The sequence below is a fragment of the Dipodomys merriami genome, unplaced genomic scaffold, assembly GCF_024711535.1.
Source record: "Dipodomys merriami isolate MVZ:Mamm:240054 unplaced genomic scaffold, mDipMer1.0.p SCAF_2, whole genome shotgun sequence".
Taxonomy (NCBI): domain Eukaryota; kingdom Metazoa; phylum Chordata; class Mammalia; order Rodentia; family Heteromyidae; genus Dipodomys; species Dipodomys merriami.
Window position 1 is genome coordinate 49,054,893 of NW_027203381.1, and position 900,000 is coordinate 49,954,892.

General features: G+C 40.5%; 5 protein-coding genes, 3 non-coding genes and 1 pseudogene across 18 annotated transcripts; 4 read left to right on the plus strand and 5 right to left on the minus strand.

Moving 5' to 3' along the window:
- Positions 1-48,586: 48,586 nt before the first annotated feature.
- On the minus strand, positions 48,587-49,390 carry LOC138831623 (MICOS complex subunit MIC27 pseudogene; annotated as a pseudogene).
- Positions 49,391-259,278: 209,888 nt separating this feature from the next.
- Mc2r (melanocortin 2 receptor) lies at positions 259,279-260,172 on the plus strand. The gene has a single exon (XM_070028671.1). The coding sequence runs from the start codon at positions 259,279-259,281 to the stop codon at positions 260,170-260,172; it is 894 nt and encodes a 297-aa protein (XP_069884772.1).
- A 35,919-nt stretch (positions 260,173-296,091) lies between these two features.
- Positions 296,092-296,196, plus strand: LOC138832761 (U6 spliceosomal RNA). The gene has a single exon (XR_011373689.1). It is a non-coding gene; the product is annotated as a U6 spliceosomal RNA (small nuclear RNA).
- A 20,116-nt stretch (positions 296,197-316,312) lies between these two features.
- Positions 316,313-318,133, minus strand: Mc5r (melanocortin 5 receptor). The gene is made up of 2 exons (XM_070028672.1): positions 318,051-318,133; positions 316,313-317,908 (listed from the first exon to the last, which is right to left on the minus strand). Exon 2 carries the CDS (start codon positions 317,861-317,863, stop codon positions 316,886-316,888), a length of 978 nt encoding a protein of 325 aa, XP_069884773.1. The 5' UTR covers positions 317,864-317,908; positions 318,051-318,133; the 3' UTR covers positions 316,313-316,885.
- A 50,127-nt stretch (positions 318,134-368,260) lies between these two features.
- On the minus strand, positions 368,261-393,519 carry Rnmt (RNA guanine-7 methyltransferase). Of its 2 annotated transcripts, none has more exons than XM_070029582.1 (11): positions 393,445-393,519; positions 389,307-389,759; positions 387,548-387,683; positions 384,595-384,720; positions 382,535-382,647; positions 379,547-379,728; positions 378,694-378,858; positions 376,325-376,442; positions 372,582-372,683; positions 370,965-370,998; positions 368,261-369,285 (listed from the first exon to the last, which is right to left on the minus strand). In XM_070029582.1, exons 2-11 carry the CDS (start codon positions 389,718-389,720, stop codon positions 369,248-369,250), a joined length of 1,428 nt encoding a protein of 475 aa, XP_069885683.1. In that variant the 5' UTR covers positions 389,721-389,759; positions 393,445-393,519; the 3' UTR covers positions 368,261-369,247. The 2 variants fall into 2 exon arrangements, with proteins under 2 accessions (XP_069885683.1, XP_069885684.1); XM_070029583.1 differs by lacking the exon at positions 393,445-393,519 and adding an exon at positions 393,360-393,440.
- Positions 393,520-393,592: 73 nt separating this feature from the next.
- Positions 393,593-420,580, plus strand: Fam210a (family with sequence similarity 210 member A). The gene is made up of 4 exons (XM_070029584.1): positions 393,593-393,824; positions 412,659-413,171; positions 416,414-416,525; positions 417,899-420,580. Exons 2-4 carry the CDS (start codon positions 412,696-412,698, stop codon positions 418,127-418,129), a joined length of 819 nt encoding a protein of 272 aa, XP_069885685.1. The 5' UTR covers positions 393,593-393,824; positions 412,659-412,695; the 3' UTR covers positions 418,130-420,580.
- On the plus strand, positions 415,685-415,814 carry LOC138832697 (small nucleolar RNA SNORA40). The gene has a single exon (XR_011373640.1). It is a non-coding gene; the product is annotated as a small nucleolar RNA SNORA40 (small nucleolar RNA).
- Positions 420,581-426,830: 6,250 nt separating the features above from the next.
- On the minus strand, positions 426,831-860,817 carry Ldlrad4 (low density lipoprotein receptor class A domain containing 4). Of its 10 annotated transcripts, XM_070029587.1 has the most exons (8): positions 859,656-859,875; positions 809,142-809,303; positions 790,549-790,626; positions 708,223-708,684; positions 644,365-644,505; positions 449,777-449,931; positions 434,903-434,956; positions 426,831-433,896 (listed from the first exon to the last, which is right to left on the minus strand). In XM_070029587.1, exons 4-8 carry the CDS (start codon positions 708,260-708,262, stop codon positions 433,366-433,368), a joined length of 921 nt encoding a protein of 306 aa, XP_069885688.1. In that variant the 5' UTR covers positions 708,263-708,684; positions 790,549-790,626; positions 809,142-809,303; positions 859,656-859,875; the 3' UTR covers positions 426,831-433,365. The 10 variants fall into 10 exon arrangements, with proteins under 10 accessions (XP_069885688.1, XP_069885687.1, XP_069885691.1 ...); XM_070029586.1 differs by lacking the exons at positions 809,142-809,303; positions 859,656-859,875 and adding an exon at positions 860,577-860,817; XM_070029590.1 differs by lacking the exons at positions 809,142-809,303; positions 859,656-859,875 and adding an exon at positions 860,381-860,413.
- LOC138832708 (U6atac minor spliceosomal RNA) lies at positions 785,261-785,386 on the minus strand. The gene has a single exon (XR_011373648.1). It is a non-coding gene; the product is annotated as a U6atac minor spliceosomal RNA (small nuclear RNA).
- Positions 860,818-900,000: the final 39,183 nt, after the last annotated feature.

Consider the following 900,000-nt stretch of genomic DNA (forward strand, 5'->3'; position numbering starts at 1 on the left):
ATTGAACACAAGTCTACAACACTAATTGCTAAAAACAATTCCTCTAAGAATTCACTGAGCACCAGATGCTCACACTTCTAATCCTATCTATGCAGGAGGCTGAGATCTGAAGAGTATAGTTCAAAACCAGCTAGTGTAGGAGAATCCATGATACTCTTCTTTCCAACTTACCATCAAAAAGCTGGAAGTAGAGATGTGGCTCAAGTGGTAGAGTTCTAGCCTTGAGCAAAAACAAGGGACAGTGTCCAGGCCCAGAGTTCAAGCCCAGTACCTCCGGACACACACACACACACACACACACACACACACATACACACGCACACACACAGAATTTCCTGTTGGTGAGGTGGAAACGCTGGCTTAGTGTAGTCAGTCTGGGACTTCCCTGAGCTCAAAGGTGGTGGGGACTGACTTGCTATCAGATTTCTTCCTTGAAGCCCTGCTGCTTTCTCTTCCAGTGCTCTGCTTCCTCCACAGTGCTGCCCACAAGTCTCCTGCTATGGCCAGCAAGGAGTTGGTCCCTGGCTGCTTTCCCTTCTCTTGCTCAGGTCTGTGACCTATGGTGGACTCTAGCTATTGGGAGATGTGATTTTCACTCTTCCTCCCTAATTCTCCTTCTGTCTCTTTCTGAGTCAGGGTGAGGAAGGATCATATGGAGAGTACCTGTCTAATGGGCTCGCTCTGTGTCTCTGTTTGGCTCGTGTTGGTGCCCACTGTCCAGGAAAAGGATGTTGGAGCCAATGGCGTGGGATAGGCTGCTGCTGTGGAGTGATATTTTCCCCCTTCACAGTACTGGGCTTGAACTCAGGGCCTGTGTGCTTGCTTGTTTTTTTTTTTCCTACTCAAGGCAGGCACTCTACCACTTGAGTCATATCTCTACTTCTGGCTTTTGGGTGGTTAATTGAAAATAAGAATTGTACAGACTTCCCTGCCTAGGCTGGCTTCTTCCCTGACTAGGTGTGAACTACTGACTGGTATGATCCACTGGCACCTAGGTACCCGGGAATGTTCTTGTGACTGCTGAATCCTGGGAGTTTTCATCTGGGGAATGAAGTGACCTGCTCCTGCCAGGCCCTTGGCTCAATAGTGACGGTAAGTGATGCCTGCAGTGATTTTGCTAATGGACTGATTGATGCTCAGTTTACACTACAGTGCATGTTTGTATTCACAAGAATGAACTCTAGCTTTCCCCACCGTGTGTGTGTGTGTGTGTGTGTGTGTGTGTGTGTGCACGCACCATGCATATATGAATGCACATACACATATATGCATATATACATATATGTGCAGTGCATGCACACATATGGCTTAGTCTTCCTTTTGTTAGCTTGGCTGTAGTCTAGGTTAGTCACTTCCCCAGGTTAACTCCCTGGGACTGGATAAATCCCAGCTGCTGCTTCTGCCATTGGTGTGTGGCTGAGATGTGAAGAAAGGTTCCAGCTGCCACTACCAGGAAATTCTTACCTTCATCTGGGAAGAACTAGGAAAGGCAGAGAGTCAGTGCTGACTCATTTGTGCTTTTTGAGTTGTCATTTTCTGAATGTTCCCGAAGGACATATGTCAATGACAGTATGAAGCAGGCCTGGGAAATAGGCCTTATTATTCCTGTCTCACCAAACCACAGCCCAGAGAGGGTAATGGATTGCCTGTGCTTGAGTCATACAAATGGTAGGTTTGGGATTTAAATACACTGGGCTCAGTCTGCATGAAGCTCCATCCCCGCCTTTCTGTCTGGCTGCTTGAAGGTGATATCAATGTCTCTGATCTCATATATCCCAGCAGAGGGCTGAGAGTGCTGACCACAAAGCCCTGGCTGGCTCATTACAGCACTTAGGAGAGGAAGGCAGGAAGGAGATGGTGCCTCTCTCTCAAGATGCTCCTAGGCCTTAAGATCCCCTCCCAGGTACATCAGCCGTGGTTATGTGGTTTGTGATCTGCAGTGTATCGGCAATACCTGACACATTGGTTGGCTAAGATTATCAGAACAGAGTTTCACAGACTGGATTGGACAACAGCTATTTCTTTTCTCAGTCCATTTTTTAAATTGTTAAAATTATCATTAAAGGAGGTTCCATATAGCAAGGCAGTTTATAAATACAATGAATCTTGATCAGTGTCACCCTCTTCAACGTTCTTATCCCTCCTCTTGACCCATTCCTTCTCTTACTTTTCTTAATTTTGGGGTATATACAATGAATTGTTGAATGAATTCTCCCCCCTCCCCATTTTCCCTTTTCATCCATCTACTCCTCTCCCCATGGATGTACCCATTTCCTGTGTTGAATTTGTTGGGCTTTGACCTAGTCTTTCTGAAAGATTATGTTAGTTAAGCTCTCCAGAGTCCATTATACTTCAATTAATTCATTTATAAATGGTAACCACTTGCATACCACCCAACCCAATATATTTACTTGAAGATTTATAGGTACATTCTAGATACCACAAATGAAGAAAACAATGCAGTCTTTGTTTCTCTGGGTCTGGCTTACTTCACCTAATATAATTTTTGCAAGTTTTTCTGTTTCCTTATAGATGGTACAATACCATTCTTAATTCCATTGTGTAGGTATACCACATTTTCTTAATCCATTTATCCATTGATGGGCATCTGGGCTGATTCCATATCTTGATTATGCAATAAACATGGTATGCTGATGACTTGTTTGTGCTCTATTGGATAAATGCTCAGGAATAGGACTGCTGGGTCTATGTTTAGTTTTTTGAGGAACCACTATACTGTCTCATAGTTCTAAAACCTATATGTCTCAAATCAAGGTGTAGAGGATTGGTTCTTCTAAGATTTCTCTCTTTGGCTTGTAGGTGGCTACCTTCTCTCCATGTTCTCATGCCAGCTTGCTTCTATGCCAGTTTTATTTAACTATAATTCACCATATAAGTCCCAGATTAATGTAATTACCTCTTCAAATACAAGTCTGGTCACATTCTGAGACACCGAAGAGATTAAGATTCCAACATATGAATTTGAGGACATCTAATTCAGCTTGTAACATCTATTCCAAAATATTTTTCATTTTAGAGTAGTGATATGCTTCAAATTCCTACCTTTGCTCCCCTGAGCTTTATTAAATACAATTATTTAACAAAGGGGAATTTGTTATGAATTATCTAGCACAGCCCAAACCTACTGAGATGGCTCCAGAGTCAGACAGAAAAAAATTAAAAATAAGCTATAGTTTGGGATTCTACCTAAGGGCCCAGGACAAAATCAATGTGTTGAACTGAGCACAGGGCTTCATGCCTGAAATCCTAGGTACCCAGAAGGCTGAGCTCTGAGGATCCTAATTCAAAACCAGCCAGGGCAGACAAGTCTAAGAAACTCTTATCTCCACTTAACCAGTAAAAAGCTGGAAGTGAAGGTGTGGTTCAGGTGGTAATGCATTAGCCTTGAGGAAAAAAAAAAGCTAAAGGAGATTGTGAAGCCCTGGGTTCACACACACACACACACACACACACACACACACACACACACACACACACACACACACACACACACACACACACACACACACACTATGAAATAAACCAGAAGGAAAAACACAATGTACTATAGCGAATGGCCAGTTTGTGAATAGAATTTGGAAGGCCAAACAATGCTGAGTGCACAAAGATTAGATTTATTCACTTCATAATTTTGTTGGTCCATGTGCAGAAGACTGTGATTATAAATTTTGGAAGTAGGCAGAACCTGGTTTGCTATATGCTAGGGACTGAGTTTGTTCCCCTACAGTTCATGTGCTGGAAGCTGAGTCATTGCTGAGCTGATAGAAATTTAAGAGATGGCTTCCAGCAGGAAGAACCATAGGCCTTGCCCCTAGTTAACATAGCTGTTGAAGGACCCCAGTTACTCCCTTTGAGAGGTGTTGTAAGTGAGCCTGGCACTTCTCCCAAATCACGATGTGTTCTCTTTCTTTTGCATGCCATCTCTCTATAATACCAGGTACCACACTGTGATGTAGGGAGGAGGCCTTTATCAGAACTGAGCAGATCCTAGCCCCACATTCTTGGTCCTTCAAAACTATGAGCTAACTAAAGTGTTCTTTCTAAATTATCCAGCCCCAGGTTGCTTTTTTAAAAAACAACAATACAAAACAGGCTAATACACCAGTCCCCAGCTGTGTAACCCTGGGCACAGTGCTTAAGCAATCTGGATTTCTGTTTGCATAGGTCACAGATGGGAGATTTTAGTGCCTTCTCCAGGGGTTGAAAAGCATGTGTAGGTAAAGTATTTAGCACAGCTATGATGTTGATATTCAAGAAATGTACACTGCTCACAAACTCTATCAGAGGATGTACAGATGCTGGAGATGAGGAAGAGTGAAAGATGTTCTGACTATCTATACAGCCCAAATGAGTGGGAGTCTCTACTTCATTCAGCTGTGTCTTTGAGCAATCCCACTAGTTCATCTCATAACCAGGAAGCAAAAGGAAGTGGAGAGGAACCTGGGCCCTCTCCCAATGACCTAAGGACCTCCCACAAGGCTCTACTTCCTAAAAGTCCACTTCTAAAATGATTTCACTTTGGGAATCATTCAAACAGTCAAGCCATAGCTTGGAGACCCTGTTCCCGATATCTAACTTTCATTCTGAACTGTTATCCTCTTCATTAAGGAAGGTGTTATGTTGGTCTCTGTATGCTGTCTCCCCTGTTTAGCACTTGATTCCAGAGATAACAAAACTGGGCGAGGCTTGGAGAACTAAGTCTCACCAAGCACACTTAGAGTGTAAATGTATGAGTGGCTACATTCTTTAGTGGAAATTGTTATGCCCAGGGCATACTTCTGTTAAACAGAAGGTGAGGCAGTCTGGGTAGCAGGCTCCTAATCTACCCTCGGTGCAGGAACATGTGCAGGAGACCAGAAGGAAGAACAGGCCAGGACACAAAATGACAGTCTAGCTAAAGTCAGCCGAGAATTTAATCTTAATAAGCTAGTTTTTGTTTGTGTGTGTGCCAGTGCTAGGGCTTGTACTCAGAGTCTCACATTCTCACTTGGCTTTTCCCCTCAAAGTGAATGTTCTACCACTTGAGCCACAGCTCCACTTCTGGTTTTATGCTGGTTGATCCATAAACTTTTCTGCTTGGGCTGGCTTTGAACTGTGATCCTCAAATCTCAGCCTCCTGAGTAGCTAGGATTACAGTTGTGAGTCACCAGAGCCTGGTGGTGGGCTTGTTTTCTATGGCAGGATAACAAGTCACCATCCAATTACCAGCTTAGAACAACATTTTCTGATTAGCTCAGTTCTTCCTTGGGCCAGGATTCCAGAGCTTCACTGGGTCCTTGGTCAGGTCTCACAGGCTGCAATCCAGCTGCCAGCCAGGTGTGGTATCTTTAAGTGGAGGCTCAGTGTCTCTGCTAACTCAGTGGTTTTTGGAAGAATTCAGCAACAAGTTCTTTGAGACCCTCATATCTCAATGGCTGTTACTTCCTGCCATGACCCTTCCCACAGTCCAGCATGGCAGTTACTTCTTCAGGTACAATGGAGGAGTGTCTGCTGCTGCCACATTGAGACTCCATCTCTGACTCTGAGGCCTATTTCTAGGAGCTCCCTGGAATTGGTCACATTTACTCATTTCACTAACCCACAGTGAATTTCTGGTACTGGTTGTAGTTTGCTTCTGAAATGCACCTCCCCCCATTACCTATATGTTAAAGGCTTAGTCCCCAGTTCATGGTACCTCTGTGAGGTGGTGGAAGTTTGAGAAGGTCATGCCTGATGGGAGAAAGTGAGGGCACTGAGGGCATGCCATGGAAGGGGATATTGGGACCAAGGCCCCTTCCTATCTCCCTCTCTTTGCTTCATGGCTGTAATGAAGTCACTATGCCTCCTCCACCTCTCATTCCAGTCATAATGTACTTTGCCATCACAGGCCCAAAACATCAGAGCCAAGCAAGCATGAACTTAGACCTCTGAAACCATGATCCCAAAATTAATCTTTCCTTCTTTTAAATTGACTATGTCAGGTACTATGTCACAGCCATGAAAAGCTGACTAACACAGGTACCTTGATTATTTTTGCCCACCTTCATTTTTTATCATTCCATGTAAGATTATCATACTTGTCACATCCATCATAGTCACAGGTCTTTCCACCCTCCTAGGAGGGGATGATCCAGAGACAGAAACTTGAGGATTCTGCCTGCTGCAGACAAGTAACTGGGAGATGAGAACTCTATAGGCAGGTGCAATCAGAGGCAGGCAGATGAGCAGCATCAAAAATATTTGTCACCAACAGGCCCAGGTCCTGGAATAGAACACTTTTGGAGATGGATCAGTAAGCCAGCTGTCAGGCCAGGCTTTGAGCTCAACCAGCCAGCACCCTAGCAAAGGCCCAGTTATTCCAACAGGGAAAGGGATAGGGAGGAGAGGAGGAGCTGGCCAAAATACTTTAATCCTGCAAGGCAAGACCGACACTGAATCACCATGGCTTGAGGTCGGCTTTGGTGTGTGAATCTGAGGTGGAGCTGCAGGTGGCCCCAGCTGTGCTGGAAAATAGACACAGAACGAGGCTTCAGAATCTTAGCTTGCCCTCTTTCTTCAGTCCTAGTTAACCAAGAGTCTTTGTTAGAAGGACAATTCTAATTGTATTCTACTGAGATTAGGGCAGCCTATAGTTTAGAGCATGGAGAAACCTTAGTCACCAGGGCCACTGGCCAGTCTGGAAAAAGGAGCCTGTGGCAAAACCAGATCTCATAAAGAGTGGCAGAGCACCAAAGGAGGAAATGCCTATATAGTGTAAAAGGAGGGCTCAGGCATTATATGTGATTGCCTGAAGGTCTAAATTACCCAACAGCTAAAAATTCTATGTGATGATCAAAGTATGAAATCAGAAGAGATAGAAATCAGCATTTTCCATCTCTAGTCAACCGGAGATCCACAGAGAGGGTAAATACCCGGGAAGAATGGGAGATGAGAGATGGCAGGTTACAAGCTCCCAGTGAGGTAGGATGCAGAGGCCTGAAAGGATATGGCTATGATTTTGTCTGTCCCCCAGAGTTCATGTCCAAGTTGTATGTTAATGGCATCAGCAATGGCAATCAGCTTTCTAAGAAGAGAGAGCAGAGCTACTGAACTTTGTTTCCCCATGTGATGCCATCTCCATGTGGTAAAGCATCAGGAAGGCCCTCACCTGATGCCAGTGCCATGCATGATCTTGGAATTCCCAGCCTCTAAAACTGTGAGTTAAATAAAGCTTTATCATAAATATAGGCTCCTGAGTAATTTGTTATAGCATTTGAAATCAGACTCTGGCAAGAAATGTAACAAGGCAGATTGGGAGCAAAGCATGAAGTCATGGATGGGGCCAATCCAGTAACACAGGGCATCTTCTGCTCACACTGGTGCCCAGAGGCCAGGATTGCAGCAAGGGACAGTCATGCCAGAAGAGGAGCAGGTCCAGGCCATAGTTCCCAGGCCTTGTACCAAGGCCTCTGAGCCCCATGTCAATGATGTAACTCCAAACTACCTCCCTAGCTTGGGGCCAAGACTGCTGCTGAAAGGCCGTTTTCCCAGTGAGGCCTGATTCAGGGGGAGTAGAAACCAAGGGGATCCCGTAAGCTCTTGATCTCCATACTCACTTCTCAAGAGATGAGCTGTCCAACTGAAGGGATGCTCTTCCAAAGGCTCCTGTCCATGGCCTTGCTCGCCTAAGCTTAAAAGCTTAAGTTATCTCAGATCATCCACTGCTGTCTAATTGTTTGCCTCAACTTTTTAATCCTGCTCTGTTTTCTTCTTTAGATTCTGAGTTCTCAGTCTCTGAAGAAAGGATTACAGCTGCAGCCTGACCACACCCTAGAAGCCTGTCCTTTGGTACTCCTGTCTTAGCATCCTTCTCCTAAATCACCGCAGAAGGGGCTCAGTCTGCATCCTGGTGAGAGATCGATGGTGCTAATAGTTTCCGGTCCATTAGAGATGGAAGGATTCCAGCCTTTGCAAGTCAGCAGTAAATTGCTTATCTGCCCTGCCAGACAAAGATTCTGGGTACTGTGAAAAGAAAATCATATCACAGGTCCTCTGTCAGATGGCTTTGCCCCAGGCCTGAGTCCTTGTCTTCCTTCACAAGTCACCCGGTAAAGCTACTTGGTTGGCTCTCTCTAAAACAGAACTGCCTATGTAGACAGTTGTCTTTCTTGCAAAGCCTGTAGACCATACTAAATGAAATTCACAGACACTTTATGCTGGGTCAGTCTGAAGACAAGGACCTGAGTACACAGGTAGAGACAAGCTGTGCTGTGCTGCCTGCAGTGAGGTCCTCCCCGTGTGGTTCTGGACTTCTGGTTCTTGCCTTATTCTGATAAGAAGCTGGATGAGTTCCAAATAGAACTTATCCCGTTATTCATGGTTTCCGCTGGAAGATCGTGCATTCCTAGACCCATCAGTGGGTCATTTCCATAGTAAGATCATAGTCTCACACAAGGGTACCTAATACTATGTAAAGTAGCCAGATCCTAATTCCAGTGAGACAGCTGAGGATGGGAGGTACAAATCAGTGACAGAGAACATGCCTAGCTTGCATGAGGTTGGGGATTTGATGATTAGCATTGGGAAAACACCAGCATCACCAATACTATTTACTATGTCAGTACTCACTGACAGACATGTGTGTGTGTGTGTGTGTGTGTGTGTGTGTGTGTGTGTGTGTGTGTGTGTGTGTGTGTGTGTGTGTGTGTGTGTGTGTGTACCAGTGTACCAGTCCTAGGGCTTGAACTCAGGGCCTGGACATTGTCCCTGAACGTTTTTTGCTTAAGGCTGGAGCTCTACCACTTGAGGCACAGCTCCACTTTTGGCTTTTTTTTTTTTATAGTTAATTGGAGATAAAAGTCTTACAGACTTTTCTGCCTGGGCTGGATTGGAACCATGATCCTTAGATTTCAGCCTCTTGAATAGCTAGGGTTATAATAAGTGTGAGCCACCAACCCCAGGCCTGAAGAGCATTTTTTTAACAGCTGTAATTTATACAGATTTCTGTCTCTAATGCTGTCAAAAATATGGGTGATGGCTGGAGTTGTCCCACCCTACAGGCAGGAACTTTGGGGGACAATAACAAAGGGAAAGGGGAGTCTATTTGCATCTTGAAACCACAACTGAGTCGGAGGAGTCTTCACTTTCTATTTTGGCTTGGATCCTGCTGGCATACACCCATCTGTCAGGTATAATAATGGATCTTGGAGTGGTTTGAGTGTAGTTCCAGGTTAGAGCCCAGCTAAATGATGGGTGCTGAGTCTGGGCATGTTCACAATGAGGAGACTGCTGTTCTCTCCCTAAACCAAAACTCACAGGACTTCTATCCACAAATGTGCTGTTAACAGGGAAACCAATCCTTCTGTCTTTAATAGCTTTCTCTCCAACATTCCTTCAGAAACCTCAGCATTCAGGTTATATAATTGAAATTTGTCATAAATAAGATACTTTCCTTCCCACAAGAGGAACTGTATTACAAACAGGGCAAACAAACAATCACTACCCCTTCTAACTAACTAACTAACTAACTAACTAACTATACTTAGTTAAAGTAGGACTCCGAGCTCTGTTCATTCTAGGCAAGCACTCTAACCACCGAGCCACAGCCTCAGACGCCCAACTAATTATATTTGGAATAGCTTTCCTGTCATTTCATTCCTGCCTCCTTGAAATGAAAAGCAAAATTCTTCAGACTTTGACCAGTAGGATTAGACAGTTGGACCCAATCTCAACTTTGAATATCACTATGAGACATAGTTATAAAAGCTATCATCAAATTTTGCACTCTTCCCTTGAATATGGACTCTTGGACCACTTGAATCAGACAATGCAACATTAGTACTTTTTGTTTCTTGAGGGGTTCCTTTTCTTTCTCAGAACCCAGTCATCATGCTGTGAGGAAGCCCAATAGTTCATGAAGAGGGCAATAAAGAGAAGACCTAAGTTGTATGGCCAACAGCCAAGCTTCTAGCAGCTAAGCCAGCCCCAATCTGACCACCAGAATTGGTCATCTAGCTTCCAGACTACTGGGACTACTGCACTGTTGGACATTCATGTAAATGAATGGTTTGAGGAAGACATGTTTCATTTCCAGAGGGGTTGTGCCTAGTAATGGATTTGCTGGGTCATTATGGTAACTGTATATTTGACAGTAAGGGAATATCAGCCATCTCCATAGCAGCTGCACAGGCCACTTGAGGTTGGCCAACTATTCAGGGTCTGCCGGCTGTCTCGCAGCAGCTGCACCACGTTACATTCCCACTTAGTGATGGATGAGGATCCCATCTTTCCTACCCTAGCAACACCTCTTATTTGTCTTTGTGAGTATAGCTATCATTCTGTCTATGTATGTGTATGAGCAGGTGTGTGACTGGATGGGTATTTCATTTGAATTTCCCTGATGGCTAATGAGGCAAAGCATCTTTTGACAGCTTGTTGATCACTGCATATTTCCTTTAGAGAATGTTTATTCAGATCCTTGGCTCAGGTTTTTGGGTTCCTCCAACCCTCAAGGTGAGTGCTCTGTAACTTGAGCCACAGCTCCACTTCCAGCTTTTTGGTGGCTAATTAGAAATTAAGAATCACATAGACTTTTCTGCCTAGGCTGGCTTTGAACCAGGACCTTCATATCTCAGCCTCCTGAGTAGTTAGGATTACAGACATTAGTCACCAGCACCCAACTCTTTGCTCAAAAATTTTTTTCTTTTGGACTATTGTGGAGTTTGAACTCAGGGCCTGGGTGCTGTCCCTGAGCTTTTTTCACTCAAGGCTAGAGCTCTACCACTTTGAGTCACAGTACCACTTCTGGTTTTCTGGTGGTTAATAGCCTCATGGACTTTCTGCCTGGACTGGCTTTGAAATGTGATCTTCAGATCTCAGCCTCCTGAATAGCTAGGCTTACAATTTTTTAACTGAGGTATATGCTATTTTATTATTAAGTGGTAGACATTTAAATATATATTCTAGATATCAATCCTTTATAAGATAAATGATTGACAAATATTTTATCCCTTCTGGGAGAAGATTATGTGGCTTTTCTTAAACATTTGTGCTGGTGATATGTGGGTTTTGAACTCAAATGCCTTGAACTTTGCTTAGGGAAACACACTACCACTTGAGCTATGTCCCTAGCCTTTAGGCTTTAGTTTTATTTTTCAGATAAGGTTTTACTTTTGTTTGGGTCTGGCCTGACATATGATCCACCTACCTACTGCTCTCATGTAGCTGGGATTACATGCGTACCATGACACTTGGCTTAATTATGTCCAAGTTGGTCTCAAATTGTGATCCTTCTGGTCTCTGCTTCCAGAATAACTGGGATTACGAGTATGAGCCACCATGCCTGACCCATTTTTACTTTTTGATGATGTCATTTAGGTTATCAAGTTTTAAGTTTTGAAGTCCAATTTATTTGTAGTTTCTGTAAGTATAGCAGACACCTTGAGAAATAGTTTGCGTGTTAATAAGAGGAGGGGAGAAGTCACTGTCCCCTGTAGCAGATGGCTAATGTACCTTCAAGGGTGTTCTATTTTTTTAGTTAAAACACATTGCCAGGGTTGCAGAGTCATTCTGGCTCACTCATTCTTTTAGGATGAGTGAACTTGACTTATTATAATACTAAATTGTATGTCCAGTATATTCCTTTTTGGGGAAGGGGTGCTGGGAATTTAAGGCCTTGGGAACCATACCCTCCAGTTATTTTGTTTTTATACTTTTTTTTTTAACACAATCTTAAAATTTTTTCTATAGTCTGGCCTCTGATTATGATCCTCTTGTCTCTGCCTCCCAAGTACATTTTCCTTTTTGAACATATGCATTCTCAGAAATACAAACTTTAGACTACTGTGCTCAGGAACATGCTGGCCCCTTCTAATGGGCTCTCCATATGCACTGGCATTGTCATAAAATTTCCACCCTCTCTTTGCCCAGGAAGAACATGGCTTTGTGATAACCTCTCTTTCTTCAAGTCATAGATGTTTCTCTATTCTTTTATTTCCTAGTTGTGCCTTTGGGCTTTGTTCTCACAGAGATGAAAACCCATCGGGCTGTTTACAGAATTTTTACATTATATGAAGATTCAAGTATTCAATTTGTTTCTCTTCTTGTGATGTTGTTATAACCCTTCCTTGCCTTACCCAGCATTCAGTTCCCATATGGATACCTGGCTAGTTCCTAGTTAATCTAGATAGAAATCTCATAATGAATGTCTTCTTCTGCCCTAATCTAATGAAGTCTAAACAAATTCCAGTTATATCTGCATGAGGCTTATGTTTCTTTTTAGAAAATGCTGTTTTTACTTCTATTTCCTAGTTCAAGTGCCACTAATAGGAAAACAAAATGTTTCTGGCTATGCTTCCTTTAATAGCTTTTCCTTAAAGAAAATAAGGCAGGAATCCCTTCCCCCACACCCAATACCAGCGGCTTTCCTGGAGGCCTACAACAAGCAACAAGCTTTTCATTTGCAACATGTGTGAATTTCAAGTTTCTTCTTTCTTGAGAGTAATTAGAAAGAGCCCCAAATGGAATTAAGACATAGAAAAGAAAGATAATATGAAAGAAAAGCAGGGGGAATTTTTGCTAAGAAATCGTGAAGGACGAGAGAGAGCTGAGGGAAAGAGGCCTTCTATTCCATGAACAGTGGCAGCCATGCCGTGCAGAGGAGCTGCAAGCAGCCTGGCCCCATGAGGGGAGGTGGGGAGGAGGGACGGGTCTGGCAGTTCCATCATCAAGATCAGAAAAGAATCAAAGAGGAGTTCAGTGTTTAATATACAGAGGAAAGGGGAATGCATTTGTCATAATCAACATAGTGAACCTCCATGTTTTCCTTTGAGATTCAACAGTCACCACCAGCCCATGCGAAACCTATTTATCTCACCCCACCCCAGAATCTGTGGAAGCAAATCTCAGACATCACTTCACCATAATACTATGTATTATGTATGCATAATCATTATGTATGCATTATAAAACCATTATTATGCAAATATATACATATGTGTATGAAGTTGTCTCTTGGGTCCCAAGGAGCTCCCATAAATGCCTCAGTCCCCTCAAGTTCTTTATGTAAAGTGGAGCAGTGTGTGTGTATGTGTGGGGTGTGTGTGTGTGTGTGTGTGTGTGTGTGTACACATCCTCCTGGTTACTTAACTTCATCTCTGGATGACTTACACTATCATCTAACATGGTGTAAGCACTAGCTAATAATCCTTGATCTGTATTGTTTAGGGAATAATGATAAGCAAAATGTCTGTACAGGTACAGATGAACAGTTAAAAACTTTTTGTATGTGTGTAGGTAGTAGGGCTTGAACTCGGGACCTGGACCTCATGCTCTTGCTTAGCTTTCTCAAATTTTTCTACACAGACTCCTCAGAAGCAATGTAAATAAAACAATACACACTGGTGGAAATATTTGTCCTATCACATTTTATTTTTCAATACTGGGGCTTGAACTCAGGTCCTTGTGTTTGCTAGGCAAGGACTGTACCATTTGAACCATAACCCTGAGCCTTTTTGCTTTTGTAATTTTTCAGATAGTCTCTACTTTTTTCCTTTGGGACAGCCTTGGACTGTGATCCTTCTATCTGTGTCATAAATAGGATTACAGGCATGAACCATCATATTTTACTTATTGAAATTGTGAAACTGAGTTTTAGACCCTAGCCCTCAAAGGCCAGGAATCCCAAGTTAGATCTGGCCACTTACTCCCATATGGTAAATAAAGAGACATAGTAAAGGCCCAAGAAAGGAGATTTATTACATGGCAGCCGTGGGAAGACAGCACTTCAGTACATCTTCGGTCAACTTGAGAGGTCCAGGCATTGGCTTCAGGTTAAATAGGGAGAATTGGGGCTGGGAGGAAAGAGGTATACAGAGTCCCAAGTCACAGGCATGGCCTGGTTGACCATTAGCTCAGTCATTGTTCTTGGGGGAGTTCTAGAAAATTGTTGTCACTTTATTACTGGAACAGAGCAGGAACAAGGTGGTCTCCTGAGTACTGGCTGTTTGCTTTAAGTTAATAAAAAGATGGCATTGCTTGTTTGAGGGGCAGTTTGCCTTCTACACAAGGTTCTTATTACTGAATCCTCTCTTTCCTTCTAGAAGCAAAGAGGTCATATGGTGACTGCAGCAGAGAATAGCTCAGATAAAAGGGCACAGATACAAATTGGGAGGACTTTTAGTTAATTCACAGACCCAGAAAAGGCATCTTTTAAGTTGCCTCTTACAATGGGATCATGCTTTTTGCCTAGGCTGAACTTGAACTACAGTTCTCCTAATCTCTACCTCTTGAGTAGCTGGGATTATAGATATAACTCACCATGACTATTTTCCTAACAACAACAAAATCTTCATAGCATCATGGCAAAAACATGTGACAAAAGATGCTCACTTCATAGTAGGTAGGAGGTGAGAGATGATGGGACAGGGTCCCATCCTCAGGATGATTGACAAGATCTCACACTTCTAAAGGTTCCATCACCATCCCATAGGGCCACAGGCTGGTGATCAGGCTTTTAAAACACAAGCCTTTAGATAGCACGTATCCAAACTCTACCAGTATTAAAAAATATTATCAATCAAGAAGTTGAGATCAAGCCCAGGACTTCAGACAGTAACTGGCATTTGATGGGGAATCTGCTGAAAAAGGTAACTGGCTCCCACATAGCTCAAGAACAGGTACAGTCTGCCCAGTAGCTTTCCCATTACTACCTTCAATGGAGAGAACAATTTCTTCATAGCTGCCAACAACTTTATAAGTAGTAAAGAATGTGACATAATGAAGCAGCTTCATTTAGGCTTAAACACATGCAATTGAACACAGTGATAAGTTAGCTAGAGCTTAAATCATACATCTTATATTGCCACACATGGGGGACTCTAGGTGTGCTTTAACAAATCTCAGTGATGAGGATGAATTTCTCAATACTTCTGGAAATATCTAATGATATGGAGTACTTAAGCAATAGAACTGGTGATACTGCACCCCTGAATACTTTGGAATGTTGTAATAGTAACTAGAAAAATGGTGCAATTATTTGGTGCTGTATGTTTGTAAAGGGCTTTTTACACATTTACACATTACTCGTTTATCCTTTGCATCTACTCTGAATCATAAAATTTGAGTCATACTTCATAGATGGAACATGTGAGGTGGTATATTGGGAAGAGGCAGCCTCAGTTCTGAGGGCTTGTATATCAGAAGATTCTCCTCTCCTCTCCTCTCCTCTTCTCTCTTTTCCTTCCTTCCTTCCTTCCTTCCTTCCTTCCTTCCTTCCTTCCTTCCTCCCTCCCTCCCTCCCTTTCTTTCTTCCTTCCTTCCTTCCTTCCCTCCCTTCTTCCTTCCCTCCTTCCCTCCTTCCCTCCTTCCCTCCTTCCCTTCTTCCTACCTTCCTTCCTTCCTTCCTTCCTTCCTTCCTTCCTTCCTTCCTTCCTTCCTTCCTTCCTCCCTCCCTCCCTCCCTCCCTCCCTGCCTCCCTCCCTCCCTTTCTTCCTTTTTTGCCTATACTGGAGCTTCAACTCAAGACCTTGAGAACTTGCTTAGCTTTTTCACTCAGGGCTGGCACTCTTATCACTTGAGCTGCACCTCCATATCTGTGTTTTGCTGTTTGACTGTAGATAAGAGTTTTCACAGACTTTTGCCTAGGCTGGTTTCAACAATCCTCAGATCTTAGCCTCCTAAATAACTAGTATTACAGGCATGAACTACCAGCACCTGACCAAAGGCAGTTTGTGTGGTACTTGTATGGAGACATATTGCCAGTTCCCAGAAATCAGACCATCTTTAAATTAGCCAGTGCATCTACCCTGGCTTGGTCCCACTTACCCTCATCACAGCACTGGATTGGACTTGCAGATTGAGAAAAGTTACTCCTCTGTTCAGTTCTGACTGTGTCGATGGATGCTGGTGGCCTAGCTATTCACAAGATTGAGACCTGAATATGGCAGTTCAAAGCCATCCCAAGCAAGAGAGTCCTTGAGACCCAGTCTGTACCTGTAGAGTCTCAAAGTCCTTTTCCTGTGTCCTGTCACTTCTCTAAAAATGTCCTGCTTTCCCACCATTGATGAGAGAATCCAAAAACTGTGGTATCTCTACACAATGAAATTTTACCACAGCCATTAGGAAGAAAAAAAATAATGTCATTTGCAGGGAAATGGGTAGAACTAGAACAAATCGTGTTAGATGAGGTAAGCTAAGCTCAGAGAGACAAAGGGCACATGTCCTCTCTGATATGCAGAAATTAGATCGATAAATACACTGGGATAGGATAAATTATAGAGGATTTTAGATACAAACAGACTGAAAGAGGATACTCTTAGGAGAGAATCACAAAGGCACAATGCCTAAGTGCCTCTCAGATTTATATAAAACAATATACACACCGGAACAAACTCCATGATATAGAAACAAGAGAACATTTTTTTCATTTTTTCCTTTTAGTTTTTGATGGTTCTATCTTCTTTAGCTTATATTTGGTGTAATCATATATATATATATATATATATATATATATATTTGGATGTGTGGGGAGAGGGCACAGAACTCAAGGGAAAGGCTGAAAAGTGCAGCAGTGGAGCTCACTGGACACTCATAAAAGTGATCTATACAACTTGTGGCTAGAGACAGTAGGAAGGGACTGGGAGAGAATGAGGGAACAGAAGACACTGTATGAAAGGAAGTGTACTCATTACCTGACTCATGTAATGGTAATCCCTCTGTACAACAACCTCTATAATAATAATAAAGTAAATTAATAATTTAAAAATGTCCTGCTTTGTTGAAATTCTCTGAGTAAGACAGAGTCTAAAACCTAAATATCATCCCCTGGGTGCTGCCTATGTGACTATGAAATATTCATAGACCCAGCTCTCCCAGCAGCTCCTTGATTCAGTCTGCTTTTCTGGAAGCTTCCAAGATTCAGTGAATTGCGACCTCAAATTGTTCCACAGTCCCAGGACTGAACCTCACCCTTCCCTGGGAGTATGCTGAAAAAGTATCACATCAGTCATCGGTCAATATGCCTGGGCACAGTGGCTCATGCCCATAATCATACTCACTCAGGAGGTAGACACTAAGAGAATCGAAGATGGAAGCCAGCCCTACCAAAAGATAATGAGACCACATCTCAACTAGTAAGTTAAGTATGAAAGTTTCTGAAAAGTAAAGCAAAAATAGGCGAAGGACATAGTTAGGCCCTGAGTTCAAACACCAAATACCAGTACAGAAAGGGGAGCAGGGAGAGGGATCTGACCAAAGTGTCTGGCTCTCAGGTATGGATACCCGGGGGACATGACCTCAACACTGACCACTAATATTGAAAAGAAACTGACATCTTAGACCCCAGGTACAAGTTAGGTCCAGCCACTCACTCCATATGCCAACTAAAGAGACATGATGAAGGGCAGAGAAAGGAGTTTTATTACGTGACAGCCAAGGGAAGACAGCACTTTATATCTTCAGCCGTCTTCAGAGGTACAGACAGGGGCTTCCAGCTCAATAGGGAGAATGGGAGCAAGGGATGAAATGGGTATGCAGAGTTAAGACAGTCTCAAAACGCAGGTGTGGCCCAGTGAACCGTTATCTCGGTGTTTGACTCTGGTGGCTTTTGGGCTATTCTCTTCAAGATGATAAGAAGGTATTGACTGTCTGTGAGACAGCTTACCCTTTGTGCCAAGATGTCCGAGGTGATTGTAAGTGACTGCAGCAGAGAATGGCTCAGATTGGAGCACAGATGGATAGTGGAAGTCTGGGTACCCAGCTTTTACTTAATTCACAGATCCAGCCAAAGCATCTTTTAGGCCACCTTTTACAATATCACAAAATGTTGGAAAGAAAGCCAGCAGCCCTGAGGCTATGGTTCATGTAAGCAGGGACAAGGCTGGCCTCCAAGCTACTGTCCTCCATCATCAACCTCACACTCTTACTGGCTCAGCTCCCACCCAGAACTCTCAGGGAAACATCTCACTAAGCAGCCCAGACAAATGTCACTGACTCTATGCATTACGCAATCCTCTAGTCCAAAGGGCAGCAACACATAGGGATGCTATATGAAGGGAGTAAGATAACCCCTCAAGCTCTAGACTGTATGCCAGAGTACACATTTCTTTCAAAGCATTTCGATGCATCATTCCAATTCTCCTGGTGCTGGGAATGGAGAGGCTGTATCTGCACAGGTTACTCGGGCCCTCCTACCCTGGAAACCTGGTCATGTTAACAATGTACTTTAGCCCATGTACTTGTGCTCAAGTCAACTGTGTATGGATGTATGCATATCTATACACATATACGTATACACACATGCATATATACCTACATATATACACATTATATATATATGTATTTATACACATATGTACATGTATTATTAGTAGTTATACAAGGGGGTTTCAATTTAACAAGTCAGTTTGTAAATGCAATGCATCCTGATCAATGTCATCCCTTCTTCCTTCCAGCTGTCCCATACCAAGTTATCTGATTCCATTTTCACATAATGTGCATTGAACATTATGGTTGTGTTTTACCACTTTTCCTTTCTCCATTTGTCTCCCCTCCATCCCCTTGACATCTAGACCCTAAACAACCAGAATCTTAAGAAAAACATGTATCCCCATGTCTATGTCTTCAGCCTTTGAATTGGAGACAAACCAGATATTCTGGCTCAAGTCTTAGAACTGTATCAGTGCAGTAGCAATTTCGACATTTAATGACTTCTAAAGATCCCATAAGAATTACTCAATAGCCCAAATGCCCAAGGGTGGCTCTGGAGGGTGTCTGGGTACATGAAGGGTCAGGGAAACGCTTTTCCTTCTGTAGCTAGGGGCCTACACATCACAGGACTGACTCTATTCATGAGAAGCCCTTATAGCACCTGTCTGGTGATCTGTGCTGACGTGCCAGCTGCTCTCTTGTCTCTCTTGATGAGCACAAGGGACGGCTTTCCACAGTCTAAACCCCTCCCAACCAAAGTCCTCCTCCTCCTTATACCCCATCACACACACAACTCCGGGTGACAAGTGAGCAGTCAATTTAATTTCACTGCACTCAGCAAGAGCACACACCAGATGGGAGGCCGCAGAAAGTGCCTTTGGCAGGGGAGGGGGATGCTGGGGGGAGGGGAGGAGTGTCACCATAGCAACAGGAAAAGCACTGCTGAAGGTTGTATCTCCCTGCTGCCACTAATTACTATGAATGTTTCATTGGGCCTCTGATCAGCCGGCTCCAAAGCTGCCTGTTACTGGCAGATGGCTTCTTTTCTTCCCTCTAGAAAGTTCAGCCAAAGCCCACAGTTGTGTTTGATTGTTTTGTTCTTTTTTAAAAAAACATTGACAAGGTTAAGAATATTTTGTTTTACATTTCATCAGAAGAGCTCAGATGTCATTAGATCCCCTCCAAACAAACACTATTTTGGGAAGTAAAGGGTAGGCCCAGTAGTATTAACTAATTTAGTGTATAAACATATGCACAGTGGCAGAAAGGCCATTCAGGAATTTGCTAGAATAACATTTGATATGGCCTTCTTTGGGCCTGACATGTAGATCTATATGCATTTCAGCTTCCCCTATTATGTGTTTGTTTAGGGCTGGCGCTGGGGCTTGAATACATGGCCTGGACACTGTCCTTTGGCTTTCTCACTCAAGGCTGACATTTACTACTCAAGCCACATCTCCATTTTCAGCTTTTTGGTGGGTAATTAGAGATAAGAGTCTTATGAAGTTTCCTGCCTGGACTGGCTTTTAAACTCATGATCCTCAGATCCCAGCTTCCTAGGATGCTGTATTACAGGAGTCAGCCACTGGCACTGTCCTGCTTTCTCTTTTATACACTAAGAATGTCACTGGACATGTAACCAGCTTTCAAATCCATGCTTTTGGTGTTGCTCTAGAAAGAAGTGACACCAGGTTTCACTGAGAAAGATAATTTACTGGATGAGGGGTTTCCTCAGCTTCTCAATTTCCATGCAAAACCACAGGTCTTTGAGATCCACGTGTGAACCATGTTTCAAAATGTCTCACAAAAAGGGGAGTCTTATGAGGCAAAAGTTTTAGCAAGGGTTTATTTTAGAGTAACAGGTTAAAGGCGGGAGAAAGAGCCTAAGAAACATTTCCTGCTCCCCATGCAGAAAATGAGAGTTACAGATTAAAAATGGTAATTATGACCTGTCACCTTTATGCTTTCTGAGCTGGGGGAATACATGTGGTCATGTCTAGCAACCTCCTCCAACTCTTAGAGTCTATGATTTTGGGGAGCCAAGACGGTTGTTACTTATTATTTTAAAATATCAAGATGTCGGGGCTGGGAAGGTGGCTCAGTGGTAGAACGCTTGCCTTGCATGCATGGGGCCATGGGTTTGTTTCCTCAGCACCACATAAGCAAAAAGAAAAAAGCCAGAAGTGGCTGTGGCTCAAGTGGTAGAGAGCTAGCCTTGAGCTGAAGAGCTGAGGGACAGCGGCCAGGCCCAGAGTTCAGGCCCCACGACCGGACCACCTCCCCCCCCAAAATATAAATAAATAAAATATCAAGATGTCTCAGACTATAGGTGAACTTTGGGGCTTCCGTTTCTCAGTTTTGTTTCTTTTCTTTTCTTTATTGTTGGTCGTGGGGCTTGAACTCTGGGCCTGGGCATTATCCCTCAGCTCTTCACGCTCAAAGCCAGAACTCTACCGTTTGAGCCACAGCGCCACTTCCAGTTTTCTGGTGGTTTATTGGAGATAGGAGTCTCAAGGACTTTCTTGCCTGGGCTGGCTTTGAACCCTGATCCTCAGAGCTCAGCCTCCTGAGGAGCTAGGTTTACAGGCTTGAGCCATCTTCACCGGGCTTCAGGTATGTTTCTTAACCCATCTATAGAGGGTAGCCAAGTTTTTACCATTTCAAAGGACAGGGCAGTTTTAATCACTAGCACTACTTCCTGTCTCTGATTCTTATAACTTAGCATTTAAATGAAGGGAAGCTTAATTGCTTTGTCAGTTACTTCCTGTTTCCAACTTCTGAATCTGTTCCTTTGTATATTTATTAAACATCATATAACTTCTTTGTTGCCTCATCTATCTCTCCTGCCACACAATCTATGTTCAAGCTCCTATTTATCTCAACTGGAAAAATCTACTTGTATTCCATGAAGGTATAATAGAGCTTACCAAAAGCTACATAATATATAAAAATAATTATTTGAGTTATGACTGAAAAACAACAGGTAAGGAAAAATAAACAAAAGCCATGATGAGGATAAACTTACCACATAGCTCCCCAGTGTTGCTAGAGAGGAAAACAAGCACACACACCCCCCACACCCATTCCACAGGGTATTCATTTGCTTTGAAAGCTAAAGCAAACCAGGTATCCAGCACTCTCCCGGAGGAAAAGACATAAAGGCAGGTTTTGGTGCAGTCTCTGGCTAGCCCTCTACTTAGGTTTACTAAGACAGAACCAAAGGTGTGGCATTTAATCCTCCTAATGCTTCTAATTGCCATAATGTAATTTTCTCTTCTTTTCCCTCCCTCCCTCCCTCCCTCCCTCCCTTCCTCCCTCCCTCCCTCCCTCCCTTCTCTCTCTCTCTCTCTCTCTCTCTCTCTCTCTCTCTCTCTCTCTCTCTCTCTCTCTCTCCCTCCCTTCCTTCCTTCCTTCCTTCCTTCCTTCCTTCCTTCCTTCCTTCCTTCCTTCCTTTCTTTCTTTCTTTCTTTCTTTCTTTCTTTCTTTCTTTCTTTCTTTCTTTCTTTCTTTCTTTCTTTCTTTCTTTCTTTCTTTCTTTCTTCCTTCTATTTTGAAGGTGCTGGGGCTTGAAATCAGGGCTTGGGCACTGCCCATGAGCTTCTTTTGCTTAAGGCTAGTGCTCTACCACTTATGCCACAGTTCCACTTTAATAACTTATTTTTTAATGTTATTATAAATGTAATGTGCAGAGGGGTTATAGTTTTATAAGTCACGTAATGAGCACATTTCTTTTTGGACAATGTCACTCCATTCCATAATTTTTTCCATTAGAAAAAACATTTCAAGATGAGAAAAAAAGCCCACAAATGGCGTCTAGATTCTGGAGATAAAAAGAAGATGACAATTTTTAATTGGGAAAATGTAATATAATCTTCCAAATAATAAAAGACAAAATTACAACAAAGAAATGTACTCATTACCTTGCTCATGTAACTATAATCCCTCTGTGCAGTATTTTCACAATTAAAAAACGTATTTAAGAAATTACAACAAACCTAGTTTTGCAGATATTAACTGGATTTTTTTTTAAATTGCAGAACTGAATACAAGCCTACATCCAAATAATTCAGTATGCCTGCCCCATTCCTGGATAATTTTATTTATAGCCAGAGAAAAGGAAGTGATATATAGAACTAGAAGTCAGAAAAGACAGCTTGACTGTAGCTTTTGTCTGTCCTATTTTGGCCATTTCTGATTGACTAAGATGCAGCTACTTGATGCAAAAGTAGGTTATAGACTGTTTACACATCAAGTTAAGTTGCAGTCCACTGTGTACAGAAAACCTTTAGGCCAAACTTAAAGCTTACTGCTAGGCAGATATAGGCCAAATTCACTTTAATAGCCTCACATGAAATTTCTCTTTACCCAAAGGGATGAATAGTCAAAAGCAACAGGAGTAGACTGCTATAGGATGATATAGGAAAGAAAAAGTAATGGTTTTTCCTTGCCTGTCAAGAGTCATGTTGTACTTACAACAAAAGAAAGATTAACAATAAAATAATAGCAAATTTATTTACTGTTTTTAATAACAGGGGTAACTTAAGTGATGAAACATAAAGACTCAAAGGAAATAGTATATTTTTTCTAATTTCTTTTTTAAAACTATTACATAAAAACCATAAATATTGCCATATAATGTTTTAATGAATGCATATATTGCACAATGTTTAAGTCAGATTAAACATCAAATATCCTCATACATTTATTATTTATTGCAAGATCTGTTCAATTTTTCTTGGCATCTCTGTGGCATCATTCTGTTCCTTCTAGTATAGGGCAGGACACCTGCTGCTAACGATCTTAATTATCTACTTGAAAAGTAGAGAATTCCTTTATGGCCTGCCTTCATACAGGAAGTCAGGGAAGGGCATACTAACATTTCAGTCCTTCCCATTCTCCTTTCATACAGAGTGCTTTGGGTAGCCTTTTTCTGAGTCATGCTGGTGAGTTAGTAAAGACAAATCAAAGCATCATACTGACTCTAAATCTTAGAAACTGCTCTAGGACTGTGCCATTAAAGACAGTAGAAAACTATTCAAAATCCTGGGGCTGGGAAGGTGGCTCAGTGGTAGAGCGCATGCCTTGCATGCATGAGGCCCTGGGTTCGATTCCTCAGCACCACATAAGCAGGAAAAAAAAAAGCCAGAAGTGGTGCTATGGCTCAAGTGGTAGTGTGCTAGCCTTGAGCTGAAGAGCTGAGGGACAGCACCCAGGCCCAGAGTTCAGGCCCCACGACTGGACCCCCCCACCAAAAAAAAGAAAACTATTCAAAAATCCTTTCTTTTAGCTAAGCTGTATGTGTGTGTGTGTGTGTGTGTGTGTGTGTGTGTGTGTGTGTGTGTGTGTGTGTGTGTGTGTGTATGAGTCATGGAGCTTGAATTCAGGGCTTGAATTCAGGGTTTGGTCCCTGAGATCTTTTGTTCAATGCTAGCACTCTACCACATTGAGTCACAGTACCACTTTATATATATATATATATATATATATATATATATAATATTATATATACCTTACTTTATTCTGTCTCTGTCTCTGTCTCTGTGTCTCTCTTTTTTGTGCTAGAGATTAAACCCAGTACCTCAAATATGCTAGGTAAGCATTCTACCACTTGACCCTTCTCCCCAGCCTACATTTATTCTTTCTCAAATGTTCTCTCTGTATGTATGTATATAGGTAGATCTGAGTTCTGAAAAACATTATTTTCTTTGCTCTAAAGAATTTTTTTAATGTTTTGAGCAAAGCAGGTCTACAGATAATAAATTTCTTCAATGTTTCTTTGCCTGAGGAAGTTTTTTTTCTGCCTTGATTTTCTAATTGGCTTATATTAGTTACACAGAGGAGAATTTCATTATTACATCCCCACACATGTTCATACTGCATTCTAAACAATCTCACCCCCTCTATCATTATCCCTGTCCATCTCCCCCCCCCCGGAAAATTATCCTCATCAGGTTAAACTGTGTACTTTTATGCACACTTTTAAATGTAGCTAAGACTGCACATTCATGTAGAAGCATGAACAGATAAAGTATCTGATCTCAAATAGTAACAACTTTGAAGAACACAGCAAGATCTGTTCAATTTTTCTTGGCATCTCTGTGGCATCATTCTGTTCCTTCCAGTATAGGGCAGGACAACCACTGCATAATGATCTTAATTATCTACTTTCAGGAAAAGTAGTCAGAGAATTCCTTTATGGCCTGCCATCACACAGGAAGTCAGGGAAGGGCATACTAACATTTCAGTCCTTCCCATTCGTCTTTAGTGCAGAGTGCTTTGGGTAGCCTTTTTTCTGAGTCATGCTGGTAAGTTAGTAAAGACAAATCAAAGCATCATACTGACTCTAAATGTTTGAATATTAGAAACTGCCCTAGGACTGTGCCATTAAAGACAGTAGTAACACCTATTGCAAGATTAATACTAAATCTCAAGGGACCCCAAATAGCCAAAATAAATTTAGAAAAATAGGGCAAAGTTGAAGATCTCACATACTTTTGTGTGCGTGGTACTGTAATGTTTGGAGAAAGGAGACCTCCACATGGTACAGGCAGAGAATTGATTAGGGAGAAGCAAACTGCTGGCTGCACAAGTTGTAGTGCAGAGAGGGCACTGGATGGAGATGTGCAGAGGGCAATTAATGATGGAGATTGATTATATAGGGAGAGGACAGGGAGGAGGTATGACCATAGCAGATGTGGATGTGACCTCAGAGCCTGGAAACTTCTGAAGGTCTGAAGGAAATGTGACTGGGACATATGAGGACGTGACCTCAGAGGTAGAGGAAATGACCTCAGAGGAGAGGGACTTCTAGGGAAGGGGCCATGTGTGCATCAAAAGAGGACAAAGGGAAGGAGCCATTTTTCCTGGGTGGACCTGACCTTTTTTTAAAAAAAATAGTTTTGATAGCATAAAGGGGCAATGACACTTTTGATAGTTATAAAGGTACATTGATTTTCTCTAGCTACTTCCTGCTGGCAAGGGGCATCAACATTAGGAGTAGAAGGTGGAAATGTTGTCCGGTCCAGGAGAAGGCAATAGTAACAGTTCTTTGGTGGTGAACATGTATTCACCATGGTGAAGTTTGAAAGGAGTCTTAGGAGGCAGGGGCTTAACAATAAGAAAAGAAAAACATTAGAGGACACACAAATGGCAGAAGGAAGGGCAGTCATCCATTCAGAATGGAACAAAAAAATTGAATGACTGGCTAGTTCCTGTCTCACACATTCCTGGCAGTCCTGGGGTTGGTGGATCATGCCCCTGACTATTCCTGACTGGTTAAGATCTTGTGACTGGGTAAGGGAGATAATGGTGGACTGGTGAAGAATAACTATTCAGAAGCTAAAGCTCAATGAGAGTGGTTAAGGGCCCAGTGAGAGGCCTCAGACATTCCCTGTAACTGGACTATAGATGTCTGGACTAAAGATATCTGGATTATAGAGTGGGAGGCCCACTATAAATAGAAATAGCAGGTAATAGGCATAAGCTCCTGTCCAGTTAGAAGGTAGACAAGTATGAACATTAGATAGGCATGCTTATTAACTGTTTTCTTTTGACCTCCCAGATCTGGTTAGTATTTAAAGGGCTAGCACAGAGTGACTCTATTTAGAATCAGACATAATCCCTCTTATTCCACTCCATGATCCCTCATCTCCAGGACTAGCATTGTCCCAGATAGAGCTGCTTGTTACTGGGATGGCTTGTCCCATCTGGCATTTTTGCTCATTGCTGGGATAGCATGTGGCTGATAAGATGTCCCACATTGGAGGGGAAAGTGACTGACAGATTAAATGAGTTTTTACCATGATATCCTTTTTTATTTCCAATTTAAGCAGTAATGAGATCAATAGAAATAGTTTTTAAGCAGGGCTTATCTGGAACTTGTTAAAAACAGAAGCTAAGTTTAACCAGTAAGTACTTGTAAGACTTACTTATCCTTCTGTGGGTCTGACTAAATGCTGTAGAGGATAAAATCTGTAACGACAAAACTCAATAGTAGACATGATGAGAATTTTGAAACAGCAACTGATTAAACAACTTAGTTAATTTTTAATGGAATATAGCACTTACTAAGATTGAAACCATTGTCAGCTCTACATCCAAGGCAGCTTATACCAATTGAGGTTAGAACTGCCCGTTTTCCTTTTGGCCTGTGGAGCCAGTTTAGTCTTACCAGAAAACCTTTAAAACAATTTTGGTAAAGAGACACTGAAGTCTCAATCTCCTTTTCCTTCCTTCCTTCCTTTGTTCCTGTTCCTTCCTTCCCTCTCTCTTTTTCTTTCTCTCCCCTGCATGCATGTGCTTTCTTTCTTTCTCTTTCTTTCTTTCTTTCTTTCTTTCTTTCTTTCTTTCTTTCTTTCTTTCTTTCTTTCTTTCTTTCTTTCTTTCTTTCTTTCTTGCTTGCTTGCTTGCTTGCTTGCTTGCTTTCTCTCTCTCTCTCTCATTTTAATTAATAAGCTTTTTATTGTGAAAATACTGTACAGAGAGGTTACAATTACATGAGCAAGGTAATGAGGACATTTCTTTCTTTTTTGGGGGGGGGGGTCCGGTCGTGGGGCCTGAACTCTGGGCCTGGGCGCTGTCCCTCAGCTCTTCAGCTCAAGATTAGTGCTCTACCACTTGAGCCACAGCACCACTTCCCGCTTTTTTCTTTTTGCTTATGTGGTGCTGGGGAATAGAACCCAGGGCCTCCGGCATGCAAGACAAGCACTCTACCACTGAGCCACCTTCCCAGCCCCAATGAGTACATTTCTTATCAAGCATTGTAGCCTCCTCCTTTGTTTCCCCTTACCATCCCTGCCCTCCCATCCCTCACCTCCCCAGGCAAAGTTGTAAAGTTCATTTTTCGACATAATGTCTTGTACATCTCATTGTTGCAATGGGTCTACCTGTATCCCTATTTACACAATTTGGTTTTTTCCCTTCCCCTCCCCAAATTATACCAACATCAAATACAGTGAAAACAGGGCTTATACAATGTGGGAGGGACATACAAAGCAACAAAAAAAATCATCTTATAAATATGTTAGAAACAATTCTTACTTCCATCCTTCTTTCCTTCCTTCCTTCCTTCCTTCCTTCCTTCCTTCCTTCCTTCCTTTTCTTCCTTCTCTCCCTCCCTCCCTCTCTCTCTATTTCTTTTTTCTTCCTTCCTTCCTTTCTTTTTTCTTTCCTTTCTTCTTCTTCTTCTTCTTCTTCTTCTTCTTCTTCTTCTTCTTCTTCTTCTTCTTCTTCTTCTTCTTCTTCTTCTTCTTCTTCTTCTTCTTCTTCTTCTTCTTCCTCTCTCTCTCTCTCTCTCCCTCTTTCTCTCTCTCTCTCTCCCCCCCCCCTCTCTCTCTCTCTCTCTCTCTCTCTCTCTCTCTCTCTCTCTCTCTCTCTCTCTCTGTGTCTCTCTTTCTCTCTTTTTGGTGCTAGGTCTGGGCTTGAACCCCGGACTTTGGTGTTATCTTTAAACTTTTGTGCTTAAGAATAGTGACCTACCACTTGAGCCACAGCTCCACTTTCAGCTTTTTGGTGGTTAATTGGAGATAAGAGCCTCACAGACTTTCTTGCCTGGGCTGGCTTTGAACCATGATCCTCAGATCTCAGGCTCCTGAGTGGCTTGGATGGCAGGTGGGAGTTTCTGTCTTTCCTTTTAAATCTAAAATGACACCTTAAGTGCTCCCTTGGGATTTCCATCTCTAAATTCTTCTATATGCACATACACATTTTTTCTTTTGTTAATCTACCTTTGTTCAGTTTAATTTGTAGGACAAAAACTGGAGAACTTAAAATGTATGAAAGAAAAGCTTTTCTTTTTCTCTCCCTTCTGTATTCATATATGAAAGAATAAAGTTGAGCCCTAATCTAACTTTTTATACAAAAATGAACTAAAAATGAATTAATGACCTAAATATTAGAACTAAAACTATAAAACTCAAATAAAAAAATTGAGGAAAAGCTTCGTGACATTAGGTTTGACAATGAGTTTGTATATAGTACACTAGAAATGCAGGTATAAAAGAAAAATAAAGGGCCTGGAGTAGGGGTGCAATTTTAGCTACTGTAATTCCAGTTTGGGGGGGTGGATTTAGGAGGATTGCTGTTAGAGGCCAGCCCTGGCAAAAACATGAGACCCCCCCCATCTGAGAATAAGCAAAAGCTAAGGTGTTTGGGGTACCCAGTAAGCTCAAGGCTCTAAGTTCAAACCCTAGCTCCACCTCCTTCTCAAAATAAGGACTTGAATTACACAAGAATTAAAATTTTATGAATCAAAGAATACAGCCCACATGAGGGAAATCATCTATGTGATAGCATGTATTAATATCCAGAATATACAAAATACCCCTACTATTCAATCACAACAAAACAAGGAACTTAATTTAAAAATAGACAAAAGATGTGAGTAGACATTCCTCCAAAGATGTATATATGGGTAGTAAGTATATGAAAAGACATTCTACATCACTGATCATTAGGAAAATGCAAATTTAAATTGCAACAAGATACCAATAATTCAGTCATATTGAGGTCACACACGCACATATTCAGAAAGTAAGTGTTGGCTAGGATGAATCGAAATTAGACTCCAAATGCTGGAATGTGAATCAGTGCAGCTGCTGTGGAAAGTACTTTGTTGGTTACTCAGAAACCTGAACTTGGAATTACCATAGGACCTAACAATGCTACTCTCGAGCACAAGCTGAGAGGAAGCCAAGGACTCAACAGATACTTGTGTATCAATGTTCATAACAGGATTCATTATCCACAGTAAGTCCATCCAACCTCAGTGACTTGCCCATAAGTCAAGGAGGATAGCATATATTTATTTTTTCCCATATTAGTATTAGTATTAATTAGTCGTATAAAGGGTTTTCATTCTGACATGACAATATATGCATACAATGTACCATGGTCAAATTTAACCCCTTTCTCACTCTCCTTCTCAACAAATTTCATTCATTGTTTTGTTTTCATACAGGAATGTAAGATATTTTGATCATATTTACCTTCCTTTACTTTCTCTATTCACCCTCTACCATCCCACATTCCACAGGACCTGTTTTACATTGATTTTTTTTTCAAGTATATTATAATTGTTCAAAGGGTTTTCATTGTGGCATTTTTACACATTCATTTACTGTACTAATAGGATTGACTTCATTTACTCTCAGTTTCCCCAACCTCCTATACCTTTTTTTTGGTGAACATACTGTACAGAGGGGTTACAATTACATGAGCAAGATAATGAGTACATTTCTTATCAAGCATTGCAGCCTCCTCCTTCGTTTACCCTTCACATCCCTTAGCTTTCAATGAGTTATATTTTACTGATTTCATTCATCAAAATGTAGTATATTTTGGTATTGTTTACCCTCTAACACTCTTATTTCCCTATTTCCTCTAATCCCCTCAGTCTCACAATTACAAACATTATATGTAACATTATATCTATATACACATACATACATATGTTTGTAATATATAGCAATGTGTGTTTACATATTTATTGATCTTTCAGGTTTATCTATATGTAGAAACATGATCTTTATCTCTTACAATCTGGCTTAAGAGAATGATCTCCAGCTCCATCCATTTTCCTGTAGATATCATAATTTCATTCTTATTTATGAATAAATAATACCTATTGTATTGATAGATAGACAGGTAAGATAGGCAAATTAGATAGATAGATAAAAGATAGATAGATAGATAGATAGATAGATAGATAGATAGATAGATAGATAGATAGATAGATAGATAGATAGATAGATAGAACAGGTTGTGTATCATGTTTTTAATCCATGTATAAGTGCATAAATTATAGGGCATCTGGGCTGTTTTAACAGATTGGCTATAGTTAATAGCACTTCAATAAGCATATTTTTGCTGGGGGGGTCTCTGTATCCTGACTTATATTACTCCTTTGTTGGGAATTCTATTTTAGTCTTTTGAGAAATCTTCAAACTTACTTTTCATAGTGGTTGTACTAGTTTGCATTCCTATCAACAGTGCACTCACTACTGTCCCCTTTCTTTACTTCCTTGCCAGCATTTGTTGTTGCATATTCTTGATAATTTCTTGTCTCATTTTCTTGATAATTAACATTTTTCCTGGAGTAAGATGGAATCCCAATGCCATTTTGATTTATATTTCCTTTATAGCCAGAAAAGCTGTGCGTTTCTTCGTGTATCTATTGCTCGTGTGTACTTCTTCTTTTGTGGCCCCTTCAACAAATGCTGCTGGTTAACATGGATATCCACATGTACTAAAACTAGATCCCTGTTTCTAGTCCTGTGTTAATATCAATTCAAAGTGGATCAAAGATGCTTTTTCTAGCCAGCCACCAGTGTCTCACACCTGTAATCCTAGCTATTCAAGAGGCTGAGACCTGAGGATCACAGTTTGAAGCCAGCCTGGACAGTAAAACCTGTGAGGCTCTTAACTCCAATTAACTCCAAAAAAGCCAGAAGTAGAGCTGTGGCTGAAAGTGGTAGGGCACTAGCCCAAGGACTGGCACCAAAAAGGAAACAAAGACCTTTTTCAATGCAAGACATGAAATTTTGAAAATACTGTAGGGAAAACACTAGAACATTTTGGAATAGGCAGTAACTTAAGTTCAACAACTCAGCACAAAAGAGAAAGGACTGACAATGGGATTGCATCAAACTAAAAAGCTACTACACAAAGAAAAAAATCTAGTTTAAAATTCACACTGCATAGTCCATGAGTCTGTGGAGATGCCCTATCAATGTCGGCTGATTTCTCCTCCTAACTCCAGGCCCTGCTCAAACATGCCCCCTTTGAGAAGCAATACTTCCCCAGCCTGCCTCCTCTGGGCTTTGGTGTCCCAGAGCAACACAGCTATTAAGGAGGACTAAGAGCAGGCTGGACACCTGTCCCTGCTTTGCCACAGCTATGTGTCTTTGGACAAGTCACTTGGCCTTCCTCAATTCCCTCATTTTGAAAAAAACAAACTTATCTGCTAGAAGTTATATGGACTGTGTACAAAGAGCAAACACTCAATAGACAGATGCAGTCATCATGGTTGTGGTGATGTTGTTCCATCCTTTGGGTACTCAGCTGAATCCTCCCTAAAAGAGGTGCCTTAGCAACCCTCCTCCCCGTCTTCCCTCATCCAGGATGCAAAGCTCCTGGCCCATGGCAAAAAGCCAGTGAATGAACCAACAACCAAATGAGAGAACTGGCATTGATTCAGTGTCCTGGGTGCCCTCCTAGAGCATGGATGGCCATGGGCAGAGCAGCTTGAGTGTATCACCCACGGCACTCATCACAGATGCTCCAAGTCAATGAATTCTTCTGACAGCCATGGCCTCCCACAGCTGGATTCTCAGGACCTTAAGCTATGGAACATGACCCTTCCTCCTCCAAGCTGCCCTTAATCTAAAGGTCTTGTGCCAGAAATCTCTAGTTTTGGATTATAGTGTTTTATTCTCCCATCACACAACCCCAGAGGTGTTCATGACCTTTCAGAATGTTGGAAATGTGGTATTCCCAGTAGATCAGTAGATTGTTCTCATCCCTCCTGCTTTTAGGAAAAACATCATTTGTTCTGTACTTTCTGTTCAGTTCAATAGAGATAAGATATGAAATATGTTCAATAGATATGAGATAAATAAGAGTAGGTAGAGGCTAGATATCCTACATGGCACAACAAATACTTTTCTGGCTGAAATATCATTAGAGCAGAAGAAGCAGGAGGATATTACTGTGAGGCCAGCCTTACATAGTAAGATGGTGTTTAAAAAAAACTTTAAAAATTCCTGGTTAAGCATCTGTGGCTCATGCCTGTGATCCTAGCTATTCAGGAGGCTAAGATCTGAGAATCATGGTTCAAAGTCAACCTAGGCAGATAAATCCCAGAAACGCTTATCTCCAATTAGCCAACAAAAAGCCAGAAGTGAAGGTGTAGCTTATGTGAGAGAGCACTGGGTTTGAGTGAAAAAGCTAAGCAAGAGTGTAAGGTCCTGAGTTCAAGCCCCAGTACTGGTACACACACACACACACACACACACACACACACACACACACACACACACACACACACACACACACACACACACACTTAAAAATGTCAGTAGTGCAAAGGTTGAAAAATCCTGTTTCTTTGCTCCATCATCAGAAACATGGTCTCATACAGTTGTTTAGAGTGAACTTTCTCAAGCAAATGCAGATTCTGTAGGTAAGAGACGAAGTCTGAGTCTTGGCATTTCTAATGCACTACCAAGTGAAGCCAGCAAGGGTTAGAGAGAAGAAACTTCTTCATTATAAGCAAAGGAAACCAAAGACACCCATAGTACAAATAGTGTCATTACAGATCTCAAGCTTAGAAGCAAAGATGTGAAACTGTGGATACTCAAAGCATCAAAATTTTCAGGACATAGTACCAACCATGATGCTGGAATTTCCAATATGGAAGACCAGGGAAAGGAGAGGGAGGCAGGAAACTGGAGGATATGGAAAGATGGCTGGTGCCAGTGGCTCACACCTGTGATCTTAGCAAATCAGCAGCCTGAGAAACACAGCTCAAGGCCAGCCTGGGAAGAAAAGTTTGTGGGGCTCTTTATTAACCATTACCACCAAAAATTCAGAAGTGAAGCTCTAGTTCAAGCAGTAGACTCCCAGCCTTGGGCAAAAAGCTAAAGAACAGTGTCCAGGCCATGAGTTCAAGCCCCAGTACTAGTGTGTGTGCACATGTGTGCATGCACGCACATACACATCCCCCTCCTACAGAGACACAAGAGTAGAGGGGTAGGAAAGATGAACTTTTCTGGAGGAAGGTTGGGGCATCCTGACCATCTGGGAAAGTCTCACTACTCTTGGCAAAGCATGAGAATGTAGAGCCAGAAGCAGAAACAAATGGTAGCTTTGGGTCAATGATCTGGTCTCCTCAAGAAACAAGTATGGAAGCCCAGTGCAATGGTTCACATTTGTAATTGTAGCTACTTGAGGATAGAAATCCGGAGAACTGAAGTTCAAGGCCAATCCCAGGCAAAGGAAGTTTGTAAGAACCCCATATTAACCAATAAACAGTTGGGAATGGTGGCTTGTGCCTGTCATCCCAGCTACTGGGAATTGTAAATAAGAGTATCAGAAATGGGATAAGCAAGAGATATTGTTTAAAAATGAAGGCATGGGTATGGCTTAGGAGATAAAGCATCTGAATAGCAAATGCAAGGCCTGGGGTCTAAACCTCCATACCACCAAGAAAACAAAATAAAAGGCAAAATAGAAGCAATTGTGGATCTTCTCTGGGTAACAATGTTCTCTGAAGTAGAACAAAGTTCATATCAGAAGCAGAACTCTCACTGTCCATGATTCATTCATCACTCCCACCGCTCCCTGTCATGGGGCCCATATGTGTCCAAGAAACTATCCAATGACAAAGGCTCAGCTAGAGAAATAGAAGCGAATTTTTCTTCCTTTCCCTTTCTCCCTGCAACTTCCTCAACCCAGAAGCTGCTTCCAGAAGGCGGGAGGAAACTGTCTCCAGCCCTGAGCTAAAAGAAAAAATACTAAGTAGTCTAGTTTTACAGGTCCTAGATAGTTTTATTTGCTATTTTAGAAAAGAGGAACAGTCTGGATTCAAAATGGTTCAGAACATTCCCTTCTACCACTTGGCCATGTATTTATAGCCAGAGCAAAGGAAATGACAACCCAGAAATGAGATAGAGAAGCACTGTAATTGGTTGTAGCTCTTGTCTGTCTTATTTGAACATTGTTTGAACAGTTGGCCACTTGTGGGTGGTTTAAACAGTTGAGCTGGGACTCCATTGTTTGTTAAAAGTGTAGGTTAACCAGGCACTAGTGGACCACACCTGTAATCCTAGCTACTTGGGAGGCCAAGAGCTGAGGACCACAGTTCAAAGTCAGCCTGGGCAGAGAAACCCATAAGACTCTTATCTCCAATTAACCACCAAACAAAGCCAGAAGTGGGACTTTGGTAGAGTGCTAGCCTTGAGTATGAAAGCTCAGGGACAGCTCCCAGGCCCTGAGTTCAAGTCCCAGGACAGGCACACACAAAAGAAGGAGTAGCTCTGGGCTCCCACCTCTGGCTGGTACTTTCCGTAGCCTCAAAGGCTCTCTGCTTGAATGCAGCTGCAGGTATAGGCCAGCCAGGCAGAGCTGGGATGGAGCTACCTCACCAGAAAGGGAAATAACAGAAGGAACTGGCACTTTGGCTTGACTTCGATTGAATTCAGCCTATACGTAGGATTTTAACCACAGAAAGAATGACAGATGCCAAAAATGCACTTCCAGGTGTGTGGTTTGGATAAACTGGAGCTTCTTTATTGGCTATCAGGAAGGAAAAATAAACTGAAGAGAAGCAGGAGCATATTATTTGCATTTCCTGAGAATAAGTTATTTGACATTGATAACTGACAAAGTGAATAGGTACTTTGAGAAGGTTATGATTCAGATATGGTTTGAATATGAAGCCATGAAGTATTTTGCTATTTGATCTTCTTGTATCAAGTTTAACTCTTTTTTGAGTATCACAGTACATTTTAAGATATTTCCATACCTGGGCTCTGGTGATTCACACCTGTAAATCTGGCTACTTATGAAGCTAATATCTGGAGGATCAAGCTTCAAAGCCAGCCCATACAGAAAAATCAACCAGACTCCAATCCTCAAAATATCCAGCAAAAAGCTGGAATGGAGGCTTAGTTTAGATGGCAGAGTGCTAGATATGAGAAAGAATAAGGCCCTTAGTTCAAACTCCAGTACCACCACCACCAAAAAGGTAAAAGAAAGCAAGAAAAGAAAGAAGGAAGGACGGAAGGAAGGAAGGAAGGAAGGAAGGAAGGAAGGAAGGAAGGAAGGAAGGAAGGAAGGAAGGAAGGAAGGAAGGAAGCAAGGAAGGAAGGAAGGAAGGAAGGAAGGAAGGAAGCAAGGAAGGAAGGAAGGAAGCAAGGAAGGAAGCAAGGAAGGAAGGAAGGAAGGAAGGAAGGGAGGGAGGAAGGGAGGGAGGGAGGGAGGGAGGGAGGAAGGGAGGGAGGGAGGGAGGGAGGGAGGAAGGGAGGGAGGGAGGGAGGGAGGGAGGGAGGAAGGAAGGAAGGGAGTTTTCTATGTTATCCATCTTTTGATGCAATTCAAGCTCATTTTGGGTTATATGTAAAAGGAACAGAGGCTTTAAAGCATACAAGTAAAGTTGTCAATGAAATACAGAAAAAAGGTCACTAGCAGCTTTGGACAGGACTACAAGATGACAGATTTGACCAGTTTGGAGCCATTAATTGGAAACTCATGGAATATTCTACCAACGATAATGGATTTTGTCATGTCCCATTTAAAATACATCAGATGGCAGGAAAGCCTTTTATTTAGAAGCTGTTTTTCATCCTGTGGCTTCAGATGGACTGTCACATACACTTACAAGTTCTCCTCAAAGAACTCTGTCCTTCTGCAATTGCTCCTGAATATGGAAGAGAAAGAATCAAGTGCCGATGAATGGAACTGAGCCAATGTTGGACTCATCTCTGCAGTGGCTGAGTGAGCGTTTGAGCTGCCTAGGTGATTTTTCTTTCCAATTTAGTACTATCTCACAGCCAGCAGACTGAAGGAACAACCCCTGGCCTGGGTGGAACCACCCTGAAACAGGACTTGCCACAGAGCATGCCACCCTTTGCTGCAATTGAGTTTGTTGGAAGCAGCCTGACCACAAACACTAGGCTGCCGGCAGCCCAACAGGAAGAAGCTTCCCTGTAAGATAAGGCATGTGGGCTGGTCTTGCTTTGTATCACCAGGCCTCACTGTGCTGTGTTATTAACCCCAACTTCAATGTGGAAGGTAGAGGCCACAGAACACTGCTGCCTCCTATCTTCTTGTAAAATGTAATAAAACAGAAGCCTTTGGCCTATGACAAAAAATGGAAATATGCACCACTCCGTTTGAATAGAAATACAGAGGTATTCCTGAGAGTAACCAGGGTTGAACTTTAGCTTGAGGGAGTAGAAATGTTGAATTTTCAAGAGAATCAGACTTAAGAAAGCAAAAGAAAATCTTACTATCAATAACCGGCAGTAAGTTTTGTCACAGATCAAATTACAGTCAACCCATCTTCCTCTAGCAAAAATTTCCTGTTTATAGTTTGTCTGTTGGTATGTAAACAGTCTTGTAGCTAGGATGATAACCAGTGAGAGATTTTAAACAGTCTCAATGTGTTTTGCTATTTAATAACATGATTTTTGTTATTTTTCAAGTACTTTTTGAATCCCGTACTGTAAATTGCTTTCTCTTCTATGTGAACACAGATATGCAAGTATCTTTCTGATATTTTGATCTACTCTTCTTCAGACATATGTGCAATAGTGGTAGGTCTATTTTTAGCCTTTTCAGGAACCTCCATACTGATTTCCAAAGTGGTTGTACTAGTTTACATTCCCACTAATAAGGTATGAAGGGTCCTTTTTCCTGCATCCTCGCCATATTCAGGTCTGGGTGGGAGAAAGTCTCTTCCCTGGACACCTTTATGGTTCTTCACTGTGCCCCGAGCCCAGCCTGAGAACGTGACCGGTGTTGTGGCCTACACAGGGACAAGTGAGAAAGGACTCACATTCTAATATACACATCTTTCAGGCAACCTGACTCCAGAAAAGAGCTTCCTTGAAGCTAATGTGCATTATTTTCTAGGCCCACAAAGTAGTTTTCTGATCCTATATCTAGCATGATTCTCCTCTGGGCAAGCTGCCCCAGTCAGCTCCAGTATTAAGGAAAAGAAAGCACTTCCTTTAGGTGACCTACAGTCTCCCTAACACCAGAGAAAGCAAGACAGCCACATTCATCAAGGGGAGGTGTAGAGCTTTTCATCACAGGGGACTGTGGGATCAACCTCAGTCTTAAAATTCTTTCCTTTAACCTTTCTTATGAAAGATGTTCTTGCCCGGTGCCCAGTGACTCATACCTATAATCCTAGCTACTCAGGAGGCTGAGATTTAAGGATCACAGTTCAAACCCAGCCTAGGCAGAAAAGCCCATGAGACTCTTATCTCTAAGTAACCACCAAACAAAGCTGGAAGTGGTACTGTGGCTCAGGTGGTAGAGCTCTTGGCTTGAGCAAAAGACCTCAGGGAGAGTGCCCCAGCCATGAATTCTAGTCTCAGGACACACACACACACACACACACACACACACACACACACACACACACACACACACACACACACACACACACACACACACACACACACACACACACACACAGGACTCTAATAACAGTAGGGCTGTATGATCCACTTCAGATTGAAGCTTATCTTACAGCAGCTCCTATAAAAGACTCTCAGCCTGTGGTTCCTAAACTAGGGAACAGACCACTTCCCTTGCACATGGAATGGTCTGCTTTCCATATGAGTGAGAGGGAGGTAGGGCACAATCTAGTTACCAGATAGAAGTCCCAGCTTAGCCTTTAAGAAGTTATGCTCAACTGACAAGTCTTTACATCCCAGGATCCCCTTTCCTGGGGAGATACACAAGAGATAACGAACCATTGAACAACCACCAGATAATATTTAAAAACAAAACTCCCACCAGACTCTGCAGCAACTAGTCCAAGAAATCAATTCATTATCTACAGCAACCAACCCAGGAAACCAAACATACTCTCAATGAGTCAGACTTTTATATGCAGTCCAGCTACTATCTCCAGCAAACAATCCAGGGTGCAAGCAATAACCTCTGTACCAATCCTCCCATAGCTCTAGGACCTGATTAATAACCCACAGCTTCTCAAACTTTTGTTTTACTTCCAACTTAGAGCCAATGAGAAGCCACCAAGTATGCCTGCACTCACCCCCTCCCTAATCATACAGGAGGCCAGCTTCTGGTTAGCCTACCTTTACATGATCCATGGAGATAAGTTCTAGTCAACCCTTCCTTTCCACTAGATGGCGTGTCTCCCTCTCTGCCTACCTCCCAGTGTGCCAAAAGGCAAGTGATAGTGGCTATCTCCCTGGGAAGCTCTTACTAAATACTTTTGCTTGTTCTCATTTGGATCATCTTCATTTATTTCTACACGAGAAAGGCTAGAATACATGATCCATCTATGTCCTGATGTGGTTGTTGAATTCTACAGTAATGTACATTTGTTCCACAAATATTTAATGAGCAGATAATTAGTGCCACTGTACTGGATGCTACAGATACTTGCTGAGTGTTCCAATCATGAGAGGGAGAGTGTCATAATTAAATAATTATACAAGCAGATAAGAAATCCCAACTATCACAAGAAGGATCTAAATAGTTGGCCTGGTCAAGGAGCCAGAGGAAATTTTTATGAAAAAGTGGTGCTCACACTGAGGGTAGAAGAATGAGAGAAATGACAAGATGAAGGAGGGGAAACAGGGGTCATATCATGGCCAAGATCACGAGTGAGAGAAGGTGCAGAGAACATGGGGGCATGGAGGAAAGTAAGCCCAAGCAGCGCCCCCAGAACAAGGTGATACTGCTGGAGAGAGTCTGAGAAAGTAACATGCCAAAGGAACATACACAGGGTCTCATGGGCTACGTTGTCATTGTAGCTCTGTCCAGAACCATCCGTCACAATATAATAGTCACATTAATGAAGACTAACTACGTCAGTACACTTTTGGTGGCCTTATAAATATGGGGTGGTGACAGTAAAATATGCTCTTTATTACAAGTCAAAAAACTAATAACAGGTGGGTAACTTGTTCAAGTGGAAGGAAGTAGACAAAGAAGAATAAAATTTAGGAGTTACATATCTGAAAAATTAGAGGATGCAACAATAAAGAGGCTGTAGGTAGACTACGAAGGTTAGATGTTATTCCTCTATAAACTACACAGGGACCATACTGCAGAGGGCTGCATCAGAAGGGCTGGGCTGGGGGAGAGGGGAAGGGGGGGGTTCAAGTAGTAGAGTGCTGGCCCAGCAGGTGCAAAGTCCTGAGTTCAATCACTTTTTTTTTTTGGCCAGTCCTGGGGCTTGAACTCAGGGTCTGGGCCTGGGTACTGTCCTTGAGCTGCTTTTGCTCAAGGCTAGCATTCTACCACTTTAGACACAGCACCACTTCCGGCTTTTTCTGCTTATGTGGTACTGAGGAATTGAACCGAAGGCTTCATGCATGCTAGGCAAGCACTCTACCACTAAGCTGCATTCCCAGCCCCCAAAGTCCTGAGTTCAAAACCCAGCATTGCCAAGAAAAAAAGGGATGGACTTGAGGCACTCAAAGAAGATACCAAGAAATGAGTTAATGAGCATAAGTAGTGAAGAACTTGCCTAGTAAACAAGGGGCCCTGAGATTAATCCCCAGTGGCACAAAAATAACTACCTACATAAATGCATCATCATCATCATCATCATCATCATCATCATCATCATCATCATCATCATCATCATCATCATCATCATCATCATGTTGTTGTTGTTTTGGTGCCAGTAATCTGGGTCTCAAGCTCTTCCTTAGCTTTTTCACTCAAGGCTAGCACTGTACCACAGGAGCTACAGCTTCATTTCCTGCTTTTTGATGATAACTTGGAAATAATAATCTCATGGACATTTCTGCCTGGACTGGCTTCAAACTGCCATCCTCAGATCTCAGCTTCCTAAGTAGCTAGGGATAAGGCATGAGATAACTGCTGCCTGGACTTACTTCCGCCGTCCCCCCTCTCTCCCTACCATCATCTCTTTCTCTTTCTCTCTCTCTTCCCTTCCCTTCCCATCCCTTCCCTCCCCTCTCCTGTCTTCTCCTCCCCTCCCCTCCCCTCCCCTCTCCTCCCCTCTCCTCTCCTCTCCTCTCCTCTCCTCTCAGTCTGGGACTCAGGGCCTAGGCTCAATCCTGGAGTTTTATTGCTTTATCACTGGAGCCATAGTTCCATTTCTGACTTTTTGGGGTTAATTGGAGATAAGAGTTTCATGAACTTCCCTGTTCAGGCTGGCTTTGAATCATAATCCTCAGATCTCAGACTCTTGAGTAGTTAGGATTTACAGGTGTGAGCCACTGGTACCTGACACATTATTTCTTTTAAAAAGAGAAATAAGTAAGCTCCTTCCCAATTATATCCACAGTGTAATTCTTAAATCCTGTAAGAATGGTACCTTACATGGATTTTGCAGATGTAATTAAAGTTGGGAGCCTTGGAGGATTTCCCTGGATATGGACCTCACATAATCACATAAGAGTTTAAAAAGCAGAGAGCTGCTCTTAATTATGATACTTATGCAGACAAAAACAAAACAGATTACATAACTTAAAGTTTAAACTACATGTTCTGGTGCTTTTTAAAAATATATAATTTATTATTATTATTATTATTATTATTAGGGTCTGGTCCTGGGGTCTGAACTCTGGGCCTGGGTGCTGCCCCTCAGCTCTTCAGCTCAAGATAGCACTCTACCACTTGAGCCACAGCGCCACTTTCAGCTTTTTTTTTTTCTGCTTATGTGGTGCTGAGGAATCGAACCCAGGGCCTCATGCATGCAAGGCAAGCGCTCTACCACTGAGCCACCTTCCCAGCCCTATTATTATTATTAAGGTATTGTGCAGAATGGTTACCATTTCATGAGTCAGGTAATGAGTAATTTCTCTTTTTGTACAATGTCACTCCTTCCTGTACTTTCCTGCAGTTTGCCTCTCCCAGCCCTGCCCACAAGTTACAAAGGTCATTTTCCACATAGCATATACTGAATAGCGTGATTGCATTTGTTCATGCTCCCTTCCTCCCTCCCTTTCTATGGCTCCCCATTGTTCTCCCACCCCCTAAAAGAAAAGAAAAAGAAAACCAAAGCAAAAACACCCATGCCATCACCACCACCACCATGTTACAAAAAAACATGTTTCTATTTCCTGGAGTTTGTTTGATAATCAGTATTTTAAGTGTTCAGAGAAATGACACCTTTGAGTTCCTCCCCTAAGGGTATCCTTTAGTCTGACTGTGTGAATGCCTAGAGTCCCGTGTAGGTTATCATGTACAGTTATATTCTAAATCTAGCTTCTACATATGAGGGAAAATATGTGCCATTTGTCTCTCTGAGCTTGGCTTACCTCACATAGCATGAGTTATTCTAGGTCCATCCATTTCCCTGAAAATAACATTCTAATAAATGAGTAAAATTCTGTTGTGTATAAGTACCACATTTTATTGATCCACATTTTATTGGTATTGTAGGGCATCTGGGCTGTTTCCATAACTCGGCTATTGTGAATAATAATGTACTGACTCTTGCTATGAAAGTGAAATGATAATGTACAGTTGTGGGAGAGAATGTTTGCAAATGAAGTGACAAGGATCTACTGTCATCAATATGTAAAGAACTCATAACTGAACAATGAAAAGACAAAAGTACAATTAAAAATCAGGTGGCAGGTAACTGGGTGCTTCTACCTAGCTCCTGGCTTTTGACCCTTCTCGCATGCAAAGAAGTGTAAGGGAGCCAAGAGGACCCTGCAACCTGCCCGGCTTCCTCTGCCCATGGTCTATTTCAAGTAACAGTTCTGGAGAATGTATTCCCGGGATAAAATGGAAGCATCTGGAAACAGTGGAAAATGTTACTTTTAGCTTTCTCCTCTCTGCCAGCAAGGTGTGAAAAGAGAGGAATGGAATGAATGTGGAATGAACCAACCCACCTGGAGAGGGCATGACTGGGTGCCCAGTGTCAGAGGAGGCGGAAAGAACTGGAACCGTGAAAACGGAAAATGTTGCTGGAATTTAGCAATCCCAGGAGATCCCAGCAGAGATAGACAGAGCATAAACCACGCATTCACAGTCCCGGAGTGAAGTCAAATAGAAAAGGAAGACAAGTATAAATCATGCATTTTGAGACATTTGGCTCCAAGAGGCTGGGAAGTGAGCGTAGCAGCTGTGAGGGCGTGGGAGAGACACACAAGGACAGTTGAGAATCCTTTTCCCTTCTTTCCTGTTGACTTGGATTGCTTTGGTGTCCAGACATTTTTTTTAAAGAAAAATTCCTTGCAAGGAGGAATGAGTTGAATATAAAAAACAGTTCAAAGAAAAGTAAAAGGGATCATCGTGTGAAGTTCCTGAGAAGCTAGCCGGGGCAGGGGCAGGTCACCACAGCAGAGAGGGGGTGAGTCCTCCATCTATCCAACTGTTGGCTTCTATTTTCTCTGCAAAGTGGGAAGCTCAGTCATCTGCTGAAAGGGAGGTGAAGTGATGGATGTCTGAGACCAGGTGATGTTTGTCGTGCTCAACTGGAGAATGAGAGGGTCAGCTGACCAAGGAGGCACAAGTGAGCAGGAAGCAGCCCTAGACTCCTATGGATGCTGGTGCAACTAGAACATAGAATCAGAGGACACTGGATTCTTGAACTGAGTGAAAGTGTGTGTGTGTGTGTGTGTGTGTGTGTGTGTGTGTGTGTGTGTGTGTGTGTGTGTGTGTGTGTGTGTGTGTTATGTCTAGTATGTGTCTGTATATTTTTTTTTTGGTTGAGGTTTTGCAAAACTGGAAAAATTAAAGGAAAAAGAAGCTAGGACTTTTTTTTTTTGTGACACTCTACCTGTTTTGAGAGGTGTTAAGGAGAGCGTTGACAGGTCAGAGAAGCAGAAGTCATCAGGAAGCAATGGGGCTTTAGCCCATGTGACGGGGTCACGGTGAGTGCTAACAATAAAGAGAAAAAGTGGTGCTCAGGGTACTTCTGCTGACTTAGATGATCTTGGAACAATTGTTATTTATCAGGCCTTATCATGGACTTAAAGATCAATAACCTCAGAGAATGGACAATGACGGTAAAGAGGTGTTCGCAGGAGCCAGTTTTACTGTGAAATCACAAAAACTGAGCTTCAAGGCCCCTCATTTGCAGGCCCTGGGAGAGGCCCTCACAATCTTTATGCTCATTATTTTGCACCTGTATGTAAGCTTCTTAGTCCACAAGACATGGATAGACCCATGGGTCCCTCCCAAGGCTTTGGATGAGGATGTGCAAGAGAAGAACCTTGGAACTGAAGCTTTCTGAACATAATGGTAGGTTCGTATTTTCATGTTATCTAACCATAGTGAAGAAATAAATGTAGTCTACTGCTAAGACTGTAGCTTTTGAGATCTATGAGAATGAGTTAGGATATTGGCATCTGACTCTTGCTAGTTAGAATATTGTCCAATCAGGTTGAATCTAAGTTTTTACGTGTACATGGCACATAGCTTCAAAGTGACCTCCTGAACTCCATGATTTACCCTAACTAACAGACTAGGACAAGGGCAATGGGAGGGCACTCCCATGACAGTGTTATGTTAGGAATAAGAATTAGTCTACTTGGCAGACTCAATCTAGAGTCTTGCTCCATTGAAAGTTTGAAGCATGCAGTTACCATGAGTCTTATATCTGCAAGGAAACACATTCTTCTGCTCTGACTGAGGTGGAAGTAGGCCCCTCCCATATGAGCCTTCCCATGAGAACTCAGCCCTGGCCAAGACCTGATGGCAGTTCTTTTGAGGAGAGGACCCAACAAGGCTATGCATGGATACCTGACTCACAGAAACTGAGGCAATAACTGTATTTAAGCCACTAAGTGTGTGGTAGTTGGTTATACAGTATGAACAATGAATATTCCATGTAAATCTAAGGATAATAGCATTTGTTTTGCCAAGTTGCACAAAGAACATGAACAAGGATCTTCTGATTTCAATACATCTGATTCGAATCTTTCCAAAATGTACATATTAGAGTTCAGCACCCAATGAGATACTATTAAGCAGTGAGACCTTTTGGAAGTGTTCTAGTCATGAAGGTTCCTCACTCAGGAATAGGTTAGTGTTCTCATGAGAGAGGTTGAAGAGAACCATTCTTCTATTTTTGCCCTTCCATAACATGAGAAAACAGTAACAAGGCACCATCTTGAAGCAGACAGGAAGCCCCACAGAATGCAAAACCAGCCTGGTCTTTAATCTTGGAATTCAAGCCTCCAGAACTGTGAGAAATAAATTTCTGTGTATAAATTAAACTCAGAAACAAATGTGATAGTGGCCCACACAAGTACTCAGAGGGTGCTTCCTTTCTTTTCCTTGTAGAAACTCTTACAGTCTGGTCTTTCCAGGTTCTGAAAAAGTTACCAAATCTGAAATGTGTGTTTAGAAGTTCAAAGAGCAATGTTCTAGTACACCTGGGCTGTTTGGGCAATTAGAGCAAAGATGTGATTGGACAGAAATGACCCTGTACAGGATGCAGACTTTGTTCTCATTAATAAGACTCTTCATTAAGTTGATCACTTGAGAATCATAATTACTCTGGCAAATAACAGAGACAAATGCATGGGAAGCTTTATATATCTTTGGAGTTATTCATGATCAGACCTTTTCAAAAGTGCATTTTTATGGTTTTAAGAATATGTTAATCAAAACATAGGTCCCATGGTTTCCCTTATTTGCAATATCTAGTATATGTATGAGTCAAGCAGAAAAGGTCAGATAATGTGATGTTAGGAAAATGAACCCTTAGATATGTATTTAAATGTTTTTTTCTTTCATGCATTTGTTTCTAATGCATTTATAAGATTATTTCTTTGTTGGTTTGTATGTCCCTCCCCCACAGTATAACCCCTGCTTTCACTGTATTTGATGTCGGTATAATTTGTGGAGGAGATGGGGATAAACAAGTCATTTAAGGATACAGGTGGACCTGTTGCAACAATGAGAAATACAAGTTGTTGTCATGTCGAAAATGAACTTACAACTTTGGTGCGGGGGGGGGGGGGCTGGGGGGAGGCTGGGAAGGGATGTGAAGGATAAACAAAGGAGGAGGAGGCTGCAATGCTTGATAAGAAATGTACTCGTTATCTTGCCCATGTAATTGTAACCCCTCTGTACAGTATGTTCACAAAAAATTAAAATTAAAATAAGAAAAAAAGAATGTTAATCAGGTTCTGTCGGGGAAGGGTGAGTGCCAATGGGAGGAGGAGGGCTAGCAAAGCAGGGAATGAGAATAAACGTGGTCAGAGTAGTTCATTTACATGTATGAAGCCTGTTGAAGTTGAGTCTAAAAAAGGGAAGTTGAGGGGCTGGGAAGGTGGCTCAGTGGTAGAGCGCTTGCTTTGCATGCATGAGGCCCTGGGTTCGATTCCTCAGCACCACATAAGCAAAAAGAAAAAAGCCGGAAGTGGCACTGTGGCTCAAGTGGTAGAGCACTAGCCTTGAGCTGAAGAGCTGAGGGACAGTGCCCAGGCCCAGAGTTCAGGCTCCACAACCGGACCAAAAAATAAATAAATAAATAAAAATAAAAAAGGGAAGTTGGGTAAAGAAGAATGATAGAGGGTGTGATCTTGATTGGCATACTTTGTTTTTATGTGTGAAAATGTCACAACCTTCCACCCTTGATCAATTACTGTATGCTAATTAAAAAAAAAAAACTGAACAGAACACTGGTAGCTCACACCTGTAATCCCAGCTACGCAGGAAGTTGAGATCTGAGGATCATAGTTCAAAGCCAGCTCAGGCAGGAAAGTCCATGAGACTCTTAATTCTAAGGAACTACCCCAAATCCAGAAGTAGAGATGTGATTCAAATGGTAGAGCACTAGTTTTGAGCACAAAAGCTCAGGAACAATGCCCAGGCTCTGAGTTCAAGCTGCAGGACTGGTACCTGCAGAAAAGTTTAATATGTTTATAATAGGTGCTAAAAAAGACATTAACTTCTCATATATATTGCTTTGCTATCAGATATGAATGCTGCACAAATCTATGAAAATTATGCACAAGTGCTATTCCCTTCTTTTCAGATACATTCTTAAAAATGGATTAACAAACCAAGACCACAATTCTGCATTTCCTCCTGAGTTTCTACTATGGTTTGGATATATAGACTGAGTGTTTGACTAAGGTTTCATACTTTAGAAGCTTGGCTCTGGAACTTTTACGAAGTGTGGCTTAATGAGCTTAGGTTTTGGGGAACACTGCCTTCAGAAGAGAGAAATATAGTTCTAGTGGGATGTTGAGTTGATTCTTCCCTTCTCCCCCTTCCAATGGCTTGTATCACTGTTCTTTCTTGAGAGGAAAAGTTGTCACAAGAGACTTTGCCCTCTTCCTCTGGTGTCTGCTTCCTGACTCATCATGTGACTTCTTTCAGATGGGATGCAGACAACAGTGCTCACATAAGAGCTCCCTTCCTCCTTTCTCCTTTCCTTTCCTTTCCTTCCTTCCTTCCTTCCTTCCTTCCTTCCTTCCTTCCTTCCTTCCTTCCTTCCTTCCTTCCTTCCTTCCTTCCTTCCTTCCTTTTTCCTTTCTTTCTATACTAACATTTGAACTCAGGACCTTACATTCCTAGTTTTCTTTTGCTTTAGTTATTTTTTAGGCAGGGTCTCATATTTTTGTTCAGACCTAGATCCAGATTATAATCCTCAAATATATGTTTTCCTTGTAGCTGGGCCCACATATCACCATGCCCACTTTATTTGTTGAGCGCGAGTGTTGTGGACTTAAGTTTTTGTTCATGGTTGACATCAAACTGTAATCCTTCCAAGTAGCTGGAATTACAGGCATGAGATAAACCATGTTAGGCAGTAAATCTCTTTTCTTTATACACTATTTAGCCTCAGGTATTTTTATAGCAATAAAAACAGTAATACAATTTCCAATTTTGTCATCGTTTCTAATAAGAAATGTATGCATATTTGATGGTCATTATCGGATGACTCAATCCTGATGACTCCATGCCAGAGAGTTTGTGATCTAGTTATTTGGTCACAGCTCTTTGTACACATGTGATGGTAACTGTGATTTAAGAGAGTAAATTAATCAATACCAAATGAGTTAGGAAGGGTATAAGCAGTAGTTTCTAACTCATTATTTGCCTTTTCCTGACTCAAGACTTTCTTTCCAATTTTCTATCTGTAAATAAATGCTTAAATGTACTCAGCATGTTCCTGTTCTTAAAGCACTCATGTTGACTATAATACCCTCTCTCCATCTCTGTCTGTCTGTCTTTCTCTCTCCCTCTCCCTTTCCTTCTCCCTCTCCCTCCTCCCCTTCTTGATATCAGTCCTGGGGCTTGAACTCAGGACCTGAGCACTGTCTCTGAGCTTTTGTGCTCAAGTCTGGTGATCTGCCATTTCTTCCATATCTGTTTTTTTGTAGTTAATTGGACATTGAGTCTTAAGGACTTTTATGCTCAGGCTGACTTTAAACCATGATCCTCAGATATCAGCCTTGAAGTAACTAGGATTATAAGCATGAGCCACTGGCACCCAGCTGTTGACTGTAATACTCTCTTAATCAAAGCCTTTTATTGATTGCTGATAAATGTCCGAAGTCTGTAACTGGAATCTATACAGTCAGATTGCTATGTATCTATTCTTTTTCTGCAATCTAGGAACTACAATCAGACTGAGATAGTCAATACTCTTCCCCACTCAATCTTTCTCCCCCACTCTCAGCCTTGGTTCATCTCTTTCAATATTTCAGCACCATTCTCCTTGCCGTAAAAGGCTCAGTCAGGTATGTTTAGTAGGAAACCACTGGGAATGAGAGGACAGGGTAGAGCCTGGATCTTGGTCTTCAGGAGGAATGGAACCATGAATATAAGAATATGTGGTGCATGTGTGTTTGTATGTATATGCATGTGCAGGCAATTGATACTGGGTCTTGGACTCAGGGACCTGTGCTTCCTCTTGGCTTATTTGCTAAATTTGGTAATCTACCACTTGAGCTACATTTCCACATCTGGCTTTTTGGTGGTTAATTGAACATAGAGTCTCATGGACTTTCCTGCCAGGCTGGCTTCAAACCATGATCCTCAGATATCAGCCTCTTGCATAGCTAGGATTAGACAACTGGATGATTTTCTTTTTCTTCTCTTCTTCTCTTCCTCATCCTCCCCCTCTATCTGTTCCTCCTCCTCCTCCTCCTCCTCCTCCTCCTCCTCCTCCTCCTCCTCCTCCTCCTTCTCTTCCCCCTCCTTTTCCTTCTTCTTCTCCTCCTCCTTCAGCTGTGTCTGCTTCTTCTTATATCAGTTCTGGGGCTTAAACTTAGGGCCATAGTGCTTTCTCTGAGCTTCTCTTTTTGCCATAAAATATCGGTATTTTACTACAGCTCAGAGAAATGAAAAAAAAAAAACAATAAAAAAACAGAGGACACATCCATCTTTCTATACACCATTCTAATTCAACTGACATTTGGAAACCCAAAGCAGATACATATGTATATATGCAGATACATATTTTCAGATTTTAGTCTTATTGATATTCATATCTTCATTCTCATTTGTTTTTTTAGTAAATTCCCTTACAAGCCATCAAATACATCGTACTATTTCTACTTCTGCAGTCTCTTCAGTCCTTTCATAGTGTCTGGATTGCATTCACACTTTGTGTTTTCATCACTTACTTGACTGTAAATTTGAAGAGGTTAAGGAATCACTTCAAGGCACACTCTAAGTATGTTACCCAGTACATGATTTTTTAACCATCATTTACAACTTCACAACATCTCATGCGCAGTCTATTTCAGCTTCTAGTGCTGTACATATCTATATCTTCTGGATGGGACTGCCCATGATCCATATGCTTTGGGTCAGATATAAACTGTTTAGAATCTGAGGTGAATGCTGATTTGGTCTTTGTTTCAGAGTGGATGGAGTTCTTTTGGTAAAGGCATTGAAAGTTTCAGGACTTGAGTTGTTTTTGCAGGCATTTCTGTTTCATTGGGGCTTCCTAGCTTAGTTTTTCCTTAGGTTCAGAGAGTGATTAGTTTTTGTTGCTTGTTGCTCACAATGATTTAACAGCTTCATAAATGTGCTGGCTGGTCGCATATGCTTTCTTCCCAGTAATCTTTGCAATGATTACTGACTGAGCTGGGTAGCAACCAGTTGCTCCTAATGTAGCCAGTTCTAGTAGATAGGTCATTTCTTAAATCTAGAACCTTTTCTTGCTGAAACCAAACCCACCAATCCTGAAGCTGTAATCACACCCATTTTAGGAAGAAAATCTTGAGGAGGACTTTTCAAGTAGACATAGGCATCTTTTCCAAATCATACTATATCCATTATTTCATTTTTCATAAAGACATAAATACCCTGGTATCAGCAAAGTAAGAAAGTGTTGTGGTATGGACGCAAAGCCCATTTGTAAATAACCAGGCTGTTCATGAATGTATTTAGGCTGAAGAGATGGTACAGTATATATGGGGAGCTGCTCTGGTCTTGCTAGCTGCTTTTTGGATTCCTCTTCTTTAGCTGCATACACACTTATAAATGCATATAGCAGCCCTGCAGACATGGTTGTCAGTTTTCCCATCCTAAAGGTCGCCATGTCCCTGACTTCTTGCTCAAAGCTAGCATGCTACAAATTGAACCATAGCTCTACTTCCAGCTTTTTGGTGATTAATTAGAGATAAGCATCTCATGGACTTTGCTATCTGGCTTGGCTTAGAAGCACAATCCTTAGATCTCAGTTAGGATAACAGGAGTAAGCAACTAGCACCTGGCCTCTTCTATTCTTTGAGCTAGGATTCTGCCTTTTAAGGACTTTTGCCCACACAACTCCCAGCAAAGGACTTTGCTTACAGTACATAGTTCTGAATCCATGGAAAAAAAACAAACAAGAAAATCGTTTTTCAACCTGAATGACACATTTGCTGTGAAAATCATCACTGATGATGACCTGTAATGTGGGTCAGATGCTGTTGAAGCAGAGCCACACAGATAGCCAAATTGATTTCCTGTTGCTCTTTTCTCTCGACAATTTATACCCAGGGGTAGAAGTAGGCAAGGGTACAGTGTGTGTGTGTGTGTGTGTGTGTGTGTGTGTGTGTGTGTGTGTGTGTGTGTGTGTGTGAGTGTGTGAGTGTGTGTGTGTGTGTGTGTGTGTGTGTGTGTGTGTGTCAGCCAGTCCTGGGGCTTGAACTTAAGGCCCAAGCACTGTCCCTGAGCTGTTTTGCTCAAGGCAAGTGCTCTAGCACTTAAGCCACAGCTCCACTTCTGTATGTTTTTTGATAATTGGAGATAAGAGTCTCATGGACTTTCATACCTAGGTTAGATTTGAACCATGATCCTTAAATCAGCCTCTTGAGTAGCTAGGATTACAGGCATGAGCCACTAGTACCCAGCCTGGGCCTATTTTATCCAGGAAGTGGTAGAAGAGATCTAAAACTCATGCAATAGATTGTTGGTTTGTTTTTTCTGTGTAGTACCAAATAATTAATATAACTTAGTTTTTATTTTTGTTTAATTTAGGAACTGAGTTAAGCAAACAATGCTTTGAGTATCATAAAACAATCTGAATCTGATCAGAGAGAAAGCAAAGGAATTTCAGGTAACACATGAGGCTTTATGTTTGAACACAGAAGTTTCCAAGATGTCAAGGCAAGAGCAATGCAATACAGTATAGAAATGTCAGCAACTGGATGGGAGGAAAAAGATGGGGGAGAATGATCAAAGTGGCGACATTGAACTAGATGCAGTGTGCTACTGTGCTCATAATCTGACTTGTAGAACCTTTGTACAACTACTTAAAATTATATATATAATATATGTTATATACATAATATTATATATATATGTAAATGTCAGCAACAACACTTTTAACCCTCATCATAGCCCTAAAGAAGGTCATCAATCATTTGGCCTTCCAGTTGCTTTGTATAGGAATTAGCTAAGAGGTGACCTCCATGTGACTCCTTTGCCCTTGAAGAATGCTTTAGTAGGCCACACAATGATGCTCATGTCCTCTCAAGGAGTGGGCCATGCTGACTTTAAATGGTTTATTTGTTTTCTGCACCTGTTTCTGTTACCTTCCAAAACCCAAGAGAACCAAAGGCAGACCTTCTGCCAGTCTGAGAAATTATTTTGTCTAGATCATACGCCAGAGGAGGTGCCAAATGGAATAAAATGTGCCAGATGTCCATCCAGGTAGAAGGAAGTCAGCCAGATGACATCTCCTCATTTAAAATAACCCAAAACTTATGTGAATCCAGAACTGGTTTGATTTCTACTGTTTATGCACCATAGCATCTGAGAGTGCTGAGCCAATAGAGAGATTCTGAAATTCACTGCACTCATTTTTCCACACTGAAATTCAGAGCCGGGCTCATTCATTAATAGTTCACTTATGGCTGATCCAGTTCCAGATGGAACCTAGGGGAGCCCAGGTGCTCCAACTGCAAACCACAGCAAGAGAGAAGTGACCTGTGACTTCTCTCTATTCCTTACACTCCTCTCTTACTGTGATACCAGGGATAGAGACGGTTCACTTTAGCAACTATGACCCATTCCCACCAGTTTCAATTGATAATACTGAGAAGACTTGAACCAGTAAAATCTATGGCAGAAAAAAAATATGGTATTCGTCAAACTCAGGAAAGGGGAGGATTTGAATACTCATTAGATTCCAAATTTTTGCTCCCAAGAAGTTGGTTGAGAATAGCCACACTTTTTATAGTCATACATCATGTAATTGTTTATTAAAATAATACCCTTGCTAACTATGGAGTAGTCTCCTATAATCAGGTGGATTTTTTCCCCAAAGACCTTTTTTATTGTACTTTTTGTTTTTGTAAAGGTGATCTAATAAAAGTGTTTCACTTATGTAAGTCAGAAAAAAGTACACTTTTTGAACAATGTCATCCCTTTCCTCACTCTTTCCAAGATTTTCCCTTCTATCCCCCTCATAAGTTGTTTAGTTAATTTTCAACACAGTGTTTAGTGTCACTGCTGTATTTGTTCACCCTTTGTCCAACAATATCTGTGCCACCCTTCTCTCCCTAAAACATAAGTTAACCCTACAAAAGGAAAAGAAACCAAAGAGAGCAACAAAGGATAAAACCTCATGTTTCCATTTCCTGGAGTTCATTTTGATGAATATTATTTTATATGGCCAGATTGTGCAGGTATTGTGTCTTTGTGTTCCTCTCCTAAGAATATCCTCCTTTGCTCTTACTGTAATGAATGCCTAGAAACCAGTATAATTTATCATGTTCCAGTGTAGTTCTTTAACTATCCAATGTGTTTACTTATAGATTTATAAGCACATTCTCACTACCACAAATGAAGGAAACCATGCAACCTATGTTTTTTTGGGTCTGGCTTATTTCACTTAATATAATTTTTTTATTTTAATTTTTATTTTTTGTGAACATACTGTACAGAGGGGTTACAATTACATGGGCAAGATAATGAGTACATTTCTTATCAAGCATTGCAGCCTCCTCCTTTGTTTACCCTTCACATCCCTTCCCAGCCTCCCCCCCCCCGCCAATCCTCCCCCCCCCCCCCGCACCAACGTTGTAAAGTTCGTTTTCGACATGACAATTTGTACTTCTCATTGTTGCAACAGGTCCACCTGTATCCTTAAACGACTTGTTTTTCCCATCTCCTCCACAAATTATACCGACATCAAATATAGTGAAAGCAGGGGTTATATTGTGGGGGAGGGACATATAAAGTAACAAAGAAATAATCTTATAAATGCGTTAGAAACAAATGCATGAAAGAAAAATACATTAAAATATATATCTAAGGGTCCATTTTCCTAACATCACATTATCTGACCTTTTCTGCTTGACTCAGACATATACTAGATATTGCAAATAAGGGAAACCATGGGACCTATGTTTCTTTGGGCTTGGCTTACTTCACTTAATATAATTTTTTCCGAGTCTTTCCATTTCCTAACAAATGGGGCAATGTCATTCTTTCTGATGGAGGCATAGAATTCTATTGTGTATATATACCACATTTTCTTGATCCATTCCTCTACTGAGGGGCATCTGGGTTGGTTCCATATCTTAGCTATGGTAAATAATGCCAATCGACTTCAACAATTCATCAAAAAAAATCATACACCACGATCAAACAGGATTCATTTCAGGGATGCAAAACTGGTTCAATATACGCAAATCAATTAATATTATTCATCACATCATCAGGAGCAAGAATAAGAACCACATGGTTATCTCAATAGATGCAGAAAAAGCATTCGACAAGATCCAACACCCCTTTATGGTGAAGGTTTTGGAAAAATTAGGAATCCATGGAACATTCCTCAATACAATAAAGGCTGTATATGACAAACCTACAGCCAGCATTATACTTAAAAACTAAAGCTATTTCCTCTTAACTCAGGAACAAGACAAGGATGTCCACTCTCTCCACTTCTCTTCAATCTAGTATTAGAATGCCTAGATACAGCAATAAGACAAGATGCAAACACTTAATATAATTTTTACCAAGTCTTTCCATTTCCCTGCAAATGGTACAATACCATTCCTTCTGATAGCTGAGTAGAATTCCACTGTGTATATATACCACATTTTCTTGATCCATTTGTCCACAGATCTCCAGAGACATCTGTAAGAGAGCTATTTGGAATTCAGTTTACCTTTCATCATCAAATGGCTAGGCATATTGAATATGTCTGTAATCCCAGCACTTGGTAGGCTGCGGCAGAAGGATTGCAAGTTTAAAGCCAGCTTAAGCTACATAGCAAGACTAATGAAAGAAACAAAAGAAGGAAGAGGAAAACGAGAAATAGAAAGAAGAGGAGGAAGAGGGGGGAAGAAAAAAGAGCAGAGGAGAGGGGAGGAGATAGGAGAGAAGGAAAGGGAAGGGCAAAGGAAGAGAAGAGAAGAAAAGGAAAGAAAAGAAAAAAAAGAAAAGCTATCAATTATAGAATGGAGACTCTGAGCTGGCCCATCGAACCCTCTGATCTACAAGGTGAAACAACTCTGGTCCTTACAGGGCCTACCCTAAGACTCTGTAGACACAAGACTGTAGGATCTATCTGAGAAGTCAGTGAACAAAGATGACATCAAGGAAAGAGAAGGCAGCCTTCAATTCCAACTCTAACCACTACAAATCAGTTATGAACTCTTATACCTGTGTCTTCCCACATTCAAATGTTGAAATACTAATCTCCAATCTGGAGGTGTTAGGAGATGGGCTTTTGGGAGTTATTTGTGTCATGAAGGTGGAGCCCTCAGGAGTAAGATGCCTATTATACTTTGTATCTGGAATGTTTTCCCCAAGACACAGGTGTTTATGGTTTGCTTTGGTTCCCAGCTTGGTGCTATTTAAAAAAATCAATTAAAAAAAAGAGATAGGATTTTAGCTGGGCACTGAGGGCTCATGCCTATAATCTTAGCTACTCAGGAGGCCAAGACCTGGAGGATTGCAATCTGAGGCCATCTTGGGCAGAAAAGTCCACAAGACTCCATTTCCAAAGTAACCAGAAAAAAGCTGGGCTTGGAATGTGGCTTCACATTTCAAGGAGAGTGCCAGCTGTGAGTAAACAAGATAAGCAAGTTGGAGCAAATTTAATAAAAGAGAAAGTTGTGGGAGGTTTTCTGATCATGGGGGTGGGGTGTGTCCTTGAAGGGATTGTGGGCTCTTCTGTTTCTTTCACTCCCTGGCCATCAGAGTGGCTTTTCCCTGTCATGCACTGTCACCACCAAGTGCTGCTTCAGGACCAGCAATAGGGCCAACTGATTATAGGCTAAGATCTCCAGAATTAAGAGTCTAAATAAACCTTTGCTCTTTGGAAGTTGATTAAGCTCTATTTGTTTCTGTCCCGGAAGCCTAACTCTATCCTTTATAAGAAGAAACACAAGTAGCTGGGTGCTGGTGGCTCACCTGTAATCTTAGCTACTCAGGAGGCTGAGATCTGAGATTGCAGTTGAGAGCTAGCCCTGGCAAAAAAAGTCCATGAGACACCTTAAATGAGCCAGAAAAATGCCAGGCTAGAGGTGTGGCTCAAGTGGCAGTAGAGTACCAGCCTTGAGTGAAAAAAACAAGTGAAAATCATGGGAGGCAGACGTTGGAGGAGAAGCTGGGGGCTAAACAAGCTCTTGCATAGAAACCAGTTTTAGTATTCCAGTGAAAAGTCCAAGGATAGAGAGTCACACCAAGTGTGCCACCATGGAATAGAGTTTGGCCAGAGAGGAAAAATTCAGGCAGCTTGGTTAAGGAGACAGATTCAAGCACTCAGCGGTGTCTGTGGTGGCCACCATATCAACAGAGAGAGCCAGGACAAAGGTGCCAGAGGTGGTGTGCAAGTGGATTCTACTCACCACCACTGACAAGGAGCAGAAATCTTCATCTTCCTGACCATAGAGAGTAGCAGACCATGGATGGCCAGGAAACCAAGGGAAAGGCATAGGTAAGCTATAAGCCATCCTCACTCCTTCTCATGGAACAGCAGTGGGAAGGTAGCCCCTCCCCAACCACCAGAGAAGAACTCCATCTTTGATACTGACAAAGACTGGGCCAGAGCAGCTAGCAAGTAACTCAGGCCTTGGAAGAAGAAAATAGAAGCCATTTAACAAGTCAAAGGAACCTGACCTGTGGGGCTCAGCTCCTACCCCTGGGGAAAGTTGCCTTCCTAGGCAGAAGAAGCTCTACCCATGGAGGACTGACTTTCTTCACTAGGTAAACAGAGCCAGAGGCTGCCTCACCCCACTGCAGCACATGCAGCAGGCCTAGCTGTAGTAAGGTAAAAGAAAAACAATTGGAAACAATGGCAAGAAAGAAAAAACATTTGAGTCCTAATGTATTTGATGTTGGTGTAATTTGTGGAGGGGAAGGGAAAAATCGTTTAAATAGAGATACAGGCGGACCCATTGCAACAATGAGATGTACAAGACCTTATGTCGAAAAATGAACTTTACAACTTTGGCCTGGGGTAGGGGGGGTGGGAAGGGGGATGGGAGATGGGAAGGGATTGGAAGGGGAAACAAAGGAGGAGGCAACAATGCTTGATAAGAAATGTACTCATTACCTTGCCTTCTGTATGGTATTTTCACAATTAAACAAAACAACAACAACAACAACAAAAAAAACAATTGGAAACTTAGAAAACATAAATCCTGAGAATGGCTCCAGGCTGGGCTGTGTGAGTTTCTCAAGAACTAATACCTCAGGGGAAAAGCTACAGATTGTTGACAGGCCTCAACCCTACCTACAACCTAGCCCCATCACAGCAACTCCATCTCCCTCTTTTGTGAACTCAAAGCAGATCAGCCTCCCACTGAACTAGCCTGGGAGGAGGGTCATAAAGTCCCTAGTAAGGCAGAGCTTCATGCTGCCTGCTCAAACTGATTTAAGAAAGCAATCAAGCTACAGGAAATCCAAAGAACGAACACAAGCAAACCAGAGACTCCACCAAGAGATTAGGTACAGACAGGGGGAGACAAGATCTGCCTCCCTCCCAAAAAAATCGAAGAATTCTTTTTTCTACCTAATTTTTAAAAATTTTTAAAAATTTAAAAATAGTTTTCTATTTTTTTATTCATTTCTATTTGAAGTTTTTTTTTATTGTTTTTTTAATTCTCTTTTTACTCTTTTTGCTTTTGGACCTTTTTGTTTTTTGTTTTTTGTTTTTGCTTTACTTAATTGCTGTTCTGTTAATCTCCAGGTATATACCCATCTTTGATTATTAGACCTTATTTGTCATTGTATGCATACTTAATTCAGATATCAATTACTCAGTTCACAACTCTCAGCCTTAACTCCTTTAATTGTAGCATTATTTCTTTATATAATTTTTTAAGTATTTCATTAAAAAATTTTTTTGGGGGGGGGTCCGGTCATGGGGCCTGAATTCTGGGCCTGTGCGCTGTCCCTCAGCTCTTCAGCTCAAGGCTAGTGCTCTAGCACTTGAGCCACACTGCCACTTTCGGCTTGTTTTCTTTTTGCTTATGTGGTGTTGAGGAATTTTTGAACCCAGGGCCTCAGGCATGCAAGGCAAGCACTCTACCACTGAGCCACCTTCTCAGCCCTCATTTTTAAATTTTTTATTTTTCATTTTTCTTTCTCTCTTCTCTTTTCCTTCTATCTTTTTCCTCTCTCTGAATTTAGGTCTTGGTTATATTCTCTCTCTCCCTTTCCCTCCCCACATTCCTCTAATCTTATTTTCTCCTCACCATTCTCCCTAAACCTGTTCATTTCTGGTCTGCTGACTCCTTCTTTGATTTTCTCGGTCCATTGATCACGAGTTGTTTGTTGTTGAACTAGATTGTATCTGTACTCATTTTGACAGTGTCAATCTGTGTAACTACAGGGCTCTGGTTGATGCTTGCCTCAAAATGGTGTTCTAGAGCAGAATTGGTTTTGCTTTCATATCCAAATGGGTAGAACAAGCTGGAGAAACACAAGAAAAATGGCATGTCCAGGTATCTCAACTCCCACTCGTGATAATCAGGCAACAGTGAAGCCAATGAGTGATCCAGAGGAGAGTTCCCAAAATGCTCTACAAACACTACTGGCAAACATGCTGAATGAAAAGATTGAAAGCCTGCAAAGGACTCTGTGTGAGCATGATAAGGAAATGCGTGAGTGTGATGAGGCTAACCAAAGATTAATACAGGAATTTCATGAGCATGAGGAGGCTAATCAAAGATTAATAGAGGAATTGCATGAGTGGGATGATAATAAACAAAGATTAATAGTGGTATTCATAGAATCTACAAACAGATAGCTGGAGGGATCCATGGGGGCCACAAAGAGAATGCTGAATGAAGCCCAACAGAAGGAAAGGAAGTTCAATGAAACTATAACCAATCAACTAAGGGATTTGAGAATGAACACTGAAAACCAAATTAAAGAGGTAAAGAAATCTGTACAAGATCTAAAACAAAGTTCCAACAAAGAATTTGACCAATCTGACCAATTAGAAGGAAAGGAAATAAAAAACAAAGTAGAAAGTCTTGACAGTAGGTTAGACCATGCAGAAGATTGAATCTCTGGGATTGAAAACAGCCTATAGAGAAAGAGCAGACAACTATTCAAGACAAATCCTAGCAATATGGTAGGTTTATTCAGCATTTAGAAGACACCGTCAGAAGGATAATTTAAGGCTAATGGGTGAAGAGGAGGGCCTAGAGACAGAAGTTAAAGACCTAGGAAATTTATTTAACAGGATCCTAGCAGAGAACTTCTCAAACATGCAGAAAGCTAGGCCCATTCAGATACAAGAAGCTTTTAGAACTCCAGATAGACCAGATCAAAACAGGTCATCCACCGTCACATTGTAACCTGAACAGGATCAACTAAGACCAAGGAAAGGATCGTTAAAGCTATCAGGGAGAAAAGATCAATCACCTATAAAGGGAAAACAATCAGAACAACTTCAGATTTCTCAGCAGAGAAAATGAAAGCAAGAAAAGCTTGGAATGATGTATGCCATGCTCTAAAGACAAACAACTATCACTAAGAATACTGTACCCAGCTAAACTCTCCTTCATAATAGAAGGACAAATAAAAACCATCCACAGCAAAGAAAAAATGAAACAATATATCTCCACCAAACCAGCCCTATAAAGGATACTTAAAGATGTCCTACACATAGAAAACCAATAAGAGCACAATGAATGCCAAGAAACATCCTCCAAACAGAGAATCCAAGAATCATAGGAAGAACCCAGTTGGCACAGCCCCCGAGAAAGTGGATAACATGGCAGGAACTACGGAACACCTTTCAGTCCTAAATCTCAATATTAATGGCCTTAACTCTCCAATTAAGCAACATTTGTCTACTTGGATCAAAAAAACAAGATCCTTTTATCTGTTGCCTTCAAGAAACACACCTTGCCCACAAAAACAAACATTCTGAAAATGAAAGGCTGAAATAAAATCTACCAAGTAAACAGCACCCATAACAGGTGGGAGTTGCAATCTTAATATCAGATAAAATAGACTTCAAATTAAAATTAGCGAGCAGAGATAAAGAAAGTCATTACATACTAATTAAGGACTCTCTCCTTCAGGAGGATATTACAATTCTAAATATCTACTCACCAAACAATGGAGCACCAAAATTTATCAAAGAAACACTACTTTCCATAAGAGCTCACATAGACCCAAAGACATAATTGTTGGGGACTTTAACACACCACTATCCCCGCTGGATGGATGAATCTCAATGGAGAAACCTTGGATCTAAACAGCTACGTAGATCAACTAGACTTCACAGTCATCTACCGAATATTTCACCCAGCAGCATCAGAATACACGTTCTTCTCAGCAGCACATGGAACATTCTCCAAAATAGACCACATTAGAGGTCACAAAGCAAATTTGTCCAAATTCAGAAACATTGAAATTATGCCCTGTGTTCTCTCAGACCACATGGGAATAAAATTAGAATTCAATACCAAAAGCCACCAGAGACAATCCTGTAACACACACACTGTTTAACCACCAGTGGGTCATGGAAGAGATTAGAAAGGAAATTCAAATGTTCATGATATTTAACAAAAATGAACACACAATTACCAGCTCCTCTGGGACACAGCAAAGGTAGTACTCAGAGGCAAGTTTATGAAACAACAAATTGGAGAGATCTGAAAGCAACAATTTAGTGAGGCACCTGAAGCTCCTTGAAAAAGAGCAACAAGCTAAACCTCAATCCAGTAGATGGAAACAAATAATTAAAATTAAATCAGAATTAAATGAATTAGAGTTAAAAAAAAAACATTTGCATCAACAAAACAGGTCTTCAAAAAAAATAACAAAACCAACAAAACCTTAGAAAATCTTATCAGAAAAAGAGAACACACCCAAATAAACAAACTCAGAGATGAGAATGGAAACAACCAAAATTCAGAATATAAGGGAATACTTCTCAAACCTTTAGGCTAATAAATTTGAGAATCTGGAAGAAATGGATGTATTTCTAGCAAATATTGACATACCCAAACTAAACCAACATGATTTAAACCAACTTAACAGACCCATATCAAGCATCAAAATAGAAACAACAATAAGAGACCTTCTACCCAAGAAAAGCTCAGGACCAGATGGATTTACAGCTTAATTCTACCAGGCCTTCAAAGCAGAACTCACACCAATACTTCTCCAACTCTTCAATGAAATTGAAAGTGAAAGTTCACTATCAAATTCTTTCTATGAAGCCATCATAACCTTTATCTCCAAACCAAGCAGGGACTCATCAAAGAAAAAGAAGTATAGAGCCATTTCTTTGATGAACATCTATGCAAAACTTCTCAGCAAAATCGTGGCCAATCAACTTCAACAACTCATCAAAAAAATCATACACCATAATCAAACAGGATTCAGGGATGCAAAGCTAGTTTAATATACACAAATCAGTTAATATAATTCATCACAACAACAAGAGCAAGGATAAGAACCACATGATTATCTCAATAGCTGCAGAAAAAGCATTCCACAAGATCCAACACCCCTTTATGCTGAAAGCTCTGGAAAAACTAGGAATCCATGGAATATTCCTCAATATAATAAAGGCTATGTATGACAAACCTACACACAGCCAGCATTATACTTAAGGGCAAAAAGCTAAAGCCATTTTCTCTACATTCAGGAATGAGACAAGGATGTCTACTCTCTCCACTTCTTTTCAATTTAGTATTAGAATGCCTAGCAAGAGCAATAAGACAAGATGAAAACATAAAGGGGATCAAAATCGGGAAAAATGAAGTAAAACACTCCATCTTTGCAGATGATAGATCTTATATTTAAAGAACCCTATGGACTCCACTCCCACGTTACTATAGCTGAATGGAAATTTTGGCAAAGTAGCAGGGTATAAAATTAACCCTCAAAAAAATCAATGGCTTTTTTGTATGCCAATAATAAGAAAAGCGCAGCTGAAATCAGGAAAGCAACTCCTTTTGTAATAGCCCCACAAAAAATAAAATACCTAAGAGTTAACTAAAGAAGTGGAGGACTCTATCATGATAACTTTAAAAACCTGAAAAAGGAAATTAAAGCCAATCTAAGGAAGGGAAAAACCTCCCATGCTCCTGGATTTGGGAGGATTAACATGTGAAAATGGCAATACTGCCAAAGGCTATCTACAAATTCAATGTGATACCTCATTCTTCAATAAAATAGAAGAAGCAATCCCAAAATTCATATGGAACAATAAGAGACCCCAAGTAGCAAAAACAAATCTTAGCAGAAAGAACAGTACTGAAGGAATATCAATACCAAATTTCAAACTCTACTACAAAGCCATAGTAACCAAACAGATTGAGAATGGCACAAGAACAGATCTGAGGAAAAATTGAATAGAACTGAAGAGCCAGAAATGAACCCACAGACCTATAGCCACTTAATCTTCATAAGGGAACTAAAAAAAACAGAATGGAAGAAAGACAGCCTCTTCAGTATATGGTGCTGGCAAAATTGCTTTAACTCCTGTAGAAAACCAAAGCTAGATCCTTATATATCACCATGCACCAGAATCAACTCCAAATCGATCAAAGACCTCAAAGTCAAAGCAGACGAAAACATTACAGAACGGAATACGAGAAACAATAAGGCTCCTTGGCACAGGCTGAAATTTTCTTAATAAAGACCCAGAAACATAACAAATCAAAGAAAGTTTGGACAAATGGGATTGCATGAAACTGCAGAGTTTCTGCATGGCAAAGGATATAGCTAGCAAGATCAATAGAAAGCCCACAGATTGGGAGAAGATCTTCAATAGCCATACAATGGACAAAGGTCTCATATCTAAATATGCATAAAACTCAAAAAATTAAATACCCCAACAACAAATCCTCAAGGAAACAACCTTCTGATTAATAAGCGGGCTAAAGACTTAAAGAGAAACTTCTCCGAAGAGGAAAGAAGGATGGCCAATAGACACATGAAGAAATGCTCAACTTCTCTAGACATAAAAGAAATGCAAATCAATACAACATTGAGATTCCACCTCACCCCAGTTAGAATGGCTATAATCAAGAGCTCTAATAACAATAGATGCTGGAGGGGATGTGGCCAGAAGGGAACCCTACTGCATTGTTGGTGGGAGTGTAAACTTATTCAACCACTTTGGAAAGCAGTATGGAGGTTCCTCAAAAGATTCCACATAGAGCTCCTCTATGATCTAGGAATCCCACTTTTGGGCACTTACCCAAATGATCACAAACAAGGTCATACTAAAGCTCCCAGCACAACTATGTTTATTGCAGCTTATTTACCATAGCTAAGATATGGAACCAACCCAGAAGCCCCTCAGTAGATGAATGGATCAAGAAAATGTGGCGTGTGTGTGTGTGTGTGTGTGTGTGTGTGTGTGTGTGTGTGTGTGTGTGTGTGTGTGTGTGTGTGTGTGTGTAAAATTCATGCCTCTATCAGAAAGAATGACACCTTCCCATTTGTTAGGAAATGGAAAGACTTGGAAAAAATTATATTAAGTGAAGTAAGCCAGGCCCAAAGAAACATAGGTCCCATGGTTTCCCTTATTTGCAATAACCAGTATATGTCTAGGACAAGCAGAAGAGTTCAAAAGTTATGTACATATGACCAGATAAGATGATGCTAAACAAAATGAACCCCAAGATAGGGGCACAAGTGGCTTTATCTTCCTTTCTGTTCTTTTTAATGCTCTTATAATGTACTGTGATATTTTTGTATGTTTTCCCCCATGATATAATCCCTGTTTGCACTATATTTGATTCTGATGCCCTGCATCTGGTATATACATTTTTCTAATTTGGGGAGGGGAAGTGAAATAACAAAAAGCTGAAATAAGAATACAGGTTGACCCATTGTAACAACGGACACTAAGTTGAAAATGAACTTTACAACTTGAGGGGTGAGGAGGGAGGACTTGGGGAGGTAAGGAGGAAAGGGATAGTAGGGGAAAAACAAAGGAAGGGGTAACAATACTTGATAGGAAATGTACCCATTACCTCACTCATGTTACTGTAACCCCTCTGTACAGTATATTTACAATAAAATTTTTTTTATAAATTTAAAAAACGAGCCAGGCATTGGTGGCTCAAGCCTGTAATCCTAGCTACTCAGGAGGCTGATATATGAGGATCGTGGTTCAAAGCCAGCCCAGGCAGGAAAGTCTGCGAGACTCCTATCTCCAATAAACCACTCAGAAAACTGGAAGTGGTGCTGTGGCTCATGTGGTAAAGTGCTCACCTTGAGCGGAAGAGCTGAGGGATAGCACCCAGGCTCGGAGTTCAATCTCCACGACTGACCAAATCAATCAATCAATCATAAAAATAATAAAATAAAAAATGGCAGGAACTGGAAATCATCACATTATATAAAATAAGGCAGACTGAGAAAGACAAATACTGCATGTTCTCTCAGACATGGAATATGAACCTATTTTTTAAAGAAGGACACAAGTGTGAAATGGGGCCTGATGAGGGAAGACAGCAAGATCGGGGAAAGTGAAAGTGTTAATGGGGTGAATATGGTAGAAATTCACACACTTCCTTGAGGTTACAGTAGGCTAGCAGACAGCAGATCTGCTGGCACCTTGAGCTTGGATTTACCAACTTCTAGACATGTGAGAAATAAATGTGGATCGTTTAAGCCAGACTATAGTGTCTTGCTAAAATGATGTATTAGTAGCCCAATTCAAGACAAGTCTCAGGGGTCTGGAACAAGTTGTCTCCTCTCAGAGCCTCTACTGACTTTTTCATAAATGAAGATAGCAGGAACTCACCCACAAGGTTGTGGTGAGGATATTCTGAGCTGTGGCTGTGCAGCTCCTGGTGATGGGCCTGGCACTCTGTAGGTACTCTGCAGGTACTGTTTCTCAGCCCCTGAATCAATAATGCTAGCTCTGGAGCTTGAACTTAGGGTCTGGGCTCTGTCCCTTAGCTTTCTTACTCAAAGTTGACTCTGCCAATTGGAGGTAAAAATCTCATGTCCTTTCCTGCCTAGGCTGGCTTTTAAATCATGATCCTCAGATCTCAGCCTCCTAAGTAACTAGCATTACAGGTGTGAACCACCAGTGCCTAGCTGAGATACAATGTCTTCTGTCTCTGAATGCAATGAGTGTATTTTAGATGTGCCTATGCTTACTACAAGCCTAGAATTGCATTTAGTACAGACTCACTATGTAAATGAGTGAATTAACAAAAAGAATGAGTGGATAAAATGTTAAAAATCTGATCATCATTACTAGTGCTCTCCTTTAGTTCTCTTCTCCTCCAGGCACATGAGAGCTGACTTATCAAACCTCCCAGCCGTTAATGGGTCATGTGATTAGTCTTGCCAAAGGAATCAGAAATGATGTGAAGCACTTGTGGTCTGAACTATAGATGAGAACCCTCTATGCAGGATCTTCTCTACCCTAGGCCCCCAGACACAATAGGGATGGCAGGCCTCTGTTTGCCTGGCCACTTGAGTGACTTTGTGGAATAGGTTTTTCCCTCATTCTATTGACATATATTGATGTATACCATCAGTGAGAAATTCACCTTGTTGAAGAATTTCAGGGTCTCTTTCTCTCTCTGTGTCTCTCTCTGTCTGTCTCTTTCTCTGTCTCTGTCTCTGTCTCTGTCTCTGTCTCTGTCTCTGTCTCTGTCTCTGTCTCTCTCTCTCTCTCTCTCTGTCTCTCTCTGTCTGTTTCTCTCTCTCTCTCTGTCATAGCATAACCTAACCTGTGCTAACTAATATAGCCTATGGCCACTTCATCCTTAAATGCTTTTGAAGGTATTTTCTTATTCAAACTTTTGTTATTGTGTTTCTTTATTAGATAGATTCTTAAGTTTACAAACTACTTGAAGTGATGGCTCATACCTGTAATTCTAGTTCCTCGAGAGGGTGAGGATCTGAGGATCATGGTTTGAAATTAGTCTAGGCAGAAATGTCTATGAGATTCTTCTCTCTAATTAGCCAGCTAAAAGCTGAAGTGGAAGAGTGGCTCAAGTGGTAGCACTCCAGCCTTGAACAAAAAAGTTAAGTGAGAGTGTTATGCCCTGAGTTTAAGTCACAGTTCTGGCACAAAAATAATAGAAAAATAAAAGCCACCTGAATTTGGAATGATGGGGCATGCCTGTTGTCTTAGCTCCTTGGGAGGCTGAGCCAGGAGGATTGTTTGGGCCCAGGAGTTTGAGACTAGCCTGAGTAGCATGGTGAGAATGTTTGCCTCTAAACAAACATGTAAGGCTGATGAGTTAGAACAAGGCTGGGGGAGGAGGTGGGATACAAGGACACTGACATCAGCTTCAAGATGTCATACCCAGCTGGGTGCCAGGGGTTCGTGCCTAAAATTCTAGCTACTCAGGAGGCTGAGATCTGAAGACTGCAGTTCAAAGCCAGCCCAGGCAGGGAAGTCTGTGAGACTCTTATCTCTAATTAACCACCAGAAAACTGGAAGTGGCAATGTGTTCAAATGGTAGAGCACTGGCCTTAAGCTGAAGAGCTGAGGGGACAGTGCCCAGGCCCAAGCCCCACGACCAATTAAAAAAAAAAAAAGATGTCAAACCCACATGTTTAAAATCACATTCTCCATTGATCAGGGAATAAATGTTTTAAATGCACTTCACTTGATTGTTGGGTCTCCCAATGTGGATTGACATTTGCAGGAATGAGGGCCATATGTCCCCTGTCACATCTGTTCAGTGGAGCCAGCTCAGCACTGCTACATGGTGCCACCTCCTCCAGACCCCTCATGATATGCTTCTCTTACATTGGAGAGTGTTTGGCCAGAAACTGCACGCAGAAGGAGCAGGGGAAAGAAGGGTCCAAACATTGGCAGTGCCTCCAAAGCTCCAGTTGGTTTTGGTTCCGGTCTTGGCAGGGATGAGATCTAGGGTGGGTAGCATATGGTGTGGAACTTCTACTTCCTAATACTTTACTTGCTCTGTGACATACAAAATGCTCCCCAGTAACACCCATATTTTAACACACAGAATCTATGAATGGGACAAGAGTTCACACTAGGGAGTGGTTCAAAAATTCAGTTAAAAGCCCATGCCTCAATTATTGGTTGAAACAAATGTTGTTTATTTCTACAGAAGGAACTGCTGGCCCAACAGACAGATGAGTTGCTCTGGTGCAGAGTATCCATTTCAGAACATGATATCACTGGTCACCTGGTAGTGTCACCCATACTTGAGCAGAAAGATTTTCCCTAAGTTACTGTTAATTAGCATCTTTCAGGAGTTTTGTGAGATGCACATTTCAAGTGTGGAAATATCTCTTGGCCTTTGAGCTCTTCAGATAGAAATGAGTGTTGCCCCTCAGTTTCTGCTGATTGGCTGAATGTATTCAGTGTCTGGGCTAACTGCTCTGTGCATTGCACACCATTCCTGCCCCAGAGAGAGTCCTGTCTGCCACCTGAATATAGGTTGCTTTCAGACAGTGTACCCGATTCAGCAGCTGGACATGTGCTTACTTGCAAGTTTCCTGAGCACTGTGTAGGGAGCATTATGGTTCCTCCTCCCCTCCAAGGGTTACCATGTTGGAGGTTCTCTGTGTAGGAGTTTAAGAAGTAATGACACATTTAAGGGGTTGGAGCCTACTGAAAAGCAAGTTATTAGGGGTAACCATCTTAGGAAGAGCTGAAGCTAGTCTCTCACAGTGAGTTAGTTCTTAAGAACGTGGTTCCAAAGCAAAGTCACTCCTTCCACACCCAGACACTTCCCTTCTGTTATGACACAGCCAGAGATTTCTTCACCAGAGGCTAAAGAGATGAGACCATCCTGATTTTGACTTAAATAACCCTCTTTCCTTTATATAGTACCAGTGCTTAAGTATTTTGTTATAGCAACAGAAAATGGACTAATACAGAGAAGCATTGAACTAAGAAAAGAAAAATGCAGCTGGGTGCTGGTAGCTCATACCTGTCATCCTAGCTACACAAGAAGCTGAGATAGGAGGATGGAGGTTTGAAGCCAGCCTAGGCAGGAAAGTCCATGAGGCTATCATCTTCCATAAATGACTCAGAAAAAGCTGGAGTGGTGCTGTGACTCAAGTGGTAGAGTGCTAGCCTTGAGCAAAAAAAGGAGCTCAAGGACAGCACCCAGGCCATGTGTTCAAGCCTCACCACCCACAAAAGAAAAGAAAAGAAAAATGCTCAAACATTCAGCCATGCAGGCTAAAGCTATGGTATCTACAAGTTGAGTTTCTCTGCAGGAAGACCTGTATAGGCTACAATGTCATTGTCCTCTGAAGACCATGTTCCTAGATTAGTGTGGAAGGGCTGTTGTACGAGAACTTTCACCCCAAGTCCTCTAAGGCTCTAGGGATTGGCTCCCTTCCACATGACTGTGAGAGCAGTTGAAGAGTCTCTTCCACCACTCAGAGATTGCCTCACTGCTAGCAACTCCTTCAGTCTTGTGACTGTGGCAGCTGCTCGGGGTCCACTGACTGGGGTTCTATCTCCCTCCTAGAGAGGGAGGGGACTCCCAGCAGCCTCTGCTCCTGTCAAGTGCTGCTGGGGGTGAGGGGGAAAAGGCCTGGAGAGGACCAGGGCTCCTACCAAGACCCCACCTACTACTTTAGCTTTTCAAACATGGAGTGCAGGTATCATCAGGGGCACTTGTGAAAAGCCCGGAGTGGGTCCAAGTGCCCACACTTGTGAAGTAAACTTCCCCAGGGATTCGGATGTAAGTGATAGGATTAGTCAACTTTCTGGCACATGAGATAACCAACTTATGAAAAGAAAAGGACCAGGACCCCAGTTGCTCATGCCTGTAATCCTAGCTACGGAGGAGGCAGAGATCTGAGAATCATTGATCAAAGCCAGTCCAGGCAGTAAAGTCTGAGAGACTCTTATTTCCAGTAAACTACCAAAGAGTTGGATGTGGAGCTATGGCTCAAGTGGTAGAGCACTAGCCTTGAGCAAAAGAAACTTAGGGACAGTATCCTGGCACCAGTACCATAATAAACAACACACAAATACAAAGAGAGAGAGAAGGAAGGAAGGAAGGAAGGAAAGACAAAAGGTTTATTCTGGCTCACAGTGTTGGAGTTTCAAGTACATGACCAGTTGGACCCACAACCTTGGGCCTGTGACAAGGCCCTACATCATGTAAGAGCATGTAGAGGAGCAAAACCTTTCACCTCATGGCAAGGATGCAAAAGAGAAGACAAAGTAATGCCAGAGTCTCATAATTGCTTTCAGAGTTATACATGAGATTCTACCACAAGAAAATTCTCATCTATTTCATTTTGCCACAACCCAAATGCTTACTTCTTCCTGTTGCTGTGCCTTGACCTTTCATCCTGTGTGTTCCCAAGAATGGAACTTATTTTCTAGTTCCTAATAGTCAAAAGTTCCTACTGAACGGGGGGGGGGGGGGGGGGAATGAAACTCAGTCTATTCTTCTTGCATCAAATATTTATTCAGCATGCACTGCATGTCAGGGGCTACATTAGCTGGGAGACTGTAACAAGCTAAGCTTTGCTCCTAATTTCAGGAAATGGTGTCCTCAGACAAGTACACAGGGATCTCACACTAAGAGAAAGCTGAAAGCTTGAGGTTCATTGGGGAAATTCAGGAAACTGCAGCCAATACTGGTAATGGTCTCCAGGGAGAGTTTGGAGAGTCAAGAGAACAATGGTAGATCAGGATTTGAACAGAGGAGACCCACTGGGAGATAAGTAAGTTGATAGATAGGTAGAGTATGGTGTGTGTGTGTGTGTGTGTGTGTGTGTGTGTGTGTGTGTGTGTGTGTGTGAACAAATGGATAGAAAGGTGGGTAGAAGAAAGAAGGGAAGGGAATGAATGAGGAAATGAGAAGGAGAGAGGTAAGAAGACAGGGAAGGAGGAAGGAATGGAAGGAGGGTGAAAGTATGGAAAGAGGGATTGAGAAAGGATGGAAAGGAGAGAGAAAAGGGAGGGGAAGTGGAAGAATAGAGGGAAGGAGAGAGGGAGGGAGGAATGAAGGAAGGAAGGAAAGGAGGAAGGAAGGGAAGGGAGAGAGGCAGGGAGGAAAAAGGAAAGAAATGAAGAAAAGGAGGGAGGAAAGAAGGAAGGGAAGAAAGAAGGAAGGAGGAAAAGAAGGAAAGAGGAAGGAAGGGAGTAAAAGGAGAGAGGGAAGGAAAGAAAGAGGGAAGGAAGGAAGGAGGGACAGGAGGAAGGAAGGAACAGAAAGACAGGCTTAAGTAGTTTTGCTACAGGGACTGGCCTTACATAATTGCTGGAGCTGATCACACAGTTTTCCATAAGGCTGTTGTCTTAAGTCTAGGGCTGCAACTGGAAGTCTCAGAGAAGCTAGGGAAGAAATATGGCTGTAAAGGGGGCAAACAAAGAACAAGCTAAAACCTACTATGCTAACTGGAGCCCAAATGTCTGTCTTCTTGTCTCTGTCCTTGGCACAGTCCAGGCCCAAGTCAGTTCCCTTATCATGGTCTAAGCACACGCACCTGGCCCTGGAGAGGCCGAGGCACGATTCTAGATGAAGCCACAGGTAAGTGCATAACATCAGCCCCAGGCAGGACACTGCTCCATCTCCATCACTTCACCTTCAGCCAGAACCTCATGTGTGGCTCTTGGTGACTGCCAATAAGCCGACAGGGAACCGGGAGACAGCGTCCTGCCTACTCACCATTACTCATTTTAGGCAAACACCTCTGACAACATCCCTAGCTCCATGACACATTTTAAAGCTACACAGATGGTGACTTAATTTGGGCTTGAGAGTCTAGATGTCTCCGGAGGAAGTGACAGCTGAGGTGACATCCCAAAGACGGGCAAAAGTCAGCAGAGGGAACAAAGCCAGTATCCTCCAGAGCACTGGAGTGGTATTAAATAGCAGACACTGAGAATTCCCTTTTTGTGGGGAGGAAAGGGTGACATTGGGGCTTGAACTCAGGGCCTGGGTCCTGTCCCTGAGCTTTTGTGCTCAATGCTGGTGCTCTACCACTTAAGTCACAGCTTCAATTACAGCTTTGCATTGTTAATTAGAGACACATGTTCGAATGGACTTTCTTGCCTGGCCTGGCTTTAAGCCATGATCTTCAGATTTCAGCCTCCTGGGTAGTTAGAATTATAGGTGTGAGCCACAGGTGCCCAGTTAGGCTTTGTATTTTTAAAAGAAAAAAATGGATGAAGGAGAAAGCAGTGTCCCCAAAGCAGGAACTTGTACAAAAACAAGAATAGAATAGTGTCTGTGAACTAAAATCAGAAAGCTTGTAGAGAAGCGTTTCTGAACTTGCCCAAGGGTTCACAGCTTCCTCCCTCTTCCTTCCCTTCTGTCTTTCTTCCTTTCCAACTCTATTACTGGAATCTAAGATTTGTACTGATCAAAAATCAGGAAGTAGATCCAGAGGCTGGTGGCTCACACTTAGAATCCTAGCTGCTTTCAAGACTGTTTTTTTTTTTTATCATGTGACTGTTTTTATAAAACCAGTGGGGTATAAACCACTCAAGAGGCAGAGCTCTGAGGACCATGGTTCAAAGCCAACCTGAGAGATTGTGAGACTTACCTCCAATTAGCCAGTAAAAGTCTAAAAAATGGAGGTATGGCTCAAGAGGTAGAGCACAGCCTTGAGTGAAAAAAGCTAAAAGAGAACATGAGGCCCTAAGTTCAAGTCCCAGTATTGATGGAGAAAAAAGAATAGTACAAAGAAATTGATTTACTCAAGGCTGGCCCTGTAGAAAATCAAGGAGATTTGTCTATCTCCAGACTTCCATCTTTGAGGGGAGCGGGCTGCTCAAGGATTTTATAGGGACATAGAAGTAACAATGACACAATGAGTAGAAAGTTCCCGTGCTGTTTCTTATCCAGAGCTGGTCCTTGTCATGCCCGGAATCACACAATGGGCTTTGCTCTTTCGGGACTTGGTTAGCCAGAACCTGGGGAAGAGTCTACCCCAGCAAATAGGATTGGGGAGGATTCAAGGGACAACTTCGAATGAACCCTGTAACAATCCCTTCTCTGTCTTCATTCCCTGGGGCCAAGGAAATGACTGAGTGTGTCTGAACCATAGATACTTTAGCTTGTCTATCTTACACCCCACTGTTTTTTTTGTTTTTTGTTTTTTGTTTTTTTATTTTTGTTGGTCATGGAGCCTGAACTCTGGGCCTGGGCGCTGTCCCTCAGCTCTTCAGCTCAAGGCTAGCGCTCTACCACTTGAGCCATAGCGCCACTTCTGGCTTTTTCTACTTATGTGGTGCTGAGGAATCGAACTCAGGCCCTCATGCATGCAAGGCAAGCACTGCACCACTGAGCCACCTTCCCAGTCCCCTTTTTATTTTATAAAATGAGTCACAGGATAAAAATTCAACAGCCCAGGGTTGCAGGTTCACCCTCCATTATCCCTTCTGAGTTGTCAAAATGGCAGCAGTGGAAGGGCCTAAGAACTCTCTCTGCCCCTGTGCAGTTAGAGCCAGGCTTCTCTAGCTGAGAGCCAGGAAAGAAATACAAGGGCAGGTCAGTGTTTCACTCAGTAGACAAATAGAATTTGTCCTCCAGATTCAATTGAGTCCACTCCCAGAAGGGAAATCAAATATACTGGAAGGCAGGCAGGCTTCTTGCCTTCCGGGCACCACACACCACCTTCTGAAAAATGACCCCTCTGGGGAAAGCCACCCTACAGCCATACCTCTCAGACTTACTATTTCTGGCCTGGATCTTGTTGAAAGAGATGACACCACAGGAAGGTGGTGTCTAGGGTCAGGTCTTTCCTTCCTATCATGGGCAACTTTTCAGGGGTCTGCAAGACCAACCTCAGGTTCAATGATTCCCTAAAAGACTTCCCAGAACTCAGAGAAGTAGATACCCTTAATTTATAACTAAGTATATTGAAAGGATACAGATAAAAATCACCAAAGGTTAGTGATAAATAGGGCAGAGCTCAGGAGAGACCCAGGTATTAGCTTCCTGCTGTACCTTAGCCATCGTGTTGAATTCTCCCAGGAAGTGCTTGTCCCTTGGGAAGGATACACAGGGTACAGCCACCAGGGAAGGTCACATGTGCCTTGGTGTTTGGAGATACCACTGGGGCCAGTCACATAGGCATAGGTATCCTTGTGATGGCCTTAACAACTGGAATTCCAGCCTTGCTAGCGGTCTATCTGACCCTGTCTAGCCTACCATGGTGACCTTGCTTTGCATAGACTACCATGTCTTGAGGCTCCAGGTTAACAAAAGTACTCTCATTAGGCAGAATATTTCACATCAGAGGTTATCTCCCAGGCACCGGTAAGGGCCAAACCCGTCTTTGAGATGTGGAGAGTTTGGATAACCCAAGCTTGCTGAGTCAATTCATTTTTTTTTGAGAATTTTTTTATATTGAAAATACCATACAGAGGGGTTACAATTACATGGGCAAGATAGTGAGTACATTTCTTATCAAGCATTGTTCCCTCTTCCTTTGTTTCCTCATACCATCCCTTCCCATCTCCTCCCCTCTATCCCCGTACCCCCTACCCCCCCCACCCCCCCAACTGCCCAATAAATAAGTTGGCTAAAGCCTTAAAGAGAAACTTCTCTGAAGAGGAAAGAAAGATAGCCAATAGACATATGAAGAAATGCTCAACCTCCCTAGCCATAAAAGAAAAGCAAATCAAAACAACATTGAGATACCACCTCACCCCAGTTAGAATGGCTATAATAAAGAACTCTAATAACAGATGTTGGAGGGGATGTGGACAGAAGGGAACCTTACTTCATTGTTGGTGGGAGTGTAAACTTGTCAATTCCTTATTGTTCATTTTGGTTCCTGGGTTTTCTAGTTTCCCATGCAAAGTCTGAGGGTTAATTCCATGGTCAAAGTTGGCAGGGGTGAATAATGTTCAAACTATGGGCTGTCTAAAGCCTGCAAAAACAACTGGTATATGCTAGGACAGACACATATGCTTCTCCTATGTTTCTAGTTGGCTGCCCGTGGCCATCTGCCTGTACTGCTAATTTTGTGTGGCCTACCAATGATGTTATAAATATCCAAATAACCCTTGGCACAAAAAAGCTTAATCATTCTTAAAAGTGACAACCTTGTGACTGGCTATGTCTATGGGGTCTCACTTTGTTGGTTGTCAGATGATGGTAATAAATCACACTCTGGATTTCCTACTGGTGTTGAGGGAATCAAAGGACAAAATACATCACTAAGTATTGTATACTTTCCAGGGGTCAGGCTAGCAAGGTGTAGAAGCCAAATAGCCATTCTGAGGATTTCTACCTATTTAACAGCGATTTCTTTTCCCTCACATTTAAAACTGCTAATGCTCAGGCAGATTCTCATTTCACCCTCAAATAATTCTGTAAGGAAAATACTATTGCTATCTCCATTTGAGAGGATTGATTCACTGGGTGGTCAGTTGACAGCTAACAACAAAGATAGTTCTTAGACTGTACCCAGACAGCCCAACCCAGCAAAACAAAGCCTAGGCTGGTGCGTGCTAGATGAGGGGAAGCTGTTCCACTCACCCACCAGTATGCCTAGGTGTATATCTAAGTATGGGTATAGATGGAAAAGGAAAGGCTTTGCTCTACTTAATGAGTTGGGATGCTGCGAGATGCCAATGGCTCACACCTGTAACCCTAAGTACTCAGATGTCTGAGATCTGAGGATCACCGTCCAAAGCCAGCCTAGGCAGGAAAGTCCATGAGACTCTTATCTCCAGCTAACCAGTAAAAAGTCAGAAGTGGAGCTGTGGCTCAAATGGCAGGGTGCTAGTCTTGAGTGGAAAAGTTAAGTGAGAGCTATTTAGTTAGTACTAGTACTAACTAAATAACTAAATACTAAGTTGGGTTGTTCAAGGGTATCATGTGGTTGTTTGAGGATTTGTTGAATGTATAGGGTTATTTGATAACTGTAAATTCTGTTTCAAATTGACCATCATTCTAGTTTTTGCCATAAAAGTGCTCTTGTTAAAAAATTCCAAGTAGGATACATAATTAAAACTGAGTAACTCAGGTAATTCAGAAGGCAAGTGTGGATGAACATTAGGATTGGGGTTTCATGTGTGTGTGTGTGTGTGTGTGTGTGTGTGTGTGTGTGTGTGTGTGTGTGTGTGATGGGGCTCAAACCCAGGACTTTGTGAACACTAAGCAACATACTTTACCACTGAGCCATACCCCTGTCCTGGAGACCTTCCCTGTGGCAGAAGAGAGGCAACTGTCTCCAGGACTGAAGATGTGGCATCCTGGCATCTGACCTTTTGCTCAATCTTAGTGGATTTTTTTATCAGTCTCCCACCCCAGTCCCTCATGACTAAGGGGTGAGGAAACTTAGACTGGCTTTAGAATGCACATCCGGGCTGAGTATAGGCGGCTCATGCCTTTAATCCTAGCTACTTGGGATGCTGAGATCTGAGGGTCAAGGTTCAAAGCCAGTCCAGGCAAGGAAGTCCATAAGACTCTCATCTCCAATTAGCTACCAAGAATCCAGAAGTAGAGGTGTGGTTCAAATGCTAGAACACTACAACAAGCTCAGGGACAGCACCCAGGCCCTGAGTTCAAGCCCTAGGACTGGCACAAAAAGAAAAAAGAAAAAAATGCACATTCTGTTAATTTTTAACAACATCATGGTCTCCAGGGAAAGTTTTGTGGTTATTAAACACTTGCAGGCATGAGTGTTACCACTTGGCCATGATTTCTATGTCTGTTACAAAGTCTCCTGTAGCAGCTTCTCCTCCAAGAAAAATCTGGAAGAAGAAGCTGCTCAGTTGCTCCAAATCATGGGAGCACTTTGGAGAAAAAAAAATGTCCACTGAAGTTTACAGAAAAGACAGGTCATAAGGCAGAATTCAAGAAAGAGAGAAGAGCTGGCAAAGAGGCAGTAGAGGGCAGGAGAGTCTGGGGCATGGCAGACTTCTGCAGACAGCAGAGCCCAGGTTCTGTGGAAAGATTAGAAAATGAGAAGGACACCTGAAAATAGCCATGATTAGATAATGTAACATGACATTAGAAAACTTAGAAATCACTTTTGCAAAAAGCAGTGACTCTTTACTTGGGCCTGTGAATGTCCGAATGTTATTTAAAAGCAAGAGAAAAGCATGGCATCCCCTGTTGTGCCCTGAGTCCTTTCTCCACAGCCACCGTGAGAGCCAGGAAGGACATGGATAAATCGCCTGTGTGCAGGAGCTGAAGCATCCCCTGAGTCACCAAAGACTTTCTTATCTGGACAAAGCCCCACCTGGCCAATTCTGAGCTTTTGAGTGATTAGATCACAACTCTGACCACTATATTTACCAGTTTCAACTTATGCATTTCCCCCTCCCCATCTACCCTAGTTCTTTCTCTGTTTAAACTTATAGCTCATGTCAGTACTTGAAGATGGGCTGAAGTGCCTATTTATGTCTTCCTGTATTAAGTGACTCAGGCCACATTATACATTTCCTCTCTCTGCCCTTCACCACTACCTGTGTCTATATTTGGTGCTTTGAGATAAGTAGGCAGACCCAGTGCATGGAGCCATAGGCAGGGCTCTGGCCTTAAACTCCAGCTACTGAGTGTGTTTTATTATGGTTAATGTTATTAATTTCAGAGAAAAAAATGATACATCCTCAGACTATTACATTACATCCAAACCAAAATGGTAGATTAAATTAAGATATAATGATACACTTTGTTCTTTACCTTTCCTCTGTCTGTTCTCTCTTGGAAAAGTCTAAGAGGAAAGCCCTTTCCTAGCCCAAAGACATTGAGGCCGGATGCTATGGAATCTGAGCTTCTGATTGGCTCATGGCCTGTTTGCTTTGGTCCTATCACCTGGAATCTGGTTCTCTGGAGGACATTTCCCCCTCTGTGATAGTCTACCTTTTCTTGCCAGTCACAGGCCATTCATGCAGGTGGACAGGAGTTCAAGTCTGACACTAGCCACTTGACATTCATACAGGTACTTGGTGGGGGGAGGGACACAATTCTCAAAAGCTGCTGTCACTGAACAGACTGGGACAAGTTCGGACAAGTTCAGACCACCCTCATTTTTTATTGACTGGTTATAAATTCAGGCTTCCTATGACACTTTGTTTCAATAATTTATCAAAATTACTCAGAATACTGTAATTAGGGTTATAGTTTTATGATAAAGTTTACAAATCAGGATTCCCTGTCCTCGCCCCCATAAGCTTGGACAAGGTGTGGGAGGGGACAAATACACAACTTTGATGTCCTTCCCTGTGGGCTCTAACTTTATCACTCTCTTGGAACCCTGATGTGTTCTTCATCCTTGGAGGTTGGGGGTGATTACTGGGGTTTCATTATGTAGGTGTGGTTGATCAGATAGTGGCTACATGATTGAATGTCATTGTACAGAGTCTCCAACATGTCTCCCCATTAGCTGGGAGGTTGGGCTGTTAGGAAGTGACTCAAAGCACCAGCCCTGTGTGTGACTGTAACCTCATTAGCATAAACTCAGGCGTGGTCCAAGGACCCACCAAGAATAACTAAGGTACTTCTATCACTCCAGAAAACTTCTAGAGTGTAGAAGGTCTGCTATAGGAAACTGCTGGTGGGGAGGGAAAGTACAGACAAAGCTTTTATTATATAATACTATGACAACTAACATCAAGAGCTTCCTAAAGCTGTACTGAGCACTGTACATATATTCCTCATTGGACCTTCAGAAAAATCTTTGTTGTTTCACAGATGACAAGCCAAGGCACTGAGAGAGGAAGTAACTTGCTTCAACTTACATAACTGGTGAGTTATGCAAGGACCTGAACTCATTTTTGAGGCCTACAATGCTACAACTCTCTAGAACCTACTATCAAAAAGGAGAAATGGCTGGGCATGGATGGCTCATGTATGTAATCCTAGCTACTCAGGAGGCTGAAATCTGAGGATCTAGGTTCAAAGCCAGCTGGATAGAAAAAGTCCCCATAAGACTCTTATCTCCAATCAACCACTTAAAAGCCATAAGAGCTGCTATTGCTCAAAGTGGTAGAGTGCTAGTGTTGAGCAAAAGAGCTCAGGAACAGCACTTGTGCCTTGAATTTAAGCCCCACAACTGACAAAAAAAAGAGAGAGAGAGAAACCCAAGAACAATGGCAACACAAGCTCTCCTAGTTCTGGTGAGGAAAATGGCATATGTTCTACCCTTGAAGGAATGCAGTCTTGAGCTCAGAGGCGTAGCTCAGTGTAGAATGAAGGAGGCCCAGGTTCCATCCCCAGCACCAGGACAGGAATAGGGGATCAATCTTAGGAGTCAGAACAGCTGCTTTAAATCTGGCTGTAGTAATGACTTGCTAAATGGTGTTGAAAGAGGGAATAAAAGATATCAACTTCTGAGGCCTTCCCCAGCTCTGCCTAAGTTTAGTTTGAAGAATAAAGGAGAGCCGGGTGTCGGTGGCTCACACCAGTAATCCTAGCTACTCAGGAGGCTGAGATCTGAGGATCGTGGTTCAAAGCCAGCCCAGGCAGGAAAGTCAGTGAGACTCTTACCTCCAATAAACCAATAGAAAACTGGAAGTGGAGCTGTGGCTCAAGTGGTAGAGTGCTTGCCTCGAGCTGAAGAGGGCAGGGACAGCGCCCAGAGTTCAAGCCTCACAACTGACAAAAAAAAAAAAAGAATAAAGAAGAGAAATTATTTGAAAGTAAAAATACCATCCTAATGTAAATATTTCCTTCCTTCCTTCCTTCCTTCCTTCCTTCCTTCCTTCCTTCCTTCCTTCCTTCCTTCCTTCCTTCCTCTCTCTCTCCCCCACCCTCACCTCTCCCGTCCCCCTCTTCCCACTTAGTCCCTGGTCTTTTGTACTGGGAGTTTCTCTTCTCTCCTCTGATCCATTTACTGTTTATTTCTTAGGTCTCATGTCCCCCCCCCCAGCCTCTCTAAGTGCCTTGGGTCATGTTTTTATTCCCTTGGCTTGATAATTTTTATGCTGTTTACATGGATCATTACTTCAGCTTCAGGAAACAGGAGCTTTACAAAGCATGGATTAAGCACCTAATTGTGCCTGCTGCAGCCCTTGAAAGCTAGCCAAAGGAAGAACAAGCCTTCAGGAGCTGGGGCAGCCTAGTAGGAGTAGGACAGGCCAGAGCAGAGACCCTGAAGAACAGTGCTCTGGTCTCAGTTCTGCCTCAAATTCACTTCATTACATTAGAAAGGACACTTAGGCTGGGTGCTAGTGGCTTATACCTGTATTCCTAAATACTCAACAGGCTGAGAACTGAAGATCACAGGTCAAAGCCAGCCTAGGCAGGGAAGTCTGCAAGACTCTTAACTCCACTTGACCATCAAAAAGCAGACTGGAGTTGTAGCTCAAGTGGTAGAGCTCTAGCCTGGGCAAAAAAGCTTCAAGCATTTGTACTGGCACAAAAAGAGGAAGGGAAGGAAGGAAGGAAGGAGGGAGGGAAGGAAGGAAGAAGGAAGGAAGGAGGGAAGGAAGGAAGGGAGGAAGAGATGGAGAGGGGAGGGAGGGAGGGAGGGAGGGCATTCAGCCTCTGAATCTCAGATGACTCATTTGCAAAATATTACTAACCATTGTTTGTCAGTAATCATACCCAGTCTCTTGAGCAGGTGAGAGGGTTTATCAAAAAGTGAGCATAGAGTTTTTGAGTCCCATACTATGAATAGACAGAATGACCATGGGAGGACAGATGGTCATGTACAGAGATGTGGAAGTACTGCAGAACCACTTGGAACACAAAGGAAAAATGGTCCATGTGTGAAATATCAGGTGTCCAAATTAGTGTCTGGTTCATTTTGGAAGGTACCAGAAGGGAGTGGCAAGGAGGCTGGAAGAGAGGCAAGGATATGCCCATTGTTTCCCAATGTCACAGGCAGCAGAAACTAACAGGAATCTGGTGGCTGGATGGAAAAATCCAGTGACAAAAAGAGGAAGGTAGCTATTCTGTGCCTTGGAAATGACACCCATGTGACTCCGGAGGTGGCACTAATGTGTCCCCTAATGGTGGCCAAGGAGCCCAGCTCTTGTAGCAGAACCTGGGTTCAGTTGTCAGAAACAATGGAAAACTCTCTTAGGTAAGGTGGATAGAAAGAAATCCAAAGCCACCTGTCTTCCTAGCTACTCTCTGAGGCAGAGAGAGACATAGCTAGACGGATATCGGTCTACAGCTGGCTCTGGACAAAATAACTCAAACCCCTATGTGAAAAATAGCTAAAGCAAAATGGCTTGACGGAGCAGCTCACGTGGCAGTGTCTGCTTTGTAAGCATAGGCTATCCACAATCAACAGGCCAGATGCTGGTGCTTCACGCTTGGAATCTTATATACTCAGGAGGCTGAGATCTGAGGATCACACTTCAAAGCCAGCCCAGGCAGAAAAGTCCATGAGACTCTTATGTCCAATAAACCACCAAAAATCTATAAGTAGAGCTGTGGCTTGAATGGTAGAGCAATAGCCTTGAGTAAAAAAAAAAAAAAAAGCCAAGCAAGAGCATAAGGTCTGTAAGGTCTACCCTGGGCCATGCAGACTCCTCCCTACCTCTTGGCTAAGTTTCTACCCAGGATCTGTTATCTAGGTTACTGGTACACCTGGAAGCAGTCACCTCCCGCTCCTGCTAGGTCACATCCTGGGCTGCCCCTGGTCACACTTCCTATCTGACCACAGATAGGTCCCAGGCCCTGAGATCACATCCAGATCCAGTGTGGCCACACCTTTCCCCCACCTGGCCACAGCTCTTCCTGTTCCTGGCCTAGATAAGTCCTCGCCTGGGGTGGGCCTCCCCTTTGGCCATGCCTCTCCACCATGCGTGGGCAGCAGTTCAGTAAATAAACTTCTTTTCCGGCCTGAATATCACATGGTATTCTCTTCATCGGCTACATAATGAAACCTACCTACTTAATATACCTTACAAGATCCTAAGTTGAAGCCCCAGTACTGGCACACTAACTAAATAACAAATCTAAACCTTATCAATGCATAATAGGGAAAGACCGGGAGTGTGATTCATGCTACTCATCATAGAAAGGCACAAAAAGGAATTCACAGGACAAGATGGGCAGGCTTGCAATCTCCCATGCTGGAGTTTTCTCGAGCACCGCACATAACTTCTGTTTTAACAGACAAACCATCCACGGCATCGTGGAAGAGGGTGGTGCTGCCCAGGTGCTCAGCACAGTACCAGGTTCAGCCAGAGGCCTACGAAGTTGCTCACCTGGACTTGGGTTGCTGGGCTTCCACTAGTGCTCCCCCCCACCCCGTTTTACCCCCCCTTCCTGCCCAACACGCAGGCTTTCCAATCTCTTCCTCCTGCACAGCTGAACCTAAACCTGCTTCAGCAGGGAGCAAAGGACATTTGATCCAGAGCCATAGAGAGGGTTTTCAAAGTGAATGCCCTTAGGGGAGAAGACAGAGACTTCACTTTTAGATCCTTTGCTCTTAGCAGCAGGAGTTGGGGGGGGGGGCGGGGAGAAAGGGCACAGAAGCCCTGGGGCAAGAGGAGGCCACCCCAACAGGGGGAAGGAAAGATGACGGCCCAAGGCACTACGTGCTCAGTGAGGCTGTGTTTCAACAAAATGCCTCACACCGGCCAAGTCTGCCAAATAAACTTGGACTTCAGGGAAGAGGACAGAGCAGAGGGCAGCTCAGTCAAGGTCGAGGGCTGCAAGTCTCACAGTCTATATGAGGAGCTGCAGGGAGAGACAAGTAAGAGTACAAAGCCTTGAGTTTGGGGCCCTGATTTCAAGCCCCAGTAGAGGCATAAAATAAAAGCCAACCAACCAACCTCACAGCCACAGACTTTCTGTGCCCTGGAAGATGTTCCTTCAGGGCATTTCCTGAGGGACTTGTTTCTCACTATCAATAGCTGAACCCCGGGAAAGTATCAGTCCCTGATAATGAGCTTCACCTGCAAGGAGCCAGAATGTTACCTAGCTCAGGCCTCCCTGTTCCAAGGTAGATTCAGAGACACAGGACCCTTCTTGATGACAAGAGAGACCATCGCAGAGATCCAGTCCACCATGGAGTTTAGTTTCTGAGATGCCCACGAAGGCAAAGAAAATCCTGATTGGAAGAGAGATGTGAATGCCAAGAAAGCCTCTCAATGCTCAACAGCCAAGATGGCTACAAAGAGAGAATACTCACACTATCCACAGAGCAGGATGGGAGGGAAGGGCTAAGGTTTCCCAGTTTTAAGCAGCAGGAGTGTGGAGAATGTAAGGTCTGCACAGGGACACCTCTCTACCTCTTGGCTCAGTTTCTGCCCTGTATCTGTTACCTAGGTAACTGGCAGACCTAGAAGCAGTCACCTTCCCCTCCTGCTAGGTCACATCCTGGGCCACTTCTGGTCATCTGCCTCCCATCTGACCTTAGGAGGGTCGCAGACCCTGAGGTCACATCCAGATCCAGTGTGGCCACACCTTTCCCCCACCTGGCCACACCTCTTCCTGTCCCAGGCCTAGATAAGTCCTGGCCCTTGGTGTGCCCCCCACCTTTCCTTTTCAGCCATGCCCATGCATGGCAAGGGGGGGGGGGCAACAGTTCCGTAAACAAACTTCTTTTCCTGCCTGAATAGCATGTGGTGTTCTCCTCATCGGCTACCTAATGAAACCTACCTATTTAATACACCTTACAGGGAAAGGAAGGTAAGGCTCTGAACAAGAGTGAAAGGCATCAGGACTGCTTCCCAAAGGTGAAATCTGGTTTGCCCCTGCTTCTCTGATACCCTGAGCTTGTGTGCTGGTAGCGCTTAGGATTCTATCTCAGGCAGAGGCTCACAGCTGCAAGAGCCGCCAGCAAGGCCAGAGGAGCTTCTTGGCCCGTGTGTGTGTGTGTGTGTGTGTGTGTGTGTGTGTGTGTGTGTGTGTGTGTGTGTGTGTGTGTGTGTGTGTGTGTGTGTGTGTGTGTGTGTGTGTGTGTGTGTGTGTGTGTGTGTGTGTGACCTTGCCCCCTCTCTTTTGGCTTTTTTTTCCCTCAAGGCTAGAGCTTTACCACTTAAGTCATACCTCCACATCTGGCATCTTGCTGGTTAATTGGAGACAAGAATCTCGTGGGTTTTTATTTTATTTTATTTTGCCTAGACTAACTTAGAATCCTGATCCTGGGATCTCAGTCTCATGAGTAGCTAGGATGACAAGTGTGAGCCACTTGCACCTGGTTTTGGCCCTTTCTGCTTCGGTTGTACATCTTTGGCCTAATAAGCAGTCTAAAGAAAGGAGGGAAGTAGTGTGAAGCAGGAGCCAGCCATGTCCCTTTTCAAATGCAGCTCCCCTGGCTTTCTGGCTGTTGGATGAGGCAAGCCCTGAACCTTGGTACATCTCCCCACTTTGATGTGTATATGGCAATCAGAACCTCATCTGCTTTAGAGGATCCATATGGCAAACGGGCTCCAGTTTCCTTGAGGCTCCATTTTAGGATGATGTGGGGCCATGGTTTAACATCAGTTCCAATGTAGCACCAAGTCTCACCTCAATAAAGACTCATTGGGTGGATTACTATCAGTGATGGATTCTTTAGGATAAACAGTTTGAAAAATATGTTGTGTGCATGGGTAAAGGACTGTCCTGTGAATTGAGAGAGACAGAGGAATAAAAACACAGCTCCATGGCAGTAGGCTTGTTTTTACCATACCAATATCATTCTAACATTCTGCTCTTAATTTTCAGTATGGCATTGAACAAGACTTCTTCAGACTCAGCTTTTCACCAGGAAACTGAATCAGTCAGGGGATGGTCTGGCGTGTCTGTGAAAAAGCTACTTCACTCTGATCATATAATATAAAATCATATTCACCGAAATGAACTTCAGGAAATGGAAGCAAGAGTTTATTTCGTTGTTGTTGTTTTGTTTTCTTTTGTCCTGTTTATTTGTCTTTGGGAGGGTATCTGTTTATCTGTCTTTGTGAGGCACAGTTATAGAGGAACAAAAGGTTAACAAATGCCCCAGTGTACTCACTGGATACCATGTTGAAAATGAACTATATTACGTGTGGGTGGGGATGGGAGAGAAAAACTGGAAGAGAGTGAGGGAAGGGGTGAGTGATAGTCTGTAAAGAAATGTACTCATAAATCTTATAAATGTGTTAGAAACAATCACATGAAAGAAAAAAAAACATTTGAATACATATCTTAGGGTTCATTTCCCTAACATCAACTTATCTGACCTTTTCTGCTGAAATGTACTCATTATCTTGCCCATGTAATTGTAACCCCTCTGTACAGTATTTTTACAATAAAAAAATAAATGAAAAAAAAGAAACGTACTCATTACCTATGACTAAGGTAACTGTAACCCCTCTGTACATCACCTTTTTTTTTTTAAGTTTAATTTTTTTTTTTTTTGCCAGTCCTCCTGGGGCTGGAAGTCAGGCCTGGGCACTGTCCCTGAGCTTCTTTTGCTCAAGGCTAGCACTCTACTACCTAAGGTACAGTTCCACTTCTGGCTTTTTCTATTTATGTGGTACTGAGGAACTGAACCCAGAGCTTCATGCATACTCGGCAAGCACTCTACCACTAAGCCACATTCCCAGCCTTTAAGTTTAATTTTATGGTCAAGGTGATGTACAGAGGGGTTACAGTTACATAAGGAAGGAACATTGTTAACCCCTCCCTCATTTTTCTCCCACTTTCCCTCCCCCCCAGTTGTTCATTTTCAACCTTGTATCTTATGAGTATCACTGTTGCATTGATTTACCCTTTGTCCTTTGATTCACCATTTTGTAACTCCCCTTCCTTTCCCTTCCCCAAATCAGACAAAGGTATATACAAGACACAGGATACCAAAATAAAAAAACAGTGACAACAAGGGATAAACCAAAGGAGAAAATGAAAGAAAAAAAGAAATATCTTCACACAGTATATTAAAAAAAACAACAACAAAGAAAATCCTCCTGTTTTCATATCTTGGAATTCATTTCGATTAGCATCATCTTACATAGTCATATGTCAATAGCTATGGAGCTGTTGTGATCCTCTGCTAGGACATATGCTAAAAATAAATCTTTGTTTTAAATTGATTGGGGGGAGTAGATTTAGGTCATGGAGATACATGCCTACTTGTCACCAAGATGAAGGCTCCATCATCATTATTACTCCATCTCCATCACCATCATCATCACCATTATTATCATCATCATCATCACCACCATCATCATCATCACCACCACCATCATCCTCACCATCACCACCATCATCTTCACCACCATCGTTGCTTTTATTTACTGTTTTCTGTGAGTTAGACACAAGAAAGTACCATATACATGACTTCATCCCATTTTTCAACAAGTCGTAACATTTTGCAAGATTCAGAAAAGATAAGTATGTTTTCATAATTATCATACTCTCTTTTAAGAAACAAAAATGTGATTTATTTTTCAGTACTTTCCTACCTGGCAGATGCCAGATACTGTAGGTCTCTTTCTTTTTGTCTTTTATTTTTCTTTCTTTCCTTTCTTTCTTTCTTTCTCCTTCCTTCCTTCCTTCTCTCTTTCCTTTCTTTCTTTTTTCTTTCTTCCTTCCTTTCTTTCTTTCTCCTTCCTTCCTTCCTTCTCTCTTTCTTTCTCTTTTTCCTTCCTTCCTTCCTTCCTTCCTTCCTTCCTTCCTTCCTTCCTTCCTTTCTTTCTCTATTTCTTTCTTTCTCTCTTTCTCTCTTTCTTTCTTTCTTTCTTTCTTTCTTTCTTTCTTTCTTTCTTTCTTTCTTTCTTTCTTTCTTTCTTTCTTTCTTTCTGTCTGTCTTTTTTCTGTCTTTCTGTCTTTCTCCTTCCTTCCTTCCTTCCTTCCTTCCTTCTCTCTTTCTTTCTCTTTTTTCTTCCTTGCTTCCTGCCTTCTTCCTGTCGTTCCTTCTGTCCTTCCTCTCTTCTTTTCTTTTTGTCACTTTCAGGGCTCTCACTTGGTTTATTTCTTATGGTTGGTGCTGTACCACTTGAGCCAATCTGACTTTTTGTTGGTTAACTGGAGATGGAGTCTCACAGACCTTTCTGCCCAGGCTGCTGGCTTCAAATCCTCTGGTCTCAGCCTTTTGAGTAGCTAAGGCTTCAGGCACGATCCACCCATGCTAGGTGTCTGTTGGGGTGAGAAACTCACACTGCAAAAGGCAGAACAGCTCATCACCACCCCAGCAGCCTGGGAGCCACTCAGGACCTTGGACATTTAGCATACTTCTTTCGCCATCTAGTGGTCTCAAAGAGAAGTGTCTCTTAGTAGGCAAGCCTGTTTCCTTTGAACCAAGTTTGCCTACCTACTACATACAGGTCACAGGTGGATACCCACACTTCTTCCCCAATGTCTATCTCTGTGCTCTGTCCTTCTTCACTGGCAGCTTTTTGTGTAGTTTCCAAAGCCTATTTCACTTAAAGAGAAACTATATGAAACTTGAGGACAAGGATGGGAGGGAGAAAATAGGGAAGAATAATGAAAGGTGACATGGATCAATATGCATTGTACTCATAACCTGACTTTGTACAGCTACTTCATAACAACTTTTTTTTTTTTATGGAATAACCTTTCAAAGAAAGATCACAGTCTCACACTCCTTTAACCCTTCTAATAATAGTGTGCAGTAGAATATGTGCAGTTGTGTTATGTGTCCTTATGTGACTCTCCCTGCCTATCAATCTGATTTCATATCACGGTCCCTGTCAACTGCGGTTCTGCAGTCATCCTGTTAAAACAATGACTCTTGTTGCTTTCTTGTTGTTCTTGAGATCTCAGTTTAGATGCTGTCCCTTCAAATAGACTTTTTGTGACCACTCAGTTGGCAGCCCATCAAGTTATACTTCATTACTCATAACCACTTATTTTAATCCTTGATGGAGTACTTGTTTCTACCCAATTTTACTCCTGTATATTTGCTCAACAATATAGAAGATTATATGGCCAATCTCATTATCTCTGTCTTCTGATATCCTCATAACAACTTTTTTAAGTCTTAAAAGTTAGCATTACTTAGGATTAACATATTAATCTTAGCCACCAAAGGATATCTATTATTTTTGGTAAGAATAATAGAATGGTACCCCCTTAATGTGAGTCCCAACACCACTGTGTGTGTGTGTGTGTGTGTGTGTGTGTGTGTGTGTGTGTGTGTATGTGTGTGTGCTGGCTTTAGGCCCTGAGTAGAATGTTCTAGCACCCGTGAACTTGGCAAAACTGTAGCTTACTTTATTCTACATTTTCTCAGTCCAGGACTTTATGGACATTGTCTCATGTGCTTCTTTAAGGCAGACATGATTATCTCCATCTGCCAGTTAAGGTGGCTGGGTCAAGCATGCAGCATAGCTAGTCTTCAGCAAAGCTGGGGTGCTGCCCCCATGCAGGCCTAGACTTCTGCCCTTAAGAACAGTCCTTGATGTCCCCAACCACGGTGCCACCTTTATTCTCTAGAGGTTTTTTTCTTCTGTCTTCTCATTGTGTGTTTTACCTCTTACTCTGAAGCAGAAACTCAAACCCCAAGAGGGCCAACTCTTCTTGCTGCCATCCTGGCAGGGGGTTCTCCAAGAAGGTGAATTCATTCCTTTACATAACAAAGTTGTAACTGCCACAGTGCCGAAAAGTCTGTTAGTTCTGAGTCAGTGGTAGTGGAGGTGGAAGGGCCCTAGGGTAGAGAACAACCCAGAGAAAGTTATTTGCCCACAAATGTGCTATCACAGACCCAGGCCAACTGGATTCCTGTTTAGGAAAGAGTGAGCTGTGCAGGGCTGAAAGCAGGTCCTCACGGGGCCCAGGTATCCTGGTTTACAATTATGGCAAATTGATTAGCTGGGAGGGAACCAAAAGGTCACGCTGCTTGTCCTTGGGCAGCCTGAGGAAAGGCACCCAGGAAAAGAATGTCACCAGCTTCCCGTGGGAATTGAGCAGTGGCATGAGCAGCAGGCTGTGTGGGGTTGGGGGTCTTTCATCGCCACCGAAGGCACCAGGGACATCTCTCAGCAAGGAGTTGAGCATATGTGACAGTAGTGCCACATGGGACATGGAGTGCTGCCCCAAGGCTATTTGAGGGGAGTGTGGAATACATGGCATACTGGGTTGGGTGTGAATAGGCAGAGATCCCAGGCATGGGCCAAAAATTACAATACTGAACAGACAGACAGACAGACAGACAGATAGACAGACAGATGGAGCTGAGGCACTGGCTACAGACCAGTACCAAGGGCTGAGGATGTTGACAAGCATAGCTCTCAGTAGACACATTGGATGGATGTCTGTGTTGGGCATAGAAGTGAGAAAGCAGAGACTTGGACACCTGACATCATAGGTGGATGTGGAAGGCAGTCAGTGGCAAAAGAACACTGTGCCAGCTCTGAAGAGCTGCCTTAGGTCACACCAGGTCAGGATGGGTCTGATGGCATCTGTAGTCATCACTATGACCCTCCTGCTGGGCGAGGCAACACTGGCACCAAGCACCTGGCCAGCTGGCTAACGAGCAGCCCAAATGTCCCAGGAGGATGACCAGCTGGTCTGCTGGGCCAGAGCCCAGAATGAGGAAACTTGCAGCCTGCTCTTGGCCATCTTTCCTATCCTCTCATCAGGCCCACAGCCCACAGGTGATTCTTCCCCTCTTGCTCAAATAAAACCCCTGACAGCTTTCCTGCTATGTGCATTTGGAATCTCTGTCCTCTTCTCCTTGGAATTTCTATTTTTCTTATTATCGTTCAGTAGTTGTACAGGTGGGTTCGATTCAACATGTTAGTTTATGAGTACCAATGCACCTGGACCAATGTCACCTCTTCCATCACTCTGCCCCGATCTCTCAACCCTACCCTTCTCCTCAAGTTACCTGGGTCAATTTCACATATGTACATTGAATATTATGACTGTATTCACCCTCCATTTGTCTGTCCCTGCCCCCCAATTTCATCCCCATCTGACAGAACATAGTTCAGTTTTCTAGAATTCATTTTGTTAAGGACTTACACTATTGGAATCATCTCCTGCATATACTATACTTTATCAAATTTGTGTAAATGCCCAAGAGTATATCACTGGATTATATGTGTTTTTGTTTTTGTTTTTGTTTTCTGATCAGTTATGCACTTGAACTCTGGGCCTGGGTGCTGTCACTCAGCTCTTTAGCTCAAGGCTAGCGCTCTACCGCTTAAGCCACAGCGCCACTTCCAGTTTTCTGGTGTTAATCGGAGATAAGAGTCTCAGAGACTTTCCTTGCCTGGGATGGCTTTGAACCATGATCCTCAGATCTCAGCCTCCTGAGTAGCTAGGATTACAGGCGTGAGCTACTGGCACCTGGTTCTGGTTCTATATTTAGAAATGGTTCTGTGTGTGTTTTAGGGAATTTGCAAACTGCCTTCCATAATGGTCTTGCTAGCTTCTTTGAAGATTCTATGATGGGATCCAGAATATTTTTTAAAATATATGTTTTTATTGTGAAAATACTGTACAGAGGGGTTACAGGTAAACAAGTAAGGTAATGAGTATATTTCCTATCGAGCATTGTTACCTCCTCCTTTGTTTTCCCTTACCATCATTTCTCTCCCCATCTCCCCAACTCCTCCCTGACTGCCCCCCCTGCGAAGTTGTAAAGTTTATCTTCAACATAGTGTCTTGTACATCTCATTGTTATAATGGGTCAACTTGTATCTGTATTTCAGCTTTTTGTTATTTCACTTCCTCTCCCCAAATTAGAAAAATGTATAGACCAGATGCAGGGCACCAGAATCAAATACAGTGAAAACAGGGATTATACCATGGGGGAAGAACATACAAAACAAAAAACAAAAAAAAAAATCACACAGTACATTATAAGTACATTAAAACAACAGCAAGAAAGATTAAACCACTTGTGTTCCTATGTTGGGGTTCGTTTTGCTTAGCATCATCTTATATGGCCATATGTACATAGCTTTTGACCTCTTCTGCTTGTCCTAGACCTATACTAGTTATTGCAAATAAGGGAAACCATGGGACCTATGTTTCTTTGGGCCTGGCTTACTTCTCTTAATATAATTTTTTCCAAGTCTGTCAATTTCCTAACAAATGGGGCAATGTCATTTTTCTGGCGAAGGCATAGAATTCCATTGTGTATATATACCACATTTTCTTGATCCATTCATCTACTGAGAGGCATCTGGGTTGGTTCCATATCTTAGCTATGGTAAATAATGCTGCAATAAATATAGTTGTGCTGGTAGCTTTAGTTTGGTCTTGTTTGTGATCATTTGGGTAAATGCCCAAAAGTGGGATTGCTGGGTCATAGGGGAGCTCTATGTGGAGTCTTTTGAGGAACCTCCATACTGCTTTCCAAAGTGGTTGAATAAGTTTACATTCCTACCAACAATGCAGTAGGGTCTCCTTCTGGCCACATCCCCTCCAGCATCTTTTGTTGTTAGAGTTCTTGATTATTGCCATTCTAACTGGGGTGAGGTGGTAACTCAATGTTGTTAGATTTACATTTCTTTTATCTCTAGAGAAGTTGAGCATTTCTTCATTGGCCGTTCTTATTTCCTCTTCAGAGAAGTTTCTCTTTAAGTCTTTAGCCCACTTATTAATTGGGAGGTTGCTTTTTTGAGGATTTGTTGTTGGGGGATTTAGTTTTTTGAGTTTTAAGTGTATTTTAGATATGAGACCTTGTCTGTTGTACGGCTAGTGAAGATCTTCTCCCAATCTGTGGGCTTTCTATTGATCTTGCTAGCTATGTCCTTTGCCATGCAGAAGCTCTGTAACTTCATGCAATCCCATTTGTCCAACCGTTCTTTTATTTATTGTGTTTCTAGGTCTTTATTAAGAAAATTTCAGCCTGTGACAAGGAGCCTTATTGTTTCTCATATTCCGTCCTGTAATGTTTTCAGAGTGTCTGCTTTGACTTTGAGGTCTTTGATCGATTTGGAGTTGATTCTGGTGCATGGTGATATATAAGGATCTAGCTTTAGTTTTCTACAGGTGGTAAATCAATTTTGCCAGCACTATTTACCAAAGAGGGGATGCAGAATATTTGACTCTCCAAGAAGAAATGCAGCATCCGCATCAGTGGGGAAAAAAAGCAAAAATGAATGTTTTCAAAAAGTTCCTTAATTTCTACAGTTTCCAAAGAGTTGCAAGACCTCCTCAGGCCCTCCAGATGCCCTGAATGTCATGTTCAGCAGTTGTTTCTAGGACGTCTTAAGTAAACTTGAGGCTGTTTCTAATTATCTCCTATGCTTGGAGAGTTCTTTTTGCATCACAGCATTACTTTGAGCCATCTACAACTATTTCCATCTTCCCATATGTGTTTGGCTATCACTAATTGGGGAGCGCTATTTTTAGTATTTCCTTTTCTTTCCATCTTTGCAAATCTGCCCTATTTAGAATAAAAAGTCTGGAAAAGGACAGTTTTAGATGTATTCCAGAGATGGCTTTTAAAGTTCAGCAAGCAACCTTTTCATGATTAGTGTAGATCAGTAAAGGGAATGAAAATCCAAAATCCTGCATTTACCTCTAGGGGCTAGGAAAAGCTAGGATCCCATTCTTCCTCGAAAGTCTAGTAGGAAAAGGCAGAACTGAGGAGAGGCTAGAAGGATCAGGGGTTGCTAGGGACTGGGAGATGGAGGGACAAACACAGTGGGGCACAGAGGAAAAACAAAACTATTCTTAGGAAAACAAAACTACTCTGTATGCTACAAGGAGATGGAGACATACCACTGTACAGCCCACAGAAATGCACAGAAAAGACAACAGTAGGAGTGAAGCTAGATGGTTCTGGAGGCTCACATCTGTAATCCCAGCTACTCAGGAGGCTAGATCTGAGCTTGGAGGTTAGAAACCAGCCCAGGCAAGAACATCTGTGAGATTCTTGTCTCCAATTAAGCATCAAAAAAGCCAAAAGTGGAGCTGTGGTTCAAATGACAGAACTCTAGCCTTGAGAACAAAAGCTCAGGGACAGAGTCCAGGCCCTGAGTTTAAGCCCCAGGACCCACACAAACAAAAAATTGAAACCAAGTCAACTAAAACAAGCAGTTAAGCTCCATTCTATCAGGCCCCTTTTTAGATGCAGAATTGGGAGACTAGAAGACACAGAGGGGTTGTCTAAGTCTGCCTTCTCCATTAAAATGGTAAAAAGCTGGGCTCCAGAAATTGGTAGAGACAGAAAGATATCTATGTGGGAAAAGGAAGCTTCTAAAAACTCCCCTATTGGTTAAAACACAGCTCCATATTTTAGAATAATAAACAACACCCATCTCACCTACCCAGAACCCCTGCCTAAGGATTACGAGTTGTGGGATATGATCACAAGCATTCATTTACCAAGCTCAGAAAATATAAAGGCTACTGATCAGAACCACCATTTGAGTTCATTTCCTGCATGGGGAGCAGGAAATATTTTTCTCTCCTCACTATTGCTATCTCCTCTAATGCTGCTCAAGTTCTTCCTACTTTAACCTGTTATAGGAATATAAATCTTTGCTAAAATTTTCCCCTTGTGAGTCTCTCCTTTTTTTTTTTTGAGACACCTTGAAATTCTTTCCATGAGTAAGTCTCAAGGACTTGAGATTTTATGTGGAAACTGGGAAGCTGAGGGAAGTCCCTTATCCAGCTTCTGATGAGAAATCCAGCCACATCAACGTGGTTTCCTTAAAGTTAATCCATTCTAAGGCAATCAATAGTGTGTTCATATCTTTTCCATCACCCACTGCGGCACTGAAAAAGCTCAGGAGGATCATTTACTTCTTGAGAATATCACTGTGCTTGCCTTTGATATTTACTATCTGAATGTAATCCAGACACTGCAGTTACACGTTGTCCTATATACTTTTTGTCCAGCAGGAAAACACAATGATGAAAAGGCTACAATCCTATTGCTCTGAGAGAGAAGATCCAGTTTTTTATCTAACCTATTGCGTTTGAGCAATAGTTATTAGGAAAAAATTTAAGTTATTAGAAATGCATGCCTTTGAACTAGGTTTACCATTTCAATGACACCTTCATTAATGAATGAAGCTCTGACACATGCTATGTTCCAATTGTGTGAAGGTCATGGTGTTTACTCTTTGTTGTTGTTGTTGTCATGGGGCTTGAACTCTGGGTCTAGGCACTGTCCCTCAGCTCTTCAGCTCAAGGCTAGCGCTCTACCACTTGAACTACAGCGCCACTTCCAGTTTTCTGGTGGTTTAGTGGTGATAAGAGTCTCATGGAGTTTCCTGCCCTGGGCTGGCTTTGAACCGTGATCCTCAGATCTCAGCCTACTGAGTAGCTAGGATTACAGGCATGAGCCACTGGCGCCCAGCTCCAGTGTTTACTTTTTGACAATGAAAAATAATTGACAGAAGATGCTGGCAGAAGTAGATTGTGTCTCTGCACCCACACATCTTGAGAGCAATTGCAATATGCTTGAGAAATGACCTCTTTATCATATCTGAGGTCCTACTGCACCTGGGACTGGAGGCTTCTGGGAGATCTTGGCAGGGGTCTAGTGAATTTTACATATGCGAGGAGATATAATTTATGGAGTTTCTTTAAAAAGTTTTTTTATTGTTATCATAAAGGTGATGTACAGAGGAGTTATGGTTATACAAGTCAGGTTAAGAGTCCATTTCTTTTTGGATAATGTCACCCCTTCCCTCACACTCTCCCAATTTTTTTCCCTTCCCTGTCCAATTTCTTTGACAATCTCCTCTGTGGTGCCTCAGTCTCACCTCTCCAGTGCAGGAGACATAGTGATTCATCTCTTTCCACTTAAGGTTGGCACTCCACTACTTGAGTCACAGCTCCACTTTTAGGGTTGGTTTCTGTTTGTTAGTTTGCTAGTTAATTGGAGATAAGAGTCTCACTGACTTTCCTACTGGGGCTGGCTTTGAACTGTGATTCTCAGACCTCAGCTTTCTGAGTACTAGGATTACAGGCGTGAGCCACTGGCATCATTTCTACTGAATGAATGTGGCATAAATGACTCAGCAAGGACTCTGAGAGGGTGAGTCCGAGAAGAAATATGGCTTCTGCCTTGCTCTTGGATCATTTATTCTGGGAAAGCCAGCTTTCTCCATGATACTCAATTATCCCTATGGAGGAGTTCATGTAGCCAAACCAAGGCCTGCTACTAATAGCCCTTGAAGAGCCAATCTTTTCTAACAGACCTGAGTGCACCATCTTAACGGCAGATCTCCAGGCATGCACAGGGTCTGGAGGTGATTGCAATCCTAGCTAACATCTCCACCACCACCTGAGGGGAGACTCTTCTTAAATTCCACAAGATGATACTTAAGAAGTAAGGTTGGAGTCATTTGTTATACAGCAACAGGTAATACACCTGACTCATCAGGCACATCTATTTTAAGGTTTTGCATGTATATGGCAAGATTGCCATCCAGAAATGCTATACCAAATGACAGCACCACTGGTAGCTGCAGAAGAGAGGTCATTTTCTGAGTCTTTATTCTTGTTAAGTTCTACTATTTTTCTTTTCTTTCTTTTTTCTTTTTGCGCCAGTACCAGGGCTTAAACTCAAGAACTAGTGCTCATTTTTTCACCCTCATGGCTGGTGATCTACCAATTGAGCCATGCCTATAGTTCCCCATTTATTCTTTTTTTTTTTTTTGGTTGGTCATGGGGCTGAACTCTGGGCCTAGGCACTGTCCCTCGGCTCTTCAGCTCAAGACTAGCACTCTACCACATGAGCCACAGCGCCACTTCCGGCCTTTTCTTCTTATGTGGTGCTGAGGAATCAAACCCAGGGCCTCATGCATGCGTGACAAGCACTCTACCACTGAGCCACCTTCCCAGCACCCCCTCCCCATTTATTCTTTACTCCTGTCCTCTCTTTTCTTGATCCCCCTAAGCATTTTTTTATTTCTTTTTTTTTTTTATTTTATTTATTTTTTGTGAACACACTGTACAGAGGGGTTACAATTACATGGGCAGGTTAATGCGTACATTTCTTATCAAGCATTGCAGCCTCCTCCTTTGTTTACCCTTCACATCATTGTAAAGCTCGTTTTTGACATGACAACTTGTACTTCTCATTGTTGCAACAGGTCCACCTGTATCCTTAAACAACTGGTTTTTCCCCATCTCCTCCACAAGTTATACTGACATCAAATATAGTGAAAGCAGGGGTTATACTGTGGGGGAGGGACATACAAAGCTACAAAGAGATAATCTTATAAATGCATAAGAAACAAATGCGTGAAAGGAAAAAAAGATTAAAATACATATCTAAGGATTCATTTTCCTAACACCATATTATCTGACCTTTTCCGCTTGACTCATACATATACTAGATATTCCCCCTAAGCATTTTTTTTAACATTAGTTATTTTCCAGATAGTATCTCATGCTTTTTTCTGGGGCTAGACTTTGATGCTGCTTCTCCTATCTCTGCCTCCCAAGTAGTTAGCATTACAGGCAAGATTTATCTGGCCTGGCCTGGTTATTAAATATTCTAATGCTTTGTTATTGTGCTGCAAGTATTTCTTCTTGTTTTCTCCTAAGTTCATAGACATCTTTGTGTAGTAGACATGGAGATGAACTGTCTACAACCCTTTCAAAGACTTGTGCTGGGTGTCTACAGACAAGTCCTCCAGTTCTGTCTTGGCTCAACTGCAGAGCTGCCCTGTCCAAGGACATGCTTCTTCTGGTGTGACCCATAGGCACTACAGATTATGGTAAGTGGCAAAAATCCACCCAGACTTTCTTTTGGTGCCAGCTGGAACTCAGGGCTCAAGACTGGTGCTCTACTACTTGAGCCACAGCCCCATTTTCAACTTTTTGGTGATGAATTGGAGATAAAAGTCTCACAGACTGCTCACAGTTGGCTTTTTGAACCTTGATTCTCAGATCTCAGCCTTGAGCCACCAGTGCCAGGCAAGGTCTAGCCTTTGATGATCAGCAAAGGACTCCTCTGGCAGGCCATTTTCATTCCAGAGTTCTCTGTTGGGTTAGCATTACTTTTCTGCATCGTAGCAGTCTATCCTCTCCCCTAAAGAAACACTGCTTCTATCACCTCCTTTCTACAGATGTTGTTTCCTAATAAATATCTTGTACCCCAAAACACTCACCTAGCATTATTTCGAAAACCTGTCTCACCCAACTTGTGAAGTCTTGGAATTTAGCTACTTAATGATTAACATGATGCATACAGTATTCTTAAAAATTATATATACATATATATATATAAATATATATATATATACACATGTGCTTACACACACACACACACACACACACACACACACACACACACACACACACACACACACAAAGGGTAAACGTTCCTTTATAGAGAAACTGTTTAAATGAAAGACACAAAAATCGAGTTAGGTACTAGTGGCTCATGCTTGTAATCCTAGCTACTCAACAGGCTGAGATCTGAGGATCAAGGTTCAAAGCTAACCTGGGCAGAAAAGTCCATGAATATCTTATCTCTGATTAACCACCGAAAAGACAGAAGTGGAGCTATGGTTCAAGTGGTAGACAACTGACCTTGAGAAAAAAAGCTAAGCAAGAGTGTTAGGTCTTGAATTCAATTCCCAGTATACACACATGCATGTGCTCACACACACACACACACACACACACACACACACACACACATATACACACACAATACTGAAGTGCCAAAACCCAGGATTTCCATAATAGCTATTATGCAAATCCATTATTTACATGATGTTTCTCCAAAACATAAGCCACCCTCTACTCTGGGATATATCCCTTAATACTTACTGTCCCCTTTATCTTGTTTTATTTTTCTTCATAGCATTTTATTGACAACTTTTATATGTCCATCTGCATCCCAGCACCTGGAATGAACTTAGCATGTAATAAGTGTACAATAAATATTGTCTGAATGGACAGATGGATAAATAAGACTTTTGGCCAGAAACAGATAAAACATTTCCAGACTCATAGCACATCTGGGCTCCCTCCTTAGGAAAAGGAAACTTGCCTCATATACAAGTTAACAAAAATATGCACAGTATGTGCATCCAGCCCTCAGAGTTATTTTCCTTTCCTCTCTTCTCTCCCTCAGCCTCACTTTTGTGTTCTAGGCTGCAGATGCAAGGTTGCAGGGTTTTAGGCTGTGCTCAGGAGACCAGGAATAGCAACAGATGGTTACAGGTGGGTAGAGGCCTTCATTTTCCAGATGTTTCTATGTCTGGGCAGCTTATACACACAAAAATTATTTTTTGGTTGTACCTAGTCTAGACTTCCAGATTGTTGCCTCGTTCCCTAAACCTCCTAGCTACTAATCTTCATGGTAGACTGGTGCACCTGTTGATGCTGGCATCAACACAGCAGAGGAAGCGTTCTTCGGTTTTGTTTGGGGGATGGATGGTTTGACTCCAGTATGAGCTCTTGGAACTGAAATTGGATTGGCTCATATTTTTGTCAGATTATTTTTTTTCTTTTAGCCTTTCTGTCTGTGCGTGATCATATGCATTGGAACTGGGGCTTGAACTCAGAGCCTGGGTGCTGGCCTTTAGCTTTTACACTCAAAGCTGGTGTTTTACCACTTGAACTACACCTCTACTTTCTAAATGCTTTCCTGATATACATCTGTGTGTATACATATATACCTATGTGTTGATGCATAGTATTTATATGACATTTATAGAGCACAAGTGCAGCATTTGAATAGCTGTCTAAATTGGTAATGATTGAATCAGGGTAATTTTTATAAGACTATTTAAAAACAAGTAAATAAGCCTTAGAGAATGGAAATAAAGGTGACCCAGAAGACTTGAGACAGGCCTAGGGCACTTACCATCAGTCCTGGTTGTCAAAAGCAGTCAGTTCTGAGACACAATGACAGAATAACCCTCGTTGATGTAGAGATTCAGTACAAAAGAGAAGTCATCCTTTCCAGCTGATCTGAGAATACAAATAGGGCTACCTACTCTGGAGGCTGAGATATAAGAATCAAAGTTTGTACCCCGCCCAAGGAGAAAAGTCTGTGAGATTCTTAAGAAAAAAAGCCAGAAGTGAAGATATGGCTCAAGTGGTAGAGCACCAGATTTGAGCAAAAAAAGCCAAGCAAGACTGCTCAAGGCCCTAAGTTCAAGTCCCAGCACTGGCACATACCCCAAAACAAATGAAAATATAAACAACTGCAATAAGAAAACAAAAGCAAAGAATACAACTCAAAGACACAAGGGTCCTAGAGGTATAATTGGTGTTACTAATGCAAATCACCTGCAGTACTGTTATCACTTCTAATAGCAAGCACAAGCCTGTTGTTTGAAAGCTTCCCATTGAAAAGAAAATGTTTGCTTTACTAAGTAATTAAGCAAGATTCTTTCTTAGTTCTTAGATGAAACTTTCCCAGTTGAAGCAATTTGTGTGTGGAGACAAGGAGAGTTTTTAACTTCCTTAAAAGAAGCAATGAGCTAGAATGATTATGTTGATCTCAGCAGACCTTTTAAATTATGTTAAACATAGTTCTACCTTTGTCGCCAAAAATAAAATGGAGAAAAACATTAGTTCTGGCTAGCTTTTCTGTGTTCTCCATAATTGCCTCTTTCTCTATTATTGTCTTTAGTAAACTCACAAAGTTGATTAAAAATAATATATATTCCAAAAAAGGCTTCCCAGTTCCTCCACCAATACCTCTCCCAACCCCCCAAAATCTAGTTTTGAGAATACTGTGAAACGTGGGCTACTGAATATGAATAATCAACTAAGAAGAAGACATGCACAACATTCTACAAAGCAAAAGGCAAAATGAAATATAAGTTAACATTGAACCAGACAAGGCCATTTTGATGTCTTTTTATCTTTTCTCTCAGATCCATAAGTCAACCTCACCACCACAGGCCAGTAAGGATTGGCTAATTCTATCTACTATTAGCCTCTTTCTGGAACTTTCCACAGGCACAGGAACCTGAATGCTGTCATCTGCTGCTGCTGCCCCCTTCTTTTCCTCTGCTGTTTTATTTCCTTTAAGGTAAGCACAGGACAGAACTCCTTCCCATCCATTCAGGACATCTTATTTGGCTTCTCTTTTCTAGCAGCAGAAGAAAAGCTAAGAGTCAAGTTTATGGCCACCATATGCACATTTCTGTGTCTGTCCTATCTTTGTTTTTTCCTTTCTTTTCTGCTTCCATTTTAGTCTATAGTCCTTGTATCTCAGTAAATCATTATAAGTCCTCTTTTTTTTTTTTTGTCGACCATGGGGCTTGAACTCATGGCTTGGGCGCTATCCCTCAGTTCTTCAGTTCAAGGCGAGTGCTCTACCGCTTGAGCCACAGTGACACTTCCAATTTTCTAGTGCTTTATTGGAGATAAGAGTCCCATGGGCTTTCCTGCCCGGGCTGGCTTTGAATCATGATCCTTAGATCTCAGACTCTTGAGTAGCTAGGATTACAGGCGTGAGTCCCTTTCAAAGTAATGACATAAATACCTCTTTTTACTTTTTGCTTTAAAATTATTGTAAAGGATGCATAGTAATTGCATGTGTTTATAGCCTAAGAATTATATGTATATTTAAATTTAAAAATAAAGGTAGTCTGAAGTTTCTTTAGTGTCCAAGTTTCTCCTGTCTTTGTTCCTATGATTTATGTAAGCGAATGGGACAGGAAGATCACTGTATCACCCTGACTGACAATTTCTCATTTATTTTCTCCTGAACCTAGAAACAATTATTGCTCCAAGAATGACACAGATACTCCCAACATGACAGCTAATGCTCACATGGTGGAGACCCAAACAGCTTTCTCTTAGGGAGTTATTCACTTGTGTTTTACAATATGATGCCAAAAGTCCTAGACCTACCAGTGAGATTCTTTCATGACTGTGTTTTTATATCGGCTCCTTCTCTGTTGGCTCCGAAGAGCTGCCTCCATGATTTTTGTCTTGAGCTCCAAACCAAGGGACAGAACAGGAGAGTTGCCAGTAGTTCAGCTACCCTGTTCTCTCCCCAGATCTCACATGGTCCACAGGGAGACAGCAAGATGAGCTTGTCTGACCCCTGAAGCTGTGTCTTCCATACAAACAAACAAACCAACCAACCAAAAAGCCCTGGAATAGGGCTACATGGAAAGGGGCATTGGATCTTCTAGGAAAGGTCACCTAAGCTGTCACACATGCAAAGTTACAATAGGAAAAGCATTGCATCTGTACCAAGCATGCACACATTTCTTTATTGTCATTATTCCCATGAACAATACAGTACAAGAACTATTTATGCAGCATTTATACTATATTAGGAATCTTAAGTCTTCTAGAGATAGATTGAAGTACACAGGAGGATTACATGAGTTCTATGCAAACACAACATATTTTGTATGAGAGATTTGAGCACCTGTGGATTTGAGGATCTATGGAGACTATGGGAACAAATTCCCCTTAGGTTTTCAATGAAGTAATGACCATAATTTATAGCTCATCATATTGAAGTAGAATCTTTATTCTATCGAGTTTGCTCAACCATTTAGAAAAATTATATTGTCTCTATAAAGTCCTGAGTTTGTGAAACTTACTATGGATACCTGAAACTAAGTAAGACCCATCTCTGAAATAATGATTAATTTTTTGAATAACAATACATTCTTATATACAGCTATAAAACTCATACAAAATGATACTCATTAATTTTTTTTAAAAAACCAGGAGTGTGTATGTGGCAGGTGAGGGGAATCTTCCTGGGCCTTACATTTTGATGTTCATTCAGTTGCTATTATCTCAAAGGCAAAAATTCCACTTCTGACGGGTGGCACACACCTGTAATTCTAGCTACTCAGAGACTGAGATCTGAAGATGCTGGTCTGAACCCAGTCTGAACAGAGAAGGCCATGAGACTCTTATTCCCAATTAACCAGCAAAAAGCTGCAAGTGGTGTGATTCAATCTTGGATAAAAAAGCTAAGTAAAAGTGTGAGGCCCTGAGTTCAAGCCCTACTTCTGGTGCTTGCACGCGTGCGTGCGTGCGCGCACACACACACACATGCACACACAATCCACTCTGGCTTCATCCCTCTGACACATACCGGCTTTTCTCACTTCAAAAAAATAAAGGAAATGAAGAGCCTGGAGTGTTCTGGTTGCTTCAGTCAGGTTCAGAGGAGAGAATACACTTGAATTCAGTTATTGAACTAGCACCCCACTGTTTTCAAGACCAAGAAAATAAATTTAGCTGGGCATGACAGTATACACGTATAATTCCAGCACTGGGGAGACTGAGGCAAGTTTAAGGCCAGTCTACATACTAAAACCCTATCTCTGATAAAAAAAAATGAAAAGAATGAAATAAAATCAATTTAATGAGCATTTTAAAGAAAATATTTGCTCATAATAACCCTCTTCACAATAGCCAAAGGACAGAAGCTCTTTGTTTCCACTAGACAAAGATGAATAAAGCTATAACTTGGGCACTGGTGATTCAAGCTTGTAATCATAGCTACACTGGAGGCTAAGATCTAAAGATTCAAGTTCAAAACCAGCTCAAGCAGGAACATCTATGAAATTATTATCTCCAATTAACCAGCAAAAGGCCAGAAGTAAAAAAGTGGCTCAAGTGATAGAGCAGCAGCCTTAAGCAAAAAATCCAGATAAGAAGGGAAGGCCCTGAGGTCAATCTTCTTCACTGATGCATGCCTTACAGACAGACAGACAAAGAGACAGACAGACAGACAGACAGACAGACAGACAGACAGACACACACACACACACACACACAGATACAGTAGTGCATGCACACACAATAGGATTTATTCAGCTCAAAAAGGAAGGAAATTCTGACACATTCCACAACACAGAGAACCTTGAAGGCATCGCGCTAAGGAAAATGAATCAGGCACAAAGGGAGAGTGTACAGTCCACTTATAAGAGATCCCAGAGCATGGCTTTCTGTCGAACAGTAGGAAACAGAATGGTGGTTATGGGGGAGCAGAGGGAGAGGACAAATGGGGAGGGGGCGGGCAATGAGGAATTGCATTTTATTGTATTGGGTGCAAGGTTTCGATTTGGGAAGATAAAAAATGTTCCATAGATGAGTGCTTGTGATAGTTACACAAAAATATGAATATTTTTCAAATAAAGGAACTATATACTTAAAAGTTGTTAAAATTATACATTTTTACACTATGTATAGTGTAGCACAATAAAAAATAATAAAATGTAATGGGCTAAGATACAGATATATTTACCTTGTGGAGATTCAAAAGGTTCTGTACTTATAATCAAGTACTTATCTATAAGTTTGCTATGTGTGCTTCAAAAAAAAAGAATTAATCATAGCCACACACCAAAGAATGAAGTTTTAGCAGGTGTTGGTGGCTCACACCTATAATCCTAGCTATTTAGCAGGCTGAGGTCTGAGATTTTGGGTTGAAGCCAGCCAGGGCAGGAAAACCCATGAAACATCTCTAATCGTCAAAATGTCAGAAGTGCAACTATGATTCAAGTGAAAGAGCACTAGTCTTGCCCAAAAATGCCCAGGGGCAATGCCCAGGCCCTGAGTTTAAGCCCAGTACTAGAAACCAACCAACCAATAAACAATGGATGGTGTATATGAGGCTAGCCCATATGATTTTATCACCTAGTGATATTGTAGCCAGCCCTAATTTGTGCAAGTACCTGCACTGATGCTCTTATAATGATGATATCACCTAATAATACATTTTTAAAGAATGTCTCCTGGTTAAGTGACACATGAATGCATTAGAAACTAGAATAGAATAGAAAATGTCAGAGGGCAAGTACTGTTCTAGGAGAGTTTGTTCCAGTTCAGGTAGGCTGTGTGCATGACTGAATCATGATGATAAATATAGTCATAGTTTGGAATGTAGTTTTTAAAAAGTTGAGATGAGCTTGGGGGTTCACACCTGTAATTCTAGCTACTGGAGAGTTAGAGGTTGAAGACCATGGTTTAAAGCCAGCCAGTCGAAATGTTAGCAAGACTCCATCTCAACAAGTAAGGTAGTTGTAGTGGCATGTGCTTGAGGTCCTGATACTATCTGAAAAATAACTAATGCAAAAAGGGCAGAGTCACGGCTCAAATGGTACTGCACTTGCCTGGTACTGCATTTGCTTAGAACTGCACTTGCCTAGAACATACAAGGCCCTGCATTCAAACCTCAGCATCTCTCCATCCCTCCCCGCTTCCCCCTGCCAAAATGTTGAAAGTAGTCCTAGCTGCTTGGGAGGGTTAGGCAGGAGAATCACCTAAAAGAATAAAGAGGAAAGGAAAACATGTTGCTGGAGCTGAGGCTGGTCTCCATTTTCTATTGGTGGGTACTTCCTTCTTGAACTTGATATGCTTTTCCCAGTGGAAGTGATTTATTTTGATTTTCATATATTTGAGCAGAAAAATCTTTTCCCTGGGGTCATTTCATTATGATCTTTTTCTCCAGCTGACCGCTCACAGTAACTAGATTTTCTCTGGCAGATTAACCAGTGAATTCCTGTACAGACTTTCTGTCCTGCTGCTCTATGGGCTGCTTACTGTAGCATTAGCATGACAGGCAACTACTATAACAGCTTTCAGCTTCAACACAGAAGACTACAAGACAGTTCCTCAGCATATGGTGTCTGTGTTAAACTTCCTTGGGGGTTTTGGCTCCCATGCCCTCCCTCACATTCCCAGAAATCCACTCTGTGTTGATCAACACTGTAGGTTGTGAATGGATCTCATACCTGAACATTTTTGAGGACCAGAAGATATCCCGGTCCATTGGGTGGCCACCATTGTTATACAGTAGAAGAATGGCTTCATGACAGAATTGAGTGGTGTCACTCCGTACCCTGTGGGGCCAAATCTAGGTGGATGTGGCAGGGAGCCTGGAGCATATTTGTCACTCAGAGCATGTCACTCACATTTCCTAGGCATCCTTTGTGTGATGTATAGTTTGAAGGGTGCAATTTAATTTTTCATATGTTTGAATGGAACTGGGTACTTAATGGTAGGCACTTTTGAAACAGAGAAGAGGTATTTCTTTGTGTGTTGTGAACAAAGGATCAGTGACTTCCCCCAGTCATTCTATCCCACCCATATGAAAAAAGACTCATGATCTGAAGAAGCTTCTTTTGGATGTGGCCTTTGCTCCCCGCCAGTGGGGAACAGCTGAAGTGTCCAGCAGTGCCTGTGGCTGCTATGTGTATTCAATTCTGGAGATCAGTATTTGGAAGCCTATTTGGTGACTACATAAGTCACATTTTCCACTCTGTGTGTGTGTGTGTGTGTGTGTGTGTGTGTGTGTGTGTGTGTGTGTGTGTGTGTGTGTGTGTGTACTGGGGCTTGAACTCAAGGCTTTGTGTTCTTTCTTAGCTTTCTTTTGCTCAAGGCTGGCACTCTACAACTGGAGCCATACTTCCACTTCTAGCATTTTGCTGGAATGAGAGCCAGTGAACTTTTCTGTCCAAGCAGGCTTTGATCTGTAGGATCTACAGATCCAAGATCTGTAGACCTTAACGTCCTGGTAGGTAGAATTATAGTCGTGAGCCACCAGTGCCTAGCTTCAATTTCAATTTTATCTACAATGGAAATTATATTTTGACACTCTTGCTTTACCTTTTTTGTAACATAACATCTTCCCTGACTAAAACAATGTCAACAACATAGATTTCTATACCAAAATACCTAAGAAGAGTTACACAGGCCTGTAGATTTGTGAAGCTGCAAGTTGGACTCACCCCTTGGTAGCCACTCTAGAATCCTTTTTCCTGGATTCTGCCAACTTCCCTTTTCCTCTCCATATCAGTTATTCCAGATCTTCCCCAAATCATTACACCTTTACCTCCAACCACAAAGAGAAAACAAGGCCAGGACAGAGAGCTCTACTCTTTTCTTTCGCATGGGAGTATCTCCTGGAAAAACAGGGAAACTAAAAATGTCATAGACATTCTCAAATTATTAGAAGCAGCAAAAGAAAGGCTTTCTCAAATTATTATTAGTCAGCTGAAGGAAGAAAATTCTGTTATGGGATGATCTCAGTTAAAATTACACTGTGTAAGAAAAATTTAGTGAAACAGAAGGCAAAATAGAAACCATTTAGAGGACAGAAAACAAACAAAAAGGAGAAATGATGTACCCTCTCCTCTCTAAAGATAAATATGGAACCAATACCGTAATCCTGTGTGTGTGTGTGTGTGTGAGAGAGAGAGAGAGAGAGAGAGAGAGAGAGAGAGAGAGAGAGAGAGAGAGAGAGAGAGAGAGAGAGAGAGAGAAGGAGAGAGAGAGAGAGAGAGAAAGAGAAAGAAAGAGAGAGAGTGTTGTGGAGCTTAAACTCAGGATCTGGGCACTCTCGCTGAGTTGTTTTACTCAAAGTTAGTACTCTACCATTCTGAGACACAGGACCACCTCTGATTTTCTGGATGTTAATTGGACTTTCCTGCCCAGGGTGGCTTTGAACCATGATCCTCAGATCTCAGTCTCTTGAGTAGCTTAAATTCCAGGCATGAGCCACCTGTGTCCAGTCATCACTCAGTATTTTCTGGGGTTGATTTCAGGGCTTCTTGCAGATATTCAAACCCTTGAGCCTTCTATAAAATAGCATATATTTGTGTAGAAGGTACACACAACCTCTCATACTTTAAACCATTTCCGGATGACTTATAATACCTAATGTGCACATGTTGTGTAAATCATTGTTATACTGCACTCTGGAAGGAAAACAAGTCTGTATCTGGCAGAAGCAATTTTTTTCCTGATTATTTTCCATCCACAGTTGGTTGATTTTTCAGACACAGAGTCTCCAGATACATAAGGCCAACTCTCCTGTGCATATGTGTACATGACACATCCACCCATACTCCAGCTCCCCACCCCATCTCAGAGGATCAGCTGTTCTTCCTGAATAAGGCAATTACCTAAACATATGCCCTGCCCCTGAAGGTGTTGCTCCATCAGCCCTTTGCTCCCTGTCACTGCTATGCTTTGGATCTTAAATATGTGCCCAAAGCCCCTGTGTGATAGGTTTGGTTCCTAGCTTGGAATTACTAGGAGGTAGTGGGATCTTCAGGAAATGGAACTAACTGAGAGATGAGGGAGGAACACCCTCAAAGGGGATTATGGGAACCTAACACCTTCTTCTCTCTCTCTCCCTCCCTCTCCCTCTCCCTCTCCCTCTCCTTCTCCTTCTCCCTCACCCGCTCTCTGCATCCCAGCCCTGAAGAGAATGGCTTTGCTCTGACTCATATAAACTCTCTGCCATAGTGTATTGTCTTGCCATAGGCTCAAAACAACTGACCAATGACCAAAACTTTCTATACTGTGAGCCCAAACAAACCTTTCTTCTTTGCAAAGTGATGTCTCAGGATTGTGTAACAGTAATGTAAAATGGATTAACACAACCACTCTCCTTGACCACTAACTTTCCCCTTCAGCTTAAACACAAACTCTCCTATCAACAGATCTCTGGTTCTGTTCTGTATACATCATTGTCACATCTCTTGATATTTATATCCAGATTTTCCAACACCCTTTATTCACTGCCCCCACATCCTCCCTCATGTTCACCCCTGTGATATGACTCATGTTCTCACTGCAGCCCTAAAATTATGCTTGCAAAGAATGCCAGCAATCCCCAATTCCCAGAACTCCTGAGCACTGCATGAGAGAAAGAACAATCTCTTCCATAATGGAGCTGGGGAGCCTGGCATCTGTGTGCAGAAGAATGGACCTAGACCTTCATCCTTCACCAAAAAATAGGCCAGAGATCTAAAGGTAAGACCTGAAATAATGAAATAACAGGAGAAAATAGGGCAAACACTTTACAACATCAATATAGACAATGATGATGATTATTGTTTTGTATAAGATCCCTAAAGAGCAGGAAAACAAAATCACAAAGATGAATGGGATTAGATTAAACTAAGAAGTTTTGGCCCAGCAGAGGTAACAATCAACAGAAGAAAGAGATAATCTATATAATGAGAGAAAAATATTAGGAAATCACACATCTGATAAGGAGTTAAGTCCAAAATACATAAGGAACTAAAACAACTCAAAGGAAGAAAACAAGTAGCCCAAATAGCAAATGGGCAAAGGTTCAGAATAGGCATTTATTAAAATAAGACTTATTGATGGCCAATAGGCATATGGAAAAATGATCAAAATCACTAATCAGCAAGGAAATGACAACCAAAACCACAATGAGAACCTGGTGACTCATGCCTGTAATCCTAGCTATTCAGGAGGCTAAGATCTGAAGATAGTGGTTTGAAGCCAGCCGGGGCAGAAAAGCCTGTGAGACTCGTATCTTTAATTAACCACCAAACAGCTGTAAGTGGAGCTGTGGTTCAACTGGTAGGGTGCTAGCCTTGGGCAAAAAAGCTTAGTAACAGTGCCCAAACCCGGAGTTCAAGCCTCAGGACCAGCAAAAGTAACAAGAACAGCAACAACCAAAAACCCCTACAACAGGATAAACTCCATCTAGCTCCAAGAAGAATGACTGTTACTAAAAAGATTAAAGACAGAAAATGTTTATCAGCCAAGTGCTAGTGGCTCACATCTGTAATCCTAGCTACTCTGGAGGCTGAAAGTCTGGAGGATCTTGGTTTTAAACCATCCTGGGCAGAAAAGTCCATGAGACTCCATTTCCAATTAACCAGCCAAAAGACTGACTGGGAAGTGTGGCTTAGGTGGTAGAGTGCTAGCTGAGCAATCAAGTCAAGCAAATATGAACCCCTGAGCTCAAACCCTAGTACAATGCAAAAAAGCATTGTTGATGAGGAGAAAAAGAAAAGGAAATCCTTTCACACTGTTGGTGAGAGTGTAAATTAGTACAGCCATTATGGAAAAGAGTTCCTAGAAAGCCTAATAGAACTATCATGTGATTCAGCATTCATACTACTGGGTATACACCTGTAGGAAACAAAACCAGTATGACAAAAAGATATTTTCACTCCCATGTTTACTGTTGCATTGTTCATAATTGCTGAGATACGAAATAACCAGACAGACTGTGGTACTATATACAATGGAACATTAGTCAGCCATAAAAAAGAAAACCTTGTTATTTCTGATAACAAGGATGAACTCAGAGGACATTGTATTAGTGAAAGAAGGCAGGCACACAATGACAAACAACGGGGCATCACTCATATGTAGAATTTTTAAAAGTCAGTCTTAAATAAGTAGAGTTGAATAGTGAGTTTGGTTATGAAGAAGGTTGTTGGCCAAAGAATACAAAATTTCAGTTACATGGGAGTTGGACAACAAGGTAACTCTAGTTAATAGCATTTTTTATTCTTTAAAACATGCTAAGAGAATGAAATCAAAAGTTCTCATCATGAAAGTGAAGCAACACACACACAATGCTGAGATCCTGTTAGTAGGAGTTTCAAGGGAGGGTACTAGCTGGGGTGTGTTGTGCAGGATTTAAAAAGGTGTTGGTCGGAGAGAGCTATGTAACTCCCAAGATCACTAGACAGACAGCCTGTGGGCCCTATCAATCCCTAGACCTGATCAGAGGCTCCCACAGCCTACAGGAGCTCTCCGTGATTCAGCCCCTCTGACTGGATGCCTGTTCGGGCACACATCTCTAGAGTCCAATCAGACCACTGTTCCTGTGCAAGTCTTGCAGGGGTGATGACCATGATGTGAGGCCCAGGGGCCCTCACCTGTGATGCTCACGGCCACGGTGAGGGCTGAGAGTCTCGGTGGGAGGGGGCTCTTTACCCCGGCCTGGCCAGGCTTCTCTTCTCATTAACTTAAAAATAAAATAAAATCAGTAAAAAGTCTAGATGAACACTTTATCCCAGCAGATTCGCCAATGTCAAAGGAGCTTGGGAAGTGGCTCTCAGTGGCGCTGGGCCTCGGGGAAGGCAGGTGGGACATGTGGTAGTCCTCTGCACCTCCACTAACTGTCTAAGATCAGAAGCTTGAAAGCACCAAACTAGGGGAGGCGTAAAGTGAATCAAAATTTCCACATTGCTGGGGAGGATGTAAAACAGTATGACCATTTTGGAAAACAGCATGGCAGGGTTTTTTTTTTTTTTTTTATGAAGTCAAACATAGACTTAACCATCTGATCAGCTATTCTCCTTTCAGATATTTTCTCTGAGAGAAATTAAAGTCAGCGGCAAAGTACTTGAACACCACTGTTCAGAGTAGCTTTAGCCATAAAACCTCTAATGAAAATAATTCAAACATTCATCAAGGGATAAACCGACAGGTGCTGGTGGCTCATGCCCATAATCCTAGCTACTGAAATAAAGAAGATCATAGTTCAAGGCCAGTCTGGACAGAATAGCTCACCAGTCCCTTCTTCAACTGATCGCTAGGTGCAAAGGAATCCATCTGCCATCTTCAATTGTGTAGGAGGCTGAGATTGGGAAGTTCACAACTCCAGGCCAGTCTGCGAAGAAGTCCATCCCAACAGAAAGAAGCTGGATGTGGTGGTAACATGTCTGTCTTCCAACTAGGGACAAGGAACCTATAATAACAAATTGGGCTTAGGTGGGAAGTGGGACTCTAGCACAAAGAGGGTTGGAGGCATGGCTCAGAGATAGGGCACCTTCTTAGCAGCTCTGAGTTCAAACTCCAGTACACACACACACACACACACACACACACACACACACACCAAGAAAGAGAGAGAGAGAGAGAGAGAGAGAGAGAGAGAGAGAGAGAGAGAGAGAGAGAGATGAATTGAGAAGAGATTGTAATAAGTAGTCCTTAGTAAGGAGGACCAAATTAGTAGGGCATGGGCGAATCTCAAAGACACTACTCTGAGCAAAAGAAGCCAAAGGAGAGCACATGATGTATGGGTCTATTCACACTAGAGTCGAAAATAAAGGCAAATCTAGTCTCTAGTGACAGGAAGCAGATGGGACAGAGGGAGTGTTTTAGAGCGATGAGAATGTTCTGTATCTCGATACGGTGATTGCATGTAATTGCCAAAAACTCATGACGTAAGACATAATGGGTGTGTTTTTGGTGTTTGCAAAGGACCCTTGAGTACATTTAAAGAAATTCTCTCATCCCTATGCTGTCCTCCTCCCCAAATCAACTTTCTTTAAATTTAGCTTTCTCTTTGCTTCCTTCCTCCTCTTATACTTTGAGAAAAGGTTCATTTTTTCTTTTCAGATGAAAATTGTCTGACAGTCTTCACCTTCTTCCAGTTCACAACTCTTATCACTTAAGAAAACAAAAAACAGCCAGTTTTCAATAAAGAACTCTTCCTTCTTGGAAGGTGGAGGCTGACACAGGTAGATAGTTACAGTGTCTAGTCATTTTTTTACTCTAATAAGTTACCCAATAACAGCGGCAAAGTCATGACTATAATCCTGTCAGGTTGATATACCCAGGTCAGAGCCTTATCACTGAGTAGTTATGGCATGGCAGAGACAGAATATATGGGAGAATTCTAAGGATAATATACAGAAGTGTCAGCCAGGCGCTGGTGGCTCACGCCTATAATCCTAGCTATTTAGGTGGCTGAGATTTGAGGATCAGGGTTCAAAGCCAGCCTGGGCAGCAAAGTCCATGAGACTCTTATCTCCAAGTAACCATCAGAAAACCAGAAGTAGTGCTGTGGCTCAAGCGGTAGAGCACTTGCCTTGAGCTGAAGAGCTGAGGGACAGCACCCAGGCCCAGAGTTCAAGCCCCACGACCGACACACACACACACACACACACACACACACACACACACACACACACACACACAGAAGTGTCTGGTCGTGCATGTGTTTCTTATGTCAACTGCCTAGTACACTAAATCCTTTTAGAATTTTCTAGATGGCCCCTGGCTTGCCATGGGTCCAGCTAAAGTGAAATATTTCATTCAGTTGAAGTTGTTCTTGGGATTTTGAATTTTGATCTTTTCCTGGTCTAACAATACTCTTTTCACAGCCTAGGAAAACTTCCATTGCCCATAGCATACACACATGTGTTGCTAAGCCCTGAGGTTCTTTAGGTTACAAATATCCAGTGCATTTTCCACTCTCATTATTTCCTGTTTATAAGGGGTTTAACAAGATGCAATCCTCTCTGTCTGTATTGGGATAAGTGTCAGGAAATTGAATCTCTTGTCCAGAAGTAACAGCTGAAGGTGCAAGGGTAGAACTGGAGTTTTCTTGGCAGTCATGTCAGATGTCCTGTGTCTTGGTGTCTCAGGTTACCACTTTATAGAAAAATCTTGGTAATTATTACAAAGTACACACAAAAGTCCAAGGCCATCTGAACTAAAGCTATTTGGTTTGTGAATTTGGTGATGTTCTTTGATTCTGATACTGGGTTTTGTTTTGTTTTTTGTCCTTTTAAAATTCAAAGATAGAGCTGGGAATGTGGCTGAGTGGTAGAGTGCTTGCCTAGCATGCGTGAAGCCCTGGGTTTGATTCTTCAGTATAACATAAACAGAAAAAGCCAGAAGTGGTGCTATGGTTCAAGTGCTGGAATGCTAACCTTCAGCAAAAGAAGCTCAGGGACAGTGCCCAGGCCCTGAGTCAAGCCCCAGGACTGGCAAAATATATATAAGTAAGTAAGTAAATAAATAAATAAATACATCTCAAAGATAGCAATCTAATTCACAAGTTAAGATATGTTCATCACAAATTTACTGAAGAACAACTTACTTTCTAGTATTCTTTTTCAGCTATGTAGTCTGTCCCCACGGCAACACGGCTCAGGCCCAACTTCAGTAGGTTTTATTTAGTATCTTAGAGAACCAGTAACATTTTTGTATTCTTGTTTTCACTTATACAAAATTAAAAGATTAACCATAGAACTTTGCAGGTAGTAGAAAGCACTTCCAAAGTAAGTTTATAAAGCCAACATTTTCATTCTTTCCAAATCCAGATAAAGACTTCACAAGAAAATAAAAAGAATGGGCAACATTGTTAAATGGAACCTCCTTTGTACAACTACTAAAGATAATAGAAAATTTTAAAGAAAGAAATGTCCCATAATACTTAAAAAATAAATAAAAAGAATGGATGAATTTCTCTAATGAACAAGCCAAGTCCAATAGCTATTAAAAATATAATACACCATGGTCAAACAGGATTTATCCCTGGCATGTACAAAAATTCATTACGGTATATCATATAACCAGAATGAAAGAGAAAAATGATTACCTCAATAGACAGAGAAGAAAGTGATTGGTAAAACTAAGAATACTTTCAAGATAGAAACTCTCAACAAACTAGGGAGAGATGAAAATTATCTCAACATAATAAAGATCATTTATGAAAAGTCTACTGCTAACATTGTGACTGAGGGTGAAAAACTGAAAACGATTCTATTAAGAATAGGAACAAGGAGTGTGGTATAACTCAGTGGTAGAATGCTTGCCTAGCACATGCAATGCTGTAGATACGATACCTGGTACCACAAAAACAAATGAACAAACAATAGGAACAAGGCAAGGATGCTTCCCCTTGTCACATCTATTCAGTATAGACCTGGAGATCCTAACCAGAGCAGTTAGGCAAGAGAAAGAGCCAAAAGGCAGTAGAATGGAAGGGAAGAAGTAAAACTGTCCCTGTCTGGAGATAACACAATTTTTGTTCGGAAATCTCTAAGATGCCATCAAGACATTGTTAGATCTAACCAACAAATACCATAAAGCTGCAGGCTGAAAAAAATCAATAGTGGGTTTGATTCCAAACAATGCAAAAATTACATAAACAGATAAAATTGTGCTTTTAAACTCTACCTGGAAAAAAATTAGGAAAATAGCCCATTTACAATAACATAAAAAAGGATAAAATGCTTGAATAAGTTTAATCAAAGAAGTGGAAACTATAGAATATTGATGGAAGGTTAAAGAACATACAAATAGACATCTCATGCTCATGGGTTTAAATTTTGGCAGAAAGTCCCTAGTGCCCAAAGTGACTTACAAATGCAATTCAACCTCTCTCAAAATTTTGCAGAAATGGAAAAAAAAATTCTAAAATTCCTATAAAACTGCAGAAGACTCCAAGCAGTCAAACAAAACTTGAAAGGAACAAAGCTAGAAGCACTATTCCTCCTCTTTTCAAAATATATTACAAAGCTACAGCAAAGTAAAAGTTATCCTTTATTTTTTTTCCAGGGTAAGGATTGAACTCAGGGAGTATTCAGGCTGGGCCGAAGTGCCACTGAGCTAATCCCAACCTGTGACAGCAAACTGCTTGATATAAGTGGTCAGAGAAACACATCTAGACCAGCAGACAGGGATAATGAACCCAGAAATAAATCCATGCATATATGGTCAGCTGATTTTTGACAAGACTCCTGAGAATAAGTTCATAACGGAGAAAGGACAGTTTACTCAGATGTAGATTTTGGAAAACAGGATGACTGCCCATAAAATATTAACATCAGAGACTTAATTTACATTTACCTGACAACAATAAATTCAAAACAAATTAAATACTTACATGTAAATCTCTTATAAGAAAATATAAGAGAATGCTTCATAACATTGATACTTGGAATAATTTTACTGAGCATCCACATGACACTAAAAGTACAAGTGACACATCGAGTTCATTAAAGTACACATCAAATCAATTAAAGTACACATCAAATTAATGGGCCTTTGCATAGGAAAAGAAACCATCAATAGAAGAAGAAAACAGATTTCAGAATGGAAAAAAACATTTTTTTTATAGATCAGATGGAGTTAATTCCCAAAAGATACAAGGCACTCCTATGATTCAGCATCAAAACAGAAAACAACAAATAAATTAATAAATCATTTGTGATTCTTTATTCATTAAGTCACTAAGCAATTTAATTAAGTAATCCAATTAACAAATGGTCATATATAGTAAGAGGCCTAGTATCAGAAAGAAAGAAAATTAGAAAGAGGAAGGAAGGAAAAATGGAAGAAAGGAAGGAAGGGAGAAAGGAAGGAAGGATAAGGAAGACAAAAGCCTAGAAACATATTGAAGAGAATATGGATATGTTGGAAACATGCCCCTTTTGGTAGGATGCAATATGGTGCAGTCTTTATGCAAAATAGTATGGAGGTTCTTCAAAAAGTTAAAAACAGAATTATCATATGATCCAGTGTTCTGATTTCTGGGTATTTATCCAGAAGAACTGAAATAAGGAGTTCAGTGACTGAGCACATGCTTAGTATAGCATACACAAGGTCCTGGGCTGAATTCTAAGTAGCAGCATCTATACACCTGTACACACACAGATGGACACAAAACAGGAATTGAAATCTGAACCTCAAAGAAGTATTGGCACTCACATGTGCACTGCAGTGCTATCTATAGTAACTAAGACGTGGAAAGAACCTAAATGTCCACTGATGAATGAATAGTTTTTTTTTTTTTTTCCAGTCTTAAGGCTTGAACTCTGGGCCTGGGTGCTGTTCCTGAGCTTCTTTTGCTCAAAGCACTCTATCACAGTGAGCACTCTACCGTTTGAGCCACAGCTCCACTTCCAGATTTTTTTAGTAATTTATTGGAAGTAAGAGTCTTACGGACTTTCCTGCCCAGGCTGGCTTTCCAACCATAACCGATCTCAGCTTCCTGAGTCGTTAGGATTATAGGTGTGAGCCACCAGTGCCCAGCTGGATGAATGGATTTTTACATGTGGTGTGTACATGCAGTGGAATATCATTCAGTAATAAAAAGTGTAGAAGGAAATCTTGCCATGGACAACAATGCAGCTGGGCCTCAAAGACAATTATGCTAAATGTAATACAATGAGCCAGCCACAGGGCCAAGCACTAAAAGAGCCAAACTAAATAGAATGGTGGGTGTCAGGAGGTAAGAGGTGAGAGGGAAGTGGTTAATTCACAGGTATAATATGTAAATTATGCAAATGAGTAAGCTCTAGAAATCTGTGTACAGTGCCTAGAGTTGCACACTTACAAATCTCTTAAGAGGATATAGCTCAGGTCAGGTACTCCTTCCACAATAACATTAAAAATAAAGAGTAAAGGTTAAAAATGATACCAGGTGTGAGGCCCTGTATTAAATTCTTAGAACCACCAATAATTTATTAAAAAATAAAACAGACATGTAGATCAAAAAAATGCGGTACCTATGCACAATGGGATTTTACATAGCCATAAGAAAGAGCCATTTGCAGGGAAATGGATGAACTTAGAACAAATCATGTTAAGTAAGCCAAGCTCAAAGGCACATGTTTTCTCTCATATTCAGAAGCTGGGACATGGTAAATTATACAGGAATCTAGGCACACAGTGAGATCAGAGGAGGATACTCTTAGGGTAGGACACAAAGCACAGTGCCTATATGCCTCTAATCATATAAAATAATATTTATGGAAATGAATTCCAGGAAATGGAAATGGGTTTTTTTTCTTCATTGCTGTTTTTGTTTTCTTTTTATCTTGTTTTCTCATTTATCTGTCTTTGGGCGGGTAAGGGGGCACAGAAATGGCGGGACAAAGGATGAATAAATGCAGCAACAGTACTCACTAGATACTATGTTGAAAATGAAGTAGACAACCTGTGGATGGAGATGGGAGGGAAAAACTGGGAGGGATCTATGGAAGGAGTGACATTGTCCAAAAAGAAATGTATTCATTGCCCGACTTATATGACAATGACTGCTCTGTACACGACCTTTATAATAATAATACAAAAAATTTCACCTCCCCTCTCCCCCAAAAAGCTAGGAAACTCTGACTACTCAAGATGGAGTCATCAAAAGGATCATGATCTGAGGCAGCCTGGGGAAAAAAATTCATGAGACCCCATTTCAACCTATATAAAGGGGTGCATGGTAGTATGTACCTGTCAGTCCATCTATGTGGGAAGTATAAATAGGAGGTTCCAGTCCAAGCCTCCCTGAGCAAAATCTAAGATGCTTTTAAGAAACATAATAAAAGTAAAAATGTCTGAGAGGTTTGGTAAGTAGTAGAGCACCGTCTAACCAACTGGAGACTCTAATATCAAATCCTAGGACCACATAGACAAACAGAAAATGTTCTTGACTTTGTATTCCATTATATTTTAAAATCTCAGTACTTAGTTTTTTTATTAGGGAACACTCAAAATATATTAATCTTCTGGGGGCCAATGGCGCATACCTAATCCTAGTTACTCCTGCCAGCTGGCAGGAAAGTCCATGAGACTCATCTCCAATAAACTACCAAAAAAGCCACAAGTGGAGCTGTGCTCAAGTGGTAGGGCATTAGTCTTGAGCAAAAAGAGCTCATGAACAGTGCCCAGGCCAAGACCACACACACACACACACACACACACACACACACACACACACACACACACACACACACGCACACTATAAATACATATGTATGTATAGTGCCCTAAATATTTACTCATTGTTTTTTCTATTAATCAACAACTAAATGGGATTTTAGAGGCCCCAAGTCTCAGTATTTGGTAGCATTTTCATTGTGTGAGTGTTTGTTTTCAGATATTCTGTTTCCTAATGATTCTAAATATCAGGGCTCATTAACAGAGACCAACAGGGCTCATTATTCAGAGACCCAGATCTTCTGAATTCCCTCAGGTAACAACTCAGTCCTAATTATTTCTTAAAATAGACTGAAGAATTTTTTTTAAATCAAGGACTATTAATACTCAGGAAGAGAAGAAATATAATTTATAGGCCACCTGGTTTTGTTTTCCTGCTTTTTTTTTTTTTAATTTGAGATAAAGTCTTGCTACGTAGCCCAGGCAGGTCTATAACTGCCAATCCTTCTGTCTCAGGCTACTAAGTGCTAGGATTACAAATGTGTGCTACCAAACCAAGCATTCAACTTTATTTTTTAATTTTTATTTTTGTTGGTCGTGGGGCCTGAACTCTGGGCCTAGGCACTGTCCCTCAGCTCTTCAGATCAAGGCTAGCATGCTACCACTTGAGCCACAGCACCACTTCTGCCTTTTCTGCTTATGTGGTGCTGAGGAATCGAACCCAGAGCCTCATGCATGCAAGGCAAGCACTCTACCACTGAGCCACCTTCCCAGCCTTCAACTTTATTTTTTATAAAGTAATTTTATTTTTAGGTGAAACAAAGTTTCCTGTTTATCTGCTTTCTATATTAGTAATAAGAAATATTATATTAGTAATAAGAAATAAGCAGCTTAATTCATTATGTAAATTAAAATGTTTATTTTTGTATTAAAACGAATACAAAACATGGCTTAGAAGAAAAGACAAAGAATTCAAGTCTACCTCTGAGAAATGGCAGTACACCACATCCACAGCTGGAGATGAAATAAGAAAAACATAATAAACTCAAAGCACTAGGATACCACGCGACTAACAAATCTGAGTTAGAAGCCAAGCAATGTAATCCACAAGGTTTTGGATGGAATTCTTATACCCTCTTTCTGGGAAGATTTTTTTTCAAGTTTTAAATTCCAAAAAAAACCAATTACCAATCCAGTCTCTGAAATAGGATGGAAAACGACAACCAAGAGACAACACACAGGCTCATGTTGACAAAGCAAATGGCTTGTACGGGCTATGTGCGTCCTCTCAGAACTAGCCATAGTTGTAGCTGTAGCTGTAGTTGTGGTCTGTATTGCTGGGCGTAGTAAGGCTCCGGCTCTGTGTAGTGGGTAATTGTTGCTCCAGGATTGTCCATGCCATTGATTAGCTCTGTATCCCCGTCTGCTGTCCTACCTCAAAACTGTTATCTTGCTACTGATTGCCTCTGTTTCTCTGATTCCCATGGCTCTGCTACTCCATTCCTCAATAACTGGGGAGATCCAGGAGGGTGTCTCAAGAACTCCTGATACTTTGTCATCGTTTGTGAATGTAGTTGCAAACATCTCTTGGAAATTTGGAATAGCTTTAGAAGTGTCAATCATCCTGAAATTCCAAAAGACCATGTTTCCTGGCTGGGTGGACCAAGCTTTTAACAATGGGGGTCTTTAGGGGGACACTCAAGTTCCACAGCAGGGGGCCACATCTGTAAACTGGATCCTGGTAGGAGATGTGGAGAGGCAAACATTCTGCGCCCCCTGGTGGGACCCCAGCCACTGTGGCTTTAAACCTCACTCCGCCATGGGAAGGCTAAGGCTGTGGGGAGGCCTGGGGAAGAGAAACTTCAGAAACATGCAGATTGTGTCTACAGATTAAGTTAAAAGTCACTCCGAAGATGGCACTTTTTTTTGGTGCCAGTCCTGGGTACTGTCCCTGGGCTCTTTTGCTGAGGCTAGCACTCTACCACGTGGGCCATGCCACAGCTCTACTTCCAGCTTTTTGGATAACTAATTGGAAACAGGAGTCTCATGGATTTTCCTGCCCAGGCTGGCTTTGAACCTCAGTCCTCAGATCTCAGTCTCCTGAGTAGCTAGGATTACAGGTGTGAGCTACCAGCGCCCTGTGGAAGAGTGCTTTTATTATCATGGAAGAAGCACTTTGGTGGCCTGTATACTTGAGGGAAGGCTGGCTTGTGGGCAGAGCAGAGCAGACTCCAGTGATGATGAGACACCCCATGCCATGGGGCACAACCACACTAGGCCACAGGAAGAGAGCTTTGATGGCAAACACATATCTCTTACAATGCAGAAGCAGCACTCAAGGGCCAGAGCCATTCCTAAAGGAGTGCTACACTCAAAGGAAAACTGCTTTCACCTCCAGTATTCCAGGGAAGGGCAGAATCCTTGCTGTGGTACTTCCAGCCCACCATCCAGCAGCCAGCTGGGATATCTCCTTTGCACTAATCCACCCTTGGTACTTTTCCTTTTCCTACTCTGAGCGCTCATACTCCCTGTCCATCTTAACCGGCCCAAATCAGAGTGGAGCTCAGCTCTTTCCCTTAAAAACAATCATCTCATTTCTAAACCTTTACTATTTATTCTAAGATAGCCTCACTTTATCTCAGTCTGGCCTCAAACTTCAAGGCTCAAGTAAACCTTCTGCTTCAGCCTCTAGAGAAGCTGGGACTATAGGAGTGTGTCACTGTTCCTGACTCAACTTTACTATTTCTAATCAGTATGTAAGATGTTTGACTGGTTTTTTTGTTGTTGTTGTTGTTTTGTTTTTTGGTGTTTTTTTAAACCAAATGTGGTGTCCTGTGAGGTGCCTTAAAGTCAGCTGGATGGAACAAAACAATTCTTAAATCAGCAGAACCTTAGTGAGAGGTGCTGGCTATGAAATTATACACAGGACTGAAATGGGGTGGGGAGAGAGAGAAATCAAGAGAGACAGATAAAGAAGGAGGAGGAGGAAGAGGAGGGGAAAGAAGAAAGAAGACAAAGACGAAGACAAGGAGGAGGAGGAAGAGGAGGAGGAGGAGGAAGAGGAGAAGAAGAAGGAGGAGGAGGAGGAGGAGGAGGAAGCAGCAGCAGCAGCATCTGTGTTAATTCTCAGAAAAAAGAACAAATGAAAAATCTGACTAAATGAACAAACATTTCTCCAGGGAAAACATACAGATGACTACTAAGACCATGAAAAATGTTCAGCGTCACTTGTTGCTAGGCAGGTGGACCTCAAACTCTCAAGGATGTGGCACTTCCCACCGTGGGATGTGACTAGAATAAAATCACTAAACTTGAGGAACATCACCAAGGCTAGAGAGAACTGAAGAACCTCACACATTGCTGTGGGGACATGAAACAGAACAGCCCCATGGAAAATAGTTTGACAGGTCCTCAAAAAACTAAAGATGGAGTTATAACATAAACTAGAAAGTCTACCACTAGTCAGTTGTGGGGCTTGAACTCTGGGCCTGGGCGCTGTCCCTCAGCTCTTCAGCTCAAGGCTAGAGCTCTATCACTTGAGCCACAGCACCACTTCCAGTTTTCTGGTATTTTATTGGAAATAGGAGTCTCACAGGCTTTCCTGCCTGGGCTGGCTTTGAACCGCGATCCTCAGATCTCAACTTCCTGAGTAGCTAGTATTTCATGCATGAGCCACCGGCACCTGGCCAGCAGACATTTGTTGTTATTATTTTATTATTTCAAAATTACATATGCCTGGCTGGGAAGGTGGCTCAGTGGTAGAGCACTTGCCTTGCATGCCTGAGGCCCTGGGTTAGACTCCTCAGCACCACATAAGCAAAAAGAAAAAAGCCAGAAGTGGTGCTGTGGCTCAAGTGGTAGAGTGCTCGCCTTGAGCTGAAGAGCTGAGGGACAGTGCCCAGGCCCAGAGTTCAGGCCCCACGACCGGACCCCAAAAAAAAAATTACATATGCCTCTCTCTTCATACAAAATGGAAACAGATACTAAACATTGCTTAGAGTGACTTTAGAAGAAATTCAACAGATATAATTTTGTAAATCTATCCTTTTATATTTTTTAATTTACATTTTTATTATCTTTAGTTGTACAAGGGGGTACCAGTTATTTATAACCAGAACACACTATACCAATAAATCCATGATTAAAGAACAAAAATAGCAGACATTTTACAGACCTAAAGAGAAATAAAATGTCGATCCGTGCTACAAAGTGGATAAACCTTGGACATATTTTGTCAAGTGAAAGACCCCAGACACAAAAGGCATCAGATGACACAATTCCTCTTATTTGCTCAGATTAGGCAAATCTATGCATGAATAGACTGATTTCAATGTCTTCCACTTTATGATTTAAAGCACATTATTTAAGCAAGATAATAGAAGTGAAGATGTGGCTCAACTGGCAGAACACCAGCCTTAAGTATGAAGCTAAGGGGTTCAGGCACTGGTGGTTCATATCTATAATCCTAGTTCCTCAGGAAGCTGAGGTATGAGGATGGAGGCTTGAAGCCAGGATGGTCAGGAAAGTCAGCGAGGCTTTTTATCTCCAATTAACCACAAAAGTACTAGATGTGGAGCTGTGGCTCAAGTAGTAAAGGACCAGCCTTGAATGAAAAAGCTAAGGGACAGCTCCCAGACCCTGAGTTCACACACACACACACACACACACACACACACACACACACACACACACATTCTAACAATAATCAATGTATAAAGAGGCTAGAGATAAGGCTTAAGTGACAAAGCTCCTATGTGAAGCTCCTAGTTCCGTCCTCAGTTCTGAGAAAGAAAGTGACTTATTAAAGTTCGTTAAAGATGGAGAAACATGCCAGATAACACTTTTGGTTACTGTGCAAAAAAGAAGTCCAAGTTTACAACGATCAAACAGAGAATTTCAGTATTTACGACACAGTAATGTTTGCCTAACTAATTGCTTGGCCCCAACCACATAAAACATTCTTTAAAAAAATTATATGAAGTGTTGAAATATTGTCTTACAAGAGAAGAAGGGCTCTGCTTTATCACATATGAGCAGATGGCTAGTAGACCTGGATATTTTACTGTGAAAGCTAATTTCGCAACACTAATGAGAAAACAAAAACAAAACCAGTGAAAGGGCAGCACAAGAGCATGCTTCCCTCGAGTGCAGGAAAGGGCTACTACCGCTGCCATGGAAACCAGATCCAGGAAAGCATCCCTTCACATCAGCTGCCTGCTGTGAAGGGCTGCAGCTGCCTTCATTTGCATCTGCCTCATTGAATTGATTCCATTGTGTCTCTAGGTCATGGATTTCAATTTCATGACACCTCAGGTATGGCCTTCTCGCTTGGCTTGTTCCACTCTCCATAACCACATTCCTTACTCAGCAACATTTAAAATTCAGTCTCTCTCTTTTTTCCCATTCTGCCTATTTATAGAAGATAATCAAGTGAGGAACCATGAAATGCCACTTGAGACCAGTTCTCTTGTCTCCAAATATAATCCTGGGGGAAGACAGAGATAGGAGGATCACTGTTCAAAGCCTCCTCCCCCCCACCAAAAAAAAAAATCAGCAAGACCTTATCTCAAAAAGACAAGATTGGTGTGGTGGTTCATGTCTGATGGCTCCATATGCTCAGGAGGTAGAAGTAGGAGTGTGGTTTGATGCGGCTCAGCCAAAGCAGGAGACCCTATCTGAAAAAAACTAAAGCTGCAAGCCTGGGAGGCGTGACTCAAGTGGTAAAGTACTGCCTAGAATACACCAGTCCTGAGCTCAATCTGTGTTGCAATATTTGTGCATATGAAATCGTGATCAGAGCCTCATTTAAATTTTAATTTGGGGATATTAGTCCTCTGTGAGTAAAACTAAGGTGTGGACAATAGGAATAGTAAAGAACATTGATTCAAAATCTAGATACTACAGTGATTTACATGCCTGGTGCCAAAGTCAAGTTCTCTCTGACCTGGTCTCTCATTACCTCAACTCCTCCTCCTCCTCCATGCTTTTCTGCTGGGAAAAGATTCTGAGGCAGAGATGGTTTTATGTAGGAGTGATTGAGAGGCAGCCCCATAAGAAGAATAAGGAGTAGGAGTGGGTCAGGGAAGCAGCTGATTGCCGTTCATTTGCAGTGGAGGCCTGGGGACCCTGTAGGGACCTATGGAGCTCTTGCCATCTCTTTGCTTCTCTTGATTAGCCATATGGATTGTCAAAATCAATCCATCACAGCCTAGTAGCTCAGAGGTCATTAGGATCACAGGACCCAAAGAAGGCCCCCTGACTTGGTGGCATGCCAGGACATTCAAACACAGGGCCCTACCACAGTATTGTTGACTTGGTCAAAGGCCCCATCCAGCAAGTCCTGCCAGCTTCCTTTTCCCAGTAAGAAGCTTGTCCAAATAGAGTCAATCACTGTCCAAATCCTATTCTATCAGCAGAATCCTTGTGCTGCTTCACCACAGAACCACCTATTATTGGGTCCCTGACTGCCTGTACTTCACAAAACTATAAAGATTTGAGTTCCCTGTACCCCACCAACCAAGTCTCCTAGTATACTTAGATGATGGTATGCATGTCTTTTTCTCTCTTGAGGACAGGGAAACCCTGCTTCCACCCCTAATATTCCTTTTTCCTTGGCAGAGAAGAGGATGCGAGGATCCGAGGGCACAAAAAGAGAGTTGCAGTGTGTGGGCAGCAGGGCCCGTTTGCTCTATTTCACATGATGGTCTCTTACTCACAACCACCCACCTTTTATGCTTGGGTCATCCAAAGCTCTCTTTGCTCATACAGACACCACTTACTGGGTGTTGGGGACACCATGACCCAGAACCCACAGCCATGTCGCCTCTTTAAAAAATATTATCTTTGGTTTCATAAGGGGATTTCAAGACATCTTGATCAGAACAGAGTCACCCCTTTCATCATTCTCCCAAATCTCTTCCAACCCCATCCATCCCAATTTTCTGAGCTCCAGTTTTACATATATACATTGAATCCTATGACTGCCTTCACCCACCCCTTTTTCCTCCCTTTGTCTGCCCCCTCCTTCATCTCACCCCTCCTTCTGACTATACCAGTTCTAGCTTCCTTGTCTTCATTTTGTTGAGGGTAAGTTTTTGATTGTTCAAAGGTATTAGGCCATATATCATACTTTAGTTACTACATTTGTGTATACATGCAGATGACCCTGTATAGGTTTACACAGACACACACAGACACACACAGACACACACACACACACACACACATCATCATCATCATCATCATCTAGATCTAACTTCCACATATGAGAGAATATATGTGTCCTTTGTTTCTCAGAGCCTGACTTAACATTAGTTTTTCCTTAGTTACTACATTTGTGTATACATGCATATGACCCTGTATAGGTTTACACAGACACACACACACACACACATCATCTAGATCTAACTTCCACATATGAGATAAAATATGTGTTCTTTGTTTCTCAGAGCCTGACTTAACATAATTTTTTCCAAGTCCACCCATTTCCATGCAAATGACATAAACCACTGCCTTTTGCATGGGATTGCGGGCATAACATTCCTTCCTTCTTTCTGAAGCCAAATAAGCAACAGCCAGGTACCCTTTACCCCCCAGACTTTAGATGTTTATGTTAGATTCCCCAAAACACTGGAGATAGTCGACTTAAAAGGAGGAAAAGTTTATTTTGGCCCACAATTCTGGACGTTTTCATCTACATTTGGCTGGGTTGCTTTGGGCCTGTGGCAGGCCAGCACATCATGGTGGGAGAGCATGGCAGAGGAAGCTGTTCACCTCATAGCAGCCAGAGAGCAAAGGGAGAAAAAGGGAGGCGGGTGACTCTGTACTTCCACGCAGCTCCACCTCCCAAGAACACCATGAACTGGGGGCCGAGCTCTGAACCTATGGGTCTTTACTGAGATATTTTACATCCAAACAATTACAACAATTCCTCACCACCACAGGTTGGGCCAGAGCTGAATCCCAGGGAGACACTTCCTCTCACCTAAGCCAGCCCACAGGATTGTGTTCATTCCTCTCTCAGACTCTGTCATTACCACAACTCCATCAGAGCCCTAGCTTCATCACTGAAACCATCAAGATGGAAAGGTTCTGAGATTTCATTCTGACTGTAACTACGACATGGATGTTGGCAGAAGATGTGAGACTCTTGGGTTAGAGATGAACAACATTAGAGACAGGCAGTATGCTCTTCAGGTTTGGTGCACTTCCCTTGTCCACCACATCCACAGGGCCACATGGGAACCTCCAAAAGGATCCTATGTAGTGTGGGTTTGCATCACACCTGAGCAACCCTGAAATACAGCGAATATACTGACCTTGACTTCAGAATAAGACCATAGCTTCCTTATACTTGAAAACAAGCAAATGTACCTTCTGCTCTGTTTTCTAAGATCATCATCTTCTCCTCCTCCTTCTTCTCCTCGTTCTTCTCCTCATTCTTCTCCTCCTCTTTCTTCACCATCTTCTTCACCTCCTCCTCTCCTTCTTCACCTCCTCTTCCTTCTTTTCCTCCTCCTCCTCCTCCTCCTCCTCCTCCTCCTCCTCTTCCTCTTCCTCTTCCTCTTCCTCTTCCTCTTCCTCTTCCTCTTCTTCTTCTTCTTCTTCTTCTTCTTCTTCTTCTTCTTCTTCTTCTTCTTCTTCTTCTTCTTCTTCTTCTTCTTCTTCTTCTTCTTCTTCTTCTCCTTCTCCTTCTCCTTCTCCTTCTCCTCCTCCTCCTCCTCCTCCCCCCCTCCTCCTCCTCCCCCCCCCTCCTCCTTCTCCTCCTCCTCCTCCTCCTCCTCCTCCTCCTCCTCCTCCTCCCTTCTTCTTCTTCCTTTTCTCCTTCTCCTTCTTCTTCTTCTTCTTCTTCTTCTTCTTCTTCTTCTTCTTCTTCTTCTTCTTCTTCTTCTTCTTCTTCTTCTTCTTCTTCTTCTTCTTCTCTTCTCCTTCTCCTTCTCCTTCCTCCTCCTCCCCTTCTCCTTCTCCTTCTCCTCCTCCTCCCTCCCCCCTCCTCCTCCTCCTCCTTCTCCTCCTCCTCCTCTCCTCCTCCTCCTCCTCCTCCCTTCTTCTTCTTCCTTTTCTCCTTCTCCTTCTTCTTCTTCTTCTTCTTCTTCTTCTTCTTCTTCTTCTTCTTCTTCTTCTTCTTCTTCTTCTTCTTCTTCCTCCTCCTCCTCCTCCTCCTCCTCTCTCTCTGTTTCTCTTTCTCTCTTTCTGTGCATGCTGGTACTTAGGCTTGAATTTAGGGCTGGCTCTCTTGCTTGCCTGTGTTGTTAAAGGCGGGCACTCTACCATTGAGTTACAACTCCACTTCTGGCTTTTTGCTGGTTAATTGGAGATGAGTCACATGGATTTGTTGGACTGGGTTGACATTGAACCAGGATCTTCAAATATCAGCTTCCTGAGTAGTTAGGGTTAGAGACATGAGCCACCAGCACCTACCTAGATCCTCTAACCTTGCTATAACATTTGCCTCTTACAGTTGGTGGGAAGATTCTTGAATACATACATAAGAACTGGAATAGTACTTATCACATAAAGGTTGATTTTTTGGGTTCATTGTATACAGCATGTACATCTATCCTGGTATTATTAAACGATTCTGTAAAGTGATTGTGGAGTTATAAGATATATAAGCTATTTAAATTTTTGGTTAGACAATGCTAAGTTGTTGTCCTAAGGTTTTTCTTATGCTCTCATTCCCACTATTAGTATTTAATAATACAGGTTTAATCCTTTTTCAAATGCCCTTAAAAATCTTCAGCCAAAGCTGGGTGCTGGTGGCTCATGCCTGTAATCCTAGCTACTCAGGAGGCTGAGATCTGAGGATCATGGTTCAAAGCCAGCCCAGGCAGGAAAGTCCGTGAGACTCTTATCTCTAAGAAACCACTAGAAAACCGGAAGTGGCACTGTAGCTCAAGCGGTAGAGTGCTTGCCTTGAGCTGAAGAGCACAGAGACAGAGCCCAAGCCCAGAGTTCAAGCCCCGAGACCCACCCCCCAAAAAAATCTTTATTTATTTATTTATTGTGAAAATACTGTACAGAAGGGTTACAATTACATGGGCAAGATAATGAGTACATTTCTTATCAAGCATTGTAGCCTCCTCCTTTCTTTCCCCTTCCCATCTTCCCCCAGCCCCCCCACCCAGTCTTCCCCACCCCCACCCCCCACACCAAAGTTGTAAATTTCATTTTCAACATAATGACTTGTACATCTCATTGTTGCAATGGGTCCATCTGTATCCCTATTTAAATGGTTTTCCCCTTCTCCTCCACAAATTATACCGACATCAAATACAGTGAAAGCTGGGGTTATACTGTGGGGGAGAGACATACAAAGCAACAAAGAAAAAATCTTATGTGTTAGAAACAATCGCATTAAAGAAAAAAGAACATTTGAATACATATATTAGGGTTCATTTCCCTAACATCACCTTATCTGACCTTTTCTGCTTGACTCAGACATATACTAGATATTGCAAATAAGGGAAACCATGGGACCTATGTTTCTTTGGGCTTAGCTTACTTCAATTCATATAACTTTTTCCAAGCCTTTCCATTTCCTAACAAATGGGGAAATGTCATTTTTTCTGATGGAGGCATAGAATTCCATTGTGCATATATTACCATATTTTCTTGATCCATTCATCTACTGAGGGGTATCTGGGTTGGCTCCATATCTTAGCTATAGTAAATAATGCTGCAATAAACATAGTCGTGCTGGTAGCTTTAGTGTGGTCTTGTTTGTAAACATTTGGGTAAATGCCCAAAAGTGGGATTGCTGGGTTATAGGGGAGCTCTATGTGGAGTCTTTTGAGGAACCTCCATACTGCTTTCCAAAGTGGTTGAACAAGTTTACACTCCCACCAACAATGCAGTAAGGTTCCCTTCTGTCCACATCCCCTCCAGCATCTGTTGTTGTTAGAGTTCTTGATTTTTGCCATTCTAACTGGGGTGAGGTGGTATCTCAATGTTGTTTTGATTTGCATTTCTTCTATGGCTAGGGAGGTTGAGCATTTCTTCATGTGTCTATTGGCCATCCTTCTTTCCTCTTCAGAGAAGTTTCTCTTTAAGTCTTTAGCCCACTTATTTATTGGGCAGTTGTTTCTTTGAAGATTTGTTGTTGGGGGATTTAATAAAAAAAAAAAAAAACTTTAGCCAGGCCTTGGTGGGTCATAATCCTAGCTACTCAAGAGTCTGAGATCTGAGGACCCTGGCTCAAAGCCAACCCAGGCAGACAAATTCAAGAGATTCTTATCTCCAATTAACTAATGCAAAGCTAGAAGTGGAGTTGTGGCTCAAGGGGTAGAGCACCAGCCTGAGCAAACAAGCTAAGGAAGAGTACAAAAACAGTAAACAACTGAATACATTTGGTTAAATATTGATTTCTATTTCTTTTGTTAAAAATGTTAAGTCACAAGCTAGGATGAGAGTTTATAATGGAGTAGGGAATCCAATAAGTACTATGGAAAAGGAAAGGTACACATGGTGAACACTAAATATAAGGAGCTCAAGGGACTGAAAGATGAGCACTTATATCTTATTTATTGGGATATATTTTATTTATCTGTTATGCCACTGGTCCAACAACAATATTAGTATGCCCTCCCTCTCAGCCCCTCCCCCTTCACTTCTGGGAGCAGCTTGTATCTTTAGCCGCCCCCCAGCTGCATCAGCTGAAAGCCCTCCACCCAGACCTGAACTCCACTGTGCCCTTCACAAAGAAAAGAGAACTCTCCTGGGGCTCCAGCTAGTTTCTCCAGGATAGGTCTGCATCCCCACTCTCAGCCCAGACGTAGCTGCATGCCAAAGCGTACCTCCTTCCTCCAGCCCTGATGTTATAAGGATGCCCTTGAATAGGGACAGATGCCATGTCGTCCTTTCCCCTGGGGGAGGTGGGCTTGTCAGCCTCAGATGGCAAATAAACCCCTTTTCCTGTACATGACTGTGTCCGTGTGATCTTCCAGGGTGGATGCTTTCAAACAATAGTAATAAGAATGGTGAATATACATATATGCCTTTGTGTGTATGTGTGTGTGTGTGTGTATGTATGTGTGCATGCACATGTGTGCGAACCAGCACAGCAACTTGAGCTCAGGACCTTGTGCTCTTAGCTTGTATGCTCATAGCTGGTATTCTACCACTGAGCCATGCCTCCACTTCAGGGTTTTTGCTGATTAATTAAAGAGTCTCACTGATTTGTCTGCCTGGACTAGCTTCAGACTGTGATTCTCAGATCTCAGCCTCTAGTACTAGGACTATAGATATGAGTCACTAGTGCCCAGCTGTATATTGTCTCCTTAAATGGGAAGGAAGAGGGCTTGGGTTGTTACAGTGTAGATACCATGTCACCTTATTCTCACAAGCTGCTTTGAATTTGGGTATTTTTTCCTGGGCTGGAGACCAAACATAGTGCCTCGCATGTGATAAGCAAACATTCCATCACTGAACTACAGCTCTTACCTTTGTGTTTTGTGACAAGGTTTTGAAGCTTGCATTAACGTCACTAGGTTAGCCCAGGCTATCCTTAATCTCACAATTCTCCTGCCTCTGCCTCCCAAATGCTGGGATTACAGGCATGTATCACCATATCTGCCTTTAATTTTTGTTAAGGTGAATATTGCCCAAAGTTGAGCAATGCCATACCATAGTATTGTTGTTGGGCACTGACCATACCACGGTGCCCAGTCAGTGTGTAAATTCAGGCCCATCAGATTACAATGCAATGTATCAACAGAGGTGTCCCCTAGTTTGCTCTAAATACAGATACCTGATTTCGTATAGTAACCTGAAGGAGAATTAGTTAAAAATCATTATCTTATTTTAAAGGCAAGAGCTAGTAAGAACCAAATTACTTATTTGTACATTTAGAGGATTGGCTCAGGAGTAATACTCTAAGTGACCAAATTTATGTTTTAATCAGGAATTAGCTGATTTAACAAGAATGTTAGAAAGGGAAAAATATAGCTGGAAATTTAAAGATTACATTAAGTGAGATGTCTGGAAAACATGGGGCTGGGGTAAGTGGAATAAAAATTTTGAGAAATGTAATGACCAAGAAATAAACTACAATTATTTTGAATGTTAAACTGTGTGCAGTTTTCTTTTGGAACATGTAGATATGAACTGCCAGTCAGTGGAAGCCTCCTGTTCTATCTCATGTGAGGAATGGCATGAGGATTTTTGGTGTCACTGCTTCAAACATTCAGAAAGAGAAGCAGCCTTTCACAGTTAGAAAAGTAAGGATACAGGATGACCCATTGTAACAATGAGATGTACAAGACAGTATTGAAAACAAACTTTACACCTTTGGGGGAGGTGGGGAGGGAGGAGTTGGGGAGGTGGAGAGGAAAGGGATGGTAGGGGAAAAATAAAGGAAGGTAGGAAATGGACTCATTACCTTGCTTGTGTAACTGTAACCCCTCTGTTCAGTATCTTTACAATTAAAAATATATATTAAGAACAAAAAAAAAAGTAAGGCAAGAAAAAAAACCTTTTGTCTTCTTTTGCTACAGGTGTGTCTGTATCAATTTATTAATGCTGTCCTAAAGTGACGCTGGATATATTTATTGCATATGTAAATTATTTCAATTGGCAAGGAAAGGAAAAATGCAGTAAGAACAAGGTAACTTTTCTGTTCGGTCCTAACCAGGAAAACAGGAAACAGAGAATATACTGCCATCTACTGGCTATACCATGTAATAATTAAAAATCAAACTTAACAGATGGCCATTTTCCAAGTGAACAGAGAGCCATTGATTTACTAGAAGTAGTTCTTCAGGCATTTCATCGCAATGTCTTTCCTCTAGAAAATAATCACAAGAATTCCAAAGCCACCATTTCCATTCAATAACATAGAAGAGGGAAGTGCTGGTGGCTGACATAGACACCTTATAAACAGCCATCAATTTTCATGTTTTTATTTAATGGTCCTAAGGAATTCAAAATAGGCCAAGAGGAGAAATGGAACATGTTTTTCTTTAGTCATTAAAATCGGTATACTAGCCTGGTGCTGGTGACTTACACTTGTATTCCTAGCTACACAGGAGATCTGAGGATTGTAGATAAAAGCCAGCCCAAGCAGGAAAATCCATGAAGCACTTATCTCCAATTAATCAGGGGAAAAAAAGTGGGAAGTGAAGCTGTGTTTCAAGTAGCAGAGCACCAGCCTTAAGTAAAAATGCTAAGGGACAGTGTCCAGGTCCTGAGTACCATTACTGGCATGCGTGTGCGTACACACACACACACATACACACACACACACACACACACACACACGCCCCTATAAGAAAAACAACTTACTCATTACTCTAAGAACAAGAAACCTGAGGGAAATACATGGACTCCCTTAAGCCAAGGAAACAAATGGCTGAGGCGGAGAGATCACTACTTCAGGGCTTCATCTACATCAAGAAAAAAAGTGCAAGGATAATACAATCCTTCTGGAAGTCTGGGCAGAGAACAGGAACATTCAAGAATACCCTATTTGTGTGTGGGGAAAAGGGTTATAGTACTGGCTTGAACTCAGGGCCTTGTGCTTTTGCTTAGCTTTTTGTTTTTTCTTCAAGCTGGTGCTTTCCCACTTGAATCACATAACTTTCAGATCTGACTGCCTGAGCTGGCTTTGAACCTTCATCATCAGATCTCAGACTCCCGTAGCTAAGATTACAGGCTTTACTGGTGCCCTTTGCGAGAGAACATTCTACTTTTAGAGAAAATATGCTGCCACAGAAGAAAACTAAGAATAGGCTCCTAGACAGTGGTGGCCATAAATACTGGGTACATGACATTTGTGTTGTAAATATCGTAGAGGAAATTAAGTACAGACAATTTTGCTACAGTCCACCACAAGCCGACAGTCAGGAAAATGGACCCCAAAGACTCCTCAAAGTAAGTGGAAAAGTACTGACTGCTTCGAAGGAACATTCCAGCCACAGCTTATACTGCTGGTTTCCCTTTGACCTAGAGAGGAGGGAAAAGAGAAGGCAGACTGACTTCAATGAATACTACAGGTCAATTTCAGAGTACAAACAACCAATCAAAATGTTGAGGGCTTGACCAATGAGCAAGTCACTTTCTAAATACCTGATTATCATAAAAGTTAAACAACTCCAAAGCTACCCAGATAAAGACCCCTAGCATCGCTTCATCAGCAGCCATCTATCACGACCTCTATCGCTTTCTTTTCACTTGAATAAATTCTGTACTTTCAAGTTCTCTTTGTATACTTTATGGATTTCATTCTTCAAATTTGCCAAGCAAGAACACAAGGTGGAATCATTGGTGGCCTTGGTGGAGCTAGTGAAGAGTTTACATAAGAACTAGAACACAAACAGGCTCTGTTTGCCACCATTATAATAGGCAGAAACAAAACAAAACAAACAAAAAAAAAAACAAAAAACAAACTGGTTTCACTGGGGTTTGAACTCAAAATCTGTGCTTGCTAAACAAAGACTCTCTCACCTGAACAAAGTCTTCCACCCTTGGTGCTTTAGTCATTTTTATTTTTTGGGGTCCAGTCGTGGGCCTGAACTCTGGGCCTGGGCACTGTCCCTCAGCTCTTCAGGCAAGGCTAGCACTCTACCACTTGAGCCACAGCACCACTTCCGGCTTTTTTCATTTTGCTTATGTGGTGCTGAGGAATCGAACCCAGGGCCTCAAGCATGCAAGGCAAGTGCTCTACCACTGAGCCACCTTCCCAGCCCGCTTTAGTCATTTTTAAAAATAAGAATCTACATTTTTGCTTGAGCTGTCCTTGGTGGCCTCTCCCCTATACCTCTTGCATAGTAGGGATGACAAGCCTGTGTCACTGTGTCTGCCTAATTGGTTGAGATGGGCTCTTGTTAATTCTTTGCTTAGGCCAGCCCAGGACCATCACTCTCCTGTCTCTGCCTACCAGGTACCTGGGATTATGGGAATGAACCACTGCACCCTGCTAAGAGTGGGTTAATGTGGAAGACATCTATTTTTAAAATGTCAGAATTTAGATGCCTTTCTGATATCCAGAATTTTTGCTGGTTGTTTGCAGGGATGAGGATCAAACTCAGAACCTTGTGCATGCTGGATAGGATCTCTATCACGGAACTGCCTAGCCTCAAGCTATTTCTTTTGAAAGCTGAACAGGACATCAGAAAATAGAATATAAAATTCAAAAGAAGATCTTAGATCTTCCTTACTTAGAATAAGAGATTATAGAAATGTCATAGAAGTTCAGACAAAGAAATTGAAATAACTTTGACATTGGTTTGAATAGGATTACTTTTACACACACACACACACACACACACACACACACACACACACACACACACACACACACACACACACACACAGTTTTAGGCATTATTTCTCTTTTCTGGTTAAAAAGAACACTCCCATAGGGTGCCAGATAGCAGACTGAAGGAGGGGCCTGGGTTCCAGTCATGTCTCTGTTACCTACCTGGAGCTTTTCAGCCATGGGTGTGTCTAAGCCTTGGGTTATCAGTCTACACAGAAGCTTGTTGGAGGTAACATTGTGCCCCAGTCTGGGGTGAGGGGACATCTATGAATTATTTTCAAAGATCCATAGGCTCTTTGATCTAAGTAATAGTGGAGTGGGCCAGGTGCTGGTGTATCAGGCCTGTAGTCATAGCTCCATGTGGGACAGATTGGGAAGATCCCGGTTTGAGGCAAGCCTGGTCAGACAAGTTTGGAAGGCTCCTTCTCAACCAAGACCTGGATGCAGTGTCACAAACCTGTCCTCTGGACATGTGGGAGGCTGAGGATTGCAGTTTCAGGCCAGTCCAGAAAGAGAGCTAAGACTCCATCGCAATGGAGCAAGCTGGGGCTCTGTGCCTCTGTCATCCAGCTACAATAGAAAGTCTAAACTAGGATTAAAGTAATGGTATCCCAGGCAGAGGAGAAGATCCAGCTCAAAGATGACCAGACCAGTGCAAAACATGACTACAGGCATGGCTCAGCAGTAGAGTGTCTGTCATATTAGCAAAAGGCCATGAGTTCAAATCTCAGTAACACACACACACACACACACAGATATCAGATTTAATCATTTCTAATGGCCTTGATAGCTCTACAATTCTAAGAATAAGATCTTTTTTCTATCTTGAATCCATTCAGGATTTAAGTAGGAAAAAAAGTTAACACATACTCCACCCCCCTCCCATTATCCTTCCCTTTGACATATTATTCTTCTAAATCTCAAGTACTTTCCAATGAAAATACATTTAATTTCACGTATTCTAGTAGCCACGTGCTAAAAGAAACAGGCCTTGAACTCATGATCCTCTTGCTTTTCCCTCCCAAGTGCTGGCATTACAGGTGTGTGCCACCTGGACTGGCTTTTCAGTATCTTACATTGTGTTCATCCTTCTGCTTCTTGTGATATTGTGAGATGATCCAAGGCCTCCATGAGATGAAGTGGGGTGAATGACATGGACAGTGTTAACACAGCTTTGCTGCATCAGGATAACTTGAATAAAGACACTGGGGAACCACAGCCATCACCTTCATCACTGAGGAAGCTACAAGGGACTGACTGATGGGCAGGTAACATATACACAGCATGGATATTCTGGGTACAGTGCAGGGAGGGGATTCCCATCCTGGGAAGGAGCCAAACAGCCGAAGGTTTCATTAGTTACTTAGAACAGCACGATGGAAACTTACAACTGTTTCCAGGGAGCATTTGGGCATGGATAGCCGAAACTGCAAAAAAGGGAAGCCGTCGTTTAGAGGAATTATAATAGCTCACATTGACGGCACATCTCAATCCAAGTAGCCTCATTTTGAATCGAGTAGCCACACGTGGTTGGTGTCAGGAGATTCTGTGTCTGATAGTAAACAAAACACTTCTGATGGGTGGCTGAGGCTCTGCCACGTTGTGTGTGTGTGTGTGTGTGTGTGTGTGTGTGTGTGTGTGTGTGTGTGTGTGTGTGTGTGTGTGTGTGTATTCTGGAGCTTGAACTCAGATCCTAGCACTGTTGCTTGGCTTTTTATTTATTACTTTTTTTGCTCAAGGCTGTCGCCCTACCACTTGAGCCACAAATCCATAAAAGAATCTCATGGACTTTTCTGCCTGGGCTGGCTTCAAAAACCAAATCCTCAGCTTTCAGCCTCCTGAGTAGCTAGGCATAATTACAGGTATGAGCCACCGGCTTCTAGTAACTTGTCATGCTTTAGCACTATGAAAAATGGGCCTGTTGGGGCAACCCAACCTGGGGAATGTCTGGAACACATAGAAAAGGTTTGACTCTCAAGTCTCCATGGGATAAAAGCTTTCTTCCTCAGACCATCCCCCAGAACACACCTGAAGGAGCATTTCCAAACCAATGCTGCTTCTCAGCAACCAAACCCAACCTATTTTTCTCTTCTGACCATTTCCCCAGGGAAGAAGGTAATTATTTCTGTCTCTGCTTTTGGATTCAAGCCGACAGCTCTTACTCATAAAAACCCCTGCCTTAGAAACAAGAAGTATCTGTGGTAATGTTTGACATTGTTTTAAATCAGGGAAACTTCCATTAACTCCATTACCCCAGCACTGGAGCATAATTGAGACACTGTTTCCAATTAGCGTGTTTCTTGTTGAATGACTTGGGAGCCAAGGAGAACGGAAGTAATTAGATGCTCATTTGGATGACAGTGATGTAGATTTCAGCTTGAGATAATCAGGATTGTTCTTTTGTAGAAACACAGAACAGTGAGTAGAAGGAGTGATAGGAATTTCCACAAATTAAAATGAAACAGACTATTTTATATGCAGAGAAGGAAACTTTAAAAACATAATTCAGGCAACACACCGTACAATTAAAGTACCAACATGTAAAGAGTATAGAGCTTCTAAAGTGTTTCCTGGCATCTTTACATTGGTATCATCTTTACATTTGCTTATCTTTTCCTGTTGGGGGCAGCAACGTAGTTCAAAGATATGGAAGTACTGGATTTCAGAATCTTCTACATCTTCATGGGGTGCAGGATGAGGGGCCTATCTCTGTATCAACTTCATCTGAATTAGGTGTCATTTGTTAGTGCGTCATTCTCTAAGAGGCAATGGAAAAGATGCTTTTACTGGATTTTGTGAATGAACTAAAAGCCATGCAACTTTGCATCTGTGCCCTTTGATCAGAGCTATTCTTGGCTGCTGCAGTGCCTGTGTAATTTCCTCATTTCTGGGAGGAAAGAGAAGATTTAGTGATAACTATCTTGTGTAGATGGCAAACTGCCCCTCAAACCAGAAGTGTGCTCCTCCTCCTCCTCCTCCTTCCTCTTCCTCTCCTCCTTCCTCTTCCTCTCCTCCTTCCTTTTCCTCTTCCTCTTCCTCTTCTTCTTCTTCTTCTTCTTCTTCTTCTTCTTCTTCTTCTTCTTCTTCTTCTTCTTCTTCTTCTTCTTCTTCCTCCCCCTCCCCCTCCTTCTCCCCCTCCCCTCCCTCCTCCTTCTCCCCTCCTCCCTCTCCCCTCCTCCCTCCCTCTCCCCTCCTCCCTCTCCCCTCCTCCCTCCCTCTCCCCTCCTCCCTCTCCCCTCCTCCCTCCCCCCCCTCCTCCCCCCCCCTCCTCCTCCTCCTCCTCCTCTTCTTCTCTTCTTCTTCTTCTTCTTCTTCTTCTTCTTCTTCTTCTTCTTCTTCTTCTTCTTCTTCTTCTTCTTCTTCTTCTTCTTCTTCTTCTTCTTCTTCTTCTTCTTCTTCTTCTTCTTCTTCTTCTTCTTCTTCTTCTTCTTCTTCTTCTTCTTCTTCTTCTTCTTCTTCTTCTTCTTCTTCCAACAGCCAGTACTCAAGAGACCACCTTGCTCCTCTTCTTTTCCTGTAATAAAGTGACACCAATTCTCCAGAACTCTTCCAAGGACAAAGACTGAGCTAATGCTCAAACAAGCCATGTCTGGGAGGTAAGACTGTTTTAATTCTTCAGATCTTTTCACTCCCTGCCCCCAAGTCTCCATATTTATCCCAAAGCCAATGTCTGGACCTCTGAAGACAGCTGAAGGTGTCTGAAGTGCTGTCTTCCTTGGCCACCAAGTCCTAAATCTCCTTTTTCTGCCCTTCACCATATCTCTTTATTTGGCACACGAGGGCAAGTGGACAGACCTAACTTGGGACTCCTGGGGTCTAAAAAACACAGTTTCAAATATAATATTCTCCCACATTACCTAAGAACAGATTTCATCTAGAAAAGCTAGAGGGAGCATTGGAAAAATTATCAGTGGGTCTCCTGGTGGGTGAGGGGGAGAGAGGAGAGGAAAAGAGCATGGTGGCATGTGAACAATATGGAACCACACTGCACTTCCATGTAAAGATGGTGAAAGGAAGATGACTGAACGCGTCTGAGCCGTGGGTGAGGGGCGGGAAGAGCAAGTGGTGATTCAAGTGTAATACAGCACCTGCTAACTAGCATGGCAAAACTCCTTGGTATACTTGAAGCAAACAAACAAAAATGATCAAAAGCAAAATAGGCTGTTAAGGGTGGGTATCTCAGGAAAGGGAGGGGATTTGTTTGTGTCTATGAGACCAGGACAAGGAAACCTTTTGCAGCACTTTCTCTCTCTTCTACTCCCTTTTTGGCTTTTTGTCAGAAGTCATAGACTCATTTAACTCATCAGACAGAAGCTTTTTCTATATTTCAAGGGCTATAAAATCTACTTTTCACCCTTACTTCCCCCTCTTCTGCTTTTCTTTTTCATGTTGCATTCCTAAAAGCTGTGTGTGTATGTGTGTGTGTATGTGTGTGTGGTATGGTGTGGTGTGGTGTGGTGTGTGTGTGTGTGTGTGTGTGTGTGTGTGTGTGTGTGTGTGTGTGTGTGTAGAAGAGGTTTTCTGGTTTTAAAGGATTGTTGTTTTAGTTATGGAAATGGCCCAGATGCCCTACAATAGATGAGTGGGTCCCAAAAATGTGGTCTTATACACAATGGGATTTTACAGAGACACAAAAAAAGAATAATATTATGTCATTTGCAGGGAAAAGGATGAACCTAGAACAAATCATGTTAAATGAGATAAGCACAAATAGTTTATGTTTTCTCTCATATGCAGAAGCTAGATCTGAAATACACTGGGATATGATAAATCATACAGGACTCTAAGCATCCACACACAGTAAGACCAAAGGAGGACATTCTCAGGATAGAAAGACAAAGGCGCAATGCCTATGTGCATCTGACCATATAAAATAATATTTATCAAAATGAACTCCAGGAAATGGAAACACAAGGTTTGTTTCTTGTTTTTGTTTTAGTTTTCTTTTCCTTTTTTTCTCTTTTGTTCATTTATCCGCCTTTAGGAGGGTAAGGGGGACACAGGAATGGAGGAACAAAGGGTAAACAAATGTAGCAGTGGTATTCACTGGACACTGTGTTGAAAATGAACTGTACAACTTGTAGGGGAGATGGGAGGGAAATCCGGGTAAGAGCGAGGAAAGTGGTGACATTGTTCAAAAAGAAATGTACTCATCACTCAACTTATATAATGGCGACCTCGATATACATCAACTTTATAATAACAATTAAAAATTTGGAAAAAAGGATGCTGTTTTGACAGGGAATTCAGAATCATGTAAGTGGCCTAATCTTCTGTGGCAGTTACTATTGGTCTCCCATAGCCACATGCACAGATACCACCACCCTTGCTGGTAAGATTTCTGAAGAAAACACTGACTCTATCTATCCCAAAATGTATAGTATAAAATATTGTCACCCTACTGGGGGGTTATAGTGACACCATAACTTGTTAGTCCTATTTGACTGGGTCTTAGTGCCCTAGATCAACTTTCCTTCCCTTCCCTCCCCACTATGTACCATCTTCAGTTTCTGGTGACCATCATCTACTCAGTCTGTGAGATCAACCCTCTTAGGAGAACATGGAAACAAGACTGTGGTCTTTGTCCCTCTGTGCCTCCCAAAAGGTCTCATAACCAGGGTTAAGGTTATGCTAGGTTCACAGATCCCTTCCAGTTCCAAGCATGTTGTTTCAAACGATGAGCTGTCTCCCTTTTTTATAGCTGATTAGTATTCCGTGGTGTATATGTGCTACCCTGTCTATATCCACTCTTGATTGATGGACACTTAGTTTCCATTTCTGAACACATAGTAAGACTTACAAAGCAATATCAACCTCTGTAGTTTGAAAATCCTGTTAAGGCAAAATAAGGTAATGTTCATGGACCCAGTCATTACATTCACCACTCTGAAGCCAGATTTCAAGTCAACATGGAAAGTCACACCCAGTATGGAGGAGTTAGTGACTTCCATGGTGTGGTATGGAGAACAGAGAAGGCTTTTCTTCTCTACATTTCTTGATTCTCCTCTACTTTTACTGCACTTTACAGGTATTATAAGACATGACGTTCTGACAGTTTGGGGACAATCTTTCTGGTGTTTTGAAGGCACATAATTGGAGGAAATCGTTGTATCAACTATTATTAGTATTTGTTGGTCACTTGCCGTGGATCGCCGCAGATCACTTTCCAGTTCTCTATGTTCATTGTGAGTTTTGAGTTATTAAGAACTCTGAGAATGACAGGAATCACCCCCCAAACTTACAGATGTGTTAAAGGGGCTCGTCAAAGGTTTGATAACTTGCTCAAGGCCGCATAGCTGGTAAGGGACAGATGAACCTCATCTCACCAAGTGTTCCCAACATTGCTGTGAGTATATAAACACCACTTGGTGTCAGTGCATTCAATCTTGAATCCTCCCATCAGCTTCCTCTTGAGTGCATAAGATGGGTGACAGCTTTACAGAGCGTTTCTCAGTACTATCTCCCCAGGATTTGGCTACAGTAGGTTGGGGAAGGAAGGAGGAAGGCTCAAAAAGAGATGCGAAGGGAGAGTAGCTGGAGGGGAAGGAAGGAGTTGAGGAAGCTGGGATCTCACTCCCCTCTGAGGGCCTGTGCGTGAGCACAGTGACGAAACATCACACTGGGGTCTCAGTTGCCCAGCATGAGACCCCTCTTCTGAGAAGGAAACCCACAGAAGACCCATATTTTCTAAAATAAACAAACTAGTACAGGTGAAAGGAAAACAATTCCACCAAGAATGACCATAAAGAAGCCAGTTGGAAACAGTGAGAGGGGAAGAGTTAAGACTCTTGCTCGTCAGGGATGAAGAAAGAGAAACACACCTTAACTGGGATTCGGCTGGCTAATAGCTCTACACTACTGAGGGAATTTGCAATTTGAAGGCAGATTTCTAGGCAATCTAGGAAGACTAGAACTTTCTTGTTTGTGTTTTGGTTTGGTTTGGTTTGGTGCCTGTCCTGGAGCTTGAACTCATTCTAGCTGGTGTCCCTGAGTTTTTGTGCTCTAGGCTACCACTTGAGCTACAGCTCCACTTCTAGCTTTTTGGTGGTTCATTGAAGGTAAGAGTCTCACATACTTTTCTGCCCAGGCTGGCTTTGAACTGTAATCCTCATATCTCCACCTTCTAGGTAGCTAGGGTTATAGGGGTAAGCCACCTGTGCCCAGCTCTAGAACTGTTTTTACCTGGTTCTACCTGCTGTTTCTAATAGCTCCTTGCAGTAGGAACCTATCTGGGTGGGGCACATGACCAAGATCAAGGGCGTCTGCTATGCCATAATATAGCAGAAGGGGAAAGAAGCATGAGCGATCTAGAGATAGAGAAGGCAGAGTGAGGGAGTGCTCAGTCCATGCATGAGAATCTCTCAGGACCTGTGCCCCATCTCTTAGCTGATACAGTGGCCATTAAGTTTCAGCCTGTCTTGGAGGGGGCATTCAAACCACAGCCAATACTGAGACTTAGCTAGCCAATTCCTGGATTGGAATTCCTGACCCAAAGGATAGGCTGTATGTCTGGGCAGCTTGCACATCAGCCAGCTTGCACACTAGCCCTAAATCAGAGAGCTTGCATAGGCTGGGCAGGCAAGCATACTTTCCATTTGTATCCTTTATGTACACCATCCTCTCTGTTTGCTATTTCAAGGCATTCTAAATAGCTTTTCAAACAAGTGTATAGTTGGATGTTTACAGAGATGGAAGCCAAATTCACTTGAAATACTGTAGACTTTAGCTTTAGGCTGTGTGTGTGTGTGTGTGTGTGTGTGTGTGTGTGTGTGTGTGTGTGTGTGTGTGTGTGTGTGTGTGCTGGGATAGTACTGGGATTTGAACTCAGGACCGTGCATTTGCTCAGCTTGTTTTCTCTGCTAAGCATTCTACCAGTTGAACCATCTTTTGCAGGTTATTTTGGAGATGGAACCTTGTGGGAGTTTTCTACACAGGCAGAGTTGGAATTATAGTCCTCAAGATCTCAGCTTCCTGAGTAGCTAGGATTATAGGCATGAGCCATTGGGATTACAGGTTTTATATTTTGTCAGTCATGAGGTTTGAACTCAGGGCCTATGCACTGTCCCTGAGTTTTTTGTTCAAGGCTAGTGCTCTACTACTTTGAGCCACAGCACCACTTCTAGTTTTCTGGTGGTTAATTGGAGATAAGAGTCTCATGGACTTTCCTGCCTGGGCTGGCTTTGAACCTCCGTCCTCAAATCTCAGCCTCCTGAGTAGCTAGGATTACAAGCATGAGCCACCAGCACCTGGCAATCTTTTCCTTTTTACTGCTTGTCACAACCCATTTTACTGATGCAGGGCCCATGAATACATTGTTCCTGACCAGGGCCAGTGCATGTTTGCTTGACTTATACAAAGGAATATTTAAAGGTTTCATAGAATATTTGTGGGGGTAGGTAGGAGAGACAGGGAAAAAGAGAAAAAGAAATTTTAAATGAATTGCTGACGTCCACTCAGCGTATATAGTAACACTCTTATGCAGTTTTAATTCTTAAATGGAAGACGAGATGCTGGCTATGGATGCTGCTTATTTTTCTCCCAGGTGGATCAAAGGTGATGAAATGATGAATTGACTTCATGAATCAGTCATTTCAATAGCTAGAGGAAACAGAAGCTGAAAGCTTAAGACACTTCTGGGTCTCCAGTATCAGCCTTCAGTTCTTTTGCTACCAACAGCTTAGCTCCCTGATGCAGGTAATGCATTGTCCACCAGATGGCAGTACAGAACATTTCTGGAGCCCAGGTACCCAGGAAGGCTTATTGCTTGCTTGTAAAGGAACCTCGAAATGTACAAGACGCTATGTTCAAAAACAAACTTTACAATTTAGGGGTGGAGGGGGTGTAGTTGTGGAGATGGGAGGGAAGGGATGGTAGGGGAAAAACAAAGGAGGAGGCAACAATGCTTGGTAAGAAATGTACTCATTACCTTGCTCATGTAACTGTAACCCCTCTGAACAGTATTTTCACAATAAAAAAACTTATTAAAAAAAAGAAATCCAAAGTTTTCCAGAAATTCTCATTAATCCCCTCCCCCAAAGTTCACTCAGAGCTGATGGCCTATTTCTCTTTTCTTGGAGCATTCCTGGATTTCCACATTGGTCTTCTGGAAGGGAAGGCTGGCATTTATCATTACTGAGATGGTTTGTATCTCCTTAGCACAGTGCTGATGAGCTGCAGCAAGTGAAATCTTATTAATAATCTACAAGGTAAGCCATCATATTAGGCTTTATCTACCGCCTCTTCCATGTAGCAATTTAAAAAGACTGTGGGTTCTTGTGTCATTTTATTGCCAAGTTTCTATATTTATTAGTTGCTTTATATGTTGTAAAGTCACTGGAAATATTCGGTGGACATTTTTTTTCTGTTCAATTAGGAAGGATGGTCTTCTCAAACAGACATTGGCAAAGTCATGTCCCTGAAAGAGCTAATAACTGTCAAGTTGGAAACGTCTCAAAAACAGTTCAGATCTTACTAATGTAGAACTCCAATGCCATGTTTGTTTATTTGTTTTTTTGTTATTGTTATTTTTGTTTCTGTGCCAGTAATGAGGCTCAAACTCAGAGCCTAGGTATTATCATTTAAGTCTTTTTTTTTTTCTCAAGGCTATCCCTCGACCATTTGAAATACAGCTCCATCTTTGGCTTTTTGGTGGCTAATTGGAGATAAGAGTCTCATGGACTTTTCTGCCAGGGTTGGCTTTGAGCCATAATCCTCAAATATCAGCCTCTTCAGTAGCTAGGATTACAAGTGTGAGCCACTTACACTGTGCCCAGTGTAAGTACACTTTTATTTGTTGTTTTATTATTAAGTTGTAAACATTGAACTGTAATTCTTCAACTTTTCTTGATGTATTTGTAAGTCATTGTTTTATTTTTTTATTGTGAAAATACTGTACAGAGGGGTTACAATTACATGGGCAAGATAATGAGTACATTTCTTATCAAGCATTGTAGCCTCCTCCTTTGTTTCCCCTTCCCATCCATTCCCATCCTCCCCCCGACCCCCCAATCCTCCCCGCCCCCTCCCCCCACACCAAAGTTGTAAAGTTTGTTTTCAACATAACGATTGTACATCTCATTGTTGCAATGTATCCACCTGTATCCCTATTTAAACGGTTTTCCCCCTTCCCTTCCACAAATTATATTGACATCAAATACAGTGAAAGCAGGGGTTATACTGTGGGGGAGGGACATACAAAGCAACAAAGAAATAATCTTATGTGTTAGAAACAATCGCATTAAAGAAAAAAACATTTGAATACATATCTTAGCATTATTTACAATAGCTAACATATGGAACCAACCCAGATGCCCCTCAGTAGATGAATGGATCAAGAAAATGTGGTATATATACACAATGGAATTCATGCCTCCATCAGAAAGAATTACATTGCCCTATTTGTTAGGAAATGGAAAGGCTTGGAAAAAATTATATTAAGTGAAGTAAGCCAGGCCAAAGAAACATAGGTCCCATGGTTTCCCTTATTTGCAATATCTAGTATATGTCTGAGTCAAGCAGAAAAGGTCAGATAAGGTTATGTTAGGGAAATGAACCCTAAGTCATTGTTTTAAAGAGGACATAAAATGTGTAAAGGCACTTGTGTCCTGTGTTGCTGAAGAGGACACTGATGGAAGTGGAGGTGTGGCTCATGTGGTAAGAGCACCAGTCCTGAGTAAAAATGCTAAGCAAGACCTTGAGGCCCTGAGTTCAAGTCTCTCTATCAACACACACACACACACACACACACACACACACACACACACACATACACACACACAAAATAAAATGAAAAAAGAGGACAATGCCATACTTCCATTGTGGAAATACAATAAAGATGAAATATCTTCTATAATGTGTGGAATTGTGTCAGTACAGGTTGCTTGACAGAATCTACCATGTTAAAAATCAGATTGCTCATTTGTAGATGTTTGACTGATGAGTTCCTACTGTGAAACTAAGGCTGGGTTGTTTTACATGTAGGAACAAAAATAGAAGAGGCAGCAGAGCCAAAGATAGAATCTAAAGCTAGAAACAAGGCAAATGAGTTGATAGGGCAATATCAAAAATAGACAAAAAGAAGACTCTATGGGTGCTAGAAAAGAATCTCAACTCCTACATAAAGGTGGATCCACAGACATGCTCCCCCGTTCCTCCACCACTGCCCCCTGTCCCCCTACAAATAGTCCAGGAGAGGGAACACACAGATGAGGGGCATTTGCTAGTTCTGTCATCCTGAAAGTCATTTTTAATAACCTGCGTTCATGTCTATAGAATACCCAGAAAATCTAGGGCATGTGATTATTGCAGAGAAAGGATGGGAAAGCACCAGGTGACCCTTGGAGGGTTGGAGAACTCAGGTTTATTACACTGGTGTGTCTAGAGGAGTTCTTACTCCAGACTCTGAGCCGTGACTGACAGGAGTACAATCTTTTTACCAGCTCCAGCAGAGGAGTTTTGAATTTTGGTCCCCCCACCCAACAGTTTCTTGAAAATCACTTGTAAGCTGGTTCTGGCAATATCAAGTTGAACTAGTTTTGGTAATGGCGGGCAGGCAGGGTTGAGTTACTTCTGATAGTGGTAGGTTTTCCTTTCACAATGAACTAGAAGCAAGTGAAGATGAATGAATGAGTTGGAACAATTAAGATGCTAGGAAGAGCTGCTCAATAGTTTGCATGCAGAGGATAAGGAGGATACTGAATGAGTGCAGAAGAGCATCTTGGGAGATGAAAGCACCAGAGAACAGGGAACACTGGGGAAAAGGACAACCAGGAGCCCAGGGTCAGCCAGAGAGCTACACCACAGCAACCGGCTTCCGAGGGTGACCTGTGAATGGGGCTCAAGAGAAAAGGAGCTGAGATAGAGAATGAGCTTTAGGAGTATCAGATGTCTGCTGGGCTTGGAGGACCAAACCCAGCTCTGTAGGACGCATAGGGAGATCAGTCTGAGGCCTGCCCCCAACAGAAATCAAGACCCTAATCTGAAAAATAACTAACGCATGAAAGGACTGAGGATGTGGCTCAAGGAGAAATCCTGTCCATTCAGTGTGGGGCCTTGACTTCAAACCCTGACAGCCTTAACCATCACAGCTGGTTAATTGCTGTGGGGGCATGCTATAATCCCCGTTACTCAAGAAATGAAGGCAGGTAGATTACTCATTCAATGCCAGCCCAGACAAAGCTAGTAAGATGTCTCCAGAACAAACTACGAACAAATGGAAGAGTGCTTGCTTTGTATATGGGAGGCCTTGGGTTCAATCCCCAGTACCACAACCCCCCCCCACCAAGGCCACACACTTCTGGCCAATCAACTACACATTTGGGGGTTCCTAGCATCCTGTGAGGTTTGAAAATTCTCTAGAGTGACTCAGAGAACTCAGGAAAGTAGGATATGTTGTTAGGGCACAAATGGGAACTACACCTGCGGGCCTCCCCCCCCCCCCCACTCCCAAATGGCCAGAGGTCTGAGGTAATGCCAGAAGTTTCAGTGTCCCCCAGATATATTCTATTCCTGGAACAACATCCCAGAAAATCACCTGGGAGCATCATTACCTGTAGATGAAGGGAAAACAAAACTATTTCTGTGGCAGGCAAGTGGTGAGAGGTCAGACCAAGGGGCCTGAGGGAAACCCAGCGAGATATGGTTAGAGAAACGATCACACAGAGAAATGTTCAGATTCAGAAAGACAAAAGTAATGCTGGCAAAAAATCCTGGTGAAAAGCTGGTGGGGCTTCTCAAACATGAAGGCAGCATCAAAGGGCAGAGGAAGCATTGCTTTTGAGTTTTGGGAGAACAAACACATTGAGTCTGTGCTGACACCATGGAAGCCAAGTAGGCCAAGGACCAACAATTAGGATACAGGTGGTAGGCCATCTGCAAACTACAAGCTACATGTTCACAAGTCAGGAGGTGGCAGGATTATGGAGAACTACAGTCAGCTGGGGCTGGGAGAGCAATCTTGGAGATATTAAGAAGATAAGAAATCCCTATACCGAGTTCTCAGCTGAGAGCAAGGGTCAAAGCCTTGACCCAGGAAGCCTGGATGCATGAAAGCCTAAGATTTGCACCTGGAGTCGTCGTTTTCTCTTCAGCCAATTTTTGGTTTTTACTTTATTTCCAATTCTTTGTTCCATTTGAACTAGGGAATTCCATCTGAGTGGGGTGAAGATCTGTAGTTTAGCACATCCTCCCACACTAATCACAGAAATCAAAGTGGAATCCCTATCCCTTTGGGTCACAGGAGCAGCCCCTCTGAGATCAGTGCTATGTTACAATGAGGTGACTGTAAAACACCAAGACAGATCTCCACTGTACAAAGAGAAGGCAGGAGGTTTCTTCACCTATTGGCCTCATCTGGCCTTGTCTTCATGACGTCCATCGAAGTATCATAATCGGGTCTCCCCTCAATTCTTCTTAAAAGCTCATGGCCATCCCCAGCATCCTGTGCTATGTCAGGAAGTGACAAAACCACTTTTACAAAGTTCCTGTGATGTGGGGATGGTTGCACACAGGGACAATGAACCACACAGAGACTTGAGAAAAATAACACTAGCCTCCAGAATACAGCAATAAAAGGGCTTGCTGAGAGGCAGAGCACAGGCAGCAGACAGCACAGGTTGCTGGGCGGGCTCCAGAAGTGTCCTTCTGCACTGGTGCTGAAGCAGGTCCTTGTCCTATTCTTCCGGGACAAACCAGGTCGGAGAACCTTGACTATGCAGAGACTTCTAGCTCGTCACAGAGTTAACCTGCATTTGGCTTAGGCTCAGCACAAGACCATGGTGATGATGCCCAGAACAGACCCAAGGAACCATTACTGGACCCCCAAATCTTATTCCCCAAAACCCGGGTTCTTGCCTCACTAATCTGAAATGGCCCCAGAACAAGTGTGAGAACACAATGTAGGTCACAGAAAAGCCTCAGGAAAAGGGATGAGGGAGAAAGAAAGGCTGAGGTGATGGCAGGTCAGAACCCAGGCCAGTGTGGGTCCCAGACACCAAGGCTAGACACCTGATTGCACAGTGTCATCTCAGGAGCCAGGGGACAGAGGGCTGCCTTGCCTCAACTCAGTTACCCACACTAGAATATGCATGAGCTCTGTGGGCTGTCCTGCCTGCTGGAGCCTCGGGAGGGGGACATTTCAGGACAGGAATCTGAAGTGATGGGCAAGTAAAGTACGTGACTGGATCCATATACAGTCTACACATACCAACACAGGGCAAGAGAGCCCATGCATGGGCCAAAGTGGGACTTGTCCACTGGAAACTGACATGCCTAAGGAGAAGGGCAGATGCCGAGAGAGCACCCAGGCCCTCCCTGAAGTCAACTTCACTTTGGAAACTTTCTTCTGAACGAGGGGTGCAGGTTAGGTGGCCAGGTGATATTCCTAGAAGAAAGAGGCAGTCCATCACACAAGCCCTGCTCCCACACTCAGCCCATGGGCTCCACATCAGTCACACCACGAGGCTTCTGAGTAGCCACGGCATGTAACCTGGGGAGTCCATCCATGGAGGAGGCACTGGCGCCCTCCAACACACAGATAGAGAGAGGAGACCCCAGAGCTGTGCTGGGGGCTGTGTGGGGGCAGTTCCACAGCCATGGAGGCTCTTCCAGCGCCTGCTGCCCAGCCTCCTGGTCCTCATCAGGCAGCTGGTGCTCAGAGGACAGGGGGCAGGGACAAAGGCAGAGGAGTGTCTCTGCTTGGGGGTGGGGTGGGGAGAGGTGGATGGAACCTCGGGGGATGGGCAGGGCCCAACTGCCAAGGGCAGGAGTTTAACCTCCACAGTGGAGCCCAGGCTGGTCTGTGAGTGGACTAGGAAGCATGGGTAGCAGCTTCTGACCAAAATGATGAGTTTGGCAATGATCCCGCCATGAGCTGCTGGCCTCCTAATCACGTGGTCCTGAGCAGTGAGAGGTGGAGGCTCTGGCTAGCCAAGAAAGGCTCACTAGAAGGTTTCAATGCAGCTTGCTCAACCGCACTGAGACAGAGGTACCCCACAGGCCGGGAGCCCTGGGGTTGGCGGCTTTCATCTCCATGAAAGGTGGAAGGGAATACTGTACAGTCCACACAGGCTCTGGGGCTGCTGGTCCCCGAGCTGCCTGCATCCAGTGAGAACCACCCCATGGCTATTTGGCTACCGGTTTTGCTCCAGGTTGCCTCTGCGATCCCGTCGTCACCTTCATCCTAGAAGTTGTGCACATCCAATGGGAGTGTGTTACTGCATGTGCCCAAATCCTGCCCAAACAGGATCTTCACACTCAAACCAAAGTCACACATCTAGATGCTGGGTGCAGCATGCAGCAGGGGAGTCTGGATTTAGGTGCCGGTGTTGAATTGGATGAGCAGGACAGTAACTGAAGGGACTGCATAGCTCTTGACTTGTCCCTTGAGCTTCTGCCTGCCCTCTGCGGCTGTCTCTTCCTCATGTGGTAGGATCTGACCTCTGCTTGTGAATTCCTGTACTAGGAACCTATGCTCAGCAGTTGCCATAACTGACACAGCTGGATGACCTTGGGGGACTCAAGAGACTTCATAATGTCTACTTCTGAAGGCATCCATGAGTGGCTGTCCTGGTCAATAACCTGGCTCTTTACTCATATTGCTGTGTGGAAGGTTCAGGCTTAGTTGCCTTCGAAATATCCCTGCCCTGCAATGCCAAGTGTCTTGTACTGATCTGGAAGATTTCCTCCTGGGAAGGGTGCATCCAGGCCCAACTCTACGGTCACCGCTCTTCCCCTCTTAAGTACTACTCCCAACTAGCAATGCTAACTAAGGATGCTGACTAAACCCCAGTCCTAATGAGTACACCTCTTGGATTCAGCTTGACACACCAGCAGCCATCGACAGTCCTCCATACAGTGGCCTCAGCCGCTGCTGTCCTCAGTCTCTCAGCAAAGTGGAAATGGATGACTCTTTGAAGGGTATGTGTGGCCGAATCTTTCACAGGGACAGGACTGACTGTGAAGTCAGCCACCTTGCAATCAGGTTGGAGCTACTTACCACCCATAACCATCACCATCTTTCTGACGGCAGCTGAAGGCGGCCTCCAGTCCTGGTGACAGCCGGTACAACTCTGCCATCAGGAAATGGGTGCTCTGTCCAAGGCTAGGGCAAGCTGTCTGTCTGCTGTCAATCTCATAGCAATGAGGGATGGCCACAGACACTAGCACTGCAGGGTCAATCTTGGAGAACTTTCTAGAGATTGAGGAGACCGAGAAAATGGATAAAGGGAACAAAACATCCTGGTGAATTGTTTAACTCTGTGATGAGGGCTGGTCCCCATTCCTCAGTGTGAGTGCATCCAGGGGAGCCCCCAAATAGACAAGGCGGGACAATGGCGAGCTGAGTGCCCTGTGGGCCACTGCAGGAGGATGGGAGGTGAGAGGCCACCGGGCTGGAGTCACTTCTGCTGTGGGCAGATAAATGGCCACAACCTCCAGCCACCTGCAGAAGGAAGGGTGAACAAATGAGAGTTACCCATGAAGCAGTTACCCTGGCCTAGCTGAGAACGTGGAAATGCAAAGGGCTCAGTCAGAACCACCGCCTTCGTCTTCCGGTACTGAGAGGCAAAACTGGCTGAAGAGGGAGAGGATCAGAGCATTGGAGAGCATCATTAAATGTACATAATTGAGGAAAGAAAGTAAGGAAGAGTCTGAGTTGGAACTTGACTGGCAGGCCCTTCCAGGAGCCTTGCTCTTCCCACTGTGTTGGAGCAGCACAGGGGAGCACACAGCAGAGCAGGGTACGCACAGCACAGCACAGCACAGCACACACAGCACACACAGCACACACAGCACAGCAGAGGCAGGTGAAGCAGGGCCTCTCCACAGAGGGTTACAAGAGCTTGGTGCTGCTGTAGGAAGGCAGGGTCCTCCAGACACTTTGATCACCAGCCCCATGGTGGGGCGGGGCGGGGACGGCCTGAAGAGGAGAGTCTAGGACACGGAATGGGCACACTTTTCTCTGGTGCAGAGTTCTGTTGAGAAAAACAATATTATTACCCCAGATGTAGTCCTTAGGACGCACCACCAGGCCCACTAGACAGGAAAACAACATTCTTACACACAGGCCACCCTTTGGACATGAAAGAGGCCGGGCCAAATGAAAGCGGTGGGTCTGCTAGAACTGGTCTGTCCTGCAACACATCCTGGAAGCACAGGTGGGTCAGCAGAACGGCATATGGGACAAGAAACACATGCCCAAGTCTCTAGTGGGCCAGACGTGAAGTTACTCCTAGATCAGGAATGAAAAAGTTCCATGGAGAATGGGAGGCCCCTTTCCCTCCCTTCTCAGCCTAATTGTCAAAGTGATGTTTAAGAGGTAGGCAAGGCTACTGCCACCCTGGGAGGGTTTATGCATAGCTGGGGTGGGTTCACCTTCACTGATAGGGAAAGGAACAAGGAAAACTGGGAGAAAGAGAAAAGGAGCCAGCCTAGGGAACGGAGAGGATGTGTACCTGATTGCAATCCTGGTAGCCTTGGGGAAGGAACTTGAGCCACAACAGTTGCACCTCATTTCCCAGCTGGGAGAGAGGTCAAGAGATTCCTTCTCTGCCACCGATGCTACTGCACATGGATCGCCGTTGCTCCCAGAGATTAGGGCTGGACATCTGGGAGAGATGGCCACCTTGTATGAGCAATAGGGAAAACAAGGAGGTGCAGTCACTTGGTCTCTATAACAGTCATAGCTTTGTGTGAGCGGTGGCGTTCATAACCTGTCTGGTCACAAAAGAGCCACATATGGATGGGAGAAAGACACTCAGCTCCAGGAAGAGAGTAAAGCAGCGCTTCCCACCCCTGCTGCAAGGAGAGCATCAGCCTGCATGCACAAGCCTCTTGTTCCTCCTGGTGGCAGCCATTCTAGATGGAGCTAACGGTGACTTTGGCATCCTTAGTGCCTGGACTTCCAGGAGGAGTTCACCTCCCTGGTCAGGGGAGGCAATGGAGACCACAAATGTCTCAGGCCAGGGTGCACAGCCCACCGTGTATCCCAGCTCAGTGACTGCCACATGTCTGTTCCATCCTCGATTGTTATCGGGGTCTGTGATACTGATGCCATGGTCATTATGAATTTGACAGGTCAGTGTGGGACGCAGTAGCACAACAGTGCCCTCTCCCCTGCACAGAGGGATGGGCTGTCGTGCACGTGATTTTAGGACTTGGGCCGTTGGTGAAGTTCCTAGACATGGGGCATTTGGGAACACATGAGGATTTAAAGCCTGTGGGCCACTGCAGGCCTACCCACCCCCGCTCAGTGCTGGATGCCCAGGCTTTCAAAGGCAGTTGGCCCATAGGCAGCTTGCCATTTCCGGTGTCTCTCCATACTTGTGCCCACTCTAGTGGGTGATGGGGACAAAGACAAAATGGACTGGAATGTTCCCCAGTTGGAAGTGTTTGAAAAAGCAACACATTTTTCTGGCCCTGAATCTGTGTCCCCAGCTCTACCAGGCTTGCGGATGCACTTAGGAGTAAGCTGGCCAGCAGAGGTCCAAAGTTGGGATCTCTGTAAAAAAACAAGTTGCACAAGACTACCTCTTGCTGTCAGTCACAGCTCTGAAGGGAACCAAATCTAGCTTTCCCTTAGAACCCACTTCAAGCTGCAGACAGCGCTGGACACAGATGTGCCTGAGGATTCCTCACAAGGCCCTGGATGACCCGGCCAGTGCACAGAGGTGAGGCAAGGCTGTCTCACCAGCCCCAACCTGCAAATGTGCAGACTAGTCTATTCTTACTTGGGAGCTGGGACTGATACTAATTAAAAAGAATCCATCCCCCCGCCTACGACGCCAGCCACAGAACATGTGCTATGGCAGGAGTTCAAGACAGGGTCACCCCCTTCCTTCAAAGTGTTTGGCTCACAGGCAGGTCCAGAGGGAACCCCAATGACTGGCCAGCCCATGCAGCAAACCCTGCCTGCTGGTATGTACATGGAGGGAGGACATAACAGAGCAGCCATGAGCAGAGCCACTGGCCCACAGGTGGCACAGTCTCTTAGCCAAGCTCGTGGGAAGTTCCTGAACACAATGCAGTGCTGAGGCCTGAGCTGTGGATGGCACCATGGCAGTGGAGTTGGTCCAGAGCTTTCCTAGCAGTGCTGCAAACAGCACTCTGGCTACCAGAGACCTGGAGCAGGGAAATATGGTGGACAGGTGCCATGTGATTGACAGAGACCTGGCCCCCATTCCACAGGTTTTGCTCCCCAACACTGGGCATGAGACCATCTTCCACCTGTCACCTCCATTGCCACACAAGCGCCACAAACAGGTGGGAGAGAGGGTGGAAAGGGTTGCCAACATCAAGTGCCTGTGCTTATGGGAACCTCCCTTGGAGGGTAGATGACATCCTTCAAAAAGCTGTTACTATGCGTAAACTCCACATAACTGGCGTGCCGGCCCTTTTGGAGCACCCAGTTTTTGGAAGAGCAGAGTGGTCCTTGTTCTAAACATCATTCATGACCCACCTCTACACCTAGCTCCTGAATGGCGCATGTCTTTTCAACGATAGGACCTGGGATTGCTTGGAATGCTGATCACACCAAACACATGTAGGAGGTCCGTAGTGGTGAAGCCAAGGGCCTGACCCCTGCCCATGTTTGTTATTTCTTTCTACAATGGTAGCAAACTCTGCGTGTACTCACAGGTGCTCTTTGATCCAGTGAGACTCTGATGAGGGTGGAGGGAAGGATGCACCTGAGGTGGGGACAGGGGCCTCCTTGCCTCGTGGCTTCACCTTTGAGAAGTCACTCAGGACTCAGCTGTTGGCAAATGTGTGTTCCACTTTGCTCACCAGCCCCAGCTCTGATTCCATGCTGGCCACCATCACTGACAACCAGCGTGGTCCTGCTCACAGATCACCTTTTCCTGGAGAAGTGGTCAATAATCACTCATTTTTCATATAGAACTTTGGTCTTCAGTTCTTTGTGTGTGCCATTTTCCCCTGCAAGCTGGGCTGTTATCAAGAGAAAATGTTATGTCTCCATTACTTACCTCACATAGTAAACACAAATTAATGCCACGTGCATCCTATCTTCTCTGTTGCATAATGATGATTTGGGTGGTGTGGTGGTTGGGCTTCTGGATGGTTGATTGCAATAATCATTTGCATTGTCATTCTGTCTTTCTCTGTAGGTGCTGATCAAGTGGCTGTTGACTCTCCTAACAAGCTGCAAGAACGGAAACCTATTCCACAGTACCTGCATCTCTTGTAGGCTCAGGGTACATTGCCCAGCAGGAGGACCTGTGAGACTAAGAGGTAGACCCAAAGGGAAAGGAATGGCTGGAAACAGCTTGACATGACTACAGCCATATTGATCTCTAGTGTTGACTGCCTGAGAGTAACCCTTGTTGGTTTCCATGCATGTCTGACCTCTCTAAGCAAAGCATAAAACAGCAAAGCTCTATAGTGCATTGTGGAACTCTGAAACCAGTGCCTGGTGTCAGGATGTGGCTAGTCTTTGATAACAGGTGAAAAAGTCCTGTTATATTGCAACCACAATAACGCCTTTTTATTTCTGTCCCTAAAACACCCCTGTTTTCTGACCTCAATTGTTCAAGTCGAACCCTTAGTGCTACCACACAGGATAACACTATGTCAGCAAGTCATCAATAAAACATGCTCTGTGATCTCCTAGTGTTGTGTGCCTCTTCTGTCTAGTGCTTCCTTGGGGGTCAGCCCTCATTCCTTATGATTGGGTTGTTCTGATCATCAGCTACAATAATATCTGTAAGGATACTGATTAACATTTGCAGCTATGCTAAGTATGCTACGCATAACAACACATAATATGAACTAAGATAAATGAAAAGCCATACCAAAACTTTTTTTAAAAAAGCAAATTTAAGAAAGGGAAAATAAAAACAAACTTGATCTATTGAACTCTATAGTAATGTTCTTTCTATTGGAAATCCAATCATTCCATACTTAGTACAACAAAGAATTATGTAAGTAACAAATAGGATGAAAACTTAATTACTAAGAGATATGAGGAAAATTAAGAAAGACAAAATAGATGGGAAAATCAAAACCATGAAAGCAGTGTGAAGTATGAGAAAAAGAGATAAAAATAGCACAAAAATAGGGTTAACAACTAATCATGTTCCCTGGAAGAGGTATATATCACCAACATTTATATTCCTACCTGTAGAAAAAAGGTAGCCCAGCCAGCAACAAAATCAGGTGTTTATGTTCCTTCACAAAAGGAAACCAATTACAGGTGGGGATGAAAGAAATGATCATCCTCACTTTCCCATGTCAGGATATCCTCTCTCTGTCTCTCTCTCTTTCTCACTCTCTCTCTCCTTGTGTGAGTGTATGCATGCATGTGATTCAGAAGGTTGTGCAAAATTGTGGACCCTTGAAACAAATTCATCCTTTGGCATGCTTTAATGGCCTTTCTACTCTGAAAAGCCTATTATCACATCAGATTTTAGAGACCTTATGACATTTAACCTGAACCTGTCTCATATTTATTCATTCCTCTTTTTCTTCCATTCATACTCTTTCTCTCCTTTCTCTCTCCTTCCTTCTTTTTCCCTCCTTCCAACCTTCCTTCTTTCCTTCCCTTACTCTCACATAGTATCATGTGATATTTCTGTTCCAGATCCTATAGTGGTTTGCATCTGAAATCTCCCCAAAAGCACATGTGCTTAATCCTTGGTGCCCAGGCCATAGTTCTATGGGCAGTTTGTTTGTCTTCCACCTTCTTCACACAGGGGATCTGCAGGGTTGAACAACTCCCTTATCTCCTTTCCATGTGCTATGGGTTCAATGTCTGTATCACATGGAAATACCTTCTCAATGGAACACTACTAGAAGTAGTTTAGTCCACTGCAGGGGACTCCTGGTTGTCCAGTTTGGTACCTGTAGAAGGGGAGGAGGGAGTTCAGTTCTCCCACCCTTCTCTCATGGGAGCACACAGCAGCCAACCCCACAGGAGGCAGAGTGGCCTCTCTGTACTCACGGCAACCCCTGGCACCTGCATCCTGGATTTGCTGCCTCCACAACTGTGAGGAATACATTTCTGCCACATGGAAGTAATGCTGTTTTGTTGCAGCACCAGAAGTGATCCAAGACACGAGGAATGTGTGTATTTCTCCTCCTGCTTGAAGGACATTTTCTCTGGCTGTAGAATCTTGGGTTGACAAGTGTTTCCTACATCACTGAATATTATCTCCTGATGCTCTCTTGCTTCCCAAGTGTTTGATAAAAATCTCATGAACACTTGCTGAGGAATGAATGAAGAAAGTTCACTTCCTCTCAGTCCCATTGATGGCAACCCTGTAGCTTGTGGAGTCTGTGTTGGTCAGTATTTTAGCACTGTGACAAAATGCTTGGGATAATCTCTTTGAAAAAATGAAACAATCGCTGATCATCCATGGTTCATGCGTAGAATACCACGAACTGAGGAAGCTGAGATCTGAAGATTGCTGTTTGAAGCCAACCCAGGCAGAAAAGTCCATAAGACCCTTATTTCATCCCACAGCCAGAAAGCTGGAAACGGAGGCTCTGACTTAAGTGGTAGAGTGCTTTCCTTGAGCACAAAAGCTCAGGGACATGACCCAGGCCTTGAGTTCAAGCTCCAGGACTAGCACACAAAATATAAATAAGTTCCAGTGCTTGGCACTTGGCCCTGTGGCCTTTGAGAATCTACAAGAAAATTATTTCAATGTCTTCTTTTAGTACATACCACCTTCAAGGCCCAATAACAACCATAAGTACCCATCAATCATTTAGCACTTGGCTAATGGGATATTTTACAGGTTATTTCTTAACAAATGTCTATCATTCTCTACTACCCACTGAAATACAGATCTTTTAGAGTCTCATCTAATGACCCCCCTCCTCCATGTGCACCATTTCTTTTGGGGTCAAAATAAATGAGGAAAACATTGTGTGTCATCCCTAGCCATAACCAATCCATTTCCTGATCTACCTTCCCAGAGGGACAGAGTTGTGGAATTGAAAGAGTGGTGTGAGGGGCTAGTTGGGACTTGGCTTTGTCCTTCAGGAAGGAGATGTGTGTGAGTAACAATGGATTTGGGGAGAATGTTATTGTTGTACGTCTGCTTTTATGTTTGGTTGTTCTAATTGGTATCATGTTTACATTTAATACTTCCACATTTTATTGCTTCTATCCTTTTTTTATTTTTGGTCAGACATGGGGCTTGAACTCTGGGCCTGGGCGCTGTCCCTCAGCTCTTTAGCTAAAGGCACGCACTCTACCATGTCAGCCACAGTGCCACTTCTGGTTTTCTAGTGGTTTATTGAAGAGTCTCATGGACTTTCATGCCCAGGCTGGCTTTGAACCGTGATCCTCAGGTCTCAGCCTCTGGAGTAGCTAGGAATATAGGCATGAGCCACTGGCACCCAGCATTATCTTTTCTTTTGTTAATTTCTCACATAATTAATTCAAAGTTGTCTCCCTTTTTCCTTTTTATTCCTTTAGTTACATGTGATTATTTTTAACTAGTGATTGTATCTAAGGCTTCTCACTTTCTAGGCAATTACTAATCAGCTTCATTTTTCTTTTCTTGAATATGTTCGTTTTCCTAGTTTCTCCTTGTTTCCATTTGTTCATATTTGTGTCTTATATTTAGTTAACACAGTATAATCAATTCATGTTCTTTTCTTCCAAATGGTAGTCTACTTTGTCTAGCTAGATATATCCATCAGTATTCTTACCATAGTTAGTGAAGCTGGAGATCCAAAACAATTCAACCCTAGTGCACAAAGACAGACCCCTAGGAAGCATGGGACCTAAGAAAGACAGGCAGACAGAATGAGCAGAGCACAGAACAGGATTTATTGGTCAACTTATTGAAAAATGCATTAGGGTTGTACATCTGAAACACAAGTTAGATCTCAGCAATTGCAGTCAGAATAGAGAGGTTGAGGTGAATGTTTTTAAAAAGACTTCATCCTCACTGCAGTGTATCTAGGCTCCTTATGATGACATCAAAAAGTGAGCCACATCGACACTTTAGATTCTGATGTCAAAGTTCTACAACACACTGTAATCATTTTGTTGTTTTATGCTTTTCCTAGAGACCATTCATGGGATTCTCACAAGGGTTACTCTCAGGCAGTCTTGGCACCAGGACTCCAGATGGCTCCTGTCAGGTCAAGCTGTGTCCATCAAGTCTTCCCTTGTGATTGGCCCTTACAATCTCACACACACTCCTCTTTGGCAATGGGCCCTACGACTTCAGGGGTGCTGGCACTGGTGAAGTAGTACAGCGTGTGATAATTGGCCAAGTCATAAGCAGAGTCTCTAGCAGCATTAGCAAGATCTACACAAAAGGAGAAAGCAAAATTATGCACCTAATTACATCAATGCACCCTTTCTAAAACAAACTCAACAATCACTCCAACGAATCCCATTGTTGCCATAGGGAAGATTGGATCTGACAAGGCATAAATTTGTGTCAGTCTCTAGATGGAGCCCCAGGTGATTCCTAAAATGAAAGGCAAAAGAGGCAGGCCAGGAGGCCACGTTCACAACCTGAGGTGTTGCCCTTGGTCAGTCAGGACATCATTTGTCACCCCAGGGCAGAGTGCCACAAAGTGCCACAAGTGGGCCCAGTTGGAAGTCCCATGTCTTCTCACACCGTGGAAAGAAGTAGGCAACCATGGGTGGGGAACAAGCCATGAACTGCTTCCTACCTGGGTTTAATCTTCCCGCGTTCAGATCAGCCACAAGTGCTGTCCTTGGATTGACTCAATATTGATGTTCTGGTTACGGATGGTGTTCGTGGCAGGATCAGAGTCCTTCATAACTCATCACATACTTACTAAAGCTAGTTCTATGGCTAGTGCTTTTATTAAGGTGTGCCAGGATATCAGTCCATTTCCTAGCATGAGTTCCATGCTGAGACCTGTCTTCTGCTAGGAGCCTTTCTCCTGTTCACTTCACTCTGTGACTGGAGGTTATATGACAGGTAAAATGCCAAGTATGTATAGCAGGTGTTCAGGTCTAGTGCTGGCCAGCATAGCTCATGAAATGGGTGGCCAGGTTCTGCCCATCTGTACACTGTACATATTTGAGGACCCAGATTGCTGCAGCGGAGTCAAGCTGAATCCATGCTATGATTTAGCATTCTTAGTTAGCATTGCTAGTTGGAATTGGTAGTTAGAGGGGTGCAGAGGGCACCCATGTGCTGTGAGTTCACAGCCAGGCAGTTGAACTAGAACAGCATCATCCTGAATCATGATAGGAAGCAGAGGACCAGCACCCAAGGCTGAAATGGTTTCACCAAGCAGAAACAGGCCACGTCCCTCCTTCCTGGAAGTCAGGTCGCCAAAATAGTCATCGACAAAGGAGAGCAGACTAGATTGACCCTCTACAAGAAGCATTGAGAAGTAAACATAATGAAGATCCAATATGACCAAACATTGTCAAGCTGTATGAAGTAGTAAACATCTGAACCTGTCTACTTAGTGATGGAACTTGTGAGCAGAGGAGATTTCCTGCACCGTGCAGGAGAGGACAGCTAAATGCAGCAGGAAGAGTCACACAAGATACTTTTCCAATTCAGCCCTGCCGTTCGTCACTTCCATGCGTGTAAAATTGCACACAGAGACCTGAAGGAGGCTCCTTCTGCTTGGTGCTGCACAGAAGGTAATACTCAGTGACTTAGGGCTGTGAAGGAGTAGGGCACATTCAGCAGCAATCTCCAGTATGATAGCCTCAACTCCTAGGTTAAATGCAACAGGATTATAGAGGAAACTAGGAGAGTCTTTTCATGGTCTTGCTTCATTGCATCTAGATAGTGCAGGTGAGTTGGTATGTGAATCATTTCCATCCCACAAAGCTGAAAGTCCTGACTGAACTGCATTACCCTCCATTCCAGGTGAGTGTCTACTGCATGGTCACTTTGGGATACCAAAGTTCTGCCAGAGTGAGGAAGATTCATTCAGACCATAAAGTGAAGCCTAAGCTCATAGGCAGAGAAACCTCAATGAAACCCTGAGGTTCACCTGAGCTGTGTTGTGATGAGATCCAGGGATCCAAGGATCCTGGCAGAGCCAAATTTCTTCATACTATCATGGCCATATACTTTATGCTACACCAGACCTTATAGACTTGTGTCTTCTGTGGAGGTTATACCCCTGAGTTTGGCAGTTGGCCCTTGCCCATCCCCCACAGTTCCATCTACCTTCCCCTTCCCCCAGGAATATGGCACTGAGTTGTCTTTGCCTTCCTTACCCTCAATACCCTGAGCCTGATCAGCTGTCTGATGAGGACCAGGAGTGTGGTCACAGGGTACACGAGCCATCGTGGCTGCCAGTCTTCTCACAACATGCCAGGCCTTCATGGCCACTTAGGAATTTCCTGGTATGACTGAAGCCTGTGCCCATGGCAAGAGCAGGGACAGCAAGTGTTGCTGTTCCCATGTCATGATCATTTTCTCCAGCCGGCCTAAAGCATGCCCTGAGGTCACATAGATCATGTCTCCCATGGAGGTGGATGTGAGATCTGGTATAGAGCAGGTAGAGGAAGTGTTGCGGCCCTTCCCACGTTTTATTTTGCCTTCTCATTGAGAAATTTCCATTTTCACAGTGGCTCTAAACACTGTTTATGTGGATATACACATGTAATTCACATGCCCACCATTTCAGAAAGGAAGATCTCCCCAAGTGGAATCCTTCCAAGGAGGCTCCTAGAACCAGAAGCTGGCATGACAGCAAAGGCTACAATGGGAGTAGAGTGGGAGGGAAGCAGGGGTAGGTGTGGAGCAAGAACAGCATTTCAATAAGGCAGGAGGAATCAGCTTGGAGAGCTGTTGCACAGCAGGGTGACCATAGTTGGGAATCATGTCCTGTGCAGCTAAGATTCCTTGAGTGTCCACTTTCCCCACCTCCTGGCACCGTCATTGTAGAACCCAAGGCCTCCTAGTTTGGTGGCTTCTCATAGCATAGCATTGTGTGGGTTTGGGCTGGGTGTGAACCCCACCAGCTACAGGTGGGAGCCAGGCAGGAAGTTCCTCCCGCTGTGTCCCCAGCTTGCCTGGCCCAGGCCTCTGTTCAGTGTTGTTTGATGTAGCAAGTGCTGGTGCCTGGCAGCACACTCCCAGTTGTGGTGGCACTGGGTGCAGTTCTGGCCTCCAGGGCATTGTGTACAGATCCCTGGTGACATAGCGGCCAGTTCTGGAGCTGCCTTGATGTGAGGTATCTTGTCAGAAGGTAGAGGAGATGTCAGAGACTGGACTGTGTTTCCTGGAGCATCCTCTGTCCTTCTTGATCCTCTTCTCTGCTAGTGGTGAGAGTGGTGGCCTCTGGTAAATTTCTGTTGCTTCTAAACTTTATGGTAAACTCGTGTTCCTGAAAGATTACAGATCGCAGGTGTTTCACTGTTTTCTGTCTTTGAGCTACTTGGAGAACCAGGGCTGCACAAACTTCAGTTTGAACACAGGTTGACCTTGGTGATGATATGCAAACTAGACTGTAATATAATTTCAGAGTATTATTGAAGTCTACTTCTGCAGCCTCAGGTGAATATTAAGTGGGGCTGAATTCAGACAGTTCTGAGTTAGGCACAGGGTAGATGCAGCCCCTGTGTGACCAAAGCCCTGATATTTCCTGCATCTTGTGGGCCTGTTGTACTTCTTCTCAGATATTCACAGAGTTGCAAAGTGTCCTATGTTAGGGGGCAGAGGGATGGCCAGGTTTAGTCCTAGTGTGGCCAAGGCACTGTTTAATCTGCCTGTGCTGCTGAATCTGAATGCATGTTGGCCTTACACTCTCTGTTCTCTCCTTTTCAGCACAGGGGCTGACAGTGTCTCTGGGAGTCCTTACTCAGGACCAGGCCCTGGTCCAGCTCCACTTGTCAAGCTGGCTGCTAACCATGGAGCCTCATATCCTTGGAGTCTAAAGGAAGTGCTATGACCAGAGACTCCTGCAACACAAAGGCAGGTGGCTGGTTTTGTGTCCCAGGTTCCTAGTTAGACATATCAACATTCCAGGTGGATTTCCGCTTAAAGAAAGTTGCTCAACAACTCCATTTGTAATAGCCCCACAAAAAATAAAATACCTAGGAATTAACTTAACCAAAGAAGTGAAGGACCTCTATGATGAAAACTTTAAAATCTTGAAAAAGGAAATCAACACAGAACTTAAAAAATGGCAAAACCTCCCATGATCCTGGATTGGCAAGATTAACATCGTGAAAATGGCAATAATTCCCAAGGCTATCTACAAATTCAACGCGATACCTATCAAAATTCCACCCTCATTCTTCAAGGAAATAGAAGAGGCAATCCAAAAATTCATATGGAACAATAAAAGACCCCGAATAGCAAAAACGCTCCTCAACGGAAAGAACACTGCTGGAGGAATATCAATACCAAATTTCAAACTCTACTATAAAGCCATAGTAATCAAAACAGCTTGGTACTGGCATAAGAACAGACCTCAGGACCAATGGAATAGAATTGAAAACCCAGAAATGAACCTACAGACCTATAGCCATCTAATCTTCGATAAGGAAGCTAAAACAATAGAATGGAAGAAAGACAGCCTCTTCAGTAAATGGTGCTGGCAAAATTGGTTAACTACATGTAGAAAACTAAAGCTAGATCCTTATATATCATCCTGCACCAGAATCAACTCCAAATGGATCAAAGACCTTGAACTCAAAGCAGACACTCTGAAAACATTACAAGATGGAATAGGAGAAACCCTAGGTCTCCTTGGCTCAGGCCGAAATTTTCTGAATAGAGACCCGGAAGCACAACAAATCAAAGAAAGGTTGGACAAATGGGATTGCATAAGGTTGCAGAGCTTCTGCAGGGCAAATGACATAGCTAGCAAGATCAATAGAAAGCCCACCGATTGGGAGAAGATCTTTACTAGCCATACAACGGACAAGGGTCTCATATCTAAAATATACTTGGAACTCAAAAAATTAAACCACCCAACAACAAATCCTCAAAGAAACAACTGCCCAATAAATAAGTGGGCGAAAGACTTAAAGAGAAGCTTCTCTGAAGAAGAAAGAAGGATGGCCAATAGACACATGAAGAAATGTTCAACATCCCTAGCCATAAAAGAAATGCAAATCAAAACAACATTGAGATATCACCTCACTCCAGTTAGAACAGCAAAAATCAAGAACTCTAACAACAACAGATGCTGGAGGGGATGTGGACAGAAAGGAACCTTACTTCATTGTTGGTGGGAATGTAAACTTGTTCAACCACTTTGGAAAGCAGTATGGAGGTTCCTCAAAAGTCTTCACATAGATCTCCCCTATGATCCAGCAATCCCACTTTTGGGCATTTACCCAAATGTTTACAAACAAGACCACACTAAAGCTACCAGCACACTATCTTTATTGAAGCATTATTTACCATAGCTAAGATATGGAACCAACCCAGATGCCCCTCAGTAGATGAATGGATCAAGAAAATGTGGTATATATACACAATGGAATTCTATGCCTCCATCAGAAAGAATGACATTTCCCCATTTGTTAGGAAATGGAAAGGTTTGGAAAAAATTATATTAAGTGAAGTAAGCCAGGCCCAAAGAAGCATAGGTCCCATGGTTTCCCTTATTTGCAATATCTAGTATAGGTATGAGTCAAGCGGAAAAGGTCAGATAATGTGATGTTAGGAAAATGAACCCTTAAATATGTATTTTAATGTTTTTGTTTCTTTCATGCATGTGTTTCTAACGCATTTATAAGATTATTTCTTTGTTGCTTTGTATGTCCCTCCCCCACAGTATAACCCCCGCTTTCACTATATTTGATGTCAGTATAACATGTGGAGGAGATGGGGACAAACAAGTCGTTTAGGATTCAGGTGGACCTGTTGCAACAATGAGAAGTACAAAATGTCATGTCAAAACCAACTTTACAATGCGGTGGGGGGGGGAGGGGGGTATAATTGGGTGGGGGGAGGGGGGAGGCTGGGAAGGGAGGTGAAGGGTAAACAAAGGAGGAGGCTGCAATGCTTGGTAAGAAATGTATGCATTATCCTGCCCATGTAATTGTAGCCCCTCTGTACAGTATGTTCTCAAATAAAATAAAATTAAATTAAAAAAAAAAGAAAGTTGCTCAAGCATATTAAATTTTATTCTAAGGAACTCTTGGAAGTCCAGAGATCCTGGACCTAAATCAGCTTCAAGATCTGTTGCACAGCAGGGAGACCATAGTTAGGAATCATGTCCTGGTCCTGTGGAGTTAACATTCCATGAGTGTATACTTTCCCTATCTCCCCTATATTGTCATTGTAGAGCCTAAGGCCTCCTAGTTTGGTTGCTTCGTTGTGGCTTCACTGTTCCATGTGTCCATCATGCAGTAACTATGCACACTTATCATCATGGCAACTGAACTTCTGGGCTTTTACCAGCCAGACAGATTGTCCTTTGTCCAGAGAAAGTGAGGCTGGAACATACTGGGCCCAGGAGCAGTGACAGGCCTATTGATTCCCCACTCTCCTTTCCCCCAGTTCTGATATTGTTACATTTAACAGCAGGATATGTTGCTCCCTTTCATATCCAGGCATGTCTGCATCCCCTTTGAGTCAGTCCTTGTTCCTCAGTGGACTTTGGGGATGCTCTCTGTCTTTCCCCTACAGATCTCCCTTCCCCATTCCCACAGCTCAGCCCAGTGCCATAGACCCATCCCATTTCCTAGCCTCTGCATCCGCTCCATGCCAGCCTTGTGTGGTGTCCAGAGTATAGAAATGCCAGAGCTGCGTCACAGGCTACCCATATTTCCTCTGCTGCAGAGCATCTGTTTTGCAGCCTCCAGGCCAGAGCATGAACACAATGTCCCTTACACCCGCAGATCAGGTAGCAAGAGGAGCAGCCTTAGTGATCAACTTCTTTGTGCCCACCTTCTCTGGGCCCTGCCTTGTCTCCTCAGTACATTTTGAGGGCTAATTGTTGAAGGAGACAAGTGAGGCTACAGTGCCAAGTGAGTTAGAGGCCAGAAGAAAGCCAACAGGGTGTAAAGCTGGATGGTTCCCAGGAGAGACTGGCAGCTCAGAGTCCTGGCTGGTTCCCTGGCATCTTGGAGGTTTTCAACAGAGAAGTTGCCAGGCCACCTGCCTTATGGTCAGGAACCTGATGTGAGCCATGAAGAGATGGCCCTGAATAGGACAGGTCCCTTCCTCTCATGGTTTATCCAGGTATAAATTAAAGAGCATCACATGGGCCTGAGTTAAGGCTACCCAGAAGCTGGGGTTACAGAGAGGGTTGGTATAGGAGATGCTGTATGTTAGTTACGTACCTATGCTGGCAAGTGAGTCCCAGAAACATCCATTAAAGACAACTAAGGTATGCTTTCTGTATGTCTTTCAACCTAAGCCCACAGCCCAAGATACCCCATGAGCAGAATGGGGTATTCACACAAATTACTGGTTGTGACAGTCCTGAGATTAGACTGGTTGTGATTCCCCAGAAAGCTACCATGAGTCATTCTAGAAGTACAAAGCCATCATGGAGTTGGGGGGAAAACTCATGCACAGGTTACAGGGGAGGTATGATACTAAGGTTGTCCCTAAAAGGGATTGTGTTGTAGAGTATTTGCAACTATGTCTTGAACTTGGCTCAGGCCGAGGAGAGTATGTCAGCAACAACTTAAACCTCTTCTTTAAGGTCTGGAGATGTTAAGGCACTAGCCTAGAGCCTAGCCTATTGGTGACACTTACACATCTGTTGAGTCACATCAAGGCCAAGGTAAGCTATTCTCAGTGAAGACACAGATAAGGAGAGATACAAGGATCCCTATACATCAGTCTCCATGGGTAAAAAGAGCAGGAGCAGCATACTACACAGCTCTGTCTCCAGGGCTCTAGTGGGGGCGGGGAGTGGTCATGATTTGGCTTGGATTGTATCAGCACTGGACTGGAAAAATCTCCCTCTGAATTCATACTTGAATCCTGGGTAGAGAAGGCCCCAGATCCTCCATGCATGGACCTCTCCTGAGGGCTAGTCGTGGCATAAGACAGCTGACTTCCTGGGGAAGAGAAACAGAGGAAAGAGAAGATTGAGTCACAGCTGCATGCACACCCTAAAAATCATTCATGTAGACTTTTCTTCTCTCACAACTTTGGTCAAGAAATGAAATTAAAGCAGTCTTCCTACCCTGGTCCTGAAGACCATTTACTGCATTAATCTGTGGCTGCTTTGTGCTTCAGAACCCCAAGAATGGCTTTGGAGGGTCTTCAGGTACAGGGACTTACTGGTACCCTTGTTCCTATCCCCTGGAGCCAGAGACCACTTGGAGCTCCAGTCTTGTGTCATATGACCATCTTGTTTGCTTTCCTAAGGCAGTGTGAACCTGCTATATGTGTTGATGCTCACATAGAATCATCAGTGCACTTCTAGTACTATGGTTAGAACTTCAGCCTCTAGAACACGTCACAGCAACCTACAGTGGTCTGCTCTTACCCAGGGATTTGTTTTCTGTAACTTAGGTATGTATGATGAATCACAGTCCAAAAATATTAAGTGAAAAATCACAGAGAGAAAAAAAACAATTTGTTCCAGGTGTCGATGGTTCATGCCTGTAATTCTAGCTACTCAAGAGGCTGAGATCTGAGGATCACAGTTCAAAGCCAGCCTGGGCAGGAAAGTCCATGAGACTCCTATCTCCAATTAACCATCCAAAACCTACCCATAAACATGAGATGTATAAGTCATTATGTTGAAAAATGAACTTTACAACTTTGGCTGGCCGTGGGGGGTGGGTGGGAGATCGGAAGGGATGGGAGGGGGAAATAAAGGAGGAGGCAACAATGCTTGATAAGAAATGTACTCATTATCTTGCTCATGTAATTGTAACCCCTCTATATGGTATTTTCACCAAAAACAAACAAACAAAAAATCCTACAGAGCTATGGTTCAAGTGGCGTGGTGCTAGCTTTGAGTGTGTTTCAATGAGATCTTGTGCTGTTCTGCTCTATCCTGCCACGGCCTGGGAGCATCCTTTTGTCTAAGTTATCCACATAGCATACACTACCCATTTGTTAGTACTAAATCAGATGCCTCACTTATCAGATAGATCCTGGTGATATTGCATGCTTGTTTCAATTACCCATAGTTAGATTAAGATCTGGCAATTAATGCTGGCAATTGAGATAACCAAAAGAGAAGTGATAGAGCAAGCATTCTCTTTTAGTGCAGAGAACCAATTAACAGAAAGAGAAAATTGTATGCAGAGATAACCAAGGCTACAGTAAGAATGAACTTTTGGCCCATGCAACTGCTAAGAAGGAAGTAGAAACTAGTGCAAGCTTTGCTGTCAAAGCTCACCCTGAAGAACTGATGGCCATAGAATGTGCTAAATTCTCAAGAAGATGGAACAAGGGGCTATGTTTTAGGGTGTATTGGATGTTTCTTTGCAGTGAGAATAACTGAGATGTAAGTTGAAGAGAGGAAGAATAATTGTAGTTCATGAATCTGGAGGTTTCAGTCCTTGATGAGCTGATTCTGGTGTTTCAGGCTGGCAGCGAGGGAGAATATCATGGTAGAATAATGTGGAGGACTAGAGTCACTCACTTCAAGGCAATCAAGAAGGAAAGAAGATATGGCCAAGACACACTCTTCAAAGGCAAACCAGGCAAGCCTCCCACAGGTCCCATCTTCCACAGCCCCGTCACCTCCTAATAGACTATTCAAATTTAGAAAGCATCACTGGATGAACTATTGATTAATGAAGAGCACACCCAATGCATGCTTTATGAATTTCCCAGGACTCTCTCAACTCGGTAGAGTTGACCACCAAAACTGACATCCTAGTACTAGCAGTGCTAGATTTGGTACTAGCAGTGAATCATTCATTCACCGGGTCACGGAATGAATTTTCCATAAATGGGGACACTGTACCTCAAACTGGCTGCCTGAAAATGATTGGCTTGCCAAGGTTAGGCTAAAGCTGGTCAGAGAGGTATCCTGAGGGGACATTGTTCCCATGTGCCACATGTACTGACTCCTGTGGCAACACTCTCCCCATGTGGCAGTACTACCCCATGGGCTGCACTTTCCAACATGCTCTGAGCTGAACAAACACTGTGCTGCATGCACTAATGGGCCATGCCGTAGGGCTTTGCCCATGCACTCTGTGTACTCAGTGGTGGTGGTGGTAGTGCTATCCTAAGTACTTCAGGTGGTAACTAGGGCTACTGCTATGCTGTGTAGTGCACATGCTAATGAGCCTGGCATGTGGTGGTCACCCAAGTCAGGCCCTTCGGTACATTTCCTCTGAGTTCTAAACTCATCCATCCACTCCACTGTTTGGATGGCCCTTGCCATCTCTTTCCTGTGCATTCAGGCTTTGTGTGGCTGGGTCTGTAGTAGCCTCCTCTATCCCTCCCTAGTCTACCTTTTGTCACACTAGGAGGACTTAGGGTTTAGTGCTCAAGGGCTGGGTAGTGCTAGAAGGCCCCAGGGTGTGAGAGGGGAGCACATCCATTCCCACAGAATGCTCTGAGAGGAAGGTGGAAGCTGGGACCCCATCCTAAGTGGGAGAAGACTCCAGAACCAGCCTGAGAGAGCCCACTGGGCTCTGAGGAAGACACAGGAGGAGGAGAGGGGTAGGAAAGAGGCAGTTGTAGACCAAATCTCTCCCAGGGACCCCCAGTGAGAAGAGAGGTGGAGAGTTCTCTCCAGGGATTTCATGTGGTTTTACTGAGCTATGGGTATGTCCTGCCCTCAGTACTGCCTTCATGTGAGCACAGGTAGGGAGGCCTCCAACTGTGTGCCCTTCCCCACCGGTGGGAAAAGCAAGGTCACAAACAAGAGTCCTTCTTCAGGAAGTGCTTTCGACAGAAGGAGCCAGAGAGAGGGCGGTGCAACTATTGTAGGCCAGAGTCAACGCCCAGGATTTCACATGTCAGATCCAACACTCTCTCCGACACGTTAAATAGAGACAGAAATGAAATGAGGGGAGAGAACTGAGATTTATTCCACAGCTTGAGCAAGCCACAGGAAGAGATGAAGTGAGAAGCCCCTCTTCAAGGTGTAGTCATGAGCTTCAGGTATGAGTAGAGAAAGAAATCAGGCAGCTGAGAGAAGCTGTAGACATGAAGCATCCAGGGCACAAGCATGGTCAAAGGTGCTCAATGGGTGGCCACAGTTGGTTGCTGTGTAGTCAGAGGTGGTCAGTGGTGACACCACTGGGATTCAATGCTAAAGCTCAAGTGGTGAATGTGGTAGTTTCTGATGGCCCATGATGGGGGTCAGAGGCATGGCCACAGAGGCCAGTTTTATGGCCAGTGTGGTGAAGCCAGGTATCACAGTGGTATGGTCTCAGGGGGTTGTGGTATGGTGCCAGTGAGTTGGTAGTATAGTCATAGGTGACCCACATGAGGCCAGTGATGTGGTCACAGTGAGTCAGTGGTGCTTCCATAGGGGATCAGTAGTCGGGTCTTAAGTAGCCAGTGGTGTGGTTATAGTGGATCAGTAGTGTGGCCACAGGGTCAGTGGTGTGGTCATAGATGATAGGTGGTGTGGTCAAATGAGTCTCAGTGGTATTATCGCAGGGTATGAGTGATATTGTCATAGAAGTCAGTGTTGTGGTCAAAAGTGGTCAGTGGTGTGAACACAGGGGGACAGTGGTGTGATCATTGGACGTCAGTGTGTAGTGACAGAGGGTCAGTGATATGGACATTGGTGGTATGGTCATTTGGAGAGGTCAGTGGTTTGATCAGAGGGGTCAGTAGCGATTCACAGGATTCAGTGGTATCAGGGATGGTAACGGTGGTGTGGTCTCAGGTGATTGTTGGTGTGGTTGTAGGGGTAAGAGCTATGGCTATAGGGGGTTGGTGTATTGTCACAGAGGGTCATTGTGTCATTGGTTATCAATGGTGTGGTCACAGGAGGTCAATGGTGTTGTCACAGGTGGTTAGTGATGTTATCATACAGGATCAGTGATGTGTTCACAGGGGTCAGTGTCCTAGGTGGCCAGTGGTATAGGCACAGGGGGCAGTGGTATTGTCAGGAGAGAGCCATGTGGCTTAGGAGATGAAGGAGGTGACCACAGGTCTCCCTGGTGTGGCCACAGGTGGTCAGTGATGTCACAGGTGGTAAATGGTATTATGGTATGGTATCAGTTGTGTGGTCACAGGGGGTTAATAGTGAGACCAGGTGTCAGGGGTGTGGTCGGGCATACTATACTAAAATGAAAAAGTCTCATTGCCTGCCATCACAGGGTGAATCCCCATCCATCCTGTCCTCCCTTGACTCCCAAGTGGTTGCAGAGAGACAGCTCAGAGGACAGACAGATAAAAATGCAGAAAGGGAACTAAACATCTTTGCTGTATTCGGTTACGCCTGAGAAATGTGAAGAACCAAGTGAGAAGCCAGAGCCTGTCAGCAAACGCTGTCCCTACCTTGCTCTCACAGAATAGAGTGTAGAAAGGAGGAGGACTTCAGTGGACTCTAGGGGGGGAAGGTGACACTGTCCATGAAGGTGAGGTGGGCAGGAAGCTCTAGGATAGTTCAACACAGGAGATGTGGAGAAGACATAGAGTAGAAGATCAGCTTAAATGGGAAAAATGCCTTTCTCCCAAGGGGGTGCACAGATGACAAGGCAGTCTGGAGGGCAAGGAGGGGACACGGCATCTCTCCAGCTTGTCCAGAACAATTGGTATCTGGCCTGTGCATGGACAAGGCATGTCAGCAATTCTGGCTTACAGAAGCTACGAAGTGTGTCAACACAAGAACCCAGTAACACTGTCACCTCCTCTGAGGAACCTTCCCTACCTCTGCCACCTGAGGGAGAGCACCCTCCACCCCAGGTTGGCCTCCATGACCCAACCAGCCCTGTGCAATTCCAATTCCAGCCTCTCTGCACAGGCTCCCATCTTGCCCTAAGACACATTCACCCGTGAACCCAAAACCTAAGTGTTCTGGACTCAAATCATCTGGTGCTGGCAGAGAACTTCTAGAGATGTTAAGAGGGAAAGCAAAACACTGCAAAGTGTTCTTAATGAAGAAATCAGCAAGTGCAAAGACCCTGAGGCCAGGAGCCCTGGTGTGTGGCAGTCTCCTATGGCACCTGGAATATCAGTTTAGTCTTGAGCTTGTTCTTTAACTTCTTTTTTGTAATTTAAATTTTATTTTCTTGTAAAGATGCTATCCGGAGAGGTTACAGTTACATCAATAAGGTAATGAGTACATTTCTTTTCAGGCATTGTTACCTCTCCTTTGTTTTTCTCCCACTATCCCCTCCCTCCTCCCCCTTCCTTACTCCTTCCCCTCCCCCAAAGTTGTAAAGTTCATTTCCAGCATAGTGTCTTGTGAGATCATTGTTGCAACGGGTCATCCTGTGTCCTTGTTTCAGCGTTTTGTTATTCCCCTTCCCCTCCCCAAATTAGATAAATGTATATACAAGATGCAGAGTACCAAAATCAAATAGAGTGACAACAGGAGATATATCATAGGAGGAAGAACATACAAAAGAAACAAAGAGGGCTGGGAAGGTGGCTCAGTGGTAGAGCACTTGCCTTGCATGCCTGAGGCCCTCGGTTCGATTCCTCAGCACCACATAAGCAAAAAGAAAAAAGCCGGAAGTGGTGCTGTAGCTCAAGGGGTAGAGCGCTAGCCTTGAGCTGAAGAGCTGAGGGACAATGCCCAGGCCCAGAGTCCAGGCTCCATGACCATATCCAAAAATAAATAAATAAATAAAAGAAACAAAGAAAAAATATCACATAGTACATTAAAAACAACAACAACAAAGAAAAACTCTTTGTGTCCATATCTTGGAGTTCATTTTGCTTAGTTTCCTCTTATTGTTTTTAACTTCTTATTCTTTGTTTTAATTCAACCTAATTGGGACTGAGATATACTGAGTTCAGGAGATTCTACTGAACCGGTCCAAAAAAAAAAAAAAAAAAAAAAACAAGTGGAAACTCAGTTCCATTGGCATAGAGGAACGTTTGGGATTACAAGGCAGCCTCTGTATTGAGTGCTATGTTAGAATGAGGTGACTAGGAAATGACTCATGTCCACTGCACATGAGCATTGTCCACACATTCATGCCCTACATGACCCCCTTGGGGCTCAAGGTCGCTGCCCCATGTCTATTCTGCCTTGAGTTGCACACTCACCTCTTCCTCCCCACAAGAACCTGTGATGAGTGGACTTGGGGACAGTGATCCACAGCAACAGAGTCTTAGCAGAACCATTAGGGGTCCCCAGGGCAGAGCCCAGTCTCAGGTGACAACAGGACAGCCACAGGGGGAGTGGGGTAGGCTCTGGGGTGTCCCCTGTGTGGGCTCCAGCAGTGGCCCTGGGTGTCCTCTACTGGTCCTGAGGAAGCCATACTTTCTCCTGCAGGGATTGACACCTGCACAGGCACTCTTCCTGCCCTAATCCCACCAAGCCAAGGCCATGCCTAAGAGATAAAGTTCATGAGAAACCATCTCCTGTAGGAAGCCTTTCAGATCTGCATGTTTTCCTGGTTCCTAATCACTGTCCCTTTATATGAGATAGTCCCATTCTCTACATATATCTAAATTCTGAATTAGAGTCAAGGCATGTACACACTGTGACTTGTCCATTAAAGATTGTCGGTTTCAAAACAATAATAAAATACCTAAGAATTAAACAAAGAGGTGAAAGACTTTTATGATAAAAATTTAAAAACCTAAAAAGGTAATTAAAGTAGATTTAAGGAAGCAGGAAAACCTCCCATGCTCCTGGATTAGAGGCTTAAGATCAGGAAAATGGCAATACTACCCAAAGCTATCTGCAAATTCAATGCAATACCCATTAACATTCTTTAATGAAATATAAGAAGCAATCCAAAAATTCATATGGAATTACAAAAGACCTTGAATAACCAAAACAATCCTTAGCAGGAAAAATAGTGTTGGAGTAATATCAATAACAAACTTCAGTCTCTATTATAAAGCCATAGTTATTATAAACAGCTTGGTACTGGCACATGAACAGGCCTGAGGACCAATGGAATAGAATTGAAGACCCATACATGATCCCACAAACCACCTAATCTTTGACAAGGAAGTCAAAATTATCAGATGGAAGAAAGACAGCCTCTTCAACAAATGGTGCTGGCAGAATTGGCTATACACATGTAGAAAACTGAAGTTAGATCCTTATATACAACCCTGCACCAGAATCATCTCAAACGGATCAAAGACCTCAAGGTAAGGGCAGATACCCTGAAAATGTTACAGGAAGGGATAGAAGGATACACTAGTGCTCCTTGGCACAGGTCAAACTTCTTAAATAAAGATCCAGAAACAACAAAGCAAAGAAAGGCTGGATACATGGGATTACATTAAACAGTAGAGCTTCTGCATGGCAAAGGGCATAGTTAGCAAGATAAATAGAAAGTCCACAGATTAGAAGAAGATATTCACTAGCTATACAACAGACAAGGGCCTCATAACAAAAATATACCTAGAGCTCAAAAAAATTAACCCCCCAATAAAAAAATCCTCAAAGAAACAACCACCCCATTAATAAGTGGACTAAAGAAGTATAAAGAGACTTCTCTGGAGAGGAAATAAGAGTAGCCAAGAGACACATGCAGAAATGCTGAACATCTCTGGCCATAAAAGAAACGCAAATCAAAACCACATTTAGATTCTACTTCACCCCAGTCAGAATGGCCATCAAGAAAATAATAGTAGATGTCAGTGGGAATGTGGCCAAAAGGGAATGCTACAACACTGTTGGTGGGAATGTACACTGGTTCAACCACTCTGGAAAGCAGTATGGAGGTTCCTCAAAGACTGAACATGGAACTACCCCATGACCCAGCAATCCCACTCCTGGGCATTTACTGAAGTGAATGTAAACAAGGCCACACTAAAGCCACCAGCACAACAATGTTCATTGCAGAATTATTTACCATAGCTAAGATATGGAACCAACCCAGATGCCCCTCAGTAGATGAATGGATCAAGAAAAATGTGGTATATAGAGACAATGGAATTCTATGCCTCCATCAGAAAAAATGACATCACTCCATTTGTAAGGAACTGGAAAGACTTGGAAAAAATATCAGGTGGAGTAAGCCAGACCCAAAGAAACATAAGCTCCATTGTTTCCCTCATTTGTAATAATTAGTATATGTCTAGGATAGTCCTAGCAGAGGACCACAATAACTCAATAGCTATGTACATATAGCCATATAAGATGCTGCTAATTGCTGGGCGTTGGTGGCTTACACCTGTATTTCTAGCTACTCAGGAGGCTGAGATCTGAGGACCATGGTTCAAAGCCAGCTTGGGCAGGAAAGTCCAATCAACCACCAGAAAACTGGCTCAATTGCATGTCTTGAGCTGAAGAGCTCAGAGACAGCGCCCAGGCCTAGAGTTCAAGCCACATGACAGACCAAAAAAAAAAAAAGAGAGATGCTGCTAATTGAAATGAACTCCAAAATATGGAAATAAGGGGTTTTTCTTTGTTGTTTTTAATATATGGTGTGAAGTTATTTCTTCGTTCTTTCTTTTCCCCCCTTTGGTTTATCCCCTGTTGTCACTGTTTTTGATTTTGGTACCCTGTGTCTTGAATATAGGTTATCTGATTTGGGAAAAGGAAGGGGAACAACAGAATGGTGAGAAAAAGGGCAAAGAGTGAACCAAAACAACAGCGATGCTCACAAGACAATATGTTGGAAATCAACTTTACAACTTGGAGGCATAGGGGGGAGGGCAGAGTTGGGCTGGAAGGAGAGTGGGAGAAAATGTGTGAGGGGGATAAGAATGCTCTGTAAGAAATGTACTCATTACCTTATGTGTGTGACTGTAACCCTTCTGTATATCACTTTGACACTAAAATTAAATTTTAAAAAAAGAGGGAAATAACAAAATGCTGAAACAAAGATACAGGTTGACCCATTGTAACAATGGGATGTACAAAACACTATGATGAAAATGAGGTTTACAACTTGGGGGGGGTAGGAAGGACGAGTTGGGGAGCTGGGGAGGGAAGGGATGGTAGGGGAAAAACAAAGGAGAGGGTAACAATGCTTGATAGGAAATATACTCATTACCTTACTCATGTAACTGTAACCCCTCTGTACAATAAAAAAAAACATTTAAAAAAACAAGACAGTGTGTCTTAAACAGTACCAGAATAAAACCAGCATTCAGAAAGAGCCCTATGACCCACTCCAAGGGGTTTAGACTATTGGGTGAAACACTCATGGACCAAAATGAAGCATGGATGGACCAAGTGTCCTTACTCTCTCTGCTTTTCCCATAGGTTCGGGTTTTGTTCTCACAAAAGAATCCCTCAGTGGCTATGTCCTGGGGAAGTCCTTGGGGGGACTCACTTCCCCACCCCATTGATGGAAGAGATCACAGGGCCACAATGGGAGCGGGGCTGTGGCAGGGCCTGGCATGCTGTGGGAAGACAGACAGCCACGATGGCACTTTCCTTGACTGCTGCCCATACTTGGTCCTCATCACACAGCAGAGGCTCAGAGGACTAAGGGTGACAGGAAGCAAAGGCAACTTAGTGCCACTTTCCTGGGGGGAGGGGAAGGAAGATGGAACTGTGAGGGATGGACAGGCACCAACTGCCAAAAACAGGGGTTTATCCTCCATGGAAGAGAAAAGACTACAAAGTCTGGGATAGCATAAGGTATGTGGCCATGATACTGTGAAGAAATTCATCTCTGCCAGGATCCTCGGATCCCTGGATCTCATCACAACACAGCCCAGGTGAACCTCGGGGTTTCATTGAGGTTTCTCAGCCTAGGAACCTGGGCTTCACTTTGTGGTTTCAATGAATTTTCCTGTCTTTGGTGAACTGCAGCATCCCCACATGACCATGCAGTGGACAACCACTGAGGATGGAGAGTCCTGGGGTTTGAGGAGGCTTTCCATCTTCATGGAAGGTAGAAGTGAATCAGGAATGCGTGACATAGTAGTTGCTGCTGGAGTTCGCCCTCACTGCCTATATTCGCAGAGGACGACCCCATGACTGGGATGCTGACAAGACTCCCTGACTCCTAGTTTCCTCTGAAAACCTGTTACATTTAACCTAGGAGTTGAGGCTATCATACTGGAGATTGCTGCTGAATGTGCCCTACTCCTGCACAGCCCTAAGTCACTGAGTATTACCTTCTGTGCAGCACCAAGCAGAAGGAGCCTCCTTCAGGTCTCTGTGTGCAATTTTACACGCATGGAAGTGACGAACGGCAGGGCTGAATTGGAAAAGTATCTTGTGTGACTCTTCCTGCTGCATTTAGCTGTCCTCTCCTGCACGGTGCAGGAAATCTCCTCTGCTCACAAGTTCCATCACTAAGTAGACAGGTTCAGATGTTTACTACTTCATACAGCTTGACAATGTTTGGTCATATTGGATCTTCATTATGTTTACTTCTCAATGCTTCTTGTAGAGGGTCAATCTAGTCTGCTCTCCTTTGTCGATGACTTTTTTGGCAACCTGACTTCCAGGAAGGAGGGACGTGGCCTGTTTCTGCTTGGTGAAACCATTTCAGCCTTGGGTGCTGGTCCTCTGCTTCCTATCATGATTCAGGATGATGCTGTTCTAGTTCAACTGCCTGGCTGTGAACTCACAGCACATGGGTGCCCTCTGCACCCCTCTAACTACCAATTCCAACTAGCAATGCTAACTAAGAATGCTAAATCATAGCATGGATTCAGCTTGACTCCGCTGCAGCAATCTGGGTCCTCAAATATGTACAGTGTACAGATGGGCAGAACCTGGCCACCCATTTCATGAGCCATGCTGGCCAGCACTAGACCTGAACACCTGCTATACATACTTGGCATTTTACCTGTCATATAACCTCCAGTCACAGAGTGAAGTGAACAGGAGAAAGGCTCCTAGCAGAAGACAGGTCTCAGCATGGAACTCATGCTAGGAAATGGACTGATATCCTGGCACACCTTAATAAAAGCACTAGCCATAGAACTGGCTTTAGTAAGTATGTGATGAGTTATGAAGGACTCTGATCCTGCCACGAACACCATCCGTAACCAGAACATCAATATTGAGTCAATCCAAGGACAGCACTTGTGGCTGATCTGAACGCGGGAAGATTAAACCCAGGTAGGAAGCAGTTCATGGCTTGTTCCCCACCCATGGTTGCCTACTTCTTTCCACGGTGTGAGAAGACATGGGACTTCCAACTGGGCCCACTTGTGGCACTTTGTGGCACTCTGCCCTGGGGTGACAAATGATGTCCTGACTGACCAAGGGCAACACCTCAGGTTGTGAACGTGGCCTCCTGGCCTGCCTCTTTTGCCTTTCATTTTAGGAATCACCTGGGGCTCCATCTAGAGACTGACACAAATTTATGCCTTGTCAGATCCAATCTTCCCTATGGCAACAATGGGATTCGTTGGAGTGATTGTTGAGTTTGTTTTAGAAAGGGTGCATTGATGTAATTAGGTGCATAATTTTGCTTTCTCCTTTTGTGTAGATCTTGCTAATGCTGCTAGAGACTCTGCTTATGACTTGGCCAATTATCACACGCTGTACTACTTCACCAGTGCCAGCACCCCTGAAGTCGTAGGGCCCATTGCCAAAGAGGAGTGTGTGTGAGATTGTAAGGGCCAATCACAAGGGAAGACTTGATGGACACAGCTTGACCTGACAGGAGCCATCTGGAGTCCTGGTGCCAAGACTGCCTGAGAGTAACCCTTGTGAGAATCCCATGAATGGTCTCTAGGAAAAGCATAAAACAACAAAATGATTACAGTGTGTTGTAGAACTTTGACATCAGAATCTAAAGTGTCGATGTGGCTCACTTTTTGATGTCATCATAAGGAGCCTAGATACACTGCAGTGAGGATGAAGTCTTTTTAAAAACATTCACCTCAACCTCTCTATTCTGACTGCAATTGCTGAGATCTAACTTGTGTTTCAGATGTACAACCCTAATGCATTTTTCAATAAGTTGACCAATAAATCCTGTTCTGTGCTCTGCTCATTCTGTCTGCCTGTCTTTCTTAGGTCCCATGCTTCCTAGGGGTCTGTCTTTGTGCACTAGGGTTGAATTGTTTTGGATCTCCAGCTTCACTAACTATGGTAAGAATACTGATGGATATATCTAGCTAGACAAAGTAGACTACCATTTGGAAGAAAAGAACATGAATTGATTATACTGTGTTAACTAAATATAAGACACAAATATGAACAAATGGAAACAAGGAGAAACTAGGAAAACGAACATATTCAAGAAAAGAAAAATGAAGCTGATTAGTAATTGCCTAGAAAGTGAGAAGCCTTAGATACAATCACTAGTTAAAAATAATCACATGTAACTAAAGGAATAAAAAGGAAAAAGGGAGACAACTTTGAATTAATTATGTGAGAAATTAACAAAAGAAAAGTAAGATAATGCTGGGTGCCAGTGGCTCATGCCTATATTCCTAGCTACTCCAGAGGCTGAGACCTGAGGATCACGGTTCAAAGCCAGCCTGGGCATGAAAGTCCATGAGACTCTTCAATAAACCACTAGAAAACCAGAAGTGGCACTGTGGCTGACATGGTAGAGTGCGTGCCTTTAGCTAAAGAGCTGAGGGACAGCGCCCAGGCCCAGAGTTCAAGCCCCATGTCTGACCAAAAATAAAAAAAGGATAGAAACAATAAAATGTGGAAGTATTTAATGTAAAAATGATACCAATTAGAACAACCAAGCATAAAAGCAGACGTACAACAATAACATTCTCCCCAAATCCATTGTTACTCACACACATCTCCTTCCTGAAGGACAAAGCCAAGTCCCAACTAGCCCCTCACACCACTCTTTCAATTCCACAACTCTGTCCCTCTGGGAAGGTAGATCAGGAAATGGATTGGTTATGGCTAGGGATGACACACAATGTTTTCCTCATTTATTTTGACCCCAAAAGAAATGGTGCACATGGAGGAGGGGGGTCATTAGATGAGACTCTAAAAGATCTGTATTTCAGTGGGTAGTAGAGAATGATAGACATTTGTTAAGAAATAACCTGTAAAATATCCCATTAGCCAAGTGCTAAATGATTGATGGGTACTTATGGTTGTTATTGGGCCTTGAAGGTGGTATGTACTAAAAGAAGACATTGAAATAATTTTCTTGTAGATTCTCCAAGGCCACAGGGCCAAGTGCCAAGCACTGGAACTTATTTATATTTTGTGTGCTAGTCCTGGAGCTTGAACTCAAGGCCTGGGTCATGTCCCTGAGCTTTTGTGCTCAAGGAAAGCACTCTACCACTTAAGTCAGAGCTCCATTTCCAGCTTTCTGGCGGTGGGATGAAATAAGGGTCTTATGGACTTTTCTGCCTGGGTTGGCTTCAAACAGCAATCTTCAGATCTCAGCTTCCTCAGTTTGTGGTATTCTACGCATGAACCATGGATGATCAGCGATTGTTTCATTTTTTCAAAGAGATTATCCCAAGCATTTTGTCACAGTGCTAAAATACTGACCAACACAGACTCCACAAGCCACAGTGGTGCCATCAATGGGACTGAGAGGAAGTGAACTTTCTTCATTCATTCCTCAGAAAGTGTTCATGAGATTTTTATCAAACACTTTGGAAGCAAGAGGGCATCAGGAGATAATATTCAGTGATGTAGGAAACACTTGTCAACCCAAGATTCTACAGCCAGAGAAAATGTCCTTCAAGCAGGAGGAGAAATACACACATTCCTCGTGTCTTGGATCACTTCTGGTGCTGCAACAAAACAGCATTACTTCCATGTGGCAGAAATGTATTCCTCACAGTTGTGGAGGCAGCAAATCCGGGATGCAGGTGCCAGGGGTTGCCGTGCATACAGAGAGGCCACTCTGCCTCCTGTGGGGTTGGCTGCTGTGTGCTCCCATGAGAGAAGGGTGGGAGAACTGAACTCCCTCCTCCCCTTCTACAGGTACCAAACTGGACAACCAGGAGTCCCCTGCAGTGGACTAAACTACTTCTAGTAGTGTTCCATTGAGAAGGTATTTCCATGTGATACAGACATTGAACCCATAGCACATGGAAAGGAGATAAGGGAGTTGTTCAACCCTGCAGATCCCCTGTGTGAAGAAGGTGGAAGACAAACAAACTGCCCATAGAACTATGGCCTGGGCACCAAGGATTAAGCACATGTGCTTTTGGGGAGATTTCAGATGCAAACCACTATAGGATCTGGAACAGAAATATCACATGATACTATGTGAGAGTAAGGGAAGGAAAGAAGGAAGGTTGGAAGGAGGGAAAAAGAAGGAAGGAGAGAGAAAGGAGAGAAAGAGTATGAATGGAAGAAAAAGAGGAATGAATAAATATGAGACAGGTTCAGGTTAAATGTCATAAGGTCTCTAAAATCTGATGTGATAATAGGCTTTTCAGAGTAGAAAGGCCATTAAAGCATGCCAAAGGATGAATTTGTTTCAAGGGTCCACAATTTTGCACAACCTTCTGAATCACATGCATGCATACACTCACACAAGGAGAGAGAGAGTGAGAAAGAGACAGAGACAGAGAGAGGATATCCTGACATGGGAAAGTGAGGATGATCATTTCTTTCATCCCAACCCGTAATTGGTTTCCTTTTGTGAAGGAACATAAACACCTGATTTTGTTGCTGGCTGGGCTACCTTTTTTCTTCTACAGGTAGGAAAATATATGTTGGTGATATATACCTCTTCTAGGGAACATGATTAGTTGTTAACCCTATTTTTGTGCTATTTTTTATCTCTTTTTCTCATACTTCACACTGCTTTCATGGTTTTGATTTTCCCATCTATTTTGTCTTTCTTAAATTTCCTCATATCTCTTAGTAATTAAGTTTTCGTACTATTTGTTACTTAAGTAATCACATAATTCTTTGTTGTACTAAGTATGGAATGATTGGATTTCCAAAAGAAAGAACATTACTATAGAGTTCAATAGATCAAGTTTGTTTTTATTTTCCCTTTCTTAAATTTGCTTTTTTAAAAAAAGTTTTGGTATGGTTTTCATTTATCTTAGTTCATATTATGTGTTGTTATGTGTAGCATACTTAGCATAGCTGCAAATGTTAATCAGTATCCTTACAGATATTATTGTAGCTGATGATCAGACAAACCCAATCATAAGGAATGAGGGCTGACCCCCAAGGAAGCACTAGACAGAAGAGGCACACAACACTAGGAAATCACAGAGCATGTTTTATTGATGACTTGCTGACATAGTGTTATCCTGTGTGGTAGCACTAAGGGTTCGACTTGAACAATTGAGGTCAGAAAACAGGGGTGTTTTAGGGACAGAAATAAAAAGGCGTTATTGTGGTTGCAATATAACAGGACTTTTTCACCTGTTATCTCATCCTGACACCAGGCACTGGTTTCAGAGTTCCACAATGCACTATAGCACTTTGCTGTTTTATGCTTTGCTTAGAGAGGTCAGACATGCATGGAAACCAACAAGGGTTACTCTCAGGCAGTCAACACTAGAGCTCAATATGGCTGTAGTCATGTCAAGCTGTTTCCAGCCATTCCTTTCCCTTTGGGTCTGCCTCTTAGTCTCACAGGTCCTCTTGCTGGGCAATGTACCCCGAGCCTACAAGAGATGCAGGTACTGTGGAATAGGTTTCCATTCTTGCAGCTTGTTAGGAGAGTCAACAGCCACTTGATCAGCACCTACAGAGAAAGACAGAATGACAATGCAAATGATTATTGCAATCAACCATCCAGAAGCCCAACCACCACACCACCACATCATCATTATGCAACAGAGAAGATAGGATGTAGGTGGCATTAATTTGTGTTTACTATGTGAGGTAAGTAATGGAGACATAACATTTTCTCTTGATAACAGCCCAGCTTGCAGGGGAAAATGGCACACACAAAGAACTGAAGACCAAAGTTCTATATGAAAAATGAGTGATTATTGACCACTTCTCCAGGAAAAGGTGATCTGTGAGCAGGACCACGCTGGTTGTCAGTGATGGTGGCCAGCATGGAATCAGAGCTGGGGCTGGTGAGGAAAGTGGAACACACATTTGCCAACAGCTGAGTCCTGAGTGACTTTTCAAAGGTGAAGCCACGAGGCAAGGAGGCCCCTGTACCCACCTCAGGTGCATCCTTCCCTCCACCCTCATCAGAGTCTCACTGGATCAAAGAGCACCTGTGAGTACACGCAGAGTTTGCTACCATTGTAGAAAGAAATAACATGGGCAGTGGAAAGGACCTTGGCTTCTTCACTAAGGACCTCCTACATGTGTTTGGTGTGGTCAGCATTCCAAGCAATCCCAGGTCCTATCGTTGAAAAGACATGCGCCATTCAGCAGCTAGGTGTAGAGGTGGGTCATGAATGGTGTTTAGAACAAGGACCACTCTCGTCCTCCAAAACCTGGGTGCTCCAAAAGGGCCGGCACGCCAGTTATGTGGAGTTTATGCATACTAACAGCCTTTTAAAGGATGTCATCTACCCTCCAGGGGAGGTTCCCATAAGCACAGGCACCTGATGTTGGCAACCTTCTCCACCCTCTCTCCCACCTGTGTGTGGCGCTTGTGTGGCAATTGAGGTGACAGGTGGAGGATGCTGTCATGCCCAGTGTTGGGGAGCATCACCTGTGGAATGGGGATCAGGTCTCTATCAATCACATGACACCTGTCCCCCACACTGCCCTGCTCCAGGTCTCTGGTAGTCAGAGTGCTGTTTGCAGCACTGCTAGGAAAGCTCTGGACCAACTCCACTGCCATGGTGCCATCCACAGCTCAGGCCTCAGCACTGCATTGTGTTCAGGAACTTCCCACGAGCTTGGCTAAGAGACTGTGCCACCTGTGGGCCAGTGGCTCTGCTCATGGCTGCTCTGTTATGTCCTCCCTCCATATACACACCAGCAGGCAGGGTTTGCTGCATGGGCTGGTCAGACATTGGGGTTCCCTACTGGACCTGCCTGTGAACCAAACACTTTGAAGGAAGGGGGTGACCCTGTCTTGAACTCCTGCCATAGCACATGTTCTGTGGCTGGCGTCCTAGGTGGTGGGATGGATTCTTTTTAATTAGGATCAGTCCCAGCTCCCAAGTAAGAATAGACTAGTCTGCACATTTGCAGGTTGGGGCTGGTGAGACAGCCTTGCCTCACCTCTGTGCACTGACCGGGTAATCCAGGGCCTTGTGAGGAATCCTCAGGCACATCTGTGTCCAGCGCTGTCTGCAGCTTGAAATGGGTTCTCAGGGAAAGCTAGATTTGGTTCCCTTCAGAGCTGTGACTGACAGCAAGAGGTAGTCTTGTGCAACTTGTTCTTTACAGAGATCCCAACTTTGGACCTCTGCTGGCCAGCTCACTCCTAAGTGCATCCGCAAGCCTGGTAGAGCTGGGGACACAGATTCAGGGCCAGAAAAATGTGTTGCTTTTTCAAACACTTCCTACTGGGGAACATTCCAGTCCATTTTGTCTTTGTCCCCATCACCCACTAGAGTGGGCACAAGTATGGAGAGACACCGGAAATGGCAAGCTGCCTATGGGCCAACTGCCTTTGAAAGCCTGGGCATCCAGCACTGAGCGGGGGTGGGTAGGCCTGCAGTGGCCCACAGGCTTTAAATCCTCATGTGTTCCCAAATGCCCCATGTCTAGGAACTTCACCAACGGCCCAAGTCGTAAAATCACGTGCACGACAGCCCATCCCTCTGTGCAGGGGAGAGGGCACTGTTGTGCTACTGCGTCCCACACTGACCTGTCAAATTCATAATGACCATGGCATCAGTATCACAGACCCCGATAACAATCGAGGATGGAACAGACATGTGGCAGTCACTGAGCTGGGATACACGGTGGGCTGTGCACCCTGGCCTGAGACATTTGTGGTCTCCATTGCCTCCCCTGACCAGGGAGGGGAACTCCTCCTGGGAGTCCAGGCACTAAGGATGCCAAAGTCACCGTTAGCTCCATCTAGAATGGCTGCCACCAGGAGGAACAAGAGGCTTGTGCATGCAGGCTGATGCTCTCCTTGCAGCAGGGGTGGGAAGCGCTGCTTTACTCTCTTCCTGGAGCTGAGTGTCTTTCTCCCATCCATATGTGGCTCTTTTGTGACCAGACAGGTTATGAATGCCACCGCTCACACAAAGCTATGACTGTTATAGAGACCAAGTGACTGCACCTCCTTGTTTTCCCTATTGCTCATACAAGGTGGCCATCTCTCCCAGATGTCCAGCCCTAATCTCTGGGAGCAACGGCGATCCATGTGCAGTAGCATCGGTGGCAGAGAAGGAATCTCTTGACCTCTCTCCCAGCTGGGAAATGAGGTGCAACTGTTGTGGCTCAAGTTCCTTCCCCAAGGCTACCAGGATTGCAATCAGGTACACATCCTCTCCGTTCCCTAGGCTGGCTCCTTTTCTCTTTCTCCCAGTTTTCCTTGTTCCTTTCCCTATCAGTGAAGGTGAACCCACCCCAGCTATGCATAAACCCTCCCAGGGTGGCAGTAGCCTTGCCTACCTCTTAAACATCACTTTGACAATTAGGCTGAGAAGGGAGGGAAAGGGGCCTCCCATTCTCCATGGAACTTTTTCATTCCTGATCTAGGAGTAACTTCACGTCTGGCCCACTAGAGACTTGGGCATGTGTTTCTTGTCCCATATGCCGTTCTGCTGACCAACCTGTGCTTCCAGGATGTGTTGCAGGACAGACCAGTTCTAGCAGACCCACCGCTTTCATTTGGCCCGGCCTCTTTCATGTCCAAAGGGTGGCCTGTGTGTAAGAATGTTGTTTTCCTGTCTAGTGGGCCTGGTGGTGCGTCCTAAGGACTACATCTGGGGTAATAATATTGTTTTTCTCAACAGAACTCTGCACCAGAGAAAAGTGTGCCCATTCCGTGTCCTAGACTCTCCTCTTCAGGCCATCCCCGCCCCGCCCCACCATGGGGCTGGTGATCAAAGTGTCTGGAGGACCCTGCCTTCCTACAGCAGCACCAAGCTCTTGTAACCCTCTGTGGAGAGGCCCTGCTTCACCTGCCTCTGCTGTGCTGTGTGTGCTGTGTGTGCTGTGTGTGCTGTGTGTGCTGTGCTGTGCTGTGCTGTGCGTGCCCTGCTCTGCTGTGTGCTCCCCTGTGCTGCTCCAACACAGTGGGAAGAGCAAGGCTCCTGGAAGGGCCTGCCAGTCAAGTTCCAACTCAGACTCTTCCTTACTTTCTTTCCTCAATTATGTACATTTAATGATGCTCTCCAATGCTCTGATCCTCTCCCTCTTCAGCCAGTTTTGCCTCTCAGTACAGGAAGACGGTGGTTCTGACTGAGCCCTTTGCATTTCCACGTTCTCAGCTAGGCCAGGGTATCTGCTTCATGGGTAACTCTCATTTGTTCACCCTTCCTTCTGCAGGTGGCTGGAGGTTGTGGCCATTTATCTGCCCACAGCAGAAGTGACTCCAGCCCGGTGGCCTCTCACCTCCCATCCTCCCGCAGTGACCCACAGGGCACTCAGCTCGCCATTGTCCCGCCTTGTCTATTTGGGGGCTCCCCTGGATGCACTCACACTGAGGAATGGGGACCAGCCCTCATCACAGAGTTAAACAATTCACCAGGATGTTTTGTTCCCTTTATCCATTTTCTCGGTCTCCTCAATCTCTAGAAAGTTCTCCAAGATTGACCCTGCAGTGCTAGTGTCTGTGGCCATCCCTCATTGCTATGAGATTGACAGCAGACAGACAGCTTGCCCTAGCCTTGGACAGAGCACCCATTTCCTGATGGCAGAGTTGTACCGGCTGTCACCAGGACTGGAGGCCGCCTTCAGCTGGCGTCAGAAAGATGGTGATGGTTATGGTGGTAAGTAGCTCCAACCTGATTGCACGGTGGCTGGTTTATTTTGCACTGACTTCACAGTCAGTCCTGTCCCTGTGAAAGATTCGGCCATTCATACCCTTCAAAGAGTCATCCATTTCCACTTTGCTGAGAGACTGAGGACAGCAGCGGCTGAGGCCACTGTATGGAGGACTGTCGATGGCTGCTGGTGTGTCAAGCTGAATCCAAGAGGTGTACTCATTAGGACTGGGGTTTAGTCAGCATCCTTAGTTAGCATTGCTAGTTGGGAGTAGTACTTAGAGGGGAAGAGCGGTGACCGTAGAGTTGGGCCTGGATGCACCCTTCCCAGGAGGAAATCTTCCAGATCAGTACAAGACACTTGGCATTGCAGGGCAGGGATATTTCGAAGGCAACTAAGCCTGAACCTTCCACACAGCAATATGAGTAAAGAGCCAGGTTATTGACCAGGACAGCCACTCATGGATGCCTTCAGAAGTAGACATTATGAAGTCTCTGAGTCCCCCAAGGTCATCCAGCTGTGTCAGTTATGGCAACTGCTGAGCATAGGTTCCTAGTACAGGAATTCACAAGCAGAGGTCAGATCCTACCACATGAGGAAGAGACAGCCGCAGAGGGCAGGCAGAAGCTCAAGGGACAAGTCAAGAGCTATGCAGTCCCTTCAGTTACTGTCCTGCTCATCCAATTCAACACCGGCACCTAAATCCAGACTCCCCTGCTGCATGCTGCACCCAGCATCTAGATGTGTGACTTTGGTTTGAGTGTGAAGATCCTGTTTGGGCAGGATTTGGGCACATGCAATAACACACTCCCATTGGATGTGCACAACTTCTAGGATGAAGGTGACGACGGGATCGCAGAGGCAACCTGGAGCAAAACCGGCAGCCAAACAGCCATGGGGTGGTTCTCACTGGATGCAGGCAGCTCGGGGACCAGCAGCCCCAGAGCCTGTGTGGACTGTACAGTATTCCCTTCCACCTTTCATGGAGATGAAAGCCGCCAACCCCAGGGCTCCTGGCCTGCGGGGTACCTCAGTCTCAGTGCGGTTGAGCAAGCTGCATTGAAACCTTCTAGTGAGCCTTTCCTGGCTAGCCAGAGCCTCCACCTCTCACTGCTCAGGACCACGTGATTAGGAGGCCAGCAGCTCATGGCAGGATCATTGCCAAACTCATCATTTTGGTCAGAAGCTGCTACCCATGCTTCCTAGTCCACTCACAGACCAGCCTGGGCTCCACTGTGGAGGTTAAACTCCTGCCCTTGGCAGTTGGGCCCTGCCCATCCCCCGAGGTTCCATCCACCTCTCCCCACCCCACCCCCAAGCAGAGACACTCCTCTGCCTTTGTCCCTGCCCCCTGTCCTCTGAGCACCAGCTGCCTGATGAGGACCAGGAGGCTGGGCAGCAGGCGCTGGAAGAGCCTCCATGGCTGTGGAACTGCCCCCACACAGCCCCCAGCACAGCTCTGGGGTCTCCTCTCTCTATCTGTGTGTTGGAGGGCGCCAGTGCCTCCTCCATGGATGGACTCCCCAGGTTACATGCCGTGGCTACTCAGAAGCCTCGTGGTGTGACTGATGTGGAGCCCATGGGCTGAGTGTGGGAGCAGGGCTTGTGTGATGGACTGCATCTTTCTTCTAGGAATATCACCTGGCCACCTAACCTGCACCCCTCGTTCAGAAGAAAGTTTCCAAAGTGAAGTTGACTTCTGGGTGGGCTTGGGTGCTCTCTCGGCATCTGCCCTTCTCCTTAGGCATGTCAGTTTCCAGTGGACAAGTCCCACTTTGGCCCATGCATGGGCTCTCTTGCCCTGTGTTGGTATGTGTAGACTGTATATGGATCCAGTCACGTACTTTACTTGCCCATCACTTCAGATTCCTGTCCTGAAATGTCCCCCTCCTGAGGCTCCAGCAGGCAGGACAGCCCACAGAGCTCATGCATATTCTAGTGTGGGTAACTGAGTTGAGGCAAGGCAGCCCTCTGTCCCCTGGCTCCTGAGATGACACTGTGCAATCAGGTGCCTGGCCTCGGTGACTGGGACCTACACTGGCCTGGGTTCTGACCTGCCATCATCTCAGCCATTCTTTCTCCCCATCCCCTTTCCTTAGTCCTTTCTGTGACCGTCATCGCGTTCTCACACTTGTTCTGAGGCCATCTCACATGAAGAACGCAAGAGCTGGGGTTTGGGAGAAGGGGGCTTGGGTGTCTAGATTGCTTCCTTGGAGAGGTGGTCTTCCCTCATCTCTTCTCCTCACTATGCTCTTGGGCTGAGCTCAAGCCAAACACAAGAAACTTTGTGAGCAACCAGAAGTTTCTGCATGTGGAGGTCACCCCCTGACCCCGCCAATGGAGTAGCAAATGCTGGCCAGGGCCTGCTGCAATAGCCATCCAGGGGGGGCACTGCTGTGGCCTGCTCTTGGGCCCCCGGGGCCCTGCCTCTCAGGGAGCCTTTGTTTTTCGTTTGTCTTGGGGACCACTCTTATTTTCCAAGACCATCTGTCTATCTTTCAATGTCCTGTTGTATAACTGTCATAATGTCACAGGGGCTTTCACCCCTTTGTGAAAGGTGTGAAGTATGCTCCCTAAGGCCCAGCTAGATGCTCAGGTGCCCAGGCTTCTCTGTAAGAAGCTACAGGGCAGATAACTGGGGGCTGGCAATGGGAGTCATGCAGAGACAGTGAATTTGTTCAAGGTGGGTGATTCTTCTCAGCTTGTGTCATTGAGGTGTCTTGCTCATTGCACATGCACCAGTCTAAATAGCATCAAGCCCATGCAGGTCACTGTGTAAACCCATGCTCCTCTGACCTGTGCGACTAACTTTCTCTTTGATCACTTTTATCAGAGCAGGATAATCTGATGAACTCAGCAAATCCTCACCCTACCCTGGTAGAATTTTCTAGTTGAGATGAAGCAAACATAGGATGTAAAAACTCCAGGTACAAATCTTAGATGATCAAGCATGCAGATGTACATCCTCAGGGGCTTGGCAGTTGCTGTTCTCTCATGTGAGAACACTTGGCAGTGATTGACTGCCTTCTTCATACCTCCAGAAGTCTTCTGCAAGCCCAGATCATTGCTGTCCTTCATGGTATGGGTCACCTCGGGATATGGAGATACATTATTTTTTGTTTCAGGTCATTCCATTAGCCTACCATGAGTGTGGGGCCCCTCCATGCTTCTCTCACTGCTGAGCCTCCATGATGGTTCACAGGAGTGGTAAAAGTGACAAGATGACAAGGTCATTGTTGTTCCTTTGGTAGTCTGTGTACCTGGCTCTGATGTAGCCAGATATGGGAAAACAGAAAAACCCTGGTGTTCCATGGAGCTGACAAGGTGGGGCTCAGTGAGCAAACTGGCTGTCACCAGGCAGGGATCAGCGCCTTGGGGAACAAAGCAGGACTCAGGGCACAGGAGCAGAGGTAAGCGAATGGGAGTAGGGAGGGCAGAAGAGTGGTCAGGGGTGTAGAACACTTAGGCTTTGGGATTTTTAGGCAAATAGATCATGGTAAGATGGGAGCCTGTGCAGAGAGAGAGATGGGGGCTGGTTGGGCCATAGTGAGGCCAACCTGGGGTGGAGGGTGCTCTCCCTCAGGTGGCAGAGGTAGGGAAGGTTCCTCAGAGGAGGTGACAGTGTTACTGAGTTCCTGTGTTGACACACTTTGTAGCTTCTGTAAGCCAGAATTGTGGACTTCTTGTGATCTCACAAGTGGCCACTTAGGACCACGCCAGTTATCAAGAAGACCATGCCACTGACCTTTTACCACCAAAACATTGGCTTCCTTAACCACACCAATGACTCCTACATACCACTGACCCTCTTAACTACACCATTACCACCTAGGACAAAACCACTGACTACCTGGAATCCCATCATTAACTGACAACCTGGGATTACAACAATGACCCTCTGTGACTACCCCAATGACCACTTGGGACCTCAATACCGATCACCTGTGACCACATCATTGACTACCTGGGACCATGTCACTGACCACATGGGACAAAAACCCCTGAGCACTTGTGAACACACAACTACCATCCTGCTGTAACTACAGCACTGACCTCCTGAACACCACGGATCACATGGGAAATGCCACTGTCCCCTATGCTTATACCAGAGACCACATCAGACTACACCACTGACCCCCTGAAATCATACCACTGACCAACTTCATTATACCACTGACCATCTGAACTTCTAGAACCACCTGACTTATAACCTCACATGACCAACCACTTGTAACCACACCACTGGCCTGTGACTAAACACTGATCACCTGGGAATACACAACCAACCACCTGGGACAACACCACTGATCTCCTGAGCTCACATGTCTGACCACATATTACCACTGACTGCAGCCTGTAACCACTCCACTGAGCAACTGTGGCAAAACCACTGAGTAAAGATGAACATACCACTCTCTAGCAGGTTCCATTACATGCGACTCCATGCTCAGCATCATTTGAAAACTGGAGCTAGTTCAGGGCTTGGGCCTGAGTCAGGAATTCCAGAGGCACTGGGAACCACTGCTAAGTAAAGGTCAACTTCAGAGACATATTCAGAGACTCCACAGCACAGGCAGATTAAACAGTGCTTTGGCCACACTAGGGACTAAACCTAGCCATCCCTCTGCCCCCTAACATAGGACACCTTGCAATTCTGTGAACATCTGAGAAGAAGTAGGTCAGGCCCACAAGACCAAGGAAATTTCAGGGCTTTGGTCACACAGGGGCTGCATCTACCCTGTGCCCAACTCAGAACTGTCTGAATTCAGCCCTACTTCTACTCACCTGAGGCTGCAGAAGTAGACTTCAATAATACTCTGAAATTATATTACAGTCTAGTTTGCATATCATCTCCAAGGTCAACCTGTGTTCAAACTGAAGTTTGTGCAGCCCTGGTTCTCCAAGTAGCTCAAAGACAGAAAACAGTGAAACACCTGCAATCTGTAATCTTTCAGGAACACGAGTTTACCATAAAGTTTAGAAGCAACAGAAATTTACCAGAGGCCACCACTCTCACCACTAGCAGAGAAGAGGACCAAGAAGGACAGAGGATGCTCCAGGAAACACAGTCCAGTCTCTGACATCTCCTCTACCTTCTGACAAGATACCTCACATCAAGGCAGCTCCAGAACTGGCCGCTATGTCACCGGGGATCTGTACACAATGCCCTGGAGGCCAGACCTGCACCCAGTGCCACCACAACTGGGAGTGTGCTGCCAGGCACCAGCACTTGCTACATCAAACAACACTGAACAGAGGCCTGGGCCAGGCAAGCTGGGGACACAGCGGGAGGAACTTCCTGCCTGGCTCCCACCTGTAGCTGGTGGGGTTCACACCCAGCCCAAACCCACACAATGCTATGCTATGAGAAGCCACCAAACTAGGAGGCCTTGGGTTCTACAATGACGGTGCCAGGAGGTGGGGAAAGTGGACACTCAAGGAATCTTAGCTGCACAGGACATGATTCCCAACTATGGTCACCCTGCTGTGCAACAGCTCTCCAAGCTGATTCCTCCTGCCTTATTGAAATGCTGTTCTTGCTCCACACCTACCCCTGCTTCCCTCCCGCTCTACTCCCATTGTAGCCTTTGCTGTCATGCCAGCTTCTGGTTCTAGGAGCCTCCTTGGATGGATTCCACTTGGGGAGATCTTCCTTTCTGAAATGGTGAGCATGTGAATTACATGTGTGAATCATTCCATGGTGTAAATCTACATAAATACTGTGTTAGAGCCACTGAATGGACAACTATGATTTGTGGATTTAAAGTGGACATTTCCAGGCTGGGAAGGTGGCTCAGTGATAGAGTGCTTGCCTTGCATGTATGAGGCCCTGGGTTCAATTCCGCAGCACCACATAATGCAGAAAAAGCTGGAAGTGGAACTGTGGCTCAAGTGATAGAGCCCTAGCCTTGAGCTGAAGAGCTGAGAGACAGTGCCCAGACCCAGAGTTCAAGCACCACGATCTCACACACACATACACACACACACAAACAACACACACACACAACACACACACACACACACACACACACACACACACACACACACACAAAGTGGCTGTTTCTCAATGACAAGATGAAATAAAACATGGGAAGGGCTGCAACACTTCTCCTGCCCGCTCTATACCTGATCTCACACCCACTTCCATGGGAGACATGATCTATGTGACCTCAGGGTGTGATTTAGGCCAGCTGGAGAAAATGATCATGAAACACTTGCTGTACCTGCTCTTGCCATGGGCTCGGGCATCAGTCATACCAGGAAATCCCTCAGTGGCCACAAACTATGATCTGGGAAGTGCCTGAAGGGACCTGACCCACCACCCCACTGATGGGTAGTAGTGGAAGAGGCCACAGGGCCATGCTGGGGGCTGTGCTGTGGAGGGCCTGGCATGCTGTGGGAAGACTGGCAGCCATGACAAGAAGGCTCTTGTCATGCCCTTTGTCCAGATTCCTGGTCCTCATCAGACAGATGATGTTCAAGGGATTGAGGCAAGGACAGTTCAGTGCTACCTTCCTGGGGGAAGGGGAAGGTGAATGGAACTGTGGGGGATGGGCAAGGGCCAACTGTCAAAGGCAAGGGTTTAACCTCCATGGAAGACACAATCTAGAAGGTCTGGTGTAGCCATGATAGTATGAAGAAATTCGGCTTTGCCAAGATCCCTAGTTCCCTGGATCCCATCACAATATAGTCCAGGTGAACCACAGTCCACTGTTGTACCTATTGACACAAAGACTTTACTTTTTGGTTTCAATGAACATTGTTCACTCTGGCTAAACTATGGCATCCCATGTGACCATGCAGTAGATACTCATTTGGAATGGAGGCTCTTGGGACTTGATGAGGCTTTCCATCTCCATGGAAAGTAGAAGGAAATCTGGAACCTTCCACACAGTAGCTGCTCCTGTAGTTCCCCTGTATTGTCTACATCCAATGGAGTCAACTATATGACCGGGATTCAGATATCCTTATTAGTTTTCTCTGAGATCCTCTTGCAACTTTACTCCAACATATTCTGCATATCTAAAGGGAAAGTGCTGCTGAATGTGCCTGGTTACTGCCCAGTTGTGACCCTCCTGCCCAGTCCTTAGCCACTGTTTCCCCTTCTGTGCAATATCCAGCAGGAGGGGCCTCCTTCAGGTCCCTGTGTGCCATTTTATTGACATGGAAGTGATGGATGACAGACGTCAATTGGGAAAGTATCGTGTGTGATTCTTCCTGCTGCACTTGGCTGTCCTCTCCCACACATTGCAGGAATCTCTGCTTACACATCCCATCACTAAGTTGCTTTGTTCAACCATTTCTACCATCTGAAACAGCTTAACAACTTTGACTCAGGGACATGATTATATCTACCTCTCCAGTGGTCCACTCCGCTTCTTGTCAATGGCCTTCATGGATCTGGCTCGTTTCAGCTTAGTAAAACAGCACTAGGTAATGGTTCCCTGGATCTTATAAAGGTTTATAAACATTCTTCCTGAGAAGGGCTGGGGTGGGTACAGTCTACATGATGATCTCTGTACTTCTTCTTTAACTACCAGTCCTAATAAGCAATGCTAAGGATGGTAACTAAAGCCCGATTCTAGTAAGTACACTGCATGGATTGATCCTGAGGCAGCTGCATCCATCTGAAGTTTTTACCCCAAGTATTGCCATTACAGGTAAGTAGAGTGAATAGATGGAAAGAACTTGGCCACCCATTTTCCAAGCCATGCTGCCCAGGATGGGGCCTGTGCACATGATATACCATGGTTCTTTCATCTGTCATATAACCTCCATCCACACGGTGATGAGAAAGGTCTTCAGAGCAGGAGCTGAAAGTCCTTTTAAAAACTCACTCTGGGAATGTGGATTGATATCTTATGAGAAGTCTAAATAAGTGTATCATCTATAGGACTGGCAGGCCTTCCCTTTATGAAAGTGGGTGCAAGGAGACTATGACCTGTGCCTTAAACAGCATCTGTAACCACCCTGTGCATGGAAATGGTTGCGAGCTTGAGTCAGCACATCAGTACATTCCACATTGCTGCTTGAACATGTAAGCTTGAAAACACACATAGGGGAAAATTAATGGTAGATCAAATTTCTGGTTCTCTCTCCATGATTGCCCATTCCTTTCCACAGTATGACAAGACACTGGCTCTTCCAGCTGGACCCCCTTGAACCTGAGACCCTGACCTGTGGTGACAGCTAATGCTCTGAGTGGATTGAAGGAAACACCTAAGGTGGTGACTGTGGCCTCCTGGTCAGGTGACTTGACCTTTCATTTTAGAAATCACTCTGGGCTCCATCAAGCAAATGTGTGTTCCACTCTCCCACACCAACCCCAGCACTGATTCTATGATATCCACAGACCTCAAGACCACTGTGTTAGATTCAAAGTGCAAGGAGAATGACAGAGAGATGGTTCAACACCAGCACAGATTTATTGGAAGGGGAAGAACCTCTGGAGGTGAGCCTCCAGCCTTGCTGGAGATTCTCTCCCTTATAGTCCAAGATATTGGTAGTGTGGATGCTAGTGTGGGCTGGTGGGGGTTGGTAAAACACCAACTACTGGTGAGACATTCATAGTTTGTCAGGGGAAGGGGTACAAGAGATAGGGTGTTAGCAACCCAAATGAGTTATAGTCAGAAGAGGGGAGTAGGTAAGACAGGAATATATGCAAATCTAATCACTGGTACTTTCTAAATGGGTATCCACCTATACACACACACACACACACACACACACACACACACACACACACACACACAGGAGGAGAGAGCAAAGGGGGAATATTTGTGAGTCGATGCACTGATCTGGAGCTTCAAGAGCATCTGGCTATGGTCTTGCTGGATGGTACACATTTTTCTGCCCAAGTGGTAACTAATCATTTGTTTTTTTTCATAAAAAATTCTCTGTGCTATTTTTCCTGCCAGCTGGACTATTATTGAGGAAAAATATTGTGTCTATATTCTTGTTACACACATTAATAACTTGTCAGGTCCTGTTCTCTTAATTGTATTAATACTGTGTTGTTGTTGGACTCCTGTTAGAAAAGGTTGATTTTTATAATCATTTGCACAATTGTTCTCTGTCTCTTTTTGTGTAGCTATTGCTAAAGCTGCTGGAAACTCCATCCACACTCTAGACAAACGGTCGCATGCAGTTCGACCTCCACAGTGCCAGCACCCTTCGCAGGCTCAGGAAACCTTCCAAAAGAAGAGGGTATATGAGAGCCTAAGAGTCAATTACAAGGACAGAGTAAATGGATTAGCTTGAGGTGACTAAGAAAAATGAGAAAAGGGAAGTTTTTAAAAAGGGAATGAAATATGAAAGTATTTAAAATATGATAAAAAAAAAGACTAGCACATAAGACTGGAAAAACAGTATTAAAGGAGGCTGAGATCTGAGGATTAGCGACTCATTCCCAACTAGCAGAAAAAGCCAAAAGTGGGGTCATGGCTCAAGTGTTAGAATGTCAGCTTTGAGCAAAGCTCCTTAGGGATAGTGCTCAGGCCCTGAGTTCAATCCCCTCTACAGGCACACACACACACACACACACACACACACACACACACACACACAGAATTAACATGTCCAATGGTCATATATCACCTATATACATTTTCCTGCCGTATAGGACAAAGCCCACAACACTACCTCCACTGTCTCCCCAATATTCCCAGCACCTTCCCCCCGCCCCCCAGAGAAGGCAGAGCAGAAAATAGGTCCAACATGGCTGGGGACAACACACAACAGCTTCCTTGCTTTTTGCATGTCAAAGTACTTTCCAGTTGTTTTTTTTTTTAATTGTATGTTGGAACAGGGAGTAAAGACTCCAAAAGATCTTTGCTTCAGTGGATTGTGTAGAGTATCTGATACTGTTAGGTTTTTAAAAATAGGTAGCCGAGTAAGAACAGCAGCATGCACGTGGTATTCAAGTAAGCGGTAGGTTTATTCATCGTTCTGGCTGGCACCAGGCCATCTTGATACTCCACGCGGTGGGGAAAGGCCTGGGAAAGAGAGCTGGGAGAGAGAGAGAGAGAGAAAGAGCTGTGAAAGAGCTGAGAAGGAAAGAGCTGAGAGAGAGAGCTAGAAAAGAGCAGAGAGGGTGTCAGGGCCTGGGCTAGGCCTTATCTAGGGTATGGGCAGAGAAAGGTGTGGCCACATCAAATTCAGATGTGACCTCAGCAGATGCAGATGTGACCTCTTCCAGGTGTCCCAGTTGCCTAGGTAACGCAGGTACTGGGTGGAGACTTTGCTGCGAGGAGGGTGGAGTCAGCTAGCCATCCAGGAGGGGACCTTACAGATACATACTTGTGGATTGCATGAAGTTGCAGAGCTTCTGCATGGCAAAGGACATAGCTAGCAAGATCAATAGAAAGCCTACGGATTGGGAGAAGATCTTCACTAGCCATACAACGGACAAGGGTCTCATATCTAAAATATACTTGGAACTCAAAAAATTAAATCCCCCAACAACAAATCCTCAAAGAAACAACTGCCCAATAAATAAGTGGGCTAAAGACTTAAAGAGAAACTTCTCTGAAGAGGAAAGAAGGATGGCCAATAGACACAGGAAGAAATGCTCAACCTCCCTAGCCATAAAAGAAGTGCAAATCAAAACAACATTGAGATACCACCTCACCCCAGTTAGAATGGCAAAAATCAGGGCTGGGAAGGTGGCTCAGTGGTAGAGTGCTTGCCTTGCATGCATGAGACCCTGGGTTCGATTCCTCAGCACCACATAAGCAAAATGAAAAAAAAAAAGCCGGAAGTGGCGCTGTGGCTCAAGTGGTAGAGTGCTAGCCTTGAGCTGAAGAGCTGAGGGACAGCGCCCAGGCCCAGAGTTCAGGCCCCACGACCGGACCCAAAAAAAAAAAAAAGAATGGCAAAAATCAAGAACTCTAACAACAGATGCTGGAAGGGATGTGGACAGAAGGGAACCTTACTTCATTGTTGGTGGGAATGTAAACTTGTTCAACCACTTTGGAAAGTAGTATGGAGGTTCCTCAAAAGACTCCACATAGAACTCCCCTATGACTTAGCAATCCCACTTTGGGGCATTTACTCAAATGTTTACAAACAAGACCATACTAAAGCTACCAGCACAACTATGTTTATTGCAGCATTATTTACCATAGCTAAGATATGGAAGCAACCCAGATGCCCCTCAGTAGATGAATGGATCAAGAAAGTGTGATATATATATATATATATATATATATATACAATGGAATTCTATACCTCCATCAGAAAGGACATTGCCCCATTTGTTAGGAAATGGAAAGGCTTGGAAAAAATTATATAAGTGAAGTAAGCCAGGCCCAAAGAAACATAGGTCCCAGGGTTTCCTTTATTTGCAATATCTAGTATATGTATGAGTCAAGCAGAAAAGGTCAGATAAGGTGAAGTTAGGAAAATGAACCCTAAGATATGTATTTAAATGTTTGTTTTACTTTCATGCATTTGTTTCCAATGCATTTATAAGATTATTTCTTTGTTGCTTTGTATGTCCCTCCCCCACAATATAACCCCTGCTTTCACTGTATTTGATGTCGGTATAATTTGTGGAGGGGAAGGGGAAAAACAAGTCATTTAAATAAGGATACAGGTGGACCCGTTAAAAAATGAGAAGTACAAGTTGTCATGTCGAAACGAACTTTACAACTTTGGTGGGGGGGGGGAGGGTTGGGGGGCGGGGGGAGGCTGGGAAGGGATGGGAAAGGTAAACAAAGGAGGAGGCTACAATGCTTGATAAGAAATGTACTCACTATCTTGTCCATGTAATTGTAACCCCTCTGTACAGTATTTTCACAATAAAAAATTAAAAAAAAAAAGAAATTGAAACCTGTCAGATTAATGAGGAGTCTTTAATGGCCTTTTCATTTCTAGTCTGAAAAGCCTGTTTGTTTTTTAAAAATACTTTCAGCTTTAAAGAACACATAGTATCTACAGTCATAGTGTTTAGTTTTTAGTTAAACTGTGAAAGTTTGCTGTTGAACAATGGAAGATGCCAAACATACCCAATCCCAGGTCTGGGTCCTCAGCTGTGAAAACAATTAGCACATCTATCCTATCTGCTAAGAGATGAATATCGTTTACCAGACAATGCTGTGGTTTGGATCAGAAATCCCTCCCAAAGATGGATATATTAGAGGCTTGGTCTCAGTCCATGGTGCTATTTGAGTTTGCAGGACCCCTAGCGAAGTCATTGGGATCATTCTCTTCTAGAAGGTGTGGGAATAAGGGCCCCATTGCCCTCTCTCCAGCTGGTCTTCACCATGATGTGAACCTGTGTGCACAGGTGCTCTGTCACTGTGTGACCCCACCACACATCCCAGAGGCCCAAAGCAACAAAGCCAAGTGCCAAACACTGGAACTTACAAATTGCTCCGAAGTCAGCAATATAAACTATTTTGACTTGGTAATCATCTCACTTTCAAGTAATTTAGAATCATTAGGAGACACTCTCTTGCATGGATCTGATCTTTGTCTTTGATTCCACAAGTATACTGCCTACCAAGCTGCAGGGAAAGATACAGCTGGATCTAATGAGGCAATCAAGGGTGGTGAGCCTTCTACCTGTAGTAGGCTGAGCACCCTTCACCTGGGCAACCTCCCCCAAATGCTCTGATTACACCTTGTCTTTCCTTTGTGGACTCTATAGTGAGGATTTAGAATGCTTTTTATGGCAAAAAGTATACTTATTTACATAATATGTACTTCAAGATCATGCAGTTATGTAATGCTCATTGATTTCTCTTTTTTCTTTTTCTTTTTTTTTCCAGTCATCTGTGGGGCTTGAACTCTGGGCCTGGGCGCTGTCCCTCAGCTCTTCAGCTCAAGGCGAGTGCTCTACCACTTGAGCTACAGCGCCACTTCCGGTTTTCTGATGGTTTATTGGAGATAGGAGTCTCACGGTCTCTCCTGCCCAGGCTGGCTTTGAACCACGATCCTCAGATCTCAGCCTCCTGAGTAGCTAGGATTACAGGCGTGAGCCACCAGCGCCTGGCTCATTGATTTCTCTTTTTTAATTATCTTTTAAGTAGTTGCACAAAGGACTTGCCATTTAACAAAGCAGTTTGTAAATACAATGTATCTTAATCAGTGTCACCCCTTTCAACATTCTCATCCATCCTTCCCCTCCCCACCCCTTTCCTCACTCTTCTTAACTTTGTAGGATACACATTGCATTCTTGATTGCATTCTCTCCCTCTTCTCCTCTTCATTTGTCCACTCTTTCCCTTGACCCCCACCCCACCACTTTCAAGTACCCATTTCCTGGTGTCTTATTTTTCTGAACTTTCATCTTGCCTTTCTAAGGAATTATACTAGTTCAATTCTCCCTTGAATCTACCGTATTTCAGCTAATACATTTGTATATCCTTGCACACCACAAATGTATTTACTTACAAGTTTATAAGCTAAATCTAGCTTCCACATATGAGAGGAAATATGCATCCTTTGTCTCTCAGGGCCTATCTTCCTTCACTTAACATAATTTTTCCAGGTCTTTTCATTTCTTTACAAATGGTAAGTCTTGACTAATATGGAGACTAGACAAGGAACTTAAACAATTAAATCCTCCAAAACCAACAATCCAATTAATAACTGGATCTATAAACTAAAGAGAGTCTTCTCAGAAGAAGTAACAATGGCCAATAGACGCATAAAGAATGCTCAACATCTCTGGCCATGAAGGAAATAAAAATAACATTGAGATTCCACATCACCCCAGTTAGAATGGGCCATTATCAAGAAAATGAACTATAACAGATGCTGGCAAGAATATGATCAAAAGGGAACCCTAATATGCTGTTGGTGGGAATGTAAACTCTGGAAATCAGTGTGAAGATTCCTCAAAGAAATTAAACATAGAACTACCCTAGGTTCCAACAATTCCACTCCTGAGCATTTATCCAAAAGTTTACAAACCAGGATACAGTAAAGTCACTAGCACAACCATGTTTATTGCAGCATAATTCACCATAACCAAGATATGGGATCAACCCAGATGCTCTTCAATGGACAAATTAATCACAAAATGGTATATATACACAATGGAATTTTACTCACCCATTAGAAAGAATGATATTGTACCATTTGTAAAGAAATGGGAAGACCGCATTTACCATTTTTAACTAACAACTCATGTAATGGCTACTTGGCTTAAAAGTAGTATTAATTTGGAAGTGGCGCTGTGGCTCAATTGGTAGAGTGCTCACCTTGAGCTGAAGAGCTGAGGGACAGTGCCCAGGCCCAGAGTTCAAGACCCATGACCACCACCACCAACAACAACAAAAAAAAGGACAGAGAAAAGTAGTATTAATTTGAGCAAAATGCTGCAATTGAGTGAAGCTGAATTTTAGGACAAAGCTATGTGAAATTCTACTCAGAGTCATTCTTAGCCAGATCTGAAGACTCAGACCTAAACAAGACCTCATCCATCCCTGCTTACAAGGAGCTGACAGTCCAGAGACAACAAAGGAAGTTGTTGCTGGAGTTCTGCCTCAGAGAAACTCTGAGGACTAGGGAAACCTGGAGACAAATGAAAGGATCCCTGCCCATCCCTGGCCATGTAAGACTTTTTCCAGGCCATGACCCATGAGACACAAGAATCTGATGTGGAGAGAGGTCCAGGTAAGGTAGGACAGTTCCCAGACAAAAGAATGTAAGCTAAAGAATAGAGATGAGAGACAGTATTAGGAAAATGCAACATAGCATCAATCCATATTTTATTTTACTTTTCTTTCTGTAAGTATGTATTGCAGTACTAGGAATGGAGCCCAGGGCCTCACACACAGTAGGTACATGTCTACCGCTGAGCCTCCAGAACTCCTCAAGAACTATTTAAAATACATTATAAATACTCACTTGGATAATCTTCATAGTAGTGCCATGAGGGAGGTGTCTCTAGTCTCCCTGTTTTACAGAGAAGGAATCTGAGTGGAGTTGGAGGGAACTTTATAGCAAGGTGTGTGTGGCAGAGCTAGGATGCTGTCTCCACAGTCCATATGAATTAAGCACCGTGCTCTGATGCCAAAAGAGAGCCTCCAATAGCTCAGGATATCATAAAAGAGAAGGTGTGAGTAGGGCCAAGGGGTAAGAAGTAGTTGGTTGCATGTGCCTCAAGGTTGCTGGATTTAGGATACTGTGGGTACAGCTGTAGGGGATGCTCCATGATACCACAAGCATCATAGATTTGTACATCTATTAGGACAGTTTTCCAGCAGATGGCAGTCATGTACCTTTTCCTAATTGGCATCAAGAAAAGATACCATGTATTTATGGCTTGTATCCAAAAGGGATGGAACCTAGGAAAGAGATCTTCAGCTCTCTGTTACACACAGCCAGGTAAGGTTGATGCTGGAAGGGCTGAGGCAATCCAGGTAATAAGGGGGCCAAATCTAATAAATCAGCTGGGGGAGTGAAGGTTGTAGGGAGGAGGAGGAATGGTTTCTGAGACTGCATAGACAGCCGAATCATAGGACTTCATGATTTCTAGATTCAAGGTTAGGGCCAAGTGTGTTGGAGCATACCTGTAATCCCAGATACTCCGGAGATGAAGGAAGGAGGACTGTGGTTTGAAACCAGCCTGGGTAAAAATTAGCAAGACTCTACCTCATAAATCAGCCTGGCATGGAGGAATACACTTGTAACTCCACTTACTCAGGGGGTAGAAGTAGAAGAATCCCCATCCAAAGCCAGCCCAGGTGAAAGGACAAGACCCTATCTAAAAAAACAAGCTAAAAGCAAAAAGGTGGGGGATATTGTTCAAGTGGTAGAGTGTTTGCCAAGTAATCACAAAACCCTGAGTTTAATCTCTAGTACCAGTAGCACAAAAGAAATTAATAGCCAGTAGATTTTGTGACGTCTAGCACAAGGAATTAGAAGTGATTCCAGGAAGTGATGAGGAGTTGATTTTAGACCTGTCAGAGATGAAGGACACCTAAGAAGGATGCTGGGATAGAGTGTGCATGTGCAGGTATGAATTTCAACATGTCAACGATCCATCTAGCAATTCCCAAGGCTGGCCAAGCTATCCTACAGAGCTTCATGAAAAACCTAAGGGCAAGTCCAGATGCAGCCAGGATGCCTTCCCATCTACCTCAGTGAATAGACCATTTTACCATGGTTCCTGGCCTAGCAGGGAAGGAAACATGACCTGCATGGTGATGCCCAGTCTGTCACTCCGATGGAAATCCATGAGGGAATGTCCAGGAAGAAACAGACATTTACCCATTTTATCCCAAATGATTCTAAATAATAACATTGTTTAAATACTTAGTCCTAGCCCAGTACTGCCTGTAATTCTAGCTCATTGGGAGGATGATATCTGAGGATCAAAGTTACGTCAGAGAACAAGGCTGGGCAAGAAAGTCTGTAGGACTTTTTATTGCCAGTGAACCACCAAAAACCAGCACTGTGGCTCAAGTGTTGGAGAACCAGTCTTGAATGAAAAAGCTAAGAGGTGGCACCCTGAGTTTAAGCCCCAGTACCAGCACAAAAATAAATAAGAGTTCCAAAAAAAGAAGTCTGTATCTTATCGCTAAATCTGTAGTGAAATACTTGCATAAGCCCCTGATTCTTTTTCTAAGTAATTTCCTCCCAGGTTGGCAGGACAGCCTGTTTTCTAACCTATGGAGAGAGACTGCATTCTTGGTGTGCTTTCCCATAAATACCCAGGGTTTCTTCTCAGAAAAGCAGGTTGCTAGTTTCCCAACTGAGCTTCACTCCATTTCAAAACTAGCTCAGCAGTTGCAATGATTTTATGTCTCCACATGAACAAAGTACTATTTTAAAGGCCACTAGCACTTTACTGCTATAATCAGTCAAGGAGTCATTTTTCTCTCTAAAAATAGCAATAGTTGTTGGTTACTACTGTTTAATATGTATTGCAGTGTTTTATCAGGAAGAAGGGAGGACAAGTTTCTTTGTCACTCTTGACCATAGATGCCAACAGACATGAAAAATCCAGAAGATTGTACCCATCTCTCACCCCCCATAACAGACTTTACCTCTCTTTATAGAGACCCAAGAGATGCCTTAAGGAGCAATGGTCTTATTGGATAAGGCAGAAATTCACAATTAATTCCTTAGAATTAATAGCCAGGTGTTGGTGGATTACTCATGTAATCTTAGCTAATTGGAAAGCTGAGACCAGGAAGATCATTGTTCAAGTCTATACACATGAGACCTCCATCTCAACCAATAGCTGGGTATGATAGCACATGCCTGTCATTCAAAGTAGGGTGAAATTAGGAGGACCATGTTTTTTAAGCCAAAGAGGCAACAAAGTCTATGAAGCTACCTTAACAAAAGAGATTGGGTGGAGTCATGCCAGTCATCCCAACCTATAATCAGAAGCCTAAAATAGCTCAAGTTCAGATGTGTGTCTGAGCAAGAAGAGAAAGCCTATCTCAGAAATAACCCATGCAAATTTGGATATTGAAGAATTGGCATGGAACATAGCAATAGAATATAACTAAAAGTCTCTCTCTCTCTCTCTCTCTCTCTCTCTCTCTCTCTCTCTCTCTCTCTCTCTCTCTCTCTCTCTCTCTCTCTCTCTCTCTCTCTCTCTCTCTCTCTCTCGGTTGGTCATGGGGCTTGAATTCTGGGCCTGGGGTGCTGTCCCTGAGCTCTTCAGCTCAATCCTAGTGCTCTAACACTTTGAGCCACAGTGCCAAATCTGCCACTGCTGGCTTTGAACCGCAATCCTCAGATCTCAGCCTCCTAAGTAGCTAGGATTATAGGTGTGAGCCACTGACACCCAGCAAAACTCTCATTTTTTAAAAACAATAATTGTATGTTAAGGATTTTTTTTGGTAGCAATGTAATTTGTCTTGGAAGCAGAAATGCTTTGCACCAGACTGTTTTGCTAAGTTCCAGAAGCACCCCTGCTTTTCTCTCTTACATAATTTGTAAAGGAAAATCAAAGCCATGTTGACATTTTACAATCACTGTAGCCAATGAACTCTTCACTGGGTCTGTCTTCCCAGAAGAGATTTCAGTGGAACAGAGAGACATGGCTTTCTTCATTTCTAATTATTGCACCATCCATTCTGTTAGATAGTTTTGAAAAATATAATCTTCCTTTAGTTTATTGGAGGATATAAGTTGTTCTCAGAAAGAATATAATGAATTGCATTGTTACTTTGACCTATTTAAAAAGTGCTACCAAGCCAGATGTCGGAGGCTCCCTCCTGTAATCCTAACTACTCAGGAGGCTGAGAGCTGAGGATTGTGGTTCAAATCCAGCCCAGGCAGGAAAGTCTACAAGATCTTGTCTCCAATTAACCACTAGAAAATGGAAAGTGGCGATGTGGCTCAAAGTGGTAGAGTACTAGCCTTGAGCAAATGAGCTCAAGGTCAGTTCCCAAGCTCCAATTTCAAGCCCCACAACTGACAAAAAAAATCATCATCATCATCTAATAATAATAATAATCATCATCATCATCATCATCATCGGTACAAAAAAGGAGTTGGAGCCATAGCTCAATGGTAGGGCACATGCTCTGAGTTCAAACCCTAGTACCATGAAAGAGGAAAGAAAGAAAGAAAGAAAGAAAGAAAGAAAGAAAGAAAGAAAGAAAGAAAGAAAGAAAGAAAGAAAGAAAGAAAGAAAGAAAGAAAGAAGAAGAAGGAAAGAAAGAAAGAAAGAAGGAGAGAGAGAGGGAGGGAGGGAGGGAGGAAGGGAGAGAGGAAGGGAGGAAGGGAGGAAGGAAGAGAGGGAGAGGGAGAGGGAAGGAGAGGGAGAGGGAGAGGGAGAGGGAAGGGGAGGGAAGGGAAGGGAAGGGAAAGGGAGGGAAGGGGAGGGAAGGGGAGGGAAGGGGAGGGGAGGGGAGGGAAGGGGAGGGGAGGGGAGGGGAGGGGAGGGGAGGGGAGGGGAGGGGAGGGGAGGGGAGGGGAGGGGAGGGGAGGGGAGGGAAGGGAAGGGAAGGGAAGGGAAGGGAAGGGAAGGGAAGGGAAGGGAAGGGAAGGGAAGGGAAGGGAAGGGAAGGGAAGGGAAGGAAAGGGTCTCAGACCCATCACCATCACCAGCCTGGGGCTGGGAATAGAACTCTCTCCCGGCTGTTGTCTCCTCAAAGGCCAGAGGGGTCTTCCCCGGTTCTGTGATCTCAGGGTCAAGGCCTGAGGTTGGGATTTTGCTGGGGCCTCCAGCTGAAATATCCCATCTTCCTAGGGCCAGTGGGACTCAAACCCACAATTGGCGAAAGGAGTCACCAACACTCAGTCAATAGGGCTAGGAATCACTTAATAGCCATGGCATCTGACTCCACTATACCAAGACAGTGAAAACCAGCAATAAAGTCAAATAGCTCAGGGTATTTAAAAGCAAGATCCATGGGGGAGGACGCCACTCACAGGCCAGTGGCAGTTTTGTGATTGGCAAAGAAGCAAATTACAGAAGCAGAGCTAGCTGTTTAGTGATTACAAAATAGTGATTACATTTCTAGTGATTCCAATAACCAAGGCCATAAGCCACAAGGCAAAGTCCTCATCCCAAATCTTTCCATCAAAGAAGCAAGTTGGTGAAATAGCAATTGAGTTTCTATCTGCAAAGCAGGAAGTCCTTGAAGCAAAAACCACATTCCAAACTTCTTACTTATCACACCCCAAAAGCAAACCACTTTCTAGGTTTTCTGGCTCTTTCTGAGTTTCACTGTTATCTACCACGTCTAGTAACCTGGTAATTTACTTCAAACCTTTCTCTCTAGAACTTTCCCATTAATGACTAACCTGGAGTTTCTACAAGGTGATCCTGCCTTTCAAGTTTGGCCTTATTCTTACTTTGCAAACTTCAGTAAATGCCAGGCCTGTTTGTCCCATTCCTAGAGCCTGTACCTATATTTCTCAGTTTCCCTGGGACTTGTTTGTCCCAGTTAAATTTTATTTTTCCTTGGTCTAATTAATACTCTGTTTGTTTAATTTAGCCAGGTTCTGACAGGGAAGTGCCACCCTTTGGTGCCCATTAGTAATTTATGTATCCACAGCATTTTTCACTCTGGAGCAGCAGATTATCTGTCTTCCCCATGCACACCCACACTGCATATGACAACCTCAGCAGACCACTCCGTGGGAAATAGATGAAGTCCCAGCACTTGGTGAGGGGGGCGTTGAGGGGGGGAGGCGGGGAGGAGATGGGCACAAGGTGTTTAGGTGACACAAGACAGAATGATTTGAGTCTTTCATGCAGAAAAATTCAATTGAAGTGAGAAAAGGATTCCATGAAGGAAATTCCAGAAAGGATTACAGTTTGAAGCTGATTATGCATCTGCATGGGGTTCTAGTTATCTGAGGACTGCACGCACCCTCACCACACACATGCCCCCATTGAGAACAATGCTACTAGAATCTGGGCTCCAAGTTAGAGTTAGCCCAGCACAGGATGCCAGAACGCATACAATGTGACAAGGGTGACTGCACAGGTACAAGCCCAAGCCAGAATGGAAGGCAGACACTTCAGAAGTTGATGTGGAAGTGGCCCAGGGCTGAGTGTCAAAGTCCAGTTAGGTGTAAGGAGAAGCCATGTGGAAGGTGTAGACCTGAACAGGAAGGCTCAAGCCAAGTGGGGGACCCCTGTGAGGCAGGGCTCAGAGGAGGCTCAGAAGGGTTGTCCATCAGGGAATAGGAGTAGATTACTCTCTCAATGAGTGCAACTAGCACTTAAGCCTCCATTTGTAACTCACTTCCAAATGAGTGAAAATAGAAATAACTTGGTTCAATGACGAGGCAGGGAAAGTGAAAATGAGTTTGAAGCTATTTATTTGTTTATTTGGTGATATTGAGGTTTGAAGTCAGGTTCTTATACTTGTGAGGCAAGCATTCTACTACTTTTGCCATAATTCCAGCCCAAGTCTGGAACTTTGTGTAATGCAAGATACTAAATGCAATAAGTTGATAATAACAATGGTGATCATGATGATGGTAATGATGATGATGATGATGAAGATATGTCAAAAAGGTATAGAATACAGCTCAAAGGAATTCTTGCTATCCAAATCTAGGAATTTGAATATTGGATTAAATTATGATAAAAAATGTATTACTAACAAATAGTAATCCATGAACTTCTAATGTCATAAGCACGTAAATGAATATACAGGTGGACAGTATTTTCCTGTCAGTAGAATACTAACAAACGTTGAAAGAATGATGAACTAGAAATCACCATTGTTAACCCAAGAAGTACTAAAAGATACTGAAATTCAGACAGGTGCTGAATTAAAGTTTGTAAAGAAACAAGATGGCTTCACAGTCTCATTAGTATTTGTGAGTCATAAAGGGAATAAAGAATTACAGTGAGGAAGCCTGGAAGACTCCATCTAATTCAAGCCATGAGGTGAGCTGTAGCACAAAGAACATGACACCACTTCAGGGATATTCTCTCTAGTAATGCACAAGCTAAGTTTAATTTTGGGACACTTTAAATAAACTCGTTAAGAATGCAGACTGAGTATCTTTTATTCAAAATGCGTAGGACCAGAAGTGCTCAGATTTCAGAATTTTTATTCTTTTTGGAGTCTTTGCATGTATATAACGAAAGCTCCAGCTTGGAGGACCACGCAGACACCAACACGCGTAAAACAGTTTGTTGTCATAAAGCGGACAAGACTGTACTTTCAAGCTGGGCACACCACTTGTCTTTGTGCAAAAGGGGCATGTTTATCCTAGGGGCAGGGAGTATTCTGCAGTTGCAGCTAGAGCCAAAGATAGCACATAGCCAGGGTGGGGTTTACTGGCTGCCACAGCTGCAGTTAGGTCTGGGCAGAAGGCATTCTGCTACTGCAGCTGGAGGCTATTCGGTGTGGGGGTGGGAGTTAACAATTAGTGGCCAGACCTGGTCTGGCCCCCTGATTTCAGAGAAAGGACTGAGGACCTAAGATAGAGGTTGTTAAGTCCAAATGGAGGAGGACATACTAATATATAATGAGGTATATTGGGGACAGGGCCCAAGTGTAGATAGGAAATGCATTTATGTTTCATTTATACCTTATACACATACCCAGAAGGAAATTTTATACAGTGTGTGTGTGTGTGTGTGTGTGTGTGTGTGTGTGTGCACGCGCACGCGCGCGCCAATTTTGTAGCTTGAACTCAGCATCTGGACACTGTCTCAGCATTTTTGCTCAAAGTTGGCACTATACCACTTTGGCCACAGCTCCACTTCTGGCTTTTTTGCTGGTTAATTAGAGATAAGAGTCTCTTTAACTTTCCTGCCCAGTCTGGCTTTGACCTGGGATCCTCACATCTCAGCCTCCTGAGTAGCTAGGTTATAGGTGTGAGGTACTGGTGCCCAGTTTATATAATATTTTTAGTGTGCCTACGTCAGCGTTTGGATTGTTCCAATTTTGTAGACATCCCTAATTCAGGTTTTCAGGTTTTCAGATTGTGAAAATCCAGCGTATATTCTACACATAATGGTGTTGAAATCTTCATAAGTGATCAAGGGACAGGTGACAGAGAGAAACAGAGGCAGGAAATTCTGCTCAGCTAGTCAGAGTATCAGTCCAGACCTATGCTCAAAAACAGCATGTTTATTTCCATGGGAATTCATGATGACAGGTAGTAGAAGGACAATGCCTTCCTGGGGCTGAGGAGAAGAAGCCCTCATCTGGGAGCCTCAGAATACAAGGCTCATGCCACCAAACTCAGCAAATAAGAGCAGGGGTGGGCCCCCTCATATTTGGATGCATCTCTTTGGCTGCACCTCAACTCTGCTTCCCTCTGCCTTTTCACTTCGGATCCTTGGATCCACTAAACACATAAAGCTAGCACCATTCCTCAGAATGCGGGAATTATAAACTGAAACTCAGAGGACAAATGGAAGGCTTTTCTAAAAGAAAACTCCCAGGTCATATCAAAATTCTAACAGATATTGAGTGTATTTTGGTTCCTTAGTCTAGAAGCCACTAACTAGTCATCCATTTTAGGGAAATAACAACATAACAAATGCATCTATATCACATCATTATGAACATGACATGAGCTTTAATACATTAAAGCAGTAGGACAAAATAATTATTCATAACGTTTGAGTTGTCTGCAGGGTATTTGATAGGTAGAAGGATATGCTAGTCTACATTTAAAGGAGAGGTCAGAACTGAAGATCAAGATTTGATAGCTATATAGCTGACACCAGGACAGAATAAAAAAGCTAGAGAAGGGCAGAGTTAGATTTCTAAATGCAGAGATGCAAACCTTTCACACAGCTTCTCTGTAGTGTGCTCAGTACAAAGGTCCACAGACTGAAGTAACTTGCCTATATTTGCCACTTTGGCAACTACCATTCATTCCTTAAGCTATTACAGTTTGCCTTTCACCAACACCATTCCACCTCTACCTTATTTGGTAAGTCACCAAGGTTTCTGTGACATCTATAAACACGTCTATAAAAAGCGAATGCAGCCGGGCACTGGTAGTTCATGCCTGTAATCCTAGCTACTCAGGAGGCTGAGATCTGAGGATCGCCGTTCAAAGCCAGCCCGGGCAGGAGAGACCGTGAGACTCCTATCTCCAATAAACCACCAGAAAACCGGAAGTGGCACTGTAGCTCAAGTGGTAGAGCGCTCGCCTTGAGCTGAAGAGCTGAGGGACAGCGCCCAGGCCCAGAGATCAAGTCCCACGACGGACAAAAAAAAAAAAAAAGCAAATGCATGGGGCTGGGAAGGTGGCTCAGTAGTAGAGCACTTGCCTCGCATGCATGAGGCCCTGGGTTCGATTCCTCAGCACCACATAAGCAGAAAAAGCCAGAAGTGGCACTGTGACTCAAGGGGTAGAGCGCTAGCCTTGAGCTGAAGAGCTGAAGGACAGCGCACAGGCCGAGTTCAGGCCCACCACTGCCAAAAAAAAAAAAAAAAAAAAAGTGAATGCTGTTGATAGCTGTTTCTTAGGACACTTGCTGCTGAGCTTTCTGTATTTCAAGACACTGCTATGGCCTGATTAGTTGCCTACACCTATCCTAGTACCTGAACAGGCTCTATCTTCTTGGCATTTCAGCCAGATCTTTCTCCCATTACCACCAGTGACATTGTTACTGAGGACAATAGATACTACAAATGGTCTCTCATGATTGGGATTGATGGTGTCTGAGATACGTGGATTGGCCAGAAATAGAGTACAGGCACACCCCCCTGTACCATATGGTACAAAGAATCTATCTCCCTTGTTAACCCAACCCCTCCTGCTAATACCCACTTGACAATAGAACCTATTTCTTTCTTCAACTCCAACCCCCTATTGATCATCAGCTTTCACTGAGATTCTTTTTTTAAATTTTTATTTATTTTTTATTGTGAATATACTGTACAGAGGGGTTACAATTATGCCTCCATCTCTGAGATTCTTTATGCTGTTTGCTTACATAGTTCCATTGTATTTCAAAGTTGCCAATTATATTTTCCCCTTTCCATTCCTCTCCTTCTAAATAGTCCCTAAGTTGCATTCATGTTCTATGTATAATATACTATAGATGTATATAAGTGAATATATACACACATTTGTCCATGAAAATATGTCTTTTAGATCTAACTTCTACATATGAGCAAAAACATATATGTCTGACTCTTTGAATTTGGTTTGTCTCACTCAATATAGTGTGCTCCATTTCTATCCATTTTCCTGCCATTTTTCTTTATGTCAGTGTAATTACATATACACACATATCTCACATCTTTCCATTCATCTGTTGTTGGGTACTTCAGCTCATTCTGCCATTTGGCTATTAGAATCACATATTTTAAAATAGAATATTTTAAAAGGAATATTTTAAATATACACAGAAGTCAAAACAAATGATCAGAGATTAACCACAAAATTATCCATTTATTCCCTCAACAAAATAAAATGTCATTTTTTTGTATTTTTTTCTTTTTATTATTATCTTTAAGTAATTGTACAAAGGAGTTGCCATTAACATAACTGTTTATGAATACACCTCAAAATGTCACTTCATACTTTTCTCATCACCACCCAAATCTCTACTCTCACTCCTTCTTCCATTGAGCCTGTGGACTTCAGAAGTCACTGTGATGTATTCAATACATTATTGCCACAGGACAATGGTGACACTGGCACTGACTTCAAGCTCAGAGAGATCATAGTTCTTAATGAGTCAGAACAGAAATGAATCCAGCAAAAAAAGAAAGGGATTAATCAAAACATTTATTTTCAAACTATATTTGGAGGTTGGAAGTTAAATGTGTACAGTTTCAGTGATTCTAGAACTACTCACCCAAAGAGTTTTCTAGAACCCTTGAATCAACTTGAATTTCTGTTATCATGGACCTGATATTAGTCTATAAGTTTAGATTTTTCAATTAGACTGTGTTTTAACTGAGAGCAAACTAACATGTCTTCTGCCTCTTTACATTCTCCATGGTATCTAAAATATAGCAAGAACTTAAAAATATTTATAAATTAACTAGTTAATTGATAGATGGTTCCTAAGCTGGAAGCATAAGGATTTTCCCAGCATCTCAAGCCATCTTGTCAAGAGAGGAGAAGTCTTCCTGCAGGACCCTAATAACACTCCTTGGAGACCTCTTCACTGAAACAGAAGAGGAACTCTTCTCATGGCTTTCATAGCATACATAAGACAAGTTTGGAACTTTGAAACAAAATTAAGAAAAGTGAGGGAAGAGGTATGGGAAGAGAGGGGTAAGACTGTTCAAAGGAGTGACATTGACCAAGTTGTATTGTATTCAAAAACTGTTTTGTTGAAAGGCAACTCCTTTGTACAGCTACTTAAAGATAATAAACAAACAGACCATAAAGCCCGGAAAGCAAAATCAAATGGAGACTTGAATTCATGTGGACACATGAATGGACACATACTTGACCCACTCCCGTGGCCTCGGAAGTTCTTACAGGGACACTTGCAGCCTTTCTCCAAAACTGCTCCATTCAGGCTGAGGTAGTTTCTAAGTCCCATCAAAGATTGTTTGAGGCAGGCACTGGCAGTTCACATCTGTAATCCTAGCTACTTAGGAGGCTGAGATCTGAGGATCACAGCCAACCTGGACAGGAAAATTAGATGAGACTCTTATCTCCAAAATGGAGTGGTTCTGTGGCTCAGGAGGTAAAGTGCTAGTCTTGAGAAAAGAAAGTTCAAGGACAGCACCCAGGCCCAGAATTCACGCCCTAGGACCGACAAAAAAAAGTTTCCTCGCAACCTAGATAGAACAAAATGAGTCTCAAAGCAAGATAGGAGTTCCCTCTTACCTAGAAGCTTAAGGAGACCTGCCAGATGTCTCCTTCTGAATATTTCTGCCCACCATAGCTCATTTCTTTCCACAAGCCTGTATGTAGGCCTATTCTTTGACTAGAGTAGGACCAGAAAATCAAAATCAGACTGCAATACAATGTGTCCAAGAGCTCTGCAGTGTGTGCATACATTACAGCAGAGGGCTCTCTTCATGCAAGGAAGGAGAATGCTTTCTTTTCTGCTAGCTAGGGAAAATGGAAAAAATCACTCTACACCTCGGGCTAAGGGACTGGTTCTCATCACTCCTACTTTTTGCACTTGCCAGCTTTGAATAGAACATTCTGCAAAGCAATAGAAATGTGTTGAATCTTGTAGCAACCAAAAGCTACACAAGTAGAATGTCCTTAAAACCCATGGCAACATTACAGTAAGAAGTGAACATTATAGTAAGAAGGGGCTGGGAAAGTGGCTCAGTGGTAGAGTGCTTGCCTTGCATGCCTGAGGCCCTGGGTTCGATTCCTCAGCACCACATAAGCAAAAAGAAAAAAGCCAGAAGTGGCACTGTGGCTCAAGTGGTAGAGCACTAGCCTTGAGCTGAAGAGTTGAGGGACAGTGCCCAGACCCAGAGGTCAGGCCCCACAACCAGACCCCCCCCCCAAAAAAAAAAGAAGGTAAGAGAGAAATGACCTTCAGGACTCTGGAGATGCTGTTCCTAGTTCTCCTTGAAGCCACAAGGTCAAATTTCCCTTGATTTTCTTCCATCTACTTGTTTGGCTCCCTTATTGAAGATTAGGTGGCCATAGGTCTGTGGATTCACTTCTGGGTCTTCAGTTCCATTCCATTGGTCCTCAGGCCTGTTTTTGTGCCAGTACCAAGCTGTTTTTATTACTAGGGCTTTGTAGTAGAGTTTGAAGTTTGGTATTGATATTCCTCCAGCACTGTTCTTCCTACTAATGATTGCTTTTGCTGTTCAGGATCTTTTATTATTCCATATGAATTTTTGGATTGCTTCTTCTATTTCAATAGAGAATGATGTTGGGATATTGATGAGTATTGCATTGAGTTTGTAGATAGCCTTTGGCAGTATTGCCATTTTCATGATGTTAATCCTCCCAATCCAGGATCATGGGAGGTTTTTCCTCTTCCTTAGATCTGCTTTAATCTCCTTTTTCAGGTTTTTAAAATGTTCATCATAGAGGTCCTTCATTTCTTTGGTTAATTCCGAGGTATTTTTTTTGAGGCTATTACAAAAGGAGTTGCTTTCCTGATTTCAGCCTCCTTCTTCTCATTGTTGAAGCCATTGATTTTTTTGTGGATTAATTAATTTTGTGGATTGCTACTTTGGCAAAATTTCAGATCAGCGCAAGTAACTTGAGAGTGGAATCTATGGAGTTCTTTAAAAACGAGATCATAAAAGATGATGTTAAGCAAAATGAACTCCAAGATATGGAAACAAGAGGTTTTTCTTTGTTGTTGTTGTTTTTAATGTACTGCGTGAAATTCTTTCTTTTTTTCCTTTGGTTTATCCCCTGTTGTCACTGTTTTTTATTTTGGTACCCTGTGTCTTGGGGAAGAAAAAAGGAATATCAAAAAACAAAGGGTGAACCAATACAACAGTGATACTCACAAAACAGTATGTTGGAAATAAACTATACAACTTGGGGGAGGGGTATTTTGGGTGGGAGTAAAAGTAGGAGAAAAATGAGGGAGAGGGTAACAATTTTCAACAAGAAATGTACTCACTACCTTACTATGTAACTGTAACCTCTCTATACATTACCTTGACAATAAAATTAAATTTAAAACTTTGCCCTTGATTGACTTAAATCCTCTAATAGTCACTATATAACTGGCAGTATTCTCTAGGGGAAAAGAAAATGATATTAGCCAACTGTCTTTGCTCCAATTTTTTTTTTGGTTGTAGGCTTGAACTCAGGGTCTAGGTGTTGTCCTTGAGCTCTTGTGCTCAAGGTTAACGCTCTACCACTTTGAGCTACAGAGCCACTTTTGGGTTTTGAGTTGTTAATGGGAGTGGTTAATTTTGACTGGTTAATTGCCCAGGCTGGCTTTGAACTGTGATCCTCAGATCTCAGCCTTCTGAGTAGCTAGGATTACAGGCGTGAGCTACCAGCGCCTGACAAAAACAACTTCTTTTTAATGGAAGGACTGATTCAGGTTAAGTGTCCACTCCTCTAAAGTGGGAAGGGATTATCTGTTTAGTGGAAATGTTAAATTTGTTAAAGGGAAAAAAAAGGAGAGGTTGGAGCCATGACTCAGTTGGTAGAGTAAAAATATTAAGTACTGACTGAATTCGAGTCTTGGACCAAAACAAAACGAGAAGGGAGAAGTATCAGCAGGTAGAAGACTAAAATGACTGACATAAAAAGTATAAATAGTGTTACCTTTTGCTTCATGTAGAGAATAATGTGAAGAGTGGTTCATTGTATCTTATGTTCCCAAACTTCAATCCCATTGCTTACTTTTTAAAAATTGTTTCTCCCCAGTTAACAAACAAACAAAGAACACTTCTGGTGTTGGCAAGTGCTTGCAAATACCATAAGCTCAAGAAACCATCAAAGGTCTCTTGTGACATGAGCAGAGAATTCAAAGGAAAAATATTGTCATGCTCGGAGGAGAAGGTCATGGCCTCTTTCACCTAAGTTACCTGAAGGTTCATTTTGTGACATGGATTAGAGGGCAGGGGACCAGCCAGCTCCATTACTAACAGGTGAATCATATACCTTGATGCCAATTATATTTAGCACTTATTATAAGAATTTTATTAGTTATCCATGACTGACATAAATTACTACAGACTAAGTTACTTAAATGGAAGATTTTTTTTCCCCCACAGCCTTAGAGTCTGGAAGTTTAAGGTAAAGGTGACAGCATGGATGATTACTTTCTATTTTTGCTCTTTTTTCTTTCTTCCTTACTCTTTCTCACTGTCTTTCTCTGTCTCTCTGTCTGTCTCTGTCTCTCTCTCTGTCCCCCCCCCTTCCAGTTGTGGGCCTGAACTCTGGGCCTGGGTGCTGTCCCTCAGCTCTCCACTTCAAGGCTAGCTCTCTACCACTTGAGCCACAGCGCCACTTCCAGCTTTTTCTGCTTATGTAGTGCTGAGGAATTGAACTCAGGACCTCATGCACACAAGGCAAGCAATCTACCACTGAGCAACCTTCCCAGCCCTCTCTTTTTATGTAAGTAACTTTACTATATGAGATCTCCCATAAATCTACCATATTTCAGTTAATACATTTATATACGTTTGCATACCAATCAAGCTCCTTCTGAGTTTGCAAGCTAAGTCTAGCTTCCATATAGAAGGGAAAACATGGATCCTTTGTTTCTCTGGACCTGACTGACTTCACTTAACACAATTTTTCCAGGTCTTTCAATTTTTTTTTTACAAGTGGTATGTATGATGGCATTCCTTCTAAGGGTTGATTAAAATTCCAGCATATATACATACATATATATATATATATATATATATATATATATATATAGTTTTCTTGATCCATTTGTTCATTGAGGGGCTGATTCTGTACCTTGGCTATGGTGAATTGTGCTTCAATAAACATGGCTTACTAGTGACTTTACTGTATCCTGGTTTATAATCTTTTGGGTAAAAGTCCAGGAGTGGAATTGCTAGATTATAGGGTAGTCTATGTATAATTTTTTGAGGAACCTTCACATTGTTGTCCGAGTGGTTGAACAAATATATATTCCTACCAACAGCGTATCAGGGCCCCCTTTTGGCTGTATCCTCACTGACGTCTGTGATTGTTTTTTAGGGTAATGGCCATGCTAACTGGGGTGAGATGGAATCTCAACATTTTTTTGATTTTCATTTCCTTCATGGACAGAGATGTTGAGCATTTTTTCGTGTGTCTATTGGCCATTTTTACTTCTTCTGAGAAAATTCTCTTTAGCTCATCAGTACATTTATTTACTGGGTTGTTGGTATTTTGAGGATTTAATTTATTTAAATATTTTATTGTTACTGTGGAGGTGATATACAGAAGGTTGCAGTTACATGAGTCAGGTAATGAGTACAATTCTTTTGAACCATGTCTCAACTTCCCTCACTCTTCATTTTTCCTTCCATTTCCACCCACAAGCTTATAGTTCATTTTCCATATGTTGTCTAGTGAGTACTACTTTTGTATTTGTTCACCCTTTGTTCCTTTTTCTGTGTTCCCCTTATCCTCCCAAAGACAAATAAATTAACAAGATAAAAGGAAAAGAAAATTAAACCAGCAATAAAAAAGCAACTTTATAAAACCTCATGTTTCCTTATCTTGGACTCATTTCATAAAATATCATTTTATATGATCATATACACATAGCTATTGAGCCTTTGTGATCTGTGCCTATGGCCTCAATGTGTGAATGTTTAGCGACATGTATAATTTATCATGTCCCAGTGTGTATATGCACTTTTTAATCATTCAGTGTGCTTGCTTATAGATTTATAGGCACATTCTAGCTACCACAAATGAGGGAAAACATGCAACCTATGTTTCTGTGGCTCTGGCTTACTTCATTTAATAACTCTTTAAGTTATCTGTATATTCTGGATATTTGGTCATTGTCTGATGTGAAGCTGGCAAAAATCTCCCATTCTGTAAACTGTCTTTTTAGCTTGTTGGATATGTCTTTTGCTGCAGACATACAAACAGAAACGTTTTAGCTTGATGCAGTCCCATTTAGCAAGTCTTTCTTTTTGGATCTTTACTCAGAAATTTTCTACCTGTGCCCAGGAGCCTTAATGTTTCTTCTTTTAACAATAAATTTCTTTAAAATTATAAACCAGATTCTGGTGGCTTATGCCTATAATCCTAGGTACTCAGAAAGCTGAGATCTGAGGATCCTAGTTTAAAGACCTCCTAAAAAGACAAATTAAAGGGACTCATGTCCAATTAACCAGAAAAATACCAGAAGTGGAGGTGTGTTTCAAGTGGTATAGTGCTAGCCATGAGAGAAAAAAAACTTGAACTTGAAGCCCTGAGTTCAAGTCCCAGTACCAGCACAAAAACACAAAATTTATAATTGCATAGCTTTCAGACCTAAAAATAACAGTAAAATATAGTACATAGAGTTTTTGCTTAGAAATATATTTTTTTCTTTTGTTAGTACACCTGTCATTTCCAAATACTTCCAAGGTATTTCATATACTGTCATCCACTATCATACTAAATAAAGCACCATAACAATCTAAGCTACAGTGTTGCTTCTTTTCTAACACAGTGCCATTTCCAATCTCACAGTTACAATCAATCTTGAGTAGCCTAATGTGCTTAGGTGTCCTACTTAATTGATGGTTTATATTTAGTTCACAAGAAAACTCTTGCTTTCCTGAAATTACCTGTATGTTTCCATAGCAACAATGTGATCCCAGTATAACTTCCTTCCATAGTCCACCTTTTGTGGAAAGATGAAAGAAATGAATGGTTTCCCTGAGCACCATCTTTATCGTCTCTCCTTTGCTTATGCACAACATTTTTAATGTACTCATTTTTAAACCTATATTAGATGTGTTTCAGTGAGAAAAGATACAAACACTGAAACAAGAAACAGGGTATTCTTTCATTCCAAACCAGGCCTCCATCAGCAGATACATTGAGGATAGCTATAAACAAGCCTCATGGAGAGGAAAGACAAGGATCTCAAGAATGCCCCAGTGAACAAAAACTCACAACCATCCATCAAGAGGCATCTGTTATGATGCTGAAATGCCACAACTAGCATCTTTCTCATTTGATGGATTTGCAAATTCCCAGAACTGAAAAGGGAATTACAGTTTAATTAGCTCAATTTTAAGCCTAAATCTTTATCAGTTTGTTCTCATATAATCCAAGAGGAGGCTCCCAGAAGTGGAAAGCCCCTTTACTGTATCCAGTATTGGTTTCAAAATAATTTTTTCCTATTTTAACATGAATTTACGTGTTAACATTTCACCAGTATAAAAGCAGTCTCTATGATTTAAAAGATTTCTTTACTAACCTGAATGTACTTATACAGAAATGACTTTTTCTTTCTTGCTTGCTTGCTTTTTGTTTTTGCTAGAACTGGGGCTTGAATTCAGAACTTGAGTGCTATCCCTTACCTTTTTCCCTCAAGGCTAACACTCTATTATTTGAGCCCCAGCTCCACTTCCAGCTTTTTGCTGGTTAGCTGGAGATAAAAGTTTCACAGACTTACCAGGGCTGGCTTCTACCTGTAATCCTCAGATCTCAGCCCCTGAGTAACTAGGATTGCAGATATGAGCCAACATTCCCACCCATTCATAACATACTTTTGTCACTTCCATAATCATCACAAATTTGTCTTTGCTACCAGTTATTCTGTTGTTCAAAGTTCTGCTTTCAGATCGATGATAGAGGACAGAATACTTTAAACAATCAAAAAGCCAAAGCAAAAACAAAAAAATAAATAAATAAAACCTAACTCCACTAACTGACTGCCTCATGATATAGCCTTTTACATACAAGGAGACTTCTTTTGTCTTTTCTTATCCAACGACACTGCTGAATTCAAGGTTTAGGGGAATAATCCATTTGGAATTCACTAATGAAAATAGTCAAAAATGGACTGGGAATCTATGAATTACACCTTTATCCTAGCTACTTGGGAGACTGAGAACAGGAGAATCACAGTTCAAGGCCAACCCAGGCAGAAAAGTTTTTGAGACCCCTTTTCAGCCTATAGATGGGTACACTAGTAGGGTGGCATCCCAAGCTATTGGGGAAGCTGAGATTGGAAGGATAGCACCATCAGGCCATCCCCAGGTGAAAAATCTATGACACTCTTTCCCTGCAGAGGGAAGCTGTGTGTGGTAGTTACTGCCTATGATCCATTGACAATGGGAAGCCTTAAAGTAAGAGAATCGCAGCTTAGGAGCGTGCCTGGTGGGAAGCAAGACCTTGTCCTAAAAATAACCAGTAGAAAACAAGACTGGAAAGGCATGGCCCAATGGTATTGCACCAGCAAGTAGGAGACTCTGAGTTAACCCCCTCCCCAAGTATTACCAGAAAAATAAAAAAGAAGATGAAATACGTAAGTGGGACCAGGACATATATTTAGTATGTGTGAGGCCCCAAGTTCAATCTCTAGCACATACTTACAAAGAGATAATTTTTCTATCAGAAATGAAAACACAGCCAGTAAGAAACACAAGACAATATTCTAGACTGTTCCTCAGGAGCGGGGAAAGGGAACTCAGAATTTTTTGATACCCATTTGGTCCACAAACATTCACGGAAAGCCATTGGTGTGGTTGGCCCTTGTGTGGAGACAGGGCCCAAGACAATCAATCAATCAACCCAAGTAGAAGAGAATATGACAAGCCAGAAAGGAACATAGATAAGGACCTAGTCAATTCTGCCTGACAATGTTAGGGAGAGCTTGGCAGATGTGATCTGGGGGATGGGCACTAAGAAGATTAAGTGTTTCTTTACAATCACATGTCCTTTGGCACACGTCTGGTAAGCAGATCTTAATTCTAGACTCAGAAGACCTACAAGGACACTGTGCACCCTACTTACTGTTTCATAGTAAGTCATCCAAATCTAGCAGCTTAAGACAAATGCTTATTGTTATACAACTCCTGCAGCTCAAGCAGTAGGACATAGCTCAGTTTCATGATGATCTCAGGCCTCCTCACAGTCTTCTCAAGGTTGACCAAAGCTGTGGTTGTTTCAAAGTTCACCCAGAGGAGGATACAGCTTCAGACTGATTCATGCAGTTGTTGGCAAGACTAGGCCCAAGCTGGAGGTCAGCTGAAGTCATTAAGAAGGATATAGGCCACATGACTAGAGTTCAAGGGTCTCAAAAGAAGAGAATGAAGACCTGCTGCCTCATCCTGAGATCCAGAGTTAGGAAACTGAGAGAACAGACTGGTGGAAAACACACAGTGATGGAAAGGCAGCCTGGGCTGATGGCCCAAGTTCATCTCACCAAAGGAGAATTGGGCTTAGGTTCTGTGTCCCTGATAGTGGAGACCTGAGGCAACTCATCTAGCCTGGCACAGTTGTACCCACAAAGGGAAAATGCTTAACACATGGCTCTCAATGAAAAGAACTAAATTTTCAGTAACCCAGTGTGTGTAGCCAGTACAGAATCTGATCCCAGAACATTTCATGGTGTATTAGACCCACCTGAACAGCAACCTCATGGACAAAGCCAAGGCCAGCCCAGGAAACCTATTGTGGAACAGTCTGAATGTACAGTCCTCTTTGCACCTGTCACTTGGATTGTGAAGCTCTGATGTCTGTGAACAGTTAGACTCTTGAAGACTTATGTAGCTAAGAAGAACAGGGAAGAAATAAATCTGTATGTTGAACCTACGTGCACTGATTAATAATGCTTCCTCTTTCAGAGTTGTAGATGACTGGACCAGAACTCAAGCCCAAATCTATTACTACACAGATATACTCACTGAGAATTCATCAAATGGAAAAGTCAATGCTGTCCTGAGTCAAGATGTCAAGCCTGCTTGGTTTAGGTGTGAAAGAAACCAAAGAAAAGATAATGTTAGAAATAATTATATCTATCCACCAGACCTTACCTCTGGGAAGGAGGAGGACTTCATCTTCATCACCATGCCTGAGAATCTGGGGAGCTTGAAACCTGCACACACACACACACACACACACACACACACACACACACACACACACACGCGCACACACACACACACACACACACACACACACACACACACACACACACACACACACACAAAGGGGTATTTCCAGAGAGTCTAACTCAATTGCTGGGGAAAAGGGAAGAAAGGGAGTCGTTGGGGGCATTTTTCTGTGGTTTCATCTAGTTCCAATCAGAACACCAGGTTGAGAGCCACTGCTCTAAGGCAACCAACAGGAGTGATCTGGGCCTCTGCTCCAATGTCTCTTTAGTAATGCAGCAAACCAGTTCATTCAACTCCCATGTAGCTATGGCTGACAAGAGGGCTGGAACAATTATGAAAATGGTTTAGCATAGTGCCTTCCACCTAGTACCGCCCCCCCAAAGATCTATAGCTTTCTGTACCAATCAAATTCACCAAGTAGCAGTCAGTTCTGCTTTGCTATTGCTGCCTAACCACTCACTACCAAATTCTCTCTGAGCCTCACTCACAGAAGTGTGTAGAGATTGATTGGTTCACAGGAAGAGGCAGTAATCCCTATTTGACCAATAAGGGAAATTTCTGCTTTACAATCATGTTCAAGTAAGAGCAGTCCAGGAGACACAGAGCTGCTGCCAATGGAAGCCCAATAACAACTACTCTGGATTACCATCACCACTTTCTCCTCACGCTGAGCCTTTTCTTTACCAATCAGCAAGCTCTTAAGCCTGTTTTCTGCCTCCATCTTCACCATCCCATGCCCATGTAACTAAAATTGCACCAAGGGGAAGTCTGGGGCTGGGGCCAAAATCTATACCACAAACCATTTGTGTAGCTGTTGATCTGTGATATCCATAACTTGACCCTTCAGAGCTGGCACTGTCCCCACATGGAAGGACTCCCCTGGAGTCATGGTTCTTGAGTTGAAGAAACTTTTTCAGCTTTGGCAGCTGAGACTTGGAACAACTGACCTATGGGATGATGATAGCAGCTAGCTTGTGTACAGAAAGCTGGTTGTGCTAGAAAGGGACGTAAGATGTTCTGTATTACAGAAATTTCTCAGATTATGGATGGAGAAAATGATAGAAGCAGTGTCATTGAGCTAGAGTCATTGTACCCATAGTACCATGAATTGAAATGCCTTTGTATAGCTATATAAGGATAATAAAAAAGCATTAAATGTGAAAAAAGGCCCAAAGAGAAAAATTTTAAAAAGAAAAAATAGACTATGCACAATTTATTCTCACATTTCTTTCTCTCTCTCTCTTTTCTTTTCTTTTTTTCTTTGTCAGTCCTGGGGCTTGAATGAGGGCCTGGGCGCTGTCCCTGAGCCTCTTTGTGCTCAAGGCTATCACTCTACCTCTTGAGCCACAGCACCACTTCTGGTTTTTGTCTGTGTATGTGGTACTGAGGAATTGAACCCAGGGCTTTATGCATGCTAGGCAAGTACTCTGCCACTAAGCCACATTCCCCACCCATGTTCTCACATTTCTAAATGGCCTTTAAAATTCTTTAGGTTCACTCATAGCTGCAGTAGCTTTATGCAGATATATATGAGCTTGTTCACAAGGAATGCATAGGCAACACAGGTACAAGTTTTAGGGAAAAAAATGACGTTCAACTTGCTCTCACTGAAAACAAGATTTTAAATGCCACGCAAATACGAATGAGCCATATCTGGAATCGATTTAACCTGTGAAAGGCATGGCAGAGCCTCCGAGATCCTTCCTTAAATGAGCTCTGACTTGGCAGGATAAGAATCTAGGGCTTCTTTCCTGGTCTCTATGAACAACAACAACAACAACAACAAAAACCCTTAGATCAAAAAGTTATTTTCAGGAATATGAAAGGCCAAATCCTTGAAGGAAGTATATATACATACATATATATATATATATATGTATATATATATATATACATATATATATATACATATATATATATATACTGAAAATACCATACAGGGGTTACAATTACATGGGCAAGATAGTGATTACATTTCTTATCAAGCATTGTTGCCTCCTCCTTTGTTTCCCCATACCTTCCCTTCCCCTCTCCACCCCCCACACCCCTCTACCACCACCTCCCCCTACCCTCCACCCCCCCACCCCGCCAAAGTTGTAAAGTTTGTTTTTTGACATAATGTCTTGTACATCTCATTGTTGTAATGGGTCCACCTGTAACCCTATTTAAACGATTTGAAAAGAAAATGGAAGGCAATGTGACAATGGAGGGAAGTTTATATTTACATATGACGGTGACACCCATCCACAGTGAAGCCACTGGGGCAGATGTATGGGAGTTTCCTGGGCTAATATCACCAGTATCACAAACTGGGTGGCTTCCAATGACAGAAACATCTATCCTCAGAGTTTGGAGGCTAGAAGTTCTCAGTGAAGGTGTTTGTAAGGCCATGCTTCCCCAAGTGCTCTGAGAGAAGCTTCGTTGCCTCTTCTAGCTCTTAGAGGATTCTGATATCACCTTGGACACAGCTGTAAAGCTCCAAGTCCTGCCTTCATCACCGTGTGGCCTTCTCTGTGCCTGTGTCTTTTTTTCATTTTCATTTAATCTTATTTTATTGTAAAGCTGCTGTTGGAGGGGTTGCAGTTACATGAGTAAGGCAATCAGTACATTTCTTGCTGAGCACTGTTACCCCTTCCCTTGTTGTTCTCTTTTTTTTCCCCCTTGTTGTTCTCAAGACACTATCCCTTCCATCCCCCACCTCCTTCACTCCTCCCCCCCCCCAAAGTTGCAAAGTTCATTTCCAAAATATACTGTCCTGTGGGCATCATTGTTGCAATGGGTCATCCGGTGTCCTTGTTTCATCATTTTGTTATTCCCCTTCCCACCTGTATCTTTTCTAAGGATAGTTGTCACAAAATTAAAATGCACTTTTCCCTACTATCTTAACTACTAGGACATTTTATTTACATCAAAGTCTTCTCTTCCTATGTGTCGTTCAGTGTTTCACCCTGAGCAGAGAGCTGTGCTTGGCAGGTATTCTAAGTCCCCTCCTGTACCCTGACATGTTCCTCATCCCACCCTAACATCCCTTAAACTACATATCTATTGCACACTGCTAAGTCCTTAGACCATATTGCAAAGTTCATATTTATTTTCCTTCTTTCCTTCCTTCCTTCCTTCTTTTCATTCTTTGTGTGTGCTGGTATACTGGGGCTTGAACTTAGGGCTTGGACTCTGTCCCTTAACATTTTCATCAAGACTAACTCTCCACCACTTAAATCATAATTCTACTCTTGGCCTTTTGTTGCTTAATTGGAAATAAGAGTCTCACAGGCTTCTCTGTGTAAGCTACCTTTGAACAACAATCCTCAGATCTCAGCTTTCTGAGTAGCTAAGGATTACAGACATGAGACACCAGGGCTCAACAACATCCCACTTTTATCCAATTGCCAGGAAACAGGAAGAGGAAACAAAATGTCAAGTTCCCCTCAGAGTTAAATAGGACTTGATAATATTCTACCACAAAGTCTTTGAACAGAAAAGCAACATGACAGGAAAGTTTTGGTAAGTACTTGTATAGCATACACAAGGTTCTCAATTCAATTTCTAGTACTTCAAAAGGAAAGAAAAAAAGGAAGGAAGGGAGGGAGGGAGGGAGGAAGGGAGGAAGGAAGGAAGGAAGGAAGGAAGGAAGGAAGGAAGGAAGGAAGGAAGGAAGGAGAGAGGGAGGGAGGGAGGAAGGGAGGGAGAGAAAGAAAGAAAGAAAGAAAGAAAGAGAAGGAAGGAAAGAAAGAAAGAAAGAAAGAAAGAAAGAAAGAAAGAAAGAAAGAAAGAAAGAAAGAAAGAAAGAAAGAAAGAAAGAGAAGGAAGGAAAGAAAGAAAGAAAGAAAGAAAGAAAGAAAGAAAGAAAGAAAGAAAGAAAGAAAGAAAGAGAAGGAAGGAAGGAAGAAAGAAAGAGAGAGAGAAAGGAAGGAAGGAAGGAAAGAAAGAGAAAGAAAGAAAGAAGAGAAAGAAAGAGAGGGAAAGAAAGAAAGAAAAAAGAAAAGCGTAAGCATATTTACAGGGTGTACTTTGAATATAGCATAATTTGAGTGTGTCTTCAAAGGTTCATGCTCTAGAATCTTGATGTAGCAATGATGAAGGGGTGGAAGCTTTAAGAGATGAGGTCTAGTACAAGCTAACTGATTAGGTTACAGGGGCTTTATTCGCACAGAGCCTGGGTACTGGCTAGAGAGTGAGTTAGCTCTTGTAAGAACAGATTGATATAGATTGAGGCCACTCCATGTATGTGGCCCCTTCTGTATATAACCAGTTCCTTTGCCATGTCTCTACCAGTTTGTGACACAGTGAATAAGCCCTCACTGGGACATTAGTGCCACACTTTCTGAACCCTCCAGCTACCAGAACTGTGAGCCAAATAAACCTATTTCTAAAGCAACAAACCTCGAGGGGTTTGTTATAGCAACAGAAAAGCTAACTAACACAGGAAAATGTGGAGTAAAGACAGATTAGGAAGAACAGGGACAATGGTCAAGAAGGCAGATAAGAGGTTACTGAAGTGATCTGGATGATAGGCTAAGTCTTGGACCAAGCTAGTGCCAAGGGGAACACAGAAGAAAATACCCAAGGAAGGAAGGAAAAGGTTAAGAGTTGGTTCAAGGATAGCTGAGGATTTGGTCAGCTGTCAGTGCTCCTACAGCCCTAACTTGAGGAATTGGTAGTAGTTAACTAAATTGCACTTACAATAACCCACTATGTAAGTGATAGTCATGTGTCAGATCCAGCACCTATATGCCACTGTCAAATTACTTAATAATGAACATGGATGAGATGTAGCTGTTCAGAGGATGAAGGCTAGTCACGTCACCTGTGGCGACACTGTGACATGACAGACATGAAGGCAAAAGAGTCCAAGAAACTCTGGCCTCATCTCTCATGACTGCACATGGAGGCTCCAGTATGGTTGAGATGTCAACACTGGTCTGTAAGACTTGAAACCTGCACCCTGCTGTCAAAGCCTGAGCCTGGTAACAGGGTGTACTGCTAACATCTCCTGAGGTAGTCAACCCAAACCCAAGACCACTTCCAGTGGAAATGGAGATGTGGCTCAAGTGGTAGAGTGATAGTGTTGAGTGAAAAATGTGAAACTCTGCTCTTCAGTAAATGGTGCTGGCAAAATTGGTTAATCACTTGTAGAAAACTAAAGCTAGATCCTTATATATCACCCTGCACCAGAATCAACTACAAATGGATCAAAGACCTCAGAGTCAAAGCAGACACTCTCAAAACATTACAGGATGGAATAGGAGAAACCCTAGGGCTTCTTGGCACAGGCCAAAATTTTCTTAAAAGAAACCCAGAAACACAAATCAAAGACAGATTGGACAAATGGGATTGCATGAAAATGCACAGCTTCTGCACAGCAAAGGACATAGCTAGCAAGCTCAACAGAAAGCCCATGCATTGGGACAAGATCTTCACTAGTCATTCAACGGACAAGGGTCTCATATATAAAATATACCTGGAAATCAAAAAAATTAAATCCCCCAACAACAAATCCTCAAAGAAACAACTGCCCAATAAATAAGTGGGCGAAAGACTTAAAGAGAAACTTCTTTGAAGAGGAAAGAAGGATGGCCAATAGACACATGAAGAAATGCTCAACCTCCCTAGCCATAAAAGAAATGCAAATCAAAATAACATTGAGATACCACCTCACCCCAGTTAGAATGGCTATAATCAAGAACTCTAATAACAACAGATGCTGGAGGGGATGTGGACAGAAGAGAACCTTACTTCATTTTTGGTGGGAGTGTAAACTTGTTCAAGCACTTTGGAAAGCAGTATGGAGGTTTCTCAAAAGACTCCACATAGAGCTCCCCTACGACCCAGCAATCCCACTTTTGGGCATTTACCTGAATGATCACAAACAAGGCCATACTAAAGCTACCAGCACAACTATGTTTATTGAAGCATTATTTACCATAGCTAAGATATGGAACCAACCCAGATGCCCCTCAGTAGATGAATGGATCAAGAAAATGTGGTATATATAACACAATGGAATTCTATGCCTCCATCAGAAATAATGACATTGCCCCATTTGTTAGGAAATGGAAAGACTTGGAAAAAATAATATGAAGTGAAGTAAGCCAGGCCCAAAGAAACATAGGTCCCATGGTTTCCCTTATTTGCAATAACTAGTATATGTCTGAGACAAGCAGAAATGGCCAGATAAGTTGATGTTAAGCGAAATGAACCCCAAGTTAAGGACTCAAATGTTTTTTTTCTTTCTTGTTAATTTTTCTTTCTTGCTATATTATTCTTGCTATATTTATAAGATGATTTCTTTGTTGCTTTGTATGTCCCTTCCCCACGGTATAACCCCTGCTTTCACTGTATTTGATGTGGGTATAATTTGTGGAGGGGAAGGGAAAAAACAAATTGCTTAAATAGGGATACAGGTGGACCCATTGCACCAATGAGATGTACAAGATGTTATGTTGAGAATGAACTTTGCAACTTTGGTGCGGGGCAGGGGGTGGTTGCGGTGTCAGGGGTGAGATGGGAAGGGATAGGAAGGGGAAACAAAAGAGGAGGCTACAATGCTTGATAAGAAATGTACTCATTATCTTGCCCATGTAATTGTAACCCCTCTGTACAGTATTTTCACCATAAAAGATGTGAAGCTCTCTCTGAATTCAAGCCCTAGTGCTAGAATGTGCATACACATGTGCACATACACACACGCACACACGCATGCACATGCACATACCCACACACACACACATCCAAGCCCACTTTTGCTAGGAAATCTGGACAGGCATTTCAGATACAAAAAGATTAATCTGAAGGAAAAACAGATAGCAATCAAGTACAGATTAAAAAGGGGTTGAGAAGTTAAAATATACTATTGCAAACATTGGAAGAAAGGTGATGACACTGTCTGGGACACAGGCATGCAGGGCATGATGGAGCCCCTCAGCTTCAGTTCGTGGAATACTGACTATGAAATGTTGAAGTACATCTAGTTGATCTCAGAAATTAGTGGGAGCTGAAGACACAGAGTATAAGATTGGCATCTGAAGGGAGAAACTGAAGGCTGTAGCTATAAAAAGATGAGCAGAGCAGTGAAATCAACCTTCAGGGAATAATAGCAGAAGAAGGAAGAGAAAGGAAAAAAACCCCACAAAAGTAAGAAAGAAGAATGTTTGTTATCTTACTTTAGAATTTTCTTGTCTTGAGAGACCAGGGAAACCCAAGTCTTGAGCTATTCTCATGCCCTGGAATATTTATGATAAATATTGAACAGCTGGGGAAATTACCAGGAAAAATTAAAACAATTCTTTTTTTTTTCACTGACATTTCTTTCTTTCTTTTTTTTTGCTTGTCAAATTTCTTTATTTTTTTAATTTAATTTAATTTTATTTGTGAACATACTGTACAGAGGAGTTACAATTACATGGGCAGGATAATGCGTACATTTCTTACCAAGCATTGCAGCCTCCTCCTTTGTTTACCCTTCACATCCCTTCCCAGACTCCCCCCTCCCCCCAATCCCAATCCTTCTCCTTCCCCCCTTCCCCCCCCTGCCCCCCCCCGCACCGATGTTGTAAAGCTCGTTTTGGACATGACAACTTGTACTTCTCATTGTTGCAACTGGTCCACCTCTATCCTTAAACAACTGGTTTTTCCCCATCTCCTCCACAAGTTATACTGACATCAAATATAGTGAAAGCAGGGGTTATACTGTGGGGGAGGGATATACAAAGCAACAAAGAGATAATCTTATAAATGCGTTAGAAACACATGCATGAAAGAAAAAAACATTAAAATACACATCTAAGGGTTCATTTTCCTGACATCACATTATCTGACCTTTTCCGCTTGACTCATACATATACTAGATATTACAAATAAGGGAAACCAAGGGACCTATGTTTCTTTGGGCCTGGCTTACTTCACTTAATATAATTTTTTCCAAGTTTTTCCATTTCCTAACAAATAGGGCAATGTCATTCTTTCTGATGGACGCATAGAATTCCATTGTGTATATATACCACATTTTCTTGATCCATTCATCTACTGAGGGGCATCTGGGTTGCTTCCATATCTTAGCTATGGTAAATAATGCTTCAATAAACATAGTTGTGCTGGTAGCTTTAGTGTGGTCTTGTTTGTAAACATTTGGGTAAATGCCCAAAAGTGGGATTGCTGGGTCATAGGGGAGTTCTATGTGAAGTCTTTTGAGGAACCTCCATATTGCTTTCCAAAGTGGTTGAACAAGTTTACATTCCCACCAACAATGAAGTAAGGTTCCTTTCTGTCCACATCCCCTCCAGCATCTGTTGTTGTTAGAGTTCTTGATTTTTGCCGTTCTAACTGGAGTGAGGTGATATCTCAATGTTGTTTTGATTTGCATTTCTTTTATGGCTAGGGAGGTTGAACATTTCTTCATGTGTCTATTGGCCATCCTTCTTTCTTCTTCAGAGAAGCTTCTCTTTAAGTCTTTCGCCCACTTATTTATTGGGCAGTTGTTTCTTTGAGGATTTGTTGTTGGGGGGGGGTTTAATTTTTTGAGTTCCAAGTATATTTTAGATATGAGATCCTTGTCCGTTGTATGGCTAGTAAAGATCTTCTCCCAATCCGTGGGCTTTCTATTGATCTTGCTAGCTATGTCATTTGCCCTGCAGAAGTTCTGAAACTTTATGCAATCCCATTTGTCCAACCTTTCTTTGATTTGTTGTGTTTCTGGGTCTCTATTCAGAAAATTTCGGCCTGAGCCAAGGAGACCTAGGGTTTCTCCTATTCCATCCTGTAATGTTTTCAGAGTGTCTGCTTTGAGTTCAAGGTCTTTGATCCATTTGGAGTTGATTCTGGTGCAGGGTGATATATAAGGATCTAGCTTAAGTTTTCTACATGTAGTTAACCAATTTTGCCAGCAACATTTACTGAAGAGTTTGTCTTTCTTCCATTCTATTGTTTTAGCTTCCTTATCGAAGATTAGATGGCTATAGGTCTGTAGGTTCATTTCTGGGTTTTCAATTCTATTCCATTGGTCCTGAGGTCTGTTCTTATGCCAGTACCAAGCTGTTTTGATTACTATGGCTTTATAGTAGAGTTTGAAATTTGGTATTGATATTCCTCCAGCAGTGTTCTTTCTGTTGAGGAGCGTTTTTGCTATTCGGGGTCTTTTATTGTTCCATATGAATTTTTGGATTGCCTCTTCTATTTCCTTGAAGAATGAGGTTGGAATTTTGATAGGTATTGCGTTGAATTTGTAGATAGCCTTGGGAAGTATTGCCATTTTCACGATGTTAATCTTTCCAATCCAGGAGCATGGGAGGTTTTGCCGTTTTCTAAGTTCTGTGTTGATTTCCTTTTTTAAGATTTTAAAGTTTTCATCATAGAGGTCCTTCACTTCTTTAGTTAAGTTAATTCCTAGGTATTTTATTTTTTGTGGGGCTATTACAAATGGAGTTGCTTTCCTAATTTCAGCCACACTTTTCTCATTGTTGGCATACAGAAAAGCCATTGATTTTTGGGGGTTAATTTTATAACCTGCTACTTTGCCAACATTTTGAATCAGCTTGAGTAATTCGGGAGTGGAGTCTATGGGATTCTTTAAATACAAGATCATGTCATCTGCAAAGAGGGAGAGTTTTATTTCTTCTTTCCCTATTTGGATCCCCTTTATGTCTGCATCTTGTCTTATTGCTGTAGCTAGGCATTCTAATACTAGATTGAAGAGAAGTGGAGAGAGTGGGCATCCTTGTCTTGTTCCTGAGTTAAGAGGAAATGGCTTTAGTTTTTCACCATTGAGTATAATGCTGGCTGTAAGTTTGTCATATACAGCCTTTATTGTATTGAGGAATGTTCCATGGATTCCTAATTTTTCCAGAACCTTCATCATAAAGGGGTGTTGAATCTTGTCAAATGCTTTTTCTGCATCTATTGAGATAACCATGTGGTTCTTATTCTTGCTTCTGTTGATGTGATGAATAATATTAATTGATTTGCGTATGTTGAACCAGCTTTGCATCCCTGAAATGAATCCTGTTTGATCATGGTGTATGATTTTTTGAATGAATTGTTGAAGTCGATTGGCCAAAATTTTGTTGAGAAGTTTTGCATCAATGTTCATCAAAGAAATGGGTCTATAGTTCTCTTTCTTTGATGAGTTCCTGCCTGGTTTTGGGATGAGGGTTATGATGGCTTCATAGAATGTGTTGGGTAGTGAGTTTTCTCTTTCAATTTCATTGAAGAGTTGGAGGAGTATTCGTGTGAGCTCTGCTTTGAAGGCCTTGTAAAATTCCGCTGTATAACCATCTGGTCCTGGACTTTTCTTAGCTGGGAGGTCTCTTATTGCTGTTTCTATTTCAATGCTTGATATGGGCCTGTTAAGCTGGTTTAACTCATCTTGGTTTAGTTTTGGCATGTCAATATTTGCTAGGAAAAGGTCCATTTCTGTCAAGTTCTCAAACTTATTAACATAAAGTTTTGAGAAGTATTCCCTTATAATGTTCTGAATCTTGGTTGTTTCCGTGGTGATGTTTCCATTCTCATCTCTGAGTTTATTAATTTGGGTGTGTTCTCTTCTTCTTCTGATAAGATTTGCTAAGGGTCTGTCAATTTTGTTAAGTTTTTCGAAGAACCAACTCTTTGTTTTGTTGATTCTTTCTATAGTTTTTTTGGATTCTAATTCATTTAATTCTGATTTAATTTTGATTATTTCTTTCTGTCTACTGGATTGGGGTTTATCTTGCTGCTCTTTTTCAAGGAGGTGTAGATGTGTCATTAAATTGCTAGTTTCAGATCTCTCCAATTTGTTGATGTAGGAGCTCAGAGCTATAAACTTGCCTCTGAGTACTGCCTTTGCTGTGTCCCAGAGGAGCTGGTAATTTGTGTGTTCATTTTTGTTGAATAGCATGAACATTTGAATTTCCTTTCTAATCTCTTCCATGACACACTCTTGGTTCAGCAGTGTGTTGTTCAGCCTCCATGTGTTACCGGACTTTCTTTGGTGGCTTTTGGTGTTGAGTTCTAATTTTATTCCCTTGTGGTCAGAAAGAATGCAAGGTATAACTTCAATGTTTCTGAATTTAGACAAGTTTGCTTTGTGGCCTAAAATGTGGTCTATTTTAGAAAATGTTCCATGTGCTGCTGAGAAAAACGTGTATTCTGATGCTGCTGGGTGAAATGTTCGGTAGATGTCTGTTAAGTCTAGTTGATCTATGCAGCTGTTTAGATCTGCGGTTTCTCTGTTGAGTTTTTGCCGAGTTGATCTATCTAGTGGGGACAGTGGTGTGTTAAAATCCCCAACAATTAATGTCTTTGTATCTATATGGGATTTGAGGGAAAGTAGTGTTTCTTTGATAAATTTGGGTACTCCATTGTTTGGCGAATAGATATTTAGAATTGTAATATCCTCCTGAAGGAGAGATCCTTTAATTAGCATGTAGCGACCTTCTTTATCTCTTCTCACGAATTTTAATTTGAAGTCTATTTTATCTGATATTAGGATTGCAACTCCTGCCTGTTTATGGGGGCAGTTTGCTTGGTAGATTTTGTTCCAGCCTTTAACATTGAAAATGTGTTTGTTTTTTCGGGCAAGATGTGACTCCTGCAGGCAGCAGATAGAAGGGTCTTGTTTTTTAATCCAACTAGGCAGTCTATGTCGCTTAATTGGAGAGTTCAGTCCGTTAACGTTAAGAGATAGGACTGAGAGGTATTTGGGAGTTCCTGCCATGTTATCCACCTTCTTGGGGGCTGTGAAAACTGGGTTCTTCCTATGGTTCTTGGATTCTCAGTTTGGGTGCAGTTTCTTGGCCTTTGTTGCGGTCTTGTTGGTTTTCTATGTGTAGGACATCTTTAAGAATCTTTTGTAGGGCTAGTTTGGTGGAGATGTATTGTTTCAATTTTTCTTTGCTATGGAAGGTTTTTATTTGGCCTTCAGTTATGAAGGAGAGTTTAGCTGGGTACATTATTCTTGGTTGATAGTTGTTGTTTGTAGGGCATGGCATACATCATTCCAGGCTCTTCTTGCTTTGATTGTCTCTGCTGAGAAATCTGAGGTGATTCTAATTGGTTTCCCTTTATAGGTGATTACCCTTTTCTCCTTGACAGCTTTAAGGATCTTTTCCTTGGTCTGAGTTGATCCTGTGTGGATTATAATGTGGCGGTGGGATGTCCTATTCTGGTCTGGTCTATTTGGGGTTCTAAAAGCTTCTTGTATCTGAATAGGCCTATCTTTTTGTATGTTTGGGAAGTTCTCTGCTAGGATCCTGTTAAACAAATTTCCTAGACCATTAACTTCTGTTTCTAGGTGCTCCTCTACACCCATTATCCTTAGATTAGGCCTTCTGATGGTGTCTTCTAGGTGTTGGATAGATCTATCATATTTCTTGGACTTGTCTTGGATGGTTGTATGTTCTTTCTCTATAATATCTAGGCTGTCTTCAATCCCTGAGATTCGATCTTCTGCATGGTCTAACCTGCTGTCAAGACTCTCTACTTTGTTTTTTATCTCTTTTCCTTCTAATTGGTCAACTTTGATGGCTTCAAGTTCTTTGTTGAAGCTCTGTTTTAGGTCTTGTATGAATTTCTTTACTTCCTTAATTTGGTGTTCAGTGTTTGTTCTCAAATCACTTAGTTGATTGGTTATGGTTTCTTTGGACTCCCATTCCTTCTGTTGGGTTCCATTCAGCATTCCCTTTGTGGTCTCCCTGACTTCCTTCAGCTCTTTGTTAATGGATTCCATGAATGCCTTTAGTGATCTTTGTGTATTCTCTACCTGGTCTCTCAATTCCTGAATTATTCTTTGATTGGCTTCCTCCCGTTTGTGGGATTCCTGCAGTTCTCTTTCCTCCTGTTCATGGGATTCCTGCAGTTCTCTTTGAGTGTTCTCAGCCTGCTCACGCCATTCCTCCCTTTCTCTTTGAGTATTCTCAAGTTGTTCATGCAAATCCTGTATCAGTTTTTGAGTAGTTTCCTCACGCTTATGATATTCCTGTATAAACTTTTGGGATGCCTCCTCTCTCTCCCTATCACGCTCATACAGAGTCCTTTGTAAGTTGTCAAACTTCTCATTTATCATGTTTGCCACCAGTGTTTGTAGAGCTATTTGGGAACTCTCCTCTGGATTGTTCATTATCTGATCTGACCCCTGATTATCAAGATTGGGAATTGAGATATCCGGATATACCATTTTTCTTGTGTTTTTCCGGCTTACTCTGCCCATTTGAGATGAAAATAGCACCAGTTTTGTGCTAGAACACTATCTTAAGGCAACCATCAACCAACGTTTGCATTTATACAGTCAATAGTCTACAGATACAATCTAGTTCAACAGATACATCTATTCAACATAAAACAACTATATGTTAATGGGCTTCGAACCGCAGAGAAGAATTTGGAAAACCAGAAATTTTTAGGGTTAGGGAAGAGATGAGGGTAAAAAATAGGAATAGATTGGTGTGGGGAGGCACAGGGAGAGTTAACTATGTCCTAATCTCAATGCAGGAAATAGGTTGGGTAGGATGCAAGTAGAAAGAGAGAGAAAAAGAAGAAAGGGAAAGGGAAATGAAAAGAGACCAGAAAAAATAGAAACGTTAAAATTAATATAGTTATGGAGATTGAAAGACCATCTATTTAGAGAGGAATGTGAATATATTGGGAAAACAGGAGGGAGATAGAGGAGATGTGAAAAACTTTAAAAAATGCTTAAAATATTATATAGGTATAAAGAGGTAGTACTGCTATTAAGGAATGTAAGTCTCAGAGGTTTTGGATTGAGTAATAAATTTGTGGATTAAGTGTGTACACAATGGGGGATAGGGTCTACTAGTTAACTATGGGTTTATCTGAGGGTGTGCAGGACAAGAGTTAAGTCACATACAGAAGAACAAAAGAGAGGAAAAGGTGGAAAGGATAAGAAAGGCAGAAAAAAAAGATCAGAAGTTCAGTAGAGCTAGACAAAAAACAAAAAGATAATTAAGAAAGAAAGAAAAAGAGAAAGAAGACAAGAAAAGAAAGGAAAATGCACATTCACGTATTCCTAAAATAAAAATTATAAGAGGGAAAAAAAGTTACTGGAAAACAATTATTTTTTCAAAAAAGGCAAAAATTAAAGATTAATAAAAGTTTTAGAAAAGGAAAAAAAATTATATATATAAGATACCAAAAAAAAAAGAAAATGAAAAGAAGAAGAAAAAAAAAGTTCTTTGATTTTTTTTTTTTTTGGGAGGGGTGGGAAGAATCCTGTATCTCCCTTTTGTCTGTAACCAGCCTCTTGTTGGAGTCTCTGGTCAGCTTGAGGTCCTGTGGCTTGATTGGTTTCTTAAGTCAGTTTGTTCGAACAGGCAGAAAAATGCTCTGCTTTACCCAAGATTTTGAGATCCCCCTCCCAGGTTAGTTTAATGGGAGGGTGATCTGCTTTGAGAATCACAAAAGAGGGGTGATGAGGCTAGGTTCTGGTAGAGTTGAGGCCTTTCAACAAACAGTAGCTTTTCCCTGGGGCTATTTTGTGAAAAACTCACAGAGCCCAGCCTGGAGCCATTCTCAGGGTTTCTGTTTTTCAATTGATTGTGGAGGCTGCTAGAGGGAGGTGCAGCCTCTGGCTCTGGTTACCCAGTGAGGAAAGCCACTCCAAAGGCTGGTGCCTGAGCTGGGTGACTTTTCCCTGGATGGCACTGAGTCTGGCAGGTCATTTCGCCGTTAAGTTCTTGTGACCTGCTAAATGACTCGTTTTATTCCAAGGCCTGAGTTGGAGCTAGCAGCTCCTCTGAGCTTTGTTGGTATCCAAGATGGAGATCACCGGTGCTGGGAGGGGAGGGGTGGCCTTCCCTCCTCTGCTCCCTGAGAAGGAGTGAGGATGGCGGGCTTGTACTCACGCCGAGTCTTGGATCCTGGGTCGTCTCTGGTCTGCAAACTGCAGGATGAAGATGTTCGCTCCTTGTCGGTTCTTGCTGGTTTTGAGTAGAATCCTCTCGCCCGCTGCGTCTGGCTCCTTCGTCCCGGACTCTCTGTCAAATTAAAACAATTCTTGAACCTGGGGCCAGGGTGTCCCCCTTCAGCTTTTTCGCCCAATGTTGACACTCTACCATTAGTACCATAACACCACTTGCAGCTTTTTTCCTAGTTAATTGGACATGAGAGCTTCACTGACTTTTCTGCTTCAGCTGGCTTCAGACTATAATCCTCAGACCTCAGCCTCCTGAATAACAAGGATTATAGGCACAAGCCACTGCATATGGAGATTCTTTACAGAAAGATCCTTGGCTTTATAGTTAAGAAATAGATGGGTCCTCCCCCAGGAAAATGAATATGCATGTGCCCAGCGTTTTGTAACTTTCTATGGTCTGTTAAAAGCCCTTGAGAGCAACCCAGGATCATTGAGAACACCCAGTGTGAAACTCTGACTTGGAGAACTCTCAGTGCTTGCAATACCTCCGTGATGTCTCTGGCCAGGACTTTATAGAGAGCTGGAAAACTCTCCTCTCTCTGTCTCCCCTCTAAACCATGTCTGTCTCCACTCTCTTCTCTCAACTGTTTGTAAAACCTACACCCTGAAATGCCTGTCCCTTCCTGCAACCTCTTTCTGTAAATACATTTGGTTCTAGAATGATCACAAGAACATCCTGCTTTTCAGAGCACAGGCTTCCCTGCATCAATTCTCAATGTTGAAGCTCTCAGTATTATTTGACTTAATGCCTCCTTCTCTATGAACTTGATGATTTTTAAAAAAGATTCCTTTCCACTCAGCAAACTATTAAACTGGTTTGTGTCCTCCTCTCTCTCTCTTTTTTAATTGATATTTCAGTTAAAATCGATTCTGACCTTGGGATTCATTGCAAAAATAGGCTTTGGGAGGAACATGGGAACAACTCAGTAGGAATCACATTCTATCTTTTCCTTTTCCTTTCTGTATACCAATACAGAAACTGATGTAGCAATAGGACACTTACTCTTCATCCCATTATGTATTTGTGAGCGTCAATCTCAGAAGCTCATAGAGCCAGATACCCATGGCTCACACCTGTAATCCTAGGTACCCAGGAGGCTGAGATCCGAGGATTGTGGGTCCAAGCCAGTCTAGGAAGGAAAGTCTGTGAGATTGTTATCTCCAATTAATGACCAAAAAGTCAGAAATAGAACTATGGCTCAAGTGGTAGAGCACTATTCTTGAGTGAAAAAGCTAAGGGAGAGCCCAATCCTGAGTTTAAGCCCCAGTACTCTCTCTCTCTCTCTCTCTCTCACACACACACACACACACAACACACACACACACACACACACACACACACACACAAATCCCACAGGTAAATGAGAGTAGGATCTGTGGCTGTGGCTTGTACAGTTTCTGGTTCTAAAATTCTGCTCAGTAAAAGTAAACAGAATGGTAAATCATGAGGAGTGGAAAGTAGGGCAAGGGAAAGAACTGGTTTCATACATCAACAGGATGAGAGGCTTAGGCAATTCTGGGTGATCTCATCATCCAACAAGGAAACAAAAGGTAATTCCAATGGCACATAAAGTCACCAGGAGGAAGGCCCTACCTAAACCAAACACAGAAGGGAAGATGGAGATCCAGCCATCACTGCCAATGAACAAATGCCTGTCTATCAAGTGCAAATGGCAGAAAGCTGAATGCATTGTAGTGGTTCTTAGTAGAGAGAAGGCAGGAATGTTTCCCTGGCAACAAGGAAAAGAATATTAGATAGACTGAGGTTATTGCTGCTTTTTTCTCTCTGCTTGGGGACCAGGGGATTTGTCACAAGCATTTGTTAAGAGGCATTGCATACCAATAACTAGTCTCCATATATATGTGGGTTTACTAAAACTTCCCTAAACTTCCAAGTGTCACCACAATGCAGGGTACTCTGCTAGAGGTCACACTCACTAGGTGAAGCAAGATCTGAATTTGAATCTCACTCCTATGATAATACAGCTCTGCAACTTAAGGAACATTGCTTGATTATCAAGGGGCAGCTGGATCCCAATGGTTAAGCTGCAAATTTCTTACTTGTAAAATAAAAATGTTCATGATTTTTGCTGGATACCAGTGGCTTCCACCTGTAATCCTAGCTACTCAGGAGGTTAAGATCTGAGGATCAAGGTCTAATTCAGCTTGGGCAGGAAAGTCCATGACACTCTTATCTCCAATTAACCACCAAAAAGGCAGAAATGGAGCTCATCCTATTGCTTCCAAGGCCAAGTGCCATAAACCATCCCTAGAGCAGCCACACTTACAGAAGAGAGTAAGCATGTAGCTGTTTGCTATGATTCACTTAAAGGTCAATAAAAATTGTTGTCATTAAAGAGCCGTTCAAGTCAGTGTGGCTCAAACTTGTAATCCTGCTACTTGATTTGTAGAAATAGGAGCATCACTTTTTGAGTCCAGCCCAGGCATAAAAGCTTAAGGGATTCCATCTCAACCAATGGTGGTGTGTGTGCCTATCATCTCCAGCAATGTGGGGAAGCACAAGAAAGAGGATCACACCCAAGGCATAAAACAAGACCCTACCGCAAATATGATGCATGCAAAAAGGAGTTAGAGGTATGCCTCAGGTTGTAGATTGTCTGCCTACCAAGTGTGAGGCCCTGAGTAACTAGAGAGACAGAGACAGAGACAGAGATGGAGAGACAGAGACAGAGGAGAGAGAGAGAACAAGGACAAGGTCACAAAGAAGTCCAGTGAAGCTGGGCGCCAGTGGCTCATGCCTGTAATCTTAGCTACTCAGGAGGCTGAGATCTGAGGATTGAGGTTCAAAGCCAGCCTGAGCAGGAAAGTCTGTGAAACTCTTATCTCCAATAAACCACCTGAAAATCGGAAGTGGCACTGTGGCTCAAGTGGTAGAGCGCTAGCCTTGAGCTGAAGAGCTGAGGGACAGCGCCCAGGCCCAGAGTTCGAGCCGTGACCCACAAAAAAAAAAAAAGAATTCGTCCAGTGAGGCCATGCCAATCCCAGCATTTCTGACCACACCCCTCAAAGCACACCCTCAATCAATCCTCATTAGAGATTGGGAGGGTTATGAATGAGAGTCCAAATTTTTACCAAGCGGGCCTCTTCCAAAGGAGAAGCAATGAACAAAAACCAAACTTAAGTCATGCAGGAAGAGGGGTGAGATGAGATATACCATCTCAGCATACCCAGAGTGGCACAAACAAATCACAGAAGACACAGTGCAGAGGAAACAGTGCCAGTCAGAAGAGAGCGCCGGCTGACCATCTGCAGGACAGCCCTGGGAGTGGTTAGAGGCCTACAAGAAAACCACAGTGGGACAGTGAGTACCAGTTCAGTGCAGCACAAATGGAGACCTCAAACTTGTCCTCTGGATTCTCCAGGAGGCACAATCCTGGTTATCCTTTTTTTATGAAATGGGTAGAATTGGGGAGGGGGGAAGAGGTTCATTATATCGCCTAGCCTTGAACTTCTGAACTCAAGTGATTCTCCAGCTTCAGCCTCCTAAGTAGCTGGGGCCAAGAGTATGCCACTGTCTCCACCTTCTGGTAATTCTTAAAATGAGAAAATTGTGCCTTTGCTTCCACTCAGTATAATTTGTTCATCTTCATTCAGCAAAATATCTATCTATCTATCTATCTATCTATCTATCTGTCTATCTATCTATCTATCTATCTATATCTACATATATATACTTGTATGTTGAAGCTGCTACTATGCATAATACAGTGTGCTTGGCACTGTGTATGCATACATAGATATAAAATTACATACACATTATGTATATTTTTATTGTGAAAATACCATACAGAGGGGTTACAATTACATGGGCAAGATAATGAGTACATTTCTTATCAAGCATTGTTGCCTCCTCTTTGTTTCCCCTTCCCATCCCTTCCCATCCTCCCCTCCCCCCCACCTAATCCTCCCCGCTCCTCCCCAGCACCAAAGTTGTAAAGTTCGTTTTCGACATAATGACTTGTACATCTCATTGTTGCAATGGGTCCACCTGTATCCCTATTTAAAAGATTTGTTTTTCCCCTTCTCCTCCACAAATTATACCGACATCAAATACAGTGAAATCACAGGTTATACAGTGGGGGAGGGACATACATAGCAACACAGAAATAATCTTATAAATGTGTTAGAAACAATCGCATGAAAGAAAAAAAACATTTGAATATATATCTTAGGGTTCATTTCCCTAACATCACCTTATCTGACCTTTTCTGCTTGACTCAGACATATACTAGTTATTGCAAATAAGGGAAACCATGGGACCTATGTTTCTTTGGGCCTGGCTTACTTCACTTCATCTAATTTTTTCCAAGTCTTTCCATTTCCTAACAAATGGGGCAATGTCATTCTTTCTGATGGAGGCATAGAATTCCATTGTGTATATATACCACATTTTCTTGATCCATTCATCTACTGAGGGGCATCTGGGTTGCTTCCATATCTTAGCTATGGTAAATAATGCTGCAATAAACATAGTTGTGCTGGTAGCTTTAGTGTGGTCTTGTTTGTAAACATTTGGGTAAATGCCCCAAAGTGGGATTATTGGGTCATAGGGGAGCTCTATGTGGAGTCTTTTGAGGAACCTCCATACTGCTTTCCAAAGTGGTTGAACAAGTTTACACTCCCACCAACAATGAAGTAAGGTTCCCTTCTGTCCACATCCCCTCCAGCATCTGTTGTTATTAGAGTTCTTGATTTTAGCCATTCTAACTGGAGTGAGGTGGTATCTCAATGTTATTTTGATTTGCATTTCTTTTATGGCTAGGGATGTTGAACATTTCTTCATGTGTCTATTGGCCATCCTTCTTTCCTCTTCAGAGAAGTTTCTCTGTAAGTCTTTAGCCTACTTATTTATTGGGCAGTTGTTTCTTTGAAGATTTGTTGTTGGGGGATACATTATGTATATTTTTGCATGCACATACATTGACTTATCACCATACATTGCATTTAGAATAAACTTTTAGTGAGTTATAAAATAAAAGGGCTTTTTTGTGTGTCTTACTTTTTTGGTATTTGGGATCGAACCAGAATATTGCATTTGCAAGGCAAGCACTTTGTCAGTAAGTTACATCCCAGCCCAAATTAGAAGTTTTGATTTACTAACTTGGGTATATATTTACAAGAAAGAAAAACAATATTCAAAAGAACTAAATCTCAGGCACAATAAGATACCAAAACTATTGCCCATACTTTGGGACTGTAAAAAATTGGTCTTCCAAGAGACCAATAACATTATCATTCTTATATTACAGATGAGGATACTACAGTCTATAGAATTATATAAATTAACTAGTTCCCACTCCACCACAGTGACCAAATATGTCTGAAAATACTTCATGTGACTCTAGACTCCAAACAGCTCACCACCACATTGTGCCATCCTCTGGCACTGATTGGAATTGGTCTTAGAAAATTTAGAGTTTCCACATTCACTCATGATTTTTTCTTTTGTTTAAAACATGTGTATTGCAACACTATTCACCATAGCCAAGGAATGGAATCAGCCCAGATGCCCCTCAATAGAAAAATAGATCAAGAAAATGTAGTATATACACATAATGGAATTTTATTCATCCATTAGAAAAGAATGATATTGTACCATTTGTAAAGAAATGGGACAACCTGGAAAAATTATTTAGTGAAGGAAGATGGCCCAGAGACACAAAGGATGCACGTTTCCTCTTATATGTGGAAGCTAGATTTAGCTTCTGAACTTTTAAGTAAATGTGTTGGGTGGTATGCGAGGATATATGAATGTATTAGCTGAAATACGGTAGATTCAAGGGAGAATTGAACTAGTATAATTCCTTAGAAAGGCAAGATCAAAGTTCAGAAAAATAAGACACCAGGAAGTGGGTACTTGAAAGTGGTGGGGTGGGGGTCAAGGGAAAGAGTTGACAAATGAAGAGGAGAAGAGGGAGAGAATGCAATCAAGAATGCAATGTGTATCCTCCAAAGTTAAGGAGAGTGAGGAAAGGGGTGGGGAGGGGAAGGATGGATGAGAATGTTGAAAGGGGTGACATTGATTAAGATACATTGTATTTACAAACTGCTTTGTTAAATGGCAAGTCCTTTGTGCAACTACTTGAAGATAATTTAAAAAAAAAAACAAGATATAAATAAGCATTACATAACTGCAAGACCTTGAAGCACATATTATGTAATTAGGTATAATTCTTGCCATCAAAAACATTCTAAATCCTCACTAGAGTCCACAAAGGAAAGACAAGGTGTAATCAGAGCATTTGGGGGAGGTTGCCCAGGTGAAGGGTGCTCAGCCTACTACAGGTAGAAGGCTCACCACCCTTGATTGCCTCATTAGATCCAGCTGTATCTTTCCCTGCAGCTTGGTAGGCAATATACTTGTGGAATCAAAGACAAAGATCAGATCCATGCAAGAGAGTGGCTCCTAATGAGTCTAAATTACTTGAAAGTAAGATGATTACCAAGTCAAAATAGTTTATATTGTCTGAAAGGAATCAGAGGAGTTGAGAAGCAAAAGACCAGAAGGAAACCAAACGCCTGTCCTTAGCTCAAGAGTTTCCTCTGAAGGGCAGTGTTGAAACAAAGCAAGCCAAAGTTTGTGCTGAGAGGTGGAGATGTGAGGAGTTCCCATGGGAGATACTGGTAGTGCCTTAAGACACTCTCCTGCTCAATGCCATGCAACATACGAGTTCTCTACCAATTTTTTTTCCCATTTTGCTCTAGTCTAGGATAGAAGTAGGGGGGAAATCCCCCTAAGTCTTAATTCATGTCCCTCATGGACATTGGGTTGAAGTCATATGTACAACACCAGTAGACAGTTTCACATTGTCCTACCTGTTCTTCAACAGTTCATTGAATCACCTTGGCTTTTATGTCAGTTTCTTCATAACCAAACAAGCAGAGATACAGTTCTTCGATGCAAAGGAAATAAGAAAATGCAAGTGGTAATTGTATCTACTCAGGAGGCTGAGTTCTGAAGATTGTGGTTCAAAGTCAGCCTGACCAGGAAAGTCCATGAGACTATTATCTCCTATTAACCAGCAAGATCCAGATGTGGATCGATGGCTCAAATGGTAGAGTGCCACCCTTGAGTGGGAAAGCTAAGGGACAGTGCCCAGGCCCTACGTTCAGGCTCCAATCCTAACAAGTAAGTGTCCTTTTTCAATTCTGAGATCCAGAACTATTACTATATCCAACCCTACCTGTCTCTTCCATTCTCTGGGTTTGTGGTTTGCCCCTTATATTGTGTGATTTTTCTTTTTCTTTCAAATGATAATATTCTCCATTCTTTTCAAACACTGTGCCTTTTTTTTTATTGTGAAAATACCGTACAGAGGGGTTACAGTTACATGGGCAAGGTACTGAGTACATTTCTTATCAAGCATTGTGTGCCTTTATTTTTTTGGGGGGGTCCGGTCGTGGGGCCTGAACTCTGGGCCTGGGCGCTGTCCCTTAGCTCTTCAGCTCAAGGCTAGTGCTCTACTACTTGAGCCACAGCGCCACTTCCGGCTTTTTTTCTTTTTGCTTATGTGGTGCTGGGGAATCGAACCCAGGGCCTCAGGCATGTAAGGCAAGTGCTCTACCACTGAGCCACCTTCCCAGCCCCATTGTGTGCCTTTAAATAGATCAAAAATCTCAAATTACTCAAAGTTAGATTTATATTAGGATTATATATCCAACATCCAAGAGCTCCAACGTGAGTCTATTCTGCAAACATACATCTTTTCTAAATATGCCCATTTGCTAGTTTTTTTTTAAATTTTAACAGAAATATAGTTGTATTTATTTATGAAGTACAACGTGATGTTCTTAAACAATGGATGAGATTCTGCCTTTGGGACAACATGGTCTAAGAAATGAGAGGTGAGGGATAGTCCAAACCCGGACTGCTCCTCTGGGGTTTTTTTCAGCACCAGAATGTACAAAATGAGAAGCGAGTGACCCAAACCAGCTCCAGGCTTTATTGGGGGACAGACCTGCTGGGCTGCTCTAAGTGGGAAGGGAGGCAACAGTGGTCAACGGCTTTGGGTGAAATTTAAACACAATTTAGAGGGCAGTCATAGGTCACTACATGGGTGTGGGAACTGAGGGGAGAGTCACGTTCAGAGAAGGAGTGTAATGGGACTGTTGCAACTGGGGTGGGAATCAAAGAGTCCCACTGGGGAAATGGTACAGCATCCTCAGGGAAATTTGTAAACAGGTTGGAACAGAAGCTTGGGACTTTTCCAGAATTGGCAAGCTAACTTCGAGACCTTAGACATGATGGAACTGGAAGGCATTGTTTCAAGTGAAATAAGCCAGACACAGAAAAATAAATTCCTCATAATCACACCCAGATGCAAAATCCAAACAAAATCATTCCCTACTTACATCTATCTAATGCAGAATATAAATGAGATTATTCCCTAGTTCTATTTAATCCTTTTTGTTACCAGTACTCACCATTTGGCATTTATTCCTGGGATTTCTAGCAATGAGTGGAGTTCTTAGAAAAGCATTATTTCTGGTGTACATTACTAGTTGCAAACTTTGATGGGTTGACACAAAGTTAGTTCCTTGCTTGGCTATATGATCAGGGCTTTCTGTGGGCCTGCCTTGGCTTGTTACGCTTTTGGCATCAGTAGAATTACCCCAGCTAGAGTCACCAGGGCCACTTCTGAGTTGGCTCACTCATGTAAGGAGCCAACTTGTGCTGGCTGGGAATGGGGACCTTAGCTGGGGCCATTAACTAGCGCCCCCACTTCCTTCCTTTCAGTGACTTCTTATTAAAGCTTTTCTTAGCAAAAGAGCTTCCTCAAGAGGGATAACTTTGAAGTTGTATTTGTTCTTTAAATACTAACTCAAGTGTCCCCAAACTCAGCCAGTCACTGGTGGCTCACACCTTTAATCCCAGCTACTCAGAAGGCTAAAATGCAGAGAACCAAGGTTCAAACTCAGCCCAGGCAGAAAAGTCCTTGTGGATCCATCTCAACAATAACCAGCAAAAAAGCCAGGCTGGAGGCATGGTTCAAATGATAAGGGCCAGGCAAGCAAGCAAGATTGAGGCCCTGAATACAAACCCTGGTATCAGAAAAAAAAATCCTAAAACTCACTTTCTTCTTCTTCTTCCCTAGTCTCATAAGTTCCATGATGAGAAACTCTGTGTGCATATACAGAGAGGCATGTCTTTTAGATTACTTCTTGGACATCTGCTTCTGCTCTCTATCCTCTAGCTCTAAGAATTCGTGTTTTTCCAATGCAAAAACTATACTAATGGCTAGGAATGTGGCTTAGTGGTAAAAATGCTTACCTAGCACGCATGTAGCCCTGAGTTCAATTCCTCAGTACCACATAAACAGAAAAAGCTAGAAGAGGTGCTATGGTTCAAGTGGTAGAGTGCTAACCTTGAGCAAAGAAGCTCAGGGACAGTGCCCAGGCCTTGAGTTCAAGCCCCAGGACTGGCAAAAAAAAACCCACAAAAACAAACAACAAAAACTACACTCTCAAGACTCCAAAAGTTTTTATCTTATAAACGCATCTATTTGAATTTCAGGATTTTGTGATGCAAATCACAAGGTAAGTCTTCATTGTGGTTCCTTGAGTCCAATTTCTTGGATGATTTACTCAATTTGAAAATGTGTGGCTTTTCAGTTTCATATTCATTTAGCATGGGACAGGGACAGGCTAATTGCTGGAGCTCTTCCCCATTCCAGAGCAGGGAAAGGAAAGAAGCAATAGTTGCTGGTTCCAAACAGTTGTGTAAAACAACTGACACAAGTCAGCTGTTTGTCATCAGGGCCCTGGTCCTGCTAACCTAGATACTCTTCCCCTTCTTGGATCCCAGCTCAGTCACCCTCCTTCTCGTCCTATAAATGACAGTTGGTAGCTGAGAAGCTTCATAGCCTGCTTCCCTCCCCTAGAAGCCTGAGAACTCACCATCTTCCTTTATTAGCTATGTCTTTTTTCCTTTTAGTCCAAGATAATGTCACTCCTTAAAACCTTGGGTGCGTTTCTTATATGTAAAATTAAATAAAAGCCACGATCACACTTTGCGAGACAACAAAACACACCACATTGCTTTCCAGGACCAATGTTTTCCTATCTCAATATGGGAGACAGCCTTTGAGATTCTTAGAAGTCCAGTTGTCTGCTGAGCAGGTGCACACAGAGCAGTTTATAAGAACTTTTGCCTTAGATTGGCACTTTAGGCTAGCTTACTTAAAGGCTCCCTTATGCAAGAAGTACTTAAGACTTTAACTTTTCCTTGAGCCCATCAATTACTTTCAGAATATCCTGCTGTCTGGAGAGGATGGAATAGAAAACTGTAATTCCAAATATAGTGAATCCTGCTTGGAAATTAAGTAGTCCTTTAGCTTATCTATCTTCTCCTATACATCATTTTAGGTGTCTGGGACTCTGCTTTTAAGTGTCCTTAGTCAGATCCATGAGTTCATGAGGCCTACATTATAACTTTCATGTGTAGCAACAGGTTTTCCAATGACATAGCACTGCAAAACAAGACCTCCTTCTTTGGGCTTCTCTAACAGTGGTTTCACCATCCTTCAAAACTTCACTGCAAGCTCTTTACAAACCTTTAGGCCTCTGCTCACTCCTCAGATCCAAAGGCTCCTGTTACTGGAGCTACCAAATTCGTCTTTAACCAGGGCTTAACAAGAAATGCAATGGCCTTGCAAAACTTGTGAAAGAGAAGGTATATAATCAGATCCTATGAAGCTGTGGACAAGGTTGGAGAAGCAAGAATCTGAAAGGGAGGAGTTGGAGAATTAGTAAGGCTCCCACATAGTTGTCCCTAAGCTGATGCATGCAGCTCCAAGCCAAGGCCATGAAAAAGAATGGGTGAAAGTGGATTTGTGATGAGGTTGGCCTCTGCATGTAAGAGATGCTCAGTCACTGCGTGACAGAGACTAGGACAAGCTGTCCCACACCAAATGACATACAGATACCCTTTTACCATCCAACCACATGCAACTTGCTCTCTCAGCCCAGACTGATCTGAAGTCACAGAGTGAAGGGGATTCTACAAAATGTAATTCCAGTTGAGCCACATTTCATTTCCAAAATCAATGAGGCAGTTTACAAATGTTCTCTGAACTATGCTCTGTGTATCAACTTTTCTCAGAATAAACAACGGCCACAACAACTAGTTTCTCTTTTTTTTTTCTGAAATCAAATACATCTTAGAGGCAGGCAGACGAGGTTAGTAGAACTCTGAACTACATGTAGTGTTTGCATAATATACCTCAGTGTATCCTTCAACATTGTCTTTCAAATGTGTTCACCACCAGAAAATAAGCAAAGGCTTCAACTCTGCATAATGATCTTAGCGCACTTATGTTTTGGTGGTTCCCTTTGGTATGTGCTGCACAGGATTCTTTCCAGGGGAGAAGACAGAGAGGTGAGTTGAAAGGAAATGGTGGATTGCTCCATTTTTATCTTAACTGTAGGAAAGATTAGGTCATTTCCTCACTGAAAGTCTTCTGCGTTCTTGACTGCACAACATTCCACTCAGGTCCCTCTGCATGAAACAGCACTGACTGCCAGATTGACCCTGTAATCCTGGCCCTCAAGTTCTGTCCACATTTCCTTTGCCTCTGAGGCCATACTTCCCATCATCAGCCACTCTCCATGTACCCAATACGTATCTCCCTTTCTGTCTGAAAGGACGCAGACTTCATTAAAATCACTCTGGAGTGGCTTTCCAAGATATTCCTCTCCATCCAGAGCATAGTTAATCCTGCCTCTTTGCAGTTCAAAGCCATCAGCATGCCTTTTGGGGGATGTTGTGCACCTTGTCTGGCTAAATGGTAAACTCCAAGAAGTTTGACTATCATTGACTATCATTCTGCAAAAGATGAATTGGGAAGGCTCTAGTCTGATGGACGAGATCCCACGCCAAGTGGAGTCAGGCCAGAAGAAAAGGAAAGAAAGTGTTAGGATAAAGGAGACTGACCCTAAGAAAGTCACTACTCCCTAAGGAGAATGACTCTGTTTTGTGATTTGTTCAGCACTCAGAACATTGTGAGGCCTCTAGTAACCTTCCAACAGAGGCAGAGTGAATGACCAGTGCAATCTGAGGACAAACTGGGCTCCCAGCTGCACAAGCCAAACCCTCTGTGCTACATGAAGTCCTTTGCTGACCTCAGACTGTAGGAAAAGTTCTAGTCTTGCTTGGGGCAAATCAATATGGGAAAGGTCAGCCAGCTTGGGGATAGGACCAATGGTCCAAGGCAGAGGTGAGATGCCAGAGACCACAACCCCAAGCACACAGGGGCCAGGAGCTGCCAGGATTCACTACTTGTGAAATCTCAGCAGTAATTGGGGGAAGAAGTTACACTCCTATTTGCATCACAGAATGACAACCCAAGTAATTTTGTTTTTGTACCAAATATAAGACCAGGGAAATTCAGGACTCCAATGAAACATGTGTTAGGTTTGAAAGCAGACATGGAGGAAGTCAGTATACAAAACAAACTCATGAAACCAACAGATCTCCAACTGCTTTGGAAGTCTGAGACTTCCAAAGGTTTCCATTGATATAACAATGATTGGCCCTATGTATTTGGACTCCCTCTGAACCTCTTTTGAGGGGAAGGGCCAACAAAACGAAAAAAGAAAAAGAAATCAGCAACCTGCTAACTCTCAGACCAGATGATTGCTAACAGTTTCTTCTGTTTCTGAAGATTTTGGAACCCAATTCTTTTCCATTTGGATTAGGACAAAGAGGCCATGCTTTGTGCTCCCTGTAATCTCTCCTGGATGAAGACAGTGGTAAGAAAAGTACTCTGATCAAGTTGGTCCAAGGCCAAAGTAAGATGCCAGGTGTAAAAAGAGCCTTTTGAGATGCTACCTAATTAAAGTCTAAAAGCTCCATGCCTATATCCCAGAAGCAGAAAGCAACCTCCCCCAACTGCAGCACTGAGCACTGCCTGTCACAGGCTGAGCCAGAAGGGTAGCAAAGTGCATCTTAGTGCAGAGCCACTCTGTTCTGCTTCACAGAAGAGGCGACTTGCAGGGAGAGCATTTCCCCCAGCTCAGGGACACAGCAGCAGGCTGGGAGCAAAGCAGTGACATACATGTGGGCTCAACAATAAACTGGAGCCTGGAACTGGGCTAAGATGATGCATGCAGGGCTGTGATGCCCCACCAGTGGGTACCAGGTGACAAACCTGTGAGGATCTCTGCAGACTCTGCCTAAAGTCATTTATGCATGGCACTTGTGTGGCCATATTGCCAATCAGGGACTCTACTCCAGGTCAGCACCCTCTGAGCTTTTCCACGGTCACTTCTGAGACCTGTCCTCCATGCCTTTGTCTTGCTTCTCTAAAGAATATTGAAAGTTAAGTCCATAGACTCAGAGAGAGGGGTAGTTGGGAGAGGCTTGGGGTGCCAAGTTCCAGTTACATATGAATAAGTTCTGGAAAGTCAGGGTACAGCAAGGTGGCAACCTCTCATAGTGCTGCATTGCATGCCTGAGCTCTGCTAAAAGACCAAGTTTACAACATTTTTGCTGCAAAATAGAACAAGAAACTATGCCAGAATATGGCTACATTAATTAGCTTGACCATGGTGATCAGCTTGCTATGTGAAGCAAAACATAGTGAGTGGGGTTGGGAGAGATGAGAGACAATGATGGAAGGTGTGACATTGACCAAGATGCATTAGACACAAACTGACATATCAAATTGAAACCCCTTCATACAACTACAGAAAGAAAGAAAGAAAGAAAGAAAGAAAGAAAGAAAGAAAGAAAGAAAGAAAGAAAGAAAGAGAGAGAGAGAGAGAGAGAGAGAAGAAAGAAAGAAAGAAAGAAAGAAAGAAAGAAAGAAAGAAAGAAAGAAAGAAAGAAAGAAAGAAAGAAAGAAAGAAAGAAAAGAGAGGAAAGAAGAGAGGGACAGAGGGAGGAGGAAGGAAGGAAGGAAGGAAGGAAGGAAGGAAGGAAGGAAGGAAGGAAGGAAGGAAGGAAGGAAGGAAGGACATCATGTTGTACCTTTTTAATGCCTACAATTTTTACTTTAAAAAAGAGGTAATGTAAGAGTACATTTGGTTTGCATTTCATTTTGTTTTCTCTGTGATGTAAAGGACAATTATAAATCTAGGTTAGTGGAAGCAACATGGTCTGAAGATATAATTAGTGACAACATAAAGATGGCGTTAAATGGATAATCCCCCTTACCAAACTAATCTCACTTACGAATAAAATGCTGTCATTCTCATCACTGAAAGAAAAATGTTAACTTTAAAGAGTTTAGCCATGCCTCCATTTCCACATCCTCCTTTCCCATTCTTTCCCAAGCACCTCCCTCCAAAGCTTTTCCTTCCCCAGCCGGCCTTGCTGCCCTCTCCTCACTGCAGCCTCTTCTCTACTGGGCCCTAGGTGTCTCAGACCACATCATCCTCAGTCAAAAGCCCTACCACTTTCTTCCCATTCTCCGAGTGAAATCTTAAAGGCTTAGCATGGCCTCTGCCTCATCATAAAAGGGGTCAATATAAGCACTTGACAGACAGACACATTGTACATGTATGTATATGTGGGGGGGTGTATGTGTGTGTGCGCGTGTGTATGTTTGTGTGTGTGTGTGTGTGTGTGTGTGTGTGTATGGTGCCATGCACCCAGTACCTCATGCATGCTAGACAAGTGATCTACTATTTGTTCTATCATCCTACCCCAAGCCATGCCCCAGTCTCCATGTTGTAAAGGTTGAGTGCCCATGTAGATCAAATACTCTGAACCATAACAGTGGCTGGCCCATGAGAAATACTCTATAAATCATTGCTGCTTGAAGAGTATATTTCAGCAAGGTGTTTGTGAGTTACCTTCCAATTCCCAGGACTTTGTAAGCTGTCAAAACGACTTAACTATTCCAACCTGTCTTTACATCTTTCCCCTTTCCAGTCCCCAACTCCACTTCCCAGGGCTCTTCTTTATCTCCTCCTCCCCTCTCCACCTCTTAGAGCTTTTCCATAAAGAAGACATCACACGGAGAGGGTGGTAGAGTTGCTCGAGTATAGCAGAGAAAAGGGATGCACTCAGGAGTCCCTTGCCTGCTTCCTAATATGTCTTTATCCACTCTATGTGTGGGGTACGAGCTCTTGGCAGGATCTGTAGGAACTGTGGTGTTGGGGGTGTCCTGAATCTCCCTCAGAACCCCTATCTATTTACAAATTGGCTTTGAAATGCTCACAAACGAAATTCATTCTCCTACAGCTAAAATATCTCTTTTTGGGAGGGTCCGGTTGTGGGGCCTGAACTCTGGGCCTGGGCGCTGTCCCTCAGCTCTTCAGCTCAAGGCTAGCGCTCTACCACTTGAGCCGCAGCGCCACTTCTGGCTTTTTTTCTTTTTGCTTATGTGGTGCTGAGGAATCGAACCCAAGGCCTCATGCATGCAAGGCAAGCACTCTACCACTGAGCCACCTTCCCAGCCCTAAAATATCTCTTAAATGACTGTTGTTTCACTAATTTGAATGGCCAGGTTATAATAAAAAGCACAGGCCTTAGTATAAGATTTCACAGTTTCCTGAGCAATTTCACAAATCTAATCCCCATTCATCCCTACAACAACCATCTCGAAGCAGAGAAATGTGAAGGGGGAAATGGAGATAGAGTTAGATCTACCAGTGTTAGAACTTTAACCCATGTCTTCTGGTTACAAATTTTATGTCATTTCTACTCTGGTTCTTCCAAGAGATTCCTGCTCTTTCTTCTTGCAAAATTGTGGCATATGAGCCAAAAATTTTTTAAAAACACAAATATAAAAGAACTAAAATAGCAACAGTTATTCTCAGCCAAACCCTTGGAGAGCCTCCATGACTGAAATCTCTATCTTCTGGCTAGAGCTGCCCAAATCTCCATGCAGACAGAGCCCCCTGTGGCTGGCCAGCCAGGCACTCCTAGTCCCTGCCTTCTGCCTGATGTCCCCAGGACACTGTCACCAGTTTCCCAACTAACTAATCAGAACTACAGATCTTTGATAGAGGCACTGCAGATGCTGCAAATATAAAGACTGGACACGTTGTCTCTTCGATGCCAGATAACATAAGCAGGGCTTTCCTCTAAGCAATGTCTCCCTTTTATATACTTTCCAAGCTGTGTGGCTATACTGAGGGGCACAAGGCTGTGGCACACCTGATTTGAGATGTAGGGCATTTTTGCTGGGACTCTTGGGAGAGCCTGCTTCATTGCTAGGGTAGGCTAGGGAAAGTCACAGTATACACCTTTATTTCCCTAATGAATGAACTCTCCTCTTTCTGTCCAAGTTCTTTTCAGACTACCCCAAATGTCCTCTAGTTTGGGATAAAACATTCTGTAGCTGACATGTTAAGAAATCACTACTAGTTTGGCCTCAGCCCCAAACCCCAGGTCCGTCCCCAAACTTGCCCTCTTTTAGGATGAAGCTGAGGATTAGCCTCAGGAGTAGAGGCATGCTTAGAAAGTACCTTGTTCTGGGTTCCACCTCTAGCATACCACCCCTCAAAAAAATAATCAGGTTAATGTGTCTGAAAACAAAAGTCGCCCTTCCCTGAGAGCTTTGGCAAACAGAAAATACCATTTGTACTTCAAATTGAATGATTTTGCTTTGAATAATGGTGCTATGGATCATAGTTTTTCTGTGACATTTTTACTCTGAGAACTGGCAGAATGTGAAGTCCTTGGATCTTTTACTTGGGGGGTGGCGTCTACTCTATTATGCACCCTTGAACACACAAGTCTCTGTTTCATTGTTTGGTCTTGTGAAAGACAGATAATTGGGTTATTGCCTTCTTTTTAAAAAGATAAATGAGTCAAATATTCATAAGTTTGCTGGCAAGCTTAAAACAAATTTTTCCAGAACCATTGCCTTAAAACTTCAGTTAATTCAATTCTTTGGTTCTAAAATAAATGCATTTAAAATGACATTAAAAAGAGCAAGATTACAATTCCACAATTTGCTATAATATCATTGCAACATTTGAAGCAAACTTGTCTGACTGAACCTAGGAAAATTATGTCTTAATCAGACTGTTCCTTTCTATGTCTCCAACTTCATATTATCAGAAATATGCAACTCATTTCATATGACATTTTTTCCAAGGTTATGAAAATAACTAACTGTCTCCCAGTGATGCATATGTTCCGGCCCTTCTTAGTCCAAGGTCCATTTACTTGCTTTTTTCTTCAACGCTCATTCATTCCCAGTCTTCCTAGTTAGAAAGTTCCTGCTTCGGAGCTGAAGGTAAGTACATGTTCTACTGTTTTTCATATTCTTATGTGCTTTTAGGTCATGAATAGAGCAGCTAGGAACAAATCTGAGAAAAGGTTATATTCAAAATGCTTCTGAATAGCTCACCTTTTTAAATTATGGTCTTTCATCCTAGGAGTATGTTTTGCTAATTAAACTATAACAAGACTATTATTTCATCAGAATTTATTAGTTTCTCTATTCATCTTTAAATTACCATTAAACTCTGTCCAAGGACTAGAGCAAGCTTTATTGTTAGATGACATTATTGGTTGAAAAGAACTATGCCCCTTTTATTCCTTCCTGAAATGACTCTTTTTAACCAGGTTAACCTTTCTATTTTAAGAACAGGAGAGTGTTACTGCCAGAGGACCATGGTGCTGGCACATGACGGGCTCCCTGCATCTCGGAGTTAATATCTGAGCAACTCTACCATTGTTACACATGTGTGACCAGTATGGGACCACGCATACTCACTTCTTTCTCATTGCTCAGTAGTCTCTAACTTTCTTGGGGTCTAGGATAAAATAAGAGTGAAAAACAATTCAGTTGCTGGTGATTCATGACTGACATTTTAAGCAATTCAGTTGCTGGTGACTCAGGGTGACATTTGAGGATAGTAGTTCAAAACCAGCCCAAGCAGAAAAATTCATGAGTCTCTTATCTCCAATTAACCAGAAGAAAAAGCCAGAAGTAGAAGCATGACTCAAGTGATAAAGTATCAGCCCTGAGCAAAAAAAGCTAAGGGACAGTGCCCAGGCCCTGGTTCAAGCCTCAGTACAGGCACACATGCGTGCACACACACACACACACACACACACACACACACACACACACACACAATTAGAATGAAAAGCACATTCATTATCATATGCTCCTTCAAAATGCTCTGCAGTTAGAAAGTGCACATTCTCCACAGCTTTGAGAGGCATATGCCTTTGCTGTCTGGCCTCTGAGCTTTTTCTAAACAGCTGTTGTTCACATTTTGGTTTTTCTATGCTGCTTTAAGATAATGTCCTCATTCTTCTCCTAGAACTCAAACACATATTTTCATTCATGCATGTGTGTATATATACATGGGCATACATGCACACCTAGACACATACACACAAACACATGGAAAATCCAAAAGGGATAGAAATGGGAAGTGCATAGGCAGAGGTGTAAGAACAAGGCCTTGAATTAGACTGGGAAGAGGGAAGTCCTCCTCCTCCCTCCCAGCAGGAGTGAGGTATTGCCACTCGTTCCTCTATAGATCCATGGACTAACTGAATCCTTATATATTGGCCTTTTGCAAGCAGAAGTCAGATTGAGGCCCTCAGGAGCCACACAGACAAGGACATACCTCCCAAGACAGCAACTTATACTAGCTCTTGCCTGAGAGCGAGGTCTGAGACGGGGCACAGTAGTGGCCCTAACTCTGCCTTTTGGAAAGCCTTGCGCTGGCAGTGAAGGCAGACCGGAACTAAGGCAGAGGGTGGACAGCTTGGAAACAACCTTAACCCTTCAAGGCCTGCTGTATGCCTCCCGACAGAGGAAGGGGTTTGTTTCAGCAGCAACATTAGGCAGCTTGTATTTCCAAAAAAAAGTCACCTAGTCATCTCATTCATTTTTTTCTTTTCATTTATGTGTTTTATTGTGAAAAATTCTGTACAGAGGGGTTACAGCTACATGAGCAAGGTAATGAGTACATTTCTTATCAAGCATTGTTGCCTCCTCCTTTGTTTTTCCCCTACCATCCCTTCCCTCCCCACCTCCTCCTCAACTACATTCCCCTCCTTCCCACTCCTCCCCACCCCTGCCTAAATTGTAAAGTTCATTTCTCGACATAGCATCTTGTACATTAGGCACGTTTTGCAGCTAAATTCTTTTTATTTCCAATCTAAATTCTTAGTCTAATTAAGTTATAATGAGATCTTCCTACTGCGTGTAAGCAGCACTATCTGGATGACCAAGACAGGGCTTATCCCAAGGAACTCAGCATCCACCCATGGTATCGCCTTATTAGCAATGCGGTTATAGAAATAGGAGCAGAGCCAAGTGCCAGTGGTGCTGCCTGTAACCTAACTGGTTAGGTTACAAATGCCAGCCCAGGCAGAAAGTTCATTAAACTCTTATCTCTAATTAACCAGCAAAATGCTATAAGTAGAGTTATGGCTCAAGTGGTAGCGTTCCTGCCTTGAGAGAAAAGGTGAGAGGTCCTGAGTTCAAGCTCCAGTACTGACACATGTACATGTATGCACTCTCTCTCTCTCTCTCTCTCTCTCTCTCTCTCTCTCTCTCTCTCTCTTCTCTCTCTCTCTCTCTCTCTCTCTCTCTCTCTCTCACACACACACACACACACACACACACACACACACACACACACACAGGAGCAGAGCTACATAAGATCACAATGAGCTTGGGTTCTTTTGGGATGGGAAGACAATTAAGTCTACACTGGGCATGAATGGTACTGAAGGGTTGACTGCCCTGAGCAAAGCCAGACACAGGCAAGACTCTGGCACAGATGGGAGCTAGAGGGCCCTGAGGGTAGGCATGGTAGGATGAGGAAAGTTTATTATGCCATCTTCAGGTGACTGTACGTTGTTCTCTGTAAGAAGTTAGGGCATCAAAACTGAGAAGACTGAGCTCATGTCAATTCAAAGCTTTTACTAACTAAGCAACTCACAGAAGACATGGCCCCTGGTATGGTGGGGAAAAAAAAACAGAATAGATGGAAAAGGTACTATAACAACCCAGGACTGACCATGGAGGTAGCAAGGGGGCCTGGAACTCACTGGAATATTCCAGTTGGCTGATGATAAGGTCACCAGATAGCAGAAAAGGAGGGATGTCACATTGATTTCCATCTAGAAGAATCACCTTTGACCCTGGAAGGACCCGGGGCCCTCACCTAGTTTGTATAAGCAGAAAGCATACTCTTCTTGGCACTGTCATTTGCTCCTTGTTATTCCAACCTGGTTTCTAGTCCCACTGTGAATATCAAATAAAAAGCTATACTGTACGTAGAAATCTCTGTAAAGTATACAATCCATAAACCTGCATGTATGACTCTACCTGTGACAAGAATGAGGCTTCTTCACTGGATGCTCATAAAGAATTTTTAAATAGTGATTCTCAGATAATGATCTGTGCCCAGGACACAGACAGTCCTTTTTCCTGTAAGAACAAGGACATGAGCTAGTCACCATGACCTTGCTAGTAATCCAACTGCTAGTAATATGACTAGAAGGTCATACTTCATTGGGCTTTTATTTCTTTCAGCAAGATATTGATGGATAATATCTAGCCTAGGGGTGGTGGTGCACACATACAATTTTAGCATTTGGAAGACTGAAACCAGAAGATTGTGATTTAGACTTCATTCTGGACAACATAGTGAGTGAGACCCTATCTCATTTGAAAAAACCACCAACCATCAAACAAAACATCTACAAGTCTTATTATGATGTTACTTTATTTTACTCAACACCCAAACAGCCTCAGACTCCCAGCTTCCCAGATCTGCTGGCTCCTCTTGGTGTCCAAGGCTGTTCCCAGTAACCAACACATGCTTCAGAGCTGTCCTGTGGGCTGAAACCCACCAGCTTCTTTACTGACCAGCTTTCGGGAACAGCAGGAGAGCTGGGGCCTGGGGAAAGAAAGATTGAGCAACCTGTGGACTTGAGTGAGCTACCTAACTTCTCAGAGTCATGCCTGTAATTCTAGCTACTCAGGAGGCTGAGTTCCAAGAATCTTGGTTGGAAGCCAGCCTGGGCAGAGAAATCTGTGAGAGTCTTTTCTCCAATTAGTCAGTTAAACGGCTGAAAGTGTGGGTATGGCTAAAGTGGTAGATCTCCAGCCTTGAGAGAAAAAGCCAATGGAGATCCTGAAGCCTTGAAAGGAAAAAACCCAAACAAACAGAATAACTATCTTGCTCCTCTAATTTTTGAATGGGTGGAAGAGAAGAAACTGGAAATAATATGATCCATACCTAATTGGAGTATTAAAAGACAATACTTTTCTGTTAAGAGCTTGAAGCCATGTCATCTACACCTCTTATGGCCTAGACTCCAGGTAGCAATGACTTGTGCCAGTCTTACATGTGCTGCTTTACCTTCTCAACTGCAATTGGGGGACATGACAGTTTCCTATGTATGCCAGACTTCCAATGACTTGTAACCTAATATTGAGTTCTAGAGGTATTTAAAAACAGTGTCAATTCTAAAAAACAAAACAAAACAAAAACAATGTCAATTCTGTATCTGATTACCTGCATGAAAGCCCCTAGATAATAAAGTTGTCCTCTTCCCTTCCTCTCTCCTACAGACAATAACAGTCCATACACCTGACTGAAGGGCACCTTAAGGGGATCCCACAGAGCATAGTACATGGACAGGGCTGGCTCTCAATACTCTGGAGAGGAGTCTAGAGCCAAAAGATGCTCAGGTGTTGACCATGTAATTGTAACCCCTCTGTACAGTATTTTCACACAAAAAAAGATGTCCAGGTGCTCTGAGGCATTCTAGGGTCCAGGTAGACAGGGCACTATTTCCCAAAGGTAGTGAGAACCAGAGCCAGGTAAAGTCAAGAAGGCTTTAAGGCATTTCTACAAAGAGATTCAGTTAGTTTAAAATGATATCCATGGATGAAGAAAACAGATGTTGATGTTGTCTTTTTATTTCATGATAGTTGCTCACTTAACCAAGCCACTTACACACTCATGCTTTTTCAAAAGAGAGGAAACAGAGTCCTATTTTAGGGATAGAAATAGACTTGGAAGCCAAGAGTCTAGTGTTTTGGTTTTTATGAGAATGGTAAAAAGTTTGATGGTGTTGCTTCATCCAATAGAAATGAAGTTTGGGGAAGGATTGGGTGTCACTTTCCCTTGCCCCCTGGCTTCCATCATGTCCATGCTCTCTAGGCCTTGAGTCCTTGCTACTGTGGCTGGCCTTATCCCTGCTAGCAGTGACTCCTAGCCCTCACTCTGGGGTTTCTTGCTTCTGGTTCTCAATCAAGTCAACTGCACCTGCCTGGTTTCCCTTCTGAGCAAATCTAGAGCACTACATATAAATCATAAATAATAGGTTTCCACAAACTAATGTCTTCAGGGTAAAGGATTAGAGAGATTAAAAAAGAAAGAACTCTCTGGAGACAGTGCTGTCATCTAAGAAGGCATCCAAGGAGTGGCGGGCTGACCCACAGACACACAAGGGTATATGGGACATCCAGACACCTCCACTGCTGAGCCCAGCATGGTTTGAGGTGGCACTGTTGTAATAAGAAGCAGAGATGATGCAAAAAGACATTCAGCTGCCTCCCTGCCTGCCATGCCCACAGTATCTAGCAGGACACGAGTGGAAACATCCTCTGCATAGCTAGAATTAGCATTCCCCACGGGGCCCTGCTGGTTTCAGCTACACACCTTCAGCCTCGGTGGAGATGCTAAGCTGCATCTCCACTATGCATACGGAAACCCACAGCTCCTTAGATACAAGGATGTGATATCACCCATACACATCCATTTCACACTAAATCATCTCTAACGTGCAATATCAAACACAATGCAAACGCTGTGTAAATAGTTTAGGAATTGCATTACTTAAGAAATGATGATGACAAAAAATATGTCTGTGTTTAGTCTAGATACCATTTTTTAAAATATTTTTGAGCTCAGTGTTGATGGCTCATACCATTTAAGAGGCTGAGATCTGAGGATTGTGGCTCAAAGCCAACCTGGGGAGAAAAGTCTGAGACTCTGCTTTGTATCCTGAATATCTCACACATTTTTCTATGTAACATAGATCTAATGTAACCAATGTGAGTTTCTCACAAAGCAGTGATAAAAAGAACCATATTTCTTAATACTTGAAGTAATTAAAGAACAGTTGTAAACTAAGCCAGGACAGTCTACTGTCTTTACCACTCAGTGCCACAGGGTGTCGCTATTGAGAATTTCTTTTTTTTTTTTTTTTTGTGAACATACTGTACAGAGGGGTTACAATTACATGGGCAGGATAATGCTTGATAAGAAATGTGCGCTATTGAGAATTTCTTGCAACAGAATTTGGAGTCCATGTGGCCAAGGCAAAGCCCTGGGGAGAATGTCTCATAGATCTACTCTTGGATACTCTGGCACACTTTTGATCCCATAACAGCCCTCCTCAGGACACTGGCTCTGGCCAGGACTTGTTTTGACTCTACCTCCTCATTTCTCATAAAGTATTCACCATCTCATTTCTTCCTAAAAGTAAGCATTCCCAGGGGTTGAGCAAATTCTTTGTTTTTGATGTTCAAAACTAAGAAGTCTAATTCTGACATCTTTTTTACAGACAAAAAAGATGTCCCTCTCATTTTGAGAAAAACTTTCCTGGCTCTTACACAAAGGTCTCTTCATATCTGTTGACCCAGGAGACATTTGGCCCACACAGGCTCCTATAAGAAAGTTGTTTTCTGGGGTCCACAGAACCCATGCTTCACCTTTTCTAAAAAATTGAAGGCTCCCACTCCCAGGAAAGGAAAGGAAAGGAAAGGAAAGGAAAGGAAAGGAAAGGAAAGGAAAGGAAAGGAAAGGAAAGGAAAGGAAAGGAAAGGAAAGGAAAGGAAAGGAAAGGAAAGGAAAGGAAAGGAAAGGAAAGGAAAGGAAAGGAAAGGAAAGGAAAGGAAAGGAAAGGAAAGGAAAGGAAAGGAAAGGAAAGGAAAGGAAAGGAAAAAGAAAGCAACATTCTGATCTCTTATAGATAGAAGCATTATCTAATCTATAAAATTTTAACTCAAACAACCTCCACCAAAGCTTTAAGTCTCTAACATGTGGGGTAAAAAAATACTCGCACCTCACACTTTTTACCTACTTTTCTAAACATATCTTTTTAGAAACACAAACTTCCAATTATTCAGATTATAGAGGTCACATTTTTCACACATCTGCAAATAATTATGGGGCACCTCAATAAGGGATTCAGCCTTCCAGGGCATCTGGGTCTGCTCCGGAGACAAGACACAACTATCTGTGTTGACCTTTCCCACAAGGACAGTAGGCCACATGGCAAGACTCAGGCAAGAACACAAATACACTGCAGGCCCTGGAGAACATGCACTCTCAGGAGAACATGTGAGACAAGATGGTGAGCAGAGACATTCAGAAAGTCTGATGATGACTTTGAGCTTAAAGAAAGGTATGATGGATTTAAATAGGGAGAAGAGAGGTGAAAGAATTCCAGAAGAGGACAGTATTACAACAAACATGAAAGGCAAAAATAAGTGACGCATCCTTGAGCCAAGAAACTCATTCACAATGGAAAACACTGAAGGGCCAGAAAGAAAACAGCTTTCAGACATATTTTATTTTATTTTATTTTATTTTATTTTTTCCTCTCATGGGGCTTGTACTCAGGGCCTGGGCCCTGTCCCTGAGCTTCTTTTGCTCAAGGCTAACACTCTATTACATGGGCTGGCTTTATTTCTGGGTAGTTTATTGGAGATAAGAGTCTCATGGCCTTTCCTGTTTGGGCTGGCTTTGAACCACGATCCTCAGATCTCAGTCTTCTAAGTAGCTAGGATTACAGGTGTGAGCCACCGGCACCCAGCTCAGACAGATTTTAGAGAGCCTCCATGGCCATGTGGTTGAAATCTAGGACCATTGTACATGGTAGGCAAGCACTCTACCTCTGAGTTACACTCCACTCCCTTGATTTCTTGAGCCAGGATCTCACTATTTAATCCAGGCTTGCCTCACTGTCCTCCTGCGTCTGCCTCTACATGTTTTAAAAATGAAATTTTATTTCGAAAGCAGTGAAGATGAATTGTGTTTTGGTGGTAGTGGTGGTGATATTTGGTGGTGGTGGTGGTATTTGAGAATCTCTCTGCCTATTTCTTTTGTTAATTGTGTAAGTTGCAAATTTAGTTTTTAGTTTTTTTTAAATTGCCACATCATAAAAAAATCTTCTTTACTCACTCATGGCAGCTGTGTGTGTTTATGAGGAGTAGGGAGTTGGTGGCAGGCATGTGCGCTCTGTGCAGTGACTGGGTCCAGGGATTGCACACGTACTGCCTCAAAGAAAAGTTTGTAGGAACATTCAGAATTTTTTCCTTCCAACTATTTTGCAATATACATTTTTTACTTTAATCATGCTATGATGTAATAATTTATCAGAACTTATGCCTCCTGTCTATCACCCATTACAGTGCCCAGCCATTGACCAAACCTCCCCAGCCCAGCATTCTATTGTTAACTTCTATGAAATTAACTCTTAGACTTCACAGATGAGTGAGATCAATAGCTTTTATTAAGCCCGACTGTGTGCCAGGCTGTGGACAGGAAGAGTATGCAGTATCATAGGCAATCCAAAGCATGGGGTAAAAGCTTTAGAAATTAAGAACTGTCTCCATTTACATATTTATGAAGTTAACAAAGTGTTGGAGCATCTATTTTTTTGGTGATATACTTTATTTCAGTGATTACTTATCTTAGATCACAACAAAAATTAACTTTTACAAAATACTTTTGAATTTCTAGAATAAATATGCTATAGTAATATGCAGAAGATTACCTGTCCCTAAGTAAAATCAAATCATTGTTTAATCTTTTGTTTTGTTCTCGTGCCCGTATGGGGGCTTGAACACAGGACCAGGGCATTGTCCCTGAGCTTTTTCACTCAAGGCTGGTGCTTTACAACTTGAGCCACAGCTCCACTTCTGGTTTTCTGCTGGTTAATTGGAGCTGAGGCTCTCAGATTGATCTGCTTTGAACTGCAGTCCTCAGATCTCAGCTTCTTAAGTACCTAGCTTATAGCCACCAATGCTGGGCCATAGTTTAATCTTAAATATTCTTTCTCTCTCTGTGTGTGTCTCTTTCTGTGTCTCTGTGTGTGTGTCCCTCTCTCTCTCCTCATCCTCTCCCTCTCTCCTCATTCTGTCTCTCTGACTCCCACATATCCATATCTCTTTTCTCATCCAAGAATTTTGGAACATTTCCAAGAGTATTCAAATGTTTCTAAGAGAAAGAAAAATGGGTAGACAAGTGGTGAGCCACAAGATATGTCATCACTAAAAACATAAACTCCCCCAGAGGCTGAGCACTATGGTAGGATCAGTTGTCTGGGATCAGATTTAACTTTAATACCTACAGCGAACACCAACTCTGTTCTTGGAATATATCCAGCACCTTTCCCAGAAAAATGTGTCACTTCTCTGGAATACAGTAAAACCAGACAGCAGTTCTTGGTAGCCTAGGTAGAGTTACCATTTCCACAGCTGGCATTTTTATCTTCCTTTGCATCCTACCATCTAATTAGAAGAAAATCAATACCTACTTGGCGGTGCATATATAATTTTAGATTTTTAATATGTGGATGTGTTAATAAGTTCAATAATGTGAGTTTTTATGGTATGTTTTCATGGTACAGGCACATACCAGTACTGGGGTTTGAACCCAGGGCCTAGGCACTGTCCCTTAGTTTTTTCACTCAAGAATGGCACTTTGTCATTTGAAACACCCTGCCACTTCATGCTATTTGGTGAGGGTAGGTGTTAATTGAAGAAAAGAGTCTCAGAAACCTTTCTGCCCAGGCTGGCTTCAAACCACAATCCTCAGATTTCTGCCTCCTAAGTAGCAAGGATCACAAGTGTGAGCCATCAGTGCCTAGCTTGTAGCCTATTTTTCAATGAGTATATTTTTATATTCTCTTTTAGGCAGATGAGTGATTTTAACCTCAGATCTCCAGCAAGTACTACAAAGAAGTAAACATCCTTGAAGAACCACTGGAGCTTTCTGTGAGGTCAACTCCAGGTCCCATCCCTGTCTCTACGCCAAGCAAGAAAAATGAGGCACGTTATCAATCCATATGAAAACATCAATGATACAGCAAGGAACAACTCCGACTGCCCTCGTGTGCTTTTGCCAGAAGAGCTATTTTTCACCATCTCCATCATTGGAGTTGTGGAGAATCTCATCATCCTGCTGGCCGTGATGAGGAACAAGAATCTCCAGGCTCCCGTGTACTTTTTCATCTGTAGCCTGGCTATTTCTGACATGTTGGGTAGCCTGTACAAGATCTTGGAAAATATCCTGATCATATTTAGAAACATGGGCTATCTCAAGCCTCGTGGCAGTTTTGAAACCATAGCTGATGACATCATAGACTCCATGTTCATTCTCTCTCTTCTTGGCTCCATCTTCAGCCTGTCTGTGATTGCTGCTGACCGCTACATCACCATCTTCCATGCCCTGCAGTACCACAGCATCGTGACCATGCGCCGCACTGTCATTACCCTGTCGGTCATCTGGACATTCTGTATAGGGAGTGGCATCACCATGGTGATCTTCTCCCATCACATCCCCACAGTGCTCACCTTCACATCACTGTTCCCTCTGATGCTGGTCTTTATCCTGTGCCTCTACATTCATATGTTCTTATTGGCCCGTTCCCATGCAAGAAAGATCTCCACCCTTTCCAGGGCCAACATGAAAGGGGCCATCACACTCACCATTCTTCTTGGGGTCTTCATCTTCTGCTGGGCTCCTTTTGTCCTCCATGTCCTCTTGATGACCTTCTGCCCAAGTAACCCTTACTGTGCCTGCTACATGTCTCTCTTCCAGGTGAACGGCATGCTGATCATGTGTAATGCAGTCATTGACCCCTTTATATATGCCTTTCGGAGCCCAGAGCTCAGAAATGCATTCACAAAGATGATCTTCTGCAGTAAGTACAGGTAGAATTATTGAGCCCATGGGGATTGGCAACAATTGGAATAGCATAACATCCTAACAAACGTTATTGCTGTTGCTTTCCTTTCCTTCCTCAAAGGGTGGAGAGGGTGATCCCACTAATAAGGACTTACCATTGCTAAGTAACTAGGGAGATAAAGTGAAGTACTAAAAAGAAGCATGTGATATAAAGTACACAGGAGAATTTGGGGCTAAGGTAAAACACTTGTTTATCTGTGGATATTGGCAAGTCTGTCCTGAGAGGCTTTTCCAAGTTGGAGGCCCCTGCAACTGAACTCTGGAAGGCAAAACACCAGGCATGTGTGTTAGTGAGCTTTCCATTACTGCCAAATTAACCAAATTAAAGAAGAAAGTTTTATTTTGTTTCGCAGTTTCTGAGGTGTCTGAAGGTCAATTGGCCCTTTGGCTTTGAACCTGTGGTAAGGTAGCACACTGTGGCAGGAGCACATGGTAAGGAAAACTGCTTACCTCAAGGCAGCCCAGAAGCAGAAAGAAAAAGAGAGTAAGGACAGACAGACAGACAGACACTGGGATCTACAATCCTAATATCTCCCACCAGGCTCCACCTCCTCAAGATTCTTCCATTTCTTAATAATACTGTGCTAGAGACAGAGCCTTTCACATGTGGGCCTAAGCCACAGCGACAAGTAACTGCTCTACCACAGCTAATTTGCCTGTCTCCCACAGTCACACAGAGTTCTTGTTCCCCTTCCACTCCCCTGCCACCTGATGAATGGATGGTAAACCATTTCAAATCTTGGAAGTAGAGTATAAATTATAAATGTCAAATAATGGGCTTTGAGTTTTCAATGATACATAAATCTCATATATAAAAATAATTCAGTATTGGATTGACCTTAAAATACATTCTTGTTGGAAGTGAAGCGGTAGCTGAATTGGTAGAGTACTAACCTTGAGCAAAAAAAAATCTCAGGGACAGGTCCCAGGCCTGAGCTCAAGCCCCAGGATTGGCACAAAAAAATTAAAATTAGCTAGATGCCTGTTGCTTGTATCTGTAATCCTAGCAACTCGGAAGGCTGAGATCTGAGGATTGTGGTTCAAAGCCAGCCCGACTAGGAAAACCTATAGATGCTCAAGTTAACTACCAAAAAGCCAAAAATGGTGTTGTGGCTCAAAGTGATAGAGCTGAGGGACAGTTTCAAGGCCCTGAATTCAAGTCCCAGGACCAGTACTGCATATATGTTTTTTTCCTTTTTTTTCTGGCTCTATCCCCTCATGCTTTAGAAGTACACATTTCACAAGAGGAAATAAAATTTTATTCTATTTGGTTTCTAAGCAAGTATACATAAAAGCTAGGACAAACTATGACTGTTTGAAGCAGGAAAGTATGACCAACCTTTGTGTTTGTCCAAATGTGAAAGGATAGGCTTCCAATATGCAATATGTATTTTATTCAATAAGAAAGAGAGGCATATAGAGTGACACAGAGAAAGAGAGACAGAGACAGAGACAGACAGAGACAGAGACAGAGACAGAGATGATCATGTTTTTAGATTATGAGAAAGTCAAGACCAAACAACAGTCCAAGCAACAGGCTAAAGACCCAGTAGAGACCCAGGTAGAATCTCTATATCCTTCACAGACAAGTCTGCAAAACAGAGCAGTTGCTGCCAATAGTGCCCCTCACCCCACCAAAGATATTGAAAGTGACATCCTGAGTAGGAATAAAAGAAAGTTTATTGTTTTTAGCAGGTAAAGATAATTTGTGGTTGGACACTGGTAGCTCACACCTGTAATCCCAACTACATAAGGATCTCAGATTGAAGCCAGTCAAGGTAGGAAAGTCCATGAGACTCTTATCTCCAGTTAACTACCAAAAAGCCAGAATTGTAGAATGCTAACCTTCAGCCAGAAAATTCAGGAATAGTGTCCAAGTCCTGAGTTCAAGACCTAGTATCAATACACGCACAGAGACAAAAGATAATTTGTGGAGTATACACCTAATGTGATGATAGTGGCAATAATGGTAAGAGAACATGAGATAAAGGGGGATCCATGGAGCAGAGAAAGGTGGACTGAGAGGTGAAGAGGATCGAAATAGCACCATGAAACCCCTTCATGTGACAAATGTATAATGATTCAAAAATAAAATCATATAGATATAAGACATAAGAAGCAGGAGATTCTGGTGGGACCTGGGGGTTGATTTGGGGGACAATGGAAAGAATGGAGGAAGGCAATGAGAACATCGGGTGTCGAGTGATGCTGTCACTTGGACCTACTGCAAGGGACAGTGTCCTCCCAAGAGGCAATACTTTGTCCTTTAGGAAAACCAAGAGGCGGGGATATGGAAGATCATCACTCAAAACCAGCTTGCATAGAAAAGTTTATAAACTCCATCTCCAAAATAACCAGCAAAAAGCCAGGCTGGAGGTGTGGCTCCAATAGTAAAGTACCAGCTGAGGAAACACAAAGCCCCCAATTCAAATCCAAGAACCGCCAAAACCAAAAGAAATAAACTAATAGAAAACATCAGGAAAGCCTGAGTGCTAAACAGGAAACATCTTCACCTCTAGATCACATTCACATCAGAGGAGTGATTTTAGTGAAGATATTTTAGTCTGCCATTTCCCAGCTCATAGATAATCCAAGTGAAAATGATATCAAACTGCATATATTTGTGTAAGAAAGATCAATACGGCTTAGGATGCAAGGACTTCAGTGCTTTTATCAAGTTATTTTATTTTTGAGCTGTGTTTTTGATGCCATAAATACCTACTGAGTCTGGTTGACTCACCCCTCTCCTGCCTGGTCTGATCTTCTAAGGAAGGCAAAGGGGGCTTGTGGGTAAGTGATGTATCTGCTCTTGCTTAGAGACAGGACCTTTTCACTGCCCCAACTTTTCAGAAGGAAGCAGTACAAGGTAGGAGGTCTGCAATCTGTCTTTTTAGAGAAATGTGCCATAATTTATTTATCCATTCTTCTGTTTGTAACTGTTTGAGCAAATGATTTGAACCAACAGCCTACAGGAATCCAAAGCAAATGATTTCAGAGTGTATGAAAAACTGCACATTTCTTTTTTTTTCTTTTTTGCCGGTCGTGGACCTGAACTCTGGGCCTAGGCGCTGTCCCTCAGCTCTTCAGCTCAAGGCGAGCGCTCTACCACTTGAGCCACAGCGCCACTTCCAGCTTTTTCTGTTTATGTGGTGCTGAGGAATCGAACCCAGGGCCTCAGGCATGCAAGGCAAGCACTCTACCACTGAGCCACCTTCCCAGCCCTGCACATTTCTTATGATAAGATCAAAAGGCAAGCTCCCTCTGTGTGTGTGTGTGTGTGTGTGTGTGTGTGTGAACTTGTTAAAATGTAACGTCTTCATACACATATTGAGAAAAAGAAAAAGAAGAAAGAAAAAGAAAAAGAAAGCTAGTAGCTGACACCTGTAATCCTAGTTACTCAGGTGCCAAGATCAGTGGTCCTAGGCCAGCCTCAGCAAAAAGTTCACAAGATCTCCATTTCAATCAATAGCTGGGAACAGTAACATTGGCCTATTATCCCAGCTACCCAGGAATCTAAGAGCATAAGATTTGAAGTTCTGGGCTAACCTGGACCAAAATGTCATGAGTATGTCTATGTATGTTTGTGTTTTAGGTCTAAGATCCGCATATGAGAGAAAACATATGCACTTTGTCTTTCTGAGCCTGGCTTACTTCACTCAATATGATCTTTTCCAGGTGTACCCTTTCCCTGCAAATGGCTTAATATCATCTATGACATATACATGTAAAATATATGTAATATCATATATATGCATCATGGATTGTATTATAATCTGTGACATGTATAATTTCACATAAATGCATTTTATAATAATGTTAATAATTTTATGTTGTAATATGTTGATAATATTTATATAATAGTATTAATAATTAGATATCTGATGTTTTCTAGACCTATTTTTCTGTTTTAAAGCATCTAGGATTTTTCCAAATGCCAGTCTTGGCAACTGTGAATAGTATTGTAATGGACATGATGTGCAGGCCCCTTTATAGTTTTCTGGCTTGCAAATACAGAGTAGTACTGCTTTAAATTTTTTGGAGAAACGTCCATACTGCCTTCCATACTGGTTTCACTAATTTTCATTACTACCAACAGTGTACTAAGTGTACTGTTCTAACTCTTCCCTGCATCATTCTAGCATTTGTTGTTCATATTCTTGATGAGGGATATTCTGAATGGAGTGGGATGAAATCTCAACGTTATTTTTATTTGAGTTTCCTTTATAGTTAGGAATGTCAAACATTTCTTCATGTGTTTCTTGGCCATTTATACTTTCTCTGAGAAGTGTCTATTTAGCCAAAGGCCCATTAATTAACTGGGATTTTTATTTTTTGAGATGATGGTATAGTTGTATTAAGAGGTCTCAATTCCATAAGTCAAGTTATTAGTATAGTGCAACTTCATCAAAGTTTCTCCTTCTGTTGTTTTCCCCCATTTTCCTCTATACCATCACTACCCTCAAGTGACATTGTTCAATTGTTATAAAATATACATTGAATAGAATGACTACATTTGGCTCACCCTTCTGTCCTCCCTTTTCCCTCCCCTCCCAACCCAAACATGTTTCCACATCCTGGTATTAATTTTGTTAAAGTTTGTTAGTTGTTCAGAGGAGTTATACCACTGGACTATTCCCCTAAGTACACCAGCATTTATTCTGTTTGTGTGTATATGCATAAAATCCTGTATGTTATTCATGAATATTTGTATTTTACATCTAACTTCAACATGAGAGGAAATACACACTATTTGTCTCTCTGAGCCTGACTTACTTTAGTTGTATAACCATCCTTTTCCCTGCAGATGGCATAGTATTATTCTTTCTGATAGGTTGGTAACATTCTACTGCATATATGTATCACATTTTCTTGATCCACACATCCATTGTAGAGCATCTGGGCTCTTTCCATAATTTAGATATTGTGAATAGTGCAGCTATGAATGTGGATTTGCAACTATCCAAGAATGGTATCACTGCATCATAGGACAGTTCTTTTTTTTTTTTTTTTTGGGGTCCAGTCATGGGGCCTGAACTCTGGGCCTGGGTGCTGTCCCTCAGCTCTTCAGCTCAAGGCTAGCACACTACCACTTGAGCCATAGCACTACTTCCGGCTTTTTTTTTCTGCTTTTGTGGTGCTGAGGAATCGAACCCAGGGCCTCAGGCATACAAGGCAAGCGCTCTACCACTGAGCCACCTTCTCAGCCCCTCATAGGACAGTTCTATGTTTAGTTCTCTGAGGAATCTAAAAATCTTCCAGAGTGGTTGCACTAGTTTAGAGTCTCACCAACAGTGTAATAGAATTCCCCTTTCCCCCATATCCTCATAAACTTACATTATTGTTCTAATTCATGATACTTGCATCTCAATGTTTTGATTTGCATTTCCTTTATGACCAGGAATGTTGAGAATTAATTGGGTTATTGATTGGGGAGAGTTTAGTTTCTTGAGTTCCTTGTATATTCTAGATATTAGACCTGTAAGAGATGTACAGCCGGTGAATATCTTCTCCCAATCTATAGGCTGTCTTCTTCACTTAGCAACTATGTCCACATTTGCTGTAAGAAACTTTTTAGTTTGATGCTATCTCCTTTGTCAAGTCTCTCTCCAATTTGCTGAGTCCCTGGAATTCTACTGAGAAAGTTCCTGTTTATGCCAATAAGTTCTAATGTTTTTCTTTCTCTTTTCTGTAATAGTTTCAAAGTTTCTGGTCTGATGTCGAGGTCTTTGATCCATTTTGGTTTGACAGAGATTCACTTTCAGTCTTCTACATATGGTTATCCCAGTTTTCCCAACACAATTTGTTGTGTCTTTTTTGCAACATATATTTTTGGCTTCCCTGGAAAACATCAAATGGATGTAACATATGGGTTTATTTCTGGGTCTTCCAGTCTATTCCCTGGGTCATCAGACCTATTCTTATGCCAATGGAAAACTGCTTTTGTTATTATAGCTCTGTAGTAAAGTTTGTAGTCTGGAATTGTGATAACTCCAGAATTTTTTTGCCCCTATTTGCTTTGGCTTTTGGTTCCATATCAATTATTGGATTTTATTCTCTATCTTGGTGAAGAATGACATTGAAATTTTAGTGGATATTGAATTGAATTTGTAGATCACTTTTGGCAGTATGGCCACTTTCACAATATTAATTCTACCTATCAATCAATATGGGAGAACTTTCTACTTCCTGATGTCTTCTTTGATTTCTTTTTTCAGAGTTTTATCATTTTGCTATAGAAATCTTTCACTTCCTTGGCTAAGTTTATTCATATATATGGATATATATAGATATAGAGAGAGAAAGAAAAAAAAGGCTACTGCAAATGGAATTGTTTTCCTGATTTTCCTCTCTCTGTTCACTGTTGGTATACATACAGAAAAACTACTGGATTTTGTTGGTTAATTTTGTATTTTGCTACTTTGCTAAATTTATTAATCAAGTCTAGAACATAGGAATAGATATCTCATCTGCAAATAGTTTGACTTATTTTTTTGTGCTCTTTTATGTCTTTCTCTTACCTTACTGCTCTGGCCAGGAATTATATCATATTGAAAGGGAGGGGATATTGAGGACACACACACACACACACACACACACACACACACACACACACACACACATGAGCTAGTAATGTACCAGTGTTTAATATAATAATATATAAATTACTTAAAGAGCAAAATAAGATAAGCTGATATCGTTTTACTTGCAGTTTGCAAAATAGTTTAGTGTAAGAAACTATTAGTGTAAATGGATGAATGGACCAAGAAAATGTAGTACATAGACACTATGGAATTCTACTCCTCCATTAGAAAGAAAGACATTGAACCTTGTATAAGGTAATGAAAAGACTTGGCATGGATTATGTTAAGTGAGGTAAGCCAGTCCCAGAGAAGCACAGATTGCATGGTTTCCCTCACTAGTGGAAACTAGAATCTGCCTATAAATCTAGAAGCACACTGGGTAGCACCCAAGCTGTTATAAATGAATTAACTAAAGTATAGTAGAAACTATGGAGAATGCAAACAGTATAATTATTTAGAAAGACTAAGTCAAAGCCCAATAAAATGAGTACTAGGAAATGGATAATTGGGGGATGGGAGGTGGTCAAGAGGAGAGGGGTAGGAGAATGAATGGAAGAATTAGTAGAATGCAGACAAAAATGAATTGTATAATCCACAGAACTGAGAAAAATCAGGGAAGAAGTGCTTAGAAGTGTATATAGAAGGGAAACGTTGAAGTGATGACATCGATCAAGATGCATTGTAGACACAAATTGCTTTGTTAAATGGCAAACATACAATATATAATGTAAAAATTAAGAAAAGTGAAGGAAGGGGTAAAACAGGAGGGATAGGCAAGAATACTAAAAGGGGTGACATTGATCAAGAAGCACTGCGTTCATAAACTGCTCTGTTGAATGGTAATTCCTTTGTTCAACTACCTAAAGAAAAAAATTTTAAAAATGATTAATGTACGGCTGGAAAGTTGGCTCAGTGGTAGAGTCCTTGCCTTGCATGCATGAGGCTCTGGGTTCAATTCTTCAGCACTACATAAGCAGAAAAAGCCAGAAGTGGTGCTGTAGCTCAAATGGTAGAACACTAGCTTTGAGCTGAAGAACTGAGGGACAGCACCCAGGCCCAGAGTTCAGGCCCCACAACCAAAACAAACAAACAAATAAAAAAACTATTAGTGTAATATACCAATAAATCATTATAATATTGTGATATATCAATAACTTAAAGAGAAAATAAGCTGGTAGGTACTGGAAAAATATTAAGCAAAGGAGAATAATTATCAGGGCAGAAATTAATCATAAGATAATTAAAACCTATACATAGAATTAATGAAAGAAAAAGTTGTTCATTTTAGAAAATAAATAAGATTGACAAACCCCTAACTAATTTGACAACAACAAAAAGTGACCCAAATGAATAAAATTACAGATAAAAAAGCAACATCACAACAAATATCCAAGAAATCTAAATGATTATGAGAGATTACTTTAAAAATATAGCTGGAAAAATCTAGAAGAAATGGGTAAATTTCTAAAGGCACAAGACCTGCCAGAGCTGTATCAAGAATATATAAACTCCTTAAACAAATCCATAACAACTCCTTCTGAAAGAATTAATAATAGTCTTCCAATAAGGAACAGTCTAGCTCCAGATGGATTCACACCTGAATTCAGTAATACAATAGGTATAGAAAAAGTCTTTGATAAAATCCAACATCCTTTCATGATAAAAGCTCTGGAGAACCTAGGATTAGAAGGAACATACCTCAACATAATAAAAGCTATGACAGACTTATAGCTAACATCATAATAAATGATGAAAAGTTAAAACCATTTCTTCTAAAATGAGGAACAAGACAGGAATGTCCTCAATCTGGTTCTGGGCTTGAACTCAGGACCTAAGTGTTGTCCCTGAGCCTTTTTGCTCAAGGTTAACACTATCAATCAGTTGAGTCACAGCTCTACTTACAGGCTTTTTGTGGGTAAGTGTAGATAAGAGTCTCATGAACAGAAAACTGCCCAGACTGGCTTCAAACCTTAATCCTCAGTCCTCAGATCTCAGCCTCTTCAATAACTAAGTTTACAGGCATGAACTACCACTTCCCTCCTAGCTGCTAGCAGCTATAGTTTTTTTTATTAGAATATCTTTGCAAACTACAAATAAATTTGAGATCTAGAATACAACCTTGAACATATTTACAAAGCTAAAATATATATATTTATTCAAAATAATTTATACAGATATAAAATATATGTTAAAGATGTGCATATTCCCAAAACTACTTTTAATCAGAAAAGGACACTAGAAGAAAACTAAAATTCAAGATGAATTGTTTTCATGGACATGTGTTTTTAATTGTAATTTTGTTACCTATCATTATCTTTAGTGGCACAAAGGCAGACGTTTTTAAATACAGGATAAGAAGAAAAAGAAGAAATGATACACTGCTAGATGGCTACTCTTTTACCTATAATTCATGATCTACTCAGAGCCAATCCATATTCACCAGAGACTTTGGCAGGGATTGTACCAGCTTGTTGCTGTGTTGACAATTGATCATTACAGAAGTGACCAATAGCTCTTGTCCATCACATGTTAATCTGTTACACTCAAGACACTGCTGAGAGAAAGCAGCCATTTACAAATCAATCTGTATTTGCTCCTATATTGATATAAGTATTCCTTATATTAATAGAAGCATAATTAAAATGTTTTTATTTGTTAACATGTGTTTTAAAACCTCTACCTACCTATAGATCCTCTGTTTTGAATAAAACTCTTGAAATTTCTCTATCAATTTAGCTGGTAGCTGCTGTCCTCAGCAGCTACTAGAGGCTAAGACAAGAGTCTCAATAGGGCACAGCCCTGTATGGATCCTCTCAAGGGTTCTAAACCTCAAGTCAGGTTGACAGCATGGTTTTAATGACACAATACCATTTTGAAAGTTTAAGAGCTGGTAGTACTTAGAAGAGGCCCTGGAGTGTGCAGCACAACAGGGGGCCACCCTGTAAGGTCTAGAAGCTCAAGCAGGAGACCCAGCAGTATGACAGCTACCAGAATATATAAAGGTCGCTTTATGTTGGCAGTCAAAAGCCAGAATGATCCCTTTAAGGGAAGGCAGGATAGAGCTCCCCTATGATCCAGCAATCCCACTTTTGGGCATTTACCCAAATGATCACAAACAAGACCACACTAAAGCTACCAGCACGACTACATTTATTGCAGCATTATTTACCATAGCTAAGCTATGGAACCAACCCAGATGCCCCTCAGTAGATGAATGGATCAAGAAAATGTGGTATATATACACAATGGAATTCTATGCCTCCATCAGAAAGAATAACATTGCCCCATTTGTTAGGAAATGGAAAGACTTGGAAAAAAAATATATGAAATGAAGTAAGCCAGGCCCAAAAAAACATAGGTCCATGGTTTCCCTTATTTGCAATAACTAGTATATCTCTAAGTCAAGAAGAAAAGGTCAGATAAGTTGATATTAGGGAAATGAACCCTAAGATATGTATTCAAATGTTTTTTCTTTCATGCGATTGTTTCTAACACATTTATAAGATTATTTCTTTGTTGCTTTGTATGTCCCTTCCCCACGGTATAACCCCTGCTTTCACTGTATTTGATGTCGGTATAATTTGTGGAGGGGAAGGGAAAAAACAAATTGTTTAAATAGGGTTACAGGTGAACCCATTGCAACAATGTGATGTACAAGTCGTTATGTTGAAAACAAACTTTACAACTTTGGTGGTGGGGGGGGAGGAAGTTTGGGTGGGGGGGATGGGGGGATGGGAAGGGATGGGAAGGGGAAACAAAGGAGGAGGCTACAATGCTTGATAAGAAATGTACTCATTATCTTGCCCATGTAATTGTAACCCCTCTGTACAGTATTTTCACAATAAAAAAAAGGGAAGGCAAGGAGCCCAACTGGCTAGAAAAATGCCTGTTGTTCTTATCTCTGGCCCCAGGCTTTAGCCATTTGTGTGTGGTATTAAATTAGAAACTGTGTCAAGGGTGACATAAGAAAGTTAAACTTGTATTGAAAAGAAAAAAAACCACATCCAGGCAACATAAAATTCTAATCCCTCTACACATGGGTACAATGAAAGTACATCTTTCTTCACAGCCCCAAATTTCTCAAAGTCAGACTTTGAATACATTTCTCAGAATTCTGTCGAAATAAGGAAGGCAGGATATAGAAGCCTCTGTAAAAGATTAAGGACACCCTTTGGAGCAGTAAGTGACTTGCCTTTTCTTGTTTATTGGCAAATATACCCAATAGTTCTTGTGCTTTGCTGTTGTTCGTCTTTGGTGGCACTTGGGTATGAACACAAGGCCTTATACTTGCTAGCTATCACTCTAACACTTTAGCCACACCTCTTTCTAATTTAATTCTTTAGGCAATAGGCAAGTTCATATTGGTAGCAGCTGTGCCATGGCTTGAGCTAACAAATTCCCATAACTTATATAAAACCAATTAGACTTCATTTTATCAGTTCCTAGTTTGTACCTTTCCATTTTCTACAGGTTTTAGCCACATGGGATTGTTGAACAAAGTTGTGGTATTATACAGACTTTAGTTGTGACCTCTCTCTCAAACTTTTTCTTCTGCTTCCCTATGCCAGCTTTTCTCTTTGATGATATTTGATCCAAGAGAGTTGGAACACATGAAAAATTATTACATTATCAATAAGGTTAAAGTGTGGGCCAAATAAATACTTTGATAAAATAGGACTACAAAGAAGCAAGAATTTCTTTTTTACAGATAGGGACAAAACTCCAGAAAATACTATTAGGAGAGATGATACTGGTAGTCATTGGATTTAAGTCACAACTTATCTACTACTTCTCTAGACTAGGGCAAGTATCTAAATGCAATGTAGTTCTTGTCTTTTTCTTTTTTTTTGGTACTGGGGATCGAACCCAGGACGTTGCACTTGCTAGGCAAGTGCTTTGCCACTGAGCTATTATCCCAGCCCTCAATATAGTTCTATCTCCAGTTACCTGGAGATAATGAAATTCCCACATAGTACTGCTGTGAGAAAAAACTTAGTGCTCAGCCCAATGCTTGGAACATGGCGAATGTTGTTGAATCAATGTCAGACTCTAGCCTTATTAGTCTTAGTCTGTTTGTGCTGCTATAATAAAATACCATAGACCAAGTGGCTTATAAACAACAGACATTTATTCCTCCAGTTCTAGAGGCTGAGAGTCCAAGATTAAACAAGGCTCTGCCAGACTAATAAGAGCCTGTGCCTTGGTTTACAGGATGTACCTTCTCATGATCTCACATGTCCATGTGTGTGTGCGCGCACCCTATTGGAGGGCCAGGGCACTCCACTTGGCTTTTTTGCTCAAAGCTTTTTTGCTCTGCCACTTGAGCCACATCTTCACTTTGGGCTTTAGCTAGTTAATTAAGGAGTCTCATAGACTTTTTTTCCCCAGGCTGGCTGTGAACCCTTTTCCTCCTGAGAACCACGAATGCTAGGTGTGAACCACCAGAACACAGCCCAGGCCTCTTTTATAAGGACATTAATCTAATCTCATTGATGAGGCTCTGCCCTGCTGGCCTAACCACTTCCCAAAAGCCATACCTACTATATTCTTGGGCCGTTAAGATTTCAACATGTAGACTTGGAGAGACACACACAAGTGGGTGAAGCCATTCGGCCACAGCATAAAAACACTCCTAATCAATCTCAAGTGCTTCCTCCTCAGGTATTTTCATTAATGAGAACTTTTACTTTTCTTCTTTTTTAATTTTATTGTCGAGGTGATATACAGAGGGATTACAGTTAGATATGTAAGGTATTGAATACATTACTTGTTGAAATTGTTACCCCCTCCTTCATTTTTCTCCCACTTTCCTTCCCCCAACCTCCCCCAAGTTGTACAGTTCATGTCCAACATATTGTCTTGTGAGTATCGCTGTTGAATTGGTTCACCCTTTGTCCTTTGTCTCACCATTTTGATGCTCCCCTTCCCTTCCTTAATTCAGATAAATGTATATATAAATACCCAGGGCACCAAAATAAAATACAGTGACAACATGGATAAAACATAGGAAAGCACACACACATACAAAAGAAGCCGCATAGTACATCAAAACAACAACAACAACAAAGAAAAACCTCTTGTTTACATCTTGGAGTGCGTTTTACTTAGCATCATCCTATATGGTCATATGTACATAGCTCCAGGTGCCCTTAAGCACAAACTATTCATAAAGAGTCACCTCTCAACTTAGTAACAATTGCCAACAAATGCTTTATCACATCTACACAGTCATTGCAACAGGAAAAAGTTTCTATTTTGGAATCCCAAGTGCTCTTTCAAAAGCTATTGGCAAACATAAATATTTTCATGACATATTTCTACTGCAATTCTATCTGCACATTAGTGTTGCTGTGGTTTTCATTAGTTTCTGTGCCTCAAAATAATCTATTGGGGGCTTTGCTTAGGGCTTAAAAATTTAGATTCTAGCCCAATGTAGTAGCTGACACCTATAATCCTAGTGCTCAGAAGGCTGAGGCAGAAAGATTTTGAGTTTCAGGCCAACTTGAACTACATAGAAAGACTCTGTCTCAAACAAGCAAACACCCTTAAGATCCTAGAGTCAAAAAGGGCTGTCCTATACCATAGGAAGCCTCATTTTTTTCATCTATAAAACTGGGCTATACACTTGTGTATACTCGTCTATCACTCCTGCATGAGTGAAACAGTGAGGATTTAATAAGTTGACACTGAGTAGAAAACACATACTTGTTGAGTAGTAAATAAACAATAGCAATACATGTCCAGGTTGTTATTATTTCCAACATTTCAGATAATGAAACAAGGATCTCAAGAATGAGATCTCCAGTTCTGACTCTCAGATTCTATTGGCAGTTTATTACAGAAGACAAATCCAGTCATATTAAAATACTTGCAACAAAGCCCTGAGTTACACTTCGGGTGCCAACACTCTATCAGATAACTATGAAGCCTCTGCACACAGTTTTTAAAATAGTTGGGTTCTCCAAAAAGTAAACAAAGGGCAGGCTGATTTTTGAGAGAGGTAAGTGCCTGGGGAAAGAGACTGTCAGAGTTTGCTTTTCTGTGGCTTTGATCTTAGGGACAATAATTGTCTTAATGAGGCAGAATGAGAAAAGTATCTCAGAAAAAGGCCACTATCTTTCTGGCCTGAGGAAGTAGGGTGACTACATCTGCCAAATGTGAGGAGAGAGATAACACACCAGATCTTGTGTTTGAAACTTGCTCAATCTCTGGGCAACTCTTGGACTGAACATGCAGAAGGTGGACACAGCAGCTCACACATCAGGAAATAATGGAGATTTCAACTGCTGCAGTACAGGTGAGCACGGTTCATTCCATGAGAATTCTTTAGAGTATCGGACATCTCCAAAATGAAAATTAATTCTGAAATTAAACATTCAGCAGATTCAAAACAGATTCAAACAGAGATAACAGTGAATTTTAAACTATATCAATGGAAATGATCCAAGCCAGACACATAAAGACAACGAAATGGCTGGGGAAAAATAAATATAATTTGAGGAGCTTCTTATACAATATGGAAGGTAGATAGAATGAGCCAGAACAACAACAACAACAAAAAGAATAATGCCCCAAATCTTTTCCAATTAAGAGAATAACATCAGTTTGTAGGTTTAAGATGCTCAACACACCTGAACAAGAAACATGAAGAGTGCAAGTATACCACAAGCTTTACATAAGCAAAGATAAAGAGACTGAATAAAAGAATACATCTCATCAAGGATAAGAATGATGAGCGCTTACCATCAGAAGCAATGAAATACCAGCAAACAGTTGGCATGATCCTAAAGGCACTGAAAGAAAAATCTGCCAATGTAAGATTCTATATTCAGAAAAAAAAAATCTCCTTTAAAGGTGAAAGAAAAAAGAGGGGAAATGCTGGCTCACGCCTGTAATCCTAACTACTCAGGAGGCTGAGATCTGAGGATTGTGGTTCTAAACCAGCCTAGACAGAAAAGTCCCCATGAGATTCTTATCTCCAATTAACCACTCAAAAATCAGAAGTGGAGCTGTGGCTCAAGTGGTAGAGAGCTAACCTTGAGCACAAAGAGGCTTAGGGGCAGTGCCCAGGCAGAGTTTAAGCCTCACAACCAACCAAAAAATAAAAAAGGTAAAGGAAACATAAATACATTGTCAAATAAAAGAAAATGAAAAGAATATATCAACAGCAAGTCTGCACCTGTAAGATTCCTAATTTTAGCTAATTTTGTGGTAAATGTGTGGTAGAAACTTCATTGGAATTTTTTTTTTTGGTCACTCGTGGGCTTGAACTCTGGGCCTGGGCACTGTTCCTCAGCTCTTTAGTTCAAGGCTAGCTCTCTACCACTTGAGCCACAGCACCACTTCTGGTTTTCTGGTGGTTAATCGGAGATAAGAGTCTCATGGACTTTACTTCCTGGGCTGGCTTTGAATCTCAGTCCTCAGATCTTGGCCTCCTGAATAGCTAGGATTTCAGATGAGAGCCACTGGTACCCAGTTTTCATTGGAATTTTGATTTGTGATTCTCTGATAACTTTTATGATACTGAGCACTTTCCTACACTTACATAATCAGATATGTCTATATATCTATATCTATACATCTAAATATATAGATATCTATCTATAATCTATCTATAATATCTATAATCTATCTATAATCTATCTATAATATATCTATAATATTTCTATATTATAATCTATCTATAATATATCTATATTATATCTAGAGTCTATCTATAATATAGATAGATTATATATTATAGATAATATAAGAATATATAATATTATCATATTATATTAACATATAATATAATATATTAATATATAATAATATATATAATCTATCTATGATATAGATAGATTTTTTATATATTATAGATAGGCTATATATATATATATATATATATATATATAGAGAGAGAGAGAGAGAGAGAGAGAGAGAGAGAGAGTCTATCTATCTATCTATATGGTAAATCATGGGCCTTGAATTCAGAGCCTAGGTCCTGTCCCTGAGCTTTTTCAATCAAGGCTAGCACTCTACCACTTTGATCCACAGCACCACTTCCACTTTTCTGATGTTTAATTGAAAATAAGTTTCATGGACTTTCCTACCCTAGATGGCTTCAAACTGTGATCCTCAGATTTCAACCTCCTGAATAGCTAGGATTACCAGCATGAGCCACTGGCACCCAGCTCAGATATTTTCTTTAGTAAGCTGTTCATGTCTTTTTTCTTGTTTTGAATTGTTTGTCTCTACATTACTGAGTTTTAGGAATAACTTTAAATATTCTTATAACAGTCTTTTATGAGATAGTTTCTCAAATATTTTGTCCCTGGATGTCTTTTACATATATATATATATATATATATATATATATATATATATGATATATAATATACACACATCCTATGTTTATATATGTTTATATATTTATATTATTTTTAAGTAATTGCACAAAGTAGTTACCATTCAACAAATCAGTTTATAAATACTTCGCATTTTGATTGATATCACTCCTTTCCTCCTCCCCCACCCTCCCAACCCAACCAGGCTGATGTCTTTACCATCTTAAAGGCAAAAGATTTTGCTAACACTTTAGTTCCTAAATATTTCCTATCTTTTATATTTATACTTAATGTAGTTGTTAATGTACTAGACCTTAATTCAACTATTTTATCATTTGTTTTCTACGTATTCTGTTTACATGTTACTTGTTTCCTTACTTTCTACCAATTTCTTTTTTTCTTTATTATTAGTATGATGGTGATATACAGAGGGTTACAGTTCTATGTCAGGTAATGAGTTCATTTCTTTTTAGTCATTGTCACCCTGTCCCTTGCTCTGTCCCAGTTTTTCATTCCCATCCCCACCCACAAGTTGTATAGTTCATTTTCAACATAGTGTCCAGTGAGCACCCCTGCTGCATTGTTCACTCTTTGTCCTTCCATTTTGTACCCCCATTGCCTTCCCAAAGACAGGGAAACAAACAAGAGCAAAAGAAAAGAAGAACCAGAAGTTTTTTCTTTGCTATTGTTTCCATTTCTTGGAGTTTATTTTAATGAATATTATTTTATATGATCAAACACATATAGCCTGCTAATTTTTAAGAGAGGTTTTTAGAATTTAATTTTGATTTAAGTATAAACTGTGAATCTCTTTGTATAACTATTTCAACTATTTATGCATATGTGTAGGAAATGTGTTAATACACACATGTGCGAACATCAGTGTCCCAATTAAAGCCAAGCCATCCTGCATTTTGCTCTCTTTCCCTTTGGTGTACAAGACAAGAACTGTACAAAATCTCTTGCCCACAGCTCAGGTAGTATCCAGTACATATCACTAGTAGGGAGGAAAACCAATATCAGAGAAGCTATGGGCTTTTAGCCCAAGCCTTTATTGAAAACATTGAAGCTCATGAGGAGAGTTCTGTGGGAACTAGGAAGCATGAAGATATTATGGAATAGGCTGGAGAAAGGTCACCTAAGTTCAGCTATCTTCTAAGCACTGTTCAAATCCTTGTAAGGTAGGAGAAAATTGAACTGTGTTAGTCACTCAAAGACAGCAGGTAGGAAAAACAGGACAGGCATTTTGGTGCAGAAGCCATTTGGGGGCTCAGCATGGGTTTAGGGTTTAGTAATCAGTAGTGAGAAGTAGACAGGTTAAGATCTTATTAAAGTCAATTAGAACTTTAGTCAACTTCATTCTCCTCAATATGATAGAAATGACTTCAACTCATTCTGTGCAAACCTATTCTACATTTCAATGCTGAAATTTAAGTAATGACAAGTAGCTCTTGATCCTAAGCTAAAAATTAAACACTGAATATCAACAGGTTTATAAATTGTTGAAGCATCAGACAAAACAGCAACATGAATGGCCAGCCTCTGCTTTCTGTGTATGGAGTTACCTTATAACAGCAGCTACATGATTCCCTAGTGACATCAGTTTCTTTGCTAGAGAATGAGGACACTCAAGAATCTACACTGGAAGAAGTAAAAGAGGTGTAGAAAAATTAAATCTGCTAGTATTATTTGTGAGAAGATCTCAGACTTGCTTTTTTATTCTTTTTCTTCTGTGTTTGGACTACATTGGTTTTAAGCCTCCACTCTGTAGAGCACATGGGCAGCAAAGATGGCGCTGACAGGGAGTTGAGTGGGCAGAGCCCAACTTGCTTTATGTTCAGTGTGTAACCAGCCCGTGGAAGCTTAGGTGCATGATAGGGTGTGACCTTGACAGTGATTGGTTCCTCTTCCTCCCCTCCCTGCCACCCGCTCTTTTTTGCTTTAAAAAGTGAGTTTTCCTGCTTGACTTGACTCCCCGCTGCTCTGATTCTCTCCCCGGCTGAGGGAGGCTGGGGAACAGGTGAGAAGCTGCACTTAACCTTTCCTCTGACCCCTTCTGTCTTTCGTGGGAGGAAGACCTACACCACTCCACTTGCCATAGCTTTACAATAAATTTTGAGGTCATGTATCTATATGAAAAAATACATGTACCCCAATCTGTATTTGGCACCATACCTACACCAAATGAGTAACAGACATAGATAAAAAAAACTAAAACTAAAAAGATCTAGAAGAAAACAGAGGAAGTTATTTTTACAATCTTGGAGAAAGGCAAAGACTTCTTTTTTTTTTGTCAGTCATGGGGCTTGAACTCTGGGCCTGGGCACTGTCCCTCAGCTCTTCAGCTCAAGGCTAGTGCTCTACCACTAGAGCCACAGAGCCACTTCCAGTTTTCTGGTGATTAATTGGAGATAAGAGTCTCATGGACTTTCCTGCCCCAGCTGACTTTGAACCATGATCCTCAGATCTCAACCTCCTGAGTAGCTAAGATTACAGGCTTGAGCCACCGGTGCCCAGCAGCAAAGACTTTTTAGAAAGCAGTAAGTATAGCTTTAAACTGATAAATCATGTTTCAATAAAATTCAAAAACTTCCATTCAGTAGAAAGCCCTATTCATAAAATGAAAATTCAATCCACAAACAAGGAGGAACTATTATCAAGAAATGTATCCAATAATAAATTTGTGTCCAGACTATGTAAAAATGCTGATAATTTTAACAGCTCAACTTAATCCTTGGTATCTTTTTGGATTTTTGCTTTTTATTTGAAACAGTGTTTGAAATACAGCCCATACTCAAATTTCTCCTGACTCCCTGCCTTGAGTATTAGGATTACAGCTGTGCATCATTACACACAATTTCTAACAATTCAATTAAAAGGAAGAATTTCCTTTCTGACATAGAATGTAAAAGACTACAAGACAATTATTTTAGCAAAAAGTGACTGTTAAGAGTATTTTAGACTTTTCCAGAAAACCATGCAGACATCCAGCTACAAGGAACAAAGAAAAGGTTTATTGCTGGTAAAGGGATGGGCAAGACCCCTTCTCACAAGAGAGAAGGGAAAAGAAGTGCCGGCTATTGTCTGAGGTGACCTATATAATCTACTGATGTTAGGAGGGGCTAGAAGGGATTAGAAGGCAGAGACCCTGGTGTGGATGTGTGGACCAGGGGTCATCATGGTAGATTAGGATTTATGGCTGCTGCCCAGGGCCCTGCAGCTGCCCAGACCTGAAGGTCACTCTGAGGGGCTCTTGTTTCCTTATATGGTGGTAGCTGCCCCAGAGAAGTGACATCCCAAGGTAAAAGGGGGTTGGAGGCTGATTATTTACTGCCTTTACTAGATAGGCCTAGTGTTGCCTAGGAAGGGAGCATGCTAAGCTGTGGAGAGAGGAAGGAGCATGTTAAACTATGGAAGGGAACAGAAAGGATAATGTACAAAACTATAAATTTCATTTGAGCTTTTCAGAAAATGGAGATCACAAATGGAGCTGGTAGATGCCCAGGTTTCATGAATCCCCTTCCCTCTGGCCTCTGCCAGAAGGTGGAAAGGAGAAAGTCCCCATAGCAACAGCAAGAAGCAATCTGACTATAAACAAAACAAAAACAAAAGGATGGAGGAAACGTTCAAAAGTGGTGGATATGTTGACTATCTTGACTGATGGTTACATAGATGAACATACATGTTCAAATTCACCAAATGGTATATGTGAAATATGTTCAGGTTTTTTGTTTTGTTTTGCCTTATTTGTTTGTTGGTGTTATTGGTGTTTGAACTCACATGCATGTAAGGAAGGCGCTCTACTAGTTGAGTCACAGTCTCAGCTCTCTTTTTGCTTTAGTTAATCTTCAGATTAGGGTATTGCTTCTTTGCTGGTGTTGATCTCAGACTGTGATCTTCCCATCTCTGCTTCCTGAGCAGCTGAATTTGAAGGGAGGAGGCTGAGTCTAAGTAACTCCTCCTAGCCATCCTGGTGCCTTGCTGGGTGGAGGGTGCTTTCCACCTCAGCTCCCAAAATCTAGAGGTAAGAGAGCCTATTCATTGAATTGCAGATATCATGCTGTTCAGCCTTAGGAGAGCTTTGCTACAGAGAATGCTCATCTCTGATTACTTTCTGTTGGCTGGTGGTCAACATTCTGGGGTCTGGTGGCTTAAGTTCTGCATGGTTGTCTGAGTCTCAAGGACACCCTGACCTGGCCCTGACCGTGAACATCATTCCCCTCCCCATAAACTTCCCAATTAGTTCCTGCTGACTATACAGTTCCCAACTTCCTCTTCTTGCAGGCCTCTTCCCTATAACAACTCCCCTAGCTTAAATGTAGCTGCTGCTCTCTGCCCTGATGGAGACAGCCTGCCAGTCTTGCTGGCATTAAACTCTTCCTTCACTCTCAGATGTGTGGAGTGCTTTATCCAGTCGAGATACATAACACCTCCCAAAATGGCTTGAATCACTTGGCTCCAAGTTGCCTGTAAGTATCTCCTTATATGGAAAATTTGAGGTGTATACCCCTAGATGGAAAGTTCTGCTTGCACCTGAGTATTCCCATAGAAGGTCTGCTTTTGTTAAGGTTTGGTCTCTACCCCAACCCTGTGGTTTCTGTCTTTAAAAGCTTGGTTCAAGCTCTGTACTGAGCTGCAGGTCTTTGAGACAGGAGTCCACCTACAAACGCCAGCTCTCCAATAAAGACTCCCAATTCGACCTCTCTCTGTTTCTTGCTGAATGAGTTTCCTTACAACGAAGTTATAGTGTATACCATCATAGCTAGGTTACTGGTTGAGATGGAGTCTTGCCATGTACAACCAGGGATGAGATCCTTCATGAAATTCACTAGCAGGCTGGAAACAGGTAAAGAAAAAACTAGTGAATTTGAATGTAGTTGAAATATGAATTATCCAAACTGAAACATAGAAAAATTAATTGAAAAACAGAACATTGAGAATATCCAATAACTATGGGACAATAATGAAAAGTCTAACACATGTATACTTGAAATTCCCAAAGGAAATGAACAACCAAAATATTTTAAGAGGACCAGAAGTAATATGGCAGAAGTATGCTAACGCATAAAAGCAAACAATCAAAAACCAAGGAAACACCCATACACATAAAAGAAAACCAAAGATAAAAAAGAAAATGTTGAAAACAACCAAAGGAGGAAATAAATGTTACATATACATGAACAAGGATAGAGATTATAAAATATTTCTTATCAAAAACCACATATGCCAGCAGACCTTATATGACAACTTCACATCAATAGCTAATTTGAAGTCCAAAAAGAAAATTCTTCAAGAAGTAAAAAATGAAGAGTGTTGAAAATAAACAGGATAAAAATAAAATTTATTTTTCCAAACTTTCTTTTAAAAGACATTTGGCATAATAGTGTACACATATGAAAATGGAACTAGATAACTTGAAGGGATAAATGCAGGAGGAGAATTTAAAAAGGAAGTGACATTTGGCCTCTGGGGGGAAATATGACCCTATTTAAAAAATAACACGGAAAAATCAGAGCTGGAGGTATGGCTTCATAGTTTCAAGGCCTCCTTAGGAAGTATCAAAGCCCTGAGTTCAAACCACAGTGCAGAACACATAAAGTTCACATAAAAACCAAGGAAATGTCATTAAAATCTATTCCTGATACATACTGATTATGTAAGATATTACCATTGAAGTAAACTGGGTGAGGAGGTCATAGAAGCTCTGTTTCTCTTTTGAAAGTTCTAAGTGTTTTTACCTTTAAAGACAAAAGTCATAATGAAAAGCCAATTAAAGAAAACTCCTTAAAATATGAATTATTACTCTAATATTCCTTAGAAAGTTTGCCATAAGTTAGTTTTTCAAAACAATATGGGATAAGAAATGAATGTTGTATTATTAAATACTGAAAGGACTCTCTCAAAGCAGGAGAAATTAGAGACATCTTTTATAAGGCTATAAATCTTGTTGGAGGGGTGGGGGGGGTAAAATTGATTGGAATACAGTGTAAACATGTGGAGATATTACAATAAAATCTTATTGGAAAATATTTCTAGAAAGCTTTTGAAAATCAACAAATTAGGATAATGGCAAAAATCAGAATATTTACTTGGGATTTTTTTCATATATACAGTTTTTTTGGCATAGGCTGTACCCAATTTTCTGTTTCATGTGACTGATGTGATAAGAACCTGTGAAAAGAAACTTTCATGCTCCAATAGTAATATATAGAAAAGTCTTGGGAAAATATCACTATAGTTACTAAGCTTTTTTGTAGTACTAGGGGTTAAACTCAAGGCCTTGGGCTTACTAGGCAAGTGCTCTATCACTTGAGACAAACCACTAGCCCCTTTGACCTTCGCTATTTTGTAGTCTCCCCAGCTGGCTTAGACTGAGATCCATCTATTTACACTTTCCAAGCAGCTAGGATGATAAATGTACACCACTTCATTCAGCTATTGTTGAGATGGGGGGGGGGAGTGTTCTCAAATTTATGCCCAGATGGACTTGAACAGCAATCCTCTCAAGTTGTTTCTCTTAGTAGTAAGAGATGAGAGTCACTGTACCTACCCCATAGTGGCTCAGGTTGTTTACAGTCTAACTTTCTTTACTAGGAACACTGATCAGAAGGATGAAAGCCAGCTCAGGCAGAAAAACCCAGGAGACTCTAGTGCCAAAATAACTAGCAAACAGAGACAGATTGGAGGTGTAGCTCAAGTTGCAGGGCATCGTCCATGAGTTAGAAAGCTGAGCATATGTGAGATCTAATAGGTTCAAACACCAAACTGTCAAAAAATAATTTAGTAAGAGTATTTTGGAGAGAGTTTCATGCTGTATTATTTGAATTATGCAGCTAAGATAATAAACTGAGAATCCCAGGGCCCATTACTAATTAGGTTAGTAATTCTAATATGACCTTAGACTCTTGCCAGTTTTATACCTAAATCTTCTTACTGGAATGATAATGTCTAGTTGCAAAGCACACTGGAATACTTCTTTAGCATGAGTTACCATGAAGACAACATATCACATAAATAATACAGTCACTTATAAATATAAATCATCTATCATTTGCCCTTGAATTCACCATAGAAATCGAAGCAGTAAGATGTTCTCTCTTTTCTGACTTTCCATTTCCCTTTTGTGGCCTCCAGTGTTAATGCTTTACATGCACCTGCCTCCAGGTTATAAGCTGATGGGAGATAAGTCCTCAAGTACCCATCCATGGTCACTGAGCACCAGAATGATAATCATTCACAGTCCATGTGAGAATAATGGCTACACGTGACTCCTGGAAAAGGCTAAGGACTTCTCTTGTTTAACTTTGTTATAAATTTGACTCACTTTCATTGCCAGAGTCAATTTTTTCCAGGAAAGAAAAAGAATTCAGAGGTTGAGAGATTTGGCACTTTCCTTAATTGCAACTTTTCATCAAGAAAGCAATTTTGAGCTGTTAAAAATAATGTCTTTTGAGAATTCATTTCAGGGAAATAAAGTGGAAAATAGATTGCTAACAATTACTCAGTAATTCAGTAAGAGAAACAAGCTCATCTTGGAAACTGACAATAACAAATATTTTCTGGAGTTGCTTTATAGAAAGCTGAAGAGTGCAGAATTGATCATCGCAACTGTACTTGTTTTGTGAATATATTCAGTGAAAATCTCAGCTTCACATTTTATATTCTTATAGTCAATCAAATCTAATAGTGTTAAAGAAATAAATGTGCTTAGAAAATCAGCAAAACTCTCTTTAATCTGGAGAAAGATATTAAATGTTTGACATCTAATATTTTCACTGAAGAATGTTTCTCCCATTGGAACTTGACTTGTGTCTGTTCCAACCTGCAGAATGTGGCAGAAATGATGCACACTCTTCTGAGACAAGTCCTGGACTAGTCTTTTCACTCTACACAGTAGACTTTAGCAATCTCCTCAAGTCTTTTATTTCATTTCTACTTACATACTTTATACAATCAACCATATACATTCAATACAAACGCTTCCTGTGAACTCCTCCTCGAGTGTACAGACACAAAAGACCTCCTGATTGAAATCTCATAAACATAGTCAATCTCAAACTTCATCCACAGTCTTCCCTAATCCTTCTTGTCCTTTGTAACTGTCTATGAAAACATTCCCTCTCTGATTATCTAAAGCTCCTGCCTCTTCATCATTCATTACGCTGCCACCAGTCCTGTTGACTGTACCTCCTCAGTGTTTTGAATATGCACTATCCCTCTACCTCTCTCCCATCATCTTATCCAAGACATAATCATTTCTCAACTGGGCCACTCCAGTAGCTTCCTACTTGGTGGGTTAAGTTTTACTTCCCTCTCCCCAAATTAGCCAGAGACATTCTCAGATAAAAAGCATATATCATCATCATCATATAGTTTTTCTTTTTTTAAACCTTCAAAGATCTTCCTATCTACAGACTGAAGATATAGGACCTATTACTTGAAATACATGACTTCAAGACCTGCTCACCTCTCCAGCTCCAGTTGCCAGTGATCTTGTCCTGCAATCTGCTCCCCAGATCACTCAAGTGCTTAGCTTCCTTCTCGTCCACCCTGCAATTCTCATCTCTGCGTTTTCTCTTGTGATTGTCTGTGGAAAGCCCTTCCCTACACTCTGTCACCTACTCTTGATGAGGTAGGAACCTTCTTCTTTAGAAACTTTCTTGGTCCTCAAGACCCTGAAATTAGGGTTATGGTCCTCTCTTCTTCTATGGTGCCCTCACCAACCCCATGTGTAGCTCCATCTCCTCCATTAAAGTTTAGGTTCCTTAAGGACAAAACTTACCTCCTTTGGTGTTAGTATCTCTAGTATTCAAGTCAGTGACAAAATGCAGATGCTAAGTAATTGACTAAATGAATAAAACTAAAGGCATATTTGAGGGAATAGTTGAAATATCATGAGAAGGTCAAATGGTAATTTTCTACTGACATTTAACTGAAATATTTGATTTTTTAATTTTTATTATCTTCAAATACATGTACAAAAAGGTTTCAATTTAACATGTCAATTATGTACATCATGAATCTTGATCATGTCAGCCCTTCTAGACAAAGTCAATAGTAGGATTTCATCACTGACTAGAAGGTAGTACAGGAAGTAAAATCTATTTCCTGTCAACTTAGTTTCATTATTTATCTTCCTTGCATGAACAACAAAAAAATCCACACAAAAATGCACAACATTATGCAAGTACCAAAAACTTCATTAAAAATTTTTTATTATTATTTAGGTATTGTGCAGGAGGTTAGCATTTTGTAAGTTGGGTAATGAATACATATCTTTCTGTTAACTTCATTTTGAAATCTGCTTTCAACTTAAGTTTATGCTGGATCACATCTTGCAACAGTGAAATACTAAACCATCATTTTTGAAGCTAAAAAACATCTTGGTATAGCAAAGTATATGTGTTGGTCTCATAAATACCTAAACTTTCAAGCCAAAGTACAGAATATAATAATTGAGATTAATTTTCCCGTAAAAGGGCTAACTCTCTGGGTGCTGGTGACTCACACCTGTAATCCTAGATACTTGGGAGGCTGAGATCTAAGGACCCACGATTTGAAGCCTGCCCAGGCAGAAAAGTTCGTGAGACTCTTATCTCCAATTAACCACCAGAAAACCAAAAGTGGAGCTGCAGCTTAAAGTGGTAGAGTGCTACTACAGTACTACCCTTGAACAACAGAGCTCAGGGACAGTGCCCAGGCCCTGAGTTCAAGCCTCATGACCAAAAACGGGGTGGGAGGATAACTATGTATATTGTTCAAGAAAAAAATAACTCAGAGCAAGCAGCAGTTTAGGTAAGACCATCAGTGGTCTATATGTATTTTTAGTAATTGCCAAAAGTATTCAGATTTTAACACTACAAACCAGGGCCTATACACTAGGCACTTTGCCTCTGTAAATTTTTGTTTAGTTACATTTACTCCTCTGAATAGCCCCATGAGTTCCTTAAGCAGATGGCAAAATGAATGGTGTGAGTAAAAGCACTTGGCTGGGCTCAGAGGCTAAAGCATTGGAAGGTTAAGTGGAGCCCTCTGTCTCCTGCAAACAGTGCTGGTAGCTCCAGAGCCTAAAGCACAAAGGACCTATAAAAATGTTCTAGAAAATAGATCTTGAAGAGAAACTTTGTGTTTCTGTAACAAGCTGAGGTTTAAATGTTCATGTAAAATGCTAGAACCTGTAGAGACCATGGGATTCCCAATGAAACTGAAATCCAAGCAGTTTGCACAATGACTAAGAACTCACTTGAATCCATGTCCTTGGGTTAAAGGTTATGCATCTCCCAACGCAGCTCCCAGGATTCGTCTTCTTTGTTGTTAAGAAATTAACAGTTAGGGTTTATTGTCTGGGGTGAGGATACAAACGTTCAAAATATGATATTCAATACTATGAAAATGGAATGAGGAAGTTTGTTGAGGATGCTATTTCTTAGAGGGAAAGATACAAGAGTGTGATGGAAGAGGTGAAATTGATTTAAAATAGTTAATATATGGAGATGTAACAATGACCTTCCCCCAACACATAATGGATAACTGGATAACTGGTAGTATATATAATAATATGTAATTGATATTATTGACATATATATCTTTAAGTAGTTGTACAAAAGAGTTTCAATTCAACATGTCAATTTATGTCACCCATTTCATCATTCTCCCCCCCGTCTCTTCCAACCCCACTCTGCCACTCATTTTATGTGGATTCATCTTCACATATGTACATTTTAATAAAAAGCTCTTTAAAGAAATTGTTACAGTAATTTTAGGGTGAAGAAATAGTGTACAAACCCATTGTAGTTTCTACCTTCCAGGATATCTGGACCCCTATTTTACTGTTTGGGGGCTTTTCTAGATAATTCATGGATGATTTAATAGAACTAGTGTTTCACAGTTGAAATCTTTCATGGCACTCAGATGTATAAAATTCTAGCTTTATTTTTTAACTGAACTTCATTTCCAATTGCATATTATAACTGATACAAAAAATTTAGTGTGAGTCACTGAAAACAGATTTGGTCAACTTTGTGATGTATCTATCATCTTCCAGCTCCCTGGGCACCTAGCTCAGGGCCACTTCTTCTCAGAGTGCCAGACACCAAGTAGTCAGTGATAGCTGTCTACAGCTATCAATTGCTACCAAATGACACTTGGGTACACTGCTTCTGTTCACTGCTTCTGCCTCTTTCACTCCCCCTCTCCCATTGCTTCAGTTGTCAAGGACATTCAGGAGATTCCTGTCTGCTTACCTACTCAGCTGCCTGCAAGTCTTCTTGCTCTTACTTAGAAGCAGAACCTGTTTCCTGGCATGTTCCTACAGAATAAACAAACCCCGAGCACCAACCTCCTGCACCCAGATCAGTCAAGCTGCCCACAGAGCAAGTCTTCTACACTGGACAGCCTGCCTACACCCAGAAGGGTCCCTCCCTCTCCTGAGGTCTCTGGAAACCCATAGGTGTCTCCTTCCTGCATACACTCAGCAGACCCAGGAGCCGCAGAAAGGAAGCAGAAATTCCTATGGCCACCAGAAATGGCAGCCCCTTCCTACCAGCCCCTTTTTGCAGCTCTCAAGGACTCCATTCAGACTTATAGGGATTGCTACCAGACAGTGGCAAGCCCCATCTGGTGAGGAAATCTCTTGGCATTCTTTCCAAATGCTGCTATCCCCACCATTATTGATTGAATACAATTTTCTGGCTGACATTTTCAGCAAAGGTTACCGGGGAAGCATGTTGTCTTCAGAACCTTTTGCCTAGACTCTGGTGACTCACTAGGATGGATGTTGCATTTATACCCAGCCTCTATGATTTTCACAGCAGGTGTACTCAGAATCTGCCATTTCTATCTACTTGTTATATCAGATCCAAGAGGACAAATGTCCATCTAGACCAGGCTGGGGAACATTTGGCCCATTGGCTATATAAGGCCTGAGAAATCATTTAGTTTGTCCCTGCCAAGATAACTGAAGCTGGGACTTGAAATTTAGTAAGTCTAGGATCTTTACTCATAGAAATATACATTTGTATTAAGTGAATCATAATAACATTATAAATTTTAAGGGACAAGCAAAAAATGTTCATGACAGGACAGGACACAAAGGATTACATGATGAGACAGACACACATGCTTCTTGTTGGCTGTCCAGGGACCATCTCCCTGTATTACAGTAGCTCTGAATAGCCTATATCAAGCAGACTGGGAGGGTACACATTGTGAAGGTGGTAATGCCCTGTGGCAAAACTATAGCAATCCAGTGATGATGAGAAGAGACACAATGAATTACCTTGCAGTGGTGTCTTCAGCGTTCCCTCCCCCTTCCAGAAGGCCAGACACAAACTTGAAAGTATCTGCTGTTTTGTTCTGTTGCCTGGGTTTCTCTGTGCTTTTCTACCATCCTGCTATCTCTTCAGTGGTTCTTGAGGTGGTTCTTTTTCCTTTTTCAGAATATAGTCTCTTCTGTGTTATCTGACTTTTCTCCTTCATGGAGTCAAAATGACGGATGCTTCCAACCCACCATTTTGCCTGCAGAAGGTTGTGTTGGTGTTGGTGTTGGTGTTAGTGTTTTAACAGATCTCCTTTTCTTGGGCCATCACAGCTGAGATGTCTCCATGTCATCATTATCATTAAGTCACAATATCAGGCTATATGAATTCCTTTCATTTTTCTTCTCATTCTTGTCATTGTACTTGTAATGGGACCCTCTGATGTAACATACACTGAAGATCCTTGAGAGGAAACAGAGCAGAGGAGAAACTACAATGGTGAATATCAGAAGACTGATTCCAAGAACCTAGAAAATGCTCCTTGGCTAAGGTCCTCACAACCCAAACCATCTAACATCAAATAAATCAAAAAATAAATCAGAACAGGATTTTTTCTTCTGCATTCTTGGTATAAAATTCATCAACAAAATGTATTAGCTCAGGATTGTCTAGTGAGGTATCTTGTAAATCAATATAAAAGGTCAATATCTGTAAAACCAACAAACAAGCCTCAGAAATTTCATTTTGTGGAATCCATTTTGTAAAAGTTCCTGTCTAACCTTACTTAAGTTTTTCATACAGACCTAATAATTCCTCTGCTCTTTTCTGAGAAAACAGTACTCAGAAACTTTGACCTATCTCAAGATGAAACCACATCCTGGTCTCCATCATATCTAATCAGGACACACACACACACACACACACACACACACACACACACACACACAGAGACACACACACACACACACACACACACATCCTCTGTCAGGTGTCCAATTGTCATTAACTCCAACTCCCATCCAGCATTTTCCAGCCCCTTAAGAAGACCCCGTAAACCTTTACTTCTATCCATAAGGTCTATGCTGCTTATGGTATCTGGTCCCTTTCCTCTCTCAGAAAGTGAGTAACCCTTTGCTTTCTTGCTTGACATTCTGACTCTTAGTGAATTCTTTCACATTCTGTCCCCAGAGCTAACATGCCTGGTGGCCTGTACAAGGAGAGCTCTCCCTCCTGCTCCGATGCACCAACTTATGGGACAAACCTCAATAATTCAGCCAGTCTCATTTTCATTTTGGCTTCCTGAGGAGAAGACATTTCTCTGGATATGCAGGTAGTTATCCGGGCTTAAGACTGAACTCTCTGCTGTTGGGTCTGTCTTCATTCTCTAGGTGAGGAAACAGTCCTTGACCAACTCTGATTCATCCAGTCAGAACTTTCCCTGTGGCTTTTGGATTCCAAAACCTGAGATATTTCTTTGAATTATTCTTTGGGGCTCAGGAGAACATTTCTTCTGAATTCTGGTCTAAAGATGTCTCCTTCTCCAAAATTTACTCCCTTCTTTCTTTTAGCTCTCCTTAGGGGAAAAACTCTATTCACCCTTTTTAGCTCTCATTAGGGGAAAAACTCTATTCACCCCTCCTAAGTACTCTACTTCTGGACTTTTCCTTTAAAGTTGGAAGAAAATGATCCTGATCAAACTAGAATGAAAGAACTTGATCTTCTACTGGAATGTTGTTTGGACAAAATACAAACTGGGTTACTAAGAGGTTTGGCCTAAAAAAACAGTTTTCTCAAGTTCAATACTATCCTTCAACTCAGTTGTCACTGTCTCAACCTCGAGTAATAGTCAGAAGTTCCCTATGTTCTGACCTTCCTGACTGTTCAGTATTCAGAACTCAACTCGTTCTGTTGAACGCTCCTTATCCGTTCCTCCCTTCCTTCCACTTCATCCTCTCCAGAGGAGGATGCTGACAATCTCCCTTTACATACTCCTCCCAACTACTGACCCTCAAACTTTCCCTCTCAATGATTCTTCTACACCATTCCCTTCACCTCTTTCAAGATGCACACCCACTTCTAGTCTACCCTCCAAATCTATGGCACCACTAGATCCCTCTCTGCCCTATTCCCCCATTCCCCACTCCCTACTTTCCCTTCCTCTCTTCCTTCACTCAAAACTTCACCTGTGCTTGCCTGTCCTGCTTAATCTGCCCCAGGCTCCCCTTTTGACCCTATTATCCCTCCTCCTACCTGCTTAGGGAGGTGGCAGATGTAGAAAGGCCCATGAGATTTCATGTTCCTTTCTCTATGTCAGACCATTTCCAAAGTCATGCTAAGCTAGGTAACTTCTCTCAAGGTTCTGCTCAATTTTTCTAAGTGATTTGAATATTTTACTCTTATGATTTAATTCTTCCTTAGGATTTATCATGTCCTCTTCACTATTTGTTTAAGTGAGGAAGAAATTACTCAAATTCAGGCACAGGTTAGGCAATATGCTGATGACTTAAGCCATGACCAGCCTGACTACAGACCAGGGACTATCTTAGGACTATCAGCTGCTTCCTGATGGCTCCAACTCCTCTGGCAGACAAGTCTGAGATCATATGCTTATCTACCTTATAGAGGTACTAATGAGCCTGTCAATTTTAATAGACTTAGGAAAACTACATAGGGCCCAAATGAAAATTCTGTCCCATTCTTTTCCTAACTAACTGCTTTACTAGCCTTGGCCTTAACTTGGTAGAGTTTAGCCATAGACTTTATCTCTCAATCATCCCCTGACATTCAGCATTAACTCTATAAACTTAGTAAAGGACCTAGTACTTTCATTTCAGAATTGGTAGATATGACCATTAAATTTTCCAATAACCATTATAAGGAACAAAAGGAGGAATCAAAATGAATAAACATAAAAAGAAGGAGCAGACTGAGTCAACCCACTTAATAATGGCAATGCTATTAGAAGACAGACTTTCCCCAAGCTGCCAGACAACCTGGTGTCTTCAGCCAGGGCCCCGACAATGAGACCTGCTTCTGCTCCAACCTACCTGGCCACTAGAACAAGAAGTGTCCCCACTTCCTGCCCCCTAAAGCAGCCATTTCCAGCACTTTGCCCACAATGCAAACAAGAGGAATCCTAGAAGAGGACTCATCCCTTTCGAAAGAAATGAGGGAATCAGCACCCCAGAAGTCAAATTGTTCTTTGATGGGAGGACCTCCTGTTGACTCTCCACTCCTGGGACATTGGTTCAGTAAGGATAAAGGGCCTCAATGCTGGACCAGGCTCCAGACTTTACCAGCAATATTGCCAAGCCAAGGGTAACTCTGTCTAGTGTGGGTAAGCTCACTGGCCTCTTGGTGGATTCTGAGGGGGAGGGGCTTATTCTGCACTTTCTGCTCTCTTTCCTCATCCCCCACCATTATAGAAGCATCCTCTCAAGGTTCTCCAGACCCGCTGTTAACATATACCCTGGGAGATTAAACTTGTACTCATTCCTTTCTTCTTATCCTCAATTTCACAACCTCTCTCCTGGATAGAGATATTTTGACAAAACTAGGCAATTGTGTATCTCCTGTCAGCTTCCTTGCCTTCCTGGCCCCCTCCATATCAGACTTCCTCTTCTCTGCCATCTGTCATTGTTCATCAAGTACCCCAAAAGTATGGGATCAGAAGCTCCAGGCCAGGCTACTCATGTCACACCTTTATCTATTAGCTTGAAGGACTAGTCCTACTTCTTTCATAAGGACCAATACTTCATTAAACTAGTAGCTCTTAAGAGACTCAAACTTTTAATACAAACTTTTTATACTTTTTAGAGCAAATCTATTACTTTTTTTGCTAACTCTCCTTGTCATACCCTGATCCTAACTGTCCAAAAATGGGATGGATCCTACAGTCTGGCTCAAGACCTTAAACTAATCAAGGAGGCTTCAGTTCCCCTCAACCCAGTGATATCAAACTCCTATACTCTTCTGAGTATTATTTTTTCTCAATGATTCCCACTGCCTTAGATCTTAAAAAGATGCCTTCTTTACTATTTCCTTAGTTAACAAATCGCAAAAGCTGTTGTGCATTAACGTGACTAGATCCTAGATTGCATAAATTCCAATAGCTCACCTAGACCCTTCCTGATAGCCTCACCTTCTGGGAAAAGCTCTTGCCAAGGATATATCTTCATTCATCGTCCCCAACATCCACCTAATCCATTATGATACTTTGTATCTCAGTGTTGTAAGGGAACTCAGTTTCGAGAAACAGAGAAGCCACCACTTAAGAGGCAGAATTAGGAATCTTTATTGGAGAGCCAGTAGACTGCTGGTAGATTCTTGTCTCAAAAACCAACAGCCTCTATTGATTTTTATTCTTATCCTGCTCAGGAAATTCCTGTATTAGTCTTTGATTAGCTTCCTCTCACTCACACAATTCCTGTATTAATCTCCGGTAAGCCTCCTCTCATTCCCTATCACGCTCACACGGAGTGCACAATGTGATTTTTTTGTTGCTTTGTATGTCCCTCCCCTATGGTATAACCCCTGTTTTCATTGTATTTGATGTCGGTATAATTTGGGGAGGGGAAGGGAAAAAAACAAAATGCTTAAATAGGGATACAGGTGGACCCATTGTAACAATGAGATGTACAAGACACTATGTTGCAAAACAAACTTAACAATTTAGGTGGGGGGGGAGTGTAGTTGTGGAGGTGGGAGGGAAGGTATGGTAGGGAAAAAAACAAAGGACGAGGCAACAATGCTTGATAAGAAATGTACTCATTACCTTGCTCATGTAACTATACCCCTTCTGTACAGTATTTTCACAATAAAAAACTAATTTAAAAAAACCCAACACCCACAAAGGCAGCTAGCACAAAGTTCATATAAGCCTTACCCACACAAGGTGTAAGGAATTTATCCTAACAAATTCTTGGGTTAATTTATTTATGCTTAAGCTTGCTGTCCACCCACCCACCCACCCACCAGTCTATACAAATTTATTGCCACCAAAACTTCACCGTCTGGTGGAACATTCAAGTACCTCTGTGAACCTGCAGGAGAGCTTCATCCTCAAACACTACTAAGTTGACCCCAACACCGGTCTGTAACTTTATAAACCAATTTGCTTGCCATTAGTCAAGAAATATTACATTACTCTTCAGGGACTAATTCACTCTCCTACTAAAGCATTCACAGAGTCTCCAGTTCAAGAGTTGATATTAAATCTTTTTCTCCAGGGAGAATTCTGTGATTTTCTAGAGGATGAAAATTTCCAGCTCTTATGCCCAGAGATTCCTCTTTCTTTTTATAGTCCTTTATGTCCCACTGCACAGACCTTCTTGTCAGCTGATGGCCTGCTTTAATGCCTGAGCATTATTATTACCAGTGGGATTTATCTACCACATCATGGCTCAGGCCTATGGGGTGCTACCTGGCATACTCTGCCCAACACTAGCATCTTAAGTTCTCCCTCTTTACTCCCTTTATTGCCTTAAACCAAACCCAACCCTAACATGCTTCCTTCCCATATTGTCACCTCTCTCAGACTAATGTCTCTCTCATCAGATCTCCTTGCATCTCTCTAGTTCTCTACTACTCAAGCTGCTATGCAGGTTCTCAACTCCCAAGAATTAACATTTAGAGTCCACTGGATTGGACTCTGGACATTCCAGACTGAGGATCCAACCTCGACTAATTTGTCACATTGACCTATAGACAATGCCATCTTCCATCTTTAGCATACTGCAGCAAAATGCACTGTCAATATTGAGAGTAAAACTCAGATAATCTTATTTGACAAGTCATTCTTCATGACTGGACCCACTCTCTTGAGGATATACTATACTCAGCCAGTTCCTATCTATATAGGCTTCCTGTTTCAACCCCAGTACTATTTTCAGAAACTCTTTCAGCTGTTCTCTACTTCTGTCTCTCATGGACTCAGACCAGCCCAAGACTCTTCCATGTCTCCTAAACTCTAAAATAATCCACTTCTCTGACCTGAAATATGGTTGGACTCAACTACCTTCACCTACTCCGAAGTGCCGTTGCCCAACCCATCCTCATCTGATTTCCCCTATGAAGATTCCAGTTTCTTTCGCCATTTAAAAACAGATCAACAAAACTAAATGCCCTGTAGGGATCCAAACCAATCAGAATAGAGATAGGATTTCACTTGCCATCTCAGTATCAAGAAAGTCTCCTTATCAAGTTAATCATCCTAACCCCCTTCCACACACACACCCATCTCTAACCCCTTTGCTGCTGGGAGATTCCCTAACTGACTCAACAATTCAGAATGAAATCAGCTGCCTTGATACCTTCCTATGCCTGGAACCTACCACTGAAATATACATTCTCTATCGTACCAGCACTACTTGTGTTTTCCCCTACCTAGAAAGGCCTTAATACTCTAACTAGTTTCAGACTTTATTCCCATTCTAATCTCCCAGTTCTTTTGTTAACCATTCCTCACTTCTGACACCACAGAGAAAAATCCATATCAGAGCGCCAAATCCTACAAAAGCCATGGGAATGGTCATGGAGCAATGATCTAGAGTTCATTTCCTTCAGACAGTGAATTGTCTCTATCCCCAAACCAACTGGTCATTGAACTAGCCAACTCTATGCAGATTGTACAACATCAGTTAGTTTACTTCCAAGAGAGAATGGTTTGTAAAAGTGTAGGGCACTAGACTTGCCAGCCAGGGAAGGAGCTGTGCATGCTGGAAGGAGTGTGTGTGTGTGTGTGTGTGTGTGTGTGTGTGTGTGTGTGTGTGTGTGTGTGTGTGTGTGTGTGTGTGTGAAATAGTTCTTGCTAGTGTTAACTAGGTAATTAACTCCCTTATCGAAGACCACTGAAGAAAACCAAAAAGTACAAAAATTGAACTGCAGATTCGTTTTCCTGGAAGTTTATTATCAAGCCAAATTCTAAATGGCTTACCCTTTTCTTGACTCTCTATCATCTTTGCTTGTTTGGGGCCTGTTTGTTCTCTGTTTCCTACTATCTCTACATCAGTACCAAATTATTTCATTGATTAAAACTTACCCAATCCCAGGATCAAATGCCCTGCTGGGCTATTTTATTTCAATTCCTCCCACAAAATGGTCCTTTACCTCCTGAAGAACAGCTCTATGAACCCTTCTCAGCACTAGGCTGTGGTGGGTCACCCCTGCTCCCAATCTTCTGAACAATTCTCTCTTCCCTCTCTGAGTGAAGAAATATAAAGCCAGGCACAAGTAACTTCATTTTGTGCCTGAATGCCCTTTTGTATAGATTCCCTTCTAATCTTGCTTACCATTTCAAACCCATCTGATTTTTTTTCTAAGAAAAAATAGTACCCAGAAACATTGACATGTCTTCAGGCAAACCATACTCCAATCAGGCCTAATCAGGATACACCTACCTACCATCTGTTAGCGGGACCCACCTATTCAACCCACTACTCAGCTTCCTACAACTCCCACCTTTAAGAAGCTTTTAAAACTTGATGGTGCCCATGCTGCCTATGATGTCTGAGCCCTTTCCTCTCTTGGAAAGTGGGTAAACCATTGCTTCCTTGTTAAGGCCTCTGTGACACTTAGGAAATATTTTCACGCCCTGAAGCCCTCAGACTGAACACATATTCACACACTTGGTCCTCATCACTGTCAGGCAAGGGTGACAAGATAGCAGCATTATGAGGGTTACAATATCTGAGACAGAGATTAGGATGAGATAGAAGGATATCATAAGCTCACTTCAGCAGCACATATACTAAAATTGGAACAATACAGAGTAGATTAGCATGGCCCTTGCGCAAGGATGACACGCAAATTCGTGAAACATTCCATATTTATTCCATATTTATAAGAAATGTACTCATTATCTTGCCCATGTAATTGTAACTCCTCTGTACAGTATTTTCACAATAAAAAAAGAAGGGTATCATAAGATAGTCTTTTCACTGAGATGTTGGAACCGATTAGAATTTAGCAAACTTTCCACAGTCTATGGACCCTGGTACTCTGCTCACTTCATAACACTAGTATAGATGAGATTTCTAATAATTTGTCTGCCAGTACTATTTTAGATAACTTGAATATGTGCTAGTCACTGAATTCAATTACAGACTAAAATCAGTAATGGAGTCCTATATAATTTATCACGTCCCAGTGTGTGTGTGTGTGTGTGTGTGTGTGTGTGTGTGTGTGTGTGTGTGTGTGTGTGTGTGTGTGTGTGTGTGTTATAGGACTCTAGATATTCACACACTGAAGCCAAAGGAGGATATGCATAGGAGCAGATCACAAAGGCTCGATAGCTATGTGCATATGATATTTATATTTTAATGAAGTAAACTCCAAGAAAAGGAAACATATTTTTTCAGTTGATGTTGTTGCTGGCTTTGTGTCTTTTATTTTTGTCTTATTTGCTTGTATTTGGCTGGGTAAGGAGGAGTACAGAAAAGGTGGAACAAAGGGTAAACAAATATAGAAATAGTACTCACTAGTCCCTATGTGGAAAATAAACTGTACATCTTGTGGGGACAGGAGGGAAAAACTGGAAGAGAGTGAGGGAAGGAGAAACATGGTTCAAAAAGAATTATACTCATTACCTGATTTATGTAACTACAATGACACTCTGTATATCAACTCTACAATAACAATAAAAATTAAAATAGCTAAAAAATAAAACCAATAATGGCTCCTACATTGAAGAGTTCTTGAGAAAGAACTCACAAAGCCTGATTATCATAATTCACAAATAAACAAGGTGAAAGGTTGGTGTAATTTGGAAGTCATATGCCTGTGCTTTATTGTAGAGCCAGTTTTAGTTGGCTGAAGGCCTGATTGTAATTATCTTTCCAGAGTAAAGGCTGTGGGACAGAAACTTTCATAAAGTGATTAGAGGGTATGCAGCAAGGGAACATTGCAAAACCTATAAGATCCTGAAAGTCTTTCAGTTGTGGCATTGCAGGAAGTTTGACTGGTTTATATTCTTTTAGCCAAAACATCATTTCCTTCTGCAGTGAGATCATTTTCTAAATAATGGACTTTTTCCCTCTGGAAAACTGGACATTTTCCATGAAGGCCCTACAGCTTTGCAAGCTAATTATTACAAAGACCTAAGTCAAATATGTTTCTGGGCCTTCCCTAGGAGAACATAGAAGTCACTTATCTGCATATTGAATAACAGCAGTATTCCTAAGGAATTGTAAGTTTACAGTGTCATTGCTTTTACCAAGAATGGACACTCTTAATCAACTGGAATGCTAACAAAAGCTGTGCAGAATTCCTTTACTGTGAACCATTTTGTACATTAAAAAGTATGGTGTTAGATGTGGCATTATGAGAAACTTTGGCATTACAATCTTATTTACCATATGGTCCTATCTGTAGGGGACAGAGTGGAGAAATCTGATCATCTCTCCTTTTGAAAAGAATTTACTTGATGTCTTCAAGCCCAAGTAAGTCTCAGTCTCTTTGTTTGGGACAGTACCACCTGGTAAGAAGGACAATTTTTCTAACAGTGGTCTGAGTGTCAAGGTTAGATGCAGGACTCTCTTTATACTTGGTTTATAGCTACCAACACATAAATATCCTTGTTTTAAAATTATTATCTTTAAGTAGTTGCCTAAATGGGGTTTAATTCAGTGTGTCAATTTGTAAGTACTATGCATCTTGATCCATCTCACTCCCCTATCTTGCCCAACCTTACCCATCCCCTCAAGTTACCTAGTTATATTTTCATATATGTACATTGAATATGATGACTATGCTCTGCCACACTTCCTCTCTTGGTTATGAATATCCTTTTTGCTGTTATATGAAGGTCAGGTGTAAGCAGATCAGATGGCTAATACAGTTTGAGACTTTCTATCAATCTTATTCAGAGTCCTTTGAATGCTGGTGATCATGACAGTACTTCCTGTGCAGACAAGGTCAGGGCCAAAGGAAGAGCTTCTGTACATCTGGATAATTTCCTCTCCAGGGACCTGTTGATGAAGGCAGGCATCTAGGGGCTCAGGATTTTGGGGGCTGAGCCTCTCGATGTTAGTTTAAAAAATGTGAGAAAGTTATGAGGTCCATGTACCTGTGTAACCGTGAGAACATAAGCTTTCTTGCCTTACGATTTTTCTTTTGTTCTAAATCCCCTTCAAACTGATCAGTTAAGTTACTATCAGGATATTTCCAACACAGCTTATGTTTTTTAATTAGATTACTGAGTTCAGAGTGAAGTCCATTAATTGATGAAGCCATCCATCATGAAAGCATATTTCCACAGCTAAATGTCTCATTTTAAAAGTCCAGTGTGTTTGTGAGCAATAATGCCAATCTAGATTTGTAGTTAGAGACTGGTTAGACCTTTATTGTTTTTACAATATTGTATAATAGACAAGTTTTGTTTTGCTTTGCTTTGTGAGAATACCTTAAGGATAGTTTCAAAATTTCTCTGCTTTTTCCAGCTTATTCTAGTTGGTTCCTTACAGATAGCTGAGATACAGCCTCCTTCATTTTGTCTTCATGCAGTCTCTTTTCAGCTGCAACCATTCCTTCACCAGCTTTTAATATCATAGGAGAAAATTGCTTTAGATCAGGGAATCAGGATCACATAAGCCTATAGAGTAAGGATTCCAACTTATTTAGAAAGTTTCAGGGCATTTCCCTGTGAGTCAGAGAATTCTTTCACTGTGGCTCTGAGCTCAGATTTTAACCAGAGCAAAAATAAGACTGAAGAAAGCAGTCTGGTTCATTGGAAGGAGGTCTAACTTTTGTAATTGATCATTGGAGAGGAAATTGGTGAGATGGTGAGTAGAGTCATAATAATTAGGTAGAATATAGCAGAGAGAAGTCAGTGTAAAGTCAGTCAAAGAGCAACTTTTTTCATTAATTAGCTACATAAGCTTTTCACTTGTTTCATTCGTCTTTCATAACAGGTCTTTTAGAGGCAATCAAACCATACTTCCTATCATCTTAGAGGGCTTTGGACCCCCATTTTTCCCAATGGCACCCCATACATAAACTCCTCCTTTATGGCCACTGTGTCTAAATCATCATTGGTAAATTTCACCAGTTTGTTGAGAAAAACACAGGATCTGCATCAATACTTTTTTTTTTGGGGGGGGGTTCAGTCATGGGGCCTGAACTCTGGGCCTGGGCGCTGTCCCTCAGCTCTTCAGCTCAAGGCTAGCACTCTACCACTTGAGCCACAGAGCCACTTCCCACTTTTTTCTTTTTGCTTATGTGGTGCTGAGGAATCGATCCCAGAGCCTCAGGCATGCAAGGCAAGCTCTACCACTGAGCCACCTTCCCAGCCCCTGCATCAATACTTTTTCATAAACAATTAACTGGAGTCTTTTTTTTTTTTTTTTGTCAGTCGTAGGGCTTGAACTCTGGGCTTGGGCACTGTCCCTGCGCTCTTCAGCTCAAGATGAGCACTTTACCGCTTGAGCCACAGCACCACTTCTTTAACTGGAGTCTTAAAGTTTTTGACTCCTTGGCTCTCAATGAACCCCATGAGTCCCTGTTTATCCTTTGTACCTGAGGCTTCTCACTGGATTCAATCTGGTTGTTGCTACACACAACTCAACATCAAACTGAGTCTGACTTCTGACCTAGTCTGGATTTTAAAATGTTCCATTAAACTCAAAGAGAGCTGAGAATATAATCCAGGGTAAAGTACTTACTCAATATTCACGAGGTCCTGGGTTCAATCCCCAGTACCCTCCCCCAAAACACATACAAATAAACTCAAAGAGCTCAAAAATACAAGCCATACATGGTGAAGTCCCGGGATAACCGAAAATCTCCTAGGGATCCTAAATTCTGACACAAAAACTGTTCAAAGATAGACTTAGACATAGTAAAACTTTAAAAACTTAAAACTTAAATGCTTACTTGAGCAGACAATAATCCATGAACTGGGCAGTGACTGATTATAAGTGATTTAACACTCCACTATGGGGCTTGGGTAGAGATAATATTCAAAGCAAGACAAAGTAAATTTATGTGGGGCTAGGCATAGTGGTTCATGCTTGAAATATCAGCTACTTGGGAAGTTGAGAATGAAAATATTGAGGTTCAAGGTCAGCCCAGGCGAAACGGTAAACCCTATCTCAACAGATAAGTTAGAAATTGTATCACATCTCTGTTATCCCAATACGTGGAAGGCCATAAGTAGGAAAATCACAGTCCAGAGAGATACAAAAACACAAGACCCTACCTGAAAAATAGGTATAAAAAAGATTGAAGAATGTAACTCAAGTGGTTAGAATGACTAACTAGCAAGCAGGAAGCCTGAGTTCAAGTCCCAGAGCTACCGAAAGAAAGAAAAAGGAAGGAAAGAGGGAAGGAAGGAAGGAAGGAAGGAGCAAACAAGGAGGAAAAACTTATTTGTTGAAATAGAAAGTCCCTTGTTAGAAGTCTTTTGGTGTTTTCGGATTGGTAAACCCTTTAATTAACAGCTAACAGTGAGGCATTAGCTGGCACATGCCTATAATCTCAACAGTCAGGAGACAGAGTTTGACGGATCTCAAGTTCAAGATCAGCTTAGGCTACATAAGTGAATTCCAGACTAGCTTGGGTCACATAATTAGAAAAGAAAATTTTAGCTGGTCTGTTTTAGTTGGTAAAGTTCCACTGTACTCTTACAGTGGGCTTGAGTGCTAACTGAAGCCCTGGCACCCTCTCATCTAACAGCTTTCCTTCCAAACAGACTGTTTCACCAGTGATTTAAAAAAAAAACTGCAATTGCTTGTTGGGTCCACTAAACCAGAGAAGTAATGGGTTTTCTGACTCAAGATTTTATTAAGCCAACAAGATTAGGTTAGAAGAAATTAGGCCTCCAAAATAACATGGACTGTTCAGAGTTTTGACAATCAGAGTACTTAAAAGTACAGACTCCCTATGTCCAATTTCCAGGGCTAACACTTATCAGTTAAATGACCTAAATACGTGCTGACTTCTCTCTTCCCCCATATGCTCAGCAGCATCTTCACACCAGTGGCAATCCTGGCCCATATGCCATAGGTGGTTAGGACAACCAAATGAGCTTCTGTGCAGCCTGTCACCTATAAATCTTCCTTTACAAAACAGAGGAAGAGGCAAGAGGAATTATAAATGCAGAAGAAATAGTTGCATGTACACAGATTAGGGAGGAGCTCAGGTGTTGACCATTGTTCTTCCTCCCTAGTAGAGATGCTCGTGGCCAGAAATTCCCCAGGGCAGACCAAGTCTCTGCTTGTTTTCTGCCTCTCCCTCTTCCATTGTACCTGGTCTGTCTTATCCTCTGAGCTTCTTTTATGAGTAATTCAGTATCTGATGGTTCATACCTGCCTTGTTTCCCTATGAAGCCTCAGGCTTCTCAGCAGAGTTCTGCACTAAAAGTACAGATCATTTATTCACAATATTGCAACTTTGGGCTTTTTGTTGTTGTTCTTAACAGTGATTTCATAAGGCTCTAGACTAGTGAAATGCCATCAGACCTTCCTAAGTTTTATTTTAGAGTGTATAATGTTGTTATCTTTATATATTCCAGGACCTCCACAGCTATGGGCATTTGGCTTGATAGAACTCTTCCGCTTCCATTGGAAGGGTAGCAGACTACAACTGAATAAAACACCGTAAGCCACTCTGTCACAACATGTTGCCTACTTTTCTCTCCCTCACTGTCATGGGATGATTTTTAGGTAGCACTATAATACAAAGTGTTAAATGTTGCTCATTGGCACTGTTTAGAAATTTGCTATGTAATTGTTGGTTGTCCACTTGGAGATGTTCATGTTATGCTAAGTCACCAACCTATGGGTATCAATAACCACAAACTATAAACTTTAAAACTATAAACTCTATGATTAGAGTCAATTGTCCAGAGATTATAGCAAAGGTTCTAGTCACTGTGAAACCAGAAAACTTGAAAGAGCTAATGAGAAGAGAGAAGGAAAGGGAAATCCTTGAAAATGAGAGATGTGGCATCAACACAGACTAGAATCTAGGCCAGCTTCTGCTCCTTTTTCCACTGAGACCCCCAAGGCCTTTGGACAACCCTTCAGTCTCTTATCCCCTTTAAGAATTTCATTGATAGCTATTCAGGGCAGGAGAGAAAGAGTTTGAGTGAGAAACCTACACAGTATTAGCCCTGGGTCCCAACCCAAAGTAGGGTTACTGTGCATTTCTGAAATTCCATCTGACCTGCAGGAAGCTTCCTGTAGTCAGTTTATTGGCATTAGTGAGGTATACTGTTGATTAGTTTACTATGTACTGTGACTTGGCAAAGATTTGTCATATCTTGGTTATTGTTTGTGATTCATGGATTAAACCATACATTTGAAACATTCTTCTGTATTAAATCATTGGTAGATCTGGGTAGGTTTGATTGGGAAAATCTGTTTTTTCAATGAACACATATCAAACGAATGTATTCAATTCCAAACAAGAGCCAAGAAATTATGACCGATCTTTAGAGGACATAGGCAAGTTCATGGCTATACACACAGCACCTACTATACCACATCTGACACATAGTGGTACTCCAATATCTGTTGAAAAGACACATAAAGATACCTCTCCTGCCTCACATGCAGCTTACAATCTCTGTTCAGGGAAGACCATCAGATGAGCAATGCTTATTAAGTAAAGGAAGTACAGGCACTAAAAGAACCCAGAGTCCACTAACAACAAATCCTCAAAGAAACAACTGCCCAATAAATAAGTGGCTAAAGACTTAAAGAAAAACTTCTGTGAAGAGGAAAGAAGGATGGCCAATAGACACATGAAGAAATGCTCAACCTCCCTAGCCATAAAAGAAATGCAAACCAAAACAACATTGAGATTCCACCTCACCCCAGTTAGAATGGCTATAATCAAGAACTCTAATAACAACAGATGCTGGAGGGGATGTGGACAGAAGGGAACCTTACTGCATTGTTGGTGGGAGTGTAAACTTGTTCAAGCACTTTGGAAAGCAGTATGGAGGTTTCTCAAAAGACTCCACATAGAGCTCCCCTATGACCCAGCAATCCCACTTTGGGGCATTTACCCAAAAACAAGACCACTAAAGCTACCAGCACAACTATGTTTATTGCAACCCAGATGCCCCTCAGTAGAAGAATGGATCAAGATAATGTGGTATATATACACAATGGAATTCTATGCCTCCATCAGAAAGAATGACATTGCCCCATTTGTTAGGAAATGGAAAGGCATGGAAAAAATTATATTAAGTGAAGTAAACCAAGCCCAAAGAAACATAGGTCCCATGATTTCCATTATTTGCAATATCTAGTATATGTCTGAGTCAAGAAGAAAAGGTCAGATAAGGTGATGTTAGGGAAATGAACCCTAAGATATGTATTCAAATTTTTTTTTCTTTCATGCGATTGTTTCTAACACATTTATAAGATTATTTCTTTGTTGCTTTGTATGTCCCTCCCCCACAGTATAACCTCTGCTTTCACTGTATTTGATGTCGGTATAATTTGTGGAGGGGAAGGGGGAAAATAAATTGTTTAAATAGGGATACAGGTGGACCCATTGCAACAATGAGATGTACAAGTCATTATGTCAAAAACGAACTTTACAACTTTTGTACCGGGGTTGGGGGACCTGGAAGGGGGGGCAGGGGTAGGACGGGAAGGGATGGGAAGGGGAAACAAAGGAGGAGGCTACAATGCTTGATAAGAAATTTATTCATTATCCTGCCCATGTAATTGTAACCCCTCTGTACAGTATTTTCACAATAAAAAAATAAATAAAATAAAATAAAAAGAACCCAGAGAAGGGACAGCAGGACTAAAGGATCAGATATTGCTTTTGATGTGGTGCAGGAATCAGCTAAAGGACAAGGGAAGGACAGCACAAGACCTTCTTTTATGTGAAGGCAAAAGACTGAGGACACATTTCTGGTTCCATTGAGAAGCAAAAGCAGCCCTCTATGGCCCAAGCAGGTGCAGAAAGCCAAATTCAGACCATCATCAACATCGTTGCCAGTTAGAGAATTTAATGATTGTTGGATTTGGCAGTGGGAAAGTTTCTAGAATGTGCTATGAGATGTGTTGGTGGCTACAAGGAGTGAGCGTCTCTTGATGCCATCCACATGCAGTGAAGATTTAAGAGTAACTGGGCACCAGTGGCTCACGCCTGTAATCCTAGCTACTCAGGAAACTGAGATCTGAGGATCATGGCTCAAAGCCAGCCTGGGCAGGAAAGTCTGTGAGACTTTTATCTCCAATAAACCACCAGAAAATTGGAAGTGGCACTGAGGCTTAAGTGGTAGAGCGCTCGCCTTGAGCTGAAGAGCATAGGGACAGCACCCAGGCCCAGTGTTCAAGCCCCACGACCGCCAGAGAGAGAGAAAGGAGGGCCTGCAAAAGGTATGTCAGACTGTCATATGACTTCATAAAGATCTTAAGACCTGTGGACACTCTTCCCTCCTGCATTGTACCCTGGAATGCCTCCCGTCTTCTCCCCTGCTCTCTGTGGTTCTTAGGTACAGTAAAAAGTTTAGAGATTGGAGGGCAAAGTCAAGTCTGAGAAGAGAATGAATACAGCAAGCTCAGGCTGAGTCGGCTGCTATAAGAGCAGACAGGTCCTGCACAATCCCTACCACATACTTACACACACACACACACACACACACACACACACACACACACACACACACACACACACACACACACACAATCTATTGAGACTCTGACCTTAAGAGAGAAAAAGAATTAGAAGATAGGAATGTAAATGCCTCATGCACAGGAGTACAACATGTCCCAGGTGACCATAGCTCTTCTGTCTCCCTTTTGTCCCATTCTCCAAAGGGAAAGCTCTCCACAGTCCCAATCTGCTAGGCCCTATTGGGCTCCATGAATCCCCTCAGATGATGATGAATATGACTATGGCCTGGGTCCTCCTCCTTCAACTCTTCCAACTCCTATCTTTGTTTCAGTTCAACACAGCCAGGGACCCTTCAGAGAAGAAGCTACCTCTTATTCACCACATGTCCTCACTATCAGCATTCAGTTTTCTGCTTCATAAATAGAAGAATGAGCTGGGTGTTGGTGGCTCCCACCTGTCATCCTAGCTACTCAGGAAGCTGAGATCTGAGGATTGCAGTTCAAAGCCAGCTAGGGCAGGGAGAGTTCGTGAGACTTAACCACACAAAAACTGGAAGTGGAGCTGTGGCTTGAAGTGTTAGAGCACTAGCCTTGAGCAAAAGAAACTCAGGGACAGCACTCAAGCTGAGATTAAGTGCCACACTGACAAAAAAAAAACAAAAAACAAAAAAAAACATGGAGCCTTGGAAAACCTGCTTTAGCCACAAAGAACAGCATTAATGGAGAAACTCAAAAAGCCCTAGGGGGATCATTGGTGATATCCCAGTACTCAGTAAGGAGTAATGCATCCAAGTCCAGGAAGAATCTGGAGTCACCCTTCCTGAGCCACAGTACCTCCTGCCACAGCTGCTACCACTGTAGGATTTCTGCGGTCCCTCCTCTCAGCATCCACACCCATCCTCCCCTCATTCATGTTTGCTGGGAGGGGGCTGACAAGTCTGAGCCGATGCACCCCAGCAGAGAGGCTAGAGTAAGTCCTGCAAGGAAAAGCTGCTACCTGCAGGGTTATCACACTCACAGTGACCTTCAACAGTTAGCCACTAGGCCTTCTAATATATCCCTGAGTTATATTAGATGAGTTATAGCCATCAAAGCTTCTGGAAAACCTGGAACTCCTCTATATTTTTTTTTCCTTTGGCTGTCGTGGGGCTTGAACTCTGGGCCTGGGCATTATCCCTCAGCTCTTCAGTTCAAGGCGAGTACTCTACCACTTGAGTCACAGCATCACTTCCAGTTTTCCGGTGGTTAATTGGAGATAAGAGTCTCACAGACTTGCCTTGCCTAGGCTGGCTTGGAGCCAGGAACCTCAGATCTCAGCCTCCTGAGTAGCTAGGATTACAGGCGTGAGCAACCAGCACATGAATTACACTAGACTTCTTAAAGCAACACCTAGTACCTATTCTTACTACTCACTCTTACCTGGAATCTTAGGTACCTGCCACTTCCTTTGCTCATCTTTGCCCCATTGTGTACAATCACTCACACACACACACACACACACACACACACACACACACACACACACACACACACACCAGTCAAGAGCTAGTCAAGAGTCCCGCCTGGTAGAGGAAGTGTGGACTCAAACAGGACTCATGCAGAGCCACACGAAGCCAAAGCAAGCAAAGACATCCAAGGAATTTGAAGCAATGAAAATATGTAGCAACTACATATTTCCAGTATAATTTTAGACAAGTTACTTAATCTAAGTTTCAGTCTCCTTAGGGTAAATAGCTTCTTAAGATGAGTAGAGAGTTAAATAACTAATCCTTTCCAAATAGGGCATTGCAAAGCACAGAGAAGCTCTGGAGCAATGAGGACTTGAGAAGAAGGCTCACCTGGGCTACTTTAACTCACTGTCTACTCAGAGGCTTGTATGGAAGACAAAAACAAAAGTCTTAGATTCACTGCCACCTGCTGGCATAGGAGAGTTTGACCATTGACTTTAAAAGAACTACTATCCAGAACAGATGCTCAGATACCTCTGGACAGGGACGCTGAGATATGTCAATAAGATTCTTCCTCTGGGGTCTGGGTTCTGCTCTTTGTTTGGATTAACTGATTGCCTTGCTTTGTGAAGAAATTAGGAGCCAAGGCAAGAAGAAAGACTGAGCCAGGTGCCAGAATGTAACAAGACACCTCTGCCTACTTGGCATCGATAGAGGCTCCAATCCTTGTGTGGCCACAGGTTTGTAAGATGAATCTAGATGACAGTGAGGCCTGGGCTCTGGGCAGCTCCCTGCCTGGGCTTTCCTCAGAAGACAGATCCTGCTAACTCCATGCCATCTTCTAACAATGTATTCACAGCTGCATTTTATACAAGTAGCTATCTCTACTTCTTCCTGATATTCACAGAAATGACAGCTTAACAATATAAAAGAGAATGAGTCATAAAAGTGCAGAGACAAGATAGGAGAAACAAAGGACTACAATTTAAAATGAACTTCAGAAGCCGGGCACCGGTGGCTCACACCTGTAATCCTCGCTACTCAGGAGGCTGAGATCTGAGGATGGCAGTTCAAAGACAGCCAGGCAGGAAAGTCTGTGGGACTCTTTATCCTCCAATAAACCATTAGAAAACCAAATGTGGTGCTGTGGCTCAAGTGGTAGAGCACTCACCTTAAAGAGCTGAAGGATAGCACCAGGCCCAGAGTTCAAGCCCCACAACCAACAAAAAATATAAACAAAAGCAAAATGAACTTCAGAAGCTGGAAAATGGGAGAGATGGATTGGTAAATTAAAGTTGGCTCCAGACACACAGAGAAATACTTGAAAGGAAGTCTGTCAAGCAAGACTAGCAAGATTGGAAGAAAGAGAGAGAAAAAAGAAGTTATCTACAAAATGAAGACCTCTCTACCAGACAAGGTGCAGCCTACTCCACTGTGGACCGCAGACTTTCTCAGTGACTCCGAGACACCTGGGAGGGAAGAATCTGAGTTCCCAGAGGGAAGAACAGAACCATAAAGCAAATATTCCCTGTTGTGTAAGAGTGTGCTAGCCCAAACACCCTTTCAGTAAAGTATGATGACTCATATGCTCATTTACTCACAAAAAAATACCTACTCAACCTTTTTTTCATTCCAGAGAACTTCAAGGAAACCCATGCAGTACAGAATCAATCAAACCACTCCTTAACTTTATTAGTATAGGTAGAAACCTAGGATCACCTATATTTTTAGGGAAGTAAGCCATACAAACAGGAAGGAGTGCAATGAATAGAGCAATTGACTGTGGGAAGAGCAAATGATCCAGGAAAATGGACCAAAGTTGGTTTTGTTTCTTTTAACTAGGGGAAAACTGGGTCTATGGGTCTATGTTTTGCAAAGTAGCTTAATATAAAAAAAGACAATGGATAAATAAGAAGTCATAAAAATTAAACATATAAAGTACATAGTCAAACTTACTAACATATACAATACATAGGAATGAGAATCCTTAGTGTAACTCCATCAAACAGTTAACATACAGTTTAGCAAAATGAGTATTACAAAACTGAAACAAATATTGACTGCTTGGAAGTGGGGGCTAATAGGAGGAGACCAGATGAATGAAAAGAGGTATGGTGAGTAAATATCATCCTAAAATGTAACATGCATATGTGGAAATGGAACTAAGAGACTTGATGAAATTTGTAGAGGTAAGTATAGGTGAGAGGAGAGAAGAATGATGGAGAGAGTCACTCTATTCTAAATGCACTGAATATGTAAGCGGAAATGTTAAATTGAAAGCTCCTTGCACAATTATTTGAAGGTAACAATGAATAATAATAATAATAACAACAGTAACAGTAAATCTGAAAGAACTGTGATTACCAGAGGCTAGAGTGGTAGAGCAAGGATGCCAAGGGATATAAAGTTGTAGAGTTTTGCAGAACAATGACTGGTTTCTTATAAGTTAGCTCACAATTACCTATTAGGTACTTTATAAATAACAAGAAAAGGAGTTTAGAGGATTCTGAAAATATCAATGACACATAAATATCAATAGCACATATTTTTCCTCTTATTAGTGCTTGCTGATAGCACATACTATTAATACATACTATTATTGCTTTATTTATTTAAATAACACTGTCCACAAATTTTTAAATAATCATCAAGATTAAAAAGCTGATTGTCCTCCAATACAGTATAAACTTATAACAAAATGATTATCACATTATCATCTCCCACAAACACATACACTTTTGGGGGGACAGGGGGTCTGGTCATGGGGCCTGAACTCTGAGCCTGAGCGCTGTCCCTCAGCTCTTCAGCTCAAGGCTAGTGTTCTACCACTTGAGCTACAGCGCCATTTCCGGCTGTTTTTTCTGCTTATGTGGTACTGAGGAATCGAACCCAGGGCCTCAGGCATGCAAGGCAAGCGCTCTACCACTGAGCCACCTTCCCAGCCCAAACACATATACTTTTAAGACTAATTATTTAAAAGTAAAGTGAGTGAGCAAGACTCAGTTGCAAATAGTAACCATAGCAAAATGGTGTGGTTCTATCAAAGCCGAAGTTTTTCACCAAACATAATGAAGATCATTGCCCTGTGATTCTGTTATTCTTTTCTTATTATTACTAGCTAGTTGTACAAAATGTTTATAATTTCACTATTATTCTATTGTTCTATGTTAAGTGACACATTGAGACTATCTGTATGATTTAAATTAATGATCCACATGCAAAAGTATCACACTTCCTCAGTCCCTGTTCAGACAGTCATTTTAAATGGGAAAGCAAAACTCTGCCTTCTTCAGCACGTAAAGTAACCCCTTTGTCCATCGCTGTACTATCTAATGTGGTTGGCAATCCCCACTTGATAAGCTATTGAGCTTTTTGAAATGTGGGCAAGTCTGAATGAAGATGTACTGTAAAGTTCAAAGAATTTACAGAAATTACATTAGTGTACTAATGATTTCTATACCAAGTACATGTTTGGTAATACTAAGTTACATCGAATATAGTATTTAAATTAATTTTATTTATCATACTTACATTTTAAACACATCCATCCGAAAACATAAAAGGGCATGTGTTGATTGCCACTTTGGTTCTCATTTTATTTCCATTTGAAAAATAGTGACCCAAATCACATAGCTGTCCAGTAACTATAGGTAACTAAAATTCTATTTCTCTAGCTTTCCATTCCTATTTATTATATCTATATATTATGGCCACAAAGATATATTATATATATCTATATAATATATCTATATTATATAGATATATTATATCTATATATTATGATATATCTATATCTTAAGGTAATCAAGTACTTCCACCCTCTGCCTCAGAAGTTTGATAGAAGAAGCATCATTTTCTGGGTTAATAATTTCACAAATTAACTTTCTTGTGCTGAAGGCTAATAGCAACAATTGGAAAGGTTGTTTGCTTTGGATTCTGGAGGCATGTGCTGTACATTTATGCCTTACATTGATTGCTATGTGGAGCTTTGTCTAAGAAATCCCTCACAGACAGATCTAGGGGAAAATGAAGTCTTCAGCAGCATTCTCCTTTTCAAACCTTAGTTCAATGGGATGAGATACTAAAGTCTGATTTGTTGCTTCAGGAAAATCACCCTGCAGCAAGGTTCTAATTACAATAGCCTTTCTTGAGATCATTTCCCACACACTTTTGCAACACATAAATGAAATAAAAGTGTGATTTGTTTCTCCATATCACTAGTGCCTAGCATTAGATACTTTATTTTTATCTTAACTTTGGGTGAGGCTGCTCTTAGGGCTTCTAAATAATTAAGGATCAGGCTATCTGTAGCTCTTCAATGAGAAAATACAAAAGCCTTTTCTATTATTAGTTAATAGCAAAACACAAGATCAAGGTTATTGCTTAGGAAAGTACTGCATTTTATTAACTAAAATTAGCTATTTTAACAGTGCACCATTTTTCCCCTAAATCTGAATAATCCTCAGTATCCCATTAGTGTTCAAATCCATCTGACTTCATGACAGAGGCAATATTCATTGAAAATTTTCAAGAAAATTTCTATATAAAAATTACACCATTTTTATGTCACTCTTGTTAACTAATTTGGCAATTTACACTAATTAAGTACAAGCATGTTATGCAGGGAACATAGTTAAGATGTTTTTTATGGCACTAACATAGGAAATAAAGCTCCCTTGTCTGTTAAAAAATTAAACATATAATACCCCAGGCAAAAATTTAATAGAATAGTAGTGGCTCAGACCTGTAATTTCAGAACTCAAGAGACTGAGGCAGGAAGACCATATGTCCAAGACTAGCTGGAGCTACACATTGAGTTGGAGGCTAGCTTGGACAAATTCAATAGAGGAGCTTGAAGGAAACAAAATTGAAAAAAATCTTTCAAAATGCATAACAAAAAGAGAACAAGAAGAAAATATAAAAACAAACTTGAAACACAGGATCAACCCACATAAAGAGACTCAAATAAAGAAAAACAAACCTGTATCAGTTAGATGGAGAACAAGGGATCATGTTTCCAGACCAACTCAGGCAAAAATAATTAATGAGATCCTATCCCAACCAATGGCTAGGCATGGTGACATGCACCTGTCATCCAAGCTATGGAGAAAGGCACAATTCTGGGTACAATGGCACATGCCTGTCATCCTTAGCAATACTGGGAAGCACAAGTAAGAAGATCACAGACTAAGCAAGACTGACTATACCTTGAAAATAAACAATGCAAAAAGAGGCAAGTAAGAGGTCCTGAGTTCAATCCATCACAGAGAGAAAAAACAGAGACAGAGATAGAAAGAAAGCAACAGAGAGACAGAGACAGAGACAAAGAACATACAAACCAAAGAAACAATAGGAGATAATTTCCCAGAGTTGAGGAAAAGTATTTATGATGGACATTCCAGAGCATTCCCATTTCAATGTATCACTCCGCTCTAGGGCAAAGGGTTTGGGCAACAGATTATCTATAAGAATGATAATGGCTCATATTCTTTATGGAACCCTAACCTACATTCTAGCCTTGAAATGCTACCTCCAGACTTCTTTTCTATAAGTGAAAACTACTTTCTTCTTCGGTTGGTCATTGCCTTTGAGGATTTTTGGCTGTAATGAACCAAATTCTAACTCTCTGTAGTACAATATGGCAGTCATTAGCCACATATGGTTATTGAACTATAAACTAAACTTAAAAACCCAGTTCTCAGTCAGCTGGCCATATAGCTAACTTCGTTTTTACATGTGGCTAGTGGCTTCGGTAGTGGACAGAGCAGGTGCAGACTATTTCTGTCATATCAAAAGCTCTGTAGGACAGCATTGCCCTAATTGATGGAAGTCATTTCCACAAAGTTTCTTATGCTCTTGTAGAGGTCATAAATGCTCTACTCTCTGGACTACTTGAAAAAAGGTGTTAACTATAGATATCAAAATGTACTCATGGAACAATAGGCATTTTGCATTGTTTGTAAAAGTTTAGATGAATCTGTAGACTTGCTTCCTGCAAAAGACTATTCTGCAAATTCAGAGTAGTCTAACATGAAGGATGATTAGCTATCATTTTGGAGCTGCTTGAAGTAAGGTTTGGGTACTTAATAGACAAGCACTAAAGAAGGTTTCTGACTAGAAGGAATGACCCTACTCAGCCAGCTCTGAAGAATGGGGGTAGGTTGAGGTATTCTGCATATTAACACTAAAACCAAATTTAAAGGTTACAAAACTGAAGCCATTTTGTTACTAAGGGGATTAGGGGCATGAGTCATCTCAGAAGTGGATCCTATAGGATTTCCTAGATAGCTTTCTAGAGATTCTCATGGGGAGGAAAATGACCAAGATGCCTCCAAAGTCTCTGTAGTTAGCAATGCTGGAGAAGATTTGGCCAACACAGATGAGGCAGAAAGAGCAGTTCTGCATGGCTGAGTTTGAGATGGTTAGTGTACATTTCCCTAAAACACCAGCCAGAAGTTTAAGAAATAATTAAGTCTTAGCCAGGCACAGTGTCTCATAACTGTAATTCTAGCTACTCAGGAGGCTGAGATCTAAACATCACCACTTGAAGTCAGCCTGGGCAGGAAAGTCTGTGAGACTCATATATTCAATTAACCACCAAAGAGTGGGAAATAGAGCTGTGGCTCAAGTAATAGGGCACTAGCCTTAAGCAAAAAAAAAAAAAAAAAAACACCTCAGGAACAGTGCCCAGGCCCTGAGTTTGAGCCCCAGTACTGGCACAGAAAACAAATAATTAAACCTTGAAATAATGGATTTGGGAAAGCTTTTTCTGGCATTAAAAGAATGCAAGTCTAACACATAGATGAAAAATGTTCAGTATTGATAACTATCAGGGAAATGCAAATCAAAACCAAGTGAGATATAATCTCACTTCAATGAGAAAAGCTACTGTCATTTATAAAATTCCCTGGAATTGACTGAAGTGTCTTAATCAGTAGGAGTAAATTTCAAGGTCCATTGGTCCATTCTATTGACAAATGCTGAGAGAAAATAAAGACATGTTCCTTCTTCAAATAGATTATTAACTACATAACACAATTAAAAAGTGAACATTTATATGATCTAATTTTTTTAAAGACAGTATTGCTCTATACCCAATCAAGGTAAGAAACAGGAAAAGTCCCAGGGACAATACGAAAGAGTTCCAACAAGTCTAAGGAAAGGTAAATATCTGTGTGGTTCAACATGATTGTTGCTGGCAACGTGATGGTCTGAGCACTTGCAAGCAGTGCTGTCCATCCTCATCTTCCCTTTCTTGAAAGGAAGTGCCTCCATAATCCCCTGTTCCTCCAGAATTCACTCAGTGGAGAAAGAGGCCAGATACATTTCCCTTCTTTAGAAGACTTTTATGTCCTTTTATGAGTAGAGAGAATACTTACTATAGTTTTCAAATTTTCTCTTTACCCCAAATCTTAGATACTCATCCCTGCATCTGCCAGTGAAAATTGCCATTAAAGGCTTGGGAGAACCAAGCAACCATGGCTCATGCTGGTAATCCTAGCTACTCAGAAGGCTGAGAACTGAGGATTGTGGTTCAAAACCAGCCTGGGCAGAAAAGTCCATTCAAGTCTAGCTTCAATTAACTACAAAAAAAGGCCAGAAACGGAGCTGTGGCTCAAGTGGTAGAGTGCTAACCTTGAACAAATTGTTCAGGGATAGTGCCCAGATCCTAAGTTCAAGCCCCAGGGCTGTCATCAACATCATCATCATCATATATATGATATATATATATATCATATATAATCATATATATGATATATATATCATATATATATATATATATATCTCATATCCCTTACTAGCTTTCATTTTATAGACTATATAGACTGTGGATCACCAGCTAACATTTAATTATAAGAAGTGTCTTGAATTGTGGATAATGTTTTCACCTATGTTGAAACATGCTAGAAATAACCCATGTCACATAAGGTCTCAGATAACAAAGTTTCTGTGATAACCACCACTTCTAGCTTGTGCTAAGCACATGATAAGAAATTGCCCTCCAGATACATACATATTTACTAAGTCACAGACTTTTGGGCAACATGTAAAGGCAAGTGAAATTTTTATTTTGTTTACATAAGTAATACTTTGAATTGAGAAGTGGCCATCTCATGGGCAGCAATATAGCTGCTGAAGAAAAGCCAACCCACTTCTGAGTATCACACATCCTAATAACCTGTTCAAATGGAGCATCCAGTCCTTTCACTCATGTATTACATATATATGTTATATATAAATACATATATATTAGCGTATTTTAATTGATGCATCATTCTATTTTATTAACCATGTCTTTAAACATACATTATCTCACCAAACATTTCCTAGAGGGCAGAAAGTTAACAAACACAGTATTTGACATGTAGATGTTTGTTTTGTTTCGGAGACTTTGCTTTTGGTGCCAAGGGCTGGCTCATTTAGAGGTATTTACTGAGACACGGTGGATATGTACTCATTCCAAAGGGAAAAGCCTGGATTCTCTCTGTACCATTAATATAGAGGTTAAACGACATTTGGGTATTTCCTTAAAGACGTTACTATAAAGGTCAGAACTTGTAGCAAGTCATGAAGCACCCAGAGAAGAGAATTAGCCTTGAGCTAAGAGAATTAGACTTGAGCTCCCAGAGGGAAGCAATGTAAAGCACAAAGGTAAAGCTTTGTTCTACCCATAGGATAGCCATCTCCCTTAGTACTCAGGGCTATTCAGCATAAGTGTGTTCAGCAACAATAACCAACATTAAATAAGTGCCCACTGTTTACCAGGTGAGATGTTTTTAGAGCCTGGATTTCTGTGAGACACCCATGGGAACACTGGGCTGCCATTTCCTGTAATAATTACACTCAGAGTATTTACATCTCATTTATGGATACTCATGTGAACTTCCATCAAGGAATGGGAAACAACTAGCTTCCCCTTCAAATCTTAGCAGCAAACAACCTGCTGCTAATTTGTCATTTCCCCCCCCCCCCTGGAGATTTTGGCATCTATGCACTTTCCTGTGCATTGTTTCTATATTTTGTGTTGCCAAAGGTAAAAGGAGTCTTGCCAAGAGCTATTTATGTGACTCTACCCAGGAAGTTCCTCTGCCCCAAAAGGCTCCAGCAGAAAGGGGCCCTCTTATACCAATAGCTCATTGTTGGATAATCCTGAAAAGCCACTGCATTATTGACATTTTTTCCCTCATTGGGAGTAGTCTAGATGAGGCTGTGCAAACCAAAGAGAAAATACAAACACCAGAAAGCTGCTAAAATAATGGACCATGAACTTCAGATGAGGGCTCCACCACTGCCTAGGTACCCAGAAGCTACCCAGTTACTCTGCTGAAGCAGGCCTGCCGGTGTCCGGATCACTGTTCTAGCCACCCCTGTGTCTCCCTTAAGTTTTGTCACATCTGGCTCATTTCTTTTAAGTGAAACTAAAACCCTTGTGTTCCTTTACAAATTCACAAGCGGCTCTCACATTATCTCAGGTAGTTCTTTGGTCTTTCTGGGAGATCGGCACAGATGTGGAGCTGAAATGGCATGGTTATGGCCACGCAGCCGAAGAATGGCAGTGTTAGGATCCAATATGAGTTTTCCCCCACCATTCCAGATTGAAGAAATTGGGCTGGGTGGGTAACACTGGTTTCCTGACCTTCGATAGCTATTGGACAGATTGAGGTAAACTGCAAAGTATGTAAGTGGCAGGGTGTCAGACACCAAAATGGACCCAGTGGAAGAAGGGGAAAATAGCTTGGGTATAGGCATGTGCTGCATCAAGGAGGGGAAGGGTACCCTGAATCCCAGATGTGCTCCAAACTTCTCAGTTGGTAACCCTGGATGGAATCTGAATCAGACAATGAGAAAGAATCACAGACATCTCACAACACACAAAGCGAAGTTTGTAATATAAAGTTTTATGTCTGAGTAAGTATAAAACTCTGATTTGACAGCAGTGTAATTAGGGAAAGTACATCCTCAGACAATCACAAATACAAGCCACAAGATCAAAAATTTAGGAAAACAGAACAAGAGAGACACCCATAACAAATAAACAAGAAGTTTCCAATGGAAAGACTCTGGCAATCTATTCTTCCTTAAAGAGCATACAGAACTCCTAGGCAAAGTATAGACCAGCTTCTGTCACAGAATCCAATCATACTTGGTGTAGGTCGATATCTTTCAATAACAACCTGTTCTTTATGCTTAGACTCACTCTCAAGATGTTACATATTTCCTGGGGACACATTTATTAGCATGGAGGATGGTTGGGACCCCCAGAAATGGGAGGGCAAACAGGAGAATCATAGCATAAAAGAGCACAATTAGAAATTGTCAGATATTGCATATTTGACACAAAGACCACAAATATGTGGCCATCATTAAGCACAGGTTTGAACCAGAAACACAAGACATGAAAGCAATTTGTGTGCCTAGTGATCTTAACTTACCCTCCTAGCCGTACCTTTATTGACCTTCTCAGGAAAAACTGAGAACCACAGAATGTTGTGTTTAATACCTGCTAGGGAGCCTACAGATCATTCTGAAGCCATGGCAACAAATAATCTCTTTAAAGGTCTTCCGCATCTCTTGGCTACGGAAGGCATATATCAAAGGATCAATCACAGAATTACACATGATGAGTATGAGGTACATGTTGAAGTGAGACATATAGCAAGAGCAATAGATGTTCTGTGGGCATGAAATCATTAAGATGAGATGGAGGAAGAAGGGAGCCCAGCACACGATGAAAACCCCCAGCAGCATGGTAAGGGTGATGGCTCCCTTCATGCTGGTCCTTTGGCGCACAGAAGTGTACCTGGGAGCAGCTGCTATCCGCTTCACATGGTTCCGTGCCAGGAGGAACATGTGTATATACAGGGACACCATGAGGAACAGCATAGTAAAGAACATGGAGATGAGACAAACGATAACATAGGTGGATTCATAGTAAATGATGAAAATGATGCCACAGCCTGTACAAAAGGTCCAGATGCATGCAATAATCATCCCTGAGCGCCGGGCTGTCATGATGTGGTGATAACGCAAGGCATAGAAGATGGTGATGTACCTATCCACTGCAATGGCCAGCAAACTACACATAGAGGCCACCACAGAAATGCAGATCATGGAGTCAAATACATTGTCAATGTGACGCACAAAAGTGTCCGCGATTACCAGGTGCTTATTGTTTAGCAAATAAATGGTGATCGTCTCCCAAGCATTGGACATGCTCACCAGCATGTCGGCCACAGCTAAGCTGCACACAAAGAAGTACATGGGAGAATGTAAGTTCTTATTCTTCACGATGGCACCAATGACCAAGATGTTCTCCAAGAGGCTGACAAGACCCAGAGTGAGAAACATCTCCACAGCAATACCCATGTTTTCACAGAGCGAAGACGTGTTCTTGATGTTTACTTCAGAAAAGTTACCGTCGGTGGCATTCAGACTGAGATTCAAGAAATGCAGGTGAAATGAAGAATTCATTGCTGGAGGGGTGAAAAGTGTCTCCTCTTCTTAGCAGCAAAGTTACTGTAAAACAGGTTTTTTTCATGATCCCAAGAGGTTAAGTGTGTACAACAAACAAACAAAACACAGCATGCCAAAAGCAAACACACACTAAGGAAGGAAAGGAAAAAAGCCCAGGTATCAGAAGCATGGAAGCCTGGCTCACTTCAATTCCGGATCCCTGGAATGCTGGCCCTCTGATCTAAAGACCTCATTTCCACTAAGCTCTTCTCTTCTCTTCCCTGTCAGTGTGCACCTTAGTGGAGTCTCCGTGCAAAAGGACAGTTCTACTTTGCATGCCTGTTGTCCTGGCACCCCCATTTACTCTCAAAAGTGTCCCGTCACCTACAAAAAAAAAAAATCCCATAAAACGCCAGAAGCTCTCCGGATTTTCACATTCCTAAAGCTACTGCTCACTTTCCTCAAGTGAACTCAGATTTCTTACTACAGACCCATATTCTCTTAAGAACAAGTTTCTGCATTACGACACTTGCTCTCACCACCACCACCCTGGTAGCTCCAACCCATCAAAGTGGAGTCACCACCCAGACCTAACAAGGTCCTCTACCTTGAGCACAGTTGCATTGAAGTTACTGTCTTCAATACATACCTGCGCATGCCTTGTTTATACTGCATGTCAAAGTTGAGGGAAACGCTGGTCTTTTCTCCAAAACAAATATTTTCCCTGAATTCTGCCTTACTTGAAATTCCACGGAAATTGATTCACAGTTTCGTGCAATCCACGCAACCAGAGGATGAGCAAGTGATTGGCATTTGTGAACTACTACAAGAGGACACTCCTTGTCATTCGATTACAAAACAAAACAAAAAACCCTTTGCCCTCCTAAGGGAGATCACCTGTGAGGAGTTAGAATTTTTGTTACCACTCTCATGGTTCATACTGATAACCGTGAAGCCACGAGAACCAGACTACTGATAACCTTGTCGACCTGCCAACATTTATTTGCTTATCCCTTATTTCAGAGGCACTGATCAGTCCTACCGTTGGATCAAACATTACAACCAGCCGTTTTAAGGATTCCCTGCATGGGCTAGCTGACACCTCATCCCCACCTCACCCCTGCTCTCCCCACGCGCGTAGATCGGCGTGCTTTTGCACTGATTCCGGGCGGTTTAGGGTCTAGGCGATAGAAAGTTGGGGGCTATTTACCGGAGCTCTGGTCCTGCACCGCGGCCCCCACGCCCTCCCAGAACGCTGCGCTCAGCCAGGGCTCCCGGGGTCCGCGGGCTGGGACGACGGCCGGGAGCGCGGGGCCATCGCCTGGCCTGACCTCCACGGAGCGCGGCGCCGCTCTGGGGCTGGAGCAGCCTGCGCCACCGCGCCGCCCCGGCCCCGCGTCGCCGCCCCTCGGCCCGCGCCGTCCTCTCCCACACTCTGCACTCTCTCCAGCGGGACGTGGGCCGGCCAGTTTGGGGGGGGTTCGGTTCCACCTAGCGGCCCCGAGCTGCAGCGCAGCCCCGGCCTCCCTGCGCTGCCAGCCGCTGTACCAGCTTTCTGAGCCACACGGGCGGGGAACGAACGGTCTGCGGCCAGTGTATGGTCAGCCCTTCCCTGCAAAGGGCATCTACGTCGGTTTTCCAGCTCACTCTCCCTTTTGCCAATACTTCTGTTTTGGTGTTGGCTTGGTCTTCCTCTAGCGCACTGATTAAGATCGCTCTGCTGCTGAGTCGCCCAGACGCCGTCTCTGCCCCACACATCCCTGGAAGTGTCCCCATAGGAGACACTGACTGGGTCCTCTGGCCAAGTTGAGAGCCACAGGCTGGGGACCTGTAAAGAGATTTCTTACGTGGAGGGTATGGATGGTAGACAGAAAGCCGTGTGTGTGTAGGGGGGGGGGGGAGACTGGAGGGGTGAGGGGGTGCGGGTCCTTGGGCTTGAACTGCCCCTAAGCCTCTTGCTCAAGGCTAACGCCCTACCACTTAAGCCACAGTGCCACTTCCAGCTTTTTCTGAGTAGTTTACTGAAGGATAGGAGCCTCACCTAACTTTCCTGCTCAGGTTGGCTTTGAACCGTGATCCTCAGATCTCAGCCTCCTGACTAGTTAGGATTACAAGTGTGAGCTACCAGCACCCAGCTGAATTTCCCATCTTTAAGACCAGACAGTGCTCTGCCCAAAACCCTGGCTTCCCAATAAAGGGTCCCGAGCAGAGAGTCCAGCAATAGCTAGCTGTGTGGATTCCGTGGACCCTGTCTCCCACACTGGGCAAGATGGCAGCTCATTTATGAGCCCAACCTGCACTCACTGTATACGGTGCGGTGGGTGAATAGTTTTCCTTCATTTTGTTTCATTTTACAATAACACTGACAATTACCGTTGTTTAGGAAATCAACACTTGAGAGGTCACGTAGCAAACCCAAGTTTCCAGCTCTGGAAGGCACAGCTCTAGGCTGCCAAAGCCTGGCAGCCTAGCCAGGGACACTACCCCTCATGACATCACCTCTGGAATGAGGCCAGGCGGCCATGGGCATGGGCATTACTCCTTCAAAACGCTCCTGGGGTGTAAGCTGCAACTTTCTTGTCTTCATTCTATATCAGAATTTGTGTTCAGGTTACCCTGATGTTGTTAAGTAGACTAGGCAGAGAACTCAATTATTTTTCTACTCTAAACAGTTTAAGTAGAGTAGGAATTTTCTGTCTTGCAGCAAAGTAGCTGGATGGAAGTCAACAGAGCTAAGAAGACAGAGATCAAGCTCTTTAACTGTCCCGTTCACTGGGAACTTACTGCCTCCTAATAGGGTCCTAATGATGGTATGTAATACACCTAATAGCATGGTGTTCTATGCGCCATCAAATTCCACATGAGAAACTCCTTTCTTGGTGAAAGGCCACAGCAACCATGCAACAAACCTAGCACTTGATTTGGGTTTCTACCCTAATCAATGACCATGGGAATGACTCTCAGCTCAAATGCAGGAACCCATGGAGATGTATTGATGGGGGCTTCCACAGGTGATATCTAACAGGCCCCAGACCAGCACCACTGCAAAGCTGACTGTGAGCATTCACTGTGTACTGACTGCTGAGGTGGGGGGGGGGGACCCTGGACTCAGTACCTCAGATGGAAGTGCCATGAGCCAGAAGAGAAAGAAGCAGAGCTATTAGGCAGACTTTACACCTGGCTCCATCACCTGCAATAAGCACCTCTGGGAAAGGGTGAGCTCTCGAAAGATGTGGCCAAGGCTGATCCTGAGTGAGTCAATAGCTCAAGAAGGCTGCAGCCGACCTTGAAGCTGCAGCAAGGCACCCTTGAAGGAGGTGTGGGTAACATGTCTCTATGGCCATCATTCACAACATCAGCAATATTAGGAAGTGTCATTGCTGGCCAAGGGGACTAAGTCATACTGCAGATGCGAAATACTGAGCTAGCCCCACAAAAAACAAAATACCTAGGAATTCACTTAACCAAAGAAGTGAAGGACCTCTATGATGACAACTATAAAAACCTGAAAAAGGAAATCAAAATATAAAGTGGAAAAAGCTCCCATGCTCCTGGATCAGAAGGATCAATGTCAAGAAAGTGGCAATACTTCCCAAGGCTATCTACAAATTTAGTGCGATACCTATCAATATTCCAACCTCATTCGTCAAGGAAATAGAAGAGGCAGTCCAAAAATTCATATGGAACAATAAGAGACCCCGAAAAGCAGAAATGATCCTTAACAGAAAGAACAGTGCTGGAGGAATATCAATACCAAATTTCTCTTTCTACTACAAAGCCATAGTAATCAAAACAGCCTGGTACTGGCACAAGAACAGACCTCAGGACCAATGGAATAGAATTGAAAACACAGAAATGAACCCACAGAGCTATAGCCAACTAATCTTCAATAAGGGAGCTAAAAAAAAAAAATAGAATGGAAGAAAGACAGCCTCTTTAGTAAATGGTGCCGGCAAAAAATGGTTAAACACCTGCAGAAAACTAAATCCAGATCCTTATATATCACCCTGAACCAGAATCAACTACAAATGGATCAAAAAACTTGGAGTCAAAGCAGACACCCTGAAAACATTACAGGACAGAATAGGAGAAACCTTAGGTCTCCTTGGCACAGGCCGAAATTTTCTTAATAGAGACCCAGAAACACAACAAATCAAAGAAAGGTTGGACAAATGGGATTGCATAAAGCTGCAGAGCTTCTGCACAGCAAAGGACATAGCTAGCAAGATCAATAGAAAGCCCACGGATTGGGAGAAGATCTTCACTAACCATATAACAGACAAGGGTCTCATATCTAAAATATACTTGGAACGCAAAAAACTAAATCCGCCAGCAACAAATCCTCAAAGAAACAACTGCCCAATAAATAAGTGGGCTAAAGGTTTACAGAGAAACTTCTCTGAAGAGGAAATAAGAATGGCCAATAGACACATGAAGAAATGCTCAACCTCTCTAGCCATAAAAGAAATGCAAACAAAAACAACATTGAAATTCCACCTCACCCCAGTTAGAATGGCTATAATCAAGAACTCTAATAACAGCAGATGCTGGAGGGGATGTGCCAGAAGTGAACCCTACTGCATTGTTGGTGGGAGTGTAAACTTGTTCAACCACTTTGAAAAGCAGTATGGAGGTTCCTCAAAAGACTCCACATAGAGCTCCCCTATGACCCAGCAATCCAACCTTTGGGCATTTACTCAAATGATCACAAACAAGGCCATACTAAAGCTACCAGTACAACGATGTTTATTGCAGCATTATTTACGATAGCTAAGATATGGAAGCAACCCAGATGCCCCTCAGTAGATGAATGGATCAAGAAAATGTGATGCACACACACACAAACACACACACACACACACACACACACACACACACAATGGAATTGTACCAGACCAGGGGACAGTCCAATTCATGCTTCCACCAGACCCTTTATAACAGCAGCAAAATTACAAAGTCTCCCTCCCCCAATACACACATCAGAGAACCAAGACTGGATAGGTCAGCCAGGTAGGGTTACCCGCACATCTGGGCAGTAAGACTGTTAGAATGCCAACACTAATGAATGGATTCCTCCCTTCAATAAGAAAGAGAGAGGACTGAAAGGTTGAAGATTTGGTGTGAGCTTTGGGGTCCTTTTCAAATCGTTCTTCTTGTTTATGTTTCCTATTTTGTTTTGACCATCAGAAAGACATGATCTCTGTAATGTCATGGCATATCCAGCTACATGTGTTAATTCTTCCTTGGGCAGGATTGTTTGTTAATTCCTTTGCACCTCTCATCTTCAAACAGAAATTCAGTTAGAATCATTTGTGCTTGGTATAAAGCCAAGAATTGTTAGATAAAACTGAGTATAGAGTCCATTCCTTCTAGAAGCACATAATCCTAACTGGATTTAACATGTTCCTTTGGAAGAGTATTGCATCATTCACTGGAGAAATGCAGATTTCTTAGCTCAAGGTTCAGTTAAATTTTAGAAAATTAGCCATCAGGACAGGTGTTATGCTTATAATCCTAGCTACTCAGGAGGCTAGATTTGAGGGTCACAGTTCAAAGCCTGTCCAGACAGGAAACTCTATGACGCTCTTTCATCCAATTAATCACCAAAAGGCCATAAATGAAGCTGCGGCTCAAGTGTTAGAATGATAGCCTTGAGCAAAAAAGCTCAGCAACAATATCCAGGTTCAAGACTCAGAAAGAAGAGGAGGAGGAATCCATGGTGGTGGTTAACCTGCAAACTTAACCAAACTTTTATTTAAGAAGGTTCTTCTATACTAGTTATTACATTAAGCTTCCCAATAAAACTGTTCGTTTTTTTTTTTTTAATAACATGAAGTTGCTGAGCACCATGACTCATGCCTGTAATCCTAGCTACTTAGAGGGCTGAGATCTGAGGATAGTGGTTCAAAGGCCAGGTCTGGTCTTTTCATTTCCTAACAAATGGGGCAATGTCATTCTTTCTGATGGAGGCATAGAATTCTATTGTGTATATATACCACATTTTCTTGATCCATTCATCTACTGAGGGGCATCTGGGTTGCTTCCATATCTTAGCCATGGTAAATAATGCTTCAATAAACATAGTTGTGCTGGTAGCTTTAGTGTGGTCTTGTTTGTGATCATTAGGGTAAATGCCCAAAAGTGGGCTTGCTGGGTCATAGGGGAGCTCTTTGTGGAGTCTTTTGAGGAACCTCCATACTGCTTTCCAAAGTGGTTGAACAAGTTTACACTCCCACCACTCTGGCCACATCCCCTCCAGCATCTATTGTTATCAGAGCTCTTGATGATAGCCATTCTAACTGGGGTGAGGTGGAATTTCAATGTTGTTTTGATTTGCATTTCCTTTATGGCTAGAGAGGTTGAGCATTTCTTCATGTGTCTATTGGCCATTCTTATTTCCTCTTCAGAGAAGTTTCTCTGTAAGTCTTTAGCCCACTTATTTATTGGGCAGTTGTTTCTTTGAGGATTTGTTGTTGGGGGATTTAACTTTTTGAGTTCCAAGTATATTTTAGATATGAGACCCTTGTCTGTTGTATGGCTATGAAGATCTTCTCCCAATCCATGGGCTTTCTATTGATCTTGCTAGCTATGTCCTTTGCCATGCAGAAGCTCTGCAGCTTTATGCAATCCCTTTTGTCCAACCTTTCTTTGATTTGTTGTGTTTCTGGGTCTCTATTAAGAAAATTTCGGGGCTGGGAAGGTAGCTCAGTGGTAGAGTGCTTGCCTTGCATGCCTGAAGCCCTGGGTTCGATTCCTCAGCACCACATAAGCAAAAACAAAAAAGCCAGAAGTGGTGCTGTGGCTCAAGTGGTAGAGTGCTAGCCTTGAGCTGAAGAGCTAAGGGACAGCACCCAGGCCCAGAGTTCAGGCCCCAGGACTGGACCCCAAAAAAAAAAAATTAAAAAAAAGAAAATTTCGGCCTGTGCCAAGGAGACCTAAGGTTTCTGCTATTCCGTCCTGTAATGTTTTCAGGGTGTCTGCTTTGATTCCAAGGTCTTTGATCCATTTGTAGTTGATTCTGGTGCAGGGTGATATATAAGGATCTAGCTTTAAATTATATTAAGTGAAGTAAGCCAGGCCCGAAGAAACATAGGTCCCATAGTTTCCCTTATTTTCAACAACTAGTATATGTCTGGGACAAGTAGAAAAGGTCAAAAGCTATGTACATATGACCAGAAAAGATGATGTTAAGTAAAATGAACCCCAAGATAGGGACACAAGTAGTTTTTTCTTCTTTGCTATTGTCCCTAATGTATTTATAAGGTACCAAGTAATTTTTTTGTTGCTTTGTATGTTCCTCCTCTATGGTATAACCCCTGTTTTCACTTTATTTGATATTGGTATAATTTGGGGAGGAGAAGGGAAAAAACAAAATGTTTAAATAGGGATACAGGTTGAGCCACTGTAACAATGAGATGGTAAAGACACTGTGTTGAAAAACGAACTTTATAATTTAGGCCGGGGGTGGGGGGAGTGTAGTTGTGGAGGTAGGAGGGAAGGGATGGTAGGGGAAAAACAAAGGAGGATGTAACAATGCTTGATAAGAAATGTACCTATTACCTTTTCATGTAACTGTAACCCCTCTGCACAGGATTTTCACAATCAAATCTTATTAGAAAAAAAGGCCAGGCCTGGAGGAAAGTTTGTGAAACTCGTATTTCCAACTAACCAGCGAAAAGGTGGAAGTGTAACTATGGCTCAAGTGCTAGAGTGCTAGCCATGAGCTAAAAAGCTCAGGGACAGTGTCCAGACCCTGAGTTCATCTCAGGATAACTAAAAAATCCCACAAAAACATGAAGTTACTCTATTTTTGTTTGTGGTGCTGGAGGTTGGGAGGAAGCAGTACGTGTGCAGGGGTGGAGGGCATGTGCTGCACCACTAGTCCACATGATGTTCTTTCTACCCCCCCCCAAATTCCTCCATTTTCTCCTTTGTCTTCGTCCATTAAACTTCTACTCATTCTCTAGAATCCAGGTCCTCACCTAATTCTGGAATCATCATCCTTTCAACCTGTCATGAGAACCCTTCTGCTCAGCCAACCCAGATTCTGTCTGTAAGAAATTCTCCCTCCATAGCCCATGAGCTGATGCTGGGCAAAGTGAACCCCTAAGTCTCCCAGTAACCACCAGCACTCCCACACAGAGGGGTGCAGTGTGACCTTCACAGTCCTTTAGCCCTAGGATTACTTCAAAGATGGCCACATGTCTCATTCAAACAAAAGACATGAAAGCAGACATTTTTAGGAATCTCTGGGAAGTGATCAGATCTTTCTTTGGTAGAAGCTCCTACTTTGCTGCACTATCTCTCCCACTTAACATAACTAAAAGCCTAATGTGGCCATCACTGCTGCCAGCCACCAAGTTTTCCCGCTTGAGACCACCAGGTTAGGTTGTACCAAGCAACCTTGTGAAAGACTATGTCCCAAGGACAGGAACTGGTAGAGTACTGACCCACAGAGTCCAGTCTTTCTCCACACCTGACATTTTCTGGATCTTTCAGTTGCTTTAGTTAATATATTCATTGTATCAATTAAATTAACTTGATACATGATTTTCTTACACTTGCAACCTTAACTATAGTATCTTTTTTTTCACATCTTCAGCCATTTTTATTCTGATTATCATTGAGATAGGATCTTGCTTTTTGTCTGGACCAGTCTAAACTGATTCTTTTAAAAAAGAACTTTTAGTGTTATTATAAAGGTGATATATAGAGGAGTTATATTACATATGTCAGGTAAAGAGTACATTTCTTTTTGGACAATTTCACTCCTTCCCTCACTCTCTCCCAGTTTTTCCCTTCCATCTCCACTCACAAGGAGTACAGTTCAATTTCAACATGTCCAGTGAGTATCATTGCTGTATTTGTTGACCTTTTGTCCATTTTTGTGCCTCCCCTTACAGTCCTAAAGACATAAAAGAAAACAAAAGCAGCAAAAAAGAAACAAAAATCTCTAGAATTGCTGGGTTTTACTGCATACTGCCCTTCCTCTTGATTGTCCAGTTTTATCCAGCCCCATACCGCAGGCACACATGGATATTTTGATACTCTCTTTTTGTTAATAAGTTTTTCTATTGTGAAAATACTGTACAGAGGGGTTACAGTTAGTATACATACACTGAAGTGGTCCTCCAGTAGAAGGACTCAATCTGTTTTTTATGAATAAGAGTCAAAAACTTTTATCTTACATCAAGATGATGTTGGGATTCATTGAGCTTATTTATGTACTCTCAAATAAGCCAACAGGTTTTTCTTCGGTTTTTGTAGAAACCCACACTTTTCGTAGCAATAGTCAGGGACACACTGTGGTTGGTTTGTTGTTTTATTGTGTTCATTTTGAAACAGGAGCTCACTCTGTAGCCCAAGTTGGTTTCAAACATGTCATCCTCTCAACTCAACAGTAGGCATGCATCGCCATGCTGGACTTTCATATTTTTACAATATTCCTTGAACATGACAGCATTATATGTTTTCACACTAAGTTGCTTTTACTTGATTTTTATTTGTATTGTGACTGCAGAGTAAGAATGCAAATTTGAATTTATTATGAATATATTATCCAGGGCTAGTTTTGATTCATTACATAGTCCATTCTTAAATTCATCAACAATTTACTCAAGATATTGACCCATCTTTATATACAAAATTCTATCTAGTACAGTTTGTATTGTGAAAATACAAATTTCTATTCTGCAAAACAGAATGTCAGAAGACACTGGGAAAAATCTGATTTTTTTTTGTTTTTACTAAAAACCAGTTATCTCTTTACGGATCACTTAATTATTAGTTCTTATGTCTGTCCTTGGTGGCTCACAATGTAATCCTGGCTTTGAGGGAAGTAGAGATTGGGGAAATTGTGGTTTGAATCCAGCTTAGGCAAAAAGCTAACCACCTCATCTCGATTAATAAGGTAGGACTGGTGAGGTAGTGCGAGTCCATGATTTCAGCTACTTGCAAACCCATACATAGGAATACTGTGAACTGAGAAAAAAAACTGGACAAAAACATAAGGCTCTTCCTGAAAAATAAGCGAATAGAACGAGGGGAACAGCTCAAGTGGTAGAACACCTATCTGCAAACCTTGCACTCTGAGTTCCAATCCTGGTACCACTACCAACAGCAACAAAAATCAGTCCCAGGAGACCCAATGGGATGTCTGGGCCCTCCTGGCCAGCTCTGTGGACAGGACCTTCAACCTAAATACAATAGTCACTCCCAGAAGCCCCTGTGAGTCAAAAGGTAGAATCCTGAGGACCAACATAAATCCTCCCATTCACCACAGCTGCATCTTGGAAATCTCAACATGACCACAGAGAAAAGTCAGTCAACCTAAAGACCAACATTGTAGTCTCAGATCTAGGAATGGAATTATGCCTGTCTAGAGAATGGCCTAAATCAGAAGGGACCAGAATATAAGGAAGATCCTACAGGTCAAGTTAGGACTGTCTGGTGTCTGGGAGATTTAGAAGCCAGGCCCGTGAAAACAGCACAAAACTTGCAATAAGAACTCAAAGTCTGCTTTTCTGTGCAGGGCTCCCAACTTAAGACCCTGAGGAGCTTTTCTGTAACTGAGCTACAGGTCCAAACCAGACAGCTCCTTCTGACCTAAATTGATTCAGATGAAGAGAAAGAAAACAACAAAGAAAACATAGAGCCGGGCGCTGGTAATCCTAGCTACTCAGGAGGCTGAGATCTGAAGATCACCATTCAAAGCCAGCCTGGGCAGAAAAGTCTGTGAGACTCTTATCTCCAATAAACCACTTAGAAAACCAGAAGTGGCACTGTGACTCACGAGGTAGAGTGCTCACCTTGAGCTGAAGCACCCAAGCCCAGAGTTCAAGCCCCACGACCGACAAAAGAAAAAAGAAAAAAAGAAAACATCGACTGTTTTTGTCTTGGGGATTTGTTTTCTCACTGTGGAAATTTTTGTTCTCTATTTCTCATAATTTTGTTCCTTTTTCTCTCCCCTTTCCTCTCTCTCTTCTCTCTCTCTCTCTCTCTCTCTCTCTGTCACAACACCTACTTTTCAATATTCAACCTTATTTTTTTTATTGTGAGAATACAGTACAGAGGGGTTATAATTACATGGGCAAGATAATGAGTATATTTCTTATCAAGCATTGTTGCCTCCTTGTTACTTCCCCTTCCTATCCCTTCCCATCCCCCCCCCCCACTAGTAAATCTCATTGTTGCAATGGGTCCCCCTGTATCCCTAGTTAAAAGATAAGTTGATGTCAGGGGAATGAACCCCAAGATAAGTATTCAAATGGGTTTTTTTTGTTTTTTTTTTCCTTTCATGCAATTGTTTCTAACATATTTATAAGATGATTTCTTTGTTGCTTTGTATGTCCCTCCCCCACAGTATAACACCTGCTTTCACTGTATTTGATGTTGGTATAATTTGTGGAGGGGAAGGGAAAAAACAAATCAATATTCAACCTTTAAACCCATCCTTTTCTCCCTCCCACCACCTTCTTTCATTTCCACACTTAGAATGGTTATCCTTATTTTTCTTCTCTCTCTCATTCCCCTGTCCATAATTCTACTTTATAGCAGGTTGTTAGATAGCTGAGTTGATGTTTGGGTTTTTCTTTTATCCTCTTTCTCCTTTTTTCCCACTATACCTTTAGCTGGACCTTTTCTTTTTTTCTTTTCTTTTCTTTTTTATTGTGAAAATGCCATACAGAGGGGTTACAGTTACATGAGCAAGGTAATGAGTACATTTCTTATCAAGTATTGTTGTCTCCTCCTTTGTTTCCCCTTACCTGCCCTCCCATCCCCCACAGGACCCCCCTCCCCGTCCCCATCCCCTGCCCCCTGCCAAAGTTGTAAAGTTCATTTTTCAACACAACGTCTTGTACATCTGGACCTTTTCTATACCCATCTTCTTTCTCATGACCCCCTCTACCAACCTCAGCCACCTCCTCTCCCATTCTTATGTGTGGTGACACTTCGCGTGCTATCCACTGGAATTATCCCTCCCAACTTCTTCTCGTTACTACCGTTATCAACTAATGTCTTCCTATGTAGTGAAGAATTACCTTTACTCCTATATTTCTCTAATGATACCAGAGTAGTGACTCTGTCAGTCTTTAGAAAATCCCATGCTCTCAGAGTGGGTGAGTCTATCCATTGTGATTTCTTCTCTCTTGGGATAAAATAGGGGGTTAGACCCAGTTCCCTAACAACCGTGTGCAAATGTTTGACTACTGAGCCACATGACAAGAAAATATACCACAATGAAGCTGGTTGCTTAGTCTTGCCTAAATACCATAGAATCATCAACCAAATGGACACAGGAGATTAAAACCTCCAACCCACAAGGCTTCAGTAGTTCACACCTGTAAAACTAGCTACTCAAAAGGCTGAGATTTGGGAATAGAGGTTTGAAGCCAGCCTGGGCAAGAAAGTCTGTGAGACTCTTATCTCCAACAAACTACAAAAAAGAAAAAATTCCAGGGGCTGGGAAGGTGGCTCAGTGGTAGAGTGCTACACGCCTTGCATGCATGAGACCCTGGGTTTGATTCCTCAGCACCACATAAGCAGAAAAGGCCAGAAGTGGCGCTGTGGCTCAAGTGGTAAAGCACTAGCCTTGAGCTGAAGAGCTGAGGGACAGTGGCCAGGCCTAGAGTTCAGGCCCCACAACTGGCCAAAAAAAAAAAAAAAAAAAAATCCAGAAGTGGATTTTTGTACACAAACAAGCTCAGGGACAAGTGCTCAGGCCCTGAGTTCAAGACCCAGCACCAAAAACAACAACAACAAAAAACTTTCAACCAAAAATTTGGCTTCAGATGCATAAATTCCAACCTAGAAATACAAGTAATATGAAAAATTAAAAAGAAAAGCAACAGACCTCTGCCAAAACCCAGTAAGAAATCTGGAAAAGGTGAAGGAAATGAAATTTCAAACAATGATCTCAAACAAATGATGACAAGAGTAATCAAATTAAAGATGACATGAGACCTGAGTGCATTCAAAGAAAATACAAGAAAACGTAGAACAATATAGAATGTGATGAATTAAAAAAAGATATAGACATTCTGGAAAAATGACACCAGTGACTCAGAAGGCATGATCCTCAGAGATCTGAAGATTGTGGGTTAAATTCAGACTTAAGAAAAAAGACCTACTCTATGACCCTCTATAGCACTGGTAGGAAGAGCATGGATCAGGAAACAAGCGAGACATCTGTATATGCATGATTATTGAAGCACTGTTTAAAATACTCAAAAATCAACCTAGTTATCTAACTAGTGACATGTATGTGTAATGAAGTATCAATCATAAAAAATTAAATTATGTCATTAACTGGAAAATAGATGAAAGAGGAGATTAACATGTTGAGCAAGCTTAATCAAGTTCAGTAAACTGACAACAAAAAATTATTCACTATCTCTAATTCTCAAGTGTAATATTGTCAATAAAAGTAATATTTGGCCAGGTGCCAGTGGCTCATGCCTATAATCCTAACTATTCATAAGAATGAGATCTGAGGCTTGCAATTCACACCAGCCTCAGTAGGAAAGCCTGTGAGACTCTTTGATTAAATAGCAAAAAGCTACAAGTAGCATGGCTCAAGCCAGTCTTGAGCAAACAAGTCAAGTGAGAATGCAAGGAGTTCAAGCCTCAGTCCTGGCACAAAAACAGAAAAGAAAAAAGAAGAAAGAAAAGTAATATGTGACTCGTCCAGTGATGTAGAATATATTTCTTCACTTTCCAGAGCAAGTAGCCATTGATACTAGCCTTATCTCTGGCTATTTAACTTATATTTCCAGAAGTTCTATGTTAACTTGAAAAGTTATAGCCATGAACTCTTTCACAATTGCTCCTGTAATAGAATGTGACTGATGTCAATAAACCTAGAACATTCCTAGGCCATGCTGCTTCATTTTAAACCTTACCACAAAAAAGTCTCATAGGAACTTAGCCCTGTTGACCACCATCATTATTACACCCTGTACTGAATCTCACTTTGTTTAAGAAGAGGTATATAAAACTAAGGATGAATTTTCACAGTCCTTCCACTTATACTTGAACATTATAAACCTGCAAATCATCAACCATCAACTCATCATTTCCCTATTACCATACATAATCTAAAAGACAACATGGCATAGGCATTTGTCTTCAAACACTTACATAGCTGTGAATAGTATGCATGTGAAGAGGCATTATATATTGGTAATTAGATTTTTATGAATGCTCCTTAGTTCTTTTGTGTGTGCTGATATTAGGGCTCAAACTCAAGGCTTTGCACTGTTTTTCTCACCTCTGACGATATACCACTTGAACCATCCCTTCCTCCAGTTTCTAGCTTTTTTTTCTGTCAAATTGGAGATCAAAGTCTGGTAGATTTATCTGCCCTAGCTGGCTTTGAACTGTGATCTTCAGTTGTCAGCTTTTTGAATAGTTAGGATTATGTGTGTGAGCCCCCTGTGCTGGCTCCTCTTACATTTTTATAGCTGTATATGGATGAAATGTGGGAGAAAAGGAGAACTTACGCAAAATGAAGCTGTTGCTCCTCTAAAATATATCCAATTCAACATTATTTTCTCTTAATAAGAATAACATTCAACTAAAATAGTTACATAAACACTGTAAATCCACTCTAAAAGTAAGACGAGCAACTGATATTTACTTTGCTACTAGAGTTTAAGCAGGCCCTAGTACCCCATTGTGAGACTTTCTTTAAGGAAACAGTACAAGTGACGAATAAAGGTAGAATCATAAAGAAGTTTGTTGCAGAATTATTTAGTATAGCAAAAATAACACTAGGATATTGTCCTACTAAATCATTGTAGGTTCACAAAGAGGAATATTACCAAATTATTAAAAGTTAAAAAATTCAATGGGACGCAAAGATCAGAAGGATCACAGTCTAATGCCAGTCTGGACACGACGTTATTGAAGTCCCCCTCTCAACAAGTTGCACATGGTAGGGCGCACCTGTTACTCTGATTACACAGCAGGCATTGGTGGGCGGATCACAGTCCAAGACCAGCCATGGGCAAAAACTTCAAGATGCTATCCAAAAAGAATAGCCAAAGCAACAATGGACTGAAAATGTGGCTCAAGTGATAGAGGGCCTGCCTACCTACAAGGCCCTGAATTGAAAATACTGCCAAATGATTTTGAATCACTAATTAAATTTGGAGTTGGAGTGGAGGCTTTTTTGGTCTTTTGTGGGAGCTTGAACTCAGGGCCTACGTACTGTTCCTGAGCTCTTCCACTCAAGGCGAGCACTCTGCCACTTTGAGCCACAGTGTCACTTCCAGTTTCCTGGAGAGATTAAAATCTCATGGAGTTTTCTGCCCAGGCTGGCTTCAAATTGCAATCCTCAGATTTCAGCCTCCTGAGTACCTACAATTACACCCATGAGCCCACTGGTGCTCTGCTAAATCACTAATTAGTTTTAAGGTGATTATTTTATAATATTCAAGTGTCCATTATGATTATAATTATGATTATAATCATGTCAGAATGTTATGTCATATAATGCATTTGGACAGTTGCTACGAGGATATAAAATGGAAATGGAAATAGATTATGTAGGGCTCAGAAATTATTTGTTTGTCTCTATTTTGTTAAACTTTGAATTTAATCAAGTTTATAACCTGGAGCATCATGAAATCTGACAGAATTCAGCACAAAATTCTGTAATGAGGGGCTGGAGTTAGAGCATCAGCCTTTGAGGGAAAATGTCAGACACAAAGTTCAAGTTCTGGTCCTGTGGCCAAGGAGGCATGGAAGGTGGACCCTTTGCCAGGTGCCAGTGGCTCACACCTGTAATCTTAGCTACTCAAGAGGCTGAGATCTCAGGATCCCAGTTCAAAGCCAGCCTATGCAGGAAAGTCCTTGAGACTCTTCTCTCCAATTAACCACCCAAAAGCTGAAAGTAGAGCTATGACTCAAAGGTATCTCTAGCCTTGAGTGATAAACCTAAGGTACAGCACCCAGACCCTGAGTTCAAATCCCAGTACTGGCACAAGTACACAAAAAAGTTCTGTGATGACCCTAGCTCCTTGAAGATTGTACACTGAGCTTTGGAGGCTGGATGGAGTGTACACATGATCGAGCATCATTAAGACAGGATTTTTTTTAGTAATTTGGAAAAGTAGATAAAGGTGGGAAAAAATGTTAGTAGTCAGTATATCACCCTGATTTTCTGTACATAGATGACTGATAGGTTTGACCATTAGAATATAGAGCAAAACACAATGACACGTGAAATTTATATTCTTCTATACATTATTCGTTAGTTTTCAGATCTTCTACAAGAATCTGTTTTATCCTCATGGTCATAGACTATAATTTTTATTTGTAAAATTAAAAAACTGCATCTCTCAGCAATCCATCAGGTACTGCTGTAACTGTTGAGCCTCTCTAACTCTTGTGTTAGCTTTTATTTTTCATTCCTGATTCTCTTTGGAAATAGTAGCTCTGGGATTCCAGGCCTACTATTATTAACTATTATTAACTATTAACTACTATTATTAACTACTAACCAATTTTGTTGCCACTGCTTTAACGTGTTTCTGTCTGGATTCTTGTTCCTTAATTGATTCCTCAGTGGACTTGACATCCAGCCCTGACTCATGGTACTCTTTGCTGCCCTCGCCTGGTCATACATGGTACTACTTCTGGTCACCAGTGAAATTATTAACTCCCAATATTCAGGACAAAACCTTAAAAAATTAGGCTCTGGTAACTAATGAGGGCTGATCTAAAATCCATATGTGACTTTAGAAACTCTATTATATCTTTAAATACAAGAAACCAAGCCCAAAACAATATTCCTGGAAATTTTGTGGGTCTAGTTACCCATTAAAAAAACCCTATTACTCCTGCTGGCATCGGTTAAATTTAATATAATTGAATATAATATAATCATCCCAAATGTAATTTGGGGTAATTGAAGATGCAGCTGATAGTGGTTTATAATTTTCCTTAATGTTTAATTTCACCACTGGAACAAAATACCGAAGTATTTGCCTTTACTTGACCATTTGGGGATTTTGACAGGTCATGTCAAGAACTTGTCTAAAACCTAAAGCTCCTGTTATGCTCTCAAATAAGCTGTTTGGCTTAATGAAGTTTAACCATTTCTAAAAACACAAGAAAGCATCCCAATGAGAGATACTTTGTCCTATACCTCAGAAACTAAAGACTAACACTTCCTATAATTGCTGGGGTCACTGAAACAGTAGTTTTGCTAATAAAGTTCAGCAGAACAAAAGAATGTGTGCATGCCTCCCCCAATATAGATGAATTCAGATCTAACTGTCCCTGCGCTAACTCCAAACTTGAAAGTCTTTTGCAGCCGTTAAGAGATGAAGAACAGAATCTACTCATGGGGAGTTTGGATCTTTAGTCTTCATAGTCTTTTTAGTTTAGTACAAGAAGGCTGAGAACAAGACAAATGAAATCCTCTCCTCCCATTAGCCACAGGACAGGAGACTTCCACAGCAACATCTTAGTTTGCTTTTACCAGGGCCTTGTGGATTGTTTCTTTCTTACAGATTCTGAGTCGTGTATGGGGATCCTTTCCCTTCCCAATGTTCATAGGACACCACAGGAGGCTAACTCCCTACCACACTCAATTCCAAGAGGAGGCCCAATTGTTTTTTGCCAATTTTAGTCAATAATATAGTGTCCTCAAAAATATAGGGGATCTGCTGAATGGCTTCTGGGAATGAACAGATTCATGACACATGGTTTTGACCAAGGATGGTCAAAAATAATTTTAAGTTACTTCCTGGTTTGAAGGTCCTGACAATGGCAGAGCTGGGCGAGGCAGACAATGCAGAACTGTGGCATTGGGTGGCACCAAACAGCAGAATGCACAGTTCATGGCACAGGTGCCTCACGTGGAATAAATGTGCGCAAAGACCAGGGAAATGCCTAGAGTCTTACACTGAAAATTGTCTCCTAGCTGTGTGGATCCTTTCATTGACACTACTTTTGCCATCACCAATCAGTTTCCTCACCTTGTGCAGGAAGAAGGGCAGTAGAAGCTCTCCTGGGAGAATGACAGAAGCAGCAAAGGACTTGCACATTGTGGGGCCAGTGGGGGAGCGGTGTCAACTCACTGTCAGTAGTTTGTGTTAAAAAGTAACAGATCAAACATTTAAAAAGTGAATTGTATTTGGAATTCAGAAATGCCAGCTTGTGTCCCAAAAGTTAGTGAATAAATGTGAATCCTCCAACAACAAAACAATTCTAAAAATCAAAACAAGTTCACAAACAAAAGCATTAAATCCCCATGTGCACATTTTGAAGCACAGTTGATACTGAGCTGTCAGTACTGCATTACAGTCAGTTGTAAGTATTTGCCTCCCTAAAAGCCAGTTGTGCCCGCAAGGCAAGGTAAACTTAAATATGCTTGATTTAAGTGATAAAGTAAAATTTGAGATTGGCCAAGAGGCAGCAGGTATTTATCAGATCCACCCCCTCCACCTTTTGTATGCCAGTCCTTGGACTTAAATTCAGGGCCTAGACACTGTTTCTGAGCTTTTTTTTGCTCAAGGCTAATGCTCTGCCACTTTGAGCCACAGCACCACTTCTGGATTTTTGGTAGTTAATTGGAGATAAGAGTCTCATGGACTTTTCCCTGGCTGGCTTCAAATTTTGATCCTCAGATCTCAGCCTCCTGAGTAGCTAGGATTATAGGCCTGGGCTACCAATACCTAGCTGATCCATTCCTTTTTGAACCAGTGGTTATTGCCAATCTGGTGACCATGTGTAGGCTGCTCTCAGCAATCAGTGGAGCTTTCTGGTTCAGAAGGATTCCCTAATTCATACAGCCCAGCAGTGCTTACAAGAGGGTAATTGGGCTCAGAAAGAAAACATCTCCAGGTATCTGGTTATTCAGGCTGTCAACAGGGGTGCAAATAATTTTTGCAAAGCAAATACTGTACTTGGTTTTAATCCTCCGTGAGCTAATAAGCAAGATTTTTTTTAATAGTTCAATAAGTTAGGCATTACACTCAAGTCTCAACATAGGCAAGTTTGGGAGAATCAAGTGACCTCTGACAAGGTCTTCCCCAAGGAAGTGAAGTGAGAGACCAGCCATCAAGGGAGAATATGGGAAAAACAGCTCCATATTTTCTCAGGATTCTGAGAGTGAGAGTAGGGAGGATCTCCCTTAGAGAACCACAATAGTGCCACCTCTTCTTACCAATGATGGGTTCATACTGAGCTTAGAGATCATGGTGCTAAATGCCTGAAATTCAGTAATTTATAAAGAACAAAATTTATTGCCTTTTATTTCTGGAAAGGTTTTCAAGCCCAAGATCAAAGACCTGGCACCTGGTAGGGCCTTTTGTCTGTATCCTCACAATGCAGAAAGTAGGGCAGGACAGAACAAACCCACTCTCCTTGTATCTTTTTTTCCTCACTAATATTCATTGAACAGTTACTCTATGCCAGACACTGTAGAAATTATAGTAAAGATTTAACACTATAGCAACTTCCTTTTCAATTTTGTTTTTAATTATGGGAAATGGAGATGTGGCTCAAGTGGTAGAGCACCAGCCTTGAGCAAAAAAGCCAAGCAAAAGTGCAAAGTCCTTAGCCCCATACCAGTACACAAAAAAGTAAGAAAATTATAGTAAAATACGTACAATACTGAATCCATCATTTTATGTATTTACCACTTATATGGCTATACTACCATCACTACCATCCGTTCCCACTTCTCTGTATTTTTCAATACCAAAACTCTGCACCTACTTACTAGTAACTCTTCATTCTGCTCCCTCAGAGATCCCTAACAACTATTTTCTTATTTTATATGTTTTTTTCTATAAGCTTGACTACTCCAGGTACTTCATATAAGTGGAATCATATAGTATTTGTGCATTTGTGACTGGCTTATTTCATTCAATACAGTGTCTTTAAAGTTCGTCCATGTAATAGCATGTGTCAGAATTTTATTCCCTTGGGCCGGGAAGCGGTGGCTCATGCCTGTAATCTTAGCTACTCAGGAAGCTGAGAGCTGAGGATCGCAGTTCAAAGCCAGCCCAGGCAGGAAAGTCCGTGAGATTCTTATCTCCAATAAAACACTAGAAAACAGGAAGTGGCGCTGTGGGTCAAGCGGTAGAGCACTCACCTTGAGCTGAAGAGCTGAGGGATAGCGCCCAAGCCCAGAGTTCAAGCCCCATGACCAACAAAAAGAAAAAAAAAGGAATTCTATTCCCTTGTTGGGCTGAACAGCATTCCATGGAATGTGCACACCAAATCACCATGCTCTCTTCATGCTTTCACCTGTTAATGAACACTGCTGGAATTTCTATGTTTTGACTATGAATAAGACTGATTCAGTGTGGCTGTATAAACATCTGTTTAATGCTCTGCTTTCAGTTCATCTGGATGTATACTCAAAAGTAGAATAACTGGATCAAACAATTTTTTTTTCTGAAACCACATCTTGTTTTTCTTAGTAGCTGTCTCATTTTACTTTTCCACCCACAATGCACAAGGATTCCACTCTCTTTTCATTCTTGACAATTATCATTGTCTAGCTATTTGTTTTATTTTACAGTAGCTATTATAGTGGGGTTCCAAAAGAAAGAGCAGTCACTCAACTGCCAAACATAAAGTTATTATTAACTTTATGGACAATTTAACTCTCTTCTACATTCACACAAAATTTGTATAATATCTAACAATATAAATAAGCTAAATGTCCTTCTACTGATGAATGGATAATGATATATCCATACAAGGAAATGTAATTTAGCAATAAAAGTAGAATTAAATCCAAGTTTCTTCAGAAATGATAATAGAAAAAATTGGATATTCTCATGCAAAACAATACAGTTGACCTCATATCACATATGAAAATGTACTTAAAATGAATAAGATACATTAGGCCTGAAATAATAAAAATGTAAGACCTGAAACTCTAAAACTTCTAGAACACAACATAAAAGAAAAGTTTCATGGTATTGGATTTGGCAATAGATTCTCAGATATGACATCAAAAACACAGGCAAGGGGCTGGGGAGGTGGCTCAGTGGTAGAGCGCTTGCCTTGCATGCCTGAGGCTCTGGGTTTGATTCCTCAGCACCACATAAGCAAAAAAAAAAAAAAGCCAGAAGTGGTGCCGTGGCTCAAGTGGTAGAGCGCTAGCCTTGAGCTGAAGAGCTGAGGGACAGTGCCCAGGCCCAGAGTTCAGGTCCCACGACCGGACCCCCCCCCCAAAAAAAAACAAACACAAGCAATACAAACAAAATAAATAAAAATAAGATTAGATCAAATACAAAATCATGAACAGCAATGGACACAATCAACAGAGTAAAATTATAAAATAGGAAAAAAAATTGCAAACCATGTATCTAATAAAGTGTTAATATCCAAATAACTCAACAGCAAAACAATTACCTGATGAAAATATGGACTAAAGACTTGAATAGGTAATTTCTGAAGATATCCAAATAACCTACAGACATGTAGAAAGACATTCAACGACAAATGCTGGAGGGGATGTGGAGAAAGAGGAACCCTATTACACTGCTGGTGAGAATGTACACTTATACAACCACTTTGGAAAGCAGTCTGGAGGGTCCTTAGAAAGCTAAAGATTGACCTCCCTTACGACCCAGTCATACCACTTCTAGGCATCTACCCTGAACAACAGGAACCAGTATACAAGGACACGTGCACCTCCATGTTTATTGTAGCACTGTTCACAATAGCTAGGATATGGAAACAACCCAGATGCCCCACCACAGATGAATGGATCCAAAAATTGTGGTAGCTATACACAATGGAATATTATGCAGCCATTAGAAATGACAAAATAATGGCATTTGCAGGGAAATGGATGGAGCTAGAAGGAATCATGTTGAGCAAGGTAAGCCAAGAGCAAAGAGACAAACGGTACAAGGTCTCCCTGATAAGTGGATGTTAAATCCAAAATGTTAGGTGATACGACAAAATTAACAGGACTTAAGAAACAAAGAACTTCCACTCATCTGGTCGAACCACTACTAAATATCCCCATGCTGCTGATCACATGTATGGTGTATATGTGTACACGGTTATATGTTATAGACCGTAATAGACAATTTGCTCCAGGAAAGTTCAAATGAACTTGTGACTTTAAATGAGCATCATTATTCCACAATACTGTGAAATTTGGGAAATTATGTAATTACTTAACCACAATCAAAATTAAAAAAGACCCCCAGGGAAGGTAGGGAGGGAAGGGATAATAGGGGGAAAACAAGGGAGGGGGTAACAATGCTCAATAGGAAGTGTACTCATTACCTTACTCATGTAACTGTAACCCTCTGTATAGTATCTTTGCAATAAAAAATTAAAAAAAAATAAAAAAGAAAGACATTCAACAGTTAATTGTCAGGGAAATAAATGCAACTGAAAACCATAATGCAATAGTGTCAAGTGTTAGAGTGACCAAAAAACAAACAAAAAGGAAGGTCCAGTGGAAAATAGCAAGTGTTGGTAAGGAAGTAGAGAAATTCAAACCATTGCTGGTGATGATGTAAAATGGTACAACCATTAGGAAAGAAAGTATGGAGGTCCTCAGAAGAGAATTACTCTGTAAAACAGAAATCCTACCTTTGAAACTATGTCTTTTTTTTGTGTGTGGGAGAATACCTTACAGAGGAGTTACAATTACGTGGGCAAGATAGCCAGTACATTTTTTATCAAGCATTGTTGCCTCCTCTTCATTTCCCCTTCCCATCCCTTCCCATTCTCCCCCACTGCCCCCACCTGATCCTCCCCCCACCCCCCACCAAAATTGAAACTATGTCTTAAAAAGAACTAGGCACCAATGGCTCACTCCTATAATTGTAGCTATTCAGAAAGCTGAGATATGAGGATCACAGTTTGAAGCCAGCCCAAGCTGACCAAACCAGTAGACTCTTATCCCTAATTAACCAGCAAAAAGCCAGAAGTGGAGGAATGGCTCAAGTGATAGAGCCCTACTCTTGAACAGAAAAACAAGTAAGAGCTGGAGGCCCAGAATTCAAGTCCCAGTCCTAGCACATTAAATTAAAATAAAAATTAAAATGGATTGCTGGGCGCCGGTGGCTCATGCCTGTAATCCTAGCTACTCAGGAGGCTAAGATCAGAGGATCGAGGTTCAAAGCCAGCCCAGGCAGAAAAGTCCATGAAACTCTTGTCTCCAATAAACCACTAGAAAACAGGAAGTGGTGCTGTAGCTCAAGTGGTAGAGCACTTGCCTTGAGCTGAAGAGCTGAGGGATAGAGCTCAGGCCCAAAGTTCAAGCCCCACGACTTACCAAAAAAATAAACAATTAAAATGGAATCTTGAGGGAATAGCTCCATGCCCATGTTCACTGCAATATTTTTCACATTAGCCAAGAGCAGAAACTGTCTAAATTCTTATTATTGGATAAATGAATAAATAAAATATAGTATGCTCATATGACAATTAGACTTTAGAAAGAAGGAAATCCTAGTGAAGTCCTTAAAGACATTATATTTCTCCTTGAGGTGAAATGAGCCAGTCATAAAAAAAATAAATATTGTTCCTAGGCTGCCCCCATCACGCCTCCTATCAGACCACAGAGGGTCCCAGGTCCTGAGGCCACATCCGGATCCAGTGTAGCCACACCATTCCCCCACCTGGCCACATCTCTTCCCATCCCTGCCTAGATAAGTCCTGGCGATGGGGTTACCTCTTTGGCCATGTGCTGTCTACCATGCACAGCAGGGCAGCAGTTTGGTAAATAAACTTCTTTTCCTGCCTGATAAAGAAGATATTGTATGATTATATTAGATCTCTAAAATAATTAAACTCTTAGAAAATAGACTATTTGATCCCAAAAGCTCCATCCCCAAACTCTTAGAGGTTATAAACTACTTTGGCAAAGTAGCAGGATACAAAATTAACCCACAAAAATCAGTTGCCTTTCCATATACCAACAATGTACAGCAGAAAGTGAAATCAAGGAAACAATCCCATTCACAATAACCTCAAAAAAATCTAGGAATTAACCTAACCAAAGATGTAAAGGAACTATTTAATGAAAACTATAAAAGTCTAAAAAAAGAAATCATAGAGGACACCAGGAAATGGAAAGACCTCCCACGTTCCTGGTTAGGCAGAATTAATATGGTGAAAATGGCCACACTGCCAAAATTGACATGCATATTCAATGTAATTCCCATTAAAATCCCAATGAAATACTTTACTGAAATAGAGAAAACAGTCCAAAAATTCATATGAAACAACAAAAGACCTAGAATAGCCAAAGCAATTCTAGACAAAAAACAATGCAGGAGGAATCACAATACCAGATTTCAAGCTCTACTATAGAGCCATAATAATAAAGACAGCTTGGTACTGGCTCAAAAAGATACCTGAAGACCAGTGGAACAGACTAAAAGACCCAGAAATAAAACTACATACATACAGTCAGTTGATATTTGACAAAGGAGCCAAAGACATACAGTGGAAGAAGCTTAGCTTCTTCAGCTACTGGTGCTGGGGAAACTGAGCGGCCACATGCAGAAAACTAAAAGTGAATCCTAGCCTGTCACCATGCATTAACATCAACTCAAAATGGATTAAAGACCTTAACATCAAATCTGAAACTCTGAAACTACTGCAGGACAGAATAGGAGAGACACTTGATCTTATAGGCACAGGCAGGAGAGATACTTGAACTTATAGGCACAGACAGGAACTTCCTGAACAGAGTCCCAGGGTCACAACAAATTGGAGAGAGATTCGATAGATGGGACTACCTTAAGATAAAAAGTTTCTGCACAGCTAAAGAAATAGCAACCAAATTAGAAAGACAACCAACTAATTGGGAAAAAAATATTTACCAGCAATATATCAGACAAGGGCTTAATATCCATTATATACAGGGAACTCAAGAAACTAATCCCTCCCCAAACAAACCAATCATTAAATAGGCAAGGGAGCTAAAGAGAGACTTCTCAGAATAAGAGATAAAAATGGCAAAGAAACACATGAGGAAATGTTCATCATCCTTGACTGAAAAGGAAATGCAAATAAAAAAACATTGAGATACCACCTCACCCCAGTTAGAATGGTCTACATCCTAAATTCAGCTAATGACAATTGCTTGAGGGGATGCAGAGAAAGAGGAACCCTATTACATGGCTGGTGGGAATGTACACTAATACAACCACTTTGGAAAGCAATCTTGAGGGTCCTCAGAAAGCTAAATATAGACCTCCCCTATGACCTAGCCATACCACTCCTAGGCATCTATCCTGAACAACAGGAACCAGGATACAAGGACACATGCACCTCCATGTTCATTCAGCACTGTTCACAAGATATGAAAACAACCCAGATGCCCCACTACTGATGAGTGGATCCAAAAACTGTGGTACCTATATACAATGGACTATTATGCAGCCATTAGAAAGGACCAAAATAACGGCAATTGAAAGGAAATGGTAAGCCAAGAGCAAAGAGACAAATGGCACATGGTCTCCCTGATATGCGGATGCTAAAGCCAAGATGCAAGGAGATATGACCAAGTAGAAAAGACTCAAGAAACAAAAGGCTTCCACTCATTTTGTCATATTATTGCTAAATGACTCCATGTTCTTGACCACATATGGTATATATAACTGCGCACATCTGAGGGAAGCTAGGAGGACACAGAATTAGAGGGAAACAGGAAAACACAACTGCGGGGCCCATCAGCTGCACTGGACATAGATGAAAATGAACTAAGCAACCCAAACACAGCGATGGGAGGGAGGGAATGAGAGGGAAAGAGGGAACAGCTTGCACTAAGCAAAAAGAAAGAAATGTAAATAGCACCTGATGTGGAAGAAATAGTTGTATCAAAGCTCATAGAATTCACAAACTTTATAGACCATGATAATGACAATCTGCCTTGTGAGGTTAAACTGATTTGTGACTTTAAGTATCACTATTCCACAATACTGTTAAATATGTGAAATTTATATAATCACCTAATCTCAATAAAAAAATTAAGAAAGAAAATAGAATATTTGGTGCTAGGAGCTGAGGAAGGGAAAGAAGGGAATTATTGCTCAAGAAGTATAGAGTTTTTATTTTACAAAATGAATAATGTTCTACAGATTGGTTATACAGAGCAGATATAGTTTACACTATCATGCTATGACAATCATGAGAATTTTATTTATAATAATGAAACTAAATTTTATTATCATAAAAATAATAAAAGTAGGGGCTGGGAAGGTGGCTCAGTAGTAGAGTGCTTGCCTTGCATGCATGAGGCCTTGGGTTCGATTCCTCAGCACCACATAAGCAAAAAGAAAAAAGCCGGAAGTGGCGCTGTGGCTCAAGTGGTAGAGCGCTAGCCGTGAGCTGAAGAGCTGAAGGACAGCGCCCAGGCCCAGAGTTCAGGCCCCATGACAGGACCCAAAAAAATAATAAATAAATAATAAAAGTATTTATAAAGACTGAAAGAAAGACTACATTTTTATTGTATTTGTTTAATTTCTAAAGTAGAGAAAGTAGAGACAGGAAATGCACAAATGGTCACATGGACTACAGTCAAGGGGAAGTGGGAAGTGACGGCCAATAGGCATGGGTTTCTTTTTGGAGTCATGAGACTCTATTCTCCAGTTTTGGAACATGAAAACCAATTATGATGAAGATAATACAAATATGCAATCCAGTAATGCACATACTAAACAAAGAAATGTTGACTATTATACCTTATGTGAGGGAATTGTATGTAAATTTTATCTCAGTAAAGCTGTTACTAATATCAGACAATATCAGCTCTACTAACATCAGCTCTACTAATATCAGACAAAATACATTTTCATGTACAATTTGCTACAAGGCAAAAAGGAACAATCTACAATAATAAAGCATCACTCTGTCAGGATAGCATAGATAAGGATAAGATATGTGACAACAACAGAGCCCTCAATTATTTTTTTAAAAAGCTGAAAATCAAAAAAAAAAAAATCTGAAAAGCCAGGTGATGGTGGCTCACACCTGTAATCCTAACTACTCAGGAGGCTGAAATTTTAGGATTGGAATATAAAGCCAGCTCAGGCAGGAAAATCAGTGAGACTCGTATCTCCCATTATCACAAAAAAAAAACTGTAAGTGGAGTTGTGCCTCAAGTAGTAGAGCATAAAAACTCAGGGATAGCACTCAAGCCTTGAGTTCAAGCCATAAGATCAGCACCAACACGCACACATACAACTGCAACAGCTAAGAAGTAGAGTGGCACACTCTCAGCCTCATTAAGGCATTAAGGACATCTGTGAAACACACAGAGGAAGGACTCAATGGTATCCTCCAAAGACAACACAGGCATTTCCAATCTCATTGTTTTTATTAGAAACTACACTGGAGGTTATAACCAGGGTGATTAGGTAAATAAAGAAATGTTAAAACATCTGCATTGGAAAGAAAGAAATAACACTCTGTTTACAAATAACCCAGTTTTAGAAATTGTGTATAGTGAAACCCTAAGCCAGACACACTGGTGATTCATATTTATACTCCTAGCTACTCAGCAGGACGAGATCTAAGGATTGCAGTTAGAAGTTAGACCCAGCATGCAAATCCAAGAGACTCCAATGTCTAATTAACCAGAAAAAATCCAGAAATTAACGTCTGGCTCCATTGATAGAGTACCAGTACCAGCCTTGAATGAAAAAAATCAAGTGAGAGCTAGAGGTCCTGGGTTCAAGCTCCAGTACTGGCACAAAAGTAAGAAAAGAAAGAAGGAAAAGCAAAAAGGAAGGAAAAGCAAAAAGGAAGGAAGGAAGGAAGGAAGGAAGGAAGGAAGGAAGGAAGGAAGGAAGGAAGGAAGGAAAGAAGGAATCAACTAAAATGCCATAGAATTTTTTAAAAATACATCCAAAAATCTTGCAGAATACCAAACATACAAAAGGCCAAGTGCTATACAGTAGCAATGAGTAATTGAAAATTGAATTGAGGAAACAATTCCCTTATAGTAGCATGAAACAAAATGAATTTATATGAATAGATTTTATCAAAAGTGCAAGGAGTATACTGACACCCACAAAATGTTGTTGAAGAAAATTAAAGACATAAATAAATGAAATTACATCCATGGGAATGTCTGAGATTACATGGCCCTCTCAAAATGGCAATTCTCTCCATACTTACCTACAGACTCAGCACAAAATCCCAGCATCCTAAAAGGTCATGCAGTATATGAATTAAATTATATGAAATATCAAGAACCATCTAGCTCCTGGAGTTAGAAAGTAAACTACTGATAGGTACTTGCAGAAGGAGGCAAAGAGGAGTTTTTGTTTATGGGTACAAGGTTTTGTTAGGGGAGTGACAATGATTTCTAAAATTAGTGTTTATAATTGCACAAGTCTGTGCATATACTAAAAACCACTGTACTATAAACTTGAAAAAACTGAATCTTAGGCTATATGAAATATCTTCAGGAAATTTGTCATAAAAATATGGAAGTATTTTCAAAATATGGAAATATTTTCAATGGATAGAAATGATGATATTGATGATGATGGTGATGATGAAGATAGATAGATAGATAGATAGATAGATAGATAGATAGATAGATAGATAGATAGATAGATAGATAGATAGAAGATAGATACATAGAATCATTTATGCCTTATATCAATCCTGTTAAGTAAGCATTGTAAGTCTCATCTCTAAGAAAACAATTACATCTCAAAGAAGTAAATTTGCATCAGGTCACTCACTTGGTAAAACGTGACAACAGAATTCCTAACCAGGTCTCAGATTCTAATACACATGGTTTTTCTCTACTGTGTATTTTTATACTGGCCATGTTACTAAATTTCTTCTCTGGATCGGATTTGTTCTGAAGTTTATGCTACCCTCTCCCCCATATCATATGGCTTCCAAAGATGTTTCCTAACCCCAGTTTGCTAAGCAAAATTCTGAACAGAGCAGAGGGAAACATGGACTTCGTGTGGGTCACCCAAGGATAATCCATTTCCAGTATTTGTCACACTCTTGACTGTTAGAATCATGGCATATGAATCAATGATAGTAGAGGTCATTTTATTTTGCAAACTAATAATTTCAAAATATTTAAATGGATATATTCTTCCTAGATTCGTTTATTGTTTGTTGTGTCAGTACTGGGGCAATTGTCTATGAGCTTTTTTGCAAAAGGCTAATGCTCTACTTGAGCCACAGCTCCACTCGGGCTCTGTCGTGGTTAGTCTCAAAAGCTATGGCATCTGATCACAATTTAATGAAGTGAGCTCCAAGAAAGGAAACAAGAGATTTTTGTTGTTTTGTTGCTGTTTTTGTTCTTTTCCTTTTGTCTTGTTTGTCAGTTTATCTGTCTTTGGGAGAGTAAGGGGGAGCACAGAAAAGGTGAGACAAAGGGTGAACATATACAGCAGTGGTACTTACTATACATTATGTAGAAAATGAACTATACAACTTGTAGGTGGCAATAGGAGGGGAAAACTAGGAGAAAGCAAGGGAAGGAGTAATATGGTTCAAAAAGAAATGTACTCATTGCTTGACTTATATAACTTTAACTCCTCTATACATCAACTTTACACTAATAATAAAGTATATAACAGTAACTCCTCTGTACATCACCATTATAATAGTTTAATAAACTGCAGCCCTCAGATATCAGTCTCTTGAGTAACTAGGCAGGAGCAACCAGCACTCAGCTCCTTCTAATTTTCAAAGCTCTCATATTTTTCATTACATTTTTGTTTTTATAGAATCGCGTGAAGTGGATACAATATTGTTATCGGTTGACAATAAGAAAAAACTGGAAAATAGAATTAAGGAATTGCCATTATTAAGTAGTTTGCCAAAGGTCACTGAGGTTGTTGATGAAAACTTCTGGATTTATGTTCACCTGAGTCAAGTTTTTATCTCAAGTCTCAAGTCTGTGTCCCCCTGGACTCTGATGGTTTGTGCCTATGATCCTAACTACTCAGGAGGCTGAGATCTGAGGATCAAGGTTTGAAGCCAGCCTGTGTAGAAGAAGTCTCTGAGATGCTTATCTCTATTTAACCAGCAAAAAGTTGGAAATGGAGCAGTAGCTCAAGTGGTAGAGAGCTAGCCTTGAGCAAAAACGTTCAAAGATAGTACCCAGCCTCTAAGTTCCAGACACACACACACACACACACACACACACACACACACACACACACACACACACACACACACAAGCACAATCTGTTTATGATGTTGGTAGCTATAGGAGAGGAAAGGATTCAAATCTAGATAACAAACTCTAAAAGAAAGACTCAAAAGAGCAAATATTTTCCAAATAAAGATCCAAGCACAAATTTCTTTTTTTCTTTTTTTATTGCCAAGGTGATGTTCAGAGGGGTTACTGCTACATAAATAAGGTATTAAGTACATTTCTTATCAAACTTGTTACCCCTTCCCTCATTTTTTTCCAACTTTCCCTTCCCCTCACCCCCGAAAATTGTACAAATCATTTACAACATATTGTCTTGTGAATATCGCTGTTGCATTGGTTCCCCCTTGTCCTTTGTCTCACCATTCTGTTGTTCCCCTTTCCTTCCCTAATTCACATAAACATATATACAATACTATGGTACCAAAATCAAATACAGTGACAACAGAAGATATACCATTGGGGGAAGAACATACAAAAGAAACTAGAAATCACATAGTACATTAAAAACAACAACAAAGGAAAACCTCTGTGTCCATGTCTTGGAGTTCATTTCACTTAGAGCTATTCCCAAGCACAAATTTCAAAATACATGAACTATATACAAGAATACAAAAACATATAGCATCTGACAAGGTAAATTTCACCATATGTGGCACGTAAAAAAAAGTGGAAACTCTATACAAAATGATACAAGAATGACATAAATAATAGAATCAGTAGCCAGAGATTAAAACAGTGGTTATAACTGTAAACCATATGTTCAGAAGATACAGGCAAAATCACAAACATCATTTAGATATGGAAAGTGGGGGAGCTACACTATAAGCAAAAATCCTAAGTGCACACATAGCCATATAATGCCTTAGTTAGCCCACTTAGCTAAAAAGAAAGATTCTTAAATATTGCAGTCAAGCTTACCACAGTGTATTTGTAGTGTTTACTGATTGAGTAGATGAAGAAAAGGAATGAATGAAAATTTACATTGCTTACTGTATACATATATTGAGATATATCCTCAGTTTTCCAGTAAGCTCATCTGGGGAAGTGTCAACAGGAAGGGAAAACGTTAAATCTAGAAGATAGAGTCTCCATCTCCCAGTCTTGGGACCCTTAGAAAGTTCAGGTCTTCCCTCTTTCCAAGGTAAAGATAAAACTGGGGTTGAAAAAGGAACTAGAGATTGACAAATACTTCTGAATTCCAAGTCTCTGGGCATGACTCCTGTCTCCTCTCTTGTTATTGGACTCTCCCCCATATATCTATTAGCCTTGTTTTCTGTCCCAAGCCTTTAGCTCCTTTTGCTGATACTCAGGAACTAAATTCTTTTCCTTTACTATGTATTTCTACACTCCTTTCATTTTTCCCTTCCCACCCCCTCTCCAGAAGGAAATCACCTTTCACCTCGTGAGTCTGCAACAATCTTTTTAAAGAAAGATCCAGCAACTCAATAATCATCTGCCTTTATATGTTCTTAAATCAGAGAATATCTTTTTCATGTGTCAATTTTTTTTCCTAGTGAATTAGCCTTCTTCATAGTTGCAGCAGAAAAATATACCTAGCTTCTGGCACTGGTATGTTTTTTCCTTTAAAAATGCCTCTCCATTAGACCATTTGACATGTTAATCATTTGCTTTAACAACATTCTTTTAGTTGCATCTTACCACAACTGCTAAGTTTGGGGTTCTCAGAGGCCAAGTCTCCACAATTAACCTAGATAACAAATGTTGAGAATGCATCAAGCTATTTTTTTCAGGAGACATTTATTTAGGAAAGAAAAGCCTATCCTTAAAAGATACTTCTGTTCCCCTAACAATATGCCTTTTTAGTCCAAGAATGAGTTTTACCAGATATTTTCCTTGTGCTATTTAGTCAGATGTGCTATTTAGAGGTCCAGGCAGATCATTAGTACAAGGCTAAGAGCATGGTCAGCTGTTGTAGTATAATGGACAGTGAAAGACTTCAGGTTACCTATAAATACATACAGTTTGTTCTTAGCACCTAGTTCTTGGTTCCCTTAATTTCCCTAATCTAGCCTGACTCATAAAGGTATACATGATCTGTATTCTAGCAGAACCTATGAAGAACTTTACCAAAATTATCTTAAAATCAACTTGTAGGCTTTATCCCATCAGTGTACCAGGTAACGCTAGGATGGCATGTCTTCCTTACCTACTCCACTGCTTTGTGGCTATAATGCATGCTTCCACATTTTTCTAGTGAATATTCATAATTCTAGTTATGCCTTAAGAGAAACTGGGACTTTACCTCCTGAATAATTTCTTTTTTTTTTATATTCACCTGAATAGTCAGGGAACTTCCACCTATTTTATTTAGGTTTTCATTTTTTTCAAATTCCAACCAGAAAAAACTAAATACAATTGGAAACTAGTTACACACTAGTTTTACTCCAAAGGAGTAGGATCACCCTGAATAATTTCTTTGCAGAACCAATTAGTCTCCATTGTCAAGTCTCAACACTTTTGTTTTGTTTTTGTGTTTGTTTTTTGAGACAAAGCTCTTGCTATGGAACCTAGCTGATCTAGAACTCACTATCTAGTCCAGGCTGGCGTGAAATTTATCATCTCCCTGTCTCTACCTCCCAAGTGCTGATGTTATAGATGTACAGCACCAAACCCAGCATTGTAGTAAATATTTTGACTCTGTGGCTCATATTATGATTGTTGGCCCAGGAGCTTCCTCTCTCATAGTTTAGCATGTTCCTTTCCTAAGCAACACTTGGCCCATTAGTAAAGGTAGTAAATAATCAGCATCCACCCCCACCCTTTACCTTGAGATGGCGTTCCTTTGGGGCAGCTACAACCATATAAGGCAGCAAGATCCCCTAACAATGATGCATTTCTCCTATTTATTATTGTGATAAAGTACATTTAACATAACATTTACCATCTTAAGCATTTTTAAACATTTTTTTCTTTTATTGTGGTTTAAATATACTGTGATAGCTAAATTTAGGTGTTACCTTGGCTATTTTAAGGGACATCCAACCAGCTAGTAAAACTTGGCTTCCAGGTGGGTCTTTGAGTGTGTTTGTAGAGGAGATTGACTCATGAAATGGTGGGTTGGGTAAGGTGAACTCACCCTCACCACTACAGTTGACCAGTCAACTGGAGAGAACAAAAAGGTGAAGGAGAGGCAAATTTGCTATCCCTCTTGGGGCTTGAGGACTCATTTATTAATCCTGCCACCGTTAGATTTCCATGTTTTCCACACCTTGGCCTCACACAAGTACTCCACCCTAGGTTGAGAGTTACACCACAGTTTCCCTTTTTAGCCTTTGGTCTCCAATTTAGCTCTGCTCACCAGCTTCCCTAGGTCTCCAGATCACAGATGGCATGTCACAGGATCTCTCAGCTTCTGTGACTGCATGTGTCAATTTCTATAATAAATTCCCTCTCCTGTATCCATGTAACCTATTGCTTCTGTCTCTGGAGCTGGAGAACTTTGGCTCATAAAATAGTGAATTCACCACTGCAACCATTTTCAGCACTAAATACATCCATCATGCTGTGCAATCACCCAGCTATATCCAGAACTCTTCATCCTGCAAAACTGAGACTGTGCTCATTAAATAACATCCATAATCTCCCTCTCTGTGCCCCAGTCTCTGGAAATCAGCATTCTATTTTCTGTCTCTATGATTCTGAATACCGAAGTACTTCTCAAAGTGTGATTGGATTTTTCTACTTCTTTTTTAGTTCATATAGCTAAACGTTTGCCAATCCTGTTGGTCTTTTCAAAGAAACACTCTTTGTTTCATTGGTTTTCTCTATTTTATTTTGACTCCCATATTTATTTTCTTTTATTTATGCTAACTTTTATTTTTTCTTTTTTTAAAAGTTAGGTTGTGGATTTGAGATTATTCTTACTTTTTTAGCATTTATAGCTATACATTTCCCATTTCACATGGCTTTTGCTGCATCTCATAAATTTTCTGTTTAGTTTCCATGAGTCTATAAGCATTTTCTATTTTTTCTTGAATTTCTGTCTTGCTGAATTAGCTCTTCAAAACCCAAAATTTGTGAATTTTCTACTTTATCTTTGGTTACTAATTTTTTTAATTTAACCAATTGGTGTGGTGGACATACTTTCTGTAACATTTTTTGAGGATATACTGAACATGGTTTTGTAGCCTGACACATGATCTCCCTTGAAACATGTCTCAGGAGCACTGAGAAAATTATGAATGCTGTTGTGATCTGTTTTATCTGAGATAGGGACTGGAACTTGATACCTGACGTGGGTTTTGCTCATGAGCCATGGCTCCAACCCCAAGAGTTTAGTTATTTCCTTTTTTTTTTTTTTTTTGTATATGCGGTTGTTTGGGGGTAGAGAGCTATGTATATGCCTGTTAGATCTAGCTGATTTGCCTGTTGTTTAATTATCTATGTTTGTGTCTTCTGCCCTAATGTTTCAACCAGGATTGAGATTCTTTATTATTGTAGAATCTTCTATAGCTCCCTTATTGTTCTGTAACTTTTACTTCTTTTATTTTGATGGTCTCTTAGTAGATATCCACATAGTTACATCTTACTATCTAGACATTTTTATTAATACATAATGTACTTTTTATCTTCTGAACTGTGTCATAAATTTAACATCTGCTTTGTCAGACATTAGTATGGCTATCTCTGCTATCTTTTGGTTTCTAGTTGCATGGAATATCCTTATGGCACTTTCGCTTTCAATCTCTTCCTATCTTTGAATCTAAAGTAAGACTCTGGTGGACATCATATAATTTATAATGTGTTTTCCATTCCTTCCTCAGTAACTGCCTTTGGAACGTTAGCCTACTTACATTAAAATAATCACTTACAAGAAGGGGTTTTACTTGTGTGACTTTGCTATTTCTTCTCTACGTGCCTGGTAGCTTTTCTTTATCCATGTCCTACTTGACTGTCCTCATTTGTGCTTGATTTCTTGTTTTCTTTTTTGTATCTATTTTCCTTGGTGTTACAATGGGAATTAAATTTAACATTCTCAAGTTGTAACACTTGAATTAAACCATTTTAACTTAGATAATATGCCCAAAATAGCTGTCTCTATCCCTCTGCTGTTGAAGACACAAAATAATATATTTGCATATTCTATACCGCAAAACACAAATTATTAATTTTTTTTAAATCTCTCATGGCCTGGGCGCTGTCTCAGAGCTTTTGTGTTTTTTTTTTTCTTTTTCTTTTTTGCTAGTCATGGGGCCTGAACTCTGGGCCTGGGAGCTGTCCCTCAGCTCTTCAGCTCAAAGCTAGCGCTCTACCACTTTGAGCCACAGCACCACTTCCAGCCTTTTCTGCTTATGTGGTGCTGAGGAATCGAACCCAGGGCCTCATGCATGCAAGGCAAGCACTCTACCACTGAGCCACCTTCCCAGCCCATGTCTCAGAGCTTTTGTGCTCCAAGCTAGTGCTCTAATATTTGAGCCACAGTTCCACTAGGTAGTTAATTGGAGATAAGAGTTTCATGGACTTTCTTGCCCAGGCTGGCTTCAAATAACACACCTCAGAGTTCATCCTCCTGAGTAGCTAGGATTACAGCTGTGAGCTACCAACACCTGGCCTTTAAAATCTGTCTTAGTCTTTTTAGTCATACAGAAAAAAATTGTAGTTATGAATCATTGTCAGTTTTTAATCAATGCACTTGACCTTTATTAATTTTTTTATTCATCTGGCTTTAAATGACTGTTTAGTGTCCTTTATTTCATGGACTGAAGGTCTTCCTTGAACATGTTACAGGGCATGTCTAGTGCTAACAAAATCCCTTACCATCTTTCTTATTTTCTATCTCTTAATTTCTCTCCTATTTTTGAAGCTTTTTTTTTTTTGCCAGATATAGGATTCTTGATTGAGTTTTTATCTTTTAGTACTTTCAATATATTGACCCACTATCTTTTAAATTCCAACCTTTTTGGTGAGAAATCTGTTAATCTTATTGATTAACAGTGTTAACAGTGATTAACAGTGTTCTAGCTATAGATCCCTTTTAGCTTATTTAAGTTAGACTTTTTTTAAGTTTCTTAAATATTCATATTTCTACTTTTCATTGAATTTAGAAAGTTTTATTCTTATGTCTTCAAATACTGCCTCCATATTTTCTGATTCTCCTTCTGGGACTCCAAAAGTGTCCCTGTGTTCTGCAGGTTCATTAGGCTAGGGACACTTTTTTATGTCCTTCAGACTTGATCATTTCCATTGCCTTATTTTCAAGTCCATTGGTTCTTCTCTTTGCTCAAATTTGCCTTTTTATCTTTCTAGTGAAATTTTTATTGCAGTATTTAGACTTTCTGGATCCAGAATTTCTTTTTTGTTGTTATTGTTGCATCTCTCTAGGTTTTCTTTTGATATCTCCAACATTGTTCATATAAATGTTTCCTTGGCTTCCTCTAGTTCTTTGAGAATCTTATTAAGAGATGTGTGTTACCAATAAGCTGACTAGGGTCCTTTTGCTCTGCCAAAATAATAATTATCAAGGCAGAATTCTTCCAATGCTGGTGATCTTGAGTTCATAAGTGCCTAAGGCTATGGGGCTAGGTTAGTGGACCTAGAATTTTATAGCTCCAAACTCAATTGCAATCACATTACTCCAGGCTTTGATTGGAGGCTTATTGCTCTAGGCTTTAACCTACAGTAGTCCCAGAACCTGACACCAACAGCGGTAGGCAGCAGAAGACAGTAGCAAGCAATCGTGAGTGGTGATTTCTAGTGTTTGATTTCTCTGCTTGATAGCAATAAGTGTTACAGCTCTTAGCCCCAAGTGTTTCAGATATCCTTAAAGCTTGACAGCTTCCGGGAAGTCTTCAATTACCAGGGCCTAGGGATTCTCATCTTCTGCTCTTCACAGCCCTTCTTGTCTCCATTGCCTCTGGTTCCCTTTGCTTTTTCCCTGGCTACTCTGTGGAACTCTTTAGCTGCCCTCCCATTACTATCCCATTACTACTGCCACTGTTATTGTTGGGGCAGCAGCAACAGCAATTGCTGCCTTTACCACTGTCTCTTCATGGTACCAGTCCAACCCACTCTATAAATAAAAAAGATCAAAAGTAAGCAAGAAAAGTCCACTAAGGAGAAGCCGTTGATCCAGCCAAATGTTGCAACACCATAAGCAGCATAGGGCCATGTCTCTTGGCTGTCTACAAAGTGAACCCAAAGAGGAATTTGCAAGGGTGTTTGAGCCAGTCTGGCAATCCATGTTTGTATCAATCCTGGCACAGTTCCTTATGCAAATGAGAGATCACACTTGCACCAATCACAACAATACCTCATGTGTGTACTAATCACAGGCCTTCTTTTGGGCCATTAGTTCAAATAGTTGTAGGGTCACCAAGATAAAGTTCATTGATGCTTGGTATGGCAAAAAGCCCAGCACAAGCTGTTTGTCACCATTGTGGTATCATGTCATTGCCTGCAGGAGTCAGAGTTGTGTTTTGGCAGAAGACAGCCATGGCTGCCAGATAGTGTCATCAAGGCATCTTGAAGTTTTCAAAGAAGCCACTGCTGGCTGAAAGCTACAGTCATATCACTCCTAGCTGGCTGAAGTTAAAAGGGATGTATATAACAAAGACATCACTAACAGTGATTTAAAGCATCGAACATTACTGTGTCTATGTGTATGTGTGTGTGTGTGTGTGTGTGTGTGTGTGTGTGTGTGTGCGCACACACACACACATATACACATGCATACACACCAAGGCACGCTCTGGTCCGATGGCTTAAACTCAGGGCCTGAGTGCTGTCCTTGAGTTCTTTTGCTCAAGGCTAGGACTCTACCATTTTAAACAGAGCTTCAGTTCTGGCTTTTTTTGTTTACTTTTGGTAGTTAAATGGAGATAAGAGTCACATGAACTTTCCTGCCCAGGTGGCTTTGAACCAGGATCCCCAACTCTTAGCCTATTGACTAGTTAGGATTACAGGTATGCACCACTGATGCCCAGTTTAAACATTATTCTTAACATTGTTTAACTCCTTCCTCAGGGAGAGGCAGGTCCCCTTAATCCCTATCAGATATTTTAAAGTCTTTGTTTAGTAGACCCACAACAGGTTATTTTTCAGGCACAATATTTGTTGGCTTATTATTTCCTTTTAGATGAGAAACTATCTTTGCATTTTATATATATACACACATACATGTATATATACTCACACATGTATATGGATTATATACATACATGTATATATGCACTGTATATACATATCTGTGTATTTATGTATATATGTGTGTATCTGTACATGCATGTAAATATACATATGTATTTTAATTGAAAACTTGGCAGTTGAATCTAATAATTTGACAACTCTGGAAATAAGTTTCTTTTTTTCCCAAGGTCTATTGTCTGATTTGTTTTTAGGCAGATCAATCTGAGGTGTGAACTTACCTTCTCAGGTCTTTCCTGAGCTATTTTCCTTATAGATATGGTTGGTTTCAAATGCCTTGGTTGCTGTTATCTAGTTTTGCAAATGGAAAAAAAAGAATAATGGAGGGAGCAGTGGCCTTTTCAGGCTCCTGTAAATCACTTCAGCTAAGGAAGAATTGTAGGAACAAAACACTTCTGTGTTCAAAAATAGTTATCATTGTCAACCTGCAGCTCCCTAGTACTGGGGAGCCAGGGGCCTTTTGCATGCCATGGTTCCTGCAAGATGCTTCAGGAACACAGCATGTTCTATGAACTGTGCCAAGAGCAGAAATTGACTAGAAATAACCACAATTTACCAGTTTCCCCCAGGAATCATATACTCCAGAGTTTCTAAATGGTTTTGCCAGCATAATTTTTGTCCAACTAATGAGATAGATTCCTGGTACCTCCAATCCTATCATCATCTTCCCAATCTTTGTTACAGACTCTTCTGTGGCTTTTTTCCTTCTCGTTTTTTGTTTGTTTGTTTGTTTGTTTTTTGGTCAGTCGTAGGGTCTGAACTCTGGGCCTAGGTGCTATTCCTCAGCTCTTCAGCTCAATGCTAGCACTCTACCACTTGAGCCACAGTACCACTTCTGGCTTTTTCCGCTTATGTGGTGCTGAGGAATCAAACCCAGAGCCTCATGCATGCAAGGTGAGCACTCTACCATTGAGCCACCTTCCCAGACCTCTTTCTCCTTTTTTTAAACAATAGTTTGTGAAGCTTTCTCATTCACCAAGAGGTCTCCCCTGGCTCTCTTACCGTTTCCATCTGCTGAATCCAGACAACCAACAATTTATATTTTACCTATATAGCAGGATTTGCACACTACCACCAGGGCCAACTCTAGCCTGTAGCTGTTTTTGTAAACAGGCTTTAAAAAAATTATTATTGTAAAGGTGATGTACAGATTTTCCCTCCCAACCCCTCCCCAAGTTGTATAGTTCATTTTCAGTATAGTATCTAGCGAGTTTCACTGCTGTGAAACTCAACATAGTATCTAGTGAGTTTCATTTGTTCACCCTTTATTCCTCCATTTCTGTGCTTCCCCCTAGGTCCCCTCAAAACAGATAAACTTACATAAAAGACAAAAGGTACAGAAAACAAAACCAGCAAGAAAGGAGATAACCCAAACAAAAAAAATAACAAAAAAAACTTGTTTCCATTTCTCAGAGTTTATAAACATAATTTTATATGATCGATCATATGCACATAGCTATTGAAGCTTTGTGATCCCCTCCTAAGAGTATACTCCTTTGGTCTCAATTGTGTGAACATCTACAGTCCTGTATAATTTATCATGCACATATATTTTTTGTTTTTACCATCCAGTGTGTTGTAGACTTATAGGTACATTTTGATTACAACAAATGATAGGAACACAGTCAAACCCTTTAATGTATTTGTAACCTATGACTGCTTTCTCTCAATAAATGTGGGGTTCAAAGAGAGCTTTGTTTTATGAACAACAGAACCTAAAGGATTTACCATGTTTCCCTATAAATAAAATGCGTGCAGATCTCTCTATAGATTTGCCTTTTTTGCAGCTTTCATGTACATGAAATCATACAACCTGTAATCTTTTAAATTTGACACTTGCCATTTAAGCACATTTTTAAGGTGCATTGTAGAATGGGTAAAATGCTTGCTCTTTTTTTGCAGGGGCAGGAATACTGGGGTTTGAACTAAGGGTCTTGTGCTTGTGAATCAGACACTATACCACTTGAGCTATGCTCCTAGCCCTAATTTTTATCATTACTGAGTAATATTCCATTTCAAAGATATGTTGTATTTTGCTTATCTGCTGATCATTTGATAAACTGTGAATTGTTTTTGTTTCTATGTTTTTACCTAGAATTGTTGTATTATTAAGAAAAATCTCAGAACTGTTTTATATTCCTACCTGTAGTGTCTGATGGTCCCTTTTCTTCACATTATCCCTAATGTTTGTTATTATATATCTACCTGATTATGCCAGTTCAGTGGGTAAAAGGTGATGTTATATGTGGCTTTCATCTGAGTTTCTGAATAAGCTAAGACTGTTTCTGTGCTTTTTAAACATTCATATGTCTTTATGTCTATATATGTTCTTTTATGATATGTCTATTCAAATAGTGGACACATCGGTAATCTAGACTTTTTTCTTTATTATTGAGCTGCAAGTATTCCTTGTTTATTCTAGATACAAGCTTTTTTATCAAAATAAGATTTATAAGTGTTTTTGCCTTTCTATAGATTGTCTTTTTAATGGTATCATTTAATGCATAAGTTGTACTTTTGATAAGGTCCAACTTATCAGTATTTTAATAATTGCTTTGATGTTAAGCCAGGAAATGTGACTAATCTAAGGTCATGCAGTTCTGTTTCTTAAATTGGATTGTGAAGACATTTGAATTACTTTTCTCATATGGTGTGAAGTAAAGTTTAACATTCTCCCAACATTTGTTAAGCTGAGATCTGAGGATCACGGTTCAAAGCCAGCCCGGGCAGGAAAGTCCGTGAGACTCTTATAGCCAATAAACCACCAGGAAACCAGAAGTGGCGCTGTGGCTCAAGCGGTAGAGCACTTGCCTTGAGCCTTCAGCTGAAGAGCACAGCCCAGAGTTCAAGCCCCATGACCCACCAAAACAACAACAAAAAAAGTACTGTGATCATAAATTGGTAGGTTGAATTGAAACTCTGTTGTACAATTATGGAAAGATAATAAAAAGGAAAAAAGAATGAGGTGGGATATACTTGCTTCAATTTTCAGGGATAACTTGTAAATGCTTGGTAAGTATTGTTTCCTTAAATCTTTTTTTTAATTTAACAGATTATATTTTATATATTTATATATATATATATATATATATATTTTGTCAATTGTGGGGCTTGAACTCAGGGCCTGGGTGCTGTTTCTGAGATTTTTTTTGCTCAAGGTTAGCACTCTACCACTTTGAGACACAGCTCCACTTCCCTGTTTCCTTAGCTCTTTAACAGAAATCTTGAGTAAAGCCATCTGGACATTTTGTGAGACTTTACACTTCTAATTTCATCCCTGTACTATGCAGATTTTCTATTTCTTGTTAGTTTCAGAAACTTGCTCCTTTGTTGCAGGAATTAGTCATCCTATCTAGCTTGTCTAGTTTTATTAAGAGTATGCTCTGGGATTGGCATGTCTCAGTTGGTGGGGTGCTAGCCAATGAGCCAAGTGTCAGGTACAGAGTTCAAGTTTCTGTCTTGGACCTAAAAAAAAAGACTATGTTCATATAATCCCTTTATAATTCCTTTAAACATTGTAAAATTGATAGTGAATTCATCTTTCCTTTCTCCTTTAAGTAATTTGTCTTCTGCTTTTCTCTTGATTTCCTAGCTGAGATCTGATGACTGTGGTTCAAAACCAGCCAAGCCAGAAAAGTCTGTGAGATTCTTATCTCCAATTTATCACCAAAAAGCCACAAGTGGAGCTATAGTTCAACTGGTTGAGTGCCAGCCTTGAGCAAAAATGGAAAGAGTTGGAAAAAAAATCATGTTAAGTGAAGTAAGTCAGGCTGAGAGAGAAAAAAAATGCATGTTTCCCCCTTCTATGTGGAAGCTGGACTTAGCTTACAAATTCCTAATAAGTTGGGTGGTATGCAAGTGTATTCAAATGTATCCACTGGAATATAGTAGACTCAAGGGAGATATCAAATAGTATAATTCCCAAGGAAGCCAAAATCAAAGTTCAGAGAAATAAAACACCAGAAAGCAGGGACTCGAAAGGGGTGGGGGTGGGTTATAGGAAAGGAATAGACAAATGAAAGAAGAGGGGGAAATGCAAACAAGAATCCAATGTATAGTTTAAAAAGAATGAGGGAAGGTGTGATAGGGAAGGGATGGTGAGAATGTTGAAAGGGGTAACACATAGGTCAAGATGTATTATATTCCTAAACTATTTTGTTAAATTGTAACTCCTTTGTACAACTACCTAAAGATTTAAAAAATAAATAAAACAACTGAATAACATGGGGAAAGGGAAGTAAAAGTAGAGAGTAGAAAAAATATTCTACTAAATGGTCAAACTACTTTGGTGGATAGAAAATGGTAAATGGTGGCCTCTAATTGCTGCTCATACACTTGAAAGAAATCAAGGCCCACAAAAAGGGTTTCCTCTGAGGGGCAGGCCGTATACTGTTGTCCCTTCATGTTCATTTGTTGCAGCCTGGCTCTCATGTTTCCTGAAGCCCTTTCTAAAATGACAATTTCTTTTTTTATTTTTATTTTTAAATTTTATTTTATTTTATTTGAGAACATACTGTACAGAGGGGCTACAATTACATGGGCAGGATAATGCATACATTTCTTACCAAGCATTGCAGCCTCCTCCTTTGTTTACCCTTCACCTCCCTTCCCAGCCTCCCCCCTCTCCCCACCCAATTATACCCCCCTCCCCCCCCACACCGACATTGTAAAGCTGGTTTTGACATGACATTTTGTACTTCTCATTGTTGCAACAGGTCCACCTGAATCCTTAAACGACTTGTTTGTCCCCATCTCCTCCACATGTTATACTGACATCAAATATAGTGAAAGCGGGGGTTACACTGTGGGGGAGGGACATACAAAGCAACAAAGAAATAATCTTATAAATGCGTTAGAAACACATGCATGAAAGAAACGAAAACATTAAAATACATATTTAAGGGTTCATTTTCCTAAAATGACAATTTCTGTAGGATATGTACTATACAGCATCTCATCCCTTTGCTTCTCCTGTTTTTTTGCTTTCAGAAGAGTGTTTATTAAAAGTTCTATTCTTTCACAAAAAAAAGGCAAAATTGTTACAAGATTGATTTTTCTGCTCAATAATCCAAAGTCAGTGCAAGTTTGTACTCGGCCTTAACATGATTCAGTCTTTGACAGGCAAATGAAATGTACTTTTGTATAAACCACAGGGATGTGTTTAAAATGTATATAGCAAATGTAACGCTCTACTAATTTAGATCACTGTCAAAAGACAAAGTTGAAAAAATAAACACTTGCAGTTAATTTAAAAAAAAAAAAAACAGCTTAGGAACAGTATCAAGGTCCCAAGTTCAAGCCCAGGGACGGGAACACACACACACACACACACACACACACACACACACACACACACACACACACACACACACACACACACACACACACCAAAAAAAAACAAAACTTACTTTTTATTGGACTAATTTTTTCTCCTGTTGCTATTTCCTATTTCATTAATTTTTAGTCTAATCTTTATTATCTTTTTCCTTGTTGCTTTGCGTTTAGTTTTCTCAATCACATAGATGCATGCTTGGGTTATTGCACTGCAGTCTTCTTTTTGAATACAGAAGTCCTTTCTTATCCAGGTGTGTTCCAAGGCCCCTGGTGCATGACTTAAGCCACAGATAGTAACAATTTCTCAATACTGTTTTTGTCCCATACATACAAACCTTTCATAATGTTTAATAGGCCCAGTAAGAGATTAACAATAACTAGATGTAAAATACATCAATTATTTACTGTAATAAAAATTTTATGAATGTGGTCTCTTTCAAAACATCTTTCCACTTTAAGTTTTTGGCATATTTGGGTCTCTGGCATTATTACTCTTGTGTTGGGGTCATTATTAGGTTAACAGAAACTTATTGTAACACAAGAACTGTGATATTTTATCAGTCTGATAACTTTGAATTGACTACTGTGTGACTATTGAACAAGTAGTGTATTCAGCACAGATTTTCTAGAAAAGGGGATGACTCACACCCAGGATATGATAGCATGGGTGAGAGTAATTTCTTCAGGCTCATTAGAATGACATGCAACTTGAAACTTTGCTTTATTAATTTTTCCATGGAATATAATATTTCCAGAGTGAAGTTGACTGTGAATAACTTAAACCACAAGAAGTGAGATCATGGAAAATGGGAAGTACTACATGTATAATAGCTGTAAATTCCCTTCTAAGTACTACTTTAGCTTCAGTGCATATAGTATGTCTTCCTTTTCATTTGGTTCTACTATTTTGGATCCATTTGTGATGTCTTGACTCAAAGTTTATTTAAAAATTACTTTTAAATTGCCAAAATTTGTGGATTTCTTGAATTTCTATGATGTTAATTGCTTGTTTAATTCTATTGTAGCAAGAAAAACTTTAATCCATTATTAATTTTTTATGGTAGTGAACTTTGAACTCAGGACCTTGCATTTACTAGGCAAGTGTTCTTCCAATTGACCCATCATGCATGCCTGCAACCCTTTCTGCTTATTTTTCAAATAGGATCTTTTGTTGTTCCTAGGCTACCTTGAACAGAGATCATCCCATCTACACCTCCCACATGGCTGGAACTACAGCTATGACCCACTGTGCCTTCTTCAACTTGTTAATGTTTTCTTATGGTTTATCATGTCATCTATTCTGGGGACTGTTTCAATGTATCCCTAAAAGAAGTCTACCTTACTGTTGCTGTATAAAGGATTTTATAGATGTCATTGGAATGATTTAGTTGCTAATTAGGGTGCTTCAAAAAACATAAAAACCCAAGTTACAGGGGCATACATGAAGCCCTGGGTTCGATTCCTCAGTACCACATGAACAGAAAAAGCTGGAAGTGGCGCTGTGGCTCAAGTGGTAGAGTGCTAGCCTTGAGGAAAAGAAGCTTATGGACAGTGCCCAGGCCCTGAGTTCAAGCCCCAGGACTGGCAAAAAACAAGAAAAAAGAAACACGTTATATTATGCTTCTCTACCCATTCAACATCCTCAAACCCTTCTTTAGAATAATACTCAACATCCTCAAACCCTTCTTTAGAATAATACCCAGATTTCTTTCACCATCAAGAGCCTTACATCAACTGGTCCTTGCCTATCATTAGGCATACACCATTCATCACTGCTTAACACATCTTCAGTTATTGCAGTCTTACTTTGATTTTCTTTTGTTTTGGGACATTCTAATTTGAGTTATAATGTCATTTTTTCAGATGGTTTTAACAATAATGAAGTAGGATCTGACCAGCACCATCTTGGCCACATGGTGGATGGTAAGGTCTGGCATCTTGTCTTCATGGGAGGGGAAGGTGAAGCCCCCACCACCCAGGTGATGGGTGTGCCTAAATCCCTGGAGGCAGGAGCCGGCACTTGACTGATACGTTACTAAACCTATCAGTCCAGTGCCTGGGACTGGGAGTTTCTGTGACCCGGCCCCCTGCACTGACCCTATTTAGGCCTGGACCAGCTCAGGCACCATTACACCATGCCACATGTCTCCATGTTCTTGTCCTGTCTCTTGTTTCCTGGCTCTTCTCTGGTCACCATAGTGTCCAACTTCAGCTCTCCATTGGAGCTGAATTTGTTGGTATTGTTTTTGTTCTTTCCTCTCTGACCTTCATGGCTCAATTTCCTAACTGTGTTAAGTGTATTTGCTGGCTGCTGATCTTTGAGAGTCCACTATGTAGTTGCCCACCTTTTAATAAAGACTCCAAGATTTGATCCTTCCAAATGTGGCTTCTCACCTTAACAATCTAACCTACTTGACACTGTATGTACATCTGTACTTGTTTTTATTTCATCATTCTGACTTTCTTTGTAGCATTAATTACTACCTAAAATTTCACTGGAACTACTTTGTATTCTAGTCTGTGTACTGACTGCCTGGTAGCTGTTTCCATGGTTGAAAGTTTGATAATATAGTGTTGATGCTGAGCTTCCATCCAAACCTCAGTTTTCTCACTGTATTGCTTCTATTAACTTGTCCACAACTACTCAGAGTGGCTCCCAATTTCTGATTACTTCATTGCTGTACTTTCTGTGCTGTCTCCTGAAATATTGCTGATAGGGGCTCTGCAGCTACTTTCCTACCAGCAATTGCTTCACGATGCTATTCACATCTCCTAGTACAGCTGCAATGTGTGTGCTTTGGTGATGAGTTCTTTTCTTGTTTGTATGTTTGGGGAAATTTCTATTAAATCCTGCATATTAATGTCATCAAATTGGTATGAAACAATTTTTACCACTTTCACACATGCAAATAAACCATGTCAACCAAATTTGTCCTTAATTTATCCTGTTAGTCCTTTCTCCTGTACCTTCTCAGGATCTTTTACTTTATTGCAATATAGTGAAACTATCCAAACAAATCATAACGAATAGAAATCAAGAATCACCCAAAATAACTAACCACATAAATAATTTTAGATTTAAAATAATAATTCTGGAAGAAAACAGGAAACCATCTGCATGGCCATGAAGTAAACAAACATTTCTTATGTAAAACTTGTGTAATATAAAGTTCATGGACCTATTTCTACAATAATATTAAGAACTTTTTGTCAAATATACTCTCAAAATATAATACATTCAACAAAACTTGTATCCAGAATAAAAACATTTCGTGGTAGTGGGGTTTCAACTCAGGTGAAGCTGAGCAACCAGGTGGTTTAATGTTCCCAAGCTGAAAATGAACCAAGCATCCATCTGATAAATAGTTTATTCACACAATAGAATACTGTAGATTCATGAGAATGAACCATGTACAACCACATACAATAAAAATCTCATATACAGTTGAGTGAAAGACGCCAGATACAAAGAATGTATAATCTTGAATTCCCCTTATATAACATCCCTAGCTGGACAAAACCAGTTTCTGCTCTTGGAAGTAGTAGTGATAGCTGAGGAAGTACAGTGGCTGACAAGGAGCCCAACAGGGGCTCCTGCTTGTGAGACTGCTGCCCTGTCTGTATAATGCTGTACCTCAGTATAGTGTTTGAAACAAACAAAACTCGCCTTCTCTGTTATCTGAAACATTTCTCCTCCTCCTGACTACTACCCGCCCCCCTCCCCTGCCCCACCTTGTGTACAGACCATCCGGGGGTGGCTGTTGAGGTCTCCACACTGGAAGGCCTGGTCAATCTCTGTTCTCTCCAGTCTACTCACTGGCTGACTGTATTCCTCTTATTCAGGAATGAACAATTCTCTCCAGAACATGTAAATATGTATCAGTTTTGAAACCAAAATGATGGGGTTCCCCTCAGGCTGCAGGTATGGGTGGGTGAGCACACACCTGGTTAACATCCTTGCAGGTGTGTGACATGCTGAAGGGCTGTAGCCTGCTTTGGGGTGGGCATATTAAAAGTTGCCTTTGTCTTGGGCAAATTTATATTCTCCCTGTGCCTGTTTTCTTGTCATTAAAAATTACAATAGCACGGATTTCAGAGTTGTAAAGACAAAGGAGTTATAGGTAAAACTCTCAGAAAAGCAACCAACATAAGGTAGGAGCTTCATAAATTTTTGAGTTTTCAATTCAGTTTTACCCAGAAATGCTGTCCCCAAAGTAGCCCCGGTCAGACTAGTAGTTCTCAGCAGAAGACACTTTGGGGTCACCTGAAAACCCTCCCCAGTCAAATTGTCGGGCGTTCCGGGGTGTCTTCTACCTCCTCAATAATACACCACTCAGCAAGCTTATGTGCCTCAGGCGTACACACAGAACACAAACCAATTTCTAAACACATAAGGGGAAGGACTGATACTGTCCTAGCCCAGGCCCATGTGTATCTATCCCTCAGTATAATGGCCACTGCCATCAGATCTTCACAGAATTAGGAATGTGCTTTCAGGGACTGGGAATGAAAAAGCTGTAGTGTGTGACACAATAGCTGGAGGTTGTGCCCTTATACCTATGTTCCCATCTGACCACTGGCCAGTAGTAAACACCACAGCCACATTCGTGTAACTTGCATGGAACCCTGGCTTCTGGATCCGGCCTCTACTTGGCAGACCTAGAGACCCTGGTGATCACTGACTTGATACTCCTAGTACATATAAAGCCTGAGGTAGACAAGAGAAAAATGGATTTACATAATGAAAATTCCAATAGCTAGAAAATTCACCACAGGCATGTTCACCCTGTAGGCTTACCTGCATGAAAAACGAAACTTCCATTAGAAAGAAAACAAAATGGCAACAAATTTACACAGGCTGAAAGATATATTCTCAAAAAAGCCAGGAGGCCTGGGAATTGAGACACTTCCTGGCTGACAGGCTTTTCTGCTATTCACTGTGGATCAATCCTGCCCAAAGTCTGACTGATCTTGTACCCTCTGCTCTGATCTTCCCTCAACACATTAAGTCAGACAGCAATCTAGTTTCCTTAGCTTCCAAGAGTGGGGGCACATGGGCCAGAGAATCCACTGTACTGATAACCTGTCAAGCAGTCACCACATGGGCTCATTAACATCTGACACTGGCTATCCTTACTCAACACCTTTTTCTCTTCTCATTGAAGGTTTCTTTCAGGAGTCATACCAGGCTCAGTTACCAGAGCACTGAGAGTGCACCAAAGGCACAGCAAGGCTCAGTCCAATGGTGCTCTACCATGTTTACTATACTCTGTAGGTTAAAATACCACAGGCGTGGCTAGAGAGTTGACTACCGGGACTCCTTAGCTTTTCCCCTGAATGCTGTCACTACTGGGATAAAAATTCTAGGCCCAAAGAATTGAGTGTCACACCTCAATGCAGCCATGCCTCATTATCCCATGTACAGGATGCGCTGTTCCCACAAATGGCCTATTTGATTTTCTTTCTTTCCCGCTCACACTACAAAGTGAATGTAGGTCTGGGAGTGTCCCTTGTGTAATTTCCCATGAACTGCCTGCCTCTCCAAACCGATACACAGGTCCTCTCCTGGCCAACAGCGGCAAGCCATGACTCCCTTACCAGCTACCATAAAGCTGGACCCAAACAAACACTTAGACTATAGTGTGTGCAGAAGAGCCCTGGAAGCCTGCATCTTAGTGATAGGGAATGGTGATAGGAAAGGTGGGGACTGCCTTTTCCAGCCCTTGTCCCCAACAGTTCATCTTTAGTTGCTATTCAGTTGCTTACCTGTAGCAAGGAAAATTATGGAAGTGAGGAAGAGTAGGTAAGGAGGTAAGGGCACCCTGGAGGCAAGGCCTTATGTGAGCTTTCCAGTTCCTGTAATAGCCCAGTGTCCCTACCCAGACTTAATCCAGCTGTTTCTGCTCCCTTCACTTCAGTGAAGGCCTTGGAACTCCTTATTTTGCTTCTTTCTATTACCACTAATTCCATTCTTTGGTGGATTCTTTTCTTCTGAGACTAAGAATACATATATTATGTGTTAACTCAGACAATAACAGTGATGGAAATTTATGACCAAGCTTGCCCTTCCTTCCTCAGTGCCATAGCCTGATCTTCCCTGGCCAACGACAGGGAAGACCCAATCCAATGTACTTTTGTTAATTTTCCAAGTGACTCAGGCAAACCATCCTGAAAGCAAAAAAGAATTTCTACTAAAATGACAGATTGCAGAAGAAACAAATGTAGAAACCCATGTTCTCTTGCTAAAAGGTTAGCTAAGCTAACATCACGAACAATCAATGAAAATTACAACAATGTTTTATTTTATGTGTATATGTTTGTAAGCAGGTACTGGGGCTTGAACTTAGGGCCTGGGTACTGTCTCTCAGCTTTTTTTTACTAGGCTAGAGCTCTGCCACTTGAGCTACACCCCCCAATTTCAGCTTTTTGTGGTTAATTGGAGATAAGAGTCTCATGGACTTTCTTGTCTGGGCTGGTTTGGAACTTTGTCTCAGCCACCTGAGTAGCTAGGATTACAGGTGTGAACCACTGGCACCTGGCCCTAAGAATGTTTTAAATCAAGTACTATGAATATTTATAGAATGCATGTCTTTTTAAACCATGTTGCAAACACATAATCTTTTTTTTTTTTAAATACGTAATTGCTCTGCTTTGTTCTTAAATTTCTTGGAATATGTCAGAATTGTTATGTTTCCTAAATGATATAGCTAGCAAGTTTCCCCCCAAATGGGGGATAGGGAATAATGTAAGAATGACACAAACCATACAAGTTTTGGTTCTGGAAGTTAATTACATAACTGTGACAATTTTAATGATAATTATAGTGGTGCTGAAATGGCAAACAGACTTTTGAATGGCAATTAGACAATGAAAGTACTGACTATGCAACAGAGAGAGCAACAGGCATTGCTGACCCTGGACTAAAGGGCTCCTCATCAGTAACCTGCCTAACACTAGTGACAGTCTGTCTACTGCTTCCTTACAGCTCCATGTGTACATCTGAAAAAAATCAAAGAAGATTTTCACAAAACCACTAAATTAAGCACAGCATCATTGTTCAGTGAAGAAAATCAACATGTCTAATTACAACCTTAAATAGCAATACAGTAACTGCTATGGTAGGAAATTCTTCAAAGCCAAAAAATTCCAAAATAATTCCATGCTGCCATCTAAAATGTTCTAAATAACTCTAGAATTGCAGCATATTCGGCAGCTATTTTATAAAAATGCAATAAATTGGTAAAATTCTAGCCAGATAATTTTTATGACCATCTAAAATCAAGTTTTAAACTTAACTTTAGCAATATATACTGTACATTCAAACGTACAGATTGTAATCTACTTATCTCGAAAAACACTGCAACAAAACTGAACATGAGTGCACACTGGCAAGCCAATCTGCTCTCGCTAATTCTACAGCTGTCATAAGTCAGCTCTGTAAACACACACTCAACGATCAGTACTGCAGAGATCAGCTGCTTTAACAAGTATCATTTTTATGCGCTAAGACTATAGAGACGAATGGGAATTCTTAGAACACTACTCAAAAATAGATTTTTAAAGACGAAGGTCTCAAATCATTCTTCTATATACACGCCAAGTTAGTCTGTCACAGACAAATATTCAATTTATACAATGGAGTTTCTGCGGCATTTACGGTCAGTTTTATATTAAACAAACAGCTATCAAATCTATCTGAGATGGATTGTTCCAATCTGTGAAGGACGGAGTGGTAGTTGGCACAGTTGTTTAAGTGCTCATTGCTGCTTCTCAAAGGCAAAAACCAAGTAAATACCTAAGGAAGAAATAAAATTTGTGTTTAGTTTCTCATCTCTTGAAGATAAACAAAACAATTGCAATCTGGTTTATAGCTTGGTGAGAGCTCTTAGGTTCTCAAGTAGCTTTTTTTTTTTTTTTTGGTCAGTCATGGGGCTTGAACTCTGGGCCTGGGCGCTGTCCCTCAGCTCTTCAGCTCAAGGCTAGTGCTCTACCTCTTGGGCCACAGTGCCACTTCTGGTTTGCTCAGGAGATAAGAGTCTCATGGCCTTTCCTGCCGGGGTTGGCTTAGAACTGTGATCCTCAGATCTCTGCCTCCTGAGTAGTTAGGATTATAGTCGTAAACCACTGAATCCCGCTTCTCAAGTAGCTTTTGAGGAAGAAAAACCAACAATTTCAAAAGTTCTGTATTATTTGCTTCATATTTAGGCAGTAAGAGATTGTTAAATGTTTATGTCAAAATGAATACTGCCCATAATAGAGAAATCACAGGCCATGGGAAAGTGAATTTATCAGGTCTAATAAATCCCTTAAAACTGTTTAACATAATAAAAACTAAAAGTATAAAAGCAACAAAAACTAAACTAAAAGCATCTTAAAGCACTCAAATGTTTTTACCTGGAGCAAGTTAGTAGGTAGAAGAATAATTACATTTACAATAAGTACTACTAGCTGTAGCAATCTAAAATTTCTATTTACAAAAACTTAAAAACAAATAAGAATATGAGGGGTATATGTAACAGAGAACTATGAAGTAGAAATAGAAAAGACACACATAATATGACATGTTAAAATCCATCAAATTACCCAAGTGTTGCACTATAGGGCTTACTAAGGAAGCTGAGTCATCATTTGCCTATGATATAGTCCAGGGAGAGGGAGGAGAACTGAGCTCCAGGCAAATCTATGTTATACAGTGAATTCAAGACCAGCTTGGGCCACACAGCAAGACCCTGTCCAAACAAATCAAACCAAACCAACCAAACAAACAAAAACAAAAAATATTGGATGTTAGTGATTCATGCTTGTAATCCTAGCTACTCAGAAGACTGAGATATGGAGGACTGTAGGTCCAGGTAACCTAGGCAAAATGGTCATTAGACCACATCTCAACCAACAGCTGGCATGGTAGTGAACACCTATCATCCAGGAGGATAAGAGTGGAAGGACCAAAGTTCAAAGATCAAAGATTAAAGTCAACCTAGGCAAAATATTTGTGAGACTTCAACTCAACAGAAAAGGCTGGGTTCGATGGTATGTATCTGTCATCTCACCTATGGAAGGAAGCATGAATAGGACTGCAGTGTAGACTAGCCCAGGCAAAAACAAAGACTGTATCTCAAATACAGTCAGAACAAAAAGGGCTGGAGGCATGGCTCAAAAATAACAGTGCCTGCCTAGAATGAGTGAAGCCTGAGATCAAACAGAATTCTGAGGTAAAGAAATCAAACAGAGACAGCTGTTTAGTAATAAGAAACATCTACAGATGCTCATCGAAGTTTATGTTGAGCAAGAGTCTAAATAGATTTCCCCTCATCATCACATAGCAAGAAAGATTACATATATACAGGAATACAGATTTATTTGTGTATACAATACAACCTAAAATGTGCCAGAAAAACTCTAAAGCTTTCAAGCATTAATGATACTTTGAAACTGAATCTCTGAAATGCTCACTTAAACAGATGACATACTTACTTGTAGCTTCCCATTCTGACTTACTTAAGGTTCCCTAAAATTAAAAAGAGAATTTTAGATTCAAAATGGAAGTAAACATATGCTTATTTTTCAATAGTGGCTGGAGGTAGCCAAAATCTCCTTACTTCACTGTATGTATGTATGTGTTTTGTGTGTTATACACATAAATCAATGAGATTTCTTTTTAGTGACATCTTACCATTTTTTTCCCTCCTGCCAAAAAGGTTGAATGTGTATAGTGAAAGTATTAGAGTGAGAGAGAGAGAATGGAGGAGATAGGGAGAGATGGAGAGGAAATGAGAGAAGAGAGGAAGGGGAGAGATGGTATTTATGTACGTAACTATAAAATGCATCTATTTAAAACTTTTATAACAGTAAATAGCACTGGAGGAGGGAGTATTATTTTTGTTTTCCAAAGAAACCACAAAACAAAGTATGTATCATAAAAGAAATGAATTAACATAAATGAAACATTTCAACACAGTATGTGCTTTGCACATGCCACTGAGACTCAGCAGCATCAGTTCTAGGTGTCATTTGGAAGGGATGAATATGAACAGTATTCAAAGACATCTGCAGAAATTTGATATGGAACTGTTGTTCTACTGATGTTGAAGCTCAGCTAGAGCTCATAATCACTGTGGTATTGTCACACTCCTAATTTTTAAAAAGTGTGGCAGTTTTCACACTTTGTACATTCACTTTGCACCCACTTCTGCATTTAACGTCATGGTAGTCTGAGTTCTGTGTCTGGAACATAGAGTCAGTGGCATTTCTGAGAACAAAGAATCTTATAAATAAGGGAAACCATGGGACCTATGTTTCTTTGGGCCTGGCTTACTTTACTTATTTTTTTCCAAGTCTTTCCATTTCCTAACAAATGGGGCAATGTCATTCTTTCTGATGGAGGCATAAAATTCCATTGTGTATATATACCTCCCTTATTTACAATAACTATGTATGTCTGAGACAAGCAGAAACTGTCAGATAAGTTGATGTTAGGCAAAATGAACCCCAAGATAAGGACTCAAATGATTTTTCTTTCTTGCTATTGTTTCTAACATATTTATAAGATGATTTTTGTTGTTGTTTTATATGTCCCTCCCCCACGGTATAACCCGTTTTCACTGTATTTGATGTTGGTATAACTTGGGGAGGGGAAGGGAAAAAACAAAATGCAACAATGAGATGTACAAGACAATATGTTGAAAAACAAACTTTACAACTTTGGCCTGGGGTGAGGCGGGGGGGCAGGGATGGTAAGGGGAAGGAGGAGGCAACAATGCTTGATAAGAAATATACTCATTACCTTGCTCGTATAATTGTAACCCCTCTGTACGGTATTTTCACAATAAAAAAAAAAAAACTTTAAAAAAAAGAATCTTGTAATGCAAGCCTATAACCTTCCCTACTCTATTGCCTCAGGTATGACACATTCTGAACTCACTGAAGTAAGTTTATCCCATGTCCCATTCAAAAGCTACCGTAACTTAGGAGGAACAGACTACCATATAGTTGATTTGTAATTCAGTATTGTGAACACATGAATTGGTCAGTGAAACCTCCACATAATGCATGATTCCCCGCTCATTCTCTGTAAAATTCTGTTAAACTTACCAAAGGTAATCTTACTTGACTGTTCTTCATGTACTCTGCAGCATGTTTATAGTCATCTGCCTTTTCAGAGGTAAGTTTAGAATTCTCATTTGCAGGATATGGCTGGGGAAACAAATGAAATCTTTAGTTATTACATTGAAATTTGTAAATCAGAATTTGACACAGTATAGCACTAAAATAAAATACTAAGAATAATCCTGGAATATTAGTTTAGGACTACAGACTATATATTATTTAAAAGTATGAATAAAAAAGAGTAAGAGGGAATTTTCTCTTAAAGCACATTCTTGGAAAATTTAAAGCTGAAATAAACTCCATAGTTTAATCACAACCAAGGACCATTAGTAGCAAACCTCTGCATCTTTCTGACTGCTGGTCAAGAGCTTCTTCAACTATATAGAAGATATTATCAGAAGAGTTAAATACTAACACAATGGCAATTTATCAACATTATCAATTAGAAATAATAAAAATGAAAATGTTAAGTCAAGCCAAGCACAGGTGGCTCATGCCTATAATCCTAGCTACTCAGGAGGTTGAGATCTGATGACTGTGGTTCAAAGCCAGCCTATACAGCAAAGTCCCTGACACTCTTAAGTCCAAACCCCAGAACAGACAAAAAAGTTTCTAATTACCTCAACAGGTATTTAACCAATTTAAAATAATATTGCTTTATACTATGAAATAATGTACCTTTTTTTTAATACATGCAACTCAAGGCGTAATTTTGTGTGTGTATGTATATGTGTATTCCCTCCCTCAGACAGTTCAAGAATTTTAACTTAGGGACGTGTGCTTGGTAGGTTGGTATTCTACTCCTTGAGCCACACCCCCAGCCTAGGCTGGCCTGGAACTTAAGTCTTTCAGAGCTTAGCTCACCGAGTAGGTATAATTACAGGCATGTCTAGATAAATACTATACCTATAAAGGTTATATATTTTGTATAACTTTTGTCATATAACCACAAACCAGATAGAAAGGAATTAATAAAACCTAGGTCTCTAGAAGGGACTTTTAAGAAAATGATCCATAAACACCTAGTTTGCTTTCTTCTTTTTCCTTTCTCTTTAAAACAATTTAAAGGAAGTCCAGGCATTAAAAATTAAGTTATTGCCGGGTGCCAGTGGCTCATGCCAGTAATCTTAGCTATTCAAGAGGCTGAGATCTGAGGATTATAGTTCAAAGCCAGCCGGGGCAGAGAAGTCCCTGTGAAACTCTTATATCCAACAAACCACTCAAAAACTGGAAGCAGTTGTGTGGCTCAAGTGGTAGAGAGCTAGTCTTGAGTACAAAGAGGCTCAGGAACAGAGCCCAGGCTCTCAGTTCACCCTACAATTTAAAAAAAAAAAAAATTTAAGCTATTCATTTGCTGTTTAAGAGTACGGGTCAGGCTGGGTATAGCACCAGGTGTCTGTAATCCAAGCATTGGGGAGGTGGAATCAAACAGGATCATGAGTTCTAGGGCTACATAGCAAGACTGTGAATTAAAAATCAAACCCCCAGAAGCCCCACACAAAGTACTGAGCTATTTGGGAATTTCATTTTATATGCATTAATTTTACTTTTTAGCACATCTTAATGCAAGGCATAACACTACTTTTAAAAAATTCTATCTATCCTACAATACTATAACTATGTCATAAAGCTTTAGAACTTTATTCTGAATGGTTGTCAGAACATTCTGTCATAAATCTATTTTGTTCTCCAACTTCTCACTGTAGAATTCCACCAGATCATGTGCCTTCCAGTCAGTGTATGCCTTTTCCCCTACTAATCATTTTGAAAGACCGTATTAAAATTACAAAAGTGACCCCCTCCTCCCAAAAAAGCTTACTAAATATATGCTAGGATCTCCTCTCAAAGGAGCTACTTTTCCAGAACTTTTCCCAGAGTAAATTCATTGGTAAAAACAGCAAGTAGGTGTCAGGCTGTGGTGTGTACAGTTCCTTGGCAGACCACATCTTTCCATTCTTTTTTCCTCTACTGCGCACTCTAGGAAAGCTCCAAGTCTGGGCCAGTTGAAGGCTGATGCTTCAGGAAATGACTTTTTAATGGTAAATATCAGGTAGATCCACTTGAATCTCTGAACTATAGTGCAGCATCTTGACTGCTCTAATTTCTGGTCTCAATGTCCCTCCAAATCCTCCTCCCTAATGCTACTCAAGTGGCATCATGTCCTCTCCTGCTCCACACATCCTTCAGGAAGTGACTTGGTCATGAAGTAGGGGAAAATTTTGTTTTTAGTCTTTCTGAACTATTGCTGTTACTGCTGTGTATAAGACCTAGTCAAAGGTTCATGTCCCTAACAGCAGGGTGGAGAACGGGGACTGGGTAGAAAAGCAGTGCGCTAAAGAAATACAAATTACTATTAGCTCCTCAAACATTCCCACTCTCTCCTGCCCTTTTGTGTATTATTACACCTTGCTTTTTCTTAACCACTGCTGCTATTCTCAATGTCTCTTTATCTATTGAAGATCTTCTCTCCTATCTCATTATCTGAAGTACATTTTAAGATAAATAACAAATGAATTCACTGCCTATATGCTAAAGAAAATATAAATGAGTGCTCATTCTGGAAGCAAAGCCCCACGAAGAAAGGCATGTGCTAAAGGTGTGCCAGCCTAGGAAACTAATAAACATACATTTTCAAGTTTTCTCTCCCTAAAAACAAGCAAAATAAGCTCCTATTCTTAATACAAAGCAAATGTAAAGAATCCTAAGTAATAGAAAATACAATGATTATGGGTGTCAAAAGACAAGTTAGGATTTAAAGATCTTCCTACTCATGGGGGAGTGGGTGTATATGTAACCTTCTGGACTGCCAATACAAAAATAGAAGAAAATCTAAATTAACAGCTATGTAACCTTAAACCCTTCACTTATCCTCTCTGAACCTAAGACTTCCCAGTTAAAAACTGTGAAAACTTTACTTTCTTCATGAGGTTAATTATGAGGTTAAGACAGTAAGCCTAAAGTACTTAAAAAAATAAATATATTAAACTGAATTATCTAAAGTTTAATGTCCATTTGGTGACTACGTTCTGCTGACATGTGATTCTTATCAATAGCAAACATGTTCACTGAGTATTTTATACCTGTTTAATAAAACAATGTTTGATAGAGATAAAAAGGAAAGCAACTGATGGCTGTAGGTTCAAAGTTGCACAGACTCCTTGAACTGTTGTATGAGAAAAAGTGCCTGGGTCCAGGCAGTAAAGTGAGTCTTAAGTTTTAGCACATTCTAAAAGATAAAGTCTTGCTAGACAGTCATCAAAGAACACAATTGTGCATGGGAGGAGCTGCCTTGGACTACTGAAATAATCACAGGACACTCTTATGAAGAAGCAGTTCATATCTAAAGGTATTTTTTCCTTCTGGGAGACATTTACCCATGTCTGTCACAACCGGGACACTGCTGGCAAACATCTAGATGGTAAAGGCCAGGAATGAATGCTACAGTAAACTGTACAGGGCACATAATAACATCTTTCCAGTCCACCATGTCAACAGTGCTGAAGGAGAAACTGTTTGAATTTGGTAAGAGCATCACTCATTCATTCACCAAGTACTTACTGAACACCCACCATAGAAAGCTTCTGTATTAATTTGTCTGGGAGCTAAAGTCCTGAACAGTTGTAATTCCTGTGTAATATCCTACCTATTTATGCCTATATAGCCTTGAAAGGATCTTAAAAACAAGTTCCACACAACTTGGAATTTTTATAGCCTTTCTGGATTCTTACCTCTAGGGCCTGCATTCGCTTCAATAGCATTTTATTTTCATTGTTCTTAATTTTTTCTTCATAGAACTCCAGAAATGTTTTCTTGTAGACTAGTTTCATGTTGTATTTCTTTGCCATTCTGTCCAAAACAGATTAATGAAAAGGATTCCAAATATTTGTAATTCCTCAACAGCTTCTTTTTGTACTACCACAATGACATAGTCATAAGAAAACTTGGAAAAAGACAGATTAAGTGAAGTAAGCCAGACCCAAAGAAACATAGGCTGCCAGGTTTCCCTCATTTGTAATAATTAGTATATGTTGGAAGTGGCGCTGTGGCTCAAGTGGTAGAGCACTCACCTTGACCTGAAGAGCTCAGGGACAGTGCCCAGGCCCAGAGTTCAAGACTCACAACCAATAAAAATAAATAAAGTTAGTATATGTCCATCATAGTCTTAGCAGTGGCTTACAATAGCTCAATAGCTATGTATATATGACAATATAAAATTATGCTAATCAAAATGAATTCCACGTTCTGGAAATAAGAGGGTTTTTTTTTTTTTAATGTACTGCATGATGTTATTTCTTTTTCTTCTCCTCCCCTTTGGTTTATCCTACTGTCACTATTTTTAATCTGGTACCCTGTGTCTTGTATATAGGGGAAGGAAAAGGGAACAAAGTAGTGAGACAAAGGGCAAAGGGTCAACCAATGCAACAATATTCACAAGACACTTCGTTGGAAATAAACTTTACAACTTGGGGGGGAGGGTGAGTTGGGGGGAGGGAGAATGGGAGCAAATGAGGGAAGGGGTAACAATATTCGACAAGAAATGTACTCATTACTATAATCCCTCTGTATATCACCTTTAAAACAAAATTAAATTAAAAAAAAAAAAAAGAAAGCTAGTACTCTCTCCCTAAGTTCACAACAGTGTAATACTAACTTAAAGGAGGAACTTAGTTACTGTGCCCACATAAAATAAGCTTCTAAATGCCTGTAGATAGCGGAGATATGTGATAGCCTCAGGGGCTGAAGAATGGAGAGAAGTTTTAGGAAATATTTTTTTTGCCCATTCTATTTTACTTATTTGGCCCGCTCCCTCCAAACCTAGCTGCATTAAAAACAGCTGCTTTCTTCTTTTATTTATTAATACTACTGGGGATTGACTTCAAGGACTCATGCGTGCTATGCAAGTACTTGCTTGAGCTATTTGTCCTGTGTCTCCAAGCCCTTCTTAGTTTGTGTTGTTTTTGTTTTGTTTTTTTTTTAAGATAGGGATTTGGTATCTTTGCCTGGGGAAGACTTGAACTTTGTTGATCCTCCTGTCTCACCAGGTAGCTGGGACTATAAGAGTACAATGTCTAGCCCAACACTTTGTAAAAAGTTTATTCTACTTCCTGGATTCCATCCTCTAGCAAAGATATATACTATTAATTTTTACTATACATCTCAAACTACTTCTTTGTAGTTTTAGAATTCTTTTTTTTTTTTTAAACCAAACTTCTAGATGTTAAAGGTTTTGAAGAATTGGCTCCAAGGCTCTACTCATTCCTCCCTTGTGCCTAAAGCTATCTAGAACATGGCTCTTGGGACATCAACTCCACTGCTCATAGAAATCTTCCCCCTTGGAGGTGTCATAGACATTCTCTTAATTTCTCAAATATAAGACTGAACCTCACAAGATTATTTTTCTGACAATCATTATTCCTACAATAAAATCTTCTCTTCTCTACACCTAATGTGGTCAATGTACCACTAAGTTCTCTGTACTTTATAACTTCAAATAGGTCCACCTTTCCTCCTTCGTTTGCCACCACTGAGACCAACAACCATCAGAGTAACGGCCTCTATTTGAGGTGACTTTGTACTCTTCTCTCTAGCAGGAAGAATAAGCCTGATCATTGCCTTCAATTTTCTCCATGGCTACAGTTTGCCATAATACTTAGGAACTAAGGTGCACAGGAGATGTACATCCCTGAATCAGGATTTTAAGCATTTTAACTGCTCTATGAAACACAAGCAATTTCAAAGTCATACTGAAATGTAAACAACTATCTCTATGAAAAGGAGAACCTTCAGCTAATGAAAACTCCTTTTATGTATTACCAAAATCACTAGCATTTACATCAAGTTTTTGCTATGCATAAGGTCAGGTAACTTCTGCCATGATTGAAGGTGACCGGCTTCTTTTCTTACCCACAGGATAATGTATTCTAGGAATGGACAAAAAAAACCCCAAAACTACAAAACTTAGGCTGTAAGAGTTGTACTGTCCCAAACCTGGATATAAGATTACCACTTAACAAGTCACACTTTTTCTTGGTCCCCACTAAAATGTGATGAGTAGTGCTATTAATAAAAGGATAGTAATAAAGTAAAACATTCTTACTCAGTTAGCAGTGGAAAATAGACCAAGAATTCAGGAACATCCACTACACCTTCCAAGTTGAAGTCATATTTGCATCCAAATAAAGGATAATCTCCTTTCTTCTGAAACTTCACAGTATATATTTCATTTCCAAATGATTCGGTTTCTGAAGCTTCGAGGCGTCTTCTACCAGGGTTATCCCACAACCAAATATAAAGATTAGCATACTTTTTTCAGTCATATTAAACATGTGAAAAACTACATGGTACCATTTTAAAATATAGTGGTTAGATTTTTAATTTCACTCAAGCTACTTCACTCAAGAAGTTGAGATCTGAAGATTAAGTATGAAGCCAGCCTGGGCAATAAGTCTTGTGAGAGTCTTATTTCCAATTAACAAGCAAAAAACCCTAAGTAAAATTGTAAATAAGTAGTAGAATGCTAACCTTGAGCGAAAAAGCTCTGAGGAACAATACCCAGTCCCCAGGACCAGCACATAAATAAATAAATTAGTAGTCATGTACTGAAAGACCATGACGGTCTCTCATATGTAAATCAGGCTTGAAGGTACCACTTACTGCAGCCTTCATTTTTGGATTGGCAGTTTGCTTATCATGATAGCCTCTAGTTTAGTTAAATTTTGCTTCCAACTTATACATAGAAAGATTTTGTTTTTATGAGCTTATCTGTGAATTAGTTCATCCTGGAGTATTTACTCAAATATACAACTAAAGTGCTCAGCATTTGTGAGACTAAATGCCCTATTTATAAACTCAATTTGTGACAGACATTGACTACTTCACTCGATGGCTTACTCACTGGTTTGCTTAATACTCAGTGTTTTGCAAACTATAAAACATTTAAAAGTACTCACATCAGTTCAAGGCTATTGGGAGTGGTGCCAATGAAATAGCCTCCGGGGCTCAGCCTCTCACAAGCATTTCTGAGCATCGTGTCTGCCTGGTCAGCGGACTCAAAGGAGTAATGACAAGCAAACTGACAACTGCAGATATCAAAGGATGTTTCTGGATCACGAAATTTGTCAGCCAAAAGTTCCTGCAATGAACATGAATTGAATAATATTTTGAGATGTTTTACTATAATTTAGGGTTCAGCTTCCTCTGCTGTCAACCAACTGTTTTCAACAGTCTTCCTCTTTTCTCTCGATATAAAGTTTAAAAGACTATTGTGATTTCAAATAATTTGATTCCCATTTTCATAGTAATTTAAAAACCTAGGCTCTAAAGTAATTTTTTTAAATATATCAATCAATATGACATTTCAAGTTGATCTTTTCCTTGGACTTTACTTCAAAGCTAAAGTGTCATTTGACAATAACTTATATATAGAAACAAAAGCAAAAACAAAAAAAAAACCCTGGCCTTTAGTATCTTTAAGAAATGCAAATATTGATAAAGCTTAAAGTGTTTCCAACTTTTAGCAAGATACTACCACATTTCTTCTGACTTTCAAAACTGCCAACAAGTGATTAAAAGTATCTATAACAAGTTAAAAATGTTCACTTCAGGTATAGTGACTTCAATTCAAAGTAGTTAAGAAATTTATTAGTTGGAAAGTAGAAAAAAGCAAAGGATATGTAATGGTGTGAAACTAACACACAGTGAGGAAAGCACACTGGTAAGTTCAGTTTTATTTCAAAATGAAATCAGCCTTTCAGATCTTAAGGTTCTGATTTATATAGCACTTTCATTGTAGTTGGTATTATCAGCCATCTAGAGGTTTATAAATGCTATCCATATGGGATCTTTGCAAATGTGGGTTTCCTGGAACCAATTTCCCTGCAAACTGTGAATTAACTACATGGGGAAATAAATCCTGTTCAAACCAAAAGGCAACAGAGTGATCTGAAAAACTCCATGAGAAGTAAAAAATTCTCAGCCAGGCATCAATAGCTAATGACTGTAATCCTAGCCTTTTAGAAGGCAGAGATGAGAGAATCATCACTGAAGGCTAGCTAGCCTAGGAAAAAATTAAAAAGAGCCCATCTCAACCAAATAGCAGCGTATAGTGACATGCCCCTTTCATCTTAGATACAAGAGGAGCTAAGATTTGGGAGGACTGCAATTCTAGGCCAGTCTAGGCAAAAGAATTCAAGAGAACGGGCTGGGAAGTTGGCTGAGTGATAGAGTGCTTGCCTCGTATGCATGAGGCCCTGGGTTCGATTCCTCAGCACCACATAAGCAGAAAAAAAGCTGAAGTGGCACTGTGGCTCAAGTAGTAGCCTTGAGCTGAGGGACAGCACCCAGGCTCAGAGTTCAGCCCCCATGACCGACAAAAATAAATAGATAAAAGAAAAATATATAAAGTTCAAGAGAACTTATCTCAACAGAAACAGAAAGGCATAGTGGCATCAGGTGGGGTTGGATGATGAAAGGTATAATGGTACATACCTATCACCAACCTATAGAGGAAGTATAAATCAAAGGATAATGGTTCAAGTTGGCTCAGCAAAAATCAAAACTCTATCTCAAAAATAAGTAGGGCAAAGGGTTTAAAAGTGTGGCTCAAGTGAACCTGCTAAATGAGCAAGAAGCCCTGAGTTCAAGCCTCATTAATGAAAAAGGGGGGGAAAAAGGTAAGATATTAATTCATGATAGTATCTACTTTAAATGGAAAATGTGTTTACTAAGACTTTTGTTTTCTTTGTGTTCCGGGGCTTTAAACTCAGGGCCCCATTTGAGCTATCCCTGCAATTTTTTTCAGGTAGGGTCTCATGCTTTGGCCTGGGACTAGCCTAGAACTGCCATTCTCCTACTTCTGCCTCCCACACAGTTAAAATTACAGGCATGTATTACTACACCTGCTTATTTGTTGAGATAAACTTTTTAACTACAATCCTCCCATTTTTCTATCTTCTGTATAAAATGTGTGAGCTAACAAACTTGGCCTATCCTAAGATTTTTATTGTTTCAAAGCACACTGTGTGTGTGAAAGAGAGACAGAGAGAGAGAAGAGAGACAGAGACAGAGAGACAAAGGCAGAAAGAGTGAGAGTATATTCTGGGGGGCTGGAACTCAGGGCCTGGGTACGGTCCCTGAGCTCTTTTGCTCATGGCTAGTGCTCTTTGAGTCACAGGTCTATTTCCAGCTTTTTTTTTTGGTCAGTTATAGGGCTTGAACGCAAGAGCTTGGGCACTATCCTTGAGCTCTTTTGCTCAAGGCTAGTGTGCTCTACCACTCTGAGCCACAGCTCTACTTCTAGTTTTCTGGTGGTTAATTGGAGATTGTCTCAGGGACTTTCTAATGGGCTGGCTTTGAACTGGGACCCTCAGATCTCAGCCTCCTGAGTAGCTAGGATTATAGGCGTAAGCCACCAGCGGCTGACAATTTCCAGCTTTTTTTTTTTTTTGGTGGTTAATTGGAGATAAGAGTCTCAGGGATTTTCCTGGCCAGGATGGCTGAAAACATTGATCCTTAGATCTTAGCCTCCTGAGCAACTAGGATTACAATTATAAGCTATGGGTGCCCAGCTCCAAAGCATATTTTATTTTATTTTATTTTTTGGGTCCAGTCGTGGGGCCTGAACTCTGGGCCTGGGCGCTGAACCTCAGCTCTTCAGCTCAAGGCTAGCGCTCTACCACTTGAGCCACAGCGCCACTTCCGGCTTTTTTCTTTTTGCTTATGTGGTGCTGAGGAATCAAACCCAGGGCGTAAGGCATGCCAGGCAAGCACTCTACCACTGAGCCACCTTCCCAGCCCCAAAGCATATTTTAATAAATAAGCTGATTTAAAATAAAAAATGGGGTATAGCTTGATGGAGGAATACTTGCCTACTCAGTCCAATGTTGGATCCCTTGCACCACAAAAACAAAACAAACCATAAAACTAAAACAACCAGGTACCTTTGAACAGTCAGCAGTTATAAATTCTGCATTAAAAATGTATTCATTATCTCGACGACATTTCATGTCCTCATACCGCTGCTGACACTGCTTGACAGAAATGTCTGCAATATCTGGAAGAGATGAAGGGTGTTAATAACAATCAACACAGATGGCAAAAACCAAGACAGTGATCTCAACCAAAAGATTGGCATTAAAATTTAGTGTGAGCAAAAAGTTACACTTATTTTAAAACTAAAGTGTTTTTCCTTTATTGCAGTGCAATTGCTTTATTAAATTTCTAAAGGAATTAGCTTTCTCTTTTTCTAAATAGAGAAGCTTTCTAAATAGGTACTGACACCTTAAAGTTTCAATATAATTCTTAAGTGCTTATTCCAAGTTAAAAGCAGAAAGGGTTGATTACAATTTGAATCCAACACTACATATATAGATATATAGATAAGACAGAAATAGATATAGATATGTAAGTCCACTTTTGAAAAGTTCAAGCTTCTTTCAAAATAAAGTTTTTGCCTTCCTTCTGTTTGGAGACTTGCGTAAGTAGAACAAAAGTAGGCAACTGATCATGAATAGAACAAAGCAGCACCAAAGGGTATGGGAGACACATTAAAATATTCTCTACCACTATAAAGTAGAGGAAAAAGGACAGTTTCCTTTGAAAATGTCCTTGACACAGAAGTAAAAGATAATTTTATTAACTCTTGGTTCATGAATATATTCTATTTCTACTCCATAGCCAAGTGTGACTATTGTATTGTATTCTAAGCTTTGAGCTGATTTAACAGAATGACTGACAACTATGGTTATTCACACCTGAGTATCTGAAACAAATTTTCTTGAAAATCAATAGTATCACTTCAAGGAAAACAATGGATAATTTTGTTGTCAAAGATATAATTTGACTTTTCAGTGAAAAATTGCAATTGGAAAAACTTCTACTAACCACCGGATGGATGTTTCTTAAGACTTTTCTGTTATTAAAACATATAGAAAATAGTATATAAACAGTATATTTATATAGTATATAGAATATAAATATAACAAAATATAAATTATATAGTTCATAGCATACAAATAGGATATTGCAAATATTACAAAAACATTTGAAAAGTACAAAATGAACTAATGGATTTTAATGAAACAAATTAAGAAAGTTTGTCACCAAGTCTTTAAATTCTCTATTATAAACAATCTTGAAGGAACTATCACTTGTCAATTTTTGATGTGAAATCAAAGATCAATACTCAAAATTAACTGAAGACATTAATTTAGCAACTACATATTAAATATCAATATAGCTGAGAATATTCCTGTTCCTATTGTTCTAGACTTTATGAAGTGCTAGCAAAAATATAAAGGAAAATATCATCATCCACATAATTAAAACATCTTCTAAATTCTCAGCTTTAATTTTTAATAGGGTTAGCATCAAATGTATTCCAGTGTCTTTAACACTTACAGGGCTTATTAAACACAAACAACTGAGAACTGTTGACTAATGTAGTAGTGCTTTGGAGGTAAAGCTGTTGCACTCCCTCTAAACATCAGAAAGAAACTATGTCAGCTGCTCCCACTTAAAAGACTGATCATTGCATTCGGGTGCTTGATGCAATTCATTCGGTCACAAAGTTCCCCTCAACTTTTCACTTATGCTTCAGTATCTATTTCTTTACCCTGAAATCCTGTTCATGATGGAGGTAAGACAAATGTTGCACTGTCTCCTCTCAACCTAAAAGTTTCAGATCACTCACACCTCCAATAGTGAACAATGAAGTTTTTCCTTTGTTTGAGGCATCTAATCACTATTCATTTTGATGTATGAATTTCCAACCTGGCCTAGTATTTTGAAGTCTGTCCTTTAGACATGATTTGTGTCATCTTTGATAACCTCCTTTCTTGTGTGAAGGCCAAACCATCTGGAAAGTCTTAGAGCTAATTTTTTAAAAATACCCATTTAACGCACAGACCCAGCAGAAAACAACATACTTTAGCAACAGAATAATTTCCCTCTCATCTGACTGATCACAAATAATTCTTTTCTATGCCAATATTTATCTTACCAGCACAAATTAGCTTGTTGATTCTTCCCTTTCTCCACTTGAGCAAATCTCCACCTTTACCACATCCCAGGTCCAAAACAGTGATATTCCGGGTTTTTTTCTGCCGTACCTTTTCTAGAAATTCCCCTAAAAAAAAAAAAAATCTGTCATAATGTTTTCTCTTTATTTTTACTAAAATATAAATTGTTACTATTGGTAACATGTAATGTAGAGTAATATATATCCATTTATGTAGTTTGTAACAATATTGCAAAATACAACCCAGAGTCAGTTAACTTGATTCTCTATCATTAAGTTTTACAGGGATAGCATTTTGAAAGCCATTTGCAGAATTTGAGTCAACATTAAGTTGTAGAAAACATTAAGTAGCATTTGTGAGAGAAAGACTTCTTTGGTAGCTTGCTCTTTTCATAGCTAGGTGTTTAACTTCCTACACACTTAAGTAAACTAAAGTAGCCACAGAATGCTTGATTATCAAAAGTCTAGTCACATTTACCAACAGAAATATAAGGACCAGCAAAAAAAATACTACCCATTTAGTTTTACTATCAGAATTCCTTTTTTTTTTTTTACTACCAGAATTCCTAAACACCGAATTTACCATATTGAACTAATTAACAAAAATCACCACATATTAATAACCAAAAAGTTTAAACAGCACCCAAAAGCTCATTTATATATACATATCTGCGTATGTATACATACATATATATTCACACATACATATATGGGATTTTTTTCTTTTGGGGAGTTTTGCCATGTAGCTCAGGCTAACCTTGAACGTGTGCCTTCTCCCTTAGCATTCTAAGTATTGGGATTACAGGTGGGAATCACCATGCCTGGCTAAAGGCTTATTAATGTCCTAAAGACAAACGAAGTATTCAGTAATTCTAGAACTTGATACAATGAATCCTGGATTGTATCTACTTTCCCTGTTAGAGTCTAACAATATGTAGTTCATGTGTACACTGTATAGATGACTAATTCTACACAAATACTTCTATAGGATCTGACAATAACTTTCAACAGAAGCACAACTATTCCACATTTAAGGTCATATCATGCTATGAACAATAGCATAACAAATTGAAACAGTACAAATCCAATTATAAATCTTTTATTTCTAATGTGACTATTATTATATTAATGACTATTAATAGTAATAATTATATTCTTTTCCAGGAAGTCTTTATCACATTCAAGAATTGTACTCATCTATTACTAAACTGTAAGCACCAAGATAAAAGGAAAAATAAATAAGAATGTGCTGAGGAGAGAAAGGAACAAGACAGTGAAAGTTTAGCACAGATCATAATGATTAAAGTAGGACCAGAAAGACAGATGCACAGCAAATCTCTCACAGAGAGTTACAACAACTGAAAAAGAAACTAATACTGAAAGGATGAGAAAAAATGTCCCATATCTGACTTATATTTTGTTACAAATATCTTTTGGAAAATTACTAGGTTAACATTATAACTAGTTTAAAAAAGTATTTATGTTTAGCATTTCATTCTTTATAGTATTATTTTTTAAAAAGGCATTCTCACTAGGTGCTGGTGGCTCACACCTGTAATCCGAGCTACTCAGGAGGTTGAGATCTGAGGATCTCAGGTGGAAGCCAGCCCAGGTAGCAAAGTCATGAGACTCTTATCTCCAGTTAACCACCAACAAGCTAGAAGTGAAGTTGTGGCTCAATTGGTAGAGAACTAGCCTTGAGCAAAAAAAAACCCAGAGATAAGTACCCAGTACAAAAAAATGCATTCTCAATTTTGCTTAGACTGGCTCAAAATAAAAAAATCCTTTCATTATCAAAATCTTCAAAGCAAACAAATTTTTAAAAATCCTCTAAACAAGTATAAAAGTCATATTTCTTTATGCATTAGATTTACAAAGCAATAAATTTGAAATCACACTTTAGTCCATTTCCACTTTAATTTCAAAGATGAATATCTACTGATAAAACGCTGGTTCCCCCACAAATGAACATCTTTATCAATCTTAAAAAATAAAGATTATTTCTTTCATACAAGAATGGCAAGTTTATTGGACTAAAGATGCCAAAAAATCATGACTTTCTTGTTGACTTAATGAAACCTGAATGTTTAATCCGGAAACCTGCCATTGATCCAAAACTAAGAGGAAGGCATTAATAGTATGAATGCCATTTTAATCCTACCGCCTTCTAAATGCCTACTAACTTACATCACTTGAATACCTGTTAATACCCTATTCTGTCTACCATAAAGTAAATATTACAAGTATTTACCTCAAGGGCCTAGTTTTGGATCCAGCTTTATAATTGTATAAAAAGTAATAGACCTGGGCTGGGAAGATGGCTCAGTGGTAGTGCTTGCCTTTCATGCATGAGGCCCTGGGTTCAATTCCTCAGCACCACATATGCAGAAAAAGCCGGAAATGGTGCTATGGTTCAAGTGGTAGAGCGCTAGCCTTGAGCTGAAGAGCTGAAGGACAGAGCCCAGGCCTAGAGTTCAGTCCCTATGACTGAAAAAAAAGTAATAGGGCTGGGAAGGTGGCTCAGTGGTAGAGCGCTTGCCTTGCATGCTCGAGGCCCTGGGTTCGATTCCTCAGCACCACATAAGCAAAAAGAAAAAAGCCCGAAGTGGCGCTGTGGCTCAAGTTGTAGAGTGCTAGCCTTGAGCTGAAGAGCTGAGGGACAGCGCCCAGACCCTGAGTTCAGTTCCCACGACCGGACAAAAAAAAAAAAAAAAAAAAGTAATAGACTTAATAGACTCCATTGTCTGATATATGTTAATATTTAGGAAGAAAAAAAAGAACAAGTGAGCAAGCTAGACTGGAGATGTAGCTTAGTGCTGGAGCATCTCTGACTTTTGAAAGACCCTGGTTTCAACCCCTAGTACCAAAAATAGTAGTTATTAATAATAACTTATATTTAAAAAACTGCAAATGAAAAGGCAAAGACCAATCATACCAATAAGAACGCTTTTAATCCAATTATTGAAGTTTCTTAGGTAAAAAATACGACTTTGACTACGCTTCTCCAAACCAACTTCCTGAAGTTCATTGTAGTGGGCAGCCACTGCTGAGCTGTGTCCTTCATCTAGGCTCTGAAAGAACAACAAAAAAGATTAAAGGTTAGAACATAGTGAAAAGGGCTGGGAAGGTGGCTCAGTGGTAGAGCACTTGCCTTGCATGCATGAGGCCCTGGGTTCGATTCCCCAGCACCACATAAGCAAAAAGCAAAAAGCCGGAAGTGGCACTGTGGCTCAAGCGGTAGAGCGCTAGCCTTGAGCTGAAGAGCTGAGGGACAGCGCCCAGGCCGAGTTCAGGCCCCATGACTGGACCTCCCCCCCCCCCCCCCCAAAAAAAGAACATAGTGAAAAAAACACAAAAAACTAAGCCTATCAGAACATCTGACCTATGAAAGGATAAAATACTACTAAAGTGAACCTCACTCGGCAACATTATTATCCATAGAAATGACACTAATTATCACCAGACCTAAGACTAGTTTTCCTCTATTCCATAAAAAAAGTTTAAAATTTTCACCTTGTCCTTTTATAATTTGTGTTAATTTATTAATAAAACCAGATCCAAAGCACTAATTTAGTCCATTCAATAAATTAATCAATAGATGGCAACCCTATAAGGGAACAAAACAGAAGACATTATATTTGTGATATTATTATTGTAAAATTGGTGGATTAAACAATATACATAAGATTATAATTTAATAGACTACACTCAGTGTCAGTGACTTCTACTTATTCAAATAATTATTTAATGTAACCTGCGTAAAAAAAAATGCATCCTGCATAAAAATTCCACATGAGGAGGAGGAGTTTTCAACAAATGATTTTCAAACAAATCTTTTATTTTACATAGCTGCTGTAACGGTTAACATCTCACTTGAAAAACCTCTGCCAATAAAAGTTTGAAAAACTATGCTTAAAATACCAGTTCCTTTGGAAACAAGAACATCAATGGCTTATCCAATACTTTCCGCTTCATGGATGATGGCAAAATTTGACTCAGTTTTCACGACATTAAGGTTGACGGGCTAGGCGCTGGTTGCTCATGCCTATAATCCAAGCTACTCAGGAGGCTGAGATCTGAGGATCAGGGTTCAAAGCCAGTCCAGGCAAAAAAGTCTGTGAGACTCTTGCCTCCAGTTAATGAGCAAAAAGCCAGAAATGGAGGTATAGGATCAAGTAGCAGAGTGCTAGCCTTTATAGTGAAAAAATTAGGCAAGAATGTGAGGCCTTGAGTTCAAACTATATCACCAGCCCAAGAATAGCTTAACTTGTGTCCTATCTCTTCCTATGTATTTAAAGTAGTTACATTTGCTAGGCAGTAATGGCTCACTCCTATATCCTAGCTACTCAGTAGACTGAAAGTTGAAAGATCTAGGTTCAGTGCCAGCCTTGGAAGAAAAGTCGAAGCGACTCCATTTCCAATTAACCAGCAAAATGCAAAACTGGAAGCATGGCTCAAGAAGCAGGGCGTCAGGCATGGGGAAGAAAGCCAATACGAGTACAAGGGCCTGAGTTTAAGCCCTGGTACTGGTATACCTGCACAAGGGCACACATGTGTGTGCACATGTGTGTGCACACATACACACACACAGAGACATTCTTAAGCTATTAACTTTATGTAAAAAACAGTATAATTCCACAGTTGCACATTTACAGCTGGTGTACTGTAGTACAAATAAAATATAAGAAACATACTTTATTTTTCTCAGGAATGTCCTCCAGTTCTCTTTTTCTCTTTTTCTGAGTGCCATCTCCAGTGGAAGGTTCATCTTTTGAAACATCATCAGTTTCCAGTTTTCTTTTCTTTGAAACACCTTCATCACTAGAACCCTTTTCCTCTGGGACAACGTCAACATCAGGTGTGCTTTTCTTGGATGGAGAGTCCTCCTCATTGCTGGAACCTTCCTCCACAAGACCATCTTCAAATGCCTTTCTCTTTTTCGGTGTGTTTATCTGTTCACAGATAGGAGTCTTTTCAGAAAGCCCAGTCTCAGGTACAGTTGCATTGTCATTAATACTGAACGAATATTCTGCTTCAGAACCTACTGATGCTTTTGCCTGGTCAAGAGACATCTTTTCACATTTCACAGCTTTTGTAGTACTTTCCATGTCTAATTACTTGAACTGATGATAAAACCTCATGAACATCTGAAAAGGCAAAAATTTGATATTACAAAAAAAATTGATATTACAAATGCTGTATTTAAAACAATTTTAAAGTAGGAGCTAGCTATTTCAGTATCCAATTAAAAGTTTTTATGTACATAGAATGTTGAAAAATGTTAATATATATGTACTGTGCATCAACTTGTGACTATGAAGTAGTACTAATCATAATTTTTCTAAAAATCTATGATTTTATTCATAAAGTTATTGTGGGCATTAAAACTGATAAACTTGGGATGTAGAAATACAAATGAGTTATCTCTCATCCTCAAATCCAAAATGTTCTGGAGTACCTAACAGTTGCAAATATTTAATTAGTACGTAACTATGGCCAATCAAGAATTAAATACAAATAGGGAGGGAAAGGAAATAACAAAATGCTGCAACAAGGATACAGGCTGACCCATTGTAACAATGAGATGTACAAGTCACTATGTTGAAAAAAAAACTTTACAACTTTCAGGGGGGAGGGAAGGGAAGGGAAGTATTGGGGAGAGAAGGGATGGTAGGGGAAAAACAAAGAAGGGGTAACAATGCTGAATAGGAAATGTACTCATTAGCTTACTCATATAACTCCTATTACTCATATTACTCATATAACTCCTCTGTACAGTATTTTTACAATAAAAAAATGAAAAAAGAATTAAATACAAATACTACTTTTCCAAATTTATGTATTAATTTTTGGTATAGGCATAAAACTGTTAGGACATACTAAATTCTTTGGACTAAACTAAAAAAAGTAAACTTTTGATCTAAGGGATGAAGCAAATCAAGAGAAAGGTTTCAGAATTATGGTTTTAATATGAAAGCTGTCCACAAGTTCATGCATCAATGGCTTGGTCCCCCATCAGGCAGTACCATTTTGGGAGGTTCTGGAAACTTTAGGAGCTAGGCACTCATTGGAGGAAGTAGTTCACTGATGATATGCCTTTAAAGATTGTATCTGGTTCCAGAAACTGCCTCCCCTTCTCTACTTTCTGCCCGACATGAGGTGAATAGCCTTGTCTTCTACACACTCCTACTGCCATGATGTTCTGCCTCACCACAGTTCTAGAATCAACAGAGTCAATGACTATGGACAGAAAGCTCTGCAACAACAGCCAAAGTAAATCTTTATTCCTATTAAATTATTCTCGCAAGTATTCTGATCACAAAATATGCACAACTAAACCAGGAATCTAAAACAAGAACTTCTTAAATCCTTATTTCAGAATGGATGAAAGAGTAGAAATGGTTTTAGTCAAGGTTCAACACTTAGCTTTAAGTTTCAATGATAGTTAAATCTTAGGCCTGTAAAATGGAGGGAGAGGGAAGTAACTGAGTTATCGATGGGACAGGAATTGTTAATCTACTTATTAAGTTATTCAATAAACACACTGACCTCTTAACTATAGAAGCTCAAGGTGAATTATGTCTTCAAGAAGATACAACAATGTACTATTATTAAAATGTCAGGCTAGGGGCTGGGAAGGTGGCTCAGTGGTAGAGTGCTTGCCTTTCATGCATAAGGCCCTGGGTTCGATTCCTCAGCACCACATAAGCAGAAAAAGCCAGAGGTGGTCCTGTGGCTCAACTGGTAGAGTGCTAGCCTTGAGGTGAAGAGCTGAGGGACAGAACCCAGGCCCAGAGTTCAGGCCCCACAACCAACCAAAACTAAACTAAACTAAAATCAAATAAATAAAATGTCAGGCTAGCTATGGTGGCTCATGTTTATAATCCCAACTACTACTTAGAGACATTTCAGGAGGACTACAGGCCATGCCAGCCGAAGAAAATAATTTAGTGAGATCTCCTATCAAGAAACAAGCCAGGAATGATGGTGTACACAGTTACACAGGAGACATAGATAACAGGGTCATTATCCAAGCTAGTGTGGGCAAAAGTATGAGACCCTACATAAAAAGTAAAGCAAAAAAAGACTAGAGGCATGGCTTATATGAAATAGCACTTGTCTAGTCAAGTGCAAGACTTTGAATTCAACTTTAGCACTATAAAATAAGATGGTAAAATGTGGAATTCAAATCAAGTAGAGAAGGCAAACAAAAGTCAAAAAAATCTGTAAGAGGGCTGGGAAGATGGCTCAGTGGTAGAGTGCTTGCCTTGCATGCATAAGGCCCTGGGTTCGATTCCTCAGCACCACATATGCAGAAAAAGCTGGAAGTGGCGCTGTGGCTCAAGTGGTAGGTAGTACGCTAGCCTTGAGCTGAAGAGCTGAGGGACAGCGCCAGACCCAGAGTTAAGGCCCCACAACTAACAAAAGAAAAAAGAAAAAAATCTGTAAGATTCAGATTCAGAATACAAGTCATGAAGACAGAACCTATTCTTAAAAAAAAAGGTTTTTGCATAAAGTAAAAGAACAGGTTTGCTTAAGAGAATGAGCCAGGAAGAATTTCAAGTGATGTCAGCTTTCATTAGTAACCATGTGATTTCTAAGGAGTGTCAAATAGAACTGAATCAGTGAACAAACAAATCAACCAGGGGGCCAGGTGTCATATGCAACGGCAGAGAAAGGAGGACAATGGCTAGAAAAAAGCCTAGGCAAAAGTCAGAAGAACACTATTTTAAAAACAAACCTGGCCTGTGAGTGCATGCATGTCATACCAACGACTTTGGAGGTGGAGATCCAGGGCTCACCAGTTCAGACCTTCACAATCCCCTAAAAAATTAAGTGGCCTGACAACTTGCCGAATAACTACTTAAAATGATTATTTGAAAAGTATAAATAGTTATCAGATCCCCATTTCTCCTCCTTTGCCATTTACTTCCTAAAAGCAAAGAAGTCAATTTTTACATTCAAATAAAGCAATATAACCTATCACCTAAAATTATTATTGCGGTTGAAGTGTGAACTTCATTTACATACAACATTATTTCAACAACTGTAACATCAAGAAAACAGCGTATCAGATTACTTTAGAATTGGGTGTTTAGAACTGAATATCAAATAGCTCCGTTGGTAGAGTGCTTGTTTGCCTCTCAGGCTTTAGGAGCTGGGTTCGATCCCAGCTTCTCAAAAACAGTAAAAACAGAAAGTGGCCCAATGAAAGTATACCCAAACAGAAGCGAGCTCCCTGTCAGATCCCCTGAAAAACTTTAGAATGAAGACGGTCGAGTTCGATCACCGTGGACCTTTTGCGAGTTGGTTTTGAGTTCACACCTGTGAAGCCAGCCACGTCTCCATGCCATCTCAATCTCTCCTGCCTGCCTTCAGCTCAAGCTAAGTAAGACTACGCTCTCACTCGTCGGCTTGACTGTACAATGATCACGCAACGGAGTGGGGAAAGAGCTCCGCCAAATCCATCCCCTTAGGTCAGTCAATGAGCTCGACGTCTCACACTCTTAAGGCGTCGCTCAAGACGCAGCCACCCCTTCTTCAGCTCCCACACTGCGCCCAGGCCTCCCCTTAGCTCGGCACTAGGTGGGAACAGGCAGCTTCTGGCTTCTCCCCGGGCTCCCCCGGTCCGGAGAAGCAATGGCGTCCTCCATCCACTTCAGTACCCACGGGGACTATCCGCTAGGATCGCAGAAAAGCCCTTCACGCAGCTAGCAGTGGGGCAAAGGGATAAGAGGAAGAGCCACCTCGACAGTCAGTGTTCCTCTTATGAACTCCTTTACCCGAGCGAGAGAGACAAAGATACAAGGACCGGCCGAAGCCCACACTCACCAACACAGCGCACCACGATTCTGTTTGCGGAAACTGCGGCTCCACGCCAGGCGCGTCTTGTTGCCTCACTTCCGGAAGCGCGGCCTCACGTGACACGACGCTCAAGCGCCAGAACTACAACTACAACTCCCACAGTTCCACGCGCGGGGGCGTGCGGCGTGAAGGCGCGGAGCAGGCACGGGCGGCACGAGTACTCTGTGGGCGCGGCTAGCAGGACCTGGGGCATCCGAGAGCGAGCGCCCACCCAAGTCCTGCGGGTTCGGCGCTCTGACGCTCGCTCGGCTAGGCCTGTCTGCTGGAGGAAATACTGCTGCGGCATCTGAGGAGCTGTGGTCCGGACTGTACGCCCGGGCGCAGCGGCTGCCCCGACGTCCTCAGAGGTAGTTTGGGCCCAGTCCGTGCGTGGGGCCGCAGGAAGGGTCCTGAGGGCACCTTCAATTTCGGGGAGCAGAGCCCGCAACTGCCCGGCGCGTGCCGCTCTCGAGCCTTGGAGGCGTCGGTCATTTTGGCGGGGGTCACCCACGGTCCCCGCCTCATCACCCACCCCCTGCGGCCGAAAGAGGTCACCCGCCCTCGTCGGTCGGTCGTGCTAGAGTCCTGGCTGGTAGTGCCTGCCTTTGCGACTGTTTTCGCCCTCCTGGGTTGGAATTCTCCCCTCTGCCTGCCCTCTCTTGCCTCGGAAGCCCGTTGAGGGGCCTAGAAACTCCCGCCGGTATACGTGTGGTTAAAAAAGGAGCAATGTCTTAATTTAGGGACTAGCAGGCCAATTTCCTATCGCCCGACTTGGAGTCCCTTCTCTTGTCAGATCGGGGGAAAGGGCGACCTAGGTAGACTTGAGAAACATCTGGGCTCTCAGCACTCCTTTGGCTGGACTTTGGTATGAGAGGAAAGGAGGAAATATAGACTTTCTTGGCCCTTACCTCGAGATTGGAATTAAAACTACCTGTGGATTAAGGTGGTTTGTTGATGCACTACATATTAATGTTGTGTCCTAGGACCTCTCCACTTTAATGAGTTCTTTACTAAAATGGGTCCTTTCAAAATACCTTGCACCAGTCTGCCTTCTTACATGTAGTAAGTACAGTTACATTAATTAATGGACTTGACTTTGGGAAAGGCAAGCACCTCCCAATCTGGTCACTTACAAATTGTGAACATCAGTCTTTCAGAGGTTATTACCCTCTGTAAACCTGGAACCAAGAGTTTTACTCATAACAAATAAGGACCAGCAATTAGCTTGGTTGAGAGTTTACTTCCTAAGTATTGTTGGCTACAAAGGTATAAGTCATAAAAACTGAATGTGTATATTTTCAGGTGGTTCTAACCAAGCAATTACAGGACCCATATTTACTTGTTCCAATCTCTTGGTATAACTGGTGTTGTAATTAGGGAAAATTAGTCTAATTTTGACTTTGAAAAGAAAATATTTTTGACTGCGGCTCACCTATATAGGCCAACCTCGCCTCCAGCTCCTGTGATCCTTCTGCCTTCGCTTCCTAACCTGGGACTTCAGAGATGCACTGCTCTGCTTGATTTAGAATTTTTTCTCATTAAAGTCTTAGTAACTACATATTTATACAAACTCATGATTAATACATGTTGTGCATGAGATATATAGAGATTTCAAGTTGTAGCTTGTAAAGTCTAACTAGAAGTCATAAAATCAGTTGAAGGTATAGGAAAGACTCTAGGAATTAGTAATGCAAGAAGTAAATGGATCAGATAGAAATGCTTCAAAAGGATTTGGTGTTATTTTCTCCATTGTTGTCTGTTTTTTTCTAGAAATTGAATTAATAATAGCTAATATTATTAGCTCAATACCTTCTATGCTCCAAGCTATGTGCTTTGCATATTTGCATTTAGTTACTATATAATCTAGTATGGTAGTTACAATTGTTTGTTTGTTTTTTTTTTTTAGTCCAGTGGTGGGGCCTGAACTCTGGGCCTGGTGCTGTCCCTCAGCTCTTCAGCTCAAGGCCAGTGCTTTACCACTTGAGCCATAGCGCCACTTCCGACTTTTTTGTTTTTGCTTATGTGGTGCTGGGGAATCGAACCCAGGGCCTCAGGCATGCAAGGCAAGCGCTCTACCACTGAGCCACCTTCCCAGCCCATTTGTTTCTTTGTTGTTTTGTTTGTTTGTTTGTTTGTTTGTTTGTACAGATGAGGATTAACTATCTTGGCTAAGTTTTGGACCCAGGCTGCAGAGACACAGTTTATGTCAATAATGAAACAGTGTCTCCTGGAAGTCCATACTCAGAACTGGAACTTGTCCAGCACATAGATTTTTTTTCCAAGAAATGTTTTGGTACTTAATCCTTGGTTTATGTAAAGAGAGTTAATAGCTGGATAAGGATGTTATCTTGCCAGAATATGAGCTCTTTCAGGACACAATTCATATTTTGTTCAGTGATTAACTCAGGTGCCTTGACAAAGTTGTTTTAAATGTCTGATTTTTATTTTTTTATTTTTTGTCAGTTGTGGGACTTGGGCACTGTCCCTCAGCTTCTCAAGGTTAGCACTCTACCACTTGAACCACAGTGCCACTTCTGGCTTTTTCTGCTTATGTGGTGCCGAAGAATCGAACCCATGTCCTCATGCATGCAAGGCTAGCACTCTACCACTGAGCCGCCTTCCCAGCCTCTCAATGTCTGATATTTTTAAGTGATACAGAGGGTTTACTTAAAATCATTTTTAAGAAAGTAAGAATGCTTATGGGTGCAATTTCAAAAGTGATTTCTGTTGTAAAGTTGAAGGTTGAAAGTTACACTTGAAGTTTGAAAGTTTTTATAACATAAATTTGTTTTTGAAATGTGGAAAAAGTGTTAGTGTTTCATAACAACATTTAAATGTTTATGGAATTTTTCCTCCATGTAGTCTTGGAAGAAAAACTGTTTCTCTTGTTAACATAGTGTCTATACTGGAAATGCACATCTTTTTGAAGCAGGTAAAATATTCTTATTAAGAGACTTTTCCTATTGTAACATTTGGTTTATAAATCTGTAAGTTTACTATGTATGGTGATAAACTTATGTGTCAACTTAGTAGACTATAGTACTGTATATCTATACTTCTTTCTAGTTTGTCTCTTGCTAGGGAATCCTTACTGCCCCAAATTTTGTACTGAGTGGTTGTAGAGATCCTTAAGGTCAGGAACTCCCAAGTTTTGCCCAATATTGTTTGCCCATAGGGGCAGTTCTGCAATCTCTATTTGACAAGATTAACCCTGTTTTGCCTGAAGACCTTCCTCTGTGGTAGTTGCTTTGCAACACCTTGCTGGTTTTCCTCATGGCTTGTCCCCCACTCCTTTGCTTTTAGACCTATAACTAGAATAAGAGTATCCCTAAAAAGTAGGCTGCAAAGTAAGATCCCTGAGAAGGTACACTGTGTTCCTAAAAGCATTGCATAATAGATTCTATTTTTGCAGAGAGAAAATCAGGGAAATATGTGTGGAAATGGGTATGAGGCGGATGGGATAGGATGGATGTGTAGCTCAGTAGTAGACTGCTTGCCTAACATCCTCAGCACTGGAGAATGAGGTGGAGGGGAAGACATGGGATAATAGTTGAAGGAACTTAATGTTAGATCAGCCTGAATTTATTGATGCGGACCCACTAAGCAGAGCTTCTGGAGTCATTGTTGTAATTAAAGGTGTTAGAAAGGACTAATTGTTAATTGTCTGAAATTTATACCATAAGGTACAAACTATTGTACATGAAGTTCAAATGCCAGGCTTGCCTTAGTATACTGTACAGGAAGGTATGCAGAGGCTTAGGAAAACTGGAGTGTTGAAGTAACTTTGTCTTGTAAGATCTGCTTGTCTATGGTGGGAGAGGCCAAAGAACATACTTTCTTTTTTTTTTTTTTTTTTTGTCCATCATGGGACTTGAACTCTAGGCCTGGGTGCTGTCCCTGAGCTCTTCAGCTCAAGGCGAGCGCTCTACCACTTGAGCCACAGTGCCACTTCCAGTTTTCTGGTGGTTTATTGGAGATAAGAGTCTCACAGACATTCCTGCCCGGCTGGCTTTGAACCATGATCCTCAGATATCAGCCTCCAGAGTAGCTAGGATTACAGGTATGAGACGCCCAGCAGGAACATACTTTTCATCATGACTATGAGAATCAAATTTGTTAGGGCAGTCCTGGCATCCTTAAAGGGTTTCGAGAGGGTTTCAAGGTTGCTTCTGTGTAGGTCAGAAATTACACTGGGAGCTGCTATTATCAAATTGGGAATCCTTAAATGCAGTAGAGACAATCAGATCCTTGGTGGCAAGGGTCTTGTGATAACATTTGACCAACAAACGTGCATACCCTAACAGAGTGCACAGAAGAACAAAGACTCCTGTGATGGTGCTTGGTTGATCATGGGTTCCCTAGAAGATAAAAAGACAGATATATGTTGAATTCTGAATCAATTGATTTAGCAAACACATTCTAAGTCAGGCAAACAGAAGTCTAATTTCAATTTCAAAAAAAAAAATAATCATGTTTCTTTAGTCCTTTCCCAAATGTAATTTTAATATTCAGAATGTTGAAGAACTCCACTGCCTCAAATTTATACTATTTTTCTCCCAGCCTTTCCTAGTGGGACCTATTATTTTTACCATAGACTGTGCAGAGTCTAAGAGAGAGAGAGAGAGAGAGAGAGAGAGAGAGAGAGAGAGAGAGAGAGAGAGAGAGAGAGAGAGAGAGAGAGAGAGAGAAATAATTAGACTTTGTAGGGATTACTGAATACCAACTCTGAGGCAACAATAATTGCAGGCACTTGAAATGTCACTGTGATCAACCATTCAGAGTAAGGGCTTATAGAGCTTAAGTGGTCAATAAAGTTTTAGCTTGGGTCCACCTTTTGTGAGCTATTGGGTCCTTGTATCCATTCCATGGTTATTACTCTAAATCTTTGACGCATAATGTAGGTATATTCAAGGATTATTAGAAGCCCCATACTGGCTTCCTGATCTGTGGAGTGAAGTCTGTTGTGATGGGAAAGTCCAAGGAGAAGCCACTAAAATTGCCTCTTTTTAGGAAAATAGTAAGCTAAAAGCATTTCCATAGTTTTAGATAGTAGAAATTGATGTACTTTCAGGGTACATATTTTTTGACCTATGCACAAAACAAATTAAGTTTAGGAAATAATAGTGGATTATCATAAGCTTAATGATAACTAATTTGGACTGCTATTCCAAATGTCATTTCATTGCTTGAGCAAATGTATGTATTCCCTAGTAGTTTGAATAACCAATTTTTTTTCTTAATAGTTACTATTAAAGTCCATCGTGTAAAGCAATTTGCTTTCATCTGGCATAATCAGTAATACACTTTCACTGTCCTACTTCAAGGTTTTACCAACTGTTCAGCTCTGTGACCTAATTTAAGCCATAAGAACCTTTTATTGGTTTGATTTTTGCCCCCTTTAAATTTATACATTGAGTGGCTGGGAAGGTAGAGTGCTTGCCTAGCATGCATGAGGCCCTATGTTCAATTCCTCATTACCACATAAACAGAAAAAGCCAGAAGTGGCACTGTGGCTCAAGTGGTAGAGTGCTAGCCTTGAGCTGAAATGCTGAGGGACAGCACCCAGGCCAGAGTTCAAGGCCCCACAACACCCCCCCAAAAAAAATTATACATTGAAATTCTAGCTCTCCATGTCTCAGAATATAACCTTACATGAAGAAAAGATTGGTGTAGATATGAATTAGTTAAGATGGGCAATAGTGGAGTAAGCTACATCCTCATCCAATGTAACAGATCCTAATGAAAAGGAAAAGTTTGGACATAGACATGCACACAGAGAATGTCTCGTGAAAGTGAAATTGGGATGTGGCTTCCACAAGCCATGGCATTCTAAAGACCTCCAGCAACCCATCAGAAGAGACATAGGATGGATTCTTCTTCACAGCCCTCAAAAGCACAAAACAGATTAAGTTTTGGAAATAATGGTAGATTACTAAGGCTGTATTAGCAACCTTACCAGCAACATAACTTGGACTTATACCCTTCAGTAATAGTGACAATAAACTTGAGTTGCCTATGACAAGTTTGTTTGTGGCACTCTGTTATAGCAACCTCATTAAACTAACAGACCTTGGTTACCTTTCCCTTCCAAAAGACATTTTGCTGGTCCATTCATTACAGTAATGTCATTAGGCTGATTGGACCTAGCAGGTGAGAAGTGACAACTATTTCAGGCTTACTAGTAAAATGTTAGCACATCATAAAGTGAAATAAATTCACCAAAACTTTGGGAGCTTCCACCTCAATTTTGTAGAGATCTACAGGTGTACAACAGAAAGTGAAGCAAAGTCTAGTGGAGCTTTTTGATCTTGAATGTAATGAATTCCTCATTTGATTGTGCTATTCTAACCTATGCTGGGAACTGCCACAAAAGCTGCTAGTTTTGGATAGGCCCAAAATAAGAGAGAGTTCCACAAAAGGTCTTGACTGCTATGTAAGCTGCTTTGTCACTTGGACCATATGCTCCAGCAGATATCATGATACTAAGCACATCAGTAGCAGATTAAAATGATGTTTGGAGCCTTTGATAGGCCCCTTTAGGAAGTCACTGGGTAATTTAGTAATCCTTAGGGTTTTAGAATAGTTCTTTTGTCCTCTATGAATGATTGGTTCTCTCTGTCTGGGTCCCTTTTTCTCTCCTTCCCTCTCTCCCTCCCATTAGTCTTCCCTCCTTCTCCCTTTCAACCTACCTCCCATCCTCTCTATTTTCCTCTCTTTTAAACTGCGATTTGAACTCAGGACTTGTGATTGCTAGGCAAGTGCTCTACCACCTCCAGGCCTGAAAGCTCTCCTTTTGAGAGGCAGCTTTTGGCTTGCTACTGGCTTAGTAGAAATTCGAAACTTGGTAAAAACATGGGCCACGTTACCATGTAACCTAACTAGAAAATAATTAGTACATTTCAGTAGTCAAGAGCCCAAGGTAACGGCATGTCTTCAAAACTTGCTGGCCATGTGTTTCTTAAGTAAAAATAATTCATGTACATCATCGTAGAAATTTGATAGTCTAGAAGGCCTTTTGCATACTTTCAGGGCTCCACTTTATTTCCTCTGGGAATTAGCAGTATGTAGGTGAAAGAGTAGTGCAGTCTTAAGAATGTGAAGTAGCAGCTAAAGAATAGAGGTGAGAGAACAGGTATCACAAAGTAGGAACACTCCTGAAAGAGAAGGGGAAAGTGGCTAGTTCAGAACTTACAGGTACCAGTGATAAAGTGACTTCAGTCAGTACAGTTTCACTTTATAAGTAAAGGTTTTGAGTTAGTCTTATAAATCTGCAAGCCCCGTTTGTATTTCTACATTGCCTTTGTAACTTCTTTGGACCAGATAAATTGGATAAAATACGTTATTTAATATCCTTGAATTTTAACTAGTAGCTCTTTATACCTTGAAATGCTGAAATTATTACAGTAGATTGAGCTTCTAAGTAGATTATTGCATGGTGATTGAGTCATTAGTAAAAAAAAAAAAAAAAAAAAAAGATTAGGTAGTTAATGGCTTGTGATTTTGTGTTTTCCAAAAGGCTGCCTGATATTTTGTTAGGAAAATAACATACACTGTGTGACACACCTTATAAAGCATAGCAGACAAATGTCAATTCTAAATACAAATCTTTAAGAGACATGTTTTAAAGTTGAATCTAAAAATACATTGAGCTCATTGTACAACAGGCTTCTGGTACTTAATGATCAAATCACATTTTCTGAAATATACTTTGTACAATAAACACCAGTGTATCTAGTTAACTCATAAGCAAGGTTAAACTTGGCCTTTCACTTGATGGACAGGTATTCTTATTATAAGAGACATGCTCCTATCTAGCTTTATAGTAATGCTAGCTGGGCTTGCAGAATAAGTTTAGAAAAATTATCTTTTTTTTGGTGTGTGTGTGTGTGTGTGTGTGTGTGTGTGTGTGTGTGTGTGTGTGTGTGTGTGTGTGTGTGTGTGTGTGTGTGTGTGTGTGTGTGTGTGTGTGTGTGTGTGTGTGTGTTTAATGGTTTGAGAACAATTTGGATTCATTCTTAGTTAAAAGTTAGGTAGGATTCAGCAGTGAATCCATCTGTTCTAAGTAAGCCTCTCTTTGTTGGGAGACTTTTTATTGATGATTCACACACTCATTTGGGGTCTGTTGAAGATTTTCATATTTGTATGGTTTCGTTTTGGTAGGTTCTCTGTGGCCAGAAGTTTACCCATTTATTTTTTTAAAAATTTGTTAGCATATAATTATGTACTAATCCATACTGTTGATTCTCTGTCATTATCTCTGATTTTATTTATCTGGATCTTTTCCCTTTGTTTCTTGTTTAGTCTGACTGCAAGTTTGTCAACTTATTTTTTAACATTTCACTGACCTTTTCTGTTAGTTTTTTTAGTGTCTAATTCGTTTCTGCTCTGATCTTTGTTATTTCTTTTCTTATACTGATTTGTATTGATTTAGTCTTTTCTAGATTAAGATGAATTATTAAGTTATTTATTTCTTTTTTCTTTTTTTTGTCGGTTGTGGGGCCTGAACTCTGGGCCTGGGCGCTGTCCCTCAGCTCTTCAGCTCAAGGCGAATGCCCTACCACTTGAGCCACAGCCCCACTTCTGGCTTTTTCTGTATATGTGGTGCTGAGGACTCAAACCCAGGGCCTCATGTAAGCAAGGCAAGCACTCTACCAACTGAGCCACTTTTCCAGCCCCTATTTCAATTATTTTTTAAAATACAAACTCATTTGTATAAATGACCCTCTTAGTACTTCTTTTTCTTGGTCTCATAGGTTTTGGTATGTTATCTATTTTCATTTGTATCAATAAATTTTACAAAAATGAATTCTATATTTTCTCATTTTATTCCTGCATCATTTATTAAGGAGTGTGTTGTTCAGTCTCCATGTCTTTGTATTTCTTTTGTGACTACGCCATGATATGATTTTAACTTTTTTGGGTTTGTTTTGTCTTCTGTTCCTGAAAATGTTTCATGTGCTAATGAAAAAGAATATGTTTTGAAGCTGCTGGGTGGGAATTTTTGTGTTTATTAGGTGTGCTTGTTTTACAGGATGTTGAACTTTGATGTTTCGTGTGTGTGTATGCGTGCACATTTAGTTTTATTGTAACAAAACAACTTGTACTCTTTTAACCTTTACAACTGAGCAAAATTACAGTATAAAATGTCAATTTTGAATAAGATCCTATATATAGAATCTACTGATTTCCCTGTAGAGTAGTAAAACTCAAGACATTATTAGGAGAGAATTTTATTTTGAAAGAATCATCTTAAACTGCAAGGATGTCTGCCAAACATCATAATTAAACATGCCAAAGGAAAAGCCCTATTGTTAAAATGCCCACTTCACCCACCCAAACATCTCAAACCCATCTTTGTTGACACATCATCACATCTTTTAAGGTTTTTTCTTTTTTGTTCTTTTTATATTCACATAGAGGCAGAGTGTAATTTCTGAGCTCAATGTACAGAGAAAGGATAAAAGTTAGAATTTATGCACTATACTACACAGGGTCTGGCCCCTCCAGCTTCCAGCAGAATGAAAGTAACTGGCAGGTTGTCTTTTTCCCCCACAGAGTGTTAGCTGAGTACCAGTGATAGCTGAAGATCATTGTTTGAAACTAGTTACCTTGGCAGGAAAGCCCATAAGTCTCTTACTTCCAATTAACGGCCAAAACTCTGGAAGTAGAGTTGTAGCTAATGGTAGAGCACTAGCTTTGAGCAAAAGAACCTCAGAGACATAGCCCAGGCTCTGAATTCAAGCCTCAGTACAAGCACCAAAATAATAAAACAAACTAATGGACTAATGTTTTAGTCCCCTTACTGTTATTGTATAGGATCCTATCTTTCCTTTTTAGAGCTAATAAAAGGATACTTTGTTGTATAAAATGGTTGCTATGGAATTAAGTGCACATATATTTACTCTTTTTAGTCACCGTAGTTTGTGTCTCTTGTTTCTGAAATAAGTGTAATTATTCTGCTTTACTTTGACTTCTATTTGCATTTAATACTGTTTCCATCTTCCAACTTTCAGACTCTGTGTGTCTTTATTGGTGAAGTCAGTGAGACTTGTGTTTTTTTTTAAACTATCCAATCAATATTTTAATTGTAGTAAGGAGTACATTTACATCTAAAATTATAATTAAAGAAAGACATTATTATTCTAATTGTATTTTGTTTTGTGTATTCTTTTACTCCTTTGATCATCTTTGTGGCTTAATGATTTGGTGAGGTTTTTTTTCATATCTCTTTTGTGTATCCGTTTTTCTAGTAGGTTTTACACTTTCCTGTATTTTTTGTGAACTGGTAGTTTACTTTTTTTTGTTTTGGTTGTTGGGCTATGTTAAGTATTTTTGTAAGGCCAAGCTTGTGGTAATCAACTCTCAGTTTCTGCTTGTTTTGGAGAGTCTTTATTTCTCCTTTATTTGTGAAGAGTTACTCAGATACTCTGCTTTATTTGGTTCAGTTGTGCACTCAATTCAACTGATTTTTTTTTTTTTTTGGTCAGTCATGGGACTTGAACTCAAGGCCTGGGTAGTACTTCACTCAAGGCTAGCAGTCTAACACTTTGAGCCACAGCACCATTTCTGGTTTTCTGGTGGCTTATTGACGCTAACAGTCTCACAGACTTTCCTGTCCAGGCTGGCTTTGAACTAGATCCCAGCCTCCTGAGTAGCTAGGATTACAGAAAGGAGCCACCAGCACCCAGCTTACAACTGAATTTTTTAATTAGGCTTAAGGACTTTTCCTTTTCAGGGGTTCAACTTGGTTTTTTGGATTTTCACATCTTTTTTGAATTTGCCTTTTATGTCTTGCATTATCTTCCTTATTTTGCTATTTGTGTCCTTAACTGGGTTCATTGAGCTGTGTATTTTTATTCTCATTGATTTCTTTTATGTGTTTATGTTTGTTTTCTTTCAGCATACTAATTATTCTTATCATTCTTTTGAGCTCAAGATTTGCAGTTGTTCACCTTCACTATTATTTAGATGCTTTGATGTATGTATGTTGACTTTTTGAGGTATCTTAGTACCTTTTTTTCTATTTCATGTGTTTGAATGTTGATATTTGCTCATCTGAAATCAGTTTATTTGTTGGCAATTTTAGTTACATAAGCTTTAGTTGAAGTTCTTCTGTATGTTCTAGAAATACTGGGTAGTAATCAAATTGATCTACCATTTCTCAGCACTGACCTAGATATTTGTCAGCAGTAACAATTCACCAATTAGAAAATCATGTATATCATCAATTGTGTTGTATATGAAAGGAAATATCATTCTTATGCAGTACCTAGGAAGATTAGGGGGAACAAAAGAGTATTTGAATAGTAGTTTAAAGTTAGTAAAAATAGTTTGGTGAGGGAAAAAGGAAAGTGGAAGTCATGAGGAAGAGGGTAAAGTGTATGGGCTGGAAGTAAACAAAATAATGATGTCAGGGATTTGGAGAAGGATCAAAGAATCCAATAGCATAAAGGAATTCAAAACAATAAACATAGGGAGTAGAATAAACCAGCTAGAAAAATATTGTAAGAAAGATTTTTTAGAATAAGTTTTTATTATTGAGGAAAAGAATGAACTCCAAGAAATGTAAATAAAAGTTTTTCTCCCCTCTTTGTTGCTGTTTTTGTTTTCTGTACCTTTTGCTTGTAAGTTTATCTTTTTGGGAAGGGTAAGTGGGGGAGCAAAGAAATGGTAAGACAAAGGGTAAACAAATACAGTAGTGATACTTACTAGACACTATGTTGAAAATGAACTATATAACTGTGGGTAATAGGATAGGAGAAAATGAGGAAAGGGGTGACACTGTTCAAAAAGAAATGTATTCATTACCTGACTTATGTGACTGTAACTCCTCTGTACATCACCTCTACAATAACAATAAAAAATGTATGTGCCCTTGCAAAAAAAAAAGTATACTTGTTGGGTCTGTCAGTGCACTGGGTGCTTTTCTCAAAACTCTGCTCCTCAACTGTCTATCTGAAGTTTTTCTGTTGTGTTTACTCATGTAACTACTATGGGTTATGTGTATTGCCTAGGTATAGACTTCTGTAGTTAAAGCTCTATTTCAGTTATATCTGATAGAGTGAGTGTCAAAAGTCTCTCATGAACTTGGCACTAGTGACTCTCACTTGGGAGTCTGAGGTTTTGAAACCAGCCCAGGCAGAAAAGCGCACTAGGCTCTGTCTTCAATTAACCAGCAAAAAATGCTGGACTGTAAGTGTGGCTCAAACGATAAACACCAAGTGTGATCAAGAAAGTTGAGAGCATGAGGCCTCGAGATCATCAGTATTAACCATAACATACATGAGTGCACATGTGTAGACATAGACACACAAAATAGTACACCCTATCAGCAGTTGTATTTCCTTGTATCTACTAGGATGCATGTTTTTCACAGGAGCCTAGTTTTAAGAAGTGTGTCCAGCTCGTTTTCCTGCGCCGTATCAGAATCATAGATGCTAGTGGCTTTTCCCACCCCCAGTGTGGTTCCAGGTGTCTGGGCATGTGGTCAGTTCAGTCTTAGGAAATTCCTTTAGGTGCTACTGTATTTGCTTGTATGCACAGGGGTAGGTGTGTTCTTAATGATTAACTGTCAGAGAGAAAAGTAACCGGCTGCGCCTCGGCCAATGGGTGTTTGTTTTTCTAACCCTGGATTTATCTCAAGTGTCTTGGTCCTTGGTCAGCTAGTTCTGATAAAAGTATGGTAGGAAACTGTGTTTTCTTTTACCCACTGGGATGCCCAACATTCTTAGAAATCTGAAGATAAGAGGAAGGGTGAGCCTAGTTCCCTGTCTCCCATGCTGTACATGACATGCTAGCCTGTCCCAGTGCAGTAGGGGCTTTCCTTTTATTTCTGCTCCTGAGCTGTCTGCAGTTTTCCTATTGTGTTTACTCACTTAACCACTAGGTCCTAGATCCACCTGGGTTTGGTCTTCTATAGTTAGTTAAGTCTCTGTTTCAGTTATAGTTGATGAGATGAGTAGAGCAGGTCCTCCTCTGCCTTTGGTCAGCTGGTTATGCCAGAAATCCCTGATGGGCATCTGTGTTTATGTATACTGTATTCATAGGGACCTGGCAGTTGTGGGAAATGTGCCAGTCTCCCTCTCTTGGAATGGCTGGAGACACAGCTGAGAGCAGCTTCGTTATCTGTTTTGTTTATCCATACAAAGTCTGTTGTTGTTTTGTTTTCCTCTAGCCACTGTCTGACTGTATTTGTACGTGAGTGTTTTTGTGTGTGATATCAGAGCTTAAACTTGATCCTATACTCTTTCTTGGCTTTCTTGTTCATAGCTGCTGCTCTACGATTGAGGCACACCTCCTTTGCATATTGCTGGTTAATTAGAAATGGAGTCTTGGGAACTTCTCTGCCAGTGCTGGTTTTGAACTGTAATCCTCTAGATCTTAGTCTCTAGGTGTGAGCCACTGACACCTGTCTGCTTAGACTTAGTGATGCCCTCTTCTACTTTACTAACTTGTCTCTCTCTTTTTAGCCACATACCTGAGTTGTATTGCTGGTTCTTAGAGATAGAATGTGGTGGTACAAGTCAGCCTTTAACCATCTTGGAGTCCCCAAAAGTCTTTCCTCTAAAGATATGTTTTAGGTGTTGGTTGAATAGTCTATGTTGACCTTGGTTCCCGTTGGGCACTGTCACTTGGGCACTCCCTGTAGTTTCTTCAGCTATAATCAATGGCATGACATGTGAGGGGGTCGGAGAGCACTTCTGATTCAGGATGTCTTGTAGGGATAGTGGTACTCAAGTGGTTCAGACGGTTGTTGTTCATATAGCAGTGAAAATATAAATCAACATATGGCCACTCCAGCACTGGTAGTGCTGACACTTAAAAGTGGATCATAGTGACTGTTTATTATTAGCAAGGACTAGGATAGAGAATGGAACACGCACCCCTGTGCATCAGGCTGACTATAAGCCAGGTAACCCATCCTTGGTGATGCTAGTTGCAGCAGAGCCCAAGGCATCCAGGGGATATGCCATGTGCAACTTGAATCCTCAGGGTCCATGAAAGGCCAGAAGCATGGTTGTGCTCCCAGTGTGTCACCATACTGCAATAGTTCTGGCTCTTTTCATTGTGGGGAAACATACGTTTCTTCTCTGAAGCAAAGACACAGCTTCTAGGCAATTCTCCTAACCGGGCCCCAAGCCTATGATTTCTATACAACTTCCCATTTCTTGATTGCTGTGTCCTTAGTGATGAAGCCCACTACAGATTTCCATTTACTCTTTCCCCTTCCATGTGGAGTCTGGCCAAGGAACCTGGTTGTGGCTCTGTGCCCTCAGCCTGGGTCTCTGTATCACAGCATTCCTGTCTCCCTGCCGAGTTCTAGTGTCACTTACTTCAAAATGTAGCTTGTAAGAATTTTTTTTGTCTTAAGCACATTAAATCTGTTTGTTTCATAATCTCAGCCAGTAGCATTTATTTAATTTTCATTTTTCTAACCTCAGTTTTAGGACCCTGGCTCGTATTTCTTGGATCTGTGTCCTTTTTTTTTTTTTTTTTTTTTTTTGGTCATTATCACCTTACCATTTCTTTGAGTTGCCTCTCTACAATACTAATTCAGAGAGATTGCATACAGTATTTGGGAACTGAAGGAATAGGAAGATTTACAGATAACTAACTTTTCTGTAAGTGTTTCATCTTGGGCCATTTGGACTCCAAAGAAGGCATATAGGGAAGGGTTCATGGGGCTTTTTTTGTTGTTGTTTGGATTTTTTTTTGCTGTACATGTTTTTTGTATATGCTAGGCAAAGTACTACCACTTGCCTATATTCCCCGTCTCGCATCTTTTGTGTCAGTTATATTGATGGCAAAAAACTAGATAAAGAATTGGGGCCTGGTTTGACTAAGTTAGTAAATAGGAAGGTGAAGAAGGGAAACTAAGATGATAAACTAAGGCGCTAGATGCTTAATATGCTTTTTTTCTTTGATTAATGTAAATAGCATGTTAAGAAAGTATCATAACCTTATTTTAGGGATGAAGAAAAAAGTTCAGAAAGGGTCTGTTAAGTACCTGTTAAATCTGAGGGTAAATCCTGCTTTTTTGTCATGTGAAAGGAAGCAAGTGGCAGTGGTGCTGCTGAGTAGATTCTGGCCTTAGGTTATCATCACAGACTGTTGTAGGAATTTTGATCCTACGAAAAGAGATTTAAATAGTAAATATTCTGTGTAAAGGAATATATTAGTCATTTTGGAAGACATCATTGATGTATTTTTTTAATTTTAATTTTTTATGCCAGTTCTGGGCTTGACCTCCAGGCCTAGGTGCTGTCCCTGAGCTTTTTTGCTCAAGGCTACAGCTCTATTTTCAGCTTTTTTTGGTAGTTAATCAGAGATAAGAGTTTTACAGGCTTTCCTGCCTAGGTTGGTGACCTGTTTTTTAAGAAATGGTCCACTTTTAGCATGGTTCTGAAAATTACTGAATTTACTGAAATTTCATAGAAATTCACTAGGGGGCATGATCTGACCTTTAATTTTTTTTTTTTTTTTTTAGGAATAAGGGTTTTTAACAGTGACTTGATACTTGACAGGGCTTATTTATTTGATCCACTGCTGGTATTAGCCTCAAAAGCAGAAACAAAATAGGCTTAAGGAAATGGATTGTGTTGATAGAAGTTAAATTGAAGCTATCACAGTCATTGAGGAACAAGGCGGCTAGGGGCCCAGAAATTGCTATTAACAAATGGCACACCTTTGTTTCCTCTCATCAGCAAACAGAAATTTATCTTAAAATGGAAGTCACAATGTGATGAAAGAACTTGAATAGATATTGGGATATTCTTAATCTCATGAAAGAAGAAAATTTTGGTTGCCTATTTCATGTTGAGAGAGCTTGTATACCTGAGAGAAAGAATTCTTGGACCTTTTGTTCTACTTCAGCCTAATGAATTCTGTTTACTTTTTTGTCCTGTGCCACAGTCTAAGGTTTTACTAATGTCAGTATATTTGACAAAATATACTCTTAATGTTTAAGAGAAGTTTTAAGTTTAATAAACACTCAGACATATAACAGTTATCTATCTTTAATATATAGCATAGATATACTAATGCCTAAGTACCACCTACTCATAATTCTTTCCAGCCTTCCAACCCATGGCAGCCATCTTTTTACATGATCCTTCCCCCCACCTGCCCACCACCACCCCCCCTCAAGCATAGGCTTGACTTCAGGGCCCAGATGCTGTTCCTCAACTTTTCTGTTGGACTAGCGCTCTAGCACTTAAGCCACAGGTCTACTTCTGGCTTTTTGATAGTTAGTTGGAGATAAGTGTCTCACTGTCTTTCCTGTCAAGGCTGGCTTTGAATGAGTAGCTAGGATTATAGGCATGAGCCACTAGAACCAGATGACAACTCTTTTTAATATACAATTTAAGAAATAAAGTGGTGCTGGGGCTCAAGTGGTAGAGCATTAGCCTTAGCTGAAGAGCTGAGGGACAGCTCCCAGGCCCAGAGTTCAGGCCCCATGACCAGCAACAACAACAGCAACAACAAAGTTGAATTTTGGGCTGAGAAAGTGGCTTAGCAGTAGAGTGTTTATCTAGCATGCATGAAGCCCTGGGTTCAATTCCTCAATACTGCATAAACAGAAAAGGCCAGAATGGCACTGTGGCTCAAGAGGTAGAGCTCAAGGACAGTGCCCAGGCCCTGAGTTCAATGTCCAGGACTGGAAAGAAAGGAAAGGAGGGAGGGAGGTTCATGCTGGTAGCTCATACCTATAATCCTATAATCCTAATCTTCAAGAGGAAGATTTTCAGAGAACTATAATTCGAAACCAAAAAAATAACATCCTATTTCAATTAGGTAATAATTCCAACCAAGCTGAGTAGAAAGGGTTGGAAGCATGGCTCAAGCAGTAGAGCACCTGCCTAGCAAACATGAAGCCCCTAGTTCAAATCCCAGTATAAAGAAACATGTAAAAATAAGAAGGAAACCAAGCTCAAGTAAAATGAACCCCAAGATATGGACACAAGAGGTCTTTCTTTGTTGTTGTTGTTTTAAATGTAGTATGTGATTTTTGTTTGTTTGTTTCCTTTGTATGTTCTTCCTCCTATGGTATATCCCCTGTTGTCATTGTGCTTGATTTTGGTACCCTGTGTCTTGTATATACATTTGTCTAATTTGGGGAGGGGAAGGGAAATAACAAAACGCTAAAACAAGGACACAGAATGACCCATTGCAACAATGATACACACAAGACAGTATATTGGAAATGAACTTTACAACTTCAGTATTGGGGGGGGGTGAGGAATGAGAGAGGTGGGGGAGGGAAGGGATAGTGGGAGAACAAGGGAGGGGGTAACAGTGCTGGACAAGAAATGTACTTATTGCCTTGCTTATATAACTGTAACCCCTCTGTACAGCATCCTTACAATAAAATAAGATTTAAAAATAAAAATAAGAATCTGCCAAGCACTGGTGACTCACACCTATAATCCTAACTGCTCAAAAGGCTGAGATCTGAGGATATGGTTTAAAGCCAGCCAGGGCAGGAAAGTCTGTGAGACTCTTATCCACAATTAACCACCAAAAAACTTAACGTGGAGCTGTTGCTCAAAGTGGTAGAGTGCTAACCTTGAGCAGAAAAACATCGGGACAGTGCCTAGGCCATAAGTTCAAGTCCCATAACTGACAAAAATATAATAATAATAAGAAGAAGAAGAATTATTTTCAACATGTTAGGTAAGATAGTTGTACAGATTGGGGTGGAAGTAGGGGACAGGGAATAACTTAATGTATAATAATACTAATAATGCTCCTTTGTTCCATTTACCACTGAAAAACGAGAGTCAAAGAAGCTAAATAAGTTGCTCAAAATAATGTCTTATTTCAGTCTGTCTTTAAAGTTCATAGGTTTTGAGTTTTCCTTTTATTAACATGTATTAGTGATACTTCATGTTCTTTTGAAGTTATATTTTATTGCCTTTGTGAAAAAGTTTTTATATTGGAAAAGTCTCTATCTTGTTATTCTTGGGGTATTTTTTGTTTGTTTGCTTTGATTTTTGGGACAGGGTCCCTCTATATAATCCAGACTGGTTTCCAACTTGCAATTTTTCTGCCTCTGGCTCCCAAATATCTTGTCTTTCTTAATTCTACACCGATGCTCAGACATCATTGAACATGGTTTCCTTCTCCTGTCTTGATTTATGGAAAAAGTCAAGATAAAATACCAGGCTAACTCTTGTTGCTCTTCAGTTACATATGTGATTTATAGCTTGATATAATGTAGTCTTCAGGCTGTAGACAATAGATGGTACTGATGTATGCTTATCCTTCACAGCTATGATAAATAAACTGACTTGGGTTATGATCACTAGTTTATAGAGCACTTTGATATCAGAAGTTTGATGTGATTCTATACAAATCCTGTGAAATAATCCTCATTTTACTATTGGACTTGGGCTTGAAGTCTGAAAGGAAATTGCATAGAACACCCCAAAGCATCTTGACCAAGATTTCTGATGCACTGCTTCTTTGTACAATAATGGGCCAATTTATATCCCTTTTTTTAGTTATAGTGGAATTTTATAATCACAGTGCCTTTAAAACTGTGTACTTTAATATTAATTCCTCTAAATTGGGTAGCAGTATCTTGTTTTTTTTTCTTTTTTTTTTTTACTTCTTAATGGTTAATGATACTATTTTATTGTGGGTTTTTTTTGGGGGGGGGTTGTTTGTTTGTTTCTTTGGTCCTGGGGCTTTTTTTGGTCCTCAGGGCCTGGGAGCTGCTCCTAAGTTTCTTCTGTTCAAGGCTAGTGCTCTGTTATTTGAACCACAGTTCTATCTCTGGCCTTTTGTGAGTAGTTTATTGGTGATGAGAATTTCACAAACTTTACTGCCTGGGCTGGCTTTGAACAGTGATCCTCAGATCTCAGCCTCCTGAGTAGTTAGGATTACAGGTGTGAGCCACCAGCGCCTAGCTTATTTATTTTTATTGTTATAAAGGTGTTGTACAGCTGGGAAGGTGGCTCAGTGGTAGAGCGCTTGCCTTGAGCCGAAAAGCTGAGGGACAGCACCCAGGCCCAGAGTTCAGGCCCCACAACCAGACACCCCCCCACCCCCCAAAAAAAGGTGACGTACAGAGTGGTTACAGTTACATGTCAGTACACTTCTTTTTGGACAATATCACCCCTTCCCTCAATGATAATTTTTAAGTGGATTGGTGTAAAATGGAAATCTCTATATAATCTACCAATTTTTTTTAAACCCAGTCTCTGTAGAAGCTGAAATCCATCACCATCTTTCAAAATGCAATGGAACATACCACGGACTATGTCTCGGCTGACCCACAGAACATATTGGGAACCACAGAAAGCTGGTCTCTTTGGACACTACCAGAATATAAAGGGACCATTGCTTTTGTATAGTGCTGAATCCAAAGTGTTTTGGGTACATTGCTCTCAAAAGCAGCGGCTGCACCTACCTACTGCCCAGTGCCTTGCAAAGGAACAGAAGCCATTGGATGCTCAGCCTCCCCGGCCACGGATCCTTCACCACAAAGGATGGGGGCAGGATGCTTCATCCAAGAGGGTTTTATCATCTAGTGCTACATCCCAAGGAGCTCCTTCTGAAAAAAAGGAAGAGACTGATCCTTTACAAGACAAATCTATTAGCCTTTATCAGCGATTTAAGAAAACATTTAGACAATATGGGAAAGTTTTGATTCCTGTTCATCTAGTAACTTCTGGTATTTGGTTTGGAACATTTTACTATGCAGCCATAAAGTAAGTTTTTGCTTGGTTGACTCCTTTCTGTGTTTTATGACATTGTTAATCTTTTAAGTTATACTAATAATAGGCTTAGTTTTTTTCTATTGCTTTAGTATATTGGTAAAGAATAACCATTTTCCGTAGTTTTTTTTTACATTTTAATAAAACAGCTAACATTTGCTTACTGTGTTTATACATTTTGCTCAGCTTTTAAACTGTCATCTCATTTAACCCTCACAGAGACTAAATGAAGTAAGTAATCCAGTTTTTCCCATTATTCATGAGGAAATAGCTTAGGCAGGGGGAATTGAAATCACCTCAGCTGGTAGGAGGTACGTCTGCATGCACCTGGGTAGATGAGCCAGGTCTCAGAGCAGAGGCCTTCTGAGGCCCTCTTCACTGCTGGCAGCATCTGCACATTCAGGGCAGCCTGGAAAGAAGGTACCAGGCTTCAGAAACTTGCCAGTACCATGTGTCTGGTACTTATGTGTTAGAATGTTTTTAAATGTAAATGCTGCCTATTTTATCAGATATTTGATTTGGGTGGGAATTTACACGCTACATTTTGCCAAAGTCTAGGTGCTATCTTTCATAAATGCAAAAGTGAACTAGTTGAAGACAGAGGTTTTGTGGTTCTCACTCCAATAAATGTCATGGTAAGGTCTTTCAGAAGTGGTGATAAACATGGGTCTAGAGGCCTAGTCTCCTAGTATTGTAGAATGTAATATTTCTCAATGCATCTTTCTTGTTAAATTTAGCTTGGCTTTTTTAAGGTAAGTTATATTGGTCACCTTAGATAGCAGAAGTACTTACTAGCAGTTTTGCCTAGCAGGGCTTTGCTACTTGGCCTGGGGAGTGGTTTGGGCATTGTATAGCCAATGTGGATGATTTTACTGCCTCCATCTAGTGAGAGCAGAATTACATACTTTCCAGAGTCCATTGACTTCTTAGTGTTGACTATATTCAATAGTTTGAAAGCCATCCATAAAATACAGTACATGGAGCTCACTCCTTGACGAAATGAAATGTATCCCCAAAGATGTTTTCTCTCCTTCCCTCCCTCTCCCCTTCTCTTTTTCTCTTCCTCTCGATCTCCCTCTCTCTCTCTTTCCCCCTCCTCTCTCCCTTTGTACCCCTTCCTTTCTTTCTCTTTCTCTTTTTCTTTCTTTCCTTCCTTCCTTCCTTCCTTCTGTCCTTTTCTTCTTTCTTTCTTTCTTTTCTTCGTTCTTTCTTTCTCTTTCTTACTTTCTTTTGTTCTTTTTCTTTCTGTCTGTCTGTCTCTGACAGTACTTGGACTTGAACCTTGGGGCCTGGGTGCTTGTTCCTGAGATTTTTTTTTGCTCAAGGGTAGTGGTCTACTATTTGAGTCACAGCTCCAATTCTAGCTTTTTAGAAGTTAATTGGGGAGAAGAGTCTTTCCTCCTGGGCTGTCTTTGAACCTCCATCTTCATATCTCACCCTCTTGAGAAGCTAGATTTAAAGAAGTGAGCCACTCGCACCAGTTCTAAGAGACTGAGCTTTCTTTACCTTGTGCTGTTGATGCTGTTCTGTTCTTCTGCTTTCAGGTTGTCAGCCTTGACTTTGTGGGCAGTCCTATGACAGCCTCACACAGCTGGTTTATGTGATGCAGAATGTGCTGCTTCCAGAACTGTCTTCTTTAATGGTTTAATCACAAGACATACTTAGAAAAGAGAGCTCATTAGTGAAAGAGAACCAGTATCTTGCAAAAGAACAGAAGTCATTGGATGCTTAGCTTCTTCAGCCAGGCAGAAAGAGTTGATTGGACACCAGTTTTCTTTCTAGCTCACATAATACTAGTTATAACATTTTGTATTTTTGTCTTAACTGAGAAAAGTTTTCTTTTACTTATTAGTTGCCTATTTACCATTAAAAGAAAGAGGGAGACATTGTTTTGTAGCTGGAAGGATGAACATTTGACATCAAACTGCATTACTCTAGCAACCAGCACTGTGGTCATCAAAAAACTGGCCTAGACCTCTCAAAATAACCTTGTGAAGAAAGACATCCTGCTTTACTTCTAACAAGAGGTACAGGAAGCACTTCCAGGGAGGAGACTAGTGAGAGATAAACAAAGCAGTAAGAAAGGTATTAGGGCAGTTTAGGAACATTTAATACAAAGTTTGTATTACATACACCATACTATTATACATGTTAAATACCCTGAATGTGATAATTAGTTTATGTAAGTGAATGTTCTGGTTTTGATTTAGGAGTACAGGATTGTAGTATTGCAAAACCCACACAATGAAAAAGTGGGAAAGCCAAGGGCATGTGTAGCAAAGTGTTGATAATACAGAATCTAAAAATACTGAAGTCCCAGGTTTCCCACTCAGCTTGGAAACTCACTGCCTTCCCTCCCTTCCTTTAAGAATCTGTTGCAGTTTCTAGTATTTGTTCTTTAATTGTCTTTTAAGTCTGATTATAGAATTGAAATGTCCTTTTAAAAATTTTGTCACTTATCCTTTGCCTAATAGCCAGTATTAATGATAAAATATACCTTGTTTTAGTGCTTGTGTGTGTGTGTCTTTGTTTAATTTGTAACAAAGCCTTACAGACAGGTGCAAACAGTAAATCCCTCTTTTGCAACCCAGAACTCATTGTTGAGTATAGATTTTGGTAAATGTAAGAATGAATATGATTTCTACAAAAGTTGACAATGTGGGTGTTCGTTAACTCACATAGGCTCTGAAAATAAAGTTGATGTAAAAGCTAAAATAAAAAATACATTGTTTATGCAATGGTATAGCTTAATAATATGCAGTTTAAAGGTAAAAGTTGTAGTTCCTGAAATGTGAATTGGATCATCTTAAAGTAGTTTGGATGAACAAATGAAGATCAGGTGAGTAATTCTGATCCTTCTCTCTTAGATTACCCAAATCTCTTAGTTTGCCTGGTGAATGCTTCTGCTTTCTAAATACATGAAGTAGGATGCGCACATGCAGATGGTGAGGTGACGTGTGACAGTGACACCAATTGTGTATTGTCCTTCTAGGAAAGTGCTAATTAAATTCAAGTACTTGATGACTCAGAATCAACGCATTTTTGTGTATTTTCTTTTTTGCTTATTTTCTGAGACAGGGCCTTACTTTGTAGCACAAGCTAGCCTCATTTTTTTCCTGACCCTACTGAGCGAATAACAATTTACAAGTGAAAATTTTTGATCTGAGTGTTTTCAGATATACTATTGAAAAACCCTTAAAAATGTGTTTATATGTGACTTTGTGTTTCTTTCACAGAGGTGTGAATGTCATCCCTTTCCTGGAACTCATTGGGTTACCTGACAGTGTAGTAAACATTCTGAAAAACTCCCAGAGTGGAAATGCCCTGACAGCATATGCCATGTTTAAGGTGGGTGCCACTGCTAGATACCTTCCCTCATATTTAACCAATTACTTATAACCCCCAGACATCCTTGTTAGCTCTTGATAGTTTTTTATATGTAAACCATTATAGTTCATCTTTTATATGTCCAATGACTAAAATAAGGTTATAAAATTTTGAAGTTCAAATGATTTTTTAAGAAGTGCCTTTGAAATAGATCATAATCGGTCAGAAACACTGTTAGACTTGTATATTAGATTTGTGTATTTCTAAGGTTGTAGTCATATTTTTGACATTTTACTTGATTGATCCTTCACTTATATTTTTCTCTTAATCAGATCTCCATAATGCCTTACTTGTTAATGAAATTTAGCATTATTTAACAGTTTATAATAGTTCCTATCTTTTTTCAGCAAGTGTGATACTAAGGTTTAACTAATCACTTTGATACTAGGCTCCCAGGAATTCAGGATTCTATCTTCTTTCTCTTGGTACTTTCAGTCAGCCTGCTATGGTGTGGTGTAGGTGAGACAGGGTTCAGCGCACCTTTGGGAAGCTGTGCTGAAGTTAATGGATGAGCAGCATTTCTACCCTCTCACAGCCCTCTTTGGGTTAGGAATTAGGCAGTTCCTCAAGTAGAACAGCAAACAGATACTTTGTTTCTTCAAGGTACCCCCAAAATGAGGTGTGTTAAGAGGAAGATAGAGTGGATATTAGCTGGGTACACATAGAAGCTCCTTCACTTTGAGGGTACACAGCATGCCTACAGCAGTCTACAAACAGCAACTTTCTCCTTTCACAATTGCTTTTGACCACTTCATCTCTTGTTGGATTTTAGTACTTTTATCTCTGGCCAGGCTACCACAGACCCACCTGTTTAGTGCATTGTTTTTTACACTGTGGCCTTACAGATGCTGCTGACTGAAGTTCTAGACCCCAGACAGGTTGTGACAAGAAGGAAGGACATAGTTTGGAAGAGTCAAAGGAAAATAGTTCAGTAGTAGAGCAAACTTGAGTCATGCAAAGAAATATTTGGCTCTTGTTACGTTTGAAAAACTTTAGCTCTACTAGCGCTTAGCCCCAGATAGTTTTCCAGACATAGAAACAAGTGCATCTGTATTAATATTAATGGTTCTTTATCCTCTTTCTGATGTCCAAATAGCAGGCTCACTAGCTAGCAGGTAGCTAAGGACCTCAGTGGTGTCAGCCATGAAAATTCTGAGATTTTGGGTCACATTGTTTGAGAACAGAACCTCATGACACATGACTTTGAAGAGGAAGTAAAAGTAGTGTTACCGCAGTAGCCTTGTCAAACAGTAAAGTAATATGTACTGATGTGAAACAAGAATTTAAATTTCAACTCAGTTTTCCTTGCTCATCTGCCTGCTTGCTTATTTAAGATTGCAACACCTGCCCGTTACACCGTGACCCTGGGAGGAACGTCCTTTACTGTGAAGTATTTGCGCAGCCGTGGCTATATGTCGACTCCACCACCTGTCAAGGAGTATTTGCAGGACAGGATGGAAGAGACTAAGGAGCTCATCACGGAGAAAATGGAAGAGACAAAAGATAGACTCACTGAGAAATTACAAGAAACCAAAGAAAAAGTTTCTTTTAAAAAAAAGGCATAACAGTGTGCCCTATTTAGCAAGCTATAGAAAATTCCTGCACTTTAACCCTCTAGAGTCTTTGGACAAAGACATATTCTCATTATTTTTTTTTGGATAGTTGACTCATATATCAGTTCTCTAGGGGTTAAAGAAATTTAAGATAACCTTTTTAAAGTTAAATCACTAGAAAAATTGTGGTTTTTGTTTTTGTTTTTTAAGAAGAAAGCCCAGTGTAAGAATTTGACATTAGTGGTAACAATAAGCAGTGGCTAATATCTTCAATGTCAGGGTTTTTCCCCCAGGTCTTCAAAATCAAATTTGTTTTCTGTATTCTGGCTGTAGCATATGCAGACTAAGTCAGCTCTTGGAATAATTGTGTCCTGAAGACAAGACAGGATGCTAATACCAGATCTCAATCTCTGCGCTATTAATGAAGATTGTAACTATATTCAGTTCTCTGGGTGGAATCAGACTTGGACCATCCAGGTGCTTAGTTCTTTCATTGACAAAGTATCTAACAGTTACCTATCAGTTCAAATAGAGACCTTAATGAAGAAAGTTGGATAAAAATTCAACCATATATATGTAAATAATATGTACTGGTTATATATAAATGAAATTGAACACTCAAAAATAATTTTTATCTAAAGCTTGTCAGAATCACAATTTCCACAGAAAATATGCAGCCGTTGGTACCTTTTAAGCTTGTGGTGGTGAGTACAAGAACACCACATACTCTTGTAACTCATTTGTGTTCTCTTTAGCTAATCTCTTAGGTGAAATGTGAAGGTTTTTATAAAGTTGATTATGGTTGAAATGAGAAATCAAGTATTTTTAACAGTGACTCAAGCCAGTAGAGGTTTTGAAGTGTATGGATGGTACCACTCTGTCATAGCGCCAGTGCTGTCCCTGAGGAGTATGGACCTCCTTGGCATGCCAGGCCACTTCCCAGAGTCTTTGTCTCACTGATAATTTTGATGTCAGTATGGAGGACATCTTAAATTTATGGCTGCTGCTTTTTATATTATATTGAAAGGAAATCTTGCTGAATGTTCTACTTGATAATTATCTGCTTGGAATGAATCAGTTGTTGTGAGATGGGCAAGTGACTGTGATCATGGAGTACATCGTGGGTGTTTCTTTAGCAGCCCTTCCTCTCTTTCTAACCTTTGGGTTGACATGGGAGGAGGAGGTTACCTCTCTTTAGTGGGTATTGTGTTGATTTGGCTGCTACAAGAGAATGGCAGAGGCCTTGCTACACAGATGCTCTGCCTGCTTCCTGTTCCGTGGCAGGCCTTTCTATCAACAGCTTAGTTTGGCCATATTCAGAGAATAGTTCCAAGGGAAAACAGTGTTTTTACATTGAATAATCACTGTAGTCAGACACTTTTTAAGTGAATATGACTGGAATCTTTATCTCTGGGGTGGTGGAGAGTTGTGATGGAAGAATCTGTGTGTCTGATCTTCGTTGGGGCATGATTTATCTCAATGTAGAGTCCCATGCACTGCTTCACATTGAAGGCACATTTCAAATCTAAACACAGGTAACACATTTTAGCATGCTTATTCAGATACTAAGCCCTGAAGTATTAACAAATAACTTTTTTTAACTAGTTGAGATAGTCTGTGTTTAAATCTGAATTCTTTCTTAAATCAGGATTCTTTTTCCTAAACCAATTACTTTCCTTTACCATTGCATAGGACATATTGTCTATCAGATGAATTGGGAGCTCTTTGAAGTTACTAATACTTCTGAGACTAAGATTTGCTTTTTCTTCTCTTTTGTTCAGTCCATGTGAATTTTGTCACCAGTTTTATAATTGGGTTGTGTTTACCCAGTTACAGAAAATAAAATGCTGCTTGTGTGTACCTCAAAAACAGTAAAAAAAAAAAAAAATCATATGAAGATTTGGGAGCTTGTGTTGTCATTATTTGGCCCTGGGAAATATGTGACAATGCTCTTGCCAATGTGTTACTAAGCTGGTCCTGAAGGTAAGTTACAATCAGCTTAAAGAGAGATGGGTAATTGGTTGACTTTAGAGTCTTAGTGATAGCAGGGGGACAGCATAGGAAGTCTATAATGTTTATTGTTTGCTCTATATGATGAACCTTGTTTCATTTGCAGGCCTTATGCCTTTGTGAGCCAAGAGGGTGGGAGGCTGAGCAGCACATGTGAAGCGAGTCTCTGCAGTGCAGCAGGAGAAGGGGATGGCAGAGACACGATTAGCTGAAGAGACTTAGTGTTTTGAAGAACAAGAGCAAAACTAACCTTTTATTTATTTACTTATTAGCTTACATTAGTTATACAGAGGGGAATTTATTAAGTTTTCCTATGTTTACAGTATGTACATTCCAGTCAATCTTGTCCCAAAAGCAACCTTTTGAAGTACCTGAAGACAGTTGTATTTGGATGTCAACAAAAGAAAAATGCTTATATTGAGACATTTCTTCCCAGGAGAAGAATAATAAGATTATGACTTAAGGTATTATCTTGTATTTATTTTTGGTCATAGAATATACCTCTACTCTTATTTATAAATGAAGGACTGTGTCCTTTATGTATCCTTTATGCTTGGAGTGAAATGGAGCTATGGCTGTCTTGTTTCTGTGACCTTAGAAACAAATCCTAGGATTTTTAAACTTCTTCATAGTTTGGGCAGAGAGGTATTTGAAGAAAAAAAGGAAGCTGTATTAAACATAGTAAGCTGCTTTTCATGTTCTTTCTACTAGGTTCACATGTTCAGAGTTTAACACATAAACCAAACTACCATAAGAGATAATGATCATAAAATGGACAAAAAGGTAGAGAAGGTGTTTGAGCAAGGGAGGCAGGAAAAGTGAGTAACTTCTCCTGATTTTTCTGAAGTTGTAATCATTTTTTGAAATTTGTTTTTGTGGAATCATTTTTTCCAATTTATTTAAGCAGCCCTTCTGGAAGGTACTTGCCATGGAGATAGGAATGCGGTTCTGTTTGCTGTGGATTATTTTCTGACAGGAGGCCCCACTCTTTACTTCAGAGTCTCAAAAGGAAGCCTCCATAACTATTTGCATGCCTTCATTGCAAGCTACAGGTTGGTATTAAGAGCTTGTTGCTAGGCTGACTTGAGTAGTACCATAGCAGAACCTGTCTGAGAAAGGTTCAGTGATGGGCAGAGGTGCCTGGTCAGCACCTGAGTGCACAGAGGGACATGTATGCCTCTCTGACTGGAGTTCTGCAGAACCAGAAATGGTTCTTTGTTCACTCTGCATATGGTAATAATGTGCTCAGGTTTCTGTTGGCTTGTCATATTATGTGCCTACTTGCTTATCAAGTGGATTTCAAATGATGTCATACCTGAAGGGACAACAGGGTTACTTAAGGCCTCCTACCACCCTCATGGTGTGGCCCTCTTGACAGAAGTTGCTCTTGCACTCTGAGCTTGTTAAGATATACTGATTCAGGCTAATGGAACATAGTTTCCCTCTGAGATTCTTCCTTTGAGGCTTCTGCTTCAAGTTTGTTCATTCTAACTACTTAAAGCAATTTTATGGACATCTTGTTTCTCCTGGGTTAGGCTTTGAAAATCAAACTTCCCTATGCATAACTGACAGTCATCAACAATTATTACAGAGCCTAATTATCCTGTAACAATTATTTGGCTATTTTGGTAAGAACAATTTTCTCAATGGAAAGCATGTGTCCCCAGTTTTAGAGCCTTTGAGGGCAGAGTGTGACAGTAAAGTGCATTCTTTATTCTGAGGACTTGTTGGATGTCCTCAAGGGGAAGTGCAGAGGCAAGTGGGTGTCATGCTTAGAGCAGGCCTCCACCCCAGTGAACAACAGGGTGTTTGAGAACAGAATCGAAGGAGGGCAGTTAAATATCCCACCTGCTCCAAATGGCTCCTTGATCTTTGAGAAAGCAACGATTAAATTGAATTGTTTCTTGTCTTTTTTTCCCTTCCTGTGTTTGGCATTTTCCTTTCCGGAGTTGTAGCCAATTTCAATATTGGAAAACCATCATAGAAGTGACAGCAGAACACGGCAAGTGTGCAGGGTATGTGTCCAGTGTCTGCTTGGTGTACTTGAGGCACTGTGACATGAGGCCCCAGCATGGGCTTAAAACTGAATTGGGTCTTTTAGAAGAAAACAGCAATTTATGTGTGCACATCTGTCAGCTTTTACCTTATCTGTGCCTCTGAGTACTGGATTTGAGATTCTGTGATTGTAGCACGCATTTACTACTTTGTCTTATTGAATTTGTCCATGCTTTCTTTGGACACTTATGACCGTGACTTTGATGTCACGATTGCTTTACCAAGCATGGGATGCCAGGTGCCCTCTCTGCCTGGTTTCAGTTGTCTGGGTAGGGTTACAGGGCTTTGTTGCCCTGGAGCTCTGTCAACATGTGCTGTTTATGCCCTTGGAAAAACAGGCAGGATGTAAGAGACACATCTGTGTTTCCCCTAAAAGTTAAAAATATTCCCAAATATCTACAAAACTAAATACAACTTTGTTGAGAAATCCAGAGTGTCCATGCTGCATTGTTTTAGAAGTATTTTAGGTTTCTTTTTTTTTTTCCTAGGCTTAAAGAACTATAGAATTGAGACATTGAGTGGGCATGTTGGAACATTGAGGCCATGTGTTTAGCCGCAGGAAGCTGAATTTTTTCCACATCCAGTTTGGTACTTGTCCTCTAGCCAGCAGTAAGAGAAGGTGTAAGAGCAGATGTGCCAGGCCACACTCTGGTCCATCTGGAATTCCTTGGGCTTTTGGAAACAGAGCCATTTCATCAACTTATTAATAATCTCTACCTGCCTTCTGGTACCTTTCATTCTTCAGCTTTTAACTTTATAATTTCATTCTTTTAGATGCTGCTTTCCTAGATTTAGTGATCAGGAGACAGTCCCTCTTCTGTGACCACAGCTTCTGACTCTGGGAAGGAAATGTTTCTTAGGCCTTACATACCATCTCATGTTCCTGTGAGTCTTGGATGAATCGTGGGTCAAGAGAGGTGAAAGGGCCAGTCCAGTGCTGTCATTTGTCACAATCTGGTGAACTTGGCAGTTCGGTAGCTGTTTTCACATAACTAACTTCAGTAATTAAATCTGCCATCTGTACAACTAGAGAAGGCGAGATATTTCACACATCCAAGAAAGGTGTTTGACCTCAGGAAATTCCCCCTAGTTCAGGGTGAGTTTGCTGTGTCCTGCTTGCCCATCTGTAGGCAAAACAGCAGTCATGGTATCTGAGCCTATGTCTCTGACATATTTGGAGTCAGCTCAGATTGGAGTTTTCCATTTTGTTTCTGCCAATCTGAAATATCTGAAGTCATCAGAAGCTAGCATTTGTGGAAAGTTGTAGTGTAGAGTTCATGGTATCCTTGGCTAAGAATTACTAGGCTTCACAAGAATCTAGAGGTTGCACTTTAAATCCCATAAAAACCCTAAGCCAAAACCTAGGCTGAGTTGAACTTTTCCATTTCTAGGAGATCAGAACTCATTTCAGTATTCTCACTACATTAATGTGAAGATAAATACCCGGCACTTCCCATATGTCAGCAGCTCGGCCATACAACACATGCAGCAGTGCCCTTCACTGCCCAAAAGACATGCTGTATGTCCAGGGGACAGCATCCACAGACCTACAGAGAGAGAGCACTAGGTGGCCTCTGTATCTATCCCTGGTGTGTGGCTAATGGGACCCGGTTGTGCCAGCAGCCACTCCATGTAGACGCTGAGGATGCTTGTGGGCTCGAGTCTCTTCCCGTGTCTCTTGGCCAAAACATTTGCTGAGGGAGATGAGCAGATGGTGAGGAAATGAATGTCCATCTGCACTTTGGAGTGGCATCATCAGGAAGCAGGAGGCCAGGTGCCTATGCATTGTCCAGAAAGCCACTGTGGAAGGGGATGCAGACCACGGACTGTCAGCAGGGTCCACCTTGAACCACAGCAGGGACAAGGCTGGGCACCATCAGCCAGAGAGGCCCCTGGGGCTACTTCAGGCCTATCCTGGGCATGTCCGCAGAAAATTCAGTAACAAAGCCCAAGCCAATACCACTCATTGCCTCCACTCTCTTTTCCAGGCTTTGTTGTTGTTGTTTTTTTTGGCGGGGGGGGGGGGGGGGAGGAAGGGGGAGGGTCCTTTGGTCGTGGGTCTTGAACTCTGGGCCTAGGCACCGTCCCTCAGCTCTTCAGCTCAAGACTAGCGCTCTACCACTTGAGCCACAGTGCCACTTCCTCCACTCCCTTTATAAAAAGACAGATGATATAAGGCAGCATGAGGGAAAATTATATTGAGCCTTTTGTTCATCCTAAATAATCCCTTTTGGGGTTTTCCCTTTTATTTCTAAGACTGTCAGACTCTACCCACTGGATCCCAATGTCTTCATAGAAAAAACAAAACAACAAAAAAACAAAACAAAACAAAAAACCTATGCTGTCCATCTAAAATGAGGGGTAGAGCAACCATGTCTTGGAACCTACAAGAAGGAAATGTTGGCCTAATAGCACTTGACTTCTCATTTCTTCTCACTGGTCCATGTGCTGTCACTGGGTTGCAAGCGCCATGGGCAGTGAGGAGGCATGTACTGCAAAATGATTTCCAGTCTACCCTATTTGGGTCAAATGTGTCCTTAAGTCTGGAACTGAAAAGTTCTGGAAGTAACAGCAGTTATTCCTCAGGAACTGTTTGGCAAGCATGCCACTTCTCTCTACCTTCACAATGATCCTTGCTTTACAGAGGAAATTTGAAGCCACCACCTAGCAAGGACATTGATCATTTGAAATGAAGCTGTTTGAACCACCGGGCCCAAGGTCTGTGCTGCCCTTTAGGTGTACATAGGAGATATCCAGGAAGCCAAATGACCTCAAAACCTCAAATGGAGTTCATTTACCTAGGGGTAGCCTTGGGTTATCTTCATATAGGGGCAGACAGGGCTAGGTAGGCTAGGGATAAGGTCATCTCTGTGTATGTATATACTTCATAGTAACTAGTAAGGTCTTTGGCACTGTGGTTTTAGTCACCATTGGGTTGTGTTCACATGATTAAAATTGCACCTTTTGCAGTTCTGATTTTTTCCTTTGAAAGTGGGTATAAAGTAGGCTGAATGGAGTTTTCTTTTTTAGGACAAAAGCTACTCGATAAAAAAAATGTAGCTTAAAACTGAATTTACAGAGGCAGAGAGTTTTACTTTTGGACTGCTGTCTTGAGATGTACATTTTAATTAGAATCCATGTCAAGCCAAACATTAAAACAGTGTAATGAAGGAAATTGAATTACAATGTTAGAAGTACAAACTCCTTATACACTGTTAAGTGTGAGTAGTATCAGAAACTGCATCATAGGGGCTGGGAAGGTGGCTCAGTGGTAGAGTGCTTGCCTTGCATGCATGAGGGCCTGGGTTTGATTCCTCAGCACCACATAAGCAAAAAGAAAAAAGCCGGAAGTGGCACTGTGGCGCAAGTGGTAGAGCGCTAGCCTTAAGCTGAAGAGCTGAGGGACAGTGCCTTAGCCTCAGAGTTCAGGCCCCAGGACTGGACCCCCCCAAAAAAATAGAAAAAAAAAAAAAAAAAAAGAAACTGCATCATAGACCAAGCCACAACACAAATGGCTCTCTGAAAGGACTTGGTTTTTTTGCCTCAAGAAAATGGAGTCCATTCTGGAGTCTGAAGTGTGTTCAGTCTTCAGTCAGTGTGGTGGGCAGGGGACAGTCCTGCAGGCCCATCCCCTATTGCAGAACTAGTCTCAGCCTCCGAGACTGACCTTCCAGGGGCTCAGAGCACAGGTAAGCCCACTGCCTCCACAGAGCAGCGCCTCTCCTCTGTGCCATCTCACCCTGTCCTGCTTCCTCTGAGACTCCCAGATTCTTGACTGGGCCTTTGCTTGGAGAGGAACCACACCCCGCTAGCACACAGGTGATGACCAGGTAGACTTCCAACATGGAACTTTGTTTAGGAGAAACATGTTATTGTTAACAGTGTGAGGTCCAAGTGTACAGGTTGAATTTAGCAGCTGAATTTAGAGATTACAGAATCAGCCAAAGTGGAGCGGATTATGCCATCATTGGAGGGAAGAAATCCTTTCCTTATTGCTCTGTAACGTCTTAGAGTTCTAATCATTTTAAATTCAGGCTAAAATGAGTGTTAGGAATAGAATGGTAGACCCGTACACCTGCTCCATTGGAACCTTAACATGCTCAATTTCCATTTATTCATTATACAGATATACAGAAGTGCATCTGACTAACTCATAGTCTGGTAGGGGTACGGGCACAAGTCCTCTGGAATCCATACACTTATTTGTAGCCTAAGTGTAATCTAAATCTCTCAGTGTAGGAAATGTAGTTTGAAAACTTCACTGCCTAAGGCTTGGAACAAATGTCAAGGGAGCCTGTCTCATTGTTGAAGAGCTGTTGTCAAGAACCTTCATAAAGTGCCGTGTGACGGTCACCCAAAGTCCCCTGTGAGGTCCAGTGTTGTCTTGGAGGCTTCTCCCTCATGACAGAATTCTATGATGTGATCAGACCAATGTTGTTTATAGAAGACTGGGAAGTCTTTCTGAAAAGTTGGAATGATGCAAAACTGGCTGGGAACCAGCAGTGCTGTCTGGCTAAGGTGCGTAGCATGTGTATGACTTGGGGTTCCACCACAAAAAAAAAATAGTGTTTGTCTGAGACAGGTCACACATCTGTTATTCCATGTCATCCTTTGTGTGTGGTGCCTAAAAGATAAGCAAAGATAAGAATAAACATGTCACAGATTATTTTTAATGATTTTGTGCTATGATTTGACCATGGCATTAAGAACAAGCAGAAAATACCTGAATTCATAGCCAACAAACAACAGTACTTGTACATCTTCCTTCAAAAGCATTGCAGTGACAGACCTGAGATCTACAATCTACATATTGTTGCTTAGGTGAAAGAGGCAGATATATGACATTTGGAAATCTTGTTCTGTATGTTACAGGAAATTATGTTGAAAAATAAGCATCAGTGGTTAAAAAAACAAAAAATAAAAGACTTAGTGACGTAATTATAATAGCTCACAAAGATTGAAATGTTCGAATATGGTTGTATTTTAGTAAGTTGCTTTATAATAAAAGAACTAAAAGCTGAATAGTATTGTACATATTCTAAAGCAGTATACAATATTGTACAGTACTATAGTATTGTACATGTTTTAAACAAGTATACAAGTTGTGAGTTTTGAAGGTTGTGAAATAAAAATTAACAAGATACCCATAAGCATGTTAAACAGAACCATGATCACGGACAGGAAGGTTTGCTTCGGCTGTGTCTGCAGGAGGGCGCAATGATTGGCCATATGTCTTACTGTCTCTGAGTCCAGTATATTCTTACACTCACTAGTTCTCCCAAGAGTGTTTGAGCCTGGGAGGGAACTTGTTTCAGAGAGGGGTTGATGGTGGCCTCAGGATGCACCCTGCAGTGTACAGTGGCACTGACTGGGATCCAGGATATACCATCTTTCCACAACCTTTTCAGAGAGATATGAAAGGGAGGGTTGACATTGCCCTTCAGATGCAGTTAGAGGCAGTTTTTTAATTCAGGATAATTGGTAACTTATTTTTTGCAGGGTGTAGGAGATGATTCTGTTGTGATTTTTCAAAGTCAGAACATGTGCCACAAAACAAAGACTATGATCTAATACTGTGAACTGCTAACCTTGAAGTATGGATCAGATGGGCAGAATTCCATAGACTGCCTTTTATCAGCATTTTGTACTCACAGTGGTTTTAATGGACTGGTATAAGCCTGCTTTTTCCTTAAAAGCAAAAAGAATGTTTAAAGACAAATGTAGAGGTCATAACTGGACACTAAAAAACTGACCTGGAAGGTGTGTCTTAACATGCGATTTAAAAATGCAATCTCTGGGCTGGGGATGTTGTCAAGGACAGCACTCGCTTAGCATGCACAAGGTCTGGGTTCAATTCCCAGCACACCTCCTTTCTCCCCAGAAAAGCGTATCCTTTCTAGGTGGGAAACCTAGTTGGCTTTGGGGTCAGGGCTACTCTATTGGGTACCAGCAAGAGTAAATTTAAGACTTTCAATTAGCTGATCAACAGCCAGTTCTCTTAAGAACAACACAGCCAAACATGCTTTCTACCAGCAGGGTCTTCCAATATGGTTTGTTTTTGTTTTTGTTTTTCCCTGAGGCTCTGTCTCCCTACAGATTCCTACAGTTCATTGGCTCCACAGCTTCAGTTAAGAGGATAAAGGCACAGGGAGACTTGGGACCCAAATGGTCACAAATGCCCCTGAAGCTGAACAGAGTCCCCTCGCCAGTCTGCCAGCTCCATGATGTTTGCTTTCCTAGCAAAAAACGGTTGCACTTCTCACTGAGACCTGACACCTTTGTTACACAGCAGGAGGTAATTTCTGCCCATTGAGCAAGGTGATCTTTCTGAATAAAATATAGCTACCACCTGTCCACTGGAGTATTTTTTTTTAGTGATTAAAATTAAAAACACCTAGTTGGATTTTTTTTAATGAAAGTATTTTCACAGCAAAGATATAATTCTCAATTGCTGTGTACGCTGGTCTTAAACTGCTGCTTGTTTACTCAGACTTCTTTCCCTTATGTTACAATATTGGTATTTCGTAGGAAAATAAACTACGTAGACTTTATCTGTATGCATCCATTTGCAAATTTCCTTACAAAAGAGGATGAAGCACATAGGCATTCACAAATTCTATGCCATTTCTGTTAAAATTGTTATCTATACATTATATTACAGTATCAACAATTTTTTGTTCTACCCATTGGGTAGGATATGTGCATAATATATTCAACTTATATACAGCACCTTACAAATAAAAACATGAGAGAAGACAAACAAAGAAGCACCATTTTTTTAGTGAGGCACAACAAAGGTGGGCATCGAGCGTGAGACGGGGCTGAATTCCAAATCAGAGCATCAGGCACCTTAGCTGCTTAGAAATGCACTGGGGACTACGCGGGTGTCTGCGTGTGCAGTGCAGGGAGGGTCCCCTCTGGCACTAAACCTGGCCACATTACACAGAATCAAGCATGCACCTAAGGGCAAAGAGGAGGAACAAGATAGATTACCTTCCCAGCAAGGCATCCAATGCCCAGCAACCAACCTGACGCATCCAACTTGGAAGGCAGCAACAGCAGCAAGTGACCCTCTAACCCTGGCACAAACACAAACCTAAGCTAGCAAGAGCCACCATGCTCTAGGCAGTAAATGCCCGTGTTCCTAAAATATGGGATGTGGAAGGCCAGGGGTGCCGTTGTGGACTCAAAGGGACTTGCTGGGGTGCTAGAGCTGGGTGAGCCACAAAGCGGCTAAGAAGTGTGGCTTGGGTTGTGTGCAAGCAAGTTTCTTAATGGATGATGGTGTGGGGAAAAAAATTGTAACAGCAAGCATCCTTCCCCTGAACCTTGGAATGGTTTACGGATAGCATGGATATTGCCATTCTTAGTAACAAAACTGAGTTAAGCACCAGCACAGGACAGTAGGTCATGCTCTCCAGCAGTGGGTCAGCCAAGCCTGCTAGGGACACTACCCTCCAGGCTCCTGTCTGAGAGCCCGGCCAAGTGCAAGCACACAGCCTGAGGGCACATTTTCAGAATTCATCCCAGAGTTTTTCCTAAAGAGAACAGTTGGGAGCTGGAGGAACCACTGGTTCTGAGAGGAAGGCAGGGATCTGAATGGATTCTTCCAGATCAGAGAAGCCTGCTTCCCCTTGGACCTTTGTCATTCTTAGGAAGATTAACATAAAGGTGAAGATCGCTTGGAGCTTAGAAGTTGGAGAAGCCAGAGAATCACTTGTTGGTGTAAGAAGGCCTCAGTTTCCTGTTGGCTCCCCTTTCCTCTTATGAGTTTGCAAGAGCAGAGGTGGGGTCCCCTGACATGTGTCCGTTTTTAACCATTCTCTTGCTACCTGTGCCCTACGGGACTGGTGTGTCTCTGCAGTAGGGAGGACACAAGTCACACAATTCAAGCTGCTTAAGCGGTAACCAATAAAAACAAAGACTGGGCTGATGGTGGAGATGAGTAGTTTCATACGAGTATTGCATATTGCTTCAGTGCTTAAAGGAGACTAGAGTTTCTGAGAAGACAATGTAAGCCAGAAGACTGAGCGTATTTAGATGGGACCCACATGCCTTAGATCTCACAATCCTGAGAGTCCCTAGACAAAAAGACAGAAATCGAACAGTGGTCTGCCCAGACTGTTTCTTCCAGAGTGCCACCCTGTGTTGCAATGCTGTATGGGAATGACTACGGTGCTAAGACTAGCAGTGACAGCCTCGATCACTGCTTTTACACTGGCCCTCTGGTTCTAAGAGCAGGTTTCTTGAGAGACAAGTCCCACGATATGAGCTGTGTCTTCACAGTTACCATTCAACATCTTTGAGGCACAGGAACTGGACAGCCACAAGCTATAAGAAACTTATCTACTGGGCTGGGAAGGTGGCTCAGTGGTAGAGCGCTTGCCTTGCATGCCTGAGGCCCTGGGTTCGATTCCCCAGCACCACATAAGAAAAAAGAAAAAAGCCGGAAGTGGCGCTGTGGCTCAAGTGGTAGAGCGCTAGCCTTGAGCTGAAGAGCTGAGGGACAGTGCCCAGGCCCAGAGTTCAGGCCCCACGACCGGACCAAAAAAACCCCAAAAAAACAAAACTATCTACTGATTAAATCTACCTCCTCCCTGTGAGGAAGAAAAATTGACTATCAATCCAATTTATGGCTTTGGCTTTTAAACTAACTCCTTATAAAGGCCCAGGGTCAAAGACTTCAATTTGCTAAGTCACTGATTAACTGGCAAGGCAATTCTCCAGGGCACCTGAATGAGGAGAACTTGTCTTTGGAAGGATGATTAAAGTTACTTGAACTAAACAATTGTTTTGTCAATACTATTGGCATCTACAAAACGTTTATATACTTGCAAAGTTAGTGGCCTTATTCTTTCTCATAGCAGGTAAAAAAGCAAGGACTGTGAAATCATTTTGAGCTGGATCAAAGGGGGTGGGTCACTTGCTGTACCAAAACTGCAGGCAAGATTTGGAATGGTGAAATCATCCATGGATCTCCTTGCCTGCATGTGGGAGAAGATTCTTGCTTACTCATCTACTGGGAAAGCCCCACCAGGGGCATCATAGTACTTCTCACCTTTGCCTTGGTGTCCTGGGCCTGGCCTCACTCAAACACACACCTGATACCCAGGAGCCAGCACTGTTCAGAAGGCTTCCAGGGTAGTGAGAAAGATCATCGTTAGCCCCAAGTCAACCTCTGCTCTGAGAGCTTTGGTTTTTCTGACACTGCATAAGACTTGAAGCCAGCCCCAGATTTTCACTGGGCCCTCAAGTTCACATCCTTCCAAGCAGAGTTGTAAGCAGAAGCTGGCAACTGCTGCCCACCCTTTCTCCTTTGACGACTTCTGTGGATACTACTGTGTGACCTGGATGAATCCAATGAAGACTCCAGTCCTCAACCAAAACCAGCCTAACGCCCTGCCTACTGAGATGAGCAGAAATGAACAGACAGATCACACAGGATGTGGAGCTCTGAACAGTCTCTTGAGTTCTCAGATAAGCACACTGTCACCTGACGGAAACCACCACTGAGGACACAGACAGCAACACTCAAAAGCTAACTTGGCATTGAAGCTGGATAGACACGAGTTGCTGAATCACCCTTGAGCTCCTTTTGTTATGTGCAGAGAGGTCAGGGAGGCCCAACTTCCCAAAAGCAGCCACGCTCCAGCAGATAAGGCCTCCTGAGCCACAAGAGTTGCTAAGCCATGGACGGCTGCTGCTACACAGCCAGCGCCAGAGTCTTTTTTTTTTTTTTAAGACAATGTAAGAATGCTTGCAAATATCAACAACTATAAACTAAGACTTAGAATATTGAGTCCATTTCCTAGCTGCATCTTAACTATATGTCGATGTGCTTTGTCTGGTGCTGTTACAGTTGTTCCCCCAGCCTCTGTTTGCTAACTGACCCCATGTTCCTCTCAAAACATGATGCTATATGACACAAAGTGAAACGCAATGGCGCATTATCATGGCTGTACACATGCTGCCCTTCTGTTAATCTAAGAGCATCCTAAGCATAAGAAACTGCGCAGGCTATGCAGGCATAGCTTGCCCACCTAGAGAGGTAAGCAGCGAAATAGGGTGCCAAGAGCTGCCAAGAAAAGGAGAAGCAATGAGATACACTGAGTGTACATTGCTCAGCAGAACTCAAAAAATAGCCACCTTGCATTTCAAACTATTACATAAAATAAGGTATGTATCTGGGCATATTTCATGCTACAGTGAAAAAAATCAACTACAGAAATTGCATGGCTTGGCGGGGGGGGGGGATCAGGGCAGCACTGTGTGGTACTGGACACATAAATGGACGTGTTGGGTTCCTTGTCAATAAAATCTTTGTACAGCCTAAGACTAGCAAGTCAAGTAAGTCCAAGACTAGCACTTATGTTTCCTGACTCCCATCTAAGCCTTCTAATGCCTGGGATGCCCTGCTGTATGATGGGATTCTTGCAGTAATAATCACATTTCTAATTTATGTAAGTAGACTACATCCCCAAACACCTTTTATGATTCTGGGGACACACTAGGATGTTTCTTGGGCCTGATAACCATCTACAGGTGACAAGACAACATACAGAACTTCACACAAAGCAGTTCCCTCATATATATTTAAACATTCATCAGATAGTGCAACTTGGAAACATACCATCACGACACAAATTAGCTCCTCGCATTCATCTAACGGCTTCTTCACTTTATACGTTGGCACACAAAATAGGAATTCTGATTCATATTTTTAAAACAAAAGTTCCACACCCTGGAGGAAAAGCAAACTGGCTGATTCTTCCCCACAATAATATATAATAATGCTTCCTTCTTTATTCAGTTAATTATAAAACAGACCATTCTGGCCTCATTTGTCTACAAAGTCTCCCTTCAGAATTAAATAAATCAAATACCTCTGTGGGTCATATTTCATGTCTTCAAAGCATCCCTCTCTGTCTGTGTCTCCTGCACAAAGCCCTCCCCCCCCCCCCCAACACTACTCCTGGGCAGACTGCACGGAAGGAAGTCTGTGTTGTTTCAGTCTCATTTGCATGCAATTCCCCTGAAAGGATTCAGAAACAAAGACCATGTTTGCACATTTGGTTTTACTTTAGTTGTACCACGAAAAACTGGACAACACTGCCCAGGAGGGGCCGGCCACCGCCTCTTCCTGCCTTGGTTTCCCTCCTCATTCAAGTGCACGCTGGAAGGAGTCAGACCAGGTTGCCAGGCTTCCTGTCTTTGCCCTTAACGGGCACTATTGTGCTCTCTGAACTGTTCTGCTGCAACTGTGCTCTGCTGGCCCTGTGCGAGTTGCTGTGCTGGTGGTGGAAGAATGCGGCTCCTGGGTAGTGGCCCATTACCTCGCTGTAGGTCGGGGGCGGCCCCTCCATCCTCCCATTGCTGCTGCAGGTGGCCGCACTGATGCCCGAATGGCTGCTCGGCGGGCACGGGCCCCCGTTGTACATAGAAATGTCTATCAAGTCACTGTCAAATATGGTTCGGTTGGGCGGGGCCCTCACGGACTCCCGGTTGAGCTCCATCTGCTGCTCAGGGTCCCGGAGTTGCAGGGTGCAGGGCCCCTGGTAAGGAGGCGGCTCCTCCCCGTCCGACAGGGAGATGGTGGGAGGCAGGTCGATCTCGTGCTGCACGTAGGGGTAGGTGGGCTGGAAGCGGCTGAACCGATCCCTCTGGATGAAAGGGGGAGCCGTGAACCTGTCCCTGGCCCGAGGGGCGTACATGATCTACAAAGGAGAAGAAGAGAGGCTGAGGTGGCTCCCAGACCAGGTAACTCCTGCTTGGTCTTGGCCTTGTTCTTACCAGTCTGCATGCCATCTCCCATCCCTTTCCCAGACAGTACTAGACTTCCAGAAAAGAATTGTAGTTTCTTTGTACCTAATGACTTCCACCCCTCAACTGCGTGAACCTCCCGCAAAGGATCTGGTCCCGCCACACCGTGGAGAATCATAAGCAGGTGCAGGTTTGGGGTTAATGGGATTACTTGCACAGGTTTATGTCTACATCTTCCAAGGGTTCAAATGGGTGCTAGCAGAAAATCTGAGAGCCAGCAAAGAGCACAGTGCAGTCCACATGCTGGTGGCTTGATGGGTGAGGAGGGGACTGAACAGGACGGACAGTCCCCATTTTCCTGCCCCCTGCAGCCTGTGATCAGCAGATGGGGGTGAGGGGGGCGCTCCGAGTTTGAATGCATTTTAGAAAAGCAGTATTTCTTTTTGGTCACTAGACTCAGTCATTTAAGAGTGTAGATAAACGTTTCCTATCATTCTTTCTAGTCATTGATCTGAAAAATGTGTTGTATTCCAAAGTAAATATGATTTCAGACTTTTCATCCCTGGATGAAGGTAGGTGGTGTACTTCTAACAAAAATCCTCTTAATTTCATTGTTCAAAGTTTTCTCCTGGGAGAGAGATGTCACAGGCATGTGTGTGTCCATATGAACTTGTGCATTCACACACACACACACACACACACACACACACACAGCCATTGACTTCTCTCACACCCTATTTTTAAATTAAAGGCAAAAGCTAGAGATGTAGGAACAGACCATGCTCTCTGATATAAATATAAATTGTGCCACATTCAGCAGTTACTAGCAAAGGTCGGCAACTTTAGGTTTGATCAGTAATCCCTAAAAGCTCTGAGCCAAAGTTACAGGCAGTGCCTTCATCCCAATGTCTATCCCTGACCTAGCTATGGTGGTGGCTTCTCTCCCAAACCCTGCCTTACCTCTGAGGCCCCAGGCCTCGGCACGGAGCTGTCAGAAGGCCACAGGCACCCTTCCTAGAGGTGGGGAGGAGAGAGAATGGAGGGACAAGAAAAAGAAGAAGTCATCCATCTCATAAAACAGTAGCACCAAAAAACTTGAACCATGACTTTCTGAAACAAGGATCTGTCTTCTTTTAACAATGACTGGCATATCTAAAAAGCAAGAAAGAACCAGTTACTTTGCCTACCTCATATTTAAATGACCCAAAGGGAACACTGGGAAGCTAGGTTCTAGATTTGATGTCAGATATCGTTCAGTAAGTATGGACATGCTTCAAGATGATCAGCAAACTGTATTCGGTCACTACTTTGATTTAGGGAGTCCGAGTCAATTGAGGTATTCACATGAAGTTGTGGCATCAGGTTTGGGCAGGCTGATACAGGCTCCGTCACCACTCAGAGACCTGCCTTGAGACCTGCCCTTACCTATAGGGCTTTTTGCAAAGCCTGAATGCCCTTTGCAAGTCTTCTAATGTCCTTGTTGTTTTTGGTCTGACTGTTTAAATGAATAACCTGACATCTAATTGTTTAGTATCTTTCATAATAAAAATTTGGCCAGACTGAAGAGGTGACAAGCAAACAACAGGCACTGTTAAGTCATTTCTAATACCACCAACTTGTTTATAAATCATTTCTACATGCTCTCCCTTTTAAGCCACATCATTGGCTGTCTGCAAGAAGCTACTGAGCTATTTTAGCTACAGTTGTTACTGTAACAAAGACAGTAAGCTTTCTGAGGGGAGGAGCTTGTATTTTTGGATTTCCAGGAATATATATATTCGACCTTTGAGGATCACTGCGCCACCAGAGGCCCCAAAATGCCCCTAAGTATAGACATCTCCAGCCAACCAGCCAGCTCATCAGGTGCAAGGCCACCCTGTTCTTTTCTGTAGCCAACATTCTAATATAAACACACCACTTCACTGCTAAACAGGGTGTTTGTCCAATACAGCAACTCGTTTCTAGGATACTTGCAGGACATCATGGAATCTGCTGCAAAAATATAAATGGACCCAGCTGTGTTTAGAGGAAGTGTGGGCTTAAGGGTCTGACTATAAAGTTATGTAATGAACCATTTCAGCTCAGGCATGGTGACAGGTGAAGGACCAAAGTTGAATGATATGATTTAACCAAGTGGCTGCTGCTGCCCCTCAGAGCTCCTCCTTCTGGAACTCCATCCAAATGACCAGCCGTCCCCTCGGACGTCAACAAGGGCCAGTAATCATGTGAATATAGCTCCACAAAGTCCCACCTGAGGACTTGGAGGCTTTTATGGCTCCTTTGTAGTCCTGCCATCAGCCACTGTCATGACTCCTCCCAGACTCTTCTTCAGAAACCCCAGAGCCTAGCTCTAATGACTCAACAGCACCAGCCACCCAGAAATAAGAGTCTGCATCGCCTGAAAATGGCAACAACCGGCTCAATGACTAGCCCCATTGTCAAAATGCCTAGGTAAGCTACATATCCACCTTCTGCACACTCGAATTCCTCATGCTTTCCACAGCCCTGCTCTGTCTGGTAAATTCTGGCACCATCACTACGTGGTGTCACATCTCCTGGGTCTTGCCTCAGTGGGAGCTGGATCTGCCTTCTGGTGCCATAGCAGAGTCCCTAGCCCAGCTCACCCTCCCCATGGCCTCAGCACAAAGAACTTCCAGACCAGAGCCACAGCTGCTGCACTTCATGGGCTCCTGAGCCTTCTCCCTCCCCATGAGTCCTGGTCACCTGGTTCTCTCCTGCCTCTGCCTACCACTCCCAAGTCAGATCTTCCAGACTGTCTGGATGCCATGCTAGCATGTTCATCAGACTCGCTCTAACCTTATGTGTATGCCTAAAACTGACAACAGTCCATGCCTGCACGCTCCTGGTGACTCACAATAGCCCTGCGAGGGGAGATGGAACTACATGGAGGCCTGGGCTGGGTCCCCTGTTGGGAGTAGACTGTGCTTGGGTTGCTCCAGGCCTCCCTCTTGGTGATACAAGGTAATCCAGGGTAAATTTAACTTGCTAAGTAAGTAACCAAATTCTTTCCTTTGTATGGAATCTTGCTATATGATGGTGCTGCTTGGGTACAATATCTACACAAGCGCAGGCCTGAGAGCTGAGCCATGATAGTGGCTCTTCTCACATGGCTCGGCTGGCTCTGTGGCTGTCAGGATAGACCCAGGCGACTGGCAAGGTACTGCATTTCTTGTGGCACTGTCAGCAGTTGTTCTCACCATGTCTCATAGACAGTTCCTGCATTCCCAAAACGGGTACAGATAACTCTCCTGGGCATGTGCTATCTGCAGCCCTCCTCAAGGTACTGTCATGACCAAGCTGAGCCCTGGACTAGGGCACATGTGTGTCCCATGGAATGTCCAGGACCCATCTGTTCCTGTTAGACTAAGTAAGTCCACATTCTATGCTATACATTTTGCTAGCGTGAGTGAAAATAAGTGTTGTGCACTGAGGTCAACAAAGCCTGCAAGCAAACCCTGGAGCAAGTGCAGGAGGCATCATGAGGGAAGAGGAATTCAGGCCACTCCTGCTCTGGGACCTGATTACACATTTGCCCACAGATGGCCTGAAGCTTATAATTCCCTCAACTTGTAGATTTTATTTTTGCAGGAATAATGGAGCAAAATAAAAATCCTAAAATAGCAGAAATGTACCCAGAATTCAATCACTCTAATTCTTGACCAGTTTTTGTTGTGGTGGTTGTTTTTGTTAGTTTACTTTTGTTTTTTCAATACAGGTTATGGCTATATTGTCCAGTCTGGCCCAGAACTCAGGATCCTCAATTTCCCCAGTGTTGCCAGTAGAAGTATTCCCTAGTACACTGGCTAGAACAGTTTTCTCAAATGCTATTCCAGTGTTTGGTGACCAGTGTTGCATAGACTAACTCTGCAGACTTGTAATCATAATTTCGACTTTCTTTTCTCATCCTTATCCACTGTGCCTACATGCTTCCCTCAACTACTACCATTTATTTATTGACAAATACAAATTAACTGCCATCGTTACTATACCAGTAACTACAATTAATAACTTATTCCCTGGAGGTGGGCCTTTGGGAGGTGATTTGGGGATGGAGTCTTCATCATATAAAAGTGGCCAGACAGCTAGCAAGTTCTCACTCCACGAGAACCTGACAATCTGCAGTACTGATTTCCAGCTTACAGAACATGAAAAGTATTTTTTATGTCAATCAGTCTACAGTATTTTGTTACAGCAGCCAAACTAAAAGAGGATCTTATAATTTCAGCTCTCATCTTTACCTCATATTTACAATTTTTTCCATTTTGAGATAAGGGTTGGTACCATTCTTTCATAGCTAGATTCATCATTGATATTTTTGTCTTTCCTTCTGACTATTCTTTCCAGATAATGTCGTCTTGGTACCCTCACTGAAAATCCCTTGACCATACCTGTGAGGGATGATATCTGAGCTATCCATTCTATTCCATTGATCTGTATGCTTCCTTTCATGGCGGTACCTACTGTTTTAATTACTATTAGCTTTGTAATAAGTCTTAAAATCAGGAATTATAAGATATTCCAACTATGTTGTTCTTTTTTGAAATTATTTGTGCTATTTGGGAGTCCCTAATTTATGAATTTTAGGATGGCTTTTCCTATTTCTGCAAAAAGTATTATTAAGTTGTAGATGTCTGGGGGTAGTAGTGATCAACATCTTAACAGTATTTAGATGGCAATATTAAGATCTCATCAATGAGATCTTTGTGTCTTCTTTGATTTCTCAGTAACATTTTATAGTTTCCAGTGCCTAAATCTTTAACTTCCTCCACCAATTTCATTTCTAAGCATTTTATTCTTTTTGAAGCTATTATAAATGGAATTATTTCTGAATTTTAAGGGCATTGTTAATGTAAATAGATGCAATGATTTTTTTGCATGCTGATTTTGTATCCTGATATTTTCCTGAATTCATCTACTAGTTCTAAAAGGGTCCTGTTTTAGTGGAATCTTCAGAATTTTCTACATATAGATCATGTCATCTGCTAACATGAAATTTTATTTCATTCTTTTCAATTGGAATGCATTTTATTTCTTTTGCCTAATTGCTCTGGTTAAAACTTTTAACAAATATTATGGTAAATACAAGTGGCAAAATCAGGCATCCTTGACTTGTCAACTTAGATAAGCAGCTTGTAGAACGTTACTATTATTATAATGTTAACTGTGTGTTTTCATAGATGGACTTCATAGCATCCTCCTATCCTTTTTGTTTTTGTTGTTGAGTATTTTTATCATGAAAAGATGATGAACTTGTCAAATGCTTTCTTTGTATCAATTGAAATGGTCATACAAATAACTTTCCTCTTTCATTCTGCTAATGTGGTGTGTGACTTTCTTAAATTTTCCTATGCTGAACTATCCTTGCAATCCTTGCATAAATTCCATTTGGTAACAGTATACAATTCTTTTGCTGAATTCAGTTTGCTAAAAGTTAATTGCTATCATTTTGTTAATTGCCAGTATTTTGTTGAGTTTGCTTACTTCATAAGGATACTCGTTGTGATTTTCTTTTTCTTTTTTATCTAAAAGGCCAGCTTTGGTAGAGGGAATGCTGCCTTATAGAATAGTTATGAAGTGCTCCTCCATCTTCAATTTTTCAAAGACAATTAGATGGATTTGTGTTGGTTCTTTAGATGTCTGATAGGATTTGCTCTGAAGCCATCAAGTCTATGGGGTTTTTTGGTTGGTTTTTGTGTTTTTCTTTTGATGTTACCAGGGCTTAAATTCAGGCCTCATGCTATCCTTTGTCCTGCTTTTTTATAGGTGCTCCATCACTTGAGCCACACATTTAATCCAGCTTTCTGTTGGTTATTTTGGAGATGGGGTCTTGTAGGCTTTTCTGCCCCGCCTGGCTTCAAATCACAATCCTCCAGATCTTGGCCTTCTGAGTAATTAGAATTCCAGGTATGTAAAAACTGTGCCTGACTTTGTTAGGAGACTTTTGTTCATTTGTTCAATCTACTTGCTATTTATGAATCTATCCAGATTTTCTCTTTCTTCATGAATCACTTTTAGTAGAGTGTTTTTTAAGAATGTCTATTCTAATTTGCTGGTATAGAATTATTCATAGTCATCTCATTTCTGTATCTCTTGGATAATTTTCATACAAACAATAGAAAGCCTTGTATTAAAAGAGATTAGTCTACAACTCTAACTTACTAGGAATTTCACTGTAGCTATGGCTTAGAGCCTACTGTCTTGCATCTACGAGCCCTGTGGGCATGCATAAAGGTCCCATACCCTCAACCTCCTTAGGCCTATGCTTTCAGCTAAATTCTCTACCATACACAAAGGATCACAGGAATGTTCAGATTCAGGGCTTGGAGTCCAAAGAACATTTACTACAGTGTTTTTCAAACTGTTTTTCAACGTCTTAGCTGGAAAATCAATTTGGATAGGTACAGCCAGCTTCACAAATTACACAGAACAGAAATGACTTGAGTATATTGTCTGGAAGTTTGTCTCATGGAATTTCTGCTTTAGTTATATATAAGAGGGCTGTACATTGTAGTCTAAATTGCTTTCTTACTGTTCTACATAATCACAGTTTGAAAGCCTTTGATCTAAGCCAGTTATTCTCATTTTAGACAGGAAGAAATTGAAGCCCAAACAAGGCATGTTACTTGCTCTGGACCCATGTGTGGTAAAACATTGCTGGATATTCCAACTTCTCTTAAGGGATCCTCCCAGTAAATGACCTCAAAATAACTGCAAATCTGTTTTTCTCCTTGTTTGATGGTGAGAATTTCAACTATACATCTTTAGATATTTAGCAACACTTTACCCTTCTGATAAAAATCAATTATCTCCCCTTTTCTCTTTTTTTTTTTTTTTTTCGTTTTGTGGTCCTGCTTTTCTGTCATCCAAACATTTTTTTTAGATATATATACTATTACTGTCCTTTCACTCTAGATGGCAGTAACAGCTTGAATGTAAAGCCAATCCCTCTACATGGCTATGTGCTCTCTGCAGCATTTCCTCCTTTATTCTTTATCCTTCCTTGGGAATCTGCCAATGGATTTCTTCCTAAGACCCAACATTTCCTTTCTTACTCCTCTCAATCTAGGGCATGTCCCTTCAGAGAAAAGACAAGTCATCCAAGAAGGTCTAATGGGAAGGAACAAAAGAGAATCTTTTCTATTTCTAGAACAATACAACAGATTTGAGAAGAAAAATACTACCCAGTGCCTCTCCTAGTTTTTTTCCTGTTTTTTTGGGGGGGAGGGGGAGGAGTTGGGGGGGGGGAGAGGAGGGGATTGAGCAATTAGGCTTTAAGAAAAGCCAGCCCAGGAATGAGAAAGCAGGACAACATGGAATGTGAACAGCCTAGGTAGACAGGATCCTGTCCCTAATCCAGTCACCTCAGTGAATGGAATGAGCAAGCAGAAGCTGAGGTACAGAGGCAAATGCTTCACCTAAGGTCACAGGGCTGGAAGGGACTCAAGCCTCAGGGAGTTTCCCCAGTAAGGGCTACAAGATTTCTAGAATTACTATAACTTAGAGAACTTTTAAATTTCTCAGAATAAACCACAGTAATGAAGTAAAACACAAACTTTACCATTAGATTTTTAATGTATGTTTGTGTGTGTGTGTGGGGGGGGAATCTGACATAGTACTTGAACTCAGTACCCAACATACCTGACACTATCACTAGCTGGCTGGTGCTCTACCAACTGAGCCATGCCTCCAACCTCTATTAGTGCCTTGTATATTTAAAAGTTTGCTATGTATTTGCTTATAATATTTTTCATAAATCTTATTTAAAATGATCACTTATACATCTTTTTGTCACAATATAAACCATTATCAAATGAGTTTTCCTGGGATCCCCACATGCTCAGAACATCACTCAAGTTTCCTTCACCATCCATATATTACACTTATGGAAACAAGATTTTTTTTTCTTTTTTTTTTCCAGTTGTGGGGCTTGAACTCTGGGCCTGGGCGCTGTCCCTCAGCTCTTCAGCTCAAGGCTAGCACTCTACCACTTGAGCCACAGTGCCACGTCTGGCTTTTTCTGCTTATGTGGTGCTGAGGAATCAAACCCAGGGCCTTATGCATGCAAGGCAAGCGCTCTACCACTGAGCCACCTTCCAGCCCTCACAAGATGTTTTTGAGGTAGGGTCACGCTATGTAACACAGGCTGAACTGGAACTCACTTTGTAGCTCAGGCTGATATTGAACTTGAATTCTCCTGCCTTGCCTCACAAGTGCTAGAATTATAGGCACGTGTCACCATTTCTAGCAATGGGAAATGTGTTTGGGTTTTTTAGTTTATTCTTATTACTTTGTTGGGAGTCAAAGCTATAGCCATATGCACACAAGGTAAGCATTCTTACCAATGAGACACTCTCTTAGGCCTGACAATCTTTTCCATTTGAGAAATGAACACATTCATTGTCATCATGGAAATTTTAATTCAAAGCCCAGGATTCCTTGTCTATACCTCGTTCTGACCTTTCTACACATCAGCTTATGACTCAGGTATTAGTCTTTCTGATTGACTCTTACCTGGCTTAGCATCAACATGCTATCATTTAGCTTTCATCATTTATACTGTTCATGAAATTTAACTCTAAATTCCAATTTTATCCTCAGGAAAAAGACTTGCCATCATGGAGAAATCAAAATTAAATAGAAAAAAAATGATTCACTTGCTGGGTGCCAGTGGCTCATGCATCCTCCTAGCTACTCAGGAGGTTGAGCTCTGAAAACCAACGAGAGCGAACTTGAGCAGACAAATCCCTGAAGACTCTTATTTCCAACTAACCAGCAAAAAGCTGGAAGTGTAGGCACAGCTCCAATGGTAGCACAACAGCCATTAGTAGAAAAAGCCAAGTGATATCACAAGCTCCAGTACCAAAAAACGTTTTCCTTGACATAAAAAAAGTTGTAACCATCCTGAGCAATGATACACTAGGAGGACTGAGCTGCTCGCATTGTTTTAAAGACAAACTTGTCTGCTAAAAAGGTCTGTCTACTTTTCTTCAGATGGAAGTCTGGTGTACAAGTGAAGGTCCATCATCCTTACTAAGTTGCCTAGCACCTTGGCCTCCCATTTCTCAGACCTGAAGGGAGACTGTTACGTGATCTACTTTCTACTCTTTCAAATGGATATTCTAAAGAGTAAGGCTTTTTCAAAGATTACCATGGCAGCTCAATTATGTAAAAGCCATCATCTGCTCTGTCAGAGAAAGAAACTGTGGCTGGATAAGTAGGAACCCAGTGCTGGAAGGTTCCAGTTAGGTGATGACCTGCCTGGCTGTTAGCAGTTTCTGTAGCCAATAAAATAGTGGAGAGCCGGTTCTGAACCACATCCACATCAAATGTGACTGGTCACTGCCACCTTTTATCCCAGCCACACTGCCTCATAAAGCCTGCAGCAACCTTAACAAGGCTTTGGCAACAGCATCACCAGTGGCTCTTTAGGCTTTTATTTTTTATTTTTCATTTTGATATTATTTTATGCGATCAGAGGAACACAGGCTTCTACCTTTGTGTTCCTCTCCTAAATAGCTTCTTTTGGCCTCACTGTGTGTGAATGCTTAGAGTCCTGTATAATTTATCCGTGTATTTTAGATCTAGCTTCTACATGTGAGAGAAAACATGTACTGTTTGTCTCTCTGAGCTTGGCTTCTTTCACTGAACATGATTTGTTCTAGTTCCTTTCCATTTCCCTGCAAATAACATAGTATTACCCATTCTAATGGCTGTGTAAAATTCTACTGTGTTTTGGCACTACGTCTTTTGGGATCCACTCATCTATTGTAGGGCACGTGGGCTGTTTCCATAACTTGGTAATGTGCGAATAGTACAGCAATGAACATGGATGTCCAGCGTACTTCTTATTTTGTAACCTAGCTGAAAGTAGTTTATTTCCATCATTTGATACATGTTTTTCTCAGCAGAATCTCAAGTGAGACAAGGCAGGCAGGCTTTCATCACAGCAGAAACGAGCGTGGCGACCCTCCACTCCCTGTGCCCTTTACTGTAGGCTTCTGGAAACCCATAGCTGTGCTTGGAGCTGCTGCTTGGAGAGGGCCAGAGAGAGTCTCCATTCAGGTGAGGAAAGTATGTCACACACACACACACACACACACACACACACACACACACACACACACACACACACACACACACACGTGCTGTCCCCAGGGAGGTCCTCCTCAGGTAAGTTCTGAGCCCTAGCACTTTTCAGAGGATCCTGGTGACACGACTGAGCTGAAGGTGGCCAGCCTTCCATCTCAGCCACAGATTCTAGCCACAGGGTGAGGACCTTACCTAGGGAGAGGACAGACAGCAGGCGTTACAAGTGACCCTGCCAGGCCGGGTGCGAGACCTGCTGCACCTTGTTGACTCAGACACACGACTGCACTCCTAAACTAGCAGGGATGGTCTGTATTTCTACAGTGACATTCTCAGTCATCTTTCTGGGAACCAGAGGCCTTCTTTGTCTATCGCAGTTAAGGCATGAGTGTCACAGAACCACCATGATGAAAAACAGCAAGTGGCAATGCCATGTCGCAATACCAGGGTCCACACGCAGAGATGAGGCTATCTATCGCTAGCGGCAAGCACAGGTCCAGTGTGGCTGCTTTAGTACCGCCCAGCCGGAGGAGAGAGGCCAGAATGAACACCAGGGTGGTTTCATATGCTGCAGAAAATGTAAAATCTTTTCTTTTCTCTTTGCAGTACTGAGAATAGAACCCTTGGCCTCAAACATGCTAAGCAAGTACTCTACCACTGCACTAAACCCCTCAGCCATGTAAATTCCAAATTTAAGTGACACTTCCCAGTTTTTAAAAGTTGAATCAAATTTTGTCAGAAATGCTGTGGGACAAACCATATGCATGGGCCGTGTTCCAAGGTGATATCTGTAATTTGTGCAGGGCAGTCTTTGGGGGTAGACCTGCCCCATACCAGAGTACTCCAGTTATGTCTGAGGAGCAGAAGGTTCTGCATCAGCAGCGTCCTGGTCATTTTTTTCTACCAGCTGGGGGACAAAGAAACAATCTACCTCCTTTCTGGTGTCAGGCTTGAGCTGCAGTAAACTCCATGGAGACATGCAGTCACCTGGATTTTGACATTTGACTTAATCCTTGTAGAAGCTAGTCAGGAAGAAATCCCTGGTGTGATACCTTTTGTTGTTGTTTTTAAATCAAAACTGCTATTTTATGGTTAAAAAAAATAATAAAGCTCAATAGCCACAACTATATACAGCTCCAATTCGGTAAAAGCCTGTCTCTCTCCCATTTTTCATTCCCCAGTGGCTGCCAGTTGCCCACACCCTGGGGTGTCCAGACAGGGTCGCTGGATGCTGCGGGCTAGGTTACTGCTAGCCAGGCTCCAGCAATTCAGGCAAATACCTCTCAGAGTTAGCCAGAACACAGGGCCCCATGATCATTTCCCTATTATTCAGCAGTCTACATCACAAAAAGACATCTAGACCACCTCAAAACTCTGAAATCACGTAATTTAGGCTTTGAGAAGCACTCGAAGGCTGCCTTAAGAAAGACAGATCAAGCTCCTATCACAGCCCCATCCATCTACAACTGGTGGCCATCATTTAAGCTTCTACTTTCGTGTGACTTAACGCAAGCGTGGGTTGGTCCTTTTCATTTTCACATAGAAATGGCTGATTCCATGCACTCCCTGGTGACTAACACCCCATCCCCAGGTTGCCCTTGAACACACAAATCTCAGTGACATGGGGTGGGAGAAGGGCTGGAGGCTGACTGGCCTCAGGTCACAGTACTTTTCACATTCTTCCAACACACATGGTATGGAAGAGTGAGGAAGCCAATGAAATGCAAGGGTGCTGGTGGAGTGAGTGAAGGGTATGCTTCTACCTGTGAGGGCAGCAGAGCCCGGTGCCCTGTGCTGTGCTGGGTACTCACACAGGAAGGACCCATGAGGGTCCCATGAGGACCCATGCTGGCCCATCACCGTGCTTTAGAGGACTTTCCCTAAGGACCAGGTACAATCAGAGCTACTACGATCCTGTTTCATTACGCTCGGCCTGGCTTTCCTTTGTGGCAGAAGTAGAAAGGCCATTAATGAGAAGGGTCAGCTCGCATGGGTGGAGAATTTCCTCAACCAGTGAGAAACAAGTATAGCTCCTACTAACAGATTGCAGGGGCCTTGCACGAGGGAACAACAAAATGACCCGAGGTTCCTACCGGTGAGGCCTTCCCTGTATTGCACAGGCTCAGGGTGGTGATAGACCCTCCCCCTGCTACTTGCATTGAGCCCACATGCTGCCAAGTAACAGGGTGCTACTCGCTGCTGGCCCCTGAGGACGGCTAGCCTGAGACTTAGATGCTGGCTAAACAGAGGCTCTTCAGGGAGTTCATAAGGGTTCTGTCAGAAATTAAACCACATGACAGCAGCACCAAGTACACATCGATCCTCACCAGCCAGCACACTGCCCCCACCACCAGGGGCAGCTGGGAAGCTGGGGCCTGACACACTTGGTTAGTGGGATACAAGCCTTCTGCACCGCACTGTCATTACTCAACCCCTGCTATCTCCTTGGGATGATAAAGTGGACAACCTGGAAATACAACTACTCTGGCCAGGCACGAGGGTGGAGGAAACAGTGGGTCCTCTTATCCACCCCAAATATTTCCTGCAGCCCATTTCCTGACATGGTAGTATTTGTGAGACATACCCTTCAGGAAGATCAAGAGAATGGCAGGGGGCGGGGGCTCTGCCTCCACCAGGCAGGATAGAAGATGCAGGTATTTCTTCCTTACCTCACTGTCTAGGCTCTGGAAGATGTCTAGTGAATACCAAGATGCACAGAAGCATCCTGGATTGAAACACTGGGAAACTGTCCGTAAGTCAGAGACCTAAAGCAGTCTCTGTCCCTGTGCTGCCAGGATGTGTGCTCTTCTTTCTGTGGAAGCCTCAGAGCAGCAGGTGAGCTGTAGTCATGTCCCAGTCATCTTCCTGCATTCGTGATGTGCCCTGGCTTCTCCACCTCGGCACAATTCACATTTGGGTTCCTTTGCTGTGAGGATGCCTACACTGTCCCCACAGCACCACCATCCCCAGGGGTGACCTCTCCTCCAGTCACTGTCAGGGGCCCTCGGGAAGTAAAACTACCCCTGGTTGAGAACCTCAGGTATAAAGAAACTAGCTGCATGCCACATATGGGCTAAGTGAGTGGACATTTTTCAACACAATATAGGGAGGAGGACTTCTGTGAGGGCCCTCGGGGGACCAGAGGCAGGGAGAAGTAAGGGTTAGTTCTTCCTTATCAGCTTTCTTTCTCTTTCTGGGAACTTCAAATTGGGCTAATAGTCTTAAGAAGAACAGATGGAACCGAAAGCGTCCCTGGCTGTAGAGTTGAAATGTGCCTTGGGTTTTTAGGAAGCATTGGAGAGAGCCCATTGTGGTGGAAGAGCTGTGAGGCAGGAATGAAAGACCATGCTGCATGCAGCGGCCTCTCCACATGCCCAGCTCGATGCCAGACCCAGCTCCCAGGGCACCACTTCCAAATACCTGTGGACAGGGTCTAGTCCAGCGATAAGGACCTCCATGAACACAGCTCACCAGCTACTGACTTCCTTTGCTGCTCAATATGTGGCCCTAAAGGCTGCGAAAGCCATTTAATCATCTTGATTTCTAGTAACTCCTGCCCTGTGGCCCTTCTGCTCCTACACAGGGCATCACAGGACTCTACCATCAAACAAAATCCAAGAGCCCTTCCAAATGAGAACGTGTGAGAGGTTTGCTCTCATCCCTTAACCTTGTCTTCCTGCTGGGCTTCAGTTGGTAAGATTGTGACTGCGTCAGGACATACAACAAAGGACAGTGACAGCAAGTAGGGCCAGCTGTACATGGATGAATGAGGATCGAGCCACCTGGATCCTGAAAAGCAGAAGACAGACACCACCTCTTCCCCTGCCTGGCTGAAAGGAAGAACAGGAAGGGGGCTAGAAAAGTCTATTGCTCCATGCAGGGACCTCGGCATTTTGAAGCTCCTGACAGAAAGTGTGAAATGGGACAGACAGGTAAATTCATGGCCTGTACCTTGTGGAAAAGCCAGTTTTGGTGGCAGTGCGGGAAAGTTGTACCATGTCAACTTAAGATCTGGAGAGTGTACACAGCCCTCTGTCATCAGCAGAGATGGCGGATCCTTATATGTTTCTGAACCTGCTGTGGTGATGAATTTCCCCCTTCTCCTTGCTTTAAACTCAGAAAAACTTTGGAAGAGTTTCTTCTCTCTGTCAAAACCAGAACTTTCTGTGTGCAATGATATCCAGGTGTCGGGCCATGAGAACTTTCACTGAGTGAGGGTGTAGGGAAACCTTATGGATACAGACTGCCTGTGACACTGCCAGTGGGTGACACAGCTGGAACCCCACTGGAGTGTGAAGAGAGCAATCAAACAGGGCCAGATGGACTGATGGACAGGAGAGTGCAGGATACAGGAAGGCAACTGGGGGGGAGGGGATGCTGGAATGCTGTCTCTGCCCCATCCAGCCCACACTGTCAGTGTGAAAGTGCACAGAGTGGCATCCACCTTTCCTTCTACTTGTCGTGGTCTCTGAATGCACAAACATGTCTTATGCTCAGCCATGGAAATGGCCAAGCCACTGGCTCCCCGGGCACTGAGAGGTGCCAATGGCCCTTGACCAACTGTCTCTCCAGATGTCCCTGCAACAGCCCCACCACACACCCAGGACAGTCTCTCTGTCAGGGGGGAGGGATTCCTCAAGCGGCCCTGCTCCTCTTCCATAAAACACAGTTCTGTTGCACAGCAAACCACATGTGCTGAGGACTGAGGACTGAGAACTGCTTTCTGTGCCTACCACGGACACTGAGAACTCATACTTTGCCTTAATACACATTCCAAAACCCCAGAGAAAGCCCTCAGAACCTCAGACTGAAATGGGCTCAGGACAGCAGGGTTCTAGCAGCCACTGGTCTCTAGGGTTGATTCCAGGGCAGTGCAGCTGGACAGCACTGTTTTACCAGGAAAGGAAGGCAGTTTAGGACAAGAAACATATATTTTAAAAAAAAAACCCTGAGTGGAAAAGCCTGGCTGCTTTCAGAGTTCTCAGAACTTTGGGAGAATTTGGTCTTTCAAACAACAAAGCTATCCTTGTGCAACTATCAACAGATCTCGTTGCTTTAGAGCACTAGCAATGCCAGATGGGTAGCCCTGTGGGTACCAGGATGCCTGTGGTGACAAGCCTGCAACACGGTTGTGTGAGAAAAATGATGGAACCAGCAAACCAAAGAGGTGACTCTCCGCACCAGCCTACTGCCCCCTCCAGCTGACCCCAAGCCCTGCCACAGCATGTGGTGACAGGAAGGTACCATTAGCTTGTCATTACCTCCAGCATGTCTCCAGGTCTTAAAAAAGGTTATTACCTAACAACCTACTTATCAGTAAGCAAAGCCAGGCATGACAGTGCTCCGATCACATGACCCATCCATGGAAGGGTCAGCAACCAACAACATTAACGTGAGTTGATGGCCATTGTCTAGGCAGTGGCAGTGGAGACCCTTGCAGACTGCTTGCAGACCCTTGAGAGACTGCTCAGCAAGGAATGGGTGGGAGTGGTTTTCTGTCTATTAGGTCTCTTGACTGGGTGCAGGCCACATGGCTGTGTTCAGTGAGTGATGAACACTAAGGATGAACACTTAGGATGCATGCACTTGCTTTTCTGTAAGGTAACCATCAGCAAGAAGTCCTCAGAAACTCTGAACTGCAGTGGGTTGATGCAAAAGGCTGCCTGGCCTACTGGCCCTTAACACATCTCTCTGACAGCACACAGGGTGACCCAGGCCCACACTCACCGGCTGTAGTCCGTCCTCCTGTCTCCTGCCCTGGCTCTGGCGGTTGATGAAGGACCGTGTGGAGACTTTGTAGTGATTCAGAAGGCAGACGATGACCACAACCATCACCGTGACCACCACGATGATGATGATGATCTGAGCAAATTCCAGCTCCGCTGCAAGGGAAGTGGAAAGTACATGAACCACTGGTTCCTCTGCACAAACTTCTGGGCACTGCCACTATCAAAGCTACCAGGAAGCCAAGGCTACTGTACACATCTGCTCCCCAAAGGACAAAGGAGATAGAAACTGTGGTCCCATTTTAGAGAAGAAACGAGCTGAGTTGCAAGGTTGGTGTCTAACTGGGCTTCCCAGCCCCAGACTGTGGGATTTTACAAAGGACTATGTGAGAAGCTATAGGAGAAGCATAGGGAGTAATTCTAGCTATGTTAGAAGCATACGAAGTATTTCAGTCCAGGCTGACCTGGGCAAAAACACATGAGCCTATCTGAAAAATAACGACATCAAAAAGGGTTTAGTGGCTCTAGAGAGGTAGAGAGCCTACTCAGCAAACAGAATACCGAGTCCAAACACCAGTTTAGTGGCTCTAGAGAGGTAGAGAGCCTACTCAGCAAACAGAATACCGAGTCCAAACACCAGTACCAGGAAGAGAGAGAGGAGAAGGAGGAAAGAGAGAGAGATAGAGAGGGAAGGGGAAGAGAGGGAGGAGGGAGGGAGAAACGAAGAGGGAAAAGGAGGAAAGGGTGAGGGAGACAGAGACAGAGACAGAGAGAAGCTAGTACCCTAGTATTCCCTCTAAGGCCATACCCCCAGTGACCTAACTTCTATTAGACTCTATTTCTCAAAGGTTCCACCATCTTCCAAAAAAAATTTTTTTTTTTTTACAAAAGCACCAAGGTCTAGGTACAAAAGGGTGAGGAAACTGAACTTCTCACCCTAGATGGCAGAAAAAGTCCCAAGGGAAATATGACCTCTCTGAATGGTCTATGAGGCAATGTCATGAGCAACTCTGAGGTTGACAGTCAGCAAGACCTGGCATGGGGCTCCACACCCTAGGAGCTGCCATTCCTTCGGATGTCCCCTAAGACCTCATGGCTGACAACAGGACCTTTAGTGTGCCTTGACCCCCAGAAGCTTATCTTAGAATCTATTTCCTATAGAGAAAAATGGCAAAGGGAGACACAAAATTCATATACCCCTAAAATTTCCTGATGGGGGCCTGCTGGGCATGGCAGAAACTGCTGACAGTCCGAGAGCAAGTTCAAATGTGACCTCAATTATCAAGCACTTTGACAAATGGGATGTGATTACTAACCCAGAAACACTACGTTCCGGTCTCCTTTCCTTTTACCTGACCTTTCTGGGCCTGAGATCTCTTGGCTCTCTCCAGACCCCAAGCCCCTGGTACACCATGTCATACTTTCCTAGTCAATAATCTGGAGCTCCATTTCATCATTTTTGGATACCAGATAAAACTGTGCCTTTCCAGTTTGTTCTTCATGAGACATGATCATGAACCTGCTATTATTTAATTTTATTGTTCATAGTCTAGTACTGGGTAGTGCCTGGCAGGTAGTTAAGTAGTTCCAGTAATAAGAAAAATGATTCAGGAGTATACCCAGGTCCAGAGAAGGTTCGTATACCCATGGCCCCAGAAGTGCCCTCTGTGAGTAAACCACTGCTGATAAGACAGAGGCCTTCACTGGGAAAAGACAAGGCCATCTCTGAGGAGCCCTGAGGGTCGATGCCAGGAGTGAGTGGCTCAGTGAAGAACTTGAGGAAGGCAGGGAGTTCATTCTGTTCAGATAGTCAGCGTAGTGATGAAGACTGAGTCCTAGATAATGCCTACTTTTACAAATCCTTGTTTTTATTTTACAGAGTATTCACAAATTACTGTTCAGGTTAAAATGTGCCCCAGATTTACGAGTTTCCTTTTCTCAAGAGGCTTCATTGCTTTATAAACATGGAGAGGAATGAAAGTCATGGCACAGGGAAGGGCCCTGCTCTCGTGGGTCAACTTTTCACTTGGATGTCTTTGTAGGCCGTCCTTTCCTAAATACAGAGGGCAATGTAGATGAGTGTGTGTAGCAAAGCAAATCAAGTTATATTTTCATAGTTCTGTGGGCATTTTTATATCATTAAATTTCATCCGAAAGGGTTATCATAAAAAAACGAAAACTTCCTGAACTGCAAACATTATAGATGAAAGAGTATACAGTGTGCAATTGCTTGCAAGCCCTGCAGCTTCACTGATTCCTCGACCTCAGGCTCATGTGTGATGGACAAGGGCTCTACTTGTGAGGTATACCCCATCCTGGGCCTTCTTCCTAATTAGTGGACTCATTATGCAAATAAATGGCTCTTTTCCCCTTAGAACATGATAGACTTCTTTAAACAATACATATAAACTGATCTTGTTCTCTGTGGCAGCTATCTATAACAACATACATTCTCCACCTGGTGGCTGCTCAGGTGGTTTGTTGATTTTTATTTTTTAAGTGATTTAAAGTGTGTGGACAGACAGAGAACGAAAGAGTATACATATGAAAGAGCATGAGTATGTTGTGTTGGCAGACACTTGTCAGTGTAACTGTAGGAAAGATCCCTTAAAAGTAAAATTCCATGTCAAGAGTCCACATCCTCTCCAGCATCTGTTGTTATTAGAGTTCTTGATTATAGCCATTCTAATTGGGTGAGGTGGAATCTCAACATTGTTTTGATTTGCATTTCTTTTATGGCTAGAGAGGTTGAGCATTTCTTCATGTGTCTATTGGCCTTCCTTCCTCTTCAGAGAAGTGATGCCCCTCAGTAGATGAATGAAATCAAGAAAATGTGATAGATAGATAGGTAGATAGATAGATAGATAGATAGATAGATAGATAGATAGACAGACAGACAGACAGACAGACAGACAGATAGATAGATAGATAGATAGATAGATAGATAGATAGATAGATAGATAGATAGAGATATACAATGGAATTCTATGCTTCCATTAGAAAGAATAACATTGCCCCATTTGTTCAGAAATGGAAAGACTTTGAAAAAATTACACAAAGTGAAGTAAGCCAGGCCCAAAGAAACATAGGTCCCATGGTTTCCCTTATTTGAAATAACTAGTACATGTGTAGGACAAGCAGAAAAGGCCAAAAGCCATATACATATGACCATATAAAATGATGTTAAGCGAAATGAACCCCAAGATAGGGACACAAATATCTTTTTTCTTTCTTGCTATTGTTTCTAATGTATTTACAGTATACCATGTGATTTTTTTGTTGCTTTGTATGTTCCTTCCCCATGGTATAACCCCTATTTTCACTGTATTTGATAGTGGTGCCCTGCATCTTGTATATACACTTCTCTAATTTGGGGAGGGGAAGGGAAAAAACAAAATCCTTAAATAAGGATACAGGTTGACCCATTGTAACAATGAGAGGTACAAAACACTATGTTGAAAATGAACTTTACAACTTCAGTGGGGTGAGGTAGTTGTGGAGGGGGGAGGGAAGGGATGGTAGGGAGAAAACAAAGAGGCAACAATGCTCAATAGGAAATGTACTCATTACCTTGTTCATGTAACTGTAACCCCTCTGTACAGCATTTTTACAGTAAAAAATATGAAAAGATGTACCTTGTTTTAATTTGTATTTCTCGAATTGCTGGAAATTTCAGATTTTTTATACTATGGCTATGGTAATCTGTATTATCCTTTTTTACTCATATTAATTCATGTTAGTTTATTTGTAGTTTTTTATTTATTTCTCGTGTTTATAAGAAGTATTTACATATTACATCTACAAATCTTTGTTGTAGGCACTGCGATGATTTTTAACTTGGCTGTGAGTTTCTCTCTATATAAATTTTCATGCCATCAAAAGACTGTCTTCTCCCTTTATGGCTTCTAAGTTCCATATTTTCTGGGGAGACTTCCTTTAGTATGATAAAAATATTTTTTCTTGTAAGGTTTTTATTGTTTCATTTTTATGTCTAGATATTTATTTGTGCTATATTTTATTCTTTTGACTGGAGATAGCACAAAATAGTCTGTATTGTCTGAAAGCGGTGCATCTGATCAAATAGTTTATTTTCTGAAGGAATACTTTATTTTCAATTCAAAAACCGATTAGATGGATGTCACTGTGTGAAACCATCATGCAAAGGGAAAAAAAGAAAATCCCAATCCAGGCACAGTGTTATATACCCGCAATCTTAGCTTCTTGAGAGGCAGAGATAGATCAGAAGGATTGTACCTTGAGGCCAGCACAGGCAAGCACTTAGCAATATTCTATTTCAACAAATAACTTGTCTGTGGTGACATATACCTGTAATTCTAGCTACTCAGAAGGCATGGGTAGGTGGTCTGTTGGAGACTAGCCTAGGCAAAACTTCAGATCTACCTGAAAATTAAATGAAGTAGCTGGGTTTGGTGGCTTATGACTATAATCGTATGTATTTGAGAAGAGGAGATTGGGAAGATCTGGATTTAAGACAAGCCTAGGCAAAAAGTTGGTGACACCCCAGCTTATCTGATAAAAAGCTAGGTATGATTGCATGGGCCTGTCATCCCAGCTACAAAGGAAACATACAGCTACATGACAAGCAGTTCAGGTCAGCTTGGACATAAATGTGATACCCCATCTCAAAAATAACCAAAGCAACAGGATTTGGGATATGGCTGAAGTTTGCCTAGCAAGTACAAGGCCCTGAGTTCAAACCCAATGGTGAAAAAAAAAATCCCACCAAGGCAGAGTGAGGTTATAGTATACTCAGGTGCTTGTGGAAGCAGAAACATGTTCTTCAGGGGGCTGCATGCCAGGTAAGCCACCTTCAGTAATTCCCAGCTGGCACTCTGGGAGGATGGCAGTCTGATAAGAGCCAGTTCTCCATTTCTACTATAGAACTTGGCCCAGGCATGAGAGGGAGATCCTTCTGCAGACAAGAAAGACCCAGGGGATGTCCAGGTCTCCATACCTTCCCAACAAGTGACTTGTAGTTTGCTAGTTTTGTGTCAGGGTCCCTTGTGGGACTTCTGAATCCCGCCATGCTGATGTCGGGGACTCCAGGAGTGGGGCCCGGAGTAGGTTGCCCACTCAAACCTGTGGCTACTTCTTGCTTTGAACTCAAGCCAAAACTGACAATGAGAACAGACCACTTTTTCAGGTAAGTTGCAAGAGATAGAAAATTAACAAAATGGAAGATATGAAGGTTTTACTCTGCTTAGGGTTGCAAATACCATCCTAGGAAGGATCCAGTAAATTCTCAAAGAAAAATTGTAGAAACAGAGTGAGGATTTGGGGGGAAGAGCACAAAGACCTCCAGATCCTGGGCTCCTGTACGAGGTTAGGCCCTCCCCTCACACCCTCATCAGCAATTCCCCTTCTCACAGCCTGAGTTAGGTGATGGGCTAGGGGGCCAGCAATGGTGCATAGAGCCTGGGAGACACAGAAAGGAGTAATGCTTTTTTGGGCTTATGGTGGGGATGGGCTTATGGGTGTGGAGAGGCTAAGGAGAGACTGAATTTGGAATAAGCTGAAGGAAGAAACACTTTATATGACTCACAGGAGTAGTAGTGTTCCAAGAAAATAATAAGATGCTTTGGGTTTTCAAAGTTTTCTGTGCCCAGTATGGGTCTGAAAATGACCCCTTGTCAAGTTTCCTTGATTCTGATAGCTACTGATATCAACAGAAGGATGCCAGAAAAGCAGGCCACATGAATGAAGAGTTTAAGGCCAAAGTTCAGTTTTCCCCACTCTCCTCCTTTGATGCAACTGTGGTTCACAGTGCTATAGTTGAATCACTGCCATCTAAACACCAGAAATTTTATAAAAAATCTAAAGTTTACAGGGAGGCATCATAGTGCCTTATTTTATTATTGCAAAACAGTAGCAATGACAACATTAATGACAGAATCTCTACTTTTATAAAAAAAAAATCTCTAAGAAATTCCAAGCTTCAGAGTAGAGACTTACAGGAACAGAATTGTGTGATGTCTGTTGGTCTATTCCCTCATTCAATAGGGAACTGAACTGAATCATACTAGAGACATGAGTGTCTGTCCTATTTTTAACAAGCTCTGGAGAAATATGGTTGTAGCACCTTGGGTTCCTAAGATAACACTGATTTCTATTCGTGGAGTGGCTAGCACCATCTTCCATTTGGTCTTTCTTCCATTAATGTATCATTCTCTGCTTAAATCCTGGTGTCTTAAGTTTCTCGTATGTAACATATGGCCCTGCAGATCTGATCATGGGGGAATGGGGCAAAGTGTGGAGCCCTCATTGTCTTTCCTTTCACTAGGCACATTGAACATTTGGGAACACTGCAGGGCTCAACATGGCTGCAGATCCTGTACACGGTCCTGAGCTGCTTACCACCCACTCTTACCAGCCGCAGCCACTCTACTTCATTCCCATGCTTTCTGGAACCTGGGAACACTGAGACCACTGCCAACCTGCTGCTGAATCTTACCCTCCTGGCAGCCCCTTTTTCCAGCAAACCCTGTCAACCACCACCACCAGCAGCCCCCTCACCGCAGGCATAGCAACAGGCCCAACCAACACATTGCTAACCTTGTTTGTTTTCTGCACTGTGAACTCTGTCCGCATTTCCTTCCTGTCCCTGTCTGGTTCAGCAAGAGACAGGCGTGGGGATAAGATGACAGCCCTGGGGGTGTCTTGCTCTTTATTTATGGCTCCATGACACTTTTAAAGTGCTGAATGTTCTTCAAGGCTGGTAAATTCTTTCCAAAATCTTACAGAGACAAGGAGGCCATGGTGACAGAAAGATAAGTGAAGGCAGGAATTGGAATCTACTTAGACTATAATTGTCTTAGGTTTGTGAACTGTTAGTATAAAAATATTCTGGGAGATTTTAATGGTTGAATGAAAATTCACACTCATTAAACACTACGTTTGAAGGGAATATTCAGCCTGTGTTATGAGATGACTTCACAGCTTGAAATTTAGAAAGGCAAAACAATAAGAACTATAGTTTTACTGATTATATGTTTAAAATTGTGTTTTCCTTGGAGATTGGTTGACTACTCCAATTTGCCTCACAACAGTATCAGAAAGGAAGGAAGGAAGGAAGGAAGGAAGGAAGGAAGGAAGGAAGGAAGGAAGGAAGGAAGGAAGGAAGGAAGGAAGGAAGGAAGGGAGGGAGGGAGGGAGGGAGGGAGGGAGGGAGGGAGGGAGGGAGGGAGGGAGGGGGGAGGGACGGATGGAGGGAGGGAGGGAAGGAGGGAGGGAGGGAGGGAAGGAGGGAGGGAGGGAGGGAAGGAGGGAGGGAGGGAGGGAAGGAGGGAGGGAAGGGAAGAAGGAAGAAGGGAGGGAGGGGAGAGAAGAAAGGGAGGGAGGGAGGAAAGGAAGAAGGGAGGGGAAGAGAGAGGGAATAATGGAGGGGGAAAGGAGGGAGGGAGGAAAGGATGGAGGAAAGGGAGAGGGAGGAAAGGGAAGAGAAGGGAAGGGAAGAAGAAAGGGAGGGAAGGAGGGAAGGGAGAGAAGAAAGGAAGGGAGGGAAGAATGGAAGGAAGAAGGGAGGGGAAGAGAGAGGAAAGAAGGGAGGGAGGGAAGAAAGGAAGGAAGAATGGAGCAGAAGAGAGGGAGAAAGGAAGGAGGGAGAGAGGGAGGAAGGACAGGAGGGAGGGAAGGGAGGAAGGAAGGAAAGAAGGAAGGATAGAAGGGAGGGAGGGTGGGGAGAGGAGAGGAGAAAGAGAGGGAGGGGAAGAGAGAGGGAGGGAGGGAGGGAAAGAAGGAAGAAAGGGAAAGAGAGAGAGGGAGAGAGACACAGAGAGACAGAGAGAGAGAGACCTACTCTATACCAGAGTGGGTGCCTCCTGTGGGTTTTCCTTTCCTTTTTCTGCAATCCTTCAGTGACAGGATCAGGACATTGCGGCACTCCTTAGAGCACTTGAATGCAGCGCTGTGCTGACAGTCTTGTCAGTGCTATCATCTTGTCTTCCCCCATAAAGTGAGCCTTGGGTAAGATCTGCTTGATCCACAGTGTCCTGGCATCAGGTTGCATGTTACATGTAAGTTGATAATGAAGCCCTTGCCTAATTTGCTTAAATGATGTCCCATATACAACCATATCCTATCAATCACTTCAGTGGTGTTGAAATTTTGCCAAGGGTTTCACATTTTGCACCAATTACCCAATATTCCAACTCAAAGGAGATGGCAGCAGTCACTGAAAAAGAGGGCTATAGTAGCAATAAGTTACCTGTTTATATATTCCTATAGTTTGGAGGATGATAACAACAATTGCTAGGGATTAATGTGAGGTCAGGTATAGACCAGACACAACCAAGTGACTCCTCTGATGCTGGCAGGGTGGTAATAATCAGCAACAATGAGCTTAACTCAGGAGTCCCCAGATTGCAGACTCTGAGAGACTATCCAGCCGAGATAAGGTCGAAGACCCAACCATCCATCCAGCACCATGACTTTCTCACCAGGTCTTTTAGAAAGAAATGTATCTAAATATGTTCCACTCAAACATGACTGATGAGACTCTCTGGAAACATAGCAGAGGAGTAAGAGCAATTATAAGCCTCTTAAAAGTCTATCCCTCTGCTATGCTATAAATGGGGAAAAATACATACCTGAAATCATAATCCCCCTATAGGATTCATTTATAATCCACCCTCATCCCACCTCCACATGCCTAAATTAAGAAAGTGTCAGAAGAAACCCAGATGCAAGGCACCGCCTTCTTCATAATCAGGAGTGGTGGCTTCAGCATGCTCCCATGCGGCAGCCTGCCTGTCTACCTCTCCCTTGCTCTGGCTCGGTAGCTTTGGGAACCAAGTTCCCAATAGCTGCTGTTACTACCTTGATTACTTCAGAAACGATTTAGTGAGCCAACCACATTCCAAGAAATAGATCTTTCTTTAAAATGCTATTTTCAACAATTCAATGACCAGAAATAGAAAAGTACTCATTCATCACTGAGTAAGAGAACTTCTGGGGGGGGGGGGGTTAGCCTAATGTATAGAGCATTTGAAAACCAAAACTCAAAAGCAACAAATCTGTGTATTTACGTAGAACATCTCCAACAGGAACAGACTAATTACAGACTGCAAAGATGATAAAAAGGCTGCAAACATGTTCCTAAAAAGTCTCTTCCTGAAAGCTGTGAGCGGCACACCACTCTGCAGCCAGACAAACTTCTTGAAGACTTTTGATCTCCTTAACTCGGTCCTCAAAACAAACTGAAGGAGAAGCGATCACCAACCCCAAAGAGCATGCACCACCCATAGCTGGCCTCTGTAAGATGTACCTTTTTTAAAGAAGAGGTCTTTAAACTGAGCCTCCTTCAGTGTGCTGTTGTTCAGCTGGTCACTGGACATAATCGAGTCCTTTGGAAGAAGGGTCCAATTGTGACACAGCCCTACCTCCACCCCAGTTCAAACCATCCCTTCAGCTTCAGGCAATCTCCTCTCTAGCAGCTCAGAGCTGCAGTTATAGCCAGCATGGGGTGTGGGAGAGCAAGTGAGAGTGGGGTGTGTGTGTGTGTCTCTCTCTCTCTCTCTCTCTCTCTCTCTCTCTCTCTCTCTCTCTCTCTCTCTCTCTCTCTCTCTCTCTCTCTCTCTCTCTCTCTCTCTCTCTCTCTCTCTCTCTCTCTCTCTCTCTCTCTCCTGTATCAGCAGGGCCCAGCCCAGGTGCTAGACTCAAATGCTGTGGCTGCGACCGCAGACTGTGGCTGCCAATTATCAACTGCCATCAACAGAAATCAGGAGCTCGGCAGCAGGAAGCCAGCAGTGTCACAAAACAGAGAGTAAGTCTAGAGTCTCCATTCCTGAGACCAGCTGAACATCCTGAATTGTTTACAGCAACATATATATCAATGATTAGTCTACATTTCTTGGCTTTGGCTTCATACATGTCATACTCACATACATACACTAACATCTCACACACACTCACATACACACACACACTCTCTCTCTCTCTCACACACACACAGAGGCAAGGAGAATGCAGTCAGACAGTTCATCTTGTTCTATTACATTCAATAATCTTTTAAACAAGCAAATATCAAATCAGACAAGGCAGAAAGAGGGAAACTTGAAAATCTTAACACAACACTTCTTTCCCTCATCTCTGCTGGAAGCTTTCAGAGTTGAAAAAAATGGAGAGAGTGCTTACCCAGGCGACACACGTGACAGACAGGGACTCAAACACAGAGTGCCTCTCCTATAGATCCAAAGCACAGAGCACAACTCAGCTTGGAGCATCTATCACCTTCTTTACTCTGGGAGCCGGGCAGCAGGCTGTCCTTCTGAATTCTCCTTTCCCCAAAGTACCAACTGGTGACAGCAGCTCTCTAAAGCTCTCACAGTACTGGAGACTGGCACTATTATAACATGCCAAGAACACTCGGTGATTCTCTCTCTCTCTCTCTCTCTCTCTCTCTCTCTCTCTCTCTCTCTCTCTCTCTCTCTCTCTCTCTCTCTTTTTCTTCCCCCCCTCCCTCCCATTATCTCTCAGTGTTAGCAGTACCAATACACAACAGAATCCTCCAACTCAGGACTCTCAATCTTACCATGCAGTTTTACTTAAAGAGGTCTGAAATTAGAGGGGGGAAAATCCCAGGGAAAAACGCAATTGGATCATGAAAGCAATACTCTCTCAAGAGGACACTGCCTCCTGGTTCATGTTATGCAATTATGGTCTTTTCCCCCTGAGGTCTAAACAGTTTGTTTCAAATGTACACAAAACATCTCTCATGCATCCTGATGCCCTGAGGCTGTGTGAAGAGACTTCAAGGAAGGCTGTGGGTCTGCCACAGTTTTCAGGGGGGGAAAAAAAAGCACCAGTCAGCTATGGTGAAAAGGCAACATGCCAGGGTGGTGCTACAAATAACCCCAGCCTCAAGCCTTGCTCTAACCCCAGAATAGCTTTTGTTTTTCCTTATTTAGGGTAAATAGGAATGACATGTGGACCATAACAATAGTTTTGGCTGTAGGAGGAGTTGTCATAACAAAACCAAACTCTGTTGGTTACTACCAGCCTGAGAAATGAGGCCAGTTATGTCAGCAGCCTGCCCCTGCTGTGGGCCCAGGACTGGGGCATAACAGCAGGAAGTGGGCACTGATGTCACTGCTGGGTCCTTGGGTTAGATAGAAGACATCTTTCCTGTTCTAATCATTGAGATTAGGGCCAGGAATAGAACAAAAACCACCACCAAGACTTTTCAGGGGTTTCATGTAGATAAAAGAAGTTCAGCCAGGTGCCAAGGGCTCACATCTGTAATCCTCCCTACTCAGAAAGGCTGAGATCTGAGTATTGCAGTTCAAAGCCAGCCCTGACAGGGAAGTCTGTGAGACTCTTAACTCTAATAAACTACAAAAAAGCTGGAAGTGAAGCTCTGGCTCAAGTGGTAGAGCACTAGCCTGGCACAAAAGGGACAGCACCTAGGGTTTGAGCTCAAGCCCAAAACCTAAACCAAAACAAAGTTCAGGTCAGCAAGAAAATTAGCAGCTATGCAGAGTTGTATGGGCAAATCAACGCCGTCTGATTTTTCGTGAGAACTTTCCAAAGTAAAATTATAGTTCCCCTCCTTTGTGTCATCCATTCCCCAGACTTTTTCTAGAGCCCACTGCTGAATGAGTCACAGCCTTAAGGGAGAGCCAATTAGAGAGCTGATGCTCTCTCTCACCCCTGCTCATTGGCTGCTCCAGAGAATGGCAGCTTCAGAAGGTTCAACCCTCTGCTTCCACATCAGGTGGCTTCCCTGCATTTCTGGGCTCCAGCTCTCATAGCTCAGGGGCCTTGGTGTGCAAGGGTGACACTTGCGAGTCAAGGTTGGCCAACACTCTCTACACCAGGTACTTACTGAAAGTACTCCTAAGATTGCATTTGATTGACATATAAATCTGTTCTTTAAAATTGGGAATTTATTCAACTTCCTGGCACCTAAAACTCTCTTTACTGATAGAGGTATCTGCATTTTTGAAACAGCAAATAGCCCAATTTGGGGTTTACTTATTTACAATGAAATGTCTACACAATTAAAAAAACATTTAAAAATTTTAATGGTCACACACCTTGCTTGCCTGGCTTTCTTTTCACGGGCATCTGGTCATGGCAGTTAATCTTAAACTCCCTGTTCATTCTATTTAATATTCTCATTGTTTAATCTATTTAAAAATTGTGTTAAAACCTTTGACTTTATGGGTAAAGGTTTATTTTAATTACTGCCCCGGTACACACACTATGACTCAATGACTGCCCTGTGTTCTTTTGGGACATACTGCATATCTGCTGAAACTTCTGGGCTCCTGTTTGGAGTGTGTGCAACCACTGGCCTTCATGATCTCGTTAATGTGGTATCCTTCCCAGCACACACAGAGGGGCTATTTGGACTAATTCACCAGGTGGTGTTCTTGATCTTTATTGTTAAGTACCCTCAGAGGAAGATACTTCAGGAAGCAAGTTCAGAGGCCAAAATCACGAATCAAGGGACAAGCATTGTAATTCTAGCTGACTATGAAAATATGTAATTCACAGACTTTTTAACTGATAGGTGTTAATGCTTCTTTTCCCTCAATTGGGGGAAAAAGCAGCACACACAGTAGAAGAGAGAGAGAGACCAGTGTGCTGGACAAAAGCAAATTGTGTAAAATGTAACAGTGTGTAAAACATTTACATTCAATGCCAGGCATTCGTGGCTCATGCCTATAATCCTAGCTACTCAGGAAGCTGACATCAGAGGATTGCAATCCAAAGCCAATCCAGGCACAAAACTCTGTTAGACTCTTATTTCCAACTGGCCACCAAAAGCCAGAAGTGGAGCTGTGCCTCAAGTAGTAGAGCACTAGCCTTGAGGATAAAAGCTCAGGGACAGTGTCTCAGGTCCTGAGTTCAAGCCCTAGGACTGGCACAAAAAAAATTGCATTCAGGGCTGGGAAGGTGGCTCAGTGGTAGAATGCTTGCCTTGCATGCATGAGGCCCTGGGTTTGATTCCTCAGCACCACATAAGCAAAAAGAAAAAAGCTGGCAGTGGCACTGTGGCTCAAGTGGTAGAGCACTAGCCTTGAGCTGAAGAGCTGAGGGACAGTGCCCAGGCCCAGAGTTCAGGCCACGACTGGACCCAAACAAACAAACAAAAAAACCCCCTGCATTCAAGAATGCTTCCTCTCTAAATACTCAGGTGAGCTCACTTTACTATATGGCTTCTATGAGGTTAGAAATATGTCTCAACTCTGTAAAAGCCTTCTATACACTCATCAAGAAGCCTGAAATATGGTTCCAGACGGCTCAGCTAATATGGATGTCTTCACAAGGCCTTGTTGGTAGCAACACAATAGGGGCAGCTCTACCTTCATAAACTAGTGCTTACTCCACCTCAGACTTGTGCTCTAGAAAGGTCTTCAGCCCATTAATCTATCTGACAAATATTTACCAAGTGTTCACAACCCTTATGAGGAAATATATGGGACCTTCAATATAATCCTACAGATAACCCTTTCTGAGGAGCTGAATTTGTCTTAGGTTCTATACATATGTCATTTATTAAAAAAAAAACACCTGAGAATTGGCTGTCAGCCAGGATCTGAACAGTGTAAATTGGGGCTGGGAGCCCCAATACCTTGAATGATCAAAAGAGAAAGATTTAGTAGTCTAAGTTTTAAAACCTAAAGGCTCAGGAACTGCTCAGAGTATCTTAAGAAAAAAAAAAAAGGTAAGTGCTAAGTGGTGAGTTGTAAGCCAATACTCTGCTATATAGAAATATATCCTTTGAGCTGGGTGCTAGTGCTTATGCTTATAATCCTAGCTACTCAGAAGGCTGAGATCTGAGGATCATGGTTCAAAGCCAGCTCAGGCATGAAAGTCTGTGAGCCTCTTTTCTTTTTCTTTTGGTTGCTCATGGGGCTTGAACTCAGGGCTTGGGTGCTGACCCTGAACTCTTTTGCCCAAGGCTAGTGCCCTACCACTTTGAGCCAAAGTATCACTTCTGGTTTTCTGGTGGTTAATTGGAGATAAGATAGATTATCATGGACTTTCTTGCCCAGGCTGTCCTTGAACTGCAATCCTCAGATCTCAGCCTTCTAAGAGGCTAGGATTCCAGGTGTGAACTATCCGTACCTGGCTGTGAACCTCTTCTCTCCAATTAATCATCAAAAAGCCAGAAGTGAAACTGTGGCTCAAGTGGAGAACACTAGCCTTGAGCAAAAGAAGCTCAGGGATAGGGCACAGGCCCTGAGTTGAGACCCTAGGACTGGCACCCCCCCCCCAAAAAAAAAGATTATTTGAAGAGTTAAAAACCCTTTCAATGATTATGCAGCAGTAAGTTGGTATTTATAAACATTTATACAGATTTACTGCTATGTTTTAGGAACTTTTAGACTTTGTACCTCTTCTATCCATATACCAACAATGGAAGGTATATTTTTTTATTTCTACTTCATAGATGAGGTGCTGAGGCTCAAGAAGATATTTGTCCCAGATCAAATGCTTAGTAGGAAGCAGATAGGAATTGAACTCTAGACATCATTACTTAGAAACTAGACAGTCTGACTTGGATACACCCAACTCCACCCATCATTTTGATTGATAGGCAGTGAACTTAGAATTGTCCAAAAATTAACAAAGTAAAAATCCCTGAAACTACTAAAGGATGTCATCAGATCATATGAATTTATTTTGATTGTTTTAGCCTGGTGATAGTTTCTTTTGGGCACAAAGAGGGCGTGTTAATTTACAGTTCCATGTTCACAGATGAACATCTGTATGTGTTGTTGGAAGTCTGTTGGAGCCATGTTCTGTGACTTAAATGCCTATGACTGCAGCTCCTGGGAGACCCAATAGCCCTGTCTATTATATACTCCTGTTCTCTGAAGTTTATGACTAGGCCATAAAATGTTGCTCTGAGATGAAATTTTCCACATAAAAATTAAGCCCAGGAATTTAGGCCTTTACAAAATGAAGAAGTGCAGTTTAAGCAAATTTTTTATTCTTAAAGTCATGACTGAGGATTTTAAAAGAATGCAAGTTTTACATTCCTAAAGAATAAAAACATCTAATAGTTTGGTATTTGTGGACATGAGCTTATACCACCTAATACATTACTAATGTTCCCATAGTACTTACAACACTGCAACACAGAGAAGCCTTTATGGAAACTAAATGCTCTGCTTCCAATCTAACCCATTTGGGTAGAAATGTTAATAGATAAAGAAGTATGTGACTGTGGCGCTAGCAAGCCAAGAAGGTAGACTAGAAGCTTATTTATTCTATAGCCTTCTAACAGTAAACTCCCTACTAACAGAGTTTAGAGTTTATCTCACGCATTGTCTATAGAACTACAGTATTATTTCTGTCAAGGAAAAAAAAAGAATTCTATTATTTCATGGTTATAGAAGTACACATTTTTACAATACCTAAACTACTGTCCACTAAGTAATTTATATATCTTTGAAATCCACTGTTAGTCTTCCAAATCTCATAAGAATATGAAGGAGAGTAGAAAGTTTTATAGTGACTGAACTCAGGGGCCATTTAAATACAAGTTTGGGGTCCAGTGCTACCTTCTAACTGTGTTAGCTCGAGTTAGGTCCATGTCCTCATTTGTAAAATGAGACTGACAATACTCCTCTTACCTGGTATTTGGGAGAAGAAAGTCAAACATCTAACCTTCACTACTCGGAGTGTGGGCCCAAGGACTGGCAGCAGCACTGCAGCTGATCAGAAACACAGGATATCCTATTCCAAACTTGCATTTAAGCAAGGTCCCAAGGTAAGCCGCATGCCCATCAAAACTTCAGAAACCCAGATCTCCTCCTTATTCCCTGTTTGGATTTAAATGGGCATTTCTGGGGCTATCAATACAGGAAATGATAGTAGAATCCAAGTCTCTTGCCTTTGGTAACTGTCATTCAACTAATTTTAAAGAATGGCATTCAAAGTTGGGCATGTGGCTCACACTTAGCAGCTCCTTGGGAAGTGGTGGTAGGAGGATTGTAGTTTGCAGTTGGCCTGGGCTAAGTTATTGAGAGAATATCTGAAAAACAAACTACAAGCAAAAGCACTAAGGGTAGTAGTGGCTCAACTTGCAGAGCATGTGAGGTCTTGAGTTCAATCCCAGTACTGAAAACAAACAAAAAAAATGAAAAAAATCAAAGATATGCAACATATAAGCATGTATGTACACATGTATGTTAAGATGTCCATGCTGCCATCTTGGTCTAAGGGCAGGCCACAGCACCACAGGACAGCTTCCCACTCTTTTCTCCCCAGCTGATGGGCTGTTCTTTTCCCGCCCCATGCTTTAGAACAAGCAGGACATTATTAGTATTGTCAGGGCCTGTAAGAATGGCAAAGCTAACTGACAGTAACAGAGACACTTGTATTGGGACACAATTTCAGGACTTTTGAACAAAATGTGTCAAGAAAGCATTGTAATTTTTGTTCTCTGGAAAAACTCAAGAGCCAGGAGCAGATTCTTTTGAAGATAAAAATATGAAGCTGATTGCTCCAAACCTATAAACCTGGCACCATTCTCTCCATGTTTCCCTTTACCCTAGGCTTCCTGCTCTCTAAGACAGTGTCAGGGCAGTAAAATCCTGATACTTGTGAGTTCTAGAAACAGGTTTTCACTTTTGTTGCATGCATCCTGCTTATCCGTGGTGACACACTCCAAAATGTTTTCCCCCTCAATAAGGCTTACTGATGATGCCTTTTATAAATTACCTAGCATCACCAAAGGCCGGGGGGGGGGAGGGGGAAGGGGAGAAGGGGGACATGATTTAAAGTAGCTAAAGGAAAGATCTACTCAAGCCTTTAAATGTTTCAGGTGAAATACATTCACTATAAAAGCGCAGTGAATGTTTTTAATATTTAAAATAATTGGGATAATTCAGAAGTATATTATGAGGCAAACATCAGAGAAACTGTGGGCTAAAATTCCAAGTTAAACCACAATTAACCTCTACTTACATCTATATAACAATACTCCATTCTCAAAAAAAACAAAAAACAAAAAAAAACAAAAAAAAAACAATACTCCATTCTCATCATTGGCACTTCTGGAAAATGTTTTATTTTACTTCTTTTTTGGGGGGGGGGGTACGGTCGTGGGGCCTGAACTCTGGGCCTGGGCGCTGTCCCTCAGCTCTTCAGCTCAAGGCTAGTGCTCTACCACTTGAGCCACAGCGCCACTTCCAACTTTTTTCTTTTTGCTTATGTGATGCTGAGGAATCGAACCCAGGGCCTCTGGCGTGCAAGGCAAGTACTCTACCACTGAGCCACCTTCTCAGCCCCTTATTTTACTTCTTAAATAAATTACATTTCCCAACCTTATCTAAAAACTGGAAATCATCCTATTCCTGGATGGAATATAGAAAATGAAGCCTAAAATATTACAGCTCAAATCCTAGGTATTTCTGTTCCTGTTAAAAGACAGTGGGCCTGTATCATCACTAACATCTCTTAGACATTTAATGTAGAGGATAGGTACATACTACCATTTTTGGAGCTTCCCCTTTCTTTGTTTATAAATTATGAAATGTGTTCAAGTAGCACCAAGATATTTAGCTTTGATAAAAGTATTAACTTCTTCAAAAGGTGAGATAAAGTCAAGGCACATTCTAAAGTTACTGTATTAGAAGTATTATGAAAGATATATTAGCCAAAAGAAAGATCTACTCAAGCCCTTAAATATTTCAGGTAAAATAAGTCACTGTAAAAGCACACTGAATGGTTAAATATTTTAAATAATTGGGATAATTCAGAAACATATTATGAGGCATACATCAGGGAAATTATAGGCCCCAAATCCAAGTTAATCCAAAATTAATTCCTAATAATATCTATATAATGTTATACTGTTCTTATCTTTGGCACTTTAAAACTAGCTGGGCACACAGAAGTTTTTTTTTTTTTATTGTAAAGATACTGTACAGAGGGGTTACAGTTACATGAATAAGGTAATGAGTATACTTCCTATTGAGCATTGTTAGTCCTTCCTTTGTTTTTCCCCTATCATCCCTTCCCTCCCCACCTTCCCAAATTCTTCCTACCTCCCACACCCCCCCCCAAGCTGTAAAATTCATTTTCAATATGATGTCCTGTACATATCATTGCTCTCTGTAGACCTGGAGTAAGCTGACAGGCTCTGTCCTATACTTTACATCTCATTGTTCTCTGTAGACCTGGAGTAAGCTGACAGGCTCTGTCCTATACTTTAGATGTCAGATGCAAATGGGTCCCAGGTTACCAACAACTTCAGCCTGATTTGGCTGCAACTTAGAGGTTCCCATGACCTTTCCATGAGCTTAATTTTCTAGAATGGTTCACAGAACTCAGGAAACCAAGTTACTTAGAAGATTACTGGTTTATTAGAAAAGAATACAACTCAGGAACAGCCCACTGAAAAAGATGGGTAGGGCAAGGTATGGACCAGCACCAAGCTTTCTTGTCCTTTTTTAATGTGCTTCTCTTTCAACACCTCTGTGTTTCTCAGCCAAGAAAGCTTCCAACCTTCAGCATTTATTTATTTATTTATTTATTTATTTACTTATTATTTATTTTTGGTTTATTTTGGTTGCCCTATTTATTATTTTTTTAGTCTTCATTCAATACAGATGATTGATTAAACTTATTCCTCTGTCCAGAGGTCAAAGACAAAAGTTAAAAGTTCTAATTCTATTCATGTGATCCCCCCCCAACAAGCCCTCATTATTTATTTATTTTTTAAAATATTTTTTATTGTATAGTTCGTTTTCAACATAGTGTCTTGTACATCTCATTGGTACAATGGGTCAACCTGTATCCTTATTTCAGCCTTTTGTTATTTCCCTTCCCCTCCCCAAGATGCAGGGCATCGACATCAAATACAGTAAAAAACAGGGTTATAACACGGAGGAAGAACATATGCAAGAAACAAAAAAATCACATAGTACATTAAAAACAACAGCAACAAAGGTAAAACCTCTTGTGTCCCTATTTTAGAGCTCATTTTGCTTAGCATCATCTTATATGGTCATATGTCCATAGCTTTTGACCTTTTCTGCTTGTCCTCGACTTATACTAGTTATTGCAAATAAGGGAAACCATAGGACCTATGTTTCTTTGGGCCTGGCTTACTTCACTTAATATAATTTTTTCCAAGTCTTTCTATTTCCTAACAAGTGGGGCGATGTCATTCCTTCCGATGGAGGCATAGAATTCCATTGTTTGTGTGTGTGTGTGTGTGTGTGTGTGTGTGTGTATATACATATATGTATATATATGTATATATATACACACACACATATACATACATGTATGTATGTATGTATGTATATATATATATACACCACGTTTTCTTTTTTTTTAATTTTTAATTTTTATTTTTTTTAATTTTATTTTATTTTATTTGAGAACATACTGTACAGAGGGGTTACAATTACATTGGCAGGATAATGCATACATTTCTTACCAAGCATTGCAGCCTCCTCCTTTGTTTACCCTTCACCTCCCTTCCCAGCCTCCCCCCTCCCCCCTACCCAATCATACCCCCCTCTCCCCCCCACACCGACATTGTAAAGCTTGCTTTGACATGACATTTTGTAATTCTCCTTGTTGCAACAGGTCCACCTGAATCCTTAAACGACTTGTTTGTCCCCATCTCCTCCACATGTTATACTGACATCAAATAAAGTGAAAGCGGAGGTTACACTGTGGGGGAGGGACATACAAAGCAACAAAGAAATAATCTTATAAATGCGTTAGAAACACATGCATGAAAGAAACAAAAACATTAAAATACATATTTAAGGGTTCGTTTTCCTAACATCACATTATCTGACCTTTTCCGCTTGACTCATACCTATACTAGATATTGCAAATAAGGGAAACCATGGGACCTATGTTTCTTTGGGCCTGGCTTACTTCACTTAATATAATTTTTTCCAAGCCTTTCCATTTCCTAACAAATGGGGAAATGTCATTCTTTCTGATGGAGGCATAGAATTCCATTGTGTATATATACCACAATTTCTTGATCCATTCATCTACTGAGGGGCTTCTGGGCTGGTTCCATATCTTAGCTATGGTAAATAATGCTGCAATAAACATAGTTGTGCTGGTAGCTTTAGTGTGGTCTTGTTTGTAAACATTTGGGTAAATGCCCAAAAGTGCGATTGCTGGATCATAGGGGAGATCTATGTGAAGTCTTTTGAGGAACCTCCATACTGCTTTCCAAAGTGGTTGAACAAGTTTACATTCCCACCAACAATGAAGTAAGGTTCCTTTCTGTCCACATCCCCTCCAGCATCTGTTGTTGTTAGAGTTCTTGATTTTTGCTGTTCTAACTGGAGTGAGGTGATATCTCAATGTTGTTTTGATTTGCATTTCTTTTATGGCTAGGGATGTTGAACATTTCTTCATGTGTCTATTGGCCATCCTTCTTTCTTCTTCAGAGAAGCTTCTCTTTAAGTCTTTCGCCCACTTATTTATTGGGCAGTTGTTTCTTTGAGGATTTGTTGTTGGGTGGTTTAATTTTTTGAGTTCCAAGTATATTTTAGATATGAGACCCTTGTCCGTTGTATGGCTAGTAAAGATCTTCTCCCAATCGGTGGGCTTTCTATTGATCTTGCTAGCTATGTCATTTGCCCTGCAGAAGCTCTGCAACCTTATGCAATCCCATTTGTCCAACCTTTCTTTGATTTGTTGTGTTTCCGGGTCTCTATTCAGAAAATTTCAGCCTGAGCCAAGGAGACCTAGGGTTTCTCCTATTCCATCCTGTAATGTTTTCAGAGTGTCTGCTTTGAGTTCAAGGTCTTTGATCCATTTACACCACGTTTTCTTGATCCGTTCATCTACTGAGGGGCTTCTGGGTTGGTTCCATATCTTAGCTATGGTAAATAATGATGAGATAAACATAGTTGTGCTGGTAGCTTTAGTATGGCCTTGGTTGTGATCGTTTGTTTTTGTTTTTTTTGGTCCGGTCGTGGGCCTGCACTTGGCCTGGGCACTGTCCCTCAGCTCTTCAGCTCAAGGCTAGCACTCTACCAATTGAGCCACAGAACCACTTCCAGCTTTTTTTTTTTCTGCTTATGTGGTGCTGAGGAATCGAACCCAGGGCCTCATGCATGCAAGGCAAGCGCTCTACCACTGAGCCACCTTCCCAGCCCGGTTGTGATCATTTGGGTAAGTGCCCAAAAGTGGGATTGCTGGGTCATAGGGGAGCTCTATGTGGAGTCTTTTGAGGAACCTCCATACTGCTTTCCAAAGTGGTTGAACAAGTTTACACTCCCACCAACAGTGCAGTAGGGTCACAAAGAAGTTTTACAAGCAAGAATGCACTGCTCTCTGATGGCACTGAACTCTAAAAATTCCACCACAAAGCCAAGCCTCATTTATGTCATCTCTAGAGCTGCATTTAACAAACTGTGAGTACCTGATATGGGCAACTCAATGAGATTTACTAGGAGGTTAAAAAAAGGCAGGAGCTTTCCTCATCCTTCTAATCTTTAGTTTGCCTCTTGAGCATAAGCTAGTAAAAGGGACCCATTCACTTTGGCGTAACACCTAGTAGTACTCAGCATGGAGCAGGTGAATGAACCAATGAAACAGGTTTTGTAGAAACACAATACAAATAACATCATCAGTAACTTACATATGCCAGCTGCTATCCCAATGCACTCAAACTTAATTAGGCCATTTAGTCATTTCCTCACTAAAAGACAAGTACTAGTTATTATTCCAATCTTACAGATAAGAAAATTGAGGCATATAAAGGTTAAGAGAGGGCTGGGAAGGTGGCTCAGGGGTACAGTGCTTGCCTTGCATGCATGAGGCCCTGGGTTTGATTCCTCAGCACCACATAAGCAGGAAAAATAAAAGCCAGAAGTGGTGCTATGGTTCAAGTGGTAGGGCGCTAGCCTTGAGCTGAAGAGTTGAGGGACAGCGCCCAGGCCCAGAGTTCAGGCCCCATGACCAGATCCAAAAATAAATAAATAAATAAATAAAGGTTAAGAGATTGCTCAATGTCACACAGCTAATAAGGACTATAATTGGACTTGAACCAGGAAGTGTGGCTCCAGAATCTGCTCCTGACTACTAGATCAAGTTAACTATAAGAATGGTAGGTTCAAGAATGACAGCTGAGCAAAGTCCTAGTTCTACAAGGGCCTTGATTTAGAAGTTCTACTGGAAAGATTCAAGAGATGAATTATCTAAGATCAGAGTTCTAGAATTGGCTGGAAGATCATAGAAGGCACATTACAGCACCATTTAATAAGGAAGTCTTTGCACCTTAGGGAAGATCCTCTTAGTGGTATAAAATGGTAAATAAAAATGTTTAAATATTGTACAAAAGAATTATCATTAAAAATAAATTATTAAGTACAGTATATCTTGATCACTGTCACTAATTTCATCATTCTCCCCATCTCTCCCAACTAAATCCCTCCCCTCAATTTTCTTAATTTCAGAGGATATGCACTGAATATTACAACTGCTTCTTCCCTCTTCCTCTTTTCATTTTTCTACCCTCCACCCTTGACTTCCCTCCATACCTTTCAACTGCAAGTTTTCTGGTATTTGTTTTGTAGGACTATGAGTTTTTCTAGGGAATTATACCTTTTGAATCCTCCCCTGTAAATACTATTCTTCAATTAACACAGTTGAGTACACTTAATGGGCAAACCAACTAAATAGAGACATCTCAGCAGAAGTAAAAGTGGGCAATAGGCACATGAAGAAATGCTCAATCTGGCCACAAAGGAAACGCAAATCAAAAGAACATTCCATCTCACCCATGTTAGGATAGCTATCATTAAAAGTTCACTTTCACATAGTGTACATTGAGTATAATGATTTCAGCATTTGCTTTCCCTTCCTCCCTCATTTGTGTATGGTACAACTTAGACAATACAAGAGATATGAGAATGATGTACTTAATAAAAGTTTTAAAAAGAATACCATCAACAGATGCTGGAGCAGACATGGGGGAAAGGAACCCTAATACACTGAGTTTTTTTTTAAAAATATTATCTTTAAGTAGTTGTACAAAGAAGCTCCCATTTTACAAAGCAGTATATGAGTACAAAATGTCTGACAACATTGTCACCCATCTCTCTTAATCCATCCCTTCTCTCACCTTTTTTCTTTAATTGAGATTAGGTGATTACATAAATTTCACATATTTCACAGTATTGTGGGAATAGTGATACTTAGAGTCACAAACACATTTTAACTTTCACAAGGCAAATTTTCAGTATCCTGGCCTATAGAATTTGTGAATTCTATGAGCTTTGACAATACAAGTTATTTTTTCCACATCAGGTGATGTTTACATTTCTTTCCTTTTGCTTAGTGTAGGCTGTTCCCACTTATTCTATTCCTCCTACTCGCTTTCCTCTATTGCGTGCATATATCTACCATATATATGGTCTAGAACATGGAGTCATTTAGCAATGATATGACAAAATGGGTGGCTGTCCTTTGTTTCTTGAGTCCTGTTACTTTACCGTATCTTCTTGTATTTTGGCTTTAGCATCCACATATCAGGGAGACCATGTGCTGTTTTGAACCCTAATACACTGTTGATGGAAATATAAACTTTTCAACTATTCTAGAAAACAGTTTGGAGATTTCTGAAAATACTAAACACAGAGCTACCCTCTCATCCAACAATACCATTCTTAGACCTTTATCCAAAAGATTATAAATCAGAATAAAGACACTCGTACAACCATGTTCATTGTTGTACTAGTCACCATAGCCAAAGTATGGAAACAGCCCAGATGCACTTCAACGGACAAAGGATCAAGAAAATGTGATATTTATACACAATGGAATTTTACTCATCCATTAGGAAGAATATTAATTTATTTGCAAAGAAACATGGAACTGGAAAAATTATGTTAAGTGAAGTAAGTCAGGCCGAGAGCAACAAAGGATTCACATTTTCTCTCATATATGGAAGCTAAGGATTTATTTTTGAATATAGTATGATGCAAAGCAGATTTTCAGCTATTTTTTCCAGTTCTGGGGCTTGAACTCAGGGCCTGAGCACTGTTCTTGAGTTTCTTTTTGCTCAAGGATAGCATTCTACCACTTGAGCCACTTCTGGCTTTTTCTGTTTATGTGAACTGAGGAATAGAGCGCAGGGTTTCATGCATGCTAGGCAAGAACTCTACTACTAAGCCACAAACCCAGCCCCCAGTTTTCAGCTTAAACTGAAGATTTTTCTTCCACCAGTGATAAAATTGCTCCATGAAAGAGGAAACAGGCAGAAGTGAACATGACTGGTTAGCCAGAGGTAATGAAGCATGCCTAGGCCTTGTGATGACATCCTGCCACAGAGAAATAGATAAAAACTAAAGTGATTACAAAAGCAGGCACATTCCCACTGAAGTCCTATGGTCCCTCTTAACTGGCTAGGAGAGATATGATCCTGTTTTAATTAAAAGTGTCTTTAATCAAATCACATCAAATTATGATTATAGTAAATACATTAGGAAACACTAACATACTCAAATAGATTATCAACAGTAAAAATATCTAGAGTTTTCATAAGGGAATGATTTTCTAACAGAAACACCATACATTTATAGTTACATAAATATAACTGATTTTTTAAAATTATAAAACAAGGGAGGAGTAACACTGTTCAAAAAGAAATGTACTCATTACCTTGCTTATGTATCTGCAACCTCTCTGTACATCACCCTTACAATAAAAAATTAGGTCAAAATGGAAATAATGCAAATGCTTTTACAATTATTTCTTCTGTACACCTTAAAGAAAAAAAACCCAAACCAGTCTATTCTCATTGATCCTCTGAGAGCACAGGCTGGTTGTAGGATAGCAATTCAGTCACATATATCTTCTTGATGCTTTTTCCACTCAAACAGATAAAGTAGCAAATGCTAAACCTTTTGAATCCCATATGAATGCCTTACCAGTCATGCTACAGATTCTCTCAGTTATGCCTGAAATATTTCAGCTTTAGTACCTTGTAGGAGTGTAACACTATTCTGAAGACCCAGATCCCAGGGCCTTTTGTCCCATGGAAAGGCATTTTGAAAGTCTTGCCTTTGCTCAAATGTTGTCTCATTTAATTCATGAAATTTTTCCTGCATACTTTGGATTCTCAAGTTCCACTCTCAGGATTTTAAACTATATGTAATCTATATATACTAATGTTTACCTAATATATATTTTAAACTGGAATTTAATTTAAAACATTTAACTTCAAAGTAACAATATCCATGAAGTCTCAGGTCTGATATAAAGAATTAAACAAAACTATTTTTAAGGTAAATATGTTGTTAAAAACTGCACAGTAAAGTTGAATTTCAATGCAATCTATGGGGCTTTTTTTTAATGAAACTTTTCAAAATAGCAGATTAGAAGGTTTTTTTTTTTTCCAGTTGGTTGTGGCACTTGAACTCTGGACCTGAGCAATTCAGCTCAGGGCTAGTGTTCTACCAACCAAAGCGCCACTTCCAGTTTTCTGGTGGTTAACTGGTGATAAGAGTCTCATGGACTTTCCTGCGTAAGCTGGCTTTGAACCATGATCGATCCTCAGATCTCAGCCTCCTGAATAGCTAGGATTACAGGCAAGAGCCACCAGTGCCTGGCAAATTAGAAGCTTTTCCCATGAAACTCAGTAAATAGAAGAGTTGAGTAACAAAGGAAAGATTACATTCCAAAGAGAGGAAGAGCATCAAAAATTATTTAAAGTATGGAGAAACAGAAAGATAACTGAAAGAAAAGTAGGAAACAGTCTGTAACTCCTGCTCTGGCTCCCAGTGGGCATGGCGAAGCCAAAACCACAACCACAGTGCAGGGAATTGGTGTGTCAGTGATTCCTTCAGCCTGGAAGGCCAGCTTTGGAGAAGAAGACATTTTGTTGTTCCCACAGCATGGAAGACTGTAGCCAGGCATCATCTTCACTGGGGACAAAGCTTCTCTAGTAACCTCAAAGGCAGGAATAATCAACAGCTCAGGGAGCCTGGGACCCTCTGTCATAGCATCTCGGTGAGATATGACCAGGAGAGGTGGTATTGATAGGGACCTACTGAGAAGTTTAAGCAACGGGAAGTGTGAGTAGGAAGGGGCACAGTGGTCAATGGCCCTGCCTTTGGTGGCAAGGAGTGAACCTCATCACCTGAGTATCACTCTGGAAACAGAGCTCCAGTCAATGACTGGTGGAGTTCTTGGCTTTGAGAAGCAGACCCCCAAGTGTGTTTGTGGTTGCTGCCAGGCAGGACTGCAAGATCTAAGCTCAGGTCCCACATATCACTCAACTTACTCAGTCTTGTTCCTCCCACACCCTGGTTAACTGAAGGGCAGAGGCTGAGAGCACGAGACCTGTAACAGTGAATGCCAGGCTCCCTTGGTTCTCCTCCACCAGTGAAGAACTCAGTGCTCAGCTTACTTCCTCTATTCTACTAAGCATTTAGAAAATAGATTTTTGCAGATAGTTGGAGCACAAACTGGGGGAGGGGACTTGTGGAACAAGTTGTAACCTCATTGGCCCATAGGGTACAAAGCTCCTTGAGACCAGTAGCAGTTCTCAATATACAAAGGAAGGAACCTTCTAAAGTAAGTGTAGCCATGAAATCAACAACTGACCCTTGACTGACCCCACTCTCAGCCCACATACAACACCAATGATCTCAATTCTCCAATTAAAATAAAACAAACAACTATTGTTTTGGTCTGAGACTGATTGAATGCTTTCATTTATTGGCAAGTACTCTACCAACTGAGCCATGCCTCCAACCCCAACAAACTCAACTTTGTGTTGACTACCGGAAATGCCCCACACTGGCAAAGACAAACAAGTAAAAGGACTGAAAAAGGTATTCCAAGCAAATGGGCCCCAAAAGTAAGCATGAGTAAGCTATACCAGATTTGACAAAATTAGTCAGAAGAGACAATGAAAATAAAGAGAACAGTTCATAAAGAAGACACAATAATTATAAACTTGCAGTACTGAACAATGGTATACTTAATTTAATCTAACAAACAGCACTGAACACACAAAAGAACCTATAACAACAATAAAAAAAAACAACAACAATAGTGAGTGACTGCAATACCGTACCTTACCAGTATTGGGGTTATCCAAACAAAGTCAATAAACTCCAGAATTGAATGACACCATAAATCATACAGAATATTCCACTCCATAGCCACTTCACAATATACATATTCTTTCCAATAACATACAGAACTTTCTACAAATTGGAGTAAATCTTAACAGAAAATTAAAATGATGTTTTGTATTAAAATCATGAAATAAAACTAGAAACAGAAAATATACAAACACATGGATACTGAAAAATACACTTTGTACAGTCACTGAAGAAATATGAGGAAAATCACAAAATTCCTATCAGAAAATAAAAATAAAGATACAACATGAAGACAACTCTAAGAGGGAAGTTGTGAGTGTCTAAAAATTTAGAGCAATCTCTAATATCATGATGCACCTCAGGCCCTTAGTAAAATATAAACAAATGAAACTTCAAACTAGTAGAAGGAAAAAAATAATAAAGATCAGAGCTAGAAATAATGAAGTAAGAACTAAAAGGATGCTACAAAGAATCAATGAAGAGTTGGCTCTTTGAAAGAATAAGATTAACAAGCCTTGAACCAAACTAACCAAAAGAAAGACACAAATTAATAAAATTAAAGAATGCGTTATAATGAATGGGAAAGTCTGAAAGAAAGGGATCTTTAGACATATATGACTTAGAAAAACTGATTCAAGAAATTACAAATCAACAGATCAATAACAAATAATGAGATTAAAACGCTTATAAAATCCCAACAGGACACAGGGAATTCAATGCTGAACTGCGCTAAGGGATAATGGGAGAACAACAAAGGTGGGGGTAACAATGCTCGACAAGAAATGTACTCATTACCTTACTCATGTAACTGTAACCCCTCTGCACAGCATCTTTACAATAAAATTTTAAAAAGAACTACTGTAACACCAATGCTCTCATACTATTTCTCGAAATAGAAAACCAGTATGACTGTGATACCAAAGCCAGAGAAAGAAACAACTAAAGATTATACACCATTTCCTTCAAAAGTAGTAAAAGTCCGCTATAAAATACTTGCCAACTAAATTCAATAATACATTATTGAATTATATACATTATTGAATTATATATCATGATCATATTGGTTTCATTGCAGGGATGCAAGGATGATTCAAATAAGTAAATCAATAAACATAATACCATATAAATAGAATTAGAGACAGAAATCACATGTTCATCTCAACAGATGACAAAAAAATATTCCCTGGACAAAATCCAACATCTCTTCATGATAAAAGCCAAAAAGAAACTAGAAATAATTTATCCAACATTATACTGAATGAGGGAATACGAAAAGCATTTCCTTTGAACTTGGAAATGAGACAAGGGTATATACTCTTTACACTAGTACTCAATGGAGTGTTTGAATTCTTAGGTCAACAAAGAAAGAGCAAAGAAAAATTATTTAAATAGAAAAAGAAGTTCAGACGACAGAATCCTATACTTATAAGAGCATCAAATCTCTACTACACTATACTATACTTTCAGAAAAGAGCAGGATATACAATAAACAATGTAAAAATAGTAGCTTTTCCATACCCCAACAAAAAACTCACTGAAAAGAACACAAGGAAAGCAATCTCATTCACAATAGCCTAAAAACAATACAAAACAATACCTAGGTATAAACTTAACCGAAGATGTTAAATATCTGAACAATGAAAACTATAAAGCAATTTAGGAAGAAACTAGAAGCTAGAAAGACCTATCATATTAATGGATCAGCAGAATATATCTTATTAAAATGGCCATATTGTCAATGTAAATATACAAATTCAGTGCAATTCTCATCAAAATTCCAGTCACACTGTTCTCAAAATTAGGGAAAACTATCCTAACATTCACATGGTAACACATAAGACTTTGGACAGCCAAAGCAATTCAGAGCAAGGGAGCAGTCATGGAGCCATTTTAATACCTGCTTTTAAACTACAGTATACTACTGAAATATAACAATAAAACCTACATAGGACTGTCACCAAAACAGACATGAACACCAAGGGGATAAAACAGAAGATCTAGAAATAAGTTCAAGGACTTACTGCCATCTGATTCCTAACAAAGAAACAAAAAATACATATTGATGGGGGGTGGGTGGGTAGGGAGGGAGATGGGAGAAGGGATGGTAAGGAAAAACAACCGAGGAGGCAACAATGCTTGATAAGAAATATACTCATTACCTTGCTCATGTAATTGTAACTCCTTTGTACAGTATTCTCACAATAATAATAATAAAAGGTAGAAAAAATACATATTGAAAAAACAGCCTCTTTAACAAGTAGTGTTTGAAAAACTGGATATTTACATATAGAAGAACGAGACTGCATCCCTATATCTCATCCTTTATTCCCCACATCTTTCATCAGTATCACCTACTTACACAGGAGGGTACATTTTGACTTGCCCATGTATGAATACAATGCCTTGGTTAAACTCACTCCCCTCCATCAGTCTTTTCATCTTCCCTCCTTTCTTCCCAAACCAAACGCTAACCAACTTCATGTTTCCATTCCATATATACATAAAGTATTTTGAATATATGAGCCCTCCTTTAGCTTCTTTGTCCACCCTCACCTCCTGAATAGGACTTGTTTGACATTCCTATCATTCATGTTCCAAAGTGTTTCACTTTGATATTTCATATATGCATGTAAACTACTTCAATTGGCTTGACCCCCTCACTTACTCTTACTTCTTCAATTCCTCTATCTCCTATTAATCAACAGTGAGTTTTGTTTTGTTATCTCATTCACAGATGTAGTGTATTTCTCTATATTATTCACCCTTGAACATTCTCTATTCTTTCCCACTTCCTCTAACTCCCCTCAATTACAAATATGTTCATATATATGCATGATTCTGCATGTATTTATGTATATTTTATCTTCTGGATCTATTATCCACAAATAAGATAAAACATGCCAACTTTGGTCCTTTTGAATGTGGCTTACTTCATTTAGCATGATGATCTCCAGTTCCTGAAAATGACCTAATTTCCTATATTATGGCTGAATAATACTCTAGTGTATATGTGTGTGTGTGTGTGTGTGTGTGTGTGTGTGTGTGTGTGTGTGTGTGTGTGTGCATAGACATCTTTCTAATCCATTTATTAGCAGGAGAGCATTTGGACTGTTTCTATAGTTTGGTTATTGTGAATAGTGTATAATGAACATGGATGTACAAACACCTCTGCTGTATTCTGACATATTCCTTTGGATATATACTCAAGAGTAATATCAACACTTGAGGTAATTCTATTTTCAGTTTTTCAAAGGGTTTTCATACTGATTTCCATCATGGTTGCAATAGTTTATATACCCACCAACAGTGTATTTTCTCAGTATCTTTGCCACCATTTATTCATGTTTGTGTTCTTTACGATGGTTATTCTGACTGGAGTTAGTTGAAATCTCAACATCATTTACATAGTCATTTCCTTTATGACTGGGAATATTGGGCATTTCCTCATATATTTGTTGTTTATTGGTATTTCTTTTGAGAAATGGCTATTTACTTAATTTACACATTTATTAACTGTTACTGATTCTTTGGGTGTTTAATTGAGCTCCTTGTATATTCTGGCTATAAATCCTTTTGAAGATATATAACTGACAAAGATTCAAGTCTATATGATGTCTCTAGTCTAGGAACTGTTGCTTTTGTTGCACAGTTGTTGTTTTTTATATAATCCCCTTACCAGGTACAATTTAATAAATGTTAAGTACATAAAATAGTTCTTTGTCAGTTTAAAAAGAAATACTTATTATATCTAAGTTTAAATTTTGTAAGAAAATTTTTTTCCAAATGTATATCACATTGTGTTCAAAACTGAATATAAAACTAGGGCTAGTTACTTCAGGAGGCTGAGATCTGAGAATCAAAGTTCAGAGCCAGTTAAGGCAGGCAAATCCACAAGATTCTTATCTGCAAATAACAGAAAAAACACAAAGTAGTATTATAACTTAAATGGTAGAGTACCAGCTGTGAATAAAAATGTTGAGTGTACAAGGCCTTGATTTCAAGCCCCAGTTCTGGCGAACAATAACGACAACTTACAAACGATATAATTTATAATACAGGAAGGCTACTTCCATAATAGTAGAGTACAGGACTCCACAGACCTACTCCCAAGTAAAACAAATATAACTAGTGAAAATTATAAGAAACAAACCATTTAAATAAATGTCTGTCTCTGAAACCTGTCCAAAAACATATGACAGATAAATCAACATTTATTCAAGAAAACCAACACAAACAGCCGGAATCTGTGGCATCTGAGCCATCTCTCCCACCCCCTACACACATATCAGGTCAGTAGAATGGAAGCTTCACTCTAGATGGCTGTGGCCATCAGACTTTACTCTCATTGCCTGGTTCAGGTGAAGGCTATGGTACTTCCAAGGCCAGGCAGATCCCTGTTGCAGAGTTAAATTACAAGTGACTGTTGTCAAAAGAACTGCTTTTCTCCACCTGTTTCCTACTTGTCCCAAGTTTTAAGAAAGAAGGTCTATTCCAGTCATGACATGCTTAGAACAACAGGAACTCGGGTTCCAACACCCCAGTTAATTCATAGAGTGGAAGTTCAACATTAGGAAAAACAAGCTAAGAAGAGGCTACTGTCCCTGACCTGTGTCTCCCTCTTAAAGCTAGGAATGGGGAAATCACTCTATGAAAAACAGTCCTACATTCCTACTCCAACTTTGGAGAAGTGACTTAGTTTTTTCCCAGGAGAAGAGTCAGGTCACAAGGACAGATCTGCAAAGCTCTCCCCAAAGAAAGTGAATGTATTTAGAATAGCACATGGGGAAGCCCAAGCATAAACATAGTAGAAATTTCAGTAAGCAATCAAGAGGAAGCTAGTAGCTCTAAGAAAACAATAAATTTACCTGTACTTGTTGGGGTTTTTTTTGTTTGTTTTTTCTTTTTTGCCAGTCCTGGGGCTTTGACTTTGGGCCTGGGCACTGAGCTTCTTTTGCTCAAGGCTAGCACTCTACCACTTGAGTCACAGCACCACTTCTGGCTTTTCTGTGTATGTAGTACTGGGGAATAGAACCCAGGGTTTCATGCATGTAAGGCAAGCACTCTACCATCAAGCCACATTCCCAGCCCTTACCTTAGTTTTATAGAGAATGAGTAGATGAGTTTAGAAAAGTCCTTCAGAGGACAGAACAAACCTCAAAGGCCAGCCTCAAAAAATATTTTGTGCAAAAGGGCCCGAATATAGTTGAATCAGACTCTGCAGCAATTTATGCCCTAGGCATGGTTGAAAACAGTAAGAACAATTAGCAAGCAACTACTAGAACTTAATTGCTGGTTGTACTACCAACCAAGGCATGCAGCTGAACATAAATATGAAGAAACCATCAAACACAGCCCCTGCTAAAATTAAATCAATCTTTAGTGACTATGTTTGGTGACAAATACTAGGAAAGAAGAAATTAGTATACACAGTTAACACAATAAAATGCCTAGTTTTTAACTAAATATGGGACAAAAGTGGACATAGTGGCATACTCTGGAAATTTTAGCACTGAGAAGACCAAAGCAGAAGGATCCTGAGTTAGAGGCACGTCTAGGCTAAATAGAGGGACCCTGTCTATTAAAAAAATATGAAGGAGGTGGAGGGGAGAAGGAAGGAAGGAAGGAAGGAAGGAAGGAAGGAAGGAAAGAAGGAAGGAAGGAAGGAAGACCCAAAAACATAGCAGAAAATATAAACATCTGTGAGAAGGTCTGAGTTCAGACTTAGCATAAGACTTGGTAACCATTGTAAGTATGTTTTAGAAACAACTAAAGGAAATGATAATTTAAGAAACAAAAGTATGTTGACAATATTGTATCAAATCAAAATACCAATAAAGAGAAATAAGGAGGAAGAAAGGGAGGAAGGAAGGGAGGGAGATGGAGAGAGGGAGATGGAGGGAGAGGGAGAGGGGGAGAGAGAGAGAGAGAGAGAGAGAGAGAGAGAGAGAGAGAGAGAGAGAGAGAGAGAGAGAGAGAGGAGAAAGAGGGAGGGACTTTTTTTTGCTGGGGCTGAATTTCAAATAGGATCCTCTGGGTCTTTGCTTCTTTAAGTAGTAAGATTACAAGAATGAGGAGGAACAGGAGTTTTTGCACAAATTTCTGTTTTAATTGCCAGCCAAGAATTTTGTATTTAGTAAAAATGAATGTAGCAAAATTATATATGTACATGCATGTGCACATTCACATGCTTGGGATCAACCTGGAGCCTCATGCATAAAACTATCTTTCAAAAGTGAAAATGATATGCATTCCTAGATAAACAGGAAAGAATTTGTTGCTAGCATTCACTTAAGAAATACTAAAGGTAACTTTTCAGGCTGAATAAAGTGACTCAAAGGCCGGGCATGGGTGGCTCACATCAGTAATCTTAGCTACTCAGGAAGCTGAGATCTGAGGATTGTGGTTTGAAGCCAGCCACAGCCGGAAAATCCGTGAGACTCTTCAATTAAGTACCTGAAAACCAGAAGTGGTGCTGTGGCTCAAGTGGTAGAGCACTAACTATCCTTGAGCTGAATAGTTCAAGGACAGCACCCAGGCCCCAGAGTTCAAGCCCCATGACCAACCCAAAAAAAGTTGCTCCAAGGAGTAATATGAAGAAAGTTCACATGAAGAAAGAGTTCAAATAAAGGCAACCAAACAATTGCAAGATCATGTAAATGCACTTTTCTTCTCTTCTTTTAATTTGTATCACTAGCTCTGTAATAATACATTTCATGCTACAGCACAAAAGAGATGGGTAGGTGGAAAGCTATATTGGACAAACGGAACAATACCAGATGGAAACCCAAATCCACAGGGACAAATGATGAGAACTAGGAAAGGCAAATTAGAATGTAAGTATTAAAAAAAATCTATAAATGTTTACTTGCTTTCTTATTGTCTCTGCTTCTTTTAAAAAGACATTAAAGTATGCAAAGCAATAATCACAGCAATGTAACACACATATAATGCTCACATGTGTGGCTTCTTATTCTGGGTCCTGTGATTTATTGTTGTACATGAGTAGGCTGTTCACACACACACACACACACACACACACACACTTTGTGCCCCACTCATTCTCTCAATGCCTGGTCTCTCCTTGTGGGGTATGATTCACTGTCACAGGAAGTGTACAATGCCCCTGTAGCTCAGGTCTCACTATTGTCTTTTGCTCCTTGCCCTTTCTCCTAATTCATTTCTTCTCTCCTTTTTTTAGCTTTTTGTTTCTTTCTAGCTTCATTATGTCAAATCTAAATTTGGTGCGTCTAAGGTGTCCACCAGATGGAGTGACCCCACTCTGGAGCAAAGACCATGGTGAGGCTCAAGGCAGATGGCAGATGACAGGGTAAAAAGATCATCTTCCCTCTGCCAACTACTGTTACTCAACTGATTTTGTGTGAGAAGGGGACACAGCTCTGAGGATACCATCCATTTCCAAGAAAAACATGAAAACAAGCTAAGTGGTCAGAAAACCTGTGGAAACTTTGATAAAGAAATAACTATTGGCCAGAAAGAGTGGTGCATGCCTGTAATTCTAGCACTTGAGAGGCTGAGGCTGGAAGATTGCTAGTTTTAGATTTTTTTTTTTCTGGGTTGCATGGTGAGATCTTAAGAGGGAAGGGGAGAGAAAAAGGGAAGAATAAAGGAAGGTAGGGGGAAAAAGAGCACTCAAGGGGAGAGGGGGGGATGGAAGAGGGCAAGAGAGAGAGAGTGAAAGAAGGGGGGAGGTAGGGAGTGAGAGAGAACTCAAGGGCCTAATTCTGCACTCCAGGATTTGCAAGCAAAAACAAGCAGTTGAAGCCTGGCTGGATAAAGCTGAGTGTATCTGGGAGAGTGCATCTCAGGACAGTACTCTACCTCACCTGTAGGCGGCTACCACACAAGGACACACAAGGACACACAAGGACCACACAAGGAGAAACCACCCAAGCCAGAAAAGGGCAGGCTTCAGTGGAATTATTTTTTCAATTCTCTTGCTGAAGATTATTTTAAACAGATCGCAAGATCCTAGAGTCGACTGATAATAAGAGAAAAAGATGACAAACGATGAATTGTTTCGCTGAGTTGCCTAAGTGAGCACAAATCTGAGTGATATAGCATAATATAAAAGGATTAGGGAAGCCATTTCTTCTATAACAGTTGGAAGAATCAGTGGCGATCATATATTCATATCAGGCTAAAAACAATTCAATCCTAAGAGCATAGAAGTAAAGGGCTGCTCACTGTCTTTAATGTGCTTATACAGACGCATGGACACAAAATGTACTTTTGCTCCTTCACTTGGGGAGGTGAAAAACCAGGTAGGTTGTACTCTAGGATGGGCTGGGGATGGTAGTCTGTGCCTTTAATTACAGATACTTGGGAAGAGAAGACTGGGGATATCATGGTCCAAGGCCAGCCCAGGCAAAACATTCTCAAGATACCATCTCAACCAACAAGCTGGGAATGGTGTATGAACTTGTCATCCCAGCTAGGTGGATTTCAGTGAGGAAAAACTCAAGTCTCTCCTTGAAAAAACAAACAAAAACCAAATGGGCTGGAGTGTCTAATGGGCATGAAACCCTAAGTTCAAACAGCAATGACAGAAAAAGCAAAAAAATAACATTCTAAGGACAAGGCAGGAGGCTAAAATTTAAAAACAATTCTGTTTATGATATGTTTTGATAGTATTTTTTTTTTGGTCGGTCGTGGGACTTGAATTCTGGGCCTGGGCGCTGTCCCTCAGCTCTTCAGCTCAAGGCCAGCGCTCTACCACTTGAGCTACAGCGCCACTTCCTTGATAGAATTTTTGAAAAGATCATTTCTTGTTTAAACTCTATGTTTATTTTTAATAGTCTACTCAAAAAATGAAAGATAACATCACCTTGACAATAAAATCTAAAATAAAAAATAAAAGATAGCATTTCATATAGACACAGAAAATGAAGAAAACAATAAATATAATCATTTTTAAGCCTCTGAAAATTATTTTGTCTATGAAATCCCTATGAAACATACTTACCCAGTGGGTTCATTCACAGCAAAAAAGCTCAAAATGAAATTTATTGAAAAGGAAAAAGTACCACTTGAAGTGGGGGTGAGAAGCCAAACACCTCCCCCACCCCCACCCTGGTCCCATCCTCCTTCAAATGTCACTCAGGGTTTAACCTCAAGAAGGATCTACTACCTTTTCATAAGACTTCTCAGAATGTTTCCTAGAGGACAGAAAACTATTCTTGTGAGTAGATATTTTTCATAAATGAATGATCCTGTTACCATGCCTTTATGAGAACTTTGAAAATGATGGATTCTTCTAATTGCTTTTTTTTTGTTTTCGTTTTTTTTTCTCTTTTTCATCCTCCTTGTTAGCCCAGCCACTCCCAGCTTTCTGGATTCTCATGTGAAATGCTCCATAAATCTAAAATAAAGAACTTGTTGGTCACTTAAAAAAAAAAGCCATCTGATTTATCTGAAAGAGATCCAAGATCAGCCTAGCTTATTTTGGGACTAAATTTTCAAGATTGAAAGTGATCCCACCACACACACTTTTTTTTTTACATACTCTAAAGGTTAGGAAACAGATGACATATTTTATGAGCAAACATGATTATGAATGAGAAAAAGCTCAGTAGTGGCCAAAGGGACCTCACGGCTTACCTACTGTGAACATTGGCCCTAGAAGAGCTCCAAAGACCCATAATCCATCAAAGAGAGATTATTGTGTAAAAATCTACCATCATATGACTACTGATGATAAGGAGTCTGTCTCAAGCCATTCCACACCATGAAATCCAGTGTGGGCCCAAGAATTATCAAGTCCTCAGCTCACGTACAAGTAAGCTGAAGGTGTCCATGGTTATTTCTATAAAGGATGCTAAACAGCTAGCTGCTCTCAGTCCAGTCCAGGACAGTGTGGCTCCCACATTCCCTGCTTATAGCACTGTGCCTGGCATATAGTAATGGCCCAATAAATACCTGAAAAATAAATAAGGGTGAGATTATCTAACATGGAATATGATGCCTGAAGGCAGTGGTTCTCACAGTGTGACTTGAAGACCAGCAGCCTCAGCATCACATGGGAATGATTAGAAATGGTTTTCAGGTCAGCCAGGTCTATTCAATCAGAAACTCTGGGAATAAGACCAGCAAAAATAGGTTTTTTTTTTATAGATCTCTGTGGAAGATTCTTATGTGCATTCCAACTTGAACACTGCTGACCTAAGGAGTAATGGTGTTTCCAGAGTGGAAATCTCCAAGGATAAAATGAATACATGCATAATATTTCTGTATTGCCAGCTTCCTAAGCAATGTGATTTCTCAGGATCTCTCATTTGCATGACACTGGACTTGAAATCATTCTATATTTTTCTTTGCACTTAGAAATAGTGTGCACATATTACATCGAATACATACAAATACACATGCACATATTATCCACTCAATTTTTAAGAATCCAGACTATTTTAAGATGAGCTTGTCCAAGTTAGATGTTAGGTCCTTGATTATTCATGTATATGTATGGGAATTTGTGTGTGTATATGCATATGTTAGAGAGACAGATAGAAACAGAGAGATAGAGACAAAGGAACAGAGGGAGTGAGGGGGGAAGAGGGAGAGCACCAGCAGGACTGAGGCTTCATTAACAGTCAGATAATCACCATCATAATCTTACTTTATTCGGACAGTAGGAGAAAGACAAAAGCTAGCTGTGACTGAGAACCCTTCTTAGCTTCTATTCATTCCTAGTTATATTTTAAAGTCTAGGTGACAGAAATGATTATCTCAAGTAGTTTGCCACACTCTCAACTTTCATGCACTCTAATTCATTTGCTGCTTAGCATTAGCTAGTTGGTGCATCACAGAATAGTCTTCATCTTTTTCTTTAAGGAAAGAACCTAGAGAGACTTGAGCTTTTGACAAATGAACAAGTTCTTTTGGAGAAAGTTATAGAGAATAGTTAACTCTCAGTTCTTCCATTTGATTTGTTACCCTGGCTTGGTTCAATGTTGAGTTATTTTTTTCCAACACAGGCTTAATGTATTACCAGCAATCAGTAATCTCCATATAACTTAACACCAGTTTGTTAAGTAACAGATATTTTGGGTGATGCAGCAAATATGGAAATCTGGGAAAGCAGTTGTCTGCATCAGTAAAATTCATCACTAAAATTAAATGCTTTAATTTTCCTAATGGGCTTCAAAGGGGGGAGGAAAACCAAATGAGCTTTCAAAAGATAATCTCTTGGAAGAGGAAGTCTGTATGAAGGCTTAATAAAATCTGGGACAGAAGTTATATTGCCAAAATTACTAATCATCAGAATGACCCTTCTTGCTCATTAGTGCATTAATAAGTGTGGACATCCTTCACCTAGAGTAGGCTTCTGATCCCCTTGAGCAAGCATAATCTACCTCTCTTCTTACCTCAATATTAAAAGCTTAGGAAAGATGCTTTTCCAAAACAAAATCCATGGAATAAACTTTAAAAAAAGAAAAAAGCCCAGACAGTACTGTTATTTATTACCAAAGATAATATATGAATGCAGCTCACAGTATTCATAGTGGAATAAAGAGAGCTGATAAAAGATTTGCTCCTGCTGCACTGGAAATGAGCTTTAGCAACACACCACCCCCAGCCCCCTCTCTCATGAGGCCGATGAACTGACTAGACAGGTAGACATTAAGCACTCAGGCTGTCTGGGTGCTATGGAAATCTTGTCATGAGCATTTGACCATCCGCAACGGGCCAGACAAGCATGAGGCTCATTCTTATTCTAGCCAGGGAAGAGGCCTCGTCTGCATTTGCTTTTTCATTAAAAGATTGCCATATTTGTCAGCTTGGACGTGTGTAAGATAAGCTCTTTTCTCGTTATCTAATATTTCACCAGGCAGGGAAACGAAAGGATAAAGACAACCTAATCAGCCATGTGGGCAAAAAAGCCTTGACTGCCAACCAGCCCTGTACAAAGCCTGAAGCCTAGACAAGAGGAAGTTTATAGCAGAACTTAATCACTGCATTGAAGAGGAAAGCTCTGAGAGCTTTGGACAAACAACTATGATTTATTCTGGTCATATAATTAATCAGGAGACAAATACTGCTTGCTGAAGGATTATTCTCAGACAAATTCCTTCCCTACTTTCATAGACTTACTTTGAATTTCTCTGAGGCCAAATACAAGGAGAAGAAGTGGCAATATATAAATATTTGTTCAGGATTAACCAGGAATGAGTATAAGGAAGGGAAGATGATTTTTGCAGGTATCCCTCCACCTAATCACCCAATCCATCCATTTCTTAAGTCTGCCTGGGTGTCAGACACGGTGAAAGTTACTGAAGGGAACAAGATGGATTAAGTCCTTGTTTTCAAAGAAAGCTAGAATTGTAACTGATAGTCACAAACCAACTGACAAGGACAGTAATACAGATATTAAAGACTGCAATGAGAGGAAGACACCTGGAAGAAGGCTTCTTGGAGAAAGTAGCCATTAATTTAAGTTATCCAGATGAATGAGAGAAGGGAGAGGGGGGCGAGAGAGACAAAGAGAGAAAAAGACAGAGACAGAGACACAGGCAGAGGCAGAGGCAAATAAGAAACAAAAGCATGTGGATGACAAAGAGCAAAGTCTGGCTGGGACAGCTCTCAGCAATTTGACATGGCCTAGTATATAAGACGTTGGAGTCAGATAATGGGCTTTATGGGTTAAGGAGAGCTACTATGAGGTTATATGACCCAGTTTGGGTTTGCCTGGGCTCTGTGGAAAATGGATTAGAGGTGGAGGAGTAAACTGACAGACTGTAGCAGTACTCTATGGTGAGCTGAAGCCATGAGCCACAGATATAGAAGGCAGAGTGAGCAGGTGTAAGAATATACAAGGAAATATGAGTAGGACTCAGTAGTGAGTGGAAAAGCAAGTGTGGAAAATTAGTCCCAATTTTGCCTATAACACTTATTAAGACACACACACACACACACACACACACACACACACACACACACACACACACACACACACACACACACACACACACACACACACACACACACACACACACACACACACCAGAATTGTGGGACTTAAGAAGAGTCCTCAAAAAAGGCCAGTGGCGGGGCTCAGCGGTAGAGTGCATGCCTTGCAAGCATGAGGCCCTGGGTTCGATTCCTTAGCACCACATAAATAGAAAAAAATGGAAGTGGTGCTGTGGCTCCAGTGGAAGAGCGCTAGCCTTGAGGTGAAGAGCTGAGGGACAGCGCCCAGGCCCAGAGTTCAGGCCCCATGACCGGCAAAAAAAAAAAAAAAAGGCCAGTGGCAAAGCCAGAAACATACTGCCCTTCCTTAAGGACTTCCTGGTCACTGCTGAACCCACCACAACTGAAGCAGCATTGGGTATGTGTTAGGTACTGAACAACTACTTGTTGAGTGAATTAATAAACTCCAATGGTCAAGTAATCTAGTTTCATATTCTACCTAAGAATATATTTGGGGGAAAATAACAACCTCTCTTAAAAACTAGTTTCTCAGTTGAAAGTGGTAGTAATACATTTCTCTGAACATCTTAGCAGCCAAACTTTTCTTTCTTTCCCTTTGGAATTAAAAATAGAATTTATTTTTACAACGATTTGGGTTGTCTGTTCTATTTTTTCCCCAGTATTATCTAGATTCTAAGTACCTAAAAGGTCGTATGTGGGCCTGATTCTTCCCAGAGATTAAAGAAACAAAGGGACGTCAGCAAACATGTGGCAGTCTGGAGACAAGGTGTTCACCATCACAGCCAGGGGTCCTTCAGTCAGCCACACTTCCTGCATCTCACACTGTCATTTGCAAACCTAGGCTAAGAATATATCCCCTAGACCTTTCATGGAGTTCTTTTAGAAAAAAATACATGCAAAATACTAAAATGATAATGTGTTTGTATTTACATGATTCTGTGATATTAACAAAACTTTTTGTTATTAACCTACTCTGATCAGCTAACAAACCTTATAATAAGAGCTGCAATTCACTTACATATACAACAAGTAAAATGATATAAAAGAGCAGTGTGAATATGTGAACTCATCAGCATGAAGATGTATCAAAGTTTGAAAGGAAGTGGAGTCCTGGTGCAGCTGGTGACGGCTCTACATGCTGTCTGTTCTGCTCTACTTTAGGGCCCAGTGGATTCCGGGTATTGAAATATGAGTGTTGTCAGATGCTTTAGCACACCCACTCAAAAGAATCAGAGAAGACGAAGAAGAAGAGATGAACATGTTATCTAGAACCTCTATCCAACTTAGCCATGTTGACCTTTAGCCTCAGAACAACTTCTGGAGAATTACATTTGCCCTGAAATTATACCCTATTCCCAAAGATAATTCACACCCAAAGAACAGTATATATGTAATTCTTTAATTGATGTTAGATGGTGGAACTACCACCATATATAGCCTTCCTATATCTCTCCTCGGTAACCTCTTACCCTACTAGGAATTTCAAAGGACAAAAGTTATTGTTCAATGCCTGAGTATCAGAGCTTAGGCTGACTGCTTTTAGAATTGTGCTGTTCCTCTCATTTGTGGCAGGAATGACAACAGCTGTATTTACATAGGAAGATACTGAGGCTGAGGAGGGCAATGCTACTTACTAAAGATGCAAGGCGGGCAAGTGACTAACCCAAGTTTGAAAGGCTCCAGGAGCCAGGTTCATCCCACAGCAGCTCAGTGTGGAATAAATTGTGAGAAAACATATGCATTTTTAAAGTAGTAAACTATCAAATGCTGTGTGTGTCCACATTCAGAGGCATGTGTGCGAAGGCGCGTGCGCGCGTGCGCGCACACACACACACACACACACGTGCGTGCACATGCGCACAGAGAAAGAGAGAGAGAGTCCTGGTGAGGACAGCTGCTGAGTTTATAGTGCTCAGAGCCAGCAGTATGTTAAGTCCTCAGCCTCTGTCTGCTCAGACACCCACCAAGGCTGGTTTGCAATTTATATTTTTAACCACTCGTTTAGGAGCCAATAGAAACCACAGAACTAAAATTACCAGGTTCAAGTTGTTGGACAAACTTTAGAAAAGGATGAATAAAAAATGAATGGTAGACAAAACAGAAGCTAATGCTAAGATGCAATTTTATAGCTGGATGATCTCTAGTTTCTTTTTATAACCACATGAGTCCCTTTTACATGTTCCCAAAGAAAAGGTTCCAAAGAATTTAGGAGTCTACCCAGAGCAGACAGAATGTAAGCAGCTCTGCTGTTTGAAAGCTGTTTGAAATATGCAAGACCGTCTCCAGACAGTTTGGGAAGGAGACAGAAAATGAGAGGCAGGCCTCTATAAAACCACCCAGCAGAAATGTATTATATAGAACATGAATGCAGGTATCAACCAACCAGCAACCTGGTAGTTATCCAATTTCAACAGTAAAAGTTGGAGATTCACTTTTTTTAAAGCATGAACTTGCAAAAATTAAGTGATGCTTTTCTTTTTGTTAAAGACTTGCTTAAAAAGGAAGCTATAGTTGAATCAACTTTATGATTCTGAATACAGAATCCTACATGCATGACCATTGTTAAGTCTAAGTTCCTATTTTGTATTTATTATTGTGTGTGTGTGTGTGTAAAAGAGAGCAAGAGAGACTGTGTATATGTATGAGAGAGAGTTACTAGGTGCTAACTCTAGTAGGTGCTAACTCTAGATAGGCAAGTACTCTACCACTTGATCCATACTCTCACTTGCTTTGTCCTTTCTGGACAAAGTAATGACCTAAAAACCAGGAGAGGAGGTGACTGAAAAGCCCAGGAATAGTCTGTTAGCAGTACACTAGTGCTGATTGCCTTCTCATTCCAGGAGAGTCCTCCTGACAGGTGAGGTGGAATATTTATCCAAGATTATTCCAAGGACTCTTTCCTCAGTAGCACAAACATCCACTAATCAGGGCACCAAACAGATTCAGACACAGTTCCTCACCCTGAGAGACTTACCCTCTAACTGGGGAGATGTACTGCCAAGTCAAGCAGAGGACAGCTAGCTTGTTGTTCCAAAAGAAAAACTAAGGGACTAGAGATGACTAGAAGGTTGCAAACACTATATGAGGGCTGAGGTAGATGTGAACTCGTATTCAGTCTGGCTGGCTAGCCTAATGTGATATAGGTCTGGTGTGTAGTACCTTGGGGCTAGGAGTTGGAACCCTGTCCTGTACACACTGAAAAGCCACTGAAGGGTTGGTGCAGGGGCAGGCTACATACCTAAGGGACAGAATGGAAACTAGAAGGAAGTTGGTTCAGAGGCCCCAGAGAAATCACCCTGAGAGATGTATCAAAAGGAATCAGAATGGAATGGCAAGGAAGCATACTGTTGGCAATGCAGATCAGCTCAAGGCTAAAGTGTGGTGAACCAAAGGAAAACAGGGATGAGTGATGAGAAGCCAGAAGAAGGAAGATTAGATGGGATTTTGAAGATCATGTGCTCAACATGGTAAGTTTGATCCATGCATGTGCCCAGCCCAGATGAGATACAGACAGACAGTGCCCCAAAAATTCCTACAAAAAATAGCTACTTAGAACTAATCATTCTATTTAATAAAAACATAACCCTCATAAATGATGGTATGTTCTGAAGTATATCCCCACAAAAGTCTCTGATTGTTATATAACTGAAATTCTATAGGCAAAGGCATATTTTGACTCTCTTTATAGAGAACCTTTGGTGAGTCCATCTAGAAAACTAAGTTCTATGTTATCACGTCACCATCAGTTGAAATCTGAAATGAAGGGATTCCAGGAACATGCTAGCTAAGTTGGTATTTGCCAGCCAAGAGAATGTTCTTCAGCTACCATGTGGAAAGAGTCATTCCCTGCTAGTCATTTATAAAGTGAAGGAAGGGCCCTTGATGTAAGCTAAAAAGTGTGGAGGAGTAATTTCCTGCCAAAAAGGAACTGGCCCTCCAAACACTTTCCATGTGTAATCAGATGACTATATAAAAATTAGGTACTACAATTTGGTTATTTGATTATTTGTTTATCATTATTTGATAATAATAATAATAACAATGTCTAAAATTAAGTGACTATGATTTGATAATTACTTCTTTTATAAGTATTTTCTGGAAATTTCCCACAGTAATAAATCACTAACATCAAGTTAAACAGCATTATATTACCAACTCACAGACTTGTGATTAGAAAAAGAAAAGAGACTTGACTATTATCATGGCTTCTATTTTGAATTTTCATCTTTATCCCCATTGAGTTTCAGGTTGTTTTGCATTCCATCAAAAAATTAAGATTGGGCTAGAGAGTAGCTCAGTGGCAGACTGTTTATCTAGTATATTCAAATCTGCCCCCAGTACTGAAAAAAGCTATTGCTTCAAATTTAATATATTACCATTAGTTAATAAGCCAGCACTAGTATCATAGTCAATTGCTTTCATGGTATGCAATATATGCCCACAAATGCTACACGTCATTGTCAGTTCCCATCAAGTAAGGACTGTCTTCTTCCCCTAAGGGTCTTCTATGTGCTTCTTCTTTCCTATAAACAGCCTCTCCATCTCTTTAGTATCCAGCCCTATGCTTGCAAAATGTATTTGAAGGACAGTTAAGAGAGTGGTACTGATGACAAAATGATGATGATGGCCAAGAAGACCCTAAATAGAGCTGGAATCCCTTCCTATCTCCTGTGACAACCAGGGGCCCTTGATTTAATCTAGTTTGGGGTAAAATTTCAAGAAGAATAAAAAGTGTTTTCAGGTATGGTGCCGTATGCATGCAATCTCAGCTACTTGGAAAGGAGAGGCAGGAGGCTGGCAAGTTCCAGGACAGTCTGGGGAAAGCTAGTAAGTCTATCTAAAAAGCAAAATAGAAACAAAAGAGCTGAAAACACAGCTCAAGTGCTAAGAGTACTTAATAGGCAAGGATAAACCCTGAGTTCAATCCCCAGTATCACACACAAAAAAAATAGAAACCATAATAGCAAGGTTATTCTTTAGAACAATGTAAAAAACAACTGTTTAAAGAAAAGACAACGTATTGACTTTGTAGCACGTGTTTTTAAATAACACTTGTGGACAATATTTAGTGGTGAGACTTGGTAGATGTACATTTTTCTAGGATAAAAGTCTTTGGTCTGTATCAGAGTCTCAAAAGTTAAAAACTACTGGTATTAAGAATCATTTCTTTTACTCTCTCCTCATCCTACCAAAAGTAAGTAGAAAGGCATGGACTTTCCTTTCCTTATTACCGTGCCAAACCTCATCTGGGCATGGAAAGCGTGCATTGTCTCAATCAATCACCATCATCGAGTTTTAGAGATAAGAAAACAGAAAGCCCTATCTATGATTCTGAAATAAGTAAAAATTTCACAACAAAACTACACAGTGTTGTCAATGCTATTTTACCTTGACTGTAGGAATTTATTCACAGGTAAGCTGTTTTTATTTTGTTAAGATGTATGTCTCACATAGGCAAGCTATATTAAATTAGCCTATAACAAATCAATTTGCAGTTATCAAGCAGTGGGTAGTTTTCCTTTTTAAAGTTCCAGTTATTCATTAGAGAGGAATTGTGTTATTCTGAGATGCTATATATAAATCCTCTATTTTGTTTTCTCTTTCACTATAACCAAGAACAAATTTATGTTTTAGCTTTTCTGAGAATAAGAGTATCTCAATTTCTTTTGTTTCTCATAGGATTTGTCTCAAAGGTTGCTCTGTTTTTCTTGTCACAATTAACTGAGTCCTAACTCACTCAGCCCACATTTCTAACATTACTGCATTAAAAAGACTGGCCTCAGATATGCAAAGATATATCAAGTGGCACATGCAGGTATTTCTCCAAGCACTGAAACCCATTTCAGCATGAGCCACACTATTTAAAAACATTGTATTAGCATTAATTAGTTATGTAAGGGTATTTCATTATGTCAACATATGCATACAATGCATCTTGATTAGATTCACCCTGTCTGTTGATGAGCCACTCTTTGAGACTCTCTTGGCTGCAATGAAGAGTATAAAACCTTAGTTGTGTCAGGTCTAAAACACTGATGAATGTGCCTTGTTTGCCCATTATACAACCACTGATATATTAGTTTCATTTCCTAAAGAAATCAAATTTCTTTCCAGTCAATGAAGACATGGAACAGCATGCCCAAGAGTTTACTTTCCCATTATGAATTCTGTTTGTATTTACTATCACATCTGCTTTAAATTGCACAGGCTGAAACTTGCAGAAATATAAAACTAGTGTCATGTAAATTCAGATTCTTTTAAACATGCTCAGGGGTTGGAATGTGGCTTAGTGATAGAGTGCTTGCCTAGTATGCATGAATTCCTGGGTTCGATTCCTCAGTTCCGTCTGAACAGAAAAGGCCAGAAGTGGTGCTATGGCTCAAGTGGTAGAGTACTATCCTTGAGCAAAAAGAAGCTCAAGGACAGTGCTTAGGCCCTGAGTTCAAGGCCAGGAATGGCAAAAAAAAAAAAAAAAAGCTATACCGCAAGGTCAAACAATAATATTACCAGGGAATGAAGCACTGAGAACTTTGACTTGTCATGAGTCAGGTCAAGATACCCAACAGTATTTTTAAAAACTAAGAATTCCTTTCCATTAAAAACTATGTATTACTTTTTAAAGAGTTACATTCACTTGAATAACACAGTTCAAAATATACATTTTAGGCAACATTGAAAGATTAGATTTATGAACACATATTTGTAAGCTCTAGTCAATGAAGTTTTAAACTCAATAGTAAAAAAGTATAAAAATATGCAAAAAACATATCATTATAGAGTTCAAAGTTTGGTGGATAGCTTAATTCACAGGTGTATCAAAGTGCACAATGCACCTTTTAGGTAAAATTGAAAGACTCATCTTTTCAACATGTGTCTAAAAACCCAGAATAAGATTTAAATGCAAGCTGGGCATGGTGGCACACACCTATAACTCAGTTTCTAGGAAGAGAGAAATAGAAGGATCTTGAAATCAATCTGGCTACACAACAAATCCTATTTCAAAAACAGACTAGGGCAGGGAAGGTGGCTCAGTGGTAGAGCACTTGCCTTGCGTGCATGAGGCCCTGGGTTCGATTCCTCAGCACCACATAAGCAGAAAAAAAAAGCTGGAAGTGGCGCTGTGGCCCAAGCGGTAGAGTGCTAGCCTGAGGGACAGCACCCAGGACCAGAATTCAGGCCCCACAACCGGAACCCCCCCCCAAAAAAAACAATGAACTAAAACAATAAGTGAACTGGAGGTGTAAGGTAAGTGGTAGACTATTACCTAGCAAGTCCTAAGTCCTAATTTCAATCCCTAGAACCAGAAACAAACAGATTTACGTGCAATGTTAGAAAAAATGCATAAAATAATATAAAAATACATTCATATGTATTATTTTGTTTCAGGCTGTAACTACTTCCTTCAAAGTCAGGTCTTCCTAGCCACTCAGCCAGCTGTTTTCCTAAGCAGAGCTCAGTACTATCCTGTGGCCCACCCTCCCTCTAGAGGCTCCAACACAGTTGCCCTACTGTCTCAACCAACCAATCAGAAAGTTCTGAGCTAACAAGACCAACAGAGTACCATAAACAGCAGATAGTTCACTCTGCCAAGTGGGAAATGAATGAAGAGTTATGAATTAACCCAGGATGGTACTTTCTGTCCAGTGCATATGCTTATTTAAAATAAGTTTGAGTCCTAATCAAAGATTTTTAAATCAGAAAAATAAAAATTTGAGTTGGCAAACATTAAATGATGGTCTATAAACTAGACAAGAAATGGACTGGGCAAGGAACCTATCTACAGACATTTGTAGTAACTTTTGAGACTAAATAACCTCTCCAGAGACTTGCTTTGAACTTTTCCCGTATACTTCTGGGAGGATTTTTTTTTCTTTTCAGTTTTTTAAATATAATCAGTGACTCAGCTGGAGAAAGAAAATAATTAGGATGACATATCACCTCCTTCTCCTAAAATAGCTGTGAGCTATAAAGAGGTATTATATGGGGGCAAGAGACAAAAAAAGAAGGGTCTCCAATACAAATATTCCCACCATAAATGCTGATTAATTTCTCTTGTGGGTACTGCTCAGAACCTGGCAGAACCTGATTCAAGAGAAGCAGGAAGCTCTTTGTTTTTAATCCTTTACAGAAATCTGTAAGCCACTTCTGAGAACACCCTAAGTGTGGCATTCAGAAGGCCGCAGAGGGAGGTGGTGTATGAAGTGTCCACTCCCAATGCCAGGCATCCAGCAATGTAAAAGCTTGTGGATCTCAGGAAGTAAAGAAAGTTAACTCTGAGCAGAAGCAGCCAGAAAAGACACTGGGACCTACAAGACGGTATGGGGGGGTTTAAAGACAAATAGAACATAGCTCCTATCTCAAAGAAGCTAGTGTGGCGACAAAGAGGATGTCCAGCTGACAAATCTCACTGTGACACAGGTGGAAATAGGAGTCTAGATGGCATGCTGTGGACAGTGGAGTGGGTAGATGCTCTGCCAGGGACACCCAGAAATGCTAACCTTAGTGGCACTTCCCAAGAGAAGGAGCCCAGCTAAGCTTTGCCTTCTTCATACCAGATTTTCAATCACACAGGGAAAACCCAAGTAACTGATAAAAATAACAGATGATAGAAGATCCATTATTAAGTCTGATAATAGTCAGATGTACTTTTGCATATAACTTGCCAAATTATCATTCTACCCCCAGGGGGTGGAATATGATTGAAATCACTGTATGCATGTATGTTAAGATCATAATGAAGCCTAGTGTATCAACTGAAGGAAGATAAAAGGGGATAGAGGAGGGGAAGATGGAAGAGTGATAGAGGGGTAAATATGATCTAAGTATATGTAGAAATACTATAATCAAATCCCCCAAAACATATAATTATTACTCATTACTAAAAATATTGTGAGAAAAAGAGGTGAAGTGATATGTGAGGTGACTCAAAGTTACAGACTTCTTCTAAGTCATCAACAAGTTATACTTCCTCCAATGTCTTCATCAAGAACCCATGGGGTCTTCTTAGAAGGTTGACCAGAAAGTCCTCAAAGCTCATACAGATGACCAATAGTAGGCTGGAAATTTACAGCTATTCTTTCATGAAGTTGCTGAGCAGGAAATATTGATATGGGAATTTGAAATGGCGTCTATCACACATAAAATACCTGTTTTCTCTTTCCTCCAGAAGATAAAACTGTGCTCTTATCTGAAGGACCTAATTATCTGAAATAAATTTAATGTCACTGTTTCCGCACAGGTAGTTCTATGAGTTTGCTTCTCTAACTATCACCATACCAAAAGTAGAGCCAGGTGTGATCTAAACCTGTAATACTAGCCTTAGGATTAAGCGCTCAAGACCCTGTCTCAAAATTCAAAACAAAAACAAATAAAACATATTACTCTCCTCCAATCTAACAGACTATTACTCCAACCTAATGCTTCTTTATTTACACCTTCTGCATGCTTTGTTATCCTATTCTTTTGCCCAGCATACTCCTAAGACTTCTAAAATATTTTTTAAAATTTCTGTGAAACAAACCACAAACCTTTTGGAGCAACAATTCCTTCCCAGATGAACAACTGTAACTTTTCAACATCTTGTAACAATGCTCCATCTATACCCAGATGTCACATACACATATCCAGACTTCACTAAAGGATCTGCAGCACTCAAATCTGAGGGTACTTTGTAGTGTTGGTGTCTCTACTGCTAACATAAGATAATGCAATGCAAGTCCTTCAAGTACAATTCTTACCACTAGCAGTGGTGAAATCACTTGATCTAGAAAGAGAAGGAAGCTATTCTAAAACATTATTTACTGGTTACCAGGCTTTGGTGCCCCTAATTCAACTTAGAGATTGTGCCCTCTGGGCACTAAGAAGTATTGACAGGAGGTACAACTTGGAAATCACTATCAAAGAGTATGGGAAATCGCAATTAGGCCTACAGCAACCATAATGAGTGACATCCAGGCTAAGAAGGTGGCCAGAGAGATGAGCCAATAAAAAGGTCTGACTTCCTCTGTCACTAGAAAATATCAAAAAAGCACCATGACTTTATGCTGCTTAATAGTCCAAATGCTAGTCTGATCTGAAGAAGAATAATCTTGAATATTTTCCACCCAGGTTAGTAATGATTAATTAATAGTTGATGAATAGTTGCTCCACATTTTATTCAGAATTCTGAAAAAAATCGGGTATGTTAATTGCATCAGCCAATTCCAGCTACCCAAAAGAGAGTATGTTTTCTCTGGCCCTGAGGGAAATAAGCCAGATCCTTATCTCTGGCTACTGTCATATATGGGTATGAAAGAAGCATTACTTTTTGGTAATCTCTACATCCATGGCCCATGGATAGAGATAAGAGAAATAGTAATGCATTAACGGACTATGTCCAGCATCATCTGTTTTATATAGGTTTTGGGAGGACCTAAGAACTACAGGGGAAAGGGCAGCTCCATCTGAACATTACTATTCCCAGCTTTTGATGGCAAAGATCTGAATCAGAGCTTTAATGATCATAAAATGCATACATATTCTTGCAGACAGAGACATTTGCTTTTCTGATTATCAATAAGAATCTGTGTCATTTGGGGACATGGAGGTAGAAGAAAGGAAAGATATAATCTACATCAGGTGCAGCTAGCATGGGCATGGGAGACTTGCTGAACTCTGACTGAGATGCCACCCCAATCCTGTAATCAAGGGCTCCCTATTTACCATCTGGGTACAAATCATGAGTATGATCTTTGAATGTATTTATGGCTGTGACTACCATGGCATTCCTCATGGAAGTAACTAAAGAGTTGCCTGACCAAGACCGTACAGCTCCCCATCTGCCAGAGTCCTGTCTTCCTTACTGCTTAGTAGAAGGTGCCTGCTAAGTGCTAAAGGTGCTTTGACCTCACCTTTTTTCACTGGAGTCTTGGTCTCCCTTCTGCTATGATGATTAACTGTATGAACCAGCATGTCTGGGTCTGGGTCCTTGCTTGCCAGTAGTCTAGGCAACAAGGCACAGAAAAAGGTCATGATGTTCTGAGCCTTGTAGTGTGCATTTGAGTAAAATGCTGCCCACCAAAGAACTGAAACATTCTAAGCTAGGCTTCCTACTTGCCTTTGTTCAGACCCTCCCTGGGTGGCTCACATGTCTGTATTCCTTTGTTGTGTAGCACAATATTTGAGGGTCAGTTTGCTGAGCAAATGAAAATGTCATCTTCTATCATACTTTTCATCTTTGCTTAAGTTAGATTAGATATGTGTGTCCTTCAAGGATCTAATGATTTTTTAAAAGAAGAAAAACCACCAGCAAAATATATTTTCTAAGATGAGCAGCCTAATTTTGATAGAATTAGCTATATTGCTTCCCTTGGATATAATATAGAAAACAAGTAAATATAAGGATTCCTTATTCCTCCAAAGAAAGTTTATTACAATTTAAGTTGCTGGTACAATTACTAGTTTACATCAAAAGGAAAATTAACCTAAAGCTAATCATTAGCACTAAAGATTTTTTTCCTATTTTCCTCCTCAGAAGATATATAAAATAACAAATTGTTTAAATAGGGATACAGGTAGACCCATTGCAACAATGAGATGTACAAGATGCTATGTTGAAAAATGAACTTTTCAACTTTGCAGGGGATGGGGAGTGTAGTTGTGGAGATGGGAGGGCAGGGATGGTTAGGGGTAAAACAAAGGAGGACGCAACAATGCTTGATAAGAAATGTACTCATTACCTTCCTCATGTAATTGTAACCCCTCTGTATGGTATTTTCACAATACAAAAGTTATTTAAAAGAAAAAGAAAACAAGAAATAATGAATAAAAAAGAAATCTCTTTAAAGTAGATAAAAATAAGCCACATCCAACATAGAAATTAGTTTGAGTCAAAAAATTCACTTATAATTGACTTATCTTGTAAATGAAAAGCATTTTTTTTTTCTATAGGAAAGGTACAAACAGTGGCTTTTCTCTGGATGGCTTAACTCTTGGCACTCTCTGTCCTGAATCTTAGCTCTGAGCCTGTAGGATGTCACAGTGGCCAGAGGAGGGCAGTGGACTGAGAAAGAAGCTTCTAAGGTTGAACAGCATGAGGGAAGATTTCAAGGTAGAGGGGTTTTTCTGGATTTTAAGTGCCAGGGTTTTTGAAAATAAGAGATCATCCATGACAAGGCCTAAGACATTAGTGGATTACTATTATAGCTCCTCTTAACTTCTTATAGTCATTTCTTTTCAAATGTGTGTTTGTTCACATCAATACACTGACATTAATTCATTCATAAAATGTTTACACAGTGAATGCTCGTAAACAGAATTACATTGAGCAGAGCATGCAGGTGAGTGGAGCTTGTGAAAGCACAAAGGCCTTTCTATATTCCCTTATGACAATCATATAGACTAGGATCCAAGTTTGATAACACTTTCTGGATGATGATCATAGTCAAGTTGTAAATTTAAGTAGCTTGACTAAGGTAAGAGCAGTCACACATGAAACCTAGTTCCCACTGACCTTCCAACACATGCTATTATAAAACAGGTCACTGTCTGGATGTAGCATAGAATTCATTCCTTCCTATCCTTTCCTTCCTCCTTCGCAAGCACAGGACATTGTAAATCCTCTCTTCCAGGTCATTGTGGCAACATGAAAAGGTTCTGGCCATGTGACCTTCAGACACATGCTGTGTGGTACATTCAAGAAGGTCCTTTAAAGAGGGAAGAAGGGTGTTACCATTTTGGACTTCTTTGGAGAAAAGTCCAAAATAGCTCAGCCTGCAGTGTGGATGTGATAGTTAGAATTCCAGCAAGTCATTCTGGACCATGGAATAACCTCAAGGTTGGACATTAAGTGCTGGATGGGTAGAAACAAAAAAAAAAGAATAAGAACCCAAGCCCCTGGGGACTTAGTGAAGCCTCTATGGGAGTCTGTCTTCTTCCAGACTTGTTTTGGATATGAGGGAATGCTTATGGTTTGGTTTTAAGGTACTATAATCAGATGTCTATGACTCACAATAACTAATAGCTACACCCAATAGCAAATTCACATCATTAAATAACTACATTATTTTCAACAAGCCAAGACGTTTTCAAGCAGAGTTAAAAAAAAAACTCAGCAGTTATCATTGTGTTGTTCTATTTTTGAAATGACAAAATATTCTTGTATTTTGGGCAAAGAAGTTTTCATAGTTCCACTTGAAAGGGAAAACTTTCTCTATTTTACCAACATAGCAATTATGACCTGTCAGATGAATAGCAACCAGCAGGGGAAGTTCATTTGCATTCAGGGAAACAAAGAAAAGGAGCCAAGAGAAAAACTCTTGGTTTGATACTAACAGTCGCAAATCTTCAGACAAGTCTAATGCTAGGAAAATGTTTTTAAAAACTGTCAACAATTCAAAGGTTTTTATTTTTACTTAAGCAGGTGGGTCTTCTGCCGAAGTGCAAATTCTTTACGACGGTTGCAATAACGGATGCTGACGGTGTTTCTGGAAACAGCTGCTGTGGAGACAGCCAAGTATACAAGCCCAGATCTCAGCAGCTAAGAGGTAGAGCAGTATTTGCTATAAGAACTCCTGGATCAGTAAGTCCCCTCCATAGGTAAAAAGATCTTCTCTCTGCTTTTAGTCTGTCTATATGGGAATTTCAAGGAATCTAGGTACCTTTAGAGTATGAAAATACAAAGTGCATATGTTTATTTCCTCAAGTATATTTGTCTCAGTAGCATCCATTAGGCTTACTGGTCTGCAAAAGTATATAACATAGCTTCAATAGTGAGCTACCACTAACAGAGAGAGAGCCAAGCAACACAAGATGAGAAGGTTGGCAAAAAGGGAACAGCTCTGAAAGGAATTAGCAGGTTATGTCCCTTCTGAAATGCGGAACAGACTCAGGTTTAGAATCTGACTGAGAGTATATACATGTGCTCAATCTCCTTTTTAGGGGAGAGGGAGCACGTTTATAGTATACAGTCATAAAAGCACAGTATAACACGACATTTGTTATATTCATAGTACCAAGATATATGTAACCACTTAATGTGTGATAAACATGTAAAGCATACTACGTACTCTGCTGGAAACAATTATCTCAAGCTTATTATGCGGAAAATAGGGCAAGGGTTGCTTTCCTCTCTAGAATACCTCAACCTTCCAGGAAAGGGGAGAGAGGAGCTACAAAACAGCCTTCCCACCCTGTGCAAAGCCCTCTTCTTTTCAACTCTGGTTGGAAGTCTCAACCTTATTCTCGTTTGTCTTGTTATCAGTTCCTACCAAACAGAGGGAACCATATTCCACCTTCCTGGGAGCAGAATTGTTTTATTATCACAATGAGACAATGCAGGTTCCAGGGCAAAACTCATAACCTAGGTTTGCTGAATGGTCCAATGAATGAAATAAGAGCCAACAGACTAGAGAGTAGCATCAAGGTCTTGTTTCCATGTTTGAACAACTCTGATGTAATTCTTCCCTCTAAGATAAAGTCAAATCTGTAAAGATCCAATCAAAACACATACACCTGCAAGTAAGAAGCTCTGTGAGAGACTACAAAAATAAAAAATAAAACTTCCCTTCTCCCACAGAAGCAAGTTATAGGGATGGAATGCTGCCACAAATAGGTATAAACACTTCTTTTCCTTAGCTGACAAAGATTCTGTTGCTACATGAACCACAATATCCTATCTTTTGTTTGTTTGCTTGTTGATTAGGGGGCTCGAAAAGGAGAGAAGAATGAGCTTTTTAGGATAGCAGAGCCCAGCCCCTCCACAGGACTGAGACCAGGCGCCAGGACACCCAGCTGTGAGGGGCTGCTCATGCCAATGTCACAACCCCGCCACTACAAGAGGCTGTTATTTTCTGCCACTCTGGCAGGCAGCAGCCCCTGGCTGTGTGGCTGAGGATCTGCAGTGCCCTTTGTCCTGCTCCCTGGAGGACTGCCCAGACTGCTCTCAGACTAGCACTGCCGGGCTCTGACCCAGCTTGGCACCAGGGACACCTCTGTTCACTTTGGCTGCTTGGGCCCCTCACAGTACAAAGACTGTGGTGGGGATGTCTGCAACCATGGAAGATGTTCTCTTCAGCTATGGCTGTGGTCCTCCTCTTGGACATCCCTCGCCAGTCCCCATTACAGACAACTCATAAGCATAAAAGATAAAGCATTATTATTTTACAAGATCTCCCATACATAGGTAGCTAAAGGCTACATGGGAATTTTACTCATAGAAGAACCTATTTCTTTGGTGGCATGGCTTTGTGTTACATTGCTGCTTTGTGTTCAAATGATCAAGAGATTTAATTACCTTTATTTTTCAGAGTAGGGTGTGGAGTGTGAAACAAAGTATGGTCCAGGATAGTAAGGTAAGCATGGCTGACAATACAGAGCAATTTCCACTATACATCTCCACTGGCTGAGCTTCACTTTTCATTCATTTTTGTTTTGTTTTATTTCATTTCTGTAGAAGTCAGTATGTGCAAAGGTACAGAAAGAAAAATTTTCCTCACAAAGGGCACAAGACAGACGTAAACTGTGGCAAGCCTGAAGAATAATAACACAAGACTTTAATAGATTTCTATAAGATATAGGGAAATTTACAAGGGAGAATTGAAGGGCTCCTCCTACAATAAAGAAAAAAACATTTCCAGAAGAGAAGAGAAGAGAAGAGAAGAGAAGAGAAGAGAAGAGAAGAGAAGAGAAGAGAAGAGAAGAGAAGAGAAGAGAAGAGAAGAGGGGAGGGGAAGGGAGGGGAAGGGAGGGGAAGAGAGGGGAGGGGAGGGGAGGGGAGGGGAGGGGAGGGTGGGGAGGGGAGGAGAAGAGAAAAGAAGAGAAGGGGCAGGAGTATAGGAAAGCTTGCTGGTGCCTCAACACCCTTTACCCACTGTGGCTAACACTGCATCCTCACAAAGACTTTTTTAGCACTTTTTTTTTTTGTGTGTGTGTGTGAACATACTGTACAGAGGGGTTACAATTACATGGGTAGGACAATGCATACATTTCTTATCAAGCATTGCAGCCTCCTCCTTTGTTTACCCTTCACATCTCTTCCCAGCCTCCATATCTTAGCTATGGTAAATAATGCTGCAATAAACATAGTTGTGCTGGTAGCTTTAGTGTGGCCTTGTTTATGATCATTTGGGTAAATGCCCAGAAATGGGATTGCTGGGTCATCTATGTGGAGTCTTTTGAGGAACCTCCATACTGCTTTCCAAAGTGGTTGAATAAGTTTACACTCCCACCAACAATGCAGTAAGGTTCCCTTCTGTCCACATCCCCTCCAGCATCTGTTGTTGTTAGAGTTCTTGATTTTTGCCATTCTAACTCGAGTGAGGTGGTATCTCAATGTTGTTTTGATTTGCATTTCTTTTATGGCTAGGGATGTTGAGCATTTCTTCATGTGTTTTTTGGCCATCCTTCTTTCTTCTTCAGAGAAGTTTCTCTTTAAGTCTTTTGCCCACTTATTTATTGGGCAGTTGTTTCTTTGAGAATTTGTTGTTGGGGGATTTAATTTTTTGAGTTCCAAGTATATTTTAGATATCAGACCCTTGTCTGTTGTATGGTTAGTGAAGATCTTCTCCCAATCCGTGGGCTTTCTATTGATCTTGCTAGCTATGTCCTTTGCCATGCAGAAGCTCTGCAACTTCATGCAATCCCATTTGTCCAACCTTTCTTTGATTTGTTGTGTTTCTGGGTTTCTATTCAGAAAATTTTGGCCTGAGCCAAGGAGACCTAGGGTTTCTCCTATTCCATCCTGTAATGTTTTCAAAGTGTTTGCTTTAACTTCGAGGTCTTTGATCCATTTGGAGTTGATACTGGTGCAGGGTGATATATAAGGATCTAGCTTTAGTTTTCTACAAGTAGTTAACCAATTTTGCCAGCACCATTTACTGAAGAGGCTGTCTTTCTTCCATTCTATTTTTTTTAGCTCCCTTATTGAAGATTAGATGGCTATAGGTCTGTAGGTTCATTTCTGTGTTTTCAATTCTATTCCATTGGTCCTGAGGTCTGTTCTTATGCCAATACCAAGCTGTTTTGATTACTATGGCTTTATAGTAGAGTTTGAAATTTGGTATTGATATTCCTCCAGCAGTGTTCTTTCCATTGAGGAGCGTTTTTGCTATTCGGGGTCTTTTATTTTTCCATATGAATTTTTGGATTGCCTCTTCTATTTCCTTGAAGAATGAGGTTGGAATTTTGATAGGTATTGCGTTGAATTTGTAGATAGCCTTGGGAAGTATTGCCATTTTCACGATGTTAATCTTTCCAATCCAGGAGCATGGGAGGTTTTGCCATTTTTAGAACTTATTTTTAAAAGAAATGGGAACATTAAAATGAATGGTTCAGGTTCTTCAAAACACAAAACCAAAGGGAACAAGTGAGGAAAACATCAGCACACTATACACGCAGGTCTCATCACAGAAAAGACAAGCAAATATAACTTTCAGGCACTGGCAGAGGTAGGCTGCAGCTGCTGGCTAGACTTACACATGGGGCATGGAGACTATTAGATACATAGCTTACCTTCACACGTAATAGCCTATGCTGCTTCTGATAAGACTATGTGGATGCAGCCATAATGCAATCCAGAACATGACTCCACTTATGGGATGAGAAAAAAATGGAAATGCCTTTAATGATCAGCAAAATATATTAAAAGGCAAGAAACATGTCAGAATGAAAATGCCCTAGTTATGACCTAGCCATGGGGGTTTAACACAATTCAGGGAACCACTGAGGGGCCTTTAGAGGCTGTTAAAAGGTCCTTGGTATCAATCTTGTGGCTCTTGTATCTGCTATGGAGCCAGCTACCTAATAAGCACTTAAGTATTTACTGAGGCAGGAGAAATGTGGATCTTTCTTCTCAGCATGAGGAGCTATGATCATCTGTCCCTACAGACATGTCGGTATCACAACTCTCAAGTCATTCTATAGGGGAGCTCTGTGCCCTATATTTCTTTTGTGGAGTTGAAAGGAGTAATGTAGAAAAAGCACAAATATAGTTATGTTCCTTCTTCTCTATAGATTTACCTTTCCCAGTGAGGAACATTTCCCTGTACTTGTTCCTCATATCACTGCATTTTGGAAATGGCCATCGTGTAAAAATATTTGGAGAGTCCAATGTATTCATTCTTTAAGCTGCTTATTGCCTTGCAATCCCGACTCCCCTCCCCTCTTTCTACTGATTTCCACAGGCATGGCTGGAAAGTTTCATTTGGGGTACCTAGAAGGCATCTCTGTAACTCTCCTAAAATTAAGCTGTATCTAATTGTTTTTAAAAAGGCTGAATGGATTTTGGTTTAAAGGTTAATTGGGTATTGTGAACACACTGCTGTTCTCCCAAAGCATCATTTGTTATCCCTAAAACAAAGATGTCTGTCATTCCCAAAGATAAAAATATGCTTTACTAAAAAAAAAAAACTATATAGGGAAAAGAAACAGTAAACCTTCAGGTGCATTTATGGTAAACCATCAGGTATGTCCCCAAGTCGTCAGAAATGGAAAATGGGAGGTTGAATTTCTTTCCTCTCCTGACAAAGAGCTCTACTAGTTACATGAAATCAAGCAAAAGCAGTCTCAATATAGAAGGTAACAGTTGGTTCAAGTTCTACCTTCCTTTCTCAGTCTGATCTATTTTAAGCCTGCAGCAGAGGCAACTTGGCAGCAGAATGTTTCCAAGTGAGTATGGCAGTTCCTTGCTTCAGATCACATATGAGGGCGCGAGTCGGCGCGAGTCTGAGAAGCACAGGGATTCCTGGGGAGGCAGGAGGGCAGGCAGTGTCTCACAACTCCTCTGTCTCAACAATTCATTAGCACACTATCAATAGCCTTTGCTGATTTTTTTTTAAGCTTACTTACATGTGAAATCTAAAGTCAAATACATAGAAGCAGAAAGTAGAAAGGAAGCTGCCAAGGGATGGAAGATTGGAGGGGGAATGCAGAGATGTTAGTCAGAGGATATAAACTTTCAACTATAAATTGAACAAGTTCTGAGGAGCTGATGTTCAGAATGAGTGATAATGGATGTGTTACTTAATTAGATTGTGATAATCATTACTATATATATGCATTCACTTTGAATATGAACCATCTTTATTTGGCAATTAAAGATTTTTAAAGGCTTTTAAAAAGAGGTTGATTGGTAACAGATTGAGAGTGAGGGGTCTAACTAAGGCTGAGAGAAATGTGACAGGCTTAGGTTGACAGAATTGAGGAGATTAATCTGGGTGGCCAAGCCTAGGGCCAGTAACTTCCATGGTAGCCATTTACCAAACAGAGATAAAATAGTACCATTTACACCTTCTTAGATATAGGAAATAAGAAGTTTAGGTACATTAAACAACTTGACAAAGGATGGACTTCTTAACAAACTTGACCACAGAATTCTCATTTACTTTGCCATTACAGAGGTGAAGGAGAGCCTTCAATGTCAACTGCCTGAGTAAAATTAAAGTGAAGCATAACCCTAATTAGATTATCTCTGACTTTGGTTGTTTTTTTTTTGTTTTTTGTTTTTTTTTTTTGTCGGTCATGGGGCCTGAACTCTGGGCCTGGGTGCTGTCCCTCAGCTCTTCAGCTCAAGGCTAGCACTCTACCACTAGAGCCACAGAGCCACTTCTGGCTTTTTCTGCTTATGTGGTGCTGAGGAATCAACCCAGGGCCTCATGCATGCGAGGCAAGCACTCTACCACTGAGCCACCTTCCCAGCTTTTTGTTATTATGCGTAGTTGAACATCTTTGGGTGGTTTTTGGTTTTCTCTAATATAAATAAAACAATGATTCTTCTTAACAATGAAAGGCCTGAACATTCAGAAAAACATTTAGGCTCAACCTTCTAGGAACTGAGCTCAGATTCCTAAGAATCTTCCTCATGTCCCATCAGTATAGAATCTCCCAAAGTCCCACAGCCATCACTGTGAGTCCTCCATTACACAGAGGTAAGTTTAGTGTACTTGCTTGTGAATAGTGTCATCACATTCTCGCTTTCTCTGAACATGTTTCTTGAACTACAATCAGGCTACCACTTATGATGATGAAGTACACTTCCAACAAATGACTGCTCATCAAGTGTCTCAGCTGCAGTGTTTAATCACATAGCAGAAACCACTTATTTTCTCATACACTTCTCTTTCTTGGAATATCTCTTAATTATCTCATTTACTCCCATATAAAATCGGTGCTCAAAAATTTAATTATGAGTGCAGACCTTAAGGAGTTTCAAAGTGTGCATCTATCGCTCATTGAGAAATTTTCAAAAATTCAAAATCTATGACCTAGGAAACACAACTGCATGATCCCATAGGAAAGAAAATGGACAGTAAGATGTACTCATTTTGAAAAGGCAAAAACAAAATTATCTATACATTGCCCCTTCAAATAATTTTATTTGTTTATTTCAAGTTAGAAAGTTCTAAAATCAAGTCAGGTACAGTGACTCAAGCCTATAATACTAGCTACTTAGGAGGGAGAGATGGGGGAGAAGTTTTGGTTAGAGTCTAGCTCAGGCATATAAGTTCTGGAGACTCTGTCTCAGCCAATGTCTGGGTATGGTGGTGCATGCCAGTTATACCATCAAGAAAGAAGCACAATGGGGGCTGGGAAGGTGGCTCAGGGTAGAATGCTTGCCTTGCATACATGAAGCCCTGGGTTTGATTCCTCAGCACCACATAAGCAGAAAAAGCTGGAAGTGGTGCTATGGCTCAAGTAGAGCACTAGTCTTGAGCTGAAGAGCTGAGGAGGGACAGTGTCCAGGCCCAGAGTTCAGGCCCATGACCAACGAAAAAAGAAAAAGAAAAATAGAAAGAAGCACAATGGCTGGGTACAGTGGCATACACCTATCATTCTCAGAAATATGGAGAAGCACAAATAGAAGGTTAGCAGTCCAGACTTGTCTGGATATAAATCAAGACTCTACCTTGAAAATAACCAATGCAAAAAGTGCTTAAGATGTGGCTCAACTGGGCACCAGTGGCTCACACCTGTAACCCTAGCTACTCAGGAGGCTGAGATCTGAGGAACAAGGCTCAAAGCCAGCCTGGGCAAGAAAGTCCATGAGACTCTTATTTCTAATAAACCACCAGAAAACTGGAAGTGGCACTGTGGCTCAAGCGGTAGAGCACTGGCCTTGATCTGAAGAGCTGAGGGACAGAGCCCAAGCCCAGAGTTCAGGCCCCACAAGAGACAAAAAAGAAAGAAAAAGAAAGAAAGAAAAAGAAAGAAAGAAAGAAAGAGAAAGAAAGAAAGAAAGAAAGAAAGAAAGAAAGAAAGAAAGAAAGAAAGAAAGAAAGAAAGAAAGAAAGATAGATAGATATGGCCCAAGTTCAATCCAAGTATCAAAAATAAAGAGAATTTTTTTAAAACTTTCAATTTTTTAAACATCACCTGAGGAATAGCTACAGTGGAGGTCACCTAGAATGTTCTCTGAGATGGTAAAATGTAGAAATGAGGAGGTCATGTGATAGCCAGACTTTACAAGGGAGAAAGCTGAGAAACAAGAGCTTTTCTAAGATCACATAGATTGCTTGTAGGAAACTGAAGCCTAGATTCATTGTTTACACTTATATCACACAGATGTGAGGGCATTTTTGTTGTGAAGAGTCATTGTTATGGACACTAACAGCTCACAGGTTTTTTGTAACACTCTTTCATGGGCAGTTTCAACCTCAGATCTACATTCTATGAACTATACTCATGTTTTGTTTTATTTTGTTTTGTTTTGATTTTTGCAGCCCTGGACATGGAACCTAGCAACGTGTACATGGTAGGCAACTGCTACCACTTGAGCCACACCCCAACCCGCCTTCACTCTTCCTAACAGCCATCTCAAAAATTCGTTCAACACTTGTTGAAACTGAATCATTCGTTTTTTCTTTTTTTTGTCGGTCATGGGACTTGAACTCTGGGCCTGGGTGCCATCCCTCAACTCTTCAGCTCAAGGTGAGTGCTCTACCACTTGAACCACAGTGCCACTTCCGGTTTTCTGGTGGTTTATTGGAGATAAGAGTTTCACAGATTTTTCTGCCAGGGCTGGCTTTGAACCTTGCTCCTTAGATCTCAGCCTCCAGATTACCTGGGATTACTGGCATGAGCCACCGGCACCCAGCTATCGAGTTCTTTTAATTATATTTTTAACATAAAGGTTGAAACTGAAAGGAAAAGCTTAAGGTCACAAATCCTTATGGAGCCAGCCAAACATAAACTCTGATTTCTAGTCTGGTGGAAAAATTAATTCTTAATTAAAAGTCATAAATGAAGGAAGAATTCTTGCTTTCAAGTTCCTGTCACTTTTAACTCACTTGCTGGGTTATGAGTAATGCAAGCAAGAGACATCAGATCCACTTCTTCCTATTAGTATGGAGACTCTGATCTTAAGATGTGGTACTCCTCTAGGACCAGCCCTAAACAGTAGTCACAGTCCAGAAAAGAAGAATATATCATCCTCTTGGGTTATCAGATTATGCCAAGTTAGCTCTCATTTTTAAACACCTGCTCAAAGCAAAAAGGATTCCCTTAGATGTGGGTTGTTGTATGTCTTCTTCAGCAATCTGCCCATAGAATTGAGGGGTGTGGCTGGGCATGCCAACATTCTCAGACAGAGAGGACACTCTTGTAATTACTTCACCTACTGAGGGCTTCAATGCCCTGAAAAAAATGTTGTGGTTCCTCTATTTCTATTACATAATGTAACTCTACAGAGAAAACACTATCAGCAAAATGGTAATCATACACTTTCCTAAAACAGTGAACTTAAAAATCTAAAATGTACCCAATATACTAAAAAACACCCCAGAACTCTCATGAAAAAGGACCTGGACTCAGAGAGTCCTTGTTGGTAGGCTGTGGATTATAGAATGGCAGTGTGACAAAAAAAAAAAGAAAAAGAAAAAAATTTGGCAGGGTGGATATCTCAGACAGAGACTGTTGCCTCCTGATTAGGAGGAAGTAAGGCACTGCCTGAATACTACACAGAAAGATAGGCCACTGCATGGATTTAACTGAAGAATCCTTGAGCCCCACGCCTGGAATTGGGACGCTGAAGTCAGGAGAGAGAGAGGAATTTGGTCAAAGTCACAGGAAAGTCATTGAGCTTGAGCTTGCCTTTATATTTAAGAAAGTTAACAAATGGCTGTATGTGTACATACACACACATATACCTATATTGTATATATACATTATATCAATTCATATACATATGATTCAAAGATATATAAATGTTTAGGCATATATATTTAGAAATATTAATTATAGGCAAATAGATACTAACAATCTTACAATCATGATGATGATGATCATCATTTTATGTCTAGGTTCCACATATGAACAAAATCATGCAATATTCGACTTCTTTGAGCTTCTCAACCTGATGATCTCCAGTTTGATCCATTTTCCTACAAATTACATAATTTCTTTCTTCCTTATGGCTGAATAATACTCCATGGTATGCAAATGCCACATATTCTTCATTCATCAGGCACTTAGGATGATCCCACAGCTTGACTAATGCTAAACAGTATTGCAATAAATATGGGGACTTTGATTATTTTGGTTGGTAAAATGAATGTGTACAGAAGCAGCTAATAACATTTTACAAACCCCTGTGACAAAGGCCATCTAAATACCTCTTTGCTATTAGTCAACAATTATTTATCAAGGAAAGAAGGGAGATTTCCTCTTTCCTTGAAGAGGAAGTCACTAAAGAATCAGTGAGTAATAATCCAGATGCAACCATTACTTTTATCTGAAATGTAATTTCCTATTGGTCTCACAGATAGTATGTGACTGCATTCTGGAGTGGTAGCACTGATACATGTAGAGCCAACACACTTAGGTTTCTGAAAACTGGTGAAAAGTTCCTGAGAAGACAATTGTAATTGAGTAGTTGGTGTACTTCACAATTCTGCGATCTTCCATACTCGTGGGATGCCCACTGACAATTTCTTCTTGTGTCAGGGCACCGGAAGAGTAGTTGTTCTATAATGTTTACTCTCCATTATGTTTGTTAGTAAAAATAGCAGTGGCTTTAGTACTTGTTGGTGATTTGGGTATCATATTGTTATATATTTTTCTTAGTTTTGGCCAATATGAAAGTCATTTTGCATTTCTGGGCAAATGGTAACTAATAGAACATTACCTAGAAATATAGAAAGTCCCTATGGGAATCTTTCAGCTGGACAACAAATATTTATTCTTGAAGCCATATATGTATTTACTAGAAACAGAAGTTTGCCATTCATTTGCCAGCCAAGTCCTACAAGTCACTTAGATTTTCTCTATATAGGTGTCACTTTCCTTCTTGTTACTATTGTAATGTGCTATGAGTAAGCTGGAATATCTGTAGACAAAGTATCAGTTTTCCCAAGAGTTATCCCCTCTATGATACTTGGAGAACTTGCACCTGTGTATCCAAGCAGCCATGTGATAAAGGAGGACCTAAGACAGGAAAGGGGCCTCTGTGTGGGTGACCTGTACTCATCTTCCTACTCGGCAGGACCCACTACCTCTTATTTCCTTCTGCCAGAGTGACACCTACTGGAAAGTATGTATGAATGCAGACCATTCCTATGCCATAGTCCTACTCAGTATTCACTCTGGCTTATTTTTACATAAGGATAAAAAATTCAACTGGCTTGAATAGATATACAAGTTGTGTGGCATGAAGATAAATTTGGCAGTGGTTGCTTAGGAACTGACAACAGTGCCATCAATGGACAATTTCCCAGAGAAACCCACTTTGACACCTTTTAAAGTGTCAATCAAAGTTAGCAAAGTCATTCATTATATTCCAATATGTGAAATTTCCTTGTACCTTAAAAATTGTTACATTTATTTTATGTAGAACTTGATTTGTTTCAAATCCAGAGTAAAAATGACATTGGCCATCAAGAATTTGGTCCTATATAGCTAGCAAGATCAATAGAAAGCCCACGGATGGGAGAAGATCTTCACTAGCCATGCAACGGACAAGGGTCTCATATCTAAAACATACCTGGAACTCAAAAACTTAAACCCCCCAACAACAAATCCTCAAAGAAACAACTGCCCAATTAATAAGTGGGCTAAAGACTTAGAGACTTCTCTGAAGAGGAAATAAGAATGGCCAATAGACACATGAAGAAATGCTCAACCTCTCTGGCATAAAAGAAATGTAAGCCTCCCTCCCCTTCCAAAATGGCAGCCTCCAGTCGCGCACAAGTGTTAGACCTGTACCGGGCAATGCTGAGAGAGAGCAAGCATTTCAACTCCTACAACTACAGAACGTATGCTGTCAGGAGGATAAGAGATGCCTTTAGAGAAAATAAAAATGTAAAGGATCCTGTAGAAATTCAAGCTCTAGTGAATAAAGCCAAAAGAGACCTTGGACTAATCCGTCGACAGGCAGAGGTCTGCACAACAGCTGATCTCAGCTCAGAGCAACATTACTTCATGATCTGGGTCCATATTGGCCAACTGTATTCAACTGACAAGCTTATCATTGAGAGTCAAGAGAAGCCAAGGACCTAGGGACCAAGTCACCAGCAGCAGCCTGTGGACCACCTTCAGCATCCATTCTGTGTGCAGCCTGGGGGCTTCCAACACCAGCTGAACATAGCTTTTTGCTTCACCTGACCTATAGAAGATGAAACTGAATCTTACTTGCATTCTATTACAGCCTCAGTGTGAAAGAATGGCTGTCCTTCCTCTATTCAAGTGTTAGAATGAAGAGCTGGAGGTCACTCACAATAATACTATGTATTATTGAGTCTCTTCTCCACCCTATCCCCATCTTGCAGCTCATCCACATTTGTATAGAACATTTGCAAGACTTTGTTTCTTGGTCCTTAACAATAAATTGAATTGTGGCCTAAAAAAAAAAAAAAAAAAAAAAAAGAAATGTAAATCAAACATTGAGATTCTATCTCACCCCAGTTAGAATGACTATAATGAAGAAATCTAATAACAACAGATGCTGCAGGGGATGTGGCCAAAAGGGAACCCTACTGCATTGTTGGGGGGAATGTAAACTTGTTCAACCACTTTGGAAAGCAGAATGGAGGTTCCTCAAAAGACTCCACATGACCCAGCAATCCCACTTTTGGGCATTTACCCAAATGATAACAAACAAGGCCATACTAAAACTACCAGCACAACTATGTTTACTGCAGCATTATTCACCATAGCTAAGATATGGACCCAACCCAGATGCCCCTCAGTAGATGAATGGATCAAGAAAACGTGATATATATACATACATGCATACATACATACATACATACATACATACATACATACATACATACATACATACATACAATGGAATTCTATGCCTCCACCAGAAAGAATGATACCTCCTCATTTGTTAGGAAATGGAAAAACTTGGAAAAAATTGTATTAAGTGAAGTAAGCCAGGCCCAAAGAAACTTAGGTCCCAAAGTTTCCTTTATCTGCAATAACTAGTATATGTCTAAAACAAGCAGAAAAGGTCAAAAGCTATGTACATATGACCATATAACCTGATGCTTAGTGAAATGAATCCCAAGATAGGGAAACAAGAGATTTTATCTTTCTTGTTGTTTATTTTAATGTACTTATAATGTACTATGTGATTTTTTTGTTTCTTTTGTATGTTCTTTCCCACGGTACAACCCCTGTTTTCACTGTATTTGATTCCTGTGCCCTGCATCTTGTATATACATTTTTCTAATTTGGGGAGGGGAAGGGAAATAACAAAATGCTGAAATAAGCATACAGGATGACCCATTGTAACAATGAGACGTACAAGACACTATGTTGAAAATGAACTTTACAACTTTGGGGGGGGGGAGCTGAGGAGGTGGGGAGGAAAGAGATGGTAGGGGAAAAACAAAGGAGGGTGTAACAATGTTCGATAGGAAATTTACTCATTACCTTTCTCATGTAACTGTAACCCCTCTGTACAGTATCTTTACAATAAAAAAATATATATTAGAAAAAAGAATTTGGTCCTATTGGTATCTGGTACCTGAGTGTTCAGCAATTCAATACGAGTTTGTACTCAGAGCTTTGCAATCCCTTTTTTTCCTCCTACCCTCCTTCCCTCCCTTCCTCCCACTTACTTAAAAGTATTCATTATAGTTCCTAATAACTCTTGTTATTAGAAACTCAATGAGTTGAATTTCTAATAACATTAATAAATAGCAATAAATAGCAACAGCCAGTCACCCAAAATAGGCAAGTTCAGTTCACTTTAAGACATATTCCCTGATTGCCTGGACATAATAATGCAGAAAAAAATAAATAGCTCATATTTAATTTAAACTTTCAGACATGATGAATTCTAGACAACTATATACATTAATACTGTAAAAGATGAGTTTTATTTGTCTAATTTATAAATATGCAAATTATACATTTCTATGACTCTTACTGATTAAGGCAGGAATACATTCTACAGTTATCATTTTTCTCATGCTAGAAGGAAAATAAATCTAATGCTTAACATACTCATATTTTCTCTATAATAATGAGCTTCAAGGAAGACACTAATGAAGCTCTTTTAAAAAGAATGTGAGAATAATTCACATATAAAAAACACTTTCCATATTTTAAGAAAATAACTCCTAGATTGTGTGTAATAATCTGAGCCTCATTTTTCTCCACTTATAAAACAATTACATATTCTATAAGCTTCTCTTGATCTGTAAGGTTCTCTTGGTTCTGTGTCTTTTGTTTAATTACAGTTAATATCTTTGGGATACCTGGAGTTTACCTAATAAAACAGACTGTAGATAGAGAAGAGGAAGTTGAGAAGAAGGAAGTCAAAGACAAGCCATGACTAATTTGAAATAGACCCTAAAATTTCCAATTCCTAACATGGGGACATGAAGTATTGAAACAACATAGTTCTACTGTATTGTCATTCTTTCCTCTTGCTAATTACCTTAAACCTTTTAACTAAAGTCCATAGTTTGTGTCCACTTCCTTAGTTTTCACATAATGTCCTTTTCTGTTCTAGGAACCCAGCATAATGCTACCATACCTGTAGTCATCATGTCTCCTTAGGCTTCTCTTGGATAGGACAGTTCCTTAGACTTCCCTTATTTTTGATGACCTTAACCATTTTGGAAATCTGGGTCAGATATTTTGTAGAATCCCAACTACTAGGATTTTTCTGTTTTCTTCCTTTGAGAGGAGGAAGATAATGAAGTGTTATTTCTATCATATCATATTAACATAACTCATTACAGTTGATCTTGATCTCCTGGCTAGAGTAGTGTTTGTGAGGTTTCTCCACTCTAAAGTTTTTCTTTTTTTTCTTTTTTTGTCCGTTGTGGGGCTTGAACTCTGGGCTTGGAATCATCCCTGCACTTTTCAGCTCAAGGCTAGCACTCTACCACTTGAGCCACAGCTCTACTTCTGGTGGTTAATTGGAGATTAAGAGTCTCATGGACTTTCCTGCCCAGACTTGCTTTGAACCTTGATCCTCAGGTCTCAGCCTCCTGAGTAGCTAGGATTACAGGTGTGAGCCACTGGTGCCTGGCTCTAAAGTTATTCCTGTCCTTCTCTTTTCATACTGTACACTCAGAGGAAAGTCACTATTCAGAGTCTATGCCCCCATCCACTGGAGTATCTACATAAATTACTGATCAGCATTTGAAAATGGACATAGGTAGAAATTACTAAAATAGTACTTTTAATAGTACTTTTAATATGACCAGGGCTATTAAAATTTAAATTGTTATCATTTCCCTTAAATATTAGTTTATCCTAAAAGAAACAATAGTATTAGGGAAATAAGTCATTATAGCAAAAATTAAATCTATTTGAAAATGTCCTTAAACTTTGAGTCAGAATCTATCATGAATAGATTCATGTGTTGATGTAAATCTATACATTAATCTTTCAAGTAGACTTGACCACCTGAAGGTAAACTATTAATAGAAAAGATCTTATTTAAAGTTATATTTTTAATGAAATACTACTACTAAAACACACACATAATTTATTTCATATGTATGGACTCTCATGACTTATAAAAACACAAAAAAAAGCCAGGCACTGGTGGCTCATGCCTGTAATCCTACCTACTCAGGAAACTGGGAAGATCGAGGTTCAAAGCCAGCCAAGGCAGGAAAGTCCCTAAGACTCTTATCTCCAATTAACCACCAGAAAAATTGGAAGTGCTTTAAGCACTTTGAGCACTAACAGAGCTCTAGTCATGAGCAAAATAGCCCAGGGAGAAAGCACAGGTCCTGAGTTCAAGTACCAGGACCAAAAAACCCCCAAAACACAAAAAATGCACCAAAACAGAAAAACATGTCAGCTACATTTTGAATTATAAATACATATATATGCATATATGAGGTATTAATTTTTGCTTTGGAAAAATTTTAGAATGAAATAATTGACTTTGAGTAAAGACATGAAATGTACATTTGTAGTGCTTGTATTTTTGTACTTCCTATGAATTATTTATTGACCCACTGGCTCAATAAATAAATGGGCATTTATAGTACCCACTATGTGCCACCTATCAGGAAAGTAGAAAAAATTGGGTCATTATATTATCAGTTCAGACACATAGCACACAACAAATGAGATAACATTCCAGCTATGTGACTAGAATAGTTGGAATGTATAAAGCAGAGTGAGACATAGGCTAGACAGAGACACCTAGAGAGAGAGAAGCTAGTTTGAATACCAGCTGGCCATGCCTTACAAAAGGGGTAGTTTAGCTAACTTTTTGCTCCCAGGTCACAGACTGCCCCCCTGAGACCAGTCCTATTTGCCTCATGCATTAACACCAAGGGGAAAAATGCACAACAAACCGCAACATGCTGGTGGCAGGCCAAGGCTATCATTTTTATATGAATGGCAGGCAGACACTATTACCAACAGTAGAAATGGAGATTAGCCAGTGTGTCTGAGCTAGTAAGGATTTACATAATAAAGGTATCAAAGAACTACAGATTAATGAAGTCCCGCTGCTATTATTGGGAATCACCCCTTGTTCTTGGCACAGCTCAAGGAACATAATGTTTCAACTTCGGATGAGGAACACTGATGTTCAAATTGTGCAAATAATTATTTTTGAAGAAACAAATCCTTTTAATTTAGTTTTTTTCTAGCTCTGTAAATTAATTTGTGTCTGTGTTAGGAGGCAGTTTGCAGACATATTTTAAGAATGCTGTTTTTTAAAAAATCTTGTCTCACAGCTTCAGACATTTTTCTGCCACTATAATCAGTGTCTAGACACCCAAATTAAGTACTGTAAACCCAGCAACAACCAAAATGGCGCTTCTGTTTTAGATAATGTGTATACAAGGTCACAAACACTCAAGGGTACAAATATTTTCAACATGTACTCAACAGGGAGACTTTATTTACAGACAAAAATATTGATGTTGCTAAGTGATACTGAGTAAATCATATGCTATAAGTCTTTTCTATTTATTTCCATTTCTCACTCATAAACAATTTTAATAGTTCCATGTCTGAACATACTTAATCTCAACTAAAATACCACATTGTTAAAAATAATAAAACACTAAACTATTCTCATTTTTCAGATACTTCCTTAAAAATAAACAGGACTAAGTGAAATCTTAAGCAGAATAATAAATAAATTAATAAAATAAAATGATTATTAGTTATTTTCAACCTGTCTCTAGATACTAGGGCAGATAAAGGTGGATCCTGCTAAGAATTAGGAGGTAGCAGTGGTAGTTGATGGTAATGGGACCATTTAGGGACACACAGAAAATTTGTGGTGAGGCACATGTAAGATAAGAAGTGCCAGGTGCTCTGCTACCTCATAATTCAGAGGTCAAGAACCTGGGCTTGGATGGATAAGAACAAATGGTCATACCAGACACCACTGCAGAAGGGTGCGACTGAGAGACAATTTGGCCAGAGGACTGTGGCTAAGGGTAACAGTATCTGTGTATATCAGAAGGGATTTGAGGATGGCAAAGAATGGCACATAATAAGTTAGAAACTAATAAAGGCTAGACAATAAGGGTTAGGAATCACACTCAGAACACCATTTACCATGTGACTCAGAGACTTCATCTTTCCATGATTTTCCAACAGTCCCGGATTTGAACAGCAATTAGTAGCAATACCTTGACAGTTGTCTGGTTGTTCTTAATCTAATAGTGATATGATTGCTTATATGGCTGATATTATTGAACCATATTACAGAACACTATCCAACAATACTCATCCTTCCCAGGTACCAAATATGGGCAGGTGGATGTTCATACCTAGCACTTCCTTGTCATTTATGAGGAAAATTCCCTTTCTCATCACAGTATATCATGTAACTCCAGAGCTACTCTCTATCCCATCATGCTTTGAGTTTCCCAAGTCCTTTTTGTTCCCAGTGTTAAATATCTCCACAGACCCATTACAAACTCGAGAATTGTATTATCCATTACAATTACATAGCCACAATCAGTTGAGACTTTTTCTCATTCTAGATTTCCATTTACTCTGTTGCAGAAATTAACATTCTGTGGATGAAAGCACTTCCCTATTACTACTTTTGAAGTGTCACATTTTCTGCTCAGGGGTCCGTATTTTCCTTACTCCTTGTGAAGCCATCATTTGTATCCCTCAGAACTGCTGTAATATTTTGTTCATCACTGCAAACAAATGAGGAAGACAAAAACAAGTTTGCTGAGTTTAAAAAAAAAGGCAGTAGCTCAGAATAATCCATGAGGCAGGATTATCATCTCTATTTTATAGAATAAATACAGGGGTACTTGTCCAAGTTCTCCCCACTTTAAAGTGGCAGAACCTGCACTTGAATCTAGTTTTGTTTGGTGGCATTTTTTTTCTGGACCATTCTGTTGCTGATTTCCCCAGAAAAACCAAGAAAGATAACAAAAAACTAGATGCCTCAAAACTTCAGACTGTAGTGATATCATTTTAGCTACACTGCTGGTTTGGGGCACTTACATGCAGGCCTGATTTTAACTCCTTCTCTAGGCTCTAACTTTCTTCCCTCAGCCCTTCCCTTAGCACCCCGTGTCCTCCTGTCAGGGCCTAGTCACAGACCTTTTATGTTTCACTCTCATAGCTCAAAAACAGCTATCCAGACTTAGTTTCCTTTCATAAGATATTTATAACAAATGTATAGATTTGTTCTTCACTTGAACTTCTCAGTGAGTGAAACAAATTTAATAGAACCATTGGTCTTTTTGAACCTTATATACACAAAAATATCAGGCATCTCAGGCTGGCGGTTTCAAGCTCCTTAGCTAGTGGCCAGGAATGGCTCCTCTGGCCCAGGCTCATGCCTCAATTGTGTGCACTTTTACTGTTTCTGACAAATGAAGACAGCTGTTTTCATTATGGTTTTAGCCTAAACAAAACTCCAACTTCTTATTAAGAATGTTTAATAAAATCAACAGGGCGTTAAAAACTGCCAGCAGGGAGCTTTGCAAATTAGATGCTTGCAGGGTGTCTCCCTCTGTGCATGGATGCAAACATTTCTCATCTTTATAGAGCTTCTCTAACACATCATAATGCCATCACAACCAGCCCTTCCCACTCCACATGTGACTACATCTCTGTGAGGTGCCCACTAGCATCACTTAGCGACAAAGCCAAAAGTTTGCTGTTATTATCAGCTGGGCTGTATGGATGTCGGCTTTGGGAAAGCTGGAAATTCAAGCAGTTGCTTTAGGACTTGTCAAGTAATTAAAGGAGCCCCACCTTAAGATGGATGGTAGCAGCCAGTATTGCTTACACTGCGACAGTGTTTATTAGCTACTAATAAAGTCGACCCACTGTTTTCAACATCCCAGAAAGTTGAAGACATTGTTTTGATTCTCAAGTATCTGGCGCAGAAAGTTGATTTTTTTTTTTCAAACAGTTCCAGCTTGCAAAGAAGCTCAGAATCTGCAATCCTATCTTTAAAGTAAATGATCTGAATGAGTGTTGCTCGAGTAAATGAAAAAAGTGCTATTTTCTCCCTTTTTAAGTCAAAGTTTGACTCAACTGAAACAAAACAAGCAACAGGAAGCAGATTAGCAAAGGGAGTCACGCAATTCTCATAGGCATGAATGCCAGCAGCTGGGCCTGCTGGAATCTTATCTATAACAACTATGTAGTTTCACCTCACCAAACAGATTTTCAAATAATTTTTGGGGGATCAGTCGTGGGGCTTGAACTCAGTCTGGGCCCTGTCCCTGAGCTATATTTTGCTCTAGGCTAGCACTCTGCCACTTTGAGCCACAGTTCCACTTCAGGTTTTTTGGAGCTTAATTGGAGGTAAGAGTGTCATGGACTTTCCTGCCCAGACTGGCTTTGAACCACAATCCTCAGATTTCAGCCTCCTGAGTAGCTAGGATTACAGGTGTGAGTCATCGGTGCCTGGAATTCAAATAATTCTTTTAAGTGGCATAAATACAACAGGAATTGATACGTCTATCAGAGTGGACTTAGAGAATTGTGCCTCCAATATAGCAGAATGAGTACCCTAGTCAGGAATATGGCCAGAGATACTGGCACTCTGCTATGTTCCAAATACCTATCAATATTATCACATCAAGCAACAGTGAGTGGTGCTCCTGACATTAAGAAACAAAACAAAACAAAAACTCAGCACCTCTGGACTAGGGGTAGAATAGCTCAGTGATAGGACAAGTACTTAGCATGAACAGGGCCTGGACTCCATCCCCAGTATGTAGCACTTGCTTATGTATGTACGTATGTAAGTACGTATAAACAATGCACCAGCTCACCATCTTTAGCCAGTTGGTGTGGGCAAGTCACTCAGGAGAAGCACACAGTGGTTACATGGTGATATTAAATTGCCTCATTTGTGTACATGAAACTGCTCTCTGCCTTGATTTTTGTTGACTTCCATAGGCAAGCTGACCCATCAAAGCTGACCTACCTAATCTTGAAGACCTTCCAAACACAGACCCAATAACTTCTAGTTCACTGAGGAAACTGAATTCTAGAAAGGAAAAGCAATGGACTTTGTTAACGTACAATCAGAAAGAATGGCATTAAGTAGTTTCATCCAAGCTCTGGGTTTAAGATAGATAGCTATATTGTTAAATATTTCTAGAATGCTATCCTTCACTGACACTGCTATTAAATTCTAACTCCATTCTGAATGATTCTTTAACCGCATCTATGGCTCTGGGTTTAAGATAACTCTTCTACAACTTTCCAAATGAAGCAAACTGATTCTCACCTCCTGGGTTCCTCCTAACTCTAGTCTTATTTGATTGGCTTTCCATGCTTTTCAGAAAGTGTTTACATGTATCCCCTCTTCATGGCTCAGTGCTATTATGACCTAAAGCACAGAAGGTGCAAGGGTAGTTGGTATATAAAAATGAACATTCTTGGCTCCATAACATCTCTGATCTCTTTCCTGCCCCCACCAACCCCCATTTTGCCCTTTTATAGTTAGAAAATAACATAATTGTATGGTTACTTATGTAATGCTATTTTGTCCCTAGACAGAAGCCATGTGGAAGAGTAGCTAAAGTTACTTTAAACCGCCTCCCCCCCAGCTATAGTCATTTAATTTTCAAACAAATAGTTTTGTTAATCATATCACTCTATAAAAAAGCCATTAATGAATCCCAACAATAGTAAAATTGAACAGAAAAATTCTCTCGCTGGGCTATATGCAGGGTCACTGAACCATTTCTGAGCTTCAAATTTAGTGTTCAATCTTACTCATAATTTTTTCCATACTACAACTAAAGGCTTAAAATGCATTTCAACTCTATCAGAAGATACATTTGTATATGATTTGTATACACAAGGCCCCTAGAAGGACCTTTCCTTATCTACCTATGCACCAGAGCTCTTAAGCATCTGGCCAGAGTTGCAGGCATCTGACCTGAATATGTACATTGATGTGCTCAAAGAGACACTAAGCAGAACAACAGGTCAGAAACAACAGACTTTTGGGTTCATAGAACCATGTTTCCTCACATGTGATTGGCAAGGTCCAAGAGATCTGGATACAGACATTTAATTGAAACAATCAAGCATTGCCCCTCCCTTCTTTCAGCTAAGGACCCATCAAGGAACCTGTAGATAAGCCTGAATTGCCATTAAACCTCAGCGTTAATGTTATATAATGGATGTTTATATTCTAAGAAATTTTTGTCTGTTTTTGTCTAATAATACCTTCAATTATAAAACTAATACTTGCTCAGTAGAGAACAAGTGAAAATTACACAGAGACACAAAATGCGTCTGGCCATTACATTTAACATTCTGAAGTACTTCAGGGACTTGCATCCTGTATTCTGGGTGCCATAAGAAACAGATGAACCAAAGCCATTCTTGGTGTACAGAAAATCACTATCATACATGGACTCCCTGTCCTCAGACTTTAGTTCACATGCCAATAGTTCTACTCTTAGGTCTACCTGTCAGCTTTAACTATCCTCCCTCTGTTTTCCCTTACGATAAAACAATGTTTCAGTAGGTGCTTTGTAACTCCAAATATACCTGATTTTTACAATCTACTATGCAGGGTGCTATCATTAGCAATCAATTATTTCAAAAGCCACTTAAGGTAAACCAATCTCTATGCCTACTGCTGGGTTGATTTCACAATCTTCTGCCCACTGAAATCATATCTTGGTACATTTATTTGTTTTCTTTTCAAGTCTGTAACTGTATTAAGCTCAGTACTCAATTCTTTCCAGCTTCAAATACTTTCCCTGCTTAGGAAGGAGGTATGAAAGCACAGCTTCTGCTATTTATGATGTCAAAGGAGGTTTGTTTACTCTATTAACAAAATCAACAGTGGGACTCCATGACACCCTAAAAATGTCTTTGGCCCAACTCATCCTCCAGATTGGGATAAAACACACTAGGAAAACAGCTCCAAAGCAAAGCAACTCATAGGACAATAATCACATTTTCTCTAACATTTCCTCACCTTGCATCTGCAAGTTGCTTTTGAAAAGAAGCACTGTTCAGGAGTTTAGACAATGCCTAGAAGGCCCCAGCAGTTTAGACAGAGTCTGAATTGAAAATTTAGGAATGTTTAAAGCTTTTTTTCCACAGAGAGGCACACCATTTTCATGGGATATACTAGTGTGTGCATGTGAATACCCTATGCCAGAGCCTGTGCCAGCTTCCTTCACAAACATCTGTTTGGTAAACACTTCCACAAGTTTTGTTTGAGATAGATGTTGGGTCCTTACTGAAGAAAACATGGTCCAAAGAGATCAACTGATTTCTCCTAAGAACACAAAGGAGAATTTGGATTTGAGCTAGAGTCTAGCTGACACTGCAAGTCAACCACATTCCAGGGGATAATCAAACTTTAGGTAACTCTACTCATTGATCTCTGATACCTAATATATGGCAGAACAAGAAAGTAAAAGGACAAAGATAATCTATAAATGTTGATCAGTAGATGAGATGCTAAATTTAACAATAATGCAATAGTACAGACTTTCTCCCCTTGAAAAAGGTCTTATTCTTCAACTCAGTTTGTGAAACCTCTCTTTAGGGTTCTAACACCTGCCGACCCTTAAATTGAACATTTGTATGTTTATTGTCCTTTTGCAAGCTCACCCTTCCATAAACAAAAGTCACAGGCATTGGGGCAAAGCTGTAAAAGGAGTCAGATGGTTTCAGCATTAGGATGACTCAACAGCCAGGAGGCTCACACCTGTCAGTGAAGGCCCTGACAGGAGAAGGCTACAGATAGAGGATGAAGACAATTTTAGGAGCAGGAGATTAAGACCTTCAGTCTTGGTCCAATTTAGATCATGTGGTTGTCCCAGGAAGTATTAAAGAACACCAAAAGCTGATTGTTCATCTGTGTACTTATTATCCACACCTGACATGTTTCAAGGGAGGATTTAGACTTAATTGGCAGGATTGATTCAGAAGAACTGTGGTAAATAAATCTTTTAGAAATTGAAATGGAAGATCACTAAATTGCCTTTCAAGCTGTGCTTGCATCCTCTGGCTCAGCACTCTAAAGTCTCCTCCTCATGGAATGGGTACTCCTCTCCAGATGTACAATGAAGCCACTGAAAGGCCTGTAAAATGGAGTGTCTAAAGACGGTGAACTGAATCTCTTTAACACGTGGGTAACAAAGAGATGGAAAGAAAAAATATCAGAAGAATTCTGAGGGGAAATGAAAAAAGGAGAGCCACCTAATCTTTCCTATGGTGAGGCTCAGACATGAGAGTGGCCCCTTCTCTTTAAACTCAGAAAACCTGTAGCTCTGTTCTCACATTAACACTCAAAGTCAGGGAAGTAAATTCTGGGGCAAGAATTCACATGGAAAACAAACATTAACTGAGTGAGCAGAGAATTTTGTGAGTTTCTAGGACACTTCCCTGCCTCACTGTCTTCTCCCAGTATTCCTGAGGGCTGCTACAAAGAGAAGTCCCACAAGAGGGAAGGGGACTCTGGACTAAAGCAGAAATCTGTACAGAGCTCTGAGGAGAAGCCAGTAGGTCTACTTGGAGGGCTAGGGATGGCTTTATCAAAATGGCTGCTTCTGGTATAAAAGCTGCACTGGAGGGAGGAAATGGCATAAATACAGGGAGATGGGAAGGCCAAGGGCTCTGGAAAAAGCAGCACAAGAAGTGATCACTTATAAGGATAGGGAGGGAGGTGGCTCTAGATTATGTATAAAGATAACACAGCTACAAATATTTACTGTCTAGGAGTAAATAGTAAATAAGCTCTCCACAAATTAGAGTGCCTTATTCTCTTAACTGACACAACTTTTTACACTGCGGCACAACATCTCCTCAAACAGAGCTTTACTCCTGTCAGGTAAGAACTTCAGTTTTAAGCATCTTCTGCCAGGCTCTAATGGCTCACACCTGTAATCCTAGCTGCTCAGAAGGCTGAAACTTGGGGATCGTGGTTCAAAGCCAATCCATCTCCAGTTAACCAGAAAAGAAAACAAAAAAACAGAAGTAGAGATGTGGTTGAAGAGGTAGAGCATTAGCCTTGAGCACAGAAGTGTCAGGACAGTGCCCAAGCCTGAATTCAAACCCCAGGACTCCCCACATTAAAAAAGCACTTTCCCTAAATTTCTCACACCAAGAAAGGTCCAAAAGAGATCTATACCATACAGACCTAAAAACATTTTCAAGCACATGAGCACAGAACAGTGAGTGTCTCAGGAGATTTCAATGGCTAGCAATTCTATTTAGACTGCTAAAGGCTGTAACCAGCTTCTGTCAGTAATAAACACCAGTTTTAGTCTCACCAAGTTTACAACTCAAAAGAAACCTGGAAATCCCACTTTGGTGGTTAGTCTTCCAGTTACCTGTGTACACACAAGTGTGTCCATCTGTCCTAACAGAAGAAATCAAATGGTTCTGTTTTGTTTTCACTCAACAACCTATGCTTTTTTTTCTACAAGACTTTTTTTTTTTTTGTCATTTTCAGAACAAACTGTCTTGAGCTAGTCTCAAGAAAGTCTCAGGGAGAGGATTATGACCTTTTTAAATTTAAATTTTATTTTACAGGTGATATACAGAGTAGTTACAGTGACATAAGTAAGGTAATGAGTCCATTTCTTTTTGAACAGTGTTACCATCTCCCTCATTTTATCCCACACTTCCCTCCCACCCCCTTCCTCCCAAGTTGTAAAGTTCATTTCCAACATACTGTCTAGTGAGTATTACTGTTGAATTGGCTCACCCTTTGTCCCACCTTTTCTATGATTCCCCATCCCTTCCCCAAATCAGATACATATATACAAGACAAAATAAAAAACAGTGACAACAGGGAATAAAAAAAGGAAAAAAAGAAAGAACTGCAAACAGCACTGAAAAAAAGACTTCTTGTTTTGAATTCCTAGAGATAATTTTGATAAGCATCATTTTATATGATCATATGCACATAGCTATTGAGCCATTGTGAGCCTCTCCTAAGAATATCATCCCATGTTCTTACTGTGCAATGCTTGGAGTGCTGTTTAATCAATCACATCCAAGTATAATTATTTGTCTTTTACTACTGTTGTATTAACTTGAAGATTTATAGATATATTCTATTTATTACAAATGAGGGAAACCATGCAGCCTATGTTTCTTTGGCTTATTTCACTTAATATAATTTTTTTGAAGTCTTTCAATTTCATTACAAATGGGGCAAGGTCATTCTTTCTGATGGTAGCATAGAATTCCATTGTATGTGTGTGTATGTGTATATATATATATATATGTGATATCTATATATCTATATATCTATATCTATCTATCTATCTATCTATCTATCTATCTATCTATCTATCTATCTATCTATCTATATATATCACATTTTCTTGATCCATTTATTCACTGAAGGGCATTTGGGTTGATTCCATATCTTAGGTATGGTAAATGATGCTGCAGTGAACATGGTTGTGCTGTTGGAATTAGTGTGGGCCGGTTTGTGGTCATTTGGGTAATGCCCAGGAGTAGGATTCCTGGGTCATAGGGGAACTCTATGTTTAGTCTTTTGAGGAACCTCCATACTGCTTTCCAGAATGGTTGAACAAGTTTACATTCCCACTAACAGTGTAGTAGCATTCCCATGTGGCCAGATCTCTGCCAGCATTTGTTATTATTAGTTTGCATGATAATGACCATTCTAACTGGGGTGAGGTAGAATCTAAATGTGGTTTTGATTTGCATTTCTTTTATGACCAGAGATATTGAACATTTCTTCATGTGTCCATTGGTCACTCTTATTTCTTCTTTGGAGAAGTCTCTCTTTAAGTCTTTAGCCCATTTATTAATGGGGTTGTTTTTCTTTGAGGGTTTGGTTTTGAGGGATTTAATTTTTTTGAGCTCTAAGTACATTTTAGATATGAGGCCCCTGTCTGTTGTATAGCTAGTGAAGATCTTCTCTCAATCTGTGGGCTTTCTATTTATCTTGCTAGCTATATTCTTTGCCATGCAGAAACTCTTCATTTTGATGTAGTTCCATTTATCGAGTCTTTCTTTGATTTGTTGTGATACTGGATCCTTACTAAGTTTTGACCCATGCCTAGGAGCCTTAGTGTTTCTCTTATCCCTTCCTGTAATATTTTCATGGCATTTGGCCTTACATTGAGGTTGTTGATCCATTTGGAGTTGATTATGGTGCAGGGTGATATAAAAGAATCTAACTTCAGTTTTATACATGAGTATAGGCCAATTCTGCCAGCACCACTTGTCAAAGAGGCTGTCTTTCTTCCATCCTGTGTTTTTGGCTCCCCTGTCCAGGTTTAGGTGGCTATAGGTTTGTGAATTCATTTCTGGGTCTTCTATTCCATTGGTCCTCAGGCCTGTTTATGTGCTAGTACCACGCTGTTTTTATAACTATGGCTTTGGAATAGACTTTGAAGTTTGGTATTGATATTCTTCCAGCACTGTTGTTCCTGCTAAGGATTGTTTTTGCTGTTCGGGTCATCTATTAGTCCATATGAATTTTTGATAGCTTTTGCTATATCATTTAAGAATGCTGTTGGGATTTTGATGGGTATTGAATTTGTAGATAGCTTTTGGCAGTATTGCCTTTGGCACAATGTTAATCCTCTCAATTCAAAATCCTGGGAAGTTTTTCCACTTCCTTAAATCTGCTTTAATTTTCTTTTTCAGGTTTTTAAATTTTTCATCATAGAGGTCCTTCACCTCTGGTTAATTTCTAGGGTTTTGTTGTGTTTTGAGGGAATTACAAATTGAGTTGCTTTCCTTATTTCAGTCTTGCTATTCTCATTGTTGGCATACTGCAAAGCTACTGATTCTTGTGGGTTAATCTTATATACTCTGATACTTTGGCAAAGTTTCAGATCAACTCAAGTAACTTGAGAAAGGATATACAGAATCATGTCATTTGCAAAGACGGAGAATTTTACTTCTTTTTTTCCCTATTTGGATCCTTTTTATGGTTTTCTCCTTACTTATTGGTCTAGCTAGGGATTGCAATACTATATTGAAGAGGGGTGGAGAGAGGTGACATCCTTGTCTCATTCCTGATTTGAAATTAATTAATTTTAACTATTCACCATTAAGTATAATAGTATAATATTATTAGTAAGTATAATACTGGCTGTAGGTTTGTCATATACCGCTTTTATTATATGGAGGAATGTTCTTTGGATTCCTAACTTCTCCAGAGCTTTTATCATAAAGGGGTGTTGGACCTTGTTAAATGCTTTATCTGCATCTATTGAAACAATCATGTGGTTCTAGTCCTTGCTCCTGTTCATGTGTTGAATTACCTTAATTGACTTATGTATATTGACCCAGCTTTGCATCCCTGAAATGAATTCCATTTGATCAGAGGGTATGATTTTTTTGGTTAGTTGTTGAAGTCAGTTGGCCAGAATTTTATTGAGAAGTCTTTCATGTCCAGCAAAGAAATAGGTCTACAGTTCTTTCTTTGATGAGGCCTTGTCTGGTTTTGGGGTGAGGTTATGCTGGCTACATAGAATGAGTTTCATTGAAGAATTTGAGGAGTATTGGAGTGAGTTCTCCTTTGAAGGCCTTATAGAATTCAGCTGCAAATCCATCTGGTCCTGGGCTTTTCTTGGATGGGAGGTCTTTTATTGCCATTTCTATTTCATTATTTGTTGTGTGTTTATTTCATTGGTTTAAATGTTCTTAGTTTAGTTTGCGTATATCAATATTTGCTAAAAATTCTTCCATTTCTCCCAGATTCTTTATGTTAGCATAAAGGTATGCAAAGTATTCCCTTATAATGTTCTAAATCTTGATTGTTTCTGTAGTGATGTTTCCATTCTCATCTTTAATTTTATTTATTTGGGTATATTCTCTTTTTTATCAGATTTTCTAAGGGTCTACCAATTTTGTTAGTTTTTTCAAAGAATTAACTCTTCATTTTGTTGATTCTTGCTATAGTGGTTTTGGACTCTAATTCATTTAATTCTTATTTGATTTTAATCATTTGTTTCTATCTACTGTTTGGGATTTGGCTTGTTCTGTCTCATGGAGCTTAAGATGCATCATTAAATTGTTGGCTTTAGATTTCTCCAATTTGTTGATGTAGGAACTAAGAGCTATAAATTTTCTTCTGAGTATTGGCATTGCTGTGTCTCGGAGGAGCTGGTATTTTGTATGTTCATTTTTGTTAAATATCATGAACATTTGAATTTCCATTCTGATCTCTTCAATGACCCACTGGTGATTCAACAATGTGTTGTTCAATCTCTAAGAGTTACACAATTTTTTATGGTGGCTCTAAATTTATTTGGTGGTGGTCTGACAGAATGCAGATAATAATCTCAATATTGTTGAATTTGCACAGATTTGCTTTGTAACCTAAAATGTGGTCTAGTTTGGAGAATGTTCCACATGCTGCTCAGAAGAATACAATTTGATGCTGCTGGGTGAAATATTCTATAGATATCTGTTAGTCTAGTTGGTCTATGCCATTATTTAGTTCTGAGATTTCTCTGTTGAGTTTTTGCTGTGTTGATCTATTGAGAAGTGACAGTGGTATGTTAAAGTCACCAACAATTAATGTATTTGGATATATATGTATTTTTAGGGTAAGTAGTATTTGTTGTGTAGTTATTTAAAATGGTTATATCCTCCTTCAAAAGAGATCTCTTTATTAGTATGTAATGTCCTTCTTTGTCTCTTCTCACAATTTTTAATTTGAAGTCTATTTTTTTCTTATATTAGTATTGCAACCCTGGCTTGTATATGGGGGCCATTTGCTTGATAGATTTTATTCTAGCCTGTCACTTTCATAATATGTTTGTTTTTGTGGGCAAGATGTACCTCTTGAAGACAGTAGATGAATGGATCTTGTTTTTTGATCCAACTAGTCAATCTATGCCATGTAACTGTAGAGTTCGACCATTAATATTCAGAGTTAGGACTGAAAGTGTTTGGTAGTCCTGCCATGTTACCTGTTATATACCTTCTTAAGGGCTGTGCCTCATCTTTTCTTACTATATCTGATTTTCTCTGCCACTATCGTGTTCTTGTTGGTTTTCTATGTGTAGTATATCTTTAAATATCTTCTGTAATGCTGCTTTGCTGGAGATAAATTATTTCAATTATTCTTTGTTGTGGAAAGTTTTATTTTTCCCTCAGTTATTAAGGAGAGCTTAGCTTGGTATACTATTCTTGGTTGGTAATCGTTTCCTCTAAGTCATAGCAGATCTCATTTCAGCCTTTCTTTGTTTTCATGGTAAATCTGTAGTTATTCTGATTGGTTTTCCTTTATAGGTAATTAATCTTTTCTCCCAGACAGGTTTAAAGATCTTTTCTTTGATCTCTATTGATACTGTGCAGATTACAATGTGGCAGTGTATATGCTGCTCTGTTCTGGTCTGTTTGGGGTTCTAAAGGCTTCTTGTATCTGAATGGGCCCATCATTTTGCATGTTCAGGAAGTTTTCTACTAGAATTCTTTTAAATATATTACCTATCCCTTTGGCTTCCTTCTCTTGACCTTTGTCAATGCCTATAAGCCTTATGGTGGACCTTCTGATTGAGTCTAGAAGCTCCCTTAAGCATTTCCTCTTTCTTGGATTTGTTCTGAATAATTGTCTATTCTTTATAATATCTAAACTATGTTGGATTCCGGATACTTTGTCTTATGCATCATCTACTCTCCTGTCAAGACTTTCAGTTTTTAATTTCCTGCTTTCTAATTGATAGTTTTTGGTGGCTTCAATCTCTTCATTAAATTTGTTTTAGATCTTGTATGGATTTCTTTACTTACTTGATTTGATTTCAGTGTCTTCTCATATCTTTTGGCTCAGTGACTATTCTTCACTGGACTTCCCTTCTTTGTCTTGGAATTCATTCTGCTTTCTGCTTTTGGTTGCATGAATTTCCCTAATAATCTTTGGTTGGACTCATAATCCTGCATAGCCATATGCAGACATTCTATCTTTTCATTCAACATATTTATTAGCAATGTATTTAAAGCATTTTAAGAACTAACATCTATAGCTTTCATTGACTGCTCTATTGCCTGGATATTTTGAGTGGGAGTTGAAGTTCCTTGACTTGCCATTTTCCTTGTGGTACTATAGTTTATCCTGCCCATTTGAAAATGAAAGCAAATCCAATACCACAACAGAACACAATTTTAAGTAAAAAAACCAACCCAGAGCCCTTTAATTCCACAAACTTTAGAGGTTTAAATTCATAGATAAGTATTCCCCATCTAACTTCCCTTTTCTTTGTTTGGGGAGGGGTACTGTGGTTCAGGAAAGGAGATTATATATACTTGTATCCAGTAAGCAAATCTGTTGTGAGTGATAAAACAATCCCAACTGAGTGGACAACAGGATGAGCCAACTAGACAGTCAAAATGGAAACAAATATAGCCTAACTTGCAGGCAAATAATTAGGGATCAACAGACTAAAGAAAATGAAAAAGGAGTGCAGGGCTAGAAATAAAGGAAAGCAGTGAAATTAAAAGAAATATTAAGAGATATGATGAACAATAGAGGGAGGAGCAAATAAGAATAGAGGACTAAAGAAAGGGAAAGGAAGAGAAGGAAGAGAACTAAGACCTAAAATTTTAAAAATGTAAATTATATACATATATATATATAATTTAAAAAATACTGAAGATAGAGAAATATAAAATTGAGCAATTAAAAATAAGCCTGAGTTAAGTATGCACCCAATTAAAAAAGAGGACTAGTAATCACTGTAGACTGTATATCTCAGACTAAACAGAACAGCAATGAAAAAGAAAAATAAGGATGGGGGTGGAAAAAGAAAAAAAACTGTTCTCTCAAGGCTCGAAGGTGGCTCAGTGGTAGAGTGTTTGTCTCACTTACATAAGGCCCTGGGTTCAATTCCTTAGCACCACATAAACAGGAAGAGTCAGAAGTGGCACTGTGGCTCAATTGGTAGAGTACTATCCTTGAGCTGATGAGCTTAGGGACAGTGCCCAGTCCCAGAGTACAAGCCCCATGACTGACAAAATAAAATAAAATAAAATAAAAAACTGTTCTCCCATTTGTTTGGGGATCCTTGTGTCTCATCAATGTCCAATATTTAGTATCTTGGTAGTGTCTTTGATTTCCTTGCAGTGGTCAGCTTTCCTTGTGGCATAGTTGGATTCAGAAGCCTTTTTGGTATGGGGGTACTGCTGTTCCTAGATTCCTACACTCAGGCCTAACTTAAATCTCAAAGTGAACAGATAAGTTCTCAAATCAATTTGTTTGAGAAGGGCAAAAAAAGTTTGGCCCTACAAACTGGGAGTCTTTGTAGGCCTCCTCCCAGCCTTAAACAGGAGTGGGGTTTGCTTTGTGTGGTAGAGTAGAAAGGGGGTGGCTGTTTTCTGCTCTTAGAATCTCTGCAGCAAACCTGGGTGTGGATGGGACTGTGGCATCTGGTATCAGTGGCTTTTCCTCCAAGGTGCTAGCTCCTGAGACCTTCCTTTTAGTCCAGCCTGAAATCATCCTCAATGTTTATGATGCATTCAATGAGATTTTTAGAAACTTTTGGTTTTTTAATTCCAAGGTACCTGGTGGCTAGCTGAAAGTGAGCTGCAATATGTCTGGAATGCTGAGCTTGTCTTTGTTTGCTGCTGTGGAGTGAGGTGGTCTTCTCCTGGGTGGAGCTGCCTCCCCCTGAGCAGGTGTTTTGCCTTCTGCCACAGAGGGGAGATGCAAGGATATCAGATTCCTTTGCTGCTTCTCCGGCAAGTGTTACCTACCGGCCAGGTGCTTTGGCAGGCTCTGTCAAAAATGGCATTCTTCTTGAGTATGGGGAGGGTTTCCTTCTGCTGTTCTCAGGAGGGAGGACGTCTTTTGCGGGGTACTCATGGCTTTTCCTTGGTGTTTTAGACCATCTGCGAAGTGATGAGTTGTCTCTGCATCTGTCTATGGCTGGCTGCATCGTGGACTCTTGTTCATGATCTTTAAATTCAAGCTGGAGTTGAGTGGAAAGCCTGTGGATCCACTGTCACTGTCGCCATGGCCTCTGTCTCTGAGGTGGTTTCCCAGGCCTCCAATGCTGTTGCCAGCAGGCACTTAAATCTTATGCAAGCTGCTGATTATTTTCTTCATTCGTATAAATCTCTGTATTATTATAGCATACTTGGTAAGACTCTCTAGACACTGATAGTTTGGTGGGACCCTAAAACTCTGTTTCCTCAGATAGAGCTCTGTTGGTTCCCTATTTACTTTCTACCATATTCCTTCTCCACTTTTTACATCTTTAATCAAGCCCACTGTTGGCATTGGTTAGTGAAAGTCCAAGTTTTCTGTATTACAATAAACAACAGAAAGTAGGTCAATTTTAACTATTGTAATGAGCTGCTTTTCCTATTTATCTTTGTGCCCTAGTTTAAGCTGCTTAATAGAATGATGTGTACCTTTTACATTTTGTGTTCTTTTTCTCAACTTCTTCCTAGAAGGAAGACCCTTTACTACTAGGAATACCTTTTAAAGATCAGATTCGTTTTGGAGGTATGCGACAGGCCTCAGATACTTGCCTTCTGATAAGGCCAAGCTATAGCACTATAATTTTTTGTCACAGAGACTGGGTTGTGAAAGCCTCTGTCAGTCTGAACACTCAAGTTTTCCATTCCCACTTTGGACAATTGGTCAGACATAAAGAGGCCAGGCACTGGCTCTGCTTAGGCCCCACACGGAGCAGTTAACAACCTCAAAGGGACTTAAGCAGGCAAACTGCTCATTGACCTCCAAAGTAAGAGAGAAGAAAAAGTATCAAGTAATAAAAAAATCTTTCCATCTTAAAAACCAGTCAGTACACACTGATTATCTGTGTTTTCCACAACAGATCCTTCTCTTGACACAATGTATCTGACATTGTAGAGTTTCCTTTAAATTACCTTTGGTACTACTCATTATAAACTGAAGCAATTTATAATGGTCCCTCTGAATCACATTGGACAGATTATTTTATTTAATTCCAGCCAGCAGCTGTTGAGGCAGACTAATAAATAACCACTATAGAACTCCCCCCCTCCCCACTACCCCTCCACTGAACTCTCTGCAAAGGCTGTAAGTATATTTAATAACTTATAGCATAAACACATCTCCAGCTCGCATCCAGTACTAAACACTGTTCAGACACTCTGTTAGTTATAAATGTATCTGAAGAAGAGAAAAAAATACTTTGGGGAACATTCAGAAAGCCTATTCTTCCAGAAAATATGACTCCCAGAGGTTCCTGTTTCCTTTGGCTCCATCCTTAACAATTGCAGACATCTGCAAACACTGCTGCCCTTACAAATACAGAATCCCTCAATTTATTTAATGTCCATTTAATTCTAGATATAAATCTAATTTACTTTAGAGACTAAACAGAATTATAAAGATCTCAATTTCATGGCCCATAATCTCTAATCAATTTTTAAATTTTTGTATTTTTAACAAAAGACGTCCATAGATAAATCAGAGATCTGATATAAAACCAAAGTAAACATCCCATTTTACCCCACCTTCACTGGTGGCAGACAGTGTAAGTTTTACCCACATGTCTCACTCACTTCCTTCCTTGAGCCAGAAGGAGCTTTAACATGTTAGTGTCCAGACCTTAACAATGCCAGGCCTTCCACAGAACTGTCTAGGGAAAAAACAGTGGCTTTTAAGGATTCCACAACTAGCCCAGGCAACAATCAATTATCCCCTTAACAGAACATTTGTCTGTTCTTCCCTTCAATATAAAATTGGTCATAATTCCTTTCCATGCATTTAGGGATTTCTTTTTTGAGATAAGAGTTATAATTAGCAGTGCATTCTTTATCTGTTTAATGTACTGAATTCTGGATGCAACTGGGCAAATATGCAATGATCACTTCTTATGTTAGTTCTCTAAATTTCTGATAAACTTCTTTCCTCCCACCAAGATACAGCTATCATGTTACCTCTTTCATTTGTAATTCAATTTTGGCCAAAAAGAAAACACAGTATTATAGCAGTAATGGATTCTGAATAGTGTGAAATGAAGAGTAATAAAGACTGTCTGTGAAGAAGTGATAGAGCACACAAAGTTGAAAGAAGAGCTTGCATCTGTTTTTCTTATTGACAAATAAGAATACTATGCTCTTCAAGCTCTGGTTCCTCCCCCGAATTGCTATTTTTTATGCAAACAAAACAAAATGAAATTGAACTCATTTAGTGACTAAGAAACTACTCTAATAAATTCTTCCTTCAGCCAGTCAGTGTTCAAACAAGTACACAGTTAGTCCATGCTATGGATTACTATGCTCTTTTAGTCAGATGCTCCAAATTCACATCTTGGATCTCACGTCTCCCCAGAGGCCTCCGAATAAAGTGTTGCTGGGAAGGCATAGTGATGATTTCCCAACATGCTTTTATTACTCCAATAAGCCCACATGAGCAATCATTCTACTTTGAGGAAAAGAGTGCTTGGCAGGATCCACTTGTCTTTTCTTTGTAATAAGGGGAGGGAAATTAAAACCAAAATCAAAAGTAAAACCAAAAGAAACTGAATTTCTCAATAAGAACCAAAGAGGTGCAAAAACACTAGCCCCAATTTCCCTCCTAGGGACAAATATGGAAAAGATTAGTCATCATTCTTTCAAAGACTTCATTAAGCAGATAAACTCTGGAGGCTTAATCTCTGATCAGAGCCAAACTTACCTAGAGAAGGCTTTTCACAGTGACAATAAAAGAGCCATACAAGTTAAAAACATAAATAATATACTTCATATCCAAAAACATTTGTGGGTGGAAAACTCTTTTTTCCTTCATCTATCCCTACTATCTTATCTTTAAAATGACTCCTTAAGTGTGATTTGTGATATAGAGAACTACCCAAATACCTATGAGATAGGTATAAAAGCATTATTATCCCCTTTTTACAGATTATGAAACTAAAGATCAATAATATGATTCAGGTAATAGATAATAAATTCTTCAGCCATGGGGCTGGGAAGGTGGCACAGTGGTAGAATGTTTGCCTTGCATGCATGAGGCCCTGGGTTTGATTCCTCAGCACCACATAAGCAGAAAAAGCTGGAAGTCGTGCAATGGCTCAAGTGGTAGAGTTCTAACCTTGAACTGAAGATCGGAGGGACAGTGCCCAGGCCCAGAGTTCAGACCCCATGACTGACCAAAAGAAAAAAAAAAAAAGAAGGGGATGTTGAGTCAGGTGGCTCACACCTGTAATTCCTAGCTAGCCAGAGACTGAGATCTGAGGATCACGGTTCAAAGCCAGCCCTGGCAGGACAGACCATGAGATTCTTATCTCCAATTAACCACCAAAAAGGCCATAAATGGAACTGTGGCTGAAGAACAGCACCTAGACCCCGAGTTCAGCCCAGGACCACATAGCTGTGTTCTAATAAAGCTCTATTTATACATAGGCAGTAGTATAGATTTTACTCACAAGCTATACTTTGCTTACCTCTAAATAATTATTATTTAACTCATACAAATATTTATGAGAAATCTGCAAAACATTACTAACCACCAGAACTATACCTAACCACAGCATAATAGAATTGTTTTACAGTATAAGTGGATAGACTACATTCTAGTACTTACAAGAAGTTTGTAGTTAAAGAAGGAAATCACCTGACCACAATAGAATTAAATTAAAAATTAATGTGACCAGACCAACAGGAAATCTCTGGATATTTGGGAGTTAATCTATTTCTAATTAATGTATCCATTCAAGAAAAAAAATAATGAGGATATTAGAAAAATATTTTAAATTGAGTAACAGTAAAAATAAAACTTCAAATTTTGGGGGCTGGGAAGGTGGCTCAGTGGTAGAGTGCTTGCCTTGCATGCATGAGGCCCTGGGTTCGATTCCTCAGCACCACATAAGCAAAAAAAAAAAAAAAGAAAAGAAAGAAAGAAAGAAAGAAAAAAGCTGGAAGTGGTGCTATGGCTCAAGTGGTAGAGTGCTAGCCTTGAGCTGAAGAGCTGAGGGACAGTGCCCAGGCCCAGAGTTCAGGCCACACGACCGGACCCCCCCCCCCCCAAAAAAAAAAAACCTTCAAATTTTGTGGGATACAACTAAAGCAGTGCGTAGAGGGAAGTCTACAACTTTAGGAAGGCTCACATTAGGAAAATACACTAAAAAATTAGTTAATGGGAATTCTCACCTTAATAAATAGAAAAAGAAATGTAAACTAACTCCAAAGTAAGTGAATGGAAGGAGATTTTAAAAAATCAATACAAAAACAATAAGAGATATCAAGAAAAAAGCTGGTTACAAATAAAACTGATAAAGGGGCTGGGAAGGTAGCTCAGCGGTAGAGTGCATGCCTTGCAAGCATGAGGCCCTGGGTTCGATTCCTCAGCATCACATAAAACAGAAAAAGCCGGAAGTGGTGCTGTGGCTCTGGTGGTAGAGAGCTAGCCTTGAACTGAAGAGCTGAGGGACAGCGCCCAGGCCCAGAGTTCAGGCCCCATGACCAGCAAAAAAACAAAACAAATAAAACTGATAAGGTTATAGACAAATTAATGGAGAAAATGCAGTAGAGATACTATCAATACTGGGACTCAAAGAGAAAAACACTACTACAAATCCTATAGTAATTAAAGAGGTAATAAAAATATGAGTAATTCTGTACTAATAGATTTGACAACTTTGATGAAAATGAGAAATTTTATTGAAATACAAATTATAATCATGAATACAAGAAATACAAATTGAAGATATCTAATCAATTAACTGCAGAAAATAATTACATACAAACACACACAAACACAATTCTATGCCCAAATAGATTCTCTAATAAATCCAATCTTACCCAAATTATTTCAAAAAATAGAGAAGAGATCACTTTTCAACTAATTTTATGAAGACAATATTAATTACTCTGTAGCCAAATCAGATAAATATATTACAAGAGAAAGTATTTCTCATGGACCAGATGAAAAAGTCCTTTGCAGTATTTTAGCAAACAGACACCAACAATATATAAAAAGAATAGTAAACTCTGGTAAACTAGAATTTATGCTAAAAATGGAAGGTTAGTTCAGTACCCATAAATCAAGTGATACAATTCATCATAATTAAACAATACCTATATGCATATACACAAATGTATACATATATATATATATAGCTCCTTAAATATTTATCACTTCTTTCTGAGCAAAATTCACAACTCTTTTCTTACCGTTTTTTTAAAAATATGTAATATTATTATTACCTATAGTTACAAATTGTAAAACCAAACACCAGAACTTATTAATATATACAAATCAATTACATGTCTTTAAACTAGAAATCTTTACTCATAAATGGGAAAAATGTAAATATTTGCACTTACAAGAGCATAAAAAACCTCTAGGAAAAAGCTTAATGAAAGGAGTGCATGATATGTACATTAGAAATTATAAAACTTCACACTAAGGCTGATTGCCTTAGGGTACGGAGAGATATACTATGTTCATTGTTCTGCATATAACTATTAAACTATTATTAAAATGTCAATGATTCTTTGATTTCTGTGTAACTGCAAGTAAAAACACAAGATGCTGTTTTGAATGACAAATTATTTTTATATAGGAAAAAAATGGATCTGTAGCAAATGTCCTGAAAAGGGATATGGAAAGAAGACTTACACTACTTAGTTTAATTTTAACTCCAAAACTAATCTTATCTTTAGTAACAGTAACTCCAAATAGTAACTCCAATAGTAACTCCAAAACTAATCTTTCAACAAGGATTACATGGTATTTCAATAGGAGAAAAAAACAGTCTTTTACTCTATTGACTGTGGAACAGTTATATCCTTTTAAAAAAATATTCCAAAGCCTATATTTATTCACTAACATTTTGGATTACTATATGAAGAATTATCAGTGATTATGGTTTCAAGTCCACTACTCAGTCCACCCATTAATCTCTGGATGGAACTATTCCTTTACTTTTCTTTTTACTTTCCCCATATATTAATGGAAAAAGTGAAATTGGACATTAACTCACACCATACTCCAAAATTAACTTGCTAGAATCACAGAACTAAACAAAACCTGTATTAAATTTATAAAATAAAACAGGAAGGAGTAATTTTTTTTTTTTTTGCCAGTCCTGAGGCTTGAACTTTGGCCTGGATGCTGTCCCTGAACTCCTTTCACTCAAGGATAGTGTTCTACAATGGGAGTAAGGAGCCAGTAACTCTGTGTCTAGTTATGTGACATGAGCAGGGATATTCTATGCTTCAAAAAGAAATTTAGCTATGAGTGAGAAGGGGACAGAGCCTGAGAAATCAGCTGGAAAAATATTGCAGTCATTGAGGACAATGCCTAATAGAAGGTTAATTAGGGAGGGAGAATAAAGAAGGAATTCAGGGGAAATGTGATGTGAGTGACCCACAACGAAAGCCTGGCTACTAGGTAAAGCAGAGGAAAAGCTAGAGGAAGGTATCACAGCATCCAAAATGGCAGGCCTGATAACCTGGGAGAATCTAAAGGGAACAAGAGAATCTAAAGGGAACAAGCATAATCATCAAGTCCCTTCTTATGTAGCTGACCCTCTGGCCATTGTTTGCTCCTTTATATTGTGCCTCTTTGTGCAACTCTAACTGCACTGCAACCTTGACAACATATTGTACCAATTGCTAGTCTCATAGAGGTCTGCTCATGGCAAACATAAATACGTGTGTTAACTGTCCTGGTGATCATTGTGGTTACAGTGAAGTTGGTCAGTTAATGACAGTTTCCATGTCCAGTGGCCCTATGAGGGATTCTTCCAGGTTAACTTCTTGAGTGCTCACTACAAGGTTTATGTTATGTTTCTTCTCTTTAAAAAAAAAAAGCCAATTTATATACATATAAAAGGAATGAGAACTCAGCAAGCCTAACATCTTCTCAAAGGAGATGGAATACTTAAAGTTAAAATTCCCAAATATCTCACCCATCAGTTCCTCACTTACTGCTGTTATTGGTCTTTTTATATAAATATAAATATATATATATACATATATATAATTTGAATTTTTTGAAACTTTAACTGTGCTGTCAACTTTGGAAAAAGTATCCCAGTTTACCGTGTTGAGTTGGCATTGTACAGAAATTAATAGCCATATTGGCCTAGAAATGTTAAACTTAATTTTTTTCCATTTGTTCAGGGGTAAACGCACTGTATTAAATATGTAAGGTCTTATCTACATGGGTTTGATTACAGAAACTAATAAAGTATTCTCTAAATAATGAAAAAAATTCCCAAATATCTCACCCATCAGTTCCTCACTTTATGAACTTCCTCTTTCAGCAAGTAAGGAATGCAGCTGGGCAGAGCTAAGGATCAGGCTAGCTTAAACCATGTGAAGCAGCTGCTAGCAGATTTTTGCTATTGTTCCAGAGAGATTATAAAACATTCGAGTCCTCTTTCTTGAAGCTTTCCTGTTCTAAGGCATGTTCCTCCAAATTGCAAAGATAAAATTTCTCATTCCTTTTTATTAAAATGCATATAATACTCCTGCTTAGAAAAAAAAAAAAAGGTTTTGTTTACAGCACCTGTAAATGGGTGCTGTAAATGGGACCCTACAGATCCCATTGAAGATTTAACCAGATTTCTGAAAAGAATATTTGACACATGTAGAACATCACCAAGAAGCCCAAATACCATACCAAACATATCCAGGTGGTGCAGTGATTGCCCGCCAATTTTTAAAAGTATTGATATATTCATATGGAAGCCACATTAAAGCAAAAGAGAGTGTGTTATAGGGAAGTGCAGATACCAAACTACACTGAAACACTAGCCTTTGTAGTTCTAAAGAAGATAGAAAAATATAAAATCACCAGCAGTGTCAGTGGCAGAAATAAGAAGGAAATATCCGGCAATCTAACAATACACAGGAAGTAGCAGAAGGCAGGAGCAGCTTAGAGAGCCAAGAGACACACCTGAAGATTATTCGAAAGAGTTAACACAAATACAAACAGGAAGGCAACAGCTTTGTGATCCATTCAAATTAAATGCACTTTGAAGTCGCCTTTTCCATGAATAACATAGGATTCATAGCATCAGTATGTGTGGTCTTTTGCCCAGTAAGAGGCAAAAATTTCCTCAGTCCTGTATAGTTTAGAAAAAGGCACCTAACGTTCTACAAAGAAATCCCCAAATTCTTTTAATTTCCCAAGTATATCATTCAGTTCTTGAGATGAGGCATTGAACTGAATTCAAAAACTGCCCAGCCACATAAATAGGTGTTTAAAAATATCATGAATTCAGGTATATGGAAGGGAAGGGACAATACACAATCATTTCTATCAACAGTAATAGGCTGTAACGCAGAAATAAAGTTAGTATTTAAATTAAACCCACCTATTGAAAACTGAAGTTTTGGCAGTCAGCATGGAAAATGTATTGGTTTATGCAAAAATATGAAAATTGAGATTACAAGCTAAATATAAACTCTTCAATCTGTATGTTCTTCATAATTAAGGCTTTCCCCCTAAATTTTTTCACAATCCCATGATCTACCAATTTCAAACTTACATTCTTGGAACCAGAAATATTATCAAAGTGATTGGACTAGCAGTTGAGAAATCACTTAAAGCAAGAAAATTACCACTGTGTGTAGATTAATATACTCACATTTATCCATGCAGAAACTTAAGCCTGCCACTAAAATTGTATTATAAGAGTGTATCGAGAGTATATTATTAGAGTATTATGACCATTTGTCATATTCACTGTTATAAAGAAATTAGCAGAGGACAATGGGTGTAGTAGTTGTTACCTAGCCAAACTCAGGAAGTACATGAGATGTGGTATTTATGGCTAAATGAGTCTCATTTCTGTTTTGATGCATTTTGTTTTACTTTGTAGTCAGCAGCCCTAACACTGAGTCTCCAGCATCTGACCAAAGGCTCCATCTGGCTCCACTGGCCCCAATTTGGGAGCCTACAGGGCCCAAAGGCACTATGCCATCACATGTTAGAAATGTGAGAATGAAGATAACTCCTGCCCTAGGGGCTAGCAATCAAAACTATTTTACAAGTACTACTCTATTAAATTTATTCTATAGATGAAAAATACCTCTGTTCTGCCGCATCTGAGGGTGGCAGATTCTTCTCCATATATAGAAAACCTCAGACAAGATGATAAATACCAAAAGACTAGTGATGAGATTAGGCTAATTACCAAAGTCATCCAGTTGCTTGGATTGTTTAATTCCTTAGAGAGATATCCTCATTCGAACACCATGCACTTGCGTCTCCCTTTCACACTTATTCAGGGAATATGGAAAGCAAGAATTCAAATTATGCCAGAATTTATTTCCCAACTACATGGTCCTGAGAGTAAGAATTTGATTCAATATATTTGGAAAAATAATCTCAGATCACCAAATCATAGTAAGTGGCAGACTACTTTATAATAATCAAATTACTGTCATATTGAGTCCAGACAGAATACTACAACTTTGAATTTAAATTTATTTTCATGCATTTCTCACAAATATGAAAACTTAATAATCCCCAAATCCACTGCACCATTTCTTCTGTTTAATAGTTGGATTGAATAGCATGAGCCTCCCATTCCTTTCACGGTGAGAGTTTCACAATCCCAGTCATTTTATGTTTCCAGATTTGCTTTATTATTTCCACTGAGCACCATCGCAGTTCCATGCCCTTATTTCTACTTCCCAGTAACTATAACCCTGGTTAACCTACAAATGTATTTTGCTTTTTCTTCTCCAAAGCAATACCATAGTAAGACACTTTATTATTCTCTGGCTAAGTTAGGGTGCAATGAGGAAATCAAGACTAATCTCACTGCTCAACACAGAAAAGAACAACAGCATGAAGTGGCCCAAAAGGCAACCCCCTACAAAGATCCCTAAGAGCTAGGCCAGACACCTTTGGCTTTCAGATCATAGCCTTTGGTACACTGCTGCTCCTTCCTCCATTGGACCCACTCTCCATCTGTTCCACAGCCTTATACTGTCTCATACTGTCTGAACAACTCTGTTTTTTTTGTTTTTTGTTTTGTCAGTTGTGGGGCCTGAACTCTGGGCCTGGGCGCTGTCCCTCAGCTCTTCAGCTCAAGGCTAGCACTCTACCACTAGAGCCACAGCACCACTTCTGGCTTTTTCTGCTTATGTGGTGCTGAGGAATCGAACCCATGGCCTCATGCATGCAAGATAAGCACTCTACCACTGAGCCAGCTTCCCAGCCCCAACTCATAACTTCTTTAAGGAAAGGGATCCAGCCCTTTCTCTTTCTCTACTAAATGAGTCGCATCAAGATTGTAGCCCAAAGAGAAGATCTCTGATTACCTGAAATTCTGCCTTTCTCCTCATTTAGACAGCAGCCAGATAGTTACCTGCTATACATTTCACTAGTGTCATAAAGTAAAATTTTTAGGCCGTAAGACTGATCCATAAGACAAGTAGAACAGTCACATATCTGTCTCAGTATTTAGTAGGTTTTTTTGTTTCTTGACCTTTTTTATTTTTATTTACTTTTTAAAAAAAATTTTTATTGTAAAAATAGCGTACAGAGGGGTTACAGTTACATGAGTAAGGTAATGAGTACATTTCCTATCCAGCCTTGTTACCTCTCCTTTGTTTTTTCCCTACCATCCCTTCCCTCCCCACCTCCCAATCCCTCCCCCTCACCAAGTTGTAAAGTTCATTTTCTACAAAGTGTCTTACAAATATCATTGTTACAATGGGTCAACCTGTGTCCTTGTTTCAGCATTTTGTTATTTCCCTTCCCCTCCCCAAATTAGAAAAATGTATATACAAGATGAAGGGCATCAACATCCAATACAGTGAAAACAGAGTTTATACCATGGGGGAAGAACATACAAAAGAAACAAAAAAATCACATAGTACATTTTAGATACATTAAAAACAATAGCAAACAAAAGAAAAAACAAGTTGTATCCCTATCTTGGGGTTCATTTCACTTAACATCATCTTATATATCTTATATGGTCATATTTACATAGCATTTCACCTTTTCTGCTTGCCCTAGACTTATACTACTTATTGCAAATAAGGGAAACCATGGGACCTATGTTTCTTTGGGCTTGGCTTACTTCACTTAATATAATTTTTCCAAGTCTTTCCATTTCCTAACAAATGGGGCAATGTCATTCTTTCTGATGGAGGCATAGGATTCCATTACACACACACAAAAACATTTTCTTGATCCATTCATCTACTGAGGGGCATCTGGGTTGGTTCCATATCTTAGCTATTGTAAATAATGCTGTGATAAACATAGTTGTGCTGGTAGCTTTAGTATGGCCTTGTTTGTGATCGGTTGGGTAAATGCCTAAAAGTGGGATTGCTGGGACATAGGGGAGCTCTATGTGGAGTCTTTTAAGGAACCTCCATACTGCTTTCAAAAGTGTTGAACAAGTTCACACTCCCACCAACAATGCAGTAGGGTTCCCTTTTGGCCACATCCTCTGCAGCATCTATTATTATTAGCTTTATTGATTATAGCCATTCTGACTGGGGTGAGGTGGAATTTCAATGTTGTTTTGATTCGCATTTCTTTTTTTGGGGAGGGGGAGTCCGGTCATGGGGCCTGAACTCTGGGCCTGGGCGCTGTCCCTCAGCTCTTCAGCTCAAGGCTAGCGCTCTACCACTTGAGCTACAGCGCCACTTCTGGCTTTCTACTTATGTGGTGCTGAGGAATCGAACCCAGGGCCTCGAGCATGAAAGGCAAGTGCTCTACCTCTGAGTCACCTTACCAGCCCCTGATTCGCATTTCTTTTATGGCTGGAGAAGTTGAGCATTTCTTCATGTAAGTCTTTAGCCCACTTATTTATTGGGAAGTTGTTTCTTTGAGGATTTGTTGTTGGGGGATTTAGTTTTTTGAGTTCTAAGTATATTTTAGATATGAGATCCTTGTCCGATGTATGACTAGTGAAGATCTTCTCCCAGTGCATTGGTTTTCTATTAATCTTGCTAGCTATGTACTTGCTAGCCATACAGAAGCTCTACAATTTCATGCAATGCCATTTGTCCAACCTTTCTTTGATTTGTTGTGTTTCTGGGTCTTTATTAAGAAAATTTCAGCCTGTACCAAGGAGTCCTAGGGTTTCTCCTATTCCTTCCTGTAATGTTTTCAGGGTGACTGCTTTGACTTCGAGGTCTTTGATCCAATTGGAGTTGATATTGGTGCTGGGTGATATATGGGGATCTAGCTTTAGTTTTCTACAGGTGTTTAACCAATTTTACCAGCACCATTTACTGAAGAGGCTGTCTTTCTTCCATTCTATTTTTTAGCTCCCTTATTGAAGATTAGGTGGCTATAGGTCTGTGGGTTCATTTCTGGGTCTTCAATTCTATTCCATTGGTCCTGAGGTCTGTTCTTGTGCCAGTACCAAGCTGTTTTGATTACTGTGGCTTTTGTAGTAGAGTTTGAAATTTGGTATTGATATTCCTCCAGCATTGTCCTTTCTTCTAAGGATTGTTTTTGCTATTCAGGGTCTTTTATTGTTCCATATGAATTTTTTGGTTGCTTCTTCTATTTCATTGAAGAATGAGGCTGGAATATTGATAGGTACTGCACTGAATTTTTAGATAGCCTTTGGCAGTATTGCCATTTTCATGACATTAATCCTCCCAATCCAGGAGTATGAGAGGCTTTTCCACTTCCTAAGTGCTGCCTTAATTTCCTGTTTCAGGCTTTTAAAGATTTCATCGTAGAGGTCCTTCACTTCTTTACTTAGGTTAACTCCTAGTTATTTTATTTTTTGTGGGGCTATTACAAAAGGAGTTGCATTCCTGATTTCAGCCTCATTCTTCTCATTGTTGGCATACAGAATTTAGTATTTAGTAGTTTTTGTGTTGAAGGAGAATCCACCTCAGAGGTGGATCTGGTGCTGTAAGACCTTCACTAAATCCTTTCCAGTCTAAAGGTCTGGGTTGGTTGTGAGTTCAAGGCAGACTCTAAAGTTAAGAATCAGGAGATGAAAAGACTTCCAATGCTTAAGGACTGTCAGAATTAATATTGTGAATATGGCTATACTATCAAAGGCAACCAATAGATTTACTGGAATTCCCATAAAGCCCCAATGCTATTCTTCACAGAAATAGAAAAATCAATCCAAAGGTTTATATGAAAACATAAAAGACACACCCCCTCTCCTCCACAACAGTCAAAGTAATCCTGAGCAAAACAAATTATACTATAAAGCTATAGTAACAAAAAAAAAGCATAGAACTGGTATAGATATAGACATGACGACCAATGGAACACAACAGAAAACCCAGTAATATAACTACACTGCTATAGTTATCTAATTTTTGACAAAGGAGCCAAAAACATATACCAGAGAAAAGGTAGCTAAGAAATGGAGACTGAAACTAGACCCCTAACTCTTACCCTGTATAATAATCAAATACAAGTGAATCTAAGATTTTAATGCAAGATCTGAAAACTCTGGGCATACAGGCACAAGTAAATTGTATTCAGAATAAGACTCCAATTGCCCAGAAAGTAAAAACAAGAAAATACAAATAGGACTGCATCAAATTTAAGTTTCTGTACAGCAAAAGAAATAATTACCAGAATCTAGAGTCAACCACAAAATGGGAAATGATCTTTGCCAGTTCTTCAATGGGTAAGGGATTACAGTCTAGAATATACAAAGAACTAAGAAAGTTAAACAGTAAAAAAAATAAACAATCAAGTAATAAATTGGCAAATCAAGTTCTCAGAAGGAGAAATACAAATACAAATAGCTAATAGATAACATGAAGAAACATTTGACATCCTTAGCCATAAAAGAAAAACAAATAAAACTACACTAACATTCCATTTCACCACATCCAGAATACAATCAAGAAAACAAAAACAAATGCTAGTGAAGATGCAGGGGAAAGGGAATATTTACACATTATTGGTAGAAATGTAAATTAGTGCAACCACTATGGAAGTCAGTATGGAAAATTCCATAGAAAAGTAAAAAAATGACTTTATGATCCTGCATACCACTCCTGGGCCAAGAAGTATAAATCAATATGCAAGAAAGGTATCTTTATACCCATGTTTACTGCAGCTCAGTTTACAATAGCCAAACTATGAATTAGCTTAACTGCCCAGAGCTGCTGAATGGATAAAGAAAATCATATATGTATATGTACATATGTATACACACATAGATAGTATATATTGTATATATAGCATATGTATACATGGTATGTATGTATATATGTATACATACACCATAGAATATTATTCAACCATAAAAATGAAATTATGTTATTTGCAAGAAAATGTATGGAATTCAAAATCATCATGGTGGGGCTGGGAAGGTGACTCAGTGGTAGAGTGCTTGCTTTGCATTCATGAGGCCCTAGGTTCGATTCCTCAGCACCACATAAGCAGAAGAAGCTGAAAGTGATGCCATGACTCAAGTGGAAGAGCGCTAGCCTTGAGCTGAAAAGCTGAGGGACAGCACCCAGGCCCAGAGTTCAGGTCCTACAACCGACCAAAAACTAAAAAATAAAAAGATAATCATGTTGAGTGAGATAACCCAAGCTCAAAAAGCAACTATCATATTTTTGCTCATTTGTAGAAACTAGGCCTAAAGGATATATACTCATAAATCTATATATCATATACATATATAATGTGTGACATAATTGTAACTGTAGGATATTTGGGAGAACAAGGAAAAGGGGGAGAGAGAAGAGAATAATTGAGGAGGGTGGTAATATTGATATACAATGTATCTTGGAATGTAGATGGGATAAAGTAACTCACTAGCAATTCGGGGAGGAGGGGGGGACAAAGAAAGAGGAAAAATGGAAAGGATTAAGTCAATTAAAATATAATATATACACTTGTGAAATACCATAGTGAAAACTCCATTTATAATTACTATACACTAAAAAGTTAATGACAGGAAAATAAAACAGATTCTTATGTTGGTGGGTCCTTGCCAGTGTGGAGAAGGTGAACAGACAATGTGAATGAGAGCAAATGCAAAGTACTTAACATACATGTGTAAAAATTAGACAATGAAACCTATTGAATTGCTTTGGTGAAGGGAAGCAAAGAATAGTGTGTGGGCAGGGGTGAGTTTGACAATGGCTCATTGGGAGCATGTACAGAAATGTTACAACTAATTAATTGATACTAATAAAATTGAAAAAATGAACAGTACTTGTAGCTTCTAACAGTCCAGAAATTACTGATCAGTGTATGAGGTCTGCAGGGTGACATGATGTGGTCATTAGATGGAATTAATGGGAACTATTATGTTAGGAGGTAGTTAAACTCTATTATAAATCCAAACTCTTAGAATGGAAGCTCCTTCTCAAGAACTGCCACCCAGGACTACCCTAGTCTCCAGACTGAAAAACAGGAATTTATGTCTGTACCAGAGACTTCTTATGCACCTGCCTCTTCCTCTCAACTCAACTGCCAGCTCACAGAAAGAAGGAATCATTTCTTTCCTCACTGAGGGCCTACTATGGACAATGAAGAGTTCTTGCATTCTGCATGTTGCCAAATGGCAATTAAGAACCCATGTTTTTCATATCTGGGAAACAAGAGCTCTTACTTACATTGGCACAAAGCCTGTGATACTCACACCATGAGACCTCAGACACTGCCCTGGCTGCTTCCCTAGATGGATCATGTGGAGATTATTCTTGGGTCAATTTTCTCTCCCTGCAGATGTTACTAGAAATTCCATTCATTTTGGCACATACAGGGAGGACATTTTGCCCAAAAATATGCAAAACTACCAGAATCATGCACCTCCCTTAGGATGCTCTACAAGCACTCATTATTTAGTAATCTTCTCCACAATTTTTCATTAAAAACAGGGATTCAGTAAAAGCTAAAAAGAATGTCTTTTACATTCCAATGTTTTTCTTCTGGGAGAAATACATGAGATATGTGCCTTCATCTTCTTACTTTGAAAGTCTGCAGCTACACACGACATTTCTGTCTAGTTTTATTGATTTTTATATTTTCCCCTTCTTTACTGCAGCAGCATGGTGACACTCCACAAATCATCTTTCAAGGAGTCTGGAGATTCATGACCAGAATCACAGATGGGAGGCAAATTTCATTCTTTTCACTTAAATGTTAATTTTATGATCATGCCATTTGTTTTTCTCTAGAATTTAGACTCTAAGGATACACATTAAGAGTAAGACAAGGTTACTCTGAAGTATAACCTAGTCACTTTAAATTATCTGAGCTATTTCAAAATATAAAGCTTTCTACTGAAGAGATAAGCATATCACTTTCATGAAAGAAAAGATGCAAGAAATAACAAGGTTTCAAAATGGAATCTCTCCTGCCTCAGTGGGAGGGTGTCCCAATTTGCCTTTACAAATAACAACATAATATAATAGGATGTAATGTGTGTGTACAGCACATGTGGATGAAATGCAAGTTTTTAGTCAATTCAGTGATGTGTCTTCTGTACATTATGGACATTCAAATGTACTGCCAATATTCAGAGAAAGGATCTCTACTGATGTGAAGGTCAAGTTTTCTCACTGTGTTCACACTGGAAGAATCAACAGCTCATTTCCTGTTTCTTGGCATGTCTACACTGAATATGAAAAATATACTTTATAAGACAACTTGATAAGAGTCCATAATAAAAACATGTATTATTTACTTGTGCCTCATGATCTGAACTCTGTGCAGCCCAGCTTCCTACAGGGCTTTCTGAAAGTTCTACATTACTACAGCTTGCCTTTGAGGCTGCCAGTCTCAATATGCATTTTTATCATTTTCCACATGTGGATGGGCTCCTTTTAAAAGGAACTGGCGTTCCAGGTAGCTTGCAGTAATCACCACCCATTTGTATCATCAAAGGCCATCCTCAGAATGCCTTTCTATTTGGAACATGAGAGAAATAAATCAAAGAGCCTTACATCTCCCCAAGCAGCTACTTCTTCCTGAAAGGTCACTACTGTGGCACAATGGGCATCTGGCCAGCACTGGGCACCTGCAGGACTGAGCTGCCAGGTGGGGGAAGGGGAGACAATCTCTGGACTGCTCAGAGCCAGAATCAGACAATGCAGTCTTTAACCAAGCTCTCCCTAGAAGTCTTTTATTTCCATATTTTCGAAGTAAGAGCTTCAAGTAGCTGATATGTCAACTTTTCATCATCCTGACCGCTGCTGGGTCTCACATCTTCTGCCTGTCTGTAATTCTGAGCACTGTAAATTCAGGACTATGGTCAGGATCTAATCCTTGCTACTCTAAGTATGGTTCACAAGCGAGAAGGGCATCAGCTTGTTAGGAAGACATATTCTGAGACTTCACTCCAATCTCAAATTCGTAACTTGGATCTTTGCAAACTCCCATGGGACACATGCATATAGAAAACAAACAAGCACTGGTATACCAGCAGTAGACTGGTTATTCAATGAGAATGATGAATTTTCTGAGAATACCGTTGAACAAAAGCTAATTCTGAACAAACTATTCTGTTGCATATGGCATAAATTTGTTTATATGTGACCACTGGCAAGTTGTATTACTTATCTTTTGGGTGGAAAAGGTTTAAAATGATACTAGTAATAGTAGTAGTAGTAGTAGTAGTACTAATTGTTCAATAGGGTATTGCTGTGAGGGTTAACTGGGTGGCACGCATAAATGGTGTGCAGATGAGTGTCTGGCATATGGAGACTGTCCTACAGGTGTGGGTTGTGAGCAGCTTGTTTCACTGATAAGACTTTTAGACTCTAATGTAGGGAAGGACACCCAGTCTTAAGGAACTGATGCCAGGAAAAGCCGAATTACATTAAAAATCCAGGTATCGAAGTCACAGCTTAGAAAAGAAAGGCACATGAGCCATTACTAAAAAGCTGATAGGAAATGCAGCAGTCTATGTTTCAGAAAGAGCCAGTAGAGCAGGGGGACCACTAGTCTAGGATGTCAAACCAGACTAAATCAAAGTCAGGCAATGGGGTATGAATAGCCATGGTTACAGAAATCAGTTTAAGCTGCTAGAGTAGTGGGGCTTGGTCCTGACTTGCTTCATCTATGAAGGCCACAGGTTCATTTGAATTCATGTGGGACCCTAGTGTCCACCTGTTCCTTTTACCCATCAACTTACACTATGCAGGATTGTTAGTTACCCTCTCTGTTCTTCCTATGCTCTCCTATGCTGTTTTGTCTCTCTTTCCCCCTCCATATATGCCCTCTTTTCCACTTCTTCCATAGTAATCATGCATGATTCTCCAGGAAAGGGTGGTAGTCAAACCAAAGTGGGAAGTCAGAAAGGCCAGTAGATGAGAAGAGCCTGTAGATTGTAGAGAGGCTCCCCTGTGGTTGATCCAGAATTAGATCTTGCAATTGGGAAAAAAAATCAGGAGACAAATGGGGCTTCCTTAAGACATTAGTTTATTAACTTATGATAAAGAGCATGCTAAAAAAAAAAAAAAGAGCATGCTGATGTTTTTCCTTTGTTCTATCAGAAGATATATAGCATAGTTTTAGTCAGTTTTAGGTCTTTAAGGAACTCAGAACACTGCCATTTAATAACAATGTTAATACATTTATGTGTTAACCATGTATCGTTGGCTATCTATCTCTCAAAAGCCTTTGTATCCTTGTCAGAGAACAAGGCTTCATGGAGAAGCTCTGCTCAGCAGGCTCCCTCACAAAGTGGCCAGTTCTATGAGTAACCTCATCACCTTCAGATGATCTGGTGGAAGGGCATATGGATCTGAGCCTCAGCCTGAGTCCCACCTGCATACAAAAGGCACAGTATATGCCTCACTCAAGGACAAATTAATGTATTTATGATCAACTTGTCAGAATACTGACACTGCTTTCTAAGGTTAACTTTATTAACTGTCCTGATGTGTCTAGAATTGTCACTTTTTTAAAAATGGTTTTGGCAAATCGTTTAAATAGGGATACAGGTGGACCCACTGCAACAATGAGATGTACAAGTTGTTATGTTGAAAAACAAACTTTACAACTTTGGTGGCGGGGGTGGGGGGAGGAGGACTGGGTGAGGGAACAGGGGGAGGATGGGAAGGGATGGGAAGGGGAAACAAAGGAGGAGGCTACAATGCTTGATAAGAAATGTACTCATTGTCTTGCCCTTGTAATTGTAACCCCTCTGTACGGTATTTTCACAATAAAAAAATGGTTTTGGCTCAGTCATACTTTGTTTTTTTGCTAGTCCTAGAGCTTGAACTGTGGGCCTAGGCACTGACCCTGAGCTCTTTTGCTCAAGGCAAGCACTCTACCACTTGTGCCACAGTGCCACTTCCAGATTTTTCTGTATGTGGTACTAATGAATTGAACCCATGGCTTCATACATGCAAGGCAAGCACTCTACCACTAAACCACATTCCCAGCCCTAGAATTGTCACTTTTAAGTACTACTAAATTCATTTCTTTGGCTTCCCCTCTACCTCAGAGACTTCCTCACTGAATTGAGTAAAAAATTTGCTAACAAACATAATGATTTCTTACCAAGGAACCTACCTCAGGTCATGAAGTTTAACCCTATTCAACTTTACTGTCACACATTCTTTCTTTGCCAAGAGCTTTGCCAATGACAAGGATGCCTTTCATGATCCAACACAAACTTAATAACAAAATGTGACAAAACTCTATCCAGATAATGTTACATTCATGAGAGATTGTAATGTAAAAGCAGAAGGAAACCAGAGACCACTAGGGGAAGAAATGGAGGGAAGGAAAGGAAAGGAGTGAAAGGGAGACCAAGGGGAGGAAGAAAAAGTAGGGGAAGGGGAAAGGGAAGAAGGGAAAGCTCTTGAACAGGACTTAGAAATTTAGTTCAAACCAACTCTATTATTTGCTTGCCTTACTTCTAAATAAGTATATTACATCCTCTAAGGCTCAATTCACTCACAACTTCAAGGATCTGATAAAGAGGAAATGATAATATATGGTGGATATTCTGTGCATTGTACATCACTGTAGAATCAACATTTTATTTTTATTCTGACTAGTATGAAATGCATACATACAAAGAATAACATAGAGATGGTAATAAATACTCAAGATAACTGAGTTCCCACTATTCAATAAGTAGGGCTCAATCACAAGTGATCTCATAATACAGAAAAACATGAAAATTCTTTTTAATTGCTTCCATACTTTGGCTTTATGGTTGTAACTGACTTCACTTCTCCTCTTACAGACATATCCCTTTCCCTCTTCTCACATATATAAAACCTGTTCAGAGTGTATGATATGTTTGCCAATATTATGAAAACCCCATCCATGTACTTTAGAATCTGCCCTGGCTTCTCTGGGGATATGTTTCCTGTCACATGCAGAGCAAGAAGTCACTACAGGCTCATTGACAAGAGGGGCTTAATAGGCTCCTGCCTATTTCCTTCAGAAATTCAGAGGGCTCCAGAGATGTTGTCCATTTAAATTGAGGAGGGAAATGAACATGCACAGATAATCCATTCTACAAACTTTCTAGGGAGTGTTTGCTTACAATAGTACCATAAAAATCCCACAAGAAATAAGCCTCCTTCCCCTTTAATGTAAAATGAAATAAAGTAAAATTCCCAGATTTTGAGTCCATGAGATTTCAAGGGGTCTGGAGTAAAAATAGGCTGCTCTAAACATGTAGGCAAGGAGAAGAATACACATTTTCATACACAAGGAACAAGGTATATTTTGGAGAAACAGTGATGTATGAAGTATGATTGTTGATACCTAGTATGTGATCTCTGATAAATACTGCTGTCATACCCTGGACAGCCTTAGGAGTTGTTTTTTTCTTTTCTGGGTAATACTATTGTGAGAAGGATAGGATGCTAGGACAGAGAATATTTACATATAGACCTTTATGTCATGTAAAGTAGCAAGGCACCACTGGCAGAAAGCTATAGAACTTAAGGGCAAGAGGAGAGCCAGGTGTACTATAAGAGCAGTGGCAACCCTGAATAAAGCTGTTCACATAGGAGAGTATCCCTGGTAAATATATCAAAATATTTGAGAATATTTGACACCAATGCCAAGTGTTGTAAAATGAAGTCATTTTTAACACTATTTCCAGGGCTCTGTGCTTGCTCCTGCTGGTACAAGACCTCCTGTTGCCCTAAGTTCTGCAAGAGAATTTCTGTAACTTAGTGGTTGCTCAGGCCACATGAGTCTACATCTGTGCCCTGAACACTTCCTGGTACCCAAGCCCATGGCTCACCTTCTTGCTACCCTCCACTGGAGTAGTCACAGCAGCATCTCACATTGTCTTTCTCTGCTGGGGCATCATTCTCTCTGGAACTCAGATAAGCTGAGGTTCTGGTTTCCACTGTGTGTTCAGGTTTCCTGCATTGATTTTTCTTCCAGAAACTTCACAAGCCAAGGGAGGGTGGGATTCTTGCAGGCCTTCCCACTGGATTTCAAAACCCTCTCAGACAAAATCAATGGAGATTTTTAATGAGATTGCTGCCACCTGCCACCCAAACCTTTAAAAGTTCTGTAAGACAATCACATTTCCTGGGCATTTCTCTAGTCTGTGTTTCTGTTGTTCCATATTAACCAGAATCTAGAACCTGATCTCTGGTCTGAAAGCCAGAAATTGACTTTAACATTAAATGTGAAAACTGAAGATTGATTCTAGGGACTAAGGCTCCTTGTGTGGTATTTATTTTTTCATTTTTTTATTGTTGTTATAAATATGATGTACAGAGGGGTTACAGTTACATAAGTCAGGAAAGTTTGGACAATGTCACCCCTTCCCTTGCTCTCTGTTTTTCCTTCCCGTCTTCACCCATAGCTCATTTTCAATATAGTGTCCAGTGAGTATTCTTGTGGCATTTGTTCAACCTGTTTCCCTCCATTTCCTGAGTATTCTTGTGGCATTCGTTCAACTCTTTTCCCTCCATTTCCTTGACTCCTATTAGACTCTCAAAGACATATAAGTGAACAAATAAAATGAAAAGGAAAGAAAACCAAAACAGCAAAAATGAAAACCCCCTTGTTTTCATTTCCTGGAGTTCATTTTGATAAACATTATTTTGTATCATCAGCTGCATATCGTGTGTGGTATTTATATACCAATGCCTATGCTATACTCCTTATTCTTCCAGAAAAAAGTAGTTCGCTGTTACTTCCCCTATTTTACAGTGCGTGCACTAAAGCCTTCTGAAGGTATGTCAGAATAGTGATAACAGTAGTAGAAAGAGAATTCAAAGTGCAGGTCTGTCAACTTCAAAACCATTCTCATGGCACCACAAAACATTTTCCCAAAAGAACTTCAAATGTTCGAATGTTCACTTCAATATAGATCAGTCTATGCCTGCCATAAGCATACACGCACACCCAAGAAAAGACACAGATACACAGACACAGACACAGACACACAGACACACACAGACACACACAGACATACACAGACACAGACAGACACAGACAGACAGACACACATACACACACAGACACACACACAGACACACACACACACAGACACACACACACAGATACACACACACACACACACACACACACACACACACACACACACACACACACACACACACACCAATCACAGGGATTGTAATTAAGCTCTAACAGTGAGGCAGTGTGAGGATAAGCAGCTTTAACTAGGGCAGCCTTAATTTAGAACTGGGGCGGGATAGATGGTGACACAAGCCAACTTAATTGGCATTTTAATTCTTTTTAAGATCAAGATCAAGTCACACTTCAAGCTTCTGGAGATGAGAATAAAATGGTAGATTTAGCTATGACCTGGAGGGGAATGCTAGGCTTCCATTACAGGAATCCTGCTCCTTTGGTGGGCGCTATGGCACATGGTCTCTCTACATGTGACAGTCTCCTGGAATGAGCAGATCTGAGAGCAAAGACGCATGGGATGGTATATAGTTAGTGACAAATTAATGGAATTATTTCCAGTGCCAGAGCTTCAGAGCAGTTGTTACACAACATTATTGAGGTACTAGCTGATGGCGACAGAGGGTACCTTTCCTTTCTAGTCAGAAGAAGCCTGATAAAGTCAAGGCCATCCTTATAGACAAACCACTCAAAGCCTCAGAATAAAAAAAAAAAATCGCCTTTATTTAACTAATCTCATTTTTAAAAACATAAACTACACATTCCTTTTACTTAAAACAAACAAATGTACAGATATAACACAAAACTATAAGTTTAAAAAGAAGCATCCAAACCCAATAAATATATCAAATAAGTACATATTAAAGAAAAGTGTAGAATAGACACCACTAACCAGCACCATACTGTTAAAACCCTAGAACTCTCTCCACATTGAGGAGCGGAAGCATGGTGATGTTCAGAAGGGCTCCTTTGAACTCTGAAACTCACTCTCAATTCACGGAATGAGAAGGATTCACCACAGCTGAGAGGCTGCTGGAGAAGAGGCTATGGGGACTCTCAGACAGACCAAGGCACAGAGAGCTCCACAGCACCATCCAAAAAGCTTACAAGGCAGACTCCTTGGACTCCTGTCTGAGTCCTAACCAAGAAGTGCCCCCCAAATCAAAAGACAGGCGACCGGCTGGCTCGGAGGGTGTGAAGGAGAGCTGTATTAGGTCAGGTCAAAGTGAACTGTGTGGATCAACCGCAAGAGCCAGTGAAGTCAGTGCAAATCGTTCTCAAACAGTCCAACTGGAATAATGAAAGACACCCAAATAGAAAGGAGGTGTGTATACAGGAGTCCCCTAAGCAATTTGGAGGGAGGCAGTAGAGGAAAGTTCAGGAATATATGATGCCTATGAGTGGCTGGGAGATGAGGGATACCGATAAGTTCGCTACTGTAATGCAACAAAGCACTACAAGCTTAGCAGCTTCAGCCCCATCTCTTGATTAGTTCTCCACCTCCTTAGTCACAAGTCCAGTATAGCTTGTCTTGGTTCTCTACTTAGGGTTGGTTCCATTAAGCTATAATGGACCTCTATGGCTTGGGATCCTCTTCAGCATTCATTCATGGTTTTGGCAGAATTTGGTTCCATGCTGTTATAGGAACTTCGGTCCCCAGGCTCTTGCTTGTTTGGCCCACCTCTTCTCCTAATACAGTAGTTCATTTCTTCAAGGCCAGAAGAAAGCTACCATTGTACAGAGTACCTTATCTCTTTTAAAGACTCACCTAATGAGACCAGACCCATTCGGAAGAAGTTTCATATGATTAACTAACTGACAGGAGCTTTGACTACATGTGTCAAAGGTCTTCATCTTTTCCAACTAAAGTAACCCAGTGTTGGGAATGTCTGTCATGTTGCAAGGCCCCACTCACCCTTAGGACAGAGGCCTGCCCAGGGCATACAAACCATGAGCTGACACGCTTGGGAACCAGCTAAGAAGTCTGCTCAATAGTCCATTAAAACATCAAAAAGATTCAATCATAAAACACAAGGAGACCCAAAGAGAGCAAAGCCATTCAGTGTTGTGGTCAGGAAGGCGCAGAATTCCTGTTTGCTAAAGGGGGCTTAATCCTCCTTAGAACAACAGAAGAAAAGTGAAAGTGTTAGGTAGAATGGAAGGTGAGACACACTGACTTTAAGCAATTAATACATGTACTCAATGTATATTTGCTTATAATACATAAAATAAATAAAACATCACCAAATATTACCTGTGAAAAGTTGGCAATGAGTTGTTTACTAAAGCAAAACCCTCTAGGATTCACTACTCATTTTTTGACTGTTTGATTCATTTTAAATGATAAAAATACATTGGGGTCAGAAAAGACATTTGTGAATATCCAGGACAAGGTTTTGAGACTAATGTCTCATTTTTCTGGCTCCCATTTTGTACTATGTAAACTCTACTTGAATGACATAGATAAGAGCTGTTGAGTATTTCAAGCAGGTGCTTACATGGAACAGGTTCCATGACATGAAGCTTGGTAAGTTAGTCACATCTCCAAAAACAGATCTTGTTTGTACAGTTATTTTTTTTACATGGAATTAAGCCCTTAAGACTACCCAGCATAGACATACAGATTTCCAAGAAGCTGGGAAATATATGGAAAAGGCATGATGTTAAGCATGTTTATACAAAGAGCATATGATATACTATGCAAACATAAAATACTGTTTTATTTCAGAAGCTTTTCTAGAATTGTTTAGAGGTACTGTTCCATTCTTAAGAGGCTGCCTAAGCAGTAAGAACAGAGGCCCTTTTGTTCTAGGTAAGAGTACGGCTATAAACAAGCTGGCCAGAATGATCCAGAAATTCTTGAGAATTTAACAGTGGCTCAGCCACTGTTAAAAAGTAGTCGACAATAGTGAAACATGTATTACTTTAAACAAAAAATAAAATCAGAAATATTTTCCTATTTTATTATACTGTCTTAGGGAAGAAATGATATAAATAATAAGTAACATTTATTCGATATATTCTAAGAATCCTAGGTTACTAAGAGCTTCATGGTAGTGAAGTGAAGATGAATGTTATTATCCCACCTGTAGATAGGAGACCAGGGCCCTGCACGTTCACTAACAGAAGTGAGTACTGGAGCTGATTACTCAGCAGCCTTAGAGAAAACAACATGGATGGCGACCAGATTTTAAAGTATGCTTTCAGCATGATGATTACTATTTTTTCCATAGCCCTCATTCTTTTTTTAAAATTTGATTTTATTGTGAAGGTGATTTACGAGGGGTTAGAGTTACATAAGGTAGACAATGAGTACATTTCTTGTCGAAGAACCGTGTTACCCCCCTCCCTTGTTTTCTCTCACTTTCCCTCCCCACTGATGCCCATCCCCACCACAAGTTGAAAGTTCATTTCCAACATAGTGTCTTGTGAGTATTGCTGTTGCATTGGTTCACCCTTTGTCCTTTGTCTCACCATTTTATTCCCCTTCCCTTCCCCAAATCAGATAAATGTATATATAAGACACAGGGTACCAAAATCCAAAACAGTGACAACAAGGAATAAACCAGAGGGGGAAAAATGAATGGAAAAATAAACAACTTCACACAGTACATTAAAAAAGTATTTCTTATGGAGTTAAGGTAATTTTCATGTGAAAACACAGAGAAAGTACGCTGCAGTATTGAGATAAGACAAAAGCCTCCTACTGATGTGTTCATTGAATGGATCTCAAAACAATGGTGGTTTCCAAGTTAAAAAAATAACAGCTTCCTTCTTTCTCCCCACACCACCCATGTCATAAAGCAGAACAGTGATAAAGAAAGACTGTAATCTTATGGCTTTTGTACCACTGTCAGCACAGGAACAGAGGATATTAATAAAGGCAAACTGTCATTATTCTCATTAGCAATGGGAGTTCAAAATGTAAGTGTCAAAAAAACTCTTAATGACTAGAAAATCTAATACAACAGGGCAATTTTTATATCTGAATCAAATTACAAACAGTCTAATGTAAATAACAAGAAGACAATCTTCTTGACCAATTGTGTGTGTGTGTGTGTGTGTGTGTGTGTGTGTGTGTGTAGGTCGAACTCAAGGCCTGGATGCTGTCAATGAGCTTCAACACTAGTGTTCTATCACTTGAGCCACAGCTCCACTACTGGCTGGTTTTTGGTAGTTTATTGGAGATAATAGTTTCACAACTTTCCTGCCCAGGCTGGCTTAGAACCACTCACTTCAGATTTCAGCCTCCTGAGTAACTAAGATTACAAATGTGAGTCACCAGTGCTAGGATTTGATCCATGTTTTACAAACAAATATTCAGTTAAGACACAGAACAGTACCATTTAGAGGTTCAGAGAACATACACACTTGCTTAAATAACCGCAGACACTGGATTCTAAAGATGCACAGCAATGGGTAAAGTGGTCTGTGTGGGTAGCACTATCAGCTAAAAGAATATTAAGTGGGTAAAAATGACAGTTGGAGGGAGGAAAGATAATAACACAATGGTTATCTCACTTTTGTCTTGCATAATAGCACCTGCAAGACCTATACTAGTTTTCTCTTCACACTTGTCTTCATTTGTAGATTCACATTTCAGATAATCTCAAAGTTTTAGTGTCCTCTGAAATGGCAAGTAAGGCCTTGCTGCATGAGCAATAGAAAACAACAGGGCTAGTTAAAATAGTGTCTCTCCCAAAGTACATTCCATGGAAAACGTGTGTGCTGCAAGATGCTAATTGATCTTTTTCTAAACTCAGAAAAAGATTCCACAGCTGAATAATAAGTATGAAGACTGCCTCACAAAAACAAACTCGAATGGGATTTCTGATTTCTCATCATTCAGCAGTCTGACGTGAATGATATGTTTACAAGAAGATGAACCTAAGTGGCAGTTCCAAGGGGTGGCCCAGGGAATGCACATCTTCTTCATCAGCAACCGCCCTCTCATCTTGTGAGAAAGTGTATTCCTCTCTTATGAATCTCATGCAAAGTTCTAATGTATGCATTTTAAGTTCTTCCTCTGGCCACCCATCCTAAAGAACAACCATCCCCAGCTTTTCCCATGTGTACACTGAAGCAGCTGGGCTATGTGTAGTGTTCTTCATTCTCTTTGAGTATGGAACTTCCTTTGACAAGAAGAATCTTCTATTAATGACTGTGCAGGGCTGGGAAGGTGGCTCAGTAGTAGAGCGCTTGCCCTGCATGCATGAGGCCCTGGATTCGATTCCTCAGCACCACATAAGCAGAAAAAAAGCCAGAAATGGTGTTATGGCTCAAGTGGTAGCACGCTAGCCTTGAGCTGAGGAGCTGAGGGACAGCGCGCAGGCCCAGAGTTCAGGCCCCACAACCGGACCCAAAACAAAAAAACAACTATGCAAACTAAACACTAAAGGTCCATAAATATAGTTCAGAAAAAATCAGACTAGAATTATTAAGGTGATAGTTCTTCCCATTCACTACTGCTACTAAAGATGGTTTTTGTTTCTCTTGATCAGAGAGAGTAGACTGGGTCACCTTCCTATAATTCTAGAAGATAGTTATTAGTAAACTTGATAAGCTGCCTCAACCATACAGGTAAGAAAATTCAACTCATCCTCATGGGTTTTGACCTACTTAAAACACTCAAGCTCCTATCAAATGTAATATCAAAAAGCATTGGTATCCAGGTACAATAGCTCAAGCTTGTAATTCTAGCTATTTGGGAGCAAGACATGGGGGAATGAGGACCATGGTTCAAGGATCATGGGCCAAAAGAAGTCTGAGACTCATCTCAACCAATGCCTGGGTACAGTGGCACGCACTGATTATCCTCAGAGAATCAGGGAAGCACAAGTAGAGGATCACAGCCCAGGCCAGCTTAGGCATAAAACAAGACCATATACTTGGAAAATATTCAAGACAAAGGGGGGCTCAAGTGGTAGTGCCTGTCTTGCAAGTGTGAGGATCTGAGTTGAGTCCTCAGTACTGCCTCACCTACAAAGGCACTGGTTATAAAGTAGTGGTAGGTTTATAACCTAAAATCTTACCCTAGGTTGATCAAATGATCAAAAGCTGAGAGTGGTCTAGGATATCTAGTATTTATAAATGCATAATCTGAAGGAACACACTACAGGGCCGCAAGAAAAAATTTATTTTGTCAAGAAATATTCCTTAATTTTTGTGAGATTTCAAAGATTAAATTATTTTGATAATTATTTACAGATTTAAAAAGAGGTTATCACACACCTTGAGGGGGAAAAACTACTGCATAAAATAACTAACTTGGAATAAATATTTTGCATCAGTTTGGAAAAAAAAAGAAATATTCCTTGTTTTCAAACACACACACTGCTAACCCTCTTCTGCATGTGTATTTATTACTTAAATGCACCTAAAGCTAGTGTGAATTTTGAGTAGTAAATTCCACATATGTTTTTAAATTTCAAGCTTTGTAGGGAGCTGTATCTACACATTAATCAGTACATACTTGGCTATAAAATATTTGGGGTATTTACATGGAACAACATGAGCTATGGTAGAAAAGTTTATTTTGCTAACTTTTGGAAGATGCTAAGTCTTTTGGGAAAAGACTAAGATGCAGCCAGGTGCTGGTGGCTCATGCCTATAATCCTAGCTACTCAGGAGGCTGAGATCTGAGGATCCCGGTTCAAAGCCAGCCCCGGGCAGGAAAGTTTGTGAGACTCTTATCTCTAATAAACTACCAGAAAACCAGAAATGGTGCTGTGGCTCAAGTGGTAGAGCATTAGCCTTTAGCTGAAGAGCTGAGGACAGCACCCAGGCCCTGAGTTCAAGCCCCATGAACACACACACACACAAAAAAAGACTAAGATGCCTTTGTGGAAATTAATTGAAAAAATGCAAACTAAGACAAAGAAGGGAAGAACCAACCCTGATTAGCTCTGGAACCCCAGTGAGAATAATGTATATTGCTTCCTAAGGCATTAGAAGGATGAGTTCTACTTCTGACAACACAGTGAAAGGCATTCTTGGAGCAGCCCTCTACTAGAAACCTCTAAAGTGGTGAATTAAAAAAAAAAGACCAAGCTTTAAAAATAAGAGAGTAAGGAACATTTTGAAGCCAAAAGTTAAATAAGAACAAGTACTAAAGGAGTCTGCACCAAAGCAATGAATTTGAGGTTTTGTTGCCATATATTCTTACAGTATGGAAGATAGGAGATAAAGCCCAAGGAATTCTGATATGTGGGAACACATGGATTATTGTTGTTGGATAAAGCTGTCCCTCCAAAAAAAAATGATACCCTAAGTATAAGTGGTGAACTAGAAATAACCCAGTCGCAATGCCCAGGCTACCCCTGTGGCCTCAAAGAAAATTACTGGTCTTACTTAAGTAGATGAGGGAACCATCTCTTTCTATGAGAATTTATAGCCATAGGCCTGCTCTTAGGCAGTTTTATAACCTAAAATTGTACTCTGGGTGGGTCAGCTACTCAAGCCAATAACAGAAAATGGTCAAAGCTGAGGGTGTTTAAGATATCTCATATATATAAATACATATACCCAGTGGAGGAACCCAGAACAGAATTTCCCACAGATACGTAAGATATATTAAGATATATAAGAAAAACAGGCTAATTTTTTTTTTTTTTTTTTGTCGGTCGTGGGGCTTGAACTCTGGGCCTGAGTGCTGTCCCTCAGCTTTTCAGCTCAAGGCGAGCGCTCTACCACTTGAGCTACAGCGCCACTTCCGGTTTTCTGGTGGTTTATTGGAGATAGGAGTCTCACGGTCTCTCCTGCCCGGGCTGGCTTTGAACCGCGATCCTCAGATCTCAGCCTCCTGAGTAGCTAGCATTACAGGCGTGAGCCACCAGTGCCCGGCCAGGCTAATATTTTTAAACAACCATAACAAAAAAAAGAAACAAAAAAACCCAGAGCAGCATGAGTGAGATTCAGCATGATCACAGAAAGTTGAATGTAACTTGCAAAGACCTCAATATGGAAAATATCTGATGCAAAAGATAAAAAGAAAATAATAGACTATAAATTTTGTGTATGGAGCAAGACACAATTCTTAGATGACCAATCTAATCTAAAAAAAAAAAAAGAACAATTAAATGTTCTAGAATAAAAAGTTAGTAAGTGAAACACAAGCCTATTGGATGGAGCTAATAATACATTAGACATAGCTAAGGAGTGAACTGATGACTGGAAGTTGTCTAGAATGTTAAAACAAAGAGATAAGAGGCTGGGAAGGGATGTGAAGGGTAAACACAGGAGGAGGCTGCAATGCTTGGTAAGAAATGTACGCATTATCCTGCCCATGTAATTGTAACTCCTCTGTACAGTATGTTCACAAATAAAATTAAATTAAATTAAAAAAAAAGAAACATAAAACAGAGATAAGAGAGATGAAAGATTAAGCAGGAAGATATACAAGAAATCACAAGAACAAAATAAAGTGTATGGGAGAGTGACAATATTTGAAGTGGTAATGGTATGTTCTAGAATATACTAAGTAGAAGTAAAATGAGGGGAAGAAGGGGAAATGGGAATAAATCCATGTGTAGACATTGTTAGTATTATGCTCACTTGTTCCTCAGCTCACCCACACCTGGGCCCCCTCCCATTCCTGGAGTTCCTTCCATACAGCTGGCCCCTCCCTCTCTCCACCCAGACCCACCTGACCTCCCATCTACCTCACTTCCTATCCCTCAGACCCTTTTACTACTTGGATGGTGTGGCAGAGGCCATGTGTTCCCTCTTGGGAGAAATATGGCTCCTCTAATAAACCTTCTAATAATCTTTCTCCTGTGCCTGCCTGCCTCTGCGTGGTCCCCTGGGATGGATGTGTGTGATCCTCCTTTTTCAGACATATTATAAGGAGAACAGAATACTATATAAATTTAAAAGTAGACTGAGAGAAACACACTCCTATATTAGCCACAGTAACCAACACTTTCCAGGGGTCCCAGTGTTCCTATCTAGGACTATATTTTTGTGTCAAAGCCAAACATTCACTTGTTAATCCTCCCCAAATCACAAAGATCTGTATATCAACAATGGTGATAAAAGAACCACTTTAAGGAAACACCCTGAACCATGAACCCTTAGGCAACTTTCAAACTCTTTCAAAAACTAAGTTACCCTTGTTTACTCCAGGAACTCCTTGGGGAGAAAACTGATTCATCACTGTACACGCATCAAACAAGGAGTCATCAAATTAAGAAAAAGAACATTTGTTTCTGAATTCAGTCATCAACAATACCACCTCTCCCGGGAAGATACTCAGTCCAGTCTCAATTCAATGTCTAGAGTTGTGGATGACAGACTTCTAACTTGCAGGCAATACAATCTATGCAAACATGAAAACATCCTGTTACACCTAGATCAATGCCTCCAGCCAAGTAGAACAGTCAATAGAAAAATGTAAGGAAAAAGAAATCTCACTTTCTAAGACAGATCTTGATGAGTTTATGAGATTTCAGGATCAAGACACTACATTAGGTGTGGGAAATGTGGTTGAGGTCAGTACTGAATGTTATTGACAGCCACCTTTATCAAATGTGTTTGAGATAGACTGAATGGATTTGATTTGTCTTAGTCGATGATTATTGTAAAATTTGCCAGAAGCCAAGCTGGTATAGAAATAAGAAGTAGATATCATTGGAAGACAACTCCCCTGAGTCTCTTAGTTCTTTCCATCATGTAAGTAGATGTACCAATAAATTTTTGTTCTGTACTATTACATGGAGATGTCTATATAATAACCAGATTTCTTTAGTTGAACATAATTAAGACAATGTCTCTTTCTAGAACATGGGTCAGCCAGGCTCACTGCCCATAATGAAAGATTTGGGTTACCTAAACTCAAGGTTTTTCTTTTATAACCCAATCCATTTAAGCTCATGCCCATCTCCTCTGAGATGAGAATTAATATAAATAATGTTAGTTTTATATTCCTTGTCAACTCTTCTTCCAATATCATGAAAATACAACCAGATAAATTGTTAGGTTGCAAGGAGGGTAAAGTTTCAAACTGTTCTTAACACAAACAATCAAAATAAAATGAATAAAAATTCAGAGTCAATTTATAGAAGAAAAATAGGAAATATGTGATAATGGTGTAATTTAGAACACTACTGTGATATGACTTTGCATTCACTGGTTTGGCAAAAACTGAAGATTTGCAATAGGAAGGAACTTAGTATAAATATTACTTGTGAGAGAATAAATTGATACAAACACTTGGAAAAATAATTTGATCTTCTAGTATATATCCTATGACCCAGCAATATCATTAATTATAGTAGGTAACCTCGTAAATCTGTTTTACACATACACCAACATATTGAGCTAAGAAAACATATGGTATTATTTTTGTAATAGTAAAGCATTTAAAGCAATCCAAACACATATCATTAGGAAGATCACCTATCACCTGAACCTTGTGGTTTATTTATATAGTAAAATAGGAGGAATATTAGATACATACTGTAAAGTAAGTTGTAGAAGAATACAAATATAATTCTTTTTTTCTTTTTTTATTAATACTTTTTTATTTTAAAATACTGTACAGAGGGGTTACAATTACATGAGCAAGGTAATGAGTACATTTCTTATCAAGCATTGTTGGCTCCTCCTTTGTTTCTCCTTCCCATCCCTTCCCATCTTCCCCTCTCCCCACCCCCCCCCCCCCCGCCAAAGTTGTAAAGTTTGTTTTTTGACATAGTGTCTTGTACATCTCATTGTTGCAATGGGTCCACCTGTATCCCTATTTAAACAATTTGTTTTTTCCCTTTCCCCTCCCGAAATTATACCAACATAAAATACAGTGAAAACAGGGGTTATACCATAGGGGAGAAACATACAAAGCAACAAAACAATCACCTTAGTTCTTTTTCATTTCACCACTATGGGCTAAACATGGAAAATATTTTGGTGGGTGGCCAGCTTGTTTCCTTCATAAACATTTTTCCTATTTTTAAATAGCTAGGAAGTAATTAAATTCATAAATGCTCAGGGGTCAGCTGTTAGAGAGAAAGAATAAACAATGGAACACAGGGTACAGATACTCTGGCATGCCCGTTTTTTCTGCCTGCCTCTACATTTGCATTGGTTTTAAATAAACCAAAATGCTTGGTGAGCTACCTAGGCCTGAGGGAAAATGAGTATTTCCAACTTTACTTTTAGTAAAGCTTCCAAATCTGTAGCAAAGGTCAGGAGACAAAGAAGATTCCATTTTAGGACTGGTGGTAGCTGTTGCATTTTTGTTTGACTAACTGTAAAAGGCTAGTTATCATGGAAGGTATGTAGTCATTGAATAGTTGTCTTAACATAAGCCTGAAACACATAGAAATAAATGTTGTATGGTAGGTCCAGTTATAAGAATGGAGTAGTCACTACTTAAAAGGCTAAATTTGGAGTCTTTATTGGAGCACCCGACAACTAAGGATAAAGACTTGATTGTGGTTATAGTCAACAAATCCTTCAGTTAAAGATCAGAGTAATACTGCATTCACTGCCTGGAAGAAGATTTACATCCTATTCATCTAAGTGGCATGGTAAGGTGGGCTCCTCATGGGTCTTACACATTCGCTTTCCTTTTCAGAAACAAATTAGAAAGCTCTGGAGGACAGGCCTCTGAGCTTTCTCAGCTAGCTCATTTTCCTTCTGCACAGATGCTCAAACCATTCCTCAAGGATCTTAAGGACATAAGCAATATAAACATGACCATCTCCACGGCCATCTATCTGTTCTCCCAAATCATTTCCTTTTTTCCTAAATTTTATCATTTCCTCTTCCTAATTCTTTTTTTTTTTATTGTGAGAATACCATACAGAGGAGTTACAATCACATGGGCAAGAAAACGAGTCAAGCATTGTTTCTTGTCAAGCATTGTTGCCTCCTCTTTTTTTCCCCTTCCCATCCCTTCCCATACTCTCCCCTCCCCCCACTCAATGCTCCCCCCACTCCCCACCAAAGTTGTAAAGTTTGTTTTTCAACCTAAGTTCTTGTACATCTCATTGCTGCAATGGGTCCACCTGTATCCCTAGTTAAACTATTTTTTTTCCCTTCCCCTCCACAAATTATACCAACATCAAATACAGTGAAAGCAGTGAAATACAGTTATACCGTGGGGGAGGGTTCTTCCTAATTCTTAACTCCAGTGTGTTGTCTTTTCTTTCAAAGACCTGAATTTCATTTTCTAGATGAAAAGATCAGTACCATCTTGACACATTTTTCTGTACGTTTTTTTTAATTCCTCTTATTCTTCATATGAGCCACATCAGTCCAACAATTACTTCCAGCTCCATTAGACCATGTCTCTCTGATCCTCTTCTCTGCAGATACAGCAAACACTGGGGTAAACTCACAAGGTGCTGAAACCAATCTGTCTCCATCTAGAATAGCAACTTGTGGTTATCTCAACCCCTCCTGGTATATTCAACCATTTAATCAACTTTATGACTTCCTATGGACTCTTTTCTGAAGTACCCTTACATAATAGACCAAAACAGGCTTAGAGGTAGAAGGAACTTTAAGGAGTCTCATCTGGTCTGAAGAGCCAAATACCCATTATCTACAGGGAACTCAAGAAATTAACCCTTACCAGATCTAACAAACCAATCATTAAATGGGCAAGGTAGCTAAAGAGAGACTTCTCAGAAGAAGAGATAAAAATGGCAAACACATGAAAAAACGTTCATCCTGGATGAAAAGGAAATGCAAATAAAAACAACCCTGAGATACCACCTTACCCCAGTCAGAATGGCCCACATCCTAAATTCAGCCAATGACAAATACTGGCAGGGATGGGGAGAAAGAGGAACCCGACTGCATTGCTGGTGGGAATGTACACTAATACAACCACTTTGGAAAGCAATCTGGAGGTACCTCAGAAAGCTAAATATAGACCTCCCCTATGACCCAGCCGCCACTCCTAGGCATCTACTCTGAACAACAGGAACCAGTATACAAGGACACATGCACCTCCATGTTCATTACAGCACTGTTCACAATAGCCAAGGTACGGGAACAACCCAGATGTCCAACTACAGGTGAGTGGATCCAAAAACTGTGGTACTATATATAAGGGAATATTATGTAGCCAATAGAAAGGACAAAATACCCCAATCCAGTAGATGGAGAGAAATAATTAAAATTAAATCAGAATTAAATGAATTAGAATCCAAAAAAAACATAGAAAGAAACAATAAAACAAAGAGTTGGTTCTTTGAAAAAATTAACAAAATTGACAGACCCTCAGCAAATCTTATCAGAAAAAGAAGGGAACACACCCAAATAAATAAACTCAGATGAGAATGGAAACATCACCACAGAAACAACCAAGATTCAGAACATTATAAGGGAATATTTCTCAAAACTTTATGCTAATAAGTTTGAGAACTTGGCAGAAATGGATCTTTTCCTAGCAAATATTGATGTGCCTAAACTAAACCAAGATGAGTTAAATCATCTTAACAGCCCCACATCAAGTATTGAAATAGAAACAGCAATAAGAGACCTCCCATCTAAGAAAAGCCCAGGACCAGATGCTTTTACAGCGGAATTCTACAAGGCATTCAAAGCAAAGCTCACACCAATACTCCTCTAACTCTTCAATGAAATGGAAAGAGAAAGTTCACTAATGAACTCATTCTATGAAGCCATCATAACCCTCATCCCAAAACCAGGCAGGGACTCATCAAAGAAAGAGAACTATAGACCCATTTCTTCGATGAACATTGATGCAAAACTTCTCAACAAAATTTTGGCCAGTCGATTTCAACAATTCATCCACAAAATCATATACCACGATCAAACAGGATTCATTTCAGGGATGCAAAGCTGGTTCAATATACGCTAATCAATTAATATAATTCATCACATCAACAGGAGCAAGGATAAGAACCACATGGTTATCTCAATAGATGCAGAAAAAGCATTTGACAAGATCCAACACCCCTTTATAATGAAGGTTTTGGAAAAATTAGGAATCCATGGAACATTCCTCAATACAATAAAGGCTTTATATGACAAACCTACAGCCAGCATTGTACTTAATGGTGAAAAACTAAAGCCATTTCCTCTTAACTCAGGAACCAGACAAGGATGTCCACTCTCTCCACTTCTCTTCAATCTAGTATTAGAATGCCTAGCTACAGCAATAAGACAAGATGCAAACATAAAGGGGATCCAAATAGGGAAAGAAGAAATAAAACTCTCCCTCTTTGCAGATGACATGATCTTGTATTTAAAAAATCCCACGGACTCCACTCCCAAATTACTCAAGCTGATTCAAAACTTTGGCAAAGTAGCAGGGTATAAAATTAACCCTCAAAAATCAATGGCTTTTCTGTATGCCAACAATGAGAAAAGTGTAGCTGAAATTAGGAAAGCAATTCCATTCGTAATAGCCCCACAAAAAATAAAATACCTAGGAACTAACTTAACCAAAGAAGTGAAGGACCTCTATGATGAAAACTTTAAAAACTTGAAAAAGTAAGTCAAAACAGAACTTAGAAAGTGGCAAGAAAACTCCCATGCTTCTGTATTAGAAAGATCAACATCGTGAAAATGGCAATACTTCCCAAGGCTCTCTACAAATTCAATGCGATACCTATCAATATTCCGTTCTCATTCTTCAAGGAAATAGAAGAGGCAATCCAAAAATTCATATGGAACAATAAAAGACCCCGACTAGCAAAAACGCTCCTCAACGGAAAGAACACTGCTGGAGGAATATCAATACCAAATTTCAAACTCTACTACAAAGCCATTGTAATCAAAACAGCTTGGTACTGGCACAAGAACAGACCTCAGGATCAATGGAATAGAATTGAAAACACAGAAATGAACCTACAGACCTATAGCCAACTAATCTTCAATAAGGGAGCTAAAAAAATAGAATGGAAGATAGACAGCCTCTTCAGTAAATGGTGCTGGCAAAATTGGTTAACTACTTGCAGAAAACTAAAGCTAGATCCTTATATATCACCTTGCACCAGAATCAACTCCAAATGGATCAAAGACCTCGAAGTCAAAGCAGACACCCTGAAAACATTACAGGATGGAATAGGAGAAACCGTAGGACTCCTTGGCACAGGCTGAAATTTTCTGAATAGAGACCCGGAAACACAACAAATCAAAGAAAGGTTGGACAAATGGGATTGCATGAAATTGCAGAGCTTCTGCATGGCAAAGGACATAGCTAGCAAGATTAATAGAAAGCCCACGGATTGGGAGAAGATCTTCACTAACAGACAAGGGTTTCATATCTAAAATATACCTGAAACTCAAAAAATTAAATCCCCCAACAACAAATCTTCAAAGAAACAACTGCCCAATAAATAAGTGGGCTAAAGACTTAAACAGAAACTTCTCTGAAGAGGAAAGAAGGACGGCCAATAGACACATGAAGAAATGCTCAACCTCTCTAGCCATAAAAGAAATGCAAATCAAAACAACATTGAGATACCACCTCACCCTAGTTAAAATGGTTATAGTCAAGAACTCTAATAACAACAGATCCTGGAGGGGATATGGACAGAAGGGAACCTTACTGCATTGTTGGTGGGAGTGTAAACTTATTCAGCCACTTTGGAAAGCAGTATGGAGGTTCCTCAAAAGACTCCACATAGATGACCCAGCAATCCTATTTCTGGGCATTTACCAAATGATCATAAACAAGGCCACACTAAAGCTACCAGCACAACTATGTTTATTGCAGCATTATTTACCATAGCTAAGATATGGAACCAACCCAGATGCCTCTCAGTAGATGAATAGATCAAGAAAATGTGGTATATATATACAATGAAATTCTATGCCTCCATCAGAAAGAATGACATTGCCCCATTTGTTAGGAAATGGAAAGACTTGGAAAAAATTATATTAAGTGAAGTAAGCCAGGCCCAAAGAAATTTGGGTCCCATGTTTTCCTTTATTTGCAATAACTGGTATACGTCTGAGTCAAGCAGAAAAGGTCAGATAAGTTGATGTTAGGGAAATGAACCCTAAGATATGTATTCAAATGTTTTTTTTTCCTTTCAGGGGATTGTTTCTAACACATTTATAAGATTATTTCTTTGTTGCTTTGTATGTCCCTCCCCCATGGTATAACCCCTGCTTTCACTGTATTTGAGGTTGATATAATTTGTGGAGGGGAAGGGAAAAAACAAATCATTTAAATAGCGATACAGGTGGATCCATTGCAACAATGAGATGTACAAGTCGTTATATGGAAAAACGAACTTTACAACTTTGGTGTGGGGGGGGAGGAGGATTGGTTGGGGGGGAGGAAGGATGGGAAGGGATGGGAAGGGGAAACAAAGGAGGAGGCTACAATTCTTGATAAGAAATATACTCATTATCTTGCCCATGTAATTGTAACCCCTCTGTACAGTATTTTCACAATAAAAAAATATAATAAAGTAAAATTAAAAAATAAAGGACAAAATACAAGCATCTACAGGGCAATGGATGGAACTAGAGAAAATCATTTTGAGCAAGGTAAGCCAAGAGTAGAGAGACAAATGGCACATGGTCTCCCTGATACATGAATGCTAAAGCCAAAATGCAAGGCGATATGACAAAGTAAACAGGACTCAAGAAACAAAGGACTTCCACTCATTTTTGTCGTATCATTGCTAAATGACTTCATGTTCTTGACCACATATATGGTGTCTATGTGAATATCTGTGTGTGTGTATGTGTGTGTGTGTATGTATGTGTGTGTGTGTATGCGCACATCTGAGGGAAGCTAGGAGGAGAACACAGAATCAGAGGGAAATGGGAAAACATACAACAGAGGGGCCCATCAGCTGCACTGAACATTGATGAAAATGAAGTAAGCAACTCAAGGGCAGCGATGGGAGGAAAGGAATGAGAGGGAAAGAGGGAACAGCTTACACTAAGCAAAAGGAAAGAAATGTACGTATCACCTGATGTGGAAGAAATAGTTGTATTGTCAAAGCTCATGGAATTCACAAACTTTATAGACCATGTTAATGATTATTTGCCTTGTGGTTAAAATGTGTTTGTGACTTTCACTAAATATCACTATTCCACAATACTGTGAAATATGTGAAATTTATTTTATCACCTAATCTCAATTAAAAAAAAATTTAAAGAGTACCTGGTCTTTAGCAGAAGAGACACTGAGGCCCAAAGAGGCTTGCGAGATGTGCAAAAAGTCTCCCAGATGACTGATGATGGGATTTTAACTAGATATTGTAGGTCCCAATCCCTCTGAAAATATATTACCTTCTCTGCTCAAGATTTAACCATGGAGAGGTTATTGTTCACATAGAAAGACATTTCTCTTGCTATACTTTTTTTTCTTTTATTGTGGTGCTGAAGATAGAACCCAGGGCTTCATACATGCTAGGCAAGTAGTCTATCACTATTCTACCTATTCAGCCCGTTTACCATTATTTAGTGAAAGAGCATCCATATTCAACATGGGTGAATTTTCAGTATATAAACTGTGGGTGTCTGAAATGCAGAATTGCCAGCCAGCTCTTCAGCCCATAGATCACTATGTATGTAACAGGGGAGCATCAGGCCATTGATAACAAAGCCTGTTGGTAGGTAGTTACTGTATAACTGCTTTTTACCTACAAGCAGCAGTGTACATAGTTTTGTTGTTCCCTGTCCCTCAGGGGAAAATACATATGACATCTTGTAAGATGAGTAATCAAAAGAGAAAATTAGAAAAAAAATATAAAAATGCATCAAAGAAACAAATAATAATGCTGGAAGTGACTTGAGAATCTATTGTAAATGGAATTATAGAAGCAGCAGCTGAGTGTAGCACAGTGACCCTGCTGCTGCTGTCTGAGACTCCTGGCGTGCAGCCAGGGAGAGCAAGCTGATCACATAAAGGAGATGGTTCTGACACAAGGGATAAAGATGCCCAGAGGAAGTGAGGCTGGAAAAAATTTACATTAAAAGAATCTTCAGAGATATTTTACAGCATTCAAAGTACAAGGAATAAAATGTCAGCAGCTCATACAAACTAAGAGAGGTATATAATTCATCAAGGCCCAGGAAACATGCATACTCATATTGTAAGATATATGATAGGAGAAAGAGTCAGCACTGTCCAAACTGCTTTTCAGAATTTATTTTTTTTCTTGGTTTTCTTTTCTTAAAATTTTATTTTATTGTAAAGATGCTGTACAGAGGGGTTACAGTTCCATGAGAAGGTAAAGAGTACATTTCTTGTCAAGCATTGCTTCCTCCCCTTCTTTGTTATTCTACTCTCCCTTCCCTCTGTCACTCCTCCCCACCCCTCAGTGTTGTAAAGTTCACTTCAAACATAGTGTCTTGTGCATATGATTGTTGCAATGGGTCATCCTGTGTCCTTGTTTCAGCATTTTATTATTCTCCTTCCCCTCCCCAAATTAGATAAATGTACATATATATATACAAGATACAGGGTACCAAAATCAAGTACCTTGACAACAGGGGATATACCACAGGGAGAAGAACATACAAAGGAAACAAAAAAAATCACATAATACATTGAAAACAACAACAAAGAAAAACCTGTTGTGTCCATATCTTTGGGTTCATTTTCAATTATTTTTGTAGTACTAGAGATCAAACCCAGAGCCTTGTTCATCTTAGACAAATACCCTACCACAAACTATACCTTAATCACCCTTCTTTTTTCTGTGTGATGGAGAATGATGCGAAGACACTGAAGTATTGTCCAAAGTGTGTCTGATAAGTTGTCCTTGATGTGTCCGATAAGCTTTTACAAAAAAAGATTGTCTCTAATGTTTTAAATTGCAATATGCTGAACAAATACTATGTTTTTTATTTCTTGCTATTTTCCTGTACATTAATAGTCATCAGTAAAAAGTGTGAAATATTCTGGCAAAAAAATCTTTACAGACTAGGGGAATTATTACAATTTTTCCACTGACTCTTAAGATCACTTTGAATGGTTTCAATTGATAAGGCCTTTTTTTTTTTTTTCTTTTTGGATAGTGCTGTGGTTGACACTCAGGGCATCACATATGCTCAGCTAGCACCAACTGAGCCACACATTCAGCCTTTCTTCCCAACCCACCCCCCACTTCCATCCTTCTCTAGAAAAAAACAGCTATCTATAGACATTTCCTGGACATATAACATAAAGCTTGTTAAAATCAATCGAAATGACACTGCTGAGTTCTGGTGATTTTCATCTGGAGCTGACAATAGTAATTTATATTCTATACAGCCTAACTATGAGCTTGTTGTACAAACTTCTTGCTGTTTTTGGCTTTGCTTTGGGAGGTGGGATCTCAAGTTTTTCCTTCCAGGCTGGCTTCATACTATTATCCTCTGTATTTCAGCCTCCTGAGTAGCTAAAATTATATGCATGAGCCCCAGTGCCCAGTTGTACAGGATCATTTTTATGGTTATAAAATGTTCTTTTATTAGTTTGCCCTACTGGGGCTAAAATTCCTTTTTGTTGTTAGAACTGAAAAGAGGCTACTGTCTTAAAGAAGTAAGATATAATTTCACTTTTTTTATCCAGAATCAATTGCTACCTATTAGACTCCCTGTGTGCAGACTATACTACAAGATGTCAAGACAATCCTGGAGATAGGGATTAGGTGTCTTGTTTAAGGCACATGGCAGAACTAGAAATTATAGCCAAGTAACATTTCCACCTCTAAGTAACACTCAATGTCCACTTTTCACAGTCTTTCCAGGTGTTCTGAGGTGGGTCAGATGATTCCTCCTCCTAAGAGTAAATATTCCCAAATCAGAATTTATTGTAACACTAAAGGTAGTAATGACGGCAATTTTGTGAGAATGTTGGCAGGGAGGTATTAACCAACAGCAAGGAAATCATAATCCACACTCAGAGAAAAAGAGAAAATATGTGTGCCAGAAATATACAGTATCATATTTTATTTTATTTTATTTTGCAAGTGTTTAGTTAAAGATAATAGATATTCTTCTTTAAAGTTGAAAGTTCCTCTTTCTTTCTGCCTAGTGTATTGCTAGTAAAACAAAACTCACTTGAGAAAAGGCTTCATTCAAAATACAGTTGTCTGGTTTCTCTTTAGCCACTCCCACACTTATATTTTCTACACCTGTGATTCTTCTGTTTCTGAGCAGCTTTAAACTAAATCCACAGATCTCTTTCAAATACAAAAAGCCCTCTTCTGTTCTTTTTTTCATATTCTCCAGCATATCTTTTCCCTTTAAAGTAGAAAATTACCAAAAACATTTTTATGTCTTGATTCACATTTAAATCTTTGGTGAACTTTTATTCAGAAGAAGAGTACCTCATACACATCCCAATTTGTTCTAGTACTTTGTGGTGGGGAAGATGCTGACTGTTGGAAACACTGGCAGACTGCCAACTATCTGTAGAAAAAGATTTTTGAAGGTTGTATAGGACAGAGACAGTGCTAAGGAAAAACATGCTGAATTTTTTTCAGTTATACCACTTATAATAATACTTAGGGCCCTCTTCTGGGTAACTGAAGGAAGAATATGGAGAGACATCAAAACAAAAGAGATGTTAAACTATGTTGAAAACGAACTTTACAACTTCTGAGGGAATGGGGGGAGGGGGAGTAGTTGTGGAGGTGGGAAGAAAGGGATGGTAGAGGGAAAACAAAGGAGGAGGCAACAATGCTCAATAGGAAATGTACTCATTACCTTGCTCATGTAACTGTAACCCCTCTGGACAGCATTTTTCAGTTTAAAAAGTACAAAAAAAAAGAGATGTTAAAAAAAAAACCTTTAGTATCCATCTCTTCTTTCAGGTACATAAATTCTATCACACATCATCTACTGATTCTGGTCATAGATAAACCATAAGTAATGAAATTCATGCATAATCAAAACAACATTCCATGTAATAGTAACTCATATTCACATTCACATACCACATATACCTGACACAACTAAGTGTGATCTCCATTTCCCTTTATTTTCAAAATTTCCCCCACCCCTGAAATTATTTTTATTAAAGCATATGTTTATTATATCCACTGACTTACAACAATCATCTAGACAAAAAGTCCCATGTGATTTGTCTGGTGAAAACAGATCACAGAGTATGAATGTAAACAAAGCTGCTGTGAGCAGTTAGTGAGGATCCGCATTAGCTCAACTCCTTGAATATGGCTGATCAAAAGTGGAAAGAAAAGGTAAAACAGTATGGAAAGACCAGTCGAAGATGCTGAATAGGAAGAACACCTTAACAGGCGTGGCCCAATCAGTCCCCTACAATCAATGGCAGTCTTTTTTAAATATATTTTTATTGTAAAGATACTGTACAGAGGGGTTACAGTTACATGAATAAGGTAATGAGTACATTTCCTATCCAGCATTGTTACCCCCTCCTTTGTTTTTCCCCTACCATCCTTTCTCTCCCCACCTCTCTAACTCCTCCCCCACAAGTTGTAAAGTTCATTTTCTTTTTTTAATATATATTTTATTGTAAAGATACTGTACAGAGGGGTTACAGTTACATGAGCAAGGTAATGAGTCCATTTCCTATCGAGCATTGTTATACCCTCCTTTATATTTCCCCTACCATCCCTTTCCTCCCCACCTCCCTAACTTTTCCCTCTCTTCCCCTCCCCGCCCAAAGTTGTATATAGTGTCTTGTACATCTCATTGTTACAATGGGTCATCCTGTATCTTTATTGCAGCATTTTGTTATTTCCCTTCCCCTCCCAAATTAGAATAATGTATATCAAAATGTTGGCACCGCAATCAAATACAGTGCAAACAGGGGTTATACCATGGGGGGAGACCATACAAAAGAAATTTAAAAAGTCACATAGTACATTAAAAACAACATCAACAAAGATAAAACCTCTTATGTTCCTATCTTGGGGTTTATTTCACTAAGCATCATCTTACATGTCTGGTTAGATTATTCTAGATGTATACTAGCTATTGCAAATAAGGGAAACCATGGGACCTATGTTTCTTTGGGCCTGGCTTACTTCACTTCATATAATTTTTTCCAGCTCTTTCCATTTCCTAACAAATGGGGCAATGTCATTCTTTCTGATAGAGACACAGAATTCCATTGCATATATATATATATATATATATATATATATATATATATATATATATAGGATCAAGAAAAAAATACATATATATCACATTTTCTTGATCCATTCATCTATGGAGGGGCATCTGGGTGGGTTCCATATCTTAGCTATGGTGAATAATGCTGCAATAAACACAGTTGTGCTGGTCCCCCAACAACAAATCCTCAAAGGAACAAGAACCCCATTAATAAATGGGCTAAAGACTTAAAGAGAGACTTCTCTGAAGAGGAAATAAGAATGGCCAATAGACACATGAAGAAATGCTCAATTTCTCTAGCCATAAAAGAAATGCAAATCAAAACAACATTGAGATTCTACCCCACCCTAGTTAGAATGGCTATAATCAAGAAATCTAATAACATCAGATGCTGGAGGGGATGTGGCCAAAGGGAACCATACTGCATTGTTGGTGGGAGTGTAAACTTGTTCAACCACTTTGGAAAAGCAGTATGGAGGTTCCTTAAAAGGCTCCACATAGAGCTCCCCTATGAACCAGCAATCCCATTTCTGAACATTTACCCAAATGATCACAAACAAGGTCAATGGCAGTCTTTTATTTTTATTTTTTTGTCGGTTGTGGGGCCTGAACTCTGGGCCTGGGTGCTGTCCCTCAGCTCTTCAGCTCAAGGCCAGTGCTCTACCACTTGAGCCACAATGCCATTTCTGCTTTTTTGTGCTTGTGTGGTAATGAGGAATCGAACCCAGGGCCTCATGCACATGAGGCAAGCACTCGACCACTGAGCCACCTTCCCAGCCCCATCAATGGCAGTCTTTATCTGGTATGAAACCTGTAGATTCTAGGTAGGTGTCACAGCTCAAGTTGGCTGAAAGTATGTAAGAAGCAGAGCTAGATTCCATCAGCTACCACCTACAAACTACTTATCTTCCCTTTCACAAATTTTTGTCTTCTGTAAAAGACTCAAATATGGGGATGGGAAGGTGGCTTAGTGGTAGAGTGCTTGCCTTGCATGCATGAGGTCCTGGGTTCAATTCCTCAGCATCACATAAGCAGAAAAAGCCGGAAGTGGCACTGTGGCTCAAGAGGTAGAGCTCTAGCCTTGAGCTGAAGAGCTGAGGGGCAGCCCCTAGGCCCAGAGATCAGGCCCCATGACCGACAAAAAAATAAAAAAAGAAAGACTCAATAAATAATGAATAATTTTCTATAGAGCCCCACTGTATACCAATGAGCTCAGCATTTAACAGTATTAAATTTTTTATTGCTAAGCACTGTGGCTCATTCTTGGAACTCCAAGGCCAGCCAGGACAGAAGTGTGATACCCATCTTGTTAATGCTTAGCATGTTAAATCCTAAGTACCTCCCAACCCACAAATAAGTTTTCTCAGAAGTGCCATGAACATTTTAACAATACTTCAAATGATTTCAATATTACTTAATTTGCTAAAAATCTTGACACAAAATCCTCTTTATTGAAAGAAGCCTTTTGAATTTGTCATGAATTAAACCAAGCCAAAAAATCCCTTTCATTCACCTACCCCTGATTTTCACAAAGGAGAGAGGTGAATGTGGAGATGCTGTATGAGCACACAGAAGTGCTTCACTTCTCTCCTCTTAATTCTGACCTTTCGGGTTTCTACGTATTAATGCCCTCCCACTTGGCTGGCAGATTCTTTGAACAATGTGCCCTTTAAGACACAAAAACAAGCAACACAATTTGAAAATAGACAATGACAACCAACAGAAGGCTGAACAGAGAAATAAAGGAACTAAGGGTAAGATCCTGACAGACATGTACAAGGAAACTGCTTCCGTCCAGGTCTGGAGCTGTGCAGCTCATCAGGCAGGTATTCAGCTCTTCACGTCTGCAGACTTGCTTAGCATTGCAATCGGCTGTCTGCCCAGGAGGATGAGGTAATGTCTAGGTTTAATGCCAAAATCTCTCCAACTGGCAGGACACATCGGGTAAATATTTCTACTGCAGGAGACCACATTCATTTGATGCTGCTGCCAGTTTTATTATTGTTACTATGCTCAATTATATTAATTCTTAGCCATCGTACCTGTTTGAGATTGAAGACGAGAAAGGCAAGATTTTTGCTGATATCATGTTAACAAGCATGGGAGGAAGGAGATCTTTCTCCTCTTCCTATCCCATCCCCATCCGTGCCCTAACAATGTGGGCTGTGGGACCAGCCTCCTGCAGTCCCTTTAACATTCTCAGCTGCACAGAGACCCCTGAAGCCTCCTCTCCAGGGGGCTGTACAACTGGGACCAGTCCAATTTCCTCCATTTCATTATGTTAGTGAGAATGGGCAGCAGGCAAGAGGGTGGTAGGCAAGAGGGCTTTGAAGCCTCCTTCAAGATACCTTAGTAGTTAACACAGTTGTAAGCAGAGAATTTACTGATAAGGTTGCTAATGTTTTCTTCTCCCTTCTAAAAAAATTCTAAGTTTGCTATGCCATTTATTTTTTGATTACTTATTCTATGGTTTCACAAATTCAAGCAGTGTGAGTTAATCCCCACCAAGTCTCCCAACCTCACCCTTCCCTGATGATCCTGTCTCTGTGGCTACTGTCAACAACCCACAATTCATGTTGCGGCCTATCATCTTACAGAAGCATTCACAAAAATGCTCAAAGCCTCTTTCCTCTCACTTAGATTTTCCTCATTGTTAATAGAGGAGACCTCTGACATCAGCCTCTATTCAGTTAAAAAGAAAGAACATTTTCCTAGGAGTCAGGAACTGAATGGGGGAACAAAGGACCACCTACAGGGCATGGTCACAAACTGTCATGGACTTGATCTCCTCCTCTGGAGGAGTTGGGAATAATGTTGCCTCCCCATAGGCATAATTCCAAGAAGGGATAGGAAAACACAGCACAAAGATAACATCTTCAAAAACAGACACTGTAGGAAAGGATTGGGTGAACAATATAAAAGCGTACTCAAGACCCAGAATTATCCTGCAATGAGAGATGAGACAAACTGCCAGGCCACAGACAGACAGACAGACAGACATGTGGTCATCATCCCACATGGCCCCACAGGGAGGAGCTGTGGAGAATGGTATTAGACACTTCCTTTATTGTTCCAAACGTGGGAAAATCTAGATGGATGCTATTTCTGCATCATGGTTAGGGCCACTGAACAATAAGCTGCCAAATGTCTACATAATGGTTATATGAGTCTTAAAAAATAAAGTGTGCTAGTCCTGGGGCTTGAACTCAGGGCCAGGCAATGTCCCTGAGCTTTTTGTGCTCAAGGTTAGTGCTATACCAGTTAAGCCACAGCTCCACTTCCAGTTCTTTGGTGGTTAATTGGAAATAAGATTCTTACAGACTTTCTTGCCCCAGCTAACTCTGATCTACAAGCCGTAGATTCCAACTCAACGAGGTTACCTGAATATTGTTTAAAGAGTCAAACAATTCCAAAATTAGTTTCAATTTATCCCACTTCCAAGCTTCACATTTTTTGAACAACATGTCTAAACTATATATACACACATACATACTGGCTGGGGGGAGAGAGGGGGTGGTTGCAGGCTTGAACTCTGGGCCTGGGTGCTATCCCTCAGCTCTTTAGCTCAAGGCTAGCACTCTACCACTTGAGCCACAATACCACTTCTGGCTTTTTCTGCTTAGGTGGTGCTGAGGAATCGAACCCAGGGCCTCATGTATGCAAGGCAAGCATATTTTTAAATAGGCAGTGACAAGTACCTGTGAATCAGAAGGGTAATGCTTGAGAAAGGAAAGGAAAGGAAGTGAGATCTGGTGGCATCTTCTGTGTTTAGAAAAGAAGAGAAATTTATGCATGCTTGTACCAAGAATACCAGGAAGAGTTGAGAACCCAAACAGAAGAGAAGCCTGGTGATTCAGCAGATGGGCAAGGTCAGAAGTATTTCTTCAATGTCATTCTCGATGTAGATTCTTCTCACTATGTTGGCTACCATCTTGCCCCTCAGCCTGCAACACTCCCAGTTGACAAAACATTTCTTCTTATTGTAGCTATAATTTTTAGAAGTTCTCCTTTTTTTTCCAAAAAGGAGAACTTGTGTCACACATGAAAGACACTTGGGCTGCTCCATAAATCTTCCTTAATTATTATAAAGATAGTAATAATTAAGAAACATTAAAAAACATAGTGCTAGGCATGGTGTTTCATGCTTGTCATCTCTGTAGATAGGAGTCAGATGCATAAGGATTGAGACTTCAAAGCCAAAGGGATCATATTTCACAAAACAAAACAGAAACACAAAATGAGTACAGTAGTCCCCCTTTTAAAATGATATAAGATCTCTTCTGAGTTATAATAAAAAGAAGCTAAGTAAGAGCTAGATAGTCACGACTTGATTTAGACTAAAAAAATGTTACTTATGAGTCAGGCAACAGACTGGACAGAAATTACTACTAAATTGAACATTATAGCTTTAAAACATATTAATTCATCTTATTGTATCTCCTGAATACTTGCACATTTTAATGCTATGTTAATCCAAGGAAAGAAAAATCTTTAAAGATTATTAGTGGGGAAATTGTAACCCTTACGCTGCTTGGCTATCTATTTTTAATTCCAGCTGGGGCAGGAAAGTCTGTGAGAATCTTATTTCCAATTAAGCACCAAAGAACTGGAAACTCAAGTGGTATAGCACTAGGCTTGAGCAAAAAAGCTCAGATACTGGGCATGGGGTGGCTGTTTCTGAGTTGCTAGAACATGACATTTTATACTGTGTGGTTTTGATTTTGGTTTACATCAATGCAGTGGTTTTGTGGCAATTGCCACAAACCTTGAAATTATACCCTTTTCCTCCCACCCTTTAATCCCTTTATTAACCTCAAACATAGGGAAGTTTGACTCCAGTAACCCAAACCAAGAGTCAGATTTCTGTAATGTGCTCCTCACTGAAACCATCCAATGATATGACCCAGTCCAGCACCAATTCCTGAGTGTCCCTAACTCTAGATACTCTAAATTTAACTGGATACATTAAAGGTTGAATTCTTATCTCCTCTGTTCTTCATCACTGTAGGGAACATGGCTTAGCTTCACAAGAAAGATTTAGGTCAAACGAAAAGATGGTATTAAAATCTTTAACAAAAGATTTGTTAAGCATTAGGCTGACTGAAGGAACTTCATCTCTTGAAAAATCTTTTAATAGATGCAGGAGGGATATGGGATCATTTAGCTCACTTCCTGACTTCAAACAAGACCCCTAAAATCATTCTGAACAACAAGGCTGCCTCACTTTTCAGGTATGTTTTTGTTTTTGTTGTTTTCCCAGAGGAACAGATTCCACAGTCCCCCTTTACAATCTACTCTAGGTCCTGACAGTCTTCGTGACTCAAGATTCATTTCCGTCTGTTTAACCTAAATCTTCAAAAGCTGGGATGGTGCTCATTTCCTCCTAAACTATCACTGGGAGGAATGGAGAACAGCTGGTGCCTATCCTCTGCATAATCACTCTTTCTGTTCCTCCAAGTGCAGCCAAATCTCCTCTAGGCAAGAAAGGGAGGCCAGAGGCGTTACTGGAAAGCCAAGAAAACCTGAGATTATTTCAGAATTTAAAAAGTGACTTGGGGACTAGGGGTAGAGGAACAGGCAAAAGAGATGAAAAATCAACAGGAAAAAATTCTACATGCAGGCTAGCAATTGAAAGCAAGAAGCAAAATGAGCTAGAAGATGATTGAGAATCTTCAGGAAAGATCTTCATTTTGTTGTGTGATCTAGGTGGGACATATATTCCCCCTAGGTTTCAACTGCAATCTCAATACAAAATTAATAGCTTAATTACCCAAAGACAAGAGGACTGAGTCTAATGACTTTTAGTCTTGTTCTGAAATATGTAATTTTATTAACTTCTTTGATACATCTCAGCTACTATAAAGATTATTGACCCAATTCTGAGAAGCAACTAAGGAACATTCAGGAATCCTTAAATACTTTCCATTAAGCCATATAATAGTAACACATCTTTTAAGAGCACCATCTTAACACTTCAAAAAACAATACAACCTTGTATTTCCTCTGAAAGATAGACTCAGTGCAACAGTATTGGCTTTTTTTTTTGTACATTTTTTATTGTAAAAATACTGTACAGAGGGGTTACAGTTACATGAGCAAGGGAATGAGTATATTTTCTATTGAGCATTGTTGCCTCCTCCTTTGTTTTTCCCCTATCATCCCTTCCCTTCCCACCTCCACAACTACCCCCCTCCAGTTGTAAAGTTCATTTTCAGCATAGTATTTTGTACATCTCATTGTTACAATGGGTCAACCTGCGTCCTTATAAGGACACAAATATCTTTTTTCTTTCTTGCTATTGTTTCTAACGTATTTATAATGTACCATGTGATTTTTTTGTTTCTTTGTATGCTCCTTCCCCACAGTATAACCCCTGTTTTCACTGTATTTGATGTTGGTGCCCTGCATCTTGTATATGCACCTCTCTAATTCAGGGAAAAAACAAAATGCTTAAATAAACATTGGCTGTTTGTGAAGCTGATGAATTGAAAATGTGTTGACTGGCAGGGCAGAGTTAGAGAAACACGTAAGACACATTTAACCTTTTCACTTGAAGGTAGAAATTTAAGTTCTAAGTTTCGTCAACTAAGAGATCTGGGTTCAATTCCTTTTTCAATTTTATACTCTTCTCCCCCAAGTTCACTTAGTGGAATTGAAACCATTCCCCACTATAAGTGACTTCTAATTTCATTTCTTTGATGAAACTATGTTTATAAATGTTCACTGGAATTTTAATGGTTTTTCCTCAGAATCTGACAATCTAAGCCCTTCTAAGTAGTCCCAATATGTTTATATTCAGAGATCATTTTCTCAGACAATGATTTGCTCAGTACAAAAACTTGGTGAATGGAAAGGAAATCTCTCTTCTGCCAAATAAGACTTTATTCCCAAGTGGGGAGGCAGGGTCACTAGGGTCCAAGTAACCACTAGCTTCTCTCTTAATATGTAACAACAGGAAAAAAATGGCCTCGAAGGGCAGTATGGACAAAAAGAAAACAGAGAATTACATGTTACCATGTTAAAAGACTTGTTTAACAACTGATAAATAATTCACTGAGAAAGCCTATATCCTGGACACAATGGAGAATACCTGAGCTTCTTACCACTCAGGCATTTTCTTCAAGTTTCCACTTATAAACACCACTTTTAATGTATATTTTACATACATAATGCATATGTCAAAAACTATTGTAGAAAAAAAAACTATTGCAGGAAAAGATACTTGCTTTATAAAATGCTTAAGACAAGGCCTAGGATAAAGTTTCAGTGAGCACACTGAATTATGAACAACTCATTAGAAAAAAGGCCTGTACAGACTTCAATTCCTAAGCTCTTCATCTGAGACCACAAGGAAAATATGTATTACACTAAGCTATTTTTTTCTTTTTAACTGAAGCCCTTGAAGCAGAAGTTCGATGCAGATTTGAGATTTTATTTCCTCTTTCCGTGAATATATGCTTTTGTGTCTGACAAGCCAAAAGGTAACACAGTTGGAATGCAGTAAATGTCAATATTTAATCTGTTCCTTTTCTATTTTTAAGGCACAACGCACTATCTCATATGATTAATAACAACCCTCCTGCTTCTTTCCCTCACTGACATCAGCTTTTTTTTTTTTTTTTTACTCTTTATGCAATGCTCACAGTCAGTTGTCCTACACACATGGGAGAGATGAGCTGTCATGTGGCCTGCAAAACAGCCTTGTTACTCACTGTGATCGCCTTTCCACTCCACAGTGGAAGATCATGGCACCATGTTTCCTATGTCTGCAACTTCATGCCTCCATCCCACAGGGAACTCCTAGCATCTTCTCAGGAATCCAGAACCTCTTGGCTCATTATCGTTAGGCTTATTAAATAGGTAGGTTGCCGGGTGCTGGTGGCTCATGCATGTGATCCTAGCTACTTAAGAGGCTGAGATCTGAGGATCGCGGTTCAAAGCCAGCTGGTGCAGGAAAGTCCGTGAGACTCTTATCTCCAATAAACCAATAGAAAACCGGAAGTGGCGCTGTGGCTCAAGTGGTAGAGCACTCGCCTTGAACTGAAGAGCACAGGGACAGTGCCCACACCCAGAGTTCAAGCCCCATCACCGACTAAATAAATAAATAAATAGGTTTAATTAGGTAGCCGAAAAAAGAACACAGGCAGGAAGCGTTTATTGTTTTACCAAACTGCCACCCCTGCCATTCAGGTGGAAGCCACATGGCCCAAGTGGGGGGAGTGGGGGCCGGCAAGGTCTAGCCTGGGTTTAAGTTTGGAAGGGGTGGGGAGAAGATGTGGACAGGTGAGGGAAGATGTGGCCACACTGGATTCGGACGTAACCTCAGGGCCTGGGACCCTGCCGGGTCAGATGGGAGGCAGGAGTGGGGCAGCCCAGGATGTGACCTTGGAGGAGGGGGAGGTCACTGTCCAGGTGTGCCAGTTACCTAGTTGACACGGGTACTGGGCAGAGACTTAGCCAAGAGGAGGGAGGAGTCTGCCTCGCCTTCCCAGAGAAGACCTTGTATATGGATGAAGGAGGCAAAAGGTCAACAGGGAAACAGGCCTAATAACAGGCTTCCCTCTTGCTAAGGATAATGGAGGCAGGGAAGTAGGCAAGACTGGCCTTCATCTTCACTTGCCCTGCATATACCATAGACCCCTTTCTCTGAGATAGAGAGGCTCGGCAGTAGGCAAAGAATCTGTTCAGCTCCTAGCCCCAGGATAGGATTCCCAGGTGCAGCAAATCATTTACTCTCTGTCACTCTCAACTCTGCTTAAAGAAGCAGAGTTATGAAGCAGGATGTTATACACCTTAATTAATGGGACTATTCAAATATTAGAAAATATTTCAAAAACAAAGCAGTTTCCAACTAAGAATATTCTTCTCAAAAACTTAGGTATGCAAAAGCCAAAGGTAGTAAAATATATGATGCAAAGAAGGAAAAATGCCTTTTTTTATTTTAACATAAAGTATTGTCCCTGTGCGTGTCAGTACTGGGGTTGAACTCAGGGCCTAGGTATTTCTGTCCCTTAGCTTTTTTTGCTCAAGGCTGGCATTTGAGCCACAGGTACACTTCTGAACTTTTCTCCACTTTTGGCTTCTTTTTAATTGGAGAAAAGAGTCTTACAGACTTTCCTGCCTGGGATATCTTTGAACCACGACCCTCAGATCTCAACCTCCTGAATATCTAGGATTATAGCCACCAGCACCCAGCCTGTATAAACTGTTATTTAGTGTTTGTTTAGTTTTTTTAAGACCTACCTCCCCAGGAGTTCAGGATGGAACCCAGGGGTCTGCACATGCTAGATGAACTACCACTGAGATATACTTTAGACCTACTTTTTTTTGAGTTCCCTCAATGTTTTCTAGCTCTAAAAACTGACTCTGTGTAACAAAAATGGGGGGGTGCAGAGCTCATGACTACATTTTATCCAGACTTACAGCATTTTGAAGAAAAAAATAAAGACTAGCACATTGGAAAAGGAAACAGAACATCAGGACTAGCCTTTAGATAAAGGGTGCTGTAAAGGTGTTTGTAGACCTGCGGAGAATGGCTTTAAATAATGACAATAAATTGGCTATGAGCTTTCATATCAAAGTGTTAAAAAGGTAAGAGACTGCATTTTAAAATCCACCTTTGTTTATCATGCTCATGTTTTAAGGCAAAGGCAAGAGCAACGAGTGTGAGTATGGAGGCTCTGAAAGAGGAAAGTGTGAACTTAACTTGATGCTCCCTAGGGTACCAAGATGGCCCAGTGCCTCAGGCAGGCCCAGGGAGCTCAGCCTTTCAGAGGGGCAGTAAGAGACCTCTGCAAGGTATTCCCGGCCTCAGAGTTCTGGGTGTGCCCCCAGCTCAGGTGTAGATCAGGTGTTGATCTGGGCAGAGAAACTCACATGAAGGCTCACTATACTCAAGATCTACTTAGGATCCCTAAGACCTGGGACACCCTTCCAAGACCCCCCCTCTTTGTAGAGACTCCACTTCTGAGTGAAAGAAAGGCAATGCACTTGGGCAAGCCTGCGTCATGCTGAGGGAAGAAAACTATCGTACAGAACTAATGCAGAAGGTGTTAACTAAAAATCCCCTGCATCCTGACTGCCTTCCAAGAGACTCCAGAAGCAAACTGAGGTTAGAACATCCAAGGAAAGAAGGAGCATTTGCCTGTATGAAATGAAACAACCATTCCATATGGCTTTATCTTTACAGCATGACAAAACAGAAACAAGAGAAATAATGGTCAGTGAAAGAATACAACTTCAGGAGGAAACAACTTAGAACTAGAAGAAGACTTTTTAAAAAGGCAAGAATGGGTCAAAAGCCCAAGACCCTGGGGGAAAAATATATCTTCTCAAATGCCTGGGTAAAGTAGGGTCCTAATAGCATGCAATTCACATGTATACCCCTATATTTCTACACCCTGAGAGTATCACATCTCAACCCTTCCTGACTGTTCAATTTGAGTAGGATTCTCAAATTCTCCTGGCCATAAGACCTAATGGTGGTGCAAGTCTTATAGAACAAATTGTATATGTGACTCTTTCCTACATGCTTGTCTACCTTTATTAGCTCTATTATAGACAATAATGAATGAGGAAGGGGGGTGCAAAAAATGATATGAAAGGAATAGAAATCATCCCTGTTCTTTATAATCATAACACAGTACTATATTGCTAGACAAAACCAAGCAAGCTTAGTAGTCATCTACAAATCTGATGATGGAAACACCTTTAACTCTCCTTGTGGTGAGTAATTCAAGCATCTGTGTGGTGTTCAGCAAAGTCAAAGAACCTAAAACACCAATATGCAAAGTTCTGGCCTGACCTAGCCTTGACCTTTTCTTGGGAAACATGTTGGGCTGAAAAGCGGCATATCTGTTTTTTATGATTTCAGGTTATGAGTCTTATTTTTCTTTATATAAATCTTACCTCTGGACTACCAAACACTAACTTTATTGTTGTTTATAAACAAATATACTTGTTCCAATCAGTATTTCTCTTGTTATAATATCAAATGTTAGCATCTTCAGCATGGTTTATTTCGAAGCAACTCTAATCCCCACACTTATTATCATCATTCAATGAGGAAATCAAAACGAACGTCTACCCGCAGGCTTATACTTTCTATTCTATACTCTTGTTGGGTCATTGCCCCTACTAATTTCACTAGTATACATATATAAAACCCTTACATGACAATTGCCAGCATCATACAATTTTTAAAGGACAGAGATACAAATTAGATCCATTCATACTATCAATTATTTCAAACATATAAAGTATTTTAAAAGAACAGTAAGGCAAACTTACTGTTACTCAATTTGAATTTAGTAGTCATCTACAAATCTGAAAGTTTCTTTGTATTTAAGCAGGACATACATATAGAGATGCCAGGCTTCAAACTAAGCATGATGGATAAATACATCTGATCTTGGCAGAGAAAACAGCATGATTGGATTCCAGAGGTTATCAGCTACAGATAGCAAATGTAAATCTTGGGATGCTTCAATCATCCCGGTTGCTTTATGGGACATATTTATAATAAGGTATTAACAAACCCCAGGATATATCAAGCCTCACATCACTAACTGCATGGTACTTAGAAGGATGAATTAGAGCCCACAGTATTTTTCATCAGGTGAGGCTAGATGGTAGGAGAATGGTGCTATCTGCTATGAAGAGGAAGAGATGCACTGGCTACCCACAGCATTGAATTAAATCCCTCTTGCATTCCAGTGATTCTTATGCTAATTCTTCATGTCTGAGAGGTCAATCTACAGATAGAATATGGTCAAAATTAGAAAGAGGCAAAAAAAAAAAAGGAACAGCAGTAAGGAAAACAAGCCTGCCTCTCCTTGTCCTATACTGAAATTCAACTACTCTATATGCTGGTACAGTAAACAGCTGGCAAACCCCTCAGTTGTGAAAAGTACCAAACCTGGTATTTCCACGTCTGAGCCAGGTGTTTACCTCAGTTCTAAGGATGGAAGGACCATTTGCAATGACAGAGAAGAGAGAGGCTGGGGTGGCTCTCCACTGGCCTGCATCCCGAGGCCTCTTTCCACATGTCTTGTGGCCTTGCACAAGTAGACACTCATCTTCACACACTCACTATGTCCCAGGGGTGGTTCTAACCACCCTGCGTAATAAAATACGCTCCTATGACAAAGGCCACACTTGTCAGGAAGATGGCAAAAGTGAATTTCATTGCCTTTAATACTTATTTTTTCCGGGCTGGGAAGGTGGCTCAGTGGTAGAGCGCTTGCCTTGCATGCCTGAGGCCCTGGGTTTGAATCCTCAGCACCACATAAGCAAAAAGAAAAAAGCCAGAATATTTATTTTTTCCTTTCTGGAACATTTTTTTAAAGGCCCTTCCCTTGGAAACTTCTATAAACCATAAGATGAGATAGGCTTTGGCCTATATTTTTCCATTTTTTCCCTGAGGCATAATATTGTAAAGTACATACATCATCAGTATCGTAAGGGGTTATGATAGCTAGACCACAGCAAATCAAGCACATCATTTGGTCTCTGAATTTTATGTCCCATGATGGTGAGTTACTGGACATTACCAGCAGGGTCAGATGGAGTGGTCAAGACAGCAATGTCCTGGCCCCGGAAAAAGGAATGCTAGCTTTAATGTTGACTAACCATATAAAAACACATGCATTCCATATGACCCCATCTCTTCCAAGTTGAAAAAAAAATTTAAATCTTAATTTAAATCATGAGTATGTAGAAGGAAAAGAGAGATGCATAACTTTTTATTATCTTATAGCCATTTTCTTTCATCTCTGGTACAAAACTCCTTTCACTTCATTCTGTACTGCAGTTTCCCATGTCAGTTACTTATGCTACAAGAGGAAGCAGACAAACACGGGGGATTTGAATGCAACAGAGGTCTTCTATACCTAGACATAACTCTTACTTACATACTGGTAAGGGGCAGTCTCTATAACACAATTCCATATCAGTTGTGTATACTCAGTAAGGGACCTCTATCTACTCACTGCTACGCTAAGAATCTTTGACTATGAATTATAACAAGCATTTCCATCTGAGTTCCTCTCATTGCTGTATGTTCACTCATGAACATGTACATATATATGCAGTGTTTCTGCAGAGCAGGAAGCATGGGGTGGAAGATCAAAAACAAAAACAAAAACTGTCTCCTAAGTGATAAGGATCAAGTGATAAGAACAAGTTTGTTAGAACTAACAATGCCTACACACAAATAGCAACCAAAGGTTTCAGAGGCCTCGGTCTCTTCAATCCATGGGCTGCCCAGGGCACAGCAGGTGCTCAACAGTGACTGCTTCCCATCCCTACTGTTTCTCAAGAAGCCAAGAGATTTCAGAAATGCACCCAGAAGATGGCAAGGAAAAAGAGAAGAAAAATATTTCATTGAGTTACAGGCATCATGATGCATAGCTGTGTCTCAGTACTTGGGAGGTCCAGGTAGGAGGATCATTAGTTCATAGACAACTTAAACTCATGAACTACATTATGAGACTCTATCTCCAATAAAACCAATAGACTAAGACAAGACAAAGACATTTTATGGCCTACTTCATTATTTCTTCTCTCCCTTGAAAATCAGTGGGATAACAGAGGTGGCAAAGAATTTCAATAAACAAGAATTTTAATAAACTTTGGTTACTTCCATTTACATATTATTAGGTTCCTTTTTTCCTGGGTGATTTGTGAACTGCTCGTGAATGCTACCAAATCCACTGTAACCATTTCAGATGGCCTTAAATCTTAACTTGGTATTTGTATACATTATTAGGCAAGACAGTACAATCCCAAGTCTGGAGAAAGGAAATTGTTTTATCTCAGTAATGGGGGAAGCCTTTAAAAAAGTCTTGACATCCAAAATAATGTCCTAACATGTCACATATACCAAGAAGCATGTGAAGGTATTCTTCCTACTTGGAACTCATGGTGTTAACAACATTCAGGGCTCTCAGAAAACTAACAGCATGGTGTAGGTTTAGTAATCATGGCCTCACTAGATGATTGGTATATAAAGAGCAGATAACAGTGTTAAAAATCAGTTTCTCATATTGCTTCGCAGTTCTTGATATTCCCAACAGCAACTGTATCCCAGAACCATGGACAGTTATCAATAATTTGTACCCACTCCAGCACAGGAAGCTTTAGAATTAGTGCAAAATTAACTTAAGAGAAGGGAAAAGAAAGCTGACAAGCATGGATATGGCCTTATTTTTTTTCATTTTCAAGAAGTTGGTGTTTCTTATTTCATTTGATGGGGTAGTATTAATTAGTCATTCTACTGCATTAATATAAAGGACTCAGTACTATTTGACATACAAAGAAAATTACTGAATTGTTCAAATCAAAGCACCCAAACTTACCCAAAAGGAAAAAGAATCAGTGAGTAAGCAATAACACCCTGAATAGGCACACATTGGGTAAAGTCATGACACATCTCTGATCTGATAAGTAGGTTCAAAGCAGCAATAGCAACCAGCACAGGAAAAGGCCCCAATATTATATTCTCCATCACAGAACTGAGACCTCCTATAGACTCCTTGTCTACATGAAAGCATTTATCCCTACCTCATGAAGAGTCTCATTAAGAAGCAAGGAAGCTTCTAGGATACCCAGGGTGGTACTCATCACCAGTCAGTGATCTGAGAGGCAGAAAAACTGCTTACTATTTGATGATGTTTATTTTGTTCATTTGAAATTAAAAATAGCACTCCTAAGCTCTTTTGAAGGGCTCTAAATGGTTCTAGAACTTGGGAAGAATAATGTAGCCTATTGCAAATAGGTAAGCTTTCTTACAAGTAACTCTGAAATATGTACCTCTAAAGTAAAAGGCAATTTTTTCCTTCTCTCTACTACCTATTGGTTTTGTTGTTGTTGTTGTTGTTTGTTTGTTTGTTTTTTTAAATTTTTTATTGTAAAGATACTATACAGAGGGTTACAGTTACATGAGTGAGGTAATGAGTACACTTCCTCTTGAACATTGTTACCCCCTCCATTGTTTTCCCCCTACCATCCCCTCCCTCCCTCCCTTCTTTTTTTTTTTTTTATTGTGATTAAGTGATTACATAATTTCCGGAAATTCACAGTATTGTGGAATAATGATGCTCATTTAAAGTCACAAGTTCATTCTAACTTTCCTGGAGCAAATTGTCTATCACAGTCTGTAATATATAACGGTGCTCACATGTTATATACCATATATGTGATCAGCAGCATGGGGATATTTGGTAGTGGTTCAACCAGATGAGTGGGAGTTCTTTGTTTCTTAAGTCCTGTTAGTTTTGTCATATCACCTAACATTTTGGATTTAGCATCCACTTATCAGGGAGACCATGTACTGTTTGTCTCTTCGTTCTTGGCTTACCTCGCTCAACATGATTCCTTCTAGCTCCATCCATTTCCCTGCAAATGCCATTATTTTGTCATTTCTAATGGCTGCATAATATTCTATTGTGTATAGATACCACAATTTTTGGATCCATTCATCTGTGGTGGGGCATCTAGGTTGTTTCCATATCCTAGCTATTGCGAACAGTGCTGCAATAAACATGGAGGTGCACGTGTCCTTGTATATTGGTTCCTGTTGTTCAGGGTAGATGCCTAGAAGTGGTATGACTGGGTCGTAAGGGAGGTCAATCTTTAGCTTTCTAAGGACCCTCCAGACTGCTTTCCAAAGTGGTTGTATAAGTGTACATTCCCACCAGCAGTGTAATAGGGTTCCTCGTTCTCCACATCCCCTCCCGCATTTGTCGTTGGCTGATTTGTGGATGTGGGACATTCTGACTGGGGTAAGGTGGTATCTCAGGGTTGCCTTTATTTGCATTTCCTTCACCACCAGGGATGATGAACATTTCCTCATGTGTTTCTTTGCCATTTTTATTTCTTCATTTGAGAAGTCCCTCTTTAGTTCCCTTGCCCATTTAGTAATTGGTTTGTTAGGTTTGGGAGGGATTAGTTTCTTGAGTTCCCTGTATATACAGGATGTTAACCCCTTGTCTGATATATTGCTGGTAAATATTTTTTCCCAATTAGTTGGTTGTCTTTCTAGCTTGGTTGTGATAGCTTTATCTGTGCAGAAGCGTTTTATTTTAAGGTAGTCCCATTTGTCGAGTCTCTCTCCAACTTGTTGTGACCCTGGGACTCTGTTCAGGAAATTCCTTCCTGTGCCTATTAGTTCAAGTGTCTCTCCTACTCTGTCCTGCAGTAGTTTCAGAGATTCAGGTTTAATGTTAAGGTCTTTAATCCATTTTGAGTTGATGTTGGTGCATGGTGATAGGCTGGGGTCCACTTTTAGTTTTCTGCATGTGGCTGCCCAGTTTTCCCAGCACCAGCGGTTGAAGAGGCTGTGTTTCTTCCATTGTATGTCTTTGGCTCCTTTGTCGAATATCAGCTGGCTGTAGGCCTGTGGATTTATTTCTGGATCTTCTATTCTGTTCCATTGGTCTTCGGATCTGTTTTTGTGCCAGTACCATGCTGTCTTTGTTATTATAGCTCTGTAGTAGAGTTTGAAGTTCGGCATGGATAGCCCTCCCATATTGTCTTTATCCCTTAGAATTGTTTTGGCTATTCTAGGTCTTTTGTTGTTCCATATGAATTTTTGGACTGTTTTCTGTATTTCAGTGATGTACGTCATTGGGATTTTAATAGGAATTGCGTTGAATTTGTATATTAGTTTTGGAAGTATTACCATCTTTACTATATTAAGTCGGCCTATCCAGGAGCATGGGAGGTCTTTCCATTTCCTATGTTGTTTGTTTTTGATGGCAGTCCTGGAGCTTTAACTCGGGACCTGGGCACTGTCCCTGAGCTCTTTGCTCAAGGCTAGTACTCTACCACTTGAGCCATAATTCCACTTCTGCCTTTTTTGCTGCATAATTGGAGATAAGAGTCTCACAGACTTTCCTACCTGGGCTGCCTTAAACTGCCATAGATCTGTCTCATGAGCAAGGATTATGGCATGAGCCACCAGCTCCTATTTTTGGTTAGTTGCCATTAAAGCATCTCAGCACTTAGAAGTTCACCTATACCTTGAATTTTTCAAACCTTATAAATTCCCAGCAAACACAAATTTATAAATTTCTATCCCAGACCCTTCCAGCCTCTGGCATTGCATCTCAGCAAGTATTCAACAGGCTCCCCAGAACATCTTGGGGCTCAGGTATTTCCTCCACTTGGATATGAGCATTGCAACTCAGTCTGGGCACTTGTTATGCATAGACCGATGCTTCCATCTGGACAACAGCCCATTACCAGTCTAATTGCCACTGTCCCCTGGTTTTCCAGGAAGCCTAGCAGATGCTGAGTGACCTCATCTCAGATTACCTGCAGGACTGTCACTTCAGGACACAGAAAGGTTCTTCACACTATGCAAACAAACTTCCTCCAAGTGGCCACAGGCATCGCAGGACACCTCTAACCTTGGACCTCCTTCAATCTCTGTGCTCATTTGAGCATTGGCAGTAGACTTCTATTTCTGTGCTTGATGATAGGTTGAGAAAACCAAAATATTAAAATATATACAGTCTCATTCTAATGGGAATGCCAGGAAAAGAACTTACCCATGTTGAAATGGGAATCTATTTTGTGTGTTTTAGTGCTGGGGACTGAACTCGTGCTTGCTACCAATTAAGCCATTCCTCCTCCCTCTTTTTGTCTTAGTTATTTTTATGTGGTATGTTGCTTTATGCTGAGACTTACTTGGGCTGCAATCCTTTTAGGGGATGGCAGGTGCATGTCACTGCACCCAACTATTGTGCTTCCTCTGTAGCTGAGACAGCAGGTACCTGCCACCATCTCTAGTAAAGGTTTATGTCCAGGGTGGCCTCAAATCATAATCTCCTGCTTTCTGTCTCCCAAGTAGCTTTGGGTATCTGTGTTTGAGGAAAGTGAAAGAGTGGCTTTATAAAAGATAAGGATAATCACAACAGCAGGTGCCCTCCTGGTTAGATGTACCTGATTCATCCACAAAGCCTCACCTGCTGCAGGCAGACAAGGATCAGAAAACAGAATAGGGCAGCTTGTGAGGTGCAATAGTGTCTGTGAGTGGGTGTATCTGGCACTAAAATTCACTCAGATCCTCACCCTTCTGAGGACCCCAGTCTTTACTACAGTCCAGGCCTCCACCCGTCTGTAAACACTTACCACTGCCATTTCTCCAGCTCAGTTACAGAAACTACCTTTCCTTTCTTGACCCCTGATGGTTTCTCATCACCCAAGTCGAGCAGGCCAGTCCCCTGGATTCACCTGGTGCCATTTATGTCTACTGCTCCACCCCAAACAAGCTGTGCCTACTAGATCTCTTTCCTCTGGCCAGTAGGCTCTCTGAATATTATCTTTAGATGAGCATACTACTCTCTGTTCACACATCAGGTCAAATGTCATTTCCTCAGAGAAGCCTTTCTTGATACTCAAAGTTGGAGCCCTTATTTGGGACTCTCTCATCAATAATCTAATTATCCACCTGCCTTACAGACTGCAAGCCATGGAGGACAGAGGGGCCTGGCCTGTCTTGGTCAATGCATCATCCTCATGCTCTCTACATGGCATGGTTGTACTGAGTACTCTGTAGAGGAGGTACTTAATAAATATTTGTTGAATGAATAAATGCCAGTGTCCAGGGATAATACATAATCTCGAAGAGGCTCTCTACAGGGCATGCTTGTACTGAGTACTCTGTAGAGGAGGTACTTAATAAATATTTGTTGAATGAATAAATGCCAGTGTCCAGGGATAATACATAATCTCGAAGAGGCAGTTGGGTGGGGTAGGGGTAAAGGACAGCAGTTATATTGGGTGTAATGGTTACAGCTGCAGGCACCAGACATTCCTCCTGATGCATGGGGCCTTACAACTCAAACCTATCACTCCACATCCTTTGAACATCACATGACTGAAGCACAGGTATGGTTCAATCTACTGCTCACATCTACAGAAACTCTGTTGTCCTTGATTTGGAACATGAATCACCACATATGTCCAACAACTATACATAGTGAATACCAAAGCCATTTTCAACCCCTCCTGGCCTTCTGCCTGTGATCCTGCCCATGTAGGTCCTTAGGATGGCACGCCTACTGGGAAGACAATGTTCACACTTTGCCAGGATGCTAAAACTTTGCATTCTTGGATAAGGAAACACTCCAAGCAAGTATGGCCTCTACTATCAATGAAGAAATGCTCCTCATAAGCCTCCACACACATCTAAGGCCTTCACTCTTGCTTTACTTCCCTCATCATCTGGCCAGTCCCAAAGTTACAGATGACACTTCTACCTCAGCATTAAAAGAGACTTAATGGTCCAAATTTCTGCTTCTAAAAGGGTAAAGTCAGAGGGAGTATTTAAATCACAGCAGGAAGTAAAATATTAGAAAGAACTTTCCAGAAGCTCAACCTTCAGATGTCAGAGGTTTTGCTTATCTTGATTGGCCACTCAGAATATTTATGACAGTGCCCAGTGTTACCAAGCATTGTTGTAAGAACCCTTTTCCAGAGGCATCTCAAATGCAAAGTAAGAGATTAAGACCAGTGGACTTCAAGCCCTCTTGTTCATAGTTAACATTATCTCAAGATCTAAAGAGCTAACCACAACAAGGCCTTTTTTTTTAACCACTTCTGGGGCTTGAACTTAGGGGTTTGCAGCATTCTACCACTTGAGCTAACCAGCTTTTTGCTGATTAATTAGATAAGAGTTTCGCAGATTTGTCTGCCTAGATGGACTTCTAACTTCAATCCTCAGATCTCAGCCCACTTGCTATCATCCCACATTAAAGCAGCCTAGTAATATTCAAAGTAATATTCTTATTGAACTGAAGCATCCCGGTGTCCCTTTGTATACCATTGTGGCTTACCTGATCACCATGTACGAGGAATTACCTGTGCCAAGCAGAACACAATAGGCCCTGAGGACATCCCATACCAAAGACATTAGGGATATTTCCTGATAAAAGCAGACATGAGTCCTGAATTGACATGATGCTTCATAGAAGGAAAAGTGGACAAAGCCCTGAAACCATAGTGAACACTGGACCCAGTGGAGGAGGAAAGGAGAACACAGGAAGTATGTGCGGTATGAAGAAGCTGATCACTGTCATAGAAAGGACTGAAGAAGGTTGGAATTCCCTTTGTGCCACTGTTTTTTCTTGGCTGTCAATTCTGATGACTGGGCCTAGAGGAATAACTGTTGGCTTTTCCCTTCAGCAAACTTGCATTTCCTACCCAAGCAGACTTCTCTTTCCTTGTTCTTCTCACTTTGTGTCCCATTATCAAACATTCAGCCCAGGGACAATCAGGCTCTGAACTTCACCCACTATAGCTTCTTGCCAGAAGACAAAGTAAAGCATGAAAGAAGTTCCTTTGTGGGGAAAAATCAACTGACAATCATAATTTCTTACTATCAAATAAGTAAATGAATAAGATGAGGTGGATATACTGCCAAGAGGAAGTTCAAACAAGATGGGTGTTGTCCATCATGAAAAGCATAGGAACAAAGATACTACATTCTATAAAGAATGCCTAGTAGGTGATACTTGAATTGAGCCATCCATGTTTTGTTTTATTTTGTTTTGCTTGTATATGGGGTCTTGCTACATAGCCCATGCTGGCCTCAAAAATTTCAATCCTCCTGTGTTATTCTCTCAAGTGAAGGAATTGCAGGCATGAACCACCATGACCAGCATTTGACTGTATTTTAAACATAAAGTCTTTTAATTAGTTTTAAATATTGCCAATTTATTCATAATTCTTTAAAACACCGAGGTACAATAGCATATCACAAAAGCAAAAATGTCTGGGCCAGATGTGGTGTGAGATGCCAATCTGAATCCTATCACCCATGAAGCAAGCCCCTTCCCTAAAGAATTCAGTTTGATGAATTAGAAGGAAGATTGCAAAGGAGAAGCTGGGGGCTAAACAAACTCTCCTGCGGAAACCAGTTTTAGTGTTCAAGTGAAAAGTCCAAGGCTAGAAAGTCACACCAAATGTGCCATCATAGTACAGAGAGTTTGGCCAGAGAGGAAAAATACAGGCAGCTTGGTTAAGGAGACAAATTCAAGCATTTGCTGGTGTGTGTTGCCGCAGCAGCAGCAGCTACTACTGCAGCAGCCCTATCAACAGAGAGAGCCCAGCGCTAGCAGATTCTATTCACCGCCAGCAAGAACTGACAAGCAGCAGAAATCTTCATCCTGCTGACCACAGACAGTCATAGACCATGGACAGCCCAGAAACCAAGGAAAAGGCATGAGTACCCCACAAGACATACTCACCAAGCAGCTGTGGGAAGTAGCCCCTCCCCCACCTCCAGAGAAGAACTTCATCTTCGATACTGACAAAGACCGGGCCAGACCTCTCATTCAGGAGGATATTACAATTCTAAATATCTATTCAGCAAACAATGGAGCACCCAAATTTATCCAAGAAACACTACTTTCCCTAAAATCTCACATAGATACAAAGACAATAATTTTGGGGGACTTCAATACACCACTATCCCCGCTGGATAGATCAACCTAGCAAAAATTCCACAGAGAAACCTTGGATCTAAACAACTGCATAGATCAACTAGACGTAACAGACATCTACCGAATATTTCACCCAACAGCATCAGAATACACATTATTTTTAGCAGCACATGGAACATTCTCCAAAACAGACCACATTCTAGGTCACAAAGCAACTGAAAGCCACAGACCTATAGCCATCTAATCTTTGATAAGGGAGCAAAAAAAAAAATAGAATGAAGAAAGACAGCCTCTTCAGTAAATGGTGCTGGAAAAAACTGGTTAAACACCTGTAGAAAACTAAAGGTAGATCCCCACATATCACCCTGCACCAGAATAACTCCAAATGGATCAAAGACCTTGAAGTCAAAGCAGACACCCTGAAAACATTACAGGAAGGAACAGTAGAAATTCTAGAGCTCCTTGGCACAGGCCAAAATTTTCTTAATAAAGACCCAGAAACACAACAAATCAAAGAAAGGTTGGACAAATGGATTTCATCAAACTGCAGAGCTTCTGCATGGCAAACAACAAGCAAAATCAATAGAAAGCCCACGGATTGGGAGAAGATCTTCACTAGCCATACAATGGACAAGGGTCTCATATCTAAAATATACTGAGAGCTCAAAAACTAAATCCCCCAACAACAAATTCTCAAAAAAAACAACCACCCAATAAATAAGTGGGCTAAAGACTTAGAGACTTCTCTGAAGAAGAAATAAGAATGGCCAATAGGAACATGAAGAAATGTTCAACCTCTCTAGCCATAAAAGAAATGCAAATCAAAACAACATTGAGATTCCACCTCATCCCAGTTAGAAAGGCTATAATAAGAAAGCTAATAATAACAGATTCTGGAGGGGATGTGGCCAGAAGGGAACCCTACTGCATTGTTGGTGGGAGTGTAAACTTGTTCAATCACTTTGGAAAGCAGTATGGAGGTTCCTCAAAAGACTCCACATAGAGCTCCCCTGTGACGCAGCAATCCCACTTTTAGGCATTTACCCAAACGATCAAAATAAGGCCATACTAAAGCTACCAGCACAACTATGTTTATTGTAGCATTATTCACCATAGCTAAGATATGGAACCAACCCAGATGCCCCTCAGTAGATGAATGATCAAGAAAATGTGTATATACACAATGGAATTCTATGCCTCTGCCAGAAGGAATGACATTGCCCCATTTGTTAGGAAATGGAAAGACTTGGAAAAAATTATATGAAGTGAAGTAAACCAGGCCCAAAGAAACATAGGTCCCATGGTTTCCCTTATTTGCAATAACTAGTAGATATCAAGGACAAGCATAAAAGGTCAAAAGGTATGGTCATATGACCATATAAGATTTTGTTAAGTGAAATAAACCCCAAGATAGGAACACAAGAGGTTTTATCTTTCTTGCTGTTGTTTTTAATGTACTTACAATGTAAGGAGTGATTTCTTTGTTTCTTTTGTATGTTCTTCCTCCATGGTATAACCCATTTGATTGTGGTACCCTGCATCTTGACATACATTTTTCTAGTTTGGCGAGGAAAAGGGAAATAACAAACTTCTGCAATAAGGATACGGGATGACCCATTGTAACAATGAAGATGTACAAGACACTATGTTAAAAACTAACTTAACAACTTAGTGGTGGGGAGAATTGGGGAGGTAGGGAGGGATCTTTGCAATAAAATATCTTTACAAAAAATATATATTAAAAAATTAAAAGGAAAAAAGAATTCATAGTTCATCAAAGCTTTTACTTGTTCCATATCACATTTTAACTTCATTGAAGATTTAAAGATCCTTTAGTCTTCTCTAGATAAATCCAATTGTTATCTTGGATTACCTTAACAAATACTCCATTCTAATGACATCAATCTCCTGTGTCCCCATAAACATACCATTTTCATTTACATCTCTTGATCTTTGCTCAAGTTATTTTATTCTTCTATAATGTCCTCTCTTCTCCATTCTATGAGGTACAATCACATCCCATCTTTCTATACCAATTCCATTGACTCCTTTGGTGAATTTATCTTTTATTATCAATATCATGGTATTTAGCTTACAATCAGGCACTGCTCTACCCTGTGATCTACTTGTTTCATACATATTTTGTAATATACTTGGTATATTACCTTACTAAGGAGGAATGGAGCAGGTATGTTGCCTATTCATAAGGTCTCATGTGTTTTAAATAGGATAATTTGAGATCCACAAATCATAAGACATAAAAGCACTTGGTCAAGCTACAGTGGTTAAGTGGTAAAATCATTTTGAACCCAAGAATTGCTGTAGTTTTCATCAAATCTATAGCTTTATTAAAAAAAATTTTTTTAAAAAGCACTTGGGACATGAGCTACAAGGCATACCATATTAATTAATATAAAACAGAACAAGAACTACTAATTTGACATCCCTTATGCTGAGAAGAAGAAGAATCGCTTGGCATAAATGAAAAAGGTCTCATTTTTTTTTTTAATGTCAAGAAAAGAACTGAAAACAGCAAACCAATGTTCACATCCTGAAATGTCCCAGTCTGCTCCATTTCCCCTTGGAGTCAAGTCAACACTGTTCTGGTCTAAAGCTTACTTGGGGGATTTCCAGCAACTGAAAAGAGGCACAATACACCCTAAGCAGGCAGTCTTGGGCCCCACAATATAGTTTCTGGAGACCTTGGCATTTGTCTCTGATCCACTAAGTACCTTCATTTCAGACCCAAACAAGACCTCTCAACTGTTGCCAAACAATGAATTGATTCCAATAGCAATCTTCACCAACCCTATTACCTGAGTCATTGGGCTATTTATTTTCCAAGGTATCTTACATTCTCTTAACTACTTATCAGAACCTGACTTCAGGAATCAGATACTCGCTAGGAAGGTGCATCAGTCTTATAGGCTGTGATATGCTATCATTCAAAAATATCTGACTATAGGATAGATGCCTACAATAAACACTAGAGAATCTAAAGAGGGGTGAGAAGCCAGGCTGTTTGTCTGTTCTTCCTTCCTTCCTTCATAGGATTTTGGTCTGAACAAGATGAAAATACGTTTTATAATGTCCCTATTTTGACAACTTACCAAGATTCAATAACTAGGCTTTTTTTTCTTTGAACTATATTCTGCTTTCAAGTATTTATTAACCTATCTTAGGTGCTGGCTAGGGCAGGAAATTCATCATATCCCATAAAGTTTTTCATTTCACTTGAGAAGCTTAATTAATTAATATTGACTTCTACAAACTACATTATATATATATATATATACACACATATATATTTCAGAGCATGATAATGATATACTGAGACTATGAGTAAATTAGAGCACTATCTTTGAAATTTTATACAAGATAGTCTACATATATATGTAAAAGTATCCTCTACATATTAACAACAAAATAAAGATGAAGTATGCCTACTGTGAAATGTAATCTTGCCCTTTGTCATCCATTTAAAATAAAGATGTTATGTGTTTGTGGAGCAAGATTATTCATGAGATAATATGAAATTCTACAGTGTTAAACAAGGAATTAATGTGACTTACAAATAAGACCACTTTATTGCACTTGACCTTAAACTGATTCTTTATAACCCTTCTGCCAAATTTAAGGCCAGAAAGGTACAAATTAAGGTAAAAAGACAGAGAAGATGGGGAAGATAATGAATAGGATGAAGGAGCCTGTCAGGTGGATTTTTCCTTAGCTCAGAGGACGCCCAAATCCTCAGACTTGGCTCACAGCCCAGGCAGGGTCAGGATCCTGCAGACTCCACAGGGCTGCTCCTTTGTTCATATTCTAATGTGTTTTGCAGCACAGAACAGAAACTACACTGTTATGCCAGAACATTTCATGAACCTCAAGTCTTTTATCTGAAACTGAAGCCTAAATGACTTCTTTTATCTGCCTGGCTTGCTGGCCATCCCCTTCAAGTGCCTAAGTGAAAACAAGGAAGGCCTGTGCTGTCACATTTCCAGGTTTCAATGAACTCCTGCACCAGGATCTCAAAGGACAAGGGACTGATTTCTTCCTACGCCTTCGGAGGGCTGGTGCAGAAGGGAGTACTATCCACAACACTACTATGGCTGCATTGGTGGATAGATAGATACACAGAGTAAGGCCTTCCTCACCCAGCAGCCAATCTTTTCTACCCTCTGACCTAGGGGGTTCCTGGTAGATATGCAGCTTCAACTTTAGCAGTTAAGATGCATTTATCCAAACTAAGTCCATTTGGTCAGTTTCTCTGAACAGAAGGCCAAAAATCACTATTTTTATTATTTGAGCTTCCATTTTTTGTGAATCTTACTAATCAGATTTGTGTCTTCTCTTGAAACAATGAGGGGTTCGATTTTTCTATCGTACCTAAGACTAAGCTGAAAAAATAAACAACAGTTTCTTTAAGAAAAATGTGGCATCATTGTTGAGTGATCAGCATGGTGCAAGGAGATTCTGGCTTATGAGCTCTGCAGAGGTCTGGCCATCCTGGGCACGGCTGGGAGGTGGGTGCCCTGTAAGGAGTACTTTCCTTCTCATATTGTTGTACGGGTACTCAGTCGTGAGAAACCAAGAAGCCACATTTTTTTTAACTGAAATGATTTCTTTTACAGACTGTTAGCCCAAATCTTCTTCAATTCCTCCAAGACTTGCTTATCAGCCACATTTTGAGAGGTCAAATCGGGAGTCTTTATTGGAAAGGCAGAGACTGCAGGTGGACTCTTGTCACAAAGACCTGCAGCCCCTCAAATACATTTCATGCTGTCAGAAAACTGAGCCATGAGAGCAGAAGAGGAAAAAAAGAGCAGAAAAACAATACCAACACACCAGATCAACTTCAATGGGACAGCTGAACTGGGACGCTATGATGACTGGAGGAGAGCCAGGAGACAGGACACACAAGACATGTGGCCTGGCCTAATGGCACCTGAGCTGGTCCAGGCCTACATAGGGCCAGTGTCCGAGGCAGGGTCACAGGAAACTCACAAAACACAAAACTGAGAAGTCCAATAACCTGTCATCCAAATCTCTGCCTCTGCCTCCAGGAATTCAGTTATGCCCATCCCCTAGGGGTGAACTTCCCTGCCCCTACCATGAAGACAAGATGGCCTCAATTCCCTATCATCTACCACATGGCCAAGATGGCACCAATTATACCCAGTATCCTTATTTCAATACCTCCTTCGTTTGCTGCCTCCAAGGCCTTCCCAGTTTCATCATGCTCACTGGCTTCCCAAAGTACTCTAATGCTCTAAGCTAGTGGTTCTCAAAGTGTGGTCTCTGAACCAACATCAGCATCAACCTCTGAAAACTTGTAGAAAATGAACTCTTGGAATATCCCAGGTCTTCTAAATCTCATGGGATGGAGTGATTCCTTGCACAAAATGTTTGAGAAACACTATTTGAGTATTTTCTTTCCTTCTCTGCATTAAAAAATAGTAATGTTTCATGTCTTTCAAATGGTGATGACCATGTTTACTATGAAAGACTGCACTAAATATTCTGCATCATTTCCTTACCCACTGTCCTCACACAGATGATACATAGCAGAACCATTCCATGGAAGAGCAATTTTTTTTGCTATCATTTAAATATACCCTTCACCAGACCAAGATCCTAAGTGTGAGTCATACAGGTATCTATGATGGGCTGTTCTCAGGCTACAAATGGCAGTCCTAAGTCTAAGATATTTAGTGGTGTTAAAAAGGACCAGGCAGGCTGGGTGCGTGCAGGTGGCTCACGCCTGTAATCCTAGCTACTCAGGAGGCTGAGATCTGAGGATCGCAGTTCAAAGCCAGCCAGGCAGGAAAAGTCCATGAGACTCTTGTCTCCAATAAACCACCAGAAAACTGGAAATGGTGCTGTAGCTCAAGTGGTAGAGCGCTAGCCTTGAGCTGAAGAGCTGAGGGACAGTGTCCAGACCCAGATTTCAAGCCCCACGACAAAAACAAAAACAAAAACAAAAACAGGACCAGGCAGCACTGTGATTTACTTCAATCAGAAAGACTAGAAAGTACAACTAATATTTGGAAGTCCTAAAAGGGTTGAATAGTATTTCTGGTATCACTAAAAATATCTACAGAGCTTTTCAAAACTATCTCCAAGCTTGCTTGGGAGATTCACTCATAATAATAACATTCCAACAGATCATCTACAAACACTTGTCTTCTAATCAGGTCAGCCTTAATTATGCATGGAAAGGTGACCTTAGTTGCAACATTTAGCAGTGGTCAGCAAAAAGGAAAGGGAGAATTAGGACAGTCTTTGCACCTACTATCGCAGTAGTCTTAGTAGTATTCTGGATATTGAGGAGAAAGAAAGCTAAGAGGATACAGGACACTCAAGTGAAGAAGATGCTATGTGTAGCCAGGCAGTGAGGCCTCAATTTAGGGAAGCAGGAAATGGGAGATTTCCTAGCACCTGTCATCCCTGACCCTGAACACAGGATGAGGAAACCAAGAAGCTACAGCTTCTTGGGATCAAAGAAATACCATCACTAGGGATCAAATTTTCCATTTCTAGCATATATTGTTATGACTCCTCTAATTTTTTAATTAGGAAAGACAGGGTTTTAAAGTCAAGCAACTGAGCCACACTTTCAGCCATTTTTTGCTTTAGTTATTTTTAGTTATTTTTCAGTTAAGGTCTCATGTTTTTGCCCAGTGCTAGCCTCAAACCATGATCCTCTCAACCACTGCTTCCTGAGTAGCTGAGATTACTGGTATGTGCCACCCGACTGGGCTCATTTCCAAATCCTCTTTGTCATCAAATGAAAACTCTGTAAACATGATGAAATAAGTCCCTGGCATCTAGCAACCTTTAATCTACTTTTTATCTCTATGAATTTGTTTAATTGAGATATTACATACAAATGGAATCACATACTTTTTATTCTAACTTCTTTCATTTACTCTGTTTCCCAGGGTTCAGTCATATTGTAGCATGTATTAGAACTTTATCCATTATTAGAGCCACAGTGCCACTTCCAGTTTTCTGGTGGCTTATCGGAGATAAGATTCTCACAGTCTTTCCTGCCCAGGCTGGCTTTGAACCATGATCCTCAGATCTCAGCCTCCTGAGTAGCTAGGGTTACAGGTATGAGCCACTGGCACCCAGCTCTGGTCTAATTCTTTTGAGTACATAAAAGCAGAATTGCTAGCTCATCTGTTAATTCCTTGCTTAGCTTTTTGAAGAAATATCCAACCATTTTTCATAGTACCTATACCATTTTATATTTCTATCAGCAAATGAACATTCTTTCCAATGCATTTTCAAACATTTTAGCCATTCTAGAAAGTATAAAGAGATGTTCATTATTGTTTTGATTTGCATTTTCCAAATGACTAAGGATACTAAGAGTTGTTTCACATGTTTGCTGACTGTTTGCATATCTTTGGAGAAATGTCTACTCAATTGCTTGGCTCATTTTTTAACGGGGTGGTCTTTTTTCCTGTTGTGTTTCAGTAACTCTTTTTGTACTCTGGGTATTAAACCCTTATAAAATACATGACTTGTAAATAACTTCCTCAATCCTATAGAATGTCTTTTCATTTTCTTAATAATGTCTTTGTTTACATAACATTTTTAATTAATCCAATTTTTCTATTTAATTTTTTCTGCACATACTTTTGGTGTCTTATCTAAGACTGTATATGTCAGATCCTGAAAACTTACCCTTATGCCTTCCTCTAAGAGGGTTAGGGTTTTAGCTTATATTTAAGTCATTGATCCATCTTACTAATTTTTTGTATGTGATATATTTGTCCAATTTCATTCTTTTGATATAGACATTTTTGCCCTAGCATCATTTGTTGCAATGACTCTTCTTGCCCATTGAGTGGGCTTGGCATCCTTCTCAAAAGTCAATTCACTAGATATTATGATGGAAATGAATGTTACAACTTGGGTGTGGAGGTGGGTTAGGAGGGGAAAAGTGGGAGAAGCTGAGGGAGGGGGTAATACTGTTCAAAAAGAAATGTACTCATTGGGCTGGGAAGGTGGCTCAGTGGTAGAGCACTTGTCTTACATGCCTGAGGCCCTGGGTTCGATTCCTCAGCACCATATAAGCAAAAAGAAAAAAGCTGGAAGTGGTGCTGTGGCTCAAGTGGTAGAGCGCTAGCCTTGAGCTAAAGAGCTGAGGGACAGCACTCAGGACCAGAGTTCAGGCCCCATGACCAGACTCCAAAAAAAAGAAAGAAAGAAAGAAAGAAATGTACTCATTACCTGATTTATGTAACTGTAACCCCCTGTACATTACCTTTACAATAAAATTTAAATGAAAGAAAAAGTCAATTAACCACAAATGTGTGGGTGTACATTTCTAAAGTCTCAATTCAATGGTCCACACATATACACTTATGCTTGTACCACAAAGTTTTAATTACTGTAGATTTTATAAATTTTGAAATTAGGAAGCATGAATCCTCCAATTTAATTCTTTTCCAAGTTTTTTTTTTATCTTGTTGAGTGTTTTGTAATTCCACATAAAATAGCTGCTAGAATTTTGATAGGGGCTGCATTGAATATGTAGTCACTAAGTTATTAAAATATTAGCAGTGTCAGACACCAGTGGCTCATGCCTGTAATTCTAGCGGCTCAGGAGGCTGAGATCTGAGGATCATGCTTCAAAACCACCCTGGGCAAGAAAGACCAAGAGACTCTTATCTCCTATAAACCACCATAAAACTGGAAGTGGCGCTGTGGCTCAAGTGGTAGTGCACTAACCTTGAGCTGAAGAGTTGTGGGACAGCGCCCAGACCCACAGTTCAAGCCCCACGACTGACTGACTAAATAAATAAATAAATAAATAAATAAATAAATAAATAAATAAATAAATCATTAGCAGTACTAACATATTACCAATAATAAAATTGGAATGTCTTTCTGTTTCATTAGGTCTTCTTTATTTCATCAATGTTTTAAAGTTTTCAGTATACAAATCTTTCCACAATGACTGATTGTTTTCCTAGGTATTAAAGGAGATTGGGTGTTGATAATTCTCTTCCCCTAGATAATTGGCCCTTGATTTCCTGAATGTCCCCTAGATGGTTTGCTTGTCTGATGCATAGCTAATAACGATCTTCTCCCATTCTGTGGACTTTCTGCTTATCTTGCTATGTCCTTTGCCATGCAGAAACTCTTCATTTTGATGCAATTCTATTTTTTGAGTCTTTCTTTGATTTCTTGTGATACTGGATCTTAGGAAGTTTGGACCCATGCTTAGGAGCCCTAGTGTTTCCCTTATCCCTTCCTGTAATATTTTCATGGTATTTGGCCTTACATTGAGGTTGTTGATCCATTTGGAGTTGACTCTGGTGCAGGGTGACATATAAGGATCTAGTTTCAGTTTTCTGCATGTGTATAGACAATTCTGCCAGCACCATTTGTTCAAGAGGCCGTGTTTCTTCATCCTGTGTTTTTAGCTCCCTTATTAAATATTAGGTGGCTATAGGTCTGTGGATTCATTTCTGGGTTTTCTATTCTTGTGCCAATACCAAACTATTTTTATTACTACAGCTTTGTAATACTGTTTGAAGTTTGGTATTGATATTCTTCCAGCAATGTTTTTCCTGCTAAGGAGTGTTTTTGTTATTCAAGGTCTTCTATATGAACTTTTGGATTGCTTCTTCTATTGAAGAATGTTGTTGGGATATTGATGGGTATTGCATTTAATTTGTAGATAGCCTTGGGCAGTATTGTCATTTTCAGGATGTGACTCCTTCCAATGTAGGAGTATAGAACTTTTTCCATTTCCTTAAATCTGCTTTAATTTCTTTTTTTTCAGATTTTTTAAGTTAAATTTTATTGCAAAGGTGAGGTACAGAGGGATTACAGTTATACAAGTCACTTTTCCCCTCCTGACCTCTCTTGCCCCCAAGTTATAAAGTACATTTCCAACATAGTGTCTAGTGAGTATCACTATTGGATTGGTTCAGCCTTTGTCCCACCATTGCTGTAATTCCCAGTCTCTTTCTCAAAGCAGATAAACTTATATATAAGACAAAGAGCACAGAGAAAAATACCAGTGACATCAGGGAATAAACTAAAGGAAAAAAAAAAAAAGAAATAACTGTAAGCAGTACAATAAAGGAACCTATTGTTTCCGCTTCTTGGAGCCCATTTCGATAAACATCATTTTATGTGGTCATATGCACATAGCTGTTGAGCCATTGTGATTCTCTCCCAAGAATATACTAGACATATTCTAGTTGTTAAAAATGAGGGAAAACATGCAATCTTTGTTTCTTTGTGTCTGGCTTATTTTGCTTAAGAAAACATAGTCTGCTTGGTTTCCCTGTTGGTTTTTGTCTGATTTTTAAAGTTTTCATCATAGAGGTCCTTCACATCTTTGGTTAAGTTAATTCCTAGGTTGTTGGGGGGGGGGATTGAGGCTATTACAAATGGAGTTGATGTCCTGATTTCAGTCTCATTCGTCTCATTATTGGCATACAGCAAAGCTACTGATTTTTGTGGGTTAATCTTATGCCCTGATACTTTGCCAAAGTTTCAGATCAGCTCAAGTAACTTGAGAGAGGATATACAAAGTTTTTCAAATACAGGATCATATCATCTGTAAAGAGGGAGATTTTTACTTCTTTTTTCCCTATTTGGATCGCCTTCATGGTTTTCTCTTGCCTTATTGCTCTTGCTAGGAATTACAGTACTATATTAAAGAGGAGTGGAAAGAGTAGACATCCCTGTCTAATTCCTGATTTTAGAGGAAATGGCTTTTAATTTTTCAGCATTAAGTATAATGCTGGCTGTAGGCTTGCCATATACAACCTTTATTACATTGAGGAATGTTCTATGGATTCCTAGTTTCTCCAGAGCTTTTATCATAAAGATGTGTTGAATCTTGCCAAACGCTTTTTCTACATCAATTGAATGATCATGTGGTTGGTGTCCCTGCTTCTGTTGATATGCTGAATTACATTAATTGCATTGCTTTGCATTCCTGGAATAAATCCTATTTGATCATAGTACATGATTTTTTGATTAGTTGTTGAATTAGGTTGGCCAGAATTTTATTGAGAAGTTTTGCATCAATGTCCAGCAAAGAGATGGGTCTTCAGTACTCTTTTTTTTTTTTTCTTTTTTTCTTTTTTTGGGTCCGGTCCTGGGGCCTGAACTCTGGGCCTGGGTGCTGTCCCTCAGCTCTTCAGCTCAAGGCTAGTGCTCTACCACTTGAGCCACAGCGCAACTTCTGGCTTTTTTTCTTTTTGCTTATGTGGTGCTGAAGAATCGAACCCAGGGCCTCAGGCATGCAAGGCAAGTGCTCTACCACTGAGCAACTTCCCAGCCCCTACAGTTCTCTTTCTTTGATGAGTCCCTAACTAGTTTTGGGGATGAGGTTATGCTAGTTTCATAGAATGAGTTTGGTAGTGATTGCTCCCTTTCAATTTCATTGAAGGGTTTGAGAAATAATGGAGTGAGTTCTCCTTTGAAGGCCTTATTAGAATTCAACTGTGAATCCATCTAGTCCGAGCTTTTCTTGGATGAATAACCTTTTATTGCCATTTCTATTTCATTACTTGTTATGATTCTCTTTTGTTGCTTTAAAGCTTCTTGGTTTAGTTTGGGTATATCAATATTTACTAGGAATTCTTTCATTTCTTCCAGATTCTCCAATCTCTTTTAGGTACTATTTAAATGAAATTAACTGAATGATTTAATATTTTAGGTAGTATTTAAATGAATGATTTAATATTTTTAAACGTGTTCATTGTACATATATTGAAGTACTTAATTTTCATGTATTGGTCTTGTTCCAAGTAACTTTGCTGAGTTCATTTGTTAGTACTAGTAGTTTTTTCATGGATTCTTTGAGATTTCCTATGTATAACATCATGTCATTTGTTAATGGGGATAGTTTCCTTCCTTTCTTCCATTCTGGGTGTCTTTTCTTTCTTCTTCTTGTCTACTTACTTTGACTAGAATAACTTCCAACACAATGCAGAATTATCAGTGGTGAAAGGAAGCACATTTGCTTTGTTCCTAATCTCACCATTAAGTATGGTGTTAGCTACAAGTTTTTCATAAATCCTCTGTTACATGCTACATGCTTGGGTCTGCTTCAAAATTCATCTGCTGAAAACTAATCCCCAAGGTAAGTGTATTACGAGGTGGGCCCTTTGAGAGGAGATTAGGTCATTAGGGGAGAAGTTTCATGAATGCAATCAGTGTTCTTCTTTTTAAAAAGAAAGACTCAGAGAGCTGGCTAGCACCTTCTTCTACACAAAGATACAAAAAGGCATTGTTTATGAAGCAGGAAACAAGCCTTCACAAGATACTGAATCTAATAGCATTTTGACTTTAGATTTCTCAGCCTTCAAAAACAAATGACTTTGCTTACAAGCCAAACAGTCTATGCCATTTTGTTACAGTAGCCTGGACAGACTAAGGTATTCACTTTATCTGTTCAGGAATATCATTTCTATTCCTAGATTATAATGTTTCTATTATGAAAGGATGCTCGTTTTTGTCAAAAGCTTATTATTTGTCCATTGAGATGGTATGGGAATTTTTCCCCTGAGTTTTATTCTATGGTGTATTCTCTTATTTTATTTCATGTTGAATCACAACCAATTATCTCTTTAAAAGATAACTAACAGAAAATATGTATGGGTATTCTATTTTTTTCTGTGAGCACCATTTCAAAGAGTGGTTGATTATTTCATTCAATATATATTCAGTTTATTCAAAGCATTATTCTAGGTATTAACAGCACATTAGTTAACAAAGCAGTAGGTAAACGCCACCCTTCTGAAATAACATTCTGTAAACTGAGATAAAATAAGCAAGATAGGGCAATATATAGTAGGTTAATTAGTGTTAAGGAAAAAAATAAAGCAAGAAAGCAAGCAAAGAATGTCAAAAAGTTGGTTGAGTTTTAGATAAAAAGGCATATCTTACTGTATAGTTTAAACATAACCTAGCATTGCATTAAAAAGAGAGAAAAACATTTCTAGCAGTCACCTAAATGGACTTAGTTTTTCCCCACAGAGACTTAGTATCTCCCCACTTAGTTTCTCTACTCAGCCAAACTGCAAGCCTAATCACGAAATCACATTTCCTTTTGGCTCTGTCCTCTACCAACAAATATGACCCCACTGCAAAATTTAGAGTTGTTTTAGGTGTTCCAAGTTAATAGGGGAGTGAGTGGAAGTAAATATTTCCCTATACCCTTGCTCTGAGCCAGAGCAAGGCTATAGATACCATACAAATTAATTAGTAATATTTCAACACCAAATATTTCAACATGCCCATGCTTTCGAATTTTTACCTCCTTCATTCATTTTGAGAGCTAAAAAATATCCAGAACAATGTATTTTTTCATAACTTCTTGGTAATAATATGATGTAAGAATTTATAGAAGGCTGTTTTTTTTTCATTTCTGACTCCAACATACTAAGAGTTTGAACATATTCATCTGACCTCTAGAATGAATGAAAAATGCAGCATGAGAATGGATAGATGACATGTTGTTTGGTAACCTGACATTAACATGTAAGCCACAAACCACAGCAATCAAAAGATAATCCAGGTTTTTAAAAACAAGATGTTGTACAGGTTAAACATGACCTCATTCAAATCACAAAATGCCAATATGCTTATTAAATAACCAAGTTTAAGATTTTATAGGGAACTTCTCAGAAAAGACACTGCTTGACTTTGTATCCGAGAGGCTGCCATATTGGGCTGAACAAGATTTCTTTCCGTTTCATTCACTTCATTTGCCTTTCTTCAATCACAGCAGACAGGAAGCACTGTGTGAGCAACAGGAAACCTGTACTTCCTTGTCTTGTGCACTGGCCAACCAATTAGCATGTCACCATGAGGGGCAGATGTACATGAATATGGAGCACAGAGCTTCATTTCTCTGTTCAGTCTGTCAAGCCATGAATTCACTAATCTAGTTTTGTCCTAAAATCTCAGGGGTGGGGATAAAGGCTGGAAAGAAGAAGGGTTTGGAAAGCCCCCATCTACAAGGATGTGAAACTCAAAACAGTCAGGCCGTGTAAGGCCCAAAGGGTATTTCTGAAAGCAATGCTGTCTATATCTAGATGTATTTCCTGGTAAAAAGATGTTAGATATCTAATAACCTCTGAAATTATCAAATCATGCACTGTTAATGTCTGTCACTCATTTCAATACAGAAAAGAGAGACCTGATATAAAATTTTTGAGCCTAAAAAGCAACAAGTATAATCAGATATTTAATAAGAAAAACCACAACATTGAAATGAGCTTATTCTCTTACACAAACTCAGATACATATAGGGAAATGAAAATATACAGTGTCTAATTTTATTTATCAGATTAGAGAAATTTCTATAGAAAATTACTGTTCTTTGCTCAGCAACAACGTTTAAGGCAATGTAAATACATCCCTACTGCTACTGTGCCCAAATACTTCTCTGCTGAGCCATTAGCCATACTTTCCTTTTATAAAAACCATAATAGAAAATGTGGCCAAACAGATAGATGGAGTGTTCCCAGCAATATGGAGAAACAGTTGTGTTTATGCAGAGATTAGTCTTTCAAATTGAGAGATCTCCAAAGCTCCATTTGTACTTGAAAGGCTTGTCTTTTTGTTAACCAGTAAATAGCTCATTCATATTCTACAAAGGAACCCTCTAAATTGGGAGAAATAGCCATATTTAACATTAGGTAGGGAAAATGGGGCTGAAAGAGAGAAAAGAAGTCTATTTCCCCCCGTTTCTTGGACTAGATTAAAGCTTTTCTTTATAATAAAAAAATAACTTCTGTTTTTTTCCACCTATAAGAGAGGCAGAGATTTCATGAAAGGCTGAGAAGTACTATCCATAAATGCAGAAACTATGCCAGGAAACAAGTTAAGAAACACATTTTAAAAAAGAAATCTTGTGTTTTTTTTTCTCTTCTCCTGCAGTACACATTTCTTAGCTGCTACATTTCCCACAAAGATGGAGGTAGGTGTCAAGATGGTCTGAAATGCGGGGTGCTGCAGTGATCTTCATGCCAGGGCCATCTTTCCTGGAGCACAAATGTGCCCAGAGGGCTATTTTAGGATGATTGAAAAGTGACTTGCAGTTAATAACTCCGAATTAGGAATAGATATCAGATTGAGTGTGGTGGACATCATATAATGTAAAATAACGCCACTGGAAGGCATGATATATTTTTTGCCATCCAAGGAATTGCCAAGTTGAGAGATGAGAATATGTGTTAACAACTGTCTTTAAGGCTGTTTAAGCATAAAAATAACAGAATGGAGCTACAATGTTAACAGGCAACACAGGGCAAAAATCCTGTTCTCTTCACCAGTTATGTTTCCAGGGAGCACTCATGGGATATCCTCTTACAAACTCCAGGCTCAGAGAGATGCAAACAACTGGGAAGTGGATCTAGCAAGAAGCAGGTGCTTTGAAAGGGGTGAAGAAAGACAAAGGAAACAATGAGAGCTGAGAGAGGAGAGAATCCAAGTAAGACAGGATCCACCTACAAAATCTTTGGGTGATGTGGTCACACTCAGGAAGAAGCTACTGTTCACATGGTAATCTTTTCTTGAGTGCACACATATACAATGCTTGAATCTGGAAGCCCTGGATTTCGGAGGTTCTTAGTAATGAATTACTACAGCAGCTGTAACATTAAAGTCTCTCCACTTCCTTCTAAAGCCATGTACAAGTTTCCACTAGTGATATGAACTTGATGTAAGCTTAAAACTCCAGGGAAGGCAGCCACAGAAATGCTACCCAAGTGTCCAGGTCTCTCACAAGTACTTCCACACAAGAGTACTATTACACTCATTAAGTCCAGGCAGCAAGCTGTTCTCTTTCAAAAGGTCACTATCTCTGGTTCCTTCATTATAGGTAAACTACCAGTTGGGGCTTTGATTGGGGTCTTTGTATTTCTGGTTATATCATTACTTTCCTTGATCTACCTTACAACCACAGTGACTAAGCCTGCCCTGGCCTTCTGGACCGTCTCTCTACTGTTCTGACACAATTTGCTTCCCCTGGGGAGCTTTCAAGACTTGAATAGAAAAGAATTTCACATTGATTAAGCAAAGAAAACAAATTCTAATTGCATAATTCCAGATTTCCTTTTCCATAATGTTTAAAATCAGTTCTATGATCTAACAGCTAACTTGACACTAAATATCTCACAGCCCTATCTAAAAAATTACTTTATCGTATATCTCATTTGACATCTGAACCATAAGACTAATCCCCTTCAGGACTTCTTGGTTTGCAGAGTCCAGGCTTGTCACCTAAATGCCTGCCCAGGCCTCTCTCTCTGTCTCTCTCTGTCTCTCTGTCTCTCTCTGTTTCTCTCTCTCTCTTCTGTGTCTCTCTCTCTCTGTTTCTCTCTTGCTCACTCTCATTCTTGTTTTCTCGCTCTCTCTTTCTCTCTGCTGTCATCCTGTGTTAAATGCTGTCAGAACCCTGCTTTCTGATTTACTGCCCACTGTCCTTTTGAAACTTACTTCACACCTAATCTGAACAATAGTATGGTTTGTGTCCAATATGATCACAGTTGGCAAACAGTTTCCCCATTCTTTAGGAACATTAAAGTTTCCACAAGCACTGGTTTTGGTCTTAGTGCTGCTGGGGCTATCATGATGGCAGCCTCCTGCTCACACACTTCCTGTTATTTCTACAGAATAAAGCTCAAACACATTTAACCTAATCAAATAGTTGACACAAACTGCTTCTTCAGTGTCATTTTCTTTCCTACATTAATCATTCTCCTTCAGTTGATTAGTGTCACTATCACTTTGAGTTCTTTGCTCTTCTTGCTATTGTTTATGATATCCCTCTGCTCTTCCTGGTATAAGTGGAAATTATGAACAAAAGCAACTCTCAAAATCTCAATATTCTTTAACGCTGGACAAAGAGAACTCTGATGATATTGATTTTCTACAGTAGTCAAATTTATGAGCACATTCATTCATACTTAGAAAATGTCCACAGAACACCTTCTGTGGGCATGCACTGTGCCCCACAGTAGAGACAGGTCAGCTTCTGTCCCCACACAACTTGTAGGGAAAGAAAGCCATCCATTCCAATAGGAAGTGGTGGGCTCATTAAACTCATTCATTATTCAGTAATCCAGATGAGAAATTGATGTCCACGGAGCTGTGGAAAGTTTTTGGGGACACACAGTAGGAAACTGTGGCAGAATTTTCTAGAGCAGCACTGTGTACTACTAATGGTGCATCCACAAGGAGCTGACTCCTTTGCATTGGAAGAAGAGATGGAAGTGGTTTTATTTCTGTCTCATGTTATATAAAGTCTATAATTTTATATTTATTTATAAAGTTTATAATGGCACATGTACATATTTTTAAATAATTAAGCATATGTGTAATCAAAATTATCTCCAATATCTTTTATTAAGAGTCCAGGGCTAGGAATATGGCTTAGTGGTAGAGTGCTTGCCTAACATGCATAAAGCCCTGGTAGAATCCCTCACTACCACATAAACAGAAAAAGCCAAAAGTGGCTCTGTGGCTCAAGTGGTAGCATGCTAGACTTGAGTAGAAGAAGCTCAGGGACAGTGCTCAGGTCCTGAGTTCAAGCCTCAGTACAGGCCCAAAAAAAAGACTGAAAAACATATAAATAAACAAAAAAGATTCCCGTCTCCAAAATGAGAAGCAAAGAACTCGTGACTTTAATGCTTCCATGCTGTCTCTTTCTTTGTTCCCTTTCAACAGCAGTATTTCCTTATAAGACATGTACAAAAGTTTTTCTTCACTTTTTTAAAATTCAGCACCAGATCTATTAAAAAAAACACAAAAACAAAATAGGACACTTACGCCACTGGTTACACAATATAGATTTATTCTCTAATGAAATATGTGAAAACTAGCAACTTAGGAAGTAGTAATAGTTAACTACTCTCAAATATTTCTCTGTTCTTCTAATATTCTCTATCCTCCTAATATTCAGTAGTTCTCCTTCATAACCATATTCAAAATGAAGCTATGTAGTGCAATGACTGTCTATGGTTAGGAACTCAAGAGATAGTGGGTCTAGATCATATTCTGTCACGAACTGAGCAACAATAACCATGTAATAAAGCTGCATCAAATATGTGATCTAAGGCAGAAACTTAGCGAGGTTTACCCTACATTGCTTACTTCCAAAGCTAACAGACCCACAACTAATGTACATATCCTATAAATATTCCTCATAGAGTACAATCAATCACTGAAAATATAGAACTGGAAAGTTAATTATTCTCTTTATGTTAAAAGTATATCAAGTATATCAGTTTTTCATTGCTTCTGTAACAGACTGCCACAAACTTAAGTGACTTAAACACAAATTTAGTATCTTACATTTCTGAAGATCAGAAGTTGTCACATATCCCTCTAACTACAGGCAGGAAAGGCTCTCCACTTTTGAGGACTCATGTATTGGGCCTGCTTGAAGAAGGTAATTTCTATATCTCAACGTCTTTAATCTTAATCATATTTGTAAATACAGTCTCTTTTGCTAGATAAGGTAACATTCTCATTGATCCCAAAAATTAAGGCATGGGCATTTTTAGGCTACAAAATGTATAATAGAAACCATTTAAACAACTGAATAAAACAAAACAATGGAGTAAATGTTTCAGAATGCATGCACAATTGCTCCTATGGGCTCCAACATAGTCAAGTGGGAAGCCTAACATTATGCATGTGTAAATGATACATGCATGAAAAAGACTCACTCTCCTAGTCAAAACAGTTACGCCTCCTCTCTCTCGCTCAATCTCTTTCTCTCTCTCTCTCACACACACACACTTTTAAAGTAACGTGCAGCTTTCCTTCTTAGCTGCTAAATTTATTTTGCACGAATGGCATTTTGAATCCTTCATTCCGCAGAGTCAGCACAACAATGTAGCTTTGCTCTGCTGTTCTTGTCTTAGGACAAGCCAGCAGGCTTCTCTACATACTTCCTAGATCCCAGACCTTCATGTTCTGTTATATTAGTCCAGTTTGGATTTGGGGAGTTGCTACTAGTACACTTTTTAACCAAGAAACTAATGGACCTACAACTCTAACCATTAGGAAAAAACAAAGGAACCATTAGAATATACACTAATGGCGAATGCTATGATCGTAAATGCGATAGTGGGATACATTGTTTTCAAAAAATTCATGGGTATGTTCTTTAATTGTCAAACACTTATTAAGTATCAGTTATGTTCATGGTACTGTGGGCAAAAGGCTCTCTAGGGTATGGTGCAGTGCCTTCAGGGAGCTCCATGGAGGGGTGAGTGGGAAGAGCAGCAAAGTAAGTACATTGTAAAGGAGAAGGTAAAGCCTTCTGGAATGGGGCCTAAAAAAATAATTCTTGTGGTTGAATACTCAGGATTTTACAGGAGGGGCTGGGAAGGTGGCTCAGTGGTAGAGCGCTTGCCTTGCAATGCATGAGGCCCTGGGTTCAATGCCTCAGCACCACATAAGCAGAAAAAGCTGGAAATGGTGCTGTGGCTCAAGTGGTAGAGCACCAGCCTTGAGCTGAAGAGCTGAGGGACAGCGCCCAGGTCCAGAGTTCAAGCCCCATGACCGACAAAAAAAAAAAAAAGGAAAAGAAAGAAGTCTACAGGGAGATATTAGAGGCGAGCCATGAGGGATATCTAGATCTTTGGAAATGAGAAAGAAGGCTATTTCAGTTAATACTCAGCCACAAAATTTCAAAGAAACCACATGTGTTTAAGGAAAAACATGTCATAGCTTTGCTGATCTACTATTTAGTAAGTGACTTTAGCTTGAGGTATGATCAAAATCTACACTAGCAGCACAAATTGACTTACATTTTCCTATTTCTATGTAATTCTTTTGTGTTGTCATTTTTCATCACTGTGATGAAATACCTTTAAAAAATCAACTTAAAGAACTGGGCACCAGTAGCTCACACCTGTAATCCTAGCTAGTCAGGAGGCTGAGATCTGAGGATCACAGTCCAAAGTCAGCCCAGGCAGGAAAGTTCATTAGTCTCTTATCTCCAATTACGTGCCAAAAAATCCAGAGGTGGAACTGTGCCTCAAATGGCAAAGCATTAGCCTTGAGCAGACAAGCTTAAGAACAGCACCCAGGCCCTGAGTTCAAACCCCAAGACTGGCACAAAATAGAAAAAAATCAACTTAAAGGAGGAATTGTGTTTTTTGGCTGATAGTTTCAGAGTTTTCAGTCCATGGTCAATGGCTTAATAGTAGACCTTTGGCAAGGCCAAAACATAATGGTAGAATGACAGGGAAGTTCAGGAAGGAGAGACAAAAAAAGCATGTTGCTAATGACCTGCTTCCTCTAACCAGGTGCCATCTTCATTTAATATGAACTCATCAATGGACTGAGGCATTGATAAAGTTAACATCCTTATCACTCAATCATCTCTCAATAACACCACCAGCTGGGGAACAAAACCACATGAGCTTTAGGGGAGTAAACACTTCATATCCTAACTGTAACTACTTTTAAAAATTAAATTATAGGGGCTGGGAAGGTGGCTCAGTGGTAGAGCGCTTGCCTTGAATGCCTGAGGCCCTGGGTTCGATTCCTCAGCACCACATAAGCAAAGAGGAAAAAAAAAAGCTGGAAGTGGTACTGTGGCTCAAGTGGCAGAGTGCTAGCCTTGAGCTGAAGAGCTGAGGGACAACGTCCAGGCCCAGAGTTCAGGCCCAACAACTGGACCCAAAAAAATTAAATTATAATAAATATGTATATATAATCAATTTGTATGTACAGTTTCCCTCTGCATAACCATGTTTTGGTCAATATTGGGCTGCATGTATGTGTATGTAGTCTAATATGCAGCAGGTTATATTATCATGTAGGTTGTGGTAAATACAAAAATTGCTTAATAGCATATTTTCCAGAATATATCATACTACTTGGAAACAGATGATAAATACAAATATACACATATATGTTACAAAGATGATGTCAGAAGGGACATACATTTAGTGTCTACTATGTGATAGTCTTGTGTTGGACACTAAGGATCCAAAATGAATAAAACAAACCATTTCTGGAAGATTACTCATAAGCTGGCAATTAGACATTTACTGGTCATCTGGCAATTTGACAAATAATTAGGTCAATCATTGGTTAGAGGAATCCACAGAGTGATATAGAAGAAAAGAAATAAGCAAAAAGAAAATTGATCTAGAGAGCTGAAAATAATACAGTGTCATGGTAACCACATCACTCACCTCTTGGTATTTCTTACTCAACACTACTCAGAAGAAGCAATAGTAGACGAAAAACAAAAAGTGGTAGAAGGTCCAGAATGCTCTTCAAATATTGGAAGTTGAGAGAGTCCCTAGATAATATCTGGACAAATATAATAGGCTTATTTCAACAATACTTTGTTTTTTCATCATCCCAAACATATAATTTATCATCTCCAATATTTTCTCAATTGTGCCCATGTCGGACCTGAAGGCACACAAAGGTCAGGTGGGCAGAACAGCTCCGGAGCATCTTCCCTTGAGGCTACACAGAAGGTGGGAAGGAGCTGGATGCTTGCTATGCCCCAGCCACAGGAGCAAGGCTGAGACTCTGCAGCCACATGTATTCTCCTAGCTTCAGTATGTGTTACAAAGGAACTGAACCCAAGTCCTCCAAACAAATATTAAGAGAAAGGCATTTCTTGCCAATATGACTAGGACGCACACAAAGGAGAAAACTGCAAATCAGAAATTCAAGATTCCTTACTATTTATATTTAATGTAATAAACCCAAAAACTTCCTTCTAATTTCGCATATTCTTTACTAAATGAATTTGGAATTCTTTTTCTTGGGGGGGGGGGGTCTGGTCATGGGCCTGAACTCTGGGCCTGGGCGCTGTCCCTCAGCTCTTCAGCTCAAGGCTAGCACTCTACCACTTGAGCCACAGCGCTACTTCTGGCTTTTTTTTCTGCTTATGTGGTGCTGAGGAATTGAACCCAGGGCCTCATGCATGCAAGGCAAGCGCTCTACCACTGAGCCACCTTCCCAGCCCTGGAATTCTTTTATATGTTTATACAATACATCGAGATCCCTTTGCAATGCTCAGAAACTCCATTTATTTAATGTTTATTAAATCTAATTTATTTTAATTAAATGACTGCCTTCTATCATTGCTAGCTTCTCTCCTTCATGTGTGCATTGCCTTCTCTTGTGCATTCTAACAGTCATACTGAAAGGTTCACAACTCCAGAAAGGTGGTGGCTCATGAAGTACTGGAAAATTCTGTATCTGAGCAGCATGCTTCTGTGCTGTCTCTGTCCTCTGTGGCAGCAGCATCAGAATGAACATCTGCAGTGTAAAGGTGACACCCATTAGCTGCTGCATGCAGCCTGTTAACATTTTAATGCTGAGATCACAGCTTTCTATTTCTATCAAGGTGCTACAAGGTGCCAGACTCTGGATTCACACATTGCGTCATTACTGTCCCCAGTAAAGAGATTACACAGCATTATTGGGGACAGAGTTGAAAAGTAATTAAAAGGGTTAATAGTGTAAAAGACAGATGGAGGCCTGGTATGCTTCAAAGAATGATAAGTTCAATGCACATGAGAAGTCTCTAATTTTAGCAGGCACTGGCAGACATTTTGTGCCCTGACGACCAACACCTCTCTTAAAAACCTTAAAATAATCACATTATTTACAAAGAGAAATTTCTCTTGTCTAAATGTTGCATCCAATATTTATCTCATTAAAGTTAATAGCAGAAGTAGCCACTGCTTCAGCACACTTGTCTGAGTCACAAGGGAATCCAGGGATCAAAACTGCCTTTGCTAGCAGACTGAGAAAACCTCAGCCTGAGGTGTTAATGAACCACTGCAGAGAGGAGCAGAGCTACTCACTGTTTTAACTCATTCTTGTGATACAAAGAACACACTAATCCAATGCGATCTAGGACATAAACAAATTTCAGTCCTGGGCTTCCAAGGAAAACATGATCAAGGACACCACCCCTTCTGAACCTTACACCTAGGGTAATATAGAACACGAAGACAATTCACCTACTTTCTGATTTTCATACATGTGCCCACATACCCACAAAGAGAGCAAAGCAAAACAAGGTCTGCATCCATTTCTTTTCAAGGGTGAGAGGGCTAGGCATCTTTCTTCCACTTGGACTTTTGCTGCTATTTAATTGTTCCATTTGCACACGACAAATGGTCCATACATACATGCTCACCACATGTGCACATCACTCAGTTCTCCCTACTCTGACCAGGATCAAAGGCTTCCAAATAGCCCATCTTGAGTTCCCTTTCACTCCACTGATCATTACACTTAGAAATAAGCATTCTACAGCTTCCTCCTGGATGTTATCCCTCATCAGTCCTTGGGACTCCTTTGCCTCTTGTTCCTGAGGTTCTCACTAGGGATCACCCGCACTCATAGCTGCAGGTTCAAACTGGACTCATTGCTGATTTCCCATCTTGTAAGAGGGAATACTTGGTATTCTTACTGAATCTGGTTGTTGTGACTATCAAATAAGATGAATCAATTGAAGCACTTAGTATTTAATAAGTATTCACCATGGTGGACTTGTTCAGAAAGTTCATATGTGAAAAAATATCTTTAAAAAGTGATCAAACATAATTAGATATTGCCTGTGATGAAAGTCCTTTGATTTTTTTTTCTCAGTGCCAGATTGCAGGAACACTCCCAATGGGGAGAAGATTCTATCCTTCCTCCTCATTCAGTGAATATCTCTTCTTCATACCCCCTAAGCTTCAACCCAAGTGTCCATGAAGAAGGCAGATGCCCCACTATAGATGAGTGGATCCGAAAGTCAGATACAATAGAGTATTACAAAGCCATTAGAAAGGACAAAATAATGGCATTCACAGGCAAATGGATGGAACTAGAACAAATCATGTTGAACAAGGTAAGCCAAGATCTGACAGACACACAGCACATGATCTCCCTGATACACAGATGTTAAACTCTAAATGCAAGAAGATATGACAAAGTAAACAAGATTCAAGAAACAAAGGACCTCTTCTTAATTTGTCATATTACTTCTAGATGACTCCTCGTTTTAGATCTAATATATGGTATATACAGGTGTGCACCTGAGGAAAGATAGGAGAAGGGCACAGAATCAGTGGGAAACAGGAAAATATATAGCAGAGGGGCCCAAAAGCTGCACTGGACATTGATTAAATAAACTGAACAACTCAAGGGCAGTGATGGGAGGGAGGGAATGAGAGAGAAAGAGGGAACAGCTTATACTAAGCAAAAGGAAAGAAATATATATATCACCCAGCTTGGAAAAAATAGTTGTAATGTCAGTTTGTAGAGACCATAGCTTTATAGACCATGATAATGACAATGCACCTCATGAAGGTTAAAATGCATTTGTGACTTGAAGTATCACTATCCCACAAGACTGTGAATTTTGTGAAATTTATGTAATCAATCTCAATAAAGGAAAAAAATAAAAAAACAGTGCAATGAAATAGGTTAAAATTATTTTAGGAAATAATTTTAGGAAGGAGAGTGGAGGAGGAAGAATGATTGAGTAGGGTTGATGAAATAAATTATATTCTTGTATTAAAATGTCACCATGAAACTACCCTGTGCAACTGAAATATGTTAATAAAAATATTTGTTGTTTATTTTTTAAGAGAGCATTTGTCATTCACTTTCAGATACTATCTTCTGGGAGATAGTCCTCTTCTGTCTGCCACCATTCTTTCTGAGACAAACCTGTGCCCTGAAATAATGGCAGGCTTACACTTTTTTTTTTTTTTGGTCAGTTGTGGGCCTTTAACTCTGGGCTTGGGTGCTGTCCCTCACCTCTTCAGCTCAAGGCGAGCACTCTGTCTCTTGAGCCACAATGCCACTTCCGGTTGTCTAGTGGTTTCGTGGAGATCAGAGTCTCACGGACTTTCCTGCCTGGGCTGGCTTTGAACTGCGATCCTCAGATGGCCTGAGTAGCTGAGATTACAGGCGTGAGCCACTGGTGCCTGGCTTACACATTTTTTTTACTCCTCTCTCTTCCTTCTTTCATAGCACCAAGAGTACAACATACTATGAGATGCTACACTGGACACTAAGAGAAGAGAAAAGCAGTGACAGGTGGCCTGGAAAGCCACAGTGCTTCCCCCACAGGGGCAACTCTAAGGTAGGACACACTCTTACTTTCTCTACTTACTTCCTAATGCAGCTTTTATATTGAAACAGAGTCTTACTATGTAGTACAGGCTAGCCTTGAACTGAAGATCCTCCTACCTTAATCTCCCTAGTACTTGGATCACAATCCTAGCTTCAAATTCTTTCTTTGTTTTGCTTTTTACAATACTGGGATTTGAACTCAGAGCCCTGCCCTTCCTACGAAAGTGCTCTTACCTCTGAGCCATGCCTCCAGCATGGCTCTCATATAATCTACATTATATGAGTAAATACAGGAGTATTTTCAAGTTCTATTGAAAAGGTGCCACTTGAGATCGAGTGTGCTGGGGAATGCTACCTCTGTAAGCCTTTCCTCATTGTATCTCTGTTCTTTTTTTGATAGATACGTACCTAGAAACTATGGAGTTCACCCAGAGGCACCTACTCAATAGGAAAATATCTTTTCTGGGGAACTCTCTCCTTATTCTTTTTTTTTTGGCGGGGGGGGGTCCAGTCGTGGGGTCTGAACTCTGGGCCTGGGTGCTGTCCCTCAGCTCTTCAGCTCAAGGCTAGCATCCTACCACTTGAGCCACAGCGCCACTTCCAGCTTTTTTCTTTTTGCTTATGTGGTGCTAAGGAATCGAACCCAGGGCCTCATGCATGCAAGGCAAGCGCTTTACCACTGAGCCACCTTCCCAACCCCTCCTTATTCTTTTTTATATATTTTTACAAAAAAAATTTATTCATTACTTGACTTATATAAATGCAACCTCTGAGTACATTATCTTTACAATTAAACAACAACAAGAGTTTTAAGGGTCACTAACAGAAAGTTACTTTAAAGATATCACTGTATATATTTCATATCCAGTTCCCTTGGTAGAGTTTTTCTTATTATTCTCTTAAATTCTTAAGGACAGAAGAAAACACAATGGTCTCTCAGGGAAGAGTATATTGCTAAGAATTGAGGCTACCAGTTCTCTCCTTATCCTTAATCTTTCCTTGATCACTGCCTAACCTGACAAGGTTAATATGAGGACTTCTTTAGAGGAAAGAGAACTGGCCTTAGAAATAGGAGCATACTGTTATGGTATGAATATTTGTGTGTCCCTCCTCCCCACTTCACAGGTGAATCCTTAGTTACAAAGGAAACCCAAATCAACACTGAGTTTCTATCTCAGACACAGATTCTACCTCAACCCAATCAGAATGCCAATCAAGAAACCAAACAACAATAAATGTTGGCAAGGATGCAGGCATGAGGCAGGGGAGGGGAGGCGTTGGGAGGAACCCTCTTACACTGTTGCGGAGAAAGTAAATTATCCTACCATGAAGAAAATCAGTACGGAGGTTTTCTCCAAAAGTAAAAACATTGTAAGATGCACCACACTGCATCCTGGGCATATATCTGAAGAAATATCAGTCAACATACAATAGAGATACTTACATGTCCTTATTTATAGCAACACCCTTTACAAAAACCAACCTATGGAATCAGCCTAGTTACCCAGCAAGTGATAATTGAACAAAGAAAATGTGGAAGATTAGTTGGCGACGAGGAAGAATGAAATTCTGCCATTCACAGGAAAATGGGTGAAACTGTGAGATAAGCCAAGCTCTGAGGAATATTGCATGTTTTTATTTATATGAGGAATCTAGACCTCTAAAAAGCAAAACAGTAAGACCTGACTGTGAAAGGGGGATGTTGGGAGGGTAACTAACCTATAAGAAGTGATAGGGTGAAAGGACTGACAGATGGGATTAGAACAGAAATGTATTACCTATTTTTATGAAAACATCACAACAAAACCCACTAAAATGGTTTATAAGGAAGGAGGGATAAGAGTAATATAGACAAGGTAAACCTGATCAATGGACATGTACATACATACTACATTGAAACACATTCATACAATTCATATAGACTAAGAAAAAAATTTAAGAACAAAATTTCATATGTTGAATTCCTACCACCCACAGGGAGATGATACTAGGAAATAAGGCCTTTGAGAGGTGATTAGGTCTGAGGGCAAAGCTTCATGAATGAGATTAATGTTCTTAAAAAAGAGATCCCATCTAGGCATGTGATCCCAGCTATTAGAGAGGTCAGGAAAGAAGCGTGAAAGCTTAAGGCCAGACTGGGCAAGACCCTGTCTCAAACTAAAAGACAAATAAATCAACAGGCTGGGCTGTGGCTCAAGTTGTAGTGTTCTTGCCTAGTATGTGAGGCCTTGAAGTCAATCCTCAGTACTACTGAGAGAGAAAGACAAACAGAGACAGAGAGAGGAGAGAAAAAGAAACAGACAAGATATTGAAACTCCAGAGAGGCCCCTTGATCCTTCTACCATGTGAGGACACAGTGGATGAAAAGGCACTGCCATCTAGAACCCAGGAATTGTGTCACCACCAGATATTGTATCTGGTAGCACTCTGATGGTAGATTTCAAGCCTCTAGATCTGTAAGAAATACATTTCCTTTGTTTATAAGCTATGGCATGGTATTTTGCTATAGCAGCCTACATAGACTAAGCAATATACAAATTAGGGTCTGTGCCAAAGACTACTTTTGTGACCTTGCAAGCATTTTTTTAACTTGTCTGTAGAGTACTGAACTAGGTTACCTCCAAGGACTTTCCAGCATACAGTCGTCTTGTATTGTAACCTTACCATCTCGCTCAAAAAGTTTCAGCAAGAAAATAAAACGATTTGGCCTGATACCACTGGATGTCTAGGATTTAACTCCAACTTCCTTTCTAGTGATATGCCTTACCAGACGTTATCTACAAACAAGCTTTCTTATCATGATAATTCCTATGTCATATTTTTGCTCACCAATTTCCTTAACTTGCCAGGCTGCTCAGGAGAGCAAGAGACCAGACATTTTCTTCCTTATCTATGATGTTCTCTCTGCACTGAGGCTCACAGACAGTTTCCCTCTGTACCACATAGGAGACACTGGCCCATGCCTTTATAATCTTGCCAAAGGAACCATTTTGGCCCCAAAGGGAAATAAAGCTGAGCAGTAGGCACATGTGCTATCCAACCTGAATCCACCCATAGCACCCAGTTCAGTACTTCTTAATACTCAACACTCACAGAAATATCCTCCATGAAATAGGCTCAAAAATTATCTCTGTTTCTTTCTCTCTCTCCTTCTCTCTTCCTGTCTCTCCCATCTGTCTCTCTCCTACTTAGGATGCCATTTTCTGACAGTAAAGATCTGTTATGTTCTCTACACGTTACCTTTCAATAATTGTACCTCTTTCAGCAACTTTTGAAACTAAGCTGTCCAAGTGTCTTTTGCTTTGCTTTGTTTTTTAATAAGCTAATTCCTGTTATTCTATGTGAATAAGGCAAGGAATCATAGAACATGTACAGCATAGTACAGTGGCCATTGTTCCTGATGGCCTGGCAGGGCTTAGCAAGATGGGATAGTAGATCTAAAACACTGGAGATGCTTTTAAGGTCAGATTAGCACTTAAACCTCTGGCTTAGCCAAGTGCTGGTGGCTCACGCCTGTAATCTTAGCTACTCTGGAGGCTGAGATCTTGAGGATCGCAGTTCAAAGCCAGCCTGGACAGGAAAATCTGTGAAACTCTTATTTCCAATAAACCACTAGAAAACTAGAAGTGGCACTGTGGCTCGCCTTGAGCTGAAGAGCTGAGGGACAGTGCCCAGGCCCAGAATTCAAGCCTCACGACCAACCAAAACAAAAACAAAAACAAAAAACCCTGTGGCTTCATCCAACACCTCTTACCATGGAACTAACAACAGATACATTTCAATCTTCTGAGCATATATGTAATAGGATAGGGAGAAGGTGATCTCTTTGAGGCATGTTCTCTTTGGTTGTCTTTCTGTGGGAACTCATCTGAATTCACAGATGCACATCAAGTGTTGAGTGGCAAGTAATTTTTCATGACCAATTGAGCACGTCCCCATGACAAAGAGAGCTGCTATTAGACTCAACCTATTCCACTTCAAACTCAGGCTGGCTGGACAGGCTGCCATCACCAGTCCAAGTGCACACTACATCTCAACAGGCAGCTTAAGGTTTAACTCAAGTGACTTTTTCTCCCCCTTTTTTAGAATAGAACAAAAATAGACTCTTATACTTCACCTAAAGAAGCAATCCCCAGCACATTCTTTAGCTCAGAGGCCATGTCTGGAATGGCCACATGAGAGCATGTGTCCTCTCTGTAACAGAAGGGACAATACTATATTCTTATGGCCAGCACATTATCTGAACCCCATAAATGTCTGGAGTCTAGAGTGGGCAGATGCCTGTTATATTTTTCTCACCATATGTGAAGAGATCCAAAAGTCAGGGGTTCTGCCAAGCATGTGGCTTGTGAGCAGTCACCTGAAACTGTCAATGTAGTATTGCACCCTCATGTCTGACCTCACTGCTATCAACACTACTCCTTATACGTCATCTCCAGAAATAAGTTATACCCTAAGTAAGAGTATGGTGATGACAACCAGCAAAGATTTAGGGAAAGAAGTTTTTTCTGAGAAATGATATACCTTGTACATGACCATGGTAATATTTCTAAAAAGAAATGTCTGGAACAGGGTAGACATGTTCTCTGCTTAAAACTGAGATTTCTTTTTTTTTTTTTCTTATTTAACCTTTTCTGCTTGTCCCAGACATATACTAGTTCTTGCAAAACTGAGATTTCTTGAAATACAAAATTTCTTCCTTTCCAGTGTCTGTTTACTTAAAAAATATTTTCAACTTTGAATTTCCTTTTATTTCTTGGAAGGAAGAATCACACATTTCCCCTCTACTATTAGTTGTTATGCCATAAAATAGTGTGAAAAGTAATATTTGCCTCATTTAGGTGTTTGTTTTCTATCAAGTTTACGCTAGCTTGGCATAGTGGTATATGTCAATAATCCCAGCCCTCAGGAGGCTGAGGCAGGAGGATCACAAACTCAAAGCCAACCTGGATTACATAGCAAGACACACACATTCCCAAACAAAAAAGAACCTGTGCTAATATTTCCATTGAGACAAGAAAGCTACTAATCCAGATGTCCAGATGGTGGGCATCTCTCTGGGGTTACATCTATTTCCTCAGTATGTAACACATTGTATAATAGCTTTGACTTTCAGCTTTATCTTTGCAGTTACCCAAAGATGGTACCTTCTAAACTTTACTATATATCTTTTGAGTGATATTTTGAGGTGAACATATGATTAATGGCCATCAAGCCAAACAGTGAGCACCTCTCAACTTAACTGCAAACAATTGGGCATTGTGCTCCATCTTGTTGATGGTACCTTACTCTCAACTGTAATTTCATCCTAATAACCACATCACATTCCCCCAACTACTATATTTTTATGGAAGTTTTCAGTAAAAAACTGGTGTCAGGAAAACTCCATTTCTGGTACTCAGAAAATAATGAGTAAAACAACCATAATTGCCCATATATTCAAGTTCAACCATGTAGTGAAGGAAAACAGCCAGTCAGCTGGGTCAGCTTGCCCCACACCCTCCCTATTCGGGTGGCTACCACACAGGGGAAGGAATTTGGTCTTGCCATAATTCAGGCCAGCCTTCCTATAAACCACCACATAGGGGACATAGCCATGTTTCAAGCTAAACCCACTGTTCTTAGGCTACCACTCAGAGCAGGGTCTGGCTTGTTTCAAACCAATCATAAGCCCAGGCCATCCCACCATCTTGTTGCCACTTCCCTGGATAGGGTCTGGACTGCTTCACATATATCAATCACCTTCTGACAACTTGCCAAGAGACAGAAGACAAAGGTGCTTAAGGACAATACAAAACAGCCAGTACAGACAACAGGTTTCTTGATCTGGCTGCTCATTCTTCTCTTTGCTAAATAAACTCTTTAAAACTATGCTCATGGTTCCTGGCATTATATCTGTATTACCAGAGAACAAGAACCCACCGTAGTTGTGTATCATGTATCAGTAGGGTGCTTATGCAATTTTTACCTAATTTCCTGTAATACCAATAGTAGAGCCGCCTGTGATTGGATCCAGCTTTGGAAGGTTCTCAGAGAATCATAAGAAAAAGTAAGTCAGGTGAGTCTTTACACCCATTGCAAATTAAGAGGCTAACCTCTAGAAAATGAGTAGTCAGACTAGCAGTTTCCACTTGAGCATTACTAAGCTCCTCAATACACACAATTATCATAGGTCACCTGTAAACCTGCTTGAACAGCACTAAATGATGTCCTCCATTTCACAGCCTCTCTCTAGCCTTTGAAGACTATGTCTGAATTCTATCAGTACATTCTGTGGAGTTGTACAGTTTAAATCAATGGCATTATCATACTACAACTGTCCTTTCACATTCTCTCTAATGACCAATAATTGTCAAGTTTGCACTAAAATGGATCAGTAACAGAGGGCCTTGCCTCTTAACACCCCCTCCCCATATCACCTCCCGCCAACCCCCTCCCCCCTCCTCCCTCTCCCCCAGGAAGCAGGATTGGCATTGATTTCTATCTGATTACAGGAGAGCTTGCCCTGACTTTCCCCAGTTACTTAAGCTGGCGTCTCACTGGTGTCCTTAGAGACCAGGGCTTCGTCAGGCAGAGAGCGTCTAGACAGTATTCATGACCCATCTGTCTGGCACGGCCAGCAATGGCAAACTCCATTAGAACTGAAACCATTTTCCCTTCTCCTCCTCCCATGCCTCTTTCCCTTTGCGAAGCAGGAATCTGACACTGAAAATTACTATCATTGTTGCAATTCTCAAAATAGCACCACCAGACTTTCATTAACATCCACGCTAGACTACTAAATATTTAAAGAAGTGGATAAATTTCATCTGAAGTGGGACAGCCCTGCACACATGAAAGCAGTAACAGAATCAAAATGTAAATCTAAGAGGTTGTTTTTATCTGAGTAAATTTAGTGTCACAGCAGGAGGAAATGATGTCTAACGTTTATTAAAACTTTCCCTCCCATTTGTTCTCTGCCTTTGTTTATTTGAAAAGGCAGAATTACTGTTCAAGACCCTACAAGCTTTTAATTGATTGGAAAACTGTCTCAGAGAAACAAAGGCAGCAAACAAAAAAGGCAGGGTAGGGGAAGTAGGCTGCCAGTCTTTCCCCCCACCCCCACCCCCACTCCAAGCGCCCAGGTGGAGGTTTGTTGCCTGTGACAACCTAAGGCAACCTGACCCAGCACAGCTCCCAAGCCAGCCCAGACAGACGCACAGCCTCCTCCTCTCTCTCCTCACATGGCTTTAAATATCATCTTGGCTTATTTTCACACAAGTCAATAATTGTTTTGCCATGGTTTAGACTTTTTCTTAAGTTGAAAGAGAAGGCAAAAATCTCTGTCAAAAATTACTGCTCTGAGGAAGAACATGACTCATTGCGTGGGATCTCTGCCTGCCAAAACTAAGGCAAGCCACAATTAAGTATTAAGCATACAGAAGCTTCACATCCTAATGGAACTATGATCAGGGACAACAAAACGTACTGGTAGACCCTCATCCATGGCCTCTGCCATTGGGAGCAGGAGACAGGTAGGTACCAACCCTACACTGGCACAGCTCCAAGAGTCTGGATGGGATACAGAGTGCATTACAATTGCCAGAGAATATTACAGGTCCGGAGCTGAGAGCTCTTGCCTGCCTGAGGTGAGTGTTTGGTGCTCATGGCAGGCAAAGGTGGAGAACAATAGCTCACTGTGCCAGAGCTACACACTATCTTATCATAACAGGGCATTTCCTGATGAGACAGACAAAACAGAGGAAAGCTGACATCTTCCAGGTCACATAAATAGAACACCAATGCACAGAATCCCAGAATAGACAACTGACCGATTGGGAGAAGAAACTCCAAGGAATTCAGCAAAATCACTGACCACTGATACACTAGCACTCTAGGTCAATTTTGTGTATCTATTTGAAAAGTCCACATGAAACCAAGATTATCACCATCTGTATATTAATGAAAATAAACAATTTCTCTTGGAGCACTCCTTTCTTGGCCTCTCAAAACAGTAGATCACTTGATCTCTACTTCCCCCAAACCTTACAAAGAACAGATGAACAAATCCCTAGCTTACTAGAAAAATACTAGAAGTGGAGTAAAAAAGGGAAAAACAAAACCACAGTTGAGTTCAATATCCCAGCAGTAGCATATTCTGGCACTGTGATAGAATAAATTACCTCACCTCTCTGAGCACTGTATTCTTACGGAAATCTTTCTAGAATCTTTCTAAATGAGGTGAAGCACATAAACAGCTGGTACTCAGCCCATGACAGCTCCCTTCCTGCCTCAACTCTATTCCAGGAAGCTGCAAAATGTTCAGGTAAATAATATTTATCATTGACTACATTCCAGGCTCTCTTCTAATTGATTTTCCAGCACTATTTAATTAAATCCTTAGAACTACACTTTGAGAAAGATACCAATATTATAATCATCATTTTGTAAATCAGAAAATCAAGGTATAGGACTGGAGACATGACCTACTAGTAGAGTGCCTGCCTAAAAAGCTCCAGGTCCTAAGTTCAATGCAGTATAAGGAAGAGAGAAAGGGGAAAGGGAAGGGAGGGAGGCAAGGGGAACAAAGGAAAAGGAAGGGGAAGGACGTTAAGATACTAAGGACGTTAAGAGCTAAGCAGCTTGTCAAAAGCCACACAAGTGATAATGCCACAACTGGAAGTCAGAATTTGATAGTGTATCTGGGTGTTTAAACTAAATCCTAGGGCCTCCTAATTGTTTATGCTGGTATCTGTCTTACTGTTTCCATAGAAAAGTGTTCTTCTAGTAGCTCTGTGAAACCCAGGATGTGAGGGATACTCCAGTTGAACTAATCAAGCAACCAAGACTACACACCATACACCAGTAAGATACCCCACAAGCATTCCTGCACACCCATCTATTTATAAACACACCACAGCACACATGAACCACTTACGCATGTACAAGTTTTTACTATGTACTGTGACAGACACAGATCCACATGTATGCATGCACATAGCACTTATACATACACAGCCATGCTTCTTTAGGCCCAGTGAGAAGCATTTCACATTTCTTGTGGGCCCAGAATATGGATATTCAGAAACACAATCTATCCTTCAAAAAGTTGCTAGACTGAGAAACATTAACCAGTTATAAAGCACAAAATCTACCAAGTTGTTGGTCTAATAATATTTACACCAGAGTAGATGTATTCTTTGGTTAGTTTGGGTGTCTATGGGTAAGCAGATATACATTTAATGATAATTTGGGGAGTAGAGGGATAGACCTTATGTCATCTCTTTCTTTTTCTATCACACAAGCTGCCAGAATAGTATAGACATTTTCAATCTCCAGTCCTATTAGGCAGATACTAGGCCATACGAATAAAAGTTCATTCATTCCCTAGTCAGAGTTTTCTAAAGTGATCATTCATCTACTTCCTCAGTAAATACTTCCTAGGCCACATAACATACATTGTCCATGTTATGTGTAGGCTAAGGCTCCTGACAGAAACCTTATGGGCCTAGGCTTCTGAAAGCCATGCCTACAGGATACTTGATAGAAGACTACTTTTAAAGTGCCTACTTGGTATGAAGGCTACTTTTAAAGTGCCTACTAAACACAATCAATGCTCTGGCAGAAGCATTAGGACTGACAAAATATAAGCAGAGTCCCCACCTGCAAAGAGCTTGGTATCCTGTGGAAATTACACTGACAGCCCTTGAGAGAAGCACAAAGTACTACAGGATTCCAAGAAGGAAAAAGTATTTCCGGTTTGAGATATAGTTAGGAAGAGTGACCAACTTGGTAACTGGAAGATGATCAAAACACCAAGACAGAAAACATCAACAGAAAGCCTGGCCTCTCCCTCCACTGGAAGGAAGAATGTGTAGTTCCAGCACCTGAAGTTCAGAGTTTGGAAGGCTTGTAAGAAGTCTTCTGGGAAGCTGGATGGATCAGTCTGAGCTGGAGTTAAGGAGATGGGAGGCAAAAATGAGACTAGGGACCAAGACTGGCCCCTGGAGGTCAAGGAGCTACCACAGAGAAGGAAAACCATGGCTATCTAAGAAACCAGTGACGGACAGCTCCAGTGATCCCACAGGAGCAGACCACCTCACAAATGGACTGACTAACTTTGTATGCTCTAGAGAGAAGTCTAAAGAAGAAATGGGAAGATATGTTCACAGATCTGGCAGTGAACAGGTGATCCCTGGAAGAAGCTCAGAGAGCCCTGAAGTCAAAGAAGGAAGTTCAGGAAGCATGTGGGTCTAGGACAGGACCAGAAAACAGGCTGGAGAGTCAAGGTGACCAGGTCAGATGGACACAGTGAAAAAAGAATATGCAGAGGGTCTGACTGGGAAGCTGATTCTCAGGGGTACTGAGGTCAGGACCTGAATGGAGACCAGGCTCAGCCCAACCACAATGTGAGGCCTGGAGCAGACAGAAGAGTGGAGGAAAGGCTAGAGAGTGGGGTACATGGCTGGTCTGTAGGTGGGCTCAGCAGAGGGCAGTGGGCACAGTATGAATAAGGTGGTAAGAGAGTACTTCAGGAAGGTGTCAGTAAGCAGTCAAGAACAAAGGGCAGGAATAAGCTGAGAAGGAATAGAGGAAAAGAAATCAAGATACCATGCGCAGCTGTGAGGTAGTAACCACATGACTTCCAGGTGCTGTAAGAAAGGCACATTGAGTTTAGCCTACCCGCAAACCAAGGGATGAGAACAGAGTTGATGACTCAAGTAAGTTCTGAGCTCATTTTTAATCCAGCAATTTGTAATGACAAATTAAAAATCCCACTGGTTATGTCTAAAGGATCAATAGGAAACTACTGATTCTTAAATCCTATATTATATATACTGCACAGTGATCAAACTATTGATGGGATGCTTCTTTTTATACAAGTATTTCCACTAATTAACTGGGGGGAAAAAGAGCACTATGAGAAACTCATAATGACTGATAACATCATAGAAAGACAACCAGACACAATGTGCCTGCTGATGAACAACAGACTTACCTACCGAGAGACAGGATAAGCATACTCACCAATGTCATGGGAAAGCAGTCAGGAAAATCCTGAGTGCCCATATATGTCTGCAGAACAAACATATACACCTACTCACCAAAACTTACAGATGGAGGAAAGGGAAGGGAAAACAGAGGAGGCAGAAGGAGAGAGGAAAGGAAGGAAATGCTAGGTATAAGAGGAAACTTATAGAGTAAAAACATTAAGGAAGAGCTGGGCGCCGGTGGCTCATGCCTATAATTCTAGCTACTCAGCTGCTATCTGAGGATTGTGGTTCAAAGCCAGCCCAGAAGGAAAAGCTATGAAACTCTTATCTCCAATAAACCACCAGAAAATCGGAAGTGGTGCTGTGGCTCAAGTGGTAGAGCACTATCCTTGAGCTGAAGAGCTGAGGGACAACGCTCAGGCCCAGAGTTCAAGCCCCATGACCACCACCAACAACAACAACAAAAATTAAGGAACATATTGACCCATGACAATGCTTGGAACTTCTCGGGATCCTTATTAAAACAACTCGTAAACAGAATAAATCAAAATACACATTTATAGGACAACTGGAGAATATGCATTATAACAAGATATTTCAAGACATTCGAGAACTGTTATTGTTCATGCTTATTGAAATAATTAGAGAAAAATGCAGGTCCTGTAGTTGTGAGCTCCAGATGTGAATAGGTTTTCTATATGATTATGAATCTGGTACCAAAGCTCATAAACAAAATACATAAAAGGTGGGAAATTACCATCTTTAGGTACAGTAGAGATTAGTGACTGATGTGTAGAACAGGTGACAAATAAGGTGCCAGCTCCTTTTGGGGGGTGTAGAAGGTAATAAGAGCTGGTTTGGCAGGAAAGGCCATTGGCTCAGATTTAATATGTTGAATTTTATCTTATTTGGTTAATATCCTAAATGGCCTTGATGGGAGGAATTTCTCTCTGAAAAAGTCCTAAAGTTAAAATCTTGACTTAATTGAATACCCTTCATTGACTTCAGTTCATTTGATTTTTGAAACTAAGTTTTATAAGGACACCTACAGGGAAAGAAGCAACTTCTACCTCCAGTAAGGATGGGAACTATCCCACTTTCCTTGAATCAGATTCTCTCAGTTAATTGGAAATTTTGTTGAAGCTGAAAGTAAAAGTTGTTCCAGTTGACATCTGGCTTCCTTTCAGGTCTGAGCTTCCTCCGCAGGTCCAGTGGCATGAATTCTTCAGCAGAGATTGCTTAAGAAACATCCGTTCTTGCAAGACTTTCAAAGTACATAGCTCTTTTCAAACTGCATAGACTATTGTTTCTGGAAAGTCAAATAAACTCTGATCTCCCGACCAACATGTGTACTGGGGCTTTGAAAATGTAGTTCAGTAGGAAACTCCAGCTAAGCAGAAATGGTGAGGCAGGGAGCTCACTGAGGAGAGCTGGGAACAGTGATGTCAGTATCAGGCTCCCAGAACACAACAGACCTATACAGTAGGTGTAGCATTACATGCTAACTCCTCTCTGGGCCCAACCCATTTTTTAACTCTATCTCATGCTGCCCCAGTTCCAGCAGCCTCAGCTGTCAAATTAAGAGTTGTTACCCAGGCGAGGCACCAGTGGCTCATGCCTCTGACCCTAGCTACACAGGAGGCTGAAATCTGAAGATCTTGATTTGAAGCCAGCTCAGGCAGGAAAGTCTATGAGACTCCTATCTCCAATTAACCACCATAAAACAGAAGTGGTACTGTGGCTCAAAGTGGTGCTAGCCTTCAGCACAAAAAGCTCAGGGACAGAGCTCAGGCCCTGAGTTCAGCCCCACAACCAAAAAAAAAAAAAAACTCATTGCTCAAATTCCAGCACAGCATTACATTTACTGCTCTTTCATGTTCATCCTGTTCCAGGATCTGACACTTAGTCTCCTCTACCCATTCAGTATGCCTCCTCCCTGAAGCTACTAGTACTACTGGTCCAGTAAGCATGATTTTCTCCATACTTCTGAACCACAAACTGCTGGGAACCAGCCAGCCCTCAATCTTGTATACATGTTTAGTTACTTTGTATGAGTGAATCTGAGATCCCTGACATCACCTTGACAACAGGGCCTATACTTCCCTTCATCCACTCTCCAAACCTCCTACCCCCCATAATGCCTGGCACAGTGACTAAGCAAGGCACTTAACAAATGATTTTATTTATATACTTAGTACTCAGAAGTATAATATTTTGATAAAGCAGTTAAAGAACTGATATGAAAAAAGCTTGGAATTTATTCAGACAGCATATTGTCTCTTCAATAGAAAGATGCATACAGAAACTCTCCTGGAAGATAGTCAATGCTAACCCAGCATTCAACATCTGTGCAAAACCCCTTGGGGCTCATGGTAAAAAAGTCAGCCTCAGTCAGTAGATCTCTGGCCATGGTGAGGAGCAGGGTAGAGAAGCAGATCAAACCAGATGGGTCTAGATCTAGGTTCCAAAAACACTTTCTGAAGGTAAAAGCTACTTACAGTTACTATAGTGCTTCTGTGGTTACTAGTTCTGTTGACTGTGAATAACAGTGGGATTTCCTTCTAACCTTAATTCATATTAAAGCTCAGCAAACATCAAATGAGAGACAAATGAGAGACCAAGACATCTGATCCTTGGTACACAAGTGATTCTAGCTCACTTAGAAATCCAAAATATTGGGCTGGGAAGGTGGCTCAGTGGTAGAGCACTTGCCTTGCATGCCTGAGGCCCTGGGTTCAATTCCTCAGTACCACATAAGCAAAAAGAAAAAAAGCCAGAAGTGGCACTGTGACTCAAGCGGTAGAGTGCTAGCCTTGAGCTGAAGAGCTGAGGGACAGTGCCCAGGCCCAGAGTTCAGGCCCCACGACCGGACCCAAAAAAAAAAAAAAAAAGAAATCCAAAAGATTCCACCTTTCTTCAACTTAAGGGCACTAAATATCATAACATTGAATATTTCCTTTAAAGAGAACAAAATAGGTTCAAACAAACCAACTCTGTGCTTAAACAGGAACAGAAAGGAAGCACTGTTTTCTGGATACAGAATTTTATAGACAAGAATTCCTATCATAGTTTAATTTCTTCAAGGTAGAGAGGAAGGGGAAGCTTATTAACAGAGTTATTAGTCAATGAAAGGAACATTGTCCTTCAGCTGTAAAAATGCACTGCAGGTGATCCAATAAAAACACATATCACCTATTAAAACTTCACTGACATATGGAGAGCCTCTAAGCTTTGTGTTACAAAAGTAAAAATATTTCTTATTTACTCTATACACTTTCTGGGCATGACATACAGCAGATAATATACATTTACTCTATGTTAGACCATCTTCCAGACATCACTGATTGTGAAGCTGTATACCCTAAAAACAGGAAAAAGACCAGCCCCACAAGCTGTTCTCCAGGTAACAAATAGGCCTACCTCTTCTTGATGCTTTGAGAGAACCTAGGGAGGGAGCCCCCTAGGAGCAGTCACCAGCCAGGTCACAAGCCACCTTCACATGGCACACTTTCTATGGTAACTCCCTAAGAGAACAGAATTAGTAGAAAATATCCAGTACCTTTACAAATGCATTTACTTTTGGATGCTTTCAAACTTCTGTTACATATGAAGTGTAGCCCTGACATCAAAAGCAGATGATAGAAAGTCAGAGTGACTCACAATCCCAAGAAATGGCCAAGCAATGGATGGACGAAGGGAGGAGAATGATTATGATATGATTTTATATGGGCTGTACTTTTAATATATTTTATTTAACTCATCCTAACAACCTTAGATAACAAAAATCATTCCCATTTTACAGGTATCAGAGTATAAGCCTTATAGGGGTTCAGTCACTTCTTTATGCTAAAACTTGAACACAATCTGGCTTGAAGCTACAGTCATGATCTTGCTCTTTTGGCATTCTGACTCCTGAATCTCCAACTTTCTTAAAAGAGAGTTCATTGTAAGTACTCTTTCATTTTAGCTCTAAAGACAGGTTCTAATTATATTTGTAAAGTAGAAGTCAATACTTTGCCAATAGGATCTTAAATTTCTCTGGGAAGGCAAATTTCTATCTATAGATTTACCTGCTTTGCCTAGCTTTAAACAGAATTAAAGCATTTGCAGTTTTAGTGAGTGGGAAAGCTATCTGGAGATATGGTTTTAAAACTAGCAAAGAATAATGATGAGAAAAAGAAGGGGGAAGGGGTGAAAGGAGAAGGGACTAGAAATGAAAAGAAGCAGGAAGACCTTAATGGAAAAATCATAAAGTAAAGAAGAATTATCTTTAAGACAGTCAGTGAAAGATTGCAGCACAGAGAAGTTTGGCTGCTTACTTTCCACACAGAACTCTATTTCAGTTGAGGTACCACAGATGATCATAGTAGTCTCTTCATAGTTTATCATGTTTTTGTTTGCTGTTTCTCAAGTCTGGAGAACCAACACAACAAACACCCTTTATGTTGTTGCTCTCCTTACAAGACACCCTTGGCTGGGGTATAGCTGTCCCAGGTAGTATTCCCAGAAATTATTCTGGCGCTCAACTGTGCTGATGAGGGCACTGTAGCAAGGAGGGAAGTGTCAGGACCAGGCCCTTGCCTAGCCATCTGGCTAGAAGAAGCCATATCCTAAGGATATTTTACGTTTTAGTGGTGGAGCTCATGAACATTGTCCCATTCATAGGAAAGGCACATAAGAAGGATTCTTCTATGTCGTGGCCTGCTGGCATGCTACCTGTTAGTCCTCAGGCATACTTCCCACCCTGCTCCCAGTTCCTCATTTCCATGACCTCTCACTCTCCTCTCATGGGTCCTCTCCACATGTTGGTTCCGGTACACTCAGTAGAACATTAGAGTGCAAGAGCGCTGATATGGTCCAGACCTAGAGATCCAGAAGCCACTGGCCAGATTACACCTATGGGAGTCCAGCTGTATTACACAAAAGCTCCCACACAAACACAGTCTGAGAAAACATAAGCTAATGAATAGCAGGAAAGCATTATCTTTGAGAAATGTCATCTCAGTAAATAGACATGGATCTTGAAAAATACTCAGTATAAGAAAATGCAAATGGACACAACAAAAATTCTTGAGGAAACAATATTGTTAGATTCTTGAATTTAGCAAGTATCTAAATAGCAGACTTAAAGTTCACTATCGTACAGTAATTTTTAATTGTGTTATATGTAGCTTTTCCCAATATTAAAACACAGTACTAATAAAGAAAATAGCTTTTGTTCTTAAGTCTTTTCCCCGTTGCACATTTGTAGTATTAGTAATTATGCAGTATAATTTCCATAGCAAAAATGTTTTAGTCGTTGCCCTGCACCTTGCATATACACTTCTCTAATTCGGGGAGGGGAAGGGAAAAAACAAAATCCTTAAATAAGGATACAGGCTGATCCATTGTAACAATGAGATGTACAAAACACTATGTTGAAAATGAACTTTACAACTTCAGTGGGGGGAGGGGCTAGTTGTAGAGATGGGAGGGAAGGGATGGTAGGGGGAAAACAAAGGAGAAGGCAACAATACTCAATAGGAAATCTACTCATTACCTTGCTCATGTAACTGTAACCCCTCTGTACAGCATTTTTACAATAAAAAATACGTACAAAAATAATTTTCCAAATTACATTTTCATTTATGACAAGTAATTTCTTTGTAGAAATCGAGATTAACCAGTTGTTCACATAATGGTCAAAGTCTGAAGTTTGCCTTCTGTGTTTATGAAAATAAAATAATATCCAAATACAAAAAATGTTTTAATCTATATAGAGTATAATGTCTGAAAATAATCTCATTAAAAGCAAGGAGAGAAGTTAATGGTATCATGAAATAATTTTAGTAAGAAGACCCCATGAAGAAATTGGTCAGTTTTCTATCACTGTAACAAGACTAAGGTCGAGATAAGTTAACCTGAAGAGAAGAAAGGTTTACTACGCTGCCGTTTCAGAGGCTTCAGTCCTTGGTCAATCGGCCCTATATAGCAAGACAGCAAGTCACAGTGAGGCACGCGTGACGGGACAAAGCTGCTCACCTCGTGACAGCCAGGGATCCAAGGGAAACAGAGAAAAAGCGAAGGTCCCAATATCCCTTTTCTAATGGCATGCCATCATATGACCAGAAGACCTTCAACTGCACCTTACCTCTGAAAGGTTCCACCACCTCCCATTAGCACTTTGGGGACCAAACACTTGGGCCTTGAGGATACTTCTCTAAGCCACAGCAAAAGTCAGTATGAAAAACATTCTCCCTGTAGGTGTGCTGCTGCAAAAAGGTTCTCACCTTCAACCCACTGCACCTGGCCCAAGGAAGGATAGAAAATAAGCTACTTGTCCTAAATTGCATCCTTTTTCCTCCTTTGTCATAAAACCATGAGTTCAAAACCCAATGGATTTCAACTTGCTTTTACTTCTTCAGATGCATGAAATGCTCAAAGCCTCAGCCTTGGGAATTAATACATATAAATATCTCATACAAGTTGTTTTGCAACCATAGAGAAACACGTGATTAGAACCTTTAGAAGTCTCATAATTTTTTTCTATTTTCCTGATTAATTATGGACTCTTTGCATATCTATCATTTCCTATTTAAAATTGCTTCTGAAGTGATACGCTTTAAAATAATTCTGTAACACTAGGTGACTTCTTGGAATTAACCAGTACTTCTCAGATAGGCATCAAACAAAACAAAGCCACTGGCCATTTAAAATAAGCTATCATTTCCTACTATTATACTTCTGCTTTTTATTCTAAAAAGAACACATTTCTTTTGTGAAATACAAGTCCATTTAACCAGAAAACAACATCCCTTCCATATTCCAACAACCCCACCACCACCTATCCATCTTAAAAACACCACCTGACATAATGTCACCAAAATGAGTTGAGGACTTACAGTTGAAGATGCCTGGAGGTGGATGCTCAGTCACTAGGAGACAGTTTTCTTCATCACTGTTGTCCCCGCAGTCATTCTGTTGGTTACAGACCAGTGAACCAAGATACAAGCATTTACCGCTGGTGCAGGTGAATTTGCACTCTGAAAAAGTACAATACAAAGCATGGAGCAGTCAATGCCAGCTTGGTGCTCTTGAGTTGTTACTGTTTTCTGCTTCTTCCACACACTTTGTAGACCATGGGAACTGAGATTATCTGGAGGTCCCAAGAAACTAAACTAAGGGAAGGGCTATCTGAAAAGGTCCTTTCTTCTTTGAAATATATAAGATGCTCAGGCAATTTGCAGGGGTACTCTGAAAACTGAAAAATGCAGTTCCTTTCTAGGGTCTGCACTGCAAGCCATAGATGCGGTATTCTATCATTCTGCTTGAAAACTACCTTGGCAGTTTTCCACACCTCCCAGGATAGAGAAGCAATGACAGAGGCACCTAGCAACTCCAGCTTGATAAGGGAGGCTCAGAAATTTTACTTCCAACCTGTTCTAAAATTCTGGGAAAACTCCTTAAACCATTCTGATATTCATTCCTCTCATGCCTAAAAAAAAGCAGTTTTAATCACAGCATGGGTAACATTGATTTTTAATATAAAACATGAGAAAAAATGTGTTCTACCTAAGAAGCATTTATGCCAATGGTGAGAAATAAAAATAGTATACAGCCCACATCCAAATCCCAGCAGGCAGCATTGAACACAGGATCCCTGAAAACTGTACAAATCACTATTTGAAAATGGCATTCACTCAGGACTTTAAAGTAAATTTTCAATTTTCAGATATTGCTAACAGTTTAAGCAATTATGCAACATTTATCACTGCTCATGTGTATCTTATATTGAGTATCATCTTGCATCCTGTGATTTTTCTCTATAGAAGCTGGGAGAATTCACACAAGACATCCACTTGTTAGATGGCCAGTAAAGAGCCTTAGGAAGAGTCCTAGACCCCCTTGTTGGCACTGTCTATCACAGCCTCTTCAGTTCTCTGGCCTTGATTTCATCAATAGCACAGATTACTATTCTCATTCTATTCAAGCTTGGCCCACCCTGCCATATAGCCTATTTCCAAATCTGGTTTTGTGTACATGTAAGACTCATTTGCATTGAGCATGCCTACATGCATCAAAGGTCTCTAAATAGTTTATTTCTTATTTCAACATTATTCTGTAAAGGTTTGTGCTACTAATTTCCTTAGTAAACTTCTTAGATAATGAAAATAATAATGTCATTAAATCCTAAATTCACAAAAATTTAAATTTTCACAATAGTTGGTTGTTAGCCCAAATCAAACTACAGATCTTTCATTATATAACCACTGGAATTAAAACTGACTGGACAGAAAATATCTGAATTTACTAGAAATTAGATGTGAATAGAAAATATCAGAAAATTGCTGTCATGCTATTAAGCACTCAAGGACAGTACAAAAATCTGGAGTGTAGCCGGGCGCTGGTGGCTCACGCCTGTAATCCTAGCTACTCAGGAGGCTGAGATCTGAGGATCGCGGTTCAAAGCCAGCCCGGGCAGGAAAGACCGTGAGACTCCTATCTCCAATAAACCACCAGAAAACCGGAAGTGGCGCTGTAGCTCAAGTGGTAGAGTGCTCGCCTTGAGCTGGAGAGCTGAGGGACAGCGCCCAGGCCCAGAGTTCAAGCCCCACGACCGACAAAAAAAAAAAAAAAAAAAAAAATCTGGAGTGTAATTGCAGGCCACACACAGTAAAACATCTGTCCAAGTTAACCAGACTGGTGTTGATAAGAGGCAGGCTTTCAACTTGATCTTACCTTATCCTTGAAAACTTTCTCTATCTACCATATTGTACAATTCAATAGCCTCACCCATAAATATTCTTTTAAAACATGGGTTGCTGTGATATTCCAAATTAAATATGCTAAGAGAAAGGCTCTCGTCTCAGCCGCACATGGGAATCACGTAAGCATCTTTCAACACTATCGAATGAGGCCTGGGTCCCAGCCAAGTCCACTGCTCTTCTTGGCTCTAAACACAGCCTGGATGGCACACATTACCAGAGTGATTCTGATGGACACTCCAAAACTGAGAAGTAGATAATTCACTGATAGTAAACCCTTCTTTGGCTAATAATATTTTATGAGAATATTTACTTGGTACTTTGTATTTGGTAATATATAAGAAGGAAAACTAAAAACTAACCTCCAATTTAGCAAGTGTTTAGGTAAATCATGGGTTGAGAATGCAGCCACTAAATCTTTGTTCTTTCAATGAGATATTTAGGAAACTTTGGAACCAATGAAGTTTTGGCTCCTACACTACGTTTTGACATACCAGTACCAGAAGATATCCTCAACAGAGTAAAAATCAAACAAAACAAGGAAAAAAGAAAATATTTTGCCCAATTTTTGTGGAACATGGGTATTTTTGCCAACCCAGAAGTTGAAAGAAATTAAGGATTAAACATTAAACACATTTTAGTGACAACATCATGGTGATTTCAGATGAACAATATCAGAGTGGAAAATAGCATAAGCAAATTAGGAAATACTCATCGTCCCTGTCCATAAAGTAAATGCAAAGCAAAACAACTCCTAGATTCCATCTCACTACAGTTATATTGGCCAACATTGTGAATCTGAACAACAAATGTTGGCGAGGATATAGGGAAAAGGAACCCTATTGCACTGTTAATGGGAATGTAAAAGTACAATCATTCTGGACAGCAATCTGGAGTTTCCTCAAAAAACTAAACATAGACCTTCCCTACAACCCAGCCATACTATTCCTCAGCATCTACCTAGAACATCACAAGCTAGGATACCATAAAGACACTCAAACATCCATGTTTATCACTGCCCTATTCACAATAGGCAAGTTAAGAAAACATCCCAGATGCCCTACAATAGGTTAGTGGATCCAAAAAATGTGGTACCTATACACCTTGGAATTTTAAACATTAGAAAGAATAATATTAGGTTATTTGCAAGGAAATGAATAAATGTAGAACAAATTATTATTATTATTTTTTGGTCCAGTTGTGGGGCCTGAACTCTGGGCCTGGGAGCTGTCCCTCAGCTCTTCAGCTCAAGGCTAGTGCTCTACCACTTGAGCCACCTTCCCAGCCCCACAAATCATGTTAAATGAGGTAAGCCACCCTCAGAGAGACAAGTGACACATGTTTTCCTGGATATGCAGAAACTAGATCTAAAATACAATGGGTCATGATAAATTATACAGGTATTTACACACAATGAGACCAAAAGAGGATATCCTTAGGAGAGAAAGATGAAGGTACAATACCAATGTGCCTTTGGTCATATAAAATAATATTTATTGAAATGAACTCCAGGAAATGGAAACAAGAAGTTTTTTCTTCATTGTTGCTTTTGTTTCTTTTCTGTCTTGTTTGTTTATCTGTCTTTAGGAGGGCAAGTGGGGACACAGAAATGGAGGGATAACAGGTGAACAAATACAGCCATGTTACTCACTAGATACTATGTTGAAAATGAGCTATACAATTTGTGGGTGGGACAGGAGGTCAAAAACTGTGAAGAGTGTGAAAGGAGTGACATTATACAAAAAGAAATGTATTCTTCGATTAGCATCACCTTATAGTGTCATATGGGTTATTGTGATCCTCTGCTAGGACTATCCTAGACATAGTCCAATTATTACTGAGGGAAACCATTGAGTATATGTTTCTTTGAGTCTGGCTTACTTCACTTAATACAATTTTTTCCAAGTCTTTCCATTTCCTTACAAATGAGGTGATGTCATTCTTTCTGATGGAGGCATAGAATTCCATTGTGTATATATACCATATTTTCTTGATCCATTCATCTACTGAAGGACATCTGGGTTGGTTCCATATCTTATCCTAATTAAAATGAACTCCAAGATACGGAAACAAGAGGATTTTCTTTGCTGTTGTTTTAAATGTACTGTGTTCTTTTGTTTTTTTCCCCACTTTGATGTATCTCCTGTTGTCACTGTATTTGATCTTGGTACCCTATGTCTTCTATATATGTTTATCTGATTTGGGGAAAGGTAGGGGAAAACAAAATAGTGAGACAAAGGACAAAAGGTGAACCAATGCAACAGCGATACTCACAAGACACTATGTTAGAAATGAACTTTCCAACTTGGCCGAGGGAGGAGAGGAGATTAGAGGGAGGAAAATGGGAGAAAAACGAGGGAGGGGGTAACACTGTATAATAAGAAATGTACTCATTATCTTACTTGTGTAACTGTAACCCCTCTGTACATCACCTTGACAATAAAATTACATTTAAAAATATAAAATAAAATAAAATATAAAATAAAATAACTGTGGGCTGGGAAGGTGGCTCAGTGGTAGAGCGCTTGCCTTGCAAGCCTGAGGCCCTGGGTTCAATTCCTCAGCACCATATAAGCAAGAAGAAAAAAGCCGGAAGTGGCGCTGTGGCTCAAGTGGTAGAGCGCCAGCCTTGAGCTGAAGAGCTGAGGGACAGCGCCCAGGCCCAGAGTTCAGGCCCCACAACCGGACCCAAAAAAAATTAAAATAAAGTAAAATAACTGTAACCCCTCTGTGTATTACTTTTATAATAATAAAACAATTTTTTAAAAGAATGAGCAACTCAAAGATCTGTTTTTTCAAGAACCACAGATTTTTTAAAATTGCCTATAATATTTAAATCACTTCTTTTTTTAAAAAATTTAGTTTTTATTTTATTTATTTATTTTTTTTTTTTGTCAGTCGTGGGACTTGTACTCTGAGCCTGGGCACTGTCCCTCAGCTCTTCAACTCAAGGTTAGCACTCTACCACTTGAGCCACAGCACCACTTCCAGTTTTCCGGTTTATTGGAGATAAGAGTCTCACAGACATTCTTGCCCTGGCTGGCTTTGAACCGTGATCCTCAGATCTCAGCCTCCTGGGTAGCTAGGATTACAGGTGTGAGCCACTGGCACCCAGAAAATTAGCTTTTTTATAGCAGTACTAGGTTTTGAACTCACAGTCTCATATTTGTCAGGCTGATGCTCTCCTGATGAGCCATATTTCCAATTCTGTTTCTTGCTGGTTATTCTTAGGGTCCTGTTAAATGCCCAGCCATGTGCTTGAGCCACAATTTGTCTACTTTAGGCTTTTCATAGTTGCCAAAATAACAGATCAGCACCTGAGCAATGTATGATCCTCCTACTTTTAGGCTTCCTTCATAGCTGGGATAACAGGGGCAAGCCACCATGTCTAGATTTCCTTCATGGAGAGAAAGTCTCACAGATTTTACTGCCTACACTGACCTAGAATCATGATCCTTCCAATCTCAGCCTCTCAAGTAGCTAGGATTACACCCATAGGGGTGGGACTGTGTGGGGAGAGGGGGAAATAGGACTTTTAGAATTAAGAAAAGGCATTTCCTTTTGCCTATTCCCTAATTTCTTACCTAAAGTGGCAGATTCAACAACAGATTTATAATCAATATTTACACTTCCAATAATAATAGAACTCTCTCCAATTTGGGGGTCTTCTTTCTTTAGCTTTTCTACATACCTACATAAAGCTTTCAATGAAATTTTCATGTCTTAGATTGACTTAGAGATTCAGTCCTAACTATAAGAAGCTGGAGGTACACTGGCCCCATCTCTAATCTCACTGATGAGGAAGGAGTCCAGTGGGGAGACTCTGACCTATTAAAGCTGGGGAATAAATTTCCTGTAACAGAACATAAAAACCAATACTTACATCAAACTAAGAAAAAAATGTCATTCTAATTATGTACAAATAATACTATCCATTTCGGTATATCATGTGAGAGAAGACAAAGGAAAAGAACAACTAAGAGTCAGAGCATTTCCTAGTATTTTGTTTGCTTTGACCAAAAAATAGCTTTTAGGAGTCTTGAAACCAGGAAAGACATAGAATATTCTGGCATTTTGTATGAGTTCCAGACTTAAATATTTATAGAGTTTTTAAAAGAATATCCTACACCTCAGTAATTTTAACTTAAAAATCTGGATTTGAAGATGAATGTTCAATCCTGACTTCCAGAAGAACAAATATTCCACACAGGAGCTAAATTTAATCTACATGGTAGAGTTAACATTCTATTAGTTCACTGTTTCCTATACTCTTTTAAAGCCTTAGTTTTCACAGATACAATCTCAGTAACAAAATAAAGACCTATATATAATATCTCAGCATTATATCTCAGCTGTAAAATCAGCCATTTTATGTGAATTGGCAAAGTAGTCTATGTTAGTTATTTCTGTTAAAATTCATATAGCAACACTGACTCATTTAGTTCACACTTCTACCATTCACAGACCTGAAAACTGAGAGTTATTCTGGCTCCATCTTTGCTGACATTGAAGTCTATGACTTGCTCTCAGTAATAGGTGACTTTTCAAAGTACTTATACTGTGAATAACAGAGTGGTCAAACCTAGCTGTTAGCAAAATGTAAGCAAGTCTCTAAAATTAGTATGAATAATTTTACCATCACCAACATATGTTTATATTTCCCAGTATAGAAATCACAATTTTCATATTGACATATATAAATCTACCCTACAAGGTACAAGATTTCCTATAATAAAAATAAAGTTTGACAAAGATGGAAAACATCCCTCAAAAGATAAAACACTATCAACTAAGCAATGCAGGAAAAAGGAAGCAGAAAACCTAATGAAAGAGAGAGTACTGGTTGCTAGTACTGGTTGCCACTACAGCTATCAAGGAACCAAAGGCATGGGCATTATCATTGGTTGACACATATCAATGTTAAGACAACCTTAGATACTAATTTGATCAACAAAGGAAAAGGGCTTCCATAGTGTTATTGGTTGGCCTTTAATGAAGTTGGAATGTTGGAATCATTAGCACACTGGAAGCCAAAATAAAAGCATTCACAAAGTAATGATTTAGCTAATTCTGAAAATAATGCCTTGAGAATCCTCAACAACAAAAAAGGATAAATCTTATGGTAATTCTTAAGAGCAAACTTTTGCCAGAATGTGAGTTATATTAGCGATGATATGCACATACATTCTACTATGAAAATTTTCAAGGTATATTTATTGTATAACTTGTATGAGACCTATAATCCAGTGTGCAATCAACATTCATCTCTTCTGGGAACCTGGAGAGGAAAACGTAGAAGCTTCTCACATTTCAGCAAGCCTGCATGGCCAGGGGCACACTCCGTCAGAATGCAGCTTCACTAACAAGTCTCTGACCTCACTCAAAGACAAAGCTGACGTTGCCAGTCATAAATTTGGAGCAAAGAGGAATTTAATTTGAAGGTTTATATTCTGTGTAATGAATTAAGTTACCACACAAGCATTTAATAAAAGTCACATCTTAAGTGGTACTGCTGAAACCATAGATGTCCTTCAGAAAGATGACTATAACATGATAAAAGGATTATTTACCCATGTAATAAGATTAACATAGAAGAGTCTCCCAACTGAATATAGAAATCAATTTTTAAAAATCTCAATCCATTTTATAATATAGCCAATCACTCTCATTATGGTGCTGAAAAGATTATCTTAATGTGTCTCAAAATCTCTGAGAGCTGTAAGTTAAACATGTATAATGTGCTCTTGAAAGTCCAATAGTCTGACAGGATTTAGACTTCTAGTCCTACAAATACCCTTGGGAGCAGCTTGTAAAATTTATCTAACTTCCCATCAAAAAACTACCATTTTAAAAGTCAGTAGAAGTATATTAAGACTCAAAATGGCACATTATACCATGCCTTTTTCATATTTAAAACCAAGGAATTAATTTAAATTGTTTCCATGGTTTTCTCTACATTAAATATGAGAAAGGTATTCTTATTAACTTCTTTTACAGTATACTAGACAGTACTAACTGGAAGTCGGTAAAAATCATCTTTAAAAGCCTAAGGAACAAAAATAGGACAAGCAGTTGAAAAGTATATGTCCTATACATAAATAATCACTAGTTCTGGGTACTAGAGTCACTGATTACTTTTTGACTTCTTGTGAATTTTATGAATTGTTTTATAATTAGAAAAAATAAAAGCCTATTTTAGTGCCAATAGTTCTATAAATACTGTGTGTAGAATACTATATCCATCAACATCACAGTTTTAATGACACTAACAAAGTGCCTAATTTCTTATGACATCATCTGAACAGGAATGCCAGTACACATCCTTCTAATCCCACAAAGATAGACACATTTCAGTTACATTTCCTTTTATTTCAAGGAATTGGAATTGAGCATCTCCATGGGTGGGTTACTATTAGGGATACCACTTGATAAGGACACTGCCTAGGAGTGAGGTGACAGAAGTGAAGTCACAGAAGTACTGAGAAGTCATTTAGGCTGTTTGACTATTGTAACTTCTACTCTGCTGAAGATCAGAGACATTAATGGATTTTGAGCTCAAAGATGGACACACTGTGACATTTAGCAAATTATCGTATTATAATACAGTGTGTGCACACACAGAAATGCATGTATGTATCAGAAAGTCTATCTCAATGGATTCGTGCAAAGGAAAAAGAAAGCAGCAAGCATTCTGGTCAAGATACATACATAAAGGCACAGGATGGGGCACCTAACTTGCATTCTTACAGGATTTGTCTGTGATATGGGAATAGACCTTGGGTCAGACATCCAGTTGTGAAGAATCTTGTATGCCTTGCTGAGTACTATTAAGGGTTCTCAATTTGTAGGCTATAAATAAATGTACTTAAATAGAAAAGGAAGCTGGAGCATTTATCACACATTCATCAAGACTAACCTCACGGGAGGAGTTGGAGGGAGGGCAAGTGGGAGAAAAATGAGGGCGGGGTACAAAAAATGTACTCTTTACCTTACATATGTAAACCCCTCTATACATCACCTTGACATTAAAATTAAAATAAAAAAAGAGGCAAACCTCACATAATCTCATGATTTTCTCTACTAAGAAAACAGCAAGCCAGGCACCAGTGGCCCATGCCTATAATCCTAGCTACTCAGGAGGCTGAGATCTAAGGATAATGGTTCAAAGCCAGCCCAGCAGGAAAGTCTGTGAGACTCTTATCTCCAATAAACCACCAGAAAACCAGAATGGCACTGTCGCTCAAGTGGTAGAGCACCCACCTTGAGCTGAAATGCTGAGGGACAGCACCCAGGCCCAGAGTTCAAGCTCCATGACCAACAGAGAAAAAAAAGAAGAGAAGAGAAGAGAAGAGAAGAGAAGAGAAGGAAGGAAGGAAGGAAGGAAGGAAGGAAGGAAGGAAGGAAGGAAGGAAGGAAGGAAGGAAGGAAGGAAGGAAGGAAGGAAGGAAGGAAGGAAGGGAGGGAGGAAGGGAGGGAGGGAAGAAGGGAGGGAGGAAGGGAGGAAGGGAGGGAGGGAGAGGGAAGGAAGGAAGGAGAGAAAGAGAGAAAGAGAAAGAGAAAGAGAAAAGAAAGAAAGAAAACAACATACATCACAAAACCTAACAACAACTCTAAGCTGTCCACAAACAGGTGTCCTTTCTGTGGCATGTGGGGGTGTGAGGATCATACCCAGCTGGTGGAATCAACATAAAGATCCACAGGGATTCACAGCATAAACCTGAGCTCCCAAATTGGGACAAAAGTAATGATGTACCCATTTTTCCTCTTTTCCTCTAGTCAACCATTTATTCATTCATTCATGCAGGCATGAATGACAAGTCCTGAACTACTCCAGGCACCAAAATAGAAGTAAACAGAAGACTATCCTGAGACTCAGAAACTGAATTTTCTCCATCTCTTACACTAAATATGTGGTTTATCCTCAAATAAGAATTTTAATCGCTAAATTTTTCATTGGCAATATTGTCAGGGCTAAATCATTAATTTTTAATGCTTCATCTGAGCATTGAAGTAAGCTATTGAGACCTCAAGGTCTCCAGCAGAAAATGGAGGAGGTGGTCAGGAAAGTTCTGGAAGGTATTCTCAAATATATAGCTGGTTAGACTTCCCTATTTCATTTGGAATACTCATTTCTAGTTTAAGAGTCTGAAAAATATTTTTTATTTTATTGTAAATGTAATGTACAGAGGGGTTACAGTTATGTAAGGTAATAAGTATATTTCTAGTCCAACAGTGTTACCCCTCCATTTTCTCCCACTTTACCTCACCTACCCTGACTTTTCTCCTCCCCAAGTTGTAAAGTTCATTTGCAACATAGTGTCTTCTGAGTAGCACTGTTGCATTGATTTACCCTTTGTACTTTGTCTCACCATTTTATTATTCCCCTTCCCTCTCCCAAATCAGATAAATGTATATAAAGACACAGGCTACCAAAATAAAAAACAATGACAACAGGGGATAAACCAAAGGGGGAAAAAAGAAAGAAAAGAGAAATAACATTTTTTAAAATACTATTTTATTGTAAAGATTCTGTACAGCAGGGTTACAGTTACATGTGTAAGTTGGTGAGTACATTTCTTTTTTTTATTATGAAAATACTGTACAGAGGGGTCACAATTACATAGGCAAGATAATGTGTACATTTCTTATCAAGCATTGTAGCTTCCTCCTTTGTTTCCCCTTCCCATCCCTTCCCATCCTCCCCCCTCCCCCCCATTCTACCCGCTCTCCCCCCCCCCAGCACCAAAGTTGTAAAGTTCGTTTCGACATAACGACTCGTACATCTCATTGTTGGGTCCACCTGTATCCCTAGTTAAACGATTTGTTTTTCCCCTTCCCCTTCACAAATTATACCGACATAAAGTACAGTGAAAAGCAGGGGTTATACTGTTGCAACAATGAGAAGTACAAGTTGTCATGTCCAAAACTAGCTTTACAACGTCGGTGGGGGGGGGGTGGAGGGGGGGAAGGAGAAGGATTGGGATTGGGGGGAGGGGGGAGGCTGGGAAGGGATGGGAAGGGGAAACAAAGGAAGAGGCTGCAATGCTTGGTAAGAAATGTACGCATTATCCTGCCCACGTAATTGTAACTCCTCTGTACAGTATGTTCACAAATAAAATTAAATTAAAAAAAATAGACAGAAACAAAACAAAAAAAAAAGAAATGTACTCACCAAGCAGAAAAGGTCAGATAAGGTGATGTTAGGGAAATGAACCCTAAGGTATGTATTCAAATGTTTTTTTTTTCTTTCATGCGATTGTTTCTAACACATTTATAAGACTATTTCTTTGTTGCTTTGTATGTCCCTCCCCCACAGAGAAATAACATTTTTAAAGAAACCTCTTTTTTCCATATTTTGGAGCTCATTTCTATTAGCTTCATTTTATATGGTCATATGTACATAGCTATTGAGCTTTTGTGATCCTCTGCTAGGACTATCCTAGACATATACTAATTATTACAAATGAGGGAAACCATGGAGCTTATGTTTCTTTGGGTCTTGGTTACTTCATTTAGTATTATTTTCTCCAAGTCTTTCCAGTTCCTTACAAATGGAGTGATGTCATTCTTTCTGAATTCTAATGTGTGTGTGTGTGTGTGTGTGTGTGTGTGTGTGTGTGTGTGTGTATCACTTTTTCTTGATCTATTCACCTACCGAGGGGAATCTGGGTTGGTTCCATATCTTAGCTATGGTAAATAATGCTGCAGTGAACAAAGCTGTGCTGGTAGCTTTAGTATAGCCTTGTTTGTGATCATTTGGGTAAATTCCCAGGAATGGGTTTGCTGGATCATAGGGGAGCTCTATGTTTAGTCTTTTGAAGAACTTCCATACTGCTTTTCAGAATGGTTGAGTCAGTTTACATTCCCACCCCAACAGTGTAGTGGTGTTCCCTTTTGACCCCATCCCCACCAGCATCTGTTATTTGTTTTCTTGATAATGGCCATTCTAACTGGGATGAGGTGGAATCTCAATGTTGTTTTGATTTGTACTTCTTTTATGGCCAGACATGTTGAACATTTCTTCATATGTCTATTGACTATTTTTATTTCCTCTCCAGATAAGTCTCTTTTTTTTACTTTTTAGCCCACTTATTAAGGGGTTGGTGTTTCTTTGAGGATTTGTTATGGCGGGGGAGGGGGAGGTGAGCTGATCCAAAACTTTGGCAAAGTTGCAGGGTATAAAATTAACCCACAAAAATCAGTAGCTTTATTTGTATGCCAACAACGAGAAGAATGAGGCTAAAATCAGAAAAACAACTCCATTTGTAATAGCCTCAAAAAAAGAAAACACCTAGGCATTAACTTAACCAAAGAAGTAGAGGACTTCTCTGATGAAAACTTTAAAAACCTGAAAAAGAAAATTAAAGCAGATTTAAGGAAGTAGATAAAAACCTCCTATGCTCCCGGATTGGGAGAATTAACATCCTGAAAATGCAATACTGCCAAAAGCTATCTACAAACTCAATGCAATACCCATCAGTATCCTAACAGTATTATTTAATGAAATAGAAAAAGCAATCTAAAAATTCATGTGGAATAATAGAAGACCCTGAATAGCAAAAACAATCCTTAGCAGGAAAAACAGTGCTGGAGGAATATCAATACCAAACTTCAAACTCTATTTTAAAGCCATAAAAACAGCTTGGTACTGGCACATGAATAGGCCTGTGGGCCAATGGAATAGAAATGAAGACCCAGAAATGATCCCACAGATCTATGACCACTTAATCTTTGATAAGAGAGCCAAAATCATCAGATGAAAGAAAGACAGCCTCTTCAACAACAGAATTGACTATACATGTGCAGAAAACTGAAGTTAGATCCTTATATACCATCCTGCACCAGAATCAACTCCAAATGGATCAAAGACCTCAAGGGAAGAGCAGATACCCTGAAAAGATTACAGGAAGGGATAGGGAATACTCTAGGGTTCCTTGGCACAGGTTGAAACTTCCTAAAAAAAAATCCAGAAACACCACAAATCAAAGAAAGGCTGGAAAGTGGGACTGCATTGAAATGGCAAAGGACATAGCTGGCAAGATAAAGCCCACAGATTGGGAGAAGATCTTCACTAGCCATATAACAAACAAGGTCCTCATATTATTATTATTTGGAAGAGTCTCTTGCTATTGTAACTCAGGCTAGTCTAGAACTCACAATGATCCTACTGCCTGGCCTTCCTAAGTTCTGGGGTAGCATGCATACCTTGCCAATTCCCTCTACATTCTTATGTTATCATAGTTCTTGCCATTTTTGTTGTTGACAAGAATGATTTTTGTAGTGCTGAGATAGAAACCAGAGCTTCATACATGCTATGTACTAAATTGCATCTTTAGTCCCCCTTCAATTCTACAATCCATGATTCTATAAAATGTTAAGAAAGAAATTTTAAAGAATGAAATCCAACCATAATCCACTGGTATTTCTGTTCTTGCTCTTAATTATTCTAGAGTATCCAAATGACAGGCAATCCTGGACATTTTGACACATACTGATTATATTAACATCATCTCTATAAGATCTTTCACATGAGCATAGGAAAGTGTTTTGAGAACATGTTTCTACATCTTCAAAAATTATTCCTTGCCCTAGTCCCCATTTCTCTGCTCCTACAACTTAATACCACAAACAAATTATCTTTATTTTATGATTCTCCCCTAAACAGGTTCCAACTAGTCTTTGGCTCTCATTGCACCAAAGCAGCTTGTCCAGACTACCAGTGACTTCCATGTAAACACCAATATGGCACATAAGACCTCTTCTTGCTACTTTACAGTTGCCCCAGCTGATCACTCCTATAGCAAGGAATAAGTTCTCCATGGGCCCAGGGACCCTGCCCAGAGACACCGCCATTCCTTCTCAGTGCTTCCCATCCTCTTAATCTCTTTACTTTGGAGTGCTACGACTCACCTCCCATCCCCTTGTCTTTCTTGCATATACTAATTCCCTTGTGATCTCCAATTCACTGACTCTGATTCCCAGGCTAAAACTGGACTACTCTACCTCTCGCTACACTTAAAATTCTTTCCATTGCTTATTCAACATCTCAATATGGAATGTCTAACACATTCAGTTTGTCTTATCCAAAAGTATATAGCTCACTTTCCCACTCAAATTTACTCCCAAATTAGCATTCTTTAGCTCAGAAGCTTTTTTTCTTTTTTTTTTTTGTTGGTCCTGGGGCTTGAACTCTGGGGCTGGGCACTGTCCCTCAGCTCTTCAGCTCAAGGCTAGCGCTCTACCATTTGAGCCACAGTGCCACTTCCTATTTTCTGGTGGCTAATTGAATAGTTTCACGGACTTTCCTGCCCATGCTGGTTCTGAAGCCTGATCCTCAGATTTTAGCTTCCTGAGTAGCCAGGATTACAGGTGTGAGCCACTGGTGCCTGGCTAGAGCTCAGAAGCTTTGTATGAAATACAGTAGTCACTATCGTCAGCTTTAACTCCTTTCTCTTACCTTCCAAACACATCTGGAAACTGTCCCCATCTTGCATTTCACTACAATCAATTAAGTCGCTCACCTCTCACTTAGGGAGAAAATTTGTTTGGTCTCCTAACCAGTCTCCCACCTTTTCCCTATATCCTTACATTACAGTCAAATCTCAAGACAATAGTCAAAACCTTCTTGCTGAAATGGAAACCAGTTCTCTGCTCTGCTCAAAACTCTCCAATGGCTTCCATTTTACTCAGAGTGAAACTTGGCACAATCACTCTGATATACCTCTCATCAGCTCTCCAGCCTCCCCTGTCCCTTCCTTCATCAGCTGTAAGCATTCCACCCCTCACTGTTCCGGGACTCTAGAGAGTTTACCTGACCTTATTGTTCCTTTGCCTAGAGCTATCTACTCCTGGGACACTTGCTTGCTGATCTCTTAACTCTCCACAGGTCTTCATCAAATAGCACCAGAATTTGGCCCTTCCCATCTATATTTTCTGTATTTTTTCCATCTAACTTTATATTTACATAGATGGATACTTCTGCTCATCTCTTTTCTTTTTTCCATTAGAAGATAAACCATATGAAGCTATGGTTTAGCCTCATATAAATAATAATTGTTCAATAAATAATTGTTCAATAAATGAGTGGACAAAAGCAAAAGCTTGTTCTTAAAGCAGCCACAATTAACCACTAGTGTCCTTTGGGTGAAGAAATTTTCCTTTAGTTGAGCAAATATCCTCATTACAGTGAGATAAGGAGACAAAGAAGGAAGTAAAACAAAAAAAATGTTATTAGCAAATTTATTTTTTCTAAAACAAAGAGTCACTTAAAATTGTTGACCAAATATTTTTCATTACCTGTGGTATTTATTTATAAGATCACTCCTGCTCTAGTCTCCAATGTCATAAATATTTAGTCTTTTCCCATCTGTCCCTTCCCAATCATCTGGCATAATTCTTAAATTATAATGTTCTCTGTCAGCACAGCACCCATGTGTTTGAAGAGGAAAGCCATAATCTGGCTGAAGCATGGGACATATTCCAGGAAACCACCAGCTCCTTCGCAGGAGCTCCAGCACCCCAAGGACTGGGAATATATACGGAGTATCCTGTTTTAATAGAAGCATTCTAACTGCTCCCCTGGGACTAGACCAACACTAAGCCAACAAATGATAGTATTGATGGTAGCTAACACGCAACCTCATCTTCAACTGTTATTTTTTTACCTATTGGGGTAAAAATTTCCTTGCTTTCTCACTTTGAGTCTCTCATAGTGTCTGCTTGAAGTCCTCCAACTGTCATCCATCCATTATAAAATTTTCTTTTCTGAAAACTTACACCTTCACAAAATCTAAGCTGGCTGATCTCAAAGTACCGCAGACATACCTGCTACTTATATGCTTGTGTTCACACTAGAATTTTGATATGGCATCTTCATATAATATATATATATATATACATATATTCATTTTTTTAAAAAAACCTGCTGATCCTGAGGCTTAAACTCAGGGCTCAGGGGCTGGGTGTTGTTCCCCAAACTTCTTCTGCTCAGGGCTAGTATTCTACTACTTGAACCATAGCCCCACTTCTGGATTTTTTTTTTGGTAGTTTACTAGAGATAAGAGTCTCACAGACTTTCCTGCCCTGGCTGGCTTCAACCTACTATCCTCAGAACTCAGGTTCCTGAGTAGCTAGGATTACAGGCATGAGTCACCAGTGCCTGGCTATACTTATTCTTTTAATGGATAGCAGACTGTTCTATTACAAGGAAAATGTCCCTTGTCCAAAAGAAGGAAGGTTTGTTGGGAACTGAACTCTCTAAACAAAGATACTTGAGTACTTAAAAGAATAGTTTCCACTAACTGAAAACTTTGATGCCTTAGGTAGGAGAGAGGTAGGTCCTTCTGGCTTTGTATTCCAGTACTAGCCATAGTTATTGCTTTACTGAGATAAATGACCTATTCTGACAACTTAGGCCAGGCTAGAATCTCAGGTTCCATAAAGATAAACCATAGTTTATCCTGAACTTGCCCCTTTCAGGAAGAGATTTTTTTTTTCACAGAGCCATGGGCAAATTGAGGATTTGCTGAATTCTTTTACCTATTTTCCTAACAGTCAACATTCAAATGACAAGAGACTTCAAAACAATTTGTTGAATAACCAGAACCAGAGTCATAAGACCCATCTTCTTCATAGAACACTGATACAATTCTTATCTTCTAGAATTAACAATGAATTTATCTTTCTACTCTATTCTTCCCCAAGGTCACATCTAGTTAGAAGCTTGCTCCATTTGTACAGTGTGAGCCAGCGATCTAGAATCTAGGTGCCCTGTGCAATCTTTTATTCTGGGTCATTTCTCCCAAATGTCCTCCTTCTGGATCCCTATTCTGTACAGTCTGGCCCCAATGGAATCTTGGACTCCCCCAAACAGGCTCAACTTTCACCTGGTCTTCCCATCTGTTCCCCATCTCCACCCACATCCTGCCTTTGAAAGACGGATCTCAAACATCATCAATACCCAAAACCCAAGGGCTGATGTACTTTTGTTGTAGCTGAGCCCAGAGCAGCTGGACTGAATCATAGTAATGTTAATGACTTGATATTGAGAAACTGAGGATGAAAACTTCCTCCTCACCCCCTGCAGCCATTACTTCAAAATGGAAAACATATCTATTCTCACTCTAGCCCAAATGCTACTGCTACTGCTAACGCTATCTTTTCTTATTTTATAACTGGTCACATCTACTTTAAATAACCATTTTCATTGTTTAATATGGTTCGTCATTGTTTCTTTCTTTTTAGTTTCTCATATCAAAATAGGGAGAAAGTAAATGGATTAGTGGACATAGAGATTAAATTCATATACCATCTAGAAGTTTTCTCTAGTTTTTGCTATTTCTGTAAATAAATTCATAAGATACCAATAGTAACTGATATAATGAGACAAATATGGCAAAGAATGAAAGTCCTAAGCTGTATAATGAAGTTCATAAAACATAAACCTCTCTAACCTCATGTCTAGGACTATACAACATTTTGTCCTCTAGCACCACCTTTTACTAAATAATGTAATTAACTGTTTTATGTACTTTCTCCAGTCAATAGAAATATGTTTCCTTGAATATAGGAAATTTTGCACCAGGATTATGAAAACTTCCTTAATATTCTCATCCAGAAATAAGTACTGGTTTTTCTATGATCTCATGGCAACTTGTGCATCCCTTCAATACAACAGTTATCACCATGCTGTCATCATTTGTTGATATGCCTGTCTTACAAGGTGGCAAGGCTTCTTGAGCCCAAAACACATCATAATGTTTGCATTCTAAGTGTCAAGAAAAGAAGGTTATTAATAATTATTTCAATATAAATTAAACCAAAAGCACTAGGGGAATGGGGAAGAGAGAGATCTGTGTGCTCTAGGGTTATGTTTCTTTTACTTGAACTTGACAGTGATGCTTTAACCATGGATGTCCACACAGACATAAAAGCTAAAAGCAAGGCTGTAACAGAACAGTACATGCTTCACTTCACCTTGAGCAAGAGGGCACATTTGTCTTTGTTAATTTAAGCTATTATAGCTGTGGAAATCATCTATAATCTCAACTACCCAGGGGGCAGAGGGAGGAAGATCATAGTTCAAGGCCAGCCTGGGCAAAAACATGAGACTCATCTCAAAAATAACAATCACTACCAGGCCTGGAGGCATGCTTCAGTGGTAGAGCACCTATCTAGCAAGAGTGAGACCCTGCATTTAAACAAAAAAATAAAACCTGCAAAAAGAGCTGGGAATGTGGCCAAGTGGAAGAGTACTTGCTTAGCAAGCACGTGGGCTTGAGTTCAAACCCAGCACATGGGGGTTAAACCCTAGTACCACCACCAAAACTATAAATAGTACAAACTAGTATATTTGCCTCATCCACACTGCATGTCCACATTGGGACAATTTAGAAAACACCAAAAGAAAATGCAAGCACATACTTTTTTACATTGCATGCATTTGTGACAACTATACATGCTATAAATTATACAATTTCAAGTTTCATAGAAAAGAAATTTTCTATGAAATGAAGGACAAGTAAAAAGTAACCACATGAGCAGTACTTTCTGCAGTTCTTCAGGTACATTCCTAGAGAGTAACTTCAAGAATTTCTGTTGGAAAATTAAAGCAAATCAACAAGTTGAAATGCAGGTAGAAGGTTATGAGTGTTCATGGACTTAGCCCACCCAGTTGGTAGATGCAGCTCATGTCACAGCTCAAAGGAAAATGGAGTAAATGGAGCTTTAAGTTCACTTAAAATCAGAAACTTCTCTTACCTAAAGCCTACTAATATTCAGAGTTCCATTCAGGCAGTGACTATGCTTACACTAATCTAATAAAGGCTTCTGGACACCCACGGAGTTATAGGCAATCATGAACCATTATCATTGCAGGTTTAATTATGTGCAGGTAGTGGAAACAGCTAGGATTATCTTGGAGCTTGCTACATGCTCCCCAAGCTGTGACTAATGACTCCTAGAGCCACACTCCTTCTCAACATGACCTTTAACTTCTGGTTACTAGAGAGTATGTCACCAAAGTTAAGCTGTAAGTGGCTGCAGCCAACAGTCTCAAGCAGCAAATTAGAGGGGAAATTTAGACCTGCTGTATTTTGAAAGCTGTGCCTAATGGACATATTAAGTGTTGGGGTTTTTTTTTTCATTGTAAAAGATGGCTTGGCTTACTAAAACAGAGGAGTAAAAAAACGTATACTACTCAAAATAAACTACAGAGCATGGACTTTTAATTTTGTAGGTTTTGTTTTAGAAAACACATTTACAATAGCATGTCTTTATTTGCACATGACAATCAGAAAAAGCCATATTAAATTAGAAAGGGGAAATGTTTCTTCATATCTTGGAACTCCCAGAAATGACCCCTCACCATATCAGATTTCTCCCTATGTCTGGCCTTCCCGCTTCAGGTGGAGAACTGATTTCCACAGTTTAAGCTCCATTTGACTGGCAAATTGAGTTACTTGTATTAGTAATACATAGTAGTATTCAAGTTTATAAATATACTACATTTTATTATCAAAACCTACATATGCAATGATAACAATGAATTATTAAATAAATATCTATTGGAAAAGGGTTGCTGTTGGCTCAGTAAAAATTAGATATTAATGGGGAATGTCTTAATCACCAACGTTTGTAACCCCCCTGTTCATCACCTTTACAATAAACTTTTTAAAAAATAAAATAATTTTGTTTTATGGTAAGCAGAACACCTATGAAAATAAACATACTATAGATAAAGGGAAAAAAGAAGTTAACAATATTTGAAATACAAATATTGTTAAACAAACCCCTCATAGGCCAGGGTCTATAATAGGCACTAACATGTGGGCCAGCCACTCAGGTTGCACCAATTGATTGGCTCTATTTCTGAAAACACTTCCAGCCATTCACAAGTCTGTAACACTAGCAAAGGTACAGGTATGTATCTGTGCTAGCAGCCCAGTAACCCTGTCTGTCATGTACACATACCAGCAGGCCTGCCTGCCTACACACTGCAATGCTTTCCCTATGGGAGCTTTATCATTTAAAGGTCTGAGTTTCTCCTGCCCCTGAAATATCCATAATATCTTTTACTTTTACAAACAGAGATCAGGAGAACAATAGGACAGTGGGAAGACAGCTTTCCAGAACATCTACCAAAAAATCAAGGAAGGTAGAGAGGCCAGGCAGCCAAAAATCCCTCTGAAGTGAAAGTCACAAGTTTCCATTTTTGCTGACTGTTGATCTAGGGAGATTCTTGGAAGCTAAAACCTTTCTAACTATAACCTCTCTGTACAGCATCTTTACAAGAAAATAATTTAAAAAAAACCCATTTCTTTGTTGGAAAGGGTTTGAATTGGGTAGAACAGAAGCTTGGTCTTTCTCAGAGTGCAGCACTCATCTCTGGACACTAGGCCCGGAATGGTTTCTCCACAGCTTTGGAAAAAGTTATAAATGCCCTTGTTCTTCAATTTCCTCATTAGAATAACTAAAATTAAAGCAGTCACCTGTCAAATCTTAATTCCCACAAAGCATTAGACTGCTCTTCAATATTTCTTCACCCATGCTAACCCTACTATCCTACTACTATATCAGGGGAGTCTCTGCAACATCTCAGATTAGGAAATAGAGAGGCTCAGGAAGCTCACAGGAGAATCTGCTCAACTACAGAAGGACTAGGAAATTACTGCTTAACCACTCTCCCAATCCCAATAGGAATAGAACTCAAAGTCTTGGATTTGCAAGGCAGGTGATCTACCACTTGATTCAAAAATATTCCAAGTCCTTTTTTGCTTTAGTTATTTTTTTAGATATTGTCTTCCATTTTTTGCCTGGAGCTGGCCTTAGACAGTGATTCTCTCAATCTACTTCTCCCAAATAGTTTGGACCGCTAATATATACAACCATGCCCAGCCTTAGTTACTAATTTCTAAAAAACCCTTGCTTGGTTATTTTACACAACTTGCCAGCATCCTTAAATGTTCTTTCATGACGCTATCTTCAATTCAAGCCTGCCTTCATTCTTTACTTTTTGCAAAGATATAAGATGTGAAATGCTTAAAAACAGAAACAGCTGTGCTCTATTACGCTATGTCCCAAATCCTCCCTCTTTCAGAATGTTTATCAACATTCTACATATCTTTTTAAACTAAGTATGTTAGCCAGTCCATAAGGAATATATAATTGTTTCCCCACTGAGTTTCACTGAGAACAGTAGAGGGTGGCTATCTTCATTTATATCATATACATGTGGTTTATGCATAATGCATGCCTTTCAATCAAACCATTAATCTGATATCTGTATGAGTAGAGGCTTGTGTAAATATGTGTATAAGAATATAGCCAGTCTTTCCCAGCTGATAAGTCAAAGATCACAAAATATTAGACCTGAAATAAACTAACGATTTTGTGAAACAGTTCCATTATTTCCCAACCTTAGAACTTTCAGATGCAAAGATGGTGGCACTAGAATCAGACTACCTGGACACAAACCCTGGTGTAACCATTTGTTTCCTGTGTGATCTTGGACAAGTTACTCGTTTATATCTAAAACTAATTTTGAGCCAAACAATGATCCAGATTGTTATCTCAATGATTTTAACACTAATTGCTTTCATATTTAGATTATCATTTATACTGTTCAATTTATAAAAATGATACAATGAGGGATGGGAAGGTGGCTCAGTGGTAGAGCACTTGCCTTGCATGCCTGAGGCCCTGGGTTCGATTCCTCAGCACCACATAAGCAAAAACAAAAAAAAGCCGGAAGTGGTGCTGTGGCTCAAGTGGTAGAACGCGAGCCTTGAGCTGAAGAGCTGAGGAACAGCGCCCAGGCCCAAGAGTTCAGGCCCCACGACCGACCAAAAAAATAAATAAATAAATGATACAATTAGATTTGTGCTATACAGGTCTACATTGAGGTCCTTGTTCCAAAACCTGTATGGATCTCCTAATGCTCAACTGAGCAAAGTATAACTGAAAAATTTAAAGAGAAAAAATTTGATTATACTAAGTGAAGTAAGCCAGGCCCAAAGAAACATAGGTCCTATGGTTTCCCTTATTTGCAATATCTAGTATATGTCTGAGTCAAACAGAAAAGGTTAGATAAGTTGATGTTAGGGAAATGAACTCTAAGATATGTATTCAAATGTGTTTTTTTCTTTCATGCGATTGTTTCTAACATATTTATAAGATGATTTCTTTGTTGCTTTGTATGTCCCTCCCCCACAGTATAACTCCTGCTTTCACTGTATTTGATGTTGGTATAATTTGTGGAGGGGAAGGGGAAAAACAAATCGTTTAAATAGGGATACAGGTGGACCCATTGCAACAATGAGATGTACAAGTCATTATGTCGAAAACGAACTTTACAACTTTGGTGTCGGGGGGGGGGGGGGGGGGGGGGGGGGGGAGGATTGGGTGGGGGCGGGAGGATGGGAAGGGATGGGAAGGGGAAACAAAGGAGGAGGCTACAATGCTTGATAAGAAATGTACTCACTATCTTGCCCATGTAATTGTAACCCCTCTGTACAGTATTTTCACAATTTAAAAAAAAAGAGAAAAAATTTGAAAGGCCCCTTTTAAGCCCTAATGTCTTTGTATGGCCTTAAGGTTACAAGTAATGGTAATAGAACACATACCAAATGAAGCACTTGGTACAAGTTTTCATTGTTGGTGATAAAGGTGCAACTTTTTTGTGTGTCATGGAATCAAGCCACTACTAAATTCAATCATTTATTCTTCATTTGTAAAATTTTTCCAATTTCTCTTTTGGTGCCCCAAGTATACAGAGGCTAAAAGTGGCCCAATGGGGCTGAAAGTTTCGCCCCTTGCCCTCTGCCCTCTAATCATTACTGGCTCTTGGAAGATTGTTCATAAATATTGTGGAATGAATGTTGACTAAATAAGTGAATGCCTCTGAAACTAAACTATTGTCTGGCATGCAGTACAAGCAAACTATAGTTCACAATGTTTGTTCATTAGCTATGATTTAAAATCTTGACCCTGGTACTCCAAGGATGGTTTATATAACTCAACATGCAATGTGTAATGTGCAGGCTATTTAACAATTGAGCACAAAACCTGATGGAAACAAGAGATCTCTCTCTCTCTCTCTCTCTTTTAATTTTTATTTGTTAATGATTCTGTGTCCTTTTTATGTCTGGTATATTCACATGTATATCTTCGGGAGGGTGGGGGAGGAAATAGAACTTGAGGGAAAAAAGGTAGAAAAAATGCAGCAATGGAGTTCACTGGATTCTGATCAAAGTGAACTGTACAACTCATGGGTGGAGATGGGAGGGAGGGGCTGGGAGAGAGTGAGGGAAGGGAAGACTGTATGAAAGGAAATGTACTCATTACCTGACTCATCCCTCTGTACATCATCTTTGTAAAAACAATAAAGTAAATTTTTAAAAATACTTGAAGAGAAAAACCTACAATGGAGTTAAGACCCAGACACAATGAGGAATGAGGTTGGAGATCAAGAAAACACAGGAAGAGATTTCAAGTCTTTGACGGAAGATACTGTTTTAATGACCTATCAGGCAGAAAGAAACATCTGGAAGCAGTCTGGCTCAGATAAGGTCAGTCTGCATCGCAAAGGTAAAGCAGATATTAACAGGGGTCTCTGGGATGGTATGAGGCCGTAAATACCACCTCAAGGCCCTAAAGGCAGGGATGGCAGTCCTTCCTGCACATCCTTGGGGCCAGGAGTGGGGAGCACCAAGTAGTTTGCTTCAGGGTACCTTGACCTGTCCTCTACATCCAGAGTGGACTAGTTGCCAAAAAGTGTTTAATTAGAGAAGAATCCACAAAAGGAAAATTGAGGCCGTCTTCAGAGGCTAGCTGTAGCTGAGAAGACAGAATTCCAGGGCTTAAAGTAACACAGAGCTGTTCAACATCTGGGAAGGCCTAATCTCCAGGACTATACACACTGTAAACCAAAGGCAAGCGAAAGAACTGGAAAGGCCATGAATGTCAGTCCTTTCTCAGTGGATGGATATTTACTACCACTTTCAATCTATAGCCAGTGGTTGTCAGGATCTATGTTGTAAAATATATAACAAGTTGCCTCATGCCTGTCATGACAGTTACTCGGGAAACTGAGAACCAGAGGATCAAAGTCTGAAGCCAGCCCTGGGAAGAAAAACCCAAGCCCCTATCTAAAAAGTAACTAAAGCAAAAGACAGCTCCGGCCATGAGGGCTCAATGTGTAGAACGCTTATGTAGCAAGTAGAAGGCCCTAAGTTAAAATTCTAGCACCATTTTTTTAAAAAAGTATACCAAGGAAGTCAGATCCAAGGAAACAATTACCTGCAATAAATTCATGGAACAAAAATGAATACTGACATCAAGCCATGGCAATAGGAACATAATTAAATAGCTTGAAATATATCAAGCCATCAATCATTATGCTATCTGCAAATAAGAGATGAGTTTAGCCACCACAGCAATGTGGAACAAATCATTTATTTTTCCGTAACATCTTATTGTTGCTTTGAAAATTTATATAAAGCTTGTGAGTTATAGTCGGTAAACGAGATCGAAATCAATTTACTCAAAAACATTTCTTAAAATAATTTTTCTAACTTTCAGATCTTAATCTAGCCTATCATTATTACATTGAGATGTAAACTAAGGGATAATTCTCTACTCAGAATTACCTTCCCTCATTTTTCTAATGTAACAATTAAGTGCAGAGGCAGTATGGTACAGTGGTTAAAAGTGGTCATTACTATACTATGCTCCAGTTTGAAGCTTAGTTCCACTACTGCTAGCTGTGCAACCTTACACATGTCATTTAACATCTCTGAGATTCAGTTCTCTTAGGTACAAAAAGAAGAAGGAAATATCACCTACTTTGTAAGGTTGCTATTAGAATTCATGGGAATATAAATAGAGGCACTAAGGATAGTGTAGCACAGAGTACTAAGTAAGTGCATGTTATGATTACTAATGATATTTACTATTACAATGAATTTAGGTTTTCCCTTCACTTGGACTTTTTTTTAAAAGACTGATTAATCTCATATTATTCATAGTTCCCTCATAGCACCTAATATATCTTTCTTTTTCTCCTTTAGCTAGAGCAAATGTTTTTACAAAGCACAAATCAAATTTTATTAAATAAATGATTGCATAAATTCCTACAGTGTTTGATACAGGCACAGTGTTTTAAAAACTAGGACCATACCCCCCAAAAAAAAACCACAGACATCTGAAATAAACAAAGACTGGGCTGTCATATAATTAAAATAGTGTTCTGTTTTTTCTGATTGCTTATGTGGCAGGGATGTGATAATGAGCCCACTGCCCTCCTGAGTGAAGAGATAATAGACCCATGAGTCAAGGTAGAACCACAAACCACTAAAAACAAAGTGATTGTTACTGTTGGAAAAGGAAACTAGAAACAAAAGTAGGATTTCAAAAGGTCTTGGGGTAATCTGATACAGACAACCAGAAAGAAGAGCAAGATCTGAAGGGATCTCACATTGCTCTTTTCTGGTTGGTGAGTACAGAGATCAATTTTGAATATTTACATTAATGCAGCAGCAATGGTACTTACTAGATACTAGTTGAAAATGAACTACACAACTTGTGGGTAGGGACAGGAGGGAAAAACTGGGAGTGAGGGAAGGGGTGGCATTGTTTAAAGGGAAATGTACTCATACCCTAATTTATGTAACTGGAACCCCCTGTACATCACCTTTATAATATCAATTTTTAAAAGCTTACAATTTTAACAAATTGTTTAAATAGGGATACAGGTGGACCCATTGCAACAATGAGTTGTACAAATTGTTATGTGGAAAAACGAACTTTGGGGGGGACAGGAGGGGTGGGGGAAGGGGAGGAGATGGGAAGGGATGGGAAGGGGAAACAAAGGAGGAGGCTACAATGCTTGATAAGAAATGTACTCATTATCTTGCCCATATAATTGTAACCCCTCTGTATGGTATTTTCACAATTAAAAAAAAGCTTACAATTTTAAAATAACTTCATGAAAGCTTCACTACAAACCCATGAAGAACATTCCTGGGCAAGAGGGGGGCCCTTGTATCAAGTGGAAACTGAGAATAATATTGTGCCCAGATTAAAACAGCCAATGTGAGGCTGGGAATATGGCTCAGTGGTAGAGCACCTACCTTGCATGCATGGGGCCCTGGGTTGGATTCCTCAGCACCACATAAGCAGAAAAATCTGGAAATGGTGCTGTGGCTCAAGTGGCAGAGCACTAGCTTTGAGCTAAAGAGTTGAGGGACAGCACCCAGGCCCAGAGTTCTGGCCCCATGACTGGCAAAAAATAAAAAAAAAATAAAAAACAGCCAATATGGCAGTACCTGGGAATTAAGCTTCCATTCTCCAGTAGGAGCTTGGCTAAATAGATTCTTAGGATATTTGTTTTCATACTTGGAAAAAAAACTCAAGCAATTGAATTAGAGGGTTTCTTAAAAAGATCTTTTGGCATTAAACTTAACCTTACAGTATCCTCAGCATTGACTTTCTAATTATGTGCTAGTGGATCTGATGCCTTAGTGATGGCCTTGCTTCCAGCCTGCTGTCTTTTACTGCCAGTCCTCCTCTATCTTTTCCTCAACCAGCAGCTTCATCAGCACAAAAAATAACAGCCCTTATCAGCTTCAGGTCTTTACTAAAAATCAGAGCCTTCTCCTAATCTTCTAGATTTGTGGGTTACCAAGTAACAATAAATGTAGAATTGAACAGCTAAGATTACATATTATGTAAACAAAAGTATCATGGAGATAAAGACCAAAGCAAAATACATCCCTATCAACTTGACTGAGGTAGGATAGCTAGATAAGGAAACAGTGAAATTATATTAGCAGCAGAAGCAACTGCTGAGGTTTGAACTTAGGACCTTAGAGTTACTAGATAGAAAGGAAATCTACCTCTGAGCTACACCTCTAGCCCATGGAATTGTTTGGGGATGGTTATTTTTGAGATAGGGGCTTGTTTCCTGTCTTGACATGTGCCAATACCCCAATTTTAAGCCCTCCATCGTATTTGGGATAATAGACACAATCCCCTGTGTTCAGCTACGAATTGAGAAGAGGTCTTAAGAACTTCTTTGCCAAGACTGGCAATCCTCCTGTTCCAAGTAACTAGGATTACAGAAATGAAAATTTGGCTCCTTGTTTATTTTTAAAAAAATATTAAAGATGCCAGACAAACAAAAAGAAAGAAGGAAGGAAGGAAGGAGAAAGGAAGGGAAGGGGGAGGGGGAGAGAGGGAGGGAGGAAAGGGAAAACAGAAAGGAAAAGAGAGGAGAGAGGAGGAAGGGAAGGAAGGGAAGGGGAGGGAGAAAAGGTGGCAAGAGATTGTGCATTTGTAAATTTGAACAATCTCTTAGCTGAAGAGTAAACAATATTCTGAAGGGAGTAAATAACAGTTCTGATATTTATAGGGCCCTATGTTGTACTACTACAGGAGTGTTTGCCCCTAACAGCTTATCTCTAATTTGAACCAGAGGCAAAGTTTAATTATGCATGGTCACAGAGAAATCCAGCAACAAAGGCAATCGCCTCAAAGACCTCATTTCTAGATTTCACAAAGTATTACATGTCTTCTGCATAGATATATGACTGGGATGGAGACACAGCTTAAGCAATAGAGCACTTGCCTAGTAAGCACAGAGCCCTGCACTTAAACTCCAGTACCACTTCAAAGAAAATGTGATGTTTTAGGAGGGTTTGCTTCATAGCAAGGCCCACAATAGAGCTATACTACCCAAGGACTAGATGGTGTGTAGCTTACTCCTACTCCTAGGCCCCCTGACACTTCCTGCTGAAGACAGACCACAAAGATAGGAATTTAAAGCTAATGGACTTGACTTACCATCCCTGTTGGGAGGAAACAAGAAGGCCTATAAGTTTAATGGACCTCCCATCGAACTACAGCAAACACAAAATGTAAAAGAAAAAAATGGCAACTTGTTATTAGTAGGGGACTCTTTTATATCTTCCAGTTAATCATACAGTTAGGAAACTGAAAGATGATTCCTTTCAGTAAAGTCCAAATGCCAAAGCCTGGCCTACAATACACTCTAGGATCTGAGTCCTGCTTATTCTGTGGTACCTCAGTGACAGGGACAATTATGGTATCAACTACATAGGTTTAAAAACTATGCATGCATTAGTCCATTTACTCTGATAAAATAACTACTGATGTACATTCTCTAAGGATGAAACAGGCTCCAAGAGATCATATAACTTGTTCAAAGCAATGAAGCCAAGTCGGTATGTAACTTTTAACAAATACCTGAAATAGTCAAATTATACAGAGACTGCTTAGTTCGACTGACAGTTTTGGATGTTTCAGTCAATATTTGATTGGTACTATGGTGAGATAGTACACATCCTGGAAACACATGGTAAAAATGTTCATCTCATAAAGAAGGGATTGAGCTCCTATTATCCTTTCCAAGAGTACTCTCTGATAATCAGAAGTTCTCCCACTAGGCCCCACCCCTTAAAAACTTCACCACCACCCGATAGTGCCATAGACTGAGATTCAAACCTTTAACTTAAGAGCCTTGGAGGGATATTCTACATCTAAATGATAGCACAAAAAAATGGCAGAAATTACATTGTTTCTCAAGCCTACTTAGTTCCAAAATCCAACTGTTTGTCCCTTCAACCAGGACATCTGCTTCCTGAAGGCAAGTGCTCTGACTTGCTCACCGTTGTGCTTCTTTTATGCTTGGCACAAAACCAGACAGGACCTCTTGTAAGGATTTATAGATTAAAACATGGCCAACTATACTCTTTATCTCTGCATTCACAAAATATATTGAGTTTAACACCAGAACTATAATACCTATTTTCTTAATTACCACATATTGCTGGAAATGCTCACACTATTTTAAAACTACTGTTGCAGTTTTTTCACATGTTGTCTTCTTTCATGAAAGAAAGAAGTACAAAATTTCTTAGATAAACTTAATAATTCAAATTATTACACAGCAACCTTTGCAGCTCAGTGAGCACCATGTATCAATTAATTTTCTTGGTTAACTGAATGATTGAATACTATTCACTAAATATATATTTTTTATACCTAATCAGAGATACTATTCCTTTTCCCAACTCACATTTGACCATGCTATTTTTTGTAAATAATATTGCTCTTGGAAAATTATTGCAAATGCCAGTCAGACCTGAGGCCTCAACTGATTACAGAAAAGAATCTGTACTGCATTCAAAATGCAGTACGATACAAACTCCTATAGAAGCTTTCACTAACGTCCAAATTTCTATCAGCTGAAGCCCAAAAGAGCTGGTATCTATTAGGCCAACCAATTATAATTTTAGTGAGTAGTGGAGATTTACTTTTTTCTTTTCTTGACTAGTATTGAAACCATAATGAACAGTAGATATTTACCTACTCAATAGGCCCTTCAGGAATGGAGCTTTTTCACAACAGAAACTGCATAGCCAAACAGTGCACTGATTCCAACTGTGCCTAGAAGTCATGTGACCCAAATGCCACCCACAGTTAAAGCTATGTGATTCCAAGTGTAAGAGGAATCTTTCCTGCTGGAAGTATCTACTGCTTGCATAAAGAACTTTGGCTGATACAGTCTTATGGATCTTATCTTGTCACACATACAACCTTCCCATGTACCAGAAGGAGGGAACAGCACTTCCAGTAAGTAGAGGAGAAGGATCAAAAATAGTCTTCCTCTGATTATACCAGTTTAGATAATAAACTAAAATTTGAGAAGCTGCACGGAGCAAGGAAATTGACCACATGTACAAAATGGTATATGAAGTGCTCAGTTTATTTGTTCATTTATGGAGCATTTAAGAGCTGCCAGGTGCTATTCAACATACTAAAGTGGCAAAACCAAGAAAAACAGAACCTAAACCCTTAAGAAGCTCATATGCATATCATAACTGTAATTACATAAATAAATCTGCCTGTTCTGCTAGAATGGAGACTCATAAAGCCAGGACCTTCTCTATTGTTTTCCCCCTCTCTCTGTTCCTCAAGAAGCCAACCCTTAACAGGAACTCAGTCAGTAAGTGAATGAATCAGTAAGTGATGAGTGAATGAATCAATTAATTTAAGAAATGATGTGGTAAATGTTTTCATGGAGAGGAGTCCTGACTGTCAGAAGTATCTGGTGACCTAAGTCCTAAAGATGATCAAAAGATTTTAGAGAACAAGAAGAAAAATATGCTGAACTGGCAAGAAATAACAGGGCAGAGGCTGATATAAATGGTTAGATAAGTTGATGTTAGGCGAAATGAACCCCAAGATAAGGACTCAGATGGTTTTTCTTTCTTGCCATTGTTTCTAACATATTTATAAGATGATTTTTTTGTTGCTTTGTATGTCCCTCCCCCATGGTATAACTCCTTTATTTGATGTTGGTATAATTTGTGAAGGGGAAGGGAAAAAATAAATTGTTTAAATAGGGATATAGGCTGACCCATTGTAACAATGAGATGTACAAGCTGTTATGTCGAAAAAGGAACTTTACAACTTTGGGGGGCGGGATGGGAGGGCAGGGATGGTAAGGGGAAACAAAGGAGGAGGCAACAATGCTAGATAAGAAATGTACTCATTACCTTGCTCATGTAATTGTAACCCCTCTGTACAGTATTTTCACAATAAAAAAATAATAATAATAATGATAATAATAATAATAATAATAATAATAATAATAATAATAAAAGAACATTGATCCTGGAACAACAGCACAGTAAGGCCAGAGTGGAGGGTATATATGTGGACACTGCAAGCAATAATGCAGTAACTGATGTGATTACTGTCTGAGAAAGACACCCTGGGCAAACACTAATCTGAGAACTTGGTACAAACCAATAGGTAGGATCTCATACTGTCAGTCTGAATAGAAACAACAAAGGGAAAAAAAAAACACTGTTCAGTTGCTTACAACAGGATTTAAAATGCTTGACCTTTTTTATATGAAGCCAGTCTCCTACTAAAAATTTTTTCTAAGTTTTGTACATGGCTACTGCAACATATTAGTCTAAAAGAAAGATGCTTTCTCCCCTTCCCTCCCCACCCCCCACCCCGAGTGTTTACTGAGCGCCTGTTAGGGCAAAGCTACAAATAAAAGAATTTTAAAAGAATATTTTGCTTTTGAAGCTGGGCACCGGTGGCTCACGCCTGTAATCCCAGCTACTCAGGAGGCTGAGATCTGAGGATCACGGTTCAAAACCAGCCCAGGCAAGAAAGTCTGTGAGACTCTTATCTCCAATAAACCACTAGAAAACCAGAAGTGGCGCTGTGGCTCAAGCGGTAAAGTGCTTGTCTTGAGCTGAAGAGCTGAAGAGCGCAGGGGCAGCACCCAAGCCCGGAGTTCAAGCCCCACGACCAACAACAAAAAAAAGAATATTTTGCTTTTGAGTAAGTTGTATAAATTTTCTCATAACTCCTTGCAATCTTCTAGAGCCACGAGAGTGCACCCTATATACCTCAAACTGTTGTAATATACAAAATTTCTCCCCACATTTCTCTGCCAAATCTCCACATCCTACTAGCAAAAAGTAACACACTAAAATCAAGCTAGTGTCTTAAAATAGAACCTACAGTTTTTCAGAAAATGCTGAAATTTTCTAGGTACAATCTGTTTTTACTACATCATAGTTCTCTACACAAATCACAAAGTTAACCTGGGAAGAATGGGGAAACTCAGGGTATATTTCAAAGCTTAATGCAAACCATTATCCATAGTTAAATTCTCTATCTATTATATTCCCATACATTAATGCAGATAACTAAATAATAGCCAAGCTTATATTGGTTTAAAAAGTATGCATACCAATAGTGTTTAAATTATTTTGAATTAATTTTTAAGATTATAGAAGAACTGGGCACTGGTGGCTCACACCTGTAATCCTAGCTACTCAGGAAACTGAGATCTGAGGATTGTGGTTCAAAGACTTTACAGCCTTATCTCCAATAAATCACTCAGAAAACTGGAAGTGGCACTGTGGCTCAAGTGGTAGAGTGCTAGCATTGAGCTGAAAAGCTGAGGGATAGCGCCCAGGCCCAGAGTTCAAGCCCCACAACTGAAAAAAAAAATGTATATATATATATATATATATATATATATATATATATAGAGAGAGAGAGAGAGAGAGAGAGAGAGAGAGAGAGAGAGAGAGAGAGAGAGAGAGAGAGAGAGAGAGAGAGAGAGAGAGAGAGAGGAGTGGAGAAAATGCCCTAATTCCTCTATATTCTTTTCCCTAGTATTACCAACTTCCAACCCTAGTACAATTATTAAAACAAAGAAATCTACAATGGTATACTATTACTTAAACTACAGATATTGGATTTTACCAGTTTTTCTCAATAATGTCCTTTCTTGGTTCCAAGACCCTAGCTAGGATCTGACATCTCATATATTTGTTTTGCATTGCATTTATTTGTGACAGGTCCTCAGTGTTTCCTCATCTTTCAGGACCTTTGTACTTCTGAAAATTCAGTAATCCCACTTTATTCATGGATTTATTACACATAGGCTTGATCAATTATAGTTTAAAAGTAATAAATTTTAAAAATAAATATTTAAAATATTTAAATTTATTCACAGATCACAGCTCTATAAGAAGTTATCACTCTTTCTCTCATATTGTGTGATCTACTGTTTTCCTGACCTTAATTCTTTTTCCATATGCTCCTTATAAAAGCAAATGATGCTACAAAAAAAGGTAAAAGTTACAGTGATCCTCACAATACAAAAGGGGTGTGTAATATGCTTAATTTAAATGTTAAAGAAAAGAGATCTGCTGAAAGGCAGCATGACTTTAGCAGAAGTTGGATGGTACTATGGTAAAAACGAGTCAAATGTCTATAATAAATATTCAACTTTGTGAGTCCTGAGCATTTGTGATTTTTTTTCTTCAACAGTAGTCTCCATGGAGCCACATACTGAATATAGCAAAGGTCTACTGAGCTGGTTTGTTATTTTGTAGAATATCCTTCAATCTGCATAGAGTTTTCAATAGGATTATTGGGAAGACTATCACACAAGGGATATATCTTTATATCCATAGGAATAAAAGGTGGTGATATTTATTACTGCTAAAGTTAAAACACGATTAGTTAGTGTCTACTGGTTTCTTTCACTGTAAAGTTACCATTTTCTTTTTGTAATTAATAATCAAATACATTTGAGGAAATAATTTGAGAGTATTCAAATATCTTGATTCTTCTTAATTTTAATGACTAATTTTAGAACCCATTAATAGACTTTACCTATAGCAAGTATTATGGTATTCTACTGACACTTGCCTATTTTTCTCAGTTCTTCTAAATGTATTAACTGGAATTATTCTATAAGGGAGAGTTTCCTCTTCTCTATCATAATGGTTCTAGTCTTACAAGCTGGCCAATCTAGGGATCAAATGGTCCATTAAGAATTAGTTTAGGGCCAGGTGCTGGTGGCTCATGTCTGTAATCCTAGCTACTAAGGAGGCTGAGTTCTGAAGTGCAGTTCAAAGCCAGCCCAGGAAGGAAAGACCATGAGATTCTTATCTCCAGTAATCCACCAGAAAACTGAAAGTGGCACTGTGGCTCAAGTGGTAGATCCGCTAGCCTAGAGCTGAAGAGGTCAGGGACAGTGCCCAAGCCTAGAATTCAAGCCCCAGGACTGACAAAAAAAAAATAGTTTAGAAGTCAAAGTGCCAGTGTCTCACACTGTAATCCTAGTTACTCAGAAGCTGATTCTGGAGGATGGGGTTTGAAGCCAGCCTAGGCAGTAAAGTCTGCAAGACTCCATCTCCAATTACCTAGCAAAATATCAGACTGGTGGCATGGCTTAAGTGATACAATACCAGCTGGAAGCCTAAGGCAAAAACCTGGGCTACATAGTACATTCAAACCCAGTCTGGAGTACATATCAAGACCTTCTCTCTCTCTCTCTCTCTCTCTCTCTCTCTCTCTCTCTCTCTCTCTCTCTCTCTCTCTCTCTCTCTCTCTCTCTCTCTCTCCCTCTCTCTCTCTCTCTCTCTCTCTCCACACACACACACACACACATACACATATACTTTAGAGTTATGCTATAGTATATCATGTAAAAAACTTACAAATGTTCTAAAACTAAAAGATGAAATGCCAGTTGTACATGGAGACTTTTAAAATGAAAATTTTACATAAGATGTAATAGGTTAATAATCTGACCTACCAGCAGCTTAAGGCCTTATATGCTTTAGCAATAAATAAGAAGCAAGGTTATTTAATAACCCATGGGCAGGGTAACCACAAACAATATGGTGAATAATCATCTATAGTTGAGGACAGATCCCCAGAGAGCAATTAAGTATTTTACACAGTATTCTTAAGGGGCCGCCATTTGACTTCCCCTTCCCTGAGAGCAGAGACAGTGGTATGAGTACGTGCACGTGCGTACACACACACACACACACACACACACACACACACACACACACACACACACACACACACACACACATCATCATCATCATCATCATCATCATCATCATCACCATATAGTCTATCTTTAGTCATTCATTTCCATGAGATATGGTCTCATCTCTATTATTAAGGCAACTCAGTCACTGCCCTAATGAAAGAAAGCAATTATTTCATGTCAGAGAGGTAAAGCAGTACAACCGTGGTGACTCTAGCCTGTAATTCCAGAACTCTAGAGGCAAAGGCAGAAGCAGAAGGATCACGAGTTGAAGGCCAGCCTGGACAATTATAAAAAGATTTAATCAATTATAAGTCATATTCCAATTTTACAGTATAGAAAGAGAGAGGGTTGTGGTTCACATTTCTTAAACTTTCCATGTTATTAAATGTGCTTTTCTAGTATCATTTTAAAAGCCTACAGGCATATAAGTATATATATATATGCATATATATGCACACATATACACACACATATTATAGGACTGGGAATCAAACCCAGAGCTTCATAGATGCTGGACAAGTATTCTATCATTGATCCATACCCTAACCTAGAATCATATTTTTATGTGCATAGGCATTCTGTCTCCATTAAAAGTCTATTCATTCAGTTATATAATCAGTATTTACTGAAACTCTGTTTTTTGGGAAGTGCTGGAATTCTTGGAACAATTAGTATAATGGGACCTCATTCCTACTGTAAGGAACCTGGAGAGCCAGACAACTGTAAAAGAAATGCAGTCGTATATGATTATATAGAGAGAGGCAAAGGCAGGCAAGGTTATTATCATATCAATAGAATGGCTATCTTTCTGGGCTGCTGACTATATGGCCAAAAAGTTGTTCTCTGTGTTCAAAATCGCCATTTCTACCTAAAGTTGTCAATATTCTGCACTAGTTTAGCTTCCTCTGGGTGTTAGTACTGTTGGGCAACCTTTGTACAAATTATAAAGTCAGTTAACAAATGTAAGTGACTTGAGGGTCTTGTCTTGTTCATCTTCATATGCAACCAGTGTGAATGCAGGACCTCAGCCTGGAAGGTGCTCCATATCTCTGAGGAACATCTGTTGCAGATAACCACACACTCAATTAACAAAGAAACACTGACATTTTCCCATAAGATACATTACTTTATAGTAATAATGAAATTAGAAAATCTCTGGAAGTATATTCAGGTTGGTCATTCTGAGAGAAGCATGTGAGTGAAGCAGGTAATATTAAAAGCAGTGGACACTAATGGATGCATTACAAGAGTAGAAATAGGAAAGCTCCAGTACTCTACTGTCAGCCAAAACACTCTGCACAGGAAAAACAATCCGAAGAGGACCTTAAAAGTCCATACCACCAAGCAACGATGTGCTTTGTTTTACTATCCTGCTACACTGCATCTCACTATTAAATTTGTGAGGCCAATCGTCTTAGCCTTAAATTGCTATGAATAAACAGTCATTTTATTTTATTGCCAAATCAGTGTCTGATCTCCAAAGGTCAAGAACTCAAATCCCCCTTCATTTGCGGCATCGTCTGACCTTAATACCTCGACAGTCCTATTTCTACCCACAGACAGCCATCTTCTGGAGGATGTGCACTTCATCCTGTAAGTGTGTGGAAGCCTCAGGGTATTTCCTTGCAAGTCCTTTCACCACCACACAAAGAAATTACATTGCTGGAATCCCACAGAACAGGATGTTTCCAGGTGTGAGTTGGCCCCTTCCCAGCACCATGAGAAAGTGCATGCTGCATACATGGGTCTGTCTCCCACTTTGTCAAGATTCCAGGGCCCTGCCCCGCCCCATGCTAGTCTCCCATTTCAGGAACAGAATGTATGATTAAGCATGTGTAGAAATTCCTGAACAGGCAGGTGCAGCATAAAAGGAAGAAAGTGTCTTCCTAAGTAAGCAAACTCATCATGTGTTCCATGACATATTGGGGAATGAGAGGACAAGTGCCTTCCTTAAGACATGTCTAGTAGTTTTTCATGGTACCAGACACTCTATCTTCTCTGTAATAAAATACCTAGGTAGCAATGTACATGTCACTTTCTAATATAAAAAGGGAGGCGCCTAGCTTTTCATTTATAGATCACTTCCAAGAAGTGATCATTTCCAGGAAGCCAAGAGACTGACAAAAACCAGTACTTCAACATGACTTTACAAATCAAGACACAGAATTGTTACTGCCTGAAGGTGCCCAAGTCACTTTGGGAGGAGGGCAGGGAAAAGTCACCTGGTACCACCACCCAAGAGCTCTGGTCAGTTAAGAACCCAGGACCATACTCTCTGGAAATCCCAGGCACAATGTTCTGGTAAGAGGGCAGGCTAAGTAGACAGCTTATTTTTGCAGTGCTGGTGCCTGAAACCAGGACCTCATATGTGCTACACAAACACTCTGCCACATTTTAGTTATTCTACAGCTCTGTTATACCATGCACTGAAATTTCCTGCAGAACTAAACTTGCTGCTACTATAAACAACTGTGAAACTGGTCTTCTAAAAGTCACACTGAAAGAATCATCAGGAAATCTTCATTGAATTTAAAGAAATTAAGCCAGACATGGTGGCTCACGCTATAATCCTAGCTACTCAGGAGGCTGATATCTGAAGATCGCGGTTCAAAACCAGCCCAGACAGGAAAGGCCGTGAGACTCTTATCACCAATAAACCATTAGAAAACCAGAAGTGGCACTGTGGCTCAGGTGGTAGAGCACTAGCCTTGAGCTGAAGAGCTCAGGGACAGCGCCCAGGCCCAGACTTCAAATTAGAGAAAAATTTTCTCTTATAATGAAGTAAATGATCATCTTTTAGAAGGTAAAAAGTGAGGTATCCTTCCAGCATGATTTTCACACCTTCCAAGTCAGCACAGGACAGGGCAGGGCAGGCTACTATATATGCTGAAACTTTTCAACAGGGGAATATGGCAAGTGGCAAAAATGTTCATAAATCTACAAGCGTTTCTCTCATCCAAAATAACTTCCGTGGCCATAATACTGACATATGAGATAGAAAAAAGGTTTATGGCTCAGATCAGGTATTTTAAGAAAAACATAGATTCTAGTTAAGGGCAAAGATTTGGTACTGGGTAACAAGCTGGATACAAATTCCATCTCTGACATCATCAAACAGTGTTGGTTTGTCTCTTTTTAGGGTTAGTTTCAAGTTTTTTTCCATGAATAAAATCGACTTCACATCTACTTAAATTTGTTGTAAATAGTAAACAAGATGCTTTATTCAAAGTGCTTAGTATAGTATCTGACTTATGGCACATAAGTACTTGAACAGTAGCTAATAATATTACAGTTGTCATCATTACTATCATTTATTTATCAAAAAAATATATTTGAAGCACTGGTTAGGACACCCATGACCTTTCCAGGGGTTTCTAGGGTATGAGAAATTATCAGTACCATATCTATCTATCGATCATATCTATCTATCTATCTATCTATCTATCTATCTATCTATCTATCTATCTATCTATCTATCTATCTATCTAAAAGAGTACACACTTAGGTCACATCTACTTTTATGTTATCACTACCTTATCAGGGTTCTATTATACTGAAGTTTTCTTTCATTACATATATAACCTCCATGTTGGATCTGTGATTTCAGTTCTTTGCATGTATATATTTTTTAATTGTCACAAACATTTGAAATGAATACAGAAATAGATCTTGTATTTCTGTAATTATTTTAAGAATCTTGACACAAATTTAAAATAACAAGAAAAGCATACTTGTTGATAGAGTGAGGGGAATCTTGCTTGGCATAATTCAGATGGAAAAGAGTTTGAACTTTTCATGAATTGAAATGTAGACTTAAGCTTCACACAGGTGGTCCACACCTGTCAAGCTCACATTGCAATGACATACTGTCTAAAACTCACAAATTGTTCAAAAGCTTGACTGTGCCACTGTGGGAGGGTATATACTCCTAACATCTTCAAGCTGTACTGTTCAAGCACAGGGCCCCAGCTTTAGTCATGGTGTACTAATCCAATGCACACACACACACACACACACACACACACACACACACATACATACATATACATATACATATATACTAGACACTTGTCTTAAGAGGTCACAGAAATGGTGTAGGTACAGAACAATGTAACAACAATAAAACTAGAGGTAAGGGCAGCCTGTGATGTAGCACACATGATCAACAGAGGGTTCTAGTTCAGGATGTAAAGATACACCTCAAAAATGCCCCAGAAAGGAAACTAGCTTCCAAGCCACCTCTCTACGTACAGGATATTAACTTAGAAGTAGCAATATTTGAAATAGTTGGTCACACCAGCTGTCAGGGAGGCAGAGAGCGGGAATCAGAGATCGTTGTGTTCAGCCTTCCTCAGACTCACCCTAACTAAGCCTCTGCTGCCCCAGAACAGGGCACTCTTGCTCTTTTTCACTCAACAACTTTCTCCAACCCTTGTCATATTCCAAACATCCTGGGCTACGTGGAGAACAGAAAAAAAAACTGTTTTGAGGTCATAGATTTCCCCATGCCATTTCTTTTCAACATAAAAATATATCAAATCTCATTTGAATTTTTTTCATTTACACCACAGGTTTTATTAAAGACATTTGTTGCCATGAGGTTTCTGCACAGTGATAAGACATCTGTTGCTGAAATAAAACCAAATACAAAATCACCATACCATACAGCTTACCTTAAGAAGGGGTTTGCTTTATTTACTCATTTTTTACTCCTGGGGTTTAAACCCAGGGCCTTTCAATTCCACCTCTTCAGCCACATACCCAAGTCCTTTTTGCTTTGTTACTTTAGAGACAAGTTCTTGTGTATTTTTGACTGAGCTAACCTGGAACCACAATTCTCCTGATCTCTGCCTCTTCAGTAGCTGGGATTTCAGGAATGAGTCACTATCTCTGGACATTAACTGATCATTTTAAGAGATAATTTTAATTCCTGACTTCACAGAGAAACGGCACCCAAAAGATGAAGTAACTAATCCAAGTTCATGCAACTACACACAAAAAAATTTATCAACATGCATCTTTTATTCTGAAAGCAAATGACAGTTTTCACATCCATCCTCAGATGTACTTTTTCAGTAATAATAGTATAAAGCAATAATGAATCTTAGTCTCAATATATTAAACTATAATGAACAAGTACAACTGATTTAATAACCACAAAAGATCATTTATTAATGATCTATTATTTTCATAAAATGTATTCACTTTAAAAAAACAAAGATTTTGAAACTACAGATAAACAATGAAAGGAATTAATACTTGCCTCATACTATTTTATCCAACTATATAGTATTTGTCCCGAATATGTATAAAGATCCTCCAAACTAACGATAAGTATGGTATACACAAAGATGGGTTTCCATGGTATACCCCCATTTGAACAATTAACTGACAGTATAACAAAATGAATGATAGGAAGCTAGAAGATAGCTGATGGGTGGAGATTAAGGGGAAGGAAGAGTACATAAAAACAGAACTAGACTGGGAAGGAAAATGATGAGAGAGGAGACACTGATCAAGATGCATTGTCTATATAAATAGCTATATTAAATTGAAATTCCTTGGTACAACTATTGGAAGATAATAAAAATTTTAAAAATAATGAAGACATTTGCACCTTCCTTCACCACCTCCCCCCAAAAAACTCTCCTCATGATGATTTAAGACCTACTTTTTAATAAACACACACACATATACAAACATTGAGACAGTGTCAATGATCTTCCTGCTTCAGCCTCTGAAGTGCTGTATTACAGCACTTAAATTTAAAATTATATTCTAGGAGTTTCTTAAGGGCTGGAAAGACTCTTCATGAGCATTGTGCTTACTAGTTATACCATATTTTATTGTAAGAATGGGCCATTATCATTTAGCTATGTGTTACATGGGAACAAGTTTACCATAATTTTAACATTGCTATCTTTCTACATTTTAATTGAATCTACAAGTGAATAAGCAATTTTTAGTCTATCTTCTCCAAATCTGATAAGCATGCCTTCTACCAGCTTCTTTCAAATTCTTGATAAATACCTTAAGATACAACCTTCAGACTTTTATCAAATGCCAACCCGACTTCACATCTATACCTCAGCATTGTTTGAGATCACCAAGTCAGAATTCAAATTATAGAAGAGTTCCTTAATCATCACATATCACATCTATCCCTCAGCATTGTTTGAGATCACCAAGTCAGAATTCAAATTATAGAAGAGTTCCTTAATCATCACATATATTTGTTTCATTTTTTCAAAATATGTTTACCAGTTGCTGTTTATAAAACCGCCAGTAAACTAGTGCAAATACTTACAAAAATGAAAGCTTTGATGACTTTGGGTCACAGAAATATATGTGAATCTAGCATTCACAAAATTATACTATTTTTTACTTAAAAATCTAGAAGACTTAAATTTTTCAAAGTATCTGTTTAATACAAAAGTCCTTGCACTGCCAAAAAATAATCTATGAATGTATATAGACTATCAGACAACTAGTAACACTAAAGAGTACTACATTGGAAATGAACTTTACAACTTGGGGGAGGAGTCAGAAGGGGAAAAATGGGAGTCAGGTAATGAGTACCTGACTTATGTAACTGTACATCACCTTTACAATAAAATTTAAATTTAAAAAGAGTACAAGGAAGTAAGGGCCAAAAGACTTATGACAAGGTTGGAAAAGAAAGAAAAAGCACATTTTTTTTGTTTCTATCTTTTTTAAAGGCAGTATTTTAATGCTGGAAATACCATGAAAAGTGCATCAGATGTTCTCATTTTAAGTGAGAAGAGACAAAGTATGTCAAGATTAAAAACTGATTTGGCAAAGTGCCACTGCTCATTCCCATTGCCATTTCATTACGTACTTATCCCCAGAAAAGGACAAACCACCCTTGGAAACTGTGCTTGTGAAATAAACCCATAAACCCCAGGGAAGTGTGAGGATAAATTCTGATGTGAACAGCTGGCGGTGTTACCTGCTGGAAGGAATGCGTAATGAGAAACAGCCTGGGTGTCGGTGAGGTAGTTTCAGAGAACCTGGACAAAAAGCATAAACTTGACCCCAAATAAGTGAGGCCTATTTCTGAGGGACAACATTTGAATAAAATGTCTATCATTCCTTCTACATCCCTCAGATCTGCTGAAAAAAGTGCAGGCTCTCCCAGACCCAAGAAACTCACTCTGTGGCAGTCTTAACTCCGGGTAGACTGGACCTTTTTTTTTTTTTTCACAGCTCTCAGTGACTAACAACAAGAATTTGCTCAGCCACCCTCAGCCATTTCTCTTATACTTATGCCAATATGTTGGAGCAATGTGCTTACAAAGTGCCAGGAAACACAGAAACAGAAATACAAAAGTCCATCCAGTCCATCCATTGGACTAAAGTGTTTGGATAATTGACATTTTTTAAAAGCAATAATTTAAAAATAGACACAATGTAAATATGCTAGATATGCAGTAAAGCAGTAAATAGTACAAAAATGCTCTCCTTTTTGGAAAAAAAAAAAGCACAGTAATAATCCATATTCCCAACCACTTCTGAGCATGTGACCACCCTCATCCTTTGTTGTAACCCCAAGGTCTTTGTACTTGTTGCCTTCTCCCTGAATTCTCTCTTGGATTCACATTCTGTCTTCCACCCCCACCCTTAGTGATATTCCTCCTCATTATTCAGTCAGTAATAAACAAACCACACCATTTCATTAGCTCTTACTCTACTTCATTTTCTATTAACTATTACCTAAAATTATATGTTCTGCAGGTTTACTTCTTGTATCTGTTTCTACAGCCAGCATGAAAATTCTGTGAAAATGGATGGAAGATACCTTTGTCTTATTCATCCTTATATGTTCAATCCTGCTATAGTGCCTGGTTTATAAAAACTACTCAATAAATGAGGCGAATAAATAAATCTAGGAATAGACCTGTAAATAAATCATGGCTATTCTTCCTTCATCCTTGTGCCAAAAGTAAGGTTTCGTCCTGGTTCAAGTACTCCTAGGCAATGTGTGAGGGGAAAAAAACTAAAAAAATAGCAACTTTCAAGTGAAAGAAGGAAAAAACAAAACAAAATCAACTATTCATCAGTAAAAAAAAATTATTTAAATTATGGCACATTTAGCTTATGTAATACTATCTAGACACTAAAAATATTTTTGTATGTGCTTACTAAAAATTTGCAGAACCAAAAACAAACAAAAAAACCCAGCAACTATCACAAACATGTTCTCAGTCATGATCAACTTTTAAATATACAAGTAGAATTCTAGAGGAAGATGGCAGAGAAGAAGCTGGGGGCTAATCAAGTCTTGCATAGAAAGCAGTTTTAGTGTTCCAGTGAAAAGTCCTAGGGTAGAGAGTCACACCAAGTGTGCCATCACAGTACAGAGACTTGGGCCAAAAAGGAAAAATCCAAGCAGCTTGGTTAAGGAGACAGATTTGAGCACTTGGCAATGTCTGTGGCAGCGGTGGCAGTTGCTGCTGCAGCTGCCATATCAACAGAGAAGAGCCCAGGAGAAAGGCACCAGAGGCAGTGTGGGAGCTTATTCTACTCACTGCCAGTGAGAATGGACAAGGAGCATCGTGCTGACCACAGACAATCACCGACCATGGATGGCCCAGAACCAAGGGATAGGCACAAGTACCCCAAGACATCTTCACTCCTCCTCATGGAGCAGCAGTGGAAGGTAGCTCCTCCCCCACCACTGGAGAAGAAATCCATCTTTGATACTGACAAAGGCCTGGCCAGAGCAGCTAGCACACAACTCAGGCCTTGGAAGAAGACAATAGGAGACATTCAACAGATCACAGGAACCTGACCTGTCCAGCTCAGCTCCCAGGGGAAAGTTGCACTTCCCAAGCATAGGAAGCTCTGCCCATGGAGGAGTGACATTCTTTATGGGTTAAACAGAGCCAGAGGCTGTCCCTCCCCACTGCAGCCTAGGCAGCAGACCCAACAGCAGGAGGAGTAAAAGAAAACTAATTGAAACTCAGTAAACAGAAATCCTGAGAATGGCTCCAGGCTGGACTCTGTGAGTGTCTCAGGAGCTAGCCCCTTAGGGTAAAACTACTGATTGTTGACAGGCCTCAACCCTACCCACAACCTAGCCCCATCACAGCAACTCCAAGCTAGAGGAAACAGCCATCTCCCTCTCCCTCTTTTGTGATACTCAAAGTAGATTTCCCTCCCACTGAACTAGCCTGGGGAGGAGGGTCATAAAGTTCTGGGTAAGGCAGAGCTGCTTTCTGTCTGCTCAAACAAACTGACTTAAGAAACTAATCAAGCCACAAGAAAACCAAACACCACAAGCAAACCAGAGTCTCTACCAAGAGACTGGTTATGGACACAGGGGGGACACAAGATCCCCTCCACCCCCCAAAAAATTGAAGAACTATTTTTTTTACCTATTTTTAAATTTTTTTAAGATTTTTTTTTCATTATTTTCACTTTAATTGTGTGTGGGTTTTTTTTTTAACTCTTTTTACTCTTTTCCCTTTTGGTCTTTTTGGGGTTATGTTTGCGTGACTTAATTGCTATTCTGCTCATCCCCAGATGGATACCCATCTTCGATTATTAGACTTTATCCTTCATTGTGTGCGTACCTAATTTACAAATTGATTACTCAATTCACAAACTCTCACCCTTAACTCCTTTAATAGTAGTATTATTTCTTTATACTTATATAATTTTTAGGCATTTCATTTTTAAATTTTTTGTTTTTTATTTTTTCATTTTTCATTTTCTTTCTCTCTCCTCCTTTCACTCTATCCTTCTCTTCTTTCAGTATTATTTCTTTATACTTATATAATTTTATGTGTTTCATTTTTTATTTTTTCATTTTTGTTTCTTTATCTCTCTACACCTTTCCTTCTATCTGTTTCCTCTCTCTGAATTTATGTCTTGGTTAAATTCCCTCTCTCCTTTTCCCTCCTCACATGCCTCTAATCTTATTTTCTCCCCACAATTCTCCCTAAACCTATTAATTTCTGGTCTGCTGACTCCTTCTTTGACCTTTTTAATCCATTTATCCATAGTTGTCTGTTGTTGAACTAGATTGTATCTGTTGAACTAGATTGTATCTGTACTCATTTTGACTGCATCAAACTGTGCAACTACAGGGATCTGGTTGATGCTTACCTTAAAATAGTGTTCTAGCACAAAATTGGTATTACTTTCATACCAAATGGGCAGAACAAGCCGGGGAAACACAAGAAAAATGACAAGTCGAGGTATCTCAACTCCAACTCATGATAATGAGGCAACAGAGCACTTAATGAATAATTCAGAGGAGAGTTCCCAAAAAGTTCTACAAACACTATTGGTAAACATGCTGAATGAAAAGACTGAAAGCCTGCAAAGGACTCTGTGTGAGTGTGATGTGGAAACGTGTGAGCGGGATAGGGAAAAGCATGAGTGTCTTGAGGGTAAGCAAGGATTAATAGGAATTGTGTGAGCGTCACGAGGCTAAACAAAGATTAATACAGGAATTTGGTGAGCATGAGGAAGCTAATCTAAGATTAATACAGGAATTGTGTGAATTGGATGAGAATAGACAAAGATTAATGGAGGCATTCATGGAATCTGCAAACAGACAGCTGAAGGAATCTAGAGAGGCCACAAAGGGAATGCTGAATGGAGACCATCAGAAGGAAACTGAGTCCAATGAAACCATAACCAATCATCTAAGGGATTTAAGAATGAACACTGAAAACCAAATTAAGGAAGTAAAGAAGTCCACACAAGATCTAAAACAAAGCTCCAACAAAGAATTTGAAGCCATCAAAGCCTACCAATTAAAAGGAAAGGAAATAAAAAAAAAAAACAAAGGAGAAAGTCTTGACAGTAGGTTAGACCATGCAGAAGATTGAATCTCTGGGATTGAAGATGGCCTAGATATTATAGAGAAAGAACAGATAGCTATTCAAGACAACTCCAAGAAATATGATAGATCTATTCAACATATAAAAGACACCATAAGAAGGCATAATCTGAGGCTAGTAGAGGAACACCTAGAGACAGAAGTTAATGGTCTAGGAAATTTATTTAACAGGATCCTAGCAGAGAACTTCCAAAACATGCAAAAAGATAGGCCTATTCAGATACAAGAAGCCTTTAGAATCCCAAATAGACCAGACCAGAACAGGACATCCCATCATCACATTGTAATCTGCACAGGATCAATTCAGACCAAGGAAAAGATCCTTGAAGCTGTCAAGGAGAAAAGATCAATCACTTTTAAAGGGAAAATAATCAGAATAATTTCGGATTTCTCAACGGAGACAATTAAAGCAAGAAGAGCCTGGAATGATATATGCCACGCCCTAAAGACAAACAACTATCAACCAAGGATGCTGTACCCAGCTAAACTCCCCTTCATAATGAAAGGTCAAATAAAAACTTTCCATAGCAAAGAAAAACTAAAACAATATATCTCCACCAAACCAGCCCTACAAAAGATACTTAAAGATGTCCTACACATAGAAAAATGAACAAGAGCACAATAAAGGCAAAGAAACAGCTCCCAGAGAATACAAGAATCATAGGAAGAACCCAGTTGGCACAGCCCCTAGGAAGGTGAATAACATGGCAGGAACTACCAAATACCTCTCAGTCTTGACTTCCTGACTCTCAATAATAATGGACTTAACTCTCCAATAAAGTGACATAGACTGTCTAGTTGGATCAAAAAGCAAGATCCTTCTATCTGCTGTCTTTAAGAGACACACCTTGTCCATAAAAACAAAAATATTCTGAAAATAAAAGGCTGGAATAAAATCTTCCAAATAAATGGCCCCTATAAATAGGCAGAAGTTGAAATCCTAGTATCAGATAAAACAGACTTCAAATTAAAATTAGCCAGAAGTGATAAAGAAGTTCATTACATACTAACTAAGGGATCCCTCATTTAGGAGGATATTACAATTCTAAATATCTATTCACCAAAAAATGGACCATCCAAATTTCTTCAAGAAACACTACTTTCCCTAAAATCTCACAAAGATACAAAGACATTAATTGTTGGAGACTTTAACACACCACTATCCCCGCTGGATAGATCAACTCAGCAAAAATTCCACAGAGAAAACTTGGATCTAAACAACTGCATAGCTCAACTAGACTTAACAGACATCTACCGAATATTGCACCCAACAGCATCAGTATAAACGTTCTTCTCAGCAGCACACAAAATATTCTCCAAAATAGACCACATTCCAGGTCACAAAGAAAATTGGTCCAGTTTCAGAAACATTGAAATTATGCCCTGCATTCTCTCAGTCCACAAAGGAATAACATTAGAACTCAACACCAAAAGCCACCAAACAAAGTCCTGTAACATGGGGAGGCTGAAGAACACACTGTTGAACCACCAGTGGGTCATGGAAGAGATTAGAAAGGAAATTCAAATGTTCATGACATTCAACAAAAATGAACACAGAAATTACTAGCTCCTCAGGGACACAACAAAGGTAGTACTTAGAGGCAAGTTTATAGATCTGAGTTCCTATGACAACAAATTGGAGAGATCTGAACCCAGCAATTTAATAGGGCACCTGAAGCTCCTTCAAAAAGAGCAACAAGCTAAACCCCAATCCAGGAGATGGAAAGAAATAATTAAAATTAAATCAGAATTAAATGAATTAGAATAAAAAAAACATAGAAAGAATCAACAAAACCAAGAGTTGGTTTTTTGAAAAAATTAACAAAATTGACAAACCCCTAGCAAATTTTATCAGAAAGAGAACACACCCAAATAAACAAACTCAGAGATGAGAATGGAAACATCATCACAGAAACAACCAAGATTCAAAACACTAAAAAAGAATACTTCTCAAATCTTTATGCTAATAACTTTGAGAATCTGGAAGAAATGGACAATTTTCTAGCAAATATCGACATGCCAAAACTAAACCAAGATGATTTACACCAACTTAGGCCCAGATGAAACACTGAAATAGAAACAGCAATGAGACCTCCCACCCAAAGAAAGCCCAGGACCAGATAGATTTACAGATGAATTCTACAAGGCTTTCAAGAAGAACTCACACCAATACTACGCCAACTCTTCAATGAAATTGAAAGTGAAAGTTCACTACCAAACTCTTTCTATGAAGCTATCATAACCCTCATCCCAAAACCAGACAGGGACTCATCAAAGAAAGAGAACTATAGACCCTTTTTTTTTTTGGATCCGGTCGTGGGGCCTGAACTCTGGGTCTGGGCGCTGTCCCTCAGCTCTTCAGCTCAAGGCTAGCGCTCTACCACTTGAGCCACAGTGCTACTTCTGGCTTTTTTCTTTTTGCTTATGTGGTGCTGAGGAATCGAACTCAGGGCCTCAGGCATGCAAGGCAAGCGCTCTACTACTGAGCCATCTTCCCAGCCCCGACCCTTTTTTTTTTTTTTTTAATGAACAGCGATACAAAACTTCTCAACAAAATTCTGGCCAATCGACTTCAACAACTCATCAAAAAATCATGCACCATGATCAAACAGGATTCATTTCAGGGATGCAAAGCTGGTTCAATATATGCAAATCAATTAATATAATACATCACATGAACAAGAGCAAGGATAAGAACCACATGATTATTTCAATAGATGCAGAAAAACCATTTGATAAGATCCAACACCCTTTTATGATGAAGGCGCTGGAAAAACTAGGAATCCATGGAATATTCCTCAATATAATGAAGGTTGTATATGAAAAACCTACGGCCGGCATTACACTTAATGGTGAAAAGCTAAAGCCATTTCCTCTGAACTCAGGAATGAGACAAGGATGTCCAGTCTCTCCAACTCTCTTCAGTTTACTATTAGAATGCCTAGCTACAACAGTAAGAAAAGATGCAAACATAAAGGGGATCCAACTAGGGAAAGATGAAGTAAAACTCTTCCTCTTTGCAGATGACATGATCTTGTATTTAAAGAATCCCATGGACTTCACTCTCAAATTACTTGAGCTTATTTGAAACTTTGGCAAAGTAGCAGGGTATAAAATTAACCCTCAAAATCTTTTCTGTATGCCAACAATGAGAAGAATGCAGCTGAAATCAGGAAAGTAAATCCTTTTGTAAAACCTCCACAAAAATTAAAATACCTAGGAGTTAATTAAAGAAGTGAAGGATGTCTACAATGGAAACTTTAAAAACCTGGAAAAGGAAATTAAAGCAGAACTTAGCAAGAGGAAAAACCTCCCATATTCATGGATTGGGAGCATTAACATCGTGAAAATGGCAATACTACCTAACGCTATCTACAAATTCAATGTGATACCTATCAACATTCCAACCTCATTCTTCATTGAAATAGAAGAAGCAACCCAAAAATTCATATGAACTAATAAAAGACCCCGAATAGCAAAACTAATCCTTAGAAGAAAGAGAGTGCTGGAGGAATGTCAATACCAAATTTCAAACTCTACTACAAAGTCATAGTAATCAAAACAGCTTGGTACTGGCACAAACAGACCTGAGGCCCAATGGAATAGAACTGGAGACCCACAGATGTATAGCCACCTAATTTTCAATAAGGGAGCTAAAAAAATAGAATGCATGAAAGACAGCCTCTTCAGTAAATGGTGCTGGCAAAATTGGATAAACACCTGTAGAAAATTAAAGCTAGATCCTTATATATCACCATGGACCAGAATCAACTCCAAATGGATCAAAGACCTCAAAGTCAAAGGAGACACCCTAAAAACATTACAGGAAGGAACAGGAGAAACTCTAGGGCTCCTTCACACAGGCTAAAAAAAAACATTTTTTAAATAAAGACTCAGAAACACAACAAATCAAAGAAAGGTTGGACAAATGGGACTCCATGAAACTTCAGAGTTTCTGCATGGCAACAGACATAGCTAGCAAGATCAATAAAAAGCCTACAGATTGGGAGAAGATCATCACTAGCCCTAAAATGGACAAGGGTCCATATCTAAAATATACTCAGAACTCAAAAAAAAAAAAACTAAATCCCTCAACAACAAATCCTCAAAGAAACAACCACCCCATCAACAAGTGGGCTAAAGACTTAAAGAGAAACGTCTCTGAAGAGGAAATGTGAATGGCCAATAGACACATGAGCCAATAGGCTCAACTTCTCTGGCCATAAAAGAAATGCAAATCAAAACAACATTGAGATTCCACCTCATCCCAGTTAGAATGGCTATAGTCAAGAAAGATAATAATAACAGATGCTGGAGGGGATGTGGACAGAAGGGAACCTTACTTCATTGTTGGTTGGAGTGTAACCTTGTTCAACCACTTTGGAAAGTAGTATGGAGGTTCCTCAAAAGACTCTCCAAAGAGGTCCCCTATAACCCAGCAATCCTATTTTTGAGCATTTACCCAAACAATCACAAACATGGCTATACTAGAGCTACCAACACAACTACATTTATCTCAGCATTATTCAACATAGCTAAGATATGGAACCAATCCAGATGCTCCTCAGTAGATGAATGAATCAAGAAAATGTGTATATACACATACAATGGAATTCTATGCCTCCATCAGAAAGAATTACATCGCCCCATTTGTTAGGAAATGGAAAGACTTGGAAAAATTATATGAAGTGAAGTAAGCCAGGCCTAAAGAAACATAGGTCCCATGGTTTCCCTTATTTGCAATAACTAGTATCAGTCTAGGATAAGCAGAAAAGGTCAAAAAGCTATGTACATATGATCATTTAAGATGATGTTAAGTGAAAAGAACTTCAAGATAGGGGCACAAGTGGTTTTTTCTTTCTTGCTATTGTTTTTAACATATTTAAAATATACTATGTGATTTTTTTGTTTCTCTTGTATGTTCTTCCCCCACAGAATAACCCGTTTTCACTGTATTTGATGTCAGTGCCCTGCATTATTGTATATACATTTTTCTAATTTGGGGAGGGAAAGGGAAATAACAAAATGCTGCAATAAGGACACAGGTTACACACTGCAACAATGAGATGTACAAGACACTATGTTGAAAATGAACTTTACAACTTTGGGGGGGGGAGATTTGGGGAGGGAAGGAGGGAAGGGATAGTAGGGGAAAAACAAAGGAGAAGTAACAATGCTCGATAGGAAATGTACTCATTACCTTACTCATGTAACTGTAACCTCTCTGTACAGTATTTTTACAATAAAAAAATAAAAAACACAAGTAGACACAGTTAGACCTATGATTACATAACTCTTTTCCAGTTATAGGCTCCATAATAAATCCCTTTCTTTTTTTTTATTTTAATTTTTTTTTATTTGTGAACATACTGTATAGAGGGGTTACAATTACATGGGCAGGATAATGCGAACATTTCTTACCAAGCATTGCAGCCTCCTCCTTTTGTTTACCCTTCACATCCCTTCCCAGCCTCTCCCCTCCCCCTAATAAATCCCTTTCATTACCTTGAAGTATTTTCTTGTACATTGCCATATTCCAATTGTTTTGTGTGCTCACCTGTAAACTCAGGGGCTCACCCAGTACCAGCAATTCTCACTCCACATGCAATATTTGACAAGTCCCTGATGCATGGGGATGGAGCTCTACTACCTTTTACCAAACACAAAATTTTACCAAAAATGAAATTCCTGCTGGAAATAAGAATTCTAAAAAATTATGAAACTTGAAGAAAGAAATTGAAGAAGACATCAGAAGTTGGACAGAATTCATATTGTGAAAATAACCATACAGCCAAAAATTACCAACAGATTACCTTTCAAATCCCAATATCACTCCTCACACAATCAGATAAATAAATCTAAGAATTCATATGTAGGCAAAAATACCAAAAATAATTCTAAGTAAAAAGAGCACTTCTGAAAGTATCCTGATACTAGATTTCAAATTATACTACAAAACTATGGTAACAAAACCAATCTAGTACTGGCAGAAAAAGCAGACCTGAAAACCAATGGAACAATATAGAAGAGCCATGAATAAATCCACACAGCTTCAGCCAACTTAATTTTTCATAAAGGAGTAAAAAAAAAATTCAATGGAGTAAAGACACCCTCTTCAACAATGATACTGAGAAAACTGGACAACTGCATAAGGCTGAAACTAGACCTCTACCTCTCACCCTGTACAAAAATCAACTCATTTGGATCAAAGAGCACAAAGTAAGTTCTGAAACTTTAAATCTACTGCAGGAAAATGTAGGGAAAACTGTAGAAGATACACACCCAGGTGAAAGTTTCCAAATAGTACTCCAGATACCCAGAAGATGTGAAAAAGTACTAACAAATGGGATTACAGCAAATTAAAGACAACCCTGGAACAGAGAAAAATCTCCACCAACTATTCAACAGAAGAGATTATACCCAGAAGATATAAAGAACTCTAAAAGGTAAACATTAAGAGAACAAATAATCTAATTTGTAAATGGGCAAGCAAACTGAACAAACAGTTCTCACAAAACAAATACAAATGGCTAATAAACACAAGAAGAAACATTGAAATGAACCCTTAAATATGTATTTTAATGTTTTCGTTTCTTTCATGCATGTGTTTCTAACACATTTATAAGATTATTTCTTTGTTGCTTTGTATGTCCCTACCCCACAGTGTAACCCCCGCTTTCACTATATTTGATGTCAGTATAACATGTGGAGGAGATGGGGACAAACAAGTCGTTTAAGGATTCAGGTGGACCTGTTGCAACAATGAGAAGTACAAAATGTCATGTCAAAACCAGCTTTACAATGTCGGTGTGGGGGGGGGGAGGGGAGTATAATTGGGTGGGGGAGAGGGGGGAGGCTGGGAAGGGAGTTGAAGGGTAAACAAAGGAGGAAGCTGCAATGCTTGGTAAAAAATGTATGCATTATCCTGCCCATGTAATTGTAACCCCTCTGTACAGTATGTTCTCAAATAACATAAAATAAAAAAAGAAGAAACATTGAACATCTTTAACTATAAATAAAATAAAAATCAAAACCCCAGTAAGATTCCATCTCATTTCAGTCAGTACAGCAACCATCAAGAAAATGGGGTAAAAAAAAAACAAACCTTCATAAATTGTTGGTAGGAATGTAAACCAGTGCAACCAGTATAGAAATTGGTGTGAAAGTTTTTGAAAAGACTAAAAATAGACCTCTCCAATCAATCTACCATATCACTTTGGGACAATTATCCAGAGGACAGTAAATCAATATATTGGAAATATGGTTGCATAACTATGTTTATTTCAGTACTGTTCATAATAGCCAAACAATGAAATCAGTCAAGGTGCCTAACAAGTGAATGGAAAAGGAAATTATGGTATGTGCATGCATAGATATGATATATGAAATCATGTCATTTGCAGAAAAATGGATGCATTAGAAAATATCATACTGAGACAAGCCTAGCTCTCTGTGTGTCTATGTGTCTCTGTTTCTCTCTGTCTCTCTCTAAATATGTACACACACACACACACACACACACACATACACACATACACATACACACATACACACACACACACATGTAACTGGACACCATGCCTGTAATGCTAGGTAATCAGAAGGCTGAGATCTAAGGAATGAAATCAGAAGGCAACCTGAGAAGAAAAGACTGTGACACTCTTATCTCCAATTAATCACCAAAAAAACAAGACATGTGGTTCAAGTGGTAGATCACCAGCCTTAAACAAAAAAGCCAAGTGAGGTTTCATGGCCCTGAGTTAATGCCCCAGTACCAGCATACACACACACACACACACACACACACACACACACACACACACACACACACACACACACACACACACGGAAGCTAGACCTAAAATATAATAGTCATGACTGACATACATAAATATATACATGTAGCATAACTACATATGGATTAATAAATAACAAGAATGCAACTATGGAACTACTTAAGAGAAGATGGAAAAGAGGGAAGGGAAAAAATAAATAATAGAAGATGCTTTTTTTTGTCAGTTGTGGGGCTTGAACTCTGGATCTGGGTGTTGTCCCTGAGCCCTTCAGCTCAAGGCAAGTACTCTACCACTTGAGCCACAGCACCACTTCCAGTTTTCTGGTGGTTAATTGGGGATAAGAATCTCAAAGACTTTCTTGCCTGGGCTGGCTTTGAACCATGATCCTCAGATCTCAGCCTCCTGAATAGCTAGGATTATAGGCGTGAGCTACCTGCACCTGGCTAAGAGATGAATAATTTTGAAATATATTTTGAAAGAGTGAATATGGTTGATATCGATTGTTTTGTAGCTATGGAAATTTTGCAAAGAAGCCTGTTGAAATTGTTCTGGGAATTGGGGAAGGATGAAAAGGGAGGGTGTAGAGGAGATGAGATTGGAATATATTGTAAACATCTGTGGAAATGTAACAATGAACTCCTCTGTTTAACTAATGGAAGCAAATAAAAAGAGTCAGTAACATCTTAGGACATCAGTGTCTTCAATATCAAAGTTATAGAGAGCTCTTGGGAAAGATTAGTGATCAGGTCATGTGCGATAACTGGGGTCAGGAGGAAAGAGGTTTTCATTAAAAAGGGAAAGGGTAACATAATAAAACTTTTTAAAAGGATAAAGAATCTAGTCCCATCTTTTTTGTAGGCACTATTATATGGTGACATCCATCAATAGTTTTACATCATGGTCATAGGAGAATCGACATGACTGATCTTATAGGTAGGCAAGAAACTCTAAGATAGAGGAGGATATCTGTTATTTAAAGAAAGTCTGAAATGCAATTCAGTACCTCAAAATTTTTCACTTGTATTTTCTTCTTGCAGTCTCAAAGCTTATCCTGTCCCTAGCTTGACTTTTTTCAATCAAGGCTGGCATTCTACCACTTGAGCCCCATCTCTGTTTCTCAAACCTTGTACTGTGTAGCAAGGAGTGTATGACTAGCTAAGGCACTATAGCATTGTTACTATATATTCTTTCATTATCATTATCCCTAAAAAGCCTCAAGCCAAGGAATGGTTTCTTTATACCACTCCAGAAGCACTCTACAAATACCAAAGTTAATGAAGAGGAAAAATGTCAACATTTCCATATTCACTATCATTGGTCAAAATTTAAAAATCAAACAGTAAGCCACCCCCAACACATGTTAAACTTGTTTATTTCTGCATTCCATTTCTGGGTTTTGTGCTTAACCATGGTGTCTTGAAATAAGCAGACAGAAACCTGGTGCCAAGTCTAAGGACTTGAGATCGGAAATAAGTGCACAGGGATACCAAAGAAGAAACGGTTGATCAATTGCCATCTCAACACAGAAAGGTAGAATGACTCATGCACCAAGACAGAAATTGTAAGATGGTATGAGCAAGAGAGGAAGTCAGGTGCTAGCGACTCCCATGAGCAGCTGCTGAGGGGACTGAGCAAGTTCTTAGTCTCTCTAGCCCACATGTTCACCTCCACAACAACATATGACCCTGTGGTCTGACTGTGGTCTTTAGGGACAGAAATAGTTTTATGTCTTTTTTTTCCTTTGATGGTACTGGGTTTAAACTTAGGAACTCATGCTCAAACATTAGGCCACTTGAGTGAAATCTGCAGTCCTTAATTTTTGTTGTTTGTTTTACAGATGTGCTTTTGCCAGACCTGGCCTCGGGCCTCCACCTTCCCATAGCCACCTCCCAAGTGACTGAGATTACAGGTATGAACCACTGTGCCTGGTTGTTTAACGCTCTTGACCCCCTCATGAAGATGTCATGAAAGTCCTAATAGGTGTCTGTTAAGTAAACTCCCTATTTTCCTAAAGCCTTTATGTGCAATCAGTTCCTGAAGATAGTGAACAAAGAGAAGAACATTTACTGAGCACCAACTTTACTCCAAACTCTGTGTTTGGTGCTTTATGTGTGTTACTTAATTCATTCCTTGCAAAACAAAAAAAAATAACAAAAAGAAAAACCCGTTCATTAACTGTTGTTTTGTTTGTACTAGGGTTTGAACTCGAACACACTTGTTCTGCTGGGAAGATGCTCTAACACTTCAGCCATGTCCCTACCTGATTTTGCTTTTATTTTTAAACTTTTTTTTTTTTTTTTTTTTTTTTTTTGTCGGTCGTGGGGCTTGAAGTCTGGGCCTGGGCGCTGTCCCTCAGCTCTTCAGCTCAAGGCAAGCGCTCTACCACTTGAGCTACAGCGCCACTTCCAGTTCTCTGGTGGTTTATTGGAGATAGGAGTCTCACGGTCTCTCCTGCCCGGGCTGGCTTTGAACCGCGATCCTCAGATCTCAGCCTCCTGAGTAGCACTTTTATTTTTTAGATAGGGTCCTGCTTTATGTCGGGGCCAGCCTGGATCGCAGTCCTCCTAGTTATAACTCCAACATAGCTAGGATGACAGGCATCTACCTCTGTGTCCAACATTTTATTGGTTGCGATAAAGTCTTTCCATTTTTTTTTCCTAGGCTGGAATTGGACCATTAACCTCCTGAGTACTGGGACTACAGATGTGAGCCATTGTGCCCTCTTTTGTTATTCCTATTTTAATGTTGCAAAAAGCATGTTTTCAGAGAGGTTGGCTAACTAGTCGATATAAGGCAGGAATCTTGGCTAGGGGGTGGAAGGAGTCAGGGAGATAACCAGGACTGGACATGTCTGTTACAGCCATGCTTTTCTGACCTCTGAGTTCATTCTGCCACGGTAAGCACAAGAGATTTCCAAAGAGTCTAGGAACCAAAAAAGAATATACAAGAAGCCATAAAGTATCCACCTGCTTCCTGCACAAGTCTTAGTCCTCCAAGTCCAATGGCTCTGTTGCAGGGGTAACTGCAATGTCACCATTTCAGAAGTACAATGGACAAAACAAACATCTCCTCAAGAACTTAACAGAATCTGTAGGTGATTTTGACGTTGGATCTTAAGCAACAAGGAATTTATCCTACACCAAATGCTGGCATTTGTGCTAGAAATGACTGCTGTGAGCACTCCAACATCCACTGGTAAGTAAACCTCCTCACTGGAAGTCTCCCAGTGGAAAACTATAATCACAAATAAAAGGAACTAGAAATGAAAGACGTCAGCAAAATAAACTCGTCTGTCAGATTAAACACTGCTTCTGCCTAGTGTTTTAGAAATGTAAGAACTACAAAAACAAAGCTTTTGCATTTATGTCTTACATACTTAAGTAACCTTAGAATAGTTTTAGGCAACAATGACATTCTCTCCTTATTTAAAATAGGTATGTACACACCTCCAACATGAAGCTACTACAAAGCCTGTTAAGAAAGAAGATAATCATTTGGCATGATAGAAAAACCCTAGAAATAATGTAAAATGGTATACAAGAAAATGAAAGAGATGAGTTTGGGAGCTCACTAAAATGATCATGTAAATTATGTACTATTTATGAAGAGAAATGGCATTATTAATTAAAGTTAGGTTCATAACTGATGACCATATTGTGGCTGAATAGTACAACATATAAATCATGCACATTCACCACAGTGTGTACTGATGGCTCTCTTAGTAGACATAACTGCCCTCAAGCAAAAGCACTCAAGATTTTACAAAAAGCCATTATCCTTCATTTCTACATCTACTAAATTATAAGTAGGAAGACTGTCTAGGCTTTTCTCATGCGCATAATAACAGATTTCATAGACATGGTAAGTCTTAAAAAACATAAACAGTGTTTAGACGACTCTAAAGGGGGAGAAAAAGCATCAGCAAAAATGCAAAATCATTTTGGAGATGGGCAAGTTCCAGTTCCAGTCTGGAACTTGGGTCACAGCAAGAGAACAGACAGACAACATGGGAGAACAAGGGAGGATGGTGAGACTATGGCATCTAAACTGCCTTTAGGAAGTCAGAAGCTACCAAATATTTGGGCAGAAGAAAGTTTAAATAAAAGTCATAATTTGGCTTGGTGTTAATGGATGATGCCTATAAGCCTAGCTACTCAAGAGGCTGTGATTTGAGAATCTCAGTTCAGAGCCATCCCAGAGAGACAAATCTGTGAGACCCTTGTCACCAAATAACAAGCAAAAAGCTAGAAGTGGAGGTGTGACTCAAGTAGTGGTAGAGTCCAAACATGAGAAAAAAATAAGGCCTCTGTAGAGCATAGGACTCTGAGTTCAAAGGCAGAGTTTAAAGATTACTGGAAGAACCTGAAAAGTCAAGAAGAGAGACTCATTGTATTCTTTTTATCTTTCCATGTGCCTGGCAAGGGCTCTGTACATACTTGCTCAATAAGAGAAGCCCTGCTGGAGGGTTGCTGCATTAGTGCAGGCAGGACAGGCACACCTGAAGGCCAACATTTGCAGTTTCTCCACAGCGCATTCTATGGACAGCCACATAATTCTTTCTAAAACCTCTTCAAGGTCTTGTTAAGGAAAATCCCTTGCTGTCTATCCATTTGGGATCTTTACATTTCTACATGAAAGACTTTGTAAAGCTCTACAGTAAAGAAACTGTTTCACATTTTCTTCTTTCAGGATCTGTCCATAAATCTACCCTCACCCTTTTTATTGAAAAATAGTTTTCAATATCTCTGAAAGCAAGCATTCACGAGAAGCTTTGGAAAATGTGGCTGAGGTCATGTGTAAGTCAGCCCAAAGGAATGATCTTGAAGACAAGAGCAATGCATTAGAAGCTGAGGTGCTGGTGTTGAAGAATGGTTGTCCAGAGCCTGAGAACAGTGCACCCCTATGTATGAGTGGAGCTCTAACCACACATCCAACAAGGCCATTCACCCACTCAGGGTCCATGCAGGAAACACAGGCATTCCAATTACTTAAGCAATTGTTTCCTTTGGGTCATAAGAAAATCTTGTCACCAGCATTTATATAAAATAGCTCTCTTTCAGAGACTCAGGACTATTAAATCAACTTTCATCCTCCTTCATAAGCAAAATAAACCTAATTTCAGTTATATCTAAGTATCCTTTTTATAAGAAATATTTGTCTATATGTTCTATGAGAAAGTGATCCTGTGCTTAGTTATCCTTAGTTAAAATTTTCCTAACGTTGAAATTATTTAAAGAGCCTAAGAAAAATGTACAAAACTTCTGAGGTATCTAAGCATGGTACTAGAGGGCAGGGATGAGGCAGAATCTCAAACCAGCAACTTCATTAGGGTATGTTCAGTGATAATCCAAGCAGGATGCTTACCAAGTCACTCTGAAGTACAAAAAAACTCAGACAAATCTCTACCACTCTTTTTTTTTTGGGGGGGGGGTCCGGTAGTGGGGCCTAAACTCTGGGCCTAGGCGCTGTCCCTCAGCTCTTCAGCTCAAGGCTAGCACTCTACCACTTGAGCCACAGTGCCACCTCCGGCTTTTTTCTTTTTGCTTATGTGGTGCTGAGGAATCGAACCCAGGGCCTCAGGCATGCAAGGCAAGCACTCTACCACTGAGCCATCTTCCCAGCCCCCAAATCTCTACCACTCTTAAGCAACCTGACAAGGAAAGTGAATGGCTCAAAATTCCTACTTCCCTTTGCTATGAGGCAACAGGGGTTTGTTTTTACCATAGGTCTTAGTCTTTTAGGAGTCTGTTTATCCACATCATTGCCTTAACAAATTAAAGTCAAGTAGAAATACCACTTTGAACAGTAAAGACAGTGTATTCAAGTTATCTGCGTTTTCTATTTGCCTAAATATAATGAATATCAAGGTGGTCAAGATAAGGTGGGTAGTGTTTACAGCTGTATGTTGGAAGGCAGGGAAGAGTCACTTTGTTTCAGCTAAATGATGAACATGCCCACTGTAAGTACCTCGTAACTGAAAGCACCAGTCTCAAAAGTCAGTGGCAACCAACCAATCTGAAAATTCAACCATAAACTTTACTAAAGTTCATCTCTTTAGCTCCAAGTATTCTGCATCCGGTAGATTATTCAAGGAAATAATCAAATACATAGAAGAGCTTTTACACACAAAGGTACTTCCCAAAGCATTGTTTATAGGGGGAAAAACTGTACTAGTGAATAATAGGACTTGTACTATTTGGACAATAATCAAAATCCAAGAGTATATACAGAAGAGATTATTCTGTAGCACCTTAAAACCATATTTATAAAGCTAATAGTAATAATAATATATGTTAAAAGGCAAGTTATAAAATTGCATATAATAAACGTATTTCTGTAAAAAGAAATTTACACAGGAGACAAATAAAAGGATGCAAGTTAAGTCAACATATTCACAATGGGAAGCTTCATACTACATGATTGTATAATTCTTTTCCTTCTTTTGACTTCAGTATGCTTTCCAAATTTTTCTTACAATGAATAGACTTCCAAAAAAAGGAAAAAAATAATTTTTTGTTATAAAGTAGTATCTAACTGACTAAAAATCATTTCTAAATTTTTTGTTCTGAGAAAACCTGAAAATGCATAATTTTTATTTTTTAGAACTTTTATTATCTTTAAGTAGTTATACAAGGAGTTATAAGGATTATGCTAAGAGAATTCTAATTAGAAAGTTCATCTGCAACATGTATCAATATTAGTATATTTACACTCACCCAAGAAGCAAGTTATGCTTAGACTGTAACCACACAGTCGGGGATGAAGGGGCAGGGGCTTCCTAAGCTTCTACCACATTTCAGAGCAATTGTACACACTCCAAACAAACAGTGCCCTGACCAAGTAAATACGAATTTGAGGTGGGTCACCCATTCCACTGGCATCCAGACTATAGCCTCTTTAACCTGTATCTCCAAAGATAAATATAATCTGATCAATTTCTTTTAAGTGGGGGTATAGTAAACAGCTTAGTGACATTTCCTTTATACCTAAACCAAGATATAAAACCAAACTGAAGTGCCTTAACTCCTTTAACATTTAGGACATTTCAGGCAATAATCCTTTCTATTATCCCAGAAAATTAGCAAAAATCATTGGATTGTCAACTTTAAATACATTAAGAACCAGCTTTACTTGGCTACCTGGACAAGGAGAGTCAGCCCTTTTATCTCATATCATAAGTACAGCGATGTTAGCAAACAAAGATCAGAATAACAGAAAAAAAAAAAAAAACTAAAATGAGCCTCCCCCATGGTATAACCCATTTTCACTGTATTTGATTCCGATGCCCTGCATCTTGTATATACACTTTTCTAATTTAGGGAGAGGAAGGGAAAAACAAAATGCTTAAAAAGGGATACATGGCTCATGCCTGTAATCCTAGCTACTCAGGAGGCTGAGATCTGAGGATCATGGTTCAAAGCCAGCCTGGGCAGCAAAGTCCATGAGAGTCTTATCTCCAATTAACCACTAGAAAACTGGAAGTGGTGCTGTGGCTTGAGGTAGAGCACTCGCCTTGAGTTGAAGAGCACAGGGACAGCGCCCAGGCCCAGAGTTCAAGCCCCACAACCGACAAAAAAAAAAAAAGGATACAGGATGACCCATTGTAACAATAAGATGTACAAGACACTATATTGAAAACAAACTTTACAACTTGTGGTGGGGAGGGAGGGAGGAGTTGGGGAGGTGGGAAGGGAAGAGATGGTAGGGGAAAAACTAGAGGAGGTAACAATGCTCAACAGGAAATGTACTCATTACCTTACTTATGTAACTGTAACCCCTTTGTACACTATTTTTACAATAAAAAAATGTATTTAAAAAAACTTAAATGAGGAGCCAAATCTACAGGGACTACAGGGAAGGCCAGGTACTTATACCTCCCTTATTGGATCCCTTCTTTATTCCCTAGAGAAATGTGGGGAGGTTCAATCATCATTCTGAAGGTACTCATGTGATATGATAAATAATACTGAATACTTGGTAGCTTCCTAAGAATAAACAAATTAGTTAAATCAATCATCCCTGCTGAAGGAATGGTACAAGTCTGTTTGAGAATTGACTCTCCCAACCCACACTTGACTTCTCTAATGCTAGCTCTCAATGCTTCTAAGACTTATTGTATAGCAAGCACCTGGGATCTTGCTAAGAAAAAGGTCTGATTTATCAAGTATAGGTAATGCTGAGGCTAATAAAAAAAAAAAATCTCAATTTCTGAGGGTAAAACCTAAGCATCAATACAGTTCCCTAGTGAGACTAATGTATAGCCAAAGCTATACATGCTACTAGATTTAGAGGCAACTGACCCTCTAACCCTTGGCTCTACTAAGTATCTTTCATGGCCTAACCAGTATTATTTGGCTCCTGAGTTGTGAAAACAGAGAGAAAAGAAGAAGTACACAACACTCATAAGCTGTGAGCTCTGTGGTTTAGCAATCATACTTAGTATTTTACTACTACTGCAGCTGCTGCTGCTGCTACTGCTGCTGCTGCTGCTACTACTACTACTACTACTACACCATCACCATCGCCACTACCACTACTACTAGTACAACTGTTATTTAGGCATGTTGACAACTAGGAAGAGGAAGAAACCAAATGATGTTATTAGGTAAATTATGGACTAAGGTAAGAAAACAGGAGCAAGGAATGTAAGTATATAGAGGATGGAGAAGTTGTAGGAATGAGCTGCAGTGATAATTACAACTCCTGTCATTCACTTTGCTCTTTCTGGGGGGGAGGGGAGAGGAAATGTTTGAGGGCCAGTACCATGCTTTGAATTCAAGGCCATGTGCTCACACAACTGGTGCTCTACCACGCGAGCCACATCTCCAGCCTGGCATTTTTCTGGTTATTTTGGAGATGGTGTCATGTTTTCTTCTCAGTTGGCTTCCCAACCATGATCACGTGGATATTAGCCTCCTCAGTTAGTAGGATAACTGGCAGGAGCCACTAGCAGCAAGCTTCACTTTGGTCTTAATGTATATGAAGCACCGTCGCACTTACTGTCCCAGGCAGAACCTAGAGATTCTAATTAATTCCAAACAGAGCCTTAGAAAGGCCTGAGCTTCTTTTCCCATGGTATAAAGGAGCTGTAAGTCCCCAAAATAGTGATGAAGACCAAGATGTAGCTAAGAATAAGCCACAGTTAACCACTGGCAGGCTCAGGAGGGTGAGAAGTGCATGGCAACGCCTCGGGAAACAAACAGAAAGAACTGTGCACACCCTTGTGGGGCAGTGACAGCAATGGGAGGCACCTGACTAGGGACTGGGATGAATTCAAGTGGGACTACTCTTCCGCAGGTTCTTCATGTCCATCTCTCCTCCTCTGTGCATCATCTCAGGACTGTGAACTTTGTAGAGCTTCTTTAAGATGCCTCTCCTCCCAAGCCACCTTCCCGTGTATCAAGGAGGTCAAGAGGTACAGCAAGCCAATTCACAGAGGTGCTTTATGCCACTCCCATCCATGTCAAAGGAGAAATGAATTTCCATGAAGCAGCAGCTCAGGAGACCAAACCAGCTGAAGTGCACATGCTAAGCAATGATAGAAGTCAGGAACTGAAGCCTACAAAGACTCTAGAACCATCATCAACTTCACTATGTGTTCATTTGAGAAGATGTTTTTAAAAACTATTGAGCTCATTTTTGCTGACCATGACCATTGCTGCATGGCCTTCCTCGATCACAACTCCATTACAGAAACACTGTTGTTAAGGCTCCAACATCACACGCAGGAATCTAAGAGGCCCCTGGAGTTTGCCCACATGCCCTCATGGAAAATATGGAGCTTCCAGACCTGGGCTTGGCAACTTAACTCCACATTACATGACTCCACCTCAGAACTGTGTGCTCAGCATCTCCTACTGCTGCTTCATCCTCCCGCAGAATAGGAACCTGGTTTACAGATGAGCAAAGAGAAGAAGAAAGGAACAGTAGGACATGTACATAATGGTGGAAGCAGATTCCAGTCTAAACCCATGTGGTCTCTCTCCAGGCACCCCATCAACCCGACTTGTTCTTTCTACAAAACACTGAAAAGCTACCACTTTTTAGGACTTATAGGACCAGAGAACCTAGCCACTTTCCATAATTATTTCTACTATTTTTCCTTTTCAATAAAAGCCACAAACCAAAAAGACCTTTTGGTGTAAAAACATTTTCCCTAGACTCCATGAGATTCCTCAGCTTCACAGTTGCTGGTCTGTAAACAAGAAGCCAGAGGCCCAGAGGATTATGTGGCTTCCTGGGATGTTAAGTGAATCAAACAAAGAGGCAGGATCCAAATTCAAAAGCCTCTGTGTCTCAGGCCATGGCTCTGGGCACCAGCCAGACTCAGTGGTTCCCCACAAAATGTGCAAATTGGCAGCGAGGGGGCAAATTGACACTAAATTGTCACGTCCAGCTTCTCCATCAGCTCATTTTAAGAGTGCTATCCTAACTGGAAAGTTAGCTCAGCCAAGTTGGCCCCCACCACCACTGGCACACAAATAATACTGAGGAAGTAAACTAAGGATGGAAGGAGAGAGGTCACTCAGCAGCAGTTAACTTTCTCCATGGAGTTTTCCTAGCTTCGTTTTTTTTTTTTTTTTTTAATCTCCTACACACACGGCCCAAATAATAACCTTTCCTTAGAGAATATATGGAAAGAACTCTAGAAATTGTAGGATATCGTATGTCCTATCATTCAACAAAAACAAACTCATTAAAATATCAAATATGTTTTCACATTCCTTATGTACAGAAAGACAGAAAACATACTATAATTCTGTCAAAACCAATCCCAGTAGCAGCCTGAACCCTTGACTGAGAATGGCCTTCAGCTTGTAACTATGAATGTATTCATTCCATGCAATTGTTGGTGTTTTGTTTCAACCGAAGAATTGAAACAAAACCTCCAAGTAAGTGGGGAGGACTCTCACCTGTGAAAGCATTTGTGGCCTGAAAACCAGCTTCCTGCATACTGCTCCCCAGACAAGCTTGTGTTTCGGCTCTTAAGCTGTCCTGTCACGAGGAAACTGCCTGGGCAAGGCCTCAGGTCACTTCCATCTTAGCCTGTCCAAGTCCATCGCTCTGCCGGTCCAGCTTTCAGGAGCATCTGATGCCCACTGGCCGTGCTCCCACACCCTGTGAGCAGGCAGTACCTGGACGGCACGCAGTCCAGCAGCGTGTGGGGCACACGGTCACGTCAGCTGTCCAACCAGAGCACTGAAGCCATGGTGAGCCCAGGAGTGGAGAGGCTGTCCCACTGAGACCTGCTCTCCCACCTCAAAACGCAGGCCTCCTCAGCCTCGCGGCAGTCGGCATCTTCCACAGCCTCAGCCTCACCAAGGGAGCCCAGCCTGTTCTGATCTGCTGCTCTCTGTGCTTCACCTCTGCTCTTGCTGAAATTAAAAAGAAAAAGGTCACGTTCTTGAGGACCTGCAGAACCATAAGATTAACAGACCTACAGAAACCAAAAGAAAAGCCACTTACAGCCCTGCCCATCACCCTTCAGTAGGCACTGGGGGCATCAGTCAAGGGGAGATGACAAAGGGTTAAAGCTCCACCTTCATCCCCAGAGTACCCCAAGCCATCCACTCCTTCAAGCCTCTCTAAGAACAACTATGAAGACCACAATATTCTAAAGTCCTTCCCCAGTTACTTAGATCCATACATACCCTGAAGAATCTGGATCCTAAGATCATACAAGTGAGGTTTTTAGTTCATAACAACTGCCATCAGCTCTCCACAAAGGGAAACTCAGGGTTTGAACAGAGCACTTTTTAAAGGTTACTCTCTACAACATGATTAAATGGAATTTATTCCAGGGATACCAGGATGATTCAACATATGCAAATCAATAAATGTAATGTAACAATTCAACAAAATTAAGGACAAAAATCACATAAAAATCTCATCAGAAGCAGAAAGTGCATTTGATAAAATTCAACATTCCTTCAAGATAAAAAAAAGCCTTCAACAAATTAGGTATAAAAGGGACATATCACAAGAAAAACCATATAAGACCACAGAAAATATCATGCTACATGGGAGAAAGCTGATAGCTTTTCCTCTAATACCAGAAACAAGACAACCATGTCCACTTATACCACTCTTATTCAACATAGTGGTAAGCAAGAGAAATAAAGGGCATCAAAAATGAAAATGTCAAAGTTAAATTGTCCCTACTTGCAAATTACATGGATTTTTAGGCAGAAAAACATGAAGATCTCTACACCACCTTTATAGTAACAATAAAAAAATTAAAATTAAAAAAGGAAAACATAAAGATGCCACTAAAAACTATTAGGGCCAATAAATAAATTTAGTAAAGTTATAAGATGAACTATGAAAGTTAGGATGATTTGTCATACACTAATGCAAGCTTTCTAAGACAGAAATCAAGAATTACAAAGAGTTAAAGACATCTAAGAATAAATTAAGAAATTAAATGATTTCTACAATGAAAATTACAAAAAATAATAAAATGAATTGAAGAAAACAGTGAAAATTAGTAAGATATCCACATTCATAGATTGGGAAGAGCTGCTAAAATTTCCATACTATACAAAGTGAATTTGAGATTCCATGCAATTCCCCTTAAAATACCAATGATCTTCTTCACATAGATAAAACAATCTTAAAACATATATGGAACTAAAAAGACTTCAAATCCAATTTGAATCCAAGAGAACAGACCTGCAGATATTGCAGCACCTGAATCTAAAATGGGCTACAAAGCTATATTAGACAAAACAGCATGGTACTGTCAGAAGGAAACTCCAGACCTAGATCAATGCCACAGAACCAAGAATAAGAAATACATATATATGGCTAGAAACTTAGGAAATAATAGAGGGAAACACTTGGAGATATTAGTTTGGGCAAAGGTTTTTTTTTTTTTTAAACATGACCCTAAAGACACTGGCAACAAAAGCTAAAAATGATAAATGGGATTACATCAAACTAAAAACCTCCTGTATAGCAAAGGAAACAATCAACAGAGTGAAAATACAACATACATAATGAGAAAAAAAAATCTTCAAACTATCTGACAATGGATTAACATCTAGAATATGTAAGGAATTAAAACAACTCAAAAGAAAAAACCCACAAATAATCTGATTTTTAAATGGGTTAAAGACTTACAATCAACAAGCATAAGAGAAAACATTCAACATAATTAATCAAACAGATCCCAACAGTTCTTTATCTGGCTTCCCAGTACTTTCCATACTTGGAACTTCCTACAAATGTTTTGATCACTTAACATCCACCTCTCCCACTGGACTCTTAACTGCGTGAGGACAAGGGCAGTGACTAGTTGATACTCTAAATCTCCTCAGTATCTAAGACAGCCTGGTGCCTGGAGGAGCTCAGTAAACATACATTGACTGAATGAATGGTGAGTGAATGAAGGCAGTTGTGCTAAGCTTCCTAAGTACTGTTCCTAGTACAAAAGCAGTTGAATGCATAGAGAAGGCTCAGTAAATACCTACAAAATAAATCCACCCGAAGCCCTGAGGCTGACAAGAAGCATTTCTTATGTTGAGAGGCTGGTCCTCTATTTGGCTCTGATCCTATTGACTGGAAGGGATTTTCCTTCCCTCACTAGTCAAGATGAGACAGTGATTACAAGCAATGACCCTACTGTACTCACACTTCACAGAATATACTATCTAGTAAAGGCTTTTAGAAGCTACTCTGAAACTGTAACTTCAAATCCTACCTATCAGGACTATAGAGAGAAAGTTCTATTCCACAAGGGTGAAATAACTGAGTGCCAACAAATATCGTATAGGAGACCCAGTGTGTATACCAGGTCTCTTGCCCTCCAACGACAATACTCCCCAACTTCTGAGAGTCAGGTAGCTCCCTAAACCTAAATGCTTTAGGCCTAGTAATATTCAAATCCAGAAAAGCCAAGAGAAGAAAGAGAAGAAAACGAGATAACTTACCCAGGATGAAAGGTCACAGAGTCAACCTGAGCCACATAATTAAGAGTTCACCTCTACAGCAAGCCCAGTGTCATCAAACACACACACTACACAGATGTTCTATTTATACTACGAAGATGGGCAGGACTAACCAGGAAATAAATTAATTCAATATTGCACTTGAAAAAATGTCATTAAGTCCCTCCCATAACAGAGCAACAGTTACTAAGGAAATAGAGCACATCCAACGGAAAAACACCCCCACAGGAAGGGACATTAAAAAAAAAAAAAAGACCACTCACAAAACCTAACCAAGTAAGTTGTAGAATACATTTGCCTTATTAGTGGTTCATAAAAACTTATATGAAATGAAGCCTTCCAAGGAATCATTCAGAAATAAAAACAGCTGCATTCATATCATTGCTTTCATTTTTAAAAAAATATGCTATAAAAATACACATGTAATTCAGGAAACTGGAGGATCACACACGGGGCACAGAGGCCAAAACCCAACAAAGAAGTGAAATGACCTCTTTTCAAAAATCAAGAAACATTTTTTTTAATGTGCGCAGAGAATAACGGCTGCAGTTTCAGTTTTTATTTCCTCTCACTGTGGACAGACTGTTTCACTGGTGGAGTGTCTGTTACCTAGGTGACGGCTAGACTGAGCAGTAGACAGCTCCAGGCCATACAGATCTGAGAGCTCTGTCTGCAGATCCGCATACTGCACTACCACAGGAAAAGTTGCAGGGACAAAGAAACACCAAAAAATGAAGAAGTAGTTTTAAACTGTGGCAAGTATTAGGCACTGATGCAAAACTTTAACAGCATATTAGTGAATTCTACTGGCTGGCTCACTTAAATTTAAAGTGGCAGAAGGTTTTTGGTGAGACCGATATGAGAAGAAGGTGTGAGAAAAAAACCAACAATCTACTTTTTGACTTGTACTGGAATTAAGTGTGCACTGTTGGAGAGAAAGATTACATTTAGGAGTTCCTGTACCCCAAAAAGCAAATCGTTTACACTTTTGCAAGGTCCAGTCTATTTTAGGATTTCTTAACTTATTTTGTTTTAAGGAAGAAATGTTAAGAGCAAATAAGGCCCTTATCTTTAAGGTAGCCGTGGGTAGACTTAGACAAGTCACTGGACCTGATCAGGCTTTCTTTTCCTTACCTGTAAACTGAGGGGGTAAAAGTCCAGGTCCCCTCCAATCTGAACAAATGTGTGTCTGTGGCTGTATGTGGCCAAAGGAGACAGAACAAACTGCATAAGAAGGGCACAATATACAGACGGTAAGCTTACCAAGGTATATGAATCTCAGAACAAGTCAGAAACATAGATTGTCTGCCACCACAGGAAGGCAAGTTATTCAAAATAGCCAAATTCTTCAAATGCTACTTTTCATTTTGGTAATTTCTGGGTATAAGATAACATGCAGTTTATACTATAGTATAATCTCAAAGATATATCCTCAATGAGCTATGGTTATTTCTTCAGTATAAAGTAGTGTCTTGTTTTAGATAACCAATTCAGAAAGCAAGTACAAAAGTCTACATCTGGCTCAAACATACAGATGAGCTGCAAAGAGGAAGAACAGCAATTGCATTACAATAGTGTTTAGAGTATCACAGTTGATGTTTAATAAAGCCTGTGACATATATAGCATGATGCTTATCTCAAACCAAACTGGAAAAAAGTTCCCCTAAAAATTAAATAGGATAACTATCCACAATGAATTTGTAAGTCTATAAATACCTGCTCAAGTGATCTAGGAGTGGAGAAAGCCATATGGAGACACCTACCTGATCCCTTCATCTTATGTAGTATGAGACTCCAGAGGCTCAGGGAGGAAAGGAAAGATGTCAATGGTGAATGTGTTAATATACACAAAGCCAAGACCAGAGCCAGATGTCTGGAACCAAGCCCAAATTCCAACTTACATTGCACATGCAGGAAGAAGCTGGCTCAGAGTCAGAGCGGCCTGTGAGGCTGAAGAAGGGGAGTGGCGCACCCCTGTATCATCCTGTTCACTAGGATTCAGGGAATATTGAAATGGTTTAAACCATTTATACCATATTCACAACTCTCACATGGACAAGAGAAAAGGAAAAGACCAGGGATTGTCATAAGTAAGATATCTCCAGGTAAAAATACATCCAAAGGTCAACTGGCCTAGTCCAAGCATGTCACAATTGTGGGTGTCAACTGAGCTGACAGTGAATGTGAGAATCAGTAACCCTGTCTCACTCACAGTTCTGCTGACCACCAGCCTATGTGACTGCAGAAGCAAGTCAGACCTGGGGCTGGCCTCTGAGACGCTCCACACCAGGGATAGTCCCCACAATAACTTTTTTTTCCAATAAAATTGAGCTACACTGAGATAAAATGAGCTTGGCAGGCAACAAATAGGAAGTCAGGCAATGAGTTAACAGTGTATGAGAAGGAAGGGGAATGGCAGGGGTGTTTCATTCTCTATGGGATTAAAAGAGAATAATGACCAACAAACTATGTGCATGAAACAATTTCTGTCCCACTTACCAAACTACTTGCTGTCAGTTTGCAGCCATATTCTTCAAGTCACTTGAGCCTAGCCAACAATATCCCCTGCTCTCTGGCCTGCAAGGTGCCAAGAAATCTACATCTTTTCATCCATTCATTGCTCCAGCAGCAATCTGTGAAGCCATTTACTCTGACCACACATTATGTTAGGTCCTAGGAAGACAAGGATGAGCAAACAAACCAACCTTCTGTTCCCATGATAGCTATGTTCTTTATCTTGTCTGCCTATGGAAGCAATGCTAAATATTTCCTGACTACTCTTGGCCCTGGCCAAAGAGAATAGGATATAGCAGGTGCTCAGTAAGTGCTGGCTGGTATTCTACTGGGTTTTATCTGCACATCAGCTGGCTTACCTCCTCAATCTACTGCCTCAGTCTAGCATCAGCTATACAAAGTAACAAGGGCACTTTATATGAAGAAACTAATGGCTAGGGGGCATTCAAACTCGGGAGAACACTCCACCTGGGTATTCTGGCGAAGGCTTGCCAAACTCTCCACTATTTAAAGCATACTCAAAAGACAGCTTCACACACAAATGAGCCAGAGAAGAAAAGTCCAACTCTGAATCAGACTAATTTGGCTTTACTTCATTCTTGGCTTTGGTATGCCTTTGGTAATTACTTAATGTCCCTGCCTCAATTTCCTTAGCATAAAATGGAAGCAATGACCAGACACTGGTGGCTCATGCCTGTAATCCTAGCTACTCAGGAAGCTGAGATCTGAGCAATGCAATTTGAAGCCAACCCAAGCAAGAAAGTTCATGAGACATTTATCTCCAATAAAACACTCAAAAAAAAAAATAAAGCTGAGAGTGAAGCTGTGGTAAAGCACTAGCCTTGAACAAAATAGCTCAGGAACAGCACTCAGGCCCTAAGTTCAAATCCTATGACCGGCACCAAAAAAAAAAAAAAATAATAAAGGAAGCAATGATGAAACCTGCTACTGTGCATTTAATGAGAAAATCTACATAAAACATTGTATCTCTAAAGTGCTAAAGAATTTACAGTGTTACAATTACTACAACTCACCCACAACAGAGAATATACTCAAACTCATCTCCAGTTCTTATCTGGGCAAACTGAATACAATAGGGTACTTTCTCTCATAGTTCCTCAGCTGAATATCCTTTTAAAATTTTTTTATTATCTTTAAGTAGTGGTACACAGGAATTGCTATTCAACGAATCAGTTTATGAGTACAATGCATTTTGATCGATGTTACCTCTTCAGTTGGTTTTCTTGATCTTTCATTTTCATTGTGAGAACATTCATTATTTTTACATTTTCTTTTCTTTTTTTATTTTGTTGTGAAGATGCTGTACAGAGGGGTTACAGTTACATGAGTAAGGTAATGATTACATTTCTTTTCGAGCACTGTTACCACTTCCCTTGTTGTTCTCCCACTATCTCTTCTCTCCCCCACCTTCCTCACTCTTCCCCACCCCCCAAAGTTGTAAAGTTCATTTCCAATATACTGTCTTGTGGGTATCATCATTGCAGTGGGTCATCCTGTGTCCTTGTTTCAGCATTTTGTCATTCCCCTTACCCTCCCCAAATTATACAAATGTATATACAAGATGCAGGGTGCCAAAACCAAGTACCGTGACAAGGGGAAGAACATACAAAGGAAACAAAAAAATTGCACAGTACATTAAAAACAACAACAACAAAGAAAGATCTCTTGTGTCCATACCTTGAGGTTCATTTCGCTTAGCATCACAGCTTTTGACCTTTCCTGCTCATCTGATAAAATTATTCTAGACATATACTAACTATTGCAGATGAGGGAAACCATGGGACCTATAGTTCTTTGGGTCTGGCTTACTTCACTTTATTTATGTTCTCAAGAGATAGAAACCAAACCTCAAAGTCATTCCATGTCAGCTAAAATTAACAACAGAGACAAATAGGAGAAAAGAGAAAATTAAAGAAAATGTGGGTGAAGTATTTGATATAAAATGTGGTGAAAGAATAGAAGGAAAAAATGACAAAAAAGAAATGCCTTAAAAAAGAGCCTCTTGGTACTAATTTTTTATGTTTTCATACCAAAATATCAAAAATTTTCAATGTAACAAAAAGGAAAACTATATTTAACCAAGATAATCCATGTCCTGCTCAGAAAATACTCATGTAGGTCTAGTCTGCCTTTCTTCCCTCCTCTTTCCTACTTAGCTTGATGCCTTTGTGTATACTTCAGCTTTCCCAAGGTCCAGTAGAAGTACACAGGGAAGACATCCTACCAACTTCATCTGACAAACTGAGGTGGAAGTCTCAGACTCCAAACCTCGTGATGTTCCCCACCAACCCTATTCCCTCACATAGGCTGGCAATGAGCAGCTGAGAAGACCGGAGTAACTGATCCGAACATAGCCACTCTGCTCTGCTGGTATTTAGTCAGGTGTCTGTGACATGCTCAGACCTCTGGCTTGCCCTTTGGATGACTCTGGGCCCAAACTTGGGCCCTGACAATGCAGTGGCCCCTCTGCCCACCAAATGGTGCTAGATGCTAGAGCAGAAACATCTTGTGAAAAGCTAACAGAATCAATCAACAATAAAACAGCCAAGGTTCCCTATAGAAATGAGCAATATACGTGACTTTAATCACTGGTACTGACAAAGGTTCCTAGATGCTCCTTGTTTACGAAGCTCCAGACCAGCTCCACATTTGCTTCTTCAATCAAAGCATACCATAAAGACCAAAACATTCAGTAAGTAGTTCTGTCTTGTTTACATCCATTTATTTTCTGAGAAATATATTCCATCAGGAAAAGAAAAACTTTCCACTGTATGATTTTTCATAACTTGGTATCTGGTTTGAAATGGATGGTTATAGATAAAAATATTTCCAGAGAGTCCTGAGTTGTCTGGAACAAACATTGGAGAAAAGATGTTGAAAGAGCAACAGAGTCTAATGGCCACTTCCTGATACCTGCTGCCTGCAAAGCTCTGAACCAATGAAGGAAGCAAATGCTCAGCTTAATGTAAATCCATCCAACTGTTTGGTACAGACACACTCAGTCTTGCACTCTGAAAGAAAGACTCCTTATAGCCTGAATACCTACTAAGACAAGATTTAAGAGAAGTCATAAACCTTTAGAGGACAAAGGAGATTCCTACTGCCTGTAAAGCAGACACAAATCCAGTCCATCTTCTCTCAGTACATACTTTCAACCACTCTGCTGTTTGCTCATTTACAGAAACCAAAAGAAGACATAAAATGCAATTAATAATGCATCATCTGAGTTGTTTTACAACAATGGAGAGAAACCTTAGTTTCCCACAAGACCTCAAAGATAATCTCTAGACTAGCCTCACAAGAATGGCTTAGAATTCAATGGGCAAAGGCAGTCATTTGAGACATACTAAATTCTGAAAATAAATTGTTCAGCCCAGTCAGTGTTGGTGGAACAACATAACTATGATCACCAAAATCCAAAGAGATAAACATTTCAGCAGATGTCTAAAAGGGTTGGCCCTGGAGCTGACGTCAATAGTGGCAACTGGGCCCAAGTGTGTGACAAATGAGCCCTCAGTAGTTTACACACAATAATGAATACTACACATCTATGAGAGGCCCCAGCACACCAAGTCATTTGATGAGTAGTCCTAACTCTATATATATTAAGGAAAAGACTGATAGAGTTTCACATCTTCCTGGAAGGCTGGACAGGCAAGCCTGTGAAAATGCATATGTCCTGAAGAGCAGCTGTTGAAAAGGGCAGAGAATTCAGAGGGAAGGCTGCCTGGCATTTAACTAATGTGACTACACAAATCCCATCCCTGTGTACTTATTCTGGAGGCCTCCGGCCAAGGAGAAAGAGTTCATTAGAATAATTTTTGCTGCCTGGGTAACAAAAGTCCATGTATGTGCTCTTATGCAGCAAAAGAAAAGTGAGGTTTATGCTTAGGGAAAACAGTACAGACAGGTATTATGTCCCACTAAGTAGCCAGGGAGTAGTGAAGAGACACACAGGGTGATCAGAGCAGGTTCTCACGTACCCAAGACCATGCACCTTCTGAGCTGCTGAGCTGCAGAGATCTGACCAGCAGCTAGAAGCTGCTGCATTCTAAAGCATCCTTAACCCCAAGAGAGACTGCTATCTGCCTGATACAAATACACGTTTCTCTCTCATGGGACCTACTGAGACCTACAGAGAGATTTCCTGGATCCCACCCAGGAGAACTGCATGACAGTTCTCACACTAATCACCAAATATAGAGCCTAAAATCACACACTGGTCACAGTGTCTGAGAAACCTTTTGTGATCTAAACATCTAATAGTCAACTTCTTCTGCATTTAAAACTATGTCATCCTAGCTGGCCACCAATGGCTCGTGCCTATAATCCTAGCTTACCCAGGATGCTGGGTTTGAAGCCAGTCATAGCAGGAAAGTCCACGAGACTCTTATCGCCAATAAACTATCAGAAAGCTGGAAATAAGGCTGTGGCTCAAGTGGTAGAGCACTAGCCTTAAGCAAAAGTAGCTCAGGCCCTGAGATCAACCTCCAGGGTAGGCCCAAACAAAACGAAACAAAACTATCATCTTTAGCTCTTCCCTTTTTCTTATCAAAATCTAGCTTTTACTGATTCCTTCCTCTCTAAAGTCAACAAATAGGAAATGACTTGTTCAAACTTCTTCTTTTCATTGGAGACCTTGGCAAACCTCTTCAAATAGAGGTCAGGGACTCCCAAGCTCTGGGCATCCTGGAGACACATGGGAGGAAGTCCAGGAACAACCTGGGAGGAAACTTTACCCGTAATGCACAATTTCCCACTATTCCCTTTCTGTCCACAGTTTGGTAAAGTTAGGCCCTTAAATACCAATAAGGACTTCATTTCCATACAAGAAAACAAGCTGATTTGCTTTTAATACTGAAACTTGCTACAATACTCTCACTGGGCTGAGAGTTCCATAACTATCCCATGTAATCACCTAAACTATATTTTATACATTTGGACTTAAAATATATTGATAAATACAACTGAAATAAGAAAATATATATACACAAAACTAATGACCATCATAGAGAAAGGGGTTGGGCTAGCTGGAAAAATAGGATAAAGGAAATGCAGGGGTAGGAGTAACTAAAAGGGGTTCCATTAGATGCCAGGGGTTGTATAATTTTTTCAGGACTGGCATAACTGCTCCCAACCCAGAGGTGTTGTGAACTGGGGGATGAGCACAGCCAGGATTAGAATGCTGATTCTGCTGAGCAGCTCACCATAGACTTCTCAGGCATGTTACATAACCTGCCAACTTCAGTCTCTCCTTCCCTAAAACAAAGCATTACTATAACTGCAACACAACAGTGGTTATTGAATAAGGAAGTTCACACAAGAACATGTGCTTTATGCAAGGACATCTAACGAGTCCTGTATACATTGTTAAGGCAATGCTGGGAGCAGGGAAAATAAACAGAGATGCAGTTACCAGGCCCTCAGGAGAAGTGTGGGCCGTGCAGTTATGTCAGCCAGGCTGTAAGTAAAATAGGAGGAAGAAAATAAACTTTTTTGACTGTGTAGAACTAGAGGAAAAGAAAAATATAATACCATGCCATTCTATGAATGAACACTCAATAAATTAAACTAAGTGCATGTTTAGATTAGAATTTAATATCTTTAAGCTGGACACCAGTGCCTCATGGCTGAAATCCTAGCTACTCAGGAGACTGAGATACAGAGAATCACAGTTTGAAGTCAGCAGGGCAGAAAAGCCTCTATCTCCAAAAAGACTCCATCTCCAAAATAACCAGAAAAAAAAAAAAGTGGCCTAGGAAGCCTACAGGCTCACATCCGTAATCCTAGCTACTCGGGAGGCTGAGATCTAAGGATCAGGGTTCAAAGCCAGCCCAGGCAGGAAAGTCCATAAGACTCTAATCTCCAATTAACCACCAAAAAGCCAGATGTGGAGCTGTGCTCAAGTAGTAGAGTACTAGCCTTGCGTGGAAAAAGCTCAGGAACAGCACCCAGGCCCTGTCAAGCTTCAGGACTGACAGAGATATAGAAGAGTGCTAGCTGAGCAAACATGAAGCCCTGAGTTCAAACCCTGGTACTGGCAGAAGAAAAAGGATATCATTTCTATCTTCAACTAATTAGTTACATATGTTAATATTTGATAGATTTTCTTTTCTTTTCACCATGGACCAAAGCCTCCTGGTGTAAGGCAGGCCTTTGCCTTGCTGTTGTAACCTGACCCTGTATTTCCCTCAGAAGGCCTTCCTGCTTGAGCACAGAGCCAGCCACTATTGAATGCACACTGACTAACTGCAAGGGATTCCCCACATTGCAGAAATCACTCCTATTGAAATGACTCATCCCCACACTTCCTTTGCATAAAAACATGTTATTATGTTCAAGAAAAACACACCAGAAATAATAGCTAAAGATGGCATTTAAATAACTTATACCAACACCCAAAAATGGCTTCCTAGAGAAAAAGAGAGTTACTGGCATTTTTGAGGATATTATAAAAGTTCTCTCTTTGCTCCTCCTTCACCCACCTCCCCTATGGATAGTTCTGGCCACAAGCTGCAAGGATTTTCCCGGCCTAGAGGTAAACTTGAGAAAAGCAGGTTTTATAGCAAGAAAGAAGACTGCCTTTGAAATTTAAAAGCAGCCTAGCTACTTACTCTACTACCATCCTTTTCCTTTCTAGTTCCCATGGAAACAGACCTCCGATCACCAAAACCAGGGTAAAGATAGCACCATGCCCAGTTTTCCCTGCAATTGGTTACCATGGGAACTGTAAGAGAAAGGAATGGAGGCTGGGTAGCTAGACTGCCTGCAAATCATCTGGTCAGGAGCTATGCCTGTAGGACTCTATGGACTCTTCAGGGATGAAATATCCACTCAGGAAAAGAGTCTCAGAGACAGTGTAGCTCACAGAAGGCTATACTATATGGATTAAATCACCTACACACAGAGCAGGTGATTTGCCTTCTCAAAACAGCTCTTCAAGCCAACCACAGATAACCCATTTTTCCCATGTCAGACAAGTGGGCTTATATCTCTTGGGAAACACAATGACCCCAAACCTCCTGACTCAATTTCTGTGGGCTGGGACTAAGACTCTGTAATGTTTCATAAGCTTCAAAGACAATCCTGACATATGATCATTCTAAGAAACTGATGAATGGACAAGGGCTTCAATTCTACAGAAGATGTTGGTGACTTCAAGGTTCAGGCTTAGCAAGTTTCAGGCAGTACCTAACATTGTTTCTTTTTTTAATTTCTATTTATCTTTAAGTAGCTGTACAAAGGAGTTGCCATTTAACAAAGCAGTTTATGAACTCAATATATCTTCATCGACATCATTCCTTTTTCTGTTTCTAAACAGCATTTCTAAGTAGTTCATGTTACTCATCCTTAAACCATATCTGAGTAGTGAGATTCTAGGTTTTAACAAGTTTGGCTCTAGAACTTTCTCCATAGATTAAAGATAGATAGTGCAGTCATTTCTGCAATAACAGTTTATTTCCCACCTCTGGCCATCAGTCCATTGTCCATATCAGGCCTCTGAAGTAGAATGCTTTGGTGCCTGCGACAGACAAGCAATTCAAAGCCTGCTTCCTCTGTCTCCAGAGATAATCATGTGGATCAGAGGCTAACAGAACATTCAAAACTTAGTTAAGATGCTAAGTATGATTTAGCCATCAAGAAAACAAATCTGGCTCTTCTATGAAACATAAAAGAAAATTCCATACATTTGAGTATCAAACTATTAGTAGAAAATATGTGAAATATTTAGAAAATATTTATAAATATAAATATATTATCAAACAGAATGGAGTTGCCCACATGTAGTTTTAAAAGAGATGAGACAGAACTTTGCAAAACTCTAGTATTATTAATAAATTCAAGTAGCTTTAAAATACTTAGTGTAAAAAGAAATGCAGATAGTAAAAGCAGTTCTATGCACTTCATTATGACAGTAACATGTACATAATGTTTATTTCTATATTAAGCCATGAAATAGTTTTGAAACACATAAAATGTCAGTATATTATTCAATGCCAGTGTATCCATAAGCAAATTACTGATTTTCTAGTTTAAGAAATTACCATTTGCTTATATGTAAAAGTAAACTATTTCATTTTGTTTTAATAATATACTTTGTGGACTGTGAATGTGGCTTAGTGGTAGAGTGCTTGCCTAGCATGCATGAAGCCCTGGGTTTGATTCCTCAGTACCACATAAACAGAAAAAGCTGGAAGTGGCGCTGTGGCTCAAGTGGTAAAGTGCTAGCCTTGAGCAAAAGAAGCTCAGGGATAGTACCCACCCATCCCCATGAGTTCAAGCCCTAGGACTGGGGCTGGGAATGTGACCTAGTAGTAAAGCGCTTGCCTAGCATATATGAAGCCCTGGATTCAGTTCCTCAGTATCGCATAAACAGAAAAAGCCAGAAGTGGTGCTATGGCTCAAGTAGTGGAGGTGCTAGCCTTAAGCAAAAGAAGCTAAGAAACAGTGCCTAAGCCCTGAGTTCAAGCCCCAGGACTGGTTAAAAAAAAAAGATAGATAGAGAGATAGATAGATAGATAGATAGATAGATAGATAGATAGATAGATAGATAGATAGATACTTGTAAATTATTCAAGAGCATAACTAATCTTTGAAAATTAAAATAAAAGCAAAGATTTAAAATATAAATCACTGACTTATAAGCCTACCTGAAAACATAATCTTCTGATTGTAAAAATGTAAAAAGGGAAAAAATCAATTATTTGATTAGTCAACACACACACAGAGAAGCATTTTTATGAACTCCTATAACTACAAGCAAGTAAAAGAAACATTGAAGATACATATCTGCAATGTCCACTGAATATACACTTCTCATTCCACTGAAACAAAAATATAAAAATACATATTAATATGTGCAAAATACCACACACAATCTTACAAAAAGATAGGCCATAGCAATTACTGAGATTTAGTTGACTCTTAGGATCTCAAAGCACATAAAGCGAGGGTACCTCTACTGGTGTGATGAGAAAAAAATCAAATGAGCAAATACTGTGCTTGCATAAAACACAGAGAGACAGAGAGAGGGAAAGAAACTTGGAGACAGAAAAAGAAAAGTATAAAACAGTGTGGTAGAAGATGTTGAGGAATGTCAACTGTTAAGTCCTCCACTAAAAGTGACAAAAATAATAGTGCAGCCATGTGCCAGTGGCTCATAAATTCACTCCTACCTACTCAGGAGGCTGAGATGTCTTGGCAGGAAAGTTCATGAGACTTTTACCTCTAATTAACCACCAAAAAGCCAGGAGAGGAGCAATGGCTCAAGTGGTAGAGCACTAGCCTCAAGCAAAAAAACTCAGGGACAATGCCCAGGCCCTGAGCTGAAGCCCCATGATAAAATTATTATTATTATTATTATTATTATTATTATTATTATTATTATTATTATTATACAGACATAATTACACCCAACACCACTAAAATCTGTAGTCTAAGAAACTCTAGCTAGGGCTAGGAATGTGGCTTAGTATTAGAGTGCCTGCCTACCATGCATGAAGCCCTGGGTTCAATTCCTCAGTACCACATAAACAGAAAATGCCAGAAGTGGCACTGTGGCTCAAGTGGTAGAGTACTATCCTTGAGCAAAAGAAGATCAGGGACAGTGCCAAGGCCCTGAGTTCAAGCCCCAGGACTGGCAAAACAAAAACAAAAAACACAGAGACTCTTGCTAGAAAGTCAGTTGTATTTATTGTATAACATGGGTTTACTTTGTGTTTACATGAAAAAAAAGCAACTGGAGCACAGTCAACAAACTCTCTACATAGGGCCAGATGGTAAACAGCATCATACAAGACCATGTAGTCTCTGTCCTTATTCCTAAATTTTGCAACGACAGCATGAAAACAGCCACAACAAACAACACATAAAATAAATGGCCATGTTGCAATAAAACTTTACTTATACAAACAAGCACCAGCCAGGATGTGAACTATGAGCCATAATTTGCAGCCTACATTAGCCTATTTAATTTTAGGAAAATGACTTGCTCAATTTTCATTCCACAGCTTCAGAAAAAGGACAGAAACTACTTACAAAGTCTGGACCCCCAACACTCAAAATGTTCTAGTTCTTATATATCAGTCCTTTACAGTTGCAACTAGTTAATAAATAATCATTTCTTCCTATTTGTGTTCTCTATTATATTTCTCTTGCATATATCTTGTCTCCTTCACTTCCATATAATAATTTCAAGGATAAAACTATATTTTTACTTTTCTCTTAGAATGTAACTATTTATTCAATATTAAGATTTAGGCACTAAATGCAATGCTGAAATATGTCTGCTCTTTGTCTCAAAAGGCTGGAAAAATATGCCTAAACAGTAAAAAATCAAAACAAGCCAACAACAACAAAAACCTAACTTTTAAGTCCGCCCCAATGTGAAAATGGCAGAGAAGAAAACCTCCAGGACTGCAAAAGTCAAGGGTATAGTAAATGTGGTCACTAGACCTACCTGAAGGCAAAGACTGGCTTCACCTAGTAGCATCCTTGATCACTGAACATAGCAAAACTTGCTGGATTTCATTATGTATGGTGGGCACAGAGGCTCACACCTATCAAACTAGCAACAAAGGAAAACATAAATAATAGGACATTAGTCAAGGCTGACCTGGCATAAAATGAAACACTATTTCAAAAATACCCAACACAAAAAAGAGACTGGCAGAGTGGCTCAAGTGGTAAAGTGCCTGCCTAGCCAGCACAAGCTGAGTTCAATCTCCAGTACCACAAAATACATACTAATACTAATAATAAAGTATACAAATATAATAAACCATATGTGAACTAAGCTAACTTTCTTAAAATCTGAACAGAAATACGGAATTTGGGAAGAAGAGATGCTCTGAAATGGGCCCCGCTGACCACTCATTGTCCCAAGTAAGTAGAAATCATGGTTCAGACATAGCTAGAAGTTATATAGAAATTGGTCCTAGACTTCAAGTATACATTTCAGAGTAAATGTAATTCTCTATTTTAAATTTTTATTTATTCTTTTTTTGTGTGCTATTCCTGGTTAAACTCAGGGTCTAAATACTATCCTTGAGCTTTTTGTATTCAAGGATAGTGCTTTACCATTTGAACCACAGCTCCACTTCTAGCTTCTTGGTAGTTAACTGGAAATTAGAATCCCACAAACTTTCCTCCCCAGTCTAGCTTTGAACTGCAATCCTCAGATCTCAGCTTCCTGAGTAGCTAGGGCTACAGATATGAGCCCACTGGCACTCAGCTAATGGTCTGTAGTTTTTTCTTTTGGCGGTAGTAGAGTTTGAACTGAGGGCTTTGTACTTGCTAGACAGATGATGGCAAGAACAGATGATGGCAAGAACATGCAGCAGTCATTCTGAATCTTAGCTATTCCCAGCAGAACGGGCTCCTCAATATCTTTTTCTCTATGTATTGTTCTCATGAAGCATCAGCTGCGATGAGACATAGCAATTTCTGAAGTCACTGCTCCTAAATGAGGAACACTTGTTCTCAGTAGTCTTGAGGTTTCTTCCTCCTACCATTTCATGGTATCCCAAAGCCTTCATACCTACTGGAACCCAGAGTCTCGGGGAAAACAAAACCTTCCTAGAGTCACTATCTTAGTCTAAAAATGTGACAGCATTTTCTAATGAGTAATGATAGAGGTCAATAAACATGAAGGCAATAGTTTATTTTAAAACAACTTAAGGCCTGATGTCACAGAAAATAGCTGACTCCATGGTCCATTTCATGAGGTTTCTCTAGGCCATTATGCCAGAGAAGAAAATTAAAAGGGAGTAATCTTTTAATTTTTTAATAAGTAATAAAAATTGATTTATAGAGGTGATAAAAACTAAAATATATAGATTCTGTTAAATACCTGACTCAGAATAATCACTCAATAGTATTCTAAATGGAGCACACTCATAGTATATCCATGGGACTTGTTGATGACCATGTTTAACTAGCCTAGATTCCCTATAATGCAATGTAGGTCCACATATATCCTTAGCCTTTCTCAGCTGTGCTCATCCAGTATATGAGTAGAGAACATAAACTTTATCTATGTGCCAAGGACTACAAGATCCTCCAGAAGTAGGTTAAACTTTGGATAATAATCCATTACTGTGCTAATAATTAATTACTTTTTGTGCTAGTCATGGGGCTTGAACTCAGGAATTAGGCACTGTCCCTGAGCAATTCTGCTCAAGGCCAGCACTTGAACCACAGCTCCACTTCCAGCTGTTTTGGTGCTTAATTGTGATAAGAGTCTTACAGGCTTTCTTGCTGAGGCTGGCTACAACCACAATCCTCAGACTTCAGCCTCTGAAGTAGCTAGGATTGAAGGCATAAGCCACTCCCTCCCAGCTTTGACTAATTAATTATTAATATAGTGAATCATAACCAAACATCTCCAGAAACTTCTTACAGTGATGTACAAACGCATCTATACACTCTTACATACATGTGCCAGCCTGTGTACACTGGATTACAATGTAACATTTCTTACTGTGAATCTTGGTCAGATTATAAAATCCATATTTTGTTGTTAAATACTATGCTATCATCAACACTGCTCTCTGTGTGAAAGGCCACTTTACAATCAAGCATTTAATTAATGCATTGGCTAAGTGTTAAAAATATCCTTGCATTAACTATTCCACAGATATGGAGACATATTTGAGTGACAAGAGCTCAAAAAACGCTTCAGAATCTCCACAGTTCCAACCATGGGTCCTGTTACTGTGAGGCAGGCAAGCATGGCCAAACAGCAATCGGGCTGAATTACTTTCCAATTGCCTCTAATTCGATGACAAAGCAGAAGACACAGAAGCGGTCATTTTAACTACATAAGTCAGTGTCTACTAGAAGTCTGTTCTAAGAAGAAAAGATAGTTGAGAATATTGTCCAAAGAATCTGAAGCTCATTTTCAGTGTTTCTTACCAAGGTATGGTAGCATAGAAGCAGCTGTCTAAAGTACAAATCTTACTGTGATTCTTCTCTGCTTAAGATTCTCTCATGTTCTCCATTCTATCTAGGATGCAGTTCAAACTCAGGAATAGTCATGGCCTCTCCTGGTCTAGCCACTGTCTCCCTTCCTATTATTTGCCTCCACTCACAGTATGAACCTTGTCCCCAGGCCATCTCAGCCTCCTTAGGAGGTACCGATATTATCTCTGCCAGAAACTTCTTATGACCTTGACCACTCACCTTGCAGCCAAACAGCCACAAGACTCCAGGTTTCTTATCAAACACAATCTTCTCATAGAAAACCTGTTATTTTGGTCTCTACCAGGCTGGTAGAGGATATAGAATGCATTTTGCGCCTATATTCTGACACTCTAAATACAAGCAGCTTCATAAACACTTATAGGTGAAAAAAACACACAACTACCCTTAGAGGGGAAAGTATCAGTTCAAGTAACATGTCCTCTGCCTAAGGGTGCAGGCCTCATCATCCTGTACCCAGCCCTGGTCCTCTCATTATTTCTTTTTTTTTTTTGCCGGTCATAGGGCCTGAACTCTGGGATTGGGCGCTGTCCCTGAGCTCTTCAGCTCAAGGCTAGCACTCTACCACTGGAGCCACAATGCCACTTCCGGCTTTTTCTGCTTATGTGGTGCTGAGGAATCAAACCCAGGGCCTCATGCATGCAAGGCAAGCGCTCTACCACTGAGCCACCTTCCCAGCCCCATTCTCTCATTAATTCTTAACCTCAATGTGCAGTTCATTGTTGATATACATGCAGCACAGACTGAGCTTCCTCTAGCAAAAAGAGAAAATTATGGACTATAGTATTTCCTTCCTCCATTCACCTTCAATTCCATCTAGGCAGAAGGTCACACGTGATTCAGCAGAGTGAACAAGAAGGAGAGCAGAAAGCTCCTAAGGCCAATAGTCAGCTTAGAGATAGGATTCGCTAGATAAAGACTACTACAAAAAAATAAGTAAAATATTTTAATATATAAATGTAAGCTATACATAAATTATGTACATTATATATGCTACATATCACATGTAATTGTTTATGTATGCGAGCAAAAGAGAATGAGAGAAATAGAGAGAGAAAGAGAGAGAGAATATGTATTTGGAAACACTTATATAGCAGCTTTGCCCATAGAGATCCAAAGAACTCTGGCAATCTTTGAAGAAAAAAAGAAGGCATGTGGCACTTATTTTTCACATATCAACAGCAGCATGATGAGTAGAGCCATAGGCAGCCTTGGAGCCTCCAAACTTGTCCCTGACTCTGCCTTCTCCTTAGCTGTAAGACCTTTTCCCAATACCATCCCTGTCCTGTCACACTTGGTTTTCTCCATATTTGCTACCTAAGCAACCTCTCTGCCTCCCTGTGAAGTGTGGGTTAAGAACAGAACCTTCCATAGTACCTGAGTGGAGAGGATGCCCTTTTTCTTTCTAGTTCTGCCTCCCTGTTAACCAACTCCTGCTGCTCACCCTAGACTTCTCCACCATTGACATCCTGAATCACAGTACTCCAAACTGTCATCCTATAAATAAGACCCAGAAGTCATTTTTTTATTCTGATGGTCATGTCAAGGATTACTTTAGTCACTGATAAGTACATAATTTTTCGCACTGTAATATTATTTCATATGCATTTTGAACCTACTCTCTTCCCAAAGTCAAGAAAATTTATCTTTATAGACAGGTAAAACCAGAACCAGAGAGAGTTTGCCCATGACTACAGTTAGACAGTAACCAAGGAAAGCTTACAGTAGTAGCTCTGTTTACCTGAAACAAGTATTTGTTTAGCTGCATTAGTCAGTAAACTACAGCACCCTCGTGACCTACCCTTCTCTGCCTCCAAGGAATTACCCACAGCTGATCAGTTGAACTCAGAACCAATAATACTAATGAGCAGGTAATGAAGCCAAAGAAAGCCAGTTCAGAAAGAATGAGAACATAAACAGGATAAAAAAGAATCGCTCTTTGAAAGTCCCAGATCTCTGCTGAGTTAATAATTTCAGGTTAAAAAAGAGTAAGAAAATGTAGTACCCAGATGACTAGAGATGAGGATGATTCTGAGTTCATCATGACTGAGCTGACACCACCCTCTCCCAACAAACTAAAATTCTCTCTATGCTTCAGTTTCCTCAGGTAGGAAAAAAGATAGATCTAGAAGCCTACCAGGGTACCTTTCAGTTTTAAAGTAGATGCAAGGGAAAAAACTCAGAGATTCTTGGCCATAAGAATCTTCCACAACTTGGTCCAAAAACTCACATGAAAGTGCCTGGGGAAAATAATGCAAGTAAAATAAATGCACTCAAGAGTCACAAAGGCATTTATTTGAAAAAGCACCTGGTACACAGTAGACTCTTATCCACCTAGAATGATGGACAGAGTTGCATTATGTGGAAAAACTGCTTTATGTCTATTTAGTTTAAATCTATTTCTAAGATTCAGATGCACCTGATGCACCATTGGCTTCTGGCCTCTCACTTCCTCTGGAACCCCTCCAAGCAAGTTCTTCCTCTTTTGTGCCTTCTTAGTCCCTGCATGCACTTCTCCTCTACTTTTAGCCTCCCAAGTCTCTCTCTCAATCCCTTCCATTTTCTTTGTGCTGTCACTGCTACTTCTCTCTAAGGACTCCTAGATGGAAACTGTATCTGGTTCTCTAGCACCCATGATGTAAAGAATAATTCCTGAGTATGAACAGTAGAGCCCTTTACAATTTGACTTGGAGTTACTGTTTTAGTTTATCAGTCTGTTCTCTATTCAGCCATCTCCCAGCCAACCCTACCTGGCTCCCTCCTACCCTATGAAATAACCCATATGTGTCTGTGCATAATTCCTACTTTTTCACTCTGTTTCTGCTAGCAAGTTGCTAGACATTAGACAAAGCATGCCCTCCTCTCTGAACCTACCACATGGCACCAGACACGCAGCTTTCTCATTGTCACTATTCACTGGACTCCGTCACACTGTGATGTCAGATCCTCTCTGGTTCCAAATCTTTGAGTAGTTTATTTAAAATTAAGACTCCAAATCCCATCTTCCTGGGGCATTTAGTAGGCTATAATGCCTTCCTTTCCGTATCAAAAGGACTGCTGTATGATAGAAATGGGACTATCCTAAATGACTTTAATCATTAGAGATGAGAACCAAGGCCAACAAGTGAAAAGTACAGGAAGATAGAGTTTTACTGTTTACAAGAAAAATCCTGATGTTTTCTTGGTTCTTTAATAAACAAAAACCATGCAAATTCGACATGAGCTTCCTCATGCAGCAATAAGCACCCTGATACTGAGTTTGTTGAAGAAAGACTGACTGATCACATTAGAGCTACTGAGAGGAATGTAGTTACCACATCAGTCAGAGTGTACATCCAAGAAACTCCCTCTACCTCTGGATGATTTTACAAACCGAACTACTGTGTATGCCAAGAGACAGAGGAAGAGATGAGTTTCTCACAATCACCTTCAAGGACAACCTCCTTGACCTAAAACCGCCAACTAGACCCCACCTCCTAAAGGTACCATTTCTCCCCAGTAATACCAAGTTGAGGACTAAATCTTTGGGGAACACAGGCCTTTGGGAGAGACATTCTAGATCCAAACTATAGTACTCAATCCCAACTCTAGCAGTAATAATACTCCATCAAAGATTGAGTTTAACATTTCCTATCTGTTGGGTTGCTTCCTTCTTTCCTTTCTTTTCTCCCTTCCCTCTCTTCAGGAAGAATTTTTGAAAGAGTACTAACACTATTCAACCACTATCTTTGCATATGTAAGAACTAGAGAACAAAGTGTCTCCACTGAAGATTTTAAAATTCACTTGTTACTTGTATGACATCTGTCACCAATGCACAAAAAAAATGAAATGTTGTCTTTAAAGTACAATTTTTAAGAGGACACTATTGTTCATTTTGGAAAAACTGTAAATATAGATTAATTATAGATTAGTTGACTAATACTTATAACCTATACTGTCAAAGTTAAGCAAAGTTAAGCAAAATTAACAAATTGAACAAAGTTAATCAATTAAACAAAATTAAGCAAAGCTAAGGAAATGAGACTGATTTAGGACCAGACAAGTTATAGTTCTAATTAAATAAATAAGACTAATTACGAAGACTGATCTCTAAGACTACAATCAATATTTATTCATTTTCATTACATTCCTGAAACTCCATTATTTTATCATGAAAATAGGAAGTAGCATTACTATGGTAGCTGTCTAAACACTTCTGAAAATCAAGGTCATAAGCTAACACTAATATGATAGTTAAGCAAAACTATCCTCAGAGCTGACTCCTAGACTGCTCTGTCATGAAGCAATAGATTTTACTCTACTTTGATAAAGCTGTTTTTGCACTAGAATATTAAAAATACACATATACCTGAGAAATACACATTTTATTTTCAACTCTAATTTTCCTTTGGTACAATCTTAAAAGACTTTCATTTAAAAAAGCAACCTGCAGTTTGCCCTTCATCTACCCACATTCTCCATTCTTATTACTCTCAAGTCTTCATTTCCAATTGGCATTTTCTGACTAACCTAATAACTATAGTACATAAAATCTAGTTAGAAATAGAACCAGTTTTTCCCAAAAGATAATCAATGCTCTCATATTCAAAAACAAAACAAAACAGTAGTTTCCAGCTAAGACCTTCACTAAAGGCATACAGCATTTGACAAACTCACATCCATGATTCTCCTTCTCATGTAATTTTCACAATTAGAGTCAGAAGAAACCTATGCCCAGAACGCAAATTAACACTAACCCTCATTCTAGAATAACTTATAATGTTTATAATCTTTACAATCTCCTTCTCATTTCTAAAATTGATGGTCCGTGCCACTAGACCTATCAAACTGTTTCCTGTTACTTATATCTTTTGAGTTTTCTACTTGTTTATTGAATTTGTCTTGAGAAATGATGATATTTCTATTATGGTTGTTAGAAACATCTGGGCACATACCTGAAATAAGAAGGCTGAGATCCAAAGACTACGTGGGCTGGATCTGTCAGTATAGAAGCTTCAAACTCAGACAGCAGACATGACTCCTCAGTAGCTACTGCAAATCACACCTGCTCTCACCTAACCATGAATTCCTTCTAGCTACAGTATATTCTAAAATGCCACAGATGAAGTGTGTTTGGACTATGCAATATTCTGAATAATAAGGTCACTAGAACACTAAACTGATGCAATTGTAAAGAAGTCTAAGTCTGAGTACCATCCTGAAAACATGAGAAATATTTTCCTGTGGAAAAGACATGTTTCAGTATAAGCCGTGAGGCCATCAGACTAAAACAGTTGTCCAACAGTGCAAACAAAAGCACAATACTTGACTATCTTTAACAGACAAGTCAGTGTAAAGATATAAGAACTGTAACAAATTCAAAAGATGGCCTCTGTTTTCTTACCTATACTTACTTCTTCCTCACATTCTATCGCAAACATGAATCCTGGCTCACAGACATAATAAGTGAGTAACACACAAGCTTATGCTCCCATTAAATCACCAAATAGTCAAGACTTGCAACCTACATTACAACTTGCTGCTGACAAAATCAAAGCACCTATCCTTATTCTGTTTCATGTTCTGACTGGGTGGGAGCAGACACCACCAAGGATAGCACAGTGCAAAACTGACATCATGCTTGGAGAGACGCCCTTACTAAGAAATACACAGCTCATTATTTCTCATCCTTTAAAATGTTGTAACAGTCCCTTCTCACCTCTGAGAGAATAGTCTTATCATTAGCAAGAATACCTGAAAGGAAGAGGAAAGCAATGATGTCATCCAGATCTCCCACAAATAACATCACTGAAGCTGATGAAAGAACCCACATAGAGAGGCTCATCAAGGTGACAATAAAATGTGGCTCCTGGCTGTGGTAAAATTGTTTGTCCTAACCAGGAGACTGTACTGAGAACCAAGTACTACTACCTAGTGAGGAGCAACAAGTACTCAGAATTTTAGTAAGGAATGTGAATACACTGTTCCTCAAACTCAATCTCTCTTCCTTACTAGAAATCATCACTAACAAGTTGGTATACTATGTATATCAAACTGACTCTACAATGGGAATTTGCATTTCAGAAGCATTTTGGGACTGTACAATAGATGGGAAGCCTCATGGCGACATCAAGGGTCTTGCTGATGAGCAGACTCTTACAGTGATATTCTTTGGGGCTCAGAACATTAAACACATGCTACTAATGCCAATGATCCTTTTATAAGCTGACAGTGACAGTCCACCTTCGATACTCAAATAATTTAGCACAATTTTGAGAGTCAATTCTTCTCTTCCTTTGTTCTGGAGCTTGAATTCAGAAACTTGAGCTCTTTGCTCATGCTGGCACTCTACAACTTGAGTCACATCTGAAGTCTGGCATTTTGCTACTTAAATGAAAATAGAATCTCAGAGACTTTTCTGCCCAAACTGGCTTTGAACTTCATAGCTCATACTCAACAGCCTGTTGAGTAGCTAGACTTATTGGCAAAGTCAATCCTTAATGCAAAATTTGGTGAGGTACACCCCAGTTAGAATGACTATACTCAAGAAATCTATTAACAACAGATGCTGGAGGGGATGTGGCCAAAAGGGAACCCTACTGCATTGTTGGTGGGAGTGTAAACTTGTTCAGCTACTCTGGAAAGCAGTATGGAGGTTCCTTAAAAGACTCCACATAGAGTTCCCCTATGACCCAGCAATCCCACTTTGGGCATTTACCCAAATGATCACAAACAAGGTTATACTAAAGCTACCAGCACAACTATGTTTATGGCAGCATTATTCAACATAGCTAAGATATGGAACCAACCCAGATGCCCCTCAGTAGATGAATGGATCAAGAAAATGTGGTATGTATATACGTTGGAATTCTATGCCTCCATCAGAAAGAATGACACTATCCCATTTGTTAGGAAATATGAAGACATGGAAAAATATATTTAGTGAAGTAAACCAGATCCAAAGAAACATAGGTCCCATGGTTTACCTTATTGGAAATAACTAGTATTCATCTAGGATAATCTTACCAGACAAGCTCAAAGCTATGGACATATGACCATATAAGATGATGCTAAGCAAAATGATCCCCAAGATAGGAACACAAGAGGTTTTATCTTTGTCGCTGTTGTTTTTAATGTACTGTGCGATTTTTTTGTTTCTCTCGTATGTTCTTCCCCCATGGTATAACCCTTGTTTTCACTGTATTTGATTCCAGTGCCCTGCATCCTATATATATTTTTTTTTTTTCTAATTTGGGGAAGGGAATTGAAATAACAAAATGCTGAAACAAGGATACAGGTTGATCCATTGTAACAATGAGATGTACAAGACACTATGTTGAAAATGAACTTTACAACTTGGGGGGAGCGGAGGGAGGAGTTGGTGAAGTGGGGAGGGAAGGGACGGTAGGAGAAAAACAAAGGAGGGGGTAAGAATGCTGGATAGGAAATGTACTCATTACCTTGCTCATGTAACTGTAACCTCTCTGTACAGTATCTTTACAATAAACAATATATTTTTTTAAAAATTGGTGAGGTGTTTATACTCAATTCCTACCTATTTGCTTCCTTCTCTATAGAAAAAGAAACATGGGGGAGTTCAATAGAGACAAAAGCAGGGAAATGGTGAGTAGAAAAATATTTGTGTTGGGGAAGGATGGATGCATTGTACTGTATTCAAGAGCTACTTTGTTAAATGGTAACTCTTGTACAACTACTTACAGGTAATTTTTAATTTTTAAAAATAATTTTTGAAATAAAAAAATAAATTCTCCCTTGACCCAGGTTGGGATACTTTTACATCACTTCTTATTCCTGGGTAAGGAGAGCCTGTATATCACTCAAATCCACTGTGCTCCATCAAAAGTTGAAAAGTTGTCACATTATTTCAAAAGCCAAAGACAGAAATAACTCTAATCATTTCCCAGCTATGCCTCAGCGCTGTGCCTCATGGCAGGAAGGAAATCCCTGAAACACATAAGCCAAGATCAGTGTCCTCTGGCAGGCAAAGCAAATAAGAGAAATCGGTACTCTCTGCAATTACAGTGGGCAGACATCACAATGTGCTCCATGTATTTGTCATGGAAAACAAATAAATACAAAATCAACACAACCCAGAATTTGTATACTGGACTCCAACCATCTTAAGTGTTATTAAGCCTTATTTTTACACGTAGAGAAACAAACACTAATAATTCTTGCAAATTGAGTTCTTCACAGAAATGCCCAGATGGAGAACAGTTCAATTCTATTTTCATCAGAACCTCATCATTCCAAAGTAAACATATGTGTGATAGTAACCTTGATAACCTCAGAAATAATCACAGTCTTCCAGCTGTACTCAAGAAGGGTACAGCAATGAGAGTCAAGAGCAGCAGTTATACTGTTTATATATGTTTCAGGAGCTCAACACTATAAACATGTGAAACCAGACAGGATAAGAAAAAAAGTAATTTACCCCCTGTCTCTCTCACTGTCATAGAATATCTTACTAGATGACCATTTAAACAAAATGTAAGGAGAACATATATTATTAGGACCATTCTTAAAAAAGGAGAATATAAAAGAAAAAACAGTGAATAATATGCACTCAGAGAAATTGGGAGAAAGATAATAGCTAATACTACAGAACCTACTTACCTAGAAATTCCTCTTTGGGTCACAGAATGTAAGAAAGAATGGAAGTAGGGAGATGGAAGAAAAAGGAAAGAGATCTGAAGATATAGATGATTATAAACTTCTTAGTGTTTCACTAAACAAGGATTCAAAAATTTTCTATGTCCATAACTTGCCACATAATCCATCTTTGGTGAAGCACATATCAAGACAAAAGTCATTTTGACTATATAATGATCTCTACTGAGAATTATCTCTACTCAGCCTGGTACTGAAGAAACGCCATAGTAAAATGATAGAGCATGGATTTGTGTGTGTGTGTGTGTGTATGTGTGTCTATGTGTCTGTCTGTTTGTGTATATCTGTGTTGTGTGTGTGTGTGTGCACGCAGAATTGAACTCCTTGGTGGCTTTTTGCTCATGTCTGGTGCTCTACCACTTGAGCCACAGCTGTACATCTGGCTTTTTTTTGTTAAGGAAAGATTTACTCTCAGATTTGTTTGCCAGGGTTTCCTCGAACCTCAGATCTCTGTCTGCCTCCTGAGTAGCTAGGTGTGAGCCACAGGCATCTGACTAAGAGTAAAGCTTTTCAACTCAGTTTTGAATTCCCATTTGCCTTTTGTGAATAACAGTGAATCTACCTTCACAATCTGAAAAAATGGGCAAACAGAAGGGTTTCCTCTCTCTGTATATTGAAACAAAAAGCCAAATTACAATGGAAATATTTCATGAATTTTTCATTTGATTTTTTATATTCTTTTTATTGAAAAAGATACTGTACAGAGGGGTTACAGTTATATGAGTAAGGTAATGAGGACATTTCCTATTGTTACCTCCTCCTTTGTTTTCCCCCTACAATCCCTTTCCTCCCCCCCCTTCCCCATTCCTCCCTCCCCCACGTTGTACAGTTCATTTTCAACAAAGTGTCTTGTACATCTCATTGTTTCAATGGGTCAAACTGTATCCTTGTTTCAGCATCTTGTTATTTCCCTTCCCCTCTCCAAGTTAGAAAAATGTATATATCAGATGCAGGGCACTGGAATCAAATATAGTGCAAACAGGGGTTATACCATGGGGGAAAAACATACAAGAGAAACAAAAAAAATCGCATAGTACATTAAAAACAACAGCAACAAAGATAAAAACCTCTTGCGTTCCTATCTTGGGGTTCATTTTGCTTATCATCATTTTATATGGTCATATGTATGTAGCTTTTGACCTTTTCTGCTTGTCAGACTCAATTTTCTAAGGAACTAGAAGCCATATAATTGACAGAATTTAAAATTGCTGGAAGGACAGTCAGAGCAGCTGTCCTGAGCAAAAAACATGTAGGAGGTAAGCGAAGAAAAACTCTCAAGTACCACCTGCAGATACTTGAGTACACCCTGAAAGAAACAACTACATTCCTGGTTTAACAATGTCTGCAAGAACTGTCAGCAATAGAGCTGGTGGCAGAGCTCTGTCTAACCCACAAGGTTTCAAATATCCAGTGAGATAAAACTGTTCCCAAAAGATCTCTTAGATGAACAGTTTGTAGGAAACAGCCATCTCTACTTCTGATGCAGTACAGATAGCAGTTCTGGGTTATAAAGCCTAGACAGCCAACTTGAAAATCTCTCCATAGGACAGACCTTTTTTTTTATTTTTTTACAATCTACATAGTTTATTTCCTATCAATTATAACATAGGTCTTTTCTTTTTTTAACTTTATTTTATTGTAAAGATGCTTTACAGAGGGGTTAGAGTTACATGAGTAAGGCAATGAGTACATTACGTGTTGATCATTGTTACCCCTTCCCTTGTTGTCCACCATCCCTTCCCTCCAGGACAGACCTTTTGAAGACAAGCTGGTCTTGGAAACCCCAGCTCACTAATAAAAAAAAAAACCCACCTGACTAACAAAAAAAAGAATGAAAAAAGTAATAATAAGTTGTTCTAGGAAAACAAATTTGAAATAAAAATCATTAAACTTTTTTTTCTTTTTCTTTTTATTGTAAAGATACTATACAGAAGGTTACAGTTACATGAGTAAGGTAATGAGTACACTTCCTATTGAGCATTGTTACCCCCTCCATTGTTTTCCCCCTACTATCCCTTCCCTCCCTACCTTCCCCGAGGTTCTTTTTTTTTTTTAATTGTGAAAATCATTAAATTTACCAATAGCTAAGAAATACTCCACAGAATATTACTAGTGAGAAAATATCAGTTGTGAGTAAACAATTCACTATGAGCTTTTATAATTTAATTCTTTCTAGGGACAAATAGGACAAGAGAAGAAAGGAAACAAGAAGAAAGACTAATGCACAAATAAAAGAGCCAGGAAGAAATGGTGAAACATGGGCAGAAGAAATCAGAAAAGAAAGTTTAGAGGAAATAATGTTGCCAAAAGGAAAATGAATTTAAAATGAAGATGAATCAGAATTGATACAGTAGAATATAAAAACAAGAGGTGGGAAATATGGATTAAGAAAAACAGAATATGAAACTGAATAAATAGAAAGGATTAGGAACAGAAATGATAAATTTTGAAAAGTAGCACAACTGGAATCCTAAAAATGAAAATCAATCAATGAAATGAATAAAAAATAAAGGTATTACTCCAAAAAGGGATCCTAAGGACACTTAACTTGATAAATTAAAGGGAAACCAAGGTTCCCTGTGTAAAAATGAGAATTGGTCCAAAATAGTCAATAACCAAATATATCCTGGTAAAATTAGACTTATTAAAATTAACTTTAAACATTAAGAAGACATGTTTTGGAATACCTAAACAAAAAACAAAAGGATTTTACAGTATCCATAAGAGAGAAATATGTTAAGACCTCTTATTTCTTCAGAATAATATTCTACACTATAAATTATTTCCTAAAATACTTAAGCAAATAAAATATGAGCCGAAAATTTTTATATCTATCCAGAAGTTCTTTGAAATATAAATACCTGAGACTAACAGAAATTACAGTGGTACTCTGGGACAAGGATTAACTGTCTCAATGGACTTCCAGATACTCAGGGAAAAGAAGGCCAAAGAAGCAGTTAGAGGTGTAGCCCAGTTGGTAGAGCACTAACTAGCCAATGAGGGAAAGCTAAATTCATTTAACTGTAAAACTAAGTTTAAACAAATAAAATGATTAATGTGATAATAAACCAAGTCTAAATATAATGATGCTTGACAATGCAAAAATTACATATTTGACAAAAATGGAGGGACAAAATTAGGCATCAGTAGCAAGACAAACTGCACAAACACAATTAGACACTTTTAAATGATCAGTGTGTCTCAGAAGCAAACAGGGAGGAAATTTTAAAAATCATCAGAGTAAAATGAAAATAAAAACACAGCAACAAACCAAAACCTTTGGGACCATTCTAAGAGGGAAGCTGACAGTCAAGAATGCATTTTTAGGGCTGGGAAGGTGGCTCAGTGGTAGAGTGCTTGCCTTGCATACATGAGGCCCTGGGTTCGATTCCTCAGCACCACATGAGCAGAAAAGCCGGAAGTGGCGCTGTGGCTCAAGTGGTAGAGCACTAGGCCTTGAGCTGAAGAGCTGAGGGACAGTGCCCAGGCCCACAGTTCAGGTCCTACAACCAACAACAACAAAAAAAAAGAATGCATTTTTTAAAATCAGAGAGATTAGCCTACTGCCCTTGGCTCATGCCTATAATCCTAGGTACTCAAGGATGAGATCTAAGGATTATAGTTCAAAGCCAACCTAGAAAGGAAAGTCCATGAGACTCTTATCCCCATTTAACCACCAAAAAATAGCTGGAAACAAAGCATGGCTCAAGTGGTAGAGCAAAAAAGCTCAGGGTCACTGCCTAGGTCCTGGGTTCAATTCCCAAGACTGCTACACAAAAAAATCATAGCAATCACAAAAATAATAACCTTAATGATGCTCTCAAGGTCTTAGAAAAACAAGAATAAGCAAAATCCAAAATTAGTACATGGAAAGAAAGGTTAAAAATTAATGAAATGAAAACTAAAACAAATAATACAGGCAATTAATAAAACAAAGAACTGGTTCTTTGAAATGTTAAACAAGATTGATAAATTCTTAGCCAATCAAAACAAAAGAGAGGGAGAAGACCAAAATTAGTCAAATTAGAGATGAAAAAGATCACAATAAATACCAATGAAGTTGAAAAGATCATATTTTTTAAAATATTGAAAAGTGTTCCAATAAATCAAAAAAATCTTGAAGAAATTAATAAATTTCTAGATACATTTAACTTACCAAAATTGAACCAAGAGGGAATAAATGGCTTAAACATATCTATAATAAGCAATAAGATCAAAGCAATAATAAAAAGTTTCCTGACAAAGAAAAGCTAGGTCAAAATATATTCATTCATACCTAAGTTCTATTAGACCTTTAATGAAGGAAGAACTGATACCGAAGTTCTTCAAATTACTCCATGAAATAGAAAGAGAAGGAACTCCTGCTACCAAACTCATCCTATGAAGCCAGTATTACGCTGATACCAAAATTAAGAAAGAATATGACAAAAAGGAAACTATATAACAATTTTTCTAATGATCACAGATGCAAAAAATATTTATAAAAAATACAAATCAAATTTAACAACACATTGAAAAGACCACATACTTGAACAAGCTGGTTTCTTTCCAGGGATTAGGTTCAACATGCACAAATCAATAAACATAATAAATCACAGACAAAAACTACATGACTTCTCAGTAGATACAATAAAAGTCATTAACATTTGACATTTCTCTATGGTAATGCTACTGCATGTCTATTACTTTAAGTTCTTAATTTCAGTGGCATAAGCACTGCTACTATTAATCAAGGAACAGATGCTGTCCATACAGACTAACTTCACACAGCTGAGATTAGAGTTCCTGATTTAGCCCCTAGAAAAGTGGCTTGATCATCATATTTGTTCAGAAGGAAACAGGATAAACAATCAAAGGACCAGAGCAATAAAGCTCTGTATTAGAGTTATCAGCCCAAAAGACATGAGTTCAGCATTCCTTCATGATAACAGCATTAAACTAATAGAAATAGGGTCTGGGAAGATGGCTCAGTGGTAGAGTGCTTGCCTTGCATGCATGAGGCCCTGGGTTCGATTCCCCAGCACCACATAAGCAAAAAGAAAAAAAGCTGGAAGTGGCGCTGTAGCTCAAGTGGTAGAGCGCTAGCCTTGAGCTGAAGAGCTGAGGGACAGCACCCAGGCCCAGAGTTCAGGCCCCACGACCAGACCCCCCCCCAAAAAAAACTAATAGAAATAGAAAAAGAATAGAAAGAACATAGCTCAATAGATTAAAACATATATATATATATATACACATATATATAAAACTATAGCCAACATTGTACTAAATGGGGAAAACCTGAAAGCATTTCCTCTAAAATCAGAGACAAGGAAAGGATGTCTACTTCTTCTCTCCATATTCATGCTTGAAATTAGCCAGGGCAAAAAGGCAAGAGAAGGAAATAAAAAGAGTGCAAATAGGAAACGATAAAGTCAGATTATTCCTGTTTGCAGATGATATGATCCTATTCTTAAAAGATGAAAAGGAGCCATCAGAAACCTCTTAACTGTAATACAAACTTTCAGCAAAGAATCAGGACTGACACCAAAAAAGAACTGACTATGTAAGAGATGGACAAAAGACGATAGAAAACAGGGTACCATCATTGATTGCCTCATCTAAGAATCAAAAGACATCATTCAAGGGCTGAGCATACAGGCTTGGGTTAAATGCCTAGCACCAAAGGAAAAAGACATCATTAAAACATGATGAAAATGTAACACAATACATATGTATGTATATATATATATATATATATATATATATATATATATAAAACAATAAGATGGTAACTACTGGTAACTATTAATAACCTAATAATCTAAGGGGCCAGGCATGATAGTTCATGCCTACAAATCCAGCTACAGAAGAGGCATGGGTAGGAGGATTAAATTCCAAGGCCAGGTTGGACAAAAGCAAGACCATATGTGAAAAATAGCTAAGAAGCATAGAGGACTAGGATAGTGACTCAAGGAGTAAAGCATCTGCATAGCAAGTAGAAAGTCCCGAGTCAAACCTCAGTTTAAAAAATAAAAAGAGGGGCTGGGAAGGTGGCTGTAGAGCGCTTGCCTTGCATGCATGAGGCTCTGGGTTTGATTCCTCAGCACCACATAAGTAAAAAGAAAAAAAAGCCAGAAGTGGCACTGTGGCTTAAGTGGTAGAGCGCTAGCCTTGAGCTGAAGAGCTGAGGGGCAGCGCCCAGGACCATGACCGGACCGCCCCCCCCCCAAAAAAGAGGGGGTAGAGTGCTCCTGATTAAAATCAAGTAGGTAGAGAGAGGATACAGGGAAAATAGGATAAGAACATATACTAAAAAAATCAGTGATCATGACAAAAACTTCCTTCACAAACTAACAAGAAAGACATTTTATAAAGTTATGTTCAAAAAGTCACAACTAGGGAAAAAAAACAATATTCATAAATATCAAAAGTAAAATATAGCTGGTATCATGGTCCACACTTGTAATCCAAGTGTTCAGGTGGCTGAGACAAGAGAAGTATAATTTTAAGGCTAGCTTTGGTTAACATAGCAATATTCTATTTAAAAAAGAAAATCAGGAAATGGGAATTACTGGGTTTGAACTCACATTTGGTTAAGCAGTCTACTACTGAACCATGCCTCCAGTCCTGTTTATCACTGTGTTGTCTGTTATTGTTGTTTTTTAAGATAGGGTCTCACTTCCTGCCTGGGAGCCAACTTAGACCATAATCCACCTATTTTAAATTTCATGTAGTAGCTGGGATACAAGCATATATCACCATATTCAACTTTCCTATATTGAGAAAACTACACTAATCATTTCAGTGGCTTCTGATCCAGTGTGTCATTTCTATATGATGAAGTTACTGCATGTCTATTACTTTAAGTTCTTTTCTTAATTTCAGTGGCATAAGCACTGCCACTATCAATCAAGGAAAAGATGATGTCCAGAGACTAACCCCATACAGCTGAGATGAGAGTTCCCGATTTAGGCCTTAGAAAAGTGGCTTGATCCCCGTATTTGTTCAGAAGGAAACAGGATAAACAAAGGACCAGAACAATAAAGCTCCGCATTAGTTATCAGCCCAAAAGACATGAGTCAAACAGAAAAGCAACTGGTCTGGTACAAGACAATATCTTCTAAGAATAAAGATCTCAGATATATAATGGGAGAACTAGATGTCAAGGAAATAATTAATGTTAGTAGTAAAAATGACATTAACATATCTACCTATTAGTTTAGCATCATCTGCTATTACACTCTGTTAAGCACTTAATTTGGTTCTACTTCATAAAACCTTATAAAATATGTATTGCTATCAAATTTTACAGATGGGGAAACTGAGGTTAGCTCCAACGAACATAGGGACTCACGATGAGTGAATATGCAACAAAGCTCAATATGGCAGGGAAGTTGAGAAGAATGCCTTCAGACTTGCCAACTTGAAGATAAATGAAACGGAGTAGGAAACACTCAATCCCAAACACTGAGATGTAATTAGTCACTAAGGAAATAAAGAGGGTCTCTAAACTGCCCTTTAAACAGGAAGACTGGTCAGGAGGGAAAGGGGGAGGGGATGGTGCTGGCTGCTTGATATGGATCTAGATTTCCTGGTTGAGTGGAGTTTTGATTAGAGCTACCTCACAGGTTTAGTATACTCTCCATACCTTTCCTTGCTCTAAGTTATATTCTTGGTCTCCTTTTCTGCCATCAGCCTTCCACAGAAATCAACCTTCATGACCACAGTCTTATTTTGCAGTAAGGGAAACCATGTTGTAGAACATTGGCTGGGTTCCAAGCCCCTCTTCTGTCTTTACTTAGATGCTACCCATCACTTCAAACTCAACATACCAGCAGTTAGATACACAAGACTTTCCCCCCTCCCTCCTTTCTGTCACTATTCTTCACATATAGGCAGGTAGTTTATAAATTATTAAGTAAACTATTTCAAAAGCTTACCCCCAAAACATACATTTGTATTCACTGTGGTTAATGGAATTTGCAAGACCTGGTATACTGACTCCTTTTGAACAATTTAGCCTTTCCTGAACTTGATTCTTATTTCTATTATGAGTGTTCACTAAGGATTAACACCAATAGGAAACAGAGAATAAAATATTCCAAAATATTTACTGAAAAACCATGCCTTTATATACATTAAAATCACAAGAAATTTAATATTCAGAACTTTTTTATTTAAAAATTGCATGAAAGTATTTTTTAATCTTTTTTGCTGTCTTTGTTTTGGTTTAGGGTTTTATTGGTAGAGGGCCATCTCCTTAAATGTAGGGCCTCACAGTAGTCCTGGGTCCCTTAAGATGAGATCCTGATTTGGAAGAAAGAAAAAAAGTAAAAAACATTGTTCTCTCTTTCCGACTAAGGCCACAAACAATTTATACAACCCTTGAATTAAATTATAATTCACTTAAAAATACCCAGTCCACTCCTAATCCAACCACACACTTTTAAAAACTTAAGATAAAAATGGAATATCCCTGGTGAAAGCAAATACACGGAATTAATGACATATTTTGTCACTGTGATAAAATAACTGACAGAAACAGTCCAAAGGGAAAAAGGATTTATTTTAGTTCAGTTTCAAAGACTTCAATCCATTGTGGAAGGGAGGCTTGGAAGAGCTGCTCACATCATGGCAGCCAAAAAGCAGAGAAAAATAAAGCCTGTGCTGGCTGGCCTCCTCATCTTTCCTACTTCTAGTTCATCAGGGCCCCCAGCCTTTTAGGATGGTGCCTCTCATATTTAGTCCTCTTTGATAACATCCTCACAGTCTCACCCAGAGGTATGCTTTTCTAACCTATTTATCTCTCAATCTAATCAAGTTGACAACCAAGATTAACCAACACACTGAAAACATTTAAATGCATAAAGATACTTTGAAAGAACATTTTTCAGCCAAGCATGGTAATATATAGCTGTAATCTCAGCACTTGGGAGGCAGACATAGGAAGATCCCAAGTTCAATGCCAGCTTGAGCTACATCACAAGACAGTGTCTCACTTGCCTAATCTACACCTAAAAAGACAGTTTTTCTAAGAACAAATCTTTTGCTGTAGAGTGTGGGGAAAAAAAGACAGTTTTTTATCTTACATTCTTCATATCAGTGGCTTCCCTATTGATCAGACTTCATTCAGAAAGGTAGAAATCCAAAGAGATGCTGTTACACTGATACTAATTTTACACCTATCTGTGAAGAAAAAGAAAACTCAGAGTAGAAGCATTTACATAACACAAATTTACACTCATCTGTGAAGTATAAAGTTGAGAATAAAAAAAGAACTATTTTTAAAATTGGGTTTAAAGTTTCTAAAATTAAAAGGTAAAAATAAAAAAAAAAAAACAGTTAGGTACCAGTGGCTCGTGCCTGTAATCCTAGATATTCAGGACGCTCGCTAAGATCTGAAGATCATGATTTGTAGCCAGCTTTGGCAACAAAGTTCATGAGATACGAATTAACCAGCAAAAAGCCAGAAAAGGAGCTGTGGCTCAAGTGGTAGAATGCTAACAAACGAGCTCAGGGGCAGCATCCAAGACCTAAGTTCAAGCCCAGGGACAGGCACAACAATTAATAAATTAAATTAAAAATTAAAAAGCAACTAGGTGAGTTGGTGCATGCCTGTAATTTGAGCTTTTCAGGAGGTTGAGATCAGGAGCATCAAATTTTGAGTGTACTCAGAAAAAGATTAATGAGACCTTCATTTCAACTAACAAGCTGGGCTTGGTGGTACTATTTGAAAAGTAGCTAAAGTAAGAAAGAGTAAGGAGATGGTTCAAATAGCAAAGTGCATCTGCTAGCAAGGCACGAATGCTTGAACTATACAAGACAGTGTCTTATGATGTAGCTCAAATAACCTGTATATGTAGCAAGAGAGCACATTTGACTTCATCACTTGGTCTTCATTGTGTATGTGTAAGGGGGTTAGTATATGTGTAATATTTTGGTGGTACTGGGGTTTTTAACTCAGGGCCTCCTACTTGCTTGCCAGGTACTCTGCCACTTAAGTCAAGTTCCACACACCTTTTTGCTTCAGTTATTTTTGAAATAGGTTCTCACATTCTTGCCAGGCCAGCCTAGTAAGCTATACTTTATGCATAGCTTGAATGACAGGTATAGTTACTATGCCCCGCTTTTTGCTATTGTTGTTGAGATAGGGCCTCATTTTCTTGACTAAAGTGACCTTGAATTGTGATGGTCCCACTCTCTGCCTCCTGAATAAGTGGGATTCCAGGCATGTACCACTTGCGAAAGTGATATTTTAAAAATACAGCCTACTGACTTAGAATTTTTTCCTTATTGGGGTTTGAACTCATGTTTAACAGCAAACCATCTGCTAGAGCCAGCCCTTCAGTCCCTCCAGTTCTTACTTCTTTCTCAGATTTTTAAGTTTTGTGTTTATTTTTTGTGTTTATTTTCAATGGACTACTTTTAGGAGGGTTGCCATTACAACTGTTCAAATATAACAGCTGTAAAACTGCATTTAAAATACCAAGAAACAGAATACAGAGAAACTAAATCAGAATCTTAGCCAAACACTTAAAATTTGAGTGTAAAAGAGACTAATCTGCCACTAAAAGTCAAACTATTATTTTTAAATCCCACCCAGTTATAGGCCTAGAAATATATTCTAACTACATCAGGTATTACATGCAAAATCATGGAGCAGAAACTTTCAGAAGGAAGCTGGAGAAGGAGCCAAAATGTGAGCCAGTTTCTGGGGCAAGAAAGAGTTCCTAAGGATGTAGATTCAGAGGTGCAGTGGTAAAGAAAAAAAAAACCTGGCCTTTAGTGAACACTCCTGACTCCCAGGCCAAATAAGAAATGAGGACTCAATGTCTCAGAACTGTAAAGGAGGCTGTGGATGAAAACTATTCTTGGGGAGTAGCAAGAGGATAGATTGCTGACAGATACCCTTTTTTGGGGGGAGTGAGCAGATCATAGGGCTTAAACTCAAGGCCTAGGCAATGTCCCTGAGCTTCTTTGCTGGCACTTTACCACTTGAGCCACAGCTCCACTTTGAGCTGTTTTTTGGCATTTAATTGGAGATAATCTCACAGACTTCCCTGGCTTTGAACCACAATTCTCAGATCTCATAGACTCCTGAGTAGCTAGGGTTGTAGGAGTGAGCTGCTCTTTTTTATCCCAGCCAACCTACAACTGATATGTAGTATAAAAGGAAGGCTAGTTTAGGTGAAGACAAAAAAAAATGTATAGACTAGCAGATAGAGACTAGCAGAAAACAACACATTAAATCTCAAATCTCAAAGAATGAAGCAAGGAATTAATTGCAGTCAAAAGGAGCGCAGAGCAGGCCAAAGTCCTCCAGGTAATGGGGACAGAAATTCCAATTTTTCATTTTTTTTCTTGTTTCTTATTTTGGGATTTGTGGTGGTTACTTCTACAAACACAAAATACAACAGGTAGAAAGTACTAGCAGAGCTTCCTACCAGACCACCAGACACAGAAAGTGAAGTTCCTGAGGGCCTAGCTCCCTGGAGGGACCCACATGAGTACAGTTCTTTCCACAGAGGACCTTGAAGAGTGCAGTTTATGGATTTGCATAATTTTCAGACCTTTATACTACTCCCTGGGGAACTTATGAGAGCCTATTGCTGTGCAACTAGCTCTTTGCTGAGCAAAGAAGTGGTGCATCCCAGATTGCAGAGGAGGAAAAGCCCTAATGTGTGATAAGATTGTCATTCACCTGTCCACCTAGTAAGGAGAGGTTAGCTAAAGATATGGAAACATATTCAATACAATGGCAGAAGACTTCACAAATCTTGCAAAAGGGAAGCCACTAAAGTACAAGAAGTATTTAGAACACCCAAGGAGCCATATCAGAATAGAACCTCTTCATTGTATATTGTAGTTAAAACAATAAATATAGAAACCAAAGAAAAACATTGAAATCTGTGAGAAAAAAGAAGTAATCTAAAAAGGACAGTCAATCAGAATAACAGCAGATTTCTCAACAGAAACATTAAAAGGATTTGAAATGTTTTTCAAGTCCTGAAAGTCAGCATTTTCCAAAATATATAATATAATATAATATAATATTAGAATATAATACCAACAAAGACAGTCATAATAGGACAAATACAAATATTCTATGATAAAGAAAAGCTAAAAAAAAAAAAAAGAAAAGCTAAACAATTTATCACCAATAAACCCACACTACAAAAAACACTAGAAGATATGATGCACACATTGGGCTTCTTACAGAAGCCATAAAATAAATCCCATCAAATCAACAGATAAGCACAGGGGAAACAGGAAAGAATATAACCCAAAAATTTATTATTGGCAGGAACTATACATCGATCAATCTTAACATTCTTTTTCAATGGACTCAGTTCTCCAATCAAAAGTCATAGAATGGTAAGCTGAGAAAAGGCAAGACTCAATCATCTTCTTTCTGTAAGAACCACTTCTATCTGCCAAAATAATAATAATAATTTAGGATGCAAGTTTGGAAAAAAGAGTTCCAAGAAAGCAAACTCCAAAAGCACATAGGAGTAGTTATAGTCATAACCAATAATGCAGACTTTAAACCAAAATTAGAAGAGGCAAAGAAAGTCACTGCATGTTAATAAAGGGAAATCTCAACCAAGAAGACATAGCAATTCTTAATTTCTATTCTCCAAACACTCAGGCATCCAAATTAGTTAAACAAACATGAACATAACAACACACATAAACCCAAAACAATGATAGTTGTCCTTCCCTTAGCAGAACTCAATATAAAGAAGCCTCAGATTTAAATTACAACAGAGACCAATTGGAACTAACAGACATCTACAGACTTCATCCAGGAGCTGCACAATATACATACTTTTCAGCAGCCCATGAAGCAGTCTCCAAAATAGACCATAATCTAGGTCATAAAGCAAGTCTCAGCAAATATAAGAAAACTAAAATAACCCCTTAGATTCTGTCAAACCATTATGGAACAGAATTAGAATTTAACAGCAAAAGAAACTACAGATCATAAACACTGAACAACACATTGCTAAAGAGGAATGGGTCATTGAAGGGATAAGAGGGGAGATCTAAAAGTTCCTAGAAACCAATGAAAATGAAATCACAATCTACCAGAGCCTTTGGAACACACCAAAGGCAGTGTTGAGAAGGAAGTTTATAGCTATGTGTGCCTATATCAGCAAAGTTAAGAGATTTCAAGAATCCTAAAGATGTACTTCAAGCTCTTAGAAAACAAGAACAAGTCGATCTCAAAAACTAATAGATGGAAAGAAATAACAAAGATTAGGTCAGGTATCAATGAAGTAGAGACTAAAAAAACTATACAAAGAATCAACAAAATAAAAAGTTGGTTCTTCAAAAAGATAAATAAAATCAATAAACCTTTATCCAATCTGACCAAAAGGAAAAGAAAAATAAGCCAGGCACAAAAAATTATTTAATTAGATGAATAAAAAAGGGAATGTCACAACAAACACAAGCAAAATTCTTCTGCACAGAGAACAACATAGTCATTATGGCTAAAAAGACAGCTGACAGAATGGGAGAGAAGCCAGGCGCCAGTGGCTCATACCTGTAATCCTAGCTACTCAGGAGGCTGAGATCTGAGGATCACAGTTCAAAGCCAGCCCGGGCAGGAAAGACTGTGAGACTCCTATCTCCAATAAACCACTAGAAAACTGGAAGTGGCGCTGTAGCTCAAGTGGTAGAGCGCTCACCTTAAGCTAAAGAGCTGAGGGACAGTGCCCAGGCCCAGAGTTCAAGCCCCATGACTGACAAAAAAAAAAAAAAAAAAAAAAAAAAAAGAATGGGAGAGATTTGCTAGCAATATATCTGACAAGACTATAAAAGGAGCTAAACATCCAGAAAATCAATAACCCCATAAATAAATGGGCAAAGTCAGACATTTCTCAGAAGTACAAATGACCACTAAATACATAAAGAAATGCTCACCATCCCTGATCATAAAGGAAATGCAAATCAAAACAACATTGAGACTCCATCTCACTCCAGGCTCAAAGCTATCATCAAGAACACAAATAACAATGCAAATAGGGAAAGATGAAGTAAAACTCTCCCTCTTTGAAGATGACATGATTTTGTATTTAAAGAATCCCATGTACTCCACTCCCAAATTACTCCAGCTGATCTGAAACTTTGACAACGTAGCAGGGTATAAAATTAACCCTCAAAAAGCAATGGCTTTTCTGTATGCCAACAATGAGAAAAGCGTGGCTGAAATCAGGAAAGCAGCTCCTTTTGTAATAGCCCCACAAAAAATAAAATACCTAGGAGTTAACTAAAGAAGTGAAAGACCTCTAAGATGAAAACTTTAAAAACCTGAAAAAGGAAATTAAGGCAAAATTTAGGAAGTGGAAAAATTTACCATGCTCCTGGACTGGCAATAATTCTAAAGGCTATCTACAAATTCAATGCACTACCTAGCAATATTCCAACCTCATTCTTCAATGAAGCAACCCAAAAATTCATATGGAACAATAAAAGACGGCCAACAGCAAAAAACAATCATTAGTAGAAACAACAGTGCTGGAGGAATATCAATACCAAATTTCAAACTCTACTACAAAGCCATAGTAATCAAAACAGTTTGGTTCTGGCACAAAAACAGACCTGAGGACCAAAGGAATAGAACTGAAGACCCAGAAATGACCCATAGCCACCAATTCTTCAATGAGGGAACTAAAAAAAGTAGAATGGAAGAAAGACAGCCTCTTCAGTAAATAGTGCTGGCAAACTGGTTAAACACTTGTAGAAAACTAAAGCTAGATCCTTGTATATCACCCTGCACAAGAATCAACTACAAATGGATCAAAGACCTCGAAGTCAAAGCAGACACCCTGAAAACATTACAGGATGGAATAAGAGAAACTCTAGGGCTCTTTGCACAGCCTGAAATTTTCTTAATAGAGACCCAGAAACACAACAAATCAAAGAAAGGTTGGAAAAATGGGATTGCATGAAGTTGCCAAGCTTCATCATTGCAAAGGACATAGCTAGCAAGATCAATAAAAAGCCCATGGATTGGGAGATTATCACTAGCCATACAACGGACAAAGGTCTCATATCTAAAATATACTTATAACTCAAAATATTAAATTCTCCAAGAACAAATCCTCAAAGTAACAACTGCCCAATAAATAAGTGGGCAAAGACTTAAAGAGAAACTTCTCTGAAGAGGAAAGAAGGATGGCCAATAGATGGCAACCTCTCTAGCCATAAAAGAAATGAAAATAAAAAAAAAACATTGAGATTCCACCTCTCCACAGTTAGAATGGCTATAATCAAAGACTCTAATAACAACAGATGCTGGAGGTGGTATGGACAGAAGGGAACGCTACTGCATTGTTGGTGGGAATGTAAACTTGTTCAACCACTTTGGAAAGCAGTATGAAGGTTCCTCAAAAGACTCCACATAGAGTTCCTCTATGACCCAGCAATCCCACTTTTGGGCATTTACCCAAATGATCACAAACAAGACCATACTAAAGCTACCAGCACAACTATGTTTATTGCAGCATTATTTACCATAGCTAAGATATGGAACCAACCCAGATGCCCCTCAGTAGATGAATGGATCAAGAAAATGCGATATATTTATACAATGGAATTCTATGCCTCCATCAGAAAGAATGACATCACCCCATTCATTAGAAAATGGAAAGACTTGGAAAAAATTATATGAAGTGAAGTAAGCCAGGCCCAAAGAAACATAGGTCCCATGGTTTCCCTTATTTGCAATAACTAGCATATGTCTTAAGACAAGCAGAAAAGGTCAAAAGCTATGTACATATGACCATATAAGATGTTGTTAAACAAAATGAACCCCAAGTGGTTTTTTTCTTGCTTGCTATGTTTTTAATGTATTTATAATGTACTATGTGATTTTTTTTTGTTTCTTTGGTATGTTCTTCCCCCACAGAATAACCTTATTTTCCCTGAATTTGATGTTGGTGCCCTGCATCTTGTATATACATTTTTCTAATTTGGGGAGGGGAAGGGAAATGCTGAAATAAGGATACAGGATGACCCAATGCAACTAGGAGATGTACAAGACACTATGTTGAACTTTAAAACTTCGGGGGTAGGGAAGGAATTGGGGAGGTAGGGAGGAAAGAGATGGTAGGAGAAAGACAAAGGGGGAGGTAACAATGCTCAACAGGAAATGTACTCATTTACTTTACTCATGTAACTGTTACCCCTCTGTACAGTATTTTTACAATAAAAAACATATTTTAAAAAGAATGCAAATAACAACAAGGGCTGATGAGAATGCATAGAGGAAAAGGAATTCTGATAATTTCTTGGTGGGACTATAAATTGGTGCATCCACTACAGAAACCAATATGGACCCTGATCAAAATGCTAAAAATGAAACTACCCTATGATCCACTGATATCCATATTGAGAATTTATATAAATGACTGAAAATCAAGATACAATAGAAATAGCTGTTCACTTCAGCACTATTCACAATACTTATTATAGAAACAACCCACATGCCCAACTACAGACAATCAATGGATCAAGAAAATGTGTGTGTCACATACATTCATACACATACCCAATGAAATTTTATTCATCCATCAATAAGAATAATATATGCATGGAAACAGATAAACCTGGAAAAATCATACTGAGTGAAAGAGACAAAGACAAATGTTTTCTCTCATAAATGAAAATTAGACCTAAAATGTAAACATCTATGAAAACACATTCAGGGACACCTGAAAATATACATCTGAGCAAACCAACTAAAGTATGATGTATATAGTGTTGGGTCTTCCTGATGTAACCCTTTTCAATAATGAACAGTTTAACAAAATGAATACTAGAAAGCTTAAAAGTTTTGTGTAGGAGTAGGAGAAAGTGACTGATAAATGGAGAAAATAAGAATGGGCAAATACAGTCATCATACTCAATGTACATACATGAAAATGGAAGTCGAAATTTTGGGAGACTGCTGGAGATGGGATTGATATGGGGGGGGTGGAGGATGATGGAAAGGATGACACTGGTCAAGGGAGGAGAATGATGGAAGGGTGATACTCATTACGAAGCATTCTTTACATAAGCAGATATATTAAATTGAAACCCCTTTGTACACAATCTGAAGATCTTTTTTTTTTTTTTGCCTGTCAAGGGGCTTGAACTCAGGGCCTGGGCACCATCCCTGAGCCTCTTTGTGCTCAAGGCTAGCACTCTACCACTTGACCAACAGCTCCAGTTCTGGCTTTTTCTAAGTAGTTTATTGGAGATGAGTGTCCCATGGACTGGGGCTGGGAAGGTGGCTCAGTGGTAGAGTGCTTGCCTTGCATGCATGAGGCCCTGGGTTCAATTCCTCAGCACCACATAAGCAAAAAAAGCTGGAAGTGGCATTGTGGCTCAAGTGGTAGAGCACTACCCTTGAGCTGAAGAGCTCAGAGATGGTGCCCAGGCCCAGAGTTCAGGCCCCATGACAGACAAACAAAACATAACAACAACAACAAAAAATGAGAGTCCCATGGACTTTACTTCCCCAGGCTGAGTTCAAACCATAGCTCTCATACCTAAGATTACAGGCATGAGCCACCAGCACCGGCTTGAAGGTATTTATTTTTATTTTAAAAAAATGAAGAAAAAGAAAAGTAAGCATCCTCTACTTGCTGACTTAACAAACACAGGGAAAGCAGGAGACAAAAGGTTGCTTTTGTCTCCTCACTACCTGCAATCTATTTTCCTCACTGATTTATTAGAAATCCTGTCATCCACAGATACAGGTAGAGAAAGAGGCCACTTCCTAGAGAATCCCATATAGGAGGGAACTTGCCACATTCCTGCTAAGCTCTGAATTTTTGAACTAAGATTTGCACTCTATTGATGTTGTGTGCATTCCTAACACATCAAAGGAATACTGAGGTCAAAAAGCATCTTATTCAAGCTCAGAAATACACCACTCTCCTTACACAGTCTCTTACCCCCATCACAACTAGCAGCACCATTCCTCAAGACTTCACTGAGCTCAGTTGGTAGGAACTACAGTTAGATTTTCCTATTCCATATAAAGAGGTCTTCAAAATCAGAGCTATCATGGAATAAGATGATACCATTTCCTAGAAGCCGGATTGCCATTCACCTGTCCACCTAGTCTTTCTGAACACATAGCATCATTATTGAGACTAGCCTCAAATTCAAAATTTATCAGTGTGTGCTGGGTTCTACTGGTGGCTCATGTCTGTAATATTAGCTACTACCCAGGAAGCTATAATCTGAGGACTGGAGTTCAAAACCAGCCTGGGCACGAAAGTCTACCTTGTCTTCTAGATGCTTTCTTTCTTTAGAGGATAAAACATTTCACTCCTGTCCTGTCCTTCCTTACCTTTCTCTCCTTACCTCCTACCTCTTCCACAGGCTTTCTGGAACCCACTTACTGTGAGACAATCCCTTATACCATATATACTCTCTGCACCCTCATCTCCAATTAACCACCAAAAAATAAAAATTAGAGCTATGGTTCAAGTGGTAGAATGCCAGCCAGGAGAAAGAACTAAGAGACAGCATCCAAGCCCTGAGTTCAAGCCCCCTTACTGGCAATTAATTAACTAATTAATTAATTCTCCTGGTAGAATAGCTGGAATCACAATAAAATTTTTTTCATTAAGCCATTTTTATTTTTATTATAGAAGTAACAAATCTTTATTCAAAAAAATAAAAAACAGATAAAGCATCAACTATAAAAAATTCACTCAGTTCCTTATCATTCAGTTAGAGCCATTATTAACATTTTGGTTAATTCATCTGTCTTTTTTCTATATGATTATAAATATAATGTTTCTTATTTTCCTCTATTTAATTCAATAATTCATTGTAAACATTTTCCATGTTCCATGAACCAAATTGTAAGCGCTTGTTATATATTTAGTCAGATAGACAGACTGACAGATACAGAGAGATACAGATAGGAATAGAGATAAATATCATACTCTAAAATATTCTTCTTATTGTTGTACCATCAACACTCACTTAGTATTATCCACCCCTTTATTATTTTGTTAGTATCCATTCCTTTCTACATTTCTACACTTCTATATAGAGCTACTATTTTCCTGTCCATATAATATTGCCTTTACTATAAGTCTTTTGGTAGTAAGTTCTCTCTGCTTTTCTTAGTTTGAAATTGTCCTTGATTTTCCTTCACTTTCTAAGTATCTTTTCACTAGAGTTGACTTCTAGGTAGACAATTTCTTTCATTGCTTTAAAAATGGTTATATCACTGTTGTCTGATTTCTATTATTTTTTGTTGAAATATCAGCTGTTAGTCTTATCCTGGCTAGGATGTCTTTCTTTAGCTACTTTTTAATATATTTTTGGAGTTCTGGTTTCATAGCACTGTATCACTTGTTTTCCTTCATTTTTATCACATTTGGAATTTATAAAACTTCTTGATTTTCTGACATAATATCTTATTTTTGATAATTAGACACTATCACTTCCAAAATGCTTCTACCCCAATCTCTTTCTTCTATTATCACTTATGCCCTTAAACTCAGTGAGCCTTTTTACAATGTTTCTTATACTTTTTTGTGTGTGTGTGGTCAGTCATGGGGCATGAACTCTGGGCCTGGGCGCTGTCCCTCAGCTCTTCAGCTCAAAGCAAGCACTTTACCAGTTGAGCCACAGCACCACTTCCAGTTTTCTGATAGTTTATTGGAGATATGAGTCTCATGGACTTCCCTGCCCAGGCTGGCTTTGAACCGTGATCCTCAGATCTCAGACTCCTGAGTTGCTAGGATTATAGGTGTGAGCCACCGGCACCTGGCTCTTATTCTCTTTTCTCTATTTTTCCATTCTTTTTCTCCTCTCTGTGGCTTCAGGCTGGAAATTTTCTATCAACTGACATTGCCAAGTTCACTAACCTCCTATATCCAAATATTACTCATCTCATTTAATTCCTCTTTTATATGTTCCATTTTACTTGTCAAACTCTCCATCTTTTTATCTACTTTTCTGAATTTACTAGTGACCATGGTTTTTAAATCCCCATCCAGTGAATCCAACATGTTGCTGATTCCATTGGCAGTTTTTACTCTTTTTGTTTTATTGTAATCATTTAGTCTTTTCCTATAATACCTAATTTTTGTTTGGTTGTTTGTTTTTGTCAGCCCTGGAGCTTGAACTCAGGGCCTTGGCACTATCCCTGAGCTTTTTCTGCTCAAGGCACTCTACCATTTTGAACCACAGCTCCAGTTCTCTTTTTTCTGGTGCATACCTGTTAATTTTTAACTGAATATCAAAAGACAAACAAGACCATTCAAGGCTCTGTCCTGTGTGGTCATCCTGAAAAGGGTTGATTTCTAGCTTCTGGCAGGCAGTACAAGGACAGATTAATATAAGCTACTCTGTATTAAACTGGTTCAGGGCTGAGTTAAAGTCTTTTGTGAAGGTTGTCCTTGTTCAACTTAACCCTTATTTCTAGGTTGGAATCAAGCCCTAGCACGAAGTCTAGAATACTTACCATACCCTAAACTCTAATTTTTGTTATCCCAGATAGACTGCTAGCTCAGCCTCCTAACCTGTAAGAACAGTTTTCTATTTGCTTCTTAGGCTCTCAGTTGTTAACACATTAGCAATTATCTCTAAGAGAATAGTAGATTATAAGGGTTCCACTTAATAGTCTTCTCTTGTCCCTAGGATCATGGTCTCTTAAATCCATAGTGCCTTCATATACTCCAAATGTCTTCTGACCCTATAAGACTGCCAAAAGCTCCATTCATGGTCACAAGTTTTCTGTTTCTTTACCTACATACCTCAGTATCCTTATGAACCAGCAAATAGCTCCAAAGGAAAAGTATCATAGGATGTGAGCTGTGATCAAAGTGGATTCTTTCTCCTTTATGAGCTTGATCTCTTAGGTACCAACCACCATTTTTTTTTGTACTTTGTCCAGTTTTGTGGAATTTCTTTGTGGAAGGCTAGTCTATAAGCTACTCTTTCACTAAAAGCAAAAGTCCTTTCATGGTAACTTGAAATATTGGTTTCATCTCTGGAGCCTCTCCTACCCAAATGATTTCCCTCTTTTGTTAGAAGCTGCTCTCAAATCCCTTAAAGTTAACCTGTATCCCTTTTTCAGCATCTTGTTATTTCCCTTCTCCTCCTCAAATTAAAAAAATGTATAGACAAGATGCAGGGCACTGAAATCATTGTAACAATGAGATGTACAAGACTCTATGTTGAAACGAACTTGGGGGGGTGGGGTTGGGGAGGCGGAGAAGGAAAGAGTGGTAGGGGAAATACAAAAGAGGGGGTAACAATGTTCGATAGGAAATGTACTCAATACCTTACCCATGTAACTGTAACCCCTCTGTACAGTATTTTTACAGTAAAAAAATTTTAAAAACTTTATAGTTAAATAGCAGCTGTTTTAATAGCCCAGATATTCAGCATCCAATTATTCCAAATATTCGTCAAAATTCTGCTATGTGCTACATATCCTCCCCTATTCCTGTTATGATTCTAAATATGTACTGGTCTTTAACACAATTGTATGCCAACTCCAACTTCTGAGTTTCTCTATGTGCGTGATTGCTCACATCAGGCCCAACCCATTTTCTCTTATGGGAAAGTCCTCCTGAGCCCAGCTGCTCCACATTCCTAGTCACTAAACCACACAATTGTCATCACCAGTCCAGACAAATCCACCCCAACTCTCAGCCAAGTCAAGCATAACCCATGTTTGTGTCCCAAGCTTCGAGTCTTCACCTTCACCTCACATCTACAAGTTTCACCTGTGAATTTTGATCATAAACAGACCTTCTCCTTCAGAGGAGAGAGACATGTATTCAACCTTATTCCCAAATTGAAGCAAGATTCTTTCAGCAGTTCAATATCTAACTCTTTTCAAAAACACAGCAAAATATACTGTTTCCTACCTAACCATATGCTGCTTTTCAGCATTTCCACATTGAAGTATTTATCTGTAGGTAGCTCCTTGAGCACGGCTTCCAAGGTTTGGGATTACTTTGTTTCCCATGCTGTACCACTCATTCACCAACAAAAAAGAAACAAAAAACCAAGGTAGAAAAGAAACACATAATATGAACTATAAACAACTGAAAAAGACACTGTTTTCCCTTTTAAAAAATCCTAATTCATTCCAAAGCCAAATAAAACTAATTGTTTTACTTTCTATCATATGTAATAATAAAAGCAGATATATTCATACTCTTTTCCCAAAAAGAGGGTTTGAACCCAGAATTTGAACACAGTCATTTAACATATTGTACAGTTGATGTTTATTAGATGATAACCCTGATTTTATCACCCTAATCGTTAAAGATCCAAAAATGTCTTAACCTATACAAGTTCTCCTCATTTATTTCTAAAAGGAAAATTGAGGCATTTTCTTATCAACACATAAACTTAATTTTCTTTGTTTTTTTTTAATGACTTGACTTTTCCAGTGTATCCCATTTGGGGAATTTCTCAAAAGTAGCTCTGAAAGCAGAGACTGACAGCCAGTAGAGATCTCATTAAAGGTGGCCCTGCTAGGCACTGTCCCATCACTGACTTCCATCCCTCAAGCAATATCAAGAAAAGGAGAGTTACAGGAGAGCCAGTGTTTTTGGAGGCTCCTTACGTCAATACTAATTTTTAAGCCTGGAGAAATTACACAAAAGAAAACAGGAGGTGCTATCTGCTTCCAAGCCAGTAACTAAGACCAGGAAATAGAATTGACCTGAGCATACCTGGGAAATACAGTGGCACTGACAGCTGAAGAACATCAGTTGTGCACACCAGCCTAATAAAGGACCTATTGAATTCATTTGTGCCAAAACCTCCTCACCAGGAGTTAAACAAGTCTTTTTTTGTGGTTTGTGAGGTTTGTTTTTTTGAGGGGGGAGGGGCGGGGGAGGCGTTAGGCTGTACAGGGTTTTAAACTCAAGGACTCAAATTCTACTACTTAAGCCATGCCCCAGCACTTTAAAAAAAATTTTAGACAAGGTCTTTCAGTCCTCCTACCTCTGCCTCCCTTGAAGCTGGAATTACATGTGAGTGTCTCACCACCCTGGGTTTCCCATACTGAGCTAGCACTAGAACAGTTACAAAACACAGTGCAATAATGGGGACTACTGTCTACCTCTAGCTAATGATACTTTTTCAAATAATTATGATTGCTTTTTGTGGTTTTTGTTTGTTTTGGCAGCACCAGGATTTGAACTCAAGGTGATACACTTGCTAGGCAGATGCTTTACTACTTGAGCTACACTTCCAGTCCTTTTTGATCTGATTATTTTTGAGATAGTCTTACTATTTGCCCAGGCCATCCTGGACCATGATTGGCCCATTTATACTTCTCACTGTGGATAGGACAAGAATGCACCACCATACCCAGCTTTTTCTGTTTAAATGGGGATCTCATAAACTCTTTTGCCCAGGTGTGCCAGGGACCATGAACCTCCCAATCTCATCTTCCTGCATAGCTGAGATAGCAAAAGCACCACACCCAGCTAGTGGTTAAGATAGGGTTTCACAATTTTTTTTTTTTGGCCTGGGCTTGCCCCAAACCATGATTTTCCCAATCTCTGCCTCCCAAGTAGCTAGATTAAAGGTGTGTGAGCCACTGAACTTCAGTAATATGTGGATTTTTAATATTAAATTTATGCTAATGACAACTACAAAAAATGTTCTTTAAACTGAGAAATCACTTTTAAAATAAATTATTTGATGGGAGAAATATCACTGATGAAGACACATTGTACTCACAAATTGAAATGCCGATTCAAACCCTTTTACAGATAATAAAAATTAATTTAAAAAAGAAAAATAAATAAATACAATAAAATTAATCAATTGGCATAGTTTAACAATATAAAAACATTACCCACAAACTCTTGCAGAATATAATCCACAGCACTTTAATTAAATACTCTGCTGAGTCAGGTCAAAAAGTCTCCTTAAAGGTCTATTTCTTTATTTATATGTGAATATTTACCCCAGTACATTGCACATGCTAAGAACACATATCACTGAGCTATATTTCCCACTAGTCTCCTTTCTGATCTATCACAAAGCTACTGAAAAATCTTGAGCCACTAGGAAATACATTAAAACCACCACAAACTGTGTCAGCTTATTTCCCCTCAAACCCTACAGATTCCCTAATTCACCTCCAGAATGACTTGAAGATGTCATTCTTTACCTGATACTAGGAATTTGAAACCAGACCTTTAAACAGACTAACTTGGTTCTAAATCTCTTCAGATGATATCACTAAAGCACGTGCAGAGAATCGTGTGAAGATTTATTTTAGCAGCATGTAATTCATAATAAAAACATGATGTTTTCTTCTAACTTCAAAATGCATATATTAAAAAAAAAACCTATTCTAATATCAAACAATAAAGTACATTTAGTAAAGGATTCAAGAGGGCCACCCACTGCACACAGTTTGCTAGCAACGCTCACTGTGCTGAATTTCCATTATATAGAGGTACGTGTTTTGTGGGTAAAGAGAGCAAAATCAGAAACTCTTTGCAGTCTAGTAGAGGGGGAGAAAGTCAATAAAGAAAACAAGGAATACAAGAACAAGTACAATATTCTTGTTCAAATAAAATGCACAAGAAAGGACCAACAAGATTAACTTCGTGTTCCCCTCAAGGAAGGCTACCCTGGGAGGAAGTCCAGGGCTCTGTATCCTTGGAGAGCATTTTAAATCAACCATTGGCTACAGGGAAATCAGTTTCAACATAGATGAAAAGAACTGAACCTATACTTTTTTGCTATGGGAAGAAATCTTCAAGGACACATTTAAATGTTCTCCATAGCCTATCATATTTGGTAAATGAGAACTAAGCATGCTGTATCTTATATATAATTTATTTTCTGTATCTTGCACATTCAGAGCAATAACTGACTTTATTATAATTGACTTTAGCCTTTGATGTGAAGCTAAATTAAGCTAGACCCCTAATCTAGGCGGGTCATTTTATTAAAATCTAAATGGGTCAAGAAACATCATAGGTGATACATAATGTAACTAAGGAAGAGTTTTCCCAAGAGGTTTTTATACTTATTATTCTTTAAGGTATCTCATTCACATAATTGTAAGAGGAAAATTATGTCATCTAATCTTTCACTTTAACTCTTTTCTGGATTGTTGTGTGGGAGTTTATTAGTAGAGGTTTGTTTGTCTTTCTGATTTTGAGACAGGGGTCTTATTGTGACTCAGGCTGGCCTGGTGAGGTGAAGGGGATCAGATTTGTACTATGTCCCTTCTATTACATATCCTCTCATACAGTAACCACCCAATAAACTGTTTGACACAACAGCTGAATATAGATTAATTTACTGAAAGTATAAAATGGGAGAGGTCTTCCCCAATAACAGCCATGAAAAGGTATCATTCTCTCTACTGTTCCAAGGTTCCTAAGGCCACAGAAATACTACGGGACAGAGCTCTCTACTTTCAAAGCCAGCACCTTTCCACCACATCATATCATTCCCTTAATGAAAATCTAACTCTGTTAAGTCTTCCAAATAAAATTTTAAATTAAATAAAAGTAAATATGTTCATTTAAGGATTAGAAAGTATTTGAGACTACCCTGCAAAAAAAAATAAAGGCCAAAACATGACAAAATGAAACTCTGAACTGAAAATCAAAATCCATCTGGATAAAAAAAAAGTGTGAATGAGGATCAGAAAACTCAAACTAGGGAGAAGGAATGAAAGTCAAACCAAATGAGGAAAGGAGCTGAGTGGAAGGGAAAGCAGCCTGACCAGCTAAAGCTACCTCTTCTACCCACCCTCAATGACACTCTACAGCCAACTGCTCTGGACTTCCCAGGCTTTTCTCAGCAGTACCTCTTCCATCTATGATCAAATTACACTATAAAGTTTCCAAGGCTATCACCTACGTTTTTTTGGCCTTTGTTCTAGTATTACCACAATGAACACAGTCCTACTATTTTTTTTATCCTCTTGGTGGAAATTAAATCCCTTTCCAAGTATATTATTTTAAATAAAGTTAAGAACATAAGACCAAAAAAAAGGAAGAAAAAGAAAATATAATTTGAATAATCATTTTGGTTTTCCCTTGTCTGCTATATCCAAAGTTCTCCAAAACATATTAAAGTATTAAAAAGTGTAGATATAGGGGGGAAAGAGAACTGGGGTTAATTATATAAAGAAAAGCACAGATAGTTCTGCCTTATCTTGAATAATTTCATAGATCAGCTGACTTGTGGTCTTTCAATGGTTTTGAAATTGAAAGATAATTTGGTTATATAGCAGAGTTTTAAAACAAATTGTTTTAACTATTTTAAGGGTTATCAAGATGGGTCAGTATTCCTACAGAATTCTTATTAACTAATTTTGGAAAGTCAAAATGGACTTTATTTTTTGGGTTTTGAAACACCTGGTTGTTAGCATTTGAAACAACCCTAAACATAGGTCTAATAAATGCCCAATGCATTAAAAATGTCCAGTGCACTTACAGATAAAGATGTTTTATAATAGCATAGCAATGTATTACATAGTACAGTTTTGTAGATGTAAGTGGAGTTTGTATATTCACAATAATGTGATATAAAAGAGGACCTCAAAAAAATAAAAAAATAAAAGTATAGATAAGGAAAACAGATACGATACTTCTTTAATCTCAAAGATATATAAGGAACAGTGATATTAGTTAAAAATTTGTTTATAAATGCATGAAGAAATTCTAAACAGACACATAAGAAGCTAGCAATTATATGAGAAGGAAAGAATTGATAACATTAGACTTCTGATTGAAACTTTTAATAATTTACTTACTTTTGAACTATGTGGTATTATTATTTAATTTAAAAAATAAAGTAATACTCAACAAAGGGGCCAAAACAAGAGGTTAGAAAAAAAAGACACTCTCTTCAACAAATGGTGCTAGGGTAACTGGATTTCTACAAGTAGAAGACTAAGACTAGACTTGTCTCTTACTACACAAAGACAAAATCATCTCACAGTAAAAAAATTACTAAATAAAGAAAGTATAATTTTACAAGGTAAAAAAAGAAATGTACTCATTATCTTGCTAATGTAACTGTAACCCCTCTGTGCAGTATTTTCACAATAAAAAGGTATTAAATTTTAAAAAATACAAAATCAGTTCAAAATGGATCAAACCTTCGTGTAAGACCTGAAACGTTAAAACTACAAGGAAAAACCTAAGAAAATACTTTAAGATATGGCCATAGTCAAAATCTTTGTGAATAGAACTCCAATAACTCAGACAATAATAATAAGCATTGACAAAGTCATACTTAAAACTTCTGTACAACAATGGAAACAACTAAAAGATAGCCTACAAATCTTTGCCACCTATTTATCTGACAAGGGATTAGTATCCAGAACATATAAAGAACTCAAAAAATGAAACACACACACACAAAATAAAACCCAACCCTATCAATAGTTAGGCAAATAAATTGAACAGACGGTTCTCAAAAGAAGTCAAAAGGTCAACAAATACATGAAAAATGTGTTCACATTTTTAGTACTCATGAAATGCAAATCAAAATTATATTGATATGATAGCCAATAAGAATGGTTAGTATAAACAAAAAAAAAACAAACATTGGGGAAGATGATAGGCAGAGAGGAATCTTTAAACATTATTGGTAAGAAGGTAAATTAGCTATTATGGAAATCAACATGGAGGTTCTTCCAAAAATTAAAACTAGAACTACCATATGATCCAACACACCACTCTTGAGCATATACTTGAAGAAACCCAATTCAGACACAATAAGAGATAGCTACCTATCCAGGTTTACTACAGTACAATTCACAATAGCCAAGTTCTAGTATAACATGGGTGCCTATCAGCAGATGAATGAATAAGTCTTGGTATATACAAACAATGGAATTTTACTCAGCCACAAAAAAATTCTAGCATTTTTCAGATTGGAACTAGAATCATGTTGAGTGAAATAAGCCAGATTTAGAAAGATAAATGTTGCATTTTATCTCTTATGTAGAGAATCTAGATTTTTTGTTAAGATTTTTTAAAATTGTATTGTGAAGATGCTGTACAGAGAGGTTACAGTTACATGAATAAGGCAATGAGTGCATTTCTTGTTGAGCAGTGTTTTCCCCTCCCTTTTGTTCTCCCCCTATCCCTTCCATACCCCACCTTTCTCACTCCTCCTCACACCCCCAAAGTTGTAAAGTTCATTCCCAATATACTGTCTTGTGGATATCATTGTTGCAATGGATCATCCTGTGCCCTTGTTTCAGCATTTTGTTATTCCCCTTCACCACCACAGACTACACAAATGTATATACCAGATGCAGGATTCCAAAATCAAGTACAGTGACAACAGAGGATATACCATAGGGGAAGAACACACAAAGGAAACAAAAAAAATCACTTAGTACATTAAAAATAACAACAACAAAGAAAGACCTCTTGTGCCCTATCTTGGGATTCATTTCACTTGGCATCATCTTATATGGTCATATGTACATAGCTTTAAGCTATTCTGCTCATCTGAAAAAATTATGCTAGACATATACTAATTATTGCAAAAGAGGGGAACCATGAGACATATACTTCTTTGGGTCTGGCTTACTTCACTTAATTTGATTTTTTCCAAGTCTTTCCATTTCTTAACAAATGGGGCAGTATCATTCTGATGGAGGCATAGAATTCCATTGTATGTACATACCACATTTTCTTGGTCCATTCATCTACTTAGGTGCATCTGGGTTGGTTCCATATCTTAGCTATGGTGAATAATGCTGAGATAAATGTAGTTGTGCTGGTAGCTTTTGTACAGCCTTGTTTGTGATCATTTGGGTAAATGCCCAGAAGTGGGATTGCTGGGTCATAGGGGAGCTCTATGTGGAGTCTTTTGAGGAATCTCCATAATGCTTTCCAAAGTGGTTAAACAAGTTTACACTCCTACCAACAGTGCAGTAGGGTTCCCTTTCAGCCACATCTCCTGAAGCATCTGTTGTTACTAGCTTCCTTCATTATAGCTATTCTAACTGGGACAAGGTGGAATCTCAATGTTGTTTTGATTTGCATTTCTTTTATGGCTAGAGAAGTTGAACGTTTCTTCATGTGTCTATTGGCCATTCTTATTTCCTCTCCAGAGAAATCTTTTTAATTTTTAGCCCACTTATTAATGGGGTAGTTGTCTCTGAGAATTTATTATTGGGCGATTAATTTTTTAACTCTAGGTATATTTTTGATAGAAGGCCCTTGTGTGTTGTATATCTTGTGAGGATCTTCTCACAATCTGTGGGCTATTTATCTTGCTAGCTATGTTCTTTGCCATGCAGAAGCTCTGCAGTTTAGTGCAATCCCATTTTTCCAGCCTTTCTTTGATTTGTTGTGTTTCTGGATCTTTATTTAGGAAGTTTCAACCTGTGTCAAGGAGCCCTAGTGTATACCCTATCCCTTCCTGTAATATTTTCAGGATATCTGCTCTTACCTTGACGTCTTTGGTCCATTTGGAGTTGATTGTAATACAGGGTGATAATAAGGATCTGGCTTACGTTTTCTACATGTGCATAATTAATTCTGTTGTTGAAGAGGCTGTTTTTCTTCTGATTATTTTGACTCCCTTATCAAAGATTAAGTAGCCATATATCTTTGGGATCATTTCTAGGTCTTCAATTCTATCCCACTGGTCCTCAGGCCTGTTCATTTGTCAGTACCAAGCTGCTTCTATAACTACAGTTTTATAATAGAGTTTGAAGTTTGGTATTGATATTCCTCCATCACTGTTTTTCCTGCTAAAGGATTGTTTTTGCTATTCATGGTTTTCTATTATTCCATATGAGTTTTGGGATTGCTTCTTCTATTTCATTAAACAATGTTGTTGAGATATTGAAGGATATTGCATTGAATTTGTAGATAGCTGTTGGCAGTATTGTCATTTTCAGGATGTTAATTCTCCCAATCCAAGAGATGTGAGGTTTTTCCACTTCCTTCAATCTGCTTTAATTTCCTTTTTCAGGTTTTTAATGTTTTCATCACAGAAGTCCTTCACCTCTTTGATTAAGTTAATTCCTAGGTATTTTTTTTATTGTGAAAATACTGCACAGAGGGGTTACAATTACATGGGCAAGAAAATGAGTACATTTCTTATCAAGTATTGTAGCCTCCTCCTTTGTTTCCCCTTCCCATCCTTTTCCATCCTCCCCCTTCCCCCCTACCCAATCCTCCTTCCCCCCTCCCCCCCACCAAAGTTGTAAAGTTCGTTTTCAACATAACGACTTGTACATCTTATTGTTGCAATGGGTCCGCCTGTATCCCTGTTTAAATGATTTGTTTTTTTCCTTCACCTCCACAAATTATACCAACATCAAATACAGTGAAAACAGGGGTTATACCGTGGGGGAGGGACATACAAAGCAACAAAGAAATAATTTTTGAGGCTACTAAAAATGGAGTTGCTTTTCTGATTTCAGTCGCATTCTTCTTGTTGTTGGCATACAGAAAAGCTGATTTTTGTGGGTTAATTTTATACCCTGCTACTTTGCCAATGTTTTAGATCAACTCAAGGAGCTTGGGAGAGGAAGCTAGGGGGTTCTTTAAATACAGGATCGTGTCAGCTGCAAAGAGTGAGAGTTTTACTTTTTTCCCTCTTTGGATCCCCTTTATATTTGTCTCTTGCCTTATTGCTCTGGCTAGAAATTCCAATAATATATTGAAGAGGAATGGAGAGAGAGTACATCCTTGGCTCATTCCTGATTTTAGAGGAAATGGTTTTAACTTTTAACCATTAAATATAATGCTAGCTGTTGACTTTTTATATACAGCCTATATTATATTGAGGAATGGAATGTTCTGTGGATTTCTAGTTTCTTCAGGATTTTCATCATAAAGGGGTGTTGGATCTTGAATATACTACCTTTTAAACTATTCTAGGGAAGCTATCTTCCTTAGTGACAAACTGTACAGTCTACCAATAATTTGATCCATTGTTTTTGTATAATTTTTTGGTTTCTGTAAATCAATTTAAGCTAATTCCTTCTTATCATTGTATCTTATGGAACAATTAGGCCAGTCTAATTCTACTACTATCTATCCCCTTTCATCAAATGATCTCTTAAAGAAAACATTCATTAGACAGTTTTGTTTTGGTATTTTTAGCTTCTTCTGTTGTTTTAGATAATGATGGACAGAGGATTTCATTAAAAGACAGTTTATATATAAAGTAACTCCCTTTTTCATTCATTAAAAGCAAATTTATCTTTCTAAATCTGACTTATGTCAGTCGACATGATTCTAAAGTCCAACACATGCTCCACTTACAATCCTACCCTGTCTTTCTTGTGCTTTTATTGCTGGCAACTCTGGGGTCAACTGAGCAGCTAGAATGAGACAGTTCCAGGTCACTAGAGAAATCTAGATAATTAGTTTATTCCTTAGAGAAACCTACAGTGATTTAGTTTACTCATTAAAGACTACCCCCAATAAATCCTTCTAGAAAGAAGGAATCAGAGTTTTGGACCACGGCCAAATTTTCATTTTAAAGTATGCAACAGGCTCAGTAATCAATCACAGAAACTGTGTACATGTTTCCCTCTTGTCTCTCTGTAGCTAGAGAAACAGCATAACATCCAGACAGTGCTCCTGAGGCCTCTAGGACCCCCTCACTAGGGCACATGCATATCAGTAATTATATAAATTAACAATGTAAGGTGTCTCCCATGAACAACACTAAAACAGAAAAACACTGTAGGCCTCCTTTAACCTACCCCAAAATCTATCTGTTCTCCTAAAGTCTCTTTCTCCTCATAGTATCAATCTTCCTTGAATTTATTTCTTTTAACAGTTTTCTTTGAAACTAAATATCATCCTAGCAAGCTGTTACTTCTCTCTACAGAGCTGATAAAAACTAATAATTGAGCTTCAAATACCAAGCTTGGCAAAACCTGGCTACTGAAATCCGTTAATCTCATGATGGCATTTTAGAGGACGCCGCAAAAATCACATTTCCAAGTGAAATAAACCTAGTCCCCCAAACTGGGATTAATTGGAGCAAGGAAACAAACAGAAACAGCAATGAATTACAAATGGCATGCTAATTACCAGTCTACATCTGAAATAGCTGAAGACTGCAGAATTTTTGTTGTTGTTAAAATAACGAGCAGCCTTTATTCAGAGCAAAACCATCTGATTTACTCAAATGCTTGAGCTTCTATATGTGATCACATTACATCTATGTTTCTGGGAGAGAAAAGGGACAAAGGGAAACCTTGATGACAAGGGCACAGGTCCTCAGGAGCTATGCTTGGTGGTGGAGAGAGCTGATCAGGTTAATTGTCCACTAGTATGTCATACCCGGCATGGGAAGTGGAGCAGCTCTGCTGTTTGGTGCCCAACTCATACGCTTCTGAGAAAAGGGGCAAAAGAACCAGAGTCTCTGCACATTACCTTCAACATCATCATCACTTCCTTTACAGTAGGTGAATGACTTACGATAGTGTGGGAAAGTTTTATAATTAGTCTTGCCTTCAAGAAATCAATACTCTAATTGATTAAAATGGAAAAATCACATGAGCACATCAAAATATGATTATTTCTTGGCACTGACCTAGTTCCCAAAAGACCAAAAAAAAAAAAAAAAAAAAAAAGCACCTGTCTACATGTGGACCTCACTCCCACCTGGGGCCGCAATTGATACCATAGACTACAATGATAGAAAGTCTAATTAGACTTTTTCATAGACTATTCCTTGCCCACTTCAAATCCCAACCTGCTGTCATTGTATTACCCTTCCAAATATGGCCCAAATCATCCGCCAACCAGATCTGCCCCCTTCAAGGTCTTCTAGACTTAATGTAACTATAGGAAAAGAATGTTCTTGGATCAATAAGTTTAGACACTCTAGGCTAAATGATGCTAAGATTTTATTACAAAATTCAAAAATTCTAACCTGCTACTGGTAAATTGAGAGATGTACCTTCAAACGAGAGATGCAATCGGCAGCATTTATAAGCTCAGGTGACTGGGAAATCTTTTCTCCTAGTAAAGACAATTTTCTCCAAACACACTGCTAGGCTCTGGGACCACATTCCTCTTATGGTATTAGACAAATATGTGTTTTAGCTCCCACTCTACACCAGTGAACACAAGATATTGAGGACAAAAAGATGGAAAAGATACACACATTTTTCAAGCCACTCAGGTCTAAGGATTCAAAGATGCCTATACATAACCCACTTGTGTAACTAGTTACTAACCTGTTTCAGAACACAAACTAGTTGCCAGCAACCAGTTCACCACATTATACCTCTGATCCTAAGAAGTGTCTGTTCAGCCTTAGAAATGTAAAATTAGAAGAGGTCTCCAAAGGAAAGGCATCATCAACATAGACCTTATATCCACTTAAAAGTGTAACACAATGTGTTTCCTGTGCCTACTTTAACACTTCTGTTTGCTGTGAATGAAGCTTAGGCAATTCACAAGAATTCTTGGGTACAAGAAGTTGATGAAATAAAGATGAGGGGCTTGGATGTGGATTAGTGGTAGAGTACTTGCCTCACATGCATGAAGCCCTGGGTTTGATTCCTCAGAACCACATACACAGAAAAAGCCAGAATTGGTGCTGTGGCTCAAGTGGTAAAGTGCTAGCCTTGAGAAAAAGAAGCTCAGGGACAGTGCTCAGGTCCTGAGTTCAAGCCCAATGACTGGCAAAAAAAAAAAAAAAAAGATAAAATAAAGGTATCAAATTCCTCCTTTCATGTTCAATTTTAACACACAACCACAAAATGTAAGCAAGAAATAGGCTGCAGATATATGTACGGAGCAGGCCTTGGAGGAAGCAAGCTGACAGTGTTGGCCCTGGACACCTGCATCACAGGCCTCCCTTAAAATTGATTGTGACTAATCATGTGAATGCCATGCCCTTGAGACAAAAGGCCAATAGAGTAGATACTAGCCCTCTGTTCTCAGACCCTGCAGAGGTCTTGGGTCCTCTTCACTACTATCTACTGTGCCTTTAGAGGACGGCTTCATGACAGAAGTCAGACTACAGAAAAGCGGGAAAACAAGTTGGACCACATGTCTCCCTCTGCACTGCTCACTCTTTGCCATACCCATAAGAGGCTCTATCTGTAAGAAGACATTTGTTAGACATTAGAGCTATGGCTTTCCAGAGATAAATGAGAACCAGGTATTAAGGAGAAGGGTGGAACTGCTCAGGAGCCAAAACTTGTCAGACACTGAACAGACTAGATGGCTGTGACTACTGCTCCAAGTTTAAGCACATTCCCTGAGTAAAGGGACTCTGCTCAGACAGAGCCAGAAACTAATCTAGGGAGGCTAAGTTGTACAGGCACCAGGTAAACAGAGGTGGGAACCTTTTCAAACTGATACCGATTCTGGGGGGGAAAAACACACTCCATAGACAAGGGCCCTAAAATATTCTTCATAATCAATGCAAGTATCACCAGGAGCATCCATGCATAAGTCACAACTGAATTTCCTGAAATTCACCTGCAACTCTCACTAAAGACTGAAAGCTGTCTTATCAGAGAGCTTGAGTCTCAACCCAGGACTAACAAGTGCTCTGGTCCTGGTTCTTCAGGTCTCTGACCTGTATATTACTGAGAAAGAAAGTAAGAAAAAAGGGGAGGAGGAGGGAGGGAGGGAGAGGGTGGGTGGAAGGCTGGCAGGCAATCTATCATCAGTTTCACCCACTGAAACGTGGAAGGTAGAGTTGTTGCCCCCAAGATTATATGAGACCACATGCCTGATCTTACAGCTTCTAGGCAAGTACTTTGATTACTAGGCCAAGACATGCCAGAGTTTCCTTTTCCTACTTTAGAAACCTTGAAAGCAAATGCTGAGATGGAGTCTTGTCAGACTGAATCCCCAGAGCAACAACAATGTGTAGAATACCTATGTAACAATGCTGGATAGGAAATGGACTCATTACCTTGTTCATGTAATTGTAACCCCTCTGTACAGTATCTTTACAATAAAATATATATATTAAGAACAAAAAAATACCTATGCCAACTTGTGCTGGACATGATCAAAATAAAGCCATTTTGCTGTTATGTTTGTTCTTCCATCCTTCCTCCCTGGCTTTGAGACAAAGATCTTCCTATCTCCACACCCAAAAGGAGCTGGGACAATTGATATATATCACAATGCCCAGCTGGACTGTCCTTTGCCGCCTCGTTGCCTCATTTTGTAAGCTGAATTGTATCCTCCCCTCCAATTCATATATTAAAGTCCTAACCACTAGGCTTGTTGACAAGGCTCACTGGGAAGGAATTAAAATTAAGTAAGATCACAAGATAATCTCATGGGAAAAAAAACACTAAAGAGTAAATTCTCTCTGGCCTCACATATGTACAGAGAATTGGCCTTCTGAGAACACATTGAGAAAGTGGCCATTCTACAAGCTTGAAGCAGAAACCTCACCAGAAACCAGGCCTGACAACAACTTGATTATGTATTTTGATACTCTACAACTATTAAGAGAATACATTTCTACCATTTAAGTCACCCAATCTATGGTATGTTGTTAGAGTAGCCCCAGCAAATAAGTATACCTAAACCTATCCTGACAGAGGACCCTAAAATTATACAAGCTATTAATTAAAAATAACAGCAAGTTATTTAGGTCACTTCTTGTTAAGTACTTCAAGGGACCAGTTGATCCTTTAAAATCCATTCTATCTCTTCTACAGGTTTAAGCCTAAATACAAATCATTTGGATAGGCAAGCTGTGCTTAATGTTATTAATAATACCAAGTTATGTGCATCACTGCATGTTGACCGATGTGAAGAAGCCCCATGTCCACACCCAGGCTTCCAAACAGAGCAGCCATTGCTTTTGCTGGGCTCTGTCAGAGTCTGTCTTCACTTGTGTGGCATGATGGGGGAATGATTTCATAGGATCCTACAAAAGATTCAACTGGACCCTAGTCATCAGTTCCAAGACAGCTTTCCAAGATGTGGGCATTATCCAAGGATATGCTTTCTGATGTATGCTAGAAAATTCCAAGTGATAGAGAAAATATGCTGAGCTTCTACAATGTATAAATTCCAAAAATGGAGTCCAACAACTGTTAATATTTTTAAAGCGATTTCCCTTAAAAAAGCTGTTGGATGAATTTCTTAAGTTTGAGAATATATTCTATAATTCATTTTGAAAGGGCAAGAAGGTAACCTATAAGTCAAATTCTTTTTTTTTTTTTTTTTTTTTTTTTTGGTCCAGTCGTGGGGCCTGAACTCTGGGCGTGGACGCTGTCCCTCAGCTCTTCAGCTCAAGGCTAGCGCTCTACCACTTGAGCCACAGCACCACTTCCAGCTTTTTTTCTTTTTGCTTATGTGGTGCTGAGGAATTGAACCCAGGGCCTCATGCATGCAAGGCAAGCGCTCTACCACTGAGCCACCTTCCCAGCCCCTATAAGTCAAATTCTTGATTTCCATTGACTAAATATGATATGTGTCCTTAAGAATCTGATTAGCCAGTCCGCAAAGTACTCTTTGTTTCTGAGCATTTTCTAATGTTGGAATTCACTTTTACATCTACTGAGAATACTGACATTCTGTCTGTTGTTCAAACAATTTCTCAGTTATTCTGTAAAAATCTAGTAAAGATAATTTTTTCTACTCCAAACAATGGCTAGAACCAAACTTCTTTTACATTTTAATGTCTAAAAAAGTATGTAGACAGAACTGTGCACATCTATAAATCGAGTTGCTTTGGAAGACAGGAATCAAGGGATCTTGGCCAGCCTATCATAAAATTTTGAGAGACTCCATCTCACAGTCAATGGCTGGGTGCAGTGACATTCACGCATCTATCATCCCTAGTAACACATGGAAGCACAAGAAGGAAGCCTGAAGTCTAGACCAGCTTGGACATAAATCAAGATTCTACCTTGAAAATAACACAAAATGAGCTGAAGGCATGGCTCAAATGGTAGAACACCTGCCTCTCGAGCAAGAGACCTGGAGTTTAATCCCTGGTAACCACCAAAAAATAAAAATGTTGAGACAAAATTCTCTCAATCCTCTATCAGAGGTGAACTCTAGAAGGGCATCAAGCACAATGAAGGGCTCTCAGTTCATGGCTCTACTTACAAAGAGTGTGATCATGTGTCACATGATCCCTCTGACTTCTATTTCTTCACTTGTAATTGGAGGGTTTTGATTATATAGGACAGCTTTGCTTCCTTTCAGTTCCAAAGGAAAAAATATAATTTGTTCTTCTAGAACCAAAGTTTTCTTGTAAGTTACCACAGACTTCATTCTTTTGGTTACCAAAAATCTTATATTAATGATTCATGTTTTCAGTCTTTTTAAGAAAAGGTTCTCATGTAAGCCATTACATCCAGTTCTTGGGATATGTTCCAGCCTTCAAGTGTAAGCAACAGTCACCTTGACCATCATTAACCATGGGCAGAAATTACATTTAACACAAACTTTGTTCAGTTTAGTTTATAAAATTAAACTGAAATAGCCTGAGGTTAAAAAGACAATCATGGGGGCAGACCTATCATTCCAATATCAGAAATAATTTAGCATGGATTTGGAGGGAGAACTATTATTAAACTTGGACTAAGTAACTTTTCCAAATTTAAAAAGAAGAACTTTTCCTATATAAGACTATAAGCCTGACTTCTGTGGGATCACTAAAGAAGGCATGCATCATTCCAGACATGCCATTAACAAATAATTTTCTGGAACTCAAAGCAAGAGAAAAAGGTAATTTTTTTAAGTTTAAAGATAAATTTTATAAGAAACTTCAAAGGGTGACAATGACTAATGCAGTAATAATGTCACCTGTAAATTCGTGTGCAATGTGGAAAAATATTACTCAAGATCCCTTACTTGGTGAGCAGTTAAACGCTTTAAAATGTATCCTAAATATATAACCCAAAACTGAACCATAGACAACTGTATTCCCCTATTAGTCTCCTCTGTGATGACAGCAAATGGCTGATAAAATACAATATTCTAATCCAGCTCTGAGACTTGCAAAGCCAACTCCTATATCTTTGGTTGCATAGACCTCCATAACTTCTAATGAGGAGGTATTTCCTTCATGCATCTAAACTTAATTAATTAGTTTCAATGTCTGTTCAGAGATGATAGAGGGGAAACAGAATCCCAAAATAATCACAAACATTACTGATTTAGAAGAAATAAAAATACATAAGACGAAATATAGACGATACGACAAAAGCTTCCCACTGGCGGCCTAGATACTAAAAATATTTTATAACTCAAATGTTCCTGACCTATAGTTTTTTCCAAGGCATATGATCATCTAAATTAACAGGAAAAAGTATTGGGAATACCATGTGGGTCACAGATCACAAATATACACAGAGCACACCCAGAAATACTGTGTACAGCCAACCCACAGATAATCACAAATGTTCACACTAAGCTGTACCCAATGTTGCTGCTATCTGCCAAGCACCTCAGATAGCAAACCAAGAGAAAATTGAAAATCCTTCATCATTGAGGCCAGGAAACTTCTGAATGCCATATAGCCTCATTGTTATTCACTGAGTCCTTCAATGAAGCAAAACAAAATGTAAAACAACTGACTAAACCAAAACAGTCAATATCTAGCACTTCCTTTTTTGTAGCCTAGAAAAGAAATTTCTGTTTTACCGGGAAATTTTCTAAAATTTTATCAGATTAGTTCAAAATGTAACCTTGTAGCAGAATTCCCTAGCAAATAAGAAAGCCCCTATGCTTTGGCTTCTGCCTAAAACACCCAGTCAATCTGAAGCATGAAATCATGATTTTCCAGAGAAAGGGATGGCGTGCTTAAGAATGTAGGTATAAGCCAGACATGCTGGTGGCTCACGCCTGTCCTCCTAGCTACTGAGGAGACTGAGATATGAGGATCATGGATCAAAACCAGCCCAGGCAGGAGAGTCCATGAGACTCTTATCTCCAATTAACTACCAAAAACCTGGAAGTGAAGCTGTGGTTCAAGTAGTAGATTGCTAGCCTTGAGCAGATAAACTAATGACAATAGCCAGGTCCTGAGTTCAAGCCCTAGGATCTGTGTGCACACGCTTGTGCACGCACACTCTCACTTACATATGCATACATGCACACAAAATGCAGTAGTAAACTGTGTTTGTCTTGTGAAATTTTAATTCCTTTGAAACTCTGTTTTGTTAAAATCCTGTTTTTAAACATAGATCACATCTACATTGAATATAACTACCACTGTCTCTAAGTGACTTAGATCTAGTTGCTAAGATTTGGAAAGGCCAGCTAAGATTTATACAGGTCCATCTACATGGCTCTTTATCATAGGGGGTTAAGAGACAGGCATGTGATGAGGTAAAAAGTACACCAGATGCCCAGCCTGTGTCCTCACAGCTCAGTCAACACACTGTAACTGATGGATCATTGTAGCCATCCAGGCCTCATCTCCAACAATTTTGTTCTGTAAAAAGCTTAGACAAAACCAATATTATTTCAATCAGTAAGTACTCAATACATTGCTTACTGGATGAATGAGTAAATACGTAAAACCTAACATTGATTTTTATCATCAGATGTCCTCCTGGTGGCAGAAGGCCTTGCTGATTATATCATTCACCATTTGCTTTTCTGGAGCCCAACAGATTGAACCTCAGTTGGAGAGTTGTAAAGACGTCAGCAAACAGTCTGGTAGAGAGGCAGGGGGAGGTGAATGGATAGGACATGACTATATAAGCATCCCCTCCAAAGAGACTACTTTGCTGTGACTCAGAGACCCAAACTACATCCAGTTTTGACAAAAATGTGTTTTAGTTTTAGTTAGTATTTTATGGCCTGTAAAAATAATATTCCTCATAGTTTGCTCAGCCCCAGGAAATTAAAACCCTATGTGTCCTGGCAGAAGGGCTAGCACTTCTTCTCCTCAGGAAGCCAAGGTGAAGAACCAGCTCTCCAAATAAACTCAACAGTGCTGGTGGTACAATCCTTATACAGACTGTCTCCCCTCATGTTTTGTCTACAGAAGAGAAGGTTTGATATAAATGAGCTGTAATTAATGAATAAAAGCCCTTCCATTTTCCCAAATTCATTTTAACTTTTTTTTTAATGTACCAAGCAATTTCCCATCTCTCTAAATATATTACTGCTGCCCACAAACAAGGACTAGTTCATACATTGAATGGTGAACAGTAACATTCTTTAAAGACATCTTGATTTTGCTTTTTAACAAAAGAGAGAATTACAGTAGTAAGGTACCAACGATGACAGAAACGAATATTTTTTTCTTACGGAATATCTGTCTGGGGTTGGAAAGGTACATGTCTGGTAAGCGAAAGGCCCCAATTTTAAAACCAGTACCACAAAAAAAAAGAAAACAAAGGAAGGAAGGAAGGAAGGGAGGGAGGAAGGGAGGGGAGAGAAAAGGGAGGAAGGGAAAGGAGAAAAAAGGAGGGAAGGAAGGAATGAAAGAAGGAAGAAAGGGAGGGAGGGAGGGAGATGATTTTATACGATTGTACTTTGCAGAGTAAGTTAGATATATTGAAATAGTTATAGAATGCTTATGATATAAACAAAGATTAATATAGAGAGGTTGCTTTAAAATCTTAAATTGAAGCTAACCTAAAGTCATCCCAAGTATTAACATATTTCTGTCAAATACCACAGGTAAGGACGAAGCTATAGATCCTCTTTGTCTTCAAGGATCATGGAACTGGGATCATTGCTCCTGAGAATCATAAGTAAACAGTCATCCAGTCTAAAATAACAACAGAATAAATGAATGTCCCATTAGTAAAGAGGAGGCATCAACTATTTATGTCCTGCTTGCTCCTCCAACCATGCCCAGAGGGTAAGGTGAAGGTCTCTCCCAGGAGTACCACATGCACAGTTCCTGAGCCCATTAACTCTGCCCACACGCTAGAACAACATATAAGAAGTCTGGAAGAATTGAAACACTGTGGAAACAGAGGAGCATCCAAGTCTTGGGGCATTTTGGTATTGGGAAGTTTTTAGAAATACCAGTTGGGCCTCCTAAGAAACTGAGGCTCTGTCCCACTTTGAACAATTCAGGAAAGAGCCAGTAATCAGCTATCCTAAACTCAACAAACTGAATGCCAGAAGCTGTGGAACCTCTCCCATGATCTCCTAGCTCTTATACGTAAAGCTGAGATATAATATTTCTTCAGGTAGAAGGAAGTCAAGTTCAACATGAGTTTTTAACCCTAGAAGCTTGAATGTCCAACTTCAGCAAAAAAGAGTTTATGCCGGGTAGTCTGTAATCCAGTTCTCCTCAATATCTCATCCCTCTTCAGCCGTCCCAATGGGTTAGACTGGACACAGCTGGACTCTGCTTAGCTGCAGAGATCTCTATGAAAGGGACAGAGGGATCCTTGTGGTTTTTACCAATAACTTATCTCTTTTATTTCAGTGGCCAACCAGCAATTCTTTTTTTGGGGGGGGGGGGCAGCAATAACAGAGTTTGAACTCAAGGCTTTATGCTTGCTGAGCGATACGCTTAGCCCTTTTAATACTTTAATTACTTTCAGATTGGGTCTTACTTTTTCCCAGGACAAGCTTAGGGCCATGGTCCTCATACTTATGCTTCTTATAATATCCTGGAATTACAGATTAGCAACACCATCCAACTCGTTGGTTCAGTCTCACTCACTTTGTGCCCAGGTTACCTCAAATCTCAGTCTTCTCAATCTCTACCTCCTGATTATTGGAAATTCTAGACATATGATGCCATATCTGGATGGCCAATTAACAATTCCTAATCACAATTTTATTTGTGCCCAAAGTGCCCAAAAGACAAGAGTTAGTGTTTTCAATTGAAAGATGATATTTGTGTAGGTTTAAAACTTACTAATCAGAATTAATTAATCATACAGTCCTAAATTCTACTGGCATTTACACATTTACAAATTCTTGAACAGTTCAATGCCTTGCAATCTATAATATTCTTTTAAAATATATTTTATTGTAAAAATACTGTACAGAGGGGTTACAGTTAAATGAGTAGGGTAATGAGTACATTTCCTATGGAGCATTGTTACCTCCTCCTTTGTTTTTCCCTTACCATTCCTTCTCTCCCCACCTCCCCAATTCCTCCATCCCCCTCCCCCGACATTATAAAGCTCATTTTCAACATAGTGTCCTGTACATCTCATCGTCACAATGGGTCAACCTGTATCCCCATTTAAGCATTCCACTATATCCCTTCCCCTCCCCAAATTACAAAAATGTATATACAAGATGCAGAGCACTGGAATCAAATACAGTGAAAACAGGGTTTATACCATGGGGGAAGAACATACAAAAGAAACAAAAGAATCACATAGTGCATTATAAGTACATTAAAAACAATAGCAAGAAAGAAAAAGCCACTTGTATCCCTGGCTTGTGGTACATTTCACTTAACATCATCTTATATGGTCTACATATGTACATAACCTTTGATCTTCTCTGCTTGTCCTAGACATGTACTAGTCATTGTAAACAAGGGAAACCATGGGACCTACATTTCTTTGGGCCTGACTTATTTCACTTAATATAATTTTTCTAAGTCTTTCCATTTCCTAACAAATGGGGCAATGTCATTCCTTCTGATAGAGGCATCGAATTCCACTGTATAAATATACCACATTTTCTTGATCCATTCATCTACTGAGGGGCATCTGGGTTGGTTCCATATCTTAGCTATGGTAAATAATGCTGTGATAAACATGGTTGTGCTGGTAGCTTTGGTATGACCTTTTTGTGATCATTTGGGTAAATGCCCAAAAGTAGGATTGCTGAGTCATAAGGGAATGCTATGTGTAGTCTTTTGAGGAACCTCCATACTGCTTTCCAAAGTGGTTCAGCAAGTTTACATTCCCACCAACAATGCAATAGGGTTCCCTTTGGGCTACATCCCCTCCAGAAGCTGTTGTCACTAGATTTCTTGATTATAGCCATTCTAACTGGGGTGAGATAGAATCTCAATGTTGTTTTGATTTTCATTTCTTTTTTTTTTTTTTTGGTCCGGTCGTGGGGCCTGAACTCTGGGCCTGGGCGCTGTCCCTCAGCTCTTCAGCTCAAGGCTAGCGCTCTACCACTTGAGCCACAGCACCACTTCCGGCTTTTTTCTTTTTGCTTATGTGGTGCTGAGGAATCGAACCCAGGGCCTCAGGCATGCAAGGCAAGCGCTCTACCACTGAGCCAACTTCCCAGCCCCATGATTTTCATTTCTTTTATGGCTAGAGAAGTTGAGCATTTCTTCACGTGTCTATTGGCCAGTCTTATTTCCTCTTCAGAGAAGTCTCTCTTTAAATCTTTAGCCCACTTATTAATCAGGCAGTTGTTTCTTTGAGGATTTGTTGTTGGGGGATTTAATATTTTGAGTTCTAAGTATATTTTAGCAATCTATAATATTCTTATAATACTTTCTAACACTGAGTCATCACAAACACCATTACAAATCTCACATCATCTCTCATTCCCTCTGTTTATCCATCTCTAAAATGGAAACAAATTAGAAAATTAACACATGTAAAGTAAATCATTATGTATCCTAGAACTATTTAACTTTTATAATAATCCCAGAACACATTGATAAAATACTAAACAAGACTAATCTTTTTTTTTTTTTTTAATTGTATTTTATTTTATTTGAGAACATACTGTACAGGGGGGCTACAATTACATGGGCAGGATAATGCATACATTTCTTACCAAGCATTGCAGCCTCCTCCTTTGTTTACCCTTCACTTCCCTTCCCCGCCTCCCCCCTCCCCCCACCCAATTTTACCCCCCTCCCCCCACCCAATTATACCCCCCTCCCCCCCACACACCGACATTGTAAAGCTGGTTTTGACATGACATTTTGTACTTCTCATTGTTGCAACAGGTCCACCTGAATCCTTAAACGACTTTTTGTCCCCATCTCCTCCACATGTTATACTGACATCAAATATAGTGAAAGCGGGGGTTACACTGTGGGGGAGGGACATACAAAGCAACAAAGAAATAATCTTATAAATGTGTTAGAAACACATGCATGAAAGAAACGAAAACATTAAAATACATATTTAAGGGTTCATTTTCCTAACATCACATTATCTGACCTTTTCCGCTTGACTCATACCTATACTAGATATTGCAAATAAGGGAAACCATGGGACCTATGCTTCTTTGGGCCTGGCTTACTTCACTTAATATAATTTTTTCCAAACCTTTCCATTTCCTAACAAATGGGGAAATGTCATTCTTTCTGATGGAGGCATAGAATTCCATTGTGTATATATACCACATTTTCTTAAACAAGACTAATCTTGAAATCCTTACAATAATGTGGAAAATATCAAAAGAAAAAAAAAAAAAAAAGAGAGCCTTTGGATTGTTGGTAAGTTCTAAAGAGCCCAGTCCTTAGGAGATCTAACTGGTATTTCTAACGTCCTCAAATGCCAAAATTCTCAAAAGCTTGGATGTTGCTCCCTTCCCACAATGTTTTAGTTCTGACAAAGCTCTGCACTTGTTTATTTTTTAGGTGTCTTTTAAATGCCAAGTAGGACAATTGTATCAATAGTATCATCAAAGTGAAGAAGGTATGGTCTAATGTCATAGAATTGTAATTATAACCCTTATTTCACCTTGTAGCTGTGGCTTCTAAAGCATATTCATTCACAGTTACAATACTGTACTGATTCCATTATCAATCTTTCTAGATTACTAAAATTATAATACTTGAATAATATCTATCATCATAGTTGTGTATCTGGTCTTTCATCACCTAAATTTTCCTTTGCTATAAACCTGAGATAGTCTTAGTATAAAGACTTTCACATGGATGGCCAAAATGAATATTTTAATAACTCTTGTCATTGAAACAAATATAGACTAAGCCTTTATTGGTGCAATTTTTGCTAAGTTGATAGCTGTGTAAGGACAGATCATCTTATTAATTTTAAATTAAGATTGAGGCATTTGTCCATTCTGGATAATATTCTACTTGCTACAATACTGTGAAACTAAGTTTAATTGCCTTAAGAAAACCACAGGTTATGATTAGAATTTCTATAGAAGTAAATCCTCAGATCAAAATGTGAAAGGGGGGTTGGAAGTATGGTTCCAGTGATAATGCTTGTTGGCCCAGCAAACAAACAAGCCAAGCCTGAATGAAGCCCTGAATTCAAAAGCTGTTACTAGCAAAAAAAAAAAAAAATGCATAAAAGGAATATAAATTGATAATTTATATTTAATTGGTCACTTTCTGGTCATTTGTCTAATGTCTTTTAAGTCTACATGAGATTTTCTTAAAAATCCAAATGATTAAACTGAAACTTGTTACACAGGTGTACTTTACTATGATCTCTTTGCCTCTTTTGATATAAGGTTTTTAATACTCTTCTCGGTATTGAATTAGTGTCACTAATGTTTCTTTAATTGGTCTTCCATTAATTATTTCAACTGCAAGGAGTTTGTATTAATTACTAAGCATTTTCCATGAAAAAATTCAATTAACAAGTTTTAACTTGGATTAATTCCACCTGCATAATAAAGTGAGTCTCTCTCATTCACATCAAGCCTCATGTGAAATCAGAGTAGTAAAGGAATACAAATTTGGATACTGTTTTTTAATGTCAGGGCAAATCATAGATATATGAGCCCAGCCTCCACCATCACAGTCAGAATGCAACTAAAGAAGTAACAAGTATGTAAGGCTTAAAAGTTTATTACTTTTTATCCAAAGAATGACCTACCCTCATAACTACCTTCCACAGAGACGTATAGCTACATCTCTGTATCTAATCCAATCCAGGAGATACAGAATGAAAAGTTACTTTATCCTTATCTTTTGTCACATTCTAATAAAATAATATTGAGTAAAATGTATTTGTAAAGAAGATTGATCACAAGATTTTGGGTATATCTAATTTTTTTAATTTTTATTGTGAAAATACCATACAGAGGGGTTACAATTACATGGGCAAGGTAATGAGTACATTTCTTATCAAGCATTGTTGCCTCCTCCTTTGTTTCCCCTTCCCATCCCTTCCAATCTCTCCCCCCCCCCACCCAGCCAACACTTGTACATCTCATTGTTGCAATGGATCCACCTGTATCCCTATTTAAACGGTTTGTTTTTGCCTTTTCCTTCCACAGATTATACCAACATCAAATACAATGAAAGCAGGGGTTATAAATACTGTGGGGGAGGGACATACAAAGCAACAAAGAAATCATCTTATAAATATGTTAGAAACAATCGCAAGAAAGAAAAAAACATTTGAATCCTTATCTTGGGGTTCATTTCACCTAACATCAACTTATCTGACCTTTTCTGCTTGTCTCAGACATATAATTATTTCAAATAAGGGAAAACAAGGGACCTATGTTTCTTTGGGCCTGGCTTACTTCACTTAATATAATTTAATTTCTAAGAACATCAATAGTGAAATCCTTATGCAAATAGGGCAAAATTCTTAAAAGTGTATGGGGTTACAGAAAGAAGACAAGATATAAGGTTAGGGGATTCTGAAACCATATATTTCCTGGAAAAATCAACCATATTAAAGGTTGACAATAATAGCCTCTATTTTAGGTCATTGTGTGTTAAGATGATACATGCAAGACTAAATGTGTGTTGCAAAGCCCCAAGGCATCTAGGGAGAGAGACAGAACATACTCAAGATAATGGGAATACCAGAGGGAAATCTGTAAAGCTGTACTGATGAGTTAAAATGATGCACGGGCTAATCATTAAAAACTTGACAACTGCTTTTTGAGAGAGACAAAATCTTGACAATAAAACAGATCAGCATTATACTAAGATCATTATACTAAGCTGGGCACCAGTGGCTAATACCTGTAATCCTGTCTACTTGAGAGGCTGAGATTGGAGGATTGCAGTTTTAAACCAGCTGTAGCTCAGTGGTAGAAAGTTAGCCTTAAGAAAAAAAACCCTCAGGAACAGTGCCCAGGCCCTAAATTCAAGCCCTAGAACCAACAAGCGTGTACACACTCGTGCACACTCACACACACATACATGCGTGCACACACACAATCATTATATTAAGACAGTGATATCCTGGTACATCTTATTACCCAATTAGGTATCTTAACTACGTTTTGAATGAGCTCCATCTCCTCAGTTGCCTATTTTTATTCAAACATCACCTATTTACACAAAACTGAAGCCTAAAATTTTTGGAATTTAACCTCTTCCCCACCAGCTACCTCTATTACTCTTCATATCTAGCCCACCAGATGCCTCTCTATTCCAGGCCCTCTTCTCTATCATTACTACCTCAGTTTAGGCCCTATCATTTCTGGCCAAGTTCTTATTCTCAGATCCTATCATTCTCCCACCACTCCTACTCTTGGTCCACCACTCCTACTCTTGGACCACCAAACTCAACTTCCCTAAACCACATAAAAGACATCATCTTCCCCCCCCCCCAAAAAAAAAACTCTCAATGGTTCTCCACACCCTATAGGAAAATGAATGTATAGCATTCAAATCCTTTAGGGTTTAGTACTTTTATTCAAACTTGGTCTCTCCCATTTCTCATAAGCACTCTACACATGTAGCTACACTTACAGCTATTCCCCTGGTCCACTGTCAGTTCTCTCTCATCCACGCTTCTGTGTGAACCTTTCCTCACAGTCAGAATGTTTTGCATGACAGTGGTAGATATACAACAATATGATTTACTTAGTGCCACAAAACTATACTCATAATATGACTAATATAGTCTTCAATAACAGCTGCAATCATTTCACCTTCCCACCAGCAATGTTCAGGATTGCAAGTTGTCTATATTATGTATATTTTATCATGATTTTAAAAACAGGGTAAGGCCTGGCACCAGTGACTAATGCCTGTAATTCTAGCTACTTAGATCTGAGGGTCACAGTTCAAAACCAGCCCCAGCAGTAAAGTCTGTGAGACTCTTATTTTCAATTAACCACCTGAAAACCAGAAGTGGCACTATGGCTCAAGTGGTAGAGTACTTGCCTTGAGCTGAAGAACTCAGGGATGGTGCCTAAGCTCAGAGTTGGAACCCCATGACTGATAAAAAAAAAAAAAAGAAAGAAAAAATAGAGGAGAAGGCCAGAAAACTTTAAGAAACAATTAAAGATAAAATTGTGTAATTAACTTCAGTATCACAATACTAAGTAGTAACAAGTTCTTTTAGTGATTATTGAAAAACAGACTTGTAATCCTTCAAAGCACCGAAAAATACTTCACAGATTCATCTGGCCCAATAAAACAACTTTTTCTTAAATGATTCACGAATATCGGTACATCTTCTTGTTCTATCAAATGGTGCATAAAGAGCTTGCTAAATGAAGAAGAGGATAAAGGATTAAGAAGAGAGGTGTTAGAACATATGACACTGTTGCCAGAATAATACTAGAAGAGTAGGCATTTACAATTATATGTGTGTGTGTGTGTGTGTGTGTGTGTGTGTGTATTTAAAAAAGAAGTAGTCCTTGCTACCCAGACATCCTGCTAAGTAAACATAGTTCTACCAACTCTAGAAATAATGAAAGCCAACAGAATCATTATTCTTGGAATAGAATGACACAGGTAAAAATGTTAGTACAACAGACTAGAATCTACAGAATAAGTAGGAGCTCTGGAACTTTTAAAATGTAGGCAGCTGAAAGCATTATTCAGTGGTAGAATGTATTCTACAACTTGCTAAGGTTCTAGGTTCCATTCCCAGCACCAAAAATAAATAAAAATAAAATAAAATTTACTCAGTCTCAGAGCATTTAGGAGAAATCCTCCCTATTCAATTATTCCATCGCCAATGTACAGCCTTTACACCCTGCTAGAGAAAACCAAACGGGGAAGCCATGGCTTCCTTGTTTCTCAACCACATTTTCACATTCCACAGAAAATTCTGGTTCCAAGGGGAACATGCACTGTGAGCACCACTCTAGACCTGTCCATCATAAGATCTCACAACATAACCATGTAGCAGCTATAATCTTTTTTTATTTGTTTTATGTCCGTTTATTTTTTTTCTTTTTTTATTGTGAAAATACTGAGCTATAATGCTTTGTGTTTGTAAATGATCTGTACATGTATTTAGCAATTCTGCCTCCAAAGCATGGCTGACATAGTCAGACTGAACATACTAAAGCAGACCCCAGCCCATAGCATGCTGTGAAAGCTGATGAAGGACTCTTTTTTTTATTATTATTTTTATTGTGAAAATACTATACAGAGGGGTTACAATTATATGGGCAAAATAATGAGTATATTTCTTATCAAGCATTGTAGCCTCCTCCTTTGTTTCCCATTCCCATCCCTTCCCATCCTCCTCCTGCCCCCACCCAATCCTCCTCCCCACCACCACCAAAGTTGTAAAGTTCATTTTTCCACATAACAACTTGTACATCTCATTGTTGCAATGGGTCCACCTGTATCCCTATTTAAACGATTTGGTTTTTTCCCTTCCCCTCCACAAATTATACCAACCTCAAATACAGTGAAAGCAGGGGTTATACCACAGGGGAGGGACATACAAAGCAACAAAGAAATAATCTTATAAATGTGTTAGAAACAATCACCTGAAAGAAAAAAAAACCATTTGAATACATATCATAGGGTTCATTTCCCTAACATCAACTTATCTGACCTTTTCTGCTTGACTCACACATATACTAGCTATTGCAAATAAGGGAAACCATGGGACCTATGTTTCTTTAGGCCTGGCTTACTTCACTTAATATAATTTTTTCCAAGTCTTTCCATTTCCTAACAAATGAGGCAATGTCATTCTTTCTCATGGAGGCATAGAATTCCATTGTGTATATATAACACATTTTCTTGATCCATTCATCTACTGAGGGGCATCTGGGTTGGTTCCATATCTTAGCTATGGTAAGTAATGTTGCAAAAAAAACGATGTTAGATGCCACGAAGTAGATGGCAATGCCTTAACCGTATGCGTGTTGTCAGGCCCAAGGGCCTCTTCCATCCTTGTCAAGGGGAGTGCTAACCTTCTCTCCTTTCATACAACACTGATGAAGGACTCTTGAGGGGCTTCCTTTACTGATCTCCAGACAAGTATATAGCCCCAAGCTCTCTACCATAACCCTCAGGTTACAACAGAGACACTCAAAAAAATGTGGAGAATCACTATAAACCATCCCCCAGGAAAAGAAGGAAGAAACTGTTTGTTACATGCTGCACTAAGCCCAGACAGACCCCAGACACTCCGTGCTCAACAGAAACCTCTCCCAAACCCTTAGCTTGTAAAGTTAACCAAACAGTCTTTGGCAGGAATCACAGCCAACACAAAAACAAATGTTATATGAAGTTTAAGCAGAAAGCCTACCAGAAAAAAAGAATAACCATTTGATTCTTCAAATGATCTCCTTGGTGTGGTTATTTCACACAATCTATAACTAAATACTTACCCTCCCCCTCTTCCTATCCTCTTCAATCCGGCCCATATTGTTCTCCCATATCTCTGGCCCACACTCAGCACACTTCCAATCTAACCGTGGCTAAAATGACTTTTCCAAGTCAAATGAACTTCATACTTCATGCTCTACTAAAAATGTTCTAAATCTTTTGGAAAGCCAAAATCTTACTGAGAGTCTCCATCGAAGTCCTGACATTTTCCCCAGGAACTGGCACAATTTCAAAGAACTCACAGATGCCCTGAGTTCCCTGGGGGTTGAAATGCTTAGTCCCACTGTCTGTCTCCTGACATTTTCTTTCTTCACTGAATTCACAAACAACTCAGCAACCTAGCTCCATTTGTAAGAATTGTGTAACTTTAATAAATTTCAAGGATCCCCTTTGCAAAGATGGCTGATATATCCCGTTGACATGAACATTTTCGAAGGTCATCCTCCTAGGCTCAAGAGCTTTGGCCAGTCTGATACAGCATCCCTGAAGAACATGCCCTCATAGCAAATACCCTCATAATTGTACCAATGTGACTTTATGGGGACTGCTGAGACTCAGTCTGTTACAACTGGCACCTGATGCCACAGGCAAGTCGTAAGAACCTGACCCTGGCAAAGCATATTTCATACTTGAGTGCTATTCATCTAGAAGATGGAAAGAAGGGGACAGGGAGGCAGGAAGACAGAGAAAATTGCTAGAGAATGCTGCCAGGCACTGCCCCAATCCCACAGTACTGCACAAGTTACCTCACCCACACAGACAGACCAAACCCACGAAGCCAAATTTTCAAGCTTGCTGCTGAGAATCCCATAAAAAGCAATGCTATTTCTAACCTCCTGCACCATGGAAAAATACAAATGATACCGAGAAACCCAGAATCTCTGGAAGGTTTATTTTTATACTCTTTTCCCTACACCCTTACTCTGCCTCCCCCACAAAAATTTTGGGTGGAAAATGTGCTACCTTTTTAGCAGTTTGACAATACCATGGTAGACATCAACTGAAGAAACTGCCGACTCACTTGAATTTTTCTGATATGATTCCACATGTCTACTTGATGAAAAAGTGTCATTTACTAGCAGAAGGACAGAATGCAACACTATATAGAATAAAATTCTGAGCCAGGCACCGGTGGCTCACGCCTGTAATCCTAGCTACTCAGGAGGCTGAGATCTGAGGATTTCGGTTCAAAGCCAGCCCAGGCAAGAAACTCCATGAGACTCTTATCTCCAATAAACCACGAGAAAACAGGAAGTGGCGCTGTGGCTCAAGCAGTAGAGCGCTCACCTTGAGCTGAAGAGCGCAGGAACAGCGCCCAAGCCCAGAGTTCAAGCCCCATGACAGACCAAAAACTAACAATAAAAAATAAAATAAAATTCTGAAGGCCTCAGACCACAGAGAGAAGTGGAAGTGGTAACAAGTTTCTCTTCCCAACCTCTAAAAATGATATTCCCACCTGCTAGCCTTCCTCTTTGCATTGCTGAATTTTTAAATCCATCCTGTAAACATAAAAATACAATATTCTTGACACCCACATTGTGTTTTTATTTTTCTCGATGACATTATTTATGTTAAAGTTGAAGAATGAAAGGAAAGTGATAAGATGGAGCTCCAGACCTGAATGCCTCAATACTCAATAGGGTAGGGCAAGCAAGCAGGAGAGGCAGGGGAAGAGAAAAGTAGACATGAATGAAGCCTAAAAGACTCAAGAATTATTTCAGAAGTTAATAGGTCTCCCCAGTATTCTAGTAATGGCAGCCTTGGTGACATCTACTTGATGACAACCTCAAAAGCTAGCAGAGACTCCAATTCACCATTTGCCAGCCTCTCATGTAGACAGGACATCTCAGTGCAGCCCTCAAATCAATCTAAGGTAAGGAGAGTTTAGCCTACTCCTTCAAGTTAGGAACCTCAGTCATTCATTCACCTCATAACCAATCTATTGCAAAGTATGGTGCCAAACATAACTATCCATATATCCGGTTTTTTTAAAAAATAAAGCATTACTTTACTGACTAGTACAGACAATAAGGACCCACACAATCAAAGGTAATGAATGTTTCTCCTAGTACTATTGACCTTTTTTTAACTGTACATTAAAATTGATAAATTTAACACAAGAATAACAAGTTTATGTCAGGGATGTATCACCTATGAATACAGTTATTTGTTGATTACTGAGTATTTCCCCACTGGGACCAGTGATCTCACACTGCCTCCCTGGTTCTTGTATCTATCTTGAGAGATACCAATAAAAGTAGTTTTCACCAACTGAGTCTTTCTCATGTGTGCCAAGTGCTGACCAGGTATAAAACCTGAAGTTTTATTCTCTTATGGATGACAGAAAATGAGGCCAAAAGCCTAAATTAATTTCTTCACATGCATCCCAGGAGCTTTGTGCTCAATCAGTTCACCAGCACTCTGCCATACCTGGCTTTAGCAAGATGCTTTATGAAGTTTTTTAGAAAACCTCTGAAAGAAGACAGAGTTCAGCACCTCTGTCTGTTTTCCTCCAAGTCTGCCTGCCCCAGCAGAATTGGAAAACATTAGGGTAGAAACTAATAATTAACATTTTACTGAGCATCTAATGTACATCAAATGCTAAATTAGGCATTTTCAAAATAAATAAATATCCCATGAAAAGATGAGACTCAGAGTTAGGACTCGCTTGGAAGCAAAATGAAAAAAAGTGGCAGGGCTAGGGATTCAAGCCAACGTCTGTGTTGTGCAACTATACCACACAAACGCATTATGAACAATCTAAATGCAAAGACTCAACTCTACTTTAAAAACAGAGTCTAAATAAATGCAGTGTACAGGAAGACAGGCACATTCTATAGTTAATACAAAACTCTAGTCCTCTGTGGGCCTTCCCAGACAAGCAAAACAGGAAAAGGTAATGCCACCTGTCCATTTTATCAACACTTAGGAATGTCTCACACTCCAGCTGTGAGCTGTTTAAGGGACAGTTTTACGAGTAACAGAGTGAATATAAATCCCAGGACAGTCAGCTGTAAGAACCTTTTTTAGAGGTGTGAAAGTTCTTACAACACTTCAAAATCTAAGTCTGTGTTTGAAAATTACGCATGACATATAAAGCAACATACAATTCTACAGAAATGTTGAGGTGTTTTTTAACCACTCTGATGTTTGGGGGGGGAAATGTAGCTTTATATTTAACTTAAAAGTCACATATAGTTCTACAGTCAAGAAAAAGTTTTCCATTACCAATTTTGAAAGTTACTTAAAATAGTTGACAGAATGAGGTAATCCCATATATGGAGAGAAATCAGATACTTATGTAATTTTCAAGACATTTCTACTTCTGCCAAAATTTTGTAAGTCAAATTTCACAGTACTTTGAGATATAGTCCAGTGGTGTGTTCAGTTCCTTAGAAAATTTCTACTTGAAGATACTTTGGGGTCTTGGTAGGTAGATTCACAGAGACTATATCCAAGATAAAGAAGGGAAAATAAGCTGCACTCACTTTCACAGCTATGAGAGATGGACTACCACTCATGAGAGGCAACCTGCTCCCTCCCATTTGAAGCTGGTGGTAAGTGGGACAAATCATGGAAGAAAAAGTGCAAATCATCAGCCAATAATCATTAAGTCAATGGAGAGGAGGATTCTCAAACATCACACTGTCCCATCAGGTTACTAAAAGGAATAAGCATTTCCGACTCACTAAGCATCCAGGAGGTACACAGCCTGAGCACTGTGAGAGTCAATTTATGGATTCCAAGTTTTCAGACACCATGTAGTGAAATCCACTCAGGAAAAAAAACATGTATGAACTGAATTTCACTCAGCAATACAGAAAGGAATTGCACCCACATTGAATCAGAATGTGTCTGCTATGTAATGCGTGCTTTTTAGCACCCACAATTTTAGCAAAGTTCTAAACTGTGAAAATTCCATTTAAATCTAAGGATCTGTGTGCCTCAACAAGGAAGCACAATGAATCTTTCCTAATTATCCAATTGCCTCATCTAATTCCAACAGCAAATATAAATAAGGAAGCCTGGGTGTGCTCTGAGGCCATCCAGGCGGAAGTGTCATCAATTTGTTTCCTTGACAAAAGTTTTATTGAGCTTCCCTGACTTCAGGGAGGCAGACAGACAGGGAGAAAGGATGGGATGGAGGGAAGGGGTGTCTGACCTTGCCCTGACAAAGCTTACACTCTAGTAAGGGATTATCATAAGAAGTAAGTCATATCTCCCAGAAAATCAAACATTTATTGAAAATTTTGCAAAATTTTAAAGAAGTTCTTTTCTTAAGATTCTCATGTAGGCCCCCATTGGATGTTCCTGACATCAAATAAAGACTGACAATTAGACAGAACAAAAATTAATAGCATCACTTAAGAGCTGATAAAACAGGCATAGCAAGGTAAAGGAACATTCCTATAGTGAAAAATCAGATGAGGGGCAAGCTAGGAATACTAAGGGAATGTTCCAGGCACCATCCAGAACCTCACTAACTATACCTCCCCCCTCCCAAGGCTATCTCTGAATCCAGATTCAGGTTGAAGTATATCATCATGACCAAAACACATAGAGTCATCATTTGAGCTTCTACTTCCAGATAATGCAAGCTTCAGCCACTTACGCCCTACTTCCAGTATACATACACATAGGCACACAATCCTAAAATCAAATGCAACAACTTAGTGTGTCAACCAGGTCAGACTTGTCAGAATGATAAGTGCTGAAATAGGCTTTGCTTCACAAACATCACAACAAAGACTTGAGCATCTACTTACCATGAAATCTGATGTCAGGTCTTGAAAAGAGCCAACAGGAGAAAGAAGTCTGATATTACTACTGTACAACTTGAACTGCTAGAAAGAAAAAAATAAAAAATTCAGTAAATTGATTATATTAGTATATCTTCCCCCCACCCAAGTTCCAAAAATTATTTGAGGGTTGTCACAAAAAAGGCACAAATATCAAAATAAAATTAAAAAATAAACATAAACATCAAGTATTAAAGGGAAGAAAGAAAATTAAAGCCAAAAATTTGGAGTAAATGACATAATTAAATTGGGACAAATATTCCTTTCCACTTTCTATCAACCACTGGGGACAGCAAATTCTCATCTTTCAAAAGACACACCCTATTCCTGCAAAGACATGAACCTTTTTTCTGCAATAGGAAACCACAAACAATAATAGACAATGTCTTTATTGGGTTGAAAACCCAACTATCACACATATGTTTGTGAGAAGATTATTTGTAGGGTACTGGCAATTCAATCCAGGGTTTCATACATGTTAGGCAAGCCCTCTACCACTGAGCTATCTCCCCAGCCTAGAAAGGACCAAACAATTCAAATGACCTTGAGACAATTCAATCAACCCAATCTTCACCTGAAAAAGGAAGCAGGTACAACTACACTTTGTTGCTCCCCTGAAATATGTATCTAATTTTGAACATTAACGAAGCTCTAGCCAGGAAGAGAATATTCATGATTCTGTCCAAGGCAAGGCTGTTTTTACCTGTCCTCTATCCTGTTAGAGAAACATCCTTACATTTGGTACTATATATGTTGTCCAATTTACAAAATCTATCATCAACACTCTCAACCTAAGTTAGTGAGCATATTGTATGTGACTCTAGGTTAGCACTGTATCTTATTAGGTGACTGCCTCATGTCTTACAAAGCAGTTAAGCAAGCTTGGTAAAGATCTGCCTCAAATAGCATGAGTATCTCTCAGCACCCAGCCTGCCAATAAGTAGGATACATTCCTGTCCAAGGTTGAATGAGCCACCATCTGTCTACTTTTTGTGCTGCAGGGTACTCTCCAGGAGACTTGTCCCTCAAAGCATGTTCCTGCCGTATGTCACTCCTGAATGATCAGCCAATGCTAAAGCATCCAGATAAGAAATGGCTGCCATCTAGCTAGAGGACCTTGTGAGATTCCTGTGGAGGTCCACCCCAAACATATGAGCCACAGCCTCACTGTTTGTATGCAACTCCTTCCTATCAATATTGGGAATCTACAGACTTTCATCTTGTTCTCTACCCATTGAGAGAAAGCAATCCATTTCTGATTTTCTTATCAGTCTTTCTAGGACTCAAATGCTGAGTTTTTTTTTTGAGAACAGAAGTCAATAATATAACCATAAATACTGAGTGGTGAACAAAATTCTAATGTAACCCACAATGGATCACAACCTTGTATAATAAGCCGATGCTCTTAAGTGATCTGCTTATCACCAAAAGAATTTGGAACAGAATGTCACTCCTTTGATTTTGTTTCCCTGAATCAGATTCCATCTCAGTAATAAGATTGAGATACTCTTGTGTTAGCTGTGAAGAAGTAAGCTGCCAAGATCTGATTGGGTCTGTGAGGGGACCACATGGCAAGGAACTGGCAGGGTCCTCTAGGAGTAAGCAGATCCCAGCTGACAATCAGCAAGGAAAGAGGCATCTCAGCTCTACAGTTACAATAAAATGAATTATTCGAGTAAGTTGAATAAGTTTGGGAATAGATTCTTCCCCTACTCAAATACAACCTAGCTAACACCTTGACTATAGCCTTACAAGACTAGCTAAGCAGTGCCTGGACCTCTGAGTCATTGAAACTACAAGATAGTAAATGAATGTTGTTCTAAGCTACTGTGTTTATGATAGGTGTAATGTAACATGGAATTAATACATTTGACTTAGTAATATAGAGATTCATCAAGTACATGCATACATTAAATGAAACATAACTGCTATATTGAATCCCATCTCATCACCAAAAGTAAAAATTGTACCCCATGCACCTACTCAAGAGGCTGAAATCTAGAAGATCACAGCTCAAAACCAGCCCAGTCAAAAGACTCCATCTCCAATTAACCAGTAAAAAATCAAATTGCAGGTATTAGCTCAAGTGATTGACAGATTATCAGCCATGAGTAAGTAATCAAGTAAGCTCTCAGTTTAAGCCATAGTACCAGTATTTTTTTAATTTTATTACTGTAAAGGTGATGTATAGAAGAGTTCATTATATAACTAATGAGTACACTTCTTTTTGAATAGTGTTACCCCTTCCCTCAGTTTCTCCTCCCCCCCCCACTCCCTACAAGTTGTAAAGTTCATTTCCAATATAGTCTCTAGTGAGTATTAGCATCATTTAATTCATTTTTCCACACAAAGGCATAGTGCTTCTGTGCCTTTGATCATATAAAATAACATTTATCAAAATCAGTTTCAGGAAATTGAAACAGTTAGAGGATTTATTTTCTTTTTGTCTTGTTTGTTCATTTATCTGTCTTTGGGCAGGGGTGGGGGGCAAGGGAGGACAAGGAAATGGAAGGGCAAAGGAAGGGTAAACAAATGCAGCAGTGGGCAACTTGTAGGAGGGAACAGAAGGGAAAACTGGGAGAAATCGAGGAAGGGGTAATGTTGTCCATAAAGAAAAGTACTCATTTCCTTACTTATGAAACAGTAACCCCTCTGTATATCACCTTGGTTAAAAAGATAATTTTTCCCATCCAACTATGAGCTCCTAAGAGCAACCATATCACCATCATTCTAGCATCTCCAAGTCTACAGAGTATACCCCAGAGAGGCCTCTAAGATTTTTTTTTTTAAATAAAGCCAGATGCTGAAGCTTATGCCTGTAATCCTAGCTACTCAGGAGATCTGAGATCACATTTCGAAGCCAGCCAGGGCAGAAAAGTTCATAAGACCCTTATCCCCAGTTAACTTGCAAAAAGCCAGAAGTAGATATATGGCTCAAGTAGTAGAGTGCCAGCCTTAAGTGAAAAAGCCATGGGAGAGGGGAAGGCCCTGAGTTTTAAATCAGAGTACCAGCACACACACACACACACACACACACACACACACACACACACACGTGTGTGTGTGTGTGTGTATATATGTATATATATACGTATTTGGTCTGTCCTGGGGCTTGTCTCAGGGTCTGCATGCTGTCCCTGAGCTCTTTTGTTCAAGCTAGCACTCTACTACTTTGAACCAAAGCTCTACTTCTGGTTTTCTGATGGTTAATTGGAGATAAAGAATCTCAAAGCCTTTCCTGCCAGGGATGGCTTTGAACTGCAATCCTCACATTTCAGTCTCCTCAGTAGCTAGAATTATAGGCGTGAGCCACCAGTGTCTGGCAAAAAAAAAAATTGTTTAAATGAACCAAATTTAAACAATTATAATTTTTCAATATCTAGACACTATAATAAAGTCATTGCAACTCTGTTCAAATTTAGTTTGCCCTCTGCTCAAAATTAATTTCAAAATAAATGAAAGGTATTTAGCCTCATAATTTCTCCAGTATTGGTTATTTCTTTTTATCTGTGAACCTAAATCAGTGCTTAGAAACATCACTCACTTTTGCCAGTGTTCTTGATATTTGTCTGATATTTCATTATCAAACAGCTCAAGGTTAAAAATAAAAAAAATTCTCTAAGAAAACCTTCAAAAAAGGAATGTGATTCCTTCTTAATTTTCCATTTGTATCAGTAAGTCTTTCACCGAAATGAAAATGGAAAAGAAAAAAAAACTGTATGGTTAAAACAACCTGGCTCTAATTCTGAACCAAAATTCTAAAGCAATTTCCCGACAATCTGTTCTTTTAAATTTCAAATTGGTATTTTTCAAATAAATTGTTAATTCTTTTAACTAAGATTTTATTTGAGTTTTGCTTAACAGTTGACTACATAAATATATTCTACAACGAGAAGGCACCAATGCTTGATAAGAAATGTACTCGTTATCTTGCCCATGTAATTGTAACTCCTCTGTATGCTATTCTCACAATAATAAATAAATTAATTAAAATTAAAAAGAAAATTATATATTCTATACCTGTGATTCTCAAGAGATAAATTATTGCTTTTATTACAAAGAGTACAATGACTGAAGTTGTGTCTATTTTAGATTTTGAAAGGGCTGAATTTAATTACAGGGATACTTTAAAATATCCAAATCATTTAAATCACATAAGAGAGTATAAAATAAAAACTTCATTTCAGGAAATTGTCATACTCCCTAGAAATATATATTCAAGAACTTATTATAGATTCCCACTCCCTCATAAATCACTCAGTAAACATGAACATTATCTCCAAGGTTTATCCCCTTATGCTCAGCCTCTCAGGCAACAGGATTCTCACTCTTAAGCCAAGAAAAACTAAAAACAGCAGTTCCATAACACAAGGCAGATTATTTCAACAAACTCACCTCTTCTTCCCAGAATAATTTTAACTCTCTAGGGCCCATCTCTAGCTGTGAAAATAGCCAGTTACCCACAGGTTTCTATCATCTTATGGGGGGGGGGGGGGAACAGGGGACCAAAGACCATGCAGAAGAAGAAACAGGACTAGATAATCGTTTCTCAAGTCACCAGGCAAACCTGAAATCCTACCCAGTTTTTCCTTCCTTCATTCTAGCAAATGCATGCCTTTTCTAGAATCACACACAAAGACAAACACTTCAACAAAAGGAGACTGTACATGAATATTATGCCTCTACAAAGGAAATTAAGGTTTCAGAAGAACTGTTCACTCAAGAAAAAGAAACAACAGAATAAGCACAGCAGCTCACAGAAAAAGTGCTGGCTGAGTTCCTAATATACGTATCCTGCTGCTCAAAGTATTTGAGGAATCCACACATGGCTTTCCAAAGAGATCAAGTATGGTCCTGTGGGGTTGATGATCTCACTAACCCCAAACCATCTCCTTAATAATATGTTCCTGACATACCTGTGACCAGTGAGCTCCTGTGAGGCAGAGAAGAGGAAAAGTGGAGTTTCTGAAAATTATCATATAGCGGGGACCTTCCTTGCATTCAGACAGGGGTACTTGAGAGGCGGAAGACTAAGAAACAACAAAGGAAACAAGCCTTATTTTGCTGTTGTTGTTTTTGTTGTTGTTGTTGTTTTGTGGCCTTTTTTGGTTGGTTTCTTTGGGGTGATAGGGACGGTAGCCCAGGGCCTCATACATCATGTCTAGGCAAGTACTCTTCCCCTGAATAAGCTACACTATTATAGCTGGAGATTCCCTCTTCCCCTCTTTCTCCTAATCCCTCCTTCCTCTCTCTGGTGTTGGGGCTTAACCTCAGGGCTTGGGCACTATCCCTTAGTTTTTTCACTCAAGGTTACTGCTTCTACTACACCTCCACTTCCAGTTTTTTAGTGGTTAATTGGAGACAAGAATCTCGTGGACTTTCCTGCCCAGAATGGCTTCCAACTAGTCCGTGGACATTTAATCTTCACATCCTCACTTCGTCTTTAAAGCAAATGAAAAAAAAACTATTTTTGAAGAGGTTAAGAGAAACCAGGCAGACTTCCTTTTTCTGAAACAGGATTTGCTCAGCTAGTGACTAGGTCCCATGAAGTGAAGCCCAGAAAACACAATGAAGCCTGGAAGTAAGGGGAAAGAGCCATTTCATGCAAATTCTAACTTGGGAGTTAAAAAACACAAAATGTCTTCCAGAACATTTAGTCTTACAGACACTGATTTTTAAAAAGAAAGAAAGAAAGAAAGCAAGCAAGAAAGAAAGCAAGCAAGAAAGAAAGCAAGCAAGAAAGAAAGAAAGAAAGCAAGCAAGCAAGCAAGAAAGAAAGAAAGAAAGAAAGAAAGAAAGAAAGAAAGAAAGAAAGAAAGAAAGAAAGAAAGAAAGAAAGAAAGCAAGCAGGAAAGAAAGAAAGAAGGAAAGAAAGAAAGAAAGAAGGAAAGAAAGAAAGAAGGAAAGAAAGAAAGAAAGAAGGAAAGAAAGAAAGAAAGAAAGAAGGAAAGAAAGAAAGAAGGAAAGAAAGAAAGAAGGAAAGAAAGAAAGAAAGAAAGAAAGAAAGAAAGAAAGAAAGAAAGAAAGAAAGAAAGAAAGAAAGCAGAGGTCCCTCCCATCCCATTCTTAATGTTTTATGTCTTACTTTTTAAAGAAATGTTGGGGGCTGGGAAGGTGGCTCAGCGGTAGAGCGCTTGCCTTGCATGCTCAAGGCCCTGGGTTCGATTCCTCAGCACCACATAAGCAAAAAGAAAAAAAGCCGGAAGTGGCGCTGTGGCTCAAGTGGTAGAGCGCTAGCCTTGAGCTGAAGAGCTGAGGGACAGTGCCCAGGCCCAGAGTTCAGGCCCCACGACCGGACAAAAAAAGAAAAAAGAAAAAAAAAAAAGAAATGTTGGGAGGTGAATCCACAACCCCCACTTCAGATACAATAACACACCTTTTTGGGTTTTTTTGTTGTTGTTGTTTTGCCTGTCCTGGGGCTTGAACTCTGGGCGTGGGTGCTGTCCATGAGCTTCTTTTGCTCAAGGCAAGCCCTCTACCACTTGGGCCACACCAGCACTTCCAGCATTTTTGAGTTTATTGCCAATAAGAGTATCATGGACTTTCCTGCTGGGGCTGGCTTCAAACCACAATCCTCAGATCTCAGCCTCTTGTAGGATTACAGGTGTGAGCCATGAGCGCCCAGCACACCCTATGTTTATCACACACACTTCCACATACATTTCAGGAAATGCACATGTATACTTATCCTTTTCATAATTTCATAACATCATTATGAACTGATTCAGAGCAACTACTTAGCATCATTCTCTGGAAGGGCTGTGTTATTTCGGAGTAAACTGATGCTGGAAAAAAAAAATGATTATAGGTGCATCTTTTCTGGGGCACAACTGTCCAGCACCAGGAAACTGCCCTAACATGGAACCTGGCCTAGGGAAGAGCCAGCCACAACTCAGGACTCACTGCCAGCTGCCTCTCCACACAGCCTAGTCTACAAGGCCATTCCAGCAGTGACCACACACAAGCTGACCTCCAGCCAGCCAGCCCCATCATGACCATGCGTATGAGCCTTCATTTCCTAACAACAAAGCCTCACGCCCATCATTGCTACCCCTCGAGCTGAGGAAACACGCACCGTGTGGGCGGTACTGGACACCACTCAGAAGACATCAGTCCAGCTACAGAAGAGACAAGGGGATTCAAAAGTCAGACGCTGTCTGTCGGTTGTCTGGCATAGATGGAACTTTCTAATCTCAAAATAGAAATGAGAGTCCTCTTCAAAGCATATGCTGTGGTGAGACGTCCCATTCTGCCCACAGGGAAGAAGAGACGGTGACAGCACTTCTGCAAGCCATCTCTAACAAGCTCAGGAGACGGGACTTGAGGATGTTGCTGGAAGCCAGAAAGGGGCCCCTGTTGCATCAAGGCCCCGGCCCCCGTGGAGCACTCTGAACCAGACCCCATCTGGAGCCGGAGCTGATCTGGGTGCCAGCCGGAGCTCAGGACCGGTGGACTGGGTCCACCGTGGGGTGGACCCGGCAGCCACTCGGGCCTGCGGTCTGTCACTCCACCTGCCCACGCCCCACGACGGCAGCTTCCCAGGCCTCCTGGAGCTGGCTCCAGCCTTCCAGGGGTCAAAGTCGGAAGCCCAACCTCTAAATGCCAAAGCCAAAGAGAAGGAGGCTGCAGCCTCAGGCGAACCCCCCCACCCCCGCGGGAGGCCACGCAGGCGGGGAGCACGCACAATCACACGGGTACAGGCACCCACACACACCCCAAAGCAGTGCACGCTTCCAAGGGGCTTCTGCGGGACTCTTCAGGATTCCAAAAGGGAAAAAGTAGAAGTTTTAAAGTGCAAGGATGAATACCGACATGCAGAAACTAAGATGATTTAAAACAACTTAACAGGCCCATATCAAGCCTCGAAATAGAAACAGCAATAAAAGACCTCCCATCTAAGAAAAGCCCAGGGCCGATGGATTTACAGCTGAATTCTACAAGGCCTTCAAAGCAGAGCTCACACCAATACTCCTCCAACTCTTCAATGAATTTGAAAGTGGAAGTTCACTACCAAACTCTTTCTATGAAGCCATGGTAACTCATTACCTAGCTCATGTAACTGTAACTCCTTTGTACAGTATTTTTACGATAAAAAAATGTATTTTAAAAAAACAGGAAGGGACTCATCAAGAAAAGAGAACTATAGACCCATTTCTTTGATGAACATCAATGCAAAACGCCTCAACAAAATTTTGGCTAATTGACTTCAACAATTCATAAAAAAAATAAAAATCATACGGGCTGGGAAGGTGGATCAGTGGTAGAGCACTTGCCTTGCATACATGAGGCCCTGGGTTCGATTCCTCAGCACCACATAAGAAAAAAGAAAAAAGCCAGAAGTGGCGCTGTGGCTCAAGTGGTAGAGCGCTAGCCTTGAGCTGAAGAGCTGAGGGATAGCGCCCAGGCCCAGAGTTCAGGCACACGACTGGACCCAAAAAATAAAAAATAAAAAATAAAAATCATACACCACGATAAAACAGGATTCATTTCAGGGATGCAAAGCTGGTTTAATATACACAAATCAATTAATATAATTCATCACATCAACAAAAGCAAGAATAAGAACCACATGATTATCTCAATAGATGCAGAAAAAGCATTTGACAAGATCCAACACCCCTTTATGATGAAAGCTCTGGAAAAATTAGGAATCCATGAAACATTCCTCAATATAATGAAGGCTGTATATGAAAAGCATTATACTTAAAGGTGAAAAACTAAAGGCACTCCCTCTAAACTCAGGCATGAGACAATGATGTCCACTCTCTCCACTTCTCTTCAATTTACTATTAGAATGCCTAGCTACAGCAATAAGATGCAAACTTAAAGGGATCCAAATAGGGAAAGATGAAGTATATATCTCCCTCTTTGTAGATGATATGATCTTGTATTTAAAGAATCTCATGGACTTCACTCCCAAATTACTTGAGCTGATTTGAAACTTTGGCAAAGTAGCAGGGTATAAAATTAACCCTCAAAAATCAATGGTTTTTCTGTATGTCAACAATGAGAAGAGTACGGCTGAAATCAGGAAAGCAACTTCTTTTGTAATAGCCCCACAAAATATTAAATACCTAGGAATTAACTTAACTAAAGAAGTGAAGGATCTCTACGATAAAAACTTTAAAAACCTGAAAAAGAAAATTAAATCAGAACTTAGGAAGTGGAAAAACCTCTCACGTCCTGGATTGGGAGCATTACCATCATTAAAATGGCAATACTTCCCAAGGCTATCTACAAACTCAAATGCAATACCTATCAACATTCCAACCTCATTCTTCAATGAAATAGAAGAAACAATCCAAAAAATTATGGAATAATAAAAGACTCCAAATAGCAAAAACAATCCTTAGCAGAAACAACAGTGCTGGAGGAATATCAATACCAAATTTCAAACTCTACTATAAAGTCATAGTAATCAAAACAGCTTGGCACTGGCACAAAAACAGACTTGAGGACAAACAGAATGGAACTGAAGACTCAGAAATGAACCCACAGACCTACAGCCACCTACTCTTCGATAAGAGAGCTAAAAAAAAAAATAGAATGAATGAAAGACAGCCTCTTCAGTAAATGGTGCTGGCAAAATTGGTTAAACACCTGTAGAAAATTAAAGCTAGATCTTTATGTATCACCCTGCACCAGAATCAACTCCAAATGGATTAAAGACTTCAAAGTCAAAGCAGACACCCTGAAAACATTACAGGAAGAAAGAAATAAGAGAAACCCTAGGTCTCCTTGGCACAAGCTGAAATTTTCTTAATAAAAACCCAGAAACACAACACATCAAAGAAAGGTTGGAAAAATGGGATTGTATGAAACTGCAGAGTTTCTGCATGGCAAAGGACATAGCTAGCAAGATCAACAGAAAGCCCATGGATTGGGAGAAGATCTTCCCTAGCCATACAACAGACAACGGTCTCATTTCTAAAATATAGAACTCAAAAAATTAAATCCCCCAACAAGAAATCCTCAAAGAAACAACCACCCCATCAACAAGTGGGCTAAAGAGTTAAAGAGAAACTTCTCTGAAGAGGAAATAAAAATGGCCAATAGACACATGAAGAAATGCTCAACCTCTCTAGCCATAAAAGAAATGCAAATCAAAACAACATTGAGAGCCGGGCGCCGGTGGCTCACGCCTGTAATCCTAGCTACTCAGGAGGCTGAGATCTGAGGATCGCGGTTCAAAGCCAGCCCGGGCAGGAGAGACCATGAGACTCCTATCTCCAATAAACCACCAGAAAACCGGAAGTGGCGCTGTAGCTCAAGTGGTAGAGCGCTCGCCTTGAGCTGAAGAGCTGAGGGACAGCACCCAGGCCCAGAGTTCAAGTCTCACAACCGCCAAAAAAAAAAAAAAAAAAAAAAAACAACATTGAGATTCCACCTCATCCCAGTTAGAATGGCTATAGTAAAGAAAGCTAATAATAATATGCTGCAGGGGATGTGGCCAAAAGGGAACCCTACTGCATTGCTGGTGGGAGTGTAAACTGGTTCAATCACTTTGGAAAGCAGTATGGAGGTTCCTCAAAAGACTCCACATAGAGCTCCCTTATGACCCAGCAATCCCACTTTGGGGCATATACCCAACCGATCACAAACAAGGCCATACTAAAGCTACCAGCACAACTACGTTTATTGCAGCATTATTTACCATAGCTAAGATATGGAACCAACCCTCAGTAGATGAATGGATCAAGAAAATGTGTTATATATACACAATGGAATTCTATGCCTCCAACAGAAAGAATGATATCGCCCTGTTTGTTAGGAAATGGAAAGACTTGGGAAAAATTATATGAAGTGAAGTAAGCCAGGCCCAAAGAAACATAGGTCCCATGGTTTCCCTTATTTACAATAACTAGTATAAGCCTAGGACAAGCAGAAAAGGTCAAGAGCTAAGTACATATGATCATATAAGATGATGCTAAGTGAAACAAACCTCAAGATAGGGACACAGTGTTTTTTTTTTCCTTTCTTGCTATTGATTTTAACGTATTTAAAATGTACTATATGACTTTTTTTGCTTCTTTTGTATGTTCTTTCCCCAAGGTATAACCCCTGTTTTCACTGTTGTTGGTGCCCTGCATCTTGTATATACATTTTTCTAATTTGGGGAGGGGAAGAGAAATAACAAAATGCTGAAACAAGGATACAGGTTGACCCATTGTAACAATAAGATGTACAAGACACTATGTTAAAAACAAACTTTACAACTTGGGGGGAGGGAGGAATTCGGGAGGGGGGAGGGAAAGGATGGTTTGGGATAAACAAAGGAAAAGGTAACAACCCTCAATAGGAAATGTACTCATTACCTTACTTATGTAACTGTAACCCCTCTGTACATTATTTTTACAATAAAAAAACATTTTAAAAGGAGAAAATGATAAGTAAACAACAAAATAAAGTGCAAGGATGGAAAAGGCTTTAACAAGTCTACCAAGAGAGCACTAAGTTGGGCCTGGTGGCTCACGCTTTGACCTGGGCTTCTCAGGAGGCTGAGAAAAGTCTGAGAAATTCTTTTAACCAATTAAGCAGCAAAAAGCCAGAAACAGAAGTATGTCCCAGGTGGAAGAGCATGGACCTTGAGCAAAAAACCCAGCAAAAGTGTGAGGGTCCTGAGTTGAAGTGCTAGTACAAAAAAAAAAAAAAGTACTTGAGAGCAATGAAAAACCGGAAATAATAAGAAAGCATCAATATCGCCGTGTGCTTCTTAAGCAAGAAATAGTGTCTACTACCATATTCCAAAAATCCAGGAAAGAATTCTCTAGGGTCAGTCTACATACTTTAAAGCATACTGGCCTAAGTCCAATGTAATCATATCGCACCAGAACAGGAATCAATCACTGTGGCAGGAATTCCATAAATTCATTGCACTTCACAGTAGGCCCAAAAGATAAGCCTGTATTGGATTCAAATCCACATTCCATCTCTTACTGTAGACTTCCAACAGGTTACATCATCTCTGGGATTTAGGAGTTTACCAATAACATGCCTTGCAGGTCAATGCAAAAAATATAAAGTAGTGCCTTCATATTTTATCTTAAAGACTGACATGCCAAATGATGAAAAGGGCATAATATATTTGTACCAGAGAGAATTAGTTGCTAATACAGACAACTCATTATAAAAAGAAAAAAAGCCTCTTCCAAGAAGTCTTTTGCAGCCCTTCTAATTCAGTTTCATAGCACTCATTAACTATCTGCACATTCTCACTCAGACACTAACTCAGGAATCATCCACTAGATTGTCTCCATATTTTCTGCTTGATTTATTTCTTTTTTTAAATTTTTTTCTTTTTTTCTTTTTTTATTGTAAATATACTGTACAGAGGGGTTACAGTTGTATGAGTAAGGTAATGAGTCCATTTCCTATCAAGCATTGTTACCCCCTCCTTTGTTTTCCCCTACCGTCCCTTCCCTACCCAGCTCCCCAACTCCTCCCCTGTCCCCTGAGTTGTAAAGGTTGTTTTCAACATAATGCTTTCTACATTTCATTGTTACAATAGGTCAACCTGTATCCTTGTTTCAGCATTTTGTTATTTCCCTTCCCCTCCCCAAATTAGAAAAATGTATGGAGAAGATGCAGGGCACCAGAATCAAATACAGTGACAACAGGGGTTGGGGGAAGAACATACACAAGAAAAAAAAATCACCTAATGCATTAAAAACAACAGCAACAAAAAAACCCTCTATGTCCTTATCTTGGGATTTATTTTGCTTAGCATCTGCTTGGTCTTATTTCTATGACCTTCTTGCTTCTCTATGCTCTACATTCCTCAATATAACCATATCTTAACAGCTGGAATTCTTGGTACTAGCAGCCTCAGAGGAAGACTCAAAGCAAGCATCCATCTTTCACATCTTATACCTTCAAAGACAAAAGGCTTAAGTTTTGTCACACTGAAAAAGAAGAGATCAAGAAGAACAGAGGCGAAAGTTCTTGACAACCATATATAAAGGCCAGGACCTTCCCCATCCATCCCATCCATGGCATACTCGGCCACTGGCATTTTCTGTGACAAAACACACCAAGTAGGTCAATGAAATTGTCACTGACATCCTAAATGTAAGTGTCCTAACACCCTGGGCCTGTCCTGCTCAGCACTGGGCTTCAGGGCCTTAAATTGCCTGTCAGACAGTAAGTAAGACCCTTTGTTCAATTGTCATGTACTACACATACCCAGGATTCTAATTGCTAATTCAAATATCCTATTCACTCATCTTTGTCTTTTTGGAGCACTTTAACTGTGGTAAGAACAAATCAGGACCTTGGTTATTCACTTCCAGGTAACAGTGATGATGATGATGATGATGATGATGATGATGATGATGATGATGATGATGATGATGATGATGATGATGATGCCAATATTCATTTAGTATTTGCTCAATACCTTAACATTTTACATATGCTACCCTCATTTGATACAGAAAATTCTATGCTAGTATTATCCTCAGCTGACACATGAAAAAAGTCTGAAGAATCAAAGCCACTTGTCCATGGCACATAGAAATTATGAGGCAAAGCTGAGATTTGAACCTTCTTCACCCTACAATCAGATCCATGCATAAATCTAAACAAATGTTTATAATAAATCATAGCTAAGATATCAAACCTATATACACCTAATTCTTGGAAATTATATTGAAAACTATGCTATATTGGGGGGGGGGGTGTCAGTCGTGGGGCTTGAACTCTGGGCCTGGGCCCTGTCCCTCAGCTCTTCAGCTCAAGGCGAGAACTCTACCACTTGAGCCACAGTGCCACTTCTGGTTTGCTAGTAGCTATTGGAGATAAGAGTCTCATGGACTTTCCTGCCTGGGCTGGCTTTGAACCGCAATCCTCAGATCTCAGCCTCCTGAGTAGCTAGGATTATAGGCATGAACCACTGGCACCCTGCCACTATGTTATGTTTTTGTTATAGGATATTTTGTTATTTCATTTGGAAATAGTAATGAGTAGACATTTTTCAAGCCTTCCTGGTCATTTCCATGAATGAATGAGCAGAGCTGAGCATGGATTCTGTGTCATGGTAGGAGGGCACAGTCAAGATATCTCAGATACCATAGCAGAGTCTCAGGTTTGGCAAAGCAGCAATATTTTTCTACCCCATACTATCAAAAAATAAACAAGAACTAAGTTGTTATTTCTCTTAAAACCTAATCATTTAATGTGGAAAACAAGGCACACATCGCTAAGTTTATTCTCGATACAAAAATGTCAAGACTTGGGGCTGGGAAGTTGGCTCAGTGGTAGAGTGCTTGCCTTGCATGCATGAGGCCCTCTGTTCGATTCCTCAGCACCACATAAGCAGAAAACGCTGGAAGTGGGGCTGAGGCTCAAGTGGTAGAGCACTAGCCTTGAGCTGAAGAGCTGAGGGACAGTGCCCAGGCCCAGAGTTCAGACCCCATGACCGACAAAAAAAAAAAAAAAAAAATGTCAAGACTGGTTTCCAAAGACAAGCATAATAATCTGTATCATTTGACTAAATGATATTAAAACTTTACAGATAGACAAAACTTTCTGTAGAGAGCTGTTTCCATATGCTGAATCCCTGGTTCCACTGGAAAGCAGATACTAAGTGCCAGGAAAAGTCTAGAGAAGTGACCAAGTTATATAAAGGAGTAAAAGGAAACCAAAGTATGTCCAAATCCATCTTTGAAATCATTGGCCTATTCAATCTGTCAGCAAGTCACATTGAGTGCCCAGGCCCTGGCCACATGGAAGCAAAACAAAAAGAGGCTGGCGCTCTGAAGCTAGAAAGGAATAGTGGAGAGTTGAACGGTACTACTTCAATAAAGTAGTTTGCCAGAGAGTGCCAAATGTCTGGTAGAAGAGCAGGGAAAGAGCAGACATGGGGGCTTGCTAGTGCAGGGCTGTAGGAAGTGGGGCTAGAGGAGACTTCATGAGAAAGTGGCAGAAAAGGAAGAACATTCCAGGGAAAGGCCCAAGAGCAAGGAAGTGGCACGGCCACAGACTGAACAAGGGCAAAAGTATGAGGAGATGCTGTCAGAAAGAACATGGAGGGTTCCGTGGGGCCCTGGGGACAACTGTAAACACCTACCTTTTACCCAACAGAAATGTCAAGTATTCATTCAACAAGAACCTATTGCATGCCAAACATGCCAAAGACTGTGCCAGATGCTGAACATGTTATAAGAGGAATAAGTCTAGTAAGAGGCAAAAATACGACTTTTCCCTCTCTGATTGTAACTAAGGTCTTCATTTCATAAAGACTTAGGAGATTAAGTTCTCAAGAAAGCACATTTGGAGCCTCAAATGGAAACTTAGGAATGCGCATTCTTTGAACTCAAAGGATCCTTCCCTAAATTCGCAATAAAATAAATTTGGTTCAAAATCATTGTAGTCTTAACTAAACCTCATTATATTCTGAATATTTGTATTATTGTATTGAAATTATCTGGCAATATTATTATATGTTATTTAGAGTAATTTTAAAAATAATAATGCCCTATTTCCCAATATTTCTGAATGGCAAAATGGCTACATATGTTGATGTCTAGAAATGTATTTGGTAAACAGGCAGTAATAAATATTTGCACGTGGTCATTCTTCAACCAATTTATTTGGATTCTGTGTGTGTGTGTGTGTGTGTGTGTGTGTGTGTGTGTGTGTGTGTGTGTGTGTGTGTGTCTGAAAGACAGACAGACAGACAGACAGACAGACAGATAGACAGACAGAATGTCCTGGGGCTTGAACTTGGGACCTGGGTGCTGCCCCTGAAATTTTTGTTCAAGGCTAGTGTAGTGCTCTACAACTTGAGCCACAGCTCCACAGCTTTTTGGGTAGTAAGTAGAGATAAGAGTTTCATGGACTTTCCTGCCCAGGCTAGCTTCAAATTTCGATCCTCAAATCTCAGCCTCCTGAGTTGCTAGGAGTTATGAGCCACCAGCACCCTGTTTGGACTGTCTTAATATTTCCTTTCAGAGTCTCCTCATAATGTAAGCCCTTTTGTACTTGAAAACATTTTAATGCTATATGTGCATATATATATATATATATATATATATATATATATATATATATGTTTATGCAGATATACATACGCACACTCACACACAAACATACTTAAATTTCTTTTAAAAAAATACTTGAGGGCTGGGAAGATGGCTCAGTGGTAGAGTGCTTGCCTTGCATGCATGAGGCCCTGGGTTTGATTCCTCAACACCACCTAAGCAGAAAAAGTCAGAAATGGTGCTGTGGCTCAAATGGTAGAGTGCTTGCCTTGAGCTAAAGAGCTCAGGGACAGCGCTTAGGCCCAGAGTTCAGGCCCAGGACCGGAAAAAAAAAAAAAAAAACTTGAACTTACAGTCTGAAATATACTCTATGCATCTATTACAGATCATTATTTCAGTGCTGGTTGTGATCTACTAGAACGATTTCACAGTCATGAGTTAGTTTGGGCCTGCAGAGCAGAGCAAGCTCTAAAGTACCAGTAAAACTTTACAGATGCCCTGAAGGATGATCCTTTCCAGCACAGCCCTGTAAGACTCATGAACTAACCGGAAAGCAGAAAGGAGCTAAATGTTCTCTGCTGGAGCCAAACAGAACCCACCCCATCTGTACTATCTGTGCATGAACTTTTCAAATAAAGTCTGGAATCCAATATTCTGAAATAACAATGAAAAAAATTTTTACTGCTAAAGTATCTTTGCCTCAGCTTTTATTGTTTTAATAAGCTTGTAAATGGCCATTCCAATAGGCCTGACACATCTTTGCTCTCCAAAGCAGGCCGGCAGGATGCTGGAGGTCTGCAGCAGGCACCAAGGCTCTGTGTTTCTAACAAGCTCCCAGGAAATAGGGCGTACTAGCTGGTCCAGTAAGAAAAGCACTACAGGCCCTTGGTTCCACTGCAGATTAATATAGTCTCAACTCTCCTAAGGGTGCACATTCAAACCCATAGCACAAAAACCTACTGTAAGCAGATGTTTAGGTGACATGTCCATCAGCATGTCTTCCCATTGAAACCTGGGAAGACTGGAGCACAAAACACCCAAAGAAACACTAAGGAAAGGGAAGAATGCATCAAAGATACCACCTGTGAAATCAAGACCAAGCCTAGTACAGACATACATAAACAATCTAGATAAAAAGGAAATATCTGTTTGGAAGGAGCTCATATACTAGCAACTCAGACAAATAGTAGACTTCCTGGGGCTCCAGCAGGCTATTAAATATGTACTAATGATGCCAACTGAAGTCATCTTTCCAATGGGCTTCCCCTCATCTTACCTCAGGGAGAAAAATGATAGAACATAGGTAGTCTCCAATCTTCCTATATTAACTAAAAATCTTATCATAAATATATACATGCTTCTACTGTGTCCTCAGAGCTCAACTCAATACACTTGCACAGACTGGCATTGTCGTATAGCTCAATTATTCACATTCTGTTGGATGACAGGTTTGTTGGTTTGGTTTTCAATTCCTAAATTCCTCTTCATTCTATACCATTATCATTTTGTTCATGGAAACTATCAAAAAGGTAACTATTGGAGTTAAACTATTAGATTCCTTAATTATTAGAGAAATCTGCCCATCTTGGAGACTACTATTAACAAAGTAAAGCCCAGACATACAGTTCCAAATGCTACTGAATAAATAAGGGTAAAAATAAACTTCCAGAAAAGGAAAAGCTTACCCAAGGACACAGCCTCGTATTCAAAGTCTTTCCTCATTCTTGCGAGTTTCATTAAACTAAGAAGCCCAGAACACTGTAAACTGATTTTCTAGTTTCCATACTTGCTGCCAAATTTCCACTTCTGCAAAACCAATTTCAATTTTTTAAAAAAGCTAATCTTCTAGTTCTCCACATAGTCCAATTTATTCAGAATGTGGGGTAGAAAGTTGGGAAACAATAAATCAATTGTTGGCAAATAATGTCAATGTTAATTTATCATCTTTATTTTAAAAATCATTATTGAGTCTCAGAATCATTTCCTCCTCCGGAAAGTTTTTAAAAGGTGGACACTGCCAAACAATGGCCTTGTTATAAGCCAAAGTTTGGTTATTTTAAGGCATTTGTTTTACTGCCTTTTAGCTGAAGGAGTTCTCATGAAAATCCATCCAAACCACTAACTGTGTTAAGAATTTTTACAGGTTTATAATATAACACTGCATAGCTTCTAAACAGTTTAGGGTTTTCCTGTGTATTTAATTTAGCCTTTAAGAAAGCTGTTCAATCTGAAGTTAAGAGCAAAAGTATGAGAAAAGAAAGCTAAAGGGGGGGAAATACTTGAAGTGACTAAGGAAAGTAATAGCACATTACAGGGAAAAACATACTCCAGGGCAGGAAGTAATGCTTCAGTTGTTAAATACTACATAGAAGAGTAAAAATTTTCCCAGCAGTGGGGATTAAAGCCAGGGCCTTGAACATGCCAAGCATGCACTCTACCTCTTGAGTCACACCTCCAGCTATTTATTTTTCAGATTTTGTTTCTGAAATAGGTTTCTCTAACTTGGCCCAGACTGGTCTCAAACTCATTGTCCTCTAGTCTCTCCTGAGTAGCTGAAATTACAAATGTGCACCACCATACTCAGCTTGGCAGGTTACTTTGGAAAGCAGAACATTGTGCATCTGCTGGATTATTCTTCATGTCTTCATCTGCTGGATTATTTCTTCATGTCTTCAGCAGCACTAAACACCAGGAATTACCAAGCTTTCAGATCCTCAGATGAAACTCATCCATAGCAGAATCCTAAGAGTAAAGATATTTAAATAACTGAAATTTTTGGAAAGAAAATAATTACAGCCATCAGATGTTGGCATATAATGTGACTGGCCAACTTTCCAAAGACAAGGTCTGCTAAGACCAAGAGATGTGGGAGAAGGGAGTAAGGAAAAGACAAGCAAGGGAAGAAGGAAGATAAAAGAAACACAAAGGGAAACGAAGAAGGATAAACTGAGCAAATGAAAAAGAACAGAGAAAGATCTAAAACTGACTGAGGGAGAAGGCAGAGTCAATATACTCTGCAAATCAAAAGGATACAAAATAAGCTGCCATGTGCTAAGAATAAAGGAACAAAGTACAGAACTGTGGCCTGAGCCTGAGGAAGGTCTCTCTCCATGTATACCTTGAAAAGTAAAAGAACTTAACAAATTAATGCAAAAATGCATTGGTTTTCTCACATTAGTTTGTCAAAGATCCAAAAGGGCAGGCAAATCATGATGCTCAACTCTAGCTTGTTGGGAGTCAACCAGTATGAAAGTGATGCCCCCACCCCTAGGTATAACCCTTGGAAAAGCAAAAGATGAGAATAGTCAAGGGAGTTTCTGTGTTACATGCAAGGTTGCAAGTGTACCTTGTATATCTCAAAGTTACATGGCAGGAGGAGCTGAGTCTGAGCAAAAACAGACAGCTGGCCTCAAGCATGCGAACACTGCACAAGTTGTTTTTAGAAAGTAAATTATCATACACAGGTTATGCCCCTGGAAAACTTCACAATCCTGATAAAACTGTCTTCATTCCTCTCAAATTCCACCACAACATGTGACAGGTAGAGTTGGTGCTGCTGGTTTTAAAATAAATAGGACAGATTGCTCCCTTGATAATTGCTAATGCTGCAGGCCTGTATGCACACAAACACAACTCCAGTGATCATAAATGGAGTTTCAAAAGCACCAAACATTTCTCTAACAATTTAAAAGCAAAAAAAGGCATTTTAATGTGAATGGCTCTGCATGACTGCACACAGAAAATATCTCTTAAAAAATGATCTCCGTCAGTGGTTCACACCTGTAATCCTAGCTACTCAGGAGGCTGAGATATGAGGATTGTGGTTCAAAGGCAGCTGGGCAGGAAAGTCCATGAGACTCTTATCTCCAATAAACTGGAAGTGGCATTGTGGCTCAAAGTGGCAGAGTGCTAATGTTGAGCAAAAGATCACAGGGACAGTGCCCAGGCCTTGAGTTCAAGCCCAACAACCAACAACAAAAAAATTATCTGACCTTTACAAGCTAAAGTACATTTTGAAAATATAAGTATAACTGAAGACAACTAAGCAATTTCTCAGAATTGCAGTCTGGGAATATTTTTCCCAACCTCTCCCTTGCCATTATTACTCTGTTGATTGTAATCAAAATGAGGCCAGAACACAGAAAACTATATTATAACACAGAAAATGATGTTATAACACAAAAAGATCCTATCTGAAAGTGAACCGGCCAGCATAAAAGATTTTCAATCTCACTGGAACATAAGAAATGCAATAGTGAGCTAAGTAGTGGCTCACACCTATAATCCTAGCTACTCAAGAGGCTAAGATCTAAGGATTGTGGTTCAAAGCTAGTCAGGGAAGAAAGGTCTATGGACTTTTATCTCCAATTAACTAGCAAAAGTAGCTCAAGTGGTAGAGCTCTGCCTTAAGGGGGAAAAGCCAAACGAGGACATGAGGTCCTTGTTATCCACAAGCCCCAGATATCCACACCAAAAAGGGCAGGGCAGGGCAGGCAAGAAGGAAGGCAGGCAGGCAACACTGAGTATTACTCAGAAATATGTCCATTTCAGTCTACCTAGAGTCAAGGATTTGCCAGCTTTTGAGGTTGTGATTGAAACTATAACACTCTGAAGACACTTCCAAAGGTAGTGAGGGGGCAGGGCTCCAGTGACTAGACAGGTCTCTAGCCAGGACTGTGGGGCTGGGATAAAACAGATGCTAGGCTCATTTTAAGTGGTTCTCTCCTTATTCAAGTAAAAATTATCACCAACCATGCAAACATGAAGAATTCACTTCAGTAGCTTTCCTTTGACCTAAAGATGATCATTTTACCAATTAAAAAAAAAAAATAAGAGCCAAGCACCAGTGGCTCATGCATATAATCCTAACTACTCAGGAGGCTAAAATCTGAGGATCAATGTTCAAAGCCAGCCTGGAAAAGAAACTCCTAGAGACTCTTACCTCCAATTAACCAACAAAAATCTCAAAGTGAAGCAGTGATTCAAACAGTAGAGTGCTACCTTTGAGCACAAAAGCACAGGGACCACACCCTAACCTTGAGTTCAAGGCCCAGAAACAGCACAATCAATCGATAGATCGATCGATTGATTCTCAGCCATGTACATTTCAGCCATCAAAGACTGAGGATTCTCCTGCCCCTGGACACAGGAGCATTATACCAGAAAGAAGAGAAAAAGAGAAACCCTGAGTTTAGTGCCTTCCTTGGTTTGTTGTATGTAATGGTCTCCACTCACATGTATAATAGGCTCCATGAAGAATTCTTGAAACACAAGTCCTGACCTCAAGGAGCTCCTGAGTAGTCAACTGAGTTACAAAGACTGTTTATAACAAAATGGCTTCTATGTTTCTGGTAGAAAGTTGGGAGAGCCCAAAAAAAGAAATCCTAAATACATCTTTATTTTTAAAGTATGGGCAAAGGGCTGGGAAGGTGGCTCAGTGGTAGAGCGCTTGCCTTGCATGCCTGAGGCCCTGGGTTCGATTCCTCAGCACCACATAAGCAAAAAAGAAAAAGAAAAAAGCCACAAGTGGCCCTGTGGCTCAAGGGGTAGAGCACTAGCCTTGAGCTGAAGAGCTGAGGGACAGTGTCCAGGCCCAGAGTTCAGGCCCCATGATCGGACCTCCCCCCCCCAAAAAAAGTAAATAAAATAAAAAAAATAAAGTATGGGCAAGTGCTATTCAATGCCCAAGCTACAGGAACTCTACCCAAGTGCCTGGCATTCTTCATCCCAACTCACAACACATGCCTATCCCTGATGCTATCCAAGCTCCTTTTGAGTTAAAAATCTCTTTAGGTAGAGCCCAGGAATCTGCATTTTAACAAGCTTTAAGGATAACTCTTAAAACAGATGGTTAAATTTAGGCCAGTCAGACCTATGAGTGAGGATGGAGAAGAAAGGATTCAGAAGTGGAAGAGAAGAGAGGCCACCACCTAGGGAAAGGTGATAGTCTTAGAGAGCCAAGATAAAGCTGGCAGAGGAGGTCTGAGCTGCTGATCAAGAATTCTCCAGGACAGAACCTAGAGGATGCACCCTACGGGAGAGGATTTCAACAGACTGTGACCAACTGCCAATTAACAGGAAGACCTCCTGCCAACAAGTGAATGAGTGACAAGTTCTTGCATATCTCATGGGGGAGAAACAACTAAATAGATGTTATTGTCCACCCCACCTTTCTCAATGAGCCACAGCTCAGATATGCATTATTTAATTGCTCTAGAAAGATACAGAGATGTCCACTCCTTGCTCCTAGAAGAACAAAACATTTCCAATATATATTTCACAAATGAGGAAAACATATTCTCTTCAGCCAGGTGATGATGTTTGTGCCACATGATGGAGAAGGCCACACTCCAGGCAGAGGAACGGAAAGGTACAACCATCAGGATCATTGGATACTGCTGAAGAAAGCGAGAGAAAGGGAGGGGAGGGGAACGTGGAAGGAGAGGAGATGGAGAGGAGATAGCCCCAAGACTCAGCCCAGGACACACAAGCAGGTCTGACCATCATCCTGAAGCCAAGCATGTAGAATGGCAATGGTAATTCTCAGGGTGGTATCCTAAATCAGGAGCATCAGTATCCTTTTGGGAACCTGAGGAAAACGCACCTGTCTAATCAGAATCAGGTCATGTCAACTAGCCCTGAAAATGATTCTGTTCCTCTCCAGTTTGAGAGCTTTGTCTTAGAGTACTTGGAAAGACGGACACACCTCAAAGAGAGGACAGAAAATGTGCAAGTCAGAGGCACAGCAATCTGCTCAAAGACTGTTGAAAAAATCCAAGCAAGAAGTGTAAAGAACTAAAGGCAGTAACCATGGGGATAAGGAAAGGGGTCATATCAAAAACAATTAGCAAGTTTAAAAAATCACAGAATTTGGTGACACAGAGAACAAATTTGAGGGGTGAGGTCAGAAGAGCTACAGCTTCCTGGCTTAGTCAACTTAGGTTTAAATCAGGTAGAAGAACCACAAGGTCTTATATAAGGTATAGATCAATTTGCTTCCTTGACCTTCCAACACTCAGGTGTGCTTATAAGCCAACTGAGAATCATCCAGATTCAGGAAAATTGCATTTTAAGAACTTCCATAAAACAGCACAGTTGTGAAAAATATCCACATGCCTTCTTCCAATACATTCTTCTACTACTGTTTCCAGCAATGCATCTCAGAAGTAGAAATCAATCCAGATTCAAACTGGGAAGTAAAAAAGAAAAGAAAAAAAAAGCTACAGAGAAATTACTTCACACAATCCAAAGCAAAGCCATTTGCAGAGAAAAGTATTAAATAATGTTTTACCACTCATAGAAATTCTAAACAAAAAGGAAGCATAGTACAGTGTCTAATATAAAACACATGTTAAAGGCTTCTCTGCCTAGGAAGTTATTTACCTAAGTTTTTGGACTCCGGATAGCTATGAGAAAAAAGTCAATTCCTAATTAGCTATACTCATAAAGGGCCATTGTAAATTGAACAATGGAAAATACTTTAAAAAGCATTCATTTGGGGCTTTATAAGATAGTTTTACACTTATCATTAAATATGGGTGTGTCTAATGCTCTGGATATTCCCTTTTAGAAAAGCAGCAAGTCTCACTCTGAGGATATGACTCAAGGGAGCTGGGACGCTGCCCAGTATCTGCCCCATGTTTCAGTGGCTGGGAATGTGGAACATCATCTGGCAGGACTACATCCCCAAAGGTCCATCCTCAGCTACATAGGACTGTAAACAGCCTCTTTCATCCAGCGGCCTCGCTCTTTGAAATGGCATACAATCCTGCCAACAGCAACTCAGATGGAAGGGAGGCAGGGAGCTTGCTCTGCTATGGGGTGAAGGGTCACATCCTTCCTTAATCCCTCACGTACAGGGAGATCTCCACCCTTCTAGACAGTCCTACCACGTAGACATGCTCCAGGATTCCATTACAACCCCCCCACCCCAATTCTAAAGTTATTCTAACTGTACTTTGTTAAAAGACATAAAAATAATATGGAAGCAGCTGAAGTTCAGCTAAAACCTAATAATGACCTGTTCATAGACAGGTAGTGTAATCCAGTGGTCATGGATTCAAGTTTCCAACTCTCCTGCTTATAGTCACAGCAAACACAGGCTAGGTCAGCTGTGTTTTGAACAGCCTACATCATTGATTCTTTCAATCTTTAGAAGAACTCTATAAGGTAAGCGTTTTCCTTTCACAGACATGGAAACTGAAGCAGCCAAAATCACAAAGAAGATAATGGCAGAGCTGTGACTTGCAGAGAAGACTCTTGTGATGGCATGGGCCTACTTCACTCTTGCTACAGCCTTGCGGGTCCAGGTCTCTGCTTCCCTTGCTGTCCTAGATGGGGGTCCTGGGACAGAAAGCCAAAAAGGCTGGCACATGGTGTTTAACTCCCTGGACCAAACTTCTTAGGGGCTCCTCATCTCCCCTTTTCTCTCTGCTTTGTGTCCTGGTATCACCAGCCATATCTCCCTGACTAAGTTTCTCTATTCTCTAATTTCTAAGCATTGGTGAAGGTACTATATTCAGGCCTGAATCTATATCTATAGCCAACTAAGTCATAACTTGTTATAAGTCTTCAACATAGATGAGACCTTTGTAAGTTTGAAAGCTTTTCTATGAAATTCAAAAATGTAGAGAAATACTACACTTTCTAATAACAACAGCTAAGTTTCTAATCACAGGTAGATCCAACCCCATGGGCTTATCACTAGCTCCATGGACCTTACCAGTACAGATGGTTGCTGACTTCCTTATAAAGTCCTCATCAATTTTGACTTAACAATAATATACATTGGAATTTTGATTTTGGATCCTTTCCCAGGCTAGAAATGCATGGTATGATCCTCTCTCAATGCTGGGAAATAACTGCAAGCTACAGCTTCCACTCAACTCTATGATCACAGCAACTCACAACAGTGTGCTATTTGGCTAACCTGGAATCTGTGTGTTTCCACTTAATATTTTCAACTTACAATAGGTTTTTGTGAGGATGGGACTTTGTAACTCTCCCACTTTGTAACTCTCCCACATTACCTTATTATTAGTCAAGGGATATCTCTGTATTACCTCTAGAAGATAGCTGAGCTTAGGGGCACAATCCCCAGAAATTACAAAAGACTGAAGCTGAAGATATAATACCAGCAGCAAGGGTTGTTAGCCTATAGCTTAAACTAAACTGAGATTTTTACAAACATTTGTTGAAATCTGCTTTGTCTCAGGAAGGCAGTATGCTGAACATTTTCTCAAAATTATCTTTCTATAAATGAAGAAGATCAGAGCATTCTAAAAACTGTTCACTAGGGACCAGAATCCAAATCTTGGCTCAGAAACTACATAGTTTCTTGGTAAACAAGAAAAGAAAATCTATCATCTAGCAAGTAGAACAGCAAGAACCCCTGATCTATTTTTCCACCACTAAATAGAATATCAGGATGGGGGTGGAATTCTGCTATTCACTAGAGCCAGGTCTGATGTTCCACAGCCTCTTACATTTGCCAACATGCTCAGCACTCCCTAATGGCCATTGTGCTCAGCCTCAGTCCAACGTCACTGTGCTCTGGAAAGCTTTTCTACCACTCTCTGGTGAACACACAATAGAGGGGTCGCCTAATGTCAAAGAAGGTACAGGAAAATCAAGTTGGGCTTTCTAACCTACAAAGGATGTCAAGCAGAGGAATCAGAACAGTGAATGTTTATAAAGCCCTTGTGTATATTGAAGGCAGTCAGTCCAAGGGCATCATGTAAATGACTTCAGTCATCCAAACAAATGGAAGGAAAATAGCTCCTACTCTGAACCATGGCCCATGGAGTCTCTAAGGAGATCTGCTTCTACAGTGTCTAGGACAGCAGCTGCTTGGGCTGCATGAACACACACACACACACACACACACACACACACACACATCCTGCCCAAGGACTGGGTCCTTGACAATCAAGTGACATTGCAGTGGAGAATCAAGATAAGATGACAAATGTCTTTGAGACAGAATGTCAAAAAATAAAATAAAATAAAACGACGACGAGGGTCCTGGAAAGACAGACATTAGAATCAGACATCATTGGCTTATGTCTACTATCAGTGGCTTATGTCTAACCCTAATTACTCAGGAGGCAGAGATTGAGAGAATCATGGTTTCAGGCCAGCCCAAGCAAAAAGTTTACAAGACTCCATCTCGAACAATAGCTGGAAGTAGTGCTACATATATGTCATGCAGCTATGTGGGAGGATGAAATCAAGAAAATTATGGTTCTAGGCCAAGTCCAGGCAAACTGTTCATAAGACTCCCAGCCAGTTTACATGTATGTTATTCAAATCCCTCAATTTCCCTCTATCATGGCTCTTTTTTGCTTTTTTATACTTTTTTATTATCTTTAAGTAGTTGTACAAAGGAATCGCTACCTAACAAAGCAGTGTATGCATACAATACATCTCAATCAATGTCACCTCTTTCAACATTCTCATCCATCCCTCCTGTACACTTCCCTCATTTGCAGGTAAGAATCCCTCCCTACCCCTCATCCATCCATCCCACCCTCCTGCCCTCACTTACAGACAAGAATCCAAGGTTCAGCCTTTTCATCATTTCTAAACATTTGTTTTCAAATTTTTTAATTTTGAAATAATGAAAGCAAATGTAAATAGGCAATGCAGTGCAATTCGTCTTCAATAAAAATGTGCCCCATTTCATAACTTTTCACCACTGTCTCCAATTTTTTTTGTTTTAAATGCTAACAACAAAACAGATTCCACAGTATTCATTCAGACTAATCAGAAAGCAGGACACTGGTAGCTTACACCTGTGATCCTAGCCTGAGATCTGAAGACCATAGTTCAAAGCCAGCCCAAGAAGAAAAGTTTGTGCAACTCTTATCTCCAGGTAATCAGAAAAAAAGCCAGAAGTGTAGATGTAGATGTGCAAGTGGTATAGTACCAGCCTCGAACAAAAAAAAGCTAAGGGAGAGTATAAGATCCTGAGTTCAAGCTTCAGTACTGTTAGAGAGGGAGGGAGGGAGGGAGAAAAAGAGAGGAGAAGGAGGAGGAAAGAGAGAGAGAGAGAAAGAAAGAAAGAGAGAGAGAGAAGAGAGAGAGAATGAATCTCTACCATTTCTTACTCTCAAGCAAAGTACTCTGGAAGCATACAAGAAAAGTGGGGCTACCTACTGAAGAAGATTTCTACCTAACTGGAACTTAGTACTTTTCAACTATTACTTATCTTAGGTGAAAAAAAATTTAGACAATTGAATTTCTTTGCTGAATATTAAGTAAATAAGAAAAAAAGGAATAGGGGCTAGGAAGGTGGCTCAGTGGTAGAGCGCTTGCCTTGCATGCATGAGGCCCTGGGTTCAATTCCTCAGCACCACATAAGCAAAAAAGAAAAAGAAAAAAGCCGGAAGTGGTGCTGTGGCTCAAGTGGTAGAACGCTAGCCTTGAGCTGAAGAGCTGAGGGACAGTGCCCAGGCCCAGAGTTCAGGCCCCACAACCGGACCCAAAAAAAATAAAATAATAAAAATAAATAAATAAACGGAATAGAGTCAGACACAAGAAAGTTGACATCTTTTCAATTATTCTCTGATCACTGCATGTTTTCTAATCTTTACCTCTTATTATACATCTATCAAAACTGCCACTACTGGTAAAACAGTGTTTTTCTATGATGGCACTTCCAACATTTTTGCACTGGATTATACTTTGTTGTTGAGCTGTCATGGGTACTTCAGAATGTCTAGACACTTCTGTTCTCTTCCTACTAAATGCTTGTGGTAATTCCTGCCTTCCAGTTGTGACAACCAACAATATCTCCAGACTTCGTCAAGCGCTCCTTGGAGAACAGAATCCTCCCTTGCTGAGAACCACTGCTATAAGGTAATTTGGCCCATTTTTTAAAATGTGCCCTATATAATCATTTATTTCTCACAATTTGGGGCCACAGGCTACATTGTGAATCTGATTAACACCTTGTACAGGTCTGTCATGAGCACAGAACGGTGATCAGGGAAACTGCCCCTGTTCACAGAAAACAACCACTACCCCATGGGGATCATTCATCCATCAATGATGAGTCTAAAGAATTTCACAAAAGAGTGGCAGGGATTCTTCTCTTTCCTGGTCATTAAAAGAATGGCTAAATCTCAGCCGGGCACCGGAGGCTCACGCCTATAGTCCTAGCTACTCAGGAGGCTGAGATCTGAGGATCACGTTCAAAGCCAGCCTGGACAGGAAAGTCTGTGAGACTCTTATTTCCAATAAACCACTAGAAAACCGGAAGTGGTGCTGTGGTTCAAATGGTAGAGCGCTAGCCTTGAGCTGAAGAGCACAGGGACAGTGCCCAGGCCCAGAGTTCAAGCCCCACGACCCCCCCACACACACACACAGCTAAATCTCAAGCCTGTGCCTTAAAAATGAGAGTTTCTGGAACTGTAGATCATTGTGTTAAATGAAATTTTTTAGTTTATCTGATTTGGGGATGGGAAGGGAAATCACAGAAATGGTGCGACAAAGACAAAGGGTGAACCACTGCAACAGTGATACGCACTTAACAATTTGTAGGGTGGGGTGGGAGGAGGGGGGGTGTTGGGAGGAGGGGGGGTGTTGGGAGGAGGGAAAGTGGGAGAAAAGGAAGGAAGGGGATAACACTATTCACTCACTACCTTAGTATGTAACTGTAATCTCTCTGTACATCACATTTACAAGAAAAAAAATTATCTAGACTCAGGAAGACAAGTTTTATGTGCTTTCTCCCATACGTGGAATGTAGATAAAAGACAGAAGTAGAAAGGAAACTACTGTAGAAGAAGAGGATAAGGGAGAAGTGTACACGAAGTTATATGAATGTATGAAAATATCACAATAAAACTCATTATTATATACTATCCATACACACAAGTTTTTTAAACCTAAGACTTCTGACGATCTTTAAAAAGGATATTTTCAAAACAGAACTTTTTCACAAGAACCCAGGCATTTCATTCTGTACAAATCACATCACCAGTTTGAAAAACAGACCCGCAGCACATAGGTGTGGCCCTTCTGAGCTGTGGCCACGAACTGTACACGTACCTCCTCCCAGACGCTTCCATAACTGCCTGATTTAATGGCAGCACATTTTAACTGGAAATGATTTGTGACAGCTCATAAACAGCTCTGAATACAAACCATTGTCAAAGGAGGTATTAACAAATTTGCACTTCTCAAGTTCCCACACAGTCAATTTTCTCATCACTCTGACAAGAGAAATGTTTAAGGAAAAGGCAACAAACAGTTCTGAGATTTGGGCAATGTTTTCCAAATAAGTGCACTAACTTACATCAAACAGTGACTTCATTTTGGCAATATGAATTTCCTTTCTGCCACAGGTACAGCTGATCTACCTGTACTTAGGCACGTGGGCTCCTGCTCCACTCAGGTACCCTGACTTCTGAACTGTTCCTTAGAGAAAAGATGACTCTGAACTCCATGTCAACACACACACCAGCCTACTGAGGGTCTCATTTTCCAAGGTCTCCCTAAGAAAGCATCTGTGGGTGCATAGTTGCTGTGATGTTGTTGGGTTGATATGTCCTTTGACCCAAGTTCCCAGCTCTGTTCACATCAATTCAATATACCTGCTGGCATTTATCAGCTTTAAACCCAGCTGCCCTGGTAAAGCACTGAAGCAAGAAAGCTTTGGAAACCCTATAAGCTGTTTTAACCCAGAATTTCTTAAACTTTGAAGTGTGCATGAATCCCTAGTGATCTATTCAAAGAAAGGTTTTGATCAGAGGTCAAGACTGGGGCTCAGACTCCAGTTCCAAGCTACATGCACATAACTGATCTGCTATCCCAAAAAGGTAACTCAGATTTCATTGTCAGGAAAGAAACCTTAATTATTTTTTTGAGAGATGGGATCTTGCTATGTTATCCAAGTTGTCCTCAGTTTCCCAGGCTAAAGTGATTCTCTTGCTTCCATCTCCCAAATAGCTAGGACTACCGGCATTTATCACCCTGCATATGTTATGTACCCTCACTTTAAAAAGGAACAATTTTGAATTAGTTATGGTGGCTCACCTGTATTCCCAGCTGTTTGGGAGGTGGAAGTAGGAGGATTGATGTCTGCGGCTGGCCTGTGCAAAAGTTCACAAGACCCTTTCAGAAAAAGCAAAATGTCTAGAGGTTTGACTCAAGTGGCAGAGCATTTGCCTAATAAATACTAGGCCTTGAGTTCAATCCTGAGTACCACCAAAAAAGAATTTCTACTTCCAACATGACGACATATCTCAAATATCAGGAGAATGGGTTTAGAAAACCTGCTTCCCGCAGGTTTGGATTCAACCATATGTCTGACTATATGCAAAGAAGTTCATAAATCTGAATTCCAGCATCTTTAATCACAGTTCTAATTTTCAATAGAATAGAACCAAAAAACATAGCAGCATTTTTCCTGAGGAATCAAAGTGCTTTAAATAGAATCTTTCTCACAAAGACAGTTTGGTTTCTGGACAATGATTAACACTTCTAAAGAAGAGTGTTTCTAAATAAATGGCGCAGCATCTTTTACAAGGGTAACAAACACAAAGGTGACAAATGATAAATAAAAATCAAGCCAAAATAATACTAATACTAAATTCTCTTAAAAAAACAAGTATTATCTAAAAACAGTTATTAAAAGCTACTCTTGCCCTAACCTTGCCCATTCTGACAAACTATCTCTACCTCAGGTGCTCAGGAGGAAATGCTGACACACTCTCATCTTCTTTGGCCCACATCATATCCTCAGCAAATTCTCTAACAACTCCTCCACTCCCCGCACCCCAAAACCCTGGCCTGAGGGGCAACTCTTACAGCATTCTCCTCTCCCAGTCTTTTACCCTCTTGAAACCTCAATCAAGACACGGCTCTGCTTCCAACCTGGAACAATTCCCATTTCACTCCAGGCATTGCATGACTCTACAGGATTCATACACACCAACACACATGTGTGCACACCTGGTCTCCACAACCTCGCTTCCTTCAAGAATATTACAGGAAAGCTCTTAGCTGGCCCTCTGTAGACTTCTCTTAGCCTGGACATTGAGTACCTACCTGGGTCATAATTAATTCCTGATCATATGCAAACCCCACTTTCTGTTGAAAGTAAAGATTTTCTCCTCTCCTCTGTCTCTACAAACACAAACCTTAGCACCTGGGAGGAACCCAGCATGGTCCAGCCATCAGCACTTCCTGATTGTGTGAGCCTCTGGAGATGGCTCAGGAGCCCCTGTCCTTGCCTCAGTGCCTAGTCCCTACATTAGTGCTACACTCAGCCTTCCCTCACTTGTTTGTGGGTTCAGACCTGGTTCATTCATGGGTTCATTCAACAAATAGCCCAAATTTGAACAACAGGCCCTTCTTCTGGGCATTTGGATTCAAGAATGAATGAACCTAGCATTAGTCTCATAGACTTCATTATCACATCTTGACAAGCAACACGAGTTTTACTATTTTATGCCACTATTGTTTCATCTTAGGATTTCTATTTACTCTTAGTGCTCTTTTAAATGAAAAGAATAAGGTGCTTTCTTTTCAATGTTTGTTTTGTCTGTTGTAGTGCTAGGGATTAAACCCAGAACTTCATGTGTGATATGTAAGCACTCTTCTGAGTTATATCCCATAAATATTACATATGGGTCTTTTTTCATATTGTTCACCCAGTTCAAAATAAGAATATACTCAATTCTGTAATCTCCATGAATGGAGAGAGAATATTAGATTTACCAACAAGAGCTAAGACTGTGGTTCACTGCTTTTTAAGTCCAGATATGGCCAAAATTAGCTAAATGACCTCACATCCTCTGCACCTGGCCTTTTTCAGCTATGTGATGGGAACACACACACACACACACACACACACACACACACACACACACACACACACACACACACACACACACACACACACACCTTGGCAATTCTCGACTGTAGCCACATGAAAATAGCCCATGTAATCCACTACTTGAAGCACTCTAATGACTCCCATTCAGTCTGTACTAGTCAGCTTTCCATTACTATGAAAAATACCTGTGATTTAAACTTACATGAACAAAACACTGGTTTGCTTATGGTTTCAGAAATGGAGTCCATCATCACTTGGCCCTGTTGTCCCAGCCCTATGGTGGCACAGTACATCATGGCAGAAGCACATGGTAGAAGCTTGTTCACCTCACAGCAACCAGGACACAAAAAAATGGGAAATGATGTGGGGGGGTCCCCACACTTCCTTCAAGGACACATGCTAAAGGGCATAGCTTCCTTCCACTCGGCCTCACCTCTCAAAGGTTCCATCATCTGCTAATAGCATTACATGTTTACCTTTAACATATAAGTCTTTGAAGGGACACTCCAGATCCACATTACAACAGAAAGGAAAATCCTTAATTTGGCCCCTAGGACCCTCGCTAACACACTCCAACATCCCAGTTGCTCAGGCAGCTTCCTCTGCCCAGGAAGGGTCTATACTATACCTTCATTATTGAACACTTGTTCTGTTCTGTTCCATTACTTGCTTCCAGAAATTCCTGAAGTACTTGAACCACACATGCTCACTCATGTTTATACTTCCCTGGAACTACAGACTTACCTTCTATAGTTCTCTCATAATACCAGTTCTACTCCCTCTACCACTTCATAGCAAGGTTTGAGCACAAGGCTTCAAAGGCTTATTTCCAGGGCTGTACACACTCAACAATCAGCAAGCAAGTAGGCAGGTGAGGATGTCTTCATTGTCCCTCCTAGGAGAAATTTTCCTTCCAAAACTCCTGAGATTTTTTTTTCCTTACTCCTGATATAAAAAGAAAAGGGCAGCCCTAACTCAAAATATTCTCCAATCAAGAGAAATTTAAAGAAGAAAAAAAAACATGGTTGGTTCTATTATATCTTTTAAGAGAATTTGAAAAGCTGGGCACAGTGAGTGTGCATCTGTCATCCTACCGATGTAGGAAGCAGAGATTTGGAGGACTGTGGTTCCAGGCCAGCCTGGGAAGAAGTCCATTATACTCCATCTCAATGAAGAACCAGGGCATGGTGGTGCATTATCTGTCAACACAGGTACAGTGGTAAGCCTGAAATAGGAGGACCATAGCCCAAGTGCATGATTGAGCAGGAAGCAAGACCTTATCTTAAAAATAACAAGTTAAATAAAAAGAGTTAGAGGGCAGGGTCCTGGTGATTCACATCTATAATCTAACTACTCAGGAGGCTGAGATCTGAGGATCAAGATTCAAAGCTAGCCCAGGCAGGAAAATCCATGAGATTCTTATCTCCAATTAACTACCCAAAAAGCCAGAAATGGAAGTGTGTCTCAAGTGGTAGAGTGTTGGTCTCAAGCACAAAAGCTCAAGGATAATGTCCAGGCCCAAGCCCCAAGACTGGCATCAAAAGAAAGAGAGAAGCCAGGCACTGGTGGCTCACGCCTGTAATCCTAGCTACTCAGGAAGCTGAGATCTGAGGATCACAGTTCAAAGCCAGCCGGAGCAGGAAAGTCTGTGAGACTCTGATTTCCAATAAGCCACCAGAAAACCAGAAGTGGTGCTGTAGCTCAAGTGGTAGAGTGCTCACCTTGAGCTGAAGAACAGCGCCCAGGAGCAGAGTTCAAGCCCCATGACCCAGAGAGAGAGAGCGAGAGACTTAGAGGCTTGGAGGCTTGGCTAAACAATAGATTATCTGCCTAGCAAACATGAAATCCTGAGTTAAAACCCCAATGACCATGAAAAAAAAGAGACAAAATATGAAAAAGATTATTCTGAATCCCAAACTTAATTGCTTCCTTTCAGTCAGTTCCTATCACTCCCTCCGTTCCTCACTTGCAGAACTCAAAAGGATAATACACATTGTGCCTCCCATGGCAAATTAACATCCATTAGTGCCATGCATTATCATGAGCCCAAAAATGTGATATTAAATCAGCCAAGACACAGTTACCACCACTCTGATCCTAGTTCACCTTTGAATTTTAAGTCCTTCAACAGTCATAGAGAAAAAAGGGGTGGGGCCCCCGCAGGGAAGGAAACAATTTACTTCTTTCCTAGACTCATATTACACACCTAAAGAGAAATTGAGTACATGAAATTGTACTCACATTCGCTGGGCGGAGTGCAGCAAATTATGTCTGGCAATCCCCACAAGGACAGCCCATCCCATGGAGGCTCTAGGCAAGGGCCCCATCTGAGGCTGCCTGTTTCCCCAGCATCACAGCTCCCGGTGGTGTGTGGGCAGGTGTGATGTCTGACACTCATCTCTGTCTCCCTCCCTTCTTCTGTCACTTCTCAGGTTCTGACAGTGCACTAGATGAAGGCTCTACAATTACGAGGTTCCTCTGAGACTGGAGCCCAGACAACTTGATCACACATCTGGAGCTCCGGCTGGCAGAGCAAAGTAGAGCAAAAAAAAAAAAATCCTTCAGACTAGGAAGCAGGAGCAGGAGATGTGTGCCAAGAGAGAAGATGCCTCTGTACCTTGGACCCTCAGACCCTTATTTTCTACACGAGCATGTGTCTGTCTCATGCCATCTGTTCACTGAAGCCTCATGGTATGGCCAGTGGTTTGGAAAACTAACAAAGAGCCAAGATGCAAATGAACAGAAGATCAGCATAGCAAGACTATGTGGATACTGTCCAGGAACAAAGTATTCAAACTCTGTAGGGGAGGATAGCCTTACAGCAGGTTTCCCTGTACAGAAATGATTCTAGGTAAAGGGACAATGAAATGAGGCTAGTTCCAAATGTTCACACAAGGAGATCTTGGTGACAACAGGAGCCAGTGGCCTATTAGTCTCTCACATTGGCCTCTTGCTTTTCACAGACCAGTCCTATAACAGTCCCAATGGGCCAGATACCACACTGGGGACCCCTAAGTTCTAATGCCATGACTACAGAGCCTTCTCATCATTGGCCTCACCGAGTCTACTTATGATTATCATAACAATGAGTGATGTGAATAATATGAATAATGAATACTGGAAGTGCATCAATTGTGTATTGAAAGCTACTGAGGTCAGTTACTTGGTCAGACAATGGTGCTGTGACCACTGTCCTGGCTCCCCCACACCCACAGCTGTCCACTAGCAAAGTAAGCAGAGTAGTTAACAGTTAAAGGAATAAATGTTGGTATTTATTTGAGATTCAGTAACATCAAATTTATATGCAAAACTTCGTGGATGGCAAGGAGGCATTTCAATGTTAAGTGGCAGACTACCCAAGTCCCCCTCTAACAGTTGTATTTCTATAGAAACAAAATGAATGCCCTTTTCCACTTGTTTCTTTTTTTAATACTTTTATTGTAAAGATACTGTACAGAGGGGTTACAGTTACAAGAGTAAGGTAATTAGTACATTTCCTATTGAGCATTGTTACCCTCTCCTTTGTTTTTTCCCCCTCCTATCCCTTCCCTTTAGTCATCAAGTTGAGCTGTCATAGAAACCACTGAATTGTTTGGAAGACCAATTAGTAGAGCATTACAGCCTCTTCCAGGAGTTGGCCACAGGTCAGGAATTCTACCTTTCAGGTAACAAATCTTCAAAAATATCAGCTCCTTAAAAAAAATGCAAATCACCCCAAGGGATTAACACTTGAAACCACTAAAAGCTATTAACACCTCTGTTTGAAGTAGCTTAGCAGTTAAACTCAGAAACCTGTTATTAAGTCATTCACTTATTTGTTCAATAATTACTTGATAATAACATTTCATAGGGCATTATTTTTGCCAGCACCAGCCAATAACTAGCAAAAGACACAAAAACAGGAAGCCCTGCTCCAGCAAAGAAGGCCAAGATCTGTACAGGGGAAAATGCCCAACCCTTTGACATCCAGGAGGCAGCACAGATCACTGGAACCTAGGGAAAGCAAAATATAGTAAGGTGGTCCTGTTAGACATTTCTGCTGTAGACTGGTTCTTACAATCACATATATTAAGTCAGTAGGACTATGCCAAACTGAACCACTGAGTCACACTAATACCAGCCATCAACTTGAAGTGATTAGTAAAAGCTCAAGAATAAGTTTCCCAACAAATGTGATATCTAACCTTTGAATTTGTAGCATTTTTCTTGGAAACTGCAACCAAAAGCAGTGAAAAAAATCAAATGAAGTTAGTCTTTTTGTGTGTGTGTGCCAGTCCTGGGGCTTGAACTCAGGGCCTGAATGCTGTCTCTGAGCTATTTTGCTCAAATCAAGTTCTCTGCCACTTGAGCCACAGCTCCACTTCTTTTTGTATGCTTAATTGGAGATAAGAGTCTCATAGACTTTCCCGCCCAGGCTAGAAACTTTGATGCTCAGATATCAGCCTCCTACTGAGTAACTAAAATTACAGGTGTGAGACACCGGTACCCAGCAAAGATCTTATTTTAAAGATGTTTTCAGTAATAACTCAAGAGGGTTATTAAGAAGAACCAAGGTAGTGAAGACCAAGGCAAGCATGCAAGCAGGCACAAGCCTGCAGAACTCACTACACATGTGCATAGAGGGCACTGCTCAGAACATATACTTGTTAAAGCCACAATAAGAAGTGAGAACTGAAGAGAGAAGTGAAATCAGCCACATTTTGTCTGAGGTCAAGATCAGGTGACAATCAACTGAGATTCATTGTATCATTCTCCATTTTTATGGAGTTTAAGACTTTACAATAGTAAAACTTAAAACTAGAATTGTTTGAAGAATGAGAAAGAACAGTGACTAAAAGTAATATGACATTAGAGCACTCTGGGAACTGCAAAAGGATGTTAGGGAGAAAAAATGTGAAATACAAACCATTCCTATGTGTAGCTTAGCCAGGTGCTGGTGGCTCATGCCTGTAATCCTAACTACTCAGGAAGCTGAGATCTGAGGATGGTGGCTCAAAGCCAGTCCAGGCAGAGAAATCCAATAGACTGTCATCTCCAATTCACTAGTAAAAAGCTGGAAGTGGAGATATGGCTCAAGTGGTAGAGTGCCTACCCTAAGTAAAAAAAAGCCAAGCAAGAGTACAAGGTCCTGAGTTCAAGATCCAACATGCTCTCTGTCTCTCAGTCTCTTTATATCTCTCTGTCTGTCTGTCTCTCTCTCTCTCTCTCTCTCTCTCTCTCTCTCTCTCTCTCTCTCTCTCTCTCTCTCTCTCTCTCTCTCTCTCTCTCTCTCTCTCTCTCTCTCACACACACACACACACACACACACACACACACACAGTAGCTTAGCAATGGAAAGGGGAAGGAAACAGATTTTAAAATCCTGCAGTCACCAAAAACATAACCCAAAATACCACTACTTGCTGGCATCTAAAAAGCCAGCTGGATTGAAATTTTAAAAGATTGTCTGGTAAGAACTGATATGTTTCTAATTATGACACACAGAGACCTTGAGTTTACCCGAGATCATTTTTGCTCTTAGCACACCATCACTATATCTGTGTATAATGAATATTCATTTTGTGCTAGGAATTTTTATTGTAGATAAAAAGCATTATCAACTACTAGAAATGAAATTAATCTAACTTTGAAAAAAATCTCACATTCTTGCCAAGTGCTGGTGGCTCACACCTGTAATTCTAGCTAATCAGGAGGCTAAGATCTGAGATGATGGTAGTTTGAAGCCAACCCAGACAGGAAACACTATAAGACTATTTTTTTATCCATGTGGTGTTTGAGTATAGAAGATACTACAACAGATGCTGAGTCACATGGTTCCATGGGTAAGTTCTAGACCTAGCTTGTTGGGTGAGATGCAATCTCAATAACTTTTTGGCAAGGCTGGGTCTTAGGTTATAATCTTCTAGACTCCATCTCCAGAGTAGCTGGGATTATAGACATGAGCCACGACATAACGTCTCAATGGCACAATTAATTTTTAAAATTCCTTTGTTAAAAATTTATGGGGTTTGTTTTATTATTAAGTAGTTGTACAATTTCGTATTTCCAATGTAAGACTTGTATCACCAATTAACCTGCAAAAAAGCCAAAAGCAGAGGTGTGATTCAAGTAGTAGAGTAGCAGTGTTGATCAAAATAGCTAAAGGACAGCACACCAAGCTCTGAGTTCAAGCCCAGTACACACACACACACATATACACACACACACACACACACACACACACACCTACACCTCATATTATCGATCTTGGGATCTACTCTAATGCCAACTATAGCCCATACACAGCTGTCTAGTTACTCAGTGAGTCAGTAGAGTCCACATGTCACATGACACATATAGAAAAGCACTTACAGCACCTCACTCTGATAAGGGGAGTATACAGTAAGTCACTTTCCCTCATCTCAGCTCCAGTCCAAGTTCATTACAGAAACCTGACCAGAGATTCCTTGACTTAAACCTGACCAGACTTGACTTAAGTGCATGTGGTAAAGCAGTCAAGTAGCTGACATGTCCTACCCCAAACTCAGGACGAAACGCACCTACATGTACATCCTTTAACTGTGAGGGCCCTGAGAGTCCAGGGTGATGATAATATGGTCAAAAACTGACAGAGCCTGTAGTCAGGGAATGCTGAAGAACAGCAAAGCTTGACAGGTTATACTAGCTTCAATGGCTGCTTTATAGTGATTTCAGATGATATGGTTTATCTGAATTTATCATTGTTCATGCACTTTAATTAGCCTCTAAAAATACAGGGACCCAACCTTCATGCCAATCTCTGTTCACACATTGAATCCATTTTTAACAATGCATTTTTAATTTGCTCTTGAGCATCTACTTATACATCTGTCAGTGCCTGCCCTGTGATTCTAAGTGGAGACAGACTCTGCAAAATAGAAGAGCTGCAGTGCTCTGAGCCCTCACCTACTCACCACTTTGTACCCTGGTTCCTCATCATTTCCAACAAGCTTTGGTCTCCTCTGAGAAGTTGAAATACAGCCAGTGTTTGCAAAGTGTATAGAAGAACCTTTGCCCCCCACCTCACTTCCTATAGGAGCCAGAGTTGGTGTTCTGTACAGTGACTGGGGTGAACTTCATTCTCTTCACCACCCCTTGAAGCAGAAATGACCATGCTGCCTGTTGTTTCCTTCACTGGAAAACTTTATGTCCACATCCCTTAGGGACATGTGGGCCACAGAAAAACAGATAGAGCCAGGGTCAAAAATTCAGGCTCGACAGAAAGACCCAGTTCACTGGATCTGGGTTGACTTGAGCCTGTGACTTTGTCTCTGTTTCTTAGTTTCACATATGGAAAGTGAGGATGACAATATACAGTTCAAAAAAATACTTGGCAAAGTCCCATGTGAATATTAATAAGGTATAGTCGTATTTTCTGCTAGAACTCAGCAAAACCTTCTGGCAGCCCTCAAAATTGACATCATTTAAACCCAAGATATGAATTAAAAGTCTCCTTTCCCTTTCTGTTTCATCTCAGATCTCCTCCTTCATTTCTACCCTGAATGAAAAGGCTGGAAGGAAATCCCTTGTGTATTTCCACAGAGCCAAGCAAACCTTCTCCTAGACTATTTTCTGCCTACGTACACAAAGTCCTAAAGACTCAGGACTACCTCTGCCTTCATGTGTTGCATGTTCTAGTCACCTGACATTGCTTTCCAGCTGGCATAGATTCTCAAAGTGAATCAATGATTCACTAGAGGAATTTATCACTTGAGGATGAAGGGTACAAATACCAAATACCAAAATGAGGCTCACTATACACCAAGAATCTCAGGAACATGAGAAAGTATGCCCCAACTGAATTACAGATGCCACAAACACAGATATTCGCGTGTTTTTCCCAGAGAGACTAACCAAGTTATAGTGATGCATATGATAAAATTTTCTTAAGTAGTTATTAATTTCACTTTAAAATGAGCACTCTTGACTGCCCCTTAACACACAAAAAAAATCCAACCATGGAAATCAATCAATCCATAACCTCTACATAAACCTGAAATTCACACAGAAATATTCAGAGTATGTGTGTTTGTATGTATGTATGTACATATGTATGTATGTATGTTGTATGTATGCACGTAATTGTTGAAGAGGAGACACTTAAGCTTGAGACACTTTGAGATACAAATGCAAACAACTATCTATAAACCCCCATACATTCCACATAGATCAATATATATGCTAAAAGACTACAAAGGTTTAATCAGTAATTAGTAATAAATTAGTAGCAAAAAAGAGAGGTATGGAAAGGTAGCAGAAATTGGTTAACAATAACTTACACATGGCAATTAAGTTTGATAAGCAACATGTAGGAAGATAACTGAATAGGTAAGTGGTGGGATACATGGATACATGGATGTTGCTGTAAAGCTTCACGTACTGTCCCCGTATTTCGTCTCATTAATCCTTATCACAGTTTGATTACCACAGAAGTTAGTAATGGGCCCAAGGTTAAGAACTAGAAGGGGTAGAGCCTAGGGACTGCTTAGCTCTTCACCTCCTGTCTCCTGGCACCTTGCCTTCCACAGCCCACTCCCCCCTGACACAGTGCTGTCACACATATTCTCAAAGAAACATGGCCTAATTGGGAAATTAAGATCAGCTGGGGTCATATGCTAGGCCACTTTGTGAAAGGAAAAAAAATCCTTCTCTCTAGAATAAAAGATGGCCCAGCCACACTCAAAGAGAGGTACAGACGTGAGGGACATGGGACCAGGGCCGCAAGATGAAAGCTAGAGCAGAGCAGCACTGAGAAGGCTGGCCAAGAGACAGCACCATGCATGAAGCTCCCAATACGCAAGACGAAGAAATTCCGTCACAACCAATCAGAACTTCATTGGTAAACAGCTGAAATTATATTGGAACAACTTGGGTCAGAACTGTTCAGAAGCCAATCCATATGGTTAGGTAATTAATTAATTTTACTAGAGCTAACTAAAGCAATACAATTTTTATATTTAGATGTTGTTTCTTTTTCTATATATGACCAAAAACTACTTGGTGTATTAAACAGTAAAATATGATCAACCTCTGGATTGTTCTTAAAAAAAATTCATTTCCTGGCAAGGCATAATACCTGCCTGTAATCCCGGCTGCATGGGCAGTGGAGGTAAGAGGACTGTAGTCTTCATGCATCCCTGGTGAATAGGGAAAGACTCTATTTAAATCAAACTAATGTAAAAAGGGCCAGAGGCATGGCTCAAGTGTTAGAGCAAGTGCCAAGAAAGTACAAGGAGACCTATGCTCAATCCTCAGTACCACCAAAGAAAAATTCATGGGCTGGGCACTCCCCCTTAGCTTTTTCCGCTCAAAACTGGAACTCTATCGCTTGAGCCACAGCTCCACTTCTGGCTTTTTGCTGGTTAATTGGAGGTAAGAGTTATCCTTCCCAGACTGGCGTCAAACCATAATCCTCAGATGTCAGTCTCCTGGGTAGCTAGGATTACAGGCATGAGCTGCAGGTGCCCGGCAGAAAATCATTTCTTAATGAAACTCATTGGTAAGTGCTTGAAGGTAGTTTTTTTATATCAGAAAAAAGTCTATAAAATTCATGCCTGCCATTAATCTCCTACAGTTCGAAGGCCTGAAACCAAAACACCAAAAGGAATTAAAAGCCTCTTTAGTGAGTTTCCTAAAACCTTAGCCTCTTTCCTCCAAAAGAAAAGCAAGCCAGTGCTGAAATGCCCTTCACGTTTCACCATTTCTGGATAAAGCCTGAAAGTCTGAATGCCTTTGATGAACACTCTGGACACAAAAGAACAAAGGGTACTAGTTGAGTCAGCATGCTTAATATATTTTCTTGCTTAGCAAAGCCCTGTTAGACATATATTCTCTTTTTCCCAAAACCCTCAATATTTTATTATTATCTCTTTTTTTTTTTTTTTTTTGGTCGGTCGTAGGGCTTGAACTCTGTGCCTGGGCGCTGTCCCTCAGCTCTTCAGCTCAAGGCGAGCGCTCTACCACTTGAGCCACAGCGCCACTTCCAGTTTTCTAGTGGTTTATTGGAGATAAGAGTCTCACCGACTCTCCTTACCCGGGCTGGCTTTGAACCATGACCCTCAGATCTCAGCCTCCTGAGTAGCTAGGATTACAGGCATGAGCCACCAGTGCCCAGCTTTATTATTATCTTGATGTTGGATATAGTTGTCTTCAAATCACTTGTGGGAAGATGCTGGACACGGATAAAGAAATAGGATGAGGAGGAATGAACCCTCAGATCTATTCTCTGATTGGATTGGTCAGAACTAATCTCACACCTGAAGACACAGACTCTGAAGTCCTATTTTCCCAGCAGAGGGTGATCAATGTAGACCATAGGAGCCATTCCAACAAGGTGTCTTGCCTCCAGCAGGTGGCAGGAGGGTAAAGACATAACAGATATTCCACTCCTCCAAAAACTCATTCTATAAGAGTCTCTAGATATAAACCTGTAGCATTTTTTATCATCTCAGGAAAAGGTATTAGGTTCCTAAAGTGATGATCATCTTTGTAAGCCCAGCCTCCAAGAGTAATGACAGGATGTGTTTCATATATGTCTCTGTGAAAGCAGCATCCAGGATACTCAGCCATGATGGAAGCAGGTGACAGAGGGACAAGGGCTTTAGTGCTGAGAGGATTCTGAAGTGCTGTGGTTGGAAAAGTCACCCCTAATTGCTGCCACTCTGTCACAAGTAGGAAGATGTGAGGTCACAGTGGCCACAAACAACAGCTTTCAGAATAAGGGCTTGTTCCTGTCTGTCCCTCACACTTATTTCCATCACACTGAAGCCAAGTTAAGCAAGGCTCTGCTGTCCATCTCCCAGAAGATCTCTGCCCCATCTAGTTCTCCAAGCACCAATTAAGAGTTTTTTTCAGTGCTGATGAACTGTTGAAATGCTCCAGGAAGTCATCTTGGAAGAACATCCTAGCTAAACTTCTGAGTAGAAATGAATGATGATGGGGATGCATACATCAGGTACTAGGACCAGGAATGAACTTGGCACTTCTTTGGGTCCTCTTATACTAGCACCCATGATATACCATGTAAAGCTCCCAACAGACACAGTCAGTCTGAAGCAGGCCAACTTTTTTTTTTTTTTTTTTTTGGTTCGGTCGTGGGGCCGGAACTCTGGGCCTGGGCGCTGTCCCTCAGCTCTTCAGCTCAAGGCTAGCACTCTACCACTTGAGCCACAGCACCACTTCCGGCTTTTTTTCTTTTTGCTTATGTGGTACTGAGGAATCGAACCCAGGGCCTCAGGCATGCAAGGCAAGCGCTCTACCACTGAGCCACCTTCCGAGCCCCCAGGCCAACTTTTTTGAAAGCAAAAATTGAGAGTAGACTACAATCTGCTTTATATGCCCTCAAAGCTGCTGTTGTGTGCTCATTTATCCACTCACGCAGCAATTATCCAAGGCCTATTATGTGCCAGGCAACTTCCAAACTGAGCACAGCAATATGGAAGTACAGTCCCTGACTGCTCAGTGCTTACGGTCTCTAGGGAAGACAAGCTCCAGTACAATTAGAAAGCAATGAAATACAAGTGCAAACATGTATACACACACACACACACACACACACACACACACACACATACACACACACACACACAGAGTTACTATGATCAAACTCTGAGGAAGCACCTGCAAGGCAACGGCTGGCATTCTCCTGGAGCATCTTGAAGGAAGTGGGAAAGGAAAGGAGCACTCCCAGTATATAGAACCCACAGATTGTCCCCAAGAGCACCAGGAGAGCCTAGAGAAGGGGAGGACATGGTAAAGCCACTTCCAATTCCCTGTCTGCCTGCCTATGGAGACATGAGCAAGTAGGCTCAATACTTGCAAAACTAAGGTATACAGCAGTCAGTGAATACGAACATCCAGGACTTGCAGACACCCTGGCTTGCCCTATTTGTAAGTGACCCTGTGATTCTTTACAAAATGCCCTAGTTGAATGTACATACGACATCACTGAAATAGGTCTAGGGAGGGAACTTCTAAAATTTCAGCTGTTCATTTAGTCATCAGGAAGTGAGATTTTGTTTATTGGTTTGTTTTGGCAGTACTGGGATTTGTGCTGTACCCACTTGAGCAACAACCCCAGAATTAAGCAATGAGTTTCTAAAAAATTATATATATGTGTATATATATATTCCCTTCCTGGGCCAAATGGAAACCAGACCCCTAATGATTAGCATGGGAGGATTGCCTAGGCCAGGATATAACCAGAATCAACCACAGAAAAGATCATGTGCAGTCCCAGGAGCCAGTGAGGCTGGCCCTGGCAAGACAGCAATGCTTGCAGGCAGCCTTTGGCTCCAGAGTATAGCAGCACTGGTACAGCCCATGTGCAGAAGGTACATACAACACAGGATGCCTGCTGTGGAGCACCAGGCTGGATCCCCGCCAGCCACCGACTTTATACTCCATTACTCCCACTGCCACCTAGGACAAGCCAAGGCATCTTCATTCTGTCCCCAGCTCCACGTTATATCCAGTGAGGGCTTCAAATGTGTAAATAATGGAGTGTGAAAGTCTCTCCAGGACAGACGGCTAGCCAAAGTACCCCCTGGATCACCAGTACTTTCATTTGCTTAAAAACTGTACAATCATTAATACCTGTAATTCATCCTGACTAATCAAAATTCATACCAGTTAATTCACTAGCTAATTAGAATTTAAAAGGGTGCTATTGCCATTCAAACAAGCTCATTTGGGAGCTACTGAAATCCCTGTACAAGGCTTAGGTGAAAAGGGAGAGCTAGTCTGTTTAAACTTCTAAGTAGTCCCTTCAATGCCCTTTGTTCTCTCAAATCCCTGAGCTCAGGAGGCTAATCTCATTGGATTAGCTGCATTAACATTTCCAGTGTCCTGTCCAGAGCAAACACCAGTCAGCTCAGTTCGGGGCACAAATGTTCCATCAAAACTACAGTTACAAGCAGCAGTCTTTAACCCAACATTCTGATGAGAAATTCTGAGACCCTGGCAGTCAGAGCTAGAGGGGCTGAAGGTTATGAGCAGGGTATAGCTCAGTGAGAATCACCCAGGAGTCAACTTTATAAACAACTGTTTCTACAGCTAGCACACTGCTACAGTCATTATTCATTCAGTGCCTACTGTGTACAGGCCCCTCCCTGGGCATCATCAATGGATTCTCCAAGATCCTAAAGAGTAACACATTTTGATGCCTAACGGAAATTTGAACCCAGGCTGGAAGGTCTGCCTTCTCTCCTCTGCTTCACTCCACCTCTCAGTTCTGCATGTGTACCATTCCTCACTTTCCCATCTTCTTCTCACTTGTATATCCTCTCTGAAAAAAATCCATGTATCACAGACATTCAGCATACAAAGCAAGGTACAGAACTTTAGTGTGAATACAGAAAGTCCAGATAAAGACAGCTTCAGTTCCAAGAGTATCTGATGTTTAGAAATATTTTTTTAAAAAATTACCAAGCATTGGTAAGTCCTTCCAGTGGAGTCAAAGAACTAACAACTAGAGGTAACGTAAAAGGCACACGCCCAACAGCAAACTGTTGCTGAGAGGTGGCTCTGCCTTGTTTTATGAAAAATTGTGTCCAGTCATTGAGAGTTGTAGCTCCCAGAAAAATGAGAGAAAACTCTTGGCTCCCTTCAGGCTAAACCTGAACTACTCCCCACCACAAACATTAGGGAAGGGCAGATGTTCTGGGCCTTGTAAGTTTTTTATAGCTTTAGTCCTTCCTCCTGGAGATTTTGGTAACTTCTCAGAGCAAACACTTGGTAGGCAGGGTTGGTGTGGTAGCCCTGGCTCTACCATGTCCTTTGTGCTCAAATCCACAGAACTGGGACTCGCTGAGAAAGTGGTTGCTACACCCAAGAACCAAGGGGGACCACAGGACACCAGCAGGCTCTACTATAATCTCCCACTGTAGGAATCTCAACAGCACACGACCTCAGATAAATGCCAAAATTCTCCACTCAGTTTCTCCATTTGTAAAATGTAGTGACCATAACAATTCCCTTCTTAACCCTATAAATTAAATGAACTAAATGAAATAACATACACTAATGCAACAGCAAGGCCAGCATGAAGAGGGTTCTCAGTGGGGAAACTGAGGCCAGGGACCTGAGGGACTGAATCTTGAATCATTCAGGGACAAAGCTCTGTAGAAAACAAAAGCAGGGAACTACAGTCCCTCTTCTTCCATTAAGCAGAACCATTCCAGTTCCACTTGGCCCTGAAGCTGGCAGTGAATGCAGCATCTCTTTCCCAAAAGCAAGAAGGATTTCACATGTTGACAATCACTGTCTATAAACCCATCAGCCAGGGTAATCTTCCTCACTACCAAGCATGTAAACGAGCAGTTTCAGGTGCTAACAGTCCCATACATTGTGGCATCATAAAGCCTTACTCAGTCAGAAGGGAAAGGGCAGGATACCAGTGACCTCACCCATTGTTAGGGCATGGAAGATGCACTTAGTCCTTGGCATTTCAAAGCTGACACCTGTGTTGTCCTGACCGTCATAGCAACTTGCTTGTAAGCAAGTCAAGTGTTATCATCTCCATTTTCCAGATTAGAGAAAAATAGACTGACCAGAGACCACACCCCCAAAATGAGATCGAGCACTGAACCACCACAAACTTATCCAGGGCCCTGGGAGAGTTTTATACCTGTGGCCTAAGACGCACAAAGAATCGTGCTGCTTATTCAACTCTTGTTTCCTTTCCAATTGAATGTGAAGCTAAACTTCAAGAGCCTGCAGAATGCCCCTGCCAGGCCCTCAGGATGGAGTGTTAAAATCTTGTCTCTGGGCTGGGAAGGTGGCTCAGTGGTAGAGCGCTTGCCTTGCATGCCTGAGGCCCTGGGTTCGATTCCTCAGCACCACATAAGCAAAAAGAAAAAAGCTGGAAGTAGTGTTGTGGCTCAAGAGGTAGAGCACTAGCCTTGAGCTGAAGAGCTGAGGGACAGGGCCCAGGCCCAGAGTTCAGGCCCCATGACCGGACCCAAAAAAAAAAAATTTAAAAAAATAATAAAAAAAAAAATCTTGTCTCCAACTTGGCCATGTGAAGGGAGGAAATTTATGATTTCCAGAGACAAAACAAAGGTATCCAGAAGCATAACCCATGAGAGAGATATCAACACTTCTGTGAAAGAGAATTCATTCCAACTGTGATCTGAAAGCATAACAGAGAACACCTTGTACAGGAAATACTGCTCCAAAAGTAGAGCTTTCTAGTCTGCAAACTATCCTACTAAGTCATACACAAGTGACCACAAGCACACAAAGGAGGCCGAAGTAGCAGAAGAGTTGGATTTTTTTATTATTAAATTAAAGCTAAATCATAATTTCAGGGTGAAGAAAGAATGGAATAATAACTTGATGTGTAACTGTTTCCATATCTAATAAGAAATTCTGTCCCTTGTAAGACTTCCCGTCTCTGCTCAGGGAGCGACATGGTGCCAGATGGAACCACTCTGTGGAGAATTAACCTTTCTGTCCCCATAGCAACTTCATCCCTGCTTCCAAAATGTTTAAAAAGACACACATCAAACTGTTTTCCACAATTTTTCAGAAACTGACGGTCGATTCCACACCCTTCATAAAGCCAGTTCCCTGGGAATAATAGTAACAAACACATGATCATCATAGAAAATTTAGAAAGGATGAAAAGATAGAATTTTCTAGATCACTCTCAACACTACTCTTGAAGACATTTCTTTCTAATGTCCAGGTGTATTTCCTGGAGGTTGACATGAGTGTGTCATTCTAAGCAGAGTGATTCCTAGTAAAGGTAAGGGCTATAGCTCAGCCTAGTCAGGAATTTTCCCTGCCTACGGAAGTGCTGCCCCATGTCTTCGGTGTGGGAGGGAGAAAAACATCAGCATATCTGAAACCATTCTCTCCTAGACAAGCATGGCTAATGATATGGTGATTATGACATACTGGCTGAAAACCATCAGTGGAAATTAAATTACTACTATTTGGGATTTGTCTTTTTCAGATGTGTACTCCCTTATGTCAAATCCTTGGGAATCTTAAATCCCAGGCAACAAATATTGAACTCAAAAAATATCTATAACACCAGAATAAAAGCACAGTCAAATTCTTGGAAGATAAGTCAGATTTCCAGGTAACGAATACTTAGCCTACTTTGTAAAGATGGAAAAAAAGATTTGCAGACCATAATTTTCTCTACTATGACCTTTTGCTGTTCCCTACAACAGAAAAACAGCTAAGGAAAACCAAGGTTATAAATAGAGACATCTTGTCTAAAAAGAAAATATTTACATAGAATGACTTCAAGAATATAACTCTTGAAGTGGAGCTGTGGCTCAGGCGGTACAGTGCACTCCTTGAGCTGAAGAGCTCAGGGATAGCACCCAGGCCCAGACTTGAAGCCCCACGACTGACCAAAAAAAAAGAATATTACTTTTCCAGGCACTGATGACTCATATCTGTCTATAATCTTAGCTACCCAAGAAGCTGAGATCTAAAGATCAAAGTTCAAAGCCAGCTTGGGCAGGAAAAACAATCTATGAGGTTCCAATTAACCAGCAAAAAGCCAAACATAGAGGTATGGCTCAAGTGGTATTGCACCAGCTTAATCAAAAAAGCCAATCATGAGCACAAAAGTTTGTAATGATGATATACATATATAATGATGGTCTTTTACAGTTTAAGTTGCTTCTCCATATGTAAGCAATATCTAATTTCTATAATTTATATATCCAGAGAATTTAATGTGAATGCAAAAACAAGAAGAATCAAGAACCATCTGGATAGTACCCTGGGTATTGTATATGTTTATCTGAATTAGAGAAACGAAGGGGAACAAAAAAACGGTGAGACAAAAGACAAAGTGGGAGAAATGCAACAATGATATTCACAAGACAGTATGTTAGAAATGATCTTTACAACTTGGGGGGTTTGAGGGGAAGGAAAGTGGAAGAAAAATGAGGGAGGGGTAACAAGTTCGACAAGAAATGTACTTACTACCTTACTTATGTAACTGTAACCCATATATATATATATATATATATATATATATATATATATCACCTTGACAATCAAAATTTAAATTAAAAAAAGGAATCTGGAAAATAACTGTTCCTCCTGACTTCTAGAAGGTAGTCTAGTTTGTAGAGGGGAAAAAAGTAAAATAAGAATCAACTGCAGGGAAATCACCCAAAAAACAAATCCTCAAAGAAACAACCACCCCATTAATAAATGGGCAAGAATGGCCAATAGACACAGGAAGAAATGCTCAACCTCTCTCGCCATAAAAGAAATTAAAATCAAAACAACATTGAGATTCCACCTCACCCCAGTTAGAATGGCTATAATTAAAGAATCTAATAACAGATGCTGCAGGGGATGTGGCCAAAAGGAAACCCTACTGCACTGTTGGTAGGAGTGTAAACTTGGTCAACCACTCTGGAAAGCAGTATGGAGGTTCCTCAAAAGACTACACAGAGGTCCCTTATGACCCAACAATCCCGCTCCTGGGCATTTACCCAAATGATCACAAACAAGACCATACTAAAGCTACCAGCACAACTATGTTTATCACAGCATTATTCACCATAGCTAAGATTTGGAACCAACCCAGATGCCCCTTAGTAGATGAATGGATCAAGAAATACACACACACACACACACACACACACACACACACACACACACACACACACACACACACACACACACACACACACACACACACACTGGAATTCTATGCCTCCATCAGAAAGAATGGCACTGTCCCATTTGTAAGCAACTGGAAAGACTTGGAAAAAACTCATATTAAGTGAAATAAGCCAGACCCAAAGAAACATAGGTCTTATGGTTTCCCTTATTTGCAATAATTAGTATACATCTAGGATAATCTTAGCAGATGTGCAGAATAGCTCATATGTATATATGACTATCTAAAATGCTGCTAAGCAAAGTGAACTCCAAAACATGGACACAAGATGTTTTCCTTTGTTGTTGTTGATTTTAATGTATTACATGACTTCTTGTTTCTTTTGTATGTTCTTCCCGCTATGGCATATCCCTTGTTGTCACTGTATTTGTTTTTGATCCCCTGGAATGGTATATGTTTATCTGAATTGGGGAAGAGAAAGGGAACAACAAAATAGTGAGACAAAGGACAAGGGGAGAACCAACGCAACAGTGATACTCACAAGAAAATATGTTAGACATGATCTGTACAACTTGGGGGGGGAGGGAAAGTAAGAGAAAAATGAGGGAAGGGGTAACAAGTTTGGCAAGAAATGCGTTCATTACCTTAGGTATGAACTGTAACCCCTCTATATATCACCTTGACAATATGTAGCTCTTGCCAAAGATGTAGCTCTGAGGTAAAACATTTGCTTAACATGCATGAGGCCCTAAAGTTCAGTTCCCATTATTATTATTACTACTACTACTGCTACATTATATAATTTTAAGAAAGAACTGAAATAAGTTAGAAGAAACCAACATGGACAGGGAAGAATAACAGCCCTGGAGGGCACTGAGAAGTGTCAGCCTTCCCAACTTCCTTCCTCTCATCTCTCCAGCTGTACTTTAGCCTTCCGGCAGGACTTGCTGTTTGCATGGCCTGACCTGACCCATAGACAGCTCAGATGAGATGGCCTGCACCCCCTCCTGGCAGCCACCCAATCGTTGGCAAAGGGAGGTACCCACGAATTGTTCTGCCCTGAGTGCCCAAAGTTTCATCCAGCAGGGGCAATCTGTGAACCTACCCTGTCCTCCTGTCAGACAGGGCTATCCAAGCTCTCATGTTCATTTGTTCATACAACTAATGGTCCTAAGCTGCTGGGCAGAATCGGGGTCAGGGAGGCAAAGTGTCTGCCCTGAAGACCTTATTTCTAAAGAGGAATAACTACTATCACTTTGTGATAGGACACCATAGACTAAGACTTTAAGGAGGGGCCAAGGGGACAATCAGAGGCAGAGGGGCAAATCTAGGGGATGCAAAAGGTTGATTGGAGGGAGAGACAGTAAGAGGTAGAAGGGAGGTCATGCAAACCTTGAATGGCTTGAGGTAGAAGACAGTATTGTTTTGTGGTGCTAGAGACTGAACTAAGTAACTGCCCTACAACTGAGCTATATTACATTCCAAGAGTTCATTTTCCTACATGCTAGCTTGAAGATGCCTGTAAGGGACAATGCCTGGTAGACATTGGTAGACACACTCCTGGTGTAAGGAGTGTGGAGATCAGCAACAAGATTTCTCCTGTAAACACACAAACTATTTCAGTATCTGAAAAGGAATTCTGCCTCCACACTTCCAAATATGGGTGTAAAGTTCTTAGTTTAGAAACCTCTCTAGAGATGTGAGGGCGAGAACCCTTTTTCCTCATTGACAAGTTTCATTTGGCCAGCCACATCACAGATGTAGGAGAGAAAGTGCTCAAAGATAGTTCTGTCTAGAGAATATCATCCTGAGACGTTACCAGAAACAGTGGCAAACAAATCCCAGAATGAGAATATTGCAGTAAAGAGTTCTCCAGACAGCTTTCAAATGTAGCTCTTATAGTCTTCCCTACCTTCTATGAGGTCTCTCTCTCTCTCTGTCTCTCTCTGTCTCTCTCTCTCTCTGTCTCTCTCCGTCTCTCTGTCTCTGTCTGTCTCTGTCTGTCTCTGTCTCTCTGTCTGTCTCTGTCTGTCTCTGTCTCTCTGTCTCTGTCTCTGTCTCTGTCTCTGTCTCTGTCTCTGTCTCTCTCTCTCTGTCTCTCTCTCTCTCTCTCTCTCTCTCTCTCTCTCTCTAACTCCAACAAGCCAAAGGCATCCCTTGGTGTCTTGCCATATTCTGTCAACATTAAACAAGAAAATAAGTTTACAAGATCACAGTTACCATCATCCAATAACATACAATATATAGTTGTGGTATAGAAGATAACAACTTAGCTTTCTTGGCAGCCCATCCTGTCTCTGGGCAAATGTAGAGAGTGCCTTTCATCTGCAGTTTCCTCTGGGGCAGACACCATCAGGGACTGAGCCATACCCAATTCTCTTCATGTAACTATAAGCAGACCCTTCAGCTGGAGTTATTTGTGATGTGTTGATCACACAAACTAATCACCAGATAAGATCAGAAAGCACTTTATTTGATGCCTAAGCTATTGAACAATGACCTCAACCAGTGTTAGTGAGAGAAAAAGAAAAAGCACCTGCCACTCCTTCCCTTGAAACCAGAAAGGATCAGCCCAAAGAAAGCCATCAGGCATTCCAGCCTTCTCTTTCTATTACTAGCTGCAGGTACAGAACTGGGTCTATTCTAAGCCTCCTAGCTATTGTCCTTGGGGCTCTGCAGCATATACAACCTTGACATGCAGTTTCAGGAGAGCATTCCTTGGAGGAAGAGCTTCCTGGGGCTTTGGAGGAAAGAGAGCAGAAAATGTAAAGTTAGTGTAAACAGCAGTGTGAATGGCTTCTACTTGGAACACTAGAAGGGAATCAAAATACTTGGTAACCAAGTAGAAGAGGCAGAGTCACCCACAACAGCTAAGCAAGAAAATGGATACAAAATTGAGTGGAAAAACAGCAACAATGTGGGCAGAGGCAGTGCTGGACCAGGAGCCTAGGCCACATCAGAAGCAATGTGGACAAAGAGCCAGGTGGGTGGAGGCAGCACTGGACTAGAGGCCTAGGTCACACCATATACAATGTGGACAAGGGCCCTCAGAGAACTCAGAAACAAGTTTGCTAAAGGGAAGAAACAGAACTGAAGTTAACTTGCATCCACAGCTGAAAAAACTGCCAAAACCATGTTGAGGAAAAAAAGAGCGAAGGCTGTGGACAAAGATTGGGGGTGGGGGTCTTGATATAAGCACAAGAACGGGTTGTGCTGTAGGCGCCACTTTGCTGCCAGTAATAGGCCACATCTTCATGCTTTTTCAGAACCCAGAATGTTTTTTAAGATCTTTAAAGAGTTCCCAACTTCCCAGCAAACACTCCTTTAAAATAGAGAAGAGATGAGAATAGACTCCTCGTAGCTTGTACTTTCCGATTATTGCAGCAAGGTCTTTTCTGCATGGTCCCCTGGGGAAAGATGTCACAGTTTGGCCCCTTCAGTACTGTTGATTTAACTATTTCACTATCTCCAAATTCAATTTTCAGTTCCTTACCTAACCTTTCAAAACAGCATCAACTGGGTATCTGCCCGGCCACCAAGATGCAACTTCTTGGAATGAGAGGCCTTCAGAAAACATCCTGCATTACCACTTGGACAGTGATAGGACACTGCTTTCCAAGATGGTTTTGCACATTAAGTTTGTTATTAAAAAAAAAAAAACTCCAAGTGAATTCCATCTTCAGCTAATAGCCACGTTAGAGAAAAAAAAGGAACAAATCCATTAATTATACTTGCATGTACTTTTCATTATTTGTTCTTTAAAGTCAAGGAACATTTAGATGTTTTTGAAAAGCTTTAAAAAGTTATAAATGTTTTGAGCTGGGTGCCAGTGACTGACTCCCACCTGTAATACTAGCTACTGTGGAGACTGAGATCTCGATTCAAAGCCAGCCTAGGCATGAAATTTACTTAATCTCCAAGTAACCAACAAAAAGCCAAAAGCAGAGGTATGGCTCAAGTGACTGAGTGCCAGCCTTGAGAGAAAAAGCCAAGCAAGAGCACAAGTCCCTGAGTTCAAACCCTAGTACAGGCAGAAAAAAAGTTACAAATGTTTTGTAAACAACCCCCCCAAGGGCAAGCAATTAAAATAAAAATAGATCTGAGGTCTTATAATTTGGATGTTACATGTTGCCCTTCAAAAACTCATTGTTTAAGACTTGATACCCAGGGATGAACTACTACTGAAAAAGGGGAGCACCTTTGGAAGGTGGGCCTGAGGGAGGTCTCTAGGTCATTGGAAGTGTGCCCTCAAAGGGATCAATGCAATCCCAGCCTCTTCCTTTTCCTCTTTTTCACTTCCTAGAAATGAGGCAAGCTGTTTTGCTGTGCCACACACTGCCCATGATGTGCTGCTTTGCATGGACCCAAAACCAATGAGGCAAGTTAATTATGGACTGGAACTTCCAAAATCATCAGCCAAAATGAACTTCTTCTCTACATTGGTCATCTCAATAATTTGTTACAGTAAAAGAAAATTGACACAGTACGTATTCCGACTATCTTACTTTTCTTCACCATTCCAGTCTTGATATGGTTTTCAGCTAAGATAGGAAGGAAGACTTGGAGAAACACATAACTAGTCTTACACTACAGCTCAATGCCATGATAAAATCAGAATGATAGTTGCAAGGATAATTCCTAGCCAGAGTTGACATTCACCAAACATGGGCCCCCATCCTTACTCACACACTTCTAGTGAGATTTCCCATCACATCTTTACCTTTGGGAATTCAGCCCATCCTTCATTTGAAGCATTTCTCAACTGCCATTCCTTCTATAAAACCTGCCCAAACCCTTCAAGTGTAGCCACTTTCCCAAGAAAGACATCATTCCTTCAGCACTCCCAGCACTGGGCTCCTTCCCACCAGGATTATGTTCTACCTTGAACATGAACACCCACATATGTGTGAAAATTAATCATCTTTCATCTTGCCCCTGATGCACATTCCATGAAGGCAGTCAGGGAACCTTCACTTGTGTCTGTCATACCTTCAGCACCTTAAGCACTCAGAATAGACTTAATCAAACTCAAATGCCCCATTCTCTGTTTGTGTTTTTGTTTGGTGGTGGCCCTAGGGGTTGACCTTAGGCCTTATGCTTGCTAGGTAGACACTCTACAACTTGAGCCACTCTGCCAGCCTTTGTTTCTTTTATTTTTCAGGTAGAGTTTTGTCATTTTGTCCAGGGCTGGCCTCTCTTTGTCATTATCCTCTCACCTATGAATTCCCCGGACCCGGGATTACAGGCATACATCACCATATCTGGCTCAAACACTGTACTTCTTATATTCTTATAAACTTATACAGATAGTAAAACAGAGACTCTGCTCTAGGTGTGAATAAATAATCTCAGTGTCAACCTCAAATCCCTCCATTCAACTCCATCAGAATTCACCCTTGCTATGTGCAAATAGCAAAAGGCTTGAGAAAAGAGCCTTTGAGAGTCCAGGCAGTAAAACAGCTAAATATGGTACATGCATTTTTGTACGACAACACACAAAATCCACAAAAATATGAGCTGGAGGTGTTGGAATGCTTGCCTAGGTGGTTGGGACACTGGGTTTGTACTTCTACACAAAGAAAGAAAGAGGGGGGGAAGGAAGGCAGGAAAGGAGGGAGGGAAGGAAGGAGGGAAGAAAGAAGGAGGGAGGGAGGGAGGGTGGGAGGGAAAATAATTTGCAGTTTTAAATTTCAGGAATAAGCACCAGCATCTCTCTGTGATGTAACTCAACCATCCACAAGCACCCACACACCTGTCTTACATATTATGCACTCACCTGTCAACACATGTTCCACTGCTGACCTAATGACTTCCTAAAAGCACCCCTCTCCTAACACCATCATAACAATGTAGATTGAGGTTCAGTCAATGTATGAATGAAGTAGGGGTGGGACATAAACACTCAACATTGGCTCTCCTCCTGAAGTCTCCCTTGATTAATCAGAGTAGGTGGAGATCTCCTTCCCAGTCTTCATAGGGCTGATACCCTGGGTGTGACAACCATATACATATCTGGGTTCCATTACTTTGAGAACAAAGCTGTGTCTTCTGATTTTTGCATCCCCAGTGCCTAGTGACTGGACATCACATGAGTTCCATAAGACCGATAAAGAAAAGAGAGAGAAGGAAGTGAGGAAGGATGGAAGCTCACTGCCCTTTGATCCCAATAGTGCATTCTCCCCTCCATGAATAACACCTTTCCAGAACAGCTTGATTTCAGACTTGATTATAAACCTGCCTTACTATGCTCATAACACTGCTCATATTTGCCAGTTGCTTCCTGTATCATCTTCTCTCTCCTCCTTACTCTCAAAGTCCCCAAAGGGCAGAACTGAGTCTTCTGCCACTGCTGGGCACACTTCATAAATACTGAATACTTGACTTAATACCTTCATTTCATTGGGCACTCACTATGGTGGCTGGAGCTCTCCCAATTCCTTCATATTCATACTACTTTAGTCTTTCTGCATGATGATAGGAAAGTAGAACCGCAAACTGAGCAAATAGAGATACAGAGTGCTAGAAACCTCCCCAAGATCACTCAGACTCTGAAAGGGACAGCAGCACAGAAACCTAAAAGAGATTGCCTAAAAGCAATTGCCAATGATGAAAGAAAGCTCTACTGTGTATGGCAGGTGACTCTACACTGGCTGATGCTTAGGTACACACTACTACCTCCAATATGGCTCCCTCAATGCATTCAGCCTCTTCTATGCAGAGGGCAGAGCAAGAGCCCTTTCCTCAGGCATGTGAATGTGTAGAACTTAAAACTCCAACAAATAAACCACATTAACAGCTAACTACAAGGATACATATTACAGTGTAAGGCACTGTAGGTTCCCTTAAATAACTGTACCTTCATCTAACATTCAAATTTATCATAAAACAAATTGCATGATTTTCTAGACTAAACTTCCTATGCATAAATAGTTGTAACTGTATATATAAAATACTTGCTTATTATTTTTTCAGTCTTCAGGTGAAATAAGTAAAAATTAAAATCTCAGAGCAGTTAGTTTAGAAGTAAGAAATGTCAAATCTCATTTCTAAACACCAACAGGAGTAAAGCTAAGTGCTGTCAGGATACAATATGTATCTTAATGGCCAAAGCTACGCAAAAACCAATATTGGACCAAGCCAGCTGTCAGGGTCACCTAACCCCAGAAATCCTACACACAACACCTGAAAAAGGCCTCTGTGGCAACCAGAGAGCACTTGGACATTCTACCACTGTACCAGAGTACACACAGCTAGAACAAATAAACACAGGACTGCTGTGCTACTGCACAACCAACGACAAACACAAGGGAAGGAATGAAAGGTGTATTTTTACTGCAATAAATATTTCCATCCAAGGAAAAGGTCTTTTTAAATTTTTTGACTGAGGGAAAGAAGGAAGGAAGGAAGGATAGGTTTTTACACACACACACACACACACACACGCAGGTGCCATGACTAGAGCCACATTAACTGCAAGCAGCCCCAGTATACTGATGCTCTCCTGGCCCCACCAACTAGCACAAAGAATCTCCAGTCTAGCATTATCAGCCTTTCAATGGAAGATGCCTTTGATTAGTTAATCACAATCCTTTAAAAGTTTTTATTTCTCTCAAGCTTTGGGGTGGCCCACTTCAGAGGTTGAGCATGGCTAACCGTGGCATGGGGCTCTGGAAAGCTGAAGCCTTGTGGAAACAGAAGCCATGAGCCATGTGCAGAGGAGAGGAACTGAAGGCCTCAGCAGAGAGTACACACACACACACACACCACACACACACACACACCACACACACACCACACACACACACACACACACACACACACACACACACACACACGCCCAGTATAGAGTAACATCCATCAGTGAAACAGGTTCAGGCATTTTATGTCTACAACCTTCAAAATGAAGGTATGCTGCATAAGGTATCACATGGCATGCCTGCAGCCAGTTCCCTCATGCCTCCTTTGTGGTTACAAGTGCACCTCACCACGGGAGAGCATGAGTGGAGGCAAGGCCAAAAGCAGTCTGTAGTCTTAAAATCCTGTCATTGTTAACATAAACATAAACATACACATATATTAATAAATGTGTTAGACTGTTAAATATCCTTAACCTGCCTAAATAGAATTAAATTCTAATTTAAAATACTCTGAAGGAATTATCCTCCACTTAGTAGGTTCATCCCATCAATAACATTGCATGGGTCCATAACAAAATTCTAGCAAATAGGAAAAAAATGTTTCCATTTATAATCCACATAATACAAAACCATGTCCTTATAATAAAAGAGAGGAAGAAAACTTCCAACATCATACAGCTTTGCTACCAAATGTCCAAAGACTTTCTCATGATAACATTCAGTACTGACAAAGGTGCACCTATCTGTTCTATGAGTGTGAACTGCCCCACCCATTCTGAAAACCAAGTGGCAATTTTTTTAAGTGTTGAACCATTCTTTTTCTTTTTCCTATTGTTAATCTTTAGGGTAGCTCTTCACCACTTGAGCCACAGCTTCACTTGTAGCTTTTTTGGTAATTAATCAGAGATAAGAGCCTCATGGACTTTCCTATCTGGGTTGGTTTCTCAAACCATGATCCTTAGATCTCAGCCTCCTGAGTAGTCAGGATTATAGGCATAAATGACTAGTGCTCTGCTATGGAAGATTTTTTTCTTTTTTATTGTTATTATAAAGGTAATGTACAAAAGGGCTATAGTTATATAAGTCAGGCAATGAATTAGCAAATTTTTGGAAGGCCCTAAAAAGTCTTCATACCCACTAACTTCTCTTTTAGTAATCTACTAAAACAAAAAGTAATAAATGTTCAAATAGAAATGAGGTTTTTTTCCTTTGTTGTTGTTTTTGTTTTCTTTTCTTCCTGTCTTGTTTATCTGTCTTTGGGAGGGTAAGGGGGAGCACAGAAATGGAGGGACAAATGGAAGGTGAACAAATGTAGCAGTGCTACTCACTAGACACTACGTTGAAAATGAACTATATACAACTTGTATGTGAGGACAGGAGGGAAAAACTGGGAGAGTGGGAGGGAGGGGTGACAATGTCCAAAAAGAAATGTACTCTTATTTGGGGAAGGGAAAGGGAATCACAGAAACAATAGGACAAAGGGAGAACCAATGCAACAGTGATTCTCACCAGACACTATGTATGTTGGAAATTAACTTTACAACTTGGTGGGGGAGGGGCGGGGAACCAGTGAAAGTGAGGGAGGAGATAGCACTGTTCAAAAGGAATGTACTCATGACCTTACCTACATAACGGTAACTGCTCTGCACATCACCTTTACAATAAAATTTTTTTAATTTTATTTTATTTGTGAACATACTGTACAGAGGAGTTACAATTACATGGGCAGGATAATGTGTACATTTCTTACCAAGCATTGCAGCCTCCTCCTTTGTTTACCCTTCACATCCCTTTCCAGCCTCCTCCCTCCCCCCCAATCCCAATCCTTCTCCTTCCCCCCCTTCTCCCCCTCCCCCCTCCCCCCGCCCCGCACCGACATTGTAAAGCTCTTTTTGGACCTGACAACTTGTATTTCTCATTGTTGCAACAGGTTCACCTGTATCCTTAAACAACTGGTTTTTCCCCCTCTCCTCCACAAGTTATACTGACATCAAATATAGTGAAAGCAGGGGTTATACTGTGGGGGAGGGACATACAAAGCAACAAAGAGATAATCTTATAAATGCGTTAGAAACACATGCATGAAAGAAAAAAACATTAAAATACATATCTAAGCGTTCATTTTCCTGACATCACATTATCTGACCTTTTCCGCTTGACTCATACATATACTAGATATTACAAATAAGGGAAACCATGGGACCTATGTTTCTTTGGGCCTGGCTTACTTCACTTAATATAATTTTTTCCAAGTTTTTCCATTTCCTAACAAATTGGGCAATGTCATTCTTTCTGATGGAGGCATAGAATTCCATTGTGTATATATAACACATTTTCTTGATCCATTCATCTACTGAGGGGCATCTGGGTTGGTTCCATATCTTAGCTATGGTAAATAATGCTGCAATAAACATAGTTGTGCTGGTAGCTTTAGTGTGGTCTTGTTTGTAAACATTTGGGTAAATGCCCAAAAGTGGGATTGCTGGGTCATAGGGGAGTTCTATGTGAAGTCTTTTGAGGAACCTCCATACTGCTTTCCAAAGTGGTTGAACAAGTTTACATTCCCACCAACAATGAAGTAAGGTTCCTTTCTGTCCACATCCACTCCAGCATCTGTTGTTGTTAAGAGTTCTTGATTTTTGCCATTCTAACTGGGGTGAGGTGATATCTCAATGTTGTTTTGATTTGCATTTCTTTTATGGCTAGGGATGTTGAACATTTCTTCATGTGTCTGTTGGCCATCCTTCTTTCTTCTTCAGAGAAGTTTCTCTTTAAGTCCTTCGCCCACTTATTTATTGGGCAGTTGTTTGAGGATTTGTTGTTGGGGGGTTTAATTTTTTGAGTTCCATGTATATTTTAGATATGAGACCCTTGTCCGTTGTATGGCTAGTAAAGATCTTCTCCCAATCCGTGGGCTTTCTATTGATCTTGCTAGCTATGTCATTTGCCCTGCAGAAGCTCTGCAACTTTATGCAATCCCATTTGTCCAACCTTTCTTTGATTTGTTGTGTTTCCGGGTCTCTATTCAGAAAATTTCGGCCTGAGCCAAAGAGACCTAGGGTTTCTCCTATTCCATCCTGTAATGTTTTCAGAGTATCTGCTTTGAGTTCAAGGTCTTTGATCCATTTGGAGTTGATTCTGGTGCAGGGTGATATATAAGGATCTAGCTTTAGTTTTCTACATGTAGTTAACCAATTTTGCCAGCACCATTTACTGAAGAGGCTGTCTTTCTTCCATTCTATTGTTTTAGCTCCCTTATCGAAGATTAGATGGCTATAGGTCTGTAGGTTCATTTCTGGGTTTTCAATTCTATTCCATTGGTCCTGAGGTCTGTTCTTATGCCAATACCAAGCTGTTTTGATTACTATGGCTTTATAGTAGAGTTTGAAATTTGGTTACAATAAAAAATTTTAAAAAGAAATGCATTCTTTACCTGACTCATGTGACTGTAACCCCTCTGTACATGACCTTTATAATACCAGTAAAAAAGAAAAAAATGTTCCATAGCCAAGTTTATGTAATCCTAACTACTCAGAAGGCTGAGATCTGAGAAACCAGCCCAGACAGCAAAGTCCACAAGGATCTTATCTCTCTCTCTGAACAACCACCAAAAAAAGCTACAAGTGGAGGTGTGGCTCAAGTAATGAAGCCTTAAGAAAAAAATAAAACAACTCAGGAACAGACCATAGGCCCTGTGTTTAGCCCCAGGACCAACACACACACACACACACACACACACACACACACACACACACACACACACACACACACACACACACACACACACACACACACACACACACACACACACAGTGTAATATTACTTAAACTAGTGTTAGTCTCAATGTTCTAAAGCAGCTTTTAAATAATAACAATATGCTAGAGTTGTGGCCAGAGAACCTAGTAAACACAAGGTCTTGAGTTCATTGGTACTGCCAATGTAAATAAGGTCATGTACAGTGGTATGCACCTGTAATCGCAGTCACTCAGGAAACAGACAATGAGAGGATATTTCAGCCCAGGTAGAAAGTTCATGAGATTCCATCTCAACAAACAAGCTGGGTGAGGTAGCCTGCGTCTGTGATCCCAGAAATGTGAGAAGGCCACAGGTAGCAGGATCACCATCTAAGGCCAGTTCAGGGCAAAAGTATAAGATCCTACCTAAATGATAACTAAAGCAAAAAGGGCCAGGGACTCGGGTCAAGTGGTAGAGTACTTGCCCAGTAAGCAGAAAGCCCCCAAATGTAAACCCCCCAAGTGGAAATTAAATTGTTTAATTTTCTCAAATAAACAATAATATAATCATAAAGTACATTTTTTTTGGGTCAGTTGTGGAGCTTGAACTCTGGGTCTGGGCACTGTCCCTCAGCTCTTCAGCTCAAGGCTAGTGCTCTACCACTAAAGCCACAGCACCACTTCTGGCTTTTTCTGCTTATTTGGTGGTGAGGAATCAAACCCAGGGCCTCATGCATGCAAGGCAAACACTCTTACCACTGAACCATCTTCCCAGTCCCATAAAGTACAACATTAAACAGTCTTTTAAAAAAAGCATTTGGGGGCAATATTTAAGCCATACCAAACATGTTCATGAAGCAATGCTAAGTTTGAAAACAAGCATATGAGTTTATATGATTTCCTAATTAGTCAATAAAATTCTATATGGGATTTTTTAAACAACTAATCAATCAATAAGCCTAAAAGAATCTATTAACACCAGGCGCCAGTGGTTCGTTCATGTCTGTAATCCTAGCTATTGAGGAGGCTGAGATCTAAGGATTGCAGTCCAGGCAGGAAAGTCCATGAGACTTTTACTTCCAGTTAACCACTAAAGTTGGAGCTGTGCAGCTCAAGTGGTAGACCTCTAGCCTTAATGCCCAGGCCCTAAATTCAAGCCTCAGATCTAGCAGTGTGTGTGTGTGTGTGTGTGTGTGTGTGTGTGTGTGTGTGTGTGTGTGTGTGTGTGTGTGTGTGTGTGTGTGTGTGTGTGTGTGTGTGTGTGTGGTCAGATATTTTTATTTTCTTTAGTGTGTGTGTGTGTGTGTGTGTGTGTGTGTGTGTGTGTGTGTGTGTGTGTGGTCAGATATTTTTATTTTCTTTATTTCATTCTGTATGTCCTAATTTTCTCCAGTAAGTATATAAACAGTAAAACTGAACTTCGTTTCTCCCCCCAGACTTTGATGGTATAGCTGCTCGAGAAGGCTGGGGTCCCAGGTTCTGACTGTGCCTGGAGACAAGGAGGATGGAGACCAGGAGGGACACAGAGTGGCCTCACTACATCACCTGGGACCTGAAGAGGCTATATGGGCCAGCATGTGATCCACACCATGAAGGCATAAAAATGAGTATGACACCATGACAGATATTGGTTCAGGAGATCACAATATCCCAGCCACTATTTCTGAGGAAGCCCCCATTGGAGTTGAGTGCAGGAGATGTCCCCCTTTGCTGATCTATTGCCAGGGGAAGGTTTGCAAAGAGAATTCTATTCTACCAGGCCCAATTGTATCTCTTGGGAACTCACTTTAGGTCTCATCATCTCTATCCAATATGAATTTTATGTTTGTTCAAGAGGCATAGTAGGTCACAAGACATGTCAATATATAAGGCTAAATGCAGTCAAATAGAGCATCTTCAAGCTGTGTTCTTTTAGCCAGGTGGCTTGCTCCTGTAATCCTAGCTACCCAGGGGGCTGAGTTATGAAGATCAAGGTTGTAAGCCAGCAAGAATAGAAAAGTCCATGAGACACTTATTGCCAACTAACCAGCAAAAAGCTGGAAGTGGAACTGTAGCTCAAGTGGTAGAAAATGAGCTATGAGTGAAGAAGCCAAGCAAGAGCACAAGGCCCTGAATTCGAGCCGCACTTCTGGCACACACAAAAAAGAAGAGGAAGGAAGAGGAGGAAAAGAGAAAGAGGAGAGGAAGAGGAGGAAGGGGGGGGGAAGAGGAGGGAAGTATAATCATCTGACATTTTTTCTCAAATCTGAGTCTAGGGGAGATGTGCTTCTCCAGGTCCTGGTATGAGATACATCTTTCTGTGTGGATGGACAACTGAAAAGAAAATTTTGCAGATTCTAACAGTTGCTCCTCCACAAACCTGACTCACTCCTTAAAAATGGAAGTGATTCTCCACCAGGCCCTCTCAAACACACTGCAGGAAGAGGGCAGAACTGGCTTAGAAAGACCCTGCAATGCTGCCGGCGGTTGCTGATCTTTGCCTTATCTTTCTCTCAAGGAATGCAAGGTACAATGTAGACAAAGACAAAACTTGTTGGAAATCCAGTTATCAAAACTGAGGGCCTGGCCACAGGAAAGAGAGGCAGAGAACAGAGGACAGAGATCAGAACAGGGAAGATAAAGGACAAAACAAAGCTATGGGAGAGGTAGACAGGAAGCAGGCCAGAGTTTGCTAGCTGGCTGCAGTCCTATGGAGACCTATACAGAGAAAAGTAGAGAACTGTATTCATTTCCCTTCACCAAGCTGGTGAGTGGTCCTGATGAAGAATGTGTGATCCGGACCCTTCATTCCTTCATCATGTAGTTCCAGAGTCAAAGCCAGATGCTGGAACTAGATGGCAAAGGCAAGACGCGATTCCACTCTTAGTTCTGACTCATATCTGTACAGAGAGGATGGCAGCTATGTCTATAAGAGAGCTGCTGTGAGGATTAGTTAATAAACATGTAGCATTAAGAACAGAGCCTGGCACAGGACAAACACAGCAAAGTGCTTAGAACCACTATTATTACTGTGACCCGAGTGCCACACATTCAGAAAGGGGCCTGCTGGCCCTCCAGCTCTTGTCTTCTGACAAAACAGTGGGATTTTACTATGGAAATTCCCACTCCAACTCTATGCACAGTTTGCTGGCCCTGGGGCCACAGACAATGGGAGCAATACCTGACTATGCCTACACCAGGAGCTATGGACCTAGCCCATTTCTGGAAAATAGTGGCCAGGAGTCACATAGGAACTACAGAGGCAGGAAGCCCATACACACCCAGAGGGTCCTCACCATACCCTTCAGAGGAAAGTCAAGCAAGAGACTTCAAAGTCAAACAAGACACTCTGAGACTTCAGGGTACTTTAGGAACAGAGTGGGTAAGGGCACATGCATATTACTCCATAGGACTCTAGCCACCCAGTTCCTGACCTTAATGTCACACAAATAGGCCAGGCCCAGAGTCCTGTTTGCAAAGGGAAGAACAAATCATTTGGCAGGAGCCCACATATGAGGTAGCTTTGTAATATGAGCAGTGTGTCCGCTAACAACTAGAGCAAGACCATTAACTTCATTACACCTGTCACTCTGCCAGCTGAGTCTCCAAATTACCCACAATGAAAGTACATTGTGCCCAAGGAGTGCCACCCAGCCCCCTCCCCAATCAGTACACACTTATCTAGTGCAGACAATTTGTTCTCACTGTCTGCACCTGCAGAAAGGACACAACTGTAAACAGCTTGGAACTTGGCTGTGGGACACCGTAGTCCTCTTAACAACTAAGAACAAAGTTTAGGTTTCCTGGGAAAGTAGACTGAGTGCCTTACTCCCTAGTGCAGGGGAAGAATGTGGGTGTGGACCAGAGGACCAGAAAGAGGGAACCAAGGGCAGCCAAAGGGGTAAAAAGACAGACTTGCAACGTGGATTCTGCTGCCCTGCAGCGCAGCCAAAAATAAAAGCAAGAGACACACCCTTTTCATTTCCAAACCAAGTCCCAGCATTCTAGGCAGCAGGCAAAGGTTTTCCATGCAGCTGTACATCCACCAGGCCCAGTGAGCAGCACCCAGCCAGCAGGGCTGCACAGTACAATTGTAGTGCAAGTGTGTTGCAGACAGCAGTAATTTATTTATCCCTGTCATGTAACATTAACAATCTGTCTGGAGCTTGGCAAGCACCAACTTGCACTGTCATATAAACTGTCTGACAAACTTAAAGTTTTGTAAATGCTTCTTTTTTCCAGTAGACAATAAAGCATCACTTAAAAAAAAAAGTTGTAATCTTTTCTGTTCTTGTTCTCTTTCTTTTCCAAAAGGAAAAAAATATTCACAACAAAACCCATGCAAACAGAAATGATCCTTCAGCAGTATTCTTCACCCTGACCATCTCCACATTCTGCCAAAGCCAAACACACAAGTAAATAAATGACAAGGATGGGTGGGGGATAATGAGGTGGGGGGGGGTCAGTTGTGAGGGTCCTGAGGTATTGGAGCAAAATCTGCAAAACAAAAGTACGGTCATTAAAAATTAATAAAGGGTGTGGACATCCAGCCCCCACCCCCTTCTGCACATGGGGATTTGAGCCAGACACTCTGCATCCTCATTAAGTGGAGCCTGGCAGGCTGCCGGAGTTTTAGTGGGTTCTGGGAATGCCAATATATTAACCAGAGGACTTTCTGCATACCCTTTGGAGTTTTTATTCTAGAAAAGTCAACCATTTGGCACAGTACAGCCTTATTTTTGTCCGGGAAAGCTCTCAGCTGCCAATCAAGGAGAAATTATAGCTATGTTCTTCGTAATTTCCAAGACCTAGCTGGAAAACAAGCTTGAAGGAAAGAAAAGTCCCCACAAAAACAGCTTAAAAGGCCAAAGTACCATTTTTAGTCAGAATTCAAAGAAAAGCAATCCATACTGAAGTCACATGGATATGTGACAACAGACATTTTCAAATCTTCCTGTGAAATAGGAAAAAATGACATTAATTGGACATTTGAACCCAATTGCTATAGCAAGACACAGTAAGGTACTTGTTCATATCTCTTATTTGTCTAATCAATGAAGCAAACAATGCCACACACAAAAAAGTCTTCCCCACAGTGGCAGGTCCTATGATCTAAATTTTCAAATAGTAGGCAGAATCTTTACATTCCTTTTTTACATTCCTTTACATTATTTTTTATTTTTATTTTTGTTGGTGGGGGCTTGAACACTGGGTGCTGTCCCTCAGCTCTTCAGCTCAGGGTTAGTGCTCTACCACTTGAGCCACAGCACCACTTCCGTTCTTTGTGGTAGTTTATTAGAGATAAGAGTCTCATGGACTTTCTTGCCAGGCTGGCTTTGAACTGCAATCCTCAGATCTAAGCCTCCTGAGTACCTAGGATTACAGGTGTGAACCACCTGCACCAGGCTTATTTTATTTTTTGAGTGTCAGTTCTGGGGATTGAACCGTATCATCCCTGAGCTTCTTTTGCTCATGGCTAGCACTCTACCACATGAGCCAAAGCACCATTTCTGGCTTTTTCCAAGTATCACAGACTTTCCTACCCAGGCTGGCTTTGAACCCCAGTCCTCAGATCTCAGCCTCTTGAGTTGCTAGGATTACAGGCATGATACTAGTGCTTTATTCCTATTTTTAAACTTAAGATCAATTTCCCCTGAATACCCATAATATAGATCAAGACATATCTCCTTCACTGGACACTATGTTGAAAATGAACTATACAACTTAGAGTGGAATGGGAAGGGAAAACTGGGAGAGAGCAAGGAAAGGGGTGACATTGTCCACAAAGAAATGTACAATACGCTGACTTATGCAACTGTAACCTCTCTGTACTTCACTTTTATAATAATTAGTAATTTTAAAAAAATATATAACTCCTGAGTAACAGGGGCTGTGTTCAGCCCCTGATAACAGAAAGTTGCTTTGACATCAGAGAATAATGGTTTCTGGGTCCTATAAAAGGAAGGAACTAAGGAAGGAGGAATGAGAAGAGAGGGAAAGATAGAGAGAGAAAGAAAATAAAAGATAAAAAGAGGAATTTAGGATGCATAGCTTAGGATGGGTCACATAACAATGAGCATGTAATATCCATTCACCCACATGATTTATATTACATGGAAGTTTTTGCATATTAAAATGGAATGCCTTGCTTTCACAGCTCTTGTTTTTTGAGTTTTGTTTTCTGTATTAACTCTCATCCCAAAGGAAATGAGACACACATCAATAGAGACTCCACAAACCTAGATTTGGAAGAAAGAAAAGAAGAGATATGATCAGGACTGCCAGAAAGATCTGACCAGTATGCAATTACAAATATCCTTCTCAGAGCTGGTAGTTTTGGCTTCACCTGATGACATAGAGCAATACCCCTGTGTACCACCACAAAGTAACTTTTTATTTGTGATACATGCACAAGGGTTCAGCCAGAGAATCCTCATAGGGAGCAAAAAGTTACTCTTCCCTCCCTAGAGTTCCTGTCAGACTGGGAACTGCCTCCTCCAGCAGCCCAGATAAGAAACAGTGCCCCATGAGCTGCTGCAAGACTGCTCTGCCAGGCTAAGTCAACCAAGACTACAGCACAGTCCCAAACTGTAAACACCTCTGCAGACAGTCCTTGCACTCAGCATGCCAGGCAAGAAAACTATTCTTAGAACACTGTCAGCAGTTGGGGGGGAAATAAATATTTGCCTATGTATGTATATATTCTAGTGGGGGAGGGTGGGGAAAGCACTGTTGAATCTCAAATGACATGCCAACAAATTGGCACGAAATCTCTTAATAAGCAGCTGGCACTGGCTGGGTTCCACTGCAGGGTTGTGGTCATACAAACCAAACCCCCAAGAGGATTCAAGAGACAGCCCGAAAAACCTGCCGGCAAGAATCTTCTCCAACATAAATACAAGTCTACACCAAGTAGAACCATGGCCAAGAACGGCAGATTCTTCCAAGGGTAACAGCAGAATATTAAGAAATTAGAGAGGTCTTTTAAAACAAGGGAGGAAGGTAGCTACAATTACATTACAGCAGATCTCTTATTGGTATTTACAGTCCTGGACCTAATTCCTAACAGTATGTTCAATGCCAATTGCAAACTGAAGCTCTTAAAAGAATTAAGCTTTCAAAGATCATGAGGAATTTGCCCCATTTTAAGAAGCACTGCTTTCCAAGGGCCATCATATGACATTTCACAGGGATGATGGAATTCAAACGTTTTAATTCAATAAAAGTATGTAATATTCAGATCTACTCATTGTCCGTGTAATGACTCAATTTGACACTATAATCCTTTACTAAACACAAAGATTTGCATGTGTACCAAGAGAACTGTATAGAGTACAAAGGCAGATTTGCAGGTTAACAGAAAACTCAATTTAAACCCTAGAAAAGACTAACCACTGCTATACTAACTGCAAGCCTGACTTGATGCACAAGCAGTCTCTCCAGGTAGACTTCACAAACCCTTCCCAGTAAATCAATGCATGGTCCCAAAGCTCTAGGAGAGCTACAGACAGGAGGATGGGAACTGGAGGCTGATTAAACTAGTAGAAAAGGCTGCGTTAAAGGGAACGTGCCTGGCCTCCATGCCAGCACAGCACTCTCCTTGGGGTGTGTGTGTGTGTTCAGTGCTGGAGCCCAAACCCAGAGCTTACAGCAAGCTACACAAGCACTCCTCCACTCAGCTACAACCCCAACCCCAGGACCTGATCTCACCGTCTCAACATCTCACTTCACATCCCACAATGCCTAGCACATAGTAGGTCACCTATAAGTATTCATCATCATTGTAATAAACACTACAAAAGCAGCTCTAAACGCTTAGTTCAGGGATGCAAAGATGCCAAAATAATTAGAAAGAGAGTGGAGGGGGACGGGAATGGAGGAAAAGCAAAGCAAATCAAAATTATTCAATTCTAGCTCATTAAAAGATTCTTCGTGGAAAAAAAAAAAACTTGCACTAGTTTATGTGGCCGTTGACATTCGGCAATCCCCCTATGTCTGGGCAGATGCTCGACAGCCCCACTTGTTCCAACGAGTTTCTCGCTGTCCTAACTGGCCAAGGCGATGCCTCTCCAGGTAACCAACGCGAGGGCTGCGCCTTCTCCCGGTGCCGCCCACCCATCGCGCGCCCCTAGGATCCTGGAAATCTCAGCCTCACCAAGAAGCCTCCTCCTCTTCCCATTAGAAAAAAAAAAAAAAGCAAAGTTTAAAGACAAACAAAACCCCTCTCTGCCACTACAGCGAATTAATTAAAACAGAGCCTAAGGTCTTTCTCAGCTTACCCACAGAGTGCACCCCCAGCCCCTGGGGCTGGCGCACCGGGCAGGGGTCCTGGGGACGCTTCCTCAAGGCTGTGGAGGGCAGAGCCCCCAACAAAGGCAAGTGCGGGGCCCGGCTGGGTGCTCCTCCGCTTCCTGTTTATTCCACGACGAGGGTCATCGAGACAGTCAACACACGCCTGCTTCCTCCCAGCCTCGGAGCCCCAGCCTAAGTGTAAAAGCAGCCGCCCGACACAATCGACTTCCCACTCAAAGCCAAGAGCTCCGGGCCGCCGGCGACCGACGTCAGTGCGCGCGGGGGGACCCGGGGAGACGCCGGGTGAGGCGGGTCCAAGGGGCTGGGCATCTGAGGAGCCTGAAGGCTGGGGCGCAGGATGCAGGGCAAGGGGCCGCGGGCCGCGGGGTGAGGGGTCCGGCCCGCCCCCGCCCCCTGCCTGCCCGCAGACTCCCCAGAAAGCTCCTGCACATTCTTCCCGCTTCCTGCTGACCTCTGGTCCCCCTGCCTGCAGACGCTCGCCCCAGAGGCCTAAGGGAGTCCAGACACTTGGGGCAGCCACCCCCGCGCCCATCCTGGCCTCCCGGGCGGTTCAGGATCAAGTCCTGCCACCGCGGGACACTGGAAAACGCCGGGTAGGGAGTCGACAGGGTTCTTCTGGCCGAACTCCCCAGGAGGGGCAAGCGTCCCGGCTGCCCGCCAAGCCGCCCCCGGTTGACACAGCCTCACCAACCTGGCGCACTGGTCTACGGGGGACGCGCCGGGGCGGGGAGGGCAGCGGCTCCCCCAGTGTAAGGCGCAGGCTTGCGGACGCCCCCTTCCTGGAGCGTCCAGTCCCGGCCCCCGCCGCCGCCGTCCTCCCGCCCCGGCGCAGAGGTGAACTCGGGCCAGTCACGGCGACCGCAGCTGCCGCAGCTGTCGGCACTCACCTGCGGCCGCCCTCGGAGCGGAGGCGGGGGTGGGGCCGCCCGCGGTGCGGCTCTCCAGGCCGCCCGGCCCCGCCGGCTGCGGGGGAGGGGCGCGAGTGGCGGGGCCGCCGCGGCGGGGGGCGCGCAGCGGGCTGGCGGGGAGCGCGGCGTGGCGCGCCAGGCCTCTTTAAGAGCCGGGGACCTTACGCCGGGGCCTCCCCCGCGCTCCCCGCCTCCCTTTCACTTTCCCAGGGACTCGCAGTCTGTCTGGCGGCGGCGGCGGCTCCTCCCCGGCTCGCAGGGGATCCCCGGCCGGCCGCGGCGGCGGCGGCGGCGGCAGCCGCGGCAACGGCGGCGCGCGGGGCGGGCAGGGCCGGCCGCACTCCCCTGCCTGTCCCGCCCGGCCGGTGCGCAGCCTAGGGACAGGAGTCGAGGGGAGACGGTGCTGGGCCACCAGGGAGGTGTCCCGCCTCTCGTCGCCCGAGGAGATGTCCCTCCTCCCGCCGCCACCGCCGTCTGTCTCCAGCCGTAACTGTGCGCGCCGAGGCTGTGTCTGTCTCCAACTCCTCCAGCCTCCCCTCCCTCCTCCCCGCTCTGCGGCGGGGACCCGGCGCGCAGCCAGGCCGCGGGGGCGGGGGGCGCCGTGGCGGGGGGGGGAGGAGGAGGAGGGCCCCGCCCAGACCCCGTGGTGCGCGCACCGACCCCCAGCAGGCTGTGTTGCGGGAAGGGGGTGCGCACCGAGAGGAGGCCGCGGGACCAGGCGCTGCAGGGCGCCTGCCGCTCGCCTGCCCAGGCACCACAGCTCCCAGGTTGCGCGCCCGCCACCGGCTGGGCAGGGAACTCCAAGCCGGGCAGACAGTCCCTGGGCAGCGGCGGCCACTAGAGTCGTCTCGCCGCCCACATGCCAGAGGTGCTCTTGAGAGAAGAGACGCGAGTACCCAAGCTACCTATTGTCCCGCAGGTCCATTTTGCTCGCTGGTCGCAGAACTTGACACCAGTTTGGAGACACACATTAGGCTCACAGGACACTTAGTAGGACTGGTTGGTCCTCTGGGAAGATCCCTGAGGCTGGAAGCTCTTTGGCACTATATTTACCCTCTTTAGGGTAAATGGCTCCAGGCTGGGAGTTCAGATGGATTCCTTCTCTTTGATCTATGACCCTTTGTCCTTGAAGGACCTTTGTTCTGAAAGACCAAAACTTGACCTCCACTTGAATGCAGACAGAATGTTGTTTTGTTCTTCAGATATTCTGGCATTGACACTGATCGGCCCATTCTTGTGTGGTAGGAAACTGTTATACAAGCCTGTCAGTATATTAACCCATTCTTATTACAGTAGCCAAAATTAGAGTTCCCCTCGGCCAAAATTAACCTCTTGCAGACTAACAAAATACACTAACCTGAGTGTTCAGGCTGAGTTTAACACGGATGCAGATTCTTAAAAGGGATAACAATTTTCTGCTTTTCCCCCATTATATCCCTTTCATAATATCAAGAAAAAAATAATCTTGTGACTTTTCCAGAACTTCTTAGTGGAATGTTGGCTTTATTCGTTTGTTCTTAAATTTTCGATTCTACTCGACTACCATAATGATCATCGTTGCATTAGATCAGTGCTCATATGTGATATCTAAAAGCTACCATAATTGAGAACAGTGCACTAAGCATTTTCCATGCATTATTTAATCCTCAACTCAAGCTATTACAGGTAAGAAAGTTGAGGCTATGAAAGATTTAGTGATTTGTCCCCAGACCACAAAGAGATTGGTTTAACACTGCTAAAGGGCTATATCTAAAGCTGGTGCTGAACCAGCAGCACACCACACTGCCACCTATCTACAGCAGCTTCCACATCACTTGACTTCAGCCTAGCCCAGCAACAAGCTTCTGCTGATGCCTGCAGGGCACTGTATGGGTTTGGGGTAAGCATATCCAGGTCCTGCCTAATCAAAAAGCATCTGAGGAACTATGAATCTTCTTTGGACAAACTTTTTTTAAGGATCAATGAGTTGATTAGTGCCTAATACAGATTATCTGAATCTGATGAACATATAGTTAATAGTTTATATACACAAAATGCATACCACACTAATAGCCTGTTGTTAATACATTGTCCTGTCTGGGTAGAAAGAAAAATGCCCTTTTCTTTTAAACCTTAATGAGCCAGGCAACAGTCACTTATACCTATAATCCTAGCTATTCAGAAGGCTGAGATCTGAGGATTGAGGTTCGAAGTCATCCTGTGCAGGAAAGCCCATGAAATTCATATGTCTAGTTAAGCACCAAAAAGCCAGATATAAAGCTGTGGCTCAAGTGGTATAGTGCCAGCCTTGAATGAAAAGGCTAAGGGGTAGCACCAATCCTGAATTCAAGACCCAGTACACACACACACACACACACACACACACACACACACACACACACACACACACATACACACACACACACACACACACACACACACACACACACACACACCCTCTTTCATGGACAGTGAAGAAGAAAATTTCCAAAACCACAAAGCTCCAAAACCACAAAGCAACTTGTTCTATCTCAGTTGTATATAATTTAACTCCTTTAAATTGAGGATTTAATTTTTAACTAGAAGCTGGAGCTCTCTATTTCTAGAAAATATCTATGAGGACACTCCTGGATTTCCATTCTTTCCATACTGTTTATATTTTCCCTCCCACACAGGAGAGTTGGAAGTTTTTAGATGTTTTCTGTGTGTCAGATAACAACATGTTAACTTCAACTTGACCCTCAGCAATCTATATCACTGGATCCAAGAGCCCAGGCAGAAGCTCCGGGCTCAAGTTATTTTGTTTCTTTCAATCTAGAGGATATTTTGTTTCCCCAATTAGAGAACAATGTCTGACATCCACTAAGGACCAGGATCAGGGTAGACAAGACAATAGTATTGAGATAAAATATTATTTTGGATAGAAATCAATGGAAATTTAGTTTCCAGAAGCAGGAAGTGAGCAAAATTCCTTTTCACTATAAATCCATCACAGTTTATTTCATCTCAATTATACACTGCCCTTACTTAGTCCATAGAAGATTACTAGTCAATGATCTAAGGAGACAAACCAGAAGACACATGAGCAAGTGTTCAGAAACTCCCAAGTGACTACAAGAGGAATGTAAATCAGGATATAATTTGTTTATTTAGATCTCATGTATAACATTTAGATGAAACTTTAAGCTGTTCAAAAATGATCCATCGTACTTTTTGTACACTTTAAGTAAGAAACAGGAGGAAAATAGGACAGTTTGCATTGTGGGTAATTTTAGCCCTGGGAAAGTAGAACATCCAGTCTAGAGAGATACCCAGGACCAGAATAAGTGGGTGAGCAGCTCCACGAAAGAAGGATCTTTCCCATGTACCTCAGCATGTCAGGGGCATGTTTCTTTCTCATTGTGCAATCTGTAAGCTGGAGATAATAATTCTTGCCTCCCCCCCAAAAAAGCAAAGCTGATGGTATATCACAATCCCAGACCTCAAGAACTACTACAGAGCTACAATAACAAAAACAGCTTGGCATTGGCACAAAAAAAAAATCATTGGAACAGACTAGAAGGCCCAAAAATAAAACCATATACTTATAGTTGTCTCATATTTGATAAGGGAGCCAAAGATAGACAGTGGGAAAAAGTTAGCCTGTTCAATAATGGGTGTTGGAAAAAATGGGCATCAGTATGCAGAAAACTAAAAGTGGATTCCTGTTTGCCACCATGCACTAATGTCATCTCAAATTGGATCAAAGACCTCAACATCAGATCTGGAACTTTGAAATTACTGCAAGAGGGAGTAGGAGAAACACTGGCACTCATAGGCATAGGCAAAAACTTTTTAGAAACAGGCGTAGGGGTACAGCAGATAGGAGAGATACTTGACAAATGGGATTACATCAAAATAAAAAGTTTCTGCACAGCAAAGGACATAGTTGCTAAATCAGGAAGATAGCCAACAGACTGGGAGATCTTTACCACCAATACATCCCAACAAAAGCCTAAGATCCAAAATATACAAGGACCTGAAGAAATTAACCGCCCCCCCCCAAAGCCAATAATCCAATCACTAAATGGGCAAAGGAGCAAAGGAGAGACTTCTCAGAAGAAGAGGTAAGAATGACAAAGAAACACATGAGGAAATGCTCAACATCCCTGGCCATAAATGCAAATAGAAACAATTCTTAGATTCCATCTCACCCTAGTTAAATTGGCCAACATCATGAACTCAAACAACAAAAAAATGTTGGCAGGGAAGTGAGGGAAAAGGAAAAACCTATTGCATTTTTGGTGGGAATATAAACTAGTACAACCACTCTGGACAGCAGTCTGGAGTTTCCTCAAAAAAAAAAAAAACCTAAACATAGCTCTTCCCTACAACCCAACCATACCACTTCTGGCATCTACCCTGAACATCACAAGCCAGGATACCATAAAGACGCTTGCACATCCATGGTAACTACTGCACTAATCACAGTAACTAAGGTGTGGAAACAGCTCAGTTGCCCTGTAGTAGATGAATGCATCAAAAAAAAATGTTATCTGTACACAAAGGAATTTTACACAGCCATTAGAAAGAATTATGTCATTTGCATGGAAATGGATGGACCTAGAACAAATCATGTTAAGTGAAGTAAGTCACGCTCAGAGAGACAAACAACACATGTTTTCTCTCATATGAGGAAACTTGATCTAAAATATATCAGGACATGATAAGTTACACAACACTCAAGACAGTCACACACAGTGAGACCAAAGGAAGATACTCTTAGGGGAGGGACACTAAGTCTCAATGCTGTGCCTCTGATCATATAAAACAATATTTATCAAATGAACTCCAGGAAATGAAAATAAGGGTTTTTTTTCTTTTCTTTGTCTTTTTCTTATTATTTATCTGTCTTTGGAGGGATAAGCAGGGGCACAGAAATGGAAAGATGAAGGGCAAACAAATGCAACACTGACACTCAGTAGACACTAAGTTGAAAATGAACTGTACAACTTGTGGGCATGGATGGGAAGGGAAAACTGGGAGAGAGTGAGAGAAGGGGTAACCATTGTCCAAAAAGAAATGGACTCATAGCCAGGCACTGGTGGCTCACATCTGTAATCCTAGCTACTCAGGAGGCTGAGATCTGAGGATCACAGTTCAAAGCCAGCCCGGGCAGGAAAGTCCTTGAGACTCTTATCTCCAATAAACCACTAGAAAACCAGAATGGCGCTGTGGCTCAAGCAATAGAGCGCTCATCTTGAGCTGCAGAGCTGAGGGATAGCACCCAAGCCCAGACTTCAAGCCCTACGGACGACAAAAAAAAAAGAAATGGACTCATTACCTGATTTATGAAACAGGAACCCTTCTATACATCACCTTTATAATAGGAATAAAATACTTAATAATAAAAATAATAATATTTCTTGCTTCCAAGAATATCTGGTGATGCCAGCTATCCAGGGATAGATTTACCCTCTCTGCTTCTCCTTTCAGATTAGGTTTAAAGTCACAAGATATGGAAAGGGAGATGTTTTGCTGGCAACTTCTGATTTCATCTTTCCTGCAATCCTTCCCTTGAGTAGAGTAACACAATATCTTCACCATCTTGAAAACACAAGAGTAAAATTAAAGGGGAAAAATAGTTACCAAAGATTATCCATCCAAATTCATTTATGTGTGGCATCCGTATAACAAAAAATGATCATTCCTAGCCAAGAGCAAGTGGCTTATGCCTATAACCCTAGCTATTCAAGAGACTGAGATCTGAGGATAATAGTTCAAAGCCAGATGTTGGGGATATCTGTCTGCAGTGAATGGCACTGGATGTGAAGTGGCCACTCAGGTCTCCCCCTCTGATACGCTCTTTCTTTCCAGTCCTCCCTCATAAAATATGAATTGTGGATATTAAGTATTTACACAGCAGCCAGCCCACAAAGTACTTAAAAACAGCAAGTACCTTTCTTTACCCTCTTCACTTGTTTACCAGCAAGCACAGGCTCTCTGATGACTTCATGCTTAGCCAAGCTAACCGTACTAGATGCATATTTCTCAGAATTTCTTCCCCATAGGATCTTGAGGCCCAAGAAAAAGGTGAGATTTAGAAGGAGAAAGTCAAGTGGTGACCATCATATTCTGCAGAGTCACATGGGTTTCACACTCTATGAAGCCCGCCAACCTCCTTGACTTGAGATGCCCTTGTCTACACCATGCTTCCCACTTCAGTGGCCCTCAAGTCCTTAGCAGGGATGTGGATAGCCCAGATGCCTGCATTGTGAAGAGCCTCAGCTATGCCTGAATATCCCCTGCATCATTGAAATTGAAGGGACAAAGGAGTCCAGAATGCGTTTTTTGTTGTTACTGTTGGTAGTGCTGGTGGTGATGGTGTTTGTTTTTGGGTTTTGTTTTCTTTGGGGGAGCAGAGGAAAGGCACAGAAAGGGAAGGAAGAAGGATGACAAATGCAAATCATGATAGTATAGACTATGTAGAAAATGTTTCTCTATATATTATGTAGAAAAATGTTACTCTCTCTACATATTCATCTAATGTAGAAACAAGTTATATGTAACTTGTAAGCAGGGATGGGAAAGGAGAAACTGGGGGAAAATAAAGGAAGGGATGACATTGCCCCCAAAAGAAATGTATTCATTGCCTGACTTATGCAATGGTAACCCTCTGTACAGCCCCTTAATAATAACAATAAAATTATATATTTTCAAAGGCAATTCCAGGTTTGTCTGTCCTTCTGATTTCAGGTTGTCTTGCTGTGAGCAGTTTGTCCTTATCCCCACAAAGTCCCCAACATAACAACTCTTCACATACCAATTTCAAGACCATGACTGTCCATTGAATTCACATTGATTCCCTACTTGCCTGTAATAAGTGCTTAATTTTATGTCACACACATGTACAGAATCAAACCCTCTATGTGTATGCCTGGCTTAGCTTAAGATTGAGTGTAGACTCTCCTTTAGGGAGGAAGATCTATTAAAAATGGGTAGGCATCAGTGGCTCACATCTGTAATCCTAGTTACTTAGGAGGCTGGGATCTGGAGGATCATGGTTCAAAGCCAATTGGAACAAAAATCTCTGTGAAATGCCATCTCCAAAATAACCAGGAAGGCTGTAAGCATGGCTCAAGTAGTGGAATGTGAGCAAGCAAGCATAAGGTCTGAGATCAAACCCCAGAACTATGAAAAAAAGAAGGGACTGAGAATGAAAAGATACTTAAAAAAAGAAGATGTCTATTAGGGAGAAACTTCTCTGGAAAGGACATAAGAATGGCCAATAGACACATGAACAAATGCTCAACCTCTCTAGCCATAAAAGAAGTGTAAATCAAAACAACATTGAGATACCACCTCACCCTAGTTAGAATGGCTATAATCAAGAACTCTAAAAACAACAGATGCTGGAGGGGAATATGGCCAGAAGGGAACCCTACTGCATTGTTGGTGGGAGTGTAAACTTGTTCAACCACTTTGGAAAGCAGTATGGAGGTTCCTCAAAAGACTCCACATAGAGCTCCCCTATGACCCAGCAATCCCACTTTTGGGCATTTACCCAAATGATCACAAACAAGACCATAATAAAGCTACCAGCACAACTATGTTTATTGCAGCATTATTTACCATAGTTAAGATATAGAATCCACCCAGATGCCCCTCAGTAGATGAATGGATCAAGAAAATATGGTATATATACACAAGGGAATTCTATGCCTCCATGAGAAAGAATGACATCGCCCCCATTTGTTAGGAAATGGAAAGACTTGGAGATAATTATATTAAGTGAAGTAAGCCAGACCCAAAGAAATATAGGTCCCATGGTTTCCCTTATTTGTAATAACTAGTATATGTCTGGGACATGCAGAAAAGCTCAGATAAGACGATGTTAAGCAAAATGAACCCCAAGATAGGGACACAAGTGTTTTTTTCTTCCTTGCTATTGTTTCTAATGTGTTTACATGTTACTGTTTTTTTGTTTGTTTGTTGCTTTGTATGGCCTTTGTATGGTATATCCCCTGTTTTCACTGTATTTGATGTTATAATTTGGGGAGGGGAAGGGAAAAAACAAAATGTTTAAATAGAGATACAGATTGACCCATTGCAACAATGAGATGTACAAGACACTATGCTGAAAAACGAACTTTACAATTTAGGTGTGAGGTGGGGGAGTAGGGGTGTAGTTGAGGAGGTGGGAGGGATGGGATGGTAGGGGAAGAACAAAAGAGGAGGTAACAATGCTGGATAAGAAGTGTACTCATTACTTTGCTCATGTAACTGTAATTCTTCTGTACAGTATTTTCACAATTATAAAAACATTTTTTTAAAAAAGATCTCTAAATAACCAATATGTTTATGGAAAAGCGCTCAGCTTTCATTCTAACTCATAAACACACACACACACACACACACACACACACACACACACACACACACACACACACACTAGGGTGGCTAAAATAAAACAGACAATGCTAAATGTTAACCAGGATTGAGGGCTGCTGGAACTTGTTCACTAAAATTAAAAAGAAAAAAAAACTGGAAACAGTTGCAGTCTCCATCAGTGGATAAAGGATAAGTCATGTTTGGTACATTCATGTAATTGAATATAATACCACAGTTCAAAAACTTTTAACAGCAGGCGCAGAAGACACCAATGAATGTCATGGAGACATTTTAGTGGCACAAGACAGACCAAGAAGAAGAATTTCATTTTATTTATGGAATGTTCCAAAGCAGAAGAAGCTAATTTATAGTGACAGATATTAGAACATGTAAGATGGTAGTAAGTGGAAAGGGACAAAAGAGGATATTCAAAACAGAAAGAAGAGGGGCGTGAACTGATCTATAGTTCGATCTGAGTATGGTTACAAGGGTATATACATATTTAAATTTTCAGTACTTGTACAGTTAAAATTATACAAACACTATACATGTGTATATGTGGATCTGTCTGTGTTATATATTTTTTGTGTGCCAGTACTGGGGCTTGAACTCAGGGCCAGGGCTTTGTCACTTAAGATTGGCACTCTACCATGTGAGCCATAGCTCTACTTCCAGATTTTTGGTGGTTAATTGGAGATAAGACCCCATGGACTTTCCTGCCTGGGCTGACCTGATTAATTAAACTGGTTGTCTTCATTCATTCACGCTACTATAACAAATTATCATAGACTAGGTAGCTTTAAAGAAAAAAATGGCCAAATGCCTGTGACTCATGCCTATAATCCTGGCTGCTCAGGAGGCTGAAATCTGAGGATTGCAGTTTGAAGCCAGCCTAGGCAGAAAAATCCGTGAGACTCTTATCTCCAATTAACCAGCAAAAAGCCAGAAGTAGAGTTGTGGCTCAAGCAGTAGAGCACAGGCCTTGAGCAAAAAAGCTCAGGAACAGTGCCCAGCCCTGGGTAGAAGCCAACACACACACACACACACACACACACACACACACACACACACACTGAATTGTCATATCTCTATTGCTTTTTTAAGATGCCTAGGATTTTGAAAATCAGAAACCAGAGATAGCTCATAGGCTATTTCTGTTTTCTGCTATACCACATTATTAGCATATTTTCCTGAAATGCCAGTCCACACACCAGATGTGCAAAAGAAAATTTCATCTTCTATAGTCTAATTCCTGGTCCTAAGCTTCCATTCTCCAGAGCTGGTGGGAAACTTATTGGACTTTAGCATTATTGGAAGGTGTTGGGAATGCCATGGAGTGGCTCTACATACTTTCACTGACTTTTGTCCACCATTTGTATGTGCCACCATCTATCCCTGGCAGACAGAAGTGATTCTGTTGACTGATCCTTTTTCAAGGATCTGCCACCATCCAGGAAGTTCTTTCAGGGGACTGGGAGCATGTTGTCTTTATTCTCAAATCCCTTCTGTTTTTTGTCTCTTCCAGGTATCCGTCCCTCAAGCTCCCCCCCTAGGATTCTGAAACTCAGAAGCCAGAGTGAAGGGCTCTCGGGATACTTGTTTTTCTGCCATTCTACCAGCCTTGCTCTACTTCCATAACAGCATAAGACAAGTTAATCCGCTTGAAAGAAAGAGAAGAGAAGGAAGAAACTACAGGGATATATTTGCAAAATAAATGTGGCAGTAGAATTTAGAGTTGATACCAAATGACCCTGAGCCTGGACCATGCCCTTGCCTTCCTGAGTGAGTGGACCTCGTGTGACCAGGATATTCAAGTAGGGAGGCTTGGACTCCTTGTCCAGAGGCACCTCACCTAATCATCTGAGCACCCCTCACTTTGGCAGTATTGAGGTTTGAATTCAGGACCTAGCACGTGATATCATGTCCCCATCCCTTTTGTTGTAGTTATGGTTTCAGGTAAGAGTCTCACACTCCAGATCCTGATCTTATAATTCTCTTATAGCTGAGATTATACCACATAATGCACCTCACCACACCTTGCTTATTTATTGAGATGGAGTTTCATTAACTTTTTTTCTCAGGCTGGCTTCCAATCCTGTTCTCCATCTGTGCTTGAGTTGCTGGAATTACAGGCATGAGCCACCATGCTCAACACCTGATTGTTGTTAGGTTCTTTATGTCAGAGTTTGGAAGTAAGGGCATTCTCTAGGGCTACCTTTAAGGATGGAAGGGGCCCCATGACAAGAAATGTAGGCTGCCTCTTGGAGATGAAAGAAAATTAGACTCCTCTTCCTCCTCCTCCTCTTCCTCCTCCTCCTCCTCCTCCTCCTCCTCCTCCTCCTCCTCCTCTTCCTCTTCTTCTTCCTCCTCCTCCTCCCCCTCCTCCTCCTTTTCCTCCTCCTCCTCCTCCTCCTCCTCCTCCTCCTCTTCCTCTTCTTCTTCCTCCTCCTCCTCCCCCTCCTCCTCCTTTTCCTCCTCCTCCTCCTCCTCCTTCCTTCCTTCCTTCTTCCTTCTTCTTTGGTTGTTCATGGGGCTTGAACTCTGGGCCTGGGCACTGTCCCCAAGCTCTTCAGCTCAATGCAAGCGCTCTACCACTTGAGCCACAACACCACTTCCAGTTTTCTGGTGGTTTATTGGATATAAGAGTCTCACCAACTTTTCTGCCCAGGCTGGCTTTGAACCGAGATCCTCAGATCTCAGCCTCCTGAGTAGCTAGGATTACAGGTGTGAGCCACCAGTCCCCAGCACTAGACTTCATTTCTACAGCTAAGGACAAGAAAATTCCTCCTCAACAACATGATCCTAGAAGACCCACTTTTCTGAAAAGATACACACACACACACACACACACACACACACACACACACACACACACACACACACACACACACACACACACGCAACACCCAGGTATAAATAAGATCCTTGCTAGCTAGCATGAAGAATAAATCACTAAGTGCATTCAAGGCCTATGGAGCTTAGCTTGATGTTCCCAGATTTAAATTCAGAGGATCTCTTTCTTTCTTTTTCTTTTTTTTTTTTTTTTGTCAGTCGTGGGGCTTGCACTCTGGGCCTGGACACTGTCCCTCAGCTCTTCAGCGCAAGGCTAGTGCTCTACCACTTGAGCCACAGCACCACTTCCGTTTCTGGTGATTACTTGGAGATAAGTCTCTTCGACTTTCCTGTCCAGGCTGGTTTCAAACTGCGATCCTCAGATCTCAGCCTCCTGAATAGCTAGGATTATAGGAGTAAGCCACCAGCACCCAGCTGGAGAATCTTGAGCAAGGAATTTCTCACATCAAATCACCCAGGCAAAGTTTACATGTGTCACCCTGTGTGTCTTACTCCATTTGGCCTGCTATTAAAAACATGCTTTAGGCTGGGCACCAGTGGCTCATGCCTGTAATTCTAGCTACTCAGGAGGCTGAGATCTGAAGATCACAGTTCAGACAGCCCAGGCAGGAAAGTCCATGAGACTCTTATCTCCAACTAACCACCAGAAAACCAGAAGTGGTACTGTGGATCAAGTGGTAGAGTGCTCGCCTTGAGCTGAAGAGCTGAGGGACAGCTCCCAGGCCCAGAGTTCAAGCCCCACGACCAACAACAAAAAAAAAAATGCTTTAGAAACTTATAAACAACAGAAATTTATTGCTCATAGGTGTCAGCCAATACTATGTCTGGTCAGTGCTTGTTCTGCTTCACAGATAGTGACTTCTTGCCAGGTGCTGGTAGCTCATGCTTATAATCCAAGCTACTTAGCAGGCTAAGATCTGAGGATCATGGTTCAAAGCCAGCCCAGGCAGGAAGCGCCATGGGATTCTTCTCTCCATTTAATCAGCAAAAAGCCAGAAGTGGAGCAGTGGCCCAAGTGGTAGAGCACTAACCATGAGCAAAAAAGCTCAAAGACAGTGAGTGACAAGGCCCTGAGTTCAAGCCCCAGGATTGACCAAAAAAAAGTAAAGGATAGTGACTGCTTGTCATCTTCACATGACCGAAGGAATGTGTGGTGTTTCCTCCTACAGTAGGAGCAAAGGCCCTCCCTCCAACCTCTTTGTAAGGGTCTAGCTCCATTCATGAAGATGGAGCCTGGCAGTTTAATCACTTCCCTAGAGTCTCACCTCTTACTACTCTCACACTGGATGTTAGGCACCAGCATAAAAATTTGAGGGGACATCAATATGCATGCCTCACCCATTTCCCCTATCCTTTTGTCTTTTAGAAAAGGTGCTAATAAGAAACATTTACATGAAATAAATACCAATAGATTCATTCTCAGGAAATATTTAATTAAATGAACCACATACTCTGACCTTTCAGGCTTCTGTAAACTGACTGGAAAGGTGTCTTGGGCCTCCCCCTGTTTCTGTAATCATACCAGGAAAGCAGCTGCTTTTCCAAGCCAGTCCTAATGCTTCTCTCAGTCCCATGGATACTCAAGGAAAGGCTGATGGAAGACTGAATGGCTGCTGGCTCCATGGCAACTGTATATTATATACAGCACATCAAAGTATCAGTGGGAAACCAAAGGAGAAGTTGGGAATTCTGTGAATAGTCTCTATAGTATAAGTGGAAGAAATTGGCCAATTATGTTAAAATAATTCCAGACCGGCAACTGCTTACTGAACACATATGAATACACAGATACCATGCTGAGGAGCTTAAAGCAAACCTTGGACTCCACATCTATTAAATGACATGCCTCAAACCACACTACCATCAAATAAGCCTGCCCACATCTTTCTGCCTCCTTTCAAATTTTCATCTTTTAAGAGTTCAATGTGGCCAGGCGCCGGTGGCCCACACCTGTAAGCCTCCTACTCAGGATGCTGAGATCTCATGATCACAGTTCAAAGCCAGCTGGGGCAGGAAAGTCTGTGAGACTCTTATCTCCAATAAACCACCAGGAAACCAGAAGTGGCACTATGGCTCAAGTGGTAGAGCACCAGTCTTGTGTAAAAAAGCTAAGGACAACACCAGGGCATTGAGTTCAAGCTCAATAAAAACAAACAAATAAACATTTAGCCTGGGTAGAGCATAGATTTGGTTTAAATGGAAATTGGGGTGTATACACCCCAAATCCTATTTTATCTCTTCTTGCCATTTCCCTAATGTCAACTACCAACCTCTTTCATGTGGACAATTTTGTAATCCTCTTACCGTCTCTAGCTTCTCCTTACTTTCATCTCCCAACCCCTCATCTCTCCTACTCTGGCAAGCTGGGTGATACTTGTAAAACACTAGATGTTGTATGGAAAGTTAGACCTATAGAGATGCTAGAACTCTCTGTGGTTCTTCTAAGATCTTTGTGCTGAGAAGAAGGGCCCTTGTGCTAATAGGGGAGTCACAGAGAGGAATAATACCTGGCCTTTGGTTGGCAGCCCCTCTACCCTGTGCCAATATGGGGTTACCTTGCACAATAGGCAGAATCTACATCTAGGATGTGGGGAGCTCCAAGAAACTAACACCAATATGTCCTCTGACCCAATGAAACTGGCTGATCCAATGAGACAGAATGTCCTCTAGAAGGGAAAGATTTGCTTTCTCTAAAATACAGGGCCAGCCAAGCTGGCTGAGGCACCAGTCATCCTAGCAACTCATGAGGTTGAGATCTGAGGATTGCAGTTTGAAGCCAGCCTTGGGCAAAAAGACCAAGAGACAGATCCCAGGATCTAAATTCAAGCCCCAGGACCAGATAGATAGAGTGAGTGAGTATAAGGCCAGAGTCTTTCTGGTGGAAACCAATTAAAAACTTTCCTATAGCCAGGCAACAAACGGCTGGTGCCTGGAACTCTAGCTATTCAGGAAGCTGAGATCTAAGGATTGCATTTTTAAGCCAGCCAGGGTAGGAAAGTCCATGAGACTCTTATCTCCAATTAACCACCATAAAAGCTGAAAGTAGAACTGTGGCTCAAGTGGTAGAATGCTAGCCTTCAGCAAGAAAAAGAAAGCTCAGGGACAATGCCCAGGTCCTGAGTTGAAGCTCGAGGAGACACACACACACACACACACACACACACACCACACACACACACACACACACACCTTCCTATGTCCACTAACTTGATGGCAGACACAGCATGTTAAATTTTAGAATCCAGAAAGTATATAAAAGAGAGGAAGATGGCCTCCTCCTCTACCCTAGAGGTCAGGAGCATCCAAATATGCATGGCTGACTGGGAATCCAAGGGATTCTAGAATGATCTTCCCTGAGGATTTGTTACGTGAATATATAAAGAGATGAAAACTGAAAGTAAAACACTGGCTCACAAAGCAGTAGGAGAGACACATCAATCTCATAAAAGACCCAACATAGATGAAGTTCAAAGTACAAGTAACACATGGGCCCCTCCACCCCAATGAAGACAAGTGTTCTTAGCAATGAGGGACTTTGCTATAGCTTAAACTATTGAGACAAGTCCCACACACACATACAATTAAGAGGGCAAAGGAAGCAAGACAAGAAAAGATTCACTTACTCACATATTAAAGCCTTCCTCTTGACCACAAAGGAGAATCCAATTACAGGAAAACTTAATTTTAATGGCCATTCTGGATGAACATTATCACTGTTGGCAGAATTTGTTTTTATGCATTTCTGTATGTTTGAGTTAAACCCTCTGTCTTTACAAGAGAAGTACCCTCTGTCAACAAGCTGTGACTTGAAGCTGTGTGAATTGTACGAATATGTTGTAATTAATTGAGCTTTGTAGAACTCAATGTCTTGGAACTAGCTGTTGGCTTGGGGAAAAAAAAAGATACCTTCTAAGAAAAATACTTACTTGACATGAGACTTCTCTACATTTTTTACTGGTGGGGGAGAGGGTGATTTTTATTTTTTATTTTTTGGGTCCGGTCGTGGGGCCTGAACTCTGGGCCTGGGCGCTTTCCCTCAGCTCTTCAGCTCAAGGCTAGCACTCTACCACTTGAGCCACAGCGCCACTTCCAGCTTTTTTCTTTTTTGCTTATGTGGTGCTGAGGAATCGAACCCAGGGCCTCAGGCATGCAAGGCAAGCGCTCTACCACTGAGCCACCTTCCCAGCCCCAGAGAGAGGGTGATTTTTAAAAAGCCATGTAGCTAGGTGTTAGTGGCTCATATCTATAATCCTAGCTACTCTGGAGGCTAAGATTTGAGGGTCATGGTTTGAAGCCAAGCAAGAAAGTTCATGAGATTCTTATCCCCAATATAAACTACCCCCCTCCCACACACACACAAAAAGAAGTGGAAAGAAAAAAGAAAAAAAAAGAAGTGGAGCTCTGGCTCAAGTAGTAGAGTACTAGCCTTGAGCAAAAGAAGCTCAGGGACAGCAGTTAGGCCCTGAGTTCAAGCCTCAGGACTAGCAAAAAGCAAACAAATATACTCAAAAATTAGTTTATTCATTAACTACAAACAGTTTATTTTTTAGCTACCCATCTCAAAAAAAATGGACAATAAGAGACCAAATCATTATCTCTATTACCAGGTGAATTCAAACTTAAGAGCACTTAAACAACAAAGATGCCTATCTACACATCCCATGTGTAACAGTCAAGGATGGTTGTCAAGGCAACCCCTCAGTGCAACCCAGATATGCATTCAGTAATTTCAATATTAGTGTTATTTTATTATTATGTGAACTCACAACTTATAGTGTCATGCATATTTCAATGACCAAATTCAACCCATCACAAAGTTAATGATACGCATTCATTCAAAGTAGTTGATAGGATAAGAGCTCTTGGGTTTCCAGTTAAGCATGGTTAATTAGCTTCATGTATTATTGTTCCCTTTCAAAAACTCTGCTAAAGATTAACACAGTGGCTCATGCCCGCACTCCCAGCCACTCAGGAGTTGGAGATTGAGAGGGTCATAGTTCAAGGTCAGACTGGGCAAAAAATTAGACCATCTTTGAAAAATAACAAAAGTAAAAAAAAAATAACAAAAGTATAAAAGACTAGAGATTAAACCATAGGGAAAAACACAAAAGAAAAAAGAAATCGCATAGTACATTAAAAACAACAACAAAGAAAACCCTCTTGTTTCCATATCTTGGAGTTCATTTCGCTTATATCATCTTATATTTGATTTTGGTATCCTAGGTATTGTATATATGTTTATCTGAATTAGGAAGGGAAGGAAAACAACAAAATGGTGAGACGAAGAACAGAGGGAAAACCGCTGCAACAGTGATACTCACAAGACAAAACATTGGAAATGAACTGTACAACTTGGAGGAGGGATTGGGGGAGGGAAAGTAGGAGAAAGATGAGGGAGGGGGTAACAAGTTCAACAAGAAATATATTTACTACCTTACGTATGTAACTGTAACCCCTCTGTATATTACCTTGACAATTAAATTTTAAAAATGTTTTAAAGACTAGAGGTATAGTTCAAGTGGTAGAACATTATCCAGCAAGCATAAGACCCTGGATCCAAACTCCAGTACTGCTCCCACAAATCTTGCTAAAATAATAAAATAAAAAAGATACATCCCTACAACGTTGAAGACCCAAGATTCTAGAGGATTTTCAAAGAAGGGGAAGAGGATGAGGCTCATGAAGAAAACTACTATAGACATTGCTAAATATATAATTCATGGAGCAATATGATTTTCCTTCCCCCAAATTCTTGGAAGGGACCTGGAGGGCAGAGAGAGAGGCTGGAGGTGGAGGGTCCTTACTTAGATCTGGAGCATCTCCCAAAGGCTCATGTATTAAAGGCTCGGCCCTCAGTTTGGCACTATTAAAAGGTGCTGGAAACTGATTAGAGGTGAAGCCTACTTGAAAGTTTTAGCTCACGGGAGGGCTTGTGCCAAAAGGGATTATGGGATGCCAATCTCTTTCCTTCTCTCCCTTAGGATTTTGGGCATAATGAGACTAGACTTCCTCTACTACAGGATCCTACTAATATTCTGCCTCTTCTGAGGCAAACAAGCAATGAAACCAAGTATATATGGTAAAATTATGAACTAAAACTAAATTCTTATTCTTTTTAAGTTGATTGTCTCAGGTGTTTTGTTACAGTAATGGCAAGCTGACTAACAGAGCTGGTGGAAGGCAGGAGCTTGGGTAGAGAGTAGTCTGGTAACTGAACCGCCTCTCTCTTCTAGCACTCAAGAGACAAGCCGGTGGCTCATGCCTGTAATCCTAGCTACTCAGGAGGCTGAGACCTGAGGATCTCAGTTCAAAGCCAGCCCAGAAGAAAGAAAGCCCATGAGACTCTTATCTCCAATTAACCACTAGAAAACCAGAAGTGGCACTGTGGCTCAACTGGTAGACCTCTAGCCTTGAGCTGAAGTGCTCAGGGACAGCTCCCAGGCCCATAATTCAAACCCCACAACGAACCAGAAAAAGGAGACAAGCCTGTGGATCTCTCTGGCACTGTAGTGGAGGGGCACCAAAGGAAGAAGGAGGTAGCTGTTGAAAAGCAGAAAGATAAATTGACCAACCTTGAGATTGCCTGCCCTGTCCAGAGTAATTTCTTTTTTTTCTTTTTTTAAATCAATCATGGGGCTTGAACTTTGGGCCTGGGCACTGTCCTTGAGCTTCCACAGCACCACTTCTGGCTTTTTCTGTTTATATGGCACTGAGGAATAGAACCCAGGCCTTCATGCATGCTAGGCAAGCACTCTACCACTAAGCCACATTTCCAGCCCTTTTTTTTTTTTTTTTTTTGGTCATGGGGCTTGAACTCTGGGCCTAGGCGCTGTCCCTCAGCTCTTCAGCTCAAAGCTAGTGCTCTACCACTTGAGCCACAGCCCCACTTCCGGTTTTCTGGTGGTTTATTGGACATAAGTCTCACGGACTTTCCTGCCCAGGCTGGCTTTGAACCACCATTGTCAGATCTCAGCCTCCTGAGTAGCTAGGATTACAGGTGTGAGCCATTGGCACCCAGCTTTAGTAATTTCTTTTACAAATATCTATAAGTGCAACATTCTGTTTTAGGGGTTCCATGGTGAACCAGAGCTGGGATGTGGCTCAGTAGTGGCTTATCATGTGTAAGATTCTGGTATTTTATCCCAAGAATGAAAATCAGACCAAACCAACAACAGTGAACCAGTCACTGATGTCCTAGTAGAGAGGACAAGCAATAAGTGAATAGAGTAAGAAATGTATGTAATACACCTGGAAAATTTTATGTTAAGTGAAATAAGTCAGGTCCAGAAAGGACAAAGAACACATGCTTTCTCTCATATGTGGGAGTTAGAACTTATGAACATACAAGTAAACACATATGAGGTTGTATGCAAGTGTAAATAAAATGTATTAACCGAAGTACGGCGTTTGCAGGGGAGAATTCAAATGGTATTACTCCACAGAAAAATTAATTCATGTTCTAACAAAATGAATACTAGGAAGCTGGTATTTGAGGTGTATGTGGGAAATCCAGAGGAGAGGGCTAGAGGAATGAAGAGAGGGAAGGGGAGAATGCAACCATAATATTAATGCATATCCTATGAAACTAGGAAAACTGAGGGGTTGGGAGGGATGAGAGAGAATGATGAAAGAGGTGACATTGATCAAGATGCATTGTATTTATAAACTGATTTGTTGAATGGTGACACCTTTATGCAGCTACTTACATTGACCCACCCTTTTCCTTACTTTTCTTTCTTTCTTTTTTTTTTTGGGGGGGGGGGATCCAGTCGTGGGGCCTGAACTCTGGGCCTGGGCGCTGTCCCTCAGTAATTCAGCTCAAGGCTACCGCTCTACCACTTGAACCACAGTGCCACTTCCGGCTTTTTTAATGCTTATGTGGTGCTGAGGAATCGAACCCAGGGCCTCATGCATGCAAGGCAAGGGCTCCACTACTGAGCCACCTTTCCAGACCCTTCCTTACTTTTCTTAATTTTTAGTATGTGAAATGAATTCTGTACTGCATTCTCTCCCTCTTCACCCTTCCTTTATCTATCCCTCTCCCCTTGGCCCCACCCTCCCCCTTGTATATACTCATTTTCTGTATTGATTTTGTTGGCCTTTGACCAAGAGTTTCTAAAAATACAATTTGAGTGCTCCATAGAATCTATTATACTTCATTTAATTCATTTGTAACCACTTGCATATAGCCCATTCCATTGTGTCTACTTCTAGATGTACAGGTACATTCTATCTACAACAAATTAAGGGTATATGCAACTTTTGTTTCTCTGGGTCTAGCTTACTTCACTTAATTCAATTTTTCTAAATCTTTCCATCATTATTTCTAATATATGAGTAAAAGTCTATTGTGTACATATACCTCATTTTCTTGATCACTGAGGGGCATCTGGGCTGATTCCATATCTTGGCTATGGTGAATAGTGCTGCAATGAACATGGTTGTGCTGATGGCTTTACTGTAACTTTGTGTTCTATTGGACAAATGCCCAGGAGTGGAACTGCTGGGTCACAAAAAAGATGAGGTCAGGAGAGTTTTGCCCTAATGAATGGATTAATGCTGAAAGTGGGAAAGTATTCCCACCTAAATTTAATCCAGTTTATCTCTTATGGGCTTTTGCCTGTAATCCTAGTTACTTGGGAGGTAGAGATCAGGAGGATTCTGGTCTAGGACAGCAAGGACAAAAAGTTTGTGAGAGACTCCATCTCAACAGAAACAGCTGGGCATGGTAGCCTATGTCTGTCATCCCAGCTACAGTAGGAAGCATAAATAGGGGAAAATCATAGTTCAGGCTGGCCCAGAAAATCACAAGACCCTATCTCAAAAATAACCAAAGTATGGGGCTGGGAAGGTGGCTCAGTAGTAGAGCACTTGCCTTGCATGCCTGAGGCCCTGGGTTCAATTCCTCAGCACCACATTAGCAAAAAGAAAAAAGCTGGAAGTGGCGCTGTGGCTCAAGTGGTAGAGCGCTAGCCTTGAGCTGAAGAGCTGAGGGACAGCGCCCAGGCCCAGAGTTCAGGCCCCATGACCGGACCCAAAAACAAAACAAAACAAAATAACCAAAGTAATACTTGCTGGAGGTATGGCTCAAGCATCAGAGTGCCAGATTAGTAAGCAAGTTCAAACCCCTGTGTAGCCAAAAATAGGAAGGAAGGAAGGAAGGAAGGAAGGAAGGAAGGAAGGAAGGAAGGAAGGAAGGAAGGAAGGAAGGAAGGAAGGAAGGAAGGAAGGAAAGGATGGAGGGAGGATCAGATGAAACTATTCTTTTCCTCTCAAATAAATAATACTGTGAAGATCATGTGCTCTATCTCTACTTTATATTTTCATTACACATGTTTACATCCATAAACTCTCTGAACTATTGCTGTGTAGTTTTTAAATGATGTAAGTGATATTATACAGTATCATTTGCATCCTGCTTTTTTCACACAAAAATGTAACATTTGAGATATTTCCAGACATTTGAGCAAGGACATTCATTTTAATCATTGAGAATGGCATTCAGTGAGTGGTTCTCATTTTTAGATATCGCCCTGCTGTATTGAGAATAGACATGCAAATAGCACTTGCTGTATGCCAGGTCTTACCTAGCTACTTTATTTAGAGTAGACATTTTAATCTACAAATGATCCTGTGATATATAAACTTATGATAACCCTTTTGGAAATGAGAAAACAGCCACAGAAACATTAAGTAACCTGTTCTCAAGGACACACAGCTGCTAAGTAGTTGAGCTGAAATTTGGATCAAAGTTTTGCTTCTAAGTAATCTTTTAAACAACTATATTACCCTGAAAAAGATGGTGTTAACTATTTTCTAGTGTACAGAGTACCTAGTTATCATCCTTGTAGATCTTCTTGTGTAAAATACGAGTGACTCTATGGCAGAAACCAGGGGTAGTAACAAATGTCTCTTTGGTTTGACAAGATGAGGATCATCTCCCAAAGATGTCCATATCATAATTCCCACAGCCTGCGAAGATGCTGCTTTATGTGGAAAATGATATTTTATAGCATGGTTAAACTAGGAACTTGGGGAAGGGATGAGAAGGGGAAACAAAGGAGGAGGCTACAATGCTTGATAAGAAATGTACTCATTATCTTGCCCATGTAATTGTAACCCCTCTGTACAATATTTTCACAATAAAAAAAGAAAAAGACAAAAAATAACATAACATTTGAAAAGACAATGCTAATAAAAATTTTAAACCTGAAAAAAAAGTTTTTAAAAAATATATATATATTGTTTATGTGGTACTGAGGACTCAAACCCAGGGCCTTGTGCATGCTAGGCAAACACTCTACCAGACCCTTATGATGTTTTCTAGCTGAAAAATCTATGCATTAAAAATAGATGTAGGTAACAAATTGATAATTATTGCTAGCCAGAACTGAATGTAAAGCTATTTATCAATGATCTAAAGCATCTGTGGTGCTGTTATGGTGATGGCTTCATCTTCATGATGTTAAAGAGCTAGTCTATTAATTCACTTGAAAGATAGACTGTTCAGGTAAATAGACATTTTCACCAATTTTAATTAAAATAAATGTAAATGTGAATTTTACAATCATAGCTCTCCAAAATAAAAGTGAAAGGCAAATATTAAAACAAAACAAACCTAGGAACTTGGAGATGAGCTAATCGGGTTGTCTGTGGGCCCAGTGTAATCACAAGGGCCCTGATTCAATGGAAGTAGGAATCAGAGATGTGGAAAAGCGGTGGGGGGGTGGGGAGAAAGGGGGAGCAGTGAGGGGGGACAATTCCAAAATACTAATAGCTAGCTTTGAATTTGAAGGAACAGTCCATGAGGTAAGAAAGACAGGCAGTTTCTAAAAACATGAGTACAAAGCCAGGTGCTAGTGGCTCACGCCTACTCAGGAGGCTGAGATCTGAGGATCATAGTTCCAAGCCAACCTGCACAGGAAAGCCCACGAGACTCTTATCTCCAATCAAGCACCAAAACATCAGAAATACAGCTCAAGCAGTAGAGTGCTAGCCTTGAGCAAAACAAGACCAGGGACAGTGCCCAGTCCATGAGTTCAAGCCCCAGGATCAGCATGCACACACACACACACACACACACACACACACACACACACACACACACACACACACACACACACACACACACACACACACACACACACACACCTTGGTACAAAGAAAAATGCTATGGAAAGACTTGGAAAAAAATCATATTAAGTGAAGTAAGCCAGACACAAAATAACTGTCTCATGTTTCCCTTATTTGCAATAATTAGTATACATCTAGGATAACCTTAGCAGATGAGCAGAACTGCTCAATAGCTATGTAGATATGACCATATAAGATGATGCTAGGCGAAATGAACTCCAAGACATGGACATAAGAGGTGTTTCTTTGTTGTGTTTTATTTTAATGTACTATGTGATTTTTTGTTTCTTCCCCCTATGGTATATCCTTTGTTGTTACTGTATTTGATTTTGGTACCCTGGTATTGTATATACATTTATTTGAATTAGGGAAGGGAAACCACAGAAGGCTGAGACAAAGGACAAAGGGGGACTAATGTGACAGTGATATACACAAGGCAATATGTTGGAAACAATCTGTTCCATTTTTTGATTAATAAAACTTATTCTCTCAGAAATAAAAAGTCCTATAGACAATCCTTACTCTGAAGATAATTGTCAAGAGCTATAAAGAAGCCAAGAGTGGTAGCTGTCATACTCGCTACTCTGGAGATAGAGAATAGGAAGATCACAGGCCCTCCGGGCAAAAGTCAGCAATAAGTCATGGTGTCAGGCATCTGTAATTCCAGATAGACATGAGGCCATAGGAAGTAGGATTGCAGGTTGAGGCTGGCCTGAGCAAAAACAAGAGACCCTACCTGGGCTGGGGGTATAACTCAAAAGGTAGAGTACCTGCCTTTAAAGCAGGAGTCCCTAAGTTCAAATCCCAGGACCATCACCACTACCACCAAAAAGAAGAAAAAAAGAGCTATGCAGAATCTGACATTTTACCTTCTTTGTGAACTAACAAAGTTAGCCCATTACTGTTACTTTGATGTTGGAAGAAGGCATCTAAGGACAATTTGTTTCTTAGTGATCACAGTATTAGCATTTTTGCACTGATTTTCTGAGCTCTGTTCCCCACAGCAATGGGGAAGAGGGCCAGCTGTCACTTCCATGTACAGAGGACACATTTGAAAAGGAACCCTTAGTTCTGGGACTCAAGTCTTTCATCCTGGGCCATATGCATGACTTAGCTCTTTTCCGATGGAAGATACTACCTGTTGAATATACAAATAGTCTTTAAAAGATAGACTAAACAAAGGGCAGTAACTGCTTGCAAGCCACACTAAGGTGAAAAGACCAATGGAGACTGGGCCCCCAACATTGGCACACTCCTCTCTATCCATATTTTTGTATTTAGGCCCCATAGACCATATTCTTAAACCAAGTAGATCGTCCTGCCTTACATGTTTTAATGCTTTATTTATGTAAGTGTGAACCTCAGTATGTCTTTGCCCCTTCATTACATTGTTGAAGTTCATTAAAGTTAGTATCTAGAGCTTTAGCTTAACTGACAGTAGTGTTTCACTGCATGGATATATTACAATGGACTCAACTCTGCTTCCGGTGCTACTAGATGTTTCTATCCCATCCGCATCCTCTTACATTAATTTATTTTTATTTTTATTTTACTATAAAGGTAATATACAGAGAGGTGACAGTTACATACATCAGGTAAAGTGTACATTTCTTTTTGGACAATGTCACCCCTTTCCTCATTCTCTCCCAGGTTTTCCCTCCCATCCCCACCCACAAGTTATATAGTCCATTTTCAACATAGTGTCTAGTGAGTACCACTGATGCACTTGTTCACCCCTTGTCCCTTTATTTTTATGTCTCCCTTTATACTCCCAAAGCCATATAAACAAACAAACAAACAGGACAAAAAGGAAAGAAAACAAAAACAGCAAAAAGGAAAAAACCTCTTGTTTCCATTTCCTGGAATATTCCATAAATATGACTTTATACAATCAGATGCACATAAGCATTGTGCCTTTGTGCTCCTCCCCTAAGAGTGTCCTCCTTTGTTCTCTCTTAGTGTGAATACCTACAGTCTGATATTAATTTCATTCTTGTACATGACTCTTCGTATCCAGGTGTAAGAGTTTTTCTGCTTTGGATCTTCAAGAATCTTCCACTTTTGATGGTTTTCTAAGCATAATCTTGATGAAATTAAATTTCCAGCACCTATTTGTGTGCAGCACTAAAACCTTTTCTATTACCAACCTTATCTCTTTAGCTATACTGTTCCTCTTCTGACTATTCAACAGGGGGACTATATGAAACGAAGGAAATTAGATGTTCTACAGAGTTCACATGAGATGTTTAAGAAAATAGGAATAAGTGGGAGAGAGGATGCCCAAACCAGATGAGATGTGCTGATGATTCCCTCTGGAGTGCTTTTAGAACCTGCTGGGTTCCAGGAACCCTTCTTAGTCTGCTACTGAGATCATGTGCCAATAAAGGTCCTTCCTGCCTGAAAGAGCAAGAGTTTAGCCTGCTGCTCACTCATAACTCTGATCAGTAGATTATGGGGGGGAACAGAGAAGGGAGGAAGGAAGGGAAGCAGAGTGAGGAGTAAGAATAAAGAGAGGAAGGAAGAGAAAGGAAAGGAGGGACACAATCCTTACTCTTTTTTATTTTTAATTCTGGGAGCAAACTTTGCCACATAAGCAGGAAAAGTGTCTCCTCAGCAGTATTAGAAGGCTATGCTGGCAAAGTTTTAAAACATGTAAAAGGATAATAAAAACAGAGCAATTACAATAGACTACCTACAAAAATAAGAAGAAATATAGCTTACTTTGCAAAAAAAAAAAAAAGAAAAGAAGATTGTGGCCTGTGGTTATGGTTTTCATTCTCAAATAAATATCTGTCTTATGGAACTTAACTCTCTTTTCCTTAACTCTTCTCTTCTTTTAAGTTATCAGTGAATGAAGTTGTGTCTTTGGTTTGAAAGAAGAGAAATATTAAATTTGCTATATAAAAAGAAAAAATATGTAAAGCAATAGCAGAAGGAGACTTTTTTCCTATAGGAACCAAAGCTGTTGTGTGCTTTTCTTAATGGCTGCTGTGAAACAAGATGTCCCGTGAAAGTTTGTGGCACAAAATGACTGCTTTATTTTGCATCCATTGTGGGAGACCAGGAATTTGGGCAAGTGTGAGCTGCATGGTTGTCCTGTGATCTGCTTGCTGTCAGGTAGGGGGACTGGGGACAGGGGACCAGTTCTCAAATGGCTTCATCCATCTTTTCATAGGGAGCTCAAGGCCCCTAGGGGCTTTTCCTCTGTGGACTGGGCTTCTTCCAGCAGGTGTATTCCGGAAAGTTTGTTCCTTTCTCCTGATGCCAGGCATCCAGAAGGAAGGAAGCAGACAGATGAGGACAGTTTAGAGCTCTATCTGAGCCTGGCATAACATACTCTTATGTTCTGATATTGGGGAAATATGTCCTATTTCTGGAAACAGACTGACAAGTTTACCATGCAGATGAGCCCTAGAGATGGCAGACTGTTGCAATCACCTTTAGAAACTCTGCTCAAAGGGGTGACATTGATCAAGATGCATTATGCTCAATAACTTTTGGAATTGAAAGAACTATTTAATTTTTTTAAAAGAAATAAAAAGGAAAAAAGAAACTGCTCTGTTTCATTGTGAAATAAATTTTACCTTTTATTAATTTGTATTTAATTTGAGTGTATAACTTCCTCATACTGGAGCTTGAATTCAGAGCCTGGCTGCTGAGCCTGAGCTGTTCTGCTCACAGCTGGCATTCTACCACTTGAGCCACAGCTCCACTTCTGGCTTCTGGGTGGTTAATTGGAGGTAAGAGTCTCACAGAATTTCCTCAGAACTCAACCTCCTCAGTAGCTAGGATTACATACATAAGGTACCAGAGCCTGGCTATTGACTTCATTTTCTTTATAGAAATTTCCTTTGCAGTTAGATGTCAAGCATGTTCATGCTAATATGAAACTATCCAAAATTATTTTTATTAGCTTACATTAGTTAGAGGGAGATTTCATTATTAAGTTTCCACATATATTTACAGTGTATTCCAATCAAGCTCATCCCTTTATCGCTTTCTTTGCCCTCTGTTCCCTTTCCCCAAAACAATTTCAACAGGTTTTATTGTTCTATTTTCATAATTGCAAAGAATCTACTTGGACAGTATCTAATATCCTTCATCCTCCTTACTAGCCTAACCTTCTCCTGCTAGTAACCGCACAACAGAGTTTGCTTCTTTCTCTGCCTCCAACCCCATATTGATCAACAGTATTTTATATGTCATATTGTTACATATACTAAAGCTTTATTTTAAAAAAACAGTAAAACCTCTCCAGCCTTCATTTAACTTTCTTTTTTATGTTGTAATATGTGTCCTTCCACGTAATTTTGGTTTGTTGATTTGGAGGTGGGAAGGATTTTCTGCCAGTTACTGGGGCTTGAATGCAAGGCCTCTTGCTCAGCTTTAAAAAAAAAAATTTTATTGTCAAGGTGATATACAGAGAGGTTACAGTTACATAAGTGAGGTAGTAATTATATTTCTTGCCTAACTAGTTACCCCTTCCCTCATTTTTCTCCCTCTTTCCCTCCCCGCCAATCCCTGCCTCAAGTTGTATATGTCTTTGGATCTGGTTTACTTCACTCAGTATTATTTTTTCCAAGTCCTTCCATTTCCTTACAAATGGGACAGTCTCATTCTTTCTGATGGAAGCATAGAATTCATTATATATGTATGTATGTATGTATGTATGTATGTATGTATGTATGTATGTATGTATTGTTGTGATAAACATAGTTGTGTTGGTTTGCTCAGCTTTTTTATTCACAGTTGGTGCTCTACCAACTTGAGTCATGTCTCTAGTTTCAGTTTCTTTACTGGTTAACTGGAGATAATCATATTTGGGATTTTTCTGCCTGGGCTTCCAGTTCCAGATTTTGTTTTGCTGGTCAATTGAAGACAAACATATTTGAGATTTGTCTGGCTGGCTAGCTTCAAATTGTGATCCTCAGATCTCAGCCTTCTGAGTAACTAGGATTACAGGCATGAGCCACTGACACCTAGCTTCCACACAGCTTTGAAAGCTCAGATAAAAATATGCAAATATACATACAAGCCTAGCTACTTGTTTTTACAAAAATGAGGTCATCCCTAGCGTCTTCCTCGCCCCTTGCTCATCACTGTAGACCATGGACATCCTTCCAGTCTGACTTCTTTGTTAGGAGTGCACAATATTGCATAGCCATAGGGGACTTACATTTGATTCTAGTCCCCCTTTTGTGGACAAGATTCCACAGTTCATCAATACCCTGTGCCCCTGCTGGGTTCACACGCTATAAGGGTCAGTATGCGCAGCAGTTTATCCACACAAAGCAATGTGCTGTGGTGTTTCTTCCCTCCCAGGTTGGGGTAAGTATGAACAGATATCTGAGGAGGACCCCTCACCTGGCTTCCTGAGTGGTCACAATTAATGCAGCTATCCCAATGCAAGCACTGGACATGAGGTGTGCACAAGATAGCAACTTTCGCTGCTTTAAGTCATGGATTTTTTAAAAAGCTATTTTTCATGCTTATTTCCTTTGGGTAAAAGGCACCATTTAACTTTATATAGCCCAAAGGCTTTAGGTTGTCTAGGTTTCATGGCCACTACATGCTCATACATAGATTGATGTGTACATACTGATGTTCTAATCAGCATAGAGCTCTAATTTATTCCTAGTCAATGGATTTTAATTTTTTAACAGGTATTTGAATTTTAAATTTTTTATTTTGTGCCAACCCAAGGGCATGAACTCAGGGCCTGGTTGCTGTTCCTTAACTTTTTCACATAGAGCTAACACGCTTGAGCTACAGAGCCACTTTTGGCTTTTTGGTGGATGTAGTCTCATGGACTTTGCTGCCCAGGCTGGCTTCAAACTGCAATCCTCAAACCTCAGTCTCATGAACTGTGAGGATTATAGACAGGCATAAGCCACCAGCTCCCAGCTTAATAGACATTTTTAGATTACATTCCTGAAAAGATTTAGCTGTTCATATACCCATAAGCAATGTAAAAATTTTAAGGTTTTTCTCTTTTGATGAGTAATAAAACATTATTAATGCCTTAAATTATATTCCCCACATCAATTTCCAGCAAGTCATACTCAGTACCAATCTCAATTTTTATTAGTCATCAGTTTTGTCATAAGTTTAACAAAATGCTTTTCAAGCCGTGTGTGAAAGTCAGTATATGCTTGTCAGATCAACACTAGGGAAGCTGAATCAAGAAGATTACAAGTTCAAGGTCACCCTGGGTTATATAGTGAAATCCTGTCTCAACAAAAACAAAAAAATAATTCATTATTGCTTTGGTTTACATTTTGTGGACCAATTTTCAGACATCTATTAAGTATTTCAATTTGTATATCTGAAAAGTCTGTTGATGTTCCTTTTTCCCTTTCTATTAGATTGCTTTGCTTATCAGTTTTTGTTTGTTTGTTTTTATTTTTATTTTTGGTTAGTTGAGGAGCTTGAACTCTGGTGCTGTCCCCGAGCTCTTCAGCTCAAGGCTAGCACTCTACTGCTTATCAGTTTATAAAAGAATTTTGCATGCCAGAAATAGCATGTTACAAAGTATTTACACAATGTGTTAAGCATCTCTTGCCTTTGCTATGTATTGTTTGCTGTGCAATATTTAATTATATGTGATAAAATAAATCTGTTGGAATGATGGGATGTTCTGGACATGGGTGGTGGCAATGGTTGTGGGACAATATGAACACATTTGGTGCTTCTAAACTTCTAAATGGTTAAAAAGCCAAGCACTGGTGGCTCACACCTGTAATCTTAGCTAAAAGGAGGCTAAGATTGGAGGATTGTGGTTCAAAGCCAGCCCAGGAGGAAAAAAAATCTGTGAAATTTACTCCAATTAGCCTGTAAAAAGCAAGAGTAGAGGTGTGGCTCAAAGGATAGAATGTTGTCAGTTTTGAGCAGAAAAGTCTGAGCAAGTATGAGGCCTCTAGTTCAACCCCTAGTACAGTAAATTTATATATATATATAATATATATATACATATATATAAGTAAATTTATATATTATATATAATCAATGTAACTAAAATGGAGTTAAAAATTGATTATTAATTAATCTTTATAAACAACAGAAGAATTCATGTTCAGGCTTGGATTGTTCACTTTAACCACAATAACGATAGATGTCCAATTCAATTTATTTATTATATATTCAATTTATATATAAGCATGATGTCACAACTGTTACATATTAGCTTCATGTCCTTACTTTCTTAGTTATTTAATATAACAAGATTACAATTAAGATAATAACCAAAATTATAGATACATAGCAGCTATATCTGTACCACATCTGTGGGTTTTTTGGGGTTTTTTATCTTTTTTTGGGGGGGGGTCTGGTCATGGGGCCTGAACTCTGGGCCTGGGCACTGTCCCTCAGCTCTTCAGCTCAAGGCTAGCACTCAACCACTTGAGCCACAGCACCACTTCTGGCTTTTTTCTTTTTTCTTATGTGGTGCTGAGGAATCAAACCCAGGGCCTCATGCATGCAAGGCAAACTCTCTACCACTGAGTCAGCTTCCCAGCCCTCACATCTGTTTTTTAATAGGGGTATCATTGCTATTGAGTTAGATTTGCTTGTGAGAGTTTTCAGTACACAGAGCTGGACATGCAGAATTTTTTCTTGAAAACTTAAGAGCATTAAATAATCATGAATGTAAGCTAGAAGTTTCAATATATGTTTGGCTCCAAAATATTTCATTTAATATTTTTTAACTTTGCATTATAATACTCAATCTTCTAGAAATCTCCGTTATTCACAGAGGAAGCTGGGGACTGCTACATTCTTTCTAGGTTGTTTCTGTTTTAGATAGGCCCCCAGAGATGAGAACAGGAACGGGTTTAAACCAGCCTAGGCCACCCAGGCCCTCTTCCAGTGACCTAGAGTAAACTTTGCTCATTATAATCTCATTAGAATGCTAAATTCTCTGCCCTGGGGGCATTCCTGTCCACCAATTTCGAACATGCATGTATGAAAGCAGCATGATCTCCAACTGAGCATGCTCTGCAAGCCATGAAAATCTCTTCAGTATAAATATGCATTAGTTTCCCCCAACAAAATCTTCTTGCTTCATCTTTTCAGGGAGACACTGCTTTGGGAATTAATGTTCTCTTATGTGCTGTAAGTAATAGACCTTTCCCTTCACTCTCCTCCTTCACGGTTGTGAGTACTGGCTTCATACCCTCCAAGGGCAAACCCATTGTGTCTCATTACAGTTGTGCAAGATGCTCCCTTTAGGGAAACTGGGTGAGGGTACACTGGAGGCCTTTCCTTGCCAGTTCTTGAAGCTATGTGCAACTCTACAATTAACTCAAAATAGAGTTAAAAACAATATTGCAGTTTGGAAATCAAATTGTATAATCACTCTAAGGTTAATAACAATCCTGCCTGATTCCTCTTTCATTTCTTAATCTTCTCTTTCTTTTCCATAACAATTAATTTGTGTGTTTACTTCTAAAGCGGGAGCTTATGTGTTGTCTCTGTATTTCAAGACCTTATCCCCAGGCCTGGCACATAGATATGGCCACACTGCCAGTGTAGCTCATCCCTGGCTCACTTCTTGCCCCAGAAGTCTTTGTGATTCCTTGTGTCCATCTCTGAGCTCAGACAAGAAATGGTAAAGCTTTAAAGGCGCTGATCACCTTTAAATATTAATACGCTAGATGTGTGGAATGTAAAGCCATAATAATAAACTTAAATGGATGAAAAATAACTCATTATTTTACTGTAAATTTCTCATTTTAACTCATTTTCATTCAGTACTGGTTTGTTTGTTTTGTTATTTGCTAATAAGCAAAAGTTGCCATCAAAACTGCAAGAAAGACACAAGAAAGACAAGAAAGACACATCCCAGGCAGGCTGCTGCTGTGGGATGCTTGCAGAGGTGCATTTCAATATACATCACAAGGCGAACAATAGACCTCCCTGTACCAGAGACAGTCACTCTTAAGCTTTACTCAAGTCTGTAGTATTCTCATATACTGTCAGAGGAATGTGAAATGTGTGAACTGGTACAAACATTCTGGAAAAAGAGTCTGGCTATTTTTTTTTTTCCTAATGTGAATTAAACTCAGAGTCATGCTAGACAAGTGTCTACCATTGAGCTACACTCTCCACCCTCTGGTAGTTTCCCAGAAAGCAAAGCAAACTCCTACCAAATGATCGAGCCATCCCATCCTCAGGTTTTTACCCAAGAGAAAAGGAAATCTATAAGTCTCCACAGACTTCAACATAAATATTCACAGCAGCTGTATTTGTAATTCAAACTGTCAACAACCCAAATGTTCCCCAATAACTGTTAGGCAAATTAAATAAGTAGCTGAGGAAAGGGGGCACCACGTAGTATTCAGGCAGGAAAACAAGTTTATTTACCGCACTGCTGCCCCAGTGGCCAAAGGGACGACCCATCCCTTGTCCAAGACCTATCTAGGCCAGGGATGGGAAGAGGTATCACCTGGTGGGGGAAAGGTGTGGCTACACTGGAATCGGATGTGACCTCAGGGCCTAGGACCCTCCCAAGCCTGATGGGGCACGGCCAGGGGCACACAGGATGTGAACTCGGAGGAGGAGGAGGTGACTGCCCAGTGTGCCAGTACTGGGCAGAGACAGCCAAGGGGTGAGGAGACCAGAGCCCGTATGTACTGGGGCAGACCTTAACAATAACAAACTGGGATGTGTGGACATCATGGCATAGTGCTCTACAATTAAATAATAATAATTTTAAACAATGAATTATTAGACTACACATCATGAATGAATCTCAAAATAACAGTGCTGAATAAAAGAAGCCAGATAGAATAAGAGAATATCACATGATTCTACTTATATAAAACTCCAGAAAATGCCAGGCGCCAGAGGCTCACGCCTGTAATCCTAGCTACTCAGGAGGCTGAGATCTGAGGATCAAGTTCAAAGCCAGCCCAGGCAGGAAAGTCTGTGAGACTCTGATCTCCAATAAACCACCAGAAAACCGGAAGTGGTGCTGTGGCTCAAGCGGTAGAGTACTAGCCTTGAGCTGCAGAACTGAGGGACAGCACTCAGGCCCAGAGTTCAAGCCCCATGACAGACAAAAATAAACCTCCAGAAAATGCTAATCTCTCTCCAGTGATGGGAAGGAAGTATGGTGCTTTGGGGCTGGGGGAGGGGAAAAGCTGAGGGAGAGGAGATTGTGGAGGAACTCAGGGAAATGGTTATCTCCACTATCGGATATGGTGATGGGTTCCCAGGTGTGCACCTGTGCACACATGCACCAAACATATGCAGTTTATTACATGTCAATTCTACCTCAAGAAATCTGGTTTCATTTTTGTGTTTCAATCTAATTCTGCTTCTTACCAGCTAAATGGCAGGATGTTGGATGAATTCCTGACCCCCTCTAAGTCTTTAGAGGACACATCTGGAAATCACAGCTTCTGTCACTTAAGGCTAATGAGTTGTACAAGATCATACATAGGCAGGGCTCCCCGCCCCAACCTGTGCAGGGGAAGGATGTTATTATTGTTACTTCTTTTTAGAATAACAGCTTTATTGAGTTATAATTACATATACTATACTATACTATTCACCCATTTACCACATCCAATTTTTTTTTACAGTATTCACAGAGTTGTGCAATCAGTTTTAAAAATCAATTTTAAAACATTTTTGCCAGGCGCCGGTGGCTCACACCTGTAATCCTAGCTACTCAGGAGGCTGAGATCTGAGGATCACAGTTCAAAACCAGCCAAGCCAAGAAAGTCCATAAGACTCTTATCTCCAATAAACCACTAGAAAACCAGAAGTGGCGTTATGGCTCAAGTGGTAGAGCTCTCGCCTTGAGCTGAAGAGCTGAGGGACAGCTCCCAGGCCCAGAGTTCAAGGCCCATGACCAACCAAAAAAAAAAAAAAAAAAAGGAAAGAAAAAACATTTTCATCACAGTCAAAGGAATCATTACTTATTAATACCACCTTACTTATACTCAAGTCATCATAAGTTTATTTTCTGCCTTTTGTTGTTGTTGGCCATGAGGCTTGAACTCAGGGTCTGGGCACTGTCCCTCAGCTCTTTGGCTCAAGGCTAGTGCTCTACTACTGTGAGCCACAAAGCTACTTCCAGTTTTCTAGTGGTTTATTGGAGATAAGAGTCTCACTGACTTTCCTGCCTCCTGAGTAGCTAGGATTACAGGCATGAGCCACCCACACCCAGTTTATAGGTAATTTTTTTGTGTCTGGATTCTTTAATATAATGTTTCCAAGATTCCTCTATATTGCAGCATGAGTTGATACCTTGTTTCTTTTTGCTGCTAAGTAATGTTCATTTTATAGATATGCAACATTTTATTTATCCATTCAGCATTCAGTGAATCCTAGTGGTTTCTATCTTTGGGTATGATGAACAATACTGCTGTGGACATCAAGTATGAGTTTTTGTATGGATATAATATTTCGAATATTTTAAGATGTACAGAATACTAAGAATGAAAGCTGAGTCATATTGTAACTCTGTCTTTAACATTTTGAGAAACTACCAGCTTATTTTCTAAGAAGCTACAATATTTTACATTCCCACCAGCAGTGTGTGAGGATTGTCTCACACCCTTGCCAACTATTATTATCTTTAGCCATCCTAGAGGATGTGATGTGGTAACTGGCGGTGATGTGATTTTCACTTCCCTAGTGGCTGGGGGTCTCTTCACATATATGTACCACATATGCTCAGGTTTTTCCTCTGCTCTTAAAATCCTTCTGCATTTCATATTCCCTCAAGGATTAAAGTGATAACTGGGAGCAAGCTGTGACTCTGAGGGTGTCTATCACCTTGATGGGGTAATAGCTTATGGTTGTGACATATTTGTGTGCACATGTCAGAACTCATGGAGTTTTATACTTCAAATATGTGCAATGACTGGGCACTAGTGGCTTACATCTGTAATCTAGCTATTCAGAGGGCTAAATTACAGTTCAAAGCCTGCCTTGGTAGGAAAGTCTATAAGATTCTCATATCCAGTTGTCACCAAAAAAGCCCTAAGTGGAGATCAGTGGTAGAGAGCTAGAACTGAGCAAAAGGGATAATGCTCAGACCCTCAGTTCAAGCTCCAGGACTGGTGCACAAACACACCAAAGTGCAGTTATCAATTATATGTTAATGAAGTTAGCAAAACAAAAACAATTGAAAAAATTGAAAATGATTTTATGTCAGGTGCCCAGAATAATTATACCCACCCTTTCCAAATTGTGCCTGAACTGGACATAGTAGTACACACATGTAATCCCAGCACTCAGAGACTGAGGCATGAAGATACTGTGTTAAAGGTCAGCCTAGACTACATAGTGGGATGCTATCAAGGAAAAAAAATCTTCAGTTGCAGATGATGAAACACACATGAAATCCCAGCTACTCAGGAGATAGAGAGCAGAAGGATCATAGTTGAGGAAAACATGGGCAAAAAGTGGCTAAGACACACAAGCCAGGAATGGTGGTGGCATCCAGTTACATGGAGAGCAAAAATAGGAGGATGGCAGTCCAAGGCCCTACCCACAAAATAACTAAACAAGAAGTGTAGAGAGCCTGCCTAGCTAGAGTCAAGCTCTGAATTTAAAATCCCACTAATGGCTGGACATCAGTAGCTCATGTCTGTAATCCTAGCTACTCAGGAGGCTGAGATCTGAGGATTGTGGTTCAAAGGAAGCCCAGGCAGGAAAAGTTCATGAGACTCTTATCTCAAATAAACTACCCCAAAACTGGAAGTGGCCCTGTGGCTCAAGTGGTAGAGTGCCAGCCTTTAGCTGAAGAGCTCAGAGACAGCGCCCAGGCCCAGAGTTCAAGCCCCACAAATGAGAAAAAAAAATCCCACTAATACCTGCAAAAGAAGTTCTTGACTCTTCTATTGTCTGAGAGTTAGTTTATTTTGTTGTTGTTGTTGGTTGTGGGGTTTTAGGGCCTGGGCACTGTCCTTGAGCTTTTCTGCTCAAGTCAGAATATATGTAAACCGAATATCTCTATCCATAATATTTGTAAATAGAATTTTAGTAATATCACATGTGTCTTTTCATGTGGCTTGGTCAATAGTTTCACATACAGGAGTCACTAACAAATGCTAAAGAATTTCAACAGGATGATTAAGTATGCATCATTCTACCATTCTTCCAATCAGGAAGATAATCATTCAACTCCAAATAAAAGGTAGTCCAGAAAACAGTTCATGTACGTTCAATTCTCTTGTCCTATTTGAAATTGAATGTATTAAAGAAGAAACTTTTAAAACAACAACACAATTCAAAAACTTTTCAAAACTTAGCCTTTTTTGTTTTGTTTTGGGGCCAGTCCTGGAGCTTGAACTGCACTGTCCTTGAGCCTCTCTTTGCTCAAGGCTAGCACTTTACCACTTGAGCCACAGCACCATTTCTGGCTTTTTCTGCTTATGTGGTACTGAGGAATCAAACCCAGGGCTTCATGCATGCTAGGCAATCATTCTACCACTAAGCCACATTCTCAACCCCTAAAATTTAGCCTTTTTGCTAAAGCCTAGCTCTACCACTTCTGGCTTTCTGGTGGTTATTTGCAGGTAACAGTGTTACAGACTTGTCTGCACAGACTAGCTTTGAACCACAGTCCTCAGCTCACAGCTTCCTGAGCAGCTACAATTACAGGCATGAGCTACTGGCATCTAGCTATAACTGAGTTTTTAATCATCTGGTAGGGGAAAGAAATGCATACGTAACAGATAAAGTACATGAAGATCTGGATTCCTGCTATTAAATATAATTACATGGCAATAATAAATGAACATGTATATTAAATATATATTTTTAAAACTTTACATTACATTTTAAGATGTGTAGGTAAAACATAAAATCTAATTTGAATGTGAACCATAAAAAAAGTATAAATAAAAGTAGAGATACCCAAAGCCAATGCCTCTCCATTAGCAACAGGCTTTGGCCTGAACCAGGCCACTGTTTCGGCAGCTGTAGCCTCAGGGTAACTGGTCTTTTTGTTTCTAGCTTCAGTCAGGTGTATCAAAGGTCCCTGTAGAATTGTGAACAGGAATTCTGCCATCTTCTACCAGAGCCCATCCATATATGCCTTGAGTCAATGATCAGATGCCAGCCCAGCTCACCAGAGGGACATTTCTGAAGTAACCTGAGTACTGGCTCCCCTCCCGGGTCCTTCATTCACAAGTTCAATAAATCCCGGACATCTTCACTCTGTATTTGCAGTAAAGTGTTATTTTTTGCAAATTGATTTCACAAATTTGGAAGTCCTACCTACCAAACTCTTGAGAGAGGCAGAGAGCCCCACCTGAGCATGAGTGTGACTGATCTGTTGAATCAATTCTCTTTTTTAATTGTCACATAATGATTGTACCCACATGGGAATACAGGGCAATGCTTCCATACATATGTATTATGTGACAACCAAATCAAAGTCAGGTGTGATGGCATACACCTGGAATCCCAGTTCTTCAGAGATAAAAGCAAGAGGATCTTTTGCCATGGCCAGCCTTAATAGTTACACAGACTCTGTCTTAAAAGTAAAATAAAAATAAAATGGCTAGGAGTGTGGCTCAAGTGGTAGAGCATCTGCCTTGCACAAACTAGGACCCCAGGTATAATCACCAAAAAAAGTTAGAACAAAGTCTTTATCCTTTCAATATTTGTCAGGATCCTCTCTTGTAGCTATTTTGAAACCCTTGATCCCCAGAACAGATCTCAAATAGTACTGGAACATCCCCTCCCTGTCGCGTAACTTCTCCTTTATTCCTGTTTTTGCTTCTGGCTTTAGCCAGCTCTTCTGCCAGTTCTGGTGAGGCCTTCACCACAATGCCCTGTCAGTGGCTGCAATCACTGCATCAGGTTCTGTGAGCTGCCCCTCCATTGCTGCCCATTGACTCCGTCTCCTCCAGGTACACATGAACCCAACAAAGCAAAGGATGTGCTGGGGTACAGAAAGAAGATAAAAGGCTTTTAGCGTCTGTTTGGGGTCTGCATCTGAGAGTAGTTGGATTTCTGAGCTGGTTTGGGTTGGTGTCTGAGCAGTTAGAAGGAAAGCTGTGTTCCTCAATGGGGTTGTCTCCACTGAGAAGAACGTCACCTCTCATGGTCTCTGTTTGAAGTGTTTTCTTAGATCCAATGTATTAATCAATTGGGTTACCATAATTAAAGACTGTAGTTCCAACTGGCTTATAGTGACAACTTGTTTGCATAGATTTAATAGCCTCAGAACTCCCAGAAGACATGGACTAAGATCAAATGTGCTATCCTGATGTTTGTGAGTGGAGGGGGAGGCACATGCGCACCAGTCAGGGCACTCTCCCTGAGTTTCTTTTGCTCAAGGCTAGCCCTACCACTTGAACTATAACTCCACTTCTGGCTCTTTGGAGATAAGAGTCTCAGGGAGTTTCCTGCCTGGTCTGGTTTCAAACCACAATATTCAGATCTCAGCCTCCTGAGTAGCTAGGATTACAGGGGTGAGACACTGGTGCCCAATTTGTGCTAGCCTTTTAAATGAAAATGTTTCTCCCACAACTACACCTTGTACAGTATTTTGTTCTGTAGGAAACTAAGTTGCTTGGTGCCATTGACTCATGACTATGCAGGAGGCTGAAATTTGAGGACTGAGGTTCAAAGCCAGCCAGCCCAAGCAGGAAAGTCTGTGAGACTCTTCTCTCCAATTAGCAAAAAGCCAGAGGGGAGATGTGACTCAAATAGTAAAGTGTGTGGGGTAAATCAAGAAGCTGAGCAAGAACACAAAGCCCTGAGTTCAAGCCCTACTCTGGTACAAAAAAAAATTTTTTTTAAGAAAAAGAAACTAATTCAACCCAACCAAAGGGCTTAAGGAAATCAGACTTTTGATAAATTTGGTTTAGAAACAACTCAGTATTATCTATGTGTAGCACAATACAAACACATTTATTTGTTTGTTTGTTTATTGCTGGGTTGCACCCAGAGCTGATGTTCTACTATTTGAACCATGCTTCCAACTCTTTCTTTTGCTGGCTAATTGAGTCTCATGGACTTTTCTGCATGGGCTAGTCTCAATCCTAAGCTCTTAGCCTCCTGAGTAGCAATAATTACAGATATGAACTACTGGTGCCCAACCCATTTTTAATTGTCATACATAATTTGCACACATTTATGAAGTACATTGTTACAGTTTGATCAATTGTGTGATAAAGAGTAATTTGTATCCCATTCATCAAATACTTATCATTTCTTATGGAACAGTCAAATTCCTTTCTAATGAGTGTATGATATATAATGCATTACTGTAAAATATGCTAGAACACCAGAACTTAGTTCTCTCAAGTAGTTTCTGTTCCTGACTGGCCTCTTCTACCACTTCCCAGTTTCTGGCAGTCACTCTTTAATTCTCAAGTTGTATTTCAAATAAATATGAGTTTGCATTGTCTTGCAGAGTTTAAATAAGTTGATCTTTCTAAACTTCTTATATTGATTTTTCCATCAAATAAGCTAATGCTACTTCCATATGGAGTTTTACATTTGAAACCATGTACCATTCTGTTCCACCAAGCCAATTTAAAAGTCCAACAGACTTTTATTGACCAATAGGAATTCTGTCCCCTGGTATGTTACTTTACTTACAATTTCCAAAGTCCTTAATTAACTTTATCATCCTAGAATTTATTTGCAGTGAAATGGATGGAATTGGAGGTGATTAGATTAAGTGAAATAAAGCCAGGCACAGAAAGATAAGTACTCAGAATCTTCATGATTTTACTGTGGAATCTCATAGAAGGTGGGGGCCAAAGGTTGGGAGAGAAGTGGGAGGAAGAATAGGAAGAGGCCAGCAAAGACTACAAAGTAGCGAGTCGATAGCTATAAATTACATACTATGTATCCCAAATAGCCAGAGGAATTGATTGTAAACATTTTTACCACAAAGACGTCATAGATAGCAGGGGGATGGTGGCTCACACCTATAATACTAGCTACTCAGGAGGCTGAGTTCTGAGGATCGTGGTTCAAAGCCAGCCTGAGCAGGAAAGTCCATGAGACTCTTGTCTCCAATAAAAACCACTAGAAAACCAGAAATGGTGTATTGGCTTAAGCAGTAGAGCGTTAGCCTTGAGCTGAAGAG

Bases quoted from the DNA above. Each gene is read 5' to 3' on its own strand.
- Mc2r (XM_070028671.1), top strand. From the start codon at position 259,279: ATGAGGCACGTTATCAATCCATATGAAAACATCAATGATACAGCAAGG.
- Mc5r (XM_070028672.1), bottom strand. From the start codon at position 317,863: ATGAATTCTTCATTTCACCTGCATTTCTTGAATCTCAGTCTGAATGCC.
- Rnmt (XM_070029582.1), bottom strand. From the start codon at position 389,720: ATGGAAAGTACTACAAAAGCTGTGAAATGTGAAAAGATGTCTCTTGAC. The intron at 387,684-389,306 runs GTATGTTTCTTA...TTGTTCTTTCAG, and splicing joins ACATTCCTGAGAAAAATAAA to AGCCTAGATGAAGGACACAG. The intron at 379,729-382,534 runs GTACCTGGTTGT...TGTTCATTGCAG, and splicing joins TAACTGCTGACTGTTCAAAG to GAACTTTTGGCTGACAAATT.
- Fam210a (XM_070029584.1), top strand. From the start codon at position 412,696: ATGCAATGGAACATACCACGGACTATGTCTCGGCTGACCCACAGAACA. The intron at 413,172-416,413 runs GTAAGTTTTTGC...TTTCTTTCACAG, and splicing joins TTTTACTATGCAGCCATAAA to AGGTGTGAATGTCATCCCTT. The intron at 416,526-417,898 runs GTGGGTGCCACT...TGCTTATTTAAG, and splicing joins CAGCATATGCCATGTTTAAG to ATTGCAACACCTGCCCGTTA.
- Ldlrad4 (XM_070029586.1), bottom strand. From the start codon at position 708,262: ATGCAGGAAGCTGGTTTTCAGGCCACAAATGCTTTCACAG. The intron at 644,506-708,222 runs GTGAGAGTCCTC...GTACTTTTTCAG, and splicing joins GGCCACAAATGCTTTCACAG to AGTGCAAATTCACCTGCACC. The intron at 434,957-449,776 runs GTGAGTGTGGGC...CCCCACCTCTAG, and splicing joins AGGAGGACGGACTACAGCCG to GAAGGGTGCCTGTGGCCTTC.